Source organism: Agelaius phoeniceus, chromosome 9 (genome assembly GCF_051311805.1).
Source record: "Agelaius phoeniceus isolate bAgePho1 chromosome 9, bAgePho1.hap1, whole genome shotgun sequence".
NCBI lineage: Eukaryota > Metazoa > Chordata > Aves > Passeriformes > Icteridae > Agelaius > Agelaius phoeniceus.
The window spans coordinates 28,235,869-29,300,709 of record NC_135273.1 but is presented as its reverse complement, the minus strand read 5'-3'; the positions used below and the strand labels follow the sequence as shown (position 1 = coordinate 29,300,709).

The 1,064,841-nt window shown below is 41.1% G+C and overlaps 10 protein-coding genes across 48 annotated transcripts; 6 read left to right on the top strand and 4 right to left on the bottom strand.

Annotated features, from left to right (window-relative positions):
* The first annotated feature begins 40,180 nt into the window (after positions 1 to 40,180).
* Positions 40,181 to 56,380, top strand: TMEM26 (transmembrane protein 26). Its single transcript, XM_054637731.2, has 6 exons — positions 40,181 to 40,371; positions 43,454 to 43,532; positions 48,723 to 48,836; positions 49,369 to 49,589; positions 50,566 to 50,642; positions 52,855 to 56,380. The coding sequence occupies exons 1-6, from the start codon at positions 40,181 to 40,183 to the stop codon at positions 53,268 to 53,270; spliced, it is 1,098 nt and encodes a 365-aa protein (XP_054493706.1). The 3' UTR covers positions 53,271 to 56,380.
* Positions 56,381 to 156,990: 100,610 nt separating this feature from the next.
* RHOBTB1 (Rho related BTB domain containing 1) lies at positions 156,991 to 205,486 on the top strand. Of its 4 annotated transcripts, XM_077183384.1 has the most exons (11): positions 156,991 to 157,467; positions 161,835 to 161,930; positions 185,672 to 185,873; positions 186,219 to 186,322; positions 194,395 to 194,580; positions 196,312 to 197,279; positions 197,704 to 197,822; positions 199,691 to 199,841; positions 201,404 to 201,492; positions 202,580 to 202,685; positions 203,182 to 205,486. In XM_077183384.1, the coding sequence occupies exons 3-11, from the start codon at positions 185,682 to 185,684 to the stop codon at positions 203,349 to 203,351; spliced, it is 2,085 nt and encodes a 694-aa protein (XP_077039499.1). In that variant the 5' UTR covers positions 156,991 to 157,467; positions 161,835 to 161,930; positions 185,672 to 185,681; the 3' UTR covers positions 203,352 to 205,486. The 4 variants fall into 4 exon arrangements, with proteins under 4 accessions (XP_077039499.1, XP_054493320.2, XP_077039500.1 ...); XM_054637345.2 differs by lacking the exons at positions 156,991 to 157,467; positions 161,835 to 161,930 and adding an exon at positions 174,403 to 174,624; XM_077183385.1 differs by lacking the exons at positions 156,991 to 157,467; positions 161,835 to 161,930 and adding an exon at positions 187,048 to 187,108 and having other exon boundaries at positions 185,859 to 185,873.
* Positions 205,487 to 224,941: 19,455 nt separating this feature from the next.
* On the bottom strand, positions 224,942 to 234,150 carry CDK1 (cyclin dependent kinase 1). Its single transcript, XM_054637352.2, has 8 exons — positions 234,058 to 234,150; positions 233,162 to 233,212; positions 231,618 to 231,774; positions 230,439 to 230,562; positions 229,876 to 230,046; positions 229,154 to 229,317; positions 228,883 to 229,024; positions 224,942 to 225,818 (listed from the first exon to the last, which is right to left on the bottom strand). The coding sequence occupies exons 2-8, from the start codon at positions 233,196 to 233,198 to the stop codon at positions 225,705 to 225,707; spliced, it is 909 nt and encodes a 302-aa protein (XP_054493327.1). The 5' UTR covers positions 233,199 to 233,212; positions 234,058 to 234,150; the 3' UTR covers positions 224,942 to 225,704.
* Positions 234,151 to 293,520: 59,370 nt separating this feature from the next.
* On the top strand, positions 293,521 to 580,619 carry ANK3 (ankyrin 3). Of its 20 annotated transcripts, none has more exons than XM_077183363.1 (45): positions 387,526 to 387,959; positions 442,587 to 442,688; positions 443,133 to 443,231; positions 443,619 to 443,717; positions 447,047 to 447,145; positions 450,340 to 450,525; positions 452,358 to 452,456; positions 462,347 to 462,445; positions 469,573 to 469,671; positions 474,166 to 474,363; positions 476,110 to 476,208; positions 477,875 to 477,973; positions 479,207 to 479,305; positions 481,364 to 481,561; positions 482,058 to 482,156; positions 482,874 to 482,972; positions 486,665 to 486,862; positions 489,316 to 489,414; positions 496,859 to 496,957; positions 497,054 to 497,152; positions 497,468 to 497,563; positions 500,608 to 500,680; positions 500,873 to 500,935; positions 508,777 to 508,900; positions 510,656 to 510,667; positions 511,831 to 511,918; positions 517,214 to 517,320; positions 524,243 to 524,467; positions 527,507 to 527,661; positions 534,611 to 534,822; positions 536,623 to 536,830; positions 537,365 to 537,461; positions 538,654 to 538,882; positions 539,468 to 539,593; positions 540,405 to 540,527; positions 541,031 to 541,057; positions 542,786 to 542,867; positions 546,148 to 553,833; positions 554,472 to 554,546; positions 555,396 to 555,527; positions 556,534 to 556,677; positions 560,097 to 560,184; positions 562,084 to 562,462; positions 576,108 to 576,200; positions 579,212 to 580,619. In XM_077183363.1, the coding sequence occupies exons 1-44, from the start codon at positions 387,846 to 387,848 to the stop codon at positions 576,174 to 576,176; spliced, it is 13,002 nt and encodes a 4,333-aa protein (XP_077039478.1). In that variant the 5' UTR covers positions 387,526 to 387,845; the 3' UTR covers positions 576,177 to 576,200; positions 579,212 to 580,619. The 20 variants fall into 20 exon arrangements, with proteins under 20 accessions (XP_077039482.1, XP_077039479.1, XP_077039478.1 ...); XM_077183378.1 differs by lacking the exon at positions 510,656 to 510,667 and having other exon boundaries at positions 387,528 to 387,959; positions 511,816 to 511,918; positions 546,148 to 548,724; positions 551,953 to 552,549; XM_077183367.1 differs by lacking the exons at positions 387,526 to 387,959; positions 510,656 to 510,667 and adding an exon at positions 293,521 to 294,566 and having other exon boundaries at positions 511,816 to 511,918.
* Positions 580,620 to 588,103: 7,484 nt separating this feature from the next.
* CCDC6 (coiled-coil domain containing 6) lies at positions 588,104 to 639,309 on the top strand. Of its 2 annotated transcripts, none has more exons than XM_077183361.1 (9): positions 588,104 to 588,444; positions 607,732 to 607,881; positions 614,946 to 615,074; positions 620,013 to 620,116; positions 621,401 to 621,561; positions 624,114 to 624,270; positions 627,520 to 627,620; positions 631,333 to 631,457; positions 631,808 to 632,804. In XM_077183361.1, exons 1-9 carry the CDS (start codon positions 588,133 to 588,135, stop codon positions 631,826 to 631,828), a joined length of 1,260 nt encoding a protein of 419 aa, XP_077039476.1. In that variant the 5' UTR covers positions 588,104 to 588,132; the 3' UTR covers positions 631,829 to 632,804. The 2 variants fall into 2 exon arrangements, with proteins under 2 accessions (XP_077039476.1, XP_054493657.1); XM_054637682.2 differs by lacking the exon at positions 631,808 to 632,804 and adding an exon at positions 633,786 to 639,309 and having other exon boundaries at positions 588,107 to 588,444.
* A 13,297-nt stretch (positions 639,310 to 652,606) lies between these two features.
* On the top strand, positions 652,607 to 674,478 carry SLC16A9 (solute carrier family 16 member 9). Of its 5 annotated transcripts, XM_077183359.1 has the most exons (8): positions 652,607 to 652,623; positions 653,134 to 653,252; positions 660,145 to 660,200; positions 661,636 to 661,862; positions 669,751 to 669,894; positions 670,738 to 670,833; positions 672,346 to 673,254; positions 673,571 to 674,478. In XM_077183359.1, the coding sequence occupies exons 4-8, from the start codon at positions 661,667 to 661,669 to the stop codon at positions 673,747 to 673,749; spliced, it is 1,524 nt and encodes a 507-aa protein (XP_077039474.1). In that variant the 5' UTR covers positions 652,607 to 652,623; positions 653,134 to 653,252; positions 660,145 to 660,200; positions 661,636 to 661,666; the 3' UTR covers positions 673,750 to 674,478. The 5 variants fall into 5 exon arrangements, with proteins under 5 accessions (XP_077039474.1, XP_077039473.1, XP_077039475.1 ...); XM_077183358.1 differs by lacking the exons at positions 652,607 to 652,623; positions 653,134 to 653,252 and adding an exon at positions 655,208 to 655,398; XM_077183360.1 differs by lacking the exons at positions 652,607 to 652,623; positions 653,134 to 653,252 and adding an exon at positions 655,672 to 655,836.
* An 11,793-nt stretch (positions 674,479 to 686,271) lies between these two features.
* Positions 686,272 to 802,368, top strand: FAM13C (family with sequence similarity 13 member C). 8 transcript variants are annotated; one of them, XM_077183349.1, is made up of 22 exons: positions 686,272 to 686,554; positions 688,077 to 688,251; positions 688,456 to 688,665; positions 690,396 to 690,579; positions 695,534 to 695,669; positions 718,001 to 718,047; positions 754,869 to 754,907; positions 759,768 to 759,824; positions 761,456 to 761,654; positions 766,244 to 766,365; positions 773,892 to 773,955; positions 779,544 to 779,694; positions 780,073 to 780,138; positions 785,355 to 785,565; positions 786,534 to 786,672; positions 788,018 to 788,099; positions 789,925 to 790,136; positions 794,708 to 794,791; positions 797,067 to 797,162; positions 798,391 to 798,587; positions 799,554 to 799,655; positions 800,427 to 802,368. In XM_077183349.1, the coding sequence occupies exons 1-22, from the start codon at positions 686,525 to 686,527 to the stop codon at positions 800,548 to 800,550; spliced, it is 2,727 nt and encodes a 908-aa protein (XP_077039464.1). In that variant the 5' UTR covers positions 686,272 to 686,524; the 3' UTR covers positions 800,551 to 802,368. The 8 variants fall into 8 exon arrangements, with proteins under 8 accessions (XP_077039464.1, XP_054493162.2, XP_077039465.1 ...); XM_054637187.2 differs by having other exon boundaries at positions 686,273 to 686,554; positions 798,388 to 798,587; XM_077183350.1 differs by lacking the exon at positions 754,869 to 754,907 and having other exon boundaries at positions 686,273 to 686,554; positions 798,388 to 798,587.
* PHYHIPL (phytanoyl-CoA 2-hydroxylase interacting protein like) lies at positions 802,069 to 856,585 on the bottom strand. 3 transcript variants are annotated; one of them, XM_054637189.2, is made up of 5 exons: positions 856,432 to 856,585; positions 812,875 to 813,071; positions 807,843 to 808,017; positions 806,821 to 806,938; positions 802,069 to 803,415 (listed from the first exon to the last, which is right to left on the bottom strand). In XM_054637189.2, exons 2-5 carry the CDS (start codon positions 813,037 to 813,039, stop codon positions 802,881 to 802,883), a joined length of 993 nt encoding a protein of 330 aa, XP_054493164.1. In that variant the 5' UTR covers positions 813,040 to 813,071; positions 856,432 to 856,585; the 3' UTR covers positions 802,069 to 802,880. The 3 variants fall into 3 exon arrangements, with proteins under 3 accessions (XP_054493164.1, XP_054493165.1, XP_054493163.1); XM_054637190.2 differs by having other exon boundaries at positions 856,387 to 856,567; XM_054637188.2 differs by lacking the exon at positions 856,432 to 856,585 and adding an exon at positions 833,029 to 833,323.
* Positions 856,586 to 935,171: 78,586 nt separating this feature from the next.
* On the bottom strand, positions 935,172 to 1,025,324 carry BICC1 (BicC family RNA binding protein 1). Of its 2 annotated transcripts, XM_054637186.2 has the most exons (21): positions 1,024,919 to 1,025,324; positions 992,480 to 992,526; positions 980,350 to 980,419; positions 958,439 to 958,518; positions 957,108 to 957,266; positions 956,103 to 956,156; positions 955,091 to 955,285; positions 953,918 to 954,169; positions 952,582 to 952,713; positions 951,475 to 951,661; positions 949,954 to 950,112; positions 949,393 to 949,589; positions 948,965 to 949,106; positions 947,743 to 947,899; positions 945,660 to 945,825; positions 944,419 to 944,458; positions 943,598 to 943,752; positions 941,747 to 941,900; positions 939,664 to 939,824; positions 939,133 to 939,232; positions 935,172 to 938,036 (listed from the first exon to the last, which is right to left on the bottom strand). In XM_054637186.2, the coding sequence occupies exons 1-21, from the start codon at positions 1,025,118 to 1,025,120 to the stop codon at positions 937,906 to 937,908; spliced, it is 2,940 nt and encodes a 979-aa protein (XP_054493161.2). In that variant the 5' UTR covers positions 1,025,121 to 1,025,324; the 3' UTR covers positions 935,172 to 937,905. The 2 variants fall into 2 exon arrangements, with proteins under 2 accessions (XP_054493161.2, XP_077039463.1); XM_077183348.1 differs by lacking the exons at positions 980,350 to 980,419; positions 992,480 to 992,526; positions 1,024,919 to 1,025,324 and adding an exon at positions 964,207 to 964,370.
* Positions 1,025,325 to 1,046,669: 21,345 nt separating this feature from the next.
* LOC129123184 (protein NDNF-like) lies at positions 1,046,670 to 1,054,615 on the bottom strand. Of its 2 annotated transcripts, XM_077183347.1 has the most exons (5): positions 1,053,983 to 1,054,615; positions 1,052,653 to 1,052,717; positions 1,051,763 to 1,051,958; positions 1,049,928 to 1,050,052; positions 1,046,670 to 1,048,944 (listed from the first exon to the last, which is right to left on the bottom strand). In XM_077183347.1, the coding sequence occupies exons 2-5, from the start codon at positions 1,052,678 to 1,052,680 to the stop codon at positions 1,047,593 to 1,047,595; spliced, it is 1,701 nt and encodes a 566-aa protein (XP_077039462.1). In that variant the 5' UTR covers positions 1,052,681 to 1,052,717; positions 1,053,983 to 1,054,615; the 3' UTR covers positions 1,046,670 to 1,047,592. The 2 variants fall into 2 exon arrangements, with proteins under 2 accessions (XP_077039462.1, XP_054493416.1); XM_054637441.2 differs by lacking the exon at positions 1,052,653 to 1,052,717 and having other exon boundaries at positions 1,053,983 to 1,054,608.
* Positions 1,054,616 to 1,064,841: the final 10,226 nt, after the last annotated feature.

Below are 1,064,841 nucleotides of genomic sequence, written 5' to 3'. Positions count from 1 at the left end.
TTTTGTTTGATCCTAAAAACAAAGAAAATTTAGATTGCCCAAGAAAAAACAACAATATTAGACATTGTTGTGGGACCATAAGGAGGCATTAAAATGGATGCATAATGTGTTCTGGCCTTAGTTTAACACCTAAAGATTTTCAAGGCTTGAGAAACTGAAGAAAATACATCTAGGAGAAATAAAGGAGAGGGAGAGCAGGTGAAGAGTTGAAGTTTTAGTGACTTTTTGTGGTGGTTTTACACTGGCTCAATGCAAGGCACCCACTGGAGTCACCCACTCACCCTCCCCTGCTACAGCTGGGCAGAGGAGAGGGGAAAAAAAGTAACAAACACTTCATGAGTGGGATAACGACAAGGGAAAATACTTTAAGGGGAAAACCAGGCTCAACTTAAGTTGCAAAGTAATTTTATTGCTAACAGAATCAAAGGAGGATAATGAGAAGTAAAATAAGCACTTAAAACACCTTTTCCCCCCCAGCCCCTCCCTCCTTCCCACCGACAATACAAGGAGACAGGGCTTGGGGGTTTTGGTCTTATAATAAGGGCTTATTTTGATTCTCATAATCCTCCTCTGAGACTGTTAGCAATAAAATTCACTTTGCAACTTAAGTTGAGCCTGGTTTGCCCCTTGAAATATTTTTCCCAGTCCTTATCTCACTCATAAAGTGTTCATTATTTTTTTTCCCTCCCCTCTGCCCAGCTGTAGCAGGGAAGGATGAGTGAGTGACTCTAGGGGGTGCCTGGCATTGGGCCAGTGTCAAACCACAACACTTTTTAACAGCAGTAACATAGGGAAAGCTGATATTCCAAGGCTGTGGGGGCATCAGGAGAAAAAAGTTTGGGAGTCATGGACAATATGCATACCCACACTGAAGTTAGCCAGGACAGGAAATGGCCACCTTCAGTGCAAGGTGCTTTTAGACCCGTGGTTACTCATAAATGCCAGCCACGTGCATTCTGTCCGGTTGGCTTCTGCGCCCTCACTGCCGAGCTGGCAGAGAAACAAACCAGAGACAATGGTTTCAAATCCTAAATGCTTTCAGTGGCAATGCCAGGAGGTGCAATGTACCTGATCCCTGCACTGCAGCCCGCAGGGGCACACGGGGCAGGCTGTGAAGTGAGGCAGGGTCCTGGGAGCAGCACAAGCAGCTCCCACAGTCCCCAGCTCCCCCATCACCATTCCTGGTCAGCTCCTACAGATTCCCAAGCTCTTTGCCAATAGCAGAACGGCATTTTCCCATCACTCCTGAGCCATCCTGGAGCCTTTACTGGAGCACATCAGTGCTGGCCTTCTCTGAGAAGGACTGACTACAGCTGCATTGCATTCACAGCTCAGGGCTCACTGCTGCTCCTGCAGTAGGAAGGAAAAGAAGGGCACAGAGCAGAAGTATCAAGGGTGGTCAGCTGAGAAAAGAGGCCAGGCACAGGGACACAAGCCACCAGGTCTCTAGAAGAGGCATCTTGTTCTCCCTCAGGAAGTTCTAAGCCAAGGAGCTACACCTGAGCAATTCCCAGTCAGTGCAGCTCCTAATGGAGCTCATGGGGTGAGGGCAGCACCGATGAGCAGGGTCTGGTGTAATAAAACCTTTGAATACTGTTCAAAAACGCTTCAGCTGCTAAAGACTTCCCCATATGATGTTCTTGCATCCTTCAAGGGCTTAGAGCAGTCCATTAAACATAGTATTAGCATGATACAGCCCTAAACTTTTCCTCCTCCTGAAACAGAATCACAGCAGGAGCCAAGATGCAATTCAGTGACACAACATGCATAGTGACAATTTTCCAGAATGTGATTATAGGAGGAAAAATTCCAAATCCATCACAATCACTCTCACAGAGTAGCTTGGAAACATGAACCAACAGAAGAAAATAAAGCAAGAGAGAATGAAAAAGATATAAACAACTCCAAAATAAATTGTTAACTCAAGATTGCAATATAATCTGTATAAAATATTTAAGATGTTTTTCTATTTATTCCTGAACCTAGAGTGATTAAAATGCTGCCATAGTACACTGTGTTGCTCTTTTTTTAATCACAAATGCAATTTTAAGCAAGTAGACAAACTCTAGGAAATTAAAGTGAATATTTATGTCCAATATAAACTTCTTAATGGCAACATTCTTGCTGTGAGCACAGCAGCTGAAGAGGGTGGATTAAATTATTTTGGCCAGATCCTGTTACTATTGTTTTCACTGGCAAAATTCCCACTGACTTAATGGGAGCTGGATTAGATCCTGACTTGAATTAAGTACAAATCTCAGATGCATATATAACATAATCACCGATATTCCATGCATACACTCTAGTTTTCATGTCTGTTTTCCCTCTGTGATTTTTACTGATGCTCTGAAAATACCAATCAGGTACACTATACACCAGTGATTAAAGGTGCACAGTCTTGTGTTTCCAGATTTGGGAAATTTGTGTTTTACTTATATTTGAAATCGGAACCCACAGTCTGAATGACATTCAGCCTCTTGAGTACAAGGCTTCAAATCTTGGTATGTTTAGTTCCTCCTCTTGCAGACTTTGCAATGCATATGAACAGCATTTATTTAAAAGGCCAGAGAATTACAACACATTTGGCAGTCAACAGATGCTGTTGGTATGATATTTTCTCTCTCTCTCCTGTTTCCATCATTTGGGAATATTCAAGAGCAACCTGTAAAAACTAGGAAGCTTTTGGGCTTCATTCCTTCTGTCTTGAATGATGATCTCATAAAAAGAGAACAAGCCCCCAGAAATTTTAGGAGGACATGTTAATGCACAAGGGACATGGTTTCATCAAAGGTCTTACAAGAGCAGGAATTCCATCTCCCTCAGCAGGGTGCTTCAACAACCAGCTCTTGGTGCCAGCCCTGTTCAGCTCCCTGTGGAATGTGGGACAGCCCCTGGCAGTGACACCGGCAGTTCCACCCCAGGCACCTGGTCCTGGCACATGCTCCTGGCTTTGGGGCTCTCACCGAGCCTCTCTCAAAGCTTGCTAAGTGTGTGCTAAGGGAGGAGTTTGCCTGGAGCACACAAGGAGTCTGAGGCCTGACTGCCTGACTCCAGATGACCACAGGGCTCCAAGAAAGGGAAGAACAGCCCTGCAAGGAGGCTCAGCCAGAACACCAAAGTGCAAGGTGTCCTTTCATGTATCATGTTCCAAAAAAAAAAAAAATAAAAAAAAAAATTAATTGAAGTGGTGATCCTGAAAGGTTCCCAGAGTGCCCAAAGCTAATGGGAGTTAGTAACTGCATGCTCCCATATGCTCTGAGGCAGGCTCTGGTTTCACACACACACAGGGGAGTGGGTTTTCTAAACAAGTGCTCCAAGGCAGTGGAGATTTATCTGTGATTACTGTGGCCCATCATTGTTTCAGCTCAGGAAAGCAATGTTACTTATAAATGACAGTGTAATTTCCTATGCAGAGGCTGTTTCTCTGTATGACTCATCTGTGTATTGCATTCCAAGAGGTAAGTATGAATCATGGATAACTGATAGAAAAATGCAAATGAATCCATTAAATTTTATTTTTTCTTATTATGGTCTAAACAGAGCAACTTTTAAATTTTTCTCCTGAGTGTGAAACTTATTGGAAATAAATTGTATCAAATCAAATTGAGAAATCTTTGCATTCTTCAAAGCCAAGATTTTCTTATTTCTGTTTCAGTAGGGCTGGGGATGTGGGGGTGGTTGTTGATGCAGTTGATTTTCATTTCATTTTTTTTGCACTAAATTTACAGCTGAAGCTTTATGGCCAATGAAGTTAACTTTTTGTTTGTTTTAAATGTAAAAAGGGAGATAGAAAATTAACTGTTGATGGTTATTATTAGGAATCAGAGAAATGGGCTGTAGGTGAGAATCTAAATCCAGTAATTCCAAGGTTAGTACCTGACACTTACAGAATGATTGTGAAGAGGTTTGAGAAATTCACTGCAGACATGTTTTAAAGAAAACAACCTGCAGTAGCAGCTCAACCCTACAGCATAAGGGAGTAATTTAGTTATGAGAGTGGAGAAGTCACCTGCCTTGGAGAGGAGCAGATTGTGAGCACCAGCACTTCTCAGGCACTGAGTGCAAGAACCAGGCAGCCCAAAATCAGGGATTTGGTGGAGCCCTGCAGGGAGAGCAGCCTGGGGACACACAGCCCTGCAGAAGGTTTGGGATCATGGCTTCATCTCCAGGGACACCTGTGCAGGAGAGGATGGTTACAGCTAAAGGAGGATGTGTGGCAGGGCTGGAACAATTAAGCTAACTCACTGATTTCTTCCCTGGACTGTGCCTACTCTTCCACACAACAGGGAAGATGTGTCATTTCAAAGACTACATAAATCCATTATTGAAGTGCTTTGATACTCAGATCTGTTTAGCCTCTGCACTGTCATTTCGTCTTAAACTGTGACATTGGCATCAACTATTCAGTTATATCAACTATTCAGGACTGATTTGAACTCTAAGGAGTGCAAAACCAAATCCAAGGTGTAATGAAAGCTGCCAGATTAACAGTACTAGATACAGAAACAAAGACCACCTCATTTCCAGGGCTGGAATTTTACCATAGTTTTATCTTGTCTTGGAGCTTTTGTCCATTACAGATATCCCAAATTAAAGTGCATAGATTTTTTTTCTATATACTGCAGTCTGCATGCTACTACTTTTTCTATTTGAAGCCCATAACACCAATTCAGAAAAGAGGCTATTATGCCTGGCATAATGACCAAAACTGAAAATACCTTTTCCTGGAGCCCCTGGGGCAAAAAGACATTTATGCCTCTGATGAAATTAAACTGACAATGTCAGCTTAATATTCTGCCATAAAGAGATTAGGATAGCTTGTATTTAACTGTATTTTGGGATTCAGTACACATCTACCTGTCCAAACCTCTGCTTCCTGGAACTGCTAGATCTGATTCCTTACAAATAGAGGAATTTAAAAAGGAACTACCAAAGTAAGAAAATTCAAAACTGAAATGCTGGCTATAATATTTACTTTATGCTTTTTGAGACAATATGTCCTGAAATGAAAAACAAAATGTGAACTTGGCAAATCTCAAAATCTATAATTAAAAACAACACCTGAAAAGATAATTTTTTTCAGCTGAAAAATAAATGTCACTTTTAAATGAATCTTCCACAGAATGATAAAAACAAGCAAAGGGGCAAAAACTGTTCTGTCTGCATTGGCAGAAAACATGGAGGGGGTTTTGCTAAGTACTTAAAATAACTGTGCTTTGACTTGGCAGCCACATCAAAAGTGTGACAGACTTGATTCATGTTCCTGTGCAATACAAACAATGACACAGGCTGGATCTGAGTGGCTCTCAGCAAGTAATTGAAGGGAGCACAAACAATTGTAAAGAGCTAGTGGTGCACAGTTCTGCTGTTAATAAATAGAATCTGAGCTAGACATGCACCTTGTTATTTCATAGTATTCTCCAGTTATTTATTTAATTTTAAAAAGCTTTTTTTGCCTTGGGTCAGGGACTTTCAGAGATTAACTGGTCCAGTTACTCTGCAGAAAGCACAAATTCCTGGTGCTGGTGGGGCAGTTTTACACCACCTGTATGTGCTTACACAGGTGATCTGCTGCTGCAGAAGTGAAGAAGTCTTTGCAAGTGAACACATGTTGACCCCATGGAACCCCATGGACTTAAAGGCAGCAGACCTGAAATGCATCTTGCCTGATCAGCTATAGCTGCAGTGGTTCTTCTCTGGTTTTGGAGTACTGTTCTAAATAATGCAGCACAAGCAGTTCTGGTTTTATCTGCAATCCTCTGGTACCAAGACAAATGAAGTTACCAGCATCCTAGCAAATGACAGTAGGTCAGTACCTTATGCTTTCATTTGCCAGATGTCTGAATCCAAGCCATTTCCTACAAAGATGTTAATGTTTACTCCAAATTAATAATGCATTTTCTTGAGACATCTTATGGAAAACTATGCTAGTCTATCATTCATTCTGAAGTCAGAGGCAAAATACATTTAAATGCAAGAAATTCAAGAGTACATGGAGTGGGGAGGAGGGGCTGAATCCAAGGATAAAAACTAGCACCTTTTTTAATTCAAAATTCTTAGCTTTGGCCTCTAAAGCATTATTATTTTTGTGCTCACCTTCAACATCTGTGATCACAACTTGTTTAGGTGAACTATTTTCTGCAGATGCTTGGGGAAGTAGAGAAAAGGAAGTCTTACTTGAAACAGAATATATTTGCAAGGTTAAGTGCTCTGAAGGCAGCACTGATTAGGAATATTAAATTGTAACTTCCTTGAAGTTCAAATATATTAAAACAGGCATTAAAGTAATTTTTAAAGCAAGAGAAGAAAGAAATAAAAGCCTTATAAAAATCTTATGTTTAAGCTATCTTTTCATCATGAAAGTGTGAGTTTTCACTAAACATACTAAGGAGCACAGAAAAGTTTCCCTTGACTAGAAATTATAGCCCAGGGCTGCACTTAAATAGATGAGGTTATATTGAATCTCTAATAGCCTACATCATCATTTTAAAGCCAAGACATCTTAGTTTCTCGATTTTTATTGAAATCAAAATTTCATCCAGGTGTTTTCTGTTCCTTTAGGAATTTTTATACTCATTTTCACTGAAAATTAGTTTAAGCAAGTACCTGATTTAAGAGCTTCAACATTTTAATGTGTGAAGAACTCTTTCAGAGAGCCCATCCAGGAAAGAAAAGCAATAATCACATCTGGAGGCAAACAAAGCATAAATCACTGTGCTGGCAAGCAGCCAAGACAGTAGGGGACAAGTGTAAAAATGTGACTGAAATGGCAGCATAATATTCTAACCACATGCTGTTAACAAGACAAACCAAGGTTGAACATTATATTTCTATTGTCACAGAACACTGCATATGAGAAGGAAAGAAGAATGGAGACTTGCAAACTGAGGGTCAAATTCACTTGTGGAATAACAGGGAGAAAGTCCTTTGAGAGACAATAGGAAAATAGCACTTCTTTAGATCAAACCACACTCAACCACAGATATTCCAGTTGGGAAGGGCTAAGCATTCAGAAATTGCTATTTCTAATAAGTGCTTTAATATTATATTATTAATTTTAAATGCAACCACACAGTTCAAAGCAAATCAGGCTGTAATGGTAGAGGGCATTTGGAATGCTACACACACCAGTGACAGTTTAGCTTGTCATCAAAAAGCAAATATTACTGCATGAGATGAATGCCAAAGTACTTCATTATGTAAAGGTTTACATGATGCATAAAATTATTATCAGCTAATGTTTAAATATGAGCAAGATTCCAGTCCAGCTCAAGGATGCAGTTTTTTAGACATTGCTCAGGAATAAAAGGGGTAGGCTCTGCCACAAAAAACCAAAAAAAGTTAAAATATTTTAAAAATATTAATTAGATTATCATGTAGGTGAGTTCCCCAATAATAAGCTTTCAATCTGCAGTATCCAATGCAATCTGACATCATATCCATTGCTACCCTCATATAAAAAAAACTCCCTATGACTGCAGCAGACAGGAAATCTTTGGCTTTCTGGAAGGGATGAGACCTCAAGTATGTGGCACAGAACACAAGAAGTGATAAACTATTTCTAAGCATTAGGTGACAATGTACCATAGGCCTGGCAAGATTCATCTCCACATTTTGAGTCTGATGAAATGAGGATGAATTTTTGCTTAAAACCTATTAATAATTCTAGAGTATTTTAAATGCAAACAATAAACACAGCAAATGGAAATCAGTCATTTGTTGAGCTTTCCAGTTAAGGATGGAATTCTGAGAGGATTTATGACTGACACCAGCTGTAATAAACTGGAATTGCAACCAAATATTAAAATTTTGCTTCAAGAGCAGATACCATTTCTTTATATTCCTATGAAGGCCAAGTGAGCCATAGGTTCAAATTCACTGAGAATGGGTACATTTGGTATACAGTTAAAGAGAAAAGGAGTTTTCTGTAAACGCAAAAAAAAATAATTTACAAGATAATGTGCAATGTCAGAAATAATACAGAGATTTGAAATATCATTGTATGAATAATGTTTGCTATCAAAATGGCTTACTTGCATCACAGTGTAAATGTAAGGTCATGTAGAGCTGCATCTACAGAAAGAGGCAGTCCTGGTTGCACAGAGAACCAGTGGATGCCAGCCAGCTCCAGCAGTCAACCTGCCTTGGTGTCAGGGCCATGGGGAGGAAGGCTGGCAGGGATTGCCAGACTGGAAAGCATCAGCTTGGGTGGTGGGGAGAGGCACACTGGGCTACCTACACCTGGCCACTGGATATGTACTGAGATGTCCAGCAGAGATTCCCACATGTTTACCCTATGCTGGAAAAAACCCAAACAATTACAGCACATTTCTGTAAAGGTGATAAACATTTTAAAAAAATCCCTGAGTTCAGAAAGCAGGAATGGCAGATTTGCACACAGAATTAAACAACCAACTAATCAGGTACCAGGCCTCCTAATACCACAAAACAGATTTTACATCAATTAGCATAAATGAATCCAAACTGGGAGGACATTAATTTTATGCTATTGCTTTACCACCTAAAACCTCAGAACTACTTGGATGATACTAGTTTCCCAAAAAAGATTCTTTTATTAAGGTTTGGAAGACACTTTTGCTATTTCTTGCCAGGGCCAGTAATCTGTTTGGAAACTATTCTGCTGTACAGCAAGAAAGCACTGCTATGGATAACTTTCAGTTGGGTGACCCCCTTGATCTCAAGCCCAGACTTTGAACAATAACACGCAACACAAATGTGAACAGATTTTCTTCTTCCTTCACATCGAAAGCATCTATTGATACCCAAGGGCTAACAGTCACTGCAAAGCAGATCCCCCTATGCTGTAAATCCCATAAATCTGGTTACTGTAGAAGAAAAGCACTGTACAACATGCTCTTTGGAATAGGTCTGAGAGGAAGAGATAGAAGATTTAGAAACAAATCAAAAAGCCAGGGGAAAGAAAGCTTAAGAATTCTGATGAAACAGGATAAAAGCCCGATTGATGAGCCACATTACTCCTGTTCCTCTCAACTAAAAGAAATTTGCTGAAGCACAAAGTACATGTGGTTGGCAAAGGATGCGTGCAGTTAACTGCCTGATGAGAAAGGGAGGCAGAGCATTCATCCTCTCTACTGTTAGCCAGTAGTTAGCAGTGGTGAGACTTATTTAATCTTGTGTTTTCTCTGAGAGCAGATAGAATGGAATGAAATTATATTCTGTACTTCTACACCATGCTTGTGGGACAGCACTAATAGGGAGCTGTCACTGCTTGGGGCAGCTGTGTTTCTGTGCTTGTGCTGGGGGGCTGCTCTCTCTGGGATCCTTATGGTTTTACAGCACTCAGAACAGAAGATGCAGTAAATTATTCTGAACTGGCATGTGTGTGCACATGTCTTGATTTCAGCTTTACCAATGCAAGATTTCTGTGTAAAGCAGACCATGTAAATTCTCCTCTAAATATCAACCCTCTCCTAATCATTTCCATCCCTGCTCTCTTTCTCTGAACTGCATCAGGGGCTATGAGCATATACTTTTCTGTTTCACCCAGAAACAAAACACTGTGTTAAAACATTGTTATTAACAACAGCCTCTTAAAAATTATTTTGGAAACGTGTTCTGATTTTCCAGTACTTTGTCCCTTCCTAATTCTGCCATATTCCCCTTCCCCTACCACAACTTTATAAATCTGCTCACACTCACTTCCAGCTCTTTGTCTTGCAGCCAGCGTTTGTCCATGATGTAGAGGATAAGGATTATTCACCAGAACACAGCAACCTCCACCCAGGCTCTTTACAGCAAGTTAAGAAAGGTGTGAAGAAACTGCTTGCCCTTAACATACAGTCACAGTATAGAGTGAAAAATAAAACCTCCCTATAAACCAAAAGAATTGTTTAGAAAAATGTAATAAGAAAGGCTGGCTGGGAAGCATGTTTTCTTCCTTGTAGGCTTTATTTACTTTACCACAGGTAGGGGGGGGGGATGAAGCTCGTGCCTGCAGGGAGTTCCTCACACTGGGGACACTGAGCAGAGCAGCCTCAGCACTGGGTCTGTAACTGCTGACAGCAGCAGGGAAGGGGCAATTCCTGCTGCTCAGTGCGAGCAGCTCACCACACTGACTGATGGCTCTGCCGTGAGACTGTGGGGCTGCAGAGCTCAGAGTGCTCCAGAGCTGGGGATTTGGGTATGTCTCAGTCCTGGTTTGGGGAACACCCATCCTCCATCACTGGAAACAATTACTGAGGACCTTCAAGAAGATGAGAAGCACAGCAGGCTCAAGTCATCTCAGTTCTGCCCCCATCTTACCCCTATTTATCCCTCAGAATAGGTAAGCACTGGTTTTCTCTCACTGAGATACTGCACGAGAGGATGAACCTGAACCTGTGCCTACCCTTTTCTCCTTTTCCTGTGTCTAGAATAGTCCTCTGAGTGATCCACCTGGAATATGGTCATGCTGCTAATATTGGAGTGTCTTCATCAATCATAAAAAGTAAATATGGTTACAAAACCAGGTACACGTGACAAAAATGCCAAACCAATCAGATTCCAGACAGAACTTTGCCATACTCTATTATTATACTTTGTTTTCCATACCTATTTCTGATCTTATGCCAGCTTTGCACTGGCAGGACAAGTTTGACTTCAGTAGAGCTAATGCTGATTTATAGCAGCAGGCAATCAGAATAAGGCTCTTATATTTCCTTGGCAATGGGTCCCCTGAGAAAGCTTGTCCATCTCCAACAGCTGTTGCTTTGCTACATCTGTCTAACTTTCCTTTTTAATGTCCATTTTTTCAAGTTTTTTTTAATGTCTATCAATGTGAGATAACATCATTCAGTTTTTCCTTTTGCCATCAAATTTTAGCAATCACAGCCAGATGTTGTTTTCATTACAACACCAGCTCCTTTTCAAAAAAGTTTCAATGTTTAACTCTCAAGAATACTTTTTATTTTCCTTTAAACTGCCAGATCTTCACGCTTTCATAATAATCTATTTCACCCTGACATTCTGTCTACAAATATGGCACATTTGATCACCACTGAATGTTTGCCTTTGTGTTCTTTTCACTTTCTTTTCCTGTTTCTTCTGCAGAGGGTACTTTATCCTCAAACCAGGTGAGTCCAAAGTACTACAATGCATTTCTCTGTCTAAAGCTATTTTAGAGATCTTTAAGTAGCAGGTGGGGGAGGGCAGATGGAGGCAGATGAAAATTTATTGATTTCAGGATCTGAACGTTAAAAAACCACTTGATCCTTTTCTTTCAAATTTCTGCACATATCGAGGAAAGACAGAGTTGATATATTCACTATTATACTCTGTGTCTATGGGGATAAGTTCCTTCACAACCCAACCAGCATTTGATTGATGTCGCAAAATTCAGACAGTTGCCCATCTAAGGAAATGTTTCTATAAGGGATGAAAAAAATAACATACTTAACACAAAATCACCACCTCCACATTGTGCATTGCTCAGGGGCTTTGTGACCACACAGTAAGAAGAGGATACAATCTCACTCATGGAGGGAAGGAAGAACAGAAAGTTAAATTCCTCTCAGCAGAATGAGGGATTTCACACATGCAACCAAGGTAAAAGGAATTCGAGCAGGCCTGGAACAGGCATGTTGAACAAGTAAGCAGAAAAAAAACCTTGTCTGAATGAGTCCATTAACTGTGGAGTTCTGTCTCAAGTTGCAGCCCAGGTTTTCCCTCACCATTTCTAAATCAAGGTGAGGAAGAGCCAGGGCCAAGCTTTTACCACTGTGTATTGAACAGCTCATAGCAACTGAGCAATGATTCCACTTTCCCAAAGCAGTTGCCTGGCTCTTAGACACGTAGGTTAGTGTGTGTCAGATAGAAGAAAGGCATCAGAGCTAATCCTGCATTCATTTTGATTGCAAGATTAATTCCCAAATGGTGCTATATATGAGCAGACCTTCACCATACAATGTTTCCTCACTGCAGAATACACAGGTTCTTATTAAGGCTCCAATCTTGCAAATCCAATCAACAATAGCAAGAGGATAAGCACCTACTTCCAATGAATTAATGATACAGGCTATATCCATATAGATAAGATTGAAGGAGCAGACATATTCTGAAGGAAATTTATATTCCTTAAAAATAAACTTGAAAAGAATCAAAAATCAGACTCTAATCAGCACTACATTTACTCTGGTTTGAACAATCTGGCATAAGAAATCAGCCAGAAATAAGACAATGAAAGTATTTGTCATTACATACCTCATCATTATCTGCATTGTGCCAACTGCCAGAATGAATGGAAGGTGGCATAACAGCTGCTAAACAAAGAGCAGGCAAGTGTGGAATTACCTGGTTTAGAGCAAAGACTTTTCCTAATCTTTTACTGCAGAAAGAAAATCCAACTTGTTAAATTAAAACACAGCTCAAGAGTACATCAGTCAACATGATTGAACAGCTAAGCACATTACTCAACTCTCCATTTCAGAATTCCATTTCAACTTCTGTAGTTTCTTAGCTAAGAGCAATGACATTTAACAGAATTCTTTAGATCACGTCTGTAATGCAGTGCCCTAATTACAGTAAATGCTCTCTGTACTTTACCAGTAGCTTCATAAAATTGATTTGATTTTTCTTTTCATTAGCAAAGGAAAAAAAAAACCCTAAAACCATGGTTACAGACAGGTTGGAAAACAGTTGCATTATGCTTCAGAACTGCTACAAAGAGGAAAAGAAGTTGAAGAGAAAAAGAGGCCTGAGGAAATGAAGTATTTGTTGCTAGCACAACAGAAACACATTCATTCATACCCGCTTCTAAAACATTTTGGTACCTATTAATATACTTAGAGCTTTCAGGAAAAAAACCACAAGTGTTTAATAACACCTATTTGATGCTGAGTATTCACATTTTTATACAGAAAAGACTGTGTAAAAACACTGGCTATGCAGTCCAATAGTCCTAGGCCACAGGCCTCAAGGAGCTGGTGAGCCATCTTTCATAGTAGATTTATTAAAATGACAACAGGAAGGCTTTTGGCCACATTCTTTGCTCTGCAAAGTAAGAGGACCTCACAGTAGCAATTTCAAGAGTGTGCAGAACACATTCCACTGGGGCTGCTTCATCTCTGCAGATGTGTCCTTGGGTGAAACACCTACATCAGCATTTTGGCCAAAGCTGACTGGGACATGAACCTCAGTTCTGCACACTTGCACATGGCCAGGACAAGGTGACTCATTCTCTTGTGCTGCTGACAGTGGTTACTGAAGCACCAGGGTAGGTTTCTGATGTAGAGTTGATTAAGGCATGTCTTTAATACAATGGGTAGAAGAAAGAAAATGTTAGGAAAAATACTGGTGCTGCTGGGAAGAAAAGGTGTGCATACTTGATTGTAACACTACATTTAGCTGAACTGGAATGTTCCCAGTTTCATTCTGAGCCTCAAAAGCCAGATACCTTACAGCCCTATTTGCCCATACCATCACCAGGCTCAATATTTACTTCTCTAAGTAATGTTGATGTGCTTGTGGCTTTGTGTCCCACATCACCAATGGCCCAACCAGCTTCCCCCACCCAACAGAGAGAAGATCCTCCCAGCATCTGTGAAAATCAGAACCCCTTTACAGACAATGGAAGGAAAGACAGGCTTCTCAGCAGTACTTAGCTGAGAAAAATAAGCAAGGCATTTCATTTCCTCTCTCTCCCTCTACCCCACCCAGTTAGCAGGGTTGAAAATTTTCTCATCTCAGGGTGCTGCTATTGTGAAAATAAAGTCACTGTGTGCTCATAAGGCATTCAGTCACTGCAGAGACAATGCCATATGTTAGATAAGGGCCTTCTGTGAGAAAGTAGTTTTTAAACTGTGGAACCCAAACAACTACTGAGCTAGGAATAAAGAAGCAGGATAAGATAATTTCTCTGCTATCACATTTTTGAGTGTTACAGTTAGGAGGAAAAAAAGGTCACTCAACTCTAACATATGACAAGTATGTATTACTCAATTATCACTAGAAACACTTCTCATTTCACTGTTTTCTTTCCCTTACAAGGTCTAAACTGGCAAACTTTCCTCCAGCACATTTTGCTCTACAGGATAACTGTGTTTTGTTGATTTCAAGTCATGGGCACTGTGGTCATATGAATGAGGAATAAAGTGCAGTAAATAAACGAGTTCAAGACACAAAGTAAAACACATCTTATATTCCATTCCACTCTGCAATTTGCTGTTCACTTAAGCAGGACCAGATCAAGACAGATTATATTAATTTCTAATGCAGAAAGAAGATCCTAATGTAGAAAGGAAGAAAATAACTTTAAAAAGTTGGCTTTTTTTCCTTCTCTTTAGTATATTGTGCTATTTAGATTGATTAATGAGACCTAATATCAATTTCATTTATGTATCCAGATAATGTCCAGAATTGTCACAAATTTACCCAATGCCTAAGTGATATATTAGGACTTTTATTTCTGATGATATTGAACATGCAGCCAAAGAGTCCTATTGGTCAAATATCTGAGGAGAGTCAAGAGGGCAAGATATTACAACTAAATGCAGAAATAACTTACTCTTACTTCCCCTTTCCTTCCTCAACAATACTGCAACAAGTAAGCCTGCAAGAAGAAAAGGCATCTCAAAGGGCTTCTTCCCTCTCCATCCTATGCAGGAGCATAAATGTAAGACAAGACAACAGGGATTCAGGGATACAGCTTTTTAGGTTGAAAACCATTGGAGACTGATGCTGAACTTGCTCTGGAGCTTAATTCATCTTGCCATGGAGGGAAGATAAATATGAGCTCATTTCCTATTGAAGCACACAAAATGTAAAATAAATATTGCCATATATGCAGAGGATTTAATTTCCTGTAACAGCATTCAAGCACCCTCACCAATGTTTACCTCACTACACAAACTCAATTTTATTTTTGAGTAATGGAGTCAGGTGATCAATTTTACAGGATATTCTCCCAATGAGCTGTCAGATATATGCCAAGATATTTCATGTGGCATTACCAAGCTGTTTGCTGGCCTGCCTAAGCTGCAATGCATGAAACACAAGCTTAGGGTAACTAGTTCAGCATGGTGCTCCCTACCCAAATACAGACTGCATTAAACCAAAAGTATTGGGGTATTTACTTAAATACCACATTTCCATGAGCTGGTTTATCTGAAATCTTGAGGAATCACATTTCCATGAGCTGGTTTATCTGAAATCTTGAGGAATCACATTTCCATGAGCTGGTTTATCTGAAATCTTGAGGAAACAATTGGTAACTTTGGCCTACATTCTCCTCCTGCACACACACAGCCCCAGTTTTCCTCTGCATTTGGCAGGATTTGGTATCTCTCAGCTTGTTTCCTGTCCTGAGTGCTCTGCCTGGCCTCCTACAGCAGCCCCCATTCCCCTCCAATGCACAGGACTCAAATGGCCCACAGAGTCTGGAGGAAGCAGAATCTGCTGCTTGTGCAATTAAAGGCTGCCAGAGAAATGGGCAGCTTGGTATCCTTACCACTAGCTCTGCTCAAAAAAAGAAAAAAAAAGAAAAAAAAAAATCAAAGATGAGGGAGCAAGAAGAGGCTTTTGCTGGATCTTGAGATGAAATGGCAGGTCACAGATCTGAACCACTGCCGCTCTTATCTTCTATAATCATTCAGCTGCTTTGCACCCGCTCTGCCTCTCTGTAAAATCAAGCTATGTTAAGGAGTGCATTTGGCCCCACACTATTACTTTGTTTCAATTCCTTTCCCAAAGAAAATTTGCTCCAACAGTTTGATATGAATAATTTTTTAAAGAATAGATGATATTAGCTGCTTCCTGCAGATAAGACTTCTGACTTTTAAAGTTCGCTGTTTTCATTCCAATACTTTGATTAAAGGTTTAAAGAGATTCAATTCGGTCATTTTAGCTTCTTTTCTCTGGAAAGTAGTAAAGGCTAGGGTGAAGAAAAAAAGGCTGCAAAAAGAAATTCCTGAAACACGACTGCCATCCCACTTTTCTGTGTTATATATAGTAAAATTTCACTCTAGAAAAAAAGTGGGATGATAGCACACTAGGTAACCCACATTCATCCTGTTTGAGTCTTGAGGAGCAGCCTGCACATGGGAAGATACAGGTCACAGTTCAGTTGAAATACTGGAACAGTACTGCTTCAGATCTGGAATGGCCAATAACCTAATATGGAAACTTCTGTCAGGCTTGAACTGTTGGTAGGACAACAGCTAAAAAAAACAAACCTCAAAAAAAAAAGCCCTAAAAAAGCTATCACACTGTGGGGGGAAAAATTCAGCACCTTGTCAGGGGAGGGAGAGGAAATATCAGGTTAAGGGGTCAGGTTCTGGGTTGTGCAAAGACAGCTCAGTGTGTCCAGCCCTGAACTACCCCTGTGGGAACAAAGCAATTGCAAAGTGTGCAAAAAAATTGGCCATTCCTGCCATGAACCCACAGAAAATCCAGAGTGTTTCACATGCATATTACTATTCTGCTTCTCTTCATAGCCTTAAGGGTTGGGTGGCACCTCCCAGTTCCATTTTATATAGCTTCCCTTGTTTCTGAAGTATTAAACTTATCTCTGGTAATAATCAGTGTATGTGGAGTCCATGCATGAGAGCTTGTCCTTAGCAATGTTGGATTTAGCAAAGCCTGCCTTCACACCCGAGCATAAAAACATCTTAGCAAAACTTGCTATAGAGGATAAAGAAGCAGATTGGAATGAAATTATCTTTAAAAGCATCTATTGGAAATACTTTGCTTAAAGTAATGTAAATTGATCTATAAATGTTATTTCACAGCTTGCCAACAATAGCAGATATAATGTGCTCCCCTGTTGGAGTAAGACATAATAGCTGAAATATTTTTTGTTTGTTTGGGTTGGATTTAAAGAGCCAATAACAGCAGCTACTACTTAGTTCTAATGCAGATGTGGTTTTCCTTTCCTTGATCACAATGTTTGTTCCTGCAATGAAAAACAGCTCATGACTTAGTTTCACATCAAGTAAATATCTAAATAACCTCTGGCCGACAACTGAAAATTCACTGTGAAACATTAAAAAAATAATGCATTTTTAACATTCCACACCAAAGGTTTTTTGGATCTGATATTTTAAACAAACTGTTTTTTGAAAAATTCAAATACCACTGCTATACAAAACAAAAGCATCTTTTGAGAAGCCTATTTTATATAATTTATTCTACAGCTCCTATCTGTACTTTATTCTTTAAATTTTATTTACTTAACAACTTTAAAGGGTTCAAAAGATGCTGTTTCCTTCCACAGCAAACAAGTTTGTTATCTAGTAGATGACAAGATACCCTCTACAAATTCATATCCAACATTTTCTGCAGGAAACTGGAGTAATTGCATTTAACCTGAAAATCCTCTTGAATCACTGCCATTCAAGCAGTACCCAAGAAGGTGTCCCTTCATTTGGGAAGTGAGAAACACATGTATATTATGCTTTCTGGTTCAGCTGCTCTAATTCACTATTCCCACACACAACCACCTGTCAGACACTTCCCCTCTTTCTCCAACCCTGCCTACCTCCCTTTCAAGATGTTTTCATTTCAGGCCCTCTTGTTTATCCTTTATCTTATCTGCATATTAAAACAAAACATTTCATTGTATTCCAACTTTGCTACTGCCCCAGCAGCTACATCATTTACTGTTTGTTTGATGTGTGTAACCAACTATTTCACCCCTCTGCTTGCTTTTTTCTCTTCTGATTCACAAGAGACATGAGATTTCTTAGGCCACCAGGGAAAGGAGAATCCACCAGAGCAAAAGGAAGAGGTTATGAGTATTAGGCAGAGCTGCCACCCTGAGCTTGAAGAATTACCATTGTCCTCCATTGGTGGCATGGACAACTTTTTTTTGTTAGTGTAGCAGTGTACTTAATGTTTAGCTGAGTCTTTCATTTGGCTTAGTAATAAATATTCCTCATTTACATTTTTATGATGCAAAAGCTACATGATCATCAGAGAGGTTTGATTTTTATTCTGGTAACTTCATAATGGATTTTTGCTCTCTTTAAATCCTCTTCACTAAATGCTCTTTTTGTTTCCTTTAAATTCTGTTCAATTTTCACTTAACACTTTCATTGCTAAAAATTTCCTGGATATGTTGGTGTAAATAAGCATTTATATTAAGCCTTAATAGTTACTTAGTTGAGAGTTTCCTCGTATGTTGAACACTGTTTCCAAACTATATTCAGACTTTCCAAGGTCTGCATATTTCATGGGTTTTTTTGGGACAGTCCCTGCTGGTTTGACTCATAGATCTCACACATATCTAACCTTGCAGCTATGTTCTTCTACAGTTCAAACCATTATTCCTAGTGAAGATGTCAAAATCTGCTATCACTGAAGACCTGGCAAAACAGTTGCTTTGATCTGCACATAGATGCCCCTTCTGCACTGCTGTTTTTCACCATTTCTATACCAGACCATGATTTTGCTCTTCACTCATAAAGACAGCATAGTTTGCTTCTCAGATTGGAGTTTGGCTAAAAGTCTGCCAAAGGATATTCCTCCACTCACGTTCTCTGAGAAAACTGCCAGTGATTTTATTCCCATCTGAACTGGTCACTTAGTTGATTATGCTGCATAATGAGTGACAGACCAAGCCACACATTATAAATTGCATTCCCCAGCAACTCAGCATCAAGTCTTTTGGTCTCTTTTCAAAGCTTATAGAAAAAACACCCCCAAAAGCTCCACTCCATCAAGGGTCCCTTTAGGCCAAGATGAAAAGCAAATTCACATTTATCAATCCTTGAACAAGAAAACTATCAATCACTGAAAATACTTAATGCAAACCAGTGAAGAATGTTTGCTGAAGGCAAACAGCACAAAGCTACTCAGGAATACAGGGTAAAGTCAAATAGTGATTGTTTCAGCAGATATGCACAACCTATACATGACACAAAGACACGCTGCCCTTTGCCTACACAAATCAAGATTATAAATCATGCCAGCACTCACCACAGTTTACCTTTCATCTGAGAAATTACAGCATTCTTGCTGTTTATGGCTTGCAGGGTACAGTGGGATGAAGTTTGTCCTTGTGAATTTAACCATTTCCAGGGTATTTTCAGAGGTCTGGCAGTATCAGTGAGCTGTAAGGAGTGATGGTGTAGTGTTGCATGGTATGCCCTGTAATCCTTACTGCTGCAACAGAGCACTTCCCATTTCTGCCTTGCCAGACAGCAAAGGCAGATCTGAGACTGCCTGTTTGCACACAGCAACATATTTCTCTAAAAGAGTTGGCCACGTTGACTCTCACCAGCCAATTTTAATGAGACCAATTGGTACTGAAAAATGGTGCAAAGCAATTACTTAGCACTTGCATTTGTGCAACTGAAACAACTTTTTCAAGAAGGGAATAGAGTCAGTCACCTCTAACAAGGCCTGTGCCCATAACCTAATTTCATTTGTTTTGTGAGGTTCCTAAGATGTCCATTATAATGATATTCAGTTTTGTGTTTCAGTTATTTCCTCATTCAAAGAAAGCAGACTTCTATTGACTAAACTGATCTCAGAGCAGGAAACTCAATGTATTACTAGAACAAAGGTCCCCAGACAATTAGCATGAGCCTCATTTACTCAGTGAGTCATATACTTCAGTCTCTGCAGTGTCACTGAGGGCTCTGAAATGTGCCTTGACCATACCAGTATTTCAAAGACCCCCTCAAATTCCCACAAATTTTGACAAAGTGAAACTGAGCAACAGACAATCTCCAAGAGACCTTCTGTAAAAACTCCTTTTTGACAATTAAATTATCACAGGAAAAAGATCAGAAAGGGTAGTATTGTGAAACTAATTCATTCAGCCCCAAGGAAAACTAGCAGGGTAACAGACAAATTTCTTTAAGGTTTGGTGTGCTGCAATTGATTGGCTTCAATATCTGGGAGGGTATGTGCAAACTTTGGTTGTGGATTCTCCTACTTCTCTGTGACTTTCCATAGTATCTATTAACTGACATGATAGCATTTCTCCTAGTTGGCAAAACACGTAGAAAGTTGATAATCTCCACTTTTTATGATGCCATTAAATTTAGGCAAAATGAGCAAACAGTTATTTGGTACAGAAAGACTTGCTTGTATAAATCTAAACCTGATCCAAACAGCAATGCAATTTTTGAAAGAATTCCAAAGGTTAGATTTACAAAATGTTAACGCACATATGCATGCATACATATACACACACACATATATTAGGAATGATCTTCACTAAAGTGAAGTACAACCATTTTTCCTTGATACTGAGTAAGCAGAAGAGTTTGCTCATGGTCCTTGCTGGTTTGGACCTATCCTCCTCAGCAGATTGGGTTGGAGCAGTCCAGCACACAGATGGGCTGTTCTGACCTCTGCCAAGTGGCTCTGATGTGAATGCACAGCCAGCTAGCTGAGGACCAGAACTACCTCTGATTCCAGTTACATTCCTATCAGAGCTTGAAATGGAGATGCTGGTGTAGCATCAGGAGAGGGGATCCCTTGGTCTGCTGGGGGAGCACAAGATCTCAACTCACCTGCTTGCTGCAAGATCACTGAACAAGAAAAGCATTGGCACATAAAGCTGTTTTTGCTATGTGCCCACCAACATTTATGTTGATTTTTTCCCCTAAATATGAATCCAACACACTAACATACACAAAGTAAAGCACAGCTCACATTCTAGTACTGCATTTTGGGCACAGTTCTCATATACAATTTTCCAAATGAGCTATGGGCATAATTAAAATGCAGCCACATGGCAGCACAGTTTCAAAAGAGAAGCCTATAGTAGTCAAAATGTGGGGAATTATTACTAAAGCGAGAGCAGCTGCATTCATTGGTCTAAAAACTAAAATAAAATGAACTTGTATTACAAATTGTTGGGGAAATATTTAAGATACTTGTTTGCTTGATAAAATGTTGGTAAGTTTGTTTGGTAAAGTGGCAGTATTACAAGACCAGGTTTTGTAGCAGAACTTTCAACCAAGTCCAAATGGGGAAATGCTGAAACTCTCATGAGAGACATTTACTCTTGTGACACCTCTGCCTAATGTTTAAAAGAGAAAGGACTGAACGGGCTAAAACTAAATATTTGATGATTTGTGTGAATATAGAGAAGCAGAGAGCGAAAAGTGCTACAGTGGTCATTTGAGTCACTGTTTTCCTCATTATTTGCTCCCCAAGTAGGCCAACCAAAGTGCCAAAGGGGATGCCTAGGAGTGTTTGAAACATCAGCTCCCTGGTGACCTACATATCCTTATGTGGTTACATACTCCACTCCTGTCAATCACTGCAGCTTCTTTAAAATCAGTGCTGCTGTGCTCAGCACTTGTCCCAAGGATTTAGGATTTGTTTTCCTCTTTTGAGCAAAGCCAGTGGCCCCCATTTCTTTTATTATAGTGTGGTAGCAGCTTCAGGTGAGTAAGAATTATGGTGATAGTCACTCATCATGACCAAAGCTATTTCTTACTTGCACCATTGTGCAAATATGAGTAGGATCCAAGGTATATTGAAGGAAACAAGGGGATTGGTCTTAGGCTTCAGCACTGCATCATACATAACCCAGCTTCATTTGTGCAAGCTGTGCAGAGAAAGAGTGAGCTCCATACAGGGAGAGGAGGGCAGAAAACAAGAGCCTGAGGCTACTGAAAAGAAGAAGGCAGGCACACAGCCACCTTATACAAATGGCTCATTTAAAAAACAAAAAGTCAGTTTGTCTTATGCTTGATAAGGTATAGGATGAGAAAATTTTCATCTGTCAAAAGTACCTGACCTTTAAGGTGGAAAGTAAGAAAACAGCAGCAAGACAAACAACAAAAATCTTTAGGATTTTGAGCATGATCATAATTAGAGGCTTTGTAATTTTCATTGCTGTTGGCTGAAACTACACTTTTGGCCCATTTATCAACTATAGAAGAAATGATCTAATGACTACTGCATTTCCTGAGGGTGTTGCTGGTGACTCCCTCACTGTGCTTCTGCATTACATGTCCACCTCTGCTCTGATGACTGCCAGGCTTCCCCCACAGGGCTCCACTCTGCACCTCCATGGTTCACATGCCTTTGAAAGTAGAACACTTTCATTTAGAATAACTTTTATAACTGTATGATGGAATAACTGAAAATTGTGCATATATATTATCAAAACATGCTAAGTGCCTCACATAAGGATGTTATTTCATGAAATGCAGGAATTAATCATAAAGGAGAGTTCACTTCAGCAGGCTTGGAACCCCAATCCCAATGAGGGGCACTCTGTGGAGAGGCAGTGAGCCTGGCTCACCAAGAGCTCCCAGCAGGAATTTCCACAGCACCTTGTCAAGTAGCTTGATTGCAACATTTAGGACAAAGGCTATTATTATCTCATTTATTATGTGATTAAGGTTGGGAACATTTCAGGTGGTAGGTTAAGTGACAGCTACATGTTTTCTGCTGCTCCTGTGTTGTCTCCATTTGGGTACTAAGTAATTGAAGCAATATTTACCTGCACTACCTGTTCAACAGCACTATAATGAAACCCATAGACTTAAGTGACAGGTACATTTTATGCTAGGAAGCTAAAGGGTTATTAGAAAGTGGTTCATCCTTAAGCTCAGATGATCTGGGAATGAGATAAGTCTTTCACCCATACCATCTCCCTTTATATCTCTCAGGCATGTCAAAAATATCTAGCTTTTGGATTTTTGCTTCCCCTGCTGGCTGATTTCCAACCTCATTTTTTTTCCAGCTTTGTAAAATCTTAATTTCTGACAGTTTTCACAAGCTGCACTTTAGAATTATTCCATCCGTGTAGTGACTTCATCTCAGAAAAGCCAAGATAAACAATTCTAGCTATTTTGAACTTGAACTCTTGATCAGTTCCAGATTTTTGTATATTTCTTAGGAATCTGGTAACATAGTACCATGCATTTTGGCAACCTGCTGTTGTTTCACTCAACAGCAGCAATGCTGTGGTCTCTGGTTTAGAGTTTTCAATTCACATTAAAGCTGCAATGCCTCTGATTACACAGGACTAAAAGCACTCCTGAACTGGCAAAATTTAACAACTACTCCAGTCCCCAGTTAATGTAAAGAAAAATACTTCAAATAACATAATTTATTGAACCATTAATTAGTATTCTACTGACCTTTTCAGAATGCCTAGGACTCATGAAAACAGAGGCTTCTTGAGAACCAAAATACTAAAACATCCCCCTTAGTTACACTCCAGTGTTGTAATACTCCCTCATGTGTTAATTTGTATATTGAAAAATAAGCAGGACAATGCTGTACCACAAAGCTGGAACAAACAGGTAAGTTCAGGCAATGATGATAACAACACTGAATATCTTTCCAGATGTCAAATGTCAGTATCCTCAGGTGAGGGAATTACCCTATATCCAGCACTCAAAAGAACAAAGAGTCATTGATTTAGTTGCCCAGCATTTAGGAGTCTGAGTTTAGAGTCCATTTTGAAAGAGAAAAGAGGAAAAAGAATCCAAGGTAAAAACAATTTTCTGTTACACAGTTCACACTCTGAAAGTCTCTGACTTATCTAAATCTGAGAACAGATGCTACCAGCCAAGTAGGACAAAAAAAAATCCAACTGATACCAAGTACATTAGTGTAATTTATGCATTCATAAAACTGATAGACACGCTTCTGAAAGTCTTTAAAGTAGAAGTAATAATGGAGCTAGTCAGCAATTTACAACTAGCAATTAATCATTCTTACAATATTCACAACATTCAGTTTTGTTCTTGTTATTCGAGGAGGTAATGATTAATTGATAAAAGTTTAGCAAGTGCACTAATAGCAGGTGCTCCTAATTGCAAACTCTTAGGGATAATTTGGTCTGAACTACTTTATGCTAATTTGTACAGCATTAGTCATAACAGTCTGTAATTTCACTTTTAGAACAACTTTTTCCTACAGTCACTATAATCTAATTAAGAATTTTATCTAGTTATTTGTATGAGGAACACTGCTGAATTGTAAATGTGGGAGCCTGATTACCATAAAAGATTAAAGAAGAGGTCCTTAAAAATATGCCCCCACCAATTAAAAGCCCTTGCTAATTAGTTTCAGAGAAAACTGTTTTAAAGTACCTTTAATGACATCATTTACCCTAATCCCATGTAGTTTGAAGCCCAATCCCAATACCTATATCCCCCATTTTTTCTGAACTTTCCTTCTAGCAGCAAGTACTTCTCTTGGAGGCCTCAGTGGGAGATGCTGCATTCAGGTACCTGTTGTCCATTTCTGCAGTTGTTGTGCACCTAAAAGGCTATGTGCCTAGAAGGTAAATGAGCTCAAGCTACTGGGTGAACAAGAGTTAGCAAACAACCAGACAAGCAAGCATGTTCTCACAACAGCCAAAGAAATGGACAATGGAACTTATTACCCAGCTGCTCTTTGGGCAAACCTGCTATATCAATTCCTATTCTTCTAAAAACATCTCAGCTCCCCATTTATTCCACAAACCATTTAATCTTGTGCTTTTCAAGCAAACTGTGGTGTATGCCAGGATCCAGGAAACCCCTTGATCATGTGACAAGCCCTCATAGATGTGATAACAAGGTAAAATCAAAATACATACTGCAACAAGTCCTTTTCTCCAAAGCCATTTTACATACATAACTCTTCCTACAAAAAAAAAATGCAAATAGGAACAAATACTGTAATATTCTATGTGGAACATGTAGCTTTTTTGCAAGGCATTTAAATAAGTACTTTGATGTTTCCAGGACCACAGAAATACTCAGGGCTCTTCCATGATACTGGTTGAGGTCTTATCTCCCCAGAACCTGAAAACAAGTGATCAGTTCAAACACATTTGAAAACACTTCCTTCATATATTCAGTTTTCTTACAGAAATCCACATTGTGGATTATCTAACACCTAAAAAGCCGTACTTGGTGGGTGCTCTCTACATTACTGGTTGCCCCACTGGTAAACTGATCACACAACACAACTGGAAGCAAGGCACACCTAACTTCTCTCATCTGCAGCTCTTAGTAACTGGGGAGGTTTGACTTGAAACCAGAAGCAGCTGCCAAACAGATGTTCTTGCTGAGGCATGTAAAACTGTGCGCTGTATGTCTCTGACTAAAATGACAGTTGAAATCTGCTAGCTAGTAGTTAAGCCATCATCTTTTACAAGGCTTTGGGAAAGAGAGATGCATTATGGACTTGGTTGTACGCAAGAATTGCTGAGCCTTGTGACTAGGAGGGAAAATTCCCTTTGGGATGCTAAGGAACTTGCCTGTATTTGCATTCACCTAGGTAGTGTCCAATGACTGTAGGATCAGGTGAAAATTACAGGCCCTGAGCTCCTCCTTAACAAGGGTCATGCCATGTGTGCAATATCTAGAATTTAATATCTGAAACCAGTGTTTAGCTTGGAGCCCAGATCTGTCTTTTGTAGAACAGCTTAATAAATATTCTTCTCTTCTGCTGAAGCAGCACTTCAACTTAATGCTTTTTCCCCCTGCATTATGGTTATCAAAATAGATACATGCACAATAGAGGCCCATTAGCATCTTTATCAACACAGCAATTGGGCCAGGGAAGAACATGAGAGACTCACATCAGTAGATCATTGAATTTGCTCTTCCCCCTTCACATGCACGCACTTCTCATACCTCACCATTATGGACTGGATTTCAAGTTCAATTGAACTTAAATGATTTATTACTAATCCACTGATATAGGGTAGAAAAATAACTAATTTTTTTCCCTAAGACCTGTCCTTCACATGGCTTGAAAATAATTGTCAATTTAGTGGCTAAAAACCTGAAAGCCAGTGATTAACTTTAAATACCAACATAAGCTCCAATTGCATTATTCTAAAACTTCTTATGCTATAAACATCTCTGTGGCACCCAAGTGCCTTCCAGTAGTGTACAAAGCGACCATGACTAACATCTGTCATGTGTCATTAGTACTCTCATCCCTCAAGGGGAAAAGCATTTGCAGTGAAGTATTTTGTTTTGGTAGGAAATTAAAAGAAAAAAACCCGGCACCCAGCTACACGTTTATCTTCGAGGAACCAAGACCAAGGAGATGTATTTTACACATGGAACAGGGTATGAGATCTCTGAAGGTCCCTAGCTCTTGGGGTAATCTATAACCTGCTTTTACAGCACCCCTTTTGGAAAATCTACTTTCTGTCACTGACCTCTTGATCATAAGGATGCTCCATCAGGTCTGAAGAGAAAGATGTCCAACCCAGAGTTGTCAGTTGCCTTCTAGCAGGCCTGAGCCTAAGCCATAGGTCTCTGAATGTCTGAATAGAAGGACTGAGGAGCTGAAGTTGATTCAATGCCAAGTAATAAGTCAGTAGAGTGAAGATAGGCTTGATGTGCTCTGGGAACTCCTGGGGTGAGGAGACTCCTTTGCTCTTTGGAGTTTCCAAGACTCTCAAGACTTCATGGTGAGGTACTGCTGAGCTTCTTACAAGGGCATTTATAAATTCCCCTGCTGGCTGACTGGAATCCCTGGCACCCATCTCTGGTTTACCTTCTCCCATCTGTTGTCCATCACCACTGTGCTGCAGTGGCATGGCAGGGTAGTGGGACACCATGTTTGGTCACATGGAGGAGGAGACAAGCAGTGAGTGCAGCCTTCACAGAACTGCCCCAACCAGTGCTCTGCAGGAAGCAGCTGGACAAAAACTGGAATGGAAAGAGTTTGCTTTACTTTGAAGTACAGCCTCTCACCAGTGCCCACCAAGACCACCTCAGACCAGCTGAATTGGTTAAGCTTGGAGAGTGCTCCTCAAAGTCCAGGATTCTTCTAGGACTGCAATATGAAGCCTCACTTACACTAAAACTTGGCCAGGAGAATTTTTTTTAAGGAAATGTCTGAAAACTGGTCTCTGGCTTAGCAATGCAGGCTCAGCCTATAATTTTACAGTGACTAATCACTTCATTGCATGTAACATTAGCTTACAGGACTGTCCTTGAAGACCTGGAGTGATACAGCATCATCCATGGCAAGGAGAAAAGCCACCCCAGATGCTTTTTTCCTTTTGCTCCAGACACTCAGGGATTTCTTGGCTAACATCTCCTCAAGAGCAAGAAGAGGGTTTTGATTCATCAACATATTTTTAGTCTGACCTTTAGCTTCCTTCAGCATTGGCTTCAGACAGGAACACAGCAAAGCATCAGGCCACTTTTAACCCAGTAGCCAGCCTCAGAACACAGCAGTGGCTTATCTGCCCAAGCTTTAGCACAGCTGATTTGCCTGTGCTGATATCTTTGCTCACATAGATATCATGTCTAGAAGAGGTCCCTGAGAACACCCAAGGGTCAGCTCAGCCCACCCTGCTGCAAGGGCTCAAACCTGCTGATGTGCAAGTACAAGAGAGGTCAAAATTCCATTAAAAGCTTGCTCTTGGAGGCTAATGCAAGAAATGGAATGAACCCATTCAAAATCCTAATTTAAGTGCTTGCAAGTTTGTCACAGACATAGACTATTTTAAAGCAAGTTTTATACAATAAATACATTGCAAAAGAAAAATGCATACTTTTTGTGTGCTATTATTTGGTATTTTTTACTTAGCTATTTTATCACACATGAACATTTTACAGTTGCACCTGTGGATAGTATATAGTTACTGTAGTGACAGAAGTACTAAAATACCTTTAAATACCTCCATGGAGACATCTTTTTCCACCTCTTTGGTACAACTGTATTTATAGCAATAGCAGTTGCTAGTTTTTCAAGACCAGTTACTTTGACTTATGATATTTTCCATATTCCATGAAATGCCCCTTATTTAATATGCTTTACTGTGACATTTTTCCTCTTCCAAATTTTATTGGTGTACAATATATGGATAACAAAGCATAAATATCTTATTTTTAAAACAAAGAAAATCCTGTTCTTGGAATGCAATAATCCTGCAAATTAAGAGCTAAAAGGCATCAATGGTAAGTGTGGACATAACCTCCTCCCCCCTCACAAAGTTTTGGTAGTGACAGACTGATGAAGCCAGGTGCACTACAGAAAGTAACTTTTCTTTTTAAAAAGCTGACACTAAAAAAGCTATTTATATTTCTGAGAAGAAAGCTGGAAAAGGATGAGTTTGAGAGCCTGCACAAACCTAGAGCACAGCTGCTAGCAAACAACAACCTACCAACAAAACACTAAACCACCATCAAATACCAATCCTGCCACTCCAGCTGAGTTTGTAAAACATCTCTGCTGCCACTGAAAGCCACAGCTTTCTCAAAATAAAAATGGAAGAGCCAATGACTCCAGATTATAAGAAACAAACTCTTTCTACTCTATTTTACTCAACTCTGATTGTAATCATATTTATGTACAGCATAATGCAGCTCTGGTTTCAGTTCCCAAATGCCTCATTTTTTAAATGTTCAGTTTTGTAACTGTGGTGTGTAGGACTTGAAACTAAAGAGCTTGCCAAGAATGGGTGGACAGTTCATCCACATCCTCCAGAGTATGCTGTATGTCCCTTTAGGACACTGCACAATGTGCTACATTTATTACCAGCTATATTAACTCATGCCTCACTACTGACATCATACCATACAATGCTGCCCTCTCTCAGTCCCTGCTGCATTTGTAAATCTGCCCTTCAACATCTCCAACACAGCTTCAGCACTGCCTTATCTGAAATCTCAGCTGCATCTTGCCTTTCTGGTTCCTCATCAGGCTCAGGAACTGACTGTTATTACAAGTTCAGGAATGCATGTCCAGTCAGCACACTGGAAGATTCTTGAACTTGGAGCACCAGCAGATGAGTCATTTTATGAGGAAGTCTGGAGAGGGACTTTTTAACAAGAGCATGCTGTAATAGGACAAGGGGGAACAGCTCGAACTGAAGCGAGGTAGATTTAGACCAGGCATTAAGAAGAAATTTTTCCCTGAGAGGGTGGTGAGGCACTGGCACAGGTTCCTCAGAGAAACTGCAGATGCCCATCCCTGGCAGGATTCAAGGCCAGGCTGGACAGGGCATTGAGCAGCCTGGTCTAGTGGAAGGTGTCCAGCCTGTGGTGGTGAGCTGATGATCTTTAAGGTCCCTTCCAACTCAAATCATTCTATGATTTCAAAGTCTAGTTCTCATTGTCCAGGCTCACTTCTTCATTTACAGATGCCTGTTTCAACTTCTACCTATTTTGATTATTCTAATTTACCTCTCGGTGACCTCTCATTACACAGTAACACCACCTAATTTCTTCATTTTTTTAATCAACTTTCTCCCTGGCTTCTTGGAGTCCACAGCAACACACATACTCAAATTTACATCTTATTTTCCAGTGAAATCCCAGTCCCACTATCTTTCAATCCTTTGAATGGATGATCAGTTTGGATTAAGTTTCATAAAACATACTGTGCAGAAATAAATGGTGCCACAGGAAAGCTCTTAACATACAATGACAAAAAAAGAGAATCATAAATATATATACCTGGATACTCCTCATAGTACTATCCTATCCATGTAATAAACATGCTCATAAATAATTACAAGAAATAAAAAAAAACCCAAAAACTATCTCTTTCTGGTAGAACTTTTCCTGTTCCAGAAATGTATATTTGGAAAGAATCTGTTTCCTTTGTGCATGACAGCTCACAGACTTGCAGCTCATTGTTGCCATCAAACATGTATAAGACAGTTAAGAGAAAAAGAATTGTCAAGGCAAAGATTAGTTAATGAGTTAAACATATTTATAAAGTTTATGCAGAAACTGGACCCAGTCCAGAACTACTATATTGCAACATCAGTATCTCACAATATGGACAGGATTCACATGTATTACATTTCCTTGAAGTATGATTTCCTCAAAGTATTATTTAAAATTTATGATTTTTATGCTCATGTGCCATTCTGTCACACTGGTGCTTCAGGTTTGGCACACTGAGGGCAGTTTCCAGTTGTGGAGCACCACTTTGGTCAGTACTTCTCTGTATCCACCACTGCTGAGTCAGTGTTATGTGACTCCCAGAACAGCCATAACAATCAAGAGTCACACAAAGCAACATTCCTTGCTGCAACAATTGGGAGCCTCATATTCTGTGAATTCAAAGAATAAAGATTTCTGAATATCTGACTTGCAAAGGCTTCTCCTGCCAGTATCAGACAAACTTTTAGAAAAGCCCAAGATTTCAAAATATGGTCAAGAAAAGTACTAAATATTTCCTGACTCACCATGGAAATGAAAGAATTGGCAAAATGTCTTTAGCCCAGAGTGCTGTAAATCAGTATCCTGAGCTTCTGGGCATTTTGGGCTGCAGTTCACACTAACATACCTTACCATGATTTATACTACCTCTGAGTAATGAAAGTAGTTTGGGGCAGCTTGATCAGGCCCCCACCATCCTTGCTCACCTCTCTTTCCCTGGGTTCCTACTCTCACCAAATAAACACACATCCCAAAACCTCCCTTTCATACACCTAAAACAAACCCCTGAAACTCAAACCACTCAGACTAGCTGCCATTACTAACACAAGGGTTTTTTTGATGTAACTCTAATTGTGGTCCATTTTTGTAGCATTTGTGAATGTAGCAGCTCTGTCTTTGGGCTGACACACTGAGATCTACAATGTAATGGGCTTCTTTTAAAAGACTTTGGTTTTACTTAGTGCAGTCAAAAATAATAAAAGAAAGTTCCTTCTGTGAAGAAGATACCTTCCTCAAATCTTCCAACAAGCACATTAAAAACCCTGTTGTCTGTCCTTGAGACCCTGAAAGGGATCTTCAAGTAAAGAACTGAAAGGATCTTATGAATCCTGTTTTAGAAGAGTCTCTATTTTCCAATTCAGTTTCTGACAAAAATAACCCACTAGTACGATTTCTAAAACTATATTGCATTTGGATAAACTTTGATTGCTACAAAGTTGAAGTAAGAACACTAGATGAGTAGATCCCAATCAGACCCCCAGAACACAGAGCTACTGGAGAATATTAATCGGCCAAGGTTTTTCAAAGAGCAACAGGACTATCTTGCCCCACTAAGAAACTTCACAGAAGATGGTATAACTAAAATACTGCAGTGGGATAAAAGTAGTTAATTTTTACTCTTGGAAAAAAAACCAATCCAAAACTGAACCACCACCAGTACCATAAAAAAACCTCCAAAAAAGCTGAGCTTGAAGCCCCATGACTGTTATTTAGCAGGGTAAATACTTGGATATAGTGCTAAACTTTTCTGTGAAGGAGTCTGAGGATAAAGCTGCCATAAACACATGCCAGACCTATCACTACAGACCCTTCCTTTTACCATCTCATTTGAACCCTGTAATGTTGTTACTAGTATATAGTTAATAGGGAAAAGTCACCAACTAGTTACAAAACTCAGTCTAAAACATCTCATTATTTCTTGCCAGATGCTGAAGATTCTCTTGTCAAGTAAAATTTTGCTATTTCAAACACTGTTTTATCAGACTTAGCAAATCCACAAGAATAAGTAGCCATTCTCTGGGATCATTAGTTGGTTTTTTTGGGTGGTAGGTTTTTGGATTTTCTTAAGTGGCTTTTCCCATCAGCAGTACTCAGAATTGACATCTGACTTCAAAGCAGTTGAAAGACCATTAGGACCACACTGTGACATTGCTGAGTCTAAATTCCAGAACGTATTTGGATGTGCCTATTACACCATATAAGCTCTCTTTATTCCCATCTCTCAAGTCATTATGCAAACCAGGACCAGCAGAAACAGATGTCTCAAATAAAGGATGAGAGAAGTATAGTCAGTGGGATAAAACACTCAAGAGAAGACAACAGATGACATTATTTATAAACAAACTGACATTGTGAGCTGTACAGTGGGGGTGATCAGAAACAATGCTCACTCATTTTTGGATATTGTCAGACAAGTCAGCAATATTGTTTTACTCAACAAAAAAGTTTTAAGATCTCTGTGGGTGTCAGATAGGTATTAATAACTTATGGGTAAACATCACAGGAAAAAAAATTCTGGCACTCAGCCTCTCTTTTTGCCAGGATAGAAAATGATTGAGCAGATGGTTTGTTCAGAAGCTGCAGCCTTTAGGAAGAAGCTTGTTTGTAAAACTGAATATGTTTTGCAACCAACAAAGATGTGGAAATTTTTGTCCTTAGGAAGTTTTCACTGATAACAAGAGGACAGGAAAGTCAGCACACTATTCTGGTTCAAAAGAAGTATCTACTCCAACTACTTTTTTTTTTTTTTTTCTCTTAGCAGGTTGTGGCAGTCCAGTGCAACAGACCATAATTAAGCTTCTTGACAGGTTTATAGAAGCCTTGCTCTCAGACAAAAACCCATGTCATCATATTCCTACTGCAGTGATGATGAATATGATTAGCAGGGTTTTTTGCAGATGGGAGAGTTGTTTTCTTTACATGCTACCCCTACCCTTGGCTGCATTTGTGAAGCAATTTCCCAATCTGCCAACCAGTATTTTGTGGTACAGTTCTGCCTTTCAGCCCCTTCCAGCACAGAGATTAAAAAGTCAGCTTAACTAATCAGCTTGTAAAAATGTTATGGGGTTTTGCACACAGCTTCATGACTATTTTCTTCATTAAATTCTGAACATGTGTCAGAGGACTGACAAAATCTATATAGGTATATAAAAGTATACATAAAAAATACATGCAGATGATCATCACTGGATCCCAATATCACCAGGGAAGAAAGTGGCTTGCTAGGACCATAGCCAAGTACCATTGTTCAACTGTTCTGAGCACAGATCACAGCAAAGGCCTAGACACAACCTGTACATCATTGAAAATAAAAAAATACAATTAAAAAAAAGACATTTTATCAGGCACAGATAAGAACAGAAACCAGTGTCCTTTCATGAGTCTCCTGATGAGATAAAGCCTGTCTTTGTGAGAGCTGACCCAATACAGGTACCCAGGTACTCAGCCCAAATATTACAGGTTTGGGAATTTTCTTTTTTTATACATCTTTTCATAGCTCTTACTTATGACTTGAGTTTATCAGAGGCATATGATTGTATTTAGCCAGACACCACACCCAAGAAATCAAGTTGCAGTGAGACACAGGTTGTATTGGCTTGACTTCAGACTCATTAGCTTAGGCTGGGTGCCATAATAAACACTTTTATAGGAATTCCAGTAAATCAGACCATGGAGGAAAAACTTAATTGTTAAGACTATGCAGCGGGTAAACAAAAACAAAAACGATGCCACCAATTTTTAGCTTACAGCTTATCTTGACAACCATTGTCTAAACCTCTGTTCCATCTGTGAGAGGAGCTTGGCCTTTTCACTGGCAATTGCTGTACCAGGAACCTGTGCCCAGCCTCCATTTATTTGTGCCCCAAACACAATAACAATATTATTCCAGTCAGTTCATCACATTATCCTTACACTGGAAAACAGGAGAGAATGACTTGGAAGACAATTCAAGGATTCTGAGCCAAAAATGGAAAGTTTTCTCTTTGCTGAGGACAAATGCTACCGTTTTTCACTGTAACTTTAGGTCTTCCACTTCAGTCATGGTTGAAACAGTGCCTGCAGAACAAGGTTGCTTCTATTCTTCTTTGAAATATACAGTGCTGCAGAACTACTGTGTGTTCCCAGAAATAGAACCCAGGCTGAAGGAGGAATTACAAATCCTAATAAAATACCTGAAACATTTTCTTTTTTTTTCATTCTGTTCTTCAAGAAAAAGATGGTCCTTCCAGAGGGCTTTTTTCTTCTGAACTATAAAACCAACAGAAAAGATGTATAACTGTAGGGAGCTATTAACTGCTGACATGCTTTCCCCCAGCTTTATTCAGAGGGGAAAACACACCCCTCTTTGCCATATTTTGGGGCTGCAGAAGTTTGGATGTCTGGAGCTCTGCCAGCTCACAGCACCTCACACTCCAGCCAGGGCCTGGTGTTTGTGGCAGACCCACGGCCACTCATACCTGTCTTGCCAAGCAGACAGAGCTTCCACCTTCCTTTCTGAAAGCCTGGACTCACAGTGCACTAAAAATGAGCTGAAGTCTGTGCTAAGCTCCCCCTCCTTTATCAGATCTGAGGCTTGGAAGGCAGTGGCCCACAACAGATGGTAGCTATCCAAAACAGCCAACCATTTGATGGGTCCTCCCCTCCTGGGAAAGGGAATAGAGGAGGAGAGAAAGGGCTACAAGCACAAGAAGGGCAGCATAGAGAGATGCAAGAGAGCAGGCTGGCAATTGGAAGGTGCATGTTTGTTGCTTCATAGGTGCATGTTTGCTTTGCATGATAAGCTTACACAAGAATATTTTGAGACTGGATTCTGCAGTTGGTGGCCTCAGTATGGGAGGGAACTTGGACCATGCCTTGTAAACTCTTATATGATGCCTTGTAAGCTCTTATAAACATAGGGGCAAATAGAAAGGTACCTGAAAATACTGGGGGCTTAATTTTCAGATGAGGATGTTTTTATGTGCCTCCTTTTCTCTGAACAGAAACAGAGTACCCTGCTAAATTGGAGACTGAGCATTTTACTTCTTTTAAATGAAAGGAGTGAGCAGCAGAAGCATGCTTATAAGAAAGAACAGACAGGATTTGTGATGTTCATAAAGCCAAAAGCTAGGAAATTAGATAAAAGAAAACTATCAGGGTTATATTCTTATGAAGACTGAAACTGAGATTGAGAAGTTCTCTAAGTGAATTATGATTTACTGGATAACAGATACAGAAAAATTTCACTACCACTACCTATAAAACTACATTGGTTTTTTATCAAGTAGCTCTGTTTTAGCCCATCTAGTTGATGAACATTCTTCTCAACTAGCAAATATAAATGACTTATGGGGATAATATTTCAATATATGATGACACTGCTATACCTCGGATTCTTTTAAGATGTGGGTTATTAAATATTAAATATCAAAGCTGTAAATTATTGTAGCAGCTTTATACAACTAAATTAAATTCAAACAAAACCTAATTTCCTTAATCATTGACTGTAATCCTCCAGGAACATATGCTATTAACTCAGCTACAAATGGCATAGAAATTGTATGACTTCAGTTAAATTATTTTATATCAAATTCTAATCCAGGGCAGAGTCTTCAGTAAATCTCCTGCAGGGATTTTAATGCTTCTGCAATCATATTGGCTCTTTACTAGAGAGCTAATCTTTTTATACTCTGGTTTTTTCACTCCTTTATCCATTTCTTTCACACCCTTACTGAGCTATAGCTAGTACCTTCTATCACATATCATATTTTGAAAGATTTGGCTTTCCCCTCTTGCATTTGATCAGCAATAGTTAGGCTTTCACTTAAGACAGAATTGGAAAAGTTTTTTTGTTTCACATTATGACTAAATCATTCCCATTTGTTTCAACATGTATGTTAATTGCCACTTGTGGTGATCTCTTTATAAGGCTGTCATAATTACTCACAGTTTGCAGTCAAGCATTGAGAAAGCAGAACAATTTCCTCTTCTTTAAGAACCCTATGCAAGTAAAACTAAACAGATTTAATTTAAGCAAGAAACTTCCTTAGAGACTCAAGACAATGACTAGATAATAAAGAAACAAACCTTAGAGCCCTAGGAGGTAAAAGACTTGAAAAAACCTCCAGAGATCATCTAGTCAGCCCTCTATCCCAAGTGATCAACTAAACTGCTGTCATCCCTGACAGATGTTTCCCTAATCTGTGCTTAAAAGCCTGCAACTTGGACATCTCCCTACACAATCTATTTCAGTGCTTCACTGTCCTTCCTAGCAGGATATGTCTCCAGACATCTAATTGCATATTTTTTTCCTTTTTTTCCTCTTTAAGCCTTTTACTTCCTTCCCTCTGCTTTAGGACTGGTCGATAGGCTATTCCTAAACACATGGCCACTTCCATCTCCCCTAAGTTTTCTTTTCTCTACACTAAATGATGGTATCTTATTCTTTCCTCAGCAGTCTTGTCCATCTCTGGACATTCTATCCTTTCAGCTCTCCCTTGAAAAAGCAATACTAGAATTAGGGTAGTTTAGTGAGGTTTTTTCCAGCACCAAGGAAGGCAGAAGAAATAACTGAATTTGGCACGTTACAGGTCTGTTTATACATCCCAGCGTGCCTCCCTCACAGCAGAACAACACTGCTGACTCACATTGAATTTATGACCCATTCTCATCCCTGGTGTCTTCCAGCTAATACCCTATAATTATTTCTTTATGAATATTGTAAATCACATCTTCAAAGTCTCTTGAACTGAAGGCAACTAGCCATTACCACCAAATTTCACTGCCTAAAACATCCCATTCTGTAAGCAAAGGAGTAAATTCTGAGACTCTTTGTTCAGAGCTCCCACAAAGAGAAAAAAAACCCACCCTAAACAAGAACAAAAAACCACTGCGTATTATCACAAAATCTCACAGAACTTTTGCTCTCGAATTCCTCCTCACAGGATTTCCTATGCCCTGCACTCCAGTTCAAACTGGAGTCCCTCCAGGTGCTTGAATGGGGGTCTTGTGATTCTATAAGCACTTCAACCTGACAAGGATGTCACTTTGACTGTCTGAAATGGAACCATTTGTTTAAGTAAGTAATTTCCTACTATAGAAATACTCCTACCCTTCTCCACTGGTTCCTCCCTCACTGAGCCAAGGTAGGGCAGCACTTCAGCTAAGGTCCTCCTGAGCACACAAGATGGACTTTGGCAGGTTTCAGCTCTGCATCTACCTGCCAGTGTGACCCTCCATCACTGCTGACTCATGTTCAGCTAGAGAACCACCTCCAACCCTAGTTTGTTTTTGGGAACTGGTGCAATTCCACATTTCTGACAGTTATGGAGTCTGCTTAGTGCAATTACGTGACTTGGCCTAAAGGCAGGAATTATTCAATGTAAGCACAGAGATCCTGTGGCACAGTGTTTAAAGTGCCAGATTCCCTATTCCTGCAAAAAGAAGGTCACTGGTGCTGGGGGCACAGTAAGGTTTAACATTTCCCAAATGCATCAGACATGCTGCAATTGGCTGTTATGTGGCAGAGATGTGCAGCAGATCTTGCCAAGGTGTCTTGGATGAAAATCCCACACAGTGTGATGCATGTTCACACCACTGTGTCCAGGCTTTGCCAGAGCACAGCAGCTCCTGCAAACATTAACTCTCAAGGGTTCCCAGACACAGAACAGAGTTTCCAGAAAAAAAAAAAAAGACAAAGAGACAGAAAGAAGGAAAAAAGGTAGGGAAAAGGATATATCATTAGTAGAGCACTCTATACAGACAGACACAAGTCTTGCTTTCAGCTTGGATCCAACCAACACTACAACCCACTCTGGATGAATTTCTTCAGATGTCAGAAAGTCTCTACTAATGCAGCCATTTCAGGTCAGAGCAAAGGTCCTTCTAATTCCAGTGTCTGCATCCAGCCTTAGACCTAACTCCATCCTCAGGGAAAGAGTACATATCCAAGGTAAACAAAGTTTCTCCCTCAAGAATTCTCTAGCCCATGATCGACTAGCCAGACAAGTCTAAGATGCAGATGGAACTATGCAGATGCAGTAGAAACCATGAAAGAATTTAAATGACAGAACACTAGCACATACAGAGCCATAGAGGGAAAAAAAAATCCTAAAACAACCCCTTCTATAAGGTTCTGTGCAGGAGTCAGTTCTTTCCCACACTACAGTGTACATCTGTACTCATGCTGCGACCCCATTCCCCCAGCAACAGCACCCCTGAGGGGTTCTGTGCCACCTGGCTGTCCACTGACCAAACAACTCCCTGGAAGATTTCCTAGTCACGATATGTTTGAACAGATAACAGACATTTTAATTACCATGTTTTATTGCTAATTGTCCCTCACACTCCTTCAGCCAGCCTTATCATGTTTGTCCATGCTAGAGTTCATAATTTTTTCAGTTTTCTTCAGCTGGACAGCATTTCAACTTTTTGAAGGATGCCTTCTTGCTCCTGCAATCTCACTTACCCTGCAAATGCTGGCTTCTTCTCACTCTTTCTCAAGTTTCCCTTGATGCACAGTTATTATCTCTGCACTTCCCATGTGATTTACAGAAGTAATATCCACACTCCCTGCAAAGAGTTAGGTGTTCCATCTGTCTTATTTTCAACATGCCTGCTGATCTGTGTCTAGTTTTCCTTTTTGAAGCTGAGCAGAGCAATGGTAGAGAGCTCTGGCTTGCCTTACTCCTGCAAGGATGCCAAATCTAAGCACATTAAGATCCCCCTTTCAGAGGACCTCTTCAGCTGTTACTCCCTACATCATATCCCATAAACCACTCAGGATTCAAGTCAAGCACTGACTTCATGGGTTCTTGAACCAGCTGTTCCACAAAACAGCCCCTGAAACATCTAAAAATGCACTCTGTCAAGTCTGGATGCAATATTTGCCTCTTCTAGGCCAAAGCAATGAAGCTGTCCATGAGTACTTCCCCCTCTACTCAGGCTGGTGTGCTGCCATCATGGTCCACCACTGAGTAGGCAGAGTCAATATTGTATCTTCTTCCTACTTAAGTTTGGGACTTTCACTGATTAAAGTTTGGATTGTTCATTGATGAAATTACCTTGTTAAACAGTTCAGCTCCAACATGTCTTCAATATGCAGAATTACTTAGCTCTCAGCAAAGCTCTCTGCATCCTTCCTGAGCACAGTATCATGAGAATGTTGCACTGATCATCTTTCCAAGTTTTGTGACATCTGTCTGCCCTGGAAGGACCTCCATGAACAATAGGACATACCAGCTCCCCAAGTCATTTGACATTAAGCACTCCCACAAAGGAATATCTTGTTTAAACAATCTCTTCAATCTGTCTGCTCCAAGTTTCCTCTCTAACTACATTTGACCTTAACGCCAGCGGAAGGGCTGTGAACCAGCAGCACCAAGGCACGATATGGCAGTGACTACTGGCAGAGATTATCTATAGTAGGTCCCTGACTTAAATTCATTTTCCTCTGAGCGTGAGGAGCTTGAATTTGTTCTTTCAAAAAGGCATGCCACACAGTCCATTTATTTATTCAGGCATTTCCCAAGCGAGCCATCTCTGCTGTGGAATGGACTTTTGTTTTCCTTTTTTTTTCTGGGCAGGGTTAAAGTAAAGTAGTCTTCCCTTATCCCCCACCCCCAAGGATATCAGCTGGCCAGCACCAGCACTTCATAAAGGAAGAGGCTTGGCTTTGCAGTAAAGAAAATTTGGATCTTAGCAATTGAGGAAAAATATCTTCTTAGAAAGCTCAAAACTCTCAGAAGAATATCATCTTGTGTTTGAATAGAAGAGGATTGTTTAAAATTAAATTTAGGACATTAGGAACTCTGCAACACCACAGTATTACATGAACTTGATTCTTCACTTGCATTTTACAGTTGGCTATCTCAATTTAAGGGCTTTGGCAGTAAATTAACACAAAACTGCAACAACACAGTGGCAATTTCGATCAAGAAGATATTTCTCTTTGGTAGAGAAAAGTGTAAATTCTGATACAATTTATAATTTCTATGAGAAACACTAAGGAAATTTTAAAACAAATTCTGTACTTCATACACTTTGTATCCCACGGGATACAAAAAGTCTGTCTAGAGGTAACTGACCTAACAGTCAAACTTTAGTGCATTTTTTGTATATGCCTCTGTTGACCAATTCAGTAAAATTAGTGTTAGCCCAGATTTCATCCCTGTTTCTGGAGTTCTGCACCTGGCCTGCTTCTTAGTCCTGAAGCAGGGTGTAGATCATAGTGGTTTGACTAGATTTCAGATTCTGACTTCTGCTGCACAAGGGATTCCAGTGAACTAAGCATACAAGTTCTGCTTTCTCTATTGCAATATTAAACGATTTTAAAAGCTCCCAAACATGAATTCTCTTTCAGGGAGAGCAGAAAGAGGGGTTTGGTTTGCACTCTCAGAAATGCAGTGGAGCTTTCAGCAAAGTGCCTTTCATTGTGTCTTTGCTGGAGATGCACGAGGCGAGAGCAGCAAGTGGGGCTGCAGAGCGATGGTAACTGGGCGAGAGGGGAAACCTCGCCGTGCTTGGTCCTTGAGCGATGATAGAGGAGACAGAAACAACGGTCCCCACCCCTGCCTTGGGCCGGCCAGGGCTGTTCCGAGCCTGCAAACCACTGCAGCATGGAAGCGTGTCTTTTTTTTTTTTTTTTTCCTTCAAAAAGTTTTCAGGAAGTCTGGGGGAGGGGCGATGCTGTTTCTTTTTTGTTATAATGGGCCCCTTTGTGGAGATGGAGGAGGAGAAGCGATCTGTGTGCCGGCGAGGCGCAGGCTCCCCGCTGCCTGCCAAGGTAACTCGCCAGGGCTCCTAAAAGCGGCGGGGCCCCGCGGTGCGGGGAAGGGAGGGCGGGCTGCGGCATGGAGCTGATGGTGCTGCTCAATGCCTTGGTCACTCGCCTGCTCTTCGTGTTGCACTCGCTCATCGGGGTTTGGAGAGTGACCGCCGTCAAGAAGGAGCCCAAGTACTGGCTGCTGGCACTGCTCAATCTTCTCCTGTGCCTGGAGACAGGGCTCACCCTCAAGTTTAAGCAAGGCAGAGGCTACAAATGGTGAGCATATTCCGCCGGAGCCCCTCTTGCTTCTTTGCATGTTCCTTGCTGCAGATGCGAAGCTGCCCCCCGAGAGCAGGGGCTGCCCTGTCCCGGCGCTGCCAGGCGCTCAGGGATCGCGTTTGCTCTCCGGCTGCTCCCAGGAGGCAGGGGTGGAAAGCTGGTAGAGTTTGGCTAGTCCACTGCCAGACAGAGGGCTTTCAGGAGGGGCAATGGTACAGCAGACTACGCGGGAGGCACTCTGTGCGGCTGTGTGTGTCCCTTGCTAGAGTCAGGAGGTGGATGCTGTGGGGCTGCAGCGGGCTGGGGGCACCGGGGCACCTCCTGAGCCCTGCAGGGGCACAGGGTGCGGAGGGACCCTGCAAATGCCCTGCATTTACACCCATCCTGCCGTGCCCTGCATTGCACCTCCTGCCCTAGGACTGTATGCCCCTGCTCTCCTCCGTGCAACAGGGCTAACACCACGCTACTGCATGAACCTAAACTTTGTAAAAAAATAAAAGATGAGTAGCAACTCTTGATACAGCAAGAGTGGCTTAACTATTTGGATTTGAGAGGCTATTCCAGAGAGGAACTTTCATGCGTGAAAGGCTGCCCAAGAAATGAACAAAAAAGTTAGTCATAGCAGAGCTTGGCCAAGCACATGGGGTTTTACATGCATCTAAAGAATTACTGCTGTCATCTACAGCTCATCAGCGCTCAGGCAGCCAAAACAAAATGCTCTGTGAAAAGGAGGCGGTCACGTAACTAATTGTCAAGATTTCACTAGGACCTTTTATTGTTAAAAAGTCAAACTGCAGGCAGGCCTTCAGACAAATCCAGTACTAGAGAGCCCTGGAGTATTTCCATGTTCTTAAAATCCTGCCCATTGCAACCTGTGAAAGTCATTATAACAGAAGGAGTGTTGTGTGACAATTCACGCAAGAGTTCCATGCTCTAAATTTAAATGCAATAAAAGCGGTGATAAAGTCTGGGACACTGGAAAATTGAACAACAGCAGAGCCTCAAATGCAGTTATGAGACAGGCAGATTGAACAGCACCAATTATTTTGGGAGAGGAGGCAGCAGCAGAATCTTCATGAAGCAACACTTGCAATGGAGCTTTTAAAAAATCCAAACAAAAATAGGAGCCAAAAGCACATCCATGTTAGATGCATACGTAGAAGAGTGGGCTAAATTTATGTAGAAGAAAATTTTGAAAATGGATGTGGTCCAACACTTCAAGCAGCAAAATAAAAGTACATATATAGGTGAGAACTGTAGACAAATGGTCAGCATCTATTTCCATCAGGGTAATTTTCTGCCCCAGTGGAAAACAGTCACAGAACAAACATCATCAGCATTTGTAGAAACAATTCCACAGACAATCACCAATCCAGGCAAGGGGTAGACTATGCAGCAGGACTCCTGCCTCCAACACCCTCATATTCTCTGTTCATTATTGACAGAGGACTGTTACTGATTGCACCAGCATAAAACATTTAATGTGCACATGTGGAGAAAAAGTCTTCTTGTGAGCCTGGCCACTTCCTCTAGATTGCTCCTTCTGAAAGAAAGGCAGGGTTAAAGCCCCTGAAGTCTCTTGGCCTGATGTGGTATCATTAGCTCAGTATTGCTAACCTGCCAGCTGGATGGATTTTTTGTGTGCTGAAGTCCTACAGGAAATATTGTAAAATGTTAGTTCTTCCATTCAAATGAGAGGTGTGTTCTTTCCCAAAATAACCAGGCTAAAAACCCACACAATCACTAGCCTTTTTTTTTTGGGGGGAAAAAAAGCTAACAACAACAACACAACCCACTGTCAAAACAAACAACACCCCCTCAGCCCTGAAAAACAAAAAAACACAATTAAAACCCAAACTATCTTAGAAGGGATAGTTTGAAACATTCCAGAGCAGTTCAGCAACCCAGTAATTTCCCTAAGCACCAGGATATTTTGTTTTCCTCAGTACTTAATCTTCACTGGAAAAGTCATGATTACCAAAATAAAGATACGTTCAACATAGAGACAAACATTTGGACATTTGGCCAAAATGTTGCTGCAGTTGCATACTTATAAGCAGTTTAAATTCATTGCAGAATGTGCCAGTGACAGAATAGAAGGAACCAAGCAAATGTCCTGAGCTGGACCCCACTGCCAAGCCCCAGGGCATTGCATCAATGCCCAGTCCATACTGTAGCATGCAGAGCTAGATACAAAATTTGTGGCATTGCACCTCATTCCTACTGTATGTAGAAGTACAGAATTACCAAAAAAACCCACCTCAATCAAATGTCATGTGTTTAACAAGAAAACAGCAGCAACTCACTCTCACAAGCATCACTACTTGTAGGAGTCATGAAATCTCTCCATTACTTCTGAATAAACCCAGCTAAAGAAGCTGAAGATAACAAAGCTTCATCAACATCAGTTATTGTGCTGGTTTTAGTTGAATAAATGATTTTTGTGGGTGCACTGGCATTTGGCCAGCACCAACCCATCACAGTTATATAGAAGACTAGCAGAGAGAAAAGAACTAGAGAATTCTACCACTGCTAGCACAAGTGGGGAAACAAGGCCAAGATCCATTTCCATAAACCCATTTTAAATGCACAGCCTGCAACTAAAAGATCTACCGAAGCAGTGCTTGTTTTAGCAAACTGATGCTATTTCTACCTTTCCTGTGTCAATGCACAGGATTGTGAGTAACCTTTATCTCAGCATCACTCAGTGAAGTGACTCAATGTATTAATTCACTCTTCATGAAATCAGAAAGAGCATGTTAGCTACAGGCTTTTTAAATACAGAAAATGCTGTGATAGAAATACCAACAGCAAAGTGCCTTTGGTCAGTTCTTAAAAAAGAAATTTTTAATAAATTTCCATATATGACCTTAGATGGATGTACAGATAAACCTATTATTTATAATACTCACACAGCACAAGCAATCCAGCAAGAATAGCAATTCTTATTGGCAATTACCCTATTTCTTAATATCCCATATAGTAGAGGCACAAGATACCATATATCCAAACATTATCTGCATTGGAAAGTATTTATGATGTATCATAATACCAAAATATCTTTTCTTTTCCTTCACAGGTTTTCACCAGCAATATTTTTATATCTGATTTGCATAGTACCATCACTATGGCTACTAGAAATTCATCATGGGACTCAGGTATTTAATATGAGACAAGATAGACTTGTTTGAAATGGATGCATTATTTGATGGGTTGGCTTCAAGCATGCAGACAGAAGTCTGCTAAGTCTTGTTCCAGTTCTCTCTTTCATAGTGGTGGGTGTCCCAGTCTAGCTACATCTATATTATGACTATTGTGCACTTCCCAATTATCAGATAATGAACCTCTTTCCTAGCTAAAAATGAGACCATTTATTTGTATTTATCTGAGGAACTGAGGACTACAAGTTTGAAAAACACAGCCTTTCACCCCCAGGTTACCAGCATGAATCTTGCTCAGTAGGGTAAAAGAACTACGTTGCTTTAGAGGCCTTTGCAAAATAAAGTGAGTTTCACAGTGTTTAAAAGCAAATGCCACAACTTCAAGCAAGTTAAAATTGAGACAGGTATCAGTGAAAGGGGTCTTAAACTCGGGTTACCTCATGTTTGCTGCAACATAGGAGAACCCACAGATTGTTACCACAGCTGGAAATATGTCTGAAAAGGTTTATATCCTTCCTTTCTTTGTGCTGCATAATAATCTAGGAGGGGGGTAGCTGGATTCCAATTCAGGACTAAAGCACATGGTAAAATTTTTAAGGGCAAGTGTTCTGGGGTCAGTTAGGGCCAGAACAGAGCCACTTGATCCAACAGGTCTCCCTGAGTCAAGCTCATGCAGGTTAGTTTCAAGTCCCTATAGCACTTCCATGCAGTGAAAAGGAAATTTTGTCAGTGCCCATATTTGCACATATGCAGTGTCCTACATCCATAGCAGTAAAGGTTCTGATTGGAACAAGAACAAAAAGTAACAGAAGAAAATACATAAATTAGACTAAGAAGACCTAGTGCCTCATTTTCTCATTTGAAACATTGTTAGAGTCCACAGAAGCATAATCAAATATTCAAAATTGTGTTTACACTAAAAATGCCTCAGGCTTTTTCTAAATACAGCAGCAGGAATTTATTGTCTTCTTGTTTTCCCAAATCTCCTTAAACAGTCACAGACAGGTAATGTGGATATTGAGAACATTTGTCATAGTTAAATCTGGTCCAAGAAACAGGCTAATTCTGTAGTCAAAGGCAGCAGTTTATTTCCCAAAATGATGTTAGAACATGGCATACTTTGTTCTTATTGATATACTGCTATGGTGAATTAAAGAGGGAGTATATCAAGTTAACAGCTTAGTTTATACCTGGAGAGATAGGATAGAGAGTTCTGGAAACACACAATCTAACAGATTCAAAAACAATAGCTCCAGAAGGGGAGCAGCTTTCCTAACAATTAATCTCAAACACAGCACTCAGACTAGCACTACTCTCCATACTGATGTATTCACGGGATTTCATTATTTAAATGCAAACAGAATGGGTAATTATGTGGTCACTAGATCCACACTTTTAATATATACACTATGAAAACAGTGTGTGGTCTTTAAGGCAGTAGAACTTTGATCTTGTGTTGAATCTTTACCAGGAAGCATCAGCTGCTCATGTCACTGCTGTTATTTAAAGCAGGTGCTAATAGGCAGTCTCTCTTCCTGAAGACAGAGGCAATTCTGCCTCTGTGTACTGCAGAACTGGACATATAATGCCATTCATATATCAAAGGTGAAATACTGACTGCATAGAAACTACTGCTTTGTGGTAATGTATTTGGGGATGAAATATATGTTTGGGAAAGATGATAAAGTCAATTGAACTGTACAGAGTGAAAAAAAAATTGCTGTCTGCTCTCAAGGAAATTGAAACCATTTAATCCATTAAAAAACCCAAACATTCTTCCATAATAATGTTCAGGATCTCAGGGCTCTGTTACCTTTGCAAATTCCTGGTGTGCCACTGCCACAGAAAGCAGTAACTGAGCACCTTTTGTAGGGCTTACCCAACTACCAGGGCTCTAGCTGATGCAGGCTTCCAGTCAGGAATAAGACACTGGGTAAACCCTGTAATTATTTTTAACCACCTTAGCTTGAACACTTTGGGGATGTATTGAATATCACTGTCCATTCCCTCAGCCTCATTCTGAGGTGGGATTCTCTTACTAGCTAAAACTATACCATAATGAGCTCCTCAAAGTGATCTTACATCTCTCACCATTCCTTCCTTGCCATACCCATTATATTCATCAATTTGGAAAACAACTTCGATGATCTTTTTTTTCATGTTTTACATTTCAGCTTCGCTGCATGAGCAAAATGAAGCAGTCAGGAGTGCTTTGAATTTCTGACATCACATGTGTTTCCATAGTGACAGCCACACTGTTTGCAGCAAAGCACAGACAGCAAGCCAGGTACCTGTTGCTTGGCAGAGGGCCTGCTCCAGGGAAGGGCTGGACTCTTTCAAAATGTCCTCAGATTGACAGCCTCTGTGCACATTAATAGGTTGAGGGTACTCCACCCTAATATTCAAGTGTCAATTTTACACCCCAATGCTGGCTCCATTATGAAAAGTTTTAGCTAACCTCAGTTTTATTTGAAAATAATAGATTGTGAATAAGGTGCAAACAGAAATTGGCTGAATTAGATTGGTGTTTTAGGTGTCCCCCATGCACTGGCAGTGAGTTTCTCCGCAGGCCATGCTCTGGGACATCACCATGTCATGCAACAGCATTTCCATTTTGATTAGATGGCTTATGAATCAGTAAGCTTCATCTCAGAAGAAACAAAAGAAAGTAAACAAAGTCAGAGTTGATACAAAATGTGTACAGCCTCTTCCTTTTATCTTTGCATAGAAAAAACCTGAAAACAAAACCATTTTTATTTTGCTTGGTAGACAGTCAACATTTAGGACTTACTGGGGTCTAATAATAAAAAGGCAAATCATGCTTATTAAATGCCCATGAAACAGTAAAACAGTATTCACTTGCTTCTTGTCACATTCCCATTTAGTCACTGCACATCCATAACTCAATAAGTAAATATGCCTGGCACCAACAGTCCTATTTACATGCAAATACATGATGTAAATAAAGGCTCTTCTCCATATTTTCAAAGATCATTTCACAATCACCACTTATTAAACATTCAGAGAAGAGCAAACCCAAACAAGATATGAACATACTTAAATGAAAAAAACCAGAAGCCTACTTTAAAAAAAACAAAAACAGGAGACTGGCTTTGCAGATGCAGATTTCCATTTCCTTCCTAGAAGCAACTGAGAAGAGCTGTGGACTGGCCCTGAGCTTGCCAATCAGTCCAAGATCACTAAGCCTTGCTCTGAAATAGTAACCCACCTCTCAGCTGAAAGTACTCACAAAAATGACATAGAAGGAAAGACACCTACCAAAGATGCCAATTATGTGAATTAATTTTCTTAGAGGTACTTCCTGCACCTTTGTGCCACTAGAACAAGAGAAAAAGAGCTCCCCTGCAAGCCATGGCATGGTTTCTTCTGCCTCCTTCTAGTGGTCAAGCTGCTGAGTCCTGCAGCTCCTCAGCCTTGGATGTGAAGTTCTGTGCAGGTTCATGGCTGCTTTCCTATTACCATGCCAGAGCAGGCAAGGGGCCAGAGGGATGAGCTTAAATGCAGACTTAATGACAAATCAAAGGCTGCCAGAGTCAGCCTTCCTCCTCCTGCACAGGTTAGTCATCTCTTTGCTCTACCCAGGCTACTTGTTGATCTTCACTTAGTATTCTGGGGTGGTTAGGACAGTTATGCAGTATTTTTAAGTTGTGGTCACCTGAGGTGTGTCACACAGCCAGTGGAAGTATTTCAGCCTGACTTTGACCTTGGGATGGGTCTCCCTAGACTTAAGGGTTTTTCTGTAGGCAGCAGATAGAGGTGCCTCTCCAGAGCACCAATTAAGTTACATTTCCAAAGTATCCTCTGAACAAGCTATTCCCTCTCTCTCCTTTAGTTGAAGGGCAAACCCAGGGAGATTAGCCCTACAAGGCTGTAGCCAGGCAGAGAGTACCAGCCCCTCCATCTCACTCTTTCCATGCCCAGAACTTTAGACTAAATGGAAACATCATCTTCCCCTCATCTGTGTGTCAATCTTTCAAGACTCTCACACCCACTGTTCAAATAAAACAAGCATTCAGCTTAAGACACTTTACCGCCAACTCTAAAAGCAACAAGCACTGACATTTTTTCCAGGCACAGGAAATTTATCTACCATAAGGTCAGACAAGAGGCAGCATTTACCCAGATACTGAACAACATCAGAGACCAAGCAAAGTATCAAAGTAGAATCTGAAATTTCCTGAAAAACATTGCTCTGATATTGGCAGGCTTTATGCTGAACACAACTACTCAGTATGCTCTCAAACACATTCCAATTGTTGCAGAAAATCAATCCCCATGCAATAAAATGGTGGGGGGCCCAATGGAGAAATGCAAATCATCTGCAATTCTCTGGCAAAAATAGGACAGGATAAAAGTCTTTAGTAACAGCATGGTTTGATTTTCTAATTATCCTCTTTTTATTACAATGGAGAGAGATGTTATGGATTGTTATGAAGACAGATTTTGGAGCCGTGCCCCCCAGCTGCTCCTGGGCCAACTTTGGGTGTGAAGGTAGAGAGGCAGGACAGTGCTGCAGAGAGAACATAGTCCCACCACTGGATTACTGTAGTTGGAGTAATAGTATGTTTTAGCCAACACTCAATTTCCCAGATGATCATGTACTTGCAGGAAGTAAAAATAGCTTTTATTCTATTTCAAAGGGATAGGCAACAATACAGGTCTAGTTCTTTTAAATACTCCTTTATTTCACCTCTCACCCTATGAATTTCCATACAAAATAAGGCACACCAGGGGCAGGAGAGGTGGAGGATGCAACCCAAATATCCTACCTCATTTTCAGCCTTGAGGGAAGTCATACAGAAAAATGAAAGTGACATTTTCAGAGAACTTTTTCTGGATAGTAGAAAACAGAAGCAGATATTTTGAGAACAAGTTTTTGTTGAAGGTCACTCCATTGGCCTTTGAATTTGCATTCTCTTCTGCAGTACAACCCTGTACTTTCTTAGGAACCTACCAACATATCACTCTTGTCCTCATGAGAGGAATTCCTCCCTTCTGAAGAAGATCTGATGTTTGCAAAGGTCCTCACTCTTAATTGCATTAAGAGTGAGGACCTTTGCAAACATCAGATACCCTCTGCAGTTCAGCAAAACAGGATACAGCCATAGAGCACATCTGCTCCTGGGTGGGATGTTTACACATGTGTCATGTTTTTGTTCACAACAGTACTGTGGCAATGAGCCTGGGGCTGTTCAGGTCAATGTCAGCAATCAAGACTTCAATCAATCCAGAGAGAGCAGTCATGGAAGTGAGGGAACAGATCACCACATCATTCAGACGGTAGGGCACCTTTTCCTGTTTCTGGTAGAGATCTTATGACAATTAGAGATAAGCACCTTGTGAGTAAAACAAAATAACAAAACAAAAAACCAAACAAAAAAAGGTAAAAACCCAGAGCATGTATATTATATATATTTGTAATTTAGAAAAACACATTTTGAAAATACAGCATGCTGCATACTAACTATTGTTGCTAAAACCAGTCTCTGTGTAAAGAAGAGGCGGCCCTACCATTCTCTTGCAAATCTCAGTAACTGGATTTAGAAAGTGCCTGGGTAACAAGTCTGCAAAGCACAACGCTCAATTGAAAAATGAGGACAGGAGGAGTAGTACACAGAGAAAGATTTGATATTCATTATCCAAAGTTTGTATTAGAGTGCCTTTATAAACCAGGCCTGCGAGATGGAAATTATTTGTTCTCATACAATGTGAAAGAGAACAAAAGCAGGCTCAAAGACAAATACAGTCTCTGACAGTATGTCTAACATCAGTCTCCTGAAGTTACAGTACATTATTGCTGTCTTTTAAACAGGCTAAAGTCTTTGTCAATCAGCTCTCCACAATCTGTGAGACTGTATGGACCCTGGCCCTCCACCAGACTTTTCTACTGCTACTAGTAGTTGGGAGATGGCTTCTCCCCATTGGAGTTGAAATCACCCGGGATCAATTGTCTCAGCTGCTTCTCATGTTTGTAGGAACAGCAGCAGATATACTTGAATTTGCTAGTGAGACCTTGGACATCGAGGATGTTCGGTAAGGATGTTTTGCTGATGATATTTGTGTAATGTGCAGTGTTCAGACTGGTAAAACTGTTTCCCATAGAAAGCAGAAGGCTGCATTCAAGGGCTCTGTGTGCCTGCTCTTGCCTTTCCCCCTGTGAAAGTCCTGTGAGCTTTGTTGGGGACTACTCATGTGCTGCCAGCAGAGAAGCATGTCACATCATCACAATGAAAGGGTTCAGGGAGCCAAATGAGCAGCCTGACTGCCAGGAGCTTTTACAGCTACAGAAGCTGAAACACTGGATACGCAGTAAGCCTCCTTCAGGTTAATGAATTGTTTCAGATGGGCAAGGAAGCAACTAGAGCTGGCTTAAGTGATTCATTATCCAAGTTGCTTCTTTGGTTATCTCATGTGTACTTCATGGTAGAGTGACAAAGTGTTCAAAGATAAGAAGAAAGGGAATGGCACAGTCTGGTGTGAATTTTCAACACTGATCTCTCCAAGAGAAAGTAAGCTCACCTCCCCCTCACACTGCTGAGAGATGAGCTGTGAACATCCATCATAAGGAAAGAGTCACAGAAGAGGTTCATCCTCTCTAACAAATACTATTTTATTTTTTGTAAATATCACAGCAAGGCTTTTAGAGCAGGAAAAGAGTCCTTCCCGCTTGGCAGAGAAGCTTCAGGCTTGCAAGGAATGTGTAATCACTACAAGGGTAAAGATATCCCCTCTGAGCCACAGAGTCTATCCTCATATGCTTATTATTGTAACATTAGCTTCAGATATTTAGTGTAATTACACAGCTGGAACATGTAAGCCTTAACAGCAAAAATACCATACAAAAAGGTGCTTCTGTTTTCCTTAGTGTTGCATTGTAAAAGCACATAAATAAACCAATCACTGTTTCACTCAGCTACCCTTTAAATGATTACAAACACTACAGGAAGCTCTTTTGTGATCTCATAAGGAAACTGCATCTTCATTGTTACCACTTTTCCCCCTCCCATAGGAAGAATTACGCTCTCATAAATGCAATTCTTGCTGTATGGACCTGGAGTATGTTACAGTTTCCACTTGATCTTGCAGGTTAGTACTTGCACACAAACAAGAAAAGAGAAAAAATGCCCTTAAGTTTTCGTTGGTACATCTTGTGGTTGTGCACACACTACATACAGGTTGTATTAAGGACTTCTGGTGGAGAGGAATTCATATACAACAGCTTTTGAAGAAAGCTCATTGTGGTTTCTTTTGAGGAAATACTTGTTTCTGGCTAACCTCTGATCTCTCTCATTGAGCTGTCTACTTTCAGGAAAAGGAAGAAATGATTGCACTATTGTGTTGTTCCAGTTGCCTGTTACTGCCTTAAACTTCACTATGTGAGCTCTCATGTTAGAGCTGGTCTATTATGCCTCAAATTTGGGTAGGTCCTAGACCCTACAGAGAGGCAGGCACTCGTGAACCACAGAATAGCAAAGCCAAAAGCACAGGAGAAATTACCTATTCACTAGAGACCTAAAGGACCATATTATGTTGAGACTCTATGATGTTATCTTCATCTAAAAGGGCCAGCTATTCAGCCAGCTCAGGGCTGTGTTTGTTCCTGGGCAGAAAGGGCTTCTCCCTGTCCAAAAAGAACAATGAAAGTTGTCTGGAGCATCATCTGTTCCAATCATTTTGGCTTCCAATCACAACAAGTTTGCAACAACTATAGCAGTCCAAAAATGCATTATCCTCAGTACCATCTATACAAAATAGATTTCTAGGCTAACACACTGACTAGAATAATAAATTTAAAATTCCTGAAATATTATTTTGTTCATTAGTCTTTTCTACATGGACACTGCTAGGCTTTGTTTCCAACAGAGAAGTTATGAAAATATTTCAGCATTTCATCTCAGCAGCTTACTTCCTAAAAAATCAGATGCAATCACATTTCAGCTTTATCATAGCTAAAATTCCTGCTACTGCTAAAATATATTCTATTAAAGATGCACAGCAGTCAGGTTTAAAAAACCTCAACCAACCAAATAAAAAACATCCTATATACATCACCACCACACAAATAAATTCAAATAGCACTTAATCTGTTTATTTTTTTCCTCTAGCTGTTGCTTTTCCATTTATTTAATTACACCTACCAGTTAAAAATTAAATTACTGAACACCTATTTCCCTGAAATTACTATGGGTACAGTTCATTTTAGGTAGTTCTATACAGTTGCACAGATAGTACTTTTTGTTCAAGCATCAGAATGTTTATTCACACATCAAACATGACGTAAAACATTTTTAGGCAGTTATTATTAGACTACAGTTAGGACTATTAAACAGCAATGGCACAGAAGCACATTAAAAAATTAGCTGCTGCTGAAGTTTTGCCTAATGGATTCAGCAAATTTCTATATTTTACAACTCATTTTCCATTTGAGTCTCATCTCTTTCTCCCCCCGCCCCAGCATTGACTCAAACAATAGAATTCTTTTGGCAAGCTGAAATGTTTGGCAGTTGTTACTGCATCACAAGTGTGATGTTTTTTAAACCAATGAAATCTCCCTGTCGAAGAGACAGGTTAATTAAGCTTTGTGTTTTTCTGTGAGATACAGCCAAATTTCCCCCCACAAACCCTTCTGATGCTCCTTCTCTGGACACTACACCATAGAGGGCATTTGAGCCCACCACCACCTCTACTGCCAAGGGGAACCCATGCATGCAAGTTCCAGCATTGTATGACATTGGTGTCCACAAGGCTAAGAATTAGAATCTGTGCCTCAAGTCTTACAGGGCAGACAGAAACCACATAGTGCTCAATATTGCCTGGCACTGACAGGCCTTATTCTTACTATGACACATGAAAAAGGCAATGGTTATCTAGTGAATATTTTTAAAGCAATGTCTTAGCGTGGAAGAAAGTGAAGTGCTACAGCACTGGCTATTCCTTTTCAGCACAGTTTTTTTCTTAAGGATGCATACTGGTCTGGCATGTTGATTTACCAAATAAAAGATCTGGGGAAGTTGTAAAGAATCACTAGGTGATCTATTTCTGCTTTTTGTTGTAGAAGTGTATAAATACTGGTATGTTTGAGGCATACAAAAGGGGAAGTGTTTAATCCTGTTTGTCAGACCACATAAGTGCCTCAGGTGAGTTCAGTGTCTTTTGCTGAAAAACATTCCAGAAACTGGATATGCTATAGGTTGCACAGTTTACAGGTGAATGCATTTATAATCCAGAATACCCTGTATTGTGAGTATCCTTTAGGCCAATACACAAAATTGTTTTAACGTGACTGTTTTCCTTGCAGTACAGCATATTGGCTGCAAACCAAGCACGTCGGCCAGGCGGATCCCCAGCCTGCTGCTGTGCAGGTACAGTGCAGAACTCTGGAACATTGGTGTCAGCCTTTTCATACAGGATGGCCCCTTCTTCATTGTGCGTTCAATTCTCATGGGCCACTTCAGAATATTCAATCAGATGCTGGTGTTTTTTACAGCTAAGAATATCTTAGTTGTGACTCTGCAGCTGTACCGGCTGGCAGTGATAACCTTAGACTTCCGTACCACCGTTCTGCAGAAGAGCAGGAAAGGAGAAGTCTGTTGCTGCCCATGTGAGCCTTATGAAGCTCGTGCTCATGCTACTGGTCGCCAAGAGAATGAAATGAAAGAGTTTGTTGCTGTTCCTCCAAAAGAGGAATCCCAAGCTCCTTCAGAAGATCACTGAGCAGTTCCTGACTTGTAAGAGGTTGCATTTCCCACAGCTTCTTCAGAAGGGCTTTGTCAGTTTCTGTGATCAAATAGATCTTGAGCGCCTAAGTCATCTTTTGCATCAAGAGAACATTCATTTCTTCTAAATTGTAGGGGAACTTTTCTCAAGCAAATTCTTAGCAATGGGACCTTTTTTAAATCCATTTGTATGGTGGGTTTTGACTAGTTCCATATTATATTACTCACAGGGATTTTGTAGCCATAGTTTGTAGTATCAAGAAAGGTTGGGAGCACTAACAAGACTGGTTGATTGGTTGTTACCGTTGGTGGCACTGTGCTGACCTATGTACTTGCATGAATTCAAGTGGAAGGACAAGCCTGTCATTTATAGGAAGCACAAAAGCATTGAGCTCTACTAGAATGGTAGGGCTATGACTAAAGTATGATGAACAATATATTTGCCATGAACAGAAGGAACTTCAGCAGCAACAACTGTGCAGGCATGTTAGTGCTGTTACTGTGACATGAGAACATTGTTCATTCCAGAAATTTAAGGAAACCTTCAGATGTTACCTCATCTTTGGCTGGATTCAGTTAAGAACTATGCAAAACCATGAAACTACAAAGAAAAGACACTTATGACCTGCCCGGTCTGAATAACCTAAACCTTATCAAAAAGAAAAATCAGCCCCTGAATCACTAGAAGCCAACTGCATTTGCTACAGGCATTTTCTACAGAGTTTCTTGCCTTTCTATTTCTGCCAGTTAGAACATATACACAACACACATGGACAAAACCTCACCAAAATATTTGTGAATACTTTTTTCCTCTTGATTTTACAGTTGAGACAGTTTTTGAAATGTCTCCACTTTGTATGATTTTTAAAAGTGGCCTGACACAGACTCTCTCTAGAAAGAAGATGGCATTGCTGCTGAGGGCATCTAAGCCAAAGGATTCAGGCATGCACTTCATGTTTCAAAAAGCACCACAAGGTCCCATGAAATAACCTGAGAGATTGTCTGGTCTGGTGAGTGTCAAGATCCATTTCTAAGCAATGGCTAATAATTAATACTTGACTACTTTCACATTTGGAGTGAACAACATGGGTCCCAATTTCTCCCAAGAGCACACTTGAGATCAGTGTAAGATCATTTGCTCAACGTAGCTTAGAGAAGCTGAAAGTAAGATAAGTGATTTTTGAAAGTCTGCCTAAAAATTATATTTTCACAGAAAATGGCAGGTGCTTTTACAGATTCCTGCATCCATTCTGAAAGAGAGCAGAAAAGCATATAGAGTGACCAAATTAAGGTAATTCCCCATATTAAAGCACCAAATTAAGCCTTATTTTCTAAAGCCTCAGCTATCTGAAAACCAGGGTCTGGTTTCAGGAATGAATGGAAGTGTTTCTGCCATCATTGCAGCATCATGTATTTATTTATCCACAGCCTGATAAACAGTGATACATTTATTCTTTGAAAGATGAACCTGTTTAAAAGGCCCAAACACCAAAGATGTGCACATGTGTTCATACTTGTGAGTTCTTACTGTTCTGTGCAGGATAAGACCCTTCCATTATGAAGGAAGAAAATGCACAGCCATAAGAAGTATCACATGCTTCATAGCCCTGTCTACCATTTATATAGTAGTAATGTGCAACACCTCCTTCTCTGCTTATTTTCAGCCTTTTTCCAGCAGCAGTTTTAAAAAGCCAATCCCTACTTGCCATGGTGTTGTGAGGTAGACATATGGAAAATGGAATGCAGTTTCATTTTGGATTTTAATTCAAGTCTAGAGGTAAAAAAGTGACAGTTCTGATGATGATCTGTGCTGTCTAAAACCTTTCACACTGGGATGAATTTAGAATCACTTGGTAGAACCATAAGACAGCTCTTCCTTGTGGATGCAAGCCGGAACTACTCATATTCATTTTGAGTTTACCACTTGCTGATATAGTAATTATCCTGTTAAAAGGATCACTGCTAATTAATTTGGAGTGTACTGAGCTTGCTAGAACATCATTCTAAATTCATCAGCACAAAAATTGCTAGGATGTACTTTTTAAAAACTTGCTATTTCAAACCTTCGTTCAGCAACAAACTGCCTACTAACTCAGCCTGCAGCAAATGCAAGATCCCCTGGGGTCAGCAGTACGGAGACTGGTTACAGCAGGAATATTTCACAGCAAACTCTATTTCCTGGTCTTCAGGCTGTTCAATTTTAAACAGCAGTAAAGCTTCTAATCACATTTATGGTGCTAAGAACTCACTCCAGTGTTAGGAGTTCACAAGATCCCATCCTCATTCACTCACAGACAATATAGGCCAGATCCTCTTCACATTTACAATCAAGTAGATTTGGACTTCCCTTTTTTCGTCCCCACTATTGCAGTGATGGCAATCAGATTGCTTAAAACCAAAAGAAAATCCAGACTAACAAAGCAGTATTAGAAATTCCCACTTGGGTGCAGAGAGGAATCACATAGACCAGGTAGCAGCAGGAGTGACATGCAGCTCCCTCTTCTTCACTGAGAAGCCAGAAATGGCAATTAAAAAGTCCAGTAATTTGTATGTTTTGGGCAGAGCAGCAAACCCCAGTTGCAAGCCCTCCTCAGTTTCCTGTTGCAAATGTTTGGAGCAGGACTGCAGCTTTGTGTTTTGCAGCAGGCTGTTGGAGGCAGCTGAAGCAGCAGCTGGTTGTGGGGAGCCCTGGTGCCATCCCACAGCCTTCCAGAGCTCTGCACAAGGCAAGGGGTAGACTGGATTCACCTAAGATCTGCCAGAATCTGTGGTGTACCCAAAGATGTCAAAGATTTTTCTACAGGAAAAGCTGCAGTAGACCTTCAGATGGGGAAAATTCAAGCCTCCAAAATGGAAGAACTTCAGAACATTTATCTTAACTGTTATTTACTCAAGTTAGGAGAACACATTAATAAATCTGTTCTGCAAATAGATATCTGACCATTTACTGTTATTTATTCTGGTTGTTCCTGCCTTGTCCTTCTAAATTATTCCATATTAAACCTCACTAAAATGTTTTGCCACTTGTCTTTTCCTGAGCTAAAATGTATTCCTCCTTTCTTTTGGACATTGGCTTAAATAAGATCATAGCCCTAAGCAGGAAAAACAACAAACAACAGCGATGATTTTATTGCATTCCTGTTGGTATTTGTACTGTACTATGTTCTCTGTGACCATGTGGAAATGGAAGAAAATGTGCAATTACTTAAAAAAAATTCCAACAGCATTTTGCTAATAAAAGGCAGTTACCTCAGGCATAGCTGCCAATTTATTATGTGAGAGCTGACTGTTATATGTTCCTATTAATTATATCTTCCACATGCTGCTTTTCCTTTCCATGCTTCATAACTTAATTACTTAGGCCAGATTCTGACTGCTGCTGTTGCTTTGAAAACCCACGAGCAACTGCAGCTAATTTCACTCTGTTCTGGGTAGGTTCTTTATTCAGAGCCTTTGCCTCCAAGTATGCAAGTCACACTGCAATCCCCAAGAGGATGTGTTTAATATCTGCACACAGGAGGCATTTTAAATACACACACAAATACATACATGCATTTAAATACCCTCACACACACCTGGCAATGCCCAATATACAGCTTTTATTTCTGTACCAATCTGTGAACTGCCAGTAAGAACACTCCACAGATGTCTTCAAAACAGAAAATACCTAAGCATTATGAGTATCTTGAAACTTGGATACTAAGCATACCATACTCTGAACAAAACACAGATCTTAAAAAAAAAAAAAAAAAAAAAAGAAGTTCCCTGGAATATGTTCTTTCCATGCAGATTTCCCCAGTTGAATGAAAGCAAGTTTTGGCATTAGTTTCCCCTCAAAAATAAAGTTTTTAGGTGAGCATTAGAACATAACACCAGCACAAGGTATTAAAACTGCACAACACCATTTCACTGATGCTGTGTCAATAGAAAATAGGCAAGCTTTGAAATCAGGAGGCTGAAGAGGCCCTGGCCCCTCTGTCTTTGAATTCAATTTTCCACTTTTTTCACACTGTTATATGAGAAAGGAAGTCTCTCCCTCCTTACAAGAGGAAAAAAACCAGATCATTCCTAGTCTGTAGTGGTGAGGCAACAAAAGTGGCTCACAGAGGCAGAAGAAGCAGAGATGTTTTCCCAGGACTGGTCACTGCACCAGCAGGGAAATACAGCATTACAGACCCCTAATGGAACAGATATTAATGACTGAGATAACCATACACGAGCTGTGTTCTGGAAACATTTTCTGGCCCTGCAGAGCCAGCACAAGAAGGGTTCTCAACAGTCATCTCCACTCCAATATCCCCACTAAGGTGCTATGACAGGAATTCCAGTGATCCCAAGTCTCTCATGAAGGTATCACTGAAATCTTCTGTGCAATTTTTTTCCTAATTTGGTCTCCATTGGTTTGTGTCTTTTCTCTTCAGATTGGGCAAAAGGTATGGGAGTGAAAGCAATGTAACTATTAAAAAAGCCTTCATTTATCAACCTAAACCCTTACCTCACCCTCTACATACTGCTCTTTGCTCATCCACATTTCTGCCTGTTTTCTGGGCCCACCTCAACACACAGACAAAACATGCTAAACACTGCACCTCCCACTGCTGCCTGTGAAAGTCTTTTAAAAAGCACACAGGAATTCAGGTCAAAGATTAAGAATAGCCTATTTCTTCCTGTTAAAGATGAAAGCTATCTTCAGCTGTCAAAGCATTTCCTCCATTTGTTTTTAGCCTGCTACAGGGAGAAGAATCTTTTCCTGAGCAGTGTCTCTGTGAAGGACTAACTTATAGGAAGAGCAGCATCATTTCCTGTAGCCCTATGGATTATCTCTTTCAAACTGTAAGGTCACACAAAGTTTGAAATGAGACTGTCAGGCTGTAGGTAAAGATAACAGAGTTGAAAGGTGGTATAATATAAAAGTGATGACCTCACCCAGCATTTTTAATTCTAGGAGATGAGAAAGGCCTCCAAGCCAAATAAAACAGGTCTGCATGAGTAGCATCTGTAATAGCAGCTTGGAAGAGCTGAATTAAAAATTGTTCTAAAATCTTCAATCTCCCATACATCTAACTAATATTATCCTAAAATAATCAGACAGAACAAGTATAATCACAACTAATACCTAGGCCTCACAGAAGACTCCAGAAGAACATTAGAAGAGATTTACAGTGTAAAAAACTGGTTGAGTGTTGCTGTTCTTTCATTTTATATTGTTCTGGATAAACTGATGCTTCACGTTTGAAGAATGTGCTTGGCTTAATTTTATCTGACATCCTGCCTAAGTGCTTCACAATTTCATTCCCCTGATAGAATTCACAAAAAGCTTGTCTTTCACAACAAACTTGGTAGAAGCCTTGTTGGAGCATCTTTCGGGATTGCAGGAGACAATGGGATGCTCAGCAAGCGCAGCACATGAACCAAGACAGCTGTCAGACATCATAACTCACTGCAGGCCTCACCCTGCCTTCAGTAAACATTCACAATGCCACAGCTGAAGAGCACTACTATGGCTGTAGTATTACTACAGAAACAAAAGACAGGGCTCATTTTCTCAGGCAACCAATTAGAACATCCAAAAAGCACTTTCCAAAAAGATTTATCACAACTGCCAAACTAAAACACTGTATTTCACTTTTCAGAGGTCAGCTCTGAAGCAGTTAAGAGTTCTCTGTCACTCTGGGAAGTGGCTTTTTCGTCTCCCTTCTCCATCCAGATTTCACATTGAGGTGAAATCTGGTTGTCTTAATCCAGTAACAAACCAATGCAAGTTAACATTCTGCCTTAGGAGCTGCATATCAAGTCTAACTTAAATTTTAAGTTCCATTGTGGCAGAAAAGAAAGAATTATTTGTGGTCTAATCCAAGGAATACTAATTCACTTGAAAAAACTCTTACATGCAGAAAAATGAGAGAATGCATAAGTAAGATTTGCCACAGGGGTAGCCTGAAGCCATGTGCCAGCAAGTTACTCTGCTTGTATATTATGAGAATTTTTATCCATCTAATCAATAAGAAATGAGTAGTTACTATGGCAATTTCTACACTACAAGGTACTTGTGCTGCAATAGAGTATGTTCTAGAAGGACAAATACACTTGCCACTGTTATGTAAATTTTTGCACCTTTTCAGTGTTGCAGTACAGTGTGTAAGCTAGGGAACAGTGAGAAGGAGAAGGTGAGAAGAATAAAATGAGTTAAAATATAGGGTGGTTGTAAAGGATAGCTTGGGAATTCTTAACTGATAATAATAGATGCCAGTTTAGAGCAATCCACAAACAATAAAACAAATCAACCAACGATTTTGCAGAATTTTATTTGAAATCATGTATAATGAAACCTAGATTTCACTACTGCATTTCCTTTTGATTACCTTCCTCCAAGTTTAAACTAATGGGGCTAGAGAGTAATCTCCCTTATACCACCATCAATTCATACTAATATTGCTTTCAGAGAATAGCAATACACTGCAGTAGCCTGATTACAATGAATGTATTCCCTTCAAGCACAATACTCAATAACCTTGTAGGGACTGCTGACACAGAGAACAAGCATAAAAACTCACTCTGAAATATAGAATACTGTTATAAGAGCAAGAGTTTTTCTAAAGGTTTGAAAATAACTGACCCAAATATTCTTTATGAAATACACAGAGAAAATACATATGCCTTCCATAAAATATTTATCACAATTCCATCACCTTATTTTTTGCATTTTTAATTTTTCCTCTACACATCTTCAATATATTACCCTTTTTTAGGTAATAGAACAAATGCTGAGGAGAAACCTAAACCCTACACAGGCAGGCAGCTCCCTGCAAGAGCTCAGACAGGAAGAGATGCCATGGCTACATAGGGAGACAAATTAAAACTGACCACACCTGAAGATGGGGCAATGATTGTAGTATGAACCTGTCAAAACACATGGCTGGGAGAGAAGTCAAAATTAGCATGGGGACAGCTTCAGATGGGAGAAGCAACCACATATGAATGCAGAGGTCTAAGGATACTTTGAAGCCTTTACTGACTTTTCCTAGAATCCATACATATACACTGTGAAGTTACAAGTGGGTATTTGACAAATAGATGCACCCAAGAGATGTTTAGATTTTGATACCCTTTTTCTAAATGAACAATGCTAAGAACTGAAAGCTTACATGACTAAAGGTATGGGAGTTCTTTTCCAAGGATCAGATGCAACTGTATTTTCACTCATATATAATATTGCTGACTCTAAAGTTACATTATAAAGAAAACACTAATTCCTATTTTAGAAGGTCCTAAGCTTCACTGTAGTAACAAAGACATACCCCAAAACCTCACAGGTAGATTATAATTAAAAGAAGCAGTAAGCATAACCCACAATAGCATGCAAGTTCAAAAGAGATATTTGAAATGGGACAATGCCTTTGAAATATGAGAAGAATTGAATAAAGAGAGACCTTACATCAAAAGATAAGCTTAGGCAAAGCTTGTGAAGGCTGGAAAATTCAATGGTAGTTGTCTATCACAGGGCAACAAACACTGAGGTAAGGGATAAACATGCAGACAGAAATCCCAGTCTCTAGCACTGCACAAAGCAAAAGCTGTTAAATGAGAGGGGCTGCCTAGTGAGCTTGCCCTACACTCATCGTTATGAAGGAGCATACTAAGAGGCTGGGCTGCTTCCGGAGAAGACACTGAACCTTCACACTCTGCCTGCCTTATGCATCACAGTAGTCAACATTTAGCCACTTGAAATTAAGACTACACTTGGATACAGTTTTCTAGGACTCTGGAAAGGATTCACGATTGGACAATTAAGAGGTTTAAAAGGGCTCTTTGTTTTCTCCTGAATGTGTTACCTCAACAGCACACTCAACAGATGATTCCAAGCCCATTTCCTTACTAAAAAGGACCAGCTACATCACTTTTTCCGCTGCAGAAAGAGGGCATGAAACACAAGCGGTAGACTGGCCTAGAGACAGTCAACATCATAAAACTAGACTTGGAAAAGTTTTTATTCTCACCTCTTGGAAGTTTACTGAGGTCCTTAAAACTACAGAGCAATTCCCCAGAAAATATAATGTAACATAGCTGCCAATATCATAGTTCAGAAGTTACAGTGTTTCCCTGCAGTTCATTAGCTGGGTACAGGAAATGTGTCCTTCTGAAATTAAGGACATAGAAGGGAAGATTTCTTTCTTCCAGAAAAACTTCAAGGCTTATGTATTAAAGGTAGATGGAATACCATACATGAAGCCTCTTAACTTAATACCTCCTTTTAAAAAAATTTCCAGCTGATGACATTTTAATTTGGACCAAATGTTTTTGTGTCTACCTCCATACTGCTCATCCTAGACAGAACTTTGTTAGAGCAAGTTGTCCTTTTAGCCAGCTCTGCAGCAAAGGTTCTCTTTAAAGCAGTGAAAATGGAAAAACATGTGGCCTGTAAGGAAACACAACAGGAACTGACTACACATCTAAGCTACTTCTTGAGAAGTGGCTTTTCCATGGAAGTGTTTCCAATAACGAACTTCAGCAAATTTCCATTTTGCTATTTAAAGGGCCTGGCACTGTGGTTTCAACAGATGTGCCATAACACCAAGTGTTCACATCACATGAAAACCAAACCTTTTTAGAAAAGCAGCTTCATTGTACTTCACTGAGAAAAGTGGTGCCTACCAGGAACTAGAAAAAGCAGTATTTTCCCCACAGAATGGTTGGGGCTTAAAAGATCTGAAGCTCTTGGATCTCAAATACAATATAGCCAGGACAGAGCATAAAATACGTCCTGTGGTTATAAAACACTATGTGCTCTCCACTTTTAGTATTTTATACTCCCTATCCTCCCATTATCTAATTTCTATACTGTAATGTCCTATTTATAGGCTTCAGGCTCTTTTCTGGTTACTTTATTGTCATCAGAAACAATCGTTTCTGCTTGCACTTCTTCCTTACCTCAGATTTATACTGCCCTCAGTGTCTAGAAAAAACAAAACAGACTCATTGTTCAGTTGACAACCCAATCCCTCAAGAGATAATCCACAGCTTCACACTGTGGTGAGAAGTTAGCAACACAGCTGTCATAAGCACATTGCAAGATCAGAGGCCTAAGCAGAAACAAAGGTAATATTAAACATTACACTCAAATTAGAGCATGAAGGAATTTATCCTAGACTGAGTCACTCTTAACAGTTTAATGGAAAGTAAGACCTTGAACTGTACAAGTGCTTAAAAAAAGAAAAAATACTATAAAAAAATGAAGGAAAAAGTCCTTCACTGAGTCATAATGGCTGCAAGAGTAGTTAATTTTCCTTGTTCTACATTTTTTCTTTGTCCTGCAAGATTCCTTTCATCCCCTTGCTCCTACACAGGTTTGGTTCCAAGGAGCTGCATGGACAAGGATCTCTTGTTACTACTTTTCTGAAAGATATGTCTCAAACTACAAAAAACCTGAAAATTAAAGTTAGTAAATCCCACTTCATCTCCCTGCAGTTGGGAACACTAGTTAAAGGGAACAGAAGCTGTATAGGCACCCTTGTCCTGGTGGAATGCACTGTTACTGTAACTGGAGATACTGCTTTGTTAGGAGAAGCAAACAGTCACATGAACATGGAAAAGGGGATATCACCACAGGGAGGTTCTCAGCTCGTACAAAAACATGCAGCTAAACCCTCTGCCTGTGTATTTCAAGGAAAGAGTGAGAGACCATGACTTCTTCAAAAACTTAGTAACATTTCAGATAAAATTAAATGTAATTTGCAAGTGCTTTGCTTATACACAAAACTATTGCAATGAAGCCATAGGTACTGGGGGGGAAGCAGGGAGGGCAGAAGGGTACTCAGAAACGGGACATGCATTTACACCTTACTCTGGAGCAGGCAGAGATCCTGGTTAACCCCAGTGTTACCATACTCAAATCCTTCCTTAACAACTTTGGCACAATTTTACACAGCTATGGAACAACATACACCTCTTCACACCACACATCTTCCATGATGAAATGACAAGTAGGAATCATCAATTGTACCTATGATACCTTTTCTTTCAATTGTCCTGTAAATGGGACACCTTCAGGACAGACTCAGAAAGGACAAAGTCCCATTAGAAGGGGTTCCCCTCCCCTCTACTGCATTCAAGATACAAATTAATCCTCCTAAATCATCCAATTTGGAAAATGGTGCTTGGTCTTCCCTTCTCCTTACTATGGGACTACACATGCTATGATTAACATCTTTCTGAGTCTGCCTTGACCAAGAGCATAGGAAAACTTCACAAAATAACCAGCTTCTGTATTCACAATTTCATTATCACCACAGGAGAACAGAAAATATTCTTACCATATCAGGGTGGTCCACTTCCTATCTAAGAACCCAAGAATACGTACAGACACGTAAACACTTGACCTAATCAAATTCACCCCCTGCAACAGGAAGTTTGTACCCTCTGAGCTGCCAGTTCACCAAGTCCCTCCCTTCCTCCTTGCAGCTCCCAGGGCTCACCTGGTGGCAATTGGCAGCTCCTGGATTGAATTCAGCAGAAAACCAAGCAGCAGAGGCAAGGGAAAGGAGGCGCTGTGCGTTGCTGCATAAACTCAGCTGTGTTGCCTTACTGCCTTTGATGAATGGCAATTCACATAACCTAACTGGAAAGAGCCAGATCAGGAAACTATTTCTATACTTAACTGTTGAACAAGAAGGCTTGCATTTAGTGGATTGTTACTGACTTGAAACTCTCTTTTCTCTGTTGCTGACTCCCACAATATGACAGGAAGATTATCCAAGGCTATCTCTGTCCAGTGCATAACAGAACAGAACAGCAGAAACTCTTCAGATTTGCCTGCACTTGGAAAGGATCCCAGGAAGGACAAGCAGCAGTGGCTGGATTCTTTCCTGGTTTAACTGAAACAAATCTATTCAAAATAAGTGTTCACAACTGGAACAAGAGACTGTGAGACATTGATGAGAAAATGGAGTTGAAACTGACCAAAGAGAGATGAACCCTTTCCCCAAGTAGAAAATGGCACCTCTGCCAGTTTTCCATTGTTTTCCCTCATCTCTCTATTTCCTTAATAGCAAAGAGAATTGGGATCCCACATGGAAATGACGGTGAAAACCTCTTTGGCCTCATCCACTTTGGACTCTGACTGAATTCAAATGTGTCTGGAAAAAGGATTAACAAAGAATAACTAGTACTGCTGTAGTAGGCTTGGGAACAGAAGAAAAAAATTGCATTAAACACCATTTTAGAGACAGGTCTGAGACTTAAGAGATTTTTTCTACAGTGACATAAAGTCCCCACTTTGGAAATTTTTACAAGATATAAAGTTCTTAAGGGCTCCACAGCTTGCCTGAATATCAAGTGATTCATCTAGTTTTCTATTTCTCTATATTCCTATTTTCAGCCACAGTGAAAGGAAGATAATAGAGGCTAGAAATGAAGAGCACAAACACAGATGTGTAGTGAGGGTCTTCTAAAACCATCCCAGTCTGTCAGGCCATAGGTGCAGAATAGTCAGTAGTGGACAGTTAGCTATTCATGCTGCCCTATGATTACAAGAGTGGACCCTCATGTTTGGGTAAACATGAGTTTTGCTAAAAATCAATGATAATTTCTGACAGTCATTAATTATATAAAGAACAGGGTGTTGTGTGTGTCAGCCACCAACTTCTCTGGTTCTGACAGACTTTGATATTATAATTATCTTTATTCATCTCTGGAAATAGACCACTCTTCCTTTGGAGGCTACAGATTTTTTGCTAATTTCTTCATGCCCTTGAGTTTCAAGAAATGGATGTGTCACTTACTGTGCTTAATCTAACAAAATTTCTTTGTCTTGCACTTCACTGAACCAAGATTTAGCACTTGGTCTCACACCCTCAGTCTCACTGTGACAGCTGGCGCTGTTATCATAGAAGACCAAGTCTAGGCCTGGGCCCCCAGTGTTCTGTAAACTACAAGTGCAAATAAAAAAGTCTTGTTATTCTTTCTCCTGAGCCTCTATCACCAAGCACTCTTCCAATCTGTTACAAGCATGCCAGCATAAATGCTTGTTGAAGCTCTGTACACAATGGTCACTGCATCTTCTGCCTTCCAGAGCACAGAACTTCACCTGCATAGCCAGGTGATCAAAGGGAGGGAGCCTGGGGCAGAGCCTGGCAGGCAGACATGTCAGTCTCTGCACCCTTGTTCATGTGTTAGAAGGCTACAAGATCCAGTGTGAAGCACAGCAGAGCAATGCTAAATAGAAACTACTTCAGAGGTTTTCAGAGCATGACAGGATCAGACCTGTTACAACTCACACCTTCTTTAAATCCTTTGCAGCAAGAAAATGCAACCCCTCAAGTTAGCTGACAGCCATGGGGATCTTTATCATTCCATGTATCATTCTTGATTTGTTCAAGCTGATTGTCAAAGATTTATGCAGTATCCAAGATGACTCATTAATTGCTTTCCAAAGGTTTCCAGCATTAGTTGTCTGAGAAAAAGAACGTGCGAACAACCTTCATCTAAAGGAACTGAACTAAAAAGCAATGTAGTTATTAGTAAAAGCAGCGAAGTGTCACGATAAGACACTTATTTAGAACATGAGATGACATCATCCACCATACCATTTGCACCTAAAAACCAGCTATGTAATGCAGCTCAAGTCAGCATCCACATAAATCTAAATGTGGCTAATCACATTAGTCTGTCCACACAAAATGAAATTACCTGTGACTAATACTAAAACAGATGAAACTGAGGAAAATTATTTGTAATGCAACATGAGCATCTCTTTGGGCTGCACTCAGTTTCTCACTGGTTTGGAGGTGAGGACAGTATGAAAAATAGGACCCTTATGCTCAACAAGCCTGAAAGCTCAGCAAACACACACACTAAGACATTATTTTGCCTAAAGACAAATTGTTCAATATTTTGCAAATATTGTTTTGCCTCCCAAGAAGGACAGTTATTTGGCTTCATACATAATCACGATCTCCAGAGAACAACATAGAACAAAGGTGCAAATAAAGACAGAGAAAACAATAATGAAGTCAGATGTCCTGTGGTCCTGATGATATGCTTTCAGGTCAAAAAGTAACTAGTTCTAACAGCATTTTACTTAGTAGAGATAGACACAGTTCAGAAGTAGAAAATTGGATATGTCTGTGAAAAAGCCAAAAAAGCTTTTTCTTTTTTTATAAAAGCAATTTATACCATCTGAAGATGTGGCTGAACATACAACCATATCCTCATTAAAGACTTCAGGTGCTCATCCAGAGGTGAGTATTTCAGGTAGAGGAACAGGTACCAGTGGTTTCAAAGATCTGGTGCTTCCTGAATACACATCAGCACCACTGTGGGCAATTGCTGTGGAAGGAAGGAGTATCAGGAGGGGTATCAGGAAGGAGTAACGCTGTTCATGCATTGTGGTGCTGGGCATATTAGTGACTACCTTAGGATGTGTGATTAAAACATTATGCTTTTTCTACTTGTAGGTATTAAGAAAGAAAGAAGGTTGCCAGCTTCCTTATTTTAACACACAGAAAGTACAATTTGATGCCACATATATTAACCACATAAAGTAGCCTTAAGAAGCAACTACAGATCCCATGATAAATGCATGTTTTGCCAGAGACAAGGTTTAGTTCAGCAGGCTTTTCTGAGTCTGAACTCTACTGAACAAATGAACCTTACCAAACTGTCTGGAAAATAATGGCCTCACACCTCTTCAAGCTGCACAGGTATTAATGTAGAGACAAGGAGAGATAACCAGGATGGCTTGAAATTTACATCATCGAAATTAGTTCAAGGAGGCACTAGAAGTCAGAACAGATGACTACAGCCATGTAAAACCTCTTCTTTCTAAGGCCAGGAACAGAAGAAATGTCCTAGAACATCTGAGCTGGATAAACCATTTTCCAGTGCTCTTCTGAATAAAACACAGTGAAATGGACTGCCTCTAGAGAAACTGAGATGTAGATTGAGTACCAGCCAATAGTATATGTTTAAAAGCAACAGCCTCATTCAGCCAAAGAATTCTTTTTGGATATTTTTGTTGTTTAAATGAGGAAGAGAGAAGCTACTGGCAGCCTGCCATTGTAATGTGATATCTTGGCAGGAAAACACTTTGTGTTATATCACAACCATATGGTGGTGGGAAAGATTTTTTTCTATTAAGTTTCTGTAATAATCTGTTCCTATTTTTAATGCAGCCTTTCTGCATAAGACAAGTATGTTTGCTTCTCAGTTCTGTCACAGGAGTTGTTAATGTACGGCTACACTTTTATACCTAATAATGGCAAATATTAAAACATTGCATTTTCAGAGGTACAATTAGCTCTTCTGTTGTGAAAAGGTAAATGATCCCACTGATGGAATGGAGCTTCTGGGAAGAGATAACCCTGGTTTCCTACAGGATGGAACTCCTTTTTTTTTTTATAACTCTAATGGATGAGAATACATACTCAAGTAGGTATGATTAAATGAGGTCTGGCTTTCTTTAGTAACAGAGGAAACAGGAAGATGTGTGGGAAGTTGTCACTTGCATTTCTGTCCTCAGCAGCTCAGCTCCATTTTAGGAACAGCAACAATAAATAGATTTCCTATTGCTAGTATAAAGTCAGAGAGTGAATGCTATAGGCAACTGAATCTTTCATACATTCTTAGGACAGGTTCCTGCTCTGGCCCAGCTGACTTTCTCCCTCAAAATGTCTAGAAATCAGCAGGCAGAAACATTAGTGAATTCAAATTTTTTAGCTTTGTATGTCTGCACTTTGACTTTCCTGTTGGGATAAGCCTCTTATCAGTATGAGGGCACAAATAAACTTTTGGCATATGAATACTCCCCAGAATCCAGTAGCAAACATGTTTTTTACTATTCTGCTCATGTTTCTAACTTTTGCAGTCTTCTATCTTTGCAACACAAAAATAAATAAAAGTACACAGAATTTCTTTTCCATTACCAGTAATCCAAACACCACCACAATCACTTTTGCAATCACCTTTTTTGCCAAGGAAGCTGAAATACAAGATAAGACACAGAGGTACTTATCTAACAAAGTTTTTTCCAGCACAGCAAATAAATTTCCATTAAGGGTTCCTGAGGCAGATGCCTGCAGGATCCTAGTTCAGACCACATGAAACCCCTGCAGCTTGCTGTTGCCCAGACAACTCTGCTTGTACTCCCAGGAGTGCATAAAGCAGTGGATGGGTAGCTGGATTATGCCTCTTCACGGCAGTTCTTTGGCCCTGTATGGCTGCACTGAAGCACAGGAATTAATTAAATAATGCCCCAAATACTTGCAGCAGTTGAATGTGAACATCTATGGAGTTAGGCAGACAGAATAGTTTCTGGCATGTTTCTGACCCATGTAAAACAGTATTCTCCCCTACAGCCCCAGGGTGGGTGTTCGAGCTGTGATGTCCCAGGAGCTGTCCCCAGCCAGCAGGAGAAGGCTGGGAGGAGGCCCAGAGAGTTTCCAAGGGTGATCATTTGCTGTATTGTGCCCAGAGTGCTCAAGGCCTTGATATTTTCATAGTTCCTAAGAGATTTAATTTAGTAGGAAATGTGTAAACTATGCAACTCCCATTGATTTCAGCTTTGAGCTGATGTCAAGAATGAGTTGCATTCCATAATTGAAAGGAAATAAGTCTGGCCCACATTTGAATTTACCCCCAGTTCTTCATGATATTTTTATGATTTGGGTGCCTACAAAAACCAGATAACAACAGAAGTACTGAACTCTGGAATGAAAACCCATAGGGAGGAGTTTGTGAGAAAATGACAGAAAATTCAACTGCTGTGACTTGCATGATGGCAGCACTGAAGTTTCTTCATGAAACATTACAGTGCAAATATTAGACTGTTTCAACCAGTGGTCCATAACTTACCTACATGTTAAAATTCAATTTTCTCTACTTTCATATACTTTCTTGCACTTCTTGGAACATTACAACCTAAGAGGTTTCTCTCTATGATGTTGAGCATATGAGTGTTATAAAAAATATCATCAAGAATTTAATACATTTACAGCAAAATATCATCAAGAATTATTTACATTATTGCCAGCTCTTTTGAGATACTTTGACTAACCCTGTCTTTTGGGATTTTCCTTGTTAAAAATGTCCATGCCCCTTGATAAAGCCCTTCACACTTTAGCCAGAGAATCCACATTTTGCTAATATGATGTATTTTTGACTGACAGCATAGTTTTCAGTCTTTAAAAATATCCATATGCAGCAGTCAAAACATAGCGTGCTTGCAGCCCCTTGGAACCTTAATTCCAAGTCTGTCTAACTTCCTGTCAAAACTTAAAGAGTAAGCAGTAATCAGAAAGATCTACTGTGAGAAAGAGCCAGTTTTGCAGGATCCAGTGAGACAAAAGGAGGTTATCTTCTGATTTTACACAGTAGAATTGCAAAACAAACAGTTCAGCCTCAAAGCAATGAATCTGAATTGGTCATGGTATAGCTCAATGGAGAATAAATACACTCAAAAAAGTAAATGAGAGATGAAAGAAAGACTTGACTGTAATTTACATTTGTTAATATGGAAATTATGAAAATAAGTAAATGCTTTAAAAATACATTAATGGAATTCAGTCACATTTACAGTTGGAATTTGATTCTGTCATTCTTTTTTATACATAATCCAACAGAGCTCAAGCTGCCTAAAAAAGCATCATTATTACAGTAACACTGGTGTCTCCTGTGCCTAGTCATGAATTGCCACTCTGCCAGTGAAAGGGGGTCCAGCAGTAAGTGACCTAGGAGCACAGGCCTCCTCTGCCTTAACTACCATCATACCTTCAAGCCAGGATCTCCTGAGTAAAGCTTTGTATACTGCAAACCTTATTACCAGCTCTTTCCAAACCTGTGCTTGCAAGTCAGCCATAAATAACATGGAGAGTTTGCAACCGTTCCTGTTGAGATCAGTGGTGAAATTTGCTTAAACTTTGCTGCTTCTGGGTGTGTAATGGTATGTGGGATATGGGTGCCCTCCAGAATGGCTACAGCAATGTGGTAGCTCATGACTCCCACTGGAGACCTCTGGAGAGGTAAACTGACATCTCTAGTCCAGGTCACAGGTATAAAGGGAAATGCAAGCCCACTTCATTCCAGAGATCACCAAATCAAGATATGGTCACTCAAAATGTCCCTGGGCACACAAGCACAGGAAAGGCAGCAGGCCTGGAGACAGCAGGATAGCATGGCAGCATGCTTGTGTGCCCAAGAGACAGGACAGATTTGTTCAAAACCAACTTGTACTATGCCTAAGAGCAACTTATTCTCTCCTTGTGTTCATTACATTCTCTCTCCTCTTTATGTGAAAATAATCATTTTGACCTGCAGAAAAATGTTTAATTATTACTCAGTTTCATGGTCACAGCATCAAGTTTTTTTCAAAGATGTCTTACAAACTGAGGGGAAAAAAAGAGCACCCTGTTATCTAAGAACCTATTGGAATTCTTCAAGTCTCTGGGCATGCATTATGTATTCACCAAGTTTGCTGCTGGTGATGTAAGTTAGAAATTCTCCTGCTGGTTTTGATTACAGCTGCAGAGTCACAGATTTGAACACCAGTAGACAATCATTCTTCTGAGCCTGCACATAAATATAAAATGTTTCCTTTTTCCTTATCTCATAAACCTTCCACTATGATTACTTCAAAATGAATTCCTGTTTTCTTCAGATTTTCTCCACTTATCCTGTTACAATTAACAAAATGTATTCCATCCAACAAAGCTATGTTATTTGCATATTCAAAGGTCACCATACAGGTTAAAGTTATTTAACTATGAAAGAGATGATAATTTCACAATCTTTTTTAATGCAGATAAAATACAAAATTACCTCTGGGTTTTTAATTTGCACATTTACAGACACATGATAAAGAGTTTTACGATAATGGTATAAGCAGCATAACGAACTTTCAATTAGGCTGTGACAGCTCTTCCCTCTAGTCTTTGCATTGTCGTTTTATTATTTAAAACAGTCATCTCTTTAAGGGAGCAACAAAGGATATTACTGCACCCATACTTTGGAACCAAAGTGGCAGCTTCTCCCAGGAGTGCTGCTGCAGTGTCAGCTCATGTGTGCCCTACGAGACATGGAACTGCTCCTTGCCAAACAGGGTGGGAAAGAGATGGGATCAGATAAATTAGATCAATGGACCATCAGGTTGTGTGGGTGTTCTGACCACTGAACAGTCCAGATCATCAGGGAAGAGCAGTGATAAATTGCAAAGAAAGTCCTGTGTGCTGCTGTACACACTTGTGGGGTTTTTAAACTTTATTTCATATTGAATTTGTACAAATACAATAAAAATCCTGGACATTAGATTTAAATTAGTCTGGAAAAAGCAATGCTGACTGAACTTCCTATGAAATGGTAACAAAGTGAAATTCTGTTCCCCATCTAAAAAATTCTTGGCCTACCCTAGAGAAAACTAGATACCTCAGCACAACACTTCATTCACCTCAGGGAAACCAGGGCAGCTGAGCCAAATCCATTGCAAAGTTCCCTTTTCTCAGTTAACACCATGGCCACAAATCACTCTCTTAAAATGAACAAGCAGAGGACAAACATTTCTGAGTATTATGAATTACAACAAAGTCAGTTACTGTTCCTATTTGTGTTGAAAGCTAACCCTGACAAAGTCATATGTTGTTTTGTCCCCAACTTTGTCTGCACTTTTAAATCAGAGAGTAATTGATTGCAACAAACCAATTTATGTAATTCTAGATGTCTATCCAAAGCCTGCAAATGCTACTTGCAAAGTCCTAGAGACACAGCACTAAAAAATATAAAATTATAGGACTTTAATGAAAAATAAGATCCTAAAATCCTTCAGAAATTGACATTACTTATTGAAAATCACGGCTAATTTTACATGTCTGCTGACTGCAGTTGATTGCAGCCCTTTCTGGACATATCTGATGTAACAATATTGCACACCAATGGTGAACCTTTTAGAAATGGACCGGTCTTGAAGGGTATAATCAATAGGCCACACAAAACAACAGCCAAATTACTTCTCTTTCAAGCACTCTGGATAGCAAAGAAAAGTGAAAGACAGATGAAGGCACAGGAATCCTTCTTTGAAAGCCACAATTACAGATGATTACAATGTGTCCAGAATAGCTATTGAGCTATTCTACTGTCAAAAGCTTTGCTCTCCTTAACAGTTGTCTTCCTCATCTTCATTTGCCATGAATCTCATCCTGGGATTCCCATGCCTGTGACAACAAATAACACAGTGACAGGACCCTCCCTTTACCCCATTCTTTAAAGAATTCTACGTCTTCTGAGATGCATCTAATTTTACTTTTGTCTCTATTGTAGATTGCTTTATGGAGAAAGGAGAGGAAGAGGCAAATGCAAGTGACAGTTGTGAAGTGACCTAATTGTAGAGTTACACATATATAAGAATACAGTTATATGCTGTTCCCCCCATAGTAATGGTCCCCTCCAAAAAAAAAGAAAATTCATATTCCTAACACAAAATACAATCTTGAAATGCAATTTTTCAGGACTTCTACTACAGGAAATATGACTACATGCCTTCATGGCTGGACATGAGAACACAACAATATTTCTATAGGAAATATGCATTTAAAAGACTATTTAGAAAGAAATGAAGAATTCAAAGGTCTGCAGGAGAAGAAGTGACTTAAGATTGAGTGAGGAGAAGGTCTCAGATGAACTTAAAATTTTTAGAAGTTGATAGAAGTGAGAAGCCCTGACTTTATCTGGAAGTGGCTGTGTGAGAAGTAGTACAAAAACTTAGTTTTTTACTTCATATCAAACACTGCTGAAAATTGTATTTTGAAGGGCCGAAGTTCTTGGAGCAAGATGAAAGTGCCATTGTAGTCCAGAAGAAGACTGTGTATTTTACCAGTGAGAAGCTTACTTGGACCAACCCTTTACAGAGTTTGATACAACACTGAAGCTCAAACTAACAATGTTAAAATGTCTGAATTAAAAAAAAAAAACTTCTTATCTCTCTGTTGCTATAGCAAAATTCACAGTATGGCTGAATTTTTGTGCATGCAAAATATGCAGGAACTATGGAACTACCAAGTTGCAGTAAGATCTTCATCCTGAAAATCCTGCCACTACTTAGTACTTTTCTGCAGAAAGCACCTCGATGCCAAACTGTAGATGCTGATATAAAGGAAGAGAAGAGCAGTGAAAAGTGGTTTGCTATCTATCTGTACAATTTGAAGCATGGGATTTCACATAGCTTAAGGAGTTAGAAGTGTTAGTGGTCATAAAATGATTCAGCGCCTTCAAAGTGTCCTGCTGAAATATTAGTCTAGGTAACCTTCCTTGACAATGAATTTACCAGATTTACCAGACACTGAGTAAAGGCAGTATTTCTGTTTATTGGAGTCATATCTATTCTTTTTAATATCATTAAGTTCACATGTTCTAAGTAATAAAAAAGGAGGATTTGTTTTCACTATATATTTGTGATCCTGATGCAGATTTTTAATTAAACAAATTCTTTGTCCTGTTTCTTTGTCATGCTGCTCTATGGTATGCCTCTTCAGTTTAAACATAAACATAATAATAATAATAACAATATTAGTATTGCAGGAGGCAGCAGAAGCTGACACCGAGTCTTCTTTTAAGGTACCTGCTGCCTTGGTACCATTTTCTCCATCCTGCGATATGAAAGACTCTTTGAATTGCACTATAATATGACCTGTGTGTCTAAGTGGTGCAATAAAAAAAGATCCACTCTTCTCCAAACTGTTTACCAGCCTACACTGAAGAGTAACCAAGGCTACTGGATGGAACTTCAAGAAAATATTTTAATAGTTGATTTGACAAATAAATTGAAGTCTCAGGCCAACTCTCCAAAAATTCATGCCAAATTCAGAAACATTCCCTTTAGAAAAAGGAAAAAAAACACACACAAGAACAAGCCTTGTGTGATCATACTATGCCAATGTTTTCATCCCTTTCTGCCACCATTTTCTTGCCCTAATAGCTTGGACACCCAGTAGCCAATGTTAGTTAAAGCTGGCACAGCAATAGCAACTGAACAGAAAAATTCCTACCAGCTCCATGAAAACAACCAGCAAGCTGAAGGAAGGAGATCCTATTAGTGCCCTCACTAAGGGGAAACCTCTGACATGGGCTCCACTGCTGGGCACCAACAGCTGCACATCAGCAAGAGTAGTTGCATTGCTTCTATCACAACTCACAGTGTATTTAACAGCAAAACTCAGAGCAATGAGTCCTGTGAGTTCTGCCACTCTCAAGATGGAAATCAACACAAAGAAAAAGAAGGCCAGTTCTTCCAACAGCTTCACCACCTCATGTGGAGAAAGATGGAAAGAATCCCAGCCCCTTGCTGCCTGATGTAGTCAGTAGTGGATGATGAAGGAAAGGCATTTTAGTCATCACTCTAACTTAACTCAGAAGGAAAATTGTTATTCCGCCCCCATTCAGGATCAGCCAAAGAAGAGATCTGACTCAGAGGTGTCTTACTGACACAGAATGTCCAGCTCATGCTCATGTGTTACTCTTTGCTCAAGCCACCGCATCACCCAACAGCTGGTCCTGATCAGCTACTAACTGAACACCAACTGCAGTACATTTTCCAGCAAAGAAAGCAGGTATTTTATTCTTTTAATGCACAGAAGTACTTTTCTCTCTGTATCTTATAAGTACTTCTGAATTTCAGCTACTTTCACATTTATTTCAATCACCTGCCTTCAGGTAATTTGATGAATCTCAGGGAGATTTTGGAACACTTTAAAAATTTATTTTTTCTCTTTTAATAGAGCCACTCTTCTTTTTTATCATATCTTCACTTGAACATTTTTATCAAGACAAAAAAAGACAAAAGAGCCCTGTATTTAAGCACTCTACTTGTGTTACAGAACTATACTCTCACCTTTCTTAACCTGCCTGCATATCAGTGCTGCAGAGCTGGATGCATGAGGGCACAAGGCCTGAGCTTAGGACAGGCTCATTAGACACTGAGGAATTAGGGCCTGGCTGTACACAGAAAGTCACCACTTGAAAAGGAACCGAAAGTCAAAAAACTGCTGCCACTTGCACCCAAAAGGGAATTTCCCAGAAAAATATAATTCTGAATGGAAAAAAGGCAGAGTTCCTTCATTCTAATAGGAAGATTATGGTTGCAACTTCCTCCCATTTCTTACCACCTTAGAACAAAGAAAGGTTTTCCATGTGACCAGGAATGGTGGCAATATGGAGCCACTAAAAGGCTCCAGGCATTAGAGTTGAAGAAAGGAAAGAGTAGAGGACAGTGTGTTTTGTTTCCAGCTTTTACCAGCATTATTCCTTAGAGAGAAGGAGTAGTCTTTCTTTTTTGGAGTGTGCATGGAAGAGCAAGTAGAAGGCGTTGTGAGTCAGATCAGATCAAGCTCTCTCTTGCCAAACTTTCCACTGAGTTTTGCATGACATTGCAAATGACATTCCTCTTGGCCCTCAGTTTCCCAGCTGTAAAAAGACATCTTGTTCATGGAAGCTGAAAAGATGGCTGTTATTTAGTGTGGATCCTTAGAAATAAGCGTCAGGGAGAAGAAGGTTCTGGTCAGATGACCAATCATGAAAAGCAGACATTATCATGCCTCGGTGCTGAGAATGTGTTATTTTTCAAGAAACCACTAGAGCTTAAATTCTCCCAAGTCTAAATTCCAGTAAAGTATGAAAATTTTAGCATTTTAAAGATTTGTGTGGATACAAAACAAGCTGAAAACTAACTTTTTAAAATGGAAAATCACTAATTCCAAGGGGGTTTTAATGTAGGGGAAAAAGAGGATATGTTTGTCTCTCTTCAGAGGCTCCTTATGCTGCACTATACTAGGAACAACTCGGGACGGGAGGAACTTTTTAGTTCCTTTCCCATGCTGTGGTAAGAATGACCTAGAAGTCCTCAGAGTCCTCTCAGAGTATTCAGCATGAAGACAGGAATATCACGAGCCCTGGTTGCAAGGCTTCTTGGAGCAACAATATCAGAGCACCAGAAGCAGAAGCAAAACAACTGGTATGCAGTTTCTTGTCCAGAAACTTGGCATTTTGCTCCAAGTTTCCTGAAACCCAAATAGTTTCCATGAAACATTAATCCATGAGTAAATTTATGCTGTCTGATTAAATCTATTTAACTAAGAAAGGGGTTGCTATCGATTCCCATTCATCTCTCCTTGGAGGAGGGATTGGACCATAAAAATGCTGTGGTAATACTACAGCGGGAGGCTTCGTTAGAGAGTAGGGATCTGGGGGAACTGAAGCAATGTCTTCACTCTGTGGGTCAGGTGAAGCCCCATGCTCTCCAGGTAGGAATATTTCTGGTGTACATTACACAGATCTATCTGATTTGTCTCTCTATCATCGCATGTTCTATCTACAAAAAAAGACAGACTGGTCAAAGAAGCCAGATGCCATTTAGGGCAATCATCAGTGTTACCACAGGATTGGAAGGGAAGTTGTTTCAGGAAAGTTGCCATCAGTTTAACTCCCAACACAGCTCAATAGCTACTAAAATGTGGTTCTGAAGCAAATAACCTAAATTGAATGGGACAAATAACTGGGATTTAGAAAAGACAGGAATTAGCTTACTAATTATCCACCGAAAATTGACATTCCAAAAACCAAACACACAAAATTAAGTATCAGATTTCCCGAATAATACTGAAAACTTCATTGCCTTAGCACAGTTACTGGCTCTAAGATGTGCATTGAATTGCAGACTTTGGCAGTATTTTCCAAGGCCCTTGGGAAATACACTTACCATGTCCTAAACCACACCCTGTTGATTGTTACTGCTGGTTTATATGGTACATATTAAACAAACTGACAAGAAATCAACTTTAACTGGAGATGTTGATTTGAAACTGCATCCAGTCATCTTCTAAATTCAAAATCAGCATGTGTAACATTATGTATCAGTATGTGTAACATTCATAACAGTATGAAACATATTAGTTTCCTTAGCACATTAAACAAGAACAGTAAAGGTTCTATTTTTTACTCTCTTTTCCTTCTTCTTTTCAAATTAGCAGCATAAAATTCAGAATATGCAAACACTTAGAAAGTGTAAATCAAGACTGATTTAAGCACAGAGGTAGTCTGGCAGTATTGCATCACTCAGTACCTACATTTACAGTTGACAGAATCTTCCTCTCAACTTCTAGACAGTTAATCTTTTACATTACTAAAAAAAATTATTTGAAAAAATTTCATTGTATATAAACCAACCTCTGTTCACAACTTCTGAAAAAGCCCTAATTATCCATACAGCATTCAGGGATAACACAAATCAGAAAGTCCTACCTCTTTGTTTCAATTCTTGTTCATTTTTTCCCATGCCATAGGTCACACTTAGATATGTACACTTCAATTCTCTTTTAGGTAAAAACATCTCTTTCTGGTGTGCTTCATGACCAAACAGTCAGAGAAGCAGGCTGATGCCTAGAAATCATTGTGTGCTATCATTTCCCCCAGAAAAATAAGTAGGAGCAAAGGTTGTTTCTTGTATTTGAAGCTGGTAATGTCTAATGAGCATCCTCAGCAACAGGCACTGATAACCATAATCTTTATTATAGAATAAAATTCTATATCAAGACAGCCCAGGGAAAGCACATAATTTCTTTCTTCATGAACTAGTATGTGCTAGATAAAAATAATGTTAAAGTCATTTGGAAACTTTGCTTTCAGGGGCTGCATTTTGCCTTTATGATTGAGCCTTCTGAAGGGAAATTTCTGGAATGAATCTGGCTGAACTTAGCCAACTGAAATGATTACTTGAAACCTACTTGTCACTGAGGGGTTCAGACCCCATCAGTACCTGCTGTAGTCACTCTGAGGTGACCTCAGCATTAAACTTTCACTATGACAGCACAGCATCTCCTAGATTTAGTTTGGTTATTCCTTTGCAATTGATATGCCTTTTTGTGGGCTGGGTTAATACTGCTCCAGGGGGTAATGCTGCTTGGCAGCATTCAAGAATGATGATATGTACTGGGTTTTAACCCTATGCTAACTACCTTCCAGCTGGAGCTGTGGTTCACGGCAGGACCACAGCAGCAATTCTTTCAGAAACTGGTTCTGTGGTTCCTGTGAATGATCCTCTAGTTTCCAGGCCTACTTCATCTTTCACCTTTCAGAATGACATCTCAATTGATCTCTGATAGATGGTACAAAGCATCCCTTCAGTTCCCTTGATGGCAATCACATACCTTGTTGTATTGGAGGCTGTCTCAGGGAGAAAAGCATTTTCCAAGTGTTCTGGCTGTACCTTCTCACTACCTACAGAGTGCTGGGTACAGAGGGGAACTGATTTCTTGGATTTTTATTCTGCCACACCAGTTTCCTGGGCTTGATATTTTTGCACATTTTGTGCTCAGTACTATATCATGGAAGAACCAGCTCAAAGGAGAGAAGAAGAGGAATGTTGTGGGATTTTTATCATTAAACCAGACCTTTTAAAAAGAAATATAAATATCTCTAGTGACTCTTGCAGAATAAGGATGGGACTCATCTGTCTAGTACCGTTAAATCAGCATAAAGTTTAGATGTCTACTCTGCTGAAAGAGAAGAGAAATGTATCCAAATCTCAAGCTGAGTGCACTTCTACCCAAAAGGGAGGCAGTGCATTCCTTGTCAGGGAAGGTTGTGGTTCACAGACTAAGGCTGGGAGCAGCCCATTCTAAGGTGAAATGGCTTTGCTGCCCAATGAAAAACCACTCCTCTTTATGTAAATGAAAGCTTTACAGAAAACACTAAAAATGGAAATCTAGACTGAACTCTATTGACTCTATGTCCCAAACTGTAACGATATCATTATAAAACCAGGAAATGGCTCTGGTAGTGCAAAATACAAAGAAACTTCTGTACAGCAGAAATTAATACGATTTTTTTTTCTTAAAATATATTTCCAGGAATGTTTCAACAAGATACTGTAGTGACTATTTTCCACAGATGAAAAAGCTTTAGAATACCCAAAAGAAAAAAAAAATCCAGTCATTTCAAATAAAATATTGAAAAATGGAAACAGGAGCAAAGGAAATATTAATCCTGGTTAGAACAGTCTCTTACATGTTTGGTTAGGAATGGCTGGTGAAGAACTGTAAAATTACCTGCATTGAATGATGCTGGCTCTGCAGGATGATTATGTACAAGTCATCATCAACATGGCAAATTCACCCTGCAAAAAATCAGGACAGAAATAACCCAGACTGCTATTTCATACCCAACAGAAGTGTCATCCTGCTCCTCTCAGGAAAGCAGCTTCCTTCATCTAAACAATGCCATGTTTGATCTCTCCTTTGTATCTCCTGGGCCTTTCTGAATTGCCAACTGTGAATCTGGCTCCAGGCTGACTTAGGGGGTTAGGAATCTATTCCCAAGAGAGATGTTTGCCTCCTCTGTGTTCTCAAGCAGCTCATATATCCTCTTACAAACCTTAGTGTGTCCTATCATGATGATTTAATATTTGCTTGGTGGTGGAAAGTCACGTGCAATACACCTGTAATGCCTAAACCACCTGGCTCCTGCCTGTCTCTCAGCATTGGCAGGACAAGTGCTGCAGGGTTTCCAGTGCAGCTGCTTGTGAGAATCATCTGGCCCCATAAGAAAGTAACCACAATGGGGGTATGGACTAAGGCTGTTTGCCTGGACAGTGCGTGAACTCAAAATCCAGCAAAAGTGAAGTGGTTCCGTGGAAAATGAACTCTTTTTCTCTTACTACACCTCCAGGAATTCCTAATTGAATCTAATATTTTTCCTACTGGACAAGAAGTTCTGTGCCATTTTGGCCATGAAACAATGAGGGGAGCCTTAGAAATCTTATTCTCAGCAAGATCTGTGATCACTGTATTCTAACAGCAGAATTTTTATGTAGGAAAAATTATAGACTTTACTGTAGAATAGGATTTCTGACTTGGTCATACAGAATAAGATTACTCCAGTCTCAAGGCAGATTTTGTGATGTTCTATTGCACAGAAAATTACAACAATGTACAGCAAAGAAATACTCCCATATTGCTTATAGCAGATGTGGTTATGTTGACACACAGTCTCAGGTTTGTTTTCTTAACATTTTGATTATATTTTGCCAATATTTTATTTTAAAAGTAAAAATATTACTTAAATGATTTGCACAGTTTTCATTTGCTTGTTGCTCTAAAAAGAGACTCATCAGATGGTTTGTGTTAAAGGATTTTCATAGCCCTTTCTTGGCCTAAAATGAAAATTCACATCAGGAAATCAGAGTGGAGAGATATTTCTGCTAGAGCTAGAACTGATGAGATTTCTTGGTCTAACACATTAGAGAAAAGCCCAGCTGCAGTAAACAGCACCATGGGATTAAGACTGGACAGGTGCTACCACAAAAACAAAGGCTAGAGCATATCTCACAATGATTGAGGGCAGTTTATGTTTTGATTCAGTAAGTTATTAATATGACTCATCCGTATGTTACCAAATATCACACCCAGCAAGTGAAAATTGAAACATATGCCTGTGAGATATAAAAAGGAGATTTTACAAGAGGCCTTGGCAGAATGGGTGTGAAGGAGGGGTAAGAACAGGGGGAGAAGAATAGAGCTTTTCTTGCAATTTGCTACATCAGGTAAAATGAATGCACTTAAATTTTCCTCTAAAGGAAAACAGGCAACACCTGCTAGCCTTCCTTCTAATCCCTAAAAAAAAAAATCGAGATGAGGACAGAAGGGCAGTGTATTGAGACATCATAGCACTGTGCAGAAAATGAGATGAGGTATTTCTGATTCCTCCTGTTTCTCATTCCTTCAGCCTTTCCCTAATCCCAGGGCCCATGCAAGGGCAGAAGAGCATGCATGGATATAAAAACGAAAGCTTTTAGAAGTTGTCCCTGAGCTTAGACCAATACCTATTACAGTTTCTTAATCATTTTCCCCAGGAAGAATTCACCAGGCTAGCGGGAAATTATACAGGGAAATTAGAGTGTTTTCACGTCTCTCCTCCAGTTATTTTCAGGAAGAACACCACTAGATGGCACTGGGAGCTGTCACCACCCTGTATGGAGCTGCAGCCTTACCTGTAGGGGTGGGCAGCGGGAGTGCAGCAAGCGCTGCTGCTGCTGAACTCACCGCCCTGCTTTGGACACTGCATTTGCATGGCAATATTAGTTCTTCATACCAGAATAAAACTGAATGATCAATATCTGACTGTCCTTTAAACCATACTCGAAATTGTATCAGCTGTCTGGCGTAATGGTTCCAGATGCTATTAAAGGGATGATAAAATAATCAGGGACTAACGTTATATTCACATTATCAGCTACATTGTTTTCAGTTCTTTCAAATCTCAGCATGGGGAGGAGCACTGCGTTAGTAATGTATCCTAACCTCATTAACAGGGCTGACAAAACCAGAGAGCAACTGTATTTTGCATAAGGCTGTATAGTTTCTAGAGGACAAAATAACTTCCTGTTAAACTGCATGAAAATACATTTGAACAAGTGTCTCCCATACATATATACATACATATATGTACTGCCTACATATATGCAATTAATATAATTGAGAGGGCATATATAACAAGTTTGTGATCCTAGTTGTCAGTACATGGTATTTTTACATCCAGTCATGCAATATTTGAGATCCAATACATCACGTGTCCAAAAGAAAATCCTGCCAACACACACAAAAGAATGCATTTATCATCCTAAATCCAATATATAAAACATATGCTACTTGTAGAGCATATGTTAGAGATCTTCCCCTCTCCTTCTCTCTGTGTGAGAAACTGGCACAATTGCTGTCTCTAAGCAGAAAATCTTCACATGAACATGCAATTCTGCAGTTCCATACAGGTGAAGATCCATTAATTCCAACTGGACTCATTCACTCCCAGAACCAGGGCACAGCTCTGAGAGTGGTTGCTTTAATGCTGCATAGTATCTTGAGTTAGCCAAGCTGGGACTCCAAGGATCCTCTCTCAGCCTAACCTCTCTGCCTTGAATGCACTGGGAGTGCTGAACAGAACTTGCAAGCAGAGATAGGCAGAGATAGGCAAAAACATCCAAGCTCAAAAAAAAGAAAAAATATTTGATCTTTATGGCTCTGTTTCCCCATTGGAGAGTCAGTCTCTGTGTGAAAGGAATACTTACTTACAGGTTAAAAAGAGCTCAGGTACTTCTGCACTTCAGTGTTTGCTGCCTGTTCAATGTTCAGATGACTTGCTTGGTCCCAGTAGGCCAATGCATCCAGCACCAAACACATATTTCTATTCCTTATTCTGATATGCACTGTCTAGAGAAATCTTTTTACTAAGGATTTGTGATACAGTTCTCTTCCCTCATTGTCCCAGAGCCAACAGGACAAAGGGCCCTCTGTACCAATGAAGACTACCCTAAAGAAAACTGGGTTTCATGTCTCAGAATCTCCCTTCAGCCTAACTTCAATTCCATTAATACACACTGTGCTCAAGTTCCTTCCTCCAGCTGTTTCCTGATGAAAGATTAAGGATTAACAGTTTGAGCATTACTATTTCCCCATCTTGAATCAGTTCAGCAGGACAGTCACTGAAAAATTTCACATGTAGGTCACAGAGTGAAGGAGATTGTGGGTTTTCTGGGGGCTAGGGGAAATCTGATGTGGGAGTTTGACCTCTATAAAGACAATTCTTTAAGCAGAAATATTTCTTAGGTGTGTAGCCATATTATTCAGTTCAGTCTCATCACACACTGAAAATCCCAGGAAGTAATATTTTAATCATTCCATGATACTCAGAAGCAAAGTAAGACACCCAAAAATTAAGAAACCAGATGTATTTTAAGAGACTGTGAAAAGTTCCTTTGGAATTTAATCAAGACTCAGAGTAATGAAAATAAGTCATTTCCCATATGCTGCTATTCAGAATTCTCTGAAGCACCAGGCAAGATGTTACGCCCATGTCACAGGTCTAATCATTTGCAACTGCAAGTGATTCCTGAGCAGGCAACAATGTAGTTGGGGAATGCTGACAACGTCTCTGAGAGGAGACTGATGCAAAGCAATTGTTCTAAAGGTTACCAGGGATCTACAAAGCTACTCCACAGAGAAATAAAGGCATTTTCTCCACAGAGAAAGTCTGGTAGGCTGGTGGACACAAATCCTTGACAAGCTACACAGAGAAGTGAAAAACTTTTGGAAGCAAAATTTTTTTGCTGACCACTAGAGTATTTTGCTTTGATATCTGACTTTTCACTCTAGCTTTGAGAGGAAAAGACAGAACCATTCACTGAGCATTGCCAGTATTCCCAAGATTTAATGATTCCAAAATTGAACTTTTTGGCAAATTAACTTTTCCACAGAAAAGGAAAAGAATAATCCAGTTCCACATCTCCACTGTAGCAGCCTACCACAGCAGTACTCAGAATAATTTACCAGCTCTGATCAGAGGAAAAGTTCTTTTGCTCCTGTGAAGCATAACTCTCTCTAATACTGACCTGAATCAATTTTTTGTTTGCAATATTCATCTTCTGGTTTTAATTATTAGGAATATTAAACCTCAAGTTTTAGAAGGTGTATTAGTGCCATTCTGAGTGCAGTTGATACAGACATAAATCTTCCATTGGTGTACAATGAACTAGTTCTTTGCCACTCCATCATGAACCAAAACAAAATCAACACACACACTCTCTAGCTGCTGTCTATAAATCTGGCCAGTAGAAGTACTTGGACAGCTCTTCCATAGGTCCTGACTGACTTTCCACAAATGACCTGGTTAAGCCACTACTCATTCAGAATTCCCCAAACCCACAGTGCAGCAAACCAGAACCCAGATGATGTCTATCCCCAGAGGTGTTTGGCTAAATTTCTGGATGCTAAATAGGCAGTGAGATGTAGTCACCCAGCTGTGGATTGCAGCAAGCACACATCCAAACCAACTTAACAGAATGGCTGACTTGACAGTTTGCAGGATTTTGAATAAATTTGGAAAATTTTGAGCCTGCTGCCTAATTGTCACTTCTTTTAGATTATGAACATCTTCATGTAGGTCCCTTTTAAAGAGTAGACTTTGCTCTGTCTTGTCATCAGTTGCAATCTCATGGATATTTGTAGCATCCTGGCAGAAAGGCATACACAATCAATTTTTTGCTTACACAGACAACTAATTCACAAGGCATAGTAGATAAATGATTGTCCCCTTTCTCAGTTGTTCTGAGGTTTATGCTCATCATTTACAAGGATACAACCTGAAAAATAATTCTATTTTTTCTTTGGAGATGGTTCCTATCCCCAAAATATCCAAAACCATGCTGGAAAGATAAAAGTTTGTTGAATTTTCACTTTGTCAGGCAGTAACATCTGTTTCCAATTCTATTTGCTAGAATGCATTACCTTCACAGAATTTCATTCCAAATTAACTCCAAAGTTCCCCAGCACTGAAGGAAACACAAAGTTCCTCCATATCCATCTTGCTATACACTTTGAATTCTTAAGAACAGAAAGTGAAAATTCTTGTACAACAGCTACATTACTGTAAAATTGAGTGTCTGAAAAAGTGAACACCTTGTCTATGTGGACCAGTCTCAAGATAGACCAATGATTACTGAGTTGCTGAAAATAAACACATCTGATTTCAGCCTCAGAGTTTTCCCCATATGTTATTGGATTTCCAGCCTTTTATTTCTGTACCTTTATAAGCAGATTTTCCTGAAATATGTGTATACTAGAAATGAAACCCTCATTTTTAATGCTGAAAGTCTTGAGAGTTTATCAAGACCAGGAATTTTCTTGAGAGAAAAGCTTCTTTTCAGAGAAGGAGGATTTTTGACATTTTTAATGTTACAGAAGTCAGGCAGCCTCTGGCTTCCTGCTACCAGTAAGATCAGCTAGAATAAAATAACTATGAGTCTGAAAGCCCAGTTTCAGTTCCCAACAAATATACTTGCTCCAATTAACATTAGTACCATCCATGGATACACAGAAGAGAGCAAAACTTTTGTAGCTCTCTAAAGGGATGGAAAACACTGCACAAATATTGATTTCCTTCTTCCTCCCTATGCCTTAGGTCATTAAATATTAACACTGCCAATACAGTAATGGTCTATGCTTTCACATCAAGCAGTAACTTAAATAATTAATTAGAGAGAATAGAGGATAACTCTGCCAAATGGATAAGCAGGGGGTATCCCTGTATGTCAGGGAGAGTTGCACCTGTTGAGAGCTTAACAGTGGTGATGACTTGGTTGAGCATTTATGGTTAAGAATAGGGGAAGGCCAGCAAGGCAGATATCATGGTGTGAATCTGTTCCAGACCACCTAACCAGGATGAAGAGCCAGATGAAACATTCTCTGAGCAGCTGGGAGAAATCTCACAATCCATGGCCCTTGTTCTCCTGGTGGGCTTCAACTTACCAGATGTCTGCTGGAAGCTCAACACAACAGAGAGGGAACAGTTTGGGAGGTTCCTGGAGTGTGTGGAAGAGAACTTCCCAATGCAGCTGATGAAGGACTCAGCTAGGAAAGGCTCCTGCTGGACCTGTGTCTGTAACAGAGTAGGGCTGGGGGCTGAGCTGATGGTCAGAGGCTGTCTTTGGCACAGTGATCCTAAAATGGTAACTCTTGTTTCCTGGAGAAGTAGGAAGGGGGGTCAGCAGAACTGTCACCTTCCAAAGGGAGATTTTGACTAGTTTAGGAGACTAGTTGAAAGAGTCCCTTAATAGCCAGTCCTGAGTGGTTAAGGAGTCCAGGAAGGCTGTATGTGCTTCAGGAAGGAAATTTCAAAGGTGTGGAAGCAGGGCATTCCAAAAGATGAGCTGGCAGGGAAGAAGACTGGCCTGGCTGAGCAGGGATTTTTGGCTGGAACTCAGGAAAAAAAAGGAGAGTTTATGGCGTTTGGAAGAAGGGGTGGGCCACTTAGGAGGACTAAAAGGATGTTGTGAAGTTGTGCAGGACAAAAATTAGAAGGGATGAAATCCAGCTAGAACCTAATCTGACTACTGCTGTAAAAGACAACAAAAAACATTTCTATGAATACAGTAGCAAAAAAGGAGGGCTGAGAATCTCCCTCCTTTATTGGATGTGGGGGGAAACATTTACCATCTTTGCCTCAGTCTGTAATAGTAGGACTAGTTGTTCTCCAGGTACCCAGACCCCTGAGCAAGAAGAGAGGGATGGGGAGCAGAAAGAAGCCTCCATAATCCAAGGGAAATGGTCAGCAACGTGTTACACCACCTAGACACGTGAAACACTATGGGACTGGATAGAATCCACCTGAGGATACAGAGGGAGCTGGTGAAAGTGCTCACTGAGGCACTTTTCATCATTTACCAGCAGCTGTGATTAACTGAGGGGGTCACGACTGAGTGGAATCTGGCAAGTGTGATGTCCATCTACAAGAACAGCTGGAAGGAAGATCTGGGGAACTACAGGCCAGTCAGTCTGACCTCAGTGCCAGAGTAGGGGATGATGATCTCTAGTACTACTACAAGGCATTTACAGGACAACCAGGCAATCAGGCCCAGAGAGCATGGGATTAGAAAAGGCAGGTCATGCTTGAATGATCTGGTGAATTACACCTTCACTGAATTTGCAGAGGACACCAACTTGGCTGGGAGTGTTGATCTGCTGGAGTGCAGGAAGGTTTTGGAAAGACTCTTCTGCAAGCTGGATCAATGGGCCAAGGCCAGTTGCATGAAGTTCAACAAGTCAAAGTGCCAGGTCCTGCCCAGTAGAACAAGAAGAAGCAGACTCAAGTTACACCAGGTGAGGTCTAGGTCAAATAGTAGGGAAAAATTCTTAATGGAAAAGATTGTCAAGCAGTGGCACAGGCTGCCCAGGGAAGCGGTGGAGCCACTGTCCCTGGAGGTTTTTAAAAGATGTGCAGATGGAGCACAGGGTCATGTGGTGGGCTTGGTAGTGCTGGGTTAATGGTTGGACTCAAATGATCTCAAAGGTCTTTTCCAACCTAAACAATTCTATGATTCTATAAACATCTAATGTGTTAACTCCTTGAGTGAGTAGGAAAGACGGTAGAAATCAGCACAATTGCATGGAAGACATAGGGAAGCATTAGCCACAGGGATCCAGAATCATTCCCACAGTCACAAATGAGTTCTGCTGGCTCTTGGCTCCCCTTTCCAGCTGGGCTCCCTAGTGTGGATTTCTGTTCACAGTAGACAGCAGCAGGGGAAGGGGAGGGGTGAATATATTTGAGGTCAGAAGGTCTGCCACCAAGAGAACAAAGAAGGAACTACATTCTCAGGTAATCTAGCTTAAGAGACAGCCAGGCAACTAAGGATCAAAATGAAGAACTTTCTGTAGAGATTTAGTAAAACTACATTGACTTCCTGTGATAGGTTAGAAATTACTGTGAAACCCCATCTTGACAAACCTTTGGTTGAACAACAGGCTTACATTTTGTTGTTAGGGAGAGAGTGCAGGGAACATTAAGTACCTTGAAAGACTGCAGCCAAGACATTACCCTAATGCTGTTTTACCACACTTAGGTACTGATGTTTTTTTAAATATGTGAGCATTAACACTCTGCCTGTCTAATTATGCAGGCAAAAACTTTTACATCATGTTTAAGAGGTAATAAATTTAGAGTAATAAATCTCAGCTAAAACATTTAACACAAAGTATGTTCAGCACTACTTAGAAACTACTTTTAAATGCCACACTTGCAGGGCTCATATATTTCCATAAGACTGTGAGAACAGCAAATTCTTTCTTTCATATTGTGGGTTTTTCATGCCTAAAGAATATTCTCAAGAAGGTTTGAACATTCAAGGGTGAATGTTAAAAACAATATTAGGAAATAATGCAAGATGAATTAACATCTGTAACATCTGCCTTCTGCCATAGAATCAATTCTGCCTGCATCGGTACTGTTGGAGAAACCTCAGTAGCAAAGCTTTGAATTGCAGATTACCTGTGATCCAGTAAACATCCACATTCCTTTATGCCTTTGGTTTTCTTGGCCTGAGTATGCAAGCTGGCTAAAATAAAGAAGAGCATCAGCTGCTGTAGTGTTTTCAAAAGAGGAGATGAGCTCAGGGATTTAATCCCAAAGATATGCACCTAATTCATGAAGGCAAACTATGTAACAGAAAAATGAAATGGGATATTGGCTTAAAATGTTATGGAGAAAGTCAAGTGTGAAAAGACTTGTTGATCATATCTGAGCTGCCAATACATCTCTAAGTTTATAAAGAGGGAGGGAAAATAACTTCAAAAAATGCTTCATTACTGTAAATCAACCCCCTTTTATGAGGTTTAAGACAACCCTGAGCATTCCTTAAGACTAGCTCACTCTCTCTGTATCTTTGCTTGGCTTGCTCTGAATATGCAGCAAAAGGAATTAGTCTTCAAGTGATTACTCAAGTCTGTATGATTTTTTTTGTTAGTCCCTTATAACAATACCCCATATTGCATTTGTACAGACACACTGTATCCTTATATTTGATGTGTTTATTATCTTCTTTATCTTCTCATGAAAATAATACCTTGACAATCCCTAAGATACCAACAATACATCTTCTGACCCTATGACTGGATTGATGAGTGAAAGAATATTATTTAGTGATTCATTCTTCTGTGTTTGCAGGTTAGTTTATAGATGCTTCTACAGCAGTATTAGAAATTTATTTTGACACTGACTGAGTAGCAAACACAGAGACAGTGAACAAGCCAGTGTCTGAATGAGACTCATAAGTCCATGAGCTTGTGGAAACAATTACAGGTTTTGTAGCATAAGCTGAAATCAAATAGTGAATTTGTTGGAGTGCTGGATATTTACTGTACCTTGTCCATTAGCTGTCTTTCTAACATGTCTGGAATCTTCTCAAGGAAGACCTAGGCTGGGCATTCCCTTCCAAGCATTGGAGAAACATTCCTGCAGTACCAGGAATAGATAGAGATAGATAGATAGATAGATAGATAGATAGATAGATAGATAGATAGATAGATAGATAGATAGATAGATAGATAGATAGAAAGAAAGAATTATTTTCTTAGGCTTTCCTCAATTCTGATTGATCTCATATAGATAGGAGAAGCCAGAGGAGACACCAAGCTGCTCACTGGAGCTTGCAGGAGCACTCCAGCTTGGTTTTAAAATGTTCAGCTAAGGAGTTATCTCTGTCAGCCTCTTTGCATCCAGACAGGAGTATCTCAAACCAGGACAGAAGGCAAGAACAAAGCAGTGCTGAAGACTTGATGACCATAGTATGTGTTATGGCAAAGTTACTTCAGGCAAGTTCTAGTCTGGCTCTGTGGTCTGAGGGCTGCCAGCAGTTCCATCAACACTGTCTTATCCCTGTTTCTGCCCTGCAGAATGAAACTTGCAGCTGCCCTGCCTCCCACAACCTCTTTGCTTTCAGTGCCCTGACTTTGACTTCATAATTACTTCATGAGACTAAACTTATTCCACAGCAACAAGATAGAGTTTTCAGGAGAGTTTCCCAAAGGAAAACTTGAGGGTGTGTTTGCCTACAGTTATATAAATAGTCTGACCTATTTCAAATACCATTTTTCAGTTCTTCCAGGCACAAGTACACACACCTTCACTTGGGGAGTTTCATCACAACATCCTCTCTGTGCTCTCAGGGTAACTTTTTTTTAAACACCAACAACAGCTTCTATAATAAGGCCTTTATCCACCATGCTGGGAATGGCAAAATAAACAGAATGTCACTGATTTGGCACAATAGGTGGTTCTGGCAAAGTGAACCTATTTTTCCTATTGTAGCATGTAAGACAGACTGATCCAAAGGCAATCATCTGAGATTAAGTCAAAATGGAAACAATAATTTTTCTGCTGAAGCCTACTCAGGCACAAAGAATTCCAATATGTAAGGTTTTACACACCTTTCAGTAAAATCAGAGCTGTAAATGTAGATTCTATCACTTTAGAATAGCAATTGTGTTTGTGCCATTCCTCAAAAGATTCCTGACTTTTAGATGAATTAAAAAGAGGAATAGTGATGGCCTCTCCTGACATACATTTTCCTTGCTGCTAAATAAATTTTAACTTAAGGTCTGCCCGAAATAATAATAATTCTCCTTAAGGTTTTATTATAAAATCACTGGCAATGATTCTTTATTACTTTTCCCAGTACCAGTAACAATGCCCAACTCACTACTCCTTATGCAGTAGTAATAAACCTCTTGGAAAAAGAATATTCTTTGAGAGTATTTGAATGATGGCTACATTTTATTTGAATGATAGCTTCATTTATTTCATAGCACACATGCAAATATCTTCAGACACCTCAGAATCCTCTTGCTCAGTAAAGCTTACTTCAATAGCATGGAGTAAAAAACAGAAGGCTTGACTAGGATTACATCTAAGTCTTGTGTCTTCTTTTAGATGCTGTAACTAAGTAATTATTCAAGGATCTAATTATTGCATCAGCTTTTCAAGCGTAATTATTTTTTCATGTTACAGAATTGACATTGTTTAAAGGAAGACATAACCCATAGATTAAGAATGTGCTTTTAAACGAAACTGTTTCCATTTAAGAACTACTCCAAAATCAGCACTGAATACACTCAAAAGAACAGAAGGAAGCAAGAAAATATTTCAAGTTTATGGAGGGTGTTGTGTCACATTTTAGGCTAAATACATAGGGGATGTTTCCCTGCAAGCACTAAAGTCACAGCCACCAAACATGTTGCTATGTGTTAACAGAGCTGCTGAAACTGGCCTGATACGTCCTGGTCTGGAGCAATTGTCCAGGTAAACACACCAGCTCAACTTAAATTTTCCTTAAGGCAGTCCCACATTCCAACTACGTTAATTTACTCTGTAAAGGAGGATGAATAAATCTTAACAAAGTTTGTGCTATTTTTACTAGGTAGTTTCTGACATCTACATGAGCCTGAGAATGCTCTATTTATGTTAAGAGTACAGTGAAGTGAAATATGAGCAGCTCTTAACTGCCCTGATAGATCATCTGGAGAGCTGACATGCTTCACATGGGCCAGTGATTTATTCCTGTAAGTAAACAAGGCACATTAGAGCAGGACACAGCAACAATGAACACTTGAAAACACAAGACCTTTGGATCTAGCCCAGGGGCCAGGAAAGGTTGGTTTTCATGTAGCAATGCTCTCATGCAGGAAAGTTAAGGACATGCAGAGGAAGTAATTACAAAAGTCTTGACGACTGGTGGGGAGAAAGACATTTTTGGAGGAGTAATATATCCATCCATACTGGAGAATTTATAAGCTTTTGCTTATAATGAGAACTGCAGTGCCCTCCAATTATGTAAAAGCACCAAAGCTGCTGGTGCAAAGGAACATCACATCTTTGATGTCTAATTAGAGATGGCTGTGCAAAACAAACATCTTGGCACTAATATATTCTCATTCCCAGTCTTTTCGAGCCTGTTATATCTCTTTCCCTGCTCACACAGATCTGACCTCTCCATAGAGATATTCCTTCCCCTGGAAAGGAATCATTTTGTTTGCAGGGGAGGTAGAGAGAGTATAAAACAGAACAGGAAGTGATAATTTCTTTGTACAGAAAATGACAATTTCTTACAATCACTCAAAATAAATACTAAAAAAAAAAAAAAGACTAAACACCTATAGGGTTTTCTGAAACCAGAAACAGTCAGGAAGGAGGGAGTGAATTTCAAGGTGAAACATCTATGCTATGCTCTTTATTTATTGGTGTTTGCATAGCTGCCATTTCTTTATATTTTTCCCAAAAGGCATGGCTTTTCATATAGGCTCCTCCACTTGTGTTAAAAAATAATAGTACATGACAGGCAGAAGAATGGAATCCCAGCTCTGCTGCGTGCAACACTGCATGCAATACTAATATACCAATATAGCAGACAGCTAGGGTTATGCTGTCCATGAAGTTTTTAATACCCTTTTCCAAATGTATAATTTTTTGCTTTTTCCACTCAAAGCACTATACTTTCTATAAATACATTTTCTCCATAGTCATGGTGAAGATTCATCAGCAGTAGAACAGTAGGAGATTTTAGGACAAATCTCATTACCTTGGAAAATAACTTTTTTCCAATTACTTTGGAAAATTAAGTACAGCTATCAGCCAAGGACATTCTTCAAAACATCAGTGTTCTCATTGTTTTAGGCATGCACTTACCACTGCATTACAATCTGCTCTGCATTAGCATTGGCGTAGAAAGGATTCCTAGAATTTGACATTTAAAGTGGAATCTTACTCTACAATTAAATTATTATTCTTTTTCCAGTAAGGACAGAAAAAAAATAAACTTCTTTTAACCTGGGGGGGCGGGAGGGGACATTAGTGTTTCACTGACCAAAGTCTGAATACTTCTGCAGCCAGGCATCCTATTTAGGGATGTTTGCTCATTACCTCAGACACACACGCGGCATTCCCTGGTGTCATGTGCCCAATTCCAGAAGCCATTAGAAAGTCACGAGGTAAAAGGCGCGTGAGTGTGACTGCATAACCCCCACCCAAGCTGGTAGGACACCTTCATGTCTCTGCAGCCCTGTCTTCATAACATCCCTGAGCAGTCTCTTCTGCCTCTGCTCATAAGCCTGGGGACAGCAGTGTCCTGGCCACCTACAAGTTTTGCCAGACAAAGCACTCACGAGTGCGGGTCAGAGAAGGACCAGGTGGCTACAAGCACTGAGCCAGCTTTCCTTGCAGCTCTTTGGGATACACAGCTCTGTTCAGCTCTGCCAGGCTTTTCAAGCAATGTGTGAATATGAGGATGTGCTCCTGGAGCATCCCCAGAGCAGCCACTGTAACAGGAGCTAACAGATAACTGTAGACAGGTACAGGATTCAAGGCCATAATCTGTTCAAGAAAAGTAATTTCAACCCCTTGAGCCAACAAGGGCTTGTTTTTTCCATGTTTCCTACTGCAGCAGGACCAAAGGAACAATGCTGCATAGCTCTCCTAATACTCTGCAACATATTTCACCCAGCAAACTTTGGGCATTCATTTTGCTATAAGTAATAATGAGCAAAGAGTCATATGGGCTATAAAAAACAAGGACAGTGTTATCTGTGGTGGAACACAGAGGTTTGCATGGAATAACAGTATTTTCTTTCTTATTGTTTCTAATTGTTCTCAAAAATGTGCTGCCTTATCTTTTCTCAAAGTGATCACAAATATTTTGCACTGTCCAAGGGTATCTCTTACTAGTTAAACTTACATTCCAAGATCAGGAAGTTCTTTATCTAAAGTGAAATTTTGTAACTGAAAAACACAGGAAAAGTTCTGTAAAATTATCTTAGTGCTCAGGCAGTGACTGTCATGCTTCTCAGATAAGTTATCCTTTCTAAACTTGAAAACTTTGTTCTCCCAGCATTTTAAATAATGTTTAACTACTTAAATCCCACACCAGTACTCTCAGCAGCCATAATGAAAAAAAACCCCAAAGCCACTAAAACCAAAAAACCAAACAACACCACCACCACCCAACCAAAAAAAGCTAATCCACTGAGGTTTTATCATTGTTCATTTGTGTGTAAATGTTTCTGAAACTTTTCCAGCCCTGGAGAAAATTTAGCAAATAGGTAAAGTAAGACATTCTATAGCTAATATTTCCATTTAGATTGTTACTAATATTTTTTTTATATTGTTTATATTGTTATTAATGTGGTGGCACTGACTACATCAATATTTGGCTTGTTTGAAAATACTGCAGCTATTTACATTTCTCTTAGACATGCCACATGGAATCTTTAGAAATGGGCCTGATTTTCTTCCTTATTTCTAACAAATGGGACAGAAATGGAGGGGAGAATCCATTTTCATTGAAAGTTGAAAGGCTGGTGGTGATTCATAAACAGCTCTAATAAAGTTCTCCTAAATCAAGATCTAGCTACATAAAAAAAAGGCAACTTTTTTGACTCACTCTGAATTACTGTTCTTAGAACAAGGCCACCTGGGGATAATGAACAGCTGATTTAATTTTTAATCAGCATTTAAAAGCCTTTTAAGTGGAGCTCATTTTCATTAGTTTAAATAAAGAACACCTCGAAAAGTGAAAGGTCATTAAACCTCTGGAAGTACATTTATGCCAAGACTTCAGCTAAACATAGGTCCTTTTAACAGAGTGCCAAGGGGTTTATTAAATATAATGTGAACAATTGCTCACTTCTGTAGTCAAACAGAGCCTCATAAAGGGATCTATTGTCTCATCAATGCCTTACACAGGAAATTGCTCTATTTTGAACTTGCCTGTACAGTCTGGAAGCACCTGTGTACAGACCCCAGTGCACAAGGTATGCAGAGCTCAGTTTCAGTGAGATCTAGGAAGGCTCTGGACACCATAGGATTAGGAGTGATGAGTAGCATGGCTGTAATCAGGATCAACCTGCTTGGTAAGAAGGAATATTTTGCATCTTAAGGCTTTGGTATGAGACTTGACCATTTTAAACTCTGCAGTCAGGTTCAGCAATTGTGAGATACTTGTACACACTTGGTTCTGCATCTTTTTTACCCTGCCCATTCAACCCAGGCTACAAGGCTGGCCTTCCATAGTACAGCTGTTTTCCTTGCCTACAGGGCAGATTTGTGTCATGAGTCTGACCTGAATACCCTTCAAGTTTTTAATAAAATGCTGTAAAGCATAAATAAATATAAATATAATGAAGGATTGGAAAGTCTGCTCAGTAAATGGGGCTACCCTGAAAAGCACGAGGCTCAATTCCTCCATTTCATTCTCAGATTTGTTCTGAGCACGAGGCTCAATTCCTCCATTTCATTCTCAGAGCAGTCAAGGGGTTAATTTTTTTTTATGAGCCTGTAAACATATAATAGAACATTACTTATTACTTCAAGCTGGGAAGTTCAGCTCCTGCAATGCTCATTTTTCACAAACAATCAGCAAAATGAATGAGACTGAATACACATTTAGAATTGTTCAGGATATTAAACGTCACAGCCAGAAAAAGCTACCAGATTCATGATAACTCCACAATGCTTTTCCTTTTTGGGAAATTCATGCTGAGCAGAAGAGCATACAGCCAGCAAAAAGCCACACTACCATATCTCTTACATCCCTAAGATATAGATGAGGAATATCAAAAAATAGCCACAGGCCCTGGGAAAAAAGCCCCAGCTGAGAGGAAGAGAAAGGGACAGAGGGGTTGGGCTTTACAGAGACTTTCCAATATTCTCAAAGTTGTGTACCAAGTCAGAATCAAGAAAAATATTCCTAGCTCCCTCACTAACTGAAAGAAAAATAGTTTCAAACTCAAAAGCTCCCACTCAGGGAAGATTTAAAACAGCACATTTACCTCATTAAGAGGTTGGGATTAATCTGAATGTACCGGATTTTAGTGTCCCTGGCAATTTTTCAGCTAAAATTGGTTCTTATCTTAACACTTATTATTGTTGATGTGTAAAATGGATTAGGAATCCCACAGGGAGATGGTGAAACCTCCTAGAGTAAGTTCACTTCAGAGTAAGCTCAGAGTTCTCAATATGCCTCAATGTTATGTTGCATTCATCCATTATACCTTTGACTCCTTTTGAGTTCAACAGTCTTATGGTTTGTATCAAAAAGCTGAATTTGACCCCTCCATTCATAAGCTGTATCCAAATCAGCCCAAATTTCAGGTTTGGGATAGTACATTGTACACTACACATATGTGTGAAATAGTCTGAATTCCTACATAATAGGAATGGAACAATCCCTGTGCCTAGGTTTTCCTGTTGGGAACATTAACCTCACTTTCCCACCCCAATCTATTGGATGTCTTAACTTTTTCTTTATGCAGAAGACAGATCTCATGAAAATTAATTCCCCATAATCACTGAGGATTTGAGGTTGTAGATTTGCTAAATGAATTCACACATTATAACTCAGCTGCTTTAAAGCAGCTTTCTAGTGTTCCTTCTTTAACAATAGATAAGCCTAGTGAAGCTGACATGTTTTTAAGTACAGGCAGAAGTCACAGGGGCTGCATGCCTGGGTGTGTGCCTCAAGCACACTGGTAGACTAATGCTTTGAGAGATGTTAGAAAAGCTGCTAGTTCTCCTGAAAGGATCAAGCCCCTTTCAATTATTATTATTTGTACTGGTTTTTTTCTATAATGCCGTAATAATAAAAAACTCCATATTTACATTTTCTTAGGTGGCTGTGTCTGTGAATCCTATCAATATCCAGGATAAAACATGGGGAATAGGGAAGAAGTGGCAATTTCACTGTTTAATACCAGAACTGCTATTCTAAAAGTAAGAGATTCTATTTCTCTGCTTCCTTATGTGTTGGGCTTTTTTGTTCTTGGAATAATAAACCATATACTTCCATCCAACAAATCACAGTAAAAGTAAGTGTATCATATGTAGGAACTAACACAGGACTTTGATTTATTTCAGGGCATACTTAGGAACTGCCATGGCAGAAAGATAATACACAGTTGACTGCTTCCAAATAGGGGGGAAAAAACTCCCAGAATTAAAGAACTTCTGTTTTAAATTAAAACAAGGGCTAGGTTTCCAAGGGCATGTGATCATTAATTTATAAAGACTGTGGTTTGCTTATCAGGTGACATTAATGGAATCACTGACCTGTATCAAAAGTTGTGGAAAGAACAAACTTAGGTTCTTTGAAACAAACAGATTGGTTCCGTGCCTTGGCCACAGAGACCACTCTAGCTTGTTTTCAGCTGAGAAGTGTCCACACACAAAATCCTTGGGGACATTTCCAGGAATCTCTGGCTACAAACGATGTTTCAATCACTGAAACAAAACAACCAAAATCAACCAAACAAAAAAGCCAGCAAAAAAACCCTTTAAAAGCCCTTGATAGTATGACTGACAAGACTTGTCCATTCTTGAATAGTAACACCACACATAAATGTTTTCAGCTCTAAAAAGATGATCACTTGGAACTCAAGAATGACCCACACTCCTACCACCATCTGCCACTTTTGTATAGAAGCTGTACCATATTTCTCCATAGAACAAACCTGGTTAAATGTTAGTTATATCTGATGGGTCTTCTTGTATTAATATTAAGGAAGACTTTGTAAGGTATCTAAAACTGATAAATACAAGGTCCACTCAGGAAAAGTAGAAAACATTTTGTCAAGATCAAATAAAGGGGATAATTTCTGGATGGCAGGTTAACAATGACAGGTCCTATTTTTAAGATGTGCTGTCCTCCTAATCAGGTCACTACTAAATACTGCAAATCCAGCCTTGCACTTCACTCAGATTAGCAGGAAATGTACAAAAAACTCCACTCATCCCTAGAACAAAATACAAACTGTAAGATCTGCAATCACTTCTATGCAAAAACTGCCATGTGCTAACAGGCAGACCCTACTTAGACTAGTTATTTGAATAATAGCTATCAGATCAGCAAGGAACAAAGGCAATGATTTTTTCAGGAGACAGTCTTTGTTTTATTAGTTAGATTAACTTTAAACTCATTGTAAGAAGCATAAAAGAGAAATCTTCTGTTAAAATACAGCAATTTGAAGTTTATGAAGTGAAAAATATCTATCCAAAGCTGTTGATTATTTTTCTAAATTATTCTCCTTTAAATAACACCTTTGTTTCTATTTACTCTTGAATGGACAGACTAGTCAACTGGAAAAATGCTACTTGAAAGTCTGCAGGCTTCATTTGTTAAAACTGACTTTTGATATGATTACAATTTCTGATTTATTTTTTTCTGATGAAAACAACATCAGAAATGGAACCATGAGGTTCACTCTAATTTATAAATTTTATATAATTTCCAATGTATTAATTGGAGGATATACAATCCTTCAAAAGCCATCCTTCAACTATAAACGTTTGGATAAAGAGTCAAATATCTTTTTTTAAAATTTGTTTATCCCTGTGAAGAATCAAATGGAAAGTATTATAGAAAATATCACTCACAATAAAATCAATGAGATATACCTGCTTAAAGGCTGTAAGGTCCATTTATTTCATAGGATTCAAGCAAAACAAACCCTTTCCAACTCTGGAACTTGCAATTTTTTTATTTCTTTTTTTTAAATATTTTTTTTCATAAATCTTTGGATATAAGATAAGGTGATATACAGAAATCTCAGCTGAAAATAAATTCAAACTAGATAATTCCTAATATTCATTTATAAATATCGGTTATGTACTTTAAAATATCCTCAGTGGTTTTGTGCTTTTATTCTATTGGCTAACATTAAATTTCTATTACTATATTATCCGAATTACAAGAGTTGTTAAAGATTAACACTGAAACTGTCTTGGAAAACAAGTCTGACTTCATAAATGTTGTGTAAGGATAGCTAATCATAAAATATCTCCATTACCTAGTTTACAAACCTTTTAAACAAAAGTCTAAATGTAATCCAAGTTAAGTGCTCCTATTACTTCAGGAACAGGAACCAGGTGCCCTTTCATAGGTTAAATTAAATACTACCATATTTATTTCAAATACTGTTGAAGATCTAATACTCTCTTATCAGTCATAAGAACTACCAAAAATTTCTGCCTCTCTAAAGCATAAATGCCACATATATCTTTATACACAACTTTAGAGAAAGCCTTACCACAAACAGAAAATAACATAAGCATCATAATAAATGCGCAGGATTTTCTTTGTGGTGAGAACTTAAACGGGGAAATTCCTGCAATAAATCAGAAGCAAAATTTCATAATTCTTGATCATCATCAGTTTTATGGACAGGTAATAAAGTTTTGCAGTGCCACCTTTTCATACAGGTTCCAATATGCCTGAATCAGAAACAAGAGCATGCAGTAATCAATGGAAAGCATGAAGGAGAAGGTGAGAGATAAAAACAAATAAAGAGTGGTGATGATGTGAAAATAAATTTTCCATGGCTTTGCTGACTCTTGTGAATAACAATACTTGAGGAGGCTTAATAGGCAATACTTTGCTTTTTGTGAAACAGACTTGGATGACAGCTCTTAAATGCAGGAAGTCTTACAGCTGCCAAGCATCATTACCTGATATTTTATTATCATATGAGATACCACCCCTGACATGACAATGTGATATGAATGGCATGTCACATCAGTCTGAGCTAATCTTAAAGAGTGTCTCACTCCATTTTGGTAGCAGATACAAAAGCAGGTGACAATGAAATCAGAGATAAGCTGGAGATGTGCTAACACTGTTCCTTTCTTTCCAGGGTGTACATACCAGTGCTAGGATTTATGTTCCTACACAATTCTTTGTAGCCAAAAGAAAATGAGGACTATCCAGCACTGAACCAGTTTTGTGGTCCTCTTTCAATTTCTAGGAAAGAAGAGTCATCATGGAAATGCAGATAGAGAGTTAATGATTATGAAATTTCCTTGAACAATTTCACTGGAGCAGGTAAGTGCCACAGAAAAACAGGATGTGAAAATTAGATTAGAAACTTACTAAAATGTAAAAAAAAAAAAACCTGTTTGTAGAAGCTACACAAAACTGGTTGCTGCAAGGAGTTCTGATTAATGATCAACTATTATTTCAAAAATTGGCACTATAATAAAAAGCAAGCAGTTTCAAACTGAGAATAATTTAAAAAAAAATCAAAGCTCCTCTTATGGCTTCTACAGAAACTTGCTGAATCTGAACTAAAAATAAATAACTCTTCTGCCATTAAAGCCTGACTGACAATGCTTTGGCATTTTTAAAGACCCAAGATTATGTCTGCAAGTCAGACTGTAAGAAGACATGAGTTCAAGTTACTCAGAAATTTATTTGGCTTTTCAGAAAAGCTAAATAAAGTCACTTTTTCTGACTGCCATATATACAGTGCTGTGAAATATATCCTTAGTTTGTGCCTCAACCCCCAAAGACTTGCACCAAACCTTTAAATAAGGGGATCCCCTGGGAAGAAAACTGGAAAATATCACTGAAAACACCTCCTTAATTATTTTAGAGAATTAATACTAAGGAGTTAAACCATGGGGAGGTGTAGAACCAATGTAAATGAAAATGCTGCACAATCACAACATAATCATGCCAGACAGCAATCTGCACACAGCTGGTGTAGCATGGGGCACCTGTGGGGGGAAGCAGGAAAGAGAGCTGGTGGCATTTCTCAGTCCTCCTGTTGAACTTGTAGGGTATATTAGGAATTCCAGGAAAAAAGTATGAAAACTACCAAAACAGACTCATGAAATGGTGTCAACCAGGCAAATGCATACTATTTCTCCCTAAACATCCATGATCTGCAAATTTCCAATTAATCCAATACAGACTTGCTACAAATCCTCCCTAGGGCCACAACAATTGGCCAGGGATAGCCAAGATTTCTGGCTCCAGGATAGCCATGGAGGTCAGGCTTCCAAGCTGGCTGTCACAAGGTTGGCAGCTGTGTGGACATTCTGATCATGATGAGGAGCATAAGCACTTGTACAGCCCTTGCTCCTCAGTACAGCTTTGAAGTGTGTAGCTTGGAGCCTTAACACCCTTTAAATGCACTACTCAGAATTGGAAAGGTAACAGTTTGCAAAAGTTTCCAAAATTCAAAGACAGATCTCTCAATCAGAATGTACTGAGGACAACTAACCTGTTGCAAAATAATCATATTTATGGCATCTTCCAATACATATGTTTCTTGTGCATTTTATTTCCAAGAGATTGTGTTTTGCCCTGTTAAAAATTGAAACACGACTTAAACATGACTTAGTTAAACATGACTTGCAGGGAAAAACTGAAAAGAACCATCCACAGTCTTATGGGATAAGGCTGAAATAGAAAAGAAATACTTTTTCATAATGTCCTGTTCACACACTCATCCAACAGCAGTGGGTGCTGGAAAAGTCAGACCTTTTTCCCTGTGCAATCCCAGCCATGCATGATACTCAAGTTTATTGCTCATAACATATTGAATGAAACTATGAATTTAAAACATATCCTAAGAAAGTCTTTTTCATAAAACCAACCAACCAACCAAAAGAAGTACAAACCCCTTATTCCCCTATAATAGCTACTATCATTGCCTTATTCTTTATGCTTCTAAGTCTCTGTAAAATTATATATTTACAGTTGTAAGCATATGGCAAGCAAATTATATATCTATTTAACACACTAAAAACTGCTTGAAAGTATTATCTTCTAAATTTTCCTTATGATCTAGTAAGGATCAGTGCATGTAAGCCAGAACATAAACACGTTATGCAACATTTTCAGCAGGAGAGATACTGAGCTTTTCTCTCACCAAGGGCCAGGCCCAGGTGATGAAGATGTAACTGCACTAGGACTGTCAGTGTGGTTTAGATGAAATGCTTTTGTGTTCTTACAGGTTAAGCAGTTATTTTTCCAGAACAGAGTTGTGAAAATGAGTGACATTATTGTTTTTTCTGTATTTTCCTGCAGGGATAGCATACCTGCCACTATGAATTCAGACAACCAGAAATAGAAGAGAGTTTCTACTTGTATCAGTACAGCATCTCCTTACTAGGAATTATCTACTCTTTGTAAGCAGTAGACAAAGGAGAATATAATTTTAGGAGAACTACTAAATTTCTCACACACAATGTACTGTGCAGTCCTCTTGTTTACCTCCTAAATGTTCTTTTTAAGGAAATCTCAGGGATGTCTTATGATGAATTCGTTGCAAAGATTGCATTCCCTCCATGTTCCACCTGGGTACACCTTGCTAATTGGAGGTCAGATGCAGAATTGTTCTTTGACTGAAAGTATTACTACAATAACTAAATAACAATCAAAGCCAAGAATTGCAGTTGGTTTATAGAATTCTCATGGCATAATAATCCAGATCAACCCTCACTGAAAGGCCAGAACAAACTATAATTTGTGGGCTATATGCCTGCCTGCGCCATCTCCTATATTAATGCGATTCTGTGCATATTGTGTGAAGATTCTGAGAATAGAATAGAATAGAATAGACTAGACTAAACTAGAATAGAATAGCAGGTGCAATACCAAGATATCCTAATTCTGGACTTGCAGTAAATGGATATGACTTGCAGTAAAATGGATATGACTTCACTGGAATCAAAGGAGGGAAAATCAGTTGACATCTGAAGAGAGTTTAGCAGAATTTGCTCTCTACTCCACAACCAACAGAGTGAGCTAACAGAACTGTTCTTAAAACCAAAAGGCATGACTTCTCTTCCCAGGGACAAATGATGCAGTCTCCTGAAAACCTGTATACTTGTATCAGGAATGGATCAGAGCTCTGTGAGCTCCCCACAGGACTCATGCCAACAAAACCATCTAAAGAAGATGTAATTGTATTTAGAAATCATGTACTGTACTTACATGTGTATAATACAGAAGTTTTGCACAGAAACAAAGCCCACTTGCAATTTAGGATGTGCGAATATTTTTTCCTTTTTTTTTGATTTTTGTTTGTTGGGTTGGTTGGTTTGGGGGTTTTTTGGTTTTTGGGTTTTTTTTTTTGGTTTTTTGTGTTCCTTTTGAAGTGGAAAGAAGAGAAACCCTAGAAAGCTGAGATGAAACTGTACTTACATAAAGCCATTGCTTTTAGGTTGATTTTACTCTCTGCTCCTCTCACTAGCTGTATTCAAAAAAGTATCACAAAACATTTGACTTCATGTAATGAAAGCAAAATTTTCTGTCTGTTTAAACTCCTTCTGTTAAAGGAGAGCTTAGCAGACAATTGGAGTGTCAAGACATTGAAAAAGTTTAACCCAAATGACCTTTACACAAATTAGTGGTGGGATAAGTGATTCTTTGCATACTGCTTGGTCTTCAAGCCATTTTCAGAAAAGGAGAGAGAAACTCACATTAATTTCTTTAGTGGTGGGGACCCAGTGTCTCACAATAAAAGTAGCAACTTACTACTGGCTCAATAAATCAAGCTGGTGTCATGCAAGCTCCTTACCTGAGCAAAGCTGAACCCTCTGAATGGCATTTTTGAGACAGGTGCTGCACCATGGCATCTCATAACACTCAGCACAAGTGTGGTGTCAGTCAGGAGCACTGGATGGGGATGGGCAGCAGTTTATGTTCAACCTTCCTCTTACTCCACTTTCTTTTATTCCATTTAGTATTCACCATCCACACAGCATGTATAATAGGTGATTCAAGTAAAATATACTGCTCCCAGAGGAAGTTTCAATGCCCTTGAATTTAGCATAACTTCCTGAGTTGATTTAAGAAGGCACTGCTCCTGACTACCATTTCTGAGCTCATGACCATTACTGTTCCCAGTGCAAAGGCAGCAGAAGGGACTATGGGGCTGAATCTCTGCCTTCCAGACCATGAAATTTGTTTTGCACTGGGAGTTAAGACACATGATCCTCATCCCGCTTTTCCTGCTTCAAGTTCAGTAACCTCCATCAGAAGGTGAGGTGGAGAACAGAGACATATCTTAAACTGTCCCTGGAAAATTTATCATGGTGAGCCAAACTGGGTCTAAAATCTGTCATGTTATGAATTAGGCAAACTGTTCTGTCTGTGTTCTCCCTCTGGCCCTACCTCTAAATGTAAAAAAGTGCTGTTCCCAGTATTCATGATTGTAAAATTTAAATAGACCAAGCTAGGTCATTTATCTTATCAAATGTTTCCTGTGTTACAAATGTATTGCTCTCAGGGCTCTCAGTTCCAGTGGCATACAGAATCCTTTTTCTCCCCAGTGAAAGATGGTGTTGCTGTATTGTGCAAGCACTTTGAAAACACAGGATGTCCTTGTTAAAGGAAGACAGTTGTGATGTATCTACATTTTGAGGCTTGGAATACAAGTTCTCTTTTGTCTTTTACCATAGTGCTTTGATTTTGAGAGTTCTTTTCAGCTCAGAATTCTAACAGCTGTTGCAGTGTTTTCTTGCCAAATTACTGGATTGTGTGACAAAGCCATGATTTGGCACTTCAGGTTTTGAGTAACCATGAAAGGAAACCTGAATTAAAATAGATAAGGAAGTGCTAAGTACATATGACCAAGACTGTACTTCAACAGCAAAACCCTAGCCCTACATTTCCCATCTAGCTAAGCAGGAAGCAGCTGTTTATTCCTGAAGTGCAATTTCACCAGCATAAATAAATCCAAAACCTTCATTTAGGCCACTTTTAGATTTTAATTAATTCTAAATGAAACACCTCAGGAGGATGAGAATTGGTCAAAGAAGCAACTGTGTCAGAAAGTCTGTGTGAAAGAGGCAGACTGGTAGTCAATTTAGAGAAAGGATGAAGGTGCATCTAATCTTGAAGAAAAATCTAAACATTTTTTCTGATTATTCATTTCACAAAAATCTTATTTAGAGTGGCTGATTAAATATAATTGTTAAACAAAGCTGCTTTGTTTGCAATCCTGTCCTTTGTTCTGGGTTGAGCTCTACCAGATACATGAAATATAAGGCACAAACCAGAAAGTCTGAAGGGAGATTCTTCAGAAAAAGCCAGCAGCAAGCTAACAGTAGTCCTAAGGGTAAAATAGATTTTAAAATGTCCCCTCTCTAAGCTCAAACCCTTTCAGAGCTTTGTTCAGATTTGTAGCGAAAGTTATCTACACTTCACATACCTAAAGTTGTCTCAAAATGCTTACTCAGGCCTCAGGTACCTTTTTGAGGTCCTTGCTTTGAAAATGAGAGGAATTTGGCTGTCCTTAATCTATTTTGATATATTTAGAGTTTCTGTTCTGAAATGAAAACCTGACTTAAGGGTAATCCTTATAGGAAGGACAACCTTGATACACCCTGCTCAGCATGCATCAACAGCAGTTGACCTGCAAAATAGGAAGGTCTGAGCAGTAGGGTCCAAAAGCATCATTTTCATTCTTGGACTATGTTATTTCCTCTCCAAATGAACACTTTTAAACTTGCAATTACTCAATATAATCTCAAAATTAAGTGCATTTACTTGCAGATGTGATACTAATCCTATTTATATCTTTTGGAGCATTTCTTTTTACTGGATAAAAAATGTGATTGAAGTGTTTCAAGACAATCAAAAACATGCTATTAATAATGAATTGTGCTAAAAACATAGTCTTCATTGTTATCACATGAGCATATCACTTAATATGAGAATATCAAAGACACAGGCAATCCTCCAAGTTATCTACTGAGTCCTGTCCAAATGAGAAAAATACGAGACCATTGTGACATGAATTTTTCATTGTTTCCAGTTTTATTCTCTACACTCTTTTCATCTCTAACTACTTGTTCAACTATGTTCATTCAATTACTGAAATCCAGGTGGTTGAAATGTATCCAGTTGGGCTTTATCATCTTTTGAACTTCTTTTTCAGTGAGGTCTTTAATGACTATAACTGTTGTTCTTGCAAATCCTCTCACTCACACTACATAATGCAAGGTTATCTTTGCAAAACCTATCTACAAACTTGACTCAAGTTCACTTGTATGCAAACTTCCAGGAAGGTAAAATTACCCTTCTTACACACTTAGCATTCATTTGCTACCTTCTAATAGCATCTCATATTAAATGCTTTTGAAACCCTCTTAAACAGAACCAGATGTTTACAGAAATTCTAATGTCTGTCCAAATCAAATTATCTTCCTGCCTTCCCACAAACTCCCTTTATTCATTAAATAATGCATTGAAATGGAAATATAGAGCATGCAATGATTGACAGAATTAAACAAGAGGCAGATGAAGAGAAAACTGAATTACTTGCACATTTATGGCCTTCTTTTGTTGTTGTTGTTGTTTTTTGCTATCCAGACTCTCTTAATGACATTCTACAGTAAGTATTTTGATCCTGAAAATTCATGTTTACTAATCACAGTTTCTTTAAGGGTCATTTAAACACGGGTTCCTTACTTTTGTTTATATTCTGCAGTGGCCAGACTTCTGTTTTTTCTTGTGAGGCTAATAGGAAAAGGCCCAGAAAAGAAGGAAAATCCCCCTTTCACATTGCCACAATGCCCATTTCTGTGGAACCTGCAAGTTCCACTAGGACAAGCCTCCTGGTTCCAGTGAACTAGTGCTGTTGTGGACATGTGTGCTGTGGCAGATGATCCTGGAGGAAAAATGAGCTCAGGTCCCTGCATAATCTAAAATGCACGCAGCATTAAAGCACATAGTGGTTTTCTTTCTTCAAATTGTAGAACACATCGTCCTCATCATCAATGAAATTACTAAAACCATGGTAAATTGGAGAGATCCAGCTCATGATTCATGAGCCCAAGTATTACTGCAGTGAGCAATTGAAACAAAGGGAAATTGGCATTGTCTCTTCAGATGTGTAATCAAACAAAGCTTCTCATGCCATTAAAGGTCATTGGAATTGGCTATTACATCATATTCTACAAGATGAACCAATTTGAATTTAAAAAAAAGTAAAGAAGAGAACTCATTTTCTTGGAATGCACTTCAATTTTCTCCTCTGTTCTGAGCAAAATCTCCACTGGATTCAATCTAACTGCACAAAAAGGTTAACCCTCGCCTGTCTGTTGAAAGAATGTGATTTGCTTATGTAAATGCCAATGACATCTATATTTCTAACATCCAATTGGAAATATTCCGGAGAAATACCTTTATTATGGAGCTGATTCAGCTCAATAAATTCTGCCAGTGTTTGCCTAAAGATGTGGCTGCCCAGAACATACTGGGAAAGAGTGTAAGAGGAAAGCGAGCAAACAATATCAGCCAGAGCATAATATGATTTCCAAGCCTGACAGCAATGCAGAATGTTTGTAACCTGTTCCCATATCTATATCACCTATATAGATATGTACATAGATATATATGTAGGTGCTCAAAGAATATAGACATCCTCTGTTCAGCTGGTTTAATCACGATACTTTAACATGAATGCAGACTATAACCCAGAGGTCTTTATAGGCCTCTGGTACCCATGTTTACTTCATTATGGAAGCTGATAGGAAATCACTCTGAATTACAAGAAACCCCAATGGTTTCTTAATATTCATCTGTGTGCGCTGCTTCAATGTAACACATGGGCTAAGCATTCACCTGCACAGTTGCTTTCATTACAAAGGCAGCAATATGGGCCAGCAGCAATTCTCTAAGATGTGTTAGTTGCTCACAGGCAGAGAGAAGCAACCAGGAAAATCAGGGAAAGATCAAAATCCATGTTGTCTGCTTCTCAGTTCCTTTGAGTGGCTCATGTTGGCCACTATTTTTCTTCATGGTTCCTATGACCATCAGTGTGGGGACTCAGTTCAGACAGAGGTCTGATGCAGCTTGAAGGCTGATAGAAGACTGACAAAAGTAGGAATACTGGCATAAGTTTGGGGTTTTGTTTGGTTTTTTGGGTTTTCTTTTTCCAAAATCTGTTCTCTTTATGCTGGTTCTCATTTCAGCTTTGACTAATGAGGAACCATATTAGTTCCCCAGTGGAAGGGTCACTGAACTTTGCTAGTAGGAGGGCTCCCATTATACACTTGGCAATAATGATATTTATTTAGTACAAGTACAAACACAGAGAAATTCTGCTGGGCTACTGCTCTCAGAACCACAGATTCCTGGTTTAAGACATATTTTATGCCACTGACTCTTTCCTGCCCTGCTCCCACCAAATGCAGTGGAGATTCTGTCTTTAATCTCACTATATGCAAGATCAGTCTCTTAATTTAACTGTGAATGCTTTTCAACAAACTCTCTGCCTACAGCCCCATTGTCTTCAGTGGGATCACACAGAGCGTACCTGCAATATAGGATCTGTTGCCAATAATCAGTTCTGGCCAACACACAGCAATTGCCCTCATTAAGGCTGCATCTCACAAAAGGAGAGTAGCATCCTAAACTTCAAGAAGGTAAGGTATCACAGCAGTGAGAGCAGAATGAGAGCAGATAGAAGAAATCTCTTTGAACAGAGCCATGCTGCAGCAATTACCCATCTGACAGGAATGTTACTTCATTAAGCAGGAAATACATCAAGGCTATTATCCTCTGAGTTCTATATCATAATTGAAATAGCTGCAGAGGTATTTCTTTTGCTATCTGATAGATCTGCTTTTATATCTGCTGACAGGAATTCAGCTAGAATTAATAGCTGTAAATGTAGAATGTACAAAAGAAGTGTAGCTCCACACAGTGCACTAATTTCTTCATTACTCTTCAAGCACCTTAAGGATAAATGACATTGAATGCTCAGATTGTGAAAGGTGTTAAACACCCCTGTAAATCTCCCAGGCATCACTGATTTCACTAATAACAAGTTATGCTAATTGCCCTGTGCGTAATGAGGGCCAGATGTCTTGGTACTGAAGGTTACAAATATTCAATGGTACTAAGGCACCTCACTCATTTTGGCCACATTGCTTCTCCAAATATGATTTTAGCCCATAAAATTCATCTCTCCAGGATTCCAAAACCAAATGTTGTCATCAAGGCTGGATTTAATTTTGTTTTTATTAAAGCCATGTCAATGTTAGAACTCGCATTTATGTGTAGTTGTACCTACTCAGCAAAGATAGTGAAATATTATTATGTATAGCCAAAAAAATCACAATGAATCACATAACTCCTGCAGACAGTTTATATTATTTATTTCTTCTCTTAATGTTAATAGCACACGTGATAAATCTGTCCTTTCTTTTTCTTCATTTTTTCTCCCTTCCCTCCCACTCTCCTTTTCCACCTACAAACCATAGTTTTTGTAGATCTTGCACATTATTCTCTGCTGTCCTACATTTCTATAGCATACAATTTTTAATTACCTATTTTCTGTTCCAATCCACCAAAAGCTTAATTAGTATCTCAAGCTTGTCAAAACACTGGGAAAAAAATAAGGAAAAATTACCCTTGTTTAAAAAACTTTGACCAGACCTATTGAGTGCATGTGCCTGTAAATAAGCAACTAAAATACATTCCATTAAATATATTATCTGAACTGTCACACTGCTGACTCTGAAATACTTGGAAGTACAAATGTTTTCTAGGAATATAGCTGTGAGAATCTAAAAACACAGTAACACCAAAGATTTCCATTTCTGTGCAGCTTCTCTTCCTAACACAAAAGACTACTTAACATGATCCTTCATCAAAAAAGTCTTATGTTCTTTAAAAAGGACTAGTTGTGCTCAGTTTGTGGAAGCTGTTACTCTCATAAGATCTGTAACTAGAGTAAGATAAATATCTGGAAAAAAAATAGTAGTTTTTGTTAAGTAGAAGTCATCTATGATTTTGGCATAAAGAAGAATCTGGACAGTCATGGCACAGTCACTGAAGGGTCTCCATAAAGAACAGCTCTTCTTGGTGCATAATTGAGAACAATATTTATGTTCCGATTTGGGAGTCTTGTGCTTTATTTATGAATTTGCATACATCATATTATGGATTCTTGGGTCATTTCTAACAGATGGTAAATGTTAAGAAAGGAAAATGTGCTTGTAAGCACAATACTGCAAGCCATAGCAGAGCTTGAATGAATTGGGTTCTCGCATGTACAGTCCTCTACATTTTAATACCCTTACACAACATTTCAACTCCAACAAAACCATTCATACATACCACTGATTTTAAGGACTGTCTTTCACTGTCATGCAGAGAAAATTCTCATTTCTTAAGCATCTGTTCAGCTTTATCCTTACAAAACTTGATTAGGCATATATATTAGACAAATTCCAATTAGTGATATAAAGGGATAAATGAAACCTTTTTAAAACACATTTTTCCCCCTTCCACTGAGAAAAGGCAAGGTCTTCAGCCCAAGTTGCAGTGAGAGCAGTAAGTGATTTACTGTTCAACTTTTTTCTGCCTACTAAAATGGGACTTTTTCCTTTAATTTCCCTGCTTTACTCCACTTCAGGAGCTGCAAGTTACATGAAACCTACATTTAGAAGTAATCATTGTCTGTCAGTTCACTATGATTTCTAAAGATTACCTTCTTCTATTCTTCTAAGAAGATTCATATTCTTAATGAGCAGCACATCTGGGACAATTTGCCTAAAACAGTGATGTAATCCCTAATGGCAACAACTCTCACCCCAAAAACTTTGATAAAGATCTGTGTAATATCCTCACTAAGTTAGACTCTGCTCTCATTTGAAATTGTACAGAGCTGAGGATGCTACAATGAAATGGTATTTTGACATACGCAACTAAAATGGGATTTTTTTTCTCAGAAAGATTTATAAATACTGTGAAAATTATTCAAATACAAATGTTTTCCAGATGAGTCAAGCATGCAGAACAGCTGTAACTTAGCCTAGTGGGCAGTAGAGAAGACTTGGTTAAGTCCTATGATACTCTACGGGTTTTGGGGTTTTTTTCTCTCTTACTGAAGAGAGACTTACTAAAGTTTAGTTTTTTTCTTCTCCTTTCATTCCTTTTTCACCTCCACCTTGGAACAGCTGCATAAAACAAATTAGTCCTTGAAAGACATGAACACTGAAAATATGAAGTAAAATAATTTCCCCTGGGATTGTAAAGCATTTGTGTTAAATCAAATGAAAAATCAACTTAAACATCCATATGAATGTCCTAGGAGAAATATTTAGCCACTTTGATACTTTCTACCTATTTCCTCCACACCAAGGAATAGAGCAGGAGATTCCATTAAAATAATGTTATGTATGAATTACCCTTCGCCCACAGAGAGTAGGAAAATTACAGCTTTTATACTCTGTAATTTACAGGGACTTGTTTTGGGATGCACTAGGCTGACTACAACAGTGCTAAGTTTTTCCAGAGTATAAAGCATGTTATTTAGAGGAGGAGACCTGTACTGAACTCACAGGCACAATTCCAACCATTTCAAGGGTTCTGTTCCCCAGCAATGTGCAGAAAACGCTGAGGTGCCTTTTCAGAGTACAAGCACAAGTTCACAGAAGGACTGAAGTCATTCCCATGCCCTAAGATCTTTCCAAGCATTTTATAATACTTGAATGCCAGCACGTCTGTCTAATGGTTTTTATCCAACAGAAATCCAGTCAAAACCAGTTCACGCTGATAATTCACCTGGCCCAAAAGACTGACCATGCACAAGTCACGGAGTTGGATAAGGAAATAAAACTTTCACATCTGGTTCTCCATCAAAAGGCTCAGTTCTCAGCTTCAGACAGAATAGCTACCATGTATGGGCACAGTTTCAGTTGTACTTGAGTATTCCAAGATATGGTCTCACATACTCTTTATCAAGCCATGTTTCATAGCCTGTTCTGCAAGTGAGACAGCTCTGGACACTTGGTGGCTCCACGAGGCCAGCTGCAGTAAGACTGGGAGCAAACTACTTTGAGTGCACCATCAAAAGAAATCTTCCCATTTCAGCAAATTTCATTTTCTGAGTACTGTAATAATCAAAGTTATTACAAAAGCCAGGGCTATGATGACACTGTGGTATATCAAATAAAGAGACACCAGGTGAAGTGGTATTGGATCTGTTCCACAGAGATACTCATAAATTCATTGGATCACATTTTTCCTCAGAGTTAGAGCAGTTTTCAAGCACAGAACTTCCCAGAGCTAGATTACAGTTTACAAAGAGGAGACCTAAGGTTTTGCTAACTTTTATCAATATTCTAATAAAATAATTTACATACTAAGAATACAGTTGCATATGAGATGCTATTATATAAAGGTATTTTTTAATATTTATATTCTTACACTTCCTTTCTTTTGTTGGGAAAGTCCAACAATTGCTATATGAAGTAAATATTTTTTACTATTTACAGAAGGTCCCTCTTCATGAAGAGACATTTTGGGCATGAATCTGAGCCCTCTCAAAGACTGGCAGAATATTGAATTCAAACTCTGTTCTATCCAAGTGAGACATTATATGGAAGCCTTTGGAGACTGAGCTGAGACTGTTATATTACATGTAATTTCTGACCACCTTTGCAATTCTACCTATCCCAGGGAGGTCAGGAAACCTTTAGTCAAGCCTGCTGAAGAAGCTGGTGAAAGCTTTAAATTGTCCTTGAACCAAATCATTGTGCATAGTGCATTCAAAATGTGTTTGTAAGATCACACAGTGTTTGCACAGACACAAGCAGAGCTCTGTTCATCACTATAGCTCTGAGGCAACACAAAGAATAAACAGCAATTATCACATTTTGTAATTTTTAATGATGCCTCTGTGATTTTGCTTACAACTTTATATGAAAGGACTGCAAAGTGCTGCCTCAGTTTCCCTGTTCCAAATTATAATGACCACACCAACTGCATGCCCTGAAGGCTGCTTCTGGAAAGAGTTACTGAAAGAGACATTTATCATTAAATGAAATCACTTTTTGTTATACCATGTTTTTTCCAAATGGCTACTGTCTCCTTGCATACACAAAAGGAGGTGTTTTGTCAGTGGTTCAGGGTTGTGTAGTACAGACAGTACCTGGAGAGAGACAGGCAAGACAGGAGAAGCAACTTCTCAAACCCAGAAACTCTTGTCCTCTTAGAAAGCTTAAGATTGGGAAAATTGTGCATTTCCTCTACACAGACCTTCTGAGGAACAAAGGAAAGCTCTCTAGGAAGTTCATCTTGTCTAGAATTAATAAGGATGAATAGAGATAATATAAATTTTTCCTTTATTTTTTCTATATTGATTCATAGCTGGTTTTGTTTGCCTTCTATCTAGGCTTTCTTTTTTATCTATAAAGAGCCTGTGGCCCACTTTTTAGTCTTCCTAGGGTAAGTGAGGTCTGTCCAGGTACTTTTCCATTAGTAAACAGAAACATTTGCTGTCTCCTAGGTGCTTAGCCTTGACAGCGAGAGGGGAGGGTAGAGCAGATGTGTTCTTCTTCAATTCTATTAATAGCAATGTAGCCTGATTGTCATTCAATAGGGAAATCACCTTTCTGCAGGGCTGATGCAAAGAAGTTAGAAATAGATAAGCAAAATGTCTTTTATGACTCCAGCTGTGCTTAAATCAATTGTGGGTGGTTCTTGTTCAAGGTTAGAGACAATATCATGGGTAGTTTAGGCTGTGTAAATCCCATTTTCAGAATTGCCCTCCGAACACAGCATTTCTTCTTTCAGTCATGGTCCTCCAAACATAGTTTAGCTAGTGATGCCCAGGAATTATCTTCCTATGGACATGTGCCTTTTCTACTCCTGGATACTCAACAGGGCCTTGCTTGTTGTGTCCTTGAGATCCCCACAAGGTGAAGCTTTAGAACTGCCCATGCCAGCACATGGGCACTTTAGGGGCAAACCTGGGCGTTGAGACCCCTACTACCAAACTGATAGGAGCATCCAGCCAAACTCCTGTGAGCTCAAAGTGGGCTGCAAACATCTTTGAACAAGCAAAAGTGAACCGTGCATTTTTTCATCAAAATACACAGGCACTTGCACTAGTGTTTCATATATCCAAAGATCAAGCAAAAGCAGTCATAGATATTTGCCCTGACTGTCAGTTTGTGCAACCTCCTGTATCCACAGGAGCTGGCAATCCATAAGGATCGCAGAGCCTGCAATTATGACAAAGAGATATCATGAAATATCTATCTTTTGGGAAATTCAAAACTATCCATGTATCAGTAGACGCCTTTTCAGGTGCAGTTTTTGTGTCCTTGCATACAGGAGAAACAGCCAAGCAGGTTTATCATCACTTTTTGCAAGCATTTGTGTAACACCAAGCCACTGTGCCTCCTTTTAGGCTTCTTCTTGCCTTGTACTTTTCTGGGCATGCAGTCCTGTGTCAAGGAACCCTGTCTGGGCCTGCTTTCTCAGCAGAGCCACCAGCCTAAAGTGCCCTGACTTGCATGAGACCTACCCAGGATTAATGACTCTGTCACTGCTGGTCTGGCTGCCATGGATGAGTGCAACCCTCCTAATGGCTCTGTTTTCTCACACCTCCCTTGGGTCATTCCCTATCCCCAAGGCTGACAACTGAGCTCCAGGTGTTGGACTCTCTCTGTGAGACATTTCCCCTCTAACAACGGCATAGGGTGAACTAGATAATTATACAGTTTATTTACCAGCCAAGGATATTTTGCTTATAATCTTTTGTTGTGTTCAGGCTACTTTATGTGAGGTGTTTGCTGGATTTTGCAATCCTAAACTTGTCAAAGACACTCTGAATATGCTCCAGAGCCATTTCTTACACGTCACAGAGACTATTTTCTACACAATTTTACCAGCTGACTTGGTGTTATTGAAATGAAAAGCACATAAATGCCTCCTAAGAAATACTCATGATTTGTTTACTTCTCCTTAAAATCTTAATCCAAAATGTTAACACTGACATTATGCAAAATGCCACATTTACATTTAATAACAGCATTCTGAATAAATATTTATCAAAACTGCATTTTTTAAATTAAACCTGTTGTGAATGAAAAAGCAGATAAATAATACATACAACAATAAACTTTCCTCAGTCAATCCACCCCTTTGGCAGCATAGATAGTATGTGATTGTGCAATACTTTTAAATAGGTAACATCTGAGCATGATCCTTCCTACTTTCGTGAGGATTTGTTGACTGAGTATATGTACACACAGAGTTAATCAGATCAGTTGATTCCCCCATCTGTTCATTTCTCCCCAGAAAGAGAGACAATATTTTATTAATCATGAGCAAACTATAACATAAAAGCAGAAACTCAGATTCAGAGAGACCTAGCCTAGCAACAGAGCAACATTCTAATTTCAGAGGACCTAGCAAAAGGACTCCAGCATTCTGATCGGTGATCAAAATGTAATACTCCAGATGGGTGACATTTCTGATTTGTCAGCCTTAAAAAACCAAAACCTAAACTCTTATCTGTAACAACTCTAGTATAAACAATTCTTCTGTCTCACTGGCCAAATGAACTAAAGCATTTATGCTGTTTTTACACAGATGTAGTTTGGTCTATAAACTGGAGGCCCATTTTTATTTTTCTTCACTTGCTGATGAAAAGATTATGCTCTTGCATAATCTGACCCATCACAGACCTGGCTATACATAATGGGGTGCTCCTGCCCACAAAGTTTGCTGCAAAGTTCCTCATTCTAAGCAGGAATAAGACCACCTGTCCTGGGATTCAGTATGAAATAGTACAGAAGACAAGTTTCCTTCTTGAGGCACAAGGTGTACCACTACTTCATCAGTGATCTGATTTCCAGACTTGTGTCTCATGGATTGGAGCCACACTCTCAAACTCCGAGCTCCCAAGCCCTCTGTGGCCCTGGCCTGGCATTCCATGCCCAAGTACAATGCCCAGAACCAGCTCTGTCCTGCCTGAACAATTAAGTTGATAGGAGAAGAGCAGGAGCCAGAAAGCAAAGGAGAAAGAGATCCCCAATATCCCCCTAAGGGACAGCAGATGGGTCACACTGATGGTGGCTGCCATTGGCCTGTAGAGCTGTAAGAAGGGTTGTGCTGCAGCAGTAGGAACTGTAGGGAGCTTGAAGCTGCAAGATATTCTGAACATGGCAGTGAGTCCCCAGCTCTGGGAACAGTGACACAAAAACCAGAATATTCCCTATGGAACAAGAGTTAAGAATGAGCAGTGCTCTTGTACTGAACACAGCACAAAGCCAACCTTTCTGACCCAGCTTTTCTTGCTTAATTTATTACTGATTGCATAAAAGCATAGAAATGATAGACAGTGCTTCACTTTGGGCAAAATTATGCAGGTCTACGACAATTACAGTGAAATGATGAATAAGTATATTTCCAGCAGAACTAGATGTTACACTTTATGGACACAGACCCACACACAAATTCCCCCATGCAGGAACGGACAAAAATTCCCACTGAATGGTTTAAAGTTCATGAAATGGTCATACTGTTTCACTGACAGCTGTAATAAGAATACAATGTATTTTGTATTACTTTATTGCATACTGAAAAACTGTGTGGCTCATAAGGAAATAATTTATGCTATAAAATTCCTAGTATGGAAAAATCAGTAAAATGTTATCATTAAGCACTTTAAAAAACAAACATCCAGTCCCAAGACCTCAGGACATTCTATTTCCTGACGATTTCTTGTTTGAATTTATTTTATCAAATCTCCACAAGAAAGTTCATATTTTTTGTAAAAGATGTTCACTAGCTTTTTCCCCATTTTCTAAAACTGACCTTAATACTTGTAAATTTTAAAAAATAGTGGGAAAAGTATCTTCTAGGTGGTTGGGGAATAGACCTTGTTCTCTACCACTGTACTCTGAACTATGATTGTACAAGCTTTACAATGGTTCACATCAAGTGTAGATGACCCTCTGTTTGAAACTCTTTCCCTACAGGTTGTATCTCTGTGGAAGCATGATTTCTGCTTTTTAGCAATTTTGGCATCTTTTTATCATTTCAAGATGATGTAAATTTGTTTTCATAGTATTCATATTATTTCCTCTTCATTCTTTTTTTCTGCTTTCTTTGCCTTTTCCACTGAAGATACAGGAAATTGTAAGGCAGAGGAGAAAAGTCAAGTGTAGAAAAGAGAAGTAAGCAAGAAAATAAAAATTTCTTGGCTTTGTAGGTTTTTTCCCTTTATTTTGCATGAAAATGAGATTCTAACAGCCTTAGCCAGAATTTCAGTTCCTGCCATTGTGTTTAGCCTGACTGCAGTTCATGGAGAATTACACCAACTTCTCATGTTCTCTGAATTCTTTGGACTGGCACTATGTTATGAGGGTTTTGGCCCAATATGGTGATAACTTGATCCTGAGGTAGACCTCCAAGATTCTACGGTAAATTAAATAACAAATTATAACTCTTGAGAATGTGCCTCAGCACAAGCCATTTGGCTACTTTTTGTTTGAGTTTAGTTTGGTTTTACTGATGTACCTAAGGAATTGGGGTGGGGTATTAGGAAAATTTTTAAAAAAACACTAAATCTTTCTTCACACTGAAAGCACAATCCTCTAAAATTACAGTCTTTAAGGATGTACTTCCAGTGGGGGAGACACAAACCTAAAGAAAATCTCCCAAATCTTCATCCTCACATATTTAAATTGTAGTACAGCTGAAATCAGCTGCAAAATTTCCATTTACTTCAATGGGACTAAAAGTTCCCTCTGAGAATCTAATCAGTTTTCTTTATATTGTCATTTTTCCTGCTCCTATTATGAACACTGCTGCAATTTGTCTGCACAGACTTCTCCATAGCTTTCCAGCTCCAAGAGCATTCCTGATTCAATTTAGCTCATAAACAACTGCATTTGTTGTTCTTCCAATATATTTCTCATAATGGTACCATTTTCACAAATGGACCCCAGCTCAGTAAAATTTGTTCTGCCTAACATTAGTAAAAGCAGACAGATTTTCCTCAGGATACAGTTCCTAACAGTTTTTGTTTCCATAGCTAGTGTTTTTCTGCATATCATTACAAAGACTGAAGGAGCATCTTCAATACAGCTCATAAAATGAATTCAGAGTCTGAACCTCCTCCTTTTTCTCCTACAAATACTAATCCTCTATCAGAAGTGTGGAGCTCCTCCACTCCCACTTGATGTTGAAATTAATGCATTAATTTTGCCAAGGATAAAGAAGTATTGACAATAAATAGTAGTAGAATTACGTGGTAAATCTTAGATGCTCTGTTTATTATATTCTAAAATGGGTTTAGCAGATAGTATTTAGTCATCCTGTAGCAGAATGCTACATATAATCTCATCTTAAAGAACAGATCTTGCCTTTTCTGGTAACTTGTTTTGCAATATCTAGAATGATAGCACACCATGGACTTATTTGCTCATCAAGTCACTGGAGGGAGCTAAGTAAACACATCAATTACAGTTAAACAGAATTAGCAGCAAGAGCACACAATAACAGATTCTAAACTATTTGTTCCAAGTTACAGACTAGAAAGACTATAAAGTCCTGAAAGGCTTGACGAACAGAAAATAATATCTAGCTAGTTTAAATATTTAGAGAGAAGAATACAGATGTTGCTGCTCACTGGTGGGACATTCCTTAGGTGAATCAACAACTGAAACAAATTTACAAGGTAGATGTTCAATTGAAGAAAACCTACTCATATTCATTCAATGAGATTGTAAAATCAGCTGGTTAATCTGACATGTATACATAACTGTTATCTGCAACATAACTCCTGAAATTGCTGCCTGTACATTTGACTTACATATGAACTCTGTATTTATAATACTTGATATTTAAATGAAACTAACAAAATAACAGGAAGATCCATTAGCAGCCTAAGCATTGCTTCAATAGCACATGAGAGGTTACTCCCAAGGGATCACATTACCATGGAAGAGAGGAAACTAATGATGCTCCCTGTAGCAAGGGAGTTCACACTGACAAATAGCCAGATTATCAATCTGGTTAAGGCAATACAGTAAAGTGATGCAACACTGGACTGCAAGGTGGGAAGTAAAGACAAAAAAATCTGAGCTAGAAAAGACATTCTTGGGAGAAAAATATTTAACAGTTTTAAATAACATCTCTGGGTAATAAAACACTTTATATCCTGGTTACATAGTACATCTTGCTTGATTATGTACTGTGAGAAATTAATATTGTCTTGCATGTTTTTATTGGATGTGAGAGAGAGCATTTATTACAAATGTCCACATCTTTTCTCCCATGAACAACACATAAATTAGTTTTTCCAGAAAAAGTCTGCCAGTTTTGGCTCAATGCCTCAGTGTCATGGTATTAGAGACACAGGCAATCAGAAGAGCTGCTGGCAGAAGTGAGTGCTGTATTATTCTCATTTACACTACTGACAAATCTGGCCCACTGCTATACTGGCTAAAACTGTTACTGTAGGAAACACAGCAGGTAAAACTTCCCAGTGGCAGAGGCGATGTGCTGCATGAATTCAAAGCATCCCCAGCTGTATGAACCTAAACCAGCCATCAGATGGAAAATGTCCTGTCACTGCTGATTTGACCTAAGAGAAAGCCTCTCCTAATCATAACTAATTTCCTGAGTCAGCATGTTCTGTTAATGCCTGCCACTAATCACACAGATTTACAACTCAGTGCAATATTTGTGAACCAAAGGAAAACCCTCTGAGATTGAAGGATTATTAAAGACTATTATCCTAACACTAAAAAACACCAGAAAAAAAACCCCACAACTCTTTAAAGACAGTTGTGAGAAATGGCAGGAGTTTGATTTATGACATTATCATAAAATAAGAAGCATCTAATCCAAGGAGCAAAACAATTACTTAGGGCTGGCTACGTGTGCGGCAACATGTCCGTTACCTTTCTGCTAAATATCAAAGCTCCTGCAGTCCTTCCCCACTATCCCTGTAAGTTGGAAATCAGCTTTGCCATTTATAACACATGGCATTTCACTGAGGCACCCAATTGGGAGATATTTTTAGACTACAGAGGAGAGATTTGTTGGCTAATAACCTTGCAGCATTCCTGCATTATGTTGGTGGAAGAGTCACTGACAAAGTAACAGTTCAAACACTGCTTTTCTGTCATCCTCTTGTCCTTTGTTAAATTCATCACCTTCAACCAAGAGCTTCTAATAGCTGAAAGTTCAGAAGTCTGTAAAAATAAAATGCCTATGTGCAATGTCTTGGATAAGATTCTGTCAAAGATCACAAAGTTAGGATCTGATGAGGCAAACATTTCTCCTATGGGAACAAACAATACCTAATCAGACCTACAGATTTGACCCATTATGTGTGCATATGTTTAAAATCATTCTATTGCCTCCTGGTGCTCATTTTATCTTGCTTTGTCAATTTTTTGGTAGAATTAGGTTACTTACTATAATCAATGGGCATTTTATGGATGTGGTTTAATACCATATACAAGCATCATCTCCCATTACAGCTGTATAAAAACTACTCACATTACTGATCTCTTGTGGACAGGTTGCAGGAGAGGACCCACAGCTTCTGGAACATAAATTTACTTCATTCTGTTCATTAATGTCTCCATGCTGCTGACCTAGAGAGCAGAAGAGATAATTATTAGGTGTTTTCAGCACCATTTCCCATTGAAATTCGTTTGCCATACCAGAAGCAGAAAACAAGCACTGCAAACCAGGTACAGCCCCCATATCTTCCCACTGAAGCAGAGTGAGTACTATGAATTCAGCACATTTCAAATACTGGTTATATTGTTCATGCAATTTAGCTTTTGCATTGTGTAGATATCTCATGCCTCTTTCATTAGCTGAAGCAATTAAAGTACAGTCAGACATAAGATTTATATTTTCATATTCCCTCTTTGTGCGATTCATTTTGAGATAATTAAAATAATTTTTCAGTGAAGCTGTCACAGCATAATGAAAAATGTTATGGGAATATAAACAAGACTTGTAAACATTTTATGAGGGGTTTTTTTTAAAGCGGGAGGGATCCACAACAGCTTTAAAAAAATCGAAAAGGATTCCCAAGGTGAAGAAAGAACTATAATGGGATTTTTAAAACTCAGCTAACAATTACATGAAAATAATTACTTTCTCAGAAAAGAAATATATGAGAAAAACATCAGCTGATTAAAATAATTCAGGATACTTCCTTCCTATTTTCTCTGTATGATTATTACTGTACCTGTCCAGATAACAGAACAGACAATGTAAAACAGCACACATAATTTCCTGTATTAGCTGCTTTAATCTGCTGTGATTGAGAATGTATTTCTGGACACTGTCCAGACAGGCTTCTGGCAATCACAACAGTGACGAGACCTGATGTACCTTGTTAATTCCCTTAAGGCTAAATCCCACAGTCCTTGCCCAGGCTAAATTCTCATTGAGAGTTTTATTTAGGTTAGATTGTGACCTATTAACCTTAACATCTTGAATTCATAGTTCTTTCATCCACACTTTTTTTTCTTTAAGTAAAGTATCAGATTCACCTAATATACTGATACAAAAAGATAGCCCTTGGTACATTTAAAGTCATGTGTCTTGTGCCACTGGGGAACAGTGCTGGAAAAAATGTTTCTGTGAGTTACGGGGTAGTTAAACTGATGTGAAAATATGGAAATAGAAGACAGGCATTAGATCATTCTCCTCCCCATTTTTCAAGCAGATACGTACAGGAAAAAACACTGAATCCACATACAACACCAATTACATTACTAAATGCAGGACTAAAGGAGTTTTCTCCAGCAAATTTTTTTTGAGTTTTGTCCCACTTCATTTACTGTCTATTCCTCTAGAGACTGGTTAACAGTTTAGTATTTTTCTTTCAGTCATCCTTGTGTCCTTCAGCAGTCTGGAGGTTTTTTACCTCTGGCAGTAACCACAAGCCAATGTGAGTACTGTGGAAGTACCATTCATTTAAAAATACATTAAAAAAAATTATATATACCTTAACAAAGATGCCTCTTGTTCCTTCAAATATTGGTCTCAGAACTCCTCTCCAGTAAGTAAGCAGATATCTTGCCATGTCAGTTGCTTTTATCAACATCTCTACTACTTTTATTTATCTTTTTAATTAAAAACAGTAGAAACACCAATACAGGAAAAGCTAAGTATTTCTGCTTTTCTGGTGTCATTGACATCAAATCCATCATTCAAAATCAATCAAAGTTTATTTTCTCTTCAGTACATTCTGATGCTTGACATTTGTGAAGTTCCTCCTGTATCTCTGTCTGCAAGACCTCACATGACCTGAATCACTACAACCTCCATATTTCTTATCATTTATAGCTGGCATTAACACCTCTGTTTGTTTGCTGGACTTTTTGCCACAGCCTTGTTTCAGTCTTCACTTTGTACTTCGTGAAGCTGTAGGCATTAAAAGCCTTCTACAGGATAATACAACAGATAAGACATCTAGATACCACCAGTTTGCTGCAATAGAAGCTGGATTTATTTCAAGGTTTACCATGTGCCTTCTGTATCTTTGCTTTTATAATTTCACTTATGTGCCTTCTATTGCTGCAGAGAAATAGACTTTCTGCTAGGAAATGCTTGCCATCAAAGACGTGATGTAGATAAAATTCACTTTGGGCTAGATGGTCTAAAGAACAACAGTATTAGTGAGAAAATCGCAGAAATTTCTAGATTTAACTGCAAACCAAACATAAGCGATAGACATAACATACCCTAAACTGTCACTTTTCATGACAGACATTCTTGGACCCTGAACCCTTCTTCCTTATAGATGACACTAGAACAGCCCAAGAGAGCATAAGCCAATGGCTCTGTTCCATGCAGGAAGTTCTCTAAAAACAGTTATTCTAAATTGTATGAAATTTCCATTTCTTGATCCTTCCTCTGTAACTGATACAAATTCTGCTGTTGAATATTGCGTACTTGGAACTAGGTAGTAGAAGCACTTCAATAAGTATTCTTAAACAGAGTTTGATGTTGTGCAATTTTCTCTTTAAAAATAATTTTTAATCATTACTGCTTTTCTTTGTTACTACTGATACTAAAGGCACCTGGGCAACTCAGAGTGTAAAGTTAAAATCTGAAGGAAAACTCCCACAGTTTCTGTGTTTTGCAGTAGGCAAGCACTTGGAAGGAACCAGACAACCCAGTTCACAGCACTGCCTTATTTGAAGTCCTTATGCTGAAGCTAATGATGCATCTAGCTAGGCGTGTGAGTATCAGAGCTAGAGAAACAGCTTGAAAAAATAAATCAACAATTTAGGGTTTAAAGGATTTGATTCACACCCTAATGAGAAGCCACAAATGATCATGAACTCTCATTTTGTTTTATGAGCATTCATTGCTGTTCTGTTGGATAAGATATGTGCTATTTTTCGATAATAGTTCATAAAGAAAACGTCTTGTGTAGTAAATAGAGCAAAGTGTTTCATTTTCTTAGAGGTAGAAAAAAGTTCCAAGTTACAGCCATTGGGATTGCTGTATGCACTGAGCAAAAGCCTGATCCTCCTTTCCAAACAAAGATTCTTAAGGGAGAAACTAAGCTGTAGGTAGTTCTCAGAAGATCAGTTAGTAAAGACACACTTATCCTTGGAAAGAGCATTTTGGCCAGCATAGTTTTCATCTTTTCCATAAACATAGTGAAAAACAATCACTAGAAGGGGATTCTACTGGTACAATCTACATGCTAACAGCTGGTACTTGCCAGCAGGAAAAATGCATTTTGAAAAACAAATCGGATGAGAAGCTCTGTTCTCTCTCTGAAAAGAATAAGAGAGAAAAACCCAGAGCAGAACAGATCAAAGAAAACATGTGGTAAGCAACTTGATCTCCTGTTTTTGTCTGAGCACCTAGCAAGAGGAACTCTCATGTTTCCTGCAGGTTCTCATTCATACAGAACCTCTCCTTTCACACACACATCTTTGTTTCTCACTATTACAGGTCTTGCTTTCCAAAAGGAACAAGGCTGTCTAGAGTATCTACAGCCTTGGAGTGCTCACAGGGGAAATACTCCTCTCCATATCACAATCCCAGCCACACTCCTGTCTCACAGACATGCTTTATGCGTTAGGGCGTCATCTGCTGCCCCCCTTGGTCACCCTTTAATCATTCACCACTGCACAGACACACATGTCCAGCAACTTCATTCCTGTCATTTCTCAGAGCCCTCACAGAGGGCTGCATCAGAGTCCTCACATTTCTGCCTGGCATCTGCAAGGGCAACCTAACCAAGTGCAAGCCCTCCAGAGCCCCAGCTCTTCAGCAGGAGCTGCAGCACTAATAATGAACTGTGAATAACACTAATAAGGAACTGGGAACTAATAATGTAAGAGCTAGCAAGGACATTGATTAACAGACATTGCATCAGGATGACTGGAACTGCAGGACGAACACATATTAAATACAATTAAGAAAACAAAGTTCTTTGCCAAGAAAATTCACTTTTGTAGTAATTTTTTTTCCATAAAAGGAAAGCAAAACTGTCCTGTGAGACTGTGAGACTTTCCTGCTGAAAAGAAAGAAAGAGACTTTCTCACTGGTTTGTTGTTTTTTTTTTTAAATAGTCTCCTTATTTCTCCTAAAAGTGCCATGTTTTATTTTAGGACAAAATAAAAAAACCACACATACCACAAAAGATGCTAAAAGTTTCTATTCCAATCAGCTTTTTTCATAAATATCTGGTGTCTTAAACAATACTTCAGATATGTTATCTAACCTGGGAAAGCTAAGGACACATTTGAATTTCCAAGCAAATATAAAATGTAACTTAAGTTAAAATAATTCAGCACCAGTTTCTACTTTCCTTTTTTTGTCCATAGCTTAGACATGTGAGTATTCTTCATATTTCTTTTTCTCCTGAGTCTAATCTGACATTTTCTTCCAAACACACACCATTTAAATCCCAAAGAAGGCCAGAAGCAAAATTTCTGGCTGGTAGGACTCCACTGAAGTCAAGAGGAATTTATCCCATGCGTATAAAGATCTGGGGGCACAGCTGTAGCTTAAAAAGAAAGCAGAAAATTTAAAGCACTCTAGACACAAAAATGAATTGTAGAAGTTTGCTTAAATGGGTAAATTAATGAGCTTCAATATATAATCCTGATTTACCGCTCTGGAGCTGTCACCTACCATATAGAATATCCTTACAGCCTTGCTTGTCATATAGTTACAAAGGAGCTAACCCTACTGCAGTGGGATTTCAGCAAATGAAAATTAAATCTACAAAGCCCAACCATATTTATTTCAAAATTTAAAAATAGTGTATTTAAAGATAAAAGCATAAACATCCTGCACAAAAGATTTACATGAACCTGACTAGTAAGACATCTTCATTTAAAATTAGCTGCTGCATGAGTAGCATAACTAATGAAATGGTTTTCTTATAGATTTGTCCCCTACTGTCATGACCCAGTTCCTGCAGCAATATTTCCAGCTGCATCCTGCAAGAGACAGCTAGAAAGCAGAGTTATAGCTAATCTGACAGTGCACAAATGCTAATTGGATGGTCAAGTACATTTTGACTATTAGCTATAGCCAAATGTTATACATAATGCAAGTTCTGTCAGAGTGATCTTTCTTTGGACAGCTCTTTTCTAGTCACAGGCTAAGTCTCCCAGATTTTTTATCTATTTAGACACCTTTGTGTCCTACCTATTTCTTTTTCTGTTTTCACTAAAATTAACCCCTGGGCCCAATATAGGTGGAGGAAGAACTGACAGAAAGACAATCACTGCACAATGGAAGGGTTTTCCTTGAGCATGTGACAACCAAATATAAAAGATAATGTGGAAATACCTCAGAATCCCTGTCACTCTAAGAAAATTCTTCATTTAAACACTGCAGGATTTCTGTCCTTAATCACACTCACCCATAATGAGAGGCAGCAAACGTGTAACTCCAAAGGGGTTGCTCATGCTGCTGGTGCCACTGCATGTCCCCTGCCTGAGGACAAGTTGAGGTAACAGGATAGCCTACTCATGTCAGGAGTCATCCAGTTCTAAGGTTTGAAGTCCTTCATGAGGTTAGAAATGGGAATTGCACTGGGCTCATTGGTGAGGAATACACTGATTTTTTAAATGTTATTTTTAAGGAAAAGCCTTAAGGAGATGAAGAACTGGAGAGCAAATAACAATCAGGGAAGCTGTGAAGCAACAGAGTGAGTCTTGTGAGTCTGTCAGAATATTTTATAACATTGAAAACCAAACTCAGATAATCTGCATCAGCAAGGCAACCACGTGGTGAGAAATGCTGTCATGAGTCCTAAGTGCCATTTCTCTGAGCAGACAGGATTTGGAAGTCTAGAATTCTTCCTTGCCGTTACTGAGGATTAAATAAAAGACTGTGGGTAGATGCAACCAAAATGCAGGACAATTTCCTTATCCTTCCACCCTGGAAGCATGAGGGTCTCAGGAGAAATTTTTAAAATGCAGGTTGACAAAAAGTTCTCATTAAGGGGGCAAACATTTTTTGTTTTCAGTCTGGAAAGCAATGCACTTTGTGGAAAGCTTTAGTTGCTCCTAAGGTCTGATCTATGTGTTTTCCTAACACATTAGATTTTGTTCCAAGTCAGATAACCACAATTTGGAAGAGGGAGGAAGAGGGATGGGGAAAGAGAGAGAGGATTGGGGGGGGGGGGGGGTTGTAGCTTATGTCTTGGATTAAAGACAGTACAGTAGCAATTGCCTCCCAATTACTTTAATTCCCTATTTCCTCTGGCTAGGCAATGTGATCACAACTGAAGGCTGCAGCTGTCAACACAAAATAATACAGTCAAATAATTTAACATATTCAAATATTGAGTGATATCTTTGAAAAAGGCAATGTAGAAGTTGTGCCACCCAGTGGAACAACTAAGAAGAAAATACTGAATTCAGAAAGTTCTACAGTGCTCAAACTGCAAATCCTTTCCATGGCATCATTTGGACCATGGTTGTTAATTCAACTTTTTATTTATTGTTCTGAAAACTCATCAGAAGCTACCAATACTTATTTGGTTAAGTATAGAAAATACAATTTAAAGCAGGATTTTAAGGAGGTGTGATCCTTTATCTTTTCTTCTGCATCTTTCATGGCTGTATAAAGATTTGATTTCTGAAATATTTGTTTGCAATGAATTAAAATGTTCTGCCTCAGCCATGTTAATCTACTGCCAAATATTAAGAGAAGTAATTTCTATGGAGTATTTCTGCAAGAGTTTAATTAAGGCTGACAACAAGAAACCAATGAGTAAAGACAATAGCACCGGTCTCAGCAAATAACTGTAGTTGCATTATGCAAAGTACAAGCAATCCCAGTCTCCATATCCAATAATCAGACCAGCACAGGGCGCCTGTCTGATAAGGAAACACTCATTAAGGATGTCTAGCACCATCAGCCTAAGGAGGTGCATTTCAGATAAAAGTCTCTCCTTGGGACAAGAACTTAAGTGACTAAGATGTACTTACCCTCTGCTTGTGACAAAGCCTTTTCCTATTATATTATTTAGAAAGACATTCTTTGCCCCACACATTTGAGGAAAAAAAAACAAAACCCAAACAACCTGAGAAAAGCATTATAAATCTCTTGCAGGCATGTCCTGGTAAAAGGAAACACTGATTCCCTTTAAGCCCCTGAGCTGTAAACTGAAGGACTGGAAGAATCTAAGTGAGGCTGCAGCATAGGACAAACACCTTCTCTCTTGCATGGGCTAGCAAAGCAGGAGGCAGTCAATGCTTTAGCAAGTGCCAAAGGTAGCATTGAAAATCCTTCTGCTGTGTAGGTGATAAAAAGCCAGAGTCCTTCTTTCCAGCAGCTATCAGAGCCCAAACTCCTAGATATGCTAATATGCTGCTGCCATAATGCATTTGGCATTGTACATGCTGGGTATGAGGTAAAGCTTTCTACATAAACCTTAAATGCTTGTTCTAGTCCATGTCCATTTTTGCTGTAATCCTTGTGAAGAACATCAGGATGGGGCAGTTTTACTTTAATAATGCTTGGGCTTTGTCTGTTTCTAAGGCCTCCAAACACAGTGCCATGATACCTACCAGGCACAGAGGAACTCTAGACCTTTTTTCTGAACCCTTGAAAAGCATGTTAAACTAGCTTACTCTTGGTTCATTAAACATGTTGCCATACTGCCAGGTGACCTTTCAGCTGCAAATCTCTTCAAAACTGCTTTTTCTTGCATCAGCTATTCAGCATGTTCTCAGAATGCAGACATTTGTCTTATGATTTTATAATCATCACAAATCATAGGATAAGAATGACCATGTTTAGTAAGACAAAAGGCAATATGAATGTGCTCCTTTTGGGTATGTATCTGAATGTTCACTGTCAAATACGAGACTAACATCTAGCTTCAAAAAGTGTAAGATCTCCATTTTGAGGGCTTCCACTCAGTGCATTTAAGCTTTGCATGAATTGAAGTGTATGCATCCACCAACAAAGACAGAAAAAATACATCAAGAAAAACATCCAAATAAATCAAAGTATTTTTTGAATGAAAGCATAATACTGATTTAATGAGCACATTTCTAACAGCAGTAGCTTTCCCTTTTTCTGTGTAGAAAAGGATCCTGCCAGGTACAGGGATGAAGAGAAATCACCAACTGCTCTTCTCAGCCTTGTCATTGCCCATGCAAGACAAGTAAGAAATAGCAAAAAGATCCATGGTGATAAATATATTGTCAATGACCACTGTTTTGTTCTTAAAATTTCACATGTATGATGATTTCAAGGCTGCTGAGACCTCATGTAACTTGCAAATATCCACATAGCTGTGGATCACATAAGAAATAGCAAATTTTTACATTACATTCATGATGAAAAAAGATAAAGATAGTTTTTAATTTATTATTATTTCACAATTATGAGTTAAAACTCATTCTTTCAGACTGGAGACTTCCTTAGCAGACTCATTGGAAATACTAAGGATTGCAAAAGCAAGTGCACAAAGATGCAAGAAGAATTTGGTTTTGAACAACCCATATGTAATTTACACAGACAGCGTTTATGGATCAGTTAGAATTGTCTATTTGCAAGTAGATAGTTTTGCTTTTTATTTCTGAAAAAAAGTCAACAGTTGGCAAAAATCATTTGATTAATTCATTCTTTAGACACAGTACCTTCATTCCAGTGTTACTCCCATAGCTTTCAAGTTAAACCACCCATCTTTCATCTTCATATACAATATCTTAAATGTTTAGCATATTTTTTGTTCAAAAAATTACTAGTCTTTCAAAGCCACATGTTAACATATTCAAATGTCTGTGCACTGACTCTAATGATTCTAGGCAATATTTCAGCCAACAAAAAAGGATTTTTCTGTTTACATGGTATTATCCAAGTGAAGTTATTGGGCTGACTCAGATTTTTGTATTATTATATTTTGAGAGAGTTATGGATCTCAATTCAAGGAATTGTACTGGATACTGTATACTGGAAAACAGAGCATAAATTCAGACTGAGGTCACACATATGATGGGTACATTGCTTAGAGGAAGAGCCAGCAAGTAGTTAATAGCCAGCAGCAAGACTGTTCTGCATAGGTGGACCACAGAACTTTCTCTGGGAGCATTCTCTCAAGTTGCTTCATTGGGAGTTACTTGGAGTTACAAAACCACAGTTTGCTCTAATGTTTATACTTGTGAAAAAAGGCTAATGAGGTGTCTACTATAGAATCTTTCATTACTATTCACCTAGTTCAAAATATTATCTGCCTTATTGAATTATTAAGGTGGTTCTAAGGGGTTCTGACTAAGTGACTGGGAACTCAGCAGTCAGTCTGGCTCTGTGTGATCTGCTAGTCTCTTCCTCCACAGTCTGCCATTCACACTCCTCTTTCAGCCCCCAAGGAGTGAAGAGATGGTTGGCTGAACTCAGCATCTTACAAGTGTGTTTAGGCACTGGAGCATACTTATGTGAATCTGACATAGTGAGCTAGTGGAAAAATGCAGCTGGTTTAGCAATCACAAAATCTTTGAAGCCAATCATGCTGTTCCTCTAGGCTCCTGTTTCCAGAGGATCCCAACTAGAGGGTTTGCAACAAAACCAAAGCAAATCTGCATGCCAGGATGCAAAGCAGAACACTCTAATAGGGGTCAGTACATCCACCACCTCATGACAGAGCTGGAGCTCTCACTGCTTTAAGGTGTGCACCTTTTATCTACCTAACAGCTACTCCGATTAGATATTCTACCTTGTGCTGTGATCTTCATTTGCTTAATAGTCTCCAGATGTACTTTCTCTTTTTCCTTGAAGCATTTGCGAGAAGGAAGGGGTAATATAACCAACTTGAAAGGCAAAATTTGGAGTGAAACATTAGGAAAAAAAATTTATTTTTCAGATCTGCCAGGTAAGACAGACTATTTTACCTTAAACATTCACTCTTAAAACATGTGTAGCACCCCATTACCAAACCTCAGCATGGATAATTAGGGAAGAGCTACTCCAAACACATGAATTCAGCTGAAATAATGTCCTGAGATCATTTAAGTACATTTCTATATGAAACTAAGCTCATCTCTTAGTCTCTTCATGGCTTGGGATAGAAGTCCAACTTTAGATTTTTCATTTTTCCCTTGTTAACAGTGGCTAAGCCAGGAGGCACACAGACCTACATTCTGAAATTCACCTGACAAAACTGGCAGCTCAAGACTAAACATGATTCTGCTTGAAAGCTGATGAGCTTCTACACTTCTTCACTCAGATTTGTATAAGATAGGAAAAGATCTTTACCCCAAGGCTCCTTATTCACTAATAAAAAAAATAGCATAGGAGCTGCCATTTATCAGAAAATTAAATTCTTTAGTCGAACTGATGGTTTACACAGTAATCACGGATTATTCTTTCTTATTTTCACATTGTATAGGATTTTTCTTTTTTCACATTATATAGAGGCTTAACTTTCTCTGTACTTTCAAATGCTTTGAGGACCCTCCTGAAAAGACAGGTGGCATTTATTATGAAATAATGTACAGAAATACAGGGGCAAGGAAGAGCTGATCATGACTTAAAAGTAGATTTCATTGTACTGTGGAAAGGCCTGGTTCTGCAATTAGAAGAGGACATCTCTGTTTTCTGTTTAAGTCCAAGTACACTTCCTATCCATGTATGCTCCTGTGGTCTGAGGCCTCCAGGGTGCTGCTTTAAGCAAGAAGCCAGACAGTGTCCTGCAACACCCCTTCTGATCACCAGCTCTGTGACCTTCTCTCATTCCTATCTTATTCCTTACCCTCTTCACCCCACCCAAGCTTCTATGGCAGATATTTAATTTTCAAATTGTTCTAGAGCAATTTCCTTTGTCTGCCTGCAACTATTATAATCTGGCTGACATGTCCAGTGTGCCAGTATGTCATAAACTGGCTGCTCAGCAAGAGCAGCAGCAGTGATCTACACTAAGGTTCTGTTCATGAGAGAAGAGACCAGGAGGTACACACAGAAAAGAAATTTAAGAGGCCAAAAAAAGAGGTCTGCTATAATTCATGAGGGATCTCATGCAGTCCACCTGCTCTTCCTAGCAGAAGTCTAAGGAATGATATGACAACAGCCAGCCAACATTAAGACATCATGAAGTAACTAAGGTCAAGAGGCATTTATGATGACATCTGTTATCATGAGAAACTGTCTAACTAGAATAATCTCACTTAGATAAGTGTGTCTGTGCCATGAAAACTGATCTGACAGCAATCCCAGTTACTGTCAAGAACCTCACCATAAGCCTGTGCAATAAAAAATGTAACTTAGCAGTCACTGTCCTCCCTGCTCCAGAGGTGACCAGTGTAAATCAAGAGCTGACTGTATCACAGATGAGCTGAGTGACTTTAATGAGAAATCTTGTTCTTATGGATTACTGTTCCCCTGCCACATCTTGCCAGCAATTCTTCAGAAAATTATTCTACCATTCCCAATTGCAAGGAAACAGATGGCACATGGAGGGAACCTCTCTGAAGTGTAGAGTCCTGGAAAAACAAGAATAAATAAATTAAAGACTAGAGGCCAACACTATAATTGTCTTCTATCAAAATACAGCTTAACTCAGTGTCCTGGGTTTGCGTGTCAAGGTTCTGGTTGCAGTGGCTACCAGTGACAGAGACTGCAGGGGTGGCTCCAGGAGGAGCTGCTAGGTGCTTCTCCCTTATCTGCCATGCCAGCCAGCTTCAAGATGGACCCACTGCTGTCCAAGGCCAAGCCCATCAACCATGGTAGTAGCACCTCTGGGATAACAGATTTAAGGAGAAGAAAAACTGCAGCAGCAACTGCAGGCAAAGAGGGGAGTGAGAACAGATGAGAGAAACAACCCTGACACTAAGGTCAGTGGAAAAGGAGGTGGAGGAGATGCTCCAGGTGTCAGAGCTGAGATTCCCCTGCAGCCTGTGGTGACAGCTGACCTCCTACAGTCCATGGAGGTCGATGGTGAAGCAGCCCTTGAAGGACCCCAGCTCAGAGCAAGGGGATGCCCAAAGGGGGCTGTGACCCCATAGGAAGCCCATGCTGGAGGAGGTTCCTGGCAGGACCTGTGGCTCCATGGAGAAAGGAGCCGACCCTAGAGTAGGTTTGCTACTAGGGCTTGTGACCCCATAGGGGACCCATGCTGGAGCAGGCTGCCCTGAAGGAGTGTCTCCAATTTGAGGGACTCCATGCTGGAGCAGGGGGAGAATGCAAGGACTTGTCCCTCTGAGAAGGAAGAAGCAATGTGTAATGAGTTGACCACAACCCCCATTACCTACCCCACTCTGCCACTGGGGCAGCAGTAGGTAGAGAATTCAGAGGTGAAGTTGACCTCAGGACAAAGGGAGGGATGGGGAAAAGGTAATATAGGATTCAGGGTTCATTTATCATTATCCTGCTCTGGTTTGATTGGTAATCAATTAAAATTATTTCCCCAAGTCAAGTCTGTTTTGCCTGTGACAGTAACTGGTGAGTGATCTCTCCCCAGATCTTGACCCATGTGTGTTTCATTACATTTCCTGAGGGGAGGATAGAGCAGCCTTGGTGGGCTCCTGCCATCCAGCCTGGGTCAACATCACACGCTAGGCTGCGTGTGAGTAATAATTTTCTATTTAGCACTTAGGGCAGTCATTGTTTCATCCACATTTAGATAATTCCTGCAGCAGCTGCCTAAGCAATATATGCTGTTTTCACAATGGCAACATCATCAATAGAACAATCTACTGTAAGGTATAGAAACAGATGAAACAATATTAACAGGAATATATGAATTTTCCTGGATTTTTAAGTATCTGAACAAATGCCAGAGCATCTATATTTCAGTAATAATTTATATATAGGCATATTGCATATGCATCTATGCATATGAAATCCATCCATGAGATCATAAATACTCAGTAAAGCATATTTATAACCACTCTTGCTAGTTCAATGAATGCTAAACTTTGAGAAGTAATATAGTAGGTTACAAAATGAATATCTGAGTAGCAGTGAATGGATACCAAATGTATCCATTTTTTTTCCATGCTTCTCAGCTGTGTAATAGAAGAAAGAAGGGAAAATTTTCCTGAAGGCAAGAGTTATACACAAACTTGCAAATAACATCTTTAGCAACTTCCAGCTGGGTAATAAGTAGAGGAATGGCATTTTTTCTTATTGAGGTAGTATGGGAAAGTTCAGTTCTTTTGTATAACTACAGAGTGGCTTCCTTAGAGAAGTAGTTAATTCAAACATACTTGGCACAGTTTTAAACAATCACTACTTCTGCAAGCTGCATCAAGAAAAAAAACCTCTGAGGAAAGCACAGCATAGATATGTAACACATGAACATTCTATTAAAGCCATCAAAAATGTGCCACTTCTAGTAAGCTCCTGGAACTGTTTCTCTACTAGTATGTGATTCGTTTGATCAAAAGAACAGTGCTGTGGAAGGAGATTGGGTACTGTTAAAGGATAAGTAATAATTCAGGGGATGCCCTAAGACCTGCACCATTGGCAGTTATGTACCATTGGCATTTGGCAGTTCTGAAAAAGTCTGCACTCCTGTAGATAATGAAAGCAAATCATGCACTGCTGCAATCTTGCAGACTTTCATTCCCTCTCCAGGGACTCTCTTGGAGCACATAAAATCGGGGTAAATATCTGATTTTTTAGATAGAGGTACTTCTCCTAAAGTACTGATGAGATTTTGACACAATGCTGAGTTCCTGCCCCTCTATGCAAGTATCTCAGCAAGTGTAGCCAACAACCTGCAGCTGACATAGCTGTCATTGGAGGAGTTCAGGTTCTCTAGCCAGGGGCAACAAAAAATGCATAACAATTGAGAGTAAAAAGCCAAAAATGGGATACAAAGCTCTATCTGAAGTCTGCCTAAGCAGTGTTTATCTCATTGGCAATGCCACAAAGGTCAAGAGCCACTAAACCACCCATGCCACCATGAATTCCCTAGAAAAACTCCTGGATCTGTACAGATCATACATTAAAGAAAAAGACAAAGCTTTTGCTAGAACCAGCCCAGTAGCCAAGCAGTTGTCACTAAGCCTATGAAAGTTTTGATGAGAGCAGACTGTGTTTTCTCTTTGTAAAAAATGAACAGCTTTGATGCTACCTTTCATTTTTTCATAAGTTTTAAATAAAGTAATTGCATCCAGTCTTGTCTTCCATGACACAATCTATTACTTTTCACCTAAACACAGCTCTGCTGACACCTTCAGCACATCAAAAAAAGTTATCCTGCTGGCAGTTAAGATGACAAGTGTGTTATTCTGTTTTGTGCTGGCTACATGGCAGTTGCCATGATGCAAACAACCTCTTGTCTTGCAGAGCCTTGCAGAGGATATGACTCAATGCTCTCATACAGGTAGTTTATTAGTCATGACCACAAGACCATGGTTTTATGCTATGATAAGCTCTGACTCCTTCTATTTCTATTATGCCCATGAGATTTTTGAGGATGATACATGGGAACAGTCAATTGTGAATGAGAACAAGGTGCCCCATACTGAGATATTATCTGCTATACTACTGTGGATTTTACAAATGGATTTCCAGAAGCAGCTGAGCTTTTCTTTTTCTGACGTACATAATGTTCATGACTGTGGTGTCAAAGATCAGTTAATACATAACTGAAACTGAAATAATCATACAGTTTCCCCCTACCTCTAGGTTGCTATCAACACTGGTGTTTGCCCAAATATATCCCAGAAGGCATTCAGACTCAATTAAATTTACCAGATATAGAGAATCCGTCACTTTACTCAGCATTTGACTCTATTTGGCCCACTTTAATTTTTAAAGTTTGTTTCCAGCTCACCAAGTCATTGATTGTTCTATCTTTCCTCATCAGATCTGGATGAACATGTGGGATAACGATAGCTTTAACATCACTGCTGACTTCTACTGCCAGCAGACCAGAGAAATGTGTTCTCATCATCCAGGAGCTGACTTTTGTTGAAGATTCCTAAGTTTTAATTAATACATTTACTGCCAAGAAATTGCAATAATAAAGGAAGATTTTACTTGTGCCAGTATTTTTGACACAAAAAGTACTAATAGCCACTATATTTATATCAGTTTACTGACCCTACAGAAATTTCTGCTCAATTTTATCACTGATCATGGATTAGAAGGTAAGTGCATTAGGCAAGTGCCCATTTAACTCTTCAGGAGTTTTGAGCAAATTGTGTTAGGATCATTTGGCCATTGGTCTATTAATTAGAGATATTGATTAGACAATTTCTCCAAAAGACAGTAAATTAACTTTACCTAAGCAATACACAACCAACATCATTATTTCTCCAGATTTCACTGTATCATCTGAGTGAGTTCAAAAAATCTGAAGGTTTTCATGTAGATATGCAATACAAACCTGTTATTCTGATTTATAGTTGGCTTGAACTGCTCATTTAGCACATTCAAATACAAGTAGCAGATTAACCAGGATTATTACATACCTACATAAATATATATATACACCCCAAAAAAATTATATATATATACACACACATAAAAGGCAAATAGTCCTACCATCCTTAGATCAAAACTTCCTGACTTTTATAAGAGAAAATGTATGAGCACAATCACTACTCAGTGGTTTGAACTCTTCCTGCCACAGCAAGTCTCTTCTATATTGACCCCATGTGAGAGAGATTTTTCTCAAGTGGCCTTTTAGACTGGCTGTATATGAACTCTCATGCACTGATACAGTTTCTAATGGCATCTTGAAGCCACACAGCTACAATGGTCAAGGAAAGACTTCTCCAGAAAGGCAACATTCTTTAAGAAATCAAATCGTTCAGATGTTCCTGCTTGAGAAAGCAAGGAGGCAAAGAACAGCGGAATGCTTATAGCATTATTATATTATTCATAATGCTACATATTATTGTACCTAAACTTTTTTTTTTACATTACCGTTATCAATAAATCTTTAAGATGTTCCAGATGCACAGCACTGATCTCAGCTGAAAAGTTTACACTTAAAAGATATGTCACTTTTCTCAAATTGTTTCCACAGCAAACATTATCATCTAAGGGTTGTACTTGAAGAATATCAAGATATGGTGACAAGCTCTCTTCTAGAGAAGAAACAGCAATATAAATAAATATAAATAAATATAAATAGCCATATGTGAGTCAGCTAAACATAAGAGATGTTTTATTATGTGGCACATTTTAGGGAAGGTATTTTTTTTTAACATGATATACTATTATTAGTTGAAATTATTTTTTCAGCAGCAAATAACCTTGTAAATTCACTTTAAGTAAAAAAAGTTACATTTTTCAGAACTTCCACATACTTCAGCACATATGAGACAGTATTCACTATTCAAAATCTTCACCCTGTGGGCCAGAAATCACTGGCATACCAGAACCTGCCCTAAAGTAGTCTATGAAAAGAATACAAAAAAAAACTACACATACATATTCGCACATGTGCAAGGAAGCAAGCAAAGAAGCACAGGGAAGAAAAAACATAATAAATATTCATAGTTCAGCAGGTTGTGGCCATTATACAGAAGATTTTCCAGTATGAAGAAAATGTTATCATTGCACACATTTAAAATACCAGCATCAAAATACCAATGTCAAAACAGCCAAGGGGCAGAAAATCACTTCAGTTCCCAAGCTCAAAAGACAGTTATTAAGCCATTACATGCTGACTAAAATCTCATTTTAATGTCTAATATCCTACAGATGGCTTTGTACAGGCTTTTCTCAGTGTCGCAGGATGACCCTCACGAGGTAATGCCTTCAGTCTCCTTAGTTGTAAATTCTTTGTTGGCAGAGCTAACTCAAAAGCTGGTCACTATGAAATTTGTTTTTAAAAGGATCCCTAAGCTTTTAAAATCAAAGCCAAGAAATACATTGCTTCCACTCTTGTTTTGTTTCAAAATGCCAGAATACCCTAAATCTACAGTGATGGGTTCTGTATAAGTAATGATGTAAACCAAGGTGATATGAAGTAAAGCTAAGAGTTATATTTATAGAACTAGGAAAGTTCCAGTTTTGGACTTCATTATGCTTTGCACTCCACAGGCCTTCACTTGCACCATAAGACATGGAAGGGACTTTTCTCTGGTACAGGATGTGTCTGTCCACCCTGTGTGAACCTGTCGTGATATATGACAGTGGCATAAACAGTCCTCTCCTACCTCTTGGAGCTTTGTGCTGAATAACTTGGCTGAACCTCAGAATCCTGCTGTTGGCATTCAAATGGCACTGAAAATCACATCTCACTAAACTACACTGCTGTGTTTCCTGTGCTGCTTTAGAATGTCAAAGGAATCTTTTTATCATTTTGTGTCTAATTGAAATGAGACAGGGAGAACTCTAAAGGTTATGTCTTGTGTTCTGTTCACAATCCTGACCTCCTTACCTCATTTCCACTATTAATAGATTTGCATTCCTTACAACAGGAATAAATGAGGCTCGTCTTGTAAGGAGAGTAGTATCTTTTAATAGCTGTACTGAAATAATGGAAGAAAGTAGAGAAGCTTGTAGACCCTAAAGGAGTGGGTTGTGCGCTGAATGCTCCTCTGTTTTTTTCCTGCTACAGTACCAGTCTAATAAAAAGATAATATAATGTTACCACTCACAAACTATGCTTAATTTGTATCCTCAGATCATCACAGCTGCAAAAATCTACTTTAGAAAGGTGACAGCTGAGAACCCAGTTTAAAACAGAGAGCAATGGCTTAATATGAAGAGATATCTTTATCTTCCAGTTATACTGCAGAGTTAAATTCCTCTGGTTGGTTAAACAAATAAAAGCCTTTCCATAATTCTTTAAATACCAACTAATTCTAGGAAAAAAATAGTAATTTGGATTTCAGATGCACCTTTAATTAAAGATGAGATTTAACTAGTTTCATCCTTGGGATCTCCCACAGTTCATCCATAGCAATAAATCTTAGTAATACTATGAAATCAAGCTCTTAATTTTAAAAGCCCATAATTTCTATATTTTTTTCTTCTCAAAGGACAAGATTCACCATAACTGACTTTGTCTTCCATGAATTAGAAATCCCAAAGTTACCTCACTGCCTGGACTCCCTGGTAAAAGAAAAGACAAATAATTTACAGGGATGACTGACTTGTCTCCATGCCAAAAGCAGGTACTCACAACCATCTGCTGAAAGAGCCTCTCTCTTCTGTGGCCACACAAGAAGCCAAGAAAATTGTGTAGGTTATGGACTAAATGCAAGGGTCTGATCCCATGTGAGATGCCTTAATATAACCACTGCTGCCCCAGAAGAGCAACAATTTGCCTTAGATCTTGTGTCACACCTGCCAGTCCTGTGGCAAGACCTTAGGGCATTTCAAATGGCAATACATGCCTCTGTTTAGGCAATTGATTACTGCTACAGATAAAAGCAGCTAAATTAAATAAAATTTTGAGCAAAAGGAAAAATTAGTGAACTTAGTAATGTTAAAAGATCTTCAGGTAAATGGTGTAAAAATGAGACTGAGAAAAGCATAGAAAGCAATGAAGGTGGCTCCTTCTCTTTCTGCTATGGCAAAAGGCCTTTTTCCTCTACCACTTCTAGGCTTAAACCTGCCTTTCACCCCAGCACTCCCTACTTTGGATGCTAAGGAAAGAACTTGCCTTGTTTCAACCTGTTTTAACCAGGGCCAAGCCAAACAGAGGAATGCCTGTCATTTCAGAGGAGTAGGACAAAATTTGTGTTTGTGTCCTGCAGCAGCCTCACTGTTACTCCAAGTAGTTTCAGACACTTGGCATTTGCAAATCCACAATTCCAGGCAAAGCCATCATGAGGCCTGGTCCCTCCACCACAATCAACAGCCCGTTTATAATCACATGTAATCAGCTGAGCTGATGTGAATGCACATGAGATGGCACATTTGCCTCTGCACTTGCAATTGCTTTCAAGGTTTACTTGTAGAGCAGGATTTTGCAAAAATCACAGGATTGTATACACACTACACAAAAAGGAGTACCGTTGAATAATAAATAGTTCACATTTTCTCTGTTCTCTAGGAGGAAGAAGCATGGGTTCACATAGCTTTATTTGAGAGTTTCATGGATGTACACTTCATGACTGCAGGAAGCTGGGTTCAGAAAAGATTTCATTTCATACTTTGGATACACATCTTGATTAGATTATTCTGCAGCTGCCTCATTTTAAAAGAGGTGTTAAAAACCACTGTCCTATTTCCAAATCTGGTTCACACCCTTTGGTATGCTAAGAATTTTAATGTGTCTCACATTCTACACTTTACTGTAAAAGTTAACAAATTCTGCACTCAAAATCCATGCTTGTTACTAAGTATGTGATTTAATACTGAAAGAGAGAACTGCTTTATATCATTTTACACAGTATGAGCCATATAATAAGCATTTCTGCCTCAACTGTATCAGAAAAGTCTGTTTTTACTCAGCAAAACATGAGTGTTTGAGGCCCCTGGGATTACAATCCCATTTTTAAACCATGTTTATCTGAAGATACATTCATTTTCTAATATATAAGAATGCATTAAATCTAACAGCAAATAAAGCAGATGTGAACCATGAACATTTGCTTAGAAAATGTGAGATGAGGTAGGATAAGATGATGCTATCTGTAAAGATTCGGCAAGCTTGCCCCAGATTAAGAATAGATGTTTTAATGCAAGTATTTGTTCTAAATTATTTGTTTCTCCTTGATCATCACACAGATTTAACTGCAGTGCAAACCTTTCATATGCCTCCATATGCTCATTTTAAGTTAACTTTGCATCTGATGAACAGTACAGACACTGCATTTGCGTAACTGGAACATCTAAAATGTGAAAATCCATATTGAGCAGTAATGGGACATGCAAGCCACCCACCAAAGAATATGTCCTTCTTGCCAAGAACAAGGAGAGTCTTATTTGAAATAGCTCAAGTGACAAGAGGGTCACAGGAAGGCACAGCACACCAGTTTAGCCAGGCCACATTTTTTCTCCAGAATCACACCTCCCAAGGTGAAATCAGAGCAGATTGTCTTACACCACAACTGTGCTCTAGAAGCAGTAACAACTACAAACTGACACTGGCAATACACATATGGATTGTTATCCGGTCAGCAAATATATTCAAAGTTAATGCCAATCTATCAAATATCTTCAGGCTCCATTACTCTTTCCTTTCACCCAGCTGCTGTTTACAGACAAAAGGAATCCACTCTGTTTTGCTGAGCAGATCAAAGTGTAACAGGCTATATATGGCCTGCAGTGGAAGAAAACAGTGTGGCATGTCATAACACTGCACTGACGTAAGGCCATTACAGGCAGCCACAGTGACACATTGCCTTTTGCACCTACGGCAATATTTTAAGCCTCTTTCCACCATGTCATCAAGTACAGAGGTCAGCCACCAGCAGCCTCAGGCAAAATGTGCCAGTGCCAGACAAAGAGGACTGGGACACTGGGGGCAACTCTAAATGTGGACTTGTGAACTGAGGTCTGACTCAGCTCTGCCTGGGCAAGTGACTGACAGGTAAGGATGTGCTACCAAAGAAAACTCAACACCCAGCAGGACACAGAAAGGAGAAACAGCAAATTTCAACCATAGTTTACTGTTAATAGAAACTTGTGTAAAATCCTCCCTTTGCTAATGGATTCTTAAAACACATATATTGCATGAGAGATTTTACTTATTCTGTAAAAACCTACATTTCTCAATTTAGGTAGTTAGGGTACTGCCAGAGTAGAAAGAGAACTGCACTCAACTTTCTGCCAGGTTATGTGAGCACAGAGGAGGAGGTGATTTATCCCACTCCTCATATCCTCATCCTGAAAGCAGAATTCCAAACTCTCTACCAGGCCTTGCAAAACATAGGAGCAGACATGAAAAAAATCTACTGCTTCATCAACTATTGTCAGTCTCTTTCAATGAAATACAGCCAGAAATATTTGGTTCATGCACTTCTTCATGCTCTTTCCTCTAGTCCTGTGGGCTAAACAGCACATCTTGGGAAGACCTGCTATGGAAATAGAAGTGAAATTTAGAAAATTCACAGGAGTAAAGAACAAATTTCCTGTCAGTGAAGCATTATGAGGCATCTGGACTGGATAACCTGGACCCTACACAAAGTAAACTCCATAGAGGTGGATTCACTCTTACTATTTGTCACTCAAACATGACATGGTAGTCGGAAGTAATCATTACACTGCAAAATGGAATTATCCTCTTCCTTTCTTAAGGTGTCATGCTAATCACTGAGATACATGATCCTTGCTCCATTCACTATAATTCAGTGCATGAATTATGGAAATGGCTTGTTCATAGTTATGAGTACCATAACAAGAAACTGTTACCATAACTAGTAACTGTTTTATACTTAATTTCATTTTCTCTGGCAAGCCCTAAAACCTTGGGTCTACAGATTTAATGGAACAGTATTTTTTTAATCCAGTGACTGTACCAGTAAATAGAGACACACTATCTAATGAGTTACTTATCAGAACATTCAGGTTGTTAGCAACTGATCCAGACCACTCCTACATATTTCTCATGATTCCCTATAGTGTAAGGTACTGTGTTAGTATTTGATCATTTGCAACATGCTGGTTCTTTCCCAGCTTCTGCATTTGCCTTCCATAAACATGATATAACAGGTATCTACAGAAGGACAAGAATGTCAGAGCACCAAAACAAGATGCAATAAAATGGAAGATGGGATGTGAAAAACACCTCTCAAGGTGAAATAGGCATTACTTGTAGATTTCGATCACTAGAGAATAAAGCTAGGCTAAACCCAGTGACATTGCAAGCTAGTTAGCATACCCCATGCAGAGAAACCTTGTTTTATAGACTGGCTTATGATTAATAACACTCCAGGAATGGTACACTCCAGCTGACATGCCCAACTCCAGCTTAAAAGATTACCTTTTTATTCCCAGTCATCATTAGAGTAAAAGTTTATGTTAGTCAAGCTAGCAAAAAGGAAAGAGGATTTGTTTTAAGGGAGAAAACCCCTTGCACGATGAATGTTTAAGAATGTTTCAGTTTTGTATATTTGATCTACATGACTGGTTTATAAACTGCTTTTAAAACTGACAAACAAATCTTGTCAGAGAATAATACAACACACCACTAAGCTGTAGCAAATGATTTCCCTTAGGGGTTTGGTTTTGCCATGTGTCCGGAAAAGACCAAATAAAAACATGTCCTTGCTAAAATAAAGCAGTTTTTCACAATTCAGCATCCTTTCCCTACTCAAAGGTTTTATTTTCTGTAGCAAGGCTGTGCTGTCTTGTTGGTTTATGTGCAGCCATATGCTTTCAATAAATGTCAGCAAGAACAGAACAACTTCACCAGGCTCCTCAGAGAGTGTTTCACCTGGCTGTATAACAGCTGCATTTCCCTGAAAGCTGAGAAGCCTTAGGTTTATGATTAACAATTTAATGTTAGTTACATCATGGGAGAGGCACCTTGTGCAATCTTCTTACATAATTTACTGTACACAGTATTCATTCCAACCTGAGTTATAAGTCATCCATGAGTAAGTCCTGAAGAATTAGAAGAAGCTGTAAGCAATACACAGGAAAGCCTAACAACAATGAGCATTTGTGATTTGTTAGTGACTTGGTATTAACCTTTACATTTTGAGTTTTCAACTGCTATGTGTAATCATCAGAAACCTCCAGACAGATGTAATCTCTCACATTCCCAAGTTGTAAAATGGGCCTTTCGACCATTTTTTTCCAAACTGCTTTCTTGTTAGTACTTGCTGCAGAAAATTTCTATGAAAGTATTAATATCTTTTGATGGCAGAACAATGAATTTCTGAAAAAGCTGGTGTTCTGCATAATCATGATCACCATCACTTTATGTGTGTGAATGATCTCATTAGACTTTCATCTTATTCTCACTCAACTGGGACTACTCACATATGTAACATTGCTAACATATTTGGATGATTGAAGATTTCATTGAAACCAGTAGTTTGCAGTGACATTCATAATACTGCAGCTACTTCCTAAGCATACCAGCAACAGTCTAAACTTCATGAAGTGTAGTGTATGGGAACAGTACAAACAGCAGTAGACAAAGGAAAAGCAAAATTTCCCCATTGCAGGAGTTTTGTCAGAGGGCCTTTGAATGGAGGGTTGTTTATGAACTGAGGGAGAATGATCCACACTTGAGGAATATGACTGCAAGACACAAATGTTTGCTATCACAAATAACGCCAGTAAACATACAATTCAGCAAATATGGGCACCACCAATAAAAGTGCAAAGCTTTATCAGTCACTTCCTTTAAAAGCACTGAAAAAACCTCACATTCCCTCCCACATGTGGAGGACACACTCCTACAGCCACTTTCACTCATAGGCCTGCAAATTTTTTTTGCTGCTAGGTTTTTGATACACTTTGAATTACAAATGCAGCAGAAGTAGGAGCTTTCTTTCTATATCTTTGCTTACAAAGGTGAATTACACATAACAGTATCATAACTGCATTATATGCCTACTGTATATAATGTATTAAACATTACACTACAGCAGAGAAAGGTGATCCTTCCATTTAGAACCTGCAGGCAGAATATAAGTATTACTGCAGTTTCTAAATAGATCTGTTGTGCCCTCTTCATCCATGAAGTGCTTAATTCAAACATCTCTTTTCACACCAAATTTATCAGACCCCAGGGATCCCTTTGGCATCAAGAATCACGGCTCAATAAGGCAATCAAATGGCATGTAAGAACTGGGTTACTGATCAATTTGTTCTCTGGGATGCTCAAAACATCCTGAAGTCTTCTGATTTGACTGAGTGGTCTCTGTTTTAGAAAGGGAATTCTCAGAAGGCAAGGAGCTGCCAGAGTAGCTTCTTTCACCATCTCCTCCAATGGGCCTCTTTTCTAGCAAGAGGCACAGCTAGGAGCAGAGAGTGTGCACTCCCTGCTGGCACAGATCCCAAGGGCCATGGCTGTTACCACGTGTGCTGGTGACACTGGGACAGGCACAGCTCTGCAGCCACAGAGTGGAGCTTTCTGCCAGCTGCAGTCAGACTCTGCACTGCCCTGCTGCAACGTTTTTGCGAGCTGCCAAACAGCCAGTTTGCCTTCATACTCGGTCAATATTAATTGTTGCAGGTGGGATTGTCAGGAATGACTTGTGGCACACCTGCACAGCCAGAGTACAGTGACTGAAACTGGCACTCAAAAAGGTGGCATTGCAGGTGGTTTTTCCAGTAAGCTCTGGATTCTCTGTGTATGGATCTATTTTTCTTTTACATAATCACTTCAAACGTAGTTTTTTTGGAAGAAGTTGCTACATACTGTAGCTACACACTGTGTTTCATAAAACCCACATTCTGATCTGATAATTTCGCTCAATTTTTCACTGCCTGTTCACTGAACTATGTCTTTCCATATCATTTTTCTCAAAGGCTTAATGCACTTGTGATCTTACAGTACATCTATTTCTACATAACAGTGTAGGTAGCAGAACCTCAAATGAGTACAGCAGGAGATACCATACAAGCATATATAGAACATATGTGTTCATATGCAAATGGCAGAACCAGGCATAGAAGATAAGCTCCAGGAATCACAGCCAGGAATTAGTGATTGTATCAGCATCAAGGGATCACACAGCCAGGCTTTGTGGAGGAACACCATATGACCACATTCAATTTCTTTGAAATGCTCTGTTCACTATGGCAGAGGTAGAAACTAGTCATCCTAACTTCTAACAGAATTAGATGCAAGACCTGCATCTCAAGGGAAGTACAAGCTATGTTCTCAGTCTGACATTCCTGTTTCCAGTGGATCCCAAAGACCATATTTCATTGGAATAGGGCTATATTTCACTTGCTCTGCTCCTGGGCTCAAAGTAATTTGCTATTTTGCATAAAAATGGCTTTTGTGAGTCTGAACAACTATACTTGAGTATCAGTAATTAAGCAAGTGAGGAGAAGGCTGCTACAGGTACAAAATGTGTTTTGTATGTGTTCTATATATCTCCAGTGCATCAAAGATATTTAATTAGCTTCATCCATATTAATAATGCTGAGAAAGAAATAGTGTTGGTAAGAGATCCCCACAGCCACAAGTGCTTTCTGACCTACTACTGCAAGAGTTCCCTTCCTCATTACTTTGAACTAGGTTCCTTATGTTATAACAGGTAATGTTATTTCTGTCCAAGCTCACGAAGTATCAAATGTGTAAGAGAGGAAATTACATGCTGCTTTATAGAGCGCCACTTGGAAAAATTTGATTTGATATGTAATTTCAAGCTTATGGAGTCAACTTGCCATGTTCATTCTGGATTCATAAGCATTGCCTTAGGTTTGGTTAACCTAGTTTTGTGTTTTAATATACAATAGAACAATAATGTAGCAGCTCTGCCTGAGAGAGATTCAAGACTTAACTAGAAATTCATGATAAGGAAATTCCCCATGGTGCAATGTGAGGTCACCTGGGCTGAGTAAAGATAACAGCCAGGATTATGTAGAGTAGCCTTATTTTGGGATATCAAATTAGACACACCATAAAAGCTTGGGGATTCAAAGGACAAGAGATCCACTGTTTTCAGAAAGAAGGTAGCTTGAGTGCCACCAAAAGCAATGAGCCAGTAAATCTTGGAAAATAAATGCTTTATTCCAAGAAAAAAAAATCTTTAAGGACAAATGTCTTTTTTCCATTTTGCAATAGGCACTTGAAAACCCTGCCAGCATTTGCAAAGCTTATATGATTTAATGGTTGTATGAGAAAAGGCAGCTGCAAGGAAACTGACAGCTATGAAATCCAAAAGTAAATTTTACATAAAATACCTTTATTAAAAGGTGGAAAATTCTGTATTTAGAGGACACTCTCCCTTGCTGTGGCCATTAAAGTAGACAGAACTTTTCATAAAGCTGCCTTAAAATCACAATATAGCAACAGCTACAGTAGATGTCACAAGACCTACACAGAGGAGAATACTGTCATTCCCTAGTTAGTTTATGTGTCCTTTCTGCAGTGCTTTGCCTAGCTATCATGTTCAACTAAATAAAATAAATGCAATCAAAGACTTCCTCTGGGATGGTGCTAAAAAGCTAAGTAGATTATTGGAGGGTGGGGATGGGCAGGGCAGGTTGAGGGGTACAAGCCACTCTACCATCTTCCTAAGATAAACTGTATTTACATTTCCTCAGTGTCTGGTGTGCAGTGACCTTGAAGCCTGACTGTTCTCACAGTAACTGTGTCAGGTGTGACAACAGAAGTACTCAGATAGCTGCACTCACTGCTGCAGCAAGATAGAAAGCAAAGGAGGGCATAGGCCATCCTTCACTTTTAAGAGGATAATATACTTGATGATCCATCACTTTGGGTCCATGCCTTTATTTTTGTACCTCTTACTTCTTGTACAGAACTGTGAAAGTGCTTAAGTGCATTGTCATCCATAGCTGCCTCTGTCTCCTACCTTCCCTCAGATTTTAAATCCCTCTTGGTATCCCTCCAAAGGCCTGTGGAAATATGAAGTTTCATATGAAGTTTCATGCCTCCTCCACTAACACCCTCCACTACCTCTTCTCCCTCAGAAAGACTTTCCCAATCAAGTATACATTTGTGAACATAATGGCAAGAATATGAAATCTGTGCTAACCATCAGGAAGCTACCAATATGCTGAGAGCGCTTCACTGAAACAGTAACTGGAAAAGAATGTAAAGGGATTTTCTGTCTCTCAGGCTAAGGTTTAAACTAATTTATTTTAGCTACTGTACAAGATACCTCTTTGGATGCCATTGCTAGAGCTGGCCCATTAAACCCTGAGATCCATGCTGAACCAAATTTATAAATCCCTCTTAGAACCTTCCTTGGACTATCTAAACATTGGATTCCTTATGTATTTATGAAGATCAAAATCTTTGATGCATCAGAAAAACATACCATGTTTTCTTTCTTGTTATACTGCCCTGTTTCGCCAGATAGCACAAGATGCATAAAATACATTTGGCTCTTCTGTGACCATGCAAAGAAACAGCCACTGTTTGATGGGATACAGCCATGCTCCTGGCTCCCTCCCCCTTGGCCTTCTACCTCAGGAAGAATGGGAACAGGGGATCCTGGACTGCAGCCCTGTGCTCCTGAGCATTTGGGTAAGCACTCAGCACATGCTCATACCTGCAGAGACCCAGCTGCAGCCAAAAATTAAAGACCACCTATTTTTTTTCTTTCAATGCAATGTTTGAGAACACATTCAAGAGCCTCTTCTTCATCTTCCTCCTCCCTTTTTCTCTCCTCATGACTGTCAGTTTTTTTAACTGAGTATCATATCACTGGGATTGATTGCACAAGAGTCACCTGAATGCCAGTCACGATGTTTAACCTTCCATTCACCTGCATGCTCTGAGACATATGATCTCCTTCAAACACTCACCCTATGATTTACAGGTCAGGAAAAAAGTGAACACTGAGGCAGCAAAATGCAGGGCTTTAAATGAACTGAAATGAAATGTTTCATATATACAGGCATTGCTAAACAGTCAAGTCCTTGTTTATGATACACCTTATTTTACCTTCAACCCACAGTGACTTTATCACACTTCATTTCTAAACTCTGGGCATAAATTCTCACAAACCCAATGTATTTCATTTATTCATACTGGTAAATCTTTCCTTAAGAAAGTTGTCCTGCTAAATCTTTTAGGACTGAGACAATGCCTGCATTTGTGCATCAGCTGAAAATAAAAAGCCTTAAGAACAGGCCAGTTTTCCCCACAGAACAGGACAGGAAATCAGCACCACAAATTTCCAGGAAGGCTACACTGTTCCAGTACCAAAAGCAATGTAACTCCATTGGCCCAAGACAGCATTTGAACTAATGGCAAATGGAGCCTATGGCAGAACCCTTATTTATACCTAAACTACTTGGCAGGCTGCTGCATTCTAAGAGGGGACAGAAGGAAAAAAAAAAAGCTTTATCCCAGATGCCCAAATCCATTATGCAGCAGAGAAGTAAGACACAGTATATTCCACAGAAAACCAGGCTAGTAAGAAAATAACTCCTTAATAAACCATCACTCTCATGGCATGACAATTTCTTTATATGCACATATCTAGTCCTACCCAAATATCTCACCATTTCAGCCTATGCCAACTGTACACTAAAGTTTAGCCATGGTGCAGACACCATTAGATCCCCAGAAGATGCAAATATGAAATTGTATCTTCCTTAGCTCTGCTACTCACAGATCTACTTGTAACCCAAGAGACATAAACTAGACAAGGCATCCTGGCAGATCCACCAAAGTTCTCACTGACTTTCTCCCTTAGTAGCCTTCTAGTTTCAAAAATTGCAGTTCTCTTCTCCAGCTGCTAGATACAGCAACTTCTGAAGACACTGAGTTTATCAAGGAGAGTCATTCCAGACAAAAAAAACCCCATGCACCAGAACTTATCAGATTTACACCAATTTGTGCTATGGGATTTTTCACTTTCATTGCTTTCTTCTGCCACTAAAAAGTAGATATGAATCCCTTTTATTCTCACTATCTGGGCAGCAGTGTCTTTGCTTTCAGGAAATAAATCCTGACAGGATCAAATATCAATGAAAAAATATTGAGTGATTGAAAGCTCAGAAATATAGCCTAAGAACTAAAATATTTTCAGATAAATGCATGAACTCTGTGAATCAAATTTTGCAGTCAGCAATCACCAACTGCTGTTTACTCCACTAATGGCCCAGACTAATACCAAAATACAAATGCCCTTGCCAGGTAATTCAGAAAGTCAGTCATATCACTAAGGCTACAGTTGTTTGGGATTTTTGCCTCACAGATCAACTTTGGACTAAGAAAAGATGAAGTCATCTATTTTCCACAAAATAAATCCAGAATTTAAAAATAACCTGGTTTTTAATGATAGATTTTGTCAAGTTTTTCCACTTGGAATTCTGTTCTTAGGAGCCACAATATGTAACAGTACAAATGCTGGGATAAACAGATGACAGGATAGATTACCATGTTATCTTTTAAAAGCCAAAACAGATTCAGGATTAGAAAGAAAGGAAATTTCTACAGTCTGAAGTACTGACACTGATTTCCTATTCCTGCCTTACTTGCCAGGCTAGGACTTTGCAACTGATTTGCTACCAGTACCAGGGTCTCTGACCTGCTGATGAGATGAGGAGCCTCAACACGAGACCCTGCAGAAGTGCTGCTTGTCTGTACTAGATAAGGAAAGTGCACATCACTGCAAGTTCAAATCCCTTTCCAGAGAACTGAATCTTGATGCCCTGTAGACACTGCTGGTGATTGTAGCACCAAAGATGCCTGGTCCTTGCAGCTTGGAATCTGACCACATGTTGAAGATTCACTGGCAGCCTTAAAAGCCCTTTGGCTCTGTGACTCAGCTTATTTAGGGACCTTAGGATAACTGACATCTATGCAGATAACTTGTAACAGTCTCTCATAGCAACTCCAGGTGCTGCCATCTAAACTGGTAGGTAGGGAACTTCCTTTAGGTTTCTCAGCACAAGAAAGATGTGGACATGCTAGAGTGGGTCCAGAAGAGGGCCACAAAAATAACCAGAAGGATGGAACACCTCTCCTATGAGGAAAAGCTGAGGGAGTTGTTGTTTGGTCTGGAGAACAAATGGTTTTGAGGAGACCCAATTGTAGCCTTTGAAAACCTAAATGGGACTTGTAAGAAAAATGGGGAGAAACACTTTAGTAGGGTTTGTATGATAGGACAAGGGGTGATGTTTTGAAACTGAAAGAGGGAACTAGATATAGGGTAGATATTTTTTACAATGAGGGTGGTAAAACACTGCCACAGGTGATGGATGCATCATCCCTGGAAACATTCATGGTCAGGCTGGACAGAGCTCTGAACATTCTAATCTACTTGAAGATGTCCCTGCAGGTGGGTTGCAACTTTAAAGGTCACTTCTAACACAAACTATTCTATGATTCTATTATTATTTTGCTGCTTCAGCATTTCTGCCCAGATCTTATTCTTTCTTTTCCTCTGTATCTTGTGTGGATTGGTTAGTGTACACTTCCAACTCCATAAAATGATGCACTGTTTTATTGCAAGGCATAAATGTCCATTTATGGTTTTTATGCCAGTGGATGGGGTTAATCCTAAGCAGTGACAAACACCAGGCTACAAAGAGGGAATCGCATCACAGACAGTGTTCTGCATCTACAGAACATGAAGAATTCTTTATGGAAGCTGTCAAGAAGGTCTCAAAACTCACATTCTTCATAATAGACTCTAATTGAATGGGCAAAAAAATACTTAGACACTTGTCACTAAATTTATAGACTTCCCTAAATGGAAAAAAATAGTTCATAGTCTCTGAACTACATAGAAATTCTAGTACAATACTTAAAAGTTCTTTGAATTATTTACATAAGTCCTAAACATGTCATGGACAAAGAAGTATTATCCTGTAAAGGCTTAAATAAACTATCAAATACCTGCAAAAATGTCTCTCAACTCTTTATAAACTGGTGAAAGAACCTGCTGAAGAGCAAGTAATTCAAGTAACAAATAACAACATTGCCTACACCAACTGGTCAACTCCTTTCTCAGGTTTCAAGACACTTGGATTTCCCTGAAATATTTTAAACTATGATTCTTCAAATGCTCTGGTGTTTTCTGAAAGTTCTACCAAAAGAGCAATCAGTATCTAGAAACAGTGATGGACCACTGACAGTGATTTATCTTTGTAGAGACAATGAAAAATCTTCTTGAGTTTAGTGCCATATGCACTCAGTCTGAAAAGACTAAGTAATTGGTAACAAAGCACAGGACATTGCCAAAATTTTCTGTATGTACTAAAATTGTCTTCACATTTTTCTTTTTTTGAGCTATGGGAGCTAGTTATATATCTAGAAGAAAACTTTTCTGTGCTTATCAAGACACATAGATCTTCAGCCCAAGTAAGATCTGCAGATTAAATACTAGCTTTGCATCATTTAATTAACCATTTTCATTAATATGCAAGTCCAAAGATTTGAAAGCAATAATCAGTATTCCCTTGATTTTTTCCTCATATTTCCTAATTTTCCAAACTTTTTAATAGGTTCATTTAAACACATCTGGCATACTTTCAATATCTCTGTTGGAAAATGCAGAGAAAGTTTTCTCATGCAGTATACCACAACCTTTAAATATAGAGGCAATTAAAAAAAAAATCATAATTCTCTTTCTTGATCTTCTTTAACTCTCCAGTTCCACAAACAATTAAAGTCCAGACCATCAGATCCAACACCTTGCTAGAACAAAGAAGTCAGAATCTGTTGTCATTGTATTGCAAAGGTTCCATACTGTTGTCTCCTTATTGCAAGAGTTTCATACCTCCTTGATGCTTCTCGTAGGCAGCTCCTCAAAGCACTGACTCTTCCTTCTTCTCACAGCAGCCAACTAACCCCAGTACCCCCTCAAGCAACCAATCCACTCTTTTATAGCACTCTTCTTCTCATTGGCTACAGCTGTGGCCTGGTAAAGTCCAGCCTGTTTCTAATCTCTAATAATTGGCTCAGCTGCAACTCCTTAGGGGTAAGATTATTTTCCATACTACCTTTATTTTTCTTATATTCTATTCCCCTAAAAGAATCTGAATCCAGACACAAGGATTACTTACTGACTGCCATTGTAGCAGACCTCTCTTATTTACAGTGAGCCAACTCTGGTCTCCACTAGTGGATACACTGCAAGGTGATAATTCTTAACTTTTCTTAGGGTCTCAGAAGCTAACAGCAAAATAAGGATTCCAAGGGCACATGGAACAAAGGAGAATTTCTACTTGGCACTCAGGTCCTCTGTGGTCTCAGAAAGGGCTTTGTGCTGTGTTGATTTTGGCTTCTGAGGAACCATGGCACTTACAGCACACAGCAGAGGGTAGCATATAAACCTGAGGTTTGAGTTTGGGCCTTTTTAGCAGCAAAAACTTTTGTTGAAAAGTTTCATATAAGCAGCTACATTTTGTTTTAGCTGATAAATGGGAGACAAAGTGACATAGAGTGTTTCCCTTCACAAAGAATTGAAAACAGAGAGTAAGTAGATTAAACAGCATGAAAAAATACTACTTACAGTTAAATATCCTTTTATGGATGGCAGCCTATTACCAGGTCTAGAAAAACAGGTTCACATGAGGTTCAAACTCTCAACAATGAAGCATATTACTGTAACATATTGGACCAGCTTGAGAACTATCAAAATTGCCAGTGTTTACATTTCAGATATATGTGTGCATCCATTTTTGCAGACATATCATAAACTGAGCTATCAGAAAGCACTGTTTTTCCTATAGTTATACAGACTGGCTAGTTTTGGCCTAAGTTCCTTGGTACTGTAAGTGGTATTTGTGAGGATAGAAACAAGGAATTCTTTTACAGCAACCAGTGTTTGAACTGATGCATAAATCACAAAAATATATGCTTTTTGACTGTGATGCTTGTGAGAGACTCCCACACACACTGCACAAGAGGGGTTTGGGCCTAGATGATAGGGATTTGGAGGTGGTGTGCTCATTCTATCTTCCACACTGGTGCAGACTTCAAGATAAGGAGTGGAAACACACAAAACAATTTGACATTTGAATAGTGCTAAATCTAGGAAGGGAGATACAATTGTATCTTTTTTCTTGGAAATTCATGGTCACCAAAAGAATTTGTGCTGGCAAATAAGTAATTGGATTAAATCCAATACACATTTTCAGCAAAACCGTGTTTAATTCACAATGGGCCTGCTCTCTTTGAGTTACAGCTGATCACAAATGCTTTCCAAGCAGGCCAAAACTGTGCTGTTCTAGTTTGGTAGCATTTCACATTTGCTACACAGTGAAAGGTTATGGTCAAAGGCTGTTGAGAACTAAGCCTACATGGTATCACAGGTCTTGGCTCGTTGTACAGAGGATTTGTTAGGAAAGCAGCTACATTGGTGCAAATCCTCTGTATTGGCAGAGCAAACAACCACACACACGACGCAGTGTTGCAATCCATCTGGGTTTCAAGTGGGGATTAAATTCTGCAAGCCAGGCTAGACAGGAGAACTATATAGCCACAAACCCTTACCTTGCAGGAGCACACACAAATGGAGGGACTGAGCCACTTCTTCTCTACAGCCAATTCATCCATGAGCTCTGTAGTCACACGTGTAGAAAAAGGATGGGAGAGGAGAGGAGAGGAGAGGAGAGGAGAGGAGAGGAGAGGATGAGGTAGGAATATTTTACTCTGTTCTTGTACTGCCTCAGTTTTACATCTGAACATAAGGATGGATAAGCTTCAGACAGTTTAGCATTCTCCATTAGTTCATTATCTCTTTTTCCTGGATCAATTTTGTGTAGTTATGAAGTCATGCAAGCTTTTCTTGATGAATTTTGTGCTTTACCAAAGATTAGTTCAGTGTGGCTAAACATATTCAGTACATTTAATAAAACTGTGAAAATAAATCAGTGGAAAGGCTTGTCTTTATCCTCCTTCCATGGCATTGCTGTTTTTTCCAGTGTTCTTTGGAGTGTACTCTTCAAAACCTTGTCCAAGCTGGTTATAAGTGTTTTTATTAAAAAAGAACGAACTGTATTAAGACATGATTTTGAGCAATGCTGGATAAACAGGAACTTTCCATCAAACCAGAGTTAATAAATGTTTATTTGTTTGAACCACTAGAACTCAGGATCTCTGCTGTCAATTCACTCCTGATATTTATGAGCACAAAGAAATGGGAGATTCAGGTTTTCCAAAATCAGGAATGGATTCCCTCTGCATTACTTTTATAATACAGATTTGACATTTCCACAGCCTATTTCTCCTCAGGATAAAATATTTCACTATTACAACAGTCTGCCAGTGATATCTTTTTTCTCTCACAGTTTCCAAGTCAGCATCTTTACCCAGATAAACCTCTGCCAGTCTTACGTAGGTTTGTCTAGTATGAACACAATGTGATTCATGTGATTGCTTCAGTGTTTATAAGATTATTTTTATAACACTCTATAAGGATGAGATAAACCTCCACCAGAAGGTTCTAGCGTACCTCCTGACGTTTTATTTGACTCTTGTTCTGCTCACAGCTCTCACTGAACTATTTACAATGTTTTAGGTTTGGACTTGCCAAATCCTCACAGGGAAGAACTAAAACCTCTCACTCCTCTGATTTGTTGTATTGAAGCTGTAATAGGTCCTTCTAAGAAAGCCTCTGAAAGCCCTCAGGAAGGCTCCTGACAGTGATTCTGATCTCTCTTGGGACAAAGAAGCAAACTCCAAAGCCAGTACAATCTTTGCCACACACAGATGTGGAGAACAGGAGCTCCACCTGTCCTAACACCAAATGACAGGGAATAGGAATGGAAGCCAGACTGGGGACTCTGGGCAGAGCAGGAGGAGGATGCCTCAGCAAGAGGATGCCACTGCCAGAAGTCTGTTTCAGACCAAGGTGGCAGTAAAGGGATACAGTAACTACAGTCATAACCCTAAGACAATAGCAGATAAAACATTAAAAACATCCCAATAAATTGTAGCATAATGAGCCATTGGCTTCCAAGCCTGTCTGGAAAGCCCAGGACTTGCTCATCCCAATGTCCCATATGACCTCTTGTGTCACCACAGTTCACTTGGCAGAACTGAACACATGAACACTCCCTGCTCTGCCATGGCACAAAGGTCTGTGCTCCATTCACTGCCAGTGACTCCTATTGCTCCAAGGCACTGGTTGGAAACAGCTGAGGAGACTTCCAGAAAGCTTACAATCTACCTCCATCCTATGTAGTGAGTGCTGAAGAGTACAAATGCACTTACTGTCACAAAACAGATTTTGTTTCATTTTTCTGCAGAAAAAAATTACCTCTCCCAAATCTTTTACCCTTTAAGAACTCAGACATATAATGAAAGCCATGAGTCACCTGAGCTACTCTAGTCAGACTAATGTAACTGCAGCTTGATAAAGGTGTAGCAATGAAAAGACTCACAATCATAAACATTTTTGTCACCTCAGTATCTCCTGTGAATGAGGAAAAATCACAGTCTTAACATCATGACTGGTATCAGTCTGTCTTATATCTGGGTTCAAGAGATATTATCATAAAAGTTACACAACTGTCAGCCAACAATTATTCTTAACAGCAAATTTCACAAATTGTTGTTCTTCCATTCCTGGAAGCCTAGAACTTACATAGCTTCTCCTCATCTATTCCATGCACTTTGAAGGATAATGGCATTCCATCTCTGCTTATAGATGCAACACCTGTAATTTTGCACAAAAACAAGCACAATATTAAAAGCATAAATTAATTTTTCAGAAATCAATATGGACTATAAATGAAAGTTGGTGGAAAGAGAGCAAGTGTTCTGTGAAGATCATTAGCTTTCCACACTACTGCCTAATTAATTTAAGGCTGAAATGGAATTATCATACCTTAAAGAGCAGGTGATTTACTAAATACTTGCTTTTTTTTCCCTGAATGAATCATACAGTCTTAACATTGAAGGCATAATTTTAATATAATGAAAATATCCTACACCAGTAACTATAGATCAGTGATAAAACAGGAAATCCTGCCTTTGCTGGCATGAGAAAGTAAATAAGTGAGACTATCCTCAGCCTAGCAATGTTTCCTCTCTGATACAGCTGAGAAGTTGTCTTGTGTTGGACTCAGTCTGGGATTAAACACGAGAGTTCAATTTCTAAAATTGTCAGTTGAGAACCTTTCAAACAACCTAAATCCATTTTGAAGTGCTGAAGGAAATACATGAAACAGAATCAAGCCATTCAGTGTTCACAAAACACAGCTGATTTAAAGCAAACTATATAACCTGTTGTGTGGGTGGACTTTTATCTCATGTCAGTTTAGTTAGCAAAGCTAAAAATATTAGCCAATACAAGGTTGGAGGCTGTCCTCTGAACAGATGCAGATGATAACCCTTGTGAGCTCAGCTGTCTGCTCCAATTGCCTTGCAAATGATAGTGTGTTTCCAGCACAAATTACAGGAATTTAGACAGTTTGTTTGTACAGAGTGAAATTGCACAACTATACAAATCTGCACGCAAATACTGTGGAAGCATGGTGGAGGCATCCTCATTGGGGCTCTAAATATGAGTTACCAGGTCTCTGTATAAATTCTTCCCAAATAAAATAATCCTTCCAATTTTGGGGAGTAACTATGGCCTAGCAATCTTTCTTTGTCCTTGGTACTACATATGTAACAAAAGTCATTATCTTTCAGTCATTTATTCTAAACTTTACATTTAGCCAAGTTGCTAACAGTTTCTGTCCACTTAATGAGGGCTTCAGAATACCAGTGCCATTTATTTTAAAGGCTCAGCTCCTGAAATCCTATGATCATTCTCCCACATTTCTTTTAGAAATGTAAAACACAGGGTATGCTAGTGTTTGATAGTAGTCTAAAGCTGATTTATGTGCTGAAGGCAGTCTTTCCTTGGCATCACAAAGCTCTACACAGGCTAATTCCCCCTGCTGCACAATTCAGCATCCTGATACAGCATGCACGTATATTTCACTATTATACAGTATACAGCAGGTATATTTCAAGCTTTCATGACTCCACAGGGAAGCACATGAAATGAAAATCATCAAAGGAAGAGAGCAGATTCAACGAACCCTGCTTCTCTTATGGTTTTTGTGATATGGGGGCTAGATTCATTAGTTCTGTACAGAATGCCTGATCTCTGCCATTGAGATAGGAGAGCAGCTTGGCTGCAAGCCCAGCCGGCCTCTCTACCTGCATTACTGCTGGCTCCTGCTGTCCTTAGGCCCTGTGTCTCAGCCCTTCCCCTTCCAGAAGGGCTGTGGTGTCAGAAACTCCCCGTGACCACCACTAAACATCACCGATGTGAAGCACTGGCACAAGGGCCAAGTGCCTGGCCCCCGCAGTCCCCCCAAATCCTCCTCAACAGCACAGGATGACCCAGGGTAGAAAACTGAGTCCAAGACCCTGAGTAAGCAGAAAATTCCTTTAACACCAGGCTACTGGGCCGCTCATCAAATTTACCTACGTACTTCAGCAATACGTTCTCCAACCGTTTTAAATGCCTGACGGAGCTGGATTATTTACGGTGTCCCGCTATTATTCTTTTAAAGACTTCTCTTAGCATATTATTGATAGAGAGGTCAGACACCCTGAGGGCAGTGTAAGGGAAAGCATCCTGAGCGGAAAACAGGCTTAACGTTTTTTTTTATCTACGATTCGGCACGAAAGTTCTGTGTGGGAATCTGAGGCGAGCAGTGCGGTGGGATTTACTCGTCAGCAATGTTAAACACAGGAGTATTCACAATTCAGGGAGGCGCACACACCTTGATCCACATTTCATCGTGCAGATGCTCACACGGAGCAGGGAGGAGGCGGCTGGGGACCCCACCCTCTCGCGCACGGAGGTGATGCCATTGCGGCCGCTCCCCGCACGGGGCCCCGCAGGATTTCCTGCCTCCGCAGCCCCTCAATTCCTGGAAACGCTCTCTCCCGAGGGCAGGAAGGGCGAGCGCGCCGCCGCCGCCGGCAGCCCCAGAGCCCCGTGAGGGGCGCGGCGACCCCCGGCCCCTCAGAGCAGAGCGGAGCGGCGCGCGCCCTTCCCGCCGCCGCCGCGCGCGCGCCGCTGTAACGGCCGCGGCAGCAGCGCCGCGTGCCGGGGCGCGCTCACGTGACGGCGCTGGTTGGCTGGGACGCGCGCGCCCGCTCCGCGCTGGGCACGGCACAGAACGGCACGGCACAGAACAGAACGGCACAAAACAGGACGGCACAGAACAGAACAGAACGGCACGGCAGAGAACGGCACGGCACCGCAGGGCGGGACGGCACCGCACCCGAGACACCGCACCGCCCTCCGCACCCCGCTGAGCGTCACTTGTGTCTTGTCCCCAGGCGGTCCCGCTCCGCCCTCAGGTGAGTGAGACGCTGCGGCCCCGGGGCGGGCGCGGGACGGGCAGACGCCGCCGCCGGTCGCTGTGGGTGACCCAGCGGGGCCGGGCGCCGTGGGAGCTGCGGCGGAGGAAGGAGCGGCGGGTGGCTGGGGCACCGCGGGGCTGGGACCGGCGGGCCGGGGGCGCTCCCCGTTCCAGGCCGGCTCCTGACAGGAGCCCCCGGCTCCCGCTCCAGGACGGACTCCGCACCTGCCCGCCTCGCCCTGATGTCCCGTTCCCTTCGGCGGTAAGGTCAGAAATGCTGACGGCTCGCTCGGGTGTCAGGCGGTCCTGCTGCATCGCTCCTGAGCCGTTCCATACCGTTAGACGTGTTCGCTGATTGCCTGGTTTCTCACGGTGCACGCAGGGCGCTGGGTATTTATCACTACATCTGGCATGACTTTTACGTGCTCTTGCAGAGGACTTCTGTACAAAATTCATCTTGGCTAACTCCTGTTTGTGAAAACTAAACGGGCAAAACTAAATTCTCTTTGTATTTCACTTTCTGGGTATGGGTTTGGCGCATTTGCCATAGAAATGAAACTTTCTTCTCGTGTAGAATCTCCAGGCACTTTCTACATGCACTTTGTTTGAAAAGCAATTTGCTGAATTAACATAGCATGCACAAAGATAACTTGAGTTGACGTACTAGCAGCGTACCATCTATCTCGTGAGCAGAAATGGAATATTCCTGCCCTTAGGTTCCTTTTTAATCTTAAATTATTAATGGTCCTCTGCATAACAAGAATGAAATTTGTAATTGGTACAGAGTGCAAATGCATGTAGAGAGCTGGATACAGGAGGAGCTGGTTATAAAGAAGGACGTGCCTCCCTAAAGGAGCTAGCAGGAGAATGACGTTCAAGAGCTCTTTCTCTTCCTTACAGTTGTTGAGAACCTCTGGGGAGAAGCAGGAGGCCATACCTAGCCCAACTCTTCTGCAGCTCTTGGAAAAAAGGAATGACAAAAGGGAAAACCTTTTCCCTATTTGGGGAGCATAGGAAAGCTGAGCTTTAGTTACTTGCGCTTTCGTTTAGCAGCTGTTTAACTGAGTTGTTGGGGGTGCTCTTAAGATAGGGCTAGTGGCAGTCATAATATCCCATCCTCTTTTAGAACCTGATTGTCAACTTCACACCCAATGTTGTCATTTGTACTTAGTTAAATGGAAATATTTGTATCACACTTCATCATGTTGTTGTCTGTGTAATCAATACAGGAAAAAGTTCCTGTTTCTCTTAGAGATCCCAGAAAAAACATACCAAAACTGAACTAGAGAGGGCAAAACACTTGCATTTGCTGTTTATCCAGCAACATTAAAGGTTTGAATGTACGTTGAGAGGAAATGTTGGTTTAGGTATCAATGGGAAGTAACATTTCTACTGTCTGTTCAACCATGTAATGTAGAGCAAGTGAGGTGTGTCATAGTAAAGATTACAACAGTGAACTAAGGTTCTGGTCTTTTTTCTACTTAAATTTCTCCCAGTATTTGAACTTTTAAAGGCAAAAGTTTGAAGAGAGACCATATTAAGCAAGTCAGAAACATAAGGCTTAAAAGCGCTTTTCTTCCATGTAATCCCTCACGGTTTGTTGAAGAGACTTGGGGCAGATGTGAATTTGTGAATTTGTGAATTTGTGGTGTTACAGAAACTGAAACCAATGCACAGAGGTGATGGGCCAGTTAAAGGAAGCTTGTAAAAAAACTTGAGAGGATAAAATTCTGCAATATTGTTAGTTTGGTAATAATAATAATAATGATAGAAATCCCCAACAAACCAAACAGGAGTGGGGCAAAGACTGGATTAGCTAAGGCTTCTGAACAACACAAATTTGAAGCTGAAGTGGATTTGAGGGAAAAACCGGGCTGAGATTTCTTGAGTTTTCTGTAGTGTCCGTGTGTATGAGGAGTGTCTTGTCCATCACATAAGAGGCTTCTAAACCAGATTAGACATGACTGTTGGACACAAGGAGTCATCCAGGGAGCCCAGTGTTCCACCTGGCCTCCCTTGTGATCCTTCTGGGCCTGGTTTGCACTGCAAATGTTTCACTTGCCAACCTGCAGCAGGTGTTCTGTTCCTCACCTGCCTATTTAAAAGAAATCCCCCTCTTTGGAGAATTACACCATGCAAGTACATCCCTCAGTGAATTACTGTGTGTTCCAGCAGGTTTTAGTTTCCCTCAGCCCACGGTGACCTTGCTGCACGTCCTGCACACACGGTGTGCTCGTTGCTGTGGGTGAGCATTAGCTCAGGTACTGCCTGCCTGGGTGCAGAGCAGATGGGAGAGAGAAGGAAGTGCACCGCCACTGCCAGAGCTGATGCTTTCTCTGCAGGCACACAGGGTGAGGGTCACAGCAAGGCAGCTCTCTTCTGAGCTGTGAGCTCCTCCAGACTCTGGGAAGGAAGGTGCATGTAAGGTTTAGCTGCTGTGTTCCTCTGAGTGCAGATCATCATCACAGAGAGAGATCTGCGTCCACTACCATGGTATGAGAGATGTTTGTATTTGGAGTTGTAATAGGGTAGAACAATGCTAATCAAGAACTCAGCTATCTTCAAAACCAGAAAGTGGAAGACTGAGGGGCAGGGGGATGAAGGCCATAAACTTTTATCTGTGAAGTGGAACTTTTAGGCTTATGCTTTAGTAATGATGAAAATCAGGTTTAGCTACATTTCTATCTGCTTACGTTCTTCAAACAACTGGTCTCACTTTACAGCATAACAACGTAAAAAATATCCCAGCAAGCAGGAGAGTCTTAATGTGGCCTTTAATAGGACAATAATGTAAATGATTAATGATTGATGAAAAAGAATTGTGAATGAGCTTGTGGAAGGGCTTTACATGTCTGTGTGAGAGTAAGAAGGATCTTGATATATCCTTGGAGGTCATATCTGTAGATTTTAATGAGGGTGAAGCAGAGAAAGGCTGTTAGAAGCAAATGAGATCTCAGTAAAGTAAAAACATAGAAAGCTCTGTGTTTATGATCAGATAAACCAGATGCCCTTTTTTTAGTTTGGTTTTTATGAAAAGAAATGTTCTGAAAGAAGCTGCAAGTAACTTCTGATCTGCCATCAATACTCAAGAAACAAGTAAACAGTTACAAATGGTACGGTATCACATAAGGTATCTATTTGAACAGTTTTAGAACCCTGAGTATGCTAATGTCACTAATTAATAATTTGGGGAGCTGTTTAATTGTGGGTTAAAGCTGTTATTGTGGGGCTTACGAAGGGAGCTGTGTGGGCCTGCCTTGGAAGAAGTAAGGGTGAGCACAGTAGAAAAGATGGTGAGAAGATTCTCCACAGTAGTAGCTGCATGAAGCATGGCAGTTCAGGAAGACTGATATGTCTTTGCCACTAAAATGCTTATTGATAAGTAGCAAAGGGAAGGGCAGGACTCTTAGAGGACATAAACATCATGCCTCTAGCGCTAGTCTCAATTCTTGTGGCTTGTATATTCCACAAAGGTGGAATAAAGTGTTACTTCATTTTCTGTTTGCTCTCTCTCTTGTGTTGTGCTGGGTATCTACAGAAGGTTGTAACTTCTGTGAGAAATTAACTTCAGTTTAAATTCAGTTCTGAAGTGATCCTGATAAGAAGGGAGAAGTGCCCAGTGGGCCACTACTCTGTTCATTTGAAGACTCTGCATTTCACTGCTGCTATTCAAGCTGGCCTGAACCTCTGAAACCTACTTGTGCCCCTGAGCTTTGCTTTTGAGGCAGCATCTGAGGTGAAATCAATGTTATTCCCACCTTCGGTTCTTGGAAAACCTTCACCTTGCTCCTGGATGGGAACCAAGCCACAATAAAGCAGGCATTTACCAAACCCAATGAAGGACATTTATAGTTAATTTCATTTGTTATCAAAGGGGGGAAGCAACAAGAATTCCCAGTTCATGTGTCATCAGGCTGTCAGCTCATATTTTAGAGTCTTGTCACCTTGAAGGTAGCCAAAAAATCCCTCCTCAGAGTCTGTTGCCTAAGAGAGAGGAGCTGTTTAACTGGGATACAGCAGTGTTAGCTTCTGACACCTAAGGTGGTTTGGGTTTTTTTTTAAATCTAAATCCATAAGGAAATTATTCATGAAAAAGCTTCATTTGACAGAGTTGTGTCAATCTCCAGTTATGCCCAAAAGCTCATCAAGCTACCCATGATTTCTTCACTGCATTGGAGCAAAGAGTTTTAGTGAAGATTCACAGTTTACTTGTTTGAAACTTTAAAAGACTGTTTTGTTGACCAAGCAGGCCTGTTTTTCAATATAAAATGCATCATAAAAGATGTTGTTGCTATTGCATGTGTTGTAATTTTAGGTTGTAAATAGTAAAGTTTATTCTTTTTTTTTTCCTTCTTTCCTCCTTAGGAGTGCCACGTTAAGAGAAAGACATGAAGTATTTTTAATGACATTCTGCTTTCGATCAAGCTGCTAAAAATGGATGTGAACATTTTCTCCTGTGAGGTAAGTATTGACAGGGAGAAATAAAAAAAAAACTGGCTTGTTTCACTTAGTGTTGCTTGTTACCACTGCTCTTCTGACCAGCAGCTTTTGGTCAAGTATTTTAGAGTTATAACATCTGTGTCTTGGCAAACTTTGTACCAAAAGTCTTAACTGAAAAGTCCTACAAATAATAGTTTCATTTACAGGATTAGTCAGCTTTGTTCTGATATTCCAGCAGATAAAAACAAATGTTGGTGTTGCAGGGCTGGTAATGAGCAGCTTCTGCACAGAGTAGCTTTTGACCCAATGTCAGGCTTTTTTCCAAGCATCAAAGAAACGGAAGCTGCAAAGTCTGATTTTCAAGAGTGAATACTCACACAGACTAACTGCAGGTGCAGGAAATGAGCGAGATCCTGGGATGAAGGAAGAGTTTGCACCACAAACCTGCACTTTTCCATGCATCCAGGCAGCTTTCTCAGTTCTGCACTAGGCAGCCTAGGGAAAAGTGGGGCTTTTGCCAGCCCGAGCTACAGGTGTATATTTATATTGCTTTTGTCAAGCATCACAGCCAGATCTTCACAGTTCCTGTGGTAAGTATGTAAGTTAGTTAAACCAAATACATGTCCTTAATTTAGGATCAGGGAAAATTCAGGTTGTAAGGAACCTCTGGAGATCATAGAGTCAAACCCTCTGGTCACAATTTGAAATAATCAATGAAAGTAGGTTATTTTCATCCACTGGCCTTCTCAGTCTGTTACATGTTTAGAAGTATTAACAAAATATGGATTTATAGCTTTCCATATGTATTAAATGTACATTATAATAGTGCAGATAGGGACATAAGACGCTACTAAAATTTGTCAGAAGGGAGAATGTTTTAATTAAGACAGGATTGCACAGGAATGGTCTATTTCTCTAAACAAAGGAAACAATAAATCTCTGATGTGTTCATTTCTTGCAATTGCAAATGAAACCTCTACAGGTCAGCTAATACTGACCTAATGTCATACTGCATGTATTTTCAAGACGGGTTCCCTGCAAGAATTACCCCTTCCCAGGCATCTCTGGGGAATTGATTTATTTACTTCCTCTTGTAAGCAAAATTGGTTTCTCATAATAAAAGGAAGGGAAGTGAACATTGCTTATCCTGTCTGAAACATGTCACTGAAACATTTCCTCTGAAGTATAAATATTTGTTCATGGGAAAACATACTGACAATGTGAATAAAAATAAACATCTTGTCAGGAAGCTTAGGGAGCAATCTCCCCCCCGGGCTCTAAAAGTAAACACAAACCAAGCATCCCTCCTCCCCCCATCATTGTGTACTACCAAGCAGAACATTCTGTGAGCCCTCGGAGCAGCTACTTCCACTGTTTTGGCCAGGGAGGATTATACAATGAAGGGGTTAATCTTGTCAGGAGAAAGACATTTTTAGCATTCAGAGCCTCATAGGAGGGTCAATGAAGTGAAGAGACACTTGGTTTACTTTGGATTTATGCTTATCTCAATGTGCTTTGAATTGATCCCTCAAAATTGGTAATTTAATAGCTTTAATAGTTACATTAGTAATTTAATGAGCCCCTTTCAGGACATCATCAAAGACAAACATATACTTTGTGAATAAAAATAGAAGCCATTTTATAGGCAATGCAGTTCCTGAAAGCCAGTATACACTATTACACATATGCAAGTTGTGATTGTCATGGTTTAACCCCAGCCAGAAGCTAAGTACCATGTAGTTGCTTGCTTATGTACAAAAAGGTAAAACCTGTGGGCTAAGGACTGTTTAATAATTGAAATAAAATATGATAATCATTGGAATTAAAAGGGAGAGAAAAGAAAGGGAGAGAAATAAAACCCCAGAAAAACAGATGGTGCACATGTGCTGGCTGAGACCCAGCAGCAATTGGCAGCTCCCAGTTGATTCCCCCAATTTATACACTGGACATGACCTTTTAGGGTATGGAATGTCCCTTTGGGCAGTTTGGGTCACCTGTCCTGCCCTGCTCCCCCTCAGCTTCTGGTGTACCTGCTCACTGGCAGAGCACTGAGATGTCTCAGTTTGGAGTGAGCACTACCAAGCAACACCTACAACACCCGTGCGTCATCAGCGTTCTCATAGTGAGTCCAAAACACAGCTCTGTACCAGCAACCAGGAGGAAAATTAACTCTAGTCCAGCTGAAACCAGGACAGTGATGCTATGAGTTATTTAATATGCATTGACTGATCTCACCATCAAAAAGTACCTATTGAGAGAAATGGCACACCCAAGAATCCAAATTTCTCTTTTCCCCTCTGCTCCCAGTGTCAAGCCTTGCTTCCCAGACTGTTTTAAAATGGATTTCCGAGTAACGTGTATAACTCATGTAGGTAAATTACAGAACAATATTCTCAGAAACTTGCTGTTTCCACACCTTTTCCTGTTGTTTCTCTGATTTGGTCTTACTTCTCAAAGTGAATATATCTGCAGGTCTGAAAAAAGCTAACTTGTGGATGGGTATGTGCTTGAATCAGAAAATGCTGCCTCTCTGGAAGGTGTGTCTTTGTAGAGGTGTTATTTACTCCTTAATATCCCAGTCAAAGCTTATTTGCTTTTGGGCTTCTGTGTCACTTGAGGTATTATGAGACAAGTAGTAGTAAATTTAGCTGTCTGGGTAAAGAAGCTACTGCTCTCTCAGAGATTAGTGTCTTCACAGTCAGTGGAATAAAATAGCTACTGCCTCTACAGTGCAATCTGGCACTTGAATATATCTGACAATTCAGAATGGTAAATACAAAGTTCTGGACTGTGCAAAGCCAGCAGAGGGGTGTGTGTGCAAAAGTAACCTTCAACAGAATTAAATTTGTCAGAGAAAATTTTAAATTTTAAAACTGCTTGAACTAGTTCTTCTCAGACTTATGACTGCTTATGACTAGAGATTAGAAACAAGGACTGCCTTGTGTGGGTGAGAGGAAGGGCAGTGTTGCTGTTTGTTGCTTTTGATCTTTGTAATTAAATTTATGTTCTCTAGCACTATTTATCATACTGTTGAAATCCATGTTTCTGACTTTTTCATGGGATTTGCTGTGCTTTACATAAAGAAGAATAACTTTTTCACAACACCTATGTAGAATCAGGAACAATTTGTTACAGTTAGGTGAGAAAGAAGAAAGAAATTATGCAGTTCTGAAATGTCCATTAATTCAGGGAGCTTAAAAATCAAGGTACCCAACATAAGAAATCAAAGCTGGGATATAAAATCAGTGCTGTTACATCAGAATTCTTATCAGCTGGAATTACCTGTCTCTCACACCTCTGGAAGCAAGGTCCTAGTACCCTCAAAATGAGGATTTGCAGTAACAAAAACATAGTATGGTACCAGTACCTGATCTTTAGCTGCTTTTTGTTTTCAGCTGCTTTCTCAGTGGTAGAATTTGCTTCTGCATGGTCTCCTAGATGTGCTCAGCATGGGCAGGCGTCCCAGTAATTGTCCTGAGCAACAGGTGCAGTTTACACTTGAGATGGATGTATGTATGGGGGTAAATAAGATTAATACCTTTATAGTTCTTCTCTTCTCCTGTTACCCAGGAAAAGAACTCTTGCTTGACTCAGAAAAGACTTTAAAAATAGAATGCTACATGTCTTGCTACTTTGTTGAAAGAGAAAAAAACCCCTTCTAGTAGAATTTGTGGTGCTTTGGCAATATGACTTTCAGCCAATGAGTGGATGAGAAATTTCAAGGCACTAGAATATCTTTGATTTTGTTAAAGCTCCCTGGATGCCTGATTAGCTTCAAAACCACTGCAATGGCTGGTTCTAGTTTGTTTTTAATTTTACAAAGGTATAGTCTGTTCCTGACATATTTAAATGCTGCAGTTATAAGTGTAATTGGAAGGTGATGTCTTTTACTAAGCACTTTGCAAATTACACAGTATACACACACTCCTTTAAGTTCTCTGATTTGTGCCTAATCTGTAGTTCAAACGTGTAACAGTGATACTTCTCAGGCAGATCCTGGAAGTAGTCCTACACCCTCTGTGAAAACTGCAAATATATGCAAGAAGTATGTGATTTCATGGTTGATAGCTTTTGAATGGTAGCATTTAAAAGAACAAAATCCTTCTTGGAAACTATTCCTAATAAACATAATTAGGGAAGTCTCATCAAGCAGCCTGTGGTGAAACATGCAAACTGTCTTTATTGCCTGCTGCTTAGACTTGGAATCACTCGTGTGTGTTTTCTTGTATGGATCACTTGTGTGCATTCTTCTGCAATTTCTGCAATTACCATTATCCTTCAGCTACACCATTTTTCTAGAATTTATAGGAAGTGTTTCAGGGAGTGAAAGATATCCATCAGAACCAACTCTGGTAATATTCTTTTTGCATATGGTTTATGATCTTAACTCATTAGGGAAACAAAAAAAAAATTGGAACTAAATTTGTTTAGCATATTGAAGTAAACCACTAAAATACATGAGTGGTGTTTGGAAAGTAGAAACCTTGTGTTGATCTAATCCAGTTTCACCCAATGAATTTGTTGTGTTGTAAAAATACAGGCTTTGCAAGGCAGTCTTTGCTAGTGTGACTAAATCATGTCAGTAAACTGGGGTAAGGTGGTGGTAAGAGGCACAAGGTCTTACCTTCCTGGAAAAGCTTTCTCTTTCAAAAAGTGAGTAGTTCCAAGGTATAAAATACAGAGAATGTAACAAAGTTTGAATTTTAGTCTTGAATTCATAAAATCCCACAGTGTTGTTACTGTGTAGAATCACACTGTTCAAAATAAATGAAGAATTGTACTGTAATCTTGGGGGGGATTGTAATCCAAATAAGCACACTCTTTGAATAACCTAGTGAAAAAATAGTGAAGTTACAGGTGCATCATTCATTTCTGTTTTGTTTCAGCTGCTTTAAGTTATCATCTTTCTAGGACAGGCATGTAGCAACTAATTCTGTGGACTTTTTCTTCTTGAATTACTCCCCAAACTGAAGCCCGGAGGAGTCCCTGGAAGCTTTTCCTCAACTCTTTCAGAAGGATTTATATCAGGCTCTTAAAACCATAACTGGGTCTTACTTTCATGTCTAGCTCACTATGGGACAGAGGTACAGAGGAGTAAGTTGTAGCTAATAGGGCTGTTTCTCTAACATCAGTGATGATGAGATTAAGCTGCCTTTGATTCTTCTACTTAATCCTGCTCTGTAGGTTTGCCAGCCTATAAAGATCAGAGTATGGCTGGTGGCTGCTGCTCTTGTATATAAGCAATGATTCAGAGACCAGTAACACTAGGCTTTGGCAACTGTGAAAAAAGCAACAAAATCCACTTTGTTTTTCTTCCCCTCACCCTACCCAACGTTTTCCAGTTCCTGTAACTAGAGGTCTGTGTTCAAGACTTGTCCTCATCATCTCTTTATACCACCAATAGAAGCAACTCCAAGCAGGGGTGGCACATTGTTGCAGAGATCTCTATTTGTGTATTGCTCCTGTGGAATTTCTGAAATCTTTGACCAATATTTTAGCTTCTAAAATTTGGTCTACATTTTGTATCCTCCTGTGTTTAAATCTCCTAGCCTTTATTAGTGATTAATGCAATCCTCAAAAGGCAGAGAGAACATTTAGAATGCTTGGAATAAAAAGGGCTGATCATTTATATACGGTTTTTAAAGCTCAATAGCTTAGATCAAGAGTAAGAAGCAAAGACTGTGTATGTCATTGAAAACCTTCTGTAGCTGTAGTATAAAGATGTTTCAAGTCTTTTGGAAACTCAGTTCTCAGAGACAAGTGAATTTTGACTGATCTATATAGAGAAGAGATGGAGACTGACAGCTAGCCACAAGGTCAGACAGACAGACAGAAAATCTTCCCCAGCTGACTGTTTGCTATGACTCTTATTTCATTCCACAAAGGAGTTCTTTCCATTCCATTAACATCTGATTAGATGGCAGAAACATTTTAAGAAGCTCTGAACAGTTATGCAGATGCCAGCACTATTACTTCCAGATTCATTCCCTTGCCAAACAGCAAAATGACACAGTCAAGAAGAAATCCTCCTACTAGTCAGTTTTTTTCTATTTAGGTTTGGGAGGTTTTTTTGGACGTGTTTTTATAAGTTGATGAAATCTTTTGTATCCATATTGTAATCCTGAGGAGCGAGAAGTGTGGAATATAGCAAATACAAGCTGTTGCAAAATTGCTCCCATTAGAAGAGATTACACATGTGATACAAAACTCTGCCATAGAACCAATTCTTAAAACAGCCTCATCCTCTCTGGGTTGGGAGTGCAGTGAGCCATAACTCTGCCACTTCTTCCCTTGGGAGACTCTTATATAACTGCTCAGCTGTTTCTCTTGCTGTTCTTCTTATTAAGCCAAAATTTTGTTTTGCTTAATTGTATCCTGGTACACCTAACTTTGCAGATTGGAACTGTTCAAGTGGATCCACTCCCTTTTAAGACCAGACCCCGCAGTCTGTAGAAAGAGAAGGATGCCAGCAAAGGCTGTTTATCAGAGTTTAAGGGCCATCAGAGAGACTGTGACAGTACAGGTGAACAGGCTGGGACATACCTGGCTCGGCTGAGTGCCCTTCCATCAGTGGGGACAGCCATGTCCAGGGCTGCCTGAGGCTGAGAGCAGTGAGGAGGGTGAGGGCAGGGCTTATTCCCCTCTGCTGGGCACTTGTGAGGTGGCTGCTGAGAAACTCTGCTCAGGCTTCACTGTTCTAAAGAGAGATTGACCAACTGAAGACAGTGCTGCTAATGATAATAGTGCCCTGAACCAAGGGCTGCTGATACTGTGGGGGAACTGAAACATGAGATGCGCACAGACACACTGAGCGAGCTGCTTATCTAGCCTGGAGAAGAGAAGGTTAAGAGGGCATCTCATTACTACCTCAGGTAGTCACAAGGGGTTTTGGGGAAACCAGATCTTCTCCATGCAACAAAAGGACAAAAGGCAGCAGTCACAAGTAGCAGCAAGGAAGGTGTAAAGAAAAAATTTTCTCACTGTTGTAAAAAAAGCCATTTGCATAGTGAGTGGCTAAGCAATGGAACATGTGGATTGGAGATTGTGGACTGATTGTCCTTAACCAGATCTAGCTTTGAAGTTAGCTCTGCATTGAGGAGGAGTTTGGACTGGATGACCTCTGGAGGACTCTTTGCACCTAAAATGATATTCTGTTTTGGAGTGAGGTGGAGAAAATTAGGGTCTTGTAATTAACAAGATTAAATATGGAAGCAGGGAAATGCAAAAGCCAATATCCTACACATAATTAGATTGAAAACTAAAGCATTGTGGAAATATAATCCTCTGAAAAAAAATGTAGATATTTAATTTTTATTCCAAATTATAAGTATTGGCATTTTCCTTCTGTAGATGGTTTCTTTCCTGTTTACTTGGCTGTTCAAAATACATGCCTATATTAAACCTTCTATATCCCTTTTCTAGTGAAAAAGAATGGGGAAATATAATTCATAAGGCAAACCACTGGTGCTGTATATCATTCACAGAATGCTCTAACAAAATCTGGTGCACTGCGGGTTTCTTAAGTGACAATGGTCTTGCACTATATTTAGCATTCAATGAAGAACTGAAAAAAACCTAACAAATAAATGTATAGTGGTTTGTGTTGGTGTCTAGGGAACACAGTGACGGTATCATTGTGTGTGTTACATGTCTCCATCTCTGAGAATTAAGACAAATGTGTAGAAAAAGGGACACAACTGGCCTAATCGATTTGCATAGCTGGCTGAGAGCAGATGTTGATGTCACTAAATAGAGACACCTTACGTCAAATGCTAACCAAAGAGAAGAACAGACTGGGTACAATGTGCAATAGTTTTGAAAAGAAGGCTAATTAGGAATGCATGAGCATTTGGCAAGAGTACATTGCAGCCCTGAATGCAAACCTTTTAATACAAAAATTGTATTGACAGGAAATGAGTTGAATTTTATTTCCATGTTTATAGAGTATATTCTTACATAGTTTTATTCAAGCCATTTGTTCTCTTTATGAACTTTTTATGGATAAAATCTAATGAAATATATTCTAAACCATTACAAAAGTAGTTAGAAATTATTTTGATCTACCCACGTCACTGAAGTCTCTAAGCCTAATTGTGGGGGAAAAGTAGACTACAATGACAGGAGCTGGTAATTCTGATGTTTTAATTCACATGCTGCCAGCTGGCTGAGACTACACATACCACATGGAATGGGTGGATGGTGAAGTCCATAACTGAAGTACCACATTTCCTTATTTCGGTTGTACAACATTCACTCATGTTCTCTTTGTATTGTTGAAAGCAAATTTCATGGACTGAAGAGAGCACCTTCTGTCCCTGTGGGATTGCCATATGCTATGTGGAACCCATACAGGACAATTTAACTTACTTTGTTTTTCTTAATTCCTTGTGCATTTAAATTATTTCCACTAACATTTTTTTATCCTAACATGTTCCTAAAGTCTTCTAATATGAAAGGCCCTGCATTCAAGGATAAGGGAGAGAGAGAAAACTCTAGGATGTCCTATACTATTTGGTTTTGGGTTTGGACAGTCCCAGGCAGTCTCTGCAATGTCAGACCTGCCCTCTTTTAGTGAACAAGCTCAGTTCTGTAACTGTCCCTGCTGAGTGGTGTTGGTGTAGCTTGTCATAGGAAGCTGCATTTGTGCTTGGGTGTTGCAACCTAAAGCAGAAGGGAAGTAATCTCAATTGTCCTGAATTAAAAGCTTGAGTGGGTCCTCAGGGGGAGCAAAGAGCCACGTCACCACATTTTTAATTTTTTTTTTTAAGCAGACTGTACCTAGACATCCAATACAGGGAAGAGCCTCTTGGTCCTACATAGCCCTTGGTTCTGGGATGTAGACTTTCTCAGAATGCTAATAAACAGAAATGTAAAATCTAAACCCCAGAGTTACCATGCTTAGATTATCAATCCTCTGCAGATGCAGCAGACTTAGATTGTGATGGGATGGTGAGAAGCATAGGTTTCCCTTCCAGAAGAGTTTGTCAAAGAAGCTAAACCAAATGCTTGTAGTCCCTTCTTCCTGCACTTCCTGTTATCCTTGACTGGGGTTTTTTCAACCTGTCTCCTCCTGAGCCTTTCTCTGGTGTCTCAGAAGTGCAGGGGATGGAAGGGCCTGAGGGCACTGAGCTTCAGCATTTCTGAGCTGGTAGAAAGTTCTTTAAGGAGTTCTGCTAACACTGCATGATGGAGCAGCCTCTGGAATTAAACTGACTCTCAAGATCCAGGAGTAGAAAGGTTATTTGTAAACTCAGTTACTGTCTGTGCACAACTGATGCTCTCTCCTGGTGTTTTTTAATCATCTGAGAAATACAGTCTCAAAACCAAAAGGTTAGTTTAGCCCCAGAGTAAAAAATAATACATTGGAGCATATGGGGATGTGGATTTACATTTGTCCTTTCAAATGCATTTTATAATTTAGCAAAACTAAGATAATTCTAAGTAGAATTCTCCATGGGAATGAATGCATTTTTAAATTATTATTTTAGTCTGTTTTTATCCAGTTGTTCTCTCAGTTGTGAGATAGTGTTTAAAGCACATAACTGAGCTGCAGTGACGGAGCTCGCTTGGCAGCCCATAAACATGTTTTGGAAAGCTGTATTGACTTGGCAAAAGCAGACTGTAGTTAAATGCTACCATGGTCCAATGCCATGTCCTTTAGGATTGCTTGCAAAGACAGAGCTTATTCCCTTCTCCCTTTCCCTCTAGCTGTTATTCCCCCCTGAAAACAAACAAATGAAAATGAAAAATCCAAGCTGGCTACCTGGAATACTTGACCATCCAAATGAGTAAAACTTTACCATTCATGTATTTTTAATGCTTATGCAAAGTCAGTGGGAATATTTGTGGTTTATTACTGTGCTTTCTTGTACCAAAGCCTAGAAACTGTCAGTTGCTCCACACCCTATTAGAGATGCATTCCAACCACTTCTCAATGTGTCACTCAAGTTTATGGTCAAAACAAAACTGTTTGTTTTAAAAGTTTGGGAAAATGTAAATACGCTTCCATACAGGATTATGTATCAGAGAACAGAGAATTTCTGATTGTCCTGGGGTTTTATTTCATACTTTATACTGGAAAATCTGAATTATGTAAGAAGTTTTACATTTGTGGTAGGAAAGCAGTGAATGGTAAAAATTGCTGTAGATGGTCATTAAAATGGAAATGATATAGTAGCATGTACCTATTTCCACAGCAGCAGAAGCCTTTATTACCCTTTGATGAAACAGGAAAAAAGAGAGAAACTTGAGACATTTTCTTTATCCCCATCAAAAGCAATGCCCTTGTTCTCTTTCTCCCATTTTAACCACCTGACTAATCTTTGTTATTGCTGTATTTTGCTAAATTTACTATTGTGCACTAAAAATAACACTTTCTTCCTGTCCTCTTCTCCCCCCCTTTTTTTTTTTCTGTAGAAAAGCTCTGTAAAGAGCTGGGAATCAGATCTAAAGGTTTGTGGGGTTTTGTTGGCTTGGTTTGGAATTTTTTTTTAATTGCAGTCCAACACTTCTTGAGTCAATATCATGGCAAGTCTGGTTGCTTTGTGTCAGTTTTCTCTGACATGATGCTAACTTACCTGTTCTCACATTAGCACTCACTGTTTGCAGCAGTGATAGTCTAGGTATTTTTAATAGAGACATGGGTTCTAGCTCTGATTTTTCTCCAGGAAGTTATCATTTAGACTGTAGAAAAAAGGTACCAATAAGGAATTAAAAATTGACATACTGAAACAGTTTAGTAAAAGGAATACCTTTTGTATAACACTGCTTTTCCCACCCTCCTGAATTGAGTGGGATGAACATGAAGTTTTTTTGTTTTCCTAAAATCTGTGTATCTGAGAGACAAGTGAATATATGGGGTTGTTGTTCTTGCACAGAATGAAAAATTTAACTCTCATTTGTGGAGAAGAAAAATTCCCATAGAACTTGAAACTCAAAAACCAGAAGGTAATCATACTACACATTTTAAATCTGTTTACTTTTATTTTTACTTTTTGTTGCCTGGATTATCAACTTGATATTTCTTTGCTTGTAAGTAGATGTCTGAGTGAGAGTTCTTTTGCTTTCTGATGCATTTGTTTTCGTCCATCCAAACTGTGCAAAGCTAGGAAAATAGTATTTGCCATGATTCCTGTTGTTCTCCTGCCCCTAATAGCCTCCTTTTATAGGAAGTTGCAAACTGTAATTTGTCCTGACATAGATGTACTCAACTGAAAATTGTTGCAGTCTGACCTGGTTAATGTAAGTTTGGCTTCTAGGTATTTGAAAAATGTAAGTAATTGACTATAACCAAATGCATTTGGATACTGTTAACCTTTTACTGGTACAGATAACTATTCCTGTAAGTGGGGTTTTAAACATATTTATAATCTTTACCTACAAATTACTGTCTTAATGCTACGAGACTGTGCAATGTGTGAGACCAGGTTTCTGTAAGAGAATACTTTTTGAAGAGTGACTACTTTATAAATAGTCACAGCTATGTCAAAAACTGTCCTTAACTGTGCAATTGTGCCCATGCCTCTTACTGGTTAGACAGTTTTGTTGATGTCAAATGGTAAACACAGAGCCAGAGACTGCAATTTAAGCAGGGAGCCAGGTGTGGGTTGTAACACACAGGGCCTGGAGCTGCTTTCACTGGTTTGAAAACACCAAGTCTAGATTGTCATTGTAAGAGAAAGGGAGGTTGTGGTCTAATTGTGATGTGTGTATTTTACTTGAAGCCTTCAAAAACTAGTGAGACTAGAGACACGTGATTTCAAAAGCTATCAGCAGCACCTAAAGTAAGAAATCACATACCCAACTTAGGGCATCATCCCGGGAGGCTTTCAGGACCTTTGCACTGTGACTGTATTAACAGTATTTACAGTGTATACGTATAAAGACGTATGCCTGTGGTGGGGTATTGCTTTGATTTCAAGTTGTTTCGTGTCCGAGCTTTTACCGTGCGAGGCCATGGCAGAAAGCCTGTGCTGCGGGCAGGGGCGGGATGCTGCCGGCCATCCCCGCTGCGGGCCGTGGGGCAGGGGCGGGATGCGCCCGGTAATCCCCGCTGCGGGCCGTGGGGCAGGGGCCGGATGCTCCCGCATCCCCTCTGCGGGCCGTGGGGCAGGGGCGGGATGCGCCCGGTAATCCCCTCTGCGGGCCGTGGGGCAGGGGCGGAATGCGCCCGGCCATCCCCTCTGCGGGCCGTGGGGCAGGGGCGGGATGCGCCCGGTGATCCGCGCTGCGGGCCGTGGGGCAGGGGCCGGATGCGCCCGGTGATCCGCGCTGCGGGCCGTGGGGCAGGGGCGGGATGCGCCCGGTGATCCGCGCTGTGGGCTATGGGTCGCTCTGCCAGGCGGGATGCGGGGGCGGCTCCATCCTCCGCCCCTTTACGAGCGGCCGCGGTTTCATGAATGAAATCCAATCGCCGCGCTAAAAATAGACCGGGGACTGGCACGTCACGGCTGCCGCTGGCCCCGCCGCCGCCCCAGGCAGCGCTGCAGGGCGGGCCGGGCCGGGCCGGGCCGGGCGGGGACCCCGGCGCGGGGCCCGGCGGGCGGAGCAGCACCGGGGGCGATGCCGCCTCCCTGCCGAGCCGCGGCGGCTCCGGGCGCTGCCCCGCCGCCGTGAGGAGCAGCGGGAAGGGGGCGCGGCGGCTGCCGCCACCCCCTGCGGGCCGGGGCCAGCCCCGCCGCACGCAGCCCGGCCGCCGGGCGTCCCGCCCTCCCGGGTAGGTGCCGCGTCGCCCGGGCGCGATCGTGCTCCGAGTGCCGGTGTGCGGGGCAGGGGCCGCCAGCGGGTCCGCAGGGGGCGGGTGGCGGCGCCCCGCGCGTCCCGTTTGCCCGCAGGTGCTCTCCCGGCTGGTCGGGAGAGAGCAGGAGGTGGTGGCATCCTCCCCTCCTCCGAGGACAGAGAGGGCTGAGTCCTTGGTGAAGCAGATCTGCCTGGCTTCCTTTTGCAGCGAGGCCACGAGGTGCAAGGCAAAAATAGACGGGTATGATGTGCACGGGAAGCACAAACCTCCTTGCGCTTGGTACCTCTGAGTGTCACTTAGTGAAAACCCGAAGGATATCTTTTTCCCTTCTTTTTTCCCTTCCCCTTTCTTTCTCCCTGCTTTGTCTGTGGAGTCTACTGTGAGCTGCTGTGACAACAGCAGGAGGCTGTTGGGGGGGTCTTGTGGCACAGATTATCAGGTGTCTATGTCGGGACCTCTCTGTGGGCCATAGAGAGGGGCTGTAGAGACAAACAGGAGTAGACCTTTTAATCTGTGTAGTCAACTTTTAGTAGGTATTGTGGCATCTGACATCTAGAGCAATAAGTCACTGGACATACCGAGGCAGACTAGGTGGTGGAGGAGTTGCTGTCTGTTGGTCAAGACACTACTCTGAAGGCAACAATATACTTGTTTGAAAAATTATAATAATAAAAGAAAGCCCTTGAGGTTCTGCATATGGTCACAGCAAGAGCAAGGAAGTGATGCCAGAATAGTCTCAATGACTTTGTTCATCCTCAGTTTGTGTACTATTTCAGGACACACAGCTGACTTGAAGCCAAATGTTCAGTTGAGCTGTAATAGCTTGAGATCTACTAGAAACTGAGGTGGAAATTAGCTTTTCCAGTGTGCTTAAGGGGAGTCCTTTAGCTGCTGATCTTTCTAGGCAAAAATAATGCATGTGGGGAGAAACCCACCATTGATAGGATCATGCTGAAGAGTTGTCATGACTGCTCAGTGTAAGCAGTAATATTTCAGTACAGGCTGTATTTCAGGATCAAAAGTCACACCTCATGGAAACGGAATGGCTTCAATTCTTTCAGTATTTTTCTGAGGTACTCTTCCATTAGGTTATGCTTTTCTTTCTGTGTATGTTGCATTTGCACACCTGATTCTATGTCTCAGATATACAGTGCATCTACACACTATTAAAGAAAAAAAAAGTGATTTCAGTATTTCTACTAGGGTTCTCTATCTAAGTGACATAATACTTAATGAGCATAAGATCTGGGACAGGCTCAGATACACAGAAGTATTTTTATCCAAGAAGAAATAAACATCAATTTTAGCTCTGGGAAGCTTTCTAAAACTCCTGCCCTTTTAAAACTCCAAGCTTCATAAATATTGTAAAGCATTAGGCTGAGAGGAAGAGCTGATCACTTGAACAGTAAATCCTGATGTTTGATTCTTTGTTAATACATTTTATTTGCTGGAAAAATACCTAAGTCCTTTATCCAGATGTTACCCTGTGCTGAAGGGGATGAAAGGACAGGAGGAGAAGCAAGGGAGCAACAGGTGTTTGACGTGCTCCTCCCTTGCTCCCTTCCTTCCTGCCAGAAAAGTATACAAATATTGTAGAGCAAACTATGTGCTTGGGGAGGGGAAAAGGAAATGCTCAGGTGTCCTTGCTGCATACAGCAGACTTGCAGAGCAGCTAGAGGCTGGGTGATTGTATCCTTGGATCACTGATTGGGTTTCCATAAAAGAGCTCAAAACTTTCTACTGAAGGAGTGAGTGGTGCATGAGCTACAATTGGTGCACCTGCAGTGTGTGTGCTCATAGCTGGGGCTCTTTGGCATTACAGACAGGTCATGAAATAAAAATATGGATTCCCTTTTCCTCCCATCCAACACTATTCTACTTTTCTGTTTTCCTCTCCTTTCTGTCTCACATGAAACACAAGATAGCAAATTCTTTCTTCTTTTTAAATTATTTTTTTCTTTGCAGATGAGTCTCTGTGTGGCACTAGACATTACAGTAAACCCTCCATCTGTGTGCCTCCTGCACTACTCTGTTAATGTTGCTGGATTTGCATTTGAGACATAAGTGCAGAACTTGACCCATGATCTGAAAATAGCATTTACCTGAAGTCTGCCATCCTGAAGTGTTTGCTGTTCCAGTGAGTGTTTAGGTCCTTGGGTGGGTTTTTCCTGCTGTCATTATGAGGTCTCACTCTCCTTTGGTAGTTTCCTAGTGGTAATAGTGTCTGGGAATGAATAAAAGCACATATAATGTCTTTCTAAGATCACTGATTAACAAAGAATAGAATGCATAAGAAATGTCACATATAGTTCAAGAAGCAAGAGCCTGATTCTATCTTTTGGAAAGAGAACAAGGACAGAAGGTGAATTCAACAACTCTCTGTGCTAGAAGGTCACCAGTGTCTCTGGAATATTCCATGTTTGTAGCTCTAGTGAAGCTCGATAAACATTTTCCCCACAGAAATGCACTGAAGTTGTGAGAATGCCTTATTTGGTGGTGATTTTTATTCTTTCAGTACTGTTGGGAGCACTGCTTGGGAACAGCATCCAGTGTCAACACCTCTTTCATGTGTGTGTACAGTCACTAACAACCTCTGCTAAAGTATCAGTAGTTTAATACTGCACAAGCATCTTAATTACATAAGAGTAATATCAGGCATTTCATGGAGTTTATTATCATGAAACCTGGTACTGTTGAGTCAGACTTTTCCAGGGACCCATCTTCCTTTAAGCTTTGAGTTTTATGTGTTATCCCAGGTACTCTTGGGCATGGCAGTCATTAAGGATTCAGCTGCAGCTTTACCCCAGTTATGTTAATCCAAATACCAAAGAAGGAATCAAAGCACCTGATGCTCTAGCTACACTGATGCATCATGTGATGCAGTAGCAGGGGATCTGTGAATGAAAATATTGGTGCTGAGGACCCAGTGTCCACACTGCACACAGCTCAGGGACAAAGGACAGTACTTCAGACTGCCTTTAATCTGGTCCCATGGACTGAATGCTTGTCACTGGTGGGTGGCACACCTTCCCTGTCAAAATTCAGTTTATGCACTCTGGCTGCACCTGATGTGAACCAAACCATGGAATATTTGATTCAAAAATGTATTCTTGAGCTGAATTAACATGCTGTTAGCAGTGCGCCCTTGTCCAGCTCTTGCAGCTTAGTTTTCTGTTGCAGAAGTAGGACTGATCTGAGGACTTTGTGCATTTTATGGGTGGCTGCTTTAAAAAGTGCCAGCTGTTTGGTGATGGTTATCACCATCAATGGGTATTGTACATTCTTCAGGTACTTGGTTCTCAGCCACTTTTATTCATGTCAGCCACAGTTAATTTCAGTTTGTGATGATGTGACAGATTGTGACCCACAGCAATGCCAGATCTTGGTCACTGCATAGTCCCTTGTGTCTGCTGTGATTATCTCTGGTGAGTGGAATGAACAGTCAGTTGTAGCCAGGTATATCTGGAATCCTCACAAGATGCATAGGCAAAACTGAAGTGCCAGCCTTAAATCAGTCCTGTGCCAGCTCTAGGGATGTTTCCCCCTTCCCAGGGGTAGGTCCATTTATGGGCACTGTTTTCCACATCTCTGTGCACACCAAGAAAGAAGAGGCAAAAGGAGGCACAAGGGACTGCCTTGTGTAGTAGACTCTGGAAAATTGGTGAAGGGAGGAGTGGCAGTGCTGCAGGCTCTGCCACCATGTAAAAATCTCATTCCAGATTCCCACACATGAGGTTTCTGAAATGGTTAAATGTCCTTCACCTGCCATGTGGGTTAATTTCTAGGGCAATGATCTCATCTCAGAGGATATCCCAAGGTATGTCACAGGTCAAAATAATATGTAAGCTGCTCAGTGTAATCAGCTTGTTGATTTCTGCCCTTCAGGTCTTCCTGAAGAACTTGTCACATACTTGACATTGCTCAAGTCTAATGCTGAACTCTCATTTGGGTCTCTTTTTGGTTTAATAGACTGTGTATAACACAAAACCAGGTTCTTGTGAGCTGCATTTTTTTGAGGAGGCTCAGGAGAATCTGTTATTGTACCTAAAATTGAATGTTTTCATTCTTAGCTATTGAGCTGTCTGCCCTCAGCAGAGGGCAGTCTGTTTTACACATTGTTATGTGGCAAGAATTTGTGTTTTACTAGTATCTCTGATTTTTGGGCATCTGAGGAAATGCTCATTCTTACTGATCAGAAGTTTTTGTGTCATCACAGAGGTAAGCTGGACTCGACAAAGGATCCTAATAATTAACAGAAACAAACAAATCTGGAGTCATGCAGGCAGAGAAAGAGCAGAGTGACAGGCATCTGATGCAGCAAACCAGGAATTATTATTCCCTGTCTCTGCAATTTCTGTGAGGGTTGTGGTGATCATTTGACTGAGAAGTTTTCTAGCAAACTTAGAGACATCAGTTCTGTCTTAAAATTTACATCATCATTAGGGGCTGCTCCTTTCATTTTCATGTGAAGCCATGGTCAATTTTCCCCTCCCTTTAAAACCTGAGGGATACAGTGGGGATTATGGCAGCTGAATGGAAGCTTCTGACAACTTCTGTCTAAGAGGTAGCATCCAGAAATGAATCTGATGCTTATTGATCAAAAGCTGACATGAAAGAAGCTAGTTCAGGCAAGTCAAATGGAGTCATCTCTTGATGACAGCCTCAGTGTTTAACTTCTCCAGCTGTATCAAATTTTAGCATCATTCTGAGGGATTTATTTCTTTGTTGATACTGGTCCTAAGCTATCCCAGCACAGAAGAAAAAGGGTAGAACCAGATTCTGCCAATGTGGAAGATAAAGGTGTTTCTGTTGACCTGCACTCTTGTGGGCAGCAACAGCCAGGGTTATCTCATTTATCACCTTGTGCAGTGAAACATTTCCATCAGCTGCCCTTCTCTTCCTACCCATGGGAGAGCCCAGCGTCTCACATTTGCAATCAGGTCAGCTTTAGAATATAAGGGTTTTTCTCCTTCCCCAGTCATTGGTATGTCTGTTGTTTTCTTCTGCTGATGGACCAGGTAGGGCAAGTAGGTGATAAATTCCAGAGTTAATCTTGAATGTCTTCCTTCTGAGGTAGTCCTTTCAGTCTTTCCATGTAAACTGCCAGAACTTTAAACAATGGCAAAAGGGTAATGCTACTTCATCCTGGACAAGAATCCAGCCTGATATGCATCATGCCCACCCTTGTCCCCTGGTGGCCTAGTGATCTGATCCCACCTTGAGTCTTGCTACCCTTTGTCACCAGGTAGTTCTTTGATACTGACCAGAAATAGTTTTCCTTTTGAAACCAGTCTCCCCTACAGGCCTCCTATGATTTAATAAAATATTAATATTAATATATCCCTTGTAAAAAATGTTTTGTGATGCTCTTTCAGCTGCTGGTAGTTTATCTGTTGCTTGATCCTGTGTTGTGATTAACTTCACAAATACACTTGATGTGGCCCTAAATTCATTGATTAAATTGAGCCAAACCACAAAATAGCCTTTTGGCCCTTAACCTTTCCCCAAATCAGAGCTGTCTGTGAATTCTGCACTCTTGCACAGGTGAACACTGAGTTCCCTCTGCTTTGTCCCCTGGCATATCTGTGTTAATCCACCAAAGATTCTGAAACACCACATGGTGGGTTATATATTGAGAACGAACATTTCACACACTTCTTCTGGCTCATGTGCTCGTTGGTCCCTGCCAGCGTGCTGGTGCCTGGGGATTCTGCACTGCAAGGTAGTGATTTCAGTGCCTGAAGGACTTGGCATTTTGCATCTCCTCTTCCAGTTTCCATGGTTGCAAGCAGTAATTTTGCAACTTGGGGATGGAGGCAAAAGTGTTGCACAGTCTTGTAAATTTTTTTATATTCTTTTTGACATGTTATTGCCTAATGGCTCTCTGAAAGAGTCATTCCAAAGCTATACTAAAAAATACATCTCCAGAATAGATTGAAATATGGAGGAGCTAGAAATGCACTTCATATAGTTTCCAGGAAGTGTGTTTTTTGGGGATAATTGTTGATGATCTTATTGCCTTACTGGTAGCCTTAGTTTTTCAGATAATTCCCATGCCCGCCATTCATACTAAGTCATGTTAGACTTTGGTGTCTCTTTCCATTAGATTTCTTTAGTAAAATTGTGACATTTTAATTGTGGTTGGCACAATTTGTTTGAAGGAGTTCCTAGTTTGCATGTTTGGTCAGATTACTTGACACAGGTTGAAATTATTAATTTTTTATTTTTTCCATGGAATAGCTTGAAGAAAAACTCCACTGAGCAGGCAAGGTTCTTACATGCTGTCATTCTGAGCTGTCATCTGAAGGTTGCTCTTAGCACAAGAGCTAAGTAAAATGCTTGCTTTGAGGGGTCCTGTAAGTACACATCTAAGAAGTGAATAACTCCAGGATCACCCCATAATCATTGACTAATGTAGCCACTCTTTGTGATTTGTTTGTGCTAAAGAGAAAAGGGTTGATAATTAGCTACTGTTCTTTGAAAAAAAAATCTTGGTTCTGTTTTGTATATGCTAAGTGAGGATATCAAACATCTGGACATTTCAAAGTGGGCATTTAGAGATCCACAGGGGTGGATTCCTGATCCTCCACAGGCAACTCATTATTGGGTTTGGATCTTCATCCACCTTGTTTCTAGCAGAAAAAAATGCAATCAATGCTTTAAATATTAAGCTGCATTCTTAAAACAAGTTCATGGTTATGATCTGGTTATCTATTGTATATTAATACACCTACACTAATACAGAGAGTTAGAGGGTTGTGTGTGTCTGTTGTGTTTAATCTGTGTACCAGTGGACTCAATAATCAGGTGATGTGCTTCATCTACAGATCTTCTGGTAAATTTCTCCAGAAAGGGGGTGTTTCATTATTGAGGCTGACCAACTCGCATGCTATGGCAACCACAACTGTTTTGTGGTGATTATAATAACAACTCATTTAGCAATGAGGAAAAACTAAATGAAAAACCAAGCACCCCACAGCAATTGGAGGTGAGGCACCAGAAAAAGAAATTGGCAACCATAACCATCTGCAAGCTGTGGTTCAAAACAGTAGCCTTATATTTCTTTGGAAATAAATCAGCTTTATTTGGAATATTTCTTAACTGCTAATCAAGAGAATGAATTAAATGGCTTTATGTTAGATCTTGAGTCTGCTCACATCTCCTGCTTTTTTGGCTGCCTCTGATTTCTCTTCATCTGCAAACAATCACAGGTGACAATGTAAAAATAGAACATCCTAAGAGATTTTTGAGATCCTGTGTTATTCTTACGGGTATCTTTTTCCATTTCCATCCATCTGCTCATCTTTCTTTAGAACTGGTTTAAGCAGCTGAATTTTGTGCTCCTTTCTTTTGGAAACGGTGATTTCTGATCAGACCTTTTCTCTGGTAGGTTCTTTGCTGCCCCTCATTTGATGGCCTTTCTGTCTCTCTCTGGCTTTTTTGTCAGTTCCCTTTCTGGGACTGGTCACACTTCCAGTAACTTTCCTCATAGTTTTACCCTGCTTTGTTTTGCTGGTAAACTAAGCTGTTTCTGGTTGTAGGTTGGTTTTAGCAAGTTTTTCATTGATCTTAGAATGTTATGCCTTTATCTAAATCTTTATATATGCTGCTTTGTTCTTGTCTAACCGGTTCAGTTTCAGTTCCAGTTGGTCTTCCTAGATATTACCAGACTTTCAGAGCTCAGATCTAGTTGTCTTTTTTTTTTTTTTAATTCTAGTTTTGTAAATACATGTTCTGCATTTTTAATCAGTGTGATTATATAATAGGTTTAGCACCAGCTTAACCTAGAGACTGCCTTGAAAAAACTAACTGTGGCTGTATTCTTTAGATCTTGCATGTATTCCTGGCTTTAATCATTCCAGTAGCCAGAAGGCATCTGGCTACATTTGTAAGCATTTAATCAACTTGTTTTGCTAATTGTTTATACTGGAATTTGTTGTTAGCATCTGGTTTTACTTGAGGTGTCTAAATATCTGTCCGGGCTTCTGTCTGTCAGTCTCTTCAGGAGCTATTTCTGCTTTAATCCCTTCCTGTGAAAGCTAGTGAACAATATTAAAATGGTCTGGATTTTTAACACATAGTTATATTATAGATACTGGAGGATATTTAAGAACTTTCCTTAACATAGCCACAGAGCTCTACTTTTGTTTTTATTGCCAGTTTATTTTAATCTCTGTCCTGTGCAGTATTGAGTCATGCTAAAAATATCTTCATTAGATTCCATTGATCTACAGCAGGGCACTCAGGCATGCTGTGTCTGAGTCCTGTGATAACTTTGCTTTAATTAAGTTATTAAGTATATTGGAAAATTAAAACCCTAGTAATTTTTAAATTTTTTTCACGTGTTCCTTTTCTAGGATTCTCAGATAGTTGCATTGATTTATCTAGTTACTTTTATTTAGATTTGCCTGTTAATTTTAACCTGGCTTTGTTATCCTCTTGGAATTTTTTTAAGATTCCAGACTTTGTACTTAATACATATTTTGTGACTGACTGAAGCACATTTTATGCAGAACTACCATCTAAGAACTTTGGAAGAATTTTTAAATCAAATTGTTATATAATACGACAGCTAATCTGTGTAACAGCTTTTTAATGGAATATTGGGTAGGAAGAAAAATTGATTTGGCATCTCTGCTTGGTAGTTTAAAACCAACCAGACACACTGGCTAGCCATGCTCCTTCATTTTGTTTTCTAGCCTTGTAAACATTTCCACATTCCATCTGTGATGTCTAGTCCATGCATGAATAAAATATGAAGTAATTTAATACCCCCACATAATATGTCAAGGGGGTTGCTGTTTATTCTCAGACTTGAAACTTTTAAAGATCACATGCTGAAAGCTCTCGGGGTTTTGCTACTCATTTGGGGCCCTGCCTATGAGGCCATGGTGTATGAACATGCCACTTTCTCTGTAGTGTGGAGAAAAAAAAGGGGTTTTTTGTACTTTTATTTGTGTTGTGACTGAGGAGGAGCAAGGATGCTGAGGAGGAACAAAGTTAGCTCTTGGCTCTGTTCCTGTGTTTGGAATCACAGAGAGGGGACAGAGCCCGTGGCCATCCCAGGTACCAGCCTCATGGGAGCTTCCATCCAGCAGGCAGCTGGGGCTGGATCACAGAAGGGAACTGGGAGCCTCTGGAGTGCTCTACCTCCAGAGCAGTAACCTTTCAGGATGCAGGTGAAGGGATGAAGGCTGTCAATTAACAGCTTTGTGTCCTCACCAGCCCAAACCTCTGTGCTGGAGTCAGGAGGCGCTGAGGGCTCGTGTGGCCAATGCTCCATGTGTGTTTGTGTGTGTTCAAAGAGTGTTCTCTGCTCTACATCTGGCACATTGCAGAGCTCTGCTTGTGCAACCATGCACTTGGGCCAGGGTGCCAAGTGTCTGGGCCCACGTTTCAGTCTCGGGTAGGATAACTTCAAAATGTATTCTCATTTTGAGAGTCTGTGCTGCAGCATTTCCAGAAGCATTCAGTGTCTGTGTCATCAGTGTGACACAGTAGTGGCAAAAATCACTCTTGCACCTTGTCTGTGTCGTCCCTAACTACTCCCTCCACACATAAATAAAGATTACAAATGTGCCTTAGCCATTATAGTTATTAGCACACAGTCCATAGTCAAAACTTTATCTAAATGGGTAGCCTTGAGTTCTAACAAAGACTTTTGTTTCTTGGTGTACATCAGTTTAAATAAAGAATACAGTTAAAATCAGTGTTTGACTAGTAGTTACTAAACATGACTTTTTCTTAAATAAGAACATAGTGCCTTTGACAGTGAAAAATGGACACCAAAATAGCTTGAATCTGTTATTTTAAACAGCCTGACAGCTAATATATAGTCTATATCTAAGTGTAAACGAGATGTGAATATTAAAAAAGGTATTAAAACAAGTAATTGGATTTCTTTATCTGTAGTGCATTCTTCTCAGAAAAGAGGACACTATCACTCCAGATGATGACCTGTGTTTTGTCAATTAAATTGCTGTAGGTTCCTTGCTGAAATAATTATTAGGCAAGCCTTCCTGAAAAGGTTTGTGACTTGCATTTTCCTTGTACTCCCTCCTTGATTACAATTCCCTGGCAGAGTCCAGATTGCTCAGCAGACTGCTAGACATTAGAAAATCAAATTCAGATATATCAAACTATGATCCCACATATGAAAATGACAGACTGTAGTAAACATGCATGAGTTGGTTTTAGTCTTTCAAATATCCATTTTTTCCAGCTTGCCTTTGTATCTAGGCATTTGTTCAATATATTGCCATAGAATATTTAAGGAAATAGTTTCAATAATATCTTTCCATGAGGACAGTATCTTCAAGAAACTTCTTCTCTTCACTTTCCATTTCACATCAGAAAGAATTTCTAGGTATAGATAAGTATATTTGCAAGTTCCTGCTTGGCTCTTTGGTTTCATTTTAGTCCATGATCTGTCCAAACTTCTCCTTGGACAATGAAGAGTGTGTGATACTTGCAGGATGTAATGGGAATTGTGGTTTTGTAGCGAACAGTCTCTGGAGTTGTCCTACAAGTGAGTTTTATTGTGTGCTAAAGCCGTCTGTGTGACTTGCTGTTAGCAATATTGTCTGGACAGCCCTAAATCAAATCCTGAATGGGCAGGACTGCAGAAGGCAGGTTTATACTGGTATCCTTCAGGTTAAACCCACTGATGCACAGGCTTTTTTTCCTCCTGGCATAAAAAGTATTTGCAAGAGGTAAGTTTATGCTAGCTGTCCTTGTTTCACCAAGATCTATCTTCTGCAAACAGGCTTGTGTTTACAGAAACCAAAGTGAAAATAGCATGTGAGCAGCATAAAGCCACTGTGGTCCAAATAATTGTGTATTTGCATAACTGAGCAGTATTTAAAGGACTGGCTGGCCTACTTTGGGACAGTTCACTACACACTTTTCCTTAAGAGTTTGTTGTCTCTAGGCATCTCTCAAGAAGAGGAAGTAAAAGGCTCTGATTCTAAACTGCACTGTTTTCACACAGAAGTAGAAAACTGCTTTAACTGTCTTGTTCCAGTTTTTGATAAATGGACATTGACATGGACTACGAAAGACCCAACGTTGAAACTATCAAGTGTGTGGTGGTTGGAGATAATGCAGTGGGAAAGACTCGTCTGATCTGTGCCAGAGCCTGCAACACAACCTTGACTCAGTATCAGCTGCTGGCAACGCACGTCCCGACTGTCTGGGCCATTGATCAGTACCGTGTCTGCCAGGAGGTAAGGGCTGCAGGTGTGCAAGGTGTGCAGCACATGCTGGGACGTGCTGCTATTGTTTCTTGGCAAGCCTCACCCTGCCAGGATGCAGCAATGAGCTCACAAGTATTTTATGAGTGACCTCTACTGCAGCCATGCTCTGATAACACCTCTCGTTCTAAAGTAATTTCTTTATCAAACCTATTTTTAGGGATATAAATATTCTGCCGGATTTATAAGATACATCTTTTGGTAAAAACTGCATGAGGCAAACCCTTGACCTAGTATGTTTTGGACCTTTTGATGGGGTGAATTACAAAGTAACTGTCTGATGGAGGGAAAGAGAATGTTCTGTGTGTTCTCTTCTAGGTCCTTGAACGCTCAAGAGATGTTGTGGATGAAGTGAGTGTTTCTCTCAGGCTGTGGGATACTTTTGGGGACCACCACAAAGACAGGCGCTTTGCTTATGGAAGGTAAATTGATCCAAGTAAAATTTTAAGAAATACTTACGTTCAAATTTTGGGGTAGAAATAAATTGCAAATCCAAATTTTGAAAAGCAAGGACTTAGCAATCACGGGTATTCATGTTCCTGCCCACTGCAAAGAGGATTATCTGCTGGAAGGATTAAAAAGATATAAATATTTAAAAAGCAGCATAGTTTTACTATGCTACATTTCCTTGAACAGCCTGCTAAGCTCTGTCAACAACTGTTGTCCTATTTTGAATTTTAAAGTACATTCTCCAAAATAAGATTGTAGCTTCAGAAAATTGAACATGAGCATTCTCTGCCTGTATAAGCAGTGTTTGATATAATTGCCTAACAAGCAACAAACAAGGAGAGATGTTGGGAAATATCACTCTCACTCAATGAAATATTTATTTTATTAAAACCTGTGATGTTGAATGGGCAGCTAACCTCTTGAGAGCAGAGCTAGATTCATGAAAGATGAGGCTCTTCTGTATTTCCTTAATTAAAGCTGAGGTTTTCCTTCTGTAAATATAAAATGTCTGTTAGCGAATGAATTAACCCTGGAAATTCTAAAAATACATGTATAATAAATATATATTTAAATGAATGTGATCTAGATTTTTCCAGCATGTGTTATATATGTGTGTGTATATACATGTTTCTAAAAGTTCAGCATAGTTTCAGCAAGGACTGAAGCCAGTGATAGTCTTTCTGGTTTGTTTAATTAGATCTGACCTTGTGGCAGTACAGACAGCAGAACAGCTGTATTAGGCAAATACTGAGCTGAAGGTGGGTTTTGGACATACCTTTTCATAACTCATATTTGAGAGGTCTCAGTCCTCACACATTTTTTCACCTTGTTGAACTTTTTCATAACCTTTTCATATCTGCTTCAGTCACTGCAGTTGATCAGACCTTCACAGACAGACACATTTTTTTTTCCAGCTGGGAATGAATGCCCTTTGTAGAGTGTCAGCCCCAGCTTTCTATTGCATGTGGCCAAAATGTATTGTCTTGCTGTTTTTCTTCTCTCTGTGCTGCCTGATGACACAAGTGACTTTGAAGGAGGATGGTCTTTTCTATTCTCTACCCCTTAGAAATGCTGTAGAGGGTTCTGCTGGTTGAATCCACCCATTAAATTTTCAGGCTGTAGAACTCTCTATGTTTGTGCTACACTCCTTTGTGTACAGCACTGTTAGTGGAGTTTTCACAGAGTCATGAATTACCTGGAATTTTCTGTTGGGAGCTAAAGTGGCAACACATCTGGGCTGCACAACCTGTACCATTTGTAAATAAGCTTTGTGAGAGAAGTTACAGACTTTAAGGTAATATTTACCTTAATATTTAGTGCTACTGGAAGATGTCCATAGATACTGTTTTACCTTTTGGCAGCATGTGGAGCCTGCATTGATAAATTTGGATGTAACTTCATGTTTCCATTCACTGTTCCACTTTGATGTGGCCTCCCGATATTCTGCAACAGATACTGTGTCACTGAGAAGATTACTGGAGATTAGGAGAGCAGAATCAGGCATGTTCTGAACCCTGATCCCACATTTACTGACAGGATGGGAGAGGGAGGAAACAACATACTTAGATTCTAATCCTGCAAACGCCAAGGAGGACGTGCATAACTTGAGATCTCGAGGATTAAGCATATGAACACAGTGATTCATTTGTGAGGTTTGCAGAACTGAACTTGTGTAGAATGAGTTTTGCTGTATCCTAATTAGCTTTAAAAGGCTGTTCTGGAAGCCTGCTCTCCTGTTAGTGGTTTTTCTGCAAGTCTATTAATGAAGAAGGTAACTGGAAGCTCTACAGAAATAGTTTATAAATAGAATTTCAGTTTTAAAATGTTGTGATTGTAAGCATTTAGGTACTTGGTTGTTTTAAGAATGTTAATGTTGCAGTCAAAGCAGACTGTTTAGTATTTCATCTGGGTTGGCATTTTAAAACTAGTTTTTCAATGCTGAATGTTCATATTTCTAGGAATTTATTTTAAATCACCTCTGTACATTGACCTGCAGTCTAGTCAGCTGTGTCAAATCTTGCAATACAGTGAAAGGCCTATTTCATGCCAAACTGTTCAAGGTTACACCTGCAAGTGCCCCATGTTTTGATTGTCTGAAGGATCATATAATAATATAATCCTTTGGTTCTCTTAAAAAAATTCTGTGCATCTGCACCTTATGCAGGGGAAGGTTTACTCCAGCTAACATTCAGCCAAGACCTCTAATTGTCCTAAACCTGGTGTAACAAGAACCAGCAAGTCATTAACTCGCCTGCTGCTCCTTGGAAAAGTTTGCTCCATACAGTTCTAGAAAATGTTACATAAATAGATTATGCTATAGATGACTGGGTGAACAGTTAATCGGGCTTGTAGCACAGATAAATCCTTCTTAACTTTATTTTTCACAGATAGAAACATGAAAGGAGGGGAAAAGGAATCTGTTTTCCACTATTTTTGTGTGACAGGACTAGAGAAACATTTGAATGCCACCGGGGATGGAATAGTTAATGTTTCTCTGCCATCCCTTAATGGGAGTATGGAGAGTGAGATCAGCTTGCATTCTGCTCTGTGGTGTTTAGTTTAATAATCACACTCCTCTGGGAGCTTTGGGAAACAGTTCCTGACAGCTAAAGGAGTGAGGGGGATGTGGCTGCAGAGACTTGTGGAAATATTTGCTGCAGTTTACAGAATGACATTTTTCCCCCCCTTAGACTAAAGTGTGTGCTTTAGTTTTGGAAATATCCTGTTCAGTTCAGCTTAAGCAGTATGTGATGCCAAACAGCCATTTATTAATAATTTCCCATAGGGTTTCATTTGGTGCACAATCATCCCAAAATGCTGTAAAATGATAATGCCTTGGTTATGATTTAGTGTATTGATTTCCAGCTCCCAGCCACCTCTTTGTTTAATAACAATCTACCCTTGGTGCTATTGTATTCTCTAAGCCTGCAGATGAGGTGTGAACTTCATTTAAAGCCCGAGTTGTTATTCTGTAGCAGTTTCTCTGGGAGGAAAGTGTAAAGACAAAACATCTTAATTTACATTTCAACTTGTCAGGATTCACTGTCTCCCATCCTCCTGTCCAATCTGGTTTTGAATGAGAGTGTCAACATATCATCGTGTTCAAGCTAATCCTAGAAGCTGGCTTGTAGTTCTTTTTCTCCCTTTTTGCATCCTTTTCTTTTTTTTTTTTTTTTTGTTTTCCTCCCCCAGGTGAACATGTTTGGTTAATTTGATAAATAGCCTCTGTATCCTGGGGTTTTTAACATGCAGCTCTAGTATGTGTAAATATAAGCACAAACCTGCAAAGAGTTAATTCAATCAAATATTTATTCTCAATACCGAGAATGGGGGTTGTTAGCTAATTCAGCCAGGATGACTTATTTACTTGCAACTTAAATATGAGCTGTAGACCAAACAAAATCTGTTCATACAGCACGGACAGAAAACAGCTTTTTCCTCATGACTTACAAATGTGAATGAGTCTTGCTGTTAGACTGCTGACAGAGCCTCTTAAAATAGGTTTAGACTATTTCCTCTGTGGTGAATAGATTTTGTAAGCCTTGTGGGTATTGTATGTATGCAGAGGAACATATGCATTCAACTTTCTGTGTGATTACAATTCCCTTTACCACTTACTCCAATGTAATTGAATCCCTAAAAATATACCTTTGGAATGCTGCTGAAAGGAGTCCATGAGAACAGAGCTTTATCACTGACATCTGAAGACTTCCACCAACTTCCTTCCGATTTTTTTTCCTCAAGGGACAAATGATGATGCTGTTTCTGTAAGAACAAAACCAAGGTAGCTTTGAGGTAAAATGGTACTTTCATTCATCAAATTCAGTGAGATTAGGGTGAGGTTTGTGGCTTCACAGAGTTACTTGGTCTGCCTTTAGTTAGATCAGTGCCCTCTGTCATGGAGCAGCTGGTGCCTGAACTGAGGCTGGGCCAGCAGCTCCCCTCCTTTATTCAGAGAAGGTCTGAGGTTTCAGAAGTGCCTTGTGAATGAAAGCTCACGCATTCCCTGTGCCTCTCAAGCCATTGCTGGCCTGGGTTGGAAGTGATCCTCAGAGATGTCTCTCTAGAGCAGAGGTACTGAACAGACACAGGACAGTCTCTTGCTCACTAGCAGAGGCTCAGCTGATGGGGAATCCAGTTATTTCAGGTGTCTCTCAGCTCTGCTGCTTCCTCTTGTTACATTTTCTGCCAGAAAAAAAAGTGACAGGCAGTATCTTTAAATCACCTTCAGCCACCCAAATTTGTAAGCCTCCCCTTCTACTTTACAGTGGTTTATAACTATTCAGATTCTTCATCATATGATCATGAGGAACTGGAAAAAAATTTTTACAACATATACATATATTTGTTATGATATTTTTCTCTTTTGAGTTTGACTTAGGCCCAAGAAGGACTGTGATAAGCAGAGAGGGTCACATAGCTTTCTCCAGTAACTTTACTTTGACAGGCTGTGTGTATGCACTGTTTTTTTTCTTCTTTTGTTATCTGTGTGAAAGCTCTTTCATTCAGCTGATGGGGAAGTAAATGCTTTATATTCTTAGGCCACTGAAATTAATGCAGACCTACTTCTCTCCTGTGCATCCCACCATGGTTCCATACTGTGAGTAGAAAGAGGTTGCTGTGGAATTTCTGTTAGGATTCCTTCCTTTCTTAGAAAGTTGTGTGCCAAATGGGGCTGTTAGTGAGCCTGAGGCTCAACTTGATGTATATGTAATTTATCTACAATAGAAGGACATTTCCAATGCTTTGATCCTTCCTTAAGGAGTAAAAAAGTATGTGGCAGTTGTTATTTGTGGTATTACATCATTTCACATTTTGCCTTGCTTTCCTAAGTCAGGGGCTGGGTAGAAAGGGGCATTTGGGCTCTACACTGAAAGGCTGTAAGGCAACATCAAAATCTTTTGGAAATTGTAAGTGTGGGAAGCTACTTATTGTCAAAATCCTGATTTTAGTGAATTATTTCTTTGTGAATAGGTATTAGGTGGATTTCTTGTGCTGTTTTCCACTCCTAAGGTCTCAGGATCTCAGTCTGGGTTTCCTGGTTTTCCGTGGCAGGGGGATAGAAAGTGTTGGTCTTTAAGGTCTAGTCCAACCCAAACTGTTCAATGATTCTATAAAGCGCTTGGTGTTCAGGTTTATAAAAATGTTTATTGAATTACTCCTGAATTTTACTGGGAAATGGCTATGAAATTCTGTTTTTAGAATAAATGCAACTTGTATTTGTGAATATGTTGCTGCAGAGAGAAAGGACAAATCAGGTTTACTTTTTTTTTCTTCTTTCTCATTCTCTAGGTAACCAACACAAAAAGTAACTGCACAAATACGGCAGTAGAATAGGCATTTTAAAAAATCATACCCTTTTACATTCCCTGAGAATATTAAAATAACATTGGTAAATTTTTAATGTTTAGGAAATATTCATGCATATTTTAACCTGACAGGGTCTGCTTTTTTATGAACAAATGTCGAACCAAACTTTATACTGCAGTGTTAGCAAGTTGTAAATGTGCCTTTGACTTTAATAGGAATTGTAGGTACTTTAATTAAAATTTCCAAAGGACACCTTCCCTGAAATGCTCACACTTCTATGTAGCTGGTTAATCTTCCTCATCCATTTCTGTCTCCAGTTGGTACTGAGTACAAATTGTGCTTATGACTTGAATGAAATCTTAATTTATTATGATAGAGTGGCTGTATTTTGTGAGCTAGCAGAGCCAGCTGTGGTGCTGGTTCAGCGTGTGAACTCTGCCACTACCCAGCGCTTTCCCATCCGTCCTGTTCCTGGCACAGAACCATTAAATCATCTCTGTCCAGTGCAGAACTCTCAGGAATCTTTGTTTTATGGGGAAAGGATAAATAATAGGATAAATACAAGATAAATAATTTGCAAACCACTTTTTTTTACCTCTTTACTCTGTTATTCTTTCCATGTGGAAGGCAGTAAGGTGACAATGTCCTGTTAGTGCAGTGCAGTGAGTTTTGGAAGAACCCAGCTTTGCTCATCTCCATTTTACGGTTGTCCAGCAAAGGTCAGAGGCAAGGAGCTGCTCAAGGACCACGGTGGCAAAAACATGATTCTCCCTTGGCAAGGGCTGTAAGACATGCAGGGCTGTGCTGGGGGCAGCCTGCTGGCTGCTCTGGGCCTGCCCTGCCCAGAGACACAGCTCACCCCTGGCTCCCTCCGGAGCACAGACTGTGCCCAGCACGGGGCACCTGGGGAACTGGTGTGTCCTGCCTGTGAACACCTGCTGGAGTTGTTTCCTTTTGGTTTTCTGGGAGATGTGATGTGTGTCTTGTGGCTTGTAAGGTCAGGAGGGTTGGGTCCTCGTGACTGCAATTACTGGGCTTAGGTATTAATTTCTGAAGGATGCTGACAGGCTGTCTCTGTAAGATGCTTAGCTGTAGTTAGGAGCAGCCAGGCAGCCAATGCTTGCCACTCCAGCAGTTGTGATGGCCTTGAATTAAACAATTGACCCTATTAGAATACATGTAATACAGAGTTTTATGTACCTTAGCTGTACATTGATTTCTCTTTCTGGGATCTAGCAAATGTCTCCTGGGGTTTAGGTTTTACTCCCACATGACCTTGAATAGAGTAAGTTTGAGTTTAAAGCATGTTTGCCTCAGCTGTGCAGCAGACCATTGTGTTGGCTGCTTAGCCCTTCACTATTTACTAGAGAACTTTGCAGTTTGAAAAAGCCTTGTTCCTAGATATGACAGATGTGTTGCAGTTTATATAAGACAGAAATTTGGAGCAGGAGCATTTCTCTTACATTAAATTAATGCTCACAGCAGTCTCCATATTGTGTGCAGCTATCTTTAGAAATAGCTGGATATGTCTGTGCCCTCAGTGAAATGTAGAAAGCAGCACTACTGAGGAGCTATTTCATTATTTAAAAGGTGAATGTTAAGATTCACTACTGCTGATGCTCTGTACATGACACAAACTGCAGATACAACACATTGGTGCTAAATTAAAGAATAATAGAACTGAGATAGAGATGGTATTGCTGAGTTTATCCTGCTGACAATTCTGTAGCAATAAGTTGCCTCCTCAAAATGTCCCTTCTCCTCAATTTCCCTCAAGAGTTCAAATTCAACTTTTTTTTCTTCTTTTCTTTTCTATTTTTTTCCCATAAGAGACCCAAGAGCTTGAGAACTGCTTGTTTATAAATAATAAAACTGCCCCTAGTTAGGTATGCCCTGAGACAAGTATTCAATCATTTCTCTGCCTTTGGGTGCCAGCTCTGACAAGAGTTAGGCTGTGGTTCAGTGGATGAACTGTCAACCTTAATCCTCATACTTATAATTTATATACCAAGTTCATTTAGCGAAGTAGTTTCTGTTTTCTTAGAAACCTTTAAAAGCCTGCAAATATTGCCATGCTTACTCTAATTTAAGCCACTGTCCTATTCTACAGTTTACTGACCTTATTTTCACTGTAATGTTTATTTTTGCTGATATTGTAGAAGTGGTCATTCTGCAGCAGTTTGCCCTTCTAACAGGTTATTTATTAAAGACATTGGAGAATTGCTGTGCAAAGCACATTGCAAAGGCTCAGTACTTCAAACAGTGCAGTAAAGGTATTTCTCCATGACAAGTTCACAAGTGATCTGTCTGCCTGCGTGGCTGTTCTGAAGTTTTGCACAGCTCCTCTCTAATTCCTAAGCACCAATGATCTTTGAACTGCAATTTAGGTGTCCAGTCAGCAGAATTGTTTCTGGAGCAGTGGCAGCCTGTGAGTAACTGTTGTGTAAAAGTAGAGAATGGAAAGCCCTACCTCTCTTCTTAGTGCTCCGCTCCCACGTGCTGGGATCATCTCAGCATGGAGGGGCAGTGCTTCCTGGGTATGTGGCTTTGTGCTCCCATGCTTTTGTGATGAAATGTGTAGCTTCTCTCACACCTCTGCACGAACAACATCTATTCTGACATCTGGGTGTCAGCACGTTTGGCAAAGAGCAGAGCAGAGTAATGGAAATAGGTGAAACTGCAGCAAAAATCATTTGTGGGGTTTTCATCAGATATTTTCTTGTTACCTTTCTAGGTCTGATGTTGTTGTTCTGTGCTTTTCAATTGCTAATCCTAATTCCCTGAATCATGTGAAAACAATGTGGTATCAAGAAATCAAGCACTTCTGTCCTCGCACACCTGTCATCCTGGTGGGCTGCCAGCTGGATCTCCGCTATGCCGACCTCGAGGCTGTTAACAGAGCCAGACGGCCTCTGGCAAGGTAAAGTTTAAACAAAAATGAGAATTTAAAAAAAAAATCACCTTGGTAGTCAGGTACAACACTTGCAAAAGAGAAACTGGAGAGCCTAGTTTCCTTTTTTTGGCAATGAGAATATATGTGCTTTCTTCTTTTTTTAATTCTGTTGTCTGAGTTGGTTAGTTCTTTAACACGCACAGTTATTAAGTTTCCCACAAAAGTTTTGCACATTGGATATCTAAATGTGTTTGGGTGGCAGAACACTAGAGTAAGATAGAGATGGTAATGATTATTGAATGTTTTCTTATGTATTTTTCTCCATGAACATATGTATCATGTCCTACCCTCTCACTATTGTCAGGTACTGTTTTAAACTGTCAGATTCTACTCAAATTTTCTTAATTCTCACAATTTGGTTTTTTTGCTAAATGTGATCCTAGATCATAGCAGAAAATGAAATGGTTGCAAATTAAACTTCTGAAAGTTCTGAGATTGAAAGAGAGTTTGGGGGTTGTTCTTGAGAAGCTTTGTTTCTCCCAGATACAAAATACAACCATTCACATATTTGGCAACAACAGTCCCACAATAACTGGCTTGCTTCTAATTTATTCCTTTTATGGGAATTTGAATGAGACCAGATTCACGGAAATAATATCCATGATTGTGTAATTAATGACTGTATTGTAACAAATTTCCGTAAAGATATTGAATTAATATTTTGTGAGCCCTTAGAAAACTTTGCATTGCATTGCAGTCAAACTCTTGATGTAACAATGTGATTTTTATAGGTCTGTTTGTTCATTAAACATTTCTTTGTTGTGAGGGTGGGGCGGCTTTTTGGTTGACTCTTTAAAAGGAAATTGTGTTTTTTTCAAAACCCCTCTTCTGCCCTAATCGTGCTCCCCGATTTCACCATTGGTAATTTTGAGTCAGAGCTCTGTGTGTCTGGCACAGACTCCTGCCACCTGAACTGGTTATTTATTAGCTGGCACTCAGCAAGCTGTTGTCTGGGGTGTGTTCCATCTGTGCCAGCTCGTGTCTGCCCAATATGGTGGGCTCACAGAACACACTCTTGGGTCGTGTCTTCTGGGGAGATGATTTTTTTTTGCTGGCAAAATGGATCCTAGCCCAGACTTTTTACTGGTTTGTTTACCCTGTATCATGTACTAGAGCTGCTCTGGAAATTCATGAGTTCCCACATAATGCTCCTGCAGCCAAAACAAGCCTATCTCTTGCAGTGTGTGTTGTTACTCTTTTGTTGTAGGCTACTATGATTTTCTTTAAAAAGCATGAGCTTAAGGAATATTTCCATTTAATATTTAGCTGTATTTCTGGCATTTTTTATGTCATGAGAATTTCTGTTTGTGTTTAAATGATGGTTGTGACAGAATATCTGAGTAGTAAGGGGTGGTAGGAGGTTTTTTAAATAATGAAAGTTCTCGAATATCCTATCAAATTCTTTTACTGTAAATTTCACTTTAAGTAAGAGGCAGCTCCATTTTGCTTAAATGATTTCTTTGTATATTTAGTAACATTGCAAAGACACCGCCAAACTTAAATGAAATTTAAAACATGTGCTATTCTAAAACTCTCTAGGGTCATGACTGTAGATTTCCAAAGGGCTTTGTGCGCTTAGTTTTATATTTTGTTTCATTTGAATGATAGTTATCTCAGATTTAGTGCTGAATATTTGGTAAAATTCCATGATTTCTAGCGTAACTTTGTGTGACAAGGTTCATTTTTTGTTTACCCTAGGCCAATAAAAAGGGGAGACATTTTGCCACCAGAGAGAGGCAGAGAGGTTGCCAAGGAACTCGGGATACCCTACTATGAAACCAGTGTATTTGACCAGTTTGGAATTAAAGATGTGTTTGACAATGCAATTAGAGCTGCCCTGATCTCCAGAAGACACCTACAATTCTGGAAATCTCATTTGAAGAAGGTCCAAAAACCTTTGCTTCAGGCTCCATTCCTACCTCCAAAAGCCCCTCCTCCAGTTATCAAAATTCCTGAGTGTCCCACACCGAGCATGAATGAAGCTGGATATTTATTGGACAGCCCACTGTGTGCAGATGTCATGTTTGTTCTTCAGGAGCAGGACTGCATTTTTGCTCACAAGATTTACCTAGCTACCTCCTCTTCAAAGTTTTACGACCTTTTCTTAATGGAATGTGAGGAAAGTCCATACTTGGATGAAACACAGTCTAATAAAGAAACTACAAATAAGGATGTTCTGACGAGTCACCTTGAGACAAACAGTGACAGTGATGAGGCATCCTTGAAATCTCTTGATGTTAAAATTCCCCCACCAGAAAGTAGTGAGTCTTTAAACATGCTAGAACCTGAATCTGGTGAAACAAACTCTGCAGCAAGATCTCTGTCCTGCTGGGGTAAGGGGTTTGTTAGCATGCACAAGGAAATGCAAGTGAATCCTGTCTCAAAGAGGACGTGTCCTGTAACTGTGGTAAAAATGGATTCCTCTGTGCAAGCTGCACCTTTTAAAACTGTTTTGCAGTTTTTATACACAGGCCAACTGGATGAAAACGAAAAAGACCTCACCAGACTGGCTCAGATTGCTGAAATCTTGGAAGTCTTTGACTTGCGAATGATGGTGGAGAATATTATGAATAAAGAAGCCTTCATGAATCAAGAGATTACTAAAGCATTTCATGTCAGAAAAGCTAATCGGATAAAAGAGTGCCTTTGCAAAGGGACATTTTCTGGTAAGTAAATGCATGCTTAAGCAGGAAGGGAAGTGTTTCTTTTTCTCATCCATGTTACTGTCACTTCATAGACTTCAAACAATGTGACAGCTTACATTGTTCTGAGAGGAGGGATGACCCCAAAATTGTGGTGTTACTCAGGCCACTGTTCCAACCTGGGATTCTGTAGTTTCATTTCTCAAAATCTACTCACAGCTTTTAAATAAGCAATCCAATTCTCAGAAATGTTGAACATTCAATATCCCCCTTTACAATTAAAGCTTTTTATTAACTATTTAAAATGCAAGAGTTATTTTTGAGGTGGAGGTCATGGGAAATGAAGGAAGTCCTTGGTTAACAGCATGCAAGTAAAACACATTCTTGAGAACAGGTTGCACCCTAAGGCCAGACTTGCAGCATTGCTGTGCCTTTGTTCCTATGGCAGATGTGACATTTAAATTGGACGATGGAAGCATCAAGGCCCACAAGCCACTGCTGATCTGCAGCTGTGAGTGGATGTCTGCTATGTTTGGAGGATCATTTATTGAAAGCTCCAACAGTGAGGTATTTGTCTATTTTTGTCTCTTTTGTTTACAGTGTCTGATGGATTTTGGATGATGGAAGCATCATTTATTTGAAAGGTTGCAACAATCCCTAAAATCAGGGATTGATTCTTCCTTGCAAACCTGGGGTGCTTTTCTTCTTAAGGCATTAAATAAGGCTGCCCAGGAAGACAACATACTTTTTCCAATGCACAAGACTTCCTCCACTACTGGGCTGTGGGTTTAAACCCAAAGTCCTGTAAAATATTAAATGTGGGGAAGGAAATCAAGTATGAATTTGTGAATTTCTTTAAATTTTTTTTTTATATTTTGTGAATATATATTTATATAATCAAAATCACTACAAAGAATACTTGGGGTAGGGACATTGATAAAGAAATTAAAGATAAAAAAGGGTTGAGTGTTAAACTAGAAAAGGAAGCTGTTTTCACAGTAGAAACTGAGCTAACTTTAGGAGAAGTTCTACTAACTTTAGTAGAAACTCAGCCTAGATTCTGCAATGCATCATCTTGTCCTCTGGAGTAAAGCAGGTGTGCAATACAGTTTAAAAAATCTCAATGCTTTGAATAAGATTTTATTGCTTACTTACTATAACTTTTGCAGAAGAAGCCCTGTATTTTCATGGGCCTTCATGGTCTGTTTTTCAAATTCCAGACACGTTGCTAATATTTTTTCTTATGCCATACCCAGTTGTTTTGTTTGTTTTTCTTGTTGCTTTCCAGACAGTTATGCTCATATGAAGTGTTAAAGTTTTTTGTGTTTAATATCCTGACAGATATTTTTCTACTTAGATTTTTCTGGCTTCTTCTATTACAGCTGTAAATATAATTCCTTTCCCAGAGGCACACTCAACAAGTGGTTCAATAAAAATAAATCATTTGATTCTAGTATGCAGCATTTGGCAATGAAGAATATTCATTTCTTTGCTACCAGCCTATTTTTAATTATTAGCTTCACAGTCTTAGCTCATCATTCAAATTTAAAATATTTAGCTTCCATTTTGTAGAGTTTAAAGCATTCAGTAATGCTTTTGGAAGCTTTAAAATATAGATAGATATGAATTGAATGGTTTACAAATAATAAAAACCATCTATTTTTACATACTACCTTTTCTGTATTTGGGGCAAATTTTTTAAACTCATTCATTAAATTTACAGTTCTCTGCATTAACAAAAATATATCAATAATAAATGAGTTTCACAGCTAGCTGCTCTCACTTGGAGAACTGAGCTGTTTCCCAGAGTGGCTGATATGCATGAAAGGTTTATGCTTTAGCATGAGAAATTAGACAGTGTTTATCCTAGTCCTGGCAGCTTCATTCCATGCTGGTTACACTTACTACATGTGTGGGGCAGAAAGGGCTTACATTTTTTTTCCTCATTTCTTCAGTTCTCAGTTCCTTCTCAACCTTGTTTACCTGGACAATTTGGTTATTTACCAAAAGACAGAGGGGTGGTTTTACTGTTATCCTTTGTTTTCTGCTAGTCTCAGAATCCACAGAAAATCCCTGCCAGGAGCAGAGAGATTGCATTCCTCAAGGAGTCCACCAAGGGAGTTTGGCATGGGAAGTGCTCAGTGGCTGTTATGTGTAGCTGTCAATTTGCAGGCTAGAGAGCATTGAACAGAGTCACTGTTTGATGTGGATCCAATTCCAGCTTGGATATAACCTGGCAAAGGATCTGACTCTGGAGCAGTGCTTACCTGTTGGCAGTCTTGAACTTGAATGGGAAATTTCTGCTTTGAAAAATGTTTTCTCTGCATTTCTGAAATGCCTTGAAGAGAAACAAGCGAAGTGAGAGAAGTGAAATATAACTGCTATATGAAAATCCCTTCATAATTATAAATTCTCTTCTTAAATATCTTTTCCAGGTAGCTCTGCCCAACATTAACAAGACCTCCATGCAAGCAGTTTTAGATTATTTGTATACCAAGCAACTGTCCTCCAGTCAGGAACTGGACACCCTTGAGTTAATTGCATTGGCAAATAGGTTTTGCCTTCCTCACCTGATTGCTCTAGCAGGTAACAATTTTTTGGCCAGCATCTTCTGCAACAGCTGAAATTTGCTTTAATGGTTATTGGAACACATAACATTTTCTCAAGTGTCAGAGAAATTTTTTTTCTTTCTGAGAGGGGTATTGTAATGCAAATTGATATTTTCACACAGAGAAATGTATTTATTTGCCTCTCTCTTGCCTTTTTAGTTTTGTGCTAATCCAGCTCAGAACACTGAAGTTTTCTGGGCTTTAAAAACAGAAAGAGTAAACCTTCTCTTTAGTATTGAGGATAATGTCTGTGGATTGTAATATCCATTCTGTTGTTGTTAATTTACCTAAAACCAGGAAGGATGCTGGGTTTTCCATTAAGTAATGAATGAAGTGTTCCACTTAATATTTCTGTTTAAAGAGAGTAACTGAGCCAATTCAAAACTTACCTAGATGATCATGTTTTTAGAAATGCTGTGTAGGTCCCTTTTCTCTAGATGAGATGTGGATATTTTGGTATGTCCATGGGGATTCAACTCTCATTTCAGGAAGAAAACCTTTTCAATCCTATATTTAAAGAAAAATTACAGGTTAGAATACCACTAAAGTTTTAAAAATAAATCCATACACAACCCCAACCTCTGGGATTGTTTGGGTAGTGTTGTGTTTAATTTTTTTCTATGTCAGTAATTTTGCATTGTTCTGGAGACATGACCAAGCCCAAAACTCAGAGAGAGCTGAAACAAAGCTACACCTACTTAAAGGACTACATTTAGGCAAAATTTATTAACATAGCAAACCTTGGCTCTCCTTCAGCTGTGCATCAGGACTGTGTCTGTTGTCTTTACTGGTTCTTACAGACCAAATCTTTATTGCCAGATTTTATTTGCACATTTTAGCTGAAGTTTTGGGTATTTTTTAAGGTAACTTCAGTGTAAACATACATTCAGTATTAAGAATATTTCATTTCATTTAATTCTTGGTGAATAAATTTTGAGTCCAAAGGCTACTGCCAACACCTGAACCCAGTAGAATCAAACCAACTGCCAATGTTTCCCAAAAAACACTCAGACTTTTCAGATTCTAGGAAAGAGTTAAGGAGAATCTTGAACTGAGGTGATTGTTGGGGGTGGGCTGGTGAGCCTTCATCTGAATCCCCAGGAACAGCCAATCTGAAAACCTAAAGAGGGCCTGAAGTGACCTTTTCTCTATCAGTACTGTGTGAATACTCATTAATAAATAATTCAGTGGCAAGTGCACTGTTGATTAAAAACTTTGTATGACTGAAAGGAGAGAGCTGATCCATATTTCTAATTTAAATTGAATATTGCACCCATGCCAGAGAAAGACCAGTGACTGCTGAACTTTGTGCTTCCATAAGTGGTTATGAATCACATCTTCAGCCACAGCTCTAAAGGTCAGAATTTGACCTCCCCCAAATCTCAGCTTGCTAAGGATACCTGTGTGAACATGACTCCTGCATAATGCTGGTGGCCACCAGGAGGAGGGAGAACACGCTGCCTGGGTTCTTTGTGACCATGGTATGACCTTGCAGTGTGGCTGCTTGCCCTGTGAGTGATGAGTTTTCTCCCCTAACAGAGCAGCATGCAGTGCAAGAGCTGACAAAGGCCTCCATGAGCGGCGTTGCAATAGATGGAGAAGTCCTCTCCTATTTGGAACTGGCACAGGTCAGTGTACACAGCCTTCTGAAAAGATTCTGGTCAGCTGCAGGACTTGCTTTTAGCTCCCTACTGGTTCTGAGCATTCTAAGTGGCTCAAAGCCTGCACTTCTGAGAGTGATTGACAATAAAACTAGCTCTGTTGTCTATTTTAAAGGAGGTTTTTTTCATTAGTTCAAAGGTAAAATATCCCTTTAAGTAACCTCAGAGGAGTTGTCTTTCAAATATATATTTTAGTTTGTCTTGATTGTGGAACTTCCAAGCTCCATGTTCTCATGACCATGGTGCACTAACTAACATGAAAAGCAATGTAATGAAGCTGGTCAGCTTTGTAATGCTGATTGATTCTTGCTTTCCTTTCAATTCAGTTCTTGGAGATATATTTAGACCTGTACTGCAAAGACAAAATTTCTTGAATCCTTAACTACTTAAGGTCAATCACCTGATAGTTCAGAGTATGTGCAAATCTTCTTTATGTTCAAGTGCATTTCAATATTTCTTGAGTCCCATAAATAATTAAAAGAGAGAGCTCCTATCTGAAAGTTAAACTGCACACCTGTTTCCCAAAATGCAGCAGACCCCCAGCTACAGTGGAACAAGCTAAAATATTGTTTAAATTTTATTATTCTTGATTTCACACTAACGAGTCAGCTGCAGCTTGGCTTGAAGTAGCACTAAAACACTGCACAAAAGTAGCACTAAAAAACACTGGCCACCATGCAAGATTCCCTGCAGCTGTTTTTGAGACCCTCTCTGCAGTACCTGTAATCCTGTTGCAAAACCAGAACTGAGCCCCTCCCAAGAGAAAGCAGCTCATTTAACTTCATTTTTATCTTAGGAAAAGCAATCTTTCTTTTATTTCCTTCTCCTGGTTGGAGACAGAAGCAATATCTCTAAGTACGTTAGAATATCCTCTGTGGCCAGCACCTAGCTCATGTTTATACTCCAAGATCAGAGCTGGCAGTCAGAATGATCACCTGGGACAGTATGGCCAGGTACCATCTGCTGGGACCATACCAGCTTTAGCTGTTAATAGGGGCTGCAGAATGAAGGATAACCCCAGGAAATGGAATAAGCTCTTTGTTTTTCTTCACAGTTTCACAATGCTAACCAGCTGGCAGCTTGGTGCTTGCACTACATCTGCACCAATTACAACAGCGTTTGCTCCAAGTTCCGCAAGGAAATCAAAGCTAAATCTTCAGGTATGGGCAACTTCCCTGCCAGTTTTCATCAGGTCTCCCCTTCTTTCTCCCCACCCAGTTGATTAAACATAAAGACAAAGATGAACTCACGTAGCTAAGCCATGAGACTGAACCTCTGTGCTATCTTGAACAGCATTCATAAATTCTTATCTGCAAAGAAAGGTCATAATCATTAGCCTGATTGCTGGGCAAGCATCATGTTCTTTACCTAATTCAGTGATGCTAAAAGGAACAGAGCTCTTTCAGGCTCTGCAATGAAAAATACACTCTGTAAAGGCCTTACTTTTTTATAGTTTTGGTGAACTAATGCCTCTTGTGTGTGACTGCTTTCAAAGTCTTTTCACACATTTGAGGAAACTGGGTGAGTCCTTGATAAGCAAGCCAGCATAGAGAATGCATCAATGATTAACTGCATAGCTTTTTGCAAGACTTTTCTGGGATTTGTGCATCTTACTGGCATCTTTGGGGATTTCTTTCATTGGTTTTTTTCCATCAGATAATCAAGAATATTTTGAGAGGCATCGGTGGCCGCCTGTGTGGTATTTAAAGGAAGAAGATCACTACCAGCGAGTTAAAAAGGAGAGAGAAAAGGAAGATGTTGCACTGAACAAACATCATTCAAAGCGGAAGTGGTGCTTCTGGAATTCCTCTGCTGTAGTTGCCTGAACAAAGCAAATAAGTGGAAATCCATAGCCAGAAGTTACTCTTATTGTTAGAAATAACATAAAGTTCAGGTTTTCAGGAAACTGTGTTCCACTTGTGCATTTATTACTTCTAGGGTCAAAAGCACAAGCTCACCGAAAATGAGCCTGGAACAGCTCCTTGAAGTCATATGTATATTTTTGACTGGTAAGCAGATAAATGTCAACCATTATTACATTACTTTTTATACAAAAAAACCAAATCCAGCATTAATGTTTCAATCTCCAGTTGGGAAATATTTTTATACTGTCTGGTGTATTTTGTTCAGATAAAATTCTGGATACTGTTTTGTTTTACAGACCACAAAATAACCATGTAGCAGCTTTGTAATTAGATTTTAACTATTTTTACTATGCGAGTACAGTGAAATAGACAATCTTCAGTCATAAGAGACTGCTTTTAGAGTATCTCATAAAAGTCATCTTAGGAAAAAAAAATCTAGCTGTCTACTATAGGTTGTCCTTTTCAAACTAAGTACTGTGCACTGGTAATATAATTAGATGGTTATTTCCCCTTTCTAAAGCAAAGGGTTAGAATAAGATCCAATAACTGCAAGATATAGAGTGCTTGATCTTTGCTCAGCTGAATAATAGACAGTATAATTACCTGTTCAACTGCAGGCAAATGTATTTCTAATATTTGCCATGTAAGTGCAAATAATTATGACTATGTGGGCCATGTGAAATCTAGTGATTCTAAGTATTCAGAGGTTTTCTATGTCTAGATCAAAGAGGATATTTCTAAAATCATTTAGAAGGGCTTATTAATTTATATCCTTATACAAGTATGGATCTGAATGCAAAAAGCAGTTACACTGCTTGCATTTGAATTACTGCATGGCAGTTACCTTGTTCTGCAGGATCTTCACCATGCAGCCGTTCCTCATGCTGAATTCCTTTTTGCTTCAGTGCAAGCAAATGAAAGGGCTGCACAAACAAGTAGATCTAGTTATCTAGTGTTCCAGCATTTTGTAAGTGAAGAAGGGTTTTCACACACAAGATTACTTCAGTTTGATCCAATTTATTTTATAGCTTTCCCAGGTAGAACTGAGAGTTTTAGGTTATTTTTAAGTAGGTGATATATTTCCTGTGGAAGTAGATGTTCCCAGAATGCTGGGGGCAGACTGATGGCAGAAAGGCAGGAATTCTGCACAAGTGGTGCAGGACAAAGCAAAAGCTTCCAGTGTTTCCAAATAGCCTGTGTGTTTATGAATTTTTATCAACCATTACTCTAAAGCTGCAGTGTTACACTAGATTACATAAGGATGAGAGCATTTTTTTAAAAGACCAAAACTAAAATACATAGACTGTAGAACATACACATGCAATCCTGTGCAGTGTCTCAGGCACAACTCTGTAACCAAGGTAGTATTGTGTATTAGGTTTGTTAATACTGTTCTGTGCTGGCAGCTCAGCACACCAATGTGAAAAGCTGTTTGTTTGTGGTTTTTTCTCTGTATCCAAAGGCAAGGCAGTACAGTCACCCCCCAGCACTGTAGGTCAGGAAAGGCTTTGGCCTGAAAGCCATAAACACCTCGACATATTTGCATTCTGCACGGACTCATGCCAGGCTGAGGCTGCCACAGCTGGGTGGTGGGAGCCACCAGCATGGAGGAGAGGCTGCTCTACAAACCTGTACGAGGAGAGCAAGGGAGAGATTCCTACCCCTCTGAGATCCATCACCACGTGGTGATAAAGAAGGGCTATAAACAATGGTTGCAAATATGTCTCCTTAATCCTGGGTCAGTGGCAAAGTGGACAAGAACATGGAATGAGACAAGGTATGTCAAGACAGAAAAATAGCTGGTGTCATAAAATGTTAACCAATCACATTTTAAGTAAGTATTGCTCCTAGGTTTTACACAACCAAAGCTACTGTATGATTGTAATCTTGCCAAACTGTAATGGATATATAAATGAACCTGAGGTATATGCAATAATATCCAGTTATTCTAGTTATCAGCTACTATAACCAAGTGGCTGGTTCATTTGGTTAATGCTGTCTATGGCCTTTAATCTTGGTGGTTATTTTGTGTTTTTTATTTCAGAAAAGAAAAGTAAATAAAACTGTTTAGTTACAAATTGTCTCCTAGCTCTTTGAAGAAACTTGTTGAATTTTGCCTTGCATCCTTCACTTTTTAATGCTGCTTGTAAGCATTCAGTTGGGCTGTCATTCATTGAATTTTACTGAAATTTTGCATATTTGCATAGCACATTAGGATTTATGGTTGGGAATGTCACAAGGAAATCCTACAGTTTGCATATGATATTGGAAGGTTGGTGCTTGTCACTTACTGTTAAACTGCACAGCAAAAGAAAAACAAACCTCTTGCCACTTTTCCCCATGGTTTCTAATATTTAATTAGCATGATATTACCCAAGGGACATGAAACTAATTGGTCATGACAGACACAGGGAAGAAAAATGTAGGTAAACAGCAGGATGTCTGTAAGGTTTTCAGTATGCTCTAAAATATGTATAAACACTGTTTTCCTCACTTTCTCACTGCCTTAGTTGTCAACCATCTTACAGAATTCCTCATTACCTATTAGCAAACCCTCAGCTTCCTGAATACAGCTTATTTAATTGATAGATGTGTAAAGTGGGTACTTTTCTAGACAATTTTTGCAAGATATCATGCAAAGAATGCCATGTTAAGAGCTTTGAAAAAAATCACAAAGCAATGCCAATGACATTGAAAGTAAGTACATTCAGTACAGTGTTTGCTTTTCAAGTGCTAATTTATGAAAATGTTACATATCTAATTTACTTTTGGAAGCAAAATTTTATTTCTTTGAACTTAGCATTAGTAAAAGGTAATGGGCTCAAAAGAAAGAGTGGTGATGTCAGGTGTAAAAATGTTTCTCTTTTTTATGATAAAAGCAGTACCATGGGAAGAAGGAGCAAATCAGAAGCATTGCTCTCCAGAGTGTTCTGTTTGAAATATTAAGACCAATATTAAGAAGTCTTTGTTTGTGGAGAGTCTCATTTATCTTACCTCTTAGAAACAATGTTTTCCTATTTGTTCTTTAAGACAGAATTTCTGCCAGCAAGTTTTTCTGCACCACAACAGAAAAGTTTCTATGGCTTCCTACCTGCAAGTAGCCCACCAAAGCCAGAAAATAGCCAGGTGTTGTGTAAGATGGGAGTGGCCAGACTTCAGCCACAACTCCCTGATTTCATTCACTGAAGATCTTCACAGTCCTTTAGTCAGATCAGGCCTCAAAGTGAGCAAAGGTAAGCTAGACAACACTTAAAAATGTGGGTTTGTTATGTTAAGAAGGGTTGCCTAGTGGAAGAGAGTAGTCTGGAAATCCCTTCTGAGCACTGAAAGCATGGTTCTAACAGAGGGAGTAAGGAAAACAGCAGAGTGATTTATTGCCCTAATTCTTCAGCAGCTTGCCTACAGATAGCCCTCAAGAACAGCTTATGCCTAGAAGTGTTTGATTTGTAAAATTGGGGGATTTCTTTCTTCCATGTTCAAATAACAAGCACTGATAGAGCAACTGAAGGCATTTGGAAATCCTTCTCTCAGGGTCAGGTCTCTCATCCTCTGGACAAAGAGGTTTAGATAAAGATCTAATGTACTAAATAGGATTAATTTTGGTACGCAAACTCCAGGATGGTGACATATTTCAATTCTTACAGACTTTAATCCTAAAGTCTGGTGAAGAGATTTGCTTTGTCAGATGAAACTACAGTTTTGTCCCTATTCTGTCCCTTTTTTTTAAATCACAGTCTTGCTACTCTTGTCACTGGATAGGCCAACATCAATTTACTCTGGGTTGGATTCCAAAGTAAGTACTATGCAGTGAGATGTCTTTAAGGGGGATGCTTGCCACTCCTGAATCCCCTTAGATTTTTGGTCTATTAAAATGATCTAACAGCATTTGCATGAGTTTACTTCTCCTGCAGGCAAGATTCCCATTGAAATGGATGAGATACTACACACACACACTTGGGGCTTTGAGGTGCTGCCTAATGAATTTCCACGTTATCGCTTGCCTGTGTTCCAAATCTCCCAAAGAAGTCAGCTCTGTGTACTGCATGCAGGATAAGACTGTGTGTTAGCAGTGATAATCCCCATCCTGAAGGCTCTACAATGGGATAATTCATTGTCAGTTAACTTATGCCTTTGCCTTTAGCTAAGAGAACACAACCCATGTCACGGATTCACTTTGCACTAGCAGCCAGAGTAGTGAGACTATTGTATATTTATATATGCAAACTAAATCCCTCACTGCTGCTTACATAAAAACCTTGATTTCTGGTATAAATATGAAAAGCTTTTGGATCAAGGCTGCAGGAGGCTAAGATGGAAATTTGAACATTAGAAGATGCAAGAATGGTTATGCTAATGTATCCCAGCTCTAGAGAAGATCAAACTGAAAAGGTAAAGCTGTGATTCAGGGCGAGCCTAGCATGGGACAACAGACTTGTGATGGCTCCTTTATAGCTGTTCAGCCTCACCAGCTGGTTTGTAAGCAGGCCACATATCTACAACATCTCACTGGGATGTTCTGCAGCAACAAACATTCCCAGGAGGCAGGTCCTGCATCCCACCCCCACAGCATGGGGGCCCAGGTTACAGTGAAAACATGACAGTACATTGCTAGCTCATCTCAAGCCCTTTCCTGTACACTGGTACCTCACAGTCTGTCCTTTGGCCTCCAGAGATGTCCAGTACCACCTCCTGGACATCATATATCTGTTTTGTATATGTTGTGTCTGTATATGTTTTTGTGCAATCTTGAAGGATATTCCAGAGCAACAATGACCTTACCTCAACACAGGAAGGATCTCCAGCCAGTTTCCTTCCAAGTGGCAGCAGATGCTGGAACCAAGCTCTGTGGCAGCCAGGCATTGGCCTGTTTAGGGATGTCAAGATAAAAGTAATATAAATTAACAAATTTGCAAAACCACTCAAAGTCAGAGACTGAGTGACTGGACACAGACATAAGCTGTGTGCCTGCATGGACAGGAGTATTTCAGGTACCATCTGAAGATGCTAAACTGAGAGGGGAATATGTCCTGGAGATACCAGCTCTGATTTTCAGCTTTAAGAAAAGCAGCCTTCGCCATTAGACAGAATTGGCAAGCTGGGTGCCATCCCTCTGTATTGCACGGGTCTGAGGCCATGGAGGGCAGCTTCACCCTCCACCCTCACACTTAGCTGAAGTTTTAGATAAGCAGCTAGGTGATGACACTTCATGTGAAGATTTTCATAAGAAATTTTCCTGCCTTTGACATTAAAAAAGAAAAGATTCTTTAGTCCCCACTGGGATTAATATTTTTTTTAATTTATGGCTCTATAATAAGGATTACATGGCATTCCAGGTATTAGTACTGAGTATTCAAATTATCCTCACAGGCTATAAAAAAACCCCTACAATTAGCAGTTTATGAGTATATGATTAAATTTGCATCTTAGTCATTAAATATAAGCTGGTCATTCTGACTACATGATCAGATGTGATTGCCTCCACTACCCAGTATTTTAAATATTAGTTATGCACTACATATTACAAAGAAAGTTCCTTACATATTTCTCTTGGGTCCTTAATTACAGCTACTTGTAAAATTTTGTGGATCCCTGTGCTCTTTGTATCACATTTACATTTTTCAGTTATGGAGTGTGTAGGGTGAGTTTCTAAATAATTGGCAGATCTCATCACGTGTTGAAAATCAGATGATGGTGCCTTTTTTCACAAGGACTCTAAAGACAGGGGGTTTCTGAGGAGTCCCTGGGGACTCTCTGGGGTGGGAAATCTCTGTAAATCCCTCCTGCTCTTGCAGGAACAGGACAGCTCTCCCTGCACAGGAAGAGCTGCATCAGCTTGCAGGGGATGTGATCCAGTGTCAGCAGCCCTGCAGTCTGTAAGCCATCCCACAGCACTCTGAACAGCCTCAGCCAGGTGTGACCACTCACACATTTGCTGCTCATCTCCCAAGGACTCCCTCAGGCTGTTCTCTTGAGGCAGGTCCTCCCCAGCTTTGCTCCCCCTTCCTTTTGGCTGGCCAAGGACAGCAAGGTCTGAGCATGCAGAGGTGATTTTTGGCCTGCTGAGCACAGTGCAGCTCTGGCAGGTGCTGCAGCTCCCACAGCTGCACAGCCCTGCCCTGCTCAGCTCTCCGGGGTAGGAAAGGTAACAAGAGGTAGACAGATGTCTGCCCTTAATGGGGTTTTTAATCTGCTGTGGGGGTCTGTTTGTTGGTTTGTTTTGTTTTCTAGAAGCTGTTTGTTAAGAAGATAGGAGGAATAAGAAATAAAAAAATTACTGTATCCAAAGATTATTAGGTAATTACCTCAAGATAATTGGGTAATTAGGTTAAAGACTTGCTTTCTGCTTAGGCCTCCAGTATGTCTGAAGGTGAGGAGGTGACTGAAGGTCAGTGCAGGCATTGCTGGGCAGAATTTTTCTGTTAATAGAACAGATTGCTCTTCTGTAGCTGAACAGAGGGGCAAGGAGGCTGGTGCCTAGGAGTTTGTTAGAATCCATGAAATTATTCACCTTCAATTTTTTCTGCTACTTAATTGGCAAGGCACTACAGTAGGTGCTGTAGGGCTCCAGGAACTGTTCTCTGCCCTGCACTGAGTGGGGGAACAGGGAGCACATGTGCCACACATCTGTAAAAGGCAGGCACTTGCTGCAGCTGTAGGGGTAGGATTTAATGGCCTTGCTGCTCTCTTCTGGATCCATGGCTTTGTTTTGACATTGCACACCTGCCCAGCCCATTAACACAGAGACTTGGGCCAGAGAACATCATCCTAGAACCACATTCTCCCCTTGGGCTTCAAAAGCTTGTTTCCTTAAATCTGGTACCCAGACACTGAACAGAAATCCAGGAATCTTACCCACTGCACTTTCAGCCCTTCTTAGTTGTTTTTCAGTCCCTGTCAGACTTCCCATGCAGAGCAGTCAAGCTGCAGAACTTGGCACATGACGCTGGGGGTGTGAAGAGTTTTGAGATCCCAGGTAACCTGGAAAGGTTCATGGATGAGAAGTTTACTGGGAGTTAATAAATGCATAGAAAAACATGCCTGACTGAGCAATTTCCAAAGCTGAACAAATAGCTGGGGGTTTGCAGAAGAGCTGTTGCTAGCTGGTCATGCTGTTCTTTGTTTCTCTGGACATCAGGTTGTGGCCACTGTCAGACTCAGTGTAAGGGACAGACAAATCCTTGGCATGACCCAGTAGTGCTCATCTCTTTGCTCCAGAAGTGCTGGGATGTAGAATTCAGTGCAGGAGGGAGGCTTTTCCCACCTGACCATGTGCTCCTTTTCAAGGAGCCTACCTAAGAACCCTATCCAGCAGGGTTCTTTCCATGCCCTTTGGCTGATCACCTTCCACTACTGAAATTTCTTGTGATCCTCTAATGCTATTGTTGTAACTGCTAATAGTAAATCCAGGTGATGGCAGCAGGTTAACACACAGCACTCCAGTGTGCTTTCACTGCATCACCTGCTCCTGCACTGAATGGAATTACTGCACATCCACTAAGCCACATCTTGGCAGGCTGGCCAGCATCCACAAGCACCCATAACCACTCTAGCACACTTTGCACCTCCTGGAGGTTTATCCAGAATTTGTACCAGACTGCTCTCAGGATTTGTATCTCTATTGTTCAGCAGACTTGAAACAGAAATGGTTTTGCCAGGGTCATGCAAATGATCAAGACCTGCCCCTGGCCTTTAGGTGCACAACTGATCATAATCGATGCTCAATGGACTGTCAGGTGGATGCTACAGGCTCAAATGCTCTCTCTCTCTGTGACTGCTTCATCAGCTGTTTTCTTTCAGGGACACATAACCCTAACACCGATCTCTTTAAATTCCCTTTTTGCCTCAATTGCAATAGCTAGTGAATAAAAGCCAGCCACCACATTTTCCCCTTGTCCCTTCAGCAGTCAGCTACACCATCATCCTCTGATTTAGCATCAGCTGAGTGAAGCACTAACCAAGTCAAAACCATTTGACACGGACACTTGGCATTTCCTGGCCATCCTCACTCCTTGACAAGGCTTTAGCTGGGCACGGGGAGGGCAGACTGGCACAATCTCTGTATTAGTTCTGAGGTCTCTGTGCACTGGCATGCTGTAGGAAGCCAGGAGGCTCCCAGGGAAGAGTTAGCCCTTCCAGCCAGCCAAGAAAGCAGGCATCTGTAGTGCATGGAGGGCTGTCTGCAGCCTAAGGTGGAAACCAGAGAACCCCAAACCTATGGAAGGTGGAAAGGCTCTCAGGGAGTAACTAAGCATTCCATTAGCATGAAAGTTGGATGGCATCAAATGAAACTAGCACAAGGCAGATTCACAACCAAGAGCTCTTCTTCACACCACTGTTAGCTGAGCTGCAAAATTTCTTGCCAGAGAGCACAGGCTGGAAGCTTACACAGCTCCCAAAAGAAACCTATCAAATACAGATCATCTACTTCAGAACTTAAGCCAAAGGCATTGGAAGTTGGGAACGTACTACCAAACATATTTTTGTGCTTACCTTTTTTTTATATTTCCTGGAGAATCTGCTGTTGGCCACTGTCAGAAGCAGGAACCAGGGCAGAGCAGTCATATTCGGTCATCTGCTTGTGGCTATTCCTGAGATTGTGATTAAGGACTCCCCTGCCTCACTACAAAGACCCAAACCTGCTCTTCCCCTCCCTGTGCTGCAGCAGAGTCCCTTGTGGTTGTACAGGTTGGGCTTCTACTGGGTGTCAGCTCAGGAGCTCATCACTCGCCTCATGGCAAGTACAGGTTCAGCCCAAGAAAGGGGAGGAGGGAAAGCAAAGGGATTTACCCTTCTATCCTTTCTATCTATTCCTGGAATGCTGTAGTGTTCCTGCACTGTTGTGTTCCAAAGAGGAGGTCAGATCCATGAAGTGACTGTGGGGTGAAGGACTGCAAAGCAGACACCCCTTTGGGCACAGGAGCCACACCAGCTCCTGGGAGTGACACATTCTAGTCCTGCCCAATATTCCTAATGATGAAATCTGCCCTCAGGCTTCAGTGAATGCTGGTTCTTGTTCTGGATGATGCTAAATCTTATGGGGATGCACAGCACAAATAGTGTCTGCCAAGGATTTTAAATAATCTTGAATCATTTTGCCCTAACCAAGCACCCTAAGTGATGCTGTAGATTCAGCTCTTGTGATCCCTGGGGTCACCTAGACTGCCCTGCTCTCTAGGAATCCCTTCTGCCTGTTGGAAATTAATCAGTTTCCATTTCTAGAGCTGCACAGTAGCATATTAACAAAAGAAATCCCTGCTGTGAGCAGTGATAGTAGGGAAAGAGGGAGCTATGTCTTGCCTTGAGTATGGCCCTGAGCCTGTTGCTGACTGCAGAGAGCCAAGGTAAATATGTGTCCAGCATCACTTCTGCCTGCCCTCAGCCTTGCTGCTCCCTCACTTGGCTGATTTTCACAGACAAAGCACCATCACTTAGTGTGAAACACATTCCTTCTATTGCACTGGGAATAATCCTTCATTGCTATAAGCTTTTTCAATTTTCTTAAGGCCTTTTACTACTTTGCCAGCATAGCATAATTTATTTTGTTGAGTGGTTTACACATTGAAGTGTGTGAAGTTGTATTTATATGTCTCTGATGAGTTCTTTCCTGGCTAGTGGATCAGTGCTGTGGGGTTTTTTTTTACTGTAGCTTTCTGCTTTCACAGTGCAATTTTTCACCTAAAAATGAGACTCCAGACCTGCTGACTTCTGCCACTTCACACCAGTTCAATTCTCAACTCCAGCAGACACAGTAGAGCCTGGCACCTTCCCTGTATTGGGAGCTTCTCACTTTTGTCCAGAGTAGCTGGTGACCCTTTAAACAGCAAACTGCAACTGTCCCTCTGGGGTGCTGTCCTTGGGTTTTCTGGCTTTGTGCCCTTAGTTTAAGTTACATATGTTTTTCCATGTATTTCTTCATAGAGTTTCAAAAGTTTAGGCTCTGTCTGCTCTTGCCTTTAAAACTGAAGTGGTTCTTTCTTCTCCATACATTCTCCTCACTCTTGGAACTCAAGCCTTTTGTAAACTGTAAGGTGTGGGCAACAAGTGTGATTAAATCTAGCTGTGGGTGTGCTCACATCAGAGCTAAAGTTACACTTGTTTTTGTGCAGGTGCCATCAGTGACTGAGAGCTGGTGCAGCATCTCAGGTAGGACAGAACAAGGCACAGTCAGAGCCATCAGACACTGCCCATCCTCACTATTTTTTGTGAAAGGATGAAGAGGCAACACACTCTTCCCAGATATGCTGATAAACAGATTTCAGTCACAGCACATCACTTGATCTGCCATAAATGCCTTTTGGGAAGTGCCCAGGTTCAGCTGAGAGCCATGTTGAGGCTTAGAACCAGGATTTTTTAATAGAGACCCAAACCTTAGGGAGAACACCTATATTTGTCCATGGAGTATATGTGGAGCCTATTGTTATTAAACTAATCTGGTTAACAAAACCCACAGCTTTTCCTAAAGACAGATTCAGAGGATTTAAAGTTCAGGGAGGATAGCACCTTCTGACCTTGCCCTGCCTCACTGGCATCCTGTTGGGCAGACTAGGCCCTTGGTAGGACTGGGACACTTACTGCCTTTTGGACTGGTAGGAAGAAAAGGGAAAAGAGTATTTAGAGGAGGCTGAAGTGTTTCATGGTAGGGAACAGGAGAAGAAACCAGGCCTTGTTAGTAGATGCAGAATCATCTTTGCAAGCCTCAGGCACACACTCAGCTCCAGGTGCTCCCCCTTGTCCACCACCCTCTGACCTCCAGCTGCAGGGAAGCACTGGAGCAACTCATTAGGCAGGGCCACAGGTGAGTCCTTAGGACAACCTTCCCACCCTTCCCTTTGGATGAGTGCCACCCGCACAGATGGCTTCCTCTTGGCTCTGCTTTCTGCTGAATTGTAGGTGCTGGAGCCTGCCTCACATCAAATCTGCCTTTGCACTGCTAGCTAGAACAGAGCTGTATGGAGGGTTGTGAAAGAGCATCATATTCCCTCAGAAATAGGAGGCTCCCTTCCTGTTTTGGGATCTTTAACCTGCTCGTTGTAAGGGTTTTGAGGATTGCCAGGAGAAGAGGAAATCATGTCAATCACAAAATGCATTACATCATCTAAAGAAGGTAAGTTAAAATCTGAATGGGCTGTTGGGAGCCTAACTCAAGCAATAGCAGTAGCTGATCATTAACTTTACCACAGTAGAGCAGGCAGTGCTATAAAAGCATATTACTAAGATTACTTAATTTAGCACCACAACACCTCTTTTAAGTAGGTGGATTACCTCCCTGAATAGGGAAAAAGTAATGGAGAAGTACTCTGTGGAAGTTAATTGGAAGTATATCAGCTGCACAGAGCCCCACACCTACTTGTAGCTTTATACTCATTGTATAAAGCTACAACAACAATTCCCTCTTAGAGTTTGGAGCAAAGCATTTGCCCTGCTATTAGTGACCAGCTGGGATTTGTGGTCAAGATATCCCTCATGGCAGCTCATCCCTACAGTTATTAGATGTTTTACTACTTATTCCTTAATTAAACACCTCTTTCTTTAGCACAATAGTGTAGTGTAGCAGCAGGGAGCAGTGACTGAAGTCCAAAGATGATGGGAATTTACAACTATTTTCTTACCAGAGGCATCCAGCAGTGTCATGAACTAGCACAGGCCAACCCCAGTGAAACCAGCAGCAGAAGGCTCATAGCCAGCTGAGGTCCTGGATGCCAGAACTAAACAGATGAAGCTGTAAGGAGCCCTTAGTTCAGTCTAGAAGCAAACATGCAAGTTCAACAAATACAGACCTATACTGCTAAGAGCAGGCAACCACTGAAGTGCCATGGGACGGAAGGTTTTATGCAAAGGGTGTCTATAGGTTTTGGAATATAAAAATCTCCTTTTTCCAGTTTACACTTCATATATAATAGAAGAAAAAGATCCATTTAAGCCCAAGAAGCGTGAAACACTTACCTTCTCCTTCCTTTAGCTCTAAGCACTCTTCTCTTGCCCTCCAGCAACAAACTCTGAATCAGCACCTTCAGTTTTTATAGCCCTCCTGTTCCCCAGAAGCCTTTGCAGCCCCTCCCCTCCTCTTCCTCCTCCCCGGGCTTTGTTTCAGTGGGCTTTAACCTACAAAGTTCAGCATAGGTTTTAATTGTTATATCCATCTCTTTCTGCTGAAATTGTGTTCTACTAAGTGCAATAATGCCTTCTTGCTTTTGTTTTGGAAGGAAAAGAGTTTTAATGAAAAATATTTTTACATCATAGTGTAAATCTAATCATGTGCTTTGACATGTTCTTCTGTTGTGGAGTCATCTGCCACAGCTCTGCCTAACATTTGAAGCTTGGATCTCAAAGAGGGCATCTCCTCAGAGGAATCTGAGGAAGAAAGGTAAGAGAATTCTGCTGATCATGACAGAAAGAGATAGTGGTGTTTAATCCTTTTGTGCATGCTGTTGCTTCACTTTCAGTCTGCAGCTGAAATTTTCCTGAAATTGTTCATGTGTAACCTTTCTTCCTTGGTTCCATCAGGCAGCAAGGCCTGAGGAAGGATTTCAGTGTTTCAGTGTTGTTGTCCTTTGTGCAAGAGAAGGCAAACACTCCTCTGTGTCTGCTCCCTAACCTCCCACAGAAGTGAGAGGTTCACCCCTTCCTTGGAGCTGCCTTTCTTTGATGCTGTATCTGCCCATGTCATACACACTGCATTTGGTGACAGCCTGTGGGTTTGCAGGGAATAGGTGCATGTGACTAAATGTATGAAGAAATTCCTGGGGATACTCACATGCTCTGGATGTGTCCACCAGAGAGTCTCTGGAGCTCTCAGATGTTATTAGTATGTTTTTCTCAGTGTATTAGTGTTTTTTTCTTCAGCATGATGAAGCTTTTGGGGATGTTCTGCCAGTCTCTTCAGGTAAACACTCCTAGTGCTGTAATTTTACCTGCTGTAGGGGAGATGCCTCCTGCCAGGAAAGTAATGGGTATTTTATAGAACAGATGTTCCCTTCTCCTGTTACTGCTCCTTGGGGCAGTGACCTCCTGAGCCCACTGTGGTTGTTGGACATGGGACAGGCCCAGGTGGGCCCTGGGATGGACCTGCCCCCATCAACAGAGAGCTCTGGGGAACCAGTCCCTGCACACAGGTGGGGACAGCTGAGCCAAGCCTCACACCCTCCCCTCTGGGCCCTTGCAGGAGGCTGGTGTGGGGATGTGGGATTTTTTGAGGTGCTTTGCACAAGGCAGTGGTTGTGTTCTTCCAGCAGATGCAGGCTGACAAGCCACAATCAAGTACAGCTAGTCCCTATAACAGTGGGGCTATTTATCTTGCAGTCCCTCTGAGAGGCCTAGAGATTTTAAAATCACAGAATCACATAATATGCTGAGTTGGAAGGGATGCACAAGGGTCATCAAATCCAGCTGCTGGCCCTACACAGCACCATCCCCAAAGAACCACACAAAGTACTCAAGAATATTATCCAAATGATTCTTGAGCTCTGTCAGGCTTGGTGCTGCAACCACTTCTCTGAAACAAGAAGCCTTTTAAATGAGAGCAGACACTGATAATCCCACATAGCCACAGGACATTAAACCTCCAGTATTGATGTCTCACTTTGACTCATTTATCTGGTCAGAAAGTCTTATGGGGCCAATTGAGATCACATAGCTCATCATTTTATAGCCAGAAATTATTAAAATAATAACAATAAAGTAATAATAATAAACCTTCACTTACTTTAATGACAGATCTTTATGACTGACAATTCCTCCAGCTTGCATTTAACTCCCTAGCCTGAAACTCTTCTGTGTGAGTCCCATACTCTTGTTTCACAGTCCTAAGGGTAAAATCTGAATAGCTGACTTGAACTCCTCAATCGGTGAAGGTCTTTCTGGGCCCTTGTAAGAGAATTCACTGAATAGAAAAATCTTTCCTTTGGAAGCCAGTTTATTAAAATGGCAAAGTCAAGCACTGTCAAAATCATGGCAAATGCTTTGAGCCTGTCACTTTGAAATTGTAGGGCGAGATGTTGAGAAACTTTTCTGCTGGTCAGAGAAATTTCTGAATGCTCAGTTACTTAGACCACACTGGTTTTTGGATGTTTTTTTAAGTATGTTTTCTGTAAGACATAACTTGGATTACCTCTCATTTGTCATAAGCTAACAGCACATATCACCTGGTATAGGCCAGCTGCTTGAGGTAATGTCATGTCCCAGAATAACCTTTCCATTTTGGCCATGCCTTTGGTAAATCAAGGAAGCCTGTGAGCTTATTCCTTGTGTGTGCTCCTCCTCAGTCTTAGCAAGCCACAATTGTAATGCAGTGGCATGTTAGTTTTGCTTTGTTTGGTTGTTTTTTCCCCCAGCCCTGAAGTAGGGAGGGGAGCCCTGAAGTAACAGAATACTTTCAGTGCAGGGTTTAAGATCCAGACAGCAGGACAATCCCTGTCCCAACACAAGGAATGACTGCAGAATAACTAGTGCTGGTTGTGGGCTGGCTACTGAAGTGAAAACTGCCTGGGGTGTGCCTTTAACATGCTCTGAGGCTGTTCAAAATTCTGGGGGTTTGGTTTTGTTTATCTGGTTGCTGCTGAAGAAGCTTTCCTTCCTCTGGTATTTTAAAGGCATGTGTTGTGACCTGTCACTTGCTAGATTTGTTTGATGTGAAATTTGAGTCTGGCCATGGAAAAACACACTGCAGGAATGTGTTTATTTTGCTCTCTGCTGGAGGTAACACTAGTTTCCAGTTTTCTTGAAGTTTCAGCCGAGTGTTGTGTTGTAAATGTAATAATCACATTCAGGAGGAAAATTGGCATGTGAGATCTACAAATGGAAGGCCCAGAACCTACAACTTTGCTTCAGCTTCTCCAGTTAAACAGCCATATTCCCACAAAACTCACTGCAGAAATGGTGCTGGAAACACCAAAGTTCAAATTCCCAGCAATGTCCATCCTCCCTAGACACAAAGGCAGTCTGCTGACCCTGTTGGCTTCATCAGCTGGGAGATACTCTCCATATTTCAAAATACCAAATGGATTTTAAGGCCACTTACTCCTATCCTAAGAAATTAAAGAAATCAAATTGAACAAGCAATGGAACCAAAGCAAAACCATTTTTTAATGCTGCTTGGCTGCAGAGAGATTGTCAAACACAATAATTTGCTTTGCAAATGGTCCCTGTTTAAAGTATCTGTTACATGTATGCAGAGTACTCCCAGTTCATATGACAATATAAAGGTGTTGAGAGCTAATTTAAACAGTTGATACTTGTTCAAAGCTTGAAGGGAAAACCTGGAGAAGCACTGCTTTCTGTTATCCATAAACTTGTCTTTTTCTAAGTCAGGGTTATTCTTAACTAAGAAAATATTACATGAAAAAATTATTTTACATAGATGAATAAAATGTTATGCATAATTTTTTCATTGCAGCAAACCATAATGTTAGAGCTTTTCTTTTTTTTAATTCTTAACTGACATGAGAGCAAATTAAACTCTACCTTATTTCTTTATTTTTTTTCTTTAAGGGGACTGGTCTAGTTGGAAGTAGCCATCTGATGACTCTAGTTAGGATACACTTAACAATTTTTAAAGGAAAAATTAATAATACATTAATAATTAAAAATTAATAATACATTTAATAATTTTTTAAGGAAAAAAGAACATCTTCCATAGATTTCTTTCCTGTAGCCTTTCAGGAAGAAGTTGAATTCCCCCAGCACAGGGTGATTCAAGCACTGCAGTGCTTGTTGGTGCCTCTGCTGCAGCTGCCAGTGTGTGTGCTGCAGTGCAAGGCATGCTGAACCTCCTGAACATCAGCTTCAGCATTCCTGGTGCACAGGGGCACAGCCTGGCTTACAGCCTGGGGTGCTGGAGATGTGCAGGAAGAGTTAAACCACAGAGTCAGTCCCTGGCTGGGCTTTCCAGGCGTGGAACAATGATGTATGGGGACTCTCAGAATTCAGTCAATGACAGATTCTGCTAAAGACTTTCTTTTTCTTTGTGCTCAATCTCTGTCTATAAAATTAATGTAACTTATGGAAATGGGTATGCTATGTGTGATTTTTACTTCTCTTTGAAAATGCTGCAGTATAAACCAGCTGCTTTAGTATTTTTCCCTACTTACCAGAACAAGTACTCTGACAAGTTCACATGGCATAGCAGAGGGACACCTGCTCTGTATTTACATTTATTTATGATCTTTACTATGTGTAAAAATGCCATTTTACCTAGACCATATCATAAGCACTTGAATGAGAACTGGGAAATTATTAGTGTGTTTTTTCATTCCCAAGAATAACTATCAAAGTACAGCTCCTACACATTAGCACTTGCATTTCTGCCTCCAGCAGCTCAGTGAACAGAATTATTAGTATAAACTTATGGTGGTTATTTAGCTGTACATCACTCTGTGCATTGAGAGGAAAGAAAATCCTAATGCTTCATGTACCAGCACTGGGGTGAATTTTACCAGGCATGTGACTGTGTAATCCCATGGCTCTAAGAGCAGATCAAGTCATCTAGGAAGTATTTGACATAGTTCTGCTTTTAGCTTTCGCATTTAGGAGAACACATATCAACAAGTAAAAATAAGACCTTATATCTGAAGTCAGTGTTGAGGACCAGCTTCTCAACTGCTATAAATGTGACTTACTAATAACAACAACAACAACAATAATTATTATTATTATTTACCAGCAGAGAATCTAGTCAAGCTTATGAAAGGTACTTAAAAAATGACAGCCTGCAGAAGAAAACACAGGCGCAATTTTGCACACACATATCAAATCCAAAATGGAAAATCTGGAGATTAAGCATGCAGACCTCAAAAAAATCACTGCAAAACTGGCCACTGTGGACAATTGATAGCTATTTGAGAGACTGATTATGAGCCTGTTGTAGTATTACTATATTGACTGGCACTCCTGTGGTAGTTGCTTTATTAAGCATTGTCTTTTTGATCATTAATTTCAGCATGAAATGGTTTTTACAGAGGCTTTTGTGCATTAGCCTAAGTGATTCTTCACTAAAGAGAGAAATCAGTATGTCAGTACGGTACTGGACATCTTTGAAGTTTGCAAAATTTAACTGCCCAGATGTTTCATGAAAGGCTTTCAATTCAGATATTATTTTCAGCCTGGCTGCCTACCAGAAAATAAATACCCTTCAATTTTTCATGGAGCCAGGAGAGTCTGAGAGAGTTTTCCTGCTCTTCCCTGCCCCCTGCCTGGCTGCCGGTACCGAGGTGCCAGAGTGACACCGCGTGGCCAAGGGAGAGGTAACACAAACGTCAGCAATAATAAGAAAATGTAACTTTTACCCCAAATACACATCAGGACTTTATATGTCTCGTTGTAGCTCTTCAGAAAGCATCTTTGGTACAGTTCCCTTGTTTTTATTTTCATACATATATATATTAAGCCCCAAATACAAATAAGAAAGAAAATAAAATTTGTTTAATTACTGATTTAGGAAAAAGTACCAGATTCATGCCATGAGATTTTAAATTTTTTAAAAAATTACACTTTTCTGAAGACTTTTAAATGTTATTATAGTATTCATGATAATTTCTGACAACTTTTAAGAAATACTTTTTTTCCTTTTAGAAACACAAAATAATTTAACCTTTCTTATCCATCTGCCAATTTTATGTGTTCTACACTGTTTTGGTTCCTCTGTTTATCCTTTTGCGTGTCACCAAAGGATGCTGAGTAGTTTTCCAGCAATTCTGTAGTTCCAGTACACCTCAGGAAGAGATTCTGTGCTGGGTGAGTTAATTAATAGACATTGTAATTCCTCATCCTCAGATGATAGTTTTAAAATAAAAAAAGATCAAGACAAATCTAAGAGAAGAGAGCCCCCCCTCATTTCTTGCAGCCAGTGAGTTAATGGATATTTCAGAAACATATCTGGATTGTGGGGAGAAAAATTGATAGGTGTCAGGCACATTTGTAATACAAAATGTTACATACTCAGAGCATATCAAACACAGTTTGCTCAAATCAAACACAGTCCAGCAAACAGCTGTGGAATATTTACACTCCTGCCCACAGCTTACATGCCAAAGGGCTGAAGTGAAGCACAGAAAGTCAAAGACTGGCTCACTCTGAGCGAGTTCTGAGATCACACAAGAAAGTCTGAGATCCTGTGGGGAGCCACCAAAGATGTCCCACCAAGAGGGACACCAAGAGGCACAGTCCTTTCCCTGCCTGCCTTGAACCAGTTAAATCCTTCCTGATCCCCAGAAGGCTCTGAGGTGTGCCAAGCCCAGCAGGGAGCTGCTCACAGCACAGCCACTGAGAGACCCTGCAGGGGGAAAGGACTGACCTCTCCTGTCATCCCCCCTTGGGAGCATCTTAGAGCCCTGCTCTTGTATGAAGGAGTCAAGATGGGACCCCCTCAGGTGTTAGATCACCCTCCTCATTGTCTTTATTCCCCACTGGAAGCAAGGCATGCAGAGCCAGCCCTTGGCTGGGCTGTGATGTTCTTCCTCTAACCACTGTCAAGGGGAATGGCCTTAAAAAAAAGTTCATCTGTGATGCCTCTTATGGTAATAGATGAGATAAGAGAGGAGAAAAATAGCACTGAAGGGTAACTGGAAATGGCAATGAGGACTGTAAAAAAATCTCCTTTTTTACACAAAAAACCCCACCCGCTTCTGAAAGACCAACAAGTGGCAGGAAAAGTGATAGTTAATGTGTCCTGTGCAAAGAAAAGCAGGAGATGGAGAGCAAATGAAAAGGAGGGAAGGTGTTTTAGCACCACTGGGTTAGAAGGGCCCATGGGCCTTGCTCAGCAAGTCCAAGCTGTCATGGCAAACACATGTTCCTCAGGCTCAAGGGTCCATGCTGGAAATTACCCAGATCCCTGGCTTTGGCTCTCAGTCAAACATTTGGCCTTGCATTTGGCCAGGTATTTTGTGAATTGTATGCAGGCTTTTTAAGAATTCAATTGGTTGTCACTTAAAATAGTTGAGGGAAAATATTTTTCTTTAAATCCCCTCCCAACAGTCTCATCTAAACCCTTCAGAGATCAGCAGAAAGGTTTTCTTTAAATTCAAGGAACTGAATATAACTATTGCTATAAAGCCACTAATTATTCCCCAGGGCATAATGCCTGTCACTTCAGCAATTTGGAGAGACCAGCTCTCACCTCCAATTCTTCCATTAAAGGCAGCCAGCCACCTGTACTGGAGATACATGTTTGAGATCACTCAATTAATCTGTTAGCAGCAGCATCAATAGCCTGCTATTGATTCAAACACAACAAGAATTTATTGAAATAGCCAGGCAGAAGTAAAATATGCCCAACAACAGAGGAGAACACCCAGTACCCTGCTGACATTTACACATGAGGAGACAATGCTTTATAGAGGAATACAGTGGGAACAAAATCAAAAGCCATTACCTGGAATGAGCCATTGATGCAGCAGATGTAAACCAGAGCAGCCGGTGGTCAAAGCAATGGGAAATTCTGAGATTGCTCCATAAATTGATGCAGCTTGTCAGAAATAAGGCAAGGAGCTTGGTGGAAAAGAAATAGTCAGGCTTAATGAAAGTAGGGCCTGTAGATCAGTGTTTCCTTATTCTCATTCAGTCTTTACAAACCCAATATAAAATAAAATCAAACAGAGGTAGTGGTAGTGCTGTGCCTTTGTGCAGGTCTGTGGGCACCATGAAGGAAACAGTGCTGTCAAAACTGGCTGTTCAGAAGTAACCCCAGATACCAACATGAGTACACTGCTAAGTTCCCAGTCAATTGCTGCTTTAAGGTAATTTTAAGTGTAGCAAATGCAATTGGGTTGAGAAGGTGTCTTTTTTCTGACTCAGCAGGTGTATTGCCCATGCCCTCTGGACCAATGTAAAACTTAAACCTACCCACACTTCAGCAGCCCACTAGCACTCAGCAACTTAAAGAAACCCCAACCTACTGCCAAAACCCCAATTTGATCCTGTGTAAAATCCTATTCTTGTATACACAAGTTTTTCACCTACATTACTTTTTAATGAAGGTGAAGTCAACAAAGCAAGTGAAGTCAAACACCAAGTTAAGTTTATCACTTTCAGCTGGGGTTAACTTGTGCTCTAGTAGAAAACAAGATACTGAGCAGCCATAGTACCAGAGGCAATATTGGTGCAACATTACATTACAGAACTTCATTTAGACAGGAGCACATTGCTTTTAAATAAAGTAATTTCATCCCCAGTTCTTACAACATTCAGAAGAAAGCTGCTGCAATAGATATCAATAAATAGGTCTGCTGATTATCACCCACAAGGGGTTAAATCCCCAAAGTGCAGAGCGTGCCCAGTTTTCAGTGGAATAAAACTGAGTTTTAGGTGGCCAAAGCTTGAAGATCACAAACTTTCCACATGCTGGGTGCAGGCAGCAGGGCAGATGATGTTACTTTCAATAAGGGAAGTGATTTGCCTCACTGATAAGTTTTCCTCATTGATGACAGTGGAGCTGTGCCAGTGAGTCAGGTGTGTCAGTGATACTCAGCAGCTGATCTCACTGAGGCACAGATAGACAGTGTTGTGTTCCCCTGCCCCTCCCCTTTCTAGGAGCACTATAATAGCTCCTTCAGAGCTGCAGTGATGCCACAGCAGCTGTTACAGTGCCTGGCCAAACAAGAAAGATTGCAGACTTAGAGTAAGTTATTGTTTGAAAAGCTCTCTTTGGAAATTTTAGTACTTAAGTTGTTAGTTAAGATAGCTTAATGTGATACAGGGAAGGCTTTAGCCTGAGACAGACACCAGTTACTTACAAAAACAAAAGTAAGGCTTTACCAGTACTGCAACAAAATATTTAGTTTGCCCAGCTGAAGTCTTTTCCACACACAGAACCCAGTCTATGCCCTAGCTTCTGATTTTTCATGCAGTTACTGGCAGGTTCCCCTTTTTCTACACCAAGGTAACCAATTACAGCATCAATTACAAACCTCTTGGCCTGTGTAAAGCCTGTATCAAGTTACTGCATGCAAATGGAGACAAATTAGGTCCCACTTTGTCTTGAAATTGCATCCTTTCACTGGTGTTAAAAGAAAGGAGTCAGCCATCACAATCTTCTCCCCCACTGCCTTCATTTAAGTAACTTACCTGTATGACTTCAAAAATCCTCTCCTCCTCAGTGCTCTGCTATCAAATGATTCCATTAAGCCAAGTTTCCAATATTTCTGGAGATTAAGAAGCACTTTGCAGAGAACAGTGGTTACAGCCCAAGTGGTATTGATCTCTCACCATGCTGCTTGTTAACAAAAGTTAGGTTAACACTTTCAGCAACTCATGGACACAACAAACATGTGATGAACTGGACGGATGTCATCACCTCCACTGCTTTTAGTGTCCAGTCAGCAGCTGTAGGACAGGGTTCCAACAAACCTCACTGCTTATAGAGTTCATATCAGAGCTTTCAGACACCTGATTTAGAAATCTAAATACTTTCAATACTATTGCCCACTGAGCTGCAAGCCTTGGCCCCAGCCAGCAAGGAAAGGAGCTCAACAGTGCCTAAGATGTAAACCCCATCCCTACTGATGTGTCTGTGGACCAACAATGAAGGTAGGAATTGGAAACTAACACACAATCCAGTATTAGTACACACCTCTGAACTTTATTTGAACTCTTAACAATATTCTCACCTGTTCAGTTAAATGCCAGGGAGCGTTAAAAAGCTTCTGCTTTAATTATCAAAAGGTCTGGAGCCACGTGACATCTCAGTTTATGATACAGTTCCTAGGAGTTCACAACAGCCAATATCTTGGTAAATTCTTGGGCCTCCAAGACAATAACAAAAACATGGAGCAAGGGACTTATCTCAAATAATGATTTGCAGCTGCCTTCAAAAACTCAAAATCAGTTTGGCCATCCACACTTTTCCAAGTTGCTGTTCTTCAGTGTATCATACAGTGTCCTTTGGCACATCAGTTGCCATGCTCAAGTAAAATTGTAACTGACATGACACTGAAACAACTCAAACTCAAGAATTTCCTATCATATCAGGAACGACCATTTAGAAGTTTGGGCTAGCACCTTTTTTAGCCAAGTGGTACCTTTCCAGTGCATTCCAAAGAAAACAAGTGTCCTTCTGTAGAGCAGCTGTGGCCTGGAAATAAGTTCAGTCCTTCACTGGGGTTAAAGCTTTATTTATAGAAAGTTGGCTGCATTAATTGCAGCAATATTTGTATTGTATTTGAACTCAGCACTAACAGGTTAATATTTACATTTAGATAACACTTAAACCAAAACAAACAGAATACAGCCAATCTTAAGAGCAGAAAGACAGACATACAAATGACAGACTTAAGAATAAAAGTAATCACAGTTATTTCACTCTGGATGATTTAGTATGAAGGCCTATTTCTTAATCAGATTAGCAGGAAGAGTGGATTTGTCCAAATCATCAAAATATGGATGGTTCAAGGCCATTTTGCCAGAAATCCTTTTTGCAGGATCATAAATTAACATTTTCTGGAAGAAAAAAAAAAAAAAAAACAAAAACACATTTACTTCCTCATAAAATGTGAGCTAAAATCATGTTAAATACATAGATATTTCACCCTAATATTAATAAAGTAACTACAAAGACATTTTCCCCCTTTGTTCTGTGCTGTCCCAGTTGGAGAGGTTATTTCCCCTACAAGTCAGTAGCCGTGCATGCTATCTCAGAAGATGAAGAATCCCCTGTTCAATAACCAAGCCCTTGCCTGTGTCTGGGTACCACATCCACTGAACTAAATCCAGAACCAGGCAGCCAAGCAGCAATAATTGTCTCAGCTTCTTACTGAGGGAAATTAATAAGCTTTAGGCTGGTAAAGCCCTAAATGTTTACAAGGCCAAGTGGTCTGACACTTTTGTTGCTGACATGGAGCAAAGTGATGTCAAATGGCTTCTGCTCAGGTTGGTGACTTTACAATTAAAATAAGAGAATGCTCACTCAGTTTCAAAATCCAAATTGGAAAGTAGATGACAAACAGGTAGAACTCAAGATAACTTGAGTTACTTTGAATACCTCAAGGGTGATGAGAACAAAAAGAGGTGTGTCACAGCCATTAAAATAAAATAACCCTCAGAAGTTTCTAAAAGAGGAGGAAATTTGTTTTCCTAGCCATTAAAAAAAAAGTATCTATAGCTTATTCAAGGGGTCAAAACAGGAATGAAGCATTCAGTAGTTTTGCACTAGACCCAAAACAAGCAAAGTCTTTTTATTTCTCCTTACTAAAGGACAGACCATTTCAAATTCAAGTAATCAGGATTCCACCAGCTGCCTCTCCCCTGCTTGCACAACAAATCTGTCTTCCAGACAAAACTTAACCAGTCTTACTCTGCCCAGTATTCAGTCTTGACATTTAATTATCTTTACACTTCATTCTACAGGGAGTCTTCCAGGTTGATTTAAACCACTGAATTTGCATTTATGTTCTCTGAACTTCTGCCAAATGCAATGCTGCCTCTAGATTTAACCTTGCATGTCCAATTTTACCTTGTAGCAGGTTCCCATTACCTATACCTAGAACAGTGTCCTATAGTTAATTCTGGTATCAAAGGTTCTCTCAAAATTGACTCAAAGAGGGGAATTTCTCTGAGAAAGGGACACTGACACTGAGACTACAGCACCACAACTGAGAGAGCAAGTGAAGGAAACCTCTCTGAGCAGTCTGGAACATCAGTTTTCCCTGGTACCTACTGTCCTGATAATTCAAAGCTTTTGAGAACAGCCATCAAGTGCTTGGAAATGCTGGCCATAGAAGTCATTGAGCTTATGAAGGTCCTGAACAACCTCACTCATGCAATTTGAATTACACATTTTTGTGTTAAGACATTGTCAAAGACAGCTCCTTTACATACATCTGCAATAGTCTATAGAAAAAAAATTAAACATTGAAACATTTTCACTGACATATCTGAGTTTGTGCTCTAGAATAAACTATTTAGTTTTGTTGCTTTTAAAGTTATATTATGGGTTTAAAAGGCTTAAAAGTGCCATAGGAAACTTAAAGGGATTCCAGTGAGGAATTCCTTTGTCTACTACACAGATTCCACTGTCACCAGGCACTAATAGGAAACTAAAATGTTAACATTGATTAAGGCAGAACCGTACAAGTCTTCAGAGAATTTAATATGCTTTGAGACTAGAATGATATTAATACCATAAAGAATTTGTACTGTTTTTGCCTTTATTAGCAGCAGCCCCAACTATTGGCTTCACACAGTGAAGCCCCACCTAAGCTCAGATGAGCCCTTGGCAGATCCTTTTCATGCAGCTGTTTCAACAAGATTCTCCTGCCTGTTCCTTTCATTTTAGTTTGTAAATACAGTCAGCAATAATTCTATTTCAAACTGATTTAATAAAGATGCTGTCAGGGGTTGTATCTCTGTAATACAGACATCTGTGCTACAAGGTTCAGAGCTATCCAGGACAACTACATGTTCAACAAATGCTCAGGCTGTCAGTGTGAACTGGGGCTCTGTCCCCCAAGAAAAACTGAGAAATTGTGATCATTTGAGTTTTTTGGGTACCACTACTTCATTCAGAGCATTCTGCATATTACCAATATGGGTAATGAACTGCTCTGTGACTGCTCACAGCCATGAGCCAGGTGCACAGGTACTGCTCTACAAGGGGGTTCTGAAGGGTCAGCTTGTCTTGGGACACACAGAGCACCCAACCCACAGCCCCATCTGTGGGTCTGCACTGTACAAATGCAGCTTTAGAACTGCCAAAGGACAGCTAAGGTATGTTATTATACCTCAGGACATCTAAGAGCACACTTAGGATGTGACCTAAATTAGCCCTCAGTGGCAGCACATGAGCTGGAAGGGCACTTAAATGGAAAGACTGATGAAGAGCTTGCCAATTAACAGCCTGGTGTGGTAGTTTAACAGCCTGGCCACAGAACTAAAGGAAACTCACACTAAACACAAGAGATACCAATTAAAAGTTAATACACCGCAGCCAAAAATATTTGGCTCCAAATTTAAGGGCAATTGAGACACACTACAGACAGACTTGAGCTAAAGTTTCTTGTCTCAGCTAATCAATACATTCAGCTGTTTCTATCCTTGTTTATTCAGTTAAGAATATAATGAAAATTCAACCAAGATGAGCCCACCAAGATTAATCCACATGCTACCACAAAATAAACATTTCCAACTGGCTCAGCAGTCACACAGCCACATCACAACTGGTGCTGGCAGCAGAAAGGTGACAGCTACTTTATGGGCAGAAGCCTTCACTTAAACCTCTTTGTAAACACTCATCCTCACTTTCAAGTTGTACGTGGCTTATCATTATTATAAAAAAGCTGAGGCATAATTGCTTAATGTGAAAAATAGTCTGGTATTACTTGTGAAAGGAATTAATATCATACAAGGTGTGAATTGTACAAGAATGAAGGCTCATACCACTGCTGACAGCTTGAAGATCTCCATGTTTTCCTTCTAGCTATGACTGATGAGTACAGCTTTGTGTATGCTGGAGTATTTCAAACAGCCCACTCAGATTTTAATCAGCATCTTAGGACAGACTACTTACAGCCAGCAGATCAAGTCCATCTTTATCCAAGTTTTTGACATGTGTTTCAAGGCTGACAGGTTTCCATTTTGGGAATGTGTTTTTATAGTCTTGCAGGGATTCCACGTCAGGCCATACCTCATTGTTGGGGGTCCCTAAAGCTCTGTGCAAGCATAAGCAAAATGTTAAGCAATTTAGTCTGAAATCTGTTATGTGCTATTACACTTTTAATTACACACAACTGCTGGTGTGGTGCCACAGAGGTAGCAAGGAAAGGTTCAGCCTTACATACCTGAAGATTCTGAAGATCTGGTCAATCTCTGAATCCCCATGGAAAAGTGGCTTTTTAGTTGCCAGCTCAGCAAATATGGTTCCTATGCTCCAGATATCTACAGGAGTAGAGTAACGAGCAGACCCCAGCAGCACTTCTGGAGACCTGTACCACAGTGTCACTACCTGTGGAACAAGGAAAGGTTAAGTTTGTGGAATCAGGTCTTTTAACTGACTGCAAATAAATGGCTCATTTGTTATTAAGCAGCATTCACAGTTTTTTGCTAGAAATAGCCAGTACTATGAGTTTTAGTGGAAGTGTAATACTAGTTTCAACTTCATTTGTAGACAAACCAACTCCATTGCAGTAGCTTCTACTTCAAGAAAAGTTGCCTGCACAACTTCCCTAAGAGCAGGAATCCTTTGGCACACAGCCACAAAACCCCTCAAACCCAAGTACTGTACAAAGCAAAAATGCCTTTATAAGACAGTGAGCAACAAGTTTGAGTCCATCTGACTCACTCTGAGTGGGATTCATAAAATGTTTTGGAACCTTAGTGTGAAACCACAGTCAAAGAACTGGAAAATTGTTTTGGAAAACAAAACATAACTTTTTCATACTTTTGTTAGCTTATGGCTTGAAGAAACCTGAAAACACTGATTGTTTTTAACTGTTTCAGAATGAGTTCTTAGCAGGAAGCAAGTGCACACTATCCAAAGCACCAGAGCTATGTCCCAACTCACTTCATGTGTGTAGACCCGCACTGGGATTCCAAAGGCCCGGGCCAATCCAAAGTCTGCCAGTTTAATCACTCCCTTGTCATCTATCAGGAGATTCTGAGGTTTCAAGTCTCTGTGCAGAACTCTTCTTGAGTGGCAGAAGACAATGCCTTGCAAAATTTGGTACAGATAACTCTAGAAGGGAGGAGATGGCAGGAAAGAAAGAAAGAAAGGAGTTATCTTTAGTACATGTCAGTGTCCTGCAACACAAAGGTGTTCCCTTCATTAGCTCTCCCCACAGCAGCAGGAAATGGAGATCCAAAGCACTGCAGATACTGAGTTAATAATCAATCCATAAGCTACACAAATTAATTCTGAAGATTAGTTTAAGGCAGTTTGATCTCAGTAATTACAAGATTTTCAAGTGGCATTTGAAAGCAAAACTCACATTCATCTTATTATCTACTGCTGCTTATTTAACCTTTCATTTCTGCTCAAGGAGTTAATTATACTGAAAATAAGAGCTGCTTATAGTTTAGTAGGTCATCATTAAATTCCCTCTTAGGTTAAGAAATTGTCCTCATTACCTTGACACGTGAACGCTCCAGATACTGGCCAGATGGAATACTATCCAAATATTTCTTGAGATCCATGGAAAGGAATTCAAAGACAAGGTACAGTCTTGAATCCTGCATGAGAACATCCTGAAGACTAAAAATTGAGTATACAATTACTTCTACTGCAAAACACATGAACTCCCATTTCCTTTCTCAACAGGGATACAAGCTGATATTTCCAGGATTCTATTGTAGAAGTCTTAAAGTCTTCAAACAACAGACTTAGTGAATTATACTGTCACCTGGAAAATCAAGTGTATCTGAAATAGTGTCAAACTAAGATAAAAGCCTATAAGCTTCCTCTTAAACTTATGTTCTCTCAAATCAGACACAGGAGTCTGAAGAAAAAACACTTTTGCCATTAAAAAAACCCCCACCTGTGGGTGTTGGTGCCTAGCTTCTCTTTGAAGCTGGCTTGTCACAGCAGAGCCTGAATTACTGGGAACTTAAGGGAATATTTAATAGGAATCCAACAGACAGAGCAGGATTTGCACACAATTTTAAGTATCTTCTTCATCCTCATTGCAGTGTAAGGGTTCCTAAACCCACACATGCACACATTGAGACACTACCTGGCTGGAACCTGACCAGTTTTAAGGCACATTAAAGTTTAAGTATTTTGCTGCATCAAAGAACAAGCAAATGTGTTGTGGGAAAACAATGGCTGCAATAATTTTTACATGTCAAGCAGTCACTGATGGAAGTTTCACTCGTAGCTCAGGTGTGCCAGCTATGACAGCATCAAAACACATCTAAATTCCTGCTACAGAACAGCAGGGAGAACATCAGAACACTTAAGTCAAACAGTATTCCAAGGTGGTAAATAAACTTCTGAGTCTGCCTGAAGCAACAGCTACAGCCAGTTTTCATGATGTATGCTGCCACCATTCTCACAATAACCTCTGAAAAGAATTTACAGAAATTTCTAAATTAACAAAAATTTGTAAGATTCCTAAAATGAAAAGGCAGCACAAGGAAGGCTTAATTAGAAAACTGGCATAAATATGGAGTTGAAAATATTTGCTGCAAAGCAGATACTGTATTAAGCAGAGAGGTTCTCACCTCACTAGATGAGTGGAAAAATAATTTATGATCTGATGGGAGCTAGTGCCCCTCCAAGAGTTTAGCTAAATACCAGTATATGCATACCAGACTATATTGGGATGATTCAGCTCTTTTAATAAAGAAATTTCTCGGATAGCAGTACTTGGAACACCTTCCTCCTCACTTTCTAGGCGTATTTTCTTCATTGCAACCACCTGGCCTGTGGTTTTGTGACGACCTTTATACACAACACCATAGGTACCTGAACAAAAAGACAGTGAAACAAATATAGAAGTACCAGCTTCAGGTACAAATAAGTTATTGCAAACAGGAGCTGCTAACGTAGGAAAAGTCCTTACAAATGGAGTATTTGTTTAGATTACAAACTACTACTTAGCTGTAGAGTTACACTGAGCAATATTTCTGTTTGTTTAAAGAATGCCACCCACGAAGTGTAGCATTTGTTAGGACAGGTACTTAGAAGCCTAAGTGTGAAAGGTGAATATTTGGAAGATGTAGTTATAAAATCAGGTACTATTCCAGTTTCAAGTTGATTAACTTTCAGGCAAGATCATTACAAAGGATTATGATTTTGCCATTGATACATCATATTAAAATGCTAAAGGCTTAGCTGCAAATGAAAGTAGTGCTTCTTCAGTCTGAGATCCAGCCATCCTGAGTGTGAGCTGTAGAAATACTTCTGGCACAATGCTCAGTGCAAGAGAGAGGCTAGTGCTGTGGGTCTCAGCAGAAGCTGAAATTGGAACCAAGAGTAAAACTCAAAATCAATCCATCTTAGTTATCAGTGCTCACAAAAGTAGAGCCCTCAAACCAAGACATTGTAAGCCTTCTCTTTTAACCCTTCTTTAAGCATTAATGTCTCACATGAAGCCCAAACTAGTTTTATTTCAGAAAGATTCAGGCACAAGGCTTTGGTTACAAAATTTTGCAAGATCCAAGCACACCTTTTGCTATTGCCTCAGAGTGGGCAATCTCAGAAGAATGTACTTCAAACTCTTAATTTATAAAACACAGACTTCTACAGTGATCACAGGCTGGATTTCCAAAAACAGGGGGGGCTGTGACCAACACCTGCGTTGAAGCCATCTTCTTAGTGCCTCAATGTGAAGTAATTGTTAAAAATTCTCTTCTCCACAGAGCTTTGCTATCTTGCTTTCCCTTGACACCCTCACTGCCTGTATATAATCAGAGCAGAACAATCCAGAAAACACTACTCCCTACCAGCAGCTCCAAGCAAAACAACACATTGCACAGCTTCAGGGGCAACTGGGAAGTTTATATTCAGAGAAATGGGGGAGCTTCCTAAGCTGTAAGCTGGTTTCAGGACTCAGAACATATTTTTTCTCCCTTTTGGAGGAATGTTACAGCATTAGCCATCAAAATGAAGACAGACACTTTCCAACACTGGTCAGTTATTTTTAAAAAGACCATGTCACTTTCAAAAAAAGGGGGCAGGCTGAAAGTTCTTACAGATATACATAACTACCACAGCAATTAAGCTACAGGCTTATTTAGCCACTTGGTTCAACCTCAGTGTTTCCTGTAACAGGCTGCGTGCACAGATCTTCTGCAACACTTCATAGCTCAAACTGTGGAGCATTTAAAAGCTCACTGTTCCCCATACTTACCTTCCCCAATCTTCTCTATTTTCGTGTAATCGTCCATTGCTGTGGTTATCCCTGAAATGGACGGGAAAAAAGAAACAGAAAATGAGGGTGAACAGTTGCTGTCCTACACACAGACAAGTCACTGAACCTGTGCCAAGTCTATAGAAGCGAGTAGTGCCTCACGTAATTAAGATGTAATGTGAAACACTTAACTGTTCTCATCAACAGGAACACGGAACATATTTTTTCCAAATTCCAGCTAGAAAAACTACACCCCAAGGTAAGAGAGGGCAATGACTCCAAGCAGAAAAAAAAATATTTAAAAATCTTTGAAGAAAAGTCCCTCCAGCAAACTAAAAAAGGTGCACCCTACTCATCATTTTTACCTAACTGCTTGTTCAAGAGGAATGAGCTAGAAACGGATAGGAATGCCCCTGTGTGAAACTCGGGAACCGGGTGCGAGCCACTCCAGGGGACACAGGCCCAGGGTGTCACCGCACAGCGGGAGCGGCCGGACAGCGAGAGGCAACAGCCGGGACGGGCACTCCGCACCTCCCCCGCTACTCCGGACCGGCTCCAGCTCCGGGGGGGTCACGGACACCGGGCAGAGCCGAGTCACTCCGGCTCCGGGCTGGGGGAGGTCACGGACACCGGGCAGAACCGAGTCACCTCCGGCTCCGGGCGGGTGCCGGCTCCAGGCAGTCCCCGCTCGGTGCAGCCCAGCCCCCGTCGCGCTCCCGCCGGCCCGAGGCTCTCCCCCGCTCCCTGGCCGTCTCTCCGGGGCGTTCCCCGCCGCGCACCGGGCTATGTCCCCGGGCTGGGGAGCGGGACCCCGCACGGGCTCGGGAGCGCGCATCTCTCCGCCCCGGCCGCCCCCCGGGCCCCACGCGCCAACGGCCCCACCGCGCGCCCCTCACCTGCGGAGCCGCCGCCGCGCGCGCGCGCCGCACGAGCCGCCGCACAGGCACGTCCACAGCACCGCGCGGAGCAGGGGCGGGGCCGCCGCGCATTCGAACCGACCGCTTGCTGCGCTCCACCAATGGCGTCGCGCCGGGCCCGTTCAAAGCGGCCAATCAGCGCGCTCCGCGCCAAAGCGAGGCCCAAAGGGCGGCTTTAGGCTCCGCCGGGGGGGCGGGAAATAAAGAAATGCTGCGCGGTCGGGCGCGGCAAGCTGAGGGTGTACTGGGCGTCCCCTTGGTTCGTGGTCACCGCAAGTGGAGGCAGTCTGGCGGGGCGGGTGGGTCGTTCTGCGTCGCCCTCAGCTGGTGACACGGGGGGCGCTGGGACGGCGCCGCTGGGCGGACTGGTCATGATCCCAGAGGCACGGAACGGGTTAGGCTGCAAGGGACAGCCGTGGGTCACCTATTCCCACCTCTCTGGTCATGCAGGGCCGTCCCAGAACACATGGCATAGGATTGCGTCCAGACGGTTCTGGAATATCTCCAGCGAGTAAGAATCCACGTCCTCTATAGGCAATCTGTCCCAGAGCTCGCTCACTGCACAGTAAAGTTCTGCCTCGTGACACTCCTGGGCATTAGTTCCTGCCCATTCCTGTGATGCCACTGCTGGTCCCAAGGAGCAGCGCCTGGTCCCTGCTCTGAGCCCTCCCTGCAGTCAGGGACGGTGTTCCCTCTGAGGGACCCACAGGGATGATGTTCCCTCTCAGCTGTCTCTGCTCCAGGCTGAACAGTCCCAGCTCCTTCAGCTTTTCCTCCTCAGAGAAATGCTCCAGTGCTTGATCAACTTTATATCATTTCATACGACCCTGGGTACCACTGGAATAACCCTTTGGGCTGTTTGCGTGGTTTGGGGAGTATAATTGTGTTTGGACCCGGCTGGGCGTTGGCTGCAGTGTCTTCTTTTAATCAAATCTGTAAGATTTGGATGCTGCAGCTTCTCCTTTTAATCAAGTCTGTTAGATTTGGATGCCATGGCCAGCCAGAGCATAAATTCATTATTTCTGGCTGCATGGGCGCTGATCTGGGCAGAGCTGCTGCTGCCTTGGGAGCTGCTTTTAAGGCATATGCCTTAATGAAAGGTCATCGGGTAACTTAATTCCCCAGAAGCTGGGATGTGTGTCTGTAGGCAAATTAAAGTTCTGCATGCCTCCTCCCAGATTAAGAAAGATTAGTTGCTGTGCTATCCCAGCTTCTGAAAGAAGGGTCAGGGATGTAATTAGAGAGGCACCTGTGGGCCCTGCTCAACAAGCACTATGCCAGCTGCAGCCTTCCTCCACTGGTACCCAGCAAAGTGGTGCTACAGCACATGAGTTAACGTAAAAATACTGGGAAAATATGACTGCAAACAAATTTTGTCACTGAGAAACTGAAATGCTAAATAGATTAGCAAAGTCATGTGTTTCTAGTTTTCCAAGTCTTTCCCTTGCAGGACAGCTCCACTGTGGTTCTGCTGACCCACTCTTGCACCAATTGATCATCAGCACTGACAGTCCTGGACCATCAGCTCTTGTGGAAACCTACAGGGGTGAGACACTTCACACTGCTGATGTTACTGCCTTCTTTAATTACTTCACTGCACTGGTTTACAACATTCTTGAAGGATGGCTTTGCTGTTTGTCTGAAATGTAAGCAGGGCAGGGTGCTGCAAACAAAAACATGCGGCTTCTCCCTTAAAGTGTTTCTTCGGGAGAGTGATTCCAGGAGGTAGGGCTGTTTATGGTACACTTCCTTCTCATCGCTGCCCCATGGCAAAGGCGAGAGGCAGCCCGTCCAACTCCTCCCCCTGAGTGTGTTTCAGGGGTAAAGCCCCTCCACTTTCCCCTCCCTCCTGGGGAATTTTTGCAGCATATGGTGCGCATGCTTGTGGGTTTCTGTTTACTTTGAATCCTCTATTATCACCACTTGCTGGGAATTTACCTGCCTAGAACAAGGCTTTTGTATATCTGGGAAATTCCATATGGGAATGTGACTTATGCAATTCATAGGAAAAGAGCCAGATGTGCTCTGCCCTGCACAGTGACAGAGAATTTCTACTCTGTGTATGTAACAAGTCCAAAGCAGCCAGGACAGTGTGGGCACAGCAATGCCCATGGATCAGCTCAGATAGAGTGTGGGACACATCCCTCAGGCCTGGCTCTGCAGCTCTGGGGAGTTGTTTTCTATTACCAGCAGTGTTGTTTTCTATTGCCAGGGCTGGAGCTACTGCTGCTGGACCAGTCCCTGCCTAGGGACCTTAGGTAGGTTGCCAAAGTCCAACTTTCCCTTTAGAGGAAAAGAAAACATTTCTTGCAAGTCCCAGACATATGGATAACCCTAGGTAATTTATAGGCATTGGTGGTGGTATCGTAATTATTCAGAACTATAAATTATTGTAAGTTATATTAAAATATAGAGAGATTATCCCTCTCCTTTCTGACTGGATGGTGCTTATCTTGGTTGATCATTGCTTTGGACATGGCAGGAGCTAATGATGCCTCTTGAGACAAGTGATACAAGTACATTTGCAGTGACTTCTGAGTTTGAAGGGATTTACTGTTCTGCTTGAGGCAACAGCAGCAGTGAGCCCGCTGAAAATTGAGTCACAGATGGGTGCATGTGGGAATCCCCAGGATTGCTGCTCCCCTTTACAGCAAAACACAGTGAAATGCAGAACTGAGGGAAAACTCCAAGGCAAACAGCAAAGGAATCCCGACAACACAATGTTAATTACATTTTATTTATATAAATGACCAAGGGGCACATATATTAAAACCTCTTTGGCATCCCAGACTTGCCTTTGCCTGACCTGCAGCGCTGTTTGTGCAAGGCACACGGGATCAGACGACAATGCCGAGCTGGGATTATGGCATTACAGCTGTATTCATGGCTGAGAACCCAGTGTAATGCTCTGAACAACTCCTTTTCTGCTGAGTACAGGGCAGCTGCAAAAGTCAATATCGTCTTGTCTTTCATATATTAATCATATTCTCCTCAGCAATAACTTCACTGTAAGGAAGAGAAAAAGTGTATTCTGTCTTTTACATAATGATGGGACTGAAAAGGTCAACTGGTTGGTGAATACTAATGAGAGTGTCAAAAATAGGTTGTGTTCACTGTGCTCAAAAGCAGATAAGTACAAACATTGATTGGCTCCTTTTAACATTTATTTAAACTAAAAGATTATTTTGTTAAGATGAAAAATGCAAAAGTACAGTAGGAGAGATGTACTACCACTTAAGAATGCAAGGTAATAGTAGAGGGATAGTATCTCTAATGCATATCTCAGATGATACATTTAACCTGTTAAATCTCTCGTTATGCAGGACAGTTTCCACTATCATGAAACATGGACAACTTTTCTGCTGCTCTCCTTCTGCATTAGCATTTTGATAGGATGCCAGAAAACAAAAAGCTCCTGAGATCTGTTTAAAAATAAAACAAAAGGATGGAAGCTGCTTAGGAAAAAATAATTAAATTGTCAGTGTCTCCTTACAGCATTAATATAAATATTTTAAATGCACTTAAAGTACTTGAATTTAGGTTAAAATTATTTTAAAGGGTGTTTTTTTTTTTGTAACAGGCACTAAATCACTTTACCTGAAAATCCCAAATATTGATATGATTGCGATAATGAAAATATCATAAACCATCTGTTTGTTTCAAATATAAAGATATTGTAAATAGAAGAACTGGTTATTCATAGTCACTGGTTATTCATGGGTTGGTACTGTCTTAAAGGAAAACTCGGCTGAAAATCGGGGAAAGTTTTGCAATGAACATTGCAGCACACAAAGAGGAGTGAGGGGAGAGTGTGATGGCCTTGTGGGAGGGAGCAGAGGTGTGCACAGAGTCCCTGCTGAGCCTATTGGGAGTGGCTTCCAGAGACTGCAACCTGTGACTGCTGGGCTGAAATCTTCCCCCAGCTCTGCTTTGCCAAACTCCTTTCCCACAATAGGGAATGCTCCACTGTCACTGTGGATCTTCCTTCATCATGGGACACGCAGCTGGTTTCATAAAAAACTTTTAGAGAAATACCTACAGATGCCCAACCTGGATTTTATTTTAATAATTGTAATTAAATGAGAAAGGTGATCAGCATACATATATCAAACCTGGGAAAAAAACCCCAAACAAACAGTGTTTTATGTTTCTTTGGAGCATCTGGGCAAAAAGCCAGGCTCCACCAAAGTCTTTGGTAAAACTCCCATTAACTTCACTTTTGACCCCAGGTCAGGTGGCTGGTTCCTGATTTTACTTTTTGCATTTCAATTAGCTTACAATTCAAGAATTTAAATGGTAGAACCCAATAAACTGCTTTTAAACTTCTGTTTGGGTGCCTGAGAGCAGGGGAGGTGCAGTCGAGGTCACGCTTGGAGCTCCCTCAGCCTGGATGTGCAGGCAAGCAGTGCCTGCTGGCTGGAGGGGGCTGGTTTTGAGGTGGGTGTGGAGGCTGGGTAGCAGCACATCCCTGCAGGGAACAAGGCACAAACCCAGCCCTGGAGAGCAGCACATCCCTGCAGGGAACAAGGCACAAACCACATTCCCCCAGGCTGTGCCCAAGCCTTAGGCCCTGTCTTTGGCAGCAGTGTAACTCAATCAGCAACATTGCTCATTTGGAGAGGGTTACGTTAAAAATCTCTTTCCTGTAATGGCTGTTTCATTTCAACATGTAATACTTCTTTTATCCAACTTACCTCGGGTTTTAGCTGTTATCCTTTTTCATCTTACAACAACCACCCACTACTGTGCTCGAATAGATCAAATGCACTGCAACAGCACATTTAAATTCCAAACCTCTGTCAGGGAAGCCTGACCTGAAACCTCTCCTGAAGTAATGGAAGTCAACTTTTCTTTCCCTCCAGGTATCATTCCTGCTGCCAAAAAAAAAGCTATACTCTTCCAGGTGGGAGTGTAGGTGAGACAAGTGAGGTTTATAAGCCTGTGGAAATGCAATATGGATTTACATGTACACATCACACTTGGTTTTGTTTAAATATTCCTCCTCCTAGCAATTGTAAGAGTAACTTAAAAACCACTTTTCATTTCAAGTAAACCTTTTCTTTTTTTCCCCTTAGGGTGTTATTTTCTTTTTCAATCTCCAAATCCCTCTTAAGTCTCTCTACCTGTCCTTCCCAAGGAGCCATGGAAGATGGTGTGCAGTGATGTGGTCCACGAGCTGCACAAAAACAGTGTTTTTGTCCATGAGCTGCACAAAAACAGTGTGTGACCCAGGCACAGAACTGCTTATTGCCCCTGCCTATCAGTGGACGTGACCAGCCTTGCTTCATGCTTGCTTTTAGCTAACAGGGAGCTTGTGATCCTTTTTCCCCCATCTCCTCTGGCTCCCAGTTCTCCAAGTGGGCTGAGGAAATGAGTCACATCCAAAACAAGAGGGATAAAAACATTCTGGGGAATTACCATCTCCATGTGAGACACAGCCAAAGTCTTTGGTTAAATATTTTTATTTGGCTCTGTATACAAAGCAAAAAGTTTACAGGAGAGAGGGAGTGACAAGCAATCAGTTGCACAGTATCCAAAGATGAATAAACACCTTTAGTCAGTTTATGCCGCTGGGTACGTGTTTCGTAAATTGCACCTACGGCACTAAGGCCCTCGGTAAGACAACTAACTGGATTAAGCTGTTATCACCAATATTTCTAGGTAAATTAGTACTTAATAGCATTTGTTGTGTTTCACCATCACAAATGGTTTCTAATTAAAACAGGAAAACGGGTTGATGCACCAGGACAGCCTTGTGAGAAGTAACGATAGGCTAAAGTAATTTAAGTCAAAACTAAAGTAATCTTAATTGCTTTTACAATACTCTCAAAATTTTGTGCTGTGATAAAACACGTTTTAATGAGATTGATTAAAACATTTTTTAAACTGAGAAGAAGCACAAGCAGAACTAACTGCTGGTTTGATCACCAGGGGATCTCACCTGTGAGATTTGCACAGCCCTCATCTCGGCCTGGGCGAGGGAGGAACACCGGGACTGACTCCCCGAGGCTGGAGCGCGTTGTGAGGGAGTGAGTATCAGCTAATCACTATCGGCAGGTGCAGCTCCCCATGGCCATTCTCCCGCCGCCGCTCACGTGCGGGCAGTTTCGCATTTGCATTGCAGCGAACACACCGCACCTGTGGCACTCCCGATGGACGGGGCTCATCAGCGCCCAGCGCGAGGATCTGGTTGGCTCTGCAGTTTTGTTTAACAAACTTCAGCTGAGCTTTCCCCTCCACCCCTCACGCCGTGGGCGCTCCGCGGGCAGAGCAGAGCGCGCCGTGTCCAGGTGAGCCGCGGGCGGCTGAGGGAGCTCCCCGGCCCTCCGGTGCCCTCGGCAGCGGCCGCTCTCCCGGTTTTCCAGCGGGGCGGACTTCGGGGCGCTGCCCCCGCCTTGTGGCACCTCCGGCGCGGCCGGCCCAGGCACGGGGCGGGACGGGGCGGCGGCGGTGCCGGTCCCGGAGCCAGCGCGCCCGCCCCCCGTGCCCTTCCCGCCGCGGGAGGAGAGCGCGGCGGGCCTGGCCCCACCTGCGGGGGCGGCGGCGCGGGCAGGACGGCCCGGCGCTGGGGTGAGCCCGGGGCGGCTGGGCGAGGTGAGGAGCGCTGGAACATGGCCTCCTCCTCCTCCTCCTCCTTCCCCTCGCGTTCCGCGGCACGGGGCGGCAGGGACCAGGTGAGCGCGCAGCCCTCGGGCGGGGAGAGGCGGGCGCGGGACCGGCGGTTCTTTCTGCTTTTCCTTCTTTTCTCTCTCCTTCTCGTCCTCCTCCCTTCTCTCGTGGGCGCTCCGGGTCAGCGCGGGGTGAGCGGCGGGTCCGGCGGGAGGGGAGCGGCTGCGCCGCCGCCCGCCCGCCCGCCCAGGTGCGAGGCTGCAGCCGGGAGCGCCTTCCCCGGCCCCGCCGGGAGGGCCGCACGGCTCTGCCTCTGCCGCGGCCAGCGGTGGCCAAACCCCTCCCAAAACAACACGCGACCCCCCGCGGTAATGCCCCGCTCTGTTGGCAATGTGGCGTTTTGGGGCGCAGGTGTGTTGGGTCTGCTTTGCGTGTCTGCCTTGCTTGTGTCTCACACCTCTGTCGTGAGGCAGGGATGTGCTTGCGGGACGGGGGCTGAAAACCCACCCAGGTAAAGAGTGGAGGCTCCCACATCCTTACCTGGCCCCGCACCTGGCTGCCGTGCCGGTGTGCGGCTCACATCCCAGCGCCCGGGGGCTTCGCAGGGACACCCACCGCAAGCCATCTTGCTGCAGGGCAGGTGATGAGAAGATGCTGGTGAAGGCTTCACTTCACCGTGGCCCCAGCGGCCACAGGAATTGTTTTTCTCCCTGGCCTTCCCTCCTCCGCAGTGGTGAGAGCGAGGCTGCAGGGTCAGGTGAAGGAGCTTTGCTGCTGTGGTGGGTCTGCCCCAGGTATTCGATGTGATCGCTCTCTGTTTATTGCTCTCACTAATGCTGCCTTCTGTTGTGAGTGAGTGTACTGGTCCCACGTTCTTCCTACTGAACACAAATGGCATAATCCATTTTAGCTGTGCAGATTTGTGTTCTCAGGGCAAAGAAAGAGTATATTTTTGCTTATTACTGGCAAAATGACACTTCTTCCACTAGAAGTAAGTTTAGGAAAAAGGGATTGGGAAAGTATGATAACTGAATTGTCTCTCACCCACCCCCCTCCCCTTTTTTTTTTTTTTTTTTTTTTTGGGCTTCATGCCCAGAACTCCTGAAACTAAAACTGAAAAATTTCAAGATTGAAGGTATAATTAATCAAGGCTGAATAAGCTTTATTCTTTGTGGTTTGTTTTTTTTTTCTTCCCTGAAGTTGGTATCTTTTGAATCATTAAACTTTCCTGCTTTTAACACCACTTTTGCTACTACTTGAAACAATTAACTGGACACAGAAAATGGAATATTATCTGTTTTACTGTTATGGTTTCTCGTGTTTCTCCCTCAAATCTGCGCGGTATTCATGCTTTGAAATGGAATGTAAATTAACACCCCAGGAGGACTGATCAGCTAGAAATAAGTTACTGCTCTGGCAGTCAGGCTCTCTAAATTCTGGTTGGGCAAGGTGCTGTTCCCCCTGCCCAGAACTTGTGAATCCTGTGTTTTGAAGGAGAGTTCCCTGAACAAGAAGACAGTGCTTGTTACTGTGCTGTCAGAGCTCCAGGCATTTTTGCCTCTCTTTCATCAATTGTCTCAAGGATAAAGAGAGAAAATATGACCTTGTGTGTTCACAAAGTGGGTAGCTTAAAACTTTATTCTCTGAAAGGTTTGTAACCTAGGCTGGGCTGGAAGTGTTGAGTTCTTTAAGAAGGTGGTGACTGTTTTCAGTCTCCAAATTGTGTGTGTTACAATTTTGGGCTTGGAGTGACCTCAGGATCAGTAGAGACTCAGCTTTGTCCTCTGACCCTTCAGTCCATCAGGGACAGCAAATTTCCCATTGGTTTGAGAAGACTCTTAGGTCAGGCTCTAAACTTTGAGGGTGTCTGTTTGTGTGGTGGGTATATGAGATGCTCAGGTCTTGAGACACTGTTAGTGCTCCGTGTTAGAGATGGGGACATGCTTTGACACAGTCAGTGCTTGTTAGTGAGTTCCTTTCGAAAATATTTCTGCCACCATTAATCTGTCTCTCATTTCTGTGGGAATTGACTAATGCTCATTGCATGATTTTTGTTCCAAATGATAGTGTACTATCATGTGCTGTTTCTCTGTTGATGCCTGCCAGAGGATGAGGTTGAGGATTTCCATTATTGAAAAACTGTCACCTCTCCCATCTTTTCTAGATCCTAATTTATTGCTTGTGTTCCTGTTGGAGATAATGAGATCTGTCTGTTATAGATTTACAAAATTATGTGAATAATTGTGTGTGGCTAAATATTTTCCTTTTAAAAATAAAAAGCTAGTTACAGTTTTTTCTAAGACAATTTCCAGGCTTCGCAGAGCTAAAATTGTTAATGGCATAAAAAAAAAAAATTGTTATTCAAGGCTGTCTATAGTCCTGCAGTACTTTACTGTTGATTTTTGGATGGCTCTTTGGTGTTTATTTCACTTCAGTGTTTTCTAAAATGTCTTGTTCAGAAGCTTGTGTTTCTAAAACGTGACAGGAAGAGTAGAATGTACTTTGTTGTTTGAGTTAGTTTTGTTAGTTTCTTGTTTTAGTTCTTTTGTTTTGAGAGCTCTTGGCCTCAGCACCGTGGGCACTCTTAAAGTCAATGCCTAGAAGTTAATTATGCTTGTAGGTCACCTAGAGTGCTGTGCTTCGCTCTGAAGTGCTTCTATTTGATATATTTAGGTGCTGAAAATTTGGGAATTGTCTACAGCTTGAAAGAGATCTTTGAACTTCAGCAATGAAAAGCTTTTATGCTTTTTGCCACTTAGCTTAAAACTGGGGTGTTTGTGGGAAGAGGGGAGACAGTGGTCAAGTTGCTGGGCAGGGGGAGGAAAAAACCCAAATGCAGTTCAAATATGACAGCCATGTTGTTATCACATAAACAATAGCAATAAAAATAAATCATTTACTGCTAAAGTGGAAAGTTTATTTCACAGAGTAAGTTTTAAGTGTGATCTGTGAGACTGCAAGTCCAATCATAGCTGCTCTGAAAAGCAATAATACATGCAAATGCTATTCAGTCATTGAAAGCTCTGGAGAAATGGCAGTTTAGCAGTTAAAAAACCAAACCAACAACTAAACAATGCTCCCAAACCCCTCCCTGTGTAGCATGCAGATCAGACCACATGAGCCTCAGTTCCAGACAGTTGTTCAATACAGGCAAATTCCTGCCCTTGCAGTTTACTCTGATTTTATCCTACATTTTATCAGCTTTTTTTTTTTCCCTCCACTCCAAACTCTCAGAGTTCTGTTCTCACATACTCTGTTTCTCAAAATTCAGTGCTCTTGACATCATGTAAAAACTATTGACATACTAATCCAGTCGATGATTACTTATTAAAAGTTATTTTTGCCACTCTGTTGTTTGGAGTGGGAATATTTCCCATATACATTAGGGTTTGTGATAAGCTGTTGACAATGGTACTTGTGCTCCTGCTGGCATGGCTCTTCGTATGGCAAAATAAGACCTGGCATGTTGCATTAATTCTGAGAAAAGCATGGTTTTGCAATCTTTAATCAGGCAAAGTTTCATTAGCTCTTTGAGGGAGTTTTACTCTTGGCCTAAGGAAGATTTTTTTTTTTTAACAGCTGGTGGCACTTGTTAGCTTTTTCCAGAGGCATGGTGTGATGAGGAATTAGAGGCATGAGGGTAATATTTTCTATTTATGTGGGTTTTGTGCTTGACTTCTCATATGTGGTGTTAAATAGCTATTTATGATGCTGACATGCCTAAGAAGGAGAGTTTTGAAGCTTGAATTTTTTGAAACAAATCCTTCAAAATAGTTTTAAGCATATTTTTTTCTTTAATTTGATAAAGCTAGTTTAGATTCCATTATTTTCTTCCCTGAAACATTTTTTGAATTGGTCAAAAATGGGAAAGCAAATATTCCTTTTTTTTTTTCAGTCTAGGGAGGAGGGGGAAAAGTAGTAGGAGCTGTTGCTCTCATATTCTGTAGTTACTAAGTGTCAGAACTTTGCTACTCTTGATGAGTTGCATGTGCTGCCTGCTGGTTGGTTCCGGTCACTTTTGCCCTCTCAGCTGTTGAATTACATCAGAGTGTGCATAAAACACATAGAAAATAATAGTTGCTTGCACTGTGTGTGTGTGTCTGTTGCCCTTGCCATGGGGATGCTTTACAGGCTCTGTAACCCTGCGGAGGATGAGGAGGGCAGCAAAGAAAATTGCTTCAATCAATTTATTACTGTGATTGTGACATTCTGAGAAGCCTGGTGCTGCTTGTGTCAGTCATTGCCTCATTGTTCATGTGAAGGTTGTGCACTCCTAGAGCCTTGCCCAGCTTTAGTATCCTCCTCTTGAGCAGAACCCACCCTGTTAGTCGTGGAGCAGTGGCTGTTCTTTCTTCTCTACTCCCCTGGGATATCCCACAAAAATGAATCTACTATTAGCTACTTGGTTGTATTGTAATTCCTTTGCTTAAATGCATTTTAAGCTTCAGTTCCCACTGACTCTTTGGAGAGGAAAGGGCACCATACTTCAATCTCTTTTAAAGTTCCAGGAAGTTGTTCTCCTTCAAGGGCATTCTGAGGTTGGTGCCCTTCAGAGGAGAAATATTTCAAACTTTCCATATAATATCTGGAGTATGCATCGTGGCTTTATCAGGAGGCCTTATTGATCCTATCTGATCATGACTTGGAAAAAGCTGTGAGCTCATGAAAGGAGTCTTGCATGGCAAAACCAGGAGTATTTCCTTTTGCCCTATGTTCCACTGCTGAAGCAAGGCCTGGCTGAGCTTCTGCACTGACCTGCTGTTATTACTGAAAGCAGGCTGTGATGACAGCTCCTTTTAATAGGAGAGTCTGAAGTAACATTCTGCAATGACAGAGGAGCTGGTGGCATGTGAATGTTGTAGGAGAGCTGGTTTCTTACCAGAGACTTCATGGAGACTGGGTTTTTTAGGTTTTAAAACCTCAATGATATTTTCCATGTGTTTTGGAAAATAGTTTTAAAGGAATTTTAATAAAGGTAATTTTCAGATGACATGCACAGAACAGGTGTGAGCTAGTTTTATGATCTTTGCATGCTGTTGTTACTAGTACCATAATTTAAGCATGTGTGCCTTTTAAAGAAAAGAATATGGAGTTTCTAGGTTCCATGACAATTAGTTTGCTCTATTAAAAAGCAGAAATTAAGAAGATTGTGAATGACCGCACCCTGGCCTCATAACCAGCAGCAGTTCCTCTGCTTTTATTTCTGTGGGTTCAGAATTCCTGCCTCTTCCTGTATGGAGGGTGCTGATGATGTGGTTTGTGAGGGATTCCATAGCACTAGGAAGATGTTCAAGCAGCTGTCTGTTTTTCTTCTGAATTTAAAATTTAGACATCTGAAGTCATCTATGGTGGGAAACCTCCATTTTCAAAGAAATGTTATGCAAACAGCTCTAACTTGGTTTTGACCCAGTTTACTAATCTGTAGATTTTTGTTGCATGTGTCTTACTCTTAGAAGATTATCTGCTTTTCTGTTTCTTGCCCTATTTTTTTTTTTGGAGGGGGGAGCAGGGGGAGGGTATGGGTGTGCATGGGGATGATTTTATTTAAGCTCTCCCTCCCATCCTGTAATTTCAGACTTGTTTCTGTCCATTTAATAGTTTAGTGCTGCCTTGCCCAACATAGTAGTTTCTGTGCAGATTCAGTTTCCTCAGAACATCTGTTCAGCTTTAGGTCAAAGAAAACTCATCTTGAGGTTGCTGAACTTAGCTGAGCAAAGAACTCCTGGTCAAAGGGAAATGCTGACAAATGATCATTACTTGTTGGCCTTTTCTCACTGAGATTATCTGATCTATATGGGAACCCACAGGTGATTTTAAAAGCACAAAAGTCAGGTGCACCTGGGTGGTGCAGGTGTTGCTTATTGAGGAGAATGAATTTGAGTCATTAGAATCTTCCTTGTTTGTTTACAAATCTTTGGTGGCTTTCTGTTGTGGAGGAATCCTAAGAAACTGATTCCTTCTGCTCTGCAGGACTGACCCTTTCATGGAGGTGTTTTAGGGATGGATGTGTGATGTTGGGTGAGGAGGTAAAGGATGATTTGTGTGCGTGGTGAGGGGGGAGTGTGCAAGGTTGGGTGACGCCAGGGTGCTCTTTAAATTGTATCTTTGTGGAGGAATAGAACACTGGAACTGAGCAGAAGGGGTGAGTCAGCTGGTCTTCTGTTCTGACAATCAATACTGCATTCAGGGAGAGCAAAGAGACATCTAATTATAGTGTAAGTATGCTATTGTATTAAAAAGTAACATATACTAGTTATCATGTGATAGGTATTAAGGGAGAGGTTAATTAACTTGGCCAAACAAGGAGTGGTACTGACTTTATGATAATCTCTCAGGGAAATACTAGAGGAGTGAAAAAATGTGGTAACTTTCTCAAAACTTAAAAATGACTCATTACTTCTCCTCCAGTGACCACAGTGCTGTTCTGCAAAGGCAAAACTGCTTATTGACCATCCTAAAAATAAAAAGGGGACTCTGTATGAGTATTTTTGTATTTTATTCAAACAGATAAATTGCATTGTGTTGTATTTTGGTGGGTTTGGTTTTTGTAGCTATCCTAGGCCACTTCTGTAAGTCAAGATCAGCAGAGATAACAGTTCAGGCATAGTAATTGTGCTGTTATCCCAATCTTTACTCATATGGCTGCATGGTGCAACATCCCAGCTACATAAACTGGTACATGTATCACCCAGAACTGTGGAGCAAATTGTCTTTAAAGTGTGGTAAGATAAAGGAAGACAAAGATGGAATATGTTCTTAACAGCCTCTTAGAACACTTAACTGAGAACATTACATATACCTAGGCTTGCTCCTTTGAAGCTGTTGAAGATTTTAGGCATTATAGCTACAAAGAGATTGTGTTCAAATTTAACTGGGCTTTAAATTAGTGCAAGTAATGACTTGTTGTGCCACAGACACGACCCCATTGTGTAGGGGAAGGATCTATAAGTGTGATTCAGTGCTTTAAATCTCCAATAGCAGAACCAATTTCCTTTCATATTCCTCTCTATATCTGGATTCTGCTTGCTCCTATTCAAAGAATATTGCAGAGAGAGCACATATGCATTTGTCTGAGAAGGCAAATAATTTCACAGGTCATGACTTTGCAAATGCATGAGACAGCCTTGCTCTGTGATAGGAGCCTTTGGTGGGAACTAGTAACAGTGAAGAGGGAAAAGGGCAGAGCCTCCTAAATGGCATCCACCTCGTAAACATTTGCCATGTCCAACAGCAACAAACAGGGCAGGGGCTCAGCTTTTACAGTTGGGGTCATATGTAGCTCACAAGTCTGGTCTTGGGGCTTGCTTGGTCTTAGACTTGGTGCTTATGTCCTCAGCTGGGAACTCAACCTGTGCCTACAACATCCCATTCAGGTGCCTTAGTTCTGAATACTCTTTACACAGCAGAGAACTCTCTCTTCCATGTTTAGTTTATTTGTTTAGTTGGTTTGGTTTGTTTTTTTTTTTTAGTTTTTCCTCCTCCCTCCCTTGGTGCATGAAACCTCCTGCTGAACTCTGTTGATCCTAGCAATCCTCTGCAAAAAACCCCATTTATTTTCCATCCATCTGTTATCACTTCATGAAGATTTTAATTCAGTAAGGTGCTTTTGCTCTTGGAGTTTCTGCTTTATCCTTCAGTTGATACAGGCTGAACTTTGCAGCCTTTAGTCATTTTGATGTTGTAGCTCACAGCACAATTCTGGGAAGTGTTTTGTTGCTGTAGTTGGGGATAGAGGGGCTGTAGAATTGTTGTGGTAAGGGAGCAGGGCAGGTGCTTGGCTACCTGGTTTCACTGCTGCAGAAGGTGTTATGTAAATAGGCTGAGCCTTGCCTCTGATTTCTGTGATGTAATGTTTCATAAATAAGCACTGTGGTGTTGGAAACCCAGGTGTCAGAGGCAGCAAGCCAAACACATTGAGAAACAATGGGACAAGTCTAAAGAGTGATACAGTTTTTCCAGCAGTCCTCCTGTAAGAGCTAATCCTGCATTCTAGGGAAACTCATTGGAAGCAACATCTTTCTGGAGGGGAATGATAAATTGTGACATGTTCACCTGCACCTGGTTTAGTGGTTGGAAAAGCCTGGGACTAGCAATAAGGAGGTCGGTAAGTCCCAAATGAGGCTATTTTTATCAAGTCTCATGGGTAACAGCAATATTTCAATATAAAGATAAGATATACAGTCTGCTGTTCTAATTGAATCATAAATCAAACAGGTCTAGGAAAAAAAAAAAGAAAGAGAAGAATGCAGATGCATCAGTCTGTGTCAGCTCAGCATACCTTCCTGTGGGTGGCCTGTGTTTCTTTTCATGGGCTCCATCCCTGCAAAGCTGCTTTGTGATCTCAGCCTGATGTGGGTCAAAAGGGGAAGATTGTTAACATTCCTCCTGCCCCTCTCCATCACCATCAGCAGCTCTCAGTGGATGTCAGTCCTTCGGGCTCATGTGGGAGAGGACAGGGGAATTCTGTGCTGCTCCTACGTGCTCTTCCACATATTTGTCTGTCTCTTATCAGGGCAATAACCCAGCTCCCAGTTTTGGATTATTATGAGTTGTGATTGATTTAGTAATTGCACTGCTGGCATACTAGTATTTTCATATTTTATTTGCATTCATGTGCCCATCAGAATGTCTATGATAGAAAAAAGTTAAACAACATCTTTTGTCCAAGAAATCATAATTCTAGGTAGTGTTCTCTGTTACTGCCCTCTAAGAGCTGTCTTGTCCCTGTTGGCACTTTGAATGCTATTGTGTATGTGGCTCTGTCTCTCTGCTTTAATAATGGTGCTGTATTTGCTGTGATACTGGTATAGTGAGTTTTGGTTTTACAGGATAGTAACAACTGTATTTTTTGGCTGAATTTAAACTGCTTTCCAAGTGATGTGTACTTTGTTCTGGAAATGAATCCCACTGGGTTATTATAAGGAGTTTAGAATGACTCATTAAAGTGATACAAGTAGGTAACAACATGGCTCTGAAGCCATTAAAGGCTTTTCATTTTGTGTTGCATTTGTTCCAACCATCATAACTCTAATGAAGTGCATGTCTCTTTCTTCCAGTCTCTTTCTCTTGTCTTTAATGTGTCCATCCTCCTAAAGAACTTGTCAAAGAATGTGGCGTTGTCAAACAATGTTCCCTTGATCAGACTCTGGAGCAAAGGAAAATACTCAGTAGTGATCTATAGCTTGAAAAGGAAATGCACAAAGATCATTAACCTCACACTGAGCTCAGATCTATTCCCTGCTGGGAGGGGATATTCCAAATATGGTTATTACAAAAGTTTAATGCTAGGGAGAAAGAAGTTTAGAAGCAGAAACAGTTTGATGTCACCACAATAGATAATCTTTACTGAAGATGAGTATGTGTAAAAAGATACTCCTAAGTAAGAGCAAGTTCTGCATTTAATGTTTAATGTTTCCTTTATGCCCTGTTTTCCCTACAGTTAAACACAGTGTAGTGTAATGAAAGAGGCCAAAATATAATTTTGTTTAGGCAGGGACATGGTATGTGTAACTGGACAGCAAAATCAGTGTCATTCAGATTTCTCCATCTCTGGGTGCAGTAAATGGATGGGGCCAGATGAACAAAACTCACTGGAATATCTAATCAGGAGAAAATGCTTTTCTTAAAGGTGGAAAGGCCACTTTTGCAACTGCTAGTTGTAAAAAATTAGTTTCATTTGCAAGTGGATCTGAATATTTGTTTCATTTTACTACCAGTTAAATCAATTAAGAGAAGTAATGGCCTTGGACACCTGTAATTTTGTCATCTGCTTATTTTGGTGCCAGTTCCAAATGCTGCAGGTGATTTTGGCAGTTCAGCATGATAATCATGGTAAGCCTTCTGCATGAAGGACCCTAGTATTTGAAAACCACTTCAATAGAAGTGTAAATAAACACTCAAACATTGTGTTTTATTATGTAAAACCTCTTTGTTCTTGTTTATATCAGTTGCTGCTGATGTCAGTGTAGCACATCCAGCTGCAGTAGTTGCTGAAGTGCCCTTGCTAGGGTTTTGATCAGTTAAAATTATATACAGAACTGTTCAGCACAACTCTTTAAGCACCTTGGAAAGCACTGATATAAGCTGTGTATTTTAAAGTATTATGTAGAAACAAGTAGAAATATATCCATGCATTATATTGATTTTCTTGTAGCAAATATGTTAAAATAACAATAGTGGGACAGTTAAGAATTGGTAATTGACATTCCCATGACTGTCATAAAGGATGAACAGAAAATGTGTGACTGCTGCTATGTCATCACATTCAGCAGTTTTGAGTACACCCTCTGCTAGCACTTCTGTCAGGGCCAGGTGCTCAGTTGCTGCTTTTGTCAAGGTCCATCCCCTACAAGTGCTGCATGGAAGATTTATTGATCACTCTTGCTGTGTGTGATGCAGGTGTTCTCCCTGTATGTGTAAATGTGTTTGTGTGTGGTGGCAATGAATCTGGAACAGAAAACTGGACATTGCAAAACAGCCTCTGATTTAATGAACCATGCCAAGCAAAGCTGGGGCTCAAAATCCTGCTGATGTGGATGGAAACCCTGGAGCTGATTATGGGTGCAGGAGTGGCTCTCTTTGCAACTGACATTACAGTTAACCTTCTCTACTTCAGCACCAATTGATTGTTCTTTTTCATAGTGATTAGGTAGATGATAGTAAAACTTGCAGTGCTTGTTCTTCGCTGTTTGAGTGAAAGCACATTTGAAAACTGATTTTGTGGTGTTCAAATATCTGTTCGTAAATGGCTATAATTAATACTACAGAAGGGCTATCCAAGAATTTGTTTTACTTAGAATCCTCCAGTTTCTAGTGAAACATAATACTTTTGTTCTAGTGGAACAAACTGCATTCCAAGCCCATTGAATTGTCTTCCAAGGGAAAAAAAAACCAAACTCAAAAACCCAGACAAAACCCCAACACCAGTGGAAATCAATGTTTCATTTTTCTTCTGACATCTTGATCATTTTCCCCATTAGTGCTACAGGGAGCTCTTGGATCCTACTGTGAGTGAGCTCTCTGCCTTCTGGGACTGCTGGGTGCTCTGAAGTCTTGTTCTGACTGCTAAACCAGGGCAAATCATCCTCAGCATTGATATTGGATTTCCCTTAAAGCCTAAAGTTTTTCCTAAAAATCTGTGGTGAAAAAACATTTTCTGCTCTTGGGGATTTGCACTAATGCTGCCAATCACTCATCTGTAATTTATTTCTTCTTGTCTGTTTTTGACTGTGATTATTTCTCTCTTGGCACTTGTCAGCACAAATGTCTGTCACTGCATTTTTGGGTTTTTAGCACTGTGCCCTGTGTAACCAGTCAGGCAGCCCAACCTGATGTGAGGATGTAGAATTTAAGATGAAGAAATGCACAGCACATCTCTGGGTCCAGTAAGTGGATGGGGCCAAGTGTGCAGAACTCACTGGAATATCTAATCATGAGCAAATGCTTTTGGTAAAGATGGAAAGGGCACTTTTGCAACTGCTCATTGTAAAAAATTAGTTTAATTTGAAAATGGATCCAGAGATTTGTTTCATTTTATTACCAGTTAAATCAATTAAGAGCAAGAAATTAGGTAGCAATTGCCTAATCTTTTTCAATGTATATCTTAATGTGGTATAAGGATATTTTAATCTGTATTCAAACTCATTCATTATGAAATATTGTAGTTTATCTTTAAATAATGATTGCCATAAACAACCATTAATCTAAATAACAATTGTTAAATAAATAATTTTTCTCATTTCCCTATCCCCTGCCACGGCTTGGGGGGCAAAAAAAACCCTGTATGAAAACTGATGTGGTTTTGATGCTAGTCAGCAGTAAAACTCCATTTATCTGCTTTCATTTCTTTGACATGGCTAACTTCTAATAAATGAGCTCCCTGCTCAGACTCAGTGAAGTGTATATTTTTGTTTCATAATAATGTCTACGTGATTAGCCAAGTAGAAATCTGCATACTCAGTAAAAAAAAAGAAATTAAAGAGGGTAACATTGTAATAATAATCTTCCCTAAATTGTAGTCAAATGGTTTGAAATAGAAAAAACATATTTCATGGTGTGTTAGGACTGGCAGAAAGTTCTTTAATTTGCATTTGTGTACAGATGGTTTTTCTCCTGTGCTTAAATGAACAAGTGAAAATAAGTCTTTACATTCAGAACATATATAATGTTTGGGGACTTTTGCTCAGGTTCTTGTCTGGAAATCCTTTAGCTACATAAGCTTCAAATATCTTAGGTATTCTTTCCCTTCTCATTGCTTATCTCTTTCCACCCCAATACTTACTGGTGAGTATCAATGTGAACAAATGCTTTTAGCATGTTATGTTTTCCCAGTCCTTTCAGGATCTCTAGTTTTGGTAGAAATTATAAATTCCTACCTAGTTTTGGTAGGAATTATAAACTGTCCAGGACTGTGCTAATTTTGACAGATTTTCCACTGCTCTTAGGACATGAGCATCAGTTATGTTCTAAACAAATGACTTCAGGATGTTTAAGGGCACAAATTACCCCAGCCAGCAGAAAATGGCGTTCATGGTCACAAACAGCTCAGGTTCATCCTCTGAGGTTCACTCTGGCATGATGGCAGGGCAGACTGGGCTGCTTGGTTTTTATGTTTAGGTCGTGTATTTTTGTTCTGTTCCTCAGAAAGACTTTGATGATGACTCTGGTCAGTGCAGGCCTTACTCTCAGTGCTGAGCTCTGATGCTGCCTGGTCTGAGAGCTGAGTGAGCTCAGGTGGTTTATGAAAATTCCTGTCATCAGGGGTTGTCTTAAAAATGGCTTTTAGGAAGAGATCCATTTCAAATCGACTCAACAATGGCTATTCTGCACTGTCATAGAGGCAGCAACACTTCTCAAGGGCTCTGAGGTACAGTCTATGGGTTTCTGTATTCTGCTGATTTCTGTAACTGAGGATAAATGAGGCCTTTTTTCTTTAGAGCTGTTGTAGTTTTTTTTAGTTTGTTTTATTTTTCTGTAAAAGGGGTTTTTGCCACTCCAAGAATAAAAAAACTGGAAGTTGGCTTGCTCCAGAGGCCACAGAATCTGAAAAGTGGAATACTTACAAGTAAGTGAGACAAAGTTCCTTAATTGAGAAATGGGGGAGTGTTTTGGCATAAAAACTGCAAAGATGGTAGCAGCTGCTTTATCTTAAATTTAATAGTTTGGCCTTAAGATGTTTGACTGTGGGTCTTCCCAAATTAGATCTAGTTTGTTTTTCATTGCATTTAATCTACTTACAAATAGTGTTTAGAGTTCCCTCCAACAGCTGCACAAAAGGGCATTTTACAAGTCACAAGTGATACAAGTGAATAAATACTGTATGTGCCTTTGTCAAGTCAGACTTCCAAGAATCAGCTTTTATGGAAGAAAAAGATAAAATATGTGCATTTCTATACTTGCCAACAGTTCCCACCTCCCCATTATTTTATTTGGGATAATCTGATGCCTTTTAGTCAGAAGATTTTGGGATTCTTTTTTTTTTTTTTTTGAGAACGTGAGCAAGCAGACAGATTTGAAAAGCATATTCTGTGCTGGTCAGTTCATAATGTTAATAAACTGTAGACTGAAATTGTGTCTTGCAGAACTGTGAGGTCCCTGAGGGTGGGGGATGGAATTAGTTATTTCAGGACCTGTGTGAACAGTCCTGTGCACTGAAGACCTTCTGAGCTAAGAAAATTCTGTAAGCTGTATTTTTATTTTCAGTTTTATTTGCAGGCTAATTTCTTCTGGAGAGTTGGGCTATATTTTCATATATAAATTCAATGATTGTGATTTCTTGCCTATAAGAAATCAATTATGGAGTATCAACTGCAGAGCCACAAGCATTTTGCAGGACTCAGTCTTTAGGGAAAACCACAAAAAATTACAGGATAACTGTCCCCTTGGAGCTGGTGCTTTTTTTAACCTGATTTTGTGATCCAAGTTTACTACTGTGTTTCCTGAATGGCTATTCAGAGTCAGGACTGGATGTTTAATTTGACACTGAAATTAATGGAGTCTGGATGACTTTCTACCCTTCCACTGCAGTGCCCTTCAGTACTACATTTTTGTTTAATCCCTGACAAAAAAAGGGAGAGTAAAAGAATTTCTACCCAATTTATACTAATGTTTTTTTTTTGCTTTTGACTGTATTTCAGGACAATTCCTGGGTGTATTTATGCTTTCTATTGGACTGTAGCAGCTGATGAATTATTGGTCAGAACAGGCATGTGGTCCTGCACGAGAGGCAGAAATCAGTAGCACTGTTGTGAATGAGTCAGAGTTTTCCTGGAAGGCTCAGTGCAAGATGGAGAAAACTGAATTGAAGCCTTAAAGCTGAAACTAAACCACAAATCTTGTGTTGGGTTCACTTGGTAAAAAATAGGTCTGTAAATCAGTTACTGTAAGGAAGCTTGGCTCAGCTGAGTATTTTAGGTGTGAAAAATTCCTTTTTTATTATGAGAATCTCTCCATTGGAGGATGAATGAAAAGAACTTGCCTCTATTTCCCCCAAAGCATACATACTTTTAAAGGTTTAACAGCTTCAGGATTAGGAAATTACATATTCCTTTTATTGTTTTTTGCAGCTGTGGGTTTTGTTGGTTATTGGGGATGCATAAAAATTGTTTCATGTGAGTGCTATGGAGGTTGTTGAACCTCAGTGTCAACATTCAGCTAAATCATTGTTTATCCTTGCAATTGTTTCTTTTGGGGAGGAATTGCAGGTGGGAGGTAAAAAGTTCAGTGTAATTATTTCTCCACTGTGTTGGAAACAAGCTCTATGCCTATTGTATGCACTTGCCTCTGAAGTATAAACAGTTTATGCTGTTGGAATGTTTTGGGAAAGCAGGGAAGGTATTGGAGGAAGGGTGTGATTTGTAGCTATTTAAACTTCTGCATTTAGTCAAAGGGGAGCTATTATTTCATTTTCACTTGCATTTAATTGATTTAGCTCCAAGATTAGATCAGTCTGTGCCTGGGTTTAGCATCAGTGCATGGGATCTGATATGCAAAGCTCTTTCACTTTCACGGAGGCTGAAGCTGTACAGGTCTGCAGAGCTTTGGTGGCAGCATAGCTCCTGTGCAGGGAGGTGCATGAGGGAAAGCTGTGAACCTCCCTGGTGTGTGCTTCCATTCCTGTTGCCTGTGTCCAGCTGATTGCTGTTTCCACAGCCCCCTCCAGTTCATCTGGCTGCTGTCATCAGCTGGGTTGGAAAGGCAGCAGGCACAGATAGAGGCGCCTCTGCTGAGAGCAGGAGGAGAGAGGAGGGCACCCAGTGCTGAGTTACTGTGACCTGCTGTCCTATTTCTCCTTTTCACAGCCTCTGCTGGCTGGTAAGAGCTCCAGCAGGAGCTGACAGCTGCAAGAAGTAAGGCAGAAGTTGTGAGCAGAGCCAAGTATGGGAAGAAGTCCGAGTCCTGAAACTGCCCATGGTGGCTCTGGTAACAGAACGTAATCATCTGAGGGCAGCTGGTTGAGAAGACAAAGATCCCAGGCAAATAATTTATATACTTTCATCTGCCAAGTGTGTTACTGTATGATCTATTAAGTACATAACTCTGCAATGAGCTGACAGAATGTTTTTGGTGAGAGAATGTACTTTTCATCTGGGTTTTCCTGCACTGATAATCCTTTCTGTCAGTATCTCTCTACTGACTCTCAAGACATTTTGAACTTCTTGGCTGCTGTTGATTAAATCTGACAGAGCAGAAATAGTTCAAAGCTAGTTTTCCACAAGCTTCTTGAAAATAGGTGCACAGACAAATTGACATTCCCAGTTCATGCACCGTAGTGTGGGCTTAGCTGTGTTACCACACAGCAAAGAATCTAAGCTGGGGTGGGGAGCAGGCAGGGTAAGTTCCAGTGCTTACAAAATGACTTGCTTAATTGTGTCACATGCCCACTAAACAGCTTTGCCACCAACCTTTGTTAAAGTTTACCAAAAATGAAACTGACATCCAGCTTGGAGACTGTTCAAAGATGCGGAATGTGTTTAAAAAACCAAAGAGGGTTTTTTGTTCCCTTTATGTTATATAGTTACTAGGACTGTGTGCCTAATGGGTATGCATTTCTCATCCTTACAAAAATAGGGTTGTGACATAGGCAGGCAGTCCTAAAAAGTTTAACAAACAAAATCATGGCATCTTGGGGCTTTCTGATGGTTGCATTTCCCTGCCAATTTCTGCCTGCTCTCTCTTTTTCTTTGTGATATTTTGATTATGATATGTGTTTGTCAAGGAGAAGGATAAATTAACCAGAAGAATGTTCTGTAACCAAAGATTTTGATAAAAAGGCATTTGTTGTTTTCTGCATACAGTTTTAGAAAGGACAAGAGTTTCTTCTTGCCTTTTAGGTGTACATTCTTGTTGTAAGTTACAAACAACTTATGGTAAGAGTTTCTGCCTCTGGCAATTTCAGTTCCATTCCCTTATTCAGTCTCCCAGCTGTTTACTTTTTACAAACTGAAATGACCAATTTGCACAAGGCCAGTCCATGCTAGATCTACCTGGTAGATCAAGATGATGCTAAAATTTAGTTACTTGGTTAAGAGATCATTTTAAATTGTATTGATAGCCTTTCTGTTGAATGGACACTTCTGTACTCATTTTAACAATTCTTCAAATTTTCATCTAATTATCTAATATCTTAAAAAGTTCATTAACTTTGCCCATAGCCTGTGTTTCAGTCCTCTGTAGACTTACAGACTCTCTAGGCACCATCTTCATTGCAATTTCCTTTGTCATGTTTGCAACCACTTGGAAAAAGCTATATAGTGGAAAAACACAGGGTAGGTACTTCAGATTTTAACTTTTATTTACAATTTCTGAGTTCAGTCCTTAAAAAATAAATTTAATAATAGCCTAGTGCTGAAGCAGTGGGTGTGGCAGAGAGTCTGCTTTCATTGAGTCTGAACCTAAGCTCCCTGGGCAAGTGCATAGGGAAGAAGGGTAGTTTTGCATATTTTTCTTTAAAATAAACATGGTTTTGAATATATAAAAGGCATGTGAAGCATTCAGAAAAGAATGAGGAAGAAAAACACTTTCCTTTTACAGTAAGCTCCAAGTAAGTGATGTATTAAAACTGTAGTATTGGATCAGAACACTGCGGTGTGCAGAACAGCGTCTCTGCATAGACAAGAGCATGTAAGGATGGTGGTTGCACACACTCAGGCTAATTATATGCCATATTTCATGTGTGGTTCATATATCATGTTATGTACAGTTTAAAAGTATTCCAGTTGTTAATGTGTATGATATGAAAGTAAGGAATGATGATTTTTTGTTGCCACTTTTTGGTAGGATCTGAACTGATAGATTTGCAGCCTGCATTTTCTGCTTTGTGTGTTATTTTTATAAACAGAAAATTAATAAATAAATTACTCTTTGCACTTAACTCATAACTTGTATGTGAAACCTGACCTAAAGATTTAGGGGTATATTTAGATCTTGGTCTAGTCCCCAAATATAACTATTTTATGTGATTGGTTTTTGCTGTTCAAACAGCAAAAGGGATTTGTCCAGAGAGTTGACTGCATGAATATCTGCTGGTGGTGGTGGCTTCTATGGTGCTCTCAATTCTGACAGCAGTTCTTCATGGAACTGCTGAAGGTCTTCCAGCTTCCCAAAACTCCAAATGTCAATGATCCTTCAGTATCTTGATTATTAGCCTGGAGGTTACCTGTTGTTGTTTTGCAGTGCTATTGCAAAACAAAAGTTTGTTGTTTTAGTATTAGAAAGCTCTTAGAATTTTAAAACATTTCACTTTTCATAATGGTCATGAGTGAGCTTAGTCCTGGTATGTGCAATATATGTCAATTCATATACCCAAACCCATATTCCTCTCTTGTAAGGGCCATTAATTTTATCAATGATATTGTTATTCAGAGAACTTCATTTTGCTAGAAGTAGTATTTAACTTGTACATTTTGAAATTATTTTCCAAATTCTCATAAGCATTTGCTTGTACATCATCACCACAGATTATATCAGTTCTCTGCAGGAAATTTGTTCATGTGGTGATTGACACTTTTTTCTCTTAGAGAGAAGGACATTACTAAATGCACAGAAACTTCACTAGAGGCTTTTTCCAGAGCTGGAAATTTCTCATTAGGTCTTCCAGGATCCTGCCCACTGATAAAATATCAAGAAAATACACACCTCAATTATTTAATGAAAAACTTGGGATCTCTAACACTTGTTATAGGGGCAATACTAATGTCAGCAGTAGGAAAAGGTGGCTGTCCTGCTAAGCTTGTATTTTCAGGCTTCCAACTGTGATTGCACAACACCAATAGCAAGTACATTGTTCTCTGTGTGCAGTGCAGTAACATGATGTTTATTTAGTAAACCATGAGACATCAAGGCAGAACATTCTGGGTGTAGACTTCATGATACTTCAAAATTAGTACTTCAAGGGTCATCACACCAACCTGTAGTGGTCTACACTAAATGGGGGTTGTGGTTTAAAAACAGATTTGAGAGAATAATTATGCGGCAGAGCGCGTAGTCTTATACCATGGGACTTAGAAATGGGAAGGGTCTTGGAGAATGGCAACCAGCAAGAACACTTTTACAGAGGCAGGGATGTGGAATTGCTCCTAAGGTATTAATATTCATCACCTGTCCTTGTGCTTTTAGGCATTCAGCCCTCTGTCTGGTATGTGCTGCCCAATCACAGCAACAAAGCTTACTGCATAATGACCCTGGGTGCCCTATTTTTAACCTTCATGGAAAGAAGTCAGTCAATCCTCCCTAGGTGACCGAAGTTAGTGAATTTACTTGTTTAATCAATTTGCCAATGGTGATTTGCCATTGCCTTTATTGGGAGTGGAAACAGCAGAGGTAATCAGAGAGAGGGTGTTGCATTTGTAGCCTTTTAATGGTGTAGTTAAAGCATGCTGACTGTAGTCTTCTGTGCCATTTTTTAGTTGAAAGATGTTTTCTCAAAACCATGGGAAGGTCTGTGGAAAGGCTTGTAAAGCTTCTGATGATGACCAAGAGCTTTAAATGGCCTAGCAGGCTTAGAACCCATGTCAAAACCAGGGAACAGAACAGGGGAATCCAACAGCTGCTGGATGTGATGGCTCTTGTGCCATGTGCATGGCTTTCCCTTCTGGCAGGAGAATGCGTGGAGCACTACCTTCTATAAAGAAACATGAATGTTTGTAGTTACAGATGTTTTGTGTGTTAAATCTGTGCTTCTAGGCAGCAGTAGATTTGGTGTGCTTATGTTCTTTCACCTTTCTGCCAGTGTGCAGTAAGGCTTGGTGCAAACCAAAGCTACAGATTTCAGCACAATTTGGGAAGCTTTCAGTTTATGCTGTAGGCCTGATGCTTGCTGCAGAGCACAAGGCTTCTCAGAGCACAGACCAGTGAGGGAGAACATGTCTAGCTGGGCTACTCTTACAGCTTTGTGCTGCCCTGCATTGCCACAGCCATGTGGGACAGCAAGATGTGCTTACCACAATTGTCCTCCAGATTTTTTTACCCCTTAATTATTTTATAATAACGCTTGGATAAAGGTGTTTGTTGTTGTTGTTGTGTTTTGTTTTGTTTTTTTCCTGTAGAGCTTTGAATTTTCTTTTTTGAATTACATTGGTAACTCCCCCCTTACTTGCCAGAAATCAAGCTTGTTCCTTGTTTTATTCCTTCACAACACTTTCCCCTCTGTTTGTCTCTATGCCTGCTGTCAGTATCAGAGTGTCCTGTTACCATTGTTGCTGCTTAAGTGCTTCCTCTAAATCTTGCTCCATGTACTCAGACCATTTTTGGGAGTGGAGGAAGGAAGGTACTTTTAATTTCCTGCATATTTGCTAGAAGCAATCACCCATTCTATCACTCTTCTCAGCAATCACTGTATGGTATAATTGTGCCACGTTTCACTGATTCAGGTCATGCAGAGTGGCTACAGAGATGTATATCTGTTTCCAGACAAATACTGGGATACAGTCTGGGCACTGTGTCCTGGTTATCAGTTACACTTATTGCTTTATTTCAAGCATTTTAGCTTTTTTTCTTTCCCTGCAAGACATCCATCTTTCTGTGAATAGTTTACTGAGAGATCAAAAAACCATGCATGACTCATCACCTTTGTCAGTATTTGGTGGATCTGAAGAAAAAACTAGAAACAGGAGTGACCAAATTCAAATTTATCCTTCTCCCTCTGCCTGTGACTATTTTACAACTTATTTATCAAGCATATGCAGCATGTGCCACAAACTCCTTCCATTCTTAGTCATGCTAAAGAAGATCCACCTCTGTGCCTCCCTGCAAGGCTCTGAATTGTAGTTGCCAGTGCTTGCTTCCCACACCCACTCCCTGGATTCCGTGCCCAAGTGTTACAAATGACATGGCACTGCTCTCAGAGTGTCAGGGGACAGTTGTAATCCTTTGTTAAATACCACTCATATTATGGGATGCTGCACAGCAGACTTTTCTCTCTGTATGATGGCAATGCTAGATGCTCACCTCAAACATCCTGGAGCTGGGTGACATATGCTAAGAGGAAGCAAAAGAAGCCAGAGTCCTGGAGCTGTTGTAGGTGGGTGGTGTTAGTAATTCTGGTGGAAGTGTTTTAGCAGTAGTAATTTCAAGATATAAAAAGAAAAGGTCTCATGTAAACTTGCATAACCTTTGGCTTTTATAATCTGTCAGGAAGAGAGGAAACTGCGCGAGGTTTTTATTGTGTGAAATGACTTTCTCCTTTTCTCTTCTCCCACCTTAGTCAGTTTAATAAAAGATAACACCTCTTAACATTAGCTACATAATGGCTCTGAGGCTGGTACAGCTGGGAAGTGAATGAGAAGCGTAGGGGAAAGAAGAATTCATTCAGTGAAAAAGTGCAAACAGTAGGCACTGAAGCGAGCAGTAAGATTTGTCACGCACTTGGGCAGAGCAAGGAGGTCCCCGTTGGTGCAGGCAGGCGGTGTTTGCCCCTGCCCGGTGCCTTCTCAGCTCTTTGGGAGCAGCCCCGGGCTGGGACAGCGGCAGGGCCGGCAGCAGCCGTGCCACCGGAGCGGCCACCGCCAGGTGGCACCGAGCCCCCCGCTTGTGGCCGCCAGGTGGCACCGAGGCCCCGCGCTTGTGGCCGCCTGAGCGTGCCGAACCTGCCGGGGCGCTCGGGGCGCAGCAGCGTGGGCTCCCCGTGAGTGCTTCCATTCCGGACACTCCGTGCTTGAGATGCGCGCCTTGGGTGAACGAGCCTGTTTGAAGTGTTATACCAAGGAGTTCAGGGAGGGCACCGTTTGGTTCCTTTTCTTTTTTTTCTATTTAATTTTTTTCTATTTAATTTTTTTCTATTTAATTTTTTTCTATTTATTTTTTTTCTATTTAATTTTTTTCTATTTAATTTTTTTCTATTTAATTTTTTTCTATTTAATTTTTTTCTATTTAATTTTTTTCTATTTAGTTTTTTTCTATTTAGTTTTTTTCTATTTTTTTCCTTTTTAGTTTTTTTCTATTTTTTTCCTTTTTAGTTTTTTTCTATTTTTTTCCTTTTTAGTTTTTTTCTATTTTTTTCCTTTTTAGTTTTTTTCTATTTTTTTCCTTTTTAGTTTTTTTCTATTTTTTTCCTTTTTAGTTTTTTTCTATTTTTTTCCTTTTTAGTTTTTTTCTATTTTTTTCCTTTTTAGTTTTTTCTTTTTCCCCTTCTCTTTCTTTTTTCCCCTGTGGATGCGTGGTTTTTTGGTTTTGGTTTGTTTTTTTTTTTTGACCCTGCTCAAAAAAAAAAAAAAAAGGTTATGCTTTTTATATTAGCTGTTGTTTTACAGAACATCATCTCGAAAAAGTGATGAGATTGCTGTTGTGGTTTAAAGCCTTTCTCCTGAGGGTTATTCCCATGCATAATCTGGAAGTGCTTTGCTGAACGGGATAACTCTGTGCTCAGAGTGGTTGCACCTTTGTGTTATCTCCCGTGCTTTCCTTTGCATGCATTTAAACAAGGACTCCTGGAAATGAATGCTTTTTATCTGACTTGCAGAACTAATAGACTTTTCATGTCCTGGTGTATACATAGATAGATAGATGCTGAGTGAAACACTGGAGACAGCAAAGCACATCTGCCCAAACATGTAGCTCCTCTCTCTCCCTCTTTCCTCTGAGAAGTTTCAATTTGTGAGTCTTGCTCTTGCCTGACTGCCTTGGTGGAAGGTGCCCTAAGCTGCACTTCTAAATGCTTTTCCTTTCATTTTGCTCTACAGATTGTGCAAAGTCAGGGCAGTAGGAGCTCTTTGTTCTGTCTGCAGTATTATGTATGGCTCCCCAGCTTGCTTTTCTCTGGTAATTGATCCTTCCTTTCAGCATTTAATCAGTTTAGCAGGTTCAAGTGCCATCATTCACGTTTATGACTGTTCTCTGAAGCAACACAGCTATTCAATATCTGTAGTGTGGGGGGCTGAGGGGGGACAGTGAGAGGTTATTGCAAGCTAAGTATATTAACTGAGAAAAGGGATTTGGAGAAAAAGCCATGGAGAAAGGTGTTGATTTTTTTTTTTCACAAGGAAACACAAAGTAATAGCATGGGAAGGATTAAGAGGATTTAAGGCTCTAATAACCCAAACTGACTGGAGTGGATCTTAATGTGTATTTCTTAGATAGGACTTATGGGACTTCCCATATTTTCCAGGAGATGAAACCTTTTTAAATGTCAGTTATGTAGGGAGGAGTTTATTTGGTTTATTTGGCAGATGGCATCTTGTGGCTGTTCTTAACTTGCCTTGCTGCCATCATTGGCAGTGCTGCCAGTCCTTCCTGGACAAGATAGGTCCTTGTATTTTTCACAGTGCTGCAGAGATGTCATCCCATCACTGTCACAGTGCAAGTGCATTCCACATATGAAACACTGGTTTTTTTTTTTGTGTGCATATTGCTGCATTTGCTATTGGGAGGAAATAAAATGCAGATATGCAAGCAGCCTTCCAGCCCCAGTCATGCTGAAATTATGGTTTTGTCTTGGGACAGCTTATCCAGTGTTCATCACTCAGTGCCTATCCCAGCATTCTTTTTTTCTAAGTAGTAATTGCCCCTGCTGGCCACAGATCAATTAAATTCTATATTTTTCTGGGTAGGAGATAGTGTTGAACCACCTGTCATGTCCCCTGACATAATATAAAACAGTCCCAAAGAAAGAGGAGTGCAAGAGAGAGAGTGAAAAATACCAGCTTGGGGAAAAAAACCTCAAACTAACAAATGACAATCCAAAATACTAATGGAAAAATAGGGTTAGAATAAAAAAGTAGTCTTTGCCATGCATGCTTAGATAGGCTGTTGTGTAATCTTGAAATTTAATGCAAATGTGCTTTTCCTGTCTTTGTAGTCAGCTCCTGTTAAAACTGGATTTCTCTGCTGGCAGAAGAAATGCTGGGCTGTGTGTTGGGCTCTGTGGTATTTAAAGGAATTTAAATAGTTGAAAATTAATAATTGGAATCAGTCCTGTGCAAAAAAATATTAGATTCAAGATGACAAATATTGTTAAGAATAAATGATGTGTTTTGTCACAAAGGTAAAGCAGGTTCTGCTCCTCTTTGAGAAACTTTGTTGTTTGAAGGTCCACTATGGGCTGAGTTTGTTTGTTGAATGTGTTAGAACACTTAAAAAAGCAGCTTGCCTTTTTTTTCTCTTATTGCTCAGGACTTAATCTGTATCAATTTAAGTTTATGAAACAAAAGTGATAATTTATCCTGATAAGATTTTTTTTGTTGTCCTTGGATACTCTTTAAAGAGACTAGATCTTAAATTCCATGCCAAGGCCATAGCCTGCATTTTGTGTTGCTGTTTTATCCCACACCTTTTCCTCAGGTCTCTCCAAACATGCCCATTAACACTGAATTGCAATTCACTGCAAACTCTAAATGTGATCTTGGCCAGTGCTTGCTGATCTGATAACTCTGAATGTGATGGTGTTGTTTTAATATTGTGTTTGCATGTGTGTGATCAGGACATGGTGGCCTCAGCCAGCAGCATTTGGAAGCAGAAGAGGGATTTGCCAGTGATTGGTCCAGGTTAGTCTCATGTGCTAGGTTGCACTGCTGCTGAGATATTTGTTCTGTAACACTTTGGCCTCAGATGTAGTCATAGAATCACAGAAAAATTTAAGCTGGAAAAGATTCTTAAGGTCATCAAGTCTGTGTCCCCAAACAGTTCTTAATCCCTTAGTGCTGACCTCTGTGCTCTGTCATGGAGGAAATGCAGCAGCTTACACCTGGAAGATGGCTAATAAATATGTATTTATTACACGGATCATGGATGTTGAGGGAGAGAAGAAAATAAATTTTATGCTTATTAATGCTTTCCTGATTTTTTGTATTTTTGAGGAGGAGCTCATGCAAGGAGACTTACAGCCTAATAAACTTTTATAGCCTAATAAAACCAAATAATAAGACATGAGGAAAAAAATCTTAGAAAGGATTTATTACCTTTGGTTCCTGCACTGCTGGTGTGAGCAGAATCCTGGCACTTGTGATCCCTGGGACCTAAAATTTTGCTGTCTCTGGGTGTGACTTATCACGCAGAGCGTTTTTGGGACAAGCAGCACTGGCTTTCCAGCTGGTGCTGCCTCTTTTTTAAATGATTGGAGGTTTCTGGCAGGCTGCCTGAAAATATCTTAGACTTTGATAATCTGTGTAAAATATCTAGAAAGTGTTCTGAAATTCATCTGTAGAGAGAGCACTTAAAAAAAAGGCACCAGATGTCACTTAACTGATGATTTTTTCACTTTTAATGCCAACATTTTGTTCTGATGTTTAACTTGCTATAGTGCATTGTTTTTCTGTAAACAAATAAATGTAAAAACATTGCTCATGGGTTGAGTTGCTGGAACATTCCTATAAAGAAACAAGCATCTCTTGTCATGAGCCTTTTCTGAAATACCAAGGCAATGCTTTCTGCTGCCTGCACAACACGAGCTGCAGTAGCTACCATCTGGAGAGCAGATCCATGCTCAGTACAGGCTTCTGCACTGGGTGGGAAGCATCTTTTTGGTGCACCCAGCCCAGACAAAGCATTGTGTGCAGGTAACTCTTCCCCTATGGGCTGGCAGTAGTGTTCATGTGCAGGGTGAGGCACACGTGGGGTGTGTTGATACAGCTATTTCTGTTGTTGTTTGTGGGATTGAACTTCAGCTGCAGCATTGCCTTGAAATAGGATTTTCCATTTATGCTGCAGCCACATAATTTTTACACTTTGAGATACTGCCCCATATGTGGTGTTTTGCAGGGTAGCAAAACCCATCCAGTCTCACATAGGAAGCGTACAAATATATTTATAGCTTTTGTTATAAATGAAATATTTGGTCTCCAGACATCTTGTCTTTAGCTTCCCGTTGCCATGGGCACTCATTAGTATTCCAGGGAGGCCTGGTTGCCATGGCAAAGTGTGTAGTTGTACTGTGTTCCCATGGCAACCTCCACCATTAGGTACCTTGAGCAGATCTGCTAGCAAATCTGTTTGGGTAAATCTGAGATATCTCAGGGTAGCATTAATGTTTTAGATAACGCTGCCATGCTGTCCCGAGGTGATTCTCACTGCAGATGTGTTTGGTGTGTTAGGTTATGACTGTTGGGTCCGTATAGCACAGCACAGTGTCAGGCTGCAGCAGGATTGTTTTCAAAAAGCAGCACCGAGAGATAACTTGACCTCTAAAGAGGTTAAAACAAAATCAAAATGTTTACATTTTCACATGTTCCTGCATGTGTCTGGGTTTGAGCTTGCAGCTCCTTCCTGGAACGACCTTGAGCAGTAACCACATTCCTGTGTACACACATCCCAGTGCATCTGAGGATTGGGCTCTTTGAACACAGGTTTTGTTTTTCTTATTGGGAAGAGAAAGCAAATTACCCTCTGGCACACAGCTTGCTGTGGTTTTTTTAGGGACCAAGGTGGGACTGCTGGTGTGGAACAACACTGCAGGTGGTTAGCTTTGGATCAGGGAAGTTTTCTAGCCACTGATGGAGAATCTGTTCTGATGTTGGAATTTGTTTAGAGAAGTGACAGACAAATTAACATCTGTCAGTTCCTTGCTAATGACAGGCTGTTTACTTGTCTCAAATTTTGTTCTCCATTAGTACATTTCTTGGTTTATGTAATGTACACAGTCAAGGAACTGGTGAAGAATCTGTGGGTCTTTTCAATGCTGTGAAAGATGGGGACTGCTATACATTTGGAAGGGCAATATGCCTGTGGAGCCTCTTTAGATGGGACAGTTAAGGAGATGTCCATCCAGTTTCTGCTTTCAGTCATAGAAAAATACATAGTTGGATGGGATGTAGAAACCTGTCCAATTTGAAAAATCAATTATCAAAAACTGATAATGCAGTGTCCTGAAAAGTGGTGATGTGACACATCTGGGAGGATTTCATTCTCTATTGCCACAGAGCACAAGGCTCCTGCAGCCCTAGAAAGAGTTAATTCTGTCATGGTTCTGATGGTTTTTCTGTTGTGTTTAGCAGATAAAAATGGTGACTTAAAGATCTTAAGTTGAATCAAATTCTTTGAAGATTTAAACACTCAAAATTACTTCATCAAGTCATATTCCTTTTTTCTTTAAATTGGTAGAGTGGGTTTGTACAGATCCTTTGGCCTCCTTCCTAACTGAATTTAGAATTTCAGATGTTTCTTGGAGTCTTTTCTGTAAGCTGTTTCACTTTTCAAATGTCTGTGCTGAAAAAGACTTTTTTTTGTACCCTTGCTTAGAGAACACCATGAAATTAAATGTGAATTGATAATCAAATTGCTGAGTTTGTTTTCAAGCAAGGCTGTCTTGTAACACACTAAAAGCTGAGAGCCAGGCAGGCCAAGGCTTTTTGTATTTCCTGTGTTTCTTGAGATTGGGTTTGGCTTCCAACTGAGCCAGACAGCATGGCTTGAATCGCACCAGTCCTCCTGAAAATGCAATCTCACAGTGCCCTCAAACTTGATTAAGAGCAGCATGCTTTAAGTGCTTGGTAAAAAAGAAACAAACCACTGTGAGAGGGGCAAGAGAATGTACTTGTATTTTGTAAATATGCTAATCCATTTAAAAAGTGTCTTCAGCTTGAAGTTTTGTTTGCAGTGGCTTGAGATTCTCTTGTGATAAGCAGCTGCTGTCTTTGTTTAATAATTGTAATTTGTATGTGGGTGTAGCAGCAGTTAAAACACATGGCTCCTTTGAATCAATGAAGATGGGCAATGACCAGGTCAGGCTTTGCTTTTGTCCTGATTGCCATTGATTTTTTGTGGAGTCCTTTTTTTCTTCTAGCTAGGATGTTTTTTCCTAATAAACAGAAAAAGATTTTAAAACACTGATTTATATTAAAAGGCAGGAAGTGGAGTATGAATAATCTGCACAGTGAAGAGCTGTGCTAACATGAGCAGACATTTAAGCTTCTTTAGATTTAGATATATATATATAAATATCTAGAACTCATCAGTAAAAAGTGATGGGAAGCTAGTTTTTATATATTTTCTTTTCTGTCTGTCACTTCCCCTCCTGTCCTCCCTTCCAGTGCCTGGCAAACTAGTTTAAAGAAATGCAGAATAGCTGCTGGAAATCAGGAAACAACACTTTTAAAGGAATTAAGACTCTGGAATAAATGGCCAGAATTGCTCAGGGGTTGTGGGAATTTTTAACTGGCATCACCTGCTGTAACAATTCTGCTCTACCTCTGCACTGATACTGGGTGTGTGGGGCATTTGTGTTTCTTTCTGTCCTTTATTCCTACTTAGATGAAGAAGAGGGAGGATACAGGATGAGAGTATAAAGCTGCTCAGTCATCCTCATAGGTGTAGAAACACAAAGCCCAAGAGGTACTTGTTACTGCCTGTGGATTTGATGTTTGTTGTTTGTAAGCTTGAGCAGTGTTTTCATCTTAGAGTTTTCCTGAAGAGAGCTTCAGCAAGTTTTTGTTTTCTGTCAGAAACACCAGAGATATGCTCAGGCTCTGCCTGTGGAGGCCTTTCCCTGAAGCACTGGAATTAATGTGCAAAAGAAAAAGAGAGTCCAGAATATCTGACATGATAACAAGAATGAGCTGTGCTTCAACTTATGCGTTCTTGTGCCCTTAACTTAACCTTGCAAGAAGAGCTGATGCTTGGCTACTTGGAAATTTATTGTCTGTGATCTTTTACATAGAAACATAACCATTGCATAATTAAATAGCCCAAGCTATTGCCTGGTAACTTGAAATTTTGAGTTTTGTTTTCTTCTGATGGACTGAAAAAAATATATTGAAAAAAAAATCAGTCTTGAAATAGTGTTAGTCTGTAGGTGGTTCGTATGCATTTGATTTGAAGTGCTCACTCAGAGCATGAGCATCTCTCAGGGAATGATCCCATTCTCTACCAGGAGGAACATAACCCTTAAACATTCACATGAAAAGTTAAGTTACATAACTTAGACTTTTTGAATAGTCTCTCATGATGACTTTAGTTGTTGCTGCAGAGGTCTCTCGTTTGTTGGTAATGATCAGCTGTGAATGCCAAATAAAACCTGTCAATAATAAATAAAATAAAAGTGCAGTGTGTGAACACTTCCCATGCACTGTTTATCCACTTCCAGTATGGGTAAGAGTCTTACTGCCAAGTGCATTAATTGTGGCATTTCTTCTTCAGTCAAATTTTAATAGAACTGTAAGCGTGCTGAGCGTTGGTGCAACATGAGATGAGATCAGTGAGCCTCTCCTGGCCCGTCTGGGGACAGCAGAGTCCAGAGTGTGCCTGTCAAGGTTACTCTGGAAGAGAGGGAAGGGGCAGGGTTGTCAATTCCATGATTTCAACTTGGAAGTCTCTAGATAAATCATGGGTGCAGCTGAAAGTTGTGTGTGAGCAGGGCACCTTGACAGGAGGCCTTGGCATTCAGCTTGGTGTGTTGGTTTGCTAAGCCATTTTCTGGGTTTTAGTTTGGCTTTTTCTAATTTTTATTTTTTTTCTTCTTTCTCCTCATCAATGAATGAACCATGGACTTTATTCTTCTAATATATATGTATCTACCTTCTAATATATATATTCTTCTAATATATATATATATCTTCTAATAGATATATTCCTATAATAGATATGTGTAAATGAATGTTCCTGTTGATGAGAGTAGAGGGTTAATTGCATTAGACATAGTCTGTTAACATGCCATGTCAGCTGTTTCTTTTAATATAAATGTTAATTTTGCATGGGAGAGGGGGAAGGGATTTGGTAAAATAAATCTTATGCAATGATATCCATGGAATTTCATGTTTGTCATTATTTTTGCTGTCCTAATATTGATGATGCTCTCAAACAAGTGCATTTTGAGTAGAAGTTAATTACTCTTTTCTGAAAAATATTGGATGTAAATTTTGTGGCATGGAATGACTTTGATTTATTTTCACTGTTCTAAATGCTGTAAGTCATTAGCTTTTAAAAATAGCCAGTCTGAATGTAAATATCTGGTATACTTACTAGGAACTTATTAGCTATTAATTAGCATGCCATTAGATTGCAGTGAAATGTTAAACTGGAGGCTGAGCCTGCTTGCAGGTCTGTAACTGAGCAAACATGCAGATTGCCTATGCACACAGCACTTCTGTACAAATTATTAATACAAAGGAAGGCAGCAGCTTCAATCTTTAAAGAAATTTTTCTTTTTTGACTGAGCAATTAAATCCAAGCCCAACAACCCAGACAACTTAAATCATATGACATTCTAGAAGTGTAGTCATGTTTTATATTAAATAAGAAGCATTTTATGCATTTATTATTATGATACTATGATAGAAGTTGTTCTTTGTCTTCATAATATTTTTAAGAGAAAAATCCTTTTTGCTAGATGATAATGCCATGTCATCAACAGTCTTAAAATATTAATCATGTTTTGAAAAGCCTTACTAAAATGCAAGTAAGAATTAGGTGTCTACAACTCTAAGTCCTGGCAAGTATATGGGTGTCTCCAGGGGCACTTCAGATGGTTTGGGTGCTCAACCAGTTGAACACTCCTGAGACAGAAAATGGTTTTCCCTGAATGTGTGGCCTGAACAAACCAAATTCTCATTTAGTCCTGCCTGGGGTGAGATTAAAAGTGTGGCTTGCACTGGAGTCAAAAAAGCCATAAAGGAATTTCATAGGAATCATAAAGGAATTTCAAAGACTTGGACTTCAGGCTCTGACTTCTGTGAAGTGTTCTACTGCATATATATGGAGGAACAGAAAGGGCACAGAGGCAAGTGTAGAGGGGATCTGTCATTAGTTATTGTGCAGTTATCTAGAGAGAATTCCGAAAACAGGTGACTCATTTTTCTAACTTTGCTCTGTATCTGCAGCAGTGCGCTCAGCAGTGGTGGTTGAGTGAGAAGACTCTCATTTTGCAGTTGTGGCAGTAGCTGCAGACATGTGGCAGAGGAGCAGTGCTTTGAAGCTGGTGCCCAGGACTCCTTTACCAAGGCTGCCCTCTCCCATTCCAGCCATTGGAGCTGCAGGATGTGCCTTCCAGGACTGGGGTTTGAACCCTTTCTTATGGCAGGCGTGGATGCAGAGATAAACTGGAAGCAATGGTAATTATGCAGAAGTGCTGCTTTAAAGCAGGGCTAAGCTGAACTGTGGGGGTGTCTCTCCATCAATAAAGAGTATAATCAGGCGAGGGTGGCTTTTGTTGCTGAGGGAACCCTGAAACCTGGAACTTTGTGTCTGGTAGCATATGCTGTGGTGGCTCAGAGCAGTGTGAATGCAGCACAGCTGACCAAGGTGGACATAAACTCTATGAGCACACAGCTGGGGGCTAGTGGCACATCTTGGGTGGGACAGCCCAAAAAGTAGAGGTTTTTGCTGTTACTGCATATTCTTTAAGTCTGTTTTTATCCAGAAGAATGCTCTGAATAAAAAGCCATTTTAAAATGGGATTAAGAGAGGACTGTAATATTAAAATGTCCAGCTATAGAACTTATGGTATTGGATGTGACCTGCATTCACTTACTATTGTGCAATGCAATCTGTGTGGGAACCTAGAAATAGGAATATGAACATTGCCCCTACTTAATACTTGCAGAGGATTCTCCTTTAGTCTAAGCATTGGGCAATCATGAAAGGAGATTGCTCCCTCTGGGAATCGAGCCCTTTATTCACAATGTAGTTCAGCAATTGAACTCAAGAAGAATATCCATTAGCTACCAGTAATAGCACTTGTATCCCCTTTGCTGGATCCCAGCTACTAAACTGAAAGACATTAAAATGCTGCAAAAGCCTGTGTTGAAATGGGTCCAGGGACATCATTTCAACATCTAAAATGTACCAGTTCTGAGTGAGAAAGAGCTCTTCAAAATTCATCCATCAGCTGAAGGTTAGCTGCTGCTAAGCTAGAGGGGAAGTAGTAATCTTCTGTAGAATGTGCAGAGATTTTCAGGAAGATTTGCTAATGTGTCTGTTTTCTCTGGCTACTTGTGTTAGTGAGTAATGGGACTAACCTGAGCCCCCATGTGAGTTCAGAACAAAGACTGAGGGGTGTGGGAGGGAGTGTGTGACAGAAAAGGCCCTAGGGAAAAGAACTCTTAAAACCTCTCCCAAAAATGTTTCACTTTTATTATTATTGAAACATAAAAGCAGTAACTGATATAAATGATTGTCTAAAACTTTTACCCTAGTGTAAAAATTCCAGAGTTCTACCAATGGTACAGTTAAATATTTTGTTTAATTGGAATTGCTGTTGAAATAGATGGATGGTTTTCTTGTCTGCATCTTAAAAAGGTGAAGCCTTACTGTTATCAAATTGGTCTTCTCATTGTTGGGTTGGTGAAGCTTTTATGTGTGATAGTGGGTATTTCAGTGTAACTGGTACTGTTTGGCATGTAGTGACTGTTTCAGGTAATGGGAAACTTTGGATATTTCAAATTCCTTCTGATCATGGAGCAAATAATAGGGTAGACCTTGTTTGGGATGCTGAACCTGGAGCCAAGCTCTTTATAGATGGAATGCAATTAAATTTCTTCCTCAAAAATGCTATTTTACCTGAAAAAGTAGTATAGCAGACATCAGTGAAGGTGTTAGGTCAGGCTTAGAGGTGCTTGCTCCTGAGTTTCAACCCACACCAGTATTTATATATCACAAGTATATATATCACACCAGTATATATATCACAAAGCACCATTCACAGCTGTGTGCATCTCTGCATTTAACACTGTATTTAGGCCTGGCTATTTCCACACCACTCAGGAGGGTAACCATGGACATGGATTTGCACTGGGTGCCTTCTCTGCACTGTGGGCTGCCTCCATGGATCTCTATGTCTGTGCTCTGTCAAACCCTGCTTGTCTGTCAGACAAGGCACACAGGCAGCTGTGGGAAGAACAGAGTGTTGTAGTTCTGTCACAGAAGCTTCAGTGTAGCCTAAAAGTAAATGAAGAGATAGATAATGAATCAAGAGCAGATGAGTCCAGCTTATGAAAAATGTCATAATTGAGAGAACTCTTTGTACTTTAGAAGTACTTTTCTGTTTACAGAAAATAAGGGTGTATTCCACTTCACCCCTCACCACAAATCTACATCACAAATCCCTCAGCTTCTAAATTTATCAAAAAAGATTTTATAATGTGATAATGCTGGGAAACTTGATTATAAAGCTGTCAAAATAACACTCTTTTTCCTAATGCAAATCCTGGGTAATATGAAAACTGACATTCCTGTGGAATGTAAGAAACACGGTAAAGAGCTGAGTTGTTGTTCCTTTTGGCCACAGACACTGTGATGGGTTGTTCCTCTGACACCACTGCTCCAAGGATTGATTTGCTTGGTTTTGTTGTGCTGCAACTCTTGAGTAACCAGAATTTTGTCTAGAGATTCAGACATACCTACTAGGAGCATTTCACTGCTTAGCATATTTTACTGTGCAGCCTCTTGGCTATTAGGCCACTGACATAAGGATTCTTTTGCCTCTGTACCTCTTAACCAGCTAGTTAAATTCCTGGTATATATTCCCCAGGTGCTGTGGATGAGTGTTCTCCTCCCTCTGTGCATTTTCTTTACCAGAGACTTTGCAGTTTCCCAGCTGACAGAAAGCTGCACAGATTGCACAGATCCCAGCAAACACTGAATACTGGACTCTTGTCTAGCTGGCTGGAGTTTTCTCATGCTTTTAACCATGCAGGTTTCAAAGGCACTGCCATTTCTCTTTATACCTTTCCAGGCTTTTGTCGTGTTTCTTGCCATTCTTTGGGAATCAGTCAGGAGTTCAGTGCTTTCAGCTGGTCTGTAATTTGTTCAATCTAACGTGCAGCTTGGTTTACAGGAAGCTGTAATAACTGCCAAAGCAGCATATGTGAGTGACATGAACAGTATTGTAGTAAGCAGCCAGCTACACAACCAGCTTAATTCATCACTCACTATGGGAGAGTGACAGTTTAGCATATGGCCAGTCTCTTCAGATGCTGGTTTATCTCAAATATATTTAGGACTGTTTAGTTCTTCCATTTGGGAAGTAGATCAGAGTCATAAAGCAATTTCTCCTTAAGCTTTTTGACTGGTCGTTGGTGGTATTCAGATCTCAAAGTTGGAGCTGAATTAATGGTGCTCCTTTTATGCTCTAGGAGAATGGCAAAATGGAAATATGCGTTATTCACTAGGGATTGTAAAGACCTCTTCAGGTACATTAAGGATGGATTGTTGAGTGATCTGTGTAGTATTTTGCATAACTAATAAATTAGAGCCAGGTCAGTGTTTATAGAGGCAGAACCTATTGTTTGTTTAGAATTATAACCAAATAATCGCTGAAAGGGTTTCTTGTTTGTCTTTGTAGTGAGAAAATTGTAATGAGTTGTTCAACAAGGCTGTTTGACTTCTATTTTTTTGCTGGTTATTAGTAAAGCATTTTGTATTCAAATTAAATCTTGGGATAAAGATTAAAAAATTCAACACATGATGTGAAAAAATTTTATTTTTAATTACTGGGGTTATTGTACATAAGTCATTTGTTTGGGAAAGGGAATACCCTGAGCTACTTGTGTTTTCATATGAATACAGAGAATTAGCTGATCTTTAGATAGATTGTGCTAAAAGTAAGTACATTCTGAATTTCCACCGTTTCAAGATAATTGCCATGTTCCTACTGTGACAAAAACTAAAAGTGTTGAGCCTAGTTTCTTAAAGGAGTTTTAAGGAACTTGTAGAAGAGTAGTGGGAAATGAGCAGTTCTAGGCAGTGTTCTTTCAGTGAGACTGTTTCTATAATAAAGTTGGGATTTTTGCTCAGAGGATATTCAGTCTGGCCAATCGGTGATAGTAGAGTGCATTCTTATTCCAACTAAATTTTGCCACATTGCATGCTTTTTTCACAGTGAAAGCAGAGATATGTCTGGAATTTAAAGTTTGGCTAAGTGTTTTGTAGTGGATATGGAAATTAAACACCTCATAGTGAGCAGCTATACTGTGAGAATGCATAAATACTATTTAAAAAACCCCAACGCAAACAAAAGCCCAACCACAAACTCCAGACAACTCCTGAAATAAAAAAAAAATTAAAAAACCAAACAAAAACCCCTTTCCTTTTCATCTTAACAGCTGGGCTGATCAAATAATCTCTGTATATTTCAAATAGGTTTAGGAGAGCAAGTAGAATAGTGTTCATTGCTGGAATTGTGTTGGCATTCTTTTTTGATTCTTACATTCCTTGTATTTTGAGCTGGGGAGTTGGAACAGATGGACTTCCATAAAAAGCCAGTGCTTCATTAGATTGGCAAGTTCAACTTCCTGCTTTTTCACCTGAGGAGCTGAGCAGTTGGATAGTCCTCACTCTGCAGAGATCCAAGAATGGTTCTGGGGACTTGTGTCCTGACTCCATGATATCTGCTTGGCCTCTTTCCCAACCCCTGCCAAGAAATTGTTTATGCAGTCATATCTCTGACTGCTCTCCTTGTTGGAAAGCATTTGGTCAAGCACTGTGGCTGCTCAAATGCAAAGCACAGAGATGCTTAAAAGGAGAGTGTGCTGCAGACCATGGGTCTGTCTCTAGACTGCTGTGGGTTTTTTCCCTTTCCCTTTTATTTTTTTTCTCTCTAGACTTGATCTTGTAGTCTCTCTGCCTCTCTGTAGGTTTTGGCAGAGCTGCAGGGGTGTCATGCTCTCTTTGGTGCTGTGCAGGCTTTTCCTTCTGCCTAGCATCTCAATATTTTATGCCCTTTAAATTTATTTTTTGCTTTTCCTTTTTGAGGGACTTAATCTTTTGCCCTATGACACTATGTGGATCTCCTCAGAAAAACTGGGTGAACAGATTTACAGGACACACAGGTTTAGGGTTTTTCTTTTTCATGTAGGGCCCTGGTTTATGCAATATCCCTGTGACACAATGAGACATCATCATTCAATGGGATGTGGAACACTTATGGTGACTTTAGTCACCTGTATGGTATATTTGTGCCTTCTTAGTTCAGATAGTGATGCTCCACTCTGTATTTTCTGGGATCTTTGCTGCAGAGTGCTCATGGCATTTGGATTGCTCCACAGTAGACCCTACTGATGTTATCTTTGCGTTTTAGCACTGTGATTTTGTACTACTACAGAGATTGTTCTGTCTACCAGTTTTAACTCTCTTCAATCTAATTTCTCTATTTTTAGTTATACCATAAATTCTACCCTCCAGGAAACCCTAGAAAGGTAAACATTAAAAATCTCACTTTTGCCCATTCCCTGGGTTTTCAATGTTTAAGCAAACAGTGTTTGTTTAAGTTTTATCCTCAATATATTGTTATAATGCTGAGCTTACCACTGGAAGACACTGAATGCTACACAGTAAAATTTTTGGGGCTGCCTGATCTTTTTGAGTACCTGTAGAGAATGTCTTTATCTGCAGTCTTATACTTTTGTCCTCACTATTTTGGAGCCTCTTCTAATTAATCTGTTTTGCTGTTGTGTCCCACATGATAGATGTTGCTTTGTTTATGTGAATAAATAAGCAGCAGCTCTTCACATGAACCACATGCAAGACATTATTGTTTAGGAGAGCTGCTTTACACACCTTTTATATAACAAGAACATCCTGACTAAAGACCACTTGCCACAGAGTTTGCTTGTTCTGAAACAAAAATCCTCTGTCAGTTCTTTGAGCTGTGCTCACCTGTATCTGAAAGCAGTTTTGTTCCATGTCCATGCTTAGAAAATAGCAATTAGACAGTTTTATCTTAGTGTTCAGCCATGTCCTTATCAGTTGAATGTGCAACTATTCCTCCCTTTGAAGAGAAATAAAGGTATGTTATGCTCTTATGCCTGAGTGTTGGCATTTGAATAATTATTCTCTTTCCCTCTAAAATACCACCTGGAAAATGTGTGAGAAACTTGTAGTTGGCAAATGTGCAACTGCCTCCTTATTCCCTTGGGTTTAGTCCAGTAATGTTCTGGTAGACACCACTTTCTCTTATGTCAGGTTTGAATAAGGTGAAAAAAATCACCAGATTCCAGGATGTTTTGGACAGCAATGGGTTTGCTACCTCTCTCATTTTCTTTTCCCTCATCTGTTTTTTTGGGGTTATTTTTTTTTTCCTTCTGCCTGGGTAGCATTTATCTTAGTTGTATTCCTTGGCAAATTAAAAGGCAAGACAGAGAATGAAGTGTACTTCAAGGTGTATTTCTCTGGTTTTGTACTGCATGTGGACAGAAATTGTTCCTCCTGGTTGTCACTGTCCTCTACAGAAGCAAATGTGAGCACTGGGGCTGTAGGGGTCAGATGTTCACAGACCTGTGATATCATCAGACTTGTGGTATCATCTGCTCAGATATAATGCATATCTCAGCTTTGCCATTGCTCTCCCTAGGTGGGGAAGTTGTTTAATAGAATAAATGCCTTTTGTTGTATTGATGCATTGCTCTTCTTTGATAAAAGCATTTGTCTCCTACTTATGCTTCTGATTTGCTGGACCTAGTGACATGTTTAAAGTATCAAGCAGTTCAACAGGCTTCAGTGGGCAAGTCTGTCACCCAATTTTCCATGCTATGTTTTTATTTTGTGTTTTAAGCGTGAAGGCTTAGAAGTGCTCTGAATTTTGCTGTCACAAACATTGTATGTGGTCATCCAAACTACTCTGATTCAGCTGAGAAGGATGAAGACCAGTCCTGCAGCTGCCACCATCTCAGCAGAGAAGAAACATTTTTGATCATTTCCAAACCTCCCAAGCAGCTGCACTCAGCTCTCACACTGACACTGTCACATGAACTGGTACAAAAGTCTCTTGGCAACCCCGTTAGAACTTTAAAAGTGTCATAAATTTAAATAAGGCAGGAATATTACAGTGTGAACTGGAGAGGAATTGGAGGGAGCAAATGGCTGAAGTTGGCTCTACTTGACTTTAATCCCTTTTCCATGTTCTAACTGGGACAATCTCAGATGCCTTCTGCTGAGCTTAATGCGTGTAATGGAAGAAGCATGGCTCTTATTTTTAATCTTCTTGGGGACTGGAAGCCCCTTTGAATGCTCTGATAATCCACTTCCCATGAGAAAGGAGGGAAGAAAGAGGAAAGCTTTTTTAACTTGTTTTGTTTCTTTGATGGGTTTGGGTTGTTTGGTTGGTTGGTTTGTTTGTTTGTTTGTTTGCCAAGGTTGATTGTATAATTGTTGGATCCTGTGCAACAAAGCTTTTGAATTGAGGAAGCTGAATCCGGGTGCTGGCCTTGCACCTGCTGCAGAGCTGTGTAGTGAGGTCCTGCTGCTGCTTCCCTGTTGTGCTCACACTCAACCTGAAACTCAACCTTGCATTGCCTATATGAGGGTAGGATTGTCTAGTAAACAGCCAGAAGTGTTCCTGCTTAGCAATCATTTCTCTTCTTTTGTCTTCTGCTTGTCCCCTTGTAGCACTGACCAGAGAGGACAACTGACTGGGAACTATTTATAGTGAGAATCTCCAAGTTAAATGGCCATCACTTGTAGGGGGATAGGAATATAAGAAAATCAAGATAGTGTAGAAAGTAATCTTACCCCTAAGGAGTTGCAGCTGGGCCAATTATCAAAGATTGGGAGCAGGCCTGACTTTAACAGGCCACAGGTGTAACCAATGAAGAAGATGCTATAAAAGAGTGGGGTGGCTGGGTGAGAAGGGAACTGGAGTCAGTGGCTGCTTTGTGAAGGAGAAAGAGTCAGTGCTCTGAGGAGCTGCCCATGAGACAGACCAAGAAGGAATGGAACTTTTGTGATAAGGAGACAACAGTGTGGAACCCCTGTGATAAGGTGACAACATCCACTGGTGAGGATTTCTTCCCAAGCCTTGCGCCCACTCTGTCACCACGCATGAGGCCTATGTTTCTCCTGAGTTCTGCTGAAATATTCAGTTCCTATTCTTGTTCCCTTGAAGGCTTAGAGTAGAAATTACTCCAGTATGTGAGTTACTGTATGTCTGAATAGCTGAGGGAAATACATTTTCCTTTAAATTTCACTGACTGAAGTTTATGTTAACAAGTTAGTTTCAATTTTCTTGTGAGGAAAGTAAAATGGAATATAAAACATTTTATAAATAAGGCAAAACTTAAAAATATGAAGATATCACAAAATATTGAAAAGAGATAAAACCATTTTAGTTCCTTAAACTGTATATTTTTAAACTGGCAGTCTTTAAAAATGTAATTGCTTTCTCTTTGCCTGACATTAAGGATGTTCTTTTTATTGTTGTTCATAAGGTTGTCTCTTACTTTTACACCTCTATCTTGTCATGACTCAATGCAAATTCCAGCATTTTACTGATTTCAAGAGCTTTGAACAAGCTGATGTTTGAGATGAAAGCTTTTTTTTCATTACTTAAATTACATATTTGTGTGGGATGAGAATCAGATGGCAGCATTTTAGAAATGTAGTTCACCACTTCAGTCTTTTGTGCCAGTTATCTGTCTGGTCAAGGCTGTGATATAAGGGCTTGGAAATGAGAGTTGGCATCTGTAGGCCTCTCTGTTTAAAGCTGAATTGAGTTAATAGAAATAGCCAGAAGTAAGGACTGGAAAAAGCCAACCCAAGCTGCAAGGCTGAGAGTTGGATGACAGTGGCATGAGGTGGCACTTGGGTAGTGGTGCACAGCGTGGTGTGTCCAAGGCCACGGAGAATAAATGGGCCTTGAAGAAACCCTGTGGAATGATTGAGCTCTGTTAACCTTTACATGGTGCCTGCTGATCCAGGTATATGCACTGCCAGGTCCTGGAATTTGGGAAATGCAAAAGTTGTTTTGGATTTTTTTTAATGTTGAACCTAGCAGTTTTAAGAGTAACTGAGGAGTCTCTCTTCAGGAATCTGTGGCATAAAAAACCCCCCACCAAAATAAGTTTCAGAAAAATATGATGACTTTTAAAACATAGCATTTGTCTTTCACACTTTTGCCATAGAATGTGTTATAGCTATGATCTGTGCCTGGGCAATAGATGATCCCTTCTCCAAAATTAGTTAAGTTTTATTGGCAACCAGTGGAAAAAAGAAGAATTCAGTGTCAGCATTGGTTCTCCAGCTGACAGTAAAACTGCTTCTAGCAGTGTGCACTTTATATTGCCTTTTTATCTGTGTTCATACTTTGCCTTGACATGCATCAGAGGTCTTTTGAGCTCCTTTATGAAGATAAAAATATAATGCAACTGCATAGCAAATGAATAGATTTTGTGCTGGGTTTTTTTTGTGCTTATGCTTATTAGAAGTCCCAGAGGAGGCTGTTATTAACACAGAGGGTATTTGCATGTTCATGTACTTAAAAGCTACAACCAAGACTTCCAGTTGTAAAATAAACATTTATTTTATAAAGTGTAAAGTTCTACTCAGAGCGCTGCAATCAGAAGACAGAGATGTATTGATTTGCAGGTAGAGTGGAGGGAATGTTAGGGATTTAGTTTTAAATATCTGAGCCTCAGTTGATGTAAAAAGGAGAATTTACTTAAAAATGTTACAAAATTGTATGTACATCATATGTGAGAATTGGGACAGGTGGAGTAACTAAATGCAATTTGCTAGGTGGTAAAGCAGAGAAATGTTCCACAGTTGCGAGTGTTTAAAAGCATTATCCTAACTGTGAGTTCCAATTCAAGTTTTGTCTGCTGTGCAAACATGAAAACTCCTAACCATGGAGGGGAAGGAAGGTAATTTTTTTTTCAGTATTCAGGAGTATAAACCAGTGAGCTAGCACAGCTATTTCTGACAGTTGAATATTGCTTTAGCTGGGAACTTATTGTACACCATTCCTTTCAGAACATTTTCATAAATACATAAATCATAAATTAATGGTTCTCAGCAAGACAGGCTGTTCTTTCAAGTTTCAGTTAGATCTGGTTTGTCTTACTCCATGCAATCAGACAATCATATAGTAAATAGAAACAAAAATTGCCAAGCCCCTTGGTAACTAAGTACCACGGAAATGTTGTTGGAGTGGCCATCAATAACATCAGCAATCAGCAGAATCCTACCATTTATTTTTTCCAAGTATCAATGACCTATGGTTTGGGGGGGTTTTAACTTATTTGACCATTTGAAATTAGGTGTTTTCTATTGGTTGTTTCTGTATTCCTGTATGTTTTTGGGTTTGTGGGTTTTTTTTTTCAGTAGGGCTAAAACCCCAACACAGTAGCAGTTTGTTATCACTTTCTGCCTTTCTTTCAAACAGATTACCATTTTGAATTTTTTCTCCTCTAATTACAAATAAGTTTTTTTTTATTTCCTAATGCAGCCATTTCATATGCAAAATGCTGGGCAGGAGGTTTATATCCCAACATACTTTCCTGGCTTGTGAAGTAAGGGCAGAGTGATGCCCCAGCAGAAGATGGCAAAGCCTCTGGGCTGGCCTCCAAACTTCCATTATGTGCTCACTTGGCTCTATCTGCAGCACCTCTTGGAGGGGAGGTAATAAGTGAAACCTCACTGCAAACAGAAACAATCCCCAAGGACAGCACAAGCCCTGTACTGTAACAAACCTGGTCTTTAGCCACATTGAGAGAGCTCTCAAAAGAAGGAACTGGTGAGGTTTGCCTGAAGATTCAGGGGTGCCAGTCACTTTGGGGCAGTTTTCTTTAGACAAGCAGATGATTTTGTAGTACTTATGAATAGAAACTACCCTGAATTCTCACATCCTGCCAGCAGCAGAAATGCCTGGCTTCCTTGGAGTGGGAGACAGGGAACATCTTCTGTCATCAGGGACGTGTTCTGTCAAAAACAGAGAGGGAAGCTGTGTAACTTTTATTGCCTTTTTATTTTTTGCAGTCAGGTCAGAATCATGAAAGGGTTTCATTCCTTCCTATCGCCCCTTGAGACAAAGCTGAGGAATGAGATTGCTGCTAATCCAGAAAGTATGAGAAATTGAAAAAATATTGTTCCAGAGAGGTTTTTAGAAGAGGATGAACCCAAAGCTTTGCGGCCTGTGAGGAGGAAATTCAAGCATTAACTGCTCTGCAGTGGTAGTTTGTGACCAAGAAGTGATCTGCCATGATGGACAAGAAGGTCCAGCTGCAGAAGGGGCTGAACTGGCTAGAAGCAGCAATGTTAGAGACACAATGGGTCCCTGTATGGGACTAGAAAAATATGATGGCAAATCTCCTTTATGCATATAATGTAATTGGGTACTTGTACAAAAGGGAAAGATGGGATTGTAGTTCTAGAGAAATTCCACTTTGTTCAGCCTGATTACAATCAATCAGCCATCTGATAAGTGGTCAATGCAGTCCATTTTGAATTTGTTAAAAATACTGAAAACTTGAAACAGTTTTTGCTAGCAAATTCTTGCAGCTTGAAATGAAATAGTTATGTAAATTGGAACTGTTTCAGTGCTTCAAAGGAGTTGGACATACAGCCTATGCTAAAACTTTTACTTTTCTCTACATATGTTAATAATAATGATGTAGCACTGAAGCATTTATGACCTCCCCTGGATTTTTAGAATCAGGTGGAGTTTATCAAATCACTTACTGATTTTGTAAAGATTTTGAAAATTAGCATCTTAAGTATAATGTTTCTGGCTAATGGTCATTGGGAATTTTGAAAGTTCAACTGCCTTCCTGGCAACAAAATTGTATAAATATAGTAAACATAATTGTATAAATATAATGTATGAAATTGCTCTAAAGCACAAGGCTACAGGCAGATAGTGAAATATGAACCTTACTGATGCAACTTATGGGAAGCTGTTCCTGGCATTGCCTCCTGTTATCAGAACACAGTTTTTGGTGTTGAAGGCACTTGAGGTCCTTCTTGCAGCAAGGAGATCCAGTAAGTGTGGCTGTATAAACAATGTGGAAATGGCATCTGGATAATGTGTAAGATTTTGTCATGAGGAAAAACCAGAGAGTTGAAAAGGTCCTTTAAACAGGAATGCTAGTTCATGTGACCCAGCAAAATATCAAGAAAGTGGGAATATTTTTCCTTCTGGTAATCATCCACTGCATTGATAGGGCTTAACTAGTGAAGTAAGTGAAAAGTAATACTAAAGCAAATTGTTTCAAGGTCAGTGTCACAATGTCAGAACTTTCAGTCTTTTCTTGCTGTTGTTTCTCCTGCTTAGAATAGGAATTTTTGACACCTCTTTTTTCTTTCAGTCAAGTTTACTGTTGAAGGTTTGCTTCTTTTGAGAGCTTCCAGATTAATGACAGGTTCAAAGCAGTGAACAGAAATGAGAAAAATAGGGAAACAAATGTAAGAACTTAGTTCATAGTTGTTGTAGTAAAAATTGTATCAGTAGGTTTCCTTTAATGCTCTAGGTCAGTTTCAGTTGTTGATGAATGTAGAGAGGCTTCTTTTTTCTAAGGTGCTTTCATGGCTGTAGTGATTCACCTAATTTTGAGCTTGAAAAAACTTCCCACTAATTTCTGACATCTAAAGTTTTAGAAAAGCGGTGTTTGTTTTGAGGAGGTTACACATGAAACCGACAGTTGACCAAATATCAACTTGTGATCCTCAAAGTCACTAGGGAAGGAGGCTCCTTATGATAGTAATGGGAAATGAGCACTCTAGTTTGAGTTAATAAGGAAAGATTGGGCAGCCCTAAAGGTTTATAAGTGTTTTGGTTTTTCAAATGCAATCTATGGTGGTGTTGAAGCCAATGCTAGTGTTCTTACTTAGGCTGTCATATGGATTACTTGAACCTGTGGATTAAAGGTTTTTAACAGCTTTGGCTAGAAGCAGCAAATTATACCCTCACATGCTCCAGACAACACTGTGACTTTTATTTGCCATGGAAAGTGCTACTAAATGTGATGGTAAAATGCTCTTTGGAGACCTGATGAGTTGATGTTTCCAAATATTCCATGTATGAATCTTGTTTGTTATGACTGAGGAGATGCAGGTGATGTTTAGCAGCTCTCCATACAGAAATGAGATGATGGAAAGCCCTTGGAGAGGTGGACCAAGATAAGGATCCTGAGCTGGGGAGAAGGAAAGAGATTTTCAGCCCCTTGTTTACCTCTCCAGTCAGTTTCTCTAAGTTATCTGGGAGCCAGAGGTTGCTGTGCTGTTGTTGTCATACTCTTCCTCAGCAGACCCTTGACTTCTACTGGCACATCCAAGAGTTTAGATGGTGCTTGTTGTCCTTATGTTAACTTTTCTTTTTTTTTTCTGTAAAAGCCCTGCAAAAAAAGCATCTTCCAGTAGATACTTAGGCCAGTACAATGGCTGAGACTCCCCATGGGAATTTAGGATGGGCTCTGCAAAAAATGCCCAAGAGAGCTTTATGCCCTTAAATAATAGGGGATTATCCATAGATATTCTATGTACAAATATTCTTCAGTGGTCAATAATTATCTCTGTCATAGGTTATCCATTATGACATAGATAATTAGTGACCACTGAAGAGTATTTGTACAGCAAAGTAAAATGCAATTCAGAGCCCTAGAGAATAAGACTGGTTGAATAAGATTGTAGCAGTGGATTGGTATTTGAGAAAATAAACAGTTTTTAAGTTTAAGTTTGTGACCAGAAGGGCTTCCCTTTAACATTTTTGTGCCTTGGGAGGCCTGAAAACTTTTCTATATCCACTAAGTGTCTGGTGTTACCTGGTATTTGCAGCAGAAATAGCCAAGTTTTCTTTTCTTTTCTTTCAACACCTGCAAACCTGTTGAAACTGGAGGTTATTATCCCTTAATAGGACAGTAAGTTGGCAGTAGGATTGTAAGGTCTGGTGTAGTGATCTTTTCCTATCTCAAATTTTGGCTAAGGCACTGTATCCTTTCAGGTATTTCCTAAAAGGAATGTTGGACTCTTTTCAGAGTCTGTGGAGAGTCTGGAGTCCCAGCACTGAGGTTTCTGCATGTAATGCATCAATATTACTTTTTGTGAGTTTTGATTGCTGCCGCTTAAATAATACAGTATCATGAAGGGTGCTTTTAAAATAAACTTTATCCTCCTCATCCCAGCTTCTTGGAGAGATCTGAGTTGTAACTACTGGACTTTTGGATTCAGGGAACATGCTTTTGTTTTTTAATTCTCTGCCATCATTCACAAGGTTCTTTGCCTCCTGTGATGCTGATTTATAGGTTTTTAAGTGTTCCTCTACGTTAGAGTTACTGTGTTTTTCATATTTGTAGCAGTAAAGATTAATCTGAAGTGAAAACGAGCCTGAATTATTACAAAGAGCTGTTCAGCAGCAACAAGGGTTATTTGCTTAATGTGAATAATGAGAGGAGAGCCCTTTTCCCCCAGGGACCACCTTCTGCAAAGTCATGCTGCACAATTTCTTTTCTTGCAGGGCTGTTCAGCAGATTATTGGAGTACTTGAAAGCGTGCAGTTCTGGGAGAGGGAGGGCTGTACATTTAAAGTGCAGCACACAAACTTATTTCCATCACCACCCTCAGTGTCCCTTCCAAGTTGAGTGGCTGCTGTCACAGCTGCACCTCGAGCATGCTGTGGATCAGGACAGTGCTGCTGTGTTCTGTGCTCTCAGGCACACAAAGCTCTTTCCCCTTCCTGCTGCTTTCCTTCACTTCAGCAGTTCTGCAGCACCACTGAGGAAGTTGCAGATGTGAAGCTCTAGGCCTTAAGTGCATGTTGATATTGTTCCTGCATGCATAAGATGTGCATGCCATAATGACAAAGTGCATCTTGCCTCCTCTTGAGCAGCTAAAATGTTTTCTTTCTACCCACTCGCCTTCCGGCTGGTAAGAGGAATTGAAAAATATATTGGGGATAAAGCAAACATGCTGGTTATGGCCATTTTGCACTGACATTTTTCCTTTCAATTTTTTGAATCCCTCAAAGTAATTTTTCTAAATTTTTTCCTGTTTCCTTAGGGTTTTGTGATAAAAAACCCCAACATTTAATCCTCACGGTAAAGATTTTAGAATGTCAGTCCTCCCCCATGCTCGGCTCTACAGACCATAAGTGTCTGGCTTTGACCATGAGCCCTGTGCACTGGTCCCAGACAGCAGGGATTGCCCTTGGTTGGTGTTCTCCAGATGCCCACCCAGCCCCTGTCTCACTGCTCCCCCTCAATAGCAAAGGGGGGGAACTAAGAAGGGAAGGTTTGTGGATGGAGGTAAAGGCAGGGAGATCACTTGCCAATTACCCTAATGGGCAAAAACATGAGTTGGGAAGGATTATTTTCTTGCTAAGATGGAAAATCTGTACTCTTTATGAGCAATTTGACTTTTTATTGCAGAAAACAGACAAGAATAGTCATGTACACCTGCCCTCTCCCCACCCCACCCCCCCAAGTGCTTCACTGATATTTTTGGACTTAATTCTTTAGTCTGAGCTTAAAGGAAAGGCAGTTTTGAGTGGTGCTTCTCCATGGTTTGGTTTTTTTAATTTGTACATTTTAACAGAGAATCTTTTTGTGTAGTTCCAGGTTTGAAAAGGTTTTTTGAAGTTCTGTAAATGTAGAAAAATTGAATTTATTGATGGTGTTTGTTTTAAATCTTTGTAATGTGTTGGGCACAAAGCTGTTCATTATTATAGTGCTATAAATCAACAGGTTGTAGGAAGAAACTCTTAATTTTCATTCAGGTCTGTTGAAGCAAATATTTGACAGATCTTGATAGATGGAAGTTGTCCCTTTTGAGCTCTGTGTAAATTAACTTCATAATTTCAATTAAAAGTGTGTATTTTTGATGACTGGCACAGACTCAGGGCAGCCTCATATGATTGATTGTTGTTTTTTGAAAAGAAAAATCTTACTTATTTTGGCGTTGGGAAGAGATGAAACTTCAAACCACTTTTGCTCTTTACATGAGATTTAAGAAAAAAAAAATCACACCAAAGCTAAGAACATTTGCTGCTATGAGATGTTGAAATTCTCTGGGACACCACAAATTATGGGCACAGGGTGAGGGAGAAAGTAAATGTAACAGTGTCTCTCTTTATATTAGTGAGTGATGACATTTAATGCATTTTGCTGTTTGACCTCTTACACTCTCCCTCCAGTTCAGTGTCTCTTGTCTCTCCATTATCTGTGAATTTATTCCTGTCCACGGATCTTCTAATGAGAGAAATCTAATCATGGCCAGCACACAGCCTGGAATGTAAATAGGGTATGACCCATCAGCTGGTGCTCTATGAAATAATTATGGCCATCATTTCACCTGTTTTTGTATCTGTTGTAGCCTGACCAAAAAAACCTACTGCTTTTGTTGTTGATGTTAAAAAAAACCCCAACAACAAACAAAACCCCCACACCAATTATTAATTTTGCATGAAAACAGCCTAATTTTTTGGCACCTTTTTCTTCCTAAAACATGGAGTAGGAGAATGATATATTCTGTGAGAGGCAGGATTGCAGACAACCCTCTTTTTTCTTCCTCTACCCCCAAATGTTTTTTCCTTGGTTGTGTTTTTTGTCAGAATGCAAAATAACCAAAACATGTAAGGAAAATTAAATCTCTGGAGGGCAAAATTTCTAATCCGATTGTTTATATAAGCTTATTTACCTCAGGATTATATTGCAGTATAGCTATCTATGTGCAAATATAAACGGATTTCTATAGATATTATTGCAATAACTGTTAACAGTGTAGACTGGGGTATCAAATTTGAGGGTTTTGCCTTTAAAAGGAACTTGGGCAGATGACTGTTCAACAGAACCTGTACACACTTAAGGAACTCTTGGGCCATAATAGTCATGAAACTGGAAATAATTTTTGTTTTATCCCTCAGTGGAAACTTCAGGATTTAATGTTAAGCGTTTTTCAGTTAGTGCTGTGACTAAGTGCTTCTCTTGCAGTTTTAAATTTATGTTTACAGTGGATACTTGTGACATTATGACTTAAATTAAAAGGTAAGAAATGAAGAAATTGTCACCTAACCAAAATGTCACGAGGCCCATTTTTTCCTCTCTAATTAGGCAAAAAGCTGCTAAATAGCTTACTGTGCTGTTATGCTCCAAATGTGCCTCCCAAAGCAGAGTTGCTCCAACATTACTTTTCCCCCCATGTTTAAAGGAACAGCTTTTCTTGCTGCTGTGATTTCATCAGTGAAATTCAGAGGAGCATCTGCCTTAAAAAAAATCTTGCAGCCTGGGGCCTTAGAATCAAAGCTAAATTTGGGCTGTTCAGCACTTCCTAGTTCAGTGGATTTGTGAATAATCTGTCATGAAGGCTTGTACCATTTCCCTGGCTTGTGAAGAAGCTCCTGTCCTTCTCACAGTGCTTGTCACAACAAGCGCGGTCCTGGGGAGCAGAGGCTGCGCTACCCCGTGTGTGGATCTGCTCCCTGCCCACGTACTTGTGTCAATGGGGATGCTGTTAGGCTGGGTTTGAGAGGCTCTGACCCCAGATGGGCTGTTGTGAGGCACTGCTGTCTGACAAGCAGCCTGGAGGAGCCCTGTGATGACAGCAGCCCTGGCCAGCCGCTGTGGTGGCACCGTGGCGAGGTGACGCACGCCTGCCCCTGCAGCTGCCACACAGCCCATGGACACCAGCCCTGGGTGGTGCCCTCTTGCATCCCAAATGTAAACTCTGCATGCTGGGAAGCACCCTGTGCTGGCAGGCCAACCACTGGAATACCTTGTCTGAAATATTGCTTTGTAGGGTGGGGCTTCTCTGCCCCACAGGACCCACTGTCCAAAATGGGCTGCTCTCACTCCCATCCTTCCTCTGCAAGACTTTCCTGACAGCAATATGTGTGCTTAGTATAAAACTTGCTCTCTTAGCTTAGCAAAACGGTCTGTTTTTCTAGGCTTACACATAAAAGAAGGCTTCTAAAAAAAGAAGGTTAAAAAAAAAGGTTTTGGAAAACACTACAGGAGTGAAATCAAAATCAAAACCAGAATCTTTCACAAAGTATCTCAGCTGGTAAATAGTACTTTATAGCCAAGCTCAATAAATTATGTTCTCTTTATGTAACTGTGTTTTCAAATGCAGTCGGCGGATAATTAACTGTGCTAACAAATTTTGCAGGACTTTTGTGATGTGATTCTTTTTTCCTTACCTAATTTTTGGTTTGGTATTCCCTTGTTAATGGACTGGAGTTCCTACAAATTTCAGCTACTGAAGGATGTTTTTAGGCAAGCTAATTTGCCCCCTGAAGGGAGCGAGGGAAGGAATTTCATCTCTTAGCTTGCTTTCTCCCTGAGAGTAACTTCCCAGCCACTCTGGGCTTCACTCCCAGACTCCCTTCAGTTCTGTCCTCAAGGGATGTTTGTCCTCGAGGCTCTTAAATTCAGTCAGCTAACGTATGTTAAAGTAATTGTGAAGGCAAGACAGCTTGGGTTTGATTCATGTTAGCAGCTCATGTTCATCCCTAGACTAAATACAAAAGTTAATTTTATCTTGTTGACCTGAGTTGTTTTGCCATTGCTTGTATCTAATTCTCAGTGAGCTTTTCAAAGGTGAGACTTAATCTTTTATCTAAAATAGGTATCTGTCCTGCTGAAGGAGTTGGAGTAACATCTTTCCTGCTAGCACAGGAGAGTTCAGCTCTCTTCATTGAGAGTTTGGTCAGAGGGCTCCTATTTCTTCAGTTGATTTCTACTTCTACCCTGGAATATTGTTCCAGGACTGCCATTTAGAGGGAGGGAGAAGATGGTGGGGCAGATCTGACCTACGGCATGGAATTTTAGGCCAAGAAAATATTCAGGTTGGTAGTTGAGTCTATAGTGGGCCATGCCAGCAACTGGGTATGGTGGCCAAGTGGTAACCACCACTCTGTTCTCATAATCTTAGCCTGGAGATAAGGGGGTTTTGGAATGTTGTTATGTTGACATGGGATAATGGACTCTTTCACATGTGCAGCTTTGCAAACAAGAGCAGATTGGTAAATAGGCAGCGTTAGGTGTCTAGTGTAAGTTAATGAAGTGAGTAATACCAATATTTAAATTGTAATTTTCTTAAACTGCTGTTTTGCTCAAATTATGGATTTGGAAAAGCAATCTAGACTGAGCTGAAAATATTTTTCATAGCTTTTAATGATTTTATAAAATATTTCCTTTAATATTTGAAAGGAAAATAGATGTTGTACATTGATTTTTGGTTTTAATTTTGTAAGGGAAAGAGGAGTCAAGTTAATTTGCCTTCCATACTCTCAGTACAAATTCCATTCCTGTCTAGGTAATACTTGGTTTAACCTTGAGTTTTGGCTGCTTTTAGTGTAGGATATTGCTCGAGGAAGCAGTAAGCAGTCCACCTGCAGCTAATGCTGAATGCCATAAGTTTTTTGTTAAATTAAGCTTGTGGGTTTCCATATGTATTGGGAGCAAGCTGGTTTTTTGGCTGGCCTGCTTTCTCTGTGCTCTGAGTGCTGTAGTTAGGCTTTGGAATTGCTTGGCTGCTGGGATTTGGGTGGTGCTCTGCTAAAGCCAGGAGCTACCATAGCCATTCTTTTTAACTCCCATTGCAGGCAGTTACAAAACAGGTTCCCAATAACAAGTTGTGTTCCCCTCGCTGCATGCCAAGTCACTCTGACTTATAAATAGAACTGCCCTGATAGACAGAACCTGGCCCACCCTCCTGTCCTCTTATGCGAGTTATTTTGATTTAAAAATAGAACAGTCCTAGAACTGATATGGATCGAGGAGGTTGGCAAAGTTGACTTCTAGACACTGCTGGGATTAAGCAGCGAGTTACAGGGAGCAGAGTGTGCACTAATCAAAACATTTCTAACATTTCAGGAGCATGAACTTCACTTCTCCAAGCTGCTGTGTGCTTTCTGAGGGTTAGATTAGGTTAGATTTCTGCATGTGGTTCCTTTGCTGTAGCTTACCAAATCATATACAAAATACACCAAAATATGTGCACCTCCACAAAAAAGGAAATGTTGTGAATGTTGGAAAGATGAAAATGCTTCTGTGGGCAAGGGCTTCCTAGACAGTGGATAGGAGCTGTAATTTGTAATTTATTGGACTTCTGCTTTGATCATAGCATAACTGCAGTGTCTTTAAGCATATGTTCTTTCTGAATGCCAATGCTTCCTTAGCATATTTTAAGGTAATTCTGCCCTGGTATTTGCTCTTAGTTTTGTTTGGTTTTTTTTTCCTTCAGGCTAATTTCTAAAACTTTAAATTTTCCTTGTCTTCTGTTGTTTGTGAAAAATGCGGAGTATTTTTAAGCTTAAGTTTTTTGCTTGTGACACACTTTAATGTGCATCAGAGACTTTTGAAAATCTTAATTTTTCCAGGCAGTCTTGTTTGGCATTTCTTATTCCATTTCAGTTGCCTTAGGCATCTAAATGCACAGAGTTACACTGAGTATGCCAAGAGCCTAGGGATAGAAGAAGGATAATCTGAATAATTTCCATAGTGTAATTTAGAGACGGACTGATGTCAGCAGTCACTTGATAGTAGTTTTACTATCAAAGTTAATTTGTGGCTCTGCAGAGGAATAAAGTTGAAAGGCATGATTTGAAGAAGGAAAAATAATTTATTCTTTTTTTTCTTTCCTTCCTAAAGCCTTTCCTAAGAAATCTGTTGTGTATTTCTATTGAGTACTCTAGTATCTAGTACTTAGCTGCCTCTTCTGCCTCCTTACCTAGAGTATAAGAGCTTGACAAATTTTTTGAGGTAAGGAGTAAATGAAAAACAAGGCCTTATAAAAGTGTCTAAATGTTGACAGATGAATGATTATTTCAAGTGGTAGAAGAGAGATTCGTTACATTTCTTTTCAGCAGGGTTGCTATGGTTAGCTGAGCAATATTGGAGGAGAGGAGTGTGAGAGCTTTTCCTACCTCTCTGAGCATCTTGTGACTATAAAATTCTTCTTTTGCTTATCTAGATTTTTCTTTCACATTCTAAATGTACCATTTCTTGGGAGATTACTCATTTGTGTTAAAATGAGAGAGAAAACATGAAAAATTAAAGGGGTTCTGAAGTAGGGCACTGATAATTCAATAGCTTCAGTGCTACCGGAGTTAAGGACAGGATGTAATGTGTAAAAAAACAAAACCTAAAATCAGTTTCCACCTCATGGGCTGGACTTGGAGGTACCCATTGGAATAACCAAAGTTCAGTGGGAGCCTGTGATATTCCTGCATTGGCTGCCTGAGATCAGGACATGGTTTGAAGGTGTCAGCATCTGACGGCCAACAAGTTGCTCTGGGAAGTGGCTGTTTTTTTCCTTTTTTTTATTCCGGAAGAAGCATGACTGTTTATAATGTGTTAATTTAAAAAGTAATACAAAATTGCTTCCTGTGCATACAATTAGCTAAGCATGCCACAAATTAGAGGTTTTCTTCTAGCTAGCTAGTGTAAGGGATCCAAGCCTGAACTTTTTTTTTAAGGACACACAGTTAATTGTACTTTAACTCTACCTATATGGACTTAATTCAGAAAACAATGTGTTGGCCACATGGATGCCTGTGTGGTAGAAAATTGTCTTGAAGAGAGAAGGTTTGCTTTGTACGTGCATTAAGGATGGGATGTTATTTTGATTGTTTAAGCATTGTTTTACCCACTGTTAACCAGCAGAGAGCAGTTTAGTTTGTAGCATAACATATAGAAAAATGTTGAAATTGGCAAAGGCTGGGGTGCTTTTTCGTTCTCTGATATGGCCATTAAAAACAAACTGCCTGTGAAAATGAAATTCCTGTGCATTATCAACAGTATTTGTGCTTTGTATCAGAATATCGTCTGTAAGTATGAATTCCATCATATGTCAGTGACTTAAATGAAGATTCAAGGTTAATTTTGGGTAGTGTTTTGACAGTGTTTATTTAAACAGTGCACTGTATGAGGTGCAGTTCCTCAGAATACCAACCTTGCCAGGCTGATGTGGGGAATCAAATCCCCAGTTTGGAGCCCCAGGTCAGGTGGTGCCAGTTTGTTTCCAGCCCATGGAGACGGTGAGCACAGGGACTTGTTGCCAGCACAGGGAAAACAGCCTCCATCTGATGGTGCTGTTGTGGTGGCTCACTGAAATTCACTTGTAGGGAATGATCCAAGGAGAAAGCTTTCAGGCAAATAGCATTATGAATCAGTGCATTACATCTTCTTCTTTTCTTAGTCTGTGGTACGCATGCTGTTTGTCGTGAGTGAAATGCTGCTGAAAGGAGGGTGAAGGGCGAGAAGATCGGCAAGAGGCAAGGCAGGAGGATCCTGATATGAACCTCAGCCACCCCCAAAATGCATGTATTAATTGGTCCTTGCCTGTTCAAGGAAAACCTCAACATGCAAACAAACAGAAAGCCAAACATCACCCCCACCCCCTAATCCCCCAGCAAAACAACAACACAGCAAACCCTCTCATTGTCACTTCTGTCAACAACCCCTGATGTGACTGATTTCACCCAAGAAATGGGCAAATTAGCATTTTGCAGTACGGGCACAGAGGATAGGGCTGCTGCAGGATGTGTGATACCTGTTCCACCCTCTCACCTACCCTGGAGGGGATCCTGAGGGGCACTGCAGGAATGTGTGGCTGTGCCTAAAGAGGTGCACAGCCTGAAATGTGGTGATGACATCATTCAGACGTGTTGGATGGCTGCTGTCATGGCTGTTAGTAACCTGTGGGCTGTGTCTCATATGTCTTAATGGGCACAGAGGGGAGAGAATAGCTGCTCTGAATCTCTGGCCTCTCCTGCTTTGTTTATTTATTTATTTATTTTTCCATGAGACTTGCAGGGAAGTAGCCAAAGCATTCAGCGGAGTAGGTGGCAGCATGTGGAAACATGATCTGTGACTTACCCGTCGTGCACATACATGAGGCACGTAACACTTGTGTGTGAGAAGGGAGAGGGAGAGCTGCCTTTGCAGGGACTCTGTGAATCCTGTCACAGGAACAGGCGAACCAGGGAGGAGCGAGCTCGCACAGGCAGGAATAGTTGTAAACGTGTGTCTTGCTGGAACGCTGTCGCTGCTTTTATCAGATGAATAATTAATATCGCAAAGCTTATTGTTCAGAGTGGCAATTTTCGGGTCCTTTGGACGGGGATCTAGAGCTGTTGGAAACGCCAACATCTCATCTAGCAATTTCTTCGGCACCGCGTTGTGCCTTTTATTGTTCGAATCTGCCTGGGAGTGGCTTTAAGATCCAGTAACCTGATCTTTTATCACTCTTGGAGGCTTCCTTTTCTGGTATGCCCTGATGCATTCAACACATGTCGGTATTGTACGCGAGCGGCAGTCCGAGCGATTGGGGCTGGCTCTCCGTGCCTGCGAGGAAAGGAGAATCACCCTGGGCTGGGTGAGTGAGTGAGCCCCGCCGGAGCCGCCAGCGCCCGCCGCCCATCGCTGATCGCTGCCCGGCTCATCAGCGCCCTTCCAGAGGAAGGGGAAACGTGGACGAGATCTTGTCTCGGGAGTAAAGACTGCCTGAGGTCGAGAGAGGAAAACGCCTTTGCTTTTCGGACTGATGTGAGAGCAGCCCGAGTCTCGCAGAGCGATTCCCGGCGGAGCAGGAGGAGCAGGGGCTGCCTTTAAAGCAGCTATTCTGTTACTGCTCTGAGAGGCGTCAGCAGATGGACTTTGGCTTCAGCGCCGTGAATACTTGAGTGGCTTTGCATGTTGGAATACAAGCAGTGATCTCCTTTATTCCCCTTTTCCCCCTGTACATTCACCTGCTGAAAAATGAGTGAGGAAGCAAAGGAGAAAAATACTAAACCAGCTCACAGGAAAAAGAAAGGAAAAAAGGTAACTCCCTGTACAGACAGGCTGCCGTAATTGTGTTTTTGACTCATTTTGTGTTCAACCTATTTGCTTCTGGGTGTGGAGTGGCTTTGGTTTGATAATTTGTTTTGAATAAGGATGGTGGTAGAATCAGGATGGTTCTGTTTGTGCTAGATGCTGATGGGTGTGTTCTTTGCTGGAATCAGTATTACCATTGCAACTCAGTTGTTTTGCATTATTTTAGTATTCCTGCCTCTAAATATATGTTAGTTACAGAATTTCAATATGATTATAGTTTTCATAGTGTATTCCAAACACAGGATTACAAATAAACAGGTATCTGAACGAAGCCTATTTGAAAGGAGAGACTGATAATCAACATGTGCTCATGTAAATGAATATTCTGGACATGGCTAAGAAAAACAAGTTTACAATAAGCATTAATCTTATGAAAGCTATGTTTTTTGCTGTGTGTCACTTTGATCAGTCTTGTATATTTTGTATATTTTTTGGGGCTTGAAAATATTGTGATCAATTAAATTCTGGGATAAGATTCCAGTTTCATTGAGACTGATTTCTCTTATGGCGTAAGCCTTTTGCCTGAAACTCTGCTTAAAAGACAAATTTGATGATTACCTTCTATGTTGCAGTTTTTTGCTTTCCTGATATCCATGTAATTTCTACCTCCCACTTGGAAATGGATGATTTTTATGTGTTTATACTCAAAAACCAGATGGCTAAATCTAGGAAGTACACTTCTTCAGCTTTTTCTAACTTGTTTTAAATATTAACTTGGTATCTTAATTTATAATGCGAGTTCCCTTGACTGCTGTAGAAAAAGACATCTGAAAGGTTTATCATTGTTGCAGAGAATATATCCAGACTCCCACCCTTTATTTTCTGAGCATGTGTTTGCCTTCCTACCATGTGAAAGTGTATGACAGCCTCATAGTTAATCCATTTCCTTGGTGAAGGATTCAGTAGAGGTTGTTGAAAAAGCAAATTAAACCATATTGGCCCTTCTATTCTCCCAGAATTGCAAAGAGCAGCTTTGGAAGGAGGCATGGAAAGATATAATTGAAATCACTTTTAATGGTAAATTAGGATACCTTCCTGACATATGTTTCTGTCAGGGATGATAGGTTGCCTCAGGACTAGGAGATACATTTACACCTAAATTCTGGGGTGGTTTTAGAGTTTTGCCTGTTAATATTTGACCATGCTATCGAAATTGTTAATATTTTACCATGTTATAGAAATTGCTTTTATGGTGTCCAACAGTGTGGTTACAGTTTTATAGCACGCACCAGTTTCTATGGCTGAAGCTCATAGCGATGATCCCTGTATTCTAGAGGACCAGCCCAACTCCCAACAACACAGAGCAGCCCAGGGGATTTAGGATTAAACAAACTTTGGGGTCTGACCTGCTATTCCAGCAATGGCTGGTCTGCTTGTATTGTCACCTAGAAAAGGTGATGCCTCTGTGGGCACAGCTGCCCTGCCCAAATCCCCCCTCTGGTGACTGGAGCGGTGTCATTGGTGCCTGGGGGGTGGCTGGAGGAAACAGGGGGACAGGTTTACATTTGTGAGCTCCTGCTGTGAGCCAAGGACACAGCCCCAGTGCTCCATGTCCTGTGAGGTGAGGGAAAGGCTGTCCTTGGTGCCTCGAGCCCTCGCCGCATGAGCTGCAGCCGGCGCCAGGGTGTGACTGCAGACCTTTGCCTGTCAACATGGGGTGCCTGCAGCTGCTCAAACCTGCAGCAAGCCATGTTCCCCTCCTCAGTCTGGTGTTTCCTTCGTGCAGCTGGAATCCTGGAGGCAGCTGGGATGTGCTGTGTTGGGCTGGAGCATGTCTCTCGTGACTAGTTGCATGTTAAGGCTGCTTCCATGACAGTGTTAGACATGGGCTGGACCCAGGATGGCCTGATGGGAAGGAATTACTCTGTTTTAAACAGGCAGCAATCATTTTTCTGGTCTTGGCAGAAATTTACCCTTCTTTTCACAGTGTGTTTGGGGGAAGGTTTTAAATTTATTGTTTTGATTCAGAAGATGAATCCCTGAATGGCCAGTGAAGGTGTACTTGAAGAGCAATACTGAGCTAAGCAAGACAGGAATTGGATAAACAAATGGTGTTTGGCTGTAAACTCCTGAGCCAGGTGAAAACTTAACTGGGTCTGTGGTTCCAGAGAGTTATGCCACCTGTCCATCCCAAAGAGGGTATCCTGAAATGGGTATTTCCTGCCTTCCTGTTCTCTTTAGACACTTTGTTTCCTGGCAGCTGTGCTTTCTCCATATTTAGCCTTTCCCTTGCCTTCTGTCTCGTTTATCTCTAGAGTTGAGTGGTGGCAATTCTTCCTTCTGCTCTTTGACTGCTGTTCATATCCCATTCCCTCTTCATCCACTCTTGGTTTTCCTGTTCTTACACAATTTCTGAAATAAATATGCAGCAGGGGCAACAAGGGAAAGGTCACACCATTGGCTATAGGGAAAATGCAATCAGCAGTGTGTGTTCAGATCTTCCAGAGTTACGTGATTAGGTTGTACCTCAAAAATTAGCCTTCACCTGGCAAACAGGATCTCACTTGTGAGCATAAAGACATGGAGCAGGTCTGCATTTAGAACAGATTGGCCAAAGGAATAGATTTTCAGCAAGTATGCTGAAAATAAAGCATGGTGGGGAGGATAAAGATAAGAAACCACCCAGGAGGTGTCACTGAGATTTGTTATGAAGGATGGACAATTTAGATGAAAGCAGAACAATGCTTTGTTTTAGCACCGTGGTATTCAGTGGGGATACAGCTTTCAAAGGATGATGAAAGTATCACATCAATATTTATTGCTGAGGCTACACTGGGCAGGATTAGCTCTGATGGAATAGGAAGCCTAATTAGTTTCTCTGCTTCATCCTTCAGGGTTCCTCCCTACCCTTCCTCCCGCCTGTGCCTCTTGTGCCTGAGCTTCAGTTGTCCTGCAATTTCCAGCCACACTTTTACAGTGTCAGTGTTTTGAAACCGCCAACTTGAATCCCTAGGTGTTATGGAGGAGCTTTATCCTGGATGTTTGTGTCATCACTTTCCAGTAAATTCTGGAATCTCATTTATAGGAGAGCACTGAACTCAGCTGTCATTAGATATGTGAGATGTGCTTTGCTTTTTAACAAAAGAGTATTCTTTCCTCTTCCCCTTCAAACTGCAAGAATGAAATTAGCCATGAAAATTCCTTGGTCCTCTGAAACTTTAAAAGATAATCAGAAGTGTAGGAATTAAAAAACAAAATTAGACCAGCTCAAAACTTCTGTAGTAATTTTTTTTCCACTTCATTTCATGGTTATTTGCTGGGCATCAGTCACTTCTGAGAAGTGGGAAATTTCACATTAAACTCTCGTACCAGGAACTTTGCTGAAAATGCGTATTTTTTGTTTTGAGGAATCTTTTGTTTCGCCTTCTTCCTCTGCCTCCTCCAGGATCTTTAGAAAACCTGCACAATTACTGTTGCTGATGTCTCTCGGTGTACGTATTGCGTAAATCAGTGATGGAAACTCCTAAGAGAAATGTCTAAATAGAGTTTCTTAAAAGTACACAGGAGAGAGCTCACACTGACCTCTTAAGGTCATTCTAATCTGTTTATTAATTCACCTGTCTGCCTTGCTTAGTTGATCACTGTAGCATGATTTCAGCATTGTGTTCCATTGCTTTCTATCAAAATCGAATGCCTTGTGCAGGGAAGGGCCAGCTGTTTATGCAGCAGGTGAAAAACCAGTGCTTTGGGTCAGGCTGTTTAGGGCAGCCAGCATTGCTTTTTGGACTAATAGGCAGTTTAGCTCAATCCACTTTTCTTGAGCCAACGCCCTGGGCTCACTGCACTGGGAACACACTTTGCAATCTCTGCCAGGGACATTTGCTCTGTCGTAGCTCCAAGGTTTGACTCAGCAGCATTAGTGGCAGTCTCCAGAGGGGACTCTTCCGTTGTGGCACACTGCTGAAAGTCTGGTCAGCAGTGTGTCTTTGCATGAGAAATTTCAAGGGACAGAAATTTCAATTTGTGTGGGGACAGGTGTGCTGAGAGGTGAGAGGCTCCTGGGTGTGTTGAGCTATTCCCCACTGTAAGATCAGTAGTGGTCTGAGCTGTCCGTGACTCTGGTGGAGCTGGAGCAGATCCTTTACAAGCAAAGCCTGTCTCTCCTGAAAGAACATCACCGATTTCAGTGGAGCCAATATCAGGGGGCCTGAGCTCTTGGCATTTCATTGTTATTTGGTCAATGATTCCTCTGTGTGTGTGTGGATCTTCTGGCGGTCATAATTCAGCACCTGTGAACACCAGCTTTTGTCGTGACGAGATGAACAGTCCTGTTCTGTTTCAGAGATTTGTGGTGGTGTTGCACTTCTTTCCAAGCTGTCTTTTACCACCAGATTTGCTAATGTGGTTGCTTCAGTTCCCATGCATATTATTGTTGGTGGGGGAGAGCCTTCACTGCTTTTTGCTCCCACTAGAGAAGAGCTCATTGCTAATGGTGAAGCAAATGCTCATGGTAGACTTTTCTGAAGAGTTTTGTAGCTTTTAATTTATTCATAAAATTAAGTTATTATGTGGAGTGTAAATTGATTTCTAAATTTGGGTTTTTCCTGACAAGCTGAGAAATGAAAATCTGCTTAGATTTGTGAAACAAAATGCAATTAGGCTCTATAAGGAAACCATATCTATTCTTGTCTTGGTAAATAAAGTTTATACTATGTTGTTAATTTCAAGTTTCTGTGGATGAGAAATGGTTCTTATAGATTTAAATTTAATTATATGGTGATAGTCTTAATCCTTAGTATGTCAATACATCCTATGCTGAAAATTGAATTTGGTGCATGATAAATAGGTTTGGGTTGGCCTTGCTTGCAAATTTCTACTTGTTCAGCTTTAGCATCCATTTTATTGATGTTCTAGATTTTTAACCTCATGTTTTCAGCACATATATTAAAGAGGAAACAAAACACATATATTGAAGAGGAAACCAAGAGCCCCTGGAACTTCTAGAAGATACTCCTCATTTGCATTTCCAAATAGTAAATGTCCAGGAGCAGTGGAATGGGGTAGTTTTCAATCATTATGACTATTCTTAAACCTAATTGTTTTCTGAAACTTTAGGGTTTAAAACAGTTTTCCCCTGAATCAAACTCATTTGCATTTTCTTGCCATCTCAGTTTTCTGAATTGACAGAGAATAATTAAAATGTATTGATTCCTGTCACTCTGACTGGAATCACTTCAGCACATGTGATACCTTTGTCTTTTATCATACTGGAGCAAAAGAAAGCATATGGAATGGAAAGGTACAAATCCTTTTGAAAGTACCCATTTCAAACGTCCCTTTTCCCTGGAGAAAATACTCTAATGGATAACGTCAACCTTTGGTAGTATTAGTCACAGCTCCTGGCCCCTGGGCATGTATGGTTCAGAAACTGTAGGCAGAGGTTGTTATAGCCTATATGAAATGAAACAGCAGGGTGTGTTATGTTACTCATGTTTTTAAAATAATTTGCTCTGTATAAGTGACACAACTTGTAACTTGAGTGACAGTCCTTCCATCTTGCTGCTCAATTACCACTCCTGCTGAACCTGCTGAAAAAACAATGGTTTCTCTTTTTTTTACAGAGGTATCTTGCAGTTTGTGAGAGAAAATGAAACCTGAGTTAGATTACTGGATCATGTGACACAAGTTCATCCTACAGTTTTGAACTTTTCCCAGAAAATTCATGTGTGAACAGTTCTTGTCTTTCTGATGGATAGGTCTAAGAAGTTGAAGCATAATTGTGGGAAAGTGCTTCAGTTGATTTATTTTTTTTCTCTTCACCAAATTCTGCCCCTTTTGTGTCAATCTCCTCCTGGTTTCAAGGAGCTGCTGTAGGACCACTCACTTCTCCATGCTGCCTTCTTTCTAAGGGATGTGCTGGCTTCTCCCTTTTTGTTTCTAAATTTTTCTTTCAGCATCTCCTCACTGGTTTTCTGAGCTATTCCCTCTATTGGATGACCATATCAGTGCATGTCCTCCATCAGGAAGCTGATGGCCTTGAGTCCATGTGTGGGTTGAACCTTCTGTTCTCTCCCTCGTGTTGCACTGCCCCTTTATAGAGGGTTTTCCCTCTCCAGAATGGAGCCTGTGTGTTTTCACACCCTCTGCCACCCGCAGGAGTGAGGCCCCCTGAGCAGTCCCTTTCCCTGGTGGTGCAGGGTGGCAGAGCAGGAGCACAGTGGGAGGTGTTCCAGCATGACTTGGTTGGTTGCTGGAGGACTTCCAGTGTCTCCTGCTCCATAAGCTGGGCACTTACTGTCCAGGCCAGGTTGTCTCCTTTGCAGTAAATTGTTTTAAGTACAATTAGGTTACAATTAGATTTGATTACAGAAAGTAGGTTTGGGCTGCAAGAGGCACAGTGGATCAGCTCCAGCTCCATCCTGCAGTTCTGCAGTCATCAGTGTGACAGGGACCAATATCCAAGTTTTTGTAACAGCCTTTATTAAAGCCCTCTGTAAACTTCAAATTAGTTTGGGTCCTATGGAGACCTTTCCTTAGAATCTCAAGGGTCTCTGTTCTCCTTTTTCCAAGCCCTGACTGATGCAGCCACAGAATTCAGTAGGTCTCAGTGATAGTGCCTAGGTAGGTCTGGTAGGTGTTGAAGTGCTTATCACAGTTATGTAATGGTTGTCACTTAAGCTAAAAATACTTTGATCAAACTGTCAATCACAGATTGAGAAAACTAACTACATCTGGGCATCCCCCTTTGAATTCCTAACAAGAGCCTGTATATCTGCATAACCCTGACTGAGCATGGGCTTGTTCCTCAGCCTCCTCACCTCATTTCCAGCTTCTTGTGGAGGTGGTGTTGGAACCTGCAGCTTTCCTTCACCTCTGGCTGACTCTAGGTAGAGTAGGGGATGGTGCTGTGCTGAGTTCTAGGGTGTAGAGAGCCAACACCCTGCTAGGAGGGAGCTACTTCTATCCCTTCTTTCTGTTGAAAATAGCAAGATAGCTTAGCAGGGAAGAGATAATTACAGAAGTAGGCAATTAAGGAGTTTAAGCTGAAAAAGTAGATGTTGCTGAGGCTCCCTATTAACTTCACATGCTGAAAACAGGACACCATGCCTGGCAGTTGGATCTTTCCCTTGTCAGAAAGGTTCACCTTCAGGATTTAAATCCTAATGCTGTATAAAAACATTTTATTAAATTGGTGTTAGGTCCTTATTTCAAGTCATGAAGCTTTTTGGTATCTGATCAAGCCAATAATGTAATGAATTCTCATTGATCACTCTTCTAAAGACCTCAGACTTGAAGTTTGGAGGATGTGTAATAGTAATGAATTTTTACAGAAACAATAATTGCCACAATGTCTCCCAGTTAGTTTGTCACTTGCTAATGGAGGTGCAGGTTGTTGCATTCCACTGGCTGCCAGGTGCTGCCTCAGTTAATTGAAAGTATTTGCTGGATAAATGGCAGCAGGCATGAGCTTTGCTATACTTTCTTTCCCAAACGAGCACGGGGCAAATGTGGCATTTTTCCCTTAGCATGGAAGGTGAGGAATTGATTGGCTAGGTAGGGTAAAACTACACATGTATATTTTATTTAGCATTTCTTTGTGATGTAAGACACCCCATGTCTTACTATGCCTAAATTAAATGCATAGATAAGGATGTTTAAGACACTTAAGGTGTTACCATCAGAGACTTATTTCAGGTTTGTGCTCACAAGAGATTGTGTATGCTGAGAATTCTCTATGGTGCATTAGCAATTTGTGAATGTAAACAAGGATTGATTTGTCTGAATAATTTTTTAAAGTATCTTGCACTAAGAAAGGGAATAATATAATGAAGTGTGGTTCTTCATATTCATCATTAAATCTCTTTCATGGCTTTGTTTAAAACTGCTGTTTGATGGGAATAAAGCTTTTTAGGGTAATAATGGCTATATAACCATTATGTACTACTGAGGTGTGTGTGGCCTTCTTCTAGTTTGGTGTGAGTTTATATTTGTGTCAAACAGATCACTGCAAGCTGTTTCATTCATGGAATAATGTGCAGTGAACAATTTTATCAATTTTGGTCTTAATGAAATTATATGAAACCCAAAAGATAAAAAGAATACCAACAGTATTTGCTTGTACTGCCTGATATTTGTGTGATGTTTTTAAGTCATTCCTTAGTCAAGGAGTGGCTGATGCTTTTTTAGGCAAGATCCCATCAGTAATTTCTGTCAGTCAGTTTCTAAACTAGAAAGTAAGAATCTTTCTGAAAAGCTCTTGAACATGTTGATAAGACCCTTTTAATCTGCGTGGTTCTAGTGTGCTGGGAGTTGCTAATTATCTTGGAATTGGTGTAAGAGGGGTGGATGGGAGAATCTGGGAAATGAGGGTGGTGGTGGAATTGGAAGCAGAAGGTCCATCTGCGGTGGCATTTCCTTGGGCGGCAGCAGGGAGAGGACACTCACCCTCCTGTGCTCATTTCCAGGCTTTTCCTTGGGCTGGGGTGGTGCCTCCTAGGAGATATGGATATACTGGCCTTGCAGCCTGTGAGAATAAATGGTGTTTGCTGGAGCACTCCAAACCAGGAGCTGCTGTAGGCGATGGGGATGAAATTCATCCTGGTGGAGATGGCCCTCCCTGGTGTGCAGGATGTGAATGCAGGACGCAGAGCCCTTGGGCAGAGTGCTTGGGATGCACAGGTACTTTCCTCAGATGGGGTTAATGCTGTGCAGATGATGCAGAGGGCTCTTCCCTTTTCCCTGCTCCCCTAAACAGACCTGTAATTTCATTTACTTAATTACTGTTGTCTGTGTTTGCTTGGGAGGCAGAATCACTACTAATTACTAATTAATATTTGTAGAATGCCAGTGTGGCGTTAACACAGGGGAAAGCCTTAGCAAATGAAGTGATGTCACTTGGAACAGTTTTCCAGCTGAAAATTTGTTATCAAAGATTGTCTGTGTAATTCTGGCAGCTGGTTCCACGTACATTCTATTGACTCTGAAGGACACATCCCAAAGAGGGGTTTTATTTAATAGTCCTTTTATTTTAGAAAACCAAAATATGAGGATGTCAGTCCACTCTAAACCACAGTGAGGTTTACCTATTTCAGTCATTCAGGCACCAGAAATTTAAGCCTGTTTGGTATAGAGTGGTTTCTCAATCACTTTTCTTGTTTAAATTCAGTTTTCAAACAAGTTTCATTTAGAGCATTTCTTGCTCTTCATGTGTGTTCATTGCATAAATCTTGTACAGCTCCTTCAAAAGAAGAACTAAAGAGTACAAGTGACAATGGAAGCAATTAACCTGTTTGCTTTTATTACTACCAATCCTGCACTGTGTCTTGTGTTAGAGCTCCTTCCACACCAGTCACATGCAAAGTCCTGGCATTCCTTGCCACTTGGTAAGAAACAATTTTCTGTCATTAGGAACATCAGCTGAAATAGTTTTGGACGGCAAAAATAGGAAAAAGTATTTCTTAGGTAGGTGAAATGAGTAAATAGCTTTGCTTTTGCAGCCAGAAGAGTCATTCTATCATTCATCATTCAGTCCCAGCTGAAAATGAAGCTGTATATTATTTTAGAATGGATCCCTGGAGCATAAAAGTATATTGTTGACTTTTATTTAAAGAAAGAAGTAATGTGAGCATAAGTGTAATGATAGTTTTAAGTAACAGAGACCAGGCAGGTAATGTATATAGCAAGGAAGATAGGGATCTGAATTAAAGTACAGCTTGAGTTAGGTGATTGAAGCCTGCTTATTTTACATGACAATAAAAGGGTAGTGCTTACAATATTGTAATCACCTACTAGCAAACTATTTGAGAGAAGTTCCCAAGTAGATACAGCAATCTTGTGTTAAACATGGTTTATAGGGTTTTCAGTTTTGCTCTTTAAGCAGATTTCAGCAAGCACTTTTTTTTTAAATATACCTATGGGACAAATATTCTAAAAATGTGAAAATTATGAGGAGTTTTAAAAAGATATAAAAAATTTTGTTATGGAGCCTTATAACTAATGCACTAAATTTAGCAACTAAGTAACTCAATAAATGCACGTATTTGAAGATAACTGCTGGCAGTTAAAATAAAACCAAAGAGGATGTCTGTTCATCCACAGGTATAGATGAAACTGTTGAGAATATTGAAGTATTGTATTTGCAGTAAGGGCTGTAGGTGATTTGTCTGAAAGCTGAACTTTTGAAAGTGAAATAGTGGTCTGAAACATCCTAATTCACGATGCTATTAAAGAGAAATTGAAGAGAAAATCCAAGGCAGTCTTTCAGAGTAACTCTTAAACGGGAGCATAACTTCTTTTATTGAATTCAGGAGTACTGTTGTAGTCAAGAACTGCAACAATTTTTTTTTAATCCAGCCCTCAAATGTACCAGTTTGAGCAGCCACATAAGTGGTGGTGTGCCCAAATTTGTGCTGAGCCTGGTAAAATTACCACATTGTTGGCAACTTAGTATTATAAAAAATAAAAATCAAGTGAAATATCTGGAAACAGCAAAAATCGTCTTTCAGGAGAGAGATTGGAAATTTTCTTAAGGAAGTTCCCAAGCCCCAGGGATAGGAGCCCATGGTGCTTTGTGTAGACTCTGGAGCAGACCCAGCTGGGCATTACGTGCAGGATGCAGGTTCGTTCTGCATTGCCCTCTAGCGTTGCCTTTAAAACAGAAACCAAAAGAACCCAAAAAACCCCAAATGCAGCAAAACTGGAGGGTTATTTGCTTCCACATTCATCTTTTCTCTTGCTGCACCAAACCTCTTATTCTTGATGCGATGTCTGTTATGTAATGAGCTCAACTGCGTGCCTCTGTTCCCTGTTTGCTTGGATGTAAAGTAGGTGTCCACAACTACAAATATTCTGCTTATCCTTCCTAGGTATCTTTGTAATAGCCATGGCTTGACTTGCTAATGCAGGGATTTCCTGTCTCTCTCTGTGCCTTCTCCTTTTCTTTGTAACACACACACACACGTATTTAGCTGAGAATGGTGTCTTTCCTACTCCTTGTCATGTCTCAGGCTTTTCATTTATGAAAATCTATAGCTGTGTTCAATGAAAAGATGCCTTTACAATGGAATATTTCACTCTGAGCTGTACAGCCAGCCTTTGATTTCTGTATTCACTCATAATTGTGCTTTTAGGTGTTGGCTGCAGTAAGATCTTGAAAACAAAATTAAGATAGGGCCACTCATCACTTTGTTTTTCACTTCTCTACACATACATATGTATTTTTAAGGAAGCTCCATTGTGGCAGAACTGACCCTAATGTCAAATTAAATGCAAAGCAGGCAGGGCCAGTTTGGAGGGGCAGCCCTTTGCAATGACCTTGAGAGGAAGAGAGCTCCCGTGGGCTGCAGCATCCCACTGTTCCCTGTACTGGAAACTGAGTGAGAAGAAAGTAGCACAGATTCTGCCTAATTTCTGGAGTGGGTGTTTTTATCATCAGATTGCATAGCCTGGTATTTACACCTGATTGTAAACCGGGGCTAAGCGTGGCTCATTTTCTGGAAATTACATTTAATGGAAGGAACCTATCTACTTGATGCTTGTAGATTGCTTCCAGAGCATACCAGCAAACCTCAGTAGCAGTAAGAAAAGGAGGTTAGCAATCTATAAAAATTGAGTATGAGGCAGGCAAGCTGGCTGCCTTTAAAGAGATCTGCCGCTGTGTTTTTTGGCAGGTCATGCAGTGCAGGAGGAGCAGTGCTTTCCTGACCTGTGAAGCAGCTGCTGTGCCTCCAGCTGCTGTTGAGGGCACTGTGGAAAAGGAGGAACAGGCTCTGGCCACCTACTAGTCCTTGGGTCTTTTGAGGTCTTTGTCACTTATTAACATGACCAAGAGCAGTTTGGTGGTGGGATGGGGCAGATGGCCAAGAGCCATCTGTTCTCATTGTGTTCACCTTCCTGCTTTTCTTTTGCTTTCTCTTCTTTAGGTCTTGCACATACCTTTAAGTTCTATCATTTGTTTTATAGTGTATTCCAAAATAGAAGGGGAAATCTGCTTGTAGATGGTGTGGCTAAAGAATGGTCAGCATATCTCTCACAGATTTTTCCTCAGTTGTATCTTAGACGCCAATAGATTTCAGATTCTGCTGGATGAGTTTGCTACATTATAGTATTGTCAGAGGTTTAAAGTATATATAAAATATATTCACAGTAATAGTAAGATGGCTTACAGCAAGCTTAGGAATAAATTTATGTATCCCAGGTCTTTTTCTCACCTTTTAAATTTACTGTGAGCAAACTGAGAAATCAAAATGACAAGGTTACCATTGATCTTAGTCTTAGTGGTCCTGAAATAGTGTCCTTGTCTCATCTTGTTCAAGTCTCTGTAGGGCACCCTGAAAAGACAGCAAATTTCAGCAAACAGCAGGAGTATGTTGAGGTACTAAAGTCAGCATCACTTTTGTAGTCATTTGAGATTTATTTAGGGGTGGTAGGCTTTTTTTCTTCTTTTTTTTTTCAGTCTTGACAGGAATACTGATTTTTATTGAGCAAAGTTCATGAAAACAGGAGTTCATGCTCCTTTCTGAAACAGGAACTTAGCAGGAACATGTCATTCTTTTTTGTTCATTTTTTCAGAAGTCCTAAGTTTGGAAACAAGAAAAAGGATTTATATAGGTGCAAAAAATACTTTGGGGTGTCTGTATAGTCAGTCTAACAAGGAGTGCTGAAAATATGAGGGGGGAAAACCCCACAGTACTTGAACTTAGGCATTTTCCTGTTATCCAGAATATAATCTCTTTAATTGCAAATCCACACAATAAACACACAATAACACTTTGCCTGTGAGATTGTAAAATAGAGTTTGAGGGCTTTGTCAAATGCAGTTACTGTTCTGTCTTCTGATGTTTGTTACTTGTGCTTGAAGCTATTCCACAGCTGTGAGGGACAGGACTAGTTCTAAAATAGGAAACAAAATGTTAATCTATGCAGGGCTGGATTGTAGTGCAAAATGTCAAAAAAGACTATTAACTACTGTTTAAGATTTGGAGCTCTAAAGGGATGACAGTTGAGAAGTCTGATGAAAGAAGGGTGTGCAATAATTTTTCTGAAGGTTACCTTAATGCAATGAAGGAAAACATCCAGATCTGGGCAAAATCCAGGTCTGTAATACAGCTTGTTGAAAGTGATCACCCAAATCTTTGTCCCTTGCACCTGCCAGCACATTTCCTGTCAAAGCTCCAGAATTAGTCCAGTACTAGTCCCGACTCTCTTTATTTTACTCCTGTAGCAAGGATTAGTACTGACTAGACTTTTTGTCTCAAGCCAAAATTTTCAGAAGGCAAACTAGGAGCAGAGATTAGAGAGCGCTCCAGTTCCCAAGTGTTGAGCACTCAGCAGCTTCACTGAAGAGTGGGAGTTGCTTGTCTGTTCAGCAGTTTTAAAATCAGGCTACTTGTTTGGCCCGACTTAGCCTGTGAGGTTTTTTTAAATGCATTACAGCACACTTCTGTGAATGACTATTAACAATGCCATTATGCAATTCTTTGCCATTCATAATGAGAGGCATACTGCAGGGTGCATGCTGAGATAAACCCCACAAAACTAGGAACAGGTTTATAATTAGAGAGGGGGGGAAGGGGAGAGAAAGTTATTTAGAACATATTTTCGCTTTGTCTTTATTTCTGAAAATGTGTGATATGTCCATCTGGAGCTAAGCAATATCTGTGCTCAGTCAGTTGGGAAGAGAATGATGGAATGTTCTGACAAATCCTCTTCTCACAGCAGCTTCCATCCCAGGAGTAGCTCTTCCCTTACTTGGTTGTGGCAGTCATACTCTCATGAACTGAATCTAGGTCTCTGTTGCAGTTAATAGCTGGTCATGCACAGGATAGAGGCTGAAATAGTCGTAGTGTTGGCTTGATTTTTCTATTCAGAAATTTTAGCAATTTTTTAAAGTATTTCACCACTGTTACATGAGGTTTTGTAAATGTTTTATAGTTCATCTCATCACTGGGGTGTGCATTTCAGCAGAAAGGGATAGTACCTCAGAGACCTGGATATTTAGTATACAAAGTGTATTTTAAAAAAATCTAACCCAAGTATTGCTTATCTGGACTGTTCCCTTTTTATAATCATGGTGCTGAATGTATAATGAAATGAAACTGTAGAAAAAAAAAACCCAGTTGGTTCTCTGGGCTAATTAGGGGCCAAGAATGCAAGTGCCCACTTCATTTTAGGACTGTTCAGAAGTGAGAGGCTTTTTGCATTATTTTTGCATGTTTCTTAAGTAAATAACTTCCTGATGCTTCATTAGTGACAACTGCACATGAGTGTGTGGTTTATCCTGGGGGTGATGAGGGCTGTCAGTGTTCAGGAGAGTGCAAGTTGAACCTTTAATGCACTTTGGTCTTTACCCCAATATTTCAAGTGATGGCCCCTTGTGCTGAGTTACTTACAGCTGTCAAAGTATAAAAGTGATGCCATGTCAGAATGTTTGAGTTTTTCCATTGCTTTTGAGGTTGAGATAGTGGTGAGGCTCTGACAGTGGAGCAGGACAGACTCTGCAGGGCCACTTGGGCCTTGTGGCGATCCCTTAAGGGCATCATGTAGAGAAATCCTGATTTCTTCCTGGTCAGAATTCCTGTTTCCTTACAGCCAATGTGCAGAATAGCCATGTGAAGTGGTACCAGGCCCTCAACCCTTGTGTCTAAACTAAATCCATGAGGAGATGAAAACAATTGTTAAAGGATTGAGACTGTCTTGAAATTGTATGTAGTCTGATTAATTTTATCCTTGGAAAATGAACACCCTGGTGGGATTTTAAAATAACCTTTGGGTTTTTTCATTAAGTTAATGCATATTAATTCATGGCAGAATTAATCATATCTTGATTCATATTGTACACTGCTTGGATTTAGTCAGTAAAGCCAAAATTGAAGTGGTCCAAAAAAGAAATGTCATCTTACTCAATATTGTTATACATTTCTTCTATGATCAGTTTTCCATATAGTGGTAGTATGATGCAAATAAACACATCATTCTTAGTCCTTTATCAAAGGAAAAATGAGTCTTTATCTCTAACCAGGAACACGTCTAGCATATTACACCATCAAGAATAAAAGAAATCCTGAGCTGTTATTCTGTGACTCAGCAGGATGTATAGGCAATCTGTCCTTGTTTTGCTTTCTTGGGGGAAAAAAAAAGTCAAAATCAAGCATAACACCCCCCCAAAAAAACTCAGAGCAAGGATTGGATGAAGTAGGCACTTGGGTTTCAAATATTGCTTCAGAAGGATATTGTTCATGGAAATCATGGGATTGTGAGGAAAGTACAGAAGAACTGAGTCTTTATCTGCATCTGATTGCATTGTCACTTGTATGAAAACATGACCAAATCCAAACCTCAGGCAGCTGCCATACTCCCATGGCAGAAATGTGACTGCCATTCCAGCAGGGAAATGAATGCAACATTCACAGGATGAGCTTAAATCATTATTATCTGTAATAGCTTTATATTTGTGCCACTGAGGCAAAAATAAAATATGCTTTGGGTAATATGTATGAAGTGTAACCTAAAGTACAGCATTTTGTGTTTTCTCTTCCAGCTTCAGCGTTTGTTAGTATTTGAGGCTTTTGCTGTTTTGGGGGGTTTGAGGTTTTGTGGGACCTTCACGCTTCACCTAAATTGAACAGAAGCTGTTACAAGTCTGTCCTTGCAAAAAATCAACGTTGAGAAGAATGTTGTCAGTGAATTGGGGTGGGAACAGAAGGGAAGGGCAAAAAAGGAGATTTGGGGCATCTGCCTCGAAAGTGGGTTATCATCTATACCAGACATGTCGTTGTCTCTCTCTGTCATCTATATTTGTTGCAGTGAAAAGTGGATACGTGTTGCTTCCAAACCCAAATTTGCCATTCATTTCCTTTGTACTCCTTCTGAATGGGTATAAACTGTGACCAGATTACCAGGCACACAAGGGTTGGCACATCAGTTCTGGTGTTTGCTGCCTTGATGATGGGGCTATCAGGAAACAATCACTCAGAAAAGCAAAGTCCTGAGAGGGTACAGCATTTCAAGGCAAGCCATAATGGTTTGTAGAGTAAAAATATCTGGAAGTTAAAATATGTGTGGAGGAGATAGTCAACAATCACTGTAATTTTACTTTAATTCCTTCTTATAGTTGTGTTCAGTGGAAATTAATAGGGGTAGTAAAATTCTTTACAACTATTTTGCTGCAGTATTTATGTACCTTCCTATCTGAATTGTCTGTTGAAGTTAAAAGGGAAAATTCAGCCATGAATGGAGAACAGCCACTCACTGTGTGCTGAGAAATCCATGGGGTTTCCCTTGCAGCTTTCTGGTTCTCTAAACCCCCAGAAAATTTGCTTGCTTATAGCCAGGACCTCTTATGACTTGTAAACCTGATATGAGGGTGCATAACAGCAGTGAGTTTACTCTCAGCTGGTGGCTCATCCGGGGAGGATTTACATTTTTGACTGATCTCCAGCACTTCCGTTGCCTCCCGGGGACAGGGGTGTGCATCTGAGGCACTGCAGGCTCCAGGCAGAGGTGGCAACCAAAGTGCACAACTCAGTTGCTCTTCCCAGGTGTTATATTTTTAGTATATTCCAATGGCTTGTGGAATTCCTAAGTAGTGCTTAGTGAGTTATGGTAGTTTTGGGGAATTATGTGAGTCGTGTACTTGCACATCCGTGTTTAGAATTGCTGTATATTCATTCTGTCTCATAAGAGTTCTTCATAACTTTTCTTAAATCACTGCTTAACTAAGCCCCAAGTGGCTTTTAATTTAAAGTATTTTGTAACCCTAAGAGGAATGTAAGGACAGGAATCCATTTTGGTTGACTATGACAGCTTTGTGTTGATTATTGCTAGAAAATGTATGCATCTCCTCCCTGCTGAACAAATGATTGGCACTTCACTAATTTTAAGTAATTCAAATAATTGCATCAAGCAAATCTATTCAGCAGGGTGATCCATTGCCAGGATAAGCATTAGCACTAATGGCTATCTCAGCAAAATCTTGTGTGGCAGGCAGCACAAAATGGCAGTGCTGGCAGCCTTTTTTGTGATGAATTACCTTGTGAGAAATGAGGTCTGTGTGCTCACAGAGAAGCAAGAAAGGTACTTTGTATTTGAGTTTAAATGTAGAAATCAAGCCCTGGGTGTATAAAAAGTGTCTCTCTAACTGTGGAATGTGTAGCTGGACCTCAGAAATCCCTTATGCAAATGTAGGGCCATGGTGCTGGAGGCAGGTGTGGCCAGAGGGGCTTGGCGTTGGTCTGAGGCTTTAGCATGGGATTTGTAGCATGCAGATGTTCTCATCTCCTGGAACACTCAGGAGGTCTGATGGTGGGTCCCTGGGGTTTGTTTCCCTCCTCTGACATGACACTGAGAGGATGATCCTGAATGATCTTTTCTGTGCTTTGTAGCAGGGGATTGTTGTACAGCTACTCTATGTATATCTGTGTCCTCACGTTGGCTAACTTTAGTACTGCTGAAGAACTGTAAATGAAAAATAGAGCAGGGTATTTTTTTTAGGAATTTGAAGTATATTAGGGGAATGTACAGATGGAAGCCTGGTCCCTTTGACATGGTGGTATCAGCAAAACAATTGGTGTGAGCTGCCGGAAAGATGCAAGCTGGAGGGTGTGATTGAAGCCTGACCTTCCAGGGTGAGCTTAAAGGAGTATGCTCACCACAGAGCATAAACACAGCAGTTACCATTCTTATCTGCTCTGCTTGCTCTCTACTGAAAGCTTACCATAAAGCTTGAAAAGAACAATTAATTAAAATAAAAATTGTGTATTCGTTGTAATTTATCTGGTTTTTTTGGCTACTAGCTGTTGATTGTTTATGTACATTTCAAGTAGCAGAACTTTGGGGAAATACTATTTCAGTATAACACCTAAATATAGACAAGTGTTTTTGCTAGAATTGATAGCTACCAAAATAAAGGATCTCATTGCACACAAATACAAAATATCTGTAATGTGTGATGGAATGCAAGATCGATCGCGTTCAGAGTAGTATATATCTTGTTTATTAAGATATCTCTGTAGTGAAAAAGGCTTTATTGTGTGAGGAAACCATGTTAGACAACTCTTGGCTTTCTCTCTCCCTTTGCTCTGTGTATATATTTTTAAAAAAGGACATTTCCTTTAGGTGTTGATTATTATTTTTCAGCTGTTTGAAGTTTTTTGCTCAATTACCAATTATGTTACAGAAATGGAGGAAAATGTTCTCAGATATAAAAGCCTGAGCTAACAGGCACAGACAGTTTGGCTATCCTGGTTACTATGGTGAGAGCTGGGGAGGATGCCTGTAGCACACCAGCCTCTCTGTCGTTCAAGCAGGCTGTTTTTAATTTCCTGGGATTGCTTACGAGCTGTAATATTAATCTATTTGTATCCTCTTTCAGCACTTCCTTTGCTTTGCAGTGTAAGCCCCTTAATATAGATTGGCTGGAGAAGAGCAGCTTTGCCCTCCTTGCTGCCTGTCTGAGGTGCCCCGTGTGGCTGAGAGCAGGGAAGGATGACCTCATGTGCTGCAGGCAGGAAGCAGAGCTGATTAGTCTGCCTCCAGAGATGCCAGTGCAGGGTGTGACTGGGCTGTCATAAATCTGCTGAGGAACATTTGCTTCTCTGGGAGAGATGACCACAGAAACATGCATAGGACAGAAAAAAAAAAAAAAGAAAAAAAAAAAGCTGAGCACGTATTCATCGATGTTTCGTTGCCTATTGGTATGAGCACATGATAATTCCTTCCACATTACATGATAGGGATTCTCCATTCTATTCTGGGTTCCCTAAGTCAAATGTCATCTCCCCCCCCATCCTTCCCCCCACCATGCTGAAATGTTTTTCTCAGTAATAATCCTCAGTAATAATCCTCACAACAGATCTCAAAGGGAACCCACCTCAAGACAGTGTTGAAATTCTGTTCTTAATCCACAATCTGCTGATTCAGGACAGAGATTTGAAGCTTTTGGCTGGTGACTGGGAGATGTGGGGGTTCACATCCCTTCATGGAGAGGAAAATGAGTACTTGTCTTTGTCAAATCCACACAAGTAGGATGTGGAGCTGTAAGGCCAAAGGCTGACAAGGCAAGAAGAGCATGTCAGTATAGCATGATGATTACTTTTCCAGCTGAATTACTTGTCAAATTCGAAATGCATCTGTGATCAGGCTGAAACAACCTTTTCAAATAAAGTTGCTGTATATTGGATAAATATTTGCATAAATTATTTATGATGGCATGGTATATATGGTGTTATTGCCTCTGTGGAAATAAGTATATTTAGTATTACTGAATTAATGTTATTGAAATCTGATCTTCTGAATGCTTCCATGGCACTATTTTCTTCATTATACTTTCTAGCAAATTCACCAAAGGAGCATTTTATTTTAGTTGCCAAATGCAGTAATTATAGCAAAAGCAGCTAACACCAAAGTGAGAAAGAAGTGACTTGGTTATTTGTCGAATAAAATCTTAAATATCAGATTTAATAAGCTAGTTTGCCATCTTGAGTCTCCTAGCACAAATCTGTGTTTGCAAGATTGGACTGTCAGAGGTGATAGGGCACAGAAATGGAAATATGGCAGATTTCCTAGGAGAGCAGAGCAAGGAAAAATGACAACAGACCAGAACACAGGAAGTCTAAAGACAGAGTTTGAGAATCAGGGGAATACAGGAGTGACAAGAGGGCTCTGATGAGCAAGAAGAAGCTGAGTTGATGTGACAGCAATAAAAACTGTCCAGTTTGCAATCAGAACAGAGAGGCAAAGCAGTGGGCAACACAAACCAAGATTTATAGATGATTAACAAATTTTCCTTCTGTCTACCTTAATGTGAAATACAGGGTGCTGCTTGCTGCCTTGCTGAGTGGCACACATCACGCACAGGATTTACTGGTTGGATACCAGAGCCTTGTGAAGGGGCCATTGATAAATGTCCCTGTACTGCTGCAGCAAAGGGCAAGTTTTCCATGTGTTTGACTTAATCTGCATGGCCTGCCTGAGATAACACAGTAACAAATAGCCAAACTAAAATCAGTTTTTTTCTGCAATTCCAGTGCTCCACAGTGGTGAGTACCTTGCTTTGTCTGTGTCCTCAAAGCCTTGGGTAGTTTAGAGTTGCTGTAGTACTCTTTGTTTCACTATGAATCACAAATAGAGCTGGGAATAAACCCAAGAAGGATCAATTTGTAGTCTTGTGCTGTAACTTCTGAACCACTTTCATACACAATATAACCAACCAGCAGCAATGCTTCGTGATTGGCAGCTTGAAAGGCAGCACACAATATTGTAGGTGATGTATTTCAGAGCTTGTAGTGAAGCTGTTTCCTGTACTGGAGGTCTTGGTCCAATGTTTTTGATGCAGTTTACTGACCTGAAGGTAAACTGGTGAAATGTAAAACATTTTTCTCAAGTGGTTACTCTTTAATAGGGTTGCACTACTTACTCTGTAAGTAGTTGATTATTGTGTGTCTGTACTCTAGCAAGAATACAATTTTAGCAGGGGCAAGCCCCTTCTAATGTCGATGTCACAGTTTTGATCCAGCAAAGTCTGCAATAAACAGGCTGAGCTGGGTAAGTGAAAGAGTAACAGAGTGGAAAGAAAGCTGGTCAAGGGGATTTCTGGCTGTTATCTAACTGCAGCAACATAGACTGGGGCCAGCCAGAAAGACACTTCAAGCACTGATGTGTTTCATGGCATGAGCTATCAAAAACTGACACCATCTCAGGATTAGCAGCCAAAAAAAGCTGCTGCATTTCCTCAGGGTGTATTTAGTTACCTTGCTCTACCCCTGCTATGGCAGGTTGAATTCATACTGCTCAGTTTTGCCTTTGTTGGCTTCTCTTGTGGGTTCCACCATTGGTCAGACTGTAGCACTGGTAGCATTAAAGCCTGGATGTTAGTTATCTCCTCTCACTGGCATTTCAGAAATCAGTCTGGAAATGCTAGAGGATGATCTTTGTAGAGGAGAAGAAAAACAAAAAATGTGAAACTCATTGATTTCTTCAGCACGCTCCTTCCCTTTGCGTTTTCTCTTTTACTTTCAATGGAATTTTTAAAGGGGAAAAAATAAGATATTTAAACCAACTTCAGGATAATCTGTGTTTACCTCCTAAGATGCATGAGACAATGAGCACATTTTCCTCAGGACTAGGGTTTCCATTTTGCTGCTGAAAACTGGCAGTGGTGGAAAAATGGATTATTGAGGTAGTTACTCCTAGAACTCCTTTATTCATGAGTTCGAGTTTATGCAAATAGGGACTTAGGACTGGAAGCTTCTGCATGAAATCACTGATGACAAGTCATCATTCCTTGTTTTGTCCTTTTTAAGACTCTGCATCGTGTATCTGTCATTGGGTTTTATACTGGGAGTATGGGAGAAGCATAGCTGATGGTAAACACGTTTATCTGATGAGCTAAATCAATGGCATCCACTTTAACTGGCACAGATGTGCTAATAAGCATGGGTTGCTGTAGATTTTGCAGATTTTATGTGTGGTTTTGAAGCTTTTTATGTGGCTAATACATATGTATTTTCTTATTTAAAAGAATTGGATATATTAACACTGGAAACGCTTTGGAAATGTGGAGATGTGTGAGTGTGGAAATATGGGAGAGGATGGGAAGTAATTTTGTTCTCTCTGATTGATAATTTGTCATGTGCAAAGGCTTCAAAGAAGACCCTGCTCACTGGAAGCAGAATCTGCTGCTCTCTCTTGATATGAAGAGCACTTAGTGTGAAAATTTTCACACTATGTTGTTCTGTCTGCCATGAACTCAATATAGGGAGAAACATGCTTGATTAATACTTGGCAATGTTTATGTATTCAGTAACAATCTTCTCAGTCCTCTGCCTCACTTTCTTCATTCATTGCTCTCCAGTATTGCACACAATTTCAACAAAGTCTTAATGTAGCACCTCTCTTCCTTCAATGTAAAGGTACTGTTTTTCAGTACTGTTCCTAGAAGAGGTTTGAGGACTTAAATAGCAGCTTGGCCTCTTTTTCCATTGCCATGTCTCAGAGGGTGCCACTCAATCTGAGAGGCAGGCATTTTGGGTGCAGGAAGCTAATCTTAGCCTTCCTCTTTAGGGATAGTGGCTCCTCTCTCCAGCCACATGTGGCTTCAGAGCAGTCCCCACGTGGCTGACGAGCCAGAACTCAAAAGCACATGATGCTGTAGGCATGAGGGCTGCTGAGGAACAGCAATTACCAAGTCTGAGCTGCAGACCTCACTGGGGCTCTCTGAGACACTGGTGTGGGGTGGGGAGGGCTGGCAGGGCTGTGCTGTCAGCAGGATTGGCCTCCTGCTCTCATGTTGGTGAGCTTTGGGAGGGCCCAGCTGTTTGCAGCCACTTATTCCATAAGTTGAGCTGGGCAGTGCAGGCAGAATTTCAGGAATATTCAGTGTTAGAGATCCACTTCCCCCCAGCTCAATCCCACTGTGTCCCTGTGTGGTCTCACTGGGTTTGGGGCTCCAGAATGGGAAGATGATGGGAGATCCTCTCGTGTTTGCTCAGTTATGTGGTTCTCTGCTAGTATTTCTGACCTGGGTTTGTAAAAGATCAATTTAACTCACAAATGTCCTCCGTCTCTTGGTTCCACCAGGATTTGGGAATGGGTTTCTCCATCTGTGCTGTGCTGTAGGGTGAGGGGAGATGAGGGATTTGCACCACATAGAAGAAGGGCTGTGCTCCTGCCTGAGATGGAAATGAAAGCATTTTTGTCTCCATCTTCAGTATGAGGGGATGACAGGCAGAGAGGGAATGCAGACTTCCAGCTAACACTGGCAAATGTTCCTACTAGAGAGGAGGAATATTTCCATTTTGTGTTCCAGTTAATTTTCAATCATGTCCAGACAAAATGAAGGAAGCTCAGAGAGGGTACAACAGTGAAAAAGCAATTGATGACAATCTAGGAAATTGAAAAATCCAATTCAGTTTTTGTCACCAGTTAAAGCTGAAACTGTTTAATTTGAAAAAAGAAATAAAACATAGCTCTGACTTATCACTCCAATTACTTTTGCATTATTTCAGTTGATTTTAAAGCTGAGTGAAAAGGGAGGAGGCGTGGGGCACTGTCTCTGTTTACTGCACAGAAACTCTTAGTTCTCTTAATGTGTTTAAATAAGCAATTACACTGTAGGGAAGGAATATGATGGCTTAATGCAAGATGTCTTAGAGCTCCTTCAGTCTTTTCCTTTGCCTCTTGTGAGGAGATGAATTGTTGTTTACTTTGCAGGAGGCATTCAGCCAGCCAAAACCTGCTAATTATTTGTTGTTTTGGTTATCTTTTGCATACATGCCACTCACTGGACAGTCATCATGAAATATTGAATGTCAATGCAGGATGGTTGTAGGATGCTTTTGGGAGGAGAGGATGGTGTGCTTATAGTGAGAAAACAGTCAAGAAAGGAAAGAGTCTGGAAAATAACAGCCTTCAGTTTCAGTTGCTGTTTTGAGGTGCTGAAGAGCCTGAGCTGAGAAATTCCTGTGTAGTAAAGTTTAATTGAAAGTTGTTTTTTAATAATAGAAAAGGATTCACAATTACCCTCAGAGGCCTTTTATGCTGCATTCTGCATGAAGTAAGGACCTGGTCCTTGTCTTCAACCTTTTTACCATCTAAATGATAAGGAATTGGGGAGCAAATTACGTGTTTAAGGAGAACATAACCACAATGGTTCACTTTTTTCTCTAAATTTTACTGTTTCAATATTTGTCTTTGGTGCAGAAGGCACAGATTTGGAAGGCCTGTTAGGATGGAGGCAGTAATAATAGTAACAAAAAGAAAACCTGCGTGTGGAGCTCCCAGGGGTCAGGAGGAGCAAATGGTCAGCCAGCTGCTGGGAAGGGCTTGGAGCTCAGCATAAACTGAGCATGGTAGCACTGGTACTGTCCTGGTGTTCTGAAAGGCTGAGAGCACTCCTGTTTCCTCCAAAGGGCTCAGGGTCTCTGAAGGGAATCCGGAGGATGAAGAGGCTCACTAGATATTTTTATGTTTGTCCTGATCTGTTATGCAGTTTCTAGGCAAATGTGTGCTCCTGCTTACCCAGCAGACCTTGACCTGATGTCCAGAGCCCCTGGGGAAACTCTAACCTTTCTGTCAGCAGTGAGGATGGAAATAAATGGGAGACAGAAACTTTGCCCACATTGTCATTGCTGTAGCTTTTCATATGAAATCTTACATTGCCCCTAGTTGAATTGCGTTCTGGCTGTAAGCTGAAAAGCAAGCTGTTTCACAAGCTGTGATCACTGAACCAGTAGCTATTAGGAGAATGGAAGTAAGTTCTTAAAGCAGTGGCACTTTCTTCTTTCCTGTAAATAATTGGAGCTGACTGCTGCAGTGGTATCCTGGTGTTTGTGTTTCTATGCAAGCCTTTTGCCAGGTCTCTCTAGAAGCAGCACAGCCTGGGTTTGACATGTACAGCCATACTTTCTGAACATGCTGTGGAGCTTCCCAAATAGTCTTTGCAACTTTGCAAAGAACAGTGTGACATTGGGGACTGAATCTGTGTGGCTTAATGATCTTTCTCAATCTTCACTATCTTCCTGTTCCTCCACTCTGAAATAACTTAGTTTTTGGGATTCTGTGTGTCTGTGTCTGCACAGAGTGAGGTAGGCAGCTCTGTTCAGTCTGACCTGGATGCTGAAGTTGTAGTGTGGAAGTTCTGCAGCTGTGTTGGTGGAGTGCTGCACCTGGAAACTTGGTTTGACTTTTAACTGTAACTACCTGTTCCACCACACCTTCTAGCACTGCCTTCAAACCATGCTTCTGGCAAAATTCTTTCTCAAAGCTGCCTGGTAGGTGAAGGTGATGTGCCCTTTCTTCAGGTGGAGATCACTTGATTTGTCATCTTAACTGACTCACTCAAATAAAATATATTTTCCAGTGGCACTGCAGTGTCATGTGTAATGTGTCACCTTTTACTAATGGTGCCAATAATACGGATCTCACCTGTACAATGTTTGTTTTGCTGAACTTGAATTGCTTGCTGCTCTTGTATGAAAAAAATGTAACAGTCTAAGTAACTTGGAGAAAGAAACTAGATAACCTGGCTGAGAACTGAGAGATGGAAATATGTTAATCTACACAGAACCAATAACAGCAAACTGATACAAAAAAAATCCACAGTGCTTTTCTCACCTGGGGGAATGTACATCATACTTGAAAATAGGAGACCTAGATAAGTTGTTTTTCACAGTGGGTTGCAAACTAGTTTGCTTTTAAAGGACTTTTCTGGCAAAGTTATGGTAAAGGTTCTCCAAGTGACAGAAATTAAAATCCTAGTAAATTGCAGACCTTTTCCAGAATTGCATTTTTCATTGCTGTGTGTTCTGCTTTTATTAATAGTAAAGGTCAGTTCTTTGAAAAACTCTTTAGCGGGCTTGGTTTTGTGTTTTTTCCCCACAAGTGTTCCCAAAGCAACTTCCAGTGTCCTCATGTAATACTCTTATTAGTCCAGTTCATCAATATTGCATATTACCCTCCTGGGTTTCCTACAGCATCAACAGAAATACTTGCTTTCCTGTAGCTCATGAATCCAGGTAACCATGGCAAAATGCAGTCAATAAATGAGTGGCCCTGCTCTGAGTGTGCTGCACAATTGCCTTTGTGCATCTGACAACAGCACAAAAGCACAAGTGCTTTATTACTTCATAACACCTCAGCAGGACTGTTGATGTGAATAAACGTTCAGAGCTGCATTCACCTTTTGGGGAAGGTTTAGCAGGAGGCTTCTTGCAAAGTCAGGTACAGAGATGTCCAGGTGTGATTTTGCAGGATTCTTAGATTGCTGTCCACCTCCAATTCAGCCCTCTCTTTGTGTCTGATGGCTTTGTGTTTGAAATTTCTGAGATGGGTACAGCAACTGTGCCTGGGCTCCAGCTGGTTTCAGATATTAGGGATAATACCTGGCAAACATTTCAGGCTGTTCCAGGGTCTGTAAAGCATGCTTAACTTACCTGAAATTCATAAATTCATAGCACACAGAGCTAGGAAAGAAACATGGTGATTAAACTCTTCCACAGCATGAGGCAGAGAATTGCACTCTGATTTCTTTAGTCAGCTCCATAATTTGTGGTTCAACAGAAGCATGTTTCTTCTAGGAGGGTGACTGATTTTGATTTTTAAATTCTGAAAGTCTGTATTATATTTTTTTAATCAGTCTCTTCTACGAAATAACGTCCTTAAGTGTCCATTGGGGGTGGGTTTTTTTGTGTTCTGGCATTACTGTAGTTCATTATGATGTACTTATGTTTGCTGTTTAATGAGGTTGACTTGGTATTTGTTGAAATAATTGTGGGATATATAACACTTGTGAATGCCAGTTCCATGAGGTGAAATTTGGTTCTTCAGGATAAAGTGCCAAGAGTTGACTGGATGCCAAATAAGGTACAGTACTGCACAGAAAACAATGTCTGTGTTGTGATGAAAGGGTATTTCCTTTCATGAAATAAATATTGGATCAAAAGCAATCTCTTTGATTTTTTTTTTTTCCTCAGCTGTGGAATTTGCTGGAATTGTACCAAAAGCAATAGGAATTACTTTAGTGAAGAAAGCATTAGAACTACTCTAGAGCTACTTACTGCTTTTCTGACAAAACAAATAAGAGACAAAGTGTAGGAGGGAAAACTTTGACAAATGTGCAAAATTTTTTCTTTTCATCAAATTTTGGGCTGTGTTTTGTATCAGCCTTCTCAGGTAAGTGTTGCTGTCAGTACATGCAGCACTTGCCTGTGATTTTTGGAGAGCCCTTTATAATCCTTGCACTGTGTTTTCAGTCTTTGTCTTGTAAAGCTATACCTTGGAGTTGCATAGTGAAAAGACATCAGGTTTGCTCAGAGACCTTTTGGGATTCAGGCCATATATGCAGGGATCATGTGGAAAAATCTGATTCCAGCCACAGCTTTCTCTTCACTCTTTCCATTTGATACAACCCTTGCAACTGGCACCTTTTAATTTTTTAAAAATTTTTTTTTTCAAAATTGTGACCTAAAGATACCCAGCCAAGAGCAAAGGGAAGAGAGAGACTGTGCGTGGGGGATATCTGTGATATGGTCAGATGATGAATTTCTGCTGAAATGCAAATTAATGCTCACTGTGTCAGAGATTTCACTGTGAAATAAGTTGGGTTTTTTTTCTCAATTTCTCATCATTTCAGCTTGTCACAACCTTGCATAAACTAAAGCTGGAGCCATTTGCAATTGCTGAAAGATTAAAACTCCAGGACATAAGCACTACATTGGTTTTGTTTGTACATCTGTTTATGTGGTGTGGCTTCATGGGACTTGGGCAGAAAAAGTATTTCATTTTAGCCAAAGAGTAAGGACAGGCACTTTCCTGCCCTTGCTGCTTACTGTGAATTGGAATGAGAGCCTTTTCCTCTAGAAAAGCATTTGCTGACATTTTTTCCCCTGCCAGTGGAGGTATATATATGGAGTGAGTTTCTGTTTTCAGGAATTATTCAGGGTATTCTCTGGTTCTGTTGGGTTTGGGTTCTTTGCTTTCTTGTTGTTAGGGTTGTTCTGTTGGGTGTTTTTGAGTTTTTTTGCCTTTACTATGATTACAACACTCATGATCTACCAGTCTTTCTTCTAGGAGGATAAAGTATCATTACAGCTTTTGCTAATGGAGCCTTTGAGTTTTTTCTTGCTCTATGTGAACGTGTTCATGTGTGATTGAAAATAATATGTACAGTAGATGTGTGCTTTAACTGCAGCTTATCTTAGGTGTTAAACAGCATGAGACCAGTTAACTGTGGATAGAATGTTTTATTAAAACAGCTGCCTTGGGCATTTTCAGTTTAGTTGCTTGTATCTGACTGCAACACAATAGTTTAGAGATTTTTTTTTTTTTGCTTCTGGCAGTTGTGGTCAGGAGTGACTTTGCTGAGGTGAACAGTGCTCATGTTCTGTAGAAAACCCTGCTTCTTAAAGAATAATGGATTTTTCTTTTCAAGCAAATGCAAGTCTTCCTCTACTGACAGAAATAGTTTCAAAAAATGTTATGGACCATTTTGAACATTAAAACTTTGGGAGGGGGTATGTCTTGAAGTTTTCTAGTCATCCCTTTTTTCTCACCAGTCTTTGTTAACAGGGAATTGCAGAGCATGGAAAATGGTGCCTGAAAGGTGCAATAGATCCATTTATAAATTTTGAAATATAAATGGAGCAAAGGGACACTTCACAATATTAGTATTCACTTTTGTATAGACAAAACCTTCCCAGATTTGTTTCTTGACTGACTGCAGACAGTAAAAACTGGAATCATACTGTGTTGATGTCATAAAATCAGAAGGAGTAAACAGAAGGAAACCTGAATTGTTTGGTAGAGATCAGATACCAAATCTACTTAATGAATCAACAGTTTGGTTCATTTTTATTAAAGCCTGTGACAACTTTTATGTGAGAGTCAATGCTCCAAGGTGTTCCTACAGCCTGCCCTGGCAGAGGAGCCCCCAGGCTGCCGTGGGGCAGCAGGAGCTGCTGCACAGGGACATGAGTTCATTGGTGGCCAGTGGGATCAGGACCAGGGCTCTGAGATGTCCGGAGCCTCAGCTGCCAACCTCTGCCCACACCTTCCCTGCACACCAGAGAAGCTCTAAGTCCTTTTCAGGCAATTTAGTTTAGACACGAGGTGTGGGATTATTGGTTTGAGATGAGATTCTTGCTGTGTGTTTAGTGCAGTGATTCCTTTCAGTTTCCTCTTTATTGGATACAAGGGAATTTTAGTTATTTTTTAAAATAAAGATGACCTGTTAGAAACAGAAAGTAACAGTATCACCTGGAAAAAAGAATTTGGGACAACAGGGTTACAATGTTAGAGCTGAGTAAAACCCATGCAAAATTTCACTGCTCATGTGTGGACTGGGGACTGATGATGTGTTCCCCTTAAGTGTATCAAGTTTTAATTTGCTGTAGTCGATCTTTTTTCTTGTTCCAGAGAATATCACATCTGTCTTTGCCAGCATCTATTTATCTTGACAAAAGTCCCAGTTTTCAGAATCCTGCATACTTTTAGAGAAGGTACCATGCCATTGGCATTATTTTGACTTTTGGGTGCCAGCCACACATAAATGGAACTGGAAGTTGTGCTGGTTCTTCACTGAACATTGATTTGACACTTTGTCACTTGACCAGACTTTTTCATGCTGCCTTTACATTCTATTCAAAATCTTCCTCAGTTACATCCTTCCTACCTCATATCCTACCCTAGTCTATGGAAATTGTTTTTACTATAGGTTCAAATCTTGTATTTGGTTTGTGTTCATACTTGTCCTAGATTTCCTCCTATTTTGGTGCCTTTTTTTCCCTTACCTGTATTCTGACTGGTGCTTTTCTTCTTTCTTCTCCTTAAATAATTGTGCTTACCTTATACAGGTGTAGATTTTCTTGCCTTCTTAATATCACCTCACTATAAAATAGTGGGTTGCATTTAAGTGGAGGGGAAAAGAATAATGCCTCCCTACTTCAGACAGATCCTCTGCTAACCTTGAGTCTCTTGGCTTGGCTTCTCATACTGCGGAGTTCTAAAATCTGTCACTATCTGTTCACTTCCCCTGATGTAAAGTTGGCTTCTGCCATGGTTTTCTCTTGGCTAGGTTTGTTCAGAGCTCATCCCTCTTCTGTCAGCTCTGACTACCTTATTTCCCTCAGACTTGTGTGTGTTTGGCATGTGTTTCTGTCATGCTGCTCTTTTAATCTCTGTCTTTCCATATGAACTTAATATTCTGTGTCATGATTTCTAAGACTTTTGACCAGCTCAGGTGCTGCTTCCATCCCATTCTCTGTCTTTTCAGATGAGGCAGTATCTTTTATTCTGCTTTTCACACCTTCAGCGATTTTAGTGTACATCTCCTGCATAATTTTTTAGCTGATTTGGTTTTGCTTCTTTTCCTCTTAATCTTGCCTGGCTGTGGTTCAGAACAGGGGCCAGCTCCTCTGGTGGTTCTCTCATCTCCTTTACAGAACACATTCAGGCTGGTGGAAGCATATGACAAGCTTGGAGTTATTTTTCACTGTCTTCTTGCTAAGGAAAACTGGGCATTGAAAAGCAAATAAAAATTCTTGGGTTGTTTCTTGTGGCTCATTTATCCTGTGGTAACTTGTTTGCAGCCGAAGAAAATAACCTGAGCCCTTGGTTTTTATAATTTCCTACAAGCAATGAAGTCTTGGAATTGCAACAGTTGTAAATAACCTAATTACTAGTCCCTTTAATGAGAAATGTCTGTTCATAAATTTCTCCTTGAATCAATGAGTACATTTTCTTTTGTCATTTAGAACATCTTTTGACAAAGGTCTGTATCTCTGCATGTTTGGGGTTTTTTTAGCTAAATAATGCTCTGATTTCTTCAGTTAGCAGGAATTTGATAGCAAAGAACAACTTCCCATTCCTAACCATCTGTGGGCTTGTCACAGACACTTGGTCTTAGACACTGCAGAAATGTTGTGCTGTGATTTCTTTGGGTAGCTGATCTTCTCTCCAGTCCAATATCACATTGCAGAGATTGTTTTGTTCCTTGCTGGCATTCCTCCTCAAAGGGGCACAGGGAATATATTGTCCTTTTCTCAGTGAATGCTCCTGATTGTAAGTACTTGCATCAAATCTGTTACTCTTCTACAGAAATACCTGTAAAATTGCTATCAGCCACCTTGTGCACCTGAGGCCAAGCTTTTAAATCCTTTAGTCATTGCTTTTGTCAAGCTGAGACCTTTGGTGTGATGTCTTCAAAGTCAGTGGGCACTCACTGCTCCCATTCCTTTCAACCTGCCCAGGCCCTTCATGTGGTCAGCAGCTGAGGAAGCTTTCAGATGAGATGTTAAACAGAGATTAACTCTGGTGTGTTGACTCCAGCCTACAAACAGAAGGGAATTTTCATGGAAAGGAAGGAAGTTTCCTCATGAGATGCCTGTTGCCTCATTAGCTGAGTTTTTGCTTGTTCACTAACCACTGTCACTCATTTGCTCACACAAAGATGAGCCTCCTAATGCTCAACACTTCCATCTGAGGAACAGTCAAAAGACAGAGTGAACAGTCAAAAGGCAGGGTGCACCTACTCAGACTGGATCCCCAGCTTGGCAGCTGAGCATTATGAGGTAGTTTGATTCCAAATATGCTGCGTCTCTTCAGGCTGTGCCTGTGTTGGTAGAAGCTGAACAAGAGAATCCCATGGATCACTTTGGCTGTGATCACTTTTTCTGTGTGACACTGGATCATTTTTTCTGTGTGACACAGTACAACATTATGCACCCATATCAGAAAGATCTCTAAGTTATCTCAAAAGCAGCTGCTGAAAAGTAGATGGGACTGAGCTTGGGATTGAGCGATGTCCCTGGGCAGTGTGTGATATTTGGGCCAGCTCATGTGCCCCTTTATTTCTGTCTTCATCATGTCAAGTGCATATAATGAGTCCCTTTTGAACCACACATCTTTGTTTAACTCTAATTAAAAAGATAAGTAATACATTCCAAGTTCTGGTAAAACTCTGTACTTAGCTTAAATAAGACATTGTAAGAGATTTTTTATATTGTGAAGCCTTTACAGACTTGAAAAGCTGCTTCAGATTTTAAAATTCAACTATTTAAAAAAAACCCCTATTTACCTATTTAAGTATATTACATAGATTTGAAGAATATCAAGTTGGAAGGGGACCTCAAGGGTCATAACCTGTCTTGAACACAGCATGTACTTTGTGTCCCTTTATAAAGGTGTCTATATTTCTGATGTGTTTACTTATGCATTTCTTTGGTATTTCCTCTGTTAAGAGATTGCAGGAGGCTTTAAAATTAATTTTGACCTCAATTATGACATTGATATTAGTTAGTGGCATGCAATTTTCTTATGTTTTGGTTGTGCTTTCTTTGTTGGAGAATCTATGCATGGTGTTATCTAACACATGCACTCTGTGTTTGAGTAACTCAGGGAATACCTTTTCCTAAAAGCATCCGTATTTTATATTGAAAGATGTTTTAAAATCCATTTGGTTTGTCAGGATCAATCTTAATTCTTTTCTAGAAATCTTCCCTAGAAGACTATTAGTTTCATCTGTCAAATATTATGAAGTTATATCTTAGTTTCCACTGTATTTGTATAAATAAACCTGCTATGTAGATAAAAGATAATAATTATTTTGTAATGCTCATACTTTTTTATTGAATAATCTTTTTTTTACCAATGAGCAACAAAGAAAATGCAGAAGAAATTAAAACACATATTTAATGAGCATGAATGATGAATTGCTATTCTTGGAGTGATGCAGTTAAATAATATATGAAGTGGTTATTTAGAACAGCTGACAGCAAATTACTCTTTCTAGGTTTTTGTTTGCTGTTTATTGTCTATGTAAAATACATGGGTGACCTACATTTAATAAATTTATGCTTGTATTGTAGGCTAAGGAGAAATAAGTCATCGTATTAAGTCACTATAATATATCTTTAAAATAGATGAGAATAAATTCTCATTTCCTCTGATGCTTGAGGAGCCCAAATGAGCACCTTGTATTACTGAGAAATCTGTATGAACACTGCGCTGCTGTTAATTAAGATTTTCCTTGTAAAATGGGTCATCTTGGAAACCTTTTAAAAATCATTTATTCCATTATTTGTTCATAACTGGTGCACAAATCAGGTTGCCATTCCCCCATCTCTGGCTGTAGTATGTTAAGGGAGGGAATGCATGCTCTTTTGAGCACCCTGCCTCTGTAGGATGTACATTTTCTTGCTCGGTGAGCGTTAGAAGTGCAAACTGCTCTGAGCCTGAAATCGGGAGTGGGGTTTACTGCTTCTATTTGTGGCTCCTTTGAGCAGCCAGTTGCCAAGGAGATCACTGGCAAAACCCCAGCAACTCCCTGCACCACGTTATAATAGCAAGCGCTGCAACAGATCCAGTGACAATCATTAGACACTTCCTGAGAAAACACCCTGGAGGCTTTAGGAGGGTTTATATTTCCACCACCTGTTTCATTGTCACATCTGCTCTTCAGCAAACAGAAAGGGAAATGTTTATGATCTCTGGATAAATATATTATTTGTTTCTTTTCCCAATATAACCGATCAATGTCCATTAAAAACATTTCTATATCTATTAAAAAAAAACCCTATTTCTCTGCCTGCCTCGTGTAATCCTTCTTTGTGTCAGAGATAATTAGCAGCCATCTAATAAGATTAGCCAAGTAGTGTGATTAGTGAGCTCAAACCCTGTCCTTTTCCTTTTGCAGGTAAGTGAATGTGGCATTCAGCATCCCTATCTACATTATTATCACTTTCTTTGGCTCTTATTTCTGATGCCAATTTATGGAGTGAAAACAATAAAGGCAGTTGGAGAATACTGACATGCAGGTACTGTGGATGCTGTCGGAGTGTATATTCTGAGAGAGATGGTAAGTGGGATGTTTTCCATCTTCACCTACATCCTGGTAGCATTTTTGATTATTTGCTGCTGACATGTAGCAGCAGCCTGTTGTGCTCTTGGAAACCAGCTCTGTGTGGCATTGGTGGAAGGAGGAAAAAAATAGGAGATGTTTTGTTGGATTGGTGGATACCAATCTGTGGATTTGGTTTTTTCCTGGATCACAGGGGTTTTTTTGCTGTGGATTTGTTTGTTTCCTGGATCACAGGGGGTTTGGATGTACTGTCTCTGAAAGGTTATTAGCGTTTTCCTTTGGGTTTGGATGTTTCAGCTTGGAAACCAGATACCATTTGAGGAGATGTGCCAGAGTGGTGTAATTAACCAGGCATGATCAAACTGGAAGGGGAGAGACACAACCAGAAATGGACGTTGTGTTCCCTGCTGAAAATGATGGCAGTTTTCAACTGAGCATGTATCAAAAAATATTCTTAGACTGCTCAGAGGCTTTGTAATTAAATCTAATTTGAACAAGATAATTGCATTACTTTTTATAAATTGGAAGTTAGTCAGGTTTTACGGGTATATTTTAACTGTGCTTGAGGAGATGCAAAACGCCAGGGAGGTTTTTGGTGGAATGGAAAATGTACCAATGTCAACTGGTATTTAAAGGAAAAATAAAAGAATGAGCTGTTCATCTCAGAATTAAGGCAGATGGAGTTCCAAGTGAGCTCAGTATTTTGCTGCCTTTCCAGAGAAGGCAATCATGTATTTTGCTATCTACAGCAGCACCTATTCATAGCCTGACATGTGAATGCCTTTGAGCAGGTCTGCTTAAATCCTTATAAACGAGGGCTGTTACCAGGATGGTTTTTTAAATGCCATGTTTTACATTAAGTATCTCTGGAAGCAGTAATATTGAGTGAGTGCCTTTAAAAGCTCGTGTCCCCTTTAAAGGTCCCTGTTTTGCTCAGAGGGATTCTAAGGAGTTTATGCTTTCAGAGGGACAAATTACTCCTCCTCCTCCTCTAGGGATAAAAATTCCTAGTTCCTCTTTGCCTTTCACACTTGCAGAGGCCAGTCTGCCCACTACTGTGATGCTTCCTCCACAGTCTAGTGGCAGTGGCAAATGGGGAGTTTTCCTGGGATCTTCAGGAGGTTAAAAGGAACTCCTGCAATGCTGATACATCAGTGTCTGTCACAATATTATGTAGCCTCAGCAGTCCCAACTGCACAAACCCTTATTTCTACCAATTAACTGAGAAGAGATTTATCTCTTGAATGAAAATTTTGATGATGGGAAGAGTCAGTAAGTTGTGCTGCATGGAGCTGCTAGTTAATTCAGTGCAACTGTTTTCTGATTAAACAGTTCATTCTGGGAGACAGCCAAAATGATTTCCTTCCCTTAGAGCATAAAACCCTATGAATTCTTTGTGAATGAATTTCATCACTTGTTGTAACATCTTCTGTCATCTTTAACATATGGTAAAATAGTTGAAAACCTGTTTACAACATTAGTTAAAACTACTTACATAACCATTTTCCAGAGTCATTATGGGACATAAAATACCAGAGTATCAAATACAATATAAAGTAGATCCGTAAAGGGAAAAGTAGAGGAAATAAATACCTGAGTTCATTGTCCCTGAATGCCTTACTGCAATTCTTATGGGGTAGTAATTCCTACTGCAATTCTTATGGTTCATAAGCCTTTTTTTATGGAATGTTTTTTCTATTGTAAATACACATATTTATATATACGTGAATGTATTTGCATAATATAGTATTTTCTGTACTAATGTGGGTATTAAACCATCCTCTGGGATATAAAGGAAATAATATTTATAATTTTGGAATATTTAATCATATCATCTGCATCTGTTGAGTAAGTGGTTAACATTATGTGAAAGGCTTTGCTATTTGCTATTATCTCTCCTTGTTTAAAACTCGTATGAGTCACAAAATGCTATAAAATGTTTAGGGCTTTGTTTTTAGTACATGCACAAGTCATGCCTGTGGCAGGATTATGAGAACAGTTAAGATTTAGAGATTGACTGTAAAGGTTAATTTTTTCACTTATGGGGAGCTACCTTGATTTTTTTTGTTCATGGAGCTTGTATTGTTCTCACTTATTTAATATTTTGAGGATGACTGAAAGGAAAAGAAGTCCCAAGTATAGCCAGGGGCAATTACTGTCCTGCCTTCTCCTGTAATATGTCAGGAAGTTGTGTAGCTGTCCTGTGATGTCCACATCATGCCAAGGGAAGGGTTTGTAATGAAACATGGGCTGTGAGGCTGACAAATGTGACATCCAGCTGGAAACACTTGATGGAGTAAAACAATTTGAGGGTGTATGGGGGAAGAAAACTAGCTGGCTTCATCCAGAGGAACATGGCTGAGGTGGTAGAGAAACAAGGGACAGAAGCAAGTGGAGGAGATGGCGCAGGCTGTGGTGAGTCTGACAGGGCACTTTTGTCCTTGGGCTCCACCAGCAGTGTCTGTCTGGCTGAGCTGATGGGGCTGGCTCACAGGGATTTGTACTTTGGTATTTGTGTTTCAGGAACTTACACTGGTGAGCATCTCTGGCTCACCTGCCCAGCTGTCACCTTAGAAATTCGGGTTGTCACCAGTCTGAACTGCTCCCTGCTTTTCTTATAAGGACGTGGCAAAGCAGCATGTCCTTATGTGGAACCAAGATTGATAAACATACTGGATATATTCATTGGTTACCTCTAGAACAGTGTCCACAATTCTGGCATTAAGTCTTCTGATGAGCTGCTCTGGTTATGGTCATTTGGCATGCAGCTTTGCCTTTGTGACTATACATGTAAATGTGCTTGAAATACATCTCTTTAGTGCTAAATATATAATCAAGCAGACTATTTAGATTTGAAATTAGCCTATATTCATCCTCCTTGGCTTGTTTTGTGCTTGTAAAAAGTATTAATTTATTGGCTTAGCATTAATTTTTACTAAATTTTAGTAGAAAAAACTATTTGCATTAAGAATTGTAAATGAGCACTTATTTTTGAGGCTCTGCCTGCTCTTTATCTCTGTCCATTTTCTGTTCTTATGTGTGCAGAGTTCTATTTGTGAATGACTGATAAATGTGTACTGGATACCCATTAAGTGCATTGGAACTGACTGACAGATTTATTTGGAAATCTGTTTTTTTAAGGATACTTACCTGATAACATGCATATACACACAGACTTTGCAGTTGTTGGTAGAATAAAACCCTGAGAAGCTGTCATCAATAAAAGTGTAAAAACTGTGGTTGTATTATCTTGATTTGTGGTTGGGATTTTTGGTTGGTTGGTTCCCACCCCCTGCAAAAAAAAGTCAAATTTGGCCATTTATATTATGTATTCTATAAATTCCATAGCTAATTTCCAGTGAAAATGGGCAGATTTTTTTGATGGTGAAATGTTCTTTTGATTGTTGTTGAATGTCAACCCTGTCTGCCCTGGGAGTGGAAACTTCTCTAAGGTCACCTGTTTCCTAGCTGAGATTTTTGGTGGTGAATTACTGTGGCTGTGTGGTCATGCATGCCCTTTAAGGCTAGGCTGAGATTTTATGTGACTCATTATTTTTCTCTTTTGCTATTTTCAATTTGGAGCTCCAGAACAAAATTTTCAGACTGAGAACCAGACCCCGCAGATGCTGATCTTTCAAGGATAAATGAATAAATCAGTAGTTAAATTTCATTCTAGAAAAATAACACCCAGCTCTCTCTAGGTGTAAATGGCTGGTTAGGTAATTTGCAAGTGTTCCATTTAGCTGAATTTCACTCTAATCTTATTTTTGAAAGTGTCTCTGCAGTTGGTTACTTCATGATTCTTTTCCACTATGTTAATGGTATTTGCATACACAAAATCACCATTATTTATGATCACATCATAGCTATCAGTTTCTATCCTTGCTATTTCATTAGAGGGATGCCCATATGAAAATGGCCCCCCATCCTCTTGTTTTCTGTAGGGTAAAGGCAGGAGGTAGCCAATTCAGGATGTTTTCCAGTCAACTTCTAGCCTTCAGTAAAAATACTGGCAAATCCTTGTTTGGGAATCCTGTGGGTGTTTGCTAAAGTTGTTGAGGTGGGAAAATCTCAGCTATAAACTTAACATAATGATTATATGACTTGTATATTCTCAGCAACTTGTGTGTGTGTATTCTGCTTATTTGGGGGATAAAAATAGCAAAGTAGATCTAAAAAAAAAAATACATGGTTTTTTTACAGATAGGGCTACCTTTACCCACCCAAGTGGCAAAACCCTTCCAGCCTTACCCTTTAGCCCTGTGAGAGTGGGGGGTGGATAAGGTGAGCGCTTCACTGTGTAGGCTGGGGACTGGGGTGATGTTCAGGGCAAGGCTTGGAAGATGCATTAATCTGATTTTCACCCCTGAGACTCTGTCTTATTTAAGTTTTACCCCTCATTCCCGAGGCACAGTGTTAATGGCTTCCTTGCTGTAAGGACAAGTGGGACTGAAAATGCTTTTCAGGGCAAGAGAATTAACACTCAATCTTTGCTTTTAGCAGGAAAGGCAGTGCATTATCTGTGCTTGTGCTCTGTCATGCTCACTGCTCTGGGCTGCGCCTCTGTCCCCAGGTGTGCACTCAGGAGGTGCCCTGGTGGATCCCCACAGAGGAAGGGGATTGCTCTGAGAGTTTTAGAAAATCCTGTCAGTTCATGTTGAATGTGTGAAGAGCCTTCAGCTCCAGTACTGGAGACAGTTATGACTCTCACCCTGTTTTTGTGGAATTTTGCCTCACCTTTAACTTTTTAATTAATGCAGTTCTTGTCTTGCTACCATATCACACCATCTTAACTTTGTGATTTAACTTGGTGTAAGACACTGGCAATGGACTGATTTTTAATTAACTTGACTACAGACTGCAACTTGGTTTTGTCTTGTCTTCCATCATTTCTGGCTGTGAGAAGAATTTAATTTTATAATGATGGCATAGCATTTTCCATGGTAGTGTCATAAAACCACAATGATTTTAAAATGAAATGTGCATTTGCATTTAGGTAATACTGGTAGAAAACAGCCTCTGTGGCTAACACAATTTTATATTGATTGTACACTGTCTAATCTTGTTTGCAATTAGGTGGAGGAGGCATATCCTTACAGATTTTTATTTTTAGTATTGCAGTGGTTTGTATGTGTTATTGTTATTCAGTAATATGCTTTAGCTTAGCTAGAAAAATGTAATTTCAAGGAATTGTTCCTTTAAGGAACTTGTTTTCACGACAGCACTAATTCTTGTTTTTGCTAGAAAGTAAGAGCAGCAAAACATGAGAATCAATAGCCATGGAAGAGGCATAACTAGCTTTACTGACCTCTTAGCAAGAGGAAGTCCTTTACAAGAAGATGGTGGAAATATTCTTGTTGTTGGCTAAGCTTTGGGGCTACTAAAATGAATCTCCTGGTCAGACATGGGGAGCACTCTAGAGAAAGAAGCCATACAGTGTTCAGATGTGCCAGTGTTGGTGCTGCTACTGAAGCTGTGATGGACGAGTGAGGCTTGGAGGGCTCTCATACAGGACAGAAGGTTTATGCAAAGCTAGAAGGAACATTATGCTTTCTGAAATTTCCTCAGCTTTGGGAATGGGTTATAAATACTTGAAAAGGTTCATTCTCAAAGAGGTGCAAATGCAGTGGATGTGAAAATAGCCCTTTTGCCAAGAAGGTGCAGTGCAATGAATCTTTACTGAAGGGATCAATGTTTGTGAATGCTGAGGCTAAAATCCTCCCACAAGAATACTGCTGGGCTTCCCAGGGTGTTGAGGAGTTGATTTTTGCTTTTCATCTCACTTTCTGCAGCATTCCTGTGATGGGGGGAAGGCCACTAAACTCATAAATCTGACATGGAAAGATCTCTGAGGTTAAAAACCAGGTGGGCAGCAGTTCAGAGCAGAAAGTGAGAAGGAAGGCAAGAGTAAAATGGCCATCTGTTATCATTGCAAAATCTGTATTTCAGCTCCTCATGTTGGAAAATAGGTGCAGTTTTACATAGGATCAAGAAAACCAGTCAAAGATGATTGTATTTATCCTGTCTTGATTTCTCTACAAAGTAGAAAGTAACAGCTGTACATAAGGCCAGTTAAATGGCAAGACAATTGTTATAAAATCTTAACTTTCATTTGAAGTTTGTAGTGACAGAGTTCACTACATGGTTTGGGAAGCCATTTTGTGAAAGAAATACCCTTGCTGTTCTAGTTTTGCCAGGTATGTACGATCTGAATTGAGACATTAACAAGGTGTATCATTAATGGAAATTATCCAAAGGCTTTTGACTATCTTCTGTGCTTCATTACTCTGGAAACAAAAGGGATGTGTGTGTGTTGGAAATGTTGCTCTTCAGGGAGAAAAGAACAAGGGGAATTTTCATGTTCACCACCTCAGAGGTATTGTCTTACTCAAATATCTGCTTTTGCTTTAAATATTCAGCTAATTCCTTCCCTGTTTTTATCATGCCAAAGAAGGTATGTTTATGGCAGGATTTGACTTTATTATTTTCGTTCTCTAGAGCTTCAGGTCTCCTCTGTGAGCACGAATGCACAAAGAGCTTTTCTCACTCTTAAAAACAGTCTTCTATTTCAGAAAGCAGAATTCCTCCCTCAGAGATGCCATTGTGCTCCATTTGTGCTCAGAAAAGATGTGAAAAATCTGAGGTACAAGTGGCATATGCTGCTTGCCTTTGAAAAAGCGTGGATTCAAAATGGATAGAGGCAGAAATTACTTCATCCATCTGTAATGGCTCTCCCCAGCAGTACCTGAAGTGGCAGGAGTGGGTGGGCAATGCCCCTTTTCCCCACCTTGGCCTCCCTCCTTTGTTCCCTGCTGCTGCTGGGCTTTTCTCTCCTCTGCCTCTGCTCCCTTGAGTCACCTCCCACGTTGTTGTTGTCAGGGTTTTGGGGGCTCAGGGGCTGAGGGGTTGGGATCCTGCAGAACCTATTGGAATATGCTGGGATGTCCATGCCCACCTGAGGCAGCCCTCGCCTCTCCTCACAGAGGCTCTGCTGCCAGCCCTGGGTGCAGATGCTCTGTCCGTCTGGAAGAGGAGTCAGCTCAGGAGTCAGACCCTTCACAGGATCCCCCCCAGCCCTGCCTGGAGGGAGGTTGATGAGATCTGTGCCTCTGGGGCTGCAGTGTGGGCGAGGGCAGCCCAGCTGCTGTCATCTGGCTCAAGACGAGCACGAGGTGGGGGCAGCACAAACCTGACCTCTGGCTTCTGCTGTGTAACACCAGTGTGGTGCTACCCCCAGCTCCCTTCCAGGTCTGAGGGGTGTAACTGAACATCACAGATCCCTGGCCACTGTGCTGCTGACCTGGGTGAGCAGCACCCCAAGCTGTGCTGCTGGCTGCACGGGGTCCCTTCGATAGCATCTCCCACAGGAGTTATCCCTGCAACAGCAGAGGTGTTTAACATCAGTACGAGCCTGGTGCAGGCAGTGGATCAAAGATAACTCTGCAGCAGTTGAAAAGCTGTCCCAGGATTTTCTTCTTCCCTTTGGTATTGCATGAAGTTATGGTTTAAGCCCATTCAACTGCACTTGTCATGATGCTTTTCTTGTTCACACTCTCACAGTTTAGGCTGAAAAGTAACTGTAGGAGAGAACTCTCCTTGTCAACCAAATCTTGGCAACATACAGCAGATCCCTCTTGCACAGGCACCCATGGGGTAAGAAGACTCCAGGGCTGTTTTTATGCCAGTCAGTACTAAGTGCCAGTGTATATTTCAAGTACCTCCACTCTTTATGTGTATATTCCTGTGTACGTGTTTCAGCTGTAACTTCAGGGTGCTGTGCTGCACACAATAGGTTGTGTATCTTCCTCCCTTTGTCACATCTATCTCTGCAACACAAATCTGCTGTGTGTGACTCACCCACTTGTTATTGGCAGAAAGAAGATGGACAAGCTCATTTGCTGTGGAACTGCACAACTAAATACAGCCTGGGCTTTGCCTATTGTAATTTCTGCCTTTTAGGTGGCTGAGTGGGGCATTGCCTTCTTGATCTTAAGGGACATATAGAATACACAAAGATTTCTGCATTTCTTCTTAATCCTTGCTGCTAAGGGTGACAGCACATGTTGCTTCGTGCAGCCTGGCTTTAAGCTATTCTTGTCTGCATCTCTCAGCAAAAACAATCAGTCTAACAGGACAAGTTAATTGGGTCAGGATGATCCACTCTTAAAATTTGCCAGCAGATCAGAGGCAATGTCCTTTATTTAGCCTATAGAACATAACTCCGTGTAATTCCTGGGCTGAGTGGCTTAGACAAAGCACCTTAATTATTGCAGATAAATAAACTGAAAAAGAATCAACAAAGCAATATTTGTTAGAGCATGTGAATGTGGCCTGTCTGGGTTATTTAATCGAGGCAGTGAAACGACATTTCACTGATTACCTCCCTTTGAAAGTACAAATTGTTTGGATATAAATTTAATGTAGGCAATTAGGTGCAAACATTTTGGGCTATACATTAAAAACCTATTCAGTTTAGTGTTCTCTTTCCCCACAGTGTCCTGGAATTGTGAGATGGGCTGAATCATATTCTTCATTTAAGGCAGGCCATTTTAATGCACAGAGATCTGTGCTTTATTTGTAGTTTGATGTGAAAGCAGATATTTCTGTATGTATATTTGATTTGTGTTTTGCTGTGATCTGATTTAGAGTTTTTGCTTTCATTGTACATTTCCCACTACTCTCAATCCAGTCTGGCAATTTATAAATGCTGAACTCTGATGTCTTTGTGCCAACTGGAACTGGGTGACTGCAGTTCTTTGCCAGCAAGGCTTGGTCTGAGTGGCTTCGAGGTGTTCTTGCTCTTGATCTATAAAACCTTTGGCAACCTTTCAGCTTTCTCTTTTGTCTTGTAAGCCTGTGTATTTCTGAGCCCTGAGGAATTTATCACCTCTTGATGCAGCAGAAAAACACCCTGGTTCTTAGAAGAAGGAAAAAAAAGTGAATTTCTGAGTTTCTAGCTGCTCCCTGTAAGTTTATTGTGGAGAGTTCTGTATGTAATTGCTATGCTGCATTGCTAACTTTTTAATTCTCTGCAAACTGTCCTATTGTTGATTACTTCTGCATGGTGTTGAGAGAGAGGGTGGTTTCTGACATTTTATTTGTAGGTGTCCAATTTTAAAAAAAAGTCCTAGAAAAATGTCAGCAGAGATCTGTAAATCTGAATAATGTAATTATAGAATGATTCTTCTGTGACGAATAGAGTCAGAAAGAAAATTGCTAAATCATCGTCGTGCTAGTTTCCTGTGGCACTCCTCTGAAAATGGAATTATTGTAACACCTTGTACTTGTATTACCCTGGGGCTGGGTGCTGTGCATCCTGATTGGGAGCTATGTATAGCAGTGACCTCACTCACCACAAAAATGTGACAACTGCTGTTACTCTGTGTGGCACCGAACATGTTAACCTCAGCAAGGAGGGGAGAAGATTATTATACTCTAATGAAACTTCAGTGAAGCTGTATAAAAAAATAAGCTGGATTTTCCAAAGCTGGAATTTCTCGGCTACTGAAACTGGCATTCAGGTATTGTGGGATCACAGATGGTCAGGACCTTGTGGTGTGTTTAATTTACAGCTGCAGCAGGGTGGCTGTGCTGACATTGCACTGAGGAATTGCTTCAGCACCCACTTGCTCTGTTTCCCTCAGTGTCCAGGTGTTCCTCCAGGCCACACCCAAGAACCAACCCAGCAAACCCTGCAGGGGGAACAGGATCACAGCACACAGTACTGTGCTGTTAAGCATGTTTGAACAATCATTGTTTTTGCCTTTCAAGTATTGCTGTGTCTTAAATCTTCAGCCATTCCATTCCCAATTCAGCCATTCTGGATGCTATTTCTGAATGAACAAATTATTCTGAAATAATTTTTCATTATAAAACCAGACTCGCCATATGTATGACCCGTTGAAGAGGGAAAAAAACCTGAGGTCACTCTCTGACATTATCATGACTCATTCCTGTTTAACATTTTGCTCGTACTGTGGCCATTGTATTTGCAGATTCTGACAAATAGAGTTTGACAAGCTGTAAACTCTGATGTATAGCAATGAGTCACAGTTGAAGCACCTGATGCTTTCAATACATGTCTGAAAACCGCAGGCTTGGGGACACTGATTTAAAGAAACTTCTGTCATTTGTATTTTTGGAGGCCAGTGTTACACTATAATTATTACTGAATGTGTTTCGATAAAGGCTCCTGAAGATCTGTTTTCAGGGCTGTAATGTTGGCTAATGTGCTTTGTGGCAGGGACAGTAGCTTCAGACTACTTCAGTTACAGAGCTGTTTTGCTTAAGCTTTCTCCAGGACAAAACTAAAGGAAGTATGTTCATTATAGTGGGGGTTTCAGAAGTTCTTTCTCTCCTCCTCCAGTCAGCAGGAATTGCTTGTAGAGCAGACAGTTCTGCTGGTGTTTTTGCTGCTCTCCAGTTGCTGTACACTACTGCCTTACAGAAGTTGCTTGTTCAGCTCACTCATTGTACTTTTGGGGAGGATCCTGTTAAGGTATTGTTCTAGATTTAGAAATTGTACTCTGCAGTGTATTGTGTCAAAGCCTCTGGCAGCTGTTCCAGCCCTCCTTGTTGTGTGTGTACACCACTGAGATTTGGGCAGCAGCTTCTAAGGGGAGTCAGTAGAAAGAGCCTTTTGTTCTCCAAAAAACAGACCAGGTAATTATTTGACTCATCCCTTAGAGAGCTATATCTGAAAGAATAGTAACATTTGTTTTACCATTGTTTCACTTTAGAGACCCTTTGTTAGATTTCAGTAGCATAATGCCATTGTTACAATAATAAATACCATTAGTCAGCTTTCAAGAAGTACAAATGGTTTTGGTTTGTTATCCCTCTGGCATCTTACACAGAAATGCTTGGGCTCAAAGACTCCTGGTCTGCCACCGCCTCAATAAACTGCTGCTTTTCTTTCTCCTACATTATTTCCATACAGACCTGTCATAGATAGCAATGTACAGATCAGCACAATACAAATAATAGTTTTCCTAAATATCCAAAGTGTAAATATATATATATATATTAACAATATTTTAAAAGTCTTTTCAGTGGAAGGAAAAAAATTCCACAATGCAAATTAAATTAAAGATATCTGATGTCTTTAAGTAGACAGGAGATCTTAGCAGGCATTTAAGTTAATATTTAAAAAAATGGAGAATATTCTCTATTAGAGCTAGAGAGAGATTGAGAAAATTGGTAGTGTTTATGAGAAATTATTGTGAACACTTTGTTCCACGTTCTGACATCATCTTTAACATCAAGCTATTTTATGTAGCAATTGCTACATAAATTGTTTCCTGTTCTGATTTCTGTTGCACAGAAAATGTATGACTAGCCATTTGAAATAGGTGTGTTAACACTCATATTTATCTCTCCCATCTTTATCTGCATCTCTTTTATTGATAGATATGAATGCCACTGTGTCTGAATTTAAGCTTAGACTATGAATATCTTGATTTTTTAAAAAAAATATTACAAAGCTTTGTCTCTCACCAAAATCTGCTCCGTTGAAACAAATGCTATAGGCTGAGTGAGCTTCACTTTCACAGTTGAGATGGAGAATGACTGTTGTGCAGGAATTGTTACTAGTCCAATGGATTTCTCTTCCAGCAATGATGACTCCAGTTTAAAACTAAAGTAGGTATCCTTAAAACACACATTTTTTTGCAGCAGGTCTAAAATATGGAAATTATTTCTATTGTGATATTCTTTATTTTGACTTCTTAAAAAAAAAGTCTTTTTCTTTAGTAGGCCTAATAAAACAATATATACTTGAATGTTAGTGTAGGAAGAATTCAGGATCTTTTACCAACAGAAAGCCACACAAAAGGATGTAGAAATTAATATTTTGTGAAAATATCACCACATCTAGGGTGCAGCATTGTGCTACAGCCATCATTCCTTTTCTGGAGGTAAAACTCTGAAGTGAAATCTTATCCAAGCCAGCATTTCAGTCTCTGGCTTCCAGAACATCCACAGCTTGCATCTTCAGCCCTACACAAGTGAGAACAACACTCTGTTCCTTTGTAAACTGTGGCAGTAGATGTCCTTTGAGGCACCTTGCATGCTGGGCTCCCAGCAGTGTGGGGGCACCTCACTGAGAGATTTTGCTGCTCCTATGGGTCTCTCTTGTTCTTTGGCAAAGAATACTGGCTGTAGGCTTTTTCTCTTCATTGCACCCTGCCACCCTGGGCCAAACCAGCTTCTGGTTTATGTCCATGTGTCTCACTGAGACAGCTTTGTTTTAATTGTATGGGATTTCTTTCCTTCTAAACCCCACCAATGCTGATAATCATTTAGTCAAGTTTAGATAAGATATGAAATTAGCTGCTTTTTGACTTTTAAGGATTCTCCATTCAGGCAAGGGCTTGCTTTGCTTCTCTGCTTGAAGCTGAATTGTTTGGATTTAAATTACCAAGTATTTCAAATACCTTTAACTTGTTGAGCTGCTTGTTACTACACTGGTAAATGTATTATGCTAATTGTCACCAGGGATCCCTTGACAGTGCACAGCCAACCTGAAATGGGGAGCAGGGGGTTGTTCCCCCTGAAATGGGGAGCAGGGGGTTGTTCCCCCTGAAATGGGGAGCAGGGGGTTGTTCCCCCTGAAATGGGGAGCAGGGGGTTCTCCCCCCTGAAATGGGGAGCAGGGGGTTCTCCCCCCTGAAATGGGGAGCAGGGGGTTCTTCCCCCTGAAATGGGGAGCAGGGGGTTCTTCTTGCTATTGGCAGAGAAGTTTATTCTGTGTTTTGTGTCCCTCTCATGGCCAGCTGTGTGTTTCCCTGTCACATCAATGCCTGTGGAGAGAGGACTGCCAGTATCTTTCAGATGGCCACTGAGTACTGGACTGCCTGGTTTTGTTTGTTTTTTTAAATCCTGAGAATCCTCTGTTTTCATGAGAGATCCTTAGAAATGCTGAGAGCTTAATTTGAAGGTGGTGATCTCATAACTTAACTGGAGAATTGGTTGGGGTGAGCTGGTAGTGGAATTCCCTGACAGGTGAGGTTTTTAACCTTTTACAAAGTCTTATTTAACATTTCTTTGGTACAAACTCTCCAGCCTGTGTGTCCTTAGAATGGTAATTGCAGCTTGTCCATTTCTGCAGGATGTTTCTGCTTTTGGTGGATTAGATTATTTTATTTTAAAGGAAAGATCCCTACAGAACAAATGCATGAGAAGAATATGACCTGTGTCCCAGGTTTGCAAGTGGCACTCAGAATTAGGGCAGCACTGCTTAGACTAGATAATGACACTTTTTGTTTTTGTAGACACTTTTTGCAGCAAGCTAATCTGGTTATAATCTCTGAAGTTATTTTTTTGTATTTTACTTTTATGGAGAGCTAGGCCATGAAACTATATGGAGCTTTACTGAATAGCATGAAACAGCATGATTTTGATAGAAGAAATAAGTTAATGTCTTCTTTTAGCACTGCTTGTGGGATTGGGGATTTTTTTGTAGGTGTGGCTCTTTTGTTTGTTTTGAGTTTGGTTTTTTTTTAATCATGTGAAGACAAGAGATAGCAGTGTTATACCAGTTGATAAGGTGACAGTAGATTTTTGTTTAGTAAATAGCTGGCTCCATTTAACATTTGACACATTATCAGCATGGTAATTGTTTTAAAAGGTTTTCTGTAAGCCTTAGATTCTGATTTTCAGAATAGATTTGAATTAATTTGTGCTTTAGGGGTAAATGAAAACTGCTTTTTAGATTAAGGAGAGCAAAAAAGAACTCTTACTTGAAATACCCAGAATCCTAGTATGTCAAAGGATATATACAGGCAGCATAAAATAAATGTGCAGATGGGGAGGCCTGAAAAAACATCAAGTGCAGATCCTGAATTTATGCACATTTCTGACATTGTTGGATGAAAAACGCTGCTCTTATCTTCTATGGGTAACCATGGCTACTGTGTGATGTGATTTTATTTTTTTCAACATGAAATTATACACAAGTGCAGAAGAGTGGTCTTGTCTCAGCTCGTACCATATGTATTTGGGTGATAAGGATTATAGTCAGTGAATGTGCTTATCAGTGTGGCACATTTGCTTCTTTAAAATAGGTCCTGATTTATGTCTTCATGTCTCCATTAGTCCGCAGAGGGTAAATGGTGTGGGATTTTCTCAAGTACTTCTACATGGGGTTTAGGCCATCTCCTTTTGTGTTAAGATGTGTCTGTTACCTCCTTGAATCTGAGTCACAGACTAATATAATTTGGGGAGGGGAAATTGAAAGGGCACCACAAACAGTATTATAGCTCAAATTTTGTGCTGGTTCAGTGCCATAGTCTTAATTATCAAATGCTTATTCCCTGAAGACTTATGTACATTTGAGATTAATCCTCCTCCCTGCTTGATGTGTTGCTGCTTTCATTCACATTTTCAGCATCCTCATGAACTTTGAGGGGTGCAGAGACGAGGCGGGGATTCCTGACCCCTGAAATCTCTGTAACACTGGGATGCTTTGTGTGGAGCTAAGAATACATTTCTGTTTATCTCAACAAGTGCCTGGGTTGTGCTGCAGGGATGGTGAGTGTGAATGAGAAGCTTGCCTGGCGTGGGTGGTGAGGGATCCTGCTGGATCCCCGCGCTGTCCCTGCGCTGGCTGCTCGAGCAGAGCTGGCGCCATCGCTCACAGGGCACCTGCCCACTGCAGGGAGAGCTCTCACTTGGACAAACTCCCTCGAATTGCAGTGTGTCATCTTTAAACCTTTACAAATAATTAGTTCAGCAGTGGCACTTGTTTGCTTAGAAACATTATCGTGTGGAATAGGGGTGCAACTGCTCAAATTTTACAGTAATGTTGCTTGGGCTGCGATTTGAAAACATCTGAATTTATACTTGTGTGCTAATACTCTTGCAGTTGTTGCCACTTTGGGGGATTTTGTAACAAACAGTAGAAGAAAGGCAAAGCATTCTTTGGACTATTGCTAAAAGCTTTTTTTGTAGCAAACTTTCTGCTACAGCACAGCAAATGCTCTTTTTAGCTGTGATTTGGCTCCCAAAAGAGGCCTGTGAAATTAAAAGTTATAATCTGACAAAACTTATCTATGAAATTGTTATGGGCAGCATTTTGCAGGTCACACCCAGATAGCTAATGAGAAATACAAACCTCAAGAAGTATGAACTGCTGATGGATTGGGAGAAGCAGAAGGAATAAGAACAGTTAGCTAGGTGAGGTGGATTAAAGTCAGCACACAATTCACAAGCAGTAAGCTGGGAAAAGCTTTGCAAAATTCAGGAAGCTTTCTGCAAATGTCTTAATATTAGAAAGATACTATGTTCAAAAAAGCTCATAGTAGAAAAATTGGGACAAGTAGAAAAATTGGAACAAAACATGCACTCCTATGTAAATGTATCCAAGAGGCACCTTTTGAACTGTTGTAATCCACAAATAAGAAATAGAGTACTGCTCCCTGCTCTGGGTAGGGTTGCTGCTTCAGGCAATTATATCTTCATGGAAAGTTGTAAGAAGGAGGAAAAATTCACAAACATGGCTGAGAAAGCAAGCAAAAATCACGGTCAAGGTCCTGAGAAACTCCAGAGGAAAGCTGTAGCCAAAGACAATGGGGACAGCAAGCATGAAGTATCTGTGGCAGACAGGAATTTCACAAGATGCTGCAGGATGAGGATGAAAATGCTGCTGCATGACTTATTTTCTTCAAAAAAGTACAAGTACAGGGCAAAACAGACAAAGAATGCATTAAAGTTGGAACCTGGGTCCAGAAGAGGAAAAACAACGTAATTGAAGATAGCTCTCAGAGTAGCAGAGTAATTGTAGAAGAAATCATTACACTGAGAAGTGCATTATTTTCAGGAGGCAGGCAGTGGTGACTCATGGGGATGAGATAGCATATATGTGACATGAAAGCAGTTCAAAACAGCAAAATTAAATTACTTGTCAAGTTCAGATTAGCATCAGATGCAATGACAAGTCAGTGACACACAAGCAAACAGGAAATTGAATGCCAAAGATGTGGAAGGGCATCCGTGACTGTGCTGTGCTACAAAGTCTTCTTCAGCAGTGGGCAAGAAAAAAAGGCAAAATTGCAAGCAAAATCAGACCAATTAAAAATGTGATGGCTTCTTTGTGCTGAGGCAGTGGCTAGGAGCAGTGCTAAGAGTCCTGGCACAGCAGTAGAACAGGGGCACCTCTGAGCTGAAAGTGGTGTCTGGCCTGGAGGTCAAGGATAGAGATTCTGCCAGATAGGAGGAGAGAAAAGCTGAATTGGAGCCACTGTTCGTGCCCCCAAATGCTGAGGTGGCCAAGTGCCTCTCTTCACGTGGCTTGAGCTGAGCCTATGGGAGCACTGTGACTCAGAGGCACTTCTGGGAAGCATTGTCAGACGGTGACACTGAGCACCAAAAATTGGGCAGGAAGCTGGTCTGTGAATTTGGGCATGTTGCAACATCAGCTTGCCATGACCAGCCAAACAGTTATCAATCTCAATATTGTTCCTTGGTCTTCCTCAAGAAATCTTCAAAAATCAGAGAAACTGCATTGCAACCAGTTCATCAAACACTGCCTTGGGAGTTTTTGTAAGTAATGCTGTAGGGAAAGCTTCATGGGAATAGCAACTTGATGGTGACTGATGGCCAAACGTGAAAAACTGCGGTTGGCTACCTGCAGGAAACTTTTATCTTTCCAAATGCCACCCAAAAGACACTGTTTAGATCACACTGTTAATTCCAAATTTTTTAGATTATTATTATATGTTGAACAGGTAAATCTTAGTTGAGTTTAGACAACTTCAGATAGTTGCAGTTACTAAATCTAGAAATAGAAGAGCCGCATATGAAATATGTGGAAGAGTGGTGAAATATTCTAGCTCAGTGGAAATTCTTCTCTGCTGAATGTGGTAATCAGAAAACCAGAGCATGTCTGGTGAAAATAAACTTACAGGACTCAGTGAAAGATCTAAAAACACCCACCCCACACAAAATTTACATACCCAGAACCACTGGCATGTACCGTGTCCTTTTCACAAGAAAACATTTGCTTTTGAAGTAAACCAAAAATAAACCAAAGTGCATACAAGTTATTTAGTGCAACAGAAAGGCAGGACAAATCAGGTGTCTCCAACTCAAAGGAAAAGGTTCAAGTTCTCATTATAGAATTTGTAACTTTTATTTATATATGTATAGTAATGATTGATACTTTAAGATTGTATAACAGAATATAAAATATGTAAGAAGATTATGCTTTTCATGATTAATTTGGCAAAGTGAATTAAATATGAGTGAAGGGACAATATAATGGATAGGTTCATAATGGAGGACACAGCGGGATATATATGGGGAGATTAATATGTGGAATCTTGAAATATGTGGTGTGTTCAGTAAGAAAAGATTATATCCCTAAAGCAAGAAGTATTACCTGGGTGCCCATTTCTTGTCTCATGCTCCAGTGCTGACCACTTGCCTTGCCCGTTTCTCTTTGATCCTAATTTATCTCCAGTTCTGGAAAATCCTCCCATATCACATGCTTAGGGTTCTCTTCTTTCCTGTCTGTGTCCTATAAAATCCAGGTCTGCTTTGGAAGGCATGGTGGATTTTTTTCCCCCTTTCTGCTTAAATGGAATTATCTTCTCTTCCTGGCTGTGATTTAGGCAAGCCCCCCCACCCTGCTTTCTCTCTGTTTTGCAGTAGCCTCAGGCTTCTCTCTTGTGCTCCTTTCTAGAAGCAAATCCCTTAGCTCTTCTTTCTCCTTCTTTGCAGTATTTGTCTTTCCTCTTTGTCCTCTTCTTTATCAAGGTTTATTTCCCAGATGTCCAGTGTTCTACATCAGAGTTGTTTTCAGAAATGCACATCATGTGTTTTATGCCTTCTGTTTGCCTTTTTCTAGTTCTTTTATCTGGGGAGTTTTGAGCCTCTGCCTGTAATAGAAGTACTTTCTCTTCTGCTGTGACTGAGTTGGAAAGAATGATTTTCAGAGGCTGATAAATGTTTTTCTTCTTTGAAAATGACTCAAGGCTTAGGAATCTTGGTGGATCTGCACCCTGAGTGATTGTGCAAATGAAATAGAAGAGTTTTGATCTTAATTTGGGTGAGAATTTGTTAAAATGTCCCAAGAAAGGGAAAGATAAGTCAAAAAAAGAAATTATACTAAGATAGGTTATCATATTGGAAATGTTTTTGTGTTCTTTAGTAGTAGCTAACCCATCTTCACCTTCCCCATGATGATTCTGACAGCTTATAAAATCATATATTCTATTTATCTGGCCCAGCCCAGTAGCTTTATGGAAACAGTTTGTTTTATAATGAGCGTGTTTTTGGGAGAATTGAGTTTGTGCTAGCAAGCACTCAGAACATCTTTAATGGTAAAGAATACTTGACTGAAACAATATTGTCAAGTGAAGACTTACCTTGATCTTTGCATAATAATTTGGCCGTGGAGAAGGTCAGAAAATGAAGTTACACAGTCAATGATTAAGCAGTTTCTGGGTGTTCTGTGTGTTGAAGCCTACTTGGTAATAGGCTTTAGAGTGTAGAGGAGCTGATGCATGTGGGATATTGTGGGAGGTACTGTTTGACATCTGCCAAGGGAATATTATGCTTTGCCTCTAGGTTTTGTGAATGACACTCAGCTTCTGGAGGCGGGACTGTGAGATACACTCAGTGATTGCCACTGTTAAACCTGGAGGCTCAGGGAGGGGGAAAGAGGCCATAGCTGAGATTGGCACATCCCCACAGAGGAGAAGTGTCTCCTGTAGCTCCCTGGGACTGTGCATTTCTTCCTTGCACCTGTCCCAGGTACAGAACCTGGAGCCTTGTTCTGCCTTCAGAAGCGCTCAGGTTGGAGTTTCAGCACCATTTTTATGACATTTGGCTACTGTTGAAAACAGCAGTTCTGCCCTTATTCTTCTTCCACTCTCTGGTCCCTCTCTCTTGCCTTCCTTATGCTGTTATCACTGTTTGTGTTGTCTGGCTTATCAGGAAGGACATGATCAGGCAGATCATGTCTCTGCTTAATTTTGGTCAGTTTATTGTTCTGATCATCATAATGGCCACAGTGCCTCCCCGCCCCTGGGGAAGAAACTGAGTTTGATTTTCTTCTTAAATATGTCATGACAGGGCCATTGCCAACCTCTGTAACTGGCCCAGCAGTGTATCTGTCTGCAGAGCCATCACAGATTGGCTCTGTCTGACATGGTGGGACCTTCTAGCATCTTCTGACAGATGTGTCAAACTAACACACACTATTCTTTCTTCTTTCCTGATGGTGAAATCGTGTGGGTTTCTTTTGGGGTTTTTCCTTTGGAGCATCCAAAGTGAGAGCTTAATACCACAGACCACTTCAGGCACTTTGACATGGTTGGTGATATGTGCAATGTATTAGACCCAGAATTGTTTGCTTCAAAAAGCTTGTTAGAGGATTTCTGTGTCTACCCCAATCAAAGGCAGTAGAATCATCCTGGTGCTCTTCTTTCTCCTGCAAAAAGGATAGCTGTTATCACTGTCTCAAGCAATCAAGCCATTTAGTAGCACCCAACCCAATATAAAATAGCATTAATAATAAAAAATGTCTGAAGCTCATAGATTGAATTTTTCGTTACCCTTCACATTTATATATTGTGAATAATAAGATAAGCCACAACATTATGAAAGAAGTACTGCAGGCCAGTAACTATCAAAGAGGCGTCAGCTATGATGCAGTATATACCATTATCTGTGAGTTAGGGTTAGTAAATTTGCTGTCATATGTGATGTGTGGCTTCCATTATGTATCTATTTAGTAAATGGCCCCTGTCTCCGAGAGCTACTTGTGTATGACTTGTGTATGTAAAAGAGGTAGTGACTATAAAATGGGCACATTTTTAAAAAATTTCTTCTTTTAGAGAGGCTGCTGAAAATTCTTTTTTCTTTTTCCAATTCAGGGTAGTTGATTTCTGCCTTTTAAGTTTCTAATTTTTATTTTTGCTCATAGCTTCACTTAATAAATTGCACAGAAGTAGTATTTGTTAACATACCTAGCCTAAATCTGTTTAATCATATTTGAATAATCTGCTTCAAAATGACTAATGTACAAATTGTTTTTAAGTGTTTCTGAACTGTGTTTACATTAGAAAAGACTAAAGCAAAAATACATTTAATGATCCCCTTCTGCCAGCTTGTGATTATTACCAAATGTGAATTTGAAGCAGTTGAGGCATTTGTTTTTGTGAGCAGGTTTTGAGCATTGCTGTTCAGTGTTTTGTTTTTTTTTAGTGTTGACTTTCCACTGAGCAGGTGTATTCACAGCAAGGCTTCACCTGTGAGGTGGCCATACTATGGAAATGGTTTGGTCAAGTCATAGTTCAGTAAGCAACTTGGAGAGAGCTAAACTTGAAATCTCATCAATGCTGGTGGTCCCCCCTGTGCAGTGTCCAGCTGATTGAGCCCAGCACCTGAGCTGTGTGTTCTCCATGAGGCTGCTGAGATAAACCCTGGCACCCCTGCTTCCATCCCTGGTACATGGCACTGAAAGCTCATTGGGGTGGCCCAGCCAAACCCAGCTCCCTTTACCACTCCAAACACAGGAGTTTCATCTTGCCCCCATTCATTTCTTCTGTGGAAACTTCAGAAGAAATGCCAAATGTCACCTGAAAAATGATGCTGGCAAAATTAATGGCTACTGGGAAAAGATTGAAACTGAAACCTGCTTGCTCTTCACACCTGATATTTTCCATGACACATCCCATGGTGCCTTTAAATAAAAGAACCAGTGGGCACCAAGTTGGATGGGAATCTGGGCATCTGCAGAATGTACAGGTGTTTGGATGCTATTTCTGTAATTTACTGCTTTAATTTGTTCTCTCCAAGTGGTAAAATGTTCCCCAAATTGATATATTTCAGCAGTTGCACAGAGACTGAGCAAACAAACCCAGTGTACTGCAGTGGCCTCAAGCGTGATTTTTCCTCTGTACCAGTGGTTAAGCAAAGAAATCTCGAGTGTTGGGTGAAAGATAACTAACTTCATGTCTTGTTTAGGAAAATATTGATGTATTTTATGGAAGGAAAACAAAAATAGACATTGGTAAGAGGTTCAACAGGGTGCCTTTGAGTTGTCTTGCACTATGGATTTGTAAGACTCAGCTTCCTGGTGATTTTCCCTGCTGACTGCAGGCCTGCTTTCTTAAGGAAACCTTCATCTCTCTATATTGCACTTTGTTTGTTTTCCAAGACCAGGGATGTTTACACATGACTGAGCTGCTGTTCTGAAACTGGACTGTGATTTACAAAGGGAATCTCTAACTGTGGAGGTCAGGCTCCATGCTTCTGTCCTCTCCCTCTATCCAAATACTTTTTTCAGGGGACCACCTGTCCTGTTTAGACTGGTAGCACTGCTAGCCCTTGGACTGATAGCTGATATCAGTATGTATAGCCTGTGTTGGATAAGGAATCCAAATGGCATAGAAGGTTTTACTCTTTGAGATATCATCCAAATTTTTAGGTACTATATTAATGTGAAAGATGAGAAGTATTGGCAAAGATTCAGCTAAGGGGCAAGTCAAGAATTGTTGTAACTCAGATGTGTTTTGTTGCTATCCAAGATAGACTAGGTAATGCCATTTTGAGCAAGGATTAGTCCAAATACTGTAATGAATATTATGTAGCTTTGCTAGTGCCACAGCTACACAGTTTAATCAGACTTTAGGATCCAGTTAATTGTGTAATGCTGTGATGGAAACTAAGAGTTAATAGCTTACATGCTAGATGTAGAGTGGAGTTACAAAACAAGAGTAATTCCTTCACTCTTATGAAATGGGGAAAAGATTCTCAACCCTGATTTGCTCAGGAGCAAAAATCAGCAAAGGCAACTTGGCAAAGGCAAGCCACTGGAGTGCAGTGTGGTTTTGGTGTGCAGTGATGCCTTAGCTCACTTAGCAGAACAGCATTTAAAATGTTTCAGTCACAAATTGTTCTGGGAAAAGAGTACATGTCATCCTTTTTAAGAGAACCAAAACCCAAAGACAAGGTTTTTATAGCAAAGAGGAGGAAGCCTGAACGAACAAGTCTGGTGGTGGATCCCTGTGCTTTGGCAGATCTGTTTCTTGGGAAACACTTTATATTCCTTGTAGACTTCACTCCTATGAAGATTTAAGGGGATTTGGAAGTCCCACTGATTTCCAAGTGCAGCATTTCCACATGAAATGCTTTTTGTGAGTCACTCTTTACAGGACTAGGTTCTGCAGAGCAGCTGCTACTCTTCCGTGGCTTGGGTGCAGAGAAGATCTAGACTTGAGATCTGATTGAGACTTGAGATTTGCTCTAGACTTGCAGGCTTAAGTGCTTCTTTTCAGTTGGACTTCAAAATGTCAGTGTTTTTAAGGGAATTGAAAGAACCTGTAACCTTAAGGTGAGCTTAGTCTCATCTTGATGTCTCAGTTGTGTTTGCTTTGCGATTCACACCTGAAGTGTTGTTATTCTGCTAGTGCTAAATCTCACTAATCAACAATCAAAATGCTGTTGGAGATGTCTCAGCTAAGTGCATTTCTTCTGTGTACAGAGAAACTTGCTGAAAATAGATATTGAATAATCCAGTAAAATTAATGGTTGCACATCATGCAAAAGTGATCTAGATGCAACTTGATCGGGGAAGTCACTATGAAGATCAAGCTTTTTTTCTTGAAGCAAATCCAGGGAAGAGATGCCTTGAACAAATATAATGGTTACACAGTGCTGGGTCTTCAGGGAAAAAGACTGTTATAACTGATGTGTCTGTGAGTGTGCTTTTTTTGCCTGAAGACTTCTTTTTGCTAACCAGAAATGTCAGTGAAAATGATGTGAATTGACAAGATGCATCAGTGTACCCTGGTAGTTTACTGAGATGATGATTAGGATAATACATCTTCATGTTTCATTGTGAGCCACAGTACAATGAAATATTACTGGCTGCATTAATGGTGACTGCAGATGTGTCTAAAACTCAGTCTTACAAAAACCACCTCAATTCTTGTTTAGCATTTCAGTACCACCAAAGAGCACTGTGGTGTCTATCATCTGTCCTGGCCTGGAGATCTGTATGATGGGCATCCATGGGCATGGTGGTGATAGTTTTGTCTTAGTCCTTGCTGCTAGTAGCTCCACAATTTCTGGTAGCTCCACAAATATCCCAAGAAGTGTAGGTGGTGTCAACCCAGAAGGCTTTACTTGTCCAGAGAGAGGCCAAGGTTAGTCAGAGGAAGAGCTTTTTGGTTGTAGACAGTTGTTGATGGCAGAGGTTGCCTCTGTCTGGGGATAAGGACTTGTGGCAGGATGGCAATTCAGCTGTTTTGGAGTTTGAATTCCAGTCTTCGTGCTTCCACTGCAGAGCAGTGTCTAATTTTAGGGCCATTGCTCAACTTTTGGGCTGGACACCAGGTTAGCACCTGGTGGAGTGGTCAAGCAGCTGGTGCAGCCTTTGACAAATGAAAAGACTTTTGCATGCTGAGGTCACTGTCTTGGGGGAAAGGAGTGTTTTCTTTATTCAGATTGCTTTGCTGTAATTCTCTAACCAGTCATGAACAGAGCACCTTTAGTCTCCTAGTGTGACAACACCTGCTGTTAAATAGGTCCCAGCTTGCAAACAAGTTCACTTCTCGCTGTCATCTTCCTTTCCTGAACTGAAAAGTGCAGTCCTGTGGGAAGAGACTGGAATTATGCTTTTCTCTTTGTCTGAACTTGACTGTTTTCTTTTCAGCTAGTGGCTTTCAGTGCATTGAAATTTTAACCCGTGAATAGGCAAGCTGCTGTTTGTCTAATTAGGATTTTTCTGCCCTTATTTTCACTTTGCAGTGTGCTTCATGCTTTGAGATGTTTGGACAGCATCCTTTGCTAGAGGCCACAGCTTTGTGAACTGTTAACACATTGTACCTAGTGCTGTGTAGTACAGAGTGAGCCTCAGGTATCAGTGTGCAGTGGAAAACATGAGTGTCTTGAAATTCAGCCAACTTTTGGTTCTCTATCTTAGCATCAACAGCAAATTTTTACTCACTTGTAAGGAATGCTTAGTAAACATGTTCTTGAGAAGTTTCTTTCATATCTATGAATTGAGAGTAATCAGGAAGGCTAGTAGATCAGTTCTAACTCCTGGATAGCTAGGAGACAAACTGTTTTCTTTTAGGTGCAGCTATACATGCATGATTAAACCTCAAAGAATCGTGAATTGTGAAAGTAAACACTCAGGGGAAAAGTATTCTTAACAGTCTTTAAACTCTGTAAACATAATGTGCAATTTATTGAACTGGATTTCAGGATAAGGTAAGTCCAGTGTATTTTTGTAAGCCATGCCAGCAAATCATGTGTAAGTTTAGGTTGTGTTGTGTTGTTGCTGGGTAATTAAAGCCTTCCATAAACACATCTTGTTGCTGAAGCGCTTCACAGGCAATTTGAGGAAACCATTTTTGCCCTTCTTCCATGTACCATTAAGTCACAGAACATAAACAAGGGAAAAGGAAAGATTTGGCAATGCGAGGAGTAAAGAAAAGGAACACTTGAATTAAAGTGGCTTGATGAGAATATTATCAGATTGTTATAGATGCAATATTAAAGAGCTAAGGGTAATTTGCAGAATTGGGTGATGCATTCTCCTGATTAGAAATAAAGAAACAGAACAAGGGGTGACAAACCTGCTCGGCTGGGAAGGGAAGGGTTTGGCGAGAGCGGCCCCTCTCTGCCCCCCCGTGGACACAAAATGTGGCGCCCGGTTTTCCTGATTTTTCTAAAACCTGGGAGAGGCTGAAATCACTGAAAATGCAAGTTATGTCCACAAATTCTGAACCACAGGTTTTTCACTATCTTACATACCGTTTGAATTTGCAGTTGGGTGTTTGTATTTTACACGGCTCTGGCAAACCTCTGAGCTGAGGCTTTGCTGTTCTCTCATCAGCCCGGTACTGGAGGTGATTCCCTGCCTTGCTCCTTGCAGGTTTCTGGTGGAGCTGTCCCTGGAGGCACAGGTTAAATGCTGGTAAATGCTGGGTTTCCTCTCTTCCTTCTCCTCCTTTCTGCAGCTCTCTTTCAAGCATCCCCGGTGAGGAATCGGCCGCGGAGAGCGCGGCACAGGCGATGGGGAATTGTTCTGCAGTGCTGCCCCAGATGTTTGCAGCAGCTTCTGCCCAGCACCTGCTGCTGCACTGGAGGGCTGGGGAGCCCAGTGCTCAGCTGCCTCCCCTGGGGTGGCTGATTACAGGCCCTCCCTGCCTTCTGCATGTGCATTTCCCTGGCTTTGCCCCTGTGGAATGGGTGCAGACTGTGCCCCACGCACCCCTGGTGCTGCAGTTTATTTGTTTTACAGCAGTACTGGTTTTCCTCTTTCCCATACATCTGCAGGGAGTTCCAGTTGATGTTTGCACATGAAAACCAGACTCTGAGCAAGTGTCAGCTGTCTGGCTGGCTTTGTGGGCATGATATAAATATGAAGGTGGTGATTGGGCTTGAGGTTCAGAAATCTTAAAGCATTGCATGTTGTAAACATGTTTCTGCATTGACACATTTCTGCCTTCTCTCCAGACCCCTGCCACAGCAACAAAATTTTTATTTATTCATAGTATTGTCCATTCTTAGCCAATCATTGGAATGCTATCCCTTTACAGAGTTGTTTCTCAAACTGACAGGGGAGTGTTGCAAATTTTGTCCTGACAGATGCCTCTGTTTTTTTCTTATAATGATCACCAAATAGAATCCCAGTTCTGTGTCTTGCCTGAAAGCAAAGAGAGCTTGGCTAACAAAGCAAAGATGCATCCTGCTTTTGTTTGTTGTTTTTCTGAAGTGTGGAAGAACTGTGACAAAAATCAGGGACAGTGAAGCAGGGGTTCCAGGGAAATACTGCATTTCTTTTCTGGTGTAATTCCCATTTGTTTATAAGGGTGCTGAGAATACTGAAGTTTGGGTGGATGATATTAGAGGTATGTATTCTCTCAGCCCAATCTGAATGGTGAGAAAATGGTGCTTTTATGCTTATTTCACTTATCTGTATTGATCTACTTCAACTTTTTGACTGCATCAGCAGGTTTGAAGGGAAGAGCCCTGTTCAGTTACCAACAAGGTATGTGCAGTTAAAGCTGCATCCACCTTGTCTCAATTTGTTAAATTTAATGTTTGCAAGCTTGATGATTATAGTCATTCTTGTAGTTTTGGGTAGGTGTGTAATACTTCACCTTGATAATTATGTATATTCCCATAATAAACCAAAGATGGTTCAAGTTCTTTCCATGCACTGTTCAAATTTTCACCTCTGCTATTGCTGTATCACAACAAGTGTGTCAGTATCTCCTGAAATGTAAGTGCTGCTGGCCATTCTTTTTATTTTTGCTTTATGCTTCCTTATTGTGCATGATTCATTCCCATGAAGGTAGAATGAAACATGCTGTGTGAGTGATGCCCTTTGTCTTGGGATGGTGACTTATGGCTAGTAGAAAGAGAGAAAAACTGTAGCTCTGGGCCAATATACAGATGAAAACAGAATTAAAATTAAGTGGGAAAATGTGTTGTGCCAGACAGCATCTCCAGTTCAGCTCTTTTGCACGTGTCTTTTTAATATTTGCAATACAAAGAGTGATGGTGGTGAGAATGATATTTATTTTAACAATCTGAATGATATTATTTTAACAACCAGCAAGAATTTACAGTTACAAATGCAAGCTTCAGTTGTAGTCCTAGCCAGAGCAAAAAATATTGTAGGACACATGCCCATTTTGCATGGGATGTTTAGATCAGCCAGGATTTCTTTCCCACAAGCAGTTTGGGAACTGGGGGGGCTGAGGTGGGGATGAGAAATGCAGCAGAAATTTCAAAATGCAAAAGCAGAGCTCAAAGGGAAATGTCTTTATTCCTCTGGGACCCTGGATCTTAAGCCCCAGCAGGCAGCCCCAGCTGGTGGAACTGGCTTGCAAGCAACTTGAGGAGGGTATGACTTTCAGGGTAAAAAAACCCCACACAACCAGCCTTCAAAATGGGACCAGCACCAAGTATTCCAGCTGGATCAAGAAGTCCCCTCCTCGTAGGCAGTCAGAACAATAAAAGAACAGATGAGCCCATGGGGGTGCTCCTGAGATGCTGGTAATTGTTTAGTTCCACTCAGCTCAGGGCTGAAGGCATTCTTGTGCAGTGTCTCACGAAGCTGCATGAACCAGTGCTCAGGAAAGTTCAGCAGCAGAATGATGTGGCAAGAAGAGATGTAGGATGTGTTTCTCCAGAGCAGATTTAGGTGTTCAGATGCTGCCATTTGCTGCTGGTGGTGCCCCAAAAGGCTGTACCCAGCTCAGAGTGCACACTGAGAGTCTCGGAATCCTCTGGGTTAAAGCAGCCCAGCTGGTGAGCATGGCCACTGCTCTCCTTCAAATGTCACACTGTCCCAGAGTGACTGTCAGATGTACTTCACTTGTCAGGCTGTTGTTCAGGCAGTTATTTGTTGCTGTGATGCTTTATTCCTGTCCAGACATCACCAAGTCTGGCAGTCATTTCAGGTCCTGCAGCTGCTCCTCTCTGGTGAAGACATCAACACAGGGATGGTTGCAGCATGCAGTCTGGTGTCTGTGCTCTGTGCAGCAGACAGTCATGTTATTTATCAAAGGGATTGTTTTCTAATAGTACTAAAGGAAAGTTCTTTGTAATTACAGAAAAAATACCATGCAGAAAGCTGTTAGGAGTTGAAATATCTGACAGCAGACAGAGGTGAACAGTGGCAGCACATCACCTCTGTTCCCCTGTGCCATCTATGTGCTCTGTAACAGGGAGAAACCTTCAGATGTTTTGTCTGGCTACCTGTAGCTGAAGTTAACAGGTAGTTCACAGAAACAAGGAAAAATAATGTGGGAGTCATAAACTATTGCTGAGGGATTACATCTACTATTTTAGGGAGGTTTTAAATTTTTCAAACATATTGACCTTTACTGTTGAAGACAAAACCTTTTGTGTGACCAGCATTCAGATTTGACCTTATGTGCAAAGGACCATAAAATAAACATACAATCCTTTAGGTAACCAACTCCCTCTGAAAAGTTCAGTTCATTTTTTTTTTCATTATTTCGTTCTCATGATCCCAAGTACAGCAAAGTAATAGGCTTAAAGTGTGCTCATTTTGTTTTGAGGTACTTGCAGAGAAAGTGAGTCCCTCTAGAAATGGATGCAAGTTCTTCATTTATCTGGTTTCTCTTGCATTTTTTCCATAGTTTCTCACCACTCCAATGCAATGAACAGCCTGCTCTGCACTCAGAGATGGGGTATAGCAATCTAGATCCTCAATTTTAAGTGAAAGCCTGTGATTGCATTCAGTCATCCATTTTGTAGCTTTTTTTCCTTTTCTCAGCTTAGCCTGTGACCTTGCTGTTTGGAAAGGAATGAATAAATTCAGCAGCATCTCTCTGCTGTTTATTAGTTGCCCTTAGGTGTCAAGCTTTGCTCTCTCCCCTTTCTCATTTATAGGTTCAGAACAGATTTGCTTGTAGACTCTGGCTGTAGGGTTTCAGATGCTTAATCTGTTTAGAATCTCTGAAACTTCTTCTGGTTGCTATTGTAAGCTTGCAATGCCTTTCTTAAGAGGCAGGGATGTGAAATGACATTTTTGTTTAAATCCTGCTCAGTATAAAGTTGAACATATTTATGGATATAAATATCAAGACAAAAATCGTGAAAATTACCCAAGATGAATGTGAAGGTGGGTTTTCAGCATCTTTCTGTCATTTGTAGTTAAAGGTTCTGAAAATGTGCAACTATTATATTGTTTGTGATTGTAGAATAATTTCCCTTCACCCTGGATTTTTTTGACCTTTTCTTTGTAATTTCTCATGTTCTGCAAGCTGTCTTGTATTTAATGTTGGCACTGATTTACCCATGCTCCCCTCTTGTTTTCCCCATGTGTTTATTTTTTTTTTTACTTTGTGTTTGTGATTGCAGTGACTGAATTTTGGAACAACACATCAAATACTGCATTTGGGGTTTTTTTTTGTTTTAATCAAGTGATTTATTTTATGAGGGAGATAGTTTAATTTAAAAAATATAACCCTAAATTTAAATATATTGTCTTTCAGTTATGCTGGTGGCTTAAGTTCTTATTCATCAACAGTGCAGCTTGGAAGGCAGATAAATAGACTCTGCTCTTGAATGAAGCAAGTGTTAATTCCTCTTGCCACCTGCCCCCACAAACATTTGGCTCCAACTCTACAGCAAAGCCCAGGAGGCCACAGGCCAGCCCTTCTGTCTGTGCTCTGAAGGCAGAAACCATGCCACTAACATCTTGTGAACCTGATGATTGCACTCAGCTTTCCCCTCTGATGCTTTAATGAAAAAAAGAAAGTTTTCATTGCAGCCTAGCCAGCCTTTAAAAAGAAAATAAGGCAGTAGAAACTGGCTTTTCACTTTTTTTTTTGGTAGTTGAACATGAATCACTTCTGTCTTGCTTTTTAACAGCCCTTGACAATATTTATATTTAACTAACAATGTTTTCCATGTTTCAGTCTATTGAGTTTCTTGTTTTCTCAAAATTTCTTTTAGCTGTGCTGACTCAAATGCTGATTATTTCTTATTGATCAACTGCTTTAATCTCTGCTGTTTTGTAGAAAGAATTATTAAATGAGCTTGAACATGATAAAAATAGTCAATTTCATCTATGCCAATTTCTGGAACTGGCTTCCAGATTTTTCTCAGTTCACTTCCTTTTCTCCCTGATATGTATTTAAAATACGTATGTGGCTTATAACATTAAAAAAAATAAAGTTCTGGTAGGCTTTACAGACATTTTAGCTAATGACAGTGGCTTCTATAGCAGCCCCTTTAGCATTTTTGAAAAATGTCAGGTATAATTTGCAAGTCTAGATTACTTCATTCATACAAGATTCAAAAATATATTCACATCCAGGACAAGTTAAAAAATAAAAGTTGATTGGGTTCTCATTTTTCATTGCCACATATTTTTCTCAATAGCTGTTTCAGCAGAAGCCAATGACAGTTCTGTGAAAAAAAGCCCACACCAAATGAATGTGCCTTAATAACCAGGTGTTTACAGGTTAATGAGGCTTGTCATGAAATCTCAGTGGATTGCCAGTTTCCTCTGTTAATAACAACCTCTTGTCTGAAGACTTTTATAGATTACATCAAGTATTAAATAATGCTGGTAAAAAAATAGTTTGTTATTTCAGACAACTGTAATAATTCTATATATGAATAGTTAGCACAGAGCTCAAAAATGTTCTTACTTGACATATTCCCATTAATTATTCTTTATTCATGCTGGGTTTTGTGTACATATATATGTATGGAAACAAAGGTGGAGGTTAGTTTTTCTTCCCTCCTTTCTTCCTCTCCAATGTGTTAGATGCTTTTTTTACCTAATTTTAATTCTATCTAGAAATAACAGTGAAAGATTATCTCCTTTTTTTATGCAGTTCAAACCAAACACCCTGAATGTTGCTGTTTATTGTAGCTACCTGATGCATCCCCTTAACAGGTTCTCACGCCTTCAGATTGGGCTCAGATGCTGCAAATGTATCTCAAAACATGTAGCTGAATAAATGGTGGAAAATAACATGGTTGAGTGCAGCAGTTTGGTGAAGTGGTAAAGCAAATGTTAACCAGGCTCAGGAACAAACACAAAAAAACCCACCTGCATTTTACCCATCTTCATAACAGTGGGTTGGTTCTTCTCTCAGGACCCCTCAGCTTTCTGATTTGGGGAGTCTACTTCCAGTTGAAATGACAGTTTAGTCTGTTTTTTCTTCCCATTTGCTGCCCCAAAATGACTCAGCATCTTCCTTCTTCTTCCTAATGCCTGCTCCCTGGGGTTACGTTGTGCTCTTTTTGGGTACTGCATCCACCAAAGTTGTATTCTTAGAAGCTCTCCTCACTTTTCAGGACTGTGTTACCATGGAATAGTTTGATTTAACAGGGACCTTTAAAGTCATCCAGTCCAACCCCTTGCAGTGAGCAGGGACATTTGCACCTAGACCAGGCTGCTCAGAGCCCTGTCCCTGAGTGTTTCCAGGGATGGGGCATCCCCCACCTCTCTGGACAACCTGCTGGTGTTTCACCACCCCCATTGCAAAAAAATATTCCTTATATCTAATCTAAATCTGACTTCTTTTAGTTTAAAACCATCACCTTTTCTCCTACCACTACAGATCCTTCTAAAAAGTCTTGCTTATAAGCCCTTTTTAAATGTTGTAAAGCTGCAGCACAGTCTTACCGTGGGTTTTGTTTAAATCTTGAGTTGAATACAGAGATGATTGTGTGGATTAAACTTTTCTAAAACACTTACACCTCGTGAACTTTGCCACTTCAGATGCCCCACTCCTTGCAGTGCTGTGGGTCTGCTGGAAGCCCCACATGCCAGTTTGCCTTTGCTGCTGCTGAGTTTGCCAGAACTTGCAGCTGGGAGCTCTTCCTTGTTGCTATAGCTGTGGGGTGCTGTTCAGGCTGCTCAGGTACTCACTCACCTTGCCAGCAGTGTAAATTTAGCTGAATTTAGCACCTGTTTCAATAGCCCACATGTCCATCCTAACAGCAGGGCTGCACTTGAGGGAAAAGAGGCTCAGAAGCAAATAGTTATAAATTTGGGGGTGTACACCGTGCTGTCCCCAAAGTGGAAGCTGCCTTGCCTCACCCTTTGCCTTGGCCATGGCACACCTGTAACCCCAGGCTTGTGCAATAATGTCAGTCACAGCCCTTGCTGACATTTGGCTGCTCCTGAGCCCCTCTCCCTGTTTTTCTTACATAATTTGTTCTCAGTAGCCAAACCCTGAATCTAAACCTGGCTGTAGAAGGCTGGGAATAGTGTGTCAGTTCTCAGAGAAGGTTTGTGCTGGTGAGGAAAATGCCTGTATTTGGAGGGGCAATTTTTGACTTGACTCTACGTGATCTGTGATGTAGCCTATGTGATCCTTTGTAAGTACACTGGACAGTGCTGCTCCTGTATGAAATCTGCATAGCCAGCATAGTTCCACTGAAAAACCAGTGGGAAGAGTTTGTAAAGATCCTCTTTAGCCTGTTCCTCAGCCTCAGAGGGGATGTATTTCTGCCTGCCTGCTCTGTGACCCTGTGCCTCGCCCTGCCCTGGGGCTGCCCTTCCCGATGTTCACCTGCTGGGTGTGTCAGCAGAGCTGTCCCTGCTCCTTCTTCTTTTGAGGAAGCAGCTGAAAGCTCGTGCCAAACACGGGTTTTGGAGTTCCATTACAAGCCCTGACACTGCTGTCCAGTCCATGACCTCCTGCAGTCCCGGGCTGTGGCCACCACCCCAAACTCCTCAGTGCTTTGCAGTTCAGTCCTGCTCAAGGGCTGACTGGGAACCCCCCTTGTTTGTTTTTTCCAGGCAGAGAAATAAGAAGGGAAGCTGCTCAGAGCTCTCCTGAACTGTTATCCATGTTTACTGCCTGTTCTGATGTTCACTTTGGTTTTCAGATCCAGGGCTGAAGCCAGGCTGCTGTTAAAGCATCATGTCTTTTTGAACAAAAAAAGAATGGGAATGGTAGAAAGTCAGTCATACCACTGCTGTAAAAACAAACCTGCAAACAGCAACAACCTAATGGTTGGGCCTGGATAACTTGGTAAATCCTGTGATGGAACTTGTACTTTTGTAAAAATTTAGCTGCCACTCTATACAGAGTCAAAAGTATTGAAACCAGCTGGAGTCTAAAGCAAGACAGTCTCCCTGGCTCTAGAGTGTGTGCACTGTCTGCCAGTTGAGTTATTTGGAGAGCATGAAGGGAAATAATCCCCCTGAATGTAAATTAAACATGCTGTACATATGTGGTTCAACAAAATCATTGAAAGAGTTGAGTCATACCAGGAGCGTTTTAATAATATAAGAATGTTATCAGTAATTTCGATTTAAGACGCAGAACAACTGCACCCTCTAGTGACAGACGGCAGCTGTGCCAGGGCATCAAAGCAGCCTTTGCACTGCGGCGTGGCACGAGAGAAATAGAGATTTCACCTTGCAGAACAGACCACCTTTGATGGAAAAAGAGCATTAGTTATTTTTTTAAGTGCATTGATGAGCTTCTCAGAGCACTGCTTTTGCTTTTATGGACGGCTTAGCTTGTCACTGTGTGTCAGACCATGAATTGCTATTTACGTTGAGTACATTTGATTAGAAAGGAGCTGTCACATTACTTGTCAATGTGTCATGTCATGCTTTTGGTTACTGCTTAAAAGAGCTTACCTCTTGTTAGGAATATCATTAATAACCCCCTGTATGTTTGAGTGGTGTAATGTGACAGTGTGTCAAGCGTGCTGTAAGCAACAGCGATTTCTCCTGTAGAGAAACAAGCCATGTTTGGGTTATTTGCATGCATTAGAAATGCACTTTCCTCTCTGAACCTGTGCTCTCTGGGAGCCTGCTGCTATAATGCTGCCACAGTGAAGGTTTCACTGGAATGCTCCCAAGAAGTCAGTAATTAGTTAAATGTAGTTGCTGCTAAGGGCTTACAGGGCAAAAGTGGAAATTCATGTGTTGATAGACAAGAATATTGTTAAAATATGTAGCTAAGCCCAAAGCAGAGTAATACACTGTTGGTGACTGCATTCAAAGCAGCTTTGAATCAGGCAATATTTTGGCTTTAGATGTTCAGGTAGAATGTAGGTTTTAGCTGCACTCTTCTCTCCTATAACTCCTCAAGCGATTTTGATTTTTCTTGGAAGTGCTGCTGATGGCGCATTGATGTTGCTTTGCTTGTCACCTGCTGATTCAGTGGTGTCACCTCCTGCCATCCCTGCTCGTGGCCACTGCATTCCCTCTGGAAACCACCCTTGAGAGCTGATTTTCCTGGGAAATGGGAGCTGTGCTTTCATCAGGGAGCGAGGGTTTGTGTTGTGCTGGCTCGAGGGACTCTCAGATGTCAGGATGTGTTTGCCATGTGCACTCCTGTGATCTTCCTGCTCGTTGTTGGACTGGGTTTGGAAGTAGCCCCGTAATTAGCAATGGGACATGTTGTGGTTTTCAACAGAGAGATAATATCACCATCAAAATTATTTTCACATGAAAGTTATTTCCTTTGTTGTTGTTGTCTACTAACAAGCCCATTTCTTTTGGGGGATATTAAGTTACTGTTGCTTGCACTAGTCAAGTGCAAGCAGTTATTTCTTCCTTTCTAAAGACAGATATTACATAAAAATTATGGAAATATATTATTGGATGTCTTAACTAAATATTGATATTGTGATATATTTATTACTAAATCCCTTAAAAGTCCAGGTATTTAAACTATCAAAGGTATGTTTTAAAAATATTTCTAAAAGGAAACCATTACAAATATGCATCAACTCTAAATATAAACTTCAACCATTTTGTTTGAATGTCAGAACACCAAAGGAGTGGAGCTCTTTGAAAACTGTTAAATGTCTTCACATCTATATTTGCCTCCAGATAATGGTGACAAATGTCTGTGCTCCGGAGCTCATAGTACTGATACCCTCTATTAGGTATGGAGGCACAAAGGGTACATGTGTGAATTTTTATACTTGAAAATTTTCTTTGCTGTAAATATCATTAGGTAATACTTACTGTAAACTCTGGGGTGGAAGATCTCACTCCCAGTTGAATTTATATTTATTTAAAATACAATCTTTAAAAATATTTAAGAGAACATACTTCATCAATTATATTTTGCAAAAAGCAGGACATTGCAGATGGCAAATTTTAGCAGCACTAAAAAATAATCCTTAAACAAGGCAAAGATTGGGTTTTTTTTGGTTTTTCTTGGTTTTTTTACAAAGTCACAGAATAGTTAGGGTTGGAAAGGACCTCTGGAGATAATCCAGTCCAACCTGCCTGCCAAGGGAGGCTCACTTGAGCAGGTGACACAGGAGTGTATCCAGCTGGATTTGCAATGTCCCCATAGAGGGAGACTCCACAACCCTCCTGTGCTCTGCCATCCTCAGTGGAGAGAATTTCTTCCACCTCGTGTTGAGGTGGAACTGCTTGTGGTTTAGTTTATGGGCATTCCTACATATATTATTTTCATGGAAGGAATATTTATTCTTAACAAAAAAGTATTATTGTCAAGGAAATTCCAAGGCTCCCCTCTTTATGGGACATGTTGGAATTGCTCTGTCAGTATACAAGGGATTAGATTAATACTGAGATGGATGTATTCTACTTCAGTTACTTGTTTCTGTTGTTCAAGGGCATTTCTATTAACAGAGCTCAGTGGAACAGCATCAAAATCTGAAATCTGATCAAGACATTGGTTCAAATCCCAAACTAAAATTTGCATGTAATTTTCTCATTAGATACAAATATAAATTCTAGTGGCATTTCCCACCATCTCTGCAGCTAAATCACATTTAGTGACTCCAGGCATCTGAAATTAGAAGGAGCCTCTCTTGGGCACTCTCACATTGGTCACTGGCTGTAACACAGTTTGCTAAAGGGCAGGCCATCACTTCCACTGCAGTAACTCATGTCATGGATAGTTCAGGGTGCCCTTAAGCAACCCTCATTTTTATAAATTCAGAAACCATTTCATAGAGCAGGCGTGTTGTTAACTCTGCATTAATGACTGAGCTGTGAAGCTGCTTTCAAAGGAGGGTATTTTTTAACCACCCACATCCGTGATAGAAACCCCCATAAGGGTGTGGGTTTATGAAATGCCATGGAATGTTCTCAGTCAGTGGTGCTGTAAATATGGGCAAGAGCAAACCAGGGTTTGGGATTGGCTTGTCCTGCTGTGCTGATTCATGGAACTGATCCAGGACATCCAGCAGCACTGAAGGTCCCATGGGCTGCCCAGCATTTCCCATTCTCTCCTGACACATAGGCCCATATCCCTCTTTGGATCAGGTATAAAACTGCCAACAAGAACTGTAATTTCATTTCATTTTGGATGAAAACCAGGCTGACCAGATTAGTCAGGCTCTTTCTGTTGTCTTCATGATCTGATTTTCAATCTGGACAGCAGTTTATCTTTTCTGGTCTTTATCTAAGTGGTGTAGGCACTCCTTCATTAAGAGGTGGATTTGAGCTCCTCCCACCCCCCTCCTTTAATGTCTTTAGTCAAGTGTTAATGTGTGTTACCATTGTTTTTTCTGGCTTGGCTAAATTTTCAGAATGATGCTGTACTTTCCTCCTTTAACAACATTGATATCTCAAGTATTTTTAAAGGTTTCCTCTTCCACAAAAATTTAAACAATTGAAGCATTCTCTAACTTGCAGCAGAATTGATTCTTCTGGTGGTGGTTGTATTTTGAATTGTTGCTATATTTCCCTGCAAATAAAGTGAAAAACCAACAGGGTAGTTTAAAAGTTCTGATCTGTGTTTTCAGTCTGGTCTTTAACAGTGATTGGTGGCCAGCACATCACTAAAAGCAGAAAGCCACACTTGTGTGTTAATCTTTGTAGCAGTACCTTACTCAGAAATGGTGACTCCCATAAATACCATCTACAGCAGTACCTTAGTGACAGCTGGTGACCCCTGTAACCATTTGATCAGTTGTAGGACTTGTCAGATGGCTCATTACCCATGCTAATCCTAGAAGAATTTTTGCTTGCTGTGGAAGAGCTGCCAGGTATGGTTTTAATTCCTGGCCTTGAGAAACATTTCTACAATGTGGTTTAAATATAATTTTGGGAGAAATTGCATTTGCTCTGAAATATTTTTTTCTGTGTTTTTGGTGGACACATTATGTTGATGCAGTATCATGTTTCTTTATACGTGTTTTAACTTTTTTTTTCTGATGACTTCAACTCTGCTTAATGCTCATTTCTTTCTTATTAAACTATGCTATTTATGATTTTCTTTTTAGATAATCTGAAACATTGCAAGTCTAGGAAAGCTCTTCTCACAGAAGTGGTGTTACACCTTCCCCTCACACCTTTCTGTTCAGGGACTCCCAATCAGAATTTGTTATCTTTAAAGTTATTTGTTGTGACTTAAAGGGGTCTGTCTGAAAGCTGTAGGAAACTGGTGCTACTGCAAGAGGTGATGGAATTTTGAAGGAGAACATTTTGGGTTGGGTTTTGTTTTGTTTTTAGTGTGTGCACCAATTCTGAGTGTTCCTGGAGCTATAGGTTAAGGTCTGCTCGTCACCAGCTTTATAAAACTTGCAATGAAAGGTCTGTTGTACTTTATTGATCAATGTAAACTAAGGAGGTCAACAGTTAGAAGGTTTTTCTGGTTTTCAAGGTCAGTGTGTCCTCTTCCCCTGAAGCAGGGCTTGGCAGAAAGGAGGGCTGGTTGTGGGTTCCAGGGAACAATGTGATGGGGGCGAGTAGGATGAGGGAGCACTGGCAATGGACTTTTTAGAAATAGAGAGGGAAGCCAGAGTATTGCTTAAAAATTGACAACACTCTCAACAGAAATACTTGGAATGGTGAGAGAGTTTTGGATTAGGGAGTTATCAAGAAGGGATAAAGGATTAGGGTATCACCTTTATGGTGGGGAAAGAAGTGGTGCTGTCTCTGTTAAATCCCTGCATGTGATACTGGCTGTTAAGGCTACTGAGTTGGGAGCAGGCTGTTGGTAGTGAATATAACCAGGCAATGAACCAAAAGGCTGATGTGGGTTCTTGTACTTTATATACTTATTTCATTGCACTGAGTTAAGTTCTTAGATCATGTCATTCTTCACAGTTTAAAATTTGTTAGCATATTTCTGGATGCTCACAAGAAATATCTTATGCGAGAGAGAGAGATGCAGAAGAATGAATCATCATGGAAGTTTGACTGTATTGCAGAGAAGTAACACCCACAATAATGAGTTCCAGAAGGCAACTTACCATATTTTAAGTGTTTACAATATGTTACAATATGTGTGTAAACACACACACAACATTTGTCTATATACACACATGTAAATAATGTCTTAAAACGCATTTTCACAAATATAACGTGTATACATTCACATGTTTATGCACAAGAATATGTGGTTAAACATTGCTAAATTAACCAGCCTAAGCAAGCTCCCAACACTGGCATTGAGTACCAGGCTGTGGTTTTATTCTTCAGGCCACAAAGTGCAGCTGCATCTGCAGGGGAAACTCCCACACCTGTGCAGGTGAGAGCCTGAAATTGTGCAGCAGAGGACTGGGGCCAGCACAGTATTTAACTTTATCTTCTGCAGCTGCTCTGTGTAAGCTTGCAGTTGTGGTAAGAACCTTCTCCTAGGAAAGGCTGGTGCCACCCCACCTTGGTGCTAAGCTGTCAAAAAGAAGTTGGATGCAATCTGCCAAGCACTAAGAAATAAAAGAATCATTCCTTGTTCTATGTAATATTTACCCCATGCAGTTTTGGGGCTCTTTTCACAAATTAGTGTATAGACTCTAGTTGTATATATATAAAACTCCACTTACTGTTTTTCCTAGATAGTCCACAAGATGGTAGTGCACCAAAGTTATGTCTCTGTATATCATGCTGAATAAAAATTTTATCTAAAACTCATATCAGTTCACTTTCAATTCAGCACACAAAAAAATAGATTGTGGGTTCAGCTAGGTTAAGTAATATATTTTGAAAGTAGATATACTGGAATTTATCTGGGTAACTCCTATTAATGCTTGTCATGCAGTTAAATACATCAACTCAAGAGGCTCTGTGATCTCTGAGATGGGTTTCTATTCTATGCCTTTGGGAGAAAAGCTTAGAGTTAAGAATTAAGCTTCAGGCACCTGATGGGACTTTGAGTATTTACTGCCTAATTTCACTTTTCTCGCTCTTGCACACTCTGTGTGTCAGTACTTTAATCAGTAAATATTTGTGTTGATAATATTTTTTATTGATTTCTTTTAATGTTCATCAAAAGTATTAATTTTCAAAATATTGAAAATTCCCTGATACTGTGATGGGTATGAAAAATTTCATAGGGAATAACTTTGTTAATTTCTGGTGACTGTTGGGGAAACACTATTGATCACTCTGTGTGCTTAGTTTGCTAGAAATTGTTGTTCTGGGATGGAAAGAATGGATAGATGTAAATCCCTCTGCTTTCTGTTGCTCTTTTACTCTTTAATTACTGTGGCTGCTTCAGCTGATTCTGGCTTTCTCATGTGATTCCAGTGAAGTCTGCCAAGATTTTTCATTGGTGCTCTGGTTGTCCCATGCCCAGTTGTGGCTGCTGTAATTGTGCTGCCCTTACTGATCTTAGTGCAGCTCTCCTGGCAGATCCGTGCACGTGTCACTGGTTGGTGATTATGCTTTAGGCTGTCACAAGAATAAAGGAGCCAAATTCTTTTCTTCACAGTCTGTACCTCTCTGGTCTTCAGGAAAACAAGTTTGATCATTGACAGTTGGAGCAGGAGTCCTGTGGCACCAGGAATATAAGTAGAATAATTCCTGAATAATTAGAAATCCAGGTTACAGGTGCTCTCAGACTTGCAGCACCTCTGTCCCTTTTTGGGCCTCCACTGGGTCTGAGGGGCATTGAGTTCTGTCTGACCTGGATATGGGGAGAAGGAATCCCATTTATCAGAGACTGGAGCTGCTTTCTCCAGCAGTTTTGATTCAGGGAGCAGCATGGCCGTGGGTGATGTTGGTGTGAATGGTCCCTGCTCTCAGCCTCCAGGCTGCTGCCTCCCTTGCTGAGCTGTCAAATCCAGCAGGTCCTACTGAGCCTACTGGGCTGCTCACAGGCACTGCCTCCCTCTCAGCAACTTGCATTTATCTCAATTCCTCCAAGCAGCTGAGCTTGCAGCTGTCCCCTGCAACAAGAAGAGGATTTGTATGGGTTGGACAGGGATATCTGTGCTGTAGGGAAGCTTTTCCACACCCTTTCTTGGAGCTGCATGGGAGCAGCAAGAGGGTGGTGTGCTCAGAGGCCATTCAATGGCAGCAAGATTTTATGTCTTTGAAGTGCTGGAGTTGCAGGCTTGGGGAGATGAAATCTTAGTGATCCCAAAGCCTGTGGACATCCTGTTGCCAGGATGTAATGATTGCACATACCACTACATGAAGAAGAATGCTGATTTCTAAACCTGCCAGAATGTTCATAATTTAAAGGAAAAATCAGAAGATGGCTGATGGATAACATAGCTGGTTAATAAGTACCAGTTTGTGTCTCTCTCAATAGGTGATAGGTGGATTTAATGTCAGCTTTGTGGGTCAGGTTAGTGTCAGGTGTCAAGATACTGTGTACGCTTCCTTACATTTCTTTTTTGTTTCTTAGATGTTTTTCACTTTGATGAATCTATTAAACCACGTTTGGCTACAGCATTTGCCTGCCAAGTTTAGTTTTAGAGTAAAATAATTTTTTCCAGCAATTGAAGCATAAAATAGTCTTTAATGAAAATAGCAACAGACACTTAACTCTAGCCCTTCCAGCCAGATGTCACATTAATGTGAACCATCAAAGTGAAAAGTCATTGTTCACAGGTATCTTAAAATCAGTATTGACAGGAGGTAGTTGGTATGATGTGCAACTTCACCATATTCTTTGTACCTCTTTTTGAAGACTGTGGTAAAACCAGCTTGGTTTTGTTGGGGTTTTTTTAATGAGCTTTGCTCCTAAACTGGGTGGCATTCCTTACTTTTGGTTAATTTACAGTGCCAACTAGAAGTATTTTGTTCACGTTGTTGTTCAGAGACTCTGCCCCTGAGGTGTATTTTGACATGCTTGACTCCCTTTGCTGCCTCTTCTTGCATGGCCCTGACTGTTTGCCTATGGCTTCATCTGTGCCAGGTATGACACAATCCTTTGCAGCTCCCAGTGTGAATAGCGTGTCCTAAAAGCAGCAGGATCCAAAAGGGGAGCAAATGTTCTGCTTGGGGCCAGGTTTTGGGTGGCTTTGTTGAAATCCAGTCTCTGCTCTCACAATGCTTTTGCAGAAGCATTCAGTATATTCTTGACTGAAGACCTTTTTTTTTGGAGACTTTTGCCTCACTTTTATTCATTTATTCATTTACTTCTTTCAAGGGGCCCAGTGCTTGCCTTCTGATGCTAGAAGCTGTATTATCATCTGCATGGTGAACAGGTGACCTGAAAATTCAAATATTCCATAGGACTGGGTGAAGTCAGCCTTTCCCATTATCATATGCATAAAACACAGTGGTGGTCACTGGGCTGCCTGCAGTTATTAATGTGTCTTCTGCATGGATTTGTGCTTGTGCTATAACTTTGTCCCCTGCCAAAAAGAGGATGATAAATGATGCTTTGGGTTATTTACAACTTCCTTGAGAAAGATTTAAAATATGAGTAAAATGTGAAAAGCTGTTGCTCATCCAAGTTGGGTGAATTTGTTTTAATAATAAAGCAAAAAACCCAACCAAATATATTGCACTGAAATTTGAGCTGGAGAGAACTGGATTTATTCACTTATTGCTACAGTGCTCTTTTATGAAAAGAGTTTGAAATCCCAGTGATGAAAAGAACTTTATTTCTTGCTTTGGTGAAGCAAATAAATCCTGAGTTGGATTTATGAACTCCAAATACAGAGCTGAAGTTTGCTGTGTCTTGTGGTCCATGATGGCTGGAGTTAGGCTTGTGGGAAGGACTCATACTGGAGCAGGCTGCAGTGAAGCACATGGGTTTAAACAGATTGGAGTGGAATTGCAGGTTCTCTTTTGCACCTGAGGGAAGACCTAAGGTGTGGTCTCAGCAGTAATCTACTCAGTTATACTGTTCTATGTTCTTCTAATAATTAGTCTCAGCCCACTTCTGTTTTCACACTTGTTTTTTGTTGATTTGGGTTTTTTATTTGGTGTTGGTGTCAGGTAGCTTTTGCAATTATGAAAAGACAAGTCTCAAACTTCAAGGGAATGGCTGGTCATTATAAAAAAGCTGCAGCACCTTACCAGAAGTCTCTGGAAACAGCTCAGAATGATTTTATGCTCATTCATCAAGAAATCAGATCGCTGTGAAGCAAGGAGATTGTTTGTGGAATAAGGGCCAAAATTTTTCACTTCACCTTTGGAAATGCTTAAATTCCCTTTCCTTTAGACATGTACCCTCCTGCCTCTTTGAGCAGATCATTGGGAAGGGCTTTTAAACTTTAAGGTGACTTTCCATCTGGGTTGTATTTAACTGATGCTTTTAACAATACAGACAAGTTTCAGCCCCTTACTGGGATGCTGCCAGGGCCGTGGATGAGGGAATATCTTGTAGCTCTTGCCTCTGCCAAGCTGTTACTAGCTCCTGTTACGTCATTTTCAGAAACTCTAACTCAGTTTTGTCCTGAAATAAATGAGCATTCATTTGTCTGTTGCTCACCCTTTCTTCTGTAATGCCATTTGCAAATGGCTTTCTTGTCTTGGTGGCATTTCTGGGAACATGCTTTTAGGCTTGCCCTGCCTTGCTTTGTATCAGTTACTCAGCTATTGCTTCATTTGCCTCAGTAGAATGACTCCTGATTTGTGCATCCATGGAATAAGATCAGAATTGTGTCCTTTGTCCATAAAAGCATTAAAGGATTTCCAGTGATTTCAAATCCTTTGTGAAGTTTGACTACTACTGAGAAATACATTGTACTCTTGGGAAAAGATGAAAATCAGTCAGTTAAATCAGAATTGGATGAAGCAGATGAAGTGTAAACATATTTAACTCTTCTTTCCTGAAAGGCAGACTGGAAGAGATTAACACCTGTCTTCCTTCATCTGGTGCATTTCAGTATTTGAACAGAGCCTTGGTGCTCTGGATTTCTTTACTTCTTTGTTTAGTAAAAACGGTTTAGAACATGCAGGTATTTCCTTAATGTGTCTGCTCACAGCCCAGTAGTATGATCAGAAAGGTGGGTAAATAACACTGGGAATAGTTTGGAAGAAGATAAAATAAACTTACATTCCTTTGTTGACTCTTGAATTGAGAAGAGCTTCTGTGTCTCCACTACCCCATGTCCTATTTATTAAAAGAATGTAAAATGAGAATGGGTCTAAAGAGTAGCAAAAGAATCACTTCTTGTGTGAGAGGGGATTAAATACAGTAGATCTGTACAGCTTGAAGATGAATGAATAAATGGGAGTAGATGAAGGTGAATAAAATTGTGCCTGACGTGGAAAAAATGAGCAGGAATAAATCACTGGTGGTTTTATACAGCTTAAAGGAAACAGCATTTCCATGTGCAAGGTGCATTAAATTGTGGAGTTTCTGCTGTATGGATGTGAATGCAGGAAGTGTCTGTGCTCCCAGCAGCAGCTCCTGCTCCCAGCCTTATCACCTGCTTATCTCTGTATGGCCACATCTGTCACTTTGGAGCCACCAGGCGTCAGTTCACTCAACCCTTCACAAACACAGGCCTTGAAAGTGCTTCTCAGACACCTGAGCCAAAGCCCTGCATCAGCATCAGGCTGCCTTTCCCTGCAGAGTGCTGGAGGCTTCTTCTAGACAAATGGAGAGTGAAAAAGGAGTACCTGCTTTCTTATGCCCATGGTGGTCCTTCTCAGTTTTTCCTGCAAGACTCCCATGGGATCCTAGAGAAGTTTTTTTCACCTCTGGTCCTAATCTCAGACCTGCCAGATGGCAGCAAGTACACTCAGGTTTGTCTTTTCTGGCTTCCTGTTCTTCAACCCTGATCTTGCTGGATTCTCTCCAGTAAAGCCAAAATCCCACCCCAGCTTTTTTTGCCTTTATTGTAGCTTATACACTTCAGGTTAAGTAGAGATGGTAATTTGTACTTCAAAGGTAATTTTCAGAGAGGCAGAATTCTGTTTCAAGTCCCTGAACATGGTGTGGTCTCCTGGCCAGGCCTTTCTGAAGGGTAGGACACACTAGGTACAGGCATGTAAATGGAATTTAAACCATGTGGACATGGCTCCTATTTCCTTTCTTGGAAAGAAATTTTGGACAAAAGTGCTATCTAGTTATTTCTTGCTCTCCCTTGATTTAAGGGTCTAGTTTATGCACTAAGAGATAGCCCAGGCCTCCAAATTTGCTGCTCATCAAAACCATTTATTGTAAAAAGGATATAATTCAGCTAATTTCTTTTTTGTTTGTGATGTTGATAATGTTAATTGTCCATATTTTTAAATTGTTCTCTGAAACCCCAATTCTTTTGGTCGCCAGACATTTGCATAAGGTTATAAGAACTGTCCAGAGAAGCATGGCTTTGGGAAATATGTTTTCCTTAGCAAATGATTTTCAATGCTAAGAAATATGAAAGAAACAGCAGCAGTAGTTTGGTGCTTTGGAAATTAAAGTTCTGGAGAATTTTAAGTTTATGCTGCTGGGTCAGATTGCTGTAGTAACAGTAAACTGTGTCCTCATCTATAATTTTAAAAGCAGCTAAGTTCAATAATCTGATCAATGCACTTGGGTGCTACTCACCACATCTGGGTCTATGAGTCTGATCTTTTCCTCAGCAGACTTGATAACAAAGGTGCAGAACATCTCTGATTTGTGCTTGGAGCTTAAAAAGTGAAAATAATTAAAACTTATTCAGTACCTCACTGTGCAGCTTTAAAGATTCTTTACATAGGATACCTTTTCAGAAAGGGGTCTCTGTATATAATTTTTCTTTCATTCTTTCATTCTTTCTTGTCAAAACATCCCATAAAAAACCATCACAATAAGGAATGTAAAAATCTATTATTATTTTCCTCTTGTGGGTCAGGCAAGCAGAGATGTCTTGCTGGTTCTGGTTGATAAATCCTTGCTTCATTTTACTTAATTTGTTGCACTTTTTGCTGATGTACTTTAAGGCAGTAATTATCTCTGTCTCCACTACTTCCATTTGGAGAGCAGTAGAACATGGAGGGAGTGCCCTTTGTAGGTAGACTTAATTTTTCTTATCAGGTTCTTTGTATTATCAGGTAATATTGACTGTATCAGTAAATTGGGTTTTTCCTGTACGAGACAGATTGCATTATTCTGAATCTCCATAGGTTTTTACTTCAAAATCCCCTTTGGGCCTTTGCAGTTCTGTCATCATGTAATTTTTTTTGATTTTTAAAAGCCTCAGGTACTAGAAGTTGTCCCACTGAGAGAATAAAAATCTGTCCAAAAGCCTGCCAGCTGAAGGAGAACATTGAGGGCTTCAGCCTTACTCACTGTGATCTTTTCTAGATGCCTTGAAGATTACCCAAGCACGAAATTGAAAATTCATCTTCCTGTTTACCTATTACTGGGCTAATTAATTTTAAGTAAAATTTAAAAAGTGCAGGGAGCCGTTATTCCACAAACTGTCTCTGATTTGCTGTCACTGTGCTTTGTGGTGGGGACATATTGAAGTACAGAGAAAAGCTTGTTCTTCTTACCTTCTGTAACAAAATACCTACAGTTTCCACAGGGCTTCTGCTCTTCAGTTAGTGTGTGTGTGTGCAATTGAACTCTGGTTTCCTGAGGAAATGTAAGACTGTGCAATCATAAAAGGCATTTTGAGAGCCATAGGGATTGTGTCAGAGGACAGGATACTGTGGTGGTTCAGGGATTGGGCAAGGACCAGGGAAGGGCTGGAAGGGGAGCGGTGGCAGGAGCCTGAAAGGAGCAGTGGGCACCTAAAGCTGCTGTGCAATGAGTGCTGTGGAGACACCTCACCCACAGGGATATGGAAAATCAGACTTAATCAGCTCTGATTTCAGGGAGCAGCTTTAACTTGGAGACTTTATGCAGGATTTTGAACAGTTTACCTGTGGTACAGATGGAATAAATTCATGTGTGCATCGGACTGAGTGTGCCCCTCATGGCACAATGATTTATTTTTTTCTTAGGAATAAAAGTGTGTCCTTCTGAGAGATTTCTATTCATCTCTTTCATGTCCTGGCAGGACAGCTCCTAGTCCAGGGAGCATGACAACAAACTGCCAGAGAGCTTTTCTCTTTTCCCATGTACAGCAGTAGCCAGGCTGGGCTGTCCTGGAGCTGGCTCCAGCAGCATTCCAGGAACTGGCACACTCTGCTGCTGTGGCAGCTGTTCTCTTCTGCACTGAGGCTGGGCTGCTGAGACCTCATGTGCTCTAAGAGCTAAAAAGGACAGAGACACTTCTGTGAAACTCTGGAGGGTGACACTATGTGTCTGGGAATGAGACTCGAGGAGTCTGTAGGGTGGAAATCCAGCTGGAAGCAGTCCACAGGCATCCTTGACACCAGTTTGTGCTGATGATAAATCTTGGCTGGCACTTTTAAGTTGTTGCAAGGGCTTCTCTTTGCTTGACCTATCCTTGGGTGTGTCACTTCACCACAAAATGTATTAATGTCTTACTAAGGCAGGTAGAGAGGTGCTTCAGGTCTGTGGGTGGGCTGCTTGTGATGCCCATGTCATGGGGGCAGAAGTTTCTGTGACAGCTCAGAACACACTGCAGTGAGAGTGCTCTTCCTGCCTGTCCATCAGGAATGGAAATCTCTCATCTGATGCTCTCCTTTGTACCTTGGCTTTCTCCGTGGGTGTTGGTGGTGGAACACTGATCAGCTTTCCTTTCCTTTTTACCAGAGTTTACATGCTTAACCAGACTTGTGGCTGGTGCTGATTTCCACTGTTTTGTTAACTCAGAGAAAACAATATAACTGTGCTTAAAACCAGATGGCATCAGGCTCCAATAAGAGAGGAGAGAAGGGGAAATGGTGGCAAAAGGAATGTTTTATCCCCTGGTCTCAGTGCAAAATAGACCTGCTACCTTTGTGAACCAGAAATTAAATGGAGAAAATGAACTACAGAACAAAAAATTGCCTCTCAATTTTTATTTTATTTATCAGGTGCATGCTGCTAGTTTTTATTACTGCTGATAGCTCTGCTATTTGTTTTGAATTAATGGCAGAATGGGAGATGTCTTCATAACAATGGGAATGCCTGCCTGTGCTAGTCTGCCTGCAAAGGAAATCTATAGGTTTAGTGGTCTGAAAGCAAAGGCATAGAAAATAACAAGATTACACCCTGCCTGCATTAACAGCCCAGGGCTGGAGCTCCAGAGTAGGATTTTCTTCAGGTGCAAGGAGCAAGTGTGCCTGTTGTGGGTGTGAGAGTACCAGCAGCATTTTGGATCTTTGAGTGCACTGGTGAGATCATGGTTATCACAAAGGCTGTTATCATGATGAGACAATTATTCAGCCTGTGCAGTGGGAGCCTGTGAGAACTGACTGATTCTGATTAGTGCTTCTCTTTTTTTCTTTTTTTTTTTTTTTTTTTTTTTTGCTGAATAGTGTGTAAGTTTTTCATTTGCTATTCACAAACACAGTTCTTGTGATGCAGCCCCGAATTTGATTTTTATTATTGCTGTATCTGTAGCCTCTGCCAAACTCCACAGCTACTTAAACTGCAGTTGTACTGGATTGTGGCCTCTATAACTTGAATATTTGTTAGTCTGTCTTGATACAGTCTGTAAATACCCTTCAGAATATACACTGTAACTTTAGAAAGCAGCTCTATGGCTAAAAATCAAATTTTAATGTTTTTACTGCTTTTATAAGCCATGTAATATATATTTAGAAGAGATGCATTATCAATTACTCTGATTTCTCTAAATAGTTGTAATTTTATGTAGTGGTTTTGCAAGTTAGTGCCAAAAATGTGGCAATTTCTCTGAAGAGTCCATATAAAGTCTTGATTTTGTGTGTGCTGTGAAACAGGGCATCTTAATGTGTAAGGAAAAACAGTGCCTAGGATTCCATGTGGTTATGAAATGCTCTGGTCGGGCTGGAATGGACCTTAAAGATCACCTTGCTCTGACCCTTCTTCATGGCAGGCACTGATACGAGGCTGACGGGTTCCTTGCAGTTTCCTTCCTGTCAGGAAATGGGGGTTATGCTTCCCTTTTTCCAGTCAATGGGAATGTCACCAGCCCACCACAAGGTCTTGAATATGGTGGATAATGGCTTAGGCACTTGAGCTGCCAGTTCCCTCAGGACCTGCAGGTGCATCTCATCATGTCCCATGGACCTGTGCACCTTCAGGTGCCTCTGGTGGTCTCAGACAAGGTCTCCTCCTGCAGCGGGCAGCCCCTCATTCCCCCAGTCCTGCCTTTGCCTCCTGCACTCGTGCAGTGCAGCTGGAGCATTTATTGGTGATGGCTGAGGCAAAACCTGGCTGGCTACCTCAGGCTTCTCCATGCCCTGGGTAACCTGGTTTCCTGTTTCCTTCCAGGGAAGGCCCACGTTTTCCTGCATCTTCCTTTTATCACCAAAATACTTAGAGACTTTTCCTGTTGCATTTGATGTTCCTGACCAGGCTTAATTCTACCAGGGCTTTACATTTCCTAACCTGATCTCTGTCTGCTTGAACAATTTCTCTGTATCCTTCCCAGGCCACTTGTCCTTGCTTCCACCCTCTCTGGATTTCATTTTTGTGTTTGAGTTAATCCAGGAACTCCTTGTTCATCCACTCAGACCTCCTGGTGTTTTTGCCTGGCTTCCTCTTGGTGGGATGCATCATATCTGAGCTTGGAGGAGATGATCCTTGACTATCCACCAGCTTTCCTGGGTCCTTCTTCCCTCTGGAGGCTTTATCCCACTAGGCAGATCCCTGAAGAAGCCAAAGCCTACTTTCCAAAGCTTGCTGTGCTCATCCTCACTGGCCTAAAGATCTTCAACTGCCTTTTCTTTAGAGTTCATTTATGTGCCTGTAATTTAGAGCAGACTTCTCAGCATACTCTATGGTTCTATATGGTTTATTTTGTTTAATTCCTCTTTATTTTTTGACTTATGGAATAAAAGTAGATTTTTTTAAATTCTATTTTTGATACATAGAGAAATATCTTTTTAAGACTTTCAAACTTGCCAGAATAATTCAAACACATCACTGTTGTCTTTTGATTTGGATCTTCATTTGGAGCTCTGCTTCTGATAATGTGAAGCAGCTAATGGTCATAGTTTTTTATATTAAGAAAATATATTTCTTACTGTCAACCTTACTGAAGTATACAGCACTGAAATCAATAAAATAGTTTTGTTCTGTCTCAGTAAGCTTGAATTAAGAACAGACTTTTGGGAGCTGGGATAGCTCTTGGTACTGTGCTCATAGGATGGTCACAAGCAGCACTGGTGAAAGAATGACCAAGTGGATCCTAATAAATATTTTACAAAGGAGTTAGAAAATTGCCATTCTGGTCCCTTGCATGCTGTTGCAGAGTTCCCTTTGTGTTAAAAATTCTCATAGTATCTCACCCAAATCTGGTTGCTGCAATTGGAACTTCTACTCCTACTACTATCCATAGTAATGGTGGAGAACAGACAATTTTCTTCTGTTTTGTCAGGTTTTGATGGACTTGAGGACTGTTGCCATGTTCCATCAGCCATCTTTTCTTCAGGAAAAAAGAGGATGTGTTTTACAGACTTCTGATTGCTCTTGTTGTTTCCCAAATATCCATATTTTCCTGGCAGCAGGACAGCAGAAGTCAGTCACAGTATACCTGTGGCTTTGCAAATACTGAATTGAAAAGTGATTTCACTGTGCAGCCTGTCCCTTCTGTGCTCTGCTGCTTTGCTTGTCTGTTGTCCTGTGTTGAACCTGCAAGGTTTTATTCCCTGCAGACAATGCTGAACAACAGTCCTTACTTGTCTAGCCTGTGGGGAAAAAAATTCTCCTTATTTTCACTGAAATTCATCTGTTTTGGTTGGTTTTTTTCCCCCACACCATTCCTCTGGTCTTACTTGTCATTTTGGTCTAAAGTTTCACTCTTGAACATGCACATGCTCCTTGTAGTTTCATGTTTGCATCAGTAATAAACATTTCTTATTGCCCAAATCATTAATAAAACATTGGAGAGAAGCAAATCCAGGACAGACTCTTGCAGAACATCCATCCTTTTTGACAATGAATGTTAATGTCTTGTTCCTGAGTTCAATTACCAGATCCCTCTTGGATTAATCTAACAATCTTTTTATCAACACCATGTTCATTACCCTGCTTATGAGAATGTCAGGTACAAGTATTGCTCTTCTCCAGTCTCCAATGCCTGCCACCTTGCATGAAATAAAATAAAATTCATTGTGTACAGTTTCCTCTTGACAAATCCAGACTGATTGCAGTTCCTCCCAATAACTTCCAGATGTGACAGATTCAGACACAGGAGATCTCTAGGACTGGAAGTTTGGCCAGACCAATGTACAATTTTATTGTCTCCTGGTTTTTTGAGTTTTCTTCCCCCACTCTGTTCTTTCAAGTTTAGTACTAATTTGGTCTTCAACAGTGTTTTGCTATCCTGCCTCTTTTCCAGGAAGTCTCAAAAAACCTCAAAACAAACCCAGAACATCACAAAACTGTAGTGGCTGGAATTTTATCTTAAGCCTATATAATTCCCATGTCTTAGCATGAACTGCATGGAATTACTGTTGTTGTGTACTTTTGCTGTTAGTACCCATTTTAGTACCCTTGGAGCTGTTCTGGGCAACAGTTCTTTTTATGTTCTCTTCTGCTGTGTGAAGTATTGATTATTTGTTTCAGGTTCATTAAGTATTTTGGCCAGAATTTATTCTATCTTTAAAAGGGGGACAGTGCCTTTATCCCTGAACAGAATTTCCATGCAATATTCCTCCTTCTCAGCTTCTCCACAAACTGATTTAAAGTAAAACAAATCACAGAAGCAGAAATTTTAAAAATTCTAAAAAATTGAAAAAGACTAATCTTTAGTTTTTATGTAGGTTTGCCTAATGTGGGGGGGGAAAGGAAAAGCCAAGGGGGCTGTGAGGGGAGAGAGGCAAACGAGCAAGGTTCAGTGCTGGCTGCTGTTTGTCTTTGCTTAGAGTGTACGGGTATGCAAGTCCAGAGCTATTTATTACTAACCACAGATGCAGGGTTGTTTTCTGAAGAAGAGCAATTTCAGAGTTAAAGCAATAAATTCATCCCATCTCCAGCTGACAACTTTTTCCTAGAAATTTAGTGCCCGAAATAGGACAGAGTGTTGCAGATGAGACCCAAGCAGAGCTGTGGAGGAGAGAAAGATTTCCTTCCTGTGTCTTCCAGGCTGTTACTTTTGTGTTTACATCCCCAGTGCATAAACTTGTGTTGGTGTACATTGTTTGCCATGCCATACAAACCAAACAGCTCCCCTCCATCTCCATCTTCACCCTCTGCTCTTTGCAGTCACCTCCTCTAAAGCAGGAGGGATGCACTCCCTCCCAACCCTGAGTAGGGTGTGTTCAGCTCACAGGCAGATCCGGGCAGGAATTGCCACATTCTGTTGTTCTGAGTAGGGCACTAACATTACCTGGGCTTTCAGGCATCACATCAATGCTCCTATCCTGTGGTAATTACAATTGTTATACAGGTAAGTGGGTTTTTTCTTATGCCCACTTGCTCTTGCTAGGCCAAGAAAGAACTTGGCCTCCTATGAATATTAATGGCTTATGTGAAATTTATGAAGAAACAAAACATTTCTGAATTTTTTTAGTGGCAGTGATTTTTATATTTTCTTAATGAATATTTTTGTAGTTACCTTTCTTGCTCCAAGGGCTTCTTCCAGCAGGATTTCAGTACCAAAGTACTAATGGCTGGACTTTGTTGTTTGGTTTGGGGCTTTTTAGGTTTTGGTCGTTGGTTTTCTTTGTTTGGTTGTTTTGTTGGTTGATTTTTTTCATTGTTGTTGCTTTGTTTGTTTGTTTGATAAAATATATATCTCTGTTAATTACCCTGAGGAGGGTTTTTACAATACTGGCTGTTTTTTTAAAGAAACTGAGAATTTTCACATACAACTGCTTCAAGTGTAACCTTGTAGATTTTATGACTGGTATATGAATTTACTTTAGAGAAAGTGAGAAAAATGTCACCTGAAAAACATGCATTTGATACCTTTCTGCCTCTTGTTACTGATTGCTAATGATTCTGCTTTTTTGCATTTTTTTTCCCCTATAAAAGTCAACTTACTGCTGCATGGAGCATGCAGAACACTTAAAGCACTAAAATCTCACTCAGGCAGCGTGTTGAGATTTTAATGGTTCCATGACTTAATTATGGAGACAATCCTTTGGGAATGAGGCAAAGATGGTCATTTCAACATAGGAAAAGGAATAATGAATAATTAAAGACTCTAATTAAATGAGCTTCTTATGCTGGAGTGGGTGGGAGGTATCTTTTTTGCTTTATATTCTCGTTTCAAATGTTTCTTTTTGATTAGGAAATTGTGTGTATACTGTCAGGGATTAGTGTCTTCACTGAAAATTCTGCACTTAGTTTGGCTAAAGTGGAAAGTCTGCAATGAAAGTCTGAGTAAATATGTCCTGTGTACTTGCTGAGGGAGCCTTGGTCCAGCACAAAATGTGGCAGTGATCAGGGAGAAACTGCAGCTCTCCTCCTTGGCTCACGTGTACCTGTTTTCCTTGTCTTGGGCATACTACATGTTAGTAGTAGATTTTTTGTGTATCTGAGTAGTTCACGGAAATTTAAAAGGAAAAAAAAAAAACCTACCCTACAAACAAGCCAAAGAGCCTTTTTTTCTTCCTTTCTTATAATTTCTGCATTTTTGCACCACAGAAGATCAACAAAAAAAGTTATACAGCTGGAAGTCTTGGGGCAACTGGGAAATGCTGGCAACTTCAAAGAGCCTTTCTTGTGACCTTTGCAGATGGGTCCTTTGTTACACTTGCTCAGCAACTTTTTATTTCAAAATAAAACAAGTAAGCTGCTCATAATGTGCAGAGCTTGACAACAGGAAAATATGCGGGCACTGGGTCACTCAGTGCACTCCCTACTGTTGGCAGTGGGTGGGGGGAATAACCCATTTCAGAAGGTGATAAAGAGCTGCCTTTGTCCAAAGTTAAAAGTACTTTTCCTTTTGGGGCTGTGTCATGGTAGGGAAGGTTAAATGACATTTTCATGATCTCGGTATCTTGCTAAAGCAGAGAGGCCCCTACTCTGGACACACATTGTGCAGTCATTTAAGGCTCACTTGGTCAAAATGCCTTCTAGCCTAAAGTATATATTTCTGACTATAACATAACAGAAATCAAAGAATATTAATTAAAGAGTACTGGAAAATTATCTACTAACTACGGCAAAGGTGTTGCATCTATTTGTGACTGCTGCCATATCCCACTCTGTTTGGTAGCTTCATTTGCTGAAGCACATTCACTTCCTGGCACCTTTGCAGGTTCTGCAGTGGTTTTTAATAAAAGCTTTTTGTGTAGCTTTTATTATTATGAGACTGCTACTGCTCCAGAAAAGAGACAGCAGGCGGGGGGACTTGATGCTGAGAAACTTGAAATACCACAAAGACATTTTCTGCTGCTGTTTTGGGTTATTTTTAAACCACCCTGAGACAGGGAGTTTTCCATCAGAGATGAGCAGGGAATAACTCATCTTGTGTCTGTTTGGGGACTGGATGACCTGGCAGAGGAGCTTCTGAGAGCCACCTCCCTTATACCTGCTCTCCTTATATTGGGGGAGCTCCCAGCTCAGGCTCAGCGTTCACTGGATGTGTGAGCAGATTGCTTTCATGTGTTGGAGCAGAAGTGAACAGATGCAGCAGTGATTAATTGACCACTCAGGGTGAAGTTTGTAGCTGAATCATAAAATCCTGATGAATGGCATTTTGTGTTTCTTTTTTTGAAGCTCTCCAGGATGGGATTGATCCTCCTATCATATCACAGACAGCGTTCAAGTTCTGCATGTGGGAGTGCAAAACTGATAGCAGACCTGCTTTTTGCACTTATTCCTATATATGCTGGGGTAGCTTTCCCTGTCTCTGCTGGTGTTGTTTGCAGACACATCTAACTCAATTTCCAGATCAAAACTCAGTTTGATTCCACTGACCTCCTGGTCACCCTGCTGTAGTTTGCAGTAGCTAGGAGATCATGGTGAACTAGGCAGAGAGAAATGATGAAAGTAGGAGGTTAATATTCTGAAGTTAGTATTCTGAAGATACAGTTTCTGAACACCATTGAGTAGTTCCAAGAGAGGGTTGGAAACTATGTCACTGTGATCTAGTGTCAGTTTGGGATATAAGTTCTGCCCCTTAAGATGTGTGAAACCAGTTTAATACCATTTCCTAGTGATCTTTGTCAGCATCCCTAAGACACTGACAATTCTATATGAGAGTTTCAGTCCAGGCTGAAACTGTAGTGTGGTATTTGAATTGCAGGGGAAAAAGGTAGAGAAATGATTTTTTTGAAGTGCATGTTTGTTGCACTTGCAGTGGTTCCAATAAATATAGGGTTTTAGCAATGCTATTCTTGGCAGAGGATGAATGGGAAGAAAGTTTTTGGTGTGTTTGCTCTGCAACCATTTAGAGGGTATATATAAAGTATAAAACTCTTACCAGTGTTTCTTGCATTGGATAAATTTCCTGGGCTGCTCGGCAGTTCCATGCACAAACCCCCACAAAATCTATCTTGCAATTAGTGTGCCTCTATAAATGAGGTACATCAGTACCTTTTCCTTAGTTGGTCACGAGTCAGAGATGAAACTCTTTACACCATCTTCTCAGAAGAGTTAATACTAATTTGTCACAGTGAGCTCCCTTTCTCTGTGTAGGCCTCAAACAAAATCACCCTGTTTTGAAAGTCAGGGTTGGTGATCTCCAGTCCTGGGTGCTCTTCAGTCTTCTGAAGTCTTTTCTTCTCTGCTGCTGCATGAGCACCTTGTTTCCCTCCCCAGTTTGTTTGCAGGAGGATTTACCATGCTTGTGTGGTGGCCTGGGACAGCTGAAGATTTATTTTCCCATTTCTTTGCCCCTGAACCCATGGGCTGAGTGAGCTTTGAGTCAGCTTTGGAACTGTCCAGATTTACCAGATGTTCAAGTCTTCAGGGCAAACAAGAGCCTGTAGTAGTTTTCTTTAAAAGTCATGCCTCCGGCCTGAAGTTAAAATTCACAAACGTGTCAGCCATCCTCATACTCTGAGTAAGCTGGACCACAGGAGGTGTAATTTCATCAGTTATGCCAAAATGTGTCATCCTTGCACAGAGAAATAGTAATTTTGCACTTCATTCTATGAGCTTAAAAGTGGCTGCTGCTTTGATCTTGTATCAGCTCAGAAGGCAGGTGATGTGTCTGGGGAGGGCTTAGTGGAAAGCATATTCCATGATTGATTTCTGTGTGGGTGTTTTGGGGTGGTTTTTGGAGGGTTTTTGGGGTGGTTTGGTTTAGTTTTAGGGTTTGTGGTGGTGGTTTGTTTGGCCATGGGCTTTTGTTTGTTTGCTTGTTTTTGTTTTTACAATTGTTATCATTTCTACTTAAATTTCCAGTCAGAAATTTAAGAAGGGTCATTTAAGAAGTACTAAGCCTCTGGCCTTTATCACTGCATCCCTGAATTTGTGTCATTTCCAAAGCATTTTTAAGCTCTTGTGCCCCAAAGAAATCAAATAAGAAACAGAACATAATTCAGTACCATTCCAAATTTTATACTGTAAATTCAAAGAAGGTAAGGGGTTAGCACTGTAAAAGTGGTGTACAAATTGCAGTTTAAGTATTTTCCTGCTTTTTTAGTGCAGTGCATGCATCCCTTTCTGACTGTCATGTTTCCCCAGTTTTTTTGGGACTGGTTTTGCCAAAATAGAATTCTGCTAGAAGAAGCAGGTGGTGGGAGAAACTCAATGCAACAAGGCAAAAGAGCCAAACAAGCCTTAACCTTTCTTATTTTCCATTCATTTGCTGCTTAGTGATCTTGATCTTCTGCATGTTTGGAGATGGATCCATCTTATTCTGGACATCAAATGTGTGAAGTAGAGCTAAAAAGTATAACTAGATGCTAAATAGGCTTTTAGTCTTGTTTGGGTTTGTTTGTTTGATTTTGAGACACAAGGGCCTGCTAGCCTAACTAAGGAGCAGATGATTCTTAAAAGACTCATGAGAAAGTTTTTTATGGTTAACCCATATTAACACATTTTTTTAACTTCTGCCTAGTCTTCTCCCCTGATGTAATTTTCATTAATTTTTGTCTTATATCTAATAAGTCTTGTTCTTCTTTTTTTTACCCTTCTCATTTCCATTGCTTTACTCAACATAGTCCAAAACAGGGCAATAGTGGCATTTGTTCTGTACCAGAAAACTCAGAAATTAAGAATATAAGAGTAGCCTAACAAGAACTGGGTTTACTTCTCTCCATGTGTTTTCCTTTCCTTTGCTCTCTGCTATTTCTAGTCTACCTATAATGCTCTTTTCATCTTTGGGAAATGTAACATTCTTTACCAGTAGAAGTTGTCAGAGTGACCTTCTAGCACTGGGTGTGATTGGAAACCTTTTTGGATTCATAGTGATCTGAGAAGTGAGAATGTTGAATGTTTCTGTGGTGTTCCATCTTACCTAAAACCCTTCAGATTTTCATAAATCTGGTTTTTGGCATTTTCTCAGTAAGCTAATATTTTCATGAGTGTGAGTGTCTCATTTTTTTTTTTTTTTCCTAGTGCTGTATAATTTCTTTAAAAAAACCTGTAAAAGTGATAGCGCTATCTTCACTCTATAAGCTGCTGACTGGTTCATGAATTAACACAAGTAATTAGATTGTGAACACCTTTTCCTCCTATAAAATTTCATGTTTTTTTCCAAATCCATCTCAATGTTACATGCTAATGCCGTTTTGCAGTCTCTTGCATCTAACAGTGGGACTAACATCTTAACCTAAACCAAATGACACAGTTTCAAGTTGATAAAATCACTTCCTGACATTATTATTGTGACTTTATGAGTAGCTGAAGCTAAGTAGACATTATCCTTGTGCTAACAGAAAGTGTAAATTTCCCATTGTTCAAGTGAGATACAGTTTATCATTCTTTATCAGGACCCTATGGATTGTGCTGAAACACTCATTGGCATTTCATTAACTCTGTAATTAAGGGTGAAATCAAATAGCTTAATTATTTTACTGAAGTCTGAAAAGAAGCACTTAATGAAGATTTCCAGTACCCAATTCCCTTGAAGTGAGTTATGACACATCTGGCATGAAAACCTTCACACTTCACCCAGCTTTCATCTGGCAGTGCCCTATCGCCTTCCAGTGAATGGTGCCACTTCACCATTTCCCCAAAAGCAGGAGTTGTACTTAGACAGTTGCTTTTCCACAGGAGTCTGAATCTTTTACTCACACTTTATTTGTAACCTCTTTTCTTTTGGAGACTATCCCAGCCTACAAGCTGTAAGGGATCTTTCTTTTCTTACGTTGATTTTTTTTTTTTAATCATAGCTAAAAGATAATTTCTCAAAACCATAGCTTGAAAAGGCATTTTTCTCTTTCTGAAATCTAATTCTGGAGGAGTTTGGACTCTGTAGTTCAAGCAGGGATTGTAATCCACATAATAAAAACATCTGCATGTTATGTCCAATTGATTAATTAGCTGAAAAGATCCTTGGGATGAAGCAGTCTTGGCTGACAGATAAAATCCTCCAATTTATGCATATCTCAAGGGATTGGGTGAGTTCACTTATTATCCTCATTTCTTAGCATTTTTCCTCATTAATAAAAGCTTGGGCTGCTTTCTACCTGCATAGAATACAACCTGTGCATAGGGTGGCACTTGGGTGTTTAAGCTGGATATGCAGATGTTATTCCCTGTGCCAGCATTTTTAAAAGTATGCTTCAAGTATTTCAAACACCTAACACTTGATAATGCATTATTTGTATTTTCATTTAATGAGGTTATTTAGGCATAAATTATAGGCTTGTATGGTTAAAAGGCTTATAGGACATCACAGGATTAGCCAGCAAGCGGTGAATGACAGCAGCATTCACTTCAGCTGTGGCTCAAATAAAGTTGGTTTCCTAAGGCAAAGACTCATGAGTCTTTCAAATCCAGATGGAAATATGCTGGGAATAAGAGGGATCCAGCTCTATTGAATTTTGTTGAATCCACTTTCAGTTCTGGTTCTGCTGTATTTTCTAAGCATTTCTGTGCTAATAACTGCCTTCTGTCAGACAGGGGAACTAATTTCAACTTTATTTTACAAAGATCTGAACTTCCAAGAGGGTAACTGCCAAGGTCATGCAGGCAGCTTGTAGGCTAGAAAGTAAAGCTTTGGGTGCCATTTCTTTGCCTTTTAAATTTTTTTTAATATGCACAATGCAATCTTCCATTTCCCACCAAAACTCGAGATCACTGTTGTTGTTGAGGTACCTTCTTCAGCCCCCGTGAATCAGCAGCCTGTCCAGCTCCTCTCTCTGGTAGGGCTCTGGTAGTGCTAGAGCAGAGTTTCCTCATGGCTGCCCTGGGTTCCCTTGAATAGCTGGGCCAAAATCCAGGTGCCTGCCTGAGCCTGGCCTTTGAAAGCCTGCAGTAGTGCCCTGCAGTTCAAAGCTTGCTCAGGGCATCCCTGGGGTGTACTCTTGGCATCTTCAGAAATGTGTTTATTCAGGTCTCTATAGAACATAGAGAAGTGGGAGTTGACTGCTTCTGGTTCAAATCTAGGCATTGCCCAAGTGCAGCATTCCTCTTTGCACAGCTTTCCAAAGGCAGTGTTCTGTGAGGCTTCAGAAGCCTTTCAGTCCTGGAGGGGCAGTGTGGACAGTCACACGGTGGTCTATGGGTACAGGGGGTTTGCATGCACACAGAAACCCTGGTTTTACTGCCCCAGCAAGAAAAATCCCTACGGTCCCACAACTGTGGCCTCCATCCTTGAGCATTTCTTAAAAATCACTCCAAAATAAACAACTTTTTAAACCTGGCTTGTTACCTTGTGAACAGGAGACAAACAGTGCACTGTGTGCTGCCCTGTGGACAGCATAGGATGTGTTCAAAGTAGTTTCTGTTTTGGAGACTTAAAAGATTATTTTTCTTTTAGCCATGTTATGTGAAAACTAAAGCATGTTGCTTGCTGGGCCTCAGCAACCAGAATTCAAAAAATGTCTTTCATGTTTAGGGGAAGAATATTTGCAAATGTGTGAGACATCTCTGGATTTTATGCTGCCCTGAGAAGATTCAGCCTGATTTGGCTAATTGCACTTCAAATTTAAATTTAACTTAATTTTTACAACAGATTCAAGTTTCTTTTTTTTTTCTGGAAAGAAATGCTAGTACACTGTCTAATACACTGGTTTTGCTTGGAGAGACTTTTGGGTTTTATCTGAAAGAAATCAGACTGCCTTAAAATGCTGATCTTCATTACAGTGAAGCATGCTGCTAGGAATACTGGGAAAGGTTAAAAACAGCAGTCTTGAGGCAAGCTGCTGATTGTTCATATTTGTGCAGAAAAAATATGGTTCCTTATTTACTAGATGCTTGCTCTGTGTTCATCCTAGTAAAAGATCCTCCTGCAGGCCTTAATACTGCTGCTATTTTACCTCCCCTAATGAATATTCAAAAGCTGCAGTCATTGAGGACTCAGGTGGCAAAAATAGTAAGATGATTGAAGCAAGCCTTGACATAAAAGCCTAAAAGTACATTTCCAACTACATGGCAATAATGCCGATTTCCCTTTCTGACCACGTAAATGAACAGTGCCAGAAAATCTCCCATGAATTAAATGCCTGTTTCACACACCAGTGTGATTGCATCTTTCTCTCTGTATGATGTGTTGTAATAAGTATGTTAAAAAAAAAAAAAAAGGAAAAAATACAACAGGGCTTTCTGTAATCCTCTGTCACAAAATGTATTGGAATTGAAAAATTGGTATAAAGGACACACTGTTAAGATATGGCAATGCATGCATTGTTTTCTACATAATGCAGTCAGAGTCTCCGTGGTAAAAAGAAATTTTTATTTTATTTTTTTTGTCACCATCAGCAGTTAACCTAAAGTAGGAGCTGCTCCATTTCATTATAGGTTAAATGGCTTACTATACAAAACTAGCTGAGAGACGTACAGCGCCAACACTGCATTTTTCTAGTAGGTTTTAAAAATGTGCTTGAAGATCAGTGAAGAAAAAACAGTGCAGCATATGTTATTGTTCTGGAATTTTTTTTAATAGAAAGCGCTCCTTTTCAGCATTCCCCCTTCAGTGGAGTCACTTAGACACTTCCAGCTGGTGGCAGGGGATACAGCCATAATACAGCTTTCTCTGTCCCAGCTGTCTTTTTCATTACGTTAAATGCATTACGATGGCTGCACTGCTTTACAAAGGCTCAGGTGCAGGAAGGTATAGGAAGAAATCTGCAACTATGTGTTTTTGTAGTGACTGCAAGCTCCTGCGAGATCTCTGAATCCTGAATGTGTTCCTGGCTCTGGTCACAGATCTCCTTCCAATCACTGGAACATTTGCTGTAAGGGCTGGCTAAAGGTGCCCGAGGAAATCACCTTTTACAAGGGAGCATTGTTGTAAAGGATTTTTAATGCATTATGGCTCACGCAGCATCACAGTTAAAGAAAAACAGGGATTTAGAAATAAATGCTGAGGAAGAAACTGAGAAAAAAAGAAAACACAGGAAAAGATCCCGGGATCGGAAGAAAAAGGTATCTAGATCTGTGCCAAATTCTGAACAGGGGTTCTTTTGTTTTAATTTTCTTACCTTGCAATTGAAGTATTAAAAGCTTGTTCTTGCCTGTAACTTGGTAGCTGTGGGAGTAATTTGTTAACATTGTAAAATATCATTTGTAACCACGGCTGTGGGGTTTGCAAAGCAATTGAATGTTTAATTGGATATTAGTTGATTGCAGTGATGATGCAGAAGGTGTGCATTCGTTTCCCACTTATGTTACTGTGATATGCAAACTGTCTGTGAGTTGAAAATAGTTTGTAACCATCATGTGGGGTTTAATGCTGAGCTCTCTTGTAGGTTTAATAGCAAAGCATAGCATAATAGTTTAGTCTTACATGCAGGTTACTTAAAAGGCTTGTGTGTAGAGGCAGATTTTTTTTTTCTTTGTGTTGGGACTGTGTCACATGTTTGGCTTCTGAAACATCCATTTTTGGGATAATGTTACAGAAATAAGGTGTTTCTGTGTTTCTGGTTTTTTCTTAACGGTGAGCTGTTTAACAGAATTGAGCTATAACTGTCTGTTACTAGCAACTTTCTTTTGTTAGGAAAATACGTGGCTGAGATTACAGAGCCTGGTTTTTCACTGCTGTAGATTTGTCTTAGCTGCAGAAAACCCTTCAGCAAACTAGGATCTGAAAAATTCAGTAGGCACTGCATTGCTCATTGTTCAGGTCAGGAGCCTCTGTGTGATTCCAGGCTTACTGTTTCTCTCTAAGGTATAAAGCAAAATAGTTATGGTTTGTGGCATAATGACAGATAAAGAGGCCAGCTACTTTGGCAGCTCTGAGGCTGTGTCCTTATAAATGACACCTTGTACTCTGCTCCATAGAAATAAGGCCCTGCCACAATTTCTTGTCTGTGGCTGTATTTCATGATAATTTTTTCAAGAACATATCAAGGAGCCAGCTGCCTTTAGAGAAACCTGGGCGTGTAGTATTTCTGTGTGCTTTTGTGAAATCCCCCTGAGGGGGGGATTGGGTAATCTTCATGTGCTCAGAGAAGCAGTGCATGTGCTTCCTAAATGACATGTAGATTTCCTCTAACATATGTGCATCTTTTGCTTGGGCGAGAGTCAGCATTTCCCTGCCCTTTTCTCTTTTCCCTCTGCTGTGGCAGTCCTACACCTAATGAAAAGCACTGAGAAACCCACTGCCTTCTGTTCCAGGCAGCACGTTAGGAGACTCTTAACATGCTGCAGTACATTTGCTGCAGCCAGCTACACTGGAGGCATTTTTTCTGTGTCAATGTATAGGCTCTTCTGAATCATCTTCCAGGATAAAGGGCAGTATGAAGATAAGTTTCTGTCTTTGAGGTGAATTTTGAGGTGCTGCTGTTTGAAAGCAGCCTGAAATAGTGATATTTTTCTCGGCTGCTGTTTAGGTTATGTGCGGGTTTGTAGTGTTGCTGTCAGGGTGGGTGTCCCCCAGCTGAAAACGACCACAGCAGTAAGGAATTAATTGTAGGAGCTGTCCCCATAGCCCATATTTACCTATGGCTTGTGAGCTAAAATGAATAGTCTCTCAGCTGAATTTACTCATGCTGCAGGGAGCCCACGTTGTTCTTGATGTGCTCAAGTTTAACAATAGCATGCCCAACCAGATCCATGCACTGTCTTTGTGTAAGGGAGCTTCCTCACAGCTCAGAATTAGAACAATATAGAAGGGATATGGCAGTGAGAGGCTCTTTATTCAGTGAGGTGAGACAATTGCTTTGTGGACAAAAATGCTTTATTGTTTATACAACACTGCTGTAGAGAGGAAATCTCTCAGCAGCCAGAGTGGCACATGGATAAATATCTGCCTATTAATCTCAAATATATGGGTTTCTCTCAGTGTTTTATTTCTGCATCTTAAGAATAAGAGAAAATAGAGAGCTTTTGCTCCCCCAAATGCTTTTTTTTGGTTCTCCCCCCCCCACTTTGGAATTTGGTAGCTTATTCCAGTTTCTTTCTGAGTTTCCTTAGGACTCTGCAGATTCAGGACAGGTAGAGGCCCTCTCTAGTAGGAGAATGGAACAAAACCCAGCAATTGCTTCACTTTACTCTCATACATTGGGGCATCATTGTCATGTCAAAGACATGGTTTTGCTACCCAGTACATAGGGCGTAGGAAGTCCAATAATTTGGTTTGCCATTTTGTGCTTTCCTGGCTATTTAAAACATTTTCCCCCCAAATTTTCCACTATGAGTAGTGAGTCACTTCTTGTTCCTCTGCACCACCCACAAGCAGGCAGTACTCAGGGATTTTTTTGTTGATCACATGATACTGCACAAAGCTTACCCTTTGCTTAAGCAGCATGCAGAAATATCCTTTAGAGTCTTCCAATCACTTTGGAACAACAAAGAATGCTAATGTTTCTGGATAATTTATACAGTAAAGAGCCCAAGGCAACCAATGGTTAGAAAGTAAGGCTGGTGGGATCAGCCAGTGTCTTAGTCCTGTGTGATACTAGCAACAGTCATGCTGATTTATGTTCATGTTTAGTTGGAGGATGGCAGTCTGAGGGGAATATTTCACTGCTTTTGACTGGTTAAGCAATTTACAGTGCAGTAACATTCCTGTGAAGGCTTGCTTCGAGACTCGGATGAGAGAAATGACCTTTTTAAAACACACACAGAACAACAACCTGTGTTTTGTCCCATCCCATTTAATTTCAAGGTGAGATATTTTCAAATTGCCCCTCTTAGCTCTGTGGAGAGGCTGTGCTTCTGTGCCCTATGGCCCCACTACACTCCTTCTGTTTGCTTGCATTCAGGACATTCCAGGCCTTTGCTGAAGGTTGTGAAAGGTTCAGAGCTTACCTGGCTTAACTCGGGCAAGAGAAAGGGATAGGGCCAGCAAGTGAAGGATCTGCATTGTACAGGTTTCCCATTTATTCTGTTCAAGTTCATATTACAGCTTCATACAGCTCTGCCTCTGGATGGTTGTGCAGTGTCCTACACTGAAAATAGTTTGAGTACATCCAAGGGCAGACCTGAGCCTTTAATGGCTATCACAGAACAAGCAAAACCACTCTTAAAAACAAGAGATTGATAGGATAGCTTGCTTGATACTTGCCAGTGCAGCTCTGTCATGTGTAGTTTTGTTTGTAAAAACTAGAAAATGTTTATCCTATAATAATGTCTGGACAGAAATTGGTTGCTTAGTCAGTGCCTTTCCTAAAATAAAGGTGAAAACTCCTGAAGGGTTTTTTGTGTTCTCTGTTGGGTACATATCAGAAGAGAAGGACAGGTCTTGGCACACAGTCAATGATTTATGTTTTATACAATATTTAGTAGGACTGAAGTGATTTCCATTTACGTGTAGTGCTCAGGAGCTCTTGTGTTCTTTGGGAGCACAGAATAATTTGATCATAATGCAAAGCCTGGCTGCTGCTGTCCCTGAGATGTTAAAGGCTGTTGCTGTCACAGCCTCTGCTGCTGCAAACTTGTGGGCAGCAGGGAAAGTAATCCATGTGAATGTCACAAATCCTGCTAATTTCATCATAAGGCTCACGGTGTTTGAAGGTTTTACTAAAATCTCAGGTGTGCTGCAAAAATTGCCTTGCAGTTTCCTAATGGAAATAAGTGGAAATGCTGTGTCAGGAATGATCAGCCTGTAGGTGTTGCAGCTGCTTTGAGGGGTTTGTGCATCTTCTGGGCTGGGCTCTGCTGCCAGCTCCAAGGGCCTGTGAGGGATGTCTTGGGCTGCCCAGCCTTGCAGAGCTGGGAGCACCTCCCAGGGACACCAGGACCCCAGGAGGGCATCATCATATCCCACTGGGGGACTCCCACTTTTTCCTTTCCCCTCAGCACTCCTGGGGCTGTCAAGTGTTTTACAGATCTCAGCCATGTGAAGGTTTTAGTGCAAATGGCAATTTTCATATGCAAACAAGTTGACCAGTTACCAGGTAAAGCTTTAAACTCAGATAATAAGTTAAAATCTCCATTCTTTTTTCTTTCAAGTAATTTCATTATTTTTAAACAAATCTCAATTAGAGATCTGTTTCGTGGCTTCTGAACAGTTGGACTTGAATGTTGTAGAATCTAGATATGTTGAGTACAAGTGATTGTCCTTTTACTCATTTGTGTTAAAGCACAAACCAGGCAGATGTTGTTTTAACATCTGGGAACATGACCTCTGGTAAGGGAAAAGATTGTGCGCATTAAGGGTCTGAAAGAAAAATTGATAAGTCAGTGATCTTTTCTAAGTGCGGGAAAAATTTCAGTCATATCCTTGATTTTGGACATGATGCTCTGACAGAGAGGCAAATCAAATGAAATAGAAAGGTATTTCTGATAGATGATTAGGGGCACTGGTGGACGGGATATCTACCAACAATGCTGAATTCTTACCAGCGTGGAGCTTGGTGGTGAAAGAGTGTTTCTATTCAGCTGGAAAAACAATTCCCTCTTTGAAGATGACCCCTAAAGGAATGAAGCTATTCCATTGTACTGTGTGGGGAGCACTACAGCATCATTTGAAGTGGGCACTGCTCAGCGTTACTCCGTTGTTTATAAACCCAGAAAAAATTTTGCGCTGTTACATTTTTATTTAGTGGGGTTTGGAACATTTACCTTTTCCTGTTCACCCACCTGGTGCCTCAGGGTTGTGCTGTCACAAGGGATGGCCATTAGTCACTGTGCAAGTGTCAGTTTGGGTTAAAACCTGTGTTGTGCCAAATGCTTCCAGCTTGTGGTGGGAGGGGATGGGCAAGAGCAGGGAGGACCAGCCATGGGCAGCCTCACTGTTACAGGGAGGTGGCTCCACAGCTGGATTTACAGCTGGACTCTCAGGCAGTGTAAATCAATACTGCTGCTACTGCCTGCTTGGTGTTAACACAGAGTCTTTTATCCTTCTGGCTTTTCCACCCAGGCTGCGCTGTTTTTTTGGTGGGATTTGTGTTTTGTTTTTTTTTTAATTGAGAGTTGAGGGAAAGGGAAAATGGGATGTTCTTGAAAGCAAAAGGTAGTGCAAAGATGGTTAGTGAACAATGATTTAAAAAGAAAAAAACTTCTTATATGATTATGAGTGTATGAATATTCAACCATGTGCCAAAAGTCAAAACTCTGCTGATTTCAACTCGTAACTTGCCTGAATTGATGACTTCAGGATAAATGTTGCATACTTTGATGCTACTCCCTTTGGGCATTCACTAAATATTTGTTACTGTGAGCCAAAATACTTGCCAACTAGTGGAACTGACTGAGCACCTGCTAAAATTGAGTGTTAGACTCATGCAGACCTCGTTTGACTGGAGCTGGGGGGAGGAGGTGGGTTGAGAACTAGGCTGATGTGATGGAGCATTCGTGGACAGCGGAGACAAATAGAGAAAATAAAGCGTGAGCTGTAAATTGTATTAAATAGAAAAATTACTTAGACAAAGCCTGAGATTTGCCTGAAGTTCAGACAATAAAAGGCTAGATTTGCTGCTGTTCAGAAGTTTGTGCAGGCCACTGTTAAGAGTCGTATCAGGGATTTTGTGGCTGAGGAGTGGGATTGGCACAGAGCTGCCTTGTGAGGGCAGAGCCTGGGGCCTCCAGGCCTTGATGGGCTCCTGTGCTCCTGTCCAGCTGGAAACCTCTGGAGGCCTTTCAGCACTCTGTAAAATGATCCCTTGATCCCTTCCTGTTGGACTGGGACGTGCTGGGGGGGACTGCAGGTGATGAGCTCAACAGAGGCGGCACAGCTGCCCCATCTTGTTCCTCACTTCAGTTACCTAACCCAGGCCATACCCCTGTACCTTAAAGCCAAAACTCCAGGTGCCTTCAGAGGATAATTCAGTGTGTGTGGGGCAAGTTAAAGGAATGCTCTTGTTTTCAAGGTATTGAGTATTCTCCAGCCTTGCAGCTTCAGCTTTTGCCATGCTGCATATCAGACTCTGGTATCTGTGGTGGATTTTTGGGTTCATATAACACTTACAAAAAAAATTTTCCTTCTGACTGTTGCCTGGTGTGGTATTTTTGTGGAGTTCTGCTTGGTTAGTGCTCTACAGGGTGGATAATTACTGACCACCACAGAAGAGATCAGCTTTGCCTTTTATTTTTTGGAAAGATCACTGTGTGGTAACCTTGGAAGGGAAATTCAGCATGGTATTTCTTTAGTATTTATTCCAGACTAATGTGGAAAGGAGAACTAGATTGAAATAAGAGATTGTCTTGTTAATTGAAAAGAAAATTCACTCTGGGATGTATTATATTTTTTTATAAATCATAATTTTGCCAGTAAGCTGAAAGCTCTGACAATTTAGTAATACGAGTTTGTCACAGATAGGATTTATTGCACTGAGGTTTACACAAACAGTTGCCTTTGTATTGTGTACCAGAACTAAAACTTTGTTTTGCTTTTTTAGTTGCAGAAAGATACAGGACATGATCTATTTCATAGCTGCCTTCATCTGAAAAGTTTAGACAACTTCATATGATTTTGTTTTAAAAACCTGAATTATGTGTTTTACCCAACATTTTGTTTATTCAGCAGTGTTATATTCACAGTTTTGGATTTCACCTTATTGGGCAGCCAAATGCTATGCTATCACAGTTTATTTATAATTTTTAAATCTCAGTTTGAGAAGTCATTTCAGCATCTTTTATTTTTTCATTGAAAAATCATTCAGAATTAGAAAGTACAAGGTAGAAGGGTTCACTTATGTTTCTGATACTGTAATCCAATTGGAATCAATGGGGTTTTATGAAAGAAGTTCCATCTTAGTCCAAGTGGTGTATCCATGTCTGTGATGACACACTGACTGCTAGTGAGTGGCAGCAGGAAATGAGGGTCTGTACCTTTACAGGAGTGCACTGCCCCATCATGGCAAAGTACCCAGACTCAGGGTCTCCATTTAATTCATGGGTGCTGTGTGACATCTCACAGAGCCTGCTGGAGCTGCCTCAACAACATCTCCACCAGTGCCATTAAGGCTGAGGTCTTTGGTCACTCCATCTCCACCAGGAGCCTGTCAGGCTCCCAGCTGTGCCTGGTGCTTCACCTGTTAAATTCATAATTTAAATGATAAAGAAAAACCCCTCTTTGATCTGGTCACTTGCTTCCCTTGTGAAGAAAGGGACACCTGGTCTAGTGGAAGGTGTCCCAAGTGTCCCTGCCCACGTCAGGGAGGTTAGCACTGGGTGATATTTATTATATTTCCAACCCAAGCCATTCTATGATTCTATGGATTACATTCATGTATTCCACACTCATTTATAACACCCCTGTAAGTGCAAATGCATAGATGAGAGAAAGGTGTAATATGTCAGTTTGATTTTTGAAAGCAGTGAAGTATATATGGTTTTTCTGTGAAATCCTGTCAGATCAGCTCTGAGCTACAGGCCTGTCCTTAACCCTCCAGCCACTGCCTCTTGAACTAAGCTGCTCTTAAGTACCCAGGCTCTGCTGGAGGAAGAGAGGAGGAGACAGGTAGTTGAGTTGTGAGTGCCAGGAAAGGATTTCCTGGAGCTGCTGAAGAGGCTGTTCTTGCATTATTGTGTTCTCAAAGCAGATCCTTGAACTCTGGTGGACTGTGGGCAGCTAGTAACTGATACAAATCCAAGGACTTGCAGGGTTCCCTAATGGTGAGGAGAAGCCACAGGGTGTAGCACAAACACCCCTCTGCATTATGATGATGTGGTCTGTCGAGCTGGGATGGTGCTCTGGTACACAGCTGCTTGTGTGGCATCCTTGTGCTCTCCTCAGTCCTGCTGCCCTCTGCAAGTGCAGGATTTACACACAGCAAAACACCTTTAATGCTCATGTGGCATGGGTTTGTGTGTGTGCTGGGGGGAGCTGGGGTCAGGGCCTTGCCTGGGACTCCCCACCTGCGTGTTTGCAGCAGTGCATCCTGAGCTGGGCATCCCCAGAGTGTCCCTGCTTCCCACAGGGAGCCTTCTTCTGTGTTAGAGACCCCTTTCCCTGGGAAGAGGTGGCATGGTGCTGCAAGGGGTTTCATTCCAGAGGAATTGTGTTCCCTTTCCAGTGGCTCCAGGAAAGCCTGGCTCACCCAATGCCAGAGCTGCTGGCCAGGCTGGGTCCTTAGGGAGAAGCTGCCCACAAAGTTGTTAACAGTGTTTTCAGAAGTGCTGTGGTAGTGTATGAATATTTTGTTTCTTCAATTCTGTAATTTACAGTGATTCTGTTCCATTGCTGTCATTGTTTCCAAAAGGAATTATAAATCCTGTTTTTAATGAATGGACAATTTGAAAAGAACAAGTTGTTAAAGCGAAAAGTTTAATGGTCTTTTTAAACTTGTCTCTTTTCCTTTATAATTCTTCAAATTAAAGTATCACCAGTGATTTCTGCATCACATTCTTAGTTCACAAAGCTCAGAACAATGCACAAGTCAGTGTGGTTGTTGATATCTAACCTTTCAGTTAGAGCACCCTTGTTTGCATATTCTAAAGAGCTTTCCTTAAAGGCTGTATAATAAATAGAAACCACCTGACACTATCCTGCATGTATCCTCTAATAAATGCTACTTTTACCTGCCCTGTTTCTTGTTGTTAGAAGACACAGTTATGGAACTCACTTTGTGTTCAGCACATTGGTTCATTTTCTGGTGAATTGTAAATGTCAGGATGCAGAATAACTCCATCATTGACTTCCTTTAGTTAAACAAGATTTTCACAGTTAGCTGGGCTGTTGTCCTTCCCTGTCTTCTCTCCAGATGGGTGAACTTGAGGATGTGCTCCCCAGCCTTCTCTGGGAACTTGCAGAAAAGCAGAGCTGTGCAATATCCATTGGATAGGTGTTCCTTCTGCTCCCCAGTATGAATTTATAGAGCATTTTACTAACAAAAGGCAGAGGTGGAACTGAGGCACTGACTGTGGTTAGCTACAGTCACTTTTCCAGCGTTGAATCAGTGTCTTATAAATACAGGCATTCAGAGCTTTAGATGAAATTCCTTCATAGGTTGAATAATTTTATTTTCTCCCACACAGCCTTTTTTTTTTTTTTCTTTCTCCCATAATTGCATTACCACTTTTTCTGGACCCTACTGGGGTATCTCTGAAATGGCAATAATTTCCCTTTCATTAGTCACTGCCTGGGTGGTGAGCATTTGCAGCCATCCCAACAGCTGAATGTACCATTGGTCCACGAGGAAAGAGTGCTCTCAGTGACTTGTTCTCCTGCTCCCTTTGGGTTTGTGTGAATCTGGCAATCACCCCAGGTGCTGAGGCCAGTGTTGTCATGCTCAGACTGTAGGAGGAATGAATGCAGATGTTTTTCACAGACAGAGTGCTGGCTAGACCCTGCAGCCCAGGTGGATGCGCCGCGCCGGGTGCTCGCTGTGCCCGAGGGGATAGATCTCCCCAGGGAAGAGAGATGTGCACCAAGCTCCTCGTGCTGCAGCAGGTCAGAAAAGGGGCTCAATCTGTGACTGAGTCAATGCAGCGTTTTCCTGAAGGGCTGAGGAGGCCTCTCTCAAAACAGGCCTTTTTTTTTGGCCAGGCAGGAGCAGACAGTATGTTCTGGAGGGTGGCTTCTACAAAACAAAACTCTGAAAAGTTAAAGCATTGCATAGTGAAATATTGCTGAGATGTGGGTGGCAATGGTTTCCTCTATTACATTTTTACCATCTAAGCAGAAAAAACATCTTCAAGGAGAATTGGTGAAGGCACTGGATACCTGCAGTCCTAGTTTTTCTTGCCACTTGATTTAATATGAAAACACCACCACTTTGAAGCTGTTAAACATCAAAATTCTGATAACTAAAGACTGCTGTTTTTCTACCAGCCTGAAAAGATTAAAAAGATGTTGAGAGGAAAACATGTCTCATGACAGTGGGTGCACAATCAAAGTTTCTAAGTAGGGCAGCCTGAGGAGCAGCCAACGCTTTTTAACAGTTATGGGAAAGTGTATGTTTTTTGATGTTCCTATCTGATATCTTTCTACCTTTTTTTTGTACTATCAGACTGTCTGTTTATGCTCAAAGAAGCCTTAATAAATGTTTTGCACACTCAGCACACACTGCCCACATAAAAGAGGAAAAGTATGCCAACTTCCAAGTCAGCCAAGCAACAAACAAAGAGTAGGGGGTTCACCACTGACTCTTCCAGTTTCATCTTAAACAGTTTATTTAATTGCTGGGGGTTTTGTCCATAAAATATCTCCATGTTTTTGCTCTTGTGCATTTTAAGCATCTCTTTTCAAATGTCAGGCACTGGCTGTTTTTCTGTTCTTGTTATAGAATGTATTTTGTATGTCTTGCATAAGGTTCATGGCTACAAAATACAAAACCCTGTGCAGGGTTTAGAGTTTTTTAATGACCTTTGAGCTGCTGAGTGCTGTCCTGGTGTGTGACCTATTGCCTGTGTCCACAGCTATCAGGAACATTTTTGCTGGTGTCTTAGCACAATTCTGGAGGAGAAATAAATTTTTTTAAAGAATTGTGTGCTTTTTGAAAAGCTTGTGGTGGAGAGAGGAAGCATGCGTGATAACAGTTCTAATTATGGTTCCTGGTATTCAGTATAAATATCCAATTTACTGTTTTTAATTATACCAAGCCTTTGATTAAAGGCTGTTTTAGAAGGACTGATCATATTAGGTAAGTTGCAGATAGAAACCCATATTGTTTATGAAGATTTTGCAAAGCTCTTTAGAATTTTTTCTGTGTCCCACCCAATATACAGCAAAGTTATGCAAATCCTGGTTTTAGAAGTGCATGAGCTTTATCTAAAACAGCCAAATACAGTGTATTTTATAATGTTGTATGTGTCTTCTTGTTGGCCTGTGTGCTTGTTATCCTTGAAGTTAAACTCACTGAATTGTGGTCAAGTCAGAGGTCCAATTAGCAGAACCACTGAACATATGCAATAAATTCAGCTTGAAAGGCCACATGCACAATCTGCCTTGGGTTGGAAAGCCAAGGGACGCTGTGACCAAACAAGATCCGCAGGGAAGCTGCTCAGAATTGTAGCCCTTTGTTCCCAGCAGCAAAGCTGCCCCTTTCTCCTTGTTTACTACCAAATGCAAATGAGCCAACAGGGCTGGTGCACTTTTAAAACTAGTCAGTTTGAGGGAAGATGGGAAAAAAGGAGTGAAGGGATTAGAAAGAGCCTTGATGTTGAAATGGGAGCAGCAATGGCAGAGAGGGAAGGAACGACTGAGGCAGCTGACCCAGAAGTTTGAGTTTATTTTGGCTGTAACTAGGTGCTGGAAGATTAACTCCTCATTCTGAAGAGCTCCTTATTAACTCAAAATGTTTTCCCAATGCCAAGTCAGTAGGTGAGACCTGGGAGAGAAGGAAGCAGAATAGGAAGGACAAAGTCAGCAAAAATTCACCCTCTGCTGGGGCCTGGGCTCCCAGCCCTGCTGAGTTCAGGGCGGGCTGCAGCTCCTCTCAGGACAGTGCCAGCAGCTCTCTGGGCAGCAGGGGTGATCCTTGCCTGGAAGGGTGGCCAAGGGGGGACATGTCTCTTCCTTGAGAGCATCCTCTGTACCGCAGGTAAGCAGGCAGGGAGCTGCCTGCAGGGCTGCTGCTCTCACTGCATGGCTGCAGGGGGACTGCAGTGGTGCTTGTGAACCCCCCTGCCTTGGCTGGGGGAGGGAGTCAGCCCTCGAGGTGGGCAAAATGACAAAAACCCTCTAGCTGTGTATAGCAGGGTGAGAAATTTAATTGTTTGGGTGACATCCAAGCAGTTGCATCTGATTAAGTCCTTGAAAAGATAATATCTGTTACCTGGTTGCATGAATTTATACAGGGGTATAGAATATAGTGCTTTGTCAAGGTCCACATACAAAGAGTTAACCACAAATTAATGGGGGCTTGTCAGGTTTAAGATATTTCTGGTACAGTGTTGAACAATTAATGTACGCCCACAAAATAGCAATTGTTCCCTAGAATTGTAGTCTGCTAACCAAAATATATTCTTTTAAATTCTTTAAGGGTGAAAATGAAATTCAACTTAATGTCTTTCTGTGTGTTTCTTTTTCATTTGCAGTAAAATTTTCTCACATTTTCTCGACAAGTCAAAATCTCTCTCCTAGTTTTTGTAAGAAATGCTCTCTGTGCCTTTCTATTTCCTAGAAAATAGTTGTCCAAATGAATTGTCTCAGAAAGGAGCGAAGGTCATGTCCCAAAAAGGAAAATTAAGCCACAGATTATATTCATTTTCAAACTTAATAATGTCTTGAGGAAAGATTGAGGAAATACACAAAAAGAAAAAATAAAACTTGAAGGGGGGAAGCAGGAGGAGATTGGGCAAAGCTAGCCAGCAAAATCCCTGCCAGAGCTTTTGGGGGCTTCTGACTGGAACTTTACAATGCATTGGGTCCTCCTGTTCATTCAGTTTTGTCTGTTTTAGTTATTCAAGATAGCATTTTTTTCATAAACGTGTGCTTTGTAGTGGTAGTTGATTTCGTTAATATCAGCTATTTTGTGCATTTATTGTTCAGATGGCCATTCAGTCCTGTGCCTTGGATAGTTTAGTTAATGCAAACATAAATTAAATATATGAAGCCTTATTAACACAAGGGCTGCCAGGAAATGGTTTTATTTTGTAGCTAGCCAGCTATGCAATTCAATAAATGCCATTGTCTGTAGCTGTTATAGTTGACAATTACAGATTAGGCCTGCATAGCTTTAAGGGAGCATTTTCTAGCAGTGAAATTTAGGTTTCACATTGTAGAGACCTTATTTTGAGTAGATCCTGCTGTTTGGTGAAGAGACATTGGTGGCTGCTCAGGGGAAGGGTGGTGGCAGGAGAGGACAAGGTCAGAGGGAACTCAGGGGGTTGCATGAACCAGCCTCAGGATAACAAGATACACGTGTTGGAAAGGGCACACCCACAATGTTTAGTAGCTGACAAATAACAGTTATGTAGGATTTTGGACCCCCCTCTGTGCTGAGAAAAGGATGAATTGTTTGCTGGGAGACTCTGCTGGTACTGGATACCAACAGTGCAGTCAGGGGAGCAAGCCTGCTCCTTCAGCCTTGCACTGTTCATGTACTGCTGATATATTAGAGAAAGATTTTCTTCACTTCTGATCACATTAAAAACATCAGGGTTTCACTTTAAAGATGCTGCAGGTCTCCTTAGTCTGGTTACCTTGTACTTGGAATTTTCAAAAACCTTAGAGCCATGAGCCAGGGTATTCTTGCCTTTCCTGAGTAATGCTGGCAAAAGCAGTGGGAGTGCACATGGGAGTCCACACTGGCAGCACAGCCTGCAAAATGAGGGGAATTCTCATCAGAAAGGAAGGACTTAAATCTTTCCCTCTAGAAAAACCTTTGCATTAGAGCAAGGAAAACTTATCTTTGCTTTTAAAACCCTCTAGCTGCTGAAGATGTACATGCTATTGCAGTTGAAATGCATGGGAGAAAATGATGCTGTGTGCTAGGCATAGATTTTGGGTTTCAGAAAACAAGTATTTTGCAACTAGATAGATTGATCAGCTTTATGTGTTTAGTTGATAGCAAAGAAAAGCTTTGGGCAGCTTCTGGTTTTGAAATATTTAGCTTTTACTTCTACTTTCAGACAGAAAAGCAGCTGGTGGAAAGGTGCACTGTTGTTTCTCAGAGCTCTCAAATGACTAAGCAAAGTGCATTCTATCTTTGCTTTTGTTGTCATGGGTCTGGTTAGTCAAAAGTGCCAAATATTCTGGCTCTAATCCAGCCAAGTTTCTAAGCCTGCACTCAAGCCTATTTGTAATTGGGGTGAGTACAGAGGGAGCACTGAGTGCTTAAAGCTGAGACCATTCTGGAGTGATGTTTGATTACCTTATCAGAAGAGGGAGTTTTCAGGAGGAAAGGTTCATCCTGAAATGCTCTGGATGATCCCAGCTCTGAGGGATATGTGTGAGCACCCAAGAGCTGGAGTTGACATAATTTACCTTGATTAGTAGATGGAAATCAATTCAAAAACTTGGTATTTTAAAGACATTCTTTTCTTCATAGACATGTTTTGAAAATTAGTGTTACCAATGTTTAGGTAGGTCAAACACTGAGAAAACCCTGAAGACTGAAACAGTGATTAGTCCATTACATATGGCATGGAAGGCCACTTAGCACTAAGTCACAGTTAAAAATTTCATTCTTATTATTGATTTAATCATGCTTATTAAGCAGCTAATTAACTCATTATATGGATAGTGTTACAGAGGTATTAATCCTATTCATAAAGTGTTAAGTATATAAATTCTCCTTTGGGTAGTTTAGTACGTAGTTAGTAGTAGTTTAGTAGTTAGTTTGTATGCCACAAACAGCTGTAAATTTGGAAGATACTAGCCAGTGCCTGGCAGATAATTCAGGCCAATTTTTTCAGCTAAGAGATTCTTAATTTGAAAAATATAGAGTTTAATATGCTTGAAGTCACAAATTTAGGCTCAACAAAGCATTTAAGTCAATAACAAGATGAACGCATTCTAGAAAAGTATGAAGAAATAAACCCCAAAATAAACAACCCATAAAATGCTGATTAAGTTCTGAAAATTAAAAGTTCCATCACTTGAAAGCTTTGTTTTGACATGTTGAACCAAAGGATTTTTTGTTTGTTTGTTAATTTTTTTGTGTTTTGAAATTTCTTTGCAAGCGTTTTTGGAAGGTGAAAATTTTGATTACCACATGTCATTTAAATTCAGAGAGGGATTGCTGAAATAATTTCTGTGTAATCTGGTGGGGTTTTTTCCCGGATTTTTTTTTTATTGCTGTGAGCAAAGGGAGCCTTTTCAATCACTCATGCTGTTCTCTTTGTGACAGCCCTTCAAATACATCATGACCTGATAGCAAAATCAGTCTTGTGCAAAGTATTAAGGATCAGCTTGCCCTAAGTCTGCAAGTGAAATGAAACCTGAGCCCAAGGTGATTGCATTAAGCATGTGCTGTCATTCTTGTCACATCTGTGTTCTGGAGACTCAAAAAGCAGTAAAATGGTTAAGTATCAGTGATATTTAGAAGAGTGTGTTCTTGGTGACATTGCACAAGTAGAGCTCATCTTGTAAAGCAAATTAATTTTCTAAAGTGTTTTCCCAAATCCAGGGGTGAACCATGAACATCTCCATTATCATTAATACAGGCATTTCACACTGTGTGCTCCTCTAGCCACTGTTCCATTCAGCACTCACTAATTACAAGTCACTAAAATCTGGGCTGCCTGCTGAACTGGGGTGAATTATGCATCTGGAGGTTCAAGGTCCTTCACCTTCCCAGCCCCTGAGGGGAAGGCTTTGTACAGAGGTGGATGTCAAGGGGAGGCCAAGGGCTGGAGAAAAACACATCAGTTCTGTAGGCAGGTTGATTTACATTTGTGTGTTTCCCTTTCTTCAAGATAATAGACAATTTTTTTTTGTGTGTGTTTTGAAACCTTTTAGACACTGATTGAGGTCAATGGAATAAAACTTAAGATGGCAAAAAAGGGTGTTTAAAATCATAGCTATTATCTATTTTAATTTTCTCTGCTGGAGTGTACCCCAAAACATTCATTATGTGGAGGGTATAATCTCTGAACAAATGACATGGTGGAATTAATGAACAATTAACTATGATCATACGTTATAAACAGAGCTGATTAGAATCCACACATGCCTGGGTTTTAGAAAGACTCTTTTTTGACTCTGCTTTGTGTTGCTTAGATAGGACCACACAGCTCTCATTTCTTATTCATTGTGTGAGCATAACATCATTTCCTCTGAGGTAAGGCTACATCTCTTAGTTTTCATGGCAACCAGACAAAGAATTAATCTAATCTTCAACTTACTATGTGTGGGGAGGGTAGGGGAGAGGAAAATAATGTGTTTTCCTCATATCCATTTGTCTAATATGCTTAAGTTATTGACTTCCTCCTGTAACCTGGAGACCATTCTCCAATATCCCACATGTGATAAATCAGAGTATTTGATAAATCAGAGTATTTCCATGTGATAAATCAGAGTATTTTCTTCAAAGCTGGAAGAAAGGGAGTATCTGTCCCCAGTAGCTGCATAGTGGTGAGTGCAGCCTGGGATGCAGTAACTGCACTCTGCAATTTACTGTCTTCATTAAGTCAGACAAGAATCAGGTGAACTGTATAAACTCCATCTGAATTCACAGTGGGCTCCTTGCATGCTATTTACACTTCTTCCCTCTCGCTTTATTTAACTTCCACATGTAGGTGCTTAATAAGTGAATACCATTAGAAACTAGGATGCTTTCAAAACCATAATGTCAGATACTGTGATTGTGAGTATTTTTAACCTTAAAGAGAAGGTGCTTCTGGCATTTTAAAATAGAAGCAGGCCCTGGGCTTTCCTAATGTCATTGGGGACAGGCGAGGATTTGTTTCAGGAGCTGCAGTGCAGCAGCAGGCAATGACTGGACACACAGCTTGATGATTTTGCATCACACAAAGGCACTGGCTTCTCTTTTATTGCCTCACTGCTCTGATCATCCTGAAAAGTGAGACAAAAGAAGTGGCCCACTGTATACTGACCTTCACTGTAACAGCAGAAACCTTCGTTATTCCATCACAATACTTGATACCCTCAAGGGCAATGCATTTGAAACTAGGAAATTTCACTTGCAGGAAGCAGGCATGCAAAATTTCCATTACATAAGGAGAGGTGGAGCTTTACACATGTACTCTGTGTGTATCTGTGCTTCTCAAAATATATATACTTGAGGGATGCTTAGACAGTAACTTAAAGAAGAGTTCTTTAGTCAGAGACCATTTTATCTGAATAATTTGTTTTCAAGGGATAAAAAGTTGTTTCTGAAGTAGGAACATGTCAGTCAGGTACAGCACTGTAAGTGGGGGAATGGTTGGTTTGAATTAAACAAAGATGTGTTCAAATGGTGCTTTTCATATGCCTAACATGCTTATTGAGTGTTCTCCACCAGTAGCATTCTGTGCTGCTAGGGGCTACCTGCCAAACAGTAAATAACTGGTCTGGAGGGCTTTTAGCAAAACCCTCAGCATTCTGAGGCCATTCACGTTCATGACATTGACTGTTGTACTGCAGGCTTTGGTCTCTCTCTCCTTTGCAAAGGTGAGTGTGGGGGCTGTGAAATCTGTGTGCATTTGTGCAGGCTCTCAGCAGTTCTGGGGCTGGAGAGGCAGTGCCTTTGACCAGAGACTGGCAGTGAGGTAAATTGGCCCCAGCACCCTTGGGGGACTGTGGTTCTGTTTGAAGGTCACAGAGCACAGTCCCCAGCAGGACATCATGAAGGGAACACTGCAGATCAGCTGCAGAGAGCTGTAGGGGGGCCTGGCTCACTGTGTTCCAGTGAGAGGGAAAAGTGCAACAGGTTGGGGTGGGGGTCCAGAGGAGAGCAAGAGTATATGTACAGGAGGTAGCAGGGTGTCCTTCTTGGCTTTTGTGCAGGCTTTGTCCTTCTGGGCTCTTTCAGCTTTCCACAGACTGGAGAAGAGCAGCTCCCTGGGCCTGGAATATCCCCTCCCACCTGCTCAGTTTTAGAGCTGCTTGACTGTTGGCTGCCCTGCCTTGAGCAGATTTACAGTTTCTGACAGTGGTTGTCAATGTCAAAAGTTGCCATTAGGAAGGATTTTTTTTACCTTCAGTAGGAGTGACAGTGAGATTTTGTTCTCCCATCTCACAGTATCAGGGAGTTCCAAGGCAGTGAGATTAGAGTTTAACACTCAGGCATGGAAGGCTTATCCTGGTTGGTGTCTGGAGTCCCAGAACTTTATAGCTTGGCAGCGATTTGCTTTTAGTTTTAGAGTTCACTACTGTTCTCGTTTCTGTGGTGGATCATGCAGGCATCTTTAAAGATACAGAACTTTAAAGCTCGGTCGTCTTTGTTTCCACAAGCTTGATTGCAATTTTGGCCCCAAAAGTAATTGTCAAAGAGAACTGTGAATTTTCAAAATCTGACCCTAAAAGTCACATTGCTGTCAAGTCTCTGAGCTTTAGCATTAAAATATTTTAATTTCCTCTCAAGAAGAAACTGAAGAAGAGCTGGTTGGTGAAGCTTTTGCTGCACACAAATAACGAGTGACAGCATCAGTAACACCCAAGTGTGTGTGCTAAGGTACAAATGGAATGCCTGGGAGGGAGCAAAGGCAGCTGTGATCTGCTATTCCCTGGCTGGATGGGGTGTGCTGACGAATCAGGAGGTCTGAGCCCCAGAGAAAGCTGCAGGCCCAGTAGATGGAACCTCTCCCAGCAGTACTGACAAGTGCAGCAGGGCTGAAGACAGGCATAGAATCTTAGGACTTAATATTTCATGGAAAACAAAGTGAATGCTACCAGAGGCTGACTTCTACCAATACTTTCCACTTTCCTCCTTCTTTCTTCCATCACACTGAACATATGTTGGGTACCTTTCTATGCAAGAGTTGGCCATATGCTGAACAAGTCCTCTAGGAATGGCTTTCAGAGTGCCAGAAAATGCTCTGCTGTGGCAAATTGACGGGTAGACTAATGCTATTATCCTTTAATGATGTTTTAACATAAGCAGAGATTTGATGAAGGAGGGCCTGAGGTTTCATAACAGTGGTACAAGAAAATAAAAAATCATGAGCAGTGGTTTAAAATTTTCCCCCTAGCTCAGGTAATTTTTATTAAAGAAGAGGAGAGTTTAGGCTTAACTTGTTTTTATGTTGGGTCCTATGCGTGTGTTGACCTGTTGGTTTGAAAGGAGTGCTACAAGATTCAGCTCTGTTAATGGTTAATCTCTCACCTCTTTTGCTTCAGAAGTAAATAGTTCCATGTGTAAAACCTCAGAGAAACAGACCCTAGTGAGCAGGTTTATCCCATTTAATGTTTCAAGGAGGAGGAGTAAAAAGCTCTCCATTTAAACCTAGCAGCAAGCATACACATGGGCAGGAAGAATCAGAATAGCTGAACACAAAGATTTCTTGTCATTATTTAGAATCAATTGGAATGATTTCTTTGAATACATATATTTTGCTTATAGACAAGGTATGTTTGTTGCTTGCAGACAGAAGTCTGTGTATGAAAAAGAATCAATACATTTAATTTCAGTTGCATCCTCTTTTGATAATGCACACTAACATTTCTCCAAGGGAACAAGTGATTCCAGGGTTCCTCAAAGAAGAAAAATGTGTAGGTGGGGTTTTCTTGCAGTATCATAAGAAAGCACCCTTCAAATGGAAGCTTTTGAGTGTATATATAGCATAGCAGTAAAAGCAGACACATTCCTGTGGGTGAGCAAATATAAACTCCTAAAGACTACAGAAACTGAAAACGAAAGCGGCAAATTAATCTAGAAACCTTTCTGCTCTGCTCCTGATCTGGCCCCAGGTCTTCACAGTAATTAGAGGAAAGAATGATTTCTGGTTTTTTTGCCTTGGTTTCTTTGTTTATTCATTTTAGAATGAAAGACGAGGATTTTGAATTATTGCCTGATGTGCATTGCATAGATAACATAATTTGTTGCCTGTGGCTTCTCAGGAGACTGAGCAGAAAGTAGGAATAAGTAGCAGGTCTTGGGAGACCACTTTGGCTGCAGAACTCTTGTGGAATTCAGCACATTGCCAGTGTTTTGGCTGTTGATTGTTTGGTTCAGCTTGGGTTTTTTTGTAAACTAAATCAGTAGAACTTTTCTTTACAGGGTTGAGTCTTACTTTTCACTTTTATGTTAGTGCAATATTCAGTTCTCAATGTCTCAATAAGCATAGGAAGTCTAAGGCAAACCATAATATTTATACTCCTTTTGAGGGTTAGCATTGGCCATTTTTTTTGAAATGGTAAATGTTTTTCATGCACAAAGGTCCATCATATCTTGTCTGAGTTTACATGTACATGTGTGTGCACACACTGAAGTTATTGGGTACCCTCTATAGTTACTGCAGAATGCCAATGAAATGACACAGCCACCATGACACAGAAAGAGTATTAAATATTTTTCAGCTCTAGATTAAATTTCCCAGCATTTCTTCTGCAGTGATTCCTGCCCTGATAAAATGAATAGCTCATCAACACCTCAGTAAACATCAACTGCAGCCTGCAGCTTTATTTGTCCATCATTAAACAATTGACAATGCATTCAGTATTCCAGCCCAGCTGATCATGAGATAAAGTGTGACTAAAAAGTGGATCATCTGGTGGCTGCTGCAGTGTTTGGTGGGACACAAAGGGCCCCTCTCTCCTCCCCAGCTTGCCCGTGCAGCTCCTGCTGCAGCCAGGGAGCTGTGCGTGCCTGTTTGGGCACGCTGCTGGGCCTGAAACACTCGCCCCATTTCATCAGGGACAGCAGCTGAGCAATGGGGACATTCAGGCCAAGCACAGCCACTTCCTGCCTGTTTGTACATTCAGCTGCTTGCAATGTTAGCTTTAGTAGTGGCTGAGCCTCTCCTTCCCATTTCTGTGTCCCGCACAGAGTCCTTGCATGGGCTGTCTGCGCATAGTTTATGCTTTCCAAGATGCCCGAGGATGGTATTAGACATATCCATTAACTATCCAAGAAGGATTTCCTTCTTTTCATGGAATGATGGCTTACAGCTGGTGAAGGTGCAACTTGCACCGTTCACACCAAACCTTTGTTGGGAGGACCATCCCTGTGTGGCCAGCAGGCACTACAGCTCCCATGCCCAGGTGATGCTGGAGCCACTAGATGTGACCTCTGAACAGAGCTGCATTCTGTTTCTGAATGTCTGTGGGTGCAGGAGAAGGGACCTGAGACCATCACATCTCTTCTGTGCTTCTTTCACATGCAAAATTCCAGAACTGAGATTAATTTGGACTAATATTAGGGGCTGAGAAGCTTCCTTTGGAAGGTTTCTGCTGCCAAACGTTTCATTGCTTTTTCATGGATGGAGATAGTCTATAACAGTAATTATTCAAGCCTTGTGTGCTTTTGAACTGTGGCTTTTGTCCTTGTCACAGGAGGGGCAGTGGAGATGGCAGTGGTGTGTCACAGCCTCTGTGCTAGGCAGGGCTGACCCCTGTTGGCCTCTTGGTTTAAATGTTCCTCTGTATCCCAGTGCCTGGGACCTGGGGAGTTTTGCTTTTTTCCTAGTACCCTGCAAGGGACCAGAGACCTGTGGCTCACAGGCCAGACACAGCTGGGAGCTCCTGTGGATGTCGTGTTGTGGGCGTCCAGGCTGATGAAGACATTTGGAAATACTCAGCCCTCTGTAAGGAGTCAGCTCCCCACACATGTGTGGGAACTTGTTGCAGCTCTTTTCCCAGAAAAAAAATGAATTGGGACTGCATCTATTGCTGCCTGTGTGTCCAGAACTTGATTTGTCTCCATGGGAAGCCTTTACTCAAGCTTTCTGTCTGTATTTTAGACTGTACCTCTGTGGACTTTTATCTGGGCAGACTCTGTTTCTAAAATAATGGTGGAGTTAAGGTGGAGAGCCATGCTAGGAGCACAGCAACACCCTAAGAGTTGAGGTGGCCTTCCCAGTAGAGTCTATCAGGTCCAACCTGTCAGAACCAAAGGTGAAGATAGGCTTGTTGACAGAAGACTGCCCACTCTGCCATTGCCAGTTTACTGCAAGTGTTGACATGAACTCAGTTCAGAAGAAGAAATCAGGGACAGAGTACTTAGTTAAGAAACATTTACATCTTTTTCTTTTAGCTGTCATTCTTGTACAGTTGTACATTCATTGTGGGTTTTGTTCAGCATTATCTTTTTTAGTGCTTATAAAAGTTGATCATAACTGGGAGAATTTCTTTCCTATTTAAATATGTGAGCTTCGTGCAACCAGCTGTACCTTTGCATTCCTGGATCAGTTCAGGTGTCATCCAGTGTGGTTTTTTGCACTTTGCTCAGTGGATGGTTCTCAATTCAGGTTGTCAGGGGCTGGTGGAGCCTTAGCCTTCTGTCTGGAGCCATAAGGAGGCTGTGTGGTGTTTGGCACGTACAGCCTGGAAATGGCTCCTTTGTTATACAGCACATGGATGTAAGAAATCAAAAATGCAGTTAGGGTAAGAAGCAAAATGCAGTCAGGGTTTTCATATCCTGAGGGACTAAAGAGCACCCACACAGACCCAACTACACAAGGGGTACCAATGGCAGCGTGGCAGGCTCAGAAAGCTTCAGTTACCAGCACATGCAAAAATTGTAAATGGTCTTTTTCCACAAAAGCTGAGCTTTGGCACTCATGCATGTGAATTCTAAATCAATCTGATTGATCTACCTCATAATTGTGATTCCGGTATGTTCTCTCTTCTTATAAAACAACCTCTGATAGCACTGAAGTGAATAATTCTATATTTGGCAATTATTTATTAACTGCAGATCTCATAAATACAGCAGATGCATTTCCTGGATGGCAGCCATTAGTGCATCTGGGAATTTATTTACTAGTTACTGAAAATACTGGACTGGAAGGGAAAAAGAAAAGATGCTGCCTGTTCTTCCTAATTTTCATTTAATTTCTGAGGTGCTCCACAGCATTCCTTCCTCAGATTTGCCATGTTAGAAACAACCCTTGACATCTTTCAAATATTTAGTTGTCTTCCAGAGTAACAGCCTTATAGAATATCCTGCAGGCTCTGCTTCTTGGAGATTTGTATCTGAAACCGCTTAGGGCAGCAGCCTCTTAATTTAATCAAAGAAAAATAAGAAATCCTTGCAAAGGAGTCTTAGCTGGTTATTCTTACTGTGCTGAGTGTGACTAAAAATTAGAGAGAATTTTTAGGGTAGTTGAAAAGTGAAATTGGATCTGTCTGATGCCTGGAGATTTTCTGTCATCTGCATGAATAAACCAAGGTTTGTAGTGGAGCCAGGCACAATTCCCGTGTGCCCTTAATGCACCTGCTCTCCTGGGCTGGTGCTGGGCCTCAGCTCACCTGGCAGGCACCAACAAATTACAGCTCCTCCTGAAATTTTGGGGAGGGTAAAAAAAAAAAAAAGCCCTGGGATATAATGGAACCCTTGCAGATTTTTGCTGTTTTGCAAATGTAAGTGTGCAATCATTCCTGATTTCAAAACTAGGTAGTAATAAAATGGGGAGAAACACCTGCTTTATGCTCATCTTGAGGATTTTTGATCTCAATGACAAGATTTTACTTTATGTAGATTTCTTTTGGTTTCTTTCATCCAAAACTGGTCCCAGTATGGGGACCGTTTGATACTCTTTTTCTTCTGCTTATTCTCATTCCTCCTATCTTCCATTGTTTCTGGGGGGGTTTTTTTTTGTTGTTTTTGGTTTTTTTTGGTTTGTTTTTTTTTTCCCTTAATGGCTTTCTTCTGAGAAGGAGATTTCCAGTTGTAATTAGGACAGCCAAAAGGATGGCATTTGGATTTGTGGGTTTTTTGCCTCCATGCCTGAGGTGAAAAGAGGGATGATTTCAGGCCATTAAACATGCAATAAGGCATGAATATCTTTGGGCTTAGAATTTCCTCTTGCTGAAACTTATAGAGATTCAATTTTAATATGGACTTAGTCTAGGGAAGAGCATGTTCGTTATGATATGGAGCATTTTGCTCCATGTGTTAGTATTTCAATTGTGAATCTTTATGGCATTGGAATTGAATCCCTCTGACTTCCTTGGGAGGCAATGTCAGAGACAGGGTTTGAGTATCCACTTCTGTTCATGGAGTGCATTCATCTTTCATGGGAAAGCAAATACCGGGGTAATTTCTTTAGCTGTGCATGATCTTATTCCCTCTACACACTTGCTGTATGTTGCATTTTATATGTAAAGTCCAACAGTTAAAGACACAGAGTAAAATAAGTGCCAAGTCAAATACTCATAGAAAAGCACTTCTAATAGGCTTATGAGAACATACCTGTTTTTGTGGTAGGCTGTCACACTTGATATGTCATTGGCATTTTCCATATTGAGGTGAGGCCACAAGAAAATGCTTAGCAAGGGACTGGAATCCTAGAAGCATGTATAAAAACGTTCCACTTCTCTACTGATTGTACTGATAGTTGTGAGCTTTGGTGTCATCACTAGTTGAATATTTTTGAAGATGCTTTTGGCTTAATTTTGTTTTTAAAACAATACTATTAAAAAAAACAAACCTGTAATTTTCCCTCTAAACAGCTTAACTACAAATATTCTACTAGTCATAATAGAGTTTGTCATTTTGAATATGAATTCATTTCCAGTCTTCAAAAATGTCTTGGGGCTTGTTAATCTACAGCGTGGTTGTGAATGTCATTTGTGATAATTTTCCTCTGCCGTTTCTTTCCAAGAAATAGCTTAAATTTTCTAAGGGGCCATTAGGGTTTGATGCAAGACAACAGCCATAGCAGTAGCACACAGCTCTCGGGTACACACTTCTCTGTTACCTTTTGTGCAACAAAACAGCATTGAGATGCAGCCTTTCAAAGTGAACCATGTTCCTAAAAATAGATTAATTGTTTTTAAACAAGATGTGGGTGGAAGTGGACCCAAAAAAAGACCCCCGTTCTCTGCCAGTGGGTCTTTAGGCATTTCTGGTAACTGCTTTTGTATCGGCTTCCACGTGAGCCCCTAAGCTTGAGGGAGGCACTTAGAGAGGACACTACGGAGCACTTCACAGGGTTTTAAGTAGCAAAGTGTGTGTGGTGTGTGCACCTCAGGGCATTTTGTAAGGTAGGAGTCTGCTGTTAAGGCACATCTTTGTGTGCTGGCTGTGCATCTGTCAAAACCAGGCTTTTTCGTGTCACGTGAACTCCCTGCTTTCATTTCTCTGCAGTCTCACAAGTCCAAGTCTCAAGGCCAAGTCTGCAAATAGTCCACAGTGGAAATTTCTACTGACGCCTCCCTGCCATTCCCCAGAATTCACACTGAGTCTGTAGGTTAATGTCTCTCACTCACTCATCTGTGACCCATTAGAGGCCCACAGAGTATTTGCTGCTGAGGTGATCTTCCCCTTTTGTTGCTGCTTTAAAAGAAAATAAATGGAAAATACCCGATGTCTGGGAGTTTTTGTAGGGTGACCTGGGTCACAGACACAGGAAGATAAGGAATATCTGAGTAATAAAAGGAAAGAGGGTCCACAAGATTGTTTCAAGTGAGGGACTGCCATTGTATGGCGGTGAGCTTGAAAAGGATGGATTGCACAAGGATGCAGCTGATTGTGTTGGAAGCCAGGCCTTGCTGAAAGCTCCATTCAGCCCCAGACACGTGGGCTGTGGAAATGCAGACCTGGCAGCACGAGTGGTTCCCTTGCCAGGCTCCCAACCTGCTGCTCTGTGCAGCAGCCACTATTGATCGTCCCACCTGTGCTGGGAGCTGCAGGACACAGGTGGGACAGCACGTTCACTGCAATCTCCCACTCCACAGGGCCTCTTTGGAAGTAGCTTGCCTCAGTTGATGCTGGGCTTGAGCAGTCTCCCTCAGGTCAGTAGGTCCTGCCTACAGATGTGGGTCATTTGGCATCTCTTCCTTCCTGCTGGTGTCACTGGGGATAACGCCGTGACATCAGTAAAATGGCTGCCATCAGCAGCACGCCAGCACTGTCAGCTGTAATTAAAGTCCTCAGCCTAAATCATCCCTTCTGGACTCAGGCAACAGAGGGACTGTGTGCATTCCCCCTGTCCCTGCTGAAGTGACTGTCAGCCCCCAGAAAAACACAGCTTGCCCAGCGTGGTGAATGTTTTTGGCTTGCAGCTGGCATGAGCAGGGTGTGTCCTTGGCTCTGGAGGGAATCAGGTCAGCCTGGTGGGGCAATCCTTGGATCTGATGATTTTCTTTAGGGAATCACACAATGTACAGAGACTTTGGAATGGGTCACCTCCCATCTGAAGAAGTGAACCAGGTGGACAGTGTGGTCTCATAGTGATGGTGGTGATCCTTTCTGCACGGTGCAGTTCCCATCAGATGAAAATGTCAGGAACAATAGCAGGATAGGGCAGTAGTGCTTGGGCACACAAGGAACCATCTCAGCCTGATATCTGTCCTTTTCTGGGCCTAAAAAAAGGGCAGCTTGGTTTTAAGCTAGGAATTTTTTGTGCCTGTTTTGGATTTTTTTGTGCTTTGGTTGGGTTTTGGGTATTTTTTTTTTGGGTTTTGTTTTTTTGGGTTTTTTTGGTATGATTTTTGTTTAAAGTCTTGAAGAAAGACAACTTGGCCTCAAAAACACTCTGACTGGTTGAATCGAATTTTTCAGAGGCACTTGAAATACGGTCATAGCTGTAAGTCACAAAAAACCCCAAACCAAATCAACAAAAAAAATACATTAAAACCCTAAAACCAAAGCAAAAAAAACAAGCAAGCGAGCAAAAACTCCCTAAACCTCCACACATCTTTTCTGTGGGCAAAAGATCCTCTTGGCTACTTTGAGCTTTATTTGAGCAGTTTGTATCCCACTTAAATCTCTGATCCTTTTGTGGAATCACCAAGAAGTGACCTCAGTCTGGAGTCATGTTGCTTCTATCCCTTAGAGCATACAAAATGTAGCATGGGAAGAAATGGTATTTACCTTTGTTCTTGCCCAGTTGCTCACAGTGGAAAGGGACCTCTTCATCCAGTAAAATTGTCTTTTCCTGGAGGGAAGCATTGTGAGGAGGTGCTACCACAGAAATGGGAAACCGGGTCCTGGCAGCTCTGTGGTGTCTGCAGGTGGTGGCTGTGGCAGCTGCTGTGCTGCTCTAGAGAAGGCTCTCTGAATCTCAGTCTCCAGAGATGCTTTGTGTTATAACCTGATTTATGCTATTAGCTTCATGTTGAACAGCATATTCCTCTTGCCAAACCTGTGAGAAGATGGAAAGTACTTGGTGAAAAAATGTTTTATAATTGCATGTAGTTTTATGTCTATTGATTGTGTGTTACATGAGTTTGCTGAAAGATCTCCATCAATGAATTCCTGTAAAAGCTAATATCATACTGAAAAAATTGCCAAGCAAAGATAATCCAATTAAGCAGCTCCACATAGCTGAGTTTCTAAATTATTGATATTGTCTTAAAATGGGCTGCCTTATAGTGCAGTAAAAGCTGCAATGTAGATGATATATTTAGCTGTAGTCACATTGTGATATCACTGTGCTGTAATTTTTTTTTTAAAGGTACACAAAAGATATTTTTAAAGAGACATGGATTTTTTACAGAGCACATACAAAAGAACATGTTTCAAATGAGCATCTGGGAAGTAAATTATAGGACTTGTGCCTGCATTTGTCCTTTGTTTGTCTTCAGAGAGATGGGTCCTGTCTTTAAGGCTCAGAATTTGCATGGTGTTATTGGCAAAACTCAGGACAAAATCCATATTGCAGTTGCCCAAAGGGAAGTCCAGCTGCAGCACTGCATTTGCTGAAAGGAAGTATTTTTCTACGCTGGCTCTAAAAATAAATAAATAAAATAAGCCCAAAACTCCAGAGCAGTTGAGGAAGTTGAGTGTCAGTGGTTCCTGTCCATGAGCTTGGCTGCAGAGGGCTGCAGCTCTGCTCACTCCCTGTGGCGTGTGGGGTGGCTGCACAAGCCTGTCAGGCAGAATGATCCAAAACTACTCAGATCTTTGGTTTTTGAAAGCTTTCAAACTCAGCAAACAGGCAGCAGCTGTGGCACACTGATGTTATGTTTCGAGGGAAGATAAGGAGCGGCTAAAGAAGAGTGCCCTGCACTAATCCAATCTGGAGGCGATATTAAAGCTTGGATCATGGTAACAGAGCCTCTGTCCAAAAGCAAAGGGACAAAACGTCCTCCACAGACAGATTAAAGCAGTGGTATTGATTACTGTCTCTGTTATCAAGCATCTGGGACTCTAATCAGCATCTCAGTTATGCATTTTAGTAACGAGGGAGAGCAATGATTCAGTGGTTGGGAAGGCAGCAGGATTAAGTGGAAAGGAAAGAGAATCATTATGCTATGTTCTCAGCTGCTGTCCACAATGGAACATTAAAACCCATCATGATTGATTTTTGTTTTCTAAAGGGACTATATAAAATATTACTCCAACAGAATATCCTATTTTAAACTTAACCTGGATGAGTTTACTATTTCCCATATGTTTTTGTTAAAAACAGCTTGCAAAGGCTCACATACTCCCTTAGTGAAGGCTTTGTGCCAAAGTGGGAATTAACCCATTAGTCATTTAACAGTTAAAAGCTACTGTTAAATGTAATGTGTAAATCCCTATCAGATATTTCAGTTCAGCACTTGTTATTTGCTGCTCTTACAGTGGTGGTAAAACATAAATGGAGAGAGAGCTCAGATCAGATGTCCATGACATGCATATGAAATAAATGAGGAAAGGGGCTGTTTTGAACATCTTTGGTGTTGAAAGTGAGAAGGTTATCCCAGCTTTCAGCTGTCTCTGGGATCAGGTTGATGGCACCTGAATTAGGACCCTCATGCCCCTCAAGAGTCCATGGGAAGAGGCAGGGCAGTGCTTTAGAGTAGTTCAGGCAACCTCTCTCCACGCCCATGAACCCTGCCTGGACACCTGAGGTCAGCCAGGGCAAGCTTGGCTCTGTCTGCCTGGGCCAGACCTTGTTCTTTTGTGTGTTAGTATTCAACTTCCCCATGCCCCAGCTGTGCCAGCTCATACCCATGAGGTCAAATCCTGTCTGCCAGTGGGTATTTTATGGCCTTGCTGGCCTAAGAGGGAGCTTATTAGCATGTTGTGATTTATGGCTGTGAGTTTGTTGTTGGGTGTAACGGAAGTGAACACCTGTGCTGGAGGGCTCTAAATTCTGCTTGGCAGGGATGCTCTTTAAACTGCTGTCAGCTGACTGTATTTAAACTAACTAAATAAAATATCTACATAAATACAAGCTGGAATTTCCAGTTTGCACTTTCTGCAGAGTATGTCTGAAGAAACTGAATCTCTCTTACTAAGCTGTATTTCACTCTGCAGTTCTTGAGACCTCATTAATAAAACTGTCCCAAAAGAAGAAGGAACACTATATTTGCATTTAATCCTCACAGGTTATCCATATTCTCCCTTGGCCTCTATATATTACATAGCTTTAAAGGTGTCTTTCAAAAAATATTGAGTGCATTGTTCCCTGTTGCTAGAAATCTAAGCCATTTAGGGTTAGTATCTAGTTTGCTGGCTAATTGTTATAACTGAAATTGCACAGCCATAATTTCTGGGAATAGTGAATGTAGTCAAGACAGGCTGAGTGCCTGGCAAGTTGAAAAAGCAGTGGAAAATGTTAGTCAAGCTGGGATTGTTTGAATTAATTTTGCAGACATACCTGAGGCTGAGTGTTCAGTGGCATTGACCTGTTGCCATTATTTGCATCTCTCCTTTCTGGTTTTTTTTTTATTATCTATTATATTGTAATTTTAATGAAAAAAAACCCATTTATTTTAATTTTAAGAATCCTGAATGGCTTTGCAAACTGAATAATTCATAATTTTTTGTATATCCAATCTGTTTCTGTGTGTGAAAAGTAAGAGGGGGAAAAAAGTAGTGTAAGAAACCTCTAATGTTGGCATTGAAAATGTAGGAAATGCAGCCAGGAGCTGAGGTCAGCAGATAAAGGCTTCTAATGTAGGTAATTGCCACTGCTCTGGGAGCTGGGCTAGGGGCAACTTAATTCCCTGAGCTGAAATTTTGTCATGACATCCACTTACCTCTAAGTTTGCAGAAGGCACCCTGGGATTTTTGTAGACTGTACACTTCAAAGGGGGATTGTGCTTCATCCAACCTCTGAGTGTTAATAAATAAGTGAACTATAGCAGCGTAAAGACATGGGGGGGCTTTTTAATGTAAATTTATGCAGTTGTACAGGTGTGTGAGCACTGGAACAAGCTGCCCAGGGAAGTGATGGAGTCACCATCCTTGGAGGTGTTTAAAGATGTGCAGATGTAGCACTTAGGGGCATGGTTTAGTGGGGGATTTGGCAGTGCTGGATTAACCGTTGGGCTTGAGGATCTGAGATCCTTTCCAACCCACACCACTCTGTGATGGAGTGAGAGCCATGTGCTCTGTGTATCCCGGTCCAGTGAGTTTTTTCCAAATAAATACACACTTAACTCCCAAATCTTGCTGATATTTCATCCTAGTACTCCCCCCTCTTTGTTTTATCATCATTTTTTCAGAGTCCAGTGATATTTTCCAGCTATCACAGTGCTCTTACACAGCACAGATTTACATGATGGGCTGAATTAAGCAGGAGGACACTGTGGAGGGATAGAATGTAAGAAAATCGTGCAGAAGGCAGTCTCACACCTGAGGAGTTGCAGCTGTACTCATCACCAGAGATTAGGAACAGGCCTGCCCTTAATAGGCCACAGCTGTGTCCAATAAGAAGACGAGTGCTACAAAAGAGTGGGTTAGCTGGGTGAGGGGGGAGTTGGAGTTTGTTGGTTGTGCTGAGAAAAGAGATGGAGTTTGTTGGCTGTGCTGGGAAGAAGAAGGAGTCAGTGCTGTGAGGAGCTGCCCATGAGAAATCACCGAGAAGGTATGGGGACCTTTGCAATAAGATGGCAACAGGACACCACCAGGAGCAGCACATCCACCATCACTATTGTCACAAGAGGCAAGGCTGCTGCCTTCCTCTTTTTCTTTTGTAAGCTTTTAAAAGGAATCTTTCAGTTTTATATGCATATGGTAAGATTAGATCAGAGCACTAATGTAGTCAATAATACAAATACAGGAGACTGGTTATTTATGTTCCACATGTATCTCTGCTAACAATCTTAATCATAAGGACAAGAATAATGAATTTTTACTCGAGTCATACATACTGATGGGATATTAGGTGTGTGGATGGTGCTTATTTGAAAGAGCACTCTTTTGCCACTAATTTTTAGGAAATATGATTAATGTCAGTAATGACATGGTTTTCCATCCTGGAGCAGTCTGTCAGGGCTCTCAGGAGGGTTCATTTTAGTTTAATATTCATAGATGAACTAGCCCTTTTAGAAGAGCTTTTCTGCTTTTTTTTTTCTATTTGCATTTCAAATAATTCCATGGAATTGTGTGGGAGCAAGAGAATTGTCTGCTGAATGCTGATGGATGAAGTAATATTAATAGTAATAATATCATTATCAGTGGTAAGGAAATAAGTAAATCACAGAAATTTGCATGTGCCTTATTCTATTCGGTCCTGCAGCTGTGTATTTTTCCTTAATTTACAAGATGCTTATTACTGTTTATTCTGAATGGATAAAAGCCCTCCCACCCACTCTGCACTGGCATCCTCCAGAGCCCAGACACCAATTATCCCCAGGTGAAGGTCAGCATTGTGCACCCACAGTGCAGGATCATCTTACCAGAGTAATGTTTTACTAAGTGCTGGATCTGAGCTTTTGTGATGAGCACCCTCTTCTAGGGTTTGGTCTGTAAATCAGAAATGACAGTTTATAACAGGGGAAGGGAAGAGAGGGAAATGGAGCTGAACTCTGCATTATGGAGGGACTGTAGTTGCTCATTACAGCCCCAGGAATTCTGATCTACAATTCTTTGCCAATGAATGGCAGCTCTGCTGCCCACAGGGCTCTGTATGAAGGTGGGGACAAGATTGCCTTAATGCTTTGGGTTGGAGGAGAGCTTATTTTTGTTTTTATTGTGGGTCTGGAAGAGGTGAGAGAAATAGTTTTTTTTCTTGTTTGTTCTGTGTGTCATGTCCAAGTGGCATTCCCAGCCAGTTCATGAGAGGAATTTATAAACCAATAGTTTTACTAATCTGCAGGCTTTGTAGTTCCACAAGATGGTGCTTACAATTCAAATCAAAATGGAAGTATTTCTCCTCCTCTTTTCTGCTGTTAAATCCGAAATGAGATCCATTGTTACTGTAGAGACTACTTGCATGCTCCAAACTGCATCATATTTGCTAGACAGTATGTAATAAATCCAATTGAATTTGAAGCACAGGTACTAAAGCACATTAATAAAGTACAGTTTCTGATGCATTCATTTACCCTTTTCATGGTGTTTGTCACTTTAATTTCTACAGTCAATTTATGATGCCTGGTAATTAAAAATGAGATTCCTTAATAAATCACGTGGGAGCTGGGTCAAATTTTGAATTCAGATTCAGAAGTGCCATGTCCTAACTTTGAGCAGGAGTGGAACATGTGCAAATCTAAGCAGTCTTTCATTATTAATGGAAAAAAAGATGGGTTTTACTGAGTGGTTATGCTGCTTGGAGTCTCTGGAAATGTTACTTACATTTTCCTCTTTGCTAAAGTCAGTAAAATCCAGTTGATGAGGTCCATGGCTTCCTTTTGTTTTACATCCAGGATCACACCATTCTCTGTGGTTTTCAGCAGCCATCTGCATGTTCAAATGTGTTGGACTGGGGAATGTTTTTCTGAGTATCTTAAAACCACAAATTCTCTGTACGTGTGTGTGTGTGCAGAGTATTGCTTGTCTAAACATGAAGATGAGTATTGGAAAGATCTGTCACATTTCCTACCATTACAAAAATGTAGGTGAGTTATTGGAGAGATTACTTTAGCCAGAGTGGATCAGTGCTACGTTTATAGTGTGCTTTAAATGTCTTCTAAAAAGAACATTAAAGTCTCAGCTCATCTGACATGGCCTCAGAGTAGAGCTCATTAGCCACTGGCCTGGGGAGAAAAGTTGGGAAAAATCAAAAAACTTACGGAGTCTGGGATTATTCACAGAAGGTGTAGATGCAGGATTGATGGTTTGTCCTGGCAGTTCATGAGTGATAACTACATTTTTAGTTAGCAAATCCAGCATGCTATTTGGATGCATTAATAATTTTGGAGAAAGCTCTGGGCTGCAACATGAGATACGGAATACTAAATTTATGTTAAATAACAGTGCCTGCTGGGGGGCAGGGGGAGAGAATTAGGAAGTGCCTTCTCTGTGTTATTAGAGAAGTTGTAATTGTTCATGTCTTGTTCAGAAGTGAAAGGGTTTTGTGGAAAAGGAGAAAGCTCATGTCTGTGCAGGGTGCAAGATGCCCTCCTCCCTCTGATGGCTCCTCTTGAATCCGCAGCACAGCGAGCCAGGGATGCTGTTCAGTGAGGCACCAGCTCCTCTGGCTGCTTCTCTACAGAGTTTTATTTTAGGCTAATAGGTAACTAAGGGAAAATGCCAACTTATTGGGCTGTTAATTGAAGCTAGGATTTATAAATAGGATTTTCATCAATCAAAAAAGGCATAGCTGTAACGGTAAAATATCTGTAAAATAAATAGATTTACAATGGAGGATAGCGTTCAGCACCCTAAAAATAGCAGCTGCTGCCTCCTCCATTATGCAGTGTGAACACTAGCTAGTTTGTCCTGCCAAGGGACTGCTTTTTCATGAAGCATCGTGGAGATAATACAGATATAAGAAATACTACTGCTATACAGTAATTTTAGAAGTCCTTTGAAAGCTATTTAACATCAGATTAAAAAAAAAAACAGTTCACAGAGAGAAAGGAAACGTGAGAGCTAGCTACAATAATAGCTACAGGCTTAAAGGTTCTCCCAAGGAAAAGAAATGCAGTGCTAACTAAGCAGGTTAGGAAGAAACAGATTATGGCCATGTGTGCTATTGTAATTGACTGCATTATTCATGCAGTCATTCCAAGGTGTATTTCTGGATCTGCTCAAAATGTTTGATGTGAAATTAAGCGACAAAAGCTTCATAAACCCCTTTCGCTGATGTAGCACTGAGAAAAACCCAGTGTTATTCTGACCTCATGTAGTTTGAAATGCATTTGGGTAAGTGCAGCATGACTGCCAGGGATGATGGAGTGTGATGCAAAGAGAGCTACAGAGCCCCGTTATGAAGATCTTCAATAGCTGTGGCTCTTGTATTTCTCTATGCAGATAGGAAAAGGAACCCTACATTTCTGAATTGGAACTGCTTTACTGTAGTTTGAAATACCTGCTGTGTAGCTGGACACTATTGCACTACACCAGTGTCAAATTCCTGTGCATCTGGAAAGCTCAGCCTGACTTCAGGAGTTACCCATTCTGCAGCTTCCTCTTGCCCTCCCATCCCTAATTCCTGGGGAGCCATATGAGGGTTGATGCAGTCTCTGAAGCTGCCATTTTCTGTGCTTTTGTAGTTCTAATGCAACATCAGAAAGCATCTGTCTTAGCTGTGGCCAGCCTCTCGTGTGTGTGAGACACACAGAAGCAGTAGCAGCGCTCCAGGGACAGCTTTAATATTTAGCCAAGCTGCCAGCACTCCAGTGAGAACTGAGAGATGTTTTCATACATCTGTGCTGACAAATAGAAGTCCTGTTTGGAATGCAGTTTGCACAGCTGTCCTCATTCCCCAGCAGCATGTCAGAAATGATCTTGATGAGATAATTTTTTTTTATTCATTTTACTAATTTTCCTCTGTTTTAGGGAAATTCCTACATCACCCCAATGCAGAAGAATGTTTACTCCTTCCTGGTCTAAGACATCTTGAGGTTTTTTACATCTGAATGCTCCCAGTGTTCTTGGAAAGCTCTGTGCACAGTGTTAGCTCTGTTGCAGTAACAAATTTGAGGCAGTATGAGTCCAGTGTTACTGCCCTACCTAATATTTGGGAAGAAAAGGTTCTGGAAGTTGCTTGTGTTTGCAGACATTTCAGTGTGGAATTTCTTGAGAGATATTTTTGTACCAGTTCAGAACACTGAACCTGTAAGAAGCTGAAAATTCAGCCAGTTTATATATATTGCTTTATACATTGTCCATGCCTTGATTCTGTGCCATTGGAGAGCTTGGAGTGAAGGTTCAGAAAGAGGAAATAATTTGAGATTTTGCTGTGACTGTGTTTAAGGGCAACAGTTCACTTCAGAATGTGTAACTCCTGGAGCTTTCCCCTTGGTTCTTTGAAAATAATGGTGTCTTAGGAAAGGAAGTTGATAAGGAGGAACCTACTGACTGGAGAGCTTAACTGGATTAAGTTAAAACTAGATTTTAGTCATTCTGCAGAAGAAATCCAGGCTAATTTATTAACTGAGAACAACACCATGTAACTGTGAGTGGTTACTCTATGGTAATCTTTTGGCTATTGGTGACCAGCTTGTGTCCTAGCAATTGGGCTGTGTTAATGCTAAGACTGGGGATAACTTTTGAATTATGCTGAAATCAACCACAATTACATTCATTTATTTTTCTTTGGTTTCACTGCATTGTAACATCTTGGGGTTGCATCTTTGTAATGATTATGAGAAATTAAAATTTTAAACTTGCATTTTTCCTGGAAAGTCTTCCCAAAGTGTAATTTGAAGAAATTTTAGAGTACTTTGAAATGCTGACTGATAAAGGGTGAGAGGTCCCTCAGTGCTGCCAGAGTCCTGGCAAACAGCACTGAGGCTGAGGTGAGAGCAGCAGGTTCTCCCATGCAGTGTCTGTGGGCAGGGCTCAGGTGGATTTTACCTGCCCAGGCACTTGTGTTCAGTGGCATCTCCCCCTGTGACTGACCCTGAGTGTGGCTTGCTTGCAGAGGGGCTCTGATGGCCCAATAAGTCACAGAATCATTGGAGATAGGGGTAGGTGTGGTGTCAAGAACTCCCTATGTCTACCTTCATCCACAGTTGTCTTTGTTCTCTTCTGACCAATTTCTTATTTTTATTCTGTTTTTTAATTTAACTCTGTACATATTAGAAATCCTGGGCAAGCTATTCTGATGTTAGTCTTCTCATGAAAGTTTTACCTTGTGTCTGCACACATTTTTACAGTGTAATAATTTGTCCATAGTCTGTTTGTTGGAGTTGCAGCCTAAATGTTGTTCAAAAGCCCTGGTCATAATATTGCTCCACTGAATTGTCTCCTTTTCATTTGGGAATGGACTCATGGGATTAGTTATAGTTAGTTTAGTGTTTTTCTTTTTATTGAGTACTGCCCTACTCCATCTAGAAATGAAACAAATGAGGGCTGTGCTCAGCTGTGCTCGTTTCCCAGGGCATTGGACACTTTCATGTTCCTGTGCTGAGTGGATACACTTGTCTATTTTTACTGCATTTCTTTTTTAACCAGGCTTCCTTCTGTTTTCATTTGAATTGTTCCTTTAAAAGGCCCTTGAGGAAGGAACAGAATCAAGGTGCATAGTCAAATATCTTAATTGTGGGTTGGGGGTTTTTTGGCCAAGGTCTTGCATACAGTAAATTTGTCAGTGTCCCAAAAACTGCTGCTTTCAGAACATATCACATGATATAAATTTCTTTTTTCTCTGCAGAAGTCATGTCTGAGCATTTTGAAGCCATCTGGCAGTTTGGTGGCTTCATGTCATGGTTATGTTCTGAATAAGCCTAAAAGATAGACAACAGAGAGAGGGAGTGTTTGGAAGGGCTAATTTGGCAGCAGTCACATTTCTGGTGCTTAACTCAGCTTCACAATGAAATACTTTGCTGTTGTCACCATGAATCTTAATGATTAATTCTTTGCTTCTGGCAGTCATGGAATATTGAAAATCGCTAGAAATACGATCCAGACAAAGAGTGAGCCTGAGCCAACTTCTTGTCACATGGATGCCATATACAAATGGATGGTATATTTTATATAACATCCCTCTAACACTTTCAATTAGGGTTGTTTTTTTTTATTCTTAAAAAAGTGAAAAAGTAATTTCTGAGCTGTTCATTGTTTTCCTGTGCTGTGGTGAAATAATTAGATTTGCATGTGATTTTTATGTGCCTAGCTATGTGTTCACACACCTATGGAGACCAACCAACAGCCACAAATTTCACAAGTGCACCAGAATTATGTTCTGTTAACAAGTAGAAGTTCTATATTTAGTGAAAATGCTGAGGTCTGCTGTTCATATCCAAGGAATCTCTACTTTTTGGAATCCTATGCATCAGTGACTTATCTCAGAGAAGGAGCAAGGCAGCTGCTGTACTTGATTTGTACAAAATCCCATTTTTCAGTAGGACTTGGAACAAGATGCATGGCATGCAACAAGCCATCTGATTAATCAGCAGAGAAATTGCAAACATCAGCAATGTTTCAAGATGACATAGGAAGATCTGATACTGTGTCTCCTTGTGCTTTCCATATATAGATCTTTGCCCTTGCTCTTCCCCTCATCTCCAGGAGAGTTCATGTGAGGTTTGTAGTTTGACTAAACACAGGCCTGCCTGGAGTCTCTGCCTTTTGTTTTTTGCCCTCCTAATTGGCTTTTACTGGTTATTTTTCAAGCATGATGGTGTCAAGTCAATTTGCTCAGGAGTCAATCATGTGACATCGCGATGCTTATGTAAACACTTCCTCCAGTTTGCAGCTCTATTACCTCGCCATTTTCCAAAGGTGCTGTCCAGAGCAAATCAATGACATGGGTGTCCTCTAGGGTGATCAGTGGGACAGAAAGAAATCTTAATAAAGCCAAGGGCTTTTGGTTGGCTTCACTGAAGCTGCTTCTCCTGGTGCTCACAGGATGATATAATGAAGCTCTGCTGCTCTTTTTAGTTCTTTATGATCTGAAGAGTGTAGAGTGGTCTTGACAGCAAGAAGTTGCTTTGGTAGATATTATCTTAACCTCTATTTTCACCAAGTGTGAAAATAGAGGTTAAGATAATACTTACCAAGGCAGTTGTGGGATTTCTTTGATACTGTGGCAGTGGTTTTGCAAAATCCCACTTCTCCACAATACAGGTGGAAGATGCTTTTCCATGTTGAGTCAATGCATTGATGGGGGAAGAGAAATTGCTCAAGTCTCAGTGGTGGAAGGTGTGACTGACTTATGGTCCCTTTTTTGGGTTTAGCTAAGAGTTTATATTCCAGCTGGCCGCAGTTTTTCCTATTCCCAAGAGACAGGGTTATGTTTTAGTTCCAGGGTCACTGGAAGTTAAAGGAGCTTTAGAACCTAGGCACAAAAACTGCAGCTGATGGATGAAAATGGAACAAAAATTGCTCTTTCAGAAAGCTGGAGTGGATGAGGGCCCACTGGAAATACACATTCTACCCTGCTATCTGAAGGGAACAATGCAGGCTTAAAAAAAGGAACTTGGAGCGGATTTGTGGATCAGATGCTGTGGGCATACCACTCATACCTTGCATGTATCATTTATTTTAGTCCCTCATCCCAAGAGCCCTTTGCCTTGCTGTTGAAAACACAGGCACACTCTGGGCAGTGCTGGGGGTGAGGTGAGGGGAGCTGCCAGGGATCCTGGCAGATTAAACACTGCAGTACCTCCCTGTCCTCCACAGGCTTTTGGGATATCTGCAAAGGGCTGGATTTCACAGGTCACAGCAGGGCTGGCTTCAAGCTCTGCTCTTTGGAAGGGTTTGGAGACTTCTGAAAAATTACTGCAGGCTTTCCTTTTATAGTGATTGCATTTCAGTCTTTGAGGTTTGATCTCATGTGCTGCTAAAGAATAGGATGGGACCACAGGCTTCCTGTTCACTCTTTTGGAAAGCCTTTAAAGAGAAGTTTTAACTATCTTCTAGCAGAAGTTAGAGAATTTGCTGTTTTAAATTTTGTATGATAGCTGATATCCTTGTCAAAGTAAAGGAAAAAAGTTAACTAAAGGATTTACAGAAATGGTAGATACCTTCTATTCAAGAGCAATAGACTACAGAGGAGCATATGGCAGATTTTTTGGGGGAGAAAGTGTTGGGCTTAGTGACTTCAACTTATTTAATGTTTGGAGTATTGTTTTCCTATCCTCATTTTATGTTTAATTTTTTTTGCATTAATGAAAGAGAACGTATGCTTCTGGCTGTAAAATTCTAATTCTGTGGATGTTTTAGCAGATGATCTGAGCTGGCATAATTTAAATGGCAATATAGCAAACATAGTATTTACATGATGGATGGTGGTTGAGCAGACATTTAAAAAAAGTATCATACACAATTCACACAGATCCTTTTGGCATTTTATAACTCTGAATTTTGTTCCTGTGGCTGCACATTCTGTGTGTCCACAATTTCAACAGTTAGCAGTATAAATGAGTAAATGCCATGCAAATGTAAGCAAATTTTGTCCTGATAGTAGTCCCTTGTAAAAGCCGGTCAGATGTGCACAGAGGTGTGCACTTGAACTCCTGTTCACAAGTCTCATCTGGGGCACACATTTGCCATTATTTTAATGACTAGAAAAGAATTTTTATATCAGTAAATATCTCAGATGCTACCATTGGTTTCTCTGATATAAGAAGTTTTAAAACGAAGGGCCCTTCATAGGTGTAAGCTGCATGAACACACATCTATCCTGATCCTATTTGTCAACCATTTGCTCTCTGAAAAGGGGTTCTGAAATACCACAGAGATAGAAATCCCCTGCACTGGTGGGCTTCAGCTGACTCTTCATCTTTCTGAACTGTCTGAAATGTCATCCACTACAGTTACAGGGAAAAAAAGAATTCTCCTTGCAAAATCTGGACCAGTAACTCCAGATTATGGTTTAAACTATTTCAGCCTGCCTTTCCCTTTCTTGGAGAGATATTTATATTGTTTTGCATCTCATGTCAACCCATGTTTTTCTTGCTGCTGAATTCTGCCATGTGTTGCTTTGTTTGCAAGTCACTTCCAAGCCAGTAATCATAAGCACTCCATCTGGCTGGGGAGCAGCGTAGTGATAATGTAAAAGGACATTTCCACTATTCTGTTTAAAAGAATTCTCCATCTGTACCAAATCTGCCATTTTAATGAGATTGTAAAGGGGTTTTGTTGCTTTTTTTCTAGAGGGGAGGAGATTGATTGTTAGGATGGTTTTTATCTCATGTATCTACTAATTACATGATTGTATCCAAGGCCCTTTCTTTTTCCTAAGCTAAGAATTACTATAGGAATTTGCAGATCATGTAATTCAGGATGCAAAGGAATAAAAGGATCCTGGAAATTTTATCCAAAATCTATAAGACATTGATTTTGCCATTAGTATTGAGCCTGTCTGTTACTACCCTTTGTTAATAGTATGCATTGAGAAATCATACTGAATGCTCTAAAATGGATTCACAAGGTTAAAAAAGAAAATACAGTGTCACTGTGATTTATGGCAGTCAGTAATCAGAGCTGAATTGATGGATGTGAATGTGCTGAGATGATTTTTTGGTGCTGGCAGATTTTAATTTTTCTTTGTGCTTTTCTTTTGTAATTCTGATTGTTGCTCTTTTAAAATTAATGGAGAGAGAATTGGGCAACTGCTCTTGTGGGAATGTCACAGCCTAAACCAGGCTGGTTTTGTGGAGGTTAATAGGCAGTGGCCTGGGTCAATCATCCACTGGTGTCATCACAGTGATGTGAACTCAAAAAGCCAAGAGCCAGCGACTGGAAAGGCAGAGCAGCCGTGGCAGAGGAAATGAGCAGGCAGAGTGTGGGGAGGGCAGTGTCAGGGGGCTCCTGGAGGAGCAGGCACCCAGACCAGGCTGGCACCCAGGCCAGGCTGGCACCCAGGCCAGGCTGGCGCTGGCCACAGCCCCGGGCTGCCTCAGCAACAGGGGCCACGGCCCGCCAGCAGAACAGCAGAGGCTCTGTGGAATCCTTGTCCCTAAAAATGTTCTTTCTCCTCTGCCAGCTTGGCTTTGGGATTGCCAAAAATTCTGTGTCACCAGCCCGTGCCAGGAGGCTGCACTCCAGGGGCGTGGGGCACCACCCCACAGTGGCCTTGTCCTCTGCAGAGACTTGTGACTCTCTGTGAAACTGCCCCTTTTAATCCTTTCACCTACAAAGGAGACCTATTTGGCAAGTTTTAAATTTCACGTGATTCCCTTGAATCCTATTACAGAAATTATCATGTTTCCTTTCTCCTTGTTCTCAAGCACCTTTTCAAAGGCAGAAGAAAGCTATTTAGGTACCTGGGCTTTATTCAGAGCCAGCTTTTCTTCAGTTAGAAACAAAAATTCAGACACTGCATAGTAACCCTGTGATCTTGGCTTTCTAGAACTGGGATGTTTGCATTTATTGTTTTGAAATTACAGTTCTCAGCTCTCAAAATTAGCAGTAATGCTAAATCAAAATCCAGTTTTACAAACTGAATATTCAGGTTACTTTGTTTTGTGTGGTGGCTCGCAGTAACAGCATTGCTGAGGTAGCTGTGGGGCAGTGGTTGAAATCTCTGCTACAGGGAGTTCTGTGCAGGTATGTCAGTGAGGTAAATTCATTTAAACTGGCTTGACCATCCTTTTGTGCTTAAATTGAGGTGGGAGGCTCCTCCACCCTGCAGACAGCTGTTGGCTTCACTGTATTTATCAGTGGGAGAAGTGGGTCTTACTCATGAATCCTATAATGCCCTCAGAAAAATGTGCAGGAACACAGGGTAACTGTTAATAGAATGCATCATCAGTGACATTAATGAAGTGTTTTCCAGCCAGGTCCACCTGAATGAATGGCTGGTGCACCAAGGCCTCAAATTTTGCATCTTCTGAATACAGAGGTGTCTACATAGAGAACTGGTGTGATAACAATTTGGTGTTTAAACTCAAGAGCACAGAGCTCCTCCCTGGTGGCTGCACTCAGGTTGATGCAAACATGGAGATCTATTTCTGGAAAATTGAAATTATCCCAATGGTGTTTTACATCCAGCTTATTTCCTTTCATCAACATGTCTCAAATGAGACATAAGGCCTGACCAAAATATTAGGCCATGATTATTTTCCTCCTCTTCCTCTTTGCTGTTCTTCTGTGCCAGTGGATATCTGTCTCCAGCTCAGAGCTGTGAGGTGAGATGTGTGATAGGCAAGTGCAGTGCAGGAGCTTGTGGTGAATTGAAGATATTTCAATATTCCCCTTCTCAGAAGGTGGGTATTCTTTAAAGCCACTCCTCATGCAGGGAAGCACAAAGAAAATTCCTGTTGCTGATGAGAGCTTCCATTGAAAAGGGAGAAGTCTGCTTTACTAAAATGAGGAACCTCTCTCTGGGCTTCCCTCTGAAGCAAAATTATTTTGCCCTGGTGTTGCTTTTAATCTCTCTAGTTTAGGAACTTGAAGTACATAGAGAACAGGCTTTTAGTTCAGGAAAATAGCCTCTAGAACAAGCGGCACAAACCTATCATAATTAGTCATCAGAAAATCTGAATAAATATAAAATTACCATGGAGTGGGAGGCAGGCATATGTGGTATTCAAAACACACGGAGTGTAAAATGATGTTATTGTTGCCTTTAGAAATAGTTCAAAGTAGTCTGCATTAGAAAGAGCTGATAAGCAGAATGACAAAAGCTTGTTTCATGAGTGATTCCAAGCAGCAGTGGTTTTCTGATCAGCTGATGCTGCAGCTATTTTGGGTATTCCACAGATCATGATTACATACACGGGGAATGATTGGAGGCAGCAAATATGGTAAGTGAGCCAGGAATCCTGGGACACGCTCTGTCACTAACTTAACAGTCTTCTATTCACTTGTCCTTTGCCATTTCAATCGCCAAGGGAAGTGCAACAAGTGACCGTGCTTAGTTCCATTAAAAAAAGAAAAAAAAAAAGAAAAAGGAAAAGCACTTCCTGAGGCTGCTATTTTTAGCAATGGTGCAGTGTCCAAAGTGTTAACTAATTGAGTCATCAGGTTTCATATCTGGCCACAGAAAATGGCAGTGGAAGAGGGAGAATGCTTTCCAGAACAAGTAAGCATTTGTGGATTCTGAAATGAGTGAAATCTGCATATCGAGTTTCTTGTGTTGGTGTTTTAAGTCTTTGATTGTTTGAGGCAAGGCTGGATGTAGGAAGAGGTACGTTTTGGATTGTTTGGTGTGTTTTGTTTTTGATGGCTGGATTATGGTATAGGCTGAGGTGGCAGTCAGAATATTGCAATTATTTGTTCTGTCTTGCCAGTGGCTACATTGTGTTCAGAACACTCTGTAGAAGACTCCGATTAAAATTGCACAAACCTTTTGAACATTGTGTTCTGTGATTAGGGCCTTAAGTTACACAGATATTTGTAACACTTGAAGTCTTTTAGCCAATCTTGCATATTTAGTAAAAAAGTTTAAAATCTATGCTTTAAAGGTGTATTTTTCAAGTAACACACCTCTTCTACTGACAGTCCACAGGTGAATTAAACTTGCAGAGGAGCCAGCTGTAGTGCTAGTAGTGTGCTAGTAGTGACCTTTAAGGAGGAACACGTACCACTCTTACTCTGAGAGAGTCCCAGTGACCTTCAAGGTGCTCCCTGTGGGATTTAAAAATTCCTGAAGTGAGGAAGCTGCTGTGGAAGGACATCCTTGTACTCCATGAACCAGGTTCAGAGGGTCTTCAATAGCTTGGGTGATTCACATCAGTTAAAAACCACAAAGCCAAATCAGTTCTCTAGGCTACTCTACTGCAGAATTTAAAAAAAAAAAAACCAAAAAACCAACAGGTTCCCAGGAAAGTGGATTTGTGTTTTTAGTACTGATGAGTGCCAAGCTTTGTGGAAATGTCAATTCTTGGCAATATTTTTTTAGCTAGAGATGCTACTGATGCCAGAACAGAGCTGTTTAATAGCTAATTTCCATGTCAGCAATAGCTTTGTGCTCTGAAAAGAATACTGCAGTGAGTCCTCTTAAATGTGTATGCTGTTGTTTACTTGTGTCAGCACAGGACTAGATGTTGTTCTCTGCTAAAAAGCATCTTGGAAAACTTTAGTTGTTTTCTAGTGTAGATGTTTTTCCATAAGCTTATTTCCACCAGTAATTTCCAAACTGTGAAAACATTTTCTGGGTTATTTTTTTTTTGTGAAGAAATTTTTTGAAGCAGCTCTTATTATTCAGATATCTCACAATACTCGATTAAACTCTCTATTGTTCAGTCCTGAGAACTTTATTTACTCTCTCCTGCCTTTTGTAGCACGGTGGTGTCTGTTTTCCTGGTGATAACCATCTTTGCTGATGCTCCACACGAGCCCAGCAGCAGGGAGCCCGCCAGGCACAGTCCCTGCAGCTCCTGTGTGCAGCAGCCGGGCGAGCAGAGCGAGCCGCGCGCGCTGCCCCAGCCCTGGCCTTGGCAATGTGCTGGTCTGCAGGATGCTCTGCCCCTCTCTGCTGCACCAGGATGGTATTTTCTCTTGCTTTACAGGGGTTTGTTACCAGCTGTATAGAAACTGCTCTTTCTGTGCTTTTGGATGTTGTCTGGGGAAGGTATAGCAGCACTGTTATTTTGGGTTTAGCATTGGAGAAGGGGCAGAGTATATGTGTGTTAGGCTTCTCCTTGCTGATAAGTTTTTTTCCTTCATGATAAGTTTTGTTTTCATCCCTTATGTAAATCTTACATAGGCTGCCCTTCATATTTGAGAGGCCAGAGAGAAACAAGCTCTATTTCACTATGTGTTTATGCTGTGGATTTGCTGTTCAGGAGTGATACTTTAGCACTGTACAGTAATGGCCCATTCTATCATCAAATTCTAGGGTAGATTCACTGTATAGGGCTGGTATGGTTGGTTGTAGCTTATTTCTGGGATAAACTGATCTTCACTTAATTGATAGCACTAAAAACAAGTTCTAAATCTGTGTCTGTTAGATATAGTAGGAATAAAGTCTTTTTGGCCAGTTTGAAAAGTTTTAATTCACTAGTATTATACCACTATATTTGATTAAACTGTTATGTGTTTTTCAAACATACTTCATTCTGATGCTAAGAGGAAATGGTAATTCTTGGACTAAAATAAATTAGCAAATCTGGTTAAGGTGAGGTAAAATACTAAAATTGTTCTGATGTTTGTATTTTTGTTCAAAAAATTGAAGGCTCTCCAGAGATATTAAATGCTTTGTGATGGTTCTGCCAAATCCTGGCTCACTAATGCACAATGGCTTTGAAACTCTGTAACTGAAAAGTCACTGTGTGAAAATGGCATCACCCAATCTGCAGTGATTTAGTTGTATATTTGTTAATTTTCTCTCAGAATGAAACTGAACTCTGTGTTTTCTTTCTCCCTGCATTGATCTCAAAGATCCCATACAGCTAAGGTTGTTCTCACTGTCATACAAACCTGTTTGTGTCTGTAAATGCTGGTCATGCCCTTGCCCCAACAGGGATTTAGATTCCTCCTTCTGCCTTAGAACAGAATTTTTTATTTATGCAGGATTTAAGAGTTTTAAACTAGAGTTTAAAATTTAGGTAACAGATACAGAGCTCTGATTTTTGGTCACAGATTTTAGTGCTTGGGCTGGAAAAAGCACTTTTCCTATTGGAATCTGAGCTCATCCTCAAACCCAGAACATGTGGAGTGAGGAACAAAACACTTGTAAACTAATTTATGTTTGCTGTGCACGCCACTGAGTGCATTTCATCCAGACAGCCCCAACAAATGCTCTGACAGAGCTTTCCATGCCACTGCACAGATTGCCAGCAGTGAATGCCAGTGTTTAATGGTGGCAGGGAGGGGAGGGGGCTGGTGGCTCTCCTGTGCCCAGCCCCACAGCTCTGTGCAGACCCCATCCCATGGCACCACAGCTCAGAGAAGGGGTTCTCCTCTGTGTTTGCAGCAGGAACAGGCTGCAGGGTGTGCAGCACCTGCTCTGGCTTGCTCTGCATTGCCTTTGTGGTTTACAGAGGTGTGGTGGGTTACAAAATGGGCCTGGAGTGACTGGGACAGGTCCACAACAGCAGGCTCACATGGAAAATGAGCCATGGGAAGTTGTGGGCAGCAGGGAATTGCAGCTCCTGTAGAAGGACATGGCTAAGCCAGCACAGCCTGAAGTATCCCTGATGGTATTCCCCAGCAGGGCTCAGGCATCTCCAGGCCAAGATTAAAGTTGTTTCCTGGCAGGTTCCTCAGCTCCTGCACTGGGGGCTGCTAACTCTCCTGTGTGCAATTGCCCTCATGAGTTTGGGAAGTGCTGGGTAGGTGTTTTTCCTCCTCAACCACAAAATTACCTCAGTCAGTCTTTAGCTCCAGGAGGACGTTTGCAGTCTTTAGTTTCTTGGTTTCATTGATTCTTTGCCATTGTAGCAGGTCCATTTCACAAGGAGGTGTCAGGACAGCTGGTTCTGTAAATGTCACAAGCCCTCCTGAGGTGAGCTGCTATGACAGACCTTATGTGATAGCTCTGACTGCCCCTGCAGAACTTACTGATAGAAAGTTTATGACTGTTTTGCAAATCTTGAGTCCTCTTAGTTCTCAGAAACTCTTTAGATAATTTCCACTGGCCCTTCAGGTTCTCTGTCTGTCACATCAGCCTCGTGGAGTTCTCCAGAGAGAAACCCTTCCACAGAGTGCCCAGATGTGTAAAAGGAAGAGGTTCCTTGCTCCTGATAGGGGTCATAATCCCTGCTGTGGAAACCCATGCATTGGCACTCACAAACTGATCAATGTTTGTAATTCTTGTAAGAATACTGAACCATATGCCCCCTCTCCCCACAAAAAAAATAAACCTCTATATATAGCTTTAGAACTACCTATTCAAATGCCTTTAAAACCTAAAAAGGCAGAAATTGTAATTATATGTGGGGTTTGCAAAGCTTGCAGTGTAAATTGGTGTGTGTCTGCGTGTATTTTTGCCACCTCTGAAATGGCTTGACCAGTTATCATCAAAATCTTTCTGTTTAATGATAATTAGAATTTCAAAGTTCCAAGGCAGAATCAATTTGGTTTTAAATGAGAGTTGAATTCAAAAGCAGGCATTAAGTAGAAACTTATGAATTCATGGTACTGAAAGCTCTTAATAGATTATGTAGCTTGTCTATAATTTCTATAGTTTATTTGCTAGCATATTTTTGGGGAAAATTTATGTGCATGACACTTCCCCTGACATGGAGTTTTCTCCATGTTACTACCACTAATTTCACCAGATCTGATTGAAGCATATTTACATGATATTTTTATAATCAATAAAATCTCTCCCCCTAAAATCAATGGTATTATCTCATTTAAGTTTGTAAACCCTCCACCACCCTCTGAAATTATAGACAAATAAAAGCAGTGTACAAAATATTTTGACAAGAGTTGCAGAACTCTTATCCTCTCCTTTTTGGGTCCTGATTCTAAAATGATATTCACAAAGGGAGGAGGAGGTGTACCGACTGATGTTATTGATGCAGTGATCTGAAGAAAGTGACTTTAGCATGGAAGTGGCTTTAAACTTGGGCCTGAGATGTGCTGAAATTATCTCCTTGCTCTTTGGGTAGTCAGCTCCTGAGAGGAAAACAGCAGGGAAGAGATCAATGGCATCTCATCTAGCTTGACATATAAGAGAGTTATTATCTTCAGGTGAATATAAACATGAGAAGAAACCCTGGAAGCACATCCAGCCCTTCTCTGGCTCTTTGTGACTGTGGTAGCAGTTATGAAAGCCAGTGATTTATTTTTCACTTGTAAATGTATGATAGGAAAACTTAAGAGAGGGAGAGATGAGTCATTATGGATTCAGGAGTTTCTTCCCAGAATTTGAAATAAACTTCTAGCTGCTGAGACCTTCAGCCTGGAGGATGAATCTTGGATTTGAAATGCCAAAATCTTTTGCCTTTTTATGCATCAGATCCTTTTCATTATTTATGAGTGTGAGTTGGTCACAAAGGGCCTGGTTCTTATACTGGTTGTTACTTTTAATGGAGTTCAGTGGTTCACTGGTGAAACCAGGGATTATCCCAGTCTTAGGGTCTTGAACAGAATGTGTCCCAATTTACCTTGTCATTTGTCTTTTCATCCAGTCCAGTCTGATAGCTGAAAAGTCGCTATTCAAGACTTTTATGGTCTTTTTATGGACTTCTTTGTTGTTTTCCCATTTAAATTATTCTTGTTATTTGTTGGTCTTGCATATTTAGAAAGATTGTGTGTGTTTTGCAGTTGTACATTGATTTTTGTAGTCCTCAATCTTGCTGTTGGTGTTACTAATTTGATACTTTCGTACCAGTAATTTTTTTCATAAATTCTTCAGGTGAAGCTGGCACATGAAACCTGTGCTTCAAAATCTCAAGACTTTGTCTGTGCAAGCTGGCAAAGCATATGGAAATAGTGCAGACATTCACCTCCTGTCTGAACTTTGTCCCTGTGGGGATCTGACCTCAGTTCAGATGGTTTTGGTTGGGTTGTCAGATCATAATTTTGGATAGAATGGCAGCTCAGTTTTTCTGTATTTGTTGAGTTATCTATTTTGGCAAGTAAATAATGTGGAGGTGACATCTTTAGGAGCATTTTCAACTTGCATGGTGTATTCAACATATTATAGATATTATATGTGGATGTTAGGCAAGAATTTGCTATAACTCTATATCTTTTGTGCCTTGGAAATCACAACCCTCTTTGCTATTTGCAGCAAATCAAAAGAATAACAACAGTTTTTCCTTTCTATGTTGTGCTTGATCTTTCTGAGGAAGCAGGCCTTCAGGCATTTAAGGACACCCAGGTGGGATTGGTGGTGTCTCAAGTCACAGGATTGAGTGAAGGAGGCTGCATGCACAAAGTCTAAGCACCTTTCACAGTGAGAAAGCTGCATCACAGCTCCACAGCAGGTGTTTGTCACTGCAAACAATGTCCTCTAGACCTCTCTGTGCTGTTCAGGGCAGTCACAAACACCTTTTTTACTGATTGGAAGCTGTGAAATGTTCTTGGATGTACCAGCCGTGACAGCTCAGGCTCTGGGTCCTTTGGAACCACCTTCCACTCCAAGTGGTTCATTTTTCATGGGAACAGGGTGCATATTCAGCATTTTGACAAGACAGACTTCATGGGATCTTGAAAATGGTTTATACTAAACCTGCACTTTGTCCTGTGGTCTAGTACGGAAAGAGGCTCGTTTGCATGAATGTTTTCCTAGTTTGGCCAAAGATTTCTAGAAGGAAGGACCTGCATCTAAAGTGCATTTTCCACTTTTGTTTTGAACTCCTTAGATGTGTAATTTTTCAGGAAATGTTTCATTTTTCTCTACAGGCACGATAAGATTGATCACTGAACAGCGATGGAGCCTCAGTTGTTGAAAATGCAGTTGGTTGTAGATTCACATGCATATTTTGCAGAAATACAAGAAGTTTAGTCCCCAGCAGTGTGACCAAGAAGAAAGTTTCACACAGCCTAATAGCAGTGTGGTTTTTAACCTGTGGAAAACATACTGTAGTTACCTAGTTGGAATAGAGCCCTTTATGGGGACATTGCAAATAGCATCACATCTCTGGCTGCTTTATCATGCACAATTCAATAATATGATCAAAGAAAGTTGATGATTAAACTGTGTGATAGGGCAAACAATTAGAGGGAATAATTTGGTTTTTGATTAGTAATTATGTTGTTTCTCTTTTTGCAATCATATTCAAAACAGCTGGCCTTCCCTAGCCAAAAGATGTGTCCTCTGAATTGTCAGGCACTGGGAGTGAAGCTTTTCCTGCTGCCCTGGGGTTGTGTTTAGAGCTGTGATCCCAAAAGCAGTCTCTGGAGGGTAATTAACAGCACAACTGCAGATAGCAGTGGGCCCCAGGCTGGTACATCCTTATCAGAAGAAAACACATATGGTAGCATGGTGTGTAAAGTGTGAGTACTTGTTTGCACAGAGAACATCATTCATCCACTGCAATCAGCCCCCTTTCTAATAAAGAGGATACAATTGAAAATGTTTAATAGTGATATCATTAAAAGGTAGCAGCAGAGAGATATGAGGGATTAGAGCCTCTTGGAGGATGAATGAAGAGGCTCCCCTTGACAGTGATGTCACTGGTTTATTTCACGTGGTTCAGACACTGCTGTTAATTTGCCACTGTAGTTTATTTGAATAAAAATTCATTGCTTACCCAGTGGGGTAGCACATTTGCATGGAAGAAAATTCTAAATTAGCATAGGAGCAAAATCTAAGAAATGCCAAGGTCCTCCCATTTCTGGGGTCATGCTTAGTGCCCGTCAGAGTTGAGCCTTCCTGCAAAAAAAAAAAATGCCAATGGCTGCAATAAGCCCACCCTTATCAAAATAAACTGTTATCATCCATTTCCTCAGGTCACCTCATGCTGCTGCAAGGACTCTCTTTGTTGAGCACATTTCCAAATGGAAGTAACATAAGTTCATCCCTTAAAATGAGGTCATTGCCTCTCCCCACAACAAATGTTAGGCATGGTTAGCATCTTTTTGTTGGGACTCAAGCCAGAATGCATCCTGCTCTGGCACAATGGGAACCTGCTGGGGGTTTCCCTTCACAACAGCTACTGTTAAAGATGGAGTGAAAAACAAAACCCTGCTCCCAATGTGAAAAAAAGACTGGATTTTTAATCTGAAAAAGAGGCCACTGTAAGCAGAACACAAAGGAAAGAGAGATGAGCATAATAAAATACCACCAGTATGGGGGGAGGCCTGTGCATGTTAAAAATAATGGCTTTGCACTTTAGAGGGTTCACTCAATAATACAGATTCTGTTTTCTTAAGGGACCCTCTCTAGTGCCATGGGAAAACCAGGCCAAGCCCTGGACTGACAGTCAGTGAAAATTTGCTAATAGTTTTTTCTCTTTAGCCGTGATAAATAATCTCTTACTTCTTTGGAAGCACTTAAAGAAAAAGAGTGAATATGTATTTGCTAGCATGAGTCAGCATCAGCATTTTCTGGAGGTTTAAGGTAATATCCAAGTGGCTTAGGCATTAGTCCTTGCTGTAATGGAAATATTTTTAATTCATGTAGCTTTTCCTGAAAATGGAGAAACAGTTCTCGGGTCCCTTCATCTTGTGGCAGGACTAGGGGACCATAAGGTAGAGAAGAGTTGGCAAATGGAGTGCTGCTGCCAGCACAGCTTATTCAGCCCCAGCCCTTTCCTGAGACGTCCCTGGGATGAAAATGAGCTCCAGACTGGAAAACCTGTTGTGTGCTACAGGCAGTCTGCAAGCTCATCAGCCTGCTGTACATTAGAGAGGGATTTTTTAATAGCAGTGTACCTTAAAGGGAAATGCATGAATCTAAAAGAAATACACATTGCATAAAACCTTCCTTCATTAGCCAGTTGAGCACATTTGCACATTTCTTAAAACAGAAACAGTCCCTTTTTCTTCCAAGAAAGTATGGGGAGAGAGGGGAGAAATCATACCATCTGTGAAGAAAAAGCTTGGTATTATGCATTCACCAGTACTGGTACTCCCATAAATCCACTGTTTATTAAATATTCTCTGAATAGCCATTTCAGAGCTCAATGCTGTGCACAGCCCCTGAAGTTTGTCTCTCCAAGAATTAAAACACTTGTAAAAATCTTGATTTTTAATTTTAATCTGCATGTAAAGTTTGAAAAGGTAGCAGCCACAGGAAGCCTAGGAGGGAAGGCCTGCACAGAAAGGGCTGCAATATTCATGGCTGACTGTAAGAGGTGCTTTGATGTGTGTTCCATGCCTGTTGTTCTCATGATATCTGTCCAGACCTTGGAGAATCAAAAACCACTTTTCATCTCCATTTCGTATTGGGATTGATTACAGAGAAAGAGAAAGGGATCTGAACTGGCCACACGCATCCAGAATGCTTCTCAGGAATACTGAGGTTTAATTAGTGAAGAATAAATCTTTGAGGTCTGGGGGCAGAATGTCCTGTAGGCAGAGTGTCTATGTCTCTTCTGTCTGTGTGGGACTCTTATTCTCAGATGCCAGCGAGTGTGGAAGGTGGGAATGGGCACATGGAGAAGAATTGCCCACAGACAGGAGCACATGGGTGTCCTGGGTGATGGTTGGAAACCCAAAATCCTTTTCCCCCCACTGTGGTATTAATGCATTTCATATAGCAGGATCTTTATTAGTTTATGACATGGGCTTCCAGGAATGATGGCAGTCCAGGTAAATAATTATTAACATTATTATTGCACTTCTTTGATCTTTAAAATTCTCCATTGGTTTGAGCCTAGGCTCTGTTATTGTTTCTGTCTGTACTGAGGCAATTTACAGGCTCTAGCAGGGACTCCAAGAGGCTCTTTTTTAAACAAAACAGTGTCAATTGCAACTAACATTTTTCTACTGTTCTGAAGTATTAAAAAAAAAAAAAAACCACGACAAATTTAGGCTTAAAATACAAATGTAAAGTTGGGAAATTTTGGGTTCAGAAATGTAAAAGTTTTGGATTGATGTTTTTGATCAATTCCTTAGGTTTTGGATGGAGAGTGTTCATTGTCGTGGTTTTGAAAGTGACATGTCTTAACAAGGATACTCAAGACATTTTGTGAGACAGAAAAAAGTTTGCAGTCTCTCCTCTGTGTGGGTAGGTCTGAAGTAATGCCTTAGTTCTAGGGGAAGTAGAAGCTGGCAATGCTGCTTTTAGGGAGGCTGAAACTGCTTTTGGTTTCCAACAAGGTCATGTCTGTTTTCTCTCTAATGTTACTGCTTGTTTCTGCTGATGGTAGAGGTGGAAATGGATGGAGGGACTCCCAAAAGCCCTCTTTGCACAATGGTACACCCTCAGTCTGTTATCCCTCTGTGCAAATCTCAAAGCTCCTGTGCGTGGTGGCCCAGAAAGGGTGAGCTAACCCCATCTGTGGGCTTGGGAGCATCAGCCAGGGTCAGACAAAAAAGGTTTTCCCCTTTCTCAGAGCACAGGGACATGTTACACCCTGTGTGCTAAGGCAGCTCGTGCACTTGCACACATTGGCTCACATCACGTTCAGGTAACTGGAAGCCAGTAACAGTTAACCAGTAACCAGTGCTGGGTTACTGGTGCAGGCTGACAGGTGAGCAGGATGCTGGGCCCAACACCTCACCAGCCCCACTGAGGGATGGCAGCCTGGCTGCTGGTGTGGCTGGACGCTTGTAGCTGCTTTGGAGTGAGTTTTGAGGGATGTCTGGCAAAGGAGGACCTGCTGTTGGCTTGAGGGATTCCAGGAGTGGATTTGTGCAGCACCTGAGATAGATAGATCTGAGATATTTTGATATGGCCTCAGGCTGGGACTGTGACCTGGACTTTATCCTTCTTCCTGTTAGTGAGTGCTTCCAAGGCTTAACAGCTGCTAAGTCTTCAGAACCCCTAAGTCCAAAAGTCATGCCCAAGTCTGTAAGAGACACAGGCATCGTTCTCCTTCTCCAGTGAAATTGCAGTTAGAGATTAATGTGATTATCAAATATTTATTGCTGCTTCTGCCTCTCCCCCTCCATTTTGTTTGAGCAAATAGACTGGGACGTGTCTGCAGAGGAGCAGTGCTCCTTGTCTGGCTGTATTCCTGTGACTGCCTGCTGGAATCTGATTTTCCCCTCCCCACCCAGAGCAGCTGTAAACAGCTGATGTTAATTCTGGTCCCCCTGCTGACTGTGCCAAACAGGGATGCCATTGCCCTCTGACAAAAAGGCTCCTGCTCTATTGAGTCCTCCCTCCTACCTTTAGTAATGCTGATAAAATGCTGACCTGTTTTTTTACCCCAGTGACTGCTGTTGCTAAGCACTGAGAATATGACCTGTCTCCTGTAATAATCTGCATTGCACAACTCAGATGATCTCCCAAATGAAAGCAGCTCTCAAGGCAGCTTTTCTTGCCCATGGTCTTTACAGTTATGACTGTTTACTTTGCAGGGGCACCTTATTTTTGAAAAAGCCTGACTAAACACCAGTATTTGGGGGCTGGATTTGGGGGCTGTTCTTTTGGGAAGGACATTGCAGAAGCTGGTTTGTAATGATCAGTGTGGCATGCTTGGAAAAGAAAGATAAAGAGCAGGGAAGGCTGTAAGCTGGTGACTTATCACTGCAAAGTGGAATGCAAAGTGTGCAAAACTCAGGAGAAAATGAGGAGTTCATGAGTAATGGTTTTCTCCTTAGAGGGGAGAGCTTCTTTTATTGGAAGTACCATTAAAATGGTCTTGTAGCTTGTATGGGTACAAGAAGAAAAGCAGATTTTCTACCCACTTATCATTTTGCTGTCACCATGCCCAAGACTGCTTCATCCTGCATGTGAAGGAGGCTTCTGATGGGCTTGGGGCAATTCTTGAGCACAACATCCAGCTTGCAGTGCCTGTATTGACAGGAGAGGAGAAAACTCTATAGCAAATCCAGAAATTTGGTATTAAAAATAAAAAAAAAGAAAATTATTTGAGCAACAGATAAGTAACTGTGCTTTGGTGCCGGGGTGGTTCTTATTTCTCTTAGCACTAACTGCCTTTATTGTTTAGTGTAAAGGTAGTTGTTGCACTCTTTCAAAATGTTAAAACATCTCAGTGCGCTGGTAGCTGCAATGATGTAAGCCTGGGAAGAAATGATACTGAGAGGGAAAGAACCCAGACAACTCCTGCTTTACCAGTCTACAAGAGGGCACAAAAAATATGTTGACTGCCCAAGATGCCAGGGAAAGCTGTGGCACACATAAAAATCAAAGACTGTGTGATTTGTCCCTCTTGAAAGCTAACCCAGTTCATTGCATTTGCTCCAAGGCAGGATCAGCATTATCTAAACTGTCCTCCCTGGATATTTGCATAACTTGTTAAAACCCTCTGGGGATGGGACTTCCTCTCAGTGATTCTGTCATGACTTAACCAACATTTCTGCTGTCCTTACATTCAAGCTGAAGTCATCATAAAGTAAATTTGTGTAACTATCTTTAATGCAAGGTCTGAAAAAAAGGAAAATGCAGTTTATATATTGACACTGTACCTAGAAATTTCTGGCTTCTTCAGTGAAAGTGGACAGGTATTGTCAATAAAATGTGCTATAAAATGAAGGAGAATGGAGAAAATAAACCAAAATTTTAGCAGATGTGAAATTTTATAATAGATTCATATGTAGAACCATGGGGTTTTTAATTCCACCAACCCGATCCTTCAAGGTTGAGTATTTTGAATTTTTTTTTAATCTCTCAGATTAGTTCTCACAGTACTGGTTGGGTCTGTTGAGCTTGGACATGGCAAGTGGTGTGGCACCTTGGGGAAGACCAGCATGGTTGGTTTCCCTGCAGCCCAGTCCTGAGAGAGGTTCCCCATGTGCCAGATGTGTCCCTGGCTGCTGGCCTTGCGTGTGAGACACTGCTCCATAATTCATGTTCATGTGTGGAGCTGAGCCTCCTGCTGCCTGCTTGGGGTTTGACCCACATTTCACAAGGTGGTTTGGGATCCTTTCCTGTCTAGTTAAGTGGATGTACACTGTGCTGTATCATTAATAATTTCTTTGCCACTGAAATGTGTTTTTATACCGTGCTGTGATTTCTCATGGGGCTTCTCCTTTTTTCTTGTAGTCTGACACAAATGCAAGTTACCTGAGAGCAGCTCGAGCTGGCAACTTGGAAAAGGCTCTTGACTACTTAAAAAATGGAGTGGACATCAACATCTCAAATCAGGTTGAAGAATATTTTGGTCAAATTTTCTGGATAAAAACTTTCTTGCTGTTTCTCAGATTCCTCATTATATTTGCACTTCATGTCAAAGATATTTACATGTTTTTTGATGAACCATGTTTACATATCTTATCAAATTATATTTTTTAAAACCCTTTACTCAGGCACCATTTCACTTGCACTTGGGGAATGTGCTACCTTATCTTTCATTCCATTTGTATTGCATTAGATCATGGAACAGCATACAGAATTCGAGCAGAGCTAGTATATATTGATTAAATTCTTACTCTGTCCTTATAATCTAATTCTTGTGAAGTTTGCCTTAGTTTTTGTAAGCTCATCTCAGTGGGATGGTAATAACTTGTCTTCTCACATGCTTGGTAAGCTGGAAAACACTTGGTAATCCTTCTAATTGCTTTACTTTTTCCCTTCCCTTTTTCAAACCAGAATGGGTTGAATGCTCTCCATCTCGCTTCCAAAGAAGGGCATGTAGAGGTTGTCTCTGAGCTGATCCAGCGAGGTGCCAGTGTGGATGCAGCCACAAAGGTCAGTCAAGCCTATCTGGTTGTTCCCTTGTTCACACTGCTGGCCTGGGCACAAGGTGTTGGCCAAGTGATTACAGACTGTGCAGCAGTAATTGCCCATTTTCCACTGCTGGGGGGGGGGGGGGGGGGTTCCTCAATAATTGCCTAATAGAAGCAATTATAGTAATGATAGTAAATGTCACAGATTGCTAGGGAGGAGATTTACTGAACAAACTGAAGATTCCTGTTTTGGATTCTGTCCATGCCATGTCTTCCAGAATAACACACCCATTAGAAGTATTCAGCAAGAAATACTGTATTGTCAAGTGGAAGATGTTCTTGATGGTATTGTTATGTATTCAGGCTTAGGTTTTGTACTCTTTTCAAATGTCACTGTCTCTAATTCCAGAAAGGAAACACAGCACTGCACATAGCATCCCTCGCTGGACAAGCAGAAGTCGTCAAAGTGTTGGTTACAAATCGGGCCAATGTCAATGCACAGTCTCAGGTAAGGCCACGTGTCCCTGTTTGCTACTGCCAACAACTCTGCTGACACTAGAGCTGTCCTTCTCTTAGAAACCCTGATTTTAGCAAATATATTTGGTAGATCTTACTGTGTTAATGTTGGCTCTTGAAAATAAGAGTTGATAATCAGCGAGATCAACCTCAGATGTGCCCTACGAGCTGCTGCTTGTTTAGAGCTGGAAGAGACAAGGCTAGAACAGGAAAGTGGGAGAGAATGTGTTCAGAGGGATCCTGTTTCACATCATTCACTGTCTCAGGCTTAGCTGAGCCCATCCCCTTTCCCTGTACAGGGAGGTACTGCAGGCATATGCAGACTTTGTAAGTCTGGTTCAAGTCCTTTGAATAAATGTTTAGGTCAATTATAGAAAATTTGAAATGAGAGAAAACAGCACTGGTGCTACAACCAAAGCAGTAAAACAAAACAGAAAAACTCTGGCTTGAAAAATGCATAAACTAGACATTGTTGAGGGTCGTGTGGCTGTGCCAGCAGTGTCCTGCACACCACCCCATTCCTGCTCTCCCTGCTCAGGGGCTGGCAGGCAGTGTCAGAGAAGGGACAGGCTCCTCATCCGGCCCAGGATTACCATTTTGCTGTATTATAAAGATGTGGGCATGAAAATAATTGTTTATTAAAAAAAAAAAAAATTAAAGAAGGAGGTTGAGGTGTTTTATTGGTCTTTCAAATAATAGGAAGAAAATGCTTAACAGGATCTATTTGGAAAATGTTGGTTATTTGTTGTCTGTATTTCATGGGTTTTTTCACCTGAGGAAAAGAAATAAATGACTCCGTTCTCTTTTCTTACTCTTTTATACTAGCTTAACACAGCACTATTTAATTCCAGGAACCATATAACTTAAATTTAAAGAAAACAACAACAACAAAATGTTTTTAGGTAAAATCTCCCATGGCTGTTAAGAAGTAAAACAAAGCAGAAATATTTGCCATAGTTTTCCTGTTAAAGAACTTAAGATGGGATTGACAGGATTCTTTTCAGCTTGTGTTTGAGAACTTGTATATTCAGCCCTGAAACTAAAAATAATCTGAGATGGTAAACATCTTATATAACTGCATTGTCCATACACCCTAAGGTTTTGCCACATGTTTCTCTAACTTTGCTAACATGCCAGAATGAAAGATTTATTTCTCCCCCACCCCACTATGGAGGCCTTGGATGTCTTTACTTGGAACACCCATGTAACACCTCTGTTGGCTATTCCACACCAATACCAGCTGGAATTCAGCTTTTGAGGAGGCCCCTGGTGCTCTCTGTCACCAAATGGCCCTGGACCAGCTTGGTCTGTGGTGCTGAGCTCCACTTGAGCTTTGTTTCCTCTTTCCTTGAAGGTAACAGCTCTCCCATGCTGACAGTTCCAGTGTTAGGCCTTCTCTAACCAAATCTTCCTGTCTGTAAAAAAGGCCAAAAAACAAGCCAGAAATTTTTGCCAGGGTTGAATTTTACACCTGTTCTAAGGGTTATTTATTACTATTCAAGACAAAATGTTTTTTTTCAGACTTGTCTGGCAATTCCAGCCCCTTTTTAAAGAGAGAAGCAAGTGTAAAGTGTGGGGTGGAAAAATATTTAAAACCCTACAAAAACTTAACATAGGAGAAAAGGTTCTACTCTGCCTCCAAATGCTAATAATATTTGGTTTTGAGAGTTTTTTGCCTATTCATTATTTCATGAAGCTAACTATTAGGTGGAGTTTCCTGCTTCCTTTCTAATTGCAAATGTTTGAAACTAAAAAATTAATCTTTGTTTCCAGCTGAGTTAGTAAATAGAATATGCCATGAAACGATAGAATGCCAGACTCAAAACCAGACTGCTGTAATAACTTGTAGTGTGACATATGAGATACCTTAGCAAGTGCTTCCTGGCTTCTCTGTTTTTTAATTAAGTAGAATTTTGACTGTTTGGTGACTGAACTGTTGAACCTCTGTTCAGGAGAGTGCATTAAACACATTTCTATCTTTGGGCTTGGGCTCTGTGAGCCCTTCAGTGCCTGCTTTGTGCTTGTAGCAGTGCCTGCCTGCTTAGAGACCAAAATACCAAATCCTGGAGCAGCAGCAGGCCCTGCCACCTGGGCAGGCCTTGTAAACATGTGGCATCACAGCTGCTGGGTGCCTTGCTGCTGCTGAAGTTCCTCTTGGATCCAACATCCATTTCCTCCCCGAGTGTCCTTTGTTGTGACCCCCTGTGTGTCCCTGCTGCCGTGTGCTTGGCCTCAGGTCACCTGTGCTGGGTGCTGGGTGTGTGCCCTGACCCTGCTGGGACAATCAGGTGTCCCTCAGCTGCTCCCCTGCAGCTCAGCCCAGTTTCACTGCCATGGGTCTCCCTCTGCATCTCTCCAGGGCCCAGAATGTGGATGTTTTTCCTTTGGTCTAAACATACGGGCAAACTCCTCTCAGCTCATCTGTTTTCAGCCCCACTGGTTTTCTGCCAAATCTAGGTCAGTGTCCTGTGTAACTGTAGGAGAGATTTCAGAATTTCCTAGAACAAAAGGTAAAAAATGCATTGCCTTAATATTAATCCCAAAAAATTCAGTTTCTCACAGGCTGTTTACAGTTAAGGCAAAGACAAAAGGTTTGACTGTGAGACAAAGGCATTCACCAAAGAACGAGTTAAGCTCTGCAGCCTCTAATACTTGCATTGCATTGATTGAAATCAGTCACTTAAGCATAATTTGAGAGATGCTCTAATGTGTCCAGAAACACTGATAAACCTCTGTCTCCAACTGCTGAGCACCAATGATCCTCACATCTCCTGGTGCCTGAAATATGAAGTAGCTCAGTGCCCAGAAGCAGAGTGTGCTCAGAAGGCAGCTCTTTGAGGAGATGGAAGGCAGAAGTAGCTGGCAGAAGTGAAAGAGAAGTCAAAGCTAATGGAAAGAAGAGAAAAAAATGTCAATTACTCTGAAGAGTCACTGCTCTTGCTTTCACCACAGACTTGTATTGTATTTCCCTGTCCTGTTTTGTATTTCCAGTGCTGTGGCTGTATTTATCAGGAATCATAACTCATTGCCACCAAATCATCTGTCCAGATTGATTTTTAGCTTAACTTCTCAACAGACATGAAAGGAATTGCTCTGGCTTAGCTGTGGGAATTGTATGTGGTCAGCTGAAAGATTCTTCTGTGTACTTTTAAATAATATTGCCCTTCTCCCATCTTCACTTAGGCCAGTGTAGATCATGCCATTAACTCATCTGTGAGCAAGCAGTTTTTTCACTTTTCACCTAATCTTCCCTCATTTGGCAGATGAGTTTCATGTATAAAATGTTTGTGGGGTATTTACACTCTTGTTTTTGTATTTCAGAATGGCTTCACTCCATTGTACATGGCAGCCCAAGAAAACCACCTGGAGGTTGTTAAGTTTCTTCTTGACAATGGTGCCAGTCAAAGTCTTGCCACAGAGGTAAAAGTTTGAATTTGACACTTTATGAACAAAGCAAAATGTGTTTCAGCAGTGATTTCTGCCAGCTTATATCAAACTAGTCTTTTAAATACAAAATTAAATACGAATAAAAAGCTGTCTCTGTGAAGTGTGCTAATGAATAGAGTTATGGGCTTTTCTGCAATTTAAACTGTCTCTTGCCATTTCTAAAATAAAAAAAAAAATACTTTAACTAGAGACAGTTCTAAATATAGATGTGTTCTTAGTCATAACTGCTAATCTTTCAGGTTAAATGCTCACATAGGCAAGCTGTGTGTATAATATAAAAGTTCTCTGTGCTTTTATTAAAAAAAGTGAACAATGAGAAGGGTGGCAGCCATAAGGCAAGAACAACTGTTCACCTGTGCTTTGGACCAGCCCTGGGATATGAGAGAAACCCCAGGGTTCCTTGGGGCTTGGACATTTCCTGAAGTGCCTCATTACCATGGTGGTGCCCTCTCTGTGGCACCCAGTTACCCCACCTGTGATGCAGGGAGAATTTCAAGGTGACAGAAAGATGCAGAATCCATCCTTGAAGGTGTTCTGTGATCTTTCTAGAAGAACACTTTGCATTTCTTTCTTTAAAAAGCAATTCTAACTCCAATACAAAATTAATTCTAACTCAAATAAGGCAACCTGTGAGGAAAATAAATAACAAATATATTAATAGTTGTAAATGTATGGCATTGAGAAAGGTGTTGAATCTGGTGAATTTTCAGTTGTCTTATTACCAAGGTTTTGCTACCAAAATATAGAAAGGTACTTCAGTGTGTGCTCTCTTTAATATTTATTGAATTCTGATTGCTCTACCAGTACTGTTTCCATGAAGGAAATAATGCTTTTTTGGAAAGGGCCCAGTTTTTGAAAAATAGGAAATGCACAATTAGTTTATTGCCACATATACCTGATAGTATCACTGTAAAATGGTGTAAAAAGGAAATCTTATTTCACTGTGAAAAATTAATTGCTAATGGATCAAAAAAAATCACTAAAAGTTAGTTATAACCTGAAGTGTGCATCAGAACCGCTTCCTGGAAATGCTCGAGGATATGAAAGTCAAGATAGACCAAAATAAAATAATTTACATCTGGAAAATTAATTTAACATTGTCACTTACCACTGTATGATTTTCTGCAAAGAGATTTTAGAAAAAATTTTGAAGGGCTACTAGGTTTTTTTGTTTGATATTGTTTTTCCTTTTTTCCCATCTCAGCTTGATGATAAGGTACAATCTAATTTTATCCATGGAGAATTTATTTGAAGATAGCAGACTACAAAACAGTGACACCTTTATTGCCTTCCCTGTTTGAGAAAATTGCTTATGGGTTCTTTCTTATTTTCTCTTGGTTCAAGTTTTCTTAGAAATCTGATTTCTCTCTATCATTCTAAGTGCAAAAACTTTTTAACTAAAGGATTGCCATTTAGCTAAATATTCTTTAAAAGTAACTATTTAATCATGGCATTTTAATCTAATTAAAGGAAATAATTGGTTCTATTTCCCTACAAGACAAAATGTTGTGGGTGTCTACACCAGTTTTCTGTGCAATTTTGGGATGTGTAAATAGAGCGGGAAGCCAAGGCCTCCAGGGTTTCTGCAGGCAAGAGCCCCCATTTCTGCCTGTAGAGCAGAGCAGTATTGCCAGAGCCCTTTCTGGGGGTGCTCAGGGAGGTTTTTTGGCCTTCAGGGCTGCAGAGCATCTTCCACACCCCGTGGCCCTGTGGCTGTTTCACCCCAGCACTGCAGCCCAGTGCCTGCCCCTGCTGCTGGAGGATGGGGAGCTGCAGGCAGCAGGGAAACCTGGTTAAATGAGCATGAAATTCCTTGGGAGCCAGGGAGGGTGTGGTGGAAATTGCTTGTTAGGACCCAGGAATTTCAGTGGTTTTCTTGGATTTTCTTCCCCTCAAAAACTTTGATAAAGCTCTCTTTTTCAGGACCTCTCCTGTTTCTCATCCTAGATTGAGGTGTTCTTGATTTTGAAGCTAGAGGGAGAAATTCCATTTTGAAAATATTACTTTTCATTCCAAAAGTTATAAAGTTAGCACTTCAACTCTTCACTGTTGACATGGAGTGAGGATCTACCTCTTTCTCTATCACTGCTGCACTTTTATTTCACAGTTGCACTGTTTCACCATGGTAGCAAAACTGAAAAGTGAAAGAATGCGTTTGCTTGCTAAGATGCAATGAGGTTTGGTAATACAGGTTTTGGATATGTTCATCAGGAGACAAATTGAATAAATAAATATCCAGATTAGTTTGCCTTTGCGATTTTTTTGAGTGATTTATGGGTATTATCTTGGGCAAAGCTGGATGTGCTCCTGGGTTGCAATGACAGATATTTGGGACCGAGTAGAACGAAATGAAAACTCCTTCCTTCTTTAGTTTTCTAAGAATCCATAACATAAAATTAAAATTAAGATGTAAAGCTATAAATTCCACACTGTACTTTTTATGTGTTTGAGGAATCTGCTCTAAAATCTGTTAAATAAAAACCTTCTGTTTTTCAGGTTTTTTTATTCTACACTATTTTGGTTATTAGCAAATCTGAAAGGAAATAACTTCTCTTTGTAACAGGATTGTCTATCAAATTATATAAATTTTCATAAAGGGAAATCGTAGTAGAACATCACTACATTGAGAGAATGTGGTATTCTTGATCAATTATTATATTTTAAATGTACATATATATTATGTTAGCGGATAGAGCTTGTTTTGTTTGTTTAGTTGTTTGGCTTTTTTTTAAATAATCATAAAAATGTAGATTATAATCTGTCAGGAATGGATGATAATTTACTATTGAGACATCATTAGCAATTGTAATTTTAATATTCCAGCTTTTTATACTTTTTATATAATTAAGCACTTACATAAATATCTGCATAATTAACTGTAAATCCGTGAGCAATTTCACGCTTTTTTTCCACGAGTCTGTCATTTGTGTCTTAAAATTCTATGATGTGTCTGGAGTGCCAGGAAGGTGTTTTTGAGTATTTGAACCTTGTTCACCAGCACTTTACTCCAATTTGAGGGTCATTGCAGGGTACTTTTAACTTGCACTGTGTTACACTGGGTTTAATTTGGGCCAGCTCTGTTCATAAGGCTGCGATCTCTTGGCTCCCCCTTCCCGCCCCGTGGAAGGTTTGGAGCACACCTTGACGGTGCCCGTTGTGTGTTGCAGGATGGTTTCACACCTCTGGCAGTAGCTTTGCAGCAAGGCCATGACCAGGTGGTTTCCCTGCTGCTGGAAAATGACACCAAGGGGAAGGTTCGCCTGCCCGCCCTCCACATCGCAGCGCGCAAGGACGACACCAAGGCGGCGGCTCTGCTCCTGCAGAACGACCACAACGCTGACGTGGAGTCAAAGGTCAGTTGGGAAAAGCAAGGAGCTTTGGTGCTCTCAGGTGCTGATCACAGCCAGGGGAGGTCTCCCTCGGTGTGAACTGTTTTGCTGCAGTTACACAGAACTTTTTCCTCTAACACCCGATAGAGAATAACATTTGATTTGCCTCCTTTGCCTCTTTCTCCCCTGTTCCCTGTCTGTTTAAATCAGGGTTAATTCCTCTTGTAGAAACCTTGCAAATGGAAAATAATAAACAAAATATCATTTGAATTATTATCTTGGAAATGAAAGCCACTCCTGAAAACAGTGGTGAGCCGTAGGTACTGCCCAGTTGCTGTTTGATCGGCTGTCTGTGCAATTGCTGCTTGGAGAACTTGGGTAAACAGGTAACAATTAGCACTCAAAGTACAATTAGCACTCAAAGTACAATTAGCACTCAAAGTACTCGCTGGTTCTGCTTCCACCCTGTGGAGCTTCCTGTGTGTGCCGGGCGTGCTGCCCCCCGAGCTGCCGTGCCCCACAGCCATCATGAAGCTTTCCGCACCCATGTCACCAGTGGTGGACTAACCGTGCATTTTTTCCCCCTCTTTGCTTCCCAATGTGTTAACCTAGATGATGGTGAATAGAACAACAGAGGTATATATAAATATATCTATGCATCATCACTCCTCCATGACTTAGTGCTGCTGCATCATTTCTCCCTCCTGTCTGCATCGCATATTTTAGGATAGACACCTGCTTTAGATGAAATGAAGTAGCATGTGCTAGAGAAGACTGTAGTTTAGAGACCAGGGCTCTCTGCAGCTGGAACTAGAGTTTAAAAGTAAGAGTGAAGCATTCTTGGGAACTTAACTGCCATCATAAAAAGCCTGTATTACGAGAGATGGAGTTTTCAGGGATTCTCATGGAGCATACGTTTATCAGATGTTCTCAGAGCTGCAGACAACCCTGTCATGTTGTGCATCCAGGTCTGATTCTAGGCTTCTGCATGACACTTACCTTGATGGTGTCAGCAAATAGAATGATCTGAGAGTGGTTTTACAGCTGCAAAATTCCCAAAGCAAGGCAGTGGCAGCTAGCATGGCTTGCTAACAATTTAGAAATGCATCTAGTTCCCATAAGGTTTCATACTTTGCAGGACTGATGGAATTGCTGCATGTTTTAGCATTATTTTAAAAGGAAGTAAAACTACTTAAATATGAAAATCAGTTGCTGAAGTAATTTTATCAGTAAGACGTCTTTTAATTAGGGTGGTAACTCATGGTGTCTGAACATAATCCAGTGTGATTGCCCACAGTGGGAGACTGGTCCTTATGGTGCTAACCCTTGGAAAAAAACCTCCATATTAATAATTTAAAATAGCCTTTGATGTTATTTTCATTTGCATCTACTTTGAATTTATAAAAACCAGTTAGCAAATATCATTAAATGACTTGTATTTGAACTTCTGCAAAGAATCTTTAAGATATTTAACTTGCAAGATTGACATAATACCAATAACTATATTTTTCTAGTTAGCAGCTAATTTCTTATAAAAGTCAGATCATTGCTTTAATACTCAAATGTTTTGCTGCTGTTTTCCTGGAATAACTGAAAGTTTTATTCAACTTCTTTTCTTCTAGAATAATTATGTTAATTTTTTTCCCTCCTGGATAGCAATGTGATTTTATTTAGATTCTCTGAGATACTATAAATAAACATCAGTGAGTGAAAACCAGTACAGAACTGGAGTGGTGACTTGCAGCAGGCTCCTATTACTAGCCTTTGTCAGTGATGTGCCATGAATTGTGGAATGCCAGTGTGATATTTTTTTTTAAAGTGTCTATTGGTTGTGTTTTGTTCTGTTTATTTTGCAGAGTGGGTTCACTCCCCTGCACATAGCTGCTCACTATGGGAATATCAATGTAGCCACGTTGCTGTTAAATCGGGGTGCTGCCGTGGACTTCACTGCAAGGGTGAGTGTGGAGCCAGTTGTGCTCAGTTTGCTTTGTGGCCACAGCTTTTGCACAGGGCTGTGAGGGGCACATCTCCCTCACCAGCCAAGGGGCCCGACCTGGCTGAGCTGTTCTGTTACCACCTGGTGTAAAGGGGCTTTCCCTGGGCTGCTGAACCGAACCCGAGCTCGAGACCTCACCTCCCAAAACTTGTGCTGTCATCAAAAGGAGCTGCTGCTCTCGTGGCTCCAGCCTTGCAAAAGGTGGGCTGGGATGCAGTGGCACAAATGCTTCCACCTGTAGCTGTGACATATGGCAGGAGTGATGCATCCCTGCTGAATTCTCCTCATCGTGCCGCTGCTTCCAGTGAACGTCAGGTGTGGTGCTGAGGAAAGCATCTGTGCTTCCATTGCATGCACAGGAGCAGGTGATTCATAAAGGAAATCTGGAAACTGGATGAGTAGGAGATGAAGTGAGACCTAGGGGTGGAGTCCATAGTGTAAGCAGAAGGAAGGCAGGAAACAATAGAGGGAATTTAGAGTTGGGAGAGCAGGGGAAAGACCCAAACAGATATGGATAGGGATACAGCACGAAGGATAGGGGTACAATATGAAGAGCAAGGAAAGATGGTGGTGCCAGGCATGAGACCAGATAAATAAATAAACCCCAAAACAAAACAAACTGAGGCTCTGCAAGGCTTTGGCTCACCAAGCCTTACCCAAACAAAGCCAGGCAAGAGATGTGCTGGTGATCCAGGACAATAGGAGATAAAATCAAGGCATTCAAAGTGAAGGCAAATGCTGATGTAAGAGTAAATAGGCATAAATTGACCATGAATAAATGTTGTCTAGAAATTTAGATATTTCCTATTAAATCTTAGTAATTAATATTATTTAATTAATAACTGCTTAATAGTGAATGTTAAATATAACTAATGAGTTTCTGGAACAATCTTTCAATTAAAGTAGAAAAAGTAAAAAAGATTCAATGTAAATTCAAGAGTATACTTATGAGGGGAATTATGGATAATCCAGCAGCTCCTCTTCTGAGGTTTTGATTGTGTGTTATGTTTATTGCTTTTGCATGAGGAAAAGTGCTCCAACACTGCTTAGAGCATTTGCACAAAGGGAAAAGTGCATTTGCAGTATTCTACTTCAGATAGTTTGTATGGCTAAAAACTTGAATGTTTCTGTAGTTAAGGCAATATTTACATGCAGCAAAGTTTTTCAGAGAAGCATTGCCAACCCCTTGCTCTGCTTTCACTGATAGCATTGACCTCTGATTTCCAAGTCCTTTAGCTGACCCAAGCAGAGCATTAAAGCATTTCATACCATCCCAAGCTTTGGCATTGTGGATTTGATAAGCCCTAATCACAGAAGCAGGGATGACAAATGGGGTCTTGGGTCAACTCTTTCCCACTCAGAAACAAGATTAGGGATTAGCAATGCTACTACATTAGCAATTAGCAGCATTTACTACCAGTGCACTAAATACCATCTGCCTATGCTTGTTTTAATAGAATAATAAGTCTTAGGCTTCAGCAGCTCTGTTTTGGATTAAGGGCACTTGTGGAGACCACATCCAGAGTAAAAAGGCCATTCTTGCCTCCTCTTCAAGATCTGGACATTCTGAATTCTGCCTCCATTGGTTGTCATCATCAGAGTTCTGGGATGGCTGGGGAGGTGGGGCTGCAGTGACATCAGCCTGAAGGAGCAGTGGGCTGAGGCTGTGGCTCAGGGAGCACTGAGCTCTTGTTTGTGCTTGTGGTACTGGGCAGGGGCATCCAGAGAGAGAGAGAGAAAGAGCTCATCTCCACTCCGTGGCAGTTGCAAATCTAGATAAAGTTGTTGTGACAGAAAGAATTGTAGCATAAATAACAGTAATATGGAGCTGAATGTTGTTCTTTAGTGCTTATCAGGCTGCAGGGGATGAAAGCATGCACAGGAGGATGGGTTGGGTTCTGGCAGAGCAGTGGATATGTGGGCTAACAGAGCACTTCCAATTATCAGCACCAAGTAGCAGAGCCCTTGCTTGACCCTTGATTACCCAAACTGCAGAACAGGTACTGAAAATGACCCACAGGTACAGCCTGCTCATTGCCACCTCATGGCCTCTTGTTTTAATTTCTGTAAGTGCTATCTACAGTCTGCTGTCTTCCTTCTGCAGGAAGGGCCCTTATTTGAGCTGCTGACAATGTGAGATGAGCAACAGAGCTGTAACCCAAATAAAATATTACCATATGTACTGTGGCTTTCAGAAGTGCAAAGAGCAAACTTTTAAGATGGGGGTGTCAAATGCACTTTTGTGCATTTTTGCTTTGTTCTCACTAAATAAATAGAAATTAACACTACTTTTCTATCTCTCAGTTTATGTTCAGACTCTTGAGGAAAGTACGAATTCTAGGGAGGGGTTTGAACAAGAGAAGAGGATTATGGTAACAAAAGAAGCTTGTGTGAGCAGGGTAAAGTGAAGACAAATGTGTGACAAATAGCTATCTGCCATCTGCCACCATCAGTGTAGGCAGGGAGGGGAAAGGTGGAGGAATGTGAATGGATGTGTAGGATGAAGGCAGAGCTGTAAGGCCAAGGGCAAGTGTGGTGAAAGGATGTAAGGAAAAGGAGGGCAGGCCTGTGGCAAAGGAGATCTCCTCAGCTGCTGTTCCCAGCCAGTTTCCAAGAGCCCTGAGGGAAGGAAGAGGCTCCAGCAGGGAAGGCAAGGAAGGAGATGAGCTTGCTGCTGGCTCTCAGTGTGTGGGCAGGAGCAGCAGTGGTGCTGTGCTGTAAGTAAATGATGTCCCCAGTGATATTCAGGAGCAGCTGCTCCCTCAGCCCCGCTGGTACACACCTGCCTGCCTCTCAGCTGTCACATATTCCCTTGGACCCTTCTTTCACTGCAGCAAGGGGACAGGCACAGCTCCAGCAGCTCTTACAGGTGTCACAGTGCCTGCCAGCCTGTGTACCTGCTGACTGTAGAGGCTGGGGGTTGGAAATGTACCTGTTTTACAGGTTTGCACTCCTGCAGTCCAGTGACTGATGTCATGTCAGCTCTTCCCATGAGCTGCATTAGCACTTCTGTGTCTGCTTTCTCCTCTTGCCTCGCTGCAAGTGCAGGGAAGGTGGCACAGCAAACTCCCCATTGAGATGGATGGAAATAATTTCAGTAAATCAGCTTCTGATGCCCTTTATTCCACCTATAAACAAGGAGGCAGCTCTGGGAGCCATCCTAACCTCATTCCAAATGAAACAAAATCTCCTTATTCAGCTGGATGTTTGCCACTTGGTAACAAAGCAAAAACAATCATTCCAAATTGCTCGACTTCTTGGGCTCAAACTCAACAGAAAACCTGTCACAATTACTGGCAGGGTATGCATTGCAGGGTAACAGGCATTTTATGACTACTCATCATCCTTTTCCTGTTGTACATTATCGTGTGTCCACCTTCTCCAAAATACTTCAAATACTTCATTGCATCACCATATTTCCCTCTTGCTTAACTGGGAGACAATCACACAGAAACTAAAGAAGTGCAGGAGGACAATAAAGGGTAACTGAGGGTGAAGTCTGCCTCCTTTCTTGGCCAGATGAACACTTGAAAGCAGTCACTGCTTGGGCTTTGAAGGATTACAACACCTCCAGGCACCCTTCTCTTAGCTGACAGTGTGATGAATCCTACTTACAAGCTGAAAGGTAGCCAGATACATTTAAGTGAATCTATTTTATCAATTTTTTCAACAGGAAAAACGAATTCCTGTCATTTTAAAACTATTGTTTATCAGCCACTTGTGCCTTTAAATCAAACTGCATCCGATGTCTTACCTAGAGTTTTAATGATTTAATGGGGGTCTTACCTAGAGTTTCAATGATTTTGAAGGCATTTTGAGTAAACTGGGAATTATATTTAGGTAAAAGTTATCTTTTGGGGGTACACATAGTCTTCAGATAGCCTTCTTCTGTCTGAGATGGTCTTCCAGTGGAAAGATCTGTTTAGCCCAGGTGAGGAAATTCCTTTGAAGCTGCACCTGTCTCTGTGGAAAACAGTGCTTAAAAAGGAAGGACGAAATTCTCAGCAGCTTCCAGAGCAATGGCTGAGAGAAACCTCTGTGACCCCCTCATCCACTCTGTGCTTGAGCAAGGCAGAAGATGGAGGCAGCCAGGGAATCCTCTATGTGAAGGTGACCTCTCCCTGCACCTTACTTGCCAAAGCAAACGGGAGGAGCTCCTCACTGTGCCATAAAACTGCATCCAGCCCTGGGAAAGCCTTCCTGATCCACAGCACTCCTTATCCTAGAGGAGATCTCAGTGCCACTGGGAATGAGCTTTGCCTGCAGAAAGTTTGCTTACTGGAAGGTTAGGAAAGGATTTGGTGATTTTGAGGGTGGTGTGAGGACAACATGCATTAATGATGACCCTGAGGCTGAGGAGCAGAACACCATTAGCCCATCAGAAGGAGCAGGCAATATCTAAGTGACAGTGGCATAAGAGAAAAGCATCTTTGTTTCCCCAGTGGTAGTTTGCCATAAGAGCCCTTTGCTACAGTCTTCCTTGTTTTCTTCTAGGATTCATTTTATACATCTCAACCCTGAAGAAAGTTAAGTATATAAGCACACAAGAACTAAAATAGCACAATATAAGACTTACTGGCATTAAGAAGAGAAGGAAAAAAGCTGGAAAATTGTGTACTGTTGAGGGTTTCCTGGAAAGCATCTGATTGTGCATTTTTATCTTTAATTTCTGAAACATCTAGACAAGCCTCAGTGATCCCAGTGACTGCTACTAGAATATAAGACTTTTCTCTGCAGGAATTCTGTGTGGTAGCTCCAGTTCTGAATTACAGAAAAATACAGGGGAGGATATTGAGTGTTTTAACATACAACATGTTGGTGTTGGTGCATAGTTGCATATGAGAATCTTCAAATGCACACCACAACCTTTCCATGTCTCCAGGATCTGGTAATAGTGGTAATAACAATGCAGTGGTGCTGCTGACAATTCCAGTATGCAAAAACTACCATTATGCTATTTCCTCTAATGCTGGAGGGATTTTCTAGACTCTGTCAGAAATTTCTGGTGTAGCAGTCTGGCTGTTTTCAGCTTCTGTCTCGCTCACACATTCTGTGTCAATATTAAGCTCTTCCTAGAGGTTGCTCTTAGTTGAGGAGTGAGACCAACTGTCTTACTAAATTCCAAGTTAATCTGAACATTTTGGTAAGAAACTGTTCTGGTTTGTTTTAAATCAAGGAAGTGAAATTTGTAATCAGATAGTGTAATTTTTCTGATTAAAACTGCACTCCACTGAGAGGCTGGGAGAGCTCAGAGGTGGAGGTAAGTTCTCTCATTGGCAGCAAGAAGAAATGCCAAGTCCATGTGACTGGCAGTGAGTTTTCACAGTCCTGATGTGATCAGCTGCTCAGTCAGCATTTAAATCAATGCAGCACATGACTAGGAGATGTTTTCCCTTTGTTTCATGCCTTCCTTTAAGGTGAATTTCAAAGCCCAATATGAATCTGTAAGTGCAAACATTTACTTTTCTTGGTTATTATTAGCATCTTTATGCTTGTAAGACTCCAGCTGTGAAAAGAGAAAAGGCAATCTCATAGGACAGCATAGCACACTGGAAACCCAGGGGGAGTTCCTGATTTTCTAAAAGCATTAAAATGGAACCATAAAAGGTCTGCTTTGCACACTGACAATTTTAACCCTATTTTTTCCTTGGCTTCCTAACCATCCATGTGGCTAAATTGTCGTAGAAAGGAGCAATTCTGACTGCTGTGATGGATAACACTGAGTGTCATGAGGGCAGCTGGTCTCATCTCAGCTGGGACAGGTTAGGTGGCTCATTTCTCAACACAAGATAACTGAAAAGTTTTTGAGTTCTCTTGGGAAGCTGTAGATAGAGAGCTGCAGCTGGAAAGGCTCGGTGTTCCCTCTGATCAGGCACAGGCAAAGGCCCCTGATTGTAAAAGGGGTCACTCCTCTCCCATTGTATTTGTGGATGTTGTGTGGCTCTGGAGGAAGGCACAAGCCCTGTGAGGGGGCTGCAGCAGGCAGTGGATGGACACAGAGGGAAAACCACCATCCACAATGCTGTGAAGTGTAGAAAAAGTAGCCTGCACCTGATCCATGGCATTTGAGCTACGTGCAGCCTCAGAGGACTTCAGGTCACTTGTCCCAGGAAGTCTGCCAAGAAGGAGAGGAAAGGCTGTGTTCTAGTTGATAATCCTATGGCCATTTTCTCCATAGTTTTAGCTTGCTATTCTCACAATGATGTTTCATATTCCCTGTAGAATTTATACTCACAAATTGGACCTCAGTGTGAAGGGGTCTGCCTGAGACATTACCCAACACTGGATATTTCAACAGCAAGGGCAAGCAGCACTCCAGCAGGAACTCTACATCTGAACCACATATTTTAACAGCAACTTTTGAAAGGCATTTCAGCTTTATTACTGCGGGAAAACAGCTTCAAAAATTTCCTGATTTACTATTCTATCTTAAGAACAAAGGGAGAAATTTATAGAAGATCAAACGGATAAAAATAGACTGAAAAGACAGCAGATGCTGTTGATACACTGAAGAATTCAGAACCTTACATTTGGTGGCTATTTTGTTTGCTGATACCACAGTTTTAGGTGTTAATAAACAACACCAAAGTTGCACATATTATTAAGCTTTTTTTATCTCTTGTTTCTTGTGACAAGTACAAATAACTCCATTTTGAGTTCCTTGCTTTACGTTTTGTCATCAGAAGAATTAATGATGGTGTTGTCTGAGGTTTTTTCACTTCTCAGTTTGTGATCTTAATTGTGAGGTGAGAGATGGAGAGGGACCATACATATGAAACTTCTAGCTGTGATTCTTTAAGACTTGGTGCAACAGAGTATTGACCAAAGCCAAGTTTCTTGGCCTGAACATCAGTGTGCAATTATTCAAGCATTCAAATAATGCATCTCTTCCTTCATCTGTTTGGAGTCAGAACTCTCAGCCAGCTGAATTATTACTTAGCATTCTTTGCTACCAGTAAAAGCTTAAATAGCTGAACAGCAAAATTAAATTCTAATAGAGACTTGCCCCCCCCCCCCTTATTCCCCCCTTCTTTTTCTCACAGTGTTTTCCTGAGATGTTAAGGGTGAAAAAGATTAAAAGTGTTTTTAATTATTCGTTCCTTTAATTTTTTTATGAACTGCCTGATCAGGTTAGTAAAGTACAACAGAAAACTGCAAACTCCTGCCAGGGAAATGAATGCTCTTTCCTAGGAAAGAGAAGCTCTTTGGTCATCCATAAGGATAAATATTACACTGGACATATAGAGATTAATCTGTTTGATTCCTCCTGCTCCATTAATTATTTCTGGGAAGCTGTGTGTAGCTGGTTTTTCCTCAAAAAACTTTTCTGGAGTAATCACATTCTTTCTCCATCCATCTCTTTGTAATGTGAACTTGCTGACTATTTCCAATCAAAAGTAACTCCATGTTTCAAGATGCTAAATACATTAAATTTATATGGTTTTTGTCAGGACAGGTGATCACATAGAGCAAAGATGGATTCCTGGCTCCTGAGCTTAGCCCTTATTCAGTGCTGGAGAATTTCCTCACATTTCCAGCCAGCGTGATCACCCCTGTCAGAAGCTGGGAGAGAAATATGCTGTCCTAATAGTTTTGGTAGCAATCCAGAAATCTGAATGTCATTTGAACGGGACTTGGTTTTGAACATGAAAGTGGATGTTTTTCATTTTTTCATCAGTGCAAGGAAACAGTGTCACCTAACCCTTAATTGCTAAGGGGTCATCTTAATTGCTAAGAAGTCATCTCTCCTAGTTCTGAGCTGTGTGCTTGCCAGCACTCATCCCTCTATTCCAGAATCCACTCTGCTCCATTCATGGCAGCAGGAGCTTTGACTGGCAAATAATTAGATCCAAAGTGAACATTCTTGTGTGGTTATGCCCTCCCTTGTGCTGCACTAGATTCAGCTTAGAGTTGAGATGAATGAGTAGCAGACTTCTAACAGGTGTTTGTCTTTCCTTTTGTAATGCTGTCCTTTCCTCCTCCATTTCTTTCTTGATGCTTGGAAAATGCTTTTTTTCTTGTCTGTGTATGAGGCAGTAAATTCTTAGTACTACATTATTTTGATGTATTAACAGGGCACTAGGATCTGTTAGGCTGAGTTAACCTCTTTACCCCTTAACATCAGCAAGTAGAAAAAGGTGTTTCTTTAGTCTAAATTACCTGCAGTACTCTTTACTTGAAGACAAAAGTTATTTCCTTTACCATTTTTTCCTCAGGAAAGTAGAATTCATCTCTCTCTCCCTCTGACCTCAGTAACATCTTTCCTTCTGGGAAGAGAAAAAAAGCAGGAAGTATCTCCACATAATTGTTCTTCTCCTTTTTTTCCTCTCCTTTTTGTGACTGCTATAGTAATGTAGTGACCTCCTATTCTATCCAGTGTCAGCTCCCAGTCAAATAGAATTAACTCTTTTTTTCAAAACCATCTCACAGAAAATTTGAGTGATCACACAGTTTTACCTCCCTGAAAGGACCAGACATGATGCACTTTGTTTAATGTGCTAAGCATCTTCTTGTTTTACTTTGCTGTTTAAAGGAATGAGAAGCTACCCTCGCACAGTCATCACTTTGATCCTCTAATGATCATGAATATTGTAGAAAGGATCTCTGTCATTTAACCTTGCTAACATGTATTTTACCTCTCAGATAACATTAATTAGTACTTTCTAGTAGCTGTGAATTTTCTTCATAGTGAAATTTTGTGTAAATGAAAATGTAGCAGCTGCATGAGGTACTTGGTGTTATGATTAGGCTGTGAGTCAGCTTGTCACAGCTTAGAGGGGATCTTTTCCTGATGCTGGCTCTCCATCACTGCACTCACCTGTGCTGCTGAGGGCTCTGTTAGCCAGGTCAGACAGCAATACCCCTCCCTGCTGCTCAGGGTGCCTTTGATCCAGCCAGCCACAGGACACTGTGTGTGCTGCTTTCTGCTGGCTGCCAGGGCTGCTGGCCTGCACAGCCAGCTGTTTGTGCTGCCCCCAACACTCAGGAACACATCCTTTACAATTCTCTGTGTCTGCATACCCTAGCTGCGTGCTCTGTTTAGATCCTTTTATTTTTCCTTGGCTCCATATGATCAGATACACACAGGACGTGGCCTTCATAGGGCACGAGATAAAGGAGTCAGCAGAGCATGAAGAGACGTCCTGGCTGCATCTTGTTGAGGAGTGCTGCCTGTGTGTGCTCACAGTGGCTTATGTAACTGTCCTGGATGTGCAGCATCCCTGCCTGTGCCAGCCTGCCAGGCACACTCAGGGAGGCACACGCACTTCTCTGCAGCCCCACTTCCTGCACGGTGTTACACCGTTAGAGGAGCAAATTGAGGAGGCAAAATTAATGGTGGAACTGAAATGAAGGTGCTTGCCAGGCTTTCAGGGTTTGCTGATAATGTTCAGAAATAAGTAATGCTGGCCTCTCATAATTTTTGTATGAGTTCTGCAGATATAATGGTTTTGTTTATTTTTCTATGGCTCCTACAAGGCTGGTGAAGTTGAGGTATGCATCCTTATCATACAGGCTCATAAACAACCATAGCTGGATTAAATTGCTGAGATTCAATACAATTGTATAAGTTCAACCCTTAAGCAAAAGTTGTGAGCTGAGGCACAATCATGTCATCTTATAACTCTAACAACAATTTGACTTTTGTCTTCACTGTGTGTATGTTGAGATATCAGGCCAGTAATTCACATGTGAGGTTGAGCACAGCTTCGCTTTGCTTTCATGCTCCCAGGGAAACAAACTGTTATGGTTTAGCAAATTGGGCATAATTCACTCTGTGAGCAAACCAAAAGTGGAATTCCTGAAAGATAGACATATGCATATTTATTTTCATGTTGTTTTCTTCCACAGAATGATATCACACCGTTGCACGTTGCATCAAAAAGGGGAAATGCAAATATGGTCAAACTCCTACTTGATCGAGGAGCTAAAATTGATGCCAAAACAAGGGTAAGCTCAAGTGTGAGTGCTGTGAGTGGCTGTGTGGAATGACTGCCTCTGACCTGTGTGTTGCTGTAGAGCTTAAATCATTCATCTTCCCAGGAGGCTGCTACAGCTGCACTGCATTTATTTTTAATGAAATTATTGCAGTAGGACACTAACATTTAAATCTCTTACAGCAGTGTGTGAAACACCAAGGATGGCAAAGCTCAGAGCCAACCATTTTCCATGGGTTTTTTTTTCCAGAGTTTAATTAGGAGCTGCTTTTATCTGCTTGGGAGTACAGGTGAATGTACAGGAACATGCTAAAAGATGAGAATTCGAGTCAGATATTTCAGAATTTGAATGCTAGCAGGGTAACTTTGAGTTGCAGTGTGTGTTTGCCTTTCACTATGCACAGGCAGTGTCACAGAGTGTGCTGTGGCTGATGATTCTCCTGCAGCTCAGGCTCTGTGTGGGATTTGTCAGCACATGGGGCAGGCACAGGGATGGTTTCCATCAGGCTGACACCTAACTCAGTGCCCTGAGTGACTTAAAAACTCAGTGCATGGGGTTATGTCCTACTGCTGTAGTTAAGACCCAGCCAAGCCAGGGTTATTTTATTTACTTGCACAGCAGGAAAAAAAGAAAAAGAGAGAGAAGGAAAAAGTTCAAATGTTTGGAAGTAAATCGGGAACTAGTGGTGCTGTGGGCTGTCAGGGCAGTCTTTGCAACACACTCAAGAGCTGTCCCAGTAACTTTCTGACAATTATCATTTTCTTGACATATTAAATTATCACCTCTACCTTTTCCATTTTGAATTCATCAGTATAAGTTCTACCATTCAGAATCATTCTAAGCAAAGTACATGAATAACCTAAGAATGGTTTTTCTGCAGTTGTTCCTGTATTCACAGGTTTTTGTTTGGTTACTGTAGTGCCTGAGATTTCCTGCAGTGCTTGTTAGGCACATTTGTGTTTTTGTTCTCTGTCGAATTCAGAAACTGGGTCAATTTATTTTGTCATCTCTTCCTTCTCTCCACATGTTGTTCTATTTTACCTTTAGCAGCTGATTTATGATTTATTTCTAAAATGTTTAAGTTCTTTTCTAGTTGGGCAACAACATGGAAGAGATTACTTTTCATGGGTGATGTGGACAGTGGGTATAGTTCCTGGACTGAAATTCCAGCCTTCTCTGTGCCACACAGGGGTACCAGGATAAGGGGTGTGCCTCTGCCTTGTGGTTTGGGAGGGACACTGTTTGATGGTGTGTGACAGATGTGCATTTGGTCAAAGCAGGGAGAAAGGGACTTGGTGGGGGATTAGTTGCTTCCCTCTGCATGTATTTGTATGGCCCACTGCAGTCCAAATCATTAGGGACCAGTACTTTAAATAGTTGGAGTCAAGTTAGTTCTTTCAGTTAGGAAAATTCGTGCTCTGCTTCATTTCCTCTGTCACAAGCTCGGGGTCAGACACTGGGATAATTTATGTAACTAAAAATACAGGCTGGGACGGAAACAGGATCTAGGAAGAGGGCAGAAGCATTAACAGCTCCTGAGCCTGGCACAGCTTCCCACTGAGGCAAAGGCAGCGATGAGCGTGGCTCACGAAGCACTGGTTTGTTTTTCCTGGCTCCCCCAGAGCCTGCCTGCTTCCCCAGGCACCCATGCTCTCCAGAGGCCAGGAGGGGTGTGCCCAGCTCGGGCTGACCTGTGCCCCAAGGCTGCGGTGCTGGCGCTGGCTGGGGCGGGTGTCCTGCACTCGGGGCTGGGTGAGGCTGCGCTCCCGGCGGCTCCCGGAGCCCCACACCCCGCAGGACCCCCGAAGGGAGAGCACCAGCAGGGCTCAGAAATCAGAACCAAAAGGCTGAGAGCAATGTGGTGCTGGGTGAAAAAGGGCATTGTTTCAGGAGAGCCTGCCTGGTTCTCATATTCAATAGCAAAGATGAATTGCTCTGAGCTGGCGCAACACATGTTCCTGCTAAATCTCCCCTGTTGTTCCAACCTGACCCAATGTTGTTTTCCAAGGCTGAACAATTAAGATATGTCAACTTTGCAAATATTCCTTTTTTTTCTTTTTATTCACTATTTTTCTTTTCAATGTCCCAGATATAGAATGGCCCTGCAAAAATACAGGCTCTGGTCATATCCTTTACAACAGCATCACTACTGCTGAATGCATTGAAGGGCAAAGAGCAGCTGAGGCTGTCTTTTCTGATACATGTGTCAAGCCCTGCTTATCAGCTGGATGCCCAGGCAGAGCCCAGCCTTCTGTGTTCTGTGAGGGGCAGGTGCTGAATGCACACACAGCTTGATAACAGGTGGGATTTGCATGTGAAAATAAGTGAGTCTCCTAGTGCCATATTTATAAATGTGAGTCCTCTCTCTTTTTTTCTATTTTTTCTAAGAGATTTACAGAATTTTTGTATGTAAGAGATAAGCAGGTTTTTTTTTTCTATTAGGATAGTTTTTTTGTCTTGGGCGTTCTGATATTGTTTAATTCAAAGATTGATTATTGAAGATAAAATACCTCCTTAAAGGAAAATGGCAAAGTTTCTGTACCCTTATGAAAGGATAAAAATAAAATCTTGAGATTTCTGGTTTCTACTGCTCAGGAGGAGAAACTCTTAGACCTTTCTTTCTCCTGTTTCATGTCTGTATTTCACCTTTAAATGAGAATGCAGAACATACTGTTCTGTGTTGTTGACCAACAGAGCCAGGATTTGCTACTCTGACTCTTAGATGGGACAGATTTATCTATTCAGCTGGCATTTTGTTCCTGCAATCCATCCTCTGTATGGGATATTGGAATACTCTCCACATAATGCTTTTTTTATTGTTCACAAAAAGAATAATTTTATAGATAAATTAACGAAAAGCCTTTCCTGAGCAATAAGTTGAGGTAATGATTTCTTTTCCTTAGTCATTAACATGAGCATTTGCATTTGCTGCTGACAGATGGTCCAGGAAACTGCAGTGCTGAAGTACTGCACAAAAGGTTAACACGAAGGGCTAAATCCTTATCCTGTTTAAATTACTGGAACAGTAATCCAGGAGCTCCCACTTTCTCTGGATTCATTAGGACTGGGATTTGATGAGCACCATTATACTCTTACACACCTGCACACTGTGTTTGGGACTTGAGAGAACATGTGAGACACATCCCAAAAATTATGTTCAAACTATTTTGAGACTCAGACAAGCCTTTTTTTTTTTTTTCCATTTTAGTTCACGCTATGTTGCATTGTTTATTTTAACCAGCTGTTCCTCTTCCCTCTGTTTTTTTTTGTGTGTGAGATGTCTAGCAACTGGTATTTGGGGCTGGGTACTGAATTCTTAAGGGTACCCCTCAAGAGCTGTGTGCTGCCAGGGCAGCTTTAATCATTCTGGTTTTTAGCCAAGAGTCTGGGCAAAGGCCTGTTAATGCCTCATGTAACATGTTTACTGAATGTTGCCCTAATTATGTTTTTTCTGTCTTCCAGAAAAGACTTTAAAAAAGTAAAATTTAATTAGAGAGGTTGATTAAATTAGCTTGATTTGCTTTGGCTGTCTAATACTGTATATGCCAAAGTGAATTTGTGTCTGAAGCAGGCAGCAAGCAAGTTTTAGCCTGGATTAACAGTAAGTGTTTATAATCTTCATTCTACTGATTTTGCAGCTGAACAACAGGCCCAGCACTCATATCTGCATGAAAACACGTGGGATATGCTCTTTGAAGATGCATCAGATCATGCATAAGCTGCTCCAGAAAACTCATATGTATTAGGATATGAAATAACTGCAGTGGCACTGCCTTGGCATTCTGAGTGTGCTTTGCCCGTGCAGGGAGAGCAAGCCCTGTTTTTTGCCCTCTTGCCCAGGAGGGGCAGTTTGCAATAGTTTGCCAATGGAGTGAAGGATTCAGGAGAGCTGGAGCATGGAGTGGACAGAGCCCTGCTGGGCTGAGGGTGTGCATGGAGATAAACCCTGGAGGCAGCAGGAATGGCTCCCCTGGCAATGTGTGCTGCTCCCTCTGGCCCAGGGGACAGGAGGGCCTGCTGCTCCTGCCAGGGCTGGGGACAGGCTCTGGGGGCTGCCTCAAACTCTGACAAGCTCTTGCTGAATGTTTACATCACATTTCAGTTTTATTGTGCTTGGTTTCGTCTCTCTTAGACCAGGTTAGAGGCTGATGCTCACTGGTGTGAGAGCTGTGTCACTGAGGCTGCTGTGGCTTTGGGAGCAGCCCAGGGGATGCCACGATGCAAGGGGAATCCTGAGTGAGCACTGACAGGAAATTGGTAGCTGGGGAGCACAAGGAGGCTGCTCTGGGCTGACCCCACACTGCTCAGGAGTCCCTTAAAGCCATTGTGGTGGTGAGGAAACACCCAGCAGCAGGAAGGCTCAGTCTCAGGACAGTCTAGAGTCCAGTGTAACAAGATCAGAGAGCTACACAGGTACCTGAGTGTCAACAGGGACCAGAAACAATGCTTAGGTCTCATTTGTGTGTGTTTAAAAGAAAAGCTAAAGCAGGCAGCAGCCCCTGAGATGGGTGTGCAATGCTAATGGGCAGCTTGTACCTAACCATAGCTCCTCCTATTGTCCTCTTGGCTTTGCTGAAGCTGCTCTCAGGCTCTCTGGAGGGATAGATAATACAGATGATATGATTTATCATGTCAGTGCATACTTACAGAGTCCTTAATCTGCAGATTATTGTCATAATCGTTTGTAATGGTTTTTCTGAGTCATTGCAGACTCATATTAAGGCAAGTTTGCTTCCTAATACATGTAATACATTTTATGCTTCACATGGTATAGTCTATGTGAACAGTAAATAAGCAACTAGAAAATCTCCTGACAAAGTCATTGAAGTCTTACTGAGCTCATAGCAGTCTGTTTTAATCTTAGAATCTCTTTTTAGAAAAAGAAGTCTTTCTTATCTGCATTTTAGATTACCCCTGCACATTTCTTTACCTGCTCTCAGTGTCATGTGCCAATTAACTAAACCAATAGTGAATTAAAAATACAAAAAAAAAAAAAAAATCTGTGCTGCTAAATTATCTGTCTTGGAGTGTATTTGCTCTTTGCAGAGGGAGACCTGACATCATGGGAACAATGACTGTAGATCAGCTGTCCTGACAAGCACCTGCATGCATTGTCCTGTTGTGTCACACAACAATGACACACACCAGTGATGCCTCTGCTGGTAGTGACTGCTGTGTGGCCCAGAATGAGGTGCAGGTGGCCAAGCATGGCTGCTTGCTCCTCCTGAGCCACAGAAACCTTGTCAGCCAGAAATACCCACAGAGGAGTGGGTGCTGTGCACTGGGAGCACTGGAAGGGTCTAGCCTGGTACAGGAAGATGACCAAATGCGTCTCATTCTCTGTGAGCTAACCATGGTATGTTGGTGAAATGACTTAGGGAGGTGTTAAATCAGGAAAATGGTCTCTAACTTTAGTGCCTGATCTCCTTGAGTATCTGTCTTTGATGTACCTGCAGAATGTGATAATTATAGAAAGTAAAAAGAGTGAACAATTGAATGTGCATAGTGATCTTCAGCTCTTGCCTACAGGTCTGCAGTTGCCTGGCCTTGCTGGGTTTGATTTTCCTTCCCATACAAGTTTTCCTTTTTTTGTGGGTGATATTTTCATATCAAATGTTTGTGTCTGCTCAGTACATGAAATGCCCTCACCTGTGGGAGCTACTGGTATGAGAAATATGCACTACCCATTTTAAATGCTTGTGAAGCTGTGGCAAAACATTTGCAACTCAGCTGAAAAATGCATAATTTGTGGGTTTTGGTATCTTTTCTCTTTGTCTTAAGTGTTTTGAGCAATACATCTTGAATCTGTGTAGTATCATTTTAACAAGATGCACTTCCCAGTACTTTATGGGCTGAAATAGCAGGAAGAAGCAGAAATTACAGTAGAAATGACTTGAGAGGTGTCAGTAAGAACATTGTGGGCCAAGCTGCATTCATCTTGTGGGGAAAAATGACTCCCTGAGTTAAGGGAGTTAAGTCTGAACCAAAATACTTTTTTCATCTATGTCAAAAATATCTTCCTTACTTTAAGTGAAAGAACAGGCACAATGAGAACCGTGCAAGTTTTAAATGAAAGTAGCAGGAAAAGTTTATCATGAAAATTCCTACTTGTTATCTTCCATAGGTTTATCAGGAGCAGGCAAAAATGTAGAAGCAGGAGAATGTAAGGCTCTCTGAACCACGTCCCCCCTCTCCCTGGCTGCCCTCCACACTTTGCAGGGCTTAAGCTGATATTCCAGTAGAGTGTGGTTTAGGAATTACCAAGGAAGAATAATATAATTCCACATGAAAAGTATTATTAAAGAGGTACCTTAATAATACTTGCTATCATATGGAAATGGAGGGGCAGTGCACGTGTGTGAAGAGAGTATGTGAGAAGGAATTTTAGATAATCCCTTGTATAAAAATGATGTGACATACATATTCTAGACAGTACAACATAGGTGTTTTAAGAGCAGTAGAAGACACCAGAGAAAAGCCCCTTCCTTTGTGATTTATAAATGGAAAAGCCAAAGTTTCTGAAAACTGACATCATTATTTGCAGCAAGCATTAGGATGTTGACTATTACCAAGCCAATTATTCCAAAAGGGGTGTGGGCAGTTTGCCTTGACTCTAGGCCAGTCATTCAGCTGGGGCTCACATAAGCACAGTCTGCACAGAGAGGCAGAAGTGAATCCAACATACTCCCATCACCTGGGATTAAGATGCTTTTCTCATCTGCTGCACACTTGTCAAAATCAGTGTAATAAAAAAGTCTGAGGAGGATTTTTTTTCCTCTCAGACTGACTGACTATCTGCTGACTCCGATGCATACTGACAAATGAGAGACCCACTTTTCTCCAAGGCATGCAGGCAAAAAGCACCTGAAGTGCAATCTCATCTTTTTCTTGCATGTGCAATGAGGGCCTGGAAGGAGCCCATTGCATGAACACCAATGTGATATGGCTATTTACATGTTCAGAAAATCAGAGCCAGAATGTGCTCTCTTGGTTCGAACAAACAGGTTCAAGTGTTCATCTGCAGAAGAGCAGCGCCTTGCAGGAATTAATGAGACTCCTGGGACATCACAGGCCTCTACAAAAGTGTGCAGGACTTCAGCATGTCTGACACTAATCAGTTATAACTCTGTGTCCCACAGGATGGGCTGACCCCCCTCCACTGTGGAGCAAGAAGTGGCCATGAGCAGGTTGTAGAAATGCTGCTGGATCGTGGTGCCCCTATTCTTTCCAAAACCAAGGTAACTGATCCTCTTTCCTGGTGGGATAATCCTTGCACCTTTTTTTCTTTTTCCTAATGTAATTCTGTATGTCTCATATATTTAAGGGTTTGGCAATAACTTTCCTCTTTCTTAGTTATTTAAAGTAACTGTGTGGGAGCTCTCCAAAGTGAATGCCGTATGTAGAGCACGTCTGCATATGTAAAATGTGTTAAATCCAGATATACAAGAAAAGATTTCTGTGCCAACCAAAAAGGCTTGTGTGGCAACCCTATCCCTCAGAATTTCAGTAGCTGAAGAACTCTGTGTCTATCCTGGAATAAATACACAGTGATTACAATAAATCTTCAGCTTGTACCAATTTACCCTAAGGCTAGAGAAGAGACAAGAGATAAAAATAGAGCAATGTCCCTTTGCAGAGACAGCTCATATTTCCTAAGGACTTAGCCTGATTACCAGATTCTCTCCTTTCTGTCTCTCTACAGTTTATCATGCAAAATTTTTCCTGGTAATTTCAAATCACCTGTGCCAGGCTGCACAGATTTCTTTAGACCCAAGGGCTGGCATTAAAGGAAGCACTTGCCAGAACCCTGCAGGCAGTGGTCTCTGCTGTGCTGTTGGTGCTGATTTCAAATCTCAGAGCAGCAGCCTGCTTTGCACCACTGCAATCCATGGCTTCCCCATTCAGGGATGACATTTGGGCTGTGCAGTTTGTTGAGGTTCTTTCCAAAGATAACCTTCCACTATATGGGTTTTTTTTTCCCTTAGTCCGTAACCAATGTGTTTCAGCAGCATTCCTGTTCCGTTGTTATTTCTTTTCTCTCTCTGTCATCCTGTCCTATTCTGTCTCAGCACCCTTCTATATTCTGCTTTTCTCCTCCCTCCTTTTTTTCCCCCCTTTACTGGATTATATTTAGCATTTGCTTGGGGACGTTGGCACCACTTTCCTCTGCTCAGTGAGTCACTGGCAAGGGCTGTCATGGGTAATCTGACAGACACTTTTCACCCATCCTCTGCATGTGGGATTTCCATGGGCTCCCACAGCCCTAGCTTGCAAACTCCATGAGCAGGGGAGAACCACAAGGGGCTGTCTAGGAACCCTTTGGGCCACATCTGCCATTCCTGGAGCCTGAAGTTCATACTCCAGGGAGAAAGGCTCTTCCACCCTCTTGGAAAGCTCTTTTTATCACTTAAAGGAAAAAAAAACCAACCAAACAAAACAAACCCAAACCACCACCAAACAAAACCACAAAACCACCAACCAAACAAAAAACCCTGCAATAACAACAAACCAAAGGACACCCACATAAACATACACCAAATTTCTTCCATTTCCAGCATTGTAAATGAAAATCTCTCCTAAGGAATTACATTTCTCTGTTGAGTGGATGTTGTATTTTCAGGTGTTACCCCTAAACTTAAGCTGCTGTTCCAGGACTGTAGGTTTTGAATTTGTTGCTCTTCCTGAGCAGACTCACAGAGCCTAGCCCAGAGTTCACTAGACAAAATCAGGCAGATTACAAGGGATAGTGGGTTAGAAATTGCCTAAGGCTGAGAGACAGACTGAATGTTGATCTGCAGAGGCTTATATAAACAACTTCTGCAAAATAAGAGCCTCCTCTGGAAGAGGGAAAGCTCTTACATGTTAAAAAGTGAACAGAAGAAAGCGCAGAGCTTCCTGCATTTCCTTCTGATGTGTTAATTTTGCCACTTTCAGAAGGTGAGCTAGGAAGTAGCTCTGAATGGCATAAATGAATTCATTCATTTGGCACTAAACTGCAGAACCGTCCTCTGCAAAAATAAGTGGCTCCATTCTCTTCAAATTAAGTCATATATTATTGGAAATAGGACACATCTTTGAAAGAATTTGAACTTCACAAAGTTTTCTCATGTTATATAAAACTCTTTCAGAATAATAACCAGGCTGCAGTTTGATAGCTATTTCCTGCTAGAGATGGTTTAGTGTAGTGCTGACCCTTTTTTGCACTGGAAGAACCTTAGATTTATTTTCAGGGAAGGTGATGACCTAATGGATTATATGGGGGTTTCTATAGGCAAAATGAAAAGGGAATTCTAGTCCTGAACATGCCAATGATTTTGGATGTAAGATATTACATCCCTGTCAATAAAGGTCCATCTTTTTAAAATTACTCCACACTTCTTTGGCTCTTTGTCCTTTTTCTTTTTCTTTTTTCTTGCCCTAAAGTTAATGCCACACAGCTACAAAATAAGCTCAGAAATTTTATGTTTATCTAGTCAGACAAGTGATACTTTTTTTCATCTCTGTGGTCCTGTTTTGTTCTGAGGTTTTTTTATTTGGTGGTTTTAAGGTATGGTGTGACCTTATGGTCCTTAATGGTCAATATCTTTGATTAATCTTGAACTTCTTTCCCTTTAATATTTTCTTGGCAATCTTTAAAAAAACAGTAATGTAAGAGTATTTATAAAGTGGCTCCATCCTAAAGTGCCAGATCACTTCTTAGGGTTGTTTTGTCTCACAAGAAGGATATGGGCCTGGAGAACACCCTTACATGTAATATTTTTATTTTGAATGTGGCATTGAAATATTGACTTGTGTAAGGTTATACAGTATCATCAACTGCAACAGAACTAGGCCTGGTTTAGGGTATAACAAAAGAAAATTCTCCAATTTTATTTTTGTCTTTTTTTTCTTCTTTAGCATCCAGTCTTGTCTCTTACTTTTCTGCCTGAGGTCTGGCTAGCTGCTGCACTTCTCACATCCATGACAGATTTTTATCAAGTATTTTGCTGACTTTTCAAATTGGCTCTGTTTCTTCCTTTCTTTTCCATCCACGTCAGTCTTTTTGGTACAAGTCTCTCCTATGAGGGAGTCCCATATCAACTTCTCAATCTCTTACTCCATTAATAAGTCATGGAGTAAGAGATTGAGTTTATGGTTTATTGGCTGTTACTGTGAAGCACGGCACTTTTCACCCGAAGGATCTTTCTTATAAAATGGAGCAGGATGGTGTTTAAAGTTTCATGATTTTTTTACTCTCACCTCTAAAGCATCATCAGTTATAAACTGTTCTCAGGAAGACTTGGTGACCAAGGGAAATTAATCTTTTTTGTTCTACTGTTAACTACACTAGAAGACAGTGAAAACATTTAAAATGCCTTGCTTGTATGAAGCTTCCATGCAGCTAATTGCTGTAGTAGCCTTTGGGAATGGGAGAGAGGCTTATCCAAGCCAACATAAATCACAAGTGAGATGCCCATGAGATAATCTTACTTGAAAGATGTTACTGTGTCCGAGAGTGTCTGTGTCTCAGCACTGCCAGTAAACTGCTCCTCAGCTCTGACAGGATTCACCTGTTTGCTTTCACCATCCTGCCTCCATCTCGATTTGAAGCATTGTTCCACGGCGTATTTCCACCTTTCTTTGGAGTTCTGGCTGTTACCACATGGCCGAGGGAAGGGTCTGTGTCAGAGCCCGAGGTCCCGGCTGGTTTTGCCTTTGCTGGCTGCGGTCACACGAGGGCACTGCGCCTGTGAGCAAAGGTTTGTGTTTCCCGATGCAGACACAGTGTGCTGGCAGTCACTTACAGCTTATAAACCATTGTGTGCTGCTACAAGAATAGATTCTGCACTCAAAACTAAATTTGGCATCAGAAGAATCGAGTTTAAAAAGCCCCTACAGCTGGAAGGAGGAGCTATGTACCGCTGCTAACAAAGGCTCTTTCCTTCTGGTGTATATTTTTAATCTTTCATCATGAAATAGTGTCAGTCCTTTCAATTTTTGAGAATTTTCTCTCGTGGTTTTATTCTGTAAATATAATATATTTTGGCAGCTTGTTCACTATTTTAAACATGGCAAGACACAATTCACTGGTGCGTGAGTCTCTCTCAGGTGTTTCCCTTGTGGAACAGCTTTACCTGGTAGGTCACAGCATGGAGGTTTTATTCAGAGATTGTTAGCCCAGTTGAAACTTCTGGTGTTTTACCTATGTGGACTGGGAAGAGTGGTCTCCAGAGCTGGACAATGTGGTGTAAGCATGTGTACAACCCAAATTCAGGAAAACACAAGTGGAGGGATGAAGGAAGGCTGTAGTGTTCACTGAGGGATGCTCTGACCTGTGCTGTCATGCCTGGTTTATACAGGCCACGTTTAGAGAGGTGAGTTTAACTCAGCTTTAAAAACCAGCAAATTCCCTGGCTGGGGTGTTAAAAGTCACAAAGTGCTGTTCCTCATGTAACTCATGTAAATTGAGCAGCTTGTCTGAGACATGCTGGTGGAAGGAAGCTGCATTTAGAGCATGGCTGGTATGTTATGACAGTTTTTCAATGTGGGGCTGCTTACAAACTCTTACCAAATAAGCTCCAAATTCTGGAGTAAGAACCCCCATCCTTACACTGAACATGTTAGTGTTTATTTTGGGTTCTCTCCGAGCTTGTAAAATTCTTCATACAACAAACACTCCCAAGAACGGCGCGGAGGAGTTTCCCTTCTCTGAGCATCCTCTAACCCATCCTGCTGGGTCTCTCTGTTGGCAGAATGGTTTGTCTCCATTGCACATGGCAACACAAGGGGATCATCTAAACTGTGTGCAGCTCCTGATCCAGCACAACGTGCCCGTGGACGATGTCACCAATGACTACCTGACTGCGCTGCATGTCGCTGCCCACTGTGGCCACTACAAAGTCGCCAAGGTTCTCTTGGACAAGAAAGCTAATCCTAATGCCAAAGCACTGGTGAGTACCCAGCAGGGCACTGTTCACAGCCAAACACTCCTGCAAAGTTGTGCTGGGACTTCCTGGGAGATGCTTTCTGCCTGCTGATGGCTGACAGAGAGGATGAGCTGTTATTGCCACAGCCCAAGAACAAACACTGGAGGTTCAAAGTGTTGATAATGTACCCTGCAATCAGAGAAGACCTTTGCTTGCAGACAGTCAGCAGTGATTTATGAATTTCTAGTGTAACTAGAGCCCTTTTGCCTCCTGGTAGGTTTTTATGATTATGAGTAGATGAAAGAGCTGCAGGCATAACTGCTGTAGTTTTTGGTATGGAGAGAATCCTTATTTTCCGAGTGTTTGTACACAGAAAATAATCAGTGATGTTTAAAACTGAGGGAATTTTTATAAGTTCTCAGTGATGTGAAACAGTGAAAGGTAGGAATTAGTTGCATAATGAGTGTTTGTGGTATTCCATGTCAATGGAGTCATATGCCTTTCTGCTTTAGAAACAACTTCAGCAGCAAAATACATTAGTGCAATTAAACTGCATACAGACAGAATACATTAATGCCTTTTGTTCAAATTGCAATCTCAGTCCATTCTATTTAAAATGTCTCTCTGATTTGTTCTTCAAGAACTGTTCCAAACAAATTTACATTCTGACATGAATTGGGTTGATTGGTCTCACAGCCTGATGCTAACTCATTCAGCTCCTGAAATGTTTTGTGAGCTCCTGAAACCCTCTCGAGCCAGGTGGGATGGACTCTCTTGGAGGCAGCACAGGCTCCACAGGTTTCCTTCTCTCAGCTCCTGTGCTTTTTGTGGCAGACCAGCCTGCATTCAGGTGTCTGTGGTCAAGCTGTTAGGATATATGGAGCACAGCTGAGCTCCCCCTGGGCATTGTGCACTGCCAAGGAGAGGGGTGGGAGCTGCTACACTGGAGCAGACAATGACATGGACCTCACATCAGGAAAACAATATTCTTTACTGTATGGCAGGTAAAAAAGGATAATTTTGGCCAGATCTGAGGGACCAGCTCTGCTAGTTGTTTTCAGAATGTTCTGCAAAGGCTCTTTTGTACTGAGCAGCATTCAGTGCTCTGCATTCAATGCTTTGATGTTGCTGTACCAATTGTGGGTGTTCTGGACAGCCTATTTTCCTGATTTACTTTTTTTCTGTGGTATCATCTCACACTAAATAAAATGATAGTTTTAATGTTCACCCCACTGCACACATCTTTTTTAAAGGAAGAGGTGAAATATTTCTAGTTGCAGTAAACTGACAGAGAATGAATGGAAAACAAACAAACAAAGAAAATAAGTAGTAAAAATAGTTTAGAAGATGTAAATTCCAGAGCCTGTAAAATGTAAAGTGCTTTTTTACCAGCAGTTCTAAAAGGTTGAAAGAAAATCAACAAAAAAACCCCACCCCAAATTCCCCAAAACCTCCAGCAGAAAACTCTAGCCAGGTAAAAGTGAATATGGTAAGCAAAAAAGAAGGGTTTGACAGTTTTGCATGAATTGAGATTTTTAAAAATAAATTAATTATTGGAGTGGGCAATATATTTCATAATTAAAACTGGATATATGAAATAGATCTTTATCTTCTAACTGTTTACTTTCTATTACATGAAAAATGTAGTAATGCCAAAATAAATTTGGGAGCTGTTCCTTTCAAACAGAAAAATCTATTTTGTGAATTCCATACCCAGTTCTATTTTTTAACTACATGAGGGCATCAAAAAGTGTGTTCTCTCATTTCCAGAATGGTTTCACACCTCTTCACATTGCCTGCAAGAAGAACAGAATAAAAGTAATGGAACTACTTCTAAAGCACGGTGCATCAATTCAAGCTGTAACTGAGGTAAGAAATGGTCTTTCCATGCTTGTCTTTGCTTTTCTTACAAAATTCATTGCCTCTGTATTGATTAATATTTCAGTATTTCTGAAAGAGCATGGGCCAATTAAGTCAACGATTATTTTCAACTAGATATTATGAAATATAAAACTGATCAATAAATCACAAATCACAAACAACTGATAGATGTTGGGATTACAGTGAGAATAACAAGTGAAATGTAACAGAAGAACTTCCTAAAATCTACCATTTCTGCCAGTTTTCTTTCTGTAATTCAAGGTCTTAAGGATGAAAATTTGCTCTGTTACAGACATTGAGGTGAAGACTAAGTCCTGCTTCACTCAAGTCCTGTTTTAAAAGGTGGTTTAGTTCAGACCTTTTTTTGGCTTTCCACAAAGAAGTTCTGTTCTCCCAAGATCATGGGACATCACAAATCAGCTAGACAGAAATCAATAAGCTGTCACTTCAGTCAGCATGAGATAGTCTGCACCCAGTTCTTGGAACAATTCTGAGATTGATTAAGTACCTATGGGCATTTTTATCTCCATGCTTGTATATTGTACCAAGTTAGGAGTGGAGCAAAGATCACATGTGTGACCACAGTGGAATGGCCCATGTTAGAAAATGACAGTTAATTCCATGGATTAAACAAGGTGCCATGGGGAATAGTTCATCTCCACAAAATGCAGTTTGATTTAATGTGTCTGGGGTTGTTCTAATTATGCAGCAGCAAACCATACAGATCCCTTCCTGGCTTGCTTGAGGGAGAAGAGTCTGCCCTGGCTACAGTTCATGTAGCTCCAGACTAGTGTTTAAAAACTTTTAAAAGCATTTACTAAATTGTTTGAAACAGGTAAAAGAATTAACACACTTGGCCAGTTATTCTGCCTTTCTGCTCATGTTTGCTGTTTTGCATGAGAAAGGAAGAAAAGTGCTTTCCTCACTTCTGCTTTCTGGGACTTGTACATATCTGTGGGGAAGCTGCCTAAATCATGGGGATTTCCAGAGATCCACTGAGCCTTCTCCTGCTCTTGGTGGCCAAAGGCCCTTCTGGAGGCTCTGCCTTACTCTTGGTGCAGCTGTGCAGAAGCAGCTGTGAGGAGGCTTTAGGGTGATTCCACGTGGGGAAATATTAACTACTGATTGGATTTTTAAAGCAAAATCCTTGAGGTCATGCCCTGCTGAGTGACTGCTCCCTTTTTTTCCCCCTCTCCTCCTCTCTCCCTCTCTTTCTCTCCAGTTGGGCTCTCATATCCTGTGTAAGGGAAGTGGTGCAGATTCATGATGGTGATCTTTTTTGCACAACCTGAATGTTTCAGAAAGGCTTGCCTTTGCAGCAAGAATGCTTCTATATATTCTTTTTCATGTTCCAAGACAATATTTAGCTAATGCCTAATCTTAATTTTGCTTAGCTGTGGTTGATTTTGTTGATGAAGAACTACTGAATTCCTAGAACATTTATATATTTGCTCACTAAGCACACTCATAGGTGTTCCCAATTCTGTGTGCCCTTTCATTTAAGCACATGTATATGGTTTTAGGAAGATAAAACCCTCTCAGAAGAGCAAGCAGCTGGGTTTACTCACTTTAGAAAAATTTATGTTTTTTCCATGATGTCCTGTAAAGGTATGTGGAAATAAGCATTTTAATTGACCTTTGGTCTGTTTTTCAGTCGGGCCTAACTCCAATCCATGTTGCTGCCTTCATGGGACATGTAAATATTGTATCACAGCTAATGCATCATGGAGCATCCCCCAACACTACCAATGTGGTGAGTCACAGGCTTCCTTTCAGCGAGGCAGGACTGGGAATGAATGTGTGATAATATCTGGGAGCAGTACTGGGATGGAGTGCCTAATTCTGCTGTCCACCACCCACCTCCAGAGCACCTGTGGCTTGTGCTGGAGTCATGGCCAAGTGCAGCCTGCTGACTCCTACTTGGGAGATGCTTGGCAGGTTGAGGAAATGTCCAAGGGGGCTGACCCTAAGCAGGCTCTAATCTCTTGGTTTTCTGAAGTAAAGAATGAGAACATACTGTAGCTTCTCAGATGCAATTTTTGAGATCTGTGCTTGACTGTTGAGTGCTGTTTTCCCAAGACCCTGGGGGTCTGCCATGTAAGGCAAATTCAACAGATTGCAGCAGATTGTGGGGACATATTGCCTGTGTCCATCCAGCCTCCTCTGCTGGCTGTGTGCTGCATGCCCCAAGGCTCCCAGGGCATGTGTAAAAACTGAACTTGCTCTTGGATGGGTGTGTGAAAATTGGGAAGTGGAAGAGAAGCAGAAGCATGTTGATCCTCTTTATCAGTTTGGCCTCCTTTTCACTTTCCATACACAGGTGCAGCTAGAGGGCAATATTTTGTAAAAGTCTTCACCTGCTGATTCTATTAAATAGTGTAAAAATGCAGCACCTTTGTTAATTAGCAGATGTTTGTACTTAAAGACACGTTGATAACCAAAAAGGTAGAAACCGCTTTTCCCTCATGAATTGTTCGAGTCTCCTTGGATTTGTCTTCCATTAAGCCCATGAAACCTTAGATGAATGTATTCAGTAATGATTTTTTTTCCTTCTTGTTCAGTTGCCTCAGTGCTTGTCAGATAACAAATGATAGTAGAGGCATAAGGCATTACAGAAGGAAAGCCAAATATATGTGTGCCTGAATATACAAAATTTGAAATACATTTTTTACTAAATTCAGGATATATTTTTAAACATTGCTAATAAAATACTAGTAATATAAAAATTGCACTGTCTCTTTTCAGCAAAAAAATAATGACAAAGGCATACTGAGGTTGGGAAACTGACCCTGCAATAAATTGCTTTGCAGCACACAGTGTCAGGTCAAATACTGATTTAATCCTGCATCTTACAGACAGCTACAGCAGAGTTTTCTAGTGGATCATTCTGAGCTGGGTCCCTGGTATTTCTGTGTTTATGAAGCACGCTGGTGTTTGTCCTCCCTGCAGTGTGTCTGACTCTGTTCTGTCTGTGCTCTGTGTGCAGAGAGGAGAGACAGCGCTGCACATGGCAGCCAGGGCTGGCCAGACTGAGGTCGTCAGGTACCTGGTACAGAACGGAGCCCAGGTGGAGGCCAAAGCCAAGGTGAGGACATGGCCCAGGTGGAACAAACCTACATGATCCATGCTGGGCAAAGCAAGGACTCACCTTCATCTTGGCTGTGCCCTTCTGCATGAGGAAGAGGTGAAGCCAAACCTTTGTGGTGGCCACTGATATTTTGTTATGTACCCTCCTACTGTAGCCACGAGTGATCTGTAAGAGACAAGGCAGAAGATGTCAGGTTGATATCATCCCAGTTTTTAATATAAATTATCATGGGTTTGAAGAGTTTTGTTTTGAAGTGGGATTTGAGGAGGGAGAAGAGTTCCTCAAATCTGCTTTTATTTCAGCAGAACTGGAAACCCTCGGCTTCTGGTGTTTCCTGTCATGTCCCTAAAGCAGCAGCCTATATATATGTAAAAATAGTTAGACTTCTAAAGAACACCACCTAAAGGCAGGAGGCACAGTGAGGGGATGTAGCAGAGGGCTGGAAAGAAGGAGCAGATCCTATGGAAACAATTGCAGTTGGGGAAGATAAGGGTGGAGGAAGAAGAAATGGTCAAGAGGCATGAAGGAACATGCAAAATTATGGAAATCAAAGAGTTCCAGGAAACAGGCAGGGCAAGGAGATAAATGGGTGCAATAAATAGCAGTCTTAATAGGTAAACTCAGGAAATATTTTTTCCCCAAATGGTCATAAAATGGATGTAGCCTAAAAAAAAACCAAACTATTTTTCATTGTGAAATTATCTGTGAATTGGGTCACAAGGAAGTTTGCTGTTGAGATTATCTACTTATAAGGAACTCTGACTAAATATTTCTAGCTGATACACTTCTGCAAGGAGCCTGACAATAGAACTGATTCATGTGGTTTGTAAATCTCCAAAGACAATCTTGAAGTGAACAGCTCGTGCTCAGAAGCAGTCATGCAAATATTTTCTGAGTAAATTCACAGAATGATTTAATTTGTGCAAACTGCCATTGCCTGTGATCAGTTTGTTATCATAAATAACAACTAAATGCAAGCAGTAGATTATACACCAGTGCTAACATCAGCTGTGAGAAATTTGTGGGAAAAAGGCACAAACTGGAATCATTTAACAACCACAAAGATGCTCCCCCAGTCTCAGGGGAGAATTGCCCTGCAGAGGAGCAGCATGTATATCCTGGCATGCTCCCATCCTAAATTCAGAGGTGTAAAATCACTCTTGTAGGATGGGCATGGGCAGAAGTCTCCCTTGCAGAGAACAGCCCAGAACTGCAGGACAGTTCTCAAAAGGTAGGAAATTCAGCAGAGGAAAATGGGGATCAAAAGATGCTTGGCCACACTGTTGTGATAGTGTGCTTAATCCAAAGATTGTACAGCAGAGAAGGGAAAGGACAAAAATTCAAAAACAAGATAATGAAGAGGTGAGAAATTACCTCTTAAACGCTCAGAACAAGGTCACAACACCCTAATATTTTCAATTAAGGAAAAGAAATAAACTGTGAGATTCGTGACAGGGAAACACCATACTTAAAACTATTCAGATTATTGTCTTCTGAATGAGAAGTAGAAAGTTATTATTTTATTCCACTTTATAGTAGGAAGTGAATTAATTTCTACACCATGTTCTATCATCAATTACACTTATGGAAAATTTAACTGCAAAATTCCAAACAATCATTTACCAGTAAAAGAAGCACAAAATTATGATATTTTATGCAAGTTTGCAGGTAATAATTGATTAAGCTGTTAAATGTTGCTGTGAAGTATAAAAGAGATCAAGATGTGAGGGAACAGAATTATGCACTAGCTTTCTTTTCAGAAAGGCCTGCAAAGCAAAGTGAGGCAAATCCAGATAAGGAAGAAAATTGATCAGTTTATTAACTTTTATGGATTATGTCACTGTCTGGAATATTTTGTGATGCACTAACAGAGAGCAAGGTATCTTTGTGATATGACACAGAGAAAGCCAGTGTGCACCATTCCCTACCTAAGACCTCAGCAGAATTAACGCTCATGTGCAATTTTGAAAAGTGCCAGAATGTGGGCATATATTGCCCCCCCAGTGTGAGGGGCAGTTTTCTCATGCATGTCTGTGTTGTTCCCTGTGTGTTTAGGATGACCAAACCCCGCTGCACATTTCTGCCCGCCTGGGCAAGGCAGACATTGTGCAGCAGCTGCTGCAGCAGGGAGCATCTCCCAATGCAGCCACCACGTCAGGCTACACACCCCTGCACCTCTCTGCAAGGGAAGGGCACGAAGATGTGGCTTCTGTTCTTCTGGATCATGGGGCATCTCTGTCTATCATCACCAAGGTGAGCGAGCTGCAGGAGTGGCAGAATCACAGAGCACACCTGCAGCAAGGGCTGCTTGTGAATTAAATGCTGCAGGAGCCATATGCACATACAGTCTAAGTGTGAGCTATGTTTATTAAAAGGGTACAAAGCTTCATGCTTGTACCTCAGGCCCTGATGTTTAACACATCCCAGTGAGCAGACATGAATTTTCTTGGAATGGGAGGAATGCAGGGCAGAAATTCCGGGTGGGTGTTGATAGGGTTGCCCTTGGGTCTTTGGTAGTGTGAAGAAAGGAACAGACTCGTCCCCTGTTTAAAGTAGAGAGTGCTTTGCCTTGCAAGGGAGGGGCCTCCAGACCCCACAGGGCAGTTGGGAATCTGCAGACTTGCTGCCTGTACTCAGGACTGTGTAAGGGGGTGGATGGAAGCAGCTGCATCCTTGCAGATCAGAGACAAACCTTGTTTGCCCTGAGAAGGAGTGCCCAGGGCTGCTATACTCCTGCTTTCTCTTACAGAAAGGATTTACTCCGCTTCATGTGGCTGCAAAGTACGGGAAAATCGAGGTAGCCAACCTCCTCCTTCAGAAGAATGCATCTCCTGATGCTGCTGGAAAGGTAGGACAGAAGAAACTGCTGCACAGCAAATATCTGAAATCAGACAATAATTTATTAATGTGCTCCTACTTACTTACCATCACACTAGTATCCACAGCCTGGGTTTAGCTGGAATTGGTTTCATTTGGCATTCCAGTCCCTGCTGGGGCTGCTAAGAGCCAGCAAACTCTTGACAAAGTGACTTTTAATTGTCATTAATTGACAACAAAGTGATGTGGTCTGTGTTCACATCCAGGGGAATGGAGACAAACCATTCCCCTGTGTTCCTACCCAGACTATTTACAGTCCTTATCAGAGTATTTGGGTAGCTGGCTCTGCTTCCCCAGCTCTCGTGATGGGGCAGGGGGCAAAGGCCAACAGGACCTCAAGCTTTCTAAACCGGCCCAGCTTGGATTTTTACAGATCCAAGGGGCAGTTTACTTATCCACTGCAGTAAAAGGAAAATATTGCCAAGGGTGTGACCTCCTTACCCTGGGGCAGCACAGATTTGCGCTTCTCTATTCATCTTCCCTGGGAAAAGTGAATGGGGCTTTCACAGCTTGAGAAGGATTTCCAAATTTGTTTTATTTTTTGATTTGAAAAGTTCCCAAAGACTCTGGATACACGAAGGAGTAACAAATATGTTTTTTCACCTTATCTACTGGAATTTTCCAAACCCCTGAGTTTCCCCTGGAGAGGGTCTGTAACAGCACTTGTTTGTTCTGCATGTGTTTCTAGAGCGGTTTAACACCACTGCATGTAGCTGCACACTACGATAATCAAAAGGTGGCCCTCCTCCTCTTGGACCAGGGAGCTTCACCTCACGCCTCTGCCAAGGTACAAGTACTGCCCACTCTGGGGAGCAATACCCAGGCTTTTTATGTCACTTTATTCCCTGTCTGCCCCTGTTCTTTCTAGGCTGTTATGCTTGCAGTTACAGGAGGCTCGGTGACCTTGTTTGTTAATGTCTCATGTCCACATAAAGCTGCTAAGAATAATCCTGCAGGTGAATAAAACAGCCATAAAAAAAGCAAATAAGGATGCAGAAACACTTTAAATCACCAGTTTCAGTCTCAGAAAATGCTGAGCCTTGCTTTCATTTGTCCAACCTCTTCAGAAACTTCTCCAAGCTAGCCAACTTTGTATCTTTGCATCTTAAGATCTGTGCAGGGCAAGCTTGGGGTTGAAGCCCAGCTATGCATGGGTACTTCTGCTTGTGCCACAGGATGACATCTGAGGCCAGATAAGTTTCTCAGCACAATATATGTAATTATTCATGTGCTTCACCAAAATATTTCTAGCCCAGTGTAAATGGACTGGCAAGAAATAAAAGTAGTCACAGCCCTGCTTTGATTGTAATTTACTGTAGGCAAGACAATGCCTAGTGTAAGGTTTCAGAGGATATGAAAGAATAAATATGTAAATTTATTCTGGTAGTGCATAAAACAAAGAGAATCTAGAGAAGCTTAAAGTATTTCTTTTGTGGATCCCAGTTTTAAGTATGGGATGGATAAATACTATAATCAATCAGAGTATAATTGATATTTGAGCAGGAACATTAGGTAAAGCAGGATGGAAACATATGTAGGTTAAAGCAGATTAAGTGCAGTGGAAATACCTCATTTGAAAGAACCCAGACAATTTCCTTAAATCTGCAAAAGAAAAGCCCTGTGGAGAAGGGAGAGCTAATGGAAAAGCCAGTATTGTAGTTAGATGGGCAGTGCTCCTTGATTGCCTTCTCTCACACATGGCTGAGTGCAGCCATACCCTGGAGCCCTTCTGCATGGCTGCAGGAGAGGATGGAGTGGGGCTCCCAGAGTTGGTAGTGCAAGGAGGGGGAAGTTAAATAAACACGGGCTGCCAGCAGCACAGCTTAAAATCAATGCTGTCGATAGCGGCGATCTGCCAGAGCAGTGCCCGGGGAGGGGGGCAGCCAGAGTGATCTCTGATCTTTCACTGCTGCAGCACAGCACTCTCAAATGCCACTGGGGGGAAGGAAGGGCCTTCTGGAGAGGATGAGAAGGCAACTGACCCAGTTTCACTGAAAGAAGCTGCCAGTGGGAGCTGTGCATCCTATAGGGACAGGGATTGCAGCAGCCCCTGCCAAGGGCTTGGGAAGTCCAAACAAGGTGGAAGCCCTGCAGACTGTGGTACAGCATGGCACAAACCCTTGTGTCAGGTCACCTCAGCTTCCCCATCTGTAACAGAGCAGTTCTGCAGCTGCCACTTCAGGCCTCCAAGTGCCAGCTGTAAGTGTGCCTAAAAGAAAGCATTTGTTAGTGCTCTGCAGCAAGTGAGCCACGGCAGCAGCCAGCAGAGCGTCAATACTAAATAAAATTAACCATAACATGTTTGTTGCTTCGGGCACCCACTGTGCACTCATCCAAAAGACGATGTTGGTAACAGCAGATGATTTCCTGTACTTTTTGTAAATGTGGTCCAGTAAATAAATGTTATGTCATATCTCATCACTGGCTCCACCGTTAGTTCCATCAGTGGTTGCCTTTCCTGTGACACTACTGTCTTTAACACTGATCTTAATTTAAGAGTGGCTCATTAGCCAAGCCCAGCAAAATTTGCCCTGAAGATTCGTAAGTGACAGGGTATGGGAAATGAGCATGTCAGAGTCTAGTGCTGTGGTACAGTTATCCTGATGAACCATTCTTCTCTTTCATAGGCAAAAATTGTGCCTAATTTCATGTGCAGCTTATCCCTAATTTGAATTTGGCATCCACTTCACAGTGCCTTTCTTCCTCATCATGCCATCCCCAAAGCTTTAGTTTTCCTCTGTCCTTTTATGTTTAACCATTTTCCTTTTTCCACTCTTTTCCCTGGCAAGCAGAATAACCCAATACCCTTCCTTCTGAACTTCTCTGTTCCCTTCTCCATCTATGCATCGTGACAGAGTGCTGCCCTTATGAGGAGAAGATGCAAACGGGGACTGAGCTGAATTTCAGCTTTTATTTTTCAGCTCTCTTTTTGCCTTTTCTTGGCAACCTGCTGCTGTCCATTCCACTGAAAGCAATATATGCCCATTTCTGAGGAAAAGGCTTAGAAACTGCATTTGTTATTTTATATAATGTAATATGAGCTCCATTTCAAGGAGTTATGTTTTAGCAGATATGCAGGATTTAGCATGTAGTATTTAGGATTTATTAGGTGCTCATGTGGCAGTGGTTGTTTTACATGGCAGTGTCATGCAGGAAGTCTAAGGGAGAAGATTATGTTTGTTTTTCCTGAAGCACTTTATCTTCAAAGTGAAAATTCAGTGGCCATGTGCTTCCTTTATTGATTGTGGCACTGTGTTTCCTGAGTGTCATTTTCAAATACCTTAGTATCCAAGATCTGAACTGAATCTTAATTGAATGTTGAAGGTTACTGAACCTTTTCCACATGAAACTAGTGCTGTACATCTCTTGCTGCCACTTTCCTATTGAAGCTCTCTTGTAATCATTGGTGAGCCCCCCTGTATTTATTCCCTGCTCATACCTGCATTGCTCTGCATCTCTTCCTTTTTAGAGCAGCCCTGCTGCCCTGTGGGTGCAGGGAGGAGCCCAGCCAGGTGAATGCTTTGTGCCTGTAGGTAGATTTTATTGGGCATGGTAATCTGAGATGCAAATGGTACTTATGATGCCATACAAAAATACAAAATGGTTTATGCCGTTTAGGTCTCATCCCCCCTGACCTTGTCTCTTATTCAAGTGCAAATGTGTGCACATTTGTCATTTACTTAAAAATGAGGCCTAATAAATTTCTGAAAGACAGGAAGTTCTTGACTAAACAGTCATTGCAATCTGTACCACAAAGTGGTCATACCTCTATCAGAGTTTTGGTATTTGTGTGCTGATCAGTTATTCTTTACATCCATTTATCTATTTTCTGCCTATCTGTCTCTTTTTAGAGTTACAAAATTGTATCAGGCAAGAGATACTGCATTTTTAGTAGTGGGCTCCCTGGGTACACATATTGGAAGGAATAAAAAGATGCGTGACTCTAAAGTTACATGCTTCAGTTTTCCCTTGATCTGAAAAAAACCAGCTTGTCAGTAAGGTTTAGGGTAAATGCTGCAAGAAAGGCCATATTTCATGTGCATGATGCTTTCGTTCACACTGGGAAATGGGAAAAAAACCCAAACAATAACAGCTGTTCTGAGTTATAAACCCTTATGTTGCTCTTCTGTTTGTTAAAGATTTTATGTACATTTAAGGAAAAGGAGCAAATCTCTGTGAAACAGAACTCAAGCTCCTGTTTCTATAGATTGTCCTTTCCTGAAAAGATATTTTTTCCCAAATTTGAAAATTTACTTCAGAATCCTCCTCTTTCTAGCAGTACTCTAAAAAAAAAAAAAAAAAGATTGCCTAAAGGTCAGATACATTGGTTCATGCAGCTTGTTAACATTGCATTTGACTGAGTTTGACAGAATTTTTAGGACTAATGGCATAATTACTCACAGAGTTGAGGAGGTCCAGAAAAGTGATTTATCACCCTGTTGAATGAGCAGCTCTCAGTGAAGTGCTCTCTGTTGGCAGAACGGTTACACACCCCTGCACATAGCTGCCAAGAAGAACCAGATGGACATAGCCACCACGCTGCTGGAGTACGGCGCCGACGCCAACGCCGTCACGCGGCAGGGCATCGCCCCGCTGCACCTCGCCTCGCAGGACGGACACGTGGACATGGTGTCCCTGCTGCTCGCCAGAAACGCCAACGTCAGCCTCAGCAACAAGGTGGGTGTGCCCCGGCCCGGGGCTGAGGCTGTGTGTGATGTCTGTGTCTATGGAAGAGGAGTAGAGGGCCCTGCAGTTACGCTTTGCCCCCTGAAAGCCACTGCAGGTGTCTGAACACACATCGTCGTCTCTGCTAGCAAAGAGCAGCGTGCTGTGTCACACTGAAGGAGCCTTTGTAGTACCCAAGGTCTGGTGATAACTCATGCTGCAGTGGAATTTATCAATCCAGCATTAATTTATGCTGGTCTGCCAAAGCATGGCCAGAGAGAAAATATCTTCCCCACAGGGGAGCTGTGGCGCTGGCACTCGTCATTTATCAGCCTCTAGGAATATGCCTGCCCATTTTTCAAGTGTTACATGTGTAAAAGTAATTGTAATTTCCTTTTTTTTTTTTTGTATTTGTAATTTATTGTAATTGTAATTTCTTCTTTTTTTTGTATCTTTTTTTTTTGTAACATTTTTAGCACTATAATATTTTATAACAAAAAAAATTGAACACGTACCAGAGAATGGTAACAAGTATTACCACCTCATGGTAACAGCTGACTTGTTCAGGATGGTGACTTTTTTAATGGGATAACAACAGCAACTTTTCTGAGATTTTGTTCCTTAATATAAGTGGTTCTTCCTCCCCAAGGTATATTCCTTAGCCCACAGTGACTTTTGGTGTCATTTCTCCTGGTGGTAGGAAAGGAAAGTTGATGTATTTCAGTTTATGTGTGAATTCATAGGCCATTAATTCTGCTCTATAGTAATGTTTCTAGCAAATGTGCAGCCTTAGTTCTTTAAATGCCCCACTAGACATTGTTATTTGACATTGTCAGTTGCAGTTTCAGAATGTATTTGTTTGGCTAAATTAGGCTCTAGAAATTTTTATTCATGGAAAATATTTCTTAGCAGGTAGGAAGAGTCAGTGTCCTTTGAGGCAGTGGGTGTTCTGCACAGGGCTGCTGTGTTTTCCTGCTTCTAACTTTCCAATTTGATTATCTGTGGGTCCTCCTTCAGAAAGCTTCTCTTGCAGATTTGATTTTTTTTTCCCCACAAGTCTCAATTGTGTGGGGGCTTATGCAGTATCCCCACAGGGAAATTTGCCACCTACATGTTCTGCATCCATTGGCTATCCCATTTTGCTGCTGAGGCTAATACAGGGAGCATGATTGAAGTGCTTGGCACATTGATTCAGTGCCACCAGAGGTTAATTACCTGCAGCATCCAGCAATCTGTTGAGTTGTAATCTCCAGTTTCTCATTGTGCTGATAACAGCACCTCTGGGGAGTAATTCCCCTCTGTGCTCTCTCAGAGATTCACATTTCCTCAGAGCACAGCACCTCTGCATTCAAAGCCAGATGTTTAAAGCCCACTGACTTCTGACTTCTGCAGCTTTGCAATGGGAGTAAAAAGAGAATTTATTTCTTCAGGACCCACAGGATGGTTTGGAGCTGCATACTCAGAGCCCCCATACTGAGCACTTACTAAACCTTTTTAGAAGGTTTGGCCATTAATATCCTCCATTAGGAGGCTCCATTAGGTAGTTTATAGTTGGTTACTGTCACATATTTGTGTCAGGTGACCCACCTAAGCTTTGTTGTCACCAGGATTGCATCTTGGAGTGAAATGCAGTGGGGCCATCTCAGAATAACTGGCCTTGGTAGGGAGTGCACCATGGGTATGGGTTTGGGCTCAAGGGTAGGAGACTTAGTGAGTGTTCCTGCCTGATGTGACAACTGCTACCACTTGCTCTTCTGTCCTTGGTGCTGTTCCTGTAGGAACAGGAGAGAAAATTAACCATAATTTCCAAGGAAAGGATATTCTTTTTCATTCCTAACAACATCTCCTCAGCCGATTCTCTCTCCTTCCCCTTTGATTTTCTACCCCTTTTATGTGGCAGAAAGTTGCATAGTTTTCTGAGGTTCTAAGGATATTTAGATCTTGAGTTTTAAATAAGAAAAATTACTATCAGTATGCATTTTCTATCAAGTCTGTATGTTTTCTGAGCAGAGAGAAATGGGCCTGATCTCAGAGAAATGCAGTTTTATTCTTTTGTGCTTGTGTCTGAAAATGATCAAGTAGAGGGGTAAAAGCTAAGGATAAAACTGAGTGATTGTAAAAAACTTGCAGAAGTGTAAACAATGATTCAATATTGCTTTTAAAGTCTGACTCATTATAGGGGAGTAAATTAGGAGGGAAGAAATACTGTGTGACTTTTCCTTAAATTGCTCTAATTTGCTATCCCACATGTAACACTGCATGGAGAAATGTTCCTTGTCTTAAAGAAACATCATCTTCCTGGCTTTTGAATGGTACTTTCCTGCTGATCAACAGTGTGATAACAAAGCACCTTACACTGTGAAAGTGGAATGTGTAACTTCTTTAAGGATGTTTAGAGTTTTATTAATGCCTGAATTTGCGTTTTAGTAGTCATGGAGATTGTTACTTGTGTTTCTGATTTCCAGAGTGGACTGACGCCCCTCCACCTGGCTGCCCAAGAGGACAGGGTCAATGTAGCAGAGGTTCTGGTTAACCAGGGAGCTGCTGTTGATGCACAGACAAAGGTATGAACACCACTGTCACATGAAACATTTCCTTCCAGGGAGCCATGAGCCTCCAGACAGGGCTAGGAATGGATTTCAGGGTGAAACTGAAATTGCAGCAGGGAAACGTTCCTTGCAATAAATTATTGCAGAATATATTCTGAAATATATTCTGAAAACTGAAGATATATAAGCTTAGGTGTTTAATGTCAAGCTCAGCCTTTGAGCAGGAAGCTTATTTCTTGCCAAATATTTAGATCAATATAGGTTTAGATTGTATCCTATTACTGTGCTTCACTGAAGGTAAGTGGGATTGATCTAGTTAGTGAGTAAGGGAACTGTTATCTAATGTGAAATACATATATGCAGTGGTGGTCCATTTCAAATTTACTTGCCTAAAAATAATTTTGCCTAAATGTTTGGGCTCCTAAGTAAGAGATCTGGATTTTCAAGGTGCTTGGGGATGGCTTTTGAGACCCCCAGCAATGACACCTCCCTTCACAGTATTGCTTTTTAAGATCCATGTCCTGAAGCAAAGACCTTTGCAGAAGAGGTTTTATGCTCCCTAATGGGGTACAGTGCTCAGAATTTAATGGTAATGATCTCAGTGTTGATTGCACTTACATTCCTTGTTCATTGTCTAGATCTTGGAGGCATTCCTTTAGCTGGGCAAGAAATCAGTTGAGATCAAATACTTGGACTGTAGTAGATCAAATCAGCTAAATGAACTGGGTCTCACCATCTGACCTGCACTCTTTTGCAGAGGAGTAGCTTTCACAGCTCTGTGCCAGGTGTATGCCACAGGTTAGGTGCTGTGCTTGCATCCCAGGAATGTCCAGGTGTGTCAGACTGCCCAGCAATATCATCACATTACACTGACAGCTCAGAAAGGGCTGAGTCCATCATCATGTCTGGCTGCAGCTCAGCTGATTATGGTCTGTGGCAGAGGGAAAAGTCATGGTTATCTGATTTCTCTACAGTGTAATTCCAACTGTACTGACTGCTGATTTCAGTAACATTATCCTGATGTAAACCTGAAAGAGTTTTGCTAAAATCTCAGGAGCTTCTCCAGGTTTATACTTTTGTAACATATCCTCAGTCTGTATTTTAAAGAAGAATCAGGGTTCTTATCTGTCAGATCACCCAGTAGTAGATGAGGTCTGCCCTGGTTCATTCTTTGCACAATATCCTCAGATGGATGTGGTTGCCTTCCTAGAGGTAGTTTCTACCTGGTGTTGGTTTCAGTAGCAGGACATTGCAGAACCTGTTCTTTAGACTTGGCCAGAGCTGAATCACCTCCCAAGCCATACAACTCATCTGAGTGTTTGCCTTTGCCCCTCTGTGCAGTGTTCTTGGCTGTCCCACAAATAGCAAGCAGTCTGAGGAGACATTTATACTGACAGGTGCAGGCAGACACACGTGTTTGCTTTGCTGGCTCTCCAGTGTCCCAACAGGATCCCAATCTGGGCAGCAGTGGCCTTTTAGTCACATTAGGGTGGTGGAAACATCTGAGCTACTGTCACAGCTGAGAGGCAGGCAGGGCATGTCCCAGGGAAAGCCTGGTGCAGCTGCAGGAGCTCTGCACTCAGCTTCAGAAAATGCAGTCATATTTGACTGTGTGCAGCATGGTCAGTAATGGATATATAATTTTAAAGAAGACAGAAATATATCTCTTGTTGTTTACCCTCATTCCTCAGTTTTATGTGTAACTAGTGTGAATAAAGAATAGTTTCCCAGTACACTCTTGTTTCCATGGGACTGCTCCATAATTGTCAGGAAGTGGCTCAGGGACTCATAAGTCAGGTGAAGTCAGGCTGTATTTAAGCAGGACTGCTTTGGGCTGTAAGAAGTCACCTGTCTGGGGAAATTCTCCCTCCTGTAGGCTGCTGTGGGGAAGAGCATCCACAGCCTCTTGTCCTCCTGTTCCTCCTCCTAATCAGTCCTCCCAGTTAGCCCTCCCTGCTGTAGGGCACTGTCTGCTCCTGGGGAGGAGGGTGCCCACATGCCTGGCAGGACTCTGTTAGAGTGGAATGAGCTCGATGCTCATGCACTGGCATGGGCTTGGTGCTCTTCCACGGGCTTCTGCAGGGTCCCATCTGCTGGGTTTGTGCAGCAGTGAGCCCTGCAGGCTCCACAGAGTCAGCCATGTGGAGCTGTCTGCCAGATATAAGGATATATCCTGGGATATAAGGAAAGGGCCAATGCAGTACCAGGTGTTTTAGCAGGGAATTATTTCTGGATAAACTGATGATCACTCAAGTTCCTTCCTGAAAAACTCTGAATTTCTACAGTGAGGGAAAAATGTTATGCTCTAAGAATGGCCATACTTTGACCTCATGTTCTGTACAGTGAAGGTTAGATGATTGCCCTGTAAAACAGCAGCCCTGCACTTACAAGCTCTCCCATTTAGATGGATTAACTGTACGTTCTGCCTCTAAAACCAGAGGCATTGGGGGACAAGATAAGCAACAGCTGAGTTGGCTTTGGAGAGGCACTGTTGCTATGCTTGCATGTTTGCACAATCCTGTCCAGCATGTCCAGTTGGGATTCATTCCTTTGGACACACAGCAGCAGAGATGTGGCCATCCATGCCTTAGGAGTCAGTGAAGCAGCACAGCTCAGAGTGACATGGGGATCTCTGCTACCAGCAGTGTCACCACTAACCTCCTGTTTTCTTCCCTCCATTTCACATCCATGTGCTTCTCTTACCTCAGATTTCAGGGTGTGGATGACTGTTCAGCAGTGCCTTTTTTGGTTGGTTTTATTTATTTATTTTCCCTCCTTATCCTATTTCTCATTTTCCCAGGATAAGCAAGCACAGATTGTGTCACTCCAGCCCAGTACCTGTCAATAGGGGGAGAACACTGCATGTCATTTAATTTAATATCACTAGGTCATTGAACTCTTGAGTAGGGACCAGTGAACTATCATCTTCCTCATCTTTAGTCACCATTTATATTTGACTTACCCTCCCAGAGGAAACATCTAGAGTCTGCAGTTCTGACACATGGGGGTTCTGACCCTGCTCACACTCTGGGGAGTTTTCAGGTGGTTAAAGGAGAAGATGGGGCAGAAACACATTTTGCATCTTGAAGCTGTATCAGGGAAGAAAAAAAAATCCAGCAGAAAACCACTTGTACAGGGGATTAGTCTGTATGATTAAGATCAGTTCTGGCTGTTATGAGCATTTTCAGAATTGCTCTCAGAAGTGAACAATTGCATCTCTGGGTCTCTCTTGGGGTGGTTTCCCTCCCAAGAATTTTTTTTCCTGACCTTTGTAGTAGAAAGCGGCATGAAAGGAAGAATAGCTTCTGCTTATGAAGTGCATTTATTAATTGTGTTGTGAGATCCTTCTGGTTTTGCTGCATCAATTAACTAAATAGCCTCTAGTCCCAGAGCTGCAGGAGTCTAAATCAATGCTGAAGTGTAAACAACACTGGTGCAGCAGGCCAGAACTAGTGCCTGAGAGGCCATAAGGCTGCTTCTTGAAAATGAAATTTTTTTAGGTGGTTTAAACTCAGCCACGTTAGAAAATACACTTTGGGTGGTAAAGTTTGACATGCTTCAAAATCCTTCACATCTAGAAAGCTTTAATATTTGAATTTGGTGTTCACAGAAGGCATGTTAGTGTCCTGCAGCAAAGGCAGCAGCTCTTGTCTATTCTGATATTGCATTTTGTTGCCTGAATTTAGGTATGCTGAAGAGTTTTTGGTGCTGAAAATGTGTTGTGCAGTATCATGCTTAACACAAAGCATGCTCATCCATTCACAGTAATATTGGGAGTTGAAAATCAGTCTGGAGCCATGGCTGTGAGCAGATATCCCTTCTCTGGTGGTCATGCTGAGTGTCAAAAGCTGTCCTGGTACATGTGATGTTGCTTTTGTTTCAGGGCTTTTGTGCTGGTAGTTGGCATGAGTAAATATTGTTTCATGGCTCAGCAGGTCCCCACATGTCATTTTTCCACTGTTTATCCCATTGGAGAGTGTGGTTGTAGGATACAGCAGTACTGTGATGGACTGGCAGGGGAAGACTGAGAGAAAAGTGCAGCTTCAGTCAAGGATGAAAGGCAGGGTTTGGAGTTTTTATTTCAGTGCAGGTTTTTTTAGTCAGTCACTACCCTGCTCTGGGTGTTGGGGCTCCCCTGGGGGGACTGATGGTCTCCCAGTCCCTGGCTGATGACAGTCTGGAGAACAAATGTTATTAAAGTATTGAAATGTCTTTTGTTTCTAAAACTGTAGTTTTGGTAGGAGACAATGGTGGCTGAGAGGTCACGGTGTTCTTTTCCAGGTTGAGCTGGGATTTTTATTTCAGATTTATTCAGGTCTGCCTGCTTTGTTCTGACAGGAGCCCCATAGCAGCCTGAGATCATAACAGTGATCCAGCTTTTCCATTGGAATATCTAATTCTCAGATGCAGGAAGAGATAAGAAGAAGGCAGGGAGGGAGGGAGGGAAGTACTATTGAGAGAAAATCGCTTTCCTACAGCACAAACACTCAAATACAGGTGTCTCCAGTATATCTTCATGGTGCATTATCTGTCTCTCCTTGGCTCTTTGTACGTGCTCAGTTGTTATCAAGAAGTTTCTGTGGAAATTTCCAGCCTGATAATATGCAATAATGAGCCTTTGCAAGATACTGCAACATGTTAGGTCCTGATTCAGCAAGGCAGGGAAGTGTCTGTGTGTGTACACCTAGGTTTGCCTGTTTCATTCAGTCAGGCCTTTGTGATCTTTGGATCTAAAGCAATTTCTAGCCCTGTAAACAACAATGCTGTAGCTTCATTGTCTGACATTTACAGCAGAAAAACAAAAACTGAGCAGCTTGAGAGTCAGCATGACTAGAAAGATGCAGTAATTCAAGCTGTTAAGATTTATGGTTATTGCCAGTGGAGGATATTAAAGTAATTCACTGACATGATATACAAGACTTTTGATAATTCCCCTCAAAAGTAAAAATTGAAGGGCAAGAAATAAGGGATTCTTTATGTGTTCCATTAGAAATGAAAAGTTCAGTATTTCTGATTTTTTTTTTCTTGGCACTTATTCTTGTAGCTTTTGATAAACCCTTCCCAGCTGCTAGCTCCCCTGGTGCTGCTCATTCTTTAAAACAGCCAGAAGGTGATGTCTGTTAGAGCTGTGTTAAACAAAAGGCCTGGTTTTCTTGGAAGTAACTTTTTCAATATTAGGCTGCCTCCTAAATCCCTTAGTGCTTTGCCAGTAATTATAACTAAGCCTGAATGGCTGTGCAGAAATTTATATAATTGTGAGCTGGGTTTTGTTGTTCTGTTCCTGCTTTTGATTTTGGGGTTTGTTTTTTTTTTTTTTTTTAATGGGGTTTTTGTTGTTTTGGGGTTTTGTCTGTTTGTGGGTGGGTTGATTATTACTATCTTTTGAAGCAAAATATTTCAGCCTCCCAGGCACCTTTCTATAGACAATGAAAGTAGCAAGCTCAAGTAGGCTTGAGATTTGCTGCTTTTATTGTTAATTTAACTGTGTAATTGCAGAATCTGCCAGTTGGAGTGTTTCAGAGCAGTCAGTAGAGTACCTTAGTTCATGTGGGGATCTTGAGGTACAATTGCTGTGCCTTCCTGAGCTGGCAAGGGCTGAGTGCAGGCACCTGAGCTCTCAGCGAGAAGTTAAGGATATGCTCCCCAGGCTTCAGGCACTGAGAGGGCATTTTGCTGGCCAGTTGTACTTTGGCCATGCCATCAGTGCCCGTGCTGCTGGCTGGGAGCAGGAAGATGTCCTGTGCTGAGGCCAGCCAGCCGTGACACGGTGTCACATCCCTGTCCCTCTGCTGTCAGCGGCTGCTGGCCCAAGCAGGACCTGACACAAAGTGACCACAGGCTACAGCAAACTTAAAAGGAAGCTCCCAGGACCCTCCAAGGACCTCAGGCAGGGGACTGGTGCTTTGCCACCAGGCTCAGCAGGTGCCCACAAGGCTGCTGGGGACATGTGCAGTGCCTATGGCAGGAGCTGCCTTTCAGTGCACACCCCTCCAGCTGCCACACACAACAGCAGAGCTTCAGAGGAGCCTCCTTCAGATGCAGTTGGATTGTGACCCTGGAAATGTCATGGTTTCCAGTGTTAATTGGGAGGAGAAGGAGGAAAAGTTTTCACTTAGTCTCAGATTTAAACAGCAGACTGGTCAAGAGTGACAGAGAGCATCAGTAATTGCTCCTCCAGCCATTTTTGTAGGCACCACGTACAAGTTTGTGTGTACCATTTCTAAAAGGAAACTGTCATTGCACTGCAGTAAATATGGGGGCTCTCAGTATTCATTGTTACAGGCTGGAGAGGAGCCTTTACAGATCACTTCAAAGGGAAAGCTGAGATCACAGCTGGTCTGGGCGCTCTGATATGCTCCAGATTTTAATGTTTTAGGGCTATTCACAGGGGGTTCTTGGCAGGTGGTCCTTGACTTTGGATTTCATCTCTCCAGTTGGTTTTATGCTGACTTTTTTTTTTTTTTGACCTTGCTGGTCATGTTAAGAGGCCTGTATATTGAAGAGGGAGAAGGGAATTAAGATTTTGTAGGACAAGGTCTCACAGCCTTATTTATTTTTTTTTACTGTTTTTTGAACTGTTTTGATAGCTTGGCCATCCTTTAAACTGAGTTTATCTTTGGCCCATGTAGAGGCAGGGGCTGTAGAAGCTGTGTTTGAGGTACGTGACTGTGAGTCATCATTCTGCTGAAGAATCAAGGCTCTGGACAGCCAGGGAGCCCTGTCAGAGAGTCAGACTCTAGGCACTCCTAGGAAGAGGAAGTTATTTGGCCAACCCTAGACTAACAATATCTGTGAGATGAGGTCCATGTGTTCAGTTCATGATGATGTTTAAGCTACTGCTCCAGTTCTTACCACTGCGGGTTATTGTTCTGTGCAGGAAAAGTTCCTTGTAGTCATTTGGCATCTGATCCAATGTTCACATAAGTCAGCAGAAAGTTTCATTCTGCTGATGCCAATGGAATTTCAGTTCAGTGCTGTTTCTGGCACTGATTAACTCATCCTGGTTGTCAAAGTTAGTAGTTTCTTTAGATGGCAAAGGGTATATCATTAACTGGAAATGATTGGCACACACAAATTTAAAGTAACTGTCACAGCTACCATCTCCTAGCCTATGTTAATACAACTGAAATTAGGTAGCCTTGTGTGAACTTCTCCATAGTCCAAGGGAAATGGTCAGCAACCTGCAACACCACCTAGAGACACACACACGTCTATGGGCTCAGATGGGATCCACCTGCAGGCACTGAGGGAGCTGGTGGAAGCACCCACTGAGCACTTTGGGTGGCTTTCATAAGAAGTGTGGTTTTTCCCAAGGCTGGAGGATTTTTCACATAGTCCAAAGAACTAAAGCTTAATGGGATTTTTCCTGTTTCATACCTGTTTGCTTTTTTTAATTTTTTTTTTAAGTCAGGGCACGTGTGTGATATCCCCCTCTACTAACTGCTGCTGTTCATTCTAGATGGGATACACTCCTTTGCACGTTGGCTGCCACTACGGAAACATAAAAATCGTCAACTTCCTTCTGCAGCATTCTGCAAAAGTCAATGCCAAAACGAAGGTGAGTGTCCCAGCTGTCCCCTGGGGGGGCTGCCCTGCTGTGTGTGTGTGCTGTGCCCACCTCAGGGTTGCTTCTTTTCTCTCCTGGTGCCTGCAGAACGGGTACACACCGCTGCACCAGGCGGCGCAGCAGGGGCACACCCACATCATCAATGTCCTGCTCCAGCACGGCGCCGCGCCCAACGAGCTCACTGTGGTAAGTGCTGGCCTGGAAAATGGGCCTGGTGGGACAGGAAAAGAGCAGAGGAAGCCTGTTTCCATCACCACCACATCCTCTGCACCATCATCTCTCCCAGAGAGATTTGATGAGAGAGAGAACGACAAACATCTGAAAACCTCCTCATTTTCGTCCCATTTCATCCCACTTATATATCCTACTACCCGATATTTATTTCCATCAGAAAACATAAACAATTTTTATTTTATTTTACATTCTTCTGTAATTAACCAGCAGTTCCTACATTTCCCCTTGCTAATGTTCAACTTGTGTTACGAATGTTTCAATTGCTAGAATGGAAACACTGCCCTGGCCATTGCTAAGCGACTTGGCTACATTTCAGTTGTTGACACGCTGAAGGTGGTGACAGAGGAGACCATGACTACAATTGTAAGTACTGCTGACTTCAGTACGGAATGGAAGAATTTTTCCAAAGCCAGAGTATGACTATAACTAAACTTTGTGTAGTTAATGACTACCAAAATTCCTGTCACCTATTTCTTTTTAGCAGTATAAAGTCGATATTAAGTGCAACATGAGTTGTCTATTTTTAAGGTAGTAGACACTGTGAGGATGTACCAACTGACCAGAAAAAGGACTGGTCACAACTGCAAAGTTTCTCCACAAAATGTTTGTCCACACGTCCTGTTGTTTAGGGAACAATTTTGCTGCTGAAAAGATGTTCCTACAGGCTTGTGTAAACAGAAGCTGCTTGAGAGCATTTCCCAACCATCTGATGCTTAATGGCTTGAATTTGACCTAAGAGGACCCATTCCAGTATTTTAAAAAATGGTTGGAATTTACTTGAAAGCTCCTCATTGTGTGGTTTCTGGCCCCTTCCATGGGATGGTGAAAGGCTGTGTTCTGCAAGCAGCCACAGCCAGCCCCTGCAACCCCAAATCCCCATTCCCTGATGTGGATGAGAATTCCAGCTTGTGTGTCCTGCCTCTCAGAGAGCATTAGCCAGGAGGCACTGAAGGGACTAGCAGTCATCAAACATTACCTGCTGTCAGAAACATTCACAGAATGCAGAATATTTCTCAGAAGGATCTTTTGTTCACTAATGTTTTGCCAAATTGCTCTCTGAAGTTTTCTGAGGCAAGGCACCTCCGTGCATTATCATAGTAATAAAGCCCGAATTGGGTCTGAAGAACATAAATTCAGAATATTGGCTTTCAGCAACTATTTTTCTTTTTCTGATTAAAAAGATAAAATGCACATGTATGTGTTTTTAGACATACCAGGGGTGGAAAACAGTTACTGTGTGTGTGTTCCATGTTTTGTCATTGCCCCTTTGTGTGGTCTCTGTGCAAGCAGGTGGTTGCAATATGATGAGCTTTTGGGATGACAGGCAGATTTTAGTTCTGTTACTGCATGCACCTTTTCTTCCTATGACTTTTCTGGCTGTGGTTTCAGTAGTTTACAGAAAATCCACCACACAAACGATAAATTTCAGAACAATAAGATATAGTCGAATATGCTAGAAAGTAATGCTGATTTTTTTTTTCTTACACATTTTCTCTATGTTTTCTCATTAATAAATTTCTCTTTAGAAAGATTACAAAACATTTTGCCACACAGAGAAATTTGATGGAGAGTTTTTCTGTGATAGCAAAACTTGAATGACTACCTACTATTCAGTTAGGTAGCTGCAGGAAAACCACATATTCATGCTAAAAACTCTCAATATCACAAGGCTGTTCTGAGCTTTTCAAACCAAGATGCTGGGAATGTTTGTCCTGCATAAAGTAACTGACCATTTATCTTCTGTAGATGAAGAGTAGAGAGATGGTGGGTCAGGCTCTGAATGGTGCTGGAGGAAATGTTAGATGCTGCAAGACCTATACCACCTCAAATACCTACTCTCAAGAAAAGCCCAGAAATAACTTCCATTAAAATCAGAATATGCTGCATATCAGTGTGTAATTTTGGGATCTTGGAAGTCTAGATGTGAAATCTAATTTACAATTGTGGGTTTTAAAAACTCAGTTTGACTGCTGAGACTTACATTTTGAGGCTTGTGGCTACACAACTCCCAAAGCTAAATTTAAAGGCATCAGGGATTAACATAGCTAATTTTACTATCATTTATACTCAAACACCAATTAAAAAAAAATTGAATCCAGTAGGATCTGGAAAAAAGTCCAGTGATTTTGCTGGTTTAACAATGTTTTAAAAAGCTTTGAAAGTAATTCCCACAAAATGAATTGCATGAGGATTTTCTGTAGGTTTTGTAATGTTTGAGCATGGAGGAACTCTTCTGCCTATATCAAGTGATGGTAGTAGCCTAAGAAACATGAAATGCCAAGTGAGTACTCATAATGCCTGAGAAAAATGGAAATCTTTTAAAATAAGTGAAAATGGAAAGGCTATTTTGCCATCCTGAACTTCTTAATGATTTTTTATTTGCATATGAAGCATGAGAAGTAATGGTGGTTAAAAAAATACAATCTAAAATCCCCATAAAGATGGGAGTGGGTTTTTGCTTGAAGTTAGGTTTGGTGGGGTTTTTTTGTTGTTTTTTTGCTGGTTTTGTTTGTTTGTTTGTTTGTTTGCTTTTTTGGTTTTTTTTTTTTTTTGTGTGTGTGTGTGGCTTTTTTTGCGGTTTAGTTTTGTTTTGGTTGGTTTTGTTTTTAATTCCACTGCACTCCTTGAAAGCTATCTCTGCAGAAGTTCTGGTCTGACCCAGACCTCTACCAGTGGTTGTTGTGCTGGAAAAGTAAAAAGTACATGTGCATGTCATTCTCAGGATACAGGTTTTCTAGGAACAGATTTCAGGTGCATTCAGAACTTTTTTTTTTCTGCTTTTGTTTTTCTTTATATTGGTCTTTGAATCTGAATCAATATAAACATAGGGATAAAAACCATGCAACCGCTTCTGAGTGTCTTTCATGCACAAAGCCCTTCAGGGGTATCATTTAGCCTGCATGTGGTTACAATTGTTCTTATTTGTGGGAAAAACACACAATTCATGCTGAGGCACCTCTGAAAAAAATTCACATAGGTTCAGCTGCTCCCAAATTGCAGAATTCCTCTGATGTCAAAGGAGAAATATTTCCCTCAGAAGATTGGTTTTATTAGAGATGATATATTCCTTGCTCAAACTAGAGTTCTTATTAAGCCCCTAAAATGAAGTTAATTTCAGTATATGTGATTCTTCTTTTGATATCATCATCTAAGCTTTCTGCTCGTGCTTTTTCTGATATGACAATATGAACATAGTTTAAAAAAACAAATACAATATTGCCTATTTCTGTAGTTTTTTTAATTTATAGTTGAATGCATCTTTAAAATAGGAAGTGAATAAGAAGCTAAAAATTCTGTTGGTTTTCTAACTTAGATAAAAACCTTATCTTGCATTTAATTTTAAAGATAAATAGAATTTTGAGAAAAATTATGTCTGCATTCTAAAATTACTTTTTTTTCTATTACAGACTGTTACAGAAAAGCACAAAATGAATGTACCAGAAACCATGAATGAAGTTCTTGATATGTCTGATGATGAAGGTATTAAAAATTTTAGATTTTTTTTTCACTCTTTGTGGTTGTAAGAAATGTCTGTTTAAAAAACCCAAGACTAACACACATTATTAGTTGGATATGGTCATTGCACATCTGTTATTGTTGTACATTGATTTTTGTTGACACATCAATAGTATGTGCTTTTCTTTAATTGTTTTGTTTATTTAAATCATGCAGTGCGTAAAGCCAATGCCCCTGAAATACTCAGTGATGCTGAATATTTGTCTGATGTTGAAGAAGGTATTTGTGCATTTTTATATTGCACTGATATTTAACTTAATCCTCTTCCTTTTAGTTCATCTGTCTGAAAACTAATCCTTTCGGATAATTTTCTTATTATCCCACTAACAATAACTTCAGCTTTACAATTAAGAGTGCTTTCAAAAATTCTTTGAGCTATTGCTGATAATCCTCTAACTTTTTTTCTGAATTTCTTATGATTTTTTGATCAAATTACCTTCACTTTCCTGGAATAATCATTTTGCTGCTGCTTCTATAAAGTCAATGAATGTTTTATTGTTTGAACTGAAAAATTATATACTGGATAAGAGGGTAAGATATCAAAACATTTTGGAAGAAATGGTTGATAGTCAAAGTCAATGGCAGAAAGAAAAAAGTTCTTGGTTTTTTTTAAGCAAATGACTGTGTTCAGTTTTCTTGTTTTTCTTTAGTCAATCTCTCTTTCCTCATCCCTATTGATGTATTTACTTCTAATTTTCATAGCATTCAAGCAGCAAGGTGTAAAAGATATTTCAGTTCTTTGTGTGCAGCTCTTGTTTAATTCATGCATTGAGGCTGTTGGTTTGTTCCCCATCTGTCATTGTGCAGTTCCAAAAGGATCATGTTCTTACCATACATACATGTTTCCCAAATAGCTCTCCTGGGCCATTGTCCTGCTCAAAACACTGCATTGTTTCAGCTGACAGGAACACCGATGCATAACAGTGAGTGAGCAGGGCAGGAGCTTGGTTCTGTCCCTCTGCACAGAGAGGTACAGACCAGAAACATCCTGTGGGGAGCCTGGGTGCTGGAGTTAAAAATGTCAATTGTAACCTATGGGATCCTTTTGAAAGCCAAATCTGTGGAGGCTTTTTCTCATCACTAACTCTCAGTAGAACAACAACAATTAGGAATGCAGGTAGTACAATTGGTTCCTTGCATGTTGCAGACTGTGTTCTGCATCCATGTTGTTGCCAGGGGAGCTGAGAGAGTCATTTCTACATAAACAGTCCTGCTCTGCATCCTTGTGTCTAAACTGGAGAGGGAGAGTTGATGGATGGACAGCTCTGTGGCTGAGGAATTGGCTGGATGGGGCACTCAAGAGTTGTGCTCTAAGACTCAGTGTCCAAGGGAGACCAGTGATTTGTGCCATTCCTCAGGGCCTGGTGTTGGAACTGGTGCCATTTCACAGTTTTGTTGGCAGTGTGGACAGTGGGATCAGTGCACCCTCTGCAGGTTTGCTCTGTGGTGTGGATGACATGCTGGAGGGAAGGGATGCCACCCAGAGGGACCTGGACAGGCTGGAGAGGTGGGACTGTGTGAAACTCATGATGCTCAGCAAGGCCAAGTGCAAGGTCCTGCACCCAGATTGGGGCAATCCCAAGCATAAATACAGGCTGGGTGTATGGAGAATGGATTGGGAACAGCCCTGAGGAGAAGAACTTGAGGTGTTGGGCATTTATATACAGAAGCTCAACATGACCTGGCAATGTGCACCTGCAACCCAGAAATGTCCAGCCGTGTCCTGGGCTGCATCCAAAGCACCATGGGCAGCTCTCAGCAGACCCCACCTGGAGTGCTGCATCCAGCTCTGGGTTCCCAACGTGAGAAGGACATGGAGCTGCTGGGGCAAGTCCAGAAAAGGCCACAAAGATTATCAGAGGGCTGGAGCACCTCTCCTGTGAAGCCAGGCTGAGCGACTTGGGGTTGTTCATCCTGGAGAAGGTTCCAGGGAGACCTTAGAGCACCTTCCAGTACCTATATGGGACCTATAGGGAAGTTTGAGAGGGACTTTCTACAAGGGCATGTTCTGACAGGACAAGGGGAGTGGATTTAAGGTGAAAGAGGGTAGGTTTATATTCAAACTTAGGAAGAAATTCTTCACTTTGAGGATGGTGAGGAGCTATTACAGGTTTCCCAGTGAGGATGTGGGTGTTCCATCCCTGAAAGTGTTCAAGGCCAGGCTGGATGTGGTTTTGAGCAACCTGGTCTAGTGGAAGGTGTCCCTGCCCATGGCAGCAGAGTTGGAGCAAGATGATTTTAAGGTTCCTTACAACCCAGGCCATTCTGTGATGCTGAGATGACAGGGTCTTTTTCAAACCCAGGCTGAAAGGGAGCTCAGAAATCAGATAATAGGGTTTTGCAAGGCTTGTGATGAATTGCAGGCTTTGAGGTGATAACCACTGGCCTGTGTCTCTTCCCTGACTTGCAGATCTGTAAAAACAACTCGGTGACGCCCATCACTCAGTGTTAGTGGGGTATTTATGTACAGAGCATCCACTCACACCAGTCGAAACAAATCTGTTCAAGATGGTAAGGCACTCTGACAAATCTCTGAGCCAGGGAGCTGATTTCCAAGTGGGAGAAAGGCACAAATTTAGCAAACAAATCCAAGCTCTCGCTGGCTTGGCTGGTGTTCATATCATCAGCCAAAACTCTTCAGTGAGACAGACTTGTTGAATGGCTTCTCAATGAGCCACAACCCTCAAGGTTTCTCTCATAAGAGAAATTGAAGACTTGGAAAGTAGAGACTCAGAGCTCAGGGACAAATGTCAGGAAACCATTTCCTTGTGTTTTATGTCTTGCTGTGCCCACTAAATAAGTATTTACATGGGAATTGTGTAATTTCTCTTCCCTGCTGAGGACAGTTTGGTTTGGAGTCAAACTGGTTGAGAAGAGATTTTTTTTTAATTCTTTTTCCTAGACTGTTCTGGCAAGTCTGCCCAAGTGAGGTTAAGTGTTGGGAAACTGCTACACCGCAAAAAAAAAAAGTGTTTTTTGAAAGATGTGAACATGATTTTGTGGGGAAAATAAATGAGGGCTCACCTTCATACACAGCAGAGTTTGTAGAAGAGCAATTCAATGCATGCTGAGCGTGTGCTGTGCTTTTATTTTTGAAGAGACTGCAAATCTTACAAATGTAAACCTGAGAGTGGGAGAACCAGGACTTTCCTCTCACCATCTCCAGCTGTGAGCTGGCTCCCCGTGCAGCTGGGAGTCCCAGCCCTGTGCCCATGCCACGGGGCTGGTGGGGAGCAGCACTCAACCGTGGTAAAGCTCCACTCCAGTTGTCTGCAGGAGGAGGCCTGGAAGGAATCCCCTCCTCTGCAGCTGTGCTCATCCTCTCAGCATCCCTCTGGGCAGCTGCAGGAGCTTTAGGCTGGTGCAGGGAGCTGGAGCCCTGCTGTGCCTGCCACAACCCTGCCATGGGCCCTGTCACTGCAGCCCTCCCTGAAGCTGCTGCTGCTGTCCCAGAGGGGAAGGGACAGCAAGCAATGGGAGCTGATACCAAGAGGAGAGAGACTGTGAGCAGTGAATGGCAAAAAGAGAAAATTCAATCCATAAACCCAATCAGGTGTGGAGAGTTTAGACATTATCAAAAACCAGTTATTCTTGAACTTTGAATTTATTTATTTTTTCATTTGGCCTTCAGGAGATAACAAACTTTTGGGTGTAAACCAGGACACAGTTTTAAACCCATTTAATGGAGATGCCTGCCTCAGTAAGAATAAATATCATGCTAATCAATCCCTGGAAGATTAGACAGATGTCCTAACAGAACATGAATGCACACTGCCTGATCCCTGAGTAGATGTTAAGATACAGCAGTGTGAGTGCATTTAAGACAGGTCAGAACACCGCCATGCATGAAAAATCTGTTACTGGTCATTTTGGGAGGGGTTGTTTTATTATATAAGCTCAGTTTTTAGAATTTCTTTGGCTCCATAAAATTTCACAGGTTCATAAAAGTTTCAGTGGTTTGGTACTGGCTGTTCTCCATACTTTGTGAAACCAAAACCTTGGCTACAACTTGAAACATCCTCCTTTTCCCTGTGGCTCTCCCTCTTCTGCCATCAAGACAGCTCTGGATAGGCTGTGATGAAGGAGTGGCAAAATCCTCAGGTATCTTTAGCAGAGCCAAATGACAAATGCTCATCTGGATCCCAGCCTATGATTAAATTTTGTCTGGGACTTTTCCCAAGCCACATGATGCCTTCTCTCCTGCTGCCAGAGAGCCTGTATTTCTCACTGGCCTCTAAAAAGAACACCTTCCCTGTGCTCCTGCAGTTCCCAGCTGCAGTTCCCATGCTGGGGGACCAGAAAAACAGGGAAAACTTGGGATGAGAAAGATGATAAGAAATAAGAAAAATATTATTGGGGGAAAAGACTAAAAACAGTAGAACCTTCTATCCCAGAAAATAAAACCAAACAAATTGAGTGAGGGATAGGCTGGAATATAAAATGGGTGGCAAAGTGAGTGGCAGTGCTTGCTGGTCTCCAGAAGTCTAAAAAGATGTGGCATCAGTGAAACCACAAGAGGCAGATCCAGCTTGAAAGGGCTGCTTCTCCCGCAGGAGGTAGTTGACTTTTATGACTCCTCGCAGGGGTCCTTGGTGTGGGGAGCATAAAACATCTACACTAGTTCAAAGTGTAACTGGAAGAATTTAAAAAGGAAAAAAAACAAAAAACCAACCATAAACGCGTTCATGACTATATGAACCTCTTTCAGGTTTAGAAAACATGTGCTCAAGTCAGTGCCCGCTAGAAAAATGTCTTGGAGTACTTCTGCTGGTTGGTCCATGTTCCCATACTCTGCTGTGGAATGTGGCTGCTGTCTGAGACAGGGTGCACTAGAGCTGATGGGCCCTTGCTTTGACCCATTGCTGCTGTTTTTCCCTGGACTTTGAGCTGTTTACTTGTGATAGCTGTGTTTAACCATTAGCAGGGACATCACCTTTCTTCAACTTGTAGCCTGTTGGAAAGGGAAGGATGACAAAGGCAGCAAAGCAGTGCGGTATCTGTTGGTGTTTTTTCATCGGTGCCTCATTGTTGGGCATTTCTCTATTGTTTGTGTTCGGAGTTTTGTCTTCACTCTTCCCTGGGACCTTCTCCGCAGGAATTCCGTGTGCTGAGAGCAAACACGGTGCTCAGTGTTACCTGGAGCGTAGAGGATTAGGCTGCAGCACCTAATTAAACAGAATGGGATTGCTGAAACGTGCACCACCCATTCTGCCCCAGCCTCCCACGATCACAAAACAATGTGTGGAATTCTTTGAAATTACCACTCCTAGATGCAGTTTTTCCTTTGATGAGAGCATTTCATCAGAGTAATCCTGCCCCGGCTGGATTAGCTGCAGAGCAGGATAACATCTGATGTATTTTACAGCTCGACTGAATGGGGGGTTCGTTCTCATTGTCTTTGACAAACGATGCCCTTAAAGAAAACGCCTCCTCTGCTCCTTACGGTGGCATAGCGCTTTTCTTCAGGTATTGCAAGGGCAGAAGTTTCCAAATTTAGTGGCTCTGTTGGTAGTTGCTGAAAGTCACCCGGACCTCTCGCTTCTTCGCCTCCCAGGCTTCGGTCCTGTTTCCTCTCTGTCCAGCAGCCCCTCACACCGAGGGCGGGGGATGTGCCGAGGCTGGGCTCCCCCAGCCCCCCGGGCTGTGCTGAGGGTGGGGTCCCCCAGGCTCCCTCAGCCCCGGGGTGCGCCCAGGCCGGGCTCCCTCCCCCGGCCCCGGGGTGCGCCCAGGCCGGGCTCCTTCCCCCGGCCCCGGGGTGCGCCCAGGCCGGGCTCCTTCCCCCGGCCCCGGGGTGCGCCCAGGCCGGGCTCCCTCCCCCGGCCCCGGGGTGCGCCCAGGCCGGGCTCCCCCCCCCACAGCCCCGGGGTCCCCCAGGCTCCCCCGGCCCCGGGGTGCGCCCAGGCCGGGCTCCTTCCCCCGGCCCCGGGGTGCGCCCAGGCCGGGCTCCTTCCCCCGGCCCCGGGGTGCGCCCAGGCCGGGCTCCCTCCCCCGGCCCCGGGGTGCGCCCAGGCCGGGCTCCCTCCCTCAGCCCCGGGGTGCGCCCAGGCCGAGCTCCCTCCCTCAGCCCCGAGGTGCGCCCAGGCCGGGCTCCCCCCACCAGCCCCGGCCGGGAGGGAGGGCGGGCAGAGGCAGCGCCTTCCCCGCAGCCCCGCGCTCCCCGCGCAGCCCCGGCATCAGGTTACAGAAAAACTACACCCTCGCAGCACCCCTATTTACATACAAATAACTGGAGTGCCTGCATTTATGTCACCATTCAAGAGGCTTGCCAAGGGAGGCTGTAATCCAATCAGCAGAAGCTTTAAAGGGATGTCTGCAGAGTGATTAAAAAGGGATTTTTTTTTTTTTAAACTTAGTACTTTTCGTTTTGTTTCATATTTGCAAAGAACTTTAATCTGAGTTGAGAGGACAAAGATGCACATGTCCTAAAATACATACGAAGAGATCAAGATGTTAAGAAGATCTCAGTTGTTGTGTGGAAAGCGAATATGACCCACAGGGATTAGTTTGCTTGTGCTGGTTTGGAGATTAAGTCTAAATCACTGCTTAAGGACTAATAGGACTAATAGGAATTCTTGGAAACACCAGGGGAAAAAAATCTTATAGACCAGGCTGGTGAAAATGGCTTTCCAAAACAGTAAGACTTTTTAAAGTTTCGCTTGATGTATCATGTTTCTGTTTCGGGTTTTTGAATGCTTTACGGTGTATTGTGGACATTTTAGCTTTTTAACTGCTGCTTAAAATGCTGGTTGTCGCTGGGCTGGAGGAGAAAGTTGGTCTGTTTGTTTGCCGTTTGCGAAGCAGTAGCTGAAGGGGTATTTTTAGACTTGATTGTTAGTTTAAAACCGGAGCTCGCCTGTGGTTTCCTGAGTTTAGTGAATGGAAACTAGTCTAAACTCCTTGAATGAAAGCGGGAAACGTGAGTCTGGGCTCGGGAGTCACTCACCTTCGGGATCGCGCTGTTTGTTAAACTTCTCCGTTGTGCAATTTGAACGTAACACACCTAGAACGCGTTCACAACAAAGGGGCAGAGTGAATATCGGCAAGCCGTGAGTTTGCGGGAGCTCTCTGCTCCGTGCTGTTGTGGGAACGGGGCGGGGGGGACCCGAGCACCGCAAAAGGCATATTTTGGACGTGCTCTGTCAATGCAGGAATGTAGGTTTGCATGATGTAATGGCATGCAAATGCTCCCCGCCGGGCAGCTGCTCCGTTAACCCTTTGTGGCGCCTGCCCGCCTCTCCCTACATCGAGCTTTCCTTCCTCTTGGGGGTTGTTTTGGATAAACCAGCTCAGGATCTCTTTCCGTGCGGATGGCCGTGTCCCACGTGTCCCGGCCGTGCCCGGGGTCCCGGCGGGCCCGGCTTTGTCCCCGCCGCGGGGATGGGGACGGGGCAGAGCGGGGTCGGGCAGCGCTCACCTTCGCAAACCAGCCTGGCAGCGCGGAGCGCTTCATTTTAAAAAATATAAATTAATTTTAAAAGTCCCGTCTTACATTCCAACTTCCAAAAGGTATTGAGAAATAGCCAAGGTGGAAGGCGGGCCTCTTCCTCCCCTGCTCAGCCTCCATTCAAGCTTGCTGCACTTTTCGGGACTGGTGGCTAACAAGCTGTGTCTCACAGCCGGGGGTTGGTTTGGTTTTGTCGATTGGTTTGTTGTTTTGTTGGGGTTTTTTTCCCCCCTCGCACGGAATGATCCAACTTTGTCGGCTTGGGCTTTTTTCTTTTTTCCATAAGGAAAGCAAAAGTGAGCGCAACGATGCAAAGTACAGAGGAACTCTTTAGCTTGCTGAGACGATTGGGCAAAAGTCATCCCTCGTATAACTTTATTGGGTTTACGTCAAGGTGGAATTTTGCTTCTTTCGTTTGTCCCCCAATAAAATTATTTTCTCAGGCAGACTCAGAGGGTGGATAATTAACATCCAACTTGGAAAGAGCCTTAGGGAAAGTGGGGGTGACTGGATTGATTCCTTATTGGCGAGCAGGGAAGGGCGTTATGACTTAGTAAGCGCACAAACATCTGCCCTACGTGTAGCTCTGATTCCAGCCTGGCTTTTGTCCCGGCAGGTGAGGATGCAATGACAGGCGACACAGACAAGTACCTCGGACCCCAGGATCTGAAAGAGCTGGGAGATGATTCCCTGCCTGCTGAAGGATACATGGGCTTCAGCCTGGGAGCGCGCTCCGCCAGGTACTGTATTTGCTGCTTCTGCCGTTCGTGTGTCACCACAGGAAAGAGTCCTTACAAACCAAGTGTGCTCTTCCACACAGCTCTGGAGTCTGTTTTGAAGTGAACTAGAGGGGGTGTACATCCTTTGAAGCATATGTTCATTGCAGTTTTATTTCATATTCTGTATTCATGTTGGCTTCTTATGGCAATGATACACAAAACTTAGCAATTCACTTTTTCTGGTCTCTGTTCGTGCTCTGAACATCTCCAAGGTACCTCTTTGCTAGCAGTCTGCAGCTGCTCTAGAAACTGATCCTGAGCAGTCAGCAAAGCCTGGTTTCTTTTGGCTACTACTGGTCAGACTGATGCTCACAGTAGAGGGCTCCTTAATGGGTGTGTTTTGCTGAAGAATGTAAATGCCAGAAAAACTGAATGACAGATCATTTTGCTATTTGGTGCTTTTATTTCTTTAAAGGTGGTAGTGAATAATCCAACTGAGAAAGACAACATTAAAAAAAAATGCTCCTCCCTCCTAAAAAAAAGAAAAAAAAAAGGCAATTTTCCCCTTAATTTGTTGGAGGATTTATTTTGACAGGGAATGGATTACATGTTACTAAAAACAGGCCAAAGTTCCTGTAAACCTGATAAAACATGGTAACATAATATTTTGTCTTACTCATGTTAATTTCAATGCACATATTTCCAGATCAACATTTTAGATTTTATTTTTGAATGTTGCTAAAGCCTTCAGTGTGTGTGTTGCTCAAAACAGTTAAAACTGTGTGAGCAGAGATTGCTTCCATAGTTGTGGATTTGCAGTGTAGTTACTGACAGTTGAATTGTACTGAAGCTAATAATTAAACCTCATAAGCTGGAGCCCTGAGGGCTTTTTCCTATGCTGTAGTTTAAAGATCTGTTTTAAAAAGTGAGTTCATTGTCTAACAGCAAATGGCAACTCCCATAAGGTAAAGCTTAGATGTCTACCCTTCAGTCTTGTTTCTTATGGCCACATTAGAAATGCAGGCATGCAGTGGAAATTTGCTCTTTAGTAGTCCCCAGCCATGTTGTGCTTGATTTACAATTTTTAGGGAAGTTAATAAGTATTTATGAGATAATACATTCATGAGAAATGCCAAGATGCTTTAAGTAGTCCATTAGCCAGAAAATCAGCAAATTAGATCTGAAGGGAGAATCTCGTGTCACAGTAAACTGAATTAACAAAGCTGACGTGCTGCTCTGCTTTCCAGTCCGGTGTGAGCAGGGAGATCTCACAGCCCTGCCACTGTGCTCAGGGCACTGGGGATGCAGAGGGAACATCTCTGTGTGCAGAGCCCCACAGTGATTTACCTGACACCTTTCACCCCTCACAGCTCTCTTCTTGCACAGAGTGTGCAGGTGGGAGAGCAGATTGCACAGTCACCATCTGTTAGGGAGATGTGAGGTTCAGCCCCACGTTATCTTTTCTTTGAGAGGAATCTGATATTCCCATGCTTCTGGTTTTAGCAGTGCCATTACTATTTGTTGCTGCCTAGCTCATTTTTTGCGTTGCCCATGTTATGCTCAGAGGAGACAAATACAGTGATTTTTTTTCTGTGAAGTATTTAATTTAGCAAAAAAAAAGTATTCTGTGGATGTATCTTACTGCTGATTCTGAGTGTAACATTAAGAAATGAACACATTAAATATATAAGCCATCCAGCCATAACATCTTGCTTTTCTTGTCTGATTCTTTGCTTTCTATTTCTCCTGTTTCTTTTCCAATGTAAATTGCTTTAGTCCAAAAGTCAGGTAAGAAGGCATGGCATCGTGTTACATCTCTCTCATCTTTCTGCTGCTGCCATTGCTCATCTTCATTTTATTTAGCATTGGAAAGTGACATGCTTTTATTTGGGCAGGGGGTTCAGCCCTAGAGAATATCCCTCTGTTATAACAAATATAACTTAAATTCTTTATGCCCTTTATCATGTAAAAGTCTGCTTAACATATGCCTACAGTGTGTAATTAAGATCCCAGTTCTGCTTCCAGCACAAGAAGAAAACGTGTGCTAAGGGATTAGAGAAATTCAATTAGCAACTACTAAATGCATGAAACACATTGTAGAGTTCTGAGTGTGAAAAGTGTTGCTAGTTCAAAAGTGTAATATGTTGGTGGATGTTGCTTCGTATTAATTCACGTTTTTTACTACTTTATTTTTTGTCACGTAGCAAGCATGTCTAGGCCTGCAGCATGTTTTTAGCACATACCATAATGTACCTTCCAGGGCTAAATGTAAAACACTCCTACGTTGGGTTAATTGCAACACGTTAAGAGTGATCATAGTTATTTCTGAATAGTTTAACGTGCACAAAATAATTCCCAAACATCGGAATCTGTACTTAGTTGTCATTAAGCAAATTTATTTCTCCTTTCATTTCAAACTTATTACCCTTTCCTTTCTAACTATAGGGATAACTACGGTGTTTGTAACAATGTCAGAAGTGGTTCAGCCACTAAGAGAATGGCATGACATAAACCTTGCTCCCAGTTAAACCTGCCTCAGCAACCTGAGCTCTGTGGGCAGGCACTGTGACCTACCCACAGCTCCCCTGGGACCTGCCCTCGTGGGTCGCCTTCAGGATTAGGGCACGGAGATATTTATCCAAGTTCATCTAAATACTTGAATACGCCTCTCTAGATTTATTCTAAAGCCACAACATTACTGCCAAAGCAGTAAGCATCTGCTGAGATTTTGCTTATGCATATTGTAGGGAAGGGAATATTTAACTATAGTCAAATACTTCTTATTCCATTTTCCTCCTTGTATTTATTTCACAGATGATGTATATTTTGCCATTTGATGCTATCCCTGGAAGTTGCATGTATTAATTTTTTTGTTTTTATTTTCTGTTCACCTCATTGTCACCTGCACTTTCTCTGATAAATGGTAAATACAACAGCCTCCGCTCCTTCAGTTCGGATAGGTCCTACACGCTCAACAGGAGCTCCTATGCCCGGGACAGCATGATGATTGAGGAGCTGCTGGTGCCAGCCAAGGACCAGGTATGTGCTGTGTCCCTGCCACAGGGCAGCTGTGCTTCATTTGTGCAGGGCATTGCAGCGTGGGGGCCTCAGCTGCCCTTCCAGAGGCTCTGGCTGCTCTCTTGGCTGCTGAAGAGGGGCAGGAAAGGAGCTGTGAACAAGAGATGGTGGGGTTGCCATTCTCTGGGTTTGATCCTGCAAGGGGCAGGTGATGGGGTCCCAAACCAAAAGAGTCTTTAAGGGACCAATTATGTCTCTGAGTGTTATTGGCTGAGGTCAGTGGGTGCTCCTGTGAGGCTCCTGTGTATCTTCAGAGTGCTTTGATAAGCTGGGAGCAATGAGTTTTACACTGAGCAACCTTTGTACTGCACAGACTGGGAATTACTTTGCCTGCTCTGTCCACATGGAGGGGACTCCAACTGCTGTCCTTGTTTTTTCACTCCTGGGAAGAATTTGGCCTTGTAAAGATTAAGCTAGTATAGACTCTTCAGTTTATATATCTTCCAAACACTTGTGCAATGACTAATGCAACAAAAGCAGCATCTTTTGACCTGATGATAGCGTGGGAAAGTCTTCCCAAAAGCTGGGGATGATTGAGTACAGTATGCTTTGTTTGTGAGTTCCCCAGAATTTTCCTTGGTGGACTTGCTTCAGATTTCCAAATCTAACTGAATTACTCAAAAATTTCTTGGTACACAGAAGTCAAAGACCTGCTAGGAAGCTGGATAAAAATTCACATTAAAATCCTTACTTGGAAAGGACTGGAGTGGAGTGGAACTATTTTTTATGCCCTGGAAGAGCATAAGGTGGATTGTAATGAAACAGAGCTTTTCTGCTGCTGTTTTCACAGAGCATTCATGCACTGGGGGGGTTATTGATCTCAGAGGATATTTTCATGGGGAAAAGAGTTCACAAAACTGGACTAGTACATTTTAAACCTTGATTGTATTAGTCTGTAAATTCTATTGTGGGATAAGCCATCCAGTTTTACTAGAACTTTTATACACAGTTCTGGTAGTATTATGAGAATGGCAGAAATTGGATTCTCTTTAGCAACAGAATGTTTATTATTAGATTGTTACTTTTAAGTGAAATGCTGTAAACCTCCAATAACCTTAATTTGCAACAGCCATCTAAGGAGAGTTTCCAAAGTTTGCATAGCAGTGATTTTTTGGTTTTGTTTGGTTTGAAGTCATAAAGCAAAATCTGCAACTACTGGCACTGGAAATTCTATGTCAGGGCTGAGCACCTAAAGCTGCTTTGACGCCTTCTAATACTAAGACTTCATTAAGCATTCTTGATATGATGTAAATTTCAGAGGAGAGGAAAAGACTCTTCAGTCTGAGAATATATTGCATCATTTTATGATGCTGGCTATGTTTGTGATTCCCATTAAAGTAGATGGCATGGTTTGAGCAGCTAGGGTGCACATAACAAGGCTTAAAACCAGCTCTGTGCTTAACAGCTCTCAAAGAATGTGGTACGGGAAAAAAATATCAGTCCTGTCTTGAGAGGCTGGTAAAGCCATGATTCTGTGCAAAACAAACATGACAGCAACAAACTATGTTCATGAGAAAGGGAGCCCAGCTAAAACTTTCTGCCATGATTTCTCCAAACCTCCATGTCCTGACAGAAATATATCCATCCTCTGGAATTCCTGTGGCTTTCTGCCCAGCCCAGCCCTAGCTTTTGGCTGAAACAGGAGAAGTGCATTTGGGAGATGGAGAATATCCCTGCCCCTCTTTCTCATCCCTCTGCACATTGATGGATTCCTAGATAACTTCTGCTGTGGCAGTAGAAAGCGGGGGGGAAAAAAAGCACCAATTTGTGTTCCACCAATGGGATTCACAGGAACAAAGATCTTTGTGGTTTGAAATCAATATTCTGAAAGTCTGTCTGGGAACTGGGAGGAGTTAAGGCTATTTTGGGAATCACACTGCTCTGAAACAGAGTGATCCATTGCCTGTGTGTGTATGCCATTTCCTCTCCTTTTGTACAGCTCAGACCTGTCTGGAGTTCATGGCAGCAGCAAAGTCAATTATTGGGAATTAATTTTATCCCAAACATCAGTATGTAAAAGAGCAAGGAACATTTGCCAGCCTCTTGGTCTGGTTAAGATAGCAGATCCCATCACCTTTCCCCAGGATCCCTGGTTGACCTGGGAGACTGGGAAGAGTCAAATGAAGAAGATTTGAAACCATTCTTACTGAACCTCACTGCATAACACATGGAGTGTTAGAGAAGAGTTTCTAATAATTCTTTAGAAGTCATGATATTCTCCATTGTTTGCATTTGGTGGTTTATTGCTGACCCTGTTCCCAGGGAACTCTGAATCCAGGCCACACTGTACCTCATCACCTGGCTGGAGCAAAGTTAAAATTTCTGTGTTCTGGCATGTTACCTTGGATGCAGCAACTCAGACTAAATCCAAATGACTTCTCCATGGAATAATTTACATCAACCTCTGAATTTAATCAGCCAAAGGCAGGATGACTCGGGCTGTCCATTAAATAGCAGCTTGCTGAATCACTTCAGTCTGGATAAATTCATCTGGGAGGAAGCATAAATTTTTCTGTTTGCTGAACTTTGATATTACACAGCCTGGATATTCAGTTATGCAACCAGCAGGATCCTTGCCAGCAGAACCCTCAGTATTTTTATACACACATTTGGATCCAAGGCTGCCACACCCTTTAGCAATGCATTTTTAATCTACCTCAGTCCAGGGAGGGAACACTGGGATCTGACCAAACCCAGAATGGATCCTGTGATTTAATGTCACTGACAATGTACTATCTTCTGGACTGCTTATATTGCAGCTTACACAGGAAGATTTTTTTTTTTTTTTTTTGCCTGCATGGAAAATCCAGCACCTCAACAGGCTGAAAAAATGAGATTCACAGATGTGTGCTCTGTGTAAGATGAGTGGGTCCAGCTATCAGCTTTTCCTACTCCCTTTCTCCACCAAAATTATTAGCTGCAGACTTTGGGCTTTTGCTTGCTCTACATATGCCCAAAAGATCTGTTTGATTGCACTTGGTCAGAAAGGAATGCTTTAAAAAAACCCAGTCAGCTGGTGTACAGACCATGTCTGAGGACATGGAGCTGGACTGAGGAACCCCACCCAGGTGTGTAGGCAAACCTAGAGCACATCCAGGTGCCAGAGCACCTCTGTCTAGCACAGATTATTTTGGAGTGATGGTATTTCCTTGGAATTATATGGCTCTGTGTTTAGTTTTCCATATCCCACTGCTAAGGGAACATGAGTATTTTTCATCTGTTACAGGACACCTGACCCCACATTTATTTGTTGATGTGTGTCCTGTACTCCAGTGCAGTGATGCTGTACAGCTTAGCAGGCCTTTCAGGGACCAACACCAAATTGTGTTGTTACTTTTGGCCCATTTCTTGTGTTTCTTTCCTTTGACCTATTTTTGATGATAATGTTTATCACTGAGCAAAACAATACATTTATTTTTGTTTATCTGAATTTTTACAGTGCCTGTGACAACCTGTCTGAATCTTACACTGTTTGGTATCAAAAGTAATAATGTGCTCAGTATGAGCTCTTACAAATCACTTGGAATAGCAGAAACCCACAGTGTTGGCTTTCCTGCCTGAACCACAGGCTCTCCAGGAAATGTTGGAGAATCCCTAGCATCTTATTGGAAAGACTAAGAAAACTGTCCTCATTAAACTAAATTACAACACATATTTCAAATGGTGCCAATTAAGTCCACTTTGGATGCTTAATTGTCATTGTTTTGACAGCATTCATTTTACCTTTTATGTCTGATGGTGTATTTTGCTGTTTAGCATATGCAAGTTTGCCCTCTATTGTTGTTGTCTGTGCTTGAACTGTCAGGCCTCAAGTACATCTGTTAGAGCACAGAGTTGAACAAAAGATCCTTCATAGAAGCCTTGAGCTAAGGAAGGGAGGAGGCACCGAGCCAGGAGTGACAGAGCAAAGCTGCACTCTGCAGGGGTTTCTGTCAAAGAGCAGTAAATTACAGTGTCAATAGTTTTTGGAAGGAAACCTTGGAAGGAAACATCATTTCTAATGAAAGAAATGCCTAAAGAATGCAGATTTTAGGAAACCCCAGAGTGATGGGAGTGTTGCACGTTCTGGCCAGCAGCACAGCAGCTATCTGCCTGCTTATCTTGTGGAAGCTTCTCAAGAGAAGTACTTTTGTGTGTTTATGACTGAATTTACCAGATTTACTTCTAATGCTGATATTTCTATTCAAAATAATTAATTTCCACTACCAGCATGTGTCAACATATAAAAAAACCCAGGTGGGAATAATAAGATTTTAGAAGCGTGTGCTTGACTCTGGTTTGACTTGAACCCATTGAAACTGATTTGAAAACAGCCTGTGAGGTTTCAGTCCAAACAGGCTCTCTCTAGCTGCATTTGCCTCTAAGCAGCAAACAACCTACTTACAGGAAACACTGACATTTTTAACACCATCTTGGGGGAAGATTGTGTGTTGCTTCTTCACTTACTTGTATTGATGTAATTTATGATGGTGCTTCTTAAACTGGGGAGACGCTTTCATATCCCCCTGGAAATAGGGGGAAACAGTATTTGAAGTTTAATTGGTTCAATTTCCTAAGACAAGAGAAACAAAGGAAAGCAAGTATTTTGCTGGAATAGCTTTGCTGCCCAGTAGGAGGATTTGCAGTGTGAGGGATGTTGTGGGGCACAGGATGTGTGAATGTCCATGTGCGTGGGCAGCAGGAGGAACAAGTCACACCTCAGAGAGTTAATTATAGCCTCACAGGGTTAAAGCTATTTCTGTCCACATGAGTAGGGGCAGTGGCACTCCACGAAACAGTGCCCATGTTGGTTGTGTAAAACCAGCCTGCTCCTGCCTTCGCAGCCTCGCTGAAACTCCCAGGGAAGTTATTCCCAGGTTCTGCTTGAATAAGGATCTATCCAATGGCACCCTCTGAGGGGTGGTGTTACACTGCCTGTCTATATGGTGTATGACTGCAGTACAAATGGTAATTCCTTTTTTTTTTCAATCTTTTTAACCTGGCACATTAAAGTAAGTAAAGCTTGGGGAGAGACATTCTTGAAACTGAAGGAAGTGCAAAAAGTGGGCAAAAAGAATGTTTAGAGAGACAAGAGTTTGTGTGTGTATTTCATGTTTCTGTTACAGGATTTCCAGTAATTTAACCCTAGAGGTATCAGCACTGTTAAATGGAAAGGACCAGATCTAAATTTCACAAAATTATATTAACAAGCTTGTATTTAAGGCAAGTGTTTCTAATGTTAATTTTAATTTTCAATGTATCTGTTTTGTTTTGAAGCACCTGACGTTTCAAAGGGAGTTTGATTCTGATTCTCTCAGGCACTATAGCTGGGCTGCAGACACCTTGGACAATGTTAACCTTGTTTCCAGTCCCATCCACTCCGGGTAGGTCACTTAGCAGTTTTCCTTTATCTGTAGATGTGGAACTGTATTGTTAGCTGCAGAATAGAGCCTGCTGTAATGGCTGATAACATGTCTGTTCCTGCTCCACTTGAAGCCAGTGGCAAAATTCACACTGACTTCAAGGAGGGTGCTTAATAACAGGAGTCAGTTTAAATTCTTGAATATCAAACCAAACCCTTGCTTCTGAACTTAATTTTCCAAATGCCTAAACATTGTAATCATGCAGGCTTCTCTTTAAGAGCCCTGTTTTGCTTTTTCTGTTGCTTATGCTTTGCTTTCAGTGTCATAAATGATTTTGTTTGCTTTGTGTTAAATTATTTGGACTATAAATTCAGAGATAGTATGTTATGTTTTCTGCTCTTTCATAGAGGAAAAAAATGGGGGGCTTTAATTTGGGGTCTTATTTTATTTATACTTCAAGCTCCTGCCTAGTCTCCAATAGCTGTAGTTTGATTTTAGTGGTGCTATTTGTTTACTTATGAGTCATCACTGTAATTTAGGTGCTTCTTGACAGTGCCACACAGACTTGATTTAAATGCAGTGGTAGTGATGTCTGAATGCATATTGTAAAAATTTGCAAATGAATGTGTAAGCAATCTTTGCATATTATTAGATTGTCTAGTGTAAATATTTGTTGTTTAGTTTTTGAGATCAGGGCATAAAATCTCATATCCGTTTTAATTTACTTCCCCATTTTGTGCCTAATTACATTCTTGTCATAAAAATGAGTGTGGCACATACCAAAATATTTCATTTCCAATACAACAAGCCCCACAAATCTAAAGCTACAGTCCCACAATGCACATCTGCACCTGCATCTGCTGAACAGACTCTGCAATGGTGGATTTTTAGGTCCCAAGCTGATAAAACACTGCCCATGGTCAGTGCTAGCTTTAAAATGTCAAGAATTGCAGTATGAGAAGCTGAAGACTGTTGGTTATCATGGAATGCTGCTTTGGCAAAGCACCTCAGAGAACTGGTAGCCCAACCCTTTCCTTTACTGTAGGATAAAATGTAGCCAAGCTATTTCTGAAAGATGTTTAATGTCCTAATAATTTCTGAAAGATGTTTAATGTCCTAATAAATGTAGCCTGAAAGCTATTCCTGAAAGATATTTATTGTCCTAATACTTGTCCTCCCCAGCTTCAGGAGGCCACTATCTTTTGTTTTACTATTTCTTCCCCTAATGCTCAGCTTAACATTTCATTGCTGCAGACTAAGCCTATTTCTTACCCATGGTGGATATCCATTGTCATGTCCATAGTGGGCATGGAGAACAAGATCTTACTGGTCTCTTAATGATTGTTTTCTATGTCTGAAGACATGTAATCCTGTCTTTTAGACTAAAACATCCCATACCCTCCTCGGTGGTGCTTTCCCCATGCCAGCATATTCCTGCTGCTCTGCCCCAGCTCTCCCCTCTCTGATGAGAGCCTGTTTGTAAGCCAGGAGTGCCACCTCCTTGGTCTGACACATAGCACAGACCCACAGCAGTCCCACAATGAGAGTTAGCCCTTTGATAATTTCAATTTCTGTTGGTGAATGTTTGTGATCTGCTAGAATTTCTTGGCTCTCTCTTGAAATCCTGAAGTTTGGTGAATTTATACTGGTGTTGTGTTTGTCTGGTTTCTCCCCCCTGTTTTCATTTGTCTCTATGGTATTTCAGTTTGCTGGTTCCAGCCCCTTTTCCCATTTTTTAGCAAGAGAGCTTTTAATTCTGATCCTATTTTCCAAAGACTTTTCAGACCTTTTTTCTGTGCTGAAATTGTGAAGACGTTTAGCCAGGTACCTGTGCCAGGACAGCAGAGTGAAATATGCCCTTGAAGTTCCCTTTCAGTGTAACAGGAAAGCACTGATGGTATCTCTTTTGAGGTAACTTCTCAGGTGATCCTGCACTTACCTTATCTGTTCTGTACCTGCTGAGGTACCAAGGCAGTACTTCCACACATCAAAGAAGGAATTCAAATTCATTTGGCATTAATTGCTCTTGCCACTTAGATTTTTGGTTTGTTTTTATTTTGAGACCGGTGGTAGGAAAGGTGTAATATCTTGATTAATTACCTTGATCCTTTAGGCCCTTAGACAGTGATTATTAAATAATTTATTCCTGAATATTTCCTGGTAATTTGGGTTAGACTGATTGATCTAAAATTTTCTGGTTTCTTTTCATCCTGCTAGAAGATAGGTCTGATGTTTTCATCCTGCCAGTCTCTGGGACAATACTTGCCTGCCCTTAGGTCCTCAGCACGTTCACCAGTGGTTCCAGCCCTCCTAACATGTTCTGTGGACATGGGGGCTTTCACATAAGATCTGCTCCCTTGGTACATGGCCCCTCTCAAATGCAGAGATGGTAAAGCTGCTGCCCACAGGGGAGCAAACTGTGGCAGGGAGAGGACAGGCATCCTCCAAACACGTATAGCTCTCCAAATGGGCACAAACCAAAATATTCTCCTAACATTTAAGGCTTTTCTGGCCCATTACATTTCTTAGTTGACATAGAAAATCTATCAGAAATGATGCTCTGAGGATTCAGTTCCTTTGTCAAGGAAAAAAGCCCCAAATCTCACTTGTTGCTTATTTGCTTTTCAGTTGTGGCCCCATATTATAATATCCTGTCTGATTTTCCTGGTTATCTTCACCTAGAGGCAATCAACAGATGTTCCCTTCTAATCTTCCAGTACACACATCTGATATGCAGAAGACTATGACTTTTCACATCTCTTCTGCCAGTCTTTTCCTAAACAGCCAATCCTTTTCTGCTTGGTTGGGGTCTTCATCCCTGTCCTTGTCCCCAGTTCTGTCTGTGGCTGGGGGCAGAGGCTGTGGTGGCCCTGTGGCCAGGCTCTGACCCCACTGCTCTTGGCCATCTCCATCATCCCAGGGCTCCCCTTGTGCCATGCCAGGAGCAGCACTGCTGCCTCAGGTCACTCTTTCCCCATTTGGCCCCTGTCAGGAGAAAGCATCAATGTTTGCTCTCATTTCCTCACCCAGGCAGAAGGGGAGTGCTGGGAGCAGGATGTGGAGATCCAGCAATGTATCAGTGAAAGGAGGAGAAATTGTTGGCACTGATTTCAACTCTTCTGGTTTTTCCTTTTTTCAAGCCAAGAGAATGTTTTATGTTTTCCTTCTTGAGTTCAGATAAGTTGTTTTGCCAGCATATGTTTTGAACAGGGTCCATTGTAAGCGGTCCATTGAAATGCATCATGAATCTTGAGGCCTCTGGAAGGGTAGAGACCCTCACCAAAATGACCTTCAGCTGTCAGATGTGAGCTTACTCCTGCAGCTTTCCCAAAGTCAAATGTGGGTGTTGTCTCTTCGTGCTGCCTTTAACTCCTTCATTTCCTTAGCTGAAAGAAAGAAAGGAGTGTGCCACACTGCCACATCCAATATTGAAAAACTCAGAAATACAGTCTTGCAAAGTGTAATAAATTAGATTCTTTATAGCTTACTGTATTTAAACTTATATTAACTATATGTAGTTTAAATTAAATTAACTGTGTATGGTTTACTCCAGCCTGCTGTACACACAGAACTCATTTTTGACAGCAGTGCAATGGATGGCATGGACTGATACTCCTTTCAAGCATCCTGCCACACATATGTTTGCACATTATGCTCTGGAAAACAAACTGCTTTAGGAGAGTGCAAGAACTGGTTTTCCATGGCACACAGGAGCATGTTTTTGGAATTTAATGAAGAAGTTCTGTTGCAATAAATTTTCTGCTGACTGAGTAAACAGCAAATGCTTTTCTCCTTGTGCTTCTGCATTTTCCAGAGAACTTAGAGAGTTGTACTGACTAATTAAATGAACCCTCCCTTTCAGATTTTTTTCCCATGTGTAGCGTATTTTATATGACATATGTCACAATATGTGAAGCAAAAGCCAAATAATTTCTAAAGCTGGCCTTCAAACATGTTGCTTTTGTTATTTTTCTGATTGTTATTTTTTCTTTGCACTTATTATTGATATTTTCTGTTGCTTGCCTCTAATTATCTTACATTAATTTTCCCATTTGCTTTCTAAATTATTTTGCAGCTATTCCTCTCCACTCCCCCAGTATGATTCAAGGTGATAACTCGGTGCTTTCTGTGAATCCTCATTTTATTTTGTTTTTTAAACTTTTTTTCCCACAGAGTGTGTGTAGATGTTTGTAGTGCATCCAACCACATCCTCATCCCTTCCATGTATCCAAGTAGAAATGCTCATTAGCCTTTAGCATTGTGTTTTAGAGGTCATACCGTAGTTTCCATTATTAGTGCAACATTAATTTAGGTAAGCATCAGCTACTAATGTTTTTAGCTAGAAAGTGCATGAAATACTGTTTGGAATTGTTATTGTTTTACACGGTAAGTTACTGATCAGAAAATTAAACAAGGAAATAATTCATTAATCAGCTGCTGACAGTGATTGCCCTTCTCTGGGAGCAATGTGCACAAAGGCTGGTCTGCTGCAGGTGTGGTCTGCTGGAGGCTGCAGTTGGTGCACACACCAAGCTGGAAGGGGCTGGCTCCTGCCCTGGGGCACAGGCTCCTGCCCAGGGTTATTCACCCTTGCTGTGAGCAGCATGCAGGAGCAGTGCAAAGCTCCTGCTTGCTGAGGCTGGACTGACCTTGAAATCTACAGCCTAAACATCCCTGGTAACTCAGGGACTGAGTTTTTTAGGTACTTAGTTTTAACTTCTATTGATTTTTTAATTTTTTTTTTAATTATGAATTTAAGACAGTTGATTTGGGTGCCTAGAGATTTTTGGCAATTCACTCTTACATACTTTTCATCATTTAAATAGTTTGGGTACAGAAGACAGCATCTTATTTGAGTGTAAGTTTTGGCATTTTTGCACTAGATGAAAGCCTCCTTTTCATTATTAATTCTGAGGTGGTTTAACAAGCCAGCAGCCATGTACACGATAGGCAGCTCTCCAAAACATTGCTTTGTGCTGAGCCATCAGGCCAAGCCCAGCCTTGTCAGGCTCCCCAGGAGGCTCCTCCATGGTGCTCTGGCCAGCTGTGCCTCCCTGGAGCTGCTGCAGCTTCAGCCCTGGGGATGCTCCAGCCAGGCATCCCTGCAAACTTCCAGTCTGAAAGGGCCCCAGCTCCTCTGCAGACAGAAACCAGGCACGTTTCTAAAAGGCCAGCTAAGCATCCATAAATAATAAGATTATAATCACTTATGGAGTGTATAGTTTAAAGATCGAGCATCCTGGTTCTGACACAGGCCCAATGTTTATGGAAAGTGTTTGGTTAGCCAAGATCCTGTCCTGCTGAAACAATTCTTCTTGTGAGGAGCTGGGATACCCTAGTGGCAACATTTGGATTTGTTGGAGAGTACAGTGCATTTATCTAGGAGAGAATGTGGATAGTTTTTCTGTATGAGAACTACTGTGAAATATCATGCCTCAGTTTTGTAAAGTGTCTGGTGCATGAGAAATTGTAAATTTGGGCTAGGGTAATCTCAGAGAGCAGTTTTACCTCCCCATCTTTACTGATGAATTTTAATTTGAAGAAAGGCAATGTAGCAACTTCTTGATCTGGAATTTAGCTGGACAACATTTCCACCATACTTCCAGTATTTCTAGCTTGTGTCCCTACTTGCTTCTCTCCTGCAGACCGCTAAATACCAAATGCTGATTTCTCTCCTGCTTTTGTGCAGATTTTTCCCACCCATGTTGGCCAGACTTCTGAATACAGTTTATTTGCAGTGCCTGTCAGCTGCTGCTGTTGATATCCTGCCGGTCTCAGAGCAAATGGGACTGTGTTGCACAAATTCCCAGTCATAATTCAGAGCACTTGGGGGCTTTTTTCCAAGAGCCATCACAATCCCCTGGATTACTGGCTGACACCCTTAGTTCACTTTGCTGTCAGGAGCCAGGAAATTGAATGGATTCACCTGTTAGTCATGTGAAGGTTCAGTTCTTAAAAGCTGGAAGTTTTGGCAACAGCCTTGAAAATAGTGAAGCCACATGGCAGATGTGTCATCTACGTCAGTGTCTGTCATACAGAAGGAAAAAACAAAATCTGTACTGGCTTCAAGACTGAGCTGGTAACTTGTATCCCTCTTGTTACCAGCCTGTTATTGTATCTTCTACCTGAAGCTATTCTAATATGAATTGTTAATTTTAATTATTCCCATGCTAATAGAAATAATTTTATTAAAAAATATATCACTCATCATTTACAAATATAATTTCTTACCCCCTTATGAAAAAATGGAAAATTATGCATTGGATATGACACTAGCAAGTGTGTTTTTTCTTTAATGTCCCTTTTTTTTGCTAATTAATCTAATCTTCAAAGAGAAGTGACGGCATGATTTCCTCCAGGGAGCCAACAGCCTAAAGGAAGTTATGTACTTGGTAGTCATCACTTACCTTCCCCATCAGTGGAAACCCTTGGTAGCCTGGACTCTCACTCATGGTGCTGGCACTTGGTCTGGCAGCCATCAAGAGTATTGGCAAATGAGACAGTGGGAAGGTTTTAAAGACTGAGGTTCCTAAAATAATAAACATTTTTGATTCTCCTTTTTCTGCACTGTCTGGTTGCTTTATGCATGTGAGGCTAATTGCTCTCATTTGTGGACAATGGAGCTAACAGCAACAAAGGGATGTTTTAAAATTCTAACAAACCACTACTAATACACTTCTTGTGTACACTTTTAATCCAAATTGCCCAGTAGAACATGGTCATTTCACCATGACGTTGCTAGAGCTTTAGCAATTCCTGCTTTTGATAACCAGTAGTTAACATGCAAGTACAAGTTTTAAAAGGATCTTCGTGCTCTTTTTAGTTTAGCTGGGATCGGGATGACTTTCCTAATGTTTTGAAGTCTGTGTCTGCTGACTTTTTGCTGATCTTCTGCTTGTTTCGAGAGGCCTTTCACTGAAGCGTTTCCTTTATTTTGGTGCAGTTTCCTGGTTAGTTTCATGGTGGATGCCCGCGGGGGCTCCATGAGGGGCAGCCGGCACCATGGCATGCGGATCATCATCCCGCCGCGCAAGTGCACGGCGCCCACGCGCATCACCTGCCGCCTGGTCAAGAGGCACAAACTGGCCAGCCCACCTCCCATGGTCGAAGGAGAAGGATTGGCAAGTCGGCTTGTAGAGATGGGGCCAGCAGGGGCACAGTTCTTAGGGTGAGTTGTTCTGTGAGTTTAATTGCTGATGTTCATGTCACACCTTTTGTTCCCTTTATCCTGTGGATCTAAAGTTGACTCTACCTCATCTGAGCACATAGCACAGGCTGCTTAGCTTAAAACATTAAAAAATGCCAACCTGCCATTCCTTCTGTAAAGAACCCTTGCATTTTAAGGAGAGTTTTGCCTCTTTGGTGACTGCAGGATGGAGGTGAAGGTAAGGAAAACCATGGGAAGGCCAGGTCCCACCCCCATCTACTCAGGCAACCCTGCCTTGGAGGTCAGGAGGAGTCACACACTGAAAACCCAGAGCAGGTTTTGACCCTCTTGCTTGTAGAGTACCTAGAGAAACAGCACTATCACAAAGAATTGTCTGGAGACACCCACAGGGACCCAGATACTGAGCTCTGTTCCCAGCGTGTGCACAGCTCCCTCTGGAGTTGCTGGGCTCTGCCTGTCTCCATCCTGTGGAGCAAAACCACTTGGAGTGACCTGCTGTGGAGTGGTGGTACAAGTAGTACCAGTGCTAGGAACTGACTGTTTTTAAAGCTTAAAACAGGGGAAACAATCCACTATGATGTGGCCTTTTTTTTCCTATTTATAAATTTTGTTCATTACCGTGAGTGGCACCCTGGTATAAACTGCTGGTTCTGTCGGGAATGACAGCTTGTTCCTAATTTCCCCTTCTCGTTTCTCTTCCTGCTGCATGGATGTTATTCAGTAAACTGCATCTTCCTAAAAGTCCTCCCCCTCTAAATGAGGGTGAGAGCATGGTTAGCCGAATCCTGCAGCTTGGTCCACAAGGAACAAAATTTATTGGGTAGGATATGTACGGAAAAGATACAGAATGTCTACAGTTTTTATTTTGTTTCCAATTTTTTGTTAATCCCATTATTTTCTTTAAGTTTCCTAAAACTTTCAGTTGATTTCTGTCACTGAAAGAAAATCATAGTGGCTTGATTTAATATAGCTCTGCTACTACCTTGTGCTTATAGGCATGTAAAATTCACTGCCAGCATTCTGCTTTCATAACTTCTGTGCTTTTGTAATTTTTTAAATTTGAAGTGTTTCTACTGCATTAAATACATTTTAATACACAGTGGCAGTCCTTTAAGTTCAACCCTGTGGTAGAGAAGGTATTTACAGGCCTCAAGTGAGACTGTTTTGGGAAGAGCATTTGTAAAATGTGATCGCACAAAGTCCATTACTTATGAAAGATTATTCAGAAAAAAATGTTATCAAGTTAATGAATTGATTCAGCAAGATTGGAGAAATACTAATCTTTGCAACCTGCAAGAGGCATCTTGTTAAAACAAATTTACAAAGCCAAGTATGCTACCCAAAGGGACTGCTGTGTATAGTCTAAACATGTAAGGATGTTTCCGTATGTTTTTGACTGTTGTTTTCAAACCACATTGTGAAATTTATTGCATTAGGTTTTCAAAATATTGGTGAGTGTTTGGTGTTCCAAACCTGTTCAATACCTTCTCACTGAGTATTCTTGTTAAATGTCATGCACAAAATTGTGTAGTTTCTAAATATTTACAGAGACAGTATCTGAAATATTAGCCTGCAAAGATTGTACTACAGCCTTAGTTTACAGCTTGTGCTCTTTTTGAACTAGAGAGTAAATATCTTAAGCAATGTATTTGAATTTTTTGTATTTTCTTGATGTGCACAATGGGAGAGAGCAGCTACATTCCTGTTTATTTGTTAAAGGACTTGAGACTTGAAAAATAGACTGGGGTTCCTAAAAGCATCTAAAATATATATTAATTCAACTATTTTTATTATTTTCATGGGGAAAAAAATACTAACGCTTCTCCCTGGGAATTTAATGTGCAAACTGGGCCTCAAGCTAGTTTGTTTTTTCCCCATGATGGCTGTTATGATTTCATGCTCAGGTGATGGATTGGTTAATGCACCCAACACCTGGCAGATGTGCAGGACCACAGAAATGCTGCACCCTTCTCCCATCATGTGACGCTGCTTTTAACCAAGTTGTTACAAAGCAGTTAAACTCTTTACAACCTCTGTAGGAAAATGATGATACTGTCTATTTAAATGTCTTAAAGCTGCATAATCCATAAATGTTCACTTACTGTGTGATTTCAGTCGGTTTGTCTTAGCATACTTTAAAATGCATATCCTGCCTGTGAAGTGTTTGGCAGCAGTGTCTGTTTTGTTGAGGAATGGCACATGAAGTGAATGGTGGTTTCTGTTGGTTGTTCATACAAACTGTTCAGTAATGCACTTGCAGTCCTCTGTTGAAGGTACATTGTCTGGTGACATAGGTGTATTATTAACCACCTTCTCATTCCCTTTCCTTCCCCCCAAAATGTTTGACAGTAACTAATATAAATGTGGTTGTGATGTTGTTCAACCCAGAGAAGTCCATTCTGTGGATGGACCTGTGATGTTTGCTGAGCAGAGGTTGCAGCTGTGATGCTCCAGAAAGTGGAGCTAAAGAAAAACAATCTCTTTTATTTCACAGGAGCTGCATCAACAGAGAGCCAGGGAGAGCTTTGAAAACTATGGGACTTAGTTTGAAGTTCAAAATCTGCATAAATGCATGGTTCCTATTACAGTCAGTGGCTGTTGCATGCACTGGGATAGACAGACTGCTTCTGAACTGACTTTGTCCCTTCAAACTCTCTGAGCCAAATCCAAACTTTGACTATGCTAATGCCAGTTAAAAGTCAGCAGTGCTGTGTGTGCTGGAGGCAGGTTGGGTCACCTACACCCTTGGATAAATGAGCAAGGAGGACTCTCCTTACTAAAAGTTGTCACTATTTTTTTCGTGGAGGCAGATATTTCAAAATATTTGCACTAAAAACAAGCTATATATTAGTACTTTTGATTTATCCATTAATATAGTTTAAATGATAAAGGATTGTGCAGCTTTGGCAATTTTAAAAGCATTTTTACTGTAAGAGTGTTTACTATTAAAAATGACTGTAGTTTTCTTAAGGACCCATAGGAAATTGAGGGCAGTGAGGAAATGTAGGGTTAAAAATAACATGGTTCCTTTTTCCCTAGCCCTGTCATAGTGGAAATCCCACATTTTGGATCAATGCGAGGCAAGGAACGAGAGCTGATCGTCCTCCGGAGTGAGAACGGTGAAACGTGGAAGGAGCACCAGTATGACAGCAAACATGAAGACTTAACTGAAATACTTAATGGCATGGATGAAGGTAAATATTTTCTCAAAGCTTTAGCCTCGCCTTTGTGAAGGCTTGCTAACATGGGCTGACTAAAGAAAACTAAAATAAAACAGTGCAGGAGATGTCTGACTTCAGGGAATACAGTGTGTGTTCCATATTAAACTGATGGAAAGGGCGTAAGGAGAAACTGTTCTGCAGTGGCCTGAGGACATCCTGAAATGAGTGGTGAATTTTGGTCTGAAGTCTTGCCAAGCTTAAGCAGAGTTTGCACAGTTGCTTTCCAGCATGAATTTGAGAATAACACCCAGCTGGAGGCACACGTGTCTGTGCTGCTCAGGCAGGGCCACAGGAAGGTCATTGCAAACCAACAATGAAGTGTAAATATCAGCTCTATGGGGCCTTCCCACGGCCCCTAGAGCATTCTTATTTCAAATGGTCTTGTTAGAGATTGCCTCCCACAAGTACACAGCCTGCCTTCCTGATGCCCATCTGGGAAGTCTGGCTCCCTTGTTTTGCTTGAGCATTGCTGTTGGTGCGAGAGTCCCTCAAGATGAGGGGACCCAGCTGTACAAATCCATCAGAAGATGCTGTCACAGATGGTCCCTGAAGACAAATCATGGGCAAAGCCAGGCTGTGGGGCTGCAGTGATCCCTTGGCACCACTGCTTTCTTTTCCTGGCAAGCATTTTTCAATCCTCGTGCTGATAAACCATTGCTTGAGCTCTTTGCATCTGAGTGTGAATGAAACAGTTCGTGGTGTGAACTTTGGTTTTGTGGAAGGATTTATCCACAGGGTTTTCCCTGGATAACCTCCAGAAAGTCATAGTGTGAGTACAAGCTGCGGGAAGGTCCTTTCATCATCAGCACAAGCAGGTGAAGGAAATGAAGAGGCTGTGGATGGCAGCTCTTGCAGTATCTGTGGGGCAGCTCTGCCTTTGATTTTGGCCTCTCCTTGTTTGATGAGCCTCAGCAAAAGGCATGCCTTGGGAATGTGGGAGTTGTGCTGCAATGTGGGAGTTGTGCTGCTGTGAGGGTCTCCCTGGTCATCTGAAATACAGCATTTTTTATCAATTTCCTGATCTTCTGGCAATGGGGGCAACAGGAAAGGCTTCACTTTGAAGTATTTGAACTACAAAATACTTGTACAAACACAAAGCAACAGCAAAGATCTGCTTGTTTCATGAGGATCTATTGTAGCTATTTATTTCAAAATAGATGTAATAGGAACAACCAGACAGGAGGGCAGAAAAAGTGCAGATGTTCTGCCAGTGGGTTTGGAAAAATAAATTAAACCTCATCACTGAGGAGTACCTAAAAGCTGTGGAACAGGCAAGAGATGGACATGGTCCAGGATAGTATGGCTTGGGGAATATGATTGCTGCAGGATTGATTGCAGTAGTTGCAGCCTTTGAAAAAGAAAAATTCTACAAACTGCCCCTCCTTCTCTGCACACTGGCATGGGATCAGAAGTGATGATTTGCTATTTGGGTGAAGCAGTGGTGCCTTGACAGGGGTGAGGTGGTCAGCACTGATCAGCAGCTTGCTTATTTGCTTCATGAGCTTTTCTATCTGAGCTTAGTTTGATTTGGGAATGGGAAATATGGGCACAGAAATATTGTTCAGAAGTGCTGCAGCTTGCAACACTTATGGAAGAGCTCGCATATGGATAAATTGTCAATTTACAGAGATGAGCTCAACAAATAAAAACACTTTGAGAGAGGTGGGCATGAAGCCCTCAGTACTTAGAGCCTAAAATAGTAAGTTTTACAATATGGAGCCATAGGACAATTTTCTGATCTACTGAGGGTTTCAGGTGGCTCTTTGCTTCTGGGGAACAGCTGTTTGAGGTTGGTGGGTGTAAGTGCAGCCAAATAATCACACAAAGTATGATGGACCTTATTCTGTTAGAGTGAAAATATTTGACACCTTAAAAGCCAAACCTCAGGAATGGCTTCTATAAATCCAGGCAATCATTTGTGAGAGGAAAAGGAGAAAAATACTGTAGACACGTTCACTGTAGTGATTATTTGTTCAGTTTGTTTTAGCTTAATCCTTCCCTAGCTAGGAAAGCAAAATAAAATGAAAAACACCATGCATTAAAATAGTGCAAGGGTTTTGACAAATTCCACCATTGTCAAATGACACCTTTGCAATGTAAAAGGTCTTCCAAGCAATGACCAAAAAATTACAAATTTGTAGACTTGAGTGGGTTGGCTTTTTTTTCATCTGAACTTTTGGTGTTTTGTTACAAAATACCACAGCCAGACTTGGCTCAGGGGGAGTATCTTGCATCTCAGAAGACATAACTTTGGAAGAAGTTTTATTCCAGGTGTGAACTCTGGAGGCAGAAGCAAGCTTTAATTTAAATAAAAAGCAGCCACATAGTCATTTAGAGAAATTTAGTGTGTTTTTGCAAGAAAACTCATCTGCATAATCATCTCTAGGTGCCAGGAGGTGCTGCAGGAGTGCCCATTTTCTGTTAATAGCAGCTTCTCTGTCAAACCTGCTGTGATCACAAGTCCTTTCCTACCCTGTAGTGCAGGAGGGCAATCAGACCTTTATTGCAGCTCCTTAACAGGCCAAGTCTTAGTGATGCAGTTTGCTGCTGTGTTTGGTTGTTCCTGCTTTGCTCTCCCCCTTATAAGAACCAAACCAAACATGCTCTGAAAAACTCTCAGCAAATACTGCAGGGAACCTTCTGAGATTTATAGTGTAGCTCTACCATTTAGCTTTTAGGAAATCAGGAGTAAATTGCTGAATAAAAACTAAACATGAATTTCACTAATAATCACCCTTGAGAAGGTTTCCTGGGGTAAAAGAAAATTCTACAGAAAATATAAAGAAAATAGAATTATCATTTAGAAAATAATTCTGCATGCAGGGATGAGATCAAGGACATCCCTCAGTCATGAAGCAGAAACCTGCTCTGTGCTGGGAGCAGCACCATCTGCTGGGAAACCTCGTCCTAGACCCCAGAGGCTCCCGGGCAGGAGGCACTGCTCCAGGGCTGGTGCACCATCAAATAACAGCAGGACTTTGGGGTTATTATAATGAGAGAGCAGTGAACCATGATGTAAAGAGCCTGGGTTTTTTGGTGCAGTCAGGTTTCTGCTTAAATAGGTTTTATTTTAAGGAGGGTGCTGTACTTTGGCAAATACAGGGAACTTGGCATTTTTAGGAGTAGGAGGAGTGTGGCTCCCAGCACAAGGGTAGCAATTCACAGCTCTTGGCCATATTAAATTTATTTATACTTTGATCAAATAGAATGTATGTATTTCTGGAATTTATTACTTTTTTAGGAAGAAGCTCTCTGCCTTGTAATTGGTAAATACATCATGTTTTCAGACAAGCTCCTTTTATAGATAACTTGTGTTTGCTTTTAACATTCCTTCACCCTTTAGAGGTACCTGTAGACAAATTGTGGGCACAAATACACACACTGGGGTAGCTAATCTTTTAAAAGTTATTTGCAAACTAGGGAGTGAGCCAAGAAATGCAAATGCTTGTGGCTGCAGTAAGCTTGCAGCTGCACAGTGTGGTTTCAGATGGGAAGCAGGAGTTTTTACATAACTGAATCGACAGATCAAACCAGAGCGTGACCTTGTTTATGCTTGAAGTTTAAAATACCACCCTAAATCACTCTGCAGTGATTTTACCACCTTTCCAAGAAAAGTTTTTAAACATATTGCTGTTAAACTGTATGCTGTGAATAGCAGGATGAAAGACCACACAAAAATAGCCATAAAGGACATTGCCTTATTTGAGGGTGAAACATCCTTGTGGCACTGGGAGTGTCTGGTTGTGTGTGTGAAACACTGAGGCTGGGAGGGTGGGTCTGGCTATCAGCACCTTCCTGCCCTCAGCTGCTCCTTGCTCCTTGCCATGTGCTCTCCCTGCCTCCATCCCCCTCCTGGATTTTTCTCCATGTGGAAGCTGCCTCCTGCATGCTGTGCTTTGAGTGCAGCGATTCCTGAATGGGCACAGCTCTGTGTGGGGAGATCTGGGACCCTGTGCTCACCCCACCCTGCAGCCTGGGCTCTGACAGGGTCAGCTCTGCTCCAGCCAGGACTGAGGCAGGGTTGCACAACTCAGAGCTGTTCAGTCAGGTGAGATTTGCTTTTTCAGTGCTAGCAAAATTCTTTTGAGGCCCTGGCAAGGAAAACCAGATCCACACAAAGACACCTTGAAGCTCATGAAATTTCCAGGTGTTCTGTGACTTGTCTTGTTCTATTTTGAGTCAGAAGATTCTTGCTCTGAGTTACCTTATCTGAAAGTAAAAAAAGAAAGGTATTAGATGTGGATGAACTTGATCCACAAATGCCTCTCACCAGAGAGAACTGGTGTGATTGCTTTCCTTGACCTGAGACAGCCTGTGTGAGGTCCCTCTTGACCTTGGAGGACATGTCTGGGTTTCTCTTCTCCAGTCCTGGAGCCTTCATGTTCATGTGGCAGTGTGCACCACACTCTGTGATGTTCTTTCCCTGCCTCCTTCCCCTCTGTCCATCTCCTCTCTCCTCCATCACCCCTGTGGAAGATCAGGCACCAAACCATTGCAGGATAAGTGTACCACACACATGGGTGGCAGGAGAAGACTTCTGCACACATTATATTCACAACACCTTTCTCTTGACTCACTACAGCTGAGTGGCTGTAAGAGTTCTTGGGCTGTTAGCACAGGCCTGGCAGGCAGTGGCATTGGGAGATGCTTCCCAGTTCTGCCACTGACCTTTCTGCTTTGCCTCTCCATGCTTTGCTATCCCTATCTCCATGATGGGGTGCACAGCATACTGCTCTGTGGCTAAAACCCCCTTCCCTGCAAAACCCAACCATCTAACCAAAAAATGCTTCAAGGTTTATCATTGAAACACTCTGCCCAGGAATGAAGTGTCAGCAGCTGAGGGAAATAGTAATGATGATATCTTCCTCTGTAAAATGCATGAGGTGTGTTGGGAAACGTGACCTCTCCCAGGACTAGTTTTCCTGTTTCATTAATTCTGTCATGCTAACACTGCATTTCTCAGGGCAGTGAGAGACATGGTTTGATTGCTTATCATCTTTTTTTTTTCTTTTCCCTGTTAGAGGGCAACTTCATATAGGAGCTTACATATGTATTATCCAAACATAAACTCCCTATATGTTGTCCAACTCCTCTCCATGCCTGACTGTTTCTCTGCCACTCTTATCTTCCTGTCTTCCTCCTCTGAAGGAGAGTGCCTGCCAGGCTCAAAGGACTTTGAAATGTTCTTGTACAAATCACTATTTTTCCACTTCAGGAGAATTTTAATTATCCTTCACCTCTGTGAGCATTTTACAGTGGGTTTTTTCTCTAGCAACAAACAGGAGATGATGAGGATTTACCAGTCAAGATGATACCTGCCTGGGAGTTTAGGAATCCAGTTTGTCTCCTGCACAAGCCGTTGCTTCCAGAGGCTGCAGGCAGAGTGACTAATTCATTAGAGGGCTCCAGATATCAATCTCTGAGTCAAAGTAAATGGAAGCTGACATTATGATAAGAAATTATCCACTTCTGGTAGGTACATATGATCCACAGCAACACTGTGAGATTAATCCAAACTATCTGCTGAATGTTTTAAAATGGAAAACTGACATTTTACCAAATTTGCATTCTAATTCTTTTGGAATTGTAATTGAGCTTACATGTTTAGAGGAGGAAAATGTCTCAGTCACAAAAAGTATTTTACAAGTGTCTTTTGTCTTAGTATTATTTCTGATCTTCCTGCTTTCTCTTGCTGAATCTGATAAAAACGTCATCTTTTGAGGAACAAACTTTATTTAGAAATTCACTTTTTCATGAGGAAAATAAGTGCTGAAATTTGTGGAGTGCTGCAATGAAATCCAATTAGAATAGATAAAAAGGCCAGGTGCTAGAAGTTACAAGGAGAAATGCATGACAGTTATATAATTATCTCCATTTGTATATGGTGTTTATATTGCAGGGATTTCACCAATGCATTTTGGGCACCAATGCAAATAGATATATGTATATATACATGCATACACATACAGGTGCAAAAGTCAAATTTTTGTTGTATCAGAGTTTTCCCCAGTGCATATATGGGGAAAACTATGTCATGTGCTTAACTAATTAACAGGGATAGGTACTCTACGCAGCTTTCTGAGCCCTGGTGACCCTACAAACTGGTATTGTGGCTGAGGGCACTAATGGTTGATAACCTGACTCTGTTTCAGTTGTATGTGAGGATATCTAAGGTTCTCTAGGAACTGAGGGGCACACTGATTTATTTTGGGACAGATAACCAAATGGCTGGAATCCTGATGGGGAAGGGAAGCTCCCTCTTGGTTCACTGCTGGTGCTGGGAGACAGCTCTGTTGCTTCCACAGTTTCATGGAGAGCTCGGTGTCTGGTTGGGATTTTTTGGATGCCAGTCTGGGCAATAACTGTCTCAAGTGCCTCAGGTGGCCAAGCTCTGGATTGCACACCTGGCATGAAGGGAGATAGGTCATGGACTGACTGTGATCTCCAGTGGTTTGCTTTATGTCAGAACTATATGGAGAAAGAGGCTGGGAATAATATGGAGCTACGCTCCGAAAGATCAGATAGAAACAAGAGAGGGAAGAAGCTTGACTATCTCCTTCAGCCCTCCTTGGACTTCTATGCCGTGTGACAAACCTGTCATTCTGTGGCAGCTGCTGAGACTGTCACACCTAGGGATTTCCCTGAGGGATTCAAAGGATTCTATACCTGACTATTTAGGTGTCCTAGCAAGTGTTTTTGCCTATTGCAGTTGGCCCTCATTGTCAAGATTTATACAAAAGTTCACAGAAAAAACAAAGCTTGACAACTGATAGCGCTGCATGACTTTTTTTTTACTGCTGTAGTAAATAAACAATAATAAACCTCCCAACCTTCTTGGGCATTTTATGGCTTATTCAAAGGCCCAGGTGTGTGTGGGATGGACCTGGGGATGCCTGAACGATTTACGTGTCTGTGCCCACAGAGCTGGACAGCGCGGAGGAGCTGGAGAAGAAGCGGATCTGCAGGATCGTCACCAAGGACTTCCCCCAGTACTTCGCCGTGGTTTCCCGCATCAAGCAGGAGAGCAACCAGATCGGGCCCGAGGGCGGCGTGCTGAGCAGCACCACGGTGCCACGGGTGCAGGCCGCCTTCCCCGAGGGGGCTCTGACCAAGAGGATCCGCGTGGGGCTCCAGGTAAGGCTGCTTTAGTGCGGCTTCTCTCAGTGCACCTGGCTGGGTGCACGAGAATGGAAACCACGGAGCTTCCAGGAGCTTACACTGCTCCTCAGCAGTGGGGCTTCTTCACACCTGAGCTCTGAGTTGGCACAAATCTGCCTGGGCACGCTCAGGGTCCCTGAGGCATGGGTGGTGCACAGTCCTCCTCCCTGTGGCACAAGCCCAGCTGCCCTTGGATCACCTCCATGGTCATTGCTTAGCATCCCAGGAATGGAGAGAGGGAAGCAAAGACCTGGAGCCATCACAGTCCCAGCAACTCTATAGCCCCTGTGCAGTCCCTGTCTGCTGTGGCAAAGCAGCAGCTTGTGAACAGGGTCACTGGGCTGCCCTCTGCCATGGGAATGTGTTTGGTAGGGATTGCATGCAGCTGTTTGCCAGCTGTTACTGGGTCAAAAACCTCCCATCTGCTGTGTACATCTGCTGTGTCTTAGGACACCAGTGGCATTTCTAGGGGTGAAATCTGGGAAGAGCATATAGATTAAATTCTACGTTAACTGCACAGCAAGTGGAGAAATATTCTGTAGGAATAGGAGGCATCTTTGAGTTCAGTTAGTTATCGCTTAAAATTCCCTTAAGAGTATGACAAGTCTGATGGGTTCATGAAAAAGAGATGCTGGTTTGAATTAAAAACCTCCCATGTACATCTGCTGTGTCTTAGGATATTCACCACTGGCATTTCTAAGGGTGAAATCTGGGAAGAGCATATAGCTTAAATTCTACTTAAACTAACTGCACAGAAAGTGGAGAAATGTTCCGTAGGAATAGGAGGCATCTTTGAGTTCAGTTCGTTATCATTTAAAATTCCCTTATAGTATGAAAAGTCTGATGGGTTCATGAAAAAGAGATGCTGGTTTGGATTGCAGTGCTTGAAATTCACGCTGAAACATTTCTGTTAAAGATATTTCACATCTCCAGATGGTTAATCTTGAGAAAATGGAAGTTGTGCTGTTTTGGTTATGCAGTTGCCTTGCCAGAGCTCTCCAGTGTGAGGGGAGTATGACAGCTCTGTATGCAGTGTTGTGACTGCTGAGGCTGCAGTGTAACTGCATGTTCTCTGCATATCAGTGCACTCTGCAATTTGAATTATAGCAAGTCATGGGTCACCCTGATTGAAACAGACATAAAAGTTTAAAAAAATTAAAATAAAAAGGCAAATGGATGAAAACTCCCATTGCCATGTCTGTCACTTTTGACTGTAGAAAATGTGAAATTTACCTATAAGTCTTTTGTAACTTCATGCATTCTTTGTGATTTGACCCAAACAAGTATTTCTTTCTAATAATCAGAGGAAGCACTGAGTACAGAGGTCAGTTGGGAGTGCAGTGTTCCTCAAGAGCATGAATCTGTGTTTGGCAGAGATGTAAGTGTCTATCACCTCCAGGAGACAGTGTCTAGTCCTCACTTCTCAAGTGCAAAATAGGCCTGGTTTTGCATTTTGAAATTGTATGTAATGTTATTAATCACTGTAAATTAAGAGCAAAACCAAACAGGCTCTGAAAAACTCTCAGCAAATACTGCAGGGAACCTTCTGAGATTTATAGTGTAGCTCTACCATATAGCATTTAGGAAATCAGGAGTAAGTTGTTGAATAAAAACTAAACATGAATTTCACTAATAATCACCCTTGAGAAAGTTTCCTGGGGTAAAAGAAAATTCTACAGAAAATATAAAGAAAATAGAATTATCATTTAGCAAATAATTCTGCAAGTCTATAAACAGTTTGTAGCTCTAGTTTAAGTATGTTCCCCATGTTGACAGGCTCAACCAGTTCCAGAAGAGATTGTCAAAAAAATCCTTGGAAACAAAGCAACATTCAGTCCCATTGTCACTGTGGAGCCAAGAAGAAGAAAATTCCATAAGCCAATAACCATGACAATTCCTGTGCCACCTCCATCAGGAGAAGGAGTAACCAACGGGTACAAAGGAGACACGACTCCCAGCCTTCGACTCCTATGTAGCATTACAGGTTAGAGAATGCCCTGCTCTCTGCCAAGGTTGCTGTGGCAGCAGCTCTGTGCTCACTCTCAGAACTCCTGCATTCCAGTAAGGGGACCTTGTGTGCTGGGCCACTGGGGCTCAGGTCAGTTCTCCTGAGCAAAGCCAGCTGAGGTTATTTCCAAGGCTCCCACTGGTTCCCTGAGCTTTGTATCTGGTCCCATTGTAAAAGTACTCTCCCAATGCATGTTAAATTTCAGTCTTGGTTGTTAAACGTGCTTTTCAGTAAAAGTAGCTTGCAGAAGCAATTCTGTCCTAGCTGATATCAAGGGGGGGGGTTGCTGTTGACTTGTAGGTATGTTCTTTGCTTACATCTTTGTTTTTTGTTGTTCAACGTGTGATGCCGTGTAGCATTGTTGATGCTCCATGATTAACGTGGAGCTGAGCTGTTGGAGAACATTGATGTCTAGGCTCTCTTTCAGTGTGTGGAGATAGAGATGTTCTTTATGCAGTCTGTGTGTGCCTAGTGTTTGAGAGGAAACCTGCCTGGTGTGTGTTTGCACAGGAGGCACTTCGCCCGCGCAGTGGGAGGATATCACGGGCACCACGCCGCTGACGTTTTCCAACGACTGCGTCTCCTTCACCACCAATGTTTCTGCCAGGTATGGGAGCAGACCCTGTCAGCTGCACCTCAGGTGTGCCTTCCCTTGGCCAGCACCTGGCTGGAGGGTTGTATTCTGGCCTTCTGGAAGCCTCTCAGGAGGCTGGCGAAGCGGGGATGGCCCAGATGCTGCTGTGTCACTGCCCATCAGCGTCCCACACACGCAAAGCTCTGGCCTGGCTGCAACAGGGGCTCCTGGCAGACACACAGCCTCTTCCTCTGAAGGCTGCCATGCCACACAGGGCTTTGGCATTTTCTGTAAATGGCAGCAGAGAGAGAAGGCTCAAAATGTTCATCCTGTTAAAAAAAAAGAAAGGGGAGGATTCATAAAAATGTGTTTGTTTAAAAATTTAAAAATGCTTAATTTCTGGCTGTGGGATTTTTTAGTTGAAAAATATATTTAATTGCTCTCACAAAAATATATTTTGTAAAAAATTATGTTGAAATTAAGCTTGATGGACTTCATGGATTTACATGCTAAATGGAGGCATTTACCAGGATCTGTACAAATCCTAGTGAAGAAAATTCATGGCATAGAAGGTAGAGAGTTTATCAATCAGTAAATGACATTGCAACTATAAAAACCTTTATGAAAAGAGAGAGAATTGCTGGAAAACCAAATAGATAAGGGCTGAAATATTGTGGGAAAGACTGATACAAAGTATAAATTATTTATAATTTGTATCATACTTGTCTTCAAATTCTTAATCATAAGGTGAGAAACTAGCAATAAGGAACTCCTACCTGTCTCTGGAGACTTCACCAGAGACTTACAATGGGCATATTTGGTTCAGCCTGAATAGATGTGATTTGCTGTGTGTGTTATAAAGGTGTTTGTTTTAGAAAATCAAATGTAAAGTGAAGCATCAGCACATTACAGGAAATTAAAGAAGGTCACATGAAATTCAATTTCCTCATTTTGACTTCAAATGAGCCTTCAGATAGATAGTTTTATGAGACACCAGTGTGAAAAAGGTTAGATAAGTATGTCAGCATTTCATTGCCAGGTATTCCCATTTCTGGATGGTTAAACCTGTGCTGAGAGTAGAAGAAGAATTACAGCTCTGGCAATTTTGCAAGGACAGTACATGTGCAAAATGACCAAGGATACAGGATACAGTTTCTCTTTAGGCTTAAGCAATTGTTGGAGCATAATGAAAAGTTGATTTAATGGTTTGCTTTTCCCCACTCAGATTTTGGCTCGCAGACTGCCACCAAGTACTAGAGACTGTTGGGCTGGCAACACAGCTTTACAGAGAATTAATATGTGTTCCTTACATGGCAAAGTTTGTGATATTTGCCAAAATGAATGACCCCGTGGAATCCAATTTGCGCTGCTTCTGCATGACTGATGACAAAGTGGACAAAACTCTGGAGCAACAAGAGAACTTTGAGGAAGTTGCCAGGAGCAAAGACATTGAGGTACATTCCTTGCAGCTGGCTTCCTCCTTGTAGGTGGGCAGTGTGTTTTCCAAGCAGCAGCAGCAGCTCCTGCAAAAGCCACACAAGCCCTGTTAAATAAAGGTTCACAGCAAGGCTGTGGCATGAAACTTCTCAAAGGAAGAACAGAACAGGATGAGACTGGAGGAGCATGAGGACTTGTGGGTGCCCCAGAGCAGTGTGCAGTGGGGTTTGCCCTCACTGCTGTCAAGTAGCCCTGGCTGGGCTTTGCAGACAGAGGGAATTCCTTCTCATTGGCCCTGCAGGCACACAGGCATGAGTAGGACTGGCTTGTGGTGAAATCACAGTCACTAACTTAATATTTCTCTAAGAAAATTACACACTCTTACTTTAGAAAAGCCAGTCAGGTGGCTTGTGGTTTTCCAAACTGCCTGTACTCATAATACCTTGCCATAATGCACAGTGATATTCTAATTTGTTGTTGAATGTAACCAAGTGGGGACTTGTGTTAAACTCAGGAATGATGTTGGGGGAAATCGTGATGTTTATATGCATGAATCTACTATTAAAAGAGGTTTTATTGACTTTTATTTCTTGCTTTGATAGGTTCTTGAAGGAAAACCTATTTATGTTGATTGCTATGGAAATCTGGCCCCTTTGACTAAAGGAGGACAGCAACTTGTTTTTAATTTTTATGCTTTCAAAGAAAATAGACTGCCATTCTCTATCAAGGTAAAAGAAAAACTAAATAAATGATCCTGTTGCTTTCCTCCCTTCCCACAGTCCCACTTCCCTTTTTCAGCCCTACAGGACTACCTTGCCCCTGGGATGTAAGTGTAGTTCTTTAATATGTGAATAACATGGAGAGGGTGCTTTGCTTGAAGCCACAGCAGAACTGCTGGCACATCTGGGAACAGAATACCCATGATACAGATTGGCAGCCTTTTACTAAAACCATATCTCAAATTGGAACCCTCACATATTTACCAGTAGGTCACAATTTCTGAGGGATTAAGCAAAGGAGATGCATTCGATAACATCCTGTACTGCAGAGCAGCCTTCAGAAGGTGTGTGCAAACTGCTCATCTCTAAATGGCCAGGAGTGGTGCTCACTTTCCTTAGCCTTGTCACAGCTGCCCTGTTGGAGAGGTTGTTAAGCATTTTGGTAAACACAAGAGCAAAAGGTGGCAGAATAAAATGCAGTGGGCAGACAGTGCCTGTCAGTAACACCCCAGTACGAAACTCTCAGGTTGGGCTCACTCAGCACCTTGTCTTGCATCAGGGAGCTTCAGGCTGACCTAAAACTCTTTCACAGTAACACATGTTCTCCTTCAGCACCTCAGGCTGAGCTCCAGCTTGGTATTACTAGTTTGTACACACTAGAAAGCTCCTTGTAGAAAGAAATTCTGAGAACTGTTCCAGAAACCTCCTTGAGGACTCTGAATTACTACATATTACTATTACTACTATATTACTATTAGTACATCTTACTAATGCCTCAATTACTACATATTACTATGCTGAAGCAAAATTTCTTTTTTAGGTAAGAGACACCAGCCAGGAACCCTGTGGTCGATTATCATTTTTGAAAGAACCAAAGACTACAAAAGGACTGCCACAAACAGCTGTTTGCAACTTGAATATCACTCTGCCAGCACACAAAAAGGTATTTGTTTGGAAAAGTAAACATTTTTCTTAGGGCTGGGTTGGACTTGTTTTTGTTCCTTTAGTTTTTCTCTCTTTTTTTTTTTTTTCTTTTATTTCCTGCTAGTCTTAAAGAAACCTTGTGAACTGTCAGTAATGAGAATGCTTTGGAATATGATAAAGGCTTTGAAAATGTATGTTTTATTGGTTTCTTGTATGTAGAACGCTTTAAAAGTCTCTTGTTACTGTGGTGTCAAGTTCCTATAATTTTTACAATTCTGTTTACAGCTCATGCTTCAGCCTGCAAGTCATAGGTTTATGCTTTCAGTAATGTCACGTGTTTATTTGCATTGGATGTAAGATTTTTTTTTCTTTTCTTTTGTGTTGACATTTTGGATTTGCTTTGCCTTATAAATCAGCTTGCATTTTGTGCTCCCAATTTGGTCCTTTTCATATCCTGATATTCTTTTCCCTGCTGTCCATTATAATATTCCTTGTCTCTGCAATGCATCTTGGGACCAAAAGGAAACAGAGTCAGATCAAGATGATGAGGTAATATACACACTGTCTTCTGTTTTTATTTCCTTCAGATTTAGTGAAGAAAAGTAGTATGTTATAGAAAAAAACAAACAACTATTTTTAATGGTGGCGTTGAAATGATACCTACAGAAAAGTAACCACATCCTCAGCTTCTGATAAGCTGTTGTAAAACAGTCGAGCTACACAAATGTGGAAAACCCCATGATTATAAGTTATGAAATTAAACCAAGCATTGAATAAAAGAAGTCTAAAATTTAACTAATTTTCTTTTGGAAAAGGATCTATTTATGACTGTCAGAAGTAGTCAAATTTTGGGAAAATCAAGAGGAGTTTAATGGATAATATTTTACCTCTTGAAGTAATACTGACATTGCTATGGTAACTTGTATTTCTGAGAAGGAAAAAGGTACTGCTGACGCCACAATAGTGGCCTTTAATATCTCACCTCTGTAAATAAACTGGATTCTTTCAAAAAAAGCAAACCAGCCAAGAACAATTTCTAAATATTGTGTTCTAATCTATTTTCAAATGAACCTCAGATATTTGCAGCTTAAAACCCCACTGTTTCATGGAAACTGCAACATTAGATTGTCAGAAAACTGAGTGGGTTTTACTCATTAGAGGTAGGTAGAGATGAGATCATCTTGTAAAGGAAACTACATAGGTGTTTCCAATTTACCTAGCAGCAATGTTTTTTTCTGTTCCTGGTGGCAAGTAAATAGCAATTGTCACCTGCTGGTTAGAGTAGCTAAAAAAAACCCCAAACAATGCAACCCAAAGCATTCCTTACATGTTAAAAAATAATAATAGCAAAAACATCACTTTACTTCCATAGAATTTGTTTCCAATGAGCTATTATATAGCTATAATAAGAGTTCTCTTTCTAAACAAAGTTTATTTTTAGCCACATATTCAATTGAGTTTATCTCTGAAGGACTGTTAATATTAAAGACACCACACTAGCAGCTATCCCACTGAACTCAGCAACTTATGAGGCAATTTATTAGTTAACAAGAGTAGTCTGCTTTCTAATCCACATCTTTGCATTTTGTGCATATTAAAAAATCCCCTCCCATGCCTTTTTTTGTCCTTAATGTATTCACTTTAAAGCCCAGTTGTACATTGTGGTGTGTGTGCTTTTGGGACAAGCTAGTCTGGGGGGAATACTCAATCGGTCACTCACTCTTATGAATGTTTTGTCTGTACCTGTAGTCTTTTGTGTTGACCTCCTGTTTCTAGCCAGAGGTGGTTTATTTTACAGAGAATGAACAAAATCACACCATTTCTAGTAGTGTGAAGCAGTTCATTAAGTGATAATGCAGTAAGACAGTATGGAGGTACTTTAAAGCAGGATAATGAGCTGCTTCTGCTATCTCAGCTCTTCTACCTCACGAGCAGAGGAATGAACCTGAGGGCTCACTGTAGGGTTGCAGTCCCTCCCTGCTTGCTCCAGAAGGGTGGTCACTCACAGCAGGTTTCTGTGCAGCCACGCTCCCTGCTCGGCAGTGCCTGGCACTCATCTCACGGCACCCAGGAACAGAGGCTGCCTCTGCCCCCTCCCTGCCTGCTCGCCCAAATTTGGCTTCAGCATGCCATCCTGAAGCTGAATGGAAGCACCCATTCTCCCCTCTGGGGTTGTGTGCCACGAAAAGCGGCCCATCCTGCTGAGGTTTGAGGACTGGTCTGGTCAGATGGAGGCAGTGGTTCCCCAGCCCTAAATCCTGCTGTGTTTTGTTGCAGATGGAGAAGGCTGACCGGCGCCAGAACTTCGTCTCCCTTGCTTTACGTAAGCGCTACAGCTATCTGACTGAGCCTGGAATGAGTGAGTTGCTCTTACCAAAGTACTAAACCATGTAGATGTGATTGTTCATAAGAAGAGACATTTTTTCTATAAACGTTGTATTTGGTGTCATTCTGGGGGAAAAAAAAAAGGAAAGGAAAAAAAAATCCTGTCTAAAACAAAACTCTTGGATGGTCTGTGAACTCTTGTGTTGTGAGAGCTTGAAGAATCCTGACTGGCAAATTATGTGTGTTAGTTAAGTAAAAATATAATAGTTTTTAAAAATGCAATGTAGTTCCAGAGTAGGAGGATTGCAAATTGCTTTCAAAAGAGTCTCTTCCTCTCCCCTTTGAAGCATTAGACAAAGATGCTGTAGAACAGAATGCTACACAAAAATTCAGAAACCACTCAGATAAGCGCTTAAATGTTTAGATGTTTAGCCAAAATAGAGTCTCTCATATTTTATATTTTCCCTCTTCTTTCTCCTCCCCTTCCCTTTTTCCTCTGTTCCCTGCAGATGCTTTTTATTCCCTGGCACCACACATTGCTTCTTCCTAAACATGTTCCCCTTGACCAGACCTGTGGCATTCTTTTCCTCCCCAGTTAAATACAATAATGTATTTGGCTTAGCTTTTACTTCTCCTCTCTAAGGTCAACTGCTATTGTTCCCCATTTCCAGGCTTTTTCTTGCCTTTTTTTCCCCCCACTTTTGACTTCTCAGTTGCTACCCTGCGACAGACCCTTTGATATAATTCCATAAAATCCATAGACAAACTTCATCGGGTCTTGGGAGTTCCCACTGGATGGCTGCTGCTTAATTATCCTATAAGATCTGTGGCTTCTTTGGATCAGATGTGCTCCAGAATATGTTACACTTCTCAGGCCGGGAAGAAGACTCCAAGCATATAACATCTGAAGAAGCTATCAGATCTGCTGAGACATCTTGATGGACTGTTAAGGTATTGTCACAGGCTTGATGGGAACTGAGAGAGAGGGAAAATGAAATTGCCGGAAAGAAGCTTGATGACTGTGTATATCGCTCACAATAAATTTCCCTCCCCCCCCCCCACCGTCACTGAGAGGGAAAAAAAGTATTATTTATTCACCAAAGGTCCATTAAGTCTCATTTGCAAAAAATTGGCAGATTTTTTTAGCTCTTCAGCTGCAAAAAGGAGCTCAGAAGCAGCATCTTAAATGTCTCTGAATCTGTGATGTGACAGACAAAAAGGAGTGAGGAGGGCAGCCTGTGGGTTTGCTTGCCTCTCCAGTCAGTTGTGACAGACCAGCTAGTGAGGGTGCAGTGGGGTTCCAGTAAAGACATGTCCTAACACTAACTGCTGAACTAGTTATTAGTTCTTTTCAGAATCATTTTGGGGTTTGTTTCTTGAACTCAAGACTCTATGAACTTCTGGTGAATGTTAGCAGCTACTGCTAATTAAACCTTCATAATAAATAATAGTATTTATAATATCTTCATAATAGTTGGTTTAATGAAGTACATTTTGGGTTTTTTTTTTGGGGTGGGGAGAGAGAAGTGTATTTCCACTTTAAAATATTGTAGTAAGGAAAATAGGCATTTCTTGATTCAGTCTGTGCCAGTCAGGCCTAGTACTCAAGCTCTCTTCAACATAAATGTTTTTATGAAGTATCACCAGCCATCCACACTGACTTCTGGGCTTTGATTGGCTTCTATAGGACCAGCACATTTCTCCTTGCAGGATATGGACCTGTGGTGCACTGAATATTCACTATTCTATAGGAGTGTGTGTGCTGCAACAGTTCAGTGGTAGCCTTGTTGAGCTTCTTTCACTGTGCATTACTGCCTGTCTATAAGACAGATCAAGCAGGTTTGACAAATTATTAGTGTAACTTCAGAGAAAGGTATGTTGAATAAGTTCTTTGGATATTTTAGCTCCATTTCTAATTCCAACTTTAAAGAAAAAAAAATACCTCGAAGTTGCTTTCAGTGTCAAATCTCTGAATGTTATTGCTGTATCAGAGGATATGTTTGTGTAATGGGATTCCCAGAAATACTTTCTGACATGAGTGCCTCCTGTGATGCAAAATGTGGTTGATGATAATTCTGTTCAAAATGCCTATGAATAAGCTGAGAGTTCTGGGGGATGATAACATTTAACAGGTTTGTCCTTGCTAGGAATTTATTTCATAATCTATTTTTCTTTGACTGCTTTTCTAATGTTACCTTTTGAGAACTGTAAAGTTGAACAGGTCTGTCTTTGAGCTGATACAAGAAATCTCCTCAAAAGGTACCAAGACACTACATCTTGTAGAAAAAGTGTACTCTTCTTTTAATGACCTCTTGTGAAATTATTTTGTAAGGTTTACGTATTTGTGCTTAATACACCATACGAAATGGATTAATCTGTGTGCTCGTTCTGACATGACATTTGTGCATGAATAAAAACTGATTCAGTTGCTTTGCCTGCTCACGACTATCATACATCATACTTGCCATATTTCATTTATGACATATGCTTCTTAAAATCATTTCATGAAAAGTTTTACTTTAATTTTTATCAGACAAAAGGAATATTGCATGAGAAACAAATGCATATGTTCCTTTCTTTCTTTTTTCTTTTTTTTTTTTTTAAATATTGACTCAGAAAAGCTCTTGCTCTTATTGGCTTTGTGAGTGTGAAGCATATCCGAATTGTGCATGGAAGATATAGATTTGAATTTATTCCAGTTGCTTCACAGTTTGCACATCAATTGCCTGTCACTTAAAGGAATTTTGGTTTCTGCATGAAATAGTTCTGAAGCGGTTTAAAAAAATATTTTAGCTACATAATGTCATTTTATGCAAGTTTATATTTTTGTGTAGGATCAAATCTGAACAGAACAACAATAGAAATTATTAAACGGATAATTCTAATAGTTGCACAAAGCAGAGACATACCTAAACAGGCAAAATAAAGCTGATATGAGTATTTCAGAAGTAGCACATCAGAAAGTCAATAGGAAGTAAGAGAAGAAATTTTGATGTGGCTTTATTTTTACCTTATGGATTCCTTTTGTGTGTTTTCTGTTCTCCATTGTTTGCAGATTTGGTTGCTATGTGCTTTCTGTCTTCCATTTCATGTTGCTTTTTGGTTTGGACCAGTTATCAGTATATGGCTTGTTCCTAATTTTTTTCTTTCCTTTTTTAAATCTTCTTTTGCCTCTTTCATCCCAACTCATGCAAACAATTGTACTTACTTTTTGTAATATTACAACGTTTACTGACCAATTTTCTTCTCTGGTCTCTCTGTTTTTCAACCATTTTTGTTGATTTTTATGTTTGATTTTAATTTAACAATTTAAGAAACAGTTGAACGGAGTGCAGGAGCAACAAGATCCCTACCTGCTACTTACTCATACAAGCCATTCTTTTCAACACGGCCATATCAGTCATGGACAACAGCTCCAATTACAGTGCCTGGGCAAACCAAATCAGGCTTCACTTCCTTATCAAGCTCTTCCTCTAACACTCCTACAGCTTCCCCATTAAAATCAATATGGTCTGTTTCTTCTACTTCTCCAATCAAATCCACGTTAGGAGCTTCTACCACGTCTTCAGTTAAATCTGTTAGTGATGTAGCATCTCCGATTAGATCGTTTCGGACAATCTCTTCGCCAATAAAAACTGTGGTCTCTCAGCCTCCCTACAACATGCAGGTCACTTCAGGCTCTTTCATCAGAGCTCCCGCAGTCACAGAAGCTGCCAGTCTCAAAGGGCTGGCCTCCACTACCACATTCCCCTCTCGGACATCTCCAGTGACTACAGCAGGATCTCTCTTGGAGAGATCATCCATAACCATGACGCCTCCAGCATCCCCCAAATCCAACATTAACATGTACTCTTCGAGCTTGCCACTTAAATCGGTCATCACATCAGCATCCTCACTTTTATCGTCCCCTCTAAAGTCAGTGGTGTCACCTGCTAAGTCAGCAGTTGATGCTGTTTCATCCACTAAAGTCATGATGGCCTCGTCTCTCTCGTCACCAGCAAAACATGTAGCTGGGCACACAGACGTACCATTGCTCAATGGGTCTGTGTCACCTCTGAAATACCCATCTTCTGCCAACTTAATAAATGGATCCAAAGCTGCAGGTGTTTTTCAAGACAAGATCTCTGCAGCTGCACATTCTGCAACTTGTGCTGCTAACGCAGTTGCTGACACGGCTGAGAGAGTGTTTTCAACAGCTACAACAATGTCATTTTCTCCACTCAGGTCATTTGTGTCTTCAGCACCATCAGCTTTCCAGTCAATGAGAACTCCTCCTGCAGGTGCTTTGTACACAGCCCTTGGGTCAATATCTGCAACTACCTCATCTGTTACTTCATCAACAATAACAGTGCCAGTATATTCTGTAGTCAATGTTTTGTCTGAACCAGCATTAAAGAAGCTCCCAGAGTCGTCTTCACTTACAAAATCAGCCGCTGCGTTACTGTCACCTATTAAAACATTGACTACAGAGGCGCGCACGCAGCCTACCTTTACTCGAACTTCATCTCCAATAAAATCATCCTTGTTTTTAGCACCCTCTGCTCTCAAATTGTCCACACCATCTTCCTTATCCTCCAGTCAGGAGATACTGAAAGATGTTGCTGAAATGAAAGAGGATCTGATAAGAATGACTGCGATATTGCAGACAGATGTCGCAGAGGACAAGCCGTTCCAACCTGACATACCAAAAGAGGGTAGAATTGATGATGAAGAGCCCTTTAAAATTGTTGAGAAAGTGAAAGAGGACTTAGTAAAAGTTAGTGAGATTCTGAAAAAGGATGTGTGTTTAGAAAGTAAAGGGTCGGCTAAAGTACCCAAAAGTGATCAAGGACACCTGTCTGAGGATGACTGGGTAGAGTTCAGTACAGAGGAGATTGATGAAGCGAGACAGCAAGCTTTGACAAGCCCTCCTATATCTGTTCCAGAGAAGGTTCAAATTAAAACCAAAACCATGTCGGAAAAGGATTATAGCTTGTCAAAAGTTATTGATTACTTAGCGAATGATATCGGTAGCAGTTCATTAACAAACATAAAGTACAAGTTTGAAGAGGGGAAAAAAGAAGGTGAAGAGAGACAAAAGCGCATTTTAAAACCAGCCATCGCTTTGCAGGAACACAAACTTAAAATGCCTCCAGCCTCCATGAGGCCTTCAACATCGGAAAAGGAGTTATGTAAAATTGCAGACTCCTTTTTTGGAACAGACACTATTTTGGAATCTCCAGATGACTTTTCTCAACATGATCAAGATAAAAGTCCCTTGTCTGACAGTGGCTTTGAAACGAGGAGCGAAAAGACACCTTCTGCCCCACAAAGTGCTGAAAGCACAGGGCCAAAACCACTTTTCCATGATGTGCCCATCCCTCCCGTCATTACAGAAACAAGAACTGAAGTAGTTCATGTCATCCGCAGCTACGAACCATCTTCGGAAGATATTCCAGAGCAGAAGGCAGAGGAGCTACCAGCCTCAAAACCTTCCCCTACGTTTATGGAGCTGGAGCAAAAACCCTCTGGGTCCATTAAAGAGAAGGTTAAAGCTTTTCAAATGAAAGCCAGTGGCAGTGAAGAGGACGACCATAAGTGCGTCCTTAGTAAAGGTGTCCGAGTAAAAGAAGAAACTCATATCACTACAACAACTAGGATGGTTTATCATAAACCTCCATGCACAGAAAGTACCTCTGAAAGAATTGAGGAAACAATGTCTGTTCATGACATAATGAAAGCCTTTCAGTCTGGACGTGACCCTTCCAAAGAACTGGCAGGTCTGTTTGAACATAAATCATCAGTAACGTCCGATGTTAGCAAGTCTGCTGAAACCTCACCACAACATGCAGAGAAGGACAGCAAAATGAAACCCAAACTGGAGCGAATAATAGAGGTCCATATTGAACAAGGTAATCAGGCTGAACCTACTGAAGTCATTATTAGAGAAACAAAAAAGCATCCAGAAAAAGAAATGTATGTATATCAGAAAGACTTACCTCGGGGAGATATTAACTTAAAAGAGTTGGAAAAACATGATGCTTTTCCTTGTTCAGACGAACAAGGTCAGCAAGAAGAAGAGGAGCTCACGGCCGAAGAGTCACTTCCTTCTTATCTGGAATCCTCTAGAGTTAACACTCCCGTGTCCCAGGAAGAAGACAGTCGCCCTAGTTCTGCTCAACTCATGTCTGATGACTCTTACAAAACACTGAAGCTTTTGAGTCAGCACTCAGTAGAATACCATGATGATGAGTTGTCAGAACTAAGAGGGGAGTCTTACAGGTTTGCTGAGAAAATGCTTCTTTCAGAAAAGCTAGATGTGTCTCATTCTGATACTGAGGAGTCAGTTACTGACCATGCTCTACCCCTTAGTGCAGAGTTACAGGGGACTGATAAACGATGCAGAGAAAAAGTAGCTACTGCCCCCAAAAAAGAGATTCTCTCCAAAATCTATAAAGATGTATCTGAAAATGGTGTAGGTAAAATGTCTAAGGAGGATCATTATGATAAAGTGACAGTGTTACACTACACTGGAGATCTTAGTAGTCACAAACATGCAATGTGGATGCGCTTTACTGAGGACAGATTAGACAGAGGTAGAGAAAAGTTGATATATGAAGACAGGGTGGACAGGACTGTTAAAGAGGCAGAAGAAAAACTGACTGAAGTATCCCAGTTTTTTCGGGATAAAACAGAGAAGTTGAATGATGAGCTACAGTCTCCAGAGAAAAAGCAGCATAAAAAAAATGGCAAGGAAATACATTCTAGCCAGAGCTCTGCCAGCAGCAGCCCCGAGAAAGTTCTGCTCTCTGAATTGCCATCATCTGGGGATGAATGGAGTAAGGTGAAGCAGTATGCACATGATGGGAAGTGCTTTCCCAAGGTGGATGAAAGGAAAGCATCCAGTTTGCCCAGCAGTCCTGAAAAAAGGATATATGTGCAACCTGCAGAGGACTCTAAACGAACTATGGAACACAAAGGAAGTGCTCAGCAGACTGGAGTGCCTGAGACTGGATTTCAGCTGAAGCAATCAAAGCTCAGTTCCATTAGGCTTAAATTTGAGCAAGGTATAAGTCCCAGAAGTAAGGACGTAGCTCAAGAAGAGAAAAAGCTGGATGGTCAGTCCAAAATTCCAGTTAAAAAATTGCAAGAAAGTAAGTTACCAGTGTATCAGTCCTATTCAAGAGAGAAACACGCAAAGCAAATAGAGGTCATTGATGGGAGCACAGCTTTACAGAAAGAGGTGAAAATACAGGAAGACCTTGTTCCAGGTAAAGGGAAAGCTGTGGAAGACTCTCGTGCTTCAGACACACAAAGAACTGAGATGAGGAAAGGCGTGCCAGAATGCATTTCAGAACCACGGGCAAAAGACCTGGCGTATGGCTCAGACTCAACAGCGAAGGGACACTGGGACAAAAAAATCTATAGGACATGGGAAAGTCCTGGAACTTCTAACCATAAATCACAGAAGGAAAAGCTTTCACATGTGCTGGTTCCAGATACAGTAAAAGAAAACCATGTTGATCATGCTGAATCTAAAACTGACCAAAAAAGTGAATTTATCACTGTGACAGAGCACAAAGTGGCCTCAAATGGAATCCATTCAGAAGAAGTGAAGGAACTGACTGTAAAATCCCCCTCAAAAAGGGTTTTATACAGAGAATTTGTTGTCAGGGAGGGGGAACGTAATGGTGAAGTGGCTGATAAAATATCCAAAAGGAAAGAAGAAATTGCTGTGTCCCATATCCCAGTCAGAATTGTTGAGGAGAAGAGAGCCATGCTTGATGGTGTCTATGAACTTTCAGCTAAAGTATCCCAGTCAGCTGTGATTCAGGAGAAAGTTGAAAGGCAGATTGATTATGTGGAAGATGAAAAAATAAAACATTCAGAAATCAGAAAAGTTACCAAGCAGCAGAGCTCAATAGGTCTAAGTCCTCCTGCTGAGGAAACAGAGCTATCCCCTAGCAAATCACCAGATTCTTTAGAATGTAGCCCAGGAAAGGAATTTCCTTCGAGTGACATAGCTGACCCCGGTGCCAGTGATTACTTGAATAAAGTTGCACCGCTAGTGAGCACTGAGGGAGTAAAAGAAATTAAGACTTTACCTGTATATGTCAGTTTTGTTCAAGTAGGAAAGCAATATGAGAAAGAGGTGCAACAAGGTAGTATTAAAAAAATTGTCAGTCAGGAAAGTAAGACAGTACAAGAGACGAGGGGGACATTTTACACAGCTAGGCAGCAAAAACAGCCTCCTTCTCCCCAAGGTAGTCCAGAGGATGACACGCTAGAACAAGTGTCCTTTATAGACAGCTCTGGTAAAAGCCCTTTAACACCAGAAACACCGAGTTCAGAGGAAGTGAGTTACGAGTTTACATCTAAAACACCTGACTCACTAATAGCTTATATCCCAGGCAAGCCCAGCCCTATACCTGAGGTGTCTGAGGAGTCAGAGGAGGAAGCAGAGGCTAAGTCAACATCTGTGAAACAGGCTGAGGTTGAGGAACCACAGATTGACAAAACATTACCTAATCTTATAAATAAGGACTCTAACAAAAGACCCAAAGGTAACAGAGTTGCCTATATTGAATTCCCTCCTCCTCCACCACTGGATGCAGATCAAGGTGAATCAGAAAAGAAGCCTCATTATTCCACTGAGAGTGAGATGGAGATGACTGAAGTGAACTTGCAAGATGAACACGACAAGTGCCAACTGGCTGAACCTGTCATCAGAGTGCAGCCACCTTCTCCTGTGCCACCGGGAGCAGATGTCAGTGACTCCAGTGATGATGAATCCCTCTATCAGCCCGTTCCGCTTAAAAAGTATACGTTCAAACTGAAAGAGCTGGAAGATGACCAGAAAGAGACCTCAAAACCCAAAGCCCCTGAAAAGATTGAGAAACAGAAAGAGTTAGGACATCCCACTTCTGGGAAACCCAATGAGTTTGACAATGGGGTTGATTCACCCCAGAATGATGTAGTGCAAAATGGGAGTAACAATGACCAGTCTGTCACAGAGTGTTCCATAGCAACCACTGCAGAATTCTCCCATGATACCGATGCAACAGAGATTGACTCTCTGGACGGTTATGATTTGCAAGATGAAGATGATGGTTTAACTGAGAGTGATTCTAAACTTGCAGGTCCGGCAGTTGAAACCAAAAAGGACGTATGGACTACAGAAGGCATTCTAAAGCAGACTGATCGCTGCTTTAGCCAGAGTAAGCTTGAAGTCATTGAGGAGGAAGGCAAGGTAGGCCCTGAAGAAGACAAGACACCTTCCAAAGGTCCATCTTCTGACAAAGCTGGAGATAAGAGCGATAAGAAGTCAGGGGCACAGTTTTTCTCTTTGGAAGGCAGACACCCTGACAGGACTGTATTTCCTGACTCGTATTTCAGTTACAAAGTAGACGAAGAATTCGCAACACCTTTCAAAACTGTGGCCACCAAGAGTCTAGATTTTGACCCGTGGTCGAATAACCGAGGTGACGATGAAGTGTTTGAGACTAAATCGAGGGAGGATGAGGCTAAGCCATTTGGTCTGGCAGTGGAAGACAGATCTCAAGCAACAACACCTGACACAACACCAGCCAGAACTCCAACAGATGAGAGTACGCCAACTAGCGAGCCCAACCCCTTCCCATTTCATGAGGGGAAGATGTTTGAGATGACTCGCAGTGGTGCAATTGACATGAGCAAGAGGGATTTTGTTGAAGAAAGACTCCAATTTTTTCAGATTGGTGAGCATACTTCTGAAGGGAAGTCAGGGGACAAGGGGGAAGGGGATAAAAGTACAGTCACTGCCATCACACAGCCACAGGCAGGGGACAGCACTGTAGAAACAAACCTAGAGAGACCAGTAGAAACAACAGCAGTTGAAAATATGCCCGGCATCCAGGCCAGTGGAGATTGCATGGAACAAACACTTGGTAGTAACTCACTGGAGAAATCATCGGCAGCAGTAAACGCTTCCAAAGTTGATCCCAAATTGCGCACACCAATTAAAATGGGAATTTCTGCTTCCACCATGACTCTGAAGAAAGATGGCCCTGGCGAAGTGACAGATAAGATAGAAGCTGTGATGCCAAGTGGTGAGGGATTAGAAAATGAAACTGTAGCAGTGATTGCGAGTTCAGCTTCTAGCCAGACGAGCTGTAGGCAAACAGAAAACACTGATTTTCCAAAAGATAATTTTAATAACAACAACAATTTGGATTCATCTGCTGTCCCTACAGATGATATTACCTGTAATGTAGTGCTAAAAGAACATTTGGAACCGAAATGTTCCCTCCAGAAAGCTAATCAAGCGAAAAGCACTTCAGGAAAAGGTACAGGGACAACACAAGGACACAGAGTAAGAGATAAGCAAAAGCCACATGGAGAGCAGCAAAAGTCAACAGAGTTGGTAGGAGCTAGAGGAAAATCAAAGCTTCCTGTAAAGGCCAGCTCAGTAAAACAAGTCTTTTCCCAAAATAATCTCCAAAGCAATACAGGGAGCAAAGCGAAAGAGGCTAGTAAGCCTGACAAAGCAAAACAAAATAATTCTTCTCCCTGTCTAGAAGCAAGGTCTAGGATTCCTGTAAAAAACACACATAGGAGTAATCTAGCTAGAAGAACTCCAGCCCTGCCAAAACAAGAGCAGGTAGAGAAAGAAAAACCAAAACAACTTCCTTCTAAATTACCAGTAAAGGTAAGATCTACCTCCGTCACCATGACAACAGTTAAAGTAAAGAAAAATCAGCTTAGGGAGGTATGTAAACATTCTATTGAATATTTTAAGGGAATTAGTGGTGAGACATTAAAGCTTGTGGATCGTCTTTCTGATGAAGAGAAAAAGATGCAGTCAGAGGTCTCTGATGATGAAGAAGACAGTACATCAAGGAACACATCCTTATCAGAAGCTACTCAAGTTTACCTGCCTTCCATTACACCGAAGTCTGCTAGAGACATGAGAACAGAGGCAGCATCTATAAAATCAAAGATTGAAAAGGCCGACAGTGAGAGGAGGAGGAGTAAGAGGACTGGTGAGAATGAAGGCAGTCAGGTTTCTGGAGCTCTCATGGCTCACCTCGTGGAGATCAAGCCTAGTTTGTAAAACTTTCAACTTGTTGATCCTAGTGCATGAACTGTTGTGATTGCCTGTGGAGTGACTTAACTGTAGTTTTCATTCTGTCATTGTCATCTGTATGTGCTGTCTTATTCTCTTTTTTCTTCCTTCAAACAAATTCTGTACTGTAGAAAGCTAGTGAAGCATGCCAAAGACATTCATGTAACTCAGAAATTGATGTAACTCAGAAATTGAAACATGTCTTTTGTGACAGTATATTTGTTCTGTCAAAGTAGAGAAAATAGACAATAATCTGGCCTTGGTGGTTTTCACCAGTAATTGAACAACTTGTCTACAGTCTAACAGATAGATTGTCAGCATGTTTGGTTTCATTACACGACATCATGTAGTTTTACATTTTGGCTTTACACAGGTGAAAATCTAAAAGCTGTGAAAAAATTTTGTTTTGTAGGTTATTAGGTCACACAACCATTCTAGTATACAATATAAGCACTGTCAACTTAGTCAATTAAAGCTATTATTTATAATAAACTATTATCCGGTATTGTGGTTTTCTGTGCAAAACCTTTTTAATTGAGAAATTGTAAATCACAGGTCCACAGAGTCCATGTGAACGGACAGATATAAGGATGGCAATTGTAGCTGATCACCTAGGACTTAGCTGGACAGGTAAGCTTTTCTGCTTTAATATTGAAATCAGTCTTTGCTATTGCATTTTTAGATATTCTTTTACCAAAAGATGCAGCAAGACTGCATCAGGCTCTCCCAAATTCACAGCTTCCCAAAACACACCATGTATTGCTGGCCAAAGATGCCTAATAGGAAGTTATTCCTTGGTCTTTCAGTAAATCAAAGAGAAAATAGCTAAATGGCTTTCAGGATGTTCTCCCAAGGAGCTGAGAGGCTCTACCTGCCTGGGCTCAGCGCTGCTCCTGGGGTGTTTCCTGTCCCTGGATTGCAGTTTTTTCCCCAAGCCCTGGCTGCAGGGAGCCCAGCAACCAGGCAGGTCTCTGCTGGAGGCTCTGCCCACCTGTGGCCCCCTGTGCTGGTGGGTAGAGCTGCCCTTCCTGGGCTCACAGCTGCAGCAGCCAGCTCTGCCAGGGCTCAGGTGATGACAGCACCACTGCTGAGCTGCACAGGGTGCTCCCAGGGGAATAACAATCAGAGGAAATTAACAGAGTTTATAAATTAGCAGTGATGAGGCAATCTCCAGGGAGGGCTGTTTCATCATGTGTAAGTGGCTTACTGAGTAGAAGTGTGATAATCACTCCCAGAGATGATTGAAATTCAAATTGAAAATTCATCATTGAAAATGATGTCTTAGCAAATTAAAGTATGGGGATATAATGCCATGTTCATTGTTATCTGTAAAGTTTGTGTCAGGGAGTTTTGTTGATGTCTCTCTGAACTACTAAAGTTAGTATTTTTAAGCTTGACAAGGCAATTGAGAGATTTGTGCTTTCTTTGGTGTTTTGGGGTTTGTTTTCTTTTCTCGCTTGCTTTTTTTTGTCTTTATAGAACTGGCAAGAGAACTGAATTTTTCTGTGGATGAAATAAATCAAATCCGAGTAGAAAACCCAAATTCTCTTATTGCTCAAAGCTTCATGTTATTAAAAAAATGGGTTACCAGAGATGGGAAAAATGCTACAAGTAAGTTCAAGTAGTTACTTTTGTTGTTTATAAGTTGTAGTCCATTTCATCTGTTGCCAAGCTGAAGAAAACATTATGAATGTCCTTCACAAGCCATCAATGAAAAAAGAAGTTTCGGTTACATTTTTACCAGGAGTCAGACATATGTCATATTTATTCACTATATATATGCAGAAGGAAATGATCTGTTCTCCACATCCATAATTGATGGGACAGGTAATGAACTTGAGCTCCAGTAAAGAAAATAATAGGCAAAACTTTCCAGTAGCAAGGAATGTGGAACGTGGAAATGACTGCCTGGAAAGTTTAGGTAGTCTCACTAATTTGCTGGTCATAGGAAAAGACTAAACTTCTTCCTGTGAGGAGTGATGGAGACGCTGATTCTGTGCTGATGATTATGAGTTTATCATCTGTACATTTCACTTGAATTGCTCAAACTGAAAGAGAGGGGTTGATTTTTGTGAGGTGTGAATGGTGTTCATTACCCTTCTCTGATCCACAAACTCCTACACACCATTTGAGTCTCCTTTGATCTCTTTCCCTGTAGAAGTGATTTCCAGTATTACTGTGTTCTCACAACAGGATTATTGTAAATGAGATTTCATGATGTACTGCATGAATAGCCTTATAGGCATTATTACCTACATGACTGCATATTCTGCCTCAAAAGAGAATGGTAACAGGATTTTTACTCTCCATTTACACTCCAGTAAAAGAATATTTTGTATCAGTAGTAAGTAAATATGTTCTTTAAGAACTATCTGACATTCTGTGTGCCTTTTGTGATGTAATATAATTGTACTTGGAGAAGGTGTAGACTCAGATGTGTGTCTTAAGTAGGCAACTGAATGACTGCTCAGACAAATGCTGGGCTTTGCTAGAACAAAAGGCATTGGGACATGACAGTAATTTGTAAGTAATGCAGTGTGAATGTAATTGAGAAAAATGATCACACAGTTCTGCAATGCTGAACCTTTTTCTGATGTGGTTTTTTTTTTTTTTTCAGCTGATGCCTTAACTTCTGTATTGACAAAAATTAATCGAATAGATATTGTGACCCTGTTGGAAGGACCAATATTTGATTATGGAAATATTTCAGGCACCAGAAGTTTTGCAGATGAAAATAACGTATTTCATGATCCCATTGATGGTAATTGAATTCTGTAGTCATATTTAATTCAGTGACATGCCCAATAATGCAATAATGTTGTATAAACTAGACTTTAAAGAAAGATTGTAAGTTCTACAGGAACAACAATTTAAAATGTGTAAAAGGGTTTTCCTCTCCTAAAGCATGATACAATAGAATCATAGAATATCCTCAGCTGGAAGGGACCTATGAAGATCATCGAGTCCAGCTCCTGGCCCTGCACAGGACAGCCCTGAGAATCACACCATGTGCCTGAGAGCATTGTCCAAACACGTCTTGAACTCTAGCAGGCTTGGTGCTGTGAGCCCTCCTCTGTTCCAGTGCCTGACCACCCTCTGGGTGAAAATCTTCTTCCCAACATCCAGCCTGAACCTCCCCTGACACAGCTTCCTGCTGGCTCATGTTCAAATTCCCACTGACCAGGGCCCCCAGGTCCCTTTCCACGGGGCTGCTCTCCAGCCTCTCATTCCCCAGCCTGTACACACAGCCAGGGTTGGCCCATGCCAGGTGCAGAACCCAGCACTTGTCTTTGTTAACCTTGTATGGCTGGTGACTGCCCAGCCCTCCCTGCCTGGGAGGTGTCCACAGCTGCTCCCAATTTCCTATCAACAGCAGACATCCTTAGTACACCTTCCAGTCCTGCATCCAGGTCATTTTTGGGGATATGCAGCTTGCACATTAATATCTCAAACGCTAAGTGCAGAGTCCCACAGATGTGTGCCTGAGTGAACACTGGTTCCCACCAGCCTCAGGGTCACTTGACAAGACCAAACTTTTCTCCTGCAACACTTGTCCTTTGAGGCTTGCCCATGTCTATTTTTTATGTACTTGGTATTTAATGCTTGAGAATTTACCTGGAAATATGTGTATTCTTTGGCTTCTTGTCTAGATATGTAGTAGTAAAAATTCTTAAAGGAAAAAAAAAAAAAGAAGAACAAGGGGGAAAAGGGCATAGTATTTGCATGGAATAAATTAATGTGCATTTTACTACCAAGCCTCTTTGAGACCTGGGAACATCGATTGCTTTATGACTTTCACTTGGACCATTTCTCCAATGACAGTAGAAAAATAAGAAACTGGTTTTTTAGTGCATGAGTGAATATATTTTTCAGCCTGCTAATGGGTAAAGTTGTGTAATAATTTCCTCATGAAAGCTGTATCAAATGATAGCAGAACTGTGCAGGTTAAATTTGTGTCAAATTAAAAGCAAAAATGAAATTCTTCTTGTAAAACAAAATTTCCATGGAAGTGCTTTTTATTTATCAGTATATTGAAGATGCTAAATGTTGACTTTTTCTTGTTTCAAATGTTAGGTAACAGGCACTGGATTATTACTGTGATTTTATTTGCTTGTATTATAAATAGCTCCTTAAATAAGACTTTTTTTTGTAAGTAGCATTTCTTTTGGTTTTTGTAATTTGTTCAATTATGTTTTGGCTTTCTCTGTATTTCAGTAAGATTTTTTTTTTTCTTCAGAGCATATGAGCTCAGTGTACCTCCATTATTGAGCAGCATTGCTGGTCATTGAATCATTGCACTACAGAAATAGTTTTCTGTTGACATTTTAAGAAAGTTTCTCTTGAAATGTTGCTTGAGCCTTTTAATAGTAGCATCAATGTTTTTATGAAAAAAGCGCTTCTCTGCAGTTGCTTTGTGTCTCTCCTCTTCTCTGAACCTTCCTCAAGCTTCCTTTCCTCACCAAGACCAGACCTCCTTTGCCTTTCTCTCGGCTGGTTCAGGAAACAAAGCCCCAGTCCCTGTTGATGCACCTCCCCTTGCAGGCAGCACAATGGCCAGTTAACCCCACAGCATGTGTTTTTTCCTTTCCTAGGTTGCCCAACCTCATTTGCCAGAATGCGAACTTAAGGTTTTGTTGCCATTTTTTTATGTGTATATTCAGTTTAATCCTTTTGTATGTTTTTTTTTTTTAATGTTTTCATCAATTTTTCTTTTTCTCTTTATTTGATCAGTGTATCTGATTGTACCAATGTCACCAAGATCACCTCAATCTTCAAGATCACCAAGATCTCCTTACTCACCACAGTCCTCTCACCCGAATAACTTCACTGTACCTGAAATATTCATATAGCTCTCCCTTGTTTATTCTTTTATCCCTTTGTTAACTTCCTTACTTTAGTTTTTTTATCCTGCTGTGTGTTTAGATCTACTATCTTTTAGTATCCTCATTAGGATCCATGTCTGTTCTTCATTCCTCAACTAGTCCATTCTTGTAACTCTGTGATTAAATTGGAGGTATATGCTAGTAACACTGTATTTCTGGTATTGTGTATTTTTATATAAAAGCATATTGAAAATGTGGACCTGTTTTAGAAAGAATACCTACTGACAAAAAAGTGGCTGTCCTATGTTATGATCTACTGCTGTCTTTAAAATCTGTTCATTCAACTTCCAAATTAAAAAAAGAAAAAAAATCTTGGAAATAAAGATTTACACAATATGACTGCAAGAGATTGTCTTGTGTGTAAAGGGACAACCACCCTTGTCCACATTTGATTTACTGCATGCCCATAAGACAATCTGCTACAGCTTGAAAATGTTTTAAATGGCTGCACAAGCAATTGCTGAAAACTTTGCAGACTATTAAAAAAATAGTCAGAAGTACTGGCTTCACTGTAAAATTCTCTGGCAGTACTCATTCTTTGTTCCATCACTTTGGGACAAAGTAACAAAACCTATCAGAACTGCATTGGTTCTTATACACCTGCACCTCCTTGTGTGTTTCATACGCTATGTAACCCATGAATCATTTGGCATTTGCTTATTTGTTGCTCCACGTTTCATCCCAGTCAGTCCAAATGTGCTGTCTTCCTTAGGTTATCCCTCCATCCAAGTGGAACTGGAAACTCCCACTGGGTTGCGCTTCGTGCCGCCCACCCCTTTGCACCAGGACGATTTCCTTAGCGACACCTCTAGCCTAGAGTCACCCCTTAGAACTCCCAGTAGGCTGAGTGACGTGTTAGTGACCTCCCAGGGACACGTAGATGGTACAGCAGCAGCCCCGCCAGTGGTGACTGAAGAGGACACTTCACTGGATGACAGCAAAGTTGATTTCTCAGTGCCTAGAGAAGGAACACCTAAAGATATTTCCCTAGGCGAGAGCCAGTTGGAGGAAGTGGACCTTAAAGATTTTCCGCGGTATCTCGGTAGTTATGGCGGGATATCCAAAGATGCTAAACAAAGGCAGAGTGAAGAGACTAGTAAAAGAGGAGTGAGGACTGAACAGCCCGAGAGAGAAAAGTCTGGTACTGATGAGGAGATGACGGCAGAAAAGTTTAAGTCTCTGTTTGAGGACATTCATCTGGAAGAAGGAGCTGAGTCTGAGGAGATGACGGAAGAAAGAGTATGGTCAATTCTTAAAGGTGTTCAACAAGCAGAACGCGAAATGTCTTCAATTACAGGTTGGCAGCCTGACTCCTCCAGCGTCTCCGAGGCGCCGGCGTCGGGGCGCAGGATAGGCGGCAGCCTGCTGGATCGCCTGGATGAGAGGTGAGCGCCCCTGAGCTGCAGTGTGCCTGCCAGCAGGCTGCCCATGCTGCCACCAGCAGCACTGCACGGGCGGCTGCTCTCTGAGAGCATCTCTGTGTGCTTGTATATACATAAGTAAAAGAAAAACTTGATTTGGCCACAAATGTATTTGGCTTTAAAAATGTGTATTTGTCAGGTTTCATTCTCGATATAGGCATTTGAGAAGTACTTCATATTATCTTTAGCAGGTAATGTTTCTTTATCTTTTCATGTTCTTTATCTCTGTATTTCTGTTTCTAATTAATCTCAGTATAGATGTAGCTGGAATCAAAAACATTATCTGAAATCAAGATACTACGTTACTCTTATTTTTGAGCACCTTTATAGCAGTTATCCTTTCCATATGCATCTCTTTGCCTTCCCTCAGATAATTGTTAGTTTTCCTGCTGGCTCATGTTATTGCCATAAGACAATTTTTGAATTGTCACTTTTTATAACACTTGCTTCAAGCGTTTTATGTCATGCTAATTTACTAGACTTTTTAAAAGACGAGTTACAAGGCATAAGAAGGTAAGGATGGTGGTACCAAACCCACCTAGTCCTGTGTGTTGTGTCCCAGCCGTGGCTGCAGAGGAAGGAGAGGGGATGTATGTGCTGCATTCCCCCAAACTCCACTTATCCTTGGTATAATGACCTGCTCAGAGGGATGCTTTCTATGTCTTTATCCTCAGTGCATTTTCCTTGCACCAGCTTTCCCAGCCTGCCCTTTCAACACTGACAATATGTGTTGTGCTGTCCAGCCCTACTGGTGCCCACTGGGCAAGGGGTTCCTGTGATCACTAATTGAAGGAGCCAGGCCTGCAGGAGCTATAAATCAGCACAGAATGATTATCTGCACAGTGATCATTTGTCTGCCAGCAGTTTACATCCTCTGCATCTTTGACTCAGGATGTTTTAAGGTTCAAGGTAGCATTAGATACTCTCTTATCAAGTCTAGTGGGAATTTGGTCATTGATTTCAGCAAATTCATTGTCTTTCAATCCTGTAAAGCACTTGAACTGCTACTGATGTGGTTCCTGTTAAGCAAGTGTTGTTTTTCTGCCTTTCATATTGTGTTAAATTAGTGAAATAGATCACTTCTGGAAGTAAAAGGGCTTCCTTAAGAAGATATCAATTTCTAGCTAGATTAATTCCCTTTGCTGTCTTTTTTAAGAGTCTTGCCAGCAAACAGCTGGCATATTTTCATATGTCAGCATTACACGGTCGTAGTTTTTAACAGAAAGTGAGCAAAAATACAAAGGAAAATAAAGCTGTTTATCAGAAGTGCAGGTGAAACCTCTCCATAGGTAATCTAACCCAAAATTTTGATCAGCTTTCTATCTTAGTAACCTTCCTTGCCTTTGGCTCTGCATATTATTGAGACTCTGCAGTATCTAAGGACCTATTTGCACTTTTTTTAAAAGGCAAGACCTATCTGGAGTGCAGATATTGTACTTTTGGGGGAAAAATAACTGGTAATTGCTTGGTACCAGATACTTTCATCACCTCTTTGATTAGAGAGTGGTTAAAAATAAGTGCCTTGAGGCTTTATCTCATGATTATACAAGAGAACTGCTAGGTTTTGTTTATTTTTTTTTCTCTTTTTACTCCCCTTCACCAAGTGGAAGGAGATTAACATAAAACATTTGGCCTTGTTTCCAGTGTCCACCGTATTTTCATTGCTTCTGAAACGATGCCATGATGCGGAAGACGAGGTTGTTAAATAGATTGATGTCTGCAAGTGGAATCTAAAATTTTACTTTTCTCTGTATGAAATGTATGGGCTCAGACTGCAGGCTCAGTAAGAGGCTTGGTGCTTTGCCCTTCTGCCTGTGATTTAAGCCCTGAACAGCTGTCTGTTCCTTTCCCTTTTTCTTGTAGTTCGGACCAATGTCGGGATTCTGTTACCTCATATGTCAAAGGAGAAGCAGGGAAGCCAGAAACAAATGGAAGCCTATCTGAGTCCACATCAGAGGCAAAAACTAAATCCTACATCCAGGAAGCTTTAAATGATGTGGGAAAACACAGTGACAAAGAAACCCTGAAAACAAAGTCCCAGATCTCAAGTGGTACTGATGAGCAGACATTATCATCAGCAGCATATCAGAAATCTTTGGAAGAGACCAGCAAGCCAACAACAGAAGGCAGCAAAACATCTGTGCCTGTCAGTGTGAAGAAGATGGGCTGGAGTACTTCTGAGGATGGCAAGCCAAGAACAAGCATCCAAGAGGAGGAGGGAGCAGTAATGTCTGAACAGAAGGTACAGTATGTCCTGTAATAATTAACAGTGTGAGGAGTCCCTGTTGCTTGACATATTGGTTGACAAATTTTTTTTTGTGCGACTTGCAGTGTTGTTCGTGACAGGGTTAGGGGATTTTTTCCTTATCCTTTTTTGTGCCTTTTCAGTTTATTACTGAATTGAGAAAAATGGAATTGAGAAAGATACTGGAAATTTTTATTTGTGTTGTGAATAGAATGGGGTGGAGTCAGGATAGGCAAGGGAGCCAAGAAGGGCTTGCATAATCCCCTCCCTGCCTGGCCCTGAGCCCTGGAAGAGGCTGGAGCAGCTTCTGGGAGCACTGTCCCTCATGGCTGGGGCACAGCCCCTCCCTGCCATGACATACACCTGTGCAAACAGTGCCAAACAGCCCAGCTGTCCCCCATCTGTTCCCACTAAGGTGCTGCCACTGGTTTCCCACTCTTCCTGTGACATTGAAGCAAATTATAGGAGCAAAGAAATACAGGGACCCTTCAGGCTCTGTCCTGCTCTTTTTCCCCAAAACTACCTGCATTTTTTTCACTCTGTTAATTTGCAAAATGAATTGATTTGGGGTGATATTTAATCTCCTCCTTAAAAAAAAAATTATTTTCATGGCCTTGTTCATCCCAACTTCAGAGTCCACCCAGCCAAGACAAATGAAAACATTTCTAAATGTGTAAAGCACTTTTCCAGGTGCTGGTTCTTTCTCCTTAAAATGCTGCCGAGGGGCTCCCCTTCCTTTCTACCATGCCTGACTTGTACATCCTTAACTGCAGAACCCCAGTTATAAGTTGCTTTCTGAAAATAAAGATTTTGATAGCTTTCTCAATTGATTCTATTTATTTACCAGAAGCTTAGAAGGAAAGTTGACTCAAAGAATGGCTTGTAGTCCAGTAGTTGTGTGCACCTCACACCCCAGGAGTGGGAGGATTGCCACAGAATAAACCTCAGGGCCAGCAGGGAACCAGCCTGAAAAAGGGAATTGCAGAGTTTCTTCTACATTCCTCTCTCTGCTGAGATTGTCTTTTCTTGGGTATAATACAGGAGGAGATTATAACTTTTGGAAGCAAGATATTTCAGTAGAATTATTTCTACATGATACAGATTTTTTTTTTTATTGTAGCACAATAAAAATGTTGGCTGTGGTGGGCTGCAGTAAATCACTCAGGTTTAAATTAGTTCATTTAAAGCTATTCTTTCGATTATACAACCAAGAATTCTTTTATTAGATGGTAACATAATCAGTTTCAGCAGTTATGCAGCATATGATTGTTATTATCTTGTTATTAGTTCGTGACACAGTAAGATCTTTCCTAATGTTTGCTAATTACTGGAATACTTTAAAAATGTAAAAGCCTTTGCCTTCTGCAAAGGCAGCTAAAGGCAGATGGCAGCGTTCCTCAGAGTTTGTAGGCTCTGGGGCAGAGCTCAGTCTGGTGGTGCCATGCTCTGATTAAATGCAGGAGTGAGTGTGGATGCACGCTGTAATGTGCTGACATGCTGCACTTCCCCCTCTGCATTCCCATCAGTGGGAAGAGAAGTTGTCACCCACTTTTGTGTGCTCTTTACTGTTGGATATCCCATCTGGATTGAGAAGAATAAGCAAGTGCTTTTCTTAGGCGTGATCTCTGCACTGCTTTGCTTTATTGGTGAAGGCTGATAATCCTATTTACTAAATAACAAGTCCTTTTATAGGCATGATCTTTGAATAAACTGGTATGTGAAAATAATGTCATTTCAAAATGTGAGTCTCTCACAAAGCCTAAATGGGTAAGAAACTAGCATCTGTTAGAATGACATGAACTGCTTCTATTATCTTGATATTTCTTCGATAATGCATTCTAATCTAATTTAAATTCAATAAGTTTAATTACTAAGGCAGTCCAAGTCATGGGGAGACGCTTCACGTGCTGTCATGAAAACAGAAAAAAATTTCTACTGCAGTCTTTCTGCAAGGCATTCTTCAGAAATGCTCCATAAAGAGAAAAGTATGGAAGAAACAGATTTACTTCTGTGGAGAGAAAGTGGGAACAAACTAAAACTACTTGCCAAAGTAAGATATTTTTGTCTGTGACCCATTTGGAAAGAGGCAGGAAGCAATAGTCACCCATCTGCAGGAGAAGGGCTGCAGCAGTGTTTTGGCACAGAGTTTGCACCAAGAGATGGATCTCAGACTGGTACTGGTCTGACGCCTGGTGACGTGCATGAAACAAATCCTTGGTCTCATTCCAAGTGCACATAAACATTTACAAAAGCATTGCAGTAATGGTGTAGGTCATATAATTCTCTACAAATGCTCAAGCATCAGATTCCAGTGATCTTTTTAAATGAGAAGAACACAGCACAGTTGCTCTGTTGTTCCAAAGAGGGTGATGTCCAGCACATGGTCAAGGTGACTCTCAGTGTCAGAATTCCATCACAAATAAACCACTTAAAGCTGTTTATTAAAAAATAACTCCTCCTCTAAAGCTTTCATGCCCTCTGGAAATCTTCTGCTTTCTTGTTACTTCTTCAGGAGAGGATTGGCTTACAATTTTTTGTATCTATATTTGACTAGTGCCAGAGGACTGCAGATGAATTCTGTCATCCTGCCCTAAATGCTTTTTGTTATATAGTTATTTTTCTCCTCCACCCACCTGTGCCCACTCTTATTTTGCACATAATTTCTGAGAATTGCTTCTTGTTTAGGACGTCTTGGGCTAGATTCAGAAGGAGAAATAGATATGCAGTTCCCAATATCCACTATCCATGATTTTAAAATCAGTTTGGGCATGTCATTGAGTAAAGCATAGAGGAAATTATCAAATTTCTCTGTTCAGGAACAGCTTGGTTCAGCTTGAATATCATGGGAAGAGGGTCTGTGCCCTACATCTGTCACACACAGAGGTGGGAAGCTCTTTGTCCAGCATGTGCACACAGAGCTGCTCAGCTCCAAAGCTGAACCCCTTGGGTTTTGGAGGGGAAAGCACTGGGGCTGGCAGAGGGTGCCAGGACAGAGTAACATCTGTGTGTAGCTGCAGTACCTGTCAGGCTGAGACCAGCTCAGGGCTGTGCCCATCCAGCTGAGCTCTAACAGCTCCCTTCCTGGAAAAATGCAGGGTGATTGTGCCTCACACTGCAGTTCTGCCACTTATAAAAACAGATAAATACTGAGCAGGAAAGCTATTTACATGGAGAAATTCTTCAGAAAGCCTTTTTATAATGTTCTGTGTGGAAGTGCTCCACTGAATCTTTCTGTGTGACTGTCTTCTTTTTTTGTATTAGGAAATTTTCTTCCCATACCTTGTGAATCTATAAAACTTGTTTGAAAGAAAAATTTTTAGGAAAAAAAAAAATCAATGAGCTATGACAAGGTTATGGGGTTTTTTGCATAAAATTTAAAAGAATTATGTAAGGTTTTGAAATTTCACAGGTCAGATGCATTCCAAATAGCATTTTCTGAGACTTGAGAGCTGCTGAGATATTCCATAGCTGGTGGAATTATCAGGTTGCAGCATGCCAAGGAGCAAAAAGGCCTCCTCCCATTGTGTACTCCAGCAGTGAAACTGCAAGTCATCATGTACATAACAGGGACAGGGAAAACACTGTCCGTGATAACCTCTGTTTTCTTCTGCTAGTCCTGATCAGCGTGTTCTGTCTTGCAAACGTGCTGTTCAAATGTACTAAACCTGCATTTATTAGGAATGTAGTGACAGTGACAGTGAGATTGAGAGTGACTCAAGCTCAGGTGAAGAGCAGAGAATTACCACGAGGGTTTACCGGCGGCGGTTGATTCTGAAGGTACTTTGTGATTTCCTTTCTTGAGGGGATGCTGGCATGAGCGTGGGTTTGGTCTGCTGTGTCAGAATGTCAGTTTTGGCATACTGGAGCCCCTGTGGTAGTGTGCTTTCTATGGCCATATGGATTGATAACCCAGTGCTAGGTTGCCTTTCCTTGCTTTTAACACAGGGTTATGGGTGTCTTCTGTTGGAAAACAACTGTGCTGCATGGAGTGCTGTGTCCTTCACTGCCACTGCTGTGCATGGCATCTTAAAGGCTGCAGCTAGATGCAGCATGTTGGTCTCCTGTAGAGCAAATATGAGCCACTGAGAAAGATGGGTAACAATATTTCTTTTTTTTTTTTTTTCTGTCGTTTTAAAAAATTCTGAGTTACAAGTTAAATATTTGCAGGAGTATATGAGTGGGATATAGGCAAGTGTGAGGCACATACTCTGGTTAAAACTTGTGGTCCTAAGGGCTTAATGTGTTCTGGAAAGCTTTCTCACTGCAACAGATGATCCTGATTTTAAATCTACTGAAGTTAATAAAAGTCCTTGCATTGATTCAGTAGACTATATTTAGTATATTTATTTACAGATAGCCTTTACTTACAGCACAATATACTATACACACTGACAACAATGGTATAATCATATAAGTAATTGTATTTGCCCTTATAATATTTTTGTGTGGTCATACAGTATGACATTATTTTCCTGCAGCACAGAGCATGAGAAAATAAGTCTCTAACATAAACCATTATGTAATTCCTCAGTAACTTGCAGGATTTTTTAGATTCTTATTAGAAAATCATGCAGTCAAGCCCTGACAAAAACCAGCAGGGCACCTTGGTGCTATTACAGCACTAGTGCAGTTTGCCTAAGCTGTAATTGTTACTTTAGGAATAAATTGTGACATTTCAATTGCATATATCTATATCACTGTTGCTTGCATGCTTTGTCAAGAGGAGTCTGCACACCACAAAAGGCACTGCACCTTTTGTGTAATGTGGGTGGCAGATAGGCTGCTCTGCACAGCTGCCAAAGAGTCCAAGGTGCAGATGCTTTTGGAAGAGGAAGGGTGGCTTTTCTGGCTGCCTGCACCATTAATTCCTTCAGTATACCCGTTCAGGACAGGACAGGAACAGCAGAACTGAGCTCAGCAGAAATGAATGTTTTGTCTGATCCCCCATCTCCCCAGGCAGAACCTGCTGCCTTCCCTGAAAGGCCCTGGGTTGTCAGGGTATAACCCTTCCTCAGTAATTCCCCCTGCAGATAAGCCCTGACTGCTGAGGCTTAGGAATGTGGTTTCTGTTTTCAAACAGGGCAGGCCCCTCCAGTGCTGCAGGAGTCTCTGGTAACACACAGAGTGTGAGTGTGCTGCAGATTCAAACGCTGCATAGTTGGCCTGTGGCTAAGGGCCCCCACCCAATTTATGTCTGAACTATTTTGGTGTCCGCTGGTTTGCAGTCAGGAAGTGTTGGAGTAGAAAAGAGGAAAGTGTGTCAAAGGCAGCTTTCTCTTGCTGTCTCATAGCCCCTGTGTTCAGAGAAAGGCGCAGAAAATTGGTTTTAAATGTGGTGGTATAATTTGGGGCAGAACTTTTAGCAGAGCCGTGGCAAAGCAGCGTATTTAGCGTTGGAATCTGCAGCTAGTGCAGACCCAGTGGGAAGGGTGTGCATGGCGAGTGGGGGCGGCTCTTGGGAACGTGTCTGATCTCAGCTGGATTGGAGCTGTACCTGTCTCTTGATTAGAAAACACATGTGATTCTTTGGTTATTTTCTGATCATTTATAGCTTCTTTTTTTATCCCCTACTCTGCATCTTAAGACAAGCTCCAAAGAGAACAAGAGAAAGTTTGAAAGCAACCATCAGGCCTTTTAGAGAAATAATTTGATAGTGGAAGCAACCATTTTGGTCATGTAAGGTTAATGAAATGGTGGTATGAAATGGAAAAATCAAGATTTAACATTTTTAGGGACCTGAACTTTTTTCTGCACATTTCCAAGAGCAGAGGTTCACTTTGGGTGAACTGAAAACACAGTGAGAGCATGCACAAGCTGAGGTACAGCTCCTCCATCAGGGAAGAGCTCTCAGGATGTAGAGGTCTGGAGCAATGCTCACAGCCTGCAGAGGGAAAAGAACTCCCTCTGCTGCTGCAGGGCCCCAAGCAGTGACCAGGAGCAGCAGGCTCTCACTTGCCAGTGCCTCAGTGCCTGGCAGAGTGGGTGCTGTGCCCACAGCCAGCTCAGGTCCAGCAGCAGTGGGCAGGGGATGAGGGTGGGCTTGGAGCCTCCACTGAGCAGAACCACATATGGGAACTGTGCTATTTTACTGTAGCCTGTATTAATAGGATCATAGAATGGCTTGGGTTGGAAGGAACGTTAAATATTGTCCAGCTCTAACCCTGTGCCATGGGCACCCACCAATGGACCAGATGCTCAGAGCCCCTTCCAGCCTGGCCTTGAGCATTCCATGGATGGGTCATCCACAACTCCTCTGGCAACCTGTGCCAGTGTCTCACCATCCTCACAGTAAAGAATTTTTTCCTAATATTAATTGCTCTTCCTAGTATTCATTACTGCCTGCATGTTGTATTTAAAGCAATAGAGGTACTCACACAGCCAGCAGGCATAAAGTCTTCTGGCACTGAAACCTTTAGGATAAATTGAGTCCTGTGGAAAAAAGGTTTTGCCATGTGCCACCACAGGTACAGTCAGGGCTGACTTGCTTCATTACCTTTGCTCTTCTTTCCCAACTTGTTTTTCCTTTCCTTGCCATTCTGCAGCATTGCTAACACTATTACATCCTTTTAACTGCTACCTTAATTCTCTGTCCTGGCCCAAATATGGGGAAAGACTTTTCTCTCCCACGGAGGTATTTTCCCAGCAGTCCAGGAGCTGAGTCCTGTCAAGTGCTCAGTACTCTAGAGCACATTCCCATGGGATTTAGCACTTCAGAGGGCTGAGCCCATAAAACCAGACAAGCAAGGACTGATGCCCATTTCCACATGTAATAGGATCCTATTCTAACCTCAAGGTAGTGCAGATGTTTTTGTTTTTCTTCCTCTCCCCTCTTGTATTCACATGGTGGATTGATGGGATGGGGCATTGCAAAAGAAATGGGTTTATGGTAGTGCAGGAATGCGAGCAATTAGCACACAAGGGGAAAATAAGAGTGCTTGCCACAATGTGGACATTCAGAGCCTGATCCAAAGCTCCTGTTATTCAGCCATAGCAGGAATCAGAGTCCAATTTTTCATGCTTTTTCAGAGATTGTTAAATCTTTCATGGATACAAATTTTTTGGCTAAAGCTGTTTTAGTAAGATTCTTGCCAAAAGGTTTATGGTGGGATGTAATGGACAGTAAAATATATTTCTAAGGTTATTCAAATCTAAGGTAATTTAGTGCCTTGTACTTTTGCTATTTCTTGACAACTTTCATCGAAGATTTGTCCCTTTCTGTGCATTTTTCCCATGAAATGCCCCTTTACTGATCGTGGAGGGTTTGGTTCAGCCTGCAGGGGAGAAGTGGCCTGAGCAGCAGTTAGCCAAAGCTAGAGCCAGCAGCTCCCATGATCTTGCTATTCAGGGGAAGTTATTTACGGAAAATAGAATGTGGCCATCCTGTAGGTGATAAGAATTAAGTGCCTATGCCCTGTGTGAGGAAAATGGGAACCATTTCCTTTTGTGTATTCAGCTGGGCACAGCATCTCCGCTGCAGTCTCTGTCTGGCTCTGGAGAGCTGCAGGTAAATGCCCTCTCCCTGTCCTGCCCCATGAGAGTTGGAGCTGCTGGCCTCAGTAAGGTAACATGGAGTAAATCAAACCCCAGACTGCAAGTGCTGTTCTGAGGTGTGTCCTCCATGCCACATGCACCAGACCTCTGCCCCAGCTCCCAGCAATGGAATACACCCTGCCCCATTTGCAGCACCCTTGGCTCTCGGGTCTCCTTGCCTTGCCTGGGATTTTTTGTTGGGATTTTTCCCCCCCCTCCTGTGGCTTTAACAATAAATCTGCAAACAAGCAACTACAGACTCAGCATGGGCGCAGGCGGAGAGTTGTGGCATCTGATTAACAAGGTCTCCCTGAGTAGGCAGAACTCACTAATGAAAATGACCTTAATGAAAGATGTTTGTTTCTCCTGCTGCTGCCACAGAGGCTCGAGACCCCAAGGAGACTGAGGCGCAGCTGCTGCTCATGCATTACAAGAATGTGATCTCAGGACTGAGGGGATTATGTCCTGATGCTGGCTTAGGTCTGTGAGGGAAGAGGTCTGAGCGCTCTGTGCAGCTTCTGTTCCCATTGCGGCATCGCCTCTGGTCCTTGGCAAAATTAAATATTTAGGATCTTTCCGTCTTGCTTATTTCCTCCTGCTTTTAAATTCCTTTTTATCCATGTTGGTAAGATGCATCCAGCTGCACCTTTTTTCTCCACTGTTTCAACAACACTAGATGTATGAGAGGAATAAAAGGGACTATTATCCCTCTAGTAACAAAACAAACATGAAAGAAAATCAGAGCTCTGACAAATCTACAGTGAACTTTGGCACAACACTGCAGCACTGACTGTATAACTCCATTTATCTGAAGGTCCCTGGGAACACCCATAATCTGCAAATAACTGTTAAGAAAATCAGTGCAGCTGGCAGAAGACTTGGAGGAAACTGCTCTTTGCTTCTCCTGCCCTGGAGAGCAGCAGGGAGAGGATACCAGCTGGTTTTGGCAGGACTACACTCCAGCGAGCAGGGTGACATTAAAGCACTCTGCTTTGCAAAGCTTCCTGGCATGTTCTGGAGCTGAGGCTTGCAGACTGCAGCCTTTGTATGCTGTAGTCCCAGGGATATAACTGGGCTTCCAGTAATCACGGTATTAACTTTTCTCCCTGCCTTTCTAAAGCTTTTGGTATTGTGACAGTGATTTTGACTGGTCAAGGGTAAAATGAAGCCCACATAAGTATGATGCAGCGGAAAGAATTTTATTCTCTAGCTGTGACGCAGATGCACCAGCTTTGTGTTTAAAAACAGCTTTTGTTGACAAGGTCATCTAATGTGCCATTCTAACCCAATGTTGGTTTGAGCTCTTGCAACTAAAACTGCCAGTGGGTAGGTTTTTTTTTTCCCTAGCAAACATCCATCTTTTTAACTGCATAGGATTAGAAAAGTCAGTAAATCAGATCTACCTCCTGCCAGTTGTGAGCCCTCCTGCAATTTGTTTAACTACCCACCAGCAAGAGAATTGTGAAAGCTGGATTTTGTGCACGCTGACTGCTGAGTGTTTACAGCATTTATCCTTAAATTGTGCTTAAAGGAGCATGTAGCTAATTAAAACCCAAGATTCACCACACCTTTAAAATTGCATTTTCTTCCAGGAGACATCTTTCAGTGCAGCAGTACACTTTTCATTTCATTCGAAGCAGAACACAGTAATTCTTGCTAGGTTGTTTTAAGGTTGTTCACTTGCTCATAGCTGCAGTAAGGAGTCAAAGAACCAGTACATGAAAGTGGTGTTGGTGTGCCAAGTAATCTGATGACTAGTAGCTGTCTTGCTACAGGCCATGCTGTTTTATTTCTGGTTTTCATGGGTTTTATTGTAGTGGCTTTGGAGATCCTACTCATGAAAGGGAACCTTTCCATACCTCTGTGCTCCATGGGATGTCTGTGCCAGGGTTCTCTCCTGCTCCTTGGGGTACTGTATTGGAGCCATAAGTGGAAGGCCAGGAAAGAAACTGTGCATCTAGTTCCCCATCTGCTCTCATCTGATTAAAGTGTGAAGTCTCCAGAATCAGTCTTCCCCCCTCCCATGTCTGTGAGAGTAGGAAAGCCCACAGGTTTCAGTTCCCAAATCCCTTGCCCAGTTGCTGGCCCTGCCTGGCAGCAGTCCCATCCCTCTCTGGTGAGAAAGGAAGCAGCCGGCTGCCGCTGGGGCCCCGCTCGCCCAGGCACCAACCTCACACTTCCCTCCTCCTGCACAGAGCCTGGTGCCCTGTCTGGCCAGGTGTGCCATTTCTCCTTCTGGGGAGTGAATTTTTCAAGCTCCATCTGAAGGCTTCAGTAGCTGTTTGTTGTGTGCTTTCGTAGGGATGCCAGCATTCCCTGGCCCAGGCACCTCAGCTAGGTGTTCTCAGGCACAGCTCCTCATCCTTATGTCCCTGTGCAATGGAATCCTCCTGGCTGGGGAGCCTGTCCTTCTCTTGGCAGTGCTTCCTGAAGCACCAAAGTTCAGCAAGTTGTACAGCTTGCTAATAGTCTGTGAAAGCCTGGGGAAAAAGATGTGTAAAATATCTGAATTCCGTTGCTTAAGTGGTGACTTCAGTACAACTTTCAATGCAAAACCAGCAGAAAGTCTGTACTTGTGAAGCAGGACAAACATGGCCAGGGGCTCTGCCCTGCAGTGCTCCCCCCTGGCTCCTGCCTGCTGCCATTGTCCCCAGGCCAGGAAAATGGAAAAGCTTGGCTAGAAAAGACCACAAATGGCTTGTAAACAAAAGGAAAGGTTTGTTTTGCTTAGAGCTTAGAAATAGCATACAATCCCAATGTTACATTGTACATCTTGAAAAAGCTGCTTTAGTAGGGAATACTGTTTTAAAAAAATACACATGGCATCACTGTATTTGTTTATTATAAAGCAGTGCCAGGAGCTTATGCAGACAACTATGTAGTGTATAGACCACAGTAAACAGAAAATATATTTGCCCTGTGGTGTTCGGTACATCGAAGCATTACAAAAGCTGTAATAGTCTCCTTTCAAATATTGTTTTGTAGTTAATATTGGTATAACGTGTTTTATACAATGTTTTCTTTCTGCTTCCTCCCTCTACTTATAATTTTTCCATAGTGGGTTGAGAGTGAGGAGAGAAGAAAAGTTTTAAGGAATTTTGTTTGTTTGGGTTATTAATTTACAAGTGGAAATTTTTCATATGTAGGCCAGCTACAGTATCATTATGTTTGCCTTTCTTATATGAAAGATATTAGCACAAACAATGGATATTTTTGAAGCATCAAAAGCAGTGCTTGCTTCAGCACCCGGGTTTGGAAATGTGACTTTGTGAGGTAAAGTTAGCAAAGTTCTTTTGGAACATAAGTTCATGACAGCCAGCTGGGCTCAGACTCTAAACTAATGTCATTTATTTATGATTTAAGCAATAATTCCTTTAAGTGGAATTAAGTCACTGGCATAGCAGCTAGGAAACTGCTTTTACATTTATTTACACTGGTGCTATAAATTGCTGGTGCTACAAGAAGTGATGGCTGGAGTGCTGCTGATCTCAGTAAGTCATGGAGCGGGCTGCCGAGGCTCCTCGCCACGGTGGCACCGTGCCGGGCAAAGTGTCACGTAAGATAACTTCCTTCATCTTGTAAGTGCTGAGAAGTCCTGTCTGTCTTCTGTGTTTATGTTTAAGACCTCATGTTTAGCAAGCTATAGGCAGAGCTGTCTTTTTAAGTCCCACATTTCCCCCATGTTAGACCATGTTTCTGCGTGTGCCAAAGCAGAAACGCTGCTGAGTTTCACTGAGAAGCTGTGAAAAGCTAAGGGGTGTCTCACAGGGCTCAGACTGACCACTCGATTTTGTTGCCCAGAGAGTTCCTGACATGCATTAGTTAATAAGAGCAGTGGGCTAGAAGCTCCCTACAGGCTTTAAGGAAACATCTTGTAGGACAAATGCACAGGTATTGCATTGCTAAATGAACGAGGCTTTCAGTTCGTGTGGCATAAAGCAAACTGTTACATAAAGTTGAAGCTAGCATGTGCTTGTTGCTTGGATTGGTGTGGAAATATGTGTGGGTTTGACAGAATATAGGCTCTATTGCTAATCTTATAACACGTTCTTTAGGGTGAGGAAGCAAAAAACATTCCTGGTGAATCTGTAACAGAGGAACAGTTTACCGATGAAGAAGGCAACGTCATCACGAGAAAAGTAATCATGAATTACATCACTGCTCTGAGTCTTTGCATTCAAGTAACTTGTTTTAACATACTTTTTCCCTTTAGAATCTAGGAAAAAAATAAAAATCGATACTTTTCATGTATTGCTTCCCACAGATCACCCGGAAGGTAGTGAGACGTGTTGTTATCCCCCATGAGAGGAAAGTTGGTGAAATGGTAATGCCACGGGGACTGCCAGCAAATAACAGTAGGCTCAGAGGGTTGTGTTGACTGCTAGAAAGTGCTGCTAAAGGGCTGGAGGTTTGCATTTATAACAAGAAGCCTTGGCAAAAAGTGCAGTGCTTGCAGTTACTGGCAAGTTGTGTGTTGGGATCACGGGGCAGGGGCAGTGTCGGGGGGCCCGGCTGAATTCTGTCAGCACAGGGCATCCAGGTCTGTTTCTGTAAAACAGGCAGCAGGTCTGAGCTATGGGTTTGGGGCCTGCTTTGTGCCATCAAGTTGAGCAGTGTCTGTGTGTTTGGTTAAGCCCTTGCAGAATCTGTGCCTTGCAGCTGTAGGTGGATTGTGTGGCTTTTCCACCAGCCCAGAGGAATGAGCTGCAGTGTGATCCCAGTGGCCTCTCGCTCACCTTGGTGTGATACCCCTGGTGCTGATGACTGAGGGTTTGCAGGATTCAGGTTAATCAGAACATACCCAAGCAATGGTATCTTTACAAGCAAGCACCAATTCAGGATTTTGTCCCTGGGGATCAAAATTGGAAGCCTTCTGCAGGCCTGGACTATGCCCAGCTTTATCACCCTGACAGCGGGAAGAGTAGGACTATTGTGTGCCATCACACCCCAGCCCCTCTTGGGAAGGGCTTCAGTGACAGGGGCAGCAGTGGGCAGGCTGTGCCTCAGCTGTCTTCTGTCCCCAGGAGGCCTTGGGGGAATGGGCATTGCCTCTGAAAACAAATGGCTTCAGAGGAGCTCGTGCCTTCTTCCCCAGCACATGGCCCTCAGACATCTCTGCTCGAGTAAAACTGTCACTGGGGCTAATGAAATTCTTGTCTGAGTGAAAACAGATTCAGAAAGGAAGATAACAAATACCCTTTCTTTTCTGGCAATTAAAATAAAAAAAGAAAAAGAAAAAAAGTCACAGAAATAAGAGAATGGAAGCAAACTTATTTCCATTCCCTCTTTCCTAGTTGTTCATGAAGGAAAAAAAAAATCCTGCCCAGCAAGGGGTAAACATTTTCAATTTGCTGCACCAGATTAGATTGGTTGGAAACTACAAATAGTTACAAATACATCAATGCAGATCACCTGAGGGGTAAATTCTGCCCATAGCCACACATAAACAGATGCCTTTCTCTGATGTGAATGAGGCTTGTGATTACTGGAGAATTTATTTTTAGATGATTATTGAGCTGCTTTTAATGAGCAAAGATGAACTTTATTTTGGGGTTTGCTGTTTTAAAGATGCTGAAACCTGCGCTGCTTGTCACTGTCATTGGTTTTACTTCTGTGCTGCTTCGGTGGTGGTTTTTGCTGGCTTTCTTCCTCTTCCCTTTATTCTGTTACTAACCTGCTCACTTTGAAGCACAGACGTTGTGAAACATCACAAGAGCAGCCACAGGCTCTGCTGTTGGGAATGCCCAGCAATTTGTCCAGGAGGAGAGCTGGGGAAGGGGATTTTTCCCTGTCAGTGGCACTGGCTCCCGCTGCAGTTGGCAGCAGGGGCTCTGCCAAGGACTGACTGCCAGCCGGGCACTCCAGCCCAGGGGTCAGGCTGAAATCGTAGAGCTGTGTTTTCTACTTGAAGATGATATTTCAGACCTGTGCTTTTGCAGCTCAGCAGAGTGGATAAATAGATTGTGTGTATCTTTGAAATGAAGTGTTAATGTGATTTAACTGCTTTTTACTTATCCTGTTACAGCAAAATATGTATCCTGTTTTGGAAGCTGGTTTACAATTACGAGTGCTCTCTGCAGACTGTGTTAATGTTTATGCTTTTCCTTTAAAGCAGGGAGAAGCTTATAAGGTTAAGACAAAGAAAGAAGTCAGACACGTGGAGAAGAAAAGTTACTCATGAAAGCTGAAAGCCAACCACTGAACGGTCAGTGTGATCAATTTTCTTCCCTTGTCGAAAGCTTTTGCCAGCATGGGGAACAGCACTGGGCTGCACAAAGGCTTGCCTCTGCTACCCTGACTTTGCTTTCCAGCTGCACACCTGAATAGCTGGCCCTTGATCTTGTAAGCAGAAAATGACCTTGTGTTCACATGTAAAAATTAATCTTTACTTCTTGGAAAATAGAACAAAGCAATACTCAGGCATGTGTACGATTTCTCGGAATTTTACAGTGTTTGCAATCCATAGAACTGTTCACCCCTAAAAACTTAAACACAAATAGTAAAGGAGCTGCACACAAATAAACCTAGGAGTGAAATGCTTCTTCCACTGTCAGACATGTGATCTAAGGGCAGTTATGCAAGTCAAAGTCCTTGTAAGTGAAGTGTCTCAATATTTGCCAACAAATAATCCCTACCAACTGTTCCTTGTGAATTTTATTGATCCAGCCTTAACGACTGTAGCAAGCCAGCAGCTGATGGTTTAAGGGCTTCCCAAGCTAAACCCAAATGCACAGACTGAGACACCCTTGCAGGGCACTCTGAAAAGATGTGAAGAAAAGAAGCCAGAGGCTGCTTTCTCTCACTGACACAGCTACACACAGAGATGTGCCTGTGTCTCTTTCAATTCTGGTCCATCAGTCATGGCTCCAAGTGTGTAGGTTTACCATGGACATGTCTTTTTTCTGCTCTTCTCTCTTAGCTTTGCTGGGTTTCAGGAATTGGACAGAGGAAGAGTTTATGAAGTGCAAGACTGTGTATTATCCTTTCACTGTACATATGGTATAGGAATGACTGTAAGAACAGAATAAAGAGGACCTGGCAAATGGAGCAGATAGTGAGGAAAGGGACAGACAGAAGCAGAGTCTCTCTTGAGTCACCAGTCCCTTCTAACTGATGCAATGTAAGGTAGCCCCTATAGCCCCCTGGCCCTACAGGTGCTCTGTGCATGTGAGTAGAGCCATTTAGACACACAGCACTCAGTGTGTGGGATCTACTCAGGGATTTATGGCATCAAGCCCCAAGGAGCAAGCTCTGTGAGGTGACTGGTGTGATTTCAGTATCTGGTAAGCACCTACTGAATTCCTGCTTTTACTGAGAGTCCTCCTGTGTGTGCTAATAGAATAATACAGCTTCTTGTGGCTTGGTGCTCAACATACTCATAAAATATGTATTGTTTGGAAAGGGGAGGTGATTCTTTTGACACAGCTTTCCCCTTTATGGAGCCTCAAGCATGTGGGAGTAAAGCAAGCCAAAGCAATGGCACTGTTTATGTGAAATTGTGTCCCATGTTGGGTCCCGTGCTGCTTCCACTATCAATCTGCAGGGGCAGAGCAGCAGAAATGTGTAAATTCAGGCATTGAAGGCAAGATGGGGCATTGAACCCCATAAGCAATGCATCTAAAGAGCTTGCCAACATATGAGTTTGATGCAAAAGACACCAGGGATAAGCATTTCATTTTAAAATAAAATTAAGTAAATTAGGCAGTCTTTGCCTAATGTATGAAACAGTCTGACCTTCAGGAGGCCAGAGTCTGAGTTCCTCAGAATCAGATCTGCTCCCATGACTGCTGATGCATTTCTCCTGTGATTTCCAGTAGGCAAGTCTTCCATGCTAGAGCCCCTGAGGAACTCAGGGAGTCTGCCTTAGATAATGAACCTTTGCTCTGGGGGGAACTTTGTCCTGTAAGATGAATCTCTGTGCTCCAAACTTTGATATGATAAGCATGACCAAATGTGCCCTATGTAATTGTGAGTCTGGTCAAGAGCCCATTAAAAACATTTCATTTGGATGCAGAAGTGGATGTGTTTGCAGAGGCAGGGGATTCTATAGAAAAACTGTTTGTTTTGTAATCACAAAAGACAAAAAAAGTCCTGTTTGGCAGGCAGAGGCGGTTCTTTTCTTTGGAGTGTTTGTAAAAAATGACGATGTTAGCTAGGTTTTGCTGTGGAAATGTCCCTGTCACCACTGCAGATAAGCCCCCTGTGAGGCATAGGTTGAAAGGAGAAGCCAAGAACTCCTGCGTGCAGTTCCGCAGGACAGCGCAGTGTGAGCTGGCGTGACTGCTGCAGAGGGAACAGGCGGCTCTCAGCAGCGGGACAGATTTATGACAACTGTAGATATGGGCAAGGACAGATTGCTTTAGTGTGGAAGGAGACTGTGAGCACTCCTGGGGGATGTGTGTGGACCTGTGACCTGATTAGTGAGCAGGCATGTCCGTGCCAGCCTGAGCCCCGCCGGCGCCGCGCCAGCCCCGCTGCCCTGCGCCCAGGTGCCCGAGAGCTGCAGGGCTTCCAGCTCCTGCTCACTGCTGTCTTTGTGCTTCTGCTTCCTGCCCTCTCTGCTGCTGCTGTACAACACGTGTCACAAACTTGCTGTCCTTATGTGCATGGCTCAGGTTGGAGGGGTGAGAGAGCAGGAGCAGGACCGTCTCTCCTTGTGCCACTCATGCAAGCCAGGCGAGAGGGAGATGGGTGGCGCTGCTCCTTGTCCCTGCTTTTGTCCTTCACCAAGCCTTCTAAAGGCTGGGTGCTGCATTCCTGCCTCTGCAGGAATGTTCCCTGAGCAACTGGCAGAGGTGGATGTGCAAGGAGAGCAGGTTTTCCATCACTGTGGGGATGCTTGCACACAATGAAGAAAAACATGCTGTGGAAGCAGCAGCTCTCTGTCTGGAGATGATGCTGTTCCTTCCACAACAAAAGAACCTATTCCTTGTCATCACTGGATCAGATGAGCTGGTGGCACGTCCAGGATGATGAAATGCAGTGTGCTGCAAACATAATCATAAATCAGTTCATGAGCAGTGTGGACATCTGCAGCTGCATTTTCCCCTCATGCTGGAGCTCAGCTAATGTCATTGCCTACCTAGAAGCTGTGTGATTTAGCCTATTGCAGAATTCCATTGTGCCAGTTACATTTCTGTTTGGTCAGGGAAAGGCATGAAACTGATTCTAACAAGATATTTCTGAAATGATTTGTTCTCTGTTTTCTCTCCACAGTGTGCTTTTACTGCCAGTATTCTAGAGGGACACTCACGGAAGAAAAATCAACAGGAATTAAAACATTCACCTATAAAAGTGTGCGTGTGTTTGCTGCTTCCCCACATTAACCGCATGGTTTTTATGCAAAAAGAAAAAAAAAACCAAACAAAAAAAAATCCCAAACAAAAAAATTAATTTAGCATGAGCCAATTTACAGAGCATGGAAATTCACGTTCATTCACAGGATTGGAGGGTGCTCAGTTACCAATGCAGTGTATATACAAGATGCCATGCTGTTAACAGCTTCTCTCAAGCAGTTTGATGTCATCTCAAAAGAAATAAATTCCTGTGGCCAGAGAGGATGTGCGAAGACGAAATGGTTAAACCATGGAAAGACACTAAAAATACTAAAATCCACAACAGCTCGCCTTATTTTTCTTGGACCCAAACTGTCAGGGTATAAAACACTATTTGTTTCTTTTTTAAACATCAATAGTTTTGCTGTAAATAAATAACACTGTATAAATTCTAACAAAATAGAATAAGTGTTGATAAGGCACTGCCTTTTCGATCACAAACAGAATATTGCAAATGCATTGAGCAGGCTAGGTGTCTCAAATGGCTGCACCTACAGGGATATTCTGGGTGTATCTTCACAGATTCTTGTATATTAGCAATTATAATGTTTGTATATGCAAAATCGCTAGCTTGATTTTAAAAAAATCTTTAAAATCTGCTGCAAATTTAAATGATTCCCAAAATGAGGAATTCTGTAGTTCTGTGAAAATTTTTCTTCAGAGTACTAATATTTTGATGCATGTGTTTCACCTTATTTTGATTAAATCTTTTCCAGTTTTGCAAACACTATTCCGCAACATGAAAAATAAGATTTTATCTGTAAACACAAAGCCCTTCATCTAATATTTGTTGCTGTTGCCAATTTTTCAATGAAATGACCTAAGACCCATAACATATACAGTAGTTGCATTATGGGGAGGGGGGTGCTATCTGTTCTTGCTTTATAATGGGGGTAATGCTTGCAGCTTTAGAAGTGGGTTGGTGCTCTAAGGAGCACAAGTTTGGGATATTTTTAAATGAACTGAAGAGAAATTATTAGCTAATAGACTGGCAGCACGCTGTAAAATTATTACTGTATTGTGTACTGGCTATAAGATGTAGAATCTTTCAGTAAGCCAATCATCTGTAATCATCCTAGCAGTGTAATATTAGGTTGTTAAGGCTGCTGTGTTTTAAAGGGCATTTTTATTTGGTTTTTGGTGAAATACTTTAATTTGTTGATTATATTCATATGGAAACAGCATTCATTGATAATAGCTCTAATTACATATGTATGAAAACAACAAACACTGGATGATCTAGTTGATTATTTAAGCATAAAATAAATTGTGTTAAAACTCTTGGATAACGTGTATTTGGCAGTGTTCTTGTACCCCACAGATGTGAGGCTTCGCAAGGCCAGCAGTTATCTGGCCCTGGCTTTCAGCTGCTTTTCCTCTCTGTTTCTTGTGTCTAATCCACCTCTTCATCTTCCCAGTGTGACAGGCCATCACTTGGCAGGCTCTCCCCAGGTCGGGGCAGCAGGAGGAAAACACAGCAGCCAGCAGCACATTCCCAGCAAGGCTAAGGAAAACCCACTCCCAGGATTGGAGATTTGGGGAAAGGGCCTGTGCAACAGGGGTGTGTGCAGCCCTTTCTCCAACACATGTGAGCTCTGCACCTCCTGTGAATTCTTTGGCCCTGTCAAGAACCAGGAAAAGCACTACCAAAAGCAATTTTCTCCCTAGTACCAGTCAGATCAATAACAGACCCACAGCCCATGAGGACATTAAAGTGTGCATCCCCTGTATATTGCATGCACTTCCTGTATATTATGGGTGATGGAGCACTATAAAGAATGTGGCCAAAACAGAGGTTTGTAGGCAGCATCAGTACACACTGCTGTGAAGTGCAGGCTGCTGCTCAGGTGCAGTAAATACAGTTTATTGCTCAGGGGTCTGTTTTACCTGGCTTTTAAGGCAACATGAAGATGAAGTACTTCACCCCAGCTTTGGCACCTGAGGAAGCTCCTCTTCTATGGATCCACCTCGGTCTGCTTGTTATCTGGTGATCCCCACAGGACCTGGTCCTCACCTGGGTCAGTCAGCAAAGCTCTCCTGACTGTGATGAACAACAGCACTTGGAGAATGTAATAACAGGTTGGTTTGTCAGTGTCTCTGAGTTACTAGGGCCACTGGTTTTTGAAGCAGTGATGGCAAATGAAGTTTTCATCATTTGAGCAGCCAGTTTGTATTGCAATGTATGTTTTACCTAGGTCAGGATACAGTGCTGGTAGTTCAGGTCCTTATGCCAAAGTTTGGAGGACAAATGCCACTTAGACCACAGGAGAACAAGTGCATCTTCCTGGAGTTCACAGTCTGACAGCAGCGATCATCCTGCAGCCTCACCATCCAGACGTCTCCCCTCCAGCACCCTGACCAGCTGAATGAGACAGAGGGTTCTCAGGAAATGCTGTGAGATGTACATATATGTAATATCATGATTGTACAGCTGGAAGCAAAGGCCGTGGTGACAACCAGCAGGAAGGCAGGAGATGTACTGTAGAAGAGGCTCTCTTCAATCTCTAACAGCATCCAAAAGGCAGCATTTTGTTTGACTCATCTCTTCCTCTGCCTGGTTCCCTGTTAGTGCCGGGTGCTGGTGTGGAAAGAAGCTGTGGCTGTCCCTGGAATGGCAGCTCTGGCAGGCAGAAGAGCTCTTTGTGCAGACAGAGGAGCGAGGCTGCCCGTGCAGGTGGCAGAGTGTGTAGGTGAGTCTCACAGCTCTCCTGCCCGTGCTTTGTGCGGCAGCTCCGCGCTCTCGCCTGTCACAGCGCACTCAGGAGCTGCCAGCTCAGCTCAGGGCTCCGAGGGTGCTCCTGCAGCCCAGCCCTGTCACAGGGGTGCCTGAGCAGGCTGTGACCACGACAGCCTCTCCTGGGCCAGCACTGACAGGTCCCACTGTTGGCAGGTGCCAGTCCCCAGCTGCTGCTGCACGGGCACACCTGTGTCACAGTTTGCTTCCCCATTAAATACAAAGAGACAACAGAGAACAGGAAATCTCCAGCTATATTCACAGAGTTTAAAATTTAATACTAAATGCTGCACAAACAGGATTTTGTGGGTGTTGGTTTTCTTTTGCACTGAGTAGTTCCAACAGTAGCTCAGCATATTTGGGAAAAAACAAGGTTAAAGTGTAAATGGTCATATGAGAAGGAAAACAGAAATCCTGCCAGAAGAAGCAAATGGCAAAGACAGCTCTGGAGTGAGAGAGGACCTTACCTAAATGTACACTTTTGTCTTTTTTTTTTTTTTCATGTTTTCCTCAGTGAGAACATTCCCCTTAGAGGCAAAATTGTAAGTCATGGGACTCTGATTGCATCTATTAAAATAAACTTGATTGCTAAAAACAGCGTTATTTTCATCCTTTGATATTTGATTTAGCACTAATTAATAATGCTGCAGAGTATCCTACCGTACTTTTTCCATTTCTGAAAGAATATCAATTACGTTTTATTTGTGGCCAGTAACAATTTTAATGTCAGAAATTCTAAGAGCTCCCGTAGTGTGGAGCCAACATTAGTAGGATAAGTGGCAGTCACTTGCAGGATTGCAGCACCCTGCTAATTAATGCTAATTTCCTGAGGGGTTTAACACAGGTTTTGTCTGTACCACACAGTGTGCAGGAAATTGAGGTGCTCTGCTGGCGAGGCCACTGCAGCCTGGGATGTGGGGCACATGCTCCCAAAAACCTCTCCATGCCCTCTAGAGGAGGAGTTTAGCAGGACCAAGTCGATAATATTTGGTGAAACTCCATGAAGTCCATCAGTGGCAATTTTATTAACTTTTTATGCAAACTCAGCACAAGCAGCTTGGCCTGGAGGAGCTGTGCCAGCCCTGCATGGTTGGAAGGGCAGCACAATGGCCTTGGGGCAGCCCTCTCCCTGGGAAGGGGGTGCAATCCAGGGGGCTGGCACTTGCCTGGCTGGGGCTGGTGCAGGGATGCTGGGCAGGGTGTTGGCAAGGAGCTTGGTTCTTGTCTGAGCCACGTGCATGATGTATGGAAAAGCTGCTGCTGATCCATTGCATTCTTGGCCTTGGGGAGTGTGTGGGGAATGCAAATAGGACCTCTGTTTTCAGGGCAGATCCTACCAAACTGAGGCTGGAGGAGGAGGAGCTCCTGGTTCAGCTTGCCTCTAACCCCCAAGCAAGCAAGGGAGAGGACAATGGTCTCCTAGTGCACAAGAAAATATTCTTGCTTGGTTGAAAGTACAGCAGTTTTCTGATGCAGATGTGGACCCTTTAGCCTCAGCCTGCTACAAAATGCTTGATGTAAAAAATAGTCCATTGCTGGGAGAGGAAAAGGTTAGTGAAGGACAGAAAAATGAGCTGCTCAAGGAAAATCTATGTATGTACCACATTTTTCATAACTGCTGATGCTAAAAACAGCATGTAAATTGTGCATGTCTTTATTTATTTGACCTGAAGTCCTGGAGGATGGTGAAGATTTATCATAAAAGTTTTGTTGGTACTTTTCCCACCACACTAATGTTCAATTATTGAGAGCTATTTGGGTATAAAACAGCAAAGTACAGCAATCCCCTGTTCACCAGCTTCCTTGGAAGGCTTCCAGGGGCTGGGTATCATTATGACATGGCCAGACCAACAGAACCAACCTGGTATGAACTCTGAAAAAAATTCCCTGGGGAGAACAGGGATACAAAAGCAAAGCCCCAGAGATGAAGATGCATTAGCTACTGGCTGGCTACCACACAGCACATTTTCATAGTCAGACACTCTGTCCTACTAAGAGACTTTCTTAATACAGCTTTCTGATTAAATAATTGCTAGTCAGAAAAGCAAAGCAGCATGACATTATTTTCATCTGAATTGCTTGTTAGAAAACATGTTTTAACTTGCATCAATAGATGCCTTAATCCACAATTTGGGGTTTTTCTGCTCATATAAATATCTTTCAAACCAAGCTTTCTCCCTTTCTACAACCTCTCCACATATGCACTCCATTTCCCCCTTTCAATATTCCCTTATGTACAGTTCATGTTCTTTTTAGTGCTGCTTCAGTTTATTTTCCTAGCAGTGTATTTCATTAATTGCATTTTCCTGCAACTTTGTCTTTCCATTCCCTCTTTCCCTTCCACCCCCCCATTTCAGTCAGGTACTCTGAGTACTGTGCAGACTTTTTTTCCTTAGGTTAATTAGCTTCAGTTGGCCTTTCCCTCTTCAGTCTATAACTACTGAATATTTTAATAAAATTGTATTCTTATAGGAAGTCTTCCAGCCAATTAATGGACCTCTGGAATTACATTAAGGATGACATTAAATCTCTGAACACACCTCTTCTAACCCCTCACACCTAGAAATGCATTTTATACAATATTTCTGCTGCTGATGTGAGTTTATGGAACACTGTTTCTAATTGCCCATTACCTCCTGTAATGATAGTTTCTGTGAATAAATCCCTGTTTTATTATTTCTTCTTCTTGATTGGTCTTCTCTCCTGCTATAATAGTGCTGGTGACATTTTCATATTCTTTATTTCTACAAACACCTTTCCCCCTTACAGTTCTGCTTTATTTTTCGTGCAATACAAAGATACTGAGGCAAGGAGGGTGGGGACCTTGTCCTGCAGGTGCTGTGGTGGTGGCAGGATGGTTGTGGTGGCTTTTCCTGTGATGCCAAGCCCCTCACTGCCTGCAGTGGGGACCAGGAGCAGTGGCACCTGAGCTGCCCTGTCAGTGGGGCAGACTCTGCTGTACGTGTCTTCAAAAGGGGGTTTTGCTAATTTTGCTCATACCACATATTTATATTTTTAATTGATTTGGTTAACATCCTACAGATGTGAAAAGCATGTGATTTTTAATTTTTGGGGGGTGCTAATTAGGATAACATTTTCTGACCCTGTTTAATCTATTAATTAGGAGTAGTTGGCTGTAATTGTAATTAAATATACAGGTGCTATTTTTTAAATGACTGAACTGCTGTTGCAACAAGAAGGATGCTGTCTCAGATCTAAACATCCAGGGCCCCTGAGTTTTCCTCCCACTCCTCCACTGACTCAGTGTTTGTCATTGGGCAAGTAACTCAGCTTCCTACCTCCCTTTCTTGCCTTCCAGGGCTATTGTGTGAATTAATTAGTTAATGTTTCAGCATGGCTTTGAACTCGAGACAGCCACAGAAGTGCCAAGTTATAATTCACTGTTATGAAAGTCAGCATGCTGGCTGGGAGTGAGACCTCTGATGCCAGCCCAGCAGAGAGAGAGGCACAGCAAAAGTGGCTGGGGGAGAGCTCCCCTGCTGCCTCAAGATCCCTCATCTCTGTGGCTGCTCTCTGCAGCACTCCAGAACTGCTCTGCTGAAGGCAGCACCAGATCTGCCTGGTGTGATCCCAGGGACGCAGCCCCTGGCTGAGCCAATCCAGCCCTGCTGCTGGGTCGAGGATGTTGCCTACACCTCCCTGTCTGTTTTCAGGCTAATTTTAGTGTCTGAAGGAGCTAAGGACACGTCCTCTGAAAAATTATAGTGCTCCAAATCAGCAAAGCACTTAAGATTAACATGGATAGGTCTGAAGAGTGGCTTAAGGTTAAGCACGCCGTGGGGCTTGCTGGGTAAGATTAGGCTGGAGCAGATGTGTGTTCTGCTGATTCAGGCCTTCAAAATATTTAGGCCTTGATTCAGCAAGACTGAATGCTCACATGTGAGCAGTCCTGCTGAAAGCAGTGGAGATAACTGGCTGATCAGAGCTGGGCAGACGGACAGAGCAAGAACATTGAGGTAGAAACCTGCTAGTTTAGAAATAAGTATGATTTGAGGAGCACATGTGCATGTGCACAGAGACAAACCAGCTTTGCAGCTCTTGCCTGTGCTGTGGATGAAATAACATTTCCTCATGACCCTATGGTGTCCAGCTAGCTTCCCAAATATCAGCACACCTATTTGAAAGCAATTCTGGTGAAATGCAGCTACCTGTCCAAAACAGTGCTCACTATTTTTTTGATCCTATTTTAATGCCTCAAGGTTTTTACACCACAGCCCATGCTGGTGGAAAGGCTCAGCCTGGGCATGGAGCTGGCAGCTGCCCAGGTGGTCAGGCTTGTGTGCCCCTGCAGAGCCAGGAGTTGCTGCAGGGGCATTTTAGGACAGCACTGAAAAAGGTCTCATGAGACCTCATGGACACCATCAACTGCTCTGTGCATCTATGGCAGCATCTCTTGAGGACAATGCTCTTGTGTTTGGGAGAAATCCCAGCCTAACTAAGCCCAGAGATGGCAAATCCAGCTGAGGGGCAGCAAGGGTGGTCATGAGGGTTGCTTGGTGTCTTTATTACATGTTAATGTCATCACCAGGATCAGTGTGGAGGTAATGGGATGCAGGAGTGTGCCTCAGTTTCCACAGGGCTGGGAAGGGGATGCAGGACCTTTTCTAGCCTGAAAAGCCCTGAACTGATGCCTCCTGATGAGGCTGAGGAAAAGCTGTGGGTCTCTGCTGGTGCTGGATGGGGACTCCCACTTGCCCCCCTCTCCATTCTGAGCCCTGTTTGGGGCAGCATCGTGTGCCAGGGACAGACACACGGACGGAGATCAGAGGAAACAGTTTCCAAAGCTCAGAACTAGGAACAGCCCTTTTCTTGTGATTAAAAGACCAAAAATAAAACGACCTGCACTCATATTCCCAGGCAGGTGAAAAGAATAATTACTTTACAGAGATGGAATTCCTCCATATATTATAGTCATTAAAAAGAGTAAAATTTGAAATATACTATGGCACGGAACAAAAAGGTAGTGCAGTTAGAGATAATGAAATCCTTACTTGCCACTAATGGAAGAATTACTGTTGTTAAAGACCCCTTCATAAATAATTGAGAAACCAATTATACAGTCTTGGGGACTAATTTATCCAGGAGCAATGCAGTCCATGTTTTGCCATAGAATGAGTGGCACAAATTCTCCACTATAGCTCGCTGCTGCTCTGCAAAGAAATAGTAAAAAAAAAAAAAAAAAAAAAAGATAAAAAGAAAAAAAATTGAAAGAAACTAATGCACCTACTAAAGGAAATGTGTTATCAGTAATGAGAGATGGGTGTCCATATATGTTAATTCAAGGCAGTTTTTCTGATGTTTGGAGGGCCGCGTTAACCTGCCAGGTGGTTGGTCTGTGTGCCGTGAGGGGAGCAGGGCTGGCGGCCGGGGCTGTCCCCCCAGACCCCGGGGCTCGGCAGATGGGGGTCCCCGCTCCTTCTGCTCCGAGGGGCTGCCAGCTGCCCCGGGGAAGGGGCCTGGGCCGGGGGTGCAGCCCGGGCAGCGCCGTAAGCCGCTGTGGGACAAAAATTCTCAAACAAAACAAGGTTTGGGTCAGTTTGGGTGGTGTGTGGCGAACCCCCGGCTCCCCAGCACGGGTTTAGTGGTACAATGAGATGAGTCCCGCGAACGGGCTGTTCGCCACGGAGCTCCCGGGGTACAATAAATCCCCCCCGGGCACATCCCGACATCGGGCTCGGTGTGGGAGAGACCCTCCGGGCACATCCCGGGTACAGGATTCGGTGAGTAGGGAGCCCCCACCGGGGAACATCCCGGGTTCTGTGTGTCCGGGATCCCGTCTCCTGGCACATTGCGGTGTGTCCCGGATCCCCGCTCCCGGTGTGTCCCGGAGTGTCCCGGATCCCGGCACATCCCGCTGTGTCCCGGAGTGTCCCGGATCCCTGCACATCCCGCTGTGTCCCAGCGTGTCCCGCTGTGTCCCGGCTGGCGCGGTGCCGGCGCGGGCCGCCAGGCGGCGCTGTGGGCGGGCGCGCGGCCCGTCTCGGCGCCGGCGCGCGGCGGGCGCCGCCCCCTGCTCGGGCGGCGGCGGCGGCGGCGCGCGCGGGGCGATGGCGGACAGCGCCAGCGAGAGCGACACCGACGGCGGCGGCGGCAGCGGCGGCACCGCGGGGCCGCTGTCGGGGGGCGGCCCGGGCGCGGGGCCCGGCTGCGGCGCGGCGGGCGGCGGCGGCGGCTCCTCGGGGGGCGGCAAAGCGGGCGGGATCGTGATCTCGCCGTTCCGGCTGGAGGAGCTGACGAACCGCCTGGCCTCGCTGCAGCAGGAGAACAAGGTGCTGAAGATCGAGCTGGAGACCTACAAGCTCAAGTGCAAGGCGCTGCAGGAGGAGAACCGCGACCTGCGCAAGGCCAGCGTCACCATCGTGAGTGCGGGCGGCGCCGCGCCGGGCCCGGCGGGCGGGGAGCGGGGGTGTCCCCGCCGCGGGGTGTCCGCGCAGGGCGGGCCCGGCCCCGGCCGCGGCCTCCCCGCCGGCCCCCGGCTGCCTCTCGGCTCGCCGGGACGAGTCACCCCGGGTGGGCCCGGCTGTCACCGCGGCCCGGCCGCGGGGGAAGCGCACAGGTGGGGTCACCCCGCGCCCTTCGCGCCCCCTCCGGCGCCGGGAGGGCAGCGGCAGCGGAACCGGCGAGGAACCGAGGCGGTTCCCCCGGCCGGACCCGCGTGGCCGCCCGGCTCCCCGCGGGGAGGCGGCCCCGCCGGCCCGCCCTGCCCGGGGTCCGAGCGGCCGCGGCTCGGGGAGGGGCCGGGCAGGGGAAGGGCGATGCTCTCCGTTCCCCTGAAGTTTCTCAAAGTAGAGATTTCCTTAGAGTTTAAGTAATCTGCGGAGATTACGGATTATCTCTTCGGCCGTCACCTCTTCAGCCACTATGCAGAAGAGGCGAGCTGCAGGAATAGCGCCTTGCTCATGAGGAAGTGTCTGGTTTTGTTGTAATGTTTCGTTAACTGCTGTATTTCAAGGTATTTGAAAACTCATTTAAATAAGACTCTTAAAAATAGTGCAAGTAGAGCAGCACTCTGTCCCGGCAAGAGCTCAGCTCCTGGTTTATGAGCACTGTGAGGATAACTTGGAGTTTAACACCATTTTATGTGATGCTGTTAGGCAGGAATCCTCAGAAAAGTGCATATCAAAATACTACAAAAATATTGTTCTGTTCTTGTCTATGAGCTTGGGAGTTAGGAGTTTAAATTATAGGAATTTTTACTAATTCAGTGGCTAAAGGGGTTGTTCAGGTGTTGTAGTGGTCATGGCCTGCATGTAGAGTAGGTAACTTGCCAAAGACCTGTTAAAGGTAACTCTGATACTGTCCCGAACATCCTTGCCAGTGCAGGTGGAGATGTTTTAGGAGACACCAATCCCACCTGTGTGTGTGCACTCTCACCTCATGTGATTTTTCACAGGGGATACTTTGCTCTGACCGTAATGTCTGTTTTATTGATACTCAGCTTTTCCATTGTCAATCCATCTAGCCAAGAAATGGAGCTTGCCTAGGCATACCTCTCATCTGCTCCTAGTAGTAAGCATTCAGTGTCTAGCAGGATGTGGGCCGGAAGAGTGCATGAAATACAATAACGAAGTAATTTATTCAAGGATGACAAATATAGTGCTAGTCGGGGAAATGTGTGCTTTGTTAATACTTTACGAGAAGAGAATGTGCCTTAATTAGGTAGCGGCGGAGTGCCTTCTAATGTTGAAAGGGGCTAAGGCGCCTTGTCAGTCAGACATTTTCTCTCTGCCTGTTGGAAAGGCACAGCATCTTTCTGAACCCCTGGTAGGTGTATTGTTTGTAAACAACTTGGAAAAAATGCTTGTGTACATTACAGTTCTGGCAATGTCTCTAGGGACTGATCAGCTTACATTTTCATCAGATTTTAATTTATAAAAAGGAAGTATTTTCCTTAAATCTGAAACTCTGCCTGTTTTTGACATCTTGGATAAAGAGAGGAGAGGTGTTAGACTTTAATGGCAACCTGTAGGCTGTCTGGAAAACCGACACGTTTAGCTGATGCTGTGGCTTTGGTATGCTATACTGTGTGCACGACTGAGTAAACCACTTCTAATTCAGCAAGCAGTGAAAAATTGAGTGTAAAACATAACTTTTTTCAGGCCAGTGAGATCGATCTTGTGCTGTGATTTACATAGTCCATAATGTAAACACATTTGCAGTCAGAATACTTTGTTGTGTGGCTCTAGTATGCAGGTGACTGGAGATGAGCTTTATTGGAGTGTTGAAATATGTGTCATTCACATGTCAGAGGAATAGAAAATTTTCTGATTGTCTCCACTGTGATTCTAAACCCTTTTCAGTTTGCTCCTCCACCCTCCAGCTCCTTGCAGTGTTGCTGTGCTGACAGACGGGCGCTTTGTATGTTTCCTGTTGCGGGCATTGTAATGACACAAATCAGCTTTGATTTTTATCAAGAGTTGAGGACAAGCTGTGAAGCACAAATGGACCTGACAGGTAGCCAAAATAGCAGGTGAATGACTAAACCTGTGTGCTGTAGGTGAAGGTGACTCCTTGAACCACACAGCTTCATCTGCAAACCTTTCACTGATCCTGTTGGAGGTTTTTAGTGCAAGGCCACAGAGACTCTTTGCTGTCTGCAGCTCACACCATTGTCTCTAATGATTTTGAATATTTTCCCTCTAAAGTTTGCCAGTGATGGTCTTCCTCCTACTTCTTGTGTCCATGCTGGTGTAAGTGTTAATATGGCATCTCTTTGTGCTTGCAGTATTATTGGTGTCAGCGTGGATATAGTCAGTTTAGGAATTACCTAAATTGCTTGCCACAGAGGATCTTATTAGTTGTATTTGTAGTTCACCCTTGTGTCATAGGGTTGAAAATAAAGTGTTAATTAAGCACAGGAGACCTACATTAAGTAGTTGCACTTGGAAAACTGACTGGGAAAGGTGTTGGTTTGGCAGGCTTGAGTGCTCACTAACTTCACATGTGCTCTCATCTAAAACATGTGAAAACAAATGCTGCTTTCAAGCTGAAATTGGTGAAGTCAGCTTGGACTAAGCGTACGCCCAAAAATATGTGCGAGCTGTACTGCTTCCAGTAGCCTGAAATGCAAATGAAGTTATGCTGCTGTTCATGTGCAAGACTGTGAAAGTAAGTAAATATATGTGATAACTTTATCTCACCTGCTATTATTGGTAACAAACAGTGAGAGAGGGAACAAAGCAGGGAGAAAGCTGGGGGTATTTCAAGTGCTCTCTGGCAGTGTGAGAGCATTGCATCAGAAGGTGCAGTTTCAGATCAGATATTAAGAAGAAATTACTAAGATCACTCGAGCCATTTGCAGAGGGTTCATTTATATGTATATAGCAATCTCAATTGTATGATCTCATGGTGTATTTCTGCAAGGTCTTTTTTAGGAAATGGAACGGCTCGTGCCTGGGTTGGGAAGAAACAGGCGCCTGAAGATCTGAGATGCTGTGTGTTGGGATGAGAAGCAGTGAGTTTTGGTTATAGTGTGCACTACCAGAAGTGGATTTCCTGTGTGAATTTCCTTAGTTCTTTGGTGAAAAAGGTCTGTCAAGGAGATGTCATATTTAATGGGCTAAGCCTGGCACAGCACAACTTCTCTAGTTAAATAAGACTACCTTCAAGCCTGGGTGGTGGGGTGACTGCTTTTCAAAAGAATGAATTGCTGCATGTAACAAAAGCTGAAATACTTCAGTTGGGTGTAGGTATGTATTGGTCAGGAAGGTTCTTTTGAAATTGGTAGAATTTGGATTTGTAGCTCCTTTTTTTCTGCTCTTCAGTATTTAATGTAACCAAGCCATCCTATTTGAGTGAAAGCCATGTAATCTTTAGCTGATACTGGAAGCATTTTGCTTTTCTTTGTTATTGTTTTGAACTGACAGACCTCATACAAAGGGAATGCTTCTAAGAACAAGAGGAGTTTTAGTCCCTGGCTGCTACATACTTTCTCTAGGATGTTAGATTTGGTAATTTAACTCATGTGAATTCACCTACTATAGTAAGACATTTCCTGTGGAGTTAGAAAATTAAAATATAATAAGCCTTATTCTGTTACTTAGTTTTTTGACTGAGGTGAAGACAGAGTATTTGAAAAGCATTAATTTAAAAATGTTCCCACTCCAAAATGCCTGATGTAGCACTTTTAATGCATTCTAGCATTTTACAAGAACACCTCTCTTTAATTTTTCCTGACTTTGCTTTGTAGGGACAAGAATTGTCCTAGAAATCCCAATTTGTGGATCCCCAACAGGATCACCAATTCAGATGAGCCAGTCTGATCTGAAGTGCTGATGGCATATGCTGGCTTTTGTGAGCTTGCCATGAGTTATCACTGTCTGTAGTGCCTGCTTGCAGCACTTGCTGCCAGGGAACACTGGGACACGGGACTGCTGCGGGGTGTGAGTGGCAGTATTTTACTGAGAGACCTCTGCTGCCCTTGTTTCTGTAGCTAAACCTGAGCTCTGCACCTTGGCTCCCAGCTTAACTCTTCTCATTCCTGGAGTGCTGGTAGAGGGCAGTTGCATTTCCTGGCTTTTTGGCCTCCCCTGCCATTCTGCAGAGCTGTGTGAACAGCCTCCCACCTGTTGAGAGGAACAATAGAAAAAAAAGCCTTACTCAGCTCCTATTTCCTCACCCCCTACTTAAATCCTGAACAAAGTTGTTGCTTTCAATAACAGCCATCTCCTGAAAGCAAACAGGCTTTCTGATCAGAAAAATCCTGTGTGCTAATGTGACCTGTTAGAGTTTTCCCAATGACAACCAGATTTGGATGCTGGAAATAATCAGAATTTTGTATTTTGTTCTCAAAGAAGTGTGCAGAGGGATTTGTGTGTGTGCATGAGATCTGCTGTTCTGGGTCTTCATGGAAAATGTCAGCCTAGACAGATAGTTTGGGAAAGTGAAGGGGTGTGCTGTTTTGTCAAAAATCTCCTGCAAAAATGTTTTTTTCTTTTCTGGAGTTTGCACCAGAATTTCAAGGCAGAACACCTGTTCCAGTACAGAATGTGTCTATTGATAGTAGAAGAAAAAAAGGCAGGATAGTCTATCTGAACTGAAATGGGAACCTTTAAAAGGTGTTGATAAGGGCATGAAATCAATTAGTAGCAGAGAGAGGTAAAAAGCAAACCAAGAAAGCAAAAATATTTTTACAAAATGTATCTGTGAATCTGTTATTTACTCTTGATTTTAAAGTAGGTCTTGCTTGTGTGAAAAATACTCTCAGTTCTGTGATGTCTTTTGTAGGTGTAAGAAACCTGCTCGGGGCTTTTGTATCCTGCTGTGTCATTTATCACTCCAGTTTGTAGCTGGACTAAGCTGAAAGTAGCTCAAAAATAACTTATTTTAGAAATGCTTTGCTTACCTGCTTTTGCTAAGATTAGCAAATCCGCCCACCGAGAAAGTCCATCCGAAATTTTTCCGGCATGTTTTTTCCAAGAGCAGGCATGTAGGAAATGACTGTCTGGTATTTCAGTTTTACATTCCCTTCTGATTCTCAAGAAGCTTCTGTTGAACTTGTACAAATGTCTGTAAAAGAAGAAGGAAGTTGAGTAGTGCTCTTTGGTGTTATCTGCCTTGGCCCTTGGGGTGGCATGGTCAGAGCGCTGCTGCTTTTGCTGCATGGCTGGTGAGCCAGTAGTAGGGAGGTGTAATAGCATCTGCTTGCCTTTGGTAGTTACACACAGCCACTGGCATATCCAATTCCCAGACAAAAACATCATCCACGTGCTGTTAACAGAGTGTCACTGGCGTGTGTTGTAGGCCTTCCTGAATGCTGTTTAAAATACAAACAAAAACCACAGAAAAAGTCATTGTTTCTGAACTTAATTCAAATATTAATCAACAGGAATGCTTGTACTTTAAGGGAGTTTAAGGCTACAGAGGTTTATGTAATCATCTGCTTTAATTTTTGTCACATGGTTTTATAAGTTTTTCCACACTGAACCTTTTAACTAACCTTGAAATGTGTCTTTGAGAAGGGCATCCAGTTTTAATTTGAAGACTCTTGAAGAATCACTGTGCTTGGAAAGGCTTTGGTGTCCTGCCTCCTGTTCTTCCCATCAATTTCATCAAGGCTGAGCTGTTGGTTCCTGCTGTGCCTTTTGGCTGGGTTAATGAGTATTCTGAATTCTCTGCTTTCTCCTCATGAAGATACAGGCTGTAACAGGCAACTTTAGTTTACACTGACAAACTAAAGTAAGCTCTCAGGCTCTGAGATGCTGGAAATCCAAAGTGTTGAATTATATACGATGCACTGGTCTAGTCTAAACATCCTTTCCCGCCTGCTTCAAATTTGCACAAATGTTTCTGATAGCTTAATTTGGAACTTTACCTATTTTGTTTTTTTCTCATCCAGTGTGGTCAGTTGTCTTTAATGAGCTTGCTGCTGTGTGCTTTGGCTGTTTTGGCAGAAATAGAGTTGCACACCTGTGCCTTGTTCAGGTCTGATTTCTACTGCTGGATTGTCCAGTAGCACTTGGTTTAGAGCAGAGAATTAATTAATTGTGGAGAGAATATTTTAAACAACATCCTGCTCAGTGCATGTTGGTGAAATGGAACTTCCCACTGATGAGTATTTTTGAGGTCAGCAAGCCACTTTGGAAATCCTGATGTATACTTTATTTTATAGCCATTTTAAAATAACATTTGGCACATACTACTAAATCAAAAACTCATGGGTGTCTTATACACACCCTACACCTTTGTGGTTATCTTTATTACAAATAGTCCTTGGCTGAAAGATGAATATTTGCTTATCTGCCACAGCTTGTTCTCTATAAAACCATGCTGAATGACCTGTTTAATGTTTCTGTCCTTTATGCTGTAAATTAATTTGTTAGCAGTATTGCCATTGGGTTGATGCCAAACTCTGATAACCACCTAGTTTTGCTTGCCTTTAAATATTATACAACAACTATACTTTTTTATCAGTTACTTTATATGATGTTCCCATATTTAATAATGGTGGAATGTCTTCAGTCAGTAGGCCTACTGGTATATTGCTCTGGGTTACTTTGGGGATGAAAGTGAAATAAGAACTGAAATTGTAGAGTACATTTGGGAATTTTTAATAAGGCACAGTTCTTGGTATTTCTGTGGGCTTAGTATTCTGCATAGAAAGTAATTTTACTTCTTAATGAACTTTCTCATTGAGGTTGTATCATGAATTCTGTGTTAGAACTGGTTTGTAATCAGCTTTTATTTTAAGAATAATCTTTATTGTCAGATTTGAACATTTACTGAGATTAAGGGCCATTCTTCCTTGGTGTATCTCTAGTGACTTAAAAGCATTTTGAAGGAGAGGTTGCTTTGGTTTTTACTGCATTTTACACCTAACAGGTCTGCTTTCAATTGAAATAAAAATAGTCATATGTGCTCCTGCTGTATATCTGCCAGACATTTTTAACCTTCTTTTTAGTCACCTGCCCGATTGACTGTTTTTGCATTATTCACATCAGCTGATTTAAAAATCAGTATTGAGGTTTTTAGAACTTCTAGTGCTGTTGCTGATCCCAGTATTAGAAAGCTAGTATAGACAAGATTTTAGCATAGTTTTCAAATCCTGGTAGTTCTGTATTTCATTTTGGTTGTGGTTTTGACTTTAATGGAGTTTGAGTTTTAATACTGATTTCAAAGGATGAAAGAAAAATTATTTCACTTTATTAAACTCTTTCTTTTTCCAGGGTAGGTAGGTGGTTGTCAGTGGTTTTCTTGCACTTGTTAATTCTGTTTACTTGTTCTCATTGCTTGTTTCCTCCTGCTGCTGATACTGACTTTAATGTTGAAGCTGCTGTTTTCCAAGTTGTTGGTTTTAAGTGTTGGTATTCATGTTGGTATTTTCAGCTACAGACTCTTAGTGCCAAAGCTCCTTGTAGTAATTTAGCAAATAATACTCATCTGTGGTGAGCAAGCTTATGCATCTGCTGGAGACTTCACCAAAGGTTTTGTTCCCAGTGCCCCTCATAAAGTGTGCTGGGGGGGATCCCAGGTGGGGACTGGCAGCATTGCAAGCCATTGAAATGGTGACTCCATGGCAGCTGCAAACAAGATGATCAGGCAGCTGGGCTTGTGGGGTGCTGCAGGACAATGGAATGCCATGTCTCACAAACAGACCTTGAAAAGTGATTGAAATGAAGAAATGAGACAGTGCTGTCCTTCACAGGAATGAAAATTGTCAGCAGTAGACATCTGATGTATCTCAGCATAGCCTTGTAAAAACAGTGAGAGAAACAGTTGCTTTGCTGCTCTTTTTTGGGCAGGGGGGTAGGAGGAAGTTGCTGAATTTAGTAGGAGGGCACGAGGTGAATCCTTTCAGTCTTCTTCTTAAAGAAAAAAACCCATAAAATGAAGTAGGAGAGTAGGGACAAAATGTACAAATTGAATTATGCACAGGGTTTAGGGTTCAAACAGAATGAACGGAAAAGAGACAAAGACATGCTCTAGAAGAGAGGCAAAAAATGCAGTATAAAGCAAGCTCCCCTGGCTGTGTAACAGGAGATATTCTTGTGATGTCCTGCTTCCAACGCAGCAGCCTGGGGATGGCCAGAAGGGAACATCTCAAGTTCCTGTTCTCCAGTCAGGTCCTTCTGTCTGACTGAAGATGTGTCTTGACCTTTAATTAGGTAGTCTGTTAGTGTCCCATTTCAATGTATGGGATGGAGAACAAAGTGAAAATGACAGGCAAGACAGTTGAGGTGAAGTATTCCACAGTAAAAATGTATCTTAAGTGGGGAACTCTGAATTACAGATGTGTGGGTTTCACATCTCTCTCTGTGGGGTGCAAGGGTTACTTGATAAAAGCTGAAGCAATTTTTGTAGAAATATTGAAGCAGTTTCTAATCCTGGCACTTGAGTTGTAATTATTTCAATTATTCAGTTAAAATACAGGCATTGTAGGCTAATTGGTGTCTATGGGGACGATCCTTTCAGCTCCTGAGAGTCCTCTATCCCTTCATGCATTCCCTTGCAGCAGTTTTATTCCTGGAAAAGTAGGTATTTCCTCAGCTCAGCTGATAGTCTAACTGATGGAGAAACTCTTCAGATAAGGCTTCTCTTCCTCTCTCAATTCTGAATTTTACTTAGTTTGAAATTTCTAATATTACACACAGTCTGGTCTTAGTTCGGGGAGGGCTTAGTGAAGTGGATGAGCATCTGTTCAGCCCTGCTGTAGATGGAAACAGCCTAGCAGTGTTCCAGCTGTCTGTAAAGTTTCCTCAAATGCTTTAATTTTTTAAACTGCCTAAAATGTGATGTTTCTGCTTATTACTGTAAAGCTAAGGCCTTTTTAGTTCCCTTGGTGGTGGTGGTGGTGCTAATCATACTTAAAACTCCTACCACATATATAAATAATTCCCACCATGATATGCTTTGGTCCTGAGTGAAAGTATAAATGTTTCTTAACAAGTCAGACATGATAAAACCCAGCAATGTTTAGCATGCCACAATATGAACTTATGCTTCTTTCTGTGACCTACAGTTGAATTTCTACTTTCACCAGGTGGTGAGATTTGCACTTTGTTTTGCTTCATTTTCAAATAAACAGCAAAAGCCACTATTACCAAATTTGCAAAATGTAGGGTTTCAACCACCACTTTTGCAAGAGCTTTAAAGTGTATGTGCTTCTCACATCTGTTAAAAATGAACAGTAGACATTTTGTCATGGCTCATCTTGCCAGGAATTATTAACTAGGCAAAACCTCTGTCCTCACAGAGGACATGAAATCCTGGTTGGGTCAAGAAGAGGGACACTCCCAAAGTCAATTTCACAGAGTAAATTTAACCTGAAATTTAGATATGCAGAAAATCCCTTTTCTCTGAATATTGATACATGTAACTGGATTGTCTTTGCTCTGTGAGTGGAAAGGTGGCTAGGCATTTTCTAAAACTTTCTGTGTCAGACCTACTTCCTTAGTTCTGTATAGCAGGAATATTCAAGGATGATTGCATTCCCCCACATCCTGCAAATTTCTGTTTGTAGGGGCCAGAGACAGAGAATACAAAGGCCAAGGATTTATTTTTTCATATTCCTCATCATATTTTCATACACTACACATTGATTAACTTGTTTCTTGCCTCAAAAGCCTGGAAAGAAATTTCTCTTTGGAGTACTGTGATAGGTACTGTAAAATATCCAAACTGTAGAGAAGGAAAAAACCCCAAAAAACTACTCATTAACTGCTAGGAGGGGTACGTAGAAACATTTGTTTTTCTGTAATGGAGCTGGAGCTCATGTGCCTTAACAGTGAGTTGGACAGTGTTTGTGTTCACTTTGTGAATATGTTGGTTTGGTTTAGGAAAAGGTATGATTATAATTAATAGCAAGTTTCATCTCCAGCTCTCGTTAATCACTGTGAAAGTGTTTCTCTGGAAAGTCAGTTTGTGTAAGAGGAAACTGGGGGAGATTTTAACCCTCTTGAGAGGTTGTTTGTGTTGAGTGGCTAAGGACACCTTGCTACTGTGGGGAAAAACATTGCCATCCCTATGATTACCTAAGCTGTATTTGAATTCGTCATATAAAACAAACAAACAAACAAAATCCCATCAACAGTCCCATTTCTTGCCTCTCCACCACCAAATAAAAAGGGTTTAAGAGTTTTAAAGACAGTTAAGAAATTACATGGTGAGCATCTACAGTTTGAAAACCCCATAAATGGGTCTTTATCCCTAGTTTTAAAAAACTTAAAGGAGAGCAGGTTGATTGATGTAGATATACCAGAGGTTATACACACTTGAAAGAAGGATCTACAAGTGCTGAAAGCCACTTTTACCTAGAAAGGAAGGATGATGAATACACAGGCTGTGGGTGCTCAGGACCCAGTTGAAGTGAGAAAATGTGCAGTCTTCTGCCTGGGAGCAGGGACAGTCACTGCTAATACCTTGGTATGCAGGTGGCACTCCTTGGCACATGCCATGCAGCTGGAAAAACCTGGGTATAACAGATTTACACTTCAATTCTCATTATGTACTCCAATGAAGAAAAACACGGTTTTCATATTTGCTTGCTTGCAATGAGTTACCTGGACCACATGAAGTGAAGTAGGATTTTCGTGGAGGATATTTGGGGGGGTGACTGTTAAATCTCTGTTCAGTGCTTTCACTTGTGCTCTTGTGCCTTTTGAGTAGAGAAACAGCTGTGGCTGCAGAGCTACTTTTAACAGGAGATTGCTGTGGTTGCATCCTGAGCAGTTGGTATTTTAGAACAGCTCAGTACCTGTAGGCTGAATATACCTCTGAACAGAAGCTGGGCATTAAATTAGTCAACTAATAGTCTACTCTTCTGCTAAATCTTTTGCTGTTCCTGCTCTGAAATTTTGGGTGTGTGCAGTTTTGAGTTTCCTAATTGGTCAGTTCAGCAAAATGAATTAGTTAATGTGTGGTTACATTGAAGATAAATGTTGATTTATCAGTGGTCAGAAAATAGACTAAAAACATTTAAAATATGTTAATTTAAGAAGTGTTTATGCATTTGACATCTGATATCAGAATAATTTGTACTAGGGTGCTACATTCCTTGTAGGTCCTAGCACTAATGGTGGTGGTGCTGAGATTTAAGTTGTTGATATTAGTTTCTAAGTAGCATATCAACTAGATTTCATTACATTTGAGTATTGTAGATGCAGGTCAAATAAACCACAGCATTTTAAGATGTGTGGTTATTCCAGCGATCACATAGGCTGTGGAAAATTATTAACACACACCACCTCCAACAAAACAGTGTATGCTACAAGATGAGAGCAAAATGATCCTTTTTCTGTCTTTCACCTTGACAAGTCTGTGCATTTGAAAATTCAGACAAACTGAACATAAAACTACAAATCTTGTTATGTGTACGTGTGCATCTTTGTGATGTTTTTCAACATTTTTTATATTGAGGTTGAGCAAAGCAAAACCTGTTCCACGTGCTTCTGTTTCCCATTTGTTTTACACTATTAATTAACTAGAAAACTTTCCAGTGCAAAAAATCCAGCAGTAAAACAGCTGTGCAGTTAGAAGTCAAAGAGTAAAGCACAAATTTCTTTCTAGTAGTCATCAGTAAAGGATTAATAGATAGAGATGTTTCAAACTTTGGTTCAAAGTTTGATATGGCAGTGTAGCTGTATTTTCCATATTGGCTCTCTTTATCAATGCAAGGTACAAACTAGCAAAGCTGGGCAAGTCCCTGGCAAAGCACCACCTTCTGGAAGAGATGACCTGCTGAAGCTTTGTGCTGGGAATGGTGCCTTGCCTGTGCTGGGCTGATGGAGGTGTCTCACAGGGCCCCATTCTTGGTGCCTTCCTGGCTGTGATTGCATGTGCAGAAGCAATATTGGCTTGTATGCAATGAACTTGAGGACTTAGGGGCACTGACTTCCAGAGCATGTGTAAAGTAAGTATCGTGAATATAAGCATGATATTATATAATATTATATGGAAATCAGTGCTGCTGAAAATGCAGCAAGGGTAGGAAATGTATGCTGCCTGTGCAGCCATGGCACAGAGGAAGGGCCTCATGAAACAGAGCCATTTGGAAAGGTCTGCAGGCTAGATTTAATTTTCCTGCTGGGTCATTCCTGCCTTGGCCTGAGACTTCTCTTGGCTCAGGTTACAGCTCTTGTGTGCTGGAAGCAGAGACTCCAGCCCTGATAACAGTCTGGGAGCTTGTTCTACATGATGATGTTTAAGTGAATGAAAAATAAGAACTATAAAGCATGTGTCTGATGAATAGTCAGATTCTTAAGGTTGCCATGTTCAGTGTTCAGAATAGGAAGTGTTTAGCATGTTCCCTGATACTTTTTCCTTGATGGTGCTTTATTACCATATAATCTGTAGTTATATTAAGATTGCATAGCAATATGTGGTCATGGTTAAAGTGCTCAGTAAAAGTTATTGATACATTTTTCTAAGCTTTATCTTGACATTTTGTCAGTCACAGAGAATATGGCTTTTTCACATGCTGCATTTTTATTAACTACTTAATGTGCCAGTATTTTGATATAATAAAAAGTCTTGAAGGGAGTATATTATTTTTTTTCTGTTTTGAAGAAAGCTGTTTAAATTATTTTTCAATTATGTAAGTAAATTCAGGAATTGATTGTATTAATTATGAAATTCATATAGCTTGTTACACTTAGTTTGTAATTAGCCAAATGCATTCAATTTATAAATATTTATGCTTGTCAAATGAGCTTGTTTTCATAACTTGCTTATTTCATTTTTACCACTTGTGTGTTTCAGTTGTGCAAGGGTTTCAGGTCAACATCAAAATGCAGAGAAGGAAGTGTGTGCAATGGGATTGCATACCATCAAACAATTTACTTCATTGCTGATGCTGAGATTATTCAGCATGAAAGAATACCAGTGACTTCTGTGTTTAGGAGGCTGGTCACTTCTGAGAGCTGTTCTCAGGTGCTCCTCCCAAACCACAAGCTGTGTGCTCCCGAGTTTTTGGGAGAAGATCCCACCAGGCTGCACGAGCTGAAAACATTTGACTGTGGTTAAAACTGACCTGGGAGAAGAACACATTTCTTATGTTGTTTGAGTCAGCTCATTTCTCTAGTCAGTGTGCATCTGCTGTGGGTTTGTGTGGCCATGTGTTGGATCACTTGCTGGGCACCGAGGGAAGGCATGGCTGTGCCTGGAGCTGGCAGCAGCAGTGCTGTGACAGAGGCGTTTGACATGTCTGGCCAAAACCTGATTGACCTTTTACAGGGGAGAGGGGTGGGGGATGGAGGGGACTGAGAATTTCCTGCTATAAATGGAGGTTAAAAGGAACTGTATTTTAATACTTTAAACAGTAGCTTATCATAGAGTTATTCCTTTATTATCGCAGTAATAAATTGTATTGTTATTATTATAATAAAAAACAGATATATTTTTGTCTCCTCTTGCAGCAGAACTCATCTACTAAATAGCTGTAATATAATAGGACTTGTGCTTTGAAGCAATTCTGCTTCAGTGGCTTTAATGTTGCACAATAGGTAATGTTTAGAGTAGTTGAAGTTCTCAGGATGAGTTTCAATAAGGAATTTCTTTCTTCCTTAGTGTATTTGGAAAATAACTTTTGGTAAGCCTGGAAGTTTGTGATTTTTCTGGTGGAGGGTGGTGTCTGTTTATTTGATTGTTTGTTTTTAGAAGCCAACCAACCAAAAAAATGCTTTCCTCCTACACTACCAGGTCTGTGTTTAAAAAAAAAAAAAAATAAATCAGCCATGCAGCTTGGGGTCCTGAAGGAGCCAATCAAAGGTTTTAGTGCTTGTTTGGGGTTTCTAGGAAATACTGTATGCCCAAAGATAAAAATGCATGGCTCTTTTTATTGCTCTCTTACTCCCGAAAACTCATCTTAAAGAAGGGAGAAGAAAAAGAAAAAGGTACTTTTATGTCAGAACAGAGGAAATTACCCTGCGGGTTTGTCACAGATTAGACAGGAAATCTCCCTACAAATTGACCCCAGAACTTGAATTCCAGCTCACCACTTCAACCACAAGAGCATTCACTCTTTTCTCTCAGACAGGCCACCCAGCTGAAAGAAATACCTTTCCTTGGGTGAGGGGAAAGCTGTGCCCATGTCCTTACTGGGGCTTGGGTGGGAATTCCTTGTCCTTCAGCCCTTCCAGGCAGGAATGTGCTGCTGAGCACTCACTGCAGTTTGGCAGCAGTGGGAGTTCTCTGAGTTGCTGTTGACTTCTGTTCTTGTGGTGGTTCATGTTTCTCACTGTCTGTAAGGCACATTGCATGCACTGTGGTCATTTCAGATGCAGCTGGAAGGTTTGTAGGAAAAAAAAAGCTGCATTGTAAAAGTTTCTCCTGTAAGGGAACAGTGTCAGCTCACTGGAATGTTTATTGCATTTGTAGTTTTCTGTGTCATTTTAACCTGGTGCCAGAAAGTATGGCCAGAGCAGTCACTAGTACTGAGAGAGGAGGAGTGTGTACTTCAGGAGATTTGGGAAGCTTAGGTTTTATTTTATGCAAGAACTGCATATTCAAAAATCGTGTCATTGTAGCTTCTTGCACTTGTCACCCTGTTTAGCTCATCCTATTAAGCAGAACTTTTGGGAGGGCTGCTTTCTGCAGTGACAGCTTTAGTTCAGTGTAACATGTGCAGTAACTGAGATCATCTCTTCCCAAAGCTGTCCCAACCCTCCAGTCTATATTCAGTAGCAAAGATTGAGTTTCTTGTGGCAGATTAAACTGCTCTTCAGCTCCATCTACAGGGTTACAAACTGCACCAGGAAAAGTTGGATGAAAGGTAAAGAGGTCATGGTGGCTCTTGACATAAAGATGAAAGACTTTCAGGGGTGGATTAGATCAAAACAATGCTTGGTAGGCTGTTTCCAGTAAGATCCCCTGAAATCTTGTGTCACCTTCACCCTGGATGCTGCTGGAGACAGCCTGCAGGCTGGGCATGCCTGGCATCTGCCTTGTGTGGGTGCCTGGGGCAGTTTGTGAAATGTTTACTGCTGAAATTGTCTGAAATGACACCTGACACTAAAATGCAAGAACATGTTCATGTCAGGTCACTGATAATGTGCTGATACTGATTACAGAGCAGGTATTAATTGCATCGCTGAACTTGCTTGCTGTGCAGTGTCAGGAAGGCTTGTGAGGCTTTTAGAAGAGCTAGTGGTGGGGTGGAAGGGATTTTTTAAAGGTTTTTTTGTTATAGTTTATTTTTATGTGACTGTGTGTAAGCTCATCAGAAGTACTGAATTTTGCTGCTTTGTGTAATACAGTGCCACTAGAGCAGTGTGGTCAGTGTATGGGGCAGTGATACAGAAAAAGAGCATCCCACTAGAAGCAGAAGCTGCTGCTGGTGCTAGAACCAAGAGAGCAGAGGGAAATTCAGCAGTGTGAACCTGGTCTGCTAAAGGTGTATTTGCAAGAGGAACTGAGAGAAGGAAAGTATATTTTAATGGCAAACCTTTCAGCTTATAGAAGTGTATGCAGCATGTGAAAAAAGAACTTTGATGCAGCTCACTTCCTAATATGATACGTGGTTACTATGTGAAGTTTAGGAAAATATGTTTCTTAGTTCTTTTAAAATTACTTGAAATTTAAGCTCACAAGGACAGATTTTTATGACACTTCATGCATCAGCTCTACTAGTGATCAGGATTTCACAAGCATCTGCAATAAAAATAATAGGATTTTTCTTCCTCAAAAGTATAAAAGGTTTTTTGTGGTTTTTATGCATGTGGTGCTTTTTATCTCCCTCTTCATTCTTGATTTCCTGCAAAGTAACAGGATAGCCCTTACATTTATAGTTTTGACCACAATAATTAGACTTTGCTTAGTGGATACATCCATGGAATGCTCCAAGTTAGCTGTGCATGGAGTTCTGAGACATGGAAGACAGGTGGATATGTCTGTTGTTATGCAGAAAATCTGTGGTGAAAGTAGATTGCTTGTTTCAGGTTTCCAGAGACTGACTGATCAGGTGTTATCATTTTGTATCACTCAGTGCCTTAGCAATTTATTTTGTAATATGGTACACAGAACAGAGTAAATGGCTGTTAGTATTATTGCATGTCCAGGGTGATATGGATAATAGAGGAAAACCAAGAACTCTAGACCCTTGTGGAAGATCTAGCATTTCTGATTTCTGTATTTTGTTTCTTTTTTTTTTTTAATTTTTTTGCTGATGATATCAGGCCTCCTCTCAAATACAGATACTTAATAAAAAGACAGGTTATCCCTTCGGAAAAACAGTATATTCACATCTAGAAAAATCAGTTTGATTATTGGCTAAATGAGTAACAGATTTCAAGACTTTAGGCAATATTAAGGTAAACATGAATTATCCTATTACTTGAGATGATTTAGCTATCACCAATTAATGAGTAACAAGATAAAGGGCAAGTTTCAGTATGAAATTTAGAAGAAATGTGGTAATGAATTACGTGGTTTGTACCTAGTCTAAATAACTGTCTGTTGTTTTTCAGTTAAAATGTTGGTGTTGAAAGTGCTGACCCATGGGTAATTAAATGGACATTCACTGTATCCAGTGTGCTGTGTGAATATGTGGGGCTCACAGTTTGTGTGCAGATGTGTAGGGTTGCTGCTGTTCAGCTGAGAAATGCATTCTTTGTGTAAGGGAGGCAGATTTAATCCTGCCCATCCTTCCCAGAGCCTCCTGCAGGCTGTGGGCACAGGGTTGTTGCAGGGCAGTTGTTGAGCAGGTACAAAGCAGGGCTGCTGACCCTGCTCTGTGTGCCAGCACCACGCTGCTGTGTGTGTGTGCCACGCCAGCTGGGGAGGCACATGCAGGAGGGGACAGAGGAGGAAGGGAAAGGCTTGGTTCCTGCGTGTCTCCTCATCCTCAGCCTGTGCTGGCCTGCTGCCTGGCCTTAGGAGCTCCAGAGGGGCATTGGCCAGGCCAGGGAGCTTGGCAGCTTGTGCTCCTGTTGGCCTGAGCACCAGCGTTAATGTGACACCAGGATCTGGCAGGGAGTCTTGTGCAGACTTGGTGCTGTAATAATGTGATTTTAGAGCTTTCGACTGCTGCAAAGCATGAACAGAACAAATCTGTGCAAGTTACACACAATAGAAATCAAAGCAGAAACACCCTCATTCTTTTGTTTTTCAGAACCAAGTGCTTTCTAATTTAATTTTAGGTAAGCTTGGTCTGTGTTACTGTCTTCTGTTGTCTGAAGCATTGAAAAACAGACACAAGTAAAAATCCTATGTAGTGAAGGCAGTGGAGGAGTTGATTTTGGAACAGTATGCATGAATTTTAATGATTTGAGGACAATGAGCCCTTGCAATTTGACTTGTTTACTCTGTTCTGGAATGTCTCTGAAGACATAAGATGGTTAGTAGCTCTAAGTAAAGCCACATTTAGAAGCTGATAGATGATGTTATTCAGATCAGTTAGATTCCAGGAGTTTTAATTCGTTGAGATGTGAGCTGACAATGTAACATTTCTTCAGACCTCTTGGACAAATCTCTATTTTCTTGATGTGACAGATAACAATACCACTGCTGAACATGCTGGGGTAGCTGTTCTCTGCTGTGGAGATGCAGTACATTAGAGAGGAGGTGTTGTGCAGGACCTAGGCTGCTAAGCCAGCAAACTCTGCCTGACCTGGCTTTTTCTTTTCTTTCTTTGTTTTGTTTTGGTTTTTTTTCTTGTTGGGTTTGTACCAGCTCTGGTGGTGACAGGGAGAAAGGAGCTAGATCGTAGGAAAGGGCCGTGTAAAGAAAGTAGGGATGGGAGAAGACACAAGAAGGCAGCAACAAAGATGTGAAGAGAATAACTTGATGGAATGAGGACTCAACTGAGAAGTTTCCAAACCACTGCTTTAGATTTTATGGTATTGGTGATACCATGAGGAAAATTTGTAATTGTCCTATTGTTTCAGCAGATTGAAAGACAGTTATGTTCTTTAATTAACTTTTCTCCTAGATGTTGAAGGTGTCTAATTAATTGGCTCTTGGACCACTAGGGAATATATCATTCCAGTTAAAAGATCACTGACATAATGAAATCTTTCAAGCATTTTCCAGTGTACAATAAGTATAAAGAGATTGTTATTTTGGCACATTTTGGCCAGAGGATTATGGAAGATAAGCTTTCAGCAATGTGTCTCTTTCTGTTTTTAAATTTTCCTCTCTCTAAGTTTACTGAAATAAAGCTTGCAGAATGTTTGCATAAGCTATAAGCTGGTGTAATTTTATTAGAATCAGGGCCAATCACATATGTGCAGTTCAAGTCATGGTTTTTATTGCAGGGAATAAAATCACTCCTAACACTAACTTGCCTCATTGGTTAAATGCAGTATTTCTGTCATTTGGTTGTTCTAGGCTTTGAACTGTGGCATTAAGAGTTGACTCTACCAATTTGTAGCTGTGATCATTCATTTGCCCTTGTGAAATACCCTTCATGGCCTTTCAGAGCAGGCTTTCAAAAGATCATTTTTATGTTCCATTTATCAACTTTATGCTTAAAAACCATACACACATCTGAACTGTAGGGAATGCAAGAGAGCAGTGTCCCAGGCTGGCTTTCTGTGGAGCAGTGCAGAGTGCAGTAACTGAAATGGAAATTGTCACTTCTGGTAATTCTGCATGGAGAAGATTTCCAGAATAGCTTGGGGTAAAGCTACCCCATGGCATTTTTGTGAGTTGCTGTTGTATGTAGTGGAGTAGCAGCTGTGAGGAGTACCACAGCTGTTTTCCTGGTGGAGGGGTAGGAATTCCTGTGAGAGGAGCTGTGCTGCCTCTGGCTCTGCGTATGGGGGTGAAAGAAGAGGAGCATTATTTGACTCCTGGAAAGCAGAGCTCAGTCTAAGGGATCTGAGAAGGGGCACAGTGGTGCATGCAGCAGTCTGAGCTGTGCTTCAGCTTGTAATGGAGAACATTTAGACAGGAGCTCCTTTTCAGGCATAGAGTAGGTAAAAATAGTTGTCTGAATCTGTAATGCTTTTACAGAGTTTGTAAGGCTGAGGAGTTTGTGCATTTGGCTGGGAGGAGGCCACTTTAAAGCACCAGTGCAGTTTCTCAAGTCAAAAGGTTGAAAACAAAAAATGAAAAAAGGTGCTATAATGTTATAAAAGGGGTTGGTAACAGCACTTAGGTCCAGCCTACAGGCCTCCAGGATGATAAGCATTTAAAGGGGAATGAAATAATTGCAGCTGTTTTGAAAGGAAACTTGCTCCCTTTTTTCTCAAAACTATGTTTTTATTTCACAGCAAGCAAGGGCAGAGCAAGAAGAAGAATTCATCAGTAATACTCTATTTAAGAAGATTCAAGCTCTACAGAAAGAAAAAGAAACACTTGCAGTAAACTATGAAAAGGAAGAGGAATTTCTCACTAATGAGCTCTCAAGAAAACTGATGCAGGTAATTGGTGCCTTTACTGATGTTTCTCCCAGGAGCCTCAGGACTGACTGATGACTGAACTTTTGTGTTTGTGTGACTGCACTCTGAGGGAAGTGGTCAGGTTGGAAAGCTGACACTTGATAAAAGCAAAGTACAAGGAGTGTAGTGAGTGACCTTTCTTTTTAATGTGTTGCTTTGAAGTTTGCATCTGTGAACTCAGCTTTGAGAACCTGAAAGTTTGTATAATGATGCAAAAAATGGATATAGCTTGCAGTAAATCTCACCTGCCTTCCAGACAAGAGTTACTGATTAATTTAAAATGAAACACACTTTCTTTTCTGGAGTATTTGGTGCTTAACACAAGTCCTGAAATATTAAACTTTATATTCAAGAATGTGCAGCGATGCTCAAAGGAAACTTTTAATGCAAATTTGTCCATACTTGTAACAAAACCCTGGCTTCTATTGAATTAAAACACATCAGTTTGATGGTAAAAGTAAAAAGTTGAAGATGCTGGGAAAATTTGTGGCAGAGAAACCTCTTTCCATTATCCAAGTTACTAATTTTTAGAAAGTGGTTCAGTATTTGTTGGAAGTGTTCTACATGGTTGCTCTGTTCTCACAGTCGTGCCTAAATACCTGCTGTTGGCTCCTGTAGGAGACAGGGTACTGAGTTAGGGGAGTGTTTAACGTGATCTGCCTGAGCTTTTTTCATGCCATCACTTCTAAGCTTTGTCATGAAAAACCAGGCCCTTCAAAAGGAGCTAATTTGTATGTTGTAAGCATTGCTGTGTTCTGCAGCTGGAGACTGAAGGCATGTTAGGAAATACAGTGTTTGGAAACACCACCAGAGCTAATCCCATCTGGTGCTTTTGTCACTGAAAACTGGGCCTTCTCTCACTTTGTCTCTTTGGTGCCTGTTATCACACAGGAAGCTCAGTAGCAGCATAAAATATCCCTTACTTGGTATTACTGTTTCCCCTTGCTGTTCTTGAGGAGTGACAAGGATGTTTCTGAGTGAGAGGCATGTTTGGTTTCTAAGCCATACATTTTCATTAAAAACAGAGAAGCAGATGGCAGTAAAATAGGGGTATCAACTGTTCTTTTCTAATTGAAGTAAGATGTGGATATCACTACAGAAAAACCTTTCCACTGAAGTCTCTTGCAGTAAAGGGAGAAATGGTACATTAAACAATGTTGTTTGATTGAAAGGGAGATGTAGACATCTGTTACAGAACCAGGTTCTGTGGGACTGTACTATACATTATAAAGAGGAAACCAAAACTTACTTTAAATGTAAAAGCATGGATTACACCTGATTTGTTTGAAGGGTTTTGAAGTCATATCATGACCTTGGACACAAATTTGTGCCACAAAGTTCTACAGCAAGTAAATTGTTGCATCAAATAATTGCTTCAAATATGCTTACCCTTTTCCCTAGAATGAGATTGTTTTAACATTTTTTAAACTATCTTTAGTAGTATTCTTAAATTGCTAAAATTATGCAAAATAGGTTCATATATTGCAAAGAGAAATATAAACTTCTGTCAACCTAAAAGTACAGGTTTTTTGTTGTGGTTTTTTGTTTTGTTTTTTTTTTTTGCTATGGGCATTCAGAAACTATCCTTTGACTTTTGCCCCAAGTTAAAGAAAAAGGAAACATTCTATTGTTCTCAAAATGGCCAAGAGGTGCTTGGCTTGTTGTTATGTATGAAACAAGGCAAGGGCATTGTGCTGTTTGTCTGCTGGAAACCCTTAACAGGTGAAACTTCATTCTCATTGGTGAAAGAAAGATGCAGAGAAGCATCTGAAACAGAATGCAGACATAAAGCTGGAGTTATTCTCACCTTTCAGACAGCATCTGGAGAAAATCCTCAGTTGTGGATTCAACATCATCCCATAGATACTGCCCAGCTTTCAGCAGGCAAGCTGCAGGCTTGTGCTGAAAGAAAAAGCTGTATAGCAATACCTACAAGAGTATGGAGGTAAAATTCTGATCCACACCTGCAGCCTTGGATTTCATTCCATGTGGCCTTGCTGTAAGCCTTTGTGATAAACATGGTTATGTCAGCCAGAAGATTTTAAAATAATTCAGAAATGCAGCTGTATTCCAAATTGTTCATCCTGAAGCTGTGTGATTTCCCTCAGCACCATTAGGTAGCAATTTTTGAGAGTGAATTGTGAGTTTGTCCTCTCTGAATAATAACCCAGGTAAGTTGAAAAAGAGAACAGCTGTCAGCATCCTGGTGGTGTTGGTGGTTTGCCTGTGAGGGGTGAGTGGCATGGAATTTCTTGCTTCACCTGAAAACTTCAGTGCACAGAGGAGAAAAGGGTTATATCAATGCTCCTCCACAAGGCCAGAGCTGAAACTTTTGTGGCTGGTGCATAGGCACCAGTGGTGTTTCTGTTTATGGCATATGCTGAAGTGTTATTAACCCTTCCCTTTCACTGGTCAGCAGATTCTGTTTTCCCTGCTTCTGGATGACTTTTTATACCTTTACAGTGGCTCAAAAATTGCAGTACAGGTGGAGCACTTGTTTTAAAGCAAACAGTTTAGTATTAAAACTGTTTTTCTGTTTGTGTGTATGCTGAATGCAGATCTCATTTCATGGCTTGATTATGTCCTTGATGTGATAAAATTGCTGTGAAATACAAAACCTGGATATTAATCTATTCTCTTAAACATCAGTAATGTTGTTAGCAGCTTATAAATGATACAGAAGAAATTGTTCCTTCTACTAAAGAGCTTACCTGTAGAATTAGGGAACATTTCAATATTACCATATGTTTCCATGAAAGTAATTTTTCAACTCTTCAGAGATCATGGACTTAGTAAATTGACATTAGACCATTGATGATTTGCAAGCAACTTTTTTAAGCAGCAAAGAACTGAAAATAGTACTTGATGTTCTTTGTTTTCTGAAAGATTATCTGTTGTCTGAAGGTTTTGATTCTTCAGACATGTTGAATCCTGGAAATTATACCCACATAGAACAACAGGTTAAAAATTGAAGAAGAGAAACTCCTGATATTAAAACAAATTTAAAACAAACTCATTTTTTGGAAAAGAGGGCATTATTGGGACACATCACATGGTCAGCTTAGAGTTTATTACAATATCTTTTCTGTAATTGGATAGTCTTCCTGTTATACAGATGTAGGGCTACAGTCTTGGCTAATGTTTTTTTAGACCAGGAAGGTAAGTATAATTTCCTTTTTTTTTTGATTTCCTGAAATTTGTGGGTGCCAGTACTTACCATTACTCACTAGAGTGTAGTAATTCTATCTTTATTAGGAGAATAATGAACTCATAAATGCCCACTTCCATTTTTGGCATCTTTGCTCTGCAATTCTAGCTAAATTAGATGCAGACTTTGAGTAATGACTGACCCAGGAATACAGTAGTCTCCAGTTGGTTACTCCACTGTTCTTTGGGATTAACTCATAATCTCTGGGTTTGCCAGGCAGTGTTGCTCTGACCTGGAACTAGACTTACAGCATTCATGCTGGCAGACATTGTACATCAAATGGCTTCCTGCCTTTGGGATGAGTAAGGGAAAACAGTGCATATAAATCTGTTGTTTTGTCTAAAACTTTGCATTTTGGAGCTGAGGAGAGGTACTTCTGCTAAACTGCATATGATTTGCCCTCTCCCAAGTGAGAGTATTTACAGCTCTGTGCCTGTTTCAAAATTACTGCTGTATTACTCTGTTGAAAGGCACCTAGCAGAGGGACTTTTTTCACAGTGCCTGTGTGTTTGTTGCTTTGTCAGACCTTTGTTTGTCACAGTTTCAGGGGTTTATGCCTCTCATTCAGCCTGGCCTCTGGAATGAGCTCCCAGAACATTAAAACATTTTGAATGTGGGAGCTGCCTGCCAGCGCTGCAGTGCTCCTCCTGACAGCCAGCAAGAATCCCCCAGTTCAGCACCATGTGCTTTACTGTTATAAATCACAGGCTGCCATCAGGCTTGCAATACCAGAAATTAATTTTGAAACCTTTTACTATATGCAAGATTGAAACAGACATGGTGGCATGTGAAGGAAGGTGTTTCCACTGGAATAATACTGTCTTTCTGGTGCCATGCCATTGCTTAAAAATATCTCCTTAGAAATGGAACTTTCACTGCCTCTACAAGCCAAATGAATGAATCTACAATCTTATTAGATAGATTTCCTTTGCTTTGAATAATTATTAATTGTCTAGGTTGAGTGTTGCAGGAATGAAGGAGCTCATGCATCTCAACAGAGATCTTACAGTAAACAGATTTTTATCACATGCATCCCTGATAAAGTTCTTATAAGCCTTATACACATTTACTATATTTTCCCATGTACTTCATGTAGTTATATTTTTGTTTATCTGATGAAGTCTCTAAAAAAGCATGGAGAATGTTTTTTATAGCATCCTCAATTCTTAGTCATTATAGAATGGTAGCAGTATATTGCAGAATATCATGCAAAGTGTTTTGATGCAGGCTCTGTTCTTGGCAGTGGTGGACATGGACCTGTTGAGTTACTGTTTTGAAACTTAAAGTAGTAAATCTTGAAAATTTACCATTTGTGAAACAAGGCTGCTCCAAAGAAGAATTTATTTTTAATGTTGTTTAATCTTACAAAGTCAGTTGCTTTAAATTGGGCACTAGTCCTTTTCAAAAATCAAATTCAGATTTTTTTTCAACACCCTTATATTTTTGGAAGTGCAAATTGGTCCAAGTAGCTGTCCTTGAAAGAAAGATATTAAAACATACCAGGATGATAGCATGTGTAGTCAGGCAAGGTAAGTAATTGGATATCTGTACAGAAATGTTTCTTATGTAAGTCTGATTCTTGACAGTTCTTTAAAAAATTGTGAGCCTGTAAACATAAGTTCTTACTCTTCCTGCTCTCAAAATACCATGCATCAGCTCAAGGATGCTAATGGGATTGTGCTGAATAAACAGAGCCAGCTCATCTATCAATTATTTGATGAACATCTGGACATAAGGAGTAGGCAAACTGCTGATACAAAATTGTTAACAAATAGGACTCTGAGGATGCAGTGAAGGAAGAAGTGGACAACTTTTGAGAGCCTGGATTACCTAAAAATAGATTGTACAAGGTCATAGTGTGGGGGATAAATGATGGTTCATTTTCTAAGGGGAACTTCATCCACTGGCTCCATTACTTCATAAAAACACTTCCCACTAACCCAGAAGTAAACCAGCACAGTAGGAAGGAAGGCAGACATGGCCCTGCATTGTATGAGGACACTTGTTTCTGCAGAGAGAGAGTATTGCTGTAGTTGTTTAGAATGAGCTGAGGCACCCACTGCTGCTGCTAAGCTTTGTGTTTGTTAGCCCCATTCTCACTTCAGACTATCACTGTCTCTCTTGCACCAAACCCATCTCTAATCTTACAGAGCTGAAAATTCTCTTTCAGTTTTCATATGCAATTCAAGGTCTGTAAGACATTGGCATCAAGGTGACACTTTCTAACACATTTTTCCCTCTCCATAGCTGTGGCAGGTGTATCTGTAAACCATTGTTACTATAATTGCATATAATTCAAATCAGTTGGGAAAAACTCTTACTTTACTAAGTAAAATAAACACTAGCCACCTGTATTGTACCAGGGGATATTTTCTCATTGTTAGCAATTCTATTCTTCAGCATTAAGGTTGCATCAATAACTAGATTTTGATTGTTTTGGTTTCTTTTTGTAATTAAAGGAAATAAAAGGGAAAAATTATTTTACCCTATGTAAGTGACAGACACCACTCATATATTTTGGGGGTGTTAGTAATATTTTTCTCTCTCTTTGTAAAATGAAGTCAATATTTTCTGTTCTAAGAGTTTGCTGTTCTGGTTATCTGTTTTAAATTGTGAAAAATCAGATCTCAGCATTGACAAGCCCTGAAAACACAACCCCCAAACTTTTCCCATATCTGTATTGCCAAGTAGTTGCTGTCTGCCTGTTGCTCTTCCTCTCTGAGCCTTTGCCTTGATCTCTGTGGCAGGCTGCACTTCACAGACAAATTTGTCTCTAAATAGGAGCAAAAGGAGCTGAATTAACAAATGAGCAATTTTAGCTTGTTTCAAAATCCAAGTCTGTTCCTTCACTGTGGCTATCCAGCAACCTTGATTTGTGTCCATGACTGCAAGGTGTCTCCATTTCCTCAGGTTTTCCTCACACATTTAACACTGTGGTCTTACAGATTGTTATGTGCTAGCCAGAAGAACTGGCATAGAAAAAAGAAGCAGGTGGAGAAAGGTGCTTGCAATGGTCAGTGGATGGTCAGAACACAATGTAACGACACCATTGTCTGTTGGTGACATTTGCTTTTTCCCAAGGCAGGTTCACATGTTTGTACCATGGTGCCAGTCACACTGTTCTATCCACAGGCAGACTTAGATCCCTGTCTCAGAGGGACTCTACTCCAAGCCGTACTTTATCTTAAAATGAGGGGGGATTTTTGTTTCCATCTACTTGAGAACTAAATTTTTCTTCTCCATTGGACATGTTAAATGAAAAAAATCCTTTCAATATCAAGAAAACATGTAACATTGATTTGAAATAACCAGTATTTTTATGTCATCAGGACAGTTTGATTTTAATAGCATAGGAATATAAATTAGAAATTGTTGTTGTTGTTTGTAAACTAGTTGTACAGCAATTTCATTAGTATGATTTCAGTCACGATTTTCAGCTTTCAGCTGCCTGGAGAAGGAAGTGCTAAGACCTGCATTTTGTGATTTGGGTGCTCTTGAGATAATGCATTTAGATTGAAATTAATGCTTTTGTGAACATTATGATAGATTTTTACTTTGGAAATGTCTATATTATATATAGTATATAAAATAACCTATTTTAATTTGACTGAATTCAGTAGTTGGAATTAATTTTCTCTGCATTGTACATATGCAGCACAGGTTAAAATGCTCTTTTTTGAGGGGCTGTTGGGCGGGTTGTGCATTTTCAAGTTTTTTGAGAAGCATCAGTAGAGAATTTAACATGCAGGAGGAATAAATGTGTGAACAAATATATAAAAGGTGCATAAGTTCATGCCTTTATTTGTTTAAAATATTTACATGTCTCCTAAATTTTTAGCTGCAACATGAGAAAGCTGAACTGGAGCAGCATTTAGAACAGGAACAGGAATTCCAAGTGAACAAACTGATGAAGAAGATTAAAAAACTGGAAAATGATACCATTTCGAAGCAGCTCACCCTGGAGCAGGTAACTCTTTCATTGCATCATTATATGACAGAAAAAACCAAGTCCTTCTTTTGTCTTAGATTTGACTTAATGTTTTAAGTGTGTAAGAAACTGGGCAGTATCAAGAATATAGAAAAGTCAATTCAGCTTCCAAAGCAATAGAAAAGTAACATAGTTTATTGTGAGAAACTTGGATTAGTTTTTTCCATGGACATTATATCTATGAGTATCTATAGTATCAAATCTGTTATAGTAGCCTTTTTAATGACCTTCATGTCTGCTGGACAGCTGTGACTTTCGCAAATGCAGCTTTTTTGTAAATAATTCTGCCTGTTGCTGTTCATCATCTTCCACTCATGTTGCTGGTGAGAAAAGACTGTCACTTCTGATGGTGTTAAGCACAGTAGTAAATGATCTGTTTGTGGTCTGGTTGTGCTCTAGGTCACCTTGTGGTGGCAGCTTGGATAGCACAGCCCTGCCACTGTGAGTTGTCAGCTGCGTGTATCCTTCAGAAGCCTTGAAGTTCGACTGCATCCAGCTCCCTTTCTCCCTAGACAGTCATGAAGATTGCAGAGATAAAACACCCCTTGTTTGGCTGTGTTTCCACAGGATGTTTAGACATTGGGAGTGCTCATGTCTGATTTTAGGCATCTGCATCTCAATGGTGTCAGTAGGAGACCTTTTGGCTTAAAAGGCAAACTGGTGAAACCTTTAGGCTTGTAAAGGACTCTAGATTTCTCTAATTCAGGTGATGTAAATATAGTGTGTTATCTCTGTGATTTCTTCTGCTGTGGAACTTTTTTGTTGCTGGTAATCTGAATTGTTACCAGTTTTGTATGAGTGTCCTTTTTCTGTTGGCCTGGATAAATTAGTCCATGGCTATCTAAATGATGAAGTGAGTTCTCTTGATTCTCATGGTAACATTCTATATAGAGAGACCTATGGAACAAAGTGAAAAATTAAAAGGTAGGAATGCATAGTTGCCAACAGATCCTTTACCCAGCATGGAAATTAGCATGAGGTTGAAATAACTCTCTTAGCCACAAGGTGGTGGTGGCTGCCACTTAATCAAAATGCAAAGTAAGCTTAACATACTAAGCTGTTGTAGTCTTTGAAATGTTAGCATGAGCCATGGCTGAAATCTTCATGGTATTATTTTTGTCTCATTCTGGACAGACTGACTTGTGAAATCATAAAATTTGAAACTTGTTACTACATGTAAATGTCAATGATACACTGTTCAAAAAGCATAGAAGCACAAAGGTCTTTAGTACCTGGCTTTGAAAACTTTGTGAAGATGTTAAAATTTGGCTGTCAGTCTTGCTTAGAAATTCCATGTGAATTTAGTGTAATTCACCGTATGCCTTTGGTTTCTCTCACAGTAAGGTAGAGTAAATGTCAGGTTACTTAGGGCTTCAGCACACCTTCTTTCCTCACAGAAAGTGCTGATTGTGCTAATTAACCAGCTGAAGCAGCAGCCTTGGGGCATGTGCTGTACCTAGCAAGAAGCAACCCAAAATTGTGAGGAGAGTCATGTTGCCTTTATTGCACACAGAGAGAATTTACGAAGAGGGATTGTCACAGTCTGCAGCACAACCATCAGAACACCTGTTAAACAGGGCTTGGAAGGAGAACTCCAACAATGCTTGGAGCTGGGCTACATTGAGATCTGTCACTAATCAGTGAGCAGATAATTACAGCATATGTTCCCTGAAATGTTGTTTTTAAAATAGAGAGGGTGAATTATCTGTGCTTTGTGTTTTTTCTTTCTCCTTTCCTTTTTTTCATCTGAACTGCTTATACCACAGGTGATCAGGAGGCAGCTGATTTCTGGTTGTATAAAATAGTATTCCTTAATAAAAATTAAATTGGATCTTAGAGTTCACATGTGCCCTGAAATAATTTCTTAAGTCAGCTTTAAGTCAGGAGAGCATTCTTCTCTGAAGGCAAATGGTGAAGAAATTTACAGCATGTGACTATTTCATTAACTGAATGACTCAGTTAAAACGAGCAATAATGTTCTGTGTTCCAGTTCAGTGGTTTGATAGGAAATAAATAGCTGTCAGGATTGCCCTGCAGAGGCCAAGTGTGTGTACTCTTGCTGTTACTATTTTTAATTGCTTTTCTATTTCATACAGTGCAGTGAGAAACTAGAATTGGTGCAGTTAGGAGATGAGAAATAACAGCTAAACTGCTAATAATCATCTCCTGTGTCTGCTTTGAAAGGAGAAGAGCATGAGATGGTAAAATCTTTGGGAAATACTTTCTTGGAAAGCAGCAGAGAAAAGCAGAAGAATTAAAGCTACAAAGGGCATGGTGGAGATGAGGAGCAGAGAAGCAAAATTTGGGATAGTGGGCTTAGGCAGAGATGAGTATATTCAGCTTTGATTTGGAAGACCTCCATTTCAGGAGGGAACAGTTGTGCTTTTTAATAAGTTGGCAAGACAGCTGACAAATCAATAATACAGGAATACACATAAAATGGATATTTTAGCTGCATTTTGAAGTAAAATAAGTGCATGTGTGAGAGAGAGAGAGAGAGCAAGAAGAAGCAGAAGTTGGTGGTGAGGAGGGTTAAAAGGAATTTTACTTTTCCTCTGAGGGAAGTTTAAGGTCTGAAAAGCAAGCAATGCTTCCTTGTTTCAAAGGTCAAAATCAGGTGATGCTTGATTGGAATGTAGCTCTGAACCCCTGTAAACTGACACTTGTATGACAGAGCTACTGAGCATAATCCCGTCCTGCTTATTTTATTTCAGAATATTACCACATTGCTAAAATTGTTACTGACTGGAGTACATTTCAAAGTTCTCCTGAAACTATCGAGTACCAAGCCAAATACACCAATTCTTTGAATTCACAACTCTCAACAGGATGCTCCACTTGCCTCTGCTGTAGGTGCCATTCAAGGTGCTCTTCCTCCAAGCTTGAAAATCCTGACAGTGGGAGAAAGTGGTACAACACTCATGACAAGGAAAGGAAGATCCTTGTTTCCAGTATGTTTTCATACTGCTGGAAATGTGGAGTTCTAGATCTGTTTCACCTGGTTTCTTTAGTGTTTTGTCAGAGCAGCTTCAGGACACAACACAAGGATTATTTGTGTGTTGTTGCTGATGGTTTGACTTTGCCATTGTGCACGCTCACCTACAAGCAGATTTATAATTAATGGACTCCACTGCCTTGGTGATGGTTGCTATAATACTAAATGTAATCTTAGATTTTTCAAATCCAGGCTTATAAATAATTCACTCTGTCTTTAAATTCCGGTGTGCTCTTCTTCCTACCATTAAAAGATACAGATTTCTTTTCACCTGTATGTTCGTGTGGGTTTGTTTGTTGCTAGATCAAAACATAGTTGTAAAAAGACTAAGGGTAGTGAGTCTAAGCCATGCTGCATTGAAATGGTTAGCTGTGCAGTGTAGTGGAGATGTGGGTTTTGCTAATGCAGAAGCACAGTGTGCACATTGCCAGGACATTTTCTGTAGTTTCTTCCCCCTGCACATTCCCAGCCCTAGGCATTGGCCAGACTGGCTGTGGAGCCCTGAGGCAGAGTGCCCTGTGCTCCTGGGGCTGAGCCCTTTTCTCTCCTGCCACTCCACCTCCAGCCATGTGGGGAACAAAGTGTTGCTCAGGCTCCAAATTCTCATCCTTGGGGGAAGGCTGAAGCACGTTCCTCCTGACTTCTCTTTTATTGAGATGTAGGTTCCCTGAGCTGTTAATGTTCATCTGGAAACTCAAACATGGAAAGATTTGCTAGACAGTGATTCTAAGTATGTTCCCTATTACTCATCAACATATGTCTGCTTCTGCTCACAGTAACTAATTCCTCTAATCTTTAAAGGAGAAAGTTTTACATTCATTAAACTTGCACTGGTACCTGAAGTGTGTAAGTTTATATTTTGTTTGGGTTTCTCAGCGTTAATTTAGTGGTTAGCACTAACAGTTTACAGATTTAGATGCTGCAATAGCCCTTCAGCCAGTGATGTAGTAAATGGAAAATGCTTATTTCTGTTTTCAGTCTTTCCATTTTCCAATGTGAGATTTTTTTGCCCAGCAGAAAAGTGGTGTTAACTAAGCTTGGCTTGGAAAAATGCTTCCATGCTATTTTCCACCTGTAAAGATGTTGATCTGTTCTCAAATATTTTGTTATTGTCAACTTCTTGAGCTGTATTGCTACAGAGTAAGATCAGCTGTGCCTCTTAATATTCTCTTCTTAATAATACTTGCATTGTATTTCTACTTAAATACTAATAATAGGTTTCTTCCTGTGTAGGTCTACATTATATCTTCTTTTATTAACTTTAGAGTAGAAGGTTCTGCATTGTATGTTTATTAACTTGTAGTAGAATCAAGAATGCTTGTTCACACAGTAAGTGAATGTGATTAATATCAAGTTAAGCTTTAAATTTTATAAAACCTTTGCTAAGATAGAATTACATCTGTTTTGCTAGTAAGGATTGATACAGTAACACTTAAGGCAGTTCATGTAACTTTTTCTTTAATATTGTTATGTCTTTTACCTAACACTAGGCACACAAGGCAAACATGGCTTTTCTTCTATTTCTGGATTACTTAACTGTAGTTCTTCCACTAAAAACATCTAAAACTTTTTAAAAGATTAAACATTACTGTAATGAACAGTAAATTCAATTTGAATTTCATAGATTGATGGTATAGGAGATGTCTTTAAATAGGTTTGATACGTCATCAGTACCTGCATGTCTAGGGTTCATGCTCCTGCTTATTGGCCAGGGACAAGTTTTCTGAGAAGAACTTGTGTTAAGGAGGTAACAACTGTGCAATCTCGATTTTTCCAGTGCATTGTACCTGAATTGTGTCTCTTCTTCCCCCTCTCCTTGCTCCTGTGAAGCATTACATAAAATGGTGTTGGAGCTTTCCTAACGACAGTTCCTTGAAAAATATCCGTGCCCATCATTTTCAGTAATTGTTTTTCCTCTGCAGCTAAGACGTGAGAAGATTGACCTTGAGAACACTTTGGAGCAGGAGCAAGAAGCACTAGTGAACCGTCTCTGGAAGAGGATGGATAAGCTGGAAGCAGAAAAACGGTTTGTCCTCTTACAGTGCACTTGTTACTGTGGGAGAGGTTTTTTGTGGCATTCACATTCTCTGGAAAAATCCCTTGGCCCCGGATTTTTCTCCTGGGAAACTGAGAGGCCTCAGGGAAAAGGAAAACAATTCTTATCTCATTTGCTTCTCCTGTGTTGTGCTCACATGTGGAATGTGTTTGGAGATTGTTTACCCACAGGTGATTGTTTCATTGCATTCTGCTGGGAGTTGTTTTGGCTCTTTGGCCAATCAGGGCCAAGCAGTGTCATGACTCTGGAAAGAGTAATGAGCTTTCATTATTATCTTTTTAGCATTTAGTAAGTATGCTTTCTGTATTCTTTAGTACAGTATAGTATTCTTCAGTACAATATAGTATTATAAAGCAATAAATTAGCCTTCTGAGAACTTGGAATCAGGTGCATCATTCCTGCCTTTTTCAGGGAATTCCCAGCAAATACAATAGTTTTTAATATATCATGTCTGGATTAAATATGTTCATCTCTGTCCCACAAGAGTTGTCTAATCTGTGAAAATCTGGAAGATGAAGCAGTTGTGAAGTTCCTTGTTAGCATGATGCCACATTATTGATTGCTTAAAGTAGATAAAACTAACTAGTATAAGAAATTACCTAGGAAAGCTTGAAGGAATTTATTCATTTTTTTTTCTACTGCTGATAGCCTCCTTTTAAAGCTTCTGGTTTGTGGTCAGCCTTAAATTCATGGTATTTTACTGTGTTTATGATATGAGAAGCTCTTGTTTCTTCCCTGTCTGCTTAAAGAAAACTTGAGCTTTTTCTCAGTGGTGTGTACTCATGTCATTGAGACTTCCCAATGCTTCTTTAGTAGAAGTTAAGACAGTGACTCTTTATTGGAACAGCTAAAATTAAAAATACATATGAAAGCAACCATCTCTTAAATGTTATAATAACAAGAACTCAGTTTGAGGAGGAAATAGGAGAGACTAATGGTTAATGATTATTAATACCTGATATTTTTACGTGTCTGTTGTTATGTTAATGTGACCCTCTGAATCTTGGCTGGGGCCTCAGAAAACACCTGAGCCTGAATGAACTGCAGGTTTTGTAGTTTACTATGACAACAATTTTTACCTTTTTTATTTTAAGTTAAAAACTAAACTTTCTAACTCCTCCCCAATGTATCTCCCCTCAAACAGTAGTTAAAATAAACCCTGCATACCTTTTAGAATCCTTGCAATGGCTTTCTGGGGGATACAAGAGGTTTGCCTTAGAACGGAAGGTAAAGTTTGTACTCTTTTTCATACAGAATTTTGCAGGAGAAATTAGACCAGCCAGTATCTGCTCCACCATCACCCAGAGACATATCAATGGAGATAGACTCTCCAGAAAATATGATGAGACATATCAGGTTTTTAAAGAATGAAGTGGAGAGGTTAAAGAAACAACTGAGAGCTGCACAGTTACAGCGTGAGTAAACTACTTGTTTCAAATCTTCTCAAGTTTTTGCATTGTAAGATTTTTATATGTACTTCCTGAGTTTGAATTGAAGGTAGAAGTGGAAAAACGTGGGGCAGGTTCAGATTAGAACATTTTCATAATTGCAGTGTTATTGCTTGTTGATGTATTTATACTGTAGTTTAGAGGGTTCTTTAGCTTTGCTAAAAGGATGTCTGAAAGAATCAAAAAATAATCCTTGACTATTTTGTGCCATAAAAATATGTATCTATCTTTCTTTTCAGAAACTTCACAGTATTTCAACATACACATTTTTTCAAAACATATTTTTTATGGCCTACTTTGTAGGAGTCCTGTTGCAAATTAAGAATTACTCAAAAGAATTAACAGCTAGTGAAATAAAGGTCAGCTGTATGTAAGAATTTCACTTGTTAATGATTGTGGCAACCTGAGGCAGCTGTTGCACAGTATAGCAGCATTAATTTGCTGTGTTCTTTCCTATGTAAGATGGCTCTGAAGCATAAAGAGCTGTTCCATAACATGTTCCTGTTGTGCAGGGCTGGGGCCCCTTGGCCAGCAGTGGGAGCTGCATTTGCCCTGCCTGCCCAGGAGGGGACTGTGCACTGAGCACAGCTGCCAGGAGGCTGCTGGCACCTTCCCTTGGATTTGCAGTGCCAGTCCTTCATTCCCTCCTGCTGAATCTGCAGTTCCTGTCTGGGAGGCAGCAGTTGTGCCTGGTTCTGAGTCAGTAGCGTTGCAGTGCAGTTGGTGAGTGAGGAGATGTCTCAGCACATGGCCAGAAAAATCTGGGCAAATGCAGAGCAAGTCAGGATCAGCCCCCTCTGGCCAGCCAGGCTCACTGGAATATTTCAACCTCCATTTAGAGAAGGAGATTACTAAAGGCAGCAGCCTTCCTTCAAGACAGAGATGATGGATCAAGAGTGCTCTTTTGCAGAGACCTTGTGTACAAGTTTGTGGCATTAATAATTTGTGGCTGTTAAAAGAAGATAAGGACAGCTAATCTTTGTACTTGCAAATTCTGCACTGCAGCCTTCACTGACTGAAGTTCAGAACAAGAGCAAGGCCTTAGATGAAAAATACTCTTTGTGCAAATCCAGCCTAATTAATTTCATTTCAAGTATCCTCTATTTTTTAAGTGGTTTCTTTTTGCACTACTGTGATTTAGAGTAAAAAATTGAAAGCATTAATGTCAAATTTACATTGAAAATAAGAGCTTGGTTTAAAAGGACTCTCTCCCTTTGTGAACAGGTTAAACAGAACTGCAGTACAAAGGGCAGAGCTGGTAGGAATGGTGGATGTGCCAGCCTGCAAGCAGAAGATGAAACTGAAATGCAGTTTTCAGATTGCTGTTTGTAATATATGGTCATTAGAGAACCTCTAGTATTCTTTTTAAGTACTTAATGAAATCTGCTTATGAAATTCTGATACTTGTATTACATTTTTTATTTCTGAAACACTTCTAGGAACTGGTGTGGTAAGATAATAGTGTTCAGGAAGTGACACTGTTACATTTAAAGGTGATATTTCCACAGAAGAGAGAGAAATCACGTGTTGTTAATAGTTTGGGAACAGGTTTCTGAAGCAGGAATATTCTTTACCTTGAGAGTTGTTGCATAAAGGAGTGATGACAAAGCATGATGAATTGTTTTGGGTTTTCTTAATGTCAGGGATTTAACTGCAAGCTTGCTTAAATGTTACAAAATCTCACAAAATACATTGTGTGTCTCATAAGACTTCATCATATATTCCATTTTATTTAAGTAATCTGTCACAAAGCTTTGTAACTTTTCATAATTTGACTTTATCACCTTAAATAATCTGTGGTACCAGACCATTTAAGTGATGTTTGCTGAAGTTGTTTAGAACTGACAACTCAAATTGCCCTTGGATGTAGATTAGACCTCTTGTTGGTTTTTAACATTAAAATTGAATACAGTTTTAATATTAGTATTTTAATATTGGTGCATGTCCTGTTGGACAGCTTCTATGATAAGACATGTAATTGAAAGAGTGCTGTAGAATATATATAAGGTAACGATTTTAATACAACTTTGAGTTTGGAGTTTCAGAACTTGTGTTGTTTCAGAACTTGTGCTGTTGCTTCCTCCTTCAAAATGGAGATACACCTTTAAAATAATTTCTTCAATGTGTTGCAGGAAAATCTTGTTAAATGTGAAATAGCAATATTTTAATGGAGCAGGAATCAGTATTTTTTCTTAATGGTTTTAGTAATGTTTTCTTAATAAAATTTTTCTTTCTTTTTAAATTTATTTTAAAAAATACTTTTGGTTCATGTTGGTGAGTTTTGTTTGTTTTTCTTATATTTTATTTTCAAACTTGATGTCAAACAGTAGTTTATTTTAGTAGCTACTGTTCTGAATTAGGCTTTGAACTAATGACTTCAAGGTGAAAATTTTCAGTGATCTATCCTGAGCATTTTCTACATCTTCATCTTGAAGTGTTGGAGTAAAATTAGGCACAACATACTTGGCTGCCTGAGAAATTGAATTTTAATCAACTTTTAACAAAACTGTGAATTTCAGATTCAGAGAAGATGGCACAATACTTAGAAGAGGAGCGACATATGAGAGAAGAAAACTTGAGACTTCAAAGAAAATTACAGAGGGAAATGGAACGTAGGGAAGCTCTCTGCAGACAACTGTCAGAAAGTGAATCCAGCTTAGAAATGGACGATGAAAGGTTTGTATTTTTTTGGCCATCCAGATGTGTTGGACTTATTTATCAGTATTTATACTACTTTTTCAATATTATGGAATAATTTTAGAAGTAACTTGTATTTGGGTTTAATATGCATATCAAATTCCAGCATAGTCCAGGAATTGTATCAGTGTTGTACAGAATTTGCATTAGTTTTAACAGTGAGTAAGAAAATATTTATATCTGAAGATTGTTTTGGGGTTTGATAATATATATTGAAATAAATACAGCTGTGGAGTTGAAAATCAGGATAATTTGATCACAACACTTGTTTTGTCCCCAACTTGGTAGCTGCAAGGAATTCTGTGAGGTAGGGACAGCATCTTTAGTGGGGCCTTATTTGTCCTTTGCAGAAAGTAAAATATGTTCAGCCAAATACAAAGGGATACTAAAACCTTTGAGAGAGGAAGCATTTCCAGAACTGTTGGGTTGTCCTTGATGTCCAAACCATAACAAAGGAATACTGTCTAAAACCTTTGAAAGAGGAAGCATTTCCAGAACTGTTGGGTTGTCCTTGATGTCCAAACCATAACATCCTTGATTTTTTTTGTCTTTTTTGCAAGCTGCTTTGCTTGCCTTGACCTTACAGATAGTCTTGAACCTTTCATGGTGTATATTGTGCCTTCTGGTGCTCCCTCATATCATAGAAACATGACAGTGTTATATCTTGAAAGAGGATTTTAAGTAAATTTTGAATAAAACATTCTTAGTTCTTGTCAAATGCTCATTATTTGGTTGCATTGTTGTGTATTATTTTGCATTTATGGTGGTCCTTTAGAATAAATTAAAAAGTTACTCTGTGCTTTGTATTTTTTCTGATACTGAGAGATTTCTGTTTCCTCTTGGGTCCTTAATATATTTGCTATAAGATTTAATTTGTCAGAAACAAAGTACCAGATATTTTGTGGTAAGGAGTACCCTTAAAGGTCAAAGTAGTGTGTTCATTCTAATGAAACACCAAGGCAACTTGACCTGTGTTGCTTTAGCATCTGGTATTAAGATGTAGCAGATGCTATATAAATTAAATTGTTAGAAATAGGGGATTCTAAGGTTAGAATTTTTTCTTATTAGGCTTACCTTTTCTTCCACTATTTATAGTGTAATGGAAGTACAGTCTAAATCTATGAGAATTACCAGTATTAATCCAAAATTGTAGAGTATCATAATAATTTTTTTATTGCCCACTTGTAAGTAGTGGTAACCAGGAAGATGCAGGAAAATTTGATTAACTATTCTGTGCTTTTAAGAAATTGTCATGTCTGATTTTTTTGGTACTACAAAGGCCTGACAGAATAACTCCAAATCTGGTATTTGCAGTGTAAGTAATAGAAAGCAAAGTGAGGGACAAAGCAGGCATTAGTAGTTAACCTGAGAAGACAAAATACTTGCAGGACTATGTACAATCAGGATTTTAAAATGTCAATTTTTGTCAGCTTACATCTTCCTAAAAATGATGGTGGTGATGGGTCAGCTATGCATCTCTTTCAGTTGCATTCTGTTAGCTGATGATAATTATTGCTTATAGCTGAGAGTAGGTGAAGATCCTTTCCTGCATGTAAAGGACACAGCTCTCCCAAAGCCTCTTTCTCCAGACCAGCAATAGCTTTGTCTTAATCCTCCATCCTGTCTTTTGGAGAAGCAGGGTAATCCCTGAAACCAGGACACATGCTAATGGCTGCTGCTGTTGCACATCACCTGAGGCAGGTAGTGGGATGACTTTGAGGAAACTGTTTGTGTAGAAGCAAGGGGATTAAATCAGAGATGCTGCCTTGCTGGAACTCACACACTGGTCTGCATTGGAACCTGCTGTGTGTTGCAGAGGTAGCTTAGTTCAGTTTCACTAACCTTGCCACTGGTAGCTCTTTAAAAAACTTGTATATTTAGTTAAACCCTAATTTGTTAGTTTTCTGTTGTTCTCTATTGGAACTACTTTTATTACCTGGTCTACCCAAATTCAAACCAACTTTGGTATCACTACAGTGTACTGCCTGTACTAGGGCATGTGGCTTGTTAACTCTGAATATCCTGGTTAAAAACCAGCAAGATGCAGTACCAAAAAGTGTATGGACAGACCTCAAAGTAGTCATTGGGAATTCCATCAAATAGGAGTAATGTTAAAGCTGTTCCATGTTACTGTTTTGGTTTTTTTTTTATTATGATGGGGAAATAAGTGCAGTTACTAAGAATTCCTGAGAACACACAGGTAGGAGACAAGTAAGTCTAAGGGCTGTTAGGTAGCAAATTTGGCCTGCTGCTCTGCTGTGTCCAGTAAAGAAACACAGCTGAATCTAGTAATATAAACCCATGTGCATTGATTTACATCCACCTGGAGAAGGTGAGCAGGGGGGCAGCCAATCTAGAGAGTGACTGAAAAATCTAAGTGGAGAGTGCCTAAGCAACCTGGGACTGCCAGTGTAGTACTGTGGGGAAAAAACCCACAAAATCTCTTGAGGTAAAAACAGTGAGTGACAAGTAGGAGCAATTGGTGTTACTTTCATTCTTTTATATAGCACTTGATATCTGTGAAGAAGCTTCACTGTAGTCAGTGAATAAAGGACAAATAAATATCACTAAAATTATTACAGGTGGGGAAAAATGCCTTGCCTCATGTTGTGATCTGTTCAGTTTATCATAGTGAAGTGTGGGATGTGTCTTGCAACACAGCCTGGAAGTACCTTTAGTGGGATGGTCCTGAGCTGAAAATGTCTCTCTCTTCCAGTGGCAGAAGATGGGATGAGCAAATGTTTAAATGTTGGGGCCAGAGGGATTCAAGTAGGAAACAGGACATGTTTTTAATGCTATGGCTGATCAGCTGTTGGAATAAATTGTTAGTACTTTAATGATTTCTTCACCCTTTTTCATAATTTCAGATTAGTGCTGAATGCCTTTCTGGAAGATACACTCCAGCCAACCAAGCTTTTGAGTTCAATGTAGAAATGATGTGTGAAGTGCAAGAATGTAGAATGGGTCAGATTGGATGACATGGTTTACATCTCTGACCTCAGTACATACTATTTAATCATATACAACTTACATGGTTTTAACTGCAAATGCCTAAGAGAAGTCCAGCCGTTTCCATGGAAAGTTAAGCCAGTGTCAGCAATGACAAGAGTTCCTGTCATGACTTCCTAATGTGATTCTTATGGGAATTGAAAAAAATCACAGTGAAACATTTAAAACATGGCACATTTTAAAGGTTTGATCTAATTATTCTTTGCCTTTTTTTGTTAGATATTTTAATGAGATGTCTGCACAAGGATTAAGACCTCGCACTGTGTCCAGTCCTATCCCTTATACACCCTCACCAAGTTCTAGCAGACCTATATCACCTGGTAAATATTTAACCCAGTTTCTAAAATTATTGTATGCATCACATAGTAACGTGCCCTATTAATATATTTAGGTCAGTAGCCTTTCAAAGCTAGTTTGGAGAAAAATCCTGCATCATAAATGCAAGAATAGTTTTGCCTTAGGTATCTTCTAGTGCAGCATGTTCTTAGATGGTGACCAGATATTCTGTATTTCAGATCTGTGGACAGATATTGGATATCAATTAAGTAGCTATCACTTGAACTTTATTTCTTTTTTGCTCTTTTTTTCTCTCTTGCTGTCTTTTTATTCCCCCTCCCTTCCCACACAAGCTGCGCAACAGAACACATAAATCAAATGGATTTCTAGAGTCTGATGAAGAACTAGCAATGAGATTGATATTGTGCTCTGAATCACAACTTATCACAGAAGTTTAATTTTGAACATGATGGAAAAAAAGTCAATTTTCATTTTAAAAGCCAGAAATGGCTTTTGTACTTCTGCTATTTTCTGTTATTAAACAATAACTGTAAAATTAATAATTCCTATCTCACATACTTTGTATAACAGAAGCAAACAAACCTTTTCTGAGTTTTTAATTACTGAATATATTTTAAGTCAAATGAAATGCATTTGTGTTACTAGCACATTTATTGACTGAAATTTAAAATCCCTTAAAATTGCACTTGGACATTGATTACAAGTTGTTGGCAGTGGGTATTACATGGGGCTCACAAACACCCTGTACATAACAAAGTGAATTGTGCATGCCTGGCTTTCCCACGTTCACCTTTAGAACCTGCCAGGCAAGTGAGATGTGCTCTGTGTTGACACAAGATGGGAATGAGACATTTTATTACACAGGTCTGCTAGAACATATAAATGTCTTTAGATCCTTGAATTTTCAAGGCTGACTGGTTTCTCAAAGGACTATGAGTAGTTTTCATCCAGGTGTTGCATGTATGAAGACCAGCTATGGCCATAAGCCATGTTATGGTGTTAGAGATTAGCAGTGTGACTATGAGTTTTCAGAAGGCTTTTGCATTTCTGAAATAATCCAAATGATTTGACTTCCAATGTTTTGCAGGGTGTGTTACCAAGAAAATGATTCACGTTTTCTTACCCCTTTCCTGTAGCTGGGTGTACAGAAGTGTAGTTGTGCCAACAGCTGCTCTGGAGGAACAGCACCATTTGTGGTTCTCTGTGTGCAGCATTTATAGCAGTACAGTATCCAGCTGCAGGTTGGATCTGCAGTCACACAGAAATTACAGCTCTGTGTGGGACAGAATACCTGCTAACTGACATCATTTAGCAATGCTCCCTGCTCAGGTGCTGATGTGTCAGTGCAGGAGAACTCTGTCAGTTTATTCCTACACTGAGACTGAAGTGCTTTCCTTGTTCCCTGTGGACTTGGTTTCCCATCAGGAGTTGATACAAGACTGAAAATTTTATCCCACAGACAGAGGATGCTGAAACACACTCTGAAGCACAGCTGAAATTACTATTTCTAACGAGAGTTTAGAAGTTTGGAAATGTTGGTGTGGCAAATGTTCCAGGCTAGCTTGTCTGCGCAGGCAGCTGCATTAATCTCCTTTTCATCTGATAAATTAATATCAGCAGTTGGGAAGTGTCAAACTTGAGAAAAATAGAAGCTGCAGTTTGTTAGAGAACTAATGAGATCAATTGGGAATTTTGTAGAGCTGTCTGGGATAAATTAATGCAGTAATGGATGAAAACAAATAGGTTTTGAGAGTATTTGGTATCTAAAGTAGTACAGTAAGATGATGCCAGAAGTATCAGCACAGAATAATAAAACAGCTGTGTGTTGCATCAAGTATTTGTATGACTTGGCATATTTCATTTGGGAAATGACATGCCCTGAATATGTGGAAGCAGAATTTGTAACCAGTTAGAAATGCTGTAATTTCATGTGGATAGCTGATTGAATGGATCAGATACTGGCTACTGAATTCCAGAGTCTTTTGTGCCTGCATGGTTTGGGATACTACTTTTGAAGACTCTTTGAAGCTGAGATACTGCTGAGATTTCTAGCACAGTGATGTGTGCTGGAAATCTTCTAGAACTTTGAAGATAGTGTAATTACTGCTGCTCCTAGGCAGCTGGGGATTAGTTGTTCTAATTACCAGTTATTCTTCAGTGTAGCTACTGTTCTGTGCTTTGCTGCTAGATAGATGTGTGGGGCTGCAGAGATGAACTGTCCTGAGTGTATGTGCACTGCTCTGGTTTTGTTTCTTTGGCTGCCATGTAGACTTGCATTTTTCAGCTTGTGGAGCTGGATTATTCCAAAGCAGTTCAGAATTGCCACATTACAAAGGTGGCTCTGTTTTGCCCCTTATTTCCAGGCTCTTACCTCTGGCTGCCTTGTCACCTCCCTGAACATTGACTTGTTTCTATCCTTGTTGCTTACAAAAGCACTTAAATATAACACATGTGCTCTACAGAGAATTAGATTGTGTAGTCAAAAAGCAGATTAATTTTGTTGTTACTCTGTAGTGGCAGGGATTTCATGGGTATAACTTGTAATTTGCACCAGCCATACATTGACAATGCAACAGAATCAAACAGAATTGAAGGAAGCACAGGCAGGTTTTGTTTATATGACTTCATTATTGATCTGAGGCTTGTTCTGTTTTCTTGTCCAGATCTTGTCTCATCTCTTGTAGTCAGAAGCACAGGTGCAGGCAGACAGGGATGGTGCTGGGTGTTGCTGCAGGGACATTGTTCTGTATTGGTTTAGTGTTGAAGTGTGAAAACTGTTAAATCCAGTGTGGTGTTATAAAAGTTTAATAGGCCTTCAGAAATGTTTTCTGGTCATTATTCTCCAAAGCAGTTGCTCGAGTCTAATTGTAAACAGCTGAGAAAAGTCTTGTCTCCTTCCTTATGATACTTTTGTCAGAAGGCAGAAAGGAGCAAAAGGTTTTGGAAAATGTGCTCTTTTGAGAAACTCAAGCTGTTCAGAACACTTTAGGTGTGAACTTGAAGCATTTGGCAGTTGCTGTTTCTGTTTTACTGTTAAATAGACCTCTACAGGAACTCTGCATTTTTATAATTGAGTTCTTACAAAAAGGAAATATTTGGATGAAAGAATCAGATATTTGCAATTTTGAATATTGGGCTTTCCTTAATGTAGATAAACCAAGTTGCAATTTTAAATGTTAGTTGCTGGCCTAGTCCAGCTAGTAACATTTCCCAGCATGTTTTAATTTCCCAGTCCCAAAGGTCTTTAAAATGCTGAGGCAAAAGAGAAGGAAGCCTCAGTGCAGATCTGGTGTGCCTTGGAGAAGCCACCTACATCCAGTTTTTTTGTGGAGCCTCATTGTCACCCAGTGCTAGATGGCTTCTCCAGGCACAACCTCTCTGCTTCTTCAGACTGTATGTAGTTCAGGGAGGCATTTCCTCTGTGGAGAAATGGAAATACTTATGGACTAGAACTAAGCTACTATGGGAGTCTTACACCATTTATCTTTAGTGAAAAGTTGCGTTTAACATTGTATAATGTATGTTTGAAACATATGGTAGTATGCTACAGGAAAAGAAAATAATTTGCATCACACTTGTCAGTATAATTAGTATTTTCTAGATGGTTAATCTGTAGCACTTACCAGTTTTTAGGCTGTAATTGATTCAGAACCAAAAAAATAAAAAAAACCCCTAGCACTTTAGTTTTTAATATCAAACAAGAATGTTGATGTTACCTTGTTTTAACAATTTTAGGTCTCTCATATGCAAGTCACACAGTTGGTTTCACACCACCAACTTCACTGACTAGAGCTGGAATGTCTTACTACAATTCCCCAGGCCTTCATGTGCAACATATGGGACCATCCCATGGTATTACAGTAAGTATTTAAATTAGTAATTACCTTTTACCAATATAGTTTGGTTTTTGGAAGTTATGATTGGTTGTCCTTAAGCTTTTTTACAAAACATTTTTGTAAATGTTTGTTTTTGTCTCCTTACTCCAAGACACCTATTGCTGCTTTCTTCAACCCTGATTTTCCTCTTCACCCCTCAGAAACTGATTCTTTTTGGAGAACCTTGTTTTCTGCAAAAGAATAGGATGTATTATCATCTTAAGGACAGTAATAGGTATCATCTTATGGATCAGCAGGCAGGGTGTGAAAAGTGATGTTCTAAGCTACTAAGCCTATCCCAGGAAGTAAAAACATTGCTTTCATTTTTCTCCTAGTCTCCACCATCTGACGGATGAGTCATCTGAGGTTGCTTCAAGCTCAGGTTTTCTTCAGGATGACACACAATGCTACCATCATGTCACTGTAACAGGCAGTTAACTCTTATTTTCTATTGTCATTGGCAAAGAAGAAAGTTAATATAAACATTTGTTAGGGCAATTTCTCATCTCTTTCAACTGAATTTATTTCCTTTTTACCTGCGATGTTTGATGCATTTCCACTTCATTGTGTTTCTTCTGAATATTTGTGGAGTTTAATGAGCAAACAAAGCCTAAATATTAACCCTATGGCAAAATACCTTCTGGTTGTTGTATCAAGACCATTTTGATTTTTCTCAGCAGGTATGGTAGTATGTAAATATTCATCAAGGTTTTTGCTTATACTTGTCATTCTCAGATGTGAAAACGTATTTTAATAGAATTTTTAGTACAATGCTAAAATATGGCTGCTTCTGGTTTAGGTGGGTGTGCAAAGGTAATTGTTACAATTTCACTGAGCTAAGATGGGTGGGAACACTGCAGTGGTAGGTAGAACAGAAAGGAAGCTGGAGCTCAGCAGGAGAGTAGAATTCTGGTTGGGGCTCAGCCCATGGCTGTGTGTCACATGAGTTAGCCACAGGAAGATCTTTATGATTCTGGAAAACATGGAAACTAATTTTATAAATGAGTTTGTCAAGGAACTTGCTCTGTTTAGTCTCTGTGAAATACTACTTTTTCTGAAAGTCTAAATGAATTGAGTCACTGTGAGAAAGATCTTGAGGACAAAATGCTAATTGTTCAGAGAAAGGTGTCGACAAACAGCTCATGGCTTTGTCTCAATACTGATACCAGGTCCCCTTATATTATATGTATGCAAATGCAATAAATGATATTAAGTGTTTCAGAGGCATCAGTCAGTTTTCAAGAATCTCTTGGGTTTCACATATAACTTTAATCTATTGTACATAGTTGTGCAGAAAAATAGATACAATATATTTGATTTGACTAAACTGCAGTTTCATTCTTGACTCTTCATTTTTTGATCCCCATTACAAAATAAATTTGACTTTACATTTGGTAGTACATTTGGTATGGAACTGTAATCATGCTTCTCCCCAGAGCTGACCACCTGTGGTTGATTAGTAATTGTGGGTAGGTGTTTTGTCATGCCATGAGGTTGTTGATTAATGCTAACCAGATTGGTAAGTAATGAGCATTTTTGTTTCAAAAGTGCAGAAGTTAGCGTTGTGGAGTGCAATTTATATTTTTGCATTGCTGACATTAAAGATTATCCTTTCCCTCCTACCCCTCAGTTTGGAAAGATAAAGTGGGGTTTCAATCTTCATTTAAATGTACCAGTTGTTGAAAATATGTGGTTTCTCTTGAGGGGATCTCTCTAACAACTGTTTCACTCTTGCAGCTCAAAGCATTGTAATATTTTTTTTGTTCTCCAAAGAGCAACTTGTATTATGCTTTGGTTTTGCTCCAATGTGTGGGCTAAGAGTCTTTCAGAGAGCTAGAGATTGTGGGCAGACTCTGATATTCAGAGCTTTCCCACCCATGCTCAGGTACCACATCCTGGTACCTCAGTGCCAGCAGCATGAAGTCAAGGCTTCCTCAGCACCTGCTGGTTGGGAAGGCACAGCTGGGAGGGGCTGTGCCTGCAGCATCTCATTTCTTTTTAGGTTGCTGGTCATCATGGGTAAACATATCTGCAGGACATGTCTTGTGTTCATTTCCTGCAAGCTGACAGGAAGGAATGCATGTTCTCTTTGATGTCAAGAGTACTTCCCCTTTGCTACTCCATTTCAGAAGAACATTTATTTTATGTAAAAGTTGTATTGTGACTCCTGCAATGTTTTGAAATTTCTTCTTCCCGCATAATTGTTCAGAATTCTTTGTGCGATTGTTTTTTTTTCCTTTGCCAAACTTAGAGGACTTGCACCTTACATTGTTCAGGAGTGTGTTAAACATGATTTCAATATTTGTTCTGCAGAGGCCTTCACCACGAAGAAGTAACAGCCCCGACAAATTTAAACGTCCCACTCCTCCTCCTTCTCCAAACACGCAGACCCCAGTGCAGCCACCTCCGCCACCACCTCCGCCACCCGTGCAACCTCCGGGCCAAGGCGCGGCATCGCAGGCAGCCAATTTCCAGCATTCAGTGCATCCCTCCTCTCAGCCTTAGTGCATGTGCTCTGCAGTCTCTATGTCAGAAGTGGACTCATAACACGGAGCAGTTTACTAAAAGCCAAAGGCTTACTTGGCATATTTGGATTTGACTTATTTGCACTGAGGTTATATAGGCTTCACTGTTAATTGTGTTGTAAACGTTTGTATAAAATGCAGCCAGTGTTGTGGGTCTACAACACTAACTTAACAAAGTTTTCCATCAGTGTTTACTTGAACTACATGTATGTCCATTCTCTGGCTGGAACATTTGCTACTCTGTTTGGTAATACGGCATTATGTCGTTTTGCTTGGCTCCAAAGCTTCATTTTCCTGGCTTTTAGGTTTGTAAAATTAAAGGGATACCTTTTTATATTTTTTCATGACAATTTGCAGAAAATGAAAGGCATGATGGGCTACGTGATAAATTCTGAAATATTACAGTGTTTACCAAGCTTATGGAAGATCAGCACTATGTTTCAGTCATTTAAATTATCAGCTTCTAGTGCAAAAGTGAGTCAGACACCCAAGTGAATCAGTGCCCAAGACACAAGCTCTCTGGTATTTCCTAGCAAATAAGCTTAATTCACAGAGGACACATCCATACTTCTCCTGTTTGAAAGCACCTCAAACACATGGTACAGTCAGAACTTTACACTGAGGGAACTGGCTTGTTGGAGTCTGTGGAATGTACAATTTGTGGACCTTAAGATTTGATGATGTCACTTGACATTTCTGCTAACCTGTAAGCTGCCCATACCGTGTGCCCTGTCACAGTGACTGTAGGGGAGTGTGGTCCTGCCCACAGGTTACTGAGAGCTGATTCAAGTGTGTGCTCTTGGATTTTTTTGCTGCAGAAGGCGATGTGATTGTAGAGAACAGCTGATGATAATTTCTTTCTTGTTAAAATATATTCATTGTGATTCCCCTGAAGCAAAGTTTGAACAGGTATTTTAAATGTTCAAAAGTCTGTTAGAAAACGAGATCATCATAGAGGAATATATTGGCTTAACGGCCAAAACTTTGTATTGCTTGGTAGAAACAGAGTACAAGAAAGTAGCACAACATGGCACTAATGAATGCTTATTTAGCAGCCTAAGCCGGTACAATGTATAAAGAAATGTATTCCAAATACATTCTTTCCATTCATTTAGCACAAATAAATTGGTTTCACTTTGCAGTGGAACAAAGTGTCACTTCTTGATATTGACATCCTACTCGGTTACATTTTTCCTGAGGTTCCTGTTGAGTACTGGGGTTTATATATTATTGATAATTTTAAATGGTTTACCTCATATATATGGATATGTGGGCCATGGAAAATGACAAGAGAATGTTTATTTTATGAGAATATGTATCTGGCTATAATCAGAGCAGAACATGAGTAATTTATCTTTTGTTTACAAAAGTTTGTTTGACATGCTTAATGCTTTATTAAGGACATTTTTAAGAAGGAAGTACAGCATTCTGGTAGTATACTAACACTTGTACATATAATGTCATGTTTGCCGCTCACCTATTCAGTCAGAATTGCAAACTGAAAATCCTTATGAAAATAGTGCTCTAAATCAAAGTTGTAAGTTAAAATAATGTTGTAAAATGTTCCGCTTAAGGCAAAATTAGAACTTCTTCACCGTAGCTATGTAGTTTCAGCTCTGAGAGAACTTAGAGAAATGCATATATAGTCTATTACACTTCTTAAACCAATATGGGATCAAGTGCATTATCAAATTACATTACATTAATTATGGTAGTTACTCTCCAGTCAAACAATTCTCAAGTTTGTGGCAGACCTAAAATTTGACCACTGCTTCCACCTGAAAATAATTGACCATAGCAGATGCTCAGCTTTCCATAGAGGAAACTCAGCTCTGAGCATTATAATTAAGCAGAGCTCCTGAATAAGTGATAGGATTGAATGGGAGAAAGTGACAGATAGTCAGAGGTGGGACTAAGGTCAAGACAGGATCAGCTTAGTTGGAAGCTTGTCCTTTTGTAAACATAAGACGAAGAAAAAAATATACTCTGTATTAAGTAGGATTCCAGCTCAAGTATCCCAGAATTTGAAATGGTGCCCTCCTTTCTGAAGTGCTTTGAGATCCTTGGATGTATGGCTCTGTGGAGGGCAATCTCATGGTGGTGGTAGCACAAATGTGGGTGGAAAGAGAAGAGCCTTTGATGGTGTTTTAAGATCTCAAAATGGAAAATTGCCTAGTATAATTTACATTTGAAGCATATTCCAAAACTGAATTTGTGTAACCCAAGTTCAGCTGCTGTTATAAAGTGTCTTAGTGAACTTTCCTTACTGTTCCAGTGGGACTGTTACCAGAAGAAAGTAAAGAACTGACAAATGTATACTAAACCTTGAAAGTGTAAAAAGGCACTAAATTGGCCTTACCGAACTAAGAACGTTGAACAAACATTTGCTTGCAATCAGAAGTGTTAAACTCTATTTGTAGACTTTTTGAATAAGATGAGAAATTGTGCACAACCATCTCCTAATAAATGTAAATGGATTTTCAGTTTTCCTTGTGAATTATAGTCATGAATTATGATTCTGCAGCTGTGATTTTATCAGATCTATAGACTGGAGAAACTCACTTGACAGTGAGGTCCAGCTCACTATGAGGGCTTAAGTACTTTGTTTGTCTCAGAAGCATCTGGGTAGTTTTCTGACATCCTTTTCATCACTAATGCCTCTCAGTTGCACACTGCATTGTCACTAGCTGTGTAAGTCCACAGAAGCAATTTCTAGCTGTGTGGAGCATTTTGTGAGCGTACCTCTTCACAGCTAAAGATTGAAAAAAATAAAATCTACTTTTCAGCGGTTTCAGCAGTGCTTTCCTCTCTGACAATCAAGCATACAATACAATTCTTTTTGTATTTTCTCTCAAGGGATCTGGCTTGGACGCTGGAATGCAGCTGATACTCTGTAGAGCATTAAGAGTTTATTTTATCCACGATTTGTTCCACAGAAGTTCTTTGGAAGAAGAGGTGGGACTGTTCGGAGGTAGTCTTCAGCTAAGAGCCAGATAAGACTGTTTTAATTACGTGTACTCTTCTGAAAGCATATTCCCAAGGGCAGAAAGTACATCAGAGTTTTTCCAGAAAGTGTTAGTGCTGTTCTATTGGCAGTTGCTGTTCTGGAGCTATGCAGAACAGGATTCCTTTCCTGTTAAAATGTTTTCATTTAGGAATCCAGCTGCCTGGGTGGATTCCCTGTGCACTTCAGATTAATGAAAAATGCAGTCTTGGAAGCAATGAAAATGAGAAAGTTCCCTGGGATGTGTGCAGGTTGCACTGCTGACAGGAGAGTATATGGACTCTGTTAAATAAATGGAAACTGATCATGGAGACAAAAGAGCCTTAAATAGTTTGTCAATCAAAGAAACAAAGTCTCTCATCCTCAGTGTCAATTATTGCTTTGCTAAGAGGATGCAGCCAGGGACCTTGATTGAACTTTACAGTGTTTTTCCTGATCCTAATGCTTAGTTTTACAAGCAGTACAAATTCTAATACTGTTCAACTCTTTCTGATGTTTCCTTTTTTTCAGTCATGGCAGTCTATTTCTTTTTGATCCTTGGGAGTCTACAGAGCATGGACTATGCAGAGCATATTTCTCCAGTTCAAGCCATCTCATAAGAAACCAGAAGGTTTATGAGTGTAAGCTATAAAATTATAATACATGCATATGTTACAACAACCTCCTTGAGAGGAAAGATCTCTCCTCTTGAGGAGAGAGCCAACAGAGCCCCTGAATACCAAATGGACTGCATGCATAGAGACAATCTGATTTCCTCAGTTCCCTGAGGAACTGAATTCCTCTCCCAGCCTTTTTTTTTTTTTTTTTAATTTGGATCATGGTTCTTAAAATTTTAAATTATTTTAAATTCCGTGTCTCGCTCTAAGAAGTACTCAGGACACCTTCATGTTAATTTTGGGTAACAACCGTGAGTCCCAGTACAAGCAGAGTTTGAGTCAATGCCACTGTGTGGACAGGAGGAAGTCACTGAACATGGCAGACCGTGGCCTTTATGGTGCAGTTAAAGTGGGAGTGTGTGCTCATATGAGGATTTATTTTTCTAAGCAGCTGGTTTTGGATTTTCGATGTGTTCTGAAGAGGAGATAACCTGTGGAGTTAGGCACTGCATTACAGGCAGCTGCTGCTACTTTAGGGAGAAGAGTGCTTGTGCCTGTTCTGCTAGTTGGGCTCCAAAGAAAAGTACTACCTCATCTTTCAGTTGGGATGATGTGGCCACAGGGTCAGCAGAAATGCTGTAGCTCTGTTAGGTTTTATTCTGCATGTGTTACCTGGATGGGAGTCTTTCCTCACTGGAATGGGGTTCCAGAGGTTATAAAGCTTTTGTAGAGGAGGAGTGAAGTGTTAGGACAGATGGTTGAAGGTTGACTTTGTGAAAATTGTGTCCCTGTAGTAAAATTGCTGCTCAGAGTGCTCTTTTTCTAGGCCTGGAGATTGCCTGTATTAAAACTATTGAAGGGGTGGGGGGCATTTTTTTGTGATTTCCATTGAAAAAATGCTGTGTTGCAGTTCTTCAAGTTTAAGGTGTTGGTATCTAATTGAAAAACGACAACCAAAAAAAAATCACAAAAAGCAATTCCCCTTTCCCCAGAAATATTGGAAGTAGTCTTCTGTGTGCAAAGGTGGGTTTTCTCATGATAAAACATAATTCTGTGTCTATAAACTGAGATGTTTTATTCTAGTGGTAAAACCTAAGCTGTCCAAGGCACTTTAGTTTGTGATTGCTGACTTTTGTTTTGGCAGGTGTTTCAGATGAAATCTAAGCCTCCTGTGGAGGAAGAAAAAAATCACCTGACAGCTGTAGACTGTTCCTTTCCTGCAGAAATACAGCAATTTCCTCAAATGCAAGTGGAACAAGCATCCTTGAGCTTTTCTGAAGCTTATATTTAATTTCAGTACCTTGGTGATTGCTCTTGTATAGTTAGAGAATCAATGAAGCCTCATTATAGGTTGGTTGGGTGTCTAGCTGGTTGTTCCTATGTTTTTCTGATCCTAGTGAAGGAAGCCTGTTGGAATTTGGATCAAACAATGGCCAAAGTGCAGATTTGTTGAGCTTGAATCCAAGTGGTGACTTTAAGAACATTCACTGTGTTGGTGTGGATCAGAGCTTATTGTAAGAACCTCGGATATAAAGAAGTTTGGTTTTTTTAGCAGGTTACATTCTGTTCCTGTACTAGCTGTATTATTGCTTTTTTGTATATCTCAAGGTGTTTACATAACTTGTAATTGTTACAATGTGTCTGTAATCAAGCTCATCTGTGCCTTCATGCAGACTTCCAATAAACACTTGATTTTTTTGTATTTACTTGTATGGAAGACTACTGGGTGGATGTATATTTCCTTCTCTGTCAGCCTGTCAGTGCTGGGAAAAAGAGGAAGAAAAATGAGAACTAGGGGTCAGAGAAAGTTGCATGTTTGTCTTTGTTTTTGCTGTCTTTGATTCTTGTTGGGCCATTCCTTGTGTTAAATGTCTGAGTGTGTAACCTGGGGAATAACCTGTGCACATAATAAAGTTTGCATAGGAGGTGCTCCTCACTTTGCATTAGGTGGAGATTCAAAGTACAAAGCATGCTTGATTCCATCAGTTTTGCTTCTGTCTTGGAAGAATGCAGCTATATTTCTTGAGTTATTATTGTGGGGAAATTGCAGAGTACCTTTCTGAATTAAACATGTCTGTTTAACTTCTCACAGCTGCCTTCCAGGGGAGTTCAGGCTTTTGTTTGCCACAGCAAAAACTGCAGTATTTTTGGTTCTTAGTTGACCTCCTTACCTTGAGAGTACTTTTCCTTGGGAGGGTGGAGTGGAATAGGAAAATAATAGAGTTTCATCTTACCATTTTTTCTCAGTTCATAGTAGCAGAGAGGTATATTTGTACAAAGTTACAGAAAAACATCCTACATGTTCTGAGTCAAAAGCTGTACATGGCAGGACAGCTATTTCTCTAATCTGATATCAACTGTGAGAAGGAGAGAAGGCAAAAAATGTTTCCTTGCCTGTGCTAAGGGGTGTGCTGTGTATTCTGTAGCTCAGAAAAGAGTGATTTTGCTATTGCTTTGTAGTAAAGGTCATGGTATCAGGTGCTGTCTTCCAGCTTTTCTTGATTGTCTTGTAGTCACACCTGATTGTTCAATTGAATCATTCTATGATTGATGGATTCGGTTATTTTCTAATGGAGATCTGTCTTAGGAATCCATCATCATTTTTGCTGTTTTGACATATTTCTTATGAAAACCTTAATCAGTTATTATATTTAATGATTTTAGAGCATGAGCCAGTGTAAACTGTAGATTGTATGTATTTGTGTAAATTCTGTGAGTACTTTGTTGTGCCATCTCTTTTGATGTTTCTGATTTCTGATGTTTCTTTTTTATTGTGTGCATTCACTTGTCAGCTTAGCACAGAGGTCACCTGTGGCATGCTCAGTAGCTTGTCTAAGTATTACTTGCTGTGTCTGGGTGTTTTGCCAAGATTCTGGGTTTAGATCTGAAAGTCTCAGAGTTACTTAACATTATCCTGTGTTCAGTGTCTTGAGTGTTGCTAAACTTGGTTGAATCCACTCTCTGTCCTGTTCAGCTGCTGCTCTGGCCTCTCTGTGACTGCTGCTCTGCTCAAGTCAGCACATTGTGCCTGCAATGGAAGTGTGCTCTTCCATCCTGACCAGTGAAATCCTTGGGTTCTGATGGCTGCAGATTGCTGGGCACCAGGCCATGGGTGTATTTCAGCCAATGCTAAGCTGGCTGATCCATGTTTCTCTGCCCTTGGAGCACAGGCAGTGTTTTAAAGGCCTTTATTCCCCTCAGGGCCTGCTGCACATGCTGAGCAAGCAGTCGTTCTGCCTGTCCCTGACTGCCATGGCTGGTGGGTCTGGGGGCTGGGGGAATGGGCTGATGCTCTCTTTGTGCATGTCCTTTGTTTTCTGGCATTTCTCTGAACAGAAATGAGTCACTTGAGCACTTTCAGAATAGCAGGAGAAAAGGTAGAGATGACACGTTGCTGGTTTAAGTTCCGGTTGCCCCATCCAGGTGATCACCCCTTTAGATGGCTCTTTTTATTTCTTCCAGTGCTTGTACCCCTTTATAAAGGAAAGCAAGTTGGAGGGGTTAACTTAGAAATCCTGGTAACTGCTGAGAGTGAGAGAAAGAATGATGCATTGCACAGCAAGCAATTTTCATAAGCCTAATCCTTCCTGAATGTAAAGGTGCTGGCTTGGATATCAATCTGTTTCACGTGCTTCTGAGACTGTTCTGTACCTTTCCAAGTACACACACAGCCATCCTACAGCAGCAAGAAGAGGTTGAGGTCAGTCCTGCATTTCCCAGATGGACACTGAAGGTATGTATAAAGACTCTTAAACATTATTAATTCACTTGGATACAGAAAACAGTAAGTACAATTGGAAGGTCTGAGATGGGAACCTTGAGGCTTTTGAGCCTCAGGGCTGTTGATGAGAGTCATCTGTGTTCCAAATTCTGTATATCAGTGAAAATGCTCTGCACCATGTCCTGTAGTTTTATTCTCTTAAGCCTTGAACATAGCCTGGCATGTGAATTTAATGAAACCAGAGCAGTGATCTATGGGAGTCTCAGGTATCTGTGGTGTGACCATCTGGCATTTTTGGGGCTGAACTTAAGAAGTGTACACTGCTGCCTCCTTTCCCCTCAGCCCCTGTAGGCACCCTGCCTTCCTTCCTGTCACAGAGATCCCCTCGAGCTGGTGTGAAAAGCACTGTTGTGAGCTGGGCTCTTGCCATGCTGCATCTGGGTGCTTTTTGACAGTGCTGAATGAAACAGGGTGTAAAATTCACTACTTTTCTAGTGAATTTTAACACTAGCTTGGCTGTCAACAGCAAATATTAAATGTAGAAGAGGTCAAGAATAAATACTTTTATCTTTCTGTCTTGAGGTGGGAATTTTAGATCTGCTTTGATTTTTTTTCCACATTTCCTAAAAATCAACCTGATTTTTCTGTACCTGTTCAACACTGCTACCTACTTCTGCTTATTTTCTAGCAGGGGAAAGAATTTAGGCAAAGAACATGAAGCAGTTTTCAGTTCAGCTGTGATTGGTACCTGACTTTCTTTGGAATATGCAGATTGCTCATCTGCATCACCAAATTAGGCAGATTGTTTTGGATCACTTGTATGTGAATTTTTGCAGTTGTTTTGATATGAAAAACATTGGATGGTTTGGAGAGATACAAAACCTATTGGAAAGTGTCCAAGAAAGGGATGTGGAGGTGGTCCTAGAGGGGAAGCTGTGCCAGGAGCAGGGCTCACGTTGCTCGGTCAGTTCAGCTGGAGAGGAGGAGGCTGAGGGGAGGCCTCACTGCAGCCACAGCTTCCTCCTGAGGGGCAGAGGAGGGGCAGGCACTGATCTCTGCTCCGTGTGACACTGACAGGAGCCAAGGGAGTGGCCTGGAGTTGTGCCAGGGTAGGTTTAGGCTGGGTATGAGGAAAAGGTTCTTCCCAGAGGGTGGTTGGGCACTGAACAGGCTCCCCAGGGCAGTGGTCACAGCCCCAAGGCCGACAGAGCTCAAGGAGCATTTGGACACCGTTCTTGGGCACAGAGTGAGATTTCTGGGGTGCAGGGCTTGGAGTTGGATTTGATTATGCTTGTGGGTCCCTTCCAACTCAGAATATCCTGTGATTCTAATTTATATTTTTTTAATAACTTCCCCCTGGGTGTTGTTGCCCTTTCAGGGTAGCTGCCTGCCCTGGGGTGGTGGCACCAGGCTCAGGTGCCCCCAGGTACCCTCAGGGCCCCCAGGCTGTGGGATCTGGGGGGAGCTGTGTCATGGGGCCTCCTCCATCCACCCTTGGAGCTGAGTGGGGATAAGTGGAAACTGGAGCAGACTTGGCAACAGAGAAATTAAAAGTTCCTGAGCATGATGAAATCCCCAGCAGTGGTGTATATTTGCAAAATCTGTATTTCCACAGAAACTGTAGCTAGAAATGAGTTTCTGTGGGTGAATGATTAAAGGGATTAAGGCTTTTAAATTTAATGTACTTTGTGTTGCTTTTGGTCATCAGGACATAGTTCTGCATAATTTTTAAATTGTTTAGTCACCTTTCCTGCACACAGATATTTATACAGCAGACTTAGAAACCAGTAAGAGTCCTAAGTTTTATTTAAATTTTTTTCCTGGGTTTTCTGTTCAGAACAAGTGTTGGCTGTGACAACATACCAATGAATTGAACCTGTTAAAAATTACTGCATTCCTCACACTATTAAGGCACTCTAGGATTAGTCTGGCTGTTGTCTTGAGTATTCATTAAATACATTTTTATGCTGTTAGTTTCTGAAGGTAATTGAAGGGTTTCAAGTTAACTCTTTCATATTTTGAAAAGACATTCAGTTTCTTTTCAAAAATTTTGTATGGACTAAAGCATCCCATGCTATTAAATATACATATTGACACCATGCAATTGAAATTAATGTCTGAATTCAGAAGGGAATCTATCTTTTTAGATTAAACATTCCAAGAACTTCCCAGAGATACTCCCAGGAATGCTGTGCCCTTGTTCTAGCAGCCTCCCTGATTTAAGGGACAATTTATGGCAAGAATTTCTGTGAATCAAGATTGCACCATAAAGTTGACTTCTCTTTTATGGTGTATTTTAGGAATCCACCTAACTGAAATGGTGGCTCCTTGCATTAAAATTTATGCTAACTATAATTCCAGCTCAAATCTTACCTATATTCATGGGAGCACAGTCTCTTGACAGCAATAACCTTGCTAAGCTTGTCTGGAGCATAATCTTATTTTTTTTCCTTGGGATTTTTTTTCCCCCTAGGGAAATCTACACGCATGTGCAAATGGGGTTAGAAATGCCTACCAGATAATTCAAATTATGAAATGGATCATTATGGCAATACATGAAGACAGTTGGTGTGCAGAGGGATAACAAGGGTGAGGAGAACACAGAGTGAGCAGGATACTTGTCTTTGCAGGGCCTGGAGTGAGGGGGAAGCTCAGCTTGTTTTCTAACAGAAAATGGGCCAGATCACAAAACTTTTGCTACAGTTAAAGAGCTCAGGGTTTTCCAAATACTTTCACTTTACTCAGTCGTTACAAAACTTTCATCCTGATTCTGAAGCTATGTCTCAGTTCCGTGTTTCTGTTAATCATAAAAAGGTTTCTGTTATCCCAGGTTACCTTTTGGAAGACAACTTTAGAGGAAACCAGTTTCTTCCCCCCAAAGTGCTAATGTTTAATTGATTAGAGTCAAGGTGCCTCATGATAGTAAAATGTTTGCTCAAGATTTGATAAAGATTTACAAGGTCAAGCCATTAAATGTTGAATAAACGACACAGTTAGAACTGGTTGTGAGTGAGATAGTCTTTCAGGCTGCAGAATTCACATCTTGAACAGTTTATACTGGCATGAAAATATATTTAATCCTCTTGCCTTCATTATTTAATTTGGATGTTTCATTGGGGTGGTTGATGTTTCATTTGGTGGGTTTTGGTAGTTTGGGGTTTTTTGCTAACATGCTGCCAGTTTTATTTTCTTACTACTTGCTTATCTTACAAACCTTGTTCTTTGGTCCCTGTGGCATTTTAGCTATGTTGTAAAATCTTTCCTTTATCAGTGCACCAGTGCAGAACTACATTTTACAGTTTTAACTGTAGTGGTACAAACATCCTCTAATTTACAGATGATAATGAACTTCAGAAGGTTCTACTGTCATCTGCTGCTGGCAGTACAACTTCCATATTTTCAGCTATTTCCTTTTTTCCAAATTCCTTGTTTAAAACCTGCTCTGAAAAAAGAAAAAAAAGCTTGTAATGTTTTTATTTTTTAACAGCAGTGCCACTTGCATTTATGAATTGTCACCTGATCTTACTTAAAATTTATTATTGCAAGGACTCTGTTATGATGTGATTCAGCAAACATCAGTCAGCCTTTGGTAAGTTTTCCAAAAACGCTTGGATTTGTTGAGGGCTGAAATTGGCACTTACCTAGACATTATGGGTCAGCTGTTGTTCTCCTGGATGGAATATCTACAGTGAAGTTGTTTTGGACTTAGAAGGGCAGAAATGAGGACTGAGTTTGGCTGCAAATTCCAAATGGATGAGTGGGCTGTGAAATTAGCGTTGACATCCACACCTTTCTGAAAATGTCACAGTGGTTTCTAAAGTGAATGCTTCCTCCCAGCCTCAGATCTCAGGGTTCAATGAAAGGCAGAGCAGCCTTATTCCCACAGGGGCAGAGGGAGCCAGGGAACTGTTTCCCTGGCAGTTAATGCCCTCATATTAAAGTTGCTCACATGGCGCTCAGGCTGCGCTTTCTTCTTCCACAACAAATCCCCAAAAATAGAACAGTCACTGAAAGCCTGACACTTGCTGCAGCTTTGTAATCCAAGTTGGCCTAAGGCTGAGGTGGGGGAAGTCTCAACAAAGAGCAAGGACTCGGCAAAGACTTTTGTTGTTTGTTTTTCCCCTCCCAAGTGCTCTGCTCAGAGGCAGGGCTCCCGGCTGCTCCTCTCCTGTTTCCAGAGCAGTTACATAATTGCTGCACCGTTTCAGAGATGGGTTAGCGGAAGCCATTAAGGATGTTTTCCATCTCTGGACTGTAGAAACTTAAGGTGGTTTGTCAGCTTAAAGAAGAAAACTTCCCTTGGAGGAAAATAATTATCTTCTGCAAATGCAGCTTTAATTCACTGTTGACATATTCAAATTTGCAATTCATCTTTTCAAATCTGTTTTACTTCAGCTCTGCTAACTGGGGTACATCTCCTCTAAGATTATTCTCCTTAGTGGTGGATATATAAAATAATATTTAAGAAAAAAAAGTTCTGCAACTTGAAGCAATGGCATTTCCTATGAAACCTTAACCTGATGTTTAGGATGCCATCTTACTGCATATGAAGTCTGTGCCAGTTGGATTCTTGGTTGAATTTTAGTGACTTCCTTTAATGACCATATGGGGAGGTGGGAGAGGAGAAAATAGCAGTAAGAAAATGGAAGAGGAAATTCAAGTGTCAGTTTACACAAGTATTAACTGTATAGGAATGCTTTGTTTATTAAAAATAAATTGCAAGCCTGTGTAGAGATATTTAAAACAAACTTTCTCTAGTGTTTCAACTGTTTCCAAAATGCACAGGTAAATATCATCAAGTAAGGAAGGTTCTATCTCTTTTTTTGATTAAATGAACATTGTTTTCTTTGCCTGAAAGACTCTCAGATCATTTTAATGTCCTTGCAGATCCTTATCCTCATTTGAGGGACTTTCCATTACGTAAAAGTAATCCCCTTGAGTCAGTGAGGGAATAACCTTTCTCTGGGGCAGGCTCATCCCTAAGAGAAGAATCTGAAAAGCCCAGTCCAAGCCCTGCCTTAACCCTCCAAAAATCCCACCCTATTGCTGAGCCTTGGCCTTTGGTCTCATGTCACTGTCTGACTTGTGCAATCCCACAGTTCAAGGCAGGACTGCTTCCTTTCAGGAAGCACCCTGAATTCCTGCTGAGAGTGGTCAGTATTTGTCTTTAATACATGAGTCAGCTTGGGGAAGAAACCAAACCAAGCAGCTATAACAACAGCAGCTTCTCCAAAGCCCTTTGAATCCAAGGACAAGGCTTTACTCTCTATATTAGATGTGGTAAGTGGGCTAATTGCTCACCAAAAAGCAAAAGTTTTTGAGGTTCAGCTGTTGTAAGGGGCGAGAGGATCAAAGCAACCCCTACCTAGAAACTGTCCAAATGAGTTTGGACTGGACATGAACATGACACAAAATTTCTAAAGCAGACCTGTGTGTGCCTATTAGAGTGAGCCACTTGCAAGTTCTCCAGTGACACTGTCTGAATGCCATCTAAATCAGTCACTTGGGGCTCTGTTTATGTGTGAGAGAGCACTGGGTTTTATAAGACTGAAGTCACAGGGCTGGTGGTTCAGCCTCTCTTTCTGCTCTTGCTGTCTGGTGGTTCAGCCTCTCTTTCTGCTCTTGCTGTCATGGGTGTTTTTTAGCCTGTAGAAAAGGATGCTTAGGGAAGACCTTATTGCTCTGAACTTGCTGAAAGGAGGTTGTAGCCAGGTGGGGTCAGCCTCTTCTCCCAGGCAACCAGCAATAGGATGAGAGAACATAAACTCAAGCTGTGCCAGGGCAGATCCAGGTTCAGTATCAGGAGGAATTTCTACACTGAAGGGATGTTTAAGCATTGGAACCCTGGGCTGACCAGGGATGTGTTTGAGCTGCCATCCATGGAAGTGCTCAAAAAATGACTGGATGTAGCACTTAGTGCTGAGGTTTAGTTGACATGGTGGTGTTTGGTCAGAGCTTGGACTCAGCTGTGGAAGCCTTCTCCAGCCTTAATGGTTTCATTATTCAAGGTGGGATTGCATGGACTGAAACACACTCTTAGGAATCTCCCATTTGCTGTGTTGCTTGGATGTGTCATGCACAGACCTTTTCATCTGCTGTTTCTGAGCCCAGGAATTCTGTGGCTTAAAGGAAACCAGGGCACAATAGATGCACTTGGCAGAAGAGGTGTGTTCTCCTTGCCTTGTACATCTTTTTGGCCTGTGTACTGGGAAGTGTTACGAGCACCCTGAAATAAGGATAACACCATCTGTCCAAGGCCCAAATGCTGTACAGAAACTCTTTCTGCCTTGTGCAAAGGTTGAATTCATGTTTCTAAATATTGACAGCAGTTATGAAGAGCTGTTTGTGCTAAGACCTTGGTGCTCCTGCATGACTCTATCTAGCTCTGCTAGCAGGATACAGCTAATGCCTGATTTGTGCTCAGCAGCAGGTGCTCTGCAAGACTGTTAAAATGCCATGCCATGTTGGGTGAGGAGTGTTATTTGTGTATTTGTGACAGGTTTCTGGAGTCTTCCTCAAATAGGGAAAAAGCTACAGACAATGGCAATCACAAGTAAATCCTGATGCTCACAAAATGGTAGAGAAGCTCTGTAGGGCCTTGTGCATGACCTGCTGTGTGGATATGTGGCATGTGAGAATAAGGAACCTTCCTTATCCTGTTTTCAGGTCAGGGATGTAACACACATTTACCTACTGAACATTTGGTTTTCTGATTTTTCTGGTTGTTCCATTACTTGCTGTAATGACTATTGGACAAGCTGGAATGCTTCATTTTGAAGTAGATTGCAAGGGTTTTGAGGATAGATCTTGTTACATAAGGCAGTTGATGGAGGCTGTATGTCAGAGTTGAAAGCCCTCTAAGTTCAGCTATTACCCTGAGGTTTGGAACCATCCCAGATGCTGACCCTACACAACTCTGCCTCTGGATCAGCACAGGAGCACAGCATTGACACTTGGGCTGCAAACCTACTGTAAAACAGCATTCTGAGCCTTTCTTCTGGTAATCTTTGCTCTAAGATCTTCAAGCAGCAGAGCCCAAAATCCAAAGAAAGTTTAACATAGGTACAGTTAAACATTTATGTCTGGTTTACAGTAAAGTTACAGAGGAGTTCCCAAGTTGTTTCAGTGAAGACACTTTTTTTTTTTTTGTGTGTTTGTACTTTTTTGGTAAGGAAGCTCCAATAACCAGTAAACAGACAATGGTTTCCAGTTCTCTTCACAGTCACTGGGGAGATGATTCACATAAGCTTGGAGAGAGTATCACATTGCAGTGGCAGGACACACTGGATATGTTTACATTGTAGTTGTCAGATCAAGCAGGTTTTCAGCTAATTTATTGATTGTAAGTTGTCCAAGCTCTTTGCAAATGCAGTGAGTTTCCCAGACCTTGGGACAGAGGGTCCAGCACAGCACAGTGTTTATGCTGCAGAATAAAAGGATTGACAGCTCAGAAGCAGAGCAAGCATTAACAAGGGGAGGACAGGAATAAGCAGGAAACCAGAGTATGGAAGCCAGGATTTCTGAGTGGCAGAACAATGCCCCACACCTGCCCAGCACAGGCCGTTTCCTGCATTGTCACATGTGAGCCACTGCAGAGGCTCAAGGAACGTGTCTGCACAGCAAACCATGGTAAGTAAAAGAGCTGAGCCTGAAAGCTGCAGCCCCTTGGTGAGCTTGCTTCCCTTCTTGAGAGCTTAGATGTCAAAAGTGTGCTGCCAACAGCAGGAGATAAGCTTTTCTTGATTAATGCTTCTCTTTGGATGCAGAAACCCACTTACAAACTGTTTTTCCAGGAATTGGTTATGATTGAGTGCTATTGTGGGCCTGGGTGTGGATGCAAATCTTGTCTGTCATTGCTGAGTAACTCTGCTTGTGTCTGCACTAAATGCAGACTAAGGGTGTTTACAGTGGACAAATCTATATTTAGACAAGCCCTGGGTGTCAGCTTGACATAAGCTTAAAATAACCTTCCCCCATTGTGGGATCTTGCTTTCTCTTTGGTCTCTGCACTCACCAAGTTTGTCTTGGCAGTCAAAATTAAAGGATGTGGAGTTTTTTGGGGCTTTTTACAGACATTTGGAGTGATTGATTGTGAACTATTTCAGCATGTGCTGTATTGCCAACAAATCAATGCATGAACATAACCAGAAAACTGAGTGTAATTTGGGAACCTGATCATAGCCTGTGAGGACCCAACACTGGGCTGAGGGCAGCATTAGAAATAATGCTGCATCTGAAGTGGCAGGACTGCATTATACAGAAAAAACCTGACAGCCTTTGGGTTGAAACAAGATAGCAGTGAAATGAGTTTAGGTTTCTGGCTGTTTCGTACTGCTGCTATTATCCTCTCCATTTAATTGACAGGAAATAGATGCCTTCCTTGATACTTCAGTATGGTTAAATAAGAGAGGGAAAAGCTAACTCAGGTCTATTAAATGAACTTAGTACTTGAGCAAGATGAAAAGAGCATGTCTGTACTCTGCAGAGTGTCACAGGAATGCATTGTGCTGCTTCCTGCCCTGGTAAATGTGTGCCATTAAACTTCAGTACCCTCTGTTGGCAAGAACAGATGAATTTTCCACAGGGAATAAACAAACACTGCTTCTGAGGAGCCATCTCGAGGATTGATGCTCTACCTGGTGACCACCTCAACAGAAATACTTGCCTTTGATTTGCTGAGGTGGCAAACATGAGCCAAACAGATGACTTCAGCTCCAGAGCAAAAAGATGTCAAAGTCTTTTTTGTATAGTCTTTGCAAAGAGTAAAAGCCACCCATGGGGAGAGAACTGAGGATTTCTGGAGCGTCTGACTGTCCCAGCAGTGAATGGTTTGAGTCCCACTGGAGCAGCAGCAGCGTGTGATGTTGGTAACAGCCCCCTCCTTGTCATGTGCCAACAGGGAGAGCCTGCAGATAATTCTGTGTAAAACAAACGAGTCATTATTTTCCTCTAGGATGTTCTTTAATGCCTTTCAGCCACCTCACCATGCCCTCTGCCACAGCTCTGATTGCTGCAGCCTTCACTGGAGTTTGGGACATTTGGGATTTGCCTTGTTCCTGATCACAATGCTTTTCAGCAGTGCTAAGGACCAGTTCTCTATTTTCTGTCCGTCCACTGCTGAAAATGAAATTATGTTTAACCATTTTGGATCATATTCTTCCATAGAAGTGGTTATTCTAGCCCATTAAAGCATGAAGCTAATACAAAATAGAACTCAGAAAGGAGATTTTATATTCCAGATTAAGAACAAAAATGCAGAGATAGCATAAACCAGTCTGCCTCCCCCTAGTTAAACAAGCCCTTTATGTGCCCTAAATACAATAGCTCAGAAAGGAGTGTGATGGAGGAAAAGGGTAAGTTACTGAGTTGTTTTCTGAAAAAGCAATTTATTTATGTACTGTGATTTCTTTAATATGCTGGTACTTTCACTGTCATCTGGTTCTCTAATGTAACCATACCTGCTCATATATAGAAGATTTGCTGCTGTAAGAGACAGCTCTGACTCTTGCTTTTCTCTGCAAGGAATCTTCTGATCTCTAAAGAAGACGGAAGCTTTTCCTAAAACAGTGAGTGCTTTCTTGAACTCTCCCAGTAGGATAATGCACCACCCTAAATGGGGATTAGCTTTACTGTGAGGGGCATGTAACAGGATCAGGAAAGGGAAGTTGGGTTTGAACAACATAAACTTTGTATCTCAGTAGAAATAGCATTTGTGGTTTGTACTGGCATTGATCTTTGTGAATTTATGGCAAACCTGAAGGTCATGAGGGACCTCTGCCATAATAAAAATATCCTGCTAGATATTTCCTGGAAGAAAATAGAACTGATAAATCCCTTTGCTTAGAGATACAGGGCTAATTTTATTTCCATTTTACACTCTGAGCAGATGTGATTCATGCTGTCAGCACTTACTTGTCATTATGTGGTGCACTTTTGTATTTTAGTTGAAGTGTATGTGATTTTTAAAATAGCTTTAAAATAATGTGATTTTCCCTAATGTTCTAAATATGGAAAACTTCATTATTTGCCAAATCCAAATAGTTCCTTTATCAGTTTAGGGAATGCAAATATATGCAACAGATTAAGAAGATTATGTTGCGTAAATGTTGTTGCAGTTCTCTGGTTTGTTACAATGAACTTTTACTAAGAAACTCTACCTCAGACATCTTCAAGAAACACTCCTTGCAGCTGCATTGGTTGGTTGTGTTGTGTAGCAAGAGCATTGAAGTGATAAGCAAGTTAAAATTGCTTTGATTAAATGGCTTTTCCCTCGTTTGGTAATACCCTCATGAGGACATACAGGTGATGTCCTCGTTACCTACATGGGTAGTGTAAGAACATAAAAAGCCCTTCACCCATTCAGTCATGTAAAAGTAAAGAAACAAAAAAGAAATTATAGACTACAGTTTTTTAAAGCTAGATGACTGCTGCTTTTCTTTTGTTACAAGCTTTGCAGGTTTGCATGTGAGGTTTATTTTGCACATATGCAGACTTGAAGACAACATGGGAAACTGATTTATGAAGCAGCATTTGAATTGTAGGATGGTTTGGATTGGAAGGAACCTTGTAAAACATCTAGTTCCACCTCCCCTGCTATGGGCATGGACACCTTCCACCACTCCAGGTTTTTCAGGGCTCCATCCAGCCTGGCCTTGAATGCTTCCAGGGATGAGCATCCACAGCTTCCCAGAGCAACTTGTGCCAGGGCCTCACCACCCTCACAGTAAAGACTTTTTCCCTATTATCTATTATACACCTTCCCTCTTTCAGTTTTAAGTCATTCCCCCTTGTTTTGTGCCCACATGCTCCTGTACAAAGTTCCTGTCCATCTCTCTTGTGTGCAGCTGACCGGTTTGTCAGACATGGTTGGACTGGGGACACAATTCATCTGAGCACACACTTCAGGCCTTGCCCGTGTTAGGGGAGCTCTGCAGAGGATGGTGGTGTGGAAACCTTGGATTTAATGTTATCAGTGACAGCCAGCCTGTGGGAGGGACAATTCTGCCACTATATCTGCATCTTCCCAGACAAAGTAGGAAATATTCTGTCAGTGTAGCTGTGATGGCACCAGGGAGCTTTGTGGTACTTTATTGGCTTCTCCTAGGAAATCTCTGTTCTTTGCAGCTGTAACAGCTTCTTCCCTTTCACACAGATCTGAGAGAAGGTCTAGTGACCCTGCTTGAAGTGGTCAAATAGCACTTGACAAACCTAATGCTTCTCACCTCTCACATGAAGGGTTAATTTATAACTTCGGAAGCGTTGTCTTCTGCGGCTGCTGGAGACAAATGAGCGTCCTTTAGACTCTGTGAGTGCATCAATATTTAATATGGCTGCTTAAATTAAACTCCAGTCAAACTACTGATTATTCTCCTCACCTTGTTCCCCCTTCAATCATTAATGGACATTTTCCACAAGCAAGTTAACAAAACAGCTGCAATGGCCTTTGCACATGCTGGCCTTACCCTTTCACTGCAGACTCTGTCCTCCTACGCTGATTGCGTAAGGACTGCAGAGATACAAAAGGATGCTCCCGGCTTGGACCACAGTTTAAAGGAGAATAGTTGATCAAATATTTAGAATTGGATTATGTTTTGAGATTTTCCTCCACTGCAGAATCTGGACCTTTGTTAAAATCAAACAAGCAAACAAAAAAACCCCAACCAAAACCCCCCAAACCTGCTGCCTCTCTACCCCCGGGTGATAATCCTTTTGATCAGATTTAGGGTGTTCAGCACCAGCTACATTCCTTGCTGGGAAGGACCCCTTCCAAGATGGCTGTTTGAATACCCTCTAATTTTCCTTTCTGTACCTTCAGGAGCTGCTGCTAGTGCACTGGCTGTGAAGTAGAGAACATTCCTCGATCATCTGTTCACTGGTACAGCTGTGAGTGACCCAGAACAGCACATCCTGCAGCCATGGTGTACCAAAAATCAGGTAAAATTTAACTAGCTGCTGCTCTCATCCCTGGTCATGCTACACAAGTACCTTTATCCTTTGGATTCTTAGACCCCACAGGCTGAGGGGAAAAGTGGCTTATAGAAATTATTCTGTATTTTACTTCATTTTCTCTTTTTAATGAGGATTTAAGAATTCTGGTGATGTGTGGGATGGAAGTGTGGTTGTGAACAGTGCAGTTATAGCACTGTTACAATTCACTGGGCCTTGGAATGCCATGTAGGAAGGGTTTCTGAAGGGAAGAAATGAGAAGATTAACCAGTGATGTGTAATCTAAGCCAAATGGCAGTTGCCAAAATACTGTAGGCCAAGTGAGCAGAAACCTAGAGTTGAACAGAGCTGCATTGCTTGTTATGAAACCAGGGACAAAGGAGACATGGAGGAGGGACTATTTCCTCTAACCTTGTTTTCTGTAGCTTGTTTTCCCAGTTCTGTTCCTTGCCAGCAAGGTTGGCCTCTCAAAATTATGGTATGCAATTGACTGGCATGTTCATATTAAGAACGGGTTTAATTAAAACAGGGGACTTGTCATCAGGAGGACATCCAGAGAAGTTAGAGTAAAGCAATTAGGGTCAATTTGTATTCACTTAAAGTGCATAGTTATTCTCAAGTGGGGCTTCTTGTTAAGGTCCAAAGCTGCCTGTGATCTGATCTTGGTGTGGTTTACATCTGACTGGGCTTGCTTCCTCTGCATAAGGATCCAGGGAGTGCCAATGTACTCCTGCCACTGATGTGCCTTAACTCTTTTTCATGTGCCTTAACTATTCTTGTACAGCTAAACCATTGTGAACTTGTGAATACACTAATTTTTTTCAGATGCTCATGACCAATTTTGCTAGAATGAAGTATTTAATTTTACAAGATTGTTTTTTAAGCTTCTGTATCAAGCACAGATACTTCTGTATCTGTAATGGGAACTGGAGCTTTAGATGCACTTGTTTGCAAAAAGGTTTTGTATTGAAGTGTAGGAAACAGCACATCTTGGACAGTTAATTCAGAATTGTTTTTTCCCAGCCATCTCTTGTGTGGCTATGGGAAGATTTCACTTACCCTTTCAATTTCAGCCTGTGTCCTGAAGCCCAAGAAGCACTCAAAGTAAACAGTGGCTGTTTACTGTCTGGGCAGCTGTCTTCGGTGATTTGTTTCAGCAGCTCCAGTGCACATGTTCCCAAAATGCTGTGCTTCCCAAAGAAATCTGTGCAAGCACAAGCTAGCCTAGCTTTTCCTAATATCTGTAGCAATTACCTGGGGTTGGAATTTAAGCCTACTCACCTCTTTTACGTGTCTAATGCATATATGCAGAACAGTTCATTCCTTTTGCTTCACAGTAACCTCTCACAGTTCTTGAAGCTCTATGATGTTTCCCCCGTTCCTTCTCTCTAGGTTAAATGCCATTTATTTCCGTTCTCCTCCCTGGAACAGTTTTCTAGAGCTCTTGGAGTTCCTGTTCTCCTTTCTTCCCCCCCCCCCCCGCCCCCCTTCAGCTGGCTGCCCTTTTCGACACGAGATACACAGCACAAGCCAACACCAGCTGGGATGTCTTAGAAGTGAGGCTTGAGTTTATGTCATTCTCTCAGCCCTTCCAGTAGCAAGCATTAATTTTGTTATTTACCTGAATACTGTGAGGTGTGGATCGAGACACTTTCAAAGACATTTGAAGTTCACAAGCCTTTGTGAATATTGCATGAAGGAGTAAGTCTGGATTGCAGGTCTGAAAAGGAGAATGATGGCACACCTGTAGGAACTGCAGAGGCTGTGAACATCTGAGGTTGCATCAGAATTTCAGATCTAGGAATATTTCAGCTCTCAAAATTTCACTTAGCTTATAAAATGTTTATATTTCCACCTGCAGTGTGTGGGTTACATGAGCTCTAATTGGGTAGAGGTAGCAGCAGAGCTGTCACCCTGAACACGCCCGAGGTAGGGGCTGGTACTCGCTGGGTGTTCAGTCAGCTTCTGCGGCAGCCTTTGCAGTCTGGAGGGTGAACATCGCAGGTGCCTGAACTTGCGCGACTTGACGACTGCCCTGCCCCTGTGTGACAGCGCTGGACGTGCCATGCACACGGATCCGGGCCGGGGCTCTGATGAGGCGGCCCCAGAAGGCAGTGGGTGCGCTGACACACGAGTGAGTTGTCTCTCCCCTGAGCTGGCAGGCTGGGGTAGCAGTGCCGCATGTGCGCTGCCTGCATCGCTGTCTGCAGCGCAAGTTTGCGGCTTTTTGGCACGGCTGGCGGCGGGAGCCAGCGCCCATGCCCGCCCTGCGGCCGCTGCGCCGCCCTGGGGACCCGCGCGGGTGCCCGGGGGAGCCCGGCCTGCGGCTGCCTTGGGGCAAGGAGCGGGGGATGGCGCTGGGGGTCACCGTGCCCCGGGGCGCTGACAGTGGGGGGCTGCGCTGGGGACGGGCACCCGGCGGGACAGGGCGGTGAGCGCCGCTCCCCCGCCGCTCTCGGGGCTCGGGGGCGGCTCCCGCTCGGCTCTGCTGGGGACGACCCTCGGCCAGGGACGCGTGTCCGCCCGTGCCCGGCGGGAGCGGGGCAGGGCAAGGCGGCGTTGGGCGGCGGAGGTGAGTCCGAGCCGAGCGGCCCCGCCTGCCCGGAGGGGCGGGGGGTCGGGGCGGTCCCCCCGCGCCGGGGCTGCGGGCGGAGGCGGCGGCGGCCCCCGGCAGCTCCTCCCCCGCCCGAGTTACAACCGGTTCGTGCCGGCCGCGGCCCGCCCGCCGCGCCGCGATGCGGGGCTGCCCCGGCTCCCCGGGGGCGGCTCCGGGCCCCCGCCCCACGGGCCGCCCGCCCGCAGGTAACGGGGCCGGGACCCGCGCTTCGGGCGGGGGGCGCGGGGAGCGGGGCGGGGGCGGCGGGGGCAGCCGGACGGAGCCCCCTCAGGGGCCGCTGCCCCCGCTTCGGCCCGGCCCGGCCCCGCTCCGCTCTGCGGCGGGAGCTGCCCCGGGCTGGGGCGGCAGGGCCAGGCCGGGGGCCCGGGGCGGCTCTGCGCGGTCTCCCGGGAGCGGCTTCGGGAAAAGGAGCAGGAGCGGATCGTGCCCCCCACCCGGGGCGAGCGCATCCCTTGCGGTGCCCATCGACGACCACCCCTCGGTGTGGCTGTGGTGCCTCCTGGTGTGCCCTGTTGGTGTCTGGTGGGCACTGGGCGGTGTGCGACATCAGCACCTGCCGCGGGCACATGGCAGCGGGTGTCCGTCGCCATCGGTGTGTGCCCATTGCGGGAGCCCACCGACCCCGTGTGTGCCCATTGCGGGAGCCCACCGACCCCGTGTGTCCCCATTGCGGGCTCCCCGTGTCACCTCGGCGGCTGCCCCGGAGCGGGGCACTGTGGCTCGGCCGTGTGTGCCCTCGGCACGGCCAGGGCGACCTTCAGTCACCTCCTGGAGCGCTTCAGTCGCTGCGCGGGTGAGCGCTTCCCGTCGGGACCGGCCTGCAGCTGGAAGGCGTCAATGTGTAACGCGGGGCTGTGGGCTGGCCCCCGAGGGCGTGGGGAGAGGCGAGGCGAGCGGGGGGCTATAAGAGGCCGTCCATCCCCACGGAGAGCCTGGCCGAGGGGCGCGCACGGACTGAGGGAGCAGATGCTGAAGGGGAGCCTCGCAGGTTGTGATGCGTAAGGCGGCGCACAACATCGTGCGCTCGTTTTGCAGAGGAGATCTCTGGTAAATCATGTTGGCTGGTGGCTTCTAGCAGCGCCGGCTCGCATCTGCCTGCATGGATGCGTGCTTGTGACCGACAGGCTCTAAAGTTGTGCTTTCGGGGGGTTTCCATCCGCTCTGGAGCAGTGAGGCTCTGGGAACAGGTAGGACTGGTTCTGCTGAGCTGACAGATTTGTACAAAGCTGACTGGTTTGTGTGCTGACCCACTGATGCTTCTTAATGTAAACTAATTTTGCACAATAGAAAAACATTATTTTGTTGTTGGTAAGTTTTGTTCTGGTGTTATGTTTTGTTTTAAATTTCACACTTCTGTCATCCGTGAGAAATAGGAGGAAACATTGATATTGACAATTCTCTTATTTAACTGACAGAAAGGCAAGTAGAGAAATATGACAAATAGGCAGACCTGAATATTGAGAACTAGAGGGCAAATAGATATATGTGTTCAGTGTCACACAGGCAGCTACTGTACTTAGAACACCAGTTAAAGTCAGATGTTGTGGAAACAGAGATGCATCTTCCAGTGAATTTAATACAATGCTTGTGCTGTAGAGTCAGTACACGTGCAGCTGTTGGAAATGATGAGCATGTTAAAAGCACCTATAATGCACCAGTCATGCTCTAGGTGTTACTTGCAAGCTAAGGGTAGCAGAAGTTTCGGATGATAATTGCTAGAACTTGCCTGAAAAATAAACAGAAATTTACAAGAAGTCTGATTCAGCTAAAATGAGGGATGCTACTTTTCTGGCTGGTACCGTCTTGATTTGTAGCAGTGCCTTGCAAAACTTGAGGAGCCCAGTGTTAATCACACAGTGTGTCTGCTGACATCAGCTCTCTCTGCAGCCATGTGCTGCTCGCAGAAAGCAACACGCTTCCCGGGGCTCTGGCTGCACAAAGAACAAACTGGAAACAATCACATTGCTACTGTCTTTCTCAAGATTCCCTTTGCCACAGATTAATACAAGTTGCTGTGCTGAGGGCTAATGTTTCAGTGGTGCTCATGTTCTTTTTTTGTGCTCATCTGTCATCTTTAAGCCAAATTTTAAGATTTATAGGAAGGGAGTTCACTGTTGTGATAATGGTGCTCAGAGCAAAGCAAATAGTTGCAGCCAGACACTTCTCTCTTTCCACATTGAAACTGTTGTTCAGTTTGTTCTCTAGAGTTTCTTTTTGTTGTGGTTGGTAAAGGCTTTCATCGAGCAGCTCTCTTCCTCTGATTCTTATTCGCAGTGAGTACAACTCACTGAAAAGCTTTTTCTCACCAAATTTCAAGTTACTATTCAATTCTTTATGCTTCATGTCTCTTTTTCAGTATTTTTAATTTAATTTGGTTTCCTGGAGCCTGAAACAGTATCCCTGGGCTGAGTGAACAGAACGGTTTGTGAAACTGCTCCCACCTGAATGCTGAATCTTAAACAGTTGTTTATCTGTTACTAGGATCACACAAGTCTTCCTCGTTGGTTCTGAGAAAAAACCCCACAACTATTGACTCCCCTCACTCCCTTCTGTGTGGGCTTCTGCTTCTTCGTTTTTGGTGCCCACATTTATCTTTCCAGTTTGTGTCCTCCTTCTGCACAGACAGAAAATAGTGAAAGGCACTTTGGATCCCTCCCAAGTCGATGCACAGATTTGGTGTCCATACAAATGAAGGTTTAATTCTCACTGTCAGTTCTTTTCCCTGCTACCAAGCTATTACAGTACAACTTACCCCTTTTGGAGAAGCATTAAATAATGTGCCAATAGAAAGTTGGTATCTATGGTCCCAGCAGTGGCTTGGTTGTGCAGGACATCTTTGATTATCATAGCAGAGGGCTCTGGGGAACAGGCTCCTCATGCAGCCCTGGCAGCTCCCTGCTCTCTGTGGCCTTGAGCCTTCAGGGGAGTTAGAAAATGCCTCAGTTTAGGTATCAGGCACACAGCAGGGCGGGGTGAAGGAATAACCTACAAAAACAGGAGGAGAAGGGAAGGGAAAGCCAGGTCATTCAAAACTGACCCTGGGATTTCATAGACCTGTTATACCCCAAGGATGATTTCTAGGGAGGAAATGATGGTGATTTTTACTTTTTGCCTGACAGTTGTGGACTGTAAATGGCTTGGAACATTGAGAGAATAGAGATGGTTGGTACCTAAAGTTTTGTTATTTTGTTAAAAGATGCAAAAGAGATCTGTGATGCAAAATAGGAGTTGTCAGCATGTAGGAGGTCAGCACTTGTACTGCTGTAAATTTGGTAGAGTTGGTTAAATTCAATTATACTCTGCATCATTGCAACAGGTGACAAACTAATCCAGAGGTTTTTAGTCTTTCTATTAGAGGAGACTACGTGACCTAAGTCTACAAAACCTTTTTTCCTCTCCTGCCCAGTCCTTGCTTCCTTCCCATGAAATGTTTAGAATAGCAGAACTGAACTCAAGAGTTGTCTTTGTGCTAAATTTTAGGGCACCAATATAATGGAAATCAATGTAACAGCTAAAATGTGTTTGTTTTCTAAAGTTTATTTTTAAACAAATATGAGTTGGGGCTATTCACTGTCTACCTCCATTATTGTAAAGTTTTTCTGAAAACTTCCTTGCTTTGTCTCATTGTCTGCTTTTAAAGCTGTTACTTATTTCCACTATTTTTTCCTCTAGGCAGGGACAAAACAAGCCAAGTGAAAATTACTTAATTCACGGACAGATGCATAGGTCAGCTCTTGGGGACTGCATTCAAATAACTCAAATATTTCATGCAGAAATACAGGGATCCCTTTTAGTGTAAAGGGTATTGTTATAGGAAAGTGCCTGTAACTTCTGGCTATGCCAGCTGCCACCCTTGCATCTCACAGGATCAAGGGACACTCACCAGGCATTGGAGTGAGTCAGAGCTTACGTTTATAAGGTGAAACAAGTCACTTTGTAACATTTGTAACTGGGAATCTTGTATCTTCAAGGACAGTCAGTATATTAAAATTGTAAATCACTCCCAAAGGACCCCGGATGTCAAAATGCATTTTACATTAGTGGGCGATGGTTTTGTTATTTGAGGGCTCAAGGCTGCTGTCAGAGGTTAATTAATTGCAGGAGATCAGTACTTCTCCACTGAGATAACTTGTTTGCTTCTGAAGTTCCTCCAGGAAGATTTTAAAAAGAAGAAATTTCATGTGAAGCCACCATTTTTTCAGAGTTGTGTTAACTGTTGCAGTGATATGTTGGCTGAAAACTTGCTTTGTTGTTTTTCCACAGGTGGTTGTCACATGAAGGCACATTTATAGGAAGCTGACAGATTTTTGCCATCATCTGTGAGTATCTACCCTCAAAGTAACATTTAAGTGCATTGTAAACTAGAACTGGCCTTTTTCATGTCTCAATACAATTCCTCAAAATTTTATACTATAGTGTTTTTGTTAAGTTTTCCATGCAAATTCTTAAAAATTGCCCAAGAAAAGGGTGTGAGGATCTCAAATGGGAATTCTGTTATTGTCTGCTTGTTTTCCCCTTTGCTTTCATACAGCAGTAATTTTTTTTCCATTTCCTCTGGGTTCCTAAGTCAAAAAGGCAGTGCAATGCATTTATTTTTCTGCTTTGCCTCTTGGGAGTCTCCCAGAGCAGAGCTGTTACTGCAGCAGTCTTAATGCTTAAGCTCAGTGTGGAGATGGTCCTTGAGAATATTTCATAAAGGAAACAGGGCAAGATCTTTCCTCTTTCTGTCTTCCAGGGTGAAGGAAATGAAACTGTTGAGAATCACATATCTGATTAGTGGCAGAGCCAGGAGCACAGCATGTGTTTTGTGTTCATCACTTGGGCAGATTGCTCCCTGTAGAGAGGGAGGGCAGGCTGGCTGTGTGCACAGGGAGACTTCAGAGCAATGTAGCCTGGAAAACCTCTAAATTTGCCAGGTGTTAGAAGTATTGATCCCCACATTCACACGCTAGTCTTAAGAAGATGTGAGGGTGGTGGGTTATTATTTAAAGCCATAGATACACAGGTGATGGGTTGTGCCATGCCCAGGAGCAAGGTGGTGCTTCTGGGGTCCAGACTGTGATTGCCAGTTTGGGGAAGGCTGATGTGTACAGAGGGCTGACACTCTAACAGGTTATAGCAGATTTTTGTGTGCATGTTTGCTGCTGTCATGCCTTGGCATATGAGCCACACCTGTACACAGTCTTAGAGCTCACTTCACTAATATATTCAAAGTGATTTTTGGATGCAGCTCTCTACACATCGCTTTGTTGACAGAGCAGAGTACTTAACTGGTACTACTGCCAAAATGTCAGTCTTCCTCTTGATCTGCCCCTCTGAGAGTGCACTATCTGGTGGCAAACACCTTAGTAAATGGAAAGATACTGTGCTGGGAGTGGAACTGATAGATATAGGTATAGATTTTTGCTCCTTTTTTAATATTCATGACTTTAACAGCAGGTGACCATGGGGCTCTTTAGCTGAACCGTGGCAGATGTTATTGCCTGAAGTTTTCACAGAGCTTATTTAGCACTCAGCAAATGAAATGCTTCTCTGTCATGCAGTGCTGGTGTATGTACAACTCATGATGCTTTAGGTGCTGCTGTTCTGCTATCCAGCAGAGGTGCAGAGTGGCAGCTCCAGCTCCCACTGCCTGTGTGCTGCAGCTGTTCCTGCAGGATGGCTGAATGTGCCATCTCTGCACAGCTCCCCTGTGCTCACAGCCCTGGTCAGGCGCGTTTCTGACCCTGCTCTCTCTGGGCTTTGTCTGCACAGGTGCTGCCCTGCCTCTGACCCAGCTGCCAGGATGGCGTTTCGGAAGCCCCCAGACGGAGGCTGGGGCTGGGTGATCGTTGTGGTTTCCTTCTTCACCCAGTTCCTGTGCTATGGGTCACCGCTGGCGGTGGGAGTCCTGTACCTGGAGTGGCTGGATGCCTTTGGAGAAGGGAAAGGCAAGACTGCTTGGGTTGGATCACTAGCCAATGGAATTGGATTGCTTGCCAGTAAGTGCAGAAGCAGTATCTGTCTTAAATTGAAATGTTTCCAGTTGATGCTTTCGTCTCTTGGAATTGTATCAAAGATAGCTGCAAATGAGGGTGCTGCCTTTTTGTTTTAGGTTTATATTACATTTATAGTTTCCTTTATAGTTACATTTATGCATAAACCAGAGGAATATAGTGATAAAAAGAGCAAGAAAAATATCCCCTTTAGAAAATTCAAAATTATTGTATTTGAATAAACTAGAAAAGCCACACTCTGAGAAGCTGAACAGTAATTTTCTTGATGCATTTTTTAATGAGACTTTAAGACTAACATTTACATTATTGTCTTAAAATCAGAACAAGCTGTTAGTCCAAAATGGTTCAAGTGCTTTATGAAAAAAAGTCAATAAACAAGTTGCTAATTTTTCAGCTCTAGCTGTAAACCTACCAGTGAGGCGAGTTGCTGATTTTTCAGCTCTAGCTGTAAACCTACCTCACTCACCGGTGGGGGTGAGTGAGGGCTTCTTTGCATTCTTTATTTGAGAAAAAGCTCCCTTTGAAGGCTGGAAAGTTGTGGGTAACAGTAGCACTAAATAAAGCAACTTTCCCAGAAGCTTTTCTGTAGTAAAGCATTGTCACTTGGAGAGTAACAGCAGAATTTTAGACCCCACCTTGAAAATTCCTAGGTTGTTGTTTTAAGATCAGGCATGGGTATTTAAGGGGTCATATCACTAACTTCTGTTTTTCAAAGATTTACCATGGGAACTATTATCTATTTGCTGGATCTGGAAAAAATTTCTTGTCAGCAGGGGAGCTGCTACAGGCAAAAGCAATAATGTGGTTTAATGGACAAAATGCAGCTCAAGATCCTGAGGAAAATCTCCACAAAAGAAAGTTGATGTTCCAATAGCAATACAGACCTGAATAAAGAACACTGCTTTGTATGGCCCTGGAACTGATCAAATACTGGTGTCACACCTGTGTTAGGGCTTTTTACCATCAGGCAGAAGAGAAATGGGCAAAGGCAGGTGGATCACTAAGCACAAAAATACTCCATTCAGTCTGAGGGTGTTATTGGATACAGGACTGTAGATTGCTCTTCCATCATCCTTTTTTAATTTTCCTGTATTATGGCTATTGACTCCTGCTATTCATCAAGACCTAAATATACTTGAGTGAAAGAGTGAAGTGGGGGAAAATAATGATAAATAAGGTAATTACTGAAGGAAAAACTAGGCAGAAGGAAATTCAAGAGAACACCCTTTTAGGAGACCAGAAGTCTCTGGCTCTGTTAAGAGCCTCAGTCCCCTCTCCCTTATGTCAACACCGTGCTTATTTCCAGATGTTAGTGCCCTCTGACTTGCTGCTGTGAGCAATTCTCAGCAGTGTGCTTTGTAGCTGGCTGGCTTTTGGCTGGGGTAGAGTTCATTTTCTTCTCAGTGGCTGTGTTTTGGATATGTGCTGAATATAGGGTTGATAATGTAGAGATGTTTTTCTTATTGGTGAGCAGGGCTAACAGAGCCAAGGTGTTTCCTGCTGTTCCTGCTGCCAGGCTGGTGAGGAGACTGGGGGTGCACAGGAGATCAGGAGGAGAAACACCCAGGACAGGTGACCCCAGCTGACCACAGGGATGCTCCATGCCATGTAACATCATGCTCAGAATATAAACTGGGGGGAGAAGGAGGAAAGGGGGGGATCTTCTGAGAGATGGCATTTGTCTTCCTGAGTCACCATCACATGTGATGGGACCCTGCTGTCCTGGAGATGGCTGAACTTGCCCTGCCATGGGAAGCAGTGAAGGAATTCCTTGGGTTTGCTTTGCCTGCATGCAAAGTGTGCTTTGTTTTCCCTATTAAACTGCCTTTATGTCAGCCCAGGAGTTTTCCAGCATTTGCCCTTCTGTGTCTCCCCATTCCTGCTGGTGGGGGGAGTGAGTTTGTGGCTGTGTGGGCCTGGTTGTGGCTGAGGTTAAACCGTGACAGCAGCTATAATAATGATGAATAATACAAATCAATGATGAATAATACAAATCAAAGCTGCTCTTGTGACTGATTTTGGTATGGAATGATTAAATTATGGAAAGTTTGACAAGTTAGGAGAAGTGCTGCCTGTCCATGTGATTTTATTCTTTCAGTTTGGCATTCAGAAGCTTAATAATCATTCCTACCTCTTATGCCTTCAAAAGAAAGTACAGGGAGGGTCCTTTAATTACATTGATGTTATCAGAGTTGACTGAAAACAAAAGTCTATGTTCCTAGCTTTACCTAAAATGAAAGTTCCCACCGTTTGTCAAGCTGGGATCTCACCCTAATGATAAATCTGCTAAATTTCCTCCTTAAAAGTATGCAATTTTATGATACAAGTTGTTTAGTTTTAGTTTTCAGCTGATGAATAATGTTATCTTTAAGTGGTATATTTTGAAGTGCCCCTTGATTAGTGTGATGGATGTCTAGAGAATGTCATCAAATTACTTCTAAATTTTCTTTAAAGCCTGTAACTTGATACAGTCTTTTTGCCAAGACTCCCACACTTTTAATTGAGACTCTACTGGAGAACCATTATGACTCTTCTGTGGGCTTTCTTCAACTTAACATCACCTTTCTGAAGCTGTAGATGCCAGACTGGAAAAGGAATGACAATTATGGTAGATTAGCAGCCACAGACAGGAAATAAATCAGAGTCCATTTTCTTAGGAAGACTTTTCTCATTAATAGCGCTGGCAATCACATTCACCAGCTTCTGTAACAGAGAAAGTTGGGACCAGTGACTCTGCTGTATTAGTACTGTAATTTTACCAAACCCAATAATATATATATAGCATCTTGCACAGAAAAAAGTTCTCTGTCTTCTCCCCTTCCTTCTGCTCGTGTAATCTGAAATTTCTTTTTAAGCAGCTGATGCTGGTGAGCACTTTCATGTTTGCTGCATTGGTATCCTTTCTAAAATGTTTACTTCTGACTTATGTGAGAGCTAAACTTAGACTGGAGACATAGAAACCCAGAACAGCACCTTGTTTATTTGGATCCATTTCCTGGGCACCTGGTGTTCGATTTCTGTCCTTTTGCTCGCAGCACAGACGGTGCTGCTGAGGCCAGTGTCCAGCCTGAGCTGAACTGTTCACCTCCAGTCAGCTGGAGAAGGGAATGGGGCAGGGATCCCGTGAGCTCCTCCTCACAGCATGGCTTGGGTTGTGACTTTCTGTGATGAAACCTTTCAGAGCAGTGCAAGAAATGTGCCTAGAAGAGTGACAGACAAGCATCAGGGTTGTTATGGAAGGCAGAGGTGAGAGCTGCCCTGCAGAATTAGGTGTTATGACATTGGTCAGGCTATAGTAGATGGGACACATGGCTCCAGGGCTTGTTTGACAGGAAGAAATATACAAAGCTTAGTAGGTTTCCCTTACTAAAACAGGCCAGAGGAGGATATTTATATATACTCTTGAACATCATGTGCTTCTTCTGCACCAAATGTTCTTAATTTTGCATCCATTTGGAGCCTGAAATTAAATTTAATCCATGTTCCACTTGTTAAAAGCAAAACAAAGACCTTGGCGCCTGTAATTGGCACCACAGCTGTTTATAGTAAGAGTTGACTTCACAGTCCTTGGCATAGGAGGAGCAATGTCTCCATTGCCACTTCCCTTCATTAATGGAGGGAGAGCAAAGGCAGGATTCTCTCTTGAAAGGCATGCCTTGATAATTTGATGGGATGTTTCTGCTGATCTGAGGCAGTGCTAGATGTGTAAAAAGCTTAATTTTGTGTTTTCAATCAACAGTTTTACTACTCTATAACTGCTTTTGCATCTACATATTTTTGAACACAAACCTCACACAGCCACGGCCCCCACTGTAAAGTATGGATGCTGTAAAGAGCTTGTGCACAGGAGAGAAGGGTGTCCCCAAGATTCCTCTGAAGAGAAGCCCAGTTCATATAACAACTTTTTTTAGAGGGGAACTGTCTTTCCAATCAGTTGGGAGTGGGTTGCTGCCCAGTGTGAAAAGCCTTTTTTCTGATCTATATTCATATCCAAAGTACAGGCATTTGGAGAATGTTATGTTTATTATAACCAGGTTTTAGAAATGCGTTTAATAAACAAAACATATTCTTGTATTCTGTCCAGTGGATTTTACATGCAGTCCATGACCATTTTTTCTACTCTACAGTTTCAACAAGCTCGGACAGATGCCCAGGTAGGGTGGGTCAGATTAATGCAGATGATAAGAGAAAGAACTCAGTTGTCCAGTATAGTTTGTTTAGCAAAAGATTTTGTGTATGAGGTGAAGGAAGGAGGATCCTTGAGATTAGTGAGTAGAGTGGAGGGAGGGAATGTTGTTTTACAGGGTTTTTTTACTTTATGTGAAAATATTGAGGAAGAAAGTGTTAGTTCTGGATGTCCATAAAAAAACCAACTTTGTGCTTGTCAGGAGGACAGCACATTTCTGTAGGTTTAAGTTCCTGAGTGCAGCAGTTGCCTTGTTTTCGTGCCTCAGGAAGGGCTCACAGACATGTCCCCATCTCATTGAGGGTAAAGTATTTCATTCAAAATACTTTTAATAAAAATACCAATGTAAAAATGATTCCTCCTAGGTGTTCTTCCTCTTTGGTTCCTCTGTATGAAGATCTCCTGTGAAAACCAATCTTCATTCTGCTTCCCATTTTGTCTGGGGATCTCTTTGACTGCTCCCCTGATAATTGTGTTGCTGACTGCGAGCTGTGACAGGTTGTGTGCAGAAGAGCAATGTCTGTTCCTGTGCTGAGTCTTTCTTCCTAGAGTTAGCTGTCATTCCAGTAAACTGTGCTGCTATCTCTTTTTGATTGAGTTTGGTCTAGTTTTAAGATCCATCATTTGGAAAGGAAAAAGCCCTAGGGATTTTATTTGTAAAAGAGGTAAATATTTATCAATGTCATAAAAGATTTTACTAGTTCCAGTGCTAACCCCTGGAGCTGCTGGCAAACTGAAGAAAATGCTGGCTTAAAAGCTATTTCTCATGCTTACTATTGAGGATTGCCACTGGGAATTTTTTATGTTGTTTGTATTATGGTGAGAGTCAGCTAATGAAAACCCTTATGCTGCCTGAAGATCTGTTTCCTATGTGGCTGTATGCAGACTCCTGCAGTCTTCAGAATGCCCATTTTGAGCAAAATCCACAAGGCAGGTCTCAGTCCCACTCTGTGAAAGTTGGATTTTTACTAGAATTTACTGCCTTGAGCCCATTGTGCTTCAAATATTTGTAAAGAATGACAAGTTTGTGTACAGTCAACTCCTGTGCAAATACCGTGGTGATAACTGAAGGTGCTCTGCCTGGTGGAAAAAAAAATGCCAGTGCTATGGGAAACAGAGAAGGGGAAGCAGTGCAAGGAGGCAGGAAAGGACAAAGATGCTGGCTATCCAGGGGATTTTCTTTTGTGACTCATTTTCTAGCAGTGTGATGAGTGTGAAAGTCGTGCCTAGTGTGAATGGGAAGATGGAGCTGCTTTTCTGCTCAACTCAGAGACCTAAAATAATTATTTTAATGTTTACACTGGCGCTCCTTCTTATAAACAGAGCTGTTGCTGAGTTGCCAGATGTCTTGCTGTGTGAGATGGCAGATTAATACTGAGCTCTCTGGAGCAGGTTCTTCACTTTTGTGCAGGTTGTTTTCCATGTCAGAGTGAAAAGATCTCTTTGTACTCTTTGTTCTCCTTTGGGATTAGATTTTGCAAGTGGAGAGGCTGGAAGAGCATCTCCTTGGGCCTTGTCAGGGATGCTTTTGTTCATGTTCCAGTGGAGATGTCTTGTCAGGTTATGAAGCCACATCCTTCAGCTCTGTGTCTCTCTTGTTCTGGCTGGGGGTCAAAGGGTCCAGTTTCACCTGGGATGCTCTGGTAGGGGTCAGTGATGTCTGTACCAGCACCACCACCCCAGACTGGACAGACACCTTCTGAGAATAGCTGTGTCCAAATATAGAGAGCAAGTGGAAGGGAAATGCTGTTTGTTTTAGCAAGGTAGTAGGTCAGAAATAAAGAATAGAAAGAGTGCAAATTCCTCTGCTTAATTGTATTACATTAACACTGCCTTATGTTCTTTTAGTGTAGAAGAATTCTTTATACAATAGAGAGTCAATCCTTTGTTCATTTTTAAATCCTGTGGTTTTAGGAAACATAACAATCTTAATTTGCCAGTTCTAGTAATTAATTCTAAGAATCAGCAATGTTCTTAGCCTTTGTTCTCAGCATGTTACCCTGCCCAGGTTATGCTGGCCAGCTTTCATTCCCACAGTGTGCTGACTCTTGAGAAGCAGTAAGTGCTTAGATCTTCCTTTTTCATTGCTTCCAAAATCCAATTAAACCTTTCTTTCCTGGAATATTTTCTTGATTCCTCTGTAACTCTGACTCTTTGCCTGGATAAGCCCCAGCTCAGACTCACCCCCCTTTATGTTCCCTGGGCAGATAGCTCTAATGTAGGGCAAAAGTTCTGGCCTGCCTTGTCTCTGAGGATCATTTCACCTGCTGACGAGTCTCTGCTCCTGCCTGCCTGAACTGCTTGTCCCATGGCTGGCAACCACAGGAAAACCTTGCCTGCATTCCCAGCTGCTCTCTCCTGTCTACAAACCTAGGCAAGCACCATCCCCAGGCTCCAAGTGTTTACCTCATATCACCTTTCTGGGCTCACCTCCCATCTGCTGGGAATCTGTTACGTGACTCAGGGAGCACTAACCTTGACAAATGGCAGACTCCAAAATTACTGCTTGTGCAGATTGAATCGACCATGGTGTGTATGTGCATCGCTTTACGTGAGATGCAGATGTTGTAAGGTGGTTTTTTTTTGTTTGTGTTAAATAATGGCATTCAGCTCTGCATCTAACTTCTAATCTCAGAGTTGCTGAGTTTAGAAATGAGGCTAACATCTGAGTTTATGTGTGAAGGTTTGGGACTGCAGGGTTTCAGATAAGTTGTCTTTGCAAGCCAAGTCTCTTGCTGGTTGATTATTTATGCAGGGCACCAAGCTTGCACGCTACTTAAGACTAAAAGGTGTATTCCAGGTCACACAACTGAGAATAAGTGCTTGTTCTGCAATTTCTGTGAGGAGAGAACTGGCTGAATAGAGGCAGGGTGTGAATTCTGCCTCACTTGGTTCTTGTTTTGAAGAGTTAAGAGAGCTAAGAACTGAGAAATATTGGGGAGTGAACTTGAATGTTGTTGCGGCTGCTCCCACTAAGTGACTTTTATTTTTTGTAGTTTTACAGGAGAGCAGAGATAGGTAGTAAAGTGTTCTTTGGTAGGGACACCTGACCAGTGGGTATTTAATTCCCTCAAAAATCAGGGTAGAGAGGTGTTTGTCTTTGCCTGGTATGCCAGCAGAGGTTCCCTCTGTGTAAGCACCAGGTGGCATTCTTGCTGTGACCATGATCCCCAGTGACTGCTTTTCCATTCCAGTTTTGTACATCACATACCAAGATGGATACAGATACTGTGTTTCTGAAACACAGTTTTTGTGCTCTGGCAAAAAATACCTGCTTGCTTAAGGCCTGGCTGATGGTCTGCCTTGGTTTTGTGTTTCAAGACAGAAGATTCTTTTCAGAACCTTTGTACACCTTAGTTCTGTGATGACAGTGTTACAGTCCAGTATGTTTTGGATCTCCCTATGTGTAAGGAATGTTTCCCTTGCTCTTTCCCGCCCAGTCCAAGGACCCTTTCATGGCCTTGATGTTCAGTTTCTCCTTGAGAAAAACTTTGCTAGCCTGACCATGAATATTTATATAACTGCTTTAGAGAACCCTGTGAAAATGAGTACTCTGAATTGTCATCTAATATAACTATACATGTAAATAGTTACCATAAGAAACGTTTCCAAAGATTGATATATTTTTAGAAGTTCTTCCTGGTGCTGATGTTTACTTGGAATGTTTTTCCTGTTTTTTCCCTCTAGGTCCTGTCTGCAGTATATGTGTATCATCTTTTGGAGCAAGACCTGTAGCTATCTTCAGTGGCTTTATGGTGGCTGGGGGCCTCATGATGAGCAGTTTTGCACCAAACATATACTTCCTATATGTTTCATATGGGATAGTTGTTGGTAAGAAACACCTTCCCTTCATTTTGAGACTTACTCTTCATTATTTGAGTGTTGCTTTATGAATAGGAAATGGGAAACTAATTCTCAGGGGCAGTGGTAGTCTGGGACTTGATTTATCAAGGAATACTTGATTTTTGGGCAGGGAGGGATGTTGCACGGGCAGGCTGTTACCATGTAGTAAAAGATAAAAATGATGTAAATGTTCATGAGCGTTTGAAAACAGTTTATCCTCTGTTGACACAATTGTTAGAGATGGAGAAGCTGAGGTTTTACCTAAGGCCTGGAATCGAGCAAGTCTTCTGCTGGCATGAAATGCCAATCCTAAGGGAATAATATCTCTTCTGGAATTCTGTCACATACTCATTCTAATTTGATAAATTAGGGATCATTATGGAGCAATGCTGTTCTGCCCAGAACTGGATTGAACATAAAATGCTGTGCTGGAGGCATGAAAGTGCTGCTCTCCTGGCAGGTGGTGACCTGCCCTCTGTGCTGCCGCGGGTGGCTGATCAAATTAACTGTGTCAGGCACTTGGGCACCCCTGTGGCCAGCAGGGCACTGTGCCACAGGCAGGCAGCTCTGCCCAGCCCTGGGGCCAGCCCTGGGCTCAGAGCCCTGTGGCCCTTCCACAGAGCACAGAGCTCGGCTGGGAGCTCCTCAAAGCCAGCCTGCTCCACCCTGCTCAGCAGCAGGGACAGGGAGGCAAGGGAGGTGAGACAGTGCTGAGCAGGGTTAAAGGTACCTCAGTACCCAGGGCACACCACGGCATCACCTGGAGGATAACAAAGGGGCATTCATTCCTAGAGGGTGTAGCATGTTTTATATCTAACTCTTTTTATGCAGGTCTTGGATGTGGCCTTTTGTACACTGCAACAGTTACCATCACGTGCCAGTACTTTGACAAACGCAGAGGCCTCGCACTTGGTCTGATTTCAACAGGTAGGACTTCTGTCATTCTCTCCAGCTTCTCAACTCTGATACAGCCACCCTTATCCTGGAAATAAAAAACCAGAAGATTATGTTTTTCTCAGTAACTTAAGAAAGTTACTACTTTCTTAAATCAAAATACCAGTAGCAATGAAGAGAAAAACTGAGGCTTCAGATAAAATAGTAACTAGACCTGCAGGTTTATGTTATGGGCATCAATATAGATGAGGAAAGGATAGTCACTGAAAACAGACTCATATAGCTTGGGCTGTGTGCCATGGATAATGAGGAGAAGCATTCCACAGTGTCCTCTTTTTCCTCTTTGTTCTAACCCAGGAGCAGAGGTGAGAAAGAGGTTGGAGATGCAGGATATAAATGCTGCATTGCTTTTTAATGGCCTGAGTAGGAATGGTTACAGATGGCCCTTGTGCCATGCCTTGCTTTCTGTGTGCCATGGAGTGCCTGCTCTGACCTATTTTCTTGAGTAGCTGTCAGTGAGGAGACACAGGATCAGTGTAGTCAGTGGTGTGAGATACTAATACCTCATCCACACAAGCTGAGTGAAGAGGAGCTTTGCAGAAATGTTCCTTGGGATCATTTTCAGTGGCTTTGTTTTGGATTCCAGGTAGGTTGCCTTAAAGCCTGATCTTATTGTGCCCTGGTTAATTTTAGTACCTGGAAGGCAAAACAAGCAAGGATTTTGTAATTGATTTTCCTCTGTTTAGCACCAGACAGTCTTCAGCAAATAATTTTAAAGTTTGTCATATAAATTGACTTGAAAACCAATGTTCTGTGTTTGTGAGAGGACACCCACTAGTTAAAATGGATATGTGCTCACTTCAAACAAGAACCTTTTCTTTAAATTACTGGGATTGCATTAAATGCTTGTCCTCCTAGTAATTTCTCACTCTTCAATGTTTTCTTCTGAATGGCCACATTTCTCAAATGAATGTGTAGTCCTGTAGAGCTTCAGAAATGCCTTTGGGGTAAACTCCCACCAGGCAAACCCTGCTCCTTAAACACCAGGCAGTCAAGGGCTGCTTCTAGGAGGGGTCTTGGTGAACTCCTGGTCCATTTCTGCCTGGGAGGAGGAAGGTGGCAGCAAAGAGAAGAAAGGGGAAAATGTTGCAGTGGGAAATGCTAACTGCGCTAACTCAAAATGGTACCTGAAGGGATACTGTATATGAGAGCAGGGCAGAAGGGTGGCTTAACAGTTCTTTGATGTTTTTAATCAGATATAGTATTGATCCTGCTTGTTTATGAAGTGTCTGCTAGTGTTATTTGTCACAAAGTGTTCAGATATTTTGGGACATTTTTTTTTTTGTTGTGTGGCTACTCAACAAAGAAACTGTAACTTCAGGAGGGATGATGATTCACTGGTTCATTAAACTTGGGAGAGAGAAGCACAAATGAATTACCATTCCTGTGGCACTGTATTCATAGCTGCTGAATTGTGGAATTTTGTTAGAGTTGAAGAATGGTCTTGGTTCTTCAGTTTAAACCAAACTTATTTTTCTTTTATAGGCTCAAGTGTTGGACTCTTTATATATGCAGCACTGCAAAGAGAGCTTATTGAGCTGTATGGACTGGATGGGTGTCTGCTAATAGTTGGTGCCCTGTCTCTAAATATATTAGCATGTGGCAGCCTAATGAGACCTTTGGAATCATCCAGTTCTCCTCCACCAGAGAAAATGTTTGTAGACAAAGTCCCAGATCAATATTTTGTTTACCATGAAAAGGAAAAGACTGTTGAAGAAAACATTAGCATCCTTGAAAAGGGCTATATTGATGAAAAATCTGTGAACAATGTGCCTGATTGCAAACAGGATGGCATTTTGAATAAGAACACGTTGAGCTCAATAAATGTAAATGAGAAAGACACTTACAAAAAGAAAGTTGTAGAACAGACAAACTTCTGCAAGCAACTCGCCAAGAGGAAGTGGCAGCTCTATTTGACCTACTGGAAGGAGACCATGGTTCTTTTCAAGAACAAAGTATTTTCAGCTCTCTTTGTTGCCATCTTGCTCTTTGATATTGGTGGATTTCCTCCTTCTCTGCTCATGGAAGATGTAGCAAGAAGTGCAAACATTAGTGAAGATGACTATTACATGCCCCTTATTTCCATTATTGGCATTATGACGACTGTCGGCAAACTTATTTTAGGAATACTGGCAGATTTTAAGTGGGTTAACACTTTATATCTCTATGTAACTACCTTATTAATGACAGGAGTGGCCTTGTTTGCAATTCCATTTGCCAAAAGTTACCTTACATTAGCGATGCTTTCTGGGATTTTGGGTTTTCTGACTGGGAACTGGTCAATTTTTCCGTATGTAACAACGAAGACTGTGGGGATTGAGAAACTGACTCATGCCTACGGGATATTGATGTTCTTTGCTGGACTTGGGAACAGCCTCGGACCACCAATTGTAGGTAAGGGCAAGGAGTAGATATAAACTGAACATGAGCTTGTCACAACCAGACAGAATGCTTTTGCATGTCTAATACTAATGGAAAGATGAAATTGAAATCTGTAACAAAAAATAAAAGTTGTTTGGCCGATTATGTTTGTAATTTGTCTTTGAGGGAAAACACATTCCATGTCTAAGAGGTCAGACAGCATTTTAGGTTCGGCCTATTTAAATTAAATTTTATTTTGTTGTTTGGGTGTTTTTTAATTGCTGTTTCTCTATGTTACCAGTGCTGTGTTACATTTCACTGATGAGCTTCTCTCTTATCCCACCCCCAGGCTGGTTTTACGACTGGACGCAGGAGTACAACACTGCTTTCTACTTCAGTGGCTTTTGTGTCCTGCTGGGGGGATTTCTCCTGCTGTTGGCAGCACTACCCTGCTGGAATGCCTGCACCAATCAGAGCTCCAAGCTGCCTCCAAATACTTACTCCTACAAAGTTGCATCTAACACTTAGGTGACAACTGGAAAACACTTTGCGCCTTTTTATATTATATAGCAAAGTATTTTAGTAATTTTCCACTTATTTATGAAGCCCACAAATCCTCTTTCCACTAGAAAAATTCCATTGTTGCTTGTTGTTCAGTTTCTTTTTCTTCTTCTATTTCTTTTTTTTATGTTATTTTTAAAAACAGTCTTATTTTGTGTACTATGCACCATGTTTTCAGCCTTTGTCTACTGTAATTTCCTTTCACCCTGTAAAGGGGTTGTTCTGCTGTATTATCAGCTGTACTTTTTTTAAGGGGGATTGGTGTGGAGGGGTGAACACTTTGAAGCAAAAATGAAGGCCTGTTCTTTATAGGAGAAGGCTGGCGTTTCTGCCTCCTTCCATAGGTCTCCAAGTTGCACAATTAGGCTTTACAAAACAAGAATTTGCCTTATTAAAATGTAATACTGTGGCAAGGTGCTTTTAACTTCATGCTTAGATTAACTTTTTTGTCTTTTTCACGTTTCTCCAATTTATGATTAAGTGCCAATTGTGGGAGGGAGAAGAGGGGAAACAATCAACCTTGTGTTGCATAACTGAAGTGAACATTATGATGAAAGTAAAGATTCTTATTACCACTGCGACTAAGAACCATGTTTATAAATACTGCACATTTTGTGGAGCCTGTTTATAAAACTGTTGAACCAAAACCTTTTAAAACCAAGGAATAAATGTGATTGTTGAAACCGTGAAAGGAAATGCTGACTTGGTTACGCAAGTTCATAATCTTTTTATCAAGGTTGGAGAGATGCTCACTGAAGCCCACAGGTGAGTGTTTCTAAGCAGGGCACCCAAATTCTGGTGGCCCTGGGAGCCTCTCTTGTTGCACAACCACAGTTCAGTGGATTGAAGCTGCTGCAGAAAGCTTAATAGGGCTTGTAGGGCTGTTAACAAGGTAGAGCTGACTAAAAAGGGGAAATTGTGACAGCAATATGTTATCTTTGCTGTCCTTCTTTGGAATGGATGTAGCAAGGAGAAAAGGCAGTAGCAGAGAGCAAGAAAAAGCATGGAGGAGGGCTAGCAGAAGAGGTTCAGAGAAAGCTGATGGGGAAAGAATTGCAACACTTGAACATCAAACAAGTCAGTGAGAGAGAGCCCTTGGAACCTCTTGTCTCTGTAGCTACAGGCCAGCCCTGCGTGCGTGTTGGGCTTGGCTGGGGGAACGCCGTGTGATGATGAAGCCTTTCCTGAGCCAGGCAGGTGCTCCAGCAGAGGCAGGGTGACTCTGCTGCCTCTGCCCTGCCCTGTGTGCCCTGTGCAATGGCTTTTGCTTACAGAGCTGCTCTCGTGCCAAGGCTGTGTCTGCACAGCAGTGACAAATCTCTCCATGGGTGGCACGTCCTGTGCGCTCTGGCTTCTCGCTGCAGGTTTGACGTTTTGTGGGGCGTGTTGCAAGGCTCTGGTGGAAGCTCTGAGCCCTGAGTTACAGCCTGCAAATGTCCCAGTAGTTCTCAGCAGTGCTGTGGGCTTCAAGTGTGTGATGTGATTCTGGCTCATTAATAATTCTCAAGGTAAAAGCCAGGCATGTAAGGAGCAATGTGTGTTGTTGAAGTGCTGTGTACAGAGTTACAGTGTTTGCACACCTCATTAGGCAAGAGGGATGCAACATCTGAGTGGGGCAGACCTACGTGCAGAAATGTTCCCTCCTCTGGTCCAAGGCAGGAAAATCCAGCTTGGCTTCAAACAGTTTTTGCTGACATTCTGGGATTCACTTATGTTCGTTTGTATTAAAACATGACAAAGATGCTGTTAGTTTGTCTCTTTTTTTTTTTTTTTTCCTTCCATTTGTCAGCTAAGTGTAACTACTGTGTGGGTTTTCTTCCTGATTTGCTTATTCAGTGCATGTAGAAAGAATATTGAGTATTCTGGATAGCCATAAATGCAACTCCAGTCCTAAATTGGAGTCCTGGGTATCTGATTTGGATTTGCACCCATTTTATGTGCTCTTATGGCAGCTGTAGTTGTATTTCACTACATTTATATAAAAGTAATACCATGTTTTACACATCTTAAAGAAACTGTGGAGATATCCTGGGTATGATCAGGGCATGTATGCCTTCAGATTCTTCTTTTAAAAGCTCACTTCCTGCCAACAATACATTCTGAGTTCTTTAAATATGAAACTGATGTTGAATTAGTGGTTAGTCTGAAAAAATGCAGCTGGAATTAATGCAAATGATTAGGTGGTACGTAGCACACTCTTGCAATGGAAATGGAGTCTATTATTAGGCAGCCTGATATGTGTGGAAATATGACTAGTGATCTGTAACAGTTTCCTGATGTAACCCTACCCAGCAGTGAGGAAAGAGCCCTGACTGTTAAAGAATTTTATTTGCCACTGCAAGCAATATGTGCTAGGACTCCTTGCCCCAGCCAGCTGAGCGCTGTGATTTTATTTATCTTGTCTTTGGTAAACAAGACCCAAGATTTTAATGTTTTGATTTTCCTGTTCTAGTTTTGCAGGGCTCTTTTCCAAGAGGATATTTTCAGAGATGCTGGAACTTACATTTTATCTGAGAGCCTTTCCTTCTGTCTTCATGCTTCATTCAAATCATGAACCCATAGGTTCAAATGTGTTTTAGAAGGTGGCAGGACAGGTACAATGTTATAATCTGTGCCTTATTTGCTTGAAAAGTAGGTCATCAGCATTGACAGAGTGGTAGGGGTAGGTAGAGGTGGTAGAGGTAGGTAAACAGTTCTGCCATGCAGAATTCTGGATTGTCTTGAGTTTTATAGTCCCTGACAAACAGATCTGGAACAGATGGAACCAGATGCTTAAGTAATTACTCTTTATTGTACAAGATAAAGTTATTGTTTATTGCATAAATTATTCACTTACTGTGGAGTCAGTCATGAATAGAACATTTATCTACTTCTTTGCAGATCCAATGAAAGTTTATCATAGTTGCTGAAACACAAGACAAATGAAACTGTGAAATATTATTAAAGTGTACTCTGTGCCTTGCTGAATTGATGGGCTTTATCATTAGCTGCAGAAAGAGATTACATTCCTTTGGTGGCTGTTAATTTGTCTACATCATACTGATCCTGGATTCCTGCATCCAGCACTGACATTGAACAATGTGCTGAGTGAGGACTATAAAAATTGATGGAGATGTTTGCATAGCATTAAACTGACATGGAGGTATTTTTTATTGGAGAGATATTTCACTTGAGGTCATTCAGGAGGGCCTTTCACATATACATATGGTGAATATGTTTGGCTGAGCATGCTACCAGCCAGATTAAAAATGGCAAAATTAGAAATTATGCAGAAATCCAGTTCAACAGGACAGAGAAAGTAGAAAAAGTTGATTTCCTATGAAACAGAATTTCTCAAACTCAGAGGACTCATTTCAGTGATGTTTTGCTGTAGACTCAATTAAGTTGAAGAGCGAAGGTAAAGACTTGTCAGTCTTCATACAAGAAACAGTCTTTAGAGATATGTCAATATGCTCTCTGATTACCACAATCCTTTTTTTCTTTTTTTTTTTTTTTGATGAAGATATTTGTTCTTTTAAACGTTGGCTTTTAAGCAATCAAAACACTTCACAGGTGATACAAACATGCTCAACTTGAACTGTTCTGTATCATGTGATGATTTTGTTGCAGGAACTGAACCAGGGAATGATTTTCGTTGAAAGGGACCTTTAAAGATCCTCTAGTTTAAGCTCTCTGCCATGACATGGTGATTTCAAGTTTCTCAAAGTAGCTACTGTTCCTGGTTTGTTGTCACTCCCATGGCTCTGTGGGGAAGGCTTGACTCCTTTCTTTTATGTCCTCATTTGGGATGTCCTCACATTTTCTGCAACAGCATCTCATGTTAACTTTGTTTAGAGTGTCCATAGTTTCTTACAACAACTCTGTTGGTCAGGTTTAACCAGCTGTGTTCAATGTGTGGAGTACTTGCTTGCTTGGGCTTTTTTCATCAGTGTTAAATAATCACATCACTCCAAGCAGACTTTATTAGCCCTAGTGCAATTTCATGTTTTCAGAAACTAGAGGCCCACATATCTGAAATGAGAAACTTGCTGAAATTCTTGGCCAGAGCTATATAAAGAGAATAAAATATGACTGGTATGTACACAGATTTCTCTACTCTGCAGATGCTCAAGCCTTCATCTGCTGAGGAAAGGGAGTCTTGTGCATGTGTGATAAAGAGGAGCTGAGACAGGGCAGATCCTGCAGCTCTCCCTGCTGTGCTTTCTTCTCTTTGGGTCTCCTGTGTCAGGTGCAGGTGTTGTGCTGTGTTTGCTGCAGTTTTGAGGGGGAGAAGAGCACATGGCTGGAGTGTGAGGCTGAACACACAGCCCCATCCAGTCTGCTCACTTGGTGTGCAACAAGGAGCATCATGGAATGCTCAGGTGCTCACTGTGTGCTTCAGGAGGCTCCATGTGAGCAGCCCTGAGCCCAGACTGACTGAGTTCCCATGCTGCTGTACAGGGATTGGGTACAGTGGTTTTCCAGGCCATAGTTTTGTGTTTTCTGCCAGTCAAAGTGCTTGCTTAAGGCATCCAGCTGCATTGTCGTGGGTGCATTGCTGTAAATGCACTCACAGAACCTCAGAAAACCACAGAAAATGCTTTCTTCTTTTGTTTTCCCCAAGAGCAGCTGGATGTTTCTGTGGTGTGAGCTCAGGTGTAACTGCTGGCACAGTGTGCTGCAGTGTGCTGCATGGCTGGGAAGGACTCAGGGCAGCTCCTGTGTCAGCTGCTGTGCAGCCATGGCCCCGTGCAGTGTGACTGCAGCAAATGCTCCTCTCCTCTGCCTTGGCTCCAACCTTAATCTTGCCTGGTCACAGTTAAACTTGCAAACTCAATTTCACTTAATTCAAATTAATGTATTTTTCCTCCCTTGTTTCTCTCATTTCAAGCTGCAAAATTATCTGCCTAACCCCTTTTCTCTTTTCCAGTGTCACACAGACCTCATGATGAAAAGTAAACACGTTTTCAGTGATTAACAACAGAGACTAGATGCAGCTGAGTAACAAGATGAATACCTACACCCTGTTTTGTAAATGGCCAGAGCTCTGACCAACTCTGTATTTACAGATTGTATCTAAATTGTGTGGGTTCTTGTGGTTATAACTTTAAATTTTGATATGTTACAGGCATATCAGGATGGATTAGGTCATGCTGCCTCTCACTGGAATCCAATTACTTTGCTTTTTAATTAAAATGTCCCTGGGTTGGAGTGGCTTTGTCCCTGCTTTGCATTACTTAGGGGACCATCCTCCCAAATAGGGATAACTGAAATCATCTGGCATGTCTTTCTCAGATTCGGTGAATTACAATAAATGCTTTGTACAAGGTTGTGCAAGAGATCAGAAAAATGTTTAATTAAATAACATTTGCTTCCAGTTAAACAGAGTCATGTGGAGGTACTGGGAACAAGTAGGGAACAAAAAATATATTTGTGAGACCAGGTTTGACAATCTGGTTCCTCCCTGATGTATCCATGATATGAAAGTATTAAGAAGTCACTCTTATGGGTGTAGGAATTTTAGCTACCACAAAGATTCCTGGGAGAGGGAGATGGGAGGATAGAATTCCCCCTGAGCAGACCATTACCTTGTTGCTTTAGAAACAGGAGACCTGAATTTTCACATGACAGACTGAATAACTCCAAATAGGGTTTTATCATATCTGAAACTGGGAAGATTGATGGAGATGCTGCTGCCATCTCAGTTCCACTGGGGGGGAAGGTCTGCATTTTGAGGTTCTTTCTTTCAGTTTTCTCTAATTTTGTTCAAGAATTAGTATCACAAAACTGCATAAAGCAGAGCTTATTGAACATAATAGGAGCAACTCTTTTGAAATGAACCGTAAGGAGTGGTTCTATGCCATTGGAGAACTACAAAGGAAAAACTGCCTATGCCTGACTTTTACATGGGCTAGGGCAGTGTCCATGGGGCAAGAGGATGCCTTTACTGAGTGTACTCCTCCTTTTTCTTTTCTTTTTTTTATCCTCACCTCAGGTGCTGTGCAAGCTAGAGCCAGAGAGGAGGCAAGCACTAATCCTGTCTTACTTCTTTACAGCTCTTCAAAGAGGTAATTTTGTGTTGAAACTATTATTTATGAAAAATGGTAGCATATGGTGCCAGAGATAATTGCTTCAGCAAGAGATTAATACCCCATGAGCTGTCTGGAGCTGAAGCTGGAAACTGAGTCTCCCTTCAGCTGTGGGAAGCTGTCAGAAACCAGCAGCAGTTTGTGGATGGAGCCTCTGGGAGGTCTGCCTTCCTGGGAGGATGATTTGGGATGCAGAAACTGGCCTGGTACTTGCAACTTTTGCTGAAACTAATCCAACATTTCAAATTCCCTTTGAAAATGAGCAGACAGGAAGCAAACCATGATTGCAAAAAATTTGTGTTCCTTTGCGTTTTTCTTTTCATCTTTCTGTTTCTTGGAGGAATTAACCTGGAGTCAGCCAATTTCATGATATAGACTGAAATATAATAGAAATACAGACTTCAAATAATTTGTAGGGCCTTAAAAAGAGCTCTACTTGCTTCATTATAATAGTTTTCAGCTTGTGGCTATTTTTGCTGGTGTTCTGCTCTTTAGCAACAACAGCATGATAGCGCCTTTAGATAATGAAGCAATACTGCATTTTGAATGCTGACTTGTTTTCCCTGGAACAGCATCAAGAAAATGAAGAGGTTTAAGTGCCAGGTGGAGATTAGTAGAAGAAAATGAGATTCAAAACAGGAAGCAGAGAGAGGCAGGCTCCAAAACAACCTTCATGACATTTCACTCCAAGAGAGGGAATATTGGCTGTTATTGATCTGTCGCCTGCCAGTCACTTTCAGTTCCACAAAACTGCCAAGGAATTGTGCAGCTTTCTGCAGGCTTTTCAAAAGCCTTTGAAAGAAAGATGGTGCCAGAAGGTTTAATGGGCTGGGAAGACCAAAAAAAAAAAAAACCAGGGCCAGCAAGCAGTCTGAGCATTTGCCTCCCACTGTTTCATTGGGCAGTTCTCCACATGCCTGTAATTCAGCTGCCTGGAAACAAGCTCAGCTGAGCCACCTCAGGACACCAACACATCCCCTGCCAGAGATGGGCTCAGATAGAGAGAAGCAGCTCCAAGGCTGCCAGGTGCAGTGTCTCCAGTGGAAGGAGCCTTGCAGTGACTCAGGGATATGTGCTCAGGCACAGCTCTGCACTCGTGTGTGCCTGGTGGTGGAGAAGGGGCAGCTCCCCTGTGCCTGGCTGGCCCTGGCTCTGCAGGCACACCCTTCTCTGTCTTCAGGCATCCACTTCCAGAGAAGACCACCTGAGCAGCTGTGAGCAGAAAGCAAGTCAGAGGGGACGCTGCTGGGCTGACAAGGGCTTGCCTGGCAGGAGGTGTTGTGGTCTGTGTGCTCTTCCCATGGGCACAGCAAAAAGCAGTGCAAGTAGTAGCAGGGGAGAGCTGCTTTCTTGTCAGGACAGCAACTCTTCCTTGCTGATAATTTAACTTGGCGAGTAGGCATGGTTGGCAATCAGATTGTTGTGATGAAGGATGTGTGGCAACCAGTCCTTATGTCTCTGCTATGACTTTTACTAGCTAAAATGTAGGAAAACTTATATTGATACTGTAGTAATCAAGAGAGAGAGATGCCTCATTTCTTGCCAATGATTACCTAATATGAAAGGCATTTTTCCATGTCTACTTTGTCTTGGTTGTAGCTCTTATTTCTATTTTTTCCTTTTGCTTGAGAAGCCCTATAGTTTATCTATCAGGTCCATATACTATAACATGTGCAAATTTTCAGAATTTACCAAGTTTACAGTTTAGAGTGGCTCCTGATGAATTGGGATAAAATTTACAAATGCTGTGTGAGATGAAAACCTGCTTTGAAAGCCAGTAATACAGGTTTGTCTGAGAGAATCTCAGCCGTGTGTATCATCCCTGACTGTTCTTCATGATAATTCTGGGATGCTTTTATGGGCTTAGCTCCCAAGGGTTCTCAAGGCTGAGGTGGTGCAACTGATGTATCACAGCATGACAGTGCCTCTCCAAAGCCTGCAGCTGGCATCAGCAGAGCTGCTTGCCCCAGCGTTTGCTGCTAACCCAGAGCCACCAGAGCCTCTCCAGCTGGGTGTGGGCCATGGCAGGACTGTCCACATCACATCCCTGGGGGCACACACTCCTTGCTTGGCTCCTGGGCTTTCTTTCCTCCTTGCCTGGATGCTTGGAGACTCCTGAAGCTGAGACACAGATCACCAAGTTAGCAGAGCAGGCAGCTTACAGCTTTGAAGGAAAACTTAATGAACCATGAAGCCTCAGTTAATTATTTTTCTTGCTGCTATTGTTTTTTACTGCTGCTGACAGTGGATTTACCTCTGCCCTCTCCCACAGGGATCCTGCTGTTCCTAATGCTGCTGTAAAAACCTGGTTTTCTAAGGAGCACAACTAAACTTTTCTGTTTTCCTTTTGTGTTTATCCTTTCTCTTTTTGAAACATCAGCAATCCTCACAAGTGGCCCATTCAGCAGCTGGAGGAGTGGCCCCAGTGGAGAGAGTACAAAGGCAGCCCCTGGTGCTCGGCCAGCCCCTCGCACAGCCAGGCTGGGGCACTGCCTTTCCTCACAAGCCTTCCCCTGGGCAGCAGGGTGCTGCGAGACCAAAAGCTTTGCTTTTAATTTAGACGTGGCCCTTGAAGTCAGGGTGGCTCCTCAAAGCACCACACATCCTTTTCATACATCTGAAGTCCTGCAGGGGCTGACTTTGATCCCGAGGTTGTGGAGGAAGGGTTGGGATTTCAGCTACACAGTATGAGCAGTTATATGTTTAATTTGCTCTGCCCGCAGTCTCCTCCTCTTTTGTACAGCTGCGATGCGAGGAGAAATCATCCGGAGGGATGCTCGGTGCTGCTCAGTACGAAAGGAAAACCCTGCCCAGGGTCGGGCTCCTTGCCTGCCTGCAGTGGGGCTCGCAGGACCACCTCTCTGCAAGGCTCGTGTGCCCTCTAGCTGCTGCATCCTCCGGGAGCCCTGCCCGAGCTGGCAGGCAGGACTTGGAAGAGAATTCTTCAATAACTGAAGTCGCAGGAGCAGTCGAGACCAAGGGGTTGATTGCAGTGGCTGCTGCCTTGTTATGAGTCAACAAATAAAATTTGTGTTTGCTGCTTGTGTTTGCAGGTGGAGAATTTGTTGTTTGAAAGATGTTTGCCTAGAGTTTACACGCTGAGCTGAAAGCAGGGGGAAGTGACATGCCAGCAGGATGACTCCTGTGGCACCTAGTAAGATGGAAAATCAGAATGTGAATCAGAAATATGTACTGTGGGGCAGGTAGCAAAGAGTTGGAGAGTTGAACATACTTTGTTTCAATTTGTAGGTTTTGCAGAGGCATTTTTGTGATGTGTTTCTCTGCAGAGTGCAGATCTCTGCAGGCTCACAAGCAGTCAGCTGAGGTGACTCTGAGTGCTTTGGTCTGTCCCAGAGGGACCCAGCAAAGGTGGGGGAGCTGCTGGTGCTCCTGCAAACACAGCAATTAAGGGTTCGAGGGCAGGGAGGCTGGGCAAGCACTGCTCAGGGTGGCTGCAGGGCAGGGGAGCTGAGTGCAGCAGGGAGGGGTTGTCACACCAAAATGCCCCCTGTGCCCTCAGCCACGGGCACAGAACACCACGCTGCTGTGAGAGGGCACTCACACTTGCTTCTCTCTTTTGTCACTGACATTTAGCAGTGTTGGGGTACAGCACCATCAGCCCCAGGACCTCCTGTGGGCCCAGCAGCTTGAATAGGCTGAGCAGCTGCAGCTGTGGTGATGGGCACAGCATTTCTAACAGCCTAAATAGCCACAGCTGTGGTGGTGGGCACAGCATTTCTAACAGGCTAAATGGCCACAGCTGTGGTGATGGGTGCAGCATTTCTAACAGGCTAAATGGCCACAGCTGAGGTGATGGGCACAGCATTTTTAACAGGCTAAATGGCCACAGCTGAAGTGATGGGCACAGCATTTCTAACAGGCTAAATGGCCACAGCTGAGGTGATGGGCACAGCATTTCTAACAGGCTAAATGGCCACAGCTGTGGTGATGGGCACAGCATTTCTAACAGGCTAAATGGCCACAGCTGAGGTGGTGGGCGCAGCATATTTAACATGTTAAATAGCCACAGCTGTGGTGATGAGCATAGGTGGAGCTTGTTTGCAGAGACAGTCCAGGCTGAGGGGTGAGAGGAGCATGTGGATTTTTCTGGGGCTAACTCCATAGGTAGAGGAAGGAAACCCTGAGCCACAGCATTTTTCAGACCATATTGTGGGATCTTGTGGAGAGGTAAGTGGGCTAAAATTCTGCACTAGTTTTTAAGTGGTATTCTTTCTGCTAAGGAAGAAGGAACTATGCTGTCTGTGCTGTACCAGTGTGGTGTTGGAGTAACTGCTGCTCTTCTAGTGCTCCACCAAGGAGGTGTGGCTCAGAACCTCTGCCTTTTTTTTTTTTTTTTTGCCTTATGTGTTTTCATGTGTTTTGCTTCTGTTTCACATCTACCTGCTAAACTTGTGTTAAAAATCTCCCTCAATTAAATTTTACACTGCTTCTTTATGACTTATTTCCCAGGACAAGGCTTTGTATCTGAAACAATTATAAAGGGTGTTAGGCTTAATTGGATCTTCATATTTTAAAATAACCAGATGAGTCCTTGCCCATGTGTTGGCCAAAATGATTGTGTATGTGTTATATAAAAAAAAGTGACTATAGTGTGTATACAGAGGGCCACCTACAGTTTACACGCTGAGCTGAAAGCAGGGGGAAGTGACATGTCAGCAGGATGACTCCTGTGGCACCTAGTAAGATGGAAAATCAGAACGTGAATCAGAAATATGTACTGTGGGGCAGGTAGCAAAGAGTTGGAGAGTTGGACATATTTTGTTTCAATTTGTAGGTTTTGCACAGGCATTTTTGTGATGTGTTTCTCTGCAGCGTGCAGATCTCTGCAGGCTCACAAGCAGTCAGCTAAGGTGACTCTGAGTGCTTTGGTCTGTCCCAAAGGGACCCAGCAAAGGTGGGGGAGCTGCTGGTGCTCCTGCAAACACAGCAATTAAGGGTTCGAGGGCAGGGAGGCTGGGCAAGCACTGCTCAGGGTGGCTGCAGGGCAGGGGAGCTGAGTGCAGCAGGGAGGGGTTGTCACACCAAAATGCCCCCTGTGCCCTCAGCCACGGACACAGAACACCACACTGCTGTGAGAGGGCACTCACACTTGCTTCTCTCTTTTGTCACTGACATTTAGCAGTGTTGGGGTACAGCACCATCAGCCCCAGGACCTCCTGTGGGCCCAGCAGCTTGAATAGGCTGAGCAGCTGCAGCTGTGGTGATGGGCAGAGCATTTCTAACAGGCTAAACGGCCACAGCTGAGGTGGTGGGCACAGCATTTTTAACAGGCTAAATGGCCACAGCTGAGGTGATGGGCACAGCATTTCTAACAGCCTAAATAGCCACAGCTGTGGTGGTGGGCACAGCATTTCTAACAGGCTAAATGGCCACAGCTGAGGTGGTGGGCACAGCATTTCTAACAGCCTAAATAGCCACAGCTGTGGTGGTGGGCACAGCATTTCTAACAGGCTAAATAGTCACAGCTGTGGTGGTGGGCACAGCATTTCTAACAGGCTAAATGGCCACAGCTGAGGTGGTGGGCACAGCATTTCTAACAGGCTAAATGGCTTCAGCTGTGGTGGTGGGCACAGCATATTTAACATGTTAAATAGCCACAGCTGTGGTGATGAGCATAGGTGGAGCTTGTTTGCAGAGACAGTCCAGGCTGAGGGGTGAGAGGAGTATGTGGATTTTTCTGGGGCTAACTCCATAGGTAGAGGAAGGAAGCCCTGAGCCACAGCATTTTTCAGACCATATTGTGGGATCTTGTGGAGAGGTAAGTGGGCTAGAATTCTGCACTAGTTTTTAAGTGGTATTCTTTCTGCTAAGGAAGAGGGAACTATGCTGTCTGTGCTGTACCAGTGTGGTGTTGGAGTAACTGCTGCTCTTCTAGTGCTCCACCAAGGAGGTGTGGCTCAGAACCTCTGCCTTTTTTTTTTTTTGCCTTATGTGTTTTCATGTGTTTTGCTTCTGTTTCACATCTACCTGCTAAACTTGTGTTAAAAATCTCCCTCAATTAAATTTTACACTGCTTCTTTATGACTTATTTCCCAGGACAAGGCTTTGTATCTGAAACAATAATAAAGGGTGTTAGGCTTAATTGGATCTTCATATTTTAAAATAACCGGATGAGTCCTTGCCCATGTGTTGGCCAAAATGATTGTGTATGTGTTTTATAAAAAAAAGTGACTATAGTGTGTATACAGAGGGCCACTTCATAGTATTTTCCTTGCTGCTGTAGCAGGCAGGAGGGACAGCAGGGCAGTAGGAATATCTGCAAACCTGCACTGCAGAAACCCACTCAAGAGCAAATATCAGGCCCAGGATCAGTGTGGCTTGGGAAGCTGTGGCATTGTGTGTGGTAGGTGCCATGGAAACATCTCCTGGTGGTAACTCAGCCCTCAGCTTGTGAAAGGTGCCTCCACGGGGAAGTGCTGGCTGCAAGGAGTCCTCTTTTACTATGAGTTAATTTCCACCTTCTGCCGACTCTGGAGGGAAACCACTGATTAAGGTGATGCCTAGCAATTATACTATGATAAGTTAATTGCAGAGGAACAGCCCCATGGCTGCAGTGAGCTCTGGCCAGGCTGCACGGCTCTGTGGAGGGGAAGAAAGGTGATGGTGTCTTGGAGCAGCACAGCTGAAACACTGGCACTCTGCTGCAGCCTAACATGGGAGCGGGTGCCTCCCTTTCCATCTGTGTAAGTGAACTTAAATCTGGCTGCTTCACTCCTTCCTCCTTTCTGAAAAGGCTCTGCTGCATCTGAGAGGGGAAAGGGAGGGATTTACAGTCATGGTGCACAGATATTTTAGAAGCTTTTTGTAACATCTTGTAGCTTATGTACAAAAATGCTGTAAAATATGTTTGGCACATGCTGATATTTGTTCTTTTTCAATAACTATTTATGCTGTAACACTAACATCACAGCCTAAGCTTTCCTATGTACTAAAAGAGTAAAATGGCCTGGGGTGTTTCGAGTGCTGTGTGTGCTTTTGCCATGGCAGCAGGGCTGGCCTGGAGCTCCAGCTCATGGCTTTGCTGCAGGCAAAGTGTGTGAAAAACAGCTTCACTAAGGCAGTTCGGCTTCAAACCCATAAGAAAACCTTTCCCTTTTCCTTCTGAAAACATAGTAATAAAAACATTGAAAAAGAGGCTGGTTTGAGATAATGCTACCAAAAAAAAAAAAATCCCCTACAGATACTGTTTAAATAGTCCTAGTGCAGAAATGGTAAATCCGGGTGTTCCTGCTTTGGACTTGTGTTCTCCTTGCCTGGTAGGAATGAGGATGGAATGCAGCAATTACTGTGGGCCATGGCACCTGCCTGTCAGGCAAGCAAGGGGCTTCAGGGAGCTGGGAGAGAGGGCAGGGCAGCCAGGACTCCTTCCAGAGTGCCAGGCGGAATTTCCCCTTTTTTAAAATATTCCTGAGGGATATTATTATTAAATATAGAGTTACTATATTTATTTTTAAATATGCCTGAGCATCTATTTGGAAGTATGTTTTTAAACAGCCCCAGGTGGCCCTGAGGGCCTGCAGAGCCGCTGTGCCCGCCCAGGGCGGCCCTGCCCTCACAGAGCCCCTCAGCCGCCCTCAGGGACAGGGCCCCCACCAGAGCCCACAGGCTCCCCAGCCCACGCCCCGCAGGATGGAAAAGCAGCTTCCTCCCTCAGACAGCATGAAAAGTGCAAGTTTTTTGTGATTATTATTTATTTTTTATGCTTTTGCATCAGTTGTTGGGGTAAGAAATTTGGAATAACTGGGTGAGCAGAAAGGAACATCTTCCACGGCTCGCGCCATGGCTGCCGCTTAAATTCCATTTCAGGTTCCTTCATGATCTTGCATTTTTTTATCCTCAGGAATTAGGTAGAAATTCACAAATTTCAGAGTTGGAAGGCTGTGCACCAGCAGGGGGTCAGCTTTTTCCTGACTTTTGGGGCTGTTTTGAGGGGTAGTGACCCCTCTCTGTCCCAAACAGCCTATTTGCCTCAACACAAGGCCCCTTTTCCCTGACTGTAGGGTGAGGGGGCTTTACTGGAGTTCACCCCATCACAGGTCTCACCTCAGCTCTAAAAAAGAATATTAGTAAGAATATACAGTAGAAATAAAATCTGTACTAAGATGCTACAAAAAAGACAATAATTTTGCCAAAGCTGTAGATCCTTGGAGATTAAAATAATAAAAACCAGTTGATATTTACCACTTGATTGTTTTTATTCCCCAGCAATCATTCTCTTCTATACAAGTTAGGCACACAACAAATAAAGTTTCACCAGAGCTACAGTTCAGCAGAGAAGGAAGCACATTTGGTGTTCCTCTGGAAACCCTTGTAGAGGATGCAAAGCAATGTGGGGTTCCTTCTCTTGTGACACAGATGGTGGAGTACCTGGAGATATTTGGTAAGTTCATATTTTTCCTGCTCGGCTTCTGGAAACTGGTATTCTTTGTTTAAGCTTTGCTTTTCAGCTGTCAAAGCTGGAAAATCCTTATTTACAATTATTGTGCTTTCTTAAAGGAGCTCTTGCTTTTTGAACTCTAGTTCTCAGCACAAAGATGTGGTTAAGTAAATGAGCACTGCTCACTGTTCTGCATTTCTTACACAGGTCTGGAGCGTGTCGGTATATTTCGGGTTGGTGGCTCAGCAAATAAAATCAAGGAATTGAGGCAGAAGTACAATCAAGGGGAAAAAGTAGACCTTATTAATGATGGAGATGTTGATTCTGTGGCCAGTCTCCTGAAGCTCTTTCTGAAAGAACTACCAGTGGCTGTTTTTCCAGACAATATTTGTTCTGGCTTACTAAAAACTTTCCAAGGTACAGAACGGGCACCTTCCAAGCTTCTGTCCATTCTCTGACAGTGACAGATAATGTGTTCATTACACTTTCTATAAACAAGGTTTTGTGTTTCCTTAACCTGAAGCTGATATTTAATTGCTTTGGAGGGACCAAGCATCTACGAACTTTTTTACAGTCTTTTTAAAATTCATTAAGTCTTTTGGGTTCCCTTCTTTCCTGTGGCAATGAATCCTGCAATCCAATCCTGTTTTCTTTGAGAAAGCTCTTCCTCTGCATGCTTTCTTTTTTAAATTGTATACCATACTAGTTACTGAGATAATATTTTTAGTTTTAATGCAATCTCCACCATAATGCTGCTTGTGTCTTTATATAGCCACTGCCTCACTTCTCTCTTTTCCAAGCTGAAGCCTCTTTTTTTTATTTAACCTTCCCTGCTAAAGGAGGCTTTTCTGCACATCGCTGTTCTTATTGAGAACTGTGTTTTTAGTTAGCATTTATTTTTCCAGTCCTCTTATAATCTTGGACAGCAGTGTGTGGAGCAGGATGCAAAGCCCACCCAGAGCACCCCAGCAGCCCTCTGCCTGTTCCCTGTTCATTCCTGCAGTGGCTGAGCTCTGTTCTCAGTCTGCCCGGTGATTCTGACTGCTAGCTAATTCAGGTGTTTGCATACAAATAAACGGCTTTTGTGGGTTACTTTGCAGGCTGCTTTTATTCGAGGTGCCCTAGGAAAGTTTACAAAGAAAGAGAAAGGAAGCAGTTTCATGAGCTGTGAAAGTCTGTGCAGAACAACCTATGGGGCTTTTGCGAGCACCTGGTTTTTTCTACCCTGGACAGTCTTGCTGTTATTTTTTAAAGTTATTTTTTCCTCTTTGTCCCCTTTTCTGTTTCACTCATTAATCAGTTGAGCACCATGGGCCTTGGCCTGTGCAGAATATGTTTTTTAGGACTAAAATTACCCTCAAGGGCACGATTTGCTCATAAGCAATGTCAAAGCTACGCAGATGTGTCCCGGTGATCTATGGCAAATTTGAGCATCAGCTGCCAATTATTGAGCAGTACTGTCATCTCAATTCTAGTAACCAGGAGACTTTATCTTACTGATAGGGAACTGCTGATCAAATGGAGTTGTTTGTGAACCCATTTTCTGCCTTGTTACCCTTCTTTGAAGAATAAGAACCAAGAAAATGTTAAGTATCCCCAAATTAGAATTTTAAGCATCTCTTGTGTAACTGCAGTTGCATATTTATAGAGCAAAGATGTTTTGAGTCTGAGAGCTACCAATTAGTCAGGAAATGAAGATGATGTGGGGCTGAAAGGCTACAATTTCTCATTCCTCCTAATGAGAATCATACAGCATGTTGTAAAATCTCTTGGGAGAGTCAAGGCTGTCAACCTTGCACTGTCTTTCAAGGCAGCTTTGAGGATTCAGGTACATGACTCCTGCTTGCAATTTCATCAGGAAAGCAGCAAGTGCTGGATGATTCTGCCTTAAGAGGAAAAATATCAGAAACAGTGAGTGCAAAACTCAATATCTGGAAAACCCATGGTTATTAAATATTTGTAAGTGAAAAACATATGCCAAAATTTAGTGTACAAAATCCTTGTTTGGGACCTATTTATTCTTCACATTGGTCTAATATATTTTAAAACTTTCTTTCTTACTTATATCTAATGTCTGTGATGCAATTGTGTTGGTATGAGGAATGTCTACGTTATAAGTTTGGGTTTGGTTTTTTTTCCCCCCACAGAGCACAAAATCAACACAACACAATGCATAGAGAACCTGAGACAGTTGCTCAGCTGCCTGCCCAAAGCCCACCAAAACCTTCTTCAGTTCCTGTCTGCTTTCCTGTTAAAGGTGGCAACCTACAGTGCAGTGAATTTCATGACTCTGGAAAACCTGGCCATCGTGTTTGGACCTGCTCTGTTCAAGTGAGTCCTCTTTGCTCAGCTGCCTCAAACAGCACAACAAGGTCACACCTCCCAGGGAGGCTTTCTGTTGTAACTCTGGGTCCAATAGGCAGTGGAGCATTTTGTAAGTTCAGTGTTTATATGATGTATTGTGGGCAGATGTGGCAGGTTCTGAGCTGGCTGATCCCTTTCATTCTGTTGGGCACTGACTAGACAGGGCAAGCCTCAAGTGAGAAACTATATGAAGAGACATGAGGGATAGACAGCTGTTTAATGACAGCTGCTTCTCTTTTCTGAGCCAAGATAAGTGCTGGCTGTGGGGGCTACTTAGTTGGATGTAATTCTGAAAAGCTCACCCCCACTTTGGCCTTGTAACAGCATTTGATATCAGAGAAATGAATCCCTGTTATCAAGAAAGAGAAGCAACTCATTCTGCCCTTGCCACTAAAATTCAAGTTGACGTGCAAGCTGAGCAGCGAGTGCTTGGCTGGAGCTAGAGAAGTCATGTGTGGGGTGGTGGCGAGCGGGCACAAAACTGGAAGCTAAAAATGAGAGGTGGGACAACATGTCATACAAGTCAAGGTGATAAGAAGGAACAGCCTAGTGTGATCAGATAATGGAGGATTTTCCCGTTCACTGTTAACACTACAGGATGTTAAAATACCTGCTACAACTTGTAAATCTTTGTTCTAGTGGATCACAGCCATGCCAGTTTAATATGAACTATAAGCCAATGACATTTACAAAATATATCTATTAGCAGGTAATATATTCTATGCAGTAAAAAAGCCTTGTTATTCAGTTGGGTGTTTTATGGCAAGCCAAGTTAATTTTAAAAGTATATATTCAGCAAAATTGGTGCCCAGCATCAATGACAGGCTTTGTTTTGTGGAAATGGACTTTTAAGCCTTGCTGCTGTTTCATAGGTCTCTATATGTGGTCTCTATTTTCCTGCTCTGTGGGTTTATTGCCAGGTCTACCAGAATTTGACCTTTGGACTTGATGCAAGTTCATGTATTTAACAAAAGCACAGCAAGGGAAGTGAATCTAACAAGATGTGGCGTGGTTGGAACTATGCCCTCTGTGAAAAAACCTCACCATGGAGGATACTCAGCAGTGCAACAAAGCAGTTTTGCAACCAGACCCCAAATTCCTTAGTATCTGAATACTAAAGTTAGTAAATGAGTGGAGACAGATGAGGTTTATTTATCAGTGTTTGGATTAGTAGTGTGGTGATACTTATGAGCATTGGCTGATACTAAAAGGCCTTCACTAAGAATCTGTCCCTTGGCCCCCACATTAACTCAAAAAGCACTTCACTGACTGTCACTTTTCTGCCATCAGGTGGCATTTGCTCTCACCTGGGGCTTCTGTGCATGCACATGCATGCAAGAAGACTTTGTTCCTTTATCTCCATTCCCAAATTATCCCAATGTGTGCCCACTGATTCCTGTATCTGCACATAAGGATCCAGTGTGCTCCCTTATTGATTGATGAGCTGCTTCAGTTTCTAAATATCCCACTCTTCTGAGACATGGCCCAGCTACTTCTGAACATGTGCCTTTGCCTGGTTTTAAGGTACATTCAGTGCTAAATTGAGCACTTGTGGCAATGACCTGTCTGAGAAGCCTTCAAACAATCAGCACAGGGTTTCCCTGCCAGTGACCTGTCAAGACAACAACTACCATAAATAGAAGTATGTCTGCCATATAAATGTTATCTTCAACTCTTTGCAGTCATTCTGATCTCACCAGCTCTGGGAGACAACCCAGTAAATATGAAGCTCAGTTTTTTTTTTTGTAAAACATTTAACACAATGGTGCTGTGCTTGTTGAGTTACCTCCTAGGGTTATGAAAAATCACCTTTTTGGAGGTTGGGTGGAGAGGAGAGCCTTGAAACTGGCACTGTCAGTGAGATTGCTCTATACCACTTCCTGCTGAGTGACCTGAGGCCTTCAATGATTCAGAATAAATCACTGGTATTGTCCTGTATAGCAGCAAAATTCAAGGTAGTCAGCTGTGGCAAATCATATTGCTGACACAGGGGAAAAAGTCATAAATATCCTTTATGTCTTTCAGAGCAAGAATTAGTGCAATTATCTGGCACATTATGAAACATTTGGCAGCCAGAGTGTAGGAAATTGGGACATGTTGGGTAGTACTTGCTATAGTTGTTCAGTGTAAATGTGAAGGTTATGGAAAAAACTGCTTTTAGATCTAATCTGCAGAAATGTGTGCTCCATGCAATTGCTGCAATTAACCTTCTGGAGGTAATGGCAGCTCCTCATACAGCATGAATTCATTGCAGGTGTTAAAACTGTTCTTCGTGTATTCTGGCAATCTGCATTTTTGTGAAATTACTTCTTCCTTCTTTGACATTGAACAACTAAATAAAGTTGTTTATGAGCCTTTTAACTTTAAATTTCTTACCTATTTAGATTCAAGTGTAAATTTTGTCTATGATTATCACCTATCTCAATATTTTGGCACTTTTATTTGTGAGTAGGAATATTCTGTAGTTAGAACATGGAAACTTCTTGGGCCTTGGGACCACAAAAGTAGAATATTTAACTTTGTACATTATAAGCCTAAAGTGCACATACTTTGTGATTTGTAGCTATTGTTATTGTAACACAAAAATTACAAGGCTTAGCACAGGTATTATACTGCAAGTCTAGTTAGAGGATCAAGGAAAACTGGTTTTGCTCTCCCAGTATCTGTAAATGCTTAGGAGAATGCTTTTATCAGAGATCTGACTGATGTTACTTAAATTTCCATGGATACTTTGTTATGCTTCATCTTGGTAAAGAGATTTTTAGTTCTGGTCTCAGTGAGCAATTCTTGCATGAGTGCACAAGGACTCCAGCCAGCCAGCTGTTTGCTTCCACTCACTTTGACTCATTGTTTCTGTAAATTTGCAGCAAGCCTGTGGCGGCAGGGAACCTTGGCAGATCTCCTGGACAAAGCCAAGGCAGGGCACTTGTGTGGACTTTTTAGCCTGCACTTTGTGGCAAAGCAGCTTTGGAAGTTTTAGACTCACTCAAGAAAACCAGTAGCTAATTCCTGATGGTCAAGTTTTACTTGTTTCTTATTCACAGTGAGTGTTCTTCTGAGATTTGTGCTACAACTGATTTATGGGGCTTTTGTGGGGAAGTGCAGGATACACCTCAGCAGCTCTGCTCTTCCTAGGATGACGTGCCTGGATTTAGCAGTGGGGGAACCTGGCTCCCCCTTACTGTCACCCCAATAATGGGGTTTCTGGTAGCAGCAGAAGTATCTGAACAGGCAAGAAGTGGTTATTTCACGAAATTAATTGAAAGTCATTGTGGAAGGTGGCTGAAGAGAAAACTAAAAGTGTACTCTCTATATTTGGAATGCACACCTGTTGCCACCCATGAATATCTGCTGATGAGACATTGATATTTGGAGTCAGCTGTCTCCTCCCAGTCTATAGTTTAGATCTGTTTTAGGATGCAATGAGAACTGGGCACTCAAACCCAGGCTGCTAATAAGGAAAAGGAAGACTCAGTGAGTGGTCTGGGAGCCATTTATCTTCCTGAATAGCTTGTGCAGTGCTCCTTCTGGTGAGGAGTTAACAGCTGGTAGAGGTGGATTCAGGAACACATGTCTAAGCTAATAAAAGAAGCTGAAAAAGAAGACAAAGGACTAAAAATACTGCTTGTCTGGCCTGTGAGCTGAGGGTGTTGATGTTTGGTAAGTGATGAGTAATCTCTTAGGATTGTTGTATGCAGCAAAGGCTATTGCTCAGTCAACCACGTTTTACAAGCAGCCTTGTTTATTGTGGAGAAACTGAGTCCATCCCAAGAAAAATGGGAATGCAAGAAAGAGAAATGTTTATTAATCCTAAAGAAGGAACTGATGACACAGTGGTTCATCCTGTAAATCTCTCTGTTATACCTGGCTAAAACCCTGCTTAAACCTTCTGCTTCCAAAAGGAGCCCAAACTTAAGTCCTTACAGAAACAACAGTAAGTTTACAAAAGAGGAACACGAATGAGAGCAATTGGACTGGGCCCAATGTGTATATTTGTACTTTAAAATTGCAAATGAATAATGAATGTACTCATTTGGCAAAGAGAAGACTGGTGTATTCATGCTCCATATTAGTCTCCTGAGTTTATGAATTTCTTGTTTAAATATTAATATTGTGCTGGGTGTAACAAAGTTGGTGCAGCATGGCTGGAGAAGCTCCATTAAGGGCACAGCATTTATGTAAATGTCATCCAAGCTTCCAAATAGTTGGTGAGGGGAATACACAAGTCCTTCAGGGGTAGAGATTAAAATCCTATATAAAGAATCCTTTTAATTAAATTATTCTGACTTGATGGGGACAGTAAAAATTTAACTACTATTCATAAAGACCCCAAAAATAGGGGGAGATCAAGAAAGAAAGGCAAAAACCCAACCCAAACTCAACATGGTTAATGGGAACATCTGGAATTTCCACTTCCTGATACAACTGATGTCTGTGGATTTATAAATTAATACACTGAAGCAGTTTATTACCTGTGGGTTTGGTTTTTTTTTTCCAGACAGTTCTGGTAATAAGACATTCCAGTGATCAAAGCTCACCTTCATAAATGAAGGTAGAACAAAACTAAACTACTCTTTCCACCCCAATGCCAGTGAGCAATGGCAGATTGATAGGGTGCTTTTTGTTTGCCTGTCCTTTTCACCCTTGATTTTTCAAAGCTTGTGTCTGAGCTCCTGTCAGGTTCTTACTCCTTTGCTGTGCTGTCACAAGGATTCACTGTGTTGTGAACCAGTGCAGCAAAGCTGGGGCTCTGTGCCTGTACAGGTCCTGATGTTTTGAACCTCCCAAGCTCCAGTGGTCACTGTCCCAGGAATTGCTGCTTTGCTGAATTACCTTGGCCACTGGGAGGGCTCCCTGTATCACCCATGACCAGCCCCTGATCTGAGAGCTCCTAAGGTTAATGCAGCTCCTCTTCCTTTAGGATTCCTGTCAGTCCCTTGGCTTGTGAAGAACAAAGGCTTTACAATGGCCTCCTGCTGTATTTGCTCCAACACCAGGAGATGCTTTTTGTTGACCTGGACCCTTGCTTCTCACAGAGGCAAGAAGATGGCCTTCAGGTAAGAAAGTTGCAGCAAGAAATAAAAAGTGCTTCATTAGTTAAAACCCAGAACTGGAAATACATTTGCTTATACATAGTGTAATTAATGACTGTACCTTGGAGTCAGCAATGTAAATATTCATGATATACCTAAGCTGGAGAGGAAACGTGAGTTAAAATTCTAATTTGGAAAAAAAGCAAGTGCAAAAGCAAAAGGTCCAGAAGAAAATCCCAAGCTGTTCTACTTTAAATATATTAATGCCAAGCTTTGTTAGATCAAAGCCACTGGATTTTTCCTTGAGTGGAACACATTTTATTTTGTGTGTTTTGTCTATACATTGATGATGCAGGAAAGCCAAATCAGAAGGTTTGAAACCCCTCTCTTATTTTTGAGAACTCACTGTGTATGTTCCAGCCTCTCCTTGGGTGTTTTCTAAGACACTGCTAGCTCTTTGATTCCTTTTTTTGCCTCTTTGTTGAAAACCTCGTGGTGCAAGAAACATGATAGACAAATCCTGGCTTAGAGGGAGGGTCAATATAAATCTTGTTTTCACTTTGTGATGTGGTGTATCGTTGCTGCTGAACTTGAAACTGATTTTTGGAAAAAGCCATGAAGGAAATGTAGCAAACCCTGCAGTTTAATACTTCACAGTGCAGTTTTGTGATCCTTGAGGTTCATGGTAAAGCTGGCAGCAGTGTGCCAGGTCAAGTGATGGACTGTGGAAGAGATTAGTGCTGCATGTAAATGTGGGTGATGATATTTGTGTTTATGACTCCTAAATTTTCTGGCTTCTTTCTCCAAGTATCCCTGTTAAGGAAAGCTAGCAGACTTTGCATACAAAGTTAAAGTCAGTATTTAGAACATATTATGTATCCCAAAGAGAATATTGGGCCTGTAATGTTCCTTGGAAGCTTTCTTTGAAAACAAAACCTGTACAGACACAGGTAAAAAGAACACGCTATACTGATAAAGGATGTTTCTAAAATATTTCTTGAATGCCCCAAGACATGGCCCCAAATGTAACACTAGGATTATTTCACACTAAAACAGTGTTGAGCTCATGCTCCCAGCTCCCCTTTCTCTCTGAAGAAGTCCCATGTCACTGCCACCTCTGGGAGTTTCTGAAACCAGTACTCAAATGAGCACACAAAATAAAAATATTGGCTGTCCCAAAACATCTGTTTGCAAAGCTAGAGGAAGCATCAGCAGCTAAAAGAAATTGGAGAGGTATTAGAGAAGCCAGGAAACCAGGCTTTCACTTGCAGTGCTTTTGTTTTAGAACCAGCTTCACTCCCTGTAATTCTGCAAAATGTCACAGTCTGTCTGGAATTGTGGTGATGTGGGAAAGAATTCTGCTGAAAAGCTGCTTTCAAGTTCTTTAATAAAGCCTCAGACAAGGCATAGCCATGGGGCACTCCTACTCTGAGGTAAACTTATGAAAGAAATCCCATCTGTGGGTGAGAAGGGAATTCAGTATTCTGTGGCTGATCTTGTTTTTGTAATTTTTGGCAGGAAACTCAGCACATTGGATAGGTACCCTTCATCTTTCATAATATAACAATTGCTCAAGGTCCACTAAACTAGAAACATCAAAGTTAGGTTTACAAACTAAACATATTAGAAGTCCATGTTTTTCTTCCAGTAAAAGAAGCAAAAAGTGAAATGGCAAACCTGGCTCAGATTCCTTGTTGCGTCCTGGAAATGAAACTTGTTTTTACTGGCTTTTATACAGATACTTGCATTTGGACTACTTAATTCCTCTGATTTTGTTGTTGGGTTGTCTTTTTTTTCCCCATTTCAATGTTTTAAAAGTTAACCTGAGCTCTGTCAAACTAAAGCCATGCCAATCTGGCAGGCCTGCCACACAGCTGACAGGACTTAACCCTCAGTTGTGCTGTTTGTGGGCTGAAATGGCAGATGGATTGTTCTGAGCACAGTTCTTAGTGTCTCCAAGTTCCAAGAGCCATGCCACTGACACTGTGTGTGCTGGCTGATTCAGACTGACAGACTGGGAGAAGTTTTGGGTTTAAGTTTTTTTGTAGCTCAGAACTATTACCCTAGGCTGGACAGTGGGCTATTTACAGCCACCAATTATATATAAAGATAGTGGTTTATAGTTATATCCCAGCCACAATGTATTTTAATTTGTCCTTTTTTCCTGTGTGTTGTGCATATATTTTTCACCCTTAAAATAGAGTAAGAATGCCCCAGAATCCTACTAGGCTGGGGTTTTGTGTCTGTGTGTGGGTTTTCTTAAATGCATTTTATTTGAATTTTGATTTTTTTTTTTCCCCCCTCCACTCCCCTGCTCCTTAGAATTCACTTGCATTTAAAGCTGTCCTATAAACTTGTGTCCAAGCTGCACTGGTACTCAACTGATTTTCATGTTTGGATTAAATAATTCTTTAAAAGGAGGTTAGGCACCACGGTGTCTGTTTTCACCTGAGGCCTTTCTAATAACTGTTTTTGTTTTGCTTTTTAATTCCTTGTTTAACCCAAGGAATATCAATAGCTGTGTTGGAGGTGTGCAAGATTATCTTAACTTCTATAGTGTAATTATGAACCAAACCTTGCTATTAGCAATTTGTCATTTCTGCATCTTACATTCCAGATAAAAGTTGAATATGGAATTTGTTTTGTTTTTTTTTTTGCATCTAGTCCAGGAATTTGTTTCTGTATCTCTTGTTTGTACAGAAGTCATAGATGAATCCTTCCTGATTTAGGCACAAAACCTTTGTCTTGCAAACACACAGGAGCATGACCTGTTTGTTTGCAAGACAAAGTAGGCAGTGCCATAAAAACCCAGTTTTTATGGGTCCTACAAGCCACTGCTTGTATCCCCATTAAAGCATGGGTTTGGTTAGGAGAAATGCCTACACCCTGAGGAGAGGAGTCTCATTTCTTGTTCTCTTCACTTGCTTTGTCCTTTCATGCACACTTCACTATATATCAGCAAGGCTGCTCTCTACAATCTTAGAACCCTATTTTGAAGGGATTGCAGGAATCCAGGGGGTTGGGGAAGTGGAGCTGGACAGTATCCTGGACCTGCAGGTTGACCACAGACAGCTCTGAATGAAATTCTGAAACTGTAGTGTGGTTTGGAGCTGCTCAGAAGAGTGCAACTAAATATTTCATGGATACTTTATCTGCTCAAATTATGGCTTTATTGGGAAGGCTTTTGTGGTCTGGAGAGCTTTGTTAATCTTGTGGGTTTTTAGCTTTTTCCACAGAGGATATGGATGTTTCAGCATTAACTCTGTTCTGTGAAAAAAAAAAAATTTGGTGCCTCACTTGCATGGGAAGTTGTCATAAAATAGAATTGTGGTCACCCAAATGGAATATCCTCAATGTGGAGGACAGCAATAATTTAACTGGTCTTTTACTTTGTTAATCCCATGACAATTCTTGCTGAATTTCAGCTGAAACTTTCAGAACAAATGAACAACCAACAAACCAGACATTATCTCATTATCTGAAGTTTCCAGGTTAGTCTAATTGTCTTGTCAAAATAGTTTTTTCCTGGATAGGAGAACATAATTCCATTTCCTATTTGTAGAAGTATTAATTACTTTCTTTCATTTGAGTTTTTTCCTTAACAGTGGTATGTTTTAGTTGGTTTTAGATGTGAACATAGCAAACCCTGTGTGTGCCATGTGAAGTGCCTGGAGATTTGGCAGTGTATCTGTGGGGATTGCTGTTACATTATAGAAGTAATGACTGTTACATTATAGAAGTAGAGACTGCTTAATATTATTTCCCATTCCACAGGAAAACTCTTTTCCCTAATCTTTGTAAACTTGCTAAAATATGGACTCATTAAACACTGCATTTTTATTTTCTATTTAAGTACTGATCAAACCAGAAGACTGGACGAAAAATGTCATTAGTAGAGATCAAAGTAGGCAGGCCCTATACCCCCACAAACTTTGTGGCAAATTGTAAAGATGTGTTTCTTCTCTTCTGGAAAAGCACAGCAGAATATGTTACTGACTGTGGGCATAAAGATTTGATGAAAACTGCTGTAGGCTGGGGAAGTTTGACTTGAAACAGCTCAAGTGGATGTGGCTGGAGTACTCATTGCTCCTTCTAGGGGCTCAGTGCCAGAGCCTTGCTGCCTGTGGCTGCAAGGAACAGAGCTTTTCTGTGCTGTGCCTGTGGTCTGCAGCAGCCTGGCCTTTGTACTGGAGATCTGAAACTTGGAAAGGACGAGTGTGCCTGCTCTCCCCTTGTGGGGACCTGCAGGGTCTGGAGGAAATGTCACTGGTTTAATGTTTGCTCCAGCAGCGCTGGGGGTTTCTCTTGGCTTGCTGGACAACTCCCCTGGGACACTGCTGCCACACTTCAGCCCCCAGGTGGGTTGTGCTGCTGTTTACTTTTTTCTCTTTTTCCCTTCCTAGTACTCAGAAGCATGGGGATTTTTATTTGGTTGTGGTGGTTTTGGTTTTTTGGTGGTTTTTTTTTTTTGGTGGTTTGGTTGGTTTTTGGGTTTTTTTTGTTTGTTTTTTTTTTTTTTTTTTGGCCTGGGCAAAGCTGCGCTGGGAGAGAAGCTTGGCAAGAGAGGGTGTGCCCTGTGTGGCAAATGAGGACACTGCTGGCTGTGCTTTACTGTAACAAGCAGCTCTGGCACAGAGGAGGGGAGCTGCTCAGGCTGAAATGCTGAGGCTTTACTGCAGTCAGCAGTACAAGAGCAGAGCTCAGGCAGTGCCATGAGCTGCTCACATTGATCCCGGGCTGTTGTTCCATAAGGATACAATGTGTGTGAGAAGGGGAGGTCTTTCTAAAACTGCTAACTGATACAGGCCTTTTGTGGCTTGGGAAATGGTTTTGAAGGCAGTACGGGCACAGAAACCAACACACTGGAGTCTCACCTTTGTTACTTATTCTGTGAATGCCCATCCTCAGTCTGGCTGAGAATGGAGCACATGGAAAGCTCCCACATAGTCAGACTTACAGAACCTGTATAGATTACAGGTGAAGGGTGCTCATCTGCAGTTTGTCAAGGGGAGCAATACCTGATGTGCTCACGGCAGCAGCAGCCGTTGCTTTGCTCAAAAACATCAGCTACACTGCAAGGAAGAGGATTATAATTAATATAATTAATCTGTTGGTGTACCCACTAGAATAACACAAATCTCTGGTTTCAGAGGATGTGTGCGGTCTTCCTCTGATGCTTAAAACATTTACCACAACACCTGACCCAAGCAGATTTTCAGGCATCTCAAGCCAGCAGTAGAGGAAGGAGCCAGCAGCGTTTTCTTCCACGTGGTGTCAGCATTGTTCTCTCTCACTCCAGAGCTTTGGACGTAACCCTTTAATGTGTTCTGAGAACCTGTCATAAAACTAGGTATTACCTTTCTATTTTTGTAGTGTATCAGAGCATCAGCCTGTTCCTTCCTCAGATAATTAATTGATACCAGAGATGCATGAAGGAAGGGTATAGATTCACCTCTAAACCATTATGAAATGCAAGCCTTTTTTATTTTATGCTTGTGTCACCTTCCTTACCTGAGCAGGACTGCCAATAAAATCTCTTAGCACTTTTGTTTTCCTTCTCTTTGCTGAACACGGGCAATTTGATTTGTTTGCTGATGTTAAAGACTTCTCAAAAAAAAACAAACCAAACCAAACATCAGAAATGAAATCTTTGATAGGAAAACAAACCCTTGGGAAATAAAATGAATTTGTACTGAAAGGCTTATGATATATCAGGCTTATGATATATAAGCGTTAAATATTTCAGCGTTTTGACTTATGTTTGGCTGTAACAGTCGGGGAGATGAAAGCTTATTTTAAACCCTTAGTGGCTTTTCAATTCATGCAAGGTTAGGGTCGGAAATGAGCAATGTGTTCAGAAAAACAGGCAAGAAATGTAGAGTAAAATAAAAACCTGAAAAAACCTTCACTGTCAAAAAATAGGGAAAATTAGAAAGTCCAACTCTTTTTAAACAGTAGTTAATTGTAGATCATTTAACTGCAGTTAGTTACAGAGCTGTGCAACAGTGAATTTAATAGGCATATTCTGAATGCGCTGTTCCCTCTCACGCTGCCTCTCCCACACCCGACAGTTCCTAGACTGCTTTGTTCCTCTTTAATTAGTTTATTTCGCCTACTCTGGCAAGTACGCAAACATCCTTAAGCACTTAAACAACAGCAATCGAGAGAAGAATAGGGCTAGCACTTATCGCCTCGCATGCAGAAAGGCTCGGCTGAGCCTTGAAGGGCCATTAGCATCTCAGAATCTAATGCAGTTTCCCTCTCGCCCAGTTTGTTTGAGTGGAGTCTGCAGTGTTTAATTTATTTGCTTCAAGTAAAAATGGAAATGCACGTTCATGAGTCAGCATTTTTGCGAGATTCCAGAACTACCAAATGCTGGTTACCTTTATTTTTTCTACTTTGTTTTTTATGAGAAGGAAAGGGATGAAATATGACTGTAGTAAAAATACAAGTGCAATTGAGCCAAAAATTATGAGAAATGAAAGGAAATGGATGGTGAAGTTACGTGCTGCACCTGTTCCCTGGGGTCTGTGGCTAGAAAAGTTATGTCCAAGTTGCTTTGATTTACTGATACATCTTTTTAAAATAAAATTGTGGACAGAAACTGGGGAGGAATAAGTGAAAAAAGCACTCCAAGGCCAGTTTTGATTTAAGGAAATATTACTGCAGTTGGCTTTGCATGCACGGGTTGGCTTCTATGGCTGATAATTGAGATGGATGCTTGAAGCCGAGGTTCTGCCAGCAACTTTAATCCTGACCTTTGAATTTTCTCTGACCATCTGCTTTAATTAGATGTTGCCCTATTCCCAGGGGACTGCAGATGTGCTCACAAGGATGGTGAGGAACCACAGTATGGGCCTTAGGCTGCCCTGCCAAGTGCTGGGGTAGTCAGCTGTGCCTGGAGAGGGTTTTGCAGAGAATGCTGCTCAGGACTGATTTTTTTCTGGAAGCTGCTAGGACAAGGAAATACTTGAGGGGTTGCTGGTTTGATCCACTGCTGTTTCCAGTATGCAGCTGGAGCAGTGCCTGGGAGCTGCTGGTGTCAGATGTGAGAGCAGGCACAGGAGCTCAGCTTTTGGGCAGCTCTCACACGTGGGAAGCTGGGCAGAGCTGGAGCCAGATCTTGTGCAGCTTAGAACTGACCTCTGCTCTTCCTTGCCCACGGGGGGAGCCAAGAGAGGCCGGGGTGAGCCAAGGTGGGCAGTGCTGGACCTGGCATGGGAGGGGAGGGCTGGCTGCTGGGGCAGGGAAAGGCTGATCTCTGTGCAAGCCCTGCAGGCAGGGCAGGGGGAAAGCTGTGCAAGTAGAGGAGGACAGAAGATGTCACAGTGTGTCCTTTACATGCCCTAAGATCTGCAACTTTGGGATTTTTGTGTGTTCTTTTACCCTTCACCAAAGACATTAAGATGAATGGGACTACATTGAAGGGGAAAAATTATTTCAAAGAAAAGAAACAAAAAGGAAACATTTTGGTCTATTAGTAGTTTATACAAGATCTTTAATATTTTCATAGAGTTGTACTGGAGATCAAGTGAAGAAATTGTGATTTAGAACTCTTTACTCTTTTGGTATCTTTTAGTTCCCTGATTTCTAGTTTTATTTCTAGACTCTCTGGGAATTCCATTGATAGCTTTGACCTTCATAACCTTTTTCTTGGTTAATAGAAGAGGATTAAGCAGCAATAATAGAGAGTGAGTTGGATTTGGATACAGGGAGCACACTGTAAATCAAAACCATACAGTAGCCATAAAAATATGTTTGTGTTTTGCATATTTTCTCTAGGAAGGTATAGGAAGCGATCTACTATTTAAAATTGCAAGAAATGATGGATGAATGAAATATTTCCTTGGTTAAATATCTGATCTGCTGCTTTTCTTTCTTCCAACTCTTGCTTTGATGTTGTTAATGTTTAGTCTAATTCCTGGCTACTTTGCTGAATATTTATATTCCATGATGCCTTCCAAGATTAACCAAAATGCTGGTTGGGGTGGAGGGAGGGAGAAGACCAAGATAAACTGTGTTTAAAATCAGTATTAAATGGGCTGCAGAATGGTAAAGAGCTGTACCTGTTTAATCAACCTTTGCAACTACCAAGCATGGCTTATGTTAGAAGGCTAAAGAACTTGTGAAAACTGCTGATTACAGACCTGAAAATTGCTGAATTCTGGATAACCAGTGAGCTGAGCCTTTGTCTCCTCAGTAAGTTGTGTATTTTACCAAAATCTCCTTCTGGATCTGTCCGGAGCATGAGTTAAAGTTTAGCAGCAGCAAACACTGTTGACTTCTTTCCCAGTGTTTCTTATTCCCTGTCTTCACATGGTAAAAGTCATTGCACTTTCTGACCAGAGAGAGCATAAGCAGATGAAATCCAAAGTCACATCCATGAGAATGTCATTCCTTATAAAGTCTCTTTGTTTCCCAAGTCTACAGCAGATCCAGATCCGTGTAATTGTCATTATTTATGAAGTCAGTTTGCTTCGTTATAGCAAAACCAGGAGCAGATTAATTCATTTGTATGCTTAAAATTCACAAATATGCTGTTTCTGAGAACTGTGCTTAGGGATCTGCTAAAACATGGTTTAGAGAAAAACCCAAACTAATCAACAAGCCAAAGCCCCAACAAAACAAACCAAATCCCACACACAAATAACTTTGCAAAGCTTTGCTCTGATTTCTGTTTTTAAACTGTTTGCTGAGGACTTTTACCTGAGACACACATTTCAAAGTTACCCTTATGTTTTCCTCCAGTGAAACCTACTCCTTTAAAATAGAGAAGTTCATTTTGAATGAAAATCAAAGAAAAAAAATAAAAAGACCTTCATGTGCAGCAAAGGAGGGCAGAATTTTTTGTACTCTTACTAAGCTGTCTCTCCTGAGGAACTTGGCACTGACACAGCCACTCCAGAAAGAGAAAAGAAACTCTTCAAAGTGAGATATGGTAACTTCAATTACAGGACAGGTCAGCTCCTAAGAATATTGAGGGGAATGATGGATCTCTTCAACTACCTCCCACTTAATGGATTCTACAGTATGTAATCTTTCCTTCTTTGAAATTTTTGTATAGCTTTGTGGTTCTTTTTTTTAGTCAAAATGAACTTCAGAGTTGAAAGGTTGCTGCTGTCCCTGCATATTCTTCAACTGTGGCTTTTCAATTACTTGAAAGGGAGAAAAAAAAGGAAAGCAATGGGAAACAGAAGGAAAAATTAATTATTTCACAACAACCTGCACTTCAATAAAGAAGCAGAGAGTTCTGTCCTCATCTCACCCTGTTGTAGCTTTTCTACTGTGAACAAAATATTAATTCTGGAAACAAGGTCTTTAGGTAATTTCTTTTTCCTTGTTCCCTTTTGCCTCCTCCACAAATCCTTTTTCCTGAAAGTCAGGGTATTATATACCTCTTTTAAAACATGGATGTGACAAAGTAGAACAAATGCTTGGCATTTGGGGGGACATACCTTATTTTTATTTAGAGAGATTTTTATTTCTGGTTCCCTGTTAAATTAAAACAAATAGGAGGAAGTTTTCACTACTCAAACTCACTTCACATTTTATAAACTATTTCTTCTTGGTGTAAAATGACACTGAAGCAAGGAGAAGTCACCTATCTCTTAAATTAGGTTTTATACTGATGGAGGTGATGTATATTGCCCCTCGTAGAGAGGGATGGCAAAATTTCTTTCCTATTTCAACACATCTCAGACTGGCTCTACAGGTCTTGCTCCAAAATGTGGTTTTGGTGTTGGCTTTTCTTCCCCTAAGAATGGAAACCTGTTCTCTTCCAGCTTGAAGCTGTTCCCCCTTCTGTCCTATCACTACAAGCTCTTGTAACAAGTTTCATGTCTTTTGTGGGCTCCCTTCAGGTACTGTATGGCCATAATTAGGTCACCCCAAAGCCTTCTCTTAATAAAAAATAACAGATCAGTGTTTCCTTCTGCTCTGCACATCCAACAGGCAAATTCCCACTATAGCAGAAGCGGAGCACAGGTTCCATTGTGGATAGAATCACAGAATCATTAAGTTTGGAAAAGACCTCTGAGATCATAGAGCCCAGTGTTTAATATTGCTATGCCAACCTGCCCACTCTAGGTGGTGCTTAGATATTATCATGGGCAAGTTGGAATGCCTTCAGTGAAGTGAAAAGCACATTTGAATTATGTAACAGTGACTTTTTGACATTTTCACAGGGTGTCTCCATTCTTTCCTCAAGTAGAAAACAAGTCAACAAATTCCTACTAAAAATGCTCACCATGCAAGTAGAACTGCATGAGGGTTTGAGGGCATGGTTGAGTCAGCCCAAGGGACTTGTGTTACTCCGCAGTAATCCTTGGAGCACCTTGTGAATTAACCCTGCATTGGGTTAAGTCGCCAAATAATAGTACAGTAGGGGTGATGCCATTTTTCTTTCAGGAATCTGATGCTCAAGAAAAGCTGTGCAGAGGTGCCAGTGTGAGATCTGTATTACTCAGGAGAGGGTTAAATCACATTGGACTGGCAATTTTCCTAATGTGGCTGCTAATTAAATTGCTAATTTAGCTAATGTAACTGCTTTCAGTTCTGCTGGCAGTGTTGTCCCCACACTGGATACATACATGTTCCTCAATGTGTTATGCATGTACCAGCTGTTTTTAAATTATGTAGTAAACAAGTTCAGAGCAAATGACTGCACTAGGGATGTGGCCTCTCTTTAATGAACTTTTTTTGGATTATTTGTAAGTAAGGTGGGCAGGAGTTCAAAAGGTGACTGCAGTCTCAGCTGATCTTTTGAATAGAAGCTCCAAAGTGTTGGGAAAAAAAAAGGGACGAGGTTTTTTTGACATATTCTTTCTTACTGAAGAGAATATTTTAAAAGAAAGAAGGAAAGAAAAAAGGTCTGTAGCGCTTAAAAATTTCTTCTTAATCTTGCCCTCGCTCTTTTGGAGACTTAAAACCTGATCTGAGGCGTAATCCAGAAAAACACGTCAAGAGGATTTGTTCAAAAGCATACAGTGTGTTGACATCAGCAAACTCTTATTATGGCTGTCATGTTCTCTATCCTGAAGCCTCGGTCTAATCTCCTGGCAGCACTCAAGCCTGGTGTTTCCATTTTGATTGAATTCATTAGTGGAGTTTAGATGACTCCCCGAATCTGAAATTGTCAGAATTTTTTAGCAGGGTGTTCTTAAAGGCTATTTCTGCCCCAGTTAATAGCAAGTAGGACATCTGACTGCATTTCTGTATTGTTTAAATTGAAAATACATGGCCCATTTGGAAGCGGAGAAAATGGTAAATGAGAGCTATATTTATGTACTTATCTTGCCTTTAAAGTTAATCTCCTGTTACTAGTCTTGAGCCCTTCAGGTTGCCATAGAAACTGCCACAGCCTCCAACTGTGCTTCTCCCAAGACTTAATTGCATTCTGAGTTTCATGTGCTCTCTATTAACTGCAGCCCTGGCAGACACAGGCACGTTGCAGAATGAGTAGAATTAGTGGTTCAATATGATGTATGCATTTTTTAATACTATGTTTCCATATCCCTTTTCAAGTTTTTCTTCACCAGCTGGTTAAATTCTTCCGTAACACACAGTGATACCACAGGGATGGGTTCTCTCTGCTGCCACTATATTTGATGTTTTCAAGTCTTTGATGCCTTCAAAGTAGCTGCAAGAGTCATTAGTTTTAAAGACTTGGGTTTTTTCCCCTTGGAGAAGTCAGATTACTCCTGAACTACCTTATCTCTGCTGAGGTTTTTCTGAATCTTTTTTTCACCTCTGAAGGCAGCATTGAAGTTCATACCTGCTGTCTCAGTAGCTCTGGTAAGCTTTTTCTGACTCAGTGCTCTTTTACCACATGATTTTTGCTAGATCAGTGTGGGTCAGAGGCAGTTGTTCAGCCAGGCCTGTTTTTAGGTGGGGAATATAAATTCATTAAAGTAGGAAAGGAGTATGTCTGTATGCAAGGTTTGATAAGGGTTTTCTGGGAATTATTTGTTGTGTCCTTGATGAAATTTCTTATCAGAACTGGACTGATAATGTGTCTCATTCAACCAGCAGAACAAAATCTCAGAGATCTGGTTTCCCACTTGGCTCTCAGCACAATGATGCTGTCAGTGCAAATACAGGGCTCTTACAGATGCCATTCTGCTTCCAGTGAGGCTGAACTCATGGAACCAGTGGTTAATACCACTTTGTGCTCATTTAAGTCCAGAACTTCATAACTAAAATGTAATTATCACTGTTCTTTGTCTTGTGCAAAAAGAGGAGAGAAAATGTATCCCTCTGTTAAGCCCTCTGCCTCAGCTCTGCTTTGCTTGTGTCTTGTGGATAAGAGATGGGGAAGAAGAGAGACACCCCTTGTGCACTGTTGCTCTTGGACCCTGGATATTTCTGTACTTGTATTAATTCAGGCTCAGAGATGTGCTTTTATCACCAGTAGAAAACACCCCACAACTGGTGAAAGAACAAAGCAGTGATGCTGAGCAACAGGGCAAGGTGAGGATCTCACCAACATGTCACCTCAAGGATGTCAATCATGCTTTTAGACAATGGCCTTCTGAAGGCAGCTTAAATATATCCATTGTAACTTTTAGATGTTTCAAATGTCCTTTAAAATCTGACCCCTTTGCCTATGTTTTTGATGTGATTCATGTTGTTTATTCTTTCTGTAATTCTCCATATGTGCTACTTTTCTGTAATTCTCCATATGTGCTACTTGAATTATGTATTGTGGTACCCTATGAAAATCTTTGTAATTAGGTCAAATAAGCAAGGTGGCTTGTCTGGCCTCAGCCTTACTACCAATATTTCTCTGTGAATTTGTCTGCTAGTTTTAGCTTTTTCAGCCAGAAACAAGAATTGGGAAATGATGAAATTATGACAATATTGTCAGGATAAATCTGAAAGAGTGAAGACATTTTTCCAGTACTTCCCCCTCACCCTGCATTCTCTTTGTTTTTTCCCCAGATTCCCTTTTTCATTAGCTACCTATATTACACTTTTTGCCACAACACAGTGCCACACTTTCTGCACATTCTGTCTCAGAACTTAAATCTCTTCCAACCCATCTCAGCTTTCCTTTTTGTCTGCTCTGTGAGCTTGCATGTTGAAGAGTGCTGGGTTTCCCTGCCAGCTCTGCTCAAGTTACATTTCCTTGATTGCCCTGCAGAATGCCAACCTATATTCTCAAAATCTGTGTGTGCTGGAGATCTTCCTGAAACACTCCAGAAACACTTGCTTTGGGATGGGATTCATTTGGACTTGAATATAAAATAAGTATTGTTTGTTGGCTTCTTGTCATTCTTGAGAAGCCAAAGAGCTGCCATGTTTCAAGTTGTCTGTCTCCACAAGCTCTTTCCAGGCAGTGACAGCACTTTCTTTGGAGAAAGCTCTGCTTGCCCTGTCTCTGCAGGCACTCAGAACAAAGACCTGGCCCATCAGCTGGACAGCCCAATGTGTCAGCATGTGGAAGTCTTGGCACCAATTACATGCAGCTCCCAGCAATCCCAAACGAGAGAAAAGACTCATTAGAAGTCTGAGATGTGCCAATAGCAGCTTATTTTACCCCACTGTGGAGTGTATTGTGAAAGCTTTTTCACACAAGCCACAATTTCTTCTGATTTCTGTAGTTGATATTAATTTTAGGATGCTCCCACAGTTGATTCCTAGTTTCTAGGCTGTTCTATAGGCACATGGCCTCTTTGGAGTACAGATGGATGTTTAGGGTATCTCTGGGGCCACATCAGCTTGTGCAGTTCTGGTTGGGGATTGCAGTGCTTTGTTGCAGAGAGTCACTCGCTGTGCTTTGCTTCTCCTGCCCTGCCAAACACTTGTCTTCAGGTACCTGTTGCTCATCCTTCCTTCCCTTCCCCATCCTGTGGGAGAAAACTGACTCACAGCTGGCTGTGTGCATCACGGGTGGCAAAGAGCAGGGATGCTGCTTCCTCTCAGCCTCTGTGCCCCTCTTGGACACTCGAGGTGCGATGCTGCTCTGGGATGTTTGGGTTGGAAGCCTGGCTGCTCCTGGGAGCAGGGGAGAGGAGCAGTGCAAGCTGCTGGCAGAGCTCAGGGAGGCAGATTTCAGCCAGGCTGCTGGGTGGGAAGGATTAAACCTGGTAACTGGCTTCTTACTTTGGGTTCAGCTCCTAACCTTGCTCCTCAGTACAAGAAAGGGTGGAGTGAAATTTGGGTTTTGACTAAGCAGGGGCACTGCTGAAGAGGTTCATACATGTCTCAGGCAAATATTCCCACTGGAACAAGGAGAAGCACTGGGAAGGGGATGAACAGGTCTGTTCAGTAGCCCTCTTGAGTTCATACCACTTTATGTTATTTATTTTTTTATTTATTGCACTAAATACAGATTTCCTCTAGCACATACTGAGCAAGATGGGAGGTGATACTGGGTAGAATGTAGGCTATGTAGGGCTAAACATTTAAAATTCCTGAAATCTAGGCCTACTACTTACTTTCCATGTGATTTATGTCTCTCTACTTCTCATTTGTGCCTCCAGAATCAATCCCCAGTGAAAATTCTGTTTTCTGTTTTAACCCTGCTCACCTCAGTGGCCACTTAGCAGAAGGTTCCACCTATGAGTCAACTAAATGGGTCATTTTGTGTGTCCTTGCATGGCAGGCAGTGGAAATGTGCATGGGCTCTATTAATATCTGTTCTTACATAAACAGAAACAATTTTATTCAGTTCTGCAGCTAATGAAGCACTGTGGGAACAAGACAGCCAAAAGCTTGGGAATTACTCTACAAGGAAGAATTTCAGTGTTTCTTGGCAAAAGCTGCCTATGCTCAAGGCTTTCTTGGTAAGAGCCAACAGTAACAAGGTCTTATTCTGAACAGGAGTCTAAATAAACAGAATTTTTCTGCCTTTTTTGAAAGCTCACACACAGAAATCCCAAAGTTTATTTCAAAGAAGGCCAAATTTTTATCTAGTTACAGCCACATACTCAATTTTGGGGAGGGGTTCTAATGAAAGGAAAAAGGAATTGGAGTCCTAAATGGAAGATTTATGGAAAATTCTCATTTCTTTATTTACTTCGAAATACTTACAGGATGGAAATAGGGTTTTTTTCTCAGTTTTCTGTCTGTTGATTTTTTAACATAGAAAGATAAATCTGGAAAGCGTACAATGATGACTTAGAACTAATTGGTTTACTAGCATCAGTTACTATCAAAGTTTTACTAAAATAGCTACAGAGGTGGATGAATTGTTGTGGATAATCATACATAAAAATGCCTTTTTGGAGGTTATAATAGAAGCATTAGCTGGCATTAGATTTGCAAAGTCATAACTTCTAAATGCCCTTAATTTTTATTTTTAACATGTATATTGAATTTAAATATTCAATTCAAACTTGTGCCTGAAGAGTCAGTATCTGCAATGCTGTGTCATGTGCAGGTGAGCCCACAGCCTCAGCTGTCTGTCTGGTACTTCCCTGGTGCACTCAGGTGCAGCAATGTGGGGAACTCTCTTTGCCAGAGGTTTCCTAGCTGGGCTGAGCCCTGGGAGCTCTGTGAATGTGCTATCAGCACCAGAGACTCTGCCTGCTAAGCTGGAACCAGCACCAATTCCATTGGATGCTGGTGCTTTGTCTCAAGGGGTGCTACTTCAAAGGTGTCTTTGGTTTCCAGAGACTGCCTCTGACTGGAAAATATTTCAGTATAAAGATAACATCATCAGAGATAAGAATAAGGAAATGATGAATGATCCTGTTTATTCTTGGGTTATTGCTGTTTGTTTTCCCTGGGCTGGAAGATACAGTTAAGAGGAATTTCAGAAGGAAATCTTGCATACTAAATCTGCTGCAGAGCTGGCAGCAACTGATAGAAGAGAGGGCAGGGCTCTGCCTTAAATCCTTCTCCTTTGTGCATTTTCCTCCCCCTTCCTTGGTGAAATCCTGTCTTCAGCCACCTCTATCTTTCTGTTTTAATAACATGCTGCAGTAGGAATCTCAGGCTGATGGGGAAAATGTGAGCCAGTGTATCTGCAGTGCAGAGAAAGCAGAGCCTGTTTCCCTTGGCCTGTTTTCCATTTGCCAGCTCCCAGTATGTCTTTATAGCATCAGTGGAAATATTAGTAGGAAACCAAGCAATCACTACTGAATGCACTGATCTGCACAATTAGTCTTCAAATAAATCAGGATGGCTGCTCAATCTTTTACATTCAGTGCACATGGCAAAAGCTGAGGTGTAACAAGGCCATTTGATGAGACCTGCATACAAAAGCAACAGTAAAGGAGACACCAATCTGCAGAACAAAACTGAAAAAAATTCCAACCATATGTTCAGCACCAGTGAGAAAAATGAGCCATTTATTCCCCAGTCCAAAAGTAAGTTTATAACTCTCTTTATGAACTTGTTTTTCTGGATCCAAACGTAATAAAATGCAACCCATAATTTGTTAACTGCTCACAATTGCACCTGACTGCCTGAAAAATATTTCTGAGGTCTTGCAAGAGCCTGTAAGAATCAGAGAAGGATGAAAAAGCACAAAGAAAATCACAATAGTAAAACAATTAAAAGGCAATAACTTTTAAAATAATTGAGGAAGTATTTAAATTAAGAAATAATCTCAATTCCCATTTCCTGGGAATGTGCACTGTGCAAGGAAATAGAAGGTAATTATGCTAAGAAGACCTGTGGTAAAGTCTTTAATTATAATCATTCAGAGAGAAGTTAATTAAAAGTACATCTTTAATGTAGCAGAATGGTTTTCCCCACGTGCCACCATTTGGGACCGACTCTCTTCTGACCTCTTTGCTATTTAACTCAAATAGTTACAAATAGCTCTGAATGCAGTTCTAATTTTCTCTTATCTGCTGAACAATGGCTTGTGTTCCAGGAGGGGTTGTGCAGAAGGCTGTAGCCTTTCCTTTTTGCAGGAAAAGAAATAGCCCCTCTCCATCCTTATTGCTGTGTAAAGAAGTTACAGGAGTAACTGCAAAATTTGAATTTACAAGTTTCCTGGAGCTGGCCTTAGCCTTTTTGCTCCTGTTTTCTACCCCCATGTGGATCCCAGGTGTGCTGGGCAGGACTGATGTGCCTGTTGGTGGTCAGTGTGCTGACACACCTGGCTCCACAAGCTGCTGCTCTGGCACTGCACTCACAGCACCTGCCACCCTGCCTGAGCTCCGTGGGGTTTGGAAATAATGTGAGAAAATAGCAGGTGGACATGAAGGTGTAAACACAGCAGTGCAGATGAAGTCTGGTGATGAAGGTGGTTTTCAAATGCCCAGCAGGTCAACACTGCTTTTCCTTAACGGGGGAACTTTGGGAGCAGTGCCTACCTGCATGCAGAACAATGGCAGGCTCCCACAGCCTTTTGGTAATTAACCACAGATTATCAAGGACAGCAGAGAGGATTTTCTCCAGATTTTTCTCCCCAGAAGTGGATTAAGAGTTTCTCAAAAGGTGGAGAAGCTGACAGACACTGCAATAACTTGAAAAATCTATGTGATAGGAATGTACTCCCTGTCCAGACTCTCTTCTGTATAATGTGTCCATGCCCAAATATTTGGCATGTATGGTTTGGAGGTTTTTGGTTTTTAAGCAAAGAAATTTGTTTCCAAAGCATTTCTATATCTCTTTCCCAAACTAGGCTGCACTAAATTATTGCTAATAGGGGTAATGTCTCATTTAGTTACAGGCTTCCCAAATTAGGCTTTAGCTTATGGTGGTCAAAACCAAATCAGCCCTTCCACTGCTGCAGTTGTCCATGTTTCTGGCTCACAAACCCAAACCAGCAGTGAAATGCATCCTCTTTCTGCTCCTTGCCCCCAAAAAGTCAGTGCTAATGAGCAGAATAAGACAAATCAATTCTGAAGCTTCTAGGTGATACATTAGGAAGAACTTTTCAAAAGAGACTGACTGAAAGAGAAGGGTTAGAGCTTCTGAGTCTTCAAAATGTTTGCCTGTGCAGCAGGCAGCATGCCAAAGCTATTGTGTGCTCTGAGGCCACGTGTCAGCTGAAATTTGAGGGAGGTGGAGAGCTGACTTTGAGGCTGGCTCGAACAGTAATTGAACAGGACAAACACTTCCACCCTGCACAGGCTTTATTTTCAAGCTGTAGTGCAGTAGACACTTGAAAGCTGCTCATTAGAAGTCTATGAAGAGCTGGAGGTGCTGGGATGATACAACCAATTGATTTTATTGGGCAAAGCAACCCTTCAGGAGGTGCTTTCTGAGCAACAGAGGCAAGTGGCATTGCAGGGCTCCCTGTAGCAGGTCTGGGTTGGGGCAAGGAGGGAGGAGCCAGGCCAGAGCAGTAAGGTAATATATCCAAATGGAGGTTTTAATATGCAGCAAACAACAGAACAAGTAACAAATAGAAAAATTACTGTAGACGCATTTAATCAGGGTAATTGGAAAGCCTTTTTTAGGAGTTCAGTTTGTATTACCCAGCTCAGTGTAGAGAAATGTTCACAGTTGTATATCAGTTTCAAGAGTTGATAACACGGTGAATGATTGCCTGCTTTTTATCAGCTCTCTCAATGAAATTTTTCAAGTTAAAAGTAGCTGTTTCTGTTAAAAGAATAAACATTTAAACATTTAGGCATATGGGAGTTTGTAAAAACTGTCCAAAAAAATTAAAAATAACAATATGTCATTAAATTTTTGTCAACTGAGGTAACCTCAGGCTGCTGGTAATTTCTGTTCTAGAGAAGCTGAACTAATATGTTCTGGCCGTAAAATGAGGGAGAAGGCCCAGTCAAAACCTAACGTTTCTGCCTCTACTGATTTTTAATATTCTGTACAAAACATCCATTAACACATATTGACATTAAAGGCTTAAGGAATTGTCATAGTGAATACGTAAATATCTTTCATTTCAAGGTATGATTGTACTAATCTGTTTCTATCATAGGGTTTTTCTTCGGTAAAATTACATTTTTCAACATTACATATATTTCTTAAGGATAAAATGAATATCTCTGCTCCAAATCTCCTAGGTTCTGTTTAAGAGGTGAGCTCTCAACAGCAAATAGAACCTAATTTTTCATCCTGCTTAAAACAGAGATAAAATGTTTCAGTTGAGTAGTAGAGGTATAAGTCATGTTTGTAAGGTACACCTCACTTTTTTCATGATAAAACAATTCAGCTCAAAACTTTTTTCTGGTTCACTAGCAAGATATTTATTACCATTGTAAATTTATTTAATACCTTCTTAATGTTACATGACCTCAGATTATTAAATGTCTATCAGACATAATAATAGCCTTCAAAGAGCATAATAAAACTCAACATCTGTAACAGTGCTACTGGGTACTGCAACATAATCTCAATTTAAAAAACTGAAATTGAAGTTTTTAGGAATTCTTGTGTGTTACATACTCAGAGAAGATGCATTAATAAAATTAATGCATGTATTGTTGAGCTCTGTTCCACTTTGGAAGGAAAAGTCCAGCTCCTGGTTCTAGGAAGTGCCAAGATAGCTGCAGAGCAGCTGAAAAAGAAATAGATATTGAAAAGAAATATCAGATTTGCTATACCTGTAAGAAGCCCATTGTTTTCTGTCTGCAGTATGTGAACTCTCAAAAGTTGTTTTAATAATTTACCACATAGGTGTGCTCACAGTGGTTCATATTGCTATGAATTTTGAGATACTATATTCAGAAATGTGTGCAGCCTTTCTTTGAGACCTGGTGTTATATCTTCTCTCTCAACAGTGCTTTTATAATTATTTTCTTTTAATAGGAACCCAGAAAAAGATTTGCCATAGCACAGTTTAGCAGAATGAACTTAAGGTGTTATGTCCAAAACACCATGGGGAAAATTTCAGGTTATAAGGGTGTGCATTTTTAAAAAGTACTAGTTCATCTTTAAATACTCTTGCCACTGAAGAGGATGGTTTTGGGGCTCCAGGCTGGTGTATTTGTATAAGTAGATGCTTTTAAAAAAGGTGCCCTCATTGCACTGTGCTGATTGAAATTATCTTTTTGCATTGCAGTTTTTCACTTAGAACAGTACTATTAAACAAATGGCTTTTTTTCAGTGGGTTTTACCCTCCATTCAAAGAGAAGTTTGGTTAAATGCAATATGCAAGCAGCTTTGTGAACCATCCTGCAGTGGATTAGCCATTAGTGAAAGAAGTAAAAATTTAGACTCAAAGCCTAACTTTAAAATGGAAAGAAAAAATAATCATTGTGTTTTTGTGTCCTTATCAGACACAAAATGTTTATTTTGCAGATGTGTTCTTTTCTGTGACTCCATATTCCTTGGCTGTAAGGGATGTAATTTTAAATTTAGAGTGAATTGTTAATTACAGCATTTTTTACACTAACTAACTGCAAAGATCCCTGGAGAAATCTCAGTTCTTCTGCAGAAATCCATGTGAGATTAAAAAGCAGTGATGTGTGTTTAGGGTGCAGTGATGCTGTGAGTGCCGTGTGTTCATAGTGGTGCCACTTCCACAGAGAGTTTATTTTCTTTGTTAGTGTTGTAAAGTTCAGGAGGAAAACAGTGCCTCTTGTCAAAAAGGTTCCAGTGAAGACCATGCACTAATTAAAAGCTGATCTTTCTAGAGGGAATTTGAACAAAAATAATGCTGACTCTCTAACCTAGGGGAACTGCAGCCACTGCAGAGGAAAGGGGATCATAAATCCTTAGCATAAATCCCCAGATGTTTAACAAAATGTTGTAGCAAGTCCAGAATAAAAGAAGGCAGCTGGGTGGGGTGGGATGAAATGCACTCACTTATGGGAGTTTGCAGGGGCCATTCCTGTGTTTAGGATTTTAGAACAGCCCAAGACAGAAGAGCCCTTGGGAATTCCTGAGGAGGAGTTTTCCTTGCCCCAGAGTGTCTGCAGTGCTCAGACAGTTGTATTGGCTGGTAAATCCAGCACACTGTGATGCTGGAAAGGGAGAAGTTGTATTTTTGGGTGACAGGATAAAAAAATGGCAATCTCTTATTTACAGTCAGGAAACATATAGTGAAACTGGGATTTATGTGCATGTATTAGGGTAGGAAAGCAAAGAAAAAAGATGAAGAGACTTGGTGTTCTAGGTGGGCATTCTCATGTGCCAGCCATTGATCTGAGAGCTCTTGAGCTCATTATCTTCCTTTTCAGCTGAGCATAATCAGCATTAGGATTGTAAGTGAAGGGAAATTCTGTAGTTCAGCACTATGCATGAAATTTCTCTTGGCAGGCACTAAGTGCTTTGTGTGTGTGTAAGATTTGGGTCTTGCTTTATTTGACAAGGCAGTTCAGGGCTTGCTAGCCTGCTTAGTATACTGAAGCTCTTGGAATTAGGCACTTGTCTAATTCTTAGGCACTGTTTCCCTGACTTGGGACTAAACCAGAAGTTTTACATTTCCATGATAATTATTCTAAGGTTACTTGAGGCTTGATCAAGGTTACTTGATCACTTTTTGTGCATGACAAGTTCCCCCTGAGCAGCTCTGATTGGGTAAGGCTTTTTCCCTGCTATGTAATAACCACATGGCAGATATAATTGCAATAACACTTTTGTATCTATACTGCAAGCTGGTGAATATTTGGAATTTTCTACTTTTCTAGCAGAGTCAGGAAAAATCACAAAGAACAAAGGGATAAAAAGTGAAAAGGGTATCGAAACTAGAACAGATTTTCCAATTTCCATTTTACATGGTTTACTGTCTGGGGTACAGATAACACAGGATCTGATTCAAAACTCTGTTATCTCTAAAATTAAAAATAGCACCAGCGAGGTCCTTCAAATGGAAAATGTAGCTTAACCTTAAATGACAAAATCTCCAGTTGGTTTGGGGAGAGACTTTTAAAACCATTCCTATTTGGTTACTTTGGTGTTTCTTATAGATGTCTCCTGTATTCACCTATGAGCTCTTGCTGTTTTATATTTGTATCTTCCATTTGCCATAATATTTACTATCATAGCTCTTATATTGTGTAAAATTATGTGTACCCTGAGCAGAAGGGAATTTAATACATGAAATGCACAAAAGTTTTGATGCTCTATGACCCTTTGGATGCCTGTAAGTGACCACTTGACCTTTTCTGTTACCTCTGACCACATGGATGACCTTTGAGCTCTGGATGACCTCTGACCTTTTGGCAACATTTTGAGCCCATTCTGACCTTTCAGTAACCTTTGATTCTGCAAGTGACCTGTGACCCAGGATGACATCAGAACTTTGGGGATGACCTTTGACTCCTGAATGACCTCTAGTACGTTTTCTATTAGATTTCTGTCAGCATGTCCAGCTCCTTCACCAGGGCTGAGGTATTGACTATAAGAACATTGCAAATGCTTAGAAGAGCCAGAAGTGCTGTTTATCCTCCCAAAAATAGCTAAGAAAGAACAAGTGAGCAGTGACCAAACTGGTCTGGAATTGAAATCCAGCTTTGTACATTCTGTTTCTCCTCTCTACACAGGCAAGCAACATAGAAGATGCAGGAGGGGACGAACTCACATTGCTAAGGTAGGATGAAAAAATCTTTTGTTTTAACTGCTTCAAGGAAACTTTTGATATCTCACAAGAAATTTTTATACTGTACTACTCTAATGTAATTACAGTTGGTTTGTTGGAGATTTGCTGGAGGAACAACCTAAAGAGTGAAACTTCTCAAAGTCTTAATGCTGATATGTATTATCTGTAGACAGATAAATGCAGGCCACTGTCACCAGCTGACTCCCAAAAAAATGTATTGTTGATTCCTGGGTGGGTTGTTTGTGTGGAGGTTTTTTCTCAGTATTCCTCTAATGTTTTATTTTGTTTATAAATCTCCATAATCATGGGTCATGTATTGGTGTGACCTGAATGGGCAGGAGGAGCTGCCTGGTGTCAGGAAGCATTTAATGAATTTGCACTGGTGTGGAGTTGCACCAGTTGGCAGAGATACAATCAGTAAATTTATCAATAACTGAAGCCCTTTGCTGTGTTTCTGTTAGAAAGACTTGGCTTTTATGAGACTGGCATTTCTCTAAGCAAACAGCATTGTTGTGCCCCAAGACTAGATTTCCTTGCATCATTTCTCCAGCAGACTTGTCTGACCACAGGGACATAACTTAGCAAAAATATTCTTAAAGAAATATTTTACCCATAAAACTTAGAACCACAGTAATGTCTTCCACCCCATTTGCATTTTGGAGTAAAATACATGGACTAAGCTAATGGCCAAGCTACTGGAAAATGACAGTACACATTCCAGTCTTTAAGATACAGTGAGGTTTTTTTCAGGACCAAGTTTTTTGAATTCTCCAGTAAAACAGCTGAGGAAAAGATGTTATGGTTCAGAACAATTTCAAGTATTTCCCAGATATTTTGTACTGCCAGATGCTGCTGAAGTATCCCACTTAATATTCTGTTTGCTTTGCCAGTAATGCAGCAGATTAATAAACCACATTAGGTAGGAAATAGCTTTTTGAGAGAACTCGGAAAGATAATTCAAGGTTTTAAACAAAGCCATTGAAGCAGAAACAGGCTGGCATTTCCCAAAAGCTAATCAAATACTAGCAGAGCAATGATGGAGTGTAACACATCATTTGGAAGTCAAAAGTCAAGGGAGAAGATTTTAAAAGATACTTTAAAAAACTCTGCTTCCATTTGCCAGCAGACAGTACATCCCAATGTCAAGGCTCTATCACTATAGAAATTACCAAGTCCTGTTGAAATAATAATCTATTTTGTGAGGGGGCAGCTTCTAAATCACAGTGTTTGCTTAGGTCTGGTGGGGGACCTGCACCTGCTCCTCACTCAGTACTGGATCTCAGGCAGAAATTCTGGGGATTTAATTTCTACATTTTTGATCATAGTCAAACAACTGGCAATTGTTTTATTCTGGTCGTGCTGAATTTAAGTTCTTCCTATTGACAAGTAATGGTTTGGATGTCCATCTGGGTTATAAAACAATAGAATTTCAGTAGCTGCAATGAGAGGAGAAATAAAAATGGGAAAAAAAAGTGTGTGTAAATGCATTTTATAAATGCTGGAGTGTATCATCAGGCTGTGACTGCTCAGCTTGAATTCTGCTGGAGCTAGGGCACTCTTCTCAGGGTTTTAAGGTCAAATCTCTTCATATAAAGAGTGGAATTAAAGCCAATTTTTCTGTCTTGTGTTTGTGCCATACGTTTTGAATTTAAAAGTTGTTTAATTCTCAAATATTTTTGGAAAATTCTTGTGCTATGATTTTGTCTTCCTAACTGAAATTTCTGCAGAACCCTAAGTTCTGTATCCTTGAGACATCTAGATTCACATTTCTCAGACAACTTAAGTTCATGGGTGTGCATTCTTCTACAACCAAGGTCTGATGAAGGTCAGCAAAAGAAAAAAGCTTTTTTTCCCCAGGAACTGCTTTTGAATATGCCATTCTTGAAAGCGATTCTTTATTATTTGTTCCAGATGTATTGTCAAGTGGTCTAGTTGATGATATGAATTTCCTCACTTGTTTGTATTCATTTCAACAAAACTAAGTAAATGCTGTTGGTAAATATTCACTCTGCAAGCCCTTAGGCCAGTCAATAAAGCTGTAACCCCACCTGTCTGTTACTGCCACTTTGCTGAAGTGAAAATGCACAGTAATTTGTTTCTAGCAAAAGAGGATGAACAAATCACTTGGCCATTTAGTTTCAGGTAGCGTCTTGTCTGAGCACGGACTGGAGCACTTGAGTGAAGTGAGCTGCCCTCCAGCAAGCAGGGGCATTATTTACATGGAGCTCTACTGTTGGTCTAAAACAAGTATCCAATGCCAAGGTCACTTCTGAAAACAGCTTTTAGATGTGACAGTCTGCTCCCCAAAATATGCACAAAGACCAAAACCCATGAAATCAGTATGTAGTACAGAGAGCTGTAGCCTTAGTCTGCTGTGATGATTAAAATATTGCAATCAAGAAGCCTGCTGGGAGTATTGTAAAGCCTCCTGATTCTAAACCAAAACGTTAGTATTTGGTTGCCATAAAATCACCTTTTCTTTAAATCTAAGCACAAGGAATTGCTGCCCAGTTTCTCAGTAAATATTTCAGTAAAGAATGATGCTCTCAGTAGTTCTTGATTGGGAAAGGACAGAAAGCCTACTTTAGCTTTCCCAAATTGATGGCCAATTCTGAACTGAGAGCAAGGCTGGTTACCACACACCTTCTTTCACATCCCTGACATGGAATATGTGCTTTGTTGTCTGGAATGCCTTTGTCCTGCTGCTTTTATAACAAAAGAGTTTCAGGAAAAACAGGATGGTACTTCCCTTTTTCAGTTACTTCAATTATGTGCTCTTATATTCTACAACTGAAACTTGTCCCAGTAATTTAACATTCATCAAATTCCTTTTATTGTGGAAAAGTGAGGACAACTCACTGTAGGTGAGCAAATTACAGACTTCTGTGACTTTGATTTTGTGTACCAAGTGCTGTTTTTCGTTTACTGTTACACCCTGTTAAAGTAAACCCCTGTGATGCCTCAAGATCCCTGCCAACTGATTTTCTGTTATGTTTCGTAAAGGGTTAAGTTCAGGGCATATACCTATCTCTCAGCTTAGGAATCAGATATACACAAATGTGTTTGATAGATGTCTACAGAATGCTTAGCAGGCAGTTTTAAGCCCTGTATTAAGTTATTTATTAAGGGCAAATAGAAGTGTGTGTCTTGGAGGAGAGATTATTAGCATATCCAGGAATCTTGAAATGCTGCAGCATGTTTTACTTTTGGAAAAAAAAATCAAGGCAGATCCATCCTGTTGGGCTTTGGTTTTTGTTACTGTTTAAATGTAAAAGCTAATTATTAAATTGAATTAGATTTACCTGCTCTGCTGGCTAAATGTGAGGGTATATGGAGATGTCACTGTCACCAGGGCAGCGTCACCAGGCTGGCTGTGCACACTGCTAGACCCTGCTGAATCAAGCAGGCTCAAATAGCAATGCTGTTGTTATGGGAAACTGGTCTTTTGTCCTGCCTATTCCAATGCCAGAATGAACATGTTGCCTTTTGGAAAGAGATGTGCAGAGTAACTGGAGCCCTGGAGTACAAGATATTAGTGAAGCAAAGCTGACATACCTTGTCACAGCTATCAAGGATGCTTTGTCAGAAACTCCTTAGGGATTAACAAACTAGCAGGTCCACCTAGACAAGTCTGAAATGGATGAAATGTATTTTGAAGGAAGGGATCACAAGGTTGATGTTTCTCTTCCCTCCTCTGCTCACCAGATACTCTTTTCATAAAATATGCAAAGGCAATGGCAATTTGTAGTGAAGACCAAAGATGCAAAAAGTAACAAGCAATGGCAGGTGTGTGATAAAGCTTTTCATGCTATTTTTTTCTTCTGATCTGATTGTCTGTACACACTTTAAACTGCTGTTTGTTTTTTGGGCGATTTTCTGTCTTTGAATTAGTAAGATTCACCAAGGTTTGGAAATCTGTGGTTACACAGTAAACTTGAGATACTCATGCCTGTTGCAGCAAAATGGGGCTACTTTTAGAGGTTTTTTTTTTTGTTGTTGTTGTTGTTTTTTTGTTTTTTTTCTGGTTTTTTGTCATCTCACATACTAAATATAGAAAATTAACAATCTGCTTTTTAGATTTCCTTGGTAATGAGGTCAATGATGAAGACTAATTAATCAGTAAAAGCTCTTGGCTTTGCATTAGTCTCCCAAAAGTACTTTTTACATTTTCTAGATGAGAATGTTAGAGAAATTCACTGTTTTGTATGTTTGTCCACATGCATACTTATGTACATGGGATTGCCTTGGTGTTAGCTGAAGCAATGTAAAATTCTACATGAAGCTTCCTTTCCTTTGGTTTTAAGAGGCTTTTTTTGCTGCTTGATATGAATTTAACCCACTAAACCTGGTTAAAGGGCAATACGTCCATATTATTTTGCTCTAGATTGAGTATATCAGGTTAATATTAGCTCCCCACGGTGTGCCTGCACAGCCTTACTGCAGGGTGATGTGTGATGTGGCATGACAGCACCGTGTGGCTCCCTCACATCCCTCTAGAATGACCTGTTTTCATCACTCTTACTGCTACCCCACTGCTTGCACTGACCTTTTGAAGTTTTGGGGCTTGGTTTGTTTGTTTTTGTAGTGTGGTGGTTTTGTTTTTCCCACAGTAATGTCTGTAACAGGATTTCTTTCTGTTTATGCAATCAGGCTGGTCAAGAGAAAGCAAGCACAGTCATTTTGGGCAGTGCCTGTGGGCATGGAGGGATGGATAGATCCAGGCTAAGCAGACACAGCCACATCTTCTCTGATAGATGAATGATTATGGGGAATGCAATCCACTGTCCAGAGCCAACTCAGCTCTGCTGGATACTGACACAGGGGATGCCACAGGAAATTTTTCAAGTTGTTTCAATGGGGATGCAGACAGAAATTATGGAACTACACTTTCTAAGCAGGCATTGTGCCAAAGGTCAAACTTTCATTTCTAACTTTAACTGTTAGAAAGAATAGAAATTAGAAAAAATTAATTACAAAGGAAAGAACTTTTGAGTATTTTCCGGGCAAAAGAGAATAGTTTTCATCCAGTCTAGTAAAATGAATTCCAGTAACAAGTGACATGTGCAAAATCCTTGGAAAGTGTTGCTGGCAATCATCATAAACTGTAGCTCAGTGGATTTTTTTCCAGCTTTGAGACTTTGAGGGTAAAACTCCACTGAAGTTTTAGGTTACAAGATTTTAATTTGCAAGTATAATTCTCTGAATATCCCTCATTTTCCCTTAACAGCAGTCATTAAAACTTGCTAACATCTCACCCTTTCTTCAGAGAGCATGACAGACTGAGGAAATAGCAGTTTTCTAGACTTTGTGCCAAAGCAAAGTTCTACCTTAATTGCTGTCAAGCAGTTTGTTTGTCTCACAGCTGTAAAGCAGGTGTCTGTATCTCAGCAGAGCAGTGCCATGGTAAATTGAATGAGGCAGGCACTAATATATATCCCTGAGAGCTGAAGCTGCTTTGAGGATCATGAGTCAGTCATATCAGGCTGGAGCTGAAGAAGCATGCTTACAGAAACTGCTGTCCTGTTGATTTCTTCTGAAAATAGAATTTATGTAACTTAAGAGCTTTAGGTAATGTATGTAAAAAGTGAAGTCAGTCCTGTTTACACTATTTTGAGCTAGAGAATGTATAATTCCTCTGAAGGTTGAGGTTGTGCTTGCTTTGCTTCACACTTGGAGTCTCAAAGAGCAAGGTTTCATCACTGGCATAGCTGTGCATCTGCCTAAACCCCTCTGTAATGACAGGGCTGCATCTCTGATCCAGCTGGTGACATATCTTGATTGGGAGCTGAGTAGAATCACCTTGGGCAGTAGATACTTTAGGAGTGGAAGGTGTATAAAGCACCACAGGGAAGCATTGTGTGGTGTGGCTGTCCCTCAAGCAGGGTTCTTTCACCCAGTGCAAGAACCAATCAACACAGTGAGCTGAGACATTTGGTGTTGCTGTCATTCTGCAGAATGGGGTGCCAGCCATCACTCATTTCAGGGTGCAAGTTACAGCCTTTTATACAAAAAGGTAACAAAGAATGATACAGAAACAGGTGATTTGGTTGCTCACACTTATATAACAAAATTCACAATGCATATGTGCTGGTCTGAGTCCTGTTCATTATGCTATCATTTCCATACACAAACTTCCCTAGGAGTGTAATTTTTAGCTTTATAATTGTCTAAGCTAACTTGAGATCCTATTTTCAGCTTATCTGCTGCTGTGAAGTTATTACTTAAACTTATACTCTATTATAGTTTTAGCTTGAATCTATTTGAACAAATAATTGTCAATGAAATAAGGATTTCCAGTTCTCTGTTCCTGGGGGCTCATCTTTGCTCTGTTGCTCTGGCACCTTGTTCTTATGGTTTCAAGACTAGCTCACAGTCCCTGTGAACTTTTTGTGGAATTTTTAAGTACCATAAGTGACATCAATGTAAACCCAGGGGTTTTCTTAACTGGAGTTAACTGGTAACTCTCATTTGAGTGTTACATTTGCCAAGTGTAGCCTCTGACTGTATTTCTATTCAGAAATATTTTATAATGGCATGCAACTTGCTATGATAAAGTTGCATATTGTCTTAGCTCTTGATGGTTCCTATGGGATAAAATTCTCTTCCAGAGAAACCAGTTATGTTAATGAGGGAAAAAATTCCAGAGAATGAGTTCAAGAGGCACATTCCCAAGTCAGAGCCCTTGTTGAGGAGAATAGATTTCAAACATGTGTTAAATATACTTTACATTAGAGACTTGGATTCCTCTGGAACTTCACATACCTTTGAGACTTTTTTCCTTCTAAATTTTTCTTTCTTTTACTGTTGCTGAATCAAACAAAATCTGCCCATGGTGTGAGAATTGCTAATTGGGCTTTTCAATTACCATAAAATTTGTCATTGCTTTATAAATTGTGTTGCTGTTGTGTGCTGTAGTGATAGGGTAATTAAAGCAGATGCAAAATATATAAATAGCCAGCTCTTTCTGCACGTGCCATTGCTCCAGGCAGTGTGTGGAGCAGCCCTGGGCTCCAGGGAACGGGGTCGTTCTGATGTTAATGGCAGCACATTCTGCCAGCCCAGGCAGCTGCGGGAGCTGGGCTCTGCTCTTGGAGCTGCTCCTCAGCTTCAGAGGGAGTTAATGAGCAAATCCTTCTTCACATGGGGAGGAGATGAAAGAAAGAGTCTCAAAGCTGATTTTGTTTGCTGCTAAAACAAAGTTAGAGGGCAGAACTCTTCAACTACTTGAATTCATTTTAGCTTTCTACCGTAACTTTAGCATTTTGCATTTTTCGTGACTCAAACTGCATGGGAAAGATGGTAGGCAAAGATTTTTTCCTAAAATGAGAGCTGTCAATATGGAATATTTTAGGTTTTTTTCTTATGGTCCAATATGTTTTTATTTTGCTCTTTGTGTGATTTGTTATTCTGAGCAATATTGAAGAGCTGTGTTGTCCATTGACTTTGTTGCTCTCCTGCAGATACATCTTTTAAAATGGCCTAGCCTGGGATATAACAGATAATGAATTTTACAAACTCCTTTCTCAGAAATGGCACTTAAGATCTGTGGTTTTCTTCTAGTGTGGCATTAATGCTGTTTGTGGCACAGGAGGACTGTCAAGAGAATTGAAAATTAGAGATATGAATCATCATGAAAACAGTGGTAATGTTATTTTCCATGACTGCTGGTCTGTGATGTAACTCTGGATTAGATCTTGCTTTATTACTGAGAATAGAAATTCAGTGGGATGGGAAAGAAGTTCCCTGATCCTTCCTGATGATTTCTTTGATACCACAAGCCATCTATCTGTTTAATGCCATTTAATTCTTTTGGAGTAATTTAGTAATTGAGAGTAATGGCACAAAAACCTCTCTGCACAGGAGGATAAGAATACCGGTTATTTACTGCAACAAATTTCAAACATTTCCAGAGAGGATGAACATGGCCAGAAAGGTGTTTCTGTTATTTCTATCAGGTTGGTGAAGAGGGGATTATTAGGCCAATAAATTAATGACCAAGTTCCCTGAAATTCTCTCAACCCAGAATTGAAGGCAATTTTACAACATTAGCAATATAGTGCTGTACAAATATACAAAGCCTCTGATTTTGCCTTATATTTTCTGAAATAATTAATCATTTACTCTAATATTTCAGCTTCCTTGAATCCCCAGTGTATTGGGTTGAAATGCTGTCTGTTTTGCTTTGGCTTTCTTGTGATCTGAAGATTCAATTATGGTTAACTTCAATGAAGTAATTCAATTAAGTTTTTGGCTCTTTATGAAGTAATGAAATAATTTTGGTGGCTAACAAACATAATATTTGGCATGGATTTTCACTGTGTGTTACAGTACTGAACATTTGTGATAAAATGTTTCTGAGGGTAATTAAAAGGATGGAGTCTAAAAGCTTCTGTTATGACCAGTGGGGATTGCTGTGGAGGCCCTTTTTAATTAACAGAGCAACATTTTGCTTTTACTACTCCAGTGTTTGAAAGCAAAGTTTTTATTCTGCAGAGAAGGCTCAGAAAATTTTTGTTACTAAGTAAATGTCTCAATAACTTCTCCTTGCATGCCGCAGGTTTATGCCTGGATGGAATAAGGGAAAGCATTAGTAAAAGCCCTGATTCCTAGTGAAGAAGAAGGAATTCTTTCAATTTGACTTGTGCATGGAATATTTTAAGTGTTTTAATATTTATAGTTAAATGTGTTTTGCATTTTATGTAGTCTATAATTTTGAGAAACAGCTGTGAAATTTTTCTTACATATGGCCAGTAGCATAAATTAATTAGAAACTGTGCCCTTAAATACCATCCAAAATCTGAGTCCTGCCTGTGCCACTCCAATTGGAGCTTGTTGTCATGTGAAGTCACACCAGCATGGACCTCTAAGGGTGGACAAGTATGCACAAAAATACCCTTTCCAGTTTGTTGGCAACAGGAAGAAGATTTGAATTTGGTTTAGAAGGGCAATTTTGTGCACTGCTTGGATTCTGAAAAGGTCAATGCTCAGTGGTCTTTCCTTGAGTTTCATTGCCCCTGAGGAAGGAAAGGTGGGCTGCAGGCTCCAAAGAGGCACCTGGAGCTCAGGTGGGCAGGGCAGAGCCAGCCCTGGCAGTGCAGCTGAGGCTGAGGAGGGTCTGGGTGTGTGCAGGGTGTGCCCAGGCCCTGGAGCTGGAAGGGGCTCGGACCTCATGGCCAGGGCATGAGGGGCACCAAGGCACTCACCTGCCTCAGGCTACTGGGTGTGTGCAGGGTGGGTCATGGATCTGGCTCCATCTGCAGTTTTGTACTCAAGGCTATTGTTTTTCTCCATGAATGCTTGTTATTTTCCCTGATATTCTGATGATTGCTGTGTGAAGCACTGACGCTCATTTACCACGTTTCCCAAGGAATGTTCCATTTTCATTCAGGGCTTCCAAAAGATGTGGCATTTTTGCATCACATATGTTGCATATATTTTTCTTCCAAGTAACACACCAATATAAAAAAAATAAGAGTATCTCTCAAAACTAATGATTATTTACTTTCCATTTCCTATAAAAGGGGTTCATCAGGAAAAACTTTTTTAAAAAACCCAAAACTTCACGCTGCTACTACTTCACATTGCAACTGCTGTAAAAAACTTTCTGAATTTATGTTTTGATTTTTATTGTAATATGTTGAAATGGATATGCCAGCAGGAACATTTTTCTTCCTGGATTTGAAGTCCAGTAGTTTTTCAGGCAAATAGCCTGGGTTATTGGAAAATTCATGCTGGGCTACTTCACATTGGCTAAGTTTGCATGTCACCTCTGATGTTTGTGTTGGCTGGCAAAAAATGGCTCTTAGTTGTGATTTCCATTTTCTATTCTATTATTTCTACTGCTTTTGACTCTTTCTCTGCAAAGCACTTAATCTAGTAGGCTGAAAGTGGGAGACTTTAAATATTAAAAGGAAAAGACAATGGTTACATTGAATGCAGGCAAACTTCCAATCATGCTGGTAAGATGTTTAAAACCAATGGTGAATTATAACTTGTTTGATGATTTTGAGAAATATTTCATCTCTGAGAAGACTGATAAGTGGATAATTTATTCTTTTGTGAGCACAAATGAACAAATACATTTTGTATTTTTTATCTTGGCAGTTCTATGAAGCAGAAAATACACTATTGCAATCTTGTTGGGGTTCAGATTCAGTGTGGAAAATCCTAAGGTGTCTTCAGAGAAAGTTCTGAAAAATTTGCTATTTATGCTTCTCACTTGGTTGTTCTGGAGACAATACTGAGGTAGTCACAGGAAAGACAATATCCTCACTGAAATTCAGACCATAGGTTTATTTGTGCTGGGTTATGACTGTATATTCCTTCTTTACAAAATAAAATCTGAGAAAAAGTTTTTGCTAAGCCCTTACAATTGTCAGCTTACAACCTTTCCCATTTGTAGGTTAAAAATGTAATTTAGTGACACAGAACCTTATTAGAAGTGTGTGCTGCAGATGTTTTCTCATGGATAAGTCTTTCCAGTAAAATCCTCAATGTTCCAAAATACTGTTTTTTTTAATGTTCTTCCCTTAAAAAATCAAATCGATGACTCTTTCACCACCTGTTCTGAAGATAATTAAATTGATAGAGGCTTTCAAAGAGGAGCCAGAATGTCTTTCTCCCAGTCATGTTTTGAATTCTGTATATTGCATTTCCTCTTAATTTTTTGATGCAGAAAGTTTACTACTTTTTTTTTTAAATTACAATTTTGTATAAAAAGTGCTTCAATTTTTCTCAGCTGCTCAAAAAACTGCATCCCTTCAAAGTCCATAGCCCCTGTGGGAATGGTCTGTGTCATGGTTTCTAGTTTTTCTTGTGGGTTTCATTTTAAAGGATTTGTTCATATGAGAAAAAACTGCCCTGGAAGGTGGTAACAGATTTTTAAAGAAGCTGTATATAATTAAAATGGTAAATAAGAAAATTTGCTGCAATGTCATTTGAGAATATTTTAAGCCCTCAGTCTGGTCACATCTGAGCACCTGGGAAGACCACAGAAGATTTTATCAGCTTGTAAAAGTGTAAAGTGGCTGTGCTGGGAAAGCAGATGGTGCAGGAACACAGTGGGTGGGCTCCTGGATAACATCCACCCAAAGCACACAGCCCCAGGTGTACAGAGCTCTGGGGAACACTCAGGCTGGCATTGCAGGGCTGCTGGAGATAATTTTGGGCTGACAGGTAAGGGCTAAGGTTGCACCTTGCTCCTGCCAGGGCTGAGATGAGGTCAAGGAAGGGTTGCAGGAGCCAGAGGTGCATCAAACTGATGGGTTCTCTAAGCATATAGGCTCCAGGAAGGGAGGAGGTACCTGGTCCTGCAATTCAGCATGTGATGGACAACTTGTTCAGTCTCCCTTCAGTGAAGCTGAAAGGTGTGAAGCAGGCTAATGAAAATATTAAGTGGTCACCAAGGAAATATGAGCTTCTTAGTACTTCATTCTCCCTCTTTGAATTAGATTCATCTGTCCATTTCAGTCTTTTTCCATTGATGACAAAACAAGCTTCATTTTAAAATATACCTTAAAGCAGCAAGGCATTTTTCTTATTATATATTTATAGAGTGTGTTCATGACCTGATTTAAATTTGAGGAAATTTTTGTTGTAAATGCTTCTGTTCTATGTGTCTACTTGTCTACTGCAGTCTGGTAACTGGAACTGCTGTGAAATGTAAGGAAAAGGGCAGTTTAGGATTAGTGCAGATGTAGAGACCCACATAAGTTATAAAAATCAAGTTAGGAGCTGATTAAACACTGAAAAAAGGAGCCCATGCTGAGGTCTGGCCTCACTACAGCAAAGTAAGAAGTGCCTGTGGTTGTGTTAACCAGTTTAAAATTAACTTTACCTACCTACTGTATTGGAGTTGCAGCAGTGACCACAGCAGATGTGGTTGCAAGTTTCCAGGAGAGGTCTGCTAAAAATCCTTGGAAATAGCCACATTATAAACCCTTATGTTTATTTTTTGTGTTTTTCTGTAAAAATTGGCTTCTTGTGTCAGACTTCAAATATTTTCATATTAATTGAGTGAAAAGTCAAACATGCAGCAGTAACATAATTTTCTCTGCTTCACAATGCTCAAGTGAAAGCAGCACTCTGAGAACACTTCAGAGGGTGGTAAGCTTTTTCTGAGAAAGCTAATTACCTATATGTTGTTTATTTTATTAGCAGCAGTCTCTCCCAGTTCAATTTTAAGTTGGCCAAAATATATCAGGTTGTTATAGCCTGGACATCAGACTGAGATATTCATGTTTATCTGAAAGTGAGTACTCATATTATCAACATCTTTTTATGAGAAGGTTGCCATTTTTTGCTTTATTTTAGGGTGGGCATTTGAGACATTTGATGCTTAGGCTGTTCTTTGTCATCTGAGATGCTACTGGAATACCCCAAGTGTCCGTCTGACCTGCCTGGTCAGCACAGGCACCTGAGCTGGTCACTGACTGTTGCTTTTCTCCCTCTGTCCATCAAATAAGAATGTTCAGGAGAATTTAAACTTTTTGTGAGGAGATGGCATTTTTGTTGCTTAATAGCCAGATATTTCAAAATTATATTTAATCTTTCTTTTCAACTGCATGGGAGCTCTGGAATCTTCCTGAAGTTTCCCTTTCACATCCTGACATAGATCACAAGGATAGATTTATCCATCTATGTCTGTCTTGGACTTGTTTTGGGTGTTCTTAATGTTGTTATATCTTGCTGGTCAGGACAAAAATAGGTTTTCTGTCAGAGATTCTTTCTCATGTTCCTACTGACTAGGAAGGAACAGCTGTATTAGGGAGGGGAGACGGTTTCGTTGTCTTTTTTTGCCTAATTTGAGAGATGACATTGACATTTCTGAGCGCTGATCAGTTCTGGTATTTGTTATACTATGGTTTCTGATTTTAAACACTGGCATTTAAACATATGTCAATACCTTCAGTTTATTTACAGCTTTATGTATATTAAGATGGATATAATATTTCAGCTTTTAGTGAAGCCTTAAAAAAATTGTTTAAATGTTGAAGCCATGTTTTACTGTAGCATCTTTTCTAATGCTGTTAACATTGCTGTGGTTGACTGAAGTACAAATTCCATTAATAACAACAGCAAATTCACCCCTCAGGCATTGCTTCAACCTTTCACAGGATCAATGCATCAATTCACACTGCAAGTGTGATCCAGGTGGCCAAAGCTGGGCAATCTCCTCTTTCCTCTGCATTATCTTCAGGGAGTTCAGAAACCAGTGCACCAGGGGACCCTTGGGTGGACAATTGTCCTGTGCAAACAGAGAAATAGGTGCTATTATTTATTATTTCTCATGGCCCACCTAAGCAGTGCTGAGGGCCAAACTGTGCATGTTTTACTGCTGGGCTCAGTGTCTGACTCTGCTTGGCCACTGCGTTTCAGAGAGGGCAAAGGCAGTGGTGGGGGAGGAAGGCTGGGTTACTTCTGCTGCTGGCTGGCTTTTGAACCAGTTGGAAAATGCAGGAAATGAAATTTTTAGAGGCAAGGTTTGAGGGGTTATATTTTCTGCTTCTCAGAGTCTGAGCTCTGGTTGGTGAGTGCTTCTGCTGGAAGACATGAGAGATATGATATGTTTCTCATTCATATGAGTAACAGACTGGACAAAAGGAAAGATTTCTGATATGCCTATTTTTAGGCAGTTTCCTATCCTGATTGAGGCAATATTTTGTCTGGTTTTCTTAAGAGCTAAAAATAATCTCTCCAAGGCATGGTTGCCCCCAGCAAGGACTTTTACTGTACTGTTCCAAGCTCAAGGAGTTGAACCTTCTGAAAGTTTCTAAAATGGCATCTAAAACTAAGGCAATAAAGCAGATTCTCATTAAAAACCTAGACATTTAATAACACAGTGGGGCAGGAATGTCTGATGTAGGTGTCTGTCAGTTGGAGGCTGTTAAATCACACTTGATGCCAAAAGGGGCCCAAAGTCACTGAATTAATGACAATCATTTCAGTATCCTCAGGCCACACACTCAGGAAAGAAATGCCCCTGCCTGGGCCAGGCTGCTGAGTGGCAGTGATTTACCCATGCACATCATTCTCTGACTGCCTGCCAATGCAATTTCAAGGAATATTTACTACGTGCTATCAATTATTGTATTTCTGTCTCACTTAAAAAAGAAATACAGAGGCAAACTTAATTTAGCCTATGAATTGCCCAAGACAAGAAATGAAAATGATATTCCAGCCTATCAATAAATAAGTAGGAAACAGGAGGCTGAAGACACAGAGGGTGTCAGCACCTTCAGGTGAGCAAAGAGGGATCCCTAAACCCAAGGTTAGTTCTGGGCTGCTTTGCTGGAAGACTGAGGTGCCTCAGATACATTTTTTGGGGTATTATCATGAGATATTCCACAGAAAAAAAAAAAAAGAAACATTTGTGGGGTAACTTTTTTTCCTATAATATTGAATATGGCAACAACTACAAAGATTTTTGAAAGAAACAAGACTGAGAAGGCAACTATGTGTACTCTGCAAAAAGCAAAAATCAAATAGCATTGAAATATTGTAGTATATTTCTGTATGGTGTGTGGGATTTAATAAGATTAATACCTAAGAATAAATTAAATAATTAAATTAATACCTAAAATAAATTAAAAATTGTAGGCAAAATAAATAAATAAAACCACCCAAACTTACAGACTTGAATTCTGTCAAAGCTAGAATTGCCAAAAATCTGTTACACATACCTGTATTTTAGCTGTATGTTACTTTTTCTGAGTGGCTGCTAATCTTTGATTCTTTTCTTGATTTGAACATGAGGCAAATTGAATTAGGAGTCCTTGACATAAGAACTCTTCTCTTTTCCTTGACCCATTTTTCAGTACTGCCTTGGGTTAGTGGCAGGTTTTTTTATCTGCTAACTTCACTGTAAATCTCATTTTTTCCTGAGATTAGGTGGATGTAAGTTGGCTGAATCATAATTCATGAGCTGAAAAATTAACAGTCTATAAAATGTTTATTTAATATTTGGGATGCAATGAAGCCCCAAATTGATCTATAATAAACATAAGGAAAAATGTATACCTGCACACATGTTGTCTTGACTTGTCCTCAAACAATGCATTATTTCTGGTTTTAGTAAAACTAAAATACCATCAGGGCCTGTGCTTTTTACTGAGAAATACAAGGCTGGAACTGAACAACAAATAATTCACATTAGGGTAGTTTCTTTTGTCATTTTATGCTCCTTTCCTATTGATTCCTGAACACTCCAGTGTCTTGCCAGGTGCATTTCTCACATAGAGGAGCAGCCTGTGCAGAGGACTAATGGAAAAATCAAGAGTGGTGGTGATGGCATGGGAGAGTCTTTTCCCTGGAAACAGAAAGGCACAACCTCTGTAGGAATTGTATTTGTAGTGGTACTTTTGCACAACAAATGCATAAAAAAACAACCTGGTAGCAACAAATGCTTCTCTAGTTATTGTAAACATTTTGTGCATACAATTGCACCCCTATATTTACACAGAAATGAAATTGATTAAGGGCCAGAATGTGAATATGTAAAGGTCAAATTCAGAAAATGTCAGTTTTTAGAAACTGCAAAGAAGAAGAAATTTCTCAAATAGTTTAGGAAGGTTCATTTTGCTTGGCAGAGAGAGTTGTTTTAAAGAGATTTTATTGTTTTGTCTCATGGTAGAATTGGTGAGGCTGTAATTGTATGACAGTCACCATTCTGGCTTCCACTTGATGGATAAAAAATTTACTTTCTTCATGGTACTGCTAATAGAGAATGAGGCACTTTTTGAAGGGTTTCACGTTTTAAATGCAGCAGTGGTTTTTCTTCTCCACAAAAGAAAGTGATTTATTTATAGTGTCATATTTCATGTTCTCTGGTACAAATATAATAACTAACAAGCTGAGGGGTGCATGCAAGACTATCACAAGGTATCAGTGAAATATAAGTAAAGTCTGATTTTATTAGGTCAGCCAGAGATTAATGACTCCAGGACAACTGCAGAGGTCTCAAGATGTCAATACTTATTCTTTTTTTAAACAATGAGAAGAGGAAAAAGCCCAACACTAAACCATTAAAGAGAGCACTGCTGCAGTTCAAATGCATTTCTTTGTCTATTTTTAAGGAGAGGCATTGTGGTAATACTTGAAAATGTGCAAAATAAATATCTGCATAATTCTCATGTAGGTTTAGACAACTGAAATACCTTAGAAGTTCCATTATTTTGCTTTGTTTTTAAGTTTGGCATAAACCCTAACATCTGAGTGAGGTGACAACAGGATGCCCTCGGTATGTGTCCATACTGTTTAGGAAATCTCAGATTATTTTGCCACTCCTCACGAATATTGATGTGGCAGAGAGATGACCCTACCATTGATGACCCCCACTTCCCTGTGGATGTTTGCTCCCAGGATGAGTTAGGACTCTGGTGAGCACAGTGACACACAATGCAAGGTGTGTGTCATTCAACATTTTCCAAAGTACTACTGGAACATGTTACATACACAGGTATTTAGAATCCAAAGTCTTAGAGACAGATCAACAGATCTGAAAATTTAGCTCACTTATGAGCTACTGAATTTTATATCATGTGCTGTGAAGCTCTTTGGTCCTAAAGGTACTCATAACCTGAATAATTTTATATCCTGAATTCATTTATATGCTTCAGTGGTGCAAAAATCAATGAGAAATACATTTTATTCCACTTCAGTGATGTAGCACAGATTCTTTACTGGTGATCATGGTAGCTTTTAATGAAAAATTAGGTAATAAGTAAGTGGAATAGAACTCTGACATTATCAGTGGGGTTAAAAATAAGAACATCAGAAGGCAAGGAGAATACCTGTAAGAAACATAACTGTATCTATTTGTATGTCTGTATATATATATAAAAGAAACTTAGAGGGATTTTATGGAGGTTTTTTTTTTTTTTTTTTTTTTTGTTTGTTTGTTTGGTTTGGAGTTTTTTTGTGTTTTTTTTTTTCTTTTTTTAATCTGGTACCAAAGATACTGTGATGAATTTCCAGAATAGTGAAATAATTTTGGTCATTTTATTGCAGTCTTAGGAATTTGCATTCTGTTTTCATTTGGCATAATGCTTTTAGGTATTTTATTTCATGATATTGAAAGAATTGCTTTATATTACTTTCTGTTAGAATGCCATCTATGTTCTTTTTCAAAAGTAATTTTCTACTTTTTATATATTTCCTCAGATGAGTGGCATCTTAAGTAATGCTGAAAAAAATTGCTCCAAGCCGATTTTTGCCTTTTATTGCATTTATAGTAATAGTGATTGTCCTGATGTTATACTGGTCACAGATTTTTGGAAACAAATCTATGCCAAAAAACCCTAATTTTTTTCAAAGAGCTTTTATGAAGCTTTGAAATTCTTGGGAATGAATTGACCTAAGTCTTGAAGGATGGCAGCACTTCCCTTAGTGGAGGATGTGCTGTTGTCTTCTTCCCCCAACATTTGGGGCTAATCAGCTCTTACAAACAGGAATGAGACTCTCCTAACAAAAAGGAAATGTACACTGTAACTCTGTTTTGACTGTTCATAATGTTCCAGGCAAGGCTCACTTGAAAGCCAAAAGAATAAAATGCAAGTGCAGTCTTGTTCTCTCTGAATTGTTCCCTGTTTACTTCTCCAGATATGTTAGGGTATTTTTCTGTTTTATCAACTGTCATTTATTTGAGGTGTATGGTAAAAAAGGAAAAAAATAACTCTGGAAATGCTTTCTCCTGTGGTTTTCCCATTACGTTTCAAGCCATATTTTAGGTATAATTGAATGAATAGTTTCAGGATAAGAAATTCCTTTAAAACTTTCCCATTTTCCCCCAAAGTGCACTAGAGTTTTGCTATCAGTTTCTGTCTGCTTGCTCCACAAAGACACTGCCTGTGTCTCAGGATTTTTTACTTGCACAGAACTATGTGCTCCTGTCACAGGCCTGCTGTGGGTGCCAAAAGGGAAATTGAAAACCTGTTTCTGACCTGGAGATACTGGGCAGTGAGGAGGTGATGAAAGTGAATGCCTGGCTTTCATGGAGCTGTTACCATCCTTTAGCTTTTACTAAGGGAACTTCAAAATAGAAAACATTATTTTAGTTTGTGTGGTGACAGGATTTTGAGAAGAAGTGTAAGTGTCCCGAAGCAGAAAAAAGAAAGATTTAATACACTGAATATATAAATCTCTCCTTCCCACAGGTTTTTGCACAGATGGTCTTGGGGCAGTGCCAGGAACCTGCAGGTGCAGGAGGCCTTCCCTTAGTCCTCATTCCCTTCAAGCAGCTCTCAAACTCACAACTTTTTGAACCCTGAAAGTACATTGCTTTTTCCTTCTCACCAGATGAGGTAAAAAGGTTTTGCCAGCCAGCTAGAGAGCCTGTAGCTTGAAATGCTTTAGAACACTTTGTCTTACTGGGTAAGACACAGGCAGGTGAAGGAGGAGATGCACAAGTTATAGCAAGTGTCAGAAGTGTTCTGGTTGCCAGTGCTTTGCCCTGCAGGAGGAGGTGAAGCAGCTCTGCGGTGCTGCTGCAGGAGCTGCAGCTCCTGAGCATCATCCTGAGAGATTCAAGGGCCAGGAAGGCACTGCAAAGACAGTGATTAATGCTGCTGTGTTTGTAAACATTTTATCCCACTGATCTGAAGGAAGCCTCAGGAGGTGATCTAATCCATAATTCTGCCTGGAGGAAAGGTGAACTCCACTTAAACCATTCCTTACAGACATTTTTCCAACCTGATCTCCTCACCAGGGATGCAGAGTGAGTAACATCCCTGAAGGATTTACTCCAGCACTCAGCTAATTTGTCTCTCTTTGATCTTCAGCTTCACATTACTTTTTTTCATGTCACAGCTCCTCAGATTTTATGATGTCCATATTTGTAAGGCTTGAACTGAAAGTAAAATAGGGTGGTTTGGACCTCTTAGATTAATTTAAGATGTGAATGTGAGCACCAAAAGAAAAGACTTATTTGTTTTGCTTAAAATTAACCAAATGAGCTCTGCTAGTGTGTGGAATGGGTTAAATAGGGTTACAGTGCTTCCAACTACCTAAAGAGGTAGTTGAACAAATTCTGCTTCTGAAGCACAACATGATGAATAATTTAGGGACTCTGGGACTGCATACTATACATAAAGGTATTACAGGGCATAATATATCATTAGAATGTATAGCGGCTCTCTGTAATTTGAAATAGAGAATATATACAGTATCCTAGCAGGAAATAATGTGGGCTTCATGAAAATTTTCTGCCTGAGAATTAATGTCTTTGTCAAAATGAGAGATCAAAACTCTAATGTGAAATTTATGTTTCAATAAAATTAATGGAGCCCATCACTAGGACTTGAGAAAGCAGCTCCTGATGCTCTGATGGTGTAGTGGTCATAAATAAGCAGGATCAGTTTCCCACAGATCATCTAGACAGGCAGAACAAGTCTGCATTGCAGCACCTGGCAGCCTGGAGGGTGCTGGGGCTGAGGGGCCTGGCAGAACCCTGCTCTGCTTCTGTGAGATGTGATGCACACATTGCATGTGGGATGCAGCTCCTAAAGCACAGAGCTGCATCAGCTGCCCTGCCACAGCCCTCTGCAGATGTGCTGGGCACAACCTGCTGTAACTTGGAGTGTTTTCAGGCCATGCTGCTTGTGGCTTCATTATTTTAAACAAATATTGCCTTGAAAATATTTGTATCTCTTAATAAGCCAATCAGTTTTGTGTTCCTCGGTGCTTGTTGCTTACAGGAGTGTTGTGCTAAGGTTTTTAGTAGGAGCTGGGAAGATGAGTCAAGGTTTTCCATGAGGGAAGATCAAGACACATGTGATTCATCTGTCCCATGTGAAATATTGAGTGAAAATGCATATGGTACACCAGGTAGGAAGAACATCTCATTTGCTTGACTCCCTGGGAATAAACCATTCACCAAAACTTCAGACTTATGTCAGTCAAAACTAAGCTTCCATCCAAGCTGGTCCTCACTTTATGACCTTTCTATTAATTGATGTATGCTGGATTTGACCTTAAAGCATCTTTATGCACACTTATTATTCAGTGCTACTGAGTTCCATTACCATTCTAATGAATACTGTAAAATTACCTGTAAAATGATGTTGCTCCTGAAACTTATTGCAAGCAATCACAATATTAAACTTAGTGCCACTGAGTTCTGGTGCCAGTTTTAAATCTTTGGTGCTTTTAATGGTGAATATTAGAAAAACTGGATGCATCTATATTCATAGCTATTTTTGTGGCATCTTCTTGTCAGCCTATGCAATGAACAGACTAGAAGCAATACAATTCCACTGGTAACCTGGACTTATTACTACTTTCTATGTCACTGCCCTAAATAAAGAACTTCTCTCAAATGAAAATCATAGTCTATGATTTCTGTGGAAAAGACTTTATGAACAAAGGGAGGGCACTGGCTGCTTTGTGTTACCTCTGTTGAATGGTACTGGGATTTCATTTTGTTTTACAAAGTTCTGTGGAAAAAGGTTGGCACACCTTCCCTCATCCTCCAGAGGAGTATTTACTTTATTCAGTGGTGTGGTAAGACTAGGACAGGAGCTCAGGGCATGACTCTCCCCACCATGAGTGATGAACACATTTATTGAACACACTTGTGTGTCAGGATGCCTTCAGGAAGCAGAACAGCACCAGAGCTCCTGAACAACTCTCTCAGTTCTGGGGCATCTCCAGCCAGAGGATGACTTGGCTGTGTTTCTGTTCAGCAATGTGTGTCTTTGAGCTTGACAGTGCCTGGTAAAAAGAATGAGAGACTGACTGAAAAGTGCAGCTTTATGCAGGTTGCATTTGGTGAAAAGATCAGTCCCTAACTCCCCAGGTCATTTTATTTTCTAAGATATGGAAGCATTTCTGTAGTGTTTAGGTTTGGGGAATGGGGATTCATGAGGACAATTGGGCGTCACTAATCCAAGAGATTCATGCAGAGGCCTAATCCTCTCTTGTGTTGAATTATGGTACAAACTGGAGCAGTTTAACAGGAGAGTGGTTAGATGTCTGTAGCCCAGAGTTTGGGGCAGACTCTTTGGGTTGAACAGCTGAAGTTCATATTCACACTCCAGGACAGACACTTTGAGCTGTGGCTCCTGGTATGATTTGTGCATGAATTATGGGAATGGTGGGATGTTGAGGGGCTGAAAATAGAGGGAAATGGTAAGTACCTCTTTTCTTACTTTTTCCTTGTAAATCCCTGCATGGACTATTTAGAATTTTTTCTCTTAAAAAAAAAATCTGTAAATGGAAATGTTTTATTTTGGATAAAAATAGGCACTGTGTTGGTACTTTTCACTTCTTTTTTCATCAGTTTGTCACTGATGACTAAGTGATGGAGTTCTGAAAAGTGTGGTTTTGGTTTAGCTCTAGAAACCCATGCAAGGTTTTCTCTTCAGCAGGTAACATTAAAACATAATTTATTTCTGTCCCTTGGTTTCATCTGCCCATCTGTCCTATCTGTTTAGCCTCTATCATTGCAGATATGAATTTTTTCCAAACATTGAACATGCCAGAATTTCTGCTTCTGTTTTAGGCTGAAAGCCTACAACATCTGCAAATTAGAGCTGGCAATAGGAGAGGATGAATTGGAATGAAAATCTCTCTGTGGCTGATGTAAATCACAGTATGCATCCTATACCCATCTGAGGTTGTTGCACATGAAAAAGTCTTCATACAGTTCTGCTAATAAATGACTTCTTTTTTGAAGTCAAACTGGCTTTGATCACATCCAGAAAGGAAAATGGGTACAAAAAAAAGTTTTTAATTTTATGATAATTCTAATTTGAATTTGAATTCTTAGCAATAAGTGTTGTGACTATTTCTAATTGTTTCAGACTCACAGAGGTTGTAATAAACTGTACTCCATAGAATATTCTCAACCCTAGAGTACCAGCAAACTACCAGAAGATCAAAACTGGTACACACAAAAAAAAGTCAGTTTTCCCTATGATTGGCATTAGTTTTATCATGATTTGATGCATATAAGAAGGGAATTAATAATTACACAACCAACTGATCATTTGCAGATACAGAAATGCAGTTTGATGAATATGCAAACAAAGGAGAAATGCAGATTGTGTTTTCCTGTTTGCATATGCTGCTGTCTGTGTATCTATTTCCTGGGCTTTGAGTCCTCACTCTCTGGGGTGCTGAGGTTAAAGAGCAGTCCCTGGGCCTGGCTCCATAGCTGGAATTTCCAGATGGCTTTTTTGTGTTTGAGCATCAATTCAATGAAAAAGATGGTGTAACATCCCTGATTTTTTTGAATGGAATGCAAAACAAATCAGGTATATTTACCAGTCCAAACTTGGAATAATTAGGTTTGCAAATTTTCAGAGCTCTGACAGACTATTTTTAGCCATAGCTGGAAAAGATGTCAAGCATGGCAATGTCTTTTCACTGCACAGTATGAATGGGTCACTCACAAGAAGTTTCATCTAAACAGTTTGGTTTGCAGGACTTTATTACAGGTTTTGGAGGGAAAAAATGGATTTCTGTTTCTCTATAAATACTGGAAAGATAAATTACTTTGGCTCTTATCAGTACTTTTTATTCTTGTCCAATATTTCTGTTATCATAATTAATTCATTCTGTGCTTTCGGGAAACTTATCAAGATTCAATCTTTTCACTTCTCTGTCTTTTCTTTTTCAAGTTCAACACCAGACTGATTCCCCTCTCCTCTGTTTTCTTTCAGTGCCTCTTCCCAGCTCACTTGACCAATTCAGTTTCTGTCAGCCTTCTTGCCAACCATGAACTGAGGTACTTGTGCTCTTTGTGATATTTTAATGGGTTTAATTTCTGCTCATGCTCAAAAATTCATTAACTTCTATTTTTTTTGTCAGATGCAAGAGCAGTGCTGCTTCTCCTTTTTTTTATCTTGTGTTTAGCCTAGCTCTGATTCCACAAGTCAAAAGGCTTGTTAACATGCATGGTGTGTGGAACAAGGAAGGTTTTAGCAGGTTACTGACCTGGTGTCAGCAAACCAGAGAGCATCAGCAGGTCCCTGCCAGGAAATCCTTTCTTCTGTCCCCTTCAGTTTTCTTAGACTGATTTTTATAAAAGCAACACCACTTTTTTCATCCCTTCATTTGTGACTCCACTCATTTCCAGTTTTGATCTTACTTTGAATAGCAATTGTAAAAGAATATCCAAGCTCATATTCAATGTCTAGGGATTTAGCAAAGTCATGCTAGAAACAGTTCAAAATGGCTCTGTATGAAGTTGGATTCAAATGGTGCTGATATGTTTTTAATTTATCTTTGTGTGAGTAATAGAAGGAAGGCACTTTATTATGCAGGTGCTGGTATCTGAAATGGATTTACATGGATGTTTTAGTAGATTAATGACAAGTTTTCAGATACTCATAGTTGTGTGGTTGTTTCTAATCTTTCAACTGGGTGAATTCTCAGGTCTTGTTGACCTAAGCAGCAGCAAAAATTATATTCTGAAAACTGCACACTGTGGAACCTTATACAGAAACACAGATGTCTGGATGGTGGCTTGACTTATGGGAATTATGTGAATTTTCAGATTCCTAGGGTGTTTCATGGCATAGATGGCTGTTCTGTACCAAGAAATGGGTTGTGCTGTCTACATCAATGTTACAGAGACAATTTAAAATGATGGCAATGAGCCTGGGTTGGAAGCAGACATGCTGCTCATCTCCTTTTGACTGGTGGAAGAATGAGGCAGTCTGCTTAAAGATGAGAAGTTTTGAGGCTATTTCCTTAAAACCTTTAATTGCAGTGGGGACACCTTAAGTAACAACTTCTAAGATATGTGCTCTTGAGAGCCTGAGGAGACCAGCAGCTTTGCAGGTGGCAGATGAGGCAGGTGAAGAAAACATGACAGTGTAGGAGACAGCAAGGCAGATGTGGGGTGTCTGTGCAGCCCAGCAGAACTTTCTGCTGCAGAAGGTTAATCCAGCTCTGCCTCTCCTGGGGGCTCCATGGGGAGGAGTCCCCCATGTAAAACACAAATGGCTTTCCAGGGAAATGCCTGGGTGAGGGCTGGGGCTGAGTGCTGCTGGATATTCTCATGCCTGAGCTTTGGGAGCAGGGGAGATGCACTGCTGGTGGTGAATTCCTCTGTATGACAGAGATCAAGAGTTAACTGCAAGGGTAGCTGCTGGGACCTTTCCTTTGCAGCTTTTGCAGACTGTTGCAATGTAGCCAGGTAATAAAAGCCTGTCTGGCTAGCTGGCTGAGGTCTTCAGGAATTCCTCATTATCTCTCTGAAATTTGTAGTAATTCTTTTGTATGTGGGTGCATAATGTTCTGTGTGTAATTTCACTGCCATGGGAGTGAGCTTGTCCTGGTGTTATTTTGGTAGTGCACTTTGTGAAAGCAGATTGCTGCTGATAATAAATATTTCATTTTGTTAAGACTACTTTTAAAAATATCAGAAAAGGTCACTATTTTTGAGATTATATCTGAAACATATGCTTCCAGTTTTGTCAAACTTTTCCTATTTAAGTGGAAAGCTATTTTTTGCACAGATCAGAGGACATTATGAAAAATGTTGATGATGATGACTTATTTCAAGTGGCAGCAGTGTTGTGACTCACTCTTTCATGGGCATCATTCCCTACATTCATAATGGATTTTGAAAATTGGAGCTGGCTTCTGCCAAGAAATGGAATATTAATGAATGCAGGGTTGCATCATACAGTTTTTGCATAGTGCAATTTTTCCAAGGAAATGAAATGGCCACCTCTTAAAAATAAACTGGGGGAAATGCTTTATAGTCTTATATTGCCGTGAATCAAAAGGTATTTGAATATTTGTGCATTGGCATGTTTGTTATATACAGGGGCTCTGCAGCTTTGATGCATCAGATGAAACTCCTAAAGGTGGATTAAATGGTTTATTACAATGACTGCTGCATTACTTGTAATCACTTAATCTTACTTTTGGGTGTGGAGCAGTTCCAGATCTGTTTAAAAGTATACACTGCACAAGCAAGGGAGTGAGGATGCTGAGGACAGTGGAAAACCAGGAGTTCATCAGCACACATAAGTAAACATTTTCTGAACAAAATGACATGGAGACTTTCTTCCAGACAGCAGAAAGAGATGCTTGACTGGTCCTCAGCACTTGTCAATCAATCTATGCATCAATCAAATTGTATTTTCAGTATGGATTAAATTTAATCTCTCCTTGGTTACTGCCTAACCCTTGAAATGACAACATTTCTGTTTGTTGTTACCTAAGGCTGTAAGTAGGGATTTGGGTCAAGGCATTCAGCAGCAACTTGGGGAAAACAACTGGATTTTCTACAGCCAAGGGGAGGGTAATAAATAATAGCAAAGCCCATTAATCCTCTTTTCCATTAGTGGCAATGTCAGATAAAGCTGCTTAGTGACTCTTGAGGATTGTTACATGGATGTTTTATTGCATGTGTAGTTTTAGATGTTAAGTGTAATTTTGAAATGTGGGACCTCTGCAGACTCTCCAAGACATAGAGCAGAATACCAGCTGAATTACAGCACCATATATGGGGCAATTTCTGCATGTCTCTTCAGCTGATTTCCCAGACTTTTCGGTTAGTTCTGGCTCCTTTGAGTGGATATGAGCCTCATTTGCTGCAGAGGCTGACAGGACAACAGGACACTTTGTGGTAACTGGAGAATTTAGAAAGCCTCTGTCTTTGATGATGCCCTTGGAGAATAGGTTTCATTTGGTTATTTTTCTCCTGCCTGTTTGCTGTTTGACATATGACTATTTATAAGAATGCACTATTAATAAATTAATTTGCCTACTCTGCATTACAGTTGCAAAGAGTAGTTATGGTTTTATAAACATTTTTGATAGTGAGGATTCATTTTAATGGTGCATAAGGAGGAATATTTACCCTCTTTTGAGGAGTGGGCTAAAAATGAATGAACTCTAAACTTCCATCTCTATTACAATATCCCTATTGATTTAAAAAATGCAAACTGCTTTATGCTGGGAGGTGACTGTTCCTCAAATTCTCTCCATTGCTGTTCCTGACTCCAGCTGCATTTTCTTCTGGGAGAAGACTCAGCCACTTTTTTATTCTGCTGGAAATTCACTGCACAGAGAAGGAATGTGAGGAGTGCAGTGCACCTGCAGACTGGATACAGCCACTTGGCAGAGCATGACTCAACCCTCCATCCTCCCAGCCTGGCATTCAGCTGGATTTGCCTTGTGTTTGACTAAGAAATAATCTGCTAGGTTGTAGACAAATACATCTGCCTAACACTTATTAACTTGATGTTTTATTTAAGGCTTTAAGATGCATTTATGCCTCGTTGTGGTTTGCTTAGATCTGCACTGTGATTGTGCTTTGGCAATCACTTTAAAACTGTGTAGTGGAAGGCAATTGAAGATGAACACACAGGAATTATTTCAAAAGTGGTTCTTTTTAAAAAGAGCTGTTAAACAGGTTAGTCAGAACTGTGAGTCACCCCAATTGAGTCATGCTCACTTTTTGGTGGCTATAGATGATCAGGTTTTCCTGTTTCTCCACGCAGCTATGAGTAATGCTGTGGTAAGAACTGTACTGCTTTGGAGAATGGCTTTTCCCTGCTCTGCCTGAACACATTTACCCATTGGGCAGCTTATAAAGTCATTTTCAGCCCATTCTCTCAAAACACTCCAGTGGCTGGTTGCATGATACAAGTGATGTGAAATCTGCCAAGTGTTTTGTTGGGGGGACAGAAAAGAGAGCAAGGGCCCTCACTACCAACCCATGACTGGCAGCACCTCTGTGGGGCTGGCAGGAAATAGCCAGAGTTATCCTGGCTGGCATTATCCCCTGTGTGCACCCCCAGGGGCTGAGGCAGGAACTTGGGTAGTTAATCAGAGCTGACAAGATCTGTGAGGAGCAGGAAAAATGAGGGGGTGGGAGAGGAGAACAAATGTGCCCTGAGATGGTAACTGGGTTGGTGCCTTAATAACTGTTGGAGTTGAGTTTGGGTGTGTTGGAGGATTTTTTTTCTATATTTGTAGAGAGCATGCATCAACACAGCTGTAGTGTTAGGCATAATCCCAGAGCCTTTACAACCATCATCCCAGACATGAATTAACAGCGTGTGTACTGGCCAAGGGCTTTCAGCTTGGTGGCTACCTAAAATTAGTCTGAAACTGTGTAGGTGCTTAAATGTGGGTTTGAGAGCCTGGATTTGGGTTAGAAAGTGTAGGCTGCAGTTCTTCAAGCTTCAGCAAAGAGAGGGAAGATGCCTGAATATGCCTACATTTAGACTACAGTATTCATTGCTCTTTTTTAATAATTACTGTCAGCACTTTTGTTAATATAAAGGCAGGATGTCCTTTCCCCGTAATCTTAAAAAAAAGAGAAAATATTACAGTCAGGTTTTAAAGGATTAGTTATTGTTTTTCACTGGCTCTGCTTCTGAAAAATTTTATGAAGACTCTAATTCTCTCTAAAAATGGATAGCTCACCTAGAAATAGAACATTTTTCTGTGATTGGTATCTTTCTGATTGATGCTGCAGAACTGCTAGACGGAAAATATCATTAAAATTAGAATGAAAATGTCTTTCCTATATTTACAACTCTCTGAGCAGTGTAAAACCAAAACCAGTTTTGTCTAGTTTATCAATGGGTCAGGGGACTTCCAATTTGAGATAGAAAATGTGATCATGTCATTAAGAACACTTGATGTGCTTTGCAACAAAAGGATTTAAATGCTTCAAAAGGGAGAAGTTATGTACACTGCCCTTCTGCAATAGATAGCAAGGTGGGAAAGCTGCTTTCTGCATCAATTTCTTTTCCACATGGTCCTGCTCCCTTTCAGCAGATCCATACAGGAAATACCCAAGCCACAAATAGTTTGCATTGGGACCAAATTTATGTGAAGGAGGTCAGTGTCAGCAGCTGTTGTAAAGTGGCACAAGGTCTTCCCAGAGAAAATTTCTGCTTTCAGATTCTTTTTGAACCTTAAAATCTGTCGTAAACATGGCATGAGAACACATTCAAACAAATAATGTACTGAAAAGGAGAAAACTGAAGGGCTGAGTGCTGCCCTCTGTGTGCTGCAGCACTTCAGAGCTGATTGTGGAGACCCCTGTGAGATGCTCTGAACCAGGAGAAGAAAGCTCTTCTGCAAAGTCTTGTGCAGTGAGGTTTGTCCTGGTCCTTGGAAGAGCATCTCCTCATAGGAGTTGCAAACAAGTACTTATTCCCATGAAGATAATTGGCTGCTGTTAGAAGCTCTCTGTGGTGCCATGGATGGTAAATCCCCTGTGGCCTGGCTGTGCAAGGGCTCAGATCCTGGTGTCTGGGGCAGGAGACTCCATTCCCTTCCCTAAGGAGAGGAGATGTCCCGGTGGCCCTGGCATGGGACACGTCTGCAGCCAGGCTTGGGCTTGGTGCTACCTCAGGACACCCCTGAGCCAGGCAGCCAAGCCAGCCCACAAGATAAACACACACATTAAGCAGGAGGAGTGCAGCAGGAGAATAAAAAGGCAAGAGCACAGATGGTGTGTGGTTATGTGGATATTTCCTCAGCTTTGTAAAGAAATTTGGTCCTTGTTCCAGTGACTGCCACAGGTTGTTCTCCTCCCCAAAGTACCACTCTGCAAAATAAAATCCTTCTAAGTCTTCCCTTCTAATGAGAAAATAAATTTGAATATGTGTATCAGACATTTGTGCTTTATGACATGCCATTCTCTTATATTTTCTATAGGATTCTGACTCGATGCCACAAAGTTGAATATTATGTAACAGAATTGTATTATTTAGTTTCTCTAGAGTGTTGTGACCAGTCCTGGCTGTTTTACAGTGTTGCAAGACACTGTGCTGAGAATGGACATTTGGGTGAAATACAGTTTCCTCTGTCTTCCCCTCAATATAAAAGAAAAAAATACTGGGGAAAAAACCCCAAAACCAAATCCAACAAAACCAAAGCAACCCAATATGTATTGAAAGTTAAAAATATTCTCAGAGTTTGGGAGAACAAACTTATGTCTGTGCTGAGGATTGTGCTGGTAAATTAAAATAGTGCATGGTGGGACACAAGCACAGATCATGATCCTGCACAGAAATAGAAGCCAAACAGAGGAGGACTTTTCTAGCAGAAGAAATTAAAACAGCAAGGGGGAAGCTGAGCAGGAATTGACCACTGACTGTGGCTGCTAATATTTGATGGCTTATTCACAGCATTTTGATGAAATACAAGTGCAGGGCAATATGGTATAACTGATGAGATGTTTCTGATGTCAATTGATCATGATATTAGAAAAGCTGATGGCCTGAATCAGTGGGTTTCAAATGTCATTGACTACATATTTAGTGAAAAGTAATTCAGAAAACATCTTGAAAAAAAATGTAGGATTTGTTACCATGGACTTTTCATGGCAGAAATGAGAATGAGCAACTGGAGCTTTATAAACCCCCACAAAAATGGATGAGTTAATGCCCAGAAGGCCTCCCTCAGCTGCCCATCATAACTGTGTTTTACATTGGGACTGTTTGATTCTGGATTTTGCTTGTGCCTTCCTATTATATTCCCCAATGTAAACTTTCTTTCTTTTGTCCACCACATTCTTTTCTTTTCTGACACGTGGATAGCTTTTCCTTTCCATGAGATTAAGATGGCTGGGAAGAAATATTATGTCTGAATTGATAGCCAGGAATAAGTTGACTACATGGAGTTCTTTGTAGGATTTTTTTCCATGGCTCAGAATGGGCTCAAGAGGGGCCTGTGAGAAGCTGGATCTGTCTTGGTTTTATATTTATTGATGTAAGTTCAGAAAAGAGCATAAACACATTACATCAATTTTGACTAAATGACATCAGCTTCTTCTCTGACCATACTAGCCCCTGAAATTAATAAGCCTTTGGCAGAAGAGTAACAAGATTTATATGTATAGAAACTGACTGCAGTGAATGGGGTTAAAAAGCTCTCTGTGGGATCCTGTGTCTTGCACACTTGTGTCTGATGTGTGCAAATGGAGACTCTTTGCTTTTCCCTGTTTTTAAGGTAGAAAGGAATATTATCTTCAGGTTTTCACACTTTTCAAGTGTTCAGAGTAATGCAGAGTAAATCTAAATCCACTGCTAAGCATAATGTGTTACTGTCTGTATTTCCTTCTGTTTCCAAAAGAAAAGCAGTTCTGGTTATTTATTATGACACAGGAGACTTAAGTTACAGGTTATACTTTTGTAACTGCATTTATTGCTATTCTCTTTCTCAACTTCAGTCACACAAACAGTAGTGATTATTCAGAGTTCTCTGAATGTGGTCTAAATGCATAAAGTAGCTGTTAAGTGGCATAAGCTTCACATAATGGTGTAATTTTAAATTTCGTGTCCTGGGTTAGTTTATACATTAATAGTTCATAATCTATCTGTATCAGATTTTCCTGCAGTGCAACAAAAAATAGAAAATAGGAAGTAAGCTCTTGAGAAAGAAAATATTCAGGGGCTTGGAGAGTCTGTCTTCATACCCAAAATTCGGGCACATGTGGCCATAGGGATCAGTCCTACTGGGCTACAAATACTGTGGGCAGCATGCTTGGGCGGTGTAATTAGCAAAGCTTTGCAGGGCCCCCTGGTACAGCTGCTCACCTCTCTGAGAGCAGCCTGTGGGTGTTTTCTGCTGGTGGTCAGAGGGTAGAAATACCCAACCACAGAAAAAGGCATGAGAGGATTCATGGCAAGTCTGTTTTTGATGTTACCTGGCCTGTCCTCAGATATCAGTAGGACTAATCAGTGAGTGTCACGTGGTGCACAGTGATGCTTGGGGGGAAGGCAAGGTGTCCTCTGAAAACACATAATTGCTGGTAATAGAACTCTTGGACAATGCTAATTAAAGAGGTGCTTCTGTATGTCACTGAGAATGAGCTCTGAAATTAGACAGCAACTGCTTTAGGTAGGTTTTGATACATGTCCTCTAGATTGGTATTGATTTTGTTTTATATCATTCTGGCTTCTCTGCTGCTGGGAAGATAAAGCTACAGGTGATGAAAGGTAGTATGAACTGGTCTGCTAGTTACCTGGAGGGGAGGGAGCAAGATCTGCAAAGTACCTCATAGGTAAGTGCACTGCTGCAGGCAGAGGTGAAAAAAGCCAAATACTGAAGCCTTTCAGGTATATGATTCTGTGAATAGATGTTTGGAAATTAAAGATATGTGTGTAGTTTTCCTCTTCTTGGACTATTGAGAGAAAAAACTGGTTATGAATTAGTGCTGTGTTGAGCCTAGCCTGACTATGGTGTAAACCTGCTGGAAACAGGTTTGTCATCTGTGATGGTATTAAATTATCTGCAGGGGATCACTGCAGCTGAGTAGGAGCTCAGTCAGTAGCACCACTTGGGCTGGTACAGCTGGGCTCATCGTGCAGCCCTGTGAGTGCTGGATGATGACTCTGGGGCATCTCTACAGAGATTTTCAGCAGAGCTGATGGGACTCCATGAAACAACTTGTTCTTTAATAGCAAAATTAGAGGCATGGTTCTGTATTTCCAGCTTAGCACTCTTCCTCAGACCAGAGACCTGTATGAAATCATCTATTGATGTTTGAGCAGGACACCAAGAGTGCTGTAGCCTTCCAGCAGAGCTTGGTGTGTGCTCTCTGCTCCAGCAATTCCCTGTGCTGGTGGCAGCTCAGGTATGTGTACCTGGGCTGCAGAAATGTGATCAAGCTATGGGACTGTAGTGGTCCCCAATCTGCACAGAATTGTGTAGCTCCATGATATTTTTCCCTTTAAAAGAGCAAGGATCTGTGCCTTTTGAGTTACAGGGTAGATGTGCCCCCCTCAGTGCAAACTTGAGTCTACTATGGGAGTGTGAATGGGGTTCATGGGCCTCCTGCTTATAAGGCTTGAGCCAGGAATTATGTGCAGTTTGATTGCACACTGAAATCTCTTCAGAAAGTATATATATTCATGCCCTGAAGGTCTGTGCAGGTGCACCAAGTTTTACCCAACCCAACAGAAAGGCACCTTATGGAATTTCCCTGGACTGGATTATGATAACTGTGTCTGCACCTATGCTCAGCTGGAATCTCTTCCTGCATGAGTCTGTCAGTTCATTTTGAGACACACAGCAAGATCAGCTGAGTGCTGTTTCCCCCAGGTTCCCTTCTCAGATGATGTCCTAATTAGGTCACAGAGAAAGAAAGACAAAGATGTAGAAGCTGGACTGAGTGCTCACCAGTCAGTTCCTACATGCAACTGCTGTATTTTACTTTAATTTCTCCTGAGATGTTTGCTGATGTCTTGGAGAATCTTGCCCATAAAAAGGCAGGCTGCTCATCAAGAAAGCAAGTCGGTGAACACATGAATATTTTGAGCTGCAGCATGTAGCACTCAGTATTTATCACTACAAGAGAGAGCATGTGACTCCTCTCTCACATGGCAGCTCCTTGGTTTATGCCTTACAGATTGGAAAACAGCAGAAGTATCCTGTAGGATCACTTTTGGAGAAAGGGCAAAGCGCTGGAGCCATCCCCAATGTTAACATTTTGCTGCAGAATGATTCCTGCCTTTACCCCTCAAGAAAATCCTGTGTGTGGGAAGACAACAGACTTGCTAAAGTCAGAAATGAGTTACTGCTTCACTGCCTAAAGAAAAGTCACAAGTGTGGCCTCAGAAGTAGCAGTGTGACCTGCCAAGGAAGCATATTTAGCTGTTCCTCAGAGCAGGGGAGCTGAAGGTGCTCTGTTCATGGCAGCAAACTCTGTGCATGCAAACAGGTGGGAATCAGTGCACCTCCTTGTGGGTACAGCTCCTGAGGGAGGTGAAGGATGGCTGGAGCCCTTCAGGGTATTGTTTCTTGGCAGGAACACACATGCTCCAAGAAAATCAAATTTGCTCAGTATTTTTATGAGTCTCTGAGCTCAGCCAGGTCTGGCAGGGATGATTTGACTTCATCCAGAGAGACAGTAGTGGGGAGATCATTCCAAGTTTCCCTTTATTTGGGTAGTGGAACATGAGTAATTCCTTCCCCGAGCTGGAGGGTGCTGCCCTGGGCTCCTCATCCTGCAGTGTGAGTGTCACACTGTGCCTCTCACGTCCTTCCATGGGGCCCAGGGCAGCTCCCTTGTATGGCCTGGCTGCACTGCAAAATATAATTGCCTTTGATGCAGCAATCCCAGCACAGGCACTTTGGACTCTGTGGAATAACAAATAATAATGAAGAAAATAGTCTGGCAATAAATGCTGATCACACCCTATAGGTTTGCACTGAGTTTTTCATTAGGTAGTAGATATTACATGCAAAATAGTAACTTTCCCAGAACTTAGAGAGCTTAGAGTTCTTTGTAAATGTGTAATTTTCCCTTTAAAATACAGTTTATTTCCCAGTGCAAATTCTTCATTATTCTGTAGTTAGGGTTGAAAGGCCTCATCATTTGTCTGAGTCAGAAACGCCCCGAAAAGAAAACAGTCATTTAGTGAGATGAGCAAATTCAGGAAACTGAGGCAAAGGTTCTGCTCTGCAGGTGAACCCAAAGATCCACAAAGCCTGCAGGGATGTGGGTGTGGGGGGTGTGTGACTTTTTAGAGCTGCAGCTTGGAGACCTTCACTACTCCTCCTTCTTTTTTATGGCATTTTGATTGTTGCTCTCTCCTGTTCTGCTGAAGCCAGAACTATTTCTGCCCACTTTTGCCTCTCTCCTTTTGCAGACTTACATTGCCTTTGTAAGGCACTCACTGCCAGCTAATGCTGAGCTTATGAACATATGATTTATTTTGAATATGTGTCTCTTTTATGTGCAAAACCAAGCTGGATGCTGTGATTCCTGCTTCATTCTCCTTCCTGACCCAGCAGTAATTCTCCTGATGGAACAAACCAAATAAAGAATGGAATTTCTATGCCAATCTATTTGTCAGCCATAAATAGGCAATATATTAGTCAAACTTTCAGAAGTGAATAGCAACATATTTCTGAGTCTTGGTATCTCCAAAATGTATGTAGATGTTTGCTTTGGGGATCTCTGGCATTTTTGTCATCAGCTAAGGGCTGTCATGTGATGTTTATGTTGGTTAGAGCAGCACTTGGCAAAAGAGGGTAAGAACAAAACTGAGTATAAAATGGGCAGATTTTCTGCAGAGAAAGTGTCTTTTCCTAGACATAGGATTTGCAAAAATATGAATCACTGAAGCTGTTCAGAAGAAAAAAGGAAAAACTGATTTAAAAGCCCTTATTTTCAGAAATACATGTTCTGATGAATTCAAGACAAAAAGTCCTTAAAAGTTTACCTGTTATTCAGTGGGGAAGTTCAAAGCTTACTTCACACATAGGTGTAGCTTTATTTTCATTGGAACTTCAGGACATGAGAAGCCTGGCATGTCGTCTGAATGTGGTGATCCAACACATCTGGCACTGAGAATTTCAGTGTGCTACAGAGTGATGTTCTATAGCATTATGGACCTAACTGGCTTGCATGTCACTATTGAAAATAAGGAGGTAATAGCAGTTTTAGGTTTTCTCTGTGCCTGGAACTTAGAAGGAAGCAGAGATGCAGTTTCAAGCATCTTTGGCTCTAGCTTGTGAGGGCAGAGGCTCTTTGCCTGCTCTGGTCTCACCCCCAGCACATGGATGGGAAGCAGGTGGAAGGAGCTGGGGTCAGCCAAGAGGGCCCAAGCCAACATTGTTGTTGAAATGAGTGTTTGCCCCTAAAGACAAACTACTTCCATCTGGTGAAAGAAGAAAAGTTACTGTGAGTCTACTGTAGTTCCTCTCTTGTGTTCCCCAGGAGAAGAGTGGCTCCATTTATCTGACCGGGGCATTGCTCTGAAATGGGCTCCTGAGTTTGCCTGGCCTTTACTTATGTACATTTGTTATTGCTATGCCTGTTTTACATGAAATTTCATTTTGTTGAATGGTTTCACCACCTTACAGGAAGAGACTCTGCACTTACACTGATCAGTGCTATCTTTAAAACTAGTGCAAGTTTAGGAGTGAGCTGCACTGTAAATGCTTCCCTAAAGGAGATGTAGCAATTGCTGTTCAGCACCAAAGTCCAGACAAGCGACAGGAAAGTGATGATGCTTTAAACTTGGCCTCAGTCCAAAGCATCCCTGCCTTACAAACTGATTTCAGTCCTGTTATCTTCCCAGGAAAAACATCAAAGCGCCGCAGTGTGTTTGCACAGGGAATGAATTCACAGAGAATTAGACCGTGACTTGTGCACCCACAGAAGGAGAAGTCATGTTTGTAAGAGCTCCCTTTCTTGTGGGGTGTGTGTAGGGACCCAGTCCTTTAAACTCTACTCTAGCCAAGCTGTGATGCTTATCAGTGGGATTTTGTGATAAAATGTAGTGATTCCTCCATGACACACTTGAAGTGCTGGTTGTGAACCCAGCTTAACCATTCCAAATAAGACTCAAGTGTTCACTTGGGCATTCTGGAATATATTCCTCTAAAAAAAAATCACTTATTTTTAATGGCACTCTACTTATTGAGCATGTAAATTAAGCTTTTGCTTCCCACATCATCTAGAAGAATACCTTTGTTCAGTTGCTGTCCTGCAAATAGAACAGCAATAAAGAACTTTGTATTTGTATGGTCAGAGCAATAGAACTGGAAACAGGAGGAGAAAGAACATTTCAGTTTTAAGGCAGGATTTAATTACTAACCATTAATTTTAGGTTTTCTGCTCATCCTTCTCTCACAAAATGTCCTCTCTGAAGGGCAGAGGTCCCTGCAGGCTGGCTGTGATGTTCTGATCCCCAGGTAACATGCCATTATCCACACTGGCATATATGTACAAATATAAGAAGGAGCAGAGGCAGGCAGTGTGTGTGAGAGGCAGGGAGGCTGGGAAGGGGGAAGATGTGATGCATTGTCAGCGCTGCTGGTAAAGGAAAGCCATTGTCAGGCTGTGATTCCTGGCTGCCACGGCTGCCTGGGAAATGTGTGTCAACACCACGCAGAGGCACAAGCTGCTGCTGGGGGAGGAGGAGGAGGAGGAGGTGCCTCTCTTTATCCCTGCTCGGCTTGATGCTGGCGTCTCAGAGATGCCTTTGTCACAAACAGGAGTGCTCACAAGGCGTTGTCTGCTTTGCTTTCTCTCCCCCAGCCCAAACAACAACAACAACAAAATCCCATCTCTGCTGTGTAGCAGTGAGATTTGAGATTGTTTGCTGGTTGGATTTTTTTTCCCTTTTTTGCTGCTGTAAGATTTCAGGATGATCCAAGAATGTTGTTCACTGGATTTGAGGGGTGTTGTTGGAGGGGGAATTCCACTGCTGCCTCAAACCCAGCAGTTAGGAATATCCTGAGCTGACCCTGCTGAATGTATTACATCAGGTCAGAAACATTTTGTTGCAGGAGCACAGCAGCCTATTCCTTTCACAGGGATGGTTTCATCTACTTCTTGCTGTTAGCTTAATAACCTCTTCCTACTTGAACTGTCCATTCTGCCAGATTTTTTTTTTCATAGAATCCCTTGTGTTTTGGCCATGAACTGAGCATGTAAGAGACCACTAAACAAGAAAACCTCCAGACAGCTAGCTGGGCAACCCTATTTAAGTAAAAAACCCTGCATTTGATGAGCCAATTACACAGCAAATATTAAAAGGACAGAATGCCAAATACTTGTTTGCAAATCTAAGCCTTTATTAACAGCACAGTTGCAGCTATAAAAGATAATGATCTGAGCCTCACAGTCTACCTGCACCCCTGCCTGAATCCTGGGTGCTGCTGGCTGGGCTTTGTGAGTGTTGTAGGACTAATCCCTGTGGTTTCTTGATTATGAGCATGTGCAGAGCAACCCAAGGTAGAGCCGTGCATGCAGAGCGAGCACACAGACGTGCCTTGCAATGCCATGTTTGTGCATGTGTTCCTACAACTGAGGAGGATACAGGGAGCCTGCCTGCCTTGCTGATTTATCTGATGTTTTCTTGTTTCTGTTTCAGCATTCAGGATAAGTCCTTCAACACGACAGCTTTAGCAGAGTAAGTGAACACTTTAAAGATGTCCTTATTTTTAAACAGGAATGATGAGTTTAGTTACCGTACAGAATAATTGTAAGTGGTATGCCAGAAGTCCCAAGCTATCTGTCATATATTTGGATTGGGTTTTCTGTAATCTAAACATATTATTGCCTGTATGGGAAGGATTGCATAAAGCAGCTGCCTTTAAATGCTCTGTGACTATTTAGCAGTGAAATCCCTTTTTTGGGAGAATATACGCTGGGTGCACATCACACATGTTTAAGTGCATGATTTGCAGTGTCGGATGAACCTCCTGTCAAAATATTACTCATTTCTGATACTGATGATCCTGTCAAACACAAGCATGTCTGTTTTCTAAGGACACATGGTCTGTATTTACCACAAGCATTGTTAGGAAAAAAAAAATCATTAGGAAATATTTTGAAAAATCCCTATACATTATTTAGACAGGCCAAGTACCAAAAACGTCATTTCTTTGTTATCAATTCCATAAACTCCTTAGATGGCCTTTTGTATATATAATAATCATAAGGATGTATATGTTGATTTTTCTTGTTGTTTTACAGAGACAGCAGAACAAGGGAGGACATTAGAAAGTTAGGAAGGCAAACCCTCTAGGAGCTATTGCAAATGAAACAGTCTTTGTCTTACTTTAGTCTAAACCACTTCAATATTGGAGCTCTGTGCATTTTTACTTTGCATGCTTTTGATTGTTTCAAAAGCTTTTGGGGAAGATTCTGCAGCAGTAAGGAGCCAAGCTGTTTTTCAGGAGGAAAATGATGTATGGATTTGTTTGTATATTAGGTGAGCTTTGCACTGTTAAAATGCTCATAATCTAAAACACCTCAGCTGGACAGTGAGCTGTTTGCTGAGTGCTGTGGGGACAGGGGACACTCTGAAAGCAGGCCAAGTTATAATCATCTGAGCCATCTCTAGGTGCTATCATAACCTCTACAGGAGAAGTAATATTTCAAAGAGATCTAAAGAATTTCTCTCTCTTATATTGCTTTGCTTTATTTGCTTATATTTCCTTGCTTTACTTAATATTTAAATTTAGTCAGACTTTTTGTGTGACTGGGGCAGATATGGAAAGATTAAACTGAAGTTAATAAATCATGGAGGGATTTTTGTTTGCTTGCATGCTTGTTTGTTTTCATTTCCTGTGTTCCTGTTAGTTATGTGATGAATTTTGGTCTGTAAAATTATGGGTTGCTCCCCCTTCACAGAAAGATAGCCAGATTACAGATAATATATTTTTCATGTTTTTTCTCTTTCCCTTTCCTCTTTCCCTAAGTACATCCATTGTTTCCTGTAGAGATTCCCCTGGAGCAGTCCCTAAGCCTGCCTCCCCCCTGAGGTTTCTGGGACCCAGAGGTGATGGCTTTTCTCTGTGGGGCTTCATGTTAAACCAGGAGGGTATAAAATCTGGGAGTGTGGTGCTAGCCCTGCCCTTGGGGAGATGGAGAGGGGTTGGATCTCCCTCATTTCAGCTGCTGTTGGTTCTGGTTTGTGGGATTTCATGTTTCATCTTATATTTCCAAACAAAGGGGTAGAAACATGCTTTTAGAAAGCAAAGGGAGTGAACAATGATATCTGAAAAGCATTGTCCCATTGAACAAACTTGGTTCCCTAAGTCTCATTCTTCCCTAAATCTCATTTGGAGATGTCCCCCAACACCTGCTTTTGAGAGCTGCTGAGGATACACAATTCTTATTGATTTCAGCACTTATTGCTTGTGTTGACCATCTCTGAAAGCAGATGAAAATAGATTGACTTTTATTTAGCAGATGAAAGAGAGAGTTTGCCATGCACATCTAGACATCCTCATTTAACAATTTCTGTCTTTATTTGTGCCAAAGGCAAAGCCAGGGCTTCCTGAATAAAATCAAGGCAGTGGTAAAACACCTTCAGGAACATTTCTCCAGACAAGGAGAGCGCCTGGGGGTGCCAAGCTCGCAGCAAGCCATGCATGCAGCCTGGTTTGGGAGCTGCTCACGTGAGCTCCTGAAAGGTCAAGTCAGCAGAAGGCAGCAGTGCTCACTCTGGTCTGAAATGGCTCCTGTGGGAAGGTGAAAATGGTAGAAAGTTAAAGAAGCTGGTCCCATTAACCCAGAGACCCTGGAAGGAATGCAGAGACAGACTAGCCAGAGTCAGAGCAGCACTCCTGCCAGGCTGGGATCCCATCTCTGACCTGACTCTGGCCTGTGCCATAACATCAATAATGGATGTACTTACTTATAAGTGATATCCATCAGTCAGTAGCTGGATTGGGCACTGAAGGGAGAAGATTCACATCACTGTTTTTGTTAAAAGACAGCTCCTACCCAATGTAAGCCTCAACCCATTTGGATTTCTGACCTGAAGCTGCTGTGGAACATTCTCTGTTGGTTTAGGAGTGAGGAAGATGCTGCTGCAGTTTTTTGTTGGTGAAAAGTCTCTCTGTCTCTCTGCTGCACAGCCACAAACTATCAAAAAATGTACCAAACTCCTGAATATTACCCTACCTATTAAATACAGGGAAAGATAAGCAACAAGATTTACAAGCTACTGATAAGAGGAAAGGAAGGTGTGCGTGTTTGTTTTGGTATGTGCAGGCAGGTGGGATTAACACAGAAGACATATTTCTTTAAGAAATCATGGTAAAAACACTCCATGCTTCAATGCTGGGTATTTGCATTATATGACAAATTCATCTTTTTAAATGTCCTGCAATGGTCCTAGCCTCAAACACTGTCCTGTGTGAGTGAGCTCTCAGCCTCCTGGTTATTATTTATTCTTGCACAGACAAAAATTTCTGTTGGAAATTTTAGAGTGTGTTGTTTCTGAACCTCCTCAGGATCTTTTAAATTTCATGAAGGTCATTGTATTCTCTGACTCATTATTGCTTCTCTTTCCTATCTGCTGCCATCCAATTACTCAAATACATTTTGCCACACTCACTTATGTTTATAAGTTGTGTCTTATGACTTCTGTCAGCTGCTGGGTGCTGAGTTAGGAGCTCTTCCTCTCGAGATCACCTTCTTAGGGCCAGCCCAGCTCCCCCAGTTCAGGAAAGTGCTCCTTAACTGGACTTGGCTTGGCCACTGGACTTGCTCTCAGCCATCCATTGTCCCTCCAGAGAGTGTTCCCCATAGCCAAGGTGGTCTTTCAGGAGGCTGCCAAGTGAGGTTTCTGGTGAGAGAAGAGGGAGCAAAACTGGTGGCAGAGCTTCTTCCTCCCACCTCTTCTCTCTGAGGCGCACCCAGGAGGGAGAATGTGTTCCTTTAGGGGATTCCTGGACTTTGCTGGCCATGGCTTGGCCCATGGCGCACACCCCACCTGGTGGCATCTTCTCTTTCTCCTGTGTCTGTGCTGGGAGCTCTGTCCATCCAGCTCTGACCTTGGCACTCTCTCCTCATAATGCATTTTCTTTCTGTTGTTTCATCCCTCTGAAATATTCCTTCTAGTTCTACAGCCAGGTTCCTGGTACCTTTCACATTGGGCTTCCTTATTCAAACCCCCAGTGTGTCCTGTGCCACCCCTTGTTGCTTCCTGTGAAGCAGTCAGGTATTGGCCAGAGGGGAAGGTGTCACTGGCACCCAGAGGCAACCAGATTTCTACAGTGAATTTTCCATTTTGCACATCAAGCCTGGTCTTCCATCCATCATCCCACTTTGCCATGTGGGGAAAGCTGCACTCATTGAAGGAATATTGTGTGACTAGGGTGATCTGCCACTGTAGTTCTCTGCTCCAGTTGTGAGCAGCAAATGCTTTCATGCATACGCTGATGTATTCAGGAAGTGTAAACACTTGAGTGGCCCTTTAAATATTTTCTGCTGCAGTCTGACTTTTGATATAGACACCAGCAGAAGACTGGTGGGGAAGAGGAATATATTAAACCCTTGCCATCAAATTGCAATGCAGAGCTATGAATGTGTCACTTAATGTACTCTCTTCTAAGTGGGGCAGTTCTTCTCAAAATTTAACAAGTCAGCAGAAGTACAGGCTGCTTCCCCCATAATGAAGAGATTCCTCTGCCAGAAAACTTCAAGGGATCCAGGCCTCCTTAGTGTCTGTGCCCTGTGAGTATGAACTGAGGGTGAGGAGAGGGGCCTGACTTTACCCCAGCACTACCAGGCTCTGTGTTTGTATATTTTGGGAGTGCATGCTTATGGATGCATGTTTATCTGAAGAAAGGCTGCTCATGGGCTTTGCAGGTTAAATCATCCTGTAAAGTTCAGCCATGCAGCCACAGTGTCATATTCAGCTCTCAGTGGTTGTGGTTTAGCATATTTATCCTGGCTTCTCTTCTGATTAGGCAGCCTTGGGACAATTCTTTTGTTAGTAACTTAAAGGAAGCAATTGATTATGATTGTTCAGGCATCTTAAAAAATACTGCTACTTCACTTTTTAAGACTAACTCTCGCTTCATAATAATCAAAGAATCAGGGGATTCTTTTTCCTGCTGCATAAAGGGTGACCGGTCTATCACAGTTAATATTTTTGTGAGTTTGTGAGAAAAAAACCTCCTTAATTGTGTCTAATTATTTCTGAGGTTAAATGTGAAATATGCTATAAACGATTAGAATACAGAATTTCTTGTAATTTTCCTGTGATTTTTATGGTAACATCTGAATTCCTTGTAATTATTTCCATTTGTCTGAAAATGATATGCCAAATTGTGCACACTTAACATCTCAAATCCTCTTCTTCCTCTGAGATTTGGACTATCATGGAGCAGTTATGGCATTAAGTGACCCTGTCTAAAGCATGAGGAGAAGAAGAAATGTGTTTATGGTTTGAGCTGCACTGTAATGTTATTAAAAGCTAAGATTCTGCAGCTGGCAGAAAACCAATAATTATCTTGTGTTCATTTTCAAGGTGTGACGGGTATTCAGACTCTGTGCATGAAGATCAAGCAGGCAGCTCCAGTCCCAGGTACTCTCCTGTAAACTTTGTTTGAAATCCATTGGGAGCAAGTGAAACTGTGACTGCTTCTGTTACACCATTAGAAAAAAGCCTTTATTCTCAAGGGAATGCAGAATTTCTGGGGTATTACCTGCAATAGCTGTTAGTATTTCTGGGAAATATGTATTTATCTCATGCACTTTTGGGTGATCAATATGAAGATTATTTACTGTTGCTATTATATATGTAAATATGTTATGGTCTGTATTCTTAACTTCACATCATACTCCTGCCATTCAGAGGCAGCTGTGGTGCTTATACACTGAATTTTACTGTACAGCAGCTGGTGCAAAGCAGTAGTAAGCAGAGTTTTACAATTGTTCAAGGATATGCTCATTGCTGAGTGTGTCTGGGTAAAGAAATCCTTTAAATTGTAATTTAACTGAAGTATTCTTGAGGCATGCCTCTCTCATGGCTGCTAGTACATATTGATTGCTAGGGTATGCAACTTAACCTTTCAGGAAGATCTTAAAATCAGAGGATACCTTAAAATTAGCAGCACTGGTGCACACTGTTGGGGTACCTGTGGACTATAAAGCTGTAGCTATAACAACTGCCTTGGAGCACATTTGCAGAAGGCATGGGCAGCAATGGTGTTCAACTCCACAGGCACCCTGCAAGCATCCATCTGGATGCTGATGGGCCACAGATGGAAAGTGAGTTTGGCAGCTCAAAATCCTTAGGAGAAAACATTGAACTAACAAGTTATGCTTTCTGGAAAAAAATAAATGAATCTCATGGGAATTTAATTCAAATAGCCCTTGACTCCCTCTGCCATGGAAGTTTCACACCAGGAGAGAGGTCATCTCCCAGCTGACCATTAGGATGCTGCCAGCTGGAGCTAACATCTGAAATCCCACCTGAACACCAACTCCAGCCAGGGGTTTTGGAGCTGCAATGCTGCTGCCACAGGCAGCCCTGCCTCCTGCACTGTGGTAACCTCGTGGTGCCACCGAGGTGCTCCCTGTGGAAGGCATGAGAGCAGGCTGAGACTGGAGGGACCGGGTGTAGGTGACACTAGCATGGTCTCCTTGGACAGAACTTGCACATTGTAGTCTGGGTGGGGATTGAAAATGTCTGTCCCAGGTCCCAGATTAAGCATCCACGAGTAACAGTGTATGATAAGCCACCAGGTGTTTTACACAGGAGGATGTTTTCTCCAAACACATCCCTGCTGTTCAGACCTTGATTTGAGTGGCTTCCTCCTTCCCTCTGTGCAATGGCTCTCAAAGCTAGAGACCAACAGAAGGGAAGTGTGCTGTTGAGAGGAATTATTGTCTGTGATGATATTTTTGTGAGGTTACTGTGAATCATTGGGTGGGGGAAGTCTTCTGCATGAAAAAGAGAGTTTCAGATTTTATCTGGGGAATGGGAACTGTAGGTCTGAAGCCCAAGAGTGCCTCTAAAGCTATCGTTTAAGTAGCTTCCCAGTTGAGTGTGTAATAATGCTAACTTAGATCCATAACTGATGTGTAGACCACTAAATTTAGTAAAAGCTATATGCTATAAATAGCTAAGAACTTGTTGCTCTTCTTCCCTCATAATGTTTTGACAGATGTCTGAAATCCTGCCTGATGCATTTCAATTTTATTTTCTTACAGAGACGATGATAACAAAGAAAATTACCCGGACAACTCTGCTGTCTTAGAGGAAAGGCAGCTGCCTTTGCAAGACACCCAGCAGCACAAGCAGCAGGTTTTAACTGACTGTGCTCTAAGGCCTGAAATGGGCAACTTAAAGCTGAGGAAACCTAAGCCCATTGCAAAGCTAGAAAATGGAAAAAGCCATGAGGAAAGTCAGGTAAAAAATTAAACTTAGCAGGGGGAGGCTTGCGGCACAATGTCTAAGCAAGTTTTGAAATGCAAAGAGGGACTCCCTGGTAATTCATGGTGTGATTTGAGACCCCACTAATCCACCTTGATTTCCAAGGACCTGCAGTCTGCAACCCTCCTGTAATAACAGTTTCTTTCTGCTCGGGAATTGCAGAGAGGGTTGTGCTACAACTGCTTTCAGAAGCGAGTGGAGAGTACAGCTGAAGGTGTGCAAATATTTATTTAGACAGTTTCTGTTTTGTTTATTTGATCAATGATCTCCTTTACTGTATTTTGGCTGCAAATAGAGGGATTTCACTGTTTTCCTTCATCTTAATTTCTGTTTTTCTCATATTTAAATAGTAAGACCATAGCAGTGGAGTAGCACACTGGTAGCAGTGCTATCCCCCACCATCTTCCTAGGGGAGCTGGGGGGAGCAGAATGGTAAATTTTGTAAAAGGTGCTAAGAAAGACTAGACATGAGGAAACTTCTGCTGCTGTCTATGGTGGTACATTTGCTCTGTTGACTCTAGAATTCCACCTCTCAGCAGCTGCTGAAAATGCCTCTGGTGCTTCCCAAGTTGTGTTGGATGTTCAGTGTATAGGGATTGAGCTCTGGTGCAGATTTAACCCCTCAGCTGGATATATTCTCATATCCAAGATAGTTAATATTAATGTTGGTAGATTTGTTGGTCTGCAGTAGGCACAAGGCCTGACATCTGCAGATACAGATGTCTGTATTTACATAAAATTGTGCATACACAAATACAGATGTCTGTATTTCCATATCTTGGCTGTATAGCGTATTTGGCTACTTTTTGTCTCTCCTCTCTTCTTGCTTGTGGATAGAAATTTGCAGAGCTCTTTCTGAAGTACTTCAAGCCTGTCACAGACTAGGAATTATTTTGGACCAAGTTAGAATGGGATTTCATCATTTTATACAGAATGCCTTACCTTATAAGTGAGAACTTTTTGAAGTTCCTTTTTGAAGGTCCTTTTTGAATCCCTGAAGGAAAATGAAAACCAAATGGCAAATGGTATTATTACAGTCTCTTTTGGAATATCAATGTCAAAAAATTGCCCTAAAATTCCTGTCTGTTCTTCTGGAGCAGATCCAGAAATAAAGCAATAACTGGGAGTTTTTTTGCCACTGCACTGCATTCCTAGAAAATATTATTTAACCTGCAGGGAGATGAGGTGTGCATGTTTATCAGCTGAACAGAAAAAATGATGGGAATTTTGCCCTGTGAAGTGCAAGTGGAAACAGATCAGGAAGAAGAGTCATGAAGAAGCCATAAATGGGGCAAGGTCTGTCTCAGGGGTCATCTGTTGCTTTTTCAGCCCCCTGTGTGTGTCCTGCCTGTACCTCTCACCCAGTGAAAGCCAGCACAGCACAGATTTGCTGCTCTGTGGCATTTTACATGGCTCAGAGAGGTTAACTGGAAATGGTGAAATTCTTTCATGGGAAACTTTTTGAGTATATAATTAGGCTGCCATAAAACACCAGCATGACTTAAGTATGCAGCCTCTGGAAGGAAAAACGGTGCCAGGCAGATAATTTTCACATGGCTCAAGGGTTGGAATTAGGAGAGACAGAAGTGGTGAAACACTGTAACTGCATCAACCTTCCTTGGTGAAACCCCTTGCCACCAAGCTTCTGGATGGGGTAAATGATGTACTCCCAAGCAGTTGATAAACAGCACTTGCTGAGCACATGCATTTATGAAAGAAAAGCAGGATGCACTGCACATCATGATTGAACTGTTCATCCTTGCTTTCCTGGGATTATTGGCAGAGTGCTTTTTCAGCAGTCTCCTCACTTCCCCAGCTGACTTCTCTGCAGCATCAGAAAGAGTGACACCAGAGCAGTGACAGAATCTCTGTTAAAGGTGTTGCTCTGATAAGCCAAGGAACTCTTTGCTATTCCCTCTTATGTGTTATAAGCCCATAAGTTTCTTTTAAAGAGAATTGCCCCCTTAAAATTAGAAGAGGCTGTTGGGAGATAAGTTTGCTGCATGTATTGGAAGGATTAAAGTCTGTTTGGATGGGAACCATTTTTGTGTGCCTTTCTAGTTGTGAGAATCCTAGGGGTTTCCACTGTAGAAAGGTCACTGAGAGGGAACAGACAGCTGTGATCAAGCAGAGGGAAGATGGGATTTTGAGCTTCACAAGACTTTCAGCTGAAGTGTGATTCCTGTGCCTCTGATATTTTTGGCACAATTGTAGCCCTGTGGTCTCGTGCCTTTGGTCTTCATGAAGAAAAGGTTATTAGATTTACACTGATGATTAAAAAGCCCAAGTGTAATAAAAGAACAGCACCAGGTGACTTCACTTGATCACTTATCAGATAGCAAAATGTCACCAGGGTAAAGCTGCACTTTGCATGTTGCCTGCAGTTATTTCCCTGGGGGCAGGAGCTGGCTCTGGAGGCTGCTGTAACTTTCCCAAACAGAACATGGGAGGAGAGGAGGCTGCTGGAATGTGACTCCACTGCTGCACTCCAGCTATTTGGTTTCATCTTTTCCATGGTTCCATCAGCTTCCTTAGCAATGCTGAAGCACTCACCTATAGGAAATCAAATTAATTAGGATTTATTTGACTTCAAGAGGTGAGGAAGCATATGCCCAGAACATATTCCAGGGAGTCAGTGTTGGGAACAGATGGTGAGGAATAGAAAGTCTGCTTTCCTTGCCCAATCCTTTCTCCTGTCACTCACCTTTGGTGCACAGTCACGAGTATGGATTCTTGAATGAGTCATCCTCAAACTCCCTATTGATACTGGGACATATTTACAAAAGAACACCAAACTTCCTAGCTAATAGGCAGAAACAATAAAAGTTCAGTTTTAAACTCTTATTATCAAGGTAAATGGCTATAAAAATTGTGGCCTGACAATCAGTGCCTAAAGATGACAATGCTGAAAACTGCTGAGTAAAGTTTTGTATTTTGAGTATAAATGAAGTGATCAAATTGCTTGTATGTCAAAGAACTTCCAATAATTTGACATTAAAATTATGATTCTAAGTGCACAGTAATCAAAAAGCCAGAGCTGATATTGGCACATCAGCTGCAAAAACACCTGAACACATCAGGCAGTCTGGAAGTTTTGCTTTGGTTTCTGGGTATACTCTGTTTATGTTTATGATGTTATGTTTATGATGCAATTTCACTGTAGAAGTCACCCTCTTTAGTGAAAAGAAACAAAAATACAGTAGAAGATGGGGCTCTGCTGTAGGTGCCTGTGATACATCAGGATTTCACTGCTGTTTAAAAACAGAGATTCCATCAAGGGTGTTCCCCTACTGTAACTTGTTAACACCCTAATGACATGATTTTTGAGCAGCAACAAAGACATAAAAGAGAGAAAAAAAATACAGAAACAACCCAAAGTCACCCAAGTCCTCTAACATAAAGCCTGCAAGCAAGGGCTTATTGCCAGTGCTCTTGTCCTCAGCTTTCCCCTTCATCCAGCAGAAAGCACCTGGAATTGCTGTGTTATCTCTGCCCTGCAAGTCCCCATCTGAAGAGTCCTACCCAAACTTTTGACTTCCATGCATCCAGCCAAGCTTTGACACTGGAGCAAAGTCAGGTACATTGCTTTAGCAGGGAAGGGAGCTCTGTTGTTTTGCAGAGCAAATTGCATTTTAATTTTTTACACTATTAGACTAAAATATTTGATTGCAAAAGCTAATAAAGAGGTGGAAAAAAGTCCCACTTTGATTATCACATTTTCAAATTTTCAAAACAACAACAACATTTTCAAAATTTTTGTTTCATTGCAGTGAAAGGAAATACTGCAACTCATTTCATAGGTAAGGAAATGAAGAAGTACCGAACACATCTTTTCACAGCCCTACAACTGGTTTTCAAAAGCTTGGAGTTGAATGGATACTTTTCTCATTCCTGTTCTATGACTCAGTTTTTTGGACTAAATTGGCTTTTTTATTTTCTGTGCCTCAGATTGGGTGATGTGGCTTTTTTTCCCCTCACTGCCTTTCCCTCCTCACAGAGTAATACTCTATTCATAAGCTACCCATATGTTAGGGAAGGGAAAGAGACAAATGGTTAAATTTTACATATTTTATTTAAGTGATATTTAACTGCACTCACCTTTGTCAGCCAGATTTTTTAATCATTCCCAAGTAATAAAGTCTTACTGATATGTGAGTAAATAATTTCAAATTAATTCTTTTTATAGAACCTCAGCTCTGAAGCTGAAATCTGTGATACCCAAGTAATAAAATCTTACTGACATGTGAGTAAATAATTTCAAATTAATTCTTTGTCTAGAACCTCAGCTCTGAGGCTGCAATCTGTTATTTAAGTAATAAAGAGAAAAGTTACAGTCTGCTTTGGTTTCAGAAACTGTTTTCCAGTGAAATAACATACTACTTTCTTTAGACTCTTTTATCTTCTCTGTTCTCCAGTTGTTTCAAGATTATTACCAAAAAATAACTAAGATCCTCAACCAGCACCTGGTCTCATGGAGCATTTTTTCCTGAAGCAAAATATTTAGCCGAGCTTGGATTGGTACTGACAGGATACATTCAGCTTTTCTTTTTGTTTCTCTTGTGCAGGAGCTGGAGTGTGCATTGCCAGGCCTCTCAGAGTGGCAGGGGAAGGCTGGATGCTCAGCTAATAACTATGCACAGAACGTGGCTTTGAAATGCCAGGAAGCAGTGGTGAGATTCCAGCCAAGGTAAGACTTGGGATAACACAGCACGTTTCACTTCTGATGAACTGTAGGAAAGGCTAATTCATCTGCTGCCTACTGCATAAAATATTCAGACTCCTGGCTCTTGTTGGCAGTGTATTCTATATTTATACATCTAGGAATGTTTGGAGAAAGTGAAAGGGATAAAGATAAGAATGCAAATTTCATCATTCTTTAAACCCCTTACAGCCGAAGCAGAAAGAACATCCTTAGTTTAGAAACTTCAGTTCCTCTGTGCCAAGTTTCAAAAATACTTCTCCACTTCTTTCCTTTTCCCCCAGTGCTGAATTGCCTCTCTTTCTCAGAGCTGCATTCTCTGAGCAATGGGAATGGGAACCTCCACACCTGATTATAGCAAGGATATCCATTTATGTACAGTTTAGGCTCTGGGTGTTGTGGCAACTGGGCAACTGTGTTTTTTCTGGTGCTGGAAGGGCACTGTGTGCTCAGGTCTGGCATTAACCATGACCTGATGGCAGGTAACTCAGCTGGTGATGAAGTAACTCAGCTCTGGTAAGTATTGGAAGTCACAGCTTCTACTTTCATCCATCATGGCCTTGCAAATGGCTACAAATGGGGTTTCAACTCACCCAACTCACCAGTGAAGGTGTGTCCTAAGGATAAGATTTAGTCCTTACTAAATCTGGGGGCACAAATTTCCCACGTTCAAGTGCTGGTTTTGCTGTGCTTTTCTGTGCATAGAGTGTTTGTCAGGTGAGCCAGGTCTCTGCTCTTTGCCTTGATGTGCATGACAGCCTTGGTGCCCTGTGGCAGAGTTTCTGGCTCCCTTTGGAGGGTCTGAAGCAGCTGCAGCCCATCCCAGGGATGCTCAGTGGCTCAGGGCACAGCTGGCTGACAGCTAGAGCTCAGTGGATCAAGGTTTGTTTGCAGTCAGGAGTGGGACAGCAGTGACAGCTGCCATCCAATGGCACTTTGGTGCTTTATGTGACATCAACTGGTTGCTTTCTCCAAAGCTTTTAGGAGGCAACGTTGTAAATGATCTTAATTTGTGCACTCAAAGGAAGGTTTAGCAGAATGAAAAAGCATTTCATTAGCTTGGACAACAAAGTGCTTTTGCCCTCCAATGCCTGTATGTGCAATTGAAACACTGCATCTCAGGAAGAATTTTTAATTAGGAAGCCTGCCTTCTCTTCTTCTGACATTCCTTATGAGAGGAAACAATCCCATGGACTAGTAAAGAGGAGCTTCCTGAGTGTGGTATCAGACCTACCCAGTGGCTCTGCTGGTGGGATGTTTGTGTATGGGTAGGTTATAAATAACTGGTTAATTCCAAAAGGAACATGATGAAAGACACAGGGACTTTAAAGACAGAAACCAGAGTGGAGTGTGCACAAATAAAACAGCAACCACAGCAAAGTTCCCCTGCCTACTTCAACTGTTTGGCCTTTTTAGTCTGCCTGGCATTAAACCATTTTTCACTATGCTATTTATTCTTGTTTAACACCATGCTAGCTCCTTAGAAAGCCTGCTATCCAAAAGGGCTAAATCTGTAAAAGAAAGATGCCTGGATTTACCATTCTAAGTGCTGTGCAAGCACAGTGATCAAATCTCAATTCTGGCCATGTTTCAATTTGATTACATTATGAAAAAGAAAAAAGAAAGTAGGTGACTTTACTCTCAAATAAGGAACTTCAGACATAAACAAGCGTTGACATGTGGTCTCTGGCCTCACACACACAATGCACTGTTTGTTTTAACTGACCTTGACCCAACACTCCCACCACCCAGGGCACTTCCACTCACCTATGCTGGAGTTGCCAGCTCCAGTTTGAGGATTGCTGTGTCTGGTGACCCCTCCCGAGGGTCACTAGCAGCTGTCCCCTCCCTGTGCTGCCTTGGCAGGGCCACAGCAGCTGACAGTCCATGTGTCAGCTCACAGGGCTCTCTGGTGGCTGCACCAGGCTCACAGCACTGACTCCAGCACAGGCTGGGACACTGCTGCCAGGGCATGATGGCCTTGTTTTCTGCTCTCTGCTGTGGGACATGCAAAGGTTAGGCATTCAGTGCTGGCAGCAGGCAGCAATCATAGCTAGATTTGGGCAGAACACATCTGCCAGCACCACACACCCCAAGTTTCACTGTGTTCCACTGGTTTTGCTGGGCTGCTGGTAAAATTAGCAGTGCTTTGGGACAGGACACCTGCCTAGTGTCCCTAAGTCAGACTAAAAGCTCTCTGGTGTTTGAGGGGAGAGGAGAGGGAGACACTGCTGCAGGAGTGTCCCTGTACACCTCTCTTCATATATCAGATGTGTAGGGGGAGGACAGGAGAAGAAGGATTTATTTCTGCCTCAAATAAAGGGTCAAGGTTGATTGTTTCTAGTGCATCCTGCTGTTACTTCTGCTTTAACTGAATTGCTGCAGGGGGCTACAGCTCTGCCTTTAGTCTCATTGGGGATTAAAGGTCTAAATACCTCTGAATTCTACAGAGGTTTTTAAGAAATCTGTGAGGCAGCTAAAAACCAGATCATTTTAACTTGTCTAAATTTGGATTAAAGACTGCTGAAATATGAACAACTTTTCAGTACAGTTCCTGTTAAGCAGAATAATCTAAGTTTAGGATATTCTAACAAGGGATTCTCATAAACAGATGTGTGACAGAGAAGAACAAACCAGGCCATGTAAGAGCAACAATCCACAGAATTATGACTTAGAAGTGTGTATTGTTTCTTTGAGGGGGTAATTTCTTTTATGGTAATCACTGAAACAATAAAGGAAAGTTTTTTGGGATTTAAGGGAAATGGAAGAGTAGACTTGAAGAGATTTGCAGCCAGAAGAATAAGGGAATAGTGTCTTGTTTTTGGCTAAGCTGTACCTGACCTGTGAAGCAAGGGTTTCAACCTCAAAACGTATTTATCATGTATGATTTATGAAAATCAGCATCAATTTAGTAGATGAAATGCCATCAGCATGGAAGGGAACCTTTACACCCTTTTTCCAGAATATGAATTTCTAATACTATTGCCAGTGATTACACTGAATACTGCTCTGGTCATTGTGTGTAGCTGGGATTGGATATGAGTGCAATATAATTTGCACCGTGATAGAAGGCAGATAAAAGTTATAAACAGGTCCTGGGAACAAATAAAGGAGTTGCTTTTTTTTTAACAGAGACTAGAAAAGCCAGTGTGGAACAATACACATGATTACAACAGCTGCTCTGCCAGCTGCCTTCTCAAAGGCAATCAGCAAAACTGGAGTGGGCTGCAGGCTGTGTGCAGGTACCTGAGCAGAGTCTGGTGCTTTCCTCAGATGCCTGCTACAGAGAGAGGAGGCTGAAACCAAGCACCCCTGGGCAGTGGGAAGGTCAATGCTTCAGCAAAGGCTGCATGTCAAGTCAGTGTGGAATTCAGAACTACAGTTTGTGGTGAAGTTTTCTGCCAAAGAAAAATTCCTGAAAGTTCCCCCTCTTCACTATTCCCCAGATAAACTTGGAATGAAGTGGTTTCATTTATCAGGACTTATCTGGTCCCAGGGCTGGTCCCTATTCCATGATTCTGTAACTCTATTTTTGACAGAGGCTGTAGGGTGGCTGTGGCTGTCAGACCTGTGATTGTTCTGCAGTAGAAGTGGAAATGCTGTTAGCCCAGGGCTGCCCTGGATCTTGGGCTCAGCCAGAGCCTCTTGAGGTTTCTGTGCTTCCCTGAGGGGAGGCCAAGCTCTAGCAAGGCTTTCAGTATTTCAGTTTGCAAGGTGAGTATATTTTGAGGGTGTAGCTCAGGTGGGAACTCTTGAGGTTTCCAGGCTTTCTGCTGGACAGCTACGACTCAGAGATGAGTGGGAGGCAGCAGGGAAGCTGCAGAAGTCCTGATGTCCCCATGCAGACCTGCATGGCTGAGGCAGAGCCTGAGAGGTTGCATTTCCTCACCTGCACAGGCAGCCAGGTGAGCAGGGAGAAAGCTGGGAAATGATTGATTGGTTCCTAAGAACAGTTTCATCAGAGATGGTGGTATTGATATACTGGTGTTTATGGTTCCAGTGATACTTCTTGTACTAAGGCAGGAAAAGTCTCTGAGCAAGATTTTGGGTTGCAGTGCAATTAAGGAAAAAAAAAGCAAAAGGGGGGTGATGAGAGGATAGAGGAGGAAGAAGATAAGAGCAGCTCTTGCTGCAGCCCCAGTAAGGACCACACCTGCTGAGTATGAGAGCTGCTTGTGGTAAGAATAACAAGGGCTGGCTGGGTTACACAAGGGCAGGGACTCATGAGACAGGCACTGCTACACTGGCTGTCTGTCTGACCTCCCATTCCAGCACTCAGGGACTGCCCTTGGGCCCTTCCAGGTGGATTTTTCTTTCATTGCAGGTGTGCACTTTATGTTCACCCCAAAGCTTGTTGCAGTTCTGCATTGCTTTTTAAGGAGTCATAGGTGTGCTTTTGAAGCATCCACCTGCAGCAGTTTGGATTTCATAATGCTTTTTGCCACTTGGGAAGTCTCAGAAAGGAGCCTCCTGTTTTCTGGGTGCTGAGATGTGCTGGTGGTGTGCTGTGCTGTGACTCTGGACAGGCTGAATCAGTGCCCTGCCAGGGAGCTGAGGCTGACACTGGTGAGCTGTCAGCCACCCAGGTCACCCTCACTGGCTCCTGGACTGGACACCGGGGAGGAGAGTTGGGCCAGGATAGACTGCAGGTGACTGGAAAAGGAGTTTCATCCCACACAATACTGTGAGGCTGAGGGGCAGGACTCACTCTGGCATTACCAATGCCAAGGCACCATACATGTGTGGAGTTGTGGTGCATAAACAAATAAACAGCCTGGGGATGGGGTTTGTGTGACCAGAGCTGGGCTGGAGTGACATTTGCAAGTTACAAAATGTAATGCTCCTTTCTGGGTTTCACAGAGGAAATGTGGTGGGGATTTCCTTAGGTACATCTTCCCCAGCTTTTAAAATTATGTGGTTTTATTTGAATTTTATGCAAGTTTAAAAGTGATGTTGTGCATAATTCAAAAATTCACATGTCCTGGTCTGTATTTTAAACAGCACAGTGCTCATGCAAATTTATTTCCCCCTTGAAGTCTAGTAGGAGCTCTGTTATGATAATTAGAATTTAGGTGGGTTTTTTCTTTCTTTTTTTTTTCTTATATCCACAAGCCTCAAATGTACGTGTCATTTATTGCATCTCTGCCATCTCTTTCATGGAGAAAAGGATAATTCTGCCAAAACCAGTCTATAAAGCAGGGTGAGAGACATATATTTGAGTAGTAGCCACAGAGAGAATTTAATTTTCATTATTTTACAGGATGTAAATTATACAAAATAAGGGTGCCTGCAATTATTCAAAATTTCAGCTAAGGCCTGAAATAATTTTAATGTACTCAGCACAGATGGAAAATGAGGGCTTGTTCCTGCTGCTTTTGAAGTTAATGGATGTTTTGTGATTGACTTTTAATGAGAGTAGAATCCAAACCATGGTTATTAAATTGTAAGCCCTGTGTTGCCTGGTGACAATCAGAAAACCTGCATTTGCCTAGCAGAGCAATTAATCTTGGAGAAAATTAAAAAGCACACCCCAAAACTTTCTGTGTAGAGTAAGATGAGCTCAGCACACAGGAGACTGAAAATGTAAATGCTCATCACCCAGAAATGGTTACTCATTTTAATGATTTCAGTATCTCCAGAATCCAAATAATGCATAAATAAGAGTATCTTACTTCAGTATTTCTAGTGTAAAAGGGAAAAGTAAAATGAAAGATTGAAGGCATCCTAAAACAGCTGGCAAGAACATCAGCCTGAATGAGATGTGGTACCTCATGGCTGCTGTAAACCTTTTACTCTCCAGAGTGCAAGACTCGGGAGTGATACAGCTGTGAATGATGTAGAACTTTGCACAGTTCCTGTACAGAATTTCCTGCTAGCATTTACTGTTTGTTTTGTCTTTAAAAAAAATTGGTTTGTTTTTATATTATTAAGGGGAGTTCCCACTGGCTCTGTTATCCACCCTGAAAGGAATTATCCAAATGAATACCAGAAGTGTGCAGGTCTGACACATCATTCATCCTTTCTCTCATGTCTAGCTCTAGTTCAATGCAATAAATCACCTTAAATATTTTTTCTTCATTAGTGAATTAGTTCTTCAGCTGTTTGTAGCCTTGCAGCTGCCTCCTTACGTGTTATTAAACCAAACTATAAATATTTCACTCTTTCCTATTAAATTAGTCCTTTTGCTGTTCTCATGACTCATTTCTGTTCCTATGGGAATTGCACATCTTGGATCCTGTTTGGAGCCAAGTGGTTTTTCACCCTGGTGTAGCTATCTAATGTGGTCTGCTTTGGTAAGAGAAATGGCATAGCCATCATTTCAGTCATTAAATGCCTCACAAATCCAGGAAGAACTACAACAAACACTTCTGTATTTCTCTGTTCTGATTTTGAGGTCTCTAGAGGATTTTACAGCTATTTCTTTTTGCTGGGATGACTCTATGCCCAGAAAAATATGAATTATTTTATGCAAAGAGATCTGGGTTTTGTGTTGGGTTTGGTCACATCTCTGAGTGAGTCTCCGGGTCCAGCAGACATCAGCACCTTTTCAGCCCTGACAAATCTCATTCTCTGAGACAGCTGCAGCTTTCTTGCTTCCCCTGAGTCGAGTCAGCTTGTGGTACACCCATGTCAGGCTCTGAGATCAGGTGTGGGAAGCCTCAGCTTGTTCAGGGGATGGACAGAGGGGTGGTGGGAGGCTACTGGGGCTGCTCAATCTGTGGGAAGCTGTTTCCAGGCTTGAGTTTCATTCCTTGGTGTAGTGAATTAGTAGCTAACCCTGAGGCTGGGAGCTGGGTGGGCCATGTCTGGCTGGTTGGGGCACAGCTCCTCAGTGGCCACAGCCAGGGGGAAGAGATTTGCCCCTCACTAGTCCAGGGCCTGCCTTTCCTCTTCCCATGTGGAGAAGCAGCAACAGTGAGAAAACCAAAGGTGTTGGACATCTCTGATGGCAGCCAAGGGACACTCACTAGAAAATGAGGACATCTCTCTTACAGGATTTCCAGGCACCTGGGGCCTTTCTGAAATTAGCAAAAGCAGAAAGCTGAAGATTGGGAGCCTGAAATGCCATCAAATTTAAATATGGAAAGATTTATTCTTTATGGCTGTGATATGGGAAAACTCTTGTTCCTGATTTAAAGCATGTGGGACAAATTGTGCTTAGATTTAAGCATGTGTTTGAGCTTTTTCTTGGCGTTAACCCTGTTAGCTCACCAAGTCACAGATCATACATCTGTAGAACTTTTTGACACGACAGAGTGAGCCCAGATATTAATGTCATAGTTTCCAGGGCTTCATTAACAGTTTAAATGTATTATTTAGGATTCCAATAAAACCACTGTTGTTTTGAATGGGTTAAAAAATAGAGATGTCACTTTCATAGAAATGCTGTTTCTTAAATAAAACAGATTAATCCTGTAATTTATAAATTACATACACACATGATGAAAAGCTTGAGATATTTGCAGCACAGATAGGCAACCTATTGAATGATTTTTTAAAATTTTGTTTTGTAGAATAGATCAGAGCACAAGCATTTCACCTAAAGAAGCAACTGATCAATTTAACAGCTTAAATGAGGTAAGTGTAACCAAAAGTTGAAATATGATGTTATAAATTTTGAATAGATGTTTTGGTTTTTTGTTAATTTCAAGGTCTTGGAATAATGTAATTGCTTAATAATCTTAGATTAGCTTTTTAATGAAAGATTAAAAATGTTTTTGAAGAAAAGCTTAAAAATGTGATATGAGACTGCTAAAATAGTTTGAAAGCTAGAAGCAAGAGATTTTAAATTTTTTTTAAGCCAACTTGAGATTGCTTTTTGTTTATGCTCAGAAAAGAATCACTCAATACTGACTGAGTGAAGGGACAGCTTTCAAGAACGTTTGATTTTTTTTCTCCTATTACAGCTCTAAATAGTTCATCTGTTAAATGTGAACTGTTTTTATGTTATATATCATATGTTTATATGTATTTATATGTTATATGTCATATAAATATGTTTTGTTTAAAAATAAGGAGTTCTCAAGGTTGCTGCATCCTGCATAATTAAGCTAGGAGCAGTACAATGGAGTCTAAAAGGTGCTCTGGTTGTAAGATGGAAGGAGGGGAGAGCTGAAGAGGGGAAACAGGGGAAGCCAAATAACGCCAGTGACACTTGGAACAAGCTGCTTTCACAGGGATTGTGCCAGGAGCACAGTGTGGGTGAAGCACAAAAAGCTGTTGGTGTGATCCATTGAAACGTGGATGAGCCTGGGCAAGGTCCTCACAGTCAGCAATTCCCTGGGAGGGGCAGGGGGTAAAGCCAAGCTTTGTGGTTATGCAAAGTGGGAAACCCTAGAAAGCATCTCCCCACACATGGGGACCCTGCACCCAGCACAGAGTCCACTCCCACTGCAAGGACGGGGGGACATGGGACTTACACAGGGAGCAGTTGGGTTTTTTAGTGTAGGCCAAGGCAAAACAACAAAGAAAAGAGCTGGGTGAAGAGAAGCCCATTCCTGAAAAACTCTGGGAAAGAAGGCTTTGTTTCCATAATGAGCCAGAGAGCATCTATGTCTATTAATAGATGCCTGACTTTCATTTGGGGGAGACTACAATGTGTCCTTTTAAAGGAATTCAGACCTAATCTTCTCCTTGCAGTGAATTGTTTCCTCTGCATTTTGTGTCATTGTTGTGCAGCTCACTGTAGAAAATCTCAATGCTGACAAGCAGGGCACATTCAGTGACAATACAAGAGAGTACACTCAGCCTCTCTAGAGCCACCTCAGGCCCCGGGAGAAATCATTAAGATATTGTTTCTTTTGAGAAGCCCAAATGCAAATATTCACTGAAGATTCCGGTTGAAAGCTTCCATTTAAAATCCTTGCAAAGGATTCCATAAAGGCTAAAAAAAAATTGTAATAAATCAGGGTAAAATAACAAAACCAATGATTAGCTTAGAAATTAAAATAAATTGTTAATAACCAATGAGGAATCAGCAAGGGTTACAACCTGGTGCTTTCTTTTGCAAAATCTTAGAATTTTTTGTGTCTCAGGTCTATTGCAAACCTGTGCCATAAGAAAAATTCTCCTTTTGGAGTAGAGAAAATGGTGTCTCTCTTCACTGCTCACCCGTGGCATTATGCAGACCCAGGGCATATCTTGTTCTATCTTATTGTTGCTTGTTTGTTCCCCATAAAGGAAGTTCTGAATTGAAAATGTCATATGCCTCAAGGCACAAATATTGCCTTAACGGATACTGCAGAGATTTATTTATGTTCACATAAAATGTGCCTATCTTATTTTAACCTGAACTCTCAGATTAAAAAGCTGTTCCAGTGTGACATATAAAAGCATTAATTTCCTTAGAGTGAAAAAATGGAACAGGTTGAATTTTGCTCAGTTTCTTTCCAATATGAATCACTTCAAAGGTTATTAAATGCTGAAAGCTTGGATTACTCTCCTTCTCTGCCCCAGCCGATTTCATAAATCCAGTAAATCCATCAATAAACTAGATATAATAGAATAGCTGCCTTCCTGTCTGGGAGGAGCAGGAGCAGGCCCAGGGGCAGGCTGCAGGCATCCTTTCATTCAGGAACACCGTGTGGAGGTCAGGGTAATATCAGTTTATGCAGGAAGCACCAAGCCTGGGCTTTGCTCCTCACCCTCCTGGCTGAGTCTGAGCAGAGCTCATGGCTGGGGCACACCTGGGTCCTTTCCTTTTCCCTCAGTTCTTAAATTTATCAAACCTTTGGATGTCCACAGGAATGAGACAAAGGATGCTGATAATGCTAATCCTTCATCTGGGAAATAAATTCTTTCTAAGGGCAATTTTTTTCTCATTTGTCACATTGTCTCCTGTCAGGCTATGGCATCCTGGACATGCTGACCAGCACATCCCACAGTGCTGATCCTGCTGGGCATGGTCCTGTGCCATGCCAGGGTACTGCCTCTCAGTGCCACAGCATTTTGGTGAGGAACTGGGAGAATTTGTTCTTTCAGTGTCCCACTCTCCTGAGGGATATAACAGTGTGTGCCATTCATCTAGGTGTGAGAGATTATCTGTTATCTCAGTGATTCCTTGCCCTAAGGCCTCCCCTCTTCATTTTCAGCAACCACTGGTTGGAAGGAGTGATGATCAGTGGGTCCAGGCTCAGTTGTTTGTAGAGAAGGTGTCTCTACTACATGCTGAGCTTCCTCTGGCAGTGGCAGTCCTTTTGTACTGTGCTTTCTCCAGCAGACAAGGCTATGGCACTTCAGTGACTGTGTTTTCTTAAAGTATTATCAAAAATAACAAAGGCTGAGAAGGACTACACTGTTTCTCTTCCTGTCTTTCTCTGACTTCCTAAAAATTTCTTCATTTTACCATTGTTTGTAATAATGTATCCTTTAGGAGAATTGGCTTAGTTTAAGATCTTTGAATTGTCAGTTGCTTTTAGAGGACATAAGAAGAGATAAGAAACCTTTGTCCAAGACAATTATAATTGCTTCTTTTTCAAACTTTTAGGATACTCTTCTTAAGAGAAAACAGTACGGTTATTTTTCCAAGGCAATTTATGGATCCATTTGAGATAGTAATATGTCCTTTCATTTGCATTAGCATGGATCAGGAATTACTGCATCAGAAATCCTCATGTTAGGCACCATAATGAACCTGGAATTAACACCATATCTGAAGTATGTGAACTGAGATCTTAGCTGATATAGGACACCATAGCTTAAATGATTTCAGTTATACTGGATTTCCATGTGGGGGCATTCTCAAATTGATGATGATGCCCACCATGGCCTGACTTTTCCCTCTGTGGGTTTCAGCTGTTTACACTGGCTTCTAACATGTTTAGCAACTTCCTTTGACCAGCCCTGAGCAGAGGTGGCCCAGGCAGGCCCTGGGGACAGGTCTGGCCATGGCAGAGCTGCTCACAGCATGTGCACAGGCTGCTTCTCCCCCAGAGCAGATGTGCTGCCCTTTGCTCTCTGCTGTGTCCCCTGCCATGTTTCCTGGTAATTTGTGGTGACTTTCCTGGACAGTGCAGTGTGGCAGGGCTGTAACACTCTGCTGTGGTTGAGGATAAGATGGGATTGGTGGTACATTCCAGATTCATTATCTCCCTGGTAACATCAAGACAATTAAAGCTATTTAGTGTTTTTCTCAAATCCCTGTCAAGGGCACACTCATGAAAATAGATAAGGTATTTCTATTATCATTATTATATGATTTTCTTTTCGTGTTTTGGCAGTGGCTGGAAATTTGCCATCCACCCACCTTCCCCAGATGGGTGAAAAATATAATTCAGAGCAACCAAATATAAACCAGCTGGTGAATAACAGCATAAGCATTGCTGAAATACAGTGCTTAACAATGTAGTCTGTGAGAATGCTTTTACACTGAATTTCCCATAAATATCAATGTGTCATAAGGAATAGTGATGCAAAGTGAATGTATCTTCTTGAAATGGGATTTTACTTGTCAAATGCTTGAAGAAACAGTCAATGAAGGTTAAGTCCTTTTATTCACTTACATTTTCCTTACTGACACATTCCTTTGGGTTGTCATCTGTGTTCTCCCTAATTTTCATCAGCTGTTCTCCTGGTAAGGACCATGCTGACATCAGAGTCCTCACTGGTTTGTAACTGGTACAAAGTGTCATCTTTTGCTAGATGACATTAATGACTGTAAAATTCTGCCTGTCTGTGATAATTCCACAGCCACTTTGTTTGGGTTTAGTTGGGATGACAGACAATAGGAAATGAGGACTTCCCAAAACAGTGCCATATGTATGATACAAGTTGGCACCCTTCCCTTGACAAGGAAATGCACTGCCCCCTGAAAGCTTTTAGGGGCAAGAGGGTTTCCATAATTTTCCTGAATTTTATAAAAGGAATGAAAGGATAAAGTCAGAAAGTCATCCCTGATCTTCTCAGACAACCAAGCTGATTTTTTTTTAACCAAAAGATCAATCAAAACCTCTTTAGTTTTACAAAATTTTTACAAAAAATTTTTGTTTTACAACAAAAATTATGCAAAGATGTATAAAACTACTTGTCACGTAGGTGATGTATTCTCACACAAAGGAAATCAGGCCAATAAATTAATTCATTTTTCATTAAATGAATCAATAAATTGGTTTCAGGTGTTTGACAGAGTGAGGAAAAGACTTTTCAGGGTATGAATTTGAGGAATTTTTTTTTTTTTTTGCATCTCAGATTATTTTCTTCAGAAAATGTCCTTCATAAATATGTATCACTTGAGTGACTTAATGTTATACGTACATTCTGTGTGTGCCAGCTGTGTGCTTATTAGGACAGCCTTGTGTGGTTTTGTTTTATGTTTTGAGCTGTATTTCCCTTGAGATGGGGGAGCTGGATGCGTGGGGTGTGGGGAGTGACTCATTTTGCCCAGTCAGATGGTGATTAGGGCTTTCACAGCATTTCCATCACAGCGAGATGCTTGTGTCAGATCGTGCAGCTCAGTGCTGCATGCAGCATTAGAAATTCAGATCAGAGCTGGACCACGCATGGCACAGAGGCTGGAAGTGAGGTGGCAGATAACTGTCCCTGTCATTGACTTGCCTGCAGCCAGTGACAATGATGTGTTGATTTTACCTTTGCAGCGGATCACAAATGATCTGCTGCCCTGTAGAACTGGCAGCAGCCCTCATAAAAGCCCTGTCTACATAATGAAGTACCTCTAAAACAGCCAATTAAAAAAAATCTCTCTCCCAAGAATCCCTTGAGTGATCGTGTTGTCAGTAACTCTTTGTTCACTGCTGTGCACTGCACTCACAGGCTGGAGAGGGAGATTTGATTTTTTATGAATGGTAGATGGGGAGGGACATAATGTCATCAGATCGTGATGTCAGCCCAATGAATGAAATACTTCCTTAATGTATTGCTTCAAGCCCAAGAGGAGGGACACCATCTCAGCTTGGCTGCCTGGAATAAATCGCCTCTTGCTGACAAAGTCATCTTTCCCACGTGCCATGAATAATCCATGTAAATTGGGACTTAAATAACCAGGAGTCAAGAAACTCATGGAATAGTGCACGTTTGCTCTCCCCACGTCCTCCCGGAGCTGGCAGTGTTACACCCCTTTGCAGGCGCTGCCGATGGGCTCCGGGAGTTGAAGAGCAATTGCTGATCCCCGTTGTTCTCTACCCAGCCCAATGTTCTGCTTTTGTCTGCAGAATTCTTTGTTGAAGCTGCAAGCCCTGGAAACTGATCTGTGCTCTGCGTTTCTGCCAGCCCAGGAGGAAACTCCGCAGCTGCCGGCACCCAAGGACACAGCCCCTTCTCCAGCCCACAGCAGTGTGCAAGCTGATGGGGCCAGTTGTGGAGGTAAGCCAGCGTGCCATGATGTGCTCTCATTTGCAATTATAAGAAAGCCTTGTGACTTGCACTTTAAAATCAGGCTTGCAGCCCTCTGGGAAACAGTGCAGAGCTAATGCAAAGCACCATTTCCTCCTGCAAAGGCTGTGTAACGTAAAAAGGGGTGATACCTGGTAAAAGAATGGAAATTAACAGCTGTAACTCTCCAGTTTTCTGAGAGGGAATTTTCCTTTTCAGAGAGGTTTTAAGAATCCCAATTATTTTATTTTTTAGTTTTAATCTGTTGTTTTTCCCCAAGTAAATTTACTCTCTTTACTTCCTATGTCTGTATTGTGTGAGATCACCTGCCATATCATGTAATTCTATTTTTGTCATTCTTTTTGTCAGAGCAATATCACTTCATTTCTCCTATTATTGATTTTAATTTAATGCATCAGCAGAGAGATAGCGAAGGTGAGTTTTACAGCATGTGGATTTTAATCATTCATGATCCTGTATTATTACCCAGCTGGGCAAACTGTGGTGTGTTATCTCTCCCTCTTCCCTCAATAGAGAAATAAATAGCCCTAAGGCTCAGCACTGTTTTTGTCAATTCATGGCTTGTAGTCACAGGGCTGGCAGAGTCGTGATGCTCAATAGAAGAGGAGTCACTGCTCGTGAAAAATAGGTCAAAGGCAGTATGACTAATACATCTCACAGACAAGTGACATGAATACACAAATACCTAAGTCGTGCACCATGTATGGTTCAAATTAAGGCAGGTAGGTCAGTAATCCCTTTGCAATTGTTTCATATAAAAAAAAAAATCTGGGTTAAGAAGAAATTATTTAGGAGCTGCTTGCTCAGCATTTTCAGCAAGAAATAACATTGAGTTATTTACAAAAAAATATTATAGTGTTACACGAATGATAGTGTTCCACTTAAAAAATTTCAAAGTTTGAGGTTGGCACTGGAAAAATCAAGGAACGATGCATGTAAAAATCAAATTATTATGAAGATGAAGGAATCTAAAAATGCTAAATGTCCTGTTTTTGTTTTCTTTTTAAAAAGAGGATGTGTTAGTCCAGCCAGGCAAATACTTTAATAGCTCTTGAACACGGCTATGGAGCCTGGACTGGGGCTAACCTTGATGGGGATGTGAAGCAGAAACAGGTCTGCAGGTCAGCATTTGTGTGCTGCACAGGAAAAGACCTTCTGCAGCTCACCCAAAATCTGCACTGACTCCTTTCCTTTGTGTCAGGGTGGACAGGACCTTGTAGTTTGCTGCATTATTTTGCTCTGGCGGTTTCATAGTTCATTGCTAGGATGGTTCTTAATTGTTTCCCCACAATAATTTTTTGCTGTTTTGATTGGATTTTCTTTTTATTTATGCTGGTGGTGACTGCTGCTTCCAACCCCCTCTCTACTCCTATTTCCCCTCTGCAGCCACATGGGGAAATGTTGCATGATGTAGCATTTCTCTTGCTCAGTTTCAGAGCATGCTCTGCCACTCCAGCAGTTCAAACTCGTGCTTTAGTTAAAGCTTATCTATTTAATGGGTTTTAATGTGCCCTCATTCCTGTTAACATCTGCTTTGTGGTTTGTGGCATTTTTAGTAACTTGCCATTTTGCACAGACAGAGCTGGTCCTAATTCTGTCTCTTAAATTACTGCTGAAATCTTCTGATGCATTGAGCTGTCACACTATTGGCCTTTTGAGCTCCACCTTGGCTGGAAGTCCAGGGATTTGTACCAGGCTGAGAAGGGAGTTTCTAGAGGATGTGCCATATGTGTTCCATCTTTAGTTATCAGCCTTTCCTCAGTGGATATGGGAAAATTAACACAATCCTTCCATTTGCATCCCAGTCAACAAATTTTAGAAAAGTATACATCATATGTATGGAGAATGAAGGTACAACAGAATAGTAAGATGACAGGGTGCTTCAGGATGTCAGTTTTAAGGGGATGAACAGTAACTTATCTCTGAGCAAAGTCAGCAATTTCCAGTTTACTCTTGAATATGTGAATGCTGAATTCAAGTTGCCAAAGTGAGACTGTAAAGGGTTGAGATGGGTACCTAAATTAGTTTTTTAAAGGGGTAATTATAGAAAAATAGGGTGCAATTTCTGTAACTCTTGGATATGAGATTGCATCACATAAGTGCTTGCAGCAATGAGCAGCTGAACCTAACTACAGGAAATGACTTCTAAATGACTTTTAAATTAAAAATTCTGATAGAGGCATTCACAGGTGTAATGTGTTTAGGACTGAACACATTACATCTGAGTATTATTTTTTCTATACAAGAGATTTCTGTGTATTATTGTTTCACTTGAAGAATATCACAGGCATAAATACAGGCTTGTACCATAGCACTTGTCATGTGAAGTCCACCTGCTGAACCATGCTGCAGATTATCAGACACTAGAATTTGGCTTTAATTCCTGTGGTGTTCTCCTGTCAGTGTTAAGCTGCATGGAGTAGATGGGATGGAAGAGATGCTAAGGGACAAGTCACTTGCCTGGGTAGAGGTGGCTTTAATTCCCAGTTTTGGCAAAAATAGAGGCTAAAATTAGACAAGATACATGAAGACAGGTAGAAGTTTGGTCAGTTAATGGGCTACCCTTAGGATAATATTTAGGATAATATTTAGTGTCTTGTTTAGGTTCCACACAGAACTGGAATCAGGATGATGGCCTTAAGTGTTAATTAAAAATGGAGTTGGTTAGAACTTGTTATCACCCTGAGATGTCCTAATGTTTTAGTACTTGTGCCACTGAAATTAATCAGTCTGAATTATTTGCCGACCACTTCTGACTATTTGATAGTAATTTAATGCTAATTAATACTTCTAATACTACTAATACATCTAGTAGAGTTGGAACTAAACCCTTTCTTGGGCCATAGAAAAGTTGCATGGGCATTCAAGCCTTGTGGACTCTGCTGTCAGAAGGCCAAGGAAATGAAAGTGCCTTGGCTTTTGGGAAATATTCCCAAATTATAAACAGGCAGGTTGTCTCCCTTTTGTTTGCTAGCAGAATAAAAGAACCTCCTTGAACTTTGTGTGCTTGGTTTTACACTGGAGCTGCACCAGCCCCTCCTTTTCCTGTGTATTTATCTTCCAGGAGTGCTAAGTCCTGAACGTGTGCATTTCTTCCATTTCTGATCCTGGGCTGGGCCTATGAAATGGTCTGGCTGTAGATGTGAGGAGCAGCAATGTCTATCACCATATGGTTTAGCAGTGGTACAGGCTGTCTCCTGCATGAAGGACATTTTCAGGTCCACAGGAAGTCAGAGTTCAAATAGAAAGTTATAGAAAGTTATACCCTTCTCTTATCAAACACAGACTAGCTGATCTTTTTATCACATCATTTTCCTTTCACAGTGAGGGCACTGCTACTTAATACTTATTCCTTGTAATAACAGAACATGAAAAACTGTGCAATTGTTCTTAGTCAACCTATTTCCCAGTGATTATGTGTTTCTTGGAGTTCAAAGATGGTGAAATTAAAGCAAGGAAAGTCAGGTTCTTCTCACTGACAATACTGTTCTTCAGAAAAAAACAACCCAGCAGCAACAACAGATCAAAACCCAAAGGTATTAATTTTTAAAAATTTTACAGGATGAGGAAAGAGGGAACACTTTTGTTGCAGGACACCAATTATTCCAGCCATTGTCACTGCCTGTTGTCAGTGTCCATGATTGCCCAGGACACCTCAGTGCTCCACCCCTGCCTCTCCCAGGTGCCTTCCTGGGGTCTCTCTGCGGGAGGATTTGAATCTCTTACAAGGTTTGGGAGATCTGGGTGTTGCTCTGGTATCTTGGAGAGCTGAATTTGTCCTACAGAGAGTGAAGTACTTAGAGGAAGGATGCAAGGTTAGAATTAACAATCAACTACATTGTCTCATTCTGAAAATGCTTAACATAATTATAATTGATGATGCTGGTAAGAATAGATGAGCTTGTAAATACAAGAGTCGTGTAACTTTTGCTTGACAGACTAAACTGTGATTATACAATATACAATAGGAAGTTTTTTGTTGTTTGTAAAGCAAGAGCAGTTGGATAGTGTCCAATAAAATTATATTTAAGCCATTGTATTTTCTATTTTTCAGAGAAATATAGGTTTGTTTTTTTGGTTTTTTTTTTGTTTTTTTTTTGAAGGGTGCCATTCAGACCTGATTTTTCACCACTTTCACAGTGTAGCAATAGGGATTTGCAGTTTTGGTATTTGTTGGAAAGAGGGCAAATAAAATGTACTACAGAGGTTCCATTCAAATCCTGGAAAAAATACTCACTCAGCATGGGAATGTGATGTCCCATGTGCAAAGCAGAAAATCAAAAGTGAAGGTAAAAGAATTTACCTACACCTGCCAGTTCTTCTGTGAGTAAACTCATGCACAGTTGTTTCTCAGGGCAGTTTTCGACTTCCATTGAATAAAAAGATTCTGTGAAATGTATTAGAATGCATGATATATGGCAAATATATTACTGATTAGAATTGACACATGCTGCCTGGAAATGCAAAATAATAGATATTAATTAAAAAGCTGTATATATGAATGTGCTTAGAAAAAAAAGAAAATAATGTAGCTGGTGCAAAATATAATGTACTGTGGAAACTGCTGTAGGAGAACCTGAGTCAGGGCACAAACTTTGCTTTAGCAAAGCAAGAGAGAAAAAAATTTGAGCAAGAACTTTTATGAGATTGTGGAGTTTTTCCCTAGAAAGCATAATCTGCATTAAATCCCAATAATCTGATAGCAAAAATATTGATTAAGTTTGATCATCATCATGCATTTCACCTACTGAGGGTGAGGAAGAAGATTCAATATTGAATATTGAATATTCCCTTCAATGGACTCAGGTAGAGGACAGGAAGGTGAACCCCTGATGTTCCCTAGGTAGGCCCTGTAATGTGCCATTATTTCTCATACTACCCATAAGCAGAACCTGTGTGATGAGGTTCATCAATTCCTACTTTTTCTAGCTTGACCATCACTAGAAAACAAATTTTACCTTTTAAGGCATCTGTGTTGAGGTTTGCATTTAAAGTCCAAGACATTGTTAACACAGTACCACAAGCATAACTCCTCCAAGAAGCAGCCACTGCCCATGACCTTGAGTAAATAAATTGAATGTTCTTGGTTGTGGTTGTTATTTTCATATCTTGTGTTCTTTGAGCCAAGGATATGTTATTGTTATCCAACAAAATCCTGCAGGATGCTGCAAGCAGCCCTGGAGGTTCTTACCACCAGGACATATTATATTTTTGACCTTCCTTTCTCTTCACCAAGGGACTAAATGAAAAATCACAAAATAAAACTTATTGTGGGCAGTCATCGTCTTCTTCAGGAAAGTGGCTTTCAAAAGCAAACAGATCTATGAAAATACAAGTAATGCTTCTATTCTGGGAAACTCTCCATCTTTACTTCATAGTTTATAAATACACCCATCCACCTCCTCCTGTGGAACTCAGAAGGGATTTATGTGAAGCCAGTGGCAGTACTTCTATTTTCTCATCCTCAGTGCTGTGTCCACCCTGCATGCAACACTTTGCTGATCTGTTTGCTGCTCACTTTGAATACTTATGCTTGGAATACTTCTGTAAAGACAAATTTTTATTGACCTAGGTAGCTGTACCCCATGTGAGTGCCCCTCAGTCCACAGTGATTTCTACTTTCTTTCTAGAGCCTGTGCCAGCCCACAGGGACTGGCAGAATGACATGGAGAGCAGCCCACAGGAGCATCACTCCCTAGGGACCAGCCGGCTGCTGTATCACATCACAGATGGAGACAATCCTCTCTTGTCACCACGCTGCTCTATCTTTAGCCAAAGCCAGAGATTTAATCTAGACACAGAGTCTGCCCCTTCTCCACCAAGTGCTCAACCTTTCATGATGTAAGAAAATCTATTTTAATCCTTATGCATTTTTAAGACTTTTTTTGCAATTCACAACCTTTGACTCTTCGTGGGTTTTTTCCCGTTGTTGCTATGTAATAAAAAGCAAATGTTTTTATTGTGGTGTATTTTGAAGTGGATGATTTGCAACACCAGAAATAGGAACTAGTGTTTCCTCAGTCATAACAGTGTACAATATTTTTTTTGAAGTCTTTGTTAATTACAGTTAGCAAGGACAGTTTTAAATGTTAGTAATTAGAATGACGAGTGAGCACAAGATAGAGAGGGCTCTCTAGGCATAATACTAAAAAATTCAGCTGTAATTGAGCTGTAGCTTGAGTCACTGATGAGAGGTGACAGTGGCATAAAGCATATGAACAGTCCTTGTATGGGATTTCCTGAAACCAAGGTGTGAGTTTCAGAGATAAATTAACTTTCTTAAAAGCTGATATGCAGAGCTTTAGCTTCAGCTGCATATGGATAAGAATCATCTCTATTGACTTGTAACTGTAAATAATCAGAAACTAAACTGTCTTCCAAATGATAATGTTCATTTCCAGTAATGAAAAACTCCCCGAGCTTACTTTTACAAATCATGTCACCATAATCTCATGTTATACTTGAAAGATTTGTGAATAAAGGTGTGGGTGTTAAATGTAAATACTGGATCAAGCTTTTGCCTACTAGATTAATTTTTTGAAATATATTCAGAAATCCCACGATTAATTAAAAAAAAAAAAAGAGAGAATGAAAGACAGATGGTGAACCCATTAGAATACTCTAGGGGTACCTTCAAGCAAAAGCAATTATTTTATGCTTACTTTATAAAACTAAGTAGTCTCTATCCAGTGAAAGAGTAGAATAGCCATGAATTCTGGAATGCTAAGTGTGAAGTGGACCCTGAAAACAAGGCAGGGTCCATTATAGCCAGCTCTTGGATCCCACAAATCTGCTTTTGGCTTTTGCAGGCCAAGAAGTTCTTCCAGGTGTAGCTGTGAAGACTGCAAAGAACCACAGACAGTAACACAACTTACCAAGCATCTTCAGAGCCTCAAGAGAAAAATTAGGAAGTATGAAGAAAAGTTTGAGCAAGAAAAAAAATACCTGGTAAGACAATATTGAAAAGGTAAGTACTCCAAGATGGAGGCAAGAATCCCAGTGTATTTAAACAATTATTTATTCAAAGCAATGTGAGATAGGGTATTTCTGGTAAAATGAAATAGGAAAAACTTCAATGAATACCTTTTCAGCATCTTTCAGTGTATGCAGTAGTTCTGAGACTTTTAATTTTCTTTGGATTACCTTTGTTGCAAAATATCCATCTTTGAGAAGTGGGAATCGGTGAAACACCGCTGACAGGCTTGTGAAACAAAATGGTGCAAAAGGTGGAAAGCTACTTATTTGCTTTGTAGGAGTCATTTGCCTGGAAACTTGTTCTGCTGTGCAGATCCCTTCATTCAGGCAGGCTCCTATGAACCTCCAAAGCCTGGGGCTCTGTACAAGCTGATGGTAAAAATCAGAGAAATAAAACTTGTGGGGGTTGTTTGAGGTCAGTGGTGAGTGCTGTGCTGGGAATTGTGCAGTATAAGAATATTAAAACATACCTGATGCTAAGGAGGTGTACAACACAAATCAGGGAAGTTTGTGACATTTTCTGACTGTATTAAAATTAAGCAAATGATATATTACCTTTTAATCCTGTTAATGGCCAAAACCTTAAATGTGTGCACTGTTTGGCTCTGTGGGCATCATAAGCTCCTAGGAGGACAATTTCATACCTAAACAACTCTCACAATATGGTCAGAAAAGAAATTATTTCAGAAGGTGGATTTTGTGAAACTGTTTTGCAATTTTATATACCTGAGTTTTGAAGATTCAGTGTAAATTCTCTTTAATTTGCAGGCAATTTCTAAATGCAAAATAACCCCTGATCTACAAAGCCTTTGTTGTTTGTTTCTTTTGAAATCACTCTTGCACAGGATTTTTCATTTGATTAATTAAGCAGGTCAGTTGAAATTCTGAAAATGCTGCTTCCCAAGAGCATCCTAGTCTTATAGTAAGAGTTTATTCCTGCAAAGGACAGAGAGCTTCAGTTACCATCCTGGAAATCACTTAGGAACTTGACTAAAATTAGGTATTTGATCAATCCTTTTGAAGTCACCGAGGTTATTTATCCAATTAGTCAGAGACTGAAACATTCAGTGCTGTCCTTTTTGGGATCAGAGACATAACACTCAGATCCTTGTGGCACTGTGTCACAATGGGGAGAGATAAGCCATGACAAATTAATGCCATGATCAAGCCAGATGCCCTGCATGGCTCTGATAGAGTGCAGTCAGAAGTACAGACATTTTGTAGCACACTGGGGGTGGGGAGGGTTTTGTCTGTTTGATCCTTTAACTGTCAGTTCCTTCTCTTTCTTTACATTCTTTACATTTTCCTTTGCATTCAGCCTTCTCATGGTGACAAAACTTCCAATCCTGAGGTTCTGAAGTGGATGAATGCTCTGGCCAAAGGTCGGAAGCAGCTCAAAGGTAGGTAATAGAGTGTTCTGTCCCTTTGCTGCTGAGCCTTTTGGAAGGGGGAGTGTACCTGGAACCTTTTCAAGTCAGTTTTCTAACCTCACTGCTCTGCTTATTTTTCACAATGTGTGGCAGTAAGTCTCCCAATGGCAAGAAAGATATTATGTGATATGCCTTGTCTTGATTCCTGAAAGCAGGGATTAAAGTGAGCCAGTTCAGCCTCCATACCAAGGCTGGAAAGGAGAAGGGGAAAAAGCCATCATCTCTCCCTCATCACTATAAACATGCATGCAGAAGGCAGTGTTGTTCTGAGCACTTTCATGAGGGTCTAAAACACAGAAGTTAAAAGTTTCCTTGTAATAGCACAAATGTAGGTGCAACTGTTTCTTTATGACAGAGGACATACATCACTAAGGATTTAATTTATTTTGATCATAAAAACAGATCTTTCCTTGATAATAAATTTGGCCTTGAGGGTCAGGTTTTGTCCTTGACTGTCTGCATACCACTCCATTAATGTCTGTGGGTGTATCAGATGCTTTCCCTTGGGGAGTTTGTAGCCAAGACTGATTGATTTTTTTTTTTTGAAGGCTATTTATAATTCACTAAACCCTTTTTTTTTTTTTTTTTCCCTGTTATAAATGGATTCTCACTACTAAATAAATTGTAGTATTATCTTTCATCTCTGTTCTGGATGTAGTTAATAATGTAGATATAGAGGATGTGATTGTGGTAAATGAAGAAGTAGAAACTCGTCTTTCAGTAAATTTCTTCTGGAAATTCCCCCTTGAGTACTATCCTGTATGACTACTAGATGATGATGACGATGATTACTATTATTATTTCCCCTTGAACTCTGTGTTGCAAATACAGGAAGGGCAAATGCAAAGAAATGGCCAATCTGCATGGTTACTTTTCTGAAGATTGTATCTCTGATTCAACCACTCAATCTCCTGTCCAGTGGGTCTAGGTTTCGTAGATCAGCCTCACCTTCACACCCCAAATGCCTCAATCCTGTGACAACCCTTGATTGTTATTATCCTGGATAATGGCTCTGCTTTTAAATGAAGCCAGATTCATGAGGTTCACATGCCAAGTACAACTGAAATGGAAAACACTCAAATGTTTGTAGATCCTTCTTTAAATTTGCAAGGCTTGTCTATCCTTTCTAACTCTATGGGTTTACTAAAAATTACTGTTTTTCCCCACAAATCTGACCTATATCCTCAGACTGTCACAAATAAAAAATTATGTTACTGTTTCTGCATGGATTTCAACAAATTTAACACAGTTGGAGACATCAATCTCCTGCCTTGCCCAAGGTCCTTCACCAGACAGGCATTTGCTTGGAACAAAATCTGGTTTTATGGGAGCTAATTCAGATTTTAATTCAATTTCCTTGTTGCTCTGTGCAGATCCCTGGAGCTCCAGGGGCTTTGGCTTGGTGTCAAGTTAATAGAGTCACACATGCTTTATCACATCCAGGCAGGCTGCTGACTGGGAAGCTTCTGTCTTCAGCTGGGGTGCTCAGGTGCTCTTCTGCCAAGGGAAGTCATTTAAGAAAGGGGTGGCTTCTCCTTGTGAGGACCACTTGAGCATCTGGATTGGCATGGCAGGGTGACCTCTGGAAGGGAGAGGGACAGTTTAAATTGCTCTAGGAAGCAAAAGATGTTACATATTAAAGTGAAGTATAATTACTTTCCTACATGCCTGTGGTATGATAATAATTGTTAGCAAGGAGTAGGAAAGTTTCAGGTTTTTTTCCCTGGTAGTGTCACAGAAAACTCCTTTGCAAATACTTCTCATCTATTTACTTGCCATGCAATTTGCCTTTCAGAGCTGAAACTCAGAATGTCAGAAGAGCAAAACTGTACGTCCACAGTGCCCCAAAGAAATGAGCAGTGTGAAGGCAGTGGCACCTCTAAAGAGGCTGGCACACAGGAGGCCACCAGCATGGAACCAGCTCCCTCTGTGGAAGAAACCATGGACAGTGTGTTGAGACGACTAAAGGAGAAAAGACAACACTTCAACCTTCCTGAGACTATTAAGGTATTTAAGAAGCATGGCTGTTCCCTCAGAATTCTCCCCTGAGGCAGATGTTAGTGTGGCTGGCTCAGGGTGTGCCAGGGAGTGCTCATCCTCTGTCTGCTGGCACTGCAGTGCATTTTCTCTCTAGTGAGGTGGGAACTCTAGTGCAGTTTCCAGAAGTGACTCTTCTGAGAAGAATTGCTGAGGTGCAGAAGGCTTTTCCAAGAAGTGCTAAGCATTTTCTGCTCAAAAAACTGAGCATGTTTCTGCTCATGTGAAACTGTTTGCCAGGCACTGCAGGAACCTGCTGACTTGAGGCTGTGTGCCCAGAACTGCATATCAGGTGTTCTGAAAGTGGTGGCAGCACAAGCACCTTGAGTTCACAGAAACTGTGGCTAAAAACATTCCTGAAGGTATTTGATGATAAAGATCCCCTCTCAGCTGAGAAATGCTGAAAGCCTCTGCAGAGTCAGTAGCGTGCACTGAGGTGACAGGGACAGCACAACTGTCCAGACTGCTTTGCTCTCCTGACCTTGTACATTTGTGCTGATCCTGCCTCTTCTTTCCCATGTTCTCAATTACTCTTCTGAATGAAGGAGCAATATTCCATGGAACATGATTGCTTGGCTGGGAAATCAGGTTTTTTGTTTTAAAACTAGTACATACATTAAATTTTTGCTGTGCCTTCACATTCCTGTCACAATATGGGGTTTTCTAAAACAGTAGGTACCACCCAAACCCCCACTCTTCTGGGGGCTGTTTTTGCTGTCAGAGGATGTTGCTGTTCTGATGCTATTACCACCAAGCAGGACAATAAATTCTGCCCTCAAAGGTACCTAAAGTCTAAGTGTTGACAGTAACATTTAGACTTTGGCTGGTGAATTAGAAAGGTGAAGGGGTGAGAGGGTGAAGAACTAAATGCTAAACTATGTGAGAACTAAGAAATTATTCTGGGTGGATTTCAGTAGCAGAGAGTACCCAGCAGAGACAATTTTAAATTTTTGTTTTGTTTCTATTCTTGGTTCTCAAAAAAGTAATTGCTATATAAAAACCAGGACTATGCATAACAATGCCATGCTTCTCAGATCTTGGGTGCTGCATACATGACTGATTTTTTAATTGTTTCTTTTTCTGTGCTAATTTTTTAGAAAGAGAAATGAAATGGAAAATGTGTTTCATAACCAGAAAACAAACAAAAAAGCAACAAAACCATGCTATTCTGTATAAAGCTCTAACATCCTAACAGCACAGACTGTAGGATAATATTTTCAGTCATTAATTTTTTTTATTAATGGGGTGAGATCAGATGACACCAAAACAAATGTCTCTGACAAAATCCAGTTCAAAAAACTTTCTTATAAAAATAAGTGGGTATCTGTCCCACTCATTTTTCAATTTTTTTGAACTTCCCCTAATTTTCTAAGAGAACCTTCTAAATTTAAGAAATGGCAATGCAGGCTTGGAATATTCTCACAAACAAGGAAGCAATATAAATTAGATGTTTGCACATTACAATATTTTCAATTTTTTTTAGAACAAATCTCATTTTCTTTTTGTTTTCTTATGGAGAGAACTTGTGTTTTAAAAACTATCTGTTAGCAAAGGTGCTTGGTAATAGTTATCAAAACTGCTGGGGAACAGAGGCTTGAGCAGGAATAACATGAAATCAAATTGATCTATTCCAAAATGATATATTTTAGTAGCTCCCTAAGCATAACATCAAAAAAGATTGGATTTTGATTATGAGTCATCCTGGACTTTTGGGGGAGAATGAGGTTTGTGGCACCAATGATGTGAAATAAATCAAGGATGTCTGTGGTAACAGCAAAGATCAAAGGCTTCATTTCAGCTACAAACAACTTTGGTGTTACTGTAGATGTATTTTCTGTGCAACATTTTGTTTTCTATATAACATTTAGATCCTGCACTAGAATCTGAGCTAGATTAATAGTAAACTAAGCAGCAGCTAAACTTTTTTTTTTTTTTTTGATATTTAGTTATTTTGGCCAAAGATAGCATTTCCATGAAAGCCTGCCAAGTTCTCCCCTGAAGTTCCCTGTGGAAAACCTCTAAAACCCAGCTGAAATACAAGTGGGAGCATGTGTGTCCTTAGAAAAGTGCAGAGTAAGATCCCAGTATATCTAAAGAGTACAGAGCACACGACCTGAATAGGAAACAGCAGAATATGGTTTCCAGAACCAAACACCCCTCCTGCAAAAAGCCTGTGAGTAAAGTCATTGAATGAGAAGGCAAAGAGAAAATTTGGGTTGGCCTGTGCATGGCTCAGTACCCCACAAAGGGGTGGCCACCTGTTCTTGTTTGTATTACATAAATTACCACCTCCCAGTATATTACTGGGAGATGGTAATTTGTGTAATAGCTCATCTTGGGTTTAGCTACAAGGCTTTAGGAAAAAAAATTAGGTTAAGAGTACAAATGTAAGAGTTCAAGAGATAAAAGGCAAATAAACACAAGTTTAGTAATACTGCTGAAAAAGCTGCACCAAATCCCCCAAAAAACAAATCCAAGACGCAGCTCCCAGCTTGGAATCCAGTGTGAGCGTTGGGTGGCTGTGACTGTGCCTCAGTGCCCCGGGGCAGCAGCAGCTCTGTGCTGCTCAGCTCTGGCTCACAGCCTTTCCCAGAGCAGCAGGGCTGGAGCTGGCCTGATGGGAGCTGGCACTGCTCTATGGAGGTGTCATGTCACTCGTTGCCTTTCTTTATACTTTTTGTTTCTAAGTTTGTGTTAAATGCTGCTTTGTAATGAGCACCACACATCCCTAAGTGGCAGACCAAGGCCCTGGGAACCTGACTCCGTGCTTGCATGGAAACAAAGCACTGCCTTTGACAGGCTCTGGGAAGGCCCAGCTCTCACTGGACTGTCTGTCCTTCTGTCCCCAGTTTGTATTTTCTGTCTGGAAAAACAATAGTGAGCTTCAAGGCATAAGCATGCAGGGAACAGAACAGACTAGTAAGGAAGATAACTGTACACAGCATTTTGTGTGCCTCTGTTCCAAGTTATGAAAACCAAACTACTACCTTATCTTTAGGAGAAGTCCTCCTTTTCTTTCTTTATATATCACAAATAACTTTTGCCTGCTGTATGAATGTTTGCAGCCTGTCCCCCAAGGCTTTTCTCAGACTGGCTCCCTCTATGTATCTGTCTTCTCATCATTGACCCACTTCAGTTCACATTCTCCTTGGCTATGAAGCAGTGTTTCTATTTAATTAGCATTGAATCTCCTGCTGCTGTATGTAGCCTACAGTCCTAAGATGTCTCAGACAATTCTGTAGTTTGTGACTCCAGCTGCCTTCTCTCATTTTGAAATTATCAGCTATTTCCAACTTAGCTGAATACCAACCTGTCTTGAGATTGCTAATAAAATGAGCTTTTGAAATAGGCTCAAATGCTAAGCCCTCTTGAGATCGTTTCTCTTGTGTAAAATCAATATTAATGATCACCCTATTTCTTCCCAACCACTCAGCTGCTCCAGGCTTAATAGTTTTTGAAAGAATTAACCTCATATTAATTGCAGAACTAGCTATAAATAAACAAATTGGCTGATTTATAATATTCCTGCATTCTAGTTAGCAGCTCATCTCTTAACATGAATGACAGACGATTTTAGAGTGATTAACTCATGCAGACCTTTTAGGAAAATGTGATTAGTAGTTCTGATTAATGGCTCTGTGCTGTTTTTGCATTTGAGCATCAAAGAAAAAATGTTTTGCTCCTGTTGAAGTTAATAGCAAGGTGCTCTGATATTAGAAGAGTGTCACTTCAAGGCTGATTTATTTTTAAAGGTAGGGTCTAATTGGTAGTCACTTTCTAGTTGTCACTACAAGCCCCCTTGTCATCAGCTCTCTGCAGAAAGGCCCCCTGTGTGTGTGCCCCAAGTCCATGGTTCTTCACATGACTTCATCTCCCCCAAACCTGGGAACACTGGCCCTAGCTCACGTGGCTCTGTTGTGACCTGGCAGAGACTCTGGGAAGTGACATTCTCTTCCTGTGTGCCTTGGTGTTCTGGCCCAGGTGAAAATAAGCAACTGTCAGGAGCAGGTCTAGCTGGGGAAAGGAGGAGACAAATACCTGTTACAGTGTGTGCTCCCCACAGCACACACCTGGACAGATACTGATATTCCCCAGCACTGAGAAATCAGTGTTCTTTTGGTACCAGTGACTCACACTGCAATCTTAGAAGAGAAATAAGCTGTTTGCCATTACAGGTTGGGTTTGCATTATTAGATCTTTATGTTCTACATCTCCTACCAGCCAAGGCAAATCTATTTCTTGATGAATAATTAAAAAGTTGAGGAATGCTCTCTATGAATTTTTTCAGCTTTCTGAGTATTTTGTCTAGAATGGTGGTTGTTCTCATTTTTTACAACAAAACATACTTAATATATATGTCATGTAATTTTGGACTCTGTTCTTGCTAAGTTAATGCCAAGTCCCCATTGACCTCAGTGCAGGCAGAAATAGAATTCATTATTAATGTTTATCTGGGAAGAAGAGATTATTAAACAGATATGTACCTGTACCCTTGTCATGAAATCCTGACTCATAATCTTATAAATAACTTTTTTAAATAGGATATGACAAAAAAGCAAATGGCTTTGGAAAAAATCAATCTTCAGAAATGTCTACTATATTTTGAGAGTATTCATGGACAACCTGTAAGTATGCCATGGAAAGATAGATAAATTAAAAATTATCTAACTTCTCTCACCAATATTTTTGGTATATTAAATATATTTAGATGAATTTTACACAATTAACATAATTTTAGTTATTTGAAACTAATTTTCTGGTAGAAGTGTTGTTTCCTGATACTGATGAATTTGGTTTATATGTTAGAAATTAAAATAAAATAAAAAGTGGCTCTGTATCTCTCCATGATTGGAAAATGCAAGGTTTGAGGATTTAATTGGAAGATTATATATTCACAGGAGATTTGGCTCTGTTATCATGTATGATTAAAATGCTTATCAGCTGAGGAAGGTTTTATATAGGGCACCATCTGAGATATGAACTACAAAATTACATGACCTGTTGTATATGTTTGCCTTTACTACACAGCAGGATTTAAACTATTTCTTAAAATCTCTTCAAGGGACTTCATTGCTGAATGTAGGTGCAAAGAAAAAAATGCCAAAATTGGTGAGATGATGATTTGAAAATTCCACAGCTGAGGAATTTCTTTTTGATATCAATGTCTGTATTCTTGTGAATGTCTGTTTCTGGCTAGTAGTTGTTGTGGTAGAGGAAAATGGAACTTGCACCACTGTTGAAAATTATGCCAGCTGTTAAAATTATGATCTGTTTCTGACCTCCTTTTTGCTTATCTTCTTTGGGCTTGGAATGAGAGCTGAGGGATGGAGTGAGTATGCAAGAAGGGTGTGAAGAAATTATATTTCCTAAGAAGGAAAAGAGAAAAAATAAATTATTAGTGACATGTAGAGATAAAAGAGACTTGATTCAGAAATAGGAAAGAGAATAACAGTGTGCCTTTGCAGCAGAGGGTTCAGAGAGTGTGTTCTGAGGGCTGAAGCAGCTCTGTTACAGCAGCCTTGAAACACAGTGCAGTGTGCTGGGGCTGATGTTTGCCCTGTGACACCTGGTATGGCTCAGCAGCATCTTTATCCAGAATTACCTGACAAGGTCAGACACAGAGACCACTGAGCAGGTTTAAAGCAAAACAAATTACCTCTTCTGGCTTGTTTGGCATTCCCTGGAGCTCTTAGGCGTTGTAGTTGAATGGAACATGATGCCTGGGGAAGAGAAGTGGGATAAACAAGCCCTGACCTTGCACAGTGAAGGGTGGCTCTAGAAGCAGCCCCCAAGCACTCCATCAGCCAGATGTGTGCAGAGTCACCAGCCTGTGATTGTCTACTGTCCCCCTTGCTCCTGCTGACCAGGCATTTGTCTATCTGAGCAGCTCTGGACTATTGTCTGCGCCATCAGCCACTCTGTGTCTCTTCAGACCTGCCATGTGTTCACTCATCAGAGTTGGGTGCACCTGGGCCTCTCTGCAGTGCCAAAAATCAGTGAAATTGCACCCAGGGGGTGCTCATAGGTGTGGGAGCTGATAGGCAGAGGGTGATGGTGGACTAGGGAGCAAATGACCCTGTTTGGACACTTTACCACTGAGAAAATTGTTATTTTGGGGGTGTAGGGGTGTGGTGGCATGGTGTGGCTAGTTGGCTGGTGGGGAGGGGAGGTGATTTGTCTTGGTTTTGGGTTTTCTTCCCCCTTGTGGAATTTGCTTGCTGCTTTTTCTTTTTTTTTTTTTCTTCTTAGTGCAGTAAGTCAATCAAGTGCACAGCTAGCTTCCTTAAGGCATAGTTTTGTATTTGTGAACATTTGTGGCTGGATCAGGCACTTAGCACCTGATTTAAAATCATATTCCCTTCCAAATCAATGCTCCAAGTGCTCATGAAAGGCCAAGAACAAAGTAAATGAACAGATGGTAAATGCCCATTGTGGAAGGCAGCTCAGGTGAGGAATGCAGGCAGCAATCCTGCATAGAGGCAGCTCCATGTGCAGCCTGCAGAGCCCTGTCCCAGGCAGGCTGTGCCATTCCTGCTGCTGTCATCACAGCTCAGGAGGTGAGCTGGCAGTGCAAGGCACAGCAGCAGCACACCTGAACTCCTCCTGCTCTAGCAGCAGCCTCAGAGAGAGAATAATTTACCCTCTGCCTGGGCAGTGTGGCTCAAGAAAGTGAGAAACTATACTGGGTATTCTCCATTAGAGAATAGATTGTCATTTTCCTTTTCAGAAATTGCATTGATTAAATTACACTTCCCATGGAATATCTATTGAAGCAAAATACATATCTGCTCATACTCTTCTAATACCTTTCTCAGCTTTACAGGAGAAAATGAGAATCTTTTAAATGTACCTTTTTATTTTAATTTTTGAGGGCTATGTTTTGTTATGATTTCTCCTTAGGTAACTAAGCAAGAAAAGAGTCTCATGAAACCTCTTTATGACAGATACAGAATTATCAAGAAACTTCTGGCTGCTCCATCTTTGATCACAACAATTGTAAGTTGGAAAGAATTCATCCAATGTCAAGGAAGCATACTAAATGCTGGGTTTGATTCCTACCTGTATGTCCATTTAGCAACAATAGAACTACTGATACCAAAAATCCTGCTCATTGGTTAATACAGGGTGTTGATACTTCAAAATGCTCTGTAAAATTCTACTTCTATGCATGCTAGAGATTCCAATGTACAGCAGCAGTTTCTGAGGCAAGAACTTCAGTGGGCTGGGTAAGACATTGAAGGCTGGCATTAGTTTTCCATTGTGGAAAACATCTGCAACACAGAAGGAAACCTCTCTCTTTCCATGAATGACCCTGCTGTCACTATATCTTACTTTTATATCTTATCAACAATGCTTTTATCAATCATGTAGCACATATATGAAATTTGTAGTACTTTAATATTATATTGGAGCAATGGAACAGTACTGGTTTCATAGTGAGTGAAGACAGTGGAAGTTAATAAGCATCTCTACCAAAAATACTAGTCTAATACTAATTGGGGCTAGGTCAATTAAAAAAAATATTATTGTCTTGTTAGATGACAGTGTAACTTTACATTTCTTTGAAAAACCACAGTGCAAAGCTTGGCATGCTTGCACACAGGTATTTCATTGAAAAATTTCACTGAAATTCCCCCTAAGTGGTACTTGTTAGGACCTTTGCCCTATGGAGTTTTTATGTTTAAGCCTTAGTTTCAATAGCTCAGCTTTTTTTTCTGAGGATGGAGGAATGTGAGCAAGACACCAATATCAGTCTACTCCAGTAGTTAACACTAGTGGCTATAAAACTGTGGAATCTCTTCCTCCAACTCTTTCTACAGGCAAAACATCTGGATATAATATACACACAGGAGATGTGAATATAAGAGGAGTAGAAGTTCCAGCCAGACTGCATTGTTTACATAAATACAGAATGTTAGTTAAATCTTTGCTACATGTAAAGGCTTTTGGGCAGACAGAAATAAATTGCTAGCTAGAGATACTTGGGAGCAGGGCCAGCTTCTGTCCTTTGCAACCCTGGTAGGCAATGCCACCCAGTGACCCCATGAGTGCTTTCATGAACAACCTCAGGCAGACCTGGTAAACCTTTCAATATGTGTGTTCTGTTTTGAATACGTCCAGGAAGTCAGATCCTAATTCTTTACACTGTCAGCCTATTACTGGAAGTATTGTAATACTGTATTGTAAACAATTAATTGGATAATGTTTTGCATTTCCCAAGCAGGAGGAAGAAGACTCAGATGAAGACCATTCTCAAAGCAGCCATGAGTTATCATCTGGCCCAATGTCTTGCTTCCCTGTTGAAGAGCACCTGTGTTACTCACAGGAGGAGAGTGAGCCTGCACATATTTCACCTCTGGATGAAAAGAAAGTTTACAGGCAAACAGCCTTGTCAATGTCCAATTTACATGAGGCAACAATGTAAGTTCTCTCTTCCCACCCTGACATGTTTTAAAACATTTCTTGTAGACTTTGTAAGTGAAATATGAGCCTTTAAGAGAAATATGAGCCATACTTGTTGCAAAGGTACATTCTATACAAAGGAGTGATTTAGTGCTTTGTCATGGGAGAGAGGAGGCAGAGGAGATTCATTGTTTGGGCAGTACACTGGTGGTTTGAGTTGTTTATTCAAACAACTTTTTGAAGAGAAAGGTAACTTGTGTCTTCCAGGAACAGATATGTTCTCATACCTTAGGGGATGGTATCTTTCCTTTGATTGAAAGGTCTTAGATGCATAAGATGCATAAATGAAGCTAACTAGACTCTAACACTACAGAAATCAAATAAAAATTACTTAGATTTCTATGTAACTCAACTATGTCCTCAATAGTTTGCTCATAAATTCTGGGAAGATATTTCTGTGTATTTTGTCACTATGCAAAAAAAAAAAAATAAAAAGAAAATTACCAGGAGCAAATGTCATAACAGAATTCTCTCTCTGATTAAACCCTTATTCTCTGAACACTAGCTAAAACATGGCCTCCAAAAATTATGCTTCTGGGTACCACTAGCATTTCAAGTGCATCACAGTAATGATTGGGAACAGCTGCAAATAGGAGCAGGGCTTGCATGTTGACTGTAATTCAGTTGCAGCATTTCCTCCTGTGAGATACTGAGCCCTGTCAACTCCATGAATTCCACAGGGAATTTAGGCCAGTGGCAAGGCTCAGTCCTGAATGCTTCCTCTCTTCCATCGACCAGAGTCTCTGCCTTCCTTTATTAGCTGGAACACCAGTAAAGGGGAAGGAGAACTGACTATGGAGTGTGAGGGAATGTCTTGGGGCTCTGGTCAGTGCCTGCCAAGGGCCCAGAGCAGAAGGTCAAATCCAGGGCTTTACAACCCTCCCAGGCACAAGGGGGGTTCATGTTCCTGTCTCTGTTCCACAGGCCAGTTCTGCTCGAACATCTCAGAGAAACAAGAGCTGATAAGAAGAGACTTCGCAAGGCTCTCCGAGAGTTTGAGGAGCAGTTCTACAAACAGACAGGAAGGTAACTCAGCAGAGCCCTCTCCTTGTCCCCTTTGGCTCCTGTTTGTCTCTGTGAGGGTGGACACTCTGGGGTGAGCAGGCAAAGGGGCTGCACCTAAGGGCAGCAAAATACCCTGGAGATGTCTGGTCTCTGGAGATGTCCATCTGTCTCTCTGCTTAGCTCCTTCAAAATGTGGTCATCCATGAGAAAAGCCAGGATTTGGGGATCTTCCAGGACATGCCTGCAATGGGTTTATACCTCAGCAGGATATTCCCTGAGCTGAAGGGAGGCTGCTAAAAGTCTCTTTCTGAGGATGTCAGTCTGCAGGGAATAGACTTGGCAGTTGGGCCATTTTTAAACATCCAGATTTTAAAGCCAGAAGCCACTGTTTTTTTACCCAGAATTAAATACGGGATATTTTTCACTCTGTTTTTCCTCCTCTTCTTTTAGCAAACATTTTTGTTGAAAACCATGTTGGTTTCATATATGGGCACTGTTAACAGTGGTAACTGGTAACCATTTTCAAAGCATTATTATGACTTCTCCACATATTTGAGAATCAAGTAATTATGCTTCCACAGCTGTCAAGAAAGTTGCCTATTATATGAAAATTCAGTGTTTTAAAGATGACTTTATTTCTGTATATTAGAGCTTTTTGGTCCTGTCAAATTATCTCAGTCATTTACAGTCAGTAAAAAAACCCAATCCTCATTAGTTGTTGCAGAATTAATTTTTAAGATTGTTCTCTTCTTACTCATAAAAAGTGATGGTGCTTTTATTTGTTTTTCATAGGAGTCCTCAGAAAGAAGATCGGGTACCAATGGCTGAGGAATACTCTGAATACAAGCACACAAAAGCCAAAATCAGGCTCCTGGAGGTTCTCATCAGTAAGCATGATATTTCCAAAACAATTTGAAGTGAATGCAATGCTGTGATACTGTTCTCTAGGGAAAAAAATATCCAAGCAAACAAACAAGTAATGAAAAAGAGAAAGTAATTTTACAGGTCTTGGTCTGCTGCACGATTATTTGACACACTGAGATTTTTGATGCACTTTACCAATTATAATAGCTGTGATGAGAGAGGACAGCAATATGCAAGAATATTAAGCACGGGTGAGTGGAATATAGTATATATTTTTCCTTTTGAAAAAGCCTTGAAGTGCACTGTGAGAATGTTAAGAAATTAAAAGGATGCTGAAGTAATGTAGATTCTCAGTTTGACCTGCTCTAAAAGTGTGAGGAAATGTTCTGGAGGTTTTTAGTACATCTTAGTACATGCTAAAGTGCCACACGTTTGTTTCCAGAATTAACATGTGTTATAATTAATTAGTAACGTTGGCTATTAGGGTGCTGATTCACTACATTGAAAGAAATGAATTTGAGTGAGTGAAGGAAACACTTAGAACATACTCTAGTTGTCAAGAAAGAGCTGCCATTCAATTCCAGGGGCTTCAAAGAAAGGTGCATAGGAAGAACAGTGCCAGGGCTGGGAGCAGAGCAGTGATGCTGCTTATGCAGGAAAAGGCCAGAAAGAGACTGCCAGACAGAACTAGTGGTGTTACAGGAATAAGAGAAAGTGCTTGGCAAAATGGAACAGCTGCAGGTTGCTGAGAGAAGATGGAGCAAATGTACTGGCTGCTGTCCTTTTCACTAGTTCACAGGACATGGCTCACAGAATTTAGAAGTCAGTAAATAGATCAGCTACATGCTAATTTTGATTTCTCTATTAACCTTTGCACTTTGGTTTGCCTGACACTATAACATTTGCTTCTCTAACTACCAAAGCTCGTTTAAACGCATGCACTTTGTAAAATGTTGAAGTACTTCTTGTGTTATAAATTGCCACATATATATATATAAAACAGGACTAGATTACTGCATTATGCTAAGATATTTTGGATAGATAAAGTACATGGTATATAAGTGAGTGTCACAGTTATCTGATGAGGACTGCTAGACTTCTTGTTTACTGAAAATAAGGTTAGAAAATGTTATTTTTCCATTGGAGTTATGCATCTTTCTTAACTTTCAGAGCACCACACTTTGTAATACTAAGGAGAATTGTCAGCGTTTATGGTAGGCCATCGGTGTGAAAAGTGGGACTAGTAATAGAAAGATTATCAGCAGGTTTTGTACTAGCAATGAAAAGCAGGGAGTCTGGGAAATTCCTACCCCAGACAGAAAGGAGGGAAGAATTACTTAAAGAAAAAATAAGGGACTGGAACCAGTTGAATCATGTTTAGTGTTTTGCTTTACCTGTCATTTTGTATTGACCACATAGTATAAGCAACCTGTTTTTTTATCTTGGTAAGAAGAAGAAGATTTTGATTTTATAAAGCCTATTATGTACCAACCATGTTTGTATTTATCTAGTATGTAATGGCATGATTTGGAAGATGTACACATCTTCAAGTACTAGGGAGGAAAAAATATGAACACTAAAAAAAGGAATTTTTTATTTTTCAGCCGTTTGTTGTTTCAGTGTACTGATTTAATAATTTATAACTTAACTTTTATGAATCAGAAATGGTCTTCATAAATCTGTTTTAATTAAAGTCATCTAGAGCAACAGGAACAGATACAGAGCTATTTGAAGTTTACAAACTACATCTTTGATAAGGGAAAATGATTTAATGACATGTATACAATTGATATTAAAATGTAATCTATATATTCTATATGATTGTATAATATTTTATACAACAGTACAAATAAAATATTTTTCTATTATATTTATTATGTCGAGACACAGTTTCTGTTTTCAGTTAGCTAATATAAATAACATAAATAACACTGTCAAACAACACGTTGGAAGTGCTGACATTTCTAGGCTCTGAAATTCAAATCATGCTGCAATTACAACCTTTCATGCTGTTCAGTTATCCCAGTACTTGTTCAGTAGTTAAAATGAATGCATATTTAAACACCATTTATAAGCCGTTATTTTTATTTTGCTAAAGCAGTTTATATAGGATTTTGTTATGTTTGGCAAGAAACAGAAACAATTTTTGCAGCATCTAGGTATAAATGGTTGCCAGAAAGAAATCCAGGACTTCTAATCATTTAAAGCATCGGGGGAACAGAAGGGAAAGAGGGAGAGAAGAGATCCTAAGAAGGCTATTGGAGGTTTTGAAGACCGGTAGTTGCTTTTGGTGACAGCGGCATGTGCATGCTTCCGACAGAACTGTCTGACTATGGAAATGGGCAACAGAGGTTTGAAGGCTCCTAAGGAACGAGGGCAGTTTTAACGTCCAACACTGATATTGCAGGTCTTGCAGCTGGGATCTTTCTTTGCATTTGCAGTAGACAAGCTCATTAGTTGGTGACCAGTAATTTCAGCAACTGTGCCAAGGGAGAGATCCACAGGATCAGTGTAAATTACTTCCAAAATAACATCCTGGGCATGATGGTAAACCATGACCCCGTCTTCTTCGTCGCAGGTCAGAAATTTGTTATCTTTGATGTTCAGCTGGGGAAGGCGCTGCTTACAGAACTCATCTCCCGGCGACCCCACCGGGGCGATCACGAGGATGACGTAGTGGTAGGCTGTGTACATGCAGTAGAAGTCTCCAAAGTACAAGTTAGTATTTGGGTTGAAGAGTTTTTCAGCTGCAATCTCATACCTGTATCTTCCATAGGGTGAATCTTGGGGTGGCTTGCCAGTGTTAAACTCAGTGTTGCAGCTAAAGAAGATGCCTTCCAGCTTCCCACTGATCGGAGAGCCATGGCTGCCACTGTTATCCTTAACAGAGGGCTGCATAGCATTCCCATGATGCTCTCTACAAATGAAGCACTGGTATTGTTTATTTTGTAACACATAGTAAAGAAAAAGTGGAAAGTTAGGACATCATGCTGTTTAGAAACAGGACTGAAGGGACACAAAGGAAAATCATTAAACTGGAAGACAGGGTCTTTTTTGTATTGACCACATAGTATAAACTGTTTTTTATCTTGGTAAGAAGATTTTGATTTTATAAAGCCTATTATGTACCAACCATGCTTGCATTTATCTAATATGTAATGGCATGATTTGGAAGATTTAGTGTCAGGGTCTTAAGACCAAGAAAATCAAATGCCATCAGACTTGGGAAGAGCTAGAATAATTCCTGTTCAAGGGGAAAATCTGCTTTTCCAGCCTGCTTTCTCTGTCAGCGGTCTGTGTATCATAAGCAGGCAAAAAAAAGCACAAACAAAAAAGCCCCCAGTCACAAGTATCTTTAATTAGCTGATTTGTTCAGACTTACACTACATTTCTAACAATAAACACATGTTGACTATTGCAAGTCAGTCTCCATATGCTGAATATACTGTTTGTTAATAGGTATTTTTAGCATAGGCAGTATATAGTTCATGTAGAACACTGCCAGTGAAAGTTATTTCTGAAGGATGCTTTTTAGAGAGGTTATAGGAAAGAATGTACTGTCTGCCAGTATTTTTTGTCCCCAGATGATCATTTCAAGTCTAATTGGTCTACTGCTGACTTCAATCAGTGCAGAGCTGGGCACAGAGAATTAGGCAATTTGGTTAGTTTCCATTTTGGTTGGTATCCAGCTTCTGCAGTCACTAGTCCTAAGGGGAAAAAAATACGAACTTTTTTTTTTTTTTTTAAACTTAGCTCAATTTTATCCAGTGAAAAGAAATATAGAATGCACAAGTGAATTTTTAAAATCCCAAATCCCAAATTGCATTCAGCAGCATTAGGCTGTGAAATTTAGGAGAATACTCCAAAACACCCCCTCTAACCCTCCTTAGCACCTGAGATTTTATGTATAGCAGGGCATTCCCCAATATTTGTGTCCCACACAACTCTGAACATGCTCCAGTGGCAGCTTTGGCTCCCTCTACACCTGCAACCACATAATACCTGAAAGGGAACCATCCCCTTTTGTAAGGAAGTCCTGCAAAACACCATATCTGCTAGGCACCCTTAGAACAATGTCTTTATACTCACTGACATGACAGACTAAAAATGCATGAGGGGCTGGAGATTCTTATGATTTTTATATTCTCCTCTTGCTTTACTTTTACTTTTTTTTGTTTTCTTCTTTCCTTCTTTCAGGAAAGGGGAAAATAGCCAAGAAAGACTGTTCTCTCTCTGCTTCTAACTTGCAAGAGGTCTGTGTAAAATGGTGCTGTGTGGGAGAAGGTTTTGCTTGGTTAAAGTGGGAGGTAGCAGTCAAAGCAAACAAACTCAGTGTATACATTACAAATCAGCTCTGAATCAACTCAGTAATATCTCCAGATGTGATTAGTTTTTCATTATTTGTAATCTCCTCAGCAGCACATCTTTATTTTACTCTAAGATACATTTCAGAAGTTTTCTGAGCCATTCAAATACTACCTACTTATTGTCTCAAGCCCAATTTCATAAGACATTGATTGGAGTGGGGAAGTATAATTAGTATTTTATGACTGAAGAGGTTACTAGGGAGGGAAAAAAGAGAAAAAAAAAAAAAGCTGAATAAGCTTAAATAACCACCTGAAACCTCTGCAACCTGAAAAGTCAGGCTTCATTCTGAGAAAGCAGGTTCCATTTCTGTGGCAAGATACTGACATCCAGTGGCCAATTAGGCTAATTATAGGTTGCCTTTTTGGGGGATCTGAGCTGCTTTTGGTACTCCCAACCCAGGCAAGCTGCAGTGACACAAACACCCCTTCTGAGCTCACCTCAACCCCTCCATTAGGGGCTGCTGCTTTAGCACTAGGAGCAGCTGCCTGTATGCCAATGCTACCAGAGCTTTTCCAGGCTGTGTGATGACACCAGAGACCATGCAGGCATGGGATGACAAGGAATTTTCCCTAATAGGAAGCATGTGGGTAGGGCTTTTAACATAGCATACAGACAGGTGTACTGGGGAAGGATTAGCCCTTGTGACTGTGTTAGTCTGTTTCTGATCACAAGACGTGACCATCAGCCAGTTCTGGTAGTTTGGCTTCCCACTGGCCTGGTAAAACAGCTTTTTGTCTCCAGCTCACTAACAGAGGGAAAACAAACCCATCTCTATTGGTGTCAAACCAAGAAAGAACTTAGCAGGAAGAAGAGGAACAGATAGAGTGCAATCAATTGGAGTCACATTTGGCAGAACAAGTCCAAACCCACAGCTATAAATGCACCTCAGTGGCAATTTTCAGCACTAATGGACACAAAGGCAGATGCACTATGATTACATAGCTGAAAACAAAGCAATGTGAGGATCAGAACAGCACAGGCATTTCCCTTCTGTGGTATCCAGCCCAGGATGGCAGCAGTGGTTATGGTTATCGAAGAACCTCAATTTATTCTCTACCTCTACTGAGTTTTGCAGCTGTGTCCCTATGTGCAATGAAATAATCCTTCCAAAACACAGAAAGGGAAGAGCAAGCCCATGCTCTGCAATATCCAACACACTCTAGGAATAAATTAGATACCCAAGACTACAAAGTGGGAATGTTTCCAAATATAGTGGAGTCTGTTCTTTGAAGCTGGATTGCCTTGAGTTGTTTTAAAAACTTTCCATTCTAGGCAGGTACTAGTGGGACACTCACATAGAACTGAAATTATGAGGCCCAGCAGGAGCCCTATCTCCTGATGAATATTAAAGAAGTGCAGTCAGTGGTGCAGCCTTCCAACACACTGCTTACCTCTCATCCATGTTCTTCTAACAGGAGAAGGTTACTCTGTGTGGCTGTTCTGCTCATGCAGCATGAGCTTTGACTCCTTCTATCAAAAAGTCTGCTTTTCTCTTATCCTGATGTTTCCCACCTTGTGTATAACTGCATTTGGGCATGGAAATAGGATGGTTGTACATGGGAGAGCAAATATTTGAGATGGAACTCTTACATGCAGGCAAACGCCTGTGCATATGGTTGTACACTCCTACTGTCAGTCACCTCAGTCTTAATTTCTCAGTACAATGGAAATATTTGGCTACTAAACTCTCCATTATGGTTACAGATGCTTTTATGAGGTTGGAGCCCCTGTGAGTACCTCAGTTTCTGCTTCAAAATAGACTTTTATTGCCTAATGGAGGTGCTGAGTTAAGCAAGGAGAAAGAAACAAGTTGTGTTTTATTCTTTGCCTTCCTCTGAATGGGCTATAAAGCATACAGGCATTCTGCTCCAGCTTCAGCACAGCTGTCTCTATTTACTTATTTTCATTACTCCTTTAATTTGCCAAAGGACTTTGAATATGTTTCGTTTCTTACCTGATATAATCAAAGTATTCTTTGTGCTGATTCCGATAAAAAACAGACAGTTTAAGCATACGGCCTGCAATCACTTCAGCTTTTTCCAATAGCTGTGTTAGGTGAACTTTTGAATAATCTGGAAAGGAAAGACAAACTGCTAGTACAGGGGGCAGGAAAATCCACAACACTCTCCAAAAGCCACAGACACATGAAGACTGAAAACTTGGTAATATACATCACATCATGCCCCAGTTTTCAACAGTGGCAACAAGCAAATCAGATGGCAGGAGCAGGTGTTTGTGATTCTCCCCACTCCTTCCTCATGAAGACTCTGCAAGCTGGCAGCAACTTTCAGCTCAGGATTTCCTATGTTAGAGCTGGTTTCCCTGTATTTGGGACTGCAGTGCAGCTCAGGACTGCAGAGGAGCTCAGGACTGCCCTCTCTGGCTCATATCAGTTGATAAACTATTTGCTACAGTATACCTGGTTGTGAGCCAGTAACCAACGACAGTACTAACAAAGCTTGCTTAGGACCCAGTTTAAATCGTCAGCTTTTACACAGGCATGCACAGTGACAGCAGGTCATGAACATTCAAAGGAAACCTTATAAATCAAAGATAGGGCAAAGTGACCCTCGAGATGGGGTGTTGATGGTGCTGAGGCTTTGCAACATTCAGAGAAGGCAGAGCAGCAGAATGTCTTAAGCTGTCAGGCAGCTGCCCTTCTACCTTTACCCCACAGGTGCTGGTAGCCAGTGACAGGCACACAGGTGGCCCTTTCCTAGCCTGGGACAAGCAGTGGTGCCAGGCACAGCACTTTGGGAGAGCTAAGCTATGGCACAAGCACAGGGTAGTCCAGCTGCCTCTGCTTAACGGGCCAAACCTTGGCACATACAAAGCCTAAAGTGTGAATTCCAGTTTCCAGGGGTGACTATTGAAGGGCACCAGCACAGCTGGCACTGGCAGGTGCCCAGCCCAGTGTGGCAGCAGAGGCAGCACTCACTGACTGCAGCCTGTGGAACAGGATCCCTCAGCTGTTACCTGCGGTGCAGAACTCGATGATTTCGCTCCACTCGGACACGACGTAGTCGCCATCGACCTGCTTGGAGGCCGTCTGCACCGCCACCGTGTACTCTGTCCTGGGGCTCAGGAACCAGTGCCCGCGCACCGTCATGGGCAGGGGAACGGCCTTGGCCACCAGCTTGGTGGGCACATCCTGCACAAACAAAACACCAAAGGACACACAGTCAGCAGTGAAACCAAACCAATCTGCCACCCTTTCCTTCACGGCTTTTGCAGTAGTCCCCAACCCTGAGATGGCTCTCATCTGCAAAATCGTGTTATTTCCCACAGTTTGTCGGTGCAGCAAGGTGAGCAATGACAGAGGATTGTGGTGTAAAGCCTGTTCTAAGAGACATGGGGATAACTTGCATGTATGAATTAATTATTTGTTCCAAGTGACTGTAGAGCTATTATATATAGCCCAAATAGGTAATTATCTCTAGGCCCATTTATGCTTAATATGCAAAGAAAGAAAGACATGCTATTGAGAACAAAGGTATCCTAATTTAAGAGATTCTTGTGCTCTCACTGTTTTCCTTTGGCCAATGTTATCAAACAAAATTCCTCCTGCTGTCAATCAGTCCAGCTACACTGCTGCTACAACCTTCCAAACTAAATTTCAACAGAGAAAATGAAACACATTGCAGAGTAACTATGGCTGGTTCACATCTTTCAAAATACCCTTCTGTACAGCAATGCCCAGAAGAAGCAAACAGCTTGAGCCTACCACTGAATCTCCTGCTTTCCCCTCCACTGCCCCTTCAGATCCTCTGTTTTGCTCTTCCAGTATATCACAGCCCCAGGGTACAACCAAGAAAAATAGCTGCTTGCTGTAGTTGAAATACTTGATTTCTACAGTACCACAGACTTTGGTACAGACCACCAAAGGACAGAAAAAATGGAAGAACAGGACATATTATGCAAGAACTGTGGAGGAAAGGACTCACAATGGAGTGCAATGATTCTCTGTAGTATACCTGGGGAGCTGCAATAGAATGAGAGATATTTATGACTGAATATTCACCAGTAATAACAGAATAGTAAGACAGCTGCCATGTGAAAAGTGGGCACTGTAAATGGCATCCTTAACTGTCCACCTATAAATCCTAGTCCACAATCATCTACCTATATATAGCAGTACTATACAAGGGCTATAGGTAGATGGACTACTGTAGTAGTTCATAGCATAGTAGTCTTTAAAGGAAAAAAGGAATAGAAGGGGGATATTTCCTGGTCATAATCACTAAGCAAGATCTGAAGGATTTTTTCCCCCCTTGTCTTCTATTATGAAAAAAGGTCTTTCTCCTTTTGTTTTCCTATCAACAAAAAATTATCTTCAGTTTCTGTATTACGAAACTAAAATTAGCAGCTTGGGATATTACAAGAACTGATGTAATTGAGTGATAATCCAGGGTAAAATTTTGTTGTTATGATTTCTCTTTTGTTAATTATCATTTAAATCAAATAATAGTTGGATGAAAACTTTATCTGAAAAGGAGAGAGCTGTGCATGCTACAATTCATAATATGTAGAGAAAAATTACAAAGAAAAAAAAACAAACAAACACCAAATGACATTTAAAGCTACCACCCCAAAAGGCATCCCACTGGACTGAGTCTGCTACTGCTAATGCAGTCAGCAGGTGCCACAGTTAACATCATTGGTCTTCCTGTCACCTCTTCTTGGGTTATTGAAAAAGAGCTCCCACCTGGGTCAGATCTCCGTGCTCACACCCCAGTGGTGGCTTTTTCCCCATCAATTTTGTCAGTTTTCATGTAACATTGAAAGCCTTGTTGCCCCTGGTGTCAAAGCCTTACCCTCCAGCTGTGCATCAGCTACCTCTTTTTACCATACCAAAAAAGGGAGAGACTGACAAAACAAAAAGGGTAAAAAGAAAGGGGCAGTCCACCACAGACCTTGCACAGCTGGAGAGGAGGGGTAGATGTGATGCTTCTCACAACTCTAATCTGCTGGTTTTTTCCTAAGCAAACACCACGTTTTTTTAAAGGCCACAATAGAGAAGAAATATTCAAATGTTCACATTGAGGATCCTCTGGGGATTCTCCACTTCTCCCTTTCATCTTCTGCTCAGTTCTCATTCCTGGCTGAGCCACCAAAGAAGGGCACAGCAGGTACTGTGCCAGCTCAAGGAGAGCCAGGATTCTAGAGTGGCAGATGGCTGCTCCAGTACCAGCACCCACCAGACAGCTCCAAAGGTACCTAGATGGCAATAATTTCTAAGAACAGCCTGTGAGCTTTGAATAACTAAGCAGCAAGGTGTATGAGTCTCTCTATTCTCCTTTTTAGGAAAAGAGGCAGCTTTCAGTCTTCAACTTTCTCCCATTTCATGTTACCCTTCCCTTTGCCAGGTCATCTCATAGAACACATTGTGGGAACTCAGCACACCCGGATTCTGGTCCCAGGTTGGTTAAATATTTGAGTATTTTTCTTATTACATGGGAGTAATCATATTTTCATATTTTAAAAGAGAGGAGGTATGCAAAATTAATTGAAAAGAAGACAAAATCTCATTGCAATTCTAGTCTTTGCACACCACTACCAATACAAACCTTCTCCTTCACAGAGATGATGACGATAGTCAAAAATAATAAAAATATATGAACCCTAAGTATGCTGAATATACTTTATATATTTGCCAACAGAAACAGTATTGGAAGGTTGAATCATTCCCAGATACACAAGAAAACAAAGAGCTCCCTTTCCTGAGGTACAGCATGGATCTATCAGGTGAAGTCAATATCCCAAGTAACTTACAGCCACCTGAGCACACTGATACTTAATGTTCATTCTGTATAAAAGTTAGAAAATGAGCTGGTCCCTTGCATTAAGACCTATGAGAGAGAGGGGCACTTGCAGTGCTTTACCCTACCTATAAGCTAGGTAAGGATGGATTCTTCTTGCACAGGCCAGGCTGCTGGATGGCTCCTAGGAGGAAATCCCAATGCTCTGTTTTATATCGAGGCAGTAGGGCTCACTGTTTTCTCTCTAAAAAAGCTCTGCTAGGAGAAAGGACAGTGTTATCCCCCTCCTTTATGCAAAAGCCTTGTTAGGAAATCAGGGGATGGGTGGAGACTGAAAACAGTTCCCTGCTGTGAGGATTCAGGGCTGGGCTATCAGCTCCTGTGGCTGAGCTTCAGCTGGGAAACTCCTGTGGCTGACTTTAGAGGGAGGAAGGATGCTTGTCTTGAACCACACCTGGCTCACACATTTGGAATCTGAACACTTCAATTATCAACCAAAGTTCATTCTAGAAGTTGTGCTAAATATTGCTTAGTACTAAAGATGCATGAAAGAGAACACCCAAGTGCTCTGGCACAGAGCTGGACTATTCAAGCAGTGCTCTACTATTGTCCACCCTCTCTCTACTCTCTGGATCTCTGTCATTCAAGCTTGGGAACAAAACCATCAAAAAATCACAGCAAAAAATCTTAACAAGTCACTAACAAAATTAATAGCAATCAATTTTTAGTTAATTCTGAAAAGACATCCAAAATATTCATCATTTTAATGGATAGATTTTAGTCTCCTGTTCTTAAACCAATTGCCTTTGTCCTTTGACTAAATACTACTGCACAATAAAAAACTAGGGAATTGGTGAGAAATTAATAAAAATAAATCTAGTAGCTTTTCTTTATTTTACTACCAATATCCTTTCCCCCCTTCCATTGTAAGTCTAGTCTCATTGCTGTGATAAAGATTCTGAAGTGTATGTGGTGTTTGCTCTACTACAATGGCTCTACTTTTCACAAAAATAAATGTTCCAAGTATACACCAGTTAGCACATGAGTGAAAAAACATATAGAATAATAAAATAAATGAAATTAGAAAGAATCCATCCCACTTTAGGGAGTATATTAATTCCTGCAGTATAAAAAGAGAATTTCAATTCAAAGGCAGTCAGTCCAAAATTAGTACGAAAAAAGCAAAAGTACCCTACTTTATTTGCTATTACAATTAAAAATGGGGAATAATATGTGCCTATTATAACATTAGGTTCAGTAGTGTTTCACACACTGCAACAACCTGGCCAAACATGTAAAATTCTCAATTTCAAGAAACAGTAAGTGATTTTTCGTTACTCTTACTGCATATGTTACTTCCAGCCAAAAACAACAACATCATCAAAGGTCAAATAAGAAAATTATACACCTGCCAGTAACAGAAATCTCATGAAAAATACTCTCACAATAAAAAGCCTCAGAGAAATTGGTGGAAATATCTTCTGTTTATCTCACTGGCTTAGAAACCAACAGTTATTTAGGTGCTGAGAAAATTACAGCCTTTACATTTGTTTGGACAGTTATTTGTGCCTTGGCAAACCTTATCTTTTAGACAATGCCAACATTATTTTTAAATTTGAAGAATGTTCTATCTCAATGTTTCTCTAGACATCTCAGTATTTCAACTGTTCTGAGGTCAAAGCAAATTTTGCTGGATTTGGTAAGTAAGGCATTTGCAGATCCTGCAATGCCTTCAATATGTTCCTGCACCAGAGGCTTGAGGAAAGAGGCCAGATGAATATTCAGGTCACAGTGCTGAATGCTGCAAACTAAAATTGCTGGAAGCCTTCCTGAAGTGCATTAGAATTTGTGGCTCTTCTGTTGAAATGATATGTGTTGCTCTCAGGAGTCTGTCACTGAACAGGCAGAGAATACACACACATTTTGTAAATAATGATAAAGAACCAGTCAGGAATAAAAATGGCAGTCTTGCATTACATTGTAGAGGTACCAAAAATGCTTTCAAATGAAACAGAAAAGGTAATGTGCAGTTCTCTGTGAAACAAATGTATTTGTGTGTACATGCACACAGGCTGGAGACAGAGGAGGTACTCTGAGTAAACAAAAATTCCATCAGATTAATCAAAACCCACCTTTGCTGGATATCCAATTCCTGTTTCCCATGGCCTGGCTTTGAAAGGTTAATAAAACACAGAGATTCATCTGTTTAAAATCAAGCATTTGTGCCTTGATTTTTAAATGAAAATTACCTTGTGTTTGAATTTGTTGGAATTCTTGTTTTCTTTCTTGTTGAGATCGATGAAGTAATGAGTAATGCGATCCTTGGATTTAGAATCCATGTCCCAAGAAATCTTGAAGGAGTCACACGTGATGTTACTTATTTTGATGTTGTGTGGGACTGGAAGCTCCTCCATCTCTGCAATCCCACTATCTTGTGATTTATTCCCTGCATGGAAAATAAGCATGATTTGTTCAGTGAAGGACCCATTTGATCAGTGTTTTGTGTGCATTCAGTACCAGCACATCCCTGAACAGCCTTTCACAAAGGCTCACAGGGGGTCCCCAGCAGCCACTGGGGTACAGTTACACAAATCTGGGTGTCAGTGATGGAAAGCACTGGAAAGGGATGAAATTCCTCAGGTGAATAAGCACTAATAACACAGTGCACAGAATGGCTGGCATCACCACTGTGTGTGCTTGCAAGCTGACAGGACAAAGCACCTGAAGCTATCAAGTGCTCCAAGGTTCAGTTAAGAAGCCAGCAATGCCCACAGTTAACATAATGGCCCCATTCATATCTGTCAGCCACTTAAACACAAGCAGAAATCATATCCATCCTTAAACCACCTTCCAATCTCTGCAAGGTTTATAGATGGTGGATTCATATACACATATGAGTACACATATTTAAAACAGCAATTCCTTTGAAATGAAACAATTAACACTTTGATGAGCCACAGCAAAAGGAACACACAAGCAAACTTCATTTTCTGTTCTTTATTCTTCCCGTTTTCCCAGCTGAGACCCTGCAGTTTTCTTGGGAAGTTCTTTTCTAAGTACATATGGGAGATGAACAAATGACCATCGACCCCAGAAAGAATCACTGATTCTAAATTTAGGTCTCCCCTTAGTTCCCAAGGCAATTTTATAGTTCAACATTCTGTGAACATTAGAATTCAGAAATGTTAGGTGTTCTTGCCCTTACATAACACTCAAGTCAAAAGTGAACAAATGAAAAAAAAACCAACCCAGTAAGATGAGAAAAAATACTGGGTAAAAAATGAAAAAATCTATATGATGTAAGAGAAGAAGTAAAGAAACAGAACCGAAAAAAATGAAAATTGAATATAGATAAGGACAGATAGAACCAAAGCTAGTGTCTCTATGAGAAACTCAGGAGAGCTCCCAAATGATGAAGATGGGAAACTCATGCAGGGATGTGAGGCAATGCCTTACCAGAATTATTCACAGTCACATCTAAGTAATATCTGAAAAAGATAGTATTTATACTTTCATCATAACTGATAAAAACTGATAAAAAACTGAACTCAGAGGTGTTTGGGCAGTAATAAAAGTAACAACTTTACTTGGAAAACATTAGGAACATTTCAGTCTCTCATCATACTCTGCCAAAGAATTATTTCAGCACTTCAATGCAGGAATATTACTGTTGGCCTGATTGTTCAAAATTCTGCTCATAGATATGTGAAATTCAATCACAGACTCTGCAAAGTTCATAGATCTCCAGCTAGTACTGTGAATAATGTATTTTTACTGATGTGATGACTTCAAGAACTATTAAAACTATTTTTCAATTTTTGTCTTATTTGATGCATTTACATTCAAAAGGTTGTCTATTCAAACATTCTATTGCTTTTTTTTTCTTTTTCAACTAATACCAAAATCAGTTAGTGCATGGTTTTGCACAAAATGCCCCCGATTTGTGCCATACACAGTGACATTTTCAACAGCTGCACTGGCTGCAACACACTCAGAAATACCAGTCATTACTGAAAGCTTTCTCTTCATATGAAAGACGTGGTAAGTGCTTTTCCCAACATGACATTTCAGAAAGCCAGCAGGGAGAAAAGTGCACTGCTTTCTTTTGCAAGCAATTTGTATTTGAAAGATGACTGAAAGCTCTGCCAGGTACACTGAAAAGGCTTCATATGATTGGCTCTTCCAAGAGCAGGGCTCTGTGTTTAAGTAGAAGATGGAGTGTGGATGCTGAGGTTCTCAGAGCTGGAGAGCTGGACAGACTGAGACACTGAACACTGTGTAGCACCCTGAACAGACATGCAGCCAGGAAATCCAAGCCAGAAATCCACAATAGCTCAATGTGCAAATTATTAGCCTAAAAATGAGTTTCTGTATTCCATACCCAGGGCCTGAGCTGTGTTACAAACAGCCAAGGTGGTTTCAGCCTCAGGACACATGCAAAGCAGTAATGACCATTGACAAAAAGTAACAGAGAGAAAGAAACATTTTGGAGAACACCAGTGGCAAACAGCAAAAGTGCTCCTGGGAAATAGATATCATTTTCTGTGTGGTTCTTGGTATTAATATCTGGCACACATCTTCAGATATCTGCACTCCCATTCCTTTTAATTTCTTTGCTTTTGAAGTGAATAAATAGCTGTAAGTAAATGTCAAGCAGAAAATCTCCAGGTAGTTTTTAGGGTTAGGGTAGGGGTTAGGGTTGAAAGAGTCAAAGAGCCTACAGTTTCAGGAAGACTGGGGTTCAAGGCACACCAAGGCTATTCCAGCAGGGCCCCAACATTGCTGCTCCTACATCTTTGAGATCTGGAATCCCATGGTGCTGGGTTAAGGGTAGAGTGGTCCTTAGACAGAAAACCTAGGTGATACAACACACATATTTTAGGGAAGTATAAAGACAATAAAGAAATCTAAGCACACCTAACATGCCAAGCTCCTGAAGAACCTCCACCTCTAACACTGGCCTTTTCCCCAGGACTGAAAATTTGCTACAAAAAAGAAAGCCCAGATTCAGTGGTGATTGCTCTGTTCACCCAAACCATGTCTGTCTGCACTCAAGCACCTCAAAGCAACTTCTAGGTTGCCACAATTTTTTATGGTGTGTGAGACACCCAGAAGCCACTGAATGAATTGGGAAAGACAAAAGCACAGGAAAGCCCTGGTGATAGCCCACAAGCAGTGACTGGGAGGGAAGTCAGTGGAACCGTGGTCACCACAATATCCTGTGTGCCACCACGATATTTATTCCCCTACACTGATGTAATTTCACTCACTGGGGCTGCTGTCATGCAGGAGAGGGTGCACCAAGTGCTGGGTGTAGTGTCTGGGAATACACACAAGACATTAACTCCTGCAGCTACTTCTGTGAGCTCTCAGCTCCATGAAAACCCAGCAATGTGATGAGGGAAATGTGACTCAGGGTCATGAGCCAGGAATAAGCAAGACTGTACTCACAAAATACAAAATTAAAAGCTAATGCTAGATTCTTAATGCATTCTGGGAAGATATCTGAAAATCAAAATATGTGTAGATGAGGATGAGAAGCAATTTTGAGATCCTGAAAGACTAGGTTTTTATGTATATATCTATAGATAGATAGAGAGATAGATAGATACCAACAGCACATGTAATAAACACATTAAAGGCGAAATAGAATTTTATATTATGAATCACATTTTTTAAAAAAAATCTCACCTTATTTTAAATGCATGCAATGGGGAAATCAGAATGTGGCTTTCTCAAGGTAACATTTTCAATACAATGAGAGATATTAGCTATAGTATTTTGAAGAAGAAATGTTTGATGAGAGGGGATCAATGTCTAAGAGCACACATGTCTTAGGTACCATGACATAAGAAATCCTCTTATAGACTTGTATGCTAACAACTGAGAACAACTCATTTACAAACAGGAACTCCCATAACATGAGCAGAGAAACCCTTATACCTCCTGAAATACAAAAGTTTCTACATTTTCTTGTCTTGATAATTCAATGGGTAGGTTATATATCAGATCTATAGAGATAAAAGATTGTAATTACAGAAATCTGATATAGACTGACAACATTTAAGTGCTGTAATTGAGAGTGAATTCTCCAATTTACTGAGAAGGTATTTAATTTCCTCAAAAATTCAACAGAAGGGAGAAAACTTCATTCTGTATAACCATCAAAATGACAGGGATGTGCCAGGAAATTACACATTAGCTGCTACTTTAAATTTAACTAAGCAAAATACAGTCTCATATTTTCCTCCTGTGCTGAGGAATGAATGGTTCCCAGTCCAACTGCTGGCTGTACAGAATTATTTTACAGAGCCAGGACAATATGTCCCCACCAAGCAAATAATTAACCTGAATACCAACATTTCAATGTTCACAGCAACACCTTGTTCAAGAGAGACAGTGAAATCACACAGAGGAAATACAAATGCAACAACATTCAAAAAATATTAAATCAAGGCTGTTATTTGTTAGGCTATGTAACTGCACTTCTCTAGGATAGTTACTCTATTTCAAAGCTCAATTTTTTATCCATAACCACAGAAGTAATGTTGATGTTTTGGTTGTGCCTCTTTTCATGTACAAAAAAAAATGAGTGAAGAGTCTCAGACTCTTAAGTATCTCTCTCTTCTCTCCCTCAGAATCCTGGTAAATGACCTCCCAATAGAGATTTTTATAGTTATATAAGCATATTTAGGAATATTTTCTAAATAAGTATCCTTGTAAAACTAATTCCTAAATTAGATAAAGAGGGAATGCCTGACCCTAGAAATCCTGTTAGAGGGATAAACCCCTCTAAACCTTCTCCTCATTTCCTCCCCATTGTCTGATACTACTGCTGTGCATTTTCTAGTATGAAATGTGCACTGTGTCCAAAATATTTTAAAAATAGTTTCAAGAATAAAGCATTACTTAATTAATATGTGTATCTATACTGAGTGTTTCAAAAATACATGCATATACATTGAGATTCTTATTACATGGTTTTAACAGCTTAATTTAGCTGTTTCCTGCTAATCTAGGACATTGACTTCAGCAGGAATATTCCACCCACAAACCAAAGAGAACACAACTGGACTCTGCGAGTACAAATGTGCCTTCAGTACAGGCATCTTCTTCAGCTGAGAATGCCCCCCAAACAGTGCCCACATAAACAAAGCACTGAGCAATCTCTGGAGTGCCTGGTTTCTGTGCTGAAAATTTTGTCTCAGCCCTTACAAAGGACTCGATTCTTCCTCCTTCTCACAGGGAGGATGAATGCACTCTACAAGTGGCGCCGTGGTTCACAGCAGCAGCAGCAGCCCCAGCCCTCACTCCTGCCACTGCCAGCCAGGGATGTGCAGGCTCCCAGCTCCTGCTCTCTCCAAGCCTGGGTTCCCAGTGCCTGCAGGCTGGAGGTGCAGCACAGCAGAGGAGGGACCACGTGTGTCCATGGGAAACCATGGGCTGCGAGCCCCGTGCTCCAACACCCACCCAGCCCAGGTGCTCATTTGAACAAAATGCCCCTGCACAAAGGCAGATGGGACTTCAGGGGCTTCATTTCCTCAAACCTGTGTGTTCCACCAGCACCACTGGGAATACAAAAGCACGAGTGGCAAACCTGACAGCTAGCAGCAGCCAGCGAGGTACCCTGGCAGATCTGGGATGTGGTTATGCTATCAGAACTGAAGGGCTTTGGTTTACAGCTCATTCTCTCAGCAGGCACTGAATACAACATTATGTTCAATAGGAAATTAAGAGTATCTGTACTGAGAAGGTTACTATAATTAGTAAGCAGAAATTAAATAGTCACATTATAAGATTTCTGTGGAATACAAATTTTGGCATAGATACTAGATTCTCAACAGTGGATTTGTTGGGCCATATGTATTCTTTCTAAGTCAATAATAAAACCTAAATATTTCTTAAATATGACAGCAGAAACAGTAACAAGAAAAGAGCCAACAATATCCACTCCTGTGACAAGACCATAGATATCTCGAATTACACCTGGAATAATTTTGATACAAAATATGCATCTGTTAATCCAAAAGCAAAGGCAAATTTCCAAAAGATTTTATGCCTATGACTTGCAATGATGTTTAGGTACAATTTTCATATGATGTACATAAAATATATACATGAATTTTTACATGAGGCTCCTCAGGCTCACTTTGCATCCAGTGAAGAGACACAGTTTCCTAGATGGACTAATCTGAGTACCTACAGGTAGCTCTCATTTAACTTGGCCCTGGAGGAATCCAGTTCTTTTCAGAGAGTAGAGAGGGAGGTCACAGAAGCTAAGAGCTAGCTGAAGTTACCCTTTATAATAATTTCCTAAATTACACTTGTGAATTTGACTGATTCTCATGATGCAACAGCAATTTGCAAGATTTCTGCCAGAGAAAAAAGAAAAATAATGGGGATAAATAGTACGTTTTACATTGTAGCCAATTTCTGAACTCCTTAGCAAAGAAATCTATGTGTCACTGACTCAGAAATATCCTTTGACTAATACTTTATAAGGGATAAACTTTTCAAGAATAATTTTTCTGAATTTCTGTGTCAAATACATAATTTATCCCCACAATATTTTTTCTGAAAGCACTGATAGGATCAAATATCTCAGGACCATTTAAGCTTGAATGTGGATGAATTTATAACTTGCTAACTTCAATTATAGACAAATTATTTAATAACTGTAATTTATTTTAAATAAATAGTGCATTTAATTGCATCATTAAACTAATTCCTCAAAATAATTGTTTCCTCTCTTGCTATTACCATAGAGAAAATTCAGATATATTACCATACATTGTCCTCTGATTCTATCAGCCAAATGGTCTAAATCAGTAACAATTCTTCCTTTGATTTTTGACCTATCCTTACTTATACCAAAAATTTAAGTAATGATTAGTAACATCTACAGAAATAGCTAAATTATTTGCAAAAGTGTTATTGAAATCAATGGAATCTAAGCTGAGTTACTCAAGAACTTCTGAAAACATGATTGCAACGATGCACACAAACTCCACAAACCCAAAGCATAACTGCAAATCAGATCAGTGGCTGAATTGGCACAGCTGACCTTATTCTTTCCCTAAAATTTAATTGTTATTTGATATCCTGAAGTTATTTGACAACTTGGAAGTATTTAATATTTATACTTGACTCATTCAAAACTAAACCACATATTCAGAATGTCGACAGCAGCCAAACCCCTAGACTGAGTACTGAAATGGAAATAGATGAAGTTTCTGTTGATATAATTACCTTTTTTAGAGTTCCCCTTACTCCTATTAGATATTTTTTGAAGAATATTTGTAAAAAAACTGGAGGTCTCTATGCCTTTATAAAGTATTTATGTCCCACAAGGTTGGGCCTTTCTTATTGAATTTTTCCTCTTTTTGCAATTTTATTACAAATAAGTTGAGGAGTAATATGCTAAGCTAAATACACACAACTTCATACAAAATTTAGTTTTCACTGTGTCAAAAATAAATGGAGAAAATATAAAAAAGGAGGACTTTAATTTTCAGATGGAAATGCGCAACTGAAAGGTTGTAAATAATCATGCAGGTACATTTTTCTTCACTAAGCACTAGGAAATCTGTAAGACTGAAAAACCACTTGGGCTAGAAGATTAAACTGCCATCCATGCTATCATGAGTACTCTCCCCTGTATCCAAGATATGGAGATCTATTGAGATCCTTTGCCCCTACCATGCTCTAAGGACTGACCAAATCCCTGGGTGGAGAGCTGAGAAGTGCTGGGACCTCCATTTATAACCCATGAAATCCAAAACCAAAGAAACTGAATTGGCCAGACAAGCTGAGACTGAGTGCAAATGTCACCACCATCCATCAGCATCTTGCTCCTCATCCTGGCTGCCGAGTGACTCTTGTATGCAAAACAATTTATACCCAGTTCCCTCCAACTTTCTCAGCCTTTTTTTACTAAACATGGCTTCATTTTTTACTGTACCTTGTTATGTAAAGCTAAACAAACTTCTCTATGGCCTTCTGTGAAAGGAGAATTGCAATATGCAAAAAAAAAAAAAAAAAATCTCCTACTGGCAAACCATTGGTTTTCATGGCTCTGCCACCAGAGCTGGGCAAGGGCAATTCTGTCTTCTTGAAACCAAAAAGGACATCATTATTGCAGGCCACAAACACTCAGCCACCACAGTGTTTCCTCCTAATTAAATACTCCCATTTTGTTCAGCACAGCAAGCCTGCAGTACATGGGTGGTAAGTGGCTCTTCTCAGCATGTGTTGGCTACAAGATACATTTGAAAAACAAATTTTAATTAAAATGTGCATTTCTCAGTTGCTGAAAGGGAAAGAAGGTAACAAGGGATGTAAAAGGCTCTAAACCACAATCTTACTTAATTTAAATGCCATTTAAAAATTAAAATTATCTTTACAGTCCTTACATACACAACTAGTATTTGAGTTTAATGCATACTGTCAGTCATACAGAATTCCAGACTTGGAAAGTAAGTATGTTGGAAACTACTACAAAATCTCTCCCAGATCATCCTATCATATGCACTTCATTCAGATCTCTATTATTATCTAGCCAGTGTGAAATTCTGACCACACTTCAGACTGCAGGCCCATTTTGTGGTGCATTTTTGTAAGGATGCTATCTCAGTGCTGTTCTGCTGAAAATGGGAATAAAAATTTTTCAGCATACTCCCACCCTGTTGATTCCTAAAGGGGCAGATTTTGGAGCAGGAAGGGATACAAAGCTTTTAATGGTATGAGGTTTGTCTCTTCTGGTGAATAAAATGTACAGCTGTGTCTGAGACTGTGGGGCTGCCTATGTCTCCAGGACTAACAACAAAGGAAAACAGATCTCAGATGAAGGCTCTGACTGTGTGACCCCAGACAAGTTGCTTGGGGCCAGATTCCGATCCAAGTGACACTGCTCTGGGTCACTGGCCTAATTGCTCCAGTGCTCTTCAGCTAGCAGTGAAATTGAGGCAAAGCACTGCCCTCAGTTTTCCGTTGCTTTTAATATTAACTGTGTATTAGAGAAGGGACTGGCCTTTCATGATTTGTGCTTCCACATGTCACTAAACAAAGGAGAGAGACAAACAGTTCCATTTTAGTTTATTACTGTGAACCTCATTCACATTGGTTTACCTCATTCTTTGGCTGGCAACAACTTGTGCCATTTATTGCAGCTGTGTCTTCATCTAAACCAAAAAAGTGTTCTCTACTTCAAGTTGAGTCATGTGAGTTCAAATCTAGCAAGATGAGGCAGCCTTGTATTCACATGAGCTTAAATGTGACCTGCCAGCTTCCCTGAAACTGCAAGTGCCTTGATCACAAAAGGATTTTTTCATTTAAAGTCCACTTCCTTTCAGCAAAGGGAAGCCCAGACAGAAAGGCAGAACTTGCCACTTGAAGGGCAGCAGAGAGAACTCAAGGCTGGGGAACATAGTTTTACTAAGCATTTTCCTTGGGAAAGTAGGGTGCTCAGCATGAGTGGGCTTTTGTAACTCTCTGGGTACCCTGGCAGTCTGCAGCATGAATGAGCATTTCTTTACTTCAGTGCACTGGCAATTGCTGGGTGCTTTTCACACACATCTCTTGTAAGGAATGGGATTTGGCTCTGGTTTCCACTAGTTTGTGCTTTTTAGCTGTGATTTGAAATGTGTTACATATTCACAATAGTTCAGGAAATTCTACTCTGTAACTTGTACTGTTCTATTTTACATTTAAATTGTATGCACGTTTCAGAATTGTATGCCTGTTTCAGACTTTCTCTCAGGCCCTAACAAATAAAGGATATAGGGGGTTTGAGTCCTTTTTTTTGGCAGGAGTTGTTCTGTTTCATTTTTAGCTGGTTTCCTAGGGAAACTAAACATTGCCAAGGCATTTAGATGTAGGTCTGCCACTGGTTGACTGTTTCTAACTTTTGAACCTCTGTCAATAGCAGAGAGCTCAGAGATAACTTAGGTTGCTGCCAGTTTCTTTAAGGCAGGCAAGCATGCAGAAATGGGAGGATCCTGCTAAACACTCCTTATCAAGAAGAAGGCTACAATGAGGTCAAGCTTTTCACTATTACTAGAATATGAAGATGACACAGTTATGAATATTGTAGCCAAATGAAATCTTTCAGCAGAGTCTTCACCACACTGGAATTCACCCCTCACTCAGACACAGTGTAGCATACTGACCATGCATATTTATTAAAAGTCCCAGCTGTAGCTCATCAGCTTCCTGTCCTGATGGCATTTGTGACAGAACTCTCCTGTAGGTTATGTAATGAAAATTGTCTAATGGAGAGGAGAAAACTCAAAGCGAAGTTTTGATGTAATTAAGTTAAAAGAAACCTACAACAATTCTAAAAACATCAGATTCCAATCCATGGTCCTCAATAACTCTGAAATTGCTCTTTAAAAAAAGCACAGCTCAGTTGGATACCTACAATAGTTCCCATTATAAATTTTTCTGTAGTCTTATTATGCAGGCTATCAACAGCCATTGGACTGCAACAATGGCACCAATCATGATCAAGACAAGAGAAAAATTGATTAGCTATAGAGGAATAGCTGCACAACCTTCTACAAATTCACGATGCCAAACAAGTTCCCTTGGGTACAGTACTTAAAAAGAATTCATATTTAGATCAGTTTTTCATCTTTTGGATTTAGAGCATTTAAAAGCATCTCAAGGAATGCTTTCCAGTTCCCACTCCCTACTATATGAGCTAATCTAATAAGCATACTGAGATACACTGAAGGATTTAGTTTCCATCTCCAGCACTGCATGCTTGCACCAGGGCTGACAGCCCCACCAGGCAGCCTGGGGGGCTCCCTGATGGTCTGCTCGAGGAAGCAACACAGAAACCAGCTGAGCATTACAGAATAAACCAAAATATAAAAAGGAGAATCACTATACATGGAGATCATGGTTCTGTCTTCCCTGCACTTGTCCAGTTATGAGAAAGCAGAGTACTAGATATGTTCCTACCACACAAGCCATGCTGGGCCACCTGGCTACCTGATGTGCCACAAAACCTGAAATTAAACTCTCATGCTCTAGAAAGGCTGCTCTACTCAGATTCCTGGATATCAAATATGATTTAAGAACTCCATGGTGCCTAAACAGTGACAAAGAGAAGTACAGAAGTGACATATTCTTTGTGTCAGGGTCCCAAAGCATGGCACAGAGCTGTTCACAGACAGAGCAAACAAAGAATTGTACTCAGAGATTCAGGTACCTCCATCTATGGGGGAAAGAAAGCAACCTCTACACATGGGCAGAGATGAGACAATCACAATAAATGCCATGAGAAATCTTAGTGCTCAAACCTGTCCTTTTAGGAGGAGTAAGGTGGTAACTGTGTCATCACAGCACAGGTAACACTGCCTAAAATTCCAGTATGTTCCACACAAGAGGGACATAAATTCCCTGTGATCTACTGGAATCAGTCAGCAGCCTGAGAGGATTTTCAGTTACTGTGAAATATGGAACATATTCCATATTTAGAGATATATCATGGAATTACACTGGAAGTGTAAAGGCTAGAAGTTCATCAGAAACAGCACTCTGAAAATCACATGCTTTCTACTCAACATCTATATTAAGCTACCAGCATAAAGTTCATCACAAAAGTGTAAGTACATAGTATTTACCTTATGTTGTCACATGGAAGATGTTCCTTAGTAGCATTAGAAAATACAATCTGCTGCACGTCCTGGTTTTAATTTTATCCCTTCCTTTATATAAACCCACATATAATTTCCCTTTACATAAGTTGCATTAAAAAGAACAACACAGCATGAGTCACTCCACAGATACTTGTACACTAGACCTTCCAGCTGGCCAAGACTGAAAGAGCCTTTTAACATCTTTTTATCCTGCTTATTTTGAAGTCCAAATGTTTTTGACTATGAGTACACATAGAAGTGAACTGTAAAAAAATGCTCAAAATAATCTTTAAAAAATGTTATTTCTAGCCAGAAGTTAAATGCAGATTATAAATACAGGTTAAATATATAAACAAGTATATAAATCTATCTTATTAAAAAAGACAGAGTAAATTCAGACAAACTGTAACCTATAGAGACAAACTCCAAATGAGATGTCTATCTGTATGAAATAAGCTAGAGCACACACACCAAAGACTTGGAAAATACAGCACTTGTAAGATCTTAATCATGCCACATTATGAATGCAAATTGGTTTTTACACGAAGTCTTACTGAAGCCAACGGAATAGCTCAGGAAATAAATTTATGGGATGTTTCAGATCATTGCAAACCAAAGAATTCTCCTAAGAAGAGTACTTGGATATACAAAGGTTAATACTGCAATTCCTTCAACTGTGCTTCTTCTAGAGCTGCCAGCTGGGAATGACTTTGTCCCATATCGAAGAAATAAACTCCAGACTCCACTCCACGTGAAACTAAGAGTGCAACCCTGATAATACTTTCTGTCACTCTGCAGGAATGAAAGAGCAACACCAAACTAATTTTAAGGCCTCCCATTCTTGGCAGCAGCTACACCTGTCAAGACTCAGAGGAACACTTGTTAGGTTATGAAAACAGTACAGCTAATCATTGCTTTTGGAAACATCCATGCAAAACACCTTGTTCATTCAAGCAGAAATCAAACAAGAACACTCTGAGAACAATAAAACAAAACTGACTAATGATTCAGCTACAAACACCACTGTGAAAACTGATTCGGTTACAAACGCTACAATGAATTCTAAGCAAATCTTCTGTGCAGAAGGAAAACATTTCAAGGTCAAATAAAGAATGCTCTGCTGTGGAACAAACCTTAGTGAAGAAATCACAAAAAGTGATCCTGGAGCAGAGTTTTCTTTAGTTCCAACTGCCTAAACACTGTCTTTGTACTTTTCTATAGCACTGACATATTTTATACACATATCCTGTACTGGAAGCGTTAGTATTGTTTCTCCAGATATGTTTACAAATTTTTGAAGAAAGTGGTCTGCAAGAAAAATGCTGAAAAATTCTGTCAAAAGAGAACAGAAGACATAGCCTGTGTTCAGCCAGAATTAAATATAGCCTTCAGGTCACAAAAAGCACGAAAGGCTGTGCATGCTGACAGAACAGAAGATGTACCTACTGTCCTGAGTGGTCTAAGAAAAACTCAGACTGGGAGGATTTTTAAAGATTACCCCCTCAGTCAGGGTGAAAGATAACACAACTACTTCAGCAGCACAAGGGGACTGAAAACTACCTTATTCAGAAAAAGCAGAGCCTTCAAACCTGCTGTTTAGAAGCCATGAATAATGAAAGATGCAGGAAATTACAAGGAATGGGTAAACAAGGAGATCTTTCTAGATTCTAGGGGAAAAAATGGAAAAATAATCAGGCAGAGAAGTCCCAGAATGAAAAACCAAGGTCAGGAAGACAGGCTTCAGCAAGGCTTTGGAGACAACAGAACACAACAATGCCTGACCAGAACTCATTCAAAAATCAATGATGAAATACTAGAGAAATCTAAATAAGAATATGATAGAGTCTTTCTTCAACACACCTCACATGACAGAAGGGATTCTCTGCCTGTTCTAGAAACGATGGCTCTGAGACCAGGAACCTCACTGGGAAGCTGTTGGAAAGACTGAATTGGAGTTCTGGGTGTACTCTGACCCAGATCATACAGGCAGAATGGCAGGAATTTGGAAACATGAGCTCAGAACATTTCTCACAAGAGGTGGTAGAGCCACCAGATTAGTAGGCTGAGAAGAAAATTGCTAGTAGAATAGAAAAATCTGGTTTAAGATGAAAGATGAAAGAGATGAATTAGATAGTAATGGCTTAACTCTTCCTCAATAAAAACAGCTCAGTCTTTGAGATTTGCAGAAGATATATGAAATTTTAAGTGAGGGGTGGGGTCAGCTTCTTCTTCTAGGGGACTGCTTCTCAGATGCTGGAGGAGTTAGAATTTCTCTCCCCTAAATGATTCCTCCTGCCATTGTACTCACTGAGAGCTGCTGATCTGCAGGGCTGAAGCAGGGCTGGCAGAGGTGAGACTGACATATGGAAAAACAGGTAAGGAGCTCATGTGCCCACTGGGCTACCATAGAGCCTGTGGCTGGTTCCAGGCTTTGTGCTTTTGTGAGTGATCTAAAGAGAGATCACATTTTTGTACTGAGGACAACATTAAACAGAAGGAGCTGCAAGCACAAGATGGCTCACAAGCATAGGCAGGAAGTGCTACAGTGGATTCTGTTACAGAGTAAATAAAAGAATGCATCTGGGATCTCTAATCTGAAACAAACACAAAGAAGGAGGAACATACACAGGAGACAGTGATGATTAAAATGCTTTAAGTATAAAATTGACTAGAAATTAACTACAAAAGCTATATTATATGTTTGAATTTCAACCCAGCAATATCAGCACTGGGAAAGAACAGTGATTTTGTAGGTGAATCTAGCATAATTACACATCAAGCATTTCAGTAGCTTTATAAAGGATCTCGTAGAGTTGCAGTAAAGAATAATTGAATGAAAAGGAGATGAAATAGAATGGCAGGCAAAACATAAACAGCTTATATATATAATTTGGTCATTGCCAGACAAAATAACTCATAATTAATAATGTAGGTTTCGGTATCATAAAGCTCTAAAAGAAGATGAGAAGGAAGAAGGAAGGAAAATAACCCTCAAAATTCCTGAATATAAAGGAAGAATTTGGATGACTACATTTCTTGACACCAGGATGTTGAATAGCCAGTTTCCAGCAAAGCCTTGCTACTTAGTGACATCATTACTTATGATATAAACCAAGACAGGGTGAAATACTTGAAGTGGAAAACATAGGTAAATCATTAGTCATCTTCTCTTCCACAACTCTAAAGATCATTCATGGAGACTTGTTGCTCAGCTCCATTTAGTATTTTTCTGTTATAACAATGAGGAATATATGAAATCTTAGTCTCTAGCAAGAATTTAAAGCTAAAACATTAATTAGAATTTTTCGTTGCAGCAAGAGAGCTTTTGAAGTGATACACTAGATTTTAACTCCTACCTGAAGCAGAATTATCATTTGTCACAAAAAAAACCAACCAACCAACCAAACAAACAAAAAACACCAAAAAAACCCCCAAAAAACCCCACAATGTTCAAGTTCAGCCAGGTTAGACATTATTTTATGGAAGAAATATATCAGCGAATTTAAATCTCCAAATTTGCAGCCAAGGAGAGGAACAAAACAACAATAAGCATAACCATGAATTTTGTGTCCTATCAAAATATCACAAGTACAAGCACTTCTCTATTATTCTGGATATAGAAAATATGAACTGTGCTCAGAACTGTCATAGTAAAAAAAAAAAGCAACAAAACTATTCAACAACAAAGATTCAGGACACTAAGAATTACTGTGAAATTTGGATCTCTCTGTTGTCCCTCACGTGGGAGTCATACATGATGACATTTCAGAAATAGCAGTGACACTGCTCCATAATGCCAAAAAGGGGATTTGAAGATTTCATCCAGAGACTGGATGATGTCACTTTATCCCTTCTGTTTGAAAGGTGAATGTGTACACAATATGGCAATGTAAACCACAATTAATGAACTCCAGAAAAATATTTCTGAGTCCTCCAATAAATCCAGCATGGTAATAAACTCCTGAAATAAATTAGAAAACATGAGACATGCTCAAATAACATGAGGAGCCAAAGATGCAAGCTGTTTACATAAACCAGAAATGACATCTTAGTTTATATGATGTAATGTTTTTATACAAGCCTGGTAGACTAAACAGTTGTGATGGTGCCAAGTGTTTGGAAGGTGATGAAATTGATTGAAACTGGCCAAGACACCAGTTCCAGCTCTGATCCTGATGCCTAAATACTATCTTCAAATATATGAAGGCAAAGTGAAAAGCACATTAGTGAGATTGTATAGCTCAAGCCATCAATGCTTAGAAATTACCAGAATGAAGCATACTTGAATAACCTGACGTTGGACACTTTGTTTAGATTATGATATAGCCTTTAACTGCATGATTATGTACTAATTTTTCCACATAAATTCTGATTCATTCAGCATATGTAATGAATAGTGCGTTCATAATGAACTATTTTTCTTGTAACAGCTAGTTGCTTTTGTTCAATATGTAGTCCCAGGACTTATTTGCTACACATTATTCATATTCTTCTCTGAAGACAAAATTATGAATTTCATCATGGGTTTTTCCATGCACCTCATGGGTTTTCCAGGCTACTACAGCGTCTGTCTGATTAACAAACATTCATCAGTTTATTTTGAAAACATTGCTGTGAGGGGAGGCAGCAGTATGCTTCCATTTTACACATGGAAAACTAAGGCACAGGAAAATTACTTAAGTGCTTGATGTTCTCTTCAAAGCCTTTTTTTTTTAAGTCCTACTCTCACAGAAGTGAGCAGCAGCCATTGACTCTGAGTACTCCATGGCATCCCTCTCTGCTGGCAAATGCACAAGGAGAATTTGTCATCTTGGGGTTGTGTGTGGCTTTGGAAGATGTCATGCGCTGATACGCATTGACCCTTCTCTGGCAGTCACACCGAAGCATGGCCTCTTCTGCCCTGTCCCTTGAACTTCTTCCTGCCCCTCTTCCTTCTTCTTTCCCAGTCCCACTTCAAAAGTTTTATTCTTCATTCCTAAGGCTGTCCTTTGAGTCCCAGTCTCTCTGCTCAGCAAGTCCTAGTTCCATTCTTTTACTCCTGAGCTCCGTGGTTCAAACTGCCCAGTCACCCTGTCTTCTGCTTCCTCATTCTCCAAATTAATCTGAGTGAACATCCCTCACTTCCCACTCCCATTCTGGGTTATTTTGTCCAATTCCCATTTAACCTAATCTCCATCTTGCAAGTCTTTCCTGTTCTTCCACCCTTGACCAGCCACTGCTGTGTGTTAGCACCTCTGGGGCCAATTTTCTTGCCTCACTCCCTCGTCTGTGTGCCCCAAGTTCCAGCATTCTGTTTGAAGGTTTGTTTCTGTGCTCCTCTCCTTTCTGCATTCTGACAGGTGTCATTTGGGTCGGTGTCTCCTGCTTTCCCTCTGTCTGTGCCAAGGAAGGGCAGGGCAGTGGATGACGGTGTCGCTGCTGTCGGCCCGGTGGGACCCACAGGCACGGTGCATGGTCTGCAGGGGGAGCACGGCCACAGAGGAGCTTCGGGACATTCAGCTGCTGACATCCAAGCTTGCTTTTCCCCAAGACTTTCTGACATCAGCTATATTTCTATAGCATTGGCAGGCTCATGACACAAAAGATATCCCTTCGTCTACTCAAGGTTTAATCTCCACATAAGGCTAATACAAATTTTATAAAAAGGTCACCGGAATGTTCAGCACTGATTAAACATTCATTCCTAGCCTAAGATTATAGAAGTATGGCTACAATGTTCAAATAATGTTCAAAGAAAAATAACAAATGCTACACTTTTTCCTATACACAGAATGAGTTCAAGAGTTCTGAGGAGCTACAGGTTAGACTGTGCATCAGACTGAGCTGTGCTATTGGACCCATGTAAAAGAACAACAGCAAATAATGCAAGATGCCTTTGAAAATAAAAGCTCATAACTGGCTTTATAATGTTGCATTCACTTTGAACCAAATCTTATCAGGAGTTTTTTCCTAAAAAAAATCCTAAGTGCATATATTTCTTATCTCTTATTTAACATTTGCAAGTTTTTAAATTGCTTTGATTTGTTAAGAAAGATGACAATGCCTGAAAAAACAACACTGAAAGAAACCCAGAAAAAAATCCAAAAAAAGATGAACTGCCATGATATTATTAATTGCTTACTCCAATTTCTAGATTCATGGCTCCTGTATAAACCTTCACAGAAGGTATAACCCAGTTTGCTGAACATAAAACATCTCAATATTAATCCTCTTGTCTTAGAAAATAAGAAAAATATTTTGTTAGCTACATAAATTTTCCATTACTGCTTATGTTTCTACTGCAGCAGTGCTTGCAATTCCAACTAAGTGCATTGCAGAATTTGTCATAGTTGGATGTATAATGTTATGGTTTCACTGGCTGTGTTTCCAGTTAGTACAGCTTAAAGACCAAGGACATTTTCAGAATGTGAAAATCTAGCATAATTATAATTTACTATGTGTAATACATTGCTATTTATCACAAGACTTTGTTGGACCTCAATGAAGCCAATCACCTTAAGAACATCACCCTTTTCAACAAAGATATTCTAAAATAAAGTGAAAGTATTTACAATACAAATGTACCCATGTGCAGGGATCTAAATGTATGGTGTGTACATTTGTACACTAATCTCAAAGATGAAAGCTCTAACCTTTGCTTCCTTGTTTAGTGTTTCCATTAAAACAAGCTTTTTGATGCATAAGTGCCACCTGTAGGGAATATTGGAGTATGCTCAAGAGCAGCCTTGTGCCAGCTGAGGCACTGAGTTGTCTCCCTGCCATCCCCAATACAGGCACCTCCTGTGGAAATTCAGACATGCACTGAGGAGCAGCCCTGCATGATGGCAGCTTGCTCGATGAAGGTTAGTTTGTAAAGCCACATCTACAGCAAAGTTCTTGTTTTCCAGTGAAGTCTAACCAAAAAGGAACTGAAACAAAACTACTACATTTTTCCATTTGCTGGTCTGTATGACATTAATCCATAGGAATCAAACAGTCCTTTTCTATTGTGCATTCATCCAAATAGAGTTTGTCATGATTAACAAGGACTACTTCACTACAATTACTTAGGGTACACAGATATGAAAGATTGCATAATTTATTTATTTCTAATTATAGCTACTATTAATTAAAAGGAATATATGTGAGAAAGTGTTTTAACGAAAAACCCAGTGTAATCTCCACTACTATAAACATAGTTCCTGTGGCAGTGAGTAAGGCATGAATGGATGGAAGTGCACATATCTTAATTCCAACATTAAAAGAAAAAAATCAAAGAATTTCTAATGTAACTATAAAAATAATACTGATAAAAAACTGATACTGATAAAATAGCATCTGAGACTTTTCAATGCCTTATCTTTTTCCCCCCCCAGTATTACAAGAAAAAATAAGAGCTTACAAAAATTCAGGTTCTTAAATGGTAGAGTCTACCTAGGTCAAAAAAGTGAAGTATTTAATCCCAATTTGTAAAAAATAACAGAGAAAACTGGCCTGACTCCCTCTATAGCCATCAGCTTTAACAGTTATCCTCCAAAAATACGCTCACCACAAGGAAATAGTTTCATTAATTCAGCCGTACCAGTCACTGATACAGTATCCCCATTCCTTGGTACATTTACTAGGTAACAAATTCTACACCCAAAGCACATTTTGCATCCAAGAATGAGAAGTTATTTTTAATAATTCGACATGAAACGACAAGATAGAAATTATCTCATACACGAGAAAAAATGATATGCCACTCTACAAAAAAATATTAGTTCATTGTTTGACAGCCAGTGAGTGTGTTTAGTTTTGTCAGTCACAGTTGGGTACAAACGACATGTCTCTCTTCTCCCCTAGTCAGCCGTCAGCGTCGCTTCGAGCACGTACACTTGTTTTGGCTGTCCCCCGTCACCACCTGACATTTATCTGCTTGCTTCAACACAGACAACCTTTAACACCCGCCCCTGCTACTGTGGAACCAAACTTCGCCTGCCTGCCGGGGAGCAGACGGGCGGCCGGACTGACAGCCGCTGTCCCCAGGGCACTGCGGTCTCCCGCGGCGGTGCGGGCGGCAGGCGCGGCGCGGCGGGAGCGCGGCTCGGCTCGCGGCTCGGGGCTCAGGGCTCGGCTCAGGGCTCGGGGCTCGGGCTCAGAGCTCGGGCCGGTCGGCGCGGTGCTGTCCGCGGTGCTGAACCGCCTCCCGCTCGGTCTCCCCCCGTGCCCCATCTTGCGAGCCCCAGGCTCGGTCCGCTCGCCGCCTCATGGCTCTCACGAGGGACCGGCAACAAGTCTGGCCGCTTGCCCACGGCAGCCGGCATATCCGCCCGTCCACCTGAAGCACGGGAATTGCCCTGGAATACAAAGGACTTTGGAAACCCCGGGCAATAAAACCCCACCAGGGCCGCCACCCCATCCTAGCTCCGGACTCTCCGCAGCTCGGGCTCTGGCTCCCGTTGCTGCCTCTCCCAGAACAAGCCCCAGCGTCCATTCCTGGCAGGGGCAGGGTTGTGCATCAGGCTTGCCCGGGGTAATCGCGCCGCAACGCCAGGCACGGCTTAGGGAGCGGTGGTTTTCCCTCCCTTCCCTCCAGCAAGGTGCAACCTTCTCCTCTTCTTTTGTTCTCAATGGCAGGAGGGTGGCGGCAGCGGCGGGAGGGGTGGGGAACACTTGCACCTACAAATTCATGGGGGATAACAAAGGACCATACGACGCGCGGATTAATTTGCATTAGCATCCATGAGGGCAGCAGCATCTTACGTCTGCAGGGATTAGCCGCGCCGAGCCCGGGCTTACCGTCCCTATCGCAGAGCTGAATCGCCTCCAGGCTGAGGTTCTTGATCACCTCCTCGCAGGGGCTCGTGGGGCTGCTCATGGTGTGCGCCAGGCGCGGAGCCTCCATCGCGCCCCTCGCCGCTGCCTGCTGTGGCTTGGCCGGGGGCTGGGGCTGGGGCTGGCCGGCTCCGGTGCAGAGCCGCGCGGCAGCGCTTCCCGGCGCCGCCCGGCTCGGCTGCGAGCGCTCGGCGGAGGAGGCGGGCGAGGAGCGGATTTGTCACCGCAGCGAGCCGGGGAGGGGGCAGCAGCGAGGCGGGCGGCCGGCGCGCCCCGGGATCCGCGTTTAAAGGGGCCGCGGCCGCCGCCTCGGAGCCGTCCCTTCCCCCTCCGCTCCTTATGTAACCGCAGCCGCGCTTCCACGGGAAGCTCCCGGCGAGTCCAACACCTCCGGGTCAGGCCCTGCGAACGGCCGGTCCGGCTTCCAGCAGGCCCACCTGCCCACCGCCGCCGCGTGGCTTGTTTCGAGGTTACTCCATCACCCGACAGAGTCCCCAAGGCAAAACCATCCCCAAGCCACAGTTGGCGACTTCCCGTTCCCTAAGCGCACAGCTCACCATGACCGCGCTGTGCAATCACACCCAACTGCAAGGGTCTGCCGTCCACTCGAATCCTTCCTGATTATGTAAGAATTTGCAGAAATAAATATTAGCTTTTCTAAATATTAGAAAGCAATGTTGAGGTTTATCAATCTAAAACCTAGAAAAGCTGGCAGAAGGTTATTGATTGCAAGAGAGGGTATGGGAATGAGCCATTTCTTGCTATCTGCCCTGCACACTTCCTACCTGCCCTTTTTGTGGGAAGGAGAAATAGTCCACATGGTATTTGTGCCATTCCTATCAAGCCTTTTTGAAAAGTACTTATTTATCAGTTTCCACTTTCAAACAAGAATGGGGCCAGAAAAGGAGAAAATTTAAAAAGGAATAGGATAATAAATTAAACTTGTGTAGCACTGAGCCATCATCAGGTGTGACAGCTCAGCTCCCTCCCCACCACAGGCCTGCAGGCTGGGCAAAGGAGCAGCCTCTGGGCCCCGGGCTGCAGCAGTGCATGGATGCTTTTTCCAGGTTATGGACTGACTTTGGGATCAAGCTCAGCATGCTGGGGTGGGATCACCAGTTTCTAGACCAAGTGGTTTGAGCCCATTTCCTACCACGCACTACAACAAGCATTCCTGGCACTGGTTTGTTGTTTCACCAAAAGGAAATTGACACTGTTTAGCCATTGATCATGAGATATCAACACTGGTTGCTTTGAGAAACAGCAGTTCATTGCATGCATGCTCCCACCAAGACTGAGGCTGTGATGTTTCTTGGTCAGCATTGCATGACAGCAAGTCCAGAGAGTCCCTAACGCTCCCATTTCCCTTTTTGCAGTTCCAAGACCACCCAGTGTCCTCCCTCACTGATCTGGCACAGTAGCAAGCCCCATGCACAGCTGGATGTCTGTCATCCCCCTAACACTGGACTTTGGGATCCTTCCAGTCTTTATGATGGTTTCCAGGGACACTAATCTCAGAAAATGAACTCTGCTGTTGCCTTTCACAAAACCATGACCAAGTGCTGCAGCCTAGAAGCAAGGAATAGTTTTTAAGAGCCTGGATTCCTCTAACACCTTCAAAAATCTGTAGTAAATCCTGGGGAGAAAGTGCAATGCTGAGCACCCTTCTGGGACCATGTGCTCTTTACAGCCCCCCACCCTCCATTCTTTCTTGTTCATCTTTTTTTTTTTTTTCTCCCTGCTCTTTATTTCTCTGATGTTTTTCATCATGATGTAAAATGTGTGCAGAGGGGTCAGGCAGAGGAGAAATGGAATGAGTGGGAAGGGAACCTAAAGGAAGAGAAAATGAAAAGGAAGTAATAACAGGAAGGGAGAGTGTGAGTCAATGGGGAGGTGGGAAGGGAGAGGAATATATGAATGAATGCACAGACAGAATGAGGACAAATTTAGAATCAGAAAGAGAAAAAATTAAAGTGGGTGAGACTGCATTCATCAGGTTTTAATTTTGTCTCTGACAAGCATTAATTCCCTGTGCTGAATCAAAACCTTTCTCCTTGATGTTGCAACTGTTCTTAGCACACAGGCATCTCCTACGTAAGGCTGGAAGATTTCTTTCCCTGAAGATGGTGTATTTAGTCTCTCAGCCTTATGTTCCACATTCATTCCCTTCCACAATGTGGCAGACACTTCAGCAGCTCACACAATCTTGTTACTTTGCTATAACATTATATAAAGTCCATTTGAAACAGACACTGCTCTTGAATACTGAGAGAATTCCCAATTTATTCTCTCTACCTCTATTTTATACACCTTTCTCTCCTCTACTTCTTATTCTATGCAACTGAAATCAGGGTTTTAAGAATGGATGGATTTTGCATAGCTCTTTGAAAGCAGACAGCTTTGGGGGTGTTCCCATTCCCCAGAGGCCTCTCATTTCTCAGCTACCTTGTAGCAATAACCCCTGTCTAGGCTTTATCTATTTCTTTCTCCACACCATTACAATTTTTTTTAAGAAAAGACTGATTAACTCTCCAACTAGCAGCAGACCTCAGTGTAAGTGTAGAGCAGAGAAACCTTTCCCATAGCTCTGCTATTCTAAAGCTAGACCTGCCTGAGACAGTATTTTGCAGAGTCACACTTCAGGCTGCATGCTTCCTTCAGCCTATCACCACTCCCATCACCTGGGCAAGGGATCAACATTTTTTAAAGCTCAAATTCCTCCCAGATGTGATTCCATGCAATCACTTGGCAATGAATTGAGTCCCAGGTATTTCAGTCTCAGAGCACACAATGCTCTCATGGTGTTTTTTTCACCTGAGAGAACTATACTCTGCTTATCTTAACAAGAAATATCATTGTCTGAGGCACAAGTTATGTTTGTGCTAAAGGATGACAGTCTCAGCATATAATCAGAAAGTTTATTCTGTGACAGATTATCCCTGACAGTGTTTAGCAAAAAATGTCACATATCACAAATATGGGTCAACATTATGTAATGGAAAGTCTGCCAATGGCAGCACAATGTTAGAGACAGCAGAGGTTCATGTGCTTAGAACTGCAAAAGCTTGCAAAGAATTTACCACAACAGCAACCTCTCAGACTTCCAACCTTTAGATAAATAGAATCTTACCAACTTCTGTGGCTCAACAACAACTGTCTGTTATTACAGTAACCTCACACAAGGAGAGCAAAGCAGCATTTTCTAGTGTGATGCACACACCCAGAAACGTGAGCTGTGACACACAGCTCTTGTCTGGCAAGGTCCAACAATCTCAGCTCTCCTGCCTCAGCCTGGCATTCACAGTGCCCCAGGTAGGTCAGCAAGATCTTGCTGCAGGGCTACACTCTACAGCAGAAAGGCAGAGGCTGCCAGCCAGCTGGAGAGGTGTGTGGCTTCTTTCCTAAAAGGCTCAACCTCATTCATGCCATAAAAACAAGGGGAAAAGGGATTCCTGTGTATTCCTTTCCTCCCCCCCTACACAATTACAAAGTTCAGCCCCACCTGTGTTACATTCTGTTTTGGGAAAATTGCTGCGCATTAGCAGCAGAGCACAGCACAGAGCTGGGCAACCCCATTCTCACTATTTGAAAACTCTTTTGTATTTCATTGTAGCAGGTTTTTATCTGCAAGTTATAAAAGAAACCCCCTTTCTCAGACCTCAGCAAGACTCAGAGTTCCAGCTCTGCCTTCCCACTTGGGAATAAAAAACGACTTGTGTTATTGCTCAGTGGACTGTGCAAGCAGAAGGCAAAAAGGCTACAGACATGGTTTTCAGGAAAGAAGAAACAGGGAGGAATTAAAGACAGCATTTTGAGATTATTTTCCTCCTAATTTTATGTCACTTTTGATGAGAAAAGCAAAATAATAAAGGACAGATAGAAAGAAGGATGAAAATCAGTATTGAGGATCAGTCCTAAAAGATGCACTGGCTAAACTTAGGAACTAATCACTGAAGTTTCATGGAAATAAATTCTTTGCAATTTCACAGTCATTCTCTGTCTTTAATAGACATATCAACTGTTTCAAGTGTGCAAAGGCACACACTTGAAAAAGGATATTTTGTGTGCAAAATATTATTGAACCACCATAGAACTGAAGTAAAATCCACAGACTGGTGACAGAAAGACAAAACACCACCCCAAAACTGAAGACCCTAAGTGAAAGCCATGACTCCATAGAGTTAATGTGCAGTGTGACACCTCATCCTGCTCAGACAGACATTGGTGTATGACAATTTAGAGCACTGGGTACAGTATCTAACCAGGAACCTCTTTGTTTTTTCTCAGATAACAAAGCAAGAACCTCCACAAGTGCTGAAACAAGGAGGATGATGGCAGAGGTCACTTTTATACTCTAGGAAAATCCAAGGCATAGGAGCAGCATTTGTTCTTAGCTCCAGAGTGAGTCTCTCTCCCTCTTTCTGCAAAGGTAGCAGCTCAGCCAGGCACCCTGACACCAAGTCCAGCAGTGAGGCTCCAGCTCTCCTGGAAATGTCTCTGCCTGCTGTTTTCTGCTTCAGCATTGTTTGAGATGCTGGGAAACCCCACAGCTTCTGGGAACTCTACAGTGAGGTGCATGCAGTGGCTCATACATCTCTCCTTCCCTGTTCAGAGGGCTTCATTGCAGCAACTGAATTCAGTTCATGCATTCAGGCTTCTCTTGCAAGGCCATAAAGCGTACTTTGAAACATCAAAGATACAACTCTGAGGCAATCTTGTGACTTCTGGTTCCAGGGAACCTACTCATGAATCTGGAAAAATGGCTTCAGTGTAGGCAAAACCAGTCTACAATTTGCAGAAAAAGATAATCAGTCCATGAAAAAGACAACCAAGGGCATATAAGATAGAAATTCACCAAAGCACAAGTGGCACAAATGGGATGGCCAGAGTCTGACTCTGCCAGGTCTCCCAATACAGGAGACAGAGGGTGTCAATTGCAGTTAATAGCAGCAGCTTCAGAGCAAACAAAAGGATGTGGTACTTCCTGCAATGAATGTTATGGTTGTAAGACTAAAGGACACTGCCAGTGCTAGAAATTTTTGTTCATTCAAGGGAAGGCTGGAAAAGTTCATGCAAAAGGAATCATTTAGAGTTACTACAACCACAAGTGACTGAGCCCTAAGCTGAAAACCAATAGAGTCCAGGGAAGAGTTACTGAAGACTGTAATACGTGCTTGTCATGCCCTTCATCTCCTGTAAATACCCATTTTCAGCCACTGCTAAAGGGACTGCAGTATCCTGGCTAAGTCCTGGATATGCAAGCCTTCATTCCTTACCACCTACTACTGCCACACCGTCCTCATTCATGAGGAAAACTTCAGAGTATGGAGCCCTCTGATGGTACCAGTTGGGTGTGCAAATCTCAACCTAATTAAGCAATACAAACAATCTAAAGGGAATGTTCCTCTCTGAACAAGGAAGATATCAAGCAAATTATCATTTTATTAATGCTGCTTTCTGAATTTGAGTTTTCTGATTATACAGTCTGAATAAGCATCTAAGAAAAACAAACTCTTTCATAAGCAAAAAAAAAGTATTTGTAGTTCATAAAATTTATTTGTCCCTTAATGGGCACAAAGTGCTGTTAATGCTTAGCATTATGACTTATTAATTTCATTTTAAGTTAGCCTCCCTTTATGAGATCCAGAGTAACCTTAGAGAACAATCTGAACCTCTCTCCTCTGTGCTGTAAATCAGTCTTCCAACTTTTGTAACCACTTTCACGTTTAATTAATGCCTTATCCTCCAGACATTGGACCATATCTTGACCTTTAAAGGATACTACTGTCTGCTTATCCTTGATCATGCTGACTGCTATTCAGATTTAGTTTCTGTCTGCAGTTCAGTGGCCAGCTTTGATACCTTTAAGTGAATGTTAGCCCCAGCTGACTTGTTTCAGTAATTTCCTTAAGACATTATGTGGCACAGCATCAAATGTCTTTGTAAATTCTTGATGCTGTTCTGTCCTCTGCTTATCTTCTGGCTTCATTGTAAAAGATGTGGAGGATAAACATTCTAATTGGCCTGCCTTGGTTTGCTGCAGTACACCTGGGCCATAGCAGGGTCTCATTACACTATTCACCTCCATGTAAATACATTGCCCCCTTCAGCTTCACTATTTATAGTATTTGTTTCAATTTGGAGCCATGCCCATAGGACAATAGTTTCCATAGTTACTCTTAATTCAGTTTTTAAAGACTTCTGGCATGCTGACACTTTATTAGTCTCCTGATATTTCCTCAATTCTCTGTGGGGTTTTTTAGCAACTAGCTGTTCCATCAGTTCTTTAAGTATCTGAAGGGACACCTCAGATGCATTTGTTCAAGTGATGATATTTCATTATGTATTTCTTAGTTACTTTTTCCCAGCAGTTCATAATTACATCAATGATTTCTTAAGCAAGCCATTATTTAAAGTTTAATCTCCTTCCCAATAAACTTCATGGCAAAAGTCCAATTAGTCTTAGGGAGAATAAGAACTGGTCTCAAAATTTATCTTCTTATTGCAAATTAATTACAATTAATATTTTCTTAGTCAATTAATATTTTCTTAGTCCAGTAATTTTGTGTTATTGTGCCTTCAAGACTTATAACACAGTCTTTTCCTATTATTTTTAACCTCTTGGCAGCTGTTTCAGTGTATCCTCATGCTGTCCCTGTTTTTCTCCTGTGTACTAAACTTGGAATGTAAAACCCTGTTTTGGTGACCCTCCAGTTTTCTGTTTCTAGCACAGTTCACATTTTAGTTTTACTTGTTTAAATAGCCCACAGTGACCCATTCCCTCTTCAGTGTTTCCCATTTTCATTGGAACAAGACACATTTCTGCTGGCTTTTCATTACACTATCCTCTCATGTTCCCCCTACCGCCCTTCCCCTTTCCACAAAGCCTTTTCTGGAACTCTCTCAACTGATCCTGTGAATGAGATTTTCCTCATAATACTACACCTTTTCACTGGATAACCAAAATTCTTCAGATGGCCAAGAAGAATGAACATTAATAAAGATAATGAAGAAAGTCCAAGTAATTAGTTCCTCAGTGTCACCTCATGATCTCATTTTCCTATAACTGTAGAGCTATAAGCATTTTGCATAAGCACAGAAGATGGGATCTAGGTTGATGTCACTGCTTTTGTACCACCACAATCTGCTGTGACTGAGGTGATGTGGCAACACAGGACTAACACCATTGCATCATCTCCCACTGCTACCATGAACACAGTCAGTTAACCACTAAGGAAACACCAGGAAGGTTGTGTTAAATCAGTGAGAGCAGGAACACCAAGGCATTCCCACTCCTTAGCTCAGAGACTGGATGAGTAGTGAGACTAATCTTAAATTTCTTTCATTTGATTCAGTCACTTACTAGAAGCTCTCCTACTGTTTTTCAGGTCCATGATTATTTATAGGCATGTTTTGCATTGACCCAGCCTGGATGCCATGTGCCCACCAAAGCTGCTCTGTCACTGCTCTCCTCAGCTGGACAGGGGAGAGAAAATGTACAGAAAAGCTTGTGGCTTGATATAAGGGCAGGGAGAGATCACTCAGCAGTGACTGCCATGGGCAAAATGGAACTGACTTATAGAAAGGAATTGAATTTACCACCAACCAAAATCAGAGTGAGATAATGAGAAGCAAAACAAATCTTAAAAACTCCTTCCCCCACCCCACCCTACCCTAATTTTGGGCTGCACTCCCTCCCCAACCAGTGGTGTAGGGAGATCAGGAATGGGGACATGGGCAGTTCATCACAGATTGCTTCTGCTGCTGCTCAGGGAGAAGAGTCCTTTCCCTGCTCCAGGAACGGGGTCCCTGTCACAGGAGACACAGACTTCTCCACAGACTTCCCCAGTGGGAGTCCTTCCCACAGGCTACAGATCTCCATGAACTGCTCCAGAGTGGGCACTGTCCCATGCAGTCCCTCAGGACCAGTCTGCTCCAGCCTGGGTCCCCATGGGGTCACAATCCCTGCCAACAAACCTGCTCCAGCGTGGGCTCCTCTCTCCACAAGTCTGCAAGTCCCTCCCAGGAACCTGCTCCAGCATGGGCTTTCCACGGATTCACAGTGTTCTTTAGGGCATCCCTGTGCTCTGGCATGGCTCTCCATGAGCTGCAGGCTGGTCTCTTCTTCCATGAGGATTTTCTTGGGCTTCTGAGGGACAATCTGCCTTGCCATGGTCTGCACCACGAGCTATAGGCGAATCTGCTCTGGCACCTGCAGCGCCTCCTGCCCCTCCTCCTGCACTGACCTTGGTGTCCGCAGAGTGTTTCTCTCACATATTCTCAGTCCTCCCTTCTCTGTCTGCAATTATTTCTGCACAGTAACTTTTTTTTTCCCTTCTTAAATATGTTATCACAGATGCATTACTGCACTTTCTGGTTGGCCTGGCCTTGGCCAGCAGTGGGTCTGACTTGGAGTTGGCAGACTTTGGCTCTGTTGAACATGGGGGAGGCTTCCAGCAGCTGCTCTCTTAAGCCACTCCTGTCCCCTCCTGGCTACCAGAACCTTGCTACACAGACCCAATGCAATATCCACAATTAATTTTCTACTCTCATAAAGTAAATATCACTTTAAATTGCGATCCAAAATTAAAATGTCACAAAATTTCACAAGAAATAATTTCACATTAAAAACAGCAATGAAGAGCTGTATTTTCCATGGGTTTGCTCTGGTAGGAATGCATGTCCACTTTCCACCAATATACAGGCAGATTAGATAAAGAAAGTAGGGTAAGGAAATAAACAATAAAACGAGCATTTATCTGTAGCACTGTTTCTTTAACAACATCCACAAGCATTTTAATTAAACCATGTTGTGCCCTGAATTATGTCCTACTGCTGTTACTTGTGTTCTGAATATATGTCAGCCCTGCAGTATGTTATTTATTGGTAGTGTAGCAATCCTTACAGATTTCCAGTTGCTGTACATACGTGGTGCCCTGGAGTGTTTAAAGTCAGTGGAGGAGTTGTGGCTTTCTGTGAGCCTTGAAAATCCTAGAACTGACTCAAAATCTGTTAGTGACTGATTCACTGCTCCTGCTTCTTAAACCAGGCTGCACAGGAGGATAACTGCAAAGGCCATCTTTAGCCTAAGGAGTTTATTTGCCTTAGGATCTTTCTGCAGTCAGTGGAGAGTAGAAAAATCCTCTTCTGTGTCTCAAAGAGAGTTCATTGTGGGTGCTCAGAGTTGCTCCAGAGGAAATGCTTCCTCTTGATTCTACAGGAAGCAGGGGGAGAAAAACCTTCTGAGGCTAAATTTAGCCTTTGTGAATGCCCTCTAAATTGTTCCTATGTGTGTTTGCAAGAGCCATCTTTGATAACCTGCACTGTATTCTGGAGTGAGAAATGAGAGCAGCAAACAAATTTGGCAAAACTCTCTCTCCAGGGCTAACACAAGCTCCTCAGCTCCTTCTCCAAAGTTCATGGGGCTTAATCTCCACAGGCTGATAGGGACAGGGCTGCCTGCAAAGCAGAACAAGTGTTCATTTATCCAGGCACAGCTGCTGCCTGATGACAGAGATCCAACGGTGGCTCCTGTGTGATGGAATGTGGGTCTGTGTTCAGACTTGTCTGATCACTGCTTATCTGAGACCTGCTGAACTCACATCAAATGCTCATCATTTGGAAATTCTTTTCCTCTAATTTCCTCTATTTCTTCCATGTTAACTGCTAACCCAATATCTTGCATTAGTTTTTAAAATCACATTTACTAGGGTTATTTATCTAATTTTTCTTTTTACTGCCAGTATTTTTCTTCTTGATTCTCTCTGTTCTTATTTTATCCATTTTCAGTCTAACCTCCCCTACTCCCATCTGTCTGAGAGCCAGCTTCTGATTAATGTATCTCCACATAAATTTAATTTAGCCATCGACAGTACATTTTTGGGGTTGATCACATGACATCCACCTGGTTATTTTTGGGATGAGGAGGGAAAATGAGGTAAAAAGTAGCAAAATAAGTTGCTTTCTGCATTGAAGCATTTGATTTTAATTAATGAAATTAAATTTTACTTGGTTTGCATGGCAAAGTTTTGGTTGCTACAGGGAGAAGCTGCTGAAGTTTCCCCCAGGTCTGATGGAGCCCATTCCAGCCAGCTCCAAGGTGGACCCATCCACATTGGGGGCAGCACCTCTGGGATAACAGATGTAAGAAGAGGGAAAAGACTGTGCAAGAGTAATCAGAAGGGAGGAATATGTGAGAGAAACAATGCAGCAGACACCAAGGTCAGTGGAAAAGGAGGGGGAGGAGGTGCTCCAAGCTCTGGAGCTGAGATTCCCCTGCAGCCAGTGGGAAGGACTCATGTTGGATAAGTTCTAGAGGAACTGCCTTCCATGGGACAGACCCCATGCTGGAGCAAGGGACGAGTGTGAGCAGTTCTCCCTTGAGAAGGAAGGGGCAGCAGAGAAAATGTGTGATAAACCAACCAAACCCCAAATTCCCCATCCCCCTGTGCCACTGACTGGGGAGGAGATAGAGAAAATCAGGAGTGAAGATGGGGAAGAAAGGAAACGAGGGGGGGAAGGTGTTTTAAGATTTAGTTTTTATTTCCTGTTATCCTACTCTGGTTTGATTGGTAATATATTAAGCTAATTTCCCCTAGCTGAGTGCATTTTGCCTATGACAGTAATTGCTGAGTGATCTCTCCCTGCCCTGATGTTGACACACAAGCCTTTCATTATATTTTCCCTCCCTTACCCAGCTGAGAAGGGCAGTGACAGAGCAGCTTTGGTGGGCACCTGGTACCCAGCCTGGGTCAACCCACCACATAAATTTTCTGGTCTCTTGTCCTTAGCAAGCTACTTACAGTTGACAACAAGAAAGTGGTCTGTGTGGATTTTATCAATCTTATAACATATTGCCTGTCATGCTGTGGAAGTATTAATTTGTACACATAAGTGACAGTAAAGTTTTCCAATACCATATTGAGCACAGCAATAGAAGTAAGGGTATGAGGTGGAGCTATACAGTTTTGTACCTTAAATACCAATCTAGATTAGCCTTACTATTTTGTGTGGGCAATAGCTAGACTACTGCAATTTAATTTCTTACATTTTGAAAACAGTCATTATATTTTTAAACATATTTTAATGCCATGGCTCCATCAAATTAATTTAGAGGTTGCACCAGCTTAATTACACACACCCCTACAGTGATATAGCTACAGTTCACCAAATCTAAGGACAGCCTTCCCCCTTAATTTCTGTGTACCACCAAACTGCTCCTGCCAGGAATGAATTAGACCTGGTATTAAGGCAGTACTGAACTCTGTATGGGTTTTTGGAGGAGAGCCAAATTTTCACGTATATTAAAGTCTCTAGAAATGTATTACTATATATGTGTTTGCATTCATAAAATTTATGAAGCAAAGCTGTTCAGAAAAGAAAGATATGACACAGAGTTAGCCTAAGGAGAGATTGAAAATAGAAATATTTTATCACTAACCAATGACTATTTTCATTTGTCTAATAGTGCAATAGAAATGAGTGCCAAATCCTCCATTCTCTGCAGACAGTTTGAGGCCTGAGGAAAAAAAAAATCTTCATTATCACTCTTTTATTGTTCTTTCTTGAAGTTGAGTAATATATCACTATAAACTAGGGGAGACAAATGAGGTATAAATCAAGCTAAATTCAAGGATTAATGAGATTAGCAGCTATCAGATCCATAGGCTGTCTATAAACTGACCACTAAGTCTTATGCCCTGAGGAGTTAATTACAGAGATATCACAACACTGAAAATGCACATGACTGGCCTCTACCTGAACTGCAAACATACCTTTGCAGTCCCAGCACAGGAGCAGTGATGTCTGACAAAAATGTGGCAGCAAATAATTCAGAGACAAAAGACAGAAAAGTACTCCATAATGTCTTCAGGGCCTCCTCCCATGCTTAGGAGGCATGAGGGATGCTCAGTGATAAATAAGACAAAAATTGGGAAGCCCAGATGTCAAAGCAGAGGTTGGTCCCCCCCACTCCTCTCCCCAGAGAGTTCAAAATTGCCTTTATAATTAACACTTGTAGGAAATGATTTAAAAGTGTGCAGTGATCATGATGGCTAAGGTGGGGAGACCCAAGCTCTCTGGGTCTTGGCTCTGTTTTGGTGCAGAGCTTCTGCAGTTGAAATGGTGCCATGCAGCCCTTTTGGGAACAGTTGCTGTCAGGAAGCATTATGAACTCACAGTCAGTCTGGACAAAGATGCTCATTCCAAACGTGGCTGTTTGGCTGCAGGAGGCAAATACTGGGAGTTGAGAAGAGTGTCAATAAAGAAACAGGAATAAGCAGTGGGGTCAGACTACAGTCACTTTGGGGGTTTGAGCACTCATTAAAATGACTGCCTGACAGCACTGTCTAAATGGAAATATGATGCAAATGGTGAATTCATCCTGGAGTAAAATCTCCTTCCTGTATCTTGCTGACCCAAAGCACTTTTCAGGCTGAAGTGGATCATGCAAGCAGCTTTAGAGAGAACGTGTAAGTCTTATCCCTATTTTCTCATTTTGGATTTCTCCACCCTCTCAAGGGAGGGTGGTCTGAGCTCCTTATACTGTCAAACTCCCACTGACCTCAACAGAAAACAGCTCATCTCAAAACCCAGCTGAGCAGAGCAGCTAGCTGCCTTTGCCTGAGCCAGCTATTCCCAAACCAAGGCTGCAATACCACATGCAGCTGCAAGGCAGGCAGTGAGAGCAGGGTCAGTTCTCCAGCCTATTATATGGTGCTTCCACAGACTGTGGGAGCAAAAGCTTTGCTACAACAATGATCATGGGTATCTTCTTTCACTGCTTTAAAGTTGTTTTCCCCTCTTCCTCCCCCTCAACTACTGGTGGAGTCTTATTACTGCTTGATCCAGCTGAACCCTAAGGCAAAGTTTTCAGCACTGGGCACACTCCTGCAGAGAGAGTTTTGTATGAATTATAAAGTCAGGGCATTCAAATACTACATCAATTCACTTCCCACAGGCTGTCTTCATGAATGCTTATTCATCTTGAAATGATGGTACTCTAAGAAGTCACTTGAGCTCTTAAGCTTTCCTGATCTCATATCACAACTTCAAGAACAATCAAAAGGAAAAACGCTTGGAAAAGCATAAAAACAAAACCCATAGTCAGAAAAAATTGTTGCTGCAACTTCTGCTAAATAAAGAGATCACTCCCTGCACAGATAGAGCATAACATGTTCTGCTGTATAGCTCATAAAAAAGTTTGATTTAGTCATTTCTGTCACCAAAAGATTATTGCTGTGGTGTCCTCTTTGTTTTGGGACATAGACAAACATAATAGCCCCTCTGCACACACCCTTCTAGAGACTAAAGGAGGAGCAAAGAGATGCTCCTCCTGCTTTATTGGGGAAGGGCTGGTGGCTATTTCTGACAATCAGATTTTCATTCTGCCAGAGACACCTTAAAAATTACTTTTTGCTGTCATTACACGTAGCAGTATTGGTAGCCTTTACAAAGCACTCTTGTGTTTCAAAGATAACATTATCACACAAACACTGCCTGTGCACTTCCACAAAGGCTAAGCAAAACATTTCTTAGTGCCTTCAATCATGTCTTCCAGTCCTGCTGGAGATCAGAGGGGCTGGCACAGAGGAGCAGCTAAGTGCAAGTCACTTGTAATGTTCTACCTGCTAACTAACAAGCAGACAAGCCCTGGCAGGCTGGCTGGAGCTGCAGGCACACAGCACTTGCTAGAGCTCATTTCAGAAGTGTAGCACTGCTTTCCTCTCTCTCGTGCCCTCTGCCACATGCCAGCAAGCAAAAGGAGCACGGGAGCAGCTGACCACTTGTGCTGCCAAGGACTGAGTGTGTGCTCTGTAACAGCCTGTGCTCACCAGCCCTGCTCCAAGGAAACCAGAAGCCAGTGTTCCTCTCAAGCCTTGGCTGAGGGCAGGGAAGGGAGGGGAAGGAACTCCCCCCATGCTCTTTATCCTGTCGTGGGAGCTAAGCAGAGGAAGCCAGGTTTAGGAAAGTGTGTGAATGTGAGACCATGGCAGGTTGTCCCTTTCCACACAACACAGCAATTGAGGGAGTGCTGTCAGGGCCATGGCACCAGCTCTCCATGCAGAGTTCACACAGTCTGGGAAAGTGGGCAAGGTGGAGGCACAGGAACCCCTCTGCATCCTGATGCTGTTCCTTCCCTTCCTAGGGCACAGCACAAGATGTAAACACAGGGCAGAGGTGCTCTCACAGAGTCACAGAAAATGCTGAGCTGGCAGGGGTTCACAAGGATCATCAAGTCCAGCTCCTGGCTCTGCACAGGAGCTATCCCCACCCTTTAAATCACTTTGCCCTTTTTTTCCCCAGAGTGCTTTCTCCTACTCACTAGGCTTACCAGTGGTTCTCAGGGAAAAGAAAGAAAAAGGAAAAACCCCAATGGGCAAATAAAACTTGCCATTTCCAGACACCAGCCAGGACATGGTAGTGATGCTGCTCTCCTCTCCCTGACCAGGGACATACAGAGAAACTCTAACTCTGAGGAGTCAGGAGACATCTTCTCACCATGTACATCCTGACTGAGTGTCCCCTCCCCATGCTGCCACAGCACTGGGTCTGCAGGATCACTGAACAGCAAGAGGCTGGTGGGGAGACTGGACTCTACATATTTCCATTGTTCAGAGGCAGTTTATCAATTGTTTGAGGACCTGTCCAGGTCAAGTTTGGTTCTATTTTCAGAGCTGTGTAATGACTGTTGATGACATCTGCCCAGGACTGGCAGCACACATTGATGAGTGCTGTAAATGACCAGTTTCCATATGTACAGCCACGTGTCTCCTTTCTGCTCCAGGCTGCTGATAAAGATCCACTGGTGGTAGCTGCTGTTTAATATGGTAAATGATTTTGGAGATTACAGTCTTCTCTTGTGTAATCTTCTTATGTAAGGACTGAGAAAGAAAACATGTGAAGTGCAGAATTTGAACACCAAAAAAGCAGTGGATCTGGAGCTTAACATCTTGAAAATATTTTCTGACTATTCCAAGCTAATAAAAAGCCAGCAGAAATAAAGTTCACTGTCTTACATATACAAGAAACTTAAATAAGAGCTGCACCTCACCATAGAATCTTGTGTGCTACTCCACTATGTGGTACTTACTAATCAGATGTTCAGTGAATAATATGGGAGGTAATTAAGCTAGTAAAAATTAAGTAAAAATTAATAAAACTGAACAAAAAGTTTCAAAAACTGGAGCTTAGAGATTGTGAATGGGTTGTTCCTAGGTTTAGGTTGGAGAAAAACACGTTGCTCTTCCTAACCAGCTACCTCATGGTGAATAACACATTTTGAGACTTTTTGCATGCTGATCTATGGTTTCAAGCCATGGTATTCCATTTGGTCTCCTCATGTGCAGCATCAGCAGCTCCTGCTGTGTGTTGCTTGTAGCTCCTTTTGCTCATTCCTCACAACTTATGCTTGTAGTAAAGACAGAGGCACTGGCTTAAAATGTTTAAAATCTTGGTGGCAGAGAGTGAGGAATGTAAAAAACCAAAACAAGATAAAGAGAATGAAAAAAAGTGAAAGTAGCAGAATGGGTGGAAAATGCTGAGAGGCTCTTTTGTCCTTTTCATTCCTATCGATTACTGTCTGCTCTGTTCCTTTCTTTATCTTCCTTTGCTGTATCGTGTGTCATACTGCAAGCTTTAGAACACTGTGCTCAGATACAATGGCAAAGAGCCAACACACACAAGACCTGAAAATACCAAAGAGATGAACAATGGGCACGGGTGGGGGCTGTTTGCATAATGTGAGAAATTTCATGTCTACAGAAAAAAGGTCATGATCAGGAGAGGGTCTGTCCTGTCTTCTGAGCATGAGGGATAGAGGGCTCACAGATTTACAGAACTCAGGAGGAGATGGAAGTTTTTCATTGCTTTTAGATGAGAGTTGTATGAGTTCTTAAGAGAGCTGAGGAAATACTGGAAAAACCCTCCACCAGCATTTGCTCAAACTTTTTAATGAATTCAGTTTAGCTCTGTTTGTCCTTCATATACATTCTAATGAACAAATATGCTGGTGATGAGACTCATATCCAGTGCAATCATTATGCAGATTATTCAGTGAAGGATTTGGAATAATGCATTGGTTAAGAGTGGATTTCTAAAAGACAGAGGCAACTAATGAAATTTCACCTCTTCCCTGTTGATGCACTTGATATAAACAAAAGGCCTTATCCAGAGAGGTTTTTGTCCTATTCTAAAAGCTGTAATGCTGAAATTGTTTAATATTAAAATGTTTTTCCTGCTGGACCTGATCAGTCTCTCAAATGGAAAACACAGCCTAAGCATGCATATTTTATCAAAAACTTTTCATTTTTCTTTCCTATTTGTGTTTTTTTTTTCCTTAAAATGCAAAATCTTGGTTGGGTTACATTTTCTTGGCAGTAAGATGAAGACTGAACTCTAGGAAAAAATTGTTAAAGCTCCTAACATTGACTTCACAATAAAAAAACACAGACATAAAAAAACCAAACACCATAGATGCAGACATCTTCTCTTATACTCTGCAGAATGGCTCTTGTAGAGAGAAAGCCCAAAAAAGAGAGAGAATAAGAAAGAAAAAAACTCCAGACTAGGGGAAAATCTATTGCATGTTCTTGTTTCATGGTGGAAACAAAGTAATGACCCATTGATAATCTCTAGATCCACTCAGTTTAAAAAATGAGAGTTTCCTGTGCTTGTTACTGAATGAGAGCAGTAAATGAGAGCAGCCCTGTGAGCACTGTGGCTGATGGACGAGCCCCACTGGGCTCTGTCCCTGCTGCTCTGTGCTGTCACTGCACACATCAGTGCTGCAAGTCTGCTTTGCTGGCCTGTGCCCACCAAGTGAAACTGCTCATGTACTCTCACAGGTGCTACACTGGCATCCAAGTTCATCATTCTTTACACAGACTCCTCAAGATAGTTTTGGAGAGCTGATAACTAAATCATAGTGTAACATGCTTATCTGGAATTTCTAAAAGAAGTGTTCTTTGTGAGGCAGACAATGATAGCACAAACAAAACCAAAGCCAAAACCCCCAATGTTTTAAAACTATTTTGCTCTCATCACACAAAAACATAGAGCCAGGGGAATTTCAAGAAGCTAACTTTTTTCTCATATCTATCTTTCTTATTAACAGTTTTCTATAAACTATCCCTGTAATTTTCATAATGTTCTTCTGGTGCTCCTCTTCCTTCCAGCTGCTGTGTTGTTTTCCATCCTAAGCAGTAAGGTGGCTGTCTGGCTCTCTTCATTCATTGTGACATTAGGTACTTAAGCCTAAGGCACCAACAGCTCTCAAAAGGTTGTGCAGGGTGGCAATGCTTTGATTCAGAAGACAAAATGCATCCAGGCACACAACTCTGAGTTTCACTTATTTCTTGACCTGTGCTGACAACGTGCACTCTTTTCTCCTCCACTCCTGGGAGGGAGACATTCAGTCATCCAAATATTTGTTTTGGACACAAATACAGCTTAGTTGCAAAAACCACTGAATGTATATCAACTGCAGACCTTATTTATAACTGCTGTGTTCTGGATGTGATTGATTGCTCCAGGAGGGCTCCTCAGATGGAGCTGAGCTGTTTGTGTTGGAGGCAGTGGCTGCAGAGCAGTGTCATTTGGTGGTCACCAGATAGCTGAGCTTTCTTAGTGCTCCTATGTACCTACCCCAGCATACACTATTATTTTAAAAGTTGCTAATAGTGCTTGCTAAAATTCTGAAGGAAGATTTTTTTTCTCTGGTTCTGCAAAGTTTTTGCTTTTCCTTTTGCACTGAGGTCATAGTTCTACTTCTCCTCTCAACCTTCTTTTGCCAAGTTGCCTTTTGAATTCATTCATCTAATAACATAGCATACACAATATAATTATTCTTTATTTATATATAACACCTAAATATTTTCCAAGTAACAGAGGGTAAGGAAAACCATAAAGATGATTCTCCTATGAAGTCACCTAAGACAGAGGTTATGTTCTTTCTTCCCAGAGTGACAGCACAAAGGAAGTTCACTGAGTCCAACACAAGAGATGAAACAGAGAGATTCAGCTCAAATACACTCAGTGGATCAGCAAAAAAAGGATTTTCACAGGAAAACATTCTACAAATAGATCTGGAATTTGATGGCACTGTATTTCAACAATAATGATGATACTAATAATAATAACAACAAATACTACTTTATACCTGTTATGACACCACCTCAAGTAATTAAAAAAGAATATACCCATAAGCTATAAACAAATAATTTGGTGATTATCTGGATGAATGCTTTCAGTGCAGCAAACCCAGAATAAAGGAATGAAGTTATGAGAGAGTCTGAGCAGCAGAAGCCCTTCTGCTTTAAGAGATGTACATGTTGATGTCTGTTTCTATACATTTCTTCTAAGCTAACAAATATGTCCCTAAAATAACAGGACACCAAAACACAAATTAGGGCAGAAGGAAATGTTGGCAAACACCATCATAACACAGAGATCCTCCAGGCCTCCACTTAAGAGTAAATAGTTCCATGCAGCCATGAGTACCCAATGGGAGCTGCTGAAAGGATTAATTGTGCCCTACTCAGGTTTCATCTCTCCAGTAAATGTCCTACTGAGAGTAATAAAATACTGGATAACAGGAGATTACAACATCAGGAGTTCTGAAAGCATTCAAAGAGTGACACTCCTGAAGAACCCATCTTGACACTGTACATAAACTCCACATAAGAATGGTACTGGTGGCATTTTGGAAAGATGCTGATACATGATTTAGATGTATTTTTGTATTCTGTGTTTCTATTTCTAAGTATTTGAAATGACCATTAAGTTCTGAAAGTATGCACATAAAAAGCTGGAGCTTTTTTCCTCACATTTTGATGATTAGTAAACCAAAGTATGATCTTTACATGCTTCCTATTCATCACAAGTCTGAGGAACATAAAATCCCTTAGGAACAGGAAAAAATTACTATGCAATCACAGAAATGGTATACTCCAAATTAGGTTGATTTATTTGGTTTTTAAATGTGAGAAATATAACTCCATTAGAAAATTGTGTCAACATCCTTAGGAGTAAAAAGGAACACAAATTTAAGTTTTGAATATACCCTTGCAGCATATTTTGGAGGCAAGCAGGCAGAGACTATCTTAGATCTGAAATAAATACTTCTAGAGATGAAAACGTATTAGAAATGATCATCACCTCCAGTTCTGTGCACTCAGGAGGGAAATGCAGTTCCCATGCAGTCTTGTTAGGGAACAGACCATCCTGGGCTGGAGCAGCACAGTCCATGAACAGAAGGGCAAAAACCTTGTGTGCAGTTTAGGTACAAATGGTGGTTATGGAAGTCACCTTATCTTGTTGCAAAGCAGCCCCCTGGCTGGAGGAGCCTTCTGTAGCTGCATGTCTCTGTAGTGCCCTAAACACTAAACAATGTGTCCTCCAGCAGCCCCTGCAGGAACCCATCCCCTTGGGCAGGATGGGAGGGATGAGCTGGGCAGCTGCAGGGAGACCTGCTCCACTACAACTAAAACAATAGCTGTCTGCTATATGTTCTGTGTAAAAGTGCTCATTTTAATTAAGCTTTAATCTCCTCAATCTCTACACTAATCCTTGGTTCTCTATAATAATATTCCCACAGAGGACTCCAGGGTATTTTCTGGCAACAAACAAGTCCTAGCTGCTGGGTTTGTTCTGGTGTACAGACTCCTGCGTATCCATCTTTATATTCTAAGAAATATGTGAGGCAGCAAAAATATCACTGTTTGAGCATTAATTGGATGATAATGGCAATTTATGGATTCGAGGAGGAGAAAAGGTGCCACTAGAGTGTGTAAAGTGGGCAGCTGGCACAGTAGCTTTTGCCAACATTTGTGTCAACGTGGGAGTACAGCAATATGGTAGCTGTTAACGTTGCACTCAATAAATATCTCCCCATATGTGAAGATGTGACTAGCCTTTTGGAGGAAGTAGCTGAGTATTCTCTGTATCTGTGGCAGGATTTTAAGTGTAATGCTAACAAATCTTAGCAGGCCTTCATGTGTGCTTAAATACTGTACACATAGAATTGCTTTCTTGAAATGTAGCGTGTAGGGAAGCAGTGAAATAATAATGTAATAATTCATACATTGAATTATCTGGAGAAAAACAGTGTAATGCTCAACATGGCACTTTTTCTCAACTGGTTCAGGCCTTAAGGAAAAATACACAGGCCTGTTGTCCAGTGCATGTGACTATTTTTGTTACTAAGTGACTTGGATTCTGTATTATGTATTTGTGCATCCACAAAGGCACTTAAGTTATTTCCAGCTTTTTTCTTTTTTTTTTTTTTCTGTTAGAAATAAGAAGGACATTAAAATTATTATTTTAGGACCAAGGAAATTGTTTCCGTTACACATGAATTTGTAACTATTGGAGCTAAACAGCAAAAATGATACCGTAGATAAAAACGGCACTAGACCTTTTTGGGGTATTTTTCTACAGATATTTCTTGCCATGAGGTTTTCTCCTGTGGATTTTCTACAACACTTACACAATGATTCACTAAATTCTTTTAATAGGGGAAAAAAATCTGGTGTTAGGGTTCTGTCCTCTAATCATGTTTTGTTTTCATTTTGCCATGACATTTCTCTCTGTGAGGAGTGTGTCCTTTCTCCACCTCTTCAAAAGCCTTCTTTCCCTGCCTCTGTCCACCACTGCTACTCTTCTGTCATCCCTACACAACTATTAATTCTGAATAAATCCCACAGCCCCATTCCCTCACAAGAAATTTCTCTATAATAAAAATTTATCTTGACATCAACAACTGAGACATCATCATTCTGAAGAGTCAAACCCACTAAGACTTATAAGGATTTTTGTCTGTGAAGCCTCAAAAATCTTGATTTATAGATGCAAGTAAAACAAACAGACCTGTAGAAAATTCAAAATATATACTATGTAACAAACTGCCCAACCAAACCACTTGTAAAATCAACTGGCTATGCAGGTAGAGAAAATTTTCCATTCAGTTTTAATGATGCTTATTCCCTTTTCAACCAGCCAACAAAATGAGGATTCTACCCACAGAACATCACCCATGCATTTATTTTTACATTGGCATAAGCATAGACTGTCTTTTATGAAAGGATTTGGGAATGTAGGGTGGTGTAGGAAAAAAGACAGTATTAAATGACAGTGCTACTTCAAACTAAAATGACAAAATGCCTTACTAAAGTGCTTTGGGTACTCTGATGGACAAAAATGCTCTTTTATGCATAGGAAATTAAGTTTTATAGTTTCACATGCAAATATAAGAAGGGTCATTTACACTTTCTTACTAAAAAGCTAATGACTTTCACATTTCCTAATAAAACACTTTCAGCAAGCCTCATTAATGCAGCTATTTACATCCACAGTTATTGGCATAAACACAAAAAAAGGGAAGATACTTTCTCCACCCTAAAAACTTGAAATTTATAGCTGTAGAGAGATATCAAACAGCAACACTGTCTCACAGCAAAACGCAAGCATAAAATAGCACCTTCTGAATGGAAATGAAGATCCTGGAATGTTGCTCTGGAAAGTGAGACATCAGCAGGCTGATTTTAGCAGCAGGTGGCCAAGAAAGGCTAAGGCAGAGGTGGGTATCATTTTTTCCTGCCAGCATGGGGTCAGCCCATCACACAGGAGTGAAGAGCTCAGGGGAATGGGTGTGGATCTTCCCCAGGGAGGACAGAGGAGTGGGGAACCTGAGCACTCTGCAAAGTCACCACTTCTCTTACAGTGGAAGAGCAAGGCTGTATTGTGTTGCTGCCTCATTTGTATTTACCAAAGAGGTGGAAGAGCAGCCTCATGCTGCCATCACTAGACTGGTGGGACAGCACTGAAACTGAGGGGTGAATCTCATACTTGCTGTGTCCTGTGGTGTTCCAGTGCCCCAAGGAGAGCGGGAATTTGTGCACTCACACTTTGTTCAGAGGGGGCTGAGATCCATCCCTGTGGCTGCTGCTTCCAGCTCAGAAAGCTCTTTTTGAGCAGATCCTACCTGCTGAGTTAGGCTGGCTTGCAGCCAGTCCCTGGGTGGAGATCTGTCCTGTGGATGCTGCTGCATGGTTTGTGTGTTTGATAATGACAAGATAAGGCTGCAGCCATGGCTGTGCTGGCCAGCTGTCCTCAGCCTGCCTTCCAAATACCAAACAAGACTTGGGACAAATAGCACTGGGGAAATACTGTATAACTGCATTTTGCATGGAGAGTACTGTGCCATGACACAGACAGTGCTACTTTGGAAAAGTTTCTTCATCAACAGTAAATAATCTTGTATCAAAATAAAGACAGCTGAGACTTAATACTCTACATAACTAATTTTCCAATAAGAATTAAAATGAAGGAAAAAACCCCCAGTAAATCCAAGCATGCTGACCCATGTGAGATACATGAAAATGGAAGGTTATATTTATGAAATTTATAAAGGCAAGTACTATTTGTTTTCAAGTCAATCCCTGCTCTGGTGGGGTTTAGACTGTTAAGGGAACTTGAAGCAAAACCACTTCAGCTGCAGAGTAAAAGCACCTATTTCTTAAAATAGGTTTCAAAATAAACAGTCTGGCATCCCATCCTGTAGAGTAGAGCATTTTGCACATATATAAATGAATATATAAAATTCCACTCAGAAAACAAGGAACAAACAAACAAACAAGCAAATCTTTATCCTAGAGCATCCGTGAACCAAAGACATTCAAGTCCAAGAAAACAAACCATATTTGAGCTTTGTACAAATACCAAAGAGCAGGTCTAACCATCCCTTCAGAAAAGGGCACCATCTCTTACATCTTATTTCCAAATCACATACATGTTCTCCCCTCTTCCAAAAATAAATTTTGAAAAGTATTCATTTCATGGAAACAGCCATATTCTTTTAAACAAATGGGAAACCTGATGGACTGGGATGCAGCGAATCCCTTATTTGCTGATTTCAGGAAGATATTTCTGATTTTGAAAATTGGTTTTAGAGAGCTTTCTGACTTCATGGCTTGGGAGAAGATCAATAATGTAGAAAATGCAATTGTATGTTGATAAATTCTGGAGATTAGTGGGAATCAGACAAAATAAATGTAAGTCACATATCTGAAGAAAAATACATACTGTAGTTGTCTTCATAACATGGATATTCCCACTCAACTCCCTCAGTCACTGCATACTCAGGATTGCATCAAGCCCTTAATTGTACAGTAAATTCTCTTTCTCCTCCCCACAGCATCACCACTCCCTAGTTTCCTCATATCTGAGCATCCCGTTGAATCTTATTTTCCCTTCAGGCAGTGGATCCAAGCCCCTCCATCCCAGTTTCCCTGCTCTCTTTAGCCCCTTCCTTTCTCAGCTGCTCACCTGTCTCCCAGTTCCTCTCCTCCCTGTGCCCCAGCAGAGCTGTACCTCGTGCCCAGGGTGCCCGTGGGATGCTGGCTGGGAGAGCTGCTGTCCCTCCTGCAGGAGATGGAAACTTCTCCTGGGCCCTTCCCGTCACCGAGGGCTCCGCACTGCCCTGCTGCTGCTCCTCCCCCAGCTCCTGCCAGTCCCCTCGTTCGGACTCAGAGAAGAGAGGTTTTGTTCAAACTTGTGTTGGGGCCTCATGAGGGAATGGTCCTGCCCACTCTGGCCACCTGCCAGACTCCACAGACACCTGAAGGGAAGGGTCAGTAAGGATCTGGGATATTACTGTTCCTGTCCCAAAGTCAGATGGGCATGAGCTGTGAGCTCTGAAAGCACAGTTCCTACCAAAATCCTTGTGCAGCCAGTGCTCCTGGTAACCTCCCGGTACCAGAGCTGGGGAGGCTGAGCAGGGGACAGGAGGAGGTGGCTGCACAGCCAGGCTTCCCCTGCTGCCACTGTCATCCCATTTGCATTGCAGGGAGATGATCTGGCTGCCTTTGTGTGGCCCTTTGGCTGGAGCCCAGCAGCATTTCTGTGCCACTGCTCACATTGTACTGCAGGAGTATAAACACAGGCTTGTCCACAGTGCTCTCAACAGCTCTGGAGGAAATCCATGATTGCCCAGTGTCAAATAGGCCAGAGAAGCTGGGCTTTCTTACAGCAGCTACTGTCCTTATCCTAATACCCTGTCTCTTGTAGGAATGTGGAAATTTGCTGGTATGAGAGAAATAGGACAGCATGATGTTACTGTGATAAATATTCAGGGCTTGATGCTACAAAATTTTCATTAATGCTCCACTATTTCTAAAGACTCAGACTGGCCAGTGTTTAACATTTCTCAAGACCATGCCAAGGTGCCACAGAGATAAATAACTGAGGCAGAAAATATATAATGTTTGAGAAGAAAAAAAAGAGAGTTGTTTGTGTGAGAAGAAAAATTATTTTGATACCAGAAAATAACATCTCAACCAATCCTTTCCCTATACTATAAATATTTAAAAGCGTAAACTATGTTATCAATACTGTACTCCTTCCTGTCCAATTTCTCGTTGACAGAGAGAATAATCCTGGAAAACATAAAGACAAGATCTTTCATCTACCTAGAAATCTTAGTACCCTACTGGCTAGGCACTCTATATGGGCTATTTATATGAGATACTGGACCATTATGCTGATTTTGCATGGATTTGTGTGAGCATACAAATTTCCAGGCATAAGAACACAAGAAATAGATCAGAAAAAATCATCAAAGTTGGTCCTCTCCAAGCTTTGAGATCTTTAGGCTGGAAATAAATTCCACTGCACTTCCTGAATTTAATGCACTAACTTGAAACCCTCTGGCCTTCCTGGCTGATCTTGCTGCCTCCTGCAGCCCCAACTGGACAGGCACTGGTCCAGTCTGCCACAAACATGGGGTGTCCACCTCCCCCTGGGCAGAGCTGGAGCTCATGTTGCTCCCACAGGGAACTCTGGGGAAATTCCAGCAGCTTTAACAGAAGCTGGTGTACATGTTACAGCCCCGGATGATGTGGGCTTTTTTCATTTCTGTGTTATCACTCAGGCAGAGCTGCTTTGCCCAAGGGAAGCCCTTTCCTGTCGGTAGTGAGTGGTATCTAGGAAAGCATGGGTGTGCAGGCAGGACCTCCATCTGCTCCCCTTTGCCTGTCCCACAGTGCAGCAGGCAGAGGGGTGAGGCACACACAGGAACACTCTCAGCTGCTGCTTCACTTGTCTGAATCTCAACATGGCATTTCATGAATCACCCCTTTTCCACAAAGACAAAAGCAGGATTTTGCTGCTGACTTCCCTAATGCTGCAGAGACCAGCTGATTAAACTCTTTGGAAATGCATGTAAATTATCTTTATTGCACTGACTTCAATGAAGCTAGACAAACTTACACCCACTAGGAAACTTATCCTTATGTATTAGTTTCCTGCAATGTACAACTGGACAAAGAAATACAGCTACAAATGTAAATAAGAATATGAAAGAAAAAGAATCTTTCTTTTTCCTAGAAGCTGTTACCCCATCAGATTTCCACAGGACTGTAAAAGTCTTCAGGCTACAGACTTTATTCTCTCTACCTTTCACCTGAAATTAATGTTGTTTTAAACAAATGCAATCTTTATAATTTTTCCTATCCCAATTCAGTTACTATTTCCTGCTCTGCATTTAATTCCTAATAAGAAATTAAATATGTACCCTGATTTTCCTTTTGAATTACCCAAATGTTAAAACTCTGCTTCTGTGGCAAAGAGATGGCACTCTGATGAACAGAGCCATCTACAGAAATCTTTTTGATAATGGTGTCCTTCTTTCAAATCCAAACATTTCCTTGATGTAGAATACAAATTGAGCTCTAGTGTATAAGTCAGCTAGGATTTCAAAGTTGGCCTTTATACTTTGCCATTAATTAATTCCGTCCAAGAAATTCAAACAAAGATACAAACAAAAAAGTTCCCTAAATACATTACATAAGGCATTCAGAATATTCTAATTCATTCCCCTCCAGGAACACAGCAGAGTCAAAGAATAGTGTACACAGCATGTTTGGACTGTATAAAGAGCACTAGAAACTGTAAGAAGAGTTTAAAACCCATTTATTTAAAGCTCTCCATTATAAGAGCTATTGTAGAGTGTTTGCTAATCAATCTACACTTCTGAGTTCTAAACAATTGCAGGCTAAAGGAAGTGTGCTTTTCTTCACTTTCAGATTCAGGAACAAAGTTTCCTATTAAAAGGGAGGAAATGCAAGCAGAAGGCAGAAGACCTCTTCCAAAACTTACTGGAACTTCTGAGTAGTTTAAATATTGGCTAGAAAGTCAGAAACTCTTGTTTGTGATCTGAGAAAGAGACATTCTTTCCCAGTACACCCCATGAACAGCTTTAAGTCAGGTAGAACAAGTGTTTTCTCTGATACAGTGAGGAAAGCCTCCAAAATCAGGGGAAACTCATACAATTTACTTTGAAATTTTTTAAAATCTCATTTTCTTGGAATTATCACAACATGACTAAATCAGAAGCTGAGAATATGGGTCAGTGGTCAGTCAGCATAGTGAGATCTTCCAAACTGAGTAATCAAAAATGGTTTGCTCTTAGCAGTAAGTACAACAGCATAAAGTGAGAACAGAGCAGCTATGTCTGCTCAGCCTGAAAGTACATTAAGAGTTTTCTTCTTCTCAAGATTCACTTAGTTCAGCTTGTATAGAAACACAAGGGAGACTTATCCCCTCACACCTTTGGTACAAAACTTCGTAGTATTCGTTCACCCGAAAACCAGATCTGTTAGATGGGGGAAGAGGCAGAGTCACAAATGCAATGTCAAAAAGTAAAAGAAAAAAGAAAGTGAAAAGCAAGCTTTGCGGTGCTCCCCACTAGCCCACAGATGACACCTCCTTCCTTGTCACTCCTGTGTGACAATTTCTACAAAAGGCCACAGAGCTTAGTTGATACCACAGTGCTATAAGTACCATTAATTTCTAAGAGATTTCCCTAGGCCATTATCTCCTACTCTTAGCTGATTATTCCCTGGAGCCCAGCTCACAGAACACTAATTTGTGCTAGGATCTTGTATGGTCATTGTTTTTGTGCTGCCCATTTCATTATTTTCCTGTAATCTTATTTACTGTCCACTGAGACCTAGGAAAGTCCCACACCAAACTGGATACTTTATAGGACTAAATTCCTAACACTTAATTGTGAACATGCTGCATGACAAAGCCAATATTTGACATCTTCTTCACTTTTTATTTTGTCACAGACCTACAATAATGCACAATCTCAAAAGAATTTTAAGTTACAATAATTTGCACCATTGCCTGAGACTGAGAAGATGCAGCTCCTGTAAAGGACAGAGAACAATTCCAGTGCCTATGTGGGCATAGAGAAGCATATATATTTCTATTTTTCTTTGGTCATGTTTGATAACAAAGACTATATTTTCATCATGTAAATTTTGAGGGATTTGAGGGTTGTGTTTAACATGCACTATAATTAGTGCAAGCTGTTTAAATACTCACCAATGCTCTTTAGGCACTGAACCACAGGCTCTGAAAGGCAAAAAAAGAAATAATTTCACTTACATACTGTAGGAATCAGCTACTGGGAAGAATTTAAATTGAACTGGGAGCAATCTAAATCAAAACCAAGAAAAGATCAATGATTTCCCTCTTTCCTCCCTATAATAAATGCCAAATGTCTGGATTCAGTCTTTTTAGTCCACCTGGAAACTGAAGACACAACTAAAACCATACTGAATGCATTTTCTCCCTCACCTAAATATCCCAAACCCAGAGGAAGCTGATGCCTGCATTCTCAGAGCTTATCTATCTGCAGGGCTTTGTAGTCTCTCATTCAAGAATTTGGATTTTCTCTGAGATATGTGGCTTGGAAATGAGTCTGGCACAATATAATCTCTTTTGTTATGTAATTGGAAAACTTCATATCTTCTTTTAATATTAACATGGGTTTCAGAGGAAAGAGTAAATTCCACTTTTCTTAAGGAAACAAAGCCCATCTGATCCCACATCTTTGCAATGTACAGACAGATATCCAGGCATGAGGAGCAGGCTCTGCTGATTGTCCATGAAAAGCAGCATCATGGGATGCTATCTGTATTTTTATTGTGACTACAGTTTACAGACACATATTCTGGTGTGGTGACAGATGAATAGTTCCCCAGCACAGCGTGGGATGATGGCCCATTATACAGCTAAGGGTCTGTAAGGAAGGTTTCCATGACAGCATTCTGTGTATCACTGGTATTTTGGAAATAACATTCAGCTTTGATCTCTGACTTCTACAGGTTTTACTGTTCCCATGAAACATTATATTCAAGCAAAAAAAACCAACAAAACAAGCCAGGGCTAGCATGAATATTTTACATAGAGCCAGGGATGCCTGGAAGTGATATTCCTGTGATAAACTGTAGAGCTAAGTTATAAACCACAGAGCTATTTGTTAAATGCACCTATTAAATATCTTTAATTACCTGTTCTACTCTCTGGCCAGTAACCATTCTGTCTTGGGACTTATTCTAAAGTTTTATAGTCCTTAATAGGTTCAGACAGCTGGCATTTCCAGCCTTCTGTCTACATTAAAATATAGGATTTTTTTGAAAATAAAAACTGATTCAAAGCCCCAGAGAAGTTAGCTTCAATCCTGGGCCAAAAAAGGGCTTTTCTATACATTAAAACATGATGGTTTTTATGCTCCACAGAGCTGAGGATGAGTTTAGCACTGAATGACAGGGGAGAGTTGGGACAGGAAGGGCCTTAGGAATACTTCACATTCAGATGTTCATAAAAGTTGTTCCAAGTAAAGTTATAATCTGTTCTGCAGCTGTTTATTCCTCTACATTTGGACAGGAATTTCCAAGGGGTCTGAAGGATCTAGATGCCCAGTTCCTATTGAATTTCAGCAGCATTCCACCCCTTAACTCCAGTGGGCTGCTCTGAAGGCTGTGAGACATGAAACACAGCCTCTGTAATGAGTTTAAACAAACAATGGGGATCTGTGGTTTTTCAAGAACAAGGCCACAATCCAGGTCTTATATGTAGCACAGGGAGAGGTCCTGTGCAACTTTCTGCTGGTTTGGAAATGAAGACTTTTCTCAATCCACACATGACTCCGCTAAAGCAAAATACACTATCACATTATGCATATCTGTCTGTAAGCATTTACTTACAATTTATATACAATAAAGTATCTAACTGGCTGAAATCTGCTTAAGGAGCTTTTCTCTTAACCATGTAAATTTCAAAGCACAGAGAAAATTGCAGAAGGATTTTAATTGTATACAAGATCTGAGCTTAGATAAACCACCTACATGGCTTTTTAATCTTTTGTGGGCAGCCAGTTCTTCTTAATCAGTGTAAAAAAGAATTCAAAAATAAACACAAACACTGAGTGACAATACAAAAGCATGGATTTTCTAGCACATTTGAACACGGCAAGAAAAAAATATCTCTGATAAGGAAGAGAAGATGTAGTGTTTCCAAAATGCAGCTTTTATTAATCAATTTCCCCACATTTTTAGAGGATTATGAATAAAATCTGAAGATGGAGAGAAGGAGGTGGTCAGAATTCCTCAGCTGTGCTCTCATGGACAGAGAGGAGACCTATTCACATTGTCCATTCCTAAAGTAAATCCCAAAGTGTTTTTCTGTATCAATGTCAGGCAGGAGCATGAGCCTCTGGTGTCCTACTTTTCTGCATGCTCCTCCATTTCAAGCTCCAAATAAGCCAATAAAATATACCAGTGAATGTTTCCATCCTTACAAATATTTTCAATTGTCCTGCATCCTGTCAGGAAAGCAGTTTTGCTGGGGCAGGGTAAGGAAATGAGCCTTTTGCTCCTGTTTTAAAAAATGCACTGATCTAACTTGTGAAAAAGTTGGGTGTAAAGGATTACCTGATGTCCTTTGATAACAGGCAACGAGAAATCAGAGCTTCCACAGGAATCAACAAGAGCAAGATGCACTGGTAGCACCACAGTTAAACCAGCACAGAACTTGGCACTGAGCCATGGCACTGCCTAATGATTAACACAGGATTTTACACATTAATTTGTGTGAGACACCAGGGCTGGGAGAAAGTCTAAGGCCCTTAGCACAACCCTAGCAGTGAGGGTACTACATGTGATAGAAATTTGTTGCTTCTCTAAATTTACAGCAAAGGAAGGGGTGAGATGGAGGAAAGCAATGTTTAATCTTCCTAAGGGTTGGGTAGCATGCTCAAGAGACACACTTGGCTCTGGTAGCTTTCTTCAAAAGGAAATGTTGTTGTTCTGAACTTGTAGCCAGCTCTGCTCAGCTACTCACCTGCTTTCTATCCACAAGTCTCATCTTAGACTTGTTTCATATTCTTTGAAAAGGTCTTAGGTTAGACCATGGCACTAATAATGCCAGGGCTGTGGGTTCAATCCCTGTATAGGCCATTCACTTTAGAGTTGGACTTGATGACCCTTGTGGATCCCTTCCAACCCAGAATATTCTGTGTTTCTGTGATTTGGAGAAGTTTGGTCCAGGGAAGAGTAAGTCTTCAATTTCTGAGGAATGCTAGTAGTCACAAGAAGAAGTGATGGTAAATTACTTGATGGGATGCACCAGGAATCTGTGTAACTGCATGTAGGGCTGTTCATTGCTACCTCAGCTCATTTATCAGGTCCAAGCAGCACTCACTTCCATAGGAAAGGGTTGTTACTTTACAAAAAAGAGCAAATGAAGAGAGGAAAAAGTGCTGCTCGACCACTGTCTTCCCTATTTTTCTCACCAGGCTATGTTTATTCTTTGACAGTGTTCCCTATCCTCATCTTAAGTACAAGATAGCCAGGTTGAGGACAACATGCATGTAGGCATTTGCAGATTGTTTGGGCTACAGAAGCTGGAGAATTTCCCAGGTAAGCAGGCACTCTGAGCCCACAGAGAGGGCTGGCACTTTGCCCTGCATCCCCAGCTCCAGAGACCCTCCTCACATAGAGGGGCACGTGTTACGTGCCCTACAAGTCTGACAACTGGCTCCTCTCTGTTCCAGTCTTCTTGGCAGCATCACTTTGGAAAAAGCATGGTACAAAATGTGGGATGACAATCAAACAAACCTACAGTCAAGGGCAAAACAATAGCATGTCAATAGTGACTTTTGATGATAAGGTATTCCCAACCCAGACAATCTGGATATGTAACTTGCTCAAGCCAAAGTCAGAAAATAAAAATGAAATATGAATTAACAAGCTGTGAAGGAAGCCAAAGAGGATTTTTGACTTTCTGCCTTTCTTGATCTCTTGGCAGCTGACAAGCTTTTGAGTTGGCAGAGGCTGCCTTACCTACCAGGACTGTCCAGCACAGGGAGGGCTGAAGGAAAGCTGCAGAGGGTAGGTACAGGAAAAGGGGCAGAAAGAGCAGCACTTTTCAACAAATTAGAGCATGGAAGTGTACAAAGCACTTAGATACCTAATTTTAAAAATTGTGTGTCATGGGGAAGTAAAGATAGATGCATCTTGGGAAGAGTTTTACTTCTGCTCTGAATGTGCTGGCAGCATGATATTGTGCACTTGGCAAGTTTCCCTAAAATCAAAACCTTAAATCAATGGGCAATATATGCCAGTATTTCTTCAGCTCAGAGATGGGCTTCTCTTCTAGGTTTCCTTTTTAAATCTTTTCCTTACTGATGAAAATTTCAAGGAACTTGGGCTGTAGAAAATACATTGCAGACCCCCACTTTTAAACAGATGCCATTTTATAGAAGCTGGTAAAGTCTGGGGCTCCCTGGTTGTTTTGCTTTCTCTCTCTGACTGCAGTGAAACCCAGCTATGTAACATCTGATGCCTACAATTCACTCATCAGCAGCTATTCTGCTTTTTTTTTCTTCCCAAAGAGAATACCAGGCAGCTCTAATCAGAGTTGATGTAGATCAATGTGAGCTTTTACTTTCATTATATTTAAAGGGACATACGATTTATTGATTTGCGTATCAAATTTTAGCACACGTGTTTTCTCTTTTGTCTACAGTCAATGCAGCAGATCTGTAGATCCAAATGTCATGCAGTACAAAACCAGAGGAGTATCATGAAGATGATTAGGCAAAGATATTGGCATAGGACACATTTATGTTATAATTTCAAGTTTTCAATATGCAAAGATGACTGCTTGAGTGCAAAGTTAGAGCCCTGAAAAAGCATTAAATCTGAATGTCCTTGCTCTGTGGGGGTTTATAAAATGGCTGCTTATTTGATTTAAACATTATGCCCTATTTTTAGATATTTAAAAATGATTTAAAATTAAAAGCTAATTTATCTTGTGGTGTTGATAATTAGTTGAAAAAAACAAAGAGCTGGTTTTTTTTAAACAAAGAAAAAGCCCACATACTGTGCTGCCATATATCCTTTCCTTAATATGCCTTTTTCTTCTTGTTTTTCCTGAACAATATGGTCCAATCATACATCTGACATAAGCTTATCACTAGAGTCAGGAATTAGGTAGTATTCACCTCACTGGCCATGAACAGGCATGCACATGTTAGAGATTCAGTCTGACAACTGCCTAGGCTCCCTCTACAGTCCAAGAAGCAGGAAAGGCACCTCATTCTTACTCCATCCCCAGCTTGGGGTCCTCTCCAGGGACCAGCTCCACCTACACAGCTGACCTTGGCTACTTAGCTGAAATTTGTAAAGCCAAATACAAAAGATTTGGGTCCCAGCTGCAGTGAAAGATGCTGCTTTTACTTAAGATCAACCCTGCTTAATTTCACAGGTCTGACCCAGCCCCAGTGCCTCCCTTCAGCAATGCATTACAGGTTACTTCCGTAAGATTAGAGCATTCTTACTGTCAGGCAAAAGCAAAAGGGACTTGCTGAATCATGTCCTCAGTCTAAAAGAAATACTGATGTTCACTTGTTAAACCCTATAAATTATATAACATTCTTTATGGGGTTAACTAACACAGTATTAAGGACAGAGCAAACTGACAGCTGTAGTGCCTCTAAGAGAGGAGCTTTTAGCACCTTTGACCTGTCCTGCTCCTTTCCTTGAACTGCAGAAATATCATTCATATTTCATTCCCCTTGGAAGCAGGGAAAAAAAATATAGAATATAAGTTAATATTTATGAGTGACAGCATGATTGTCCACTAAGGAGGCATCATCAGGCACTAGTAATTAAATTTTTCAGGGCATAATGTACATCTATCATATGTCTCCTGCATATTAGCAGAGCTGAAGCTGGGGACAGAGAATACCCAGAGTTTTGCTTTTGCTGTGTGAATAAAGGCATGATCCAATGTGAATGACTCACTGCTGTTGTGTAAGCTTGTAAGCATCTTTGCGTGAAAGATGAAGGCATTTTAGATGAGCCTGCTCGAATCAGTGCCATCCTCCCAAGCTTGAGAACATCATTCTGAAGAACACAGACTTGAAATGCAACAAGATCTGAGCTACAGTATTACTGGAAAAGAAATCCACCAAAGATCAGCTAAGAAGTATTCGTTAATTCAATTTAAAATTCAGCTTGGCCATGGAAATGCCTCTGGTCAGGATCCTTTTGAACCACTATGCCAGTCATGCAGCATTTCTGAGGAAAAGTGTGGTCATTTTAAGTCCATTTTAGGGAAATGGTAGGTCTAAAACACACACTAAAGGGAAGTTAAGTTTCATGGTAATATTTTAAAGAATTTGTTTCAACAATAGCAGATTGATCAATTTCTTTAGTTCTTATTTGCAGTTTTAAAGGAAACTTTCTTTCCCTGCCTCCAGTTTTCACTGAACTTGACCCGTCAGGATGAATGTGTGCTCATATGAAACCCCACAGCAAGGCTGTCATAGGCTGGCTACCAGCCCTTGCTGCTGCCCTCCTCTGCTCAGCCATAGCAGCTGCTTGGACAGCCAGGAGAGGAGAGGAGCTAGCCCAGGAGCCCACAGATGCCCTGCCTACTCCAAGACCCTTTGCTCTGTCTGTGGCTGCTGGCTGTGCCCCCATGTGTTGCCTGATGCATCTAGAGGAGCTACTTGGCTCCCAGGGTGGCACACACCCTTTGCCTGGGACATGGTGGTGTGTACAGAGCCTGGGAAACAGGGAGGGGTAGAGGTGTCCCATTTACAAGAGCTGGTACATTCCTTTGTCACAAGACTGAAAGTACATATGGCCTTTATGCACTCAGAGCTGTTATTTCTGGCACTGGTTCCCACTATCTCACCACTCCTGGAAACCATATTAGCAGGTACTGCACGGATTACATCAATCACAGCCAAACATGAAAAATCTTGCAAAAAATTTATCATCTTGCCTATGAAGTCTTGCCTAAGGGACGACACAAAGAAGATAATACAAACTTGAGAGGCAAAACTTGTTTAGCAGGCCCTTGTTCTTTCCTCATCCAGGACAATGTGGTGAGCTCTTTGCTTCCCTGGGCAACTGCACTGAAGCTGGAACACTTCCCTCACACAGCCCAAATGCCGGTTTCCATTTTTTAGAGCTACATAATTCGATTTGCTCTGGTGGTTCAAAAGGTCAGTGGGGAAGGGCTCCCGTGGAGAGGAGAGCAAGCAGCTCTCACTAACAAATGGGTGCTTGCCTTGGAAAACAGCACATGTCTGTTCACATCATCCAAACTGCTAAAACATCCCACTGAGAGAGAGCCTGCCACAGGAGGAGACTTGACAGATCTTTCGGTCACCAGGAGTTACACAAACATGAGCCAGAAAAAACATTTTGCTCTTTAAAAGGGAATCATTATATATAGTGCTTGATAAAGTTCATTCTACTAATTTGTGGATTTGGGAAGGAAAACAGGACTCAGTTGTTTGAGGAAAGCATTCAGATGTAAAATGTGACTTCAGCTCGGTGGTGGTGTTGTGACAGGATAGAGACAAAAGGATATTCAAAACACACAGCTAGGAAAGGGGGAAGAAAAGCTGAATCCCAGCTGCCATGTAAGGACAATCATGGTGTGTGAGTTGGAAGGGAACCACCCAGGTCCAAGTCCACGTCCAGGGCAACAATTAATACAAAGGCAGCAGTTCTTGTAAAATTTCAGATATGCATTGCTGAGGTAAAGCAAAAGCATTTTCAGAGCAAATGAATAAAGGTAAAAAATACATTCCTTTCCACAAACAGAGCAGGTCAAAGCAGTGTCATTCCACAAGCACAATGGATTGCAAGAAATGTTTCTCAGAAGTACTGTCCTGCCCTGCTCCCACTGGAGTGAGAGAACTCACTGAGGGAGAAGAATTAGATCTATACAGGAAGCATCAGTCTGCCACAATAATACAGCATCTCTTGTCACAAAGGATTTGAAAGATATTTAACATGCAGTGTTAACAAGACCATTCAGCTACCAATGAATAGGAGCATCTTGATTATAGCACAACAAGAGTCGGGCCCTGGGCCTGAAGGCTCTGCAGGGGTGGGGCAGGAGAGCCCAGGCACATCCTCCTGGCACACACACTGTGCCCACTCTGCTGCCACTGGTCACCCTGGCTGCACTGGGGGCACCCCAGCAACATCAGCACCACCTGGAAACCTGCACAGAAACCCTCAGTGCTTTCACCTGCACGCACCTCACTGCTGAGGGAGAATTGTGAGCATGGCAGATGTTGGCCCTGCTGATCTGTAGCTCCTGGAAGCACTGAGAAAGGAGGAAGGGAAGGGAAGTGCCAAATCCACATTGACTGGCAGACAGTGACATCCTTGGTGCTGTATAATCCTTCTGCTGACTCAAAGGTACACCAAAACCCAGCTGACCATATGAGTTTTGTGAATAACTGCCCTCTGGACATGGTTTATAGAAGAACTGTGTGGAATAGTACATCCCAGAGCACCATGCTGGGCATAACCTACCAAAGAAGCTGCACTACCTGCTGAGCTTGAGCAGACCCAAAGAAATTATACCTGAATTTACCTGTAGGGCACTCTCAGCCTTTTGAGCCCTGTGCTTAAAATGTCTGTTTATGACCTGTTCCCCTCCCACCCAACATAAGAGGAGATAATTAGTATGAAAAAGACAGATGCTGGTAAGAGAATATTGTGAGGTCAAAAATGTTTTATACATGTGGCTGAAAAAATAAAAAGCAGTTACTAAACTGTGGTTTACATAAAGTGCTCTTGGCATTATTTTTTTTAAAGGCACAGCAGTCCTAGAAATACTCAAGTTGGGTGGTCAGTATTTTTGTTTCAGTTTCAAGCAACTGGTGGAAAATAGGAACAGACAGGCCATGAAAGAATTAAACCTAACTTTGGCTGCTTTTCTGGCAAGAAATCACTGTTCAGCCTGAAAATGTTGCCATAGTCTACAAGAATAAAACTGCAGATCAAATGGTATCTCACAGTATGTGTCAGTTTTAATGTACAAGGTCTTTATCATGAAGCAGAACTAGGAAAAAAACCCCAAAACCACTGAGGGCATTGGGGCATTTTTTTTTCCCAGACAGTAACAAAAGTCCTGAATGGTGCTATTTGTGGTTTGTGTCTCTGCATCAGGAACATGTGAATTTTGGCTTGTAATTATTCAGACACAGGACAGGGAGTCTGAGCCAAGGATAGGTTTTATTTCTGCTCTGAAACTGCCTTTCATACTTTCTTGAGATTGTTGAGGAATGGCCCTCAAATTCTGGAGTGATACTCTGTGTTCTTAGATCAATGTGCAAATACATTAGGAGGAAAATTTTGTCAGAAACCACCTTTAATCACTTCACTCACTTTCAATCTTGCACTTCACAACTTTACAAATAAAAAAAAAAAAAAAAGTGTTTCTAACAGCAGGGATAGCAAAGTCCTTGAGAAATGACCCAGGAAAGAAACACTGCAGTGTTTAAAGAGAAGCTTAAACAAACATATATCATAAATGTGTTTAAAGCTTCAGGAGCTCAGCTGGAGCTGCTGCTTTGCAGCTGGGGAGGCAGAGCAGAGATGGCTGTAAGGCTGTCCAGCAGCACTTGAAGGTGAGGGAGCCCAGTATCTCCTTTTTCACCCTCACCAAGGCAGGAACTTTGGCTCATGTGCTGGGGGAAGTCCCAGAACTGACAGCCCCTAACCAGCCTAACCTGAAAATTTAGCCCAACCTAGAGGTGTTTTGCTCATTATAACAATAAAAATCAAAGGAAGATTAACAGGAGAGGAATCACCTATCACCACAGGTTATGGGATGTTCAAAAAGCTTTGTAGGTTCAATTGAGTTCAAAGCAATGTTTGCTACCCTGCTGACACAATTGGTTTTCCTGCTTTCTTGTTTTGGGTATTTGTGCTTCAGCTGCAGCTCTGTCCCTTTCCTGCACAGTGGGCCATCTCCCTCCATGGCTGTATTCCAACAAAAAGAAAGCATGTACATGGGAAAAATGACAAAATTCTACCTTGTCCCCACAACCTTTCATCTAAAGTCTCGATTGTGTGCAAGAGGTACCAAATGCATCCAGGCAGCCATTTTCTGCACTCACAGCACAGTCAGGGCTTCTGGGTTTCTAGAGTTCAGCTGTGGTTGATTCTTCATAAATACTGCTGAGTTCCCTCCTCTGCCTGCAAAGGGACAGCTCTGTGTCCTCATTTTCACTACTAGGATGTTTTTTGAAAAACTCACCATTATTTTGTACTTTGAAAACATGTTGTCTCTTCAAGCATAAAATTTTGGCACAGATAGACCCTGGGGCTTTTATACAGTAAATTGATCAGATTATTTTGTTTAAAACTATTGTTCTGAATACAATTAGAATTTCTGGCTCTTGGACTGTGTTCATTTTGGCCTCATCACAGCTAAAATTCTGACTTGAAGCCCGTATAAATATTTGCCCTTTTAGCATTTATTTTGATTCTAATCATACTCTTAGTTTGGTTGACTTTTTTTAAAGAAGAAAATACATATAGATCAGATTAAATAGATCCCTTTGCTACAGTTTTGCCATGAATGTCTGTTCTGCAGAGCAAGATATCAATGCCAGATTTTTCCAGCAACCTCTGTAGACATTTACTCTACTGTCCTGTAATTGCTTTAACATGTATTTTCCTGCACAAGCTAACTATTCACCATTAATTTTATTATCAGGAAGACTCTGCCTAATGTTCAAACTCCAGAAATTTCTACACTCATTCGTGTTTACTTAAATAGCCCAATCAGTCTTAGCAAATTTATACTGTGCTGTGCAAACAGGCTGACCTCCAGCACCAGAGCCTTGCAATGAAACCCCAGCTGGCTTGAGGCATGTACCCCAAGCCTATTCAGAAGAGATCCATTTCAGCCTTTAAGCACATGGACCTCTGACACTGATTTATCCAAGAACAGTGTTTTCCTGTTCACTTCTGGAGGCAGATTTGGATAAGAGGAATGGCTGGTAAATTAATATATGTCTGGCTTATAAAAATGGAGTTCAGGTTTTTCTAACCAAAAAAAAAATCCATTTTTGGAAGGACTTCAGCCTGTGGACTGACTCTCCCTACATTCCCAGGTGTGCTTTGGCATTTTGTGGTGAACTAACCCAGGACAATAAGACGGAGCCTTTAAACTCAGCTTGCCTGGTTCAGCTGAATAATTTTTCAGCGTGTTCACAGTGGCAGGCACTCTCTTTTCCCAGAGTACACAACAAAAGTTAACATTTACTGCGATGCTCAGCTGCACGCTGCTGTGTGCGCTGCTCCTGAGGGCCCAGCAGGGGCACGGGAGGGGCAGGCCCAGCCAGCCCCGGGTGGAGCCGCAGCCCGCGGCAAGGAGCGACTCCCGTCTGCGCACACCGCGTGTGCCTCGTGGAGCACAGCACGGTGCTTGAGACCACCTCATTTGAAACACTGACACAGAAATTTATCACGATTAACATGAATTATTGCCTGCCTCGCCAGTTTCTGCAGTGCAATGGAAGGTTTATTGTGGTCAGGACAGAAACACTGGAAAACCTACAGTGTTGCTTACTCAGAGCAGCTGCTCTGCAAACACGCACGACTCAGGTGATCTGGCTTTGGGGTTGGAAATGCAGGGCTTTGCAGAAGGCACAAATCCCAAAATTGAAATGTGAGAATCTATACACCACCAATTTCTTTTGCCATATGCCACAGGTGCATTGTGAGCTAGCTGAGATTCCCAATGCATCACTCAAGATACTATTTGGTGTCTTTGCTCTGAAAACATTTTAAAAAAACCAAAAATAAACCTCAGTACACAAGGCACCCCATTTTTACCACAGCTTTTAGGAGAGGGTGAAGGAATTTATCAGAAGCATATTTAAAGGAAGGCACAGATTTTTCTAGCTTTACAAGATTTTGGGGTTTTTTTAACAGAAAAATAAATCCATGTTTCAGTGAGTTCAACATATTGTACAATAATGAATGTGCTGGAGCTCATTATTATAGCCAGTGGTATTTCTAGTGTTCTTTACTCAATGTGAGTGTATCTATACTAGAAGGATATAAACAAAGGGTCAGATGGGAAAAAAAAAGCAGACATTATAGCCAGACCTGATTATGGAAAGCTCCAGAACTGAATCCAGTGACTTTTTGTCAGACTGATGAATGCTATGCTGAAAGGCAGCCAGTAAGGAACTGGATACTTCTGGATAGAAGAATATGACACTTTCTTGGATATCTTTTTCCAGTTGTAAGTGACTGTTACTGTTAAACAGTCCTGTCTTAGTATTTGCATTCATCTGGCTGCAGCTTCCAGCTGATGATCTTCCTCATGCCTGCCTCCACTAGATTCAAGAGCCCATTAGAACCCATTAAAGTATTTATATGCTGTAATCAAGCTGCCCCTCAAGCATCTTCCTGATGTACTGCATAGATTGAGCACCTTAAAAAAAGCTCTCCCTGGAAGGCATTATCTCTAGCCCTCAAGTGAGTCTGGGAGTACTTACATCACTCTGCTTGCCTCCTAACAGCTGGCTTTTTTATTTGTTTTATTTTTTAAAATTTCTCCTCTTTTTAAAACCCTGATCAGATCATCTTCCCCAATGCCAATTTACCAAGAATATACAAAACCATATCACACATTTTTTCCTAATTATTATGCCTCCTTCAGCCATCTGGGCATTTTTTTCCCCAGGGCTGAATACATATTAGCAGTTACATATGAAATATTGTCTCAGTTGCCTGTTACATCCAGCAATAGACACAGCACCCCTTTCCACAGCTGTAGCAGTCAATCCTTGTTCCTAAAGATGAATTTTTCCATTGAATCACTCAAACAGTTTAGGAAGTGGCTCAGATATTTCTGACACTCTGCTCCTCCTGTTATTTAGTATTCTACCAGTCACTGTGTAATCCCATTTTTAATGCTTACTCTCAGACTATGGAGAAACTGCACCTCCCATTGAACCTGTGCACTTTACAGACTTGATTTTGCTATGCTGATTAAAATATACACTGCAGTCAAAAAGTAAACTTAACCCAGAGGTTGAAATCAGCTTTGTCTGACCACAAGAATTACACTGTTAGACTTCAGTTCTCTCAGTGTCAGAAATCTTTTTCCTAAGATTTTTCTTGCTTTTCTATACAAAATGAGAACTATACCATTTTTATGGAAATGTCATTAAGTAAATTCCCTGCTCTTACACAATGATAGTGATTTCTGCTGCTGCTTTTTTGCATTTCAAAACTTTTAATGTATGCTGTTTGGTTTTCCCCTACTTCTTATTTCTATGTTTCTAATTTCTTACTTTGTTTTCTCATAAAGTAGAATATGCTTTTAGCTAGAACAACATTTTCATACAGCCAAGGGATACTGGCTTTTTGTCCATCTAGAAAACTCCTAGAGATCTTTGAGATTTCTCTGATGTTTTGTGTGCACACGAGTCATAGTTGTCATTATTTTTGTTCAGCCCTGATAAAGCAGACTTTGGGGGTCAGTCACCATAGACACCAGTGCTTGGGACTGGTTCTCTCTCCACTGGATCATATCCATTACTGATGTAATCAGGACATGATCATCAGCTTCTGTGTAAACACTGATTTCTGGCCCACCAAGCCATTCCTTTTGCTCCTTATAAATTACACTCCAATTGCAGCTACTGTGTTTAAAGATAAAGAAATTTTGAAATAGAAACGTGCCTTTAGAATAGGGAACTTTAATAATGATCCACTTTAGGTGCCTAAGAATTATGACATACAAGCTTAAGGGTCAAACTGGCCTCCCCCTGTAAACCTTGATCTTTTCACCACATTTTGGAGAAGAACTTGGGAAATTATGTATCATATTCTCTCATTTCATTTATGATCCACAAAAGGTTCTCCACCAGTATCTTCTGATGGGTTTTGCAGCAGTAATGCATTTGAATCAGATCTAATCTGTTCTCATTCACTAATGTAATTAATACAAGCAAAGGTCTCTATAATACCCAATTAGAAGACATGTGCATCATCAGAAAACTCATTCAGATTCATCTGCTTCCAGGCTCCTAATTTTCCCAAAATATAATCTGAACTCTGTGCAGACCAAAAGCTTTTGATAAACTTGGCAAATTAAATGGTTCCAGCTACCTCAGTGCAGATAGCTCTATTCTTCATGGCTCAAAATCCTATCTGCAAAATCCTATGAGTTAGAAACACTGTCACAGAAGAAAAAGATAAGCTGCTTATGGTAGTTGGAAAGTCATGTTAGATGACAGTGGAATTTGACTTTTTTCCTGGAGGAAATCCACATGTGTGTCAATTGTAGAAGCTAGAATTGGGTCTCCTGGTTATTTATGCAATTGGGCTAAAGAGAAAAGTCCCTGCACAAGCTAAAGCTGGGAGGGCAGCTGCTGTTTCCCTCCCTGGCAGCACAGCACAGCAGCCTGCTGGGCTTCTGCAGCCATGCCCCAACCTGTGCTCAGGGCTTTTTGCACAAGTGAAGTGCAGCTGGAAAACTGCTAAGCCAGAACCCACCAGGGAGCTTCTCTTTACTATGCCTTGGTGCAAAGCTGTGCAGTTCATTTTATGAATGACTAGTACATTGTGTGACTATTTCTATTTTTATTCCCCGTTTCAGCTGACAGATTATATAAATGTGTTGGTACAGCTTCACGTACAACACAAGAGAACTGAGTTTTCAAGCAGGTTATTCTGGAAGCTCAACAAAGGAAACAATGATCCCAGGGAAGAGCTAACGTGAAGAGGAGAAAGAGGCTCAGATCAGTGTGTGAAGGTAAGATCAGGGAGACAACATGATCTATTAGGAATGTAATTTCTGCCTGCAATTGCCTTCTTTCATTCTCAGTGCCAAGTGACACTAAGTGTACAGAGACCTGGTAAACATGCACTGAAGAGAGCAGGGAATACAAGACACAGCAATGGGCACTCACAGCCCAGGGGGGCCAACTCTGTCCTGGGCAGCATCAGGAGAGGGGCCAGCAGGTTGAGAGAGGGGATTCTACCCCTCAACTCTGCCCTTGTGAGACCCCACCTGGAGCACTGCATCCAGCTCTGGGATCCTCAGAGCAGGAAAGATTTAGACCTGTTAGAGTGGGCCCAGAGGAGGCCAGTAAGGTAATCAGGAGGCTGGAGCACCTCTTCCATGAAGGCAGACTGAGAGAGCTGGGGTTGTTCAGCTTTGACAGTGGAAATCATTGTGTGCTTTGAGACTGTGCTGCCTGACGAGCACTGAGGGTGATTTGTGTTTGAAAGCAGCTTAGTGTTTAACCACAAAAAAATGCACTGAGAATTACCTGCTTTTCAGATGAGACAGGTAAGTAGGGTGCACACAAGCCATGATGTGCAGTGCTTGTTTCTCTGGAGACTGCATCAACCAGGAAACCATTTCAGAACACCTGATGTAATGAAGTCTTCAGACAAGGACAGATGTCATCAAGCCATGTCATGGGATTAAAGTCAGAGGTTAAACTGACAGCATAAAATGCAGCAAATAGGCAAAGAAAGAGCTGAACAACCATAATAAAAACATTATAGGAGACAGATGATTTTATTGTAGCTAACAATGAACAGGAATCAGCATCTGCACTGAAGCAGAAAAAGCAGTGAGGGAACACCAGCCCAGTGACTGTGACTGCAGATTTGCTGAACTCATTGAGAGCCATGACAAGAAAGGTATAAGCACCCAATGCAAGATTAATGATGCTGCCTGCAGGAGAAGTTTGGAAGCAAAATTTGCCAAAGGAAGCAAGAACTAAAATGATATTACTTAAAATATGTGTAAGCAAAGTACATTGACAAATAAAGAGGCCCTGAGAATACCAGAGGAAGTACCCTAGACATTAGGGAAGTACCCAGACAGAAAACCCTGTATCACTGTATCAGCATTTTGCCTTGCACCAGGAATCTTGAGGGAAGGACATTGACAAATGACTGCATGCCTGGACAAGTAAATCAAGTTTTCTACTCATGTATGCCACAGAAAGCCACAGCAAAGAGGTTCTCGTGTATTTTTCACCCTGCTGTGCTGTCTGCATTTCAGCTGGGAAACCACAATTCAATTCAATAAAATGGTGAAACACTCATGCCAAAGTAACAAATTGGAAGTCCTAAGAAACAGGGTTCAGCAAAATATGTGCTGGAGCAGACAGATATCTGATCTAATTTTGAACCCTCCAGCTTTCCAAACCTTGTTTATGTATTAGCCAGAGAGGAGACATAAGGTGACATAAACATGGGGTTTGGTTTTTTCCTTTTAACATATCCTCTGATGAAAAAATTGTGATGAAATTTCTGTGCTGTAATTGGCAATACTCAAAGCCTATTTCCTTTTAGAAGTCAGTGATTAGTTGAGATATCACTCTTCTCTATGGCCCACAGTCAATCTCTAAAACAAGCTGCATGGGTGATTTTCAAGGCTGTTATTATTTTTGGCTGTTTGCAGAAATTTTTCAGCTATGATTTTCAAATTGAACTGGACACTTTCAACTGACATGACAAACTTTAGGCAGGATGTCTTGGATCCCCACCTCCTCCAGCCCTCATGCTATCTGAAGAAAAAGCTGATTTCCTTTCACAAGCTGCAGGCATGACAAGTCAGCACTCATTGCCAAGGAATAGAAAAAAACTCCTGCTCTCAGGCTAGTTCCTGATGGACAGCAGAAAAGGAATTTCTGAAAAAGCCTCCTATAAGACCAGAGGGGAAAAAAAAACAAAACCAAAAAACCTGTGTTAGTAACACAAATAAATTTGTTCTGCACCCACAAGGGAAAGAAAGCATTTTTTGCACGTCTCTTGACAATTTTCTGGTAAATGCCTTGACCCCAAACATCACAGTTTTCTGTCCTCTTACGTTCCCTTTTGGCAGGTTGAGCAGTGTGTTGGTGGTACACCCTGCTCTGTTTTGTCAATTCTGCCTGTGAATGACAGCTTGTTTCACTGGGGTGTGAGCAGCCGGTCATCTGGCAAGGACTCGCAAGGACTCCAACCCAAAAAGCCAAGCTCTTCCTAGCTCCAAGCCTGCAAGGCTTTAATGAGGTCTTGTGGAGGAGCAGCAGCTATCAGAGATTCATTAAAGATGAGGACATCCTCACACAACTACTAATTGCTCCAACTCACTAGATTGTGTTGTTTGTGAAAACTGGAGCCTGCGAAGCGATTCTCTCAATTTAAATTTTTGCAATGCTTTGTGCTTGTTTTGAAACTTTCCCACTCTGCCCATGAATCAAAGCACACAACAGTTTTATTTTCTTTTTCATAATGACGGAAGAGAGTTATTCTGCTGGGATCTGTGCATAACCCTGTCTAGATAAATATTCAGCTGCTGAAAACTATGCTATTGTTACCTTTCTGAGAAATAATGATAAGGGTATCATCAATACTATGTCCTGTCTAGTGTATAACTATTGGAATACAACCTTTCTAAATATCCATGTGGAAAATATTTTGCTCCTACAGGCCTGATTAGATTAAAAGCCTAGCCTTTTAAGGGATGTGCAAGTCACTACTGGATAAAAATTTATTTCCTCAGTGAAATTAGAAAGCCTCTAGCATATATCAGTTTTGATCTCATGAAAAAAAAAAAAATCTGTTCATCTGCTCATCTGCTCATGCTTTTTATGAATGCAATAGCTTCCAGTTTACCCAAACAGTCTTTAGTTCTACTTTGTAAATTCATTAAAATATGGCACTTGTAATTTATAACCTACCTATCAAAGTTTATGTTTGAGGGTGTTTAAATTAAGGACTATATAGACCAGAGCTATTAGTACCACTCACTTTGCTTAGAAATACATGTTAGAATCAAGCCAGTAGGTTTTACCTCCAGTGTTGGAAAACTATCTCTCAAGCTGCATTCCTACAGACAGATAACAACCTGTGAAACTGAAGCTCAAGTAATTCCATTAGAAGCATTTGGGGATAATATCAGCAAAGAATTTTGTAAATTAAACACAGCAAGAGATTTTAGATCTCAGAGGGCCATGTTCAGAACAGGCACGTGGCAAGAGATGTGCACCTGCATCTGCCAGCTAAGCCCAGGTGACATGGTACCTGTGAAAATTTACCTCCAGCCCTGCCTTCCCCTCACCTGACCCACTCACTCAGGCAGCACTTGCACCTGACAGGCACAGAGCTGACTGGCTTTGCTTGTTTTCCTGGGTTGTTTTTCTTCTCATGGCAATATTTTGCAAATATGAATTGACACCCCAACTGGCTTTTTCTAGCTTATTGTAAGAACAGACTTGAAGGAGGGGCAGATTCCTGATCTGAAGGAGGAGGAGAGCTTTGCTCCACAGTGCGGATTTGCCTTGAAGTGTCTCACTGGGCCATCTGTGATCTCTGCTCTGAAGCTGAAGATGCTTTTGAAATAGCAGCTATGCAGATGCCCTATTCAGATGCTGAGAGTCTGCATTGGTTTAACTGTTTCTAGAGAAAGAGCTGAAAAGCTCTGCTGTGCTGAAAGGCTGTCTAATGTCCTTCATGGAATGATCATGGTTAACACCTTTGCACTGCAGGAGGCTCAAACTGACCAGAAGGATGTTTACCTGAATAGATAACTGTGTGTTGTGTGGGTCACAGCTATGAAATAATCCTCTTTTCCCATATAAAGGGCATCAGAAACCTTGTGCCCTCCTTGCAAAAATGTGAAATAAACACCTATGTGGCTAAAAAATAGCAGAACAAAGCCCCTGAAATACAGCTATAAAGTCTTAAACTACAGCTCATAAAGGTCAGGCTGTCCAGATATTCATCAGAGAGACTTGCACTTGCTGCTGTGGAGGCACTGGCTGAGCATTTAGCCTCAGTCCCTCACCAAACTGCTGTGAGGTGCTGGGTTGCTGCATCCCCACAGAGCTGTGCCCCAGCTGAGACTTGGACCCCTGCTATGCTTTAATGCCCTCTTCCCACTGGAGGATGATTTTGGTTTCCAGCTAAATCTGTAGAAAATTTGTAACAGCTGAGAACTAAAATACTTTTCATGGCATTTTGAATGTGTCACAGCTTTTACCAAAGGAAGGACAGGTCAGAAACAACACTCTTTGGGAAAGCAATGGTTATCACTAAGTCTCCTTTGCTTTCCTAGTCCCCGAGGGTCTGACAGTCTTAAGGAAAGCAGGATTTCCTTGCCTCTCTGGGTTTGTCACTGAGCTGCTGGATATAGCCTAAGAGAGCAAAATCCATTGCTGCTGTGCAGGAGCTCCCTGGCGAGGCCTCATCAGCCATCCCCAGCAGGTAGCCACAAGTGGCGTTGCCAGGGTGACCTCCCTGCCAGCAGCAGGGACAGCCACAGCTTAGCTCTGGCTGGTTACAGCAATTAGATTTTGACAGTGTAGCACTTAGCCAGCAACTCCATAATGCAAGGCTTTGGAGAGCTCCCAGGGACAGGTGAAGCAGCCTCATTTCCAAATTGGTTTGCAGTCCATGGGAAGGCAGCCAGAGCTCCCAGGTGCAGAGTTGTGCTGCAAACCACGCAGGGACACCCCACAGCAGACACACAGGAGCACCCAAGGGTGAGTAAGCAGCGCATAGCTCCCCAGAAATCTCCTGGGGGAATCTGCTTGTACAAGGCATTCAGTGAAAACAGAACAATAAGCACACTTGCAAAATCCCCTTACAACTTCCAAAATGGGAGAAGAATGCTATCTCCCTACGTATATTGCATGGACTGCTGTGCTGTCTTAGCACTTACTAAATGACTCCAATGTTGTTTTACACACTCTTCTAATCTACTTGAAATGGCACCATTTCTTACAAATATTCAGCAAGACACCTGTCCTCCTGCTGCATCCTAGAAATGCCTGCACAGTCCCTCGAGACTGGGCTCAGGGCCTCAGTGTAGGCTTTTATTGTACAAAAGTAGATGACAAGCATGCAAATACAGGTGCTTCCAGAATTAAAAGGGAAAACCAAAACACACTATGTTTTCAAGAGGGGCCATACAGTGAAAAAAAAAGTAAAACCTCCATGCTGTAAGACAGCAAAGCTACACAGGTAAAAGTAAGCACAGGGCTGTTTCTAGAAAGTATTTTAACACAGCAGTCATGTTGTAAAACCTATTCTAACCAGTGCTGAGAAAATCAAAACAGAATTGATGCAAAGAGGAGAAGTGTGGTGGGATGAGTTAAGGGAATTAACATAGCTAATAAGAAGCATGCAGAATAAATTAACTATGATAGCTAATTTATCTTCAACAAACACATTTATATGTGTAGGATTACATGAATGAAGGGGACAAGCAGATTTTAACTCTCTGCAGGTAAATGTTCTCTCATTTACATTTACACTGACTCTCACACTGCTTTATCTACAATAAATTATAAAGAGGATAACAAGTCCTTTTCCTCAGCAGTGCTACAGAGGGAAAGGTGCTTTGTCCAGTCACCAGAGATAATCACTAGCTGTGCTGCTCAGCTTCCCTGTGCCACCTCTTGCATCTGTGCATGAGAGATGGGAGCCCTGAGCCTCCCAAGTAAATTAGTACCACCACAATACAAATTAGAGGCAGGAGATGAAGAAGCCCTTCAAACAGAGAAAGCATCTGAAGAAATGTAAAGACAGGCATGACAAAGTGGAAAGTGAATTTCCTTTGTTTCATTCCTTAAAAATGTTGTGACCAGTGCTATTTCATATTCTTGCCATACTGAGGGTCAAAAGCACAGGCTTAGGGGGTGCAGCAAGGGGAGCTCCCTCCTTGAGCCAGGCTCCAGGTGCCCTAGAGAATCAAGAGCCACAATAATTCTCACCTCAAAGTGCTTCTATTTAAACAAAGGGAAAATGGTTTTGAAGACAGCAAGCCCTTGCAGCTGGAGAATCCGGTGTTCAAAATGAATATTCTGCCATTAGAGTGGATGAGCACTTGAGTCCACTCACTTCAGTATTCAAGATGCCATCTGCTGTCTTTGCTGGTATTTTTCTCTTCTCACTCCCCGTTTAAACAGTAGTTCTGGTTAACAATATGTCACCTTCTATCAGTGTCTATGGCAGCCTATACCATGTACACACTGTGCTGGACATGAGCTGCAGGGTTCAATTCCACCTCAAAACAGCCCCTGAGAGCACCACGTCCTTCAGCCAGCACTCAGCAGCGCTCACATCACCTTGCAGTAAGGCCGTGAAGTCTCTGTCCACCAGGGGCAGGGTCTGGCCCCAGATGACAACAAATTAAAAAGCAGAGCACTACCAAGAGACACCATAATGACTTAGATACCTCCTGAGGATTTACACAGGCAAGAGTAACTTGCTTTTTGCTCAGATGTGAAGGTGCTACAGGTTTAGAAGGGCTAACCTGTGCCTCCTCTCCAGAAGGCAGCTCTGTATCCATCCCAGCTGGAAAGCATTCATGGGCTGTCGGTGATCACCAGTTTGGCATGGAAGGCAGGCTAAAGGAATGGTTTGTGAGCAGCACATCATGCTCATGTGAATTCATTGCAGCTACATGGTTTCTCTGCTGTACCATTTAGGATCATCCTCCCTGCACAGTAAATAATTTACTGTCCCCCTTTCAAAGAGGACTTCCTATAGTACAGAACGCATGGAAAATCATCATGACTGACAAAAATCTAGCTTGTGAAAGAGTTCTTGCACTTTCTGACTATGAATAAGTTATGTCCTATTCACAAGAACTTAGTGTAACTACAATATTTAGCTGCCATGGTATTCAGTATCATCTTGCCTGCACAGTGAATAATTTATCTGTTTATTTCCACAGGAGATGTCCTATGAGTGAACTTGAGTGGCAGCTGATTGCATGCACAGCTTGTCTAGCCCCAGCTAGGGCTTGCAGCAGCCCTGTGAGAGCAGCCCTGATTCCTGCTGCCACTGGGGCAGCAGAGAAGGGAACACAGTGCCTGTTGATAGGCTTTTTTAGGGGAGCATGCACAGCTGCCTGTGTGCTGGGATATTCCCCAGGACACCTTCAGCATCCTGCCAGCTCTGCTCAGTGCCTCGGGTGAGCCTGCGAGGGAGCGAACAGTAACAAAAACAATAACACCCTTATCCACTAAGGGTAAGGTTTGCTTGTACCATATTCATCTTTCACATTCACTTTGATACATCTCAATGAAATGTTCAAAAGTCATTCACATATCTCTATGATATTTGATTTTTTTTTTTAATCAGATCACTGCTGTTTTACCAGGAATATCCTCAAGCATTTTTTGTGCATGGGGTTTCCAAGTTCTAGTCCCCCCTTTGCCATTAAGTGTATGATCCTAAACAAGGAGCAACTGTCTCTGACATAATTGTATTTCTTCACTCCTCAAGGGAGGCTGTGAGTCTGAACTAATGTTTTTAAAGCCCTTTGCATGAAAGATTATAGCTGCAGCCTACCGATTTGCCTGCTAGTCCTTTTCCTTTTGACTGATGATGCATTTTTGTGTCTGTCACTATGTTGTGTTGGCCTTCACTGGGATGTGTTTTATTCCAAGAACTCTCTCTGAAAACAGGGGACAAGTCCATATCCAGAGCTGGCTACCCCAAAGGATCAGGCCCAGCTGCACACTTTATATCTCACATGCTCCTGAATCTCTTATAGCAATGCATGGTCTAATGTGCTTCTCAGAAGAATTAAGGGGAGTAGATTCTGTTGGTACATGAGCAATTAATCTGATTTATAAACATATCCATACATCTCTATTGCTTATAGAATATCACATAAAAATGCACAGTTGACTTAGCAGGTTACTAATGTGCTCCAAATAAGGATTTGTCACCAATGTAATGCAAGTTTCTTGAACTTCTACAGGAACTCACAACATTCAGCACTTTGCATAACTTCTGAGTGTACTGGGTTGGGTTTTAAAACATTAATTTGGACTGTGACTTCAATGAGATCTACTTTCTTACTGCAATTATCCAATCCAACTTAATTCAATTAAGCTACAACTGTTTATGCCAGTGTAATTAGGGGGATAATCTAGCTTGATAAAATACAACATGACTGAGAAATTCAGTGCTTAGGCTGCACTTTAGAATGCAGTTACATGATGAGGTACAAGTAGCATTTCCTAGTCTGCCAGTGTTACCAACCGAGACAAACAGCCAAGACAAAAAATACAATTGTTTGGAGACTTCAGAATTCCTCACTGACCTCCTTAATCAGCAAAACCAGGTTTTATATGGAATGGAAAGTAATGGTGCTGTCAAGTTTGTTTTATTGACATTCTACATTTTTACACAGTATGTGGGTCCCCACTGGCCTGGAAAATTCTGGTGGTTTTTTATTGAAAGTAATCTCAGTTTGTATTGAATCTGCAGAGACATTTGCCGTTTCGTGTACTTTGGAAGACATTTTGATGACTATATTATTAGTTTCAGAATCATGAAAGTTTTGCCTTGCAATGAGATGAATTACACCTAGGATAAGAACAGCTCTGCATTTTGCAGGTACCATGTGTTTCTCTTCTTGCTTGAGCAATAAATTACTCCTGGAACCTGGGCACAAGTCTGCCCAGAGGTGATAATCAAAATGGATCCGCTGCAAAAGTTATGCCAGAGTGCCACAGCATGAAAATTTTACTTCTAAGAAGAAGACAAAATAGAAAATAAGAATAGAGGGAAAATTTTTCTTTTGGTTTTGATGCCTGCCTGGCCTGAAGTGTTTTGCTTCACCTGAAATGGAACACTAAGCTTTCGTTCCTTATGAGATCTTTCCTCACCTTTCATTTGAACACTTGCCTAAAAGAAAGACAAAAGTTCATTTCATTTGTATCATTTTAGCCCCAAACCCTGCTTATACAAGGAATCAAATCCAAACTAAACATGGAGACAGCTTTGTTTATGCACAACTGTTTGGTTTTTTTCCTGACCCCTGTTATCAAGGAAGTCTACTGTCCAGGGAAAAAGGGTTTCTTCTGCCAACAATGCCATCATATACTTGATCAGATTATGACAGGGACCCTGGCATTAATTGTGGCACCAATTTGCCAAATTGAAGGTGGGTGAGCAGAGAAAAGCACTGGTTACTGGGCAGTAGAATAATAGTCTTAAACCCCAAACAGGCAAAAAGGGAGTCTACATCAGAAAAATCCTACAGTCTGATAAACACAGTGGGCACAAGGAAAAATGATTATATTCTGTGGACAACTGGCACATATGGCACATTTCAGTGGACAAGATCCACTGTCCCCCAAGATCAGTTTGGTACACCAGCCAAGCCTCTCTCTTTGGTATGGTCTATAGAGCAACATTGTATATGAGCTTAAGATGATGCAATTTATAGTTTTGAGGCAGTAAACAATTTTTTTACGGATACTCCCCTGAAAGAAAAATTAAATAATTTATCCTTGCAATTCCTTCTTTCCAAAACAATGTTAAAAAGAAATATTGACATTCATACCAAGGTTTACCCCAGTTTTCTTAAACATTTTGGGCAAGCTTTTTCTGTGAGGCTCTCAAATCTCCTTTCTTTGTCATCCTCCTGGAGAACTTACTCAAATAACTTGGGGCAGGAAAGGGAACAAAAATACCCAAACTGTAAATGCACATAATCTAGCTATTTGCTCTAACTGCATAGCTCTGAAAAAACACTCCCAATATCTACTTATAGTCACCTCAGAAAGCAGAGTTGAGAAAGAAACAGGCTCTTGTCCAACACATTTTGCATTCAAAGCATTTCACATGTATTAGCTAAACAACCATTGTAATGTGCCCACAAGACAAGTAATAAATGGTTTTTACAGACAGAGGTGTGGTACCTTGGCAGTGACACGGCGCACAGCCACGGCAGAATCCATCCACTTTGGAATATTTCTGTGTGTTTGTTTCAGCCCTGAATTATGCAAAGCCTCATCCCAGCCCACATGCCTTTGGGAGTCAGTGGTGGGGCTGTGAAAGGCTGAACCTGCAGGTGAATTGTGATAGTCTTTGGAGAAGCAATTATTCTGCACTAATGGGTACGAATTTTAAATTGTGGGGGTTGAAATTATGGCACAATTCTGATCATGTTCCTGGAAGTTCCACACTGTCTCATTGAGAAATTTAAATTTATAGAGAAGACAAAAATGAAAGGTGACAAAGACCTCACCTCTTCCCTCAAATTATAAATTATTCAGTAATACTAAAAACACATGAGCAGCAGCCAGGATTCCCACAATATTCCCACAATTCTGTGACATTCTAGTATTTGGCAATTCAATTTTGAATTCAGCAAGAGACTCAAAAGACATCCTACCTGTCTGCCTTTTTTTTTCTTAATCTTTTTTTTTGGTAATAGGTGGTTATATCTGTAATAAAAATGTAACGAAATAGTCAAGCAAATGTGAAAAGCTAACTACAAAATAACAAGCATTGGCACAGAACGCATTAAGATTGAAAAAATCAAATTTTTTGTCTTACAACAGTGTGTCTTGGGAACACTAATAATAGGTGCCTCTTTTCTCTCTGAAATGACTTTTCCCTTCTTCGCACATGATCTGACGCAGGACTTTTGTCTAACTGCAATATCTAGATGCAAAGTAAGTGAGAAAAGGAGCCTTTGTCTGCTATTTTAAACACAGAAATTCTGTCTGCAGAAGGGATGATTAAAATACTCTGTGTGGCAACGATACATGAGCGACTGTCTCCCTGACAACAACGATAATGCTGATATGAATAAAAACCCAGGTTTACATAGAAGTTCAGAGTCTCAGGTCCTAGAAATGTCAGAAGCAGCTGAGCTTGGCATACCATTGAGTATTGTTATTGATTTCTTAATTATTTGGCATGCAACATTGATATTCTGTTCCTTCCATTTTTTGTTGAGTTCTCTCCTGTTGGTATCTCAGAAAAATGTAACAATTCTAGAACTGTGACTCTAACAGCCTCATTTTTCCCAGTATGCCCTGTTAGATCCAAAGCCTGATACATTTATTGCTTTACAATTTCTTAGCTGATGCATTACATCAAGGCAGGACATTATTTGTTTTTCTATATTGCCACAAGACGTATTTCTCTCAACTAATTCCCTTGGAGGTTCACATAATTACCCCTCCTTTCTGGGGAAAAAAAAAAGTTAGTGTTGTGTAATTCTGGCGCAAATTATACAATTAGTACTTTTGAAGAACTCTGACAGGAAAGGTGCTTTATTTCTGCAAAATATAGGCTTAGGCTTCAGAGCCAATTGTTTTTTTCAAAGTTTAAATCAAGCAGCAAACATCCATAGCTTCATTAATGGCTGAGAAATTGCGTGTTTGTGAGCTGTAATCAATAGATAAGTACCAGTTCCCTGAACTAAAATATATCTATGCACATAAATTGCAATCCAGAGGCTTCCCAGGCTGCGCAGCCTCTGTATCCTGCACCTGCCAAGCACTGGCTGAGGAGGGTGGGGCTGTCTGGGATTGTCTGGAATGCTGGTGTGGGTACCGGCCGTGCCCCATCGCGCTGGGCAGTTATTCAGCAGAGAGCACGTGGGGCTGAGCAGCAGCAGCCAGGCTCCTGCCAAACCCTGCGTGTTAAGAGATTCTGCTAAGATAAGATGTCAAACAGCAACTGGAGCACGATCTCCCACATCTACCAGAGCTAACAACTGTGGAGAGTCAGGCTCTCCTTACAGCTTCTCTGATACCTCCGAGTTTTGTACAAATCAGGAACATGTACAAAACCTTTGGGGAGACTCCACAGGTCTCCCCAAATGCTGTGCCGAGACTCCACCAGGATCATGCACAGACAGAGGGAGTCTCACCCACCGTGGTTCCTACCTGTGCCAGCCTAACTGGGTTGGTAAAAAGCACCCAAGTCACAGAGGGAAAGCACCCTTACTGTGCTGCAGAGTTAAAATCCCCCTTCCAGCAGCCTGGCTTTAGGAGCGTGCCCGGCAAGCCCAGGAGCCGCTGGGCTGGGGCAGCTTGCGCTCAGCCCGGGCCGCTCGCAGCGCTGCCCGGGGCCCGGCACAGCCGCAGGAGCCAGGACAGCCCCGGCGCTCTGTGCTCAGCCCGGGATATGGCGGTGAGGTGCTCAGAGGTGCACAGAAACAGACCTTCAGCTCTACCTGGGCGTGCTGGTTGCAAACCACACGAAGCTACCCCCATCTTCTTGCTTTTACACATGACACGTCAGCAGACTGTTCCCAGAGGCCAGCAGGAAATCGCACATCATTCTCTCGCACTCCCAGCAGTGTTTGTTAAATACACACAAACACACGAAGTGCAGCAGGAGCAGGCTGACCCAGGATCGCATTCAGAAGTGCCACCAAGACAACTGAGACAGAAAACGACTCAAGGGAGGCACGCTGGCCCTTGCCAGCTGCAAGGGCTGGCTGCACAGCAGTGCTGCTGCCAGATGCTCGCTGCAGCCCAAACCTGCTCTCTGGGCCCTGCATCCAGGCAAAATCTCTGGAGGAGCTGTCTTTACAAAGAAGTTCCTGCAGAGACTGGTGACAAATGAGAAGGAAATTATTCGCATGGCATCAACTGTCATTTTAATGGGCTACTTATCACACCATTGCTACTCGCTCCTGCTATAGTAGCGCTCAGGTGCCTAATTGTTCTGAGCACTGTGCTAACACAGGGGAAGGTGACTCCCTGCATGCTAATCATCTTCCACAAGTTATGTTGGATATTCCTTTAGTTATGAGGTGTGGGGAAAAACCTGTCTATAAATGTATTGCTCAACTTTCAGATATAGCTTTGATAACAAAAGAAAAGTAATTAGTATCTTGGTCCCTGGAATGTGAAAAGAATCATTTGACAAATTTGCTTTGAATATTTACTTCCAAAGTATCTATTCAGAATACACTAATTTAATTTCTGGGAGATGACTAGAAGATGGAAAGCTAAAGATATTTTTCTTTGTTGGAAAGGTACTTCAACCTAAAAAAATCCTTGATATAAGAATAATAAAATCATACTAAAATTAAAATAAATTAAGTACAATTTTGAAATATTTGCTAGAAGCAACATACTAATTTAACATATTAATTTAGTGAAATTAAATTTTTGTTAATTTAATGGAATTGAATGCAACCATAAATTTTTACATTAGCATAAAAACTAGTAGTATCAAAAGATAACTACAGCACATGCTTGCTTGTGTAGCTGGTATTTTCAGTTGATTTTAGTATAACTACTACTGCTTTTCCCACTGTGCACAACTGGGCTTTACATGAAGGCTTTGGTAATGTGTAGTCCAATTTGGTATGGGAGTGTCTCTCCTTCCATGGGGGCCATGATGCTTGCAACATTTGTCTTTTCTGCCTTTAGGCTACAACTTGCAGCATCACTTCCAGTCCTCCGGTCTTCCTTACCAGAACACACAGATGGGGCTCAAATCACTGGGATGAGTGTCAAGACAAAGTCAAAGCAAATGCTTCAGACTTGGAATTTTTCCCTAAACAGCATTTATGAAGGAATCCTGAAGGCTGAATTTATTCATTAGAACCATCTGATCACAGATAATTCACAATAAACAGGAGGAAAATCAGCTGAACAGATTGTTTCCTATGGATTTTTTTGCCAGGCTCTGCCACAGCAGCCGCATCCCTTCCATGTTTGCCTGCTCCGAGCACTTTGTCAAACGCAGCCGAGGCTGCAAAGCCGACAGGGATGGATGCTCTGTTCCCTAATTCCCAGCGGAGGGCTACTGCAAGTACAGCCAGTGGAAGTTTTCCCACGTATTTCAAAGAGTGGCAGGGTTGTTATTCAGCGTGAACCGTGACACAAGCAAAGGCTCTGCTATTGCAGACCTATTAACATTAAGTAGATTGGTCCCTTGAGCACAAAAGGTTCTTCAATAAGCAATGAATGTTACTCAAACGACTGTGAATGTTTTTCAAGAACTGCTGCACCTACTGTTTTTTTAAAGTACAAAAAGGCTTCAAGTTTTCCGTAACAAAGAATAGCTATTGAGGTTTTTTCCCACTATGCCTTTTTTTCAGTTCATAAAAGCTTTACAATTTCTTATTTGCCCATCCTTTTTTTTTTCTTTTTTATATGAAGGCTAAAAATAATGATTTTATTTCCATTTTATATTTGGGGCTACTTTATGCTGAGTTCTCATGATGGCTTTTTTATTTGAACCAAATAGTTTTCCATGATTCTTTCTCTGATTCATCTAATTTAAGGTGATCACAGCTCCTCTTGCCCTACCCATATTGCACAAATTAAGCCCTTTTGGTTTGCTCCCATATGATACTCCCCACATGTCCATCATTACCTCATACCTAATCCTGTTTCACATCCTCTTTCATGTCCCTTTCATGTACCTGGGTGATGAAGGCAGCATATATTTTTCCAGGATAACTCTTGCATAAGCTGTCATCAACACTGCACATCTATCACAACTCTATTTTGTAAAACTGAACTATTTTTACACTTATATTTTGTAATTTATACTGCAAGTTTTGTGTCTGCTTGTGCTAGTGGCTGGTGAGACCTATCAGGCAAATATTCCATTGACTGTGATGCATTCAGCTGCAGTTTAGCTATGAGACTGAACATAGTATTTTAAAGGTATTTTATTTTCCTAAGGAGGGATTTTTTTAGTCTATTTGTCTTAATATTGGATGTAGGTTTTAACTATTATAGAAGACTATCTCTTTTTTGAGCAAAAAAGCAAATATTTCAGGGAATTAAACATTTCTATTAGAGGCTATAAAGACACCATCACCAAAAATTTTGACTGTATCTACTTCTGTCTACAGCCCTTTGCCTCACTCATGAGTGGCATATTTAGATACCCTCCATCTTTCCAGGAAATAAGGATGACAGCAAAATATAAAACTGTGGGAGATCCTCTCATCACCACTACTATTTAATTTTCAAATTAAAACTTGGTTAAAATTGCTTGGTTAAAACTGCTGTTTTAAAAACAGGCTGTTGCAAAGTGACAAAGAATTGCTTTATTTTCTCTGCTGCAGTGAAGAACAGACCTGTGTTAATTGATTGGGATAACCCTGCATACAGCCCACATTGTGCTCGACACCGTTGTTTACAGTTGCTGGCTCTGTGCGCTGTGCTGCAGACGTGGCCCGTTACAGATGTGCGGGGTGTCAGAAAGGCCAGGCTTTGCTGGCAGCAGGAGGCAGCTCTCGCTCTTGTCTCCCAGCTATTTTCATTAGGTCTTATTCATGTGCCCCTGAGAGTGAGAGAGTCAAAGTCATCTGCCTGCTGGTTATTATGCTGCTGCACAAAGGGGTGCTTCAGCCTGCAGCACCACACTGAAAACAAGACTGTTGATAAATTATTGTGGCCCATCCTATTCCTATTTACTATCACTGCAGCTGTCTGAGGCTGAAGTTAACACCCACATCTGCACATTACCAGGGTGTTTTTACACCCAAAACCAGAACAAAAGCTCCATTGCATGGAGATCACATATCAAGAAATTCAAGCAAGTCTGAAGCTATTGCATGTAGTGTCTTCAAGTGTTGAAAATACCTTTCAACAACATTTAAAGTATTACTCCATTTTCACTGCAATTTCTCTCCCCTGGTTTGTGTCACAAATCTGAATATATCATTGGGCTCAAGTTTTAGTACTAATAGAAGCTTATGTCAGGAAAGCTAATGAAAACTACTTTAGCTGGTTGCAATCGATTAGAAGACACTGCTAATCAGAATATAACCTGTCTCATGAGCTTGTCCTGTATGCCACAAACCCCCAAATTACTGTACCAACAAATACACAAAATTTACTATGGTCTGGGATATGAATATAGAATTTATCCACTTTCAGGTGTGTATGGGAATAACAGGTCACAGTTGCTTCCTGGCTCACTGAAAATGAATCTGCTGCAGTTCTTTGTTAAAAACACAACACAAATCACCTACTGAATGGAAATGAAATCCCTCTGCTGCCACTGGAGCAGCCATCACTGAGTAACTGACTGCATGTTAGAAACTACATTGACTTTCAAAGCCATATTTGCTTCTGATATATATCTTTTCTGTCTGACATGATTCAAAGTGTTTTATCACATGCAAATCCCTACACCAAGGAAGACAAAAATCAAATATGCTGTACAATGTCAGTGATGGCTAGTCAAGCAGCAATACATAGAAAAGGATTAGGAGTCATCTCAAACTGAAGTTTGCAAGGCAATGCTGATGAGCAGGAGGCAGATTTCATGGCCTGCATTAATAAGACAGGTTGCTATTCCTTTTTCTTCAACATTGGTAAGGTCTCAGTTGGAATAAGTACAGTCCAGGACACACAATTTTCCCTGAAACACAATTTTCTTTTTTGCTGGTTGAGGGACTCTGTGTAAGGTTTTAAGAAGAGGTTGCACAAATATTTCTCAAAGGTGAAGTAGATTGTCTCAAGGTTGTACTGAAGGCTCTCCAGACAGTCCCTCCAAGTCTTATACAATGTTATTTACATTTGTGAATATCAAGTTCAGCGTTCCAGGTTAGGAGTAAACCAAAAGTAATTGTAAGAAAGAATGCCAAAATAAAACCAGAAAGCTATTGCTACACGAATAGATTTTTCTGCATATAACCTAATATTGGTTTTAATGACTACTACATTAAGTCTTTTCACGAGGATTTGTATTTAACAACTCTTTACAGATTACCCACACGTGCTTAAATGTACTCAAATTTAAGATCAAAAAACCTGTGTCCTCACTACAAACTCCATCTAATGATGCAGATCTTTTTCCAGAAATTAATTATAAGATGACAGCCATATCCTTCCTGAAAACAAAGGAGTTGATCATCCCACTGGTGTTGTGCACTAATGGCCCTTCTCTTTGGGCTAATTTTGGCAGAGATGGATGCTCTCTCTGCCCTGGCAGGGAGGGATTTCCACAGGAGCTCATGCATTATCATGCACAGAGCCAGTCTGCCGGAACAACCCTAAATGGGGCTGACAGCTCTGTGTCCCAGGAGCGCCTGACCTTGCAGAAGCGGCTCTGCTGCGGCTTTCCAGGGTCTTGGGAGAGGCGTGACCGCCCCCAGCCCGTCCTGCCCCGATCCTCTGCAGCGCCGAGCGGAGCCCGGGCTGAGAGCCCTTCAGCGGAGCACACACCGACCGACACGGGAGCAGCACGGAGCTGATTCACCACTTGCCTTCGGGATTTCACAGGCACAGCTAAAGCTTTCAGCCAGGGCTGTACAGATGCAAATCAAGCCCTGATGCTGTCTAAAGGCACCCTCCCTGCAAGCACCTCAGCCTGATTCAATTAACAGGTATAGGAGACATTGAATCGAATTCCCTCCTGCAGCTCTATCATCCAGCTCCTCACAAACAAGCTCCCTGTCAAAGTGACATTGTCAGCCCACACACAGAGAGACCTGGACTTACAGCCCATGAGCCCAGTGAGTAATTTATTTGCCACATTTACCTACATGTGGATCCAGGCTATCAGGTAAAAAACCCAAAGCAGCATAAGGATGCATTTATTCAAACTTGTTAGTAGAAAATCATCTCAGTGAGCAGTTTATTCATTGCCTACAGAGGGAGGGAGTAACCTAAGCAATGTTACAGCACATTTGGATAGAGGCTGTGGTTTACTCCTAGAAAGCAAGAGTATTCCTGGGACACCTCTTCTCGAGTGGTCCTCCTGCTCAGGAAGGACCTGTAGCTGTCAAGGGGCAGGAGGATGACAGGTTTAGTCTTAGGAGCAGAGTGGTATCAGCCCCAGGGAAGAGGAATGAATCCTACAAGGCAATACAAGGCACCCAGCCTAAACAAAATATGCAATGTGCCCAGCAGCTGGGCAGCAGGGGACAGAGGCTGGGAGGTGGCTCATCCTTGCCCTCATGGCAGCCCCAACAGTGTTCCCATTTCACAGCACTGAGGCTGCAGAGAGATCAGCTGCCCTGTGACTGTGCAGTGTGTGTGTCCACAGAGATCCTCCTGGGAGGAGATAATGCACCCCCAAGGTCCCTTAGACCAAGGCCCAAGACAACCTTTGTGGGTCTCTGAGATTTCTCCTGCCTCCAGAGTCCTCTAAACAAACCAGAGTGAGTCCCCTGCTAGTGTGGGCTGTCCTGCTTCCAAGGTTGGGGCAGAGTGCTCATTTCACAGGGGAGCTTGCACAGAGTCTAAAACCTCCAACTATAAAGTGATTCATGTTAAAATTCTACAGGAAGAAAAAAGCTGAGTGGGAGAGTTGCTATCAGACTTATCAGAGGAGAAGTTTGAATTAAAATAAAACTTTTGGATAAAGCAAAATATGTAATTGGCACTTTGGTAGGTCAGAGTATGCAGTACACAGTGACCAGGTGGAAAGGGCTCCACTGATTCTGCTGCAATTACTGCTTAGATTCTGAAATCCTAAAGTGGCTTCAGGGGAGCTTCCCTCTACTGATTACCATCCTGCCAGCACCACAAAGTGAATTTCACCCTCTTTACCAGTACCCAATGCCCATCTTCCGGGTAAGAACCTCTGTTTTTGTCAAGGATGTTTCATGAACATGCTGACTTATCGCCTACTGGTCTGAGTAACTCTCAACCTGAAAATAAAATCAAACTTTCATTATCCATCAGGAAGAAAAGAAAGCCAGCAAGGCTTTCCAGATGCTTTCTCAAAGTAGATAGGAAGTTTTTGTTAGAATACAGCACACATTACCACAGCCCTTCTAGTGCCCACTGAGCTGAAGTGGCCTGAGATATTCTGTGCTCAGCATGAGAGATTTTTGTTTACAAAGAACCCTACATCCAGCATTTTCTCTATAAAAGCAATGAAGAGTACAAATTCTGGTTCATCACTCCATTTTCTGGACCTGCAGCTGCTTTGACACTGTTGCCAGAAGGTGCAATTCACAGTCATCTCAGACCAAAAATGAGCCTGAGTCTCATAAATCAATACTGCTGCTTTGATGCTCTGCACCTTTCTAGGTGTTTCACAGAGGTGACTGGATGAAGCAGTGAAAAGGGGACCCCTACAGTTAATCCATCCCTCATGAGGTGTGACCCCAGCTGCAGCTTTGAGGAGCTGTTATGATGATTGTTTGCAGCAATCGAGCTCAATGGAGGCTTTCGTGTTCAGCACACTGCATCATCTCCAGGGAGTTTCCTTTACAACACTTATAAATGAGAAAACAAGATAACTTCAGACTGCACAGCTGCAGGCTGCAGGAGGGAAGCGATAAAATAACACAGAATTAATCCATTCATTCAAAGGCCACTGAGTTGCAGTGCGTGGATTTAATGAGGTTGGAACTCTAAATGGCTAACAAGTTTAAAAACAAAGTCATTATGCCTTCACAGCCCACATCCAGCCTCCTCTGCTCATCTCCCAGGAACTGTAGAAGGCAAACTTCCCACATTTTGTAGGTCATCACCTACTCTAAAATTCATCTGTTTTAGTGAAAATAGAGGGCAGGCATGGGGGATGTGCTCCCTGACCCCAGCTCTACAAAGACACATGGCTGGAAATTACTGGGGTTTTTTTCCAACGCTCTGTATCTTGCACATTGCAAGGCTGAAGTGCAGCCACAGCACACAGGGCAGGCTAATGCTCCCCTCAGAGCTGTGCCCAGGCTCTTACAGCCATGCTGGAATGCCTTATGGCAGCTGGGATGAGCTGGGAATTCACAGTTTGGATACATGCACTGCTTATATACATGTTGTAACTCCAATCAGGTAAAAGAGCAGCACACTTCTTTGGCTAAGACAATGATATACTGTAGGGTTTTCAGTTACTGGGAGAGCACTGAATAGAGTTGATTTTTACCTGCTAACATCCTATTACTGACACAAACTCCTGCATGCAGGCTGTGGTGAACTCTGCCCCTGGCCAAGCAGGCAGCAGCCACTGGGTACCCAAAGAGCCAGATCACCTCACATCCAGATGTTCCTCCCTACCCTTGTCTTCACCTTTCTGGGTACAAAACTTTTGCTTCCAGAAAAGAAAAAAAACCAAGACAAACATCCCACAAATGTTTTCTTGCTCCTTGAGGGAGGGGAGGATCATCACAGGTGACAAATAAGTGATACAATATTTAGATCACAAGGCAGTTGCAATTCAGTCTGGTTGACCTGGGATAATCAGGATAATCAACCTAATCAGGATGGAAGTGGGGGAAGGAACTCAATTTTTTTTTCAGAAAACATTTGCTAATATGGCTCTTCAAATAACAGATGTGTATCACAGGAACACTTGGGCTATTGCATCAGGGTGGAGATGGGGCTCTTCATCACATGACTGCAGTGCTGAGTCAGAGCCCACGAGTCACCACAATGCTGCGTGCAGGGCTGGCCTCCTGAGCAACAGAACTGCTGCAGCACTTTCTGCAGGGGCAGCTGGAGTAACAAAGTGTTCTGGACAAATTTCTGGGGAATTGAACTTCCCCAGGTTTCCAAATACATCATTCAGTCTTCATTTCTGTCTTATACAGGCTTCTAAAGGTAGCTGATTTCAGGTTGTGATTTCAGTGATTTTCACACAAACTGATGTACCTATATTCTGCTGATGTGAAGGCTGCTTATAGAAAACAGATTATTTCATGCATACAATGTATTTATTTAGAAGTTGTATTCTTATATATAAAGATATGAAAATTTTCTCTACTGATTGATATGATTGTCTCCATGTGCATTAGTTATTTATTTTAGTAGCAGGGAGAGCTACAAGGGTGGCTTCAGTGAGAAGTTTCTAGAAGCTTCCCAGTGTTCTGCTCAGCAGAACCCATCCTTCCAAGAGAGACCTGCCACAGGTAAATGCTGAGCCCAGCTATGAAGGTGGCAGCACTACTTTGATAACAGATTTAAGAATGAGAAAAAATCCTGCACAACATCAATTTCAGTCAGAGAGGAGTGAGAACATGAGAGAAACAGCCCAGCAGACACCAAGGTGAGTGCAGGAGGAGGGGCTGGAGGTGCTCCAGGCACCAGAGCAGATTCCCCTGCAGCTCATGGTGCAGCTGTGGTGAGGCAGCTGTGCCCCTGCAGGCCATGAGGTCCATGGTGGAGCAGAGACCCATGTGCAGCCCATGGAGGAACCCCACACACTCAGTACAGCACCCTGTCCTTCTCCACCCCATGAAAGGGCTCTGGGGGAACAGAGACACCCCCTGCTCCCAGGCCAGCTCTCCAGCTGCCTCACACATCACCCTTGCCACTGGAGGCCCCTAGGCTCAGTGCTCATGTTTTGGGAATTAGTAATGCCACCAAAGTCTCTCACTGCAGCCTCTGCCATGGTCAGGTGGTCAGTTTTCCACAAAGCACTGAGTCCTTATGTTTGGCTGGATATCCAACACCAGGTAATATCCCATAACAGAAAGCATCTCACACACACACATAGAGCAGAACTTATTCCAAACTTTGTCACTGACTGGAACAAAACACTGCCTGGTCAGGAAGCACAGACCACCTGGGGAAAGCAAACCTCATGGTTTTTTTCCCAGATGTTTATTTTTCCAGTAATTTATCACCTCTGTAATCTACTGCCTTAAGAAGGATTATTTATAATCTTTGGGGATGTTTTGTGAACTCCCAAGAAGCAGGCCAAGGCACAGAGTATCCCAAGATTGTGGACAGGCTGTGAGTGACCCAAACTACCTGAAATATCAATAGCACAAAGTGACAACATAAGTACCTAAAAACCTGCTGGTGGGAAAGTGTAAAAATAACCAGGTCAATAAAAACTACATCAAGTGAATAAAGTTAAATAAGCTTGCAAAACCTGGAGCTGAAGGTAACTCAGATCTGCATTTTGAAAATTATAGATTTCTCATTTCCATTAATTTAATCCTAGTTCAACTGGCTAGATGATTTCTGGCATAGTTTGAGTGTGCCAGACTTTCAGTCCATGCACCCAAGGCATCTTTACAATCTTAGCTGCACCTTAGCAGGTTGCCTGAGCTCTGTGCTGGCAGCAGAGATAACCCATAACATAATGGCAACCCCTGTCTGGTTTCTAAATATAGTTTAACTCTACTGAAGACTCAAGAACTTTCCTACAGAGGTTAACACAACTTCAGTGCAGACTGCTGTAATACATATATATATATATATACACACACACACAGAGGTAAAACACTCAGTGTAGGTGCATTTGACTCCATTAAAAAGATGTGCCCACTGGACTGTGAATAGTAAAATTAATTCTGCATGAAAAGGTTCTTATTTGTGCTTTTGATGACAAACACTCTCACGTAGATGGGAGAGGTATAATCAGCAGTCAGCTATTCTGAAATCCTAAAGTGGCTTCAGGGGAGCTTCCCTTTACTGATTACCATCCTGCCAGCACCACAAAGTGAATTTCACCCTCTTTACCAGTACCCAATGCCCATCTTCCAGGGAAGAACCTTTGTTTCTGTCAAGGGTGTTTCATAGACATGCTGAATTATCAACTACTGGTCTGAATATAATCTCAACCTGAAAATAAACACTATCACACTCATACCCCAAACAAGCTTTCTCTTTACTCTCCCTCTAGCTTCCTATTATTCCAGGAAGTGCAATTCCTGCCATCAACTCAGCTTTACAAATGCCAAAGCCAACCACATAAAATCGGGGTTTATCCAGATGAAGGCAAGCAAAAAGCTGCTTTCAAATCCATTGAACAGCCTGTGCATGGTATGGCCAGCACAGATCTGAGAGTGATGAAGGGACAGGGAAGGGAGCATACTGAATGCAGCTACCCCCTGAGTGGGGCTGGTGGGCTGTGGAGATGCCCCAGGAGCTTCTCTCTTGCCTGCTGGGGACAGAGAGCACACAGACCATGGCCAGCCCAGTAAAGTCACTATTGCCCAGGGATTTTTGCATACCTCTGCCATCACACATCAAAGGCATCACGATTTTTAAGGGGTTCTTATTTTTTATTTTAAAAAAACCCTAACACCAAGAGTTTAGTTTGTTCTCAGCTAGGATTTACTGCAATTTGTGTCCACATGCTACAGTGTACAGTTTGTCAAGATGGGTGTAACACAGAAGGGGATAAAGTTTAATACAAGTAACACTCAAAGTGTGTGGTTACTAAAATGACAGGCAATATTGTTGCTCATGGATGTTTGTTTTTAAATGGAGCATGGTTTACTCTTCCTAGCAGCAGGCATAATTTTTGTTAAGCAATATATTTGCTCCAAAATTAGAATAATTTACTCCAGAGCAGACACAGGTTTATCTCAAATCTACATCTCTTTAGGTTCTGTTCAGAGGGTGCCTATTTATCCCAGTACTTCTGCATAAGCCTCTTTAAATGAACTGATTCCAATAAAGGCTAAAGTTTCATTTTGTTATTGTCTACAGGTTAATCCAAATAGGAGAAATACCAGTCTTACTATGGAAAGAGACAGGACAGAGAGAGGTGAACACACTTCCCTTACAGAAAACAAAGATGGGCTTGTTCTGTTCAGTGCTTAGTGCTATCTTCATCTCAAACCATTCAATCTCTTCCTAGTGCTCTCTCCTCTTTAATACCTCCTCACAGCTATTGCTATCCAGAGTTTGAGACATAAGCAACTTCCAGCCTCCAGGTAATGCAACCAGCCATTGTACACTGCTTCATGGGGTAGTGAAGGCTTTTTTGTCCTGAACAAAGATTTTGTTTTTAAAACATTTTGTCATCATGCTAATGACAGAATAAAGGAATAACCATGGATTTGTCAGCACATGGTCATGTAACCCATTATTGAATGACTGCATCACTCTGGCAACACACTTTTTTTCCCCAGTGGGGAAATTTTTAGGAATTTGTTAATTTTTAGTCCATTTGCTGAGACCCTTTGGGCTCATGGCTTTGCTCTGTAGAGGAAATGAGAGGTTTTCAGTCAGGACGACAGGAGGAAATTATCAAACTGCTCCCTGGCAGCAACAGAGCAGCACATCCAGCACCTTGTGGCTCTGTGAAGGGGAGCTGGACCTGCTGTCCCTAATCAGCAAGAAAGAAAAGCTGCTTTTATAGCAAGACTCTTTCTTCTTTTGTACTTCTGCCCAAGCTGCTGCCAGCAGATACTGGCAGGGATTTCAATAGCTGTTTTGAATCAGTGCCTGGCAGAAGCACAGGCAGGTTGAACCTGAACATCCTCTATGGAGCTTCACTGAGGTTTCAGCATATTCTTGGTCTAGCTCAGCCCACAGACAGAGCTGCACTTTCCATGGTGAGATAAGGGAGCCTGACGAGTACAAAAGCAGTGTGTGTGTATTCCCTGCCCAGTGCTGTCCTCCTTGTGCCCCTTCTGCTGTTGCCACAGAGTTGTCCAAGTTTACTTCTGCTCTGTGTCTGTGCAGTTGTTCAGGTGTTCACTGGAAAGTGAGACAAACACAAACCAACAGCTTGTATTTCCCTTTCAGACTGGGACTCCATTTTCTTCAGACCCTGAAGACAGGCACTGCTTGGGAGCAGATTCCTATACTTGGAGAAGCCAAGGCCAGGTTAATAACATAATTGCTGCTGTTGAACAGTGTCACTGACAGAAAAAGTACAAACCTTCACACTCTGAGCACAATTTTCTCCTGAGCAAGTCCCTGTGGTGTGCTGTCCTCCCACTAAAAGGAAATGGTACCTTGGCATTTTGCTGGCTGGGGGAAGAAGGGGATGGGAAGGTGGCAGTTTTTCAGTCCCAGCTCCTTCCTGCTCCATAAGAAAACAACTCAGTTTCTTCACCCTCCTGATACTTTCTAAGGAGAACAGGGTGCAAGTGGGAAGGTGAAAAATCCTTTTATGCTCTTTCATCAGCACTGGGATTTGTCATGTTTTGATCATGGAAGTGCCACATCCAGGATTGCAGGGCAGACTCATTCAGTACCCATTTCCAAAGATGGGGTGAAAGAATGCAGTGTAGCTTCCCTTTCCCACGCCACCTGCATCCCCATCAGACACAGTTCCTTATGGCTCCAGGCAATGGTTTCAGTGATTGCAATGCATGCAGACTCACAGCAGGACTTGTGGCAGCAGCCAAAGCCTTACACACTGACAAAGAGTGGTCACTCCTTCCTGGCAGCAGCTATGGGGACTGCTGCACATGAGCTGGAAGGCGACTAGAGGCTCCCTGCCCAAGTGCAAGGAAAAAAACAAAGGCAGAAGGAAAGAAAATCAAGTGGAAGATCAGAAGAAAAGCAGCAGCAGACTACAAAACCAAATGGGTGACTGCTGCACCCGTGGGAATGTGCTATTCCCTAAAGCATTTCAGCAGCTCCTTCCCTAAAGGAGCTGGATGAGAGTGGCACAGAGCCAGAGCCCAGGTGAGCAGCAGCCCCTCAGCCCAGTGTGCAGCTCCCCGTGGGACAGGCCGGGCTGTGTCACTGCAGGGCCCAGGGCTCCCGGCAGGAAGGGGGCACAGCCAGGGCTGTGTGGCCACACGGGCTGAAATGTGACACTGCCTCTGGGAAGTGCTGCGTGGGAGCACAGGCATGACCAAAAATGTCATGGAACTCCCAACCCTCCAACACCCCACCTTCCTTCCATAGCTGTCTCATTGATTTTTTCACACCCAGTATAATCTCTTATGGTGGTTTAAAGCCTCAGTTCCTCAAACCATGGGCACACACATCTAAACCAGCAATCACTACTGTGCATCCCTCAGTACTTAATAAGCCAAAGAAACACAGAACAGGATGCTGAGTGTCACAGCTTCCTTAGTGAGTCAGCTAACAGTGATCTGCCTTTTTCTCCCCATAAATGAAGGCCAAGATTAATTCCTCACTTCCCTGCACCTCCCCCAGCTACTGCCTTCCTCCCTGTTTCTCTGAGTCAACCTGAGACCAGTGCCAGTGGTTCAGACCTCTGAAATTCTTGCAAACCAAAAAAACCAATTTTTCTTCATATTTTATTTTATATGTGGAGTAAATTGCTTTTGTGGTTATTAAATGCCCCCATGATGTGCTGACATTTAACCATCCCTTCAAGCTCTAGTTTACATTTTTAGTTTGACATTATCCCTCAATTCTTTTAATGAATTGTGCAGTTTTGTAGTAAACTGAGCAGTAAATCATACAACCTTCTTTATAGCTGGTTTTACAAAATGGGCTTTAAGGACAGCACAGAAGTAGGACCACATTACTAAAAAAAATAATAATAAATAGGGAGTTCTGTCCTGCCTGCAGCTTTGAGCTGAGCACTCACTGTATTTTCTCCTGTTTCTCTTAGACTTGCAGCCTTTGCCAGAGTCTCATGTGCTTGAGGGCTGCATATTGCACACATGGCAATATGCACACCCAGCCCTCCTTCCCTCCCTCCCTCCCACCACCCAGCCTTTGCTAGTATAGTTTCCCTGCCCTAATTTCCCAAAGTGTGCACAGCAGGTGTTTCCTCATGCAGTTGGGGGCTGTGCAGTCATCTTCTCTGTAGGCTGAGTGAGAATGGACAAACATGGTTGCAGGAAGCAGAGACAGCAGTATTGTGAAACCTCTGCCCAGGAATTGCTGGGTCTGGCCCAGCACACCTGGAACAACTTCAGCTCTTTCCAAGCACAACTCAGTAGCCACCCAGATGATGCAAGACAAACTAATTGAGAAATGCAAGTACTTGGATGATGCCAAAACACTTGGTAGAGATTATTAATACATGCTTTTGTGCAAGGAAACCACTGAAGCTCTGTATTCCCACTGCAAGAATCAAGTGGAACAAGTTCTCAGTTTGCAAACCTCTTTATGCTGATCCACCAAGAAAATGCCTGAGTTTAATAGCAGGGTTAGGATGCAGCACAGCGTGTTTAGCTGCCTCACTTGGACATCCTTCAACCTGGGGTGCACTGTGGGGGAACCAGGTACAAAAGGTGTAACTATTTTGATCCCAAAAGCAAAGAAATCACAGGATGCAGAAAAATCTGTCAGAAAATTCCATGAGTAGCTAATCTGCAAGAATTTAGGTTACCTGTTATGCCCAGCACATGAGCTGGGAAAGAAAGTATAAAGTCCCTTTGGAATGTTCAAAATGGGAATGTCACGTTCCCTTCTAAGAGCACCAAGCCACACCCTTTGTCCTTAGGCAGGTGAAAAGTCACAAGGAGGTGGCAGATTTTGGGAGACATGAAAATCTGACTGCCTCTGAGTTGTGCCATGCAATGTCATTGTCGTATTGCTCAGATTATAGAGCATCCCTGTTCAGCCTGCAGCTGTGTGTATTACTGATGTAATTGAAAGCCAAGCCAGAAAGAAGATGAAAAAAAGAAGAAAAAAGAGAGCAAGAGAAAGAAAACAACACGTTTTAGTTTTGGCCTACGACACTTGGGACATTTTATATCAGAACAAGTGGACATTTGTCTGGGGTTAGTCGGCACGGACGCATCATCAGAGATGCATTTATTATTTATCCAAGCTCTGGGCCTAGAGAAAGCAAAAGGCTTATGTAAACCCCCAGTTGGGATTTCTAGATCTTCACTTAGACATTTTCTGTACCAGCTTCCCATGCAGACAGCCCACTCAATTAGAGAGAAAGAGGGCAGAAAGGATTCCTTCGTCAGAGAGTGGGTACCATTAAGTGCATGACTTTGAGCTGCTCTTGTGTAGCTGAACTGTAATTTTCCCCAGAGTGGGGAGGGGAACAGCTCTAACTGCTTACTGCTGGAAGGAAACTACAGGTATTACCTCTGTCAATACAAAGCTGTCCAAGACCAAGCAGCTCAGCTCTTAGTGGGAAAAGAGAAAAGAAGTGGTGCTTCTGTCCACCCAGTGTAGCCACCCTGGCAAGGAGGGAGCATGGAAGGGCTATCCCAAGTGGGGCATCCCTTTCCCTTCCTTTTCACTATGAAAGGACAGTCACAAGTCCTGCATCCAAAATTAATAGTGAATTACGTACTCCACCCAACTGTTTACACTCTTGTTTCTGGACACAGTCACTCTGTAGAACTGCTTGGAATGGGATCAATAATTCCAGGTGGTGCCGCACCTCAGGCAATTCCCAGAGCCTAAACATTGGCCTTGCAATGGTGCTTACCCTGACAAGGCAGAGGCTGGGGAGATGAAGGTGCACATTGTGTATAGTAAGGGTTTGAGAGCAGAAGAGTCCCAGTTCTTAGGAACAGTCCTATCCAGCAACACAATATTTTGGTGCTTAGCTTTGTAAACATTAGCTCACAGGAATTCAACCATATCTCAATAATTAAAAGCCTTTTGGTAATAATGTTGGCTATGAAAGAGTGGGTGGCCAAATGACGCTCACACCGTGTATCAAAGGTCAAAGAAGCAAATCATTTTTAATTGAATATGCAAATTGCACAAACTCTCTGGATGTAAAGGAATTTGAAAGCAAAGATTTGGTAAGTGATTCCAGAAATCAAATGAGATACATCTACCCTTTAATTAATTATTTGCAATTAGAGAGCTCTCAAAAGCAATGGGGGACCATTCCCAACTGGCTTGGGAATTTTAGCCTAAACAACTGGAAGAAGACAGAAAATTTACACTTGTGGTGAGAATATAATTTGGGCTTTGAAGGAACATTTCTGTTTACTACAAATCTATCCATTTTCATTTTTCAGATAGCTACAGGCACCACACTACTGCATTCCAGCTATTTATTTTGTTATTTTACAATCCTGATGGTTCCCTCCATGAGGCATGCAAGAACCCCACAAAACTAAAATCTGTCAGACTAGGCAGGGGAAAAGTAAAACTGACTTTACACAAGGTGCTGTGGAATGCAGTGAACTAAACAAATAGAAAAGCAGGTGGTATATTTTCTTAATTTGTTTCATCTACCTTGGGTGTTGCTCAGAAAGCATTCGGTAGGCATTTGCTAATAACTGTGTGTGTTGCAGCAGATGGTCCTCCATTAAAAATCAGAGCTCAGACAGAGAGCTCTGGGAAGGGCTGAAGAAACTGTCAGTCATGTACTCGTGGCTCTCCAGCATTCAGGCTGTAAAGGCAGCCTGTGTGAGCAATGTTACCCAAAGGATGTGCAGTTCTCTCCCTTCTCTATCCTGCTGAGGTATGAATCCTGTACAGGGAGCATGTGGTCTGCAGCTTTTTCTTTTAACCTCTGGCTGCAAAAGAATGGTGGGAAGCAGCAGCAAAGCTCAGTGCAAGCTCCTGCTCTGGCCAATGACTGGCCATAAAGAGATCAAGATAACAGACGCCTGATTGGTTCTTGAAAAGAGCATAAACCACAAGCTAAAGCTGTAACAAGAACATTTCTACTACATCTCAATCTCAGGGAATGCTGGACTGTGATTATGTCTCACCTCTTTGATTTTCCCATGCTGTCTCACAGATGAATTTTTAAAACCTAATTTTGATGCAGTATTTTTGGACCTCAGCTTCATCCAACATGGTGGGGAGCTGAGAGATGTCCTCTGCCTCTGTACAAAAGGGCTCTTTGTAGTTCAGGATACAGAGTAACCCCCACTTGACTGGAAAAAATTACAGAGAAGAAAGCACCCTGTGCACATCACCAAGTGTGAAAGACAGTTCAAAGGTAATAAAATGCTTTCCAGCACCATCACTGTGATGTAACTGAAAGTAGTCTTGCTTCCTGGGATACCAGAGCAGTGCTCAGTGTTGCAGCCTGCTGCAAAAAGCCTTTGAGATCCAGCCCTCTCCTGCACTGCCACCACCACCAAGAGTACCTCCACTCACACCACGGTCACCCCTCCAGCACAACAGAAACAAATCAGAAATTACTCTAAGAGATCAAAGCAGGGCATACTGATGTTCATCTACCTTTCATCCAAACCAGCATCTGGTGTAAAGGACTTACAGTGAACCCTGCCATGCTGTACTATTGTATATCAAGAGATGAAGACTCAATATACTCTGGACTATTTTCAATCATGACAATCAGGGCAGATGCCCTGGAGAAAGTTTGCCTCTTCCTTTCATTGAAATGTTCTGAGAAAAATGCATTTATCCCATTTGAAGCCAGCTCACAGATTGGGATGGGGAGCATGCATGCACAAGGGAACATTCCCTGTCTCACCATATTTATGATGCAAACAATCCTACTTGTATCCTGTATAAATGCAAAAGCAGATGAATTAACAATATAGAAAGATTACCTTTATTCCATGGCACAGAAAGACTGGCTGCTACTCAAGCACCTTGGCTTCCCTGAGCACACACTGCCCTGCTGCTCTTGTACCAGGACCTGCTCAATTTGTGCAGAGCCTGGCCTAAGGTTTCCCTTGTGGGGGCATCCCTAAAGATCAAAATTGAAAAACTTCCACAAATCATTCTTCACCACATTGTTACATATATCAGAGACAACTTCTTGCCAAAGCCACAGATGTAAAAGAGTCTGTAAAATTTCCTCAGTTAGTCAGTGTAGACTCCTAGTGCCAAGTCTGGTTAAACATAAGATGTCTTCCTTAACAGCAAACCCAAATCACCCACAGGATGATTGTACCTGCTGCTCACACGCATTTTCTTTCCTTAATATCTGACTTCCAGACTTCAATCCAAAGACATAATTTCTCTAATAAAGAACATGCAGAATAAGCACACAAGTGCTGCTAAAATATTTGGCTCTCTAGTTACTTAGTGGTGATATTTGAAAGGATATAAACCCATCCATATTTTTGGCTAAGCTATTTACAGCAGCTCCAAGTGCCAAAAAGATGCAGGTGTGCTTGTTTAAACACATTCCTGTGGCTTCCTTCTGAGCTGATATTGTTTTTGGGTAACCAAGCTTTCACAAAAACATCCATCATATGTGACAAGCCCCATCATGGTCAGTGCAGACCCTGTGCCCCACAGAGCCTGGCAGGGAGAGGTGAGGACAGACTGCATGGACTGGGCCATGGCAGCGTGAAGGTAACTCCTCCTGCTATGGCTCATTTCCCTGCCTGCACAGGTAGAGGTGCGTGTTTTTATAGCTGCACTGCTTTAAATATCTTCCCCAAAATAATACAGCAATACCTTTAAAGAAATACAGCTGCTTTCCAAAGTTATATTGTCTGTAAAAAGTCTAAAAAACTTTACATACCTGAGCAGAAGGCACATCTGCTCTGTAAGTAGCACTACACAGAGAAGGTTGTTATTGAATTACTGTAGCTCTGAGTCAAATCAGCACTGCAATCCTGTCACACACCCTACAGCAAGGAAAGTCATCCCTGTGACCTGCACTGCATTTTTTTTAATAACTGCATCTTTAGGTCACTAATCACCTTGTGGACTTACAGCTTTGAGTAATCCAAAATGGACTATAACCAGAGTTATTGCTCTCTTACAAGAAAAAGGGTTCATTATGTCCTAGAAGTTTTTTACTTAAATCAGAATGTTCTGATGGTTGACTATTGATACCTGTCACATTTGAGGCAAGATCCTTAATAACCAACTTTGAAACATTACTGTGCTGACCAAATCTTCCCAAGCTTTTCCTGTTACTTACTCTGCCCCATAACCAGTGATCTCCAACCTGCAGGATTGTCAGACCCAGTGTCACCATACAGGTGCCACTCTTGCCACTCTGTTCAGAAATGCTTTCATCATGAAAAAGTCAGTGGCCTAGCAGCTGCAAAGTACTGAAAGCAAGAGAAGACCCTGAGCACAAGTTCGTTTTCCTGCCTTGAACCTGATGTGAGCTCTTGGATGCCCCAATGTTTTCCTGGCCTCAGGAGCTCCCTGTTCCAAGTTTTGTTGAAATATTTATGCCCTCTCCCTGTTTTCCATGTGAAGCTGTGGGGTGCATGCAGGGCTTGGCAGTGGGGCAGGTACCTGCTGGCCCCATTCCACAGCAACCTTTCAAAGGAGGGGACATCTTTAAAGGTCAGCTTTGCAAATTACCTCCCCAAAGGCACCTGGGTCCCAGCACAGCTCAGCAGAGCCTGACTCCCTGCAGAGATGGAGTGGTGGTACTGAAGAGAGGGGCAAAGCCTTGAGTCATCACCATACACGTCTTGCAGATAACAGGCTTGATATGCTTCATTACATCAAAAGTTGCAGCCCAGCTGCCAGGATCCATTTTGCAACCCAAAAATGCAAATGCAATTTCCCCATCTAGTGGTCCAGCAGAGTAAAAAAGCCACTTCTCTTGCAGCTGATGGAGGAGGAGCATCTGGCAGGGACATCACTCAGCTGAGTGCTCATTCATCCACAGCTCTGCCCACCCCAACAGCAAAAAAAAGTAGCAAAAAACCAAAGATAAACCATACAGTAGGTATGTAGACCTGCTTAAAAAAAACCCCGAACAACAAAAATTTAAAGAATAGACAAAGTAAACAAGCAAAGTATGCTCTAAAGGATGTGTAAGGAAGTGTAAAGAATTGTATTCCTTAGGCAGATGCAGGACTTAGTCCAGTGCATTTTAAAATATTCAAGAAACTGGTCTGACAAAATATCAGAATTACCTTGGAAACTTTGACAAGCCATTAGCTGTGACAGCAAAAAACTGTTTCCTAGAGCTCAAATTCTCATTTACTGGGTATAGGGTCTGACAGCCAGTGTTACTGGAGCAACGTGCAGAAATAATAAACGAAATCCCTTTGGCAAGTCACCTTTCAGCTGCTGTGAATTACAGGTTTACATGGGCCATTCATTGCCATGATTCTCCTCACTGTGATGGGATTTTAAGCAATGCAGGGTGGTAGGCCAGGCACTGCTGCCCCTTCTCTTTCACTGCCAGCTGGAATCCTCAGAGGTTTTTCAGGAATGAAGGATGGGGCAAGAGCAAAAGCAGCCCCCATTGAAGGTGCTGTGGGGGCCACAGTGCCCAGATACTTCTCTTACTTCTCCAGCCACCACAGAGACAGAGAATGGCAGAGGCCACTCTCATGTGCTTCCCAACACATTCCCTAATGAAGGGCAGACTCTGACTTTTGGCACTACCGGGGAGGCAAAATATTTCCCTCATGGCACAGAGCCCCACACAATAAGACCCCAGCTCTGGCCCCTGCTTGCCTCCTACCATTCACCTTTTCCCTGTGTCTGGTCCTCACAGCAGGAAACTAAACCCTGTGCAGGAGATGTGCCGTCCCTTTCCAGTCTAACTCCAAGCCACACTCCATTCCCTTTGTTTTCCACTTTGGGTAATTACCCAAACACAATTGGAGATGACTACTCTGACATTAATGATTAAAGGTTCTTATGGCCAAGAGAATTTAGTATCACAAGCAATACGACCAAAATCCCTTGATGGCAAAACTGGTGTCCAAACCAATCCCAGTGCTATGCAGGACTGCTGACTTGTTCAGGTTTTTTTTTGGAAAGAGTAGTCAGGAAGGTATTTTTGCTTCACCCATTATAATTCATAAACTTCTTCCTCTCTGTCATTTTACATCAGCAGCAGAGAAATGGTTTCTTATTTCCCATTTTGTTTTATGGATTTTCCATAGAGAAGATCCAGTGCATGAAAGAATGAGGTACACCCACTTCTGTTATATTAAAAAAATCCACTTTTAAACATATTTCTGCTTATCTGCTCCATGCAGTTTATATGTAGTGCTTGATCTGCTCATGAAAAAAAAAAATCATGACTTTATAGAGAATGAGATATTCTCATAAAGATCAGATTTCATTTTAAGAGAGAAAGCCTAGCTAAAAATCACAAGAGAAAAGGAAATAAATTGGCCAAATGGATCCTGCCTATTCAGAGCTTTTCTTGACCACTCACTTCAATGTAACAGACAGCATTTCTTCATAACAACCATCTGTTCAAACTGGCCATGGCTGGGAAATAGTTTGATCCTTCTGCAAGCCATGCAAAATATTGTGCTGGCAATATTAACAAAGGAAAATCCCCTAGGGGTGATCTGGTCTGCACAGCCTGGGAGAGAAGCTGCTTCTGGCTTGTGACTTCAGATGATTCTGGGCTTGGAGAATGTCAAATGCACATGAGACATCAGAGGTGGGGAGCAATGGGCATCAAAGGGAAAAAATTTCCCTGACTAGCACATGTTCCCCTGAGCTGATCCTTATCCCCATGATCAGCTGTGCTCATTCCTCACAGGGAGGACTTGGAGAGAAAGAAAGGGAGCACTGCCAGATAGCTGAAGGGAAAAGCACAGCTACATCTAACATCCATTTTGTTGTAGCTCTAAAGAGAACAAGCCTTTTCAGGTTTTATTATTATTGGAAGCAGCAGAGGTTGGAAATTGGGGAGCACAAGGGTTTGGTGTGAGCTTCAAGTACAGGAAGGTAATTATGGGAGTTGAGGTGGGACAAGGCTGTTTGTTTTGGGTTTTTTTTTTTTTCTGGTTTGGCTTTATTTCAGAAAAATATAATTGTGTACACACCACAGAAGAGAAATTAGAAGTTCACTTATATCCAAGGGAGACAGCACAGCAGGCTCAGCTGTGAAAAATCCAAGAACAGTCAAAGCAGCACCTGGAAAAGCACAGGGTGCTGGGACTCCCATCATTTGCAAGGCTGGAAATTGTCTTGAGAAAAGGGAGTTTCCACTTGCTTTAGCTTTTAGAGACTTAAAGATTCTCTGCATAATTCCCAGCATTCTCAATCCTCACCATCTATCTCACAAGCAGGAGGTGAAACCTCTGGGAAGAGATGCCCCTTGTGACTGGTCTGACAACATGGACCACACCAGGTGGTTTGTACATTTCTGGTACAAGGCAGCTCTGAGTTCCTCCCAGTGTTTTCTTGTTTTAGTGCTAACTGGCAGATGAAGTTTAGTATGATGCTTGTCTGGAAAGCGCTGTCAAAAGGCCATCACCTTACACCTCTGAAACCACTGAGATCTCCTTGCTTTCCCCTAAAGAAGGAGCCTCTTTCCTCCTTCCCCTACACCAATGAATAATTTTTCTCAAACATGCAGTTGGATTCAGAAGACCCAAACCACTCTCTCCACAGAACATAAACAACTTAGAGAGCAGCCTGAACACTTTCCCACACTGAGGTTGTCACCTTCTCCTCTCCCTGTCAGAGGATTGCTCTCAAACCAGGACAGTAATTCAGTTTTCTGGCTCTTTCCCCTTTCTCTCCCTCATTTAGTGTTAACAAAACACAACTGTGTGCCAAACACAGCGCAATGTCTGTGGAGAGGAAATGCATCTGGGACAGACAGAATCAGGAGCTGCAGCTCATTTCCCACAGGCCACGTCAGAGGTTCCCTCCCCCTGGGCCACCGAGCCTGGCCAAACCACGGCTGCAGGCACAGGGCAGAGCATCCCAGTGGCTGGGTTGTGGAGGTCATGCCATGAAAACTTCATGTGACCTATAAACACTGACACCAGCTGCCAGCGAGCGGGCAGGGGAGCATTGACTGTACACAGTAAAGACCAACGTGCCAGATGAAGCCCTGCCCACAGCCCGGCGGTTGGCCACTACAGACTGATGGTGCTCACGTCTGACAGCATCATCCAGCCCCAGATCAGGCACTTGACCCTCCTGGCCTCTGTGTTTGCTTTTCAGTTTGTCCTCAAAGAAGCTTAGCAGTCACTCAGTGCTAAGGGGTGCAGAGACAACTTTCTCTCAAGAACTGAAATGTCAAGAAGACACAAGAAAGCCTGGTTGGAGCCTTTCGCAACAGGAAGGAGGTTGCTACAGCAGTAATTTACTGTGGTAGGTTTTGCAGCATGATTGCAACATATCATTACACCAGTTTTATCCTTTTCCATTTGGCAGAAGCCAATTCCTCCCCCTGTTCCTCACAGAGCATAAGCCAACATGGCTGCATTTCAATGGCTTCCAAACTCTGCCAATAAAAATATATTAAAAAACCCCAACAACTGAAAATTCTCACAATTGCATTAGCTTACTCAAAACTAATACCTACTTATATACACACACATAAGTAAAAAATATACACAGGTCAGCCAACTTTAAAGGGTGGCGCCATGAAATGGTGGGGTTGGTCTCTGAGCAGATAAAACAAACAAAAGATAGGTTGAGCTAGAGCCTGAAATGAGATGGGCTGTGCAGGTCTCCAGGCAGATAAACTTGTGCTTAGTTGATAGTCTGCTGCCTCAAATGCTTTAGGTACTTCTAGGCACAAAGAGAAACCTCTTTGAGAGACTTCTGTGCATTACAGACCCTGGAGTGGGAAGTCAGAGGCCACAGGAACAGCAGAGAACCAATGTTCTATTGGAACCAGGGGGAGGGAGCATTCGGGAATAAAATGTTTACTATGATGTATTACTCCATCCTCCAGGATGTGCTCATCCTGCAGACCAACAGTTCAGTGACAGAAAGAGAGGAGTTCATTAGGAGCCTTTTCCAGAGAGCCTAAAATGAGTATTTCAATTGCTGAAGTGCATCCCTCTCCAGGCTTGGCCCAACAGGGATCCTTCCAATAAGGTTACAGACCCATCACCTACAAGAGCCTCTGTTGTTTGTACAATCAAGGTGTGGGGAAAGGCATTTTCTTCCCTTGCTATGTTTTTTGAAGATGGTAATGGGGCAATTTTTGGGCATATCCCAGCTGAAGGAAAGTCTAAATTCTCCTATTTGATCTCATTTCAGATCTTCAGACTTGATACCTATTTGAGAGCAGGGCATTACATTACATTAATCTTCCCATCTAAGTAATGGGGAAAGAGAGGGTTGATATCAGCTCAGATTAGCCCACTTAATGGAAGATACTCCTGAGATATTTCCAGAGGATGGATAAAACAGGACAATGTATTATTTTCTTAATTGAAAGAAAATAAATTGCTGCAAAGTACTGAGCTTATCCTTCTTGGGAACTGTCTGTAATTCAACTGAACCAATGCAGTTCTCACTCAGGGAAAGAAATCCATTTTAAAAGATATTAAATAAAACATTTGTGACAGTTGCAACATTCCACAGCTTAAGTCTAAAGAATTACCAATTAATGTTCAATGATAAGGCTGTATTTGCATTCTAGATATCAAACTTTGCCTGAGCTCCATGCAATCAAGAAACACTCATTTTTCAAATGTATTATGTACAAGTGGATTCACAGTTGTACCAGACTTTGAGGGGAGGGCAGGGGGGAAGGAAAGAGGAATAAAGGAGCAGCCACTAATCTTTCTTCCACTTAAATTCTTGTTTATGGTTTCAGCAGTGCAATGTAAGTCATGATGAGGAATGAAGGAATTTATATTTTCTTGTTTAACAATGTGAAGCTTCAAAAATTTTTTTTCATTAAAAATGGACTTCAATATCTTGTCAGAACAATAAGCCCATTCTCTTAAAGGTCAGCTATTACACTTTCAGAGGAAAAAGAAGAATAATCATCTTAATCCTAAGTGACTACTTCAAATGAAACAATAAATGGCTTATTTCTTTCCATCCTTCTACATATATTATCAGCAAAAAAATTAATGAAAAGCAACTCCAGTGAAAAACCCTCTGAGGGTTTTTTTAAAATGTGGATCAGTTCAGCACAGAATAGCAAATCTGTATCTGTGTGGTCAACAGAGTGAACAAATTTGCAGGAAACAAATCTGCAGGAGTAACCGATCAGTAAGAAGGAAAACTTGCATGTTGTGTAATATTTCTACATGAAATACATTTGAACATGAGTCCTTTTATGAGCAGTAGACCCTTTGTTCAATCATGAAAAGCTGTTTTACAGTTCATTTTAATGATTAAATTTCATAAAGCAAACAATCTACTCCCTCATGCTTTCTGTACTGCAGTGGGCCCCACTTCTTGGGCACCTGGTCAGCTGCACTTGGGCACAAATCCCAAAAGCAGGTCCTTGGGAAGATAAATTTCACCCACCCTGCACTCAGGTAAGCAAAACTGAGCTGGTATGGGAAGGAAGGGAAGGTGTGTCTGTGCATGTAATGATCCACAAAAGGAAGATGGAGATTTACCACAGTTTGATTATTTTCCGATACAATTCTCAATTTGTTGAATGTTATTGCAGAAGAGTTTCTTGCTTCTGCTCTGTTCAGGAATCCAAATAATTTAAATATTTGTGTCCATATTACAACACTGCAAAAACTAATTTATTTTTTTAAATAAATAAATTGTTTAAGTCACAAGGGAGATGTCAAGAGGTTTTAATACCACAAGATCCTTTTCTGACTATCCAAGAAAACTTCATATTAAGCACTGTGCAGTCAATCTCTGAATGAAAGTTCTTGAAGAACTAATCCTTCAGAAATTAAACTTTTATGAAATCCGTTTATTGCTCTTATTAAATAACTCTTTCAGGTGTAATTCTCAAACTGAGTGCAAGCCTACTAATGTCAAGAGAAAACTGAGCAAACAGCAGCAGCTGTGAATATCTACTGTAGATAATCAGTGTGTGTATAAAACAAAATGAAAAATTCTTTCAAGAAAATCTAGGAATTCCACCAAGTTTGCAAACTAGAGATCACCTCAACTGTAGAAAATCTTTACCAGTGCTAGATCTCCATTGAATTAAATTGTGTGAATCCTTGATGTAGAAGCGAAGGTTTCTAACACTAAGGAAATTATGTACAAGCAGATTAAAAGAAAATACCAACAGAAAGCCTTTGAGAAAATTCAGAGCAAAACCTTTACACTAGAAACTAGGCTGAAGCCAAACCAACATAATTCCAATTTAAAAATAGGAATGCACACACTTCCAAATGCCAGAGGATTAAGGTGAGGGATGGAAGATGCACTTCATTTACTTCACACATAGCATTAATAAGATCATTTACTTGAAACAACAGACAGTTTATAAGGAAAATCCTATCTGGTGGTCATCAGGGATGAAAATGTCATTGGATATCTTCATTAGTGGCACTGAGCAGACATTTTCAAACAAGTTTCCATAATGACCAACTCCTCCCTGAAAAGGCAATAGCTCATTTGGAGCACATCCCTGGGTTATGTTGGCTGGAGCTGTTTCCTACTGCTGTTGAACTTAAAATTCAGTTTTTATCGATAAAACTCCTTGCCCTTTTCTTATACAGCTGCTCAGAATTGTCAGAATCATGTCCTAGCACTCTGAATAATCCTGAGTAACATCTGCTTGAGCTGTCCCAAATGACTTGACACCTTCAGCAGTGCTGTCCCGCACTGGTCACCTGTTTTCCCACATAGCTGTGAGTTCATTAAACTGTGGATTGCTCTGCATTCTCAGAGGAGATCATATTCCCATGTGAACACTGGCCATTTTTTCCTCCCTTATTCTGTTTGTGTTTATAAATCCATTAAAAAAACCCAGCCAAATGAAAATAAAATCAAACCAAAAATCTTATCCTACAAAAACTTGCTCTCTATACAAACATGTAGAAGTCCTTACAGTAATTTTACATGTCCAAAGATACTATATGAAGCAGGTGGTTTTGTTCTTGACACCACCTTAAAAAAACTTAGGAAGTTTACGCCCTCATGGTGTGAGCTGCCATGCCTGTATGACTTGTGTCTTTACTACAGCATTCCATTTCTACCAAACACTTTTGATGTAACTTTTATTTCTATATTCTGATTTTAACTGGGTATTTCTTTTTATGCCCTTTTTTTGTTTGTTTATATGTACAGTATTTGTTTCTTGTCTGGTTTTACATGCTGTGATTGACAGGGACTATTTACCTGTAATATAGTTTGCTATTCCCTCTCAAATTTATTATATTCTATTATTTTAAATCCTAGGTTCACAGGATTTTTGTTATTTCAACTGCTTGTGTGTGTCACTTCTGAAATCCATGCACAATGGCTTATCCAGTTTGGAAAAGAAATGCATCTAAGCCTTGGAGAAGTGTAATGCCACCAGAATAACCACAGCCAACCAGGTTTGGCTGAGGCAAAGCCCCTCTTTCTTGCAAACAGCTTCTCCTAATGCTGTCCCACTTCCTAGGAGACCTAAGCTCTGCATCCTAATTCTACCTTTTCAACTGTGTCCCCCTATAGTGCCCAGCCTTGGCTCTGCAGATGGTCACACCCTGAGTCCCTCCATGAGAGCTCCCTCAGCATAAGGGTGCAGATCTCAACATGATTCTCACCACAGCCTTTCTCTCCCCTCCATCTCAGCAGCACAGCTGTCACAGACAGAAATGGAAACACAATCAAATGCTTGGATGTCTTCATAGCAGAGTTAAAAAAAAAAGAGAAGGTAAGGCCTCTCTGATCTAGGAAGCTGCTGGCATAGCAACAGCAGAGAGGGAAATTGGTGTGGAATGTTTTTCAGCAGCAAATCACTATTTTTAAGGAGTCTAAGGGTGACTCTTCCCTGCTTAGTAGGCTCCTTGACAGAGGGCTGTCTGTAAGGGAGGAGAAAAAACAGTTCTTTGGCAATTTGGAATTAAAATTTCCAAAGTCTCCCACGAAAATTGGATTTTCAGCAGATGATGAGGCAACTTCAGATCTGAGCATGAAATGCTAATTGAAAACAAGGTCGAGGTGACTCATATCTTTACAATAAAACAACACATGTTCATTAAATATTAAATGAAAATATTGGCAAACAATCTTATTTTTAAGAAACTGGAAAAGTTACAGACTGAAGAAATGAACTGGAGATAATTTAATGTTTGTGGATTTCAGTAAGAAAGCTGATACACTGCTGTTTGAGATCCTGAGGGAAACCATTAATTAAGTTGGCTTGCTCTGAAATGCAGTTAAATTGATACAAAGCAGACTACAGAGCTTCAGAAGAAAAATAAAAAACTAGAGTCGTCCCAGCATCTACTAGAGCTTTGACAGAGCAAGCGTAGGTCCTTCAGAATCTGCACAAGGGAACTGAATAGCCAGGTTGGGAGAAGCTTTCCTTTTCAACTAGACTAGGTGCTAAATACCCGAGAAGCTGCTGAAAATGACAGAAAGACCTTGATGGCAGAGCTAATGAAGCAAGATTTGCGTGGGACCTTGCCTGCACTACGGTGTCTAGGAAACAGGGAATCTGACTGGAACTCTGGCAGTTTTCAAAAACAGCCCCAGCAAAAACGATCTGGCTGTGACACCAGAGAGCAAATTACACTGCAGTGCACAGGGGATGCTATAGCCAAGTAACTCAGAAAATGGGCAGGTACAGTTGCCTTATTTTAAGGATTGCTGTGTCCACGGTCACCAGCTAATGTTGTTGATATTTCCTGCTTCATGTATGCAGGATCCAACACCTTCCCTAGCACACACGTCCATCTCTCTGACAAATGGATCTCTGAGTGTGAGCCCATGCAGCTGTCATTGACCTCTCAGTCAGCTCTCAGGCTGCCAACACTCTGTCTGTCACAAACCCTCAGCAGCCAAAAGGCAAATCACTGGAGAACAAATGGGTGAACTCGGCTATTAGTACAAGCCCCAAACATCTGGAGGCTGGTTTATTGCTGAACTACAGCTGAGTCTGTGCCTGAGCTGGGTACAAATTGGGAAGTCAAGGAAAATTGGTTTTCCTATCAAAGTTGCAGAATGTTTTGTTTTGCAGTCACAGCAGAAAGTGAAGATGGGAAAAATATTTGCATAATTTTGGGACTTTATTCTCTAGCTAGAAGAAAATGGGGAAATACAGAAACAGCTGAATGGGAAATGAAGACTATGTTTGCCCCTCCCAACTTTAAACTGCATTTTGTAGGGTTATGAGAAAGGCTGATGGTGGCCTAAACTCTATTTGAGCTTTAGGGCTCTACCATACATCTAACACAAAGATTTCTCCCGGGTGAAGAAGTTATACAATTCTGCCCTTGATGATGGATTTTGTGTTCCTAGCCTATGCTCCAAAGCCTCTGACACCAACTCACAGCACACTGGCAGCATGGTGGGAACTGCAACCCCTATTGAGTTGCCCACTGCACTTTCCATCCTCATCTTTGCTGGAAAGCACGAGCTGGAGCACTGCAGCCCTTGCCTCCCAAACAGAGCAGTGCTGTGCCCTCCCCACAGAGTCCAAAGCCACTGAGGACTTGGGGCCAGGTTCTACACCTCAGTCAAAGAGCCTGTCTGTAAAGGGCAGCATGTCAGCTGACTGGGCTGCAAAACTTGCTCAATTCCCACAGCTGCCTGAGTAGACAATCACAAAAGCCAGGTTCACTCCTCTGGGAAGGTTTTCCCCTTGAGGAAAGAGGAAGGCAAAGCAACAGCCTCCCTGTCTCCCTCCACACGAGGGCCATGGCAGTCACCAATGCCGGGGCAATCAACTCCCTCCACTGAGAGAATTGTACCTTGGCAAGCTCGGCTTTGATGACCAGATTAATTTCACTCACTTGTCCCTCTAAATGTTTAAATACTGTATGGAAACCTTTAGAGTGTTCCAAACTTTTATTAACTTCTAATGGGTTTTCATAAGAACTGAGAAACAATTGCTATTAAGACATCTGTAAATAGCTAATTCCTTATCCTTGGGATATAATTCATTCCTAGTGCATGCAGGAATGTGGTACCAGGTCCAACATATGGAAGAAATGGGATAAAAAGCAAATAAATCAGAAAAATTGGTTTTGAGCATGAAAATGTTTGTACAATATTCACAGAGGTTTTTCGTGTAGTTATTTTTCTTTTTCATTTTTGCAAGGCTCATACAATTTCAATTATTCAGAGTATTTCAGGGGAAGCAAAATGCACTAAAGAAACTAATACCAAAGCCCTGATGAAACACAGTATTTTGCACTCTCAGCTCTATTATGAATGACAATAAAACTGTCCTGGCTGATAACATGGGAATTTGTTCCATCCTTGATATAGTTTCTGGAAGTGCAGCAAGTATCCCTCACAGACCAACATGTTTTCATTGTTAACAGTAAATGTTTTCAGAAGCTGTGAGATTAACACATTACTGCAGTGCACAATTCACAAAAATCTCAAGTTAAATAGATCTCAGGCTTCAGATTTGCTCTGAGACTTGACAAACATCACCACTCTTGTTCTCTGCACTCAGTCCTGGACCACAGCTCATGTCCAGTGACACAGTTACAGTGCTGCCACATTGGATGCAGGGGCTCCAAAGCATATTTGCTTTGTAAGAAGTACATTTAGTTGCTAGTAAATTCCTGTCTGTTCAGGAGCTGCTCAGGGCTAAGATGGAAAGCTTAGCAAATGCATCTGCAGCAAGTGCAGCTCCAAAAAAACACCACTGAGGTATGTGTAACTGGATTTAAGTTCCTCACATCCTTATCCTATGGGTGAGAAAAACCCATCAGAACTTTCTGTGCCTTTACAGGTCTTCAAATCTTTAAAGTGGCTGTGCAAGGAACAAGAAGATCACAATTAATCAAGCTGCTCTTTATCTAAGGGGCTCAGATTGAAAGGCAAACACAAATATCTTGATATTGCTCCTCAGGGAAAAATCTGTCCACTAAGAGTCCATGCCCAGCTCCTGAAGTGACACTTGATACAGATTTTGAGCAGAGAAAAGGTTCTTTGTGCCCAAATTCCCAAGTTCTTGTTTCACTTAAGTTTCAAAACAATATATGTTTTTATGCATGCCTGTTTGAAAAGTCTCCATTAAAAAAGAAAAAAAACCACAAACCACCACTCAGTTCTGCAATGTCTGTTAGGTCAAAATTATTTTGTAAATTGCAATAACATAGTCAATTGCTGAAATTTCATACCAATGGTTTAGTCAAGTTGTCATTCTCCAAACATGTACTGGCTGAAGAGTTTTGGGAATGAATATCAGGAAGCTCAAACTGAGATGAAGGGAACTGAAAACTCAAGCCTAAATTCTTGGATTTACTGAGGGTGGTTTATTTTCATTTTTGGGACTAGTTTTTTAAATATAAAACCTTTGTTAGCTTATTAAATGCACTGATTTATTACATTAAATTTTATTCTGTTGCCTCTTTATGATAACAATAACAAAGCAATGGAAATCCAGGCTTGGATGAGAAACCCTCTGATCTTTTATCACCAACACCTTCTAAAAAAAGTGAGTTCATTACTATGGAGACAAATCCCACTTCTTCCTGGGAATTAAGTGTCTACATGTCTTGAAAGCTGTCTGGCAAATTTCACACCTAAGCAGAAGAACTGAGAAGAGATTTTTTTTTAATTTCCTGCTTTACAAAGGAAAAAAACCTCCAAACTGTCCTTACATCCATTAGTTGCACACTTGATCTCATCTATTTTCAGGTAATTTCACCTTGCCAGAGGGCCACCAGGAAGGTGGGGAAAAGAGTGGTATGAGTGGCATATGAGATGTATTAAAAATATATGAGATGGAGGTCTTTTCATACACATGGATGTTCTCTGGAACCTGATAATTTGCCTTTTATTATATGGGCACCCTGAATTGTTGCAATAGGGATTTAAGAGCATATTTAACTTTTGCTCAGAGGACTTGAATAAATGCTTGAATTGGTCCCACATTTTAATCTTTCTTCAACCTGTAAATGCTGGTAGGTTGCACCACAGGATTTAAAGAGCACTGGAGGATTTGCTCCTCTCCCAGGTGAACCCCAGCCATGTGGTCCCTGGCAGCCTCTGTGCCTTAATGAAACACCCACATCCTGTGACCAAAGCTCTGCCCTCACTTCTGACACATATCAGCTTGGAGGACACGTGGGGAGGGCAGGAGGAAAGGAGGAACAAAAAACAGCAGGGAAAGTATTTTCCTTTTGACATTGGCTGTCCACCACATCTCATGCTAAGACCAAAGCTTTGGATTTTCTGGGAACACAGAAGCCATGGCAAGCTCTTACCTGCACCTCTGTCACTTGCTCTAAGCTAAATAGCCTGCAGGTTTTGGTCCTTGCTGCTGCACTGTCAGTGAACCATGACTTACATTTACAGCCCAAGGATGCAACTGGAGTTGAGAACATTTCAGAGAGCTCAGAGCACTGAGCTCTCAGATTTTCTCCACTCTGAGTCAGTTAAAATCCCTCATCAATGTCGTGCTCTATGAATGTCAATAGGCTGCAAAAACAACACTGAAATATTAAATGTCATGTCCAGATGTAGATCAAATGCTTTGCCAAGCTGTGGTAATCTCCAACACGAATGTGGACAGCAGAAGCACACAGCACTGTAGCCTGAGCACAAGTCCTAGCTGCAAGGGTCCTGGCCCCATCAGAAATTATTCAGGCAGACAAATATTGGAAGTGTGACTGCAGTTTTCTCTAGATGGGATAAAATGATCAAAGGAGAACAGACCTTTGCAAACCCAAGATAGTGGGGTCAGGTTCTTGGAAAACAACCTGCTTTTTGATGTGCCACTCACTTCTGCTTTGTCTTTATTTAGGTGCCAAAAAAAAGCAGCCACTATGGAGTACTGAGGCAGAAGCTTCTTTTTTTGGAACAAACTGAGAAATGGAAAAGGTTTTCTCAGATTTTGGAAACTCCAGTTAGAGGTCCAGAGAGCCCAGCTGATAAATTCAAGAGCATGTTTTTATCAGCTCCTCAACGGGTGCTGCCTTTCCCCTCTCACATCAGCCCTCTCCCCCTGGGCTTTCCCCTCTGGCATGAGGGCGGCACAGATGTGCAGCTCTGCAGGGCAGGGGCCCAGCTGTCCCCTGGGGCTGGGCTGGCCCTGCAAACACAGCACCTCCACACCCTTTGTTATGCTGTCAGAAATCAATACCAAGTAGTGCTGTGCCTGCAGCCTTGTGATGGAAAAATAATTTAAAAACAACAACAAAAAAAATCAATAGTCTAACAGATCCTGGCCAGTCCTGGTCTGCTGAAGAATGGGGGCAGAGAGAAGAGCTCAAGCACAAGGGAGCCACAGTGCAAAATTTACCTTTTTGTGCTAAGCAAAGCAGCCGGTGGACTCAGAAAGAAGCCCTGCTTTGAGAAAGGCCAAACATCAACAAATCTCAGCACCCAACACCAGGAAAGTTGTCCCAGACCAGCAGAGGTAAGGAATAGCATGACAAAGCATTTTATCAAGGCAGGAGCAGCCCTGCTGAACTTATAGGAACACTCTCTAGATCCTGTATCTCTCAGCTGGCTGCAAAATCATCTGCTTTACTGACAGCTCTTTAGAGAGGCACCTAAGACCAATATTGAAGACAAAATAATTCCTAATGACACAAAGCATTAGAGTTTAAATTTAACTGGCTCCCCAACAAGAGCAGATGCATATTGTGGTGAGAAAAGGTTAAATTTTTCCCCACTCATTTTTCATTTGTTTCTTAGAGGTTGAAATAACCATACAGACTTCATAGTGGTTTTCCTTCTAGAGCATAAGAGCAAGAGGTTATGTGCTGTCCTTCCTCAAAAGCATCATGATGCTTTTGTCTGGAAAGGCAAGTGGCCCCCAGGGGCTGAAGAGACACAGATGGGCAGTAGCTCAACTCCAGAGGCTCCTCTCTTGCCTAGCCAGCAAACCAATGCCAGAAACCAGAGGTACTCTTCACAGCTCTCATTGAAAATGGGATAAGGCTTTGCTCTAGCTGTGGTGAGAGAGTGCAGCTCTGCTGATGGCAGGGCTTAATGTGTTCTTGAGGAGCTACTGGTTTTTCTCCTGTGTCCAAAGTCTTCTGTTTATTTTGAAACAGCAACAAAGTCTCTGCTTCTCTCCAGACAATACTGTTGCTGTGTCAGTACAAAACATCCCCCCCTCCTCTGTGTCTGTCTGGCCACCCTTCCCTGCCCCTGCCTGTCTGTGTGCGATGGGTGGGAGGAGAGCGATTTCCTTTTGCAAAATTACCCCTCTAAATCCTTACCTCAGTTGTTTCTGGACCAGCCTAGTGCTGCATTCCTCTTCCAGCCACATGTGTCTGCTGTTTCCCAAGCTATGGCTTCCTTTTCTGGTCTGTGAGCATAACCCCAGAGCACAAGGCACTGCCCTCACTGTCCCAACTGCTCAACATCAAGCAGCTCTTTGGGCTGGCAGCAACTTCTTCAGTTGTTCCCCAGAGTGCACAGAAAGAACCCTTCTGAAGGTGAAGGTCAGTGATTTTATAGGCTATGTGAATGTTTTCTCCTTATGTTCCTAAAATCATTCCACATTAACAAAAAACAACCAAACCACAACAAAAACAAAACAAAACCCTTTCACAAGAGCAATTTCAACCCATTATATATTTCCATTGCCGAGTTTGTGGGTGTTTTAGACAGAGCCTAAGACAGAGATCAGAGCCTGATTTAAGGAAGGCAGGCAGAGCTGCCAAGCCCTGTAAGAAGCTGTAAATGAGCAAACAAGATTACTGGTACATTTTTCAAAATACTTGTGGCTGAAAGACAAGAGCATTTAAATTACTTGGAAAAAGGTAAATAATTGAGATTTCTATCTGAGCAAAGCCAACATGAAAAATCCTCCATAAGAATCAGGGTGTATCACTTGCAGTCTTTTGGATACTGTATCACAAGACACATGATCTACTCCTTATCACTTTCCATACAGTTATTTAAATTATAAAAGTGAACCAAAGCTAAAGCTCAAGGGAAAAAACTACAAGAGCTGTAGACATGTATTGGCCAGTGGGACAGAGAAAAAACTGAGCCTTTCCAGAGCAAAACATGTGAGATGGGCCAGAGCACGGGTCCCTGTATTGGGCCACGTTGGGCAACAACACATCCCAAAGGCCCACAACTGCTGATGTGGAATTTACATACAGCACTTACACACCACTCCCTGAATCACCCTTGCTGGATGGAGACACCACTACTGTTTCCCAAAGTCTAGGCAGCAAAGGGCAATACATTGCATGTGAATTTTTTTGGAGTTATTTTTCAGAGCAATTTATTAAAATGTATTTCATCATAGCAAAAGAATGGCTCCAAGGTGTTTTAGGAATGGGTTGGCTTTTTCCCAGGTTGCCAGGGTTCTGACTGCTGTCGGGTGCTAAATTGGCATGCAGAGCTCCTTTCCTCACTCCTCCACAGCTGGCCTGTGTTTGTCCACAGCTCTGCCCTCATGACCCTGCCCTTTTTGGGAACCCTTCCCATGCAGTGATCCTTGTCCTCAAGGATGGAGTCTGCCACAGGAGGGCATGTTGCCTCCACACCTGCAGGCTTGTAGCCATTGTTAGAAAACTCTTCAGGACCTCCCATTTGCACAGACAGCAGAAGAAGAAACACCTGTGCACCCTTAACTGATGGGGTAACCTCTCCAGCATCCTCTGTTCCTAACAGCCTCACAAAGCCTCCACATGGCCAGCCTTTCTCCAAGTCACTCACAGGTACCAAGGGACAACGGGATCCTGCTCTGTTGAGGGTTTGCAGCCCTGGAGAAAACCCAGAGCAGGCAGGGCCAGACTTCAGCTGCCTTCACCGGCATGGCACAGCCCATCCTCCCCTCAGCAATGGCAACAGGAGAAATTCAGCACAGAGAAATGCTAAACCCCAGCCAAAACCAAAAGCCAACAGAGCAGGCAGCCAGCAGGGTCCTGCAAGTATGCAATACGTGGCAGCATGCTGTGTTTTATTAAACACCAAGCACCTCACAACAGAGGAACCATCTCCAAAACATTAATTTCCCTGCAGTTGATTAACTGCCCAGCATCCAGACTCGCATTACCTCCGAGACCGAGCACGCGTGGGAGGGAAACTGGCAGCAAGCACCGGGAGCGAATGCCAGTGTTCGATCCTGAAATGCTCTCACACCACAGTTGGGATTATTGCATTCCTTGGGGAGCTGCCAAGTACTCCCCTTGAGCCTAAGTTTTCCCTTGTTTTTTGGTGGGTGCGGATTAGGATGAGAGGAAGCGGGTGCCTGTTTGATTTTCAGTCGGATGCTGCTGCCCTGATTCTTTCAGGCAGGCTGATGGACACAGACGTGCTGCCCTCCCCCAAACACTTGCGTGCGAGGCTCTCAGGAGCCTCCCAGCTGCAAACACTTCTTTTTAATCGAAGAGCTGCCTCTTCAGAGCTGCCTTGCCATGCATTTGAACACAGAAAAACCCCTCTCAGACAACAGCATTGTTATTTTGTTGTTGTTGCTCGTTTCACTCTGCAAGCAGGAAAGGGAGCAAGCTGTCCCTGTCTCCCAGAGCATGTGGCTGCCACACACAAATGTCAGCCCCAGCAACAGGAACGATCTTTTTCCCATAAGTCAACAAACAATGTTTAGAAAGGTCTGTGCTGTGGGAGGATTTCCTAACGTAATACAAGTCATCAGACTTAAAACACATGTCTGCTCTGGTGAATTTAATAAAGCAACAAGGCTGTGTAGGAAAAAAGATACAAGAAAACAAGAACTTTCTCCTGATGACTTCATCCCACAGGGTCAACAGTAAATCAAGGGCAGCATTTGTTGGGAAGAGGAAGCTCTGGAGATTTCTTCCAGAACTTTAAAGGGAATTGCTAGTGTTCAATAACAAAACCAACACTTTTCTTATTAAAAAAAAAAAGATAAGAAAGCCCCATAATTTTCCTAGCATTGTACCATGAGAGCATCACTCATGAATAGAATGTTGTACCATCAAGGAAGAAGCTTGGTCTGAGCCACTGAAGCATTTGTTTCACCTCTTTTTTACAGTGTGGGCAACAGAATACATGTTGGTAACACTGCTTCCCCACATACCATATTCACCCATGTGTTTTACTCAGGCGAGACTAGGGGAGAACAACAAATGGGGTTAACATTTTTAAACATAAAAAGAAAACAGCTCCCCCAAAAGCCCCCAGACCATAGACCCCAAGCCCCACTAAGCCAAGAGTTTGAAGAAGGTACATTATGGTTGCAGCAGCAATGGCAATTTGCCCCTGCCTATAAAACAGGTAGAGAGGGACAGACACCCAAAAAAGGGTCACTGGACTGCCCCAGGCAGGCACCCAGACTGTGCTCACCTCACATGCACTCAGAGTAAAAGACGACATTTAGAAAAATCAAATGGTGGATCTTTTTTCCATGTTCTCAACATAACTATCAAAATGAAAGCTGATCCTGTTTTGTGGAAGCCTCTGAGTAATCTGCTGGAGCCAAGAGGAAATCCTAGGGGATATTTGTGGCTCTTGGCAGCACAGTCCTGGACCAGCTGGACCTTGACCTACCCCAGTGCAGCTGTCCCAGGTATGCCACTGCCTGCTTCCATCAAGCAGGAATTTACAAAGTTGATTTTTTTTTTGTATATACAGTTGTATGTACTAAAAATAAAAGTAATTTAAATAAATTAGTGCACATTTGTGCAGTACACGGCATTTATAAAAGCTTTATCTCCCTCCTCTTTGTACTGCTTGGGAGCACAAATACATTTCTCATGTATTGCCAGGAAGATCATCTTTGCAAATTCAGGTCTTCTGAAGATGAACGGTCTGCTAATCTTTTATTTTAAAACAAGTCACAAAGTAGCACATTGTAGAAACCTGCATTAAAACCCCACATTCCCACATGCATGCAAACAATACCTTTCAGAGGTTTAAGACAACAAAAACAAAGCCCCCACACACTTTCATTAACTCTGGCAATCAGCTTTTATCACAACACTTAATCTACCTTAAGCTTTTGTACAAACAACAGGAGATGCACGAAAGCTCCCATCTCCAGTACAACATTCGATTCAATATTCACCACTAAGAGCAGGGATAAACATACCCAGAACACCACCAACTCCCGTTGATTTCTCCCTGTGACCAGAGCTAAAGTTATTTCGAACACAATACAACATTCACAGAAATAAAACATTACTCATTGACTCCCTAACCTCAAGCCTTTATCAGCCTTCTCAAAGTTCAGAAATCATGTGCTCAAACACAAAAAATGAAGCAGCTGTTACTGAAATTTCACAAGCCATATAAAATGCAGAGTTACTCAGTATGGAAATTTCTAAACTGTGAACATGTTTAACTTCTCTTCAGTTAAAAGGTAAGAGAGTAACACTCAACAGCACTGACCTACTTCAGCTACCCAATTCAGAAGATGAAAGTTTAATAAGCACTAGATGATTTTCCTCAGTCTTTAATAGTTGTGGAGCCTGTAGGCATGTGATGTTTTTATGTAGTCTTGTAAAAGTACATTTAAAATTCTTCAGTACATGTAGTTATATTGACCTAATGAAGTTTATCATTTCGGCCAGAGGATGTTGTTTGTGAGGCTGTTACCGGCAGGTTTCCAGACTCCCATAAAGTACAGCTGATGACTCCTGACGAGTCCAGACAGTGCCCCTGGCTACCTGAAAGCTCAGTGACAGACTGAACAATACAATTCACAGGTCACTGTCCTCAGACAAAGCTTCAGCTAGATCTGTGTTGTACTAAACCAACAATTGCAATTTTAACATACTGTAGCTTTACATGCAAAGGAAGGAAAAAAAATCTTCCACTTTAATGATTAATCAGTAACACTCAGGAAGGTTTCTTTTATTGTTTCTGACCTAAATATGAGCTACAAGTCTCCTTGTACTCCTTTTTGACTCCAGGAGCTTTTTAGCCTCCCACAGAGCAGTCCCACAGCACAGTGGATGTGCACTTCTCATTGCACCATACCAGAGCAAATGTGAAGTCCCTAAATTTTAAGTTTCCTAAAATAAAAAACCTCATCAACACAAACCTAAAGAACATGCTAATCTGACCATTGGAATGGTTATTTCAAGTATCAGTTCTACAGAGATCACTTAAAAAGAGCAGTAAAATCCTAACATTGTGGACAGGTTGAACTAAAATAGGTTGCAAGAAAACACAATACATGGTGTAAAATTGCAACTAACCTATAAGCTTCCACACAACTTTCTACCAGCCCTGAAAAATCAAAGTTGTAACAGAAAAACGTGTGCTCCTTTGCTAGGATAATTAGGCATTATTTTAAACACCTGATGGCAAGTGCAGGTGACAGCAGTTAACTGGATGATGAGCTCTCCTGTATTTAAGTTCGTTTTGTCTCAGAAAGCACAGGCTGTGAAGATTCTGAATGTTTTGCAGAGGTTTACAAAACGCAGAAAATGCCACCTCTGTGTGTGTATGTTTGCACTCAGGCACAGGCTGGGGGAAAGCCACAATTCTGATCTCTCGCCTTGGAAAAAGCCATAAAAGGTCTAGAGAGAGGAAAACCTCAAAGCATCGTTACGAGTTTGGCTAGGAAACTGCGGTGCTTCTGGCATGCCCTCCCCTGGCATTTGCCACCTTTCCCTCAGCCCTGGCGAGCCCGGCTCCCGGAGCAGCCGCGGCAGCAGCAGCGCCCTCCCGCCGTGCCCATCGCTCCGTGCGCTGCGGCGGCTCCGGGCGCGTCTCACCCCGCACGCTGCTGGAAATTTCTGCCATCTGCTCTTGCCTTTTCTCCCATGCCTCACAAAAACATCGCTGACTAAATAGAAAGTAATTCCTTTATCTGACGTTTTAAAGTGGGGTCGATTTAAATGATGAACTTTTAAATTATTTTTTGTGTTCATGTGAACGTAACAGATCGGCACAGATTAAAGGGTAAAGACATTAGGTCCGATTTATAAAGCAAACAAATAACTAAATATAGTTAACAGCTTATTTCTTACAAAAATATTTTTTTACACTATGATTTGGATGACTTTTGACCTGTGTGAACAACACACAATTCTCTCCCAAAGCCAAGCCCTAAATTCATCACACAAGTTATTGCACTGGAATGTAGTTTCTAACCACAGAATATGCTACACAAACACACCCTGCCTCTGCCCAGGCAGCACCCAGAGCTGGAGACTGAGATTGCAGCAGTGCAGGAACCCTCCTCAGGGTGCTCTTGGGTTTCATGAATTTGCACTCACACTGAGAAGCCAAGCCTTGGATGAGGCCAGATATGCAATTCAAAAGACACCTGGCTACAAAGAAACACTTAAAGCAAGGAAAATCAAGTATCTAGTGACTTAAATATCCTCTACAGTCCCTTTGTGGTCACACACTAAAGGTTTTCAGGATGACCCAGCACAGAGACAACATATTGCTGAGAAACAACAGACCCAAACCCTGATATGAAACACCTCATCATGGACACAACAGACAGCTCAGAGGGACCAGGCTGCCTGATAACACACAGGCTCATAATCAGCCTGTTTCTTCTACACAATTATAAGAGAGGACTCACCTTTGTGGGTGCTCTGAGTGCCCTGCCCCTCCTGCTGTGCTCTGCTCACCAGGGCCAGCACTCTCCTTGTCCGGGTGACTAAGGCAGCAGCTCGTGGCAGTGGAGGAGCTGCTTCCCACACTCCCAAACCACCGTGCTGAGGAACCCCCTCCTGCCCAGGGAAGGAAAGGGGTGGGGCAACTCATCCCCTAAATGGCCTCCACCTGGGTAGCTCCTCTCCAGGTGCACCTGGGCTCCCAAATGGCAGCTAGGCCATGCTCACCTGTGTGCGCTTGGCTCCTGGGCCTGAGGCGTGAGGGGAGTGGCAGCCCTGGTGTTGTCCCTCGATGGCTGAAGGCGACCCTCTGGCCCCTGTGGTGTCCTCTGTGTCCGAGCTGTCCTCTGAACACACCTGGGCCAGGCCAGGGTGGGATGTGGGGCAGCAGTGGGGCCTAGGGGCGCTGTGAGGGCAGCGCGGGGCCGCCTCAGGTGGGTCACAGCCGGTTCCGGCCGGTTCTGGCCGCTGGGGCACCAGGGCTGGGGGGCAAAGGGAGCCTGCGGGGCAAGAAACAGGCGGCAACAGCGTTCATTTCCCTTTGTTCCTCACCACCCAAAGGCATTCTAATTGTCAAGAAATGGAGTCAATTTTCCCCAGGTGAAAGCCATTTCTCATGTGACGGTACAGAGTGAGGGATGTCCCCATTCTTATTGCCACCCACCAGCTGCCACCCAACATGGCACGGCCCTGCTGAGGTGGGCACCTGACTTTGGCCAGAGCTGGCCTACCACAGCTTGGCCACATCGTACTGACCCCAGCAAAAAACCCTCTGTGAGCTCTGTCCCCTGAGACACCCAAATCCCAGCAACAAACCCTGTGGCCAGCAGTGTCCTGTGGGACACCCAAATCCCAGCAATAAACCCTGTCCTATGAGACACCCAAACCCCAGCAATAAACTCTGTCCTATGAGACACCCAAACCCCAGCAATAAACCCTCTGTGAGCAGTGTCCTGTGGGACACCCAAATCCCAGCAACAAACCCTGTCCTGTGAAACACCCAGCTTGGGGCTGGGACATGGATGGATTACCTGGAAGCCCTGCAAAGAGGGATAGTGAGAGGGAAGGTAAACCAGCCAAACAGACCATGGAAAAGGTGGAGAATAGGTTTACAGGGATCCAAAAACCTCCAGTAAGAGGAGTGAAACCCCATCTAGCCAACCCACAGGGACAGAAATCAAAGCATGACTTGATTGCAACCTAAGTATCTCCTTGGGGGAATCCGAGGTATGATGTCCTGTAATTTATATGACAAATATTCAGAAGTGGATTGAAACAGATCCTGACTTTATCTGCAGTTAAGGTAAGGTTAGACTTTTTGCCTAGAAGAGAAGCTCTCCATTCCAAACCCCACTGAAGAGTGGCCTATCACTGAAAATAAAAAATTGAGGTTTTTGTTGTCATCACTAATTGAAAACTTTCAAACACTTTCTCACTAGGTGAATGAACCCACATTTATATAATATGGGCTTAATAGGTAATGAAGAGATATAAAGAACATTAATAAAACATTACCTCCCTCTTCAGAGCAGTGATTTGGTGATGTTTCTTAAAAGGTGCACCACACACCCAGTTTTCTCCACTAAACATTAAGCATTACCACTCCCAACTAATAAGCAATGGCAAAGCAAAGGTTTGTAATATTTTCTCTTTCTTAAAGACCTGTTGCAGCAACTCTTCCCAAAGTCAAATATGGAGATTGTCATCCACAGTTTTCTAATAGTTGTTCGTGCTAACCTTTGACTATCCAGCTCCTCACTTTGTCTACAACATAGCAATATTACACATCCAAATAATAAGAAATCATGCTGGCTCAATTCTTCATTAGGATTATTACATAATGAGAGTTGTAAATGCTGCAAAAGGAAAATAAACCATTAAGAAAGTGTATGCCACTATTGGGTTCAGTTATGGGTCCCCATGGAATAAAACTCAGTTTTATGGAGACTTGGGTAGCTGCCAGGAGATAAACCACAACATTTGTTTTGACAAATTTGGAGCAGTCCTCTTTACTTACCAGGACCTGAAAGAACTCTGCTTGCACCAAAGTAGCATAGCAGGAGACAGCTTTTATGGGAAAAGGAAGATCTGAACATTTATACTGTTTTGGTGTGCTGCCCTTCCATGCTTGAGCATGAAACACATGAAATAATTGGTTCCCTTGGGTACACAAATGAAAAACCCATTCACCATGGAGTGCAAAGCCTCTCATTTCTGAGCAGGTGAACATGTAGCAACTAGACATTTCAAACAGGATTCTATCAGGTCTAGAAGCCTGGAGAACTTGTTTTCAAAAAAGGCAGGCAAGGTCACAGCATGCACTGAGGAAGGAGGTATTGCTCTACCATGGATTTCTTCTCTGTACTTAAACACAGAAGAACTTCACCAGACTCAAGCCAAAGGAAAATCTGACCTGGTGAAGAGTTAAGAGGTCAAGCAAGAAAGCTTTCAACATCTTTTTGATATTTCTGCACACCTCCCACGTTGAATAGCACATGAAGACACACTGGAGTATTTATAAGAAAGTCATTTGCCTTCAGGAACCATAAAAAACTTGATTTGTTTTCTGTCAAATTTTGTGAGCTTGAAAAATCTCAATTAGATTTAAAAAAAAGCTTTAAAATGAAACACTGACTTATCTGCTTTCAGGAAGGGAGGTGGAAGGAACAGAGTCTGTGATTCTTTGTCATAACAATTTGGGGTTTTATGTATAAACACAAATTCTGAAATGTCTATAAAATTTCACTTAAACCCAAAATAGACCAAACATACAAAATACAAAATATTCCCTTTCTAGTATAGCTTTGAACAGACAATGCATCTTTATGTAGTATTTGATTTAATGCCCATTTTATCACAGATGGTATAATCACAAAAAACTGAACACTTGAAAGGAATTTGACAAACAGAACCAGATGTAAAACATCTTGAAGCTTACAAATTCATCACAAAGATTAAGGAGGACTTGAAAATACAGGGTTTCAAAGCTTCCAGCAGACCAACACATCTGCTCTCTCCAGAAATGCTTTCCTACTTCCTGATGTGTTTACACAGTGAGAAGATGCAGTAGGAACTAGATCAGATGCATTTCTGTTTGGGGGCTTCATTACCTTGTATCTGCAACTGAGCCAGGGACAGAATAACCACACAAAAAATGCAACTGAAGAACATGGATGCATGGGCCTCAGGAGAAATATTACAGGCAGGTGGGAAGCAAGGAAGAAATGTGCTGCTGTACTCCAATAATTAATGTTGAAGTGGATGGATCCTTAGGAATCCTTCTATGAATAACTGTGCTTTTATGGGTGGTTGAGGCAAGGGCCCTGTGGAGTCACTTTTGCAAAATCATTTTTAAACTGTGATAAGAACACCATGCAAAAGGATTCTCCTTTCTATGAATGCTTAAAAAAAAAAGATTCAACCAAGGAAACTAACATTTCCTTTACTTAATCTTCACAAACAACTGCTCACAAGAAGAAGTTATGCCCTCATCTACTCCAGCCTTGTAACCACAATGTACTGTTTATGCTGTGCTTACAAATTTATTACCTCACACTGGCCAAAGATGACCATTAGCACCTGTATCCTCACTGCCACAGTTTTAAAATCCAACTCAAAAAGCAAACACTAGTCTTCCTGAAAAGTTACAATGCCTTAAACTTCCCAGAAGTACTTGTTTGAAACTTGAGTGCTGATCAGAAGAGAGCAGAAACTTGAGCCAAGCACGGGAGAGCCAAGATCTAGGAGAGGTGAGCAGACACCACCAGCGGCCAGGAGAGGCAGCAGTGCCAGAAGTGTTATTTCCAGTCTCCCACTCATGGCTCTTAAATCCCTTTAAAAAAAATCTTTCAAAGCTCTCATCCACTCTAGTGGTTCTGGATACTGTCCACATTAATCACTCCTAGGAAAAGAAGAAAACATTATGCTTGTGCAAGCAAAAAGCTCATCAAGCTGCATGCAAAATTTAAAAGTTTGCCCTTTCTAGCATTTGGAGTCCAAAAGTACAATGGAAAGAAAGAAAGAGTCAACAGTGGAGCATCTGCAACCAATTTCAGTGAAGATGGAAGATAACCAGTGCTGGAGGCATGCTCAGGATGAGCCTTCCTACATGACAGATGCCTTCAGCATTCCAGTTTGCTGGCTATTGTCACCATTTGGTTCAAAGAGAAACACTGCTGGCACAAAGCTAGTTTTAATTTAGCCACACCTAAACATCTCTTGCCCCACAGGGATTAGTTACCTAGTTGTTTCCTATCCAGTTTCCAAGCAAGATTCAAATCTTTCGGCAATTTAACTTCACCATGTCAGCTTTGTTTGTAGTGATTTCTAGATGCTGGGCTACATAGAGAGATCCTGTAGTGTGGGAAGAATCAGCACTCAGTACTCAACTGTCAGTGCTAAGCACACAGTGCTTATGCAAGCTACTTCAAAGAAAGGGTTTTTTGGGACCAGGCATTATCAACTTCTCTCTGAGGTGAGCTTCAGCGTGAAAACAGAAGCATACTTTTGAGGAACCAAAAGATTGTTCAGCTGCATGGTGGAAAAACTCCTGCCAAAGGAAAGGGTTGTGAATATTTTGTTTTATCTGAACTTTGGATCACCTGAAAGCAAAAGGAAATTATCCTTGAGGTCCATTTTGTTTTCCCTTAGTATATTCATATGTAACATACAGCAAGCTTTACTGTCTACCGAAAATTTCTTATGTTCTCAATCTCAAAAATACTCACATCCTCTTCACTTTGGTATTGTATATACACAGCATGAGATTGCAGTTCCCACGGATGGCTTTAGTTTTGGAACCATAAGTTATTGCCATGTCCATTTCAGGCCTCTTCAACTCTTCTGTCCTTCGTGGGTGACAGACCATGATTTTTATCACAGCAAAGAAGTGTAGCAAAACCCATATCAGTTTATGGTCCTAGGGTTACTAAATTAGTAGCAACATTATTTCTTAAAACATTAATCACCCATTGTTAGAAGTGACAAATTTTTGCTTCATTATATAATTATTTTAGTGGGGTTTTTTTTCTCATATTATGTTTTGCTTTTTCCATCTGTTAGTTTCCATGAAGTTGCAACACAGTTTTGGCACAAACTTGGGAATTTCCATCACAATGTATTCATCTTTCTTCATATTTTCATCAACATCTGGAATCATTCTGCATTTCTCAGAGAAAATATTCCCCAAATCTTACTCCTTAAGAGAGCAGGGAAATTTGACACTAGATGATGCTCTAATGCAAAAACTTTCTACATTGTTTGAGTCTGTTTCTTTAACAGTACCCTTTCTTCAAAGTGAGAGGAAAAAAAAATCTTTATTAACATTTAACTGCTCCTAATAGCTGTATCAATATTCAAAATTGGCAAGTATGACTGTTCTACTACTTTTTAAAGTCTGCTTTACTAACTCACGAAAGCATGTAAAATATTAAAATTATAAACACTATAAAAAAGTACATCTGCAGCACAGGAAACAAAGATAAAACTCAAATTTTCCTTAATACAAGATATATCATCTACAAAAAGCTTTCTATAATTTCTGGATGCTTGTTACTTCTGCTCCAGATGCTATCTTAACCCAAATAAAAAGAAAGGAATTTTTTACCAAAGCACAAGTTTATTGTGTGCTTTTCAGATTACAAGATAGTCCTCACTCACAACTACACCTAATTCAAAATAAGAGCTCTTTTATCTTTAACCATGCTAAAATACTCCCTTCACCAGCTTAATTGTCCTTAGAGCTCACCATTTTCAAAGCAGCCGTCAACAACATAACAGACACCAACCATTCATATCACAATTTTTTCTACAAATTCCCCAATTTATACATCTTCTGACACCCTCAAAAATTTTGCAGCAACTCCAGATAAAACCAAACCTTCCTTCCTTCCTGCTCAAGGATCTGTGATGGAAAGGAAGCTGGTTCTTCAAGGACAAAACATAGCTCCAACCGTGTCCAGACTTGCCTGGAATCAAATACTCCTTGGCTTACTTTACAGTGTGAGCACAAGCTTCTGAATACCCCTGCCCATCACACCTGTACTGACCAGCTTACAAGAGTACTCATAAAACTGGTGTAACTGTGTTTTCTGGGATTTGGAAAAATCTTGTTTTTCTGGAGTCTGGAGTCTTTCCAACACTCCAGCAACTGTTAGATTGGAGTGGGATTCAACAGCAAAGAAAGATGCCTCACTTTTAATTTTTACAGAGCTTGGAGACTCCATCTATTTTCTCTTGTGTATTGGCAACAATTCTTAGAATGCAACTTTTTGTTCAGACTGAAAGTCACCAGTTTTGTTCCACTGGCTACAGCTTTAGCCCGTCACATCTGCAGTGCCATTTTAAAACCAAAGTAGTGGAGAGAGACAGTTTGTTCAGGGAGCAATCCTGTCCATGCTGTGCCATGCCAGCTGCTGGGAACACTGCTTGCTCCGTAAGGAGAGCAGCCAACAAGCTCTAATGCTCCATCACCTCCTTCTCTGTCCCACACCAGCTTTACACGCTACTGACTAAAGCTGTTGGAAGCAATATGCCCAAATAAATGGTCCACAAAGGAAACTACCTTGCTTCAGACCCTCGTAGCTCGCTATAGGTCAGACTTCAGAAACACTGTGGAATCTGCAAGCCCACCTGCCTGTAAATTTCCACGTAATTTATGTGAATGCCTGGTAAATTGGTGCTTAGCACCACACCCTTCAGTTGCTCTCAGCAGAACAGTTTGTTGATCTCTTTCCTTCCCAAACTTGTTCCCACACCTGCACTTCTCAGGAGGTACTCAGAAAAACAACTGTGCGTTTTGCAAAGTCAGTGAGCCAGGAACAGCCATTGGAGAGCTGTGTCTGTAAAACAGAGAACACATCAGGCGGGGATAATGAGATGCCTGAGAGCACGTGGAGAGGTAGAGCAATACTGAACCTGTACCAGAGCAATACTGAACCTGCAGCAGCAGCTGTGGAGCAAACAACAGGACTGACTGTCCCTGCCGTGTGCACGTCACCTCAGTGTGACAGCTGTGCCTCTGGCCAGGCTGACTGGTCATGTCCCAGCAGCCTGAAGAAGGAATTCCCTTCCCCCTCCCCACCACTTACTGGAGGTGACAGTACAATGACCATCGTGAAAACACACAACTCTCTGCTAACCTGACCAAAACAGTCATTAAAATGGGAGGACCAAAGGAAGAACAGAATTCATGAGCCAAACCACTAAAAACCGCTCAGAACTGAACCTGTCATAATTTAAGTCCTCTTAGATTAAGGAGAGGCACCCCAAAAAAGCATTCTCATTTAAAATCCAGACAAAGACATTGTATGTGATACAAAATCAACAGTAAAACACATAAAGCATTAACATGTGAAAGAAACATGTTGCCATTATGTCAAATAGTGCTTTTTATATTTTATTAACAAGCAAGCATCCCTGGAACTGGGTCTATATAAAAATACTTCACGAACCAATCAGAATACAAGGGAGTTATATAAATTTATTTTATGCAACACTGATTAGTTTTGAAAATCTCCATTTTTAATGTTTTAATTTCAACTTTCATTTTCTTAAAAAAATCACTAAAAGGACACAACCCACAAAAATACAATCTGTATCTGCTCTATATTTACAGATAACTGGTCACTGTTAAGGCACAGATTTAAAACTAACATTTTATGTAGCAAGTCAAATATTTGTGCATAATGTAACACTAACAATACGATACACTGTACTGTTATATTCCCTTTGTGGAATCAAAGTGAGAATTTACTTCCAGTGTGGTTTTTTTTTTAATGTGAAGCCCTACTGAAAAATAATGTTGTTCATGGGAAATTCTTCACTTTGGTGTAGATGAAATAAGCTGCTCAGCAAAAGACCACATCAACTTAATACTGTAAGAAAATCAGTTTCTGAGTACCATCTGGATGGATAGCATGTACCTACAAAAGGCTAAAAATTTGAGTGCAAAGCTTTTGGATGCTTTTAAGTTTAGGCGAAATAAGCAAGTAGGGGTTGCAGAAAATTCTGTACAAAGTGTTGCTGAATATTTAGTTCATTAAAAACATTTTATGAAATAAGGAGTCTGAATACAATTTGATTTGCAAGCACTGGGCTTGCAAATGCAAACATTTAAAAGACAGCTTATCTGTAAGCACATAAATAGTCCGTGTGAATGGAGCTATCTGCATGCTTAGAAGTAAGCACAAGTGTAAATAGCTTTAGAATGAGAAGTGGTGGCTTCCAAGAGGGTTTCCATGAAGTTGCTCTTGCCTGTGCAACACACACACACACTAATCTCTCCTAGACATGTGGATATTGACTCTTGGCATTGAGCAGAGGAAGCTGCTGTGAACAACTGTGTGAGTACCTTTTACAGCTTTAGCCAGTCACATCTGCAGTGCCATTCTAAAACCAAAGCTGCTACTTGATCTACAGGGGAAGTCACCCAGGTATACACCATTAAGTAGATATGGCTGAAATGAGCACTGAGCAGCAATTTTTAGCTAACCACAAGACTTTATATTATTGCTTGATCATCTATGCCCTCAAGTAATAGTCTCTTGAAATTCCCTTTGTGTGTGCAATTTTTGCCATACATCATTTTGCATTCTCACCTTAAAAGAAAGGATTACCCATGGAAAGTGACAAAACTCTCTCACCCATTTTTGCATAAACCCCAACTACTGTAAATGTTATTCTAATGCCTTCTGTTAAGAGCACAGTGGTTTATGTCCATCTCAAAAGGCTTGTACACTGAACATAAATAATACATTACAGTAGAGGTAAGGTAATTCACAATATTTCTCATGGGAATGCTTTTCAATTAATGCTTGGAATCTACACATAGCATTGCAAAAAGAGGCACTTAATGGATTCCTTCATTACATTGAAACCCTTCATAAACCCATAACACAACATCTGTAAAGACAGAAGAATAACATCGCCAAATCTTTCGGACTTTCACAGTATAAGAATACAAAATTTAGCTCTAGCCACTTATAACATGGACTCTTTCTGTTGAACATAACTTGTTTCAGAAATAGTTCATCTCCAGAGTTTCAAACACTTCTGCAGCTGACAATTACAAATCTAGATCGAACAAAACAGATGCAATTACACCTATTTTATGTAGGTCACTTCATTGCTGCATGCATAGTCATGTAAGTAATATGTGTCATTTATTAAATGGCAACAGTGCTGTCTTGTCAAATTAGATTAGTTGTCTGTTTAATCAAACTGACAGCCCAGAGCTCTAGTTTGATGAATGCCTTTTGGTCTCTACCATAAATCTGCAGTAGATCAGTTTAATCTGTTACGTATTGTAGGTGCATAGAATCTAAAAATATAAGTCTGATATAAATAAGTGTCCTTTAGTGGCAGGGTACTAAAAATAGCCCTTTGCTTTGAGACAACCATTAAAAACAGTTTTAGCATAAAGGCAGCAGTTAAATATGTTGACTGAAAAGGGTTAATATTGCAAGGTCCATTTTGGTCTTTCATTGCATTTATTACAGTGAGTATTATTGCAGGCAGCATTAGACTGCTTTATAAGAGCATAATAGGACTGGTCCACTACCAAGTGACTTGATTTTGGAACAATCTCTTCAGATAACTACCTGGGAGACAGAGAGAGGAAAAACAAAAATTTGCATAAGAACCAGTTTCTAGTACCATTATAGTGAGATGTGACAATGTAGGAACACCTGAAAAAATTTGATTAGTGCCAATATAAAAATTGATATGGAAATGAAAGAGAAATAAATTTCCACAGGACAAGAAATCAGAACATGTAAAGTGCAGAAAGACCTCAATAATTATTTTAAGCAGTACCAGAAAAATCCATCTTGATAAAGCCAAATCTATGCTCTCTGGCATCCCAGCTCTTCATTCCTCCTTCATTCAACAAAGTACAAAATTCAGTGCATACATTATAGTTATAGGTAATAAAATACTAAAAAAAGAACCCTATATTATTATTATTGCAAATTCTGTCCAATCTACATGAGTAAAACGTAACCCACATTTGGTGTTTCGAAAGACAACTGACAAAACGTGTTCTCTCCGATTTTTTGGCACAGTATTGTGCAGACAAAACTTTGCTTTGGTCCTTGACACCCAATCTCCCAAAGTGCAGAGGGTGGTGTGCAGTGAAGGCTGTCCACAGGATTGCCATGTCCATCTTTCCAGCTGCTTTCTGAGCCCAGCCTCCTGCTACCAGCGCCCGCTGACGCTGGCAATGTCCGAGTGATACTGGCGCGGCAGTCTCCCACTGGCTCCGCCTTCCAGGAACGAGGCGCGGATGTTGGATGGGTCAAAGAGCTTCCTTCGGTTTTTGTTCAGTTCTGGAGGGGGCAAGCACACCCAGAGAAATCCATTTTAATGCTTTATGTCAACCAAATGCACAACTTCTGTGTAAATGAACAAAGTATTTTAGGCAGGTAGGGTAGGCACTCAAAGTATCTGTGAGGTTCTCCTTCAATTAACAAACAGTCCAACAGGATAATTAAGAGCATCAGGTTAAGACTCAGAGGCTCTGCCTGGGACAATTCTTATTTGGCACTGAATTTTTTGCAATATTGATTTAGATCAAATTGACATAGCTGAAACTTTTAAAAGTTTCTCTTATAATACTCAAACACTGCAATCTTCCTGGAAGCCCAACCATGCAGTGTAGACTGAGATTGACAGAAAAGCTTGTTACCAACTTGATCATTTCTCAGTGCAGAACTCTTTACTTTAAACATAAAACTGAAGCAGTATTTTAACAAGGACTTTCAGAAAAAAACAGATGCTCACCTCACATTTAAACATGAACCCTAATCTCATATTAGTAATAGCTCATCTAACATATTTTTCTTTTCTCCACTTTCATGTTCTTGTAAACAAAGTCTGTGCTAGATACAAACTGCTGAGAGATTACATAACTTTTTAAGACTGCTACTGAACTAAGTACATTTGCAAACCAACCAAACAAACAAAAAAACAACCCCAAAGCCCCCTGAAAGCAGGCACTTTTTCCCAGTAGGATGACTGCTCTGCTAATCAATAAAATGGAGGACAGGGAACCAAAAGGTTGAAAATGCCAGTTGTGACTGGTAAGGAGTGCTGTTCAGACCCTGCAGTGCCTGTAATCCCAGAAACTCCTGGACCCACAATTTTGGGGCATTAAACTTCACAATGTGAGATGAACTTTCTACCAAGCTGCAGCTTTACAGGACTATTGCAAGTGAGCTGGTATTAGGTAAGGGGAAAGCTCTATAAAGCCTGGGTTTAAGCACCTCTGGTGAGGGGCAAGCTAATATTACCTCTGTAGACTCTAGTGTTACTTTTCACTCTTTCCAAGGTTTTTTTTTCCTTTGTTGGCTATAAATACACAATTTGAGTGAGAAGAATACAAACAATGCTTAAAATCAATACATGGTATTCTGTGTTTTTCACCTGAGATTGCAAGCAGCATTTTTCTTCTGGCACCAAAAGTGGTAATTCCCAACTCTTTCAAATCTTGATCAGTAAGAGTGAGGAATGTCTGCAGATCAATCTAGATTAAAAAGAAATAAGAAAAATATGCAAAACAAGTCTTTCCACAAAAGTATTAAGTGATAAACGTGGCTCAGAACAGTTTCATTTTTTTCCCCTGCTCCATTTTACAGTTACTCATGTAGGCAGCAATCATGGCTTTTCAATGGCTGCTTCACATATTTGCTCAATTTGCTACACTTGTGACAGAAAAGGAGAAATTTAAAAGTAACCAGTTCAGGAAAAGCAGAGAAAATCAGTTAGTCTTATCTATGAGTCTTGAGGTTTTGAGTATTTACCATGATTGTAAGATGTAAGACCCAGCTTTGAAAGAACAGCTCATGGAAATCCTGTCATAAAGTGAGCTCTTAGTGGCTTTTGGTGAAGAGACAGCACAACTAGTCCTGGAAAACATCCTACCAACACAAAGGTGCCTCTCAAAGGAACACCAACCTCTTGCTGCTGGAATACATCTGTGTATTTGCCCAAACCAAGCTTGCTGAAGAGCTCAGGTAGATCAGATCCCTTGAACAAACTGTTGAGGCTACAGCCATTGCTTCCTGTCAGCGAGGAAATGCAGTCCATGTAGTTACTGCTACTGAGATAGTGTTCAGCTGGAAGGGAACAAGTGCACTTTTCAGACACATCACAGAAGGGCATGGTTTTCCACCAACATTGTATTCAGCTAGATCATTACATTTACAAAGTATTTAAATCTTTATTTTTCAGGACAAAAAAAAAAAGCCTCCCAGTGGTCTGAGAGAATGAACAACATAAAGCAATTTTATTGTTAATTAAGTTCTGGTGTTTGTTTTCTATAGCCCTACTTTTGTCCATCCAACTCATCACTGTTTCTTTTATCCTTTATCCACACATTTTATTTCCTGGGAAAGCTACAGCTATCATAGAACACTGTCCTTCACTGCCAATGTATTTGTATTTCTAATTTTCTTGTAACACACATGTAAACACATTTTTAATCCTTAATTATTTTAATTAAACTAGAACTTCCATTTTTGTCCAATTAGGTTGAAAGCATCAATAGATTGATTTCAAATAAAGTTGTCATCTCTTTAGTTCTTCAAGTACTTAGAATACAATGTGCAGCCATTCACAGCTCAACTAATGTACTTTCTAAAACCATTAATATTTTCTCTAATTGGAGCTATCCTTTCTTACCATACCCAAATTTTATTATGTGTGTATTTTGAGTTTGGGATTTAGGCTTATTCACTTTTATAAGAAAAAGCAACAACAAAAAGTACAAACAGCCACAGTACTTATTGCCCCATAAAGCAGAGAGGTAGTATGGACTTAGTATTCTCTACCTCCAGTTCTCACTTTTTCAAAAGAGCATCCATTAACTTATTTAAAAAAATATAGTTTCTAAGAGTAAAACTAAAGTAAAATTTCAATTTTTAAACTTCCAACAATGTTTGAAAAGTCACTGCAAAACATACAGCTTGTATGTACAGAAACCAGTATTTAAAATCATGTTAGCCCATGCCAACATATGGACAACCTTCTTTGCATAGAATTGCCTGGGTTGGAAGGGACCTGAAAGATCATCTCATTCCAACCCTCTGCCATGGGCAGGGACACCTTCCACTATCCCAGGCTGATCCAAGCCCCATCCAGCCTGGCCTTGGGCACTTCCAGGGATCCAGGGGGAGCCACAGCTTCTCTGGGCACCCTGTGCCAGGGCCTCAGCACCCTCACAGGGAAAATTTTTTCATAATATCTGACCTAAACCTACTATCTTTGTAGCCACTCCCCCTTGTCCTGTCACTACACAGTGTTCTTGTAAATTTTATCCCCATGAGGAGACTCATGCTTTAAAATCCAGTTTCAGCATGGATTATGACTTCCCTAGTGAGCAAACAGCCCAATAAAGCCCTGGTTGCTGTTGCATCGTGAACATAGGAGAACAAGAGTGGTCTAGAAATAAGCCTTTTTACAGGTCTGCTTCCAGTACACCTTGAAAAACCCACTCCATGACAGCAAAGAGTTTTCAGCAAGGATGTCTGGCATTTAACAAATATCCTTAAAAGCTTTCCTTTCAGACCATTATTTGGATTATCATGTTACACAAGCTTGTTGCTTTGTTTTTCTAAGTTCTTCTAAGCTTTCTGATGTTTACATTTTTATAAGAGAGTTTTTCACACATTTTTATGTAAATAATAATTGTTTTACATTTCTTTCTAGAAGAAGAAAAAATTGATAGACTATTAGTTTGACCAGTGTAGCTGGAGAAGTAGCAATTTCATCCTCCAATCTATAGTCACTTTTAAAAGTCTACAAATACTAGAATTTGAAAAAAATTACCCTCTTTTTACCTTAAACATCTCAGCTTGTGAGTGTCGTTCATTTTGTGTGCTACTGCAACACAAGCTTACACTTCTCAATTTGTAAAAAAAGTAATTATATGGTGTCAGTAATTTAAATCTCTTGTGAAGTCAGGACACATTCATATCAAAATACATACTGGTACCAAAATGATTCTTTTCTTTTAAGCAGACAATAAGAGCTTATTAACCTGATTTGTTTTGTTTCCGCTTGGGGCTGCCAATTGAGGAGACAAAATCGTGAGCAGTGGGTCCGAGGCCGTTCCGGTCTCTCCAGTTATCAGATTCACTGCCACTCCCCAGGTGCTCCCGACTGCTGGACCGGGACAGAGACATGGATGAGCCCTGCAAACCACAGAGAGGAAATTTGGGCTGAAAACAGAGCTTTCATTGTGACTCAGATGTTTTCTTTGAAGCAGCTTGCTTGAAAAGCAGCTTTTAACACTCACAAACATTCTTCTGGCAGTTGATCAATAGGCAAATAATTGCAAACCGGACACGAAAACAGCAGGTGTGCTTCAAACATGTGCAGTTTACAGTTTTTAAGCAGAAGTTATTTAAAGAACATGATTCAAAATAAATTGCTCGGTATTTCCAAGTTTGTTTCCAAAACATTCCATGGTATCAAATTCCCACACAAATTCTAGACAAAGCAGTCTATTGACTACATCCCTTTACAGGGAAGAGAACATAGCAGAACATTTATCTGAGGATAAGTGGATCAAGTACACACTACTTGACAACAGTCTTGCACACTATACTACAATAACAATTCTGCAATGCCATGTGAATTTGTAGTTGTTTTGTCTGGGGTCTTTTTAAATAGATTTTCATATACCTGTGAAATACTTATTATCAACTCCCATCATTGTGAGTCAGAATGTAGCAATACAAGGCAGCAGTATTCCATGGGAACACACCCAAAAGAAATTGACCTTATAAATATCACATACTTATATGAGCTAAAAACTATGGAAATTCACAATTTAATTCTGTAAACTTGTACCAAATTGCAGTTGAAAAGCATCACTTAGGAGGCAATCTTTTACACTAGTAAAACTGGCAGCCCTGAAGAAACACTGCTCTTGGTTAGAATCACAAACATATCTAGAGATTTTAGACATTAAGGCCTGGGGGAAAATCCCACCCCAGCTCAACCAAGACAGGAAAGTATGCAAAAGAGAATTGCAGATTTTGGTTGCAGTTTTTTCTTTCTCCTAGTTACTACTGCATCTCGTGTAGCCAAGCCTACTACATGTAGCTGAATGGCTCAGGAAGTTGATATGCCAAGTGGAGAACACCAAGGCACATTTTTATCCCAGCTGAAATTTTCTTTTGCATTAACTGACAGGTATATCCTAGAGAACTATGAAGTCCCCTTCTTCAAGAAGCATACAAGCAGGAGAGAAAAGGATGTCTTCATTGAAGTTGGGAAGGATTACAGCAGGGAAGCACAGTAAAAAACAACTTCAGCATGCCTTTGAGAAGAAAGGAACAAATTCCCTGCAAGATTCCCATGCTGGGACTCTGAAGAGAATTGCTGGACTCTGTCTGCCTTGTGCCTAGGAAAATCCTGAGCCCACTGAATAGGGCAAGTAGAGACAGCTGTTCCAGTTCTGTCCACAGAAGGAAAGATGAGCTGCTTGTTCTGCTGTTCTCCTCCACCATGCAGTGATACACATGATATAGTTTATCTGTCATATATGCTCTGTTCTCATTAGGTTACAAATTCCCTATTGCTGGTTTGCAACACTGAGATGTTTGGTCCTGTAAGTTGTTCAAAGCTCCTTTAAACAAATATATTTTAAGAAGCAGACATCTATCCTCTGTGACTTATCTGTGAAACAGATGTAACCTTGTGTGTTGGGCTGAATGTATTCCATATGCCTTAATATTTATGTAAGAAATATTTTTCACCATAAAAAAATATTTACAACAGTTATCTGCAAGGCTTTGTTTTTACAGAAGTTAAACATTTCTCAAGAGAAACAACTGTATTATTCACTAGAAGTAAACTTCCAGTACAGTACACTTTTATATACCTCATATGTGGTTGTCATGGAAGGCTTGTATGATACATGATTTGCTCTTCTTAGTTCCTTGATAGTTTCTGCAGGCATTGATTTAGAGAACCCCAAACCACTCCATGTATTTGTTGGAGTTCTCACTTCTGTTACAACTGGCTTCTTTAACATAGCTGAAAATAGAGACAAATCAGTGAATCTCAGCCTTAGTAAAGATACTGACATGATAATACTGAAGTGATGTTTGCTAACAGCCTGAGCCCAGCAAACAGCAAACCCTAAACATCTCCACTTGCTGCACAGCTTAAATCCTACCCTTCCTTAAAGCAATCTACTCTGCCAGAAGACAGTTAAATCCCACAGGGCTGCATGGAAGCCAAAAAAATCACATCTGTTTCAAAGAGAGGACCTTCTGTTTTTCTTTTGGTGAACAGGTAATTTGGTTTATTTTATAACATGGTCAAAAATATGGTTAATTCCCTTACCAATTCTACAATTTAATTTATCCCTGAAATAAGAGGCCATTTAGCTGATATGGTAAACACCTTCAAGTTTAACTTGCTTCCAAATAAAGAGAAGTGTTAGAGCAATAAGCTCTCTGAAAACCATATTGATCATTTGCACATGGATATACTTACACATCCTATCTGCAAGTTGCTTATATTGTATTTTATACTAGGTTGGTAAGAAGAAATTTTTTGGAACATAAAGCTAATATACAAATGTTTCACTACCACTTTCAGATTTTATTAAAAATCAGATTATAAAACTGAAATTTCAGGAAATAATTTCATCCACGTGCTAACAAACTTTTCAGAAGTCACTGTTCATCCACATACCTTTGGTTGCTAGTAGTTTCTTCTGCTCATAGTCAAATGCCTAAAAATTAAACATGCAGAAGATAATTTAATTGCAATTCTAACTAAATGTCACTCCCATACTCATCTCTGTGAAAAGCACGGCTTTCAAAGTGGCCAGGGAATACACCTAGGAGAAACCTGAAATACTGCACAATATATTCATGGTAGCCCAGTTAGAGCCTAGGTTACTTAAAGTATTCACTCAAATATAGATAAAGATTTTTAATAACTATCTGATTTCCATATGAGTGAGGCTGCAGCAGTATTTACAAACTGCTTAGGAAGAATTTTTTCTTCAATTTTTTTAATAAGTTATTTTTCAAGCATAGTTTATCTTCCTTAACTATCTGTTCTTAGCATTTAAAACATTCCTTAGCAGTACAAAACAGATAATATATCTTTGCAAATCTGGGCACCACAGTTATTTTCAATAATCTTTCAGGTTTGGTTCTCCTCCATGCACTCATCTTGTGAAAGGAAAAGAATGTAGGCTTTGAGAGAATTTAAAGAACTTTTGCTTATATTCTACCTATGTCGATGTAAGATGTGAAGTTTAAATACCCCTGATTGAACAAGCTACACTTTATTGAATTACAAATTGGGAAAGCTAAACACAAAACTACAAAAATGCTGTATTAGCCTGAAGTATTGCATTCTCTACTGAAAGTAAGTAGAGGAATAACTGAAGAAAAGGGCTGCAAAACACTAGTCTGACTCTTGTTCCACTACTCCATACACTTATGCCCACACTTAAACACAGATCTAATCTGAAAATAACCCTGTTACTGCTTCCTGACAGTCAAGGGGGTCTCCTCCCTCTTTGGGGAGATTTGCAGTAACATGGCAATAGTTTATATTTGTAGGCTGTAATTCACCGAGCTGTCACTGCATATGAAAAGTTGTAATATGTATTTTGCAGCTATAATTCTCTCCAAGCGACAATGTAAGATTTCTAACAGGCAAATGATGCTTGTGGAGACAAATACAGCCACACAATTTTCTGTACTTAAACTTTTTTTACTCATCAGAAGCATAAGAGCATTTCTGTTTTCAAGACTTTTCATTGACAACCCACTCCTCAGTGAAACAGCCGTGAATGCTTTTACTGAACTGGTAATGACAACTCAGTCTCCAGTCCCCAGTCACCTCTGCATCCTATGGCAATTTCACTCTGCAATTATCAGGATTTGCACCTCCTTGGCTTCACCCAGGGGTCGTACCTGCATGTTGACAAAGGAGGGCTGCGGGGCCAGGCGTGCTCTCTCGGAGTTCTGCTGGGCCGCCGCCGCCCGCTCGGCCGCCCGCTCGCTGCCCGGGGCCTTCTTGTCAGCCACGGGGCCCTCGGGGGCGCCCAGCTCGGCCTCGGCCAGCAGCCTGTCCGTGGTGCTGCGGGGCAAACACGCTGTTAGCTCGGCTCACACCTCAGTGCAGAGGCAAACACGCTGTTAGCTCGGCTCACACCTCAGTGCAGAGGCAAACACGCTGTTAGCTCGGCTCACACCTCAGTGCAGAGGCAAACACGCTGTTAGCTCGGCTCACCACCTCAGTGCAGAGGCAAACACGCTGTTAGCGCGGCTCTCCTCGGGCTGGGGCCACCTCAGTGCAGCCCTGCTCGCTCAGCTCACCCTGAGAAGCCTGCCAGCCACGTTTGACATGTGTCTGTTCACAGAGATCTCAGCATTTTTAGCAATATTTCCAAACGTGTCAGATCTCCTGTGTCTTTTTCTGTCAGTGAAGGAAAACAAGTGTTTCTCCTTCCTGTATTACCAAATACAAGGTACAGCTTATAAATTCAGTTTTGAGCTGTCTGGTATCTGGGATTATTGCATGCAATCCTACACAGTGTGATTTCCTGTTTAGCCTTGCTCAGGCCAGCAGTTCTAACAGGTTCATTGTTGTAAGATAAAAAGAGATTGCATAATAGGAACTAAGAAAGCTGACATAGGCTCTGCTTGCTTTCACAGCTTCAAGAACTGCAGTCTTTCATGCCTACATTACCTCTTGGTGCAATTTTTTCTTTTTCCTAAACTCGGCCACATTTAAGGGCTACTCTAGAACAGTATAAGCTCTTATTTTAAAAGTGTGGCATTGACATTTTCTGGAAAAATCCCTTTGCCCAGGATTTTTTCTCCTGGGAAGCTGAGAACCATCAGAGAAAAAGGAAAACAATAATTATCTGATTTGCCTCTCCTGTATTTTGCTTCTTTGCAATGTGTTTGGAGATTGTTTACCAACAGGTGATTGTTTCATTGGTTTCTGCTGTGAGTTGTTTTCACTCATTGGCCAACTGGTGCCAAGCTGTGTCAGGACTCTGGATAGAGTCATGAGTTTTCATTATTATCTTTTTAGCTTTCTGTAAATATCCTTTTTGTATTCTTTAGTATAGTTTAGTATAGCATTCTTTAATATAATATTGTATCTTAAAATAATAAATTTACCTTCTGAGAACATGGAGTCAAATTCATCATTCCTCCCTGCCACGGGGGCACCCCACAAATACAATAAAAAAGTGATCATGTTTTAGAAGCTGTAAACTACTATCCCCAAGGAAACTGTGAGCACTATGTCCTCAACAAAAAGAACAAGACACACAAACAACCAAATCTGCTTAGCAGGATTCCTCGGATTTTTAAACTGTGAAAGCAGAATTAAATACATATCATAGCCTTGACAGTGTAAATAAATGAAGCAAAAGAAAATATGTGTCTCAAAAGAGTGGTGATAAACAGTTCCCAAACAAACAGTGAGAACACGAGTACACTGGACAAAAACACTGCATTAAGAAAAAAAACCTGTGTTGCCAAGATGTATTATGACTCAAACAAGCCTTTCCCACTGCTGGGTCATTAAAGAGCCAACCCAACCAAAATCAGCACTGAGACAAATGTCTGAGAACATGCTGCTATGCCCTGAACACAGCTTTCCTAAGAAGAAAACAGCCTCAGGTACAAAAGGAAAAAGCTGTCAGAAATAATTCTCTAAGCAATCAATAAAGAAGCAAAAGCCCATACTTTAGAAACAGGTAATCAAAGTTGCTCTGACGAGGATCCTCCATTCTTTAGTGGAAGAGGAAAGACATTTTTGAACCCCAAGTCAAATAGGATAACAAAAAGCATTCAAAGTCTGCAGTTACCAGATAAACAGGAGGCTATATAAACCCCTAAACTGATGGAAAATCAAGGCCAAATTAAATCAGTTCTTTGAGTATCTTATGACTGAATCACCTCTTCTGTGTACAAAAACATGTGAAATAATTTTATGTTGTGGAAGTTCCCCTAATCTGTGTTTATAAACTCAGCTTACTGTAAGTGGGAGTTTTTGGTGCCTTGCAGCAATTCCACCGTTTGTCTCTTGGCACAGGCCTGCTTGGCAGAGCTCATCATCTGCTTCAGGTCACTGGTGTTGGCTGAGTGCGACGGACTCCGGGGCATGCCCACCTCCACAAAAGCATCATTGCAACCTACCAGGCCAAGAAAGGAGACTTCAACAACCACCCTGCTGTGTTCCAGGCAGCTCTCTGGGGGAATCAACTATGGGGGAAAACCTCCTCTTCCTCCTTACAGGACTGTATTCAGGTCAAGGTTAAGCAGTCAAGATTCACAAGTTCAAATGCCCAAAAAAGTTGTCAGTATTCACATAGACAGTAGTCACACTAAGTATTTTCTTTCTTAAAATATTTATTTTAAGTAATATTAATTAATAACAAATAAGAAGGCTGACAATTCAAAGTGACTAAGTATTCTGAAGAAATTTGATTTTATACCCAGTTTTAATAGACTTTGCCAGGAGCTCAGGTAACTTCTGCTGGAATAAGAGCTCCCTCCACTTCATGTTCAAATATCCTCAGAACATGTTTTTAGAAATATTTATCACCCTAAATTGGCAATGTACCTTTTATTTAAATCAGCATTTCAAATGACCGCAACCCCAACTAAGAGATGATCTCCTTGATCAGTATGGACAAGGGAAACAAGGCCTTTACAGATATTTGCTCAAGTTGAAGTGGAGCTGCCTTTCCCCCCTCCAAGAATGATGGGGACAGTTAAGTACCCTAGCTTCTAAAGGGCAGCATAACTGAAAAGCTGCTGCAAAACACACAAAATTGTTTCCCAGTGTCATCTAGGTTAGAGCTACACAATTTTCTGCAAAAAACATTCTCAGTAACATTATGTCCTTTTGTTAAAAGTCAAAAATTAAGACATAATTTAAACCAGCAGAGTTTAGTTGAGGTGCTGTAAAAAAATACTAAAATCCTCATAGGTTATCTCCCTCTGCTCCTAGGGAAGAGAAGAAGTAAAATGTTGCAAGTACATTTATGTTGATTTAAGGTGTTTCTATCAACAGCTCAGTTACTACAGGCTCTATTTACTTTTCTTGACAATGACTCTGGGACATCCAGCAATATTTTCCTTAAACATGGTTGCAAAACAAATTCAGAGAGAATATTGTTACATTTTTGTATCATGAACTGAACACAGACTGTAAAAACACTACCAGACAAAGGAATGCAGTGTCAAAAACTCACCTTCTTCACTATTTGCCTTGGCAGCCACTTGTTCTGAGGCACCATGAGCACTTGTTTGCCTTACCCTATCACTGTGGTTTGTGCTCAACACGTTTTCTCCCAGCGATGTGGCAGACAGTGCAGCATACTTAATATTTGAGGCCTGAAAAGATTGTCACAAATCACTGAAGTGATTTTTATGTTTAAGGAAATATTGAAACAATTTCCCCTTTCTATATGTGCAGGAGAATGAGAAACTCATTCCTGGTACAGCAGAACAGTATGCTTGAATGTTCTATTTCTTAATCTTTAAGTCATATTCAAAACACTGTTGTGCATTTTTAAACTTAGTTTTATAAATCTACTAATACAGCTAGTTTTCTCTTTCAGCTTTTCTTAGTAGAGGTCTAGGACAAAGAAATCAGATTCTCCAGTGTAGTATCACTTACCTTCACGTGACCATTTAAAGAAGGTGAACCTTTTTTACTTTCTGATTGCATGCCATTAACGTGGACTTCAACAGGAGTCAAGCCTGGTGGTGGAGATGGAGTGTTTTGACCATAATTAGGCACTCCAGACAGCAGAATACTAGTTAAGGTTGCTTGGGCAGTAGATGGTATCATTAGGTGAGGAATAGCAGAAAAACCTGTAATAAAGTTTGGTTATGTTCTGATTAAGTGTCTCATTTAACTTCCTCAGGCATTATATTGTTTTACCTCAATTTTTATGTAGCTATGATACTTTACTAAAAAGTTTCCATTAGAATTGCATGCCAAAACCATAATGCTTTATTTGGGTAGGTTAACTTTGCTTTCTACATAAAACAGATGAAAACACTGGCTGTGATAGCATATTAGGTTATAACCTTAAATTTGCATATTTATTCATCCATGCTAAGGTAAGTGTTGGAATTAAGGTTCCAAATAATTAATTAATCTCGACTTGTCAACTGCAATTCTAATGACTTGGTGTTGCACAGTTCATTTAATTCCCATTAAACTTCCACTGACCTGTGGTGTTTGTGTTAGTGAGAGATGTTGCCCACAGTGTGGGACTGGGCGTGCCTGAACTTGGACTCTGCAGAGGGCTCACAGAGCTATTAAGGGCATTCAACAGAGAGTTTGGAGTAGTTGAGGTGTTGACTGACAGGGCTGTTGGACCTAAAAGGCCTGCAAAAAATTATGCAAGATGAATATTTAGTTTAGACATACAGGAAAGCATTTTTCACACAAGTACCAATTGAAGAGAAACAAACAACCCCCCGGTAATTTGCACCAGCCTGTATTTCACAAACCAATTTTAACATTAAACCTGCTGCTCATTTGGTGCACATTAAGAGCACATTAAGAATTCTTGTTCTTAAACTGGGCATCATATATCCAAGAAGAATTGGAACATCTTTTATGTCCTTCTACTGGACCCTAACTCCTGTCATAACAGAGTCTGAACTGGCTGCTTCTCAGCCCCAGCATCCCTCTGTATCCCCTCTGCTGCTTCTGATGGTTTGTTTCAAAGCAGCATCACAGAAAATAAGAAAGCAACTGTACTGCACCACCTCACTTTCATTTCACACAATGACCTTCTGCTCAGAAGCTCCTGTGTGAATCAACCACTACTTGCACACTAACAACTATTCAATTTCTTTTTGTACCTTCAATACAGGCTGCAAATAATCCCCCAAATCCATTGATTACTTCCAAAACATTCCCCCAAACCAGCTCTTTGTGCAAAAGCATTCACAAAGCAGTTCAGCATTACACATTGTAAAGGTAAAGCCCCAAACCTGCAAAGTGCAGCATGACAAGAATAGTCACAGAAGCAGCATTAAAAATCACAGTCAAATGGCAGAAACACTTTCTCCTGTGTGACCTGAGGGAAGCATGTAAGATGGAACTACACAGCACTCCTGCATGGCAGGTCACAAGGGACAGTGCTGGCTATATGAGAACTCCGTTTCTAGGACCCGTGTCAAGATTTGTCACTAGATTCTTCTGGGACTACTTGGTTTTTCTATCCATACATTTCTGATACAAAGGTATTGGCAGAGTGTCAAAATAAAAACCGTAATTTCAGTCTGAAATATGAGCTATAAAATTAAGATGTTTACTAATTTTTGTCCTATATTTCCTATTGGTAAGATCTACACTAGAAGCACATGGACCCCTCAATTACAGTGAGATACTGACCTGAAATGTGGTGTTAGCTATGTTACCAGGACAGTCTGGGACATCACACGGCCAAAGCAGCTGTAAAAGCCATGCCCCACCTCACCTGTATTTCCCTCCCTTTCAGCTGAGTGCTGTGCACACTTCCAGAGATTGTTTCTACAGGGATGAGTCCCACCTCTGATTACAAAAGCCTTGGAGAAAATTTACAATAAGCCCTTGAGAGGCTAGAGGCTGCTTTAATTCTCCGATGCTGTAACACAATTCCTTACACAAAACACACCTCTGATAATTTTTTCTAGTACAATTGAATTAAGTTTAAAACAAAACTATATTAAAGACAATATAAATATAATGAATGCATACCAAGCCCAGTGAGTCCTAGTCCTGCTGAGGACAAAATATCCAAACCAGGACAAGACAGACCAACAGGGCAGGAGACAGTAGAGGGATTTGATACTACGGTGACTCCGCTACTTTCAAGTCCCAAGAGACATTTCCGTGCCTCGTACATATTTAAGGCATTTCGTTCAACACTTTTTACAATCACAGACTGCAGGGAAAGAAAACAACAACAAAAAATGGAAAACCAGTGAGTAACACTGCTCCATAACACAGATCTGCAACACAGATAATTCTTCCTCATACCATTGCACGGCTACCACAACCACAGCAGTGGGAGACAGCAGGAGCTAACATCCATTAGCAACTATTTAAATTCAGGGGTGTGAAGTTCAGGAAAGCAAGACTAGGGATTTCATAAGGATTTGCAATGAGAATGATGGAACACCTCTCTAAGAAAATTAATTACTATAGTACCTTGGTGCTACTTGATAGACCAAATGTTAAGCACCTCAAGAGCTAGATAACTGAATCAATAATTAATATCTTCTCTTTTACCTTTTACTTTTTGTCCACCTTGAAGTGGACAAAACCCCAATTCTTCATTTAAATTTACCCATTAAATTCATAGCTGTCTGAGAATAAGGTAATAAGTTTCTGGAAAATTCAATTACAAAACCCAATTGCTTCTTGTACATTTTCTACAGGATGTTTCTTTGTATTGATTAAATATATCCCTACACAGGGAAGCTCACATAATGGAATGATCATTTAAAATTTTGACACAATGGAACGATCATTTAAAATTTTAAAACTTTGGCCCGCTTTGGCATTTTACACACCACAGAGTCCCCTATTTACACTGGCCTAATATTTTACAATAAACCCCTCCTACTTTATCAATGTATTCTATACAGAAGCAAATTTCTTTATTATTAAGCATTTAATGAAAGTCAAATCACCCTAAAGCAGAACTGCTGGATTGTTTAAATTGGTATTTCAAGTAGAAAATACATATGGCTTTCAAAAGTTTATGATCTGTTAAATTGGGGGGAAAGAGCACACATCAACTCATCAGCTCTAAAACTTTGTCATGAAAGTCTAAAAGGAAAATATTAGCTTTGCACAAACCTTGCTTGGTTGTTTTGGCTTAGGCTTAATGCTTATGAAGACATCTAACTGCTCCATTAGCTGTGTTATAAACTGTGGTTCTACTTCAATTTCTTCCTTCATATCAAACATGAGCACAAGGGGAAGGCAACCCTGAAAAGGAAGGCACAAAAAATTCCTAGCACTTGTAACTGGACATTTTCCCATAAAAATGGTAGCAATAAACTGAACTACAGACATTGCAATGTTTATACACCATGATGTAAGGAAATTTCTGTAAGTTCAGAAAAAATAGCAAGGATGACATTTTAGGGAAAGCCATTTTCTTGTATGCAAGAATACAGGTGTATCTTCCTGTCCCAGGACTCTGAACAGAGTTTGGTAGCACAAGGGTGAAATGATTCACTGAATATTTGACATTCCAATCAGTACAGTCTTGTCAGGAAAGGATGGCAGGATGCCCATACTAAAAGTCTCCATTAAACTGTTTGAAATAAGGAAAAACACTTGTAAAATAGTCTCTAATTCACCATTGCCTAAGTCTTAACTTGTACCTTTCTCTTCCCCATTCTAGATCAGCTATGTAGATATTTCCTACTGATATGAATAACATCTGTAACACACTTGAAATTCTAAAGCTTTAGAGTAAAACCCCCCAAAACTGAATGGCCCAGTCCTCACAAATTTTGTCCCTCAATATTCACATATACGAAAAATGCGTACATATGTTAGTAGTAAAATAATAGTAAAAATAGTAAAAACAGCTAAAGGCTGTTGTGAAGTTTAAAGACCAATATAACAAAAATCTCCACAAATAATGATATACACCACCAGAGCTATGTTTCTAAAAGGCCTTATAGAATTGTAACTGTGGCACTATAAAGAATGTAAGATATCAAAACAAGTAATTATTTCCTATGGTTTCCCAATTTCATTGAACACTTGCCAACATGGGAACTAAGAAATTTCTGACATTTCCCTCAAAAGAAACCTAATTACCTGACAAACATAGAAAAGACAGGTTGGCAAAATAAAATACAACCCATCACCCAACACCCACAGACTATTTCAGAAAACTGCCTCTACTCAGAGGCATATTGTTGTAAATTTAAATTACTTATGTCGGATTTATATTAAAAAGGTTATTTTTCAAGTCATGTTACCAGAGATTACAAATATTTTCAATAACTACAAACACTGACAAAACCCTGACAAAAGCTGAGTCAGCTGTTTGCAGTGTAATAGCATTCATTCCTCTCTAAGGCTAATTTACATGTGACCTGTAAACATATGCAGAGCAAGCATATTTTCTATGATCTGGCAATCTTTTCACACAAGCTTCACTCAAAGTATTTACCATGAGATATTGCCTGGCAAGACAGACAGACTCAATTGTGCCCTGGAGGTAGACAGTGGATTTCTTCTGTGGGTTACTGGGGTCAGGGAAGTGGATCTGAGCACCAGTCCTCTGCATGATATGTTTGATGTTGCTGCCGTTGCGGCCCATCATAAAGAGATGATGCTGCGCTGCGATGTCCAGCTGCGTGCTCACAGGGATTGCAGAGGCCAGGCTCCCAGCCAGGTGTTCCAACAGCATGGCTGTTCCTTCCTGGGGGGAAATGGGAGAAACCACTGGAACAGGGCTCACAGGCACACAAAAGGACAACTCAGACTGCTTGCTTTCTTGTGGTGCATTCCACAGGCAAGATAAGAAAACGCTGTTGGGTGTGAAACCATGATTGATTTGTTAAAGGTAATGAAATTCTGCCCACTACTCCCATTTTATGGCCAAATGCAGCATTTAATTGCCACTCTGTAACAGGCAGTAAGACAATGCCACATGGATTGGTCCCAACAGACTTTTTGTGGCCACAAAGGCAGTCAGAAAGTCAACAGAGATTTATCTGGATAGGTACACTTGCAAAACTTTGCTCTTGATGTTGGGCTCAGATGTTCTTACTGGCTTAAGATCCACCCATCTGGGACTGTATCAATCTCTCCTACTGCCAGTTCCTACCAAGAACACTTTTTTACTTTATTAAGATCAACAAGGTCCTGGCATCTCCTTGCCTTGGCTGTCAAATTCACACCCCCAAGCACTGGATTCAGTTTTATTGACTGACTGGGCAGCTTTCAACGTTATATATTTGTGTGCGTGTTGAGAAGAGCTCAGCATGAACAATTTGAGATGGGAGGTGTATTTTGTGGTTTTTGTTTGCATTGTTTTTCAATGAAAAGATGGGTAAGACCCGCAAGTAATTCCAGAATTGCTGAAAACCCGAGCAAGTGTGCAGGAGGTGAACACTGGATGAAAACCTTACCACCTACAATGCTAAATCCTGAACTTAAAACTATTTTTTATGCATTTTTACACTTCACCTGTATAAGTTAAGTACAGGAAAAAATTCATACCCTCAGGGTTTGCAAGTAATTATACCATAACACGTGCTGATGATGCAAGATATAGCATCTTTGACATATAAATTATAAATATGTGACATTCAGAAACCTTCTTAGGAGCAGAGATTACCTTCACAGCACTAGTGTTGTTTTGTGACCCTCTGACAATGACTGTAGCACCATACATTCGAGAGCGTTGCTTGAAGGAAACTGAAATGTTGTACGTCTGACACACGTGCTGAATGGTTGGAGAATTAGGATCTGGGATGGGTTGGAGAATTCCAGCAATAGGCAATTCAAACATGAGTACCAATGGAAGCAGCTCCTACAACAGTGATGCAGAAGAGATATTGAAAACCAGATCCATACTCAAACTACAACAATTTTATTCCTCAGTCATGATGCACTGGTCAGTGATGATTTAAGTGATAAAACACATCCTCTGTCCAGAGTTCATGGATAAAAATATACTGTCACTTGGAAAAAGACACCTCTTTTTTCCAGGAATACTAGAGCACTTTTTTATGCAGAGGCTTTTTTGAATTTTGTTTGGTTGATTTTTTTTTCTCTCCAAAATAGCGGGAGCATGTGGAAAAAGGTTGTGTGACACATCTGGCTCAAAGATTGCTGTAAGCTTCTGGTAATTTATTTGATTTTTCATTACCCATGCCAAAATACACATAAGACTTTAAGCTATAAGGAAAAGATAGAAAATAGCTACAAGTGGAGAATGACACTGAATTATTTACACAAATTATACATGAAAATGGTTAAAATGTGAGAAGGAGAATTTGCCTTTCCCAAGTCATAGATTCACACAGGATGCCTGAGCTTCCACAGGCCATCTGTGGTAGGTAAGTTAAGACAATTTTCTACACAGTATGGAATTAATTTACATCTTGCTTAGAGTGTAGACTTCGTGTTCAAGACCCACTTTGGGCCAATTAAAAATTCAGCCAGAATGTGAATCACTGTTATAATATCCTTGGCATATTTCTCATATGGATACTCACATTTGTTCTTACACTTCTGCTGTTACCAGACAGGCAGACAGGGGTTCTCAAAACTAGAGTTGTCAAAACTATACATTTTTCCCCTGGCAGGTGTTTTTAGGGGTACACTACACTGAGCTAGAGCATTACCCGAATTCTGACTCTTGCAGACTCCACTCCAGCTGGCTGTCCTGCAATAGACACCTGGAAGAGCAAGAATGTGAAAAACATTGGATCACATTTTCAAGTGAGGCATGGAGAAGTTATTCAGATAGCTGGGGTTTCCTTAAAACAAAACAAAACAAAAAATCTAAGAAAAAAATCAACCCATTTCACACTCGCTGACATCCTAATTGTTCTCCAAACACTAGTTGAGAACTGTAGCCAATATTAAAAAAATGTTTCAGCATCTTAGGTTATATATATTTAAGCAACTAGAAAAAAAAGGGTACATCAAAAAATATAGTGGTTTAGGTTAAATAATGGCATTACTACTGTATAGATGTGCTCAATGCTAATAGTCAGACAACAGTAGATTTTTTTGAATGTTTTGAAATTACTGCATCTTGCTCAGCAGCCATTAGGATGCACAAGTGGAAATTCTAAGTACAAGGATGAGAGACTTGAAAGTAAACATTCCACCAATATTAGCACTAGAAAAGATGAACAACTCAGGCTCAATGATTTATTCTAATGAATTTGAACTCTTACAATAGGACATTCATTTCTGCTGGCTATTTGCTAAGTTTAGTCTTCAACAAAGTTACACCATAAGCAAAAAGCACCAAAAAAATCAATCAATATGCTGAATAAGTCATTGTGTTGAACAGGAAAAAAAAAATTACAAAAGCAGATTTTTTCATACCACTTCTCTACCATTCACACTAAGTTGCTGACTTCTGTATGTGCAAAGTAATTTTAGCTTAAAAAAATTAAAATGATTCATGAGCCATCACAAATTGTTTCCATCTGTTTTTAAAGATTTGTTCACTTAGGAAGCTCTGTACTTTCCACACAGTGTAAAAACCAAAAATCTTTCTCCCTGAATACAAACACACCAGCCCCAAAAAACCCATATTGATGAGAGAAGTTTAGAAATATTTTATACTCTCAGGAATTACAACACAAACGAGCTCAGTATTAAACAACACTTACTTGGTTGCTTTTCTCTGCTTGATTGTTCCTATTTGAGTCTGGAAAATGGATATGGCATCCCGTTTCCTCCATCACTTTTTTAATATTATTGCCACCTTTACCTATCACATGAGAATGTTCTGTATGTGAAACATCCATCTTCAAGGTTACCCGATTGCTCTGGAAATCAAGCAGCCACAATTTGACTTGGTCATAGCAGAACCCCAGTATTTGAGTTTTTATGAGTATATCACTTCAAGAATGACATCAAAATTGTATTTCCAAAGTATTTTTGCTATTACTTAACTCCTACTCAAGGATGATGTTTTTAATAGGAATCAGTTGGAAGTTAATTTGGTCTTGTTTTCTTTCTAGTGAGGAAATAAATAGTGGAGATAAATACCCCAAAGATGTATCTTCAAAAACAACTAATGCTTTTAAAACACCCTTGAACTTTCATCAACTGTGACTTCAGTGTCCTTCTGCAATTTATTCTGATTTCTTTTAATTCCATGTTCTTTCAAATTGAACTCATGCACGCCTATTTGATCTGAAAGTGATACATTATGAAGACTTTGCAAATCAAAGCCATGGAACCAAGTAACTGTTTTTTCTTCCTTAAACAGGTTTTTTTTTTGGTACATGAATTTTTAAAACACACAAACACTGCCTATAGCTATTCTTAAAATCTCTATTGTTAACAGCTCACAATAATGTTGTTAATAGTTGTTCAAAAAGTGGTGCTTATCACTCCAATGCTCCTCTTGGTAATCTGCTCAGAGAGCCAGGAAGGTGCCATCCAAGTACACAGGAGCCATGCACACTGCCCCAAAAGAGCTGCTGCTGAATGAAAATAATTTCTGATGAACAGAAGAGACCCCAGCCAAAATCTAGATGGTTTAGAAATTCTGGTCCTGGTGTTTCAGAGTGTAAGAATAGAGTAACTGTTAAACATAAAACAGCATAAATGTTCCTAAAATCAAATTTCAAACAGAAACAAAATTTTAGGTTCTCTGAAGTGGTTGAATAATCTATTGCTTGCAGTGAAGCTGTATTTTAGATTTTGAAGTGAAGCCCCAATTCAATGAACAAATCACTTATGCTTTTAGCCATATGGTAGGAAATATTATTTCTATATAATTCAGATCTGGAAAAGCTGCTTCAAGCAAGTATTTTTCTCTCAAAATGTTTAAATATGTGGGAATACACCAATATCAACATCTGCAAGGCATTTATTGGAGACTTTGCTTCAGAGCTTCCATAAATACCTTCTCTTGAAATGTGCCTATTAAAGAGATCAATGTCACCACAAAATTAGGGGCTAAGGTGTCATTCTAAGAAAGTTTTCTTACTTTTGTGTCCAAGACAGACATGATTTTCTCTTTTGCTTCCTTAACGTTTTCTTTTTTTCCAGAAACTTTAATATGGGGATCTATAAAAGAAATAAGCTTGTAAGAAAAATACAGTACAATATCTATAAAATAATTTCCTCACTGCTCAAATAAATTTGAGCCCATTATTTATAATCCACTGATAAACCATACCACCAGCCTTTGGGATTCAGCTGAAGGCCAAAATGTCTTACTCCATCCCTTCTGCCCCACAATTAGGATTACCAGATGAATTTATTAAACATAAGAACCAACTTAAATAAAAATCAAATTCCAAATGTATATCACAGTATCATAAACATTGTCTGCAATGCAATTACATAGCTAAGCCACCATATCTCCTCAAACCAAAAGTAACAACAGACAACTCTAAGCTTTTGGTAGCCCACCAAACTCAAACCCTCCCTCATCATCACTTTGAGATATTGAATTAGTCTCTACAAATATTCTTTGCAGTTTTAACCTGGCACTAAAGGTGTCTCCACCCAAAGTTTTCTGATTGCAGTTATCAAATGAAATTTAAATGACACTTTATTAAAGCAAATTGCTGAAATTCAAGTACATAAATTAGCAGGAACACCAGCTGATGGTGGGTTTTGCCCAGTGAGATCTAAAATATTTATTCTACAGCCCACTTGATTTACATGATAATTATCAGACCACTGTCCTTAAACAACACAAGGTGTTGGGCTGAGCTATCAGGTACAGCTCTGTATCCCATAATATACACCTGGTCAGAGAGTACAGATCCAACTTTGGAGCTAAATCAAGTACCAATTACTGCAAGTGTGAAAATGACACATCAGCCAGTTTAGCAGCACCATCTGGTGTCCAGGAGCACAAAGTGCCACAGTGCAAAATCACCACCAGGACGTGAAATGTAAGTTCAGTTACAGCAAAGGAAGAAATGCCCAACTCCCAGCCACATTTCTGTGTGCTAAAACAAGGGTATGGCATTGCAGGTGATGCCTCTTGCCCCTGTTCTTGAGTCCTCTGCCCTTCTGCAGTGCCTTTTTCTCCTATAATACAATGAACTGCTCTTAAAACAAAAATTCTCCACCCTCTTCTGACTCTTGAATTAATGTAATTCATTATGCTGGGCAAATACATACATTTTAGGGAATATAAAAATAAATCTATTCTCAATGGCAGGAGAAAACAGCTGTAACACAACAGATCTGCCTTTTGTGTGATCTGAATGATCACTTCCCTGCTAAAGAAATGTGAAATAATACAACTTTAGGCTGTAAACCTGTTCTATTCAATTGAAAATTGAAACCCTTTAAGTCATGCCTGGATACTCTTTTCATTCCAACAGTAAAAATAAGCCTCTAGTCTTTACCACTGAGAAGTTCTGAGCACATTAAGCTGGGGAAACAAAAACACTGAAGTAACACAGGATTCACTGCCAAGTTTCATGAAAGTCAAGAAAAATGCAGCATTTTGAGTTCTGAGAAACAGATATATTTTATTTTTTAAAATGGAAAAACCATAGTCACAAAAACATGGTACTCACACAGAACCTACACAGGCTTCAAAAATCTGCTGCTTCAGCCTTTCACAATGGAGCAAAGTCAAACAAAACCCCAACTAAATAGTCTTAAGGGCAAATTTTCTTTTCTTTTTAAAGTTGTCAGGAAGCCATGTGGTTGTAATGCATTTAAGCTGTGAATGATATTTGAAGTGGATGTTGCAGTCAGAAAATCCCAGAAGCAGATTCTAGCACACTGTGTGTGCTCCAAGCGCTCTTCAAATGCAATCAGGAAAAACACAAGCCCAGACCATCACCACCACTGTGGAGCTGATTTCCACATATTGGTAAACATTGTATTTAAATACACATTTGATTATATGTAGGAAAATTACCTGAAATCAAGCCTGGCATCCTATTAGTACCAAAGGAGATTGCTATCATTTCATAATATTATTTGCTCACTCATGAGTGAAAATACAGTTTAGAATACCTATTTTTTCCATTTCTCATCTCAGTTGGACACCTCTTTTCTGTTGATACTGACAGCTTCAGCCAAACATCCTGTATTTCTACACTTGTTTGTTCTTTTAAGATGAAAAAAAGCTCAATTGCTCAGTTTAAAAACAAAACCAAAGAAGAGCCCACAAAGCAAAAAAGAATCCAGTGCTGCCAGTGACAATTCTAAAATGTGCTACCAATTCTTTCAAAATTTGTCTTAAGTACCCTCTCCTTCTTCTCAAGGACACAGTGGTTGGAAATGGATATGAAGCAGGTCAGTTTAAGTCAAAGAAATTCTTTCTTTGAGAGTTGTTCACTCTTTCCTTCAGTGAAACACTATTTAAATACAACATCCTCATCAAATTTTGCCTGAAAAGAGTTACTTGTAACTAAAAGATTTTAAAGTGTTTGAATTGGCCTTGTATGAGTTGAAAGCACATTGAAACTATGTATGATCTGCAGGAAAACTCACAGGTATCCAAATAGCAATCACCAAACAGATCATCTCAGCAAACAATTAAGAATTTAGAGAGACAATTACATCATAATAACCTGATTTTCTGTGTATTACAGAAACAAAATTTCTTAATACAGCTGTGGAATCAAATAGATTGCTTGCTTTGCAGCTGACTGCATGAATTAACAGTTAAATTTAATTTAGGGAAAAAAATCCTACCATGTCTTAGGCACTAAGACAAAAATCTTGGTTGCATAAAACTCTGTATTTAGTATTTGAATTACCTACAGGTGTGATGGCAGCAATGCACTGTCAAAACCCCCAAAAACCTCCATGGCACTCTCAGAAGTGTGGAGAGGCACAAAAGTGTGCCAAGTGTGATGATGCCTGGTACTGACAGTGCAGATCAGCACAGAGCAGCCCCTGCAGTGGTTACTGCCACTGCTCCACGCGGCCAGAGCACCCAGCCTGGCTGGAGGGAAAGCACCCACTGAACCAGGCCAACCACTGCCCTGGCTGGGGCCACAGCCATCAACCTCTGTCCAGGTCATCCCTCATCCCTAACAGGAACACAGGGCTTGAGGCCTGTTTTTACTGGGGGGAAAAAAAAAATCACCTTGTTCTTTAAGCTCCTCAATATAACTGGGAGTATGCTCCATATAAAACTAGAGAGAGCAAAGAGCAGGTGCCTACCACAAATAAAGACATGAGACACCAAAGCTTTGCAAGCTATTTGCAAACACAGAACAAAGGTCTGTGCACTAGAAGTATATAAGGCTTTAATACTTCATTTAAAGTGTAGTATCAGACCCTGGAAAAGGTTTTAAGTCATAAGAAACAACATGATTAGTGTCATGCAAACTATTAAAAATGCCGTTCTATAGTAATCCATCTTTTCCATCAATTTTGAAGGGCAGTATATTTTTCTTTAGGAATGGAAAAGATAAAATTCATTTAACAGGCCTTCCCCCCTCACTAAGAATGGAGGAATATTTACATAGAATAGAAAGCTGAAGTTACACAACAGACACTGCTGGAAATTTTTCTCAACAGTCTTCATTTTGCCAGACTCCTGCCTTCAAGTGGTCTTTTATTGCTCCTATCCTCAAATTCCTCACTCCACACTTTGGCAGAGTTTCCTCTCCCCAGTCTTTGTCCACAGCTACACCAGCAAGCCTCCAGCTTTATTGCTACTATTGTGTGTGACACTTCAGCAAACAAAACAAAATTCCTCCAAGCAAAAGTATATTTGTGCCAGTGCAAATGCATCTACACCAACTTCTCCCAGGCAAGAAATATTTCTAATAATGAAGCCATTTAACTGTGTAAGCCTCTCCTGAAATTCAAGTGTTACATTTCATGTCTGGGGCAGCTCTTCAGACTAGAGCTATGCATCCAGCTTGTTTACAGGATGAACAGCCTTAAGTTAAGTAACACAAATACCAAAATACCACTACTCTAAAAATAGCCAGACAACTGGGCAACACCAGGGCAGATGACAGTCATTCTTAACGAGGGGCTGATTAAGATCTGAATAGCCCAAGAGTATTACAGAACTTGAGCCATTCAAACAAAAAGACAAAAGAGACCCAGCATTTTTAAGGGACAAGTTATGAAAGTGTCTGTCCCAAAAGTACCAACAAAAACACACTAAGCTATGTGAGAAGTTAAAAAGAAAAAAAAAAAACCCAAACAACAAATTAACACATAGAAGTTGGTATGTTCTCATCTGAAAGGGCAAATACACTGATCACCCTACAATAAGATGAAAAAACAGACCTATAAAACAAGTGAATTAAGCAAAAAGGTCAAATAAGGCTTCCTATTAATATGGAACAAAGGATAATTAAATTGAAACAATTTACTTAACGCCCATAAATTAGGAAATACTGTGTGTACAGTTTTAGGAGTGGACATTCTCTCACCAAAGTAGGTGATTGGTAATAGCCAAGAGAGACTTGAAATAGGCTCAAACTATTGTCATGGAAAAGCAACACGAAGGCTAAAAGCACGGAGCAAATGCTCAGGAGTAAGGGCACATGCAAAGGAGCTTGACTGAATAATAAAGTAAATTCAGCACTTGGGCACTTGGTGCTGTTGGCTTACCACTTTAAAAGAATTCTAATCCTCTCTGCAATACAACTCAGAGCACTCACTTCTCCTCCCAGTGCCTAAACCACAGAAGGAAAAATCTGCTCGTGTACTAAGGCAGAAAGCAATGAGCCATTTCCTACTGCAGACTCCTGAGTATTCTCAGAGGTATCACTCAACAACAACATGTAGCTTTTTTTGTTGGGGGCTTGTCTTTTTTCTTGCTTTTTAGCTGAAGTTAGACTGCAGCATCATTTTGTCTGAAGGAGATTTCACCCAGCTAACTTGGGCATGATCAAAAGCCTACTCAGAGCATCATAAACCTCAACAAGGGCTGCAAGCAATTAATAGTGTCTTCAGAGGAGACATATCCTGAGGCTCTGGGCATTCTGGGGGATCTGTTTGTTGTGGACAAACAACTGATTATGAAATGTCCCTGGGAGGAGCTAGAGCCACTGCCTATATGCGAGCACACATGTGAAAGACTGTTTTCTCAGCATTTTTTCACTCTTAACTTTCCCCATTACTGGCATCTACCTCCAAACCATCTTTAGAAGAATTTCTGTTCAACTCGGGACATGAGAAGGAAGCTGAGAGAGAGCAAACACTTGTTGCACTGTTCTGCACACTGTTCCCTGCAGGGAAGGCAGTTTACACTCAGCCCTTCACTCTTGTCACAGTTTGGTTGCTGCCACGCTCTCACCTGAGGAGCATTAACCACCAGAGCACTGCTTTTCCCCCCTGCTCTGTAACAAGTGTGTGATGTGCAGCTGGCAATCCCCTGCTCCACCATTTATAGTGACACACTTACACACACAGGCAGACATACACAGATATGCACAAAGCAGAGACTGAGTAACACATCGACCTTACACACACAGAAACCTGAAGAAATGCAGCACAGCATCTAGTAGAGCAGAAGAAAAGAACCTTGTTTCTCAAAGAGTTCAGTGTGGCTCAAAAGAAGACATCAATATCTGCAACAGGCTACTTAAAATGGCTCTTAGAGCGAAGTATCTGTTTGATGTAAGCCTCACAAATTGAAAGAAATGAGATGCACTCGTACATGAATCATAGCTGAATCCCACATTTGGATCTCCTAGCAGCTTTGAAACATCCCAGCAGAACACTGAAAAATCATGTTCAGAATGCCCAGAATTAAATGAAAATTAGCCAGAAACATCAGATAAGCTTTAAAAAATAGATTACCTGTACAACATTACGTTTGGAGAAATAAACTATTGATGACTGGATTTCGGACCACTGACAGAGGAAATGAAGTTGAAAAGACTTCTCTTAAAGCATAAGCAAAGAGGGAAGACAAGGAAGAGGTAACAGATCATATGGCAACTTAAACAGAAAAGTGACCAGATTTCAAGGGAGAAGGGGAAGGCCAAGGTGGAGAAGAAAACCTGAAAAGAAGAAATGAGAATGAATTAATTGTAATCACCAAGACACTCCATTTCAGTTACACAACTTTAGTTACCACCATGATCTGCTTAAATTCCTTCTTTTACTTCCAAAAAGAGCCTTCAGGGACATTTTGCAAATACAGTCAGCTACAAAAAGACACATATCATGAAGCCCTTCTGCTGCTGCTCTTCGGCCTTTAGCCCAAGCAGCCACCCAAAGCAAGGCAATTCCTCAGCAGGACACAAAGCCTGTTATGGCTTATTTTTTTTCAGCACGGACACAACAAATTCACAGTTCATGACTTAAATGTCTGTTGCCATTGCATCTCAAAGCACAAACACAGAACCACAATGCCTGGGAAAGAAAATAAGAAATATAGAGAAGCAAAAAGCTATAGTACTGCAAGATCAGCTTAATAGAGGACTTAGAAAACAGCCACAACATTCCTATCAGAAATAACACCACTGTATCTTCACTGCACATGGACTCATACTCAGGGTTGCAATTCTGATGCATAAACCATGAGATAATTTTAGTTTCTCACACACACATTCTCAAACAAGTCCTTGTGACTGTGTTTTTCTAAATAAAAACCATCATCTGACTCGTGAGCTGAAGTTCACGCCGGAGGGTCAGCCTTCCTTGCAGGGCTCCCCCATCCAGTCCTGGCTACTGCTGCACCTTTGAGTGGCTGCTCTGACAGACTGCACCCACTGTGTGAGCTGGTCTGGACACAGCCCCTGCAAGGAGGAATTCTGGGGCTGGACCACCAGTAGAACAGGCAGTTTGCAGCTGATCTGGGAAAAGAACCTTCATCTCCTGAAGAACAGAGACTTAAAAACTTCTTTTCGTGGAGGTGTTCAGAGCAAGCAAACACTGCCCACACTGCTCCTCTGCAAGGGTAATTTCTTTGTGATATACTGAGAAATGAGAACACCAAACACCTGAAAGATGCCCAGTGCTGCCTTTCAAATCAAGAAGTCATTCCTGAGCTGTTCTCAGATGAATTTTCTCTGCATCACTCCTGTCCATCTGTCTCTCCCAGTATTCCATTAATAGCAAAACTCACCTCTGGGAAATTAATCACCTATTGAGCATCTCTGAAATGTGAATTTCAGCAGTCACTCTGATAAATTGCATTTGGTGTCCCAAAAATTGAGTTTAAATAGAAAGATGGGCATCAGTGTGGAACACTCTCAGGCTCCAGTTTACCTGCAAATCCAATGCAGAGCACATTGCAAGGTATCTTCTTGCTAGAAGCTCCTAAAAATCCAAAGCCAACTAATTCCAATTTTCACTGAAAGATCGTGACAAATTTGTACTCTCAAGTAATTTAATTACAGCAATAAGTTTATATAACTACATTCCAGGGCTTGAAATTTCAGTTTTACTATAGTTACTGCCAAGCACACTCACTGGATGTTAAGTCCCTTGGTAATTCCCTTCATATTACAACTGTGTTTGTATTCTACTCCTCCCTTGTCTGGCCAAATGTAGGCAAATCACTGCTCTTCACAAAAACACAGCAAGCCCTGATCAAAACCAGAAAAGCCCAAAATCTTCCTGCTCTTAGAGGAATGGCCAAAGTTCAAATTACTCATGTTAGTGTAGTTACAGTACAATGCCCACCTGCTGGCTCCTCTGCGACCTGGAGTTTCCTTAAAACATTGACCAATGTGAAACATTTACCAATGTGACCATAAATACATTTATTTCATCTTCCTCGGAGCCAGTACAAATCCATGACTTTAAGCTCTGGTGGCTGCAGGCACACAGAAATGAGATAAAAGGCTCAAGCAAATGTGACTTTCTTTAAAAGCCTCCTTGCCTGTCACCTACCCTGCAGAATTAATGGCTGGGGCTGCTTTCTGAAGTGGCAGCAGTCTGGGATAAGTGACTCCAGCAAATGAGGGATTTGCTGCCAGCTGCTGGCACAAGGGATGCTGAGGGTTTGTGCGTGTCCAACTGCTCAGATCAGAGAGAACCAACACCAACTCCTGTGGCTGACTTTCAAATGGCCTGGGATGGTCTTTCTGTCCATTTATTTATTGCAAAACAGGGAGGAGTCATCTGTGCTTGAGTCAGCTGCTCCAGAGACAAAAGAAATAAACTTGTGATCTAAACACAACGGTTCTTTAATTTTTAAAGTACACAGTTGTGGGGTTTGGGGGATTTTTTCTTCAGAATGTAAGAAACAGTCTGCACTGGCAGTTTCTCATTTACAGAGAAAGTTAATAAAAAGCAGATGGGGGTCATAATACAGCAACTAAAATACGTGCTGTAATTAATCTGGCACTCCAAACAATCAACACAATGTCAGCAAGACACTCACTTTAAGTCTCTAAGTCAGTTACAGACTGATTAACAGCAACACATTACAAAATTATTGACTATTTACCAAGTTGCACTGAGGTAACAAATCCTTCAGCTGCAATAGGTACCCTGTAGGTTAATTAGGAAGCTTAGCACCGAGTACTTAAAGTGAATACTTGGGAGAAGTACTTAACCTAAAAAGACTTTTCCTCTCAAAATATTCACAAGTCAAACATCATAAACACAGAAAACAGTGGAATTTTTCAACCTTTACATCTCACCCTGAGGAGAGCAGCCACTGGCCAAAGAAAAACTGGATAATTCACGTGCATGCACTCATTCCAAATGGCAAAATATGCAAACATTGCACTCTTGGCAAGCTATTAAAAAACTAGACTAGAAGAAAATGAGGCATAGGAAGTTTGAACCTCCAGACAAAGAGTATGTCTGCTCAGAAAAACGGTGGCAGTGCACTTCCATTTGAAATGCTGAGAAAAATCAAAGAAAATCAGCCTCGTTTCAAGTTCTACATCCACAGTTGGAAGAAAAAAAATTAAAAATCCCTGTATTACTTTTCCAGTAACTGTTTCTCTAAAGAAAAAAATAATTACAGTCCCTTTCCAGCCATCTCCTACAAATATTTCATGTCCCACTAATTTGCTTCAGGAAAATGTAGTCCCAGCTGTGGATGAACAACATAAGTCAGCTGAAAATTGTCCCCACAGTTTATCTGCCTAAATACTTGTGGGAGAATACAAGTTTTACATTAACTGTAGCAAAATCAAATTCTAGCTCACAAGTATAGCAAAAAAACCCCTAAAAATTGGTAATTCCATCAATAATTTATGTTATATTCATGAAGTTGCCTGCAACTGATTTTACTTGGGTAAATTTCAACCAGCATTAAATCAAAGGAGTTCTGTAAATACTTGTGTATTATACCAGGCATGAGAGTCACTTCAAAAATTACCAGCAAACACTGGACTTAAAAACCAGAGAATTGCTGAGAGAAACCACAAAATATGACCCAGAACTCCCCATACTCCACCATGCCAGTCTAACTCTTGAATAGCAATGCTGGGCACAGGTTTATGTCAGTATTTTGGTTAGCAGCTATGGCTTCACATACCTCACTCTCTGGATAACCTTTAGCCTGCCCACGAAAAAGTAAAAAAAAAAAATTAAAAAAAAGCAGAGAGCACCACCTCTCCCCACAGCTCTTGCTCACTTTGCCCTGCCAGCAGATGAGAGCAGAACAGCAAAGGGCACCACTTGCAGACACAGGTTTAGAAACTGCACTTTAGGCATTCAGGTCTGAGTGACCAGATGTTCATTTTCAGCTGCTGCTGATGCTGGCAATGAGTGAGGTTGAAGTTTTAGTTGTAAAAATAACAGAAGATGGAGCAGAAAATATGCAAAAAATATCTGTGTCTGTTAATGTACGTTAGGAAGAAAAGAAAAAAAGAGTTAATGGCCAAGAGTCTCTTATTTCTTGATAATTTCTTCTTTTGGGCTGATATGCTGCTCACACTGCTAGGAAGCAATTTTCTATATAATGAGTCAGCTGATTAAAAGCATAACCCATTTTGTAGTAGCTTTCTTATCTTTGTCTGGCATTCCACCAGTAATTCATGCTATAAATGAACTTCTCTGTAGTAGTTTCTTTTGGTTTAATTTTTTCCAACCTCATCACTCTTGAACTAACTCCATCTTCCATCTTTACTTATGGAATCCAAAGTCTGCTCCCCTCCCAAATGTACCCATGTACACTATCACGGCATTCCTACAGGGATTCCCTCTTGCAACATCCTTCAGTAAGCAAATCCACAAGAAGAATATAAAAAAAAATTATGTACCCAAATAACCCCTTCCAGTATTTCTTCCCCTTACAGAAAGCACACGTTCAATCTGACAATTCAGATTTTTTTGATGTGACCAAATGTGCATCTATGAACAAAGTCAATTCCCCTTTGTAACACTCCACATGACAGAGGCAGGAGAGCTGAGCATGGGCAGGAATTTGCACACATATAGCTACAAATTTACTGCTGGAAATCTCAGTGGGAGTGTTTGGCATGAGAGGATTTTAAGCCAATTCCACAAAAAAAGCTTGCACTTTCCTGAAGCCCAGTATTTTCACAGCTTACTTTCTTGGCTATTGCTCTCCTCCAGCACTGCAAAACCAAGTTTACATTATTTGACATTGCACTGGATACAAATCCAATCAGCTGGATGAAAGCTGCACTCAAAATTAATCCTTTTTATTGCCATCTTGGTTTACTTGCACACATTCTAACTCTGTTCGTGATTCTTTTTTTAGTAGAAATTGCCAATATCCTCAGCTCCCGTGGACTAGAAATTCATATTTTGCATTCCTGGTCTTTTAAGTCATCCATATGTTTTGATGCGAAATAAGACATCTGGTAAATGTTTAACAAATTTAAATTGCAGCCATCAAAACTGCAACTTTATGGAAGCTGGACAAAAACATCAAATGGGAATAGTGACATGTTAGGCATTGAATCACTGGTTTAGGACAGTAATTAAAGTACACATCAATACAGCAGCACTTAGCAGCTTTCCCCTAGGATATTCATTAAGTAAGAACCTCAGAATTGTGTCTGATCTGATTTCCAAGACAAGGATATGCATTGGAAATCCATGCCAGGCACCTATGAACAGAAAGCTGTAATCCTCCCCTCCACCTTTTGCAGTATGCATTTTCACCACCTTCCTCCTTTGCAGCTCCCATCTGTTTTCCCATTTACACCATCTTTGGCACTAACTCTTTATCATTCTATTCTTTCAAAACCCTCATTTCTTTAAGACTCCCACTCCAACTTCACATTTCCTGCCATCCCACCTACCTCTTTCCAACTGGCTTCAGTCTCCTCATCAGCCTCTCATTTCTTCTCTGTGTCTCTCTCCATTCCACTTCATTCCCAACTTTGTCCTTTCCCACAGCTTTGTTCCCATTAACAAGAGCCCATTTGCCTTTCCCTTTCACAGGAGTTAATACAGGGAGAAGATGTTGCCAACAGCCCTCTGAGACTGGCCATGGATGGTGAGCATTGCCAGATGGTTTTGGTTTCCCCAGCTAAACAAACCCAATTCCAAAGCTAAAACTACCAGGGTGCTTAACAAGCATTTACCATAAAAACACAAATTTTTTTAAACCTTAAAAATATGGACCCAAAAAAAATCACCAGAACACTAGCCATGCCTAGGATTTTGTTCTCTTTAGATTTGACTTCCTTTACAGACAAAATAATCTTGCCAAGTAATAATGGAATTAAATGACCAACACAGCTTTATGCAAGGTTAAGTGTGTACAGATGAAAAGTCTAAAATTCTGAAAACTCTATTACAGCTATTTTTCAGATATTCCCTCCTACTGCTACTTCAGAAAAATTGTATGATTCAAATTACAGTTTCCAGAGGAAGTCATTAAAGAGACCAGAATTTCTATCAATGATGGTTTTGTAAGCTTGCACTCTGCCTTTGGCACAGACTCTGTCTATATTTAGAATGCACAGTATAAAGAATGCTTGAAATCAAAGCACACAAAAATATCAGAATTTTACTAGTAATGCATCAAATTTGCAGGGAGAGGATAATACTCATGTACACTGTAATTTCAGAAGGTTTACAGGACTTGATCAGGGTTGGAGCAGGGAATGCAGCAGCCAGCCCTACCTGGAAGTGCTCCTGTCCCCAGGAAAGCCTCTTTGGGGAAGTTACAGAAACACTGTATCCAAACCTGGAAAGACTGGGCATTTTTTGGTTAGCTACAGAATATCACACATTAGGAAGAATTGCTTCAAGTATAAAAATGGAATGTTCTCCCCAGTAATATTCAAGGGCATATGATCTTCTTTTCCTTCTAACTGTGACAAGACTCCTAAGTAGATTTCTGTCACACATCTTTGTTTCTCTAAGCTTTTGAGAGCTGGAGGGTTCTGGCCTCCTCCACTCAAAGCATTTTTTGTTCCAAATCGAAACAAGAATTCAAGTCCTGTTTGCTAACCTGACATACCATTGCCACTCACTGCATAATGCTTAATTGTGCTTAATGCATAATTGGTGTGTTGAAATTAGCACCCTCAGTTACTCACATTAGAGTCAGATAATTTCATTCAGTAATGCATTATTTTGGTAGCAAGAACTTCTCAGCATCCCTTTATGCCTTCTCAGCCACTAGGATTGAAACACATGGTAGCAGGAGCATGTCACACTTTAAAAAAAATGAAACATGACACTTGGCCTTTTTTAACACTTCTCCAACCAAACCCAAGAAAAGGTACATGGTGACAAAAGAACAAAAATGTTCTATGGACACTTAGCACCAAGAGTTCATCTTCTCTCATGAAAAATACTCAAGAGGATGAATAATCCCTTCTCTAAAGGAAAAAGTACTAGAGTAATACAAATAGCATTAGTTTTGCTGCAACAAGGTCAAACAAAAACAAGTTTAATGCCACTCTAAGGAACAGAAAAAACTTGTAATTTCCCAGACCCTTTACCAGATCTGACTGAAATTTTATTTTATGAAGCAACTGCATAGATAAGAAACCATGTTACTCCCCCCTCACCAAACACTGCCAGCATTCTCAAGAAACATTGCAGAGCACCCTTTATCTCCTGGCATTTCAATTGCATTGCAGAATCATATGTGCAATTCATCTACTTTGAAGATATGAGCAGAATTTTTTATAAAGAAATCTACTTATATACACAGTCCTTAGCTGGACAATTGCATAACAGGGTGAATCTTTTTTCCTGTTTTTAGTGAGGTCGAATAAGAGCTGCAAAGGAATTTTGCTGCACACAGAGAGAGCTGACACAGAATACCCAAACCAACGGTTCTGTTGTCATGGGCACCAACAAGGAAAAGGTTTTGAAATGCCAAGATTTTTGAGAAAACCTTTACTGAACTGGTATAAAGTCAGACCCACAACTTTACACCTTGGGAACCAAAACTAAGCAGCTTCAGGAAAAATTCTGCTGACAAAAGAGCACTGGCCCCCACAACCCAGCGGCCCTGAATGCCCCCTGCGTCAGTGGGACTGGCACCAGGGCATGCCAGGCTGCAGGGCTGAGCAGCCTAGCAGGGAGCCATGGAGGCAGGGGACAGCCTGGAAGCATGCAGCAAGGCAGGAGAGAGAGGGAAGACCACAATTGTGCTGTTTGCCAGCTGTGAAAACAATCATGTCTCCCTGATTTTGCTTCCAGCAGAAGTGGTTACCAGTCTTGCCTTTGCAAGTGCTTGGAAAAGGCACAAGTGAGTGCACCTTTGTCATTATTCACATGTGGAATAAGGCTGTCCTGGGGTCTGGAGATCAAAACTGATTGTGCCTACTGCTATTACAGGAAGGTGTCTCAAAACTGGTGCACTGGGATCCCCTTTCCATTTGCAGCTGGGAAAGACTCATGAAGTGAACTCCAAAGCCCATCCTGCAGCACCTTTCTGTTGCCTGCTGTGTAACCAGGTGAAAAGCTCCTCTCCTGAGGGAGCAGGGGCCCACAGCAGCCATCAAACCACCACCTCCCTCACCCCACTGCACCAGGTATGGACAGGGGCTGTTTCCTTGACTTTAAGGGTGGGGAGCCACACGAGCAGAGGAAGGCACCAGAGCAGCAGCAGGTTTGAGTGGCTGGCAGAGCTCCAGCTGGGATAAAGTACATTACTGTCTCTGTGAGCTGTAGGATGACTTGGGGCAAGCTGAGCCAACACTTGTATTGATGTGCACACTGAAATCAGTGCTGAGACTAAACAAATTAAACCTTAACAAGAGGCCAACACAAAAGTTACCTCTGTTTGCTTAAGCATCCAGGCACTTCAGAGGTTTAGATGCTCTCTTCTTTCCATCACGCTACATCCCTTCATCCCTAGCTAAAGGAACAGGAAGAGTCATCACTCCACACGTGTTTGGCTCCTAGCAAGAGTTAGGGTTACAGCCTTTCAGTTGGCACAGTTTTCAAAAGTATCTTAGTGGGTGAGAAGCTCAAGTTTGTCAGAAGAACTCCACATATCAGTGCAGGCCTCCAAGGACCTGATTAATTTCCTTACCCCTTTTTTTTTTAATTGAAGCTTAAGGCTCTAAACCAATTAAGTGGCCATTCATAGCACAGAATTTAAGGTAGGAAAACTCGTTGATTGTATCCCACATTCACTTGATCAGGTTTGGTTTTGGGGTTTTATTGTAACTAGAAACAGCACACAGAGATATGAAAGTAGGTCAAGAGCAGGAGTTGACCCAAACTATGAAAAACCACTGTTAGAGTTCTTGGTTTATTAACAGCCCTTGGTAGTCCTGGGATGCTGTGTGACCTTCCCAGGTGGGGCTGGTTCACCATTTAAGACATTAGGTGCAAAGTAAAACTCAGTGCCTTGCTGCATTTAAAGAAACACAAAACATCAATTTCTTCTACAGTACTTTACAGTAGAGTGTTTTCCTTTAAGATTTATAAATCAGCAACACAGATAATTAGTGGCAGGCACACAAGCAATTCCAGCACATGAAGTTCTGTTTCCTAATATTCACAACATTTTAATGAAATTTTAGACGTTACATATGGCTACAAAGGAAAAGATGGCAATTTTAGAAGTGAATGAAATTATAGGAGTGCTCTTAATCCTATTAACATGAGTACTTTTACCTCACATTTTACTTGGGCATCCTCTTTAAAAAAGCAGCAGGATTCACTTATATATTGAAAGAATTAAGAATAAATCTACTGTAACTAAGAAAAGTAGCTTCTGTAAGAAAATGTTTTCATGCAACTTAAACCATCTCTGAAATCCATAATCTTTAATTTCTGTGGTTTGTCCACAATACAGCTAGTTCCAAATCACTTTTTAACAAAATTAAAATCAGGCATAATATATATATACAAGGTGAAAAAGGAAAAAAAATTAACTAATGCCTCTTTGGCCCAGAAGAAGGAAGTCATTTAAGGAAACAAGTAAAACCCTCTGTTATGGCTGCAACTATATTAAGAAGGAGTAACATGTATGTAAAGCCTTAAAGAAAAGGAAAACACCAAAGACCTAAAAAATAAGGCAATCCTAACAGTCACTATTTTACATGGAATCAGAGGATCTTTAAGGTTGGAAAAGACCTCCAAGATCATGAGGTCCAACATTTGACTGAACACCACATTGTCAATTAAGCCATGACTTGTTTGTTTTTCTGAACACTTCCAAGGATGGCAATTCCACCACTTCCCTGTTCCAATTTCCCAATTCTGCACCACTCCTTCAGGGAAGATATGCACACAACCACACAGAGCACAGCATTATCTGCTTAGGAGTTGCATAAGACAAAGAAGCAAATAGCCTAAACTATTAGGAATTTTCTAGTTGCTTTTATGTTTATTTGTCTAAACTAGGACTTGGCTAATTTCTTGGGGAAATTTCAGGTTATATAACTGCCCTTTGCACACATGCCAGCATCTCAAGAACGCCAAGACACCTGGTATTTAGAAAAGATGAGGTATGTAATGTAAATCTAGTGGCCTAGACCAAAATCCTTCCAGTGCTTCAGCAATCCCAGTGATAACAAAGCAGAGAAATCTATTAATTCCACCAAACTTTGCATTTACTACAAAACACCATCAATGCAATGAGAATCTCCTGAAGCAAGGGTCCAAACCCCTTGATACCACACAAGTACTTTTCCCTCTACTCAAATTTTCTCAACATCTGCCTCATCGAGCTCTCTGGTTTGCTTAGGGGTGTTTTGGTTTGGTGGAGGTTTTGGGGTTGTGTTTTTTGGTTGGCTGGGTGTTTCCTGGGGGAAAGAAAACTCTAGAGACTCCCAGACATGCTACAAGAGATTACAGTGATGTATAAAGCTCATAAGACTCCTAGCTAATGATGCTGCAGAGGGTTATTAACTCTTCCATTATCACTGATATTTAATAATAAAATACTGGGTTTGGACACAAGCATTGACCAAGTCCTACTCACATCCATTAATCTGAGGTGGCCTTTGCAGTGTGGAATTCCTGCATGGCAGGCTCTCCTCTGTACAAATGTGGGATTCAGCTCAGCTGCAGTACAAAGAGTAATATTGCACAACTTATGATGCACTTGTGTTTTAAGTGGTGATGTAATCCCTCCATGGAACACGTGTGTAAATGATGAAGTGCTTGCAATGGGATGCTGAACTGGCAGGCACAGCTCTGAACTACTCATAGATTAACCACTCCCAGTTAATCTATGTGTAATTCAGAGTTGTGATATTGTACTGCTAGAGGTTTAGCCTTAAAAGCAGTTCACACTCTTTTCAAAAAAGATTGCATTGACAAAGTGAATTGAGAAAATTAGGTATTTTTGAAAAAAAAAATTATCTAAAATGCCTAAAATCATATTTATCAGAAAGCCTATGGCAAAAGAAGAAATAACCTGGTATTTTATCTGCACACTTTCCTAAGGCTGCAGAGCCTGATATCACAGTTCTTGGTTCTCTCCCTCCCTGTTTCATCTTAAAGTATAAACTTCAGCTTCTATCACAGTACTGGGAAACAACTGAAAGTTGATTTAAAGGTCTGAAAGGACAAACATTTCAGCTTACTCTAGATATCTAAGGCAGTAACTCACAAGTTTGGCCTTGAGCTCATTAAGCAGTGACATTTGTCTTAACAAAAGAGGAGGCTCTACCTTTTATCACAAGCCTCCTGAAACAGGCAGAAAGCTTCCCTTGCACCTAAACAACATTCCAATAAACCAGAGTGAGCTTTTACTGACTTGGCTGAAGTCTCTCTGGTTATTTGTCTCAAGCTTGGTATTGGTTATTAACTTCACTGTGCATGTTACCCTCACAGCTCAGGATGCAAAGAGGCAAACAGCTGCACTTGGCTTGCAAGATAATTTGCAAAAGGCAAAGTTTAATGAAAAAAATGAAACCAAATTGCCAGTGTAACCAAAAGTGTAAGCAGTGCCCAATGCCAGTTATTGCTGCCTTCCTTTCAGTACCTTCAGCACCACTATGTTTCTTGCTATTCTCCTTGGATATGAATTTAACATGCTCTGTACTTGTGTTGGAGATATGCTAATGAAAAACATCATGTATGAATTGCTTTGATAACAAAAGCTAGTTTAAATTTTCTGAAGTTATTAAAAAAGAGGAAAAATTTGGTAAAAAGTAAAATCAAATGGAAAAAGTACAAATAGATTTTTATTGAACAACTTAAAATGCATCAGTGATAAGAGAGGAAAAAGAGAAAAAAAGCAAAACAAAAAGTCACAATGCCAGAAACAGCAAATAAGAGAAGAGGTACAATAAAGTAACAGCAGCTCAAGAGAGAAAGAAAAGAAATTGGTAATTTCAGGCTATGATACAGATAAAGAGCTGGAGACTAAAGAAAACACAAGAGGAATGAAAACATGGGAGTGAGAGGAAGAAAAAAGAGCAAGAGAAGTCCTTTCTAAAAGTGAGTGGAAGGGACCCCAGTGTTCTTACCTGCTCTGCAAGTTCATTTTATCTTACATTTCCCCTTACCATCTTTTTTAACTACTCAAAATATTCCCTGCTCCAGCTCTCTGATCATCCTGCTGCTTAGAGCCACTAAGTTTCCAAGAGCTGAAGGGATTCTTATGGTGGCTGCTCCCCAAAAGCTATTCCAAGCTGCATTCTGAGCACACACATCCCACAACCTCTTTCTGGCTGTTGAAATGCAAAGGGACACAGGGGTATGGGGGAGGGAGAACTTAGAAATAAAAATTACTAAGGAATATAGGTGAAATCTGAACTCCCATATATCCATTTCCTAAAGAACAGCTTCAGTACCCATCCACAAGCACTGCTGCTGGTTAACATGACATTGACCTGCTTCCAAGGCATTAAGCATTCCAGTTCCATACAAACAGATAGGGAGACACATGAGCATGTATAGTGAGGGTTCAGACACCTAGCAAATGAACAAGAACACTCCCTCTGCAAAAGTAAAAATTATCCATGGCTAGATTTTAGGAACAGCCACCCTGGTCCCCCACATGAGCTCCAATGACAGCACAGCAGAAAGGGCTGGACAACAAGAACAAGACAGGTCAGTATTTCAGAAAGGGAGAGGGAAAATCTCATTATCTTATACCTGCCTGGAAAACGTTTGTGGAAATACAGCATCTGATCATTTAGGATTTGGCAACCTACTCATGCTTTCATACCACTGAATAAATCTTTAAAAGACAATTAACAGCATTCCAAAGGAACAGTAACTACAACAGAGTGAAAAAGCATGTTGAGAGCCAGAGTTACTGTCTCTCAATTTGGCCTTTAATTCACCAGACTAGAGAAGATCCCAGACCTCCAGAACATGAGGCTTTGATACAGCCTGAGCTCTACAGCACCAGTGCAAAGCAGAAGAAACCCTGCCAGTGTCAATTCTTTCATTACTGATGGAATCAGTCATGAAGTGCTTTAAATTGCTCACTTCCCTCCCTAAATCCTTCATGTTATGGGATCTCTTTGGCAACTTGAACAAATGGCTTGCTTTAAGATGCTGTGGAAGATTTATGTGTTTGTGTGTTTTCTAAACGTTTATTTCTAAATGCTTTAACCCTCCTCATCACTAGAGTAAGGCTACAGCATCTGGTGTTCATTAAAACCAGGAAATTCCTGTTTTGCCCTTATGAAACTGTTGAGAGTTGATAATAGTTTTTTCAATTTAGCTTCGTGATGATGTGTTTTAGAAAATACATTAAATAATGAATTTGAATTAGGAAATTCTTAAAATCTGCTTATGCTGAATTCAGACATTAGTCTTTTGCAATTCAAAAACCCCATCAGAAAATATTTATCACGTGTAAGTTAATGAATTACCATTATGATACTTAAAATATAGAATTTTGGACTCATCAATTTAAAAGTTGTAATTAATATAAGAGAAAAGAAATAATACGGACGTTCACAAATCATCTACTCTTGGTGCTTCAGCTTCACTGTAGCACATTTTTTTCTAAAAGATCACGAAAGGATTCTGGATCTTGTAGAGAACTTATTCCTCATCCTTACTGAATCTTACCATGTACACCTTGGCTGTAAATTTCAATGTCTTTGTGTTCAAATTCAAAACAAAACATGGCTTGTTCTTATTGATTTAGTATCAGTAGTGTCTAATTAAAATTGTCACCAGCAGTGAGAAGAATGATATCATTGAGCCCCGAGTGCTTCATGACAGACTGACCAATATCACAGGAAGAAAAGCAACGTTTTCCTAACGACTGTTTTTCCCCTATATTGGGAGGAAAGCTGTGAATGACCTAAGGCCACAACACACAGAATGTGAAGCTGCTGAAACCACAAGCAGATTGTGTTGCAGAACTATAAAAAAACCCTAGGATGTGTGGGTGATGCCTGGGTGCAGCGTGGGGCTGGGGTAAAGCACGGTCCATAGCTGCTGCTCCCTCATCAATGACTCAGGCTCAGCTCCAGCCAAGGAGGCAGGCAGGGGTAAAGCACTGTCCATAGCTGCTGCTCCCTCATCAATGACTCAGGCTCAGCTCCAGCCAAGGAGGCAGGCAGGGGTAAAGCACGGTCCATAGCTGCTGCTCCCTCATCAATGACTCAGGCTCAGCTCCAGCCAAGGAGGCAGGCAGGCAGACCATGTTCTGAGTTCCAGGCCCTGGGGAGCCAGCCAGTTGTTTGTTGCAGACTCTCCTCTCAATCACAAAATGTCATTAAGTGAAGCTAAGAGTATGTTAAACACTTGGAATATTTACCCCTATATAAACAGCTGCTGTAGCTGCAAATGCAAAGTCAAAGAATTGCAAACAATTGGTATTAAGTGTAAACAGAACATATAAACTGCACCTTATTTCACAAGAAATAGGAACCTCAGGGTTCAGGGGTTCTTTGTACACATGCTGTAATTTACCATCTTAGGTGTATATACACACAACCCAGCACACCAGAGGTGGCCAGAGAGCACAAGTCTTAACTCTAGAGCCACCCTGAAATCCACAGGCATTTGAAATACTTTTTTTAATAGTTTAGCATATTGCTAAAATGTCTTGTTTACAGCCCATCACTATCTCACTATCTGAGGTTTCTTTTGGCACGAGGACTTTGCAGAATAATCATTCCCACTGCAGATTCACTCAGTATGCCCAGCTGGAATATGTGCTCCCTTTCCTCAATTTTTACTGTTATCAGCCCATAACTCTTTTAGCTGTTTTATTTCCCATGGCACTCAAATTCATTCTGTGCATTGATAGAGCTTCACCACATGATCTTCTACTTGAGGTCACTAATAAAGAGATTAAATTAATTTAATTTAAAGCTGCATCTCCAAGTACCAATGCAGAAACCCAACCAACACCTCTCTTACCCCTCTTTTTTTGCCTTTCATTCATGCTTTTCATCTTCAGAACTAAGCCCCCTTAAATTAGGGGGAAAAAAGTTAGAGGTACCATTTCGCCTTTTCTGTCCTCAGAAGAAAAACGAACTCCTGTGCCTCAGCTTGCTGAGGAGTGTCAGGTGTGCATCAATTCCCAGCACCCGAGGAGAGGGTACACAGAACTCCCCAGGTTTGCACAGAGACCCTGTCACTCCTGCATTACTATAAAGGTTAGTTCCACACATTAATGCCTACATACAGAACACCTGCATTTTCCCCAGTCTTAATTCCTTCCCCATTTAAGCAAGATTCTTTTTCCATGCAAGTGGGGAAAAGAAAAAATGACATCAATTTGGACTTTACCACCATGTGGGAAAGTATCTCAGAAACAATCTCACTTCACACCATAAAAATTTTATTAATCCTGCACCTTTCTAAGAAGGTCATTTTTCTTCCCAAGAGATGTTATTAATTTACTAAGGTTAGCCCACACCTCCACCTTTACATTCTATATATAACATGGAGAGAAATTATCTGAAGTTCATTTTCTTGGTTTTTAAATATGTATTAGCCTGGACAAATGCATGCAGTGTTCCCAATTCCATTTTTTATGCAGAAGAGAAATTAAGTGTTGCTTTCAATCAGTCACAGCTATGACTCCTTATGAACAGAACAAGAAGGTTTATTTCCAAGAGAGATGTCCAGACTGTATACTTAGCTCACACTAATAGGCTGGGCTTCCAAAAGAAACAATTTAAAACACAATACTGGTCATTCCTAAGAAACAGCTCCACTTAGGTTTCTTAGAGAACCCAAAAATGTGTGCAGGCTGTCCCTGTCAGGGACACAATGAGTATTTACTGTTCTGCTGGGCTTGGCCAACACTCATCTTTGTACTCTACAGAAACAAACACAAAACCCCACAAAACACCCACTCATCTAAAATGTTACCAGAAACACTGGCTTTGGCTGCTGTAAAATAAAGAAACTGTTCTGATTAGATACAGAATCATACAGCAGAAGTCACACATGCTTAATACAACAGTTTTGATTAAATAAATACTCCCAGAATTGCAAGCTCCTTAAAATGGGTTGCTGTATCACATACCTATATAAAGTCAAGATAATGTCAACCCAAAATTTCTATAAGAAATGGCAGACTGGAATGGAAATACTTCAGGTGACCAGTACTGATGTGTGACTCTGAAAATCCAACTCTTTATTCTGTGGTTTTTACTATGCTAACAACAAATCCCACCCCATAACAAGAACAAAATAAAATACCTTTTTTCGATTTAGCTCCAATCTTCAACTTTGATGGCCAAGCAATCTGTGTATTTGTTTCTTCCATAATCTATTAAAAAAGAAAGCATTTTTAAAGAATTAAGTTATTATTTTTCTCCTGCAAAAGCATACGTTCATTTTCTGAAAATATGATGATTACCATTTTTAAAACTGTTAAATATTATTACTTTTAAATAGCACAAGCCATTAACTGCTTCTCTGGTTTTCTTGACAACTTTTGTCTGTTAATAAGCATGGCTGAGTTCTGATCATTCAAAAGAATTCCACAGAGCAAACCCAAAATGCCCAGCAGCTTCCATGAAGTTCAAATGACCACTAATAGCTACAGCAGACTCCACATCCATCTCTGAGGGAATTTCAAACCTTTACAATTCAACACAAATATTTCTTCAGTTACCTTAAAATGGTTCTTAAGTAAAGCCTATCAAATTTAAATTGAATCTTTTTGAGTCTCCATAAGTCAAAATATATTGGTCTGCCTCACTTTTACCCAAAAGCAGCTTTTCATTATAAGCTTATCCAGACTCCAGAATTTTTACTTCTCAGTTTAGCAGGTCAGAGCAGATATTTGACAGCATTTATTTATTATGACACAGTGTGTAATCTATCTGTACATCTCCAACCAACCAACAGGGAAAACCTATGCACACACTCTCACACTGTGAAAAGCATGCAGTCATTTAGCTCAGTGTCAGCTCTCATCTGCTGCCGCCTTTGGCTCAGTGAAAATTCCACCAGCCCTATTACAGGCAGATTATACTGAAATTTCATCTTGGCACAGAGCTACAGAGCTTCACCAACCCATTTAGTTGTAACACAGGAGAAGGAACTGCTTGACACCAAGGACTTCAGATAGAAGAATGGAAATGCAGCTCCTAGAAATGCTGGGCATGTCTACTGAGACTCAAGGACTTCTCTTTTATACCAAGGTCTCATCAACAAGCATGGTGAGCTCATACCCTCATCATACTCGTGATGGAATGAGAACAATTTAAATGTCAAAATAATTAGCAAAGCCACTTCCAAGAAAAAAAGTAATGTATTAAGAAAACAGCTACAATACCAGTAAAGTTTTCCATAACAGTCTAATTCAGAATTAGGGCAGATTTCTCTAACAGTTCCTAATTCTTATCTTCTACATCCAAATCCCAAGGACACCACAACAACTTCCAGATTAGCATGCCATGTGGAAAAACAAAGCGTCAGCCAGACTTCATTATACTATATTTTTGGTTTCAGCACTATTGGATAATAAGTTACAGCTGAAATAAAACATTTCCAGGAGGGTGAAATTCTACCAGCAACATACATATACTTTTCACCATTTTTCAATCCAGATGTGAAAAAAGCTGTTTCAAAGAAGTCACTTGTCTCTGATAAAAGGCTTTGGGGGAGGATTTTTTTAAATTGGGCAACAGGCAGAGAAATACACAGAAAATTGCAAGGCACTGTCTAAAAGGAAAAGGGAGATGCTAAAACAAAGAATGGTGCAGGACTGAGTTATAGAAGATCCAACATGAAAGGAACCACAAGACAGGAGACAGAAGAAGAATGCATGTCATTCAAGGCAAGTGTTACATCCCATCAGTCCTTTACCCTTTCAATAAAGGTTGGAGACTTCTGTCTTGGAGAAATTAAATCCTCCCCGTTACTTATGCTAAACTAAAATAAAATGAAAGCCCACAACTTCACAGCTGCACATTCTAGGGACATATGAGAAAGATGCATGTAAGATCTTCAAAGGAAAAGCAGTCTGACTGCCAGCCACTGAGATTTGGCCATCTACTCTCCTTAAGCTCTTCGTAATGTTAAAAATTGCCACATTAGACCAAAAAAGATAACTCAGTTTGGTCCCTACAAAGACAAGTTTATCTCCTATCCTAGAAAGGCAAAAAAAAGTCAGGATGCACTTAAATTAAGTACATTTACTGAAGTATCAAAATGCTCAGTCTGTGCTGGCTTTTCAACTCCAGGCTGTAATGTTACAATAAACCAGGACTTTCCTAAGAACACTTAAAAAATTAAACTACATCGCTTACTTCTTAAACTATCGTTGTATTTAAGTTGCTACTTACATATTGTATTTATTATAACAGCAGAGTGTCACAAAGCTCTGGAAAACTTGGAACTGACTTTTTATGAGAGCAGTTAAACTTGAAAGTAAAGATGATATTGAAGATCATAGATGAGATTGAAGACTGCATAGATCACTGTTGCACCAACTTTTTGTTTCAGCTTTACCATTCAAACACAGGCAATTTTAAGTGACAAGATTTTATTTTTTCCCTGAAAAATCTGGAATAATTCCATGACAACCTCAAGTGCATGTTGCAATGGAACTGCTTCATTAGTGAAATCAGTATTATGCCACACACCCTGAGAACAGGGGCTCTGCTCTCACATGAAGAAGAGAACTCTCAAGTGCTCCAGCTATAATACATGCATTCCAATTGTATAAATACTGGAGCTACATAACATTCAGAGGAAATTCAGCCTAGGGATGACTCAGAGTTCATGATCTCTGCAGAACAGCACCTCTGCCATAGTTTCCCTCATGTCCACACAAAATAAGTGATAGAGTGAGTACTAATCAGTGCTCTCCTTGCCTTGAGGGATCAACTGACCAAAGGGATCAGGCATATCAGTCAGCAAGGTTTAATCCCCAAAAAATAACCTCATGCTTCTTCTCAAAATGAAGGAAAACCTAAGAATATGGTCTTTCTACAACTTTCCTTCCTCCCTTTGCCCAAGTGTAATTGTAGTATTTACAAGCCAAAATATGTAAGCTATTCTCAGTGGAGAAAAAAAAGAAGAGGAGAAAGACACTGGAAGACACCAACAAAACAAATCAGACTGTACTCTGACCCTGAAAAAATTGGCTCTAGCTGCATATCATTGGGCCTTCAAGGAAAAAAAAGTCTAACTGTAAGGCAGCTGGAAGAGAAGCTTTTGGCTTCCTTGTATTCCAGCTTGAAAAGTTTATAGTTTGAGCACTTTGGGGAGTTTTTACATTAAGACAGTAAGAAATTATTTTTTCTTATGCTGTATTTTTTGTTTAGCTGATTTTGGATAGAAACTGGAATGTCCTGAATGCAACAAAACCAACCAAACAAAACTCCCCCAAAGCCCACAAGTATTTCAGAATTCAAAGGAAGTATTTTACACACAGCGGATGAACAAGAACAACATATATAACAGACCTGCCTTCATTTAAAGCAGGCACATTAAATCAAAGTATTATTCTTTATAGTTAGTGTTGGTAAGATACCTATTTCTGACCCTCCCACCTTTGGGATTTGGGCATCTTGGCCTTTTCTGCCTCAGGAATTAATCACAGTGAAAGGAAAATGGGTCAGACAGGAATCTGCATCTACTTGTGGGTCTCTGCAGTTACCTAGTCTGAATTCCTTCCCCAGTTAAATGAAATTCTTTTTCCAGGCAAGTGAGGAAAAGAACAAAATTAAATGAGTTTGGACTTCAATACCATGTGGGAAAGTAACTTTGAGACAATCTCACTTTACACCATGAAGATGTTATGCCTAGTCTTGGAATACTTGGTTTCACGGACTTTCAGTGTTCATCTTGCATCTTCAGCTTTCAGAAAAGTTGTCTCAGTCCCCTCAGTTTGCATGCATTTACAGCTGTATAAACAAGTTTATTCTTATTGTTTATTTCAATCATGGAATATAACTTAGATGAAAATTAAAGGAAAATATATTTCCATATGACAAGACCTGAAGAGTCACAGCAGACATGTGAAATTCTGCATGGGGTGGTGCTTAGCTCTATCTCTTGCAGTGCACAAGAGGTAATGCAGCACAATCTGAGAGGATGACTAATCCCTGAACATGGCTTTTGGCAGCAACAACACAGCAATGGCTGGAGCTGGAAACAGAATTATTACATTTAATGGTTTGTTGTTTTTTTTTTGGTTTGGGGGGAGGAGAAAGCAAGGGAAGAACAAGGATGGGAAGGAAGAACAAGACTCCAAAGAGGTTTGTGTGAAGTTACCCATTGGGAATTCAAACTCCAAAACTGGTGAGGCCAGAGAAAGCACTTGCATTGCCAGAGCACATCAGCAGGGCAGCATCAAGGATTACTGGTTTGGTGAGGAAATTTGAGGAATATAAGGAGTTGAAAATGAGATTACAAAACTTGGCCCAAAGCCTGGTGCAAGTACACAGCTCTTGTGGAAGTCTGGCCAACATTTTGGGCACAGCAATGGATTTGCATCCCAAGCCCTGTGGTGGTTTCTTTCCCCCTGAGGTGATCTACATAAGACATTCCAATCAAGAATTCACAGTTTGTCACAGCCACTACTCAAAGTTGGAGAGTACAGCCTGACCCCTGTGTAAGCACCCATTCTGCAGGTAAGGAGGAGGGGCTGTTCCTGAGAAGCAGCAATGGCACACAGCCCCAGGCACCCCACATCCCAGATTACACTGTCCAGAGCTTCCAGTTTGTGCTCCTGTGCGGCAAAAAACCCATCTCCTCTGCAGAGAACCAGAATTAAAACCATAAAATACAGAAAGTGCTCAGTAAGTTTGCTGTGACTGCAGTCTGTCAGTACTGACAGCACACATGGTAGGTGCCATCTGTTTAAAATACACAACCAAAGGAGGCACAGGGAGGACAAGGATCAAGCTCCACTTGTGTGTCTGTACAGAAAGGAGCAGTGGGACAACAGAGCCTTCCCACACACAAGGACATGAGTGCCTGTGTGTCCTCAAGGGCAGGGCTCCTCATTTTCCCACTTTATAGCCCGACTGTCAGAAACCCAGACACATTTTCAGAAAAGGTGACTGCTTGGCTAGTCCTTCTTCCCTAGTTTTACTTGTCTTGGAAAAAGGTAACATGTAAATTATTTTAGACATGACTGTCTGGAATAAGCAGCATGGATAAGGATCAATACTCCCATATGCTTTTGTTCATGCTTCCCCTGCAAGTCATTTGCTTCAATACTGCAGGGAATTGATATTCACCTACTCACTTGTCCATCTCTGTTAAACTGATTTTTATTTCAAGTTTTTATTAAATGCTAAAATAATTATTAAAAAACATTGATGTGTTTCTGATTGATATATAAAAAGGGAACAGAAGGAAAACTCACCTGCATACTGCTATACAGTGTCATGTCAAGCTAAGGAGAACACCAACACTTCCCTACAACTTCTCAGGGCCAATACCTGTGCACAGACTTTGAGGCTTCCCCAGAGCAGCACACAGGCTCTTTGCTGTCAAGGACTTATCCTAATGCTGACTCTAACAAATTTACCATCTTCACAAGGTTTTCACAGCTATTCCTAAAGAACTAACCAAGAATTAAAGCAAGCATGTCCAGGATGAAGAGGTCCTGAAGCTAAGCAATGTATTTATTCATAGTTTTGATCAAGGCGTATCAAAATTTTTTTACTAAATACTACAACTAATGAACAGATCATGGATAAAGGCAATAAAGACAGCAGAGTAAAAGACATCAGTTTTACAAATGAAACTTTCAGACTGCACATAAAAGCTCTAAATCACTAAAGATGGAATTGGGAAAGCTGCCTATATGGATATGGCTTTGGATTTTTTATTGTTTCCATTTCCAGTAAGGGATTTTTACCCTAGAAAGGGTGAGAACAAATGCATGTATGCACATACTCACTGAATCTTTTTTTAACCTTCACTTCACCTGAAAGGAACTAAGATGACTCTTAAAACAAAGGTTTTGTTTAAGCAAATATTGCAGTATTGTTGCTGCATCCAAAAACTACATTAAGTGAACCTTCTACAACAAAAATGTTTACAGAATTCGGTACTTAATTTACAAGTACAGCAAAAAAAGTTGAGAGTAAAAATCAATCAATCAAATGCCCTTACCTATGGAGAAACACTGAAGTCCTTCACTTGATTTGGAAGCTTATTTTACCCTCAATGGAAATACTTGTCAAGGGTCACAGGTAACACTTTTGTTTTAAATACAGGACATAGCATAGTTGAAAACAAAAAAAATATTTAAGCATGCAAAAAATGATCTATAGAATTATCTGTCTCTACAGTATTAATGAATTACACAAGTAATATAAAAAATCCTAAGCAAAGTATCACTAAAAGTGAAACTACACAGAACACTGTTCAAAACACCAATATGCATCCAAATCTCCTCTCTGAAACCAAAATCAGCAATTCTCCTCCTTACAAGGCAGATACCCAGTGTATATTCTTTATTCGAATCATTCTCATACTTGTCTCCCTTATATTATTTTTCCCCCCCCAAGGTAAAAGCACAAACATTTCTGTGAAGGAAATCTCTCCTCTGTTTTGAGGGAGGGTTTAACTCTCAGAATGAAAAGCACTGAGCACCTCAATTGAGATGGTGGTGACAAACCACTCCTCCTCTACTGCTCTACAATGCAGGAGAGATCTTGCACAAAGTGTTAGGTATAGCAATAAAGTGGCATAAAGCTGAACTTTATCAACTAAGACTTAATATTACAGGTAAAATCTCAAGATAGTACCCATTCTATCAGAAGCAGCACAGGAGAAACTGGAGATTAAATGAAAAAAAAACCACCAAAAATCCTTGGAATGACTCCATTGCCTTAGCAGAATGGTCACTATACTACAGATGGGATGAGTGCCATTTTCCACAAAAATGAAGCCTTCCCACCACTCAGCTCTGCCTGAACTAAGCAAAAAGTTAAGTAAGCATTCTTGATTTACCTTTTTAGAGAAACTGATCCAACCTAAATAGCCTCCTTTCCACTGGGTGGGGTTTTGCCAAAAGGGAGACAAATGTCTCAATCCCAAGATTTCCTGCAAATGTTAACTTGCACTGACATTCTTTCAGCCCCCTAATCCATGCTGCCCTCTCCAAGCAGTCCCTTCCTTTTCACAGGAAGCTAAATGAGAGGAAGCTCAGGGTAAATTGGATGCCAGCATTCCCATCCCAGCCAGGCACTTGAAGCCAGCTCTGGAAACGTATGGCCTTAATAAATCCTTGTCACATGCTATGAGCCAAGCTCTACATCTAGAGGTTATTTTAATGCTAGTGCAGATCCTGATTCCTACCCAGAAAAAGTGGAATGTGTGGAACCGGCTCCTGTAGCTCCAAGCTGCTGCTGTGGTTGAAACAGAGACAAGACCCACGCTAATGTCTGATCACCAGCAGCTCACGAGGTCTCACCACCAGATAAATAACACTGCAAGAAACTCAGAGCCCAGTGGCTGCCATCAGCAATGGAAACACAGCCCTGGGGGAACTACAGCTATAAATAGGCAGCTGGGGAATAGTCATGGCTGAAGACACATGAAAAGCCCTCCAGAAGTTAGTCCTGAATGTGGATAATGATTAGCTTGAGACATCTTAGTCTCAGGTCAATGATTAATATTTTTAATGCCTGAAAATGCCCTAAGCCACTTGCATTTGAAGCTCTAGATATGCTTCACGTTCAGAGATTAAAAAGTGAGACTGATCCACTTCCAGTCTGACCTACTGCAAAGAGAAAATTAAATTTATTTGTATCAGAATATACTACCTATGCTTACAAAATGCATACATCAACACTGTATTAATATATTCACGTGTAAGAATATTGCAACAATTAGGTTTGTCCCAGAACAACATAAAAGATATTTTTCAAAGATACAAGTGAAAACACAGGATGTTGCAAACCAAGCTTTTTTACTGTCTTAGATAAGCAAACAGGGCTTGAGGAAGATTCCTTGCTGCCTTTGCTGCCAGAGCCTCCTAAATAAATAAAAATGCACAATCCTTAATAACTACTGCATAAAGGACTTTAACAGAAATATGATTAAAGATGCAGTTAGATATAGCTATTTTTCACATCTTCAAATAATCACAGGGGTTTATTTTTTGGCTTTGGTTGGGCATTTCTTTGTTTTCTTTCTTAGTCTCTTGCTACTACTGTTTCCAGATACCTGGACTGAAAGACCACCTGTGTTTAAAGGATGGTTTCACCACATTGTGCTTCCAAAATGGCCACAGTAGCTTCCATGGTGCTAATTATTTAATAAAATTTGAAGCTACAGTTTAAACATGCTCCATGTAAGCACAGGAAGGAAAATGAAAAGAAACCACTCGTCTTCCTTTGCACTCCTAAGCTCCTCATAATTAACAGAAGAGATTTTGGTACACACATGAAACTTTTGCCCAGTTGCAACTTCACAGCTCCAAGCACAATTATGTCTCCCTCAGGGAAAAACAGACTCTGCAGTGAGAGAGACACAAGCATTTAAACGCTTGTGTTTTAGCACTTTTTGCCTAAATCCAGAGATATCTTAAAAACCCCTAAGTATCCACAACTGGGCAAATGCATGCAAACACCACTTCTGTTTGCTTAAAAAAGGTACAGAAGAAACCCTAAACACAAAACATAAAAGCTCAGGACCAGTAAAACACACAAGCTACAGCTGGCTGGTAGTGTTTAGTGCTTCCTACAAAACCAAGCTCTGCAAATGAACTCCAAAAGGCAGGAAAGCCAGAGCTGAGGAGCCCCTCCAGGCACACTCCCAAAGCTCACACTAACACATGCACACTGAATAACACTGAAATAAAGAGCTTGGATGTGACCTGTGCAGAGCACCATGAGTGCATCATTTCCAGTCACCACCTTCTGCACGTGCAGTCCCACATTGTCCCAAGAACTCCACCCAAATTCCACTCAAGCCACAGCCTTCACCTATCACCCACCCTGCTCTGCTCACAGGCCCTGGAGAAGGCTACAGATACACTTCTGTCCAAAGAAGTTTCAGAATGAAAGATTACCATCAGCACTGAGATTCCCAAATGTTTTAAAAAGAAGAAAATAAACCAACTTGATGATGAGAGAGCTAAAAGCAAACCAAAATGATGCATGACATTCCTCTGGGTCCACAGGGCCAGCCCTCACCTGTTTTGGATTATGAACTCTTCAGGACAGAGAATCACCACCTTCTTACATTTTATATAAGAGTGCCACACACCTAACGGATAACTTAGGGCTACATAAATTATCTGTTCCCTGTAACAATGTCCTGGCTTTGCTGGGGAAAGGGCCTTGCTTCCTATGAGGCGTGAACCAGATGTTGTGGAACTTGGTGGAAAAAATCCACCATCAACTGAAAAGGGGCTCTGGATCAAGGACATGTAATAACTTCATATTATGTATTCCTCTCACAGAATAAATAAGAAAAACAATTTAGAGAGCAAGGCCCACAAGGATCTTTTACATAAATAATATGTAACACAACAGCAGAGCAATCCATGTTTATTTAGGATTACCTGTTACTGAACTGCAGATCCAAGAGCTCTACACAGAAAACCATGCCATTATTTACTTATTTCTTGCCAAATTATTCGTAGCTCCCAGTGGTTTTGAAAAATCCTCATTAGATGGTGGTAGGTCTTCCCTCATCTGAAGCAGTACTACAACTTAGAAACATTAGAAGAAAGTATGATAAAGTTTTCAGACTCTTAAAAATGACACTACCAAAAGACATTTTATCTACTTCTCACTTCAATTCAGGACCAGAGGAAGGGGAATGTCTTCACCTGATCTTTCCTGCCACCACAGGGCAGAAAAATTGCCTGAATTTCACCAAGAATTGGGGCTCATTCAGTAGCTCCACAAGCAACTGCATTACACATGCTTGTTTCTGCTAAAATGCTCAGTGAAATTATGCATATTGACATTTAAATTGTTATTAAACTCTGGAAGTTGAAAGTTGGTAGGCACAGTTCACATCCACTGAGATCCTGCCTGATTATGAAAACCCAAGTAATACTGCTTTCTCACATGTTTAAGGACCAGCAAAAGACTGCTTAGCACCAAAGCCTTGTATTAACTTTCTTTAAAAGCCTCTCTGCAGCTTAACAATGCAGGCTGAGTCTCTGCCAACCCCCCAGGCACAGCCTCCTCTCTGCTCCCTCCTGGTCTGCATGCCTTGACATACAGAATCACCTTCCTGAATTTCTGTCTTGTCATTTGCCATTTCAGCATTCCTATGAAAACTTCTTCCACCTCCAAAGCCATTCCCAACCTCAGCACATTGAGGGCAGTCCATCAGAACACACCAAACGTGGCATTATTCATGCAAATAAAGCCCTCATGTTCTAGATGTGGCCTCTCAAGGATGCACTTCTCCCTCCCTGTTCCACTCAAAATCCTGCCAATAATGTCCTGAAGTCTCATTATCTGAACTGCTTTACAAAAATGTCTTTGCTGCAGCTTGGAGTTCATATTGAGTTTCTGGGAGTGTCCTGCTGCCTTCATTGGCAATGTGTTTCTAATACCACAAATCACTTTCTCCCTCACTGCACCAACCTGAAACACATGAAATGAGTCTTCATTTTACCTCCACATACTCTGCCTTATTCATTTCACATGAGAGGGGAAAAATTTAACTCTGAATAAAGGAAATTGCGCAGACAGAGATGGTGAGTAAGCTATGAGCAACTGTCCAGAGATTTCTTCCAACAAAAGAGAGCTCAAAGGAGATAGTTTCCATCTGGTTTTATTAGTTGTAGCATTGTGTGTATGTGCTCAGAAACTTCAGAAATCTACACTGTGGAGTTGGTGATATTTTAAGTAGAATGCCAGTTAAAATGAAGCAGCTTGAACCTATTGCAGCACCCACACTGTGCCTAGATAATAATTATGCACAAGTATGACAAGATCTAAATGCCAGGATAGCCACTGTAGCATCAGTGTGGGTAAGTAAGGAGTGCACTCATTGACATACTTAGGGTACAGCATATTTTGCTTTCCTCTTAAATTCAACGCAGCATTTTCTGCTATTACACTAGTGACTACATAATTGTAAGGCACATCATATCTACAGTAAATAATCAAGCAATCAAATACACATGTCAAACAGATAAGCAACTCAAGAAGAAATATTTTATCCACACCTTTCGGAATTATGAGCAGATTTATCTAAAAGAGAGAAAACACCGTGGTAAAATGAATAATGTGTAGAATATAGCACAGGCTACTATGGCTTAGCTTTGTTTCAGCAAGTAAAAAAACCTCAAAGTATTTTGATAAAATCCTAAGGAGGCACTATTGACACATTCTTCTCTGTGCACACCAATATCAGAGAGTTAAGCACCACATTTAGAAAAACAACTCTCACTGTCAGTTAAGGGCAACATAAATCTGAAAATCCAAACATTTTGGCAGCATATATATTCCTCCTCACCAGCCTTTATCAAGGCATCCCACAGTCACATGCAGGGTAAAGTAACCTTTCACATCCTCCTTTCTAGAACAACCACTTAAAATTATAGCAAAATACAGCAAATTACTTCAATGGAAAATGAGTCAAAAAAGAGTGTCAAGGCATTTCAGTATACAGCGAAGTTTGCACTGTCTTTCTTCTCTGTACTAAAAAAACAGCTCATCATTTTTATTAGCCTGCAACATGCAGATTTTCATTAAAATAACTCATAAATAATGTTCTTCAAACTATTCTTGAAAAAAAAACAAAAACAAAAAGACAAAAAAACCCCAATACTATGCTGCTTTGTAAAAAAAATTTGCAAGTCCTTACTCTTGACCACATTTCAGTTTGTAGTTTAGTTGCTGCAGGACTCCCTTTTCCAGTCCTTCCGTGCCTCTGTCCAACCACAAACTTTGTTGAATCATTTTGTGGATTGTGCATTTCTTTCTTAAAAGCCTATTGCATTTCTCAACCAAATATTTATGCTTTCAACAATATCACACTAAGTTGCAAAGCAGTATTTTAATAACAGGATGCAGCATTTATCCACAGACAACATGCTTAAGACCACCTCACAACATCTTTTGGGTTAACAATTAAGCATAACAAATGTTCATCATGCATATTTTAACATTTTCAGCTAAGTAATTGGTAAAACTGGTAAATTGTTTTTGTGCACAGATGACAGGAGCATACACCAAAGAACCTGTTTCTCATCTCATTCCATGCATGGCTGGTAGCAAGAAAACACTAAATGACAAAATTTTTAAAAATTTGATCAATATGGTGGAAACTGTGCATGAAGTTTAATTAGTTGATCACATGCATGAATAATTGGTTTTGGTTTTTTTTTTTCTTTCTCTAGTCAGGTGCTGTTATAGAATTGAAATATTTTTCTTACCTTCTGAAAAAAGTCTTCCCCACTTTTCCCTTTGCCCTCTGCAGCAGCTGTAAAACAAAAGTGGGATCTGGTTACTAAATACACAGGAGACAATTTGCAGGCTTACATATAGAAAGTCTCAGTGAGTACATGCTACTGTAAAATAACAACTCTGGGTATTTTTTCTCATGCAATAAACATTTGTCAACAGCTGAGCAATACCCAGATTAACCTTTCACAAGTCACTTGCCAAGGACAGAGTCTGAGCCCTTTGTATTTGGGTACTCGAGCTCTAACCCACTGGTAGATATTTTAGTTACAAAATGCACACGGTCTAAGTGTAACAATTTAGTCACACTGCATACTTTGCCCTGCAATTCTACGAACAGCAGGATCAAAAGGAAGCTAGGAGAGCACAGGATTTTCTGTATCAACTATCACATTATTCAGTGATCTCAAGACCTGGATACAAGTGGGATAATAATAATCTGGATTATCTCCCACTTGTATTTAAACCCATAACTGCAAGTTCATTTAAAAATTTTTTGCACTTAAAATGATACAACTGTTTGCACATAGCTTATGCTGTAGTTTGTCTGTGTTGAACTAGCAAGCAGTTCAAAACACAGTAGCTCAAACTGATTACAAAGAGGATAACTTCCTTTTCCCTGGAGAAAGGGATGCCTTCAAAAACAACTCCAAGGGTGGAGAAGAGTTTCCTGAATGGTACAGGATTACTGAAGCAACTTTGTATTTCTCATGTACAAAACAGACCCCTCGAGCTCACCCCATCACCCTGGCTTCAAAGCCATGTTTCAACTACTCAGTTCTGCCCCCCTCCTCCAATTACACAATCAATTCCAAACTCTTAAGGGACTGTCAACTCAGCTAATGCAATGTGATAGCAAAATGCAAGTGAGCAGATACAGACTGGAGGCATGACTTCTACCCCAGAGGAAGAAGTGCCACTACATTTGAAATAAGCTTCTCAAAATCTCAATAACAACACTTAATTACCACAGAGAAGAGCTCACTAGCAAGTTTTATCTAATACCATTCAGAAGGTCATGATTCAACCCCAGTGCAGACAGAACAGAGGGAGCAAATGAAGCTGTCAAGCATTCATCCTGCTGCAGAGCTATTCCAGACTCCCCAGTTCCACAAGTCTGAGAAAAAAAAAAAACCCTCCCCACTTTCAAAACCCATAGGTGTCTTTATGAGAAGAGCAAACTGGCTCATATTCACCAGAACAAGGTTTTCTGCAAGCAGAGAAAACAGCTGGGGAAGGTTTGTTTTCCAGATTTACAAGCTACTGGTATAAGCAGAAAAACACAACTTGCTTGAAGCAGCCCCTTGATAGGTGCACATTTCTTGACATGTTTTCCATTAGCTCAGGAATAGATAGGAAATGCTTTTGGGAAGGGAGGAGCACCACCACTCTATTTCAAGTGGAACACGGGACCAACATGCTTTTAATCAGAGGGTACACAAGATAAATTGGAGATGAGAACGTGACAGATGTGTGGCTGAAGCTGCAGTTTTGAGAATACCCAGATTTTGTTCCAGCTGCAAATGCATAATTTCCAAACTGAATACAAACAAGAGATGGCTTAAGATAATAGCAGTGATGCTCTGCAGGGCATTAAGTAGAATGCTGACAAAGAGGATTCCAAGCTTTTTATTGTAGGTTTATTTTTAATATGAATCATTCTGGTGACCAGATTTACAGCTTGGCCCCACCAACAACTGATGGCACAACAGACAGAATCCAGCAAGCACGGACAAAGTGGGAAACAAGAGGGAATGAAAACATCCCAAAATGGGTTCACAGGAAAAAAACCCCACAACAGCAGAGACAATAGGAAAGTTGGAGCAGATGGCACTTCATAAAAACCTTTAGTTAGTAGTGAGTAGGTTTAGTTGTCACAATATATTATAAAGATAGGGTCTTTCATCAGAGTTTTTCAGCACATAAGATGCTTTATGATAACCCTTTTGTCAGGTCTCGTGATAGCTGTGAAAAGGCATCTGATCATATCTCATTTTTCTATATTAAGGTGATCTAGTCATTACCATCTCCATTATGCATTAATAAAGGAAAGATGCTCAGAATTGTGCCTTAAAGTATTTTGTTACACTTAGAATATATTTCACTATAAAAGAGAAAAAAATGCCTAAAAACTTGAAGAAAAACTACATAAACCAATGTATTATGCTTCTTTTGAGGTTAGCTGTTTTCCAGCTATTGTCTCCCTTTTCCCTCCTTCTTCATATCATATAACTCTTTGTACCAATTATCTACTCACTCTTTCATTTTACTTCCTAAATTTCCCCTGGTTTTTATGAGGAGCAATTGCAGTTAAAGAAATTTAAATTCTACTAGTAGTTTATGAATTTTGTGATGCTACCCACCATAACCTACATTTGCATGTATGTTTACTCCCAAACCAAGCACCTATGATTAAGAAAGCTTCCAACACGTGTCTGAAATGTCTATGATTCATGTGAAATTATCTTGAAGCCTTTCTGCTCTCTAAAGTAGATAAAGGCAGTCTTGAAAGTTCTGAAAAGAGTAGGAATAGCCAAAAGCAAGGGCAAATTTATCCATTTCTCTTATAATTGAAAAGCTAAACAGGTTTTGTTACAGCAAGACAAACCCAGCATCTTTTGCAGGGAAATGAGCAAGAGAAGCATTCCAGAGTTATGAAATTTATGCAGAAGCCATTAAAATGCAAATCATTTACAGTGTTCTCTACAAGCAGATGCAATTTAGTAAGGCATTGAGGTTTACCTCAAATCAGATAAACTGAGATAAAAGCAAACTTGAATTCGTGTTTAGGAAAAACAATCTCCTAGGTCATCACATGCCAAGATCATATTTTCTAAACAAATCTTGAGAGCATTAACCCTGACTCTCAAAATAAACTTCAGCTTTGAAATATCATATTAAGAAGCTCACGATATTTACATCTGACAAGGCACTCTGGCAAATTATTTTTGTAATCTTCATAATAATAATTAGATTTGCAAACCAAGCTTTATCCAGAAAAGCAGGAAGTTTTCAAGTTACCAAACACCAGAGACAACAAAGCCTTTTGTGGGAGGCTGAGGGGGCCAGCAGTGCTGTACCTGAGCTGCAGGTACAATAGAGGGCACATAGAAGGTACAATAGAGCCCATCTCCACTAAACTTGAAATAAGCTTTCAGATTTTAATGAACAAAGTTTCACATTTTCTGAAATTACTGAATGCAAAATACCACACCAGTAACAAAGAACATAAAGAAGTGACATTATTGCCTGGTATGTGCCATAGGAGACCACTCCACCCTTCTGCCAGTGGTCCCTGTCCCCAAAGCAAGTTTGAGAGAAATCAAAAACAAATGCTAATTAATCCAGCTGTACCTGACTTCTCACTGACAAACTGCTTCATTTCTGCCAACTCAGGAAATACTGTTTTCTTAGAAAACAGTATTTACTTTATGATATTGAATAATCACTTAACCAACCCTCAGAAAAACTAGGACTACTTTTACACAAGGTGGCTACATTGGTTTCAGAAATACAGATGAAACCTACGTAAATGTGCATAACAAGCATTTTATATTTTAAGCTATACTCTGTTTATTGTAATTTCTTCCATACCATGAAATATTTTATATCAGATTTTTGCTTTTCAAGACATATTGGATTGCTGAGGTTCCATCCAATACAAATATGAAACAGTTGAAACAGGTGTTAACTGTTATGGTACCCAAGAAGTGCACCATTTGTCTACTCAATCACCAAATCATAAAAAGGCCCAATTGTAATTTCTAGGTTCACATGGAAAAAATGAATTTGAGCTTTCACTTCAAATGTTATTTCAGTTATTAAAAAAGTTATTACAATACAGGTCATATTTTACGGGAAGGGAACCCAAGAAACACTGATTAAGTCAAGTGTTTAAATGAATTACTGTAACTTTGCTGATCTCACACATCAGTTTTGTGTCTTATTTTCCCAACTCTTGAAGTTATCAAAACCCCAGGGTAACTGAATATGACTGAGTTGGGGACTTGGCCTTCACATTGATTAGTGTCCAAACTTCTTCCTCTCTCTGCATTCAAAGACTAAATTTTTAAGAGAACAAAAAAGCACATTCTGCTCTTCAGGTCTCAACTATGATGAAAAAAAAATTCCTTGCATCAAAGTACTCTTTAATATGACAGATAACTAGATATTATTTTCATTGAATCAAGACAAATCAACTTGACAGGATTTCAAGAAGCTGCAGAATAATAAAGGTAAGAAGTACTCAATTCTCCTTTACCTTTCCTATCCATTGCATGAGAAAGATTTCATAACATTTATGTCAAGAGTGTCCTCATGTTATTTAAATTTGAGTTTTTTTCTCAAACTGCCATGGAAACATGCTAGCTACACAAGAATGTTGATTTTTATTGACTCCTAACTTTTTAAATGGAATGGACAGTTATTCATTGAAAGCCTGAGCTATTTCTCCAAAGTTACCAAGCTGCTGTCATACACAAAGAAACCCAACCAAAAACTTCTTTCATTGAACCAGAAACCACCTGATAAAGAGATTGTGTTTTCCTGTGCACCAAGTCAGACACTAACCCACACATGCTCTGAAAGCTTGCTTATATCAAGCCAAGATAAAGAATTCCACCCCCATGACCACAGAGTTAAGCCAAATTGCTGAAAATATGCCTTTAGGAATAAAAAGATAGAGTGTACATTGTTAAAGAAAAAAATCTGACCTTAAATTGAATTTGCTGAAATCCAAACAAAACAATTTTCCATTTTTCTCGTAATTGCAAAGCCAGTCTCATTTCCAGTTTTCAGCTTAGGAGCTAAGAAGTCCCAGAGACAACTCAACTAAAATACACAGTTTGGCAAGAGAAATAACAAGGCTGAAACAAGCAAGAAATCTGCTTGCTTCTGAAAAATCTAAATATTTGAGACTGTTAACTGGCTTTTCAATAAGGTTACGTATTCTTTTTACTTTTTAAGTTATAATAAACTTCATAAAATAACCTGTTACACATAGCAATCTCACTATTTCGGAGTCTTATTTGGCTTCATGGAGTTTTCCAGAGTTGATGAATGAAAATCAGACATTTAAATGTTCTTAAACTTACATACAGAGAAATCTTCAGGTTTTGAGGATGCTCACTATAGACAGGCCAGAGTCAACTGATGGTACCAGCAAAGGAGACTAAGCAAAGGGAGAAAAGCTCCAAAATTCTTGAGATATTACTGGAACATTCAACAAAAGAGAAAAAAGCATGCTGACAAAAAAGTAATGACAAAGTCAGGGCCTATGTGGTATCTGGAATATTACAGAAACTATCATGGATCTACATATTTTGTGACAAAAGGACTCTTGGACTGAGGGTGAAAGTGTCTCCTTTTATTAAGAAGTCAGAAAAAAAATTTTAGAAGTCCAAACAAAACCATCCATGCTACAAACTTAAAATGTTTATAAGGGAGCATTCTTGCTCTGTCAGAGCAGCCAAGGAAGAACTGGAAGAATTTCAGCATGCTCAGTAAATGACAATAAGTAGCCTGTCAAATATCTGGACAGTTTTGGGTGGGTTCCAGTGCATCTCCTCCTGTTAGCAGGAACTCAATACACAACTGCTGAGCTATCCACAGAGCCAGCTGTGCTCCAGCATCTGACACACCAAACCAGTGCTGGGAACCAAGCAGGCTGGGTCTGGGCTGCTTTTTCCCTGCTGCTGACACACAGGGTCAATGAGCCCCCTTGGCCATCCAGGGTGCACGGGCTCTTTCTGCACCCTCTGCCAGCTGGAGGAGGCTCACTGGATCAAGGCTGGCATCTTTAGAATGTGACTGGAAACACAGACAGGTGACACATCCATCATCTTCATTCTCCCCTTAATATTAGTCATATTCACTTAGAAGAATATTAACTTTTCAACTCCCCTGAATTCTATATTAAAATTAAATCGTTTTTACTAGAATTAAGATTGTTGGCAAATAACTAAAACCAGAACTCAGGAAGCTTCACCCACCATTTGTGATGAATAAAGGGAACAGCAACACAGAGAAAAAGAGAAAACTTAAAATAAACTACACTTGCTTCCACAAGCTCTGCATGCATTGCCGAGAGAGAATGCAAGAAAAAAAACAACACACATACTCTGAGGACCAAAAGGACATGGATTTTCAACAAATATTCCTAGAGATTTCCTCATGGTATTTGTAGGGACCTGACAGATTTAGCGACTGAAAGCTAAGGGGAAAAACAAATAGAAAGGGAAAAAAAGGAAAAAAAATAATTGGGTTATACAGAAAGCAACTTGCCTCGTTCATTCCACCATCAATATTTTTCAAGTTGCATAAGTCCAAAACTCTATCTCCAAAACCAATAATTTAGTACATAACAACTGTAAATTTTAGATATCTAACAGATTTTTCTAATTTGGCAAAACAAATTTATCCCTAGGGGAAAGGCTGGCTTGCCAAGATTCTGCATAGAAATAAGTCAGCTTGTTTATTTATTTTTAGAGACAAGTCACAGCTTGAAGGCAGGCAGTGAAGCTGGGGCTCCTTGGTGGCAATCCCTCCTTGCAGAGGCACACAGGAGTGCAGCCCATGCCCAGTGCCTGGTGGGATGTGGAGCACAGTGAGGCACTGAGGAATTAATGAGGATAATGAAGTGACTGCTCTGCCTCCTGCCAGCCACTCCAGAACAAAGCCAGGGAAACTGAGGAGCTGTCAGCACTGTATTACCTGATTAAAATTGCTCTGCTGGCTGCCACTTGCTCACTGCTAGAGCCACAAATGCTCCATCATCTCTCTGACTGGGTCAAATATTCCTGGGAGTCTCCTACATCACCCTGCAGATGCACTCAAGGACTTTTGTTGTTCCCTACAGAAGATATGCCAGCTGAGGCTTCCAAAGAGATTTTCAAAGCCCTACTGAAGTCTTCATTCCCATGACTGACAGAGAGTAAATCAATGACCCTGCTTCTGGGATCTGCAGAGGGCTTCTTGGAAATTGCTCAACTTATAAAATTCAACTGAAGTCAACAAGAAAACAACCTCACAACAACGTCACTTATGATTTCCTGCAAGTGTAAGGAGTCTGAAATGAACACAAGTTTTCCATTTCAAGTTTGTAACCACTTTAATGGTACTGTGAAAGGAGAATATCCACGCAAACAGTGTACCCAACTACCAGGTTGTAGGAAAGAAGATGAGAATTCCAAGAAAGAGAGAAGAAAGACCTTGATTTTTCATCAAATAATTCCATTATCCACAGATTTAAAATTACAAGCTACATTTTTCTTCCATTTTAATCAATGGATGAAGATGGCTTTTTGACATCTAAATAACAGCTAAGTTGAACACCCTATTAACAGGTCCTCTTAAGACAGAAAACTTCCATCTGTGCTACTGATAATCACTTTTTTTTTACAAGTGAGCCTATCAAAAAGTGAATTATGAGACAGCTCTGTTAAGATCCATTGCTATGAGCACAAGTGAAATCTGATTGAAACCTTACATTAAGTACATTGAAGCACTATAGCTCCCCCAGTTCTGAGAAAAACATCTTTGAAATACTACTTGAGGCAGTAATAAAAAGGAAAGAGAACAATTCTTTCATGTTTATAAAGCATTTTTGCTGCCTATATACACAAAAATAAAGCATCTGTGACCTCAGCCTTCCTTTGCCCTTTGCCAAGCAGCTGCCTGAGAGATGCAAAGTGTCATCAGTCACATCCAAAAAGCATCACCTATACTGAGATGTGTAAAGGAAATGTGATGTGGTTTAGCTTCTATTATTTTCATCAAGGAGTTAGTTAATTGCCTCTCTACCTTCAAATAGGCCTTTGACCATTTCAATTTTCCATTTTGAACTCTGTATCCAAAATTATAGGCTGGCCAGAAAAAAAAAAAAAATCACATTTTATTAATTTGTTCCAAATCCTTTGTAGTGAAAAACTGACAGCAGCAGTGTGCAGCCAGCCGTGAGAGCACTGTCCCACTTCAAACACAGCTCAGATGTTATCAATTCCCTTGACCTGTCACCCAAAGAGAGGCAGTTCTGGAGGAGACAGCTGGAGCTGGGCAGCTCTAGCAGCTGCAGGAGCATCTCACCAGCTCACCACATCACACCATACTGCTGCTATAAAATCCTGCTCTGCCCAGCAATAAAAATTATCAATATTTATGCCAGCAACTCACTTGTCCACTACTCCAGGCTTCCTGTCTGACACAAGGGAAGAGACCACAACACTGTGACAGGATGAAGCCATTCCAGCCCTTCTCCCACCTTGCCTACCTCAGTTTACATCCTCATTATCATTAGCACATAACCTGCACTAAATATGGGGGCTGTGGTTCCCTAGGAAGGTATTTAAAATAAAAATATGGAAGACAAGGACCCAGGGTGTAGCATTTTGCCCTCTCCATCCAGTGTGGCCACTGTAAACACAGCTGAGTGAGCTGCCCCTGTGCTGGCACACATCTGGCAATGGGCCAAAACATTCATGGGAGGGCAGGAGAAATAAGACATGTAAAGCTTGACATTTTTTTAAAAAGCTCTGCAGTGGGACTGCCTTGAGTCACTGGATGAGACAGCTGAAAAAAAAAAACCTTTGAGGCAGAGCCTCCCTTGCTGCCAGTGCCTGACAGATCCAACTGTGCCCCAAGCCAGAGTATCCATTTAACAGGGCTTGCTGTTTACAGGAGGAAAGAAAATCATAATATCAGCACTGCCCCAGGGGCTGACTGAGGATACCTGCCAAACACAAAAGCTCTGCTCTCAGCAGATTGATGGCTGGGGATATTCTCTTTATTTGTTTAGCATTCAACTTTCCCTCAATGCACAAGCACTTTTCCTGTCAGGTATGAGTACAGACACTGCATGATTCATTGCATGGGAGGGGAGAATGCAGCAAGGCTGTAAAAAAATTAGAAACAAAACCCCCACAGAACTGGATAAAAAGGTACACAATATTTTTCTGATGGTCCTGCTTGTTATGAGTCATTCACAGATGTGGAGTTAAAGGAGAGAAGCCAAGATTAAGTCAAAGACAAAGCTTTATACAGGAAACCAGTTTAAGTCTGCTGCAATGCAGGTTAAACACTGAGCTCCAAGGCCTTTTCCAACAGTAAGGAGACACTGTCTGTATCTGGGCCCATTATGCTGAACAAGATTCTGGAATACACTTGACAGGGACAAAAAACTCCCATTATTTGGAATTACCAAGTCTCCTGCTTTTCTAAAATTCAACCAACTCCACACTCTCCAGCTTCCTGGATGAAATTGGAATATTTGGAGAACAAAACGAGAGTTTCACTTTTCTGTCCAAACACACTCACTCTTCATTTCTGTCTCTATCAGAAGAAAAAAACCCAACACCTCAATTTTTAAATGACACATGTTGTGAACCCTTTTCTAGGCATCTGCTCTCCTGTTCCTGCACATCCATACAGCTGGTAACACTTGCAAATCCACACACCCAGGCTGCTTGGCATCTCCTTTTCCCTTAACCTGAGAATTTTGAATGCCTGCTGTCTTCCCTTCTTGCATTCATCAGTTTGAAAATATACTGATCACCTTAGATGGAAATTCTTCCTCAGATAAAAATCCAATTCAGCCTTCTTGCTATATTTTAATTCCAGATTCTAAGGCATGTGGCAATAGAGGAATTTTAGCCGAGGGCTGTTCAATTCAGGGTAAAACTGAGAGTCACTCCTGTACACTAAATTTGTAATATGTTAGACTACTGACAGTACTACTGAAGCAGTGCCCACTTGACATCAGCTGTTACCTTGAGTATTTGCAAACTGTAAATTGGTTTTTTTTGCATCTTTTACTCCCTCTAAAGGAAAAACACCAGTTTAAATACACGTACAGAAAAATGTAAACCCACTTAAACACTTCATGAGAAGGATAACTGAGCTATAAATTAGCATTAAGTAGCAAAGGACAAAAAGTTTAAAAAGCCAAGAAGAAAAGCATAAGATAAACAAATGTAAGTAAGTGCAGGCATAAGCACTGGGGCAAGGCACTGATGCATTCAGTTAATTAAAAAAAGAAAGAAGATAAAGGTAAAAATCACATAAAATCCCATTTTCAGGAATACACCCTATGTCTCAATTCACAGCTTTAAAGACAGGAAAAAAAGGGTGCCAGTTTGTTCTTGGATACCATCAGAATCCATGAAACATCTGAAGAAGGCAAGTTCATCAGTTTGACCCAAGAACCAAAACAATTTGTTCAAGTAATATCACTGAGGAAATTGCAAAGCAGATTTGTAAAGAGAGGGTGGGATGGATCCCCCCCCAAAGGGTGGAAGCAGAGGAAGTAAATTCACCCATCCATCCAGTCCAGAGCTGTGTATCACCACAACAAAACGTGCACCAACTTGTCACCCATTGTTCCATGCACTTGTTAGGCATGAAATCCAAATTATGTATCAGCACAAAAACACAGTGATAGAAGTTACTTTGCCAAACTCAAGTTTACTCACAACACCAAGATCTTTCTGCTTTCAAGAAACTAAGGAAATGAAGTCATTGTTTAGGTAAGAAGATCAAAGCACAACACAAGTCTAGACCCTTCTGGTAAAGGTGAACAAGTCTTATTTTCACAGCTGCTTTTATGTCCACATTTTCATCATCTACATGAATTTTTCTTAAGAACAGTTTTCATATTAAAAACCACAAGTGGTATATACAGCTGGCAAAGCATTAAATTATTCCATTTGTGTGCATGCATGTAAACAAAAACATACACATTCACAGTGAATCAAGAATGTCAAGCTGTATAATTAGGATTTCTAGACACAGTTTACAGAAGATAAAAGCCTCACTGGTTTACATTACACTGGTAACATTTGGCCAGAAGCTTGGCATCCATACCAGCTCCAATCATGCCACATTAGATGTGGACTGCATAAGGTGTTAAGAATAATTAGTTAGTTTTTAATTTAGAATTGTGAACTGTTTAGCAAAAAAGAGGACAGCTACCTTAAGAAAAGCAAGAGCATTCTGATTTTAGGGTGTTAAACAAAAATAAATTAAACCAATTATGTTAGTTTTCATCTCCTAAGTGAAATGACTCCACCTGGGAAATCCTACCTGCTTTTTCACTGAGGCAGCACTACAGATATAAACAGCTCAGGACTGAGACTTAGCAGATGAATGCATCCAGAAAAACGCTGCTCTAAGCTGGCACCAGGAGAAAGCCACTTCTGGGTAAAAAGAGTCCAACTCCACAGGAAATTCTGCACTTCTACTGGTCTCATTTCTTTTTATTACCAATGAGTTTTTCAAACGAAATAATCTTCTGGGAGAAGTTTGCTGAATGGTAGCAAATCCTTGTGAAATTCAGATAGACAATAATGACATTCTTTCACCATCTATTCCTCATGAATTTTCATCAATAACTACAGGAAACCTTCAACAGTTTTCACTACAGTGGAAGAGGAGCTGAACAGCTGTGGATAAATCATGCTGATACTGTATTTAGTTTGCTGTATACTCCTTCAGAAAACCTGAGCATTCTTGCCAAACCACGGGTAAGGTGGCATAGACAAGTGGAATTTCAAGATAGAAAAGTAAGCAGCAAAGTCACAGATTCATTAGAGTTTCATGGAGAAGTGCTCTACACTCCAAAGAATGCACCATGGCTCAAGTATTACAAAACTGAGCTCAGGCTGTGTATGGCAGAGTCAAAGCAAAGAGACCACAAGTCAGTCACCTAAAGGTTAAAATAAACCCAAACCAAAATCTCATCTGGCAGAACACACAGTGATATTTATTCAAATACCTCAATGCTACTGAGATTTGTCCCTCAAGGATCCCAAAGCTCTTTGTGAAATTGAACACAGACATGCTGGAAGCACTCATCACTAGAGGCTACACACAGAGAGAAGTTGTAACTGCCCCTTCACCTTACAGCCCTGATCTAGGCTGTCAGCCCTCTTCACAGGGTGACTCCTCCCAGATTTGGGCTTATCTCAAGAAAACAAAGTTAGTCAAGGATGCAAATTTTGCAGTACTTCAATAAAAATAAACTTACATCTTATAGAGATAAAGATTACCAACAACTTTATAGTTCAGCTATCACATCCTGTATGTATTTTTGGGCCATGCTTTCATATAAATTAACATGCTCAAGTTAATTAATGCTTGGTTTCCAAGCTGTGTCTTCTGGCTACAGGGCAGATGTATAGAAATGCAAAGCTCTCTCCACCCAAAGGCTCTAAAGGGATGAGTCTTTAGAAATCCAGCTGCATCACCCACTGGATTCCTTGTGATTGCCACCTCCTAGAGGCAAGGTCCTGCCATAGGGCAGCTGAAACTCTCCCAAGGGACTGCAAATTCCTGGCAACACCTTTGAGCTGCTACACTTGTGAGGAAGGAGGAATCCTCATTTGCACTTTGCAGTACTCAGGAAGCAACCCCACAGAGGGGTGAAACCCCCAGCAGAGGCCTGCACTGCTCAAACCTATCCCAACCCTACATAAACACCACTGGGGAGTGTGTGCCCCAAGACTTGAAAGCCAGCCTTTGTGGGCTGCTGAACCCTTTATTCAAACCTTAGGAAACCAAGAAAGGCGTTTAAGGACCGGGCAGGAAGTGCAGAGCTGAAGTTATGTTGCCTACACAAACAGGCCCAAAAATATGTTCCTCAAATCCTAAAGTTCCTTTCTTCTCAAGCACAAGCAAATCACTGACTGCAGTGTACAATCTCAAAGACCTGCATCTGGCCCCCTGCTATCTAATTTGTATTTTTATGGACTCGAAACTATTTCTACAAGTGCTGTTTACAAGAAATATATAAGTCAGGAAAACTCTACAAAGCTGCATTTACACAACCTTGTGATACAGCGCAGGAAATGCTTAAACTAAATTAATGACCACAAGTAAACAAGAAAGCATTGTTTTGTGGTTAGACAACTGCAATTCTGAGTTACACAACTCATTTATCTTGAAACCTTGACTATTTCTGATATTAAATTCCCCTTTTTTATGTTCGAGACTCAGGAAAGTCTGCTTAGAAGAGCTGATACAATACAAAACCCTTTAAGTTCATGCAAAATAAACTGGAAAGAAACTTGTAAACTTAAAGGATATAAAATGTCAAGTGTGGGGAAGTGAAAAATTAAAACAAAGAATGTGCAATTTCTGCCAAAATCTAGAAAAACAAACAATAACAAGTAAGGAACTAATATTTGGCCCACTTCTGCCTCCAGTTCCTGCGTGGGGGCTTTAGCCAAAGAAATATCATATTTTTGCAAACAAAAAGAGGCTTAAATAGCAAGATCTTAGTGCAGCTGATTTAATGCAATGCTGCTTTCAGGACTCTTTTACCATTTTTGCTCAACATTACCCAATTTGAATCTTTTCCATAAAAGTTTGTCAATTTTTTTCCCTGCATTACGTCAACAATCGGCTCCTTTTCCAGTAACAAAAACAAAACCAATTCTTTATCACCAAACAGAGAATGACATTAGCACCTATTCATAAAAACCACTATGGGCTGAGCATTGTGTAACATCCCTCAACATGTTGCACTTGCAAAATATCCCAGTTTTTATAAATATTGCCCATGTGTTTCATGCTTTCATAAAGCTTTTGCCAAAACACTCACTTTTTAAGTGACATGGAAAGCTTAGTAATGTGGAAGGAATGTCAGTGAACCAAAGAGAAAAATCAAGTCTACTTTCAAACCATGCTATTTGCCCTGTTACCTGGAAATTGGTGTTCTTTGGAGTAACCATAATTAACCAACGTAATTAATGCACACATCCAGATCTGCTGAGGCTGAGCTGACATGGTACACTTGGCAAATTAATTATATCTTTTATAATCATGGTATGTCACTCTCAGGCCTTGATAGTGAATAAAACCAAAACCACAGCCAGTTTTTGGACAAAAGAATCTTAGCAGAGTGTCATCTGATAATTGGATGATGATTAGATTGCTATGGTAGCAGATAAGTTAGACTGGAAACCACAGGAAAGCAAGCTTTTACTAAAGAGGTACAGAAGTATTGATGACATTCTTTTCAAAAAGAACAAGAAATAAGTATCATAAAACACCACCTTATGTATCAAAGAAGGCTGGCAAAAGGAAAAATACTATCCAAAGGTCTTTAACATAAGCACAGGCAAGAGCCATACACAGGGAACACTAGAAGGGATTGCTCTTGAGGATAATTCTGGCTAGGAATGATAACGACAGCCAGTATAGGAAAAAGGGCTCTTTTATTTATTTATGGAGCCACGTTTGCTCCTGAGAAATCCCTGTGTGTGACTCATATGATGTAAAAGCACAAGCAGGCACATACATTAAGGTACTTCCAGTTCAGCTCTACAAACAGGGTATTTTCAATTTACAATAACCACATCTGTGTGCTGGCATGTGGGAAAACAAGGACGCCGTGCAAATGCGTGATTTCTAACTCAAACAACAGCTTTGTTTCCAAAAGGCAAGGGGGCTTTGAACTGCAAACCTTCCTAAGGAAATACAGTCCACTTGAGAGCAGGGGGAAGTGGCTCAAAGTCAGCATTCCCAGGCATAAATAAGCACGTAGTGGGGTCAACTTTCTGCAAAAGAAATGAGTTACCCATCAATAAAAAAAAAGAATATTTGTGTTCTTGCAACACCCATCAGTAGTTTCTGCAACAAAAAACAAACCATGTGAGTGCTTTATGTTCAACAGAATTAACAATAAACCAAGCCTCAAGCACTCAGCTTTGCTGCAGAGTAAAAATATAATGGCACTGCTGCCACTTGACAGCCAAGGGGATCTTAGCTTTGTATTTCAGTGAAAAACAATCACCACCCTGGAGCACAGATCAGTCAATGCCCCTTATGTGCCCACATTTGGCTACTGTTTCCAGTAAACACCAGCTAGTAGTTCATTAAAAAGAAATGCAACAAAGTCCTCAGAAGTCCCAGTTAAGAAATATTAAAAAGATTGCTTTAGGTTTTCATTCTCATCAAATTTTCGTTCTCATCAAATTTTCATTCTCATCAAATTTTCATTCTCATCAAATTTTCATTCTCATCTTACCAAAATATGCAATAGGAGTAGATGATGAACAATGAATAGCAGGAACAAAACAGCCCCAATAAAAATCACACAGTTTATGTAAGAACTGAACACGTTGTCACTCAGCCTCACTTTCTCTCTGATGACTACTTCAAGCCATGTAATTTTACAACACCAAATTGCAATGCATGCATGCAAGTATCACAATCACAGAAAAACCTGTCATTTTCCAAGTCCTCCATTACTTTATCAAGCCCTGAGGAAAGAAGTTTGCACATATTGGGTGAGATTTAGGCTTCTTGGAAATTCTGTAAGTAAGTTAACTTGTAAGTTTTAAAAAAAGTAAACATATGTATAACAAACACAAAATACCATCTAATGCTTCTTCCTCTTGTAATTTAACAAAACACCTCCCCACAGAACAACCTCTTTAGCTATGTTGTTCTCAGTGTATTGAGCCTCTGACATTTATTTCAGCTTTTTTTATCACACAGAGCAACTCGGGATCCAAAAAGCCAGGTCAGCAGTCCCACAGGTTTTCAAGAACTATGCAAAGCTTGGAATAATGCTGAATAAGCCAAAAAGCCATCCAGGAGAAAAATAAAAAACAAAGCTGTACCACCAGCTGAAAACTGAAAATTTGAGGCTAAGTATTTTACTCAAAATTGCCATCCCAACAATTATTTTCCTGAGAAAAGAGGGGGAGGATAGATGATGGAGCCCTTCAACATGAAAATGCCTGCTACTGAGGAATAGAGAAGTTTAAAAAGCCATGACAGCCTTTGCTCTTCGCCATCCAGAAAGCTCTGCTAAAAAAAAAAATGTTGTCCACAAAAGATTCCAAACATTCTTTTTCCATTACAATTATATAGATTTCAAGATGTTCCACAACGTGAACCAAAGCTTTGTGCAGTGCAAAGCAGCCAACAGTAAAATTACATTTTTCCTGCAGTTAAAATGGATTAGCTTTAAAACCAAGCAGAAAAGAAAAAAAAAAGGGAGGACTTGCTGCTCTAGTTCCTCTGCTGAATGTTTGGAAAGTTCATGTTTCAGGAGTCTGTGAGCAGAGTAAACTGCACTGGAAGAGGAAGGAGGTTAAACACTAAGTTATACTGGTAGAGTCAGGGATCTTAAATCACAAATGCATTGAGAAAGGGTAAGAATGAGTCCCCACAGAGAGACCTGCAGCCCTGCTCAGCCCTGCTGTCACACAGCACACACAAACACCACCAGGGAAAATGGGCTTTTCCAGCTCAGGAAAATCCTCCCCACGGTGACAGCGTCCACTCCAAATAAAGTGCATTATGCCTCCTGCAGCAAAATGGCAAACACAGCCCTACCCACACATGATAAGTATTAAGCAAAGCCTCCTACTATTGACTTTATTTAACTGGGTCTTCCTAGAGTTGCAATTAATCCCTAGGAATTTTCCAAGTTCCTAACTCTGCAGAGACTGTGGGTCATTTTTATACCAAGCCTGTTTTTGCAGTTGAAGAAAGTCCATATACTCAGGGAAATGCAAGCCCAAGATTCAAACACCACCTCCTGATACTGAAATCCAGATATCCTAAAAAACATAAAACTGTAAATACATAGACCTAATTTACTCTAAAGACAATACATATCATCAATAGCACTTAATCATGAGCTCAAAAATAATACAGAAGTCACAACTGCATATAGTTTATTGCATAGATGAAATAGTACAAGCATGACACATCAGATGTGGCTCCAATCTTGACAATTCAAGCTGTTCTTGAGATAAACATGACAGTATTGTGCTTCCTGCTGTGCCAACAATGACTTTATCCCTTAATTTATGCCACTTCCTTCATGCTGTTTTTTTACCAGTGCTATTTCAACTATTTGAGCAGTTCCTTTAAAACAGAATTTGGCTATTGTTTGCTTTTTTTTGGCACATTACTAAAAAAAATGAGGCATTGCATACAGTTAGCACTAATTAAGTGGTATGGAGACCAGTAGATTGTTCTGTAAGGACAAGCATGTAAACATATAAATTTCTCTTGGGGAGGAAAAGACATTGTAACAGCCAGAAGTTACAGTGAAAAAGCTCACTAGACTCTGAAAGTCTCTGCTTATCTCAACCATAATTATAAAAAAACCACCAAACTCAAACCATCTAGAATTAACAGAGGTGAAAGTCTGGAGGGTGTACTCCATTTCTGGAGTTCATAAGCCATTATTATTAAGACTGCCAAAAAAAGCAACATTTCCTGTTTGCATTTTTTTCTTCTGTTTTGATTTTGGTTGAATTTGGGTATTCTGTTACAGCTCAACTGGATTTCACCATAAAATACTTTTCAGCTCTTTAAGTTGCTACCCTGAAATCATGAGACTCTTTGGCTACCACAAACCCACAGCCTTGGCAAAACCCATTTGCAGAAATTGATACAAATCTTCTCTGCAACCTAATGAAAAATAACCATCAAATTTAAAGTGTCAGAAGAAAAAATTTCTTTTAGAAAAGAAAAGCAAATAAATTTCTGTTGCCTAAGCTGTCATAGTGAAATGTTAACCAGCCCTCACTGTGCCTACATGGAGCCCACTTGCCCACAGATCAGAGAGGTTTCTCTAGAAAAGGAAACTATTCTTCCATTGCTGAAGAAACAGCACCATGGAGTTGAGACAGCCCAAGCACCAGTGCCCAAGGTGTTCAGTCCACTTCAATCTCTATATTGCAGTAATTAACCAGTTCCTGCCAGAAACATCCCAAACCAGTCTGTATCTGAGCAACAGGAGCTGACCTGGGATCCACCTCCAGCAGTAACCACCACTTACAGCAGAACAAACAAGGATCATTAGAGCACATTAAAAAAATTGAATTAAAAGTTAGTTAACTTACCAGAAAATGTGTTTTCCTCCCAAATACCCTCTTCACCTCTACTTCTGTCCTTAAAAATGTTGAAATAATCTGCCTTTAAAGTCAATAAGGTTTAAATCATGGACTACCTCAAAAGAGAAATTGGCTTTGTATTTCTGAAATAAAAAAAATACAGCCCAAGAGCAGAATGTTTGAGAAGACAACATCACTTGGGAATCACAAGAGACCACAAAGATAAGTGTATTTTATAATTAGAGCAGAGAACCATGCTTTCACTTGGGCTGGTGTTAAACCTTTCTATGGGATATAAAATTACTAAGATATTGCTAAGAGAACATTCTTACTCCTTTGATTATTAAAATGGTGGAAGAAAGGTTAAATTACAACAAAATGCTAAACACTAAGGACTTTCAAGAGTTTCAGAATGAGAAGCTCCATCTATAAGTTTCCCATTAGCTTCACACTACCAGGTAAAATTGATCTACTTGACAAATACGTATATTCCCCCAATTATGGCTGTGGCTCTTCTCCTCAGAAAAATACAAATCCATGCTGACCAGAAGCTCCACACCATGGTCCTCCAGGTCACATCTTTAACGTGGAAGTCAACATGCACTGCATCATCTGACTTGGCCTTACTGCAGCAAACAAAATGCACCCAAATACCAAACATCCCAACCATCCTGACACTGCCTCCATGCCAGTGAGGCAGTCCTGATGAGCCAGGAGCTGTTTGGGACACACATCACACAGAAAGAACCCATCCTGGGTAGGGACATGGCAAAGCACCTGCACCAAAGCCTATACTCAAATGCAACGTTCACCAATGATCTGTACTCTATCTCAAAGGGCAGTTAGGAGAGGATGGAAGAAGGCTGTGTCCATCCATCCCTGCAGGCTCCCAGCTCTCCCTGCCTGCCCCTGGCCTGCTCTCACTCACATAAGAGGAGCAGCCCAGAGTCTGGGTACCAGGTGCAGAAATGCTGAACGTGCTCCAAGTGATCTCGATCCATCACGCAGCTGGGAGGAGGCAGAACAGAGCTGGTGAGTGGTTCCTCCTCCTCTCCTCCCAGAAAAGAGTACAAACAGAAGGAGAGCAGGAGAGAAGCTGAATGAGCAGCAGAGAAGCACTGAGCAGCTCCTGTCCCGGCAGCGTGCCTGGCTGCTGTGCAATGTATGGGGAGATCCTTCCTGTGCTCATCCAAAGCTACTGGACTTTAATAATCCTCTTAGTCACGTCTCCCTTCTCCTCTTGGGCCCTGAGATTTCCCACTCTGAAATTTCCTATCTGTCTGGCAGACTTGGCTGTGCTGCCCTGCTCTCTGCTCTGGCCAGCCTGCAGGGGCAGCTGTGTCACTCTTTCCTTGAGCTCCGCCACTCGCTGCTCCCACGCCTCGCTCAGTCCTGCCCTGGCCAGACCCTGCCACTGCTCACTTGGAGGATGAACATTCCTTTAACTCACACAATGCAGAAAGCAGGAGCAGGGAAAGAGACACCAAAAGCAGCCTCAGGCAGCACAGAGCTGTAGCACGAAGCTGACAGCACTTAATTCTTTAACACATTATTAAAACCAGTCTCAAATTCTCTGCTGGCTGTTCAAGCCTGGAGGGAAGGCAGTGCCAACAGAAGCTCTGCAGTGATACAGGAGAGACACCCAATGAAAGGATTCCTGTAAATATGCAGCTGATATCCTCTAAGGAAAAAAAGTGTATTAGCATTTTACATTTTAATTGGTTTGCATTATATTCTCAAGTCAAAACACCACTAACCCTCAGCTCTCTACAGAAATACAGAAAGCATACTTCCAAAGACATATAAATCAATTTAAAAAAACTTCAGTTGAAGGAATATCAGACTTGGTGTCCCTTTTTCAGGATGAGTAAGCACATCCATGGGTGAGAAGCACATCCATAGAGTGGTGAAATATTAAATTAAATTAGATGGCCTTTGTAAAGGTAAAATTCATCTGTTGTATACGTTTTCATCTTTCAGGTGATAAATGCCTAAAACTATACTTAAAATTCAGCAGAATAATCTTCTAGCACTCACTTCCCCCAAACATTTACAACAACACAGAATATAAAGTTTTGTAAATGTTTAAATACATACAAAACTTTGCAGTACCCTACTCTTTTTTTTTTTCCACAGCTTAAACGATTCCTCATGTCTCAAACACTGGAATGACTTTTTTTACTTCTGCCAAGTCTCTGAACAATCTAAAGATGTCACTGAAGACCACTTAAAGTAAAAAACCTGAGTGCTGCTAAGCAACCCAGAAAACATCATTATATGTTCAATTGTTTAGTGCATTGAAAAATTTCACACATATTGAGAGTCCATGTATTCTGCACTCTAATGATGGTAATGTCTTCCACACAGAGGAAGAAAAAAAAATTTTGCAGAATATGTTCTTATTTCAAAAAGGAATTGCTTATAAAGAACTAAAGATTTGATCAAATTTATTCACTGTTTCTGCACATGGAACAGATTAGAAACAGATTCTCTCTTATCCACTATTTTATACACACTCCGGAAGCAAATTTACTAAGCAAAAACAGCACTTGTGTTTGTTTAACTAAAAAACTAAAGACATACCAGGGTTCTTTTCCACCATATAAAACAGTATTTAAAAAATGTATTCCACATCCAGACTCTTTAAACCATTGCTATTTTAACTGCTCCAGCTGCATATAAACAAAGGCCATCTAATGTAATTTAATATTTCACCACTCTATAGCACTTCTCACCCATGGATGTGCTTACACATCCTGAAAAAGGGACACCAAGTCTCATATTCCTTCAATGAAAAGGATTCCCATATCCCAGCAAGGGTGACATGCAAATGTATCCTTCATTGCATAAATTACAAGTGTGTTTTTCCATTTAAGTGTAAGTATTACACACACAGAGACATGGTTTTAAATACAGGTGATTTTAACCCATTTCTGTTCAGCACATCTTTCACTCATCATGGCTCTGTACCACAGTGTAATGCTCTGCACAAGAGCTCCTTTACAACAAAACTCCTGGTTCAATTACTCTACATTCCAGTTTATACACCCTCAAGGAACACAATCTCATCATTAAGAACATGGGGAATATCTTCAGAAGACATCAATGTAACTAAACATAAAACTGTTTCACTGCATCACTTATAATGGACTTAATATTTATTTTGGAGTTATGAATTTCATTTTTCCATCTCTCAAGATGTTTGGTTTTAAGTTACCAATCTTGCATATTCAACTGCCATAAATTTATTGCAGGCACTGAACAGAACAGAGCCAATCAAAATAGACATAATCAAAGCCCTCCATTCATACAAAGTGATTTGCAATAAGGTAGAAGGCACACTTAAAGGTTAAACCACTAATTCAGAGTGGTAACACAGATTCCCCAAACCAAAGTTTGCTTAAAATGTAAAAAAAGAATCATCACCTGTACGTAGAATTAAAAAATGGTTTATAAACAAAAAAGAAAGAGGTGACAATCTATTTAAAATTTTGGAATATGTGGCAACCTCACCATGGAACTTTAGACTATCAAAACAATAAAAAAATGTAAAGGTTTGTATAGCAAGGTAGAACAAGAGACATGTCATGAGGTTAAGGCCAGGAAGTTCCATCTGCACAGGAGGCAGTTCCTTACAGCGACCGAGCACCGGGACAGCCCAGAGAGGGTGTGGAGCCTCCCTCCATCCTCCCTGGAGGTGCTCCAGACCCAGCTGGGCACAGCTCTGTGCCATGCACTCCAGGATGAGCAGGGAGGCAGCACCAGTGACCCCCTGTGCTCCTTTCCTGACCCACTCTGGGATGTGTGAGCTAAGAACAGCACTGATATGTCTACATGCTCCAGAAAACAAAAGCAGCGCTTCAAAACAACGGGATAAATCATTAGTGTTACCAACTTCTCCCTCCAGTTATCTTTTAACATTGCTTCTTTCAGACTAGATTTACTTGCCTTAATACTGATTTTCAGATATGTTGTACTGGAGACCATTTAGCTCAGCTTGATTATAAAAATGTTGCAAGTTCTCCTCACAAGGAAATCTAGCATAATTCCTTTCCAAGAACCGAGTTTAAACAGATGAAGCCCATGATCTGAGCTGTTCCACAAGCAGCAGAATGGTATTTTGGGTTTGTTCTGCTTGTCATCTCATCACTAGTATGGACAATCATTCAAGCTTTTACACAGACTTTGTGCCAAGTAAGTGAGAAAACACATAGCTCAATCTTTTCAAGTACATAATTTGAACTTGCAGATATATTTCACTTGAATAATCTGGAATTAAGCTTTGTTTTTCTTTCCTTGGCACTCTTATTTATAGTTTTTTGCTTTCAAAACCTCTTTAATATCTTAGCAGCCAAATCAAAATCCTGTGCCATTCTAACTCCTACAAATAGAAGTTATTTCTGCAAGTTAAAAAGCTGTAGAGAAGGGCTGAAAGTCCTAAAAGAATTATCAACCCATAGCTTCCTAACATGTTGGGCAGGCACAAAGGAAAACAAACCAACCAAACAGAAAAACTTTTCTATGAGATGAGGGAGAAGAAGTACCTATAAAACCCCAGTATAATAAACATTCCTCAGCATCTACATACTGCAAGCCTGGCAATAACCACATAAGCAACATGATTGCTGCCTATTTTTCCTTGAAAACCATTCTTACAGACCTGATTCATATCACATAGTTCTAGGGGAAAATGGAACCAAGATTTTGCAAAGCCTCCCAGACCTGGCCTGCAGAGAAGTTTAGTAAATGGAAAATGGATTGCTCATGTCTCACTTGCAGCTACACATGTTCCCAACAAGTAAAAAGCCAAAAGAGGAATGGGGAATCACTATTTTCATACATTAATATCTCAGAAAAGGCTTCTCCATACAAGTTTATCAAGCTTTATACACAAGGAGTATTTTTCACAAGTTTTATTGCAACCTTCACAAACCAGGCAAGCCCTGGAATTGCAACAGAATAGGGAACACAGCTGCCTTGTGGCTGGCACCAGCTACACTATCCAGCTTCCTACCTCTGGGAAAAGGCTCAGCAGTCAAATCAGATGGGGTAAAGAAAAGCAATTTTTTCAAAGTCTCAAAGCAGCAAACCAGAGACTATTCCTTCCAGTCCAGTAAAATTTCTACCAGGCTGCATTGGAGCCCCTTCTAGAAATAGCTAAAACACTTAGCTGCACACAAAACTATCACTTATCACGGGCTAACTGCATCTTCAGATGGCAGATTGTGTGGCTGTCCTGGAAAGCACCTCCTCAAGCCACCAGTGTGCCCCAGAAGTTCACAGCCCCTAAAGGAATGGGACAAAATCTGATCTTTAAAGGTTTAGGATATGTCAACCTGGGCAGTTATTAAAAAAAAGTAAAAATCTGAGCAATGAAAAAGGAGCTTTACTCCACAGCATTTCTAAACTGTTGATCTCAAGATGCCAAATTCAAGACACAGCTGCTGGCAGCTGGCCATTTGGGAGGTAGTCAGGATGACTGGAAATTTCATGCCTTTTAAATGCATCATCTATTATTGTCTTTCTCACCACAAGTGATACATTTATAAATATATTTTTTAAAAACCTTTTACTCTTGAAGGAAAAGAAAGCTAAAGAACAAGTTATTTCCTGTTTGCTGTCACTCACATGTGCAAGGAAGACACTTCCAGGAAGGATAAATTGAGCAACATGTCCTTCTGTGGTTTACACAACAGAATCCAAGCAGCAGAGATAACAGGACTGTGCTCCAAGCCCAGCTGCACTCCCAGGTCCTGTTTTCACAGCTTGCTCACATACCAGCAGCAGGAACACAAAGCTCAGGAGGATGTGCTGGAGCCCAGAGCTCAGCATCCCTGAACTGCACCCCTGGGGCCAGCCAGGCCATGCAGCCCACGGGCAGCTCCCACTGCTCAGCCCTGAGCACCCAGTTAGTTTATCCACCCCTGGAGCCAGCCCTGAGAGAGCCTCAGCAAAGCCCAGCAGCTGGGAGGCTCACAGAGATAACCACAGCTTCATCCTTGTAGGACTGGCACCTCAAAAGCTGCCTGAAGGCAGCCAAGCAGCAGCACTCACACGCTGCCAGGGCAGATCTGTGTCCCAGCTCACCCAGCCAGGCTGCAGGCACCCTCCAGCTGGGCTCCTGGGGGCCAGAGCACCCCAACACCACAATGTGCAGCCAGACACAGCCCCCAGCACCCCTCGTGGGCACGAGAACCAACAGCTGACCCAGCCAGCATCCTGCCTTCCTGCAGGGATCGCCCTGGGGGCCAGCACTACCAAATCCTACCAGGGTGCCAAAGGTGGGGTCTACAGAACAGCTTTCCCAGCAGATGTTTCTCAATGCTCTGAGGAAGATAAATTGACCCCTAACTCAATTACAATTTTATCAACTATGGAGAACGCTTCAGGCTGCAAACTGCTATTTTTAATACTGCTGTCTGAGCAAGGATTTACCTAAAAATCTCCAATACCTAACATTAATAAACACTGTGCTTTAATATAATAGCCCAATCTCAGATTTAGTATTTTAACTCAACAACTGAAACTGTAGTTAAGAATTCTTTAACTCCTTTGCTGTCCAAAAAAGACAGCAGTGACCTCACTTCAGCAGTGAACACTGCAAAAACTGGAAAGCCTCCAGATTTTATGGATTATTTCCTTTCCACAAAAAGAGGAAAAGTCATAAGATGACATTTTTTTCTGCTTGTCCTGTCATTAGGCACCACTGAGAAGACTCTGGCTCCATCTGCTTATATCCTCTGACACACACAATTGATACGGTGTTCCCTGTGCCTTCTCAAGATTAAAGCTAAACAATCCCAGATGTCTCAGCCTCCCCTCCAGTCCCTCAGTAGCACTATGGCCCTTTGCTGGGTTTGTTCCAGAATGCTCATGTCTCTCTGCCCACTGGGGAACCAGGGCTGGACCCTGCGCTCCTGATTTGTCTCACCAGGGCAGCACAGAGTGTCAGGGCTGCACAAACCTCTGACAGTTTTCTCCCTGGTGCAGCACTTCATGGAATTCCTCTGGGCCATTTCTTCAGCTTGCCAGGGTCCCTCTCAATGGCTGCCCTCCATCTTCACATTCATGAATAATTTTTCCTTGCAAGCAAGGCAAAAGCCCAGCAAACCTCCTGTCAGTTCCTTGATCACCTATCTGGAAGCTGCTACAGAAACATGCCAGAAACTTCCTACATGGCTTGTGTGCTGCCAGGCTCTTGTCCCAGCAGAGGACAGAGGGGTTAAACTCCTCCATGGGGATCAGCTGCAAACAGGAGCCTCCCTCCAGCTGTTTGAAGGCCTCATGTGCTGCTTCTTCCCACCCAGATGAGATGGTGTGTAGCAGCCACCTGTAAAACCACCCAGCACTCTCCAATGGCTGCTGGCGTGCTCCAAGGCAGAGCTCCCTGCCACCCTGCCACTCCCCCACATCAAAGGGCAACACCTCCTCCTCAGCATCCCACTCTGAGCACCCCACAGACCCTGGCACTGAAGGACTCGAGTCCCCAGAGCTATCCCACCACACCTCTCCAGCCTCAGGGAGATTGCAGCCCTGCAGTTCCACCTGTCTGCACCCATGCATCACCATCAGCAGCTCCAGGGATGTACCACGCTCATGGGTTCCCAGTAAAGGTTTTCCTGGAACAGCCCTGCAGGCACACACCTATGGTGTGCCTTCCCAGTTTCTGTGCCCTGGTGTCTGTAACTTCAGCAGAGCTGCACAGCAGCACAACAGGACAGAACAGTGCTGCCCATCAACCCCTCCATGAAACCAGGCTCTCAGCAGAAAAATTACATGGAGTTATGCTACCAGGCAAGTGACTTGTCCAGACACTAAGTGTTCACAGTTATGGATTTGTTTTTAGATTTGTTTTCAATCCCCTATCCATCACACCCATCTTTTTCTGCAGAGACATCAAGAGTTTTTCCACCTAATATCCAAACCCTGCTTTCACACATGAGAGAACTTGTTGATTACTCAGATTCCTTAGACTGTATTATCTAGTGAGATAACACTCTCACTCTGGAGTGTTCCTTCAAAACATCAATAGAACTCTAACACAAAACTATTTATTCCAGTAAAGAGGCTATCCCTGCCAATATCTTTACATAAATCAGCTATAAAAGTCACCGAGACATGAAGAGTTCTTTTGCCTCATGCAATACACTCATACTGCTCTGAACCAGAGGCAAGAAACAAAAACAAAGACTGAACAAGAGCTGAGGCTGTGTTCAAAGAATGGTTTGAATTGCTTAAGTCAAAATTATTTTAGAAATTAGCACTGATTAATAGGTAGCATCTTAAAGAATAAAACCTTAAATCAAGTTCTTGTTCCTTCAGATAGCTTATTAGGTGTGGGTATTTTCTGTAGCTGAACTCCAGCTCATGTAGTCATACCAGTTTTCAAGCTCAAAGTTCATGAAAGCCACCAAAGAGTCTTCACAGCAAAAGTCACTACTGTAAAAATATTTTTAAAAAGCTATTAGTTCTTTGACACAGAGGTTTGAAATTAAAGAAAACTAGCATGTTTCATTGTTTGAGAGGCATAAAGCCAAGAGCCTGAAATGAGTACTCAAAATAGGACATATTTTCCAGTGGAGGTAAAGATTACAATATAACCAACAGGAATGTGCAAGCCAGCAATACTTAACTCAGCAGCTCATGCCAAACCATGATAGTCCCTTGTACTACTTGAACACTGAAACTTGAGAAAGTGGTATTATTACAATTGTTAATAGTGGAATGCAAGAACTACAAGTCACACAAATTCATTTCATGTATTTATTTTTTGTAGAAATAGACTATTCAGCACTTTGGGGATTTGAAAACCTGACAAAGAACTTGGATTCTTTTTTCCCGCTACATATAAGTTAAAAACCAAATGTAAATGCTATTAGGAAGGTTCCAATTTCCCCACAACTATGTCCTTGTATAGGTTATGCTGACACATTACAAGGAACAAAATATAATAAAAACCACCAACAGAAATCTCACAATTTAGTAGGAAAACCCAAAATTTTCTTCCTCTAGGAAAAGCAACTGTGGTTAGGACCTGCTAAAATAAAGAGTAAGATATTTCAGTACAAATCTGTCATAGATGAGACATAGTTCACAACCCTTGGAGCTCCAAGAGGGACATGGGAACTGTAAACAGGAGTATAAATCACCAGCACTCTGAGTATTTTTAACTTCAGCTGCAAGCAAGGTACACTAATCATTTGAAGGACCACAGTATACTAAGTTTGATTGTACAAATTTCTACCACCATCACAAACACACAAATAAATCCAGGAGAATATCAGTAATTACTGCTTAGCCATTTAAACATAAAACCCCAAAATAAATTTAACATGGAACTTGCCCTCCCTGCACAGGCACCATCACAGGAACATTACAATTGCCTGTTAAGCAGTCAACTTGCTCAAAATTTCTATCTTCAGGGTCCAGCCTCTAATAAAACCATTGTTTGTAGCACTCAGCAGAGCCTGGGTTTCTTAGAATATCTCTGTCTTCTTTAGCACATTCCAATAAAAGTGCTTTTCTTCCCCCCACTCCACTTCCCCCAAGCTTTGCCTGCCCCACGTATCGATTTCTCATTCTCTGCAGATGAAACCAACCAGTGCAGAAGACTATGAAAAGCACTGAAGCAAACTTTCCAACAGTTATGCATTAAGCAGGGAAAATATACTTGTTTAAACACAAGTTTCATCTCATGGATCAGCAAACAAAAGCTGGTTATCATCCAGACATCAGAAAGAGGCATTGCATAAGTACAATCAAGATCTAACAATGGTCTCTGGGTGACCTTTAGGCAAAGGAATGAACAATTTACAGTAAGTTTCATGTGGATTAAACCATGCAAAAAAAAAGTTAGCTAAGTATTTGTGTCACCTCCCCCTAAGAAAATCAGGGGTTGTTTTGGGCAGATTAGTAGCTGAGCATTTTTCTAGCTCCCCATGACAGGCAAAGAGCACCAAAGCAGAGGGAGTAGGATGGGGGAGAGCTCTTTCAGTGCTGCAATGGCAGGACAGAGCTCCACAAGGGCACCTCAATGAGCAGCTTGCACTGACTGCTCATGCTGAATTCTTACAGCACTTTTGTCCTTCCTGCTTGGAAAGTAACCAGTGATCCACTATTATCTTTATAATTGACATGATTCCTCTAGTTCTGGCCTAGTCCAGCTGACCTGTGACATAACCCAAGGTGCCCACCTGGTCTCCACACAACCTGCTCTGTAAGATGAGCTCGAGAGCCAGCTGGGTGCTCCTCAGAGTTTCCTGGGCATGCAGGTCTGTGCTTTTCTCCATGTGTTTATCAATTAATAGTTAGGCAAATGCTGAATTACCTCATAAAGGAAAAAATCCCAACAAAACCAAAAAAACATAGAACAAAAAAACTACCACCCATAAAGTTTTAGATCCCTGAGTAAAATTACCCTGAGGAGCCCTCAAAATGAAAGATGATGCACAAAAAAATACAAAACAAAGTAAAGAAACACAGAATTTTAACTAGCACAGTTTTGTACTTTAATGAAAAAGCCATACATAATAAGGGCCCACACATCATTGCTAGACTTAGACTCTTATTAAAAACAGCATGGATTTGTTTTTTTAGCAAACTGCTATCGTGTGATAGTACATTATAAAGTCAAAAAGTATTTAACTGTGAGTGCTTAAACCACACATACCACATAAAAAACCCCTACATCTGCTAAAGAACATGACAAAGAAAGAGGATTATTTGAAATGCAAGATTGGCATAACATTTTGTAACCAAGAATGAGACACACCACGCAAGCAAAAAAGGTGTTGCTTTCTTTGGTTTGGGTTTTTTTTAATGTTCATGGCCAACTGGACTAAGCCTACTGATTGCTGCAACATCAGCTGATAGATTATACTTTTTGGACAGCTTTCCTAAGTTTACTGTTCTGCCTCTTTACAATAATATTCAGCTCCTATGGTAACAGGCACTCACACACTAAGTAAATCATCCCACAATATGAAGTCACCTGAGCATTAACCAGAATTTGTGCAGAGCAGCTGTAATTAATTGGGCTATTAGGAAATACCATCTTCTGTCAGTGCTGAAAAGAAAAGTTGATCTGTTTTACTCATACTAGCCTCCTAGGAAAACCAGAATTATTCTAGAAGTATCTGTTCACCAAGAAACTGATGAAGACATGAGGCATAAGAGAGCTTACACCCCACTGTAAAGACTGAGATTTGTTTATGGGACACAATTCCAGTCATCCATGTGCAAGTAATGAAACAGTCATACAGAGAAGATGGACACAAGGAAAAACCAGTTATTTGCAATGGGTTTACCACAGCTTTTGCAGTTTCTGATATTCCAAACAGAACCATTCAGGAAATACCACTACAATTATTTTAAAATGGGGTAGCAGAGGCATCCTCAAATCTATAATTTTTTGGCACCACAAGTCAGATTTGATTTCTGGTTCAGATACAATTGGTAGCAAACTACCTGCACCTCCTCTTCTTTTGAAAGAGAACTACTGAGAGCTCTTGCTACAGCACTTACTGCAGCTACTGTGTATCTCACAGGGAGGTACCCAGTCCCTGATGAGCTGCAGAGGCTGATATTCCCAGGTGAGCCTTGCTGGGATCAGCCCTGGCTCCCAGGAAACTGCCCACAGACTGTGGGAAAGATGGAAATAACCACAGCAGCAGCACATATAAAAACTCAGCAATGCAAGAAGTAACAAGCACTGGGCTGAACATGGAGCTGCTGCTTATTCTTTCTCCCAGATAGTTTTTCTTACATTTCATTATTAGTTCAGTAAACAACAGATGTTGATGAGGAAAAAAAAAACCACCAAGGCACCCCCAAGCAAGAATGAGAACATTTCCTGATAAGTTCCTTCAGCAGATGCTCCTTCAAACTTGGCTGTAAAGACAACTGAACTAAAGATGATACATTTTCACTCTTCTATAATATAAGAAAGGTGTGGTGATTACTAGAAGATACTCTAAGTTGTTTAATAATTTAGAAAGTAACTTTCCCAAGTGTAAACAAGCTATCTAGTAAAAGCAAAGAGGATCCTTTAAGCATCTAATATGAACAAAAAGCTGTATTTACACCAGCCTGAAATTAAAAAAAAAAAAGTTAGCAGAAATTGGCTAACTTTTGGAAATAAGAAATCTGCTCATCATCACTTGGATTGAAAAGATATTTCTTTTCCATGATGCAATTTCTGCATATTTTAAGAACTTCCAGTAAAGGATCTGGTATTAGAAACCATAGGGAACACAACCCTACAAATTATCTAACAGAAGTTTGCTCCTGGAGATGGTTCACACTGCTTCCTTTCCATTGTCACTTTCCTAACAGAGCAAGGCAAAGCTTCACTCCCAAAAGACAGACACAAACAAATGGTGGGGAGGGTGGGAGAAGTTACAAAATAAAATCAAGTTTGGCTTGTAACCAGCAGCATAGCTGATAGCTGTCTGAATTTCTGGGTACCAGGTACAGATCTGGTTTCACGATGCTTTCCCTGGCAGAGCTGCTTGGTGCTTGAGGTTCTCGTAAGTCAAGAGATGAGGCAAATGCTTGTAAAGCACAGAGAGGAAACTGACAGAACTGACAAAATGTTTACCAAACAGTTTGGTTTTCTCACAGAAAGAACTGCTATGTTTGCTTCCTAATAAACAGCTTTTCATTAACAGTAAGCCAGACAGTTCAGGTTTTCACATAAAGCCACTTATTTCCAAGTCCAGCATAAACTTTCCACCACAACAAGGACAACTACCTGATACAAACCCTCCCCAAACCACCACCTGAAGAATGTGTATTCTAGACAGGGCATACAGTAACCTCACATCAAAAACCAGGCAGTACTCTGCTTGTATTTACTCACTATGCTCTATCATTCATATACTTTTTACTACTTTATTCTTCCTACAAAGGTAAGAAGAAATAAAGAAATAAAATTTGAAATAGGAGCAAAGAAAAATCTTACATTTTGACAGTGGCTACTACTGGGTCACACAACTTACAGAGTATTTGTCTTCTGCTTGGGAGCTTTGTTTACCCCTTCATGCTTACTACCTCAAGCAGTAGAGGAAAGGACTGGGTGAGGGATGAGATAATGGAAATTTATTTGGCTATTAGAGGAAAAAGTTAAGGCAACCTTCATCTTCCTACAGAACTCTAACTTTTGACCCTTCACTACCACTTCTTACACAAAAATACCCATGTGGTTTTGGTTTTCAGACACTTTTGATGAGCACATCTTTATAAATAGTTGTTGCTGCTCTGTTTCTCCAAATTCCTTTCTCTTTACCGCATTACATAATGAGATTTTTCTACTAGCTCTAAAGCATTAACTGATTAAAGATTAACTCACCCCCAGGAGAGACCATCTCAATTAAAAAAATTCCAATCATTGTAGTCACCAAGTCAAACTGCAGCTCTTCAGTGACCAACCCAAGTCACCAGCTGCTGCTCGCTCCCACAGCCTCCCTTCCACTGCTGCAAGGAGGAAGGCAGGTCCCTGACAGGGGATGCTCACGTAGGGAGCACCCAAAGCTCCCAGTAAGTGACCAAAACGCCTTCTTTGTGACATGCCAGGTAAAACATTTGTCTTCTGAAAATGTACACAAATATGTGAGTTACCGTGTTAATGTAACATTAAATGTTTACAAAACAGTAGATCCAAAGGGAAAAGCGCCCTCTTGAAACCAGCACCGTCTCTTCTTGTTGATCCAGACACACCCTGAGATTTGTCACTGTAAGGCCTGAAACTCACCTCGGTTCTCACGGGCTCCTCAGACCAGACAGCTGGGAACAGCCCGAGGGAATCACCCCGCTCAGCAGCATCCTCAACTGGTTCAAACCCACTCATGTGCTCTTTAGCAACAAAACCAGCAATTACTACTCCTGTTTTGTCAAAAGCTGCCTACGTAACTTCCACTGAGAGCAGATAATTCAAAACATACTGGGACAAAATATGTAGCCTCAAGGAAAGAAAAAAAAAAAACTTCAAAAAAACCCCAGACAGCGGAGCAAAGGGCCGAGCCGGTCCCACGGCCGCTATCAGCCCTGCGGATCCATCCCCGCTGCTCCGGCCGGGACACCCGGCTCCGGCGGCTCCCTGCGCGCCGGGCTGTTCCTCGAAAGCCGAGAGCCCGCAGCGCCTGTCCGGGCGGGATGTCCCTTCTCACCGACGGAAGGAATGCCGGGGGACCGGGACCCTCCGAGCCCCAGCGGGGCCGGGCAGCGGCACCATCCGCGACACCAGGGCCGGCCCGCCCCAGGCGGCATCTGCCTATCCGGGCTGGGGCCGGGGCGCTCGGCTCCGCTCCGGGGCCACAGGGAGCCGCTTCCCTCAGCCCGAGAGGCCACGGCAGCGCCCGGAGCAGGCACCGGCCCACGGGGCCCCCGCCGACCCGGGCCCGCGTCCAGCGCCCAGGGAAGCGGCTGACAGGACGGGGCTCTCGTTCCGGCGGGGAAGGGGGAGCCGGACACGGCACGGCGGAGACCGGGGCCCCTCTCGCCGCTCCCGGCCGCCGCCACCGCCCCGCGCCCCCCGGGCACCGCCGCCGCTCCCGCCCTCACCTTGGAGCATGGCCTCCAGTTTCTTCCTGTCCACCCGGAATCGCTCCTCGCCCCACTCGGGGCTGTGCAGGGGCCGCGGCGGCCCGGCCGAGTCCTCCTCGGAGCCGGGCGCGGGCGAGTCGGCGCTGCGCTCGCTGTTGGAGCCCGGGTCGGAGAGCGGCTGGGGCAGGTACCCGCTCAGCGGGTCGCACTGCGCCGCCATGGCGCTGCCCGGCGGCCGCCGCCCCGGGCCCCACTCGGCCGCCTCGCCGCGGGACGCTATCTGCCCCCAGAGCCGCCCGGCCGGCGCATCCCAGCCGCCGCCGCCGCCGCACCGAGCCCCGGCGCCGCCCGCCCCTGCCCGCGGCTCCCCGCCGAGTGAGCGCGGCCCCGGCCCGGCGGCGTCCGCGGCTCGGCGGCGCCCCCAGCCCGCCCGCAGCCCGCACAGCATCTCCACCTCCATTGGGCCGCCGCCCGCCGGGGAGGGGCCGGGGATATCCCCGGCGGGAGGGGGCAGCGCCGCGGCCCCGCAGGAGGGCGGGGAGGGCGCAGGGAGGGCAGGGGAGGAGAGGGGAGGAGAGGGGAGATGCCACCGCCCCCAGCGGCACCGCCCCCGCCTGTGGGCGCCGGGCCGGGGTCTGTGCCAGCCGGGATCGCCCTGCCAGCCGGGATCGTCCTGCCAGCCGGGGTCCCGCCAACCCCCGGCCCTGAGAGCGCGTCGGCCGTGACCGTGCGGTGGCGGGCGACACACAGGACAGGCGGGTGGCGGTCCCTAGCCGCACCGTGCCCAGAGCCGATCCCGAATCGCGCCCGTGAGGGCGGCCCGGCCGCATGCCCTGCAGTCACTGCCTGGGGCCGCGTCTGGCACATCCCTCCCGCCGGGCAGGGCCCCGAATCCCCGCTCGGACATTTCGCTGCACGAAGCCTCCTGAGGGAGAAGTGCCTTGTGCTGCTGCACCTCAAGAGACTGGGTTACACATCCCTCACCTTCCAGCAGAACTGCGCTTACCCACACCCAGCATCCCAGCTGGATGTACTCCGGCACAGTTCATGCCGCTTTGCAAACAGTTTGAGCCCAGAAGCACGCAGTGGTGTACAGGAAACATGAACATGAGCTGCGACACTGGCCTGCTGGCAGTGGTGGCATTTTGCTGTTCCCTCAGTCACACACTGCCCGGGAGGCCCATCACTGCCCAAGTGGGACTGTCCAAATCACCCCAACAAAGAGTGAAGCATGGACATCCCACTCTCTTTGGGTCTGCTTTGTTTCTACTGAATCAGAGAAATCCTTTCTGACACAAAAAGTTGCATACCACACACTCTGACAAGAGCTTTCTGCTTCAGTTGATTGCTGTTTTCTGCTGTTTTCCAGTCTGCTAGATAGAAGATGATCCAGCAGCACTGGTTCTGGAATCCCACAAGGTATCCTACACTGCTGTAGATGACTGTCTCCTCCAGATCTGCAGCATCCATGCTTTTCTGGTGGCCAAACCAGGTTACTGGATGCACTCTGGATGCCAACACAAAAATTACAGCTGATGTGACAGTGAACTCACCTCATTGATAGCATCAGCCTGAAGGACCATGCTAACGCTGGTGAGGAGATTTGCTGGTACTCCAGGTAGATCCAGGGACCTGCACTGTGCCCAGTCTCAACATGCACTCACTTTTACAAAGTTCCAGTTTGGGCTTACTGAGTCTTCACATATTTCCCACTTAGTTCCATGACAGTATGAATTCTACAACACCCAGGATTCCAGTTGTGCATTACGTGCATGGAGTGAGGCATTCTCAGCCTCTGTGGATGCTAGCCAGCAGCTTGCAGGTAACAACACACTGCTCACAAGATCCTCTGCTACTTCCCATGGCCCCAGGAAATAAAGTGTCTGAACTCAAAAACACTAGAACAAAATATGAATGTAGGTCTTGAAAACAGTGCAATCTCCCTTTCTCTTAATATTTTCTCGTAGTGTGATCTCAATATAGGTGTTTGGGCAGTCTCAGGAAAGACTGAAAGTCTTTTCCTTCCCAGTTGAGAAGTTTACAGTCATCAAGCACTTTTGTCTTTCTTTTTTTTTTTTTTTTTTTTTTCTGGTAGATGAGAAAGTGAACATTGTCCTTATCAAAGCAACTTGAAATTCAGCGAAGTGTGCTGCCTCGCCCCAGAGCAACACCAGCTGGAGTTGTGTGTCTTCTATATGCCAGGACCTGTCAGTTGTACAATCCAAATATTCACAAGTGGTGAGTGTTGACAGCACCAGTTACAATCCACAACAGCTACAGGTGCTTAGCTCCTCTGAGCAAAACAATTATTTGGGTATTTTCCACTTATAAATGAGTGAGATTTACAGTCAGAGATTCTCAGTGTAGGAAGCCCAGGAGGTCCCTTTCCTTGTGTTTTATCCATTCCTGCAATACAGCCACAGAAACCTTCTTTCTCATCAGTTAGTTGAACCAAATGTAATCTTTTTTTCAGCAGCCATAAAAATAATATAATCAATCAAAGACCTCTTAAAAATAATTTTGTTCGCAGTTTAGTTTTTATTCGCTGAAAAGAACCCTTTCTTAATGTGTTTTTAGATTAAAAAATAAGAAGTAAACTCTTTGATTTCCTACTGAAATCCATATAAATGCTTTTAAAAGGATACAGCCATTAGGCATTATTATTGGTAGTTAAATTCAGTACTCTACCACTTCAATTGAATAAATGACATTTTATTTTCCTAGTCTATTGCAGGGGAAGAATAAAATGCCTGTTACACAGAAAACTTACTTGAACTAAGTAGAAAAACACATTTTCAATGGCTACATACTATTACATGTGGATAAAACTGGGGAAATGGGTGGAAGTTGGCAGATACAAAATCAAATGGCTAGAAAGAACATCAGCTGAAGTTGACTTTGGCATATATAATTTATGTTGGACATTTTTTCTGGGGCCAATAGCTTGATCAAAGAAAAGAATAACAGGATCTTTCTCATTCTGGTGTACCATGTCTATTTTGCTACATTCTCTGCCTTCTTTTTTCATCCTGGTCTCTTTCCCTCACCTCACACACACACATATAATATCTGCAAATCTCAGAAAAAGCATCACTGAATAGGAGAATGTTTCATTATCCCACTCAGCCTCTGTGCAGAGCCCACCTTCATTGGGGTGAAATTCTGGAATTTAAAGGAACTTCATGAACTGGGTGATCCACTGTAATAAGTCCCACATGTCTGGGGCTGCACGAAGTCCCCAGACTGAGAGAAGTGCAGGATCTCTCCTGGGAAGGGGGTGGCTCTGCCCTGGGCTAGGGGATGAGAAATGAGGGTCACCATGCAGGGAGCAGCACTGGATGTGCTCTGCTCTGCTTTGGGGCTGCTCCCAGTGCATGGGGCTGATGGCTGGGTGTGTCTGCCCAGCAGGGAGAAGTGAAATATAAACAAAGAGTCAGGCTGTGTAACTTACCCTTAGTACAGCACAGTCTGTATTGCAGAGCTTGCATTTATTTATTGTTCTTCATCTCAAATTTCTCTACTTCACAGCATCAGGATGAAGCAAAGTACTCTTTTCTGTAGTTCCCTGAGGTGGGTGCAGAAAGGGCAGTTTGAAAAGCTGCAAAGTGAGGGTGGGGAAAGAGAAGGTGGCATGCAGATTCTTTCATCTGTAGTATCTAGAAATGTTTTTCTAGAAGGAGTGCTGAAGTTTGGGTTTGTTATTTGGGAGAGGTTATTGCTAGTGAAAATTAATGCTGGTGGTGTTTTGAAAGGCTTTATTGCATTCACTGTTTTAGAGAAGTAAAAGCCTATAATATTTTGTCTTTTCATGATGCTATACCATATTCCCCAAACAAGTCCCATTAACTTAAATTTCTGAGAATAATATAATGTGTCTTACTCTGTTCTAAAGTAGTGTGCACCCATCAGCAAATAAATAAAACGTCTGCCACAGCCATTACAAAAACTTCTCCACCCCTAGAAATTCCCCAGATAAATTCTAACTGAAAGGGCAGAGAGATTCTGAATCATCTTTTTAGTGATAGAGAATTATGGAACCATAAAACAAAAAGATTGAAAGAGATAACAAAAAATGTTATCTCATTCATCTCCTAACTATGCTGAGTTCATTTCTGATAGATATTTATTTATTCACTCCTTTACAATTTCTCATGATGAGGTCTTCATGACCTATCCAGGAAATTCCTGTGTTTCACTTACCCTCAAGAAGTATTTTCTCCCTTTAATAAGTAACTTGGATTATTCTTCCTACCACCTAAAGCTATTAGTTTTTGTCCTGTCCACCATGGACACATTGAATGAATTATTTATTCTTTCTATCAGACTTTGGTGCTTATAAATACTTTTATCAAGCTTTGATTAATCTTTAAGAGTTACCTTCATTAAGCTAGATACTCCTAAGTCTTTCAGCTCATTCTCAGAGTCATGTTTTTTGTTGGTCTGCAACAAACTCTTTCCATAGTGAGCTACATCCTTCTTGAAATACAAGCACAAAACTGCAGGGAGTACCCCAGCTGAGGCCTGACCAGTGCTGGACAGACCTGCATGACCTTACCAGCTGCCTCACAACCTGTACTCCTGAATATTCATTTTTATCCAGTGCTTATCCTGTCTGCATGGCATTGCTGGCTTGTGTTGATGAAGTGTAACCCCCAGGTCCTTCTCTGAAAATACCATTGTCCAACTAATTGTTCTTTGGTGTGTTTTGGTGTGGCATTTGAGTATTGTTGCTCAGCATGGTCTTCTGGTCTTGTCCCAAATGAATTTGATCCTGGTTTTTCTAAAAGATTGTGTTCCCTGTTTTTTTGACATCTATTTGCACTAATGCTGTACTTCTGCAGCTTCAGTTTTTACACCCCTCAGAGCATCTTTTCAGTTTTCTCACAGAACCATCAGTAAAACACAGAACACAGTGGGCCCAGGATAGAATATCTGTCTGTTTTGTTACATCCTTCCATCCTAATGGTCACAACAGTCCTGTGTGGGGATGCTTATTGCACATTTTGTGTCATTGACAACTTTTGCTGTATTTTATGGGAATGTTACAGGAAATAGGATTTAAACGCTGCTGAAGACCTGAGTTATGGCCACTGCTACGGACATTCCTGGTTTGCTACAGTAGCACATTGATCTAGTAGAATTTATTCTTGTCACAGCTATACTTGCTGTGTGTGACTCTTGTTATTAGGTTACCTATTCCAATTACTTGTTTTTACTCCAGAATATTTCTGGGAGAAGAAGTTAAACTGACTAGTCTAGAATTTATTTGCTCCTTTTCTGCCTTTTTTACAGAGAGTCACTATATTTGACCTTTTCCTGTTTTCTGGTACCTCACCCATCACCAAAGGATTTTAAAGACAGTCATTAATAGTTGTGAGAATGAGCAGGGAAATAAATATAACCTTGCAGAAAACCATTGGATCTCAGCTTAAAAGTCTGACTGATCACACATGAGGTGTTAACATTTGGTAACATTCAATGCACTGTATAACCTTATATATACACTGTTATTTATTAGAGCCATGCAGTTTTAAACATCTTAATCTCTGGAAGATTTTTCAACAGATGGATTATGTGAACCTTGTCTTTTCAGAAATGTTAGGAGAATTGGAAACAAATGTACAAGGCTCAGAAGTCCAGGAGTTTTCACTCTTGGAAATGGCACGGGCTCTTTCTGGCTCTCAGAAGCAAAGTCATAGTTCACATTCTAAATCCAATTAGAAAACACTAAAACAAGAGATTTAAATATTTCCAATTAGAAAAAGAAAACTGATATTGCCTAATTTGTAAGGAGAGTAACTAATAAATGAGAGCAGGAATTAGAATTGAATATGGCACCCTAAAGAACCAAAAAGGATGAGAGCAATAATCCTGCACTGGCAATCTCCCTGTCATGTCATTGCTGTCAAAGGAACTGCATTACTAATCTATAAATAAGGAAAAGTTGGTTTCTAATCTAAATCCTGAACTTGATAACCATGTTCTTTAATTCATTAAGAATAAGAAAGGTTCTTCTGGATTAAGAAAAAATATTCCTATTTTGAAACTGCCTCTTTACACTGTAATCTTCACAGGTGATTTTTTGGTGTTTTACATTCTTTCTATTCCACTCACATAAAGTGTCAAACAGGAAAAAGTGCTTTTACTGAAGGAGAGAGTATCTGAACTAAATTCTGATATAAGTTTACAATTAGAGTTAATACTTTGATTTAAAATAAATATATACTGAAGCAGTTTTTCTCTGTTTCTTCTAAAACTAATGGAAATAAAATTACAGATAGGTAAAAGTGTTTTCTGGATTCAGATTCCAAATAGATCAACCTTCTTTATTAGGAATATTCTGGTTATTTTTCTTTCCTATTACTGGGGTATGATGTAGCGTACATCCTTCTTACCATCCTGCATAGTTAAAATGCTGCATTTAACAGTGATACATTTTAAAAAAAAAATCTATTCTTTTTGTCTCAACATATAAGATTTACTCAATTATTATTGTAGTCACTTAACTAAGAAAAAAATCTTTACACTGAAGAGGTTCCTTCAGTCTCTCAAGGCTTTCATATTGTATATAATGGCTGGAGTAATTAATGTACTTCCCTTTTAGTAGTAAAGGCTGATAGCTGCTGAGATTAGCCTTGGGTATCTATCAGAAACTGAACAAAAGATGGGATTGGAGGATTTCTTGTTTTACTTTGTTTCTTTCATACAGGTTTAATATGTGTCTTCATTATTATAAAATTGTTTGCACTTGGTGAGTCACAAGTCTGTAACAAGCACCTGGATTTATCCAGCCTTTAGAACATGGTTGTTTTTATGTCTCACAGCTACTCATCCTGGAAGGCTGGGAAGCCCCTGTCCCGCAGTGCCAGGGCTCTGGGTGTAACAGGCTTTAATTGCCTGATCAGCCCCACCTGGGCTGGGCCCCACCCACGCCCTCTACCATGGGCTTAAGAGCTGCATTTAAGCTTGGCCCAGAGCTTAGCCCTGCTTTGGGCTTCCCTGGCTCTTAGGTTCCTGCCCTGGCCCTGCCTTGGAGAGTTGGATGTTGGTTCTGGGTTACAGGTAGGTGTTCCCTGTCCTGCTTCTTGTTGTTACCACAGAATCTCCCTGGATGGGTCTTTCACATATTGAGTTTTCTTGTTCCTTTTTGTGTGTGTGTGTGTGTGTTTTTCTCTGCCCAAGGCCTAGGTGTACACAGAGGAGTATTTGAGCATTAGAATGCATTAATAGACTTTACCTAGTTAGGTGTAAAGACTTGGTTCTATTTAAATAAAGGCATGATCAGACACAGTGGTATGGCCATGTTTCTAAAGTCTTGCTGCTCATCTGCAGGGGTTTTATCTGACTATTCACAAAACATTGGGCTCAGACTCTCAACACCTGGAACCTTCTATGGCTTTGAGGAAGCTATGATGAAAACTGAACTTCAATAGTTTGCACTAGGCAAAAATGTAATTGTTTCAACTAAACAGATAAATCTACTCTAATAGAGCAATGGTTCCTGCACACAGCACAATTAAAACCAGAAGTAGAAGAGGAGCATTGGCAGTTCCTACTATCCTGAAGGCTGCAGCCAAACCAGCAAAGATTTAAGGAAATGACTCACAGTACTCACAAGAAAGAAAAATATCATAGTAATGGCAAGGAAAGCTAGGTTAATGTAACCAAACTGTTCAAGTCAAGTTTACTAGCCCACAGAGGCAGAGACAGGAAGCACTGAAAGGACTGAATAACATTCCTAAAACAAGTCTGTAATAGTGTTTTGTCAGGTCAGTGACTGTAAATGTCCAAGAACTCCAGTGGACATGTAGGAATACATTTTGCTCTTGGATGTTTTCACACAGATAGGTTGGAGTAAATGACTTTGGATGTGAAACAGATAAAGATTTGATCCAAAGATTTCAGTGTAGTCAATGTTCTCTGATAATGCTATCAAGCATGTGCTTCAGTTTGCCTAATAAATACCTGAGTCTCAAAGTGCTAGTATGCTAATTTTTGAAGAGCTGCTGTCAAAAAAAAAAAAAATCCTGTGCTCTTTTATTTTTTAGGCAAATGTTTATACTGCCCTTAAAAAAAAGGGTGCCTCTAAATACATTTATTAGTAAGATTAATAATGTAGGAATGCTCTCTATCCTATGCATGAATGCCTACAAAGAGTAAAGAAAAACCTGAGATTTCAGAAGATTCTGTTACATTTTAGAATCATCTGAAATACTTATGCTGTAATGTAGTGTTTATTGCTAAAGTTAAGCACTTATTTTAATCATGTTTTTCTGGGATAATTGTTGTTGCCTTTAGATTCTCCAGTGTGCCAAGATAGCAGAGCTGCCTAAGAACCTTTTTTTTTTCCCAAAAAAGCAGTCAAATGATGACAGGATGATGGTAATGGGCACAGGATAGCACACAGTCCTGCATGGGTTTTATTCAGAACATGATCACTTAAGGGTGGTCATTTACTGTAGCACTTATAGAGGGAGAGTGTTACCTTTTCCTATGGTTTAGTCTTCCTGCAAAGCTGGCATCAGCACTGGGATTAAAGTAAATTTGCTTTTTTAAAGCATTGTTTGGAGAAGTGGCTGGCTGGGGCTGTCAGTCACAAGTCCCCTTAGGTGTGAGGTGTAAAGGTGTCTGTGCAGCAGGTGTGAAGTGCAAGTAAGGTTGTAAATGCATTGTTAAATGTGCACCTTGCCTATGCTCTGTGTGAATGCCATGCTTTTTAAGCTGGTTTCAGGTATGCAGGTATGTCTTCTATAGCAGTCTGAGAGGCTTGGATGGCTTCAGGGTATGTGCCTTGCTGCACTCTGTCACAAATGCCAAGGTATGGAGCAATATTGTGCTTTTCTGGAAGCATATTGCACTTCTGTATGTGGTTATAATGCACAGCTCTGCATGGATGAAATGCAAAATCATCCAACAGTCTTCCTTTTTGGTCCTTGTACATGCATTTTAAATGAGAGGAATAACTAACTTGACTTGGTTAACCCTAGGGGAAGGCCTTTTAATTATTAACTTAAATAGTTGTGGGAGTTTTGCACATTTTGCTCTAAGAATGTTTTGCATTTTATGCTGAAATGGGCTGAGTGTGTCTTATCTGACTCCGTTGGGATATTTAAAATAAATCTTTTGAATCTAGTACAGAAGCACTGGCTGAGAGTGTTGAGCTAAATCAATCCAAACAGGTGCAGCAGGGATTTCAACTGACAAGAGCAATGCTCTTCCACACAGCCACCATGCCTGAGAAGGAGCTGCTGGAGTTTGGGAAGAGCATTGTGATTTTTGCAGGGTGAGAGCAGAGAGGTGAGGGCTCTCAGTTAAAAGGTGTAACTGAGAATATTGCAGCCCAAGGGATTCTGTACAGGTGCTGTGTTCCAAATGATGCTCCCTTAATTAATCTGTACCTTTCCTGAGCCCATTTTCTGTAACAAACTGCACAGTGCTGCCCTGGCAAAGGGCATACAGGGCTTGAGGTAAGATGAAAGGTACTTAATCCTTGTGTATTGAAAAAAATCAAAAAATACTGTACAGCAGCCAATCCTCCCCCTGTGAACAGCTATTGCAGTGATGGTGAGCACTGATGTTGAGGCTTCCTGAACTCCCTGCAGAGTGTAGTGCTCCAGAGACACACCTGCAATGTCCTGTGCCTCAGGAGGTGAGGGAGGGCAGGATTCAGATACCTGGGGATACCACAGCATCAATGCTTGGCTAATACCACAAAACCATGGACACATATATTTATTAGTATTTTTATATATTATTATACAAATATATTTATATATTTTATATTTATATATTATTAGATAAATATATTTATTGATTTTCTATGGATGCAAATGTTGTGAAGTAGCTCAGGCTGATTGTGAATGCATACCTTGATAGTAGGATAGCTGGATGATTGTGGACAGTGTGTGGGATGATAAAGAAAGGCATTGTTCACTGTGGTGTTTAAGCCTGGCTTTGTGTGTACAAACAAAATCACCAAAATCAATGGGCTTAACTGACTAAATTCATTTGTCTGCTTAATTCCTGCTGGAAGGGAGTGCTAGTTTGTGTTTGACTGTTATACACAAGCCTGAAAGAGACAAAGCATGACAAGTGGAACATAACAGGCAGTGAGGAATAAGATTTTGCAAGGTGGATTGTTGCCTGCTTGAAAGCAGGTGTTTTAATTGGGGGCACAGGCATTTGAACACTTTTCCCACACTTTAGTAGGAAAAAGTTGTATAAGGACATTTAGGAAAACCTGTTGGCTACTAATACTTTGTTAGTATCTTTCTCCTCTGGTTGTTAGTATCTTTCTCCTCTGGTTGTTAGTATCTTTCTCCTCTGGTTGTTAGTATCTTTCTCCTCTGGTTGTTAGTATCTTTCTCCTCTGGTTGTTAGTATCTTTCTCCTCTGGTTGTTAGTATCTTTCTCCTCTGGTTGTTAGTATCTTTCTCCTCTGGTTGTTAGTATCTTTCTCCTCTGGTTGTTAGTATCTTTCTCCTCTGGTTGTTAGTATCTTTCTCCTCTGGTTGTTAGTATCTTTCTCCTCTGGTTGTTAGTATCTTTCTCCTCTGGTTGTTAGTATCTTTCTCCTCTGGTTGTTAGTATCTTTCTCCTCTGGTTGTTAGTATCTTTCTCCTCTGGTTGTTAGTATCTTTCTCCTCTGGTTGTTAGTATCTTTCTCCTCTGGTTGTTAGTATCTTTCTCCTCTGGTTGTTAGTATCTTTCTCCTCTGGTTGTTAGTATCTTTCTCCTCTGGTTGTTAGTATCTTTCTCCTCTGGTTGTTAGTATCTTTCTCCTCTGGTTGTTAGTATCTTTCTCCTCTGGTTGTTAGTATCTTTCTCCTCTGGTTGTTAGTATCTTTCTCCTCTGGTTGTTAGTATCTTTCTCCTCTGGTTGTTAGTATCTTTCTCCTCTGGTTGTTAGTATCTTTCTCCTCTGGTTGTTAGTATCTTTCTCCTCTGGTTGCTCTGGTTTTGAGGCAGCTTTGTCAGTCAGATATCATTACCATTCTGGTGAAAACTCATCTTTTTCTCTCATGGAGCTGATAAAACAATAGCTAATCATTGAAAAGCTTCCATGTGCTCACACCACGTTAAGTTTCACAGGCAGCATTCCTGGGTCTTAGAAATGAGCTGCTGTGGCACTGTGATTCCTGAGCTATGAGAAAATGTTTTCTTTGGTTTACAGGTGGGTTAATATTGGAAATGCCTAGGAACAGTGCCAGGTATTATTTGCTATGATAAGGAACAACAGTTTAGTTTTAATCTTGTGCTTGGGAGAAATACATCAGTCATGTGCACTCAGTTAGCATGGACAGAGCAAATTTCAGAAGTACTTTTTGGATTTTTTGGGATATTTCTACTGTAGTTCTAGAAATTTAGGCAGGTCTAAAATGTGAGTTTTCACTTCTGATTTTCTTATGGTGCATTAACTAGATCAAGGTTGTGTTTTTTAAAAAATGCCTATTTTTTACACTTAGAGCTCAGGTACTACTCTTAAAAGCAGTATAATAAAGGAAGGATTAGTTAAATTGGTGATTTTTTCACTTTCATGGAAGTGAAACTTGAGCCATTAGGAAAAGATTGCATTTCTAGACTCTTACACATCTTTTGCCCATGCACTTACTTTAATGTTTAGTCTGTACTAAGTATTTGGGGATCATTTTCCATAGATTTTGCCTACTTTTGTTGGAATGGACCAGTCTCCCTCATGATCATTGTCTGGCTGGAAATCCTGAGGAAGAGGAGGTGGTTCTGGGGATTTGTAGGATTTTTACTCTCTTCACCAGTGTCATGGTTTCTTTCAGGTGTTTTGCTCAGCCAGTGGCCTGTTAGGGGTTCTCCAGCAGCCTCTACTCAGGCTTTACTCCCCCTAGAGCTTTACTGCCCAGAGCTCTGCAGTGTAGTAAGTGCAATCTGCTCTGGATTGAGCAAATCAACCCAAGAGAAACCAGGTCTGAGAAGTGCCTGCAGGGCTGTGGAGAGGAAAGCATCCCAGCCATTGGCCTGTCTATGGATAATTGGCATTTTGTATGTTTATTGCTATAAACCTTGGACAGTCAGTCACTGGAAGCTAAATAAAAAAGGACCTAAGCAGTGACTTTCAACATGTTGAATTCAAACATAAACACAGCATGAAATGACCTGTGGACCTTCACCTTCCTTGCAAGATGTGTGATTAAAACAAAAATTAACCCAGAAACATTCTTAATTTAGTGAAGAATATGCTGTTGTTGACCTGGATGGACACACTGACCCAGTACAGTGGGAATAATCCCTGACAGTTTATATGGCTCTTAAGATGATGTAATACATTTTAATGTGAATGTGAAATATTGTTTAATGTACAAATGGGTTCCTCATGTTTTTCCCCTAGAGGTTTTATGAGTTCTGGTCCATTGTTGTGAATATATCATTGCTTTTCCATCTTGCTGTCAAGCAGAATGGCTGGAGATTCTATGATTCAGGCATGGTATGAAAACACATTGTGTCCAGGGCTTTGGAGTAAGGATTCCTGTCAGTGAGAACATGGCACTGGACTCAGTTGCTTAGTCAGATGTATCAGCAATATGCATAATGTACCAATGTCCTGGTGTTTATCCAGCTGGATGAGGATCTTGTCTTAAAAAGAAATCTGCATTTAATAGTTAAAAAAATTGTCAACTATTTGGTATATTTGTTTTGTTATGTAAGAAATACACCTTTCTTTTCCTCTCTGACAAATGAAATAAGCTGTTACTGGAGTTTTCTGTAGAGCTGGAAAGTAAATGTACCTCTAATAGTTTATGGTGGCTCGAAATCAGTGTTGGTAGAATGCCTAAAAATTCCTGCTTCCTGTTGAAAGTACATTCAGCACACTGGGACACATTTGTCTGGATGTGTTCTCTGGGTCTACTTTTTTATTTACACTAAATTTGCAGTGATTCCTGTTATTTCAAACCACATACACCCACACAGCTATGGTTACTTGGAATCTGTCTTTGACTGGAATATATCAGGAGTAATTGGGTTGGTATTCCATCTTTTGTTGATAATTAGAAACTCTTGGATCTGACACAAGAAGTTAACAAATTCCCTGTACTTAGCCATATGCTTTAGAAGTTCTTGCAACAGCAATTTTCAGGTCATTTGTCTGGCTAGAACTTGAGAAGAAACATATGGCTACTGCCTATGTCCTGCCTTATTATTCTTAAGAGTATTATTTCATAAACAGAAAAAGAGCTCATTAGCTAGTAAATTATTCATAGACCTTGCTCGAATTGTACCAGATATGCACAGGGATTCTTGAAAGGGTCTCTTTTAACAGCCCACATTTGGAATTGTCTGGGCAGAAATATATTTTTCTTTTCAGTAAGACAAATAAAACCCCACAAAGCTGTTCATCTCAGTTAAATCCAACTGTATGGCAATTTCATGTTAAATACTTCTCATGTATGATTAAAAACCACTTGTTAATAAATCATGGCTGTAGCTGCAACTTGTGTTCTGATGAACTGTGTAGCACTTCTAGTAATTAAAGAGCTCATATGCATAGCAAAGAGGACTATAATTAAGACGATCCCAGTCCCAATGGTCCTTCCTGGTATGTTCAAATATTCTCTGGTGCCACCTAATGGTAAAATTGTCCAGTTACTCTGGCGTGAGAATAAACAACGGGTGCCCACCACATTTATTGCTGCACTTAGGCCCATTGGGATCAGTGTTGTGGCCTGAATATGCATGTAATAAAAAAAAAAGGCTCCTGACCCTAATTGCTTCCAGTCAAAACATTTCACTGCTAAAGGAAAAAGTGCAGTAAACCCTATAGTACTTCCTTTAACTGTTCTAACTGAACTGTTTTTTAAAAGGTTTGGACACAAGCCTGAACCAAACCAAACTAGAGCTTAAATCAAAGCTGTGTTCTGACAGTAACCCATAATTTCCTAAAAGCCAAATGCTGTTCACCCGTATTCTACTGGGAATCCAACATTCAGATTGGTGATATAGCTTTGTGTTTATTTTTTTTCTGTATTCTTACCACAATGCTGCAGTTTCCAGGAAATGGTGAGATGCCTCTCTGGCTGTGGGATATGCAGTAAGGGTAGAAGTGAACAGAGCCCCTCATTTTGACCTTTTCCATAGCCCCTGGGTGTTGTGGATGGCTGGAGGGAGCACAGGACAGGCAGGGTGCAGAAGGCCAGTCTCTTTACCTGCCCAAAGTAACCTTTAAGGCATGTGGATCTGCCTCCTTCATGTCTGCAGGCTGTAGGGAGCTTTCTAGTTTCCCTTTTAAAATTTGGTCTTTCCATTATCTTTTATTTCAGTTTGCCTACCTTGAAACATGCTCTAGCAGTGGGAAGTGAGCACGCTTGCAGTTTCACCTGGGGCCTTGCTATGACAGCTTTCTTTTCTTGGAGTGGGTGGGGAACTGTTCTGTTAGGGAACAGTTCCTGCTCTAAATGAAGTAGAAATGCACGTGAATACTTAGCTCAGTTGCTTTGAGCCTGGTGCTAATGATGCCAAGGCTGTGTGTTCCATCTCTGTATGGGCCATTCACTTAAGGGTTGGACTCAATGATCCTTGTGGGTGTTTTGAGAATACTCTGTGATAATTTATCTCAAGTTAATAGGGAGAGAAACTGTAGTGAGGCACTAATAGATGTAATTCAATGATTCTTATAAGAAGCTAGTGGGAGGGACAGTGTAGCCAAAAGACGTTGCAAAAGAAGTACTTAAATGAGCTATTTCACAATCCTCTGGAAAAGAATGTTCGGTATGTTTTGACTGATCAATTCTGCTATCACACATTTTCTGAATACCTGGTTAAGATGGAATTAATAGAGTTGAGGCAAATAAACAGCAATACCCTAGAGACAAGGAATAGTTTTATCCAAATAGCTGAAATGTTAGGTTTGCTGCCAATTTCTGAGACTCAAAAGGCTATTGAATAACATAATTGTCAGTTATTCTAGTCAGAACTGTCTGTGCCCAACACAATGTGAGCTGCAGATTTCTACTCTAATGTCCTTTCTAGCACCAGACTTACAGTTCTGAATCACCTTTCCATTCCATTGTGGAGTCCTTTCTTGAAGAACAACCACCCTTGCAAATGAAAACCATTTGCATGAGTGGGAGTTGTGATATTGCTTTTGGAGAAGTTTCATTTCTGAGTTGTTCTGCTGCTTAGCTATAGAACAGTTGTATTTTGGAGTTAGAATTGACTGCTTCTTTGTGGAAATTTCCTCTTGGGAGAATTAAAATAAAACACCTTTCTGCTTTCTCCTGGGTATTCTAGAAAACATTGTTATTGGGCATTAGTACATGTGAATAACGTGGATAAAGTAGTCACTATAAAAGTGGCATTTTTTTCCCTTTGCATAGGCATGACTAGAGAGGAAAATATTGTGGGCCAAATTGTTTGCAGATGTAACTGTTGTGGTTTCATTGAGTTACAGGCAGATTTGAAAAGATTTTGTCCCAATAGGAGATAATATGTGCAAAACACTGCTGATGGTCTGGCCAATTTGTGGGTTCTCAGTCTGAGCTGAGAAACTGGCACTCTGTTTTTGAAAATCTGGCTTTGAGAACTCTACCATGTTACGAAAGCAGAGGGTTTGGCCCACATATGAAACTAACTGCCTGAATAGAAGTACTTTCTTTTTGTTTTTTAGGCCAACCCAACAATAAAATTGTGTTTCCTTCCTTGAGTTGTAGATAAAGAAAAGAATCCTTTTCTGTGGGTGGATGGCTCTTGTCCTCAAAGGCACTTGTCACTGACTGTAGTGCTTAATATTGGTTCCCTCTTTGGCTGGGATTCTTCTAGAGGAAAAAAGGCCAAAGAATTCAAGTTCAAGCTTTCCACCATGTACAGAAAACATGTTAATCTTTCCTGTTTGTCATGGTAAGCAAACTGCTCTTGCTTTCATGATCTGCAGCTCATAAGCCCCAGTCATGGGTAACTGTCAACTCCAAATGCTTAAAAGTCATGAACCTGGCCCCAAGTCATGACACTGGGGTACTGTTAAGCCAAGTAGCTCATGCTTAGGATCACTTTCTGTGTGTCAGGAATGGAGAAAGGAAAGAAGGAATTAACTCCCTGATTGTGGGAGTTCAGTGGGTAAAGCCTCAGGAGATGAGGACTTGTCAGCACTGCAGTCAATAGCAACAGTTCTGCTCTGACTCTGGTTGTGTTTGCAGCCTTGGGTGAGCACATCATGCCCTAAGCTCAGAGTGGAGCTGCATTTAATCTCTTTAAAACCATCACCTGCCTTAACAAAACGTGTGGGACCCAGCACTGGCATTTCCCATCTTTAAAACTGAAGTTTTTCTGAACACTAGTACCACCTCAGCTGTGCTGGCTAGTACCACTTTGGGTGTTGCTGGGCTGATTTTTGAACTATATGTCCCAGAGGAAAATGAAAAGTAGGGCAGCTAGGTTTTGGCTATTTGCTTTGAGGCCCTGTTTGATCTTTGTGGTGTTTTTCATGTAGCAGATATGTCAGATGTGAGATCCAGGTCTAACAGCACATTACCTTGACAGTGGACTGTGTGTGGTTATTTTCAGAGGCCTCTAAAGGAGAATCAGATTGAGCATTTCCTTAGGATCATGGTCTTGGACCAGAAAACACACTGCATGCTGGGCTCTCCTATGAGTCACAGGCTAAAGGAATACTAGGGGCTTAGTGGGTTTGTATGCTGGCAGAGAACCCTGGAGACAGAAATTAATCAGGAGTGAAGCTCAATCAAATGTAATCTTCTTGCTGCTGGAAGGAGAATGAAAAAATTGCTGGTATCAGTTACCACCATGGTGCTGGTGCCTGGAAAATGCTGTGGGAAGGGCCAGGACTGATGTATCTCACTGGCAGCCCTTATCAAGGCTTCCACAGAGCCCTTCTGAAAATGAATGTCATTCCAGACAAATCTGTCCAGATAAATAGGCTTCTTGTCCATAGTAGGCAACTTATAAAATTGTGAGCTGGATGCACAATGTGGATCCAGGTTTGGCCCTTTGCTTCCTTAGAAGCTTCTAACAAATTTGAATTTTACCTCATTACTTTCAGATTCTTCATGGTTTCCTTCTGCTTTCACCCTGGCTCCTGGAGGTCTCCCTTCCTACTGAGTTCTGATTTCAGAGCCAATTACCATGGCAGTCTGAGTCTTTTTGAGCTTCTGGGCCACCTTCTCAAAGCCCCTCTTGTGTCCCTGATACCAATGTCTGTAAGAAGAAACAGCATCTCTGGCTCTTTGACTCGGTCCCTTCTGCTCTCAGCCCTGTCCTTGTTCACATGCTTTTGTAAACTTGATGGGGAGAAGTAGAATTTCAGAGAGCTTTCCTCAATGCAAAAGCAGTATAGGTCAGGGTCTGCAGTTTTTTGGGGATGGCTCCTGGCCCCTGTAAGCAAATCCTTAATCTCTTATAGAGGCTACAAGGCCAGTGACCAAATTCCCTCCCCAAAAAGGGCCCTGACAAACTACAGTCTGTTTCCTGTGTCCCAGAGTACAGGTGGGACATCCAGCTCCAGTGGGAGGTCAGTGTCTAAATGTTGTTGAGTCAGGGAAGTAATACCCCAGAGAATGTCCCTCAGTACAAGGGCACTGCAGGAGGAGAGATGGGGTGCCTGGGATAGGAGCTTGCTGAGCAGATTGTGCCTGACTCCCCACCTGAGCATGATGAAACCTGTGACTGTCCTCAGTACCACAGTGTTTGTTTTATTTGAGCTTTAGCCCCTTAGTGGTTGATTTGACATCTCAGAGGCAGTGGTCCCACTAGTGTTTTGGTCCTTTTAGCAAGTGCTTGTCTCTCACTATTCCTTGGCTGTTAGGTTTTACACACTTAATTTTAACAAAAATACCTCAAGCTTGGAAGATGTAAAAGACTAAAAGAAAAGAAAATGTGAGCTCTTTGGATTTTTTTCTTCTACCTGCTACTCTTAATAATCTTACCAGAAAGATGCTGGACTTGTTAGATTTGCTGAGATATTTGTTGCTGATAAGCCTTATCGAGCACGCTCTGTGCTCCTTCTGCAGCCGGGGAGTGCCCTCTGGTGTTTGCAGTTCTGGTGCAGCGGGTGCTGCCCAGGATGCTCTCCCGGCAGCCCGGATGCCGCGGGCCCATCCTTGACTTAGATCGCGTTTCTGGGCGGAGGAATGCATTGCAGCTGCGGGACGCACTCGCTGTTTGCCTCTTCTAGCAGAGTGATCTCCCTTTTTACACTGCTGTTGTTTAATACTCTCTGGCAGGCTTGTCCATGGAATCCCTGTTGCTGTGCAAGAGAAGCACACTGGCCTGGCTTTGTTACACTGTTGGTGTCTCAGTCCTGCATGTGCAGAAGAGGGAATACTGATGAGCAGCCACACATCATTTGTTCCCCCACAGCCACCCTCTATTTTGTTGTGCTGAATGATTACTCAGTCATCCATTTTTGTCTAAATGCCAGAGAGCTTCAGCTGCTCTAACAGCACCTGAAAGCCTTTGGCATTTTGGGGTCACTGGTCTGTACTTGCTGTCAGTGCTAATGCTGTTTGATTTTCAATATTAGATTTTATGCCTTGTGCAAAGCTGCATGTGGCCAGGATGTTTAACTGCAGTGTCCATGGCTCATAAATTCTTAACCCACAAAACCCAACAGGGAATAGTAAGGAAGCCCAAAATGAGGGTGGTGTGTGTGCATGTAAACCAACACTTGAGCTCTGTGTCTTACAAAGCAAATAATGAGCAGGATTTTGCCTCTGCACCACAGGTCAAAGTAGGAAGAATATTTTAACATGTTGTTTAAGCAAGAAGGGAGTATTCCAAGTGGGAAAGCATCAGCCAGAAAAAGAAATTGCAAGATACAAAGTTGAAATTAAGCTTTTTTTTTCTTTCTTTTAAAGCTGTGAATGCATCCCTGAATGTGGGCAGATAGGGAACAATTTATTAAACTACCAGATCCACTTGGAAGGGTATTTAAATTTATTGGTGAACTCAAAGTAACAGGGAATGGATAAATGGGTTGTTACATACAGGAAATAAGAAAGGAATGAACAATATAGATTATTTTTGCTGTCAGCTAAATATTAACTCATAAATGCCATTAGTCCATGAACCCAGTGTTGGAAACCTCTCACTGGTTTTGGACAGCAATATCTTTCAAAGTGTATAAATTGAACAAGCAATTGTTACTGACTTGGGTCACATTTCAAAGTCCCTATCAGTAGCAGTTCTATGAAGCACTGAAAGGTGATGCTGAAGAGCCCCTGATTATTCTGGTTTGTGCCCAGCAGCAACAGACAATGGTAAACTTAGGCCCATGCTCTGTTATTGCACTGTTTCCCATACCAGCACTTCATTTTGCCAATTCTAGCTTTCATTTGTGAGGCTGAGCCCACAGGGAGAATGGATGTGGAGTTAAACCTGTTCTCTCTTACTTGCCTGCTGTGCTTTTGGTACCCTGACCCTCACTTCCCATGTGCAGGGGGTGTCATGGCAGTGGGAGCAATTCTGTAAAAAGGCTGGGAGGAGAAGCATGGCCTTTGATCTCAGCTGTGACAGGATTTGACATACATTAGCCAGGGAAAATACTTTGGCCTGATAATAATGCTGATGGCTTACTTTAAATGATCCACAGGAAGAAGACGTTGCTCTGAAATGTTCTCCATGAAAAGATCTGTCTGTGCTTCTGGTGTGACTCAGATTGAGCAGGGGTGGGAAGAGCTGATGGCAGCTTAGGACAGGCTGAGCTGAAGACATTGAGCCTCTAAAAATGGAGCAGGAAGGACTGCAGAAAGCATGAAGACAAGCAAGGAGAAAAGGCTTGGGAAATGTTTTGGTTAGACGTGGCCTAGTAGGCCAAGACTAGTCAAAATGGAAGGAGGGGAAAGGGAAGATGCCAAAGAGCTTTGAAAGAAAAGGACTTGTGGGTGCTGAAGATGGGGAGCTGTGCACACAAACAGCTGCCTGTGTAGGGGAGGTAAGAGCACCAAGGGTTAATGCAGCACCTCTGGTTTTGCTGTGGATAAGCCTTTGAAACTTTGAGGACAGCACTGAGCCCCAGCTCAAACCAGTGCACCCAGAGGCTGCCTCAGGAGCAGGGTGTGGGCATGAGTGAGTTGAGCACAGGTTTGCAGCCTCCTGCAGTCACAGTGGAAAGATCAGTGGAGAGGAACATTGCTCTCCATCCCTGCTGCTCCTGGGCTCTGTTACAGAGCATGGCTGGCTGCCCACATGAGCAAGGTGGGCTGCTGCCTGGAGGGCAGGTACCTGCTCTGCTGTGTCAGGGGTGATGGGCTGTGGCAGAACAGCATGTTCCTCTCTACAGCCGAGCTCTCTGCTGAGTGCAGGGCCCTTGGCTGATGGAGGGGCTGGTGTGTGTGGGAGAAAGCTCCTCCTGTGAGTGAGGGACTGGCATCAGCCCTCCCAGCAGCACCAGTGCTCCCTGCCCTGCTTGGCTCCCTGCCGGGGCCACAGGACCAGTAAGTTGTGCTCTGCCTCAGCCAGTCCTCTGCATGGGGCAGTGGCCAGGGGAGGAGGAGTGAAGAGCAAATGGTGAATCTGGGAAGAAGAGACTCTCCTGGCTCTTTTCCAAGTCCCTCTGAAATAGCTGCTGTCCTCCAAACCTGAACTCCTTCCTTGCAGGTTCTTAACTGTTGCGCTTAACTTGGTGTAACACTGAGCCTTTGCTTCTGTGCCACCTCTGACTCCTCAGCTCTCTGCCCTATTTCAGGCTCTCCCTCTATCCCTTCCTCACATATCTGGACTACAGCCCTAATCCAGGGTGTTACTGAGAAGCCCAAGGCCAGTCCCATTGTAAAAAACCTGTTTTAGTAGAAACACTGGTACTGGTCAGGGTGCCAATGTATCTTCTTCCAAAAGACTTTTTTTGTGGCATTTCTGTATAGAGGGCAAAGGCAAGGGTTAATGCTCTGCCAGACTGAGGGCCAGGGATTAAGAATATATTGTATCTGCAGTTAGACAGATCCTCCTGTTCCTCTGTTATAGTTATGGTTGTTATTACAGTCAGTTGTAGGGCGTCTAAATGAAATTAATCCACAATATAAGTGCCTGAAATTGAGAAGGAAGGCAGAAAACATTGAGATTTCCAAGCAGAGATGACCTCTGTTGCTCTCTGAGCTCAGACTATTTTTGGCAGGAGGCAAATGAAGCGAGGGCCTGCCTTGGAATGAAGGCAGAGCAGCTGCCAGCCCCTGTAATTAGCCAAAAGGCTGTGGAGTGTGGACAGGAGGCTGCAGAGCACGTGGCTCCTGCTGTGGCCCTGCTCAGTCCGGGGCAGTGCCTGCAGGAATGCAAAGCCCAGCCAAGCCCAGACCCTGCAGCTGATCCCTGGGGAGGCCTGGCCCCTCATCTGGGGCTGAGCAGGCACAGAGTGCTCTGGACAGTGTGCACAGGGCTCAGAGTCCTTGCAGCAGGAAACACAACCCTGGTCCTGCACACAGGACTGCTTCTGTCCTTACCAAGGGCCTCCAAACACACTTGGATGGAATAATTGTTCAGAGTAAACTGGGACTTTGATGACCCTGAACTGCAAGACAAATACACAACAATGGATTTAATAATTTATGTATGTGTTTAGTGTAATTGTAGAGGAAAAAGAATTACTACAGGCAAAATTTCTCTGGCAACCTCTTGGTTAGTGAAGCTATTGTATCTCTTCATATGTAAATTCCAGGCCTGCCAAGAACCTACATACAAAATACTTTCTACTGATAATTGGAAATGAACCTAAGGGAGTTCATGAAGACTTAATTGTCTTTTTTAACCCTGTCTCATGTCATATATGGAAGGTAATCAAGGAAACAAGACAACCAAAGTGTGTCAGAATTTTTATTACAAATATTTTCCTTCCATGAAATTTAGTAGGAAAACCACATTTAATTTTTCTCAAAGCAATGCATTCATTGATATAGGCTGGCTTAAGGATGCAAAGAATGAATATATTACAGTCAGGAATCACAGAGTCACTGACATGGGCTTGATTTCAGAGGCTATAGTTGACAAATCTTTCCATGGCAAGATTCCTCAGTTGCTGCTTTTCTCTGTGGGCAGTAACACAGCAGTGTATTTGTACACTCCTGAGAAAAGCCAGATCCAGAGCCAGTTCCTGGCCTCAATTTTGTCTGTTTCTAACCAAGCACAGTTTATCTGTAGGAATGAAACCAAGCAAGCATACAGGTTAATAGGGGAAGATGTAGTTCAGCCTGCTTTACTCAATGCATCGAGCTATACATCAGTTCCACTGCTTTTTCAATTTCTTTTTGTTTCCTTTCTTGCTCAAGCAGTGAGGAATCTCTTTCTCAAGAGCAGTCTGATTTGTGAGATCTCTCAGTTCCTCATTAGCTGCATGAGTTACAGATAGTGGAAAAATCTCTGGGACTTGAGCAATGGTGTGTGCTTCATGTGAGGCATTTCCCCATCACTTCTGTGCTGGATTTCAGAAGCATTTTAGGTAACCAGTCTATTTCTCGTGAGTACTCTTGGGCTATTTTATTTCCATATGTATGAGTGTTTCACAACTCTGTTTTTAATGTTTGAATGAGACAAGGAAAGAAAAAATGCACCCCACCTTACACAGGAGAGAAGACGTATAATCACCTAAGATGTGTTTTGCTGTAGAATCTTATAGCTTGAAATTTTTTTTGTCAGCATAGTTCAAACTGCAGGGGCTCTGACTTGGGTTGGAGTAGATTTCCATACTACCTGCATTCACTCACTTCGGGCTTTCATTCAAAACCTTCAACATTTTTTCCTGGTCTTCACAACTTTGCTGTGATATCTGACAGGGATGCCAGACGGCCCAAAGAGATAAACATCAAACAAGTAGAGTGTCCCTGCCTCCAGCCCTTTGATGGTCTCTGTGGTGACGGCTCGCTGGAGGTTGAGGTCATAGAAGTACTTGCACAGCACTTTCTCTGATTTGTGCCGAGATTCAGGCCCAGAGCACCTGTCTGCACTCTGCAGCTCCCTCCAGATCTGATCCTCCTCAATCCTTTTCCTGTACACACAGTACTTGCTCTCCTCTTGTGTTCCCAGCCAGGCAATGGTCACAGACCTGCATGTTCTCAGTTTACTGAAGGATTTGATTTTTAAGCTCTCTGGAAGAAGTGGGAATAAGGGCTTGTGGAAATGGGGGGATGCCAGTACCTTCACAGAAGAGTTAGATTCCTCTGTGGACCTCAGCTGCACTGAATAGGTGTCCAGCAGCTTTCCCTTCAGGGAGAAATACCTCAGCCCAGAGAGGTTTTCTGATGCCACTGTTTTGCCGTTCCTTGTTATGTGAACCCGTATTTGGCCCCGACACAACTGAAAGGTGAAGTGGATTTTCTTGTGCCTTGCCTGGTACTGCAGACTATAGAATTTCTGCTTTTTCCCATCCAGGACCACATGAATCACTTTGCCATCTTTCAGCTCTGTCACCTTGGGCTCAGGTTCTTCCAGGGTCCGGGCGAATGTCCCGGTGTACGCGGCGCTGGCGTTTGTGAGGAGGTTGACAATAAAAACATCAAAGTAATACTGAGTGCTGGGGCTGAGGTTGGGCACTGTGTAGGTGTTCTTGGTGCCCATGCACACCTGCCTGACTTCCCCACTGCTCACTTTGTTGATGATGCTCAGTTCACTGTTGGACAGTATCATCACCTGCTGTGGCTCCAGAAGGTATGGAGAGAGGGACAGAGCTACCGTGGGTGGCAGCTTCATTCCAGAGGATCTGATGGCTGTCTCAGCAGCACACAAGCTCTTGTAGTTGTGCTTTTCATTAACCAGGAGGCAGTACTGGATGCCCTCGCTGTGCTGCAGGACAGAAGGGCTGTGTTTCCAGGCCAGGGTCACCGTTGTGGGGCCGATGCCAATGACATCGATGCGTGGATCCCCCGGGAGCTCTGGGTACAGGTGCCCAGACGTGGTGTCAGTTGTCAGGTACACGGTGATGTGTGTGTCCCTCTCCGTGGACAGGAACTCCAGCAGGTACAGGGCAGAATGGGAAGACATTCCCATGTAGGTCTCTACAGAATTTCCCTTGTAGTTGAAGAGAGTGGACACCATGCTTGAAGCCTTGTGAGATTTGGAGACCTCTTGTGTATCATGGTCACCTGCAGGCAAAAGGCAGACTTGTAACTTCTGCTTTCAAAGATGTGAAATAAGGCACATCATGCAAGTTTTACTGTTAGGGAACATTGTATTTTCTTCTTGAAAGCAGCAATTATAACTAAAAATATGTTTTAGTAAAAATATGTTGCTACTGGCAATTTATTAAATTAAAATTTGAGAAGCTTTTATTTTAGCAGTGCAGCTGTAGAATTATGTTTTCAAAAATACTGTAATTATGAAACCACAACTTGCAAAAGCTTGGCTTGTATCATGCCTGATGCCCCTACAATTTTCTTCTCCTATTTGCTATATCTTAGGGTACTTTAAGGAGACTCATTATTTCTGTGCTAGGTTTTTTTCTTTGGATTAGTTTTAGGCCATTGTCTTGTGAAGAGCGAAAACTTATCAATTCAAAGGTGTGTAATTTGAACTCCTATGTCAGGTGTACCTGCTTGACAGGTCAGAACTTGTTAATGGCAGCTTTTAGATTTTTAGTTTGAAAAATTAATTTTAAAAAATCATGCAAGGGAAAGGAATTGCCTTTAAGGGTAAAGGCAGTATAGAACCCACTGCCATGGCAGATGTGGCAAGAATAAATGGCTAAGTCTTCTCTGCTTCATGTGGGGAGCAAATAGTTGTCTCGAGTGACCTAAGCCACAGAAAATAACTGAGGCAGCAGAGGGGAGTTCAGCCCAGTACCAAGAGCTTATGAAGTTGGTCTGTTTGTGCAGCCTGGAAGACCTGCAGTTGTTCACAAATATTAACCTTAGATGTAGACATTTTAATATCTAATCCTTAATTTATTTGTGTTGAGGGCAAGATCTGATGGGTTTCCATGTTTTACCCACAGAAACTGGGTCAGTCCATGCAATTTAAAGGAGGGAACCACAAAATGTTTAGGGTTGTGGGAAATTTCCTGTAACACAGTTATCCATGAGTAACCTGAGCTTTCTTTGCCTCTGCTTGGGCAGCCTGAAGGCCTCACCTGGTGCTGCTTTTCCTGGTGGAGGCTTGTACACAAGTATGCTCCACTCAATGGGAACATCACAGGGAGTCACTGTTATCGAGAAAGGGGCAAGGGCCCTGCCCTCTTCCAAAACAAAGTAGTACCTGTAAATGTGAACAGAAATAGAGGCAATGCATCAGGGAATTCAGGTTTGCCCAAAACTCGTTGTAATCAGCCGTTCTGACATGGGTCACTTTGTTTTGGGTAGAAATGACTGTTCTCTGAGGTGCATCCACACAAAGGGATGATGAGTGTCTGCAGTCTTCAGCTGTGGGAAGAAAACAGGCTGTGGGGTATTTATTTTTAATCCACATGTGTTTGCTGAAAGATTTATCCACTGAAGGCAATATTTTTCCCTCTGAGTTTTTTTTCCAAGATTTGGGTGAGCATTGTATCTTGTCCTTAGCTGGTTATTTTGGATGATGGATGTGATTTAGCTGGCTGCCTTCTCCCTAATCATCTGTTGCCAGTTCTGCCTTGATTGCCTTTGTGTCAGAGGCTCCTATGCATGAGCACCACCAAGTGCCGTCAGTCTCTTTGGTCAGGTTTTGATTCCTGCCTTGAAAAAGCCCAACCTCCTGTCTTGCTCTGTTTTATTTCTGTTGGTTTTTATACAGGGTCTATAATGTATGGACTTGGCCATATAAATGCTTGGATTTGGGTGCCTCACTCTGCACTTTAATGAAGGCAATTGGCAATCCAAGGGTTTTTTTGTTGTTCACCAGTGAGACAAGCACAGCCCCTATGGACAGACCCTGTCAGCCTGGAGGTGTGGCTGGCTTTCAGGACATGGCTCCTAGGCCAGAGTGAAGCTTCCCTGGAATCAGTTCCACATTCTTGAGTCTTTTACTCTCAGCCAAAACTTGTCCTTGCTTGTCTTCCTGTTTGGATGACTGGGGTTCAGGAGAACCTTCCTGATCATGCTAAACTACTTCCTAATTGCAGTCTTAGTGTTATACCACAAAAGCATAGAAAAACTCCTTTTCATTGTTTCAATACCCCTGTTCTTTAACTAGGAGAGCTCCTAGTTCTGCTCTTGTGAGCATGGTCACATTATGTAACATGTGCCAGTTTTTCTGTGCAGTGCATGTTGAGGCTGAGCAATCTGGCTCACCCTCTGCTCCATGGCCGCTCGGGTGTGTGTCAAAATCTGTATTTGCTGGGCTCTGTCCAAAGTGCATCTCTTCCCAAACAAGCAGATTGATCTTTGCTACCCATATGCAGTGCCAGTTGTAATATCTAGATCACCTACACATCTGGGTATGGTAAAAGACTTTTTCAGATATTTTGGGAAGGTGAAGAATGTGGAATTTCCACATGCAAAGCACTTTTGATCTTAGCAAGTTGTAGTGCCATTCAGCAAAACCACTTTTAGTGTGCAGGGCAGTGGCAGATTTCCTGATAAGATGTCTGTGCAGGTATTCTATTGATTTTTGGGGTAGTGGATTTGCTAGGTAAAATGTTTGTATCCCACCCTGAATGGAGGATGGCTGCTGTCTGCAGAGCTGAAGCTGGGCTGTTTGTGACACAGCTGTTTGCTGCTGGAGCACCCATCCTGTATCAGTTCTGCTGCTGCTCTGACAGCAGAGAAAGCTGCTGAAATGTGCTCAGGAATCTAAATTTCATCTCAGAGGTTCATCCCAGATTGTGGGAAGTGTAATGACCCTTGAGGAGCAGGGCATTTTTTCTGGCATTTCAGTGTGCACTGCTAGAGCCCTGCAGGTACACAGGGATTCTTGGCTTATCCTGGTAGTGTGCAATTCCCAGTGACATGGGGATGTCTCTGAGAATAGGAGTGGCTGATTTGCTCTTACCTTTTGGGTATATCCTTCAGCAGGTGGATTGTAGTTTCCTTACCATCTGCAAGTAACAGGGAGTGGTAGAAATTGAAGAGGTTGCTCTTGAAGCTCTGTTGGGAGCTGGTGGTGGGTGCTTTTATAGAATGGCACAAACAAGTTGCCATGAGAAGATGGAGGGGAAGATAAAGCCAGAGCCAGGACATCTTCAGTACTGCAAAGTGGGGTGACAAAAGTGAACAGAAATGGCTGTCATAGGAGAGAAAGTAATGTGACCCTCTCTTTCTGTGCCTTTCCTGGTATTTGTTATAATCCCAGCAAGCCAGGAATTCAAATAGTGCAAGTCTCCATTTTGCTGAGTTGTTTAAAGTTCACGGAAATGTTCCTCTGAGGATCTCTCTGCAAAGATTTAATTGCAGAAACTGCTATGAAGTCTTTAATTAGAGGAAAAAAAACGTAGCCAATGCAGCACAAGTGCAACATGACAATTATTTTAAAAATTAGTTTTACTGCTATCAGAATGAGTGGAAAATTACATTTAAAAGATTTTTTCTAGTTTTTGATGTTCACTTAGTAAATTTCAAGGCTGAGCTATTTGTAATGGAACTGTCTCTTTAATACTCTCAGGAGGTCCCTATGTCCCAAACCCTGCTTCTGCTGTTCTATCAGAGATCACTGAATTTTTGTTTTGCCCACTGGGACAGTAGGCATCTGTAGATAAGAGGATCACTGTAACTTATCCAGAGCTGTGTAAGATACTGTTTGGTCAAAGGTGGAGAATCTTGGATAAGAATCCCTGAACTGGTAATTAGACTTTAAGCTCTGTGGATCTCATTTGGAAGAAGGCTTTATCACTGTAGGGCAATAATCTTGTTTTTAGATTTTTGTGTTGCTTATCATTCTCATACCTGCATCACTTCCAGCCTGTCTCAGCATTTGCTGCTCACTGGAGCTGTAACAACTTGTATTCACCCTGGCAAGAGATTTTTTAAAAATCACTTATGTCCCATTTTTCAACAGGCTTTATTATCAGCTTGGAATCTATGAAAGAAAAGTACAAAACCAGTCCCCAGCAAATACTGACAATATTTAAACTGCTGTGTGCATTGGCCAGAGCTGCACAGAGGAGGAGGAGGCTCCAGTTAGCACAGGAAACTTTGGCAGTGCAGTTATTGACTATAACTTACAGCTTCTTTGTCTGCCATGGTCAGTTTCAGAAAGTATCAAAGTGGAAGGGGCAGAGACCTTCAGTGCAGGTACCAGCTGTAGCTCAGGGATTTGGAAAGCAGAGGGAGCTCTGTGTGCAAGATCCCTTTTTTGAGGAAAAAGTAGCCTATTGCATCTTACAAGCAGCAAGGAGTAAAGATCCTGGTTAAATCTGATTATTGGCTGGTGAGGGGAGAAAACATGCAAGACAAAGGCTCAGTTCTTTGTAATTTTCAGTTCTTTCTGAGATCAGCTCTTTCCCCATAGTGCCTGTAAAAGTGTGGAAGATTTTAGGCAGTCAGATCTCCAGTTCAGCACACCTGCTGTCCATTGCAGTTAAACAGACTTTATAAAAGGACCCCTTCCTTTTTAAATCCATTTCAAACATACATTTAAATACAGCATTGAAGCCATCTGTAGGGTTTTATGTACAAAATCTGTGATTCCCATAGTCAAGTTAGTATCAGTGAGATGATTATGGAAATTATGGTTACCAAGTCATCTGAATGTCCCTCTCAACAGCCAGAAAAAGTTGGTTTATTCTCTGCCTGCTTGTACTATTTTAGCACTTGGTTGAATGCAGGCTTAAACAACCATCTGAACAAGTTGAAAGAATAGATAAGATTTCCATATCAATTCCATTTTAATGCTCTTATAATAGAGCTTTTCCTTATGACTCTGAGTCACTTTGCCACTTGGTTATTCCTCTAGTCTAATTATAGCTTACAGATTTAAAATAAAACCCCAAATATTTTGCTTCACCTTTGACAGTGAATCTGAGTTGCTCTGTGCTTTGGAGAGGATTTAAAAAAAGTCTTTCTGCTGCTTAAATGACAGGATCTTGCAAACCACACTGATACCACAGCAACTCAGGTTTCTTGTCCAGGAAAACAAACAAACCAAGTGATCAGCAAACCTATAATCAGCTTATCCCAAAGAGAGCATCATCCCAAAGGCTATTTTCACTCAATTACACAAACAATATATTCTCAGACTATTGGAAATATGTTACACAAAAAATACTGTACTTACCTATTTTGTTCGTGGCTAGATGTTCCTCAGACCACTCGCTTTCTTTGCCAAAAAAGCAGAAAAGAACACAGACTTTTCAGATCTCTGTAGGCAGATGAAAACCAAAACTGTGCAACCAGTTTAACAGGACAGAACTGATTTTTCCATATGGCTCCTGAACAGACATAGCAACTGAAATGCTTGCAGTCCTTCACAAAAAGTAAAAAAAAAAAAAAAACAAACCAAAAACAAAAGACCAAAGCCACAACGGGATTTTGGTGCTTCCTTCAGTGGGGTGTTTTCAGAGGTTGTTTTAAACTTGCCCAGCCGTGCAATCTCCCAGGTGCTGGTTGCTGTCCCCTCAGCTCCTGGGCTGTGCTGCCTGCAGAGCCCAGGAGCTGCTCCTGCACCGAGTGTCAGCCAGGCTGCTCCTGCAGCCTAATCCAGCCCTGCCTGCCCGGGGAGCAGCTCTGTGAGCAGGGGGGGTGATGCAGAGAGGAGCAAACACTGTTAACCCTTGTCAGCCCTTAACCCAAGCCAGCCAGGGGTGCACCAGTCTCCTCCAGAGACCTGCTTTGGTGTTAGTAATGTGATGGCCCTGCCAAGGAGTGTGTGATCTCCCTGCCCTCAGCTCTGCAGGAGCTCCAGGGAATTCCAGGTGTGCTGAGTTTCTACTGGGGTGCTTTATGGGCCCAACAAGTGCTGACCTAAAGCAGGGAGGGCAAAAAACAAAAGCTGCAAGGGAGAGAATGCTCTGTGTTTTTAAAGCAGACTGGAATTAGCAATCCTTTGAAGGCTGTCAGAGATCTCCTGAATAGAGCTGAGCAGTTTTCTTGGCTTAGAGAGGCTGTGTAAGAAAGAAACTCTGAAAGTGTCTGGGCTGGGGGAGCATTTCTGTGGCTGAGGGAGGAGGCAGCAAAAGGGTGCACGGGAAGAGGCTCACAGCAAGCCAAGCACTTGCTTGTTGGGGCTACAAAGCAGTTGTAGCAAAGCCATGGTTCTTTTCAGGCCACTCCTGCTGAGTGAGAGCAGTGCATGGCCAGGATTCACAGGCTGCTCGTACTTCTTGGCCTGGGCTGTCAGCAAAGATGCCCTGGGATTGGTCCTGTGGGGATGCCTGCTCAGAAAGGCAAGCCCCAGGGAGCTGCATGAGCTTCCAGGCAGGCACTTTGCAGGGACAAAGGCAGAATATTGTAGGGAGGCTCTATTTTTAAATAAAGTCTCTTGTGTTTGAAGAGCGGCTTGCGGTAACCCTTTATTATTGTCTCCCTGGATTCTGAGTTAGATTGTTGAAGCCTTCCCAAGATTAAAAGTTTGCTAAGAAGGAGGGAGATAAAGGAGAAGTAGAAAGAGATTTCAACAGATTTTGTGTGGCAGATCCTTCTGAAAATGTAAATTTGCTCCTCAGCTGATGTAAGATAAATATTTACAGTGCAGAGAATGGCAGGAATAATTAAGATGTTCATGAATTGTTTTCTGAAACGTTTTGCTGAGCAACTGAGATTTTAAAAAGGGACAGCATGTGGGAGCCTTGATCCAGGCCCTGGATGATCAGGGTATTGATATGATCTAGGCCCTGTATGATCAGGGTATTGGCACCCTGGAGCTATGAGGGGACACTGCTGGATGTATGCTAAGAACTGGCACAAGCAGGGTAAATGGTGAACGGGGTCTGTCAGACAAACCATCATTCTGGTGTGAAATCCAGCCCAGGTCAAGTCTGTGTAACAGATCTGGGAGCTAATGGAAATGTAAGCACCTAGCCAGAGCCAAAGTGTTTCCTTAAAGGAGGAGAAACAGGAGAGAAAGGTGTTGGTGCCAAGTCCAGTAAGGTCCCAAGGCAGGCCTGGAAGAGGGAAATGTAGGTCAGATGAGGTGCATCAAAAATGTGCCCTGAAAACAGGACATGATATTCATTTTCACAGAAAAAACATTGGTCACAATGTTAGTGCAGGGTCTACAGCCTGGTTTTGTGGTGGGAATTTGGAGGGACTCATGGGTGGAAGCCAGCAGGGAGAATTGTGGGCCAGCAACCAGCGCTAAGCAGGGACATCTCTGGGCAAATCTCAGAAGATGATGCCACTTGTCTGGTAAAATCCCTAAATCTGGACAGAGTGGATGTGTTTGTTGTAAAAAGATGGACTCTGTCTTGTCCTCTCCAAACCTCCCCACTGCCACCAAAACAAACCATTAGCCTCTGCAAAATTCAGCATCCAGGGAAGGCAATTGGGAGTATTTCCTTTGGCCATCATTTCAGAGTTGGAAGCCAAATGCTTGAAGGAGCCCTCTGTGTCCCACTGAATAAAACATGAGCAAGGATGTCAGGTGAAAAAGGCTGGTGATGGTGTAAGTATGGAAATAATCCAGCTCCTCTCTGGACAATTTCTCACGTTCTTCCCATGTGTGTCTGCTTACATGCTTTGCTGGAGCAGAATCTGTGCTCATAAATTTTCTGAGAGGTTCACTGAAGCACTATCAAAGGGGAAAAAAGTATTCTCTATGGAGAAAGTTAAATTCATGAGCTAAATTCATGACTTGTATAGCTTGACTGAACTCAGTGAAGTTACAACAGGGATAAATCAGTCCTTGATTTGGCAAAAAATTGCTACAATGGCCTTTTCAGTAGAAAAAGTCTGTAATGAGCAGGTGTGCTCCCCTCAGGGCTGAGCTGGTGACTTCAGGAGGACTCTTCAGAGATCCTACTCCTGTTCCAACCCTGCTGCCCATCCACACCTTTCACAAATGTGAGAGATGGAGCACCTTTGACACCAGAGACTTGATTTATACTCAGTTATGTAGTGGCTCTGCTAAAAAATCAGTGGTGCTGAAACAAAGGAGCTGCTTTCAAGTGGGAGCAAAAAGCCAGACTCTGGGGTTTAGCTTGACGCTCTCAAAGACACTTCAGGTGTTCACTTCCTGGACCTGCAGTCCATAGTTGTGTATTCAGGTGAGGGGTTCTGCAGTTTTGGCAGCCCTGTCCCTCAGCAGGCCTTGCCTGCAGCATTTGGTTGCTGTTTCATGGCATGCCTTGCACGGGGGTGCTCAGAGGCTCACCCTGGCTCACCCCACAGAGCACAGCTCTGAGAATTGTGTCACACTGCTGTACTTGGCAAGGAGGTGCAAAAATTGGATTTTGGGTATTTTTGATGAAGAATTTCCCTGCCTGGCAAGGCTTCTTTGAGCTGGTTTGGTCACCTCCATCAGGGACCTGTCTGTGGGAAGGGCAAGGAGAGCTGCAGTCCTCCCTGTGCTACAGGAGGGAGTGGGAGCAGGGCTGCCCTGTCTTCCATCCATCACCCAGCTGCATCAGCCCTGGCTGCTCATTCTGGCAGCTCCCAAGCACAGACAGCTTCCCTGTGCCCCCAGCCCAGCCTAGGGAGCTCTGTTTCATCAAACTCTGTAAGCAAATTAAAAATGGATGGGGAAAGAGAAATCTAATCTGTCAGTTATGAGATGAGCAGTATTCTCCCTTTCTGTCTTTTCCACATGCACATATGTATTCTATCATCAACTGAGGCAGAATTGTTAGTCTTTGGCTCCCAGCTACCTGTCTGCCTGCAAAATGCCTTTTGAACTAATCTTTCTGTATAAACTACCTTCATAGCCCTGAGCAGAAGTAGCTATGGATGTCTGATGGGGGGAATTATAGCATCCAAACATGTTCTGCCTTTTCAACAGCTTCAAGTTGCAATCTATTCCCCTCAGCAAACGAATCTGACCTGCCCTGATGGCTAGGGTTTGGGGGATGCAAATTTCTGTAAAAATCCCCTCCCAAGTGGAAAGGTTGTCCAAAGCATTGCTCAGTAGTTACTGGGGCCAGTATGTCCTTGATGAGTTCGTGTACTTCTGGTTAGTATTATTGCTCAAAAAATATCACTCTAGACAGACAGCTGGGCTCCAGAAAGAATCACACTTTGAGCTGTGAAAGTCAATCCAAAGCAAAAGTCTGGCACTTGAAACCTATTGAGGATATTTTACTGGGGCAGCTGCTTTTATTTTTTCCAGGTTTTGTCAAATCCTGGCAATGCAAAGGACTGTCAAATGAGAAGCTCAAGTCTGTTCCTATTCAGAGGCATTAATAAGCAGGAGGGACAGGGAACTGGTAAGTAAAAAGCAGACTTGAACTTTTCCTGCAGCCTGTACTGAGGTGAGAATATAGGAATAGGTTGTTTAGGGTGGCTTCTCCTGGCAGTTCATAGTGGGTTTGTAGGATAAAAGGACAGTGATCTACACTGTGGACCTGTAGCTCCTATTATGGCATGTCTGTGTTGAAAAGTTCTCCAGGGAACAGTACAGTGATAATTGTTATCTACTAACATTGCCTGAGTTTTTCCTCAACAGTCTCTCTCCAGGATAAGTTGCTGGCACTTGAAAATTATCTTTTTTGTTGCTGTGGAAACTAAAAAGGGTCTTGAAGGGTCTTTTAGTGACTAGCAAAATAAATATTACAGACACCTGGTTGCTCCTCACTGTTCTCATATTCTGTGTTTTCGAGAAGTGTTGTAATTGCTCAGATGAGTCTGTCAAGAAATTATAGTTATGTAGGGGATATATCCTGTGCAAATCTGATTTTGCAGGATGTGAGAGATTGCTTCTGAGGTCAGTATATTTTATGGGAAAATTCCTTATTTTTAGGGTATATTTGTTCTTAGACGAGTGTAAATTCAGTGCAATAGAAAGAACTTCAAGTACTCACCTAGGAGTCAGTATTACACTTAGAGCTTCTCTATGATTTAAAAAGGAAAACATATTGAAAGTCCTGAGCTGCTACTTTCATTTCCTTTTCCTTTTACCATAGCCCCTAGGCTTCCAGAATTTTAGGTTAAGTCCTGTTAAATAATTCCTTAGAAAACACCTACAGAATTCCCTAGAAGTCATCAAGCAGCATAACAGTTTGGGCAGGTATGGAAAAATAAGATGAAGTTTGCAGCTTGGCTGAAAACTGCTGGTTATCTCAGCTAAGAAAGTCCCAGGCAGAATGGAGTGCTGTCTGTCATCAGTGCACTGTTCTAATAGAGAAATCCTGTGCTCTGTTTTGAGCTGCAGTGTTGTTTGCTTTGTATGACATAGGATTAAATTTGTATAAACAGAACTAATCCAGCCTGGTAGACAAGGAGCATCCAAGTGTTCCCTGTGGTGGAGGTTCTGAAGTGTTGGGTCACTCCTTGCAGTGTCAGGTGAGAGAGGGACAGGGAATGCTGAGCAGCCAGACTGTTGTTCTCAAAACAAACAGGGCCCTGCTGACTTTGATGCATCTTTCAGTGCTCTCTGATCCTGTGCAACTCCATAAGATTTTTAGAAACACCTTCAGTCTGACCAAGAGGCCTTTCATCTCCGAGGTGCTGGTTTCATTTACAGCATTTCACTTTCCTCTTGGGCTGCTGGGAGCCCTCCCTCCACTGCATAGCCAGGGCAGTTTGCAAACAGCTCCAGTTTCCCCCTACAGCACTGAGCAGTTTTTCAGGAGGATGTGATTATTGGTCCTTGCTTTGTTTGTCCCCATGGGCTTACACCAGTTTGCTCCTGGGAGCTTTAAACCAAAACCTGCCTTTTGCAGCATGGGAGAGCAGCCTGCAGGGATCTCCCTGTGCTGACCTCCTCTCTGGTGGCTGGCAGGGGAGGAGTTAAGCACTGTCCTCCTTTCTGCTGTGCTGGCTGGAGTCACTGCCATCCCATCTGGTCCGGGCTGTCCCCAGCTCTTCCCAGCGTCCTCTGGGGAAGGCACGACAATATCCAGGAATTTTAACAATCCTAAACAGATTGGGGGCCACATATGGATGGAAATGATTAGATTATAAGGAATCCAATCACATTTGCTGCCCTAGCTGTATACTTTTAAGCATTTGGGATCAGGCTTTTTGCTCAATTACAAATATTTTACATGCAGCATAGATAAAGTCATTAGGTTTGTCTCTCCATCTTGTCCCCAGGGGAATAGTATTGATTTTAATGTTTGATTGAAGGAATTTGATGAATAAAATCTGCCACTTTTGTCATAAATCATCATTCTGTTCTTGATAATCAGACTGCAGAGAAGGAACACTGAACATGATCATACTTGGGTCTATTGGAGGGGAAATGTAATCTCAGTGCTTTTTTTCTGCCTTGTTTACTCCAGTGTGTGTTTTTTTCCTGTTCAATTAAAAAGAGATGGATAGTTCATGGCAGGCCTTACCAATAAGAGTTAATTTCTGTGAAACAATTTTGTATTTAGCCATGCCCTCAGCTGCATGGAAAGCACCTTAACACCCATGTGGGCCCCTCCAGGCCAGTCTATTTCCTGTTCTTTGCACTCATTCCTTGTGGTCCTCCATGACTCCAGCTCCTGGGAATGCTGTGCTTGCCCCAGCTGCTCCTGCCTCCTTTTCCTCCCTGGCTGTCACCTGCTCCTTTCTGAGCTTTGCATGGGGTTGGTAAATGCCCACACCAAGGGGCAGCAATACAGGTCCTCTCAAACTTGTGAAGGGCCTTGCAAAAGGACCAATGCAGCTTTTTGTGCAAAGGGAAGCTTAAAAGGTCATTAAATAGCAGAAGAACCCTGTGGGGAATCCTCATAGTGGAAAAAGGGAGCTAGCTGGTCTGGTTCTGCTTCCTTCCCTTCCCATAGACCAAAGGTTTTGCCTGGGGTGAGTTTTCTACTTGGAAAGTTTTATTTTAAGAATTGTCTTGCTAATTCTTATTCTGATGTCTTGGATAGGATGTTAAGTCCTCAAGCACCCCCTGAAGGCAGCAGCCTGCCAGGCTGTGGAAAGTGGGAATGTTCTCCTAGGACAGCCTAAAAAGCTCAGGGAGCTTTATCTGGCCCCTGACACTGGCCTGTGTCAGAAATCTTAGCAGGAGGTTTTCCTATGGCATGGTGGCACACCTAGACCAGTGATTAACAGCAGTGGCTGCAGCCAGCTAATGCTTCAGGGCCTCTGTGAAAATCACACTGTTGATTTAAAAAAAAAAAAATTAAAAAATTACTGCTTTAAATTTACAAGCTACTTTATAGACTCATTAATTTTTCATGGGGGAAGGATAAATGAGTGGCTGGGGAGGAGGTCAGAATATGCTATTTACACTTTATTTATAAATTTTTTATTTATAAATTATGAACTTGAAAGCTGACACTTTATGGTGCTTGTGTCATTTCATAATGAAATGGAATGAATCTCTGTGCCTGTGCTGGATCTGGCATAACATGGACATTTATGCTTGTAGGCAGCTCCTAGCAGCAGTGACTGAGCACAGCTCAGCCCTTTGGTGGAAGAGGGATTCCCTTGGCATTTTCCTGGTGCTCCCTCTTTCCTGTGGCAGGTGTTTGACCCTCACATTGTGCAGATTGCAGGTTATCCATCAGAGTCCCAGCACAGCCTGGATAGCAAAGGTGACTCTGTCTGACTCCAGAACCCTGTGGCTCCATCTCCACCCCCATGAAGAGACCCCACTAAATCACCCCACGAGGCCTCTGCAGCTCAAAGGGAAAATGAGGATGGCTGCAGTGGCACATTCTGAGCTGTCCAGGGCAGGGGTAGGAGAGATTGTCTTTCCTGTGACCCCCTGTCCCCATGGCCAAGGTCCCCTGACAGGAGGTGGTGGCACTGCAAAGGCAGGACCATGGAGGATGTGGGGAGCCCCAGATGATGACATTTCACATGATGCTTCCTGGGGCTGGGTTTGCCCTGAAGCAGAGCTCTGTGTGCAGAGAAGGTGCAGCCACCAGCTCAGGGGGGACTCACTCAGTGCTCTCCCTTTGCTGACACAGATACTCATGTGTCACACTGGGCCTGTGTTAAAATACTGTCCCTGACATTGGGTTAGCTCTGGTGGTGTTCAGATTTGTTCCTAACAGTGACCTCATTTATCTTACCACTTGGCCAGTGGCTGTTTTTGCTGAGACTCTTCTTCAGCTTTCAGAGTGAAATTAAATTTTTACCACCTTGTTAGTGCTCCTTATGAGTGTACAGCTTCCCTGGGAGCTGCTTGGAGTAGGACTCAGGAGTTGGATTTGGTGATCCTTGTGGGTCCCTTCCAATTCAGGATGTCCTGGTGTTCTGAGGCTGCCTCAGCACAGGGTGCTGTGAGAAGCCTGTCCCAAAATTGGTGTCCTGCACTGGCAGCCATTGGCTTCTTGTTCCCATGTCCAGTTTCCTCTTGGGGTTCAGGAAATGTAGTGCCAAACCATTTCAGGAAGAAGTTTCCTCAAAGGTTTGAAGAGGAGTTTGTCTAAGAGGAGTGATCATCAGAAATCCTTGAGCTTTCCTCCTCTATCTGTGAATTTAATTTAGTGCCTTGTCCTTCCCTACATGGAACTGTTCTTGGCTTGGGCCAGACTTGATTCTAATTTGTCTGTCTAACATTAGGATGGATACTAAGAATAAGGTACCTAACATTGTGACATTGCCAGAGTGTTGGCATCTGTAAGCACATCTGGAATACATGTCAGTTGACACTCACTTGTATTTTCTTTGAGCAATGATGAGAGATTTCTTGTTGCTGGATTTCACCAGCCATAGAACAGCTTATCCATAAGCATGGTTCACCCTGTGCTATAGGAAGCAAACCCATTTTTTGACGTTCTCTGCATCTTTCATGTGGAGGGCTGTTGGTGTTTAGCTGCTTTTCCTTCAGGCTTTTGGGATTTTATTTTTATGTTGCAACTTGGAGTGAGAGGGGAGCTGCCCTTCCACATGGGGAAAAAGCAGATTTCATTGCTCTGAAAGGATTGGGACCAGGCTGATGGTGGGATGTTCCTGCCACAGAAGGGGCTCCTGTTCTTCCAGCTGACTTCCATATTAGCCGCCATCATTCCAAGATGTGCTGGTCCACAGGGTAAACAGCAGGCAATCCCTGAGCTTGTGGAGGGGGAAAAGGAACAGAGCTTCAGGAGGTGTTTAATTTTTCAGGCAGACATTGCACTAGGAGGAGTCAGGGTCATAAGGCAGGCTCAGGATATGTCTCTCCTCAGGAGCAGCTCCCTGCTTCTCTTCCAATTCATTTAGGTTTGGAACAAAAATGCTGCTCCAGATGGCAGGGGTAGCACTCCCTGTGACGTGGAGAGGGGCTGCTCTCGGAGGGCCAAGGGATGGGGGGGTGAATAGGGAGCCAGGAGGTCAGGCAGAGGAGGGAGTGGGAGCAGCCACACCATTTTAGCTCCAGGTCACTGCCTCCAAAGGCTGGGGGGGAATTTTGACAGCCAGACTCTCTTGGTTGGAACAACGTGCACAGCTGTGTGATCTGTTCTGTTGTTCCCACAGCCTGGCATTACAAAGGCCAGAGAATAAAAATGTGGTGTCCCCTCTCACCTGGCTTCTGGGATGAGCTTGTTGAGCACATGGCATCCCAGATTTAGAGTTTGGATTTATGGTAATAAATCCCCTTTTCCCAGGGGAAGAGAGGAAGAGTCAGAGGAGTAGAATTAGCAACTGCTGGGAAAACAGTGATCAATGTCCACTCTGGGAGGAAACATTGCTGACCAAAACTGCTCCCAGCAGTATTGTCAGGGAAGCCACAGCCAGTTCCTAGAGGAATTAATTTCTTCATAATTATCTTTAGTGAGCATCTTTATCATGCTAGCTGAGGGATTGCACTGCTTCCAGCTGGGAACTTCTGCTAACAGATGAAAAATGTTTTTTTTTCACTTCTTTACGCATCTGACTTATCTCATGGAGGAGAAGAAAATCTGACAATGCATCTTGGCTCAGAGAAAAATGCAAAAAAGAAAGTTGGAGGAGAAAGGTGGGGAAATAAAAGTGGATTTTCTCAAGGATCTGCTTGGAAATACAAAGTAAGTGTCAGTGAAATGCATTCAAGGGATGATGTCTCTCTGCCATCATATTTCAAGTTCAAGACCACAAGGAAATGAAGTTCACCTTCACACTCCAGCATGCCACCCTGATCCAGCCATGGATGGAAGCAAAGCCAGGAATTCTTGCTGCAGCCCTATGAAGACATGAACACAAAGAGGAGCTGAGGAAAGGCAGCAGTCTAAATGGTGGAGACAAATGAGCTGTTATTTGGGCCAAGCTGGCTTTGCTCCTGCCTTTCAGGAGCCCACACATGAGCTCTCTCAGCCTGGGAGCAGATGATCAGGTTATCTCCACTGTGCTCTTATGAACCAATTCAACAAGGTATTTTCAAAGTGCTGTTGGGTTTTTTTTTTAATATAAATGTCACACCTTTACAGAGTGACCCCATTTTCCTTTCTTCCCAACAACAGTAAAAAGTGCTGGAGGGCCTCAATCTGCAAGTGCTGCTCATGAATTATTAACAAGGCTTCTCCTGCCAGGGAAGTTATGCACAGGGTGAGCAGTTATGGAGCTGAGCCTTTGGCCCAGGAAGCCCATTCTGCCTTGGAAAGGTGCTTAGAATGTGCTGGTAATTGCACATTTTAAAAAGCCAATTAAAAAATGATTAGTGCCACAAACAGCACAGCCTGACCAGAGGTGGGCCCCTCACCTGTGAGACAGAACCCCTCAATGCACACATTTTCATCATCTCTATGTAGCTGCTTACCTCACAAGAGGGGCTGAGAAATCTGGCAGTCTGACCACATATTTTCCACTTCTGAAAATGAAACGTGTGTGACCATTTCTCCCAGCTGCCTTGAGAGTATCCTACCTATTAACTTTGCACATAAGAGATTTCCCTGAGATTTTCCACTTCTCTGAAAACCCTTTCCCACGTTGGCAGCTCCCACAGGAGGATCTGAGGCTGCAGCTCCTTTCATTATTTGGAAAGCCTGAGGGGGAGGTAAGTCACTACTGCTATGCAGGGAGAGCACAGGTGCAGATTATATTAATGCTCAGGGAAAGAGATTGCTTTGATACCTCAGTGAAAAACCTGCTCCCTCTCAGCTCCCCAGCTGTAAGACTGCCCTTTTTGGGGATAAGGAGTGG

What these genes read in the sequence shown, in the direction of transcription:
- TMEM26 (XM_054637731.2), top strand. Translation starts at nt 40,181, where the DNA reads ATGGAGCTGATGGTGCTGCTCAATGCCTTGGTCACTCGCCTGCTCTTC. An exon ending in AAATTCATCATGGGACTCAG is followed by an intron (nt 43,533 to 48,722) that starts GTATTTAATATG and finishes TGTTCACAACAG; the next exon opens with TACTGTGGCAATGAGCCTGG. An exon ending in ATCACCACATCATTCAGACG is followed by an intron (nt 48,837 to 49,368) that starts GTAGGGCACCTT and finishes TCTTTTAAACAG; the next exon opens with GCTAAAGTCTTTGTCAATCA.
- RHOBTB1 (XM_077183384.1), top strand. Translation starts at nt 185,682, where the DNA reads ATGGACATTGACATGGACTACGAAAGACCCAACGTTGAAACTATCAAG. An exon ending in TTGCAAAGGGACATTTTCTG is followed by an intron (nt 197,280 to 197,703) that starts GTAAGTAAATGC and finishes TTCCTATGGCAG; the next exon opens with ATGTGACATTTAAATTGGAC. An exon ending in AATCAAAGCTAAATCTTCAG is followed by an intron (nt 202,686 to 203,181) that starts GTATGGGCAACT and finishes TTTTTCCATCAG; the next exon opens with ATAATCAAGAATATTTTGAG.
- CDK1 (XM_054637352.2), bottom strand. Translation starts at nt 233,198, where the DNA reads ATGGACGATTACACGAAAATAGAGAAGATTGGGGAAG. An exon ending in AATAGAGAAGATTGGGGAAG is followed by an intron (nt 231,775 to 233,161) that starts GTAAGTATGGGG and finishes CTTTTTGTTCAG; the next exon opens with GTACCTATGGTGTTGTGTAT. An exon ending in TGGAGCGTTCACGTGTCAAG is followed by an intron (nt 230,047 to 230,438) that starts GTAATGAGGACA and finishes CCTCCCTTCTAG; the next exon opens with AGTTATCTGTACCAAATTTT.
- ANK3 (XM_077183362.1), top strand. Translation starts at nt 387,846, where the DNA reads ATGGCTCACGCAGCATCACAGTTAAAGAAAAACAGGGATTTAGAAATA. An exon ending in CTATTCTTTCCAAAACCAAG is followed by an intron (nt 469,672 to 474,165) that starts GTAACTGATCCT and finishes CTCTGTTGGCAG; the next exon opens with AATGGTTTGTCTCCATTGCA. An exon ending in ACCACCAATGTTTCTGCCAG is followed by an intron (nt 537,462 to 538,653) that starts GTATGGGAGCAG and finishes TTCCCCACTCAG; the next exon opens with ATTTTGGCTCGCAGACTGCC.
- CCDC6 (XM_054637682.2), top strand. Translation starts at nt 588,133, where the DNA reads ATGGCGGACAGCGCCAGCGAGAGCGACACCGACGGCGGCGGCGGCAGC. An exon ending in GAGAGCTGCACAGTTACAGC is followed by an intron (nt 621,562 to 624,113) that starts GTGAGTAAACTA and finishes TGTGAATTTCAG; the next exon opens with ATTCAGAGAAGATGGCACAA. An exon ending in GACCATCCCATGGTATTACA is followed by an intron (nt 631,458 to 633,785) that starts GTAAGTATTTAA and finishes TTTGTTCTGCAG; the next exon opens with AGGCCTTCACCACGAAGAAG.
- SLC16A9 (XM_077183359.1), top strand. Translation starts at nt 661,667, where the DNA reads ATGGCGTTTCGGAAGCCCCCAGACGGAGGCTGGGGCTGGGTGATCGTT. An exon ending in TTCATATGGGATAGTTGTTG is followed by an intron (nt 669,895 to 670,737) that starts GTAAGAAACACC and finishes CTTTTTATGCAG; the next exon opens with GTCTTGGATGTGGCCTTTTG. An exon ending in CCTCGGACCACCAATTGTAG is followed by an intron (nt 673,255 to 673,570) that starts GTAAGGGCAAGG and finishes TCCCACCCCCAG; the next exon opens with GCTGGTTTTACGACTGGACG.
- FAM13C (XM_054637187.2), top strand. Translation starts at nt 686,525, where the DNA reads ATGGGAGCGGGTGCCTCCCTTTCCATCTGT. An exon ending in CTTACTAAAAACTTTCCAAG is followed by an intron (nt 688,666 to 690,395) that starts GTACAGAACGGG and finishes TTCCCCCCACAG; the next exon opens with AGCACAAAATCAACACAACA. An exon ending in AATTTACATGAGGCAACAAT is followed by an intron (nt 798,588 to 799,553) that starts GTAAGTTCTCTC and finishes TCTGTTCCACAG; the next exon opens with GCCAGTTCTGCTCGAACATC.
- PHYHIPL (XM_054637188.2), bottom strand. Translation starts at nt 833,134, where the DNA reads ATGGAGGCTCCGCGCCTGGCGCACACCATGAGCAGCCCCACGAGCCCC. An exon ending in TCAGCTCTGCGATAGGGACG is followed by an intron (nt 813,072 to 833,028) that starts GTAAGCCCGGGC and finishes TTTTCCATGCAG; the next exon opens with GGAATAAATCACAAGATAGT. An exon ending in GAATACTTTGATTATATCAG is followed by an intron (nt 803,416 to 806,820) that starts GTAAGAAACGAA and finishes CTTCATTTGTAG; the next exon opens with AGAGCATCATGGGAATGCTA.
- BICC1 (XM_054637186.2), bottom strand. Translation starts at nt 1,025,120, where the DNA reads ATGGCGGCGCAGTGCGACCCGCTGAGCGGGTACCTGCCCCAGCCGCTC. An exon ending in GAAACTACTAGCAACCAAAG is followed by an intron (nt 943,753 to 944,418) that starts GTATGTGGATGA and finishes CTCTATTTTCAG; the next exon opens with CTATGTTAAAGAAGCCAGTT. An exon ending in CCATGACAACCACATATGAG is followed by an intron (nt 941,901 to 943,597) that starts GTATATAAAAGT and finishes TGTGGTTTGCAG; the next exon opens with GGCTCATCCATGTCTCTGTC.
- LOC129123184 (XM_077183347.1), bottom strand. Translation starts at nt 1,052,680, where the DNA reads ATGCTGAGACAGGCTGGAAGTGATGCAG. An exon ending in ACAGGCTGGAAGTGATGCAG is followed by an intron (nt 1,051,959 to 1,052,652) that starts GTATGAGAATGA and finishes CCCACTTTGCAG; the next exon opens with TACTGAAGATGTCCTGGCTC. An exon ending in CTGAAGGATATACCCAAAAG is followed by an intron (nt 1,050,053 to 1,051,762) that starts GTAAGAGCAAAT and finishes TCACATTTACAG; the next exon opens with GTACTACTTTGTTTTGGAAG.